Below are 957446 nucleotides of genomic sequence, written 5' to 3' on the forward strand. Positions count from 1 at the left end.
GAAGTTTGGAGAACTTGTTTATATTGATTGGCTGTGCTTGTCCTTCATTCTAATATGGGTTTATGGATTCATTTCCTCTTATGGAGCATTAAGTTACAGCTTTAAAAGCTTTCTAATGTATAAAGCCCGATACCAACAATGTCAAATCCAAACACAGAGAAAGGTTTTTGGTTTAAGTCATTTCCTTAGTGAAGTTTTAAAAGTCACAAATATCCCAGCCACTCAACTAGGATGAGATGGATGAGGAAGAACTCGTTAAGTATTTCAGAATCTGTCTACCAGGGTCAGATGGATTTTTATGAATCTCCCAGGCAAGAGGTGATCCAAGGCTTAGACTAGATCCCAGACAGATCCCCAGACTAGATCCAAAATAACATGTTCTTCTGTAGGCTGTGTTACAGTTTGATGACTCCAGCCTTTCTAAGGCTTCCTAGGAAACAACATGAAACACTTCAAACTTTTTAATCCCCACACTTCAGTGTCAGTTCCACTCTAAATTAAATTGTAGCGTTTCAGAGTAGGATGCATGGCTATGTGGAGGCAAACTATAAACGTGTGGAAAAAATGAGAAAAAATCCCAACAAAGCTCCAGGGGGTGCCAGATTTTAGTGAAGCAAATGGGGTCAAGATCTTACATTCATGGAAATTAAAAATTAATCGTTGATCATGTAAGAATCAAGGGCAAAAATAGGTTTTAAATTAATCAACATCCCCAGGAAGTATCTGCTTACCTGACTTTTCCCTGGGTCATAAAGCCATGAGGGGCTCAAACTTCCAGGACCTCCTGGCTGCCAACTGCAACAGGGTGGCTGCACACTGGGCCTAGGCCCAGTCGTCTCAGCATCCCATCACTGAGCGCTGCCTGTGGCATCTTACAGTGACTGACGGTTTTGTGTCTTCTCTTGCCATTTCCTTGTGTTCAGTGCTATAAAGGGAATATGAGTACATAACTTCCTGAGAGACGGTCACATTTGGGAAGCATATTTACCAACTGTCTCTGTAGTTTAGTGAGGTTAAGCATAAATAAAGATTTTCCAAGCTGAAACTGAACATGTATCATCAAAGTATTCTGGTTTGGCTCTAACTGGTGAAAAAAAAAATGCAGGCACATAATCGGAGCTGGAAGAAAGTGGTGCTTTCTAAACTTCAGTCATTAGAGCAGTTTACTACCACCATTCAACTAACACTAACTTCCTGTTAGTTTAATTCAGTGGGATTTTAAAAGTACTGAGGTACTGATAACACTGCCCTTTATATATTTTAGTAACTTCAGAAACTCTCTTAGGTCTAATATTAATACTGTTTGAGCATAATCGATTTTATCATGACTATGGCATGCCTTTGTGTTAAAGACTTTACAAAGACTGTTCTTGAAAAACTGTTAAGTAATGCAATGCCCAAGGAAAAAGAGTATGTTGAAAAGTGGATGGGGTCTGCTGATGGTCTACGGTCAGGAAGATATTTCCTCTTTGAGAAGCTCATCTTAAGCATCCCTTAAGCCTAGGGTGTATATACTGCTGAGGGAAAAAGTATTGATTGACATGGATTTATGTGCCTCCATGAAGTACATTTCTAGCTGCTCCACAGCAGCCTGAAAGGACCTGGTATGATCCAAAGCAGAGTCCAAAGCACACACATAAGTGGTGTGGACAGGGAAGTCCAGTGCTCAGCAGGCTTTCCCTTTAGCAAACTGGAGGGAATCAAGGCACAGGCTTGAGTACTCTCCTTTGATTGTCCTTGCTACTGAGTTGTCAGCAGGCGCTCAGGCTGGTGTATTCTGAAGCAGTGCCCCTTGCACTGTTTAGGAGCTACCACAAGCCAGGACTTGTTTTTTACAGTCAGTATGGACAAGGCTGCCCATGGGCAAACTGAAACTGCGAATGGACAACTGGCTTTGGGACTGATACAGCAATTTTTGAGGATAGGTGTGATCATTTTCAGACCAAGATAAGCTTACAGAGAGCTTGGGACTTAAAATGAGTCTCTAAACTGATTCTAGCCACCTTAGAAAAGCTTTCTTCTTTTACAGCATAGGAGCCCTGAATATTAACAGATTTATGCTAGCCCATGCAGTGATGGGGAGGGAAGCACTGCCTGGTTCCTACAAGTTACACATTCTAGGGGTAGATGATGTATCCCACACTGCTCCCTCTTTACGTGTTTTTCCTAATACATTAGTCTCTTCAGCTGCCTTGGCAGCTGACCATTATGGATTTGCTGTCTGCATGATTTCTTTCTGATTTTTATTAGTTCTTGAAATAGGCAGGGATGTACTATTCAATGCCTTCTAGATAAAGGCTATGGCATAGCAGGCAGCTTTAAGTAGGTGAATAAACAAGACACTGTCATAAATTATTAAAACCCAAAGTTGTCATACTAAGCAGTCTTCCCTATGCAGCCGTTCCATCATGATTAATGTATTAAAATAACTTGTAGCAGAGAGAGTGAAACCTGAAAGCCAAGGATTTATTCTAAGCCATCCTGAGCTCTCATCTCTTTGCCTACCATTTTGATGGATTAAGAATACAACTTGTCTTGATGTTTGGTGTCTTTTTTTTTTCTTTTCTTATTTAAATACCATTTGTGTCTGTGGAACAGCTATTCTTTTTTAACTTTTTCATGCAAGTACTAGTGCTACAATATGCCTGCTCTTTCAAAATGATAAATCACTGCTTTCCTCTCAGTACAACACGTAATTAATAAACAGCGCTGAAGACCTAAGAGTTCCCCAGCTGATTTCAATGGATTCAAATCTGACCTTGAATTATTCTCCCCTGAGCTGCAGAAAGGCATGTTTGGGTCATTTACTGCTTAACTGTCAGGAATGTCCCAGCCACAGTTGTTAAAAACTTAAGCTTTTTCTATAGTGAAAGTTAACTGTACTCTGATTTGAGCTTTTGTCTGTCCACACTCAAAACTCCTAAAATGGAAGCTTGTTCAGGTTATAATGCTCACATGCTGGTGCCAGTTAGAGCTCCTCTTTGCTCAGACTACAACTCATTTTTTTCCAGAAGACATCAGAGAATGTGCTACAGCACTAAGTCTGCTTGCACTGCTCTTCACACAATCCTGCATGTGGGGCAGATAGCTTGGATCGCAGCTCAAACAATTATCTGGAAAAGAACTTTAAAACACCTCAGGTTGAAAAATATAACTATAGAATAACCTCTAAACATATACGTGGGTACACATGGAAACAGTGAGACCATCAGGTGCAGCAGTAAATCCAATGGCTGTGGGTTTTGCTCACACCTGGGATTGGCTGGACTTTGTGCTTGGTCTTGAGGGCCAACCATTCATATGAATTGTGATGCCTAAATCAAGGACATTTCTTGAATCAAAGGCTGGCATGTGTCAGTATAATTTCCACAATATTCTCAAGCGTCATGTTACTTGTGTCACAGCTTGCTCTGTGATGTTCCATACCCAGTCACCAGTCTACTTCCCTCTCTTCAGTATAGCTTTTCTAATGCTACCTTCTTTGACATGCTTGTTAGCTGCCACAGAACATGCTGAGGTATGAATTAATGAAATTTCATCTTTATGTATATATATTATATGTAATATATATATTTCATTATTACGTATATATATTCTCAGTTTAGTGGAGTATTTATGAGGGTTTTCTATTTATCACTAAGACAGTTTGGAGAGAAGAACAGGAAATAAAACTTCTGTTCTATATTCGCTCTATCTATATATCTTCTATTTCTATACCTTTGTGACAGTACATCTTTTTAGCATGAACTTAGAGGCATGCAAAGAGAAAAAATACTTTGCAACCTTCTACCTTGCAGAAAAGCAAGCACCTTTTCTACTACTGTCTGTCACAGTCCTAATAGTTGTTCAGACAGATTTCTGCTCTCGTGTTTGAGGCTTATGAGTGTTGAAGTTAAGAAGTGAAAGTGATAACTGTAAACTTAAGTAACTTAGTTGTGCTGAGTACAATAGTAGTCATGAGTCTTCTGAGATACCCTTACAGATAAATTCAATAACATAATACAACTTAAAAACATGAAAATAAAAATGAGAGGTGAAGGGCATCCCAAATAAAAATCCCAAGTAAAAAAATAGCATATGAACAGTAATTAAAATTAGACTTGGCTCCTAAAAATAGAAGCTCCAAACTCTCCAATTATCCCAACTGTAATAGATCTTTAACTCAGTAACCTGAAGTTGAGTGTTACAGTTCTGGTTTGTTTTCAAGAGCAGAAGTTTAGATATGCTGCTGCTGGAAGCAGAATGTCAGTGTAAGCACATCTAGTGATTAATGTGTAATTAATAATACAGAGCAAGAACAATTGTATGCAGTTTGCACTTAACGATTTTAACTTGTATATGATTCCTATCAAACCATAACAGTGCATTAGGTGCCTGGAAGAGCTTGTGGGGTGAGAGTAATGGATTTTAATTGATTTCCTTTCTGGATAGAATCCATTTGGTCAGTAAGATCTCAGACCCTGATATCTATGATTTCAATCCTCCCTCTAATAGCATACAGTGAAGGTAACACAAGGTGTTATGCTGTATGCTTAAATGCATTTGCAGCTGAAACATTATTCCTGATGTTTCTCTGTCTTTTGCCTGCACCAGTGCCCTGCTTCCCTAGAAATCAAAAGGTGCAGAATGTACTGCAGGCTGATGTGGTGTGAAGGGCTCTGGTGCAGGTGTCTTAATAAAAAGACGCAAGAGGCATATGATTCCTGGAAAGGAATGCCTATAAAATCATAAATTCTCAGGGTCACCTGTTTCTAAACCACATAAATAACACTGAGAGACGTTAAGAGGTAAGGATATAAGGATATGATAAGGAGACCTTGTCACCATGTTCAGTATTTAAAGGGTGGCTACAAAGAAGATGGAGACTCCCTTTTTCAAGGAGTCACATGGAAAAGACGAGGGGTGGTGGGCACAAGTTAGTCCTGGGGAGATTCTGGCTGGACACAAAAGGAATGTTTTTCACAATGAGAATGATCAGCCATTAGAATAATCAGTCTCTCCAGGGAAGTGGTGGATTCCCCAGCACAGGCTACCTGTAAGATTCATCTGGACAGAGTGCTGGGACATCTGGTTTATGTCATGCCTTACCTGGAAAAGCAGGACCAGATGGTCCTAGCTGTCCCTTCCAGCCTGTCATTCCATGACTCTATAATTCAGGGTTTTGTGTATTGTCCTCACAGGCACATCTTTGCACATAATATAAACATGGCATCTTTAATACACCTTTAACCAGCTACGTTAGTCGTGTCGCGGCTCGCTGTGACCGCGGCCGCTGCTGCAGACTGTGCGCAGCACCGAGTACCCTGAGGCAATTAAAGGTTTATCAAGGGCGCTAATGGCAGGCTGGCACTGGGGCCGGAGGTACGTACGAGGGCTGCGGGGAAGTGTCGTGTCGCCTGGGAGCCACAGGGCATCGCCCACCGCCAGCGGGCACCAAGCGCTCATACTGCGCCGCGCAGGGACGCGGGCGGTGGCACCGGAGGCAGGCCCCAGCCCGAGGGGCGCGGCCGGGGACCCGCCCCCGGCCAGGCCCCACCGCCTCCCGTCCCTCCCGGCGCGGCGCGGAGCACAGCGGGGCGATGTGGCAGTGGCGGTATGTCAGCGGCCGGCAGCTGGATGGCTTCCGCCAGTACAAGGTAACGGCGGGACCCCGGGGGTCGGGGCGTGCGGGCGCGGCTTCTGGTCCTCCCGGTTTGGCGTGTCTGAGCTCTGGAGGGCTCCGCTCTGCCGCGGCTCAATGCCCATCCCAGCTCTGCCTTGCTCCACTCCGCTCCGCGTGCGGCCCGGCCATCCCTATGCCTGTGGAGGGTACCTCTGTGAACCCGTCGTGTTTCTGACCCGGCTGGGGTCTTCCTCAGACCCAAGTGAGCGAGTGAGTAGGCACCGGTATTTAGGAAGCGGCAGGTCTCTGTGGAAACAAAGTTGTAACTAGGGTTTAAGTGAGTACTGAAATGTTCGAAAGCCTGGTACGTTTTAAAAAACGTGGGTTGGGAGTAATACAGTGTTTCTGTAAGAAAGCCTGCTTTGCTGGTGCTTTTCTGGCTCTGTGCAAATTCTTCATACACAGGAATGTTTTGGCTTTGAGAAATGCATAAGAAAGCCAGAAAATAAGCTTACTTTAAATAATTTGAACTAAACCTCATGTTTGCAAATAACAAGCCTGCAGAATCCAAATGAATGGGTGGATCATTTGGTATTTTTATTTACCAACGTTATGTTGAAGACTTAGGAGATACGTGCTTTTTGTTCCCAGGACATTACAGGTGTCTGAGATAGGCTGTGCTACTCTGTTCACACAACTCTTACCTCGCTTCATGTTAAAAGCATAGGGGCATGCCAGCTTCCTTTATGTTCAGTTTCCTAAAGCAGCTCCTACCTCGTGCTCCCCATGGTTCTTTCCTTTACCATGCACCCTCCCAACCTGGCCTCCAACCCGAGCTCTCAGCTTCTCCCAGCTCCTATCAAGCGTTTCCCTTCCCCAGGCCAGCAGTTACGCCTGCTCACTGCAGGGTGAAGGGTGCTGAAGTCACTGTGGTTTCAGGAGCCTCCACCAGGTCCCTTCTTAGGAGCCTGTTATGCAGAGCAGGTAGTTAAAATGTACCAACCTGTCTGTGTTTCTCCGGTGAGGGTGGGATAAAACATGCTGCAAGCTGCATTTGGCCACTGGGCGTAAGTTGCACAGGCCTGTGCTTGAACACCGGAGCCACAGTCTAGACTGGGATCAGCAGAGGGAAAATAAAAAGCTATTTTTAGCATAAACAGATATTATTATTTAAGTAACATTCCTAAAATATTCGTGTTGTAGTACAAATACAAGGAACGGTTGTATCACATTCTTCCTTATCACTTGAATGAAAGTAGCTGCAAATAAGTGCAGATGGGGAAGAATCAAAACATTTTTTTACAACTTGTAATCACTGTGTGGTACTTAGGGATTACAGGGCAACTGATTAGCGAGAGACAGAATCGCATATCAAAACGTTTTACTTGAGTGTATTGAAATTGCTTTGCTTTCTTGGGAGCAATGTAAAGGCCGTAAAATATGCTAGGTAGTTTTTTTAACTGTAGGAAATGGACGTCACACTTGAGAAGTATCTGTTCAACTATGGTAAACTGTGGTAAGTACAGGTATTAGAAGGTGAAATCAGATCATCAGCTCTCTGTTATCTGAGCTGACTCAGGAGTGGGACATCTTGGAAATAAATAAATAAATGCAAATGACACGGGTTACACCCAGAGAGATACAGTTGCATGAAGTCAGTGCTGCTGAGCTGGTGGGGTATCTGCACAGTCTTCCTGGTGCTCCAGGAGGACACTGCAGCAATGCCCATTCCCAAAGTGCTCCTCACGATGGGTCAAAGTCCACCAAAATGGAAAAGGAGTGTAGCAAGGAGAGGCAAGGAGACACTACTTACTGCCATAATCTTCTTCCCCACCTCCTCACCTCACCCTCCCATGCCTAGGGCTGCTACCACAACCACAGCTTTGTTCTTGCCACTTCCCAGGCCTGAGACATGCTCTTCAACCTCATTGCCCTCTGGCTGCCATCTTCTCCATTCTCCTTATCAGCCTAGGGCCTCACCTCATCCTGCTTTTCCAGCTTCCCAGCTCCTCTGAAGAGACTGCTGCTGCCTTTGCTGCCTCCTCAACAGGACTGGTGTTAAACTCAAGTTACTGTGCCCAGCAGACACAGGTTACCTCTTTACAGTCACCTGGCTATCTCTACTGTGTGTACTCTGGAGGGGCACATAGGCTTACCTTGTGAAGAGCTAGATAATCTCCGAAAGGCTTTATTAGGCACATGTTGAGTATTGAGCTAAAATAGACCTGAAGCATCCCTTGGAAACTAGGTAGGGGCATCCACCTCTTAAGTGTGCATTACATTGCAACATTATCAGTGGCTAAATATGCTCCATACTTAACACAGTTTATCTGCTGAGCTGATCTGGGAGCTAATCATAACATAGATTAAAAAAAATAATTTGTGTAATCATCTCCTTTCATAAAGGTGAATTTAATAAATTAAAAAAAAACAACACTGTTCCACTTCAAATTTTTACACAGCTGAACTCATTTCTCTGCCATGAATGCTGCAATTGTATGTCTCAGGCACTGTCTGTCTCCTGTTTGCAGCTGGAGGAGGGCCTTGGCAACAAACCCAGCAGTTCTTTGCAAAGGGAATGGCAGACCTAACGAATGCAAAGATTTCAGCACCCTTTAGTCCATGGTATGTTAGGCTTTTGAAGCAAGTTTTCCTCAATTACCAAGCTCTGGTTTACATCACATAGTGGCCCTGGAGCACAAAAAATAGTCTGTTTGGATGAACCTAAAATAGATGTACTAAGAACACACAAGTATACCCAATGCATTTAGTCCATGGTATCATACTAGAAGCAGTTAAGTGTAAAACCTTCTGAAATCCTTCTAGGATGGATGCTGGATCCTTAGGACTAGCTATTTCACTATACAAATCTATTCCCATTTGTTCTGCATGTCAATGGAGATTCAGAGATTCAGTTTTCTTTTTTCTGCTCAAAAATGCACTGAGAACAACAGGTGGAGATGTGACGATAAGACAGTTCAGATGCAACCCTGGGTATTGCTGCTGTGGTAATTCTGCTGCCTTTTTGCCCATGAGGCAGGTGAGCAGGTAATGATTTCAGGACAGTTGCATGCTCAGGTGATGTGCAACTGTAGAGCAGAAGCAGCTGATACTTGGGCATTGTGCTATTCCCTAGGATCTGGAGTGACACAGCTGAAAAGCTGCAGCCAACTGCAGTTGTAGGGCTTAGTTCGTGTTCCTGCTTTTATATTCTTGGTATCAGCATTTTGCAGTTCTAGAGGAGCATTCATGGAGGTTCACAGCTGCTTTGGGTTTCTGTTGGAAACAAGCAGTTCTGTGACAGCCAGTTGCTGAGTACAAATAAAAGCAGAATTTGGTTCTTTATTTTTGTCCTCCTCACCAGAATGCAGTAATGTTAATGGTGAACTCTTGGTGCCATTGTCTCTTCTTATCACTGTGATCTTAGGATTTCCCTTGCAAATCTGCCTTGAATCAACTCTTCTACAGCACCTATGCACAGAGATTTTCCAAGCCAGTAAACTCTGACACTTTATCCTCTTTTAGAATGAAAGAGATCTAAGGATAAACTACAGAGGCTTGACTCAAAGTATAGGCTGTGGGAAATATGATTTAAAATATCAGAGGTAACATTAAAAATTAAAGTCCAAGTTTCCACATTTTCGTCTTTGTATGTTCACACTCTTTCTATCCTCTAAGCCATTATTCAGAGGGTAACTCTCTGTGCAGAGAACTGGGGGCCAGTAAATTAGGTATATGTGGTTTCATGTCAGTGGGACTTCTGATATTGTCCCACTGTCTCATAGGTAGGTAAAGGTAAGTAAGATGACATTACCTGATGCTAAAACACTTTGAAGAATAGGCTTATAATTCAAAATGTTCTTGAAAAAGGGACATAATGGCCAGAAATCGATACGAAGAAATTCAGTAAACAAGGTACAATGCAGAGGGGAAAGAAAACCAACATTTCGAGCATAAAATAAGAGACAATGTACTGCAAAAAAAGATCCTTAGGGATCAGAGCGTCAGCAGTGTTACGGCTGTTACGTTAAAGAGAAGAAAGCTCTGATGTTTGAAGTGTTATAGATATGTCAAAGGGTTACATATACTCCTATGGCTGACATACTGATCAGGTATCAGCTGAAATAATGTGTCCTGCTTGTTTTGTCACACAGTTTGCAATCCACAGCATGGCATCAGGAATATTAAGAGGCTTAGAAAAGATGAGCTGAGAGAAACAGTCTGAGTACTGTGCGAGTAAGAGCCTAACAGCCAGTTGGTCTTCATGCATGCCCTTAAAACAAACAACCCAAAACAAAACAATATGTAAGTTTTGGCTGTGCAAAGAGAAATTTAAAGCAGGTGCTACATCAGCCTTGTGTTGGTAAGGATTGCTGAAACAGGTACTAAGGGGGATTGTGCAATAATTTTACCAGTCTTATGAAATGGTTTGATTTCTCTGATGGAGGATTTACAGTCTAGTGTTGTTAAGAAGCAGTTGCTTACACCTTTTTTTTAGCAAAGTTTTGGGCAGTGTGTTCTATTTTAATGTGCTGATAATGGTCGTTTATCGCAAGCAACTGGCTCATTACCTCATGGTAACTTGATCTGCTTCCTGAATGCATGCTGAACGTGATGCTGCTTTAGGTGAATGTGCTGGACTAGAAGGCAGTTACTCTCAAGTTACCTGCCAGCTCTCATTTTTGTAGGTTGGGGAAACAAGATCAGACATATGATGATCACATTTCAAGGCTTGATTGTTTCTCTCATGCTGACTTGTACCAAAAGAGCAAAGTGTGTTGAGTATGATTCTATAATCTAGTGAACTACTTTCTGGAAGTTCAGGATCAATCCAGATACAAGGCTGGATTTTTGCTAAGTCTTTATGTATTTCCAAGGCTGCCTGTATAACTATGAAATATAGATACATAATGGGTCCTGCTCACATTAATTGAATGGGAGGTGGGTTTTTTTTATTCCAGTAGCATAAGGATTTGACATGATTTTGAAAATTTAGGACAGGAGACTTTCATTTGAATATTTATCTGGAGCTTCTTGGGAGGCAGTTAATACTGTTCATGATTGCAAAAAGACAATTTCATATATTATATCTAACATTTATTATAGTATATTTGCAGATTATATTTTTATTCTTTCTTATTTTTCAATTCCAAATACTACGTAAAAGCTGATATAATCAATTTTATCTGCTGTAGTTATTTTTTTCAAACCACCTGAGTTTAATAAAGTCCCTTAGACATCTTAGGCAGTGAAAACTAACATTTTCCACCTTCCACAGAACTCGTAAGTCAACAGCCCACTGTTCTACAAATAAAATCTTCCAGTCTTCTTTGTATTACTTTGACGGATTGGAAGACTGGGCTTATAACTAGAAGTTGTTGAATAATACGCAAAATAAACCAAATCATTCATTACCCTTATGCTTTCTGTCACTGTATTCATTTGTGAAAGGGTCAAGGGCCAACTGAATTGCAGAATTCTGAAAGACCAACTTCATGCGCATGCTATTTTGTATTCCTCAATCTGCTGTAATGGTAGCTGACATAATGTAGCATTTCAAAAGCTCTGTAATCATTATTTTCCTTATGCGTATCATATGCTAATGCTGATGAGCCAACAACATAATGAAATCACATCACAGAGATGCTGCATTTGATATTACTTGCTGCAGGACTTTTTTTCCAGTGATGGCGTAGTTGTATGTGGTTTTGAGTGCCACACTGCGCTCATGAATTTACAAAGGTTCATTAGATCACTTTGGGGACAAATATGCTGAATATCAAGAGTTGTACGCCTTGTTGAGTATCATAAAAGTGCAAATACCAATCACACAATTTAATTTTATTGCTTTATCAAGAGATGTTAATATTCCAAAGTTCTCATTGGATTTTTATGTGTAGGATATGCATGTAGATATGTACATGTTAATATACATGTAATTTTGTTTATTCATCTGTGTTTTAGTAGAAGACTGGTTGCAAAGATGTATCTGTGATTTGAATGTGGTTTATTTGTTATAAATCTGGGGAACAAATCTTATAAGCATTGTTTTGGAGAGGAAAGAATTGAGGGTTTGCATCTTTCTGTGAAATACCTTCTCTCTAGTGCATGAAGATCCTTGAACGCAATTGTTCAGCATATGTGGTACAGAACCCGTATTTAGCATCCTTAATGAGAACTGCAAGCCACATTTAACCTGTTTGCCCCTTTGGGCCTGGAGCAGTTTCTCTGGTTTCCTCAGAGATTTAGGTACACGCTCTGGCAGACCTCCAGCTACATGGGAATTTGGTCTACTGTTTGATCTTTAAAGGGCTGCTAGCACCTCAAAAGCACACTTCTATACAGGCACACAAATAGATGTAGCACAGAAGCTTGCTGTCATCTCCTTTTGCCAACCACAGAAGACCACTCTATAAAAAAAATACATAGAAATCAACTTCCTTGCCATGTTAGAGCTTCTTTGAATATGAATGGTTTAGGATAATGTTGTGCAGTTTCTGAAGAGTGTGCAGGTTTTGTTTTTATAGCAGGATTCATACACTTGCCAGTCTGGGCCAGCCTTTGTCCCTTATAGCAACAAATGTGCACCTGCTTTCCGTTATTCCTTGCTCAATATTTAATTATATTTCTGTGTTCTTTTCCATAATTTTGGCTTTATTTTAAGTGTTTGAATGTGTCCCACTAAACTAAGCCTTTTCCTGAAGGCAAGTTAGTCAGCATCCTTAATATAACTACTGTTGATGGAAAATGGCTGCTGACATCCAATGTTATCACCTCTCCCTGATCTGTGTGCTTACAGTCCTGTTAGTGAAAAACCAGATCTGTCTAGTCTCACATAGTGAGCAAGGACCTCAGTGTTGAGGTCAGCACATTATAACTTTTTGGCCCAAAATGTGCTTCTCCTTCAGTTGTAGTGTGGCTCTGATATCTCTCATCCCACATTTCAAGCATAGCTAGTCAACAGATCTGCAATCCATCAGCCCTTTACTACTGGCAGATGGAATTGTAGTAGTCAGGAAGCCAAACATGAGCCCATACTGCTCCCTGGCAGCAAAGAAGATCAACAGCATCCAGAGTTGTATTAACAGTAACACATCACATCAAGTAAAGGGGGAAGTAATTATCCTCCTTTACTAGGCCATATCTAGAACCCTGTGTCTAGTTTTGGGTCCCAAGTACAAAAGACACATCACCAAAATGGAGCAAGTTCAGTTGAGACCACAAGGGCAGCTGGAGTTGGGATATTTGCCCTATGAGGAGAGGCTGAGGAACTGGTGCTTGTTTGGCCTGGGGATGACACTTCTTCAGGGGCACCTAGCAGCAGCTCCCAAGTATCTATGGGGAAGTCCTTCAGATGATGGAGCCAAGCTATTTATAACAGTGTATGATGGGAAGACAACAGAAAACAGGCACAAGCTGAAGCAAGACATCATCACGCTGGATATAAGGAGAAAATTTTCCTAAGGAACACCGTGGAGGCAGTGACACAGGTGTCTTAGGGAGGTTGTGCAGTCCCATCCTTGGAGCTTTTCAAGGCCCAGCTGGATAAAGCATCAAATACCTGGTTTGAGCTCCTGGCTGAGCCTACTTTGAGAAGGAGGTGGGGCTATAGACTTGCTGAGGTCCTTTCTGACCTGAATTACCCTGTTATCCTAACCCATGAATGTGATCTTGAGGTGACTATACTGCTCTGCAAGCAAGAGGGTGCACCACTAGCAGGCATGACTCCCTGTCCTGATCCACAACTCCATGTGCCCTGTGACCTCATGAACATGGGTTCATAGATACCTTCATTAAGTGCCAGCATGCGGCATGTGACCCAATACATGTGTCAAGATTCCTGAAGGTGGAGAGGTCTGATTGATAAGTACATGTTTACAAAGAAGCATCACCAAGATCAGTTTACGTAATAACAGCTTCCTGATGCCTTAGTAATACCAGCCGGAATTGTCACCCAAACCATGACATTGGGGTTTGAGTATTTTATTTGGAGTAGTTTACAATGGAAGGAAAATTTAACCATTTTTTCTGGCCGTAAGTATGGACACGCTGATGGAGCGAAGGGGGCAAAGACAGAGGGGAGAGAACTCCTCAGGATCCCAGCTCAGGTAGCCTCTTCCCTCACAGTGCAGCTACATCCAGCCCTAGTACAGACATTGCAACTACTGGATAATAGAGTCCGACAACCTCAGACTCCAAAAAAGAAACATGCATTTGCATCTGAGCATGCCGTTACGTGTCCCCCACCACCTACTCTTTTCCAGGCTAAATTACAAACCCTGTTCTTTAGATTCTACTCATATGCTTCAGAACTCGATGTTTTAGGGGCTTATGACTCCTGTATTTAGGTATTGGTGATGTAATACAGATATGTATATGGATGGGGGGAAGGCAGGGTAGTCCAAACTATTTAAGCAATAGGAGATACAAATTTCAAGCCATTGTTTATGAATAATTAACTAAATGATGATATAGCTTAAACTAAATTTATTATTAGAAATAACAGGACTGTGCTTTGGAATACAGCAGTACTTCTAAACTGCTGAACATTTGGAATTCATTTGGCGTCCTGTATTGTGTAGCTCTGTTGTTTATAGCATACTTCTATTCCTCCCCTTTGTGAAGCTTTTGCTAAAACCCCAGACTGTGTCCCATAACACCTACAAACCTGTAAAAATGTATGTAATGTACAATTAAACCCTGTGCGTTTAAGGTATTTTAGGAATCTGAAAGATGGGTGGATAATAATCATCAGATGTGTCAGTATTTCAGTATTTTCTTTAATTTTTGTGTGGTTCCAGAAGTGTGAGATATCACAGAAAGGAAATTCATGTTGCATAAGTATGAAATAATTTGGAGAAGGGAGATTTCCCACTGATCTCTTTTAAATGGTGACTGGTTCATGTCCTGGATTGGGAGGGCCATTTTGCAGCCTTCAAAGCCACAAAACCCCTTGTTTAATGCCAAAGAAAGTGTTCCTCCATTGTCATTTCTTCTCTCCCCTTGTCTGTCACAGAACACAGGTATTGTGAAATTTCATAATCAGAGAGGAGGTGTGATGAAAGAAGCTGTAGGAAGGTATTGGTAGCTGTCAGCGTGCTATGCTGGCAGGGGGAGGTGGGGGCCCTGGGGCAACAAGGTTGGGCCTAGCAACCCATCCTGTCCCACTGGTAGAGGCTTAGTTGAAAGATCCAAGGAAGCAAGGCTGGGATGCTGTTGCTGCCCTCAGCACCCACGAGGGCACCCAAAGAAGAGGCCCTCAGAGTGATAGCTAGGTCATGCATGGTACATGGTAAAACCTCATCACTTGCTTCAAATACATGCTATGGAACATCAATTTTTCAAACCCTTTCCATCAGCAGATCCCTCAAAATTTTCCATCCATGATGTAGGTCCCTGTGTATAAGTATAAGCCAAATGACAAGAAGCTCATGTTTAAATGTGCTGGAGAAGTGACCAGTAGGTGTTCAGGTGGCATTGTGGAAACGTGCCATCATGCAAATATTGTGGAAAACCACTCTGCAGAGGTACTATTTTCAATAGCTCACTTGTTTAAAGGCCTCTTTTGAATCTGATGTATTGATTCTCAGCTGGTTTAGGCTGCCTTCAATTATCTTCATGAAAAGTTAATTTAACAGGAGTAAGGAATGATTTGTTTTCCCCCTCCCATTTTCATTCATTTTGAACAGATGTAAATGACTGCAGGCTCAAAGGTCTTTTAAGACTTTGATAGCACTTTAAAAGTTTGATAGTACTTTGAACTGGTTTTAGAGTGATAATTTATGTGGAATAAGATGGGGGGGAAACTCACTGCATTTTAGCTCCTCTCATTTTGGTGCTTCCCCCTTTGGAAGTATGAGGTATCCTTTATCTTCTGCATTTAGGCAGAGGTTACCTCAATTCATCAAATATCTATCATGAGGTGATGACATGCACAGGTACATCTGCCATGGTGCATCGCAAGGCAAACACTTGATTATCTTGTAGTAACCTCTTTACATGTTCTCACCTTTTCTCATCATTTGCTCTTTTGCCAGGTGTTGCTTACTAATGGAGAGGATTTTTTTTTTCTGATGGGTAATGTAAATACAATGAACATTTGACTTAAGATGAGGTTCCCCATGCCTGCAGGACCACTGAGTTATTAAAACATCAGCACGTAGGTAGAGCTATGGCTTTTCCATACCTGTGCCTGACCTGGCAGAGTTTGCTTGTGGAAAAGGGCAGGTATCACAATGTTCCTGGTCTTATCCAAGTCCTTATGTCGTCGTTAGATGGTGCTCATGTTTTCCATGTGGGAGCAGCTAATGTATTCTTTTGTACCAGGCATTTAACTTCACATGTAATACTTGAGGTATCACAGAACCATATATTCAACATCCTGCAACCTAAAACATGATTACTAGCTAGTATATAGCTATTTAAAACAATTTATCTGTGAAAGAAACTTTTCAGCTTTTACATTTTTAATAGTCTTCTTTATTTCCTCTTGTAAAAGTGAACTCAATTATGAAGTTGAGCCAATATGGGCAGATTTTCTTTGAATAAACTGGTAATGCTTATACTTAAATTATCTGTATAAAGGTGACACCTTTAGCAATAACGGGCTGTCTCCTTTGCTATATACTCAGGGTGAATCACAGCCCTTCTGTGCCTCAGTTTTCCAGCCTATACAATGGAGATAATAAATCATGTGCTGGCTCATGAATTCAATGAAAATCTGCTGATTTTGGGGCAGAAATGTGAAGTGCTGCAAATTTGTTGCTACTAATACAGAATTAAAACATACAAAGTCATCTGGATGCCAACAATTCAAATTCAAATGATGTACAACAGTTTTACTCTGTATCTCTGAATGTATACTGTATGCCACAGTATGGTGCTACCTGAAACAAGATAATTTAAGTACAAGGAAGGAATAGTCTGTTAGTGTAAGGAGCAGCCTGAGTTGAATGAACTATTTCCCAGCAGTTAAGGCAACTACATTTCTTGCAACTTGTTTTCTCTGCTGACTGAAGTTTGTGCAGGCATGCTTTGTATCCTCCTCTTCATGATAGTCATTCCAATATGTTATTGTGATACCTCTACAGTGCAAGGCTGGAGAGGGCCAGGAACCCCAGTGGAGATCCATCCAGCTGGCTGCTTTGATTAATGGTTAGCTCACTCCCTGTTTTTCTCAGTTCTAGAAGGTCTCTCCAAGACAATAGTAGGCTTTGTTTTGGAAATGGCCCATTCTGGAGGCAGTACACACCATTTTTTGGCGCTTTCCATCCTTCAGCTCTCTCCCAGCATGGGTGTTTGGAGTTTTGAACATGCAAAATGCTCACTTGCATGCCTTGTGACTGCCATTGTGTAGTCTCTAGATCGGTTCAGACACTTTGAACTGAAAGGTACCCACTGCTAATACTGTCTCAGGTGTGCAGGGCCAGATAATGAGGCCCAAATGCCCTCCATCAGATACTGTGAGGTGTGGATGTGACCAGTTTACAAAAAGGGGAGGTATTTCTAAGCTGTGTGGGTGTGAGCCAGAAGGTTACCATTCATCTTGTATTTAGCAGTGCAGACCTTGGTCAATGGGGGTGCTTTTGACCCACAGGTGGGCTGGCCTCTGCCCTGCCATTCCAGAACAGTTGTAGGTCTTCTGACCTTTGTTTTGGGTCATTTTTCTTTCTCTTCTTTTTCTCAATTACTTGTATTTCCTTTCTCTTACTTTTCTTACTGTTCATACCCCTTTCCCCCTCTTCACCTTAATCCTCTATCCTCTTCCCTCTAAGGCAGCTGACCAGTACAGACTTGGTGCTGTGCTGGATTCTCTGGATGGAGATTAAGATGCAAGAACACAGAGTAAAAGCACATCTTAAGTGTGCTGCCTGAATCAATGTGTATTGTGCACATGTATCTGGTGTCTGTATTCTTATTTCTAGCTCTGCTAGAAGATACTAGTAATGTAGAGAGGGAAAGCAGATGGCTTTCAACAAGTTATCAGCTATTAAAAAACACCCAACCAAAACAAACAGCAGAAGCATTTTCAGACTTGGGAGTAAGATGGGGTTGTTTAATGCCATTTTTCCTATTCCTTCACTCCTCCCTCCCAAGTATTACAAATTCTTAAAAAAGGTATTTACACAGAAGCTCTCTGCTTAATTCAAGTCATTCTTCTTTGTATAAGGACAATGAAGATCCCTTTTCTAGTGGAGAAAGTGTCTGCTGGGGAGTACTTAACACTTGTATCATTTTTGAACATAAGAACTTCCAACGTGCTTATCCTTCACTTTGTAAGAGTCCTGAAAAGGACAGAATTACGCAACAGGAAATGGCAGTACTTCTTTAATGTCAGGTTCAGTGCACTCTTACATTCATCTCCATTGATTGTAATGTGAACATTTTACTCAGTAATTTGATTTTCTGAGCAGCCATGGACATTAAACTCCCCAGGATTTCTTGGCCTTGAGGTTAGCAGCTTCTTGGGAGCAGAGCAAAGCAGGGTGTTAAACTGTATAGCAGATTCTATTTCTAAAGTTTTATTTTTGCCGTGGCAGAGAGCTAGCAGAATGCTTTTTCCATGGGTTTTTCCTTTGGTTTGGCTACAAAAGATTACTGATGAGGGAAGAGCAAATTTCCATTCTCCTGCAAGTTTGCTGAATATTCCTTCCTTGCCCAGAGGGCCACGGCTCAGCCACAAACATAGGAATGAACAGGATGAAATATGATGGGTCTTGAAATGTCTTTAGATGACAGAAGCTGGCTGTAATTCTACTTTTTTTTCTAATAACAACTGTTTTTTGGTGCTTGATGTTGGAAGTGATCAAGCAAACAAAAAGCTGGCTCTTAGTTCATGTCACATACAGAGATATGTTGGAAAGCCACATAATCTCTTGCAGTTTCCGTTTAAGAAAATATAAAAATTAAATAATCTCCATATAATCTCTTATATTTCCTACTTAAGAAAATAATTTTAAAGAAATTAAATTGTTTTACTTTTTTCTTTTTTTTTTTTTTTTTAATTTCTGGAAGCAAGTAATAGTACTGGACAACCAGTGAGTATTTTGGGTAGAAAGCCTCATTTTGCTGTTGTTATTTAACTAGGACTTTGTGATTTTATTCATGATTTTGGAGGCTTGGCATGGAGGGGAAAAGGAGAAAGCCAAAGCAGGAGGAGGATTGAAGGTCACATATTTTGACCTTTGTGCATCCTTATCCAGGTATGGCTGAATTCATTCAATTTGCTGGTCAGCAAATTATTATGTACCTCACAGCGTCTTTGAATACCACTTGCGGTAGGGAAATGCTTAACAGCTACAGTGAAACTTTGGATAGATTCCTGGTTACTGGGAACCTCAACAGTGCTAGTGGATGCTTTGAATTTTCTTCATTTTCAGAGGATTTCCATACTTTTTATGTGAATTCAATACTAGATGACTGTTCTATTGGCATAGGTATTGTATGGCTTGGTATTCTTGTTTGTTTTGGCATAAATATAATCAAAGACCGTGAATGGTTCAGACTGGGATAATTTGCATACAAGCTGGACCCTCAAAAGATCAATCATTTGTAATAATCAGTGTCTGAAAGGTACAATATAAAATACAGCATCTGGAGCTGCAAAGAAATATAGAATACTGAAAACTTTAGTTTTACCAGAAACTCATTTTTACTGAGGCAATATATGTATGTATTCTGGCAGAAAACCCATCAGTGGCAGAATTGTGGCATGTTTTAAATAATATGGGTGGCAGAAGCAGATAAAAATGACACACCTAAGTGACACTTCCAGTAGTTTTAGAAAAAACAAAAGGTGATGTACATTTCACTAAACTGTACTTTTTATTCCATGGGGAAAGTTAGTCTGCGTAGTCTGACCAGTGACTGATAGGTAGGCACAACATGTAACTGTGTAATATTAATTTTATAAACATAATACATTTATTATCTGTGATTAAAACTTAACCACAAATTACAGAACAACTATGGAAATGGTTTGTTTTGCCCAGAAAGTAATTAAAATGTATCCTTTGTGTACAACTGGAAAAAAGAAACGTGTGGAAGAGTTCTTAAGCACTCCATAGCCTGATATCCTCAGAAAGATTACATGAAAAGTCATAGATTGTGCATTCGAAACCTGAAGCATGCTGCATTCATCTTTTGTCCCGCTTGCACTTGTCCACTGAAAGCTCTTAGCTCAGATGTGTGCAGGTTAAGTGTGTGTTTATGTGTGTGTGTGTGTGTGTGTGTGTGTGTGTGTGTGTGTGTGTGTGTAAAAGCTTGGAGATGGGGATACTGAAACAGGTTAATCTTGCCAGACTTTAGTCATCTAAAAGATGCCTAAGTTTAAGACAAGTGTCTAAGCTCTTTTGAGAACTAGTGACTTGAAACAAGTACTTCCAGAGTGCAATCTCATCCAGAGGGTAATTGACTAAGAGAGACTGATAAATTAACTAGAGAAAGAACAATTAGCTGTTAGCTGGTTAGGTGACATGAAAGCCTTTCTGTCATCAGCTCTTCTCCATGTGAACAGCTTTGACAAGTTGTGGTTTAGCACACCTCTATCTTCTTCCCATTGTCCACGGGTGATGATTGGACAGTGCTGTATAGATATATCTGAATCTTTATGTGAGTCATATGTATATAACAACATAAGCCATACATGCACTTTCAAAGTCTTTCTAAAATAATTACATATACTACCCCAGTGATGACTAATTTCTTCCACTGTGGACTTAAGAACATAGTTTTGAGTGGTATTATCAGATTGTTCCGTGTTCTGCAATCTTAAGGCATGATAAAACTTGATACTATCATCTGAGGAGAAAGTAGACAACAGCAATTTGGGGCGGGCTTGGATTTCTGAAATACTTTCTGCAAAATAAACAGACGTACTCATTGGAATTTATAAATACATGTGATGTTTTGCATGTCACTCCAATAGGTAAATTTTACTGTGGTAATGAACTATGCTAATTTAGAGCTTATTTTTATCATAACATCACCTTACATTAATTACCATAAGGCAAATGCAACTGTGTTACTATGTCAGAAGCTATGTATCTCCCTGAGAAAATATTCCACTTAAGACCATATTCTATATGCACTATATATTCCAAGCACTAGCACTGAACTGCTGCTCAGACTATGCATTACTAATAGTGCAAATAAAGAAATTAAATCCAAAATATGGTGGAAATGCAGAGTCTTATAGGATAACTTTTAAAATGATTAAGAATTTAAAAGTAAAATGTGACTACAGAAATGTTTGCCATTTCACAAGCCTAAACTTTTGTGTTAGTACATGCAGTTGCTATCAAGATAATTGTAAATCAGGCCAGTGCTTTTAAATTAAATTAAAGCTGTATGAATAGTCAACAGAGTAAAATAAATTGACACCACTCACACTCAGAGGGATTGTTCTTAGATGCTGAAAGATCTAAAGTGATGGGAAAATACGTGTTGTTCAGTGCTTTGTTTGACATGTTTGCTTTTTTCCTCACAGTACAATGCTGTGGATACAAATCCTTTATCTGTGTATATTATGCAGCCCATCTGGAACAATATTATTAAGGTAAGAATTTTGTTTTAATAGAAATATCACATGATGATGTAAGATTTTATTTATTATTTTTTAAATATGGCATGTATTTTCATTTAAAAATGCAAAGTGATCAGTAAAGCTGAAATGAAGATATCTGTATATAAGAAACATGTTTTGGGATATATAGCTGTATTTGAGTATGTCTGGATTTTGAGGTGGGTTTTTTATTTCAAAAATAAGGTTTGTTATTTTTTTTCTGATCACTATATAAAAGGAATCTGTTTCTTTTTTGCATCTTTCATTATTACATCTTTCATTAAACAGCTTTGCAGACACTGATGCGTTTACTGAGTACAAATTATTTTTGTGCAGCATATGCTACCTAACAACAGCCTGGCTTTCTCTCTGTGTTGTGCACATGATTTTATGCAAGTACTGTCTCATTTTCTCCCAAGGGTACTTGCTCAGGGGAGCTAGGCATTTCTCTAAGAAGCTGAGAAGGAGAGCGGTTACCATGATCACCATAACGATTGGAAGATGGCATCTCTTGAATGCATTATCATAGGCAGTTTTTAAAAATAAACTGGCTCACAATAAGTTTTGATATTGTTGGCAAAAAAAAACCCTAAAACAACAACGTTATCTGAAATAAATATGAACTTATTGATCTCCAAGGAAGCAATGATTTCTGCATCTGCCTTCTTAGGGGAGATCTTTAAAGTGCAGCAGACTTGAAAACAAGCCTATATACAAACAAAAAGGATGTATGTGGTCAGAGTGCTGTTGGATCTGCCGTCCTTGGGTTCTATAATTCAGGTATTGTTTATGCTTGATATAGCAGGAAAATCAATCTCTTGCTCATGACCTCAACCTTAATTTCATGGAAGTGTTTGTATGACCTAACTTAAGAATTAAAAAAAAACCCACACAAGGTATGAGAAAAAAGCTATTGAAAGATGAGAAACTGAATTCAGCAATTCAGCTAAAAGACCCTGTTTTCATTCCAATCATAATATTGAGGATAACAATGAAGCAGAAAAGCATACCCCACCCCACACCCCGCTCAGCATCCTGGAGTCCAGCACAGAAGGTGAGTAGAGGCTGTACTGTGTGCTTTCACTTTGGTTTAGGAGATCCATGGGTATTCATCTGCTGTCAGATTCAAGGGAGACTATTATCAGCTAAAAACTTCCTTTAGAGATAAGGTCTTCAAATGATTGCAGGGTTTTCCCAGAAGAAAAGCAACATTCTTGACCCATGTAGCATAGGGTGATAGATCCTATTAGAATGCTACCTCTTTCGATTTCTTTAAACCTTAAATTTTAGGTAAACATGATTTGGTTCACTTCTTGCTGCAGGAGAACCTAAACCAGAGCACAGGACTGAAAACCTATTTCAAAAGCTGGGAGATCTGAGTACAGAACCAAAGGCTGGAGTGCATACTGTCTGTACTTTGTTATTTGGCTTGATTTGAACCCTGAAGATACAGCAATGAACATTCTGCTTTGCCTTCTGGTGCCAGAGCATTGCACGATAATTCTCAGTGACTATCACAAGGATTTAGAGGGAAATTATATTGCTTTCAGTTTTCGTAGAAGTAGTCATTCTAACATGAAAAATACTGCCAGGTAAAATCAGTCATGCAGAGGAGCTGCACAGCTGCAGAGGGGAAAGCAGGATGTAATGGAGATTGCAGTAGAGTCATCTTGATTGCTCCTAGAGATAAAAATCAGAACTGGGAGAGTACATATGAATCAGTTAGCTTTTAGTTTCTAATCTGGTGAAAATAAACATTCCACAGGGACTATTTTTACCACATTCTAGAGGCGTTAAACCAACCTAAACTTCACAGAGCCAGGCAAACAAACAAACAAACAAATCTATGAGAACAGAGGCTCTGGATTTAGGTCTGGCCTTTCATCTGTCAGTTTAGTCCTATTTACAACACAGGTTTGTCTATGTTCTGCAACAGAATTCATAGGAAAGTATGTCTTCTACGAATGAGACATTATCATTCATTGTAAGATGTATTTCCTATGTTATGAGAAATTAAGAAGAGCCTGACATATGATATGGGAATTTATGAGTTGGGATCTTGACATAATAAGAAATGAAAACATGTTATCATAACCCATCTCATTTACCTGTGGTGGGGATCCTAGGAAAGCAAAGAATTTGTGCATTTAAGTTAGAAATCTTCCTGAAAATCTTGAGCATGACCTTCCTTCCTTTTCTCTTCCAAAGACATCTTTCTTATGCACTGTATTATGTGCCTGTGTCAATTTCAGTGTGGTTTTTGGATGTATGTGGTTCAGAAATGTGTTGAATCTGATGCTGAAGCAGAAAGTGAAAGGTAATGTTTAATGCCTGAATTCTATAATGGGCTTGAAGTATTCTGAGATACTCCTGTCTGTGGCAGCTTTTCCACATTGTATGAAACTATACACCTGTAGGAAACTACAGAGTAACAATTAACTTTCTCTGTGTGTTGTTTAAAACTGTTCTGATTTTGCAACTATATGTATTTTGTCTTTAATTAATTCAATGTTCCATCGTTTTGCCTTTAATTAGAAGATTTGTATTTTATGATAAAGCACACTCGTGCTCTCTGACACATAACGGATAGTACTACTTGGCTACATAAATTGAATATTCCTCCTCTATTTGTATTCATGTGAAATCACATTTATGCAGGACAATGAGAGGAAAAGGAGGAAATCCCACTGGGATACGCAGGTGTGTGCCAGCTTCACTGAAGTCAATTACTTCCCCCTCTCTTGCCTTTATAACCTTTGATTTTATCACTAGAATTGGGCATTAATAGAATTTTAGTGGTCTCAAGTGATTTAGTGAAGGAATATTTCAAGTTTGAATGGAGCTTTGCATACACATGTGTGCTTTACCATTTATTATTCAAATAGTTGATATATTTAAACATGTGCTCTATGTGTTAAGGCTTTTAGCATGAATGGCCATGGACCCATTAAAAGAGAAATGAGCATTTTGTGGAACTTTAAGTTTTTTAACATGATTTTGCAGGAAAGCAGATGTGATTTTCCCCAGAGGCATCTCCAGTTGTATTAATCATGTGGTGCATTGATGTGTTAGACTTCTACTGTGTGTTAATTAGATAATAAAGATTGCAAGATATTGTTCTGTAGGATACTAGTAAATTCAGGCCGTATTTTTCCAACGTGTGAAAGTTAGTATTTAACACCTTGTAATTTTGGAGTTGTGAAATAGGGTGATGGCAGTATAATACCAACCAAAAGAATAAGGGGCATTAAATGTAACAAAAGGGATTCTGCAACTGGAATATTTTCCAGATACCTTCCAAATACCCAGACAGATTAGGTTCATTAAGGATCAAAAGAGTGTGCTCAGGGATTTAACTGCAGGAGAGGCTGCTTTCCAGGGGATAGATCTCCCATAACTGTTTTTCATGGTGTGTCTACTAGCCAAAGGGATTGTAAGTATTCTTTGATGGTTTCTTTCTTAAAATGCATGATGTTAGCAAGAAAGGGGGTTACAGTACCCTCTTCATGTTTGCACTGTGAAAGCATAAATTATTTCCTGTAATAATTTAATAATGGCAGTGTGACTATTTAGAATGATGAGCCTAATTATAAAGCAGATACTTATGTTGCTCCACTTTATTTAATAGTCAACAGTTATTATAAATCATACAGGAGAAATCAGTCATTTTAAAACAATATAATGGATGGCATCTGTATATCCATGTAAAAGGTTCATCCACAGGTTGTCTTAAATGCACTATTTTGATCTAGGTTTCAGCTTAAAAGAGGCTGATCTATAATTCCTTGAGTGTCTGTCCTTATTTCATGTAAAGTCATAGACATCAGAAAAATTCCACAGCAGGCAATTCATACCAAGCCTCCATCTTACAAGGTTTCTGCATCTCCTGGTAGCAAAATTAGGAGATGTGTGCGATGTGCTGCTGTTGCTGCATGCTGAGGCGTGCAGTCACTGAAAGAAGACAGGACTGTGCAGTGAAGAATTCCTCCTCAGGTGTTCTCCTAAAGGAGCTTCAAGGAATGTTTGCTGTCAGTTGTTCTTAGGGATTTAGAATTGGGCTTTTGAAGGCTCAGAATGATACCTGATTTTTTTTAATTGTAGCTCTATGCATTCCATGATGTGTTTTAAATACTATAAAAGCTGACATACAGTATCTTAAAATTAGCGACAAAATCCTATTCATAAGGAAAGTGAATCAGATTTCTTATTTTTCCCAATGTTATTAAAGAAAACATCTAAGAAGGATATTCAGGAATTTTCATGTGAGTTTTGAAAGTTTACCCTGCACAACATCAGTTGCACATTTTTTCCTGAATATTGTTACTTGTTCTATAGTAGAAAAAGAGGATCTAGTCAGGATAGTCAGTCCAAGCATTCAAATTCATATGCAACTTTTTCATGTAGTAATAGGAGAGAGGAAATGTAAATATGTATACAAAATAATATATATTCATGTCTGTCCATCTAGCTAGTCCGAAGAAATTAAAGACATTGGATTTCAAAACTATCATTAGTATCTGAAATGATAACTTTTTTCTTTAATATTGTTTTGCAATATTTTATAGTGTACTTTATTATGGTGTTGAAGCCTTAGACACTCTGAAGAACTTGATTATAAGTCTCCAATATTTATATGGTTTGAGTATATAGATACTGAATTTGAGTGATGGTAGTGCTTGATACTTGTATTTCTGCAAATATGTTGTGTCTAAAAATCACATAGGAAGCCGTATATGTTGTTTCTGAAAATATTCTGGAGAAACTGTTGCTTGGGAAGAGTGCTATCAAAAAGGATCCCTGTTGCAGTGTAAGGAATACCTTAAAGCTGCAGGGAATGAAGAGCTGAGAACAGTTAATGGGGCAAAGAATTAGAGGCTTAGGCAAAGTCAGAGAGTCCTTTTCAGCACTCTGCAAAGTGAAATGAATTAATGGAGTGTTTATAATGTATGACTTAAGAGTTAGACCCTGCAGAAAGTTACTATCCAGAGAAGTAGGTAACTGCTTTAAACAGGGAGATCTTCTGAATCTAAAAGTGTAATGGACTCAATGCCTGACTTTGTTGATGTATTGAATTGGAAATTATTGACTTCTTTTAGAAGAGGAAATTTCATTGTTGTAGTGTGGGAATAGAATGCTTAAGAAACCTGCCATGTGGATGCTGCATTACCACACTGGGGTGCTGCAGCCTTCTTGCAGTTGTGATACACACAACTGCAAGTAGCTTTCCTTGGTGGCTGGGAAAATAAGGGTAACATATAACATAGGATGTACAACATTTTAAAATTAGATTTTTATTGCAGCCACAAAAATCAGGCAATAACATTAATTTGAAAATAAATTTCAGAAATGAAAACTGTATTTTAATTTGAAAATGGGAAAATATGCACAAATCTGAACACCGCTGATGTCATCTACAGGCTTCTCCTTTCTTGATATAATATAGAAAATATTTAATTAAAGTAGGACTTGCAATCCAAAATAGAATTTTTCTTACACTTTTTTCTTTCTTTTCAACAGATAGTGCCTTTGTGGATCGCCCCCAATGTGTTAACATTCTCTGGATTTGTCATGATTTTAGTAAATTATTTTCTAATATCTTCCTATGACTGGGACTACACTGCCTCAGGTAGATATCCTTGTGTTGTATGATTAGTGAGCTGCTTATGTCATACTTCTGAATTATACAGGGAAGTATCAGATGCTTGGATCTTCTACTCACTCCCTTAATGAAGCTCCATGCGCATATAGGAGGATCTGACCTCACACACGGCATTATAAATTTAGATCATTTTATTGAAAAATCTTACTTAGTTTTCTCTCTAAGTATGGGTTTCAGCATATGCTGCTTGAAGTCTATGATAACGTCTCATTTTATTTAAAGTGTATTCCAGGATTTAAGTACACAGCCAAAACCAACCCTTATGCTCTTCATAAAAATTTAATGGGTTTCCCATTTCTTAATACCTAAATGGGTGCTTGAACAAATTCATTTCCCTTTAATTACTCCACCTCTTGTTTGAGACAGCTTCTAGACAAAGAAGAAATAGTTTCTAAACAAATGCCTCTTGAAATGATGACTTTTGAATTCCAAGTCCATATGTGCTCCTCATGGCAGACCATGTCAAAAGCTTTTTGGAGCAAATGGCTCCTTAGCATTCAGTTCTGGGCTTCTCAGACCAGCTTGGAGCCTACAGAAAGTAATAAGAATCTCCCAGGTGATTTATATATAAAAATCTTTGCTTTCCTTTAAACTAGACAATTTGGTGAAGATTTAACATGTTTATTTCCTGAAACAATTATGTTTGGGATTTTTTTTTTTGCTGTCTTTCATTTCTTACACCTGTGGTTAGGTTCAGGAGGTATCCTCTGGGGTGAGCTGTTTGTACATTTATCACAACCATTGTAGAGGCAGGGATACTTGTTAGCAGTTTTGGTTCAAAAATAACCCTGTGTGAGCATTAAGTTTTCAGTACCAGCATATTATGTAGTTATTTGGCATCATCCTTATACATTTTGGGGATTTTTTAAATCAATGTAGCTCGTATTTACTAAGTTCTGTAACAAAAGAGCATCCAGCATACATCTTTGAATGGCATAATTTTACCCTGACACATTCCCAGTAGACACACATTGAACTTGAAGACATTTAAAATGGTGATTAAGCCTGTTAGAGTTGGGACCTCTATGCGAAGTTTGAGACCTCCATTTCACACGAGAACAGTGCCCATCATTTCTCAATTGATTGAAACCATTCATGCAACCTTATGAGCCTTTTGGGTATCATATATCAATCCCATACCTAGGATCAGAAATAAAGGACTTCATTTCCTGGACAGCTGGTTTTCATTCTACAGTTTGCAAATTTGCAGCTAGGACTCTGAACTTGCTATCTTTTCTTTCAGAGTGGCAAGATGAGGCATTGAGAGAAAGGTGGCCAGGGCATTGCTTTAGGTACTGGTGTTTCCCTGTCCAGCAAGGGCACACCTCTGTGTGCAAGCATTCCCTGTGTTTGGTGCCAAATGCCAGAAAACTGAGAGGGCTTTATGCTTACAGTTGTTTAGTGCTGGTGCAGTCCTTGCTGAATTATGTTTAATGTAATATAGAATGCTCTTTGGAACAAGGATTGGTTTCTTTAAAAAAAACAATGATAACCTTGAATTATTGCTATCAGCAGAGCAATAGGGGAACCCTGGGTTCTGTCCAATTCGACTTCCTTCTGTTTTTTCAAGGGAAAAAGAAAAAAGGTGCTAATATCTGTCCAGTCCAAAGGACATAAATTCCTGTTCAGATCTATACAGTAAAAGTGCTACGCAAACCCCATGTTGGCACTAATAATAATGATCATGCTTGAAAAGTACTTCTTTTTCCCTTTAGTATTACATTAACTGATTTGTAGATGGATAGTCTTCCCATGACTGTGAAAGCTTTTGCCTAGTTACTGTCATTGTTTTGTGCAATACCAGAGTCATTTCAAAACCAAAACCCCTCTACCTTCTGTTCTTTATGGTGTATACACATTCAAGCCTGCTCACTGCTTCTTTGATGGAGCTTACTGGTGACTTAAGGTCAAAACTGACTATTTCAATCTGTTTGATGTAGTGGGCTAATCAGTGGCAGGTTGTTCATATGCATAACTCAGTGGATTTCTTTGATGTTAACTGCCGTTACACTGACTCACTGCTTGATGTATTTCAGGTACCAGTCCTGGACTTGTTCCCACCTGGGTGTGGCTGTTCAGTGCTTTTACCACCTTTTGTGCTTATGCTTTAGGTAAAGTACAATGAAATAATGTACATGTCTGGCATCTTCATATAGTTTTATCTACTAGTGCACTACTGCTGATGGTGAGATGAAAAGGCATCGTGGATAAATTAATATAATTATATATTAGAGGTTCTGTGACTGCAGCTCTTATTCCTCTTGAAAGTTCAAATTATTTTAGAGGAACAATGGAAATCATTAAGTAACAGTAGTCATTGCTGTTTGGTTTCATAAGTCTTTTGCCCCCCATGATGACACTGTGAGAAGTTTCCTGACACAAGCATTAATGGAGGGTGTTTTCAAAGACAGGGAAAATAATGGTTACCCTTTACAGCAGAGAAAAAGGAAAATGAGTGTAGCGCTGTGTTTCAGAGTGTTAGGTGCTTCGGTGCTTAAGGTGTATGTCAGGAGAGATGGTGTGAATGTGGTGACGGGCCTGAGCTGCCTGTGGAGATGAAGATGTTTGGTTTTTTTAATTTCCTGTTGCTGTTTTTCTCCCATAATGCCTACACCTCAGTTTCAGTCTCAGATTCCATTTTTACTTTTTATACCACAATGTGGCTGTATTTTTAAGTACGTTGCACCTTGCTGTGCAGTGGTGTGAAGATGTAGGTCTGAGCTGGTGCAGATGTGGGAGTGAGATCCACATCAGCATGGTGTATTTGCTTCCTCTCATTCCAAAATAATCTCTCCACAATGTGGTGCAACAGAGGTAATTTTTGGGGGGACTCAAGGTAGTATATTTACATGGGCTGCACTCTGCTGTGTAAATGTACCTTTTCTTTGGAGCTGGTTCTTACAAGACTCTGCACTGCAGTGTGTAGCCATATGTTTTTGTGCCATAGTTAAGATACTTGGGCTAGATATATATGTCTTCTAGACGTACACTGCAATCTCGTGCAAAGATGCTGGCCATTTCTGGTGTCAGACCCATGCATGTAGAGCTATCTTGATTAACCTGGGAGTATCCCCGTGTGCAGACATCTCTCTCTGCATTGTAAATGCCTTTGCATTTCTGTTCAAGTGGCAAGCTTGTGCCAAAATTATTTTGTCCAGAATTTTTTTGTATTTGTACCATAAAAATCACTGGAACAACAGTCCCTTGAGTCTGACTACCAGTCAGATTTCCCTGGCAACTCTCTCTAATCATTAGCAGAAGCAGCAGTTTCTTTTGTGAAAATAATTATTTATGTAATTGTATGGAATTTAATGAAGTGGCTATTGTTTTATAAATAGGAATTACATATTGGAGCTGTTAGTGTATGACACCACTGAAAGCTCATTGGAAATTCAGCTTCTGAGGTTCTTAATGTACATTATTTGCCAGTGAGGCCTATAGTTCCTAATACTTGGAAGACAAGGAATATGATGTTGACAGTCAAAGCTATAATGAACTGATGTATGTGCAGATTTTTATGTCTGCTCTCCAAGCCACTTCAGGAAATATTTAGTCTCAGATTTAATTCTGCATGGCCAAAGTTTTCCTTTTGGATGACTGCAAAGGGGCATAATAACTAACCAAATATGCAGTTTTAATCTCTCTCAACTTCTTTTTAATGACACAGTTACTCTCATCAAACTCCCTAGCATGATGCTCTTTTTTCCCGCCTTTGTTAAGGTGGTTTTGTATCTTTTTCCTGTCTGTAAAATGGAGAACTCTTTGCTGGTATTTTGGATTACACTATTTAAAAGTTATATAAACTTTAATAAAACTGAAGATTCATAAACCTTTATGAGACAAAACTGTAATATAAGAATTCCAAAGCAATGGAAGTGTGACACAGGGTATGTTCACTATTGAACATACAGCGTTGTTGGCGTGAATGGTTTCAAACTGAAACCTAAACAGAAAATATTTTCAGTCTCCTAAAAAGCTAGTGAAACCACATGGAAAATGTGGGTAAAGGGTTGTGAAAATCCAATTTTACATATGTGTTATACAGTTCCTTTATTTTTCTCCATGCTCATTAGACTTATAAGCACTGTATTTTATGACACCATTATAAACCTAACCTTTTTCAGTGAAACTAATATTCCTGCAAAATGAAAACCACTCTTTCACTGTGCTGCATGTATTGCAGTATCTAGTATGAATATTCTTTTGGGCAATCGAAAATAATATATGAACAGACAAATCTTTTATCATTCTTATTTTTAAAATACTATTTTATGCCTATAAATAAATCGTCTCCAATTTGGGTAAATGTTCTTGAGATATAAAAGACCATAAACTGTTTAGGGATATTTACATACCTATTTGGTAGTTAAGTTTCAGAAATATCCTTTAACAAACTAGAGAATTTCTACATTTGTAGCAACACTATTCCAATAACCTCAAACTTATACGGTTTCTTTTCTGCACATTTCAGTAAGATGCTAACAATTCATGTTTGAAATCCTCTGTGAGATCTCTTATTTTCAGAGTTGTAAGAACTGTCCCAAGAGATTTGTGTTTGAGAGGAGGAGATCTCACAGCTGTTTAGGTATTCAACAGGGAGATGGTCTAAAACCTGTACAGAATGAAATCCCATGTTTTCCTGGTTTAGATCCCTGAAGTATATTTACATTAAACAAAACTCAGAGTACTGCCAAATAATCTGGAGAAGTAAGTAACATATGATCTATAGCAGCTGTGGAGTCTTTGGTCTCACTCTGCTGAGCTGTATCTCTGGTCAGTTTTGGGTTACTAATGATCAATAGCTAATAACTATTAGCTACAGTACCTTCCAAGTAACATTATAAAGAAAAACAAAATTCTTCATGTTATTTTGAGATTTAGGATAACAATAAGTAATCTGTAAGTCTTGTTCTGTATACTTTTTCCTAAGAGATTTGTCCTGCATATTTACACTTCACTTTAAGAAAATGTTTCTATTTTTCACCGGCAGAGGCACAGAGAAGAAATTAAGGGTATGATTTGGCAATACAACTAAGAAAGGTTACAGCTGCTAAACCCCCTTCCTCCTCCTCCTCCTCTCTGCATTCACTTCTCCCTGGTGCCACCTCCCTTCTTCTTTATACCATTCACAGTGTCAGTTCTGTTCAGTGACCCTGAAGAAAATGTAATGTTTGCTGTCTTTCCACCAGCTGAGCAGGCTGAGAGTTCAACAGCAGTTAACTCTCAGATTGACTCAAACTGTATTGTCCAGCTGCATCCTTAGAGTGAGGTCCAGTAGAGTGTTTGGGCATCTTTCAAGAACTTTAGTATAAGTGACCAACATGTAAACTCACCTTAACGGTAAGGTATTTGTAGAATCATAGAATCATCTAGGTTGGAAAAGATCTTTAAGATGAAGTACAGATATTAACCCAACACTGCCAAGGCCACCACTAAACCATGTTCCTAAGTGCCACATCTATGGGTCTTTTAAATACCTCCAGAGATGGTGACTCTACCACTGCTCTGGGCAGCCTTTTCCAGTGCTTGACTGCCCTTTTGGTGAAGAAATTTTTTCTAATATGCAATCTAAGCCTCCCCTGGCACAGCTTGAGGCTGTTACTTCTTGTCCTATCGCTTGTTATGTCAGAGAAGAAACCAGCACCTACAGCCTCCTTTCAGGTAGTTACAGAGAGCGATAAGGTTTACCTGAGCCTTTTCTTCCCAGTTCCCTCAGCTGTTCCTCATCAGACTTGTTCTCCAGACCCTTCACCAGCTTCACTGTGGTTCTTTGACCCCACTCCAGCACCTCGAAGTTTCTCTTGTAGTGAGGGGCCCAACGCTGAACACAGTATTTGAGGTGCGGCCTCACCAGCGCCGAGTACAGGGGGACAATCAGTTCCCTGACCCTGCTGGCCACACTGTTTCTGATACAGGCCAGGATGCTATTAGCCTTCTTGGCCACCTGGGCACACTGCTGGCTCTTGTATACTAAGATTTCAACCAAAAGACTCTTTAAAACATCTTATGTAGGTACACACACACATACATTTTGTGACATTTGGTCTTTGAGGATGCCACGTAACAATCACGTAGGCATTTAGCATCAGGCAACCTAAATGCCTTAGTGATACTACTCCAGAAGTGGTCTGAAGTCTCAGAGGGTCCACAACACCAGTAGATGAGCAAGGTGTCCTATGGACACTTTTCAGTGCTTTCATTGAGAAACTGATCATAGGGGCTGACATTAAAGTGTTTAAAGACCACTAGGGACAAGTTAATTATGAATGTCTTTCTAAAGCTCTCAGCAAAGGTGGCATTTAGTTTAAGAGCAAAGGTACAGACAGAAAAATTATTTGACAACTGAAGCAAATAATTTAGAAGCAATCCTAACATGTTGGTATTGAAGCCTCAGAGGTGCTTCAGTTTGCTGTCCTTGATGTATTTTTCCCATACGTTATGTATGGCAGAAGTGAAGTGTATGTGAGGGAAGTTACTCCTTTTGTTGTGCTCTAACTCTTTTATTTCTTTCCTTTTCTGATCCTTCTAGATTCCATAGATGGGAAACATGCTCGAAGGACTCAGTCTAGTACTCCTCTGGGAGAATTATTTGACCATGGGCTGGATAGCTGGGCTACCTCCATTTTTGTGCTTTCTTTTTTTTCTGTCTGTTCCCGGGACAATGGGAAGAGTGGAATTTCTGTATATACAATGTATATATATTTAAGCATTGTCTTGTTTAACTTTATGTGTTCACACTGGGAGAAATACAACACAGGAGTTCTTTTCCTTCCTTGGGGATACGACATAAGCCAAGTGGTAAGTATTTAGCATTCCTGCTTTGGTTTTATTTCTTTTAACTGCATTAGTGTTTTCATAATATTACAGAAATAGAAAAACAGAGCTCAAGGCAAATATATTTGGCCAGGATTTTGAATGTGAAATAGCATAACCCTAAAAGTAACTCAAAAATATTTCCTGCATTTGCAAGGAAGGGATGCTCTAAAGCAAATTGTCAGCATCAGAGATTCATTGCCTTTCAGGAAGAAAAAAGGCTTGCAGCAAGCCTAGCAGTCAGATATGCTCATAAGAATGTAATTTAACTACATTTGATTTGTGGTATTAACAAAAATTATTGTGCTATCTGAAGCCATAAGCAATTTTCCCACCAACACTGGGCTCTGAGGCAGTATGTGAATTAGTTCAAGGAGTATTTATTAATAGTAATTATGCAGCTATACAACACTAGACCTTCTCAATCCTACCTCTTCCATCAAATGTTGTGTTGGAAGCAGCATTGTACCTATACAGCGAGCATCAACTGTTTCAAAGTGAGTTTTACCCTTGGGAAAAAAGTAAGTCATACCATAAGAGGTTTCCACTCTGAGAATGGCATTCAGTAATGTGAATTACATATCAGCCCACAGCCAGTCCCCATCTGAGTTCTTGACTGGCTTACAGCCCTGTGAGGTGGCCCTCTTCAGAAACATGCCAGGGTATCATGGTGAGTGGTGGCCTCCATGCAAAAATGAGCAGGAGAAGTAACAAGCTCAGTGCACTGCCAAGGGCCTAGCACTGGGATTTCTGGGCTGTCTTACGTGTTTCTTATACAGCCAGGTTCTTGCAGCCTGAGAAGCACAGTCCCAGTCTTCTGATCTTCCTGTCACAGGCATAGGATGAAAGGTACAGCCAAATATATATAATTGAAAATAAGTTTGACAGATATTTAAATATGTGCTTTAATGGAAATACAGTATTTAAATTAATGGCTGCAGATGTATTGCTATAAACATACTCAGAATCCAGTGGTTTGAGAACAACTGAGATGGTGGTCCAGCTGTGGTACATCTGTTTCGTCCCCTACAAAATAGGTCCTGGGAGAAGAAGTTGGCTCAGGACTAGGACATTAGGCAGCCAGCTGGTCTGCAAGGTTCAGCCATGTCTGTGTAAGGTTTTCTAGTGAAGTTCTTCCAGCAGGAGAGGAACAGCTATGTTCAAACCTATTTCACTTGCTGCTCAGATGATCACTGTAGATATATATGTGGATGTTTAAAAAGCTCTTTTAGATTGCTACAGCATCTGAATAATATTCGTGGTTAAATGTGGGAGTGGGTATCAATTAGTGGAGCAGTACTGTTAACTCTTGTCAGTGCCTTTTTGTGACCTATGCCTCTGTCACTGCTTTCCCATCTGGGAAATAATGGTAGTAACATTTCCTTGCCTGACAGAGTTGTGGTGAGGCTGGATTTCAGAAAGTTTGCAAACTGCTTTGATTAACTTGGATGCAAGGTGCTAACAAGTGCTATTTCCTGTTCCCCTTTGATACTGAATTGCTGTCCCACATGCTCATTTCTAGTAACTTCTGTGATGATTTGCTTACAGTCTAAATGATAAGGATATAAATGTAAGGATTTTTTTGATGCACGATCAGCAGCAGCAGTGGAAGACAGTGCTACTGAATTGTCTGTATGTCAGTTTACCCACCTGTGAAAATCAGCTTTTGTTGTTGTGATTGCCCATGAACAAAGAAAAGAGTACTTGTAGATCAAGGTAGTATTTTTTCCATTAGTCCAAACTCCATTTCACACACACCGGAAAGTCTGGGTTTTTTTCAGGTGTACTCACCAGTCTAGTAAAAGATCTCAATTCCTCTACAAAAATTGCCTTGCCCTTGTTTTGTAAGGGGCAAAGGAATACAATCATTCAGCAGATTTTGTATGATGCACCCACTATTAAAGGTAGCTTTTCATCTCGAGCTACTTGGAGGTGATGAGGATGCTGAGGACCTAAGCAAATGGCTGATGATGAGTAAGAAAGGTAATGTTCCCCTTGCTGTTCTTTTCCCTGCCATGTACCTGCCAGATACTCCCACAGCCACATTCAGAGACTGAGAGAATGGAAGCACTCACAAGCTGCTTTCGGACTGATTCCCAGCGTTTAGTTCACTATTTCGTCTGTGGCATACCTAGCTGAATTGCTGCACAAATGCGCCTCTCTGCTCTGTTCTGAATAACTTCACCAACAACATGATGTTATCACATTGGCATGTCAGACATTCAGGTAGTCCAGTCCTCTGCTTCTGCTTTTAAATTTGATAGTAGCCCGGAACTTTGGACTGTGTTATCACCACGAAGGTCAGGAAATACAGTAATTAGTGTAAGTGTGCAAATAGATAACTGTTGACCTTAATGAAAGCATTACTGGCATGAAGCTCTCAGGACACTGCTGCTGAGTCAGCTCCACTGTATGTAAACACTCCCTGGCTCTGTGTTAACTGCGGTGTTAGGAGAGCTGCTGTTCCTCATGAAAAAATACCTCATTGTAGATGGAGAAATCCCTGGGGTTTATGCAGATCACAGTTTTCTGCGAGTTGACGACTCATCAGAATTGGTCACCTAATTACGGTAGCTGGGCTGTAATTGGCACTCCAATTAGCTTTGATTACAGCAGACAGCTGTTTATAGGAAGCTGCGGTTTGTAAACTTGAAAAATGTCTGTAATGTGTCTGAGAGATGCTTGGTCAGAGGAATGCTTTGTTTGTGCATTCAGAATCAAGGAGGAGGTGTCTGCAGCAGTGAAAACTCTTCCCCTCTCTCCTCTCTCCAGCACAAGGAGCTGCCTTGTGCCAACTCTTCTGTGGGCAGGAAAAGATGCAGGAGAGGAGCCTCTTTACACCGTCTACACACTTTCATATGCCTTAGAGTAAGCACGCCTATTAAACCCCCAAAAGTCATTATGAGAAGTCTGTAAAAGAAACCTTTGCTATGTTCTGTGAGAAGTTCTCAGGTACATCTTGTGAAACCAAACATTTTTACTTTGTCACAGGCCCAACCAAAGAAAGCTAATACCTAAAGACAAAACTTTCCAGATAAAATGAAATTTCAGGCGTCTTGCCATATGGCCATTTTCACAGACAGTTTGTGTTTGTGTGTTAATGGAAAATATTTCAACACCTGAACAATTAATACTATTGGAACACACTTATGAAATTGAATATTACAGAAAAATCAAAGTTGTGGGTTTTTTTGGTGTTTGTTTTTTGTTTCTGTTTTTTTTTTTTTGTGGAATCATACAAAATTAAGATCACAGCCAGAATATTTTTTCAAAATGATGAAAAAATGTGTTTGATTTTTAAATGTGTGGTACATCATACAGCATCCTCAGTGCACCTGTGTGTAAAACAGAAATGATGAATCATTAGGAAGAAGAAAAAATACAGAATTTTCCCAGTGTCACATTAAAGAAGTATTCTGAATGTACAGAGGGACAAATGTGATTACATTGCTGTGGTTTACAGAACTGTGGCAAGGTAGGGAGCCACTGCTCAGAAGCCAGGTGTCCTGTTGTTCAGCCATATCAAAAGGCCTACAAATTAACAGGTTTTTATCTGCATAAGTACTCCTTCTCCTCATAGATAAGGCCTTGGCAAGCCAAAGATTTTCCTGGCCAGATGCTGCAGTTGAATCCAAGATCGTATATGTCTGACACTAACTTGCTACATAGTCCTGACTTGTGGTATTTAATTTGGACTTGCCATTTTGCAAAAGGTTGCAATTATTTTTACTTACTAAAGACTGCATTTGTATCTGAAAAGTAGTAAAACTGATCTATGCCAGAGAGATGAGGAGTAAAAAATTACTCAGCTACTAATATAGCTTAGATCAAGGGGCACAGCCATTTTCCAGCTTTCTAAAGGAGGTCTTTGGGACTGCCTCAGTGAAGTCAAAGTTACATCTTCAAAAAAACCACACCAAAAATTTGAAGCCAATGAGTGTTTTTTCATACCCTACCACTGTTAAATCAGAGGCAATCTTAACCTGTGGGTACTGCATCACCAAATCCCAGGGCAGGGGTTTTCCCCGAGAGCCTGTTGCATCAATGTTCCTGTTCCTAGAGGTGTGCTGACATCTGACAGGGATGCTCATGACTGCACTGCCAAAAGTACTGACTGTAATAACAGATAATATCAAAGTTCCTCTTTTATCACTTGCCAAAAAAGTCTGTTCAGAATTCAACTTGTGAGGGTAAATTCAGGCTCCACTAGAACTAGTTGGAGTTTTGCCATCAACTTCGATGGGGCCAGGATTCCGTCTGTCATGTCTTATGCATAACATAATGCAATTTCTGCGGAAAGCCAAATGGTAGCTCTGCTGTAGTCAGTTGCAAAATGAATTATACACGCCTTTCATTTAGACCAAAATTTGACTCATTGTCTTCAATGGCCCAAGATGTAACTCTCATACTAGTGCTTCTCCGCTGCAGATCTGTTGTGCTGCTTGTTCTTGCACAGGAGAATCAAACATCCAACTCTGCAATGCCAATTCAAGGAAAACTCTAGAAGAGCTACACACTGATAGGGGAAGAATCTGGAATGTAGATACAGAGAAGCAAGTGAAGTTAAATATAGTAATATCTATATGTAATAAGGAGTTTAAGCAACATCAGCGTTTGCTACTAATCTGTGATCTTAAGCAGCAGGTTATCTAAAAAGAAGATTTTCATTGTATCTTTGAATTAAAATGGGTGGCCTGGGCTAAGCCAAGAAACAGGTTTCAAGGTAGAACAGCATTCCTTGAGGACATGGGATTAAGGGTACAAGGGCGGGGGAACCACTGCAACACTGCATTTGAATGTTACACACTTAAAATGGCAAGATTTCTCCAATTTGTACCATGTATGAGGTGCTACAGGTAATACAATGTGAAATGTATTGCCATAGGAGCTGTAGAGTTTTGATTGCATTAAGATTGCTGACCTCAGCCGGATCACAGAAGTATCTCTGAAAAGAGAGGAAGAACTTCATTTACATCTCTGCTGAAATTGATAGTGCTTCAGAGAGACTCAAGAGTCTTATGTATGAGTCCTTTCACTCCTAATGATGTTTGACTACGTGTTTCTTTTTGTGCCCTGTAATGATGTTATCTTTCAAACAAATATCATGGAAGGCTTCAGCTCACTCCCCTTCTTTTTATTTATTCACATTAAATCTATTATTATTATTTCAGGTGAGCTTAGGGTTTTTTTTTCCTCTCTCAGTTATTCTGATATGATCAGTTCAGGGGGCTGAGCTGCAAGAATAACCACATTGCCAATTCTGAAGTCTGTATGCAGATACAAGAAAGTGTATGTACACTGGGGAGACCTGGCATTAAAAAGGGATTTAAGAATTTTTGTTTTGAAAAAGTAAATCTGTAATATTTACCAAATGCAGACAGATGCACACATTGCAGGGAAATGATGTGCTTTCCCCACATTTTATATGTTTTAAATAACTCCGTGACCCTGAAAGCTGCTTCACTGCTTAGAAGTATGTGTTTTGGAATGGTAGCATAAGATCCTGTATTGTGGAGACAGGAGGAAAATAGCAGCTTGTATTAAGATGATAAGCTAAATTCCATGTCTTTAGAAGTAAAGGATTAAAACTACATTATCTTTTTTCCTATAGGTATTAATAGCAGCATATCTGCTCACAGGTTCTGTTGGTGTGGAAGTCTGGCACAAGCCTCTTCTCTTTGGTTTTTACATTACAGACGCATTAGTAATCTTACTTATAGGTAAGTGTCCAAATCCATGCAAAACTGTACTGCTTTTTAATTATTTTGTCAAGATACTTCTTTTATTTCCTTCTTTTTATTTTGTGTTATTTAGTCTAAAAAGCCCATATGAATGGGGCTGATTTGAAAGACTAAAACTGGAAAACTTCAAGAAAGGAGATAATTTTGGAAACATTCTTCCTCACTGAATTACTAACTGTTACACATAAATAATACAAAAAATGTTCCTTATCTGGAACATGTCACTCCCGTTTACATATATTATAAGTTTAATGTTTTGGCCTGCAGCACACTATGCTCCAAAACATTATAGATAGAAGGAATAAAGACATCATTAAATAGTCTTATAAGGCACAAAGTATATTTGAAAAGAACCAGGTGAATTCTAAGCTCTTCTTTAGACTTAATTTCAGAGCAGAAGTGATGCATTTTTCATACACAGCTATACCCTATTTGTTCATCATCTGATACTGTCTGTGTAGTTTGAAATAAGCATTGAACATTTTTCAGCTGCTATAGCTAGACTGCGAATGAGAGCAGTTACATTCTAATGAGTTAAAACCATGGTAGTCTTAGCTAAAATGTGTGTGTGCGTGTGTGTGTGTGAAAAATGGCTTTGGTGTCCTGTAAGGTGAATAAATTAGCATGTAAATTTGAGGGATTTTTATATAAGCATGCAAGTGATGAGAAGAGGAAACAAAAAACCCCTGTTTGACACAGAGAGTTTAGACTTACATCCCAAGAAGCTTCTTCAGTTCTTGAGCCAAATGGAGAACTTTGATATAGGTGCCCACCCAATGCTGACACTAAGAGCCATCTGAGCATTTCAGGGGGGACGTTTGAATCCACTGCATTGACATGTGCTCTCAACACCCTTTATCGTTGTGAGGTCTTCAGCAGGGACTGCCTCCAGCCTCAGCAGTGCTTCCTAGAATTGCCAGATTGGAAAGGACCCTGCATTCAGGCTGTGCTTTCTAATGAGTACAAGTGTAAAAGCACATGGTTTTGCAGACCTTTGTGCTTTACCCAGAGTAAAACTGACCCTGTGTAACCAAGGGTATTGTCTAGTCGTTTTCTTGTCAGGCCTGTTTTAGGCACGCTGAGGAAAAGAAGGAAAGAAAGTGGAAATAAAGCAGTGGTTGCCTTTTCAGTAATCTATGATTTATTCAGCTTGTCAGAGGTGTAGCTATAACATGCCCTCTGGTGGCTGGCAGGGCAGATGGATGGGGAGTGATTTGTGCCCTTGAAGAAGTATCACAGGTCCAAGAGAGGTGGATGCTGGCTTGCCCACAGGCAGCAGGTTAGGCCTGCAATGGCATAATGTGCTAGCATGGGCAAGTCTATTGAAAACGCTTGGTCTGTGCTACACGCATGGCTGCTTTTGTTCCTGTCACTAAGGCACATGACAGCCAGTTCAGTGAGTACACTGATGTCTTTCCTTGTGCTTGGGAAGCCATGGGTGAAGGTTTAATTCAAACTGCTCAACATATTGGGAAGGTTTGTGGTAGGGAAGCATGTCAATGTCATCAAATCTGCAGAAGTGAGCATCCTTTTTCATATTCTACCAAAACCAGCTGCAAAGCAAGGTTTGATGGACTATTCCATTAGCATTAGAAAGAAGTACTGCTTCCGTCTCATGCGGTACACTTGCATGAATGGAACTGTGAGCAGAGAATTGAGTGTTTCTTCCAGCATTGTCTTCAGCAGAGTAGGCATAAGTAAGAGCCAAAAGATTTATTTTAAAACACACTCTCACACTCTCTCCACAATGCCATTAACAGGGCCACTCTTGCAGCTTAATTATAGCTAAATATGGGCTTAAAGTATGCAAGAAATGATCTTGCTTGACTCTGCATTACAAAACTCTCACAGTGCATGGTAAATCTCTTAAAAACAGACACTAAATTTAAATATTAAAAAAAGGTAGAATCCTTCCACTGAGGATCATGCTGATCCAGAAAGCACAGGTTTGAATCTCAGCTCAGCAATAGCGCTTCTCATTGGAGAAGCTGTATGCAGCGAATATGGATATATAAATTGTTTTGGAAGCTTGCACTAAATTGCAGGACTCCACTGTGATTGCAGGAAAAGTGTTGATGTAACCTACACCAACAGCTAAGCAGACAGGAAGACAAAATTATTCTCTCTCCCTTAGAGAGGCTGCAGCAAGTGTGTCTTGCTCAGCCAGATCCATTTGTATCAGAAAGCCCCCTCTCTGGCATGCTCAGTTAAATGCCTCTGTGGCTAGTTAAAAAACAAAGCGATGTAGTGGGCCCCTGATGCTTTTTATGAGTTAGTTTCCCAGGACCTTGAGAGGAGCCATTAAACTGTAACTGGCTGTCCTTAACCGTCTGATGGCATTTAGTAGTCACTAGTGGTCCTTCTAACAATGAACCTGTAGCTACTCCATCAATACTTGGCATTCATTTCACACTTTTACTGTTCTGCACACAACAGGAGTTCAGCTGCTGAGCCGTCACTCTCCAAGAACAGCTGGGCTCTATCTAGTACCTTCTGTAGTGGAAAGGCATCCAAATGAGATGCACAAGAGTGGAGGTTTTCAGACTTCTTTCCAAGGGTTTCTGGGGAAAAAGCCCCATCAAACAGGAAGACTAGCCCACGTGTAACCTAAGGATGAACTCTGCAAATGTACCTCCTTCAGGGAAGCTGTGGTATCACCAGGTGACACTCACTCCCTGAAAATAATGGACTTTTTATCAGGTGCCAGACCACACAAAGATATACATAAAAGTGCAGCAATGGCAGTGTTTAGATTAGATGTTTTAAGAAGGCTTCCCAAGAGAGAGCTTAACATATGTCCCTGGGAACTCTCTAGCACACTGTGAACACCTGTAGGGAGGCCATGTCTCAGGCTGCTGAACAGAGATCTTGGAGGACTCCCCTGTGAATCAGAGAAACTTCTGCATAGTATTTTATGGGAACTTTCCACTTGTCCACTGTAATTTTCACAGGCAGTGAATGCAATTCCATCCTGCAGCTCCAAAACACACACCTAGCTGGACCTCAAACAAATGAGGAAGGCCATTTTCCTGTTTCCACAGTGCATTGTCCTGGCTGCTAGACAGAAATGCCTTTTCTCCTAGCGCAAAAGCAGCCAGACCTTTCTAAAGTGATGTGCCTGTGTGCTCAGCTGGAACTAATTACCTCTGCTCTCAGCAAGGCTCCTGTGGATGACACTCCAAAAGCTCTCTTGGGATTTAACCACAGTTGTCCCATAGCATTATCTGGCTAACTAGGGTCCCTTCAAAGGGCAGCACTGGGGTGAGAGCTATCATTTATTTTCACCCCTCCAGGGTATCCTGAATGCCTAGCATTCCTTGTCACTGTGTCATCAGGTTGAGAGCGATATAAAATATTTACAATAAGCATTTTAAAACAGTCAGTTCTTCACATGAAGTCTGTGGTGCTATAGACTTTATAAGAAGGTTTTCACTGACAGGTAAACGTAGTAGTAGCTGAGGGAACAGCATCACTATTGATGATGGTTTCTGTCTCACATTGTAATTAAACAAACTCTAATAAGTACATGTTCTGAACGAAGCATTTCCCATTCTTGGGACATTCATGCTTGCTGTCTATGAGATAGATTTTATAATGTCTAATGAAATTTGAGTTCAGGCTGCAATCCTTTCCTCACTAGAGACATTTATATATCTGGTTTCCTCTACCTGACTCTTCCTTTCTGTACAACTTATTGCAAATTTCTTTCAGTTTGTAAAATCTATTCAGAATTGACCAGAGGACACAGAAGTTATGATGGCATGCACATAAACAAGCATGTTTAGGTGTCAAAATGTCAGCTTCCTTAGGAAGCCAGGTTGGAAAAATGACTTCTGGATGCACAGAAAGATTCCTGCTGCTCATTAATTGCAACCACAAGAATAAGCATTGTGGGTAAAGGACCAATAAAGTGTGAATCAAAAATGTTGTGCTGCATCAGTGTGCGGCACATGGGGCAGACAGTTCTGTGATCCGGAGATGGTGGCACATTTGAGTCCACTCTATCTGGCTACTGATGCCTGTGGCAAAGCTGAAGCGAATTTTCAGCGTGCAGGTTTGAACATGAAATGTGAATGGAATACTAACATCTGTCAGAGAGCTGGAACTTGAACTTTCTTCTGGAGATGGGGCCAAAGCAGTCAGAATTTTTTCCTGTGATGTGAAATGGGATGGGCTCTCTGCTGACTTTTGCGGAGTGTGTGTTCCTTGAGGTTCACTCCTTCTCTGAGCTATTGAAGTGTATAAAACAAGGAGTAAACACGTAAATGAAAACATAAAAGCAACAAAAAACTGATGAGACCAACCCACAAGATTTGAAACATGCCAAGTATTTGAATTCCTTCATAGTAGGAAAGCACAGTTAATCCATCTAACCTAGTGCCCTGTCCTTACACTGTCCTACAGTCTATGTATCAAAGTAGGACACAGAAGTCCTTGCAGTGAGTAATTATACAGCAGCCTGCCTTTTTATCAGTGTCAGAAAATGTTTAGGAGGCCACAGTCAAATTATAAATTGTTTCTGTCCCATATGGATGAAGTCATTCTGTAGTGATTTCCTATAGTTCCCATTGCAAAGCAGCTGATGGTTCTGCCTTACTGATGGATAGTTGAATGATTAAATGTTAAGTGGTATGTTTACAAAATGCTATCACTCCGACAGGCTTTAACTAGCCTGGTTTGAAAAGTGTGGTTAAAGTGAGTTGGCTTCTATGTGTCTGTCACCAATTTAACATTTACGAAAGCATTGTTGTGACAGATTGTACGAGACTTCGTTGAAATAAAGGGCATGAAATACTCACCTGTCACTTGAGATATATATAAAAAGTGGTTGATGTCATGTTTACAGTAACTCATCCGAACCAGTCAGAACAATAAACCCAGAAAACCAGAGCACTGAAGGCCGGAGGCAGGGCAGTGTCACGGGATACTAATGACAAGTGGGAATGGGCTTGGTGGTGTTAGCTGCGAGGAGTCATGTCACAGGTGCTGGGAGCCCCAGAAGAGTCAAATGAGGGGGCTCACCTGGTGGAGTCCTTCTGGAAGCTAGCCTGGGCTTTTCAAACAAAGACACTGATTCTCTGGTGTTCAGTTCTTGCTGTGCCCAAAAAAAGAGACTGATGTGTACATGCTGTGTGAACACAACTACATCAAAGAAGCAAACTAATTTCTCAGTCTGTACTAGACCCCTCCAAATGTTGTTAGCTTACAGCTCAGTTCAAGAGAGATAAATGCAGTGTGTGCTTCCTAAGACACTGAAAATAAGCTATAAAATCAACAGGCAGGATAAATCCATCCCTTTACAGACTTCATACTCAAGAAGTAGCCTAGATGCTAAACACGCATCAGCTTTGTGCCTGAAGACACTGCTTATGTTTACGCTGGGTTCTTAATCCTTGTAAAATCATTTCATATTGTGTGGATGTGTTTGGGTGTATTTTTCGTCTGTCCTTCAATTGCTTAATGTGTTCAGACTTCACAGGCTCAATTAAGTCTGACAATCATATACTAATTTTCTAAGCTTTTTTTTTTTTCAATTACCAAGTGGTTCTAAGTTTGCCCTTTTATATAATAATAAACCATAATTTTATATTTAGTGGACATCTCAATATGCAATTATATGTTTGCACAGCCAATTAGAAGAGTTGTCTTCTCAAGGCATGCCTGAGAAACATCACACTGTTCCGCAAAAAGCTGCTGTTCAAGTTACAAGTGCTTCTGAGTGTTCACTTTTTAATGAAGCTTGCTTCCAGGCACTGCTCAGTGTGCTAAACATTCAGCGTGTTAAGGTATTTTCATGTGTCTAGTGGCTCTGAATGTGGAAGAAATTAGAATAAACATGGGAAAAGCATTTAAAGGTATTTTCCAAGCTAATATTAAGACCTAAATTTGGGGGTTTTGTTTTTTTGTCTGGTAGCTAAGAAAGATAAATGATAACATCCCTTTTCTTTAAAGGAAGCATTGACTATGATGAATTATTAACCTAGAGACAGGAAGACCAAGCAGTATAACTGAAGAAGGCTATGTGGAGGTGTGAGCAATTAAAGAACAAAAGAGGAAGGTTATGGTATTTCATCTGAAGGCTGAAATGCAACTGCAACTGCCTACAGTTAGAGTTGATTTTTACTGAGCTCAGCTTCTGCAGTATGCCCTGGAGAAGGTCTGTGCAGACCTCTTCACTGCCTCCCAAATAGGAGGAATGCACTAGGAAAGCTTTTTTTGGGCAGGGAGCAGAGCAGGGATGGAAGGGTTCTTTCCTGAACGAATTTCCATGTTTCTATTGTGGTGTTCATTTAAAACTGCATCTCTTTATTGCACTGTCTCATTTTGAACTTTTAACTGTAAGGAAGAACCAATTCTAAACAGATAATATCTCAACAATGTTCTAAGGATGGCTCACTTGTCAGGAGCTTAACGACAAATGCAGCATATGGTAGCAAAGGTGTGGAGAAGATAGGGTAAACATAGTCCTTTTTTTGAAGCAGTATAATCTGTTTGAAAATAGTGGTTTAGGTGTCTTGGCTACTTTCTTGAGGTTGCTTCTTTATGCCATGGTGTTTACAGGCTGTGAAGTTTGGTGTATTCAGGAATGTGGGTACCTGCAGCAGGCTTCCTATCTTTGTCTGAATGCCAGTGTGGGGCTGTTCTCTTAATTACTGAAATAGCATTTTTTAGAACTGACAGTGGTGTCAGCAGCTCATTTTCTGGCCATACTGTCTCTTCCTTTGCGAGGAGCAAGTCTGTGTTTTGCACAAATGCCTAAGTTGACTCAGGTATACCAGCCACACTAAGTAATCATAGTGTGTCACAGAAACAACCTATCTTCATTAGCCTTTCAGCTTAGTTACATGAGGGTTTAAGATGCCCTCATATAACGGAACTTAAATACATCACTGTTAGTCAGGACTAAGGGAACAAATTGTATTGTGGTACTGTTTTGGAGTTTTATTTTTAAATCACTCATCAATATCACACAACATCCTACCATTTTAGAACTGAATTTGAAATTACCCAATGGATCTAAAGTTGTCACTAAAATTGATGGGAATTACCTATTTTGATCCCTTTTACACACACGTGTGTATATATACATGCATGTCTGTGTATGTGTGTGTATATATCTGTGTGTTTCTCCATATATATATATCTAGAAAACAAGATCATGCCTTTATTCCTGGCATGTCTCTAATCCTGAATTCCTGAATGCACTGGGGTTTGGGTTTTGTTGTTTGTTTGTCTGTTTGTTTGTTTAATATGTACAAAATAGGAGCTTTGCAAATGCTTATTTCTCTGAAAAGGGAGTCAAGAGACTGCAAGGCAAGGGGCTGACTACAGGATTGTACCTAAATCCAAGGATTTGGGCTTGATACCTTCAGCCTAGTGTGACACAACAATTCCCTGTATCTGTGCCACCCATCTGTGCTTTAGTATTTTTGCCTTTAATATGGGCCTGTCTTCTTACAGTTGGGTCTCAGAATGTAAATCAGCTGAAAACAGGAAAATACTAAAGGAGGAATTAAAAAATACTGGAAGAGCAGTAGTAGTTTGAATAACACTCGAGAAGTTCTATTTTCTGTGATGTGTTAAAAATGTCTAATGCACTAAGCTTGGTATTTTAATGATTTTAAACAAATAATGTGCATTTTGTGACTTAGAAAAGAAAAAAAGCCCAAAAAACCTCCATCATCATCATCATCACTTGGGCAGAGACAGCAGTGGGTTTGCTTTCCAGGCTGCACCTTTTGTTCCCCAGACCAGAAGGGAATGGCAGCAATGCGGAAGCCGCAGTTTAGCTCCTGGGCACAATTGGATCCTTAATGCCAATTAAAAGGCAGACTTAATGACTACCAAAAGCAGCCCCCAAGCCAGGCCTCCTTAGCTAAAAAAAGATGGGAAAGCAACATGATGTAGGAAATGATGGAATTTTGAAAATCCCATAAGAAACGGGAACACCCTTTGCTTTCCCTCCTGCATCGGCAGCTCCCACTCTGCTATAGGAGAAGCCATATAAAGATACAGAGGAGTAACTGGTGCAACTGCCCCACCTCTGAAAGTGGCTTTTAGCTAACTGGGGGATTGTTTGTGGTCAGTGTGTTATTTCTGACTAAAATGGCACTTCATAAAAAGAACAAATTGTTGGCAGCCACTGCTCTTTGAATTCTATTTCTAGTTCTAGTCTCTATTTCTGTTGCTCTCAGTTGCTTTTCTCCTAACAAATCAAACTTCAGGATTGCAGCAGGAAATTTAGATTTAACCTCAAGAGTCAATGTTTTGTCTCATGTCTGCTCTAATGTGATGCAGATGTTGGAACTGCTGTACGTAACTCAAGATTTTATTGAACTAGCCCTCCCTGCCTAATAGGAAACATAGCTAACCAGGCTGCACATTAAACACAGATCACTCTGACGGTACCAAGCATGGGAGTCTGAGAAATACAGCTACAAAATTCTGTGGATATTCCTTCAGTTGCACATCCTTCAGCTGTTGGATAAGGAGTTTCTGCCATGGTAAAACATCAGGGTTCTTTATCTTACTTGCTCTAAAAAGCAAAGCCAGGAAGTAAAAATATGATACCTGAAATTGTTTACAGGCTGGATATTCTATTTTTTCCTCCCAATTCTTTGATTCCTTCTCTTTAAAAGACAAACAGAAAAAAATGGAGAAGTAGGTGATCCCTTGTATCCCTTTTTACTGCTCCTGTTTTCCAGCAGCCTTCATCTCTGCTATTCTTGCTGGTTTTTTGAGTTTTCCTTCTCTCGAGTTGCCATCATGGCCCGAGCATGCTAAACACTTGGGCATGTCTTTGATGAGGACTGAATGGTAAACACTGATGTTTCTGAGGACTCTGCTATGCCATGTTAGCCCCAGTACAAAATCATCAGAAATGAGTTCTTTCCTCTATTAGTTCTTTTTTTTTTCCTTATTTCCAATAATTGTTTCTTATAATGAGATTATAGTTTGCTACTTTTCTATACAAACCGTGCACTATGTTTCTTAAATGAGATTTTTTTAAGGTAAAACCAGAAGGTTTAAAACATCAGAGTGCTTTACTTGCCCACAACAAAATAGGAATTCTGTATTAATGTAGTGCACCAAAATAATCCTCATGTCTTTTAATATAAAAGCTGTGCAGAAACATATTACTTAGAGCAATCTCCAAGCAGCAGACCAGGGAAAAGCCCTTAATACACAAAAAATAGGGAAAAAAAACACAAACCAGAGTTCTGCATGGAAACGGAGATTAAGATACGATAAGAAAAGATATATAAGTCTTATATATATTTTCACCCAGGCTGACTGATACTGTGCCTTTTTTGTTTAAACCTTGCACTTCCACTTCCTGCTGGAGGACTTCTTTGACCCTTAGGTGGAGCAGTGTGGGTGTCAGACAGGGTGCAACTGGGTCTTATGGCAGCTCTAGGGCTGCTGGCAGCTGTATTGGTAATACCAGCCCTGATGCAGATAGACACAGTGTTAGCAAAGACAAGTTCCTTGTCCTGTGTGGGTTAAAGCTGAGCTCCAGAAAGGTCACAGCTGTATTAAAAAAATGTAGTAAACCCCCCCACTCATTCAGATGGTGGCTGTGTATCACAGAAATGAGCTCATTTCAGCTGCTGTATCAGCAAAGCAGATCTTTAGTTGAACCTTAGTATATTGAACTATAAACCCGTTATTTCTGCAGTAATGTGGGCAGCTCTGTTTGAGGTTAATTGCCTTTATATATTCCATTGCAAGGTTTTTGTTGGGGTTACTTTCCTATATGAACAGAGAGCAGCTTATGCAAAATGGGGCTATGCTGTTTCTTGGGCCCAGCAGAGGAACCTGTATGACAAATAGCTGATCCTACCTACTCACTACATCAGAATTAAAAAAACGTCACTCATTACTCAGGAAAATCAGTACCAGCTCCTATTTCTAGCAGGTAACTTTTGGAAGCATGAGGAGGGTTTCATTATTGCCTCAAGCCTCCAAACTCAGTTTACATCCAGTAATGAGCACAGGAACACCGAGTCATGTTTAAACTAGCACGCTAATTCTGTTACCATATAATCAATGTAGCAGAACTGTCTCTCATTACACATCAATCTTTTTATCTTCCAGGTTTCAGTTTATTTCTTTCATTTCCACAAACACTATACAACATTTACAGGTAAGTGAATTAGCATTAAATGAATTCTATTCCCTCCTTTTAATTACGTATATTTAATGGTTTCCTCACTTGAGAAATAAATGTAATGCTTGAAGTAGCCTAGCTTCTTTCAGCCAGGTGCTGTCCTGATAATGTAGTAAAGGGTTTTCTGGTCAATTTTTTGAACCTGAGTGGTTTCTTTTCCATGTTTGTAACTCCTTTTCCCTCACTTGCCATTCTCCAGGCAGTCTCACACTGATGAAGGCTCTGTAGTTACAATCAGTCCATTTTATTTGCAGTCAAATGTGACTTTAACTTCTACCTGTGCTAGGTGAAAGTCTGTACCTGATCACCCTGCACTCCAAGACAAGACCTACTTTCTTGTTTTCCAGACCCTTCTATAAAACTCTCCTCTGTATGAAGTCTAAACATAATTGCTGTCAGATACAAGCTAGGCAGGTGGCAAGCTGTGATTACATCTCAGTGCTGGCTTGCTGCACCTAGGAATTTTATACATGGCTAGTTTATACTCTGATGGCCTATTTTCATTAATGCTGCCTGCATTGCACTAGTATTTGCTAGCTCATTTCCCCCATCTGTCACATCAGGTCTCTCAGGTCCTAAGTGTCCTGGAGGAGGGACTGTCACTGCCTGTCTTTGGGAATTAGTGGAAATTATTATGAAGATTTAAATTTTAGAGAGACTATAAGACAATAACACATCACTCCTACACAGCCCTTTTCACATTGCAGCACTGGGTGTAGTTAATAAAAACGTGAATTACCCCGTTTTGGGGCAGGAGGAGTGGAGAGCCAGGAGATGTGGGGCAGGAAGGGCTGAGGACTGGCAGAAAGGCTGAGCAGCAGCAGGAAGGGGCTGGTGACCAGTGATGCAAGGGACTCTGGTTCACGGAACACTTGGAGGAGGAGGGAAACACCTTGGGCATGGAAGTCCGTGGCAGTAGCAGCATTTAACCAATTGAACATTTAGTATTTGCTTTCTTTTCTCTCATGTCATGACTTCTTAGTGTTTTCCAATCCAAGTCATCATTCGACACAGTTTCTCACAACCCTTCCGGTGGGTTGATGATTCCTCTGAACAGAAGAGCACAGTAATTTTAAACGTCCGGTCAGGTTTGCTTAAAGGATGCACGCACAGGCTGTTTGGTGATGAGGGATTTGAGTTTTCCAGTCATCCCCTCAGGTTCCTCATCCTGCTGCCTGTTCTCAGTTGCTGTTTTATCAGAAGAATATTCTTTTTTGGAATAAGGAAGATATGAATTGTCTTTTTTGTCTAGATGTTTCTATAAATACAAGTGTTTCGAGATTTTAAACAGGACATTTCCTAGTACACAGAATTGCTCTTCTGAGCTATTTGTATGAAGAAATGGTTCAGTGGTAGTGACCTTTAATAAATTAATCCTCCTACTCCTTTTATAACCTCTCAGTGAGTTTTGCCTGAGTGAAAAAGATGCAAGATACACAAAAGAGCCGTTGATCTTAGAGTTATCTTTTTCCTAGCTGACAGAAAATAGCCATTTACTACCTTTAGTAGTACTACCTTTAGGAGACAGCTTAAAATAGCCAAGAAAACACAATGAATCATAAATTTTCCTGTACTCTAATTAGCAAAAAAAAGCCTCCCCTTTAAGCTACACTTTGGCAACACTACAGGATTGTCTGGCAGCATCACCTGAAGATCTAAACAACAGCAATGTGTGCCAAGCACATGCTTGACTCTGTTGCCATTGAAAACATGGGGGATGTTGAGGGAAGTAATTCAATGTCTCATGTCAGAAGTTTCATCCTCTAAAAAGATACATACTTTGAATTCACAGCAAGCCTGCATGCTGTGCATTTGGATGACAACTACAACAGAGTACCGCAGCTCACTTTGTGTTAAGCTTAGCGGCCCATTGCCAGGCGATGATGAGTATGTGGAGCTGACCAGATGCTATGTGAATAAACCAGTATAATTTTGCTCCAGAAACAAATGTTACTTGAGTATCCTACAATTTCTCAGAAAATACCTGGGTATGCAGCCCATTTGCACGGGTAGCTGTTGTGCTGCAAGATGAATTCTTAGGCTGAGTTTAGTTCCTGTGCAGAAATAGAATGGATACATTTTCTTACTCCATAAAACCATTGTATTTATTTACAGAGCACATGTGAAGAAAACACTGAGGAATAACTCATTGTATGAAGGACTCCTACCTCTTGTGTCACCTCTGTTGCTGTTCATGCTTCTTACAGTCTGGGTGGCTTTATCTCCAGTCGACATATTAGCAAAGCAACCAAGATTGTTTTTATGGATGGTTGGGGTTGCTTTCTCAAACGTTATTGTAAGTATGTTTATTAGTGGTGGTGGTGTTATTTAGAGACTGCTTTGACTTTTACGTGAACAAAGAGAAGGAAACAGAAACTGTAGCTAAAACTGAGCAGAATCGCACATCTCTTCTGCCTCTGAGTAGACTGCAGTTTATTAGGCACCAAGTGCAATGCATATTCTCTAGGACTTTTTTTTTTACCAAAACATCTATTGCAGTATTAGAGGCTCACATAAATTAAAAATATATGTGTGTTAGCTGAAATCTTCAACATTTTAGAAGCAAGCATAAAAAATGTATGGGTGTTAGTTGGGATTTGTAGCATTTTAAAAATTAAAACCAAGCCTTTCATTTCCCCTGGTCCCTTACACATGTTTCCTCCAGTATCAGAGTAAGACATAACAATGCTTTTCTTCTCCATGATAGTCTAACACTGGGTTAGCATTATCTGCTCTGTAGACTACGAATTGTGAGACGCTCAGACCTCTACTTTGAGATTAACTCATAGAGCAAGTCTCAGAAATACCCAGGTCTCAGCAAACCACCACAGCACAACTCACAGCTCCCACTTAGGAAGCCCTCAGGGGCACATGTTTGGGTCCAGGAGGAGGGGATGTAGTGGGTAAGTAAGTCCTGCAAAGGGGACTTTCAGCCATTCCTGTAGCAGGAGCACAGTGGATGATGTGGTAGCTGGCTGATGAGCTGGGACAGCTCAGATACTTTATTAGGAGCCTCCCAGGGGAAGATGGCAAGAGAGAAGACATGAAGGATCTACCAGGAGCACAGACCACAGCTGACAGAGGTTTAAATTCAGCACAGCCAGGGTAGCATTGCAAACAATAGGTGAGGTAGATGGGAAAGTGCATCCCATCCAAAGGGCACAGTCCTACAGCCTTACCTCTTCTTTCCAGTCTGCCTCTCCAGACTCCCGTGCTTTCATCTCCTAATGCTGTTTTTGCCTCATTTGTAGTGTCAGTCAGTGCTTCAGGACCAGGGGGAATAAGGAATTGAGGGAGGAGCATGGAGTATAGTCCCATTTTGCAGTCCTGTGATACACTGAAGGTGAACTGCTCCAAATACTAATAAGCAGTTGAACTGAGTATTGTACTTCACATGTGTCCTGGGTTCAGCAGTATCAGTCATTTTTCTCCTTCTTAGTAGCTGGTGCAGTGCTGTGGTTTTGACTTTCAGCCTGGGAACAGTGCTGATAACACGGATTTTTTTAGTTACTGCTCAGTAATGTTTACTCTGACCAAGGACTTTCTGAGTCTCATGCTCTGCCAGGGAGGAGGGGAAGCCGGGAGGAAGCAGAGACAGGAGACGTGACACAAACTGACCAAAGAGGTATTCCATACCACAGCACGTCATGCCCAGGATATAACTGAGAGTTTCCCGGAAGGGCTAGCTCTCTGTGGGGTTGGACTAGGTATCAGTCGGTGCGCAGTTGGGCTGGGAGGGGCGAGTTATTGTTTGGCGGGTGGTGAGGTGTTGTATTCTCTTCCCTTGTTATTTCCTTTATCATTACTATTATTGGTGGTAGCAGTAGTGATTTGTGTTATACCTTAGTTACTAAACTGCTCTTATCTCAAACCCTGGGAGTTGCATTCTTCTGATTGCCCTCCCCATCCCTCCGGGAGCAAGGGGTGGGGGTGGGGGGTGGTAGAAACCGTGTGGCTGACTTGTCGACAAGGCTTAAACCACGACAACATGGTGTAATAATGGTTAAAGAAAACGTGAAATCCAGCCTCTGGGTGGGTGCAGTTATTCAGCCAGAAAAATTCTATTGTACAGGTTGCTTTGCCCATTTCTGACACCCCCCGCCCGCAGCCATTCCCAAAGCACTCGTAAAACCAGTATTAGTACAAAAACCAATCAAAATACTGATGCTGCTTGTAAGAAGAACTATTGACACCAGGTACCAATGCTCACTTCTTGCATTACTGAAAGGGAATGATGTTTTCATGGCTTATCTTTGCATTCTTCAGCTTCCACAGCACAGACAGTAAAGCCAATATCTTTTTGCATATGGTCAGACTCCTACTGCTGCTGTCACAGGGTTTCGGGCACTGCACGGGAATGAATGAATGATTTTGTACTCTTCTACAGCTTTCAGAAAGCATAAAATCTATTTTTAACCACTTTTAAACTCTAAGTGAAACTTCAATGGATAAAATATTTCACGTGTCTAAATACCTTTTTGTTTTTTTGGTAAAGGGCATTTTGTATATGAGACACATTTCTTAAGGAGTCTAAACCGGGTAAAACACCCACGTGTGCTTAACTGGTTTTAAAAATGTGAACTTAGGCTGAGTTAATCTTATTACGTTTCAAGAATTCAGTAAAATTAAGCTAATTGCTTTCAGTTAAACCATGCACCATATATTGTATTCATTTTTTTTCTGCTTTTCTGAATGGGATCCCTTTCTCTGGGCCCCCAGCTCTACCTCCAGGGAGCCCACTGCCATGACTGAGCCAAGGAAATGGTGGTTTACTACATGGAGAAGCGCTAGAAAAGAAAACCAGGATTTAAAAGTGGCATATATTACCTTCCCTCCCTTCTAGACAATGAATCAGAATGTATTTCTGTCACACCATCTCACTGAAATACCAATACACTCTCACAGTGATTAAGTGGTGGCACATTTGATTTGGGATCACAACTTCATGAGCCTGTGTGGAAGCATGAGGTAGCAAACAAATTCCCTTTCTGTAAAGATGTGTTTTAAGCTTATAAAATGAAGTGTGTCAAAACACTGTCTCCAGGAAAGAAATGTGTATGTTAAATTATTTGTAATGAAGTCCTTTAAGACCCTGGGGGGATACCTTAGAGCAGCCTTCCACTACCTAAAAAGGGCATACAAGAAAGCTAGAGAGGGACTTCTTACAAGGCATGTAGTGACAGGACAAGGGAGAACAGATTTAAACTGAAAGAGGGTAGATTTAGATTAGACTTCAGGAAGAAGTTCTTCCCTGTGGTGGTGGTGGTGAAGCACTGGCACAGGTTGCCTAGAGAAGCTGTGGCTGCTCCATCCCTGGCAGTGTTCAAGGCCATGTTGGATGGGGCTCTGAGCAACCTGGTCTAGTGTGAGGTGCTCGCGGCAAGAGGTTGGAACTGGCTGATCCTTAAGGTCCCTTTCAACCGAAACCAATCCGTGATTCTATGATGATTCTCAGACAGTGAGGCACAGAGGTGTATCTACAGTAGTCTCACCAGAAACAAGCCCCATTTTGAACTCTAGCTTTGTTTTCCTCTTATCAGAAGCAATCTGCAGACAAAACAGATGTGCTTTTGCCTGGACCCTGGGCTAACCCAGTGCTTCTCACCTGGCTCTTTTTGTTCTGACAGTGCAAGGTGATCATCTGCCAGATGAGCAGCACCCAGCCGGAGCTTTTCCACTGGTTCCTTTTCCCGCTGGCACTGGTGGTCTATTCAGCCATCTCCGGGCTGCTGAGCTGGATGGAAGAAGCCGTGCTCGCTGTGTTCACAGTGCTGGTCACGGCTGCCCATGTGCACTATGGGGTCTGTGTGGTGAGTGGCTATGGGAGAACTGCACTGAGGTGGGGAGGAAGATGGGGTCTGGGAATGGCTTCTGTCTAGCTGGTGCAGTGATGTGGGAGTCTGGATGCTGTTAGAGTTAGGTTGTTTTTAACATATATTGTTTTGTTTAGTCTAAGGTTTAAAAGTCACTTTACTGCAGGCAGTGCCTTCTCACACATGCAGAGACTTCAGTGACTTACATTATTCAGTGTAGCCGACTGGTTTTGGCTTTAAAGCCATCACAATCAGAATATTTGTGGGCTGTTTTTTATGCAGTGGTAGACTCATGTGGCATGAATGATCCCATCTCTTTTTTCCCTTTCTTCTTCCTGAGGTTATTTGACGGAAAAAAATAGGAAGGTAAGATGCAAAGTACCATGAATAAATTCATAAAATCAGGTTAACTTTGCTTTGACTTTGCAAGCAAAATAGTTGTCCCAGTTTCTGATCTTTTATTGGCCTTCTGTTAGCATCTTTCAGCCTGGAGATATGAATGAGACATTCGGTCTTAGCAGTGCATTTTTGTGCCTGCTAGATATCAGTTTTGTCATTTATTGTCATCTGAATTACTGTTTAAGCTCTGTTTCGCTCAGATAATGCCCTCTTTTGTAAAGAGTATTGTCAAACTATCCTTAGGAAAGTGTCTTAATGGAGGGGTTGCTTTTAGATGGAACATGTTGCTTGGGAAAGGTCTCATTTCACAGGAAGTTTGTCCGCATTTTTTTTGGTTAAGATACACCCCTGGGATATAAGGATTTTTCTTTGAAAGAAGCCTTTTGTTAGCAGACATCAGCATCATTGTAGATTTTACCTCAGCATCAATACAGACCAGTTGGTGGAGGTGAGAATTCGCTATTCACCCGGTCAAAATTCGCTATTGACTGAGGTGGCCTAGCTCCATCACAGTTTATGTCATCTGTGAATCTGGTCCATAGCGACTTCACTTCCCATCAGTGTGCTGCAAGAGAAATGTAAAGACCACAGCTCTTTGTAGGTCCCTATGTACTTGAAGGTCTCCAGGTATGCAAGGAATGTGGTCAGGTTCTCCTCTTTCTGACCAGAAGAGAGATGGTGAATTGTGAAGCATATCAAAACTGGTTGCTAATCTCTGCAATTCCTCTTTAGGGGAGGCAGCTGAGTGAGCACTTGAACATTTACATCTTTTCCCTGAAGAAACGTGTCCAGGAGTGAACACCTGCACTACAATCAGACTGTGATACTTGACACGGAGATTTGCAACTCTTCTGATGTGATACACAGTTGGAATTAATCTGATTAAAATAACCAAAGAACAGATACATCTGGGTATCCGAACCACTGCGACAATGAGCTATGCAGCAAGATGCTTCATCTCAGAGGAAGGTTCCTGTCCAGCAGAGAAGTGTTTACCAAGTTCTTCTGCTGCTAATATTCTCTTCAGCAATGTTGTGTTACTACCCTCTCTAGAGCTTTTGTCTTCCTCCTCCTTGCCACTGTGTCCAAAGTCCTGGATAAATCCATGTCAGGTTCCATGAGATCCTTGATGGTTTATAACCAGCACTGTTTTTTCCCAGCCTAGTCACCAGTGGGACCCTGGCAATGCAAATCCCCCCTGGATGTCCTTTCCACTCAGACATCTGTTCCTGCTTCATTTTCCATATTTATTTTCTCACAACTCATTTCTTCCATACGACCTCCTGAAGGGCTTGCACACATTCAGGCTTTCCCTCACCTCAGGTGAACGTGTGAAGAAAAGAGAATGAGCTCAGAAAGCTATGGGTGCAGTAAAGTGGTTTTAAAACCTATGGGTTTTTTCTTCCTCAGCATTAAGATGAATCTCAGCTGACCTGTATCTGTCAGAAGTGCAGGCTCCTTACAGCAGCACCTGGCCTTCATGCTTGTTTTCTGGGCAGTAACAAGCACATTGTTGGCATTTCAGTAGCTACAAGCAATATAACCCTACAAAGGTAACCAGCTGAGAATAAATTTGGCCAAAAAGCTTTAGAAGAGTCTCATACTTCACTGCAAAACTAATTAGTCAAACATCATCTATGAATGCAAATACAAAGCAAAACGTTATTTGCCTCTGTGTTTGAAACAAATTCTTGTGGTTTTAGATAATGGGGGAAAAAAAAAGGCAAGAAAGGCTTTTTTTAAACATTACATGTTTACATGCAGATGCAAACCACTACGCTTCACTTATAATATATGTAGGTTTTCTGCGTGCCTTGGAGGAAGGAGGAAGAATTTAAGTTTCATCTCTTTTCATTTGCTGCTGTAGCCAGAGGGACTTTGTGGCCTTGAAGCACTAATGAAACAATCTGCCCACTTTCCCCAAGGTAAGCGTTAGATTACATTTCTTGCACAGAGGGATGTGATTGATGGACTGGCATGTTTATTAACTAGTTAACTATCTCGCTTGCCAGAAGCTGGGTAGAAGAGTAGTTGTTGAGCTGCTGAGCCTGAAGTTCACCTTTTTCAGTTCTTAGACCATTTCTTTGGCTTTACCACTTGCCTTATCATTTTCCCCCAATTAATGTACCCTTACATCAGTGGCTCTTACTAATATTTTCAGCTGAGCACTGACTTGCCATACCTCTGTACAATTTCATAGCTTTGTTCAATTTTAAATTGAACAGCTTCAGTTTAAGTTCCTACTGCCTGTTAGAGCAGTTGATCTACCACAACATCAATTGGGCTGATTTCCCATGGCAGCCCTTATGACAGGGGCCAGGGGACAGGCCTGCACATCAGCTTCCCCTCTACACAAAGCAGAAAATTCAAACCAACTCACAAGGGTTCTTATGTTTGAAAACACACATGTTCCACCTAGTAAAGGGCATGCTCAGGGTCCCATCCCCTACTACAGCCACATAGTGCAGTCACAGTTCAAGCAGCTTAAAGCTCGAGTTAATCAGAGGACACAGGTCACCCTGTTAATGCTGATTTGGAGATTTTGCAGAGAGCCCTGCAGGGGCAGGAGGCTCTTGCACCCTCCAGCACCCCTGTGGTCCAGCTCCAGGGCTGGAACAAAGAGAGGGGTCTTCCGGCCTTCCTCCTCACAGTCGGATGACCATGCGTGATGCTCAGGGAGTGTGGGGTTTCCACACTGGTGCTCCCTATCTGCCCAAGGGCTCTTTTTCTTAGAGAAAGCCTGACAGCTGTTTATTTAATAGGCAGTTAATTAAACTGTTTATTATAGGCAGTTCTGACTGTGTTTTAAGGGGAACAAGTTTAACAGAGACATATACCCAGCAATCCGTTTGATGAAGTCAAATACTACATCCAATACCACCTATGATGCCCCAAAAATCTCACCTATTTCAGCAGTTTATATTTAACCCATCCATCAAAAGTATCTGGAGGAAGTCCTGACTAGAAAAGAATTAGAATACAATAAACAAAAATACCTCTGGATTGAATGTGGTTGTTGTACTGGAGGCACTCTGTGAATAGAGCTCCATTTTCCCTCTGTCTTGCACTTATTTAGGAAACAGTTGGAAATAAGGTTTCCAGAAGCTGCACAATCTGATGCACTGTAATGGAGTATTTTGAATATATTTCATTAAATGAAATGATAAAACTTGAACTGCCACAACTTGCCTGCAATTGTACCTGTCTAAGGAGAAATACAGTATCACTTTCAAAGGAAATTAAGCTCCAGCCAGCCTTCTCACATTCTGTATGAAGATGTGGCAAATAAATAACTTTCCTTTCCCTTTTTGACACAACTTGTCAATATGATCTCTATAAAGACAAGTATAAAAAGAGAGCATGTATTGCAGTGTATATATTGAATTGTTAGCCATCTGAGATGGTAACTGGTTCAATGAATGGGAATAAAAATGCTTTGTTCATAGGGCAGCATGGTCACAGATTTATTCTGCAGAGTTAGATAATGGTATGTACATGACCTAACAGTCGCAACATTATGGCAGAAAGTTTTCAACTATTTGAAAGTAAATAACTGGAAAGTAAGTAACTTTTTTATGCTAGGGATCAGCACTAGCCCAAAGACATGCTTCCCCCCTTGTCTTGTACAAAGCAACCAAACTAGGGCTGTTCTCCCAGATTTGAGCGCCTGGGTTGGAAATGGGCTCTTTCCTGGCTTCACCCTTCATCCTCTCCATCAGAAACCTTCCGTAAGTGGTGATGGGCAGTGTTCGGCCCCAGCCCCAGGGATAGCTGAAGGCAGCAGAGGGGCCTAGGCTGATCTTTGAGTAGTAGAGCACAACCAGGTAGCTTCAGTGACAGAAAGAGGTCCCGACCGTAGGCTCAAAGCCCTGGAGATTTAGCAGCAACTACTTGCAGCAATATTGCTTCATGCTTCAAAAGAGCTGTAAGAACTACAATTAAGTTTGTCCCTTTTCTTCCAAAACCCTCATCTTTGTCTCAATCTACAACAAAAGTGACTTATGCACTGCATTGAAGAGTCATCCCTGAATGCTTGGCCATTGCATGAAAAGTCCATTGGGAGCTTAAATGTCCTTATTACAGTTCTCTCCATCTCCTGGATGCTGCAAGTTTTGCTTTTGTAGTATCAAAACTGAGACAAGAGATTTAGTACTCAAATCAGAAGGCATTTACCATAAAGAAGAATTCTCTGTTTACATGCACAGACATTCTCATTTTTGATTTGCAGAATGGGGTACATTTGCTGAGCTGTTGGGGAAGCAAATACTACCTACATGCATTGAATACGTGAATCTCTTTTCAAAGCAGTTGCCTTTTTCTTCCTGGTCCCATATGCAGTCACTAATGAAGAAAAGAATACGTATTTAAAGCAGAAAAGTATTATTTTAGAATGTTGTGAATAGTCTCTAGAGCTAGACAGATTTTAACATATATTTTTTTATTAAATATGTAAAAAGATAAACGCAAGTTATTCACATATTCAGACAAAAATCTACTCTACCATGCGACAATCTGTGGATAATGTAAAACGACTGATACATCCAAATAAGACTTTTTTTGTATCTATTATGCCATTACTTATCTATTTATAATTAATACATATGTTTACATTCCTTTCAGTTTACATTTAATATATAACCAAAGCTTTATGGTGTGCTATTTAGTAAATGTAATTACAAATGCATATTAAAACCGTAACAGAAGAATGGGTTACTCACAGGGGAGTGGGAGGAGAAGGACAACTCTTTCTCCTTTCAGAGCATCGCTCGCCCCTCAGCACAGCCCAGTTTTCTAGTGCCCACAACGTATCTTACCACCCTGGCTCCCTACATCAGTCACTCCCCCCCTTGATACAAGCAGTGAGAGGGTGATGGTCTTCGGACCAAAAATAGGATATAAGGAATTTTCGGCAGATGAAGTTCAGCTTTTTAGAACTGTTATTATTGTTTAATATGTGCTCCAAAAAGAGAAAAGGAGAGGTGCACAACAGCCTGGCCATGAGCCCTCCAGGGAACTCAGCAACCCCAACCATTCGCACCTTTAGAAATACATTTTATCTTCAAGTGCTCTCCATGCATCTGCTCAAGTATTAGCAGAAGGATGAATTGCAGTAAGAGGAGACTGGTGCTGATGGAATTAAGCTTATAGACTGATCCCAAACTCCTTGCCCCATCAGAAATCCCATACAGGTTAAAGGAGTCTGGAAAAAAAATTAGTAACTGCTCTTCAACAGTATTATGAAGAACTACCGTTTATTACAATGACAATTGTAATAAGTACATATGTTCTAATAAACACAAATACAACAAAAATGACAATTCCCCCATTTGTGGTGATTCTTGGAAATACTTATTTTGGAATATACACATTTTTTTAGAAACCAGACCTTGTTTGTAACCAATCAAGAAAGGAAAGGAAAGGAAAGCGCTGGCCAGCAGGTTGCAGTACTTCCACTTCATCACTGGGTAGACCCTGAGGCCAGTGCTGGAGACAGGGCTGGGAAACCTTCAGCCTGCAGGGTCCAGAAACTCTTCTGCTGAGCAGGGGGAGGATCAAGGATCTGGAAATACCTGTTCTAGTGCTTAGCAGTATTTTATACGTTGTCTGTGGTGTGACACACAACAGCAGGGTTCTCAGATTTAGCCAAGAGCCACTTAGCTGCAGAAGATCGATTAGGAACAGAAAACTGCATGAGCATGTGTCTGTGTGCACCAGGGGGTTGATTAATTGAAAACCTCTCCATGGAAGCATAAAGCTGGAAACTTATGCATTAGGAGCCTATGAAGGTCTAACATGATTTAGCTGTTCATTACGCTTTGGAGTTTTCCAGTGACTGTTGACTGGGATGAGACTTCCATGTGCCTGCTAACTCAGTGTAACAATCCAGAACTAGGAAAATCAAGTGAAAGACCAAGAATACCAAGCATTAAATACTCAGAGAGACTACAATGCACAGTTTTACAAGAAAAATACGGAATGCTTTTCATACTTCAAGATACCTCTGTTTATAAAATACCATCATTTAGAACAGGGCAATGGGACAGCACTGGAAGGGAACACTCTGACTGCAGACATCTCCATGGCAGACATGGCTCTGCACTGCACAGGCCTCACTGGAGGAAGGTTAGCCAAGCAAAGAACTGACTCTGTGCCCCTTGGTGAGCTGGGCCCCCACTGATGTATGCTCTGTCTCCAGTAGGACCCCTCTACTGCCCCTCTGCGCTTAAGCAGCCTCAACACCCATGAAGTGTTCACTACTCACTCACAGAGAGTTCAGGGGGCTCAGGGCTAGTGCTGTTGCTGATCTTTCCCCATGCTTTACACCAGCGAGGAAATTTCTGTCTTCCAAGTCATATGGCTGGGGCAGCAGAGCGGGAAGGACAGCAAGAAGAAATGGCTGGCCTACTTTGTCCTCTTCCGAGGGGTGGGAAGCCAAGTATGACAGCAGAGATCATGTCCTGCAGCTATACTTGTGTCAAGGAGATTTCTCGCCTCCGTCAGCATTGAGCTGTGCAGAGGCAGAGCTGCAGCTGGAGGCTGGGACTGGATTCCTCAGGAAGGAAGAAAAGCTGGGAAACGTCTATTGACTAGTCAGGAAACTGGGAGGGTTTTCAAAACCTCAAGTGGATGTCTGTTCCTCCAGAAATAAGCCAAAAAACATACCATGCAGCTTTCTAACAAGCTTTCTAACACAGGGGTTTAAATCTCTGCTAATGAAACAGATGCTCTGCCTTGCATTTCGTGAAGGCAGGAAAGAAATAAATGTGAGCAACACGAGCATTCTCCTCCACAACACATCTCATTGTTATGGCTTGATTATGACTTCCTCTGTATCCCTTTATTCCAATTGTTTGACCAAATTTATGCCCCAAGGCAGACGTACTAGAAAACGCGGAAGCACCACAAAGTGAGAGACACAGCTAGTGGTACGGTACTTCTTGCCACACAAAATGCCAATATAAATATGTTAGAACAAGTTACAAGTGTATCATACTTAAGACAAAAAAAAAAAAGGAAAAAAATAAATATATATATTTTTTTAAAGAGCAGAACAAATCTCAAGCAGCCAAGTGGTGAAGTTGCAGTGAATGTACAGTAGGTGATGTAGCCCTACAACCTCTTGGGAAGATACATTGAAAGAAGACGTCTGCAAATGCATCTTGGCAAAGTATGGGTACAGAATGCAGTGGCTGGCTGGCACTCACTATGGTACATAAATGTTAATGGCAGACTGGGAGTGAACTGATTTCAAGTTTGAGGCCGCACATGTTCCATTCTCCAGAAGAAAGTTCTCACACAAAACGAAAATTGTCAGAGCCGCTGGGTAAGTCAGTACTCCTCCTGCTGCTGGGGCTGTTCATGGACTTGCTCTTCACCTTCATGCTCTTCTGTGTGGCTCTCCTGCAGGGAGAAAAAAGGCCCCAAAACATTCTTCAACAGAAAGCATTCCTCCTGTAATCTTGCCCCGCAGCGCTCGCCATAGCCTGAAGCTTACCTTCTAATTTTTGTGCAGTTACGTACAAAATGAGCTGTTACCTGAGAAAAGCAGCATCTTGCACTATTACCAGAACATGTATTTACTTTGCTTTTAATCAATGCACATGCAGTAGTGATATTTCCCCAGAAAAAGTGTCAGTTTTCAACATCACTGTGGATTAACTGTTCTGGTAAGTGAACGTTTTTCATACCTAGACAGTGAGATGCCATATCATAGCATCCTGGTGTCCTCTTATTTTCAGTTTGTCCAAGGACTTCTGGACCTGTCTGCTGTAGTTCTCATACAATTTTTGATCTAGGTTTGTATCACTAAATGGAAAAGGCACTTTTTCTATTGCCTGCTTTAAAAATTAAACTCAGCCTCCTTTTTGAGGTAAGACATACTACTTTCCCAAAATAATATACCCATGCTAATACAGACTGCAGTTCAAAGGTTATCAAAACAGTGGTTTTTAGCTGTATCCAGAAAATGTGACCAAAGAGTTGCAAACACATTTTCTGGCGGGAAGAATAGTCAGTATGCAGTGATTTATAGAGCTACTGTTGAAAGCACTAATCACTAATAAACATGTCCCTTGTGCAAACGGTATGCACAGTATTTTCCAGAGCTGTGCCTCTGGATATACAGGCGCATTAGGAGAAGAATCCTTGACTGAAGGGAAGGCTGGATCCTCACTGATACCCATTTCAAACAACTTCTAAATTAGAGACAACAGGCCTGGTATCTTGAGTTGACCTGGACGTTATCAGAGCTCAAGATGTCTGGCTGACTTCTGGATTCCCATCAAGGACAGCTGCATTTACAGCTTTCTTCTCTCAAGTGGCTTCCATCTTTTCAGCGCACTGTGCACTGAAAATATCCCCCACGTGTACTCTGCCTTGTGTTAGCAGACAGCTCCAAAGGAAAACTTTTCCAAGACGCTGAGCTGCCATTCAAGCTGCAGCATCCCTGATGTGTTACCTCTGCAGAACTTGCCTGGCTCCCAGCAACTTTCTTTAGGAGCAAGCAGCTTGAACAGCAAACGTCAAAAACTCATACTGCCAAGTTTTCAAATCCAAGGCAAAAGTTAAAGGAAAAGGGAGGCCATAATCTGAGTTTTCTCAGAACAGTTCAGAGCAGCTTACACAGTAAGAAAATTCCCTTCCGGCAGAAAACCTTTCTAAAGGGCAAGAACAGGAGAAGAAGGTTCCTAACGGTTGCTGATACAATGGAAATACTCCACTGTTTACCACACAAAACCAGCCAAATTTCAATTGAAAGCAAGGTTTCTGTCACTCAGGTGCTATTTTCAGGTAGAAGCCATGCATGTCAACCAGCACAGCTGCAGTTTAGCACCTTACAGCCTCTTGGGGGAATGATGTCCTTAGTGTACTATGCACGGTAGGTACATCATGTCAAAACTGCTTTTTGCACAGCATCTAAAAATCACTTCTGTGATGAGATGCAAGGACACAGGAACTTTACAGAGAGACACTGACATCTGTGAGATGTCACCACAGCGTTATGGGGTGAGAAAACTGAAGCTTGGTAGCCACAGCAAACTATGTCCCTGTCTCTCCTGACCCTCCTTATGTGGCGAGGTGACCAGCTCTGAAAAGCAGCTCTTCCATAGGCTCTGTGTGCAGAATCTGAGATAACTCTATTAGAAAGCCCACTCATGCAGACTTTATAGGTCATGTACATGCTATCTTTTCATGCATATAATAGGAAAAGCCTATTATGGGCGTGGTTTGGGAACCTACTCTGCAGCTCTGAAGAGTGACGGCTCCTCTCTAGCCAGGCTTACCTTTGATGGAAATGGTAAATCTTAATGGGACTACCTCAGAAGTTGTTCTGAGGCTTGGACATGTGCTTTTCAGTATGTACAGCTTGTATAAATACATGAAATGGGAAAGACAAGAGTCACTACGTTCAATTACCTTGGGACTATGGAATCTCCCTGAATAGCATCCCCTAATAAGGAAAGCAGTGGAAGATCTATTTAGAACATTTATTTCTGGCCTGGATCACACAACCATGGCCATCTCAGTCTCCCACAATGAGATGTGCTCTCTTTTGACCATTCAATCCATCTGCCTCAAGGTATTCAGGTGTGCCTCTAATTGGAAGAGCTAAACTTAACAAAAACCAGCTGCTGGTGGTGGGGGTGCCTCTTCCAAAAGCAGCAGCAGATGTAGTAGCTGCTAGAGCAGAAAGATACAAAAACAGCTGCATTTTGAACAACTGCTTTGAAAACTTGAGCTGAGCAACTGATGGGTGGATTGCTGACCTTTGATCTAACTCCTGCCTGAACTCAGCCAGGATAGCCTATATAGGAAATCAAAAGCTTCCCATTAATTTCTGCTTTATGCAAGACCTCCATGGCTCTGGGTTTCATAACTAGACACGTAGCCTCTTCTGGTTCATCAGTTTGAAGCTCTCCTACTGTAAGATCATATCACCAAATGCTTTACATCCTACCTGAGGTCTCAGTGCGGTTTATAGCAGTCACAGCATGAGTGGTAGGGGCCAACATCTCCCCACCACCCAAATGCATCACTTTTTTAACACTGTTCTCTGTCATCTTTGATGCTTTTGATGAGGTAGGATTACAAACGAGCAATTGTAATTAAAAATTACAAAGTACTGCAGACTGATCAGCCAAATGCTAAATGGCACTAGCAGGAAGCAACATCCCTCTTACATAACAAGAGACACAACGATGAGTTTTAAAACATAACCACAACAGGGAAAAGGGAGCCTCTAAAGACAAGGAACCCAAATAGACTGATGTTTGTGCTGTATGACTCAGAACCTCATCAAAACCAAGACACCGTTCCCCCACCAAAAAAGATTAAATCAGTCTTAAAAATTTAGCATATACTGAATTAAACGAAGCAGAAGGTTATGAAGTGACATAGTTGAAACTGCACTATGACTTGGAATTCTGCAAAAAAATAGTTAGCCCACCCCACAACGTGAACATGATAAAAATCTCTTCAATGCAATACTATAATTCTCAAACACCTGCAGAATGCTTTTTATAGGGACTAAACTCTGTACCTGCATTCTGAATCACTCTACACAGAATTCACCTGACAGCCTACAACGCTCATGGGGTACCTATGAGCTGCTGGGAGGTGTGACTACTTCAAGTGCTGTCCAGATAATTTTTTCTTACTCTTTTTCTTTTAGAAGGATTAAATTAATCTTAACTGAAAACTAAGTATAAATTGTCCCTTTCAAATAACAAGTTGGTATAAAAGATAGGACATGACCTCTGTGCCATGTCAAATACAGTAGATGCTAGGAAGGAAGAGTTCAAGACTGCCATCAGGCAGTTATTTGAAGTATGAACTGAAAACAAAGCTAGTCACAATCTTCAAGCACAAGGCCTTGGTCAGGGATCACTTGTGCAGTATGCGAGAGATGCATTCTGGTGCATTCCCTTCCTGAAGAAAAGCCTCACAGCCACGGTATCATTTATAAATGTCACAAATGCTGAGAATTAATGTAATCTTTTTTCCACTTTGCCTCCATATACTTGAGACTTAAAAACAGATAAAAAGAAAAATCTAAGCCAGATTTACAATGAACTCATTAGCAAGAAACTGGGAATGCTGAAGTTGTCTGTGGTTGGGAACTGGGGCTATTTCCAATCTGCAGGCTTGGAAAGCCAAACTGCTGCTACTGATGGATTAACCTGCAAAATGCTGCAAGATACAGAATTTAACTCAGGGAGAAGTCATTACAGAAAGGCAAAAAAACAGAACCAAAGGGCAAAACAGGACAATGAGATAGCAAAGTCCAAGAACAAAAGGTAGGCAGGATCTGCATTAGCAAGGGAACCAGTGTCTTTGCTTTAGGACTAAGGCACTGGGGTCTTTCCTCAGCAAATTGTTGTCTATCTGCTAAGATGAGGAGAGAATGCACCCCAGAAGATGAGATCAAGTCTCCCACTAAAAGGTAACAAAAGAACTGCCCTGGGAAAGGCCTCTGTATTATTCTCTGGGGTAGCAGTGCTCTCCTGATGGAATAATGTACCTGGCCTCCAAATGCAAACATGCTTCAGATAAAGGCACAGTTGTTATATGTAGTTCATGTGCAGGCAAGGATGTTGCTGTCAACAGAGAAAAGCTTGGAGAGAGGAAGCAGATAAAACACTGGGATGTGGACAGAAGTAGAACATTTTGTAATGTGTTCTGCCAGTAAGGAAAACTGCAGGAAGAAAAGCAACAAATGCATTCCTTGGCAGGGAATCACTTGCTATTTAAGCCAGACAGACAGATGTGGTAGGGGTATGGGGAGAAGAGGGATTTTTCTGGCTTTGCTTTATAAATAAATCACTGTTCTTGAATCCAGAAGACATTTTCTCTGACCACTATATGTATGTAACTCTTTTAGCCTGTTATCACGTGCTTGGCAAATTTGTCTTATTGTTTATTCCTGTGAAAATAATGGTTTCCTCCTCCTTTTCCTCTTTAACACTCACCCCACACTGTTGACCTCTTTCCCCTGTCACTTCCCATCTGAGCAGTGGCTCAGATGCCAGTGCCCCTGTCAGTGGCAAGCTTGTGTCCCTCTTGCACCTCACTTTCATTTATGCTCTACTAGTCTTTTAGAAAAGCATGTGAGTTAACGGTTCCTGCAGCACTACTTTTGATGTAAAATTTGAAGTCTGATGACTGCTGCAGCAACAGCTTTCTGGGAACAGATGTAAGACAGCCTACGATACCACAGTGCTGTCAAGAGATTAAATTGATGCTCAAATACTCTGGAGCCAAAGCCATCATTCACTGGACAACCGAAGGGTCAATCGTCAGTACAATGCATACAGGGATTTAGTTCACATGAATGGAAGTAGTTCAGCTAAATCTCCACTGAATCATTATCCCTGCGTGTATCTGAAGAATTTAACCAGCACCCTTTGCAGCTTCTTGTTCAGTGTCTACAGCACTGAGTCTAAGGTGCAAGGAGATTCTTGTTTACGCTTGCAGACAACACATTTCTGAAGCTTCGATAGTAGAGGATTATTGAGTTTGCACAAGGAGGAATTTTGCTTATAGCAACAGGATAGAAGAAATGCTAAAGAGCATTATCCCTGCAGATATAATTACGTATTTGGCAGGCTGTAGCATACGTATTACAACACTGCCACATGGGCTACAGGAGGTTCACAGCTGTAGACACTGAACAGCACCTCTGTCAGACTTTCTGTGATTTTCAACACATTGAAGAACATGAGTAAAAGACTTTCTGCAGAAAGGCAGAAGACAAAACCACAAAATTAAAGCTCAGAACCATATGAAACCAATTTAAAGTTGTGACACACACCCTCCTCTTTCAGATCAGCTTCAGCAAACCTAGAATACAAAACCTACACTGAAAGCAGCAAAAAGCAACCAGCCTCCTGGATCCCTTCCCCAGGTAGAAAAGCCAGTTGCTTGAAAATGCAAACTTCCTTCACAGGGGAGGAGGTATGTATGGAAATTCAGCTGCTGGAGTTCTGCTGACCAAAATATAGGACATGACTCAATACTGTGACAATAAATTATGAAATTTGTCTAAATAAAATGCATTAAACTTGAACTTACATGTTCTTCTGAAGCATAAAGGACTTCCATTAGCCGATTCACAAGGTCATTATTCTCTCCCCCGTGCTCTTGGCAGAGAAGTTCAATCTCCCTTAATTTGCCAAAGTAGAAATCCCTTTCCTTCTCCACGCCTTCAAGTGCAAGTTTTAATGAATGTACCTGCAGGTGAACCAAGACGTGATGCATCAGCTGAGGTGCACTAAAGACAAAATAACTCAGTCTACAATTATGCATGCTGAACAATCTTAAACACATTTTCAATATTACAGCTTAAAATGAAGTCACTTTTTTTCCTGAAGTGCTAGATTGAACCCTACATAATAGACAATAGTAAACTGGGTTCCCCATTGCACCTCTTAGATACATCTTAACTTTGATCCTTAGAGGTCAATTTTCTTGGTGCCTTTTTTCACTGAAACCTCAAAGCAGCAGTTCAGGGATCAGAGCTACTAACTGTTCTATGATTCTGTCTCCTAACAAGGCTGCCAGAAGTGGCATGTGATGGCAATTAATTAAACTTCCAGCTCAGTACTTGCATTATTTTGCTGGATTAATGTGTAGTTGTTGGGAAACCTACAGTATTCTCCTCACCTAATAGATCTAGCAGAAAAGCTTACTAAGGGAAACAGTCTAGTTAGGAAACTACAAGGTCCCCTAGTTGCAACCGTGAGTAGTGCTGTGCTGGTTTTCCACCTCTCCTTTTCTCACCTCCCTTAATGTACTGTTACAGACCCATGTTTCGGTACCCTGATGCTGTGACTGGCTGCACCACGAGCATTCTGATCTGATTCTTTCAAATGCCAAATAACTTTCTCTTTGCAGCCTTGCTCATTAAGTCTTCAAGCTGTGTTGTCAGTCTCAATTTCACCACTAGGACTGCCACAGATCATTTATGGGCAACATAGCTGTTAATGATTAAGCCACATCATTCATGAAAGATGTGCAATATATTTTTATACATACGTATATATATATATATACACATATTTAAAGAACATCCTGTCCATCAAGGTACACACAATCAGGATAACGTAAGTAGGTTGCAAATTCAGGGGACAGCAATGTAACAACCAACTGAAATAATCACAGATGAAACTGTCTACAGTAAATAAACTGACCCCAATCTCATCCAAATTACAGCCACATTAACAACCACATTTTGAGGCCTGCAATTATACAAATGATTTTCTAAATAAAACATGCTAAACAAATTCAATCTCATCAGACTACATTTCAGTGAACTGATACCATTTAATAGAATGTTCTGTGTTGCCTATTTTACTGCAAGCTAATTTATTTCCTTCACTAGTGAAAATATCAGCAGGGTTCAAACAATGCTTTGACAGCCTACTAAATCCTATCAGTTCACTTCTCCATAACTGCTGAGCTGGCAATGCCTTTTTCTGACCTTCGATTGCACTCTGAGGTGTCAGAGAGCAGAACTAACCTGTTACTAGGACAGGATCTCAGAACATCAAATTCTTGCACTGACCCATTCCTGACCGGCTGCCTGACTGTGACACCCAAGACTTCCCTTAGCAGTTTGAACCTATGGTTGATGCAGTGACCAATCACCTTAAAATTAACCATTTCTTCATGAAAGTAGGAACAGCAAAATGGAACAAGAGTTTACAGTATTTTGGTGTACAGATGATGACCTCATGTTTAAGACATGCCTTCTGGATCTGCAGCAACATATTCCTTGACAGCGACGCCTGCATCCAAGCAGAATAAGAACGTAACTGCTTCCAGATCTTTTACTCTGTTCTTGCTAGTGTTTGGGAAAACAATGAACTTCAGCTGAAACATTGGCGGCTAATTGCTCAGACTATCTCCACTTCTGATTTACATACTATAAAGGCATTCTCCTGTTTTCATCCTATCACACTCACCCTGTTTTAAGAAATGGAATCATTAAACTATGCAAATATGCACATAGTTGATTAGCTAAGTATACAGTAAATATTGTTACAACCAATGCAGATATGCTTTTCTTCAGTTACGTATCTACTACCTGCCTGTGATGGATAAATTTTTCTTCAGATACTTAGCATACCCACACCCTATGTTTTGCTTCTGTGAACATGCCAAAAAATTGATTCTATATAAGGACCAGTACATGTTGACTACCATGCTCTGTTTCTGGACCAGAAGTATTTTTCTTCTGCAATCCAGTTAACTGGTGCAAAGGCAGCAGCTCTTACTAACTGGTCTTTTATCTGATTTCTCTTGTTGCTAGTAGGAAACCCACAGGGCTGCAGAACCAGGCTGAAAATTAAGCACATCCTGTAGACATGCAACCAAGTTGGAGCTGTTTTCAGAAACTATTTGCATGCTATCATACAGTTAACAGTTCTTAGGACCATTCTCCATACATAGATGTCCCTTCTCCATATGTAAAGGTCCCCGGTCTTTGTCCTCTCAGCTGTACTCAGAAAAAATCTTTGGGAAACTGTTAGTTGGCACAGACCAAACCCATGGCAGGAACCACTTTAGTATTTTAATGCTATGGGTAATCAAACTTTAGTGCACAGTGACATTCCTTGGAAGTGTTTAATTCACTAGCACAGACACCCCCACTACTTAAATTTTTCCATTACAAATTGCATGGGAGTTCAGATGTTTCACTGTCCCTTAGCTGCCATTCATGAAAGGGCTGAAAAAAGAGTCTGTTACAGCCATACAGGAATTTGAAGACCACAGGCACCATTCAATGTTTCTTATGCATAATCAAGACAGCAACTTGGTAAAAATCAAGACAGCAACTGGGTAGAAGTGGCTGTTGCCCTCATCTCCCTGTTGCTGGAGAGTGGTTAAAAATGGGCAATTTAGGTCTTGCAGCATGTTCAGACTGGGGGTCAGAAAAACGTGGCTCAGAGCTGCTTGCAGCATAGTTTTTATGGCTCCTGTTATATGCCCAGGGTGCACAAGTAACCATTAGTGGGAAATGAGGTCCCAAATGCTGCCAGCATTAAAAAGCCTTCCAGACCATTCTAGCTAGAAGACGTCTCCAAAAACTAGCTATTAAAACACCAACTTTCCAAATCCACAAAATTTCTTCTCCTCTTTGGTGATGGGAGAAATCATCAGCTTTCCTCTGGGTTGTTTGTATATAGAGCTTAAGGTTTTCACACATGGAATGTGTTAGGAATACATTAGCAGTGGATGTGATAGTGACTGCCTATTTTAGTAAAGATCAAATATTTTGCTGTTGCTCAGATCCAAACCAACCCTTCCTTCTGAAGCAAACTCATTCTGACTTCTGAGTACAAATGTCATGGTTTAAGGTACATCAAACTGACGTTTCAACTCCACTCTTACATTGATTAAAAAGAATAAAAGCTTCCGTGAAGCATATATACTTCCATTCCTTGTGCAACATTCCAAAAGTTTTTTGTTACAGCAACAATCAAAAGCCCATTTGAAGGCTGGTGGCCCCTGTTGTGCTCTCTGCTGCTCAGAATTTCACCCTGAATCCACAGGATGCTGTGTTTGGGATGTGGCTATCCATCCACCACCTTTTGGTGTGCAACAGTAACCAAGGATTTGCAAATGATGCCCAACAAACTGAAAACTTTGTTGTTTGGTTCAATAAAAGTCTGAAACTGAAACACCCTTAATTGTGGAAAATTACACTTGATCCAGAGTAATGACTTCTTCCTCAATGCAGCTGCCAAGCAGCTCAGGCTCTAAAATGGGAGGTTTTTCCTTTCCATTTTCCCTCATCCAGCACAAATACAGGGATCAGGCCTCATTTATACTACCGGCATTTAAACCATTCCAGCATCACAGTCTTGGGCCAGATGCATTTTTTCATGCTCAGTGCAGACACAGTTGCATGTCCAGGAATGACACAGTGGTGTAAAGCTCTATAGCATAAATGAAATCTAAGCCCTTGCATTCCAACATTAAAGAAATTCTGGAGCTTTTTAGTTATATTATAGTGTTCTGCAATATTATTAAGTATTCTCACAAAAGTAGATCGCATTTTTAAATTAAAAAGGCCTATTATGTTCTTAATGCCTTCCTTGCACAAAGCAGAGTGCAATGAACTAGTCTTGATTTAGCTGTAAATCTCTGACACCTTGATATTATAAACAGGCTTATTTTCTCCACAATGACACATTGAGATGCTTTATTTCAGATTTGTAATGCACAAGAGAAAAGACTATCGGGGCTTTTCCCATCTGAGTGAAATAAAAGATACATTTCTACATCTAACAACTTCAGCAAGACTCACTTGTCATTCCTAAGATGACCTTTGGAAAATCCTGGCAAACACCAGGCATCTCTGTCAGATGTTATTTTTAACAAGAAATCACTTTCATTTTTTTACCTTCCCAGCTGAGCTGTTCCAATCTTTTGTCCCCGTATAACTGTGGAGAGCACCTTTCAACAGAGGGCAATATATTTCGTGCCTGCCCGTGACACTGAGTGCATCTAATCTTATGCCAAAAGCAAATTTACCTGTTCGCTAAGCTGTATGACTTGGGTTTCCAAATCTTTATCTGATTTTGATGCTGAGCTGCTTGGTGCAGCTTTTTTTGCTGAAGACGGGCGAGAAGGTGTTGATCCTGGTTTAGAAGCTGGACTGGATTTAGCAGCACCTGAAAAATGCAATAAATAAATAATAATTCAGATTTCTCTTCATGATAAATATATTCCTATTAACCTAATACTGAAACAAAAGCATTCATTTCACAGGCAGCCATTCGCTCTCTCACTTCACGGTGACAGTGGAGGAAGCTCCAATGCTGCTATGAAGAAAGGAAAAAACACATTTCCTAGCAGTTTAAGTTTGCTGCTGAGAGTGAAGCAACTCCAAAACCAAAATAAACAAACATAAAACTAAGATTATCAAGGTCCCTTATAGGTCTCAGCAGCTTTCAGGTTTTAAAAAACCTCTGCCATTAACGGACCGTTCCCCTTGCCCAGTGTTTATCTTCAATTTTCCTGGAGAAAGACAGACCTGAAAAACCCAGCTAGAGTGTCTCAGTTTCCCCCATTTTCACATGTAAAATATCCCTGAGACATAGATATTGAAATTCAGACAGAGCATGCAGAAATTAAACCCATCAGTGAACTCATGGTTGCCATAGTGACCAAGAGATGAGTTTTGATCTGCTTAGGTTTTGGTGTTTGTTTTTAATTACTCGCACTGCAAATCTGCTAGAATATGGAGCAACATCTTTATTAGCAAAAGTGGCAAGTAACAAATGCCTACAGGTATGCTTTTTCACAATGCCTGTGGCATACAAATGCCCAAACAGAGGAATAGTTGTGTGAAAGGATATGTAGTTGTGTGAAAGGATATGTAGTGCCTTCATATGAACCTCACACACATCTCCTGGCACTTTGCTCTGCCTCTCCGCCTTTTCTCTCCTTGTCACTGTCTTTTTGATTTAGTTGCTCAACCCTGGTACACAAGTGCCTGGCCCACTGCTCTTGACCTTGCCTAGGTTCCCCTGAGCACTGCAATCTGCCTCTTCCTAATCCCCTCCAACTAGGAATAAATTTCAGATGCAGTAGACATACATCTGGTACAAAACCTGCTTGGGTTAAAATGACAGAACAGAAACCCAGCCCCCTCTCAAACCTATTCTGATTTATAAAGGATGCATGTGAATCACAAGTCATGCTCTGCAGCACCCACATTTATCACTTTTTATTCAATGGCTCTAACTTGAAAAAGGGTAGATTTAGATTAGATATTAGGAAGAAATTATTTCCTGTATAGGTGTTGAGGCACTGGCACAGTTGCCCAGAGCAGCTGTGCCTACCCCATCTCTGAATTGTTCAAGGCCAGGTTGGACGCAGCTTGGAGCAACCTGGTCTAGTGGGGGGTGCTCCTGCCCATGGCAGGGGGCTGGAACTGGATAAGCTTTAAGGTCCTTTCCAACACACGCCATTCTATGATTCTTACAGAAACCAAAGTACAGTTGTCCGGACATGCTGATGGGCTCCATGGACATCTTCCACCATTGAATGCTATTGGCTCTGAAGCCAGGGACACACAGTGTGTGGGAAAAAGCCCAAATCCAGCAAGCACCCAGCTCCCAGCTGAGCCCTAGCTTGAAGTCACCGGTTCCAGAGGGGTTTGCCCCAGCTTTCTCAGCAGTCACCTTCCACCCCGCACCTCACCAGCTGCTCCTCCTGTACAATTACTTGATTTACGGCACGCTACAAATCATTCTAAGTTGCCATTTCCACATTGTATCCGGAGCAACGGACAACATTTTAATAGAACCATTTATTGTAAACCCAATGCTTTACAAAGGCATTACTTGGAGGAAATCGCAAGGAGGCAGGGAAAGGCAAGAGAGAGACACAACTTGTGGGCCTGCCCATATTATTTAACTGTGGAACTCACACTGTCTCACTGACCTAGAACTCTGTACTGTGATCCCTTGGAAGAGCTGAAAAGTGATGGGAAAAGAGAGCAGCAATGGGTTATTTAATCAAGCTCGCTTGAGCTTTCCTGATTTAGTCACAGGCCTCTCTCTGTAACAAGCATCTTCTCCTGCCTTTAAGGATAATTCTATATTAACTGGGTCATCTAATGCCAACAGAACACAAAACCAATTTGATAATTCAATTAGCATGAGCAAACATTTCTATGCAAGATACCCATCCTCCTTTTCCATGTTCTTTAATGCAAGACATTTTCTTTTAAGGAATTCGTGACTCCAATAGTTTCCATGCCTAATTGCACACACAAACTCACTTCTAGCAGATTTCAGACGCAGTACATGGACTTGCTGAAATTAGGAAAATTCAATGTTGTGTATATGCCTGAAATTAAACTGCTTTTCACATCATACCTAGATCGGCAAATTTGTGGAAAAAACATTAAAAATATCAAGATGTTTTGCTGCTATATCTTTCTTTAGGCCATTTCATAAACTTTAGCACCCTGCCTTCAACACTTTCCAGGTTCAGTCCAGATTTTGACTAACTAAAAATCAGTTGCTTCACAGCAGGATTAAGACACTCTCAAAGCCAGGAAAGTAATTTGCATTTGGATTAGCAAATGAACAGAAAAAAAAACACCTGGTGTCAAAATATGCATGATAAACACACAGACAAAATAATCACTCTGACTACAGCATTCTAGTTGAGTCTCAAGTTATTTAATTACTACTTGTAACATGCAACTGCAACAGTTACGTATACAACATTCAATATATATGTATACTAAACCAAGGTATTAACACTTACTATTGTATTCTACACCTGCAAGGTGCAGTTCAGGATAACAACTGAATATTAAATGTTAAAAAACAAGCTATGGACCTTCAGATGTGAAACCCTGGCTGGTCAATGCATCTCCGCCTATACCAGCTACCCTTCCTCTACCTGAAGGCAGCACTGGACTTTGCCTAGGGAGCAAGCACCTGTGCACAAACACAGACGAAGCTGTTCAGCTTTTCTAGGGCAGCATCCCCCACACTGTTAGCTCCTCACCACTTCTCCTGGGGGGTCATGGTGCAAGACCTACAGCAAGGCACATTGTGCAGCCATGGCTTCTTGTCCCCTTTCATGCTCAATAGTCCTGTGAAGCAAGCTAGCTCTTTGAGGGTTTGGGTTCTGATCACAGGAAGCCATATCATCAAGTACACACCTCTTTTTAACCTGCAGAGAAAGTTAAGGACAGAGTAGGCACAAACACTTAATCCCCAGGTATTCTCTCTTATTTGCAGCTGAGGTGCCCTCCCAGGGTGTGCTGAGAAAGCGCACATCACCACTGTCTGCGGACAGGGAGGGCTGGATAGCACCAATACACTGAATTATGTTCTGCCTTTCTTTGAAAACAACAAAGCCTTTTGAATTTCTACACCAAAGTGTTACTAAGCTTTACTGTGTCCAGACAAATCAAAAGAAATTGACTTTTGTTCCGCTGCTCAGTATCAGCTCTTAAATGAGCACAATATCCCCATTTCAGTACCAGATTAAAACCAGCTAACCTGAGCATTTCAGGCTGTATCAGCGACAGCTGGATAGAAATTAATTGCAACAGAGGATGCCTTGGGATTTCTAATTTAAAATTTCCTGGAGGAAATAAAAAAAAGCAGCTTTACTGCACATTTATTCTGAAACATCAGTTTTAGAATCAGCTCAGAGGTAAGTCTCCCATTCTAACAGAAGCTTAATTTCATAAAAGAATTAAGGATCCTGTTTGGCAGAGTAGTGCAAAGTGCTTGAGACAGCCAGATATCTAAATGGAGATGAAAGATCTTGGTAGACTTAATGACTTTGCTGTCAAGCACCACAATGGCTTTGCAGTCAATTACTACAATTGTGGAAAAACTCCTCATGCATTGCTTAGAGGGACTATATAATCTGCACGGTTTTAATTCCGTCCAATATCACAACTTCTATGAAAATATTTATATATAACCCATTTACGTATTTTGACAAACCACAACATTTTATACAAATATTTTACATTAAAAATACCTGGTAACCAGCTCTTCACTGACCACTAAGAGACATGTGTTGCAATCAGCACCATAAACATGACGCATTACCAATTCATTTTCAAGCTTGCTGTTGATGTTCAAAAAGAAGTATGGAGCCCTGCCATGGAGGGGAACAGACCCATGCCCCAGAACATGCTGGCAGACAACAGCCTGGAAAGCAGTGCGGCAGAAAAAGACTTTGGGGTCCTTGTGGACACCAAGTTAAGCATGAGCTAAGCACCCCTGCAGCAAAGGCAGCTGACAGCATCCTGTGCTTCACTGGGAAGAGCGCTGCTGTCAGGTTGAAGGAGGTTACTGTCCCCCTCTACTCAGCACTGAGGAGGCACATCTGGAGTGCTGGGTCCAGTAGAAGAGAGACATGGGCATGGGCATACTGGAAAGAGTTCAACAAAAGGCCATGAAGATGACTGAGGGATTGGAGCACCTCACATGTATGGAACAGCTGAGAGAGCTGCGCCTGTTCAGCCTGGACAAGAGAAGCTTCAGGGGGATTTTATCCATATCTGAGGAAGGGTACAAGGAAGATGAGGACAGGCTCTTTTCAGTGGTCCCCATTAAAGAGCAAAAGGCAATGGGCACAAAATTGAAATACAATAAATTCCATTGAAACATAAGAACAAGCTTTCTCACTCTGATCAAATACTGAAACAAGTGGTCCAGAGGGATTGGGGGGGTCTCCATCCTTGGAGATACTCAAAACTTGACTGGATATGGTCCTGGGCAACTGGATCTAGGTGACCTTGCTTTGAGCAGAGTGGCTGGTCTGGGTGATCTCAGAGGTTGCTGTCCCACTTCCACTGTTCTGTGAGAACTCTGTTACTGCATGTTCTGATTTTAGGTCAATGCAGGGTCCAATTAGAAGGTTTTGTAAATAACCGTTTCAATTAGCACCTGAATAACTTTTTGTACATACATAACATTTTGCCCATATAACACTACCAGAGATGGGAAAAATAAATTCACAGTTGAAAGACAAAATAATTTGCTCTTGTACTGAAATAAATTAGATGAACCAGCTTTGAAATGCACTACAGGTTTCTATCTGTGGTGCTCCAGAAACAGTTACTAGTCAGTCCATCATAATTAAGTATATGCCCTCATAATTTCAGCTTCACTATTTTTTGCTAAAGACTGGGTTTTACAAACAGATACCCACTTCTGCAATTTAAAACAGTGGATGCTGGCAGTGTGCAGGTTTTGGGTACAGCAAAGCTAGGCTGCGAATTCCAGGTCAGTTTACATCACAAGCACAGTCTTGATGTAGACAAGAGACAAGAGACCTATTTAATGTTGAGGGAAATCTTCCTTGAAGCTATATAATTAGCACATTGCTAAATATTTAGGCACAATTCCAAGAAAGCACGTGGATGAATAACACTGCGGAGGTGCATGAGGACAGCAAGGAGAGCAACGGAAGCCCTGAGCAAGCACAAGACTTGGCTGAACCCACACAGCCACAGCTTCGGTGGAATTCCGGAATCACTCACAGTCTGTCTTCAAATTAAAGGATTTCATTAAATTGAATATTCCTGACTCATGCCACAGAAAAAGAACCCAAGCCCGCTGAGAGGCCACAGAGCTAGCAATTTCTTCATGACCTAAAGAAAAACTCTGCACCCACTTACAACAAAGGAGTGAGAACACACTGTTGCAGCTACACTTGGATGCAACAAACTGCTCAACTTAGGTATGCTTAATGGCATCAGTGATGACAAATAATGCTTAAAGGGAATTAAATGCCCTCAGACAAAACCTGACCTGACTTCCAGCATTCCAACACGCTGCAGTGTAGCCACCTATTTATTTTGCGGTACTAACTTCCCCTGGGTGGCAAGGCCCCTGTCTCCTCAGCTCTCCATACCTCCACTGCTGCTGGCTACAGTACAATCTGATGAGCAATATGTTGGTATCACTGCCAGACAGCCTGCAAAAAGGAGTGGGTACAAATACTAGAAACTGAAGCGCTTTTTACAAATTTCAGAGCCATCCAAGCAAGAACATACAATGGAGTCTGCTTGTCAGAGGAAAAGCTTTTGTTGGTGGCACCACTCCCTCAGTTTGCCTTTAATAGAATGAGATTTTATAGATGGGAACTAACAACAGCGTTTTCCCTGTCATAAGTGAAGGCATTAGATTTAAAATCTAAAGGCTGAGGTTCTGAATGACTTCTTTGCCTCAGTCTTCACTGGCAAATGCTCTGACCACACCACCCAAGTCTTGGAAGGCAGACACAGGGACTGTGAGAATGAAGACCCCAGGCCCACTGTTGGAGAGGATCTGGTTCGAGACCATCTTAAAAACCTGAACATACACAAGTCCATGGGTCCTGATGAAATCCATCTGCAGGTCCTGAAGGAGCTGGCAAATGAAGTTACTAAGCCACTGTCCATCCTATTTGAAAAGTCATGGCAGTCAGGTTCCAGTGACTGGAAAAAAGGGAAAAAATGGGTGAGCCAGGGAATTACAGACCAGTCAGTCTCACCTCTGTGCCTGGCAAAATCTTGGAGCAGATTCTCCTGGAAGGCATGCTAAGGCACATGAAAAACAACAAGGTGCTTGGTGACAGCCAGCATGGCTTCACTAAAGGCAAATCCTGCCTGACCAATTTGGTGGCCTTCTATGATGGGGCTACAGAACTGATGGACAGGGTAGAGCAGTTGATGTCATCTACCTGGGCTTGTGCAAAGCGTTCGACACTGTCCCACACAACATCCTTGTCTCTAAATTGGAGAGACATCAATTTGATGAATGGACCACTTGGTGGATAAAGAACTGGCTGGATGGCCGCATGCAAAGAGTTGTGGTCAATGGCTCAATGTCCAGCTGGAGACCAGTAACAAGTGATGTCCCTCAGGGATTGGTGTTGGGACTGGTGGTGTTCAACATCTTTGTCGCTGACATGGACAGTGGGATTGAGTGCACCCTCAGCAAGTTTGCCGATGACACCAAGCTGTGTGGTTCGGTTGATACGCTGGAGGGAAGGAATGCCATCCAGAGGGACCTTGACACGCTTGTGAGGTGGGCTGATGCCAACCTCATGAAGTTTAGCCACGACAAGTGCAAGGTCCTACACCTGGGTCGGAGCAATCCCAGGCACAGGTACAGGCCGGGCAGAGAAGAGATTCAGAGCAGCCCTGTGGAGAAGGACTTGGGAGTTTTGGTTGATGAGAAAATGAACATGAGCCAGCTTCAGTGTGTGCTTGCAGCCGAGGAAGCCAACCATATCCTGGGCTGCATCAAAAGGAGCGTGACCAGCAGGTCGAAGGAGGTGATCCTGGTTAGACAAAACCTTGGGTGACATTGTTTAGTGTGAGGTGTCCCTGCCCATGGCAGGGCGGTTGGAACTAGATGATCTGAAGGTCTTTTCCAACCCTAACTATTCTATAGTTCTATGAAAATAGCCAAAATTATAATGCCAGCTTTTAATTTTTCTCAAACGAAACCCCTATTTTCTCTAGAAACATCTCTAAACATGCAAACATTCATCTTCAATTGATGAATCCATTCCCCATAGGCTTAACAGAAGAATGTAATTTAAAATTTGAAATGCCCTTGAAAACACGCATTTCTAAAGTCCAACTGCCTGCTGAGCTACAAGGAGAAAGCAGCCTCAAAAAGAAAATTTGAAAGAAAATATGCAAAGAAACATTGCAATATGAAAGATCGTGCAACACATTCAAACCACATCCACAGTGTCCTGAAAAGACTGCAATTTCCACCACTGATTTTCAAACACCATCTTCTTTCTAGGAAGATGACCCTGGCTCGTGCACTGCAAGCAGCATTTCTTTGTGGTCTAAATTCTCAGGTCTAGTGGGTTTAAAAACTAAAGCCTCCTCATGCTGGTAGAGGAGGTGTGTCTGTATGAAGGCTGAGCCCCTTTCTACTTCCCAGGCACTGTCACTGCACATGCTGTTCCCATCGGCTAGTACAATTACTTGGCCTCGTATGAACTAGGCACAAAAGCGATTTCAGTTCACTGCCCTAAGGCTCTTCCCATCTCCATCTGTGCCATGCTGTCCTGGAGCACCATACCACTACAAGCAGAGGCCACCACTAATACCAGCTACCTGCCACCTGGGGAAAAAAGTATGTTTTGATGGAAAGCAAAGCAAAGCATTAGGAGGAATTCCGTAGGCTCCCAGGAGTCCTAACTGATCACTAGCTGTTGAAATAAAGACTGGATTTGTGGAGTATTTTTATCTGTCAAAATTAATTTACAGCACATCTGCCACAGTGGGATACACCATTTCCCTAAAGAAAATCAGTATTTTTCTTGTGCAAGTGGCTCTTCAATGGCACATTATATATAAAGCATTCATGCACAAACAGTTCATTCTGCCCTGGTTATTTTCCCTGTCATAGCGTGAGTATTTTTAGCCCTCATGTGATCCTCCAGTATTTTCCAGCTCTGCTTTAGTCATCCTGCTCTCACTGAATATTTCAAATTACAACATCTAACAGCCTTCAGATCTTAGAACCTCTCACAATTTTTAGCTTATGTGTAAATAATTAATTTTATTAAGCTGTCTTTTACCTATGTGTTTTTGACACCTCACACCCCTACACAGAACAGCTTTCCATGGAGATTTGCTCTGACATACAAGAGCACTTACATAAGACACACTAAGCTAAAATCCTGACAACCTGATCACCATTTTCAATTTGATCAGATGAAGCTTTTTCTGCTGTTTTCCATTAGAGCTGGCACAAACAACAGTGCCCTAATATTTTAATCCCTTACAATAATTTTGACTCAATTTTGACTCTGCATCTGCAGGCTGTTTTCCACTGCATTACAGCAGTGCGGAGGCTGCAGAAGATCGAAAGCCGGCTCAGGGCTAGCAGATGGTGTTCTATCTAAAAGCAGCTGTGGTGCTGCTGGCAGAAGGCCTGCAGCAGTGGTCTATGCTGCTGGCTCTGCTCCTCGAAAGATGAGAACACACTCATTGCCCCGGATCTGGGAGCTGGATTTACCTGGCAAATCCTCGCTGCTCCTAGTTTTTCTAGAAGCAGCCTTTTACCTGTGTCACCAAAGCCATACACCTGCTGTACCCCTGTCAGCTCGACAACAAATCGGCTCTATCTCTCAAGGAAGGGATGAGGCAGCACGAGGGTGGCACAGCAGATTAGTTGTAAGGACCCATTTGTGCTTCCATTTCCAAGCTGCATTATCCTTGACCTGTGCTGACTCCTCAGTTGGATCGCCTTTGGAAGGGGTAGGGCCATGGCTGCTGGCCTGCCCCCCAGTGAACACAAAACCCAGCGCGTTTTCAGATGCCTTGAGGTTTGGGTTGCTTTAAAAGAAATTCTAAAAGTAAAATAAAGACCACACTCCGCATTTGCAGAGATACAGGTAAAAAGCCATGTAGGTATGGAAAGCAAGTACCTGAAACCATGGGTCTCGTCCAGCTTTACTGTCAGATTAAAATACCAAAAATCATTCTAATTCATGCCAGTATATTTTTGGTTAAGCTTTCAGAGCAGTCCTTAAGGATTTGATACTTTCTTGTTAACTGGAAGACATAGCTTAGTCTACCTCTGAAAATACAGTGTTAGAACAGAGTGCTATAAAGCAGTTATGAATAATGAAAGAGTTCAGCACCTCCTAAATCACTTGGAAACGAAACTCTGGCAAACTGCACTGGAAGAGTTACTCTGTGGAACAATAGGAATCACCTAAAATGCATCTGAAATTAACAATAGCAAAACAAATCATTTCTTTAGAAATTTACATACTTGATCAATTCAGAATAGTCATATTTAAAAATCTGTTAAAACCAAAGAACACAGTGTGAATGAGTACTCACATGTCTGCTTGCTCCTGACACTTAGCAATAGATGCATACATTGAGCTATGTCCACTGCACACTGTTTGAAAACTTTTGAATTACACTGAAAGATCTTCTGGGTTCTTTATTTGCTTTCACTATTGCTTTTTTTTGTTCTGCTAATGAATTGAAACAAGGCAGTACAAGATTTCAGAGCTTCATTGTTAATGTAGAACAAATCACACACATTAAAAATGACACAGAAAAAGAAAACATACAAAAAGAGAGAAAAGCTACAGTGGCAAACTGCTATAGAAACTGGCAAGTACTTGCTGCACTGGCGTAAGAGGTTATTGCATTGAGCATCCCACAATGTTTACTGCTTTCACAACAAAGTCAGTGGAAGTACAGCCATGCCCAAAACCTCAGCCATTTCATCAAAGAGCCAGGAAAGTAGAACAATAAAGCGTAAACATAGAAGTCAGGTATAAACCAAACATAAGACATTTGTACAGTCCACATAAAAGTCATATATCAGTTTAAACTATGCCATCTGATGTACTTAATCATGGGTATGTATTCCCCTTTTGAGCTTGCATCATCGAAGAGAAAAGCTCTAGATGGAGTGGGGAATTCTTAACCTGCTGCAGAAGAACTCACAAGACTTTTTTTTTGCCCTTTTTCTATAAATCACTAAACTTGCTTTGTTCACATGAGCATGTTATGGTTTCTATAATAACAGTAATGAACACACCTTCATTTCCAGGCAATTGTGGAAGTGCACAAGACAGAAGTACAGAAGCATGTCTTTCATGGCAACTTTGCAGCTATCCAGGACTTGCTTCCACATAGAATCATGGAAGAGTTAGGGTTGGAAAGGACCTTAAGATCATCTAGTTCCAACCCCTCTGCCATGGGCAGGGACACCTCACACTAAACTGTGTCACCCAAGGCTTCGTCCAACCTGGCCTTGAACACTGCCAGGGATGGACCATTCACAACCTCCTTGGGCAACCTATTCCAGTGCCTCACCACCCTAACACGAAAGAATTTCCTCCTTATATCCAATCTAAAGTTCCCCTGTTGCCCCTTGTCCTATCACTACAGTCCCTAATGAAGAGTCCCCCCTCAGCACCCCTATAGGCCCCCTTCAGATACTGGAAGGCTGCCGTGAGGTCTCCACGCAGCCTTCTCTTCTCCAGGCTGAACAGCCCCAACTTTCTCAGCCTATCTTCATACAGGAGGTGCTCCAGTCCCCTGATCATCCTCAATTTACTCCCAAATGGCAGGAGATGAGGCACACAGAGCTTGCAGGTGCATACTGCACTCCTCCCAGAATGTCCTCTATCAACAGGTAGCCATCAAGGGCTCCCATCCTTTCAAGCACCAGGCTACATGATATGGTGAGGTGTGGCACAAAGGCATCAGTGAAATGAAAATGGGCGCACCCAGAAACTGAATAAACCTGTGAATGACACCCAACAGAAGTAGTTCTGTTCTAAAGCAGCAACAAAAGCTAGAACTCTCATTTCACCTAGCATCACAACGTCTGTACACACTCTCCTCAGCTCTACAGAAACTAAACCAGCATCCTGCCTGTCATACTTCTGGACAATAGTTAATACTGAAGGAACCTTTCCATAAAAAAAACTAAGTCTCACAGCCACAGGATCTTAACAAAACTCGTCACACCATCTCACTTGCTGGGAAAGGCTCGAGGCATGCTCTTTACACCAGCAACACAACACAAAATCACTGCATTATCCTCAGTATCAGCTGGCTGGTTCCACTCCAGTAGCTATTCTACTTTTCCAGGATTGTCACGTTCACAGCTTTAATCTGCATGACATATTTGTGACTTCGGTAAAAACAGACCATGTGCAAGAAGAATTAACAAGTGTGGTAAAGTCTGTAATTAATAAAAGCATCTATCCCAATTTCTCAATCATGACATTAGCACTTGGGTTTTCCTATTTTCAAAGGGAGTGCAAGACATCACATGGGAAATTATAGCATGCCAGGCCTTGAAATTCAAAAGTTGAGACACAAGATGGTGCAAAACAAAGATGTAAACAAGCTTTAGAAGCCCAGAGCAGTGCTGACCTGCTATTAGGTGCTCAGTTTCCTGGAAGCACTAATGAGCTGAATTCAGCTGGCCAAGTATGTCCCACTTTGACGTCAGAAGTGACCAGAACAGAATGCTGAAATCTGGGTATTCCAGAGCATAAGCCAGCCTAAAACTGCAAGTGCCTTATACCTACCCCTTCTCTTTGCCAGCACTGGTGCATATCTGAGCCCATGAGAAGACAGGTCACAGATTTAAGTGAAATGAAAATTAATCCTTACTTGGGGAATGGGTTAGCATGAAGGTAAACCCAGGACAAACCATTCAAGGAATAAAGTGTTTGTGCATACAGAAACACACATGCACACATCTATAAGCACAAACCTATACACATACAGGCAATCAATCCCAGTAATGATTCTTTGGTGATCATTCTGTTAGAAAAACATTAGCTGCTCTTCTGTTCATTTAACTCAGGTATCAAAAAATGGCATCTACTTACTCACCAGTCATGCCCATGTTACACAAACACCAAAGATCAGGTTTAGCCCTTTGGCTTGTTCCAGAAACCCTGTTGTGGTTTAACCCCAGTATACAGCTGAGCCCCCAGAGCCACTTGCTCACTGTCCCCGGGTAGGATGGTAGAGAAAATGAGAAGGGTAAAGGTGAGAAAATTCACTGGTTGGGACAAAGACAGTTTAAGACGTAATGCACACAAGCGAAACAAGATAAGGAATTAATTCACCACTTCCTGTTGGCAGGCCATGTCCAGGAAAGCAGGCCTCCATCACATGTGATGGTTACTTGGGAAGACCAACACTGCCACTTTCAACATTCCCCCCTGCTTCCTCCTTTCCCCAGCTATTATTACTGAACACGACATTATATGGTACGGGATACCCTTTTGGTCAGTTGGGGTCAGCTGTCTGTGCTGGGTCCCCTCCCAACTTCTTGTGCACCTCCAGCTTTCTCACTGGTGGGGTGGTGTGAGGGACAGAAAAGGCCTTGACTGTGTAAGCAGTAACTGAAACTTCCATGTCTTACCAACACTATTTTGGTCACAACTCCGAAACGCAGCACCATACAATCACCTGTGAAGAAAGCTAACTCTGACCTAGCAAAACCCAGTACAGACCCAAAATAAAAACTTGCAAGAGAGAGGTGTTTTTTAGGAAGAGCAATAGCTGTATATTGTTCACTTCAGAGGGCTTGCATACCTGAACACTAAGCATATAAAACCACAAATCAATAAATCAATATTTTTTTCCTTCTGGTCAGCCCTTAAGATTGGAAGCATCTCACCCACCATAAATAATAAAAAAGAAATCAGTCTGCGCTAGCAATTTCCTGTAAGGGTAGAGGTGTGAGGGAAGAACATACTCCATTTAATGATCTAGAATACACTTACACATACCACACCCAGCAACAAGAAGATTAAATGCATTTGTCTCCACTATCAGGTATCATTAGAACCCACAACATTTACATCAAGGGTTTAGCGGAGGAGACCCTATGCTCACTACAGCTGGACCAAACAAGATTGCACCACAAGAAGTTAACTTCTGCCAACTGAGACGCTAAGCCTAAGCCAAGGCAAAAAGAATGGCCCACCCACACAAGGAAATAATTTTTAACTAGTATTTCTGTAAAATAGATCACAGTGTGTAATTGTCTTCAGAGACGGAAATGGAATTCTTTAGGACGCAAATTACCTGCAGTTGGAGAGTTTGCATGATGAGACTTCTTGGGCAGGTTGAAGATCTGTTCACCGGGATCTGGTGGGGGAAGAGCATCTTGGCCTTGTCGAGCTTCCACAGGATCGTACTCCTTCCCATCATAGTTAGCGTCAAAGAACTTCTTAAACCATTGAATGAAATCTAAGTTGTCTTGGAAACGCCCTTTGACCAGTTTTTCCACAGGAATTACCTGAAAGGCAGAATAAAGGTTCTAACAATGTATCACTGACATTTTTAAGTATAAACGTTACATATACCCACTTGCTTGAATAAATCTACCAACTATATCATTGTTTTCTTCCTAAAAGAAATGGAATTATGGTAGATTTGCAAGCACTCTTAATAGGAAACAAAACCAAAATAAAACAAAGACCCAGCCTGAGAGATGACCATACAGTGGGTGAATGTAAGCCTTTAAACAGCTCTTCCATAGAGTCACTCTTTTCTTATTTCCCTTGACAGTGGCAGTGACAGCCAACGTGAATGAAACTGTTCTGGGAGTAAAACTATATTCTGCTAAACAGGGATTTTTGTTTCTAATGGACATGCTACAGTTTGTCATACTAAAAAATAATAATTCTTCAAAACGTGCAGACAGGAGTTTCTTGCTCTCTGTCCTATTATTTGAATTACAAAAACCCAAGAGCTTTCCCAAGATATGCTGAAGTTCAAACCAACCTACATTTTGGTAGCATGTGTTCATCATACAAACTAACCCTGAGATTTTAAACTTGTAATTTTTTTCCATTCTATATATAGCTATACATAGAACACTTTGTGGGCATGCAGAATCTGACCAAAATGCCTATAAAGTTTTAGTAAAAGAAAGGCTATAAAGATGTCTCCATATCCTGCAAATTCTTCAGAGAAATGAAACCTCCAAAAGGTGTCTTGGGGCAATATTACGAAGCTTAAGGTTCTCAGACGCTGTGGGTAGACAGGGACTACAACTGCAGAAGGATGGTTGCCTTGCTTTGCTTAATTCATGCAGCTGGTTAAAGAGCCAAGTTAGATGGACCTTAATGCCTCCTGAATGCATTCATTTTTCAGTTGGAAAAAGGGTATCTAAACCCATTGCAATTCTAACTTTTGCTCAAGGTTAAGCAAACTGTGCAGCATTTCGTAAGTCTAAAATACTCCTACAAGGATTAACATAGCATTTTGCATGCCCTTTCAGGTTGTTCCATTTGTATCTTATTTCTACATTGCGAAGGCATAGTAAGTTTGCTCCCTACAGAAAAACTGACAATGTTAACGTCATTATGTTAACTTTATTAAGCTTTTCAATTTTTCACTAGCAAATTACCCTGTAAATAGAGGCATTCACAACATTTCATGAAACAATGAGGGCTTTCCAGTGCTTTATAAAAATCTTACAGGATTCTCTATTAAGACTGTTTAAATTTCAGAATAAGGCATCACTAAATGCCAGAGCAGAGACAGGCAGTGTAAAAATAAAAGTATGACCACACAGCTTTCATTATTCATTTTGATCAACACAGTAATTAATATTGGTGAGTCCATCAAACTCTCATTCAAACATAAGCCAATACCTTATGGTTGAACAAGCCATTTTCTAAGAGGCTTCTTAACTTTACAAGATTGCATGTGCTGTCCAACCTACTGAATCACTGGGTAAATTATTTCAGTTCTTGGAAAATTTAAATTCCTTAAACTTGGTTTTAGAAAAGAGACAGAATAATTAGAACAGAATATTTCCAAGTTATTTTGTTAGAAATTCAGGTCGTCAGTATTTTTACTGCATCTAAAATTAAGGTTCACTGATAGCAAGAAATTTCTAACACATGGTATTTTATCAAAAGGGTCTCTGATATTAAAATATAACAGGTTAAACTGCACAATTCCTCAGCAGACACATGGACGCAATTTCCAGTCTGTATTTAAATGAAGCATGCCAAATTTCTTCCTTCATAGCTAAATAACATTTTCAGATGATACAAGGTCAAGAATAACTTCACATACAACTTGTAGCTGTAGTTCCCAGTCCAAAATTTGAACAATGGACTTAAAGTATTGAAGTTTGTTTCCCCTATATTACCCAGTTTATACAACTTTCAAAACTTGTAATGACTGAAATACAATGGGTGATTGTAGAATGCCTACCTTATCCACATTCATTCTTTTAAACGATGCTTGCAGAAGTTTGAAGTTGTGAATGTATTCATGCTCCAGCTTTGCTTGAAACTTTACTTTCTTCAAACTAATGCACCCTGGGAACAACATGTCCATGAACTGGCAGTAAGCTGCTCCTATAACAAGAGAATGCATTGATGTTAATCCAGATGCACCCAGCTAAGACCGAATGGCGTTTAATGTCATTACCAAAAGGCATGAGCAGAAAGCAACTGTGCTGAATAAGTCCCTGCTGTAATTTAACCTAACACTATGCACCCGAGATCTACTTGTCTAATGTACATTGAGCAGTGTGACACATTGATGTGGGCTTTTTCCATTCAATCTGGAAGCATAACACACTGTTGTGCAGCATCTGAAGAACCACCATGACTAATGCAAAGTAAATCTTTCTTCTATTTAAAATGGATGTTATTGGAATCCCTATACACAGCAGGACTGTCCATACAGTGAGAAGATCATAGTCAAAATGGAAATCTCTTAATAAGCTTCCTCAATCCTCACATTTCCCTGAATTCAACCAAGTCAAGATCATCTTTCTTCTGGCACTTGTATGCGAATGCCAATCAAGCCCAAGGCAATCATTTAATCACAAACCATGACTTCAAAACAAGTTGTAAAGCTCCTGCTTGTTAAAACATACTAGTCAGTTACCACTCCTCTGAAACAAGCATGCTTACTAGTTTTCATCACCTGAGAAAAACACCTAAATAAGGAGAGTTTAGCATAGTCCACCTACAGATTTCAGAAGCTGGGCTGCCAGCTTTAGGTCTCACTTAAAACAATAGTTTCTAAATTCAACTTTGAAGGCTGTCTGCATTTACGCAGCAGTAGGCAGGGGTGTGTGTGCCTGTGTACCTAATCTGGCACAGATCAGCAAGTATATGGAAACATTTCTGAACTCTGTACTGAGTAGAGCTAATAGATGCAGCCTTTTCTTGTATACAGGGACTTTCCTCCAACATTACCATGTCACTGTCATTGGCAAAAATAAGTCTTCACTGTTGACGTATTAGAGCATTTGGAAATTAAGGATGGAAATGTTTGAGGAAAACCAATTTCAGTTGTTCTTCAGAAGAGATATTTCTACAACATGCTTTATACTAGGAAAGATTCAGTGAAGTCCATTTCTGGAACAGAGGGCTGCAGGTCATATAGCCCCTGAGCTTGAGCCTACAGGGCAAGGAAGTGATTGCTTGGTAACTCACAAAAAGTTCAACTTCACTTTCACAAAAATGACTTTTGTGCATTTAGTGCAGATCAGTTTTGACAAACAAGTGTTCAGATCTTACCTAACGGCTCAGCCCAGCATCAACAACAATGGTTTTTATTAAGAAAGCAATTTTGTTGAGTGCTCATACAGAAACCAAGTTAACAAAGCGGACATCTGGCTTGCCCAGTTTTACGGGAGAGGCAACAATAACTTAAACTTCAAGACATTTTTCTCCATGGTTAGGCATGTGTTTTGACATGACCAACTTTATGCATGAGATAGTTCCCATTCTCTGTATCCACTCAACCATCATATGAAAGGTTAGAGTTCATAACTTCCCCAAAAGAGGAGGCAGAGTTTAAGACTGGAGTCCAAAAAAGCTTCTCAAAATGCTGACACAAGTTTTGCTAATGACCAAGTTCAAGCTTTACTGCTGAAAACCACTGCCATTTCTTCAAAAAAATCCCTTCATGATGCTTAGCTTTGTGGGGGAAAACTGTTATTAAGAAAATAAATAATCTGATTTTCCAAGGACACCTTGTGCTTAGCTGTTTGCAATGGTTTTGGTATGATTAACAAGTCAAAGTAAGATATTCCCTAAAGGAAAAGGAGCCTTCTGGCAAGTTGCAAACTTCAGATGACAAATTTGCATCTTTTTATGGAAAGCTATATAAACACACAATTAGTTGTTCAAAACTCACCCTTAGCGAGAGAACTGGTGAACATGTGGCAACAGGAAAATGACATTACAATTAAAAACACGGATATACAAGTAATGCGTAGCTTGGCTGCATTTATTGATATTTCATTTCATGCAAAAGGATTATTATGCAATCATTTAATTTTATAAACTGAGTTTGTTCCTAACTCTGTCCTTTCATCCTCGCCATATTCCAATTATAAGCTTTACTCTGATATCTAAGTAATTGCCTGGAGGCCTTGGAAACACACTGCGCAATGTTTCATCTAGATCCTTTTAGAAAACTAGAAGCCCGAAGTGTTCACATGCGATTTTCTTCTGCTGGTAATGCAAATTCCTTCTGCATGCCTTTATACAGAGTCTTACAGGGTTTAAGACTCTAGTTACAGTATTTCCTTGTGCTTCCTTCCCATCATGCTGGCAGTTGTTTCTGTGTGCTTGCCAGCCAGGAGGTGGTCCTGCGTCTGCACAACACTCAAGGGCAGAGAACACTGGACTGCATCCACCTGACAGCATGAACTGGTCTCTGATACAACATCGAAGCTGGCTTCCAGGCTGTTTCCCCAACAGGAGGATTTTATTACCTTGGCAAACACAACTCATTAAAAACACTCCTTCCTGAAGTACAGAGGCAACGTACAAACATGGACTAAACTAAACAATGTAAACTACAAACAGAGGAAACTCTTCCCAACTCCCAAAACAGAGACCTGCTTACCCCAGCAACAGAAGTAAAACTATCATTAACAGTCAACCGGGACTACCTGGTATTGGACACAGGGAATATGCACATATTTTATTATTATATAAGTATTTATAATTTAAGATTTTACCCCCTAAAGCTTGTACATGTCACATTGCATCTGCATGCTAAATATCAGTGTAGCAGAATGCAGACACTACTTTATACACTGCCCACGGCTGAGATTTCCTGGAGGCTGCAGAAGGAATAGCCTTACTTAAATGATGCAATATTGCGATGCCTTTACCTTACAGGCACAGCATATAGACATGTAGTCTTCTGCATTCAGGACAGCATTTTAGGCTTATTCACTTTAATAAACAATGCAGGTGGATACGAAAGGAATATTTTTAACAGAACATGAAGAAAATGGCCGTAGAGATACTGACATCATGGCTTGTGACATACCTCTTGCATAACTGACATGAACAAAAAAGGATTTTTACGCCATTATATTTTATTCATGCTTTTACAACTTTCCTACATTTTCTGCAAAAAACACACCCTGAATACTAAAAAAGACCCTCCAAAACCTGAACAAATCTATACAGGAGTTAAAAACTTATTACCTGTTCAGAATGGCTCTCAATAAATCTGGTTTTATAACCAAAAAAATTTTATGTGCATGAAGATACACGCAAACTGAAATAATCTGGAATCTATTCAAATGAAAGATGAAAACTACAGCGGGTAGCACTGCAGATCGATGTTAAAAACCTCTTCACCTGTATTAGCTACCAAGTGATTTAGAATCACTGGCTAAAAGTCCTTTTGTATTTTGATCTAGAATACCAATGCAGGTACTAATTACAGAAGACATTCACAGGCCAGACTCCAAACCTGCAGACTCAACTGTGTGATTGCATCCCCAGCAGCCACTACTTTTGTCTCGATTAGTGAGCAGTAAGATCGCAGCAGCATCATGGAGTCTGGAAGTGTTTGCTGGGCTCCCCACACCAGGCTCAGGGCACAGCAGGCAGCAAACACCAGTGAGGGGACTGCACCCACCATGGTGGGCAGGCAGGCAGGCCGCTGCCAGAAAAGGGAAAGGGATGCTGGGGTGGAATAAAGTCACAAAAGTACAAACAGAATTGAAAAGGTAGCTGTTTAGAGTAATTACAGTTGAAGAGTTTTACCACATGCAGTGGAAAAGCTGAAAATTTCTACCAAATCTATATAATCAGAATATCTTTACAGCATTTTCAGTTAGACTCTTTCACTTGTCCCCCTTCCAGTAAACAACGCTGAATACATTCTAGCTTTTGTCTTATACTCTTCTTTCCCTGCTTTCCCTTCTTTCCCACATGCAGAGAGTTGGGGTCAATGGCTCAATGTCCAGCTGGAGACCACTAACGAGTGGTGTCCCTCAGGGATCGGTGTTGGGACCGGTCTCATTTAACATCTTCGTTGCTGACATGGACAGTGGGATTGAGTGCACCCTCAGCAAGTTTGCCGATGACACCAAGCTGTGTGGTTCGGTTGATACGCTGGAGGGAAGGAATGCCACCCAGAGGGACCTTGACACGCTTGTGAGGTGGGCTGATGCCAAACTCATGAAGTTTAACCATGCCAAGCTCAAGTTCCTACACCTGGGTCAGAGCAATCCCAGGCACAGCGAGAGGTTGGGCAGAGAAGAGATTCAGAGCAGCCCTGCGGAGAAGGACTTGGGGGTGTTGGTCAATGAGAAAATCAACATGAGCTGCCTTCAGTGTGCGCTTGTAGCCCAGAAAGCCAATCTCATCCTGGGCTGCATCAAAAGGAGCGTGACCAGCAGGTCGAAGGAGGTGATCCTGCCCCTTTATTCTGCTCTCGTGAGACCTCACTTGGAGTATTGTGTGCAGTTCTGGTGTCTTCAACATAAAAAGGACATGGATCTGTTGGAACAAGTCCAGAGGAGGGCCATGAGGATGATCAGGGGACTGGAGCACCTCCCATAGGAAGACAGGCTGAGAAAGCCTTCCAGTATCTGAAGGGGGCTTATAGGGATGCTGGGGCGGGACTCTTCATTAGGGACTGTAGTGACAGGACAAGGGGTAATGGGTTAAAACTTAAACAGGGGAAATTTAGATTGGATATAAGGAGGAAATTCTTTCCTGTTAGGGTGGTGAGGCACTGGAATGGCTTGTCCAGGGAAGTTGTGAATGCTCCATCCCTGATGGTGTTCAAGGCCAGGTTGGACAAAGCCTTGGGTGACATGGTTCAGTGTGAGATGTCCCTGCCCATGGCAGGAGGGCTGGAACTAGATGATCTTAAGGTCCTTTCCAACCCTAACTATTCTATGGTTCTATGGTTCTAATGTTTCCTTCCCAGACTGTCCATGCTTATTTTGCTCTGAAGCATGTGCACACTGCATCACAGATTTTCAGTTTTCCTCCTTCCTCCTCTTCCATCTGGAGGCTGATGGATCCACAAATGCAGACAAGTGTTTTCTTGATAATCAAAAATAGTTTTGCTTCTATTTAAAGCAACAGGATGTTAAAGGAGAGAACAATGAAGACAAGTGAATCCTGTTTGCTACAAGTTTTTACTGTTTAGTAAGCGTCCCAGAGCAAGATTGCATCCTTGGGGGGAGGAGAACAGCTTTTATGTTTATATAAAGGGAAGTATTATTTGCAAACTAACTTCCTTAAACTTACTATAGTTAGTACTTCGTATACTAATAAAGTATGTCACAGAAATACTATAAGCTCAGTTACTGCTAAGTAAAGCTATGTCCCCTATAGTAGAATCAAGTGAATCCTTCACATCAAATGTCAGAAGACTCAGTCTCCTCCCTGGTCATCCCTGCAGTGTGGGACCAAGATCCTAGAAAGTCGCATAAACCACCAGCCAATCCAGGAACACAAGGGGCTTATGAAAAGATAGGGCCTGTCGGGGAGGGGGGCTGCTTTATTTCAGTTCTGATATCCAAGCCACAGCAAAAAGACCCAAGTGCTACACTAGAAATGTGTTTAGGATATAATAGCATTCAATTCAGGTTTAAACCTTTAACCAGGCCTCAGTCTGACTTTTCACAGTCAATCTTTGAAAAATATTTCCTTAAAGCAAACAGACAAACAATTACATTCTAATTACAGCAAAAAGGTACGGTCAGCCTCTTTCCCAAGTGGGATTTTTCAGATAATCTAAAAACATATCCGGTCAAAATTGGATACAAATTACTTCAAAGTATTCATTCCCTCCAAAGCTGCAACAGCCTGACCACGCATTTGGAAAATACAGGATGATCCGTATACGTATTAGTCATTGGCACTTCAGGTCACTACGGCTGCTAACCCAAATGGGAAAATGCACACACTCGGAATTTCTGTTGCTGAGACAACAGCAGCAACAGAAAGAAAGGCAGTAACTTTCAAGGAGCATGCGTGATGTACTAATTTTGGTAAGAAAAGGGAACATCCACAAATGCCAGCAATCACTGTTTACAGCACAGCAGCACTCGGGATTGCCTTTTGCCTCAGGCTTCCTCGAATTGCTTCCTTGGGAGTGATGTTAAGGTAGGTACACAGTAGTAGGCTTTTGACTTTGATATCAGAGTATAGATTTTCAATAAGATTTCAAATCTGGGTGTTCTGTTATGGTGCTTATGGTTGTGTTTAAAAACAAGCAAAAAGATGGGCATGCCTGTAAGCATAAAGTTCTGTTATATATAGCCACACGTTCAAGAAACAACACAAGCCATGTTGAGCACTCCATTGGAGACCACAGTCTTCAAATTCCTATTTGCATTTCAGCAGCACCTCTGTGACCTAGGACATGGGTCAATCATATTCCTCCAATTAAAAAAAACCCAAACCAAAACCCTAACAGATTAAGAAGTTTCAGCCTATTTCCTAGTGAGTGTTCAAGCCCACATCAATTTACCACCTGCCTAGCTGTTGAGAAGCAAGCATTTATGGGGCTGTGCATCAGTGAAGCCACTCCAGCCTGAGCTTCACCTTGCCAGCAACACCCTTGGGAGGGCACTTAAAGACATAAGGGTAAAATTGATGCAGGGCAGAGTATAGCCCTGCACATAAATGCATGAGCTGCCTCAGCGAGGGCAGACTCAGTGCCTGCATACAGATGGGAACTTCTGAGAGAAATGCTGCCACCACCAAAAATAGCCTACAAGAACTATATATCTCTGCCTACCAACAGTCAGATACACATGCATCTAAATGATGTCTGGTTCAGAAAGTCTTATCCTACACAGCGTGACATTTATATAGCGTTTATGTTTCTGTATAACCCAGAATATCCACTGATCATTTGAAATAATGCATGTTGGAGGGAGGGAGGCTTCCCTGTGTTAACTTGTATTCTTTTTTTCTTAAATATGTAAATAGTTAAGCTGCTCATAAATTATACACAGCAGAGTTTTTAATACTTAAATTTTAGCAATAATTTATTTTGGATTCCATTAATTTTTAAATGGGAAGATCAGAACAATTTCAGAAAACACAGTTCCCATTTAAATTAAAATAGCTGTGTAGCTCATCATGCCTAGAATAAAGTACCACACAAAATCGAACAAGCTCTTAAGAAAGGAGGGAGACCAACAAACTGACTTCAAGTGAGTGTTACGAGCAATTAAATAATAACTTTTTTAAAAAGCAAAAGCCTTGTTTAAATTCTGTTCCTCTTGAATTCCTAATGAATGACATTTAAAAAAATATTAGTGGCTGAAAATCTCATGATACTCCTTTACAAGCTTCCTCAGAAAGTTTTGGAAATGATCTTAAATCCAATCATTAACATCCATTGTATCCCTCTAATCCTAAACATCATATGGAAGACATTAGAGTGATATTGACACTGAGTATTCTCTGTGTTGCATGACCTCAGGACAACATGCCAGTTCCTTGAAACATGGCTTGGTTACAGAGTGCAAATGGGATCAAGACATGTTTTGATCATGTTTCCAAGTTGCTCTAGAGACCCAGCCTTTGCAAGGCTGCAAACTGGAAAAAACCCAAAACCACCGATGTTGAAACAAGCTCAGCTTTGCAGGCACTAGCACACTGGGTTGTGCAGAAATCATGCCAGCACCAAATGCTCCAACAGCGTCCTATAATGCAGATTTTAGCAAGGAAATTATGGGTTAATATAGGCACTGAGAAACATACACCTTTTAAGACATGAAAAAACAAATTCTAAGCAGCTAAGCCACAAAATACACTCCATTTGCATGTACTTATACACAAATGACAAGCAGAAGTAGCCCTTCTCACCACCTCTGTGACTGGCCAGTACCCTTCTCTAATCACCTCAGCCCTGCTCAGACAGATCTTTGCTGGGCGCCAAAGAGAGGAGCTGCTCAGGATGCAGCATGTCTTGCACAATGCTCGCTGCTGCTACTGAGGGCCTGGAGGCTGGGTGGTGCAGGTGGTCACCTTGCAAACAAATGCTGCCAGGTCTAGGGGCCACTGACCAGCCCCATGGCACCCAGCCCCAGTGCATCATCCTTGGAAGCGTAACACCTTGGACACCCTCCACAAACCAGGAATGACCCTCCTCCCTGATGGTCACAGGAGGCTGTAATGGAGCTATCCCCCTCCTCCCGAGCAGGAGAGGCAACACAAAGTCACACAAAGAACATCTGCCCTATCATCATGCTGCCTGCCTTCCTCCAACATCAGAGTGGTAGAGTACAACAAAATGTATCTATAAAGGGACTATGTGTTTTCACAGGAGGAACGCCAACTGAGATATGGTACTAGCTGCAGCAGTCACCACATGAAAAATCCCCTGTGGCAACACCCAGGGCATCTACACAGAAAATATCACAATCTAACATTTGAAAATGCCAAATCATATGCACTCTTCATAATAAGGTCTTTTATAAAAAGCTAGGGGAAAAGAGGAAAAAACCTACCCCACACTTAATCCTTGCAAGACAGAAGGTCTGTATGCGCTGGAGGCCAGGCAGTTTGCAGGTTTGTAATTCCATTGAGAATTTTCAAATGCCGGAGGAGGGGAGGAAAGATTCTGTATCGCCTTAGCCTCAAAGTATAGCTAAACAAGGAATTATACCTCAATTCAGGCTGTGTTTTCCTCTCACTATACATTTATCATCTCTAGCTTTCTTGCTTATAATTTATTCAGCTTACATCGTGCTATTTCTTTTTAATTCGTACGCAGGCCCTCTATAGACTCCTGCCTGACTCTTATTTTGAATATACTCTCATGTAGCAGCCAGACACTCATGAAAAGCCCTGTAACACGTTCACTTGGTATTCCCTATAGATGAAAAACAGCCTTAGCAAAGAAAATTAAGTTATAAGCTGTTTAGTCAGAATTCTTTTTAAGCCCCTGGGTATTTGTTGCAAAAATGGCATGACTCTTAAAGAACAACCAGTGTCATAATTCCTTTGAAACTTCTATTCCCCAGGCATATGGGTGTTGCACATGGGATCCTACTACATTAAATCCACTCTGTTGTTCTCTATTATTTTTCATTCATGTATCAAACTAAATGGTCTCACGTCTAATGCCCATCTAAAGGCAATGCACTATGCCTTCAATTAAACCCATGGATTATAAATTTCCCATTCAGGTTAACAACCTTGCAAGTAGTCAAACCCAGAGACCAAAACCTGACAAACTGACACTCACCTAAAACGAAGGGAACGGTATTGCCTCGAGGTGCTCAGAGAGATTTTCTCTTGAGTTGTCAAAACTAAATTACCAGAGGAGCTGCAGACTAAATTTAGACTCTCCAGGGCTGCATCCATCCATAACCTGGGGTTTTTGGCACATCACTACTACAGCAGGCATTCAGAAAGCTCAGGGGACACTGCACTTTGCTTGGCCTACTTAGCAGAGACAAAAACACATCTAAGACTCCCAAAGAATGCAAATACTTTATGACTAAGCCAGCCTCTTCTTTTGCTGCTCCTCATCCTAGAAGCTCTGTTCATGTAACTGGCAACTGGGGAATAGGCTGGTATTGCTACATCATATGCATTATCAAAGCTACTTCTCCACAGCAATGAGAGAAAGGTCTGATTGCTTTTTCTGTCATTATTATGAATTGTCGTGGTGAGCTTTAGGTACGTGCTGTATAAAGCCTTTATCAAAAGGCAGAATCTCACATTATTCCTTCTTGCTTAAGCTCAGAATGCTCAGAATTATTGCTAGGTTGGCTGCAAAACACGGGCACCCATGAGGTCTCATATGCAGGTGCTGAACACAAGCGTATGCCACATCTAGGTAGCTCACGCCTCCTAAAAATAATGCTTTCCAGCTTTTCATTCAGACTTAACCTTCCCCCTTTCCCTCCTCTGCTTTTTCTGGTCTTGCACTAAGGTTTTTCTGGCCTTCTGATTGCTCCTTATTAATATAAATGAACAAGAACTGAATAGTAATGTAACAGCATGACAAATCTTCATGCCCTTTGCTAAAAAAAGAAGAAAATGTCTATATGATTTTACAGTAGGTTATAAAAATTTAGTTACAGTGGCTCTGTAGCTCCCTGCTAATGCTGTGAAGTGCTTCATAGTTGTAAAGCGTTTCCCACATATTCCTTCCCTTTGAATTCCTGGGGAAATGCTCATATTTTATGGAAACTAACATTAAGCTGCATGAAAGCTGCCAATGCTTCCAGGAACATCAGCCAAAGGAATGCCAGAATGAATTACGTTGGTCATTCTCAAACTACAGTCCACATCATGCTTGCCGGTGCTCTTCCTGTCAGTTGATCATTTGTGCTACTGTCCCCGTAGTTTCCATCCTGTAAACTGTACTGTATGTACATTAAATAAAGTACTTTGAGGTTACATGGTAAACTATATATATATATATTAAATACAGAAAGATTCCCAAAGCTTCTGGTTCATCTATCTTCAATCCCTACACGTTCATGTCTTACATGTGAGAAACTGACTATGCGGTCTCAAATGGAAAGGACCTAGTCCATAAGACTACTGTGGTCTAGTGTCTGCTATAATCTAGCAGAGCTTACATTCATCTGCTCAGAGAATAAATTCCCTTGGACTACTGGGTACTAAAATGCTCCTTCAGGTAAGGAACTATTAAATCCCCATCCGAGATTGTAATGAACAATAACACAAACCTAATAACATGTAAGAATCAAGCTCAACTATCAAACCAAATGGCAAACTGCAAGTTTACAGCTTTGACCTGTTAAGATATGAATTTAAAAGCATCAGGTAACAATAGCAGTCAATAAAGTCCAGGAAGCTCTAAAGGAAGAAAAGATTTAATGGAGGAAGAGCTGAAATGAGACAACCCTTTTTCAGTTTTTCCCTTGTGGTGCGTCCCAAAAATCCTCACTGGATGTCACAGAAAAAGTTGTATAACAAACTATGTAATGAAATGGGACAGTGGCTTAGTGACAATTTCCATGCTTTTCTTCTGCCTGCCCCATCCAGCACAAGTCTCTCAATCTATTTTCTTAAATATCTTTAACTCATTGTACTCTGCATCATCTAAATCTTCTTAGATCACCTCTCCCCTCCCTGTCTTGGGAAAGATTTGGAGGTTTTTTGGTCTTTTTTTTTTCTGATTTTTTTTTTTTTTTTGCAAGCCCACACACATTTAACTAGTGGAGAATTCACTTCAAAAGCTTCCTTTCAACTATTTATGAGCATATAAATAGCTATACAGGAACAAGTCAATAACTGGTCTAGTATACTTCCTGTTTCAAACAATGGCAAACGTTGGGTATTTTGGTATAAAAATGTCCATTTTCTTGCATCTTTCTATAGCCTGATAAGCCTGTGTGCACGTGTATACCCATATGTCTCTATATATAGTTACACCTATTTTTACATAAGTGCACACACATCCCCACATGAATGCTTTCTTTATGTATAACTCAATAAAATACTTAGGCTAACTTCTGGGCATGTAAATGTAATAACAGCTAACTATAACATTTCAAGTTCAGTAACTCTTCAAAAAGTTATTTCTTGTGTTCTATGCCTTTAATTACTTACTTCATATCAGTTACTGACATGTACTTTAACCTACCCTTTCTCAACTTCAATTTTATAGTCATTGTGCAAGCCTGCAAGCATGCAAACCTGCTTCTGCAGCTAACAATTGTTTTTTAAGTTTTCAGGTGTAAGCTATGAAGCTATCATACTCCAAAGATTTTTCTGTACCTTTCAGGGGAACATCTCAGAAAAATTACCTATAATGGCAGGTAAATTCAAATATATGAATATAAGACCCCACTAATGCATTTCAGCTGGATCAGTAAATAGCTGAAATCTGGTAACATGGCTTCAGTTCTATGCACTCAGAGCATTGTCTTCTTAAGTAAGACATTCCCAGCATGTCAGTTGTCTGGAAATAGCAATCTAAGTTAGATCTCCTCCAACACAAACATCTTCAAATTTAAAAATCACAGTAGGAAATCAGAAAGAATCACTCCCTGAGGGCATCTGTATTTTCAGTGAGACATCAGCTTTTGTCTATGTCATTTCTACTCATCATCTAGTTACAGACCCAGTAGTTTAACACGTATCTTGTAGCTGCCACTCTGATTAACCAAAATGTCCAAAGTATTCAAACAATTACTCTTTTTTTCAAGGCTCATTACCAAAGTTACTTACAACAAGAGTTCAGTTACACTTACAGAGAAACAGGAAGATTTTCTTGACAAACTCTTAAAGCCCTTGCAGCAGCTAGAGGCTCTTTTCCTCAAATTCCTGCTGTTCTTCACAGTCATACTTCTGCTCTTTCTCTACAAACATCAGCAGGGATTTGAGTACTCTCACCAGGAAGAAAAAGGTGCCGGAGAATTTGGTTCAGATGGGGTGTTCGTTCTCTATTTGTCTCTTTTTCAGCTATGTCCACCCCAATAGCTTGAAAACACAATAGCTTATCAATGTATTATTTTCTTGCTTAGTCAATCTTTTTATCGCTGCCTGTGTATCTTCTGCTACATCTGTCCCGTTCACCTCTGCATTTGTTATGCTTTCTCAAGGCACCTTATCCTTCCATGATTAACATGAACAGAAAAAAACTTCCTTTGCACGTACATTAGTCTCTTTTCTCAGAGTAACTGGTTTATGTCAAAGCTTAAAGTTATCTATTTTCAACAAATCGGGCTTTTAGAGTGGTTTTAAAATAAACATTTGTAGAGCATACCACTCTTTCTTACCTGAACAGAGTTGCTCGACTTTTGTGTAGTTTAAAGCTAATATATCATTAACCCATGCGATGATGTCATGTCTGCTCATAGTCTCTTGGGTTATAGAGGTAGAGTACACGTTGACCGCCATTCCCCAACTAGGAAAAAAAAAGGACAAAAAACAGTTTTGGCATTTTGATAGTTGTTTTCTGGACACAACAAATTTACACTTCCTGTTAAAAACAACAACAACAAAAACAACACAAAAACACCAAGAAGAGAAAGAAAAGCTGCATCACTGCACAACCTTCTCTTATGTACTGAGATTGGAGATTTACTTTTTATTTGTTGATGCTCTATAGCCCCCTCAGTGCCCTCTTGGAATATATGAACATATTTCTCTGGCTGTCACTGAATTTAAAGAACATACAAATCTACAGCATTCTGCTTAATGCTAATAAGGTAGGAAAAAGAGTAAGACATAGCCTGCAGATATACAGTCAGGATCAGAGACCTGGGATCTGTCACGTAGTGCTGCACAAATATAGTGATCTGACATACATCTGTCAGCTTTTTGCTGCTGCAGGATGATCAGACTGCCTAAATGAGTATTTAATTTTCAGATACCTTCTAGAAGATGCAGCAGTTCTACTTACTCAAATACCGATTTCTCACATGTTCAGGGGCCTTATGGATCACTAATTCCATTTCCAGCAATCATAGAATGAATACCAGGCAATCTTTTTTATCAATTCACCAACTTCTATCCTGAAATTAACTGAGACTTGCACCCCCAACCATCTGCTTGGAAAGCTGGTCTGGAGCCCAATTCCTCTAAACTGTTAGGAACGTTCCCTCTTAGCTTAAACCCATTTGTTCTTCTGCCAATATTATCCTTCAGCTCTAATGGCTTTTTCTTCCCCAGAGCTGATTTCATAATGTGTTAGGGAAAGCAGTCAGTCTGTCTCAATGCCCAGGTAGTATAGAGCAAACAAATTAATCCTCCGAGTCTCTTATCAACTCAGACCTTCACTTCCTGCTCATGCCAGCAGTCCCCCTTGAACATAGCCAAACAGTTTCAAACTGAAACACTGGGACAGTGTTTCACCAAGACCGTGTGAAACAGCAGTCTGTGCTGAAAATTTTCATAGCCACATCATCTTAAGAAGATTCATCTAGTTAGCTAAGGTCCTTTCCTGCAAGCAAGTAATTCATAGTAGCTTTTATCATCAGCCCCCAAGTACACAGACTGGAAACACATACTGCTGGATTTTATGTTCTGTTATTCTACACTAGTCACATCTTCCTGTTACAAGACATTACAAAGAGAAAAGATGGGCACATCTAAGGTCATCTCATCGATAGTTTCAAAGAGGTGAAGCAAAATCATTCATGAAAAGAGTAAATAATGGTCCCAAGACTAGTGGAGTTCAGGAAGCCTGCTAGTAACAAATCCAAGTATGATGTGAACATATGACTATTTGATCAGAAATGATCAAATAGCCTAAATAGCACTATTATTCTTGTAAAGAAAGGGTTTGGTGGGGACCGCACACTTATTTCTCTAGTGACACCTTGTAGCTAACACTTAACTGGCTAGCTTTGGTGCCGGTTCTGATACCTCAGCCTTGCACCTCAACTTCCTCTCTCAGTGAAGGAGAGCAGGATCTCTTCTGTGGGATCTGAGGTCTGCACTGACAATTTGCAGAGGTAACCATTTGAAGCTTAATAGACAGTTCTGCAGAAAACACGAAGACCACAGGGGTAACTCTGCCCATAGTGAGGTATGCCGGGGCAACTTAGGTCAAATGTGTGGAAAAAAAACCCCACCAGCATGAAACCTGACTCAGTAAGATGTAAGTATGTACGGGCCTTCTACACACTCCTGTATGGGCACTTCTGAACTACAGAACAAATCAGCCTGTCCCTCCTCAGTCAGTTCAGTCCTTCCTCCCAGACAGCACAGCTAATTGCATGAACTGTACAGCACTGCATTCACTGTAACACTTAGCAAAGGTCGTTTTCTTGGCACATGCTAAGTGCTTGGATTGAACTAAGCGCTAGGAACAAAGTTCGAGAAATTGGGAGTGCCCTTTTATTCTTAAAACCACACCGCAATGGCTAGCCATGAAAGCTTAGAGTCAACATCAGGATGGAAGGGACCGAGCAAACAGCACCTTTGTTATTAATAGCTTCTGAAGTTAACACCACCACTGCTAGCACGGTTTTTACTTTGTTGTTTTCAGACTTTTTATATAGATAAGAAACTAACAGAAATACACTATCACTGTCACTATTAAACTAACATGTTAAATATTGTTTGTAAGATCAGTTCAAGTAACAGCTTAACAGTGAATTTAACATTCATTTAAGATTCACAATACTGGGTTTAATATGCAAACAACCGTTCAATATGGAACAGTCTGCTAACTTTTAAACAAGCTATTTAGATGATGACAATTGAAATAAAGATACTCTGATCTGTGATTGCCACTACTTCATCCAATTTTAATAGGCCTCTCGAGGCCTGCTAGAACTCCGAACAACCATCAGCTACCAGTGGTTAAAGAAGAAAGTGTACTCTCTTAAAAAGACCTTATTAGTGTATATAAATATATAAAGGGGGAGTGTCACGAGGATGGAGCCAGGCTCTTCTCAGTGGCAAACAATGAAAGGACAAGGGGTAATGGATACAAATTGGAGCACAAGAGGTTCCACTTAAACCTGAGAAGAAACTTCTTCTCAGTGAGGGTGACGGAACACTGGAACAGGCTGCCCAGGGAGGTTGTGGAATCTCCTTCTTTGGAGACATTCAAGACCCGCCTGGACACGTTCCTGTGTAACCTTATCTAGGTGTTCCTGCTCCGGCAGGGGGATTGGACTAGATGATCTTTTGAGGTCCCTTCCAATCTCTAACCTACTGTGATACTGTGATACTGTGAAGATCAGGAAAATCCACAAGCAGGAAGGAAGCAGAAATTCTTCCTTCACCCTTTTCTAAAAGCAACTGCAAAGAGAAAGACCTATCTTTCTGCAGAACAACAAACAACCTCCTTTGCTGCAGCGCATGGGGTGGGCAACTCCACTTCAGGAAACTGTGAGTAAATGAATAACCTTGAGCTTTACAATGATATCCTGAAGGATATCTGTAATATAACTTACATTGTGCCTGAGAATGAATTATTGCAGTCTATAGGTCAAATGCAAGCCCAGGCTATTTATCAGAGACAATAGCTTCACATTTATACACACAGGTAGGCATGAGGGTGGACCAACACAGTGTTAAACCATATGCAAAATTAATCAGAACTTTCGATAAAAAAAAATAAATCAATAACATGCCAGTGCAATTTATTCTCAGTGACATGTTAATACATGTCTGAATCCTGCACGTCCCCTTCTGAAGGGCTTCAGCGTGCATTTGCATCCGCTGTCACGCACCCTCCTAATGGTTACAGTTTAAATAAACTCAGCTGGGAAGGTTTCCTCTAGTGTAAACATGTTCCCATTTGGTGCTTAGATACACATATATCCTGTTTGCCACACAGACAGACCTTGAAAAAAAAAACCCACAAAGGAGAAGAAAAAGAGCAAACAGGCATAGGTGGCAGAGCCATGGCCAGCAACAGACAAGAACTGTGCTTGACATTCACAGCTGGGCTCGGGCTTTCTTCAGGACTGTTCCCTAAGTGCTGAACTACTTGGAAAAATGTGATCCAAATTCAAAACACATTAATAAACATCTGTAAGGCAATGCTACAGAACAGCTGGACAGGTGGAGATACACAGAACATACTCCGAACAGCCAAAGTAGCTAACAACTTGGTCATATGTCTTAATATACCTCTACTTCCCAATGACATTATTTACATTTTCTACTTGTTAGGCTTTCCTTGTTTAGATTGAACACTCTCAAGAATAAGATACACAAGCCTGAAAAACAGCATCTACCTGAGACCCTCCACCTTCCATAGAGATGCCTGGCAATTCTCCAGTAGCTAAAAACAGATTGAAGATAGCACATTATATTCCCACTTCAGAGCACACAGGTGCTTAAAACCTTCTGTTACAGTACTGCCCAACTAGAGAGGACCCTCCCTTGTTTTACTTAGGAGAAACTGAAAAAAAAAATCCTCAGTAAATACAAACAAGCCATTGGAGAGTCTTCACATGGTAGTCCAGACCATTCACTTTATACACGCGCAGCTAAGCACCACAAAGCTGAGTTCAGAGGAATGGAAATATAGCAAATAGGATAGAATATAAAGACTAAGAAATAGATAATTTTCTGCTTTGATTTTATAGTATATACATTACATTAGGAGGGTGAAACTAACAGAATAAAATGAAAAAAAAAAAACAAACCAAAAAACAAACCAAAACAACCCAAACCCTGAAACCCAAAGTGTAACAGTACACTTTCAGGAGGAACCTGAAAGAGAAGAAAAGTGATTCCTTTTCCCAGTTTTGCTAGAAATCTATTCATAGTGCAGACAAGTAATATTTGGAAACTGTGGCAGGCAATTCCTTCTCTCATACTATTCATAAGTCTTAAAATTTATAGAGGCAATTGTGAAAGAGCTTAGAAAAAGATGGAAAACCATATTCTGATTTTTCAGATCAGAATACTTTTCATGTTTAAGATTTAGTTAATTTATTTTTTCCTTGTATTTGTGTGGGCTTAGGGTTCAGTAAGGAGCTGATATCGCAGTATATAATGTGCTGGCTCTAGGTACCTTATTTATTTATTTATTTATTAACAAATACCTATGCCTCCCAGGAGAAAGTATCCAGCAACTTGAAGAAAATCCATGCTGCAATTACTGTTGTGGGAGACTTGTCTAAACCACCTTTAAGCTAGTTAGCTCAGAAACTTAAAGTAGTATGGAACTTTATGTAATTGTAGAATCCACCCAAGCAGTTTTCCAAGGACTTGGGCAGTGAACTTGTACTGTGTTCTGTGTTGTTCCAGTTTCTTTGTTACGACCATATAGAATCTTGGTTTAAAGCTGTCAAAGTATGTATGGAGGGTTGTGCTTATGGCAGAATTCTGTTGTCATGCTGTCAGTATTGTTAGGTGCTGAAAATCATGTATATGCTTAAGCAGTTACCTCAATCAGAAATACAGTCAGTGGCTCAGCATGTCTGATGGTAAACATTACACCCAAAGGATTATTAATTTCTTAAGGCATTACCTGCAGCACCGAACATTCAGCTATTAGACATTTTCCACCGCTCTTGTTACAGATAACTGCAGATGTTACAAGGTGCTATCCAGCTGTGTTTAAGGACAGTTGTGCAAGAGGCATATTTACTTTACTTACCTGGGGAGAGACGAATAATTGTTGACAGAAGCAGCATTGTATTATGGCAAACCAGTAATAATGGCAAGGCTGAAAGAATTACAGCAATGAATCTATCTGTAGTGTAAATACCCATCACGTGTCCTAACCTCTGAACCCACAAGGCCTTCCTGTTTCATACAATTAAGCATGGTCTGATGGTAAGTTTTTAAATGCAGTAGAAGGGCTATGTGATGATACAAAGACGAGTCTCCTGGAAGCTGGCATCTGATAGCATCAGGATAGATACCTCCAGTAAAACAGAAGATAGCACACCAAAATTTACTGAAGCAGAAGATACAGCAGAAAGGCTAAGATGTAGCTGTGTAAGACTGCTGTAGCTCCTGTTAGAAAGGCTTTCTAGATTAAAGCTACTGCAAAACAAAAACCCCTAAAGGAAGAAACCTGACCGTCTTAGCAGCTGGATCCCTGTTGTAGAAGGAAAATTCATCCTTTTATACCATCCTGAAATGGCAGCTGAACCTTGCCTGCTTTTTTAACATTAACTCCATACAGCTTTAGCCATAGTCTATTAGAGGCCAGTTATGCTTGAGGTTGTCTTCATTGAAAGGAGTGCTGAGGACACATAAACAACATAAAAAGCTCCTGTACAATGCTGACAACAGAGTTCTTACTCTACTTTTTTGACTTACACTGTATTCTTCCAGCAAATTCAATGGCCATGGCCAAAGGCTTTATGTCAGAGCTTTGCAACCAAAGTGGTATTTGTAGCAAGCAGCATAAAGGCTCTGTCTAGTCAGAAACTCAGTTACTAAGATTAATCAAAAAGAGATATTGCCATGGGAAAAAAATATAAGGAGAAAAGAATCCTGTGGTTGTATTATTGGACGAAATTCACACCTTTTAAAATGCTGAATGTTAAATTTCTTCTGTGTTGTTCCCATGTTACTACATAGCCTTGAAATGTAAAAAAAAAAATAATTACCCATGTTATTATTGATTTACTTCTGAATGCCATGTTACCTTTACAACATGGATCTGGCTTGACAACCTAAAATGATTTGTGAAGCATGCTACAGAGTTTAGACAAGACTGAGGCAGTCCATGTACATTCTGATTGCTTGAATGTTGCAGGATTATCATTTAACACAGCAAACAGTATTTTCTATTGTTCTCATTGCAGTTTCCTGTTTAACTGCAAGTGAGATTAGAGTAATAGAGATTTACTTAGATTACTTAAATTCTGGTATTTTAGATTAGAGGCTGCCTGCCAACCCTGGGATGTTCTGACCTACACAAGTGTTTGTGACTGGTCTCAAGGACTGGTTTAGACCCAAATATGAGTAACTCTTACAAAGATGGGCAGTAATTCTGGTTTGTGGTAAAACAAGGCTTTAGAAAAAGTTAAAACCCCCAAAACGTATTAGCTGAGAAGCAGAAAAATGTTGATTCTTTTTTCAGACATTCAGTTCCCCCAAATCTCAAACACACAATCAGAAGTATTTAAACAATATACACAATCTGAGCCAAAACCTCTGAGATGGCCCAATAGCTAGCGATGCTGCATACTTTTTACAGAACAGCTTTAAGTTTATTCACTAACCAGTTAAGAAATTGGGGTAGTTTGTCAAAATGAAAAGAACAGTTACTAATTCCAAGAAAATTAGTGCTCAGAAGATTTTAGGGCACCTGAAGAGGACAAGCCACATTCATTGACTCACCTGAAGTTGATCAGCTGACATTTTTGATCTGCCAGTCACACTTGCATAGTATAAATAAAATTTGGGTTTTTTTTTATTATTTGACTACCTTTTCACCTCTGCTTCCACTGAAACTGTACAGCAAGGTGATAATGTCATGTTTCCACAGTAATACTAACACCTTTTTCCCCAGGGTCCGCCTTTGCCTCCAGAAGTATAACATGGTATTAACATTTAACTACATGGTGTCTTAATTGTGGCTGAAAGTGTCTGGATGCTTTTTGAAAGGTTCCTTATCAATTTATATGAGTAAACAGATCTTAACTAAAAAATACATTCTTGGCAACAGATAGAGGTTCAAGAAAAGCAAACACAAAATGGAAGCAATTCAGAGTCCTTGGCCACTGCCATTTCCACATAGGTTTATCCAGACTAACTGGTTAGAAAGAAAGCACAGCACCCTCAACCTGCACCTCAGAGTAGTCCAACCAAGCAATTGCAGTGCTCAGCGGTGAACAGGCACTCAAAATGGGCAAGAATGCACAAATCTCAGCATAAAAAGAATGCTACTACAAATTAAAAAGGCATTTTAGTAACGAAGAACCACAAAAACGTTTGAAGTGGGATGAATGAGAGGAACATAAGCGTGGCAAGACTGCAGTGCTAAAAAAAAAATAAACTGCTTTTACTTAAAGTTATTACCCTCCCCCCACCAAGGCTTTTAACTCAAGATCTTAAGCTTCAGTTGCTGCTTTGATGCCCTGAAGGAAGACATTCAACCTGTAAAATTTTCACAACAGACACTGGCAACTAGCCTACCTTTCACAATAGACAATGGGATTGTGGGGAAGACTGATTCAGAGAAAAATAATTCTCAGACTTATATAGTAAACCCAAGTCAATTAGAAACACCTACATTTTATAAAAAAGAAGAGGATCTAAGACCATTTTGTAACCAGAAAACCTTGAAAAAGCCGATGAATAAACCAACATTTAACCTTCTGTGAAACAAAGTCAATTCACCAAGATACATGAGAGCTTTAATTCTCCTTTCACTGCTTTTTTTTTCCTCTCATCAAAAATAACATATTACTAAGTATACACACAGACATAACTAAAGGATTTCTAAGAGGTTAAAAAGTGCCATAAAGCAAGATAACAGCAGTGCTGAGAGCACATCATGGTGCAGAAAGGATGCCTTGAAAGGCAGCACATGTTAACAAGCCCCAGTTCCTAGCCTGCGTTCTGCAAATAACAGGGGAACAGTCTATCTTTGCTCCCACTAAATGATGGATGTTTTTCAGATAGTAGATCCCCAAGTGCTTTAGCAAATGCAGATTTATTGGAAAATGAAGATGGCAGCAGAGAAGAGCTTGCCCCCAAACGCACTGCCCCCCACTTGAGTGCAGTGCATGAACTCCCAGGCAAAATGATGTGGATACAGCCACAGCCTTAAGCAGCCACCTGCATCTACACCAGAAAAACATCTGCCACTGATTAGGAAGGGATAAAAATAACCAGAAACCTTAAGAAACACCAACACCGCTGGGCACCCAAGGCACTATGTTGGAGGCACAACCCACCAGCACAGCAGCCACACTGCAGCCTGGCAGCAGCTCTGGCAGGGCAGGCAGCCCGCTGCTCCTGACTGCTGCCATTTCCGCCTTTTAAGTCCAGAAAACGCTGTGGGTAGGCTTGGGAGTTTCAGCAGGGCTGAGATCCAACTGGAGTCAGATGAAGTCACCACATGAATTTAGTTTTGACCTATCCGGGGTTTTGCTGCCCCTCCTTCTACTCCCCGACATGTACACAGTGGGAGGTGAAAGGCTAAAGTAACACGTCAATTTACTCCAAGCATAACGTAATGGCAAATGAGATTTTGTAATACTATACAGCCCTCCTGACAGGGGGTCTGAGCCGACTCCAAGGGCCTCACCCCCACACAGAGCCAGGCAGCAAGGCAGTGACTCAGCAGGAGACAGGCACTGAGCATCCACAGAAGAGGATGAGCCTGGGAAGAAGGGAAAACAGGAGTATTCAACAAGGGGAAATGCAATGCCTTTTTCCTAGCTGCTGCTTCCTAACAAGAGACTGCAGTATACTTAATAAAGTCTGGCTGTCCACGGTATGCATAGTTAACCAGGAGAACACTCTCACGGGAAAAGTCTTGAACTAAAGAGGAGCTACAATATATGTTTTCTACTCACAAATGATGCAATATGATACAGAGAACAAGAACTTTGTCATGCATCAACTTTTCTCTCTTTTACATTAAAAACAAATGTAGATACACGCTGATTTAGCATTGCAACATTTATTCTAGGCTTAACAAACGTACATGTTAGAGTCATAGAATATAATTCCAGTATCTAAAGGAGGTACGAGAAAGCTGGAGAGGGTCTTTTTATACGGGCATTTGGTAACAGCACAAGGGGGAATGGCTTTAAACTGAAACACATTAGATTTAGATTAGATATTAGGAAGAAATTCTTTATTGTGGGAGTTGTGAGACTTTGGAACAGCTTGCCCAGAGAAACTGTGGCTGTCCCATCCCTGGCAGTGTTAAGGCCAGGTTGGACATGCCTTTTTGCAGCCTAGTCTAGTGGAAAGTGTCCCTGCCCATGGCAGGGAGATTGGAACTGGATGATTTTTAAGGTCCCTTCCAACTTGAACCATTCTGTGAGTCTGTGAATATCCCGGGTTGGAAGAGACCAACCAAGGATCAGTGAGTCCAACTCAATATTATTGCAGGGAATAAGGCCCTGTGAAAGTGGCCTTCTAACTAGTCACTTTGAAGATATCTGGAGTGACACCCAAGAAAGGACAAGAAACAGTGCAGCAAACAGTGCAACTGTCTGAGGACCCATGGGCAAAGAGGCCAGAGCACAGCCTTCATGAGAGAGCTGCAGAGCTGTGAGGCAGGCAGCCAGCTTCGCTCTATCCCAGAACAAGACATCATAGCAGGAAGGTGGTGACACTGAGCAGGGGTATAAGACATTTATTTTAAGCCACCTTTACCCTGTAGTTGTAAACAAGCATGTGACAACAGATGAAGCAACAGGCAACTGTGCTGGCTGCTTTCACTTGTGCATCACTCTCCAAAACATGGCTGTGTATTTCTGTAATGCAAAATATTAAGCTCTAGTATGGTTATGCAGGGTTCCCAGTGCTACCACAGCTCTACTGCCGTTTGTGGTTCAGAAGTACCAGGCTTCCTGCTGGGTATGCAAAGCATTCAGTGGGCAAGTTTCTAGGACCAAGCTTCACCAGACATCTGTGACCTGAACCACGTGTAAATCCTCTGCCAGCATTGCCTCTGCAGACCACTGGGCCAACACACGATGAAGCTTTTTGTTAGGCTCTGCATTCAACCTCCCTCCCACTTCTCCCTCCAATGCTGGTGAAAGCTGGGCTAATAATAATAGTTGCAAAAAAAACAAAAAAAAACTCTTGGAGTTCTGACATCCCCGTTATTGCCAAAACAGGCCCAAATAAATAGTCCTGCCTTTGGCTTGTAAAATTCCCTACAAACCATTATTAATATTATACCAATTTCAAGCATTAACACTACCAGACATGACACAATTTTGGGTTTGGATACCAAAGCAACTTGACCTCTTCCACGATTCTCACGAGTTAATACTATAATAGACAAGGAAACACGGACATTATTCTGGTGCTCAAGATAATACAAGTAAAAGACCTGCATTTAAGAATTAATCCTACCAAGGACTGCCTAGAATAAGGCTGAACTTCTAAGTGCAATTGCTTAACTGCTGAATTAATTTCGGAGCAACTAAAACCAGAATTCGCTAATCATCCACAGATAAATTGCCCTTTAGGAACATGCTAGCTCAACCATCTGTGATTTATGTAATATATTACTGTTGCTGTGTGCCAGCAACCACGAACTTATTTTACCATTGCTGCACTACCAACACAGTTCCTTAGACTACCAGCATCAAGTAAAGCTTCCCCAAAAGTTATTTTTTCCAACCATATTAGTCTTCGAAGGTCTGTGAAGTTGGCATTTTCTTTTTGATCTTATTTTTTAACACCTCCTGCCCATCTAAAGGTGAGAAATCTCCAAAGACTTGTTTTTCCACAAAACACCCTTTTCTATGGTGCCTACTGCTTTGATGCAACTGTGATTGTAAGAACAGAACTACTGTCATTACAACAGTTTTTACCTATAAGCCCCCCCAAAACCTTGTACCTTAAGCTAAGAGAAGCATAGATGTACTGTTTAATAAGATTTGGCCTCCTTTCATGGAATATCTTGAGGTTGATTCCTGAAGTGTATTGCTTCCAGCTGGCAAACATTGACATTACCAGGTTCAACTCCCACAATAAACAAGGGGAAAAAAAAAAAAAGCTTATTGCTTGAATTACCTTTGACTACATATAAGTCAGTTAAGAAGGTAATAACCTATGCTGTAATGTGAATATTTAGTTTCTTCAAGCCTCTCAGTGTTGCTGTAGGTCATACGAGAAGACAGTTTTGAACCACTCCCTGTAAAAGCATGTTAGACTAAGTACATGGCTGGCCCAGTTTAATTCTGTGCTCAAAGTTGAACATTTCCTGCAAATTAAACTTATCAATAATGTGAATATTTTTGCATAAAACAAATGAAAAATTTCTCAAAAGTAGGCAATTTACCAGCTTTCTACTTCAAGACATAAACTTTATCTGCAATGTGCATAATTATTTTTATGACATAGCAAATCTATCCCTTTGCTCTACTGTGCGTTTACAGGCTTTTGGTCATGCCTGGGTACTAAACTGCAGAAGTTGTTCCCAGTGATTTGAAGAATGCAGTATGAAGTAATCAACACACTGCAGCAGCAGTATAGCTTTTTGTGAGAATTAAGCTAGAAAACGGTCAAAACTGATGCAGCCAAACTAAGACTGCATACATACATTTTCCTTTTCCATTTGGAACCTTTGATGATAGGATGATTTCAACTTGGTGGCAGTACAAATTTGTTAGTGTATGATATTCCTTTCACTTTTAAAGTGCCTGATTTCATGATTCTGTTTAGTGTGCTATGTTTTGAACTCAGGAGCTATTAATGCTTATTTGAGTTACAGAATAAGATCATAAAGTGACTCTGGTAGGTGGGGAACTGCAGAGATACTGGCTCCAACCTCCCATTCACAGCAGAGCCAGCTAGAAAAAGCTGCTTGTTGTCCCATCTATCTGAGTTTTGAGTCTCTCCAAGGACAGATATTCTACAGTTTCTCTGGGCAACTTCTTTCAGTGCTTGACCATCCCCACTGTGAACTTTTTATCCCAGTCCTTTCTACTGTTGCAGCTGCTGTCTGCCATTGCCTCTCATCCTCTCCCTAGGCACCTCAGAGAAGAAGCTGGCTCCACCTTCTCTAGAGAAACCATACCCATTACACAGCTAAAGATTGCAAGGAGATCTTCCCCCCTCCTGAGCTTTCTCTTCTCCAGGCCGATCAAACCCAGCTCACACACTCCAGCCCTTTGACCATCCTGGTGGCTCTCCACCCCACTCACTTCAGTGTGTCCCTGTCTTTTCCAGACTGGAGAGGCCAAAATCAGATACAGTATGCAAGATGTGGTCTCAGAAGAACTAGAGGGAAACAATCACCTCCCTGGAGCTGCTGGTTATATTCCTGCTAATGCAGCCTAGCATTGGCTTGGCCTTCTTCCCTGGAAGAGCACACTGCTGACTCATGCTCATCTTTACCAGCATCACCAGGTCCATATTGTATAGCACTTCAGGAACAACTAGTGGGGAAAAAAAACCCCTCACCATATTGAAAATAAAGCTGCTTAAGAGACAAGGTAGCTCTATAGTATCCCCACTGCTGGGAGACACAGATTAAAAATGTCTGCAGGCAGAAATATAGGGCAAAAAATAATAGTTCTTATGACTTGTTCAACATCTTTGTCGCTGACATGGACAGTGGGATTGAGTACGCCCTCAGCAAGCTTGCCGATGACACCAAGCTGCATGGTTTGGTTGATACGCTGGAGGGAAGGAATGCCATCCAGAGGGACCTTGACACGCTTGTGAGGTGGGCTGATGCCAAACTCATGAAGTTTAACCATAACAAATGCAAGGTCCTACACCTGGGTCGAAGCAATCCCAGCACAGTTACAAGTTGGGCAGAGAAGAGATTCAGAGCAGCCCTGCGGAGAAGGACCTGGGGGTGTTGGTCGATGAGAAAATGAACATGAGCTGTCTTCAGTGTGTGCTCGCAGCCCAGAAAGCCAACCGTATCCTGGGCTGCATCAAAAGGAGCATGACCAGCAGGTCGAAGGAGGTGATCCTGCCCCTCTACTCTGCTCTCATGAGACCTCACTTGGAGTATTGGGTGCAGTTCTGGTGTCCTCAACACAGAAAGGACATGGATCTGTTGGAACAAGTCCAGAGGAGGGCCACGAGGATGATCACGGGACTGAAGCACCTCCTGTATGAAGACAGGCTGAGAAAGTTGGGGCTGTTCAACCTGGAGAAGAGAAGGCTGCGTGGAGACCTCATAGCAGCCTTCCAGTATCTAAAGGGGGCTTATAAGCATGCTGGGGAGGGACTCTTCATTAGGGACTGTAGTGATAGGATAAGGTGCAATGGGTTCAAATTTAAACAGAGCAAGTTCAGATTAGATATAAGGAAGAAATTCTTTACTGTAAGGGTGGTGAGGCACTGCAATGGGTTGCCCAGGGCAGCTGTGAATGCTCCATCCCTGGCGGTGTTCAAGGCCAGGTTGGACAAAGCTCTGGGAGACACAGTTCAGTGTCAGCTGTCCCTGTCCATGGCAGATGGGCTTGGAACTAGATGATCTTAAGGTCTTTTCCAGCCCTAATGATTCTATGACTTCATGAGTCTGACAACTGGGTAGGCTCTTCTTGTTGGTGCCAGGCAGTAGGACAAGATGCGATGGGCGTGAACTAAAGCACAAGAGGTTCCACCTGAACATAAAGAACAACTTCTTTACTGTAAGGGTGACTGAGCATTGGAATAGGTTGCCCAGAGAGGTCATGGAGTCTCCTTCCAAGAGGCATTTGAACACAATCCTGAGTAATGTGCTTTAGGTGACCCTTCTTGAGAAGGGAGGATGTATTAGATGAGCTCCTGCAGTCCCTTCCAGCCTCAACCATTCTGTGATTCTGTGAATTCACAAATTCTGTGAATGAATGTGGTATCTGAAAGTGTTTTCAGATCCTGATTCAGATTCTACATCTTGAATAACTTTGAAACACTAATATGGGCAAGGAATGATATAGACTCCAAACAACAATTCAGTGGAATACAATTAACACCATTCTGCATGACAAGGTTTCTAACATAACGGTTACTTCCAGATGAATGTTGTACTTTTAGGAAAATATATTCCTTCTATTCAACTAATTATCATTTCACTGACTCCATACTCCCAGCATTCCTACACAGCATGGAACTTGATGATCTTAAGGTCCTTTCCAACCCTAACTATTCTATGACTTTCATATCACTGAGCTATGTACTCCACTTCCATACAATTACTCATAGATTCTATAGTTATTTTAATAAGCTATGATTTGTATAACACTGAATTCATAAGTAAAGCAAACACATTCTACTTCAAATATTTCAGTGCTTCCTATTCATTATATTACTGGACTAGATCCATAGAGATTAACCTTAAGCAGCAAAGCATAACGACCATGTAAAATCTGCCTAAAATGAATTTTCATTCCTCAAAAATTGTTTAATATATATTGCCAGCAAGCAAGCCCTTCCGAGTATCAACACCGCATTCCAGAGTGACAGGCAAGAATTTGCATTCATGTGCATCTCTGAATAATTACAGCTGCTCGGGTAGGAAATCTGAACATAGTAAGGAACCCTGCTGTAGGGGGGATATTCACTTGAGTTACTCCTAAAGGACAAAACTGACATCCACGGGTCTTACTAACTAGCTGTCAGGGTTCCAAATGGCCAAGACACATAGCATTGAAAATGAAACCTCCCCAACAACACACACAACCACATGGAAAAACAGGACATACAGCATTGCTTTACACTATACCATTAGAGCAAAATAAGCTATTCCTTTACTCTTTCAACTGCCACACTGGAGAAGGGCTCATTTTACACAGAAGAAATACCAAGCTCCAAACCAAGAATCTTTCAGTTTGCATAGCTTGTTTAAACATTGCTCCAGATCACTCAGTTTCTGTTTAAATTCACATGAGCTCACACCAAGTTTTCTGTCCTTGCCCCTCCAACCATGCAGGACCCAGATTCACAAGCTCTATATTCCATCGCTTTCCCATATTTCAAACCCCTTCCCTCCCCCAGTCAACACGAATAAGCAATGCAAGGCTCAGTTGTAGGATTTCCTACGGAAGCTACATCCTCAAGTCTCAACTCACTGATGAACGTTTACATTTCCTGTTTGGATAGCATAGCAAAACAACAGATTTAACACAAAAGTACCCTTCACCAAGCATGGGAAACAAGAAATCATTTTAGAGTGGTTAAGCAGAGCCATTTAATGAGTGTGCTTTCAGTGTACAGAGCCTTCTCTACCAAATATTTAAACTTAGTATACCACCAGAATACTAGGCAAAATTACATCAAAACATCACAGGGAAGGCTTTACCTTTCAATTAAACATGCAATAGGATGAAGACAGCAGAATTGTGTTAAAAATAAAAAAAAAAACAACACTGCTTTTAAAACCTGAACAGTTAAACGCATACCGAGTAAACTTCTATAGCTGATATTCTCCTTCCCCTCCCACCTAATTATAATGGAACAATATGAAGAAGATGCTTTATTGGTGAGTCAGGCAGCAGAGATCTGAGCAAGATCCAAACAGCTACACAGTGCACAGCTACCACTATCCACTGAAGAAACACGGATGTTTTGCATTTACGCTCCCTAGGACTGATCCTGGCAGTGAGCAATCAGTGCCACTAACAGGCAGCCAGAATTCGGGGAGCGAGGAGGACGCAAGTATCCAAACACTGTCCTGGTGCAGTATGAGCCTTGCTGTTGCCACCACGCTTACTCCACGCTACAGTCTTCGTGCCACCCCCTTCAGTGGTTGATGTGATTGAGAACAGATGTGGTGAGACCACTCGTTTTCAATTATCAAACAAAGGCTGAAAAGTTGCATCTCCAAAATGAAAAGCTGGCATACAATTTTTCTTCTTCTTTACCAAGCCTTTGCTATAATTAGCTTTGGGCACAAGGAAGGAGAAAAGACTTAAATTTAACTAACCTCCCCCCAGGCCCAAAAACCAAAACCTCCAAAGATAGTTTTAAAACTAAGTCCCTCATTCAAATGCCAGGGCTTGGAATGCAGACCTACTACACTTATTTTTTGTTACTGCCTCCCTAAACAAGTATTATATCTCAAAAGATTAGAACAGGTATGCTACCTGGGAAAACATTCCTCCAGTCCAACCTGCTTGTATGAGGCAAGCTGTATCTCCCCTCAGACTACCCATTGGTTTAGCAAAGGAAAAAACTCAAAAAATAGCTTTAATCAGGCTCTCTTGGTCCACAGACCCACCTCCAAATCACCTTTCTTTCACACAGTGTTTTTCAGTGCCTGTTTTCAGGAAGGCTACATTGAAGAAACCAAGAAGCCAAAATGTCTATTTCTAAAAGTGACAGCAATCAGGTTCAGTTCTCACATACCCCAAACTCACTCCTTTTTCTGTTAGTATGCCAGAAACATACTGCTGTTGCTATGCAGCTCCACGAGGTACTTTGAAAAACACCCCACACCATGCAACAAAAACCAGAACAGCCTCCCACCTACAGGATGTTTCTGAAACCCACAGGGGCTGGGTGCAAATGAGGTACACTCAGACCTTTTTGGTGAGAGCACTTGAGTGCAAGCTGAGAAGATGGTGCTGAGTTACTTTCATTTCCTTATACAAACTTGATTGCCTGTGGGTGTTGTGTCGTCCCCCCCAAACAGAGATACCTCTCTCAAACCCTGATTTTAACAAATAGCCTCAACTCCCCAAACATTGTGAAGATCTCCTTCAAGGAAGATCTAAATCCAGGTCAAGAGAAATAGCCCAGTAATGCAGGCAGACTCTCTAGGTTTCAAACTACACAGTATTGAGCAGAGTCATCCTCCTAACCCTCCAATATATTTGCATGCATTCACATGTGATTCCCAGTTATCTTCAGACAGTTTCACCCTGTGCTTTTGGGGAGCTTCTGCTCAGCAGAAGACACCAAAACAGTTCTCCTTAGGCAAAGTACTCCCTAATCAGAAAACAAGATTAAAGAGGAGCAGCAGCAGCAACAGGAAGCCAGCTTTATGAAAGTGAAAGAAGGAAAATAGAGTGCACCTAAGCCCACAGGAACCAGAGAGATTTCTGCATGATGCCTCTTACGTTGGTCAGTAGCTGCTAGCTAAAAAGTCATCAGGATGGTCTTCTTTTGGATAGCAAGTAACTATCTTGTTGTAACCCAGACTCGACAGGCAAGGGGAATATCAAGCACCACTTTTAGAAAAGCTCAAACCAGATTTTTAGGGTGTGATTTATGCTGCTTTTTCATTAAAAAAAAAAAAGACCAATAATTTATTATTGCCTTTCTCCTGCTTCCAGTGAAACCTAGGACAAAATTCTCATAATATGCAATAGGAGTCCTTAGGCCAAGAGAAAACACCCCTGAAAATAATTCAGTTACTAATATATTTAATAGCATTGGCTGTGACTAGCATTTACAGTTTCAGAGGATGAAAACATTTGTGCCCATCTGCCCTGTGGATGATAAGACAACTCACTGCTTTTACTCTGTATAATCTTCCCAGCTCTCAGCAAGTTTAAGCCTTTAGTTTTATCAATACAAATAGTCTTTATTTACTTCATTGAAATTACCTGCTTACTATACTAAATGGAACCTAATTTTAGAGCAAGAAATGCCTTCTACTCAAAGTAAGTTAAAGCCATGAGTCTCCCTTTGTATCCCAAGTAAAGCTGCACAAGTGTGAAAGGCAGAGCACCACCAGAGATGATGGCAGGGACACACCCTGCGGAGGGAAGGATGCTCTTTGCCACACGGGACCAGCTTGCATCCGGCAATTCACTGGGAGTTGGGAAGGCAAGGACCGAAACAGATTTTGCTGTAATGTAAATCTCTACTTTCATTGTGGAAGTTACCAGCTCATACCGCAGTAAAAGACAGCCAGATACATTCTGTAACACCCCATGGTTTATTTCAGCAGTGGGTGAGGAAATTGCCCCTTCTGTCATGCTTTCATTATTACACACAGCATAAGAGGAAGGCATTCTCTAAGAGGAAGATGACATTTAGGGAAAACAAATATCTAAAACAGATACCATCAGAGAGGTATCTACTCATAGGAAGGAAGGTTTGGTGGGTTTTTTGAGTTTCTTTTAAGCTTAATGATTTGAAAAGAAATAATCAGGAAGATAGTCCCCTTTCCCCTTCCTTTATGAAATTGGGGGGTATAAAACTAAACATAGCCACATAACCATTTTTCTAGCAGCATGTAGATAAAACAGAAGTTAGACATGGTATCCTTCAAAGGAGGGTACAACAGTTTTCCCCCTTTTAGACCAGAATAGTTTAGGCTAGGTATGCTATTCAAACCTGGAGATATTCAAACTCATTGTCCAACTTGCTTTTAAAAATCTGATGAGCTGAACAACCACACAAGATGCCTGGAGTCTGGCAAAAAAGCACTGCAGACATGCCCTGTTCAAAAAAATTCCCCACACAGCTGTTGATTCAGTTTCTCATCGCATTTTTTCAGCCTTCTTTGAACATAGAAGTAAAACTATAATTAAATGTAATCCTGTTCTCAGAAGTGAGCCCAAATCTATTTTGGGCCAAAAAAATGACACCTTAGTTCCAAACAGATTTTAAAGTCAGCCTCCTGATCCAGAAAGCCTGAAACAGCATTTCACTGGAGAAATACAGATTGATTACAGTTGTTTACTCCGAAAGGTAACATCTACTTGTGACTAAATTTTATGCCAAAGTGCCTGGTTTCCATTTACCAGCTAAGTAAAGCTGGATGAGAAACTTAACACCTCGGGCCTGTATGTCTCAGTCTGCAAAATGTAATACGTCCTTTGGAAGACTTGGGAAAACTATTTGTGGCTTTGCATACGGATCACATAACTGGGACTCATATGGTATAGGTTCAACTCCCTGCTGCATTCTAAACTCAAAGGATGACTTAGGGCAATGCCATCCATTGCCAGCTTCCTAGTCTGTAAAATGGTGTAAACAGCTCTTTTTAAGTCTGCTTCAGGAGCTGGATATCAAGTCTTTGGTAGGAGCTGGTATTTGAAACAGTAAACTTTAAACTGGTAAACACATATTCATTATGATCAAACAACTTCTGTTTTAAAATATTTATGAAACAGAGTATGTTAAAGGTATTAAAATGAGAAAGCATTTCTGATATTACAGGAGAGAGAAGCAAAAGGTAAATACTGAGCCTCTATACACAGAGCAGATGAAGTTTAACTTAAGAGCAAAGCTGCAGTTGCGAGCAAAGTACGTGCTTCTAGATCAGTACAACTGTCGATCTGGTGTCATGCTCCAGGCTGTGTTTAATGACTTATTTATTCCATATTTCTAGATACAGATGGAACAAACCAGCCTGACAATCAGAGGCATAGCAACCTGATGTGTCATACAGTGAAGTTGTACGGGCTGCTTCATAAGTTTGCTTCAAAGTCAGCCTGGCATCAACAGTGCAACGTGGCAGTTGGCACAATACTGATGGTATTAACCTGTTATATTTAGTGATCTTCTGCTGCAACTCAAACCAATCAAAAACCAAACTCGTCTAGCTTCTAAAAGTTTTCATGGCAGTTAAAATCCCATTCTTTTCCAGTGTCAAGAAGAAATTTCACCATAATTTTCACATATTTCTTTAATGCTTCTTTTGTGTTGTGGCTAATATTTATCTCACAAAGTAGTCAGCTACAGGTGAAAACAAACCAAGTATCATCCACCCCCACGAAGAAAGGGGGAAGTAAACAGAAATGGGTGCTATGACTTCGTAGATCAAGATAGGTTTCCACAAGGCAAAGAGAACATAATTCCTCAGTTGAAATTTTTATTTGTGAATTAAAGGTCTATTTCTGAAATACTGAATCGGATTATTTATTTACTGCTCAAAAACATGTGACATTAACATTAGTAGTTCTGCATCCCTTTATATTGCTCCAGGTACAGATACAAATGGATACAAAGCTAAGACTAAGGAGTTCTCTCTTGGATGAAAGGCTATTCACACACAGAATAACTTCAGAGTTTCTAGAAAAATGGGTAACATAACTATTTCTGTCATCATGTGTTTAACACAGCAGCCTCACAGAATCTCTTCCCTAGACATAATTCAATGTATGGTATGACAGGTAGAAGGACAAGATGACTGCCTTGTTGATAGCTGCAGAAAATTACATACAAACCTATTGCAAGAGGATAAGGGAGAACCCCATCTAACAGAGGTTTTCCTAAGAACCCTTCTGAAGGAGAGCAGTGAGATAGCAATCAGTAGCACCTGACACGTCACACTAAAAATAGATACATGATAATTCATATAAAATCTATTTTATATTTCTGCTTATATGCATGATAAAAATATAGCTTTCCTCTACAACAGAACCTTGTACCGCTCATCTGAATTGTAAGTATAGGAAGCCAGAGCTCCAGTCTTTCTGCAAGCAGAAATAGGTCTTTACAAAAGCAATTTCACTACTTTGTGGTAAACACGTGCATCCGGGGCTTCATTCCACAAAGCATCAATAGGTTCAGAGAGGGAGACAGACTAAATTTTGTGGTACTGAAACAAACCACACGCTTGGGTCTCTGATGCATTTCAAGGTCTCCCGTCAGTGTGTGATCAACAATAAGATTCACTGTTAAGGTCATTAATGGTCACCAGCTCTGTTATTCCTCAGCAGCAGAAGAAATACTGTGATTTTCTTCAATTAAGCCAAGTCATCCGCATTTGTTTTCATCTAATCGAGCATACAACTCGCCACTTTACTCAGATATTTAAGAGCAGCATCATTTCCTGCCGTTCGAAAAACAGCTTTAAGGGGCGTGTTCTCTGCAGAGGCACCACTTGCTGTCACTCGGACAGTATTTAAAATAACTGTATATTAACATAAGGGGAGCTACCGGCCGTATTTATCGAGTCGGCAGCAAGGAGCACATCAAACCAGTTGCGTTCCGGGCTGCGCCGCGACCCTTATCAAACAATGCAAACAATTTTAATGAGCTTATCTGCCGGAGCATATTGTCAGAGATGTTAACGCAGCAGCGCTGCCAGCAACGCATGCCAAACGATTCATCAAAAATGCCTACAACTGCGACAAAGGACGTGCCCCCCCAAATGAGAAACGATAAATAAATACAAAATGGGGTTGGCGGGGGATGGGGAGAGGAGGAGGACGGATGGAGCCGCCCCCCCGCGCAAGCACCGGGGGGGTGAGGTGGGTGGGGGCTGTCAGTCCGGCCCCGATGAGCGGGGGGCCGCTGTCAGCCTTGGGCCGGTGTGCTGGGGGTGGAGGGACGCAGCCGCCCTTTGGGGCAGTGCCCGCCGCCCGGTGCGTTCTGTGGGCCGGGTAGGGGCTGCCCGCACCCAGCCATCCCCGGCCACCGCCTCCCGCACGGCGCCGCCTCCGGTATCCGCAGCGAGGTGCTGCGGCTCTTTCCAGGGGGAGCTGGCTGCCTGTGCGGGGCTCGCTTTCCCTTCCTTCCCGTTTTTCTTCTCCCCCTTCCCTTTTTCCCCTTTTGTTTTTGCTTTTTATTATCCAACCCGCCTTTCTTCCGCCGGCAGCGGCGAGCCCCGCAGACATCCCGCCTATTCACCGAACGCTTCCCATCCGGACAATACCAGCTCCCGTTCCCCCGCTCCGGCGGGACCGGGGAGATGAGGGAACTGCAGCCCGCCCGCCTTATGCAACCGCCCCCGGGCGCTGCAGCCCACCCCCCCGCCACCGCCCCGCCATCCGCCGCAGTACCTGTAGGAGCGCTCCCCCCGCACGGTGTGCTTCCTGAAGGGGATGATGGTGGTCCCGTTATCCTGAATGATGTCGTTATTGTTCTCGCCATTTGGGGACAGGGCTTGTGTCGGTCCAGGCATTGGCTCTCCCACGGCTGCCTCCACCGAGCCCCGCGCTGCTGGTGTGCGGAAGGTGGCGGTACACGACACTCACCGCCCGCCGCGCCGCGCCGAGCCCCGCCCCGCCGCGCACGTCAGCCCCTAGCCACCGCCCCACGTGACCGCCCCTCTCCATGGCAACCGGCCGACTCCGCGCCTCGCCTCCCTCCGCGCCGCGGCCGCCCCGCTGCGCCCGTGGAGGGGACCAGGCCCCCACACAAAGAGCCGCCAGCCCCGGGGCGTGTGGGGAGAGCCGCTAATGCGCGGGCCTGCTCGGTGCGGGCAGACAAAGCGCCGGACGCAGCCCCACGCCGTTATCCCGCCGTCTCCGCTCTTGTCCCCGCACTCGTGGGCGGCACCGAAGCACGTCCCCCTCCCTCCTCTGCTCCCTGCCCGCCTCTCCCCGTGACAACGGCGGCTGCGGTTTCGCCCTGGTTTTCCGAGAACCGCTCGAAGCGCGGCTCCTCCTCAGCCCGACACCAGGCAGCTATTCCGGGTGCTGCCTCTGTGTTGGCCCCCAGCACGCTGTGAAAATGCCCAGCTGGCAGCGGTGCAATCCGGACAGGGAAACGCCGCCCAGCTCTCCTCAGCATCTTCGCTCTGCTCTGGTGTGCTTGGGGTATCGCCACCTCCACCGCACAAAGCTTGCCCTTGTCTGCCCGCAGCTCACAAGAACAGCCCTGGTGTTTGATACAGTAGGCTGATAAAATGTACATTAAATGGTGTGAGAATACAAGGAAGTCAGAAATCATGGACTCCTAATCATAAAAACATGAGGTCTAAGCTCAGCGAGGCTATTTTCTCCCTGCCCCCGAATCCACTACTCCACTCAGATTTTCACCCCTCCCACCCCAGCACCAGGATGCCCAAGCTACCAGGCTCCGTCCCTGTTACAGCATCACTGGGGAGCACAGCCAAACACCTGTCAAGCTGCACTGCACATTTCCAGCTTTTTCCTGCTCTCAGGCTTACAGAGAAACCATCCGACAGCACATCCTTTGCCATCTTGCCTGGGTCAGAAACAAGAGAGAGAGAAACCTGCCAAGGCAGTAGCACTGAACTGCTGGCACTGCTCGCTCCGTTGGCATCACCATCCACAAGATCCCTCAACCCTTCCTCCCCTTCATTTAAAAGCATTTCTTAGCTCTCCTCGCCCCAGTCCATTTCTCTCTGCATATCTCCCCTTGCCTAAACAGCAACATGCTTCAGAGTCTGACATTGACCACAGAGCAAGGCTGGTCACCCTCAGAAGTACGTCTGAACTTCACCAGGGCAAAAGCTACCTTGACTTCTCAACAGTGGATCAAAGCTCACACATTTACCACATTAGAGAAACAAACTGTCCAACTGTTTACAAATTGTTTCCTCTACACAGAAACCAGCAAGAGTGACTATGGGCACAGTCTCTAAACAGCTCTGTATGACCTCAAAGCTGTTAGATGCAAAAGGGCAAAAAATACTGGCATAGATCTACCAACATCTTGAAAAACCCCACTCCCAAATCCAGCTCTCAAAACGAGTTTCAAGGTGGCAGATCAAACAGACGCAATATGGGTATTTCTAATACGTTCTCAGAGGCATATATTGGTATTTTTATAAAAGTCGACAGTTCCGAAGTCCGAGTTTGCTTGTGTTTATACCTCATTTTTTTCTGTACAAAGAAAGTGATTTTACAACATGTTAAATAATCTTTATCCAACCTTTCAGATTGAAATGACACTTGGCTAAAAGCTTACTTTACATGATTATGCTCATGATACAGGCTCTGGATTCACAGAGAGATTATAAGGTGAACACAGTCAACAACTAAACGCCAACTGCATGTCATTTGGACTGCTGAGAAACTACTTGGACCTTAATCAGATGTATACATTAACACACACATGCAGAGCAATCTCTAACAAACCTCAAATTTGTCTGCCAATTTGCCACGGTCCTCTGAACACCATGGCAGGAGGTTTTATTTATTCTTTCTGCCAGGTTTTCAAATATGCTGAAATTTTGCTTTCAGCAACCAACCTATGGATATTTGCAGTTGACACACTCTATCGAAAAACATTCCATTCATCTGGCAACAGTAAACCCGATGAAGAAAGTTGTCTTCCAGGCTTTTTCAAAACAAGCAACAAAATACATTCTGCTAAAAAGGCCAGTGAGTGACTTAGTAACCCTCAAGAGCATGGAGAAGCCAGAAATGCTACATGGGGACAGTATAAAAATACTCCATAGCGGGTCTTTATCTGCCAGACATAATCCTAGCTGCTCTGCTACCAATGAGCAGCAAAGCACTCTGCTACACTAACTTGTAAAAGTATTTTTATTTCTTCACCAGTGGCAAAAAACAGAAGCTTCTTTACTGAAGTCTCCAAAACTGTTTATAACGTGTACTGGCAAAGCTATAGAGAAGTGTGGGTGAGGACAACACAGCAGCCTCACTCCAGACCACTTCTGGCTCCTGCACTAGGATTCAAAGTCAGAACACACCTGCTGGCTCAGTGCAGTACCTTACCTTTACAGAAGCTGAGCCAGGCCACAGCTAAAGCACCTTGGCACTGATTTTCAGAAAGCATCATGCTTCTTCAGTTGATCTAGAACAGCCTGGGGGCACAGGGCACAATATGGACTCCATACACATAGTACTCTGTCCACTTACTTCTCTGTTTCTGAGCAATGTGTGACCCACAGACACAACTCTTATCTTTACATGCAGGAAGCCACCAGCTGCTTCTTCCCACTTTCATCATTAGGAGCAAAGAGGTCTCACGAGTAGATACAGCAACACAGAGAAAAAAAGAGGAACTTGTTGCTGTTATTAGATGACTGCAGCTGTGCTGTCTATATAGATTTTACATGCAGTAAGCATACAAACAGAAAAGTAGCTTGAGGAAGAAAAGGTCAGCATGGTGTTGATAAAAAAGCCCCACCTATGGGATATTGGAAGCACTGAAATCTATTACTCACAAGCGGTTATGCAGACTAAGCAAAGCAAACTGCCAGGAAAGCAATTAATGCCAAAGGGTGGAATTACTAAACCTGATGTAATAGATCTTCAAGCACTGAGAACCACAGAAGCAATGGCTGGATGTGACCTACACAGGTCATCCAGTCCTACACAGGTCATCCAGATCCCATTTAGAGCAGGATCATCACCAACACAAGATCAGGTCCTGTTTGGTGACACGATCATGGACTAGCCAAACCTTGACAATCTTCAAGGATGGAGATGTCGCATCCTCTCAGGGCATCCCATTCCCATGACACATTAGCTTGCTGTTCCCTATTTCCCACCTGATTTTGGCTATAAGGTGATCCCACACTTTCCCTGGAGCATACAGCAAGTCCCAGGCATGCTGCTGATGAAAAAGGTACCATCCTACCCCAGAACATGCGTTCCAGTTCTATTTCTGCTGTGGTAACTGGATGGAGTGAACATTAATGAACACTGCAACAGGCCTGAACATCATTCTTCAAAATCTGGTTGCTCCTTCCTCCTCAGAGATTCCATTTCCAGTTCTTTTCTCCTTACTTGCTGCTCCAGGCTTCACTTACTGCAGTAAAAAGGCCATGCAGTACAGTTTATAACAACTAAGATTGAAATCCCCTAAAATCTCAAAATGCAGTGTTAAAAAACCTCAGGCATGCTTAAGCCAGAATTTTATGAGGCAGTTAGTGTAGAAATAAATTATGAGAATTTTAACACTGATAAGGGTTGACCAATGCACAGCTTCTGAAAACAGAGGTGATGGCTGCAGTAGAGATACATTTGTCAGAAGTTTAAAAAAAAACCCAAAGTTTTAGGGAGGTTTGTATGTGACATAGCTAAAGTATAAATACAATTAATGATTGCAGAAATTCCCCACTGCTTGGATAATTTTGACCCAGATGCTTTGCTTTTCAGAGGAGCTTCATGAACACTCCTGTCACAACTGCAGTTTTTCCTCTGGGAAAGAGAACAAGAAAATTGGATTTCAGGCATGCAAACAACTAGAAGGTAGCAACAGCTTTTGTAAAGCAGCAGTCCTGATCAATGTAGTCTGCTTTTCTACTTTAACTACTCTCATAGTCTTCCTTTATCAGGGTGAAGATTTACAGAATTCTGCAAAGCAACAAATTTACACCCTGTAGAGCAAAAGCAAAGTTATTTCTAGCACACAAGAGTATATTTACCAGAAACCCATGCAGAAACAGGCTTTTCCGGAAGGACTTGGCTAACAGTAGATTTGAATATGAGCAAATCAGAAAAAGAGTTTGGGAAGAGCTACAAGAAATTACTATGTTAAATCTTGGGCACATCTTGTTTGTTTGAGGAAGCCCCAATTCATTAAGGTACAGACATACGTTATTCCTAGCATAAGTAGCTACGTCAAGACGGATATAATCATGAGCATACTCAGACTGCATCAGAGTCAGCCTAATTTTTGGTAGTATACACCATGAATGAAAGTTTCATTTAGCAAATTAAGAATAAAAGACTTAGGAGATCCAGATTTGCATGTTATCTATGGGAAGTACAAATGAGGTATTTGCTACTGCATGTCTATTAGAGAGCACTGGCTTGTGCCAGCCTAAATTAGTACACAGCTCTAACTTGCGATAACATATTACAAAGAAACATTCATAAAGGAATTAGCAGCAGTGTTACTCACTCAGTGAACACATATCAGATACGATGTGGTATATGAGAAGTTTCAAGCTGGCCTGTGTTATGCAAAAGAACTCATATTTCCCATTTGACTGACATACTGTCAACTGCACCAGTCAGACCAAAGGAAAGGTCCCACTGTGGCATAAAACCACTTCAAGTGAAAATTCAAAGTTACAACTTTATAGAGGTTTTTTTTTGCTTACACAGCACAAAGTAACTTCTCTCACCTCCATCCCATTGCTTCATTTTATGCCTTAAATTTCAGGGTGCCTTGCATTTAAACACACCATACCAAACAGCAAATGATAATTTTGTCAGGACAAAGAAGCGCCGCATGAGTTTTAATAAAACAGCTACTTATCACTCCAGACATCCTGCAGACAAAGAATGAGCTTCCCACCCTTGGGGATTATGGTGTTGCCACTTTAAGCAAAATCTTGATTATTTGCCTTCCCTGGAGAGAGGCAGATAAAGAGAAAGAAAGAGGGGGCTGTCCCAATTACACAATGTGCGCAGACCACATCCCTATGAGGTAATTCAAGTCTATTTTTAAATATATGGACATATTTATATTTCAAAGGTCACATTTAATATCTTAAGAGTTGCTCTGTGCCTGTGAGGAAGAGTAAAACAAGACTCAGGGTCTTTGTCCACTAAGCACTCTTGAAAATTTAGCCTAGTAAGCTACAGATCCAATCTGACCATTGTGAATTCCTCACTACAGGGAAGAGGTCTTGAGCAGCCAAAGCCTGTGGGCACTTTTCTTTAAAAAGGCAGCAGTTACCTTTTATAGTTACTGTAGAAATCAAATAGAAATCAGAGGATTATTTCAAGATTCAAACACTATCTATAAAACCAGGGTCTTTTTGTTCACAGAAACAGGACTTCAGAAGCCTTGAATAGAAGAGGTCTTTTAAGACCAGTTATGCACTTTAAATATTATTTGTTAGATTAAAATTAATACAGAGGTTTAATGGACATTCATTAAATACAGCCCTTTCAGGGTTTAGTTAAATCCAGCAGCTTTAAAATAAAAAACCCCTCACCCAAATTCCTAGAATTTAGAAAGAAGCACTCCTCAGTACATCAAAGGATTCCGTACTTAAAACCTAAGAAGTTCACACTGAATACCCAAACCTTTTTAATCCAGCACTTCCTACTTAACAAAATCTTCAGTGAGAGCAGGAAACACTTGGTAAAGGATGGTTCTAAAGAGGAGACATTTTTACTTCCATTAACTCCAGACCAAACCAAAACTTGGAATTCTTGAGTGTCCGTCACATTTGTGTTCATTGATATCCATGTGGCAATTGCAGAGTTTCAGGCACACCTTGGGGAGCTGCTTTCATTTGAAAACCTGTAAATGGAGGCTGTGATCAATAAATGCTTGGAGTCACTCTGTCTCACTCTGCTTTTAATGCCAGTTGAAAGGAATTGGGGCAGGAGGCTGACTCATTGCTCACTCACATATGTTTACCTGTAATTATTTGGCTGGAGCTGCTCTAGATTTACTATCACCACTTTCATTTTCATTGAGGTGTTAACTAGCTTTCTAGGCTTATTTTATCAGAGTTTAGATATGAAAACTATGAAAAGCCATAGACTAATTAAATGAAAGCAAGATTAGTGTTGTAGAAGAGAGATTTGGGATTTTCAACTGCTACTGTCGAAAAAAGTCAGAGCTTCAGACATACATATCCTAAACAAAGCCAAAGAAACAAGTTATAAATGGTAAAATTGGGAAGGGTTTTGAAGTGTGTGTGTGAAAAGTCTAGCATTTCTTTATATACTTTCAGCTGCTGAGGAATCTTTGGCTTTCCTGAGCTAAAAAGGGTGTCTGGAAAAAAGTACAGAAAGCTGACAGAATAAATTAGACAATCTACCTCTCTGATGTTCCATCTTACTTTTATACTAAAAATATCAGCAAAATGCTATCTTTTGAAGGCATTTCAGTCTAATGATCTATTTCATAAAGGCAACAGTGGGGCATGGGGAAGGACAAAGTAGAAGCTTTGCAGTACCCTTTGCCAAGGGCAGAAGTTTCCAACATGAAAATCTGATATAGCTGTATCTTACACTAAAGGGTTATCTTTATTAGTAGATGATAACTACCAATCTAACTTGCTACATTACTCTGCTGAAAACTTGACTTGATATTGATATTATATACTAAGAATTCAAAAATAGTTAATAACAACACTTAGGATCTCTGTTTCTCTTGCACAACAAGTGTTGTGACACTGATAGCCATTTTATTTGTACATGTTATCCAAGCAATTTAATGTTCCACATGACTATCTGATACCTGCATTTAAAACAAGGACAATAAGTTTAAATGCTTTGGAATGATTATTGACTAAGATCAGCATGCAGTGTTGCACCTTTTCTGATATCAGCATTACTGATACTGCAGACATGGAGCTTGCACAGGGTTTATAATCCATCACAAGGAACATTTGTCAACATTTCCCAACTTGTCCAAGATGCTTTCCACTGTTAAAAAGGAAAAGAGGAAGCTGACATGAGACAGTAGTGGTTCCAGCAGATGGTCGATTAAGTTTGATGCTTCAACCAGCCAACAGAAAGGGCTGGACCATGACAAGCCCAAATTTGAAGGGGATACTTTGCCCCAGAAAACCTTTAAGTGTCTGTCCTACCAAACCCAGTGAAAAGCCAACATAAACATTATTCCATAGTCTAGCTAATGTGGAAGAAATACAGAGTACATTCGTGCCTGACCAGGATCAAATGCAAAGTCATTCTGTTTCCATGATCACAAACCTGGCCCAAGAATCTGGTGCCTTGATGCAAAATGCTACATCTTTTCTTCAGGTTTCTATGGCGTGCTACAAATCATTCTCTTATAAAGCAAACATGTCACACATGCCCATCAAACTGGGGAATGCCAAGAAGTTACACAGAAAGTACTGTGCTTTTTTGTCTTTATGCTGCCTGCCCCTTCTCTTGGTAACTGCTTTTTATGTGGGTTATTTACTCATTTTACAAGCATAGAAACAAGCCCTGCTGTTACAACCAGCTTCCTAGAAACACTGTCACCAGTCTGTGCAAGCTTCATCCTCAGTACCACTCTGGTGGGTCCCCATCTTGTCTTCCATGGTTTAGCTTTCTGATATATGCAGTATTTCCAGCTTTCTAGCCAAGAAAATCCCACCCCTTTTTTCCATTGCTACAGCTACATGAGCACCTCCTCCCTTTTATCTCAAAATTGCTTGCACACCTGAGGTTTCCCCATTGTTTTTTCTCCCATTCTGTCCCACCCTTCCTTTGTCAGACATAATCCTTTGTAGGTTGGGGCCATTTCCACTTTCCTTCGTCAGCCACCTGCAGAGAACCTGGGTCAGATCAGCTTCCTTCCTTCCGTCAAGGTCCCCAGCATACCCATTGTCCGTCTAACATACTGTCATTAGCTAGTTGCACCTCATTTGATCCAGGCTGAGAAGAGCATACTAGCAGGTGGTAGTACAAGTACTTGCCTGCTAAAGTGCATGCACATTCACACGCAGCCATCCCCAAAAAGGGACACCTGTATTTAAGGGCTGACTAACACCTAGCATTCGCACACCTCGTGTGACACACTGATGGCCACCATTACCATACCAAAGAGCAGGAATCCCTCAGGCACCTCTGCAGAACTGGGTTGCAAGTATTTGGTTGTGATCACTAGCACACAGAGAAATCGAGGAGCGCTTCCTCTTTGGGCTAGAACAAATATATGTATTACTCAAATTTTTAACACAGATTTGTCTTACCATTCAAATAGACTTGTTCTTAGTTATTTCAGACTCCTTACAGGCCAAATGCAAGCATGTGAAGCCCTCTCTGAAGCACGTGAAGTACTTTCTGATAATTTCTTACACATGCGCTTTTTAACTTGCTGTTAATTGTTTAGACCTGTAACACACTTGTAATTAATATTTGCTATTTACAAATGCTAGAGTGTTTGGGAGCAAGAAACTGCTCTTAAGAACAATTTAATTGCTACTTTACACAGTACTCTTACTAATCTTAAGGGTTTGGTTTCCTCAATTATTGATGGGAAATAGACTTTTAAAAAATCAATGTTCATTATAATCTTCATATTTATCCTAAGTATTAATAAAACAGCCTTCAGATAAAAAGGAAAAATGATTTTCAGATAGCTTCAACCATGTTATACTTATATTAGTGCTCTGAATAAAAGAAATATTTGCAGACTGTGTCAAGAAGCTTCTCACTGACAGGCATTCCCTAAGAGGACCTTTGGAATTTATCATATCAGACCAAGCTTCCATGAACACTTTGAACTATTTATTGATCTAGTGCTGCAAGTGCTTTGTTTAAATACTAGCACCTACAGAAAGCTTACAAGCACTTTCTGAAATCCTGAAATTTCAAATGAGCCAGAAAATGTCCTTGCCTAGGCATTAAGTGGCAAGGCTAGCTGGGAGAAAGCTACAGTTGGTCTGCCTCAGTGGAGAGCTCATCTGCTAACAGCAATACAACAGCAACGTGGGAAGGAGAAATGAGGAAGCAAGAAAACTTGCAAGCACTGTACAACAGTAAGTTTTCCTTATAAAGTGAAATTACCAACCTTTTAAAAATCACACCTAGTAATTAAATGAATAATACCACAACTGCTTCCATAAATTTGTGGATCAAATTGTGATAGCAGCTGAAGTACTAGCATGACTTCACTTAAATTTATTACATTACAAAAATGTAATACAAAGCTCACACCCCTGCTCTAAAATGGGGGGGGGGGGGCATTAAAAATGTACACATCTCCATTCTTAGCAGACAAGAGCAAGCAAAGTGCATGATCTTACTGAAAAGATAAACAGCTGGATTTACTTGCTTCCATTAAGCAATGACCCACTTGTCAAACATAAGCTGTAAAAGAGTGATTACATGAAGCCTCTTATATTAGACAAAAAAAATCCCAGCTATAAAATCAGACCAAGTCTGAAAACACATGAGCACTGTCAATATGGTTCTTTTATACAGACACAAGACAAGAACTAACTATTCTTTTTAAAACTTATAATATAATGTAAGGGTGTATCCTATAGTGTTGTTCAGGAGGTGTTTATCCCATGCAGCCTGCTCAGGTCATTAGTGGTGAGCCAAATCCAGGCCTCTTGTAAGAGGATGAAGCTCTCATGGAAGCCACTGCATAAGCCTAAATGTGGAGGCACTGCCAGTTTCCTTCTATGAGGAGCAGGTAGTCACAGAAAAGTAAAACTGTCACCCTGCACACCAAATGGTAGCCACGACATGTACCTGGCCTATCTAATCACTCAGAGAAGATTTGCTAACTGGGCCTGCAGCTATCCACATTTTGGTTGAAGATTTCCAGCTGAGGCTTTTAAGGCTCAAGCCAGCTGCCATCATGTAAGTGCCTCCCACCACATACCAGTTTCTGTGCCTGCTCCAGGCTCACATAGGAACAAATATGCAAGACTGCATACATGATTACAACATTTGGGCTTGAGTACAAGCCCTGAATTAACAACAGGGGAAAGGTATCAAGGACAACAAATTACTAGGTCCCAAGACACCAAAAACCTCTAATATTACCACCACGTATTGTAATGCAACAGCGGTACACACAACAGTGGCCTTCCCACAATCTCCCTAAGGCTAAACAAGTCTCTAAGAAGCCTGAAGAAGCCATTATTATAGGCAACATTTCTACTGTAACAACAACTTATAAAATCAAGCATGCGTTGCTGCCACGTGACCTCAGTAGCGTGCTGTGCGTTGCCAGCAAATCACACTTCACTGTGACTCAGTACGTAGGATTTTCTGAAAGCTGAAGATCATGCAGCAACTTAATTATACAAGAATCCCAGCAGTCAGCTAATGGAAACTAAAGTTTCCAGCCCCAGTGATTGCAAAGAAATATTGGAAAATGTTGATATTTGGGTTAAGGATAAAAACCCCAAATCAATAAACCCAGAAGAAAAGCCTTAAAAACCCCAGCCAAACTCCTCTCCTTAAAATAAAGTGCAATATTTGAATGAGCTCTTTCAAGCCCTTATTTACTCTTGGGCTCTTAGCAGGCACAGTGGGCTTTTGGGAACCAGTCCACCCCCCTGGATTTCACTCTGCTGCTGGAGACATTGAGCACCACAGCTCCGTATCGCAACCACACAGGTAAAGATTTTAGCAGCAGAATTGTAGAGGAGGCCAGGTAAGCTATACAGTGCCTATCACACCACAGGACACGGGCATGTGTACTTGTTGAGAAAGTGCCAATGAGAACACAACCATGGAACTCAGAGCTCCACATCTCCCACCTTATCTGCAACAGCATGTTGATTTCAACTAAGGTCTTTTTCATATGCTTCAGCAGCACTTGGGGGTCATCAATGTGCCAGCTCAACCTTCTCTTCACATCTTCTTTTGACACTCCTCCACCTGCCTTCCTTTCTTCATCTCTCCTGCCTCTGCCTTTTCTTCCCTAGATGAAACCTAGGGCTACTTACCACTTTGCTGTTAGCACCTTCTGGACATTAAAGTGATAAGCAAGCAATCGCACTCAGTCATTATTACAGACAGACAAGCAAGACAGACTAGCAGGAAAAAAAAAGCCCTCCGTTTTCCTATCACATCCAACCTGACAACAAACTCAGGATGAATACACAGAATCAGGGTAGGTCCTGTTCACTTTTACAAGACTGTATGTATAAAATCTAGAAACTGCTTTCAAAAATGGCACAGTTATTTTTATAGCATCTGGATGTACTACAAATACTTGACATATCTGGTGAGGTTTAATATTTTTAAGGTCCTTAAGAAAAAAAATGTTGGTTTTGGCTGCTGGAGCAAAACTCAAATCATTAATTGAATCATCCTTTAATAAACATTCTCTGACATTTAAATGAAGCACCATTGATAAGCAAAACGCAGAAGGCAACAAAAGACAACTAGAAACAAGGGTATCATTCTATTTTTATGTTATTGCATATTGTCATGGCTTCAACAGTCATGGCATAAAGTAACACCATTTTGTAACCTCTGAACACTCATCTTGTGTATGAAAAAAGGGCTTCTAACATTTAGAGCACAAAAGGTATTAGTGGCATGAAAACAGTGTCTTTTCCTCATTGTAGCAGAAAATGAGGTTTCTGTTTAATAAAAACCCCAACCATGGGGCTATGTGTTCTTGTAACTGTGAATGTATGTCAGCGCTGTTGACAGCTTCTGTGTTGGAAAATATCTCATTATTAACTAAACAAAACCACACGTTATCTTTTTGAAAAGCAAAGTTATGCTCCTGGTGAATCGACTGCTTTGCTGAGCTCCTGTGGGATAACTTTTGGTATTGGGCACTGGAAAAATAAATATCACCCCAAAGGTCTGAATATTTTCAGAAAGCACCATAAAAGGCTGTCCAAGCTACTCAGTTCATAAGTTAAGAAGGGAACAGGGCTGGTGAATGCGCAGCCATAAACAAACATTCCACTTTGGTTAACTTTGCTCTCTTAGGTTCAGGATTTAGATCTCATGCTGGATCAAAACCAGCTATAAAGCAGCTGTGTCCTGTGAAGGACTGACTCCTAAACAGATGTCCTCCACTACATTTTGGAGGACCTTGTAATGATTCCACCGAATAAAAATGTTTTTGAAGCACTCCACTCAGCCCAGAAGTTCACTTATTTCATGTTCCTCCAGTCTTTTGGATACAAAAGGTACAAAGCACCCCTAAGATGCCAGGTGGTCTTTGATGGACATTATGGGGACCAGTCTGGAGAAATAAACATTGGGGAACTGAATAGGAAACAAAGTGCACTTATCTAGAGGGAGTATTTTATCCTGCGCCAGTGCTGGTGGGGTAGGGAAAAAGAAGTGAGAGGAAACACTTCAGTCTGCCTGGTTTAAGTAACTATATGCATCTTTATCATGAATGACCAGAGAACATTTGTTTTTGTACAGGGAAGAGGAAAACTTATTATAGGCTTTTTTATTCAGTATCCCCAGAGCACTTCATTAATTAGTCATTCATCACACAAGCATACTTTATATACACGTGTCTATACAAGTATATGCACATTTTTAATATACGTTTTTTTCTCTTCCCCTATCTCAAAGTTATTGAAGTGTAACAAGTGATTCCTGAGCTAATGTCCCACTAGAAAGCAGACTTGCTTTCTAATGTTAGGGTGTATTGCAATTATTTTAGTGGCAATACATCAAACAATGAATTGTAACTGCCAAAACCCCCTTTATCTGCATCTTACACATGAGGGCACCTGATGTGAGAACTCCAAGATTCCTTGGATGCTTCAACATCCTTTCCTCATGCTGTTTTCCATATGACAACTCCATGAAAAAATACACCCATTTGACAGGCTCAAGACATTGAAACCAACTGGAAGGTTTCCCAAGTGAAGACTAGTATATAATAGCATGCTACACGGATCTGACTTTTGCAATTGTAATAGCTTAGCTAATTCTCCAGCAATATAATGAACCTCTGGTATTAGAAGGCTGATAACTAGATCTTTATTTTGACATATAATAGGCCATGAGGACTAAGGAATTTGGAGAGGAAAAGCTACACAGTAAGCAGCAATCCCCAGGGAATACATTGGAAAGCTGTTGCCTCACAGAGAGGGTTGCTCGTTGCAGGAAATCTGCACATGTCAGATAAGTTTCTATTAGACAGGTAGGATGCAGTCTGCTTTATAAATGTCCATTTTGTGGCTGTGCACTATCTCAGTGCCCACGGTTTTCTTTATATTTCCTGTTGTTTCAAAGTACTTATGACAATGCCAGTATAACCACAGTGGCAAAGCTTGACTTCAAGCAGTGACAACTAGCCTGTGCAAGAGTAGAAAGCGGTAGCTGAAACCCACAGTGGCTCAGAACAGGGCACTGTCCCGCTGCACTTCCATCTGCAACACCTTCATAGGAAAGAGTGTGTCCACAGAGGGAGGACCTTATATTTTCCTAGTTCTTGCACTTAGATGCCTCCTGTAGTCTACAGCTGTTGCTTCATCCTTGAGGCATACAAGCCTCTTTCAGCTCTAAATTATAGACTGTTGTTCTGAGAATCTCCAGGTACACTTGAGCCCTGCCTGTCTTCTAATTGCTGTGAAAGAAAGTCATCTCTTGCAACCTGATGAGTCTGAACTCTGGCTCCTCACTTATCTCTCCCTCTCCCAGTGTCAGTCTCTTCTTACCTCTGTGCCAGTGAACACACGCAATTCTTGTATTCCCCATGGAACCTATCCTGAATAATTTCTCATGCCTATCACATGCCTAGAGAAATCTTTCTGCAAACATATTTAGGTGGGTTTCCTCCTCTCTCCCCCTTTTTTTCCCCAAGGGCATTAAATAACTTGGAGCAAACCCCTGAGTTTCACTGTGAAACAAGTCTTTAAAATAGCACAGACAACCCTTTTTAGTTTTAACTAAAAAATAATGCAGCAAACCCAGATGCTCCTGCATCCAAAGTTAGCATTTAGACACTCCAACAGATTTTCAAGCATTAGCAGAAATGCCATGGCATGTTTAAAAACAGAAGTTCTTCATCACACAGCCCTAGCGTCATTTCAGTGCTGCACATATTTTAAGCACTACACGTAGTTTTCAGCACTAGCTATGGATAAAAGCACCCCATGCTGTATTGCAAACCACTGATGCTGCAGCACGCTCCTTGCCAAGGCAAGAGGCACATACAGTACCCAGCACAGTAACGACAAGCACTGTCCATAGTGAATATGTTCAAACAGGAGGTTTTTACTGGGAAGCTTATGCTCCATTTTGGCAACAGTGAAGAGTTCTTGTTCGTAACAGCGCTGATGCAGCAGCAATGATCCAAGGGCAGCAAGGGATAGCAACCGCAGGAAGCACAAGGCTGTTCCAGCTCATCCTTGCGAAGGCCTTCTAAACATTGCCACCTTGTGGGCCTCCCCTCTCCTGGTAGCACTGATCTCCCCACGCCCCGCAGGTGACTCACTCCCTGTGAGGATTTCACACATACCAAGCTGGAGGCAGGGTAATTTAACATCCAGCTCTGGTGGGATGCGATTTAAACGCCCAGAGTTGAGGATTAGGGATTCGAAAAGGGGCAGCACTTTACAAATTCTCTCTGGCTTTAATTACCAATTCTCCACAGTGGCATTTCATGCAGTTTGCTTTTTCACCTGTTAACTTTATGAAGGCAGCACTAATAATGTGCAGAAGAGCTAACATTTAACAAAACATCAAGAACAGTATTTCTCAAAGCTCCAAAATGGAAGTTGGATTCATCATCCATCTTCAGTGTGCCTTCTACCTGTTTGGCTTTTTTTGTTTTCTTCATTCCTTTCTGCCAGCATTTTCTTCTTATTCCAGTCAAAACTCCAAATTATTTGCAAAAAGGCTGTTGCACCTAGTTCAGCTTTCATGATTTGTTTCATGAATAATTCCTGATGACTTTAATGTTAATTATGCAGTCAAGGATATTGCAAAGGAACATCGCTTCTTATTGATACCAAATGTATCTAGCTACTGCCTTCCAGATATCAAACACAAATTCTTGGGTACTTTCTCAGTCACTAGCACTGTGACAAACACATAGAAACACATGTGCATACTTACTTTGAGCATCCAAACACTTTCCCTGGTTGCCGGCTTGAACTGTTCCTTGCAGCAATTTGGTACTGGAAAGAAAACATGAAAACCTTTAGCTCAACAAGCAAACAGGAAGAAAAGACTCACTGAATGGTCTTTGTCCATATCGGCTGGGCAGTGATGCAATAGCTGTATGCTAAAAATAAAGCAAGAGAAGTCCTATGTTACAATACCCTAATTCAGCTGTGTTCACAATGGTTCAGTGTGTAAGGCTGCACAACAATCAGATGTCCCTCTGATATAGTGGCAAATCTATGAGCTCCCTTATGCAGTGCTACATTCAGAGTTTATTCATAATTGCCAGGCACATTGCTGTTTCTCCATCTGACCAGGCTTCTTCTGAGCACAGGCAATCAGTTATGACCATCATGTCATGCAAATGGGGCCTTGCAGTACTTGCCTGAACAGCTTTTCAGAGGAAAAAAAAATCTACCATTGAGAAACACATGAGCTGATATCCAGGAAAGCCTGTGTCTTTGCCAATACAACAGAAAACACACTGGCAATCCTTTGAAGTGCCTCACTTAGCAACAAAGTCATGATGCTGCCCACTTGTAGCAGCCAAGTTAAGGTCCATTCCCTTCTGTGTTCCTAGATGCAGTCTCCTACAGTTGCTATATTTGTCCTTGCATCCATTCTTTCAAGTGCTATATGACAGGCTACAGAAACAAGCAAGAGCAACCATACATGGGTTTCAATTTGTGCCATGAATTACATACTAGTGTTACACAGCTAAGTTTCTTAATTCACCTTCTCAGTCAGCAGAAAATCTCATTCCTACCAGGTAAATAATGGTTTACAGTCAGACCAGGGCTCTGGTTATTGCTTGTTTTGCATTCCTAGCCAACTAGTTGAGACAGCCCAGCAGGGAGGGGTATTCCAAAGGCATCTATCCATACAACAGCATGAAACTACACCAAACGGGATCCCAGGGGTACTCAGATTGTATCAGGACTGAGGGATGTGAGGAGCTCTCACAGGTGAATTTATATTCATCAAAAGCCCTGCTTTAAGAGGAGGGAAACATCAAGCAATTCTTAGTCTAATTCATTATCACCTGGGAAAGGTAAACAGACCTTTAAAGATGGCTTGTCTAAAGGACTGGATTCCAGCTCCAGGACCTGTGACTCATCCTGGCAGAGAACTTAGGAAGGCTGCTAGCAGACTGGAAGGCTGAAGCTACCTTAAAGCCAAACCAGAATGGGAATTAGCTATTAAACATGTTATTGTTCCATTTCTTTGAATCTCTCCAAGCCTCTTAAGCTTTCCTTTACTTTTTTTTTTTATCCTTCCTCCATTTGTTTAATGTGGAAAGTGATCCCAGCACAGCCGACAAACCTCAGGCATCCACTGGCAAAGGAATAGCAAATCCATCACATTATGTTGGCTTTTGCTCAACTAGACCCCCCTGAACTATGCTGGGAAATAACAGCACTAGTCCAGTAACCTGTAAGGTTGGGATGCTCTTAAGATTATGATTAGAAGTTCTGGTCAACAACTTCTGATGAGAAGCAGCCATACTGAACTTCATTCATATAGTCTTACAGGAAAAATAAAAGAGGTCTCCATAGCAGCGGCTCCTAAAGCTTGGAAACTGATGATTATACTTGTACAGGTCAAACCAATGAGGTTTGACCAAACACCTCAGCAACAGCTCCTGACTTTGTGCCTGCATACAGGTACTTACCTGAGCTACAGTGCAATGATTATGGCCAGATGAGATAATTGGCACTTGCTGTTGTGTGCAGCAGGGCTGCCAGGTCTCCACCTGCTCCGTAAACCATGCCAACACCTCGACCTGTACTTCTGGCTTGGGATGCCGGAGCAGCACCCAGGCAAGGGAGTGGTAGGAAACATGGGCTCATTAGGGTGGAATTTAATTTAGGTGGACAAAGGAATGCAGTAGAGGTCCTAGTCAGTGGGTGTGAAGAAGGTAACAATGGGGAGCTGGAGTCTTCTTCGGAAGGGTGGAGGGATAAAGGTGTGCAGTGAAAACAATCAAAAGAAAAGGATGCCATGTTTCCTCCCACTACATTTCAGGCCATACACAGCTCTCAGCTGGCATCACACAACTGCTCTACATAAACCAGCAAGCACAATTCAGTTCCTCAAAACTGCCCAATACAAGGAAGCTGCGCTGACTGTAAAATAGTTTCCCATCTCCTCAAGAGTCACCTACCAAGACACCTAAGTAAATGACTTGCTCCATACTGGAAAACGTAGCAAAAAAGTCAAGGGGTAAAAAACAAGAGGATGAAGATCTAGAGAATCAGGAAAATAGAAAAGACCTCACAACACAGGAAAAAAACCCCATGTGTCTTTAAGAAAGTTGGAAGAGGAATCCCAGAAAATCCCAACTAATTAAACAGATAAGAAAATGGGGTTATACATTTTTTTCAGGACAGAAACTGTGATTTGAGTAATGTTTTAAAGTTAGGCATAGCTGCAGTTTCCCTGTATTATAGTATCTGTTTCCCTGATGGTGGAATTGCACTGGGGGAATCAACCCAATGTTTATTAGAATGTTTTGGTTAAGCTATTAACAGAATTGAGCAGGTTTTATTAATAGCCAATGAGTATTCACAGGGTGTATCCAGTTCTCCCAGTCCCACAACCTCTCCTGTTATCCTGCTCCAGTGATTGTCAGGAGGCCAAGCCAGCCAGGGGGTTGGACTGGTGACCACTGGCCTTCAGGTAGGCAATCAGAAAGTCCCTCAGGGGGTTCCTTGTTTTATAGTGTATATACAGCCCTGTAGCCTGTTTGCCACTTTCCCAGGTGCAGTTGAGTTACAGAACTTGCTGTTGATGTTGTGCTGGTGGAGGGCTTGGACAGGTTTGGCAGACTCTTGCTGTTCAGTTTATGGGTTCTTGGGATGTTCAGTGGATTGAACAGGACTAGTGCTCTTCACTGGCCTCAGGAGGTTTTCACCTACTCCCTTCTCTGAGCATACTTTCCCTCCCCATGAACTTATTTTCTGGTAGCTGTTGCTACATCCATAAACTTAATTACCTGTTGAATCCATTCACACAAACTGACACAGAGGAGCTTCTGTGACAATATCCCTTGAGATGCTATAAAAATATTAATTCAATTTTGAATGAATACTAGCCAATAAAAGAAAACACTCCCACAAACAAAACAAGGATTGGGCAAAAGGGATGTGAGAAAACAAGCTGGAAGTAAAGCAGCTAAGTGTAAAAAGGACAGTATAGCAGAAGTGATCTGCAGAAAACAAGGTACAACAGCATCTAGAAGCACTACATACAGTCATACTATGAAAAGTAGTACCTATAGGTGTTAGTTTGAATGACCAAGGGGGAAAAGTTACGATAGAATGTTATTAACATGGTTTAAAATCAAATGTCTTTAGTACATTTGATGATGCATTTTCAAAGCTTTGTCTCCAGGAACTGTATTTCCCATGTGGGCACAGAGCTACCTTCTGTCTCAGGATGATTTCCTCCACACTGAAGAGATCTTTTTTCCTACCAGCCCCCCTTCCCGTTTGCTGAGGACTGAGAATATGATGTTGCATTAAAATTATTTGCAATATAGGCTGATAGTCACCTATTAGTTCCTCAAATACCCTCAGTGGTTACAGACAACAGCTTCAAAACCTGCTTATTTTTAGCAACTCAAAGAATTCAAGCAAAACCCTTGTGGCTGCTATCCAAGTATTTACTGAGTGGAGAACAGTCTGACAAATTACAGAAATGGACAAACTCAGCATAAATCAGAAAACAGTGTATATCACTATTTACATGATGCTTTCCTGTTGAAAAGGTGAACTGAAAGGTTAATTTTAAGGCTTCCAGCGTCAAAGGAAAGAACTGCTGTTTTTATGAGCTGGGCATGAATCACAAAAACCAAAACAAAAACCCCCAGATGCTTCAGAGTTTGGCAGATTTCTCAACTTACTCTTAACTAACAGCCCAACCCTATGCTGTCTCACTGTTCCAGGGTAAGTCCTCTGCACCTATTCAGGACTAAGCTCTGCAGCAGAATGTGGAAGGCAGAAAGACAAAACTCAAAGCAAAGAAATCAAGTAACGGCTGGGTTTAGCACTATCTCCAGCTCCAAATCATGAGAAACCTAGTTTGACCTGGAGTGCTTCACAAGGAAGGCAGTCCCAGAAGTTTCAATATACTGATACCAAGCACACAACAGTTTCCCACCTGTTTCGCTCTTGCCATTTCCAACACAGCTTTGTCCCAGTTCTGCTTCTCTGCCAGTGCTCTGATTCCAAGTCATCTCTTGGTATGAAAAAGGTCCTAGAGACTTCTTTATAAAACTGTTCCCTCCCTCTCATTTACAAAGCAACCAATCTTTTTTTGGTCATTTACATATAAAGTAAATCCAAGCATGTCCTGCTTAGTAGGGAAGAATATGCATCCTTTTTCAAGACAGCTTCTACACCACTTGGGAAGCAACTAGGCTTTTCTCCATATAAAGCAGTGACCAAATTCTGTTGTCCTCTCCTCTCCCTCCTCCACCATTTGTAAATTGGAGTTTCCAACTGGGCACAATGTGGGGTTGAAAGCTCCAGCCAACTTGCAGTATGACACTTAAAACCTTTTTTCAGCAGCCTATCTGCCCTCCTCCTAATAACAAATACCTTCCCTGTTTTCCTGCCCAGTAATTTTGAGATGCAGTAATTATCTTCCAGCTTGAAAAGGGTGCAGCAGAGCTCAGTTCATATGATTCTAGGTAGTGACACAGATTTGGCAAACTTTTGTTTTCAGCATCACAAGCAATGCCAAACCAGTATATCAAGCATAAGATAGCAGACCTAATAGGACAAACAGATGAGAATGTGTATTTATCATTCCATTCTTCGTGTTTAGCAGCAGGCTGTCGCACTATTTCGCCCTATTTCAACCAAAAAAGTTTGTTTTCTCAAAAAGGAGCAAAGAGATAATTTTCCTTCAATTATTGGAGGCGTTGTTTTCTTTAAAGTTTGCTTCTAAGTCACTGATGTCTGCATTTCAATTTCTATCACATTAACTAAATGTGTGTTCTACTTGATCAGTCAGTGCTTATGTCTGTTGGCTTCTGCATCCAACACAATCACCAATTCCGATTGGCACTTCTCTCTGGTTTGCACACTGGACTGCAGTTTACTACTGATGCACTTCTGTGTGTACTAATGTATTATGCATTTGATTTCTGGTAGGTATTATACCATCTTATAATGCACTTGGTTTAAGCGTAATTAGGCTTGATCAGGTTTCTGTTTTGTTTCATACACTAGAATCACTTGACATGTTTATTTTTAATACTTCCTTTTTAATAAACAAAGTTAGGCTGTGGTGATGCATATGTTTTATAATGAGGCAGGAAAAGCCAGCACTGACTAAAGTTTCACATTATGAAGAATTTGGCAATAATATTGCTTTAAGGCATTCCAGTCTTAACTTCTTACTCCTTGTTTATACCTCTGAGCTCCTCTTTGTTTTGCTGGATCAACTCTGAGTCCAGTCTTCCCTGGAGCAGATGCAGAAAGGGATCTAATTTCAAAGTTCCTTGTTTTCTTTTTTCTTCCAGATTAAAATAATAAAAATATATCTGGGACAACTCCCTGTTTCAGTACACAGCATGGCCCCATCAACAGCTGGGTTGGCACAACTGGGAGAGCAGGATCTCACTGGCTGGTATTGCTGGCCAGAAACAAGTACAGAGGAAAACCCCACTGAGTGGGCTGGAATATTAAGCCTTAAAAGCAGACACAAACTCCTCAGATGTGATCTAGAGACTAGTGCCAGTGGGTACCAAGTATGGTCTGGAGACTAGTGGGTACACAGCTATGGCAGAACACACATCAGCTTTTCCCTGTTCAACATGGAAGGACTAAGAGACGTGGATGACAGCTGGCAGCAACTGCTTCAGTCCAGGTCAACCCACCACCAGTTTTCAGTGTATTTATCACTTCCTGTGCCAGCTTTAAGCCTCATTTGTAGCTGAATTTTTATAGGCTAACTAGCAACTTGCAGTAAAAAAGAAAGGTCAAGGAAAAAGCAATAAAGTACATATCCAGAGTTCAAACCCCCAAAAGCTGTGACTGTGTTTTGATCCAAGGCATTTTCTGATGCCTTTTTAAAACAAAAAAAACCCCCTGAAGTTTAGCATAAGGAATCCCAGTGGCATAATAATGTGTTGAATTATTTGAAAACAAGCCTGCTGAGCAAGCATGATAGGAAGTGCCCAAAGATAAACCACAACACTTCCATAGAAGTGTTATCCAGACAGCTGCAGCAAACTGCAAGACTCTCAGAACTGCTTCAGGGATACAAAAAGCACCAGGAAACTGTTTAGAAGAACAAGGTGGTTTAAGGGCTTTAAGTCAAGGTGTAACTTCTATTTAAATGGCACCCTTCAATGTAATCCATACACTTCTAGATACACCTGAGAGAAATGCAGGCAGCTCAGTTAGGGTGTCTGAGATTATATGGGCCCCCTCTACTGTAGGATTAGTTTTGGATCTCTCTTTACAGTCAGTGAAGAAATTGAAACAAGAATATTCAGCAAAAATCAATTAGGTGGCCACATAGAGGGGGGATAAATGGTCCTACCAACCGTTTGTTCCAACATACTGCTCTACTACAAACACATGACCATACCTGCATGTTGTTCAGATTATGAACCAGTGGTCTTTCAGTTAGAGAATTCAGTAGCTTTCTTTATAAAGTAAAAATACCCTCTAAAACAGTGCAACATTCACTACATATGCTTATTTACAATCAGGAAAGAGGCAAGGACAGGCCTGGAAAACAAGTATGCAAATTCTTGGCCCTGGGAGGGAATGACATTGCTGGGTGCCGATTAGCTGGAGACCAACTTCAGAGGAAAAAAAAAGACCTAGGAGTCTTGGTGGACAACAAATAAAAACACTCAGCTGAATGTCCTTGTGGTAGAGAAGGAGAACCCTACACTGGTCTGGGTTTCCAGTTTTAGAGCAGTAATTATACCCCTGTATTCAGGGCTTGCAAAAGTGAAGTACATATGTACTGAGGAGCCACAAATCAGTGATAAACATACTGGGGTCCTGTCTACTGTACCAAGATAGTTAAGGAGCACATGATGCAGGAGAGGCTGAGTTTGGCTTGTCCAGCCTGAAGAAAAGGGTTAGGGTGTGGGGGGATGTATCATTTCAGCCCACAGCTACCTAAGGGGAGGGTGTAGAGAAGATGCAGCCAGGAACTTCTCAAAGGCACACACTGACATTATAAGAGGCAACAGGCAAGTTTCAACAGGACAAATCCTGATTACGTGTTAGGAAAAGTGTTTTCATCACAATGGTTGTTGAACATTGGGTCCAGTGAGGCTGGAACGCCTGAATGTCTTTGAGATACTCAGAGCTCAACAAGTTCCCTAGCAACCTGATCTGTCAGGGGTGGATTTGAACAGAAGTTGGACAAGATTACCTCTTTCATCCAATGATTCCATTTCAAAGTATCATCACTGCAGGTTGCTCATCGCCTGACTGCCTTACCCATGAAAGAAATGTTAGGTTATTGGACTGCCATCTCAGCTGTTTTAGCAGTCTGGCATGAATTTCTGTGCCTCAAGTTCCTGAACAGGAAAATGGGACTAATTCAAGGATGCAAAAACAGATTCCAATATCTGTGGCAATAGTAAAATCAGCTGAAGTCTTGTGTCTTGATTTTTATTTCGGCTCTTAAGAATCTAAATGTATAATATATAAATATATTCATAATACACAGTATCCTAACATACAAATCTAGAGCCCCAAATCTTTCTCTTTACAATACTGATAAAGCAGATGAAAGAGTTCTTGGACTCCTCCCTTGTGAGCAGAACAGATTACTTGCAGTTACAGATATACAAACCTGTGAAGGCTGTAAAGCCATAGTTTATGGAGATGTCCAAAAACTATATGTGTGAACCTCTGATTAGATAAGGTGCTCACATGACTGAAGATACATTGAAGGGTGTAGCATCACCTCATTTGTCCTTCACAGATTATGGAAAGCCAAAAAAGCCTGAGTGTCTTCCTCCCTCATTTTCACCTAATCAATCCCAACCATCTAGTTTTCCTAGGTGGCATGTAAGAATCCCTTTTCCATAGATCCACAGTGTGACAATCATCCCTGGGTGCCAATCTCTGCTGACAGAACTATATTTATCTTTTACATTACTTAATCAGTGGAGAAAAGTGGTCAAGTGGTCCCAATGACAATCACAGCCAGGTGGTCATGAAACTCTCTGGAAGAGCATGTTTTAAGCCTTCTCCAAGCTGCTGAGAGGCAGATCCCATTTAGTATCTCATGTTTTGAGTCAGTCCTTTAGGTATCCTCATCTACAAGGTGGAGGAGTGGCACACCATGACTTCACGCTCTTCTGCATGCATTTTGACTGAAAGCAGTCAGTGTCTGCTGTATTTGGTACAGGTAACACAATCTGGGTATGCTGATAGGACTGGCTCCTTAGGGGAGTAGGCAGAGAAATGCTGTTTGGTATTTATTAATGTTTCAAAATAGTGAGTGCTGGTTTGCTTATCCCACCCAGGTGAAAGTAGCTCTGATCAGTAGAAGAACTTCATTGACAAATACAATATTACCTGCTTTCTCAGTAAGGATGAGAAGGTCTATGAGAAACTAACTGGGGCCAACCTTACATCCTGCCTGCAAAATGGGAAAGCTAAAATGCACTGAGGACACTTGCATTGTGGTAATAACCCCACACAAGTAACTAGAGCTAAAATTGCAAAACCTGCATATTTGACAAAGGAACAGAAAGTCAACTGAGCTTTTTGAATCTTGAGTGTTTATAGAGCTGGAAACTACAAATAGGTCTCTATATTAATGGAAACAGTGTCACTGATGGGTTCTTCAGAGGACAACTTTATTTGAAAGTTGCATAAATGCCTTTTACTCCTACAGTTACAACAGCATTGCCACCTGGTCACAGCCTGTGAATGTCAAGTTGAAGGAAAATATTCCAGTCTGCGAGACAGGAGTGACAGCTTGTTATCTCATCTAGGTACTCCATGATACTACACAATCAAACCAAGCCATATGGGAGAGGGCTCAAAACGCTGGCTGTCAAACTGCAACCCCTCAAGCTAACATTGCTTTGTTCTGAAAGGACAGTTTGTATTTGAAGTCTACCAAATCAGAAGTTTCTGTCTGGGCTACATTTTTGAGCTACAGTATTTCCTCCCAGAGGCTTCAATGCAAACTGTACAGGAATTATTGTTTCTTTATGTCATCCTGTAGATCAGAGTCACAGAACACAGTGGACAAATCCACTAACTCATTAAACAAACAACAAAAAAAAGAGCTAACTGGGAAATTTCCAAGTTATTCTACATTATCAGACTGAATTTAAGCTTCCACCACGTTCTGCTCTGGAAAGTTTTCCTTTAGCACACTGTCTCTAGGTGCTGATTTGGAGGATCACCCAACTGTTTTCAGTAGTATACACAATTTAAGTGTAGGTACTTCTCTCACTGCCTTTCCCAGACACTTACCATGTTTTCTGTTTGGCTGTCCAAACTAAGCAAGAAAAGTTACCACTTAACTGGAGAAAACTGATACTTTGGACTGCTTTACCATTTACATGCACGCTATTTCCCTTGTAGGCTGAACTTCTATGCTGGCCAGTTTTTCATATCCAGAAGGAAAAACCTTTTATCTTAGATAGTGAGGGGAAACTCTGGGATTTTGGTGTTTGGACTTTTTACATTGTTTTCTCTCATAAACCAGTCAGTACAGCAAACTCTGTGCCAGAAGAACAAGTCTTACTGTTTCTTCTCAGGCACATGAAATGTACCCTGTTAAGATAAGCTTTCTTCAAAACTGTGGTACTTTCTGTAGCAGCAGCCTCCTAAGTAGGTGCTCTTCTTTGGAGTGACCAGAGCGTCCTTCACCTGAGCCTGAAAGGGTGCTTGGCACAGCCCTCTTGCATAAACTCACTTTCTCCGCACCCAAGGCTCTCAAGATGGCAACTACCAGATATTTTCATGCAAAACTGCTTTAATAAGCAGTGCTAGATACACAATACACATGCAAAAGGTAAACATGCATTCTGGGTTTCCCAAGCATGAGCTCATTTAGCAAAGCCCTTCTCTTTTTCATCCAGATTAGTCAGCTGTTGGAAGTCCCTGTAACAACGTATTAGTGAACTGTGAAACAAGGTAGTAACTTGTGGAACAAATTAACAGCCGGATAGCATCCGCAGTTGAAGCATCCAGCATCAGCTTAAGCCAATGAGCAGTTTACGTGTGCTTGTGGTATAAGTCCAGTTTCTCTCCGTTTTTGGTAGTCAGCTTGCTTGTTAACTCACATAGCAAAAATGCAAGATTCAGCCTACGCTTTCCCATAAGATTGATTTCCCTGCAGGGCCTGTCTCAGACTTCACTGCACTCTTCTGCAACTCTTACGCCTTTCCACTCCTGGTCAAAACATGCCACACCTTCCACAGGAGTCAGCAGAGCAGGGCAGCATCTCTCACAGCAAGCTGGGAGGCAGCAGAGAGGACAGCCCTGCTATGCTTCTGCAGACACAGTCCTGCAGCATCAGGCAGGCTGCTCAAAGAAATGAAGTCTTGGTCAATGTTATTATCAGGAGATTTCAACAGGCTGCACTTGAGCTTGAATTAACCAGATCAGGCAAGGTCACTTCTGGTGAAGTATTCACAGGGACAAATTCTAATTCACCCGAGTATTTAGTTAGCATACGCAAGACAGCTGGGAGTCTTTGCAGCGCTCATAAATGATACTCTTTGGCACCTTATCAAACTAAATGCCTTTTGCCTATTTGAGAGCATGATAATATCATTTTACTTCAGCATTATTCTTTTTTCCTTCAGTGTCACGCATTGGCTTTGAGAAATTGCTGTATCCCGGAGAAGACTGCCAGGGTTCAGCTTTCCTGCTCTTTTGTGATGACAAATTGATGTTGAAGTTTAATTTCCAGAATATGAGAATTATTGAGGTAATGTATTTTGACAAACAAGATGCGCAAAGGATAATACAGCTGAAGCTGTCTCAGCTTTAACCAAGTGACACAATGTTACATTGGGAAGTGCATCATTTTTAATCCCAGAAGTAGTCCTGCTTTCTGTAAGAAATGCTTATGACCTTTTCTTATTTGAAAAGCCCTGTTCTTTCCCCTACTATTTCACACAGGAAAACTGGACATGCAAGCCACCATAATAGTTTTCTGACATGAAGAACTCAATAAATTCAGGAACACAAGTTGCTGCTGCTTTTACAGTTAATTTGGAATAAAGCCACATATTTTGGCAGTCCACATCCTGAAGAGGTGGGCCTGTCTCTGCTTGATAGCAGTGGAAAGGCATCCAGTAGCACAGTGAGGGAATCTAACTCAGTTTTTGTGTTTACACATGCACACAGACTGTTGTGGGGCTTAGCTGTGGGTGCACACTACGGGTGAGAGCTGTGAGTGAAACCCCTCTGGGGTCAGCATGACAAACATGTGGACAAGAGGAGATGCCCATGCAAAGTACTGGGCTTGTACCAAAGACTAGAACCAAAAGGTAACTAGAACCAGCAAGAAGTGAAAATAAACTCTCCTGGGGACAACAAGGTATGTCTTCAGAAGCCCAAAAATGAGAGAATTAGACAAGATAGGAGGGGAGGACCCTACTGCACAGGATCTATCAGGCATGGAAGGTATTATTACAGAGCTTTAATCTCACCTACACGATTTCTCTCCTGCTGGTAAGTGCATTTTCTTCTCTCATGTGTTTTTACATTCTAGTAAAATCGGCTTTGTGGGCTTGAAGCCTTTAACACCTCACTCTCACATAAAAGAGTGGGTGGTTCCCTCATAAAGCTCAGGCCAGCTCCAGGCTCCTCTGCAGCACTCCACAAGCACACAGACCTACACCTACTCCCACCAAATACGTATGAACAGCCCCAACACTACCTTCCAGGGCCGGTCTGGACTCTCGGTTCTATAAGGGCAGAAATACCATTCAGTCTAACCCCAGATGTCTCTCTGAGCAAACCTTTTCCTGCAATGCCAAGTTTTAGAAATGAGTTATCAAATGTAAACAGGTCACCATGAAAATACATAAACATCATACTGCACAGCAGGGTGTATGCAGAAAATAACTCAGATTTGCACCAGCAAACTTAGTGGATTTAAATGGATGCTTTGGGGCCACTAAATAACATACACATTTTATTTATGTCCTGCTGTGTATCACTGAATTAAATAAAATCTGGAATAAGATCTTCTCAATCAAGGATGGAAGGCAGCATTATGCATTTCTTGCAGTAGCACACAGTGAACGTTGTAACAAAGCAGCATCAGCTCCTCTGTGCCACATTGTTATAATGGACAGAACTGTACCAGTAGCCACATATTCCTTTCAAAGGAAGACAAGAGATATCACTACCATTGGTCAGACAAATGTTTCTTGTTGGTCTGCTCCACAGTCATATAATAAGATCCCTGTCATTTGACAAGCCCATCATAGGATTTCTCTGTCTGGTTTTCTAACATGATCACATGCTGCCTGTAGTGCCTGCATCCCAGTGACAGATTATTGCTGCAATAGAGATGGTACATTATCCTAAAGTCTTACACAGGATGCTAATCACATCCTTTACCTGTTGTGGCCTTGAAGCATCTTACAAACACACCTCAAAAATGCTGTCTCAGGCTAAATGACATCTGACTGGCAGTTGTATCTCTCAGTTTGCTATGTATATCTCAGTTTTCATTATCTACTGCATCCTTTGCAGCTCCCTTTCCAGCTCGCACAAAACAGATGAATTTTGGGCTTCTTCCTTGTGATGGAAATTGTTGCCTATATGCATGATTGTCAGGTGGACAAAAACTGAGAGAAAATTAATCAAGCCTACAAGACTTATTTAAACTGAGCAACTTTGTTTGACTTGACCTGAACTAGGACAACAGAAGCCTCTGACAGCACTGCCCTGAGGAAAAACAGTATTTACAGAACTCTAGTCATGTTAAAGAAACTGCAATGATCTTGTCATCTGTAAAACCCTTCTGATTTCAGGATTCCACAAGCTAAATAAACAACAGCTGAACAGGAGAATCCATAGTGCTGTACTGATTAATAAAGCAATAAGGAACCCAGCTAAGCAGGGTCAGCTTGGGTCTTCTCAGGGACATGGGTAAAACTGGCTTGGGCTGACCCAGGGAAGTAGAGACAAATGAACTTCTGTTCTCACCCAGGAGTCAGAAAACTCACTTTCTGAGTGCTAGTGGAAGAGATGATGGGAAAGAAGTAGAGACACTGAAGACTGTACAGGGCCAGCGAGATTTAAATTCTGAGCCAAGACTCAGACGCTGCTGTTGTGACAGGCCCTCTCTCCTTTCACTTTTCCTTCCCCATTCCCTGGAAACTTACCTCCTCCCCTTGGACCAGCCACCCCAGCTCAACCTGAAGGCTGCCCCACATCCCTCCCCTAGCTCAGCTCTGAAGATGCTGGTGTTGCCATGCATTAATTAAGGAGGGAGGATCCAGAGCAAGACTTAATTTTAGCATCCACCCAAATAAGCTGAAGTTTTGTGCTTGAATCTGCTGGTAGCAAAAGTATTGGTATGCAACAGGACTAACAGAATACCACATTGGAGTAATCCAGCTATCAGTGTCAGTCTTCATAAATCACCTCAAAGAAATCAGTTACTAAGAGATTGTCATTGGCCATCTGCCTCTTAATTACTCAGCTCATCACCAAGAAGTTAACTTTGTGGACTTTCTGCATTTGGTACATATGTGGCTCCAAAAATCAAATCCGGAGAGGAAGATGGCACCCTAAGGTTTGTTGTTTGACTACTTGAAAGTAGCCTTTTAAATATTTGTCTAACATTGTCAAATGTAATAAGTAATTTGCCACAGGACAGTGAATGTCCCTTGACTCATTTGTGTTGACTAGCAGGTTAGTGTCAGAATTAAACTGGGTAAGTATTTTATTCCATAAATATTGCTTTTCAAGTCAAACAATGGCAGAAGTCACTTTAATCCGTGCAGAGGGGTGACCAAATTTACAAACACATGTTAAGCTATGCAGCAATGTCAAACTCCACAATACCCACTTGAAAAAGCTCAAGATTTCTCCCCAATTCAGAAAACCCATCCAGAAGTATCCAAGAGCAGAAACATCTAAGATCCTCTGCCAGTATTGACAGTATTTTCCTCTTCCTTCATCTCTCCCATTTACTGTACTAATACAACAAAAGGCAATGCAAATATATTTCAATGTTTGGTCCACATCTGGCACTTAAAATAAATGCAATACAATTAAAAATACCTATGAATGATCTAGCTGTAGCATGTCAACCTCCAGGAAGAATGGCAGCGGATAAAGCCAAGGGCACTCCCTGGCAGGAGACAGCTAAGCTGTCAAACAAGACTCCTCTCACCACAATCCAGCACAGCCACAATTTCTTACATATCAGTAAAAGCACACAGCAAAACCCAGAAATGACCATGCTGCCGAAGTTAAGCATCCCACAAGCTCAACATTGACAGCAAAAACTCCAAAGAAAAACCACAGCATTATCAAGGTGGAAAATGTGTCTAGTCAAATGCAAGATGTGTTTATTTTCTCATGTCTACCAATCAGATCAAGTCAAAATGCTCTGACAGTCTCTCCAGCTTACATCATACACTTTTGCCCACAAGGCCATCACTCAGCTTTTTGCCAGCTACATTAATTTACAGTTTTGCTTACAGCTTGAAAAAGAGACCGCACCAACACCACCAGCTTGGTGTTGTTTGTGGAAACCATTACTCTGGTTATTTTTGCAGCAAGTGGTAGTTATACAAGTATAGTCTGGAGAACAACTATTAGACTAGTGACCCTCAAATGCTTTCCATGTTTTGGGTGCAATGAGTAACTAAAATACTAGTGAATGAATAACAAAAATACCAGCCTTCTATATTGAAGGCTCACAAGAGAAAATATATTACTCTGATCTACTTATGTACAGGTACAGTAATTGGAAGAAAAATTAACTTCGAAGACACTTTTTTTCTGGTTGCTTATTAAGTTTTCAAAGAAGACTTTCTTCCGTTTTCCCAAAGGCCTGAAAGGAGCTCCTAAAAAGTGTCTTCAAGGTTCATTCCCCTCTCACCAATTCCTTATAATTCTGCTTTATCATCACACTAGCAGTAAGTCAAGAGCTAGGTAACCGGTGTAATGAGATAAGTATTTTTTATGCTGACCAGCATTCTTGACACATCCATGCTACACACCCTACATTGCTGCAATCACCTTTTGATACAAAACCTTTGGCTTCAGTTGATGATTATGAAAGGCTTCACTCAGTCATCTTGTAACTGATACAGACCTGTCTATAGAATTGTTGTTCCAGTATGAACACCAGTGTTCAATAGCAAACAAACTTTTATAACACAGTCTCATCAAGGGACATCCACAATAACCCACAGGACCTCTTCTGGACAGAGTAACTTATAAACGGCCATATGCATGCATACATAAGGGAACAGTGATACAGTATCAAACAAAAAATTATGGCAGGATCCCTGAGTGTATCAAGAAGTCATGACTAAGTCACAGCAATTGTGCAACAAAGCATAGCATATCTTTCATTTTTATGCTTCAGCAATTAATATTGGTGTGACTTATAAACAGCAGCACAATTACAACAGCCACTTTAACCTTAGTGTTGTGGACAGGTGGTGCAAATTAGCCCTCAAAGTCATTAGCCTTGAAAGCTTGACCACACTTAGGGCAAATAACAACCTCTCCAAACTCTAATAGGTTTGGGGATGATTTTTGTTAAGGTTGTTTTTTTTTCTCCGCATCAATTAATGTTACAGGAATACAGAACTACAGAAAACAATGAATTCTACATGGCAGAGGAAGTACAGACCTTTGAAATTACACTCAGCTCTCTGTCACAAAAATACTATGTGTAAAAGAGAACTAAAGTAGTAAAGCAGACTCCATCACTTACCTTACCTTGCTGTTTCAGAGGCTCATTTGCAGAAACATCCCCACTATGGGAACTTTTATGAGACTTTGACATAGTAAGGCCTTTCAGATATTTTATCCTTTAAGATAAAATCCTGTTCAATAAAACTGCCAATTGTCATAGACTGGTAGAAAGGAGCTTTCCTCTAGAGAACTTCCTTTTATAAACCTCACATGGGTGCGGCTAAATGACTAGCTCCACCCTTCATCCCATTTGGAAACCCAGAGAGCCTATAAAAAGCTTCTCTGGATCAAGGCAATAGTTTTGTCAACTTGTCATGTGCTCTGTTTAAAGAAGCCAGATAGCTAGTTGATAGTTTCACAAGTTAATGGGGAAAACATGGATAAGTAAAGGTGAAGATGTCTCTAACCTTTGCAGTTCCTGCAACATGGTCTATAGACATTTAGTGGGGGAGCTTGCTTGGTTGTTTGCTTTTTAACAACACTGCTGTAACAACCTGAGGGAAGTCTAAAAGCTTTTAGTGATAATTTGGATTAGAGATGCATTATATTGAAAGCAAACATATCTATGTACTTGCAGTAATTGCTACTTGCGTCACCTCTTAATGAGCCTCCACCACCAGTGAAGGCTTCTGTTTCCATCACTTATATCATCAAAATGATGCAAGATCAAAGCCCTTTGCATGTTACATTAAATCACGCACAAAGTCATAGAATGGTTTGGGTTGGAAAAGACCTTAAAGATCACCTAGTTCTATCCCCCCTGTCACAAGCAGGGACACTTTCCACTTGATCAGGTTGCTCAAAGCCCTGTCCAACCTGGCCTTGAACATTGCCAGGGATGGGACAGCCACAGCTTCTCTGGGTAACCTGTTCCGGTGTCTCACTACACTCACAATAAAGAATTTCTTCCTAATATCTAACCTAACTCTACCCTTTTTCAGTTTAAATCCACTCCCCCTTGTCCTGTCGCTACATGCCCTTGTAAAGAGTCCCCATCCACCTTTTTTGTAGGCCATCTTTAGGCACTGGAAGCTGCTCTCAAGTATCCACGCAGCTTCTCTTCTTCAGACTGAACCACCACAACTCTCTCAGCCTGTCTTCATAGGAGAGATGCTCCATCCCTCTGTATGCCTTCATGGCCCTTCTCTGGACTCACTCCAACAGGTCCACGGGTAGATGATGTCAGTTGCTCTTCCCTTATCCACCAATGTTGTAACCCCATCATAGAACACCACCAAACTTGTCAGGTGTGATTTGCCCTTAGTGAAGCCATGCTGACCACTACCAATCACCTCCTTATTTTCCATGTGCCACAGTCTCCAGGAGGAGCTCCTCCATGATCTTGCCAAGCACCAAGGTGAGTCTGACTGGCCTGTTGTTCCCCAGGTCTTCTGATTTTTCCTTTTTAAAGGTAGAGGTTATGTTTCCTCTTTTCCAGTCAGTGGGAATTTCATTGGACTGCCATGACTTCTCAAACATGATGAATAGTTCCTTAGCCATTTCAACCACCAGTTCCCTCAGGACCTGCAGATGCATTTCATCAGGTCCCATGGACTTCTGCATCTTCAGGTTCCTTAGATGCTTCGAAGCTGATCTCCTGCAGAGGGTGATTCTTCATTCTCCCAGGCCATGCCTTTGCCTTCTGTGACATGTGTGGTGTGGCTGGAGCACTTGCCAGTGAACACTGAGACAAAAATGTCTTTGAGTATTTCAGCCTTCTCCATGTTCTGGGTAACCAGGTCTCCCATTTCCTTCCAGAGAGAGAACACATTTTACCTAGTCTTCCTTTTATCACTGACATACCTATAGAAGCTATTCTTGTTGCCCTTGACATCCCTGGCCAGATTTAATTCTGTCAGGGTTTTTCTAACCTCATCTCTGTCTGCTTGAATGTCTTCAATGTGGAGGCACCATCACCAATAAAAACTAGGATCTGTTCTTTTGTCCTCTAACTACTCTACATCTTAAACAAGCAAACAAACAAAAACTCCACAAACCCCAAACCCCTCAACTTTATTTTTTCTAAAGACCTAAGTAAAAAGGATGGGGAGACGCACTAAGATGTTGCCATTAAGACAGTATTGCCTGCAGAGCTATGTATTCCCTTGGTGTGTAATACAAACACATCTAGATGTCTGCACTCAGGTTTTTGTACTATCCCAACTGATGGGTTTTGTATTTAAGAATACAAGTATAAGGAACTGTAAGCATAATGCTTAAAGGTGTTTTTTTTTTTCCCACTGAATAGTTGAGGTTACCCTGGCACTCCTGCAGGAGCTTGGGTGTGAAATCAGATTTCTTGAGGTGTTTGGCAGAAGCTCAACTATGCTTCTATCATCTAGGTTTGCTTTCAAGGGAGTGATTAGGAAATTATGTTCTTGTTAACAAGATCTGTGCAAGTAATGGCTATTATGCCCAACATTTCCTGTATTTAAGTTGAAGTGATTGTTTCATCTTGATATGAAAAGTTGAGGTATTTTCTTGAGAATTAGTACTTTGGGCCAAATCATAACTTTAAAAAGCATCATGGAATCATAGACTCATAGAATAGTTAGGGTTGGAAAGGACCTTAAGATCATCAAGTTCCAACCCCCTGCCATGGGCAGGGACACTTCGCTCTAAACCATATCACCCAAGGCTTTGTCCAACCTGGCCTTGAACACTGCCAGGGATGGAGCTTTCACAACCTCCTTGGGCAACCTATTCCAGTGCCTCACCACCCTAACAGGAAAGAATTTCCTCCTTATATCCAATCTAAACTTCCCCTTGGGTCCCATGTTCAAGTTTGTAGGCCAGGTCTAGTGGGGGCTGGTGGAGCTGGTCGATAAAGAAGGGGAAGAGCAGTTTTGGTAGGAGGCTTGCCAGACTGGTTAAGGAGGCTTTAAACTAGATGTGTTGGGGGAGGGGGGCATCATTCCATCCCAACACTCCCAGTCAGTTGCCAGCACCTATAATAAATGCTTGGACCAATGCAGAGATATTCCGGCTGCTCCAGCCAATGAGCCAGCTTCATTTGGAGCTTGGCTCAGATGCCTGTATACAAATGCCCGTAGCATGGGGAACAAACAAGAGGAATTAGAGATGTGTGCTCATCTATGGGGGTATGATATTATAGGCATCACAGAAACATGGTGGGATGGCTCCTATGACTGGAGTGTTGGAATGGAAGGTTACAGACTCTTTAGAAAAGACAGGCCTGGCAGGCGCTGAGGGGAAGTTGCCCTTTATGTTAGGGACAGGCTAGAGAGTATGGAACTCTGTCTGGGGACTGGTGAGCAGTTAACAGAGAGTTTGTGGGTCAGGGTTAAAGGGAAAACAGGGATGGGAGACATTACTGTGGGGATCTGTTATAGACCGCCTGATCAAGAGGAATCTGTGGATGAAGCACTCCATAGGCAGATAGGAAAAGCCTCACGCTCACAGGCCCTCATTCTCATGGGTGACTTCAACCACCCTGACGTCTGTTGGAATGACGGTACGGCCCGGCACAAGTAATCCAGGAGGTTACTCGATTGTGTGGAAGACAAATTCCTTCTGCAAGTAATAGAGGAACCAACAAGGAGAGATGCCATGCTTGACCTTGTGCTCACCAACAGGGAAGGGCTCGTTGGAAATGTGACACTGCAGAGCAGCCTTTGATGCAGCAACCACGAGATGGTTGAATTTGAGATCCTTAGGATAGTGAGAATAGCGTGCAGCAAGCTCACTGCCCTAGACTTCAAGAGAGCAGACTTTGACCTCTTCAGGAACCTGCTTAGTAAGGTTCCATGGGATATAGCCCTAGAGGGCAGGTGAGCTGAAGACTCTTGGTTGATCTTCAAGGATCACCTGCTACAAGCTCAGGAGTGTTGAATCCCACCTAGAAGGAAGTGCAGCAGGAGGGCCAGGAGACCTCCTTGGATGGATAAGGAGCTCCTGAGGAAAATTCAAATGAAAAAAGAGCTTTATAGAAAGTGGAAGCAAGGACAGGCGGCCTGGGAAGAGTACAGGGATATTGTCTGGGAAGCTAGGGACCAGGTTAGGAAAGCTAAGGCCCAATTAGAATTAAACTTGGCTAGGGATATTAAGGGTAACAGGAAGGGATTCTACAGGCACATAGCAAATAAAAAACAGATTAGGGAGAATGTAGGCCCCCTCAGGAAGCTCTTGGGTGAACTAGCTACACAGGATTTGGAGAAGGCTGAGGTTCTGAATGACTTCTTTGCCTCCGTCTTCTCTAGCAAAGGCCCTGACTGTACCACCCAAGTCTTGGAAGGCAGACACAGGGACTGTGAGAATGAAGACCTTGGGCCCACTGTAGGAGAGGAATTGGTTCGAGACCATCTTAAGAATCTGAACGTGCACAAGTCCATGGGTCCTGATGAAATCCATCCGCGGGTCCTGAAGGAGATGGCAAATGAAGTTGCTAAGCCGCTGGCCATCATATTTGAAAAACCATGGCAGTCAGGTGAAGTTCCTGACAACTGGAAAAAGGGAAATATAACCCCCATTTTCAAGAAGGGGAAAATGGATGACCTGGGGAATTACAGACCAGTCAGTCTCACCTCTGTGCCTGGCAAAATCTTGGAGCAGATTCTCCTGGAAGGCATGCTAAGGCACATGAAAAACAACAAGGTGCTTGGTGACAGCCAGCATGGCTTCACCAAGGGGAAATCCTGCCTGACCAATTTGGTGGCCTTCTATGATGGGGCTACAGAACTGATGGACAGGGTAGAGCAGTTGATGTCATCTACCTGGATTTCTGTAAAGCATTCGACACTGTCCCACACGACATCCTTGTCTCTAAATTGGAGAGACATCAATTTGATGAATGGACCACTTGGTGGATAAAGAACTGGCTGGATGGCCGCAAACAAAGAGTTGTGGTAAATGGCTCAATGTCCAGCTGGAGACCAGTAACGAGTGGTGTCCCTCAGGGATCAGTGTTGGGACCGGTCTTGTTCAACATCTTCATTGCTTACATGGACAGTGGGATTGAGTGCACCCTCAGCAAGTTTGCCGATGACACCAAGCTGGGTGTTTCGGTTGATACGCTGGAGGGAAGGAATGCCATCCAGAGGGACCTTGACATGTTTGTGAGCTGGGCTGATGCCAACCTCACGAAGTTTAACCATGCCAAGTGCAAGGTCCTACACCTGGGTCGGAGCAATGACAGGCGCAGCTACAGGTTGGGCAGAAAAGAGATACAGATCAGCCCTGCGGAGAAGGACTTGGGGGTGTTGGTCAATGAGAAAATCAACATGAGCCGGCTTCAGTGTGTGCTTGCAGCCCAGAAAGCAAACCGTATCCTGGGCTGCATCAAAAGGAGTGTGACCAGCAGGTCAAAGGAGGTGATCCTGCCCATTTATTCTGCTCTCGTGAGACCTCACTTGGAGTATTGTGTGCAGTTCTGGTGTCCTCAACATAAAAAGGACATGGAACTGTTGGAACAAGTCCAGAGAAGGGCCATGAGAATGATCAGGGGACTGGAGCACCTCCCGGATGAAGATAGGCTGAGAAAGCTGGGGCTGTTCAGCCTGGAGAAGAGAAGGCTGCGTGGAGACCTCATAGCAGCCTTCTAGTATCTGAAGGGGGCCTATAGGGATGCTGGGGAGGGACTCTTCATTAGGGACTGGAGGTAGGACAAGGGGTAATGGGTTAAAACTTAAACAGGGGAAGTTTAGATTGGATAAGGAATTATTCCTGTTAGTGTGGTGAGGCACTGGAATAGGTTGCCCAGGGAGGTTGTGAATGGTCCATCCCTGGCAGTGTTCAAGGCCAGGTTGGACTAGGCCTTGGGTGATATGGTTTAGAGCGAGGTGTCCCTGCCCATGGCAGGGGGGTTGGAACTTGGTGATCTTAAGGTCCTTTCCAACCCTAACTATTCTATGATTCTATGATTCTATGTTCAAGACACCCAAACCCCTCACTATGACACCACCCTTTTAACCATTTATTAACCTGGCTAATCCTCCTAGGTTTTTTTAGGTCCTCCCTTGTATCCTGGAGAATAGATGAGAAGACAATCTGAGCTCCAGAGCCCTTAACCACCTCTCCCAGGGCTCTGTAGTCCTTCTTTATGTTCCCCAGGCTACTACTATCTATATCCCTAGCACCCACATGTATCACCAGAAGTGGGTAATAGTCTGTGGGGCTTACTAGAGCAGGCAGCCTCTCTGCCACATCCCTGATCTGTGCCCCTGGTAGGCAACACACCTCCCTTGAGACCGGGTCAGGCCAACAGACAAGTGCTTCTGTCCCTTTCAAAGCAGAATCCCCTACTAGTACGACCTGCTGCTTTTTCCTGGCAGCACCAGTAGAAATCTTCTTTACTAGTGCATCAGCCGGCACATTTCTGTCTGGAAATACTGACTGCTCTTTATAATATATGTATCTGTATGGAACTTCTACTATAAATTAGAATATAAACTTTATATTGCCTGTGTTCTTTTCCCATGTTCCAGAGTGTCAGATGGAGGAAAAAAGCTGCCTTCATTGTAACAAGAAATTTTGCTTAATGAACTCCAGCATTCACTTTTCATTGCTTCTGTACTTCTGCAGGCAAGATAAGACATCTTTACTTTAAAAAGTAAAGTACAGGACAGATACCCATGTCCCCTTCTGTGGCTAAAAGTCTGTAATCACATGCTCTACTTTATGTGACTGCAAAAATTCTGCAGTGCTCTCCAAAGGGCAATAAAACCGTTTCACCCTTTAAAGAAAGTCCAATGATTCTGGGAAAAAGACAACGTCTTGGTGAGTTTACAAATAAAACATAGTGTGCAAGAGTAAAGAAAGCAGTGCTATTTAAATGTGGAGCTGGGAGAAATAGAGATGAGTTCGTTTTCTTTCCTACCACCTTCCAGAGGTGCATATCATGGGCAGGCTTCCTCTCTATCTGCTTCAGTGACAACTGACACAACAGGTCAGCTCTAAAATCCTTGGCTGAGTTCTCACTTCTTTTGCATTGATGTGGGTGAAATTGAGGGGGAATATCACAGGAGATAGGCAAGACCAGAAATCAGGTTATGAGTACTAGCATGTTGGGCTCCAGCACTGTACTGATGCACTTCTTAGGCTGGGATTTGAAACCATGCTCTGTTTAGAAATACAGGACTGGGAAGATACCAGAGATGATGCTTTAGCTTTTAAAGGATCTGCTGTTTTAGCTGGTAGTAGCTATACCCCAATACTAAAACATGAAATAGTGAAACTGAGTATGGTCCCATCTGTAGCTGCTAGCAAAGAAAACCAAGACAAAATGCTCAGTGCCTGGGATTCGCTCCTAACAAACCCCACACATGGAAAGAAAATAAATAACTTATTTTCTGTCACCAACAATTCTTACAGCTATGAGGGGATACCTGCACTGCCTGCCAGAACTGCTTTATTGCTGTCAGACTGGCAAACGCAGCATTATGCATGTAAGAACCATCACGCTTTTACCATTATGACCAGAAGAAGTTGCTAAAGCTTAGTTGACCAGATCATATTTTAGCATCTGAAACTAAGAGAGGTGAGTATACAGCTGCAAGTAAGGGGCTAGCAGGTTTGTCCTTACTGCAGAGGCACTTCAGTCATACCCATCTCTATTGATGCCATCTTGCTTTTACCAGCTGCTACCATGCAAAGGCAAACCTTAAAACCACATTTCTTTCCTGAGCAAGGATGATTGCAAGAACTCCTCTAAATGTGCCCATACTCAGCAAGGCATCAGTGTTTAAAGTACGGAATTAACCTGTCTGCTGACACTTCACATTCAAGGGAAAATTTAGACTGAGTTTTAGTCCCATTTTGTTCCAGTCTCCTGGATCAAAAGCTAATGGTTTAATAAAGCAGCAGGTTCAACCCCTTGTCAGACAGCACCCAGGACCCTGCCGGGGGAGGGAGGATGGTGCAGTCAGTGTTACAGCATCACGGTCAGCCATGAGCAGGCTCTCACGTCACAAAGGCATACAGCACCGCTAACGGGCAGTCTCTGTGGCGCAATCGGTTAGCGCGTTCGGCTGTTAACCGAAAGGTTGGTGGTTCGAGCCCACCCAGGGACGAGTTCTTCTTTCTCTCCCTGTTGGGAGGCGGGGTTGGAGCTGTTTGACCTTGCAAGGTCCTTTCCAACTGTAATGCTACAAAGAGGGACACCAACATCTCCCTTTAGACAAAGGCAGAGAAAGAAAAACCCACCAGGTTGCTGCTCATTTTGCAGTGAAATCAGGATGCAGCTAAGGGGAAAATACACCCACAACACAATGCAGACAAAAAAGGGTTTTAGGAGAAAGAAAGGGGTAACGCCAGAGAAGCAGCCAAAGCAGCAGCAGTGAATGGGCGCAGGGTTCTTTTCCAGGCACAAACCCAAGAACCCTGAAGTGGCTGAAAGCCCAGACCTTTTGTTTTCCTAACAAGAGTTTTTTGTCATCATCTGGAATTATTTAATGTGCGCTGCAAAAGCTTTCGAAGAGATGGCCAACCTAGAGCTGCTGTTCAAAACTTCAGCAACTGCACTCTTCCTCTGACATTCCCTGGACCGTTTTCAGCTGCATGCTGCATCCCTCACTTCCTCTACAGAAATGTATATTCCTAGCAAATTTTCTTTGCCTTGCTAATGAGGCATAAAGACATTCACAACCAATTGCTGATCTTTGGTCTCTTGTACCTCTAAATTTCCTGAGGGTTTGTTTTGGGGTTCCCCTCCCCCCCCTTTTTTTTTTCTTTCCAAATAATTCATGGAATCACAGAATGGTTTGGGTTGGAAGGGACCTTAAAGCTTATCTAGCTTCAGCCCACTGCCATGGGCAGGGACACCTTTCACTAGACCAGGTTGCTCATTCCCTGTCCAGCCTGGCCTGAAACACTTCTATCGATGGGGCAGCCACAGCTTCTCTGGGCAACGTGTGCCAGTGCCTCACCACCCTCACAGGGAAGAATTTTTTCCTAATGTCTAATCTAAATCTCCCCTCTTTCAGTTTAAAGCCATTATCCCCTGTCTTGTTGACACCAAAGCTCATGAGAGAGTTAAGGGGTTAATGGAGTTGAAAGAAGATGAATAGGACTGACTATAAAAGGTTAGTGCAATGAATAAGTGCTGCAAACTTGAGCTGCAAGAAAAAAAGATGTAAAAGCTAATAGAAACAAAAATAAATGAACAGCTTTATGGTTTAGCCTGCATGCATCAGACGAACTTTGTGTCAGGGTTTGCAATATCTATTTGTTTGGCAATAACTAAATTATTTAGCTTTACAGCAGACATGCAGACTAACCTGTTGAAGTGTAACAGAGCTGCTCTAGCATACTGTGATGTTCTACTCTGGCACTAACCACTCCAGGGAAACCCCAAAGCACATGATGCAGAATGGAGCATTGAATGCTATGGTAAGTATTTGGTTTGTTGGTGAAGTCTAGTAGTTGCAGTTTAGGCAACAATCCTGATATGACAGGAGGTCTCTGCTGTCTCTGTGATTAGCTTAATTACAAACAGAAGTCACCTGTTCTCCTTTTGTGTGTATAGGTCTATTAATACTAACAATGTGCTCATGCCATCTGCCAGTGAGCTACTTCCAATGTTACAAAGCAAAGCAGACAATATTTGCAGGTGTTTGCGAACGTATTTATTTGGCCATTAAATCTGTAAGACCTAACCAGTGCCAAAAAAATATTTGCATTTGCAGGTACTCCTGCAAGCGAGTGTCATCTGAACTAACAACAAGAATTCAAGACTGATGGAAATCAAGAGAGGTATTCATCCATTACTTCAGTTTTCCCTCTTAGTCTGGGTCTTGGATTCAGAATCTCAGGCTTGTTGAGGGATGCCGTATTCCCAGCAGAGATGAGTCATGAGATCCAAGGTTTGTTTCAAGTGCCATATTGCCAAGAAGCCTCAAGAACGTGTTTACTCACAGCGTTTCTACTGAGTCTGAATATTGTAAAGCCAAATAAAACATGTTGTTTTACTTCGATAAAAGCTGAGATGCTTCGCTTGCAGTGTGATTCAAACTGTCTGAAGAGATTGTTACCACTATATATTCAACCCAGTATTAACTGAGACATAAAATGGTTACCAGATCAAAGCCTGTTTCATTAAAATTCCTCTGGAAGGAGTAGCCTGAGAAGATATTTGGCCATTTCACATCAGATGTTGCACAATCAAACTATGCGGTGAAATGAAAGACAGATTTTTCCCTGCTGACTTGAACAAACAGGTGACTGAAGATTATAGCTGCTAGACCTGTGCGCTACATTCTTCTTCCCTTCTCACCTGTCAGATCTATGCAGGATTTGTATTTCCTGAGAACTTGTTATTTTTATGTGGTTTAGTGTTGGTAATTAGATCAACCTGAAAGCCTGTCATTTATGTGTATGGTACATTATCCAGTGTCAGGACCCTACTAAATTTATCCCTTGAGGAAAAAGTGTAAACGTCGTAAGTGTACTCAATGTCTGAAATAGCCTTGCTGAAGAAATGTTAATGGATTGTGTGTAGAAGGTGGAAAAGTAATATGGCGAGCCATTCTCAGAAGATATGTGGTTAAACATTAGACTCCTGTAAAACATTAGAACCATTCATAAAATTTAAATAGGGCAAATTTGAAATCTTGAGTCTTTCAAGATTCAATGGAATGAAGCTGCATGGATGTGAAACTTCAGCACAAGATGCAGGAGTTTCTGGGCCTGTGAGGAGGTGTTCAGCCAAGATCATCAAGGCTCTCCCCACAAACTTCATCTTCTCTACCACCCCTTCTTCCCCTCTTCCTCCTCCTCCTCTTCATCATCATCAGGTGTCTTTGCTAGACCTCTGTGAAGAGCTTTCCCCTGTTTAGGGTAACAGTTGCTAGTCAGATTTGAGTATGCTTGCCCCTCCTGAAGCTTTTGCCATAGGGACTCTGTTAGACAGGGGGCTGATTTCCTTCAGCCTTTTTAAAACACACTTTTTGATGTGGACATAATAAAAATAGCGCAGGGCAGCCCTGGTGCTGGCTGCTGACACTGGGCAGCGCTCCCAGAACAGGCCTGAACCTTAATCCTGCCTGTCCTACAACTGCATGCCAAGGCTACACTGCAGCTCATGGGGGACAAACGCAACCTGAAACTGTTCTGAGATCCAGTCAGACAATACCATGGTAAATACTTGCCCTGACGGCTTTCCTAGAGCACTCTTGTTTTCGGGATCCTTTCCCTGTAGGTCAGGTTTTGCATTCTCCTGCCCTTTCCTGAGCACTGCTGCCAGCCCCCTTTCCTCTCACCTGACTTTCCCAAATGCAGCAGGGGAGTCACTGCTCCTTCCTTACAGTCTGTGAAGTGTCTTCATACCCCTTGAAAACAGCATCTTGGTTGAGGCTCTTTCCTCACCCACCTTTCCTGCAGACAGGCTAAACCCCATGGCTTCTCTTGATGCCCTCAGAGCATCTCTGTCAGGGTTCAGTTTCTAAGTTCACTGCTCCTAAAGACCAGCAGCATTGAGCATGTCAGCAGGGAGCATCTCCAGCTACTCTGTGACAAAAAGGACACAAAAGCCATACATGGATTTCCCTAAACCACCTCACCTTTTCCCCGCTGAAGCTGCAAGGATTTCACACTGGCAGTTGTAGCTATCCTCAAAGGAGCTAAGCCAGAACAATGACTTTAATACACATACACAAGTAGATAGACATAAGTACATCATAAAAGGTGCTGAAAGGCTCAGGATCTCATGTAAGCCTCACCCAACAACAACATGTATGCCATCATGCAATGGGTGGTTTATGGGCCCCCAGTGACTCAGAGCAGTGCCATCAACACGATCCCCACTGGGCTTTCTGCATCAGCTCTGGTTCTCCTGCCTGTATCTCACGCACACACCAGTCCAGCCCAACTTTGCTGAGACAACAGCTTACAGATCTGAACATGATATTGTATCACTCTCCAGAGGTGCCTGAGGGGAAAATGCATTCCACTCACCTAATTGTGTTAGTCTAATGTTTCTCCCTCTTCTGGAATTAAGCTGTTTTTGAAAAACTTGACTATTACAGCTTCAGTGATGCAAGGCACTGGAGAAGAAGATCCAGGATAAAAGCTGGTTTCAAGTAAATTTGAATTACATGTTTTAGCAATTTTGAAGGCACCCCCCCCCCCCCAATTTTCTTTTTCAAAGATTAACCAAGGATGAAATATTTTTTTTATTATATTTTATGTTTATTTATTCTTTTATATATTTATATCTATTCCTTTGGGAGTGTGTGTGGGAGTCTGGGTGGAGGGGGAGTGCCATTTTTGTTTGCTTTAACTCCTCCAAATATTTCACTGGCATTTGCAGGAATGGTCAAAAATAACAGAAAAATGCCAACTATCCATAAGAGCCAATGATAAATTGTTGAGAGCACTTGGAATGGTAAAAGCTGAAGGAAACCTTATTTGAGGGTTGTTGGGTTTTTTTGTCAAACAAGGGCCTTAGATTTAGAATATCAGACTAAAACTAAGTCAGGCCACTACAACTGAAATCATAGAGCTGAAATAACTATTCCAACCCCAGACAACAGTCAGCACCGTCAAAACCTTGGCTACTTCCAAGTACTTTAGACAGTCTCCATGTCCTCAGTAGGCTGTCCTTGCTGCCCTTGTGGACAGCAATCTTCTCCTGCCTGAGGAGCACAAGTGATGGCACCAGGTGCTTCTCAGAGGAAGAGGCATGCTAAGGAAGACTTAACTTTGAAGAACAGGTGCCAGGTAAATGGTCAGTTGCTACAAGCGTTACATAAGCAGAAGACACCCCAAATGACCAAACCATGATCAACACAAGGCATTCTGATACAGTCTGATAGAAAAATAATCCATATTTTCCCATCTCTGAAACAGCTCCAAAAAGTGTAGGTATCTTGTAGACACTACCAAGCCCACATGACATTAACTGCCCCATATGCTGCTGTCCCTAACTCCCTCCTCTTTGCTAAGCTTTTCTCCTTATGGAGCTGAAGTAACTTGTGAATTCTGTAGGCTGAATTTGAGCCAGACTGAAGGAAACCACACTTGCTCTCAGATGAAGTCAGATTTATTAACTACTAGTCATTTCGGAAGCCCTTGGTTGTATTTAAATAGGTTATATAGCATCTGTCGTGGTTTAACCCCAGCCAGACAGCTTGTTCATCCACTCCCCTTCTTGCCCTCCCCCTACTCCTGGAGGGACGGAGAGGAGAATCAGAAAGAATGCAACTCCCATGGGTTGAGATAAGAACAGTTTAGTAACTAAGGTATAACACAAACCACTGCTGCTACCACCAATAATAATAAAGATAACGGAAATAACAAGGGAAGAGAATACAACACCTCAGCACCAGGCGACCGATAGCTCATCCCACCAGACCGACCAAGCACCGACCGATACCTCCTCCAACCCTGCAGTCCACCAGCCCTTCCGGGTAACTCTCCCAGGTACATCCTGGGCATGACGTGCTGTGGTATGGAATACCTCTTCGGTCAGTTTGGGTCAGGTGTCCTGTCTCTGCTTCCTCCCGGCTTCCCTTCTCCCTGGCAGAGCATGAGGCTCACAAAGTCCTTGGCCAAACCAAAACATCATTTTTATCAGCTCTGTTCCCAGGCCGAAAGTCAAAACACAGCACTGCACCGGCTACTGAGAAGGAGAAAAATGACTGCTGGAAAGGACAGCATCTCAGTCAGCTTTCTCTGCTAGGAACACTATGAAACTTCATTATTGCAGCAGCACCATAAATCTGGAGTGTTTGAGATAGATAGAGAGCTTCCTGTAATGCAAACACTGCACCCACAGGATATAGCAGTAGGTGATTTAAGGAGTCCTAACCCTTCTGTCCTCCACTTTCGGGATGATTTTCACTGGGGCTTTACTAACAAGCAGCCATTGAATCTCAGTAGTGGTTGCGGACAACCTCTGTGTGAGACAAAGACATTCTGTGCTCTTTGTGTCTTCTCACTTGTTGGGTGAAGGCCTGCCCCACACATCCAGTTGTGTGAGTGAGGACATAAACAAAGACTGAAGCACAAGTCCCTCTATCTCCAGGAAGAGAGACAGAGAGATCGTGTGTACACATTTGGAGAGCATTCGGTCCATGACCTGGACATCCTGACAGTGAGTACAGTTGCTCATACAGCTGTTGAATTAGAAATATATCAACGTGCCCTGGAGATACTACCTCTGAATACCCAGCCTTCATTGAAGCAATCAGAACCCTAACTAAAAGATTTACCCAGTGATAGTGTTCCTGTGGTTTTTATACAGTTCATTTGACTTCAAAAGACTATCTTTCGGAAGAGCAAGTACATCTTACAAAATAACCTTTAAGCTTTGTGATTATTTGTTTGAAATACTGTTCTGCTATTCTGTTTCTAAAATGTCATCCCTGTCTCTGTCCTTATCTTAAAACATTGCAAAATTGCTACACTATTTCTTGCATAAAGTTTTCACCTTCTTTACCACTTTAGATTTCTTGCTATGTTATGAGCTTTAATTATTAGCCTCAATTCATTTGCTACACAGTTTGAGGCCACAGATGAAAAGCAAATACCCCTTTGGGAAGCAAGCAAAGTACAAAAAGGACTATAACTCACTCACCGTATAAAGCACCAGAGGGTTGTTTATTTGAATTATCAGAAGTAGCTGTTTAGAATGAAAAACTGATGGCATTTCCCCCTCCCTCAACCTCACATGTGCCACTACTGCACAGGGAGCTTGCAGCTTCAGGTAGTGTTAATATCTGCCCCTAGTGCTGCATCTTTCCACGCTTGGTCAGTGAATGCAGCATGCTGAATCATCAGGCTTTTGGGTGCATTCTCTTGAATGGGATTTATGCATCACAGAGCTTCCCTACCACACAGCATGACAGAGGAAAGCCTCTTTCAAGCCTCTGTTACCAGAAGCTGGTTTGGATGCTCACAACTAACCGGCAACATCCAAACTAGTTATATACAGAAGGATTTTGAATTCATGTGGTAGTAAAGCGCCTTCCTGCCTTTGACACAACACATTGCACAACCACCCAACAACTCTGCTGTTTCTCAACTAGTCACACCAAAACAAACACATAAACATGCTTCTTACTCCTTAAACCCCTTAAGCGCTAACAACTCCCTAGCGATGCTACTCATCGTGGTACCCGTGGGATTTTTCCTGCCTTTAATTCCCACAGGATAGCGGACTCGGGAAGAGTCAAGAGATTTCTTTTAAGCACTGTCACAGCGCTACAAATTTCACTCCCTTTATTTTACCGCTTCGATCCCTTCCCAAAGTACTTTCTACAGAGCCGTCCGTCTGCAACCCCCCCCGCACTGAGGTGCATACCCGTGAGCGCATCACTGCGCGGGGGGGACGGGACGGAGGATACGCGGGGCGCCCCCGTATCCCCCGTCCCGTCCCCCCAAGGAGCACAACGCGGCCCAGTGATGGGGTGTCCCCCCCCTTGTGAAGCCACCCAGTACCACAACTCACCTGCTCCGCTCCCCGCAGCCACCGCTTTTCCTTTCTCCCGCCCGCCCCGCTGACAGCCCGGCTTTGTCCGCCCGCCCCGCTCCGCTCCGCCCCGAGCGGGAGGTGCCACGGGGGCCGCTCCGGGCACGGCTCGGCACCAGGCCCCCGACACAGCGGCTTTCCCTGTCCCGGTGAGAGCTTTTGGCACAACGCGTACTGCCCGGCGGCGGCTGGTGCAGCCAGTGCAGTAACACACGCCTGCTGCAGTTGTTGTTATCGTTATAGTTTTATTGTTGTTATTTTGTTATGATATTATTTATTCTTTTTATTTTCTCTTTTTCCAGTTTCCTTTCATTTGCTTTTATTTTCCCCTTTCTTTTCTCCTTTCCCTTTTCCCTCTTTCTTTTGCCTCTTTCCCCCCTTTTCCCTCTTTCTTTTGCCTCTTTTCCGCTTCTTCTTTTCTCCCTTCACTTTTACCTCTTTCCCCCCTTTCTTTTCTTCCTTCTCCTCCTTCTTCTCTCTTTCCCTCTCTGCCTCTCTCTTTACCTCCTTCTCCCTCTCCTCCCTGGGGGGCTGGGAAGCAACTCCAGTATCGACCCTTTTACCAGGCTATTCCTCCCTAAATTACCCCACCTCAGCCCACCTGAGGGGCACAGTCCAAGATCCTGTTCTGCAGAAAGAGATGCTGATTTCCACAGGCCCTCAGAAATGCCCCCCCCCCATCAAAATCATCCCAAGAACCAATCCTCCCCCCCCAGCACCAGAACCATCCCACCTGCTCTCGAGCACTGAGCTCGCCGAGGAAGCTGTCAGGGCCCTATCTTTAGTTCTTTGCTCCACAGATGGACTGTTAGTCAAGTCCTGCCCACGTGGAGTCTAGTGGTTTGTGTTTTCAAGCTCTGTGCCATGTAGCTGTGCGTGCTGGGGGGAGGTGATCTCTGTGTAGGATGTTTCTTTTCCTATTTTTGTAATGGCAGACATGAACTAGGGCTGGGAGGAGAAGACAGTGCAGAGCCCACCCTCCCTTCTAATGCGACCTGATATTTCCCCTGGGCGTTATGTTAGGGCACATTTAAATGAAGATAAAATTAAAAACAGGGTGGAAAAGCCCCAAAGCTATGAAATAAATAACTTGAATTTGCTGTAACCCGGTTATTTTAAAGATGGGGAAACCATTAGGTGTGTTACAGGAAATAGCGCCGTTCCCTTCTAAGTAGCTCCAAGTGAATGAGCCAGGCTGAATCTCAGCTTCTTCTCCAGTGTTTATGGGGCGTCTCCTGCTGCATAGATTATCTGATTAACTGATGGAGAGCGCAGCCTGGAAATGGCAGTGGGGGATACCCATGGGGTCTCCAACCCTTCCCATTGCTAGGAAGAGAGACAGTCCCCTGCCTTGGGAGCAGGTTTGGGCTGAAGCTGAGGGGCAGAGTGGTTCACCATCACCAAGTGAGCTGTGGCCAGCTGCTCTGCAGTGTGTGGAGCAGGGCTCATGGCAATTGAATGTTTGATGGTGGAAGAGGCATCACAGTGCCATGCCTCCGGCACCAATCTGCACCATGGTGCTAAAACTGGGAAACCCTGAAACTGGGCCAAGAGGTCAAGTGTGCTCATGAGCCCTGCTGCTTTCCACAGGGCACAGACACCTCTCAAGGGGGAAAAACGCCAAATCTAAGCATTCTTAGGCAATGCAGAGGGGCCAACACCTCAAAACCTGCTGCCCAGAGGCAATGGAATTTTCTGGCTTTTCTTGGCAGTGTATGAAAATTCCTGAATTTCACCTTAATCCTGTTACTTCGTGTCATAGTGACAAGAAACCTATTTTTGTGCCCAATACAATACAAGGATTTCACTGCATCTGCAGCCTGCATTTAACTGAGTTTGAAGATCAAGAGATATGCTATTTTTGTACAGTCTTCTCTGGAACTCAGCATTGTGGTGTTTGAGGTCCTGGTGGATGATTTTGTCATCAGTGTGTGCCTGGGCAGGAATTGTTATCTTCATTGTGCAGAAGGGAGGCTGCAGAGCAGAGAGACAGTCAAGCTAAAGCACATGCCCTCGTCTTTGAGCATGTCCAGTCTAAATGCCCATTGGGAGACCTGCTGACTCAGAAGACCTGTGGTCAGGAGATTTAGCTGCAGGTCACTTGCTTGCTGGTCCCTCTGTCCTGCTTGAGGCTTCCAGCATGAGAAGTGGGAGGTGTATTTGGTCTCAGCTATGTCCATGTCCATCACCACCAGTCATGGTGGGCAGCATGGCTCAGCCTGAGACCTGCACACCTGCAATTTCCTAATCTGAAACAGCCTGGTCTGATGGATATCATCTCCCAGCAGCTATCCAGAAATGAGGACTTTAGAAACATGTTGAGGTCCATGGGAGGTCTGGGCTGGGGGTTTGTTGATCATCTGCAGTAACATGGAGGCTGCCTGTAGACATTCTGTAGACATTCTGTCATGTGTTTCCTTCCCTCTGACACTTCCTATGTTTCTGTTCTATGCCAATGCCAGCACCAGTGTAAGGACCATTGGTGCAGAAACAGTGGCAGTGGGGTGGGATTTACCTACCAAAACTTTCAAAAATGAACATTTGTCTCACCTCTAGAGCTGGATGCTTGCTGGTTATTCCCTTACAAAACTTGCTCTGTAGCTCATGTATGTATTCCTGTTTGGCAAGTGAAAAACTAGAAGATGACTCCAAGTTGAGCAACATGCTTGAGTCCTAGCTTTTCTTCAAACACAGTAAGTGAAGCACCTACAGATACAGCTGTGGCCTGGTCAGGGCTGACCTGGTACAGAAAAGGTGCTCAATAATCTGCCATGCAGAGCCTTAGAGCAGCACATCCATCTTCAGCCGCACTTTCCTTGCAGGAAGAAACAATGACTTCTGTTTTTTTAAAAGCTCTTTATACTTAATCTTTAGTCACTGTGGGAAGAGTTGCATTTAGCTTACAGGACATAATCTCAGTATAATTTATTACCAAAGGCTTTTTCCTGAACTCTTTTGACCCTGCAACCTCCTTGATGTTAATCCAGTGCAGGGTCATGGCTGAGGAGGGAATATGGCCCTTTCACTTTCATTCTTCATAGTTGTAATTAATTATCTTCATCATCTTCATCAGTGAGTGCAGTTTAAAGGAGGAACAAAAGGCACATCAATCTCTCTAATGCAGAACTGATTTAGATGCTCTTCTGTCAGCATTTGGATATTACCCATTACACAAACCCATAGTAAAAGCAAAGGGGGTGGCTGGGTCTTCTAGTAAAGATACACACTAAAGCATATATTTAAATGCATCTATCTGAATATAAAACTTAGCATTCTTGTTTGCAGATGCTTCTCTGTTTCTTCATTTACTGCTTCAATAACTACAGGAAGGGATTCCTGAATAGAGCTTATCATAATATGGAGCACCAGACTTTGTTTACAGAACAAGTAAAATCCGTATTTGTCTCAGGATAAGTAATAGCAGTCTCTAAAACATTACAGATTATATAGGTGTTTTTTAGAACCTGTTGGAAGGAAGTGTTGTTCTTTTTTGTCCTTGTGCAAAATTTAGCTCAAATAAGGCTTTTCAGACTTTCCTTTCCCTGACCAACTGTCCTCCCAGACCACAAGTTTCCTACAAAATACTGCGTTTGGTCAAACCTTAGAATTCAATACCCAGAAACATCTGAGGAAATCCTCTTAAAACCACCATCTCTCACTGTTACTCATTTCTCTGCTTGCTCTGTTTGTATGTTTATTTATTTTTTACCTTTTAACCCCAGTGCCTCCAATATGCCTGGAGCACACGTCTGGCCTCAGACCCCTTCTTACCCAGGAGGCACTATGCGGTCAACAAGAGGTGACTGTGCCCAGCACGCAGAGAAGTTAATCTGAAACTCAACCGTAACATAAATTACTAACTCCATCTTAACATACAGTTCACCATCATGACAGATATGTGCAGTCTTATATGCCACCGTGTCCTACAGTGCATAGCATGCTGAAGACCATGAAGCCTCATTTGCATACAGTGCCTCTGCTACATCTCTCTTACAGTAGTTGCTGTGAGCAGAGCCTGGGGAAGAAAGGAGACTGCAAAAGCTGTACTTTGTGTTGTGTCAACATAGTAATCTGATAGATATGTGGTATGGTATTTTTACTGAAGGTCTTTTTCCCACTGAAACCTTGAGAAAACCATCCAAATACATCAGTGGGCTATTAAATTGTTCGGTTGGATACACACAGCCTATTTTAAATGGTGTGCATGGAACAGAAGTGATATATCAGCTGACTTTCTTAATATTTTATAGTGAAGTATATAAATCATCGGGGGGGCAAGCCTGAAAAATCTTACTCAAGGGCATCACCTTCTGTGTTCTGTTGCTCAAAGGCAGACTTGAATAGAAAGATTCCTGGCTCATACAGAATATGATCATTTGCTTTAGTTGCTGTCCTAATTTCTAGTAGGGCCAAGGCAAGACTTTTGTCACAGTCCTCTCCTTGCTCATTTTACCTAACTTGCTTGCCTCAGGGAAGGACAGCATTAAGTGGTAATTGCCTCAGCCCAGTCCTAGCATTAAAAATTAGGTTCTTAGCTGTATCTACATATTTGGCCGTTCTACCAGCATCCCTGGAGAGCAATTCCTCTTCTCTAACCTCACTGTGGCCCTGATATACTGTATCACTGGAACAAATGAATGAGTTTTAAGAGTTCATTCAATTTAAGGGGTTCTGTCATGAGGTTAGACCCAAGTATGGCATTTTAAAGTGGTTCTCTTCAGGGGAGGAGCTTTTCAAAATCTAAAAGATAGTGGTGAGAAATGTGCTCATTTAAAGGGAATCAGCAACATTAAAAAAAATAGATGCTACACTCAAGTTCTTTACCAGTGATTATGTAATGGTGCCTATTAACTGAGGTCCTTTCCAGGAAAGCTCCTATGTCTGCATATTGTATCAGGGCCACATCTAAATGCTCTTCTGACTAGGATGCTTCCTTAAGTGTATGCCAAATCCTTCATTTCCAAAGGGATGTTGAAGTCCATCCTCTGATTCACCTTTGACCTTAAAGTTCCAGAATTTGGGAGTATTTTCTTTCATTAGATGGAATAAGTTTCCACCAGTGAGGACCTGGCTAATGAAGTTGCTTTTCTTCTGAAATTGTGATGTTAAATCTTTCAGGGTCTGTGAAGTGAGAAAGCTTTTTGTGAAGCTAGTGCTGCTCTCCCGATGCCACGGGGTTTTCTGGTTAGACTATTATTATTATGCAAGTTGGGAAAGAAGCAGCCCCCTCAGGATTACTTTAATCTTTGTCACCAGCAGCAGAGAAATAGCCAGCAGCCCAAACGGGCTGGCAGCAGACTGTTGTTTAGAAGGCAGCTATGTGTAAAAAGGAGGTAGGTCTCCTTTTTTAAGTGAGAGTGTAGCCCCACTGTGGATGGGGACGGTCCCCACCTGCTGAGACCTGCCAGAGGATGATCAGGGAAAACACACTGAGAAACTGAGGAGCAGTGAGGCTGAAGATCTCCTGTCCTTGGAAACCTCTCCTACCTAGAGGTGGGATCATAGTGCTGTCTGTGGGACAGAAGCTGACGGCTGAGCAGATACTGTCTGTTGCACTTAGCAGAGGAGAGACGGTGAGTGTAAAGCTTGTCCCTATACCCCTGCAGCACCATGGGAAGTGCTGTTCCTGAATAACCTCAGGGAAAGCAGCAAAGGTCTGACAGAACTGCTGCTAATGGCGGTGTGTCATTATACAAGGTCTCCTCACCCTCTACAGGTGGCCCAAGCTGTGTAAAATTCAGGAAATCTTCTACTTTGAAGGGCTGGACTTATCCTGATTACAAGAATTTCCTGGAAGAAATTCTGCTCCCTGAGGGAATAATGAGGAAGCTGAGCTGAAGCTCATGTTGAACACTTTCCCTTTGCTGTGGCTTTCCTTTGCAACCCAAAGCGTAATTCTTCCTTGAAAACATTGTGCACACACATCACACTGTAACAGATGCTGGAGAGAGCCATGCCATTCTTCCCGTGACTGTCAGGATGGAAACGCTGAAATGCGGGATAAACTGAGGAAATATCTGAAAAAAACCCCAAAACCTTCTTCCGGTAAAGCTGAGGTCACTTTGGGTAATCACAGCAGCAAGATGCATTGCCACACCTAGATGAAAAGTAATGCTCTTACCCAGTATCATGGGTTAAAATGATTCCATTGATGGCATCTGACATTGTTTTTTTCTAAATAAGGAAGCATGAGTAATCAGAAACCTCCTGTTTTAGTATTACCATAGAAACAAGCCATGGAAGAAGTAAATGAACTGTGTGTACAGAGCTGGATCACGTCTTACTGAAGCTGTAGGAGTAAAGCTAACAATGGTGGAAGAGTCCAGGGGTCTGAATATCCCAGTCGGCAGAGCATTGAAAACCCTGAACATTGTTCACCCTGTCACCATGTGTTTCTTTGTTCTCGATGAAATTTATTCTGTGCACTATCCATGTATGCACATTTGGCTTTGTCTCGTAGTAGTGACTAACAGTAAGAGAACAAAAATTAACGCATTTTCCCTGTCAGGCTGTGGATTTTCTGTGAGCAGCTCACAAATGATTTTGCTGCATAAAAGGTAAGTTTTTATTAAATATTACTTTTGAAAATGTAGATTCGAACTAGTAACTGTTCATCCATTACAGTGGGTAATAAGGAAACTAATGACAAGTGACTAAACCTTTTCCCAGAGGACTGAACAATTTGCATAGGCAATGCCTACCTCCACAAGCCACTTTCTTTCCCACAAAGGCAATAAATTTTCAGGTTGAATGTCATATGTGAGGAGCACTCAGTAAAGAAGATAAGGAAGAAATACCAGACTCCTGAGCAAATACAGTCCTTGTTGGTCTTAAAAAGCTCCCGGGCTATAATTTACATGAAAATATAAATATTCATATCATCCTCAGAGGACAAGAAAGAAGTGAAATACAGGTCCTTATCCTGACTGATGATCCAGAGTTTGATTGAAAACCCAGGCGTGCTGTTTATACAGGATGGAAACTTGGGTAGAAGTACTGACAACACACATGCCAGTGCAGTTAAAGTGATTTCAGTGAGGAAGTGGTCATATATTTAACAGGTAGTAGAGCTCTCTGAAGAAAAATGGATTAGTATGAGATGGTACGTGCAGTTCAATTTATATGGGATGAAAAGGAGTTCTTTTGAACTGCTGTCACAAATGCAGAAAAGCACAGGTCTGGAGAGTTACAAAGGCAGATTCCAGTGGTTCTGGCCTTGAAATGCCCTGCTGATGCTAAAGAAGCAGCTTCCCCTATCAGTCATGATAAGAAAATACATCCTGTGTCCTTGCCCTGCCCTCTTGGCTCCTTTCTCTTCTGCACAACAAGTGCACTTGTAAGTAAGTGCTGTAAGTACCACAGCGCTTCGGTGACTCTGGCAACAACATATTTCAGTTGTCAGGGACTGCATTTCCAGTAAGTTGAATATTTTGTCAGCAAAGGGCATTACCTGTGGCATGAGTTTGGCTTTGCTTACAGGAGCAGGCAGTACCTTTGCAGAGGGAAGTGCTGGTGAACCTGAGGGCGACATTATGTGTGGGCTAGGGAGGAGTTACAGTGGATAAGCCAGTCCTGTGCTTTATCACTCAACATTAAATGCATTTGTATTTGTAAATACATTGCATCAGCTGGTTGGTTTCTTCCAAACTGAATCCACTTTGTGTCTTCCACACCTGCTGCACAGTGTGAAACAAGCCCAGGGGGGAAACCAGGTAAGTCACTGTAAAAAACCACTCCTGATGTGAACTAAAACCTTCATGTCAATACATCTGGTACAGGCCAGGGCCGGAGTTCCCAGCTTCTATCAACAACAAAAGATGAGCAGAGCTTTTCAAATGAGCCGAGGAGTATCACCATGCCCCACACATGCAGAGGTTCAATAAGAACTAAGAACTTAATTCTCAAAGTCTTTCTTAAGCTTACTTCAAAAATACCTAGCTGTCTAATATCCTGAGATCAAAGGAGACACCTGGAAAGCTGCAGAATTTGCTAGTATTTGGCACAAATATATTGGCCTGTATTCAAAAAGAGCCTCCAATTTCTGATGATGGTAATAAGGAATGTCAGATTAGTCTTGCCTCTTAGAACCAGCATCCTGGCTTTAATTATTTCTTTGCAGGCAAAGAACTATAACTCTTTCATAGTGTTGCTCATTGGGCTGAAATCCTGAAAGCGATCATTGCTGTAATAGACACAGAATATACACCATAGAGTAAAACTAGGTGGGAGCAAAAATACCCCAAAACACCATAACAAACATCTTTTAACTACTGGGATGTGTTGCTTTTGACTTGGAATAAAGGACATTTTCCGGATTGAAGAGGAGAATTGTCTGGGAGCAAAGCCAGGAGTAACAGTGATAGGAGGAAGAAAGAAGAGAACTAAACATATTTTTTGCTACAAATTGTCCAGAAAGTAGGCACCTGTAATTATTTAGTTAAATAAATATTATTCACAATTCCTTGTACTACAGGTGCCCTGGTACTAATGAGGATCCACTGAAAGATACACAAGAACAACAGCTATTGCTTCTTACTGCTCCATGTGCTTTAGGGGAAGTAAGTATCAAAAACCCCCAAAATAAAACCCTCTCAAATACTCCTCCCCATCCAACACTATTATGTTTAAAAGTTAGATGTACACAGAAGTAGCCTTCTTTCAGCTTCATGAGTTGCAGTGTAAATATTGTGAGGAAGATAAGATTTGTCATGGCCCAAGTTGCTGGGTTTGGGCTGGAGCAGGTTATTTGTCCTTCGCACGCACACAGTTATGCTCCCTTTGCCCTCCAGCTCTCTATTATTTCAAATAGACAACAACCCAAGAAGGAAGTTTCTGTCCATCATCATTGGGTTGCTCCATGCACCTCATGATTAAGAGGTGGTGTTGACACAGCAGCGAGACTCTGAAGGCAAAAGCAGGCTGGTATTTCATTGCAGAGCGTGCTCCTCTCCTCTGCCCCTCAGATGTCTCCATGTCCCAAGGACAATCACTGCCTGCCAGCACTGCAGCTGGCTGTGCCTGTGGTCCAACAGGGACATATGGCAACAGTGTGAGCTTGCAGCACATCACACTGCAGTGCTGAGCTCTGTGTCTCACTCTTCTGGTGCATGCAGTGCTGTTCCCCACCCATCCCTCAAATACCCAGCAGAACCGGCAACCAGACAACAGGAAGCTGCACCTCTGCCAACATGAGGTGATGAGGAAGAAGAAGGAAAAACTGTCTGCAGTTTCAGGGGGTTGTGGCTTGCTTTCTATGGGGAGCACCTCTGGCATAGTGACCTGAGGGCTGATTGCCACTCTTGGATATGTGATGCGTAACTCCGGAGTGTGTCCCTCATCAGCCGTGAGTTAGAAAGAACGTAGTGGCTCTGGATAACACCTTCATGCTTTTGACATGTGGACACTCAAACAAAGATTTCTGGAAGGCTCTCTGTAGCTTTAATGCACTCCTCTGTGGTGCTGAATTAGCCCTGACTTTGCCACTGCCTGTACAGAATGAACACTCCTGTGCACTGATAAGTCTCTAGGTTAATTTAAATCAGTCACACAATCAGTTCTACCAAAGCACTCAAAGTCCTTTTAAGTAACTGGAGGTATTCCATGATAAATTTCATCTTTTGGCATGGAGAGCTTCAGCTGTACAGATACACTGAAGAGATATTCAAAACAGAAAAAAGAATCTGTATTATTCCACTTTTTCCTAGTTCTTACATTTGAATTGATCTACCTGAAGGTGGAACAGAAATATTTCATTTAGAAGCTTGAAAATATGACCAGAGCTTGAAGAACTGAAAGCAAAAATGAAGCCTGAAACCCTAGCTGGGCTATGAGTAAAGGCTGACTTAAACTGACATGGCAGACTGGAGTTTATAATATTTTCATCATTTCCATAAGACTGGAAATTTCAAAAGCAGGTTCAATAACAAGTGTGCGTCTTTTAATTCATGGAAGTAAAGTTACAAATGTGATTACAATGCTCATACAGCACCATCTGAATCTAGTTAGAGTCTGTGTGTTCTCCTCTATTGCTAATGGGTCAGCAGTGCTGCTTTCCTTATCAGTGTTGTTAACTCTTGCTATTTCATTGTGTTTCACATAATTATGCCATTTATCACTATGTCATAATACATATAAATCCATGGTGCATCTGGATCTGGTTTCTCTCCCCCAATCACTGTTAAAAGAGGAAGAGCTACACAGAAAGGCAACCAGCCAGACCAAGGATGTGCCACCACTTCTACTCAAAGCGTGACAAATAGGTGTTCCGCAGCTAGAGAAAGGGCACATGAGGGGATATGACAGATACCTCTATTAAGTCCTGAGCAGACCTGAAGAAGTAATTTGGGAGTAATCATTTGCTCTTTCCCAGAACAAAGGAATTTTGGGTAAAACATACAGGTTCTAGGTGGCAGATTGTTAAGAAGTGCAATAGCAAATGTGTTCTTCACACAACAGCTATCTAAGTTGTGGACCTCATTGCCAAAGGTTGTTATGGCTCTAAAAGACCCAAAGGGGTTAAAACTGATTGAGTGCATTAATGGAAGACAAACCCTCAGGGGCTGCTGAACACCAAGGTGCCATCTCTGGCGCAGGCATTGCCTGAGCTGCAGTCACAGAATGCTGGTAACTATATTAAGAGAATGTCACTACATTACTGCCTATTTTTATATTCTTCCCAAAGTAGGTAGTATTTGTTACTGCCAGAGACAGGATCCTGGCCTAGCTGGACCTTGAATCTGATCCAATGTATCTGTTCTTGTGATCTTATATTAAATTTGAGTAAGAGAAAAAAGGGGGATATTTTAGTACTCAGGGCTTTTAAACTTTGAATCCTTTATGTTCAGTTCCCAGAGCTAAGTAAAAAGAACTTAAATCTTCTGGATATCAGATCAAAATAATGATTTTTGAGCGATTTGGGATTCATGAGTACCTGGGCTGTATTGGTAGTAAATCAGAACTTTGATATGCCAGAAGAATCCAAAATAGAGCATAACAAACATATTCACAGCTGTTTTCTGATAATCTTGAAGTACAATAGATCACACCATTGTTTTGGTACAATCTCTGTTTTTCAGATAAATCTCTGGCAGCATTAGGAAATCCTAGGCCTTTCTCCACACAATTCTTCTTCAGAAATACCAAGAATCAACTGAAGATCCTTGGCAGGCTTTTATGAATTGTTCAGGACCTCCCTCTGCTGAGTGTCACACTTGGGGTTTTATATTATCAAGTGTAACCTCATATGACTCAAATTAGAAAATGCTAATTAAAAGATTAAGAACGTGATTTGTTCTACTGCAATTTGAAATCCAAGACTCACTGACTGAAGCTGTTAATTTGAGCCTCAGTGTGGTACTGTGTGTAGTTTTGGCTTTCCCCTTCTCTTTCATTTGAAGCTCTGATTAATAAGTCATATTCACAGGGGTCACAAGAGAGAAAAGAAGAAAGAGATTATTGCTCAAAATTATCAGACTGTATAGGAAGCAGATTTAGCCATCTCTTTGATTACCTCCCCTGAACAGGTTGAGATATGGTCTACACTCTGCGGCTCAATCCTCATAACTGGTGATGCAGAAATGCAATGTAATGAAAATTGATCTGTAGAACATATGCAATTAGTGAAATATAAGCAAAGAAATTACTTCTGAAGGAAGTGAAAATTAAGAGTGTATAACAGCACAAGAAGCAGATAGACACACAGACAGAGAGGTAGGCATTATTTTCCTGCAGGAAAATAGATTAGGGTAAGCACTGGATGCTTTCATCAAGCAAAGAGTTCATTGCTTCACCTACCTCTAAATCTTACTATGGAGATTCAACTATGGAAATAGAAAAGCAACAGTGAAAAACCCCAATTCATGACTGTGTTCTTTCAGTAATTGCCAGGAGATGATTTGGAAAAATGAGGAGTAGCTAAAAAAGACCTTGGTGCAGCAAAACGTATCTTCAGTTCTTTGTTTTTCCTTCAACTTCTGCCTGTGTAAGCCAAGCACATCACTGGTGTCCTCTTTCGTCCATGTTTTTTTTGGTAAAATGTGGGTAGTAGTACTCTAGAATTCTGTGAGAACTAACTTAATACAGGGAGTGCTTTGAATTCCCTGGGCGAGAGGTTTATAACAGCATAAAATTATGTTGGGGAAATAAGTGAATTCCCTCTTATCTGAAACATGGATCTCTTACGTGGTCACTTGTATGTTCCTAACAAAGTAATAACAAACGATCTTCCCATCTGTGCAGGCTCACTCATACAGTACGGAAGAAAAATAACTTCTGTTGTTTAGATGAGCAATGAAAGAACATGGAGCAAATCATGATAAGCAAACACTCAAGGCTAAGGCCATATAGCATTCAAGAGCGTGCATAGACCTAAATGTGTTCATATAAAATATTTATGGGCTACCTTAAGAAAGGGAGTCATAAACAATTGAGACTAGTTGTAGAGAAATCATGGAGAGAAAAGGGGTTAAACACTGAGATAAATTTTTTGTTGCAAATAGCTCAAGGTGCACTATGCACTATTTTATAAGGAAAATATTTATTATTCCCTTTAGGACTGCTAAGCCATCCCCAGGGATTTCCATTTTCCATGCTACCCCCCATTTCAGCACCTACACATGCTTAGAGATTCTTGATACAGTTGGTTTCTATGACTATTTTCCTGACAGACTTCTAATTGAAAGCAGCATGCTAAACCGTAGGAAGCCCTATCTACATAGACCCGCTATCGCTGCCGCAGAGTCAGTCTGTCTGCACAGCCTATTTTTGTGCTGTCCCTGTGCCACTACTACGCCCTGCACAGAAGTCATAAATCAGAAGCAAAGGCTGCTGAGAAGCAACCGGTGGGGTCTCTGCCATGATTATGGCTGGCTCAGCAGCACGGCCACACTCCTGCATCACTGTGCCCAGAGCACATGCCCATGGCACAGTCCCACCAGCCTCTGTGCTGGAGGATGTTGAGAGGGAGAGGCACTGCGGAAAGCAATACTGTTTGCACACCTTTCTGTGACCTGTGGGCATGTGTTTGCTCATTCTGCTCCTTTGTGCCTAAGATCAGAAGATTTCATGTTCCCTGATCCCAAAAGTCATGCCAAAACAGCAAAAAGCAGCACACAGCAAAACCTATGAACAAACGTTCCAGGACGGGAAAGCTCCAGACAACAAGTAGGCAGGTACAGCTCCTGAAGGGAGCTGCTCCCACATTATGTCAGGGTGAATTTAGTGCAAAGATCTCAGCCTTGAGCTGATCTCTCTTTTTGATATCATGTTCCCATCCAACAAAAATCAGCCAGCAGCCAAAGGACTAAAAGGCAGCATTAGCCTCTTCATTTTCATGTTGTTTTCCTCCCTCTCTCTCTAGAGAACAGGATTGCTTGCCAACAACACAGCAAGCAGGCTTGTCCATTGCTGTGCCTGTGCTGGGATGGCCCTGTGTGTGATCTCTGCAGCTAGAAGACCAGACACCCTGTGATTTACATATGTTGGCAGTGACATGGCTATTCCTCTAGATACGCATTTCATTTGGAAAGAGTACAGAACTGAAAATACTGCAATGGAAGAAATACACTGAAAAACAGGTGTAAAACTGTGCACATTTTCAGTCCCAGGATGCTGCAGGAGCATCCAAGGGCATTATGTCTTTAACCAAAGCACAGATTTTGGTTCATGTAACACCTGCCTGTACACAGCTAATGAAATCTGGTTGGCACTTCTGTCAGCTCCCTGCTTTTGAGATGACAGATGCTTCTTGTTTTCTGCTTCATGTGCCCACTGGTCTTGTGCTAACATTTGTGGAAGCCAGTGGAGGACCCTCCTCTGTCTTCAGTCATCCATGAACCAGGCCCAGAGAGACACTGGGGCTGAGGTTACCTCACAGCATCTGGCCTTCGGAAACACATGCATGTCTGGCAGGTTGTAATTGCTTCTTGCTGAAATAACGATGGCTGAAAGGATGCCAGTGTATTAATTTACTGTGTTATTTACAGACTTGCATGCTGGGCCAAGGAAAACACTCAGTAACTGAGTCACCTCGGTCTGAACTTTTGTCTCTTGCTTTAAGATTTTGCTTTACATTCTCACGATAACCACTGCCACTGCTGTGTTTATGCAGTTTGCTGGGTGCCTCACATTAAGTTCTGATTGTTCACAGTCAGTGCAGCCTCACTGACAAATGGGAGATTCCACACCCAGCATTAGTCATTTGCTGAAGAATGAATAGAAGAGTGCTCCAAGGCCAAAGGAAGCAATGCCAGGACTAATTTCTGATTTGTTTTTATTCAAAGCACACCCATTGATTCTCTTCTACTTACAGAACTATTGGTGTCTGGGAACTTCACATGAACTAAAAATAAAGGCAGCAGAATCATCCCCAGTTTCTGGAGTAAAGAGTCTCTAGGTTAGATCCTAGCATGTGGCTGTATTCACAGTGCATTGATATGCTCTCCTTTGCCACCAACGGGTGTGGAGGGCAACTGGGCACAGTCTGGCTTTCTCATCAAAATTCCCCAAATCCACACTGTGACTCAATCCCAATTCTCATTCAGTCTTGGATGAACCTGTGCATCTTGTAAGTATGCATGTGGGCATCTTCTCTACTACCCATTTTTGATCCGAGCATCTTCTCTGATAATCCCTGCTGGATCCCATGCCAGTGTCTTTATGCTGCAGACCCAGAAACACTTTGAAGAGTGTACAAACAGAGGCCACAGTGCAAAAATCATGTAAGTTTTGAGTTTGCTTTTAAAACCTATTTTAAGCATAAGGACTAAAGTGTAGGACAGTTGACAAAAGGACAAGAAACAAGATTAAAAGAGGAAGGGAGGAAAAGAAAGATGATCGAGGCCCTTTAGATATTACATTGCATTAATTATACTTGGATGACATTGTAAAAGCAGAAAACAAAGTGAAATTCCTAATTTCAGTGATGGGCAGCAGATGCACGTGGAGATTTGTTGACATACCCACAGACACCCAGGAAACCTGCAGCAAATGTAGGAATAACTCTTGTCTGCATGTAGCTTGACTGTTCAAATGCTTTAGCTTGATTAATGCATCTTGGGTAACATGGCTTAGTGCTAGGTATCCCTGTCCATGGCAGGAGGGTTGGAACTTGATGATCTAATGCTCCTTTCCAACCCTAACTATTCTATGATTCTATGATCTTTTCAGTCATCTGGTGATATGGCTGAGGGTCAGGATTGGCTCTGCTGGGGCTGTAAAGCCCATCAGTATGGCTGAGATTCTGAAGTTGTTGAAAAGTGTAAATATCTTTGAAGATCTATGCTAAGTTAGTAGTGGAATGAAGAGTAAGCCAGGTGGACCAGCTGTACTCATACTTGTGTTCAGCATCTGAGCCTAGGTGTGCTTGCAGATGATAGACAAGGCAGAGGTAAAAACTTACACATCCCACTATGTCCTGGGTCAGTGCTCCTGACTAGTTAGGTCCCAGGGTAACCTGTAACCAGCAGCAGGACTAGCAGTGTGGCTTGGGTCAAGCTGGCAAATGCCTCATCTTGTGCAAGTTGACAGCAAAACTCATTCAGCAAAGCCTAGATTTTTTCCAGGATGTTTTCTCAGTGTTTTTCTTGAATGCTTTGCTTTCACAGGTACGTTTCTTTTGCCTTCAGTTGGTACTCAACTGGGGTAGCAAAGAGAAGCTTTAGTTTCAAAGACTTTTCTCTCCTTACCTATTCCCATCACCAGTGGCTGTCTGTCACCATGTAGAAGGAATGCTCCTTTGTGCTGTATAACCCGGGCAGATTTTTCCTTACTGCTTATATTCGAATGCAGTACTTGGAAAAAAAAAGGATCATGCCAAAACCAGCACGGTGGTTTAAAAAAAAATAGAAAAAGAAAGTGACGTTAACAAGATCTTTCAAAATAAGATATATATTTGTCTGACACCTTCTTGTGCCAAAGATTCCATCTTTTTTACCAAAAAAAACCACCTCCTACAGGCTCAAAATGTTACCAGACCTAGAAATGCACAAAGAGGCCATCCTGCCCACCACAGACAGCTTTGTTCTCTGCATCATATGCAACAGTGAGGATTTTATATTAAAGACCTAGAAAGTAATCGAATAAATGGGAATAAAATACCCATTTAAGATGAAATGGGTAAAAATGAGATGTTGAGGTTCATGGGATGATTACCTTACCTGAAATCAGGGCCACAATTTCCTTGAACTGAAAATCTAGAATTAGTGTTGCACCCCTGCTTCTATACCAGTGAAACAGAGCTACTGCTGCTGATTCACCTCTGTAGAGAACCCCATGCAGTAACAAGTGTCAAGGATTAGCTCAGATATAATAATTCCTAAAGACTTGTCTATACATTCATTTACAGACATGCTAGGCTTCCAGAGGTAGCATCGGGTGTGAGGAATTCTTTCCCTAGGAAACTGAAGTAGTAACGAAAACAACAGGAACAACAAAAAGGGAAAAGCCCTCAAAGTTTATGAAGGGATGATTTTTCTTGTTTCATTTGAATGTAAAGATGTCAGAGCTCAGGGAACATGACCTCAAAACCAAAAGGAAGAAGCAAGTCCCAGGTCTTGCCAAACCCTCTTCTCACAAAAGGCAGGTTAAGGAGGCCAGAAGGAGTTCTCTTAAAAAAATCACTATTCCCAAATTTTATTCTCATGGATCTGCTCTTTTTTTTTTTCTTGTGTACAAGAACAGATGTGGAAAGTTAATGTCTGCCCAGCAGTAAGGAAAAGCTCTGCTCTGTTTTCTTCTCCCGCTTGTTGAAAGTCCCATTTACACACGGTTCAGACTAATGCTGGGGGAGGATGGTTTTCTTTGCTAATTTTCCTCCCTAGGGTGGGTAACGATTTCTCAGCGCTAATACATCCTGACAGATGCAGTCATACAAGTGCTTGCACCCTGCGTCACTGTTGGCCAAGCGGGGTCATGGTTTGGAAAGCTGATCTCTTAATCATTTTATCTGATGGATGTTGCCTATTGTAAATCGACAGTTGTTTGAGGTACTGATATCGACCTCTTCTGCTCTTGCTGATGCAGGAGGCGGACTTTCTGTGGGGCTCAGGCAGACACCAGGGGGTACATGGCACTGTAGCTGTTTGACAATTGTCTTACATATATAAAACTGCATTTGGTTATTTGGCGTGCTGGTAATTGGCAGGCACCAAAGCTCTGCATGGCGGAAGTCCCATGTAGTACTGCATGACACACCTTCTGTAAGACTTTGAACTTGATGAACTTGACCATAGTCAAGGATTTACGATTCAATACTCTCAGCAGACAGGGTCCTGTGATAGGCCAGAGCAGCTAACAGGCAGTTAACAGACACCAACATTTTCCCATAATCCAGGGGTTCCCTTTAAGTGAAATTATTCCCTGTGGTTAAAAGCTGCCATAGTCCTTACGTTTTATATTTATATTAGTACAATTACATGTTCTAATGTTATTAAAAACAACCTACAGCATGTGCTAGGTGCAAGTCAGTAGCTAGGAAAAGTATTTCATACCATGAGTGGAAGAAGTGTCCTGGGGGGGGATGTGCAACAGGGCTGTCGTTGCTGCCTTGATTATCCCACTGTGGCACAAGCAGCCACAGAAAGAAGATCCACAGGGAAGGATCTGAAAAGATGCGTGGACATTGCAGATTTTTATGATACATTAGCCTGAACAGCTCCATGATGTGGGATTTTATCTGGCACTAGTGGATATTTCTGTAACAATCAAAGCAGTGTTTAGTGAAATAGGAAAGGGTAAGAGTTTAGATCTGAGCTGTGACCCCAGGGTTATTAGGAGCTCATAGGCTAACCTTGGATTGCTTGCACCACCGTATGCTCCCTTTTTAGAAGTGTGAAAATAGCAGAAACAGGGTCTGAGAAAACAAGCCAGAAATGCATAATTTACATTACTGAAGCAAATTAATACCAGGAGGTATTTCCCCTTACAAACAGGCCTCAAGAGACTGATCTAATTAATTACTTTTGGTTGTACAAAACTGACCCTTCTGCCTCCAAATCACAGCAGAGAGATGACTGAGTGCAAAGGGTGAAATAAATGCATCAGGAGACCAAAGCTGAAGTACTCACCAAGCCTGGGATTCGGGCTGAGGGCATCTCCTAGGACCTGTAATGATGGGGTGCAGGTGGTAACTAGGCTTCTTCATGAGCACTTGAGGGAATGAAGCCTTGAAATAGCTGTAACAGCAGCTGATACAGCAAGGTGCGGCAGGGTGTTCTTACCCCATAAAAATCACTGTTAAAGCATACAAGTGGCTAAAGTGTTTTTCCTGTCGTTCTAAAAGAAATACAGAAATCTCTGCTTCAAATGGTTAAATTGTAGGCTGGCTGAGAAAATGACTAACCCTTAAAATAGGCAAAAGCGAGCGGCTGCTCTTTGCTTCAGTGGCTTCGCCTGTTACTCCTTGTTCTGGGGAAACAGGATCTGAGGTGCTGACAAATTATTAATAGGTGCAGGGCAACCACATTACCCTTGCTAAAAATACGCTGGGAGCGTGTCTCATGAGACTGTGGAGAGGCCTGAAACATCAGGCTTTGGGGCTGTTTGCTAAATTCAGTTCAGTGTGAGACCTGAACGCTTTTCTGCATGCCTTATCCACTGGGAGCCCTGGGTCTATGGGGGCAAAGGGAAAGGTCTCACAGAAGGACTAGCGCACGCCTAGTTATGGGTAGCCTAAAGCAGTGATGTTCAACACCATGGGCAACTGAAAAATCTCTTAGTCTTTGTTTCTCTTAATCTTTGTTTCATGAATTATGAAAGACTATCATGACACCACCAGGGAAGGGCCATGCGAAATGGGGCACAAGTGTGTTTCCATGGCATGGTGGTAACACATTAATTTTGGTATCACTGGATACCCCATGCATTTACACCTATTTATAAGCAATTTTAATATTTTCCATCACTGGTACAAAGCATGATCTAACTACCACTGAAATCACTGATCTGTAGTAGAGATGTCACCATCTTTGTGTCCTTCTTCGGTTAAGCCTCAGTGAGAGCAGTATGATCTATGGCTCCTCAAGCTTTTAATCAACTAATGAACAAGACACTTCCTTAATACTGCCTTCCCATTCTGTGAATCAAGTTTTGTTTGCTATTGTTAACTGTTGTTATTAAAAAGATTCTTTATTCGCTCCTGGAGGTATTGGGGCCATAGTCAGTTTATCAACACTTTTTATGGCTGTTTCTGCTAGGAAGCATCACACAGGGACATTGCACTGGGGAAGGGATGTGGCAAAGCACTAAGTGAAAAGTGCAGTGAGGTTTAGCTGTCAGGGCTATGAAATATCCTGTCATCTGATTGTCCAGGCAGTGCCAGGAGGCATGTGGATAATTCAGGCATGTTCTCAGCAAGGAGGAGTACAGATGTTGCTGACCGAATCAATTCCTGGAGACTCTGAATTTGGTTTCAAGGCAGATTTACTGGGGTTTCTTTATGAGCTTAGCAAGGATAAATGGGGCCAGAGTAAATGTATATGTAAGAGGATGGCGTAGCTGGCTGGGGAGGAGCACTGTGATCTTTGGCTGAGCTTTGCAAAGCGTGACAGCAGCATATTACCTCCTGTGCAGGGGAGCCACCGCGGAAATTAAACCATTTATGTATGCTTAACTTAAAAGTTATACTCACTTACTCACCAGTGGGTATGTTATTCCAAAACACTGGATAAAGTAACTTTGAAAGGTCTGATGGATGCCCAAACAAAATAAGCAGGTTAGCAAGTGTGCTGTGACAGCTTCACCAAGGCTAATGGAACTAGTAACAGACTGGAATAATGCTGTCAGCATGTTACCAGCCTGTTAACATCCTCCAGCACTGCCCAATCTCCTGAAATGCCCCTCTCCAGCATCAATGTGTTCATAAAACACTGAATAGTTTGCTGTTTGCTTGACTTGGGCAATCCCCTAGGAATTAGACAATCTTTGCAACAATATTGCTCCAGGCCATGGTGCGCAGCATATGTACAGCTCTCCACACTGCTTTTCAAACAGTCAAGGGCCAGGAGAAGGATGGATGTAAGTGCAGAGGGAAGAGGCACCTTCTCGGCCTTCTCATATGGGTTCTTCAGCCAGAGTTGCTGGGATTAATGTAGTCCGATTGCTCTCATCCGGCAATTTGTCTTTCAGCCTAACTTCTGCCCTGTGGTAATTATAAATAGAAACTAACAGAAAAGAACACATTTGATGGATTTTGTTAATTAGAGTTTTCCCTTTAAAGCCAAACAAATCTGGAATGCAGAAGGCACGTGAGTGTGTCGTCCCCCCCGTAATCCCCCCAGCCATGTGCGCACATGCACGTGCACCCGCTCCCCTTTCCCTGCATGAGTTTGATGTCTGTGGAGATTTGGACTGATTGCATGCATTGAAATGAAGTCTATTAAAAATAATGGAATATATAAGATAATTGTAAAGCTCTTACGTCAGATCTAGTTAGTGCTGCTTTCTTCAATGTTGTGCGTGTTTCTTCCTTCCCTTTCAGATATGCCAATGTCACTATGAAAAGGAAATTTAATCTTTTAACTGTTTTTCATCTGAATCCATTTTAAATCTATAAAATAAATCAACTTTTCATTTCATATATTAAAAATATTTTATATATTATATAATTAAAATATATTTTTAAAAGCCGTTACCTTTCCATACTAAAACCGTGTGTGAAACTGGACAAACGCAGTCAGTATGTGTGGCATTCAAATCGGTTAGGGCGATGACCGCCATGGCAAACACTTGAAAGCGGTGTTGTGGCTCTCTCCAACCATTCCCCTGGCACATTTTAAAACCTCAAATGAAATTTTCTTAAAAAAAGGAAAAAAACAGTCCCCACATTTTATCCTTGCGACCTCAGAACAGTGGTGAAGCCAGAGCTGCTCTTCTCTGCCTTTACAGGTTCTGATCAGTTGGGAGCCTCAGCTGTCATTGGTGGTAATAAGTGCTGTAATAAGTGCAGAGGCACCCTAAACTGTTAATTTATCACTGCATTAAAGCATGTATTTGAGCAGAATAAACTAATGAACAAAGGGCTCCTTCACATCTGCCCCTGTGCTCTTTTACACAAGTTTCGTGCAAGGCAAGTTTACATTCTCAGCCCCAAGAATTTACAGGCAGCCTGGAAACTCCTCTCCTTCATCGTTTAGTCTTGAGGCTCCTCTGAAGCTGTAATTTCTCCATCTTTCCAGACACTCAAATTTTCAAGGCTAGACAAGAGGAAAACGGCTCACAGAGAAAACAAAGAAAGAAAGACACTCTTGAGGGAGAAAAACTTCAAAGCCATGGAGGTCAGGGCATTCACTGAACCATAGAAAGACCAAATGGCAAAACACACAATTCATCTTTTGTCTTTTGGAGGCCACAGCCCCTGTCTTGTGAGACTTGTTGAACTCCAGCGTTGATCATAGAATCACAAAATCCTTCCCTGGAAGGAGCTTCAAGGATCATATGGTCCAACCTTTCTAGGTAAAGCATGACTTGGACTAGATGTCCCAGCACCCCATCCAGCCAAACCTTGCAAGTGTCCAGTGCTCGGGAATCCACCACTTCCCTGGAGAGATTATTCCAATGGCTGATTGTTCTCACTGAGAATTTTCCTCTTGTGTCCAGTTAAACGATGGAGATGGCGGTAGACCTGCTGTGGGCAGAAAGTTGTGACTCATGATCAGGTCTCCTAGAACCAGGAAGGAGAATGTCCTCCTGGAGAGCTCATTGGCATGTGCTTCAGCAGATATATTGCCTCAAGCTGAAGACAGCACATGGATATGAGTACGTCAAACCTCCTGGTTGCTGGGAGGAAGTGGGACCGACCACACAGGCCAAGGGATGCTGTCAACAAAGGGGTGAGGAGGCAGCTCCAACCCTATCATATCTCACCCGTGAGATAAGCCAGGCCAAAATGCAGGTCATGAGAGCCTGCTGAGGAGGATACTATGGAGCAGGAATGGGCCTGTACTTGGAGGTGTTGGAAAAGGAAAAACTTGTAAGGTTAGGAGAATGAAGAAGAGGAAATGCACCAGTGGCAGCAAGAATGATACTTTTTGGCCATAAATTGAAAATATAGCCTAACTGTGGGGTTTTAGGTATGACTTTATGCCTAAGGACAATGTTTTAAATATCCCTGATGGCTTAATTTACTGTTTGCCCACAAAAAAAAAAACCTCAAGACCTCAGGAAAATGCTTCAAAAGCATTCCAAAGTGATTTTTATTCTTACCTGGTCTTGTTCACCACTGGTCAGTAGTTTGCCTGTTTGTCATCAAAGACCTGGAGGGACACAGAGCAAATCATGGGACCAAGATTTCACACCAAGCTGTGCAGTATCTGGGGCTGCAGGGTGGAAGGAGAGGATGGCTGGAAATCATGCTGCATGCCAGTGACTTGGCTCACATCACACCAGGATTATTGTCTCTACATGCAGTGAGAAGAGTTGTTCAAAAATCTCAAGCCTAATGCCATGCCAAAAATCTGTGCTTGTTGTTGTTTTTTGTTTGTCACGAAAAACGTGACAGGATCTTCCAATTCTATTTTCTATGGGAAAGTCCTTATCTGCAATAAATAAACCCCAGTCTTTTCAGTTTACTTCACTGCTTATTTGTTTTTCTTGAATCCTTTTACAACTTTGCTACCACATTTCTGTCAGGATACAGCTGTTAGTGGAAATGCAGCAGGCTTCTCTAGAAGACAGATGCGCTGGTGATTACTGTAAAGAAACACATACACATTCCTGTCTTTCTGCATTTCTGTAGTTACGTGAATGGGGTTTGCATTTGCTCTCTCTAGCTTCCATGGCTGCAGGCTTGTACTGTTTTAAGAATCAATTGTATTTTTTCCCTGTTTCATGCCTTCTGGATGTTACTTTTTTGATTCTTTAGAAATGAGGAAAAGCTGAAATTTCCTCCATATTCCAAAACAGACAATACTGCCCTTGATCCCATGCTTCAAAAATTAGAAGCTTTACCTTTTGGACCAGTGGATATTGGATCAGGCCAGTATTCTTCGATGAGGACTGGGCTTGTATTGATTTATTTTTCCAAGCCTTACTATGTCGCATGTAAATTACTGACATAATGTCAGTAGAGTATAAGTAGTGTTAAATTTAACTAAGATAGATAGAAACTTATTGATAGATAATTTGGTAGATACAACCACTAATGTGAAAGAGGCTTACATCTCCAATAGGTTCTTGCCCTGGTTTACAAGACACCTATCCTTCTCTAGTTTGAAGGAGTGTCAGTTCTTGTAACTGGGAAAGACAGGCATACAAATGGACTCTCACCTACGACAGAGCTTACTTCTTGCAAGATGATGTTGTATCAGCCCTCTTTAGCAATAGTTCTTCATGGACTGTAGGTTCTATGAGATTTCTGACCTTGCCTAACTTTGTTTTCAGGCAGTAAATATAAAAGGAAAGGCACTGGAGGGAGTGAGGAAGAGACTAGGACTGGCCAGGGTGGGTATCTTTAATTTTCACAGCGTGACTTCATCTATGAGCACTGCCAACTTTCTGCTGAAAACAAGTGCTTCCAGAACAACAGTTCTGCAGCTTTACAGGGGAAAGAAATCACACTTTCAATCAATGCTGGATTTTTAAGAGCGCTGAAGACCTCTTTCAGGACTCCATTGTAAGAGAAAGACTTAATCTTCTAAAACCTGTCTACTCTACCAAACATATTTCATATACCTGCAATTTATTTAAGCTAACGTAACCAGAAACAGACTGTGGTTATAATCAGGTGGAATCCCTTTAAAAAAATAAAAGGATTCTGTTCTGTGGCACTGCTTTGCTAATAATTTCCAAATTAAATTTACATAACAATCCTTCTCTCCAGACTGCTGGTCCAACAAATCAAGCTGCAGCACTTCTGGTGAAGCTTTGTTCTGCAAGTATTCTGGAACAGTAATTTACTTGTCAGTTTTGGGGCCACGGGAGTATAATTAAGTTTATGCAGCTAAAGACATGTCCACATGCCTTTGTGGGAAATTAGATGAAGAAAAGTGCCGGCTTGGGCTAAACTTGCCAGAATTCAGCACAGAAATCCAGGAGAAAGCTTGAATATTTCTGTAGATATACAGTATACTGAAAATAGGTTTTCCTGGAATTACAGCTATAGCATCACTAAATGGTAATGAAGTGCGTTCATAGGCCATAAAGAATAAGCATTTACATTACTACCGTGCCTTTCAAGAAAAGTTCTTTCTTGATTGGGCAGCTGCTTCAATCGGATGAGGCTAATGGGCAAGCATATCTTGCTGATACTCCAAATAGCTCCTGCCTATTCACATCTTAGAGGTAAATTTGCCTTAAATTAGAAGGTTTGGTGACCATTGTGCAATCGAATCAGAGCTCTCACACCAATGAGATCTCACAAAGGCAGAACTAGTGCCTAAGCTGTGAGCCAAGCAAAAGCAGTTCCTGGGATGTGAATGGGTACTACCTCTGGCAGGGTATGGCCAGCATTGCCTTGGGAGGGTGGCATGAGGACACGTGCATTGCAGCTCTTGCCTTTACCTGGTGGAAGACTGTTCAACTACAGTGAAAATGAGAAGAACCTGATCCATGCAAACTGGGTAGGATAACCTCTCAGTGCATCTGACTCACCCTGTTCTGCCTGGAATGTCACCTCTTATTTAAAGTAACAAGAACGAACTCATCGGTGTATGTGTGCATATGCATGTCTGTGCCAGAGATCAGGCAAGGCTAGGCATATAAAACTGGCTGAAGTGAGTAAGGGAAATGCTTCTGCAGGGTATCTATGTTTCTAGCCCATCATCAGACAATGAATGCCCAAATGAGCACAACAAAGTAAACATAGCAAACCAAATTTGAGCTGCCTTCTCTTCTGCATCCTTAGAAGAGCTTGTTTATTTCTCGAGCTCATAACTCCTAGAAACCAGCCTCTGAATTTTAAGCGTAGATACCTAGGCAACAGGGCATGATGCAGATACTCAACAAAACTCAAACCTCGCCTTTCCCAGGGTTTTTTTTTAATGTGTTAGCTTAAGATGTGTTGGCCAAGTTCTATATTCAGAAGTGAGACAATAAATACTATTACTGTACAGACAGTCTATAGCAAAGGATAGGGAAAGGACCTGATACAGGCATTCTTGCTCTTGGGATTATCACACATCTTAGTGTGAAACCTCACTCCAGATTTAGGATGGCTCACACTTTCGGGACAAAGCCACCAGCTTTTCTGTCTCATCTACTGAGTGGCTGAAGACAGGAACATTATTCCCATCTTAGAAAAGGTTTCAGCTGCCAGGGAAAACACCCCATGGTTATTCATCACGCTTTATTAAAGGGTTGGCCAGATGCAGTCCTGCTATCAACTCAAGAGAGCTATTAGGGCAAATTTCTGCCTGCTGTACCTCAGCTGTACCTAATGGCTCAGCCACGGCAGGAGCGAGCCCGCTGCATCCTCGTGGCAGGAAAACCACCTGCCACATGGCAGCATTAGCTGAGCAGATGAGATGTACCACTCCCACGTAAGGGAATAACGAACTGCTTCCCAAGCAAAGCAGGAGCTGGCCATGGAATAGCTGCTTAACCGGTGATCTGGTTTGCATTTGGTTTTAGTCCTGCAGGTTTGCTCCTTTTAGGTTAAGTGATGGATGCCCAACTGAACATAAGATGATTCAATTTTTCTGCTTCCAGGCACCATCAGCCTTGGTAACCCCAACTTGCAGCCGAGTTAATTTCCCCATTGATTGCTGCTTTGCCAGGCAAACAACCAATGCTAGAGCTGCTCAGGCCTTGCATAACCCCTATCAAACCAGTTTTTAATTGGCGAACAGGTGTCTTTCTGCATACATTTCTCACAATTACGACCTTAGGAGAGTGTTCGTCATTCCTCCTTCGTGCATTTATACATGAACTCAATTAATTTGTGAGAGCTTAGATCCGAACCAGCAGAAAATGTGTTTCTGGTGAAGTGTTCTCCAATATGCATGTGACTCAGAGCGAGTGATGAGAGGATTCCCTGGAAGCAGCGCTCCCTCAAGTACTAATTACCATCTGCAATAGCTCCAGTATCAGCCTTTCAGCCAAAACAAACAGGGCTGAGCCGTTTGGTCTGCCGGGGCACTGCAAGGGGCTCTGGGCAAACCAGCTGAGAGTGAGTGCACAGTTAGAGGTGGCAAATGTAAAACCAGCTCTGGAGAGCACACAATGGCATTTAAAAACACTAAACCACTGCTTTGGCACTTTGCAGAGAGGACAATGGGGTGGCTTTTCAGAGCTGAGGCCTCTTGGGGGTTTTTTAAGGCTGGTTGCACCTGCATAATATCTATGGTGATGAAAGCAGAGAGTCTTACAGAGCCTGCAAACTTGCTTTTTCACATGAAGGCAGATGTGAAAGAAGTGTGGAGACAAAAGCGTAGATCTTCAAGGCTTGCCAAGCACCTGATTCCTACTGACAGCGGCAGTGTTGTGTGTGTAACACCACTGGGGGTTTAAGGCTACTCTCAGTGGCTGTAAAAAACAAGGCAAGAAAGAAAAAGAATGGAGAGTAATCGGGCTGAGCAACAGTGCGAGGTGCAGGAGGAGAGGTACGTCTGCAGGGGAAGGGGGTATAAAAGCTTTCAGTGTAACCAGGAAGAGTTTTGGATGTCCAAAAGGAACTATTTGACATGAGTGAATCCCATCCAGGAGATCCCTCAGTCCGCGCTCCACAGCAGCTCCCATGGGAAGCGGGGCTGCTCTCAGTGAGGGTGAGAAACATGCTTTCCAGGGGGGCAGAGGCCCCTGCTCCACGTGGTGGGGCTGAACAGCTTCTAGGGAGGTTTCAGGTGAATCCTGTTTCACCCTGGTGTGAGACTGGAATGCCAGCAAAAATACAAGGACGCAGGTTCAAGTGGGTGAGGAGCAGCCTCCTGTCCTGCCATCACCCCAAGGGGCGCATGGTGGAGATAGGAAGAGCAAGGAGGCTTTGTGCCCATACTGGGGTTAGGGGAGGCTGTTGGAGAGCTGGGAGCTACGAAGACCAAAGGCTGTGAAACGTAGGTGCACACAGTCGCATCCCCAGACTGGAAACCACTTTGACCCATACGTTTTTTAGACAGGAATGTACCAAATGGGGCCAACTCTGAACCCAGCAGTAGTAAGAAACCCACTCAAAACATGCACTTGCAGGGTGCCTCTCTTGTGAGAGAACACGTGGGCTGCACGCAGCACTGGGCTACAACAAGCAGAGGAGAAGAAATGGTAACAGCGAGGCCCCTCTGGCTGAGAGCATAACAAACAGCAGGCCCAACCCATCTGCCATATGGCCACTGCTGAGTGCTATGTGAAAATACGTAAGTCATTAGGAAATTAATTTGCTTGTGGTAAATTATGTTGTATTAAACAGCAAACGACATTCTGCAGTGTCGCATACCAGTGACAAAATGCACCATGCACTCCTCCATTTCCTACCAAGAGACGGGAAAGCAACTACTTTTCCACACTGCCTTTCTTCTTTAGTCTCTATTACCTCCAAGCTGCATCAACTGTCTAATCTCAAAGTTCAGACGATGTGGCTGCACAATCCCCCTGCACACATTCTCCAGCCTCCAGGCTGCTTCCCCAAAACAGCTTTTGTTAGAAACCTCCAGCATGGTGGGCCCTCAGAAAGGCTTATTCCAGTCTGGGACCCATTCATCATTGGCTTATCCCTCTCCCAGGGAAATGGGAAGCCGGTGAGAGGCACAACCTAATTCTGCTGCTTTGTGTTTCACAGCCAAAGGCATGTTGGTGTCGTGCTGGCAGTGTGGGATAGCTGTCCTAATCCACAGACGACTCAACCGGTGGCAATCACTCATGAGAAAGCAAAGGGGAATCCTTAATCTGCGGATTATCCAGAATATTAGACAGGATGATCCTGAAGCATATGAAATTCTTCAATACATTTTTTCATTGTGGAACAATAGAGATTTCCCACATAACACATTTCTGTGAGTTTCCGTGACAGACTCAGCTTTGTATTCCTGCAGTATTCTCTTAAAAGGGGTCATCCAGAACTAAAAGCTGCTTGCAAGGAATACGCAAGTGTTGAGCAGCGGGCCTCCCAAGCAACCTTTGGAACAGTGGCCATAGATCACGTGCTGCTGAAGAAAACTCCCAGGTGCTTTTAGAGAGTTCCAGATGCTTTCAGTCACCTCATTCAGCAATGATGCAGTCAAGTGGCCAATTTTCCAGATCTAAAGACCACTTCTTCATTTTATATTTTGTTGTTAAAATCTGATTGATCTTATTATTTCATTTTAGTATTTTTATTTCCTTTCACAAATGAAACTAATTTGTTTCTTCCTGTTGAATTGGTTTTCCTTGTGTGGAGCAGAAAGTAGCTAGAGTAACCAGGAGGCAAAGAGGAAAACATATTTTTGCCTATAAATGAGTCCTCACTGCCTCCTTTGCTCCCCAAAGGCCATAGGCTGATTGTGGGTTAGGAAGAAATACAGCAATTTGGGATTATGTGTGGATAAAACAGAGTTATCAGTGTGAGCTGGCGATATGTCACCCTGTATTACGATCCTGAGGATATGAATTTGGCCTGGGATTGTGGAGGCAAAGTTCAGCAGATCTGGAAAATAATTTACAGTGTAAAATGATCGCCTTTATTGAAGAATGTCACCGTGTAGACAGGGGAATTATGGCAAATAAACCCTGGTGATTTATAGGCTACCACAGCAGTCAACGTCGAAGAGGGAGGCAGCAGCCTGGGTTTTATCTGCTTCCTAAGATATTGGGATATGTGTAAGTAGATAAAGGATATTTCTGGTGTGCTGCTACTGCTTTCCTTCCAACAGAAGTGTGATTTATTGGCCAGCTAGCAACGTTGTGGTAGAGCTGGGGATATTTTGACCAGGGAAACACTGTCCAGCAGATGGCTGCAGTGTGACTGCCACCACGGGTCAGCAGCACACCCCCAACCACCTGCCTCATGGGAGACTACCAGTACCATGGGTAGAAAAGTGCACATGGGTATTGCCTCCTGATCTTGCCATGCTTGGAGACATCAGGACACAAACTTGTTGCTTTAAGTAAGAGCTTTTGCTTTGCAAGTCCGTGCTCCTTGAGGTTAGCAACCAGCTGGAATTACCAACACTTGGTATATGGAAAGACATCTTAAAAGTGTAGTTGGGAAAAGAAAGACTTCACATCTTCCTGCAATAAAAGTTTACACGTGGCTGTGTATGGTAAAGCCATTAAAACACACCTCTTCCAAAGTCTTGCTCCTGCTAAGGGCAGAGCCAGGGAAACAGTGGGTACGAAAAAATACACTATTGCAGATAGTTCAGGTTCCCCAGGACCAGGGTTCCCTCATAGCTCCATACCAGGAATCTTGCCAGACCCCTGACAGGCTCAGGGTGATTTCAGTGCTATCAAGTAGAAGGAAAGGTCTGTTTCACAGACCAGGAACTGCATTTTCACGTTATGAAACTGCTAAAGACAAGAAGAAAGAAGCAACCACTTGGCCACAGGTGCAGTTCATTACCACGCTCAAAGTGCTGGGGAAACCGGTGGAAGGAGCTCTCTTGCATGGAGGTGAAGGAGTCAGTGTGGGTGAAAGAAGCACTACTTGCTGTGCCACAGGGACATATTTTCTTTCCCTACTGAAAAAACACTCGCTCGGGCTCCATGGAACAGGACTTCCGAATCCCAAATAACCCACAGACATGATGCTCCATAAGTTACTTTTAAAAATCTTTTTAATGAAGAAATAATTCCATTCCAAAATATAGACACACAATTAAATAGTTTAATCACTTCAAAATATAACGTCCCCAGTAGGTTCCAACGCACACACACAACAATACTTAACAGCAATACAAAAACCCCATACAATAGCAGTTCTGTTACAATACCAATGAATATCATGACATCTTTAGTGTCTGTATCTGTCTCAAGTGGTGTCAAGTACAGTAGTTTCAAAAATGTCTTACAGTTAGTAGCCTCAAGATGTAACTCTTCATACTTTCTTTTTTTGGTTCAAATGTAAAAATGCCCTTTTGTCTTCAGGACACAGTGGAGTGCTTGTTGTTCACAGCTCCATCTGCTGAATTGAACCAACGTGATTGCAGCAACCCAAGGTTGCAATATTTACAAGGTCTATCTACAGTAATTGCCAAGAACCAATAAGGATGGGAGAAGATGACTGAAAGTAAAGGCGGACACACTTATGATAAATTATGATGCAACAATCTGGCTCATGCATATAAGAAAATACATATTATATCACAACAAAGGCCACACACCTTTTTTATGCAGTTTAGATAACATTACTACTTACAGACAACCCATTCTCCACCTTCGCTTTGGACATTCAAGGACCTTATAAATCTTCACATCCCTGTCTCCTGATTGCAAACACTGGTTTTCCTCCAGTGACAGTAAAACCACCCGGAGTTTTGACTGTTGTGGTGGGCCACTGGTAGTTACGAGAAGGCTCGTGCCAGGGACCTCTTCTGTAACTCTGTTTTAATGACCGCAAACCACAACCAAAACAATATTCAACAAACAGACAAAGACCAGCTGGGTGAAAACTCAGCCAGCTCAACAGTTGGGAAATGCTTAAAATAGATATTTGAAGAGCCAAGTAAGAGGTGCTTAATCTCAGGGCTCTAGGGTGTAAGGGAGCCAGAGCTCTGCTGGGGATCACTTTGTTGGCACCAGCCTGAAAGAAAGGCTCTTGATTCCTCAACTTTTTCCTTACTCCTAGTCTGGAAGCCCTTGCAATGGATTTATTCTATTGCATCTATTTTAAGCATAGCGATAATGAGCACGCAGACACTAAGATGACAGTACAGGAGTGATCTATTACTCTGGGTACAGTTAGACATGACATGGGTTGAATTAGTCAGCCATTGCTTGTAGCTGTATTCTAGCTTGATTTATTTCTGTTCAGGAAATGCTCGTGTGGAATCCTGAGCTGACAGCAATGTCTGCTGATTCACTGCAGTAGCTTTAGACATGGAGTGCTAGGCACTAGTGGAGGCTAACCCATTCCTGAGAGGAGGCTGGAGGAGGGGGCATCAGAGGATATGGTGCCTGCCTGCCTTGCCAGGATGGCACATACCCCAGGAGCAAAGACCAGTGACTGCAGAAATGAAAAGCTTACATAAAGATATCTGGATGCCTTAGTATGCATTTAGATGCCTCAGACCAAGCCCAGATATGCAAGGAGAGGCAGACAAGAGATCTGCATAAGCAATAATACAATATGAAAGTGAAAAATGGCAGCAGCTCTTTCATACAGATACTCATTCCCTAACACATAGTGCCCAGGGAAACAGCCACTAGCCTAGAGCATGCATGCAAACAAGTGGACTTACTGGGTCGAGCTACACTGCAATCTCACATAAACACGGCAGCACACATCCACGTCACCATGAAAGCAAGGACAGACAAGCCATGATAACCTGCTTTAGATGGGTACCTCATCACTCGCTGTAGGCAAACTGTGCTGGTGTGAAATATCTGTATGAAACACTACTGTTTTCAGGGCTGTTAGTGTCACTTCAGGTCAGCCAGATACTGGAAGCCTAATACTGTGTGTTAGGTCAGTAAAACTACATGAGCACAGAGGTCATCCCAACCTAACACACTGCGCTCCTCAGGAGGGCTGAGCATGTGACATTGCACTGTGTTACTGACCGGCTTCTGGTCTAGCTGTTCCTGGCCTGGCTCTGATTTTCTGCATGGCAGCGCTATGTGCCATACACACATAATCTTTATTTCCAAGCAATATGCTGTGGGGAGGACTTTACAGCTAGTTTGTGTCAGTCCCTGCCCTGTAGGTATCTGTAGGTTTGTAGTCATGGCAGAGCAAACGCTTTTGAGCTAGCAGTGTCAATGCCTCATCCCAAATGGCCAGGTAAGTCTCTTTTCCCCTGAAATGCCTTTATATCAGAAAAGTACTAAACTGGACAAAACTCCAGTTCTGTAACTGTATGCCTGTCCTTCCGACAAATTCCACCACTTCTCTTGTGCTTTTCACTGATAGCTATTTCTCCATCCAGCTCTGAAAGAGTCTCACTACACATTTCCAAGAGTGCATGCAGAACACCTGGTGGCTGGCTAAGGCAATACACATTCGGAAATAAAAAGAAGAACAGTTGCAAGCGCACTTTAAGCCTGTACATTTAAAGCTGAAGGCCTCGAAAATAACATTTGGGGTGGGGAGAGGAGGGGCGGAGAGATGGAAAGAGCCGTTTTGTTGAACACATGCTTACTAAAGCTAAAACATCAATGAAACAATACCATGGAGGATTATACGTAACATCAGTCAGTTCAGGGATCTTATGGCACCTGTGGTTTATAAACAGCTTTAGCAACGAGTATTTCAAAACATAGTTCACAGTTTTAAGAAGATCTGTGCTGATTTAAAAACTAGATTCTATATAATTTGAATGTCACCTTTTGTATATGGTATCTATTTGGAAAAAAAATATTTACACTAACTTCTATGGCTGATTTGTTAGATTATTTTGAAAGAAACATTCCTAAGTTACACATTAGCCCTAAATTAGAGAAGATTTTTTTATTCTTATTAATTATATTATTATAATTATTATTTTAGTACATTTTTCGTAAGTCTTAATTTAAAGACTTGCAAACAAATTGCAAATATAGTCTGGTACTTCGTTTTTTTGGGCTACTACATATATACACTCAGGAGTATAATCATTCAGTGTTAAATGCATAATTGTAGCTTTTTATTTCTTCTGTGGAAAAAATGTACAGTGTATAGTAAACTGAGCTACTAAAATCTCAAAGTATTCAGAAATCAAGTTTCTATCTATAAACAGTATTGTCATTGTAAACTGAACAGGTTCAATATCATGTGCAAAGGGTTTACGTGAGTTATTAATACCGCTATTCTTTGTAACAGCAGTACTTACGTCAGTCTGTTTTCTTCACCGGTAATGAGCCATGTTACAGAAGATGTAGCTAATGTAAGTTAGCTTTAAACAAAAGTCTTGTTGTCAAAAACACACATCTACAAACTACAACTCTTAGAACAAAAGTACTGTGCTACAGTCCTCAGAACTTAGTTATGTGATTTTTTTGTCAAGAGACGCTCCACCTCTTGGTTCCACTCTTCTGTGAAGTTTGCAGCTGAGTTTTCTTCGTCGTCTGTCCGAAAGCAGCTCTCCTCATCATCAGTTCTTACGTAGCTTTCGTTGTCTGTCTGACTGCAGCTTGCCTGTTGAGAAATGGGGAGGGAAGGGTTTTAAACAGTGCTGGTTTAAGATGCTGCACCCACACAGGTAGAGCAAGTATAGCCTCTGCCTGCTGCTTTATTGAGGAAAAAAGAGTTGGACAATTCCTGTGGTTATACCTGAAAAAAAGTGAAAAATCCATTCTACCTAGGTGAGACATAGGTATCTGAGCTGGAAACAGAAAGTTACAGGGCACGTGGGAAGTTGGAAACTTCTTACCGTGGCTGAGAAGACTGTTGCCTGCTCTGCTGAGGGAACCTGGGGTAACTCAGTCTGTACTGACACAGATTTGCAGATGTTCCCTTTTTCCCCTTCAATTTTTCTTTACAAATAGATTACTGGTGGTGAATTCATGGATTATTCCCCTTGTGTGCAGCGTTCAGCCGCTCAGTTAAGAGTCACTCACCATCATGAGCTTCCTCTCACATGTAAACATCTCTCCTTTGATTTACATGCAGTTTTACCGTGTCTAAAAAGAAATGTAGTTACTTAAAAGAATGATTCTGGGTGTTACAGCTCACAATCAGCCTAATCTGCTGGGGCACCAGTTTCTCCCTGGTGCTCCTCCATATCCCGGAACATCAGTAAGTATCTTAAATTCCTACATTGGAGGCATAGAAGTTTTAGTTGGTAATGGAAAATGCCTGATAAACACTGCTTCTCTTTCTCAGAACCATGTCAGGATGCAGAGTCAGGTAATAAAGCAAACTTTTGCTTTTGGACATTTATCATAAAGGTACTGTTTACACACTTGACCCTTTCAAAGTTAAGGAGATCATCATCCTTTTCCTCTTGAAACACCTCAGACAGAAATCCAATCTGCACTTCATGAGATATGATAACAACAGCACAAAAGCCCAAACACCACTGACATGAATTCTTTTCTACTTATTTCAGGTATAAAGCTGGCCTACAAGACAAGACATGAAATGCAAATTACTTCAGTAAAACAGAGTTAAATTAAAGATGATGAATGAAGAAAGGTCAGGTAGTTTTTCTTTCTTCTTCTCCTTCCTAGACACCATTTGATTGTATTAATTATTCAAGCACAAATGCTTCCATACAATTCTTTAATACCTAAGCATGCCAAATGGTATGATGATCTTAATTTAAGATCTCCTTGTGTCAGGCAGTTACAGAAGACCTAGCATTAACATTTTGTTGATAAATGGAAAGGAAACCTGCACTGCAAGCCTAATGAGAAGTTCATAAAAAATTTCTGAGGTACATTTTAAATGAGCATTATTTAGAAATCAGCCATCATCTGTACTGCTTAAGTCTGACTTAGAAATCTTAATAAAGGCACATTTTGCTCTTCTCAATTCAGCTAAAAAAGAGCAAATGAAAGGCATGAAGAAGTCAGTTCTCAACTGCCTGAGAGTGATTTTTAAAGAATCAATTTCAGGGTTATGTAAATATAGGCACCTCTCGTATTTCTTGATGGTATCATTATAAACCGTGAGAGTAAAATCAGACTGGCTTATGAAACACTGGATGCACTAAGACACATTGAGAGTACTGCTGAGTATTTGGGTTTACTTTCAATTTTCTGGATAAATTACTTCTCCTTAGTGGAGCACGGGGAGGGTTATTCTGAATTCTCAGTTCACAGCCAGCATTGGGATAGAGATTTTCATACAATAAATGATGAGTACTAATGAACCTCAGAGCTCTAAATTCACTATAGCACTTTGGAAATGCTAGAATCACTTGCAAGTTGAGACTCAGTATTATCTGTCATGTTATAAAACCATTTCTTGACCTTTTTGTATCTTAATTCACAGGTTCTTTTCTGTTCTTATCATTTTCTGCTATTTACCATTCAGGGATTTTTGAAATCCATCCCTCCTAATCCTCATGTAATTTCAGAATTAAATTCACAAAACTAAAACTGCTTCTTCGAAGTCAACTCGGTCACAGTTCTTTTACAGCTTTTTTTACGCCCACACACTAGGAAGAGCAGGGCTTAAGGAGAAAAATAAAGAAGAAAGCCAAAACAGAGCTGACTGAATGCAGCAGACATTTTTGAATATTGTTGTACTGTCAGCCTGCTGCTATTTTCAAATGGAATGGTCCACATAATGCTGGTTTTTAATGTGTATGTTCAAGGAAAAAACCCAACAAAACAGAGTGAGTTGCTGAATCATTTAGCTTACGGATGTGTACAGTTTCTCCAGTGCCCGCATCCTGGTTCTTCACCACTGCATCACTGACCTGTGAGGAAGAGGCTGGAGGAACTGGCCTTGTTGAGTGAGTGAAAGGAAAAAACTAAAAACCATGAGGAGGGTGGCACTGCGTGGGGGAAATTTAGCTTTTCTCATCTCCTTTTCTGTTATAATAATGCATATAAATGCATTAGACATGACCAACTAAAATGCTGCTATGCCAGCACTAAGAAAGCACTGCTTCAGATAATGTAGGAGATTGTAGGTCTCATGGGAACACATCCACTGCATGAGTCGGCAGCTCTTAACTGAAAATGACAACTTTTTAACCACTTTCAGAGATGGGGCTTTCTACTCCCACTGGCCATCCTTGGAAAAAAACAACAGCTATCAAAGTGCTAAAGGCAAAATAACGTCATAGTTGCATAGAATTCATAGAATGGTTTGGTTCAGAAGGGACATTAAAGCTCACCTAGTTCCAACCCCTCTGCCACGGGCAGGGACACTTTCCACTAGACCAGGTTGCTCAAGGTCCTGTCCAACCTGGCCTTGAGCACTGCCAAGGATGGGGCAGCCACAGCTTCTTTGGGCAGCCTGTGCCAGGGCCTCACTACTGTCATAGTGAAGAGTTTTTTCCTAGTATCTAAAAAAAATATTCACCTAATTTCAAGATCTGCCTAGAGCCTGCTGGAAACAAGTGCAAATTCACTGTTAGTCTATGAAAAAAAAACCCAACAAGTGGTATTAAAGTACATTTAGCATAAACAGTAAACTGAAAACGTGATTAAACTATGTTTTATATATTTCTGGAACCACTTGCTGGCCTAGGAGTTTGTTATACTACATGTTATTTCAAAGTCAATTCTACAGAACGGTACAAAGCACTTTTAAAAATGCAAGTAGACTGCAAAAACGCTTAATTAAATGACATCAACACTACTTGTCCGTGACTGATGGATGAGGAAATGAACAAAACTCTGTGGCTGGCTATCAACAACAATATCATTCATAACAAGCTACTCATTTTCCCTGTCTTTTTATAAATAAGCAGAAATCAATACTGCTGTGAGATAAGAAAGTCTGTTGGCTTTCTACCTCATATGGCCATCTAGGGCCATTCTGACTGTATTTGTATGATCACTGATTGAATAATATTATCTTAGAAGTCTTGTTGCAATTGCTAAGCTTCAAGCAAGAACTGAACATAAACAGCACAAGCACTTTAGATATCAACTATTTTGGATTTATTTTTCCAATGCTATGAAATACTAGTACTGAATCAAATACACAAGATATGATAGCCTTCCATAGTCACAAGAGAGTAAATTTTGAGAAGACTAAGCCACGCTTATCACGTGTACACGTATTTACCACAATGTACCATAATACAGTGTTGTTCTTACGGATATAGGTGAAGCGCCGAGTTCACCGGTTTTTGCTGTTAGTTTCTATAGGGCCAGGTTTTTACACCTGGTGGGGGATGTTTCAGTCTTTGCTACTGACTGAAGTGCTCCCATGGGAGCCAAAGAGTTTCACTATGAAATTAACCAGACCACAGTGCTTACATAAATTATTTTTGACAGTTTCAAAAGGTTTCAAAAGCATCGGGGATACGAGGTAGCAGCTCAGTCTCAGATCTCTGCTGACATCGGATTTGAGACAGGATACGTTTCCAAGAAAGCTAGGCTGTACGGCAGTATGTGTTTTCCCACATCACTGTCTTAACACTTCTTCCTAATAAAAGGAACTATTTTTTCCACTTAATACTGCAAATGGTTTGTCTGAATGCTATTACCCTTCATAATTGTAATTACATTCGATTATATATAATCTTTCTGCTACATACAGTTATACGCTCATACACTGTTGTTGAAAGATCTATTTTCTTTTTCATGTGACCTGATCTATAACTGACAACTGCAATAAAACTGAAGAAGAAAACTTGCTTTTCTGGCTGTCAGTGTTCAGGAAACTCTACACGGCTAGTGTTTATAACAAGGCTACTGAGAAAATGAATGTAACCTGAGGGGCAATGTTAGAAGAATTTTTATGAGCAGTTATTTGGTTTTTATAGTACTCTGGGTATTGCTGTTTATTTGCTTTTCACATCCATTTATTCTGCTTTAGGTGCCAGAGACACTGAGACAGATGCTTTGGAAATACCTAACAGCTTTTAACACTCAAGACTGGCAGCTGCTTTCATAAGATCCACTCTTTATCATCCAAATTCTACTGTTATCAGAAGCTGCAAACCCCTTGAATCAGGGTCAGATTTTGCCATCAAAACTGCAGTATAAATAAGGAAGTCAAGCATAAAACATGACACACAAAATCTAGCAACATGAATTCCTAGTGAAGTAGGAACAGACTATTCACTGTTTTTGCTTTTCTGAACATGACCATGTTCCCAACTTGAAGTGCCTGTTTGACAGTAGACCTTTGGTTGCCTTTAGTTCTGGCTTTGAGGAAGAGACTCAGTTTGCAGACCAGAGGCAGACCTCTGCTTTGTTTTCTTCCTTTCTGGTCCTGTTATCTTGTGGTTCAGTGTTAGAGTAGGATGGATGGCAATGTCTCACTGCTGTCTTCACAGCAGTCTCCTAGGAAGTCAGAAATGCAGTGTCCATAGCTTCAGATGAGGCAAGAAGGAAATGTGTGGTCTCCCATTTTCTAGGCAAATGTTCAGAATAACAAACTACTTCATAAAAATAGTCATTGTCTGACTCCCTGAGAAAAACACAGTTGCTGAACTTGGCATTAAACTCAGCGCTGCCAACTGTGAGGTTGGCATGTGTGAGGAGCATGACCTGAATGTGGACCAGCAGGGAATTCAGAGACCTTCTTGGCTTATCCCTGAACTTCCAGACTCTAGCTAATATCTTACACTTTGGATCAGCGCATTTTAAACTCTCACAACACATTTAAAGACACCTTCATGGTTAAGCAGCTGGTGGATTGCTTTCTGTAGTATTTGCCTCACTTCTGTTTCCCATACTAGAGTAGATGGTTCTGGTCTCATCAGGAATGACTTATTTCAGTTATCCTGGGAAGACTACAGCATTGTAAAGAACTTAACTCAGGTCTCCTGAAATGTAATCTGATTCCTTGCCTTCTGGATAAAGTTTCTCTATACTGGCTAATATAGCCTCAGGGATGAAAAATTCCCTTTCTCACTCAGAGTCAACAAAGGAAGAAGATAAAAAGGTGATGGCTTAACAGGAATCCTCAGGACTAGGACCACATTTCGTTAAAAACAGAAATCATTTAGAGAGATTACTGGACATCCTAGCACAGGTTCAGAGAAGTGAGAAACAGCATTGTCACATACACTCAGGCAGCACAAGGTGCACTGCAACAGAAATAACACATCATGAGGATTAATTCCAAACATTCTTCTAAATGATAATGATACTTACTTGAGAGGAGAGAGAGAAGGATATTGCACTCAACTTTGTAAACTGACCTGTAGATAACAAAGGATAGAAAACAAGAAGATGACAAATTAAGCCAGTGAGCAGCCAGGCAGTGTATTATTCTGAAGAAAGCCATGCACAAGCCTAGAAATAAAGGGAGCAATTATGGACCCAGAAAATAAACCCAGTGAAAAGTGTCTTACACAGTACATCCAGCAGAAGACTGTAACATGAACACAACTGGTAGCAGATGTGGGAGGATAAGCACTGTTAGCATTTACACTTGTGCGCTGAATGTGGTTTTTTTTCCAGTACAGATACTTGTTATTTACAACATGCTTTCAAAGAAGAGAAGAAGCCTCCTTTGAGGTTTCCTGTCCCAGATTTCCTTATGTATTTTGGGTCTTCCACTCATACTTCAATTCTAATTTAGAGTTCAGCATGAAAATCTTGCTTGGATACAAGGTGACACAAAATAACAAGAGTGGGTTTTGACCAACCATCTTCCATGCTACACTATATCTACATGTTTTTCTAACTGTGCTGTTTTTACACAAAGTGAGACATTTAATAACACAAAAATGGTTACCATATTGTTACTGAGGTTACCATTCTGTAACCTTAGTAGGAGTTTCTCCTTGCCGATTTTTTCAGCTGACAGTTGCATTAGGATAGCTACATCCACCAGCGTTTTTTGGCTATCCAGATGAATGCAGTGTACATGCGAGTACAAACAGCAAAATAGCCTGTAATAAATTTCAATGGTTTGATGCAAATTAGAATAGTTGACCTGGCCACTTTTCGACAGGGTACTGTAAACAGAAATTTCCCACTTTGCCTTTGTGTTTGCAAGTAGAAAGTTGTGTCCTTAACTTCAGAGACTACTCAGTGATACTAGTAGAAAAAGGAAGAGAATAGCAAAATACCACAAATTAAGTGCAAAGTGCAGAGAAGGAGTCAAAGCAAAAGCACGTATCTTAGGATCAATGTGACAATCTCTATCCTAATGGTCCCTACTAACTTAATACCTCTTCTTGCTTCCTCTGAACCTGTTCCCTAGTGAAAAGTGAATCAAACGGGAAGGAAGAAGTCCTTCCCGGTATATTTGGGAAGGACTTCTTGTGCATTGCATGATTTGGGTCTGTGGTTATCTACTAAAAATACTTTCTACTTTCAAGTCACTATGGTCAAATCATTGCCTTAAAGGGGCTGACAATTTTACAGACAGTAAAGTACATCATAAAATTTCCTCTGGAAAAATGTTATTAAACAGAACTTGTCTAGAATGAGGGGTTTCTGTTTCCTCAGGGAATACATCTGTGAAGGAAAAAAAGCCTTTTGCTTTTTCTGTGTGTTTTTTTCTTTCACTCTCTCCTCCCAGTGGAAACAAATGGTGTAAAACAATACGGAACAAAGTTCACCTGGGTCTAGCCTTGGCTGACCTGTATTCAAAAGGACTTTTATTGTCACATCCATAGGGAGATTTCCTCCCCTTCTTCTGGGAATACTGCTGGAAGACAGTAGAAAAGCTCTGTCTTGACTGAAGTGACAGTAACACCCGGTTCTATCGAGCAACATGTATAACTTCCCCTGCACAATGAATGACCTTATTTTCCAGTGCACATTGGTACTCAATTTTGTGCAAGAACAAAATCCCGCTGAAACTTGCGAAGCTCATGTAGCACCGTTGCCATATATTGCACTTCCATACTGTAATTAAAGTGTAGTCAAAATTGGTCTATTGTTCTTTCAGGAGAATATGGAATTTTTACCAGCAATAGTAATATTAATTCTTTGATGCTTGACAGCCGTCACCACTGAGGTACACCTTCTTTATAATCGACAGTTAATTTCCATTACATCAGCAGTAGCTGCTCATCCTGTTCAGAAGTTTAAAGGCTGTCATTTTGCCATCTCCTATCCTGGATTAAAAATTGTGACCAAAAAAATTCATGTCACCCACTGTTGCTTTAAGACATAGTCTATAGCAATTCTGCTCCTGCTGTCATGTCCTTAAAGACCTTTGCAACGGAATGACTTTTGGCAGTGTATCATAGGCATGTAGCAGACCTAGGTAAACAACAGAAAACCCCAGAAGCTCACATCAGCCTTCAAACTATCTGCAGTTTTGGTTTAAGTCAATGAACTTATCCTAGCAGCTTTACAGAAAAGAAGACCAAAAGAGCAGCCATTCTTCATTAGATCACGAGCCTGTCAGTCCCAGATTCTTGTCTCCAATGTGACTGGTAGTAGATGCTAGAGAAAACTACCTGAAAAAAAGGCCAGATTTTGTTAGCTCCCAGCAAACAGCAGTTTAAAGAATTTTTGCCCAAGTGTTTTTGAACCTCATTTCCATACACCTGATCTATCAATACCTGCTTAATCCTTTCTTTTTAGACCATTTATACTTCTCATCTCTGTTTTGTTCTGTAATGATGAGCTCCAAATTTAACTGATCACCATGTGGGAAAACAGTTAATTTTGCTTGCTTCAGCTCTGCTCCCAAATAACTGAACCGAGTGTGCCCTTCTACTGACATTACTACCAACATTATAAGAAGTAATACATTTCACATTAGGATGTTCCCAGTCAGAATAGCCTAAAAACTGATGATAGTCCATTACACCAGGTAGAATTAGAGAGCATTATGCAGACAGGACAGGATGTCTACAGGAATTCCAGCTTCACCTGCATTCGTTTTACTCATGCTTCTAAACAAACACCCTTTGAAAATCTTCCCAGGGGGTGTTTAATGACAAATCCCCAGACTTCTCTATACGGGATGCTTTTTGAATACTCAGTTCTCTGGGATACAATTACTTTCAGACCCTTCCCTCTCATTCCAGATTCTGGCAATGACAATAACACACAGATTGCACTTGAGCTGCAGTTCACGCTGGAGAAGCCATTCTGAACATTTTTAACTACAAGAGAAAAAAAAGTAATCTAAATATAGCAAGAACTCATCTTGACACCACCAGAGACAATTCTGTCCCACCTGCCCTAAGGACTACTGCTGTGTGCCTGAGGCAGTGTGGTCTTCCAAGATATGCACAAAGGTTAGATGCATGCCTGTATGTGAAAGAGAACAATAGCAGGTTCTGGAACGTGGCTGTTGTAGTAACTGAGAACACACCACGCTGCAGGGACTAAGACAGGTTAAGAAGGGCACTGGCCAGCTATGGTGTGCTATTTTTTCTCACTTATGGAGATATATGGGCAGCTGGTGTCCTTCTCCCACCTGGTATGCCTCATCCTGCAGCTTCTGCTTCAGGTACTCCTCCATTTTCAGTTCATTCTCCAGCTGGCGGACAGAGTCATTCTCATAATTTTCATCATCTGCTCTGACATAGGGGTCTCCATCTTCTGTAACCCTGAAGAAAATTACCAGTAAATAGCCTCCTGAGATGAGTAACATTCCGAGTCAATAACACTTCCCTTTATTGTAACTATGAGGAGAGTGGGATACTTTCACACCAACACATGCTCCATTGGCTAGCATTTTCCTAGCAGTGGAAAACACCTCACCTATCTTCTCTCCAGTGCTCTGATACTGATGAAATAGACAAAAGGACATACTCTGCTGAAGGTATTTTGGGGGTACAGCTCTATGGAACTGTGTAACAAAAGTTCTCAATAACTTGGTACAAAGAGGTTGAACTAAAAATAACTGGAAAAATGCCTATTGTCTTTGATAAGGAGATTCAGGTTCCAAAAATAAATTGGCTTATTAGTCAACTGAGTTGGTCAATAAAAAGCATTCTGTCTCTTTCATTTAAAAACTTCTTTTTTCCAGCAACCTCCAACAGGCCCCTTAGTCTGGATAAGAAGGGAACAGGACTGCTGGGCATAAGAGAGAGCACAGCTGTCCCAGAGCCTCCATGCTGCTTAGTTCTGGCCTTTATTGTTTACAGTGCTCATTACTATCTAACCATGAAGCTGTTTCTTACTTGGATGCAGGCAGTTTTTGGTGATAATCAGTTAAGAAGGAGAGGAAACATTGTTTTCAACATATAAAGAATGAGATTAAGAAGGCGAATTGAGCGGGTACTCACATGTCACTGCGGAGGGAGCCGGCGGCAGCAGCACTGTGGATGTACCCTGGCTTCCGGGCATGGATCTGTGCAAGGAAAGCCTTCTCGGACGTTGGGGACGGAACAAGGTCATCAAAATGAGTCCGTCCAAATTCGGAATCCACATTGCTTTCTGTCTCGCTGCCCACTTCTGTGAAGTGAAAGGTGACACATGCTTCCATTTAACTTTCACAACAGTGTGCATACTTGCCTGATCCTCTAAGCAATTCTCTGTCTTTCCAACTTTGAGTTCTGCCACCTCATAGTGAGTAACATATATTATTCTACATATATCTACAGAGCTAATAGTTTTCTTCTTGTGTTAAGACAGAACAGTGAAGCCTTTGCTTATCTTGGTTATTAGGTAGGATATTTTAAGGAGAATACCACAGACAGCATTTTACAACAGGTCCAATATGTTCTATACTAAATGAATTTCTAAAGAGTAAAATCCCATTCCATGTGGAATCACAAACAAACTTCTCAAAGTTTTCACTGTATTCAGCTGCACCTCTATGCCCATGGCTTTCAGATCTGCTGTATTCCTGAAGCTGCTATTTAGCTGTTTTTGTTTCTAAAAGCATAAAAAGCTTTGAAGATAACATCATACTGCTTTTCTGTTGGTTTGTATTTTCCTGCCTCCCACTTTTTCAAATAGATGTGAAATGACAACGTGGTGACTATCCACCCGTGTTAGCCTCACTCACCAGAATTTAGTTCTTTTACCAAAGAAGACATGGTGTTGGTGATTGAATCTGCTGCCACTAGCAAATCATTTCTTAAGTTTCTTCTTGCACCTGAAGCAAGAGACAAAGCACAGCGTTACTATTCTTCACAAGACATATGTTTTCCTGTTGAAAGCAGTTTTAACCCTGTTGAAAGCTGCCATTGTGATAACTCAGAGTATCAAAGTCCTTACGAGGGACACGTGCAGAAGAATTCTCTGCAGAATGGCCTCATTTACTTCTGCTGTATGCAAGAGCAGAAGCCTACCCTCATGCTTCATTTAATCACAATGCCAGATATGTGGAGATTATTCACTGCCATCAAGCTTGCATTTGTGTGGTGACACCAGCAGAGCAGGCCTGGAAGATTAAATCCAGTGGGAACTCATTGACAGTGTCTGTGCAGGAGGAGGGAAGAAATTACGTGTTTTCTCTAAGTTCCCACAGCTCTGTTTAATGACACCATTATTGCCAGGTATTTGCCAGATAATCATGGCAAATGTTGAAGAAACATACTTGACCTCTGAGATGGAGTTTTCTTCTCCACTCGCTCTCAGCCTCTCCTGTAGCTCAAGGACTTTCTTGTATACTCCATTCCATAATTTACTGTCTCTCCCTTTTTTTTATTTTAATAAGGGGAGCACTATTGACTCTCTAAACAGCCCCAGGCTGCTTTTAAACTCTTTCTAATAATGGATCTAGAAGTGCTTCCCTGCTGAACCTGGCAATATTCCCTTAACCATCAATCATGAAAGATTCTTGTGAGCTGCATGAAATACTCCTTCCCTAGGAGCAGACTGCGGGTAGTGCTTACTTAATTCTCCCAAATCCCAAATGTAGCTCCTATTGTAGCTGAATGACCAACATATCCCACAGAATCTATAATCTTTCAAACTGTATTATTCACAGGAATTATTAGGATTTGACTGCTGTAGATTCTTTAAAACATGCTGAATGCAAACCAATACATTTAAAAAACTTCCCCACATCCTGAAGAGGTTTATATATATATATCTCCACTAGCAAATAGTTACTGGAATGTAAATTAAAGAAGTTAATCTCTCTCTTATACACACAAACATTCGAGACAGCCACTCCCTCTCTAAAGTCTTGTCAACTATTGCAAACACTACGAAAGAGAAAAAAACCAAACCACAAGAGAAACTGTGCTTTAGCTGTGGCCTGTCTGCATTATGTACATACAGGCAGACGTCTGTTGGTGCAGCACAGAAAGGAGCCGTAAAATCTCAGCCCACACCTCCTCTCACAAAATCGTATGTCAAGATGTGACAGAACAGCTGGCTTCAAGTTCTTTGGGTTTGACCTTCCTATCTAGAGAATATGGTAAACAATGACGTAAAGCCAGATATTTATCAAATGCAGCAGTTTTTAAATGTGACCACTTACGTTTTTATATTGCTTTTTATCTCGAACAGAACACATTTATATACTTAAAATAATTTGCCTGAGGCAGCCTTAATATTATTTATGGATATTTTATTGTGGCCACTACTTCTCTTACTCCCAGCTCTGTAAGAAACTATCCTATAACAGCATAGGGGTTAGTGGTCCGTATGTTTGCCTGTCTCCATTTTTTTCATAGCAAAGAGAGGAAAAGTGTATCTATCTTGCCCGTTTCTTTTGCCACAGAAAATGAGGTATCCATCAATCGGTTACGTTGAGACTAGGAATTAGGCCTAGGTTCGATACATGAATTGATTAGCACTTTAGAGGAAACTTCTTGATTGTATTATAGATTCAACCTTGTCTTAAGATACACACGCAGAGGCATAATTCCTATGAAAATCAAGAGGAAGGGTGCATGAGAAGGCTGAACTGGGCTCCTGGGAACAAGTACATGTCTACCGCAGCAGAGGAACTCCAGAGCTCCATTTAAACTTGATTTGTACTAAGGAAACAGGGAAAAAAATGATTCAAATAAAAGAATTGCAGTGATATAAATATTTCAGGAGAGAGCAGACTAGAGAATATTTCTTCATTTAGATCACATGGGCGATTTACTTGCTTCAGTACTCAACATAATTATTTGATCTGTGGCCTCAGAAATTCAGAACAGTTTAAAATTTATTGTTGCTTGATGAAAGAATGGAAAGAGAAGTGAAAACACGGTGCAGCCTATGGCAGTTTTTTGGAAACGCAAAGGAAAGGTTCACTTACACTTCCAGATAAAATTCCTGCCTGGTCTAGCTGGACCCTTCTCAGAGGCCCAAAGCGAAAGACAAGGGTCAGCAGTCACAAACTGCATCAGGGCATGTTCCAATCAGATACAAGGACAAAAAATTTACACATTAAGAATGGCCAAACACTGGAACAGAGGCTGTGGAAAATTCATGCCAAGAGCCATTCAGAACTCAACTGGTTAGGTCCTGAACAGTCTCATCTCACTTTGAAGCCCTCTTTCTTGGAGCAGGAGGACATGGTGACTTACAAGAGTCCTTTCCACCTGAACTAATCCTATAATTGTACCAGCTATTCTTTGCAAAGTCTTTATTTAAAACTGAACACAGTGACAATGCCTTGCTGAAGTCAACAGCAATTCTTTTAGTTAACAGAGTGCTGATAACTGGCCTGAACATCCGGCACTGAAATTCTCTCTTACCACAAAATCTGTTAATTGCCATCATTGTCCAGTTTCTGCTTACCTGCTCACTTTGACAGCAAAATCTGATGGCTGACAAAGTTGATTTTCAAAGGCAAACCACAGTTGTTTCAGAACTGCTTTGCTTCGTTTTGTTTCATGCCATGCTACTCAGGAGCTCAGTTCATTTAGTCATTAACCACAAGAAATAATGATTCTTCAGTCTCCAAGTTATCTAGACAAGCTATTAATGAGACTTACTTTGTGCAAAGGCTTCCTGCACATCTCCTCCCACCCCAGTCAGAGAGTCCTGAGGTGCATGGGTTGGAGTGGAGCAGGCAGAGGCAGACCTGATGGGCATTGGAATTGGTCGACTGATTGTGTGGCTGGGCGAGGAGCGCGGGGAGCCTGCCCCTTGGGTCTGAAAAACAATCACAAGGGGTTAAACTGGTCTTTGCAAGTGCCCTCTCCCGCTGCCCTTATCACCCATCCCTCAGCTCAAAGGCATCATGCTCTCTGAAGATCAGTTAGGTAATGTTAATCTTGCTAAAAGAAATGTACTGAAGTCAGCTGTTAGTGGACAGCAATGCTTCTGTGGAGAAAAACAGTAAGTAGGAAAATATGAGTCAAGGTCTGACTTCCTTTGAGCATGGGAAAATGTCAAGCAGCTAAATTAAAAAAAAATCCAAGTTAATAAACACCAAAGTATAGACCTCCTCTCTGCTCTCTTCTTCCTCTCACTGTCCCAGTCTGCATGCATGTTTGATAAAACATAATCCATTCAGACTATGAGAAGGGGAACGATGTTGGCACTGATGAGGCTTTCAGCCTGGGCAAGGGACTGAAACAGCCCCTTTCATCAGAGTGCTGCCGTGAGAGCTGATCACAGCCCTGCCCTCTGCCTCCCTGCAAGAGAGGGTCACGGTACATGCAACCTCTCAGTCACATAAAGTCCGACACTCACAATAAATAATATAGCTTTCTGCTTTTTACTCGGGGCTAGAGGACTATTTTGAGCTGCTATTATATCATACACTATTAAATTGTTTGCTCTACAGGATTTACTGACGCACTCCCAAAACACTGTGGGGATAGGGCACTATAAATTCCTGCTGTGGGTTCAAGTGGCTGGAAGTGAAAATGTTTTAACACCAGTCATATAAAACATCATGCTGTTAGCACCTCACAGTTAATATCACTTAGCTGAAATTCAAGCAGACTTTACAAAAGAGTTGCTTTTACAAATGCAGCTGGGTGAGTGATACCAAGAGACACAGTGCCCCTTTCACCCACTGTTTCAAACCCCCTTGGAACATGCATTCACGTGAGGAAAAAAGAATGCTGGAGTCCACACCAAACTGCACATGGCTTTTGACAGTGTTTGGTAAATGGCAAGGATGGAGGTAGCTTGAGTGCTGTTGAACGGGAACTGCAACACATGCCCCATGTTTACAGTGAAAAGTAACCTGAGGGCTGGTGTTTCCCTCACCTTGGCTTTATTTTGAGGATTCAGGAGGATTTTCTAACTCTTCCCATGGTGTTTATTTTGACTCATGTAGTGGCTGCCACTGCAGCCCTAATACGGCCTGGCAAATATGCTCCAGAAAGACAATAGCAGCCCACTGCAGGAGGACTGCAGCACTGCCCTTGAGATTCTTATGAATTCCTGCCCTGGACCATAAATAATGTATCAGAATACTAAGCTATTTGCTCTTTTCTCCCATCACCCCTTTCTAAGAGACATTATCACCAGAGAGACATCAAGGGCAAATTAGGTTTATGAGGAATAAGCACATTACTGATGGGAGAACGGAGGATTTAATACTTATAATTTCTTTAATGATCAGTTTTAGAACATTTAAATGATGGATGAAAGGGAAGTCAAATATATAAAGGCCAGATGCTCTCCTGTTTCTGGAATTGTCTGTACCCACTCCAGCAGAAATGCAGGTCTCTGGTTCTCCAGAGGCAGGGCACGGAGGAATCTGAAGATGCTCCAAGGTCCTTGCAGGTCGCACCCCTGCACATCAGGGGAGATCTTTAGTTATCTCCTTTCGTTCTCCGACAGGACATGTTTCATCCTCTGTGAAACAGATTTGCTAAAGAATTTCTGGTTCCGTCTTTCACTTGCCCTTTTTCCTCAGCTCCCCTCTGCCTCTGATCCCTGTTGCTGTTCTGGGCAACACCGACAGTGGGAAGTTTCAGAGAAGATGAGGAAAAAAAAGGACAAAATTTGCTTCCTATAGTCAAGTCACATTAAAGGAATGAACTTCAGAACAGGCATTTTATTTACTAAAAATAACAGATGCCTGCCAGCACAGTGCTGGAATTTTCCCACAAGAGAAATGTAAAAGCTGCTGCACACCAGTGCTTACCCTGTGTCCCTTTTGCAGCTATGACTGAGATGTTGTGTTTATGATAAACAGTGCTCTCTTATCTGTAGCTTTCAGTGTCATAATCAACTGTTTGGGAAGGGAGATTAAGCATATGGACTTCCCTGTCCCTTAAAAAAAAATTCTCTTTATGATGTTTGGGCAGTACCAGACAGAACTGATCAGCAAGTTGAAATAGGAGGATATTAAGAAATGCCTGATTTCAGAGAGGTGAACATTTTAATTGTGTTTTACTCTAGACCCACCCCAGCCCAATTTTGTGGGAATGGAGTGCTTACTGGGGTTGGATTCCTACTTACTGGTTATCAGGAGAAACATGGTTTCCACAGGCCAGGGTTCATGGCCTGAAACCTGCTATGATAATCGTAGCAACTTCTTGGTATCCTCAGCAGAGATACTGAGCACCAAATTGCTGCCAAACTTTGGCAGCCCCATTCACTGAGGAAAAAGCAATGCTGAAAGGGGAGCTTCAGCTTTTACGTTGTATTTGGATGCAGATATAAACGTTCTTGCGCCTTTAGGGAAAATTTACATGTATTTTATTTAATTCACCATCCCTAGTCAACCTGCTATGGATTTTAAGTTAACTCTTGTTAGATAGGAAAAGATTTCCCATTCTCACGTGTCACGCATGCTTAGGATACAACGCTCGAAAACAAAACTAGCTTTACAGGAGCTTTAGTCCACTGCTCCCTCTGCCGGAATTGAACTGGGATGACATATGGCGAAAGCCTGTCTCACAGCCTCATCAAAGACACAGATGTTTAGAACTCATTATCCTTTCTTGAGGAAGGGCAGTAGAGAAATAGAAAGTTCATAAGCATTAGATGAATTGCCACGCTGCTCATTCCAGTTGAATTCCTCCAGAAATTAATTCAATCCTGCTTCTCTCAACAGATCATGAAATGGCATAGCGTAATGGGGATCATTTAATGGAAATTGTGAGAGTAATTCCTTAGCATCATCACCTGTTACTCAGTGAGGCTATTGCTCTTGGAAGAAATAAATCATATCTCATAACAGCCTGAAAATGTGCTTTCACTTATAATGTACTTATACTGTTCAGTGAACATTTTATACGACAGGGAAACTCTGGTCACGTTGGAAACTTTTCTTTTGGGAATGGAAGGTTGTAATAATGAGGAATCAAAAATGACAGCCCTTACATGGAGGTGATGTCTGGTCAGATTTAATTTTTTGTGTGCAACAGACTGATGCTCTACAAAACTTAGCCAAAATGTTAGTTTTATGAAGGTGAGAATTGTCTACAAACTCTGCATGCTCTACCATAGGTAGAACACCTCAGACTTGTGGCTGTACTTCTGCTGCTGAACGCGAGAGGAAGCATGTGTTATTAAAATGAAACATTGTTATTGGACTCATAAATCAGGCTGCTGTCTTGAAAGTGCTTTTTTCTTAGCTTCGTATCTTTCCAAGATCTACTTCAATACAAAACAGCTCCAAAACAATTATATTTTCTACAATTTACCATTAGTAATATAAATATTTGCCCTTTTTGATCTAGGTTGCCGAAGCTGTTTAGAAACTACATTATTCTCCTGAGGACTCATGGGACTGTTGGCGTCAGTACCTGCTTTAAAAGATGCGTCCGATATTTTTGGGATAAAGTGGGATTTCAAACTTGTTGCCCTGGTCTAATTTAAACTCAGTTATGTTTCAAGTTCCAACATTCTCATTACATTTTCAAACCGCTATCTATGGTAGAAGTGTTCTTTAATTCATATTCTAGGTTGGTTTCATTACAGTTGGGTAGTAGTTTCCATATTGTGTTTTACTTAGAGGAGTGAGAAAAAGATCAAGACACCTTGTAGCCATGACTCACTTTCTCAAGGGCTAAGATGTTTAATTGTGAAAATTGCTCTAAGCTACTTGAAAATAACGTGTGAAAGAATTGCAAACTATTAATTTTGGTCAAAAGAACGCACACACATTTCAAGCAAAGGAAGTAACAAATCACAGGAACACCATGACATTTAGGAGTTAGTGAGGCCTCCAGTAAGGAGGTAACTTACTACCTGTTTCAATTCTTCTTCCTGAAGGGAAATAGGATCAGCATATGAGATTAGCCAGGATGTAAGTGAAGAATAGAAAACAAAGCCAAATTTGGAGTACAGGGATAAAGGTACAGTTGGTGCAGTCGATACAGTTGAAGATATGTGACTGTGTTATGGTCTGACCTCTGCACACTTTGAAACACCAGAATTGTGCAAAGTGTGCAGAAAGCTACTATTACCTCCTACCCCCTACAAATTTTATTTGTCCAGGCAGTGGACAGCAGGCAGCCCTAACTCCTAGTTGTAGCACCGCAGCATTTCACTGTCTACTTCCCAAAAATCTGCTGGCTACTCAGTGGGCTCTGATGCTCAGGTGCCATCAGTTCCTGCATTGTGGGTGCAGGAGCCTGCATCTGAGGAAGTGCAAATGACAGAATAGGTCAAACTCATCCTTTGATGCAAATCCATGCTGCTAAATGGATTTCAGTGAAATGCTTTCTGTTTTTTATCATAGCCATATCAGACCCAAGTTGCACTGAATTTCCATGCACTCTTTTTATCTGGCCTGGGCAACAACAAAACAGGCTCTTGTGCTATTCAGAGCACTTTATTCTATGTGAATAGAAGAATGTCACAGAAATGTGAATTTCTAGCATCGCCTGTCCTAAGGCACATCAGATAAAATACGGTTAGACTCTGCAAATAAAGCCACATTTTCCATCTTGCCCTTGTCTGTCTTAAAAATGCACATGATTTTTGATATCTTCATTTTTAACTGAGATCCGTTGTTTCACCCTTGTTTCTCTATTTATGAAAATGACCAAGTGCTGCTGAGGAAGCATCTCTAAGATCGGAGAGTTAGATGTGGTTCTCAAATGGCACATCTGACACAACTAGCAACTGAATGGGCAAAGTTAAAGGAACTAGCAAAAGTAATTCTGTACTGTCAACTGGTAATAGTATACAGTGCTGAAGTGTTTTCTGCAAAACCACCTGAAACTGGACCACAAAGTATTTTGTGTTCAGACACTGCTGAATGCTAATCCAGAGATTCTAGCCTGAAATCCAGAGATGTGGCCAAATCCTTCTACAAAAGAGCAAAACAAGATTGCATTGTATCATGTTTCAGTGTTATTTAAAGGATTGTATTAATTCTTCAATACTTCAGAGACTGTCTCTAATGTTCCATCAACTTAGCAGGTGACAATGATGATGCAGTGTTACTACAGGAACAACATCACCTGAGATTCATTTGAACCCCCTGAATTGAAAGACCAAGGCAAAAAGCAGAAAGGAAAGGAAACAAAGGCAAATTTTATTGGTGTAAATAGTCAAGTTCTGCAGAATTCGGCGGTCATATCTCCCTCTCCTCTCTTGCTTCACTCTGTCTGCTCTTCTTGGTAGTATCAGGTGGAGCTGCTTACCTTCAGCAGTTTCATGAGGCCTTCCAACTGAACCATTAGCTCCCTCCGGCTTTCCTGGAGAGCAGACATCCTCTGTTCCAGCTCATCCTTCCGCTGTCTGAGAAACAAGCAGATCTGATCAGAGCCTACCCCTCATAGTGTCAGCAGTTTTAAACGACATCATTCCCCCAGCCCGAATATGAGGTATATGCCTACAGACCACAGGAAAGCAAACACACTGTATTAATGGAGCACAGCGCTTAGAAATGGGGCTACATGAAAACTAGGGAGTTCCCTCATACTGAGAATATTCATGGGACTGAGCATAGTGATTAGGAAAAAGACAGACAGTGACGCAGACCCTTCTCCAAAGAACAAATGAGGATCAAACAAATTTGTGTTATATTCCCTTGTGGGAAAGCCTGGCAATTTCTGCCTTTGGATCTCTCAAGTCAATAACCTCACTAGCTGTCAGAAGAAATTAAAGGCATGCCCTGAAGGACAGGAAATTACAGCAGGGGCACTGAACAGAGCAAGACAGGATAGAAACTAAGAAAGTTCAGAAATTCAGCCAGAAAACCACAGTGATTTGTTTTTGTTTCTATTACTTTTTCTGAAAGCAAAGAGTAGGACTATCACATACTGGAGATAGAACTGCTTGAAAAATAGCTCTTTGGACTTGGAGTCTAGTGCTGGTCCTGTGATAGTGTGAATAGTGAGCCACTAGATGTGTGACAGTCAGTCTGTGCCCACAGAAACGAGAACAGCTTTGATTCTGCACAGCTCCACTGCACAGGACAGGGATTCAGCACTGACACATGTTCAACTACAGAATTGTGTGAGAGGTTCTCACATAAATACATAATAAAATTGTTGCTTCTTGGAAGCTGTGACATAATTAACAACATTACTGTTGAAAAATCACATATTAAATATATTTCATATACTACTGTGTTGCAAATAACATCAACCCACTATTTCATTAGCTTTGTACCAATATGACAATTTAATCCTAAATGGAAAAGCACCAGAGCCAACAAGACTAAATACACTTTCTGTATTTAGGGAAATATGAAACCCTGATTTTGAGCCTTCTCTGTAAGTGAGCAGTTACTGATACAAGCAACACTGATTTCTACAGGATTGCTCATGCGTGCTCTCACCTATATAATAGGATCACAGAGTAACTCTGCAAGGCTGTATTTACTCTTCTGGAGGTTTAATCCATTTTCTGCTACAAAAACTGCTTGTGCTGGCTTTTCTTTTCCAGGCATGTAATGGTTGGAAACGCTATGAACTGTACAAAGGCAACAGAGTTTAAGGAACTGCTAATAAAAACAAGATACCTGATCCATGTAATTCAAAGTGGCAGGTCCTAGCACAGACCTCTCCTGGGATTTAGATTCATTCTGTGGGGGAAGAGGATCTAAGCAGCCATACTGCTCCTCTGATTTTTTTCTCCCACTGTACTCCAGAGCAAGTTCATGGAAGTAATAAGCTTTCCAATCTATCTCCAAGACAGCACTGATAATGTGAAGGAATGCTCAAAACCTTGTTTCAGTGAGACTGTGAGACTGCAACGCTGCAGCAGCTAGTCAGAGATGCTGGGACAGGTACCTGCAACATAATTTACAGATTCCAGTGTTTCTTAATATTATATGAGCTAAACTGTCCTACTGTCCTAATCACTTTGAGCCCCCAGAGTCTGTGGGGTAACATGTACATCAGCGTTGCTGTTCTGAGTCCTGCTGTTTTACACATAACAACAGACTCATGACATCTTAAGTGTCTAAGAACTTGAGGTGGTGTTGAAATTCCACAGTAAATCAGAAGACAATCATTTGCCTTTCAAATGGTGAACATTTTAGAAGGTATGCAAAGCAGTACAGACCCACGGACCGTAAGTTATTTTCTGACACTACCATATTAAATCAGAGAAGACACCATAATTGAGGAAGACAGAATCACTGCTCTAGGGACACCCTGTGTCACAAAATTCAAATAAGGATATTACGCCCCTAATATGTGTAGCAAAACTGCGAAGGGGGATAACTAAGTAGCCAGTCTGCTAACACTGCACAATCATTTGCCTTTTTTTTTAAGGATAATTAATTTTATTTGTCAACTACACAGAAAGCTAATCTCCTAAACTTGATTAAAATAGACTTTAGTCTTGATGTACAGGAGCTGCATTATTGGTGTATCTGAAGCAGTGTACACATTTTCATCAGTCACTTTCATATGTCACACAGAATGTCACTTGCCTGTAGATCTCTAGCAGTAATTACACACTAAAATCTCTCAGAAATGACGAAGCTATTTTGTCTTCAGATTGGAAAGCAAATTTATTTAGTTGTGCAACAGAAAAATATTTTAGCGTGGAAAACTCAACAGTAAAACTATACAGTATTTGTAAAGAAAAAAATCAGAACAATTTCTTACTGTAATTTCCTTTGGTTATGAATCAGACCACTAAAATATTACTTGTATGAGGTGCACCTAAGTGTCCAAAAATGTTCTTCAGTCTCATGCAAGAACTGCTCTAAGTGGCACAGGGATAAAACTTAATTTAGCATTGTTTCACTAGAAAGAAAGTGCTTACACTCTATTCTCTATTCACATGAAGTGTTTTGAATAGTTCTTATTGGCTTCTCTGCCTGGCTTTAACAACACAACTCAGCACTTTCAGGAAGCCTATATATCTGGGCCAATAACTATTGTACTTCTTGAATGTGATATACATGGCAATTAGTAAATCCCTGTAAAGTATCCTAATTAACATGCATACACATCCATATTGGTGTTTTTAGTTTGGTGGGATAATTGGAGAGATGATCCTCTAAATCTTCAGCTGCTGCAGATGACATTACTCCTTACTTCCCACGTGACAAGGAGGATCCTTCTGCAGTCTGGTTTTGCACTGTGAAGGGAACTGACCTCCTCTTGGAGTTCAGCACTTGGGAAATTTCCAAACATTAATGTCTAATTCTGTCTGTATTTTCATGTAGCTCAGTATTTACTTTAGGATAAACAAGAAGTCTTTGTAGAAGCGTTTGTTCTGACAGAACACCATTTTTCCCCATATAATTAATGGCACTTGGACAAGGCTGTGGGGACCTATTCCAAATGACCTAAGGGCCTAACTCTGGAAACGTTAATGCACATGCTTAATTTAATGTAGATGAGTAATATGTGAGATTTCTCATGCCTGCTGTTTAAAGCATAAGCTTAATTACTTCTAGGCCTACAGCCTGCACTGAAAATGAAGAAAAAAATATGCGTTGTGTTATTTACTTTAAAAAGGCTCAAAACAGTAAGCCAGGCTTATCTCTGATTTCTTCTCTTATTGAGAATGACTGGCTGGCCCCAGACATAGCTGGAGGTTTTACCACTGAGGACTTACCTCAGGAGCCGGAGCTCTGCAAGGAGAGTGGGATTTTGCTGTGCCTTCTCTGGCGTGGGCTGAGACGCTTGCTCATGTTCAAGTCGCAGCCTCTGGATCTCCTGTAGGATTTCTCTTGGGGAGGAGAACAAGCAAAAGACTGTAAGTCAGTAATTTTCCACAAGACCAGCTCAGTGGGTACTGCAAGAGGGGAAAAGGTATGAGTGCATGTAGCTCTTCATCAACGTAGATATGATGACTCGGCTCCAATTGACAAAAGAAGCCCCCAGCAGTGGAAGAGGGCTCTGGATATTTTTTAAGTTAACTTTTAGGATTTCACTATAAAGGGAAATCCTGATTCAAGTCCCCCCCAAAAATCAGAGGTAGACATTAAATAGTTCTATGCTTAATTAAATTGTTCCTTTCTTGTTCTTCCCCACAAACACTTAAAGCACTCCATGTATGCAAATTAAAGTAACAAATTAAAGGTCCTTCTTGAGGATCAGAAAAAAATACTTAGCTCTTAAAAAAATACTTTTAGTATATGTAGAGATTTGAGAGAGCAGCAGAAGCACTTTAACAGGACTTGTTATGACTGGCTTGCCAGCCCTGGAGTGCTGTCAAAAGGCTCATACAAAGCTTCGCAGCAGAAGGTTGAAACCTTTGTGAGTTTTGCCTCGTCTTCACACGGTGCTGGACAGCAGACGGTCAGGAGGCAGCCTCAAACTATGAAAAACAAATGGAGACTGGAGCTGGTGGCTCATTACACGGTGACAGAAGGTAGCGCAGAGTTTGGAATAGGAAACCATCTGGTCTGGGCTGGCCTCTATTTTACAGTCCGGCAGTAAAAGCAGAGCTTTGCTGCCATACATTTCATGGCATCAGGCAGTCTGACACCCAGGGCCAGATCCTCTGCTGCTAACAAATGGCATCACTCCTTTTTGGGGCCGGCTGGCCTATTTCTCCTAACATAATCTCAGTCTTGGTCACATCCACAGCTCGTGTCTCATTTGATCAGCAGCCTAACTTGCTGCTACCCTTTCTGCAAACCTTTCCCAGGCTGATTGTGTTCTGTAGAGCTTTAATCATCTTTTCCACAAATCAAAGCAGGGGAGCATAACATTACCAGTGTGACTCATCCTTTTATCATTTCATGTTAAAGTGGCACAGAGGATCCAGCTCAAAGTTAATCTGGTTTTGAAACAGGTCAGGCTTTTTTTTTTAAACTCTTCACAAACAGCAGCTGCAAACAGTAAAGCATCAATGACTGCATCACACTGAACAGTACACTCATTAAAACACAGGGTGGCTATGGATTTCAAAGCCTTTCTGATATTTTGTGGACTTTTTTATAACTTGCACTTTTTGTAGGGGGAGGTGAATATCCACGTATAAGCACAGAAGTAGGTGGCAAAAAGCGTTAAGAAAGAAACAAACACGTACAATACATGGGACTGAACAAAACCAGGTACTTTGTGGATGCTTACCGGTTTTTATTTTCAAGCTCTGCAATCAGCTGCCTTTGTTGCTTGTTTGCATCAATGGTGAAGGAGATATCTGATGCTCCTCTCTGCTGACCCTGCTGCTGTTGTAAAAAAGAGAAGGCTGCATTGAAGGAGGATTAGCCAGCATGCACCCGTAAGTTCAACACAGATGTGTTCTGTGAAATCTCCTTACAGAAAATGCAGTACCAGGCTTGCCTACAATAAAAATAAAAGAGCATCCATGTTGTGCTCATACCAGCATGGCTCCACTGCTAGTACAAGCAGGGTAAGTGCTAGAGTAAATACGACTCAGTGTTTGCCATCCTGTCATTCACTGCTTCTTCAGGGAGCCTCCTCTGAACCAATCGTTAAAGGCAACAGCACTGCTGCAGGCAGTTGCTGTAATATGTCTGTTCATTTTGATATTCCACAAAAGAGGAACACACTGAAGCAAAACCTAGTACCTCTCTTCAAAAAGAAAGGGATGCGTTTCCAGCGCCACGATGCTTTGTTCTCTTGAAAGTACAGTTTTACTTTTAGTTTGAATACTGTATTCAGTTTTCAGTCTGTCTGTGTGGCCCATTTTGGCCAAGGTTTCCTATTACACTCTGCTGATACTTCAGAAAATCTTTCTCCAGTCATTCTGCTACAGCAGTACCTTTTCCCTCAATAAAATGAAGTGGGAATTAAACTATTTCTTACCAAATCAGGCAATGTTCACTACTGCTTCAGTGGACTATGCTCTTTTTTCATGTTTATCAGCAATAACCAAGTAGTATTTTCCTTGTTCACACTTCTATATTTCAGTATTGTATCAATGAGAACACAGACCAAGACATTTAAAGTTTCACAGCTATCAAAGATATCCATTTATTTCCACCTCCAACCTGAAAGATGAGATACTAAAAACCACTCTTCTAAGTTACTGCTGTGATCTGAGTGTTTCTCACCATAAAAGGCCCGTGAAGTGTAACTCTAACTAATTTTATATGATGCCAGGCACCTCCTCCTCCAGGAGGTGGACCCTCAAAAAGGATGAAGATATATCTCATTGCAAACCTTTGTTCCTTTTTAGCACTGACTGTGAAGAAAGGGCAGGATGTTACGCCTGTAACCATTTACTACATTTTCTGCTACAGTTACATTTTCCCATTAAATTTCCAACCACAGGGAAGCAGAGCAGTGCATAAATAAGAAAAACTGCTTCACACTGGTGGACAGATGTCGCAACTGATTCAGGGGGTATCAGGATCCTTATCGTGAATGCCCAGAGTTCATAAGACATTTTATTCCTTAAAAAACAGAATGACCATCAGCAAAGCTTTAAAAATTTCCAATGTGCTCTTAATGTGGTGCCACTCTCGTGCTTGGAAAGATTTCTGTATATAGATTCTGTACATAGAAACTTTTTCTTTCCCTTCTGCCTCTTTTGTTCAAAGAGCACAGATGATGGCAACGAGAAATTCAGTATTTTCCTTCAAAGCAGCTGTATTTAAAAGCTACCTAAATATTGTTTCTAAATTTTCCCCCGTATCACAGACATGTTACCTACAACTGATTTCTATCAGTTTCTACCCAGAGACATTATTAATGTGAAATCTTGTTACCATACAGGATTACTGTCCTGTAGAAACAGGACCATCAGCTACAGGTTGCCTTAAATTTGAATCTCTGTGTCACACCTCTGGAAGGGACTGACTTGGGCTGGGCTGGCAGACCAGGAGCACCTTTCCCCACCCCTGCAGCTGTGGGCAATGTGAAATCTTCCATGACAGATGGCTGCACGGGGTGGCAGCTTCATCTTCACTGCCTTTACTTGGAATGAACACGACTCAAAATTTTTACACAAGAGCAGTGCCTGATTTTGCCCTTTCAGTTAACCCCGCCATGTAAATCTCAGTGAGAAAACATGCTTCTGAGCACTCTGGACCAGCTGCTTTTCACTTAACCATCATTTATGGTCCCTCGTTCTATCTAATGTGCTGAGATGGAAAAAAAGTTACTAGGCTGACCTTATTTGTGCCATTAAAGTTTTTATATACTTCGATTAGGTTCCTGCTTCATTCTCTCTTGTTCCTGAATATAGTTAGTGAGGTTTTAGCCTGTCATCACCTTGTATCCTGGGATACATAGAACAGAATAATCATTGCTTTGAAATAAAAATGGGAGTCTGGGCTAATGCAAGGGGTCATTAGAGTCATCCTGCTGAAGATCATTCTTTAAAATCCTCAGCATTTAGGGCCCTAGTGGCCGTGATATTTGAACTACAGAGTAAAATGGATTCACCACCCCATTTTTCTGCCGCACTAAATCATTAACCTTTAACCAAAGCTAGTCCAGGCTGTATTTTCTAGTCTTTCATGAGTTCAAGATGTCAGATTCCCTCTGCTGTAATTGTTAAAATACCATTGCATTAGTATATAGATTATATGCATTAGTACGTGGATTCTTTGGTTCAAATGGACTGCATAAAAGTGTTATTACTAAACCATAATGGTGTCTGATGAAAAGGTTATGGAAAAATAATCCATTAATCATTATGACTGTCAGATGCAATGTCCCTGATCTTGCCAAGCCCCTGGAATGTGACAGACGGAAAGAGCCTTCCTTTAATTAAAACACTTACTGATGAAGAAGTTTCTGCTGCCAGCCTTGCTGCATACCTGGCGATCAGCTTATGTTCTTCATCCAGGCGGCTTGCACTGTCGAGCACGCTGCTCAGGGTTGGAAGGGAAAGAGGGAAGACATGTTAACACACAGTAAAAATGGCCACTGCTGTGTCACGCTGTCCACTCACACACCCTCACCACAGAATTCAGAAGCAAAATATTGCCAAGTTAACAACGGCAGATGTTAACTGAACAAAGGGAAGAAGTGGGAGGCTGATTTCCCTGGAAGGATCAGCTCTAGGCGCCAGGCAGCATCTTCCTTTAGGGGGAAACAGCAGCAATCCGCAAATCCTGGGCAACGGTTTGCAAATCACAGACACTCTGTCCAAAGAGGGGTGGGAGTGGTTAGGACCACTGGTCCACATTTGTATTTAGTTCTAAGCTTTGTCGTACCACCTAGAAGAGTGATACGGTGGGTTAGCGAGAACCTCAGTGCTTGTTGAGAAAAATTTCAGTAGCTTTGTCAGATTTGCAACAGAAAACAATATTCAGGACAGTTTTGCAGGGCACTTACCACACTTTGGAACCACTGATCTATAATTTATAATCAGACTTTCTCTTTTATTCTGGGTTTCTTGATATTTAGGAATAAGGTTTCAGAGAATCACACAATGGTGATCAGAAAGTACAAGAACTAAAGAGCAAATATGTTGAATTCCTTTAAAATATTGCAACTTGTTACTTCCCCCCCCCCCCCCCCCCAAGAATATCAAAGACAAATTTATCTCCCTGCTGTCCTTATTTTAAATGAAGGCTATTATTTAGTCAGATGAGCCAGAAAAAGGCAATATATGGAGAACCTTTACTAATTCTAAACATCCAGAAGTTTGCAGAAAACCATCAAAACTAATGAACTGTCAAGAAAAGAAATCTGAAGAGGACTTAGTTGACTCTGGACAATCCTGGGAGTTAGAATCCTGCACTGCGCTACTTTTAGTATATACAAGAGAAGAACAATGAAACCTCTAAGAGGTGAGAAGAATGCTTTGCTCTGTGGAATACAAGATAGCCTGCAGACTATCCCAGACAGAGGTAAATCTGTCCTCTTTTCTTAACCCTTGGCAACTGTCTAATGTTTTGGATGAAGGAAGGCAGACGCATAACTCCCTACCCATGTGCTCTTCAGGGCACACAGGTGGTTGCTGGTGAATGAGCTTCACGTTTCAGAACAATGTGTAAAACAAGGGTTACATTGGGCATGGGTATCTTATTCTGAGTTTTGCCAGAAATTGTATCTTGAAAAGCTTTCCAGATGAAAATGGCGCTTGTGCAAAAAGTTCTGCTTTTGAAGAACTGGCATCTTTAAAAGGAAAAGGGAATATTTCTCCGAAATTTCTCAGTGAGTTCATATCCCCAGGTACCTGAGGGAACTATAATGTGCATCTTTGCATTGTCTTGATTAAGTCCACTGAGATTTAGGAGTTATGCTTGAAAGATGAGTACTGTTTGATATTCATTGATCATTAAAGTAAAGCTGGGAGTCATGTGGATTTGTTACGGCTTCCTGAGGTTCGGAAAAAAAGACATCATCTTTTTCTCATTCTGACAATAACCTGTGAGACTACAAACATGGGGTTTAGAAAAAACAGTAAAGCTATGAAAAGTCAGACCCTGGGGTGTTCTGTGTAAGCTAAGCTTGAGCTGCAGACTACACATAAGACTTCTGGTGGCAGACAAACACTAACTTTTTGGGTTTGGTTATGTTTCACTTATTTTGTTATATACGTAGCTGAAACCTATGCTCACCCAGACTCTTGTGGGATAACCAATTTACTTTCTAGAAAGACCCAAGCTATAGGTATTTTTCTAAATTTATACAGTTCTGCTTCTTACATACTCATGCTTACTGTCCTGATACGTCACCCAGAGAAAGAAAGAGGCAAGCAACTCCTGCAGACACATAAAATTATGCAAACCAGGTAATAAGGGCTACTTTCATGACTTTATAGTTAATCTTTAGTTTTTCCATAATGACTAAAACATTACATCCTAACAGATGGCTGTGAAAACAAGCATTCAGCATTAATTCTCCTTTCTACAGCAATGTGCTGGAAAAATAACGGATATTATCCATCCTGGAAAAATAAAGGATTATGGTTCCACTTGCTGGCATAACACAATCTGTAACATAGTTCTGAGATGCAAGTTGGCTCCTGAGACAATGACTTTATTGAATGAACCAAGCCACTGCAGCATTTTGATTCTTACTTGCTACTTAATGCCTTTGATATATGTGTAGGTGGAACTCATAAAATAGATGTAGCAGCACGTCAAATTTTGCCTATGAATGCCACAAATCACTGGTCCCAAAGCTTTGTAAATTAAATTTCAGTGTCTGAGATAAATTTAGTTCTGGAATGTAACTATTTGATGTGAACATTAAGAACAAAGGTATGCACAGCAGCATTAGCCTCGACTGCCAAGACTTTTACGTCTCAGAGTTCTGATACGGCATAATTCACTTCTGTTTTACTTCAGCAACTTCATGGACAATGATACTGTGAAATAAATACACACAAGCTTCAAAATGGTATGAACATGTGTGCAGAACCTGAGAACGGCTCAGGAACCCCTTTCAAAGAGACTGAACATTTTGCAGACAAGTATCCTGCTGCTGCTCGTTTTCTAAAGGACTTAACATTTTTAAGACTGCTTCTCCATTAGTCACTATGTCTTTAAGGACTTTAAAATTATTAGCAATAATTGGTCTGGCAGAATTATCATCAGTCCAGTATTATAACCTGCATAATAAGACTTCTTGTTTAGGCTTTAGTGGATCTATGTAATATTCTGCAGTCTAAGGGAGATCCATAAAAGAAAGATCTCAGAACTGCAGGCAGAGGATGAAAAATATGACAGCCTGTGAACAAAGGGGTGGTACTTTGCTATTCCTCAGGCTTTGGATACGTCAAATCAGCCTGATCTGCAGTAGACACCCTGCAATAGGTGATACGGATGTCTCCAATGGTCTTAAAATTATGTCACTGCTGGGAAGAAATGTCTCAGAAATGTCAAGTCTCTTGTGGAATTTTTGCAAGAGACATCAGTGTGGTCTTTGTGACATGCTCTTATTCTACAAACCTTCACTTAACAAATAATTTACTACAGAGAATACTGACAGATTAGAGGGCAGCTTTCTAAGCCTGAGGGCTGTAAGAACAGTGTCCTATCAGCACCCTACCAAATGTATTCTGAGGATTATCTGTGACACACTCAAAATTGGCCTGGTTTAAGGCACTTGAAACAGAGACACATCATCTGACCCCCCTGCTATTGTTAATTTGCCACACCTTTAGAATCACCAAGATTTTACCATCAAATTAACATTCAGATATATGGGTATAATCATGAAAACTAACTCTGCTCAAGGAAGACAAGTGTCTATACATTTCCCCTGTAGCAGCAGGTTTCTGAATCATAGAATCATAGAATAGTTAGGGTTGGAAAGGACCTTAAGATCATCAAGTTCCAACCCCCCTGCCATGGGCAGGGACACCTCGCTCTAAACCATATCACCCAAGGCCTCATCCAACCTGGCCTTGAACACTGCCAGGGATGGAGCATTCACAGCCTCCCTGGGCAACCTATTCCAGTGCCTCACCACACTAACAGGAAAGAATTTCCTCCTTATATCCAATCTAAACTTCCCCTGTTTAAGTTTTAACCCATTACCCCTTGTCCTATCACTACAGTCCCTAATGAAGAGTCCATCCCCAGCATCCCTATAGGAATGCTTTTCCGTTTTCAGGAGAGGATCAGACCAGCCTTCCTAGCAAGGGTTAGCTGTCGTGCACACAACCTCAATAAAAATTTTTATCATATTTACCAATATTTTATTTACCAATACATACCAAAATTATTTACCAATATTTACCAAAATATTACAATATGCTACCAAAAATTTACCAATTTTTTACCAAATCTAATACCATAGAATAGCATGGGACTTTTATAGCACAGAAATATGACTTACCACAATGCAATAGAAAAATAAATAAATTCAGAAAATGACTTACTATGGAACCAAAATAACCTCCTACTTAAAATATATTTTATCTTATTTCCTTCTGCACCTGAAAAGAAAAAGGCTGAAATATGTGGAATAAATATTCAAAACTAGGTAAAGTCTCTACCTTATATGAACAAAAAGGAAAACTATTTGCAGTTAAAAGTTCTTTTCTAGAATCAGACATGAAAGAAGAGCTAAATTAAATATCAAGTACTGGTTTTACATGCTGAAATGTATTTTATGAAACTAACCAAAACATCCAGCTAAGGGATATTTTTACTACCCATACAGTTACTATAATTCATGAATTAAGTCTTTCTCTTGTTTCTTAATTTTCCCTGAAATACTGGATTCTAAAAAGCCCTCAAATAGCTTAGTAGCCTGCGGGGGATGGAAAGGAAAACTTCCTAGTTGCAGTTTCAAATAAATGCAGATGAAAAATGAAGATAAGTAAAATAATTAACAGCCCCCTGTCCCCCAGTATAAATGCTAGCTACATTTAAACCAGAAAAAAGGTATACTGGGCTATACTGGACTTATTAGCTACTATAAATTAGCCTGGCTCAGTATCTAAAAAAACAAGTAACTAATTCTGAAACATTAATATATAGCTCTTCAGATAATGGTGTGTATTACGTTCACAAAGTATTTCTGTAGGTTTTTCTTGCAGATGAGGGTCCAGCTACAATCATTCCTCTTTTCATCTTTGGCTGCCAGCTGCACTTGAAAGTAATGTGGCAGCATGTATGGGTATGTACACACGGTATTTTGCAGGCAGATACAATAGCTGAGCTGGCTAACTGCAGCCACCCCCAAATGAGAAGCTACCTGACTATAGTTAGATAAATGTTTTACTCAGGTTACCAAATCTTCCTAAGTTGCAGGGTGAAATAACTTCAGCTCAGCACCACCCTAACACAGCTGTGTAAGTTTTGAATGAACTCCATCCAGCCACTCCAGGGCACAGACAGAAGGAGTTCACCTTTGCCTGAAGGTGTCACCCCAGCCTACATGAGATGAAACAGCTGAGCCTCCTGCAGAGCCCTCACCTCCTCTCCTGGAAACTGGCCTCACCCGGGAGCTTCAGGGTGGCAACGCTGTTTGTTCTTCTTGTCTTTACCAGAATATAACCATTCCCTTTCCCTAGCAGTCTCATTGGAACAAAGCAGAAAATGGCAATGCAGTATGGTTTGATGCATGATTAACGCTGCTGTCCCTCTTGGTTGTGTTTCTGTCAAAAACTAACTGGTATTTTATATAAATAACTGAGATTGTTTCTCACTGAGGATGCTGTGACTGCAGCGACTCAATGTCAATAATCATGTTATGTACTACACTTTGCATCAGTTATTTAAACAATTAAAGCCATTATCAGTCACTCTTCAGTCATCCCTCAAAAACATTAAATTTGAAGGACGTTATAGCACCTAACTTGTACATGCATAATATTTGGATGCAAAGGTACTATGACTTGATGAGGCTGGCTCAAAACCTTGAAGGAACAGGCTGTAATATAGTAGATAAAATTTAGAGGATGAAGATGCTAAAGGTGAGGCTACTCTCAAGGGAATCTAATGGGTGATCCTCACTGAAGCAAAATGAATCACAGACATGGCATCCAAAATGCCATGCCTGGCATCAAAAATTACATGTCCTTATTTGTTTTCCTCTTGAACAACCGTATATACATAGGTCACTCACGGTAGACAGGGCCACATTTCCTTCTCTCTGCCAAACTAGAGCAAGTGGTAGAGTACTCCTGTCCTCAATCATAGATGGGCAATGACTGGTCTACACACACATCCCCAACAGCTTCAGAGCCATGGTGTAAAATACTACTAAATAACCCCATTTTCAGAAATGCTTCTCTGGGAATGAAATTTCCCTTCAAAAAGGTTTTGGTTTGAGTAAATGGTTTTAATTTTCCTCACTAAAAACTAGTTTGCCTTTTTTTCCCCACTGGCACATTCCAGAGTAGAGCAGCAGATCCAGAACAATGAAGGCAGACTTCTTTTTCCACTGGGCATAGCAAATTACTGCCATTTATCAACTGGGGCTATGAACAGAAGCAAATTTTGTAAGACTGCAGAGAATCACTGCATTCACCCTCCCAAATGAAGCTGCTTGATGCCTTCTAAATGGAGAGTTTCTCCAAACCTGGAAAATAATCCGCAATACCAGTATAGGAAAGCAAAGGTGAATCATAGAATGGTTTGAGTTGGAAGAGAACTTAAAGCTCATCCAGTTCCAAGCCCCCTGCTACGGGCAGGGACACTTTCCACTAAACCAAGTTGCCTTGTACAACTTGGCCCTCAACACTGCCAGGGATGGGGCAGCCACAGCTTCTCGGGGCAACCTGTGCCAGTGTCTCACCACCCTCACAGTAAAGAATTTCTTCCCATTATCTAACCAGAAAACTCCTGAGCATAGTTTTGTTAGAAATGCTGTACAGTTTTCTGCTCACCACCACATTTTCTAGGGCCATATACTACACCGCTCACTACCTTGCTGGTACAGGGTTGCAAAGTCTAGACTTTTGTTGCACATGGACACGCAAGACAGAGTTTTGCCTTCCTGGGGTGGCCTGCTGCAATGCCACCATCTTCAAGTGCTAGGAAAGCAGCTGGATTTAGTTTATTCACTCCAGCAGAAACTATCAACTATATTCAAGATACTAATTTAAAAACCTGTCATGCTTGAGTCTGAATGAGAAAAGAGGAAATTTACATCCAGGAGTCAAACAAAGAAGAAATCAGGCAGATTTAGAAACAATGCCTGACATATAAAAATTGAAATATACTCCTTCCTTCACTAGGTTAGTAAGTAAATTCCTATTATTACTATTATCATTATTTAAGTACTATTGCCATTTAGTTCTTCCAAGATAAAGTGAAGCTACAAATAATGCATTGTCTCAAAAATTATTACCTTGAAAACATGGACTTGTTAGTCATTGCTCTATGAAGATTTCTGTACCACCATCAAGTCCTGCACTGACTACAGCAGGGCTATAGCTATTCTTAACTAAGCAATTACTTGCATTACCTTGCTGCTTAACATCACCAGAGAGAATAACAGCAGTTGCCACAATCCACCAACTTTAGGAGGACATACCCCATATTCATAAGTATTTCCTTCAGGTTAGTGCTCATGAAGAGCTGCTTCAGCCAGGAGGAAACAGTGAGAGCATCTGACCAACCAACATCCCTTTCCTGGGTTCCCCAAAGGTGCCAAACCTGCACTAACCGTGCTGGGTTGCTCTGCAGCATGTTGACATACAACCCGATGAGTACATGTTCATCGGCCAACCTGTCTGCAACATCGAGGCTGTACTGTAACCTGAAATAGGGGCAAGGGGAGAGAGGGTGCAGTCCGGACAGACAGAGGGAAATAAACAGAGAAAGCAGGAGCAAGTAAGATTGTGAAATGGGAATTTAGGAACGAATATTTAAGTGTTCTTAGGAAAAAAAAAGTGCAGAAATTATTTTGTTATTGTTATTTATATGTTAAATATTTAATGGGTTAGGAGGGTAGAATCCCTCTGTAGAACTACAGAGTGAGATGCCAGGTTGGGCCAGGGGCTGGGGCTGTACAGTACCATTTATTTCAAAATACAGCAGATTGTGAGATCAGCACTATTTGCTTTAATATACTATCTATTGCATATATACATTAAATAGACATATGTTACACACATGATTAACACGCTGAAATCACGAGCTGGATTTGCTCAGAAGTGTCTGATCAAGACACACATCCAGGTGTACATAAATATATTTAAACATGCCCTATTTAGCTCAATAGGTTAATTGGTTATCACAATTTGTTTACTGAATACATTAAAAGTGGGAGGAATAGAGGAAAAGGTTTTGGTTTAGCTGTGTTAGTGCAAGCTACAAACATACTCTCTCTTTAACTTACCCTTTGCCTTTCAAGAAAGCTGGAGCAGCCCTAGCCAGCAGTTTGCTCTGCTCTACTTCAGTATTCTTGGAAGGAGAGCTAGTTAATAAGACAGGAAAACTAAGAAGAGGGTAAACAGTGATGTCTCCAATTCATTACAGAACAGAGTTTGGAGAAACTCATTCAAGTGCCCTGGACTGAATAAAAATAATAAAAGCTTCAAAGAAATTTTAGAAAACTTCAGGAAATGCAAAGTCAGGAATTAAGAGTTTTCCCTCCTGTACTCCAAAAGCAAACTATAAAGCCTTCACTACAGAAAAGACAAACAAAATCTGCTTCTCTCATAAGTGGAGAGCTGAAGGCTTGTGTAGTTTCCAGGTGGAGTTCAAGATAAATGTCTTCTTAAATGCAACTTTCAAGCAGGGAAAGCTTCATCCTTCACTATAACAGTTAAATGGCTTTTCTAAACATTTGCCAGAAGCCAGTTTCAATAATCTATGGAAATGTGCTTATTTAGATTCAGTGATGGGATACACCAGTTTAATTTTCAGAAGTACTGTTGTATTGATCTAAAAAAAAAAAAAAGTTTCTTAAGCTCACTTTTTTCTCTTATTACAGTATTAAATGGACTGCAGTAACTGCATCTTTCCCAATGTGAAAATATCCACGTTAATAAGATAACACAGGCTAAAAATGGAGAGATCAAAATGTTACTTTTTCTTTCATGCTGCAGCATTTTTGGTTTGAAAAACAACAAAGCAAACAAAAAATGTATTTTACTTTCTTCTTTTTAAAATCTAGCCACCTTTATTTTTTGGTTTGGCTACTGATACCGTACATCGAACAAGATGAGTGTGTGATCATGCATGCACTGTGCATCAAGGTGTGTCTGTGTTTAGGCAGATGACACTGCACAAATGTGATGCATAATAAACCCGAGCAGATGTGTCTGAGACGGAAAGAAGATCAAGCCCTTTAATAGTAGGATATGGAAGGAATTCAGTAAGATGAGGTATGTGCCATTCCCCTCCTTTTGGGAGGTCAAGGTTGGCAGCGGAGGTCTGGAAAGGATGGTATTGAAGGGTATCCTAAGAACCCTGTTGATAAATGTTGAATCCCTGTTGATAAATGTGGCAGACAGCTGAATGAAATGCTGTACTGCACACCAAGGAAAAATGCTTGCTTCACATTTCCATGCCCATCAGCATGCTACTTATGTGTGTTGTGCTTCCACTGAAGCAATATCCATGCAGATAACCATGCTCCATGCCATCTAGAAGGGTATGCTTTCCATCCATGTTTTCTTCCCAGTTACAGGAGGAAAATGTGCTCAATGGGTACAAGATGTGCCATGTTAGCCAAAAATGCAGCAGTACGTTCTTAAAGTAAACGTGTTGCCATAGGGGGAGACCAAAGACCCCAGGGCAGATTTTGTGCTTTTCTTTCTAACAGCACGGTGTTATGCCCCCTCCACCAACTGTAAGTTATCCTATGCTCTGGGAGCAACACAGGGTGGAGGGGTAGGAAGCAAATGTTACCCACTGAGTAACTCATATCAGTGTCCACTTCATTTCTAGCTGATTAAGCAAACTTGTATCTTCCAACCTCTTCTTATAAGTTATGTTTTCTAAGCTTTTCTGATGCTTTGGTGTCTCCTCCACTCTGTCCTGCTGGTTAGCGTATCTGTCCCCATGCTGTTGTCCTACACCAGGTACAAACCTCCAGGCAGATGTTTTGTCCTCCAAGGAATGAGTTTTAATGGCTTTCCACATGATATCCCAGGGTCAGTTACAATATAATGATGTACTGCTGACTTCAATTAGTTTGTGGTTCACTGCAACTGCCAGGTTCTCTGTTAAAATGTTTCTGTCCATCCAATTATGCTCCATCTTTAATTTGATTATTTGCTTCCTTGCTACAGCTCTTTTCACTTACAATTACTGTTTCCTCTAACTGATTTCAGATAATTTAGACATCAATTACTAGTATTTCAATTGAGCTTGTTTTTTCATTTAGAAACTGCTTTCCAAGCACTCCCTGCCATAACTATTTTAACCTTTGTACCATCTACAAATTGCATACACCCACTCCATGGCTCCCACTAGATCATTACAAGAAATGGTGTGTACTGTCTGACTTAGGATAGCCTTCAAGACTCCCAGATGATGTCCTCCTCCTGGTACAGCAGCAAACTTCTGAAAAATGTAATTACTGATTCTCAGTGATGCTTTTATGCTAATTTCCCCATATCTGTATTTCCTTTGGGTACTTCTGTCTCACCTGGGTCGACTTGTATCATCTGCTACTTTGTTTATACCCACTAGACCAGATATCAGTGAAAGAAATTTATTTGGTTTGACATAATCTGCTTTTGACAAATCCACACTGGTTATTTCTCAGCGGTTTATTTTCCTCCAGGTGTTTACTAATTATTTCATAATTTCAGTATCTTTGGATATCAAGCTTAGGCTGTATAATTCCTTTGATAGTTGTTTCTGCTTCTACCTTCAACCTTACTGCATTTGGAAGAGGTGATGTTTGTCCTTGTTCCCCCACATCTGCCTACATATTCTTCAACATACAATCTTCAGAGATTGTTTTGGCCACAGTGAGTTTATCTGGGTCTTATCAACTGGAACATGTAATTTAAAGAGATATTCCTGTTAAATGGAAAAATCTGTCAGATGCCAAAGAATACTTGCTCATCCAAACAGAGACACAAAACCTCTAACTCTGGGCTGATGTCTACAAGGGTTTAGACCTAACAATATTGGTGTAAATGTTACACCCTCTTAAGTGTCTACCTGGCTACTAAACAATCAAACATATAAACCTTTCCTTTAGCAGTTAGAATATTGCTTATGAAATAAGGAGGATTCTTATGTTGTTCTGAAAACAACATACAAAGGCAACACACAGTTCAAGTCTATCACAGTCCTTAGAAACATGGACAACAGCAGTAACCAGTATGTTTTGCCCCAAAGTTAGTTGTTTTCCAGAAATCTTGCCTAACCTCTTGCTATGCTCAGGCAGACTATCCAGTTCTTTTTAGCTTTTATGTGGAGTTCCAAAAAAAAGTATCAGCTACTCTGACTCAGCATTAAATAAGACACAATTTCTCCTTGGTTATGGGCACTTGATACCAATAGTGCATTCTTTCTATTTACCACAGAATTGACAAGTAATTTCAAGTTCAGCAGAATGTGCTGAATCGCACCATTTATTCCAGTTTATTACTCCTTTAGACAAACTAAATGTATTAGCTGGGGGCTAGAGGGGAAAGGGGGAGGACTGACAAAAACACAAGAAAAACATTCTGTTTCATCTTTTCCCACCTTAGCCCTATAATTCAATAGCTTAAAGAAGGCATTTATTAAGAAAAAGAAGGACATTGTATCCATTACTTTGGTAGCTATATACTTTAAGGCAGCACTCACAGACTGTAACTAAGGAACAAAAGAATAAGGAAGAAAACATTAATCAGGGTATAGCTACTCCTTTTGACAGGACAGAAATTTCTGTAATGCTCAATTTACGTGTTTTGACGTACCATTGGGTTTGCAAGGGCATTACCTACTCTGCAGGGATATTCACTCATTCTGCTGCCCTCCTGAGATCACAAAAACTGAGCTTAAAAACTGAATATTAGCTAAAGTAAAAAAAAATTACATGACTTGTGGTTTTAATCACATACTAGCTGTCACTGCAGCAAATGACTGTGATTTGTTATTTGGGAGACTATCACAGATTTTTTTGTTTCTTCTTTTCTAATGTTAAGTGCTTTAAAGTTGTTCCTGAGCTGTACAGAGTATGTTGTTGATACCAGTTTACTTGCTGTGTATATTTAGAAGAACGGTGCCTACAAATGTTATGCCAGCCTCCTCATTAAAGCTCTTACGGGCTTGGTGGCTCAAACTAGGCAAAGAAAGCAGAGAAATTTTAAGCAGACTTTGATTCTGAAGTGCCTTGAAGAAACTAAGAAGCATCTCAGGGAAAGCCTGAATCTGATCTCCTTTGAGCTTTGGAATAATTGTGTCCCCACCCAAAAGCAGTCCTTCAGGTTCAATTAAACCGCAAATAACATATAATGTTGAATTTTCTTTCAGCTGTTTCCCATAATCTGTCATTGTATTTATTAGCTATTAAAGATCTTTCCTCTAGTAAGATTCTTCTTCTTCTTCCCAGTTAATTTCTCTTTTCAATCCATTAATCCAGAAATGAAGATAATATTGTGCTGAAGTTATTATGAGACCATATCCATTTGCAGCAGCAAAATGAGTCATTGTGCTGAATTCAGCATTAGCTGCTGTGGAGAGGAACTGGTTGTGAATGATTATCTTCTTATGTGAACACAACTAGCTGAAGTAAATACCCTGGGAATGCTACAGATGACAGGCTGTGCCAATTCTCCTTTGAATAAATATTCTAATTACATAAAAACTTTCTTTAAGGCTATCTGAAACCTCTGGACTAGATTGCAACACAAATTAAAGTAACCGTAAGTTATCTGTAGTGAAAACACAGCCAGCAGAGCTTTTAGCGTCGATTATGTTCAGCTAGAAATTTTACCCCCGGTTTGTACAGTTTTTATTATAATATGAATCATGGATCAGTTAATATAAAACCAGCACAACTGCAAACAGAGCTGTCAAAGTCTGTTTCTCTGATGTACGAGAGGCCGAGCTTCCACTAATGAGGCCTGATTTTCCCAGGGCAACCATAATAGTAAAACCTAAAAGAAAAATGTGGATACTGTTACTAGTCTAATACAGATTGAAGAACTTGGCATTTAGCAGGGAAGTACCTCGGCCTCAGTACTTTCTTACTGAGTTATAGCTAATGCTTATGGATTAATCAAAACAGAAAAAAAGAAAGGTCATCACACTCCACAGCAAAAATAAAAAAAGAGGGGGAACTGTTTTTATCAAACTGCATATTTCCTTTCTGTAGAATGAAACAGGTGCTTCCTTTAGGTCACTAAGATGAGAGTGATTGATGGAAAGAGTGCTGCAAGAAGCTCTGGTCCAAATCCAGTTCTCACTATGTAAATGGTTAAGTCTTCATTAGCTTCAGTAGGATTTAGATCTGCCTTTTCTGTGGCCATTCTGAAAAGCAAAGCAATGGGGTCCAGGGAGGGTTATATTGGCAAGCAGTGCTAAGTCAGAACAGTAAGCACCAGCAGCGAGAGTCATGGAAGGAGGCAGGCTGTGAGATGTGGAGTCATTTCCAGGTTCTAGTGTAAGCCTCCTTCACTCCTTTGTCAAGAATGCAGCAGGCAAGTCATACACTCAGGATGAAACCACAAAGGTGTAGTTTTTTTGCTTTTCAAAAATGGTATTTCCAACTTCCACTTGATACATTAATATTAATCCTACATGAAAGGGAAATAAAAGGTTTGTGCTGTGCAAAAGCAAGAGAAGTTGGCAAAGCCCACAGCCAGCAGGAAGTCAATTCAAAAGACTAATTAGAGCCACAGAAACCCTCTAGCCCACCAGAGCCTTCCTTAAAGAATATATTTAGTAGTTTAGCAGAATCACTAATGATTTTAGTGTATGAGCTATAGAACTACAGCAGTTAGTGAGTTAGTGCTCTCATACTGACCGTGAATTGTTGTGAAGCTGATTTACATACTGCTTTATAAGAGAGTGCTCATCAGCCACAGGACTGGCTGCATTTATACCCCCAAGTAACCTGAATGATTCAAACAACGAAACCTTGTTAATACCCCAAAAAGTATACACAGAGAGCAGTGCGTTTAGATTGGGTTCATCACAATAAATGCAGTTCACAACCATTTAGAAAGGATACTGACTTGACAGTTTATAGGATAATTTTGATTTTGAATAAAAGCTTGCAAATTAATTTATAAGAGCTGAAAATAAAAATAATGAGAATAAGCTGTCAAGCACTTAAAATCCTGCTAGGTCAATGAAGCAAAAGTTACAAAACTTCTAATAAACAAGCAATGTAATTGCTTTACATAATAGGGTACTGTGAACTGTAAAAAAGCCAGAATTATGTGCTGCATCAGGAAACTTTTGCTGCATAAGGATGTCACACTATCCACTTATAAGGAAGTCTGTGTACCTATGGTTTGGGAAGGGGTTAAATGTCTCCTGTTTTCAGGGGATTCTCCATCAAGGAGCTCTTTCTTCAGGAGAAAAGGAATTCTAAGGGCTCAGGAATCATGTACATTTAATCCTCATAGTTAAGGACAGCCAGTTACTAAAGAACCCAAAGGTAAAATAATCAGGAATTTTTCGTATGTAAAACAAAACAAGCAGCACAGTAACCAGTGCTGTGATTATTACTGCAGGTCTCTGGCCTAAATGGCAAATCATAGTTTTGTTGAATGAGCACAGGGGCTTCCTGAGGATAAACAGAAGCAACAGTGATTTTTACCGAGCACTGCTCTTAATGACCTGTCCTGAGAGGTCACAAATTGATTATCCTGCCTTGCACATAAAATTCCATTTATTCCAATGACAGAAATACGTTTGCTTTTGCAGTTTTACTGTCAGAGATAGTGTATAGGCAGCAGATCTGTTCTTGGGGGCTGCTTTCAAAAAGTATTTCAGTCACACCCAGCAGCTACTTGCACTAAGGTAACACTGACAGTTTACAGTTTATAGCTACTGTTAACAAAGTTCTTAAATCAAAGTAGTAGTAAACCATCTTTACTTTGACACTGCAGCGTGCTGCACTGTGGGTTTGGTTTTGGTGTTAAAACAGGTAGCCATGCTTATCAAGGGATTGTGTTTGGTTATTTGGGAATGTTGAAGCACTGACACATACAACAGGAACCAAGCAGCAAAATGCACCCAAAGAAGACATACTGCTCATCTTCTCCAGTACAGCAGGAAGTTAATCTTTACGCCACCTTCTCATCTATGTGCACTGGTAGGCTTACATAGATTGGGTGAGACAGCTAGCAAATGCTGCACACACATTTTGGCTGTAGAGCCAAAATACTGAGCTAGTACAGTCAGCAGCAAGTGCCTTCTCTTCAGGATTAATGTTTCTGGTAACTCTTCTCTGGGTTGTTTGCTGAAGGGTTACCATATTCCAAGACAACTTCTCTTTTAATAAAATAAATCTTTAATAAAAGTCTTTAATTAAATCTTTAATAAAAATCTGAGTAGTTTAACAGGAGTAAGGATGTCCTGCTATATCTAGTAAGTATGAACACTTTTTCTCTTTGTTCATACATCCTGCAGTGTGCTGCAGACATTCCCGATAGGCAATGGCATGTCCCAGTTCCTATTCCCACAGCGCTGCTACAAAACAGCTTCTCCCCAACAGCCCATTTTCATCCCCTTTGGGAGGGTGCCTAGACTGCATGTGAGGACATTTTAGCACGACATCTATGCTCTGTTATGAGGGGCCTGGGGTGCCCTACCTGTAGCTTTCCATCCAGATATCTGGGTATCAGTCTAAAATAATCAAGGTATTTATTTCTCTGCTCATGTCTGCTAACTTTGTGAAAACTGAAACCTCCACCACTGCCGTATAATGATCTAACATAAATAAGGATAAGAACTCACCTTCTGTTTGCAAAAGGACTTCCTGAGGGAACAGAGTGGGAGAAGAGTGTGTCGTTCATGCTGGTTACAGGTCGGGGGGGCCTGGAAGAAGGCAAAATACCCAGTTACAAAATCTTGCACAAATCCCCCTACATCAGCAACAATATTTACAGAGAACTGAATGAGATTCTTGTTTAAAGTAACATTACTACTTGCATCTTCTGCTTTAAGTAGCAATAGTTCCAAATGACAGATGCTGTGTTTTTAAGCAGAAGTTGCTAAAACCACACCATTAATTTTGTGTGTTCTGAGTTTTAAGCAACTTGCTTGTTTTTTTTTTCCCTGCTTTGGCACAATAATAGCATGCCATTTTTCCTTGCCAAAGCCTGTAGCCCAGGGTGCAGTCACTGCTTTGAACCAGCTAGGCTGAGCACCGGTAGCAGGTTCGCTGTGCCAGCACAGGGGTCTGAAGGGGGCAACTGCCAATAAATTACACATTTTTTCATGAGCTCATCTCTGGCATTGAGTTCCATTCTACCACATCCACATAGTGACCACAGTGTATCCATAGCCCTCAGAGTCCCATAAAATACACGTAGAACTAAACCAGTTTAACTGCAAAGCTTTTCAACTGGCATATCAAACTCCAAATCAAAACTTAATGAAAGTATCTAGTTTCAGAAGATCACCATTAATAATGCTCATTTTATTATTACATTCTCTATTTCATGCTCTTACTAAAAATTAAATGAGAAGGAATATTTCCTCTGCTTTCTTTTATTGTCTACTCTTAAAAATGTTCTGTGCATAATTTTTCCTTTTGTATTCATTAAGGAGGAATTTCCTCTTCTTAATGGATTTCTTATACAACATTGGGCAAAAGATATAGACACTCTGGAAAAACTAAAAAATACGCTATTAAAATCACAGGGTTTTAAATCAGATATGAGCAGAACCTAAAGCCATATATAATTCAGATTTCAAGCTGGTTAATATCCCTTTTAAGCCCTGTGAAAGATCTGCCCTGCTTTCTGAATTCTGCAGATGTGCAAACCAGAATATAGTATTCATCTGCAACTATTCACTGGGCTCCAATTGTGCAAGACAATGGGTCATCCAAACCATTTGTAAGAAATGAAGAAAGCCCACTCTGCACAGAAGCGAACTATTACTTTGAGATTTCTTTCGTATTTTGTAACTTAGAAAACAAGCATAAATGTGGTCTTCGACAAGTCCAAATGGATTTCTCAGTATGCCAACATCACACTGCTTTTAAAAAGTTTAAAACTGGGAATAGAACGATGTAGGATTTGGCATGTTATTTATTTATATGAAAATACAGTTTTAGCCTAACCCTGTGTCTGCAGACCCACTTGAAAAACTCCTGTGCTGGTCAGTCACAAATTTGAGAAGCAGCACGTTGTCCTCTATGTACTTATGGAGCAGTGTTTTAATGTCATTTTTCATGGACTTCACCAGAGCTAGGAATGACTTGGATGAAGTCACAGTCAGAGCCAATCCACTGGAAAAGTCATTGTTATATGAGTCTTGAATTGCAGAGATTTGAAAATAAACTTGAAGAGAATACTTCTTAGAAACTAGTTTCATTTTAAGGGTGAGAAACCAGTATTGTGTTGCCTGGGAACCGTAAACTGGTCATTGATGTAGGAGCAATAGTTCACAGCAGCTACATGAGACTACTGCATTTTTACTTTTGTCAATGCAACTGCTGGCCCATGAACAAGTTCAAAACTAATTTGGAACAGGCTTCTGAAAGATCAGAAGAGCAGGGATGAGGGGCTCGTTCTCAACACTGCTCTAGAGAAGGAGGCAGGAAGAGCGCTCCCTTGGCAGAGCTTGGGCTTTACTTTGCCTTGTACCAAGTCCACCTCTGCTGAGTAGGAAGTGGGTACGTGGCACCCACGGACTTTAGCAGATCACCACATACAGACTTCAGGTGAATGCCTTCTCTAATTTTAATCTCAAAATAGGGGTGGAAGAGAAAAGTTTCTAATGCCCCAAAGGGCTCTTCCCTTTCACTGTCTCTGTATTCAAACACATTATTTATTTAGATCTGGATTTTGGGGAAAAAAAAGACAAACCAGTTAAGGATTGGTAATACTGAAATTATCACTTTTTTTTTCCAAACTTCTTCTTTAGTACACTTACTGGAGGAAGAAAAGTACTTACCAAGTATCTCTTTTGCAGCCAAAATGAAATGGAAAAGAGATCATTAATTGAATTGTCAATTTAATATGTATGTGGTCTAAGTAGTGCATTGGACACACTCCATTCTTAACACCCTGATTCTGCAAAAAGCATGAGAGCCTCTACACATAAAAGGTCATCGATCTGTTTACATATGCAGTTACTCTTGGGTACAAATGCCTACAAACTCCAAAGCTTTGCTAAGATTTGGTGATTAGCTTTAGTTTGTCAGTTCTTCTATGAAAAACCCGTATTCAATTAATCTGAGCTTTCTCAAGGTCAGTTTCATAATGCCTGATACCCAGAGTCACATTCCTCAGGTTCAGCTTGAATATCAGATGTTCAAAACATGCTTTTCAAACATACATCTACAGTGGTGTGATGTGATAAGAACAGCAGACTTTACGGTAAAGCAAAGGAAAACTCAGGTATTGACTATAAATGTGTATCTTTCTGAGGCTATTTCTGAACTTCTGGAAAGAGTAAGCTTCCTGATAAAAGTAAGCTGATGATAATCAGTATTCCTCAAGGAGGCAGAAAACAATACTATCAAAATATGCTATGTAATAAATGCATGTTATGGCATAACAGATACCCACAGTAATAAACCAAATTAAGAGGCATTTTTCAAAGTGCTCTATGCTGATCTAACCTCTTCATACTGATGTCAAAAATAATGCGTCCACAAGCCTTAGATGAAAACAAAGTCAGGTTGGTGGGGAATGCACTTGAAAAATACCTCCATGATGCACTGCCATTTGTTATCTTTGCAGTCTGGAGCTAATTTTTTGTTGCCAAGCTTACGTACAGGAAAGAAAAATGATCCCTCCATTGGTGGGGGGTGTTTCTCCATCAGGTTAATGACACCTTGATAACTGTTTCTTTACATAAGCCTTAGATGTGTTTCTTGCTTAACTGAAAGTTCTGTGTGGCACCAGTACAACAAAAAGCCATGAGGTCTTTCTGTCTGGTACTACTCCAAGATGGAAGAACGATGAAAAGGAAATGCTGTATAGTAACGCAGAGAGTACCTGTCCCTATTTAAGCTAGCAGCTAAGAAAAGGATACTGTTTTGTTGCCAAAATTCTTTCATTTAATGCATATATAAAACCCTTTCTGCTTGGATTCCTGCCCAGAGCTGTTTCTCTCAACTTCCATTATGTTTAAAAATAAAAATCACATCAGCAAGAAGATATTCTCACTGAGGTGCTGTAGCATATCTCCCCCCTCAGTTAATTTATGTGAATTACGCTATAGATCATGCTATCTCCACAACTTGGAGGTTTTCCACTCATGTATCATTATAGCCAATATATACGGCCAAGTTATGTCACCTTCAATCTATGAATATAGAGAAACTCTATCATAAAACAAAATAGATGTTCTCACATCCAACTGCTCTAAATTATGTCTATATAGTTAAGAAGAAAGGAAGGTGTTAATTTCACAGCAAAGAATTGGAACAGATCCTACTCAATTATGGTACCTTCCTCTTGCCTTGCCTAAGTGCATTTAATCCATTCACAGTAGCCCAGTTTTCACTGTTATCTTATGACATACTCCCAGGCCCCCAAGGGTGTAGAGCCAACAGGGAACAGAGGCTTCTCTTTCACTTTCATGCTCCCTGTCTCTTCCCATTTCTCTTAAGGATGGCCAAAATCTGCCCTGTGAAATTATCACTGAATTGCCAGCAGAGCCAGCCTTTTATACCACGCACAGCAGTGTGACAGCTCAGCAGATCCAACTCCGGATGATCTCTTCCAAAGAACATCCTCCCACTACACCTCTATAAAGAGGTGCAGGGATTTTAACCGACAGTCAAGTGCAACAAGGATTTGGCACTACATGTATGTCAGAGGCATCTTGTGTCTGAAGAGCAGACCACTCCTTTATGCCTTGAAAAAGTTCTGCTATAACCACACAATGACCATCAGCATGATTTATCCTTAAAATATCAGTAGGCTAGATGAATTTTCCAGGTGTTGTGCAATCCACAACGGCAGGTGGACTCCTGCCCTTGAAGGTGCTACATACAAACATTCAGTACTGTCAGAACTAAATATGTATAGCAGTTACAGACTGGAATAGTTCCAGCAGCCAGTAAACAGACATATAGCCTGCAAATCCAATTTCAATGGATGCTGCCTGAAATGCTTCAGTCAGGGCCCCTGGGAAGATGGTTAAGAAATATATTTTCTTAAGAAATGCATTGGGATAAAAGAAATACTTTAAAGACAATATTTTTGGAACATTTTTTTAAGTCAATTCCTTTGTAACTTTCTTCCAATCAATGTCTCGATTTTTCCTGAATTCTATGGAAAATTTAAATGTTTGGGTTTGTGTTTTGTTTTTTTTTTTAAAGGACCCAGAAAGCAAAGGTAAACCAAATTGATAAACGAGAAAATCTGAGCAACTGCCACTAGGGGCAGTGCACATGCTTTAGAAGAAAAACCCTGGTGCCTCATGTCAAGACATATGTGCGATACACTGAAGATGAGTCACTAGATGACAAAATTAACGTTCTCAGCATGAATACATCCCAAAGTGCTGAAATTCCATGAAACTGAATGGATTGGAAGAGAATGGGGACATACCAACACTGTGTCCCACTATTTGGTTATATGTACGTATCCCACTGACTCTTCAAATGAAGTCACAGCAGCAGAACATTTTTATGCTAAATACCCCAATCAGCAATTTGCACTCGTGATGCATTGAGCCTGATACACCACAGCTGCCTCCCATTTTGTTCAGAGCTATAGTATCTACACTTGTTGTAAGCAGCTCCTACAACAAAGCTTACTTTTTCTACAGCACACAGATACTTACACAATATGAGCCAGGTTTAGAGGTTTTTCAGGCTGGTCAGGGAACATTGGGTGCAAAGGTTCACGGCTGGAAGCACAGCTTAAAGACTTGCTAAGTGCATTAGTTAGCTTCTTAGCAGGTGATTTCTGGGAGGAACAAGGAAGGTAGAGGTAATCTGGACAAGTAAGGTGCATACTGCTTCTGCTACAGGAAGCACAAAACAACAGGAAGCTCTACAAGCTCACATATCTATTGACTGACATCCCCCTTGCCTCCCTCCCACCCCGAGTCTGGTAAGGCAAAGACTGCTCAGTTTGCTGGAAAGATTACTCTTAGCTTCAGGTGCCTTCAGAGTAAGCTTGGAGGGAGTGTATCTATATGGACAGATGCAGTTGCCATGACTTCTTTGACATGCTGCACTCAGGTAGTACTGAATGAAGGACAGCACAAAATTAGTGTTGCCTGGATTGGAGCTGACTCATACCTCACCATCTTGGGAGTGCAAGCAGAACAAATCTGTGTATGTCTGTCCATGTAGATACGCTGTACGGGAACCATTCCTTTCCAGCTCTGGGCCAGGCACAAGGGTGCTACATTCACTTTCCTTGCTACTATTTTCCTCCTCAGCTCCAGCACCCTGTACTCTTTAGCTGCTGTTATGAAGCTCCTCTTCCACTTCCCATGGCTGCTGCAGCCCTGTCATACTGGGGAGTGGTAAATTTGAGACACATGCATGGTGGGCATTGCCCCGCCATGGTGACAGTGTTCCAGAAGAGAGTGATGTACTGTCACTGTCAACAAAAGATGGTGAGGCTTTGTGCAGCAAGCATGTTTTTCACCAGGAAATCCCATCGGCAAGTCTAAAAAAACCCAATAAATCACTATTTTCTGCTTTTTATTTTTGCTTGGATGCTCTTTATGCTTAAAACACTTTCCTACGTAAGAGCCTGGAGATCTAAAGTGCCTTTTAAGGTGTGTGAGAGATCTTCAGGGAATCCAGCCCACCTCTCTGTGATTCTGCAGTAAAACAGGGGCAGTGATCCTTGCACTTTCTCCTCCCTCCAAAACACAGTTCTACATGCTGTAATTTAAAACTCTTTCTGGAACCTAAAACGACCTGTGCTGTATTTGTGCACACACATCCTGCATCGACTTAGGTCTATGATCAAGATAAACATGAAATATTTCTGTTACAGAAATATGCAAAGTTCAGGCTTTTACTTTCACACTATAAATGTGATTTCACTCTGAAGTGAGAACAGTTGAGTTCCACTGCATCCATGAACACCTCTAATCTGCATGTGCAGCTTAACACAGATGCATTATAGAGAATGCTAACCAGGTTTGAACAAATGCTAATGAACACTACAGAAAGGCAATTTCAGACTTGAAGTAAAACATTTGTTTCTGACAAGGAACGTTTGAAACCACTAGGCATGTAGTCAGGTTTTTGTCTTCTGCTAAGCAGAAATTTTAAGTTTTCCAGTTACTTCCTACCTATAATTACAGCTCCCTGGCTACAGCAAAAAAGGATTTTATAGCACAGATTGCTGTTAGGAATGGAGTCAGAGCTACAGAGTGGGAACTCTCCTATTCAGAGACTAAACTCAAGCCATTCACGTCTATGCAACAAGTAGCAATTAGGACCCACAAAAACAATTATAGACCCAGATCTGCTGGGATGAAGCACAGGGCTGTGTGACTTGCATACAGAGCAAACCACATCAGTTTAACCCTTGCATGCTCCAATAACACAAAGCCAGACATTATAAAAGTGTTAAACCTCAGAAATTTGTTAAAAAGTACATACAAAGTGCTGCACAAATGTGAGTTGTCGCTTGATGCACAATTCTCCTTTTTTCTAACAATATACTTCTGTGCTGTTTGAGATTAGTTAGGATTTTTCTGCCTGCCTCTGGATTTGAACCCTGAAAGACTGGGATGCTCACTGACCATGGGCTTCTGTTAGCAGTTTGCTCCAGTCTGTGGAAGCTTAGCCCCCCTGGGTCTGATGCCCTTCAGAGAAGCTGAATGTAGCTGTCGATAACTTCTCTTTCAGCTTAGAAAAAGCACGGAAATATTTTGTTTAACAACAAGAAGACTGTGAAGTGTGTTTTTCTCTACAGTGAACACTACCATGGATCTAAGACTATGACCATGCTCAAATCCAGTGCTAGGACCATCTCAAATGCTACGCATATGCTGCAGCCACTCAACTGAAAACATTGATGAGTGAGCATTAAGTATTCATCATTTGATTTACATGTAGCCAAACAGAGCAAGCCAATGATGATTTTACCGTGAGTCCTGTGTGAACGGGAGAAGCTGCTGTGAGCCTGGTGCCCTGCTGACAGCCCCTCCTGCGCTGCCCTCGCTGCGGCACACACCGTCCCAGGTGCCCCAGATCCACACCCAGAAAATACCATTCCCACCTCTGGCTCTCCCGAAGGCTCCCAAGGCTGGAGCCTCCCTGATGGGGTGGCCAATCCTAATCGGCAGCCCTGCTCCCAGCCTCCCTGTGCCAGATGGCTGCCTGGAGCTGCGGCCAGGGTCTTCTCTGCTGGCTGGAGGGCAAAGCAGTCTGCAGCAAGGCATGAGCCTTCCCTTACCCATGACGTGTACTCTTTCATTTGGTGCTGGTTGCTGTGGGAACCGCTGGCATGGCCCCTCCAGAAGCAGTCCTGACAGAGCTGGTAATTGTGACACTGCTGGCAGCGGTAGCGAAACCCCATCATGCTCTCGCTGTGGCAGTAGGAACACTCGACGGGATGGAAGACTGCACAGGAGAAAGAGGCACTGAGCCATAAACCAAAGCAGAGAACCCCCCCGCAACATTTTACAGACAAAGCTGCGAACTAAAGGGTGAATCCCTTCGTTTCTAGATGCTGCCCACAGCTTTGACCTGTGAAAACTTGAGTAGCTGCCCAGCAACCACTGCTCAGCCCCAGGCAACACTTCCTTCACTGGGCGCCAAACCCTTCATCACTTCCGAGCTGATGCCTGCACCCCCTGCTCACAGTTGTGACAGATGTGTTCAGTGTCGAACAGAATACACGACAGAGGAAATTCGTATGTGGGAAAATTCACTGTGCCCTTCAGCTGCATTACTAGGGGAAGCTGAGTGTTTTGCTGTGCTGTGAGGAGCTAAAGCAATACACCTTGGAGAAGTCAAACTCAGCTCTCTAATTATGGGAAGCACAGAAGTGTACTTAGGCATCTCACTGTCTCTTAATTACTGCTGTCTCATCTGTACAACTGGCAGCATTTAGCTACCTATATATGGAGCTGAACACTTAGGTTCGGAAGCTTGTATTGGGAAAGCTGGCCATTGAAAGGGCCCATGTGGTCCTTGTTCTCTGTTCCATTCAGAAGCAGAGAGTAACAAAGATGTAAGTCACTGAGTACGCTAAGGCATCAATCAAGACATTCTGAAGCTCCTTCCTGGCAATAGTGCAATTTCAGTTCCTCTCTCCTTACAGCATGTACCCAATTTACCACAGGGTACGGAACATTTCTTTGGTCCCAGGCACCTTCTGCTCTCCTGTCATAAGGTTCAGTCTGGAGGATTTGGATCAGTGCTGAATGTGTCAGGGTTTTAATTCCTTGCCAGAATTCTGCAGCAGGAACAGTTAGTGCACTAGCCTGGGAAACTGGATGAAGCTGGTGAGGGACAGGGATGTGATGACAAGAGCTGGAGGAAGGCGGGGTACATAGGTGGCTTTGTGGCCAGGCAGAACTTAGGAACATCATATTATTCACGTTGGGGACGAGGGATTTCTTTAGTACAAGAAGACATATGACTTCTTCCTCCTTGTATCACCAAAAAATGGCTTCACAGCTCTTCCACCAGGCCCATTTTCTCTTTGGATATATGGTATAAATACTTTTATTGCCTAACAAGATGAGTATTTATGATCTTTTCTTCTTCCTGCTCCCCTCCCCACTTTTTCCCTGCAGCATCCCAGAGCTTCACTTATGCTAGAGGTAAACCTTCAGGGGAGCCACAACACAGGAATACAACACAAGACCCTTACACAACATCCTCTGAGGCAAAATACTGGGCTGGGAAATTCCTTACAAAAAATCTATTTATCTTACTCAACTAATAGTTTAAATTTTTTGTACAGACTTCCTGCGTTTTTAAATCTTCCTTTTCCGAGATTTAAAGTGTTAGGATAATGACTGTCAGCTTCATTACATCCTGATGATCCTGAGCAAGAAATGCCACGTTAGGAACAAGTATGTTGGGATAAATAAGGCAGTAAAATGGCATTTCTTGTCTCACAGTAGGTTTTTTTTTCTATTTAATGTTGTCAGTGATGGTCCTTCTGGATAGCAAAAGATGGCTGCATCTGAACTGGGGAGCTTCTCCAGAGCTACATGAGGAACAGTACAGTTTTTGAGCTGCAATTTGGTGGTGCACAGAGTGAGCTGACATGAGATGCACAAGCTTTCTAGTTCTGCCTCTGAACTTTCAGTGTGGCAGCACCTTCTATAGAAGCACTGTATGAGGGGTTTGGCTGGAGGACTACATCTATGAGCCTGCAAACTTTTACTCAGGTGCTCAGAGCTGGAAGGCTGAGAAAGATATTATTGCCCAGGGACATGTCTTCTAATCTGTGATCTGCTCGTTTTGGGGTAAGACAACACTTGAGGAGCAAGAGGCATCTCAAAGTTAAAACCTCATCTTCCACACAAGCAAAGGATAAGGACAAATCCAGAATTTCCTTTTAAGAATGTATCATCTGACTGTGTAGACTTAGGAGGGGGAGATACTTCATAAGGACCTTCTGGCTGGTATTTTGCACAGCACTGGACATCTGCTGCCAAGAATACTGTATGAACGGAAACTGCCAGGCTGTTCCTTCTCTGCTGCCATATGTCATAGCTAATAAAAGTTGTGGCCTTGACAGTTTATCAAATGTAAGTGTGTGAATGGACCAGGTCCTATTACTCTTTGCTTATCCAGAGCACAGGAGGAGAGGACACGGTCAGGATAATTTCCTGAAATGAAACCAAATTTCTGGCTGAATGACCAACAGGATTCTGAAAATACTTCCCTAGTGACTGTAAGAAGAGCACATGGAGTCAATGAACCCAGCACAGTAGCTCCTGCAAAACCATCTACAGAGTGAGAAAACATCACACAGAAGTTTACTCTTGTAACTGTTTTTTGGCAGCTGCTTTTACTTACCATTTTCAACATTTGCCAGTCGATGCAGAAGTGGTAACCACACTAGACACTGTGGTGGGGGATCAGACATGAGAGTATCCAAGAAAGTGTTTAATGTGACTTTTTTCTGCTCAAACAAGCAAATAAACATAAAAAAAAAATCTGTAATTAGACATATCAAAATGATTTTATCTTGCCCTTACAAGTCCTTCCCAAACATTTGGGAAGGACTTCCAGACAGAGTGGGCTTCCAGCCCTGGCTTACTAAAAAGAACAAGAGGTACCAGCAAAGCTTTTCTGGACTATTTTTAGTAGTTAAAATGTATACTGCTGATGAATGGGTTTGATACACCTAGCTCCCACTCACTTCAAGTCTGTCTTCTAAAATCAACGCCTGAAGATGCTTTTTGAATAAGGTTGGCATTCAACTCCTCATGTTTTCATGTGTTTTCATTTACCATATAATGTGTACAAGCGCATGCAGAGTATCCCTATATATTACCAATTTTCATATGAAAACTCACTGCAGAGAATAACTGATGGTTCTCCAACAAAGAAAATGAAAGAAAATAATGACAAGGGAGTACAATTTCAAACCAAATACAGGGTAAGGACAGATCATCACTGGCAACTGTGTTACTGTAATTTAAGAAACTATGCTTGTCTGTTGAGTGATGGCAACTATAATATATAACTAAACTATAGTAGTTATAGTATAAAGTATACCTAAATACATGAGGTCTGATTGTGGCATGTTGTATTTGCTTGCATAACTTATAGCTTATACTATATGCTATAGTATAAAATATAAATACGTGAGGTCTGATTGTGGCATGCTGTGTTTGCATACATGCAGGGACTGCAACTGTTCCTAAACACTCCACGCCTGTAAGCACTCCAAGATCCTTTTTATCATCCCTGTTGATTTTAAAAATGTAACCTACGGCCTTAAGTTTCTGAGGTGTCTGGAAAAAGTCATCACAAATCTTAGTTCATTTGGGTTTTTTCAGAGCTATAGGCCTGAGATACCTCAACCATAAATACCCGCTCTTTCCTATGAAGTATATGGATTACCTAAGTGTTTACTAAAGTACAGACCTACTGGGTTGTCAAGGACAGACAGTCCTTAAGAAATCAGCAACTGAGCGTTCCTTTATAATAAAATTAAGATGCAAAAATATTAAGCCCTGTTGAGAATGTGTGAGGATGTAATTTATAAACATGCATATTTAAGTAGCATCCCCACAGCCAAAGGGATTGCTAAATTTTCATATCTGACTGCATAAGCTACTGCTTTAACTTGCTAAAGAACTGTGGCTACCCCATGAGGAAGCAAAACAGCAGCTATGCAGCGGCATGTATCATCTCAGTATGTTTCAGAATGCTTCTAAGAGCCGAGATTTCCAGATGGAGTGTCTGTGCTGTATTTATATACAATTGCCACCAGATGTAAATAAAATCATTATTTCTCTTATACACTGAGTGATCAATGTAAAAGAGCTCACTCTCTAACAGTCTTAGGGCAGAAATATTGCAAAATACTGGGAAATATATAAAGATATTTGTCCCAGGAGAAGATAAAATATTCAGGCTAGCTGTGAAAATGGTCTCGACTCTTTAATGAACAGAAACAGCCAGAATATGAGCTCTGAATCTCACTGAAATACTATCTTCTCCCACAATACCTGCAGTATGAAAGTCCAATCAGACAGCTACCACCTGCTTGTTGTATGAATGATCTTCCCACCCATGGAGAGTGGATAACCACATCCCAAAGAGGCACCCTATGCTGTAAGCATCAGCCCACAGGAAAGGAACTTTGTTTTAGAGACTGCCTATGAAATTTGCCCTGGCTTTGCTGACCAATGCCCCCAGCAAACGCCTGTGCTGTCTGCATAAGAAATGAGAATGGGAGGAGAAAAAACAGAATGAAGTCTAGGAAAAGAAGGGTCCTCCGGTGACCCGTATGCAGAGCTGAGTATCCCTAAGTCTTCCCTCTGTGCTTGAAGGCGGATAAGTTGGCAGCAAACACACAACCGGTCTAAACATACAAAAACAGAGGGGAGACAAGAACAGCTCTTCCACAGTGCAGTAGGCTTTTGAGTGCTGCTATAATTTAAATCCTGATTTGCACCAAGTAAGGCAACTTAGCTTCACTGACAGCTTTATGGGTGAATCCTTCTGGTGGTCATTGATTCTATGTATTACGAGAGAACTGCACCCCTAAAAGGACACCAGCAGAGAAATTTCCATACATTTTACAAGGCATATTTTCCTCCTGCAGTTTTTTTCAGCTGCTGAGAAAGTTGAAACTGAAAGCTGTTTCTAAATATACGCTACATGCAGATGGAGTCTAGGTTTGTGGAATAACACTTAGCCAAGTGCTAAGAAAATGCAGTTAGCTTCTATCTTTTCAGTTTGGGATAAAAAAAGAGAAGTAAGAAAGGTTTTTTATAATAATAACATCAGATATTAACACAAATACCATATAACACCACATTAATCCTACCTATGGGGAAAGTGGTGGCAACGAAACTCCTTTCTGAGCCACAGATTTGTATTCTGAAACATTAAGTCACTTGCTCTGGCAACTCTGTTCCATAAATTTGCTGATGAGGAAACACTGTTGTTTCCATTTTGAACAGCCATTCAACCTAGCAGTGCTTCAGAGATGGAGGAAAATACAGGGTTTGATCAAGGAAACCAGTATAATGGGGAATAATAAAACATTTCTGCAACAGGTAAAGTCCTTTCAGATGCAGTCTGAAATGGATTTAACACTGTGAGCAGATCATTCCAATAGTCTTTTTCCTCACCTTAAACTGAAGAAGCTATGTATCAGGGGCTGAAAGGTAAGCAAAAGCGAGTTCCATACTGAGAACAACAGAGAGACAGCCAAACTCATCCCAAGGTATTAACTTCTGATAATGCTAAGTGAAATAATAAGGGTTATGAAAGAACTGCCTACTGTGTGACTACGACTATAAATACAATTTATCATAGAGCCGTAGGGATATGTTGAGTCTCATTTCGCAACTCTGGTTCACCCCTACTGAGGATGTAACAAGAATTATGTAAAGTCAATTTAAGTGAAATATTAGACTAGTTTTACAAGAGTACCTGGCTGCCTAGAGATGCAAAACAGCAGCTTTCTGAATCTGCTGTGTACCTACATCAGTCAGAGACCTAACTCTTGTTAGCTTTAAGTGGAGACAGTGAAGTAAAACATCTGATGCCTGTTTGGAGACTTTGTTTCTTAAGGTACCTCAGTACATCTGGTCCATTCATCTGGATGCAATGTCAATGACAGTGCCATTTCTGATAGCTGCTTAGACAGAAAATGAGGCCTGAATGACACTATTTCAAGAAAAGAAATTGGTTTTACAATCTTTAATAATAGCATGTCCAACATGCACGGAATCACTGACAGAACGGTTGTGGTTGGAAGGGACGTCTGGAGATCATCTTGTCCAACCCCCCTGCTAAAGCACAGGATGGAGTCCAGGTGATTTTTTACTACCTCCAGAAAGGGAGACTTCACAGCTGATCTGGGCAGCCTGTTCCAATGCTCTGTCACCCTCAAAGTAAAGGAGTTTTTCCTCATATTCAGATGGAACTTCTTGTGTTTCAGTTTGTGTTCATTGCTCCTTATGCTTTTGCTGAGCACCACTAAAGAATCTGGCTCCATTCTCTTAACAATTGCCCATAACATATCTGTATGCATCGATAAAATCCCCTCTCAGTTGACTCTTCTACAGGCTAAACAGCCTCAGCTCTCTTAGCCTTTCCTCCTAAGAGAGATGCTCCAGTCCCCTAATCACCTTCATTGCCCTCTGCTGGACCCTCTCTAATAGCTACTTGTCTTTCCTGAACTGGGAGCCCAGAACTGGACCCCGTACTCCAGATGTGGCCTCACCAGGGCAGAGTAGAGGGGGATGAGATCACCTCGCTTGACCTGCTGGCCACAGTCTTTTTAATTGCACCTCAGGACACCAGTGGCCTTCTTGGCCATGATGGCACACTGCTGGCTCATGGTTAACTTGTCCACCAGGACTACCAGGTCCTTCTCTGCAGAGCTTTCCAGAAGGTCAACCCCTAACCTGTACTGGTGCATGAAGGTGTTATTCTGCCCCAGGGGCAGGACCTTACACTTCATTAGGTTTCTCTCTGCCCAACTCTCTAGCCTGCCCAGCTCTCACTGAATGGCAGCACAACTTCCTCGTGTTATCAGCCACTCCTCCCAGTTCTGTGTTATCAGCCAACTTGCTGGGGGTACACTCAGTCCCTCATGAATAAGTTGAACAAGACTGGACCCAGTACTGATCCCTGGGGAACATCGCTAGCTACAGGCCTCCAACTAGACTCTGTGCTGCTGATCACAATCCTCTGAGCTCTGCCATTCATCCAGTTCTCAATTTCACTGTCCTCTCATCTAACCCACGCTTCCTCAGCTTACTTACGAGGCTGTGATAGGAGACAGCATCAAAATCCTTGGTGAAGTCAAGGGAGAAAACATCCAATGCTCTCCCCTCATCTACCTAGCCAGTCACTCCATCACAGAAGGCTATCAGATTGGTCCAACAGGATTTCCCTTCCCCCTTGGTGAACCCATGTTGACTACTCCTGATAACCTTCTTTCCCTTCACATGCAAAGCTTGAACGCACTTTTGCTGTGCAAGAGCACTCTATTATTGTTTTAACGTAAACCTATCAAAAGTCACTTCACTTGTAAATTCTTCAACATAAAATGAAGTGCTGTTGTAAGACTCCCTCTGTGAAACAAGAGTAGTTTCACATATGCAAACATTACCATTTAAAATTATTTAGAAGATGATTACATAGATGAATTTTAACAATGCCCTTCAGTTGACTGGAGTACTTACTGATTAGTGATGAAACTGAGGGTAAACAAAATATTAGACTATTTTGCATGAAAATGACAGTATTCCTGCTCAGTTCAACTTTTTATTCACCAGTATTCAGCTAGTGAAAGAAAAGATAAAGAGAAGTAAAATTCCACTTTATTTCTAACATTTTCCCAGTTTCACTGTCTTCCCTTACTTTATATTTATGGAATTATATAGCGTGATGTGTGGCAAAAGCCAGAGGAATTCTCTCTTTTCTCTTTCTCTTTCAGCAGCCCCAGTTATGGGATCTTTTGAAGTGCTAGGTATTAGGTGCAGCCAACATACTTGTTGGTGTATCAGTGCACCTACAGTTTGGTTAGTTGTGGAAAAATCTCGTATTTTCTTCAGGATTAATCCATTCTTTCCAGACCCTATCTCACTGATGTTACCTGTAAGAGACTAGGGATATTCTAATACACTACTGACTCCCATTTTCAATAAAGTCTTAAGGCAATTTTGTTCTCACTTGTAAAATACTTATGTGTTATACCATCACTTGGAAAACACGTAGTTTGATTTTCCAGCAGGAGTTGAGCTTTGTGTGGAGAATACATACTCATATAAGTCTCATATAGTCATAGATCACTATATGCTCATGTAGTCTCGTATGTGCTTATAGTAATAACAACTAATACAGTAATAACAACTAACTGAAGTGGAGGATTTGCATGTCTTGGGTTATTTGTATCACCTAAATGTAAGTATTTACCTTAGGTGCTTAATCTAGGAAGTTGTCTCCTCAGGCTAATTTTGGAACATGTAAGTTAAGATGCTGCTCTGAATCACCTTCTGACTAAGCCTCTCTTTCATTCATGGTTATATGGGGAACATACAGGAGACTAGCTTCCAACTGAAGGCACTCAACCTACATGCCGGAGATAAGGAAAGTGTACATTCCCTCCACCCAGCCGTGCATTTCCTGGGTGAATATGCACATATATGTAAGTGAGGAAGAAAGTCTTGGACTGCTCAGAGGGGTGACTGAGATCCTGTGTCTAGGATGCTCACTCTTCATTTACCTGTTGTGAGAAACAGGATTTTGCTGACTGCTCAGTATAACCAAATGAAGGCCCTTCGAAAACAGCTGTGGGCAGTTTGAGAACCTCCCGCAGAAACATGTCGTATCTGCCATAAACCATCACTCCACTGGAGTCAGAAATCATTGAGAAAATATCTGAAAGGGAAAAAGACAAGGGAAAGACACAGCAACTTCAGTGAGAGCTACACATCTGGTCTGAATTCAGTATCACCTCAATTGAACCACAAGTGCTAAACAACATGTTCTGCTTACGAAAACCTCCACTATTACTGCATCCTGAATTATAACCCCTCTCAAGAGAAAACAAAAAGAATAATTTACAGATAAGGTAGCTGATTTTGATACTAAAATATTCCTTTTTTTGTTTTCATTGCGTGTGGTCATTTTTTTAAGCAAAGTCTGATGCATGGCATGAGGCAGTAATTTAATCAGATAAGAAGGATCTAATTTGACAAGATACGCAATATCAGCTTTTTTCCTACTGCCAGCTTACCATACCAAATCCAAACCTTGACAATGAGATAAATAAGTCAGTTATTGTTTTGGAGACACAAAGCACTGAAGGTCTTTCAAATGCATTACTTTCACTCTTCTCCATTTTTTTTCTTTTTTGGTCATGTGCGAAAATACTGTAGAGATGCATGTTTCTCAGCCTTCAGTTTTCCCCTTGTTTAAACTTATCCTAAGCTTATCAGGGGATCACACCTAACGAACATTTATCATTTTTCAGGCTGTCATGCCAGCTACTTCATTCATAAGTAACGTGGAAAGGAAATTCTGACAACAAGACCCTGGGACTGCTGACACGAAAAATCAGCATTGTACTCTAGCTTTTCACTGGATGGACCTCGCTCCTATTCTTAAAGGAGCCTAGGGAACTGTGTTCCATTTGTACTTTGTCATTTAAGTCCAGTCTGTATTTCAGTTTTGACACAGAAATAATATATTAAAATATGGCACCAAATCTGGAAGATTAAATTAATACCTGGGATTTCTATTTGTCTAATCAACAACAGTATGTAAACTCAGTTTTCTTTGGCTGTGGTAGAGGCCTCAGAGGAAACTGAAGGCTGACATCAATCTTTTGGTCAAAAAGTCGAAACGGTTTTCTGGACTTCAGCTATAGGTACCAAAGCACTAAACAGAAATACTTTCATTGCAGCTACAAGTAAACTGTGCCTTTACTATTCGGGAATTGGGAATAAATCCCACGAAATGAGAATCTGTTCTCCAAAATACATGGCATTAATATATGCACTATAGGAAAAAATATAAATAGCACATAAATATATTGTACTTCTAAGTGTGAAATGAGAGAGATGTTATTAAAAAAGTCTGAAGAAATTGCTAAATGACGCTTCATGATGTTGAACATTTGAGGCACTCACCTGTACTCTGAATTCAATGATCCCAGCGAAAAAACCTAAACCCCACCAATCATAATCTCAATATATGCAATTTAGCTTCAAAAACATGAAGTCTGGTGTAAAGTTCATCCAAACATTTAGCAGGATTTATTTGGAGATATACACAGTGCAAATCCAAAACCCAGCCATGAAACAACTTATCCTGATTCCCTCTTTTCCTACCTGTACTGTTATTTCTCCAAGTACAACAATGATTAACAAGTAAAAAACATCACCCAAAAGACTTACATCTTAATTTGTCCATGATTTTTCCTCCACAAAGAGTTGCCAAGGCCATTTTGACAGCAAAAACAGAAATTTTACCATGTCCTTCCCTGTTCAAAAACAAAGAGTAGACATAGTTAATACATCCATTTTACAATATGGACCTATTTCCTTTTAAAATGCATATAATTGACATCATATATTGAAATGCACACTGTAAGTGGATCGACATACAAAGAAATAAGACCTTTAAAATCAGTTTGTTTTGTGGGAACACACATCAGTACATTGTTCAGTAAAGATCTCAGGACAGATTTATTATGTATATGAAGCTCAGTATTAAACTGTTTACCTCATTATACACTAAGGTGATGATTATTACTGCTATTTGTGCTACAGTGGAACTGGAAGGCACCTATTGCACTCATCTGTCCCTGTCCTAAGTGAACTATGTATCTTTGTCCCTAGCAGACTGCAAAAATCAACACTAAGAGCAAAAGTCAAAGGACTCACATGACTGTACAAGCTGCATATTTAACCTGTTAATAAGGCCTGACAATTGCTTTTTAAATGGTACACTTGCACCCCCAAGAACCTTTAAGAAGGGGAACATACTTGCATCCAGAATGAGCAAAGGGCATTTCTTGTGATATACAGAAGAGTCCCTGGTTTGTTCAAGTTGAGGTTATGCCTGGATTTCTCTTTTCAACTTAAAATGCGTAATGCTGTTAAATGTCAAATGCACACAGAAGTATGCCTTGGGGTAAAAAGGTCTATTTTTTTTTCCTGTAAATCCAGTCACTTTCAGGTAAAAATAAAAGATTTTTTTCTCCCTGCAAGGATCAGACCATTTGATGTGCTCTTAGGATGCTGTGTTCACCTTTACCATGCTGCCAACTCTTCCTTCAACTGTTTTGAAGCACTCAATGGCTTAACTGTATTGATCCTCTTGCTATCTTCATTCTCCCTCTACAGTCAGAACAGTCCCCAGTGATTACTTGCCATTATAGAAACCTTGGCATACTCAAGCTGAGTAATACATGGCTTCACACATCGCAAGGCACTCTTAGCTCTTAAAATATCTATCCTCCCAGTTTAGGCAAAACTAAGTCCAGTGTTGACCGGAATGGCAGAACAAAAATGCTGCAATTTCCAGTCCCTTAACAAAGATGAGAATGAACATGCTTTTGTAAGTTCATCTGCTTTTTAATGTCCCTTTTTTGGCATCCGAATGGTGAACTGAGTTTCTTCTTTGAATTCTCAGAGTCTTACTATAAGGCAGTGAAAGTCCAAGTTGCACTGAACCAACTTTTGTCTGTCATCCAATCTCCTTAGCATTACTTAATAGCTTCTTATATGCCTGCTTAATGACATCAGTGAGAACACGTCATCATGCTTTAAAAAAGAGACAGTCAACCAGTATTTATAAGCTCAGCAAAATGGCACCCATATCTCCTTCTAAATTCTACTGATAGGGATAATGATGGGAACAGATAATAAAGCTTTGTGTCGTTTTTGAAAGTAGAGTTTCTGTGACCTTCAGTCTGTATCAGGGAACATTATGTTTGTAAGAGACTTCCTGGTAAAATATATATAATTCTGTCTGAGATAGTCAAACTGCATTGGCAATAGCAATACATTAGAATATAGAAATTTAGCTCTTTATCAATGTTTCTGAAATTACTCTGTTGATTGTCACTCATAATTCTAATTAAGGAAATCAGTACTAAAATATAAACTGATTCTGGAAAGCACAGAGCCTGTGACTTTCTTTCTCTGCTCACCACAAACCAGACTAATACAGTAACATGCACATAATATCCATTAATGGCATACTCGTACCAGTACAATAAAGCATGCTACATGCTTCACCCCTATCTTCATTAAGTACTCAAGACTTCAGAAAATGAGTCAGTTCCCTGAGCTTGGCTAGCTAATAATCTTTAAAGTCTGGTGAATTGAATTTAGTTCTGCATCAGTGTAACCCATGATTCTAAGTATTAATTCTAAATATTCTTTACACTCGTTTAAAATTCTGGGTTTTGTCAGAAAATCAGCTAGAGATACAGACAAAAGAAATAAATTCACTCTTTACTATGTTCTTTACTGCTGCCTTTCATGCACATTTTCTTTCTCATTACATTGTGTTCTCTTTGACTGGCTTCATAAGATAAAAAACCACAGTATACAAATTGCCAGTCTTCTGTATTTCTGTTGACTGGATTCTAATTCATGTAAACCAGGACCTAGCACTGCTATGGCTGAGAATTTGGTCTCTTTTATTCTTTTTGTGTGTGCTGCCCTTTAGACCTTTGGGAGCTTTTCTTCACTGTTCCACCATGAGGCTTTCACCTGCCTTTAGAAGAGTTGTTATACTTTAGAAAAATAAATGCTAAGGGGAAGCAACAGTGTGATTAAGAAGCAATAGAAGAACTAGAGTTAAAAGTAAAGCCCATGTGGAAGTGCTTCAGATTTAGATTATTTTTCCCAGTAGGTTTAGTTACATTTACTAGTAGGATTACATTTCTGAATGGCAGACACATATCAACTGGCCTTCAGCTTTCCACCCCAGAGCTATCGGCTTTTCCCATACTCAAACAGTTATGGAACCCAAACAGAAAAAGAAAAGATTTCATTTATCTCTTCAATCTCTCAATTTGAGTTGATTAGTTTTGACACTGCATTTTGTATCAGTCATTTGTATTCATAAAAGCATCACTGGAGCCAGTATAAATTCAATTTGCCCTCCAAATACCTACATCTATCTCTGTGTGTGTGCATACATACACATACACATATATAAATATATATGACTGATGAACAGACAGGATAACGGGGTTTATGACTTGCCAATATCATCTGGATCCAGAAATGCTCTAAGCTATATCTAAGCAGCACAGATGCCCTTGACTGGCAGCACTGGGGCCCATTGGGTTTGCTGTGTAAAAGCAAATGCTGAAGCAGTGGCTTACAGCAGCATGAAGATCTCTATTAAAGTCAGTACTCCCTGAAATAAGCTTTAGGCTGGTTAATGCAAAGAGTTATACATTTTAGTGGTGGAAGTAAGAGAGGCCAGAAAATATTTTGACTTTTTACAGCGCCTCTCTTACTGAGGTTACTCTTCAGATCCCTACGGAAAAGCACTAGAAGCATAAATGATGGCAAAAGCAAACCTTGAAGGTGATGTGCACTTAGCAAGAACACAGGATGGAGTACTTAGGAAAGAGAATGACGACCAGGGCTTAAGGTTATCTCCTGCTGCTTGGGGAAAAAAAGGGCAAAAAATAACATGCTTTTAAACACCAGAGCAGATCAGGTTTCCTCTTCAAATGCATGGCTGCAAAGAGAGACAGGCTCTCCCCAAGAGCAGGGAAGCCCCATGACTGCCTGATAAAACCCAAAGAGCATACAAGGCTAAGTCCAGCTTCGGGGCCCAAATCTGCCTTCCTGGTCAGCAAGGAGAGTGATATCAAATGGATGACACTGTATCAGGATCTGTAGCAACAGTCATACCAAGGCAGCCGTATGTTGGGGAAAGCTATAAAGAAATAATATCACATCTTTCGAAACAGCAAATGTGTCCCATGAAATGGACATAGAAAAAACATTATTTTTCTCATTAACCATGCATGAAGTGGTGCTCCCCCAATGCTTTAAGTTACCTTTTCCAAAACCAATGAAATTTCTTCAGTTACCTGTGGGCCTCCCGCTGCCCACCTGAATACTGGGCAGCCAATTCCAAAATGTCAAAGGCTGCAATTACAAAGCCCCATTTTCACAAATGGGTTTCAGAGAGGAAATTTTATTGGAATTAAGCAAAATTCTTTCATTTAGGAGAGCAAAATACATAATGATCCAAATTCTGAAATACATTTTTTTTGCTGGACTTCCTTCATAAAACTACCTGGCCTGTACGGCTTTCAGTGAACCACCAAGGTGGAGAAGAGAGGGAATTAAACACTTTACAGCTCTGAATGGATGGGTGAGAAAGAAGTTATACTGCCAAAACAGATACAGAACATCTTCATGTATTGAACTCAGTATGATTTAAATGTGTATTTGATTAAACAAGGGTGTGAGTACTTCCTCTTTATTGCCGTCAAGCTCTTCCAGCCAAATGGAGTCTGTTTCCTAGCCTAGATCTCACAGCTCCATTCATAGGACAGGTTTGTCAGGGGGACAGAGAAAAATCATGTTTTCTTGTCAGGAGGAGTCAGCAGGAGTAGCTGTACTGCAATATTGAGTCAGTGCTGAAGATGATGTAGCACAGAATATTTTACAGTCTGTTTAGAAAGAGTCTTTTTGGGAACAGCTTGATCGAATGAGGCTTATGTTCCACCTAGCCCCCTGGCTTTGACACTGGCCTGGGATGAATTTTTCAGAGAGGTTTGAACTTGTCATCTTTTATAGTACTCATGTGCCAGTGAAGGAAGCATGCTGTTATTTAAGAAAGCCAGTTAATCACTTTAGACCTGGAAGCAAAAGCTACTGCCTGGTTTTAATGTGCAGTTAAAAATGCAAATCAGGCATGGTTTTGTCCAGTTTAAAGTCTGACCCCCTCATTCTGCTCACTGGTTGTCACGGTCCTCTACCACATGGTGCTGACTTTCACACATTAATGGCAAAGTACTTGGAGGAGCACTTCTGTTTGTGTATTTTGACTGCATTGACTTGCGGTTTTAGAAGGCTGCACTTTAGTTTCAGCTTAACGTGAAGGAGCATAACACTCAGCGTCATGTGAAATCTTACACACTGTAAGTTTTCCTCACTTTTTCTTGCTTTCAGGGTTAAGCAGGCTAATGAATCCCCAAGGCTGTGAAAAATACATATACAAACTGGGAAGAAAGTTCAGCATGGGCAGTGGACAAGCTGGCCCACATGCCGTGGCACAGCACTGGGGTTCCTCTTAAGTTTTGCTAGTCAGGTTCTAGCTCCTGAGAAGACGTATTTGTTGCAGGCCTAGGGGAATACTCCCTGAGAGAAACCTGCCAGGTTTTCAGCAGGCTATAAATGAAGGAAGAAGATTTGTTTAAAACACAGTACACGTGGGGTAGTATATATTTAACTAGAACTAAATAAACGAGACAGTGGTAGGATTAATAGATTATAAATTACACACTAACTTTTCCCCATGGTCCTTTCATGCATGTTAAGTAGGAGAATCCATTTTTCCACTCTCTTTCTTTGCATTTCAAATGGGTCATGAGAAACTGCACAACCTTTTCTGGACCTGCCCACATAACATCAGGAACAGCTACGGCTGTGTGTAGTCACAAACACCAAAAACATCTCTGATCACTTAGAACAGCCTTCTCATCTATACTGAACAGATATTTGGTCTTGGTTGACTGTTTTGGTCTTAAAAGCTATTCTGGTGGGTTTTTTTCAGGGTTTTTTTTTTTTTGTTGTCTGTGTTCATAGACTCAAATGTGATCGTATTAATATTCATTCATAAAAATGAAAACTAATTCCTCAGTAGCCACCTAGAAATTTGTATAGCATTTCTGCAGGCCAACTGTTTCCTTAAAACACAAGAAGTAGAGTGAACCCAGACCAAAGATAACAGGATTATTTTAGGGGCAACTGTCATGATTTCAGCATGATTCATTCAGCTGGTAACCTTCCTTTTTCAACAGAAAAGACTGCAGGCAATTTAGTTTAACTGTCCAGTTTCTATAATGGGGGGAGAATGAGAAAAAGACTTCATCCTGCCTCACAGATCCACCCCCTATATGCAATGCACTGCTTCCGCCTGAGCATGCAATCACAAGATAAGTCCTTGTTCTTCCTTCTACCAACTAGTAGCCTTCAGAGAAGGACCTTTCTGCTGCACTGCAGGGGACGGGAGGGAAGTAGAGACATCACCTTTGGTTAACCCCAGCACCTCTCACACTGTTCCTGTCATATACAGAGCCACCTCACTCCTTTTGTTTCCCAGAAACAAGGAAATCTGGACCACTACTGGTTGCTAAACCATCAAAACGTTAGTAGTCTGAACCACAGTAAAAGGTAGGGCACATTGAGAACTGGATGCTTAACCTGTATCTCTGTATCTCCTATTATAGTAAAGAGAGATTTAGTTGACATATCTTCATGAAACCTGAATTTAGACATTTCATCCTGCACCTGAACCTCATCCCAGATGTTTGCTGCATTCAAGATGGCGTGATAAGCAGCCAGTCCCTGTCTCGACCCCAGAGCTGTGAGCCTCTTCCTGGGGATCCTTTAGGTGTCTCTATCCTTCTCGGAAGTGCATCCTGTGCACCCTGCATGCACTGCACGACAGACCGAGTTGCTGCTTGGCAAATGGAGTGAGGGTCACAGCCTCCTCTCCCCTACAAGGGTCTGATGCGAGCCCAGAAACAGGTCACAGCAGACAGCACATGGGATGCATTCAGGGAAAGCACCTTGCTCCTTTAAGCACATTCCCTGTTTCCCTACAGGGGAGTAAATTCCTCTCCTCCATTTTGCTGCAAGTAGCCTTGACATCTAGCTGAGATCTTTACCCCTTTACAGTGACCTACAAAACAAGCACATTATTGCAGGTCTTGCTTACATTGTCTTGGGTCTTTTGCTGTGTTTAGCAGCCGGGAAGCAGTTTGCTTGCAGCATGCAGCCATGCATGTGTCTGGCCATTTTCATCGTCCTTCAGTGTTCTTGTCACAGCCACAGTGCTATAAATTGCCTGTTCCTTCTTTTATTGTCCTTGAAGGAAGAATATTCCTGAAGGCTATGGCTTCACAACGGGTTGGTTTCTAATTCTTCCCCTCAGAGGGGCTGGAGGGGAGGTTGAGTGCAGCCTCCTCATGTGGAACATCTACTTTTCTCCCCGTTGCCATGGCGACTGAGCTGCTGGCTGGCCTGGCTCCAAAAGGTGCTCAATGACACCCAGCACTGGGGCCATCAAGGGAGAGGATGGGAAAGAGGGAGGGGGAGAAAGGCGGCACCCTTATTCGAATGTGTCAGGACCAGTGTTTTCAGCCAGTGAAAACTGAAAATACAAGCCATAAAGAGGCCACAGGTCATCAGCATCTGTCAGACTAAACACAGATCTCTAGTAATTTGGTTTTGAGGACTGCAAATACTGCAGTACAGGTTGATGACTATGTATTCCGAAACTGTAATATGTATACCCAGTATACTCATTAAGATAAGTGGCTCGCTCTACCTCAGACTTGTCCTCTTTGTAGTATTGGCCCCATTTAGTAATAAACAACATGAATTTCATCACCTCCGGGTCTTTATCCTATCTCTGCCATGGTCTCAAAATCATGCTGCACTGGCATGAGCCAGGGAAAAAAACCTGCTTACAGCTGCAAGAACTCACAGGAAAATGAGCTCTTTCAAAATAATGAGCTATTAACCCATGGCACTGCTGCAGAGGCATTGCAGTTGTGTCAGCCACTGGTGTGTCAATAAATAACATGGCAAATTAGAAGTGGATGTAAATTTGTTTCTGTAGATAATTCTTCTTTGATATAAACTGGAACAAGTCTGAGTAACTGGATGAAAACACAGTTGTGCTGAATTTGGCTCTGCATAAGAGAAAGCAGAGGTCCTTAATTTAGGCTCTCTCCCTAGTTATCACTATTCACATGCTCATTATTTGGGTCAGAACTGAGCTTGATCAATTGTTTTCCAAAGATATTTCCGGAGCAAGTAAAATCATTTCAGGAGAGGAAGAAATAAAGGCAGACTTACGGATCAAAGGCCGCTAGCAAAAAGTTGAGCAGTAAGCTGATGGACTGCTCCACGTTGATCTGGTGGGTCGTCGGCATCCGTTTGTTAAGCTGGTAAAAGATAGTTGAAATCACAGCTTCCAAGCGAGCCACGTTCAGCTCGATGTTGGGGTCCAGGTTGTTCAGTGCGTTTTCCCGCAAGGCTTCTATCACATTCCAGATGTCCACAAGATGCACTAGGGGACAAGACAGAAAGAGTTAGTGGGGACAAGTGCTCCTGAAAGCTCCTGAGACAAAAAGTCACCTCATCCCACAGGATGGTGGGGAATAATGCAATCACGCAGGACATGCTTTGTGAATAATTGAACTAATCAGTGCATTTTCTATCACTGAGAATTGAGCTTGGTGGAAGAATGAGCAAATAAAATTCAAGTCCATTAATAAACAAACAATACGTTATAATATTAGTTGTAATGAGTACAACTTCAGCTTGGGAAATCACTCCTGACTGTAAAAATGTATTCAAGTAAAAATCTGTATTTTACGGAAATCACTGGAAGGTAAACATATGCTAATAGTTTTTCTGAACCATGCCTCTATGAATCCCCATTCAGAAATTACTCTTAGATATTAATTTGCATAGCAGATGGGCTTTTCAGCAGCTCCTATGAATACTAAGTGCTTATCACATACTGACATTTTGAGAATTCTTTTCAGCAATTTGTATGGAAGCAAAATATTTTACAGAAACAGAATTGTAACTGAGTCAGGGTAGACAAGCTACGCTTAAACAAAGAGCATGTAATGAAATGATCCCAAGAATATTTTGTGTCTTCTAAATATATTTGCCAAACCACGTGTTACATCTCTCTTTGACAAAGTCCTGCGTTAAACTGAATATGATGGGGGCTGGTTTTACCTACAAGAACAGCTTCACCCTTCATATTGACACCAAACAAAAATCTTGTTTGTATAGCTCTGTTATTGTGGCAGTGTGATCAGCTTGCTGCAGACTGGCATTTCCAGAGGCAGTGGACCATGTCAAAGATAAAAACAACTTACAGACATTCAAAATTCAGATTTATTTCAAACCTGAACTCAAAAAATCATCCCTCTTAATCTTAAGTACTACCTAATGTCCTACTAAACTGTCAATAAGAAATAGATCATGAGGTTCAGGGTGCAAATTCTCCCTTTCTTTAAACAGAAACTACTGTATAGATCTTACTACATAGCATGGTGACGTGTCTTATGACATATCAAGAGCCATCTGTACATGGAAGGAAATGCATTGTTTTTGTGCATAGAGAAATCTAATTCTAATCCTCTTCAGTGTATTTTCACTTGCTTGGTTTGCAGGTGCTGTCTCAGACTGCAATGTGACATCATGGTCTGATGGCAGGGAAATGCAAGCTGATACTAGATAGATAATGACACAAAATACAGTCATTTTACTTAGTCTGGAATTTTTCCCAATGAACTGGGTTTCCTTTCTTCTACTTCAGGGAGAAATAACCTCTAGCTCTCTGCTACCACATGCATACGTAGGAGGAAGATGCATCACACAGATGAGAGGCAACAGTAGCAGCAACTACCTAAGGCACTAAACAAGGCACTTTTCCACTTCTTCTTGCTGTTTTTCTAGTAAATACTTTGGAAAAAATGAAAGGTTCATTCCTTATATTAAAAGGAAATTTCTATAGGTGATGTTGTATACTGTTAGGTTGTCTTCAGAGTGTTGTCTCAAATTAAGCCAGGTGAGTAGAGGACACAACCTCTCTGAACTCTTCCTTTTTCTCTTCTAGTTGGCAGAAGAGCATCTTATCAGTAAAAAAAAACCTGGCACAGATCTCACATCCTTTTAATGCAGTAATTCCCATTCATATTCAGTCAGTTTTCACTGTCAAATTGCCACAAGGGTAATCTCGGTAAATGGGAGATGATCTCCAGGAAGACAGCCTGTACATAATAACTGACCCTTTCCGGGCAGCTTCCCCACATGGCTCAGAGGCAAAACTAGGCAGAGAATGGAAGAAATCACCAGAAAGCAGGCAGCTGTCTAGTCCAGGAGAGAAGGGTTAATGAGCATTTCCCATTCGGGGTCACCATTGTAAGGTAGCCAAGGAAGAGATACAGAGCAAGATGCCTGAAGATGCAGCAATGGGCTGGAACGTGCGCGTGTATTCTGTGGCCTTACTAAGAGGGGAAAGGCTGGCAGAAATCAGAAAGTTAAGCGTGATGTCTCCATCAAGGTCTAGCTGTCACTGGCCATGAGGACTGTCTCTGATAAGTCAGACCAAGAAGGAGGTGCTTCCGCCAGCAGTTTTACCAGGCTGGCTTCTGGGTGTAAAACTATGTGTGCAAATTGTTGAGCCTGAATTGTAGCTAAGAACATGAGAAATTACCAGGCATAACGAATAGCAAAGAGGAAGCAATGCACTAGTGGGTGGTTAACCTCGACTCATGGCTATACTAACAAGATAGCACCCTGAAAAACAGCACAAACAGGTGTACTAGCTGGCCAAGCCAGAAATTACTATGGCAACCATATCATAAATACAGAATAAGGCTGTAAAATCATCAACATTAGAGCTAGTGGGAAAAGAATGAACAAGGACAAGCTCCTTGTTTTGACCATATGTGTTTACTTCTGTAGCTTTGTGGAAACTTTGATGGTTTCCCTAGCACAGATAAAATGACACCCAGGGAGGATGAGCCTGGCATCCAGACTCCTTAACAGTGAGAACTTCATGCAGCAATTTAATTAAATTGTGACAGCCTAATAGTGGAAAACTCTTGAATAAAGGAGCATGTAGGAAAACCAGCTGGCAAAATGAATGCGGCTGAAATGGGGATTGGTGTCTTTATTCTTCATATGATCCAGTACTGATACTACCTGGCTGCCAGAATTTCATACTTTTTTCTTTTCCTACTGATAGTGTATTTTTTATCACATAGTCATATCCAGAGTCAGGTTTGATGGTTGTTCTGGGAAAGGAAATACGCAGAGGCTCCCAGATGTGGGACTAACAATGTCACTATATTAACACACCTGAGAGAAGAATACTGGGCATAATGTTACCTCTAACCTGAAAGCCTCATAAGCTATCTTGATACTCTTTGGTATGCCAGAAAGGCAGGGCAGAAGACTAAAAAAATGACTTACTGGAAATTACACAGCAGTAATAGTATCCCACCCACCATAAAGTATTGATCTCAAGGAACAGCTGTGCATTTGTACTATAAATAATTTTACTTGGCCTTTTTTTTCTTCCCCAGAAACACTTGAAACTGAATAAACAACAACCCTACTGCACTATTTTATTTTGCATTTAATCACAAATTACTACAGAATAATCACTGCAAAGTAATACTTCCTGGAGGAGGAAATGGGAGATGTACAAAAGACAGACTGTTAACAAGATCTACTAATCTTGCAAATATCAGCTGAAATGTCTAGCTCAAAATCACAAGCAGAGTTTCTGACTGCTGTATAGAGGACTGAAGCCTCCAGCTTTTACTCAAGCCTGCTACTGTGGACAAAAAGAATTCACCCACCTTAATTTAAATGTCAAAAATAAGGTGTCTACAGCCAGCTGGTAATTAAGGCGCCCTCTAATGTCAGTGAAAGAAAAAGGCACCTTAAAACAGTTTGGGGACAGGTGGGACGGACAGTGCTTCCTTATTTCTTCAGTGACTACAAAGCCTAAATCAACAAGCTAACAGGAGACATGTAACCTCAAAGCCAGTAAAGTTAACTGAGATGAATCCCAGAGCTTGCTCTTTAAACGTTAAGAAAATATTACGTTTGTGTTCTGACTACTACATGGCCTGGAATAATTCAAGGTTTATTTAAAATATGAATAATAAATACTTTAATCTGTATGACCAGCTGCCAGATCTTGTCATAGTCATAGCTTCTTACACTGCATCACTTAACCTTGCACAGATTACATCTACGTGTAGCGCCCTACTGATCACTCCAAATCCTCTTTTTTTTTTGGTAAAGTTTACTCATATATTAAGCAGACACTTATTACATCACGCTGCTAAGTCAACTTACCTACTTTGGGAAAAGGCTGAGTAAAACACAGCCCTCTGCAAGTTCCACTCCATTCATTTGCACTATCAGAAATTTATGCCTACAGCTAACATGATATCTGTAGTCTTTTCAATGCAGTAACAGAATCTCATCCTTACAAACTTTGCATAAGCTTACATCCCCATCATTTTCTATAATACCTGCTACGTTCATTATTTATTTATCCATCCCTGAGATTGTTTTAATCTCACTGAAGAAAGCATCTCTCCTCACTTTGTTTGCACATGTAGTGCAGTAAAGTCTGATTTCTACATGCTGTGATAACAAGAAGAGTTTGCAGTGTAACAAACTAGCTTACAGATGCAGAGGAACTTTCCTCCTAAAATGTGCCTTGAATTCGCTCAACAAAGTAAAACTCCACAACTTTGTTTTTAATTTCTCATTGCTGTGGATGTATCCACATTTCCCACTGAAAAGGGAATTATCCCTCAGTATGAGAAAGATGCCCTTTCTTAAATGAATCTGTAAAACTTCAGTGTCAGCAGATGATGATTACACTGTAGGAGTAAAAGATGCTTATGTTTAGCACCTGTGAGCTATAAGGCAATTCAGGCAGCCCAGCCAATCTTCACAGATCCTTTACAGAAAAGCCTTACACCCTGTTACCATCACAGCTACCCAGGTGTAGATCTCCCTCATTTGCCTGATGTGTGAAAAAATGTGTAGATGACTTCCACAAGCAATTGCTAAACTATATATTTCCCTTTAGGTTTTGTTAAGTGATTTCTAAAGTCACAGCTAAGTTAACATCTGCATTATTAGATCATCTATGGCAAACACTGACTGCTAATTTAACTTTTATGAGATTCAGTAATATTTAAAGACTGTCACAGAGGGTTTCATATGCGAACACGTTCTGTAACAGACAGACAGTGATTAGTGAATGTAAACAAAGTTCAGTATCCGGATATAAGTGGGACAATGCAGATGAGCAGCATTACAGATGGCTGCCATTCACTCCATAGCAATTTTTACCCAAAAATGTACACTTTGAAGAGACCCTGGCTGAACTGCAGAGAATTAAGACCGATGCATGAAAATATACGCCAAATAACAAATGTTATTTCCTTCAGTGGACTCCTTTGGCTGTTAAAACAACATTTGGAGAGTGCCTGTTGCCAGCACATTGTAACTGAATTGATCAGTCTCTCTCTGCAGGGTGAATGAAAGACGGTTGGCTCAGTTTGAAAAGAGTTTCATATTCTCCTCACACTAAAAAAGTTTTTACACTCCTGAAGTTTATATCCTGCCCTTCTGCCTTCAGTTGTGTTCAGAATATCTTTTCCTATTGCCTTTCACTACTTTGATAGTGAAAGACTACTTAGTAGTTAGGGTGCAGAATTCCACCACCTACAAATCCAAATTTGTGGAAGAGGTGTACTCTGAATACATCTGGAAAGTGCAGAATTTAGGACAAAATTATGTTGCTTACTATAAATGCATATGTCCATTTTATTGATCCCGATCCTCTCCCTTTTCTTCAAGCATTTTTTAGTCTTCCTTAGCAAGAAAGCAACTTGCAACTAGTAATTTTCTGTTTGGTAGATAACAGTATCGTAATAGCCAAAACATGAGGGAAGAGATGGTCTACAGTTTTTCAGCTCAAGGAAAAGAAATTAAAATTTATTTATGCAGTGAAAAATGAAGTCTTCTTTCCATCATGCATTTTGATTAGAAAGATGGGAAAGCTGTGAGATAAAGATAATCTTGGATATATCAGTAATCTCAAAGGGGACAGATTACTTCAAACATCACTTGTCAAGAAATGATGTTGCCCTAAGCAAGCACGAAAGAGAAAACTGTAGTGGAAATATATCTTCTAAGTAGTACAAAAAAGTAATTAAATAATTAAACTCAGTGTGTGTGCTTAAGCTTTCTTCTATGCAAAAAATCCTCATCTGTTCTGCTGCATTTTTTTGTATTCCACCTGAATCATTAACTTTCCAGTGTTATCATTCCGTTTATTACTAAATGAACATGGAAGAGCAGATTACATTTAATCAAACAAGGGAAGTGACTAAACTAGGTCTTTAATAATCAATTCAAATTTACCTAACATACACTAGGTCTAACTAAATCTAGGTTAAACATGCCCAATTATTAGGACAGAATTCTTCTTTCATAGATTTTCCTTTGTTGGTAAATACAGGAAAAAGCTTTTAAAGAAGTTTTAATTTAAATTTTAAATTATTTCCAAAATTTTAGTGTACGTTTCATTAAGATCTTAGTCCATCAAAGCTCTTAGAAGCATGCTTGACTTTAAACATACTAGTACTGTAAATTGAAACAAATGGCACTTAAATGTATCTCAGGTATTTCAGGTGGATTTCATTAAAAAGGAAAGATTTATGCTTCCTTGTTCAACAATCCTAAAAATATAAAGTATGTTAGACAATTCTTTTTTTTATTAGAATCTATGAACCCATCACAAATTAGGGTATTGGAGCCATTTGTCATCGTCATGGCTATGAAAACCTGAGAAGTTACTCATGCCTTCTGTTTGGCTCCCTCTCTCCTGCTGCAGGGAAGGTAACAGAGGACTGAATGAGGTGTGTTTTCCTTCTAAACTACACCTGTTTGTGGCCAAGCTGCCCCTCAGATCAGTCAGCTGTAGCATGATTACCAAAAGCTTAATCTACACCTCCCACTACTATGCAGATCAATGTGCCAGCTGTGATAGCTTGCAGTCTTGTACACTGTCTGGCTGCCAAATCACATGAAAAAGAAAACGTACCAAGGCGTTGCTTCTTCTCAGGGCTAAAATGAGGCACCCAGCTTTTTGGCTAGGTACATCTGGTGACAGCTGTCACCCTACATGGCCTGGCATGCCCAGGCTACTCATTGCCCAAATATCTCAGTCTGTACCTGGAAATATCCTGTACATTCCTATTCCTGCTTTCATGTTTCTCAGGCTCCTCATATATCTCCCTTGCTGACGCCTGCTGCCAGAATTCATACAGTCCAGCGCATAGCTGGGCACCCACTAGGCAGCCAGTCCAATGAGCTTTGTATCATTTGGGCTCTGCAGGCCATCAACAGCTTTTGGTGTGCTTGCCAGTGTTTTCCAAAAGCAAGACTGATGGACTTCCAGCTTGTCAGCACATATTTGAATGTGTTAATGTCAAAACGTATTTCATTGCATCTTCTTGCTATTTCACTTGATTTCTAGGTTTTGTAGAGGCAGTGATTGGTGAGTAAATACTGCACACTGAAACAAGAAATTAACAAAGTATTCAGAACATTTACTGCCATGTTATTCTGATTCCAAAATGCTTTGATTTTTAAAAATGTGTGTATCAGACCTATAGCATGGGACGTTGTAAGAGGATGATACATTGATAACCAAGAGTAACTACAAACAACATTTACTTCTTTGCAAAGATCAGTCTTGTCAAAGACTGTCTACGTGGAATTGAATTTGGTAAGCTTCGTCTTCAGGATGAAGGCTCCTGCAACAAGTTGTACAGTCTGGGGCAAGGGAGACCACCTCAGTAGAAGATCTAGTTAGATGATGTTGAAGCAGACTGGCATAATCAAATCCATAGGACCCAATGGGAAATGCACCCCCAAGTGCTGAGGGGGATGGCTGATGGCAATGCAAGGCCACTCGATTGCCTTTGAAAGGTTGTGGCAACTGGGGGAGGTTCTTGAGGGCTCTGAGAAAGCCAGTATTACTTTTATTTCCAAGAAGAGCAAGAAAAAGGGGAGGTAAAACCTCACCTCAGTCTCTGGAAAGGACATTTCCAAGTACATTAAGGAGAAGAAAGTGACTGGTAGCAGCATGGATTTATGACAGAAGAATCACGCTTGACTGACCTCTTCGCCTTTCACAGTGAGGCGAAGGGGGGCACAAGGGACAATCAAGGATGTTCTTTATTCTGACTTTAGCAAGGCTTTCAACACTGTGTCCACTAATATCCTGACTGGCAAACTAGTAAGTATGGGCTGCATAAGCAGTGAGCTGGACTGAAAACTGGCTGAACAGATAAGATGAAAATCTTGTGATCAGCGGCATCAAATGCAGTTGGAGGCTCGTCACTAGTGGTATAGCCCAAGGCTTCATATGGCACAATAATACTGTAAAATACTGTTTAACACCTTCATCAACAACCTGGATGATGGGGCAGGGTGTACCCTCAGCAAGACTGCAGGCGATACAAAACTGGGGAGGGTGCCTGATACACCAGAGTACTGGTCTGCCATTCAGAGCGACCAGCCTCAACAGGCTGGAACAAGATATAAGCAGGAACAGCACCAAGTGCAACAAATGGAAATAATAAAGTCCTGAGTATGGAAAGGAGTAACCCCATGTACCAGTACAGGCTAGGTGCCAACCAGCAATACACCTTTTCAGCAAAGGCAGCCAACATCCTCCTGGGCTACACTGGACAGTGAATTGCCAGCAGATGGAGGGAGGTGATCCTTCATCTCTGCTCAGAACTCGTGACACATCTGGACCTCTAGGTGCGAAGTCCAGCAAAGGGCCACAAAGATGATGGAGGTACAGAAGCAACTGTCATATGGGGAGAGGCTGAGAGAGCTAGGACTGACTGTTCGGTCTACAGGAGAGAAGGCTCAGGAGGACTTTATAAGGGTGTAGAAACATTTGATGCAAGACAGTAAAGACTTGCAGTGCCAGGCTATTCTCAGAGAAAGGATAATGAAAAGACAGAAGGAAATGGACACAAATTAAACTACAGGAAAGCACTTAAATATAAGAAAAAAAATATTCCCTGTGAGGGTTGTCAAACATTGTGACAGGTTGCCCAGAGGCTGTGGAGTCTCCATCCTTGAAGATACTCAAACCCAAACTGGACATAGCCCTGAGCAATCTGTTCTCTCTCCAGAGATCCCCGCTAACCTCTGAGATTGTGATTCTGTGATGTAGTTGACTAATCATGAACTTATATGCAAAACCATATAACAACTCTTACAGGAGAGGAATCAGTGCTACCACACTGATTTTTCTCTAAAGCCACTGCTAAAGTAAACTGTGCTCCAAGCCCTTTTTCTGACACACAGTAAGTTAAAAAGCAACCCAGAGCCTGACCTGATGTCTCATGAATGCTTGGGAAGGAGTCCTCCACACCCTAAAAAGGTTTTGTGTGAGGTGCACAGAGGGGCCTTCATGACACTCTGTGTACTCAGACACAACCTCAAGCTTTCCCTTGAATGCCAAAGGATCTCAGAGGGAGGTCATGGTTTCATTTAGACCCCTATTGTGATGATGTCCTCTCCCTGCAACCAGACTTTTACTTCCTGTAAGTATGCTCAAGTGATAACCACCAGTGAAAGCCTTAATGGGCATGTCAGGCTGTGATGTCTGCATCTAACTCAAAGTGGATTTGAAAGAGATACGTAACAACACAACACCTAAGAGCAGCATGTGGTCCCCCCCTGCAAAGTGCTGGTCGAGGTCCAACTCAAGCCAAGTTTGGAAGAAACTAACTTCTGTGGTTGGTATACAAACATGACTATGAGTCAGTATCTCACTCTATAAATAGCGGACAGCCCAGGTCCCATTGAGGTCTCCTTCATGCCAGCAGGCTGCATGCCAGCATGTCCCTGTGAGTAGGGATGCCTCTGAAGGTTACTTCTTGAGGTTCAGAGATTCCTTGCTGCAACAGATTCTTGGTAAGTGATTAATAACATGCTACACTGTGAAATCTTAGCTAAGTGATATAAAGGATTGATTGTGCACATAAACCACTGACCAAGTCTGGGACTAGGACTGGATTCACCTGCAACTAAACACTCCTCTGAGGAGTTCAGGATGCAAGGGGGTCCTTTCTAAACCTCCTGACTCAACGAGAGGGTCTCCCTGACAGTTTTGTCTCATCCAGTCCTCTATGCAGCAAATAATCAAGTGTACCTGGCCATCAAATATTGTTAAACCACTGCTGCTTTTACTATCAAACTGTTAAATCACTGCTTTGTATCAATAAACATTTTACTACTTCTCTCTTATGAGGGAAGTGTGTGTCACGGTTTAAGTCCAGCTGGCAACTTAGAACCATGCAGCCACTCGCTCACTCCCCCCCCCTTCCTCCCCCTGCTCCTGGAGGGATGGGGTGGAGAATCGAAAGAATTTAACTCCCACAGGTTGAGATAAGAACAGTCCAGTAACTAAGGTATAACACAAATCACTGCTGCTACCACCAATGGTAATAATGAAAAGGCAAATAACAAGGGAAGAGAATACAACTGCTCACCACCCACTGACAGATACCCAGCCTGACCCAAGCAGTGATCTAGCCCTTTTGGGTAACTGCCCCCAGTTTATATATTGGGCATGACGTGCTGTGGTATGGAATGCCTCTTTGGTCAGTTTGGGTCAGGTGTCCTGTCTCTGCTTCCTCCCAGCTTCCCCTCCTCCCTGGCAGAGCATGAGACTCAGAAAGTCCTTGGTCAGAGTAAACATTACTGAGCAGTAACTAAAACCATCGGTGTTATCAGCATTGTTCCCAGGCTGAAAGTCAAAACCACAGCACTGCACCAGATACTAAGAAGGAGAAAAATGACTGCTACTGCTGAACCCAGGACAGTGTGTCACTCTGTCCATGACACCTGTTAGCTGCATGCATTTCTCCTGCTTACCTCTTTGCCTGTGCTGTGAGAATGTGCAGGTGTCTGGTACATACCAGCCCAGCAAGAAGCTGGAGTAAGGCTATCCACTTTCACCTGGCCACACCAACGGTGTAGAACCAGAGTTAGGAGGACTGCCTGGTTCAGGAACTAATATGCAGACCAGCCAATAGAAACATCTTTCTTTTGAACTACTGTGCATGCGGACTGAAGTTTGGACTCACAATCAACAAATATCACATCCCTGTGTGGTATGACACTGGACGAGTGATGCACTAGCCATTAGGAGCTGGGTTCTGTGTGCATGTGCTGGCCACAGAAGACATTTCTGAGTGGCTGCCAAGCCTGGCTGCTGGGTGTCTGGAAATCTGAAGGACACGATGTGTACAACTGAAACACCGTTTTAAAGGTTCTCCTGTCCTCATACCTAGGCGTGCATCCTTGCATCCCCACTTACTGTTCTGCCAGAAAGAAAAAGCTTTCTGAGATTCTACGGCACATTAAACAAATTTTGGAAGTGTCTGTCAAATTGGCCAAGTGCTACTAACACGGAATATCCATTAGGCTAACAATGCACTGAAATGGTGTCTCTACTTTTAACACGGAACATGACAAGTCCACCAAGGTGTAAGAGTATGTAAAGATCTCCAGTAAAATTCTCCTCCATATTAACTTACTTTATAATAAAAGCTCCTTCTCCCCCTGCTGTCAATTCCAGCCTATTTTGTCTCACCTAAATATAACCACAGACTGAAGGGCTCTCTGTGGGTGGCAGAAGAGGCCATCAGTCTCCCCAAGGAGTGGCACTAATGACAGTCAATTCTACAAACGGGAACAGTGAGCAATGCACCCTGAGTGCTGGACTGGGAAGCTGTTGCCAGCTACTTGTCACCCAGATGCTGAGACAGTATTTCCTCTTTTAAAAGCACTTTGAATTAAGTATGACATATATAAAATAAAATTATTAAAAAGTATAACTGTAAGTTTCTTAATATTTTGATAACAACCAGGAAAGACCACTCAACTAAAACTCTGCACTGCTGCTAGTACATCACATAGCTTAAATTCATTGATTACACACAATTTTCTTGGTTTAAGAGTTAAATGCATTTGTGAATTAAAGACCAATGTGTAAATAGCAGACCCGGCTGGTACAGCCACAAACCTGATAAATCTCACTCCCCAAAAGACAATGGTATTCCTAGATTATGCATCTCTATTATTCTTGCTATCCCACCATAATACTATTTTAATGAGAAAGGCTTTATTTGAGGCAGTGTGTGATCAAGCCTCAGTCTACCTTAATAGTCAAACAGAATTTGCAAGTGTCAGCTTTAAATTAGCCAAAGAATTAATGGGGACATGAAGTAACAAAACTTGGTCACTAAATATATATGACGCACAAAAGCTTTCTCATTTCTTTTATAAAATAAGGTCAAATTGACTTACATTTCAGTTTATATTTCAGTTAGTGAAATTACAGCATTTCAAATTTTTAATGAAACATAACTCTTCTGTAGTGTATTATAGCAAACCTCATGCATGAGGAAAAAGCTTCTGCACTCCCAAAAGGTGGCAAAAACCACCCTCAATGCTGGGTGACACTATGCCTGAATTTGATTTTCAAAAGACACTTAATAGATAGAAACTTTATTAAGGAAACTTTCACAAATGTTTCTAGAGAAAAGAAAAAGCCATGTCCCAGCCCTCCTAGTTAGGAAATTAAACTAGAAGCTCACAAATGACTGAACATATGAGAAGAAAATCGTAATTCTAGAATCTGGGACAACTCATTGTGTGTGAAAGGACCCAAGACAAACCAGCTTTTAGAAGACAGGCGGGACACAATGGATAAGCCGTCTAGTAGCCACAGTCCTGACCACAGGATGGCACTACTGGGTATGTTTTAGCAAATACAGCACACATTTGCCGTAACATTTTAACTCTCTACTGGCAGTATGTCAAGACAGCTAACACAAATCAAAAGCTGTGCATCCCCACTGCTGTCTCCAGAAAATGGCCTTAGATGCATATTTAGCTGAATCAAGACTATGTGCTTGGAGATTTGGCAGTGTGGATGCCCTATACAGGCAATCATATGTAATCTGGGCAGGAACAACCCCAGGTTCCAGTATAGGCTGGGGAACGACCTGTTAGAGAGCAGTGTAGGGGAGAGGGACCTGGGGGTCCTAGTGGACGACAGGATGACCATGAGCCGACACTGTGCCCTTGTGGCCAAGAAGGCCAATGGCATCCTGGGTTGTATTAGAAGGGGGGTGGTTAGTAGGTCAAGAGAGGTTCTCCTTCCCCTCTACTCAGCCCTGGTGAGACCTCATCTGGAATATTGTGTCCAGTTCTGGGCCCCTCAGTTTAAAAAGGACAGGGACCTGCTGGAGATAGTCCAGCGCAGGGCAACTAAGATGATTAAGGGAGTGGAGCATCTCCCTTATGAGGAGAGGCTGAGGGAGCTGGGTCTCTATAGTTTGGAGAAGAGGAGACTGAGGGGTGACCTTATTAGTGTATATAAATATATAAAGGGGGAGTGTCACGAGGATGGAGCCAGGCTCTTCTCAGTGGCAAACAATGAAAGGACAAGGGGAAATGGGTATAAATTGGAACACAAGAGGTTTCACTTAAACCTGAGAAGAAACTTCTTCTCAGTGAGGGTGGCGGAACACTGGAACAGGCTGCCCAGGGAGGTTGTGGAATCTCCTTCTTTGGAGACATTCAAAGCCCACCTGGACACGTTCCTGTGTAACCTTATCTAGGTGTTCCTGCTCCAGCAGGGGGATTGGACTAGATGATCTTTTGAGGTCCCTTCCAATCTCTAACATACTGTGATACTGTAATAGGCAAAAGATGCCAAATCCGTGAGCTGCAAAGGGCAGAATGTCTTCCTGTTGGATGTCCTTATTTCAGTGATAAAATCTCCTCCAGAAGTATGTTTCTTCAAATGCCAAGTTTAACTAACACTACGTCTTTCTCTCTTAAATAACTTCATTTTTTTCCCTCTAGAAACAATTGCTGCCAGTTCCTTCTATCCCCTCTAAAAAACTCCCCATCCCACAAGAGAGACTCCAGCTTGCTTTGGCACTGCTACTAGCAAAATGCAAGTGTAAAGTGAAAGTAAATGTTAACAAATTGGGTTATTTATATTTCCATTAATATTGAAGCAATATCTGTTACCAGCTCTAAGGATACAGGGTATTATCCAAACTCATACTAACTGCTGTTTTCTTTAAAAAATAGCTTGCAATGACAAGAGAATACACAATTTAACAGTTTTTTCTAACAATTTCTTCCCTCATGGCTATAGAAAACAAGTTGAGTTACATTGTGAACCTTTACGGTTCGGGCATATCACAAAGGTCAATGAAAAAGAATGAGCAGCTATTATACATTTAGAACTGCTTGAGGACAAAAGCCCTCCCTGGCTCATCTTCTGGCTTTCAGAGTCTGATCCACGGTTATTTTGTCTTCTGTACTTCTATTTTTTTTTAATCATTTAGGGCTGGCAGGCCTGTAAACAGCTACACAAGGTACAGAATACTAATGAAACATAGACTGTGTATTTCTTTGAATAGAAAAGACATAATACTTTACATATATACATATTAAGCTGATCCTGATTCTATTAATTTAAATAATTTCCTACATAATGTGGACTGAATTTGGCCCATAATGTTTTTGTCTATTAAAAACAGAAATCCTGAAGCTGAACTTAATGCCTGAGTAAACTGCCTGATTCCAGAACTGCATTTTTCACCCCCAGGCGACAATAGACATACTGAGGAGTGAGGGCATATGCTTCTCTCTTCTGAAGAGTTTGGTCAATCCAGAGGGTCTGTGGGACAAAATCCCAGTATCAACCTCTGCTGCTGAGAGCAAGAACATTGCTGTGAAGTAGTACATTCATGTGACACAGAGGAATTTGGTGAAAAAGCTTCTTGCGCCTGAAGTTGTAAGGACAGTTCAGACTCTAGTCTTATTCAACCTTTTGCTTAATGAAGGTGCTAAGTATTGCCACAGGTTCAAGATTTTATAGGTATTTAAACACACACAGCACTTGAAAACAACAAGATTCATTTGCCAAAAAATCTTTTGGGATCAGAGACAGCGAGAAATGGATCCTGGTATCTGGAAGATCCACTTTCAGTGTTATCAAATTGATTTGAGTAGACAATAGGGAAGATTCAGAGAAGCTGTAGAGAATCACAGAATCACAGGATAGCTTGGGTTGGAAGGGACCTTCAAAGGTCATCTAGTCCAACTCCTGTGCAATGAGCAGGGTATCTGACTGAACTCAGGCTTTATGCTCACACAATCTTTCCACATTTGCCCTCCTGCCATTACTCACATTCAAAGCAATGTCTTCTGCAGGAGCCGCTCCATGTTCCAGTCCCCCACTTATTCATTCAGTCACCAGGACTCCCATAGCAGAAGCCAACTGCAGTGGCTCCACCTCAGCAATTTGCACTATCATGCACTAAAACTTCACATCTCTTAAAAATACAGGAATGAGGAACAGGCCAAGGAAAGGAGAAAAGCTCCAGCTGATACAAACACAGCTTGGAAATCAGCAACAGTAAGAAAGGAAACAAGACTGCAGGATGTGAAATGACAGATAAGTGGGATTTAGGTGAAGTCCAACACATCTATCCTTTCTCCTGTGTGCTACAAGCTTTTTAATGATGTTGTCGGGGCCCCTAGATGGAGTAAGAGTCTCAAAGTACATGGCCACTTACCTGTTGTACCTTATTTTACACATGCAATCCTTAAAGATAGCCTGCAAATCCCACACATAGTAAAGAGTTTCAAGGCAAAATATAGATGAATGAAATGTGGAAAATTAGACTGGAAGAAGATCATCACCTTTACAAGAGATGCAGTATGATACTGGTGTCGGCTTCATTCAACAGAAATTGAGTTCGATCTCCTCAAACAATAGACACTGAGCAACCAATTCATTCCTTTCTTCATGTCACAGTAATGCCAGTGAGTTCAACAGAGTTACTTTCACTTTGCTTTCTGTCAGGAAAGGAGACATCCATCTATCCATCCACACGGACTCAAGAAAAGGCTGAGCATACACAGAACTTCTGGAATTACCCCAGACTTTGCTCAGTAAAGGGCCAAAGACTGTCTGCAAATACCCTCTTAGAAATCATTGCTGCCAACAACAGTATCACAGACATAATTCAGTCTGAATTCAGGCTAGGAATGCCTTGCTTCAGCACAAAGAAAACTGCCTCTGCAAAGCCATTGTATATCACAAACATTAATGCCAGGAAGCTGAATGTTCATTGTGCAGACTCCCAGAACTGTATTCGTAACAATGCACACTGAGGACATTATATTGTGCAGTCTCTTCACACTGATAAAAGCAGGAAATTATTTTTATGGCAAACATCTTCTGTTCTCACAATTTGTCCTAGCATACCAGATATATGCTTTATGAAACCTCACCAAGACTTACAGAAAATCATACAAGGCGCAGTTGGTGGATAAAAATAAGAGATATTGGTTAAGCTAAAGCTTCTCTTTTGTTACAGGTACACAAACTGACTTTTGATTTAACTTTGAAAACAAATGAACATGATAAAACCCATCCTCTGGGAGTTACAGAAGGAGAGAGTTACAGCAAAAACGATGTCAGGTCCCACACTCTGACTTTGCTTCTGTGGACTATTTGCTATCTTCATCCTGAAGAAGCCCATTACTGCTGAAGAGCATTCACCACAGACAGCCAGTGTCCCTGCTGGCTTCACAGCAGGTTAACTTGTGAAAATTACTGGAGACAGAGGCTGAAAGGCAATGAGGAAGGGCTGGAGACAGATCAAACTGTCTATGTGAGACTGTGACAGTCACTGTTCAGACAGCAAGATGGTGCAGACTGTGTGGTTAAGGTTCAGGAGAGCTGTGTAGTCCCTACTTATTCTCCAGAGCTGAATAACAATGTAAAAACAAGGACAGGGAAAAAAACCCTCAGCAAAACACCCAACTCAGCAGATGCAATGGAGAAGAACTTTTTGAATGCAATACTGTAACACACAGTGCACAATGCTGCAGCTTACCTTCTCAGGACAGTTTTTATGTTTGCTGCAAGGGCATACAAAACTGTCCTTTGTTTCACAGAAAACATGTATGGACTGAGCTCAGGTATGACTAATCAAGACATACTGCTTTGAGTATGGAATAGAGAGGCAGAGCTGGTTCAAGATGATGGAATGAAGCTCTCTAAGGACAAAGGATGTTGATCATCAAAGTCATTGCTACTCCAAGGTTTGACCTCTTCTGATTTTTTTTTCCTTTTTCACATAAATATGTTGTCGTATGGCAAAACCCTAAGAGAACAAGCAACATGAAGCAGGCATTAAGTCACAGTGCTTAATGCACCCTACCACATTACAGTGGCACTCACATGAAATCAGGACAGGCCCAGCAAAATATCCGAACACGACAGACCAGAACTGCCCAGCGGACTCAAATGTAAGACAGGGTTTGCATGAAGGTGCTCGGAGCTAAGAGAATAACAGGAAAGAAAAGGAACTGCCAAGAGAATGAAGTCTGCAGAGAAGTCAGAGATAAAGCAAACACCACAGATAATGACATGAAAAAGGGACAGGGAAATTACAAAGGAGACTTAAATACACAGTACAGTCTGAGGGTAAAAACTGAGGGTGAAAGAAGAAAAAGCTCTCATGTGAAGAAGCAGCATCCCTCAAAAGGTACAGTGATTGCCACAAGATCAGTTTGTTTCCGTGACATTGTATGTCTGCATATATTTTGCAAGTTTTAGTCTGTCTAGAAAAGTCCTAAGCCAATAATAATATCTAATTTTCTTCTGTTTGAATTGTTGATTAGGAGCACCAATGTGAAATAGGGTGCAGAAACTTTCTAGTTTTGGGTAACTAATCCACAGCCTGGCAGACAAAGGTGATTTGACGCCTGTTACTAGTAGCAGATGTTCAGAGACATCAGCAGGGAACAGAACAGACTGTTCAACCTCAAACCTGCATCAGGAAAGCCATCGGAAATAGCACACTAAATGGCAGTTTTCACTGAGTTCAGGAAGTCACTAAGAAGAGGTTTTCAGCTATGATCCAATTACAAAAGCTGTCTGCATAGCAGAGGGCAGCATGTGAGTATACTTGGGACGTGGCCTACTCTATGTGTCTGTCAACTTCTGACTCAAAGGGAACCATTTTCCCTATGAAGGACAGAATAACAGTAGCTGACAATCTTCTGCAATTCAGTTTTTAACAGGAGCCACTTGGAGTCATGGCAATGTTTGAAAATACAATCTCTAAGCAAACAAAAATGTGAGAGTTTAAGATATATATCCTTGCTTGGTTCACTCTTTTTGACATTAAAATGAATTGCAAATACCCACTGATAGTTCTATCAGTCTTCTTGACAGGACAGACTTGTAGAGGTAGCCTTTAAGAGCAAATACTCTGAGGCATCTGTGATAACACAACCCTTTTACATAATAATAGTAACACTTGGTGCCAACATTGAAGAAGAGGCTGAAGATCAGTTCCTCAATGAATATGCCAAATATACAGGTTACATGTCAGCTCTCTAACAGTCATTATGATCTGTCAAGTACATTAATAAACTTTTACAGTTAAAAGGAAAAGAAAATCAGAACCTATTTTCAGGATATTGTGCTGTGAGTGAACACTTACAGACTAAAATCCTTATGAAGATTTGTCTGCAGGGAATATGCTAAATCAAGCCCTTTTGAACTTTTGATTAAATAATTGATGCAGAATGTATAATATATGCATCCTTTCCCCATAGTTGCCTGGAAACCCATATGGAACAGTACTAGCAGTTCCAGAAGCATTTAGTCTCTAAAGTCGCTGGTAAAGACAAAGGAACAAAAAAGTTTTTTAAATCATTAACTCATCTTTCTTTCCATTATTCAAGTACTGCAGGATACCAGAATTAGTAACTTAGACAATGGTATCCTGACTCTTGTAATACACAGTGCTTCTCTGTTTTTTTAAAGCTGTATCTCTTTAAGCCATGTGAATAATGTAATTTGCTGTAAGTGAACTGTAAGATTCAGCTTCCGTTAAAATAGAAAACAAAGAACACAACTAGTATTTCCAGCCTCTATCTTTATGTACTAATAATAAGTAGATAACAGAATAAACAAGACAGTCACCAGAGAAGGATAAAAAGAATTCAAACTGGTGTTTGTTTTTTTTCCCAAACTGTAGGATTTTTAGGCAAATCAAATCTCAAGAGACTGATCACTGAAGGTTTAGAAGAATGAGAATGCCAGGATCATGAATTCAAGAGGCAGATTGTTTCAAATTGCAGCCAAGCAAACCTTTTGCACTTCTCAAGTAGGCAACATTGCTTGTCATTCAGTCTGATTGCTCTGTGACCCAACCTGAATATATCTTGCTCTTTATTGCTTCCAGGTTAGAATGAAAAACATGATAAAAAACAACGAGAACACAGCACCAACCATGGGAACCTACAGTGATGAAGGATTACGTTGTTTAATCTGAATTCTGTGATCGCGATAATTTGGTGGCTCTGTTTCTGATGGCCATCCTGAGGAAAAAAGGAGGGACAAGCACAAAACTGCACAGGTTATACAGTCCTTGAGAAGTAAATGGCAGAGTACTGATAATGAATGCTTCCTGCCATGACAAGCATCTTCATGGGATACTTGCACACCAAGGATTTCACCACTGAGCGTTTCCTGCACTGTATGTCACTTGAAAGAAAATAAATACTCACTGACTCAGAGAAAGAATGCCTTTACCTTACGGTGGCAAGAGGTCTTGCTCAAGTAAAGACAAGCAGTTGTCACTTCCTAAATCAACTAACATATAAAGATGAAAGATTTGGTGGTTAAGCGTTAACAGGACAGACCAGAACACTTCTGAACACCCTCCAGCTTTGTGTTTAGGGAACTTTTTTGGATATGAAGGATCAGTACAGATTTTGTCATGCAAAAGAGAAAGTTGAGCCCGGCCATAAAGGTCACGGCACAATTTCCAATGTGGAATCAAGACCTTCACATCCTTTCCTTCTACTCCAGATACCGTGTCTTTTCATTTTGTGGTGAATAGCATGTTGAATGAGATGGGAAAAAAAGGTACTTGAAGTGCCAGCGCAGTATACAAGAAAAACTAAACCCAAACCCAAACCTTAGTATTTTTATTAAGTTTTAAAACGTGCTTGCCATCTTGATGAAGGCCAGGAGCTCACACAGGCTGATAACATTTGATACCCAAATTGTCAGCTTCTAGAACAAAACCAGCTTCAGCAGCTTGCTGCACCATTACAGGAGGTATAAGAGCACAGACGGAAAAAAGCTTTAAGAAAAGTATCTAAATATGATATGTTTACAATATCATGTCATTCATTTTCAGTGGGAAATTCTTATATTTCAAGAGGGTGAGAAATTATTCTAACTTAAAACAAATGTAAAAAGGCGGATGAGCTCAGGGGCCACCCAAAAGCATGTATAGAAATTAAGCTGACATGCCTACATGCCTCAGCTGTGACTATTTAAGCACAGAGAGGTAGGAGGAAGAGCAGGGTGGAGGTGGAGGAGACTGTCTTAGACATTCACAAGGTCTCCATCACAGTCATGGCAGCTGCCTTTGTGGAAACAGCTGTACTAAAACTTGGATAAGACAATGCAAAAAAACCCCTAAAACGACAACAACACCCCCTCCCCCCCCAGCCACACAGGAGAATACTGAAGGGTGAAACAAAGACACTGAAACCCCAAGGTGTTGAGATTAAACTGCTAGATAAACAAGCTCCCTTTTTTTCTGCATTAATTAAGCAACACATTACTGTCACCAGCATGGCTTTAGATCCAAGTTTCAACTGCCAATGATTTATTCTGATCTAGGGAAATCAGCAAAATCTGCTTTTGCAGCCAGAGTCATAGAATAATTTCCCAACACAGTCAGGAAAGTTCATCAAGGACAGCAGTATTTTCCAGCTGTACAGTTCTGTACTAGTGAGTGATGTTTAATAGTATAATGGCTTTGATTACGATATGTTGTTATGTTCTACTCCTGCTGCCACCACAGATAGCCCAGAGGGAATTTGAATGTGAACATGTATTTCATCTCAGCTTCTTAACAAATTCACTGAAAATGAAATAATAAAATAAACCAGCTGCACAATGATCACTGGGGATAACTATAAATTGTGCTTTTTGGTGGTTCCTGAATACTGGTGAACGTTGAGAGACATGTTTAACTGATGTCATTGGTCCTTCATGCCTTCTTTTGGGGAAAGCCTATTTACACATCTGTGTCTGAATGCTACAGCTGTAAACCAGCCTTGTCAAGATGGCATTTTCCTAGTGGCAAGTAGCTGAGTGGGATTCTGCATGGTAAGAATGTATACTCGGTGCTCCAGAACTCACTCTGATACACTGGAGTTGAAGGCCAACACCCTACTGTTTGACTCTGTCAGAGCTACACTGGTTTAGAGGGTTTGCAAGTTCTGTCACTGTTGCTTACGTTGCTCACCTGTAGTTTTTCCACCTCCCTCCTTGATTCTTGCAGTGTGCACCATTTAGGGCCACTTTTAAATCACATTCAGGAAATTTAGATGATGAAGAAGTCAGCTATACACACTGTACACTCTGTACAGTACAGACTGGAATAAACATGTAGCATGATTGATCAGTTTTCTGCACCTGCTTCCTATCTGTTTTAATTATCCCAAATAATGAAATTTAACCTCCAGTGATTAGGGTGCTGCTGTTTCCTACACTATTCAAAATATCCACTATGATCCAGTAGGGCAGCCACAGTCAGCTGACACACTCCTGCTTTACATTCTGAAATCTGAAGGTGAGGTAACCATCAGCAGTGTTTTTCTTCAGGGGCCATCTGGCCAAGGCTCTGGTCATTCACTTGGAATTATTCATGGCCAAATTTCAAGATCTTCTCAACACTTCTTTAGTATTTCCTTTTTACTTGTTTGTTTGTTTTTTCATTTTTTTACAGAAGAGGTATCTACATTTTGAGCAACCTGGTCTAGTGGAAGGTGTCTGTCCGTGGCAGGTACGCTGGAACTAGATGATCTTTAAGGTCCCTTCCAACCCAAACCATTCTGTGATTCTATGATTCGATGATCTTGTGTCAGTATTTGTAACTAAGAGAAGACCACTGCTATTGCAACAGGACCATTGCTACAGGGGTTCTGCAAGGTAAGAAGCCAGTAGCCTGCAACCATCTCTTTCTCTACGCACCACATCCTCAGAAGTACTTATCATTACATACAAAGTTTGTCTTTTCATTACTTTCAATTTTAGAAACTGTCAGCAGAAACAGAGAACCTTAAAATCAGTGCATATTCATGGTGAACTAACAAAGCTGCTCAGCTTTTAGAATTTCTGAATATACAATGTTGTGTGTCTCCTGCTTTGGGGACTTTTGCCACATACTGCATCCCATATTTGGGCACTTGGCAGATTCAGAGGTGTGCCAACAATAATTTGGAAGTGTTACTGATATTTAAGTGCAGCATTAACATAGGCAAATGAGAATGCTTAAATTTGCAGGAATTTTTCTTTGATAGATAATGTTGGAGCTTTTTCCAATTTATCTAGTTATTATTTATAGATCAAATTCTATCTTGTTTGACAAATAATTGCAATGACTGATACTGATTCTTCTCACTTTGATTTTATTTAAACTGCCTCTTGGCTTAACTATTTGGATAAATTTTAAAAAAGAAATACTTTTAACAGGTTTTCTAGAATTATCAGAAAACACGTATCTGCAATTTCAAAGACTGTTGGCTAAAAATCTTCAAAGTAGTCTTCTTCTTCTGAAAATGAAATAATTCCCTGGAGCAATTAATCTGATCAACAGTGTTAGTATTCAAAGTGCAACACGTGTAGTGGTATTCTGGTAAACGGTGGTAGACTGTCACATCCTCTATAATCTCTGGCCAGACAGCTTAACTAGTTTCAGAGAAGTGCTGCAAGAGAGAATGGCTCTTAGAATATGAAGGCACTTTTGCCTTTTGCACACCGCCTACTTTACCAGTAAAATCCAGCCTGCTCCTGAAAGTTTTAGCAAAACATACCTTTCATACTGAGAGAAGAATTCACAAAGGGAGGCCAGGAGATGAACCTATGTCTGCATTAAAGACAGCAGGAACAAACCGTGCCCTGTTTATGATAAGCGTAGCTGCTTTTTAAATGATATCCCATGACTGTCTATGGTAATAGGCACCTTCGGGTAAAAAAGATGATGCTAATAAAACCTCTGCTCTGTTTTTCTTGGAATAGCCACTTCTGGCTGTCAGAGCAGCTGCTTCCATCTTCATACCTTCAGCCTGCAGCCAAGAGCAGCTCCCTGCAAGTTCTTAAATTAGCTCTTTAAAAGAACCCCTTAAATACACCCTTTCCAAGCAATTTTTTTCCAGTTAGGCTGGGCCAGTGTGCCAGGACACACAGGACAGCACAGCTGAAAGAAGAGAAGGATGGGTTGAGTGACAGGAGGTGCTATACACCGGGAGTGGAAGAGAACTACCTTTGAGCTTTTTCTTCCTAAATTCTCCTCTAAATTAAAGAGCTCAGATGCAGCAGAAAGGTTTCTTCCTCCATTTCCCTTTTTTTCTCTCTCCTGAAATTACTACTGGGTGGTGCACAACGGCAATTTGCAGGGAAAAGAAAAAGTAGCTGACATGAGCTGGAAGTCTGATATTTCTTATAGGTCCCATTTAAGAAGTGAAAGGCCGCAATGAGGTCTGCCCAAACTCTTCTCCAGGCTGAACAACCTGAACTGTCTCAACCTTTTCTCATGGGAGAGATGCCCCTATTGCAAGGGTTTTTTATGTGTTTTGTATACAGTTATGATAGAATCGCTAGAATGGTTTGGGTTGGAAAGGACCTTAAAATCATCTAGGCCAAAGGTAGGGACACCTCCCACTGGCCTTGAACATTGCCAGGGATGGAGCATTCACAACTTCAAAGCAATTACTGTTACTTTGCTATCACTGTCAACTTAATTGGAGACTTTCGTCACCTCAGACTACTGTATCCTGTTACCATGAAGTGAAAATGTCATCCTCTTACACATAAATTTCTAACAAAATAGAACAACTGAATTCAACATAATAGTGTCAGTCAATACATCTCCTCCTAAATGGCAAAAGGCAGCTGCTGGGCAGGTGCTAAACTCCTCCTGGGTTTTGTGTCTGTCAGCCTGCTTATAATGTGATACTAATCTTTCAATTCATACTCCAGCTAAACACATTTAAAACCATGAGAAATGTGCCGCACAAGTGATCAAATGACCAGCTGCATAGCTAATAACCCAATAAATATTCTCCAGAGTCTCTTCACCACAACTTGGCCTCTCCAGTATGTTTGGACAGCATAAGATAAACATTTCCATAATGCAGATAGATGTAACCCCCAAACTAGGAAGTCTCTCCAGGGCAGTTAATCTCCATCCGCAGTGAGCATTTCTTAACTACTCACTACTGTGTGTAGCACAAGAGTAGCCAGGCTGTCATGCTAGATATGGAGACTAAAAAATCTTGTTTTCTCTGCATTAGTCCTCTTCCTACTGCTACTGCTGACAAGAGTTGCCCTGGTTAGGATTTCTTATTTGACTTGGTGTGAAAAGGTCTGCAAAGTGCACAAACCAAAACCCACCATAGTATTTGCACACTATTTTGGATGGAAAAGAAAGGATACACTCCATTGCAGATTTTATATGTATTTTCCCTTTAAAGTTCACAACACATGACTGTGCTAACAGTCATCAACAAAGTGAGAAACTCCTCAAGAATGAAGCCCAGATGTAGGAAGACAGACATACAGAGATTACAAGCAGGTTCACCCTTTTAGAAGAGATGTCTCTAGCTGCCATTCTGGAAAAAAGGGGGCTGACTGACACTGCATTTACTTTGCTGCATCCCAAACAGATGAGGACTGGAACCACCATTTCTTCTCATGCAGTTGCTATAAAAGCATTTAATTTGCAAAATCTTGCTAGAACCCATGAATATTATTTTACAAGAAAATTGGAGAATGTAGTTAAAATACTTCCTAATTAAAGCTGTGGCTTGCATCATGACCCACCTTTCTATAACTATAAATCACCAGCATGTTTGAGACAAGTTCCTTACATAAACAGGCTAATATCTAAAATCTGCCCAGACACTCTTATTAGTGTCCTTTGAAACAAAGAGACCCAGTTTGTGACTTATGTGAAGGACAGACTGGGGAGTGCAGTGGAAAGTTAATAGCAATAGTATATGAAAGAAGCATACTTACAGTTGCATTTCTTCTGAACAAATCTAAGCTTGCATGCTGTTCGGTAGGTAGACAAACGAATGCGATCCAGATCTTGAGCCCCTAGTGGAAGAGAGTAACAGCAACATTTGTATGGAATGTGACCTGTGCGTATTTTAGCTAGCAGGGAAGCCACAGAATAAAGACACTTGAGCTGACTCTGCTTAACAATTTTGAAGGCTCCCTCCTTTGCAGGGAGAGCAGAAAGAGGTGAGGAGAAAAAAGGGGAATAGCAGGAGCTATAGTGTTAAAAGACTTACAAAGGAAGGCAGGGATTAGTCAGCCCACTGTGTCTGTCACTCACAAACAATCTGGTCAAGCTGCAGGCTAAAAGACACACTTGGCCAGGCTCCATCAGCAGGGAAAACCTCCATCTAATTTTAATATTTAACAGCAAAGCTCACAACAAATATCTTTGGCTGACATGCCACATCAGAACAAGGTATTGCCAGCAGACTGAATTGGAAAAAATACCGTGCCATAATGGCAATCTGCAGAAGGGGCAAAATTAATACAAAAGGTGTGAGGCCTTTCTCCATTTTGGTATGTCCCCTGCAATGGGGACCTCAGAGGGTCAGCTCTGTGCTTCACACATAGCTTGGCCCTGGCAATGTTTCCAGTGCAGCTGCCCAGGAAATGGGTATAAACTGACTGGTGTCGATTTCACACACATGCGTGGTACAGAGGGACCAAGATGGGGGCAAAGCCTGGCACAGTGTCTTTAGGTCTCCTGCTGCTGTGTTCCCCTTGTAACACTTCCCCAAAACCTCAACAAGAAGATGAGAAGATTGGGATTTAAATCTTTCTCCTTGGTTGGTATGTCTTACATGAAGTGTTGCCTCATAGCTCCAATATGGACTATGAAATACATGTCTGCTTATTAATTTTACCACCTATTTCACGGAAACACATTCAATTAAATTTTTGTGTGTTTGCTCTTTCATTGTGGTTGGCCTTGTAACAGGAGTAAAAACTGTTCTACTCAGTTGAGCAAGGCACCAAGTTACAAAGAATATAGCCCTGTTTTTACAAACGCTTCCTTCTTTAAGGTTCCTCTTGACATTACTAGATTGCTCCCTCAGCTGCACTGTTGTGCATATGGGCATGTTGGTGTTGCTCACCCACACTTTCTTAAACAATCTGCTATCCTTTGGACACAAATGTTTCAGATGTGCTCTGACCTGTAAGATGAAAATGAGAATGATACTATCCCCTCTCCCCAGACTATGCTCTTTTAATGACTGGACTCTCCCACACCATCTTCCCAGGGGTCCCAGCTACTCCCTTTTGCCAGTTATCTGCCTTAACACCATCTGCTCCTGGGAGAAGATACCTGCAACTACTTCACATCAGATCTGGAAAGTTTTTTGTTTTTCTCCTCGTATGCTTTATTGTTAAATTACACAGGTTTTCCTCTTCTCCATTAGTACCTCATTGACAACTTTTGGAGAACTTCTTTACTGGCGAAGGGGAGGATAATGCTTGCAACGCTATGTCTTTCCTTTTTAAATAAGACCGATGAGTAATATGAACTTAAGGTTTTCCCTCTTAAATTTAGTGAAAGCTACTAATAAAACTTCCAGTGCTCCTTTATAAAACTTCAGCTTTTTAACAAGATGAAAAGGTGCAAAGTGAGCTTCTCTCACTGAGCTTCTGAGTTTGCAGTATTAATCCCAAATACACAAACTTGTAGTCTGCTTAAGACTCTTTTAAGCAGACTATTCTTTTTTTTTTTTCCTTTACTATTTACACACAGTGAATGGCATTATTTTGCTATTATTTGGGGAGTAGGTGTTTTTGTTGATTAATCCCTGGAACAGACAATATAATTTTATCATGATTCACATTTTGCCACAGTCAGAGATCTATTTGTCAAACAACTTCTGTGGAAAAGTGACTTCACTTACATAGGAAACCCTGAAAAACAAGTGGAAAGATGTGCAGGACTGAGCACAGTACATGAGACTGTGAATTTGCAACTTGCCTACAGGATTGCCAGTGGCCTCTCCTTTTTGCCCACTGGCACTATTTCACTCTGTTTCCTTTCAATATGCTCATCTCATGTAACACTGTTTGCAGTCTGCAAAAATAATAAAGGGATACATTGCAAGCTTTGCCTGCTGTTTTGTTGCTGGATAATATTCTCCCCTCTTTTTATCTATTTGGAACCCAGTTCTCTGTGTGCCTGTGTAGAAGGAGGAAGGGAGGCAGGCAAACAGCAAAGGCAAGCACACATGAGATAAACCAGACTCAAGTAAATATGTCAAAATACTAAAATGTGAAAGAAAAAATAGTAGACATCTATTTGTGTACAGTACAGGAAAATAGTCCCTCCTCTGCCTCCAACTACTGATTGTAAACTTTCCCAACACCTTCTTAACTCCCCCAGAACAACCGAACAGCAAAACAGCCTTCAAATCTGTGGGAACAAACCATAAAACCTCATAGCAAAGTCTTAAGTAATTATCTTCCATTTTAGGAATGTTTCGAGGTAACTTACGTTAATGGAAGTTGTGCTATCGACTTCAGTTTATACAAGCTCAAGTCCTCTCTATAATTCTAATGAATAGTGTGCTCTGGCATCATCCTTTTTTCTTGTTTTTCCTTTTCCTTTTTTCTTCTTGCAAAAGAACCACCCCTCCCTCCACTGGTCCAAGATGTTTTACACAAGAGACAAGAGAAATACTCATCTGAGCTACAACAGCAAGCTTTCTGTGACAACTGAAATAACTACAGGGTGCAACAGACCTACTGGACACAGTGTAACAGACCAAGACCATTTTCAGCAGTCCATATAAATGAGAAGCCCTTAATTTGGAGAGCTCAGGAGTGCAGATATAGGGCATTCAGTCACCCATGGGCTCACCCTTGGAGAACAGTCCTGAGCACATTTCATTCATCAGCACAATCCCAGACTTTCAGTGTGCACAGTTGCTCAAGTCCCTGCAATGTTCATCTCAGTCTCCCCCCAAAGATGGGGGAGATGTTCTGTCATTGTTTACTATGTTGCAGGGCACAAATAATATAAAGTTAGTAACTACAGACAGAACTTGTGTAAATCTAGTACCAGGGTAACAGTCTCAATCTTGATAAGTAATAGAATTTCCTTGAGAAATGGTGGATTGGTTGTAAGAGATGACTGCCAAGAAAATGGCAGGAACATTGTTACTGTAAATACATCCCTGACACACTGCTCTGCAGGGAGCACAAAGCTTCACTAGAAACTATAAAAAATGTGCCAAAGTGGGGTACATAGTATATGAATCCCTATAATGTGTCTGGTCAGGATGGAGTTAACTTTCTTTATAGCAGCCTGCATGGCGCTGTATTTGAGATTTGTGGCTAAAAAGGTGTTGATAACACATAACCATTCTAGCTACAGCTGAACAGTGCTTTGCAGAACAAAGACTTGCAGGCCTTTCTGTTTCCCACTCTGTCCCCTCCCTGAGTCAGCTGAGGGTGAGCAAGAAGTTGGGAAGGGACACAGCCAGGACAAAGACCCTGCCCACACCATTAATGTCATGCTCAGCAATAAAACTGGAATAGGGAAACTAGAGGGTAGCGGGTTTTGTCTTCCAAGGTAGACATACTCGGGCATGGGTGTGCTTTCAGGAGGTGGTGAGTGACCACCTTTGCATCGCCTGTTGCTGTTGGGTTTTGTTGTCATTCTTTCCTCTCTTTCAGTCACTTAATCAACTGTCTTTATCTCAAGCCACATGTTTTCTTGCTTTTGCTCTCCCTATATTCTCTCCCATACTACTGGAGGCTGGCTGGCCACTAAGCAAGTGGCTGTGCTTAGCAGCTGGCTGGGGTCAACCCACTACAGACACTTCCAACAGAAGACGTAGTATTTTGGAGACCTTTATCCCTCTTCACTGCTACCTGTGTATTACAGCATTTTTATTTCAAGAAGATACTGATTAAAATAATACAACCACAAAATCTGATATAGAAAATCCCTCTCCTCTGCCATTCGGTCAAATTAGCCCACTGACCTGTAATTTTGGTCTCACAATATTAAACCATTTGTGAAATGGAGATATCAGATACCTGGGGTGGAAAGTTTGTATAAATTTTACTGACACTGCATTGCAACCAGCTTGGTCTATCACAGCAAAACATTTCTAGGAAGTACTTACGCATTTCTGCAAACAGCTGCCTTCTTTCTGCCATGGTATTTCCTCTTTTCCCACAATCTTCAATCATTCTGGAAGACAAAATCATGTGAAAATACTGAGCATTATTCCCAGACTGAATATACATACATAAGCACCCGTGATCAATCACGGAGAACCTCTGAGGTTGATTGGTGCTCCATGTGTACCCAGTGCCTTTTGCCAGCCTCTCCGTAGCATGGTTTGCAGAGAACTTCATTTCCAAATTGTCCTCCATTCCCCAGACTCTGCTTTCAAGCATTTGTTTTCCCCTTCTCCCTCTCTCTCCCAAAGGCAATGTTCAGTTTTTCTGCTTGATGTAACTGACTTACATAACGCAAGCTCTGAAATTCATTTTAGGTTTTCTTAAATAAGGAATCTTCAGTTTAAATTATGTAAGAGAGAATAAATCATAAAAGATTTGGATATTATTTTACCATTTAGAAAATACCTTTCTAGCCAGTTCTGGGTGGAGAAGACAAACCCCCCCCCAACAAAACAACGATTACATCTCTACTCTGCAACATAACACCCTCCATTTACTCAAGCAAACACACTCCAAATATTCATTCAAATTCATTGCATTACATCTCTGATTAAATGAGTTTTAGTAAAAAGCCCAGAAGTAAGAATATATTTTCCTTCAGTTTTCAGATACAAAAATCTTCAGAATATTCTGAAGAGCACTACTGCTGGATAGAGCATAGAGAAAAGAGACTGCTTCCTTCACAGCCAGCATTCAAACCATAAAAGACTAAAGCCTTCAGAATAAAGATGAGTATCTTTAGCAGCACTCAAAAAAAAAAAAATGAAACCAGTGTCAGCATCACCACTTCCTATGGGTAATTTACTCTAGCAAACCAATATCCTTTCCTCCCTGCCAAGTCTGGTTAGGGCTTCTGACCTTCATTTAAATCTACATCCTACTCTCAACTAGACTGTGCAAAATAACTTTGGACCACCTGGGTTATAATGGACAAGCTCTGCCGAGATCTGCAATCCAAAATATTCTGCCATATCCCATAGCAAACCCATATATGTATATAACGGGAAGGATTAAACTATGGGATGCTACCACCACCAAAGAACTCAGGATAGCAAACCAGTTTGCTTTTATTTCTCAGAGAAAGAAAGGCAGTCACCTAAGAGGTGTTTTGTTGTGTGGTTTTCTTTTTTCTAACTTCCAAAAAGCACTGTTCAAATGTACCTGCCTTATCCAAACAGCCTGTTCAATTCCCAGAGTACTCACAAAGGCTCTGCTAAAGTGCTATCTATGGTGAACATTTTGCGATGTGAACAGCAGTCCCACCAGGAAGCGGACAAAGGGTATGGCTGTAACGTGTTTGCAGGGATACTGAAGTTCACCTGTATTCTCTAATTTGGCTGTGAGTGATACAGATGTGTGTAGCATAGCATTAAGTCTGAGTTTATATATCCTGCCTTTCTGCAGGGCTAATGTCTTTCAGAACAGTGCTTTACAGAAGCTACACAGCCTCTGATCTGGCAGAAGCTGGTGTCTAGCTCACTCAGAGGTGTCAGAGAAGACTCACACCCACATGCAAAATGAGATATACCTCAAGATACGCCAGACCTGACCTGAATGCTAACTAGAAATCAAGTGCTAATACCTTCTGTGCGTGGATTATCATTAAATCTCTGCCCATAAAAGATGAAAAACTATGTAATCCCACTAACCCCAGCTTGAGTTCCCCACTCCTTTCTGTTTCTAACCAAACTCGTAATAGGAGACACATCTGCCATGGTAAATCATAGAATCATAGAATAGTTAGGGCTGGAAAGGACCTTAAGATCATCAAGTTCCAACCCCCCTGCCATGGGCAGGGACACCTCACACTAAACCATGTCACCCAAGGCCTCGTCAGGACAGGTGGGTTAAAAAAGCCCTTTGAAAATATTGCATCTTTTACCAAGCAGGGCAGTTGAGTGAATACTTCAGAGCAAACACTATTTTAGATTCACTTTTATTGCTTGTAAAGTGGGTCACAGACCACCATAATTTTCTCTGACTTCTCCTGTATTCAGAATTATTCCACAACCAATACGAAACTGGTTTTCAGGCTATACACTGTGCATATTCATTGACTGAGACTGGGTTATTTTGATTTTGGCACAAGGATTACATCACCATCTTTCAGTTTCTTGATACAATTTACACTTAAATCTTACAGATCTTTCTCCATTTATCATTTGCCCTTTTCATTCCACCAATATTCTCTAACATTACTGATATGATCACTGGTCTCACGGTGACTGCTGCAAACTTTAGCAAAACCAAAGGACGCAACTTTATTCCCCTTTCCCTCATACTGCCTCTTAGAGAAAAGTATTCTTTAGCTATTGCTTTTAAATATCTACACAACATTCATTAGAATGTGGCTCACCTGTGACCTCATTCCCAGTCAAAATTAAGTAAAAATGATATTTTTCAAATAACACAAATTTTACATCAACTTCTCCACTTCTTTCAGAGAGTCCACTCCTCAAGTGGCCTTTCAGTGGGATAAAAGTCATTAACTATTGACTTTTCTGCAACTCATCCTACCCTTACTTTTATGGATACTTGTATCTCCTTATATAAAATATTCCCTGGACCTGAACACCATTTTTCAGAATGTTCCATTATCTACATTTCACTGCTGTGGCTTATGGGGATTACCAGGCCTGACAAAGAAATTTGTATTTACACACACACAGCTCAGGCTTCCTTGGAGAGGGAAGAAACTTTGTATTTATATTTTTAAGATTCTCACTGCACTAGGTATTTTGCAGATTTAAAAACAGCTTTCACCCCAAATGACAGTTCTAAAATCCTCTGCAATGGGGTATAAGCCATGAAGCTAAAGAGAACACTAGTGGTGGTAGTTATTTCAGCTAGGTATCTTCTTTGCCTCCTTCACATCTTTTTCTGATAGCAGGAAAATCACAGACTCATAAAATGGTTTGGATTTGATGTAGCAGTAGTTCCAGTCCATCTGCCATCGTCAGGGACACCTTGCACTAGACCAAGTTGCTCAAAGCCCCATCTGAACTGGCCTTGAACATTGACAGGGATGGGGCAGACACAACTTCTCTGGGTAGAGCCTCACCACCCAAATGGAAAAATGATAGATGATACTCATCCATATTGTCATTTTGGAGTCGCCATTGATAGGAATTCACTCAATGGTGTCTTGCAAGCTTTTCGTATGCATTTTTAACTCTAGAATGTGTTACAGCCCAGGCTCAACTGATGCCATTGGTCATGGGTGTTGGGCATCCCCCTTTTCAGCGCTGCTCACCTTGGTCCAGCTTATGTGTCCACAGCTCAGCTCTTTAGCTCAGATTACAGAGACGCTTTGTGCCTGGGATGCACTTGGCTCAGGCCCTGGGGCTGGCCTTGAACATAACTGTCTACAGACATGTTCCACTATTTCTCATTTTCCTTCTAACACAAGTCAAGTCACAGGAAAAAAAAAGCACTGTTTGTTCTACAGAGGAAGAGAGCAAATCACAAAGTGAACTTTAATGTACTTTATAAAACAGAACAAATGATCAGAGGCATAATTTAGAAAAATATCAATTAATGGACAATCTTCCCATAGTAGCGATTAGATTATATTTGTCTTCTATTGATCTCTTCCACTGTCTTTTTGCCTTTGCTCTTCTGCTCAGGAAACAGCTCCTCCACTGCAGGTAGGGAGAACCCCCACTGTGCATCTAATTAAAATTCTTGTCACAGGCTAATTAGTAAGGTACCAATTAGCAAGGCATTAAGGCTTCGATATATTACAGACATTCCAGAGCAGAAACCATTCCAAGCATACGCTTTCCAGTCTCTGAAAAAGATACCGTGAATGTTTCATTTCTACCAGTGTCTCAAGCTGAAGACTTTTACGTTATTAGAAACTGAAAGAAAAGATGAAATAATGAAATAATTGAGTTTGATTTGAACTCTTTTGATCACAATTTCATCTTTGTGTTTATTATGCATCAGAAGCAGAGCTGGTCTGGGGTTTTTAATATACTTTATTTGTTTATAAAATCTGGGAGGGAATATCATATAATATACATAAGGTGAGAACTAATTGCCTCATTTTTCTTTCATTTGCTCTTATGCTGCTTTGATTTATGAGCACTGTAATAATCTCTTTCACACATAAGTGTTTTTCTTGTTTTAGTATTTTTAGGGTAAATAGCATATTTTATGAACCCCTGTTTTATGCCATCTTTCTTGTAATCAGTGTACTTTCATTTCTTGAGCTGTCTCGATGCATTGTAAAAGCAATGCCTGTCACAATTAAATCATTACCTCCAAACAAGCATCAAAATAAGCAATTGCCTGTATACCTCAAGAAGGAGCTCCCCTCTGGAGAGTTCCATAAATTTCCCAGAAGACTGTCAAAAATTCCCAACCTGACACACATACAGTTTGATGGCTTTGAGAAAAGCCACCCCATTAACAATTCCACAAATCCCCATCCCGTTTGTCCATGACAGATGAAGTGCCCCAGAGAGGCAGGAAACATGCCAGTGAGGAAAATCACCTGCTGAAATTCATTAATTGTGGCATGTAAAATGTATCAAGTCCCATGTGATGGCTGTGACAATGATGAGCGTTTGACAAAAGAGGCTCCAAATCATGACTGCTGACATTCCCAGAAGTCTTTCAGGCTGGATAAAAGGTGTTTTTTTTCATGGCAGCAGGCACAGAGAAAAAGGAGAAATACTTGTCTCTGTCTGAGTCTTGTCCATTCGTGTTCCTTGTGGCTATGAAGCACGTGGGAGCCTTTCCAGGACACAGCTTCTAGTTGGAGGTTTCGCTCCAGAAGACTGGTAAAACCAACAGTGAGTATCTCAAGATCTCTTTTTTGGAAAGACTACCATCACTTGGTAGAAAATATCAACCAGGGTTAAGCATCCTTTATGTGATCAGTCTGCAGTTCCCTAGCAAGGAAACCTCCAGCTCCTGATATAAACAGGTATTTTTCTTCTTCCATGTCATATGTTAGATACTCACTTTTGCATTGGAAGCATTAGGATGCAGAGAAATTTGCTGGTTTCTCAGTGGCTATTTTTCATGCTGTTGACAAATCTGATGCTATTTTCTATGCAGCTGGTCAATACTTAGACCCAACTTTGAGCAGAAAACAGTAACATTTTTCAGCAGCACAGGCTTCTCGTCTCCATTGCTCAGGACAGTTCTATCAAAATACCCTCCATACATAACAAACCACTGTTTCCTTTCAGGATTTACCAGCATCAGAAATTCTGATTTATGAAAAGGAAGGAGCCTGCTAGGGTATAGCTTACAGTGATTTTATGAGGAACTTAACACTAGGTTTGGAGTGCTCTTAATGCAGGATTAATAGCAATCCATAGATTTTTCCTCTTCTCCCATTTTCTTCAAATTCAGCCCTGGTAGGTGGATGCTGCTCAGCCAACTAGAGAAGAGTTATGGCTGTTTATTTCAAAGTGAATTTGGACTGGAGAAGAGAGACTTAAAAGGTACAGCATGTGCTAGCTCAAACCAGGTTTGCAAAGCCACCAACCTCAGCAATCCTTGAAACTAGTAATGAGAATCATGGAAGGTCGTATCAGAGCCCTCTTCCCCTTAATGCATTTATTAGTGCCTTATGAATATATTGCTCCACATCTTTTAATGAAGCAGGTGCCTAATAGGTGTCTCTCAGCTTTAAATTCCAGGACTAATGTTTGGCACTGTAATAAAATTGGTCAATGCTCTTTCCTGAGGCTAGGTGTAATTGCATTGCACTTAAAATGCTTGTTTGTATTATATCTAGATGAGCTTTTTACAGTGAAGAAGGAAAATAAAAGCTGTTGCTAAGCTCATCTCCAACAGGAGCCTCAGAAAGTCTGCCTTCTTATTTTTGTCATCTTTTGCAATTTCAGTATTACCAAAAAATTGAAATTCTTTCTTGATTTATTCCTTTAGCAAAATATGTTTTTTTCTTTTTAAGGAAGATTTTTCCATCCGATTTTTCATCAGTTCCCCTTTTGGGAGCACCATATCCTTAATGGAAAACTGTTAAAAATGCCTAATAGGGTACCCACTGCAACCCATTTTCATAACACTCAGTCTTCAATGAGATTGAATACTATGCAAATCTTACTGTGAAGACTAAAAAACAAATTGTGAAGAGGTTCCTCACTAAAGAAAATAAGGGCAATTTGAAGACAGAAAACATGAGTGTGGAAGGAGACTAATTTCATATATAATACTGTAGAAACTCAGAACTGTAACAGAGAATGCTCTGACTGGCTTCGGGGAACAAAGAAACCACTACTCATTTTCCATGTGCACCAGGCATTATCAAGTTTAGGAATCCAGAATGTTATTAACTAGGTCAAAATACAGGCCCAAATCCTTGGTTTTTTGCTTTTTATGGGTGCTTGAAGAATATAATTTTGAGCTTTTCACTGCCACGCAAAGGAGGACTTCTCTTAGAAAATGTTTCTACTCCAGATATTACAGATATTAAAGAAAACCAGCACTCAAGAAATACTATATATATATATATATATATGAAGCTTTACAAAGCTGTCTTACAAGAGTTGCTTGGATATGTTTTTCCAACCATGCTCTTTTAGAGTCAGCCTTCTTGGCATTACAAGAAACTCCTCTACTGGATGAACATGGAAACAAAAGTAACATTCAGTGCTTCAAATATGTTTTCACTCTTTAAGAGTATAAAATTATCCAGTAAAATAATTTTGGTCAGCTCCAAAAATCTTTTCTCCAGGGCTCCATTGCCATCATTTCTGATAAACAGTCCTGATAAACAGCAGGGATTGATTTTAGCTAACTGGTACAGATTTAAATACAGCTTTTCAAAGCTCTATTCAAATGTGATTTTAAAATTGTATTTTGTCTAAGTTTTATTAACTATTTAAAACAAATAAAGCAGGTATTGATTTCCTTTACACTCATGCACAACACTGCAGGGCCTTAGTTCAGCCGAGGGGCAGTTAGAAATAGCCTCCACTAACAGTCATTTTTTTGTTACACTCAAAAACACATTCTAGAAAAAGAAAACCCCACAAGTGAAACACACAAGTCGATGATATACAGTCCCAAATATGCTTGTCTGATGTGTTCACCTTTTAATGGAGTTTTGTCGTGCCCTCATCATTTCACCCAGACTGCAGATTTAACATCAACAGAGGTTTTTTAAAACATATTCTTCTAAAAAACGAGATCAATAAAGTATTGATCACCTTTAAACAGTTAAATTTGCAATTCTACTTCTTTCAGTTGGTTAGACAAGGAATAATTCATTGCGAAAGCTGTAATGTAGGCAAGGAATAATTCAAAGGGAAAACTGTAATGAAATTCAAGGGATAAAAGGTTACAAGGACTTTATCACAGGAAGAATGTAATTGATACTCTGATACTTTGGTCTTTTTTCAGGTCTTTTTCTTTGCCATTTTAGGGACATAAAGGAGGCTGCAGGATTTCACATGTAATTAAACCCCTACTTAGTCAAAGAGATCTTTCAGTTCTTCTTGTACTGCCATAATTAAACCCAAATTCATTTGAGTAAGCTGTCAGTGATACAATTGTGTTGGGAAGCATTTCCTGGCTTCTGCCAATTTCAATAATACAATTTGTCAGTTTTTGTAAATAGGGATTTGATGATTATGTGCTGTAGGACAGTAGGTACTTTCATCCCCTTTGAATAATAAAAACATCTAAATAAACCAAGCAGTAGCTGCGAGAGAAGATACATTCCTAGGCAGTTGAAATCATTGAGCTCCTTTGTGTGTGCTGTGAAAATCTTTCACTAAAATTAAGTATTGCTGGGTAGTCAAACAAACCAGTTAATAAAGAGGCTGCTGGCTTTTATCACCTTACCTGGTCAAAAGTTTTGGCACCCAAACCATTAACTGAACAGCCACTGACTCAGAAAAAACCTTACCAGTTCAGAAGAGTTTTCCATTATTCAACTGACAACCAAGAATAATTTCAACTTTTTCATCTTCCTGCCTGAAACAGACCTCTCTGGCCTTTTTTTTCCCCTTTTTGGTTTTCTGAAATATTATCACAAATAGATTAACGAAAAAGGAGCCTGAGTTAGATCTAAACAACACAGCTAAAAAAAAGAATCTTTAAAAATATGCCCATAGAAATCCAAGTCTCTCCAAATCTAATTGGTGGAAAGGTGGAAAATAAATTACAAATGAAAAAATGATGAGGCACTGACAAAACTGCTCACATATATATTCTTTCTTAGTGGTAGTTCTTAATTTGTTCAGTGAGAGCAGTTACTAGGGCAGAGGAACGGCACTAGGAGGGGAATTAACAAATTTATGAGCATATTTGGGTTAAGTATACCTTCTGAGACAAAAAAGCTTTGATTACTGAGTCTGTATGAATCTCATGCAGGGAGAAATCTGATCCTTAATGCAAGCAAGAGCAGCCTACAGGCTGATCTAATTAATATCTGAAGAAGGTATTTCTAGCTATTAGCTGTTGTCAGGGAATAAGAAAATGGGAGATTTTCTCTTTTTACCTGGCTATATCGCTTCTGTGAGTGGCCTGCTGACTTGGATAAAATTGACACGACGATTTTGGTGGCTGCATTCAGCTGAAGATTCTCTTAAAGCAGACGCCAACTTGCTCCTTTTAATTCTGTTCTCAAGTCCCAAATCGCATTGAAAGACACTCATCTAAATCTCTAAGTTTGCAGTGGGAAAGCAAGTTCCACTTGCATTGTTAAAATTATTTCACTTGGCAGTCCCAGCTACAACTGTTCAGTCCTCATGATATTCAGTTAAGATATTAAATACCCTAAAGTCAGAACAATTAAAATCAGTGTTGGTACATCCTCATTCCATAACTTCCTGCCTGCATACCCATGAACAACCACATAAACAGTACAGCAATACAGTCATTATATCCAACAGAAACAGAACAGGTAGGTTGGCAGTACCAGATGGTAACAGAAGAAACACCAGAAAAACATCCAAGCAATGAGATGTCTAAATTTATATAAATTTTAGTGACAAGAAACTAGAGGCCAATACAAATATTTCTGAGTCTTCTAATAGTGAACGCATAGGAAAGGCAAACTCAGATGGGCTCCAGTTCAACAAAAGCTTTCTTTAATCTGTCTCTGTTCTGCAAAGCCTTTACACACACACTGAACTCAAGAGCATAAGCTTGAATTCCACTGACAGTACGTAGCAGAAGAGGAATGGACTGCTGAACCAGGCTCAAAGGTTTTTCTGTTTAGTCCTTGATAAATGTCTAACAAAAAGGACAGCCTACAAACAGTGTACATAGAAAGGAATGTATTTGGAAATGACACTTTAAGGAGTAGTCAGAATATCTCCCAACACAAGATAAGCTTTGGTCATGAGCAGAGATGTATCTAATAAATAACATACCTCCTCTGTAATGTGGAATTTTACAGAACACTGAGGTCACTTGGAAAGCAAAAGGAATTAAAGAATTAAAGAGAAAGGTGTAAGAAACACAAGAATCTTTCCCCTTCATCCACGTCATCACTTGGATGTATGTTGAGATGCTATTCAGGATACTCTTACAAAAGTGAACAGTGAAGAGAACTACATTTTATGTCAGTTCCTGCATCACTGGTTATTCCTGAACTATCCCAACCACAGTAGGCTAGCCTAAGCTTTTCTGTTACAAAACTGCCTTTGATGCACATGTATTCTGTCTCTGCCTCCCAGCAAATTTAGGCCTCCCAATGCTGGATTACCCACATACAATATAACCTCAACCTCTCAAAGTAGTGTAGTTACTTCATTTCAGTGATTAATAAGTTGCAGCTATTTACTGGGAGTTACAAATTTTTGCTAAATTATCCATTTAATAAATAATAAGTTAGACATTTTACAGCTTCACTACAACATCAGTATGTTAGATGTAAGGCTATGAAAGGGTGTAATAACTTAATTCAAGAAAAAACTCCATCCTTATTTGAACAGGTAAAGGATGACAGGAAATGAAAGCAAATGCAAAGGAAAAGGTCAGCTTGATATCCACTATTGGCTAGTTCATTTTCTCAAATAAAAATTCTAATATACCAAATTACTTTTAATCTAATTAAAATCTGTCATTATTTTATTAGGCAATATCACTATTACAAGAGCATACAGAAAAAAAGAAATACAATATAATTATGTAGCAAACAGATTCATACACTAAGCCCAAACGGAAAGCTAATGCTTGAAACATTGAATGCAAAGATAATGGCTGATGATGTTTGTACATGGACACAGAAGAAACAGGCTACTACGTAAGATTCACTGATCCTGTTCTTTCCTCTCAGATATGCACATTACCTCTAACACTGGCTGGATGCTGCTTAACTCGAGTTACTGTTGTATATGCAAACTATGCTCAAAGAGGAACACTTTCAATAAAACAGCGTTAATTATATTGTGAAAGAATATCCCCCCAATGCACCATAAACATTTCAGCTGTTAGAAATAAGTTTGTAAGCAGGATTTCATCTGGAGAAATGTCAGCGTCCTGAATTTACCTTTTCATGGCAAGGAGGGAATGTGAAGAAAGCCAAGGGGAGCACAGGAAAGCCCAGAAGCAGCACAACTAATCAAACTGGCACCTATGGCTGCAAAGATTCCTGATATGCTTTCAAATCCCCAAACAGTTGTTAGAAGAGATTATTCTTAATGTAAAATGAAGTAAGATGGCTTCTTGAGACACTCATCTAAGGATAATCAAGACAGAAGACACACTCGTAGGCAAGCGTTGCTCTAGGAGGCACAGATGCATCAAATTTTGTGGAAAAGTGACTTTTGTAACATTAATGACAGCTTACAAGAGGTGTCAAAACAGTCAAGACACGGTCACACATCCCAGTCAAGACACGGTCACACATCACTGTACATCTGTATATGCTTCCGTCATGTTCCACCAAACACTAAACTGCCACAGACTAGTTTTGCAATACCTACTTCATTTGAAAATATCTCATTTTCCTTCTTTTTCTGCTGAGGTCCATCATTCTACATGTCTTATTCTACACACAAAGCCAACAGTTTACATTGAAACACACACACAAAGCCATAACGGAAGATGAATGTTTTACATGCTGCACATTTCTCATCACCAGGAGGAATTACTGGTCTCAAGCCAACATTTTCGCCTGTGCAGGTTAGTTTTTTATTCTAGGAAAGCTCCTATGGACTTCAATGTGGCTATTCAAGGAATGAATAAGGACTTTCCTGTCCTCATGTCACAGTTGCATTTAGTAAGATGGGTTTTTTTTTTCCCAAAACCCACACAACACAGCATTTGTAACAGAACCACCCTTTATTCTGCTCTCGTGAGACCTCACTTGGGAGTACTGTGTACAGTTCTGGTGTCCTCAACATAAAAAGGACATGGAACTGTTGGAACAAGTCCAGAGGAGGGCCACGAGGATGATCAGGGGACTGGAGCACCCCCCAATAGGAAGATCGGCTGAGAAAGTTGGGGCTGTTCAGCCTGGAGAAGAGAAGGCTGCGTGGAGACCTCATAGCAGCCTTCCAGTATCTGAAGGGGGCCTATAGGGATGCTGGGGATGGACTCTTCATTAGGGACTGTAGCGATAGGACAAGGGGTAATGGGTTAAAACTTAAACAGGGGAAGTTTAGATTGGATATAAGGAGGAAATTCTTTCCTGTTAGGGTGGTGAGGCACTGGAATAGGTTGCCCAGGAAGGTTGTGAATGCTCCATCCCTGGCAGTGTTCAAGGCCAGGTTGGACGAGGCCTTGGGTGACATGGTTTAGAGTGAGGTGTCCCTGCCCATGGCAGGGGGGTTGGAACTTGATGATCTTAAGGTCCTTTCCAACCCTAACTATTCTATGATTCTATGAAAAAACACCCCATTGAGCAAACTCAGTCACTGAGCTCCCAGCTGTGAAGGTGCCATTTCCAAGATTCACCATGCATACAGAAGTATTTCACAAAGACTGGACACCAAAAATCAGTGGCCATCAACTATGAGAAAGCCTCACAGATGGCGGAAAAAGAGAAATGGTCAGTCCGTATGAAAGCAAAGAGACACCTTACAGAAAAGCATGGGGCATTAGATTCTCCAGCAGATTTCAAGGCATGATATATTCTGGGAGAGTACCAATGCTAACTGTTACAAGCTAAGTTTCATGTGAAATGCTTTGGTTCTGAGCAGCTAAAACACTGTACGGATACTTTCAGTATCAGGTACTGATCACCAATAACCATGTACCACAGCAGCCAGAGCCGCCAGGGTATTTGTACTGCAGGGACACTGCAAATTGGGCTACAAGAGTGAGAGTATGACTTGAACCCTCTCAGAGAGCACCTAGAGCACCTCTCTAGGATTGGATTTTGACAAGAAAATGTACTTGAATTGACTGTCACAAGTGAGACGCACATCTACCTGGGTAGTTGTAACCAGCAGGTAGCTACAGACCACATCCACCCTCAGAGACACCAGCCCTCTACTGCACCAGCAGCCAGCTCACCCATGTGATTCTCTGGCCACTTTCAAAGCAGTGACCAGTTTACTCCAGAGAACAGCAGAAACAGAAACTGAGAAGTCCATGTTAATCAGAAGTGCCACACCACCGCCCTGACAAAACCATGTCCCATTTGAACCCTGCTGATAAATGGAGGTGATCCTTAAATTGGTTCAGAGGCATCTAAATTAAAGTCATTTAAGTTGGTAATAAGCAGATTTGAGCTAAGCTGCTTAATGATATTTGCAAACACAAATAAATGCATTTGCACCTCAGGTGTCATTTGCTTAATTCTGAGATTATGCCTAATATCCTTCTGAGTATTCCGGCAAAAAAGTGGTGGTGTATTTTTGGTCTGCTCTGTCAAATGCATCCCATTAGAGCAGGAAGCAAGAGACTACCTCCCTCTGTTTGGCTCTGGTTCAACCACACTCAACTATTACATCCTGGTTTAGGCACCAATTTGTCTGGAAGCCATTGACAAAGTGGAAGGCACAAAGAGGAGAGATGGGGAAATACACAGATGGTGGAGAAAGGAGTGTCTGATTTCTGGGAAGAGAATAGCATCAAATCTATACAGTTTTGTTCAGTGCTGAGGAGCTGGGAATAAAATAGCTATCAGCTGTTTATCTTGAGGAGAGAAATATTAGGTGTGTGATACCCAGAGTTTGATTAGGAATAGAAGGAATGATACTCAAATACATAAAATATCCAATCTCAGAAGGGGAACTCTGAAATGAAAGATGTATGAGGCAGTGGACAGTCTCTCAAGAGATGTGGTGAATGCCCTGCAGTCTGTAGCTTTTAAAACTATCCCAATAAATATTTGAAATACATATTGTAAGCCCAACACTGTATCTTCAATGAGGTGAAGACTCCACAAGTGTTTTTGGTTAAGATTCTCAAAAGTATAAAATAGCACGTAGCAGAGTTTTATCAGCAGAGGCTCACCTTCCATTTCCCAGTTGTACATGTTTTTCCCTCTTACATTTTTCATAGTTTAGTTTCTTAAATATACAGCCTTCAAAATAGACTAGCTCAGCAGCCACATCCTATTCCCCCATTGCTCTTTCCACTCTCACTACTACCTTTCCTTTGTCCCTTCTCTCCCAAACTGTCCATTTGCCTTTACTTCTCAGACTTCCCCTGTGTAATATCACTGAGTTGTGATGTCCTACAGCACAAGGCTCAGTGACAGGTAACTACTCTGCTTCTTGCCTTAGACTCCAGTTTAAATAGAGAACAAACAAAGGGAGAAAAATGCACAGCTGGATTTGGGCACTCTCCCCTGTGTTGAACAGACAACAAAGGCTGAAACATGAAGAAGATGGAAGAACTGCCAAACTGCCCTTTTAGCTGTGAGTACTCCATACATCAGAGGCGCAAAGACACATTGTGACTAGGAGAAGTGCTAGTGCTGTGAAGAAGCTGCCCCTCCTGTAGAAAGGGAGCAGATAAAGCCTTCTGGCACAAGTGTCTCCCCAGATGTTCCTCACCTGCTCCGGCAGGGGGATTGGACTAGATGATCTTTTGAGGTCCCTTCCAATCTCTAGCATACTGTGATACTCTGATACCTTCTACTAGAAGTTCTGGTAGGTGGTTTTTTTGGACTGAGCTAAATTAACTGGTGCCTTTCGCAAGGTGCTCGAGCTACATGCAGAACACCAACACAGGAGAACTCCCTGGAGCAATTCTTCCACTTTCGCCTGTGGAGAGGGGTACATTTGTCCAGTGCTCTTCCAGACAGTGCTGCCCATCCTCCCACTTTGGCCTTTGGTGAAGGTCTTTGCAATGTGCAAAAAGGAAAGGCAAACCTACATAATGGAAGAAGAAACAATGATCAGCCTCCAGCTGCTGTCACAAGGCACTGTCATGAGGCACCAGCTTCAAAGAGCTAGGGGCCAAATTAGGGCCAGTTAGCCAAGTCAAAACCACTCAAGATGGGAAACCGAAAAAGCAAGAACATAGCAAGCCCAGGTCTAGAGGCAGACATGGTCAGAGGTGCGGCTCTGCATCAGGAAACCTCGTGTGTCCTGCGCAGCAGGGTAAGAAAGAAGAACAAGAAAGAGCAGCAGCAAAGTCAGCAGAGGAGAAAAAACTTTTCAGGAGAGGGGAACCAAGACTATGGCCCTTTTCTAAGGGGCAGGACTAGCAGGTGAGATGAATTCACACAGTATAATACACTGAGCAGCAGGAAAACTGGTGGAATTATCTGATGCACCTTCTGGTGGGGTGAGCGGTCAACCTTTAACTTCTCCTGACCTGTGTCTGGCCTGCAAGGGACTGTTCTGCCAAGGAGACTGAATACCACCCATTGTAAGGCTGAGGGTCCTGGAGAGGCTGTCTGAGGTGACCAGGGCATTTCCTTGTCCCCTGACTTCCAGGAAGACAGTCTCTGTCATGCTCCAGCTGCAGGCCCAGCTGTGCAGGCTGTCAGTGTGTGCTGCTGCCCATTTCCCACACAAGAGCTTGCCTTTCCTCTTCACCTCTCTCAGTGTACATCTCCCCAAGCACATTGCCTTCTCTCCAGCTTGGGAAGGGCTTGAGCTGACCTGGAGGGTGCAGGAAGCCTGACAAAAGGCACTGAGAATACTTCTCAAGAATAGAATCATAGAATAGTTAGGGCTGGAAAGGACCTTAAGACCTTAAAATCAAATAGTTCCAAACCCCCTGCCATGGGCAGGGACACCTCACACTAAACCATGTCACCCAAGGCTCTGTTCAACCTGGCCTTGAACACCACCTTCACATCATCTGAAGGACCTGAAATACCCCAGTCCAGCTCAGATTTTCTGCTCAAAAATTTCCATTTGCAAACCCTGGAGAGACAAAAGATCATTCTGTCTTCTCAATCCACTGCTTATTGACTCAGTTTAACAGTTATCTCAACTCAATTTCAGCTGTTCTAATACCTGCATTTCACTACAGATGCCCAGAGGCAAAGGGTACATAGGAATTAGAGGTGTGAATTCATTTCCAGAGGCACTGAAACAGATTTAACAAAATCTATTGGGTAAATATTTAGCTGCGGGCTTGGCTCTAAGCAAGGCTGTAGAAATGTGGTTTTACAACCCAAATGAGTTGAAAACAGGAGTTCGAAGAGTAGCAGAGGGTTTCTTTTTTTTTTTTTTTCCAGTTGCTTACAATTTTATTTTACTTTTTTATTTTATCTACACTCTTGCCACTGAATCCTATTTGTAAAGGACTTAGAAAGGACAAATACCTTTGCTTGGAACAGATGAAAATGCTGTGAAGTGTTGAAATATTTGGCAAAGAAAGGCTTTTTGGTAGTGTTCCTTGCATACACCTCATTTTTCTGTAGCTGAGAAGCACTGAAAGGATTTCCACTGCCAATCTCCATCACCAGGAGATCGTTTTGTATGAAGTGCCAGTCATTCCTCACTGTATCAGCAACAGGCTACTTAAGGTGCATCATCTAATGAGCAACAGCATGGAGATTTGGGTGAGGTAGAAAAATACCACAGGGGAGCAGCTCTGGAGGTGGCATTTGTATGTCAGTCGTATAAGTTAGCTACACCCAGAGCAGAAGCCATAAAGGGTCCATAAGAAGCCTGTGTGGAGCAGATACCTGGTCCAAAGTAGCACGGAAGTCTTTCAAGTATGCATTTTCTCATAGAGGCAGTCTGCCTGCGAAGGTTTTAATGCAGCAGTCATGGGGCTATAAATAATGTGCCGCGATAATAAGGTCAAAATAATGAGGGTGAATAAACCATAAGAGGATCCCTTCAAACTTTGTTTTCATCTAAGATCTTGCATTAGGAAAAAACCCAATATGCACTTTAATAATCATGTTAGGTATATGAGGGAAATACTCAAGGTCAAGACAGAAAATGATCAGCAGATCACGTTGGAATGACCTGCTGAAACTGTACTGACTAAAATGGTGTCACTGTCTTGAGGGGGAGACCAGAAATTATTAAAAAGCTTTAGAATTTTTAAGATTATAAATTCATAAAACTGTAAAAATACATACACATAAAAATGATAAACTAATGCACTTAAAAACAAGAGAGCTGGAGCACAAACATTTTTAAGCCCCTGGAGATTGCTACATCTGCCAGCCACAGTTCATGACAGCTGAATTCTTGAACAGTGCCAAGAACTCAGATCATGGAACCGTTTTACGTGAGCTACTCTGCAGAGGAAGAATACCGAGCACCAAATCCAGTGCTTCATATGTGAGGGCTTTCTGTTCACCTCCAAAATTTCAACAGAAAACCTAGGTACAAACACTTTTTCTATAAAGGCACCTTATCAGACTTGAGTAACATATTTGCTAGGATCAAAAAGACACATCACATGATCTTTGTCCTGACTGCTCTGTTTTTGATATGGTCAAGGATAAGAAAAACCCCACAAATACAGTACTCTCTCAAATGTCCAATGAAAAGGTGTTCCCATTCTCCTCATGCACACCAAACAAACAGAGATCCCATCTGCATACATTTGGTTCCATCAGCATAAAAGCCAGGTTGTTTTATATTTGTTTCCCTAGCACTGCAAACACTGACTGCAAAACAGGTAACACCTGGATGTATAAGGGATAGAAAACCTTACCAAATTAAACTTTTTAAGCTTCCCATGATCAAAAGCTACATCGTATAATCTCTTCTGCTATATCTCTATCCATGAAAGACATTTTTCCATACATTTCCTGTCTTTCCAGGCAAGATACAGCATCTGGACTGTCTCTGTCCTGGTACAGAGCTGGTTTTTATGTTCCTGAATTCATGGATCTATCTGCTACAAACTCAAACTTTAGTATATGCATCAGTTTATGCTGATATCTATAAGGAAAAAAGTAGAGATCTGGAAAGAACTGGACTTCAGCAAACACTTCTCATCCCTGTTACAGGGTGACTTTAAGGAAGAAAAATGTTCTCTTTTTTCCTTTTGTCTCAGTAAATAGTTCTCTAGTATTCCAGATCATGTGGGAATTTAAATGTTTGATCTTTATAATAAAGGGTTTACATTTGTTTCAGGGCTGGGCCAAAGTTTTGCCCTGAAGGATGAAGAGCACACACATGGGGAGATTTGTGTCTGAAGGCACCAGGCCAGAGTTACCGTGAGTAGCGCAGCAAAATACTTTGGCAAGTTTCTCTCAGCTGGCACTAAGACAGCAGATACTGTTTTGAAAACATGGCATCCTGGTACAACCCCTGCTTCTCCCTTAAGGACACCCACTGTAAAACGTGATGTTACTTGCTCCATGGCCTGTGGGCAACCTCCCTCAGGAGCAGCACTGGAACAAGACAGGTCTGACACTGGTCCCTGTGCCTCAGGTTTCTGCCACGCAGAAAAAGGGCAAAACTAAGATCTGTCTGTGGAACATTTTTAAAAGCCAGAAGCCATTGAGTCTGAGTATTGCTATGGCTTAGCTCACTACAGACTTAATCCCTTGAGTTGATATCCACTACATTGTTTTAAGCTGCCATAGCAATGCACTTTCACAGAGGCAGACGGCACACCACCGTGTGGAAAATGGCTTGCAATGAACTCAAAAGCCTCAGTAAGTAAGTCTAAAATGACTTGTTTTAACACTGGGAGTCGAAGCCTGTTGAAATCTGCCTGCAGTTTTTTTGCTGCAGCCTTGTCAAGAGAAATACCCTCTCGTTTGGGAATTAAAGGCACCGGCTGACGTACGCAGTCATACTTGGCCAGCAGGATTAATGCTCCTCCGCTGCTGGCATGCCATCTTTCCCAAAGGTTGTGAACTTTAAGTGGCTCTTGTCCAGCACAGTACATTTAGAGTAGAAGAGAGAGGGTGCATATGTCTGCATTTGAAAGAAGTAAAAGCTCTTTATCTTCTATATAAAATACAGAGTTTAATCCCAGTTCAACTTAAATCAATAGGAAGGCTTTCATTGACTTCAGTGACAATTAAGTCAATTTTGCCAGGATTTTACCTGTGTTTAATTTTAGCCATAATGGCTTGTGTTTTCAAAAGTAACCTGTGATTTAGGAAACCGCTATTTCTGGGTATATTGTAAGATGTCCATTAGATATCCACTTTTCACAAAGGAAGAGTTCTCCTTCTCCCCCCCAAGAAAATGAAGCTGGGCAGTGAAAATAAACATTATCTTTTGAAAACAGAGGCTAGCCTTTATGTTTGTCTGTTCTGTAGTGTTGCAGTGTTAAAATCAGAATGCTGCAAGGTTAAGCTGTGATGTGAACAGATTCACAATCAAAGGCGTACCCAAGACACCAGAACAGCAACATCAGGAGTAACAACAGATAAGCAGTGAACGACAGCAATGTGTGGATCAACAGTCACTTCTGTTGTTTAATTACTCTAAGATTCTCAATGAAAAAGGTGGCATTTGCCATAAATGACACAATCTTCTTCATCCTTAAGTGGCAGATGTGAAATACTCGCTGATGGGAGATGTTATGCATCATTATATCAGCCCATTTTTTCCACATCTTTATCCACTTTAAATAATTTTGGATTTAAAATTATATGCTGTTTTACAAAGATAGGAAATTAACCTAATGACCTTGATGCAATAACTCCAGTCACTGATTCCAACAAAAGTAATCTATGCCTGAGCTATCCAGAATCTTTACAGGAAAGTGTAATTACCAAACAGTGACTACAGCAAAATAGGATAAAAAGGCACAGAGATTGCATGGGACGCACCCAGAAGAGAGAGGTTTCAAATATTGGCTGTTTTTATGCAATAAACCATGGTGTGGGGGAAAAAAATTATCTTAAAATACAGGCATAACCACTCTTCTTCCTGGCCTGCAGGTGTTTTCACATACCAATTTTTCATCTGATACCACAGGAATTTAAAGGCAGAGGACCCTAATTAGTAGGAGCTCAGGCAGTTCTGCCCTTTACAAGGAGCTGCAAAAGCCAGATGGAATATGTTAAAAGTCATGGTCTATTCTGCCTCCAACCCTCCAGTGGGACCTTTCTGTTCACATCCGACCAGCCACAGTGGAAAGGAAGATGGATTAGCACTTTTCCAGGCAGAATGCACTTACAGCCCTGTATTACTTCCCTACAAGATCAGAGTTTCATAAAGCAGAATGGGACTTCAGATGTTTACCATCCCTTTCTAACAGTACCAGTTGCACAGTATTGATGTCCTGAGTTGACAGCTGAGTAGCACCCAATTTAAAACACACTGTGTAGAATCTTTTATTTCTATTAGAAATCACAATTTACACATAAAACTTTGCCTTTATGGACAAGGGCAGGCCACTTCAGGAAAAGAGAAAATTTGATTATTGGTTTCTACAAACTGTTGAGATCATTGCAACACTGTCCTTATATTATGTACAACATTGTATTATCCTGGGGTTTTATCAGAATTCAAAATACAAATGGGAGCTTAGTAAAAGGGAGCAAAAGCACTTTCTGCTCCTTGTCTCACAATTTTTAGATCTGTACTTGCTCTCTATATTGCCAAAGTCACACGCCACAATGAGAAACAAATTCTGAGCTAATACTAACTGCACTGGTGGACTGATGATTAAATTTAATATTTCCCACGCTTTAGGGACACAAATGGGAACCAAATGGGCATCTAACTTCTGAATTGGCTTTCTGGGAGGACTTCTTTGAACTTCACCCAAAACTTAGCGCCTGAGATGTTCTGCAATTCAAAACATATTTCTGAAGTGAAAGATCTATTTCTGCACCTACCTAATACATTCTCTGCCTTAAAAAAGAAAGACTCCTACTATTCAGTGGTGTTAAATCACTTCTCACTCTCCATGCAGCTCAGTTAAATGTGCTGAGATGTACCCCATGTTTAGCTGAGAGGGAGCAGGAGCAGAGAGCAGGCTGGAAGAAAATGTCCCGCAAAGAACATGCTTCACTGTTGGCCATACACAGTCCAACTGTGTTGAGTCACAGTTTGTCCTGCAAGGAAGATCCCCCTCCTCAAGCTTTTGGATTTGAACTTTGACTTCTGTTGTAAAACGTGGTGGTTTAGTGTAAATTCATCACAAACCCAGGCATTTAAAGAAAATGGAGGTGAATAATCTTTTTTCCACTGGCAGCTGTAAGGCTATTGTACTTACCCAAGCCTGCAGCCACCCAGGCCCAGCACAAGTCTAAGCTGGTGATGCTCTGGCTCATGGGACGACTCTTCACCACTTTGCCCAGCCCAGTGTGCTCACTGATTCAAAGGCACAAGGTTTCCTGCTGTGGCCAGATCTGTTTGCTTTAAAACCACTAGAAGATCCATTGTGCCAGACTTAAGCTCTTAAAAATCAAAACCTGACCAAAATGAATAATTACTTCATTCTGTTTTTAGTGCAGGTTATTTATGTTATTTACAGGTTTTTACATTGCCAACTGGTAGAAAAAAAACACAACAAACCCTACTAATGGCTAGCTTAAAACTTCCTCTCTAATCATGGCTCAGGATTACTCAGTTTTCTTGCATTTAGTATATCACTGCAATAAACTCACTCTGCAAAGGAGACTCAGCAGCGAGGTGCAGCAACATGTAAGAGAAGGCATGGAAGGAGCTGGTTTCATATCCTTACACACAGTGCAGCTGTAAGAGATTTCTTCTTTCACAAGAAGGTAGTCCCCTGTCTCTGTGCTCACTATCCCCCATCATCACCTCCTTTTAATTCACCCAGATATTTTCCTTTCCAAAGATCTTCGTTCAGAGTTCAAGTTGCTGAAACCATACTTGTTTCCCTATTTCACATAACCTCAGCAGATAGGGAATAAGCTCCCGAGTCTCCAGTACATGAGTATATAGAGGCTATTCATAAGTAACTATTATGCGCTTTTAGGGTATGCATCCATCAACTTTTGACAGCCTTCCTGAGGCTGCCCTACAGAGAAAAGCCCAGACCTGGTGCCACAGCTGCCAGCATCTTTACAGGACACCTTCCAGGTTAGGATGGAAGGCCAATGATGCCAACAGCCCAAATCTGGCTTGGTACCCTGGTGGGCCACCTGGAGCAGCAGCCCAGCAGTGCACACACAGCAACCACATAAACCAGAGGCAGGTGGATCAAGGCACACGCTTTACTCACAGCCTCTCCCAAGACCAACTTTTTTTCAGGGGTGACATGGGCTTCATTTTGGGAAAGGTCTACCAGAGGGAAAGCTCAGTTTTCCAACAGACATGAAGCAAGGGCTGGGCTCTGGCAATGCCTCATTTCAATCAGATACATAGGACACAAAATAGGTTTGTTTGATCAGGCCCAAAGGAACAATTTGGAACAGTGTGGGTGAAGTCCAATTAATGTCTCTGAACAACATCAGCAAGTGGCCCTTTATGAAGTATAAACATTACTGCAGCAACAAGGCTGATGACAATCAACATTCACCGAGAATTGTACAGGTAAGCAGTGCTTCAGGAACACAGGAAAAGCTTGACACCAAAGACAGAACAAACAGAAGACAAGGCATATGGAAACAATTATAGGCAATGAAAAGGAGCAATGTTATCAGTTATGACAGCTAGAAAAACAAGTTCCTTGCATAAATGTTAAAGCAAGGATCTGAAGGAAGAGCAGCTGGCCATTACGAAATGTGAGTCTGCTCCAAGGAATAGCACAACAGAGGCAAAAAAGTGCATACACATAGTGAGGATGGAGGAGGAATAGGACAGATGGGAGAAAAGGAGGTGGCAACCAGACAAAGGAAAGCAAGTAAGAATACCAGAGGAGAAGGAAAATACAATAAATGTACAGCCTGGAAGCTAAGGGGGTACCTATCAGTGCCCTTCACACTAAGGTGTTGGGAGTATTCTCAAAGCCTGTTGAAGACACTGAATTGTAGCTTTGCATGCAGAGTTTTCAGAGGTTGACAGTTACGTTTCTAACATGGAACAAATACACCGAGCTCACAGAATAAACCCCAAACAATATGGTTTTGGTCAGCCTACTCATGAACAACACATCAGTTTGAAGCAGTGCACCAGAGAAGCATTTGAGCACCCAGCACCTGCTGGGTGACTACTGAGGTGTGCACGGAACAAGGAGAGCAAAGAATGGCTGACAAAAGACGATCAAAATCTATCAGTAACTCTCTTGATTAGAGGCCAAAGGACTAAGCTTTGTTTCTCCAGCTACATGAGTAGGATATTTAAGTTGCTCAGAACTGACACAGCTAGTTATAGGGTGGAATAATAATAACCTCTGAAGAGAGCTACAGCCACATTTCCTGTGGCAGAACAGGAGGCATCATGACATTTGTATCTACCTCAGCACTCAAGACTACCTAATGTTTCCTCTCCTGAGTGCTGCTAAGATGCATAAACTCACAAAACCATGTTGGGGGATAAAAGTGTCCTTCCCACTTGTCACAAACTGGTGGGTTTGGCATGATACTGTCCCAGCACATCCATCTAGGTAACTGAGGCAGATGCTGTTATGAGCAAAATATCCAGTAAAATCTGGAGACATTTTAGACCTCATAAAACCAACGAGGTCTAACTGGTTACTTGCTAAAGATTAAAAATTACTGTAGTTTCAAGAGCTCGGTGCTCAAGTGTATTCCCTAAAGCCCAATGATGGAAATGCTGTCAGAAAACTAATACAGGGGATAAAGTAGAATTTAAAATAGTCCATCTATTAGATAGCCTCATCTATTGAGAAGAAAAAAATCCATTTGTGTTGCTATTTAGGGCTATAACATTTCCTTGAATAGGAAATTACACAATACACTTTTATTAAACTTAGATATTTTCAAACATCAACTTCTTTAAAATAATCCAATTAAAGCATGTTTTTCATGTTTAAACATATTCCAAATAACGTGTTACTCCTTATTTTGGAACATACTGCAAGCACTTGCTCTGTCTAAAAAGTGCCTTGTGTTCATACAGACGTAATCTGATTAATTTTGGTGTTACTACTGCTGTTGAATTTGCCCCCTAGATTTGGAATGCAGTTCTTTCAAGGGGGGCGGGGGGAGTCTCCATTTGTCTGTGCTGCTAAATTAGGCACCATTGACAAGCCAACTAACTTAAATCTGGTTTCTTCCAGGAAAGCCAGAATGAATCACTGTTTCCCCTTCCTGCCATCAGCAGAGCCTGACTGCTTTCCAATCAGGGAAAAGGCAGACAGATTTCCCTAACAACTCTTCCTCATGAGGATTTTGCTGGTCTGTCTCAAGAAGTCTGCAAAGAAAACAAGAGTCATATATTTGGTGGTCATCTGTCAGGTAGAACACCTTACTGGTGGTTCCTGGCCCATTTTTACAAGATAAGCTCTTTCGCTTGACACCTTTGAAGACTTCAGTGTGCTCATAAATCCTAGAGAATCATAAAAGAAACTGGTGACTGATAGGAAACTGTAACAAACTTGGCCTCTGGCTACAGAAAAACATTCATTGCTTTGGAAACATACTCTTACAGATTATTGGGTTTAGGAGTTACAGTGGTTATTTACCTTTAGAAGACAAGTACATTTGTGTGTGGAAACACATGCACAACTTTTTTTGCCTTGGTTCTGCAAATATTCAATTAAGCTAAAAAGTATTTTAACTGAAACAAATTAACTGTGCCAGTGCAATATTTCAGTTTCAATTAACCTTTTAATTTAAATGCTCGTCTGCCTGCTTTCAATGTAATTTAAAGCTGGTAAAAATCCAAATCTTCAATAGAAGTGAAAGATAGTCTGACTGGAATGATAATAAATTCTTAGGTGAGGTGTCAGCACTGATTTCCTGAGCAAACTGACAATAAGGAAGTGTGATGCGTTTATGAAGCCTAGGGGTTATGGAAAGGGAAAGAAAACAAAAACCAACTTCTATTTTTCTGCCTTTCTCTGCTAACTTCAGCAGAATCAATAAACAAGATGTTCCTAGTTTTCCAGTATTAGCATTCCCCAGTGCACCCTCAGCTTCACTGCCACTGTCAAAGGGTGCTTGAAAGTCTAATTTGCCACTTTCCATTCTAAGGAACACTCCACAGAAAAATACCTGCAACTTAAGACAGGATTTTGGTGTTCACCTCACGACATAAATGTGTTTGTTAGAAATAACATTCTTAATTACAGTTAGTAGGTAGATGGCACTGTGCCTCTCAGCCCTGCAAATCCAGTTGATTTCAGTCCAGTATTCAGCTGCAGCTCATAGTGAGTGTGGAGTGGTCAGCCTCAGAGGCAGCCACAGTTACTTCAGCATGGCTGAAGCACAGCACAGTTTCATACACTTAATAGGCTATTTTCCTCTAAGGATGGGGAGACTTACAGTTTGTGCCTGTTTTACTCTCCTTGGCCCAATGCGATAGCATTTCTTAGGTCACTTATCGTTAATGAAAGCGCTCATGGTGTTTCATCTTTTCTTCTGTCATTTATCTTTTTGGAAATCATGAAAACCAAAGCAATTCAACCTAAACTCAATTATTTGCGTCTAATGACATGCACGAGTCACTTTAGTTATGTCTGTCTGTGCATCTGTGTGTATATGCACACACAAAAGCAGGGAGGGAGGAGTCGGCATAGATTAATTAATCAGTACTGCCTGAAGGTGATGGAAGAGGTAGTAGAAAAATTTTCCTTAGTATAGGATCTGAATGGGAGCTTTAGTCCTTGATGTTCAGAGCCAGAGACTGACTGTGTCAGCACAGATTTACTGGGGACAAATCTGTAGGAAGAAGCTATGTTCCCTTTCCACTCGAAGACCTAATATCTCCAAGAGCTACAGGATGCCCTGAGCTGTTCGTTGAAGAAGTTTTCTCCTTCTTTCAAAGGAAGTTCACTCCTCACTGAAAGAAATCATCTGCACATATTCCAAAATGCGTCTCTTAAGATTAAGTGTCTCTGCACTATCTGTCCACCTTGCCCACCTCAGAGTGCTTTTCTTTTGGAACCTTTACTGCTCCATCAGGGATAGAAGATCTCTTCTCAGGGTGTCCACAGCATTTGGCATTTTTTCCTTAAGAGACTGTACTACTGGAAACAGGACGCTGCACAGATTCTTTTGCTCTGCAGTAAACTTAGAAGTTCTCCATGGTTCATGGCTGCAGAAAAGAACTTGCAAAGAGAGTAGGGTAGCTCTAACATCTTGTGACTGTCCTGTAGCAGAGCCTCGCAGAAGCTGTGAGCACTTGGGACTTAGTGATATTGAAGGCAAATTCCTCAGAGGAAGAATTACAGGAAGTTTGATCACAGGCAAATGTAGCCGGGTGGCAGCTTAACATCTGTCCCTGAGGCATTCCTCTATAAACCTCCCTTTCTTGTCAGTGGCCATGGCAGTCCCAGAGTCAGAGCCTCATCTTCCACAAGTTGTGTGAGCACACCCATAATGCTGAAATGGGTACTGGAGCTAGCCCTACAGACATCCAAGATAAACACCCTAAGGCCACAAATTCCTGTGCTTGTGAATCAACTTCTCCTGGGATGATTTCATAGTAGACCTCCTTCCAAAGAGAACAGACTACTTCAGTTCTCCATGTTCAATAGTTTTAAGTGGATGGACCTTTTGGATGCACCCTGTGCACGTGAAGACACCCTAGACTGATGTCAGTACACCTACACCTGATGTGAAATGTGGCCTTGAAGATGTTAGCTCTCCCTTTAGAAATCCTTTTGCCCATTTTGATTTGAGCCAGATGAACATTTGGATGCAGAGCCCAAGCTCCTAGAGTTAGCATCTGCTACTGTAATCATTCTTATACATATTTATCCTTAGAAAAATATCTCAGTTGTCTGACAGCTGAGGTACTGGCCTGCTTCTACTGGTGCACATATTCCTACATCAATTAGTCACTGCAAGTTGTTCAGGATTGGAATTTTGCCTACGTTTACTATTTGCATACAAGGCATATACACACAGAATCATAGAATAGTTAGGGTTGGAAAAGACCTTCAGATCATCTAGCTCCAACCACCCTGCCATGGGCAGGGACAACTCACACTAAACTATGTCACCCAAGGTTTTGTCTAACGAGGATCACCTCCTTCGACCTGCTGGTCACACTCCTTTTGATGCCACCCAGGATACGGTTGGCTTTCTGGGCTGCAAGCGCACACTGAAGCTGGCTCATGTTCATTTTCTCATCGACCAGCACCCCCAAGTCCTTCTCCACAGGGCTGCTCTGAATCTCTTCTCTGCCCAGCCTGTAGCTGTGCCTGGGATTGCTCCGACCCAGGTGTAGGACCTTGCACTTGGCATGGTTAAACTTCATGAGGTTGGCATCAGCCCACCTCACAAGCGTGTCAAGGTCCCTCTGGATGGCATTCCTTCCCTCCAGCGTATCAACCGAACCACACAGCTTGGTGTCATCGGCAAACTTGCTGAGGGCGCACTCAATCCCACTGTCCGTGTCAGCGACAAAGATGTTGAACAGGACCGGTCCCAACACCGATCCCTGAGGGACACCACTCGTTACTGGTCTCCAGCCGGACATTGAGCCATTGACCACAACACTTTGTGTGCAGCCATCCAGACAGTTCTTTATCCACCAAGTGGTCCATTCATAAAATTGATGTATCTCCAATTTAGAGATAAGGATGTCATGTAGGACAGTGTCAAACGCTTTACACAAATCCAGGTAGATGACATCAACTGCTCTACCGCTGTCCATCAGTTCTGTAGCCCCATCATAGAAGGCCACCAAATAGGTCAGGCAGAATTTGCCCTTAGTGAAGCCATGCTGGCTGTCACCAAGCACCTTGTTGTTTTTCATGTGCCTTAGCATGCCTTCCAGGAGAATCTGCTCCAAGATTTTGCCAGGCACAGAGGTGAAACTGACTGGTCTGTAATTCCCCGGGTCATCCATTTTCCCCTTCTTGAAAATATGTCCCTTTTTTCAGTCATTTGGAACTTCACCTGACTGCCATGATCTTTCCAATATGATGGACAGTGGCTTAGCATCATATTACATAGTCTTAAAATCTGGTGTCTGTTTTGACTCCTGCTAACCAAGATTCCAGATTTCTTTCTTCTCAGAGGCTGGCACACATCATGGCAGTCCAATGGATTAATTTTTTTCTTTTGGAGTCAGTATGTTTTTCCCACTGTTTTCCCTGAATCCAAAACTAGTTAAAAGATTATTATATCAATAAATTGTGTGACTTAATCTGTAGGAGTGGGCAGATGAGATCTCCCTTTATAAATTTGTTGACATTAGTGAGCTGGGTAAAATCTGAATAGCAAAATTGCGCAGTGAAATTCTTTTGAATTACCAGCAGTAGTAAGCTGGATCATGTACAAGATGTACCCATAGAATTATTATTTGCTTTAATGCACCTTTCAGATGTTTCAGTGAGCATTAGGTATATCACACTGTGCAGACATGTGAATGTCTACAGACATACAAGACACCGTCCCTTGATTTGAAGGGTTTATAGAAGATTCGATGGGATTAATGAGGCAGTAGAAAGTAAGTGGAACAAACGTCCAAGGGGGAAGGTTCATACATACTCACAAACCCTCAAAATGGACAAAGTGATACTTGAAAATACAGTATTCTTCACTATATTATGATGAGAATTGTCACCTTTAAGAACACTTGTAGAGCCCAGTATTATCCTAAAAAATCATGCACTGGAACACCCTTTGGTGAAGAAAACTATCTTTTGCTGATAGCGCTCATGTTCCTTCCGTTCACCAGACTTCACCAAGAATATAATTTTCCATAGCCATATTTCCATGATCTCTTCCCTTTTTTATAATCTAGCAAAGATGACTAGCTAGACGCTCTTTTCTACCTTCTTTTGCTGTTGTTGCTTAAAAATGAAGCCCCTAACTAAGACTCTCACTTCCTTTTCTCCATTCCTTGCAATAAACTAGCACAACTGTGATTCCAAAGACAAATGAAACTCCTGCCCCTTTATTCTGCTCTCGTGAGACCTCACTTGGAGTATTGTGTACAGTTCTGGTGTCCTCAACATAAAAAGGACATGGATCTGTTGGAACAAGTCCAGAGGAGGGCCACAAGAATGATCAGGGGACTGGAGCACCTCCTGTATGAAGATTGGCTGACAAAGTTGGGGCTGTTCAGCCTGGAGAAGAGAAGGCTGCATGGAGACCTCATAGCAGCCTTCCAGTATCTGAAGGGGGCATATAGGGATGCTAGGGATGGACTCTTCATTAGGGACTGTAGTCACAGGACAAGGGGTAATGGGTTAAAACTTAAACAGGGGAAGTTTAGATTGGATATAAAGAGGAAATTCTTTCCTGTTAGGATGGTGAGGCACTGGAATGGGTTGCCCAGGGAGGTTGAGAATGTTCCATCCCTGGAAGTGTTCAAGGCCAGGTTGGATGAGGCCTTGGGTCATACGGTTTAGATCGAGGTGTCCCTGCCCATGGCAGGGGAGTTGGAACTTGATGATCTTAAGGTCCTTTTCAACCCTAACTGTTCTATGATCCTATGGAAAGGGAAGTACTTATTAGAGGGTGCTTTATCTCACCTATCTAGATTCCTTGATTTTTGAATTCCCTGGACAAATTCATGCCTAGTGCCTCTCTGTGACTGTGTTAGTGATACCATGCTGTGAATCACTTACATCCCTGGTGCCTTATGGGCCACAACGGATGTGCTGTATTAGTGATAAAGTGCTCTTGGGTGTTTGAATTAGATTCCTCATTCACACAATTGAACAAAGTCCCTAAATCTAGATAGATTAACTTTGATTTCTTAGATAATTGGATATGGATTTTCCTTGCTCTGCGTGAACTGGTGGAATCAGAGCTAAATCATGGTCCAACTTGGCTTGAGTTTTTCCTTGTACAGCTAATCTTCCCCTTCAAAGATTTCCATCCTTTCTGAATCATGGTTTTCAAAAATCATGACTCAACTCTTTCCAAGCCTGCCTTGTTCTGGGATCATTAACAGGCTGCTCATTTATATACTTCCTTATTTCACAAACCCTCTCCTGGGACCTGATGGGCAGGACGGGCGCTTCTTTCTTCACCTCTGTTAAAGTTGCCTCATTACAGCCAGGGGAACCTTGTTTAAATGTGAGCTCTGACCACGCAGTCCCTACAGCATTGCTTGTTCCAAAGTTGCCTACCACTCACATTTGGTTTAGTTATACCGTAACTCAGGCTGTTGCTTCGTGCCATGAAAAGGGGTGAGTGAGGGCAAGGCTGACCTTCACACCAGTCCTCAGTTTCCACAAGAATGCTTCCAATTTGCCTACAGTGGCAGTGAAGGCTTTTAAAAACTGGATCACCAAGGATACAAATATATCTGAAAAAACAGAAAGGTTGCTTGAAAACTTTTACATAGAGCAGAAGAGAAAGGTTCCACATTTGCACACCCTTGCTATGTCCCACGAAGAAGTAGTGGGCCAGGCCACTTTTTTCCTTATTTCATATCTATCTACCATGAAACACATTGGAGCTTTTCCCACGGACTGCACATCTGTACCATTTGTCTTGTGCTTTCAGACAGAACCAGGGAGTAGATAAGTCTCTAACCTCACTACTGTTCCTAAATAGGCATGAAAGGCACTTGAATTTCTGCCTCTCATTATCTGTGTAAGCAGAATCACCTATGGAGCAAAAGTTTGAGGCTCTTGACCACCTCTTATACTGTCAGGAGCGAAAAACCAACTATTGGGTGAAAAGAAAACAGGAGTGCAGCAATAAGGAAGAAATATGTTCTAGCTGCAGATTATAGAAAGTATTCAAAATGTTGGAAACACCTCATGGGAAGCAGGAAAAGTACTGAATCATCTAATTTTAATTGCAGGCATGCACTCTGCACTACAGTTTTGTTCACTTAGCTGCTCTTTTTCTAAAGAAGTGTTGTCTTCTTCCACGTAACGGATGCTATCTGAAAGCCAGTCACATTTAAACTAGTGACGTGTAAAAGCAACAAAAAAGGTGCATAGAGGACATAGGAGAGTAAACAGGTTTTTGACTTTGATATGGGTCCGAATAAACATTATAAATTCAACGACATTTATATTTCTATTTACCTGTATGTGGATAAATGGTTAACAGTGTAAGAAACATCCTGTGGCACTGTTTCCACTTCCATGTCTTTACAGGTGCACTGAAGTTTAGTTGACTGCATTAGCAAAGCTGCCAGATTTTAAGGAGGCAGCATAAAATCTGAAGGAGGAAATGACATGACAATTCATTTCCAAGAAGACTCAGGCACTCTGATGAAGCTGATAGGGAGGGAGGAATAAATATTAATAAATGCTAAGACAGCAATAGTTAAAATGTACTGATAACAACAATCACAGGTAAAGCCCTGTGTTCTGACTGACAAGAGATGTTCTGAACCACTGTGCAGACAGTAACAAACCCAAAACTTGTTCAACACCTTTAAGTACAGCTGAAACAACAGCAAAATATCTACCTAGTCTTTTGCACTGGTTTGAGGGCAATCACCTCCTAATCTGTAAGACTAGTCTCTCTGTAGTAAGAGTCTCTTAACAGTTTAAACCACTGTTAGTGTATTCACACTGTCACATTAGCAAACTAACTTTAAAAGAAATACTTGGAAAAACTAAGAGAAAACTCTCTGGGAAGTTGTGCTGCCACACGGAGGAGGGTAAGCTCTCAGGTTAATAGATGCAATTGTACCTTACCTGATTCTGCAGTTTAATACCCCCACACGCCCCTACTCCTTTTCGCTGAGCACATGTGCTGGGAACTTGAGCATTTGACCTTCCCCAGCTCTCCGGCAGAAACTCCAGTGTAACCTTTACCTTCAGCAAGGAGCTGTGCTCCTTTTTCCCCTGGTGCTCTGCGCCGAGCAATCTAATACACCTCATCATGTGGTGTGTTGCTATAGCAGCAATGAATCCAGCTGCTGCGACACAAAAGACTGACAAAAAGTTGGTGTTTTTTTTTCTTGTCCACCCACCTGGTAAAACTCAGGGTTGTTTTCTTGTGCAGCACATCTAATCCAGATAGACCCGTGCTACCTGTGAGAGCTAAGCTGTGGCAAAGTCTAAGAATGACACAAAGGTTTTGCTCTGGGAAAACTGGGGTTTCCTTTTAAGAAAACAAATGAGTCACGAGTATGAAATCACCACTGATCCCTCAAACAGCTGATCATTACTTTTCCTACCATCCACTGGTTTCAAAATGTAGGTTCCTGTCTCCATAAGAATTGCGATCACATAATCACAGTTGGCAGACAGAAACGCAGAGCTGGTACAGGTGACAAACACCAGATTTATCTTTTCAGAAGCAGACCAGCCATGCACTTCCACCCTCATGTCCTGGAAAAGAATTTCTATGAAATTGTTTGCTTGTGGAACAGAATTGTGTTTTTCTGCAAAATGCCAATAAATCATTATTAAAATGTTTAGCTTTCTGAGCTAAACATTTATACTTTACAGCTTCAGATGAATTGTTGCTGAGACATCTTAGTAGAACCGTTCAAAATCTGCCTTGGGAAGTGTACTAGAATATATGAATTGTCACCTCTAAGGTCCCAGCCTTACAACTGCATCTTTGAGAACAAATTCTCCCTGTGAAGCAGGGCCATAGTCTTCCTCCAGCAGTTTGAGCAGACAGAAAAGGACTGAACGTGCAACAGAGACAAGCCTTTCACCTGTAGGAAGTTTCTTCAAGAGCAGGGACTGAACTGGCAGCAACCTGATAGTGCCACACCAACCATGCAAGGCTTTTCTGAAGTGGTTCTAATGGGGTTTTCCCAGCAACCAGCCTTCCCCCAAAGTTGCTAGGCATTGTGAGTTGGAATAACTGCTTCTGTTTCCAATAAAATAACTGTTTCCAAGGCAAAAATTCTGTTCACAGTGTGAAAGATACTATTGCTCCAAAAGAATCTTAATTAGCAATGTAACTGTATCATCAAAAGGCCAACATTTCTACTCAATTCTCTATTTATCTAAATATGGCTGGCTTTGGAGTTCATGGATCTCCAGTTTTATACATGTTCAGAGCTGTTCTGAAGGCCTCTGAAGATGGAAAACGGCAATGCAGGCTCCTGTCTGGCATTCTGGATACAGAGATAAAATACAGGGCGCAGGAGCACCATCCTCAGAACAATGTCTACAATTACTCAACACATACCCTCTTAATTGTTACTACACAGTGGATTTTCTTCCCCAAATCCTGAATATCGGAAGAACAGATAGGCCATACAGCACATCCTGAGGTGGTATAATGTGATTGGGTTTCAGCTGGTACACAGTTGTTTACATATTCTGTGATAAGCACTTTACACACAACAACTGCAAAAAAAACCCAGAAGCTGAGAGGTAAGCAAACCTTCCATGCATGTCTATTAATGTTACCGTCTGTCTTGTACACTTTGACCTCACTCTAATTGCATATAAACAAGAAAACCTATTGATGGAGCCTAATGGACTACTAAAGGATGTCACCTCTTGCAAAAGAAAGGAACACAGGCTTTTGAAGAGCAATATGCCTCTGAACCAACAATGATGCAGGTCATGCAGCTGAAGCTGCTTCGAGCCCTGCAGAAGGCTCCCTGCTACCTCACGGGAGGGCTTTCCCCCTTCACAGGACTTGTGGATGCACAGCACCTGCTCACTGTTTATAGGAGGGCTGACAACGCAAACATTAACAGCCATAACTTCAATAATTCATGTACACTCTGGTGTCCTGAGGCTAAAAGCAGCCTCCTGTGTCACTCATGATTTCACGCTTTCACAGGCTTTATCTCTTCCACTGTGCTCCCTCCTGAACCCAGTTTTCCTGCACTCCTACAGGTCTGTAGCACCCTGCAAGGGACCTGTAGGATAAACCAGCCAGTCTGAGAAACCGTGCTTGTCAGTATGGGGGATAGCCCTGAACTCTTCAGGTTTGTTAACACAGGTGGGCACCTAGAAAGTGCTCCTAAGGAAGGTGGGAACCAGCTTCCAGTGGCACTTACTTTTGTATGGAAAGGACTGGGCATGGCTTGAAGCATTGTTGTGTGCTTACTCTTCCGGAACAGAGTCAGTTAATACACTACCTGGAAAATGCCACAGGAGATCGAGCCAATGTCAAAGGAAGGTTATTCTGCCCTTCTTTAAACACACACACACACAGCATCAAGCACATTTGGGCTTGCTAGACAAACGGCCACATTTCCATCAGAATACTTCCTCAGCAGAAATGCTACTGAGTCTTCTAGAGGGCCCTCTTACTACTGCCATGGTGTGTGTGTGTGGGGGGGGTGTTGGCAAGATGCTATGTGCCAGCTCTGGCTCCCAGCCTGCTGTGCTGGACCCAGGCAAGTCCTCATACAGCTGAGCATACACAGACCTGAGTCCTGCAAGCCACAAGCCCCAACAGCATAGGTCCAGCATGGCTTTGGAGGGCCTGTGAGCCCCCTGCAAGCCACAGCACTGGAGGGCAGAGACAGCCAAAGGGTTCTACAGAGCCCAGCCTCTATGGGGCATGGCTGTGGATACACCAGGCCCATCTGGACTAAGCTGACTTGGGTGCCCCTCTCAAACTAATAATGCTTCAGGCTGGAGTGGTGGAAATAGAGCACAGAAACATCTCTGTGGCTGAGCTGATTCACAGCACTACAATTACTTTGTTCCAGCACTGGTGGGGAGGTGGCGTGCAAAGACAGAAGCCATGGTTTGGCATGTGGGGGGAGACCACGCACTGAGACAAGCAGCCTAAGAGTTGGTGTTACAGAACTGCGGCCTTAGTCTCCTTACAGGTGCAAAAGGGTTGTGACTACCAAAGTCCTGACAGCCCCTCCTTCCCCCTTCTCCCTCCTCCCTGAGGATCCAAGTATTGGGTAGCTGGCAGTGCATGTGGTTGGCAGCCAAAAGCCCATGCAAGCCCTATGGTGCAAGAACCCAAAGTGCCCTGAAAAATGACTTCTGTTGTTTAGTGAGTGGGATGGATGTGTACTTCTGGCTGCAATTAAACTCCAAATGCAAAATAAAGCACTTTAACCAAAACAGGTCAGAATGAATAAACTGCTTCAAAACCCAAGTATGAGGACCTGGGTTCAGCCTCCCTTTTCACCTACCAGTGACAAGCCCATGGGGTGGCATCCCCTGGCAGACCCTCACACCAACCCAAATGAGGAACGTCCCTTGGCAGAGGGCAAGTACCATGACCCTGACTGCACACACCTCTGCAGCTGCCTGTGGGGAGTCTGATGGCTTCTCAGTGGCTCCTACAGCCTTGCTGAGGGAGGGGGGGAAACCAGATGTCCAGGGAAGGGAAAAGGAGAGAGGAAGCAGGGAAGCAAGAAGGACATACATAATTTCCAGACTCTTTCCGTCATTCCTGTCCCTTCCCCAGGTGAATGCACTGGCTGTGAATGACCTAGGAACTGCGAGGTCTGACTTGCATTCCCCATGCTGCCACAAGCATCCTTCTGCACACAACTGGTCTGGGCAAACCCTTGTTAAATACTGGTGAGTTGCTCCTGATTTTTGCCCGCTGTTCTGAATTGTTTCTTTACTTCTCCTTCCATTAGGGAAAACTCACTGGTCACCACAAAGCACTGTCAAATATTTGCCATCCATACCAAGAATTTTCCACATCTGGCTTTGTGTTTTCTCTCTCCCTTGGATGCTTGACATGTTCCTTCCCTCATCCTGCTGCTATGGAATGGCTACTATGACACTGAACACAAGGCCAGCAATCACCAGATGAAGCAGCACCGCAACACAGGGTAGAATAAATGTTTGAAGACTAGACCACAGCTATACAGAGTGACACCTTGAGCACTTCCAAAGTGAGGGAACAAACATGGAAGCACAAGAGGCCAGGGAGTGGTTTGAAGAAACAGCCTTTTTCTAATTGTTCTCAAAAGGACACACTTAAAAGTCATCTGCAGACAAATCAGCAACTAGATTCCCTACCACTACAGCCACTTCTATGCTCCTGCAGAGACTGTGTTATTTGGAATACATTTCTTCATTTATATTTTAACATGTTTCTACAAAGGCAATAGCTCAAACTGCCTTAAAACCCAGCTGGGCTAAATGAGCCCAGCCACCAGCCCCTCACTGCTCACTCAAAAGCCATGCGGCTGCACCTGGTCCTGCTCAGCAGCCTCCTGCTTTTCCCCTCCCCACCATTGCCTCCCTGGCAATCCCACAGGAGCACATCCCAGGCAACTCAGGTATGAAGTGTGTGCGTGTGCTGGAGGCACATGTGTTGTAAGGGGCATGCAGTCATGATCTGCTGTGGAGGCATTACTTTTCTACATTGGGCAGGCAATCTTAACAGAGCGCAAGGTTTCTTTCAGGATAAATCATACTTAAGTCATAAACAGATGTAAGCGATGGACTAGGTGAAGAAAGCAGGCACTCTGAATTTGCCTGTCTCCTATTTTAAGCATCTGACATGAATGACCTGAATTGCCTGTGTAGAGACACCTGCCTCTCTACAATGAAGTTAGAGTGAATTGCTGCTGCTGACGCTGCCGTCTGAATTGCATCCAACTTGGATGCTTAAAGCAGATGGTATCAGGGTATCTCCTAAGGCTCCGCTTCAAGCAGACAAACCCTAACCTCTTTTAAAAGGAACAAAATCAGTTCCAGGAGTGCAGACCTAAATTCAGGCAATCTGGGGCTAGGGAGACCCTCTGCAGAATGCCCTTATGCCAGAAGGGTCCAAACAGCCAACAGAAGAGTGATGAGGGCTTCTACCCAAATCTCTAGGTTACTTCATCCATTTACCTCCCCTCAGCTATCCAGCACAAACCAAAGAGGGTCAAGCAAGTACAGAGAAACGAAGCTCGGGGAAAATGGAGGCCAAGCATGGAGAAGGGTGGCACCCCTCCCTCTGAGTCAGTGCTTGCGCCAGTGCCAGGGGTGCACAGTGAGTGACAGTGGATGCTCTTGGAACCAGGGCTTTTAGGCAATAGGCTGAACAGTATTTCTGATCACCTGTCATCGTGTATCACACAGTTCTTCTCCAGAATATTCTGGCCTGCAGCACTGGCCAGATTACAGTTTCAGCTGAACACAGCAGCCTTCCTTGCTTTCTGACCCTAGATCCAGGTTCCTCTGATAGGAATGGGCATTAAGATTCCTGTAAATACGAAGCTATATGCAATCTCCCAGAATGTTTAATCCCCGTTTTATCCCTAAGGGATATATTTACATATCACTGTCATCAGATTTTGTGTGGTTTTGTTGTTGTCCGAGGATGGGTTTTTTTACTACATCTGCCACAGAATATATAAATTTTGCCTTGTAAGAGATCTAAGGATTTTCTCTCCTCAGCTTAACATAAACTATACACGGTGATGTTTGCCTCCGTAGACATGTGGTAAGAATCCTGTTAGCATTTATGTATGCCTCCCTAGGTACTTATTCCATGCTTTAATTAACCCTAGGATTTGAGTCTTTCATGAGAAAATTATCAAGTAGGGCCACTGCAGTGTGATTTAACCACTCAGCCAGAGGGAGACAAGGATATTTTATTTTCCAAATTATGAGGGATATGCCAAAAACCTTTCAACTACAGTAGTCCGCTGGCAGTAATGGCACCACGATAAAACCAAAGTCACTGAAAATACTACCATGTCATTAGTAGCTGAAAAGCTAAAACGGATACGCATGTCTGGTCCCCTTTGTTGCAGTTAGTTTAAGGATACCAAGGGAAGCATGCCGTATATAGCAGACAGAGTGCTTTTATAACCAGAACCTGACATTTTATATTCACAGCTTGGCACAAGCTACAAGGGAAACTGATGTGGAGAGCTCATCCCACCCTTTATCTGAGATAATCATTAAGCTGCCACAAATTTTAGAACAGCTAAGCATCTCTGTTTGAGAGCAAATCTGCGGTCTGGCAGGTAGAGTGGGACTGAGGCAAAGAGCTCACCAGCTAGGTGAAACCCCACAACCACCCCTGATCTCCCCCAGACCCTCTTCCCACTGACCTGCAGGAGCTGGGAATCTCATTATGGAATGGAGCAACTCCACTGCCTCTCCCCAACCCTGGGGACAGAGGAAGCAGGAGCGGCACCACCCTCTGTGGCTGCTCTCATGATGGAGCAAGGAGGAGCACCCATCTCCAAGGAGCTCCTGCTGTTAACCTGCAGCTCCAAGCCCCGGTGGCCAGCTGGCAGCATGCTTTGGTGGGGTTTAGGCTACCTGGAGCATGCCTGATGAGATAATGCACACTTCACTGCCGGGAGCTTTCCTCCTCAGCCACAAATGCCAGAAACCTTGAAAAATCAATCAAATTATTGCCCATATGCTACTGGGACCCAACTGCCATCCGGGGCTGAACCTGGCCACAGGTTAGGGCTGCAGGTCTCCAAAAGAGAGGGAAAGAATGGCTGATAGGTGAAGTAACCAACGTCCAAACACCATGGCAACGAGAACTAACTCCTACCTATCTGGTTTTATACATTTCCTCTCAAGCTTGCTGCCATGCAGCATATGTATTCTGCTGTGGGGCTGCAACTGCCTCCCTCCCTGAACGCCAGGGAAGTTATTCCACCCTCCAGCAACAGAAATCCGCACAGGATTCTGCATGACTATGTTTATTACTGTAAAGAACTGCAGTATTTATATGAACAGTCCTTAAAAGATGCAATCAAACTTTTTTTTTAAACACAAAAAACTTCTGACTTCCAAGTATGCTGTTATTATGTGCTACTTAGAATGACTTCAAATAAAACAGTTCTCTAAATAAATAATTTCTTCTTTCTTTTGCTTGCTTCATGGTTTGAATGGCACTTTGTACTTCTGTTTGTACAGCTTTTAAATACAATAGCAGAGGAGACAGAAAGTAGTAACAGAATAAAAGTAATTTTGAAATAAAACATGGACAACAGATTAAGGGAAATGCACAAAGTGAAACTATTTTTAACTCTTACTTTAATATTTGATGACACTTCATGGCCCATCTACATTTTTGAAGGGAGAAAAAGAGCAAGATTTTGCTGTAGTTTTATGTATTTTAATACTTTAAAAAATAATACTTTACTATTTTACTTCCATCTCCTCACTGCTTTAGCTGAGCCATTTCCCTCAATGTTTGCCCTAACACAGGGAGGAGAGCCCACGGACACAGGACCTCACTGCTCCCAGCATTATGGAGTGGATCCAGACCCATGCTTGAGTATGGACTTTAAAGAAACACAGACTAGACATTGCCTTACGTGATCTGCCTTACCCTGCTGTCTCCACCTGTTATCACCGACAAGCCAAACACATATAAATCCATGTGTACAAGCCTGAATCTTCTGCCAATCAACCTGTCATATTTTGCAGAGTACACCTCCAACACCTGGTTGACGCCAAGCTGGCAAATCAGATGTAAACTCCCTCCATAAAAGAAGCAAATCAGATGTAAACTCCCTCTCTAAAAGGTGCATCTCACCAGACACACTGATGGAGGTCACCGTGCCCCCGCAAGTGGAAGCCAGAGCTGATACTGTGAACACAAGGGAGGCTCACAGGATGTGCCGAAACTCAGCCAGCTCCCACACCCTAGCTCCACTGCATGGAAGAAACCCTGGTTTTAAATCCAGTGAGTCCAAGTAAGCACATTCATAAGTCTTGGGAGGACTGCAAAACAATAAATATTGCATTGACAGGGATGAAACTATTAAAAACAACTCTTGATTTTCATTTATGGGCCTATTCGCATTTTTTTTAATTCATGCACTGGGATGTGGTGGTTTCCCTCTCCCTAAACCTCTTTGAAACCATGTTAATGTGTCTCACTTTTTTTTTAATTCAGCAAAAGTAAACCCAGACAGACTCCTTGAAGTGAATACTACTCAGAAAGAAGTGACATTAACTAAACAGGGCAGCATCAGCAACAATTACAGTAATGTGGAAGTATAACTGTGTCTGTCTCCTAGTAGCATGAAAGGTTAAGTATGAGGAATAGCACTGTGATGAATGTAAAAGCCTTTACAGAGAAACCTTTAAGAAAGAAATTATTACAAAAAGTGGGTAAATGACAGTGCTGGGGTTTGCATACTTCAACCAAAGCAAGCCAAGTTTTCCTGTTGGGAGTATGACATATAGTTATATAGGGAACAAAAGGAAAGATGGTAGAAGAGAGAATGACATAGGCAATCTGAAATCGCTCACTATTGCAAACTAACCGTCATGTTTCAGTGAACTTTGTCATTGTGCAGTACTTGAAGCACTCTCCAGTGTCCAGCTGAGGGCACTGCAATAAGACACCTCAATCCCATCATAGAATCACAGAATAGTTTGGGTTGGAAGAACCTTCAAAGGTCATCTAGTCCAACCTCCGTACAGTGAGCAAGGGCGTCTTCAACCAGATGAGGTTGCCAAACCTGATCTGGCCATACAATTAATTACTACACATACCAGGGTCCAAAGAGGCCCAAGTTTGTGACTTAGGACCTCGTTCATAATATCCACACCTTCTCTCACTTAGACTCATTTACGTGTGAAATGTGTGGGAAATGGAAGTGCGTCCTGGCTAAAATTAGCTCAGACTGCTGAACGGGCTCCCAGCTTCCTCAGGGAAACAGGTTACTGCAATCTTCAAACATGAAGCCTGAAACAGGCGTCAGCATTACTGCAGCAACCCTACTCACAAATCTAAAATGGTTTCACATGTGTCTCTTCAACTAGTATGTGGTAGGCAAACCTGGAAGAGTCCTTCCTGTGCCCATCTCTTTCCCTGCACCCTTGTCAGTGCACAGAAGGACTGCCAACCCCAGATACCAGCTTGAAAAGAGAGGGGCAAGAGGATGAGAGAGAGAGTAGGAACTGAAGTACCCAGGAGATGCAGCATGCCTGACCTTGGTCACTGGGGAATCCATATGGGCTTGCTGGACGGAGTCAAGGCTGTAGCCAGCTCTCTGGTTGGCCTTCCCCTGATACTTATGCAATTGATTTCCCTTAAAAATATCCCATATAGAGTTCTGGCATAAGGGGTTCTGGCAGGGAAGTCTGTAAAGAGTTAATACATTTGGTTTCCGGCTCTGGAAGGCTGTATTAATTTCCTACTTACAGTGCAAATGAAAATAAATTCAATCTTCTCCCTGTGCTTTTCCACCAAAAAGTTCCCACTCCATTCAAGCAGATAAGCAGCCTTCCGCTCTGGAGAGGCCAATGCAGGAAAGCAAAGGAATGATGTTGATTAAAAAAGAGGCCTGACAGTCCTTGCCTTCCTGAGGAGACCTGCACAGTTCTCATAACAACCATACTGAAGCTGCCTGGAGGTTCAGATAGGAAAAGTGACTCTCAGGTGACAATCAGGACTGGGTTCCTGATCATCTAAAAATAACAGCACCAACCCAAACTTCATTCATGCTAAGTGAAACAGTAGTTTAAACTAATTTTCACCGAGCAAAGACATTTCTTCCTTGAATTTTGAAGGATATGGTCAAATAACTTTTAGCAAGTTCACTGTTGTTAATTGAAACTCTACTTTTAATATCAGCTGAAGAGTTGAAAAGCGTTCTGTTAAAATCAGTTTATCACCTGTGTTTTGGCAGTGTTTCTTTCATTTTTACCTACATTTAACTACACCTGTTTTCTCTTTCAATAGCAGTATTTGGTATTCATGGGAGACAATCACCATGGCAAGGAGGCATCTGTAACTGTGAAACAAACAGAACTGTTATCAAAATAGCTCTAGGTACAATGTTTGACAATTCTTAAAACACCACATATGACAATACTCAAGCCCCTACTTTTCCCTGAAAACAAAGAGTTGAAAACTAATTGCTGGCTTAAGTTATGGATAAGGTTCAAAACATAACTGACCAAACCCCTTGCCCCTTCCCTCTAAAACTCAGCATTCAAATGGAAGCATGCTCCCTCAGCCTTCAAATCTGGGGCTGAGAAGCATATATGGGACTGCCATCTGTAGTAAAGAAGGTGAAACAGAACAAAAACTAGAACAGGTTTCTGAAATGACTGCATATGAAAATAAGCACAGACATCTGGGAAGCCAGATCTCTGGGTGCCATGACATGTTTCACCTACAGCTGTCCTAAAACATACCACGGTAAGCTATTATCTTCTTTCACTGACCATCAATTGTCTGCTAAATGAGCTATGTCTAATCCTGTCTCACTTAATCTTGCATCCTCGAATCTTCCACTCCAGTTCTACCAAAAGATGTGTGCCAGAATGAACCTGTGGAAAAGACAAGAACTCCACAATATTGCATGTGCTACCAAACCCCATGAAACTTCTGCCCTTCTGCCTCTGCTCTGAGAAATCACCTTTCATTTCATGTGTACCTTGCATGTGGAAAGAGAGGCCAGTACCCTGGTACTCACTTCCTCATACTTGAGACACTGGACGTCCCTGGCTGTGGATGGGAGCTTGAGGACACGCTCACCTATTCTCTTCCAGATTCAGGCCTTTCAGAAGACGGCTGCTTCCAGCCCCTAGGCTAGTGATGTGGAAGCCAGCAGCTTGACTTGTGCTTCCCTGGCACAAAGATGTACAGGGCATAGTAGTGTTGCTGCACACAGAGCACTGCTACATTCTGAAATTCTACCCCATGCTCCAACAAGGCGGCCTTACTTGCTTTTATTCCAGGTGTAAACCAACAAAACACCTAGTATGACAGGAAGGATTTCTGTCTGCTACTTCTCACCTGCAATGGAAGCTCTAAAGTGCCCCTAAAAGACCCTCTAAATCCCATGCTTATCCTGAGGTTTATGGCATCCATTTTATCTTAGCCAGCTCTGAACATCTTAAAAGCAGTGTCACCCTCACCCCACTGCAGAACTGCACCTCATTTTAGTCCCTAAAGCATCTCTTCATCAGCTCTGGACAGAAGAAAACCTGAGTCACTGGATGTTTATGTAAGGGGGAGATGTTCATGATGCACCAGAATCCTGCTGTATTCTGACCTGCAAGCAGAAAGGACGGCGCTTATCAGGTGAATAACAGCTACCTATTCTCAGTGCTCATTAAGCACTGCAGTATAAAACTCTATGACTTGATGAGTTAAGTCACTGTGGACTGGGAGACAGAGGTGACTCTGCCCTCTTGGGATTCAAGCTAACAGAAATGACTGATGAATTACACTCTGGACCTCTAAATGATGCACTTGCACAAATACAGATAATCCTGACATTGCCCTTCTCTATCTTTACAGATACTATTAACATGTCTACAGATGAATGCTGGGGAGGCTAGCTAGGAATGTGTATTCAAAGCAATCAAGTTGAAAACAGCTGCAACTGATTAAAACAGTTTTAATTTAACTAGTACCGAGAGAGTCAGTCAGCATTTAGGAGCAAATGCAAACAAAGTGTTTGCTTGTCCTGTAAGGCTGAGAGCTGGGACTCCCTCTTGGCATTCTGACTGCTGAACAGCCCAGGCCTCCTGGGCATCCCACCTGTGCAGTCATGGCAGCAGTCACTACAGAAACTGCAGCCTTGCTGAGATGCCTACAGATCATAAAGCAGCCAAAGGCAACAGAAGTGAGAGGTCCTTCAATGGTGTAAGAAGATGTGTAATTAACAAATATGGACTCCTGCATTTTAAGATGAAAGCCTTCTGGGGTGGAAGAAGCAATGCCCAAAATGAAGATCACAGAGAGCAATATATTTATCCCATTATACTGTGGGAGAAGGGACAAATATAAAGGGCACCAAGTTGCTTTTACCCCACAGTGTAAGTAATGTCAGCCCATATCTATCCTGACTGTCTTCAGGGAGCATCAGTCCAGCAGACACCTTTGCTTTGCTGACAATGAGTTCTCATTATGATAAACTACAACAAACTTTTCAGAGATGCAATAACCTAAATTAGTTTCGAAAGGACCCATTTGTGAGCAGGGTCCACATTTACCTTGAATACACTGTATTCACCTCATCAGTTAAAAATCAAAGCCACTGATATTCAGGAAAACCTAAGGATTTCTCTTTTCTACTTTCTCTTTTGAACATTCTGCTCCTGAACTTGACCTATCAGACACCAAAACCACTGTTTGTCTTCAGTTCAATAGAAACAAAGTTGTCTCTGTATGGAAATTAACAGTAAAACATATTGGACCCTCTGCATAAATACTTCAAAGTGAAATGTGGTTTTTAAATTAAAGCCAATTATTATTTATATTTTAATATCATTGAAAACATTTTATTTTTATAACTGTTCCAGAAAGGGATGAGAGGCAAGCTGTGAAGTCTTCAGGAATACAATAAAAGCAACATCATTCATAACTGGATACATTACTTCTGGTTTACAGCAGGAAACTGGTTTTAGGAAAACAAAATGCAAAAGGAAATTTATGTTAGAAATCACTGCATTCAACAGTATTCACAATAAATACTTACAACTAGCAGCTGAGTGTGGAGGGAACTTTCAGTTCTGGTCCGTTCTGTATTTGTGCTGGCCTACAATTTTGCCAGATAAACAGGGGATCCTGGCCTCAGATTCTCTTGAGCCTGGAGGAATGGGGGGGGGGGAGAGGGAGTAGTGAACCTAGGGTTTGTTTCCAGCCTCCTGATTCTCACCACATAGACACAAAGTAAGAGCAAGCTTCAGACAACATGGTAGGCACCTGGGTACCTTACCTATGCAGAGTTTAAATGTCTCTCAGATCAACAGAAAGCCCATACAGGTCTGATTTTCAAACAAGAAACTGAGTTCTATTTGCCCATATTTCTTGCTTAGTATAGTTGGGAGGAAGGAGAATGACTCAAATGAGAGAAAGGGAATAGGGACTACTCTCTCTGTTGTGTAGTCAGCCCACTCCTGGCACTATGTGGAGCTCAGTACCGCAACCTCTGTTTCCCTTGAAAACATCTCAGAGTCTTTGTTCAGTTCCTGATTTATTCTTCCATGAGGTCAGAGTTTAGCCCTACATTCTCTGCAGCAGTGATTAAGTTCACACACTTTTGCTAGAGCTAAATCCAATACTGGCAACTTAAATAAATGCCGGTCTTCTTATTTTTTTTAATGACACTGAGTTGAAAACAAACAAAAAGCAATCAAATGAAAGATAACTGAAATCAGCTTATCTGCTCAGACACTGCAGCAAGCCTTGCTGACAGAGTTCAAAACTTGCACACGAAAGATGAGAACATTTCTTATAGTGTGAAAAGCCAAGCTGGCTGGGACTTTTTCCAACACAAATTCACAGAATCATACAATGGTTTGGGTTGCAAGGGACCTTTAAAGATCATCTCCTTCCACCCCCCTGCCACAGGCAGGGACACCTTCCACTAGATCAGGTTGCTCAAAGCCCTATTCAACCTGGCCTTGAACACTGACAGAGATGTGGCAGCCACAGCTTCTCTGGGTAACCTGTTCCAGTGTCTCACCACCCTTAAAGAACTTCAGAGTATCTCATCTAAATCTCCTCTCTTTCAGCTTAAAGCCATTCCCCCTTGTCCTGTCACTACACACCCTCGTAAAAAGTCCCTCTTCAAACTTTTTGTAGGCCCCCTTTAGGTACTGGAAGCTGCTCCAAGGTCTTCCCTAAGTCTTCTCCAGGCTGAACAAGCCCAACTCTCTCAGTCTGTCTTCACAGGAGAGAGGCTCCAGCCATCTGTATGCCTTCATGGCCCTGCTCTGAATTTACAGCAAAAGTTCCATGTCCTTTTTATGTTGAGGCCCAAGAGCTGAATGCAGTTCTGCAGGTGGGATCTCACGAGAGCACAGTAGAGGGGCAGGATCACCTCCTTCGACCTGCTGGTCACGCTCCTTTTGATGCAGCCCAGGATACCGTTGGCTTTGTGGGCTGCGAGCGCACACTGAAGACAGCTCATGTTCATTTTCTCATCGACCAGCACCCCCAGGTCCTTCTCTGCAGGGCTGCTCTGAATCTCTTCTCTGCCCAGCCTGCAGCTGTGCCTGGCATTGATCCGACCCAGGTGTAGGACCTTGCACTTGGCATGGTTAAACTTCATGAGGTTGGCATCAGCCCACCCCACAAGTGTGTCCGGGTCCCTCTGGATGGCATTCCTTCCCTCCAGCATATCAACTGAACCACACAGCTTGGTGTCATCAGCAAACTTGCTGAGGGCGCACTCAATCCCACTGTCCATGTCAGCGACAAAGATGTTGAACATGATCGGTCCCAAGACTGACTCCTGAGGGACACCACCTGTCTGGCTCAAAGCACATGTGCCTCGCCTAAGAAGCATAACTGTAATAATGATCATTAAATGATGCTCATATGAACCTCTCAGTAGCCCCTGGAGCTGGTCAGAAACCCCAGCTGGAGTGAGTTCAGGTTTTAATGCAGGTTTTCTTAGAAGCTGCAGTCCATATGCTCCTTGTGTCTTGTACCAACATCTGCAGCATCAGCTTAGAGCAGCCTGAGTACTTCCCATTTCACACTCCATCCAAACATGCAAAAGTACAGTTAACTTATCCCACATAACATATAGACTACATCTCCCTGCAGCGTACCTGCACAGTGCCAAACACCTTTCCTTCTTAACCAAAGGCATCACTCCCTCCACCAGGACCAACATCAGGATTATCTGGGAGGGAAACTGATTGATCACTTGATTCTCACCCACCACTCCCTGTTATACACCAGATGTCCTGAACACTCAGCCCTTAATATTTCATCACTTAGCCTCTCTCTCAACTGCCACATAAATAAGGAGATAAGAAAACAGCAACCAGTATTGCAACATGCCTTGGATTTCACTGCTCTTTGTGAAAACATAAATGACTGCATCTAAAAGCTGAGCTGGAGATGAGGGTACCTTCTTTCTCTTCCTAACTCAGACAGTATAAAAGCTTTTAAACCTTCTTCCTTGGATATGAAAAGGAAAAAGCAGCAGGCTGTTAACAGAAATCCGGCAGAAAGGTATAGCTCTCCATCCCTCTCACACACCGTTAGTACACAGTCTAATAATTGAGCAATAAATCAAGTGAGACAAAAACCTAAACATTCCACCAACTCCCTAAAGCAACTGCACCAGCTTTCCTCCTTCCAGTCAATAGCACTTAACCCTCACCCAAGTGACATGAAAGGCATCATCTTCTGAGGAAGGCAAGGATTCCCCAAGGAATTCACCCAGGTATGCACTCCGACCACTAGTTACAGATACGATGTGTGTGTTGGGGGAAAACCTCTTTCTTGCTTATTTTGACAGCTTGAAAAATCTGTTTACTAGAACAATAAATAGAGCTCTGACATTGCTGTATACTGCCTCTAAATAATACAGGATTTTGTAGACATTGTTATATAGGACCTCTAAACAGTACAGGACTTGGTGGTAATTTCCACTGTCTTACTGCGATTTCCAATGTACTCACCTCGAGAACGAAATGGAAAGGCACGAATCGACAGCCTGTTTCACTGATCACAGCCCTTCAGATTGCATTTCTAAGCTGAGCAACTGCAAATGCCCTTGGGAAAAATGGCTGCTTACTGTCAATAGTTTCATCTGGTTCTTCATGGTTGCTGTATTTTTCACTAGCTACACAACACCTCTATACATCAAATATACAGCCAATCACACCTCACAATGCTTCTACAAACCAGGCTTCCCCTTGCCCCAGCCCCCCGAGTTGCAAAGAAACACTGTTCAGAGACCTGTTATCTTATTCTTCTTTCCACAGAGTGAAAGCAAAACTATGATTCTTTTTCAAAAGCTAAAGGGCACTTGGCTGCCAGACCTACTGAGCCAGCACACACCCAGAGGCAGGGGGGACCTGGCTCTTTATTCACAGCAGTGTGAACGCAGTGGTGATTTAGGTGTTGGATGTTTCTGGATCAGCACCACTGAGCCAACTGGCTGCTAACTTCCAAAGTGAGCATTTTCTCAAGATAAAGTAAGTCAGGTTAGAAATGTCTATGCTTAGTAGTACAGACACTAGTTTTTTTGGAGAAAACCCCTTATAAATGTAGGATGTGGAGAGAGAAACAAACCACCAATACACCGTATAACTGTGTACCATCAGGACAGCAGTGCTGAGACACACTGATTCATGTGTGATGCTGAAGACTGGGAATCTTACATCACAGTAAAAAAAAACATCTTTAAGTGAATCCTTAAAAGGGATCATTTCTGTGCTGGTTTTAAGACCCAGGACAAGCTGAAGAGAAGCCTGCCACTTGGTGTGGTTTTGTTCCCAGAATCCATCTGATACTCATGTGTATATACACAGCGCTCAAACCACTCCCTCCACTCCCGAGCTGCAGCTAGGATGTCATGACCGTTAAGCAGCCTGTGACTGACAGCAGTACAAACCTGACCTGCAGCTGAGACGCTCACACAAGCACATTCGTGTCAAATCCCCCTCAGCACACAACACAGAGCTTATGTTGGCTTGGCACCATGCAGAGGAGGTAACCCCGTCAGTGCTTTCTGAGAGGCTTTGAACCTGCAGAGCAGCATCAGTGTTTTGCCAGCTCCTCCCCTCATGTTATGGGTTGGGTGCCCCAAGGCTGACTCTGGGAGCTGGAACCCTGATGTGCTGTACTGTCAAACAGCAACTGAGGAGAAGGTGGCCAACACCTGCTGAAGGATGCCATCGACACCACTTGCTTTCTTTATCACACTACAGCAGGGGCCTTTTGCTTTTTACTCTTGATTCAGTATGTGTTTCTGAGTGACAGAACTGTTACTTTTTTCCTGATCATTTGAAATGGCAGAGGACAGGTCTCTGTGATGGAGTGTACTGTGTTTGTGGTAAAATTTGGGGAGGGATGGGGACTACAGGGATGGCTTCCATAAGAAGCTGTTACCAGCTTCCCCTGCATCCACCAGAGCTGGTGCCAGCTGGCTCCAAGACGGACACGCTTAAGGGGAATAAAACCTGTGCAACTTCAGTCAGGGAGAGGAGTGAGAGTATGTGACAGACACAGCCCTGCAGGCACCAAGGTCAGTGAAGAAGGAGGGAAGAGATGCTCCGGCTGCTGGAGCAGTCTCCCCTGCAGGAAGGAGCAGCAGAGACAACGTGTTATGAACTGACCACAACCCCCTTTCCCATATACTGCTCAGCAGAGAATTTGGGAGTAAAGCTGAGCCTTTACTCAGGAAGAAGGGAGGGGTGGGGGAAAGGTGTTTTAAGAATGGGTTTAGTTCTCATTATCCTACTCTGATTTGACTGGTAATAAATTAATCTCCCCAAGTCAAGTCAGTTTTGCCCACAGCAATAATTGGTGAGTGATCTCTCCCTGTCCTTATCTCCGCATACATGCCTTTCATTGTGTTTTCTCTCCCCATCCAACTGAGCAGGGAAGTAATAGAACAGCTTTGGTGGGCACCTGAAATGAAGCCAGGGTCAACCCACCCCATGGAGATGCTCCCTCCCGTGTCAATGTTTGCACAGCTGCAGCTTGCTCTGGTGCCGTCTGCCTACACCCTGACCAGCATTATGGGTACAAATACACCCACAGTGCATTTTAAGGTCTGACTTTGCTCAGCCAGGACTAGGTGGTCCTGAGTGCAGCGTGAGTATGAGGTACATATCAAACTCCACCAGTATTTTGTATTTTGTATTATATGAGGTACATATCAATTATTTGTAATTTTATTATTTATTATTATTATATGTATTTGTATTTTGTATTATATGAGGTACATATCAAACTCCACCAGTATTTGTATTTTGATGGAGAGTGAAAATGGGGGGGGAAAATGCCACTTACAACAGACCAGCAAGCTTGGCTCAGGGCACAAAGCCTGCAGACATCCATACCACCATCTGACCATACACTAATGCTATTCAGTGTGGACGTCTCACCTCTGGCTCAGGAGATCATCAAGCCACAGATGACTCTGTGCTGGGAAAATATTTTGGATGCCCACCAGTGTATTTTCCTTACATCTGGTACCATGATGGATACATGTGCGACACCCCAGGGCTGCTTGCAAGCTCTGACATCCACAAAGGGCACAGCTGCAAGTTACTGCTCCTCTGGCAGCAGATCTGGTGTCAGAGCTTCCCAGCAGCCAAGCAGATGCAGCAGCTGACAGAGCTGTGAGGATGGTGACTCAGCACAAGGAGGAGGGCTGAGGAGTGTCAGGGGGAGAAGGGACCTGCCACCGATGGCGCAGGAAGATGGACCCACAGCCTCCAGAGCTGTGCTGCCAGCTCAGAGCAGCTTTTCTCCCTGCTTATCAAATGGAGGACACCTGACTCAGGATGCTCCTTCGGCTGTTAGCGACAGTCACACAACCCAAGCAGACATTTCAGGCTGAACAAATAAACCCATGGACTAGAAAATCAAATCCTTCTTCCCCCCCAAGTGACTTCTTGTTTTCTTTGTTTTAAAGAAAAAAGGGATTATTGTTCTTTTGCTGAATAAGTGCTGAATAAGACACCTGTTATTCAGCAGTGACTTGTTTATTTAAGTGGAAAGGGCTTGGGATAAGCTTACCGGGTTTTAGAACATTTCAGTGTACAACATCTCTTTGAGAGTGGAACCAATGCTTTTACATCTTCCTGCCTGTTTTCCAGGGAGGCTGTCTCTATTGTGGCTGCTAGGAGGTCCATCAGCTAAGGTATGAAATCAGGATTATTTTTAGGAAAATGCAGGCTGGAGACAGCATACGGTCAGAGATGATAAACTATTTCTTGGCAATGGATTTGTCCCCTCAGGGCTTAAAGGATATGGCTGTAACAAGACCTTTTATGCACAAAACTACGAAAAAATCTTGCTCAACCTACAGCATTATTTTCCATGGCATTCTCCTCTCCTCCTCCTGTGGTCCAGTTTGATACTCGCTGTTCAGTGAGCAGCTAATATATGGCTCCCTTGATTTCAGAGCAGTCAGGCAATATTAACTTCCAAAAGTAATCTGCATATCTTAGGCAGTAGTTGGTGGACATCCTAGCAGGTCTGCCTGGGATAGTCCCAAATTAGCTTTCTCACAAGGAATCTTCCTTACCTGTTATTAAGAGCTGCACACCGAGAAGGTCTCTGCTGTGTGATCCCACTCACACAGGAAAAAACTAACATAAGCTCATAAATCCATTAGCTAAAATCATGCATTGCCAGTAAAAGCTCGCAGACCCCTGGAAAGTCATACAGAAGCAGCCAAGCCTGTAAGAATCAAGCTTTTGCTATACAGGGGATTAAAATTTAACGTGAAAATAATGCACCAAAATCTACCCCCTGCTTTCAGTGCAAAGCTGTGTTAATTATAAAATGTGTGGCTTGTGAACTAATTTCAGGCTTAAAAGACTCAATTTTCTCACTGTCAGGAAAAAATGCCTATTTCTAATGCACAGAAAAGTGAGCTTTCAGAAGTATCTCGGGGGCTGATTTGCACCAAATGTCTGTGATAAGCTTGGTCAGGGCAAACACTTTAGACAAGGCCCACCCAACTAGCTCCTAAGCCCTCCCAAATCTGAGCCTGTACAGTAGACATGTTTAAGAAGATTTGGTCACTGCCCGTCCACCACAGCTTGGAGACCATTCAGATTTCTGCTCCTAGCAATGCCACTGGCTAAAGCAACAAAACCGTGTCTTTTTCAGGCAAAAATGCTTCCGTCAAAGCTAAACTTGACAATCCTATCTAGACAACAGGCCCAGCAACTTCAGGCGCCCCTCTTCCCATTTGAGAGGGCACATCAATTCAGATGTCCTGAAGAGTAACAGACCCAGCTTTCATGAAGAAAAAATATATTACAATGAGGGTGGCAAAATACTGGCTCAGGTTGCCTTGAGAGCTGGTGGATGCCCATTCTTGGAGACATTTAAGGCCAGGCTGGATGTGATTCCGAGCAACCTGATCTAGTTGTAGATGGGCTACATGACCTTTGAAGGTGCCTTCCAATACAAACTATTCTATGATTTTATGACTCCTCATTACAAAGCGCCCACAGCTTTGAAAATCTGTCCCACAGCAAGTTATTTTCACATCGAAAACCCCATTTTCAGTCTTTTCCTGTTTGTCAGTTTTACCCAGTGATTCAAGTGCTAGCAACACAGTGAGAAACAAATCCCTGAAGAAAAGGCAGCCCAGAAAGCAACTTGCAGCACTGAACTGCAAAAAAAAACCCAAGATGGAAAAAAATGCAAAGTCCAACTTGTTAGCTGTTTCTCTCAAATACATTTATCTGCAGTAGCTGAAGTTTTGTTGGCCATAAACTCTTCATAAAGGCAGAGTAATACACTGCTACATGCTAGCCAAATCCCACTGAAGCTTAAAGCTCTTCCAGGTGTCAGAAGGAGCTGAAGTCAGTAGTTTATTGGAGGCTTTTTAAGTAGGTAAGTTAGAAAGCGGGCAAACAATAAAATTTTTATCCTTGACTATGCAAAATCAAGAGTAACTTTTACTTCTACATGAAGAACCAGAAGTGGAACTTCAGCTATGGATAATATTCACCTGACTTCAACAAATCTAAAGGACTGCGCTTTAAGAAGGATCCGGGGGAAACATCTCTGTATAAATTATAGTGTTCTCCTTTCTGGCAACACCTGAAAATAGATCTCTGAGGGGGAGTGAAAACTGGGGTGTCTCATGAAGATGTTGCCTCCAGACTTTTGTTAGCTATATCTTTCATTCTGGTCTTAACCTACAGAGTCCTAGGTTTAATCTAACTGCATTTTCCCATCCCATATCTAAAATTAAAACTGCTGTTACCTAACCATATGTATGGGTTTTGTGCACTGCATGGCAGTTTCAAGGCAAGCCTGTCATGCATCCACTATATGGCCATTTTTATCTCAAAAACTTTTCATGGAATGTCATTTAGGACACCAGGAATTGCTATATTCATTTAGTTTAGTAGGGATAGCAAGAAGAAAAATACCAGCACCAGCACTTCACTACCACTGGTTTCCAGGATCAAAGCAATAGCAAGTGTGGGGTGAGTCCTGTGTCTGGTTTGTTCTCCTTCCTTTGCAAGCTGGGCCCTGGCACACATATTGGACATGCAGGGCATGTGAAGATTGGTACACATACGTGTGCAGTGGGAATACAAAGTGCTCAGGTAATCCTCCACAACTGGGGAACACTTCAGTGTGACAGGTCACCCAATACAGAATAGCCCAAACTCAGGGCCAAGAAAAAGACTGGCCAGCTTGGATGGGGCTTTGAGCTATCTGATCTAGTGGAAGGTGTCCCTGCCCACTGCATGGTGATGGAACTAAATGATCTTTAATGTCTCTTCCAACCCAAACCATTATTTGAGTCTATGGTTCTATATTCAGGCACTGATAGTGCCTCTACGCCATCTGCTAAGCCAAGCCAAGCACAAACAAACCCCCCCACAACAAACCACCCCAAAAAAAAAACAACACAAAGAGTCACTGAGAAGCCACTTTACCGTTAACTTCTGATTTTGTGAAGGTTACTTTTGATTCCCATGGTTCTTGCGCACATGGGACCTCTCACTTATCTGAAAAGCCATGTCCTCCTCCCTGCCTGTTCCTTTGCTTTGCCCTTTGGCAGGTGAGACACCCTAAAATAATGTTTCGGAGAGAAACACAATTGCTTTTACAAGCACAATACTTCATTACATGTTTGTTTTGAAAACAGTTTCCAGAGCCTACAGTATGTCAGCAAAAGCCAAAAGAGAGTGTTATGTTGTTACAAGGTCAGCTCCTCAGAGACAGTAGGCAGCAGTGTTGGCATGCTGTCAAATTATCACCATGGCAAAGATGGCAGCTCACAGGCAGTGATTCAGCTGCTTTGACAATACCAAGGCTCCAGCTAAATGTGAAGATAAGTTGCTCATACTCCCTCGCACACGCACACTCTCTACCTTGGGAGTTTCTTAATGTCTTTGTTTTATTATTATTTTAAATGAAGTCACAGAGTTTAAGAAGAAATAGAAGCAATGTGCTTAAGGCTGACAGACCACAGTGAAAGTTCCTTCTATACACATCCGTTGTATGCATATACACACATATCTATACAGACACACACCTCCTACAGACAGTATATTACTATAAACAAGCTTCTCCTTAAGTAGTTGAAACAGTGAAACCTGATTCTCAAAATACTTCCTTCCTTTGTGTATCACTTCCAGCTTCCTCTCTCCTGAATGTGATGACTCTTGCTTGCCCTTTTGGTTGTGGGAAGGCAGGCTGCCCCCGCATCCCCAGGTAAGAGCCTGTATGCACAGGGGCTATGCATGTGTAGAGAGTTCAGCTCCCATAGCCAGCAATGTGTAACTGCTCAGTCCTGCTCCCTGTCTGCTCTCTGGGGCATGTCTTTAGGTTACTCCCCTATTCTCAGTTGCCACTGTTATAATGACAATAATAGCAGCTTAATAACTACGGAAATTTCTTTTATACTTACCTTGTCCTCTTGCTTGTATACCACAAACAATTGCAACTGTAAAGTTAATAATGCCATTTAGTATACCTCAAATATAATCTTGTGCTCCACCCAACATCAGAAAACTTACTGATGGACGGAGATGCTTAGAGGCTATTATAAATTGCAAGTTCTCTGCAATGACTAGAGTGCCTTTGGGAGTTGCTCTGTAAAGATGCATGAATTCCACTTGATTTTTTATTGGGATGTTTTGTTATAAAGTCACTGCTTTTGTTTAATTTTGCAAGTCTGGGAAGACAAAATACTCAGGAATGAATAAACGGCTTGAGATAAACTACCTCCAGTAAACACTGCAGGGCTGTTAAGGAGACAATGCCAACGCTATCTGCTCTGAAAAGCCTTTTTCCAGGCTGAAGCAAGCTATAAACTTTGTTTTGCTATACAAGGTGCTTTGTTCTTAGTTTTCATATGAAAAAAAAAATGCTTTTGTATCTGGGTGTGCCCTGCAGCCATGTCCTCACTCCATGTTAGGGCAAGAGCAGGGTATGCATCAGCTGTCTCCTCTCTCTGCCCTGGCCTTTACCCAGTAGCTTGTAGTTTTTCCATGGAAAAGGAAACCCAGCGCAGGGAGCTTCTGTGCACCAAGCCCCAGCTGGGAGCAGGTGGGGAAGACTCGACCCTTGACTTACCACACACAATGTGCTCCTACACAGAAAATAGTTCAGCATTTCTGTGTGAGTAGGTTTTTCCCCACAAAAGGTAGAGGGCCAGTCCCAGGACAGCCCTGCAACTAGCAGGGTGATGGGCAGGCCCACTGGGCACAATGGAGGCTGTGCTGCCTTCTTGCCCGTAAGGCCAAGAAGGAGCTCTTTCTTTGAAGCAGAATCATGACCTGACTGATCAGAACTCAGGGAAATACAGTTCTCCCCTCCCTCTCCCCACTGTGGCCCTTAGACTCTGCAGTGGGTACACAGCATGAAGCAGGATGCAGACACCTGGCTGCTTATAAAACAGCAGCACTAACAGGGCTTTCCTAGCAGTCACTAATTCCAGGAAGTCTCCTCATTTTCCTAAGAAAAGCTGTTAAGAGGGGAACATCAAAAAATACTCAAAGTCTTTTGAAACATAAGGATTTATTTCTGGAAGTACTGTGCTCTTTGAATGCTTCAGAGCTCTCGGGAACAAATCACTGCCTAATGATGATAAGCATCTCCATGTGCTTATCCAACTGACAGGACACAAAAAGCTGAAATTTGGCACAAAGTTCTCCTGCACCAACAGTTTTGTGTGGCTCACTGCAAGTCTCCATCCCTCACAATCAGAAACCATGCAGCCATGCACTCATTGTCTTACTGTTTCAGTGGTTTCGGTGCTTGTGAACAGAACAGGCTGCAGACAAGCACACTGAGGGCTGTGCCAGTCTGCCTACCTTCTCTCCTTCCTCCTTGTGATGCCTTTCCAGACGGACCTGGACCTCTTCAGATCAGTGAGTGTGGGTTTCAGGAAGGTCTTGGTTTGCTCAGGCAGAAGCACAGGAGGAGAGGCAGAAAGCCAAGTCCGCTTCCACACTTGGCTGCTTTTCCAAGGGAGAGATTATAACTTTTTTTCCTTTCAGAAAGACACTTGTCAAGGGAATATTAGTGGAAAATGAAAGACAGAAGCTGTGTTCCTGTGCCTGTGGTCAGGTATGATTACAGAGAAGAAAGATAAACGTACTTTCATTGAGTACATGGGCCACTGTCAGAGCTGCCGGAAAGGGGGAAGCATTCACGCATTAGGAGACTACATAAAAGGCAGGAGAGAAAAGAAGCCAAGCAGTGTTCTCAAAATGAGAATGTACATATGGATGCAGGATTCTAATTTTAATCATCCACATATGAAACGTTTGGCCCAAGTCCCAATCTCTTCTGAGCAGGAGCACTCGTTTAGGATTCCCTTTCCTGGCAGGTGTGCAGGCTGTTCCCTCTCCTCTGCAGCAGGGTCCAAATAAACACTCTCTGTTCTTCTCAAGGGGAAAGGAGATGCACAAAGGAGAAGCTCGAAGTGCAGCAGAGTCGATTCCCCTCCGGCAGTGAAGACAGACATCAATCAATGCTCCCAGCAAATGGATTTCCCTCCCACTGCCATCACTGCTCCTCAAGCAGGTGGCCAGGTCTGGAGGAAGCTTTATTTCCCGTCACCCACACGCACGCTACTCGGCACAGGGATGCCAGTAATTTTCTTTCATGAGGGTGGGAATCAATTACTAACTCCTTAAGCTGGGGAAAAGTATCTCAGAGGCGTGACTTCTTCCTTGCCAGTGTTGCCATATGCTGCCTTTTACTTCAGCAAACTGCAAATGCACAAAAAAGGACTTTCCCTTTTTTCTTTTAACCTGATACCTGTTTATCCCTGTTCAACACAAGCTGTCTACAAGCAACATTAGGCCTCTGTTAATATATTTACAGGACTTAGGTCTTACAATAAAAACAGCCCATGCCCTAATGAGGGGGAAAGATACTACAAATATCTAGAAAATACACTGCCCAAATGCAGAGCTTCTCTTTTTGTTATCATCAGGCATCACTCTGAAGATGGGCAGAGATGTGTTTGCTATCAATTGATAATCATTGATTTCCTGTTTTATCTTTAATACATCCTGTGCAGATTGTCTTACTCCTTCAGCAAGATGAGCGCTCTCATCTCAATGTTTTCTGCTCTTTCACAGAAAAGAAAAGCGAGGGCAATAAGAGCAGTCTTGCAAGGAGGCTAAGATGCATCAGAGATGTTTGTTGACCCTAGAAAGAGTGCTGGGCAAGAGGTTTGAGCATTGACCAGCAACATCTTGCAACCCCATTCATTAACCAACAGCTAGAAAATAAAGTATCATAAATATTTCATTGGCTTTCAGGAACCTAAAGCATGAGCCATGGCACTGAAGCTCAGAGACCAGGAAGGAGGAGAAAGGGAAAATATGAGAGAGGTTTATTCAGCACTAACTATACATGAGTAGCTCCACCCCATCTCTGCTTAGAGATTTAAGGCCCAGGAACAGCAATACTATTAAAACCCCGGAAGAAAATATTCTTTCAAAAATATTTAAGCAACTGAACTGCATATAATTTAACAGGAGCCAAAAAGCAAATGGCAACAAAAGCAACGCCACAATAAAACTCTGAAAAGGTTTTTGACTTCCTGAAAGCAAAATGCACCCGACTATATACTGTGAAACACAAGTCACTGCCAGCAGCATAAAGTATTTTAACACTCTACTGATTCTGGAGTTTGGAATCAGTTCCACTTAAAATTTTATAAGAGAAAAACAATTTCAGTAATTCCCCATTGTAAAGATACATTTTCACACGCAGGCAAGTCCTGGGTTAACCAGCTCCAAGACTGCAGACCCTGCCTCAGTGAGAACATTTTCAGAGATGAGATAGAACGGAACATTAAATAACTCTTATTTTGCAAGCTAAAAATAAGACACATGAATTCCTGCTTCCTTTCAAGATGCTAAAACAAGCCTTCAAACAGTGACCTGAAACAGTGTTTGGCTGGTTTGTGCTACAACCCATCCTTCCCTCCAATTTATTTTCTGTCTATCCTTGGCAATTTTTACAGAATACTGGCCTGGGTATTGGTTCCCCATGGAAAATATGATCCCTCTCAACTAGACAAGTAACTCTTGCTATGTTTGTTATATTACTGCACACAGAAAGGACACCCAGCACACTTTGCTGGTGCCTCAACATCTTATACAGGCAAAGGCTTCCCTCCCTCCACACCTTGCTCATCCAGCTCTCCATGCACATCCAGGATGGGAGTTGCTACATGATCCAATATTCCTCATCAAGAAAGGCATGGGCCAGGTCCCTGTGACACATTCTGCAGTGGATACTTGATACCGCTCAGTGCAAACAGCCCCAGCAACTCAGTACTGCAGTTAGCCTATGTCAGGTATGTCTTTCCCACCAGTTAAAACTTATTTGTACTCAAAATGGTGTTTTAAAGCTGGCTCCAGCATGGCACATAGCTGATGATGGGCTCTTTGTGCTGAAATACTATCGGGGAGTTTCCTGATCGGGGAGTTTCCTGATCGCTTGCATTGATTCAAAGAGCATTCTGCCTGCCTGCCTGCCTGCCTGCCTGCAGTGCACAGAGCAGTGAGAAGAGCTAGAGACAGCCCTGGCTTAGTGCTGCCAAGCAGGTAGGATCTGGCCTTAAAGGAAGTGAATAAATCAGGCTGTGAACAAAGCGTTCTGAAATCTCCATTGAGGGCAGGAGAGGAGGATGGGATCAAGGCAAGACAAGAGCTGCGGTGTATCTACCCTGGAGGGTGACAGCACAGCAGCCATGACACCACGCAGCCCTGCCAGGCCCATGGGGATGGATCCAGTCTCTGGGCCGCTTGGACAAGAGATTTATGATATGCTGTGTGTATGCTCAGAGGTGATAAACCCCGGGGCACCCTCCTGATTCACAGGCAACATAGTAAGAAGCTATCATGGCCAAACACAGGTCAGAGATAGTTTTTCTTACTTGCTTATTTTGCCTTTTAAAAGTACTCTTTCAAGAGAAAAGGCTGAATTACAAGAAGCCCTTATGTATGTTTTTCAAGATGTCAGATTACTTAAGGAACTGGTTAATTTAGCTTTTCATTCTAGATATGTAACTAAGCTGGTATGTTTAACCCCTAAGACCTCATAAGTGCATATAAGGCTGTGCAAGAGCCCCAAAATCTCAGTCTATAAAAAAATTGTTAAATGTATGTTAAAAATTAGCAAATAAATTATTTCCCTTTCCAACTGGTTAAGAGTTAAAAAACAGTAGTATGAATAATCATCATAATAATAACAACAATAAACCTTGAATTACTGGCCCTTGAAAGCTACTTGCAAATATTGAGGAAAACTTGTAACAGGAGGTACAGAATATCCATCTCTCCTGTATTCTCAGTAGTTACTTACTTTGTGGCCAACCTTTGGTGTTTTCCTGGTGCAGTAGAACAACTATGGATTTCATCACCTAGAACAGTAGCTTTCCATCAAATTTCCTCATTAGAAATTTCTGTTAAATGAGAATTATAGTTCTAACTTTTTTTATATTTAGTCCTTGTGCATTAAGTCTTTCCACTGAGACATAGTGAAGAATGAGATCTGCAGGTGAACATGTCTGATGAACTGCTTTGTTCTCTTGTAAGATGCATAAAGGACCATGCATGAAGGTGTTAGTGAATGAGGGTACCAAATAAGTATCTTCTAGTTCACAGAATCTGAGGATGAAGCATAACATTTGTGAAATGCATTTGAACACTTTTTTACTAGGCAGAGTTAGTTACCTATCCAGAGTAAAGTACACACCTTATGTGTGTACAAGATCATTGGTGTGAACAAGGAAGAACTACTAACCTACATCACTATGAGTACCCCTGGTGTTACAGGAGAATTCAATAACAGCTAGACAAAACGAAGAACTACATTGCCATTTTCAAGGACCACACAGACAAACACATTTCACCACTTTTTTCTTCTTCACATTTTTCCCCTCCTCTTTTTTTTCTGTTAGTATTCAGGAGCATCTCAGCATCTTCACAGTAAACTAGGTTCCTCTCCAAAGTAGTTATCTGCTAGTAATGTAGCAGCATGTTCAGTGGTGTCTAGTCTGGTGCTAAAGGAAAAGAATAAAATGATGGGAGAAGTGGTCTAAGATCACGTTAGATCAATTTAAGATCCATTAGGTTTCATAAACCTCTTAAATGCAGTGCACACCTCCAAATAATTTAGTTTCCAAGAGTTATTTAACTACTTCCTTAAAAAAGAAAATGAAGTTTGATATTAAAAAATCTACATTCCCACATTTCCAAAACAATTAACTTGGCTTATTCTGTTGGGGATAGAAGCAGAAATAACAATTTCTATCTGAATTGTAACAACGTACACACATTTCTCCAGTCTGAGCTCTTACTCTCTGGAGAGTGGGAGTGGGGGAAAGGGAAGTGTCCCTACATTTGGCCTTACCAGCAATTAGGTAGACTGGGCAGTGACTCAAATGCCATTACATACAAAATGCTGAGGACACCAACAGGGCTTGCAACAGGGCTTGGTGATCAGCAATTCAATGACATGGGAAAACAGTGGAAAGCAACTACAATGCTTTACACATGATTAATGGTGGTCACAGATCACACACATGAAATTATGAAAGAGTTTCTCACTATCTGGGAAGGTCTGAGGTAATTCAACCTTCCAGAAGAAAGCAGCTTGTGTAATTCTCCAGTGACCAGCAGGTCTAAGGAGGTGATCCTGCCCCTCTACTCTGGCGAGACCTCACTTGGAATATTGTGTGCAGTTCTAGTGTCCTCAACATAAAAAGGACATGGAACTGTTGGAACAAGTCCAGAGGAGGGCCACAAGGATGATCAGGGGACTGGAGCACCTCCCATATGAAGATAGGCTGAGAAAGTTGAGGCTGTTCAGCCTGGAGAAGAGAAGGCTGTGTGGAGACCTCATAGCAGCCTTCCAGTATCTGAAGGGGGCCTATAGGGATGCTGGGGGGGACTCTTCATTAGGGACTGTAGTGATAGGACAAGGGGTAACGGGTTCAAACTTAAAGAGGGGAAGTTGAGATTGGATATAAGGAGGAAATTCTTTCCTGTTAGGGTGGTGAGGCACTGGAATGGGTTGCCCAAGAAGGTTGTGAATGCTCCATCCCTGGCAGTGTTCAAGGCCAGGTTGGACAGAGCCTCACCTCGTGTGAGGTGTCCCTGCCCATGGCAGGGGGGTTGGAACTTGATGAACTTAAGGTTCTTTCCAACCCTAACTATTCTATGATTCTATGGTTCTACGACTGTCACGTTCAATATGCTGGAACAGAATAGGGGAGACCTGCTGACTTGCTTACTAACTCTGGTTGTCAAAGACAAAACTTACCAAGAGAATCCCTCCTACCAAAGGGCATTGGGTGAACCAGAGAAACCACTCTTCCCTCTAGACCTTACATTTAAAACAAACAAACAAGGGCCAGAAATAACATTCCAGAGGGAATGCCTTTTTTTCCCCCCCTTTCTTACCTATATTTTTTTTAAAGTAGAAGCACTGCTTCATTTCCTAGTACCCAGGGGACTTTTGCTACAGACAGTCTTACTTGTTAAAACCACTGAGGTAAGCTGTTGTGTAACGTCCAGATCTCCCACTACCCCATGTGGCCATGGACAGTGGTCAGAGGATTCAGAGCTAAGGCTCCCTAAGGAGACCACACCACCACGCACGTCTGGAGTGGCACCAAAAGCAGATTTTGATTTTTAATCAATTTTCTTGGCAACTATGAACAATGGAAAAACGAAGCCAGTCCAACGCTGGTATTTAACACCTGTGCTCAGGTGGCTGCTCTCCCAGGAACAGGAGCATCTTCATGGAGACAGCAACTGAACTGTGTGACAGACTCACAGTGGTTGGGGTTGAAAGGGACCTCTGAAAGGTCACCTTCTCCAACCCCCTGCTCAAGCAGGGCCACCCTGAAACTGTTCAGCTCTTTCCAGCACGATAGCACTACATTTACAAATCATTCTCAGGGGAAACTTTTAAAGCAGGGAATCTGTAAATGTTAGGACAAATATTAACATTTAAAAAATGGCTAAATCACTCTTCACAGTTTACCTTTTGAGTAAACCAGCCATTTCACATGCCACAGTTCTGCTACATGGCCCTGCATGGACACAACAAAAAACTGAAATGCTCATTTTGTTTTGAAAAAAATCTTCATATTGAAGTTAACTAACAGTTGAACCACAGAGAAACCAGTAAACAGGGCAGTCTATTTAGAGCATTAACTGAGTTTTGTTTACTGATTAGGATGAATTCATCATGCAAACGGTCCAAAGTGAGATTCTGGCAGGCTCCGAACGTGCTCGGAGAGGCTGAGGCCAGAGACATTCTACATCCATATTAGGCTGTGGATGAAGTCCTGAGCTGGATTCAACAGTTCTGCTTTGCCTGAGGCTTCAAAAACCCAATGATGGCAATTTACGTGCAGAATCATCACTATCAGAACATCTTAAAATGCATTTGATCCCGCTATGGGACTACTACCTACAGAAGCATGAAACTACAAACACTGAACTGAAAACCGAGCCTCCTGTTTGCAAGACTGAAGGAGGATGAGCAGAAGGACTCTTGTCCCTAAGGAAAATGAAAATATTTGCAAATTAAACTAGAAACTTTAGCCCAAAGCATAAATGTAATTTATATGTCAAATCAAATTCCTGATTTATACTAAAGCAACGACAGAACAACCGTGCTTACTCAGCAAAGAATTTATTTATTTATAAGAGAATAAATAAATCTACCTCCCTAAAAATGTCACTGTGTTTACTGTTATTATTAAAGTGCAGAGTACTCAGCAGTTTCAGATGGTTTATGCAGCAGTAGGATTGGTGTTTTCCTCATGCCTTTGGATATTGTGGATAACATCAATGAATCGGGTAGAAACAGGACGATGGGCAATTCTACCACATTTAAGCTTCCACACAATGCCCTTTATTACAGTATTTAAATACAACTATTTTAACAAGTTGGGCAGCCAGCAAACAGAACTTCACATAAGAGAAATAGATACAGACTTTCTGCACTTGATTTTAAGAGTCTGTGTAGAATGAATTGGCTGTTTGGTACTGTGCACATGAACAAATGTTTCCTTTATAACCATGGCTGGGGAAAACTGCTCTGAAAAGGAATCAGAGCTGTGTAGTACCAGTCCTTTAGTTCACCACCTGGCTGTGATTCTTCTCACACCCACATACAAGAGCATCCCAACAGAATCTGGATCCATTTGGACTGGCGCTGACAATCCCTGGAAGCTCAGTATCATTCTGAAAACAAATTTTCCCATCCAGACTGTTTAGCTATTTGCACACACGCACCAGGAATATCTGGCATCTCGGGGACAGCCAAGCTACATGTTGCTACTTAAACCATAGTAACATCACCATGTCATGTGCATTGAGGTGCCAGTAAGAGGTACCAATACAAATACTTCTCTGTAAACAGAGAAAACAGAACGCCAGATACAGAGGAATATGGAAAAAAACTAATACCAGAAATGAGGGCATCTGTGATTTACTGCAGCACACTGACTAGTGCTAGGCCCAGGAGACAAATTTTATTGTATCCAATGGCAAGATTTCCCCACAAATATTTTCACTGCTTTTGAAAGTGAATGTGTAATGTCTCTGGAAAAACTCTGCTGATAGCAAGAGCCTGCCCAGAAGAAGACAAGCAGTCAAGCTGGGCTCTGGCCTTTCCCAGGGCAGATTTGTTCTGATCTAACTTGGGAGCTGTCAAGGAGGCAGCTTGCCCAGAGCTACTGAATCATCTCTTACAGCATGCAATGGGGTTCACAACTGATGTTCTGCAACACAATGGCAAGTAACGGGAACCAAAGCCCTGCTTCTTCTTTATTTGGACCCATCTCCCTGATAACACTATGTCTATATTAGTAAGTGAAACTGGGCAAGGAAATGCTCCTGGGGGCTGGAGCTGCTGCTTACACTGCTACAGCATTACAGCGGTCCCTGGCATGGATTTTGCCCTAAACAGTGCTCCTTCCTCCAACAGGCTCCTGAACACAGTCTGGGAAAAGCAGGAGCCAGAGGCATTTCCAACAGGTTGCTTGCTTGTGGCCACCCCGCTCTGGAGACTGAGTTCAATGGTATGGACATGTGCTGTGCCAGAGGCATCTCTGTGACATGTTTACAAAAACAGATGTAGCAGCAGTGTCACGCAGTGAGCTATTTAGCATGTTGAAGTCTCTACCTCTTCAGCTAGATATATGAATCTGGATGACAGAGCTCTTTCCAAAATGACATAAAACTGACCCATTGCTTAGAAAAGTTCACATGTCAAAATCAGCCTTTTCTCTCTAAATTAATAATAATGGCAACGAGATCAAATCATTTAGCTGAAAGAATTGCAACTTTCCTTGCAGTCTTAAATACATGCCTTCCATAGCCATAAGCAAGAACCCTGATAGAGGCTGCTCAGACCTAAAGCTACTTTAGAATCATAGAATCATAGAATAGTTAGGGTTGGAAAGGACCTTAAGATCATCAAGTTCCAACCCCCCTGCTATGGGCAGGGACACCTCACTCTAAACCATATCACCCAAGGCCTCATCCAACCTGGCCTTGAACACTGTCAGGGATGAACCATTCACAACCTCCCTGAGCAACACATTCCAGTGCCTCACCACCCTTATGGTAAAGAACTTCCTCCTTATATCCAATCTAAACTTCCCCTGTTTAAGTTTTAACCCACTACCCCTTGTCCTATCACTACAGTCCCTAATGAAGAGTCCCTCCCCAGCATCCCTATAGGCCCCCTTCAGATACTGGAAGGCTGCTATGAGGTATCCACGCAGCCTTCTCTTCTCCAGGCTGAACAGCCACAACTTTCTCAGCCTATCTCCATACAGGAGGTGCTCCAGCCCCCTGATCATTCTCGTGGCCCTCCTCTGGACTTGTTCCAACAGTTCCATGTCCTTTTTATGTAGAGGACACCAGAACTGCACACAATACTCCAAGTGAGGTCTCACGAGAGCAGAGTAGAGGGGCAGGATCACCTCCTTCGACCTGCTGGTCACACTCCTTTTGATGCAGCCCAGGATATGGTTGGATTTCTGGGCTGCAAGCACACACTGAAGCTGGCTCATGTTCATTTTCTCATCGACCAGCACCCCCAAGTCCTTCTCTGCAGGGCTGCTCTGAATCTCTTCTCTGCCCAGCCTGTAGCTGTGCCTGGGATTGCTCTGACCCAGGTGTAGTACCTTGCACTTTGATAAAAATAATCTCTTTTACACTCCCTATTTCTGTGCTATTGTTTTTTTCAAATGAGATACACAGTGAAATCATCTCAGCAGCCAGAATCTGACCTGTTTAGGGCAACCTCTGGCATTCTTTTCTAGCAATGACCATATGCTCGTAGCAAGAAATAAAGATAGAAACCAAGAAATCGCCATGCTCTAGGATATGCACAAACAAACCTCTTTGGCAAACCTAGACAGTATGCAAACAGAACTAATAAAAAGCTGCTGTGCCTCATAAAAAGGCACTTCAATTTTAATAGTTCCTCTAAGAATCCGTATTTTAGATTCAAGTATCCTTATTTCCAAATAGAGGCTACTATACGAATACAGGTGGTCCTAAGGCAGGAAAAATTCTAGGAGAGTATGAAACAAAGATGCTCTCAAAAAATAGAAGCTTCTGTTCCTGAGGGTAAGGACTGACAGCACCACATCCTTCCACCTAGAAAGCAAAACCTCAAGCAATACAGTACTTTTCAAAGTAGTAGTTCTGGTACATGCTGTGCTGCCTATTAACCAATGGCATTGGCAATGGTGCTTTTTGTGAATGAGCCGTATCTGTTTCTTCATGCAGTGACATTTTCTGCTACGTAAGGTGTGAATTCCTGGGACGAGCAGCACATCCCATGGTATCACATATCCTGTGAACTACATATTTTATCTGAGAGGGGGAGATTTTCTGCTTTTAGAACACAGCCAGAGGCAAAGTTTCATCTCCAAAGCTATGTTTAATGTCAGTGGAGTGAGTCCATTTGAACTGACATACTAAATCCACTTCCCAGCTGATCATCTAAATGGTTTTGTTGTTCAAAGGCTGCTTGATTCGTATGATTAGAGAGGAACTGCCACAGATTTTTACTTCCCATTACACACCCAAGATTTTAAATTTTTTGAGAATCTAGGAGTCCTTTTCTGTCTCTCTTCTAATCCTTTATTTCTATCCCCATTTGTACACAAAAACATGAATTTTGTTTGCAAACATAATGCTGTGGTAGGGCTCTGGTCAGAGCATGTGGTAAGTGGCAGGACAACAGCAGCTAAATTGCGCCTGTGCTCCGCACTCCCATTCCCCTCTTCAGCCTCCAGCAAATGCAGTGCATTCCTCACCCATCTGTTACTTCTCATCACAGACACAGAGCGATTTGTATCTCGGCAGCGCTTTCTATAAAGAAGTCGCCATACGCTGTATTATCTTTCAGACATCAAAGTGATCACTGCTAGTCAAGGCTTATGCCAAGAGCTACGTCAGTTTTGGGGTAAGCACTGGCAACCTAAGCACCATACAAGCAGGGAAGATAACTTTGGCACCCAGCCTGGCCTGCACAGCAGTTATTTCTGTACACACGAAACCACTTGCAACAGCAATATAAGCTCACGGTTGCTTGTATCTGAGCATCAGCTCATTCAGTTCAGCATCTTTCCTTTTTGTAATGTGAAGTTCACCATTTTTCTGCATTATTATATCTGTTTGCACATAGAACTTACCAGTTACTCTCATGTCTTAATGAAAGTGTTTTTGTTGGAGCAGCTGGTAATCCATTTATTCAGGTAGGACAGCCAGAACATATTTAAATAATGAATGAGTTCAGTATAGCTTTCTGAACCCCTTATTATGCCACTATACCAAGGCCTGTGGTTTAACACACAAATTCCAGTATGTGAAATGGACTGTTTCCCTGAAGAAGTCAGGAAGGCAGCCTTTGTCTGGAGTAAACTGCTAGGAGGTGGGATTTCTTCTTTTTATTTGTTTCCAAACATATACTTCTCATAGTGGGAAAACCTGCCTTGCATTAGCAAAAGGCTGCGTAAACCACTTGATTATGGAGTATATTTCTTTTTTTTTTTTTTTAGTTTCTGAGTTGATGAATTATTTTATAATTTGGGATACTGTTTGTAGAGGTAGAGTCACTGACATGTATTCATACCCTCTCCATGCTCTTTATGCCTTGGCCAGAGTATTTCTCATTGAGCACCCACGAAACCTCACCTCACACCAGTGAGGTAAAAAGGAGGAGAAGCAAGCATGTAACTTTTGTGAAAGAGATCAGAAAGAATCCCAGAGCCTTTTCATTACATGTAACTGGGGGGACAACTTGCATTTGTGTCTCTTTTAAGATGCCACCACTTCCATTTGCCAGAATTTTGTTCATGTTTTCAATGGGTACAAGTTGGCTTTGTAAAAAACACTATTCCTTGAAAACTTTGACTATCATTTATCCTTAAACCATTACTACCAGAGAGGAAACTGGAGTAGGAGCAGAGTGTGAAAGCAAGAAAGGGCTGTATAAATAAGATCTTTTGAGGGGAAAGTGATCTCACAGTGTTATAAATTGCAAAGTTATTTTCCATGATAAAGAATTTATTTAGGCAAACATAAGAGGATTTGGGGAATCAACAGGGAAATATAACCAAGAGTATTATGTAGCTCAGTAAAAAAAAATTAACTGTTTGCTCCCCCCATCATGCAATGTCCACATTGTTCTCAAGTGAACCCATTCATGTAAGGACATCAGGAAGATATTTAGACATTAGGAAGAAATTTGGACATTAGGAAGGAATTGTTCCCTGTGAGGGTGGTGAGGAAATGGCACAGGCTGCCCAGAGAAGCTGTGGCTGCTCCATCCCTGTCAGTGCTAAGGCCAGGTTGCACAGGGCTTTGAGCAACCTGGTCCAGTGGAAGGTGCCCCTGCCCATGGCAGGGGGCTTGGAACTGGATGAGCTTTAAGGTCCCTTCAAAACCAAACCATTCTATAATAAAATACAGTAAGCATGGCACATTTAATAAATGGGAAATAACATTCATCTGACCACAATGAACAAACCAGAAATTGAAGCAAAAGTCCCTTCCTCAAGAAAAGGGAGACTGCTAAAAGAGAAGAACAACAATAAAAGAATGCAAAGCCGAAGAGAGACACGCTGATGACAGCAGGATTATTTTCTACTTAGTACTGGCCAATGCTTTGTAACCAAGGTTTCAAAATGTTCATGTATTTATTTTTCTTATGTTTGCTTCCCCCAGCCCGCCCCCCCCATCCAGATTTGTTTAGCTAAGGGGTGGATGTATCATGACAGAAACCTACAAGTTTTGAAAAGCACTTCTTCATAAACCAAATGGAAATTAACTTCCTTTCCAGTGCTGCCTGAGAACAGGAAAAGTCCCTCTCCCACTCCCCACCTGTCCTGCCAGAGAGCTGCCAGTTCCTGATAAGGTTGTTTTGAATGCTATGCAGTACAAGTACTACAAAGAACTGCAGATTCTGTCACCATAATTCAACAAAATGAGGATGGTGCTACCTTATATGCAGAATTATTCCAGAGGACTTAGTTACATGAATGTTACGTGTCTGATTGCTTTAGCATCCTCAGCATTTAAGAAATAGGAGATGCCAAAGTCCAGGCTGCCTGTGAAACTGCAGCATTGCCCTCATGTGTGAGACTTATGGGTACAGCCTTCAACTCCTTGGTACACATTTCTTTTCACAACCAGTCCCTCACTCAGTCTGTAAATCAAACTCCAGAAGTCCTGTGAAGACAAACAGAGTAGAAAGCTTGCCAAATGATCATGGACCAAGGCACGACTCAGCTGCCATGACCAAGCATGGAGGCTCTCCAGCACTTACAGAGGGGCTGGATCCATCAAAGACCTTCACCCACAGCCAGTTCTCAGCACGGAAAAGCTGCTCTGAATTTATATTCCCCTGAAGGCTACTGTATAGGCCAAATGTGGGCAGATTTGCACAGGGGGAAATAGCAAAAGTACTCCTCACACAAAGGTCATGTGCTCCACTGAAGTTTATGTGCTTGCTCCAAAGTACAAGAATACAAAACCATACCAAACAAAATAGCTGAAGTTTTCTTTTAAGGTAAAAGAAAACACCCAAACCCGACTAATTTTCATGCTAGCCTTGTTCTCAGTCTTGCTGAATCACTTGAGCACAAATATTCCAAAAATGCTCAGGCTGAGGAAATCAGCTGGCCTGAAAAATTTCGGCTCAAACATTGGAAGTTTCACAAATACCCTGAAAAAAACAGGGTACTATAATGGGAGCTGCTGGGCAACTTTCCTAATTGCTGGTGCTACCAATCTATTACATAGTCAGGACTTTTCGTGTTTTGTTTATCGCAGACTCCATTATCGACTACTCTCCAGCGAGCAGAAAGGAGGCAGAACTGCCAGCTGAACTCAGAGAGCCTCATAAAATTGTTCTGTGGCCAGTCTGGGCAGCGAGAGACACCAAAGGGCAGTTTCTGGTGTCTGCCATGGCCTTACAAAGCTGTATCAGACACATGAACACGTACATCACTCCAATAGAAAAGGCTTTCACAGCATGAGTAGTCTGTGCCTCTCCCAAGGTCATGTGCCTGAAACCCACAGCCAGTCAGACTGCCGCTTAAATGCCAGTTTGGAGCCATACAGGCTGATGAGATAAAATTATCACAGTCATATTTCAGCAGATGAAAAAGAAACCTGAGATGCACGCTTGGATTAGATGCAAGAAATAGGATACCTGGACAAGTCACAGGCAATTCTATTTGTGTGCTGAAAGGAAAACTGAAGCAGCTTTCACAGAAACCAACTTTTACAGAAAGAAAAGTTAAACAATTCCTTCTTCCTAAGCAGTAAATGAGCATTTCCAGCACCATGCAATGCCAGAGTGGTCAGGAATGTACCTCAGATCTGTTTGTGTAACTACAAGGAGCTCTCTTAGCACTGAAGTCTCCTAAGCCACTGAATTAAAGATGTTTCTGCAATGACATACATAGGGCACAAACAATCGTGCCTAGGAGTCAATCTCAAAACACAGGGTTTGCAGTTCTCAGGACAACTCCAGTGGAGTAAAAACTAGTGTAAGTTTAACAGCTTGACTTCTTACTTTCTGCTAACTCCAAAATTAAAAACACCAAACAAGTAGCTTGCAGCCTGTTCTTAGCCACTTCAATGCAGTTCTACGTGTGTGAGATACAAAGAAAATGTAAAATTACAGAGCTTTTAAGTGTCCATTCTCTAATAAATAGTGGTAACTACAGAAATTGTAGTACCTTCAGGCAGGGAAAGACTAGATTCAGAATTACAATAATGTATTCAATTTCCTGGGGTCATTAAGTTAAGCTATAAAGGTCTCATATCAGGTCAAGAGAACTCCTGGCACACCAGAAACTCTCTACTTCACAATGAATTACAGTCAGATAGAGCTGTCATTTGGAAGATTGTAACACCAGTGTCCTACTCAATAATCATACTTGTACAGGATGTTGCTTTTAAATTTCTAAGTGGGGTTTTGTGCCTCTTACCTTTAGTAATGTGTGATCCTACCTTAGGACTGCCTGTTACACTAATACGAAGTGACGCTTCCTTATCAAGGGTTCAAATTTTAGTTGACCTTCCATTCTGTCCTGGACAGGTGAATGAATTGGATTGTCAATCTTGTAATAACTAGTTGAATTTTACTTTTAATATGATTTCCAGTGGAGATGATTGTCCAAGCAGTTCTACCCATCAATTTTCTATAGGGTCAGAAGAACTGCTGTTCTGGATCATGAATTGCATATGACAGCATAAAACAAGGATAAATTCCAAGTAACACATTTGATAAATAGGAGACAAAAGACATAGAGTTCACCTTTAATGAACAGTTGAACTGTGAGTACTAAAGTCTGTCACTGAAAGCAAAACAGGAGACACTTGGTAAACAGAGCTACACTTTAAAAGCATGACTGCTCATGTACGTTTTGCTTTCCATGGAATTCATTCAGAGTTAACAGCTGCTCAGCACCTTTGAAAATCAGACACAAAAGGTAAGATTGCATTTAAAGCTAGGGAAAGCATATGTGTGCAATGCACTGTCTTCCACCACCAGTATTTCTAGAGCATAAAACAGGGTTATTTTATAAGCGATGAATGCCCTTTTCCCAAAAAGCCATTACGGCAGAGGGCAGGAAGTGTCAGAAAGATGGCAGTTTCTTTTCCTAATCCTCAGTCTGATTTCCTTTTGGGTTTGACCCCACGAGGAAGGCTAAAGTGTAAAGAGGTCTTAGGATACCTTCACTTTGTTCTCCACCAAAACCCACCTGCCTTCCCTGCCCCACAACTATGTGCACCCAGTCAAGATTGCTGCTCGCTAGGCAATAACAGAGAGAATGACATTCCTCTCATCACTCCTCAATCACAGAGGCTGTGAAGGGCACATATGTGCAGCACCGTGGTCTACAGAGGGGTCATGGAAAAGGAAGAAACAGAGGAATCACTATAGATTGATCTGGAAGCACAGAGCACGCATCACCTGCGTTTTTTCACCACTGTGGGGGTCAGGCCAGCATCAGGGCTGAGAAAGATTTGAATTGTAAAGCTCTCATGGCATCATCGTCCTGGTATGACAGTTTTAGCAAAGTTTCACCAGACAAACTCAGATTTAATTCTGTCATTTTGAATACTGCTACAGAAATTACAACTGCTGTATTTTACAGTATGAAGAGTGGAAAGGATTTAGGTAGGAACCAACTATTCATTACACAGACTTTTCTTCCTAGGAGAACTGCAATCTCAAACTTCAGCACTTAAAATAAAGATAATTTACAACTGTTTAATCTGTTCTCTCCTGCTGCTTTTGCCACTTCCTGCAGTATTTGGGAAATCCTGCTCTTTATTTAAAAGCTATTAGGCATGGCTATTAATTCCCTAAACTATCTTTTCTGATTTGTTGCTTACCTCAACAAGGGAATTTGAAGTGACCCAGACTGTACTTCCATTCTATCAATGCAGTGCAAAGCTGCTTCAAAACAACTGCAGTTCTGCAACTGGTCCTTTCCTTTGCCATTTGTACTCCAAAGCAAGGGAGCTGAGGGAGAGATGCACAGGGAAGCAGAACAGTGCTCTGCATCACGAGTAGTGATAGGCCTCCTAATAATAGTATAATCCTGCTCCAAAAGCAGGAGTCAGATTGGACCCTGTGCCAGAAAGTTTTCCTGCCTGACCACCTCCACCACAAATGTGCACCACCCAGGCAATGTCTCCATGGGCAGGCCATGATGGACAGACCCAAACTTCTCTCCTTCCTCCCGCAGCAGCCCAGGTACAAGGCAGCTCTAAGCTGGTTTCAGCTTTAGCAGTTGCTAAAATGCTGTGCATCATCACTGGGCACAGCATGGTGCTAAGTGAGCTCTAGAGCTCGTGACTGGTATTGGAGCACATCCCACCAGGCTGGGGAAGGGACAGCGGGGAGCTTGTGCTGACGTTTGCAGACGCATATCCTACGTCCGAACAGGGAATAGAGACACTACACCTCCAAGCAGGAAATACAAAACAAGATTGCTTGAAGCTTTCTTCATCATTTTCTCTCCTTTATTTTTCTGCTATTAGTGACATTTACAAATATGTAACTCTGAAGCCAACACAGGGATAAAGCCTTGTGAAGAAGTGATAGCTCAGCTAGATTTGTCACAGTTTCATTCATTTGAGAAATCTGCTTACCATGACCCCAGGTCCTGAGTGTGAGTGTCTAAGCAGGCAAACCCCTTGCCCATGAGTTCTGCTGAAATGAAGCAGCACAAAGCACACTATGGACTTCCCTTAAAGCTTATAGAAATCAGGCCAAAACATACACTCCCAGATGTGTACAAAAACATATAGGTATATATGCATATAACACATGTATAATACATACTCACACTCTAGAGGTACCTTAACCTGGAGTCACTCAAACTAGTATATCTGAGCTTTTCCTCTTCAAACCTGTGACAAGAGTGTGATGATGGAAACTGAAGTTTCAAAAGCCCACAGACATCTTCAGTGAGAAGGCTTTTCACATCAGCTTTGTACTCAATGTACAGTATTAAAAAAAAAATACCATTTTAATAGCTGACTCCTTATAAATGATTAATGTATTGCATTGCATGTAAGTGCTCTCCTGTTTCTAGGAACATCTACTCGGGTAATACTCTCATTTGTGATTCATGTGCATGTTCTTTTATAATTACAGTGAAATAACAGTTTCTGGGGAAGTGGTTTTTAAAAGTATGTCGGGTGCTGCAGAGCAAGATCAAAGTACAATAAAACTTATGTGGAAGCAAAACTCGTGCGTGAATAATGGCATCGGCTCTCACAATGGGCTGAATAAACACATGTAATTCTAAACAGGGCGGACTGTATTTTCCATCCCAGCAATTAATCATGGAAGGCTACATTCACATGAACAGGCTGAGCACATAAGCCTGAATGTATCACCATAACCGTTTGCTTCAGAAATATATACACATACATGCCTGGGTTCCCACCAGCAGGGAAACTCTCACTGCAAGATGTCAACACAAATCTTTACACAGAGTGTTCAGGATCCTATAAACAACAAACACACATGCAAAAGCAGCCTCAGCAAATAGCAATGACTAAACCAGACAGTGTGCAGAGAGGCAGCCAGAGCAGCTGCAAAGACCTCAAGTTCATACCCTGGAATTATCAAGCAGAAAACTGCAAAATGTGCCAGATATGGCACATCAGGATGGAGTCACCTCTTGTTTTGCTTAAGTAAGGGAAGACATTGAGGCAGTGGCTGGGAATAACACTTTGCTTGGATGTTTGAAAAGAAAGGAAATACTTCCTGTAAGCAAGTGTTAAGCAGAGTGCTGAACAACTCCAACAGCAGATGATCCCCAAGTTCAAGCAAAATCCCTCATAGTGACTGCAGCACTTCTACTACCACCCATGCAACTCTGGTGGGGATCTGAATCTCACCTGTCAGTGCTAAAAAGTACAAAATAAATGGGTTTCCAGCTCAGCTATCTGCATTTGGAACATTGCTCAGCTGCAGGGCTTTGGCATTTATCTTAGTAAAAGTAGATTGCAAGTGCAATGATCAGCTGGTGAGCAGCAGTCTGTGTGGAATTCCTTGGTCATCCAGCCCAATCACAGAACACACGGGTTAGCTTACTGCTTCACAAATATCAAATGAGCACAGAACAAAACATGTCAGAAGGGATTTCTTCCTAGAAAAGATACAGCTTAAATGATAGATTTGTTCAGAATAAAAAAAATGAAGCAAATAATGTATTTTACCTCCACAAAATACATTTTTGAGGAACTGTATTGAAATGTGAAGCTTTGAAGGCAATATCCAAATATCAAGGTGCTTCTTTAATACAGAGTGATATGGATATTATTTTGCCAAAATAAACTAGAGAACAGAAGAATCCTTGTGGCTTAAATTGCTCTGAGATTTCTGTATAGCCTCTTTGCAGAAATACTAACCTGAGGTGTAATGTGAGAAAAGCAAGTAAGGAGATTCAGGCAGAATGTCTTCCTTCATTCCCAGGTGAACAGGAATCTCCATGACTTGTGTCCAAATATTTCGAAAGCATCAGGACAAGGAAGTGACAGGTATTAAAGACTCCCCCTACCTTCCCCAGTTACATGAACCATCAGATTGGAGAAAGAAAACGTTTTTTCCTCTGCTGTGGTATTTCTTTTCATTCATCAGCAATCTAGTCTTCTATGGGATATAATGGTACTTTAAAACCTGAAGTGTGAAGGTCATGAACTGAATTAATTCGAAGGCTAAAAAATCTAGTACCAATAGTAATGGAGTAGTTTAAAAAGACATAATCATTATGAACTGTGTGTAGTTGTATATATGAAGGGCTTCGGGGGGATGGAAAATGTGAAAGATTTTCTCTGACACTGACTGTAGTAAAATATGGAGTGCCTTGTAATTCCTGGTCCTGTTTGCATGTGGGACCAGCTCCTGTGCTAGGAAATGTATCCTGTCACTGAGAGAGATACAGGCAGGACCCTCCAGCTCTGTCTCAGCTGAGGATGCCAGGAGCCCTGCCAGGTCTCCATGTGTGTGCCTAGCTACCACCCGATAATATCCCCATGGCAGAACCAGGTGGGGCCATCCCCACACCCTGCACTCAGGCTGCACTGCAGGAAAATCCAGGAACACCAGCAAAAGAGAAGCACGGTGCATTCAAGACGCTCCTCTGTCTGGACGGTGGAGGGACAAGGACTGTTGGTAGCACTGCAGAAAGTACCTGGCATGCTGCTTCCACCGAGGTTGGGAGATGCAGGGCCTCTGTTCTCACTGCTGCTGAGGGATGACAGGTAAAGACAGGCATGTTCCTGCATTTGCCCTCTCAGATGTTTGCTTTCACCCATCCCAAGTGTGGTCAGCAGGATCACCCTCTCACGGTGTCTGCATGCTATGTTACTCTAGTGTTGCCTGGGCTTTAATGCTCTGCTGCTATACCTTAAAAACAGTGAACTTTTTCTGCTGAGACAACGGTCAGTACAAAGCACTACCAGCAAACCCCCAAGCAAAAGCCACCCCCAACAACAAAAGAGAATGGGAACACAAAACAAGTCTCTGCTATTAACAGCATTGTGTGAATAACTTAACAGCCCTCTTCCACCTCTACCCTCTGCGTGTTAGTACCAAAAGGTTTTAAGAAGCACTCCAAGGGCCTGAGACTTAACATAAGAGGCTACAAATCTTAACAAAAACTGCACATGGAATACCTTTTCTTCCACAAGCTTCAGAAACACATTCTCTGAAATCCCCTGTGCTCTTCCATCAATGTGGAGGTGAGTAAATGTAGCAAAGAGCAAAGGTATTATGAAGCAGCTTCTTCCCTGCCTATCACTGCACTGTACAGCCACTCGCATCTGTAGTATGAGTTCAAAGCTTGAGTAGAAACTGTCACTGTCTGACAAAGCCTTTGCAGTCTGCATCTAAAAGCACCCATTCACATTTTCAACAGTATCCTTTTCTCTCCAAGAAGAAAGTTTTCAAGAATAAATGATATTTCTCAAAGCCATTGCCAGTACCCAAGCGCTCCCCAGGAAGACAGTTAACTGCACCCTACCCGTAGAAATGATGCTCCTCCGATCGCTTGCTCTGTTCCCTGCTTCTTCTGCCTCAGAGTGCTCAGATCAGATCCTGCCCCAGAGAAAAAGCAGAGTCAAAGGCTTGGGATACTCAGAGCCGAGTCCTGAAGTCAGACTGAAGGAAGATCAAGGACTACTGGGCTGAAGTGCCGTGGAAGGGAGACATATCAAAGTGCACTATCACTCAACCATCACACACGGGTAATTGAGAGCAACTTAATTTGAAACCACTGGTCACCATCTGGTGATAAAATAACGAGACACCAAGTGAGTTAAAGCAAGCTTGCGGATAATGGGATATTTTACTTACACTACATAATGAAATCCATCATCACCCCCATTCACACTGTTGAGTCTTTCCCAGTTTAGCAGTTTAATACCATTTGTGTTAGCTTTGTCTCTCCTTTGCTTCAATTAGAAGCTGATTTCATCTTTCTAACAGATTGCATAGTACACGCACGTGCACATCACCTTCCAATTCAAGACACTTCTAACATGAAAGGAAGTTAAGTACAAAAGAGAGCAGCTAAGACCGCCAAAGCTATGCCACTCCTAAAAACAGGCAGAGAAGAAAGCCATTGGGGTGAACATATTAAATAAGGCAGAATTAAAGCATTAAAAAAAGACAGGACTCTGGGTCTCCCCTTTCTTCACAACTCCTACATGTATATTTATGAATCCTGGAACAGCAGCAAAATAAATAATAATATCCTAACACAGTGAGAGGCTTTAAATATACGTAACAGCTTTAAACACCCAATCTCCTCTGCTTCTAATTACTTTTGCTACATGTGAAATAGTTGAGGAAAACATACACAGTATCTTTACTTTGTTAATTACCAGCTGGCTCCTGCTGCACATTACTAAGCTGCTATGGCAGTGACTAATGCCTCTGACAATACTAACTTCCCAATAACACCCTGTGGAGGAATGTGACCTGAACGGTGTAGAAAGAACTAGCTGGAGGTGTTTATTTTCAGATCAAAATGGTTTATTTACCCAGGTATAAGACAACAAACATTCAATACCACATGCACAAGTCCTGAGGAGGAGGGGCTGCATCACAATTCCCACACGCTGCCTACCCCAAGCCAGAGTAACCTGGACACTCGTGTTTCACATTGTTTGCTGATGGGAGAGACGAGGAGAAGCAAGAGCACCTGGAATTCCTCACAAGTGGTGGTTTAGATGCTGTGGGCTCCGCTCGATGACTTCACTAGCACACTGGATGTGCAGCGGCAGTACCATATCACGCACTGATGCTCAGGCTCAGCAACAGTGCCAGTCAATGCACCTCAAGAGGGCCAGGCCCTGCGCCATCCCTTCATGCATTCAGTAATTCCCTGACGTGAAGCACACAAGGGGAATGCCCACTGAAGTGAGAGCAGGAGGCAGCCATCCCCTTCAGCATGCAAAGAGCAGGGCTGCTCAAGTGCAAGGGACACCAGGTAGTGCTTCAGGTCTTGGGATAGCAAGGACTCAGCATCAGGGAAGATGAAGGAAACATGACTGCCCATAAAAGGTTTCTCTGCACTGTTGCAGCCCAGGCACAGCCCTTTCCCCCTCACCTCTGAATACGAGTCTTTTTCTTTTTCCCTTTTTTTCTCAGCGTAAGTAGCTTCTGCCAAATTGATTAGTGTAATAACATTACAGCTTGGCCAGGAGCTTACACGTCTTAGTACTATGTGTGTGAAATAATGTTACCCTCCCTTCCAAATCCTCCTAGAGTGGTTAGGAAAGCCAGCCTTCTCTTGCACAGCTGCATTATAAAATTGCTGAACAAACCTATTCTGCCTATAATGGGAAGGGACACATTTTCTTCTCTACTGTAAGTAGGTCAATGAAAACATGATGTTGTGAGGAAGAAGCTGTTTTCCTCCGTCCTCTTTCCCCTAATGGCAGTTTCAAATCATTCCAATTTAATTATGTTTCTAGTGTTAGCTATAATAACATTGCAAGGTTATTAACAACTGATATATTGGTGGTCCTGAAGTCTGGGGTTTGTGCTTCCTCATGGGCTTATTCTAGCCTCAGGTATACACATGCAATTCCTACACAGGGCACCTCACTGCACAGTTAAGAAAAGCCTGCAAAAAAAAAACTAGATGTGTAACGCAACAATACGTTATGAGGCACGAATTTAACTCTCAGCTCTGAGATTTGCATTGAGCTTTTACATTAATGCAATCTCTTTTTGAGGATGAAATGATGACAATCATCTACTCTAAATCTAAAGTAGCTACACTGTCAACAGTGAACTTGTTCTGAATTAATACTGCCATAAACAAAGTGAGTATTTTCAGTGGAACTATTCCAATTCATTGCACCGAGAGTCTTCTCTGCATGCATTTCATCAGGAAGAATTAACCAGTAGCTGAAGAAACACTGAACTTGCAGTTACAGCTATATGAATACTAAATGCAAATTAAAGGGCACTGGTAATGAAAAAAAATACTTTTAGAGGGAGAACACACCATCCCAAACCAGAAAAAAAGGAAAAAAATACATAAAATACATTACACTAAAGAGACTACAGAACACCTGAAGTCTTCTAAAATGAAAGTTAAAACACCAAAATGGGTGTTGCTTTTTTCCTGACAGCCTCTCTGTATTTTAGAACAGATGGTGTAAATTAGTCTTGTTGACATAATCTGAAAAAAGGAAAAAATAATTAATTCACCTCACGTAATGCTTGTTGTACACTCTCACTCACCCACACAAGCACTCCAAAGGCCCCCTTCTGCAACCAACTGTTCCCCATAGCAAAGGCTGCACGCTCTTACAACCCACTCCTTGTACCCTTGTCCTGAAAACAACGGGCCTGCCTAGGACAGTAAAGCTAAGCACACACAAGTGGACACCACTCTGTCCTCAGTGCGAAATTGTTATCCCATGACTTCAAAGAGGACTTGGATTTCATCCTAAGAATCCAATTACATGTTTCAAATTTGGAACTCAAATGGACTGTCAAGTGCCAGCTGACAAAGTGATGTCCCCAAGCATTTCAGGACAACGATATCTGAACTGAAATGCAAAGCCAGCTGTTTATGCCTTAACCACTTACCTACAGAACATTTCAAATGGAGGAATTTACATTATGAATAAGCGCCTGCGTACCTCAGCAAATCGCACCCCACTCTGCAGAGAGATCTTTCCAATCACAATTTATAAACCCAGGACACCATGTTTTTCATTAAGAAAATAATTCCATGTGCTGTATTATCACTAGTAACACTAAATCATAAGGATGGTAGAAAAGATATGTAATCCACCTCCCACTATGAGCTAAAGCCAGATACACTTCACTCATGTTTACTAAAACCATTCCTAACACCTCCAGTGACGGAGACTCCACAAAATCCAGTGGCAGCGTATATCAAGGACAACATTTTCCTAGGGTTTACCTCATCTTTCTGGCTTCACTTTAGGCCCATTTCTCTTTTTCCATAGCACAGAAGAGAGATTACTGGGCTTCCTCTTCACAACAGTCTGTTCTGTGCTACCTGTGACTGAAAATCTTCCTGTGTTTTACCTGCTCCCCAGCAGGCTGCTCTCCTTTAAGAGAAGCAAACATAAACCTTTCAGCCTTTTCCCTTCGGGCATATCCTCCGGATCTCTGGTCATTTTTACTACCCTCCTTTCCACTTCAAAAAGTGGCCAGTGTTTTCTTGAATAGCAATGCTCCAAACCAAATACAGGACTTCAGCTGAGAGCTCATCAAATCATCATGATTGCTCCCTGCAGGCTGTACTTCCATATGCATCCCAGTGTCATGCTTTTCTTTTTTTCCCATCTATTGACATTGCCAGTTGATGTTCAGCTGGAGATCGACAGTAATGCCCATGTTCCAACCTCAAGAGCCGCTGTCTCACCACTTGCTTCCCACCCTGTATTGGTGTCAAGAGTTACCAACACATAGCGCAGGGAGCCCTTTGGAGCTACAAACTACCACCGCCAGCCTCTCTGTGCCCAGTGAGACAAATGCACCCTTTTGATGGTGCCTCATGAAAGGCCTCACATTGTTTGTAGTTCTTAATTAGCACAGAGTGAAAAATACTGCAAATCCAGCAAGGACTGGGCTGATATTTGCATAACCTTCCCCTCCTTTTATATGCCTGCTCTATCTGTCAGGGAAAGGATGTAAAAACTATTAGGATTATTTCTTTCAAGGTTGATATATCCAATTTTATTTCCTTGCTCTATATTGAGTCTGTTAGTATATGCAGTCATGCCTAATACAAGCCCAAGCAGTCATCCACGATGGTGTACAATAGAAAAAGGATAGGACTAATGACCTGTGAAATAGGTATGGCCAGACCTGGCTAGGCTGAGGCCACTCTTTGGCAAAGCTTGGCTTGTCTTGAACATAACACAACGGATGACTTATTCAGTACTTTACACACACAGTTACAAAAGCTGAGGCTTTGTGCACAAGGAATTTATTTCCACTTTCAAGAAAAGAGAATGGCTTGAAAAATTATTGGTCTAACCACTTACTTTATGCCTTTTTCAGAGAATACACCGTTTCAGTGTGGGTTGATATTAAGCAGTGTAATAGCACAGATTAGGCCCATTCGGTCCAAGTTACCACTGAATTATGTGTAACTGTGCGTGACTCTCAGCAGACACCTATTCACCTTTCAGTGAAAATGCACCATCCTGTGGAGAGTTCACTTAAGCCTGGAAATTGTACTTTTTGAAAGGGCTTTGAACTCTAGCACCTTTAATTCTCTTCAGGTATACATCACCAGATTTAATGTGGATGAAGAACTTATGTCTGCTTGGATTCTTTTCGCCGTCTGCTACCTAATTTATTTATTTAGGTGTATCATTTCTGAAATCATATTTACTACCTCCTAGACTCACATAATTGCTTCTTGCCATCATCATTTCAGCAACTTTCCTTTGCTTACACCCACTTCCTACTACAAAACTTTTTTTCAGCTGCTCTGCTAAATTTTATGCTTGACCTGAAATTTTACATACCAGACATCAGAGTCAAGCCAAATGTATTATTTATACATTTTCAGCCATTTTCAAAGCTAAAGTTATTGAAAAGGAATAGTTTTACCTGTGTAAAAGAAGTATTTTATCATTCTTTTGCTGAAAAGCATTCACTCCTCCATGCTTTCACACAAAAACTTGGAACCTGGCAGGCAGGTCCAACTGTCATCTCTCTGATGCTACTAGCAAACAGCCATTGAACTTACTAACAAAAGCCATATTTCATCCCCCTCTAAAAACGTTTCACAAGGAGCTTTAGAGCTTATGAGTGCAAGTGACTGCTCTGCCAGCAGGTCTGAACCTTGCTGATGACTTCTGTTTTGAACTGACAGGGATCTATAGGAGATGTGCCCAGGGGGCTTCTTGCAAGCCACACACAACTTGTGGTATTTGAAGACGTGTCTCCTCCAGAAATTTCTTCCCTGATGAGACTCTGTAGGCAAGTGGAGGAGATGGAGCGAGGACGTCCACTGAATTACCACTTCTGGATGTGCTGCCAGCCTGTCCTTGTTGCTGTGACTATGCGTTTAATGGGTCAGTCAAAACTTCATCCACCTGCTTCTATAGCTGAAATTAGAGGGGAAATGACTTGGAGGTTGGGAGTAGGAGAGTCAACAATGTCATCGCAGGTGGCTGAGAGAAGTGGGAAGACAGCATGCAAAACAGGTGGTAATGTGAGAGATGGCATTACCAGAAGTGGGGTTCTTTTAAAGAAAAACATGACCTGTTTACATGATAGTCTGGCAGAGTACATGGCTTCACTCTCAGCTCTGTCAAGCTCTCCCTGCGTTTCTTTAGCATCATAAAACAATTTGTATTGCATTAAACTGATACAGTTTATTTTCCCTGATAAGACATGGAAACTGATCAAACTTTTAAGGACAAAAACAAAGCCACAGAACGCTTTACGTTTTGTTTGATCTGTTTGGAAACACATTTTGATGGTGTATATTCAAAGAAAAGCAAAATATCTGTAATTGTAATAGCAATTAAAAATACACATCAAATACCAAGACAAATGCTTTCAAACTCAGATCTATGATGTGCCTTTTTCCTTGGTTCTAGTCTGCAAAAGCCTAGCCAGTTCTCCTAGATGAGATTTAATTTCTCAAGTATGTGAAGCTTTCAGTTACATGAGTTAGTTAAGAATCCAAGTTTAAGAAGCTGTGAGATTTCAGTTATCACCTCAAAAGTTATAAAATGTTTAAATCGATGTGCTGCTTTTGTCATTCTGACGTCAATTTACAAGAAAAAAGAATGATCTAAAACCAGGAAATGGATTACATTTCCATATCACACAAATGATACAGTAGTTCTCTTAATCCAATATAAACTAGTTGTGTATAAAAAAAGAAGCGGGGGACACACGTGACATGACAGCCAAACTGTCACTGCTTTATAAATCTGGAAAGAATCAAGTGTTTCCTAATCTTGTTCCAAGGATAATGTCACCTTCAGAATCAACACACACTGAAAAGGTAATTACTAGAAAGCATAAACACTTACTAAATGATATTCCTTAAAAACCTAGCAGGAAAGCCTAAGATTACTAACTAATTCCATCTGCAGCTGTTACCTCATAATGAGTACTCAAGGCCATCTTCACGCCAAGCATGCTCTCCTCTGCTTTTCTTGTACTTATTTTCACTGTGTTTAAAAGAACCTGTCACAAGTTGCGAATAAATAATTTTTAAAGCCTACCTGCTATGCTTTATTTTCCTTTTTTTTTTTCTTTTGAGTGCAAATGTTCTCACAAATTTACAAGGAGGTATTTTGTACCACAGTCTTACCCTTACAAAAGATACAAAAGAAGGTAAGAATGCAGCACTTAGATACCACTTTCCATCCCTTGAACTCCGAGCACTTCACAGAACTGGGCAAGTTTTACTGTCATTGCTCTCAAAAAAAGCTATGCCAAACCTCCCACATGACTTGTCAAAGATCAGAGGCACAGAAGCCAACTCATTACCTCCACTGCCCTAGGGAAGGTTATGTTCAGCAAACAGCTACCACCAAACCAACAAAGAAATTAATAAAGAATTCATTATTTCCACTACTTTCCCATCTCTTCTTTATTACTCAGAATATAATCCCCAGTTCAGGTTTTGCAGCCAAATGTAGCAAAAGGCCACGCAATTGGTTCAGACACAGGAAAGACACAATAAAACATGGCTTCCTGTAACACCTCTCTGCCAGGGAGGATGGCTTTCTTGATACTATTAGGTCTTGGGCATTTTCTCAGCTACCACAGCTGCAATTAGATGCATTTTTAAACAGCCTATTAGTGGGAAGTATTGCTGTGTTTTCAGGTGAAGTCACTTCATACGGTAATAATTACCTCAGGAAGTTTTATTCCCTGATACACCAGGAGCCAGAATAAAGAGTAAGTGCAGGAGGTCTGACAACACTTGGACTGGCTTCCCTGGGTTCCACTGTGGGCTCAGAGGTGATAACACGGCTGCTGCATAGGTCACAACTGCATTAGTCTTGGTTGTGGGTGTTTTGGGGGCTCTTTTTTTAAAGAATTACCAAATCACACTATTGAGGATCTCTGTGGCAAGCTGTATTATATACAGCATTGGCTGCCACACTTTGCCAAAACAAATTCGCTGCTGTCGCTGGAAGTAGATTCATCAGAACCCAAAGGAAATCATATCACTGTGAGCTGCCAGCACATTGTCAGGGAACCTTGGGGAAACAGTCCTTAAAATCATTACCAGCAGGTTGCTGATGACATACCTATTTTCCTACTTACGGCAGAATCATCACTGCAAAAAGCTTGAAGATGAGGCTAGAAACAAAGATTTACAAAGGAAAAAAAAAATCATAACAGAAAGAAAGTGGGAAGCACATACAATGACAGTAAAGTCTAGCAATGAAGGATTTCAACCCCCATATGCATATCACTACCACTGGTTTTAGCAGGGTTAATGAAAAAGAAAGCATAGGATTTATTAAAGGATGAAATGTTGCAAATCCATTTTCACCTCAGAAAGCATCGCTTTTCTGAACTCTCATGAGAAAGTTGCTTATAACTTCATGGTAATGAAAAGGGAAGGACTGTGACCTGCCTGCTCCAGAAGCAGACATATTACTAGCTGTGATGAAGCAGGACATGTCCCTAAGTGACCCAGAACAGTGCCCCTCTGTCCCAGCAGCACTTCTCCAGGGAGTCCTGGGCAAGGGGAGGAAGAGAAGGCAAGGCTTCAGTAAGGGAAGAGACCAGAAGGTCAAGAACATGTCACCACCCCACCACCACTTTGTTACAAAAGCCTTTAACAAAAAGATGTGTCCCTTTCTCTCCTTCCTCCCTCCCCACTTCCCAACAAATCCTCACCCCAACTGTGCAAAATTCACCCTAACAGCTGGCCAAGGATTGTCCATTTCAGAAAAATATGCCACAATATAATAATATATGAAGTATATCAAATACAGCAACATTTTCTACAGGAAAATACCAGTCCACTGAAGATTTTCCATTTACTGCTACAACAATTGAAGACATTATTTTAGGTGGATTAGATACACTGGAATATATCTTTTAAAGTTAATCCAACACTACACTGTAGTTCTTTGCCCCAGGAACTCCCTGTTCCTGGGTCAGATGCTTATTGCCTTCCAGGAATGAGATTTTTAAGGCAGCTTAACTTCCCAGAATACAAAGCAAGTTTCTTTGTGACAAAGCTCTCCAGTGCCTCTTGGAACATTTAATTATGGGAGAAGGGTCTCAGATAATGAAATGGGAACATCACGCTCCTGAACTGTAACTTCTGAAAAGCAATACATTGTGGTAGGGAAATGCAATTTAATTTCAAACTGACTCAGGAATTTCCTATGGAACATTAATTCTATTTTCTGCTCACCTCTGAATGCTAGTTTATTCTCCTCTTTCAGTTTAGGAAGGTTTTAAAAGGTGCAGCAAATCTCTACTTCCGAATCTGTGGATTCCTCCTCTCTCCTGCCTTTTGCCACAGCCCTGGGGAGGGTGCATCTGAAGACAGAAGCCTATTGTGCTAAACCTTATCAGAGACAATGCCTAGACCAAGGAACTGCTATCTAGATACCTAACACAGAAGAGTAATGAAGGTATTTCCACCCCCTCAGGTTTACAGGGGCTCTGAGAGTTCACACTACTTTGCCTGCAGCTGCACAGCATCCTGTGCAGCAGCCAGAAACTAACCACAGCTTTGCTCAGCCCCAATGTGAGTTTTTACTGATCTTGCCACATTTTCTCTCAAAGTTCTTCCACTTCAATACCAAAACAAATATTATAGCAAGAACTAATATTTATGTAAGTAACTGTTGGTCTTGAAATTTAGCATGGGACTGAAGTGTTCAGCTGGTCTGAGCTAGTACAAGAATACCCACTAGTACATCTGTAAGGGAACTGGCTTGAGTGTCATTCTTACCCCTGCAGTTGTTTTTTCCAGATTTACTCTAAAGTTATATATTTCCTTCTTCTCCAACCCCTACATGTAACCACATAAAAAACACTTCATGGCAGATTTGCTCACCCAAATATACCCAGAAGTTCTGCAAAATTCAGGTAAGCTGATCAACAGGGATGAACTCCATCAAACGGAAGCAAACTAACAAAACATACCAGATGGATCATCTTTCCTTCAAACAGAGGAACCATTTCTATTTTAGTTCCCCCAGTTCCACATATTTTGCAAGCACAGACTGCCATTATGTGAGTCTCTTCGGGACTGATATCTATAACCAAAAATGTTAGGCGTTCCAGTTATCTGCAGACAGCACCTACTTCCTACAGTTATTATGGGCAGTACTAACATGTCAGGAATTCCAAGTATGTTTGGGTGAACTGCCACCAAATCCAATACTGGGAGCTCCTCTACTACGAGTGTATGCCCAGAATAAATGGTAAAAACAATGCTGGCATTTAGGTCATTCTCATTCAAAGCACAGATTCAGATGAAACTCTCGGTATACAAGTACCTGCTATCTAGCAAATACTACATATAACTTCCTACTGAGTTTCTGATATTTCAAAATCCTTTTGGCCACAGGAACACCACAACCTCACCAGAAATATTTTAGAAATAGTCTTAAAAAAAGGCCCACTGTGAATTGATATATCTGCTAGATACTGAAAGCACTTCTGATAAGCTGTAGAAAGAACATGATAGCCTGAATCTCCTCTTTCCTTACAAATTCACTATTGAAGTGAGGACTATGAGGGGAATAAGCACATTTAATTACTTCTTGGAGGCCTTAGTTCAGACAAAACATGAGGGACAAAATGCTTAAAAAACCCCCAACCACCACAAAACAAAGCCCCAAATGCCAAGCAGAAGTATTCTTTGGGAACAAGCAAACAAAAATGTTAAACTTAATTAACTCTACCTGTGATCAAATTCACTCATGAGAAAATAGTAGGTAAATGAAACCATAGCCAAACATGCAAACAAACATTGATTACATCCTACCCAATACGGAAAACTGCGCACTTTTCAACTCTGTAATAATAAGCAGCATTTCAAACAGCGTATCACACTGATGAAGAGCAAGGTATATAACAAAATTCAGCTGCCAGGAAAAGAGCACTCAAATCTGCAATGGTAAAATTGTTAAAGCCAAAGACTCCCTAGGTGTGCCAAGATAAGTAACCTTGTGGGTTAACACTTCGCTGAGGAATAAAGTTCAAACTGTATGGGGAAAACAGTGGGGAATAAATCACACAGGGAAAGCATTGCTTAAGTATCTACCTCATCCTACAGGAACTGCCTGAAAGCAGAAGCAAAGCCCAGAGGAACCACTGAAGCAAACATATGCAAAGGCAGGCTTCCTACTTACCCTATGGTATGCACCATGATCTCTTTTGCCACCTTAGTAATTCCAAAGAATCCAGAACGATGTTATTTTTTAAGGGAATACTAGAGTCGTTACGAGGAGACAGAGGCAAGCTGACAGGCAGAGCTTTGTGAGAAGCCCGGCTGAGAGGGATGAATTTAAACCCTGGCTCAAGATGCTGTGTATTCTGCGTCTATCTTTAACTTCTAAATGATTTGGTTTCACATTCCTCTGAAGTCCTGCTGGCAGATGCCTCTGCGCAGCTTTACCAATCGGAGGCACCCCGGCCCCCTCCCCTCCCCTTCCTCCCTCCCTTTCCCCAAGTCTGCCACTCCACCCCCAACTCCCCAAGTCTGCCACTCCACCCCCAACTCCCCCATTCCCAGAGCCCAGGTTTGAATCCCAGAGCCAGCAACTGAATTGCAGTCGAAACAGGATGGCAAGAAAACCTCTTCTGTAGGGGACTGCGAGCTTTAGGGCTAGGGGAATAAAGCAATTCACCCTCTGTGGCACGAAGCTTCTGTGGAGGCTCGTATCTGTATGTTTACAGCACTTCTGCCCATGCAGACTGCTTCACTGAGGAATGGCATACAAACAAAAACACAAAATAAACCAAGATTTTTCCAGATCTTAAAACACAAAACTTCTGTACTTCCACTCTCAGCACATCTGTGGCTCCTGACAATAACAATGCACTGCAATGCTGTGCAGAAGTCAGACTCTGAAATTCAGACAACTGATTGGCAGCATTCAAGGTAATTGAAATGGGGAAAAAAAAAATCCTTCCATGTAACCCAGAAGGTCAGTATCCCTCCCAGCAACTTCAGGAGTCATTAGCATTGACATAAACACCTGGCTCTTAATACGAGCCTTATGCGCTTTTAAATTGTAAACACACATTCAGTTTGAATATGGCTTGCCATCAAGATGGCCTTATCTCAGACAGGGCTGGGAGTGGAACAAGGCACAAGACTGTGTGAAACGTATGAATTACTGAACACTTCCAGTTGCAACTGGAGAATATCAATTGACAGTCATACTAATTCAAACAGAGGAACATAGGAAATGTCTCTGGTTCAGTCTTCAGCCTCTGAGTGGCTACCAAGAGGGGTTCATTCATACCCAGGGACACAGCCAAGCAAGAAGCAAGCACAGGCTGGGGTGGGGCAATACCAAGCTATGCCCAAAATCACTTAGCTAACAACACCCTTTATAAGTGCCTCGCCAATGCCCTTTTTGATAAGGAATTACACTTCTCAGGGCACCAGTGTTGAGAGGCTGCACTGATTTAGTAGTGAAAGTAATCATGCGTTTACTTCAAGCTAACAAAGGAAATAGCTCAAACTTGAGAAGGCCTAAAGGGGGGGGGGGGGGGGGGGGGGGAGTAGAGACATTCAAAGAGCTGTATCTTTGTGGGCACTAAGTAAACCTGCACTTCATCTCCTGCCAGCCACTCTTCATGCTGCTGTCTGATAACATATATGTAACATACAAAGTTTGATGAAAACAGTAACTCCAGAACTATTTTCATGGTCCGTCTCACAGACAGGAAGGCGAGAGCTGCTCTTAACCTGGAGTCAGCTCAGGTTTGTAGGGCTGGAAAAGTTGCCAGCAATATACAAATATTGAAGAATAAACTAGATGACAGCTTCTGAAAAGTCAAAAGATTTATTTTGAATCACTAACTCGTTACTATTAGCAAAGCCAGACTTCAGTAACACAGAATTATAGGATCATGGAATGGTTTGGGTTGGAAGGGACCTTAGAGCTCATTTAGTTCCAGCCTCCCTGCAATGGGCAGGGACACCTTCTACTAAACCAGGTTGCTCAAAGCCCCATCCAACCTGGCCTTAAACACTTAAGACAGACAAAGAGAGAAAGAACAAAGAAAAGTTGTGCCTCTGTGGCTGAGAGCTCCTTTTAATTAGGACAATAAGGAAGGAAGAAAGAAGCTCCCCATGGAAGAAGGTGTGATGGACAAATGTGGTGGTTCAGAAGTGAAGTCATCGACAAGAAGGATTAAGACAACAAAGGCAGGGAAATCCAAAGAAGTACGGCCACACTTTCATCTAAACTTGTGTGTTTCCCTTACTAAATACAGGGAAGAAGAGACTGGATTTTAGATCCTCTAAAAGAACACTTCAAGTGTTTGCTTTCCCATGTCTCTTGAGAAGTTATTTATAAACCTGAGTATGTGTGTGGGGGGGTGGAGATCCAGGAAACAGGATGCTGGAAATTACTGTGAAACCTTGGATGTCAACGTGGACAGCATGATCCCAATCCCATGAATGGGACAGTCAGAGGTCGTATGTCCAAAACCTGTATCGCATAAGCCAAAGGAAAAGACAGGTGTCCGGCTTCCTCAGCTGAAGAGACATGCAATAATACCGGTGTCTAATGTGCAATTTGAAGTGTACAGCAAGAGGAGATTTACCATGGCTGTGAGAGGCAACACTACTCCTTCTCTCCCAGCAGTGTCTATTGCTTATAACTATCACCAAATGTAATAGACCACGGACCTCTGTGGCATTAAATTTGGGATATATGAACATATACTAATCACAAGCTCTTGTGGAGCAGTGGGAGCAGGAGCTGGCGTGGGAGCACAGAAGGGAGCAGCAGGGTAATCTGGTACCAGTGACAAGTGTAAATAGGTAACATGTTTGGCATCATGTGACTTCCTTCCCATTCCCAATTTAGCCCAGTGCCTAAGAGACATGATCTGTCCCTTCATGTTTTGCTATTTTTAATGTGCACAGAATTTGCTCTTTGTCTTCCCTTGTCTGTCTGTGTCTTAATTCATTTGTCTTGGCAGTTTTAAGATCTGGGCTTACTGGAACAAGCAATGTCTTCTACCCTACAGGCTCAGCTCTTCCAGGTCTTACTAAGAGTACTTTTTGCTCTTAGGAATGATTTTTTTAACCTCTGCAGATGATTTCAGCACAGGTTTGTTCAAGAGTAAGAGCTCTGAGTAGCGGACAGGCATTGCATTGACAGGAACGCAGTCTGTCACCTGCTTGTCACAGTGGATCCAGCACACTGACTTTGATATTACTCCATGTACACACACCGCACCCTTGGCTACTCAGCTGCATGGTTACACCAAGAGCCCACCCACTACAACACCCTGAAACAGGCGGGTTTTAGCCAAGGGCTGACCCATGAGTTGCCTCTCTCCCAACTACCACATTTTTTTACTGGAAGTGACAGGGAACAGCTTTATAAACTGCTGGAGATGGGGGCTCTCGGAGGCACCCCCCAGCACTCACTCCCTTGCTGTCCTCCACAACACAGCCTCCAGCACAGCAGGGCACATTTCCTCTGGAAGGCAGCCCAGGTGACTGAGGTGGGCTCACACTGGGCAAACCACCGCCATGGTCTCCCAGTGTGGTCTGACTGCTCTGAGTATACTCCTCCTACCATTTCCAGGAGGCTCACTGGATAATAGGAGGAAGCTAAAACTGTTCAGATGGGTTAGCTCTGCTATTTGCAAAACATGTTGAAATTGCCTGAATTCTCGGTAAGCATTAATGAAGTAAATGGGGAACGCACTCGGTACATGGACTATGTACTCCATGAGCAGCAACAGAGGATTTTCTGTGCTGGCTTTTCTGTTCTTGTCTATGTTTGTGTGATTCAAGCTATGTGGGAAGAAGGCAGATTAACCATAGTCACACATCTAAGCTTCAGAAACAAATCCTATTTTCAGTCAATCCCTTTTATCGAATAAAGAAAACCCCCATGATTTACTTTTGAACATTTCTTCCCTTTTTCCTATGTTTTGCATTTATACTTTGACAGAGTCTTTTTTACAAGCCTATGTTTTAAACCAGTGTTTATCATCATATATAAGCATGTCACATCTACAAGAGCTAGGATATAAAGGCCTTGGCTTAATTTTTGTACACAAGGACAAAGTATGGACATTCTGTAAGTAAGCAACTTACAAAAAACTGTGCACTTGCCCTGTTATCTGCAAAATCAAACCATTCTTTAACAGATGCAGTTTCAAGTTTACTTGAAAAAGACCTATGAGAACAACCAGAACAGTTCTGTTTCCATTCGTCTTTAATCCAAATGCTAAGTACAAAAGACTACTCTTTTTGTTAGCTGCCCAACTGATCACTAACGTGAAGATCTCCAAGATATATTAAAATATAGTGAATTTTAAAATAACAAGGTTTTGTAGGTAAATGTTTTTTTACCACACTGAAAAGAAAAATATTTTTCAAAAAATAAGTAAGCCAGGTAAACCAAATCCCATATAGTGCTGAGCCTTGACAAGTCTTTCGTGGCCTGATGGCATTCATGGATAAATAAAAAGGCTGTATCATCCATTATTGGTCCTTGAAGGGTTTGAAGTACCAGCTATAGTTCATTAAAAGTTGCTTGGTGAGCAGTGCATCTAATAAAGATTGTTTTGCTAAGGATTTATGATCCTTCTTCTTTATTGCTTCCAACAACAGTAATCCCCATTCCATCTAAAGTCTCACGAGCACCCCTACCCCCTCAGGACATGAGTGTTACTCACCTACACTTTCATCTTCTTTTAATGTACCATGAAACCAACCTGCACAACCACCTCCACCATAATGCCTTTAATTTCCCCAGCCCTCCACAGCTGTTCTTCCTCCAGGTACTGCCCTGATCAGTACTCCCACTGACTTCCACGTGCCCTTCTGTACTTTTCCCCTACCTGGGAAAAAGCAGCAAGCAGGTCATGAAGCTCATTTAGAGCTGTGGGTACCAGACTAGAAGCTGTTTCAAGAGGGGAATGTTGCCTGTCCTGTCCTTTTTGGGGTGATATCTCGAATCCCATTTCATCGGAGTCAATGACAATCCGTATAGCTGAGATTTCCTCCCGTGTTAAATTTAGCAGGAAGCATTTAATGAGTTCAAAACTACTGGCTTAGGCCAGAAGTGTGAGAAAAACAAACACAGCACCATTGTTTTAACTTAGAAAGCCAAACTCAGAAGGAAAACAAAATAAACAAACATCCCACATGCCAGCTACAAACATTCAGGACACAGCCTTTGCTTCAGCACTAGATGAGCTGTCTCCTCCATGGTAAGGACTCCCTTCTGCTTTGAAGACTTGATGTCTGCTCCAACCAAGTATACAAAAGGTAATGAAGACTGCTAATTAAGAGAGCTCATCTGCAGCCTGTTCCTGTAATGAGTAACTGAAACAGGGAAGTTCAGGTTGGGTATAAGGAAGAAGTTCTTCACTGTGAGGGTGGTAAGACACTGGCACAGGCTGCCCAGAGAAGCTGTGGTTGCCCCATCCCCGGCAGTGTTCAACTCCAGGCTGGACAGGACTTGGAGCAACCTGGTCTAGTGTAAGGTGTCCCTGCCCATGGCAGCAGTGTTGGACCTAGATGACCTTATAGTCCCTTCCAACCCAAACCATTCTGTAATTCTATGATTCTATGAAATATTTGTGAAAGTAAAGACTGCAACACCAAACCTTCCCCTGAAATGAATATCCTTATTCCTGAAATTAAGATATTATCTATTTTTGTTATGGAAAGGGCTCCGTTATCCTATCTCACTCCAGCGCTTTGGTTTCATTGCAGCTGAAAAAGGTCTGCAGTAACCTATTTCATAAAAATGCCACAAATGTTATGTATTTCTGTTTGCCTAGACGGACAACCACAGGCCTTGGGTGGAAATTCAGCCAGTGCCTGAAGTGTGCGTGCAGGCAGACATGCATGTGGATGGAGTGAAACACACACACACCTTGTTTCAGAACTGGAAGAGGATAATCTATGAAACAGATTCTCTGTTCAGTTGAGCCAAAGGTAGGAACAACCCCCTTTCATTCATCCCACATACCACTAAAAATCCCTCCTGCTCTACAAGAAAACTCACTTTATTCTCTCCTCCAGATAAAAAACGGAAAAAAGAGGAAATTACTTTTTTTAAGGAAAAAAATACATAGCAAGAACACAGAAGGAGGCCTGGAAGTCTCAGAAACTGCTAATGAGACCTGGAGCCTTAATAAATAGGCCAACCACACGAATCCCATCAGATCAGTTATGTAAAAGCAGGCAGCATCTGACTTACTCTCCGTAATGCATCAGTGCTCTGCAGGGGCTGGGGGAGACGTCTCAGCCACACAGCCCTCTCTTGCCCTCCCCGTCGTAGCCTCACGGTGCACACAGACCCCTCAGGTTTTGGGGGGTAATACCCCAGAAGGGGAGGTTAGATCAGCTGGAGGGCCTGGGCTGGGAGCAGGCAGGTTGAGACAGCCCGGAAGAAGCTTGTCCTACTGCTCCCTCTGCTGTACCCATCCTGCGGAGAAATCCCAAATGTCATACAGAGAAGCTGAATGGCACTTTTCAGCAAGCGAGCTGCAGGTAACAGACCCAGAGACACTTGGAAAAAGGGTAAAGTCGCACCTGATGAGGAAGAAACCACCACCACATTCAGGAGATGTGACAGCACGGACCTTTGTGCATTTAACATATCAAATCTCTTTTGCTCTGTACCTGCCAGGATTATCCTTACGCTCCCAAAATGGTACAGGAAGATAATGTCTCTCCTTGGGCATGATCATCTCAACATATAACACACACTGGTATAATGAGCTCATCTTATGAGATGGATGGGCATCAGGATCAGCCACAGAGAAAGGCCCAGTGAGGGAGCTCTCCTTGCAGAGCTGTCGGCAGCAGCCAAGCACCACATCAGGCAATGCAGACAGCAAAGGGGAAGAAACACATTAGTGCCACACCAAATTTGAACACAAAGCATAGGCAAAAAAAAGGCAGAAAGAGGAAAAATGGCTTTTGGAAATGGAGTCAATTAATCACATGGGAATTACCAATCTGACTGTCATAGAGAATGTTTGCTTTAACCTGCAACTACCTGAACACAGCTCCTGTCAATAATCCCACTCCACTTATTTCTGAGGGCTGAGAACTTGGCAGTGCTGGATAGCACCTATAAAAGACATTTGTAGCTGCCATGAAAGCATTTATTTGAATGTAAGGAAAACTGTACCCCAAGAAAAATACACATTTTCAAAAGCTTAGACACTGCAATGTGCTTTTTGCAACCTTCAGAGCAATGTACCAGTTACTCCACAATTTCCTTTAGCACTGATTTATGGAAATCTAGAGTAGAAGCCATTTCAAAGGAAGAAATCCCTCTCAAGCACTTTCCCCTGAGGAGGTGCACACTCATCAGAATAGGGAGGAATGATGAGAAGAATCAGCACCTTCAGGAGAAGTGGATATTTTCATAATAAAAGAGGTCATAAAAGCCTGGAATGTAACTTTGACAGACCAGACATGCACTCATCTTAAACATTCCGGAGAATTTCAGGAACTTCACACAACTTTTAACAGAAACAAAACAAAACCCCCTTCCTAATAACAATATGAGATTTAAAAAAAATAATCAGTGAATTCCAGAAAGGCATTGTTAATAGATTAACTGCATTCCCTTCTTTCTCCATGTCCCAAGTATTTCCTCTTATAATACAGACATCTACCAGGTCATGAAAATACTTTAAGCTGGACTTTATGATATAACCTGGTGATAAAGTGAAATTACATTTAAATGTCAATGTAATCTATGGAACAGAGCAAATTTGGAAGAAACTCATGCAGTAACTTTAATGTTGTGCATATGCACTTGGTCATGACCTAATTCTGCTCTAAATTCTCCAGTTTCAGTTTCTGCAAAGCTGTATGAGCCATGTGATGCTATAGTTGTATTACAGTGGGCGCTGCAGCAGTATTGAGTCCCACCCCTAAATGAGTGGCTCCAGCAAAGGAATGGGACATGACAACCTGGGGCAGAACACAGCCCATTCTTTTCAAAGGCAATACTCCAGATTTACATAAATGCAAACAAATGAGTTTGGCCTCAGGACTGACACAATGTACCTAATTCACACTTACCCAAGTTTACATGGAAGAAGCTCGCATGGAGCTGAAAATACAACTTCAACTGACAACCTCCACATGAAAACTGAGATATTGAGAAATATTTTATCTGTAATAATCCTCAATAATTAAAAATCATTATGACATTATCCTGTGAAACGTCATGGCAAACAGCCCACAAACGTACAATGTGTATGGCACAGAGACCAAGCATAGGTCTGGACATAATCTACTTGCTGTCAGATACTACAAAGCTGCTATGAATAAACATACTCCTTATTATAGCACCTCCTCCCATCTCTCTGAATTCATCATGTTTATCCCCAAATAACATAAATTCTTTGTTTTCAGCAGCGTAGGCTTTATCTAAGAGCCTCAGACATTACAGTGTAAATTATTTGTACTTTTTGCTACAAAAAGTCCTGCTCCAGGTCCTGGTGACTGAACACTCACTCCCTGAGGGAAATCAAATTAACAGCAGCTGAGACAGAACTATTAAAGGCATGTTTTCCCCCCTACGTACAGTGGTCTGTTAATGCACCCACAGGCACCAAGAGGGTGAGGATAAAGCAAGGGCATTTCTCTGCACCACCACTATCTTTCACATTACTGTCTATTTTTGTGAAGGAGCAGTGCATGTAATGATATCGATAGGCACTGGGGTTCCTCAAGCCAAACCTCAACTCCAGCATGCAGATTTCACAGACATGCACTCAATGAAGACACTAGTTTCCAAAATAAAACAAGCAAGCTTTTTGCTTAAGACTACAGAGGTAACTGCAAGGTTGTTCCTAGTTGTAAGCACAATGATACAAGCAAGAAGTGGTGCACCAAAAGCCCGTCTACCCTGCCCTCTCTTCCTCTGCCTTCAGGGGGCACAGCCCAGCATCCAGAGGAGGGAAAGGGTTTAGAATGACACTTCACCTCCTTCTGCACAACCAGCCAGGCCAAGATGCTCACAAAGTAGCTGTATTCACCTTCTGCATTAACCCTCCTGAGCAGTCAGGGAGATGAGATCTCTATTGTTTCCAGAAGAGGGTAAAGTCACATCATCAAAATGTTCAGCATGACACAATTCTATGTTCTATGGTGGCAGCTGCTTTCATAACTGGGAATACCACTGTGGAATGCAGGTAGTCACGGCATCCCTGTGTCACAGACCACGACACTGTGCTTCTACTAACCCATGGGGTGAATACAGCAGGGACAGTATGGGCTTGCAGTTCAACACCATGCTAGCAGAGGTAGGAGACCTTATCATGCCTTAGTTCTGCCACAGATTTGATTTATGAATTTGGGAATTTACAGATCTCCTTCCTCCCTCTTATTTTTTATCTCTTTTGCCTACCCAGCCATCAGTGGGTTTATGATGGGTGACATGTTTCTAGGTGTTTAAACTAAAAATCTGAGCTTGGACCTCCTAGCACTACTGCAACTAAAATTCTAACCATTATCCAGGGACAATTTTGATTCCATTTAGTAAATGTAAAAAAATAACTAAGTCAAAGAAGAAAAAATGCACCTCCCTTCAAAGGCCTCTTTAATCAGGCCCAGCATCTGAATCAATGCTGAGCACAAAGATATAAATTTGGCTTAATGAAAACTGAATAGACCAAAAAACAACAAAAGAAGTCCCTTTACAAAAGGTACGCATTCAACCCAGCCAGTAAATAATTAAAGCCTCTCTCTGTTCCCTTCCACATTCTATTTTAAGTCTTTTCATTATATGGGATCAAAGTCAGCTAAAGTTGGAGAGAGTTAGACAAATCCATCACGGAGGCAGAATGCATGTATGATCTCATCCCCTGTGAGAGCAGCCCGACGGTGCCACCTGTTTGAGCCAATTCTGATGACACTGGCAATGTCAAGCACAGCGCTCAACATTCAAGGGGGGTTGGGGAGACTCCCTCCACCTAAGCAAACAAAATGAAAGAACTGTAAATCTGGCATCAAGAACGCTACAGGCACATGGGGCTGCAAAAGGAGCAGCCACAGAAAGGGTTCAGACCTCAGGAACACAAACCACCAGGAGTCTTGGTAAATCAGCTGTATGAATAAAAACTGACTTCCGTTTGGAGGGGAGGCAAATGAGGAGAGAGATGATAAATGTAGGACAGCTGTATACAAATTATAAATAGTAAAAAGAAGGCAAATGAATTTATTTTCTCATACTAAAAGAAAAAGAATATGTTGCAGCCAAAGGATAGAACAATTAAGGAAATACGGAAGAAAAGTTAAACGAGTAGTTTTACACTGACAGACAAATTTAAAAGAGATTAAGGAAAATTCTGTTCTACCTTTTTAAACTGCAAGCTTAGTTTACCCTGTGGAGCTGTCTGCAGCATAATATAACTGGGACCAAAAAGGACTATTAAAAAAGTATTCATTAAATTGTTAATGAATTCCTGCATGTTCCCATTAGAAACTCATTTGTTTTAAAAAGAAAGAATATAATCCTTAATGAACCTTGCTTTTTTTTGAAGCAATAGAAGACAAACATTTATACTTCCTGACACAAGCAATGATTAAATGTCAGGGTTTAAGATATTCCCCTTAAGGGGAATCCCCAGGGATTAAGAAAATCCCCCTTTTGTCACATTATTCCCTAACTGTCAACTGGCCAGTTCCTGAGCACTGTCAGCAACAATGCGCTGGGTCAGATCCAACACACCAATGTTTGGTTAGCACTGAAGTTCAATCAAGAGCTTTCTGTCTAAAACTTTTGATTAGGAAAAAAGATTACAGCCTTGGGAGTGTACAATAAAACTTTGCTTTCTAAAGCATTTTGTGCTCTGACTGTCAGTAGCCAGCAGCACTTGAAGAGGAAGGCAGCGAGCACGTATCAACTCTACTTGCTTTGGTGTGTAAAACCACTTTGGCCTAGATTTGGGTCAAGATACATTATTTCACTTCTTTGAGCTCCTTGACATGTTCAATGGAAACTTGACTTCTTATCTGCCACTGCACTAAGAGTATTTGCAGTTCCATTTGTTGCAAGGTCTTCTGGCTGATGAAAGTTGCCACTACACTGTGACATGAGTCAAGCTGTAGAAGTATTATAGATACGAAAAAGTTCTCACTGCTGTGAAATTTCTCAGAGTCCACTGAAATTAAAACAGAGAAGTGGGTTAGCACATCACTACCTGAAAGGGCTATTACAAAACATGCTACAGACTGCAGAACAGGACCTTACTACCTCTCAGTGAGAAAACGTGCCCTGGAAATGACCAGAGGCCCCAACCAACAATGTTCTTATGGGTGACCTCATTAGCATCCGATGTGTGGGAACATCTTTAAATGTTTGATTCTCCTGTGGACTTTGAGATGGTTTTTTAATCAAATTCATAGTTACTTTCATTTGGTAAGAGACAGATAAATAAACCCGTATTATTCGGGCTCAACAGCTCCTCAAATGGTGAAAAATAAAAAAAAATAAAAAAAAAATAAGTTCTTCAATAAAAAATGAGATTGGAAAGGTTTTGATGCCTTATGTGGGAGTTAGCTGTATGCAGACTTGAACTATATTTTCTTGGTTTAGCTGAACTAAGCTGTACTGACAAGAGCACGCTGAATTAGATCCGGTTGTAACCTGAGGTGAACCTGCAGGATAAACCTTACGTCATTGTACTGCTGCAGTTCTTTCTTTTTCCCATAAGCAAATGTGGCTCACTTCCCTCAGTCTCTGAAATGCCATATCGGGTGTGCTGGCCATGGGGCAGAAGTCTAAATACAGCATGTCTGGATTTATCATTTCACGCCTCTGGGACTAGAACGGAGCTACTAGGAGAGACAGAATTAAGACTACAAGAGAGGGAGCAAAAGCGAAGACCTTTTAAAGACCATAGAATCATAGAATGGTTAGGGTTGGAAAGATAAGGGCAGGTATCAAAATGTACCCTGTCTTAGAAGACATTCATCCACATTTCTGATTTAGACTTCTGAATTTTTGTCTACCAAGGGCAAAACCAGCCTTATGTTCCCTCCACACCGCTAGGTGTGTAGGGATATCTTGCCTTGCATTATGAGGTAAATGAAATTCAGTAGTGATGATGCCAAGTCCTTTATGGCTACAGTATGTTAAAAATATTTAATTTCTACAGTACCATTCACATAGCTTTGTAGGATAAGATAAAACCTTCCCAAGAGACTGAGGATCTCTCAGCATGAATGACAATGAGGACATATGGTATGTGGCATGGCAATCCCCTCTGCCAAATTTCCATGACTGTTACTGCTTCAGAGACATAACCAAGCAGGTAATATTGCTTCTTACATTCTACTTTACAGCCAGACCTACAAAACATGCTCTGTGTTCCACCTCCAGATGTGTTTTTGAGCACAAATCTACTTTCCCTTCGGCAGAGCCAGCTGGAAGCCTCAGTGTCACAAGTTGAATGGGCACGTAACCCTCTACCAACTCAGTACCTGATGGCTCCTTTCTTTGTTAGCATTATCCCTGACTTTCTGTGGCATGGCTGACCACACAGGAGCCCTCCCTGGATTAATCTGTATACTTACAAGAAAAGCAATTCTATTTGGAGTTGCACTAGCTAGGTAGTAGACAGACCCCTGCTCCATTGCAGCAGGTCTTTGCCCACAGAGCCCTGGAAGGAGTCCTCTTCCTGCTCAGCTGGAATGGTAGGACACTATAAAATTTATTCAGGAGGTAGGTTTGAAAAGGAGAGGAAGACAATCGTTCAGCGTACACCACTGCTGACTGCAAAACCATGGGCTGATACACTTTCTGCCTCTATCATAAAACAAGTCAGTTAGGAACAGGGGTGGCGCAGCAAGGACAGGGGACACAACTGATCTGCACCAAGCCTGCAGAGCCACTAACCACATTTACAAATAACAACCAAAGTGTTAAGGATGATATCCCAGGCTTTTGATATGCCATTTATTGAAAAATGTTTTTCTTTTCGTTTTACACTGGCAGTGGATGACAGTCTGCTTTGAGGACCTTCTGTGTTGTTACAAATTATCTTGCTACCATAGGTTTCTTCTTTCTAACAGTTATGCTGCCTAATGTTATTTTCCAATCCTGTGTACAGATATATTTTCTAATAATAAGTTCAGGTACATAATCTGGATAATGATTTTTCTCATGTATATTCAAGCTCATACGTAATGAAGATGTTCTAGAGACGCCATGATTTTGCTTAATGAAAATATGAATCTCTATATAATTCCATAACTTGGGGCCTTGAATAATTGGAAATCCTCCTCCTACATAATTTGTCATGATTTCCTCTGTATGAGTTCAATGTGAGAAATGCACAGCTAAATTATGCAGGACTATAAACTTACATAACTTTTTGTAAGACAGAAGAACATAAAAAATAAAGGAGCCTTAATAGTTTAGAATATAGAGATGTCCAACACAGAGCTGAGGAAAAGATGAACTATAAGTTGTCCTTTAGGTGGATAGGTTTACTAGTATTTAATCAGTGTAAATAGAAGTAAATGTAAGAATATGCTCTCATTCCTCAAAACATAGGGAAACCAAGAGCTGGCAGAACTAATTATGAAGCAGCTATATGAGCAAACATAAACATAATACGTAGGTACGTCAATTTACCTTAAGAGATCACCTATCTCTTGCCTTAGTTACCCTTCTTGGAGCAGCAGCAGATGCACCCATATCTAACTGGTATCACTTGCACACAATCTGGGGTATTATGCATGCACAGCAAGCATACATTATTTCTTTTGTTGCCTACCAGGACCTTCATCAAGAGTCCACCCTTACACCTTTTGGCAGTTTGCATTCTTCTCCTTCTCTTGAAGTAGAGTCTCACATTAACCATGCTGCCTTCTCCTACTCTCAATGCAAAAATCAGAAGGGAAATAAAATCCATCAATCCTCTACTTGGCTTATTAAATCTCTCTCACACTGTTCAGCATTCCCTGTGGCCCTGCAACTCAAGCTCTTAGCTTTCTGCTTGCAGGGCTCTTTAATCCTGCAGCTTTCTATCTGGATGGCTATGGGCAAATCCCACCACAATTTACCCAGCCCCTGGTCTCTTTTCCTACTCCCTGCTAAGAATCTGCTCTCTCTTGTGGTCCCTCCTACCTCTGCTGAAACAGCAAAAAACCTTTTACAAGGTCACATATACACCCTCAGTCAGGTGTTTTTGACTTACAATGAAAACCACAGGATAGCATAAACGAACCTAGAGTGTTCACAGTGTAACGCACTCTTACTATAAACTATAACTAGATACAACCAGAAATGGGGATGAAAGTGGGTTCATTAGCGTCAGCTTTTCAGAATACTCCAAGCATCTGCATTTGGAAATTCATGTTGCTCTACCTCATGCAAATTCCAGTTTGCAGCTCCCTTGCACTGTTTTCCCATTAGGTGTGTGAATGAAGCATAGAAACAATTTATCACCTCTGCTCTCACAAAATAATTAAATTAAAAATAGCAGTAAGGCATCACATTTAACAGGGCAGTAAAACAGAACCACAACAACCGCAGGCTCGCCCCGTCGTCCTTATAGCAAATCCTGTACTGGGAGGGAGTCTGCAGCTCTGCTTTGGATCCTTCTACCAGGTTTTGCTGTGAGAAAAGGTTTATTGAGGGGAAAGTCATTATGGGATATGCGCCAAAACCCACACCTGTCCTCTCATCCCTCAGGCCATTTGGTTGGAGGAGCTGATAATCTGCTTTGTGCTGTTCCATCTTGCTGGCAGCCCTTTTCCGTGATGATGCTCTTCTAGAAACACTTGCCAGCCAAACATCATGGGGGTCCATTTTGTTGAGAAGGTTCCTCATTTTATGGCAGCTTTACTGTAAACCTAATACAGGTTATTTTTAACTCTGACCCTCCCATGGCAGCGGTACCAATATCCACAGTTTGCCCACTCCTTTCCTGCCATGCAAAATGTTGCAAGTCTGCCCCTCAGGACTCTCTGGGATTAGCAAAATAGCAAGACAGGACTTGCACTGCCCAAGTCAACTTGATACAATTAAGTTTTTCCAAAACCAAAGGGCATCAATTAGGTCCCTGCAAAACTTCAAACATTAATCTGAGCATTAAAACCCCAAGAGACTAAAGATGTCATACTAACATCTCTCTGCAACAATTCCTTTTAAGCAAACATTGTAGTAATACTAGTAGAAGGAAATAATTTGTCTGCGGTATGCAAGTAGTACTCAGCTAACAAAACTGCTCATCTGGTCCCTAAGATGCATGAAAATGTGCTCACTGTTGGGTTTCCAAAATGCACAAAAATATTTATCTGCATATCTTAAATCACTGTCAGATCTAAGGTGCAGGTAGCTGGGGATACAAAAAAAGGGATGGTGACAACCTGGACAGGGATTGGATGTTTTGGCTTATTTGAGTATTTTATATTTGAGAATATATTTGGCCCCTGATATTTAAGGGGTTTCCCTATAGAACACTCAAACAACAATGGAGATAAATCCAACAAGAAACGTGTGTGCTATTTCCATCAATGTTAGTGGATCCTTAGGTGAAGTGACACTCAGTCCTGGTCCACAACTACAGCACAAAGGCCCTTTGCTTCACAGAAGACAATGAATGTGCAAAGGAGTATCAAGGACAGAGAAGCTACCCAGGAGTACTTGTCTGCAGTCTTTCCCACAGCACTCAGGAGATGTTTGCTGTCTGCAAAGATGTCATACAGGAGGATTTAGGAGCAGGGTAGGGGAAGGGATCATGGGACCCACCAGTTCACAGGTCCTGAGCACACAGCACTCAACAACAGCAGCTGACTCCAACTGTGAAGCACAGAGGTGGGAGAGCCAACTTGAAGTGTTAAATCTCTTCCAGGTGTTGGTCAGTGATCTGCTCAGTCTTACTATGCACGCATTTGTTACACAGGAGTTGTGGCCCTCTCTAAAAATTTCATGCTAAGGGTAGGCAAACCAGTTAACATACTTCCTACAGTTTTATGCACAGATGCCTAGAGCTTTCCCATCTAACACATACATAAATAAAACTTCAGTAACCATGAATTCTGTCACTGGAAAAAAAACCACAAACATGAAACAATACAAGCTTTCCTAATGCTTCTGCCACATGCAGAGTAAGCAGTGGTGTGAAAGCTATGTGCTCAGGATGCCAGCTCCCAGGAGCATTCCCTTTAGACTACTCCACATCTTCCTACATGACAGCCTTTACTACAGTGTGATGAGAGTCACCGACTCCTATTTTGAAAGTAGATTATTGCAGTTTCAGTTTATAACATAGTCATTAAATATAAGGTCATTTCTTAATAATATTCTGCTGAAGCTTACTATGGTTCTGCACAAGTAATAAATATTTACTTACCCTTAAATTACTCTAAAAATACTTTTCATATGATTAAACCAGGTCCTTTTCACTAGAACAGACGTATTCTTCACTTGGAAGAAAATGAGATCTGTGTGTATCCTATATCCTCAAACTTTCCTAGCTGCCAGTTTTTATATTTTGAACAAGGCAAAGAACACCACAAATCCAGCCCTTTAGTGTCTGTTTTACATCTCTGTTAAACAAAAGGCATCAGGACACCAAAGCCATCAACCTCTTTTGTTGCAGGTCACTGCATTTATGACATGACAGAAGTACTAGCAGAAGGAGTCACATACACTTAACTGCATAGGCGATTTGCACATAAAATAACCAAATGGTCAAACTAAAATAGAGTGCCAAGCTCTTATCTGAAGTCTATACCCTGCCACGCAACTACCAAGAACTTGCATATTAACTTGCTAGCAAGAGTTCGGAATAGTTTTCAAACTCACAGAAGTTTAGAAAAGGCAGATGAGTAGATAGCAAAATTGTGGTTTTTCTACCTGAAAACATGACACTTCATTAGCATGTGACAGAAATAATTTCTCTCTTTGCTAAAAACAATTTGCTTTTCTGTATGCACTCAGGTTTGCAATTGCTTTTATTGTTCCACTAAGTTGTTCCACAGTATCTTAAGAAGATTTTTCCTGAGGCAAATTAAGAGAGCAAATTACTTTATAAGTAATTTTGTCTTGAATGATTTTGCACTTTAGATGGTAGATACACATGCCTTCACAGCTGCCATTCTCGACTTGAACCCTTCCCTTACACCTCCGATGATGTCATTGTCCTATATCTTAATTTCTTACTGATGTGAGGTCACAAGTCTTTTATCACCTGACTTCACCATAGGATCTACATGACAATCAAGACATGACACCAGAACATGACAGCTACATTCCCCGGTTAGAAATCTCAGGTCTGTATACTCTTGCGGAGATACTTCTGCTGTCTTTGTTGGCATTTTGCTGTTTTTTCTGAGCTATTAAATCATTCATCTGCCAACACAAAATTAATCATATAAACCTGTAAAGTCACCATTTTCAGAGCATACTTTCAAAGACAAATTCATATAAAGGCAATATAGATAAATATACCTTCATAGCAAAACACACAATATACCACAAGGGTGGTAGAACATAGAAGGACTTGAACATAAATGCTGAGTAGAGCAGTATTCCAGCCTACTCTCTATTAGATTATTTTTACAGTAAGACTTCCATTTTGATTTGCAAAGCCAATTCCTGCTTCTTGCTTGGTCAATACAATTCAGAACATAAGGTTCACTTCAACAAACATATCTACTGTAGTGCCTTATAAAACTTACTTTCTCTGTACTGATCTTTGTTTTCTATTCAGAGCACCTACTTCACACCTAGTATTTTCAAAGGCTGTTAATCTGGACCTAGCTCCTGGCAAGAAGTCTACAGATGTGAGCTAAGACAATGGCAAAGCAGAACTAAATACTCCCAGAACACCCAAGAGAGCATTTTTACCTTTTCTGCACAAATCCTGTTAAGGCTACTAAATATATGGAATGTCCGTATGTTCTGCTTGCCCAGACTCCAATGAGAATAAAGGGGACAAAAGACTAATTTGTAAGGTTTCCATTTGCTACAAGAATTTTATGTATGCTCAGTTATACTACATAAAATAACCCTAATGCCACTTCATGTATTTTGCAGTTTTATCACATGAAGTCTGAAGATCCAATTAAAATTTAAAAAGAACAATTACCTTTTGAAAACCAGTTCGAGTTAACTAATGGGACAGTCTGATCATTCAGTGACAATAAGATCACATTCTAGGTAAAGACAGCTTGAGCAGCTAAGCTATGGGAAAGTCTACTCAAATACTCAACATTTAGTCGTGCTTCTTGTAATATTTTCACAGCAACCTTAGCAATGTCAATTAGAGCAAATATTGAGACAAAACCCAAAAGACTGATTTGATTTTGACTTTCAGTTTATTCCATTTCACAGAATAACACTGGTTCTTGAAAAGGAGCTAAGAAAGTACATTAAGATTTGTTAACTCCAAAGAGAGTGTCTTCCCAGCTTTTATAAATAACCTGGCAAAGACTGAAGAAGTTAAGATGGCCGGTTTTTTTTAACTGTATGGTTGTCTTTTGTCTTGTTGCCCTTGTATGGCTTCCCTGGATATTTAGAAAGGAACACTGAATGCACCAAAACAACACGAGATGTCATTAGCAGTCTTCTCACTGACTCCAAAGGACTGATAAGCTGGCCATTTAAGAGTCAAATATTTCAAGGAGTGAGCGATACTGGTGAGCAAAGGGCAGAGTCATGTTTTCTGTCTTATTCTCTGCATTGCAGGTATTTATTTCGTCCTCCATAAAGCAGATGCTGCAACTACAGAATGTATTCTGTAAAATCAAGTTCTATTTATGCTCTTGCCCACATTTGGCCTCAGTTAGAAAACATTCCCTTTTCAAAATCCTTGAGTTCTACTGCAAGTATTTCCTAGGGAAAATACTATTGTATTAAATACAGTCATTTCATGGGAAAAGAATGACGGATCCTTGATAAAACTGATGAACTCTAAGGCTTTTAGAACCAAATCACATGCAGAGTAAGACAATATGGCTAAATCTTTGTCCAAAGCGGAAGACAGAGTGTTGTGAACTGGAAAATTCAGCATCAAAAGGGCTGGCAGGTAGCGCAAGGTCAGTGTAACACAGACTTGTCCAAGACCAGGAGAGAGAAAACAGATGGATGCTAGAAGCACACAAGCCACCTGAGAGCTGTTCATGCAATCAAAAGTTTGCAAGGAAATTCATGATGGCAAATTACAAAGCAGGAGTGAAATGAGACTTACTCATTGTTCTATCAAGTAGCGCCCCTTAAGAACATACATATTTACTACAAGACATTGTAAAGTTACACAGTCTAAGTCAGATTGTATTCCTGCAAGCAGAATCCAGTTGTGGAAAACCTTATGTGAGTTAGTTCCGCTTAAGAATTATTTCTTTTTTCATTCAACTGATATTCCTTGAAAATAAGTTTAAAGTATAGTCAGGTGAGTGAGTGACTGATGAATTTTAACGTATCTTATGCTAAGGTACTGTCCTTTACCTGAGGTAACAAAGATCATCTGAATGCAAAGCAGAAAAACGTATCTTAAACCACCATCTTGTACCAAGCATTTCTGATGAGTAGTGAGAGCTCTTCATCTCTTCATCCATTTCAGGGATGAAATAACAGGTAGCACGAGCCAACATTTTGGTTTAAAGTAAAGTTTTCACTAAAACAGCCTAGGCAAGCTCACACAGAAGTGCACCTCCACTGGGAAACAAAATTCTTCAGCTGTATGAATTATCCTACCAATCCTCTAGATATCCAGATTTGCAGATATCTATCTCTAGATAAACTAGAAAACTCCAACTAAAATCAAAGTCTATACAAGGTTTTACTTTAATTTAACTCTGCCTGCTTATAGTCAGATAGTGCAACCATCCTTTTTTAAAGACTGGCCTAGGAAACCAACTTCCAGCTCACATGAAGTTTATAGCTGTTGTTTGTAATTACTTTTGGAGCTTTTGCAAAGATGTGCTGCTCTAAAATGAATCAATTAATTTTAGCAGTTTTATTGCCTTACTCCTACTAAACACAGGCCAAATTTATAAGCTTGTAGAGGTTAATTTTTACCCCTTCATATGCACACAGAGTAGCTGAAAATAAACACAACATGTTTGCAGCATGCAGAGCCGAAGTTTTGAAGTGAGATCATGGGAAAATGCCCAGAAGACAGTAGTCAGCACACTGAAATGAAGTTAATAAAGGAAAAATTAATACCAGGAAATTATTATACTACTTGACAGTACATCTATTATGCTCTGGAATGTTTTCTTGAGGACAGCAGTGGGAGAGCTCCACTACTTCAGTAATTTAAATTTAGACCAATAAAAAAGTAGTAAATGTACAGCACAATATAGAATAATTTTATATAGGAAGGGCAATGAAATAGATGACTAATAAGCCTTTCTTTCTAATAGCTATGAATCATACAAGTGCGACTGTGGCTTGACATTGGAGTTTCTATGGAAGGATGGTAACACAGACCGATAGGCTCGCACATGGTCCTAGCTGGTAATGTTTGGAGGAACCAAACATTATAAACATTCATATGAAACAAACCATAAATACACACGTTAATAGAATGTCTGCCTAAACTCTACAGACTTCATGTAACAATGCTTTACTTACAACCCCCTGTCCCCAGACAATAAAAACAATGCTGGTTTCATTGCTGCATGCACACTTATTTTGTTAGGACTGAACTTCCTTACCTGAGAATATACTGGAACTAATTTATGAACTGAGTGTTTCATGTGTAACCAGAGGTAAGAATTTTGGGTCATATGTTACACCATGTTTTACTCAAGTTTAATTTGTTTTCTATTAAAAGGCATATTTTAGATAAACATCTTCTGAGTTCAAGATTTTCACACAGAAGTTGAAGGAAAGAAAAAATCATAGGCTTTTTAGTTTATTCTTCCGTTTTTCAGTATTTTCTCTAGTACTGCAGAAAGGCAAGTGTTACTGGAACTAGTCTGTCCAGGCCATGCTGTTTGACCCAAGCCCTTTATTGCAGCTACGTGACATTCAGCCTTTAGAAGAGTTGTGCCCTGACAGTGACATGCTACTCAAGAGTACAAACCAGGGGTTAAACACTGACCACTACCAGGGGTTAACAGTAGTTTACAAACGAAAAGAGGGGAAAAGGAACAGTTTAAACTATAAACAAGACAGTATCTAGGATAAATCTTAACATGAGGCCAGGCTGGACGAGGCCTTGGGTGATATGGTTTAGAGCAAGGTGTCCCTGCCCATGGCAGGGGGCTTGGAACTTGATGATATTAAGGTCCTTTCCAACCCTAACTATTCTATGATTCTATGATTTTATGACATGCCTTAATTTTATTTGGAAAAGCAAGATTGTCCAAAATAAAGGCCACTGTAAAGCATTACTGTCAAGGACCATAGAAAGTGGAACTCACAGTGGTGCATATTTTGCTTTTATTGTAAAATACCACCTTCAACTATGAATTTGCAAACAACATAGCAAAACAAAGTCCGTAATTCTCCTCAAACTGTCTAGGAACTGGGGAAAGTAGGACAGTAAGTTCAAGTATTTTTATGTCACGCATTTCACCATTTTTGGATAAAGTATGCTCAAGGAACTTATTTTTGGGGAAGTATGCTCATGCTTCGTCAAAGATATTGTTATTGGAGCAGGCTGGTCCATCACCAGATGCCTTGACAGAAAGTAGCTTAGAACTCAGGAGAAGAGGAGCAACAAGTGCTGCTTGCTACACTTTGGAAACAATCTGTTTCCCTTGCAGGCAGCTTATTTTGTCTTTCCAGTCTCTTCCCGATGAGTCTAAGCACCCTATGGGATATTATTTTTCGCCATCTTGACTAGCTATGTCTGGGTGTCACTGACTCCTGATCAGAAAATGATACATTCAAGCCTGGTACTGAATCCAGCTAGATAGCAATGCACAGACATCACTCTGGATGCAATATAGGAGAAACCACCAAACTTTGGTTTTACTTTTTACAGGAAAACACATACCAGCATACAGTAACTAAATAATAGTATTTTCCTTCCTGTGTTCTCATAGTAGCACAAGCAAACTGAAATAACATGCAAATAACTAATACACCAAGGTTATTTACCCACTTTTATTTCTGAAGACTTTGGTGGAAATCCACCACAGTGCAACTGGGGATAACAGTTTAGCCAAAAGACTGTCTGGGGAAGTAATTCACCTTGACCAGGATCTCCCACCTGTCTCTTTTTGCAATCAATATGTACTGCCACCAAGAAAGCAAAAAGAAAATAGAATGGCTATTGATTTATTTTGAGATTAACAGAGAACAGACACATCATTAGAGTTACAACAGCACTATCATGGGACTGTATTTATGTGTCTCAAAAAAATTACATTTATTAACATCAGTAATAAAATCCATTAGAGGACCTTCAAACAATTTTGATCAGTGGACTTAGATTCATAATTCAAACACTTCCAGCCCTGGAACACAACTGGAACACAATTACTTATCACTTAGGGCACTGGCCGAAGTGGATCTGGTTCTTTCACCTAATTACAACAAAAAGTCACGGACTAGAGAGTTCAGGTTTGGTGCAACTACCTACCTTGGGAGACGTAAGCTGAAGGACCATCTTTAACATGTGCACACAGCACAGTCAATTAAACTATAAATATTATTACTGCCTGAAAATATTTTAATTTTCAGTGAAAGCTGTATGAACTGCTCCTATTTTTTTCCGGTTTTCAAAATATTTGCCTTTAAAACATATTTTGTGTTTTGGTTTGGGTTTTTTTTCTAACTACTGTGACTAAAGAAGGGGTAGAGTTAAAATAAAGGAAGACAGAAGGCAAAACAAAAGAGAAAAATCTGGAAAGACACAAATGAAGAAAAACAAACATACTTCTTAATGCCCTATTCCCCCCCAACCGGGGGCTGTTAAACTCTCAGAATAACCTTCATCACAGAAGAAAAGCTAGGGCTGATGCAGCAACTGCTGAAGAGTGTTTTGTTGTTTGCCTACAGCACAGGGAACTGGGGCCTGGGAAGCTGATCTGGTGACCAAATCCGTAAGGTAGTCCTGAAGGGGAAATGAGGGGGAAGACAGGGTGGCATACAGTGGGTGAAAAGGAGGGTGAGGATGATGAGGTGTGATCATTAGAGGCTCTCACACCAGCTGGTTGAGTTCCTAAAGGCCCACCTTCAGTTGAGCTGTGGACTTCTGCTGTACACACAAGCGTTATCAGGATAACACACCTGTTCGTGTAAGATGCTGAGTATCTTTACGTGATCTAAATACCCCTTTAATTCCTTTGCCATAACAGGATCTGAAGATATCTCTGTATCTCCTAGGACTGTGTCTGATGCAATCAGCATGCTAAAGAAGATAACGAAATGTCACATGTATCAACAATATTGCTTTAAAAAAATCAGGCCTACACAAAGCAAAGAGAAAATACAGAATTGATGGGAATGAGTGAAAACTCTGCCTGACCTAAGTGGTGCAACCGCCTGACTTCAGCCACCCACGTGAGCTGGCCACAGAAGCAGCAAAACAATTTGTAATGATTACCACCAGAAACTGAATTACTTCTGTATTATTAACCTCACATGTTTTGCTATTGTGAGCTGGAAAGCACAGGGAAACTTTCAGTGTGAAGAGCACTGGTACCTTTCTCATACCTGTATTACTGATTTTGATTATCTGATCATAGCTTTGTCCTACATGAACAGCTTCCAAGGTACTGACTGAAGGATCACTCGAAGTTACTTCGTTTTATTGACATAAGTAATCCCATGATGTCCAGTGCAGTTACCGATATTAATAAGGACTCACAACTCTTAAGAGGTTGTAGGATCAGGGCCTTCGGGTTGTGAGCAGTTATTGGCTTTTCTCCCATTAACAGGTCATTGATAAACTGCAGTTTCCTTCACATCTGACAGAGGACTACTAAGGTATACATGTATCACTGTCATTTTTCTTTTACAACTTTTTAAAATGCAGAATCAGATTTAAAAGGCAATCAATAGCAATCCAGTTGCCAGCACCTCTAATGAAATCAGCAGAAACAATCTGGTATTAGATTTTCACCTAAAAGGTCTCAGAAAAACCATTTCTCAGCTCCACTTTACCTGCCTGAAAAGAAGATCGAGGTGTTTATCCCAGGCTCTGAGTCAGGGGTGGCTGAAACCACATGCACTAAACCTCACACACAGCAAGAATTCCACTGGACTGCATATCATGGCTCTTTGCATAAAGTTAGTGCTGCCATAGATTGTTTGTCCTGCTCACATCTATTCTTCAAGTATATATTTCTACTATTCTAATTATTATAAATAAGTACAATTGAAAGGATAACGATGGGTTTAATTCGTAAAAAGATTTTCAAAAGGAATTAATTTTTTTTAATCAAAATCCTCTGCTAGAACACCTTGTCAATATCTAAGTTGTATTCTTAACTCATGTTGGTGAATAATGATAGATGGGTAGCAGTGATATGGGTCAAGCTTAGTGCAAACTTTTCCACACTGCTCTGACCATGCATGCTGCTCTCGCTGTTCCCTGACTCCTAATCCATCCTCAGCGAAGTCTGGAAGTCACAGCAGAGTCGTATTTTGTCAAACACTGAAGAATGTCATTAATTAGAAGTACCTTCCTCCTGCTGTGGGAGCAAAAGACAAAGGCAGAATAAAACCCAGCACAGCAGTTGACTGAGCCTGTTTTCAGCTTTTCTTTCTTAAGTAACAAACACACTTACATATCATAATTCCCTACAAGGCCTATTCACAACACAGCTCACAAGAAGAGATAGCAGTGATTTTTCATTTGCCTTCTAAAATATGATTACTTTTTGGTTTTAGATGTGAACATCCAATGATGCTAAAAAACCAACATGATTCTCATTTTCAAATACACAAGCTAGAGAAGGAAGGAATAAAATCACACAGTAATTTCCTCAACAAAGTATGAAAAATAAGCTTATGCTGATGCAAGTTGGCTTGTATCTCCTTTATACCAGCTGAAAATCCATTATCTTTCCTCATAAAATAGATTTGTGCACATGACTTTCAGTTCCTGGAATCAATTAATTCAGACTAAGGGATACTACTACATATGCAACTCTAATCCAAACTGCTATTCCTAAATGGTAAAAATTACTTTATTAAGCCCCAGACTTCAAATAGGTCTGTGGTATAGAAGAAATTAAATGTTCCAGATGAGCTTGTTTGGTGCCTGATCTAATTCCAGATAAGAGATGTGTTTGACACTAATTTTATTTTCCAAAGAAAAAGGAGAATATCAACACAAAGCACCCTGAAATCTGAAATCACAGTACTGGCTCAAAAATTGTGATTTTTAACTGGGTTTGGTTTGTTTGTTTGTTTTTTAATATACTTCATTTCCAAAGTTTTCTGAAGTACCGTAAAGGATAACACTGGTTTAGTTAAAAATCCTGTACCATCTAGAAGCCGTGTTTTAATAAAAAGTCCAGTATTCTGAGGGTCGGTACTTTTGCAACAGGGCCAGAGAACTCCACCTCCCTTGTGGAGAAGCCAGCAAGTGACTAAAGCCCAAAGTTTCTGAATTCATACCCCCAATTCATCACTAAAACTTTCACAGAAACATGGTAGTAATGCAACAAAGGACTATTTTAACCCAACTGGTCTTCCTAGATCCTGAAAAGCCTCACAGTCACCCCCAAAGTACAGATCAGCAGCCGGGGAACTGTTACCAGCACTACCATGGAACCTCTTTCCTTGATTTTAAGCTCAAAGGCTTTTGGATCTGACCATTCAGGAGAACAGAGTCTTCGCCAGCAACTCATATGCCTCCGGCGCCAGGAACATGAAGTAGGTGCATGGTTGCTCTCTCATTCTGAACATCCTTCTGAGGTGATAGTCTAGGACCAAAAGCCTTTGAAACATCCTTCTTTAAAATGCAAAAGCAGTATGTTTTCTTACAGCTGACACTAAGAATGAAAAGGGGAACAGAGTCTTGCATAAAAAGAGCCCTTCTACTTGGCAATGCTTGTGTTGGAATCAGGATCATGACTCTCCTTAAGACCAGCAACAGTACCTGTGTTCACAGAAACTAATATGGTAGGATTGACTGCAAGTATGAGAGGCTTGCTTAAGCCTGCAAACACAAACACATTTCCAAATATGCAGCAGCAGACTGAGCAATTCTGAGAAGCATCTGCAAGGTCAAATATCCACAAGAACAACCCTGGAGAGGCAACTGACAGAAAGGTTCACATACCTCCCATTCAGAGAGGTGAGTAGCTTGTAGCAGTGGGAGAGTGGGAGCAATCAAACAGCAAGCTCTGACTGTGGATCTACTGCAAAACAACACAAGACTTAGACAGCAGTCCAAATGGGAAGTGCAGGATTCTTATGAAAATGACTTCCTTTTAAAACATGAGCTTGCACTGGCTCAGAAGACAGAATAGTAGCAAACCAGAAAAACAAAATACAAAGGTGAAAAAAGAATGATAGATCTCAATTCGCAAAGAAAGATCCATTAAATCTAGATTTAATGAAAACACTGAGTACTCACATTCACATGGCAAATCTTTCAAATGTATTTTGCAGATCACAGTCAAGAGCAGAAAAAACATTCTCCAAAATGTTCTTTAGAATGAAAACAAAACCTCAGTTGTAGTAAATTGACAGTTAAAAGGAAAAGCCAAAATGAAATGAGGTGCCCTTTTATAAACTTCACAGCCCTCAAAAGCTTTCAATATATTTATCAGTCTTTTCTTCTTCAGCTGAAATTTTGCTTGTCAACTTTCTTTAACCCTATCTTTCCACATGCCCTTTCTTGGATCTTAAATGCTCTTACCCTACTTTCAACTCACATTTTGTGTTGGCCTGGAAGAAACACTGCCTGCTCAATAAGAAGAGCCACAAAAGGACTAAAACAACACTGCATTATTTCTACCTTTTTCAAATGAACTGCCTTTACAAAGGTCATTTAAAAAATATATATCCTACGTCAGAGGAAGGCTCATCCATCAAAGTAATGCTAATAGGCACATAGCCAGAACATTAAGATTGCAGAAATTACCATGTTCTCTGTGGATTACATTTATTTGCATGCATTCACTCATTTAGTGTGATTCTCTGCTGCTGCTTTATGACTTAAAGGTAAATTCAGTGCTACAATCATTACAGGGGGCTGGGAGATTTCACTGCACAGGAGGTGAGGCCAAGGAAAGGATGGGGGTGGGCTACATCACACATGGGGCAGGGAACACGCTTTTTTCTGGGGTTCTACACAAGCTCCTCAGCTAGAAGGTGGAGGCCAGGTTTGGAAGTCTGTCATGGCCCATCAGCTCCAGGGAATACTGATGAGATGCTCTTGGCATCTGGGGGAGGTTCGTAGCTCACTGCCTTGCAGAAAGGTTCAGCAGCTGTGGTGTGGGTAGGGTCATTAGTAAGGCTGCATTTATGACTCATCTGTGGGTTATTCCCTTTAATATACACACACAGACAGGAATTTGTGTTTCTTTGGGCTCCAACTTGGTCAGGACCTCCAACATAAATGTTTGTATCACTCTACAAGAAAATTTATCATCTGACCTTGACCTGTGTTTTCCGCTTTAAGACAGAGTACTGGTTCCATAGTTCCCTACTTTAAAGCACAGGGAATGCATCAAAAAAAAGGAGAAGGCTTCACAACAATTATTTCCCAACTACAACCCATGCAATCAAAGAATATGAGAATCTCAGAGGAGAGCTGGTCGGAAGAACAAAACCAAACAACAGGGGTTTTAGCACTGAAATGCTTTAACTTGAGCTGAAAACCAGAATCTTCCATCAGCAACATTCAAACAAAGTACTTCATTAAAAGCTAAGTTTCATTCACGCAGAAAAAATGTATCACTTTCAAAGCAGACTGAGTGGTTTTATTTTGGGATAAGCTGCCTCTCTCTGGGCTAGCAGAGTACCTCACTGGACTCCTAATTTTGGTGCTTTGTAGACTGGCTTACAGAGCTGCTTTTGGACAAAACATCATCTCAGCAGTAAATACAACCTCCCCAAAGGGCACAGAAGCTGCACAGTGGTGATACACCATGCAAGATGTTCCTCTGCTCTGGACAGCTTGGTGTAGTGCTGGAACAGCTCAAGGAACAAAAAGTTTAGACTGAGGTGAAAGAGAACAATGAATTTCGAGATGTCAAGATACTTCAATTCAAACATGAATTTTTAAATGAAACATTATGAAATTTCTGAATGGGAAGTTTCAGTTTCACGCCAAGTTTTTTGCTGATCAGTTGTTTCCACAGAAAGGGAAGAGCTGTTTCCACACGGAAGAAGTTGCTTCCATAGAAAGGACAAGGGGGTAATGTGTTCACACTTAAACAGGGGAGATTTAGGTTAGATAAAAGGAACAAGTTCTTTACTGTAAGGGTGGTGAGGCACTGGAATGGGTTGCTCAAAGAAGTGGTAAATGCTTCACCCCTGGCAGTGTTCAAGACCAAACTGGACAGAGCCTTGGGCAATCTGATCTAGGGTGAGGTGTCCCTGCCCCAGGCAGGGGGATTGGAACTAGATGATCTTAAGGTCCTTTCCAACCCAAAATATTCCACCATTCTATCAAAGCAAATACTTTTCACAAAACATTACGCAGCACTGAAAATACTTTTTTTTTCCTCTCTTTTTTTTTGTCAAGCTGATTTTATGCCTTCTGAACCAAATTTTATAAAAGCTATGCTAGAAGAAAGAGAACTGCAATAAAATCCAGTCCATCTTTATATTCAGTGATACAACAGAATAAAATTTACACTGGTCGGTTCCAACACTTCTTGTGCTTAAAAAGCAGCATGATTATTTCAGTATCAATATTACATGTCTAAAACCCACTAGTACGGAATATACATCTTTTTACAACAGGGAAAAATTCCCTGGATTACACTCTATGAAACCCCAGGAAAGTAAGAAATGCAAGTAAGGACTGAATTAAAATCCATTCATTCTTAGGCTCACAATTGTAGCAATTAATTGTCTAAAATATGAACAGTATCTCAAAAATATAACTCTATTTCTGATCTTATTCAAAGATAAGACACGGCAAACTGTGAGGGGTTTTTTTCCTACCCTAACAATGTGGTTTTGGTTCTTTAAGGCTCTGTGGTTTTTGTATGTGAGTTTTTCTTCCTCTCTTTTCATAACAGCTGCTTTTTTCTTTGCCTTGCTTTTGAGAACAGGCTATGCAATTTTTAGAAAATAAGCACTGCAAATGAATCATCAAATGATAGAAGTTAAGCTCCAGCCATTGTGGATGCTCCTTCTGAGGGGGAGCACAAGGGTTTACTCAGATGTTCATGATGTATGGGTGGGTGACCTCTGGTACGGGTTGTACATGCTCAAGGAGGTATCTCTTCTATAGCTACTGCACATGAAGCACAAAGGAGCCCAAAGTGCAAGTGAGCATCACTCATCGAGCTCAAGTATTTCTGGTCAACACAAGGTTTAGTAAAGCAATCAAAAACAAAATACCCACAGGGAAAGAACGCTGTCACAGAATCATAGAATCATAGAATAGTTAGGGTTGGAAAGGACCTTAAGATCATCAAGTTCCAAGCCCCCTGCCATGGGCACGGACACCTCGCTCTAAACCATATCACCCAAGGCCTCGTCCAACCTAGCCTTGAACACTGCCAGGGATGGAGCATTCACAACCTCCCTGGAAAACCTATTCCAGTGCCTCACCACCCTAACAGGAAAGAATTTCCTCCTTATATCCAATCTAAACTTCCCCTGTTTAAGTTTTAACCCATTACCCCTTGTCCTACCACTACAGTCCCTAATGAAGAGTCCATCCCCAGCATGCCTATAGGCCCCCTTCAGATACTGGAAGGCTGCTATGAGGTCTCCACGCAGCCTTCTCTTCTCCAGGCTGAACAGCCCCAACTTTCTCAGCCGATGTGGAAGAGGCCCAGTGAAGTTACCCCCTTGCAGTCAGCCTTGTGAAGTTAGCCTTGCAAAGGTGGAAACAGCAAGGCCACCATTATTTTAGCTAGGATTGCGTGACACCACTATGCAACGGATTCCTTTCAACCCCGCTAATATCTTCTCAAGGAAAGGGGATTGTACAGACTTTCTACAGCCACAAACCTCTCCTTGTGTATTTTACAACCAAATCCCATATTGGATTTAGCTCAGCATAAGCTAACATAATCTTAAAGTCCTGGTGCAGCAAAGCAAAAAAATCTTATTATGGCAGTAAAATCATGGCTGAGGTAAATATACTCAGCCTCTTGACTTTCAGACATTTTTAACCTACTGAAAAATACTATCCTTTGGTCTAAGGATTTCATGCCTTGTCAATTCAAAAGACTACTTAAACAGGCACAAAATGTTTGCTGGTTATTTTTGATCATCTGAAGTGCTCAGATAGGAGAATAACAGAGGAAATAAATGTACCAAACATGGAAGGTCATAACTTATTATCATTCAGTCTTGAGAAGCCTTCCCTCTGCAACCAGGAGCTGATGTGGCACTTGGATTGCACAGATTGCCATGAGAAGTCAGCTCTACTACCAGTTCCCAAGGTTTTTGTGATATCATTTCTTCCTGCTTAGCTGAAAAAAAGGAGGTGTACTGACAGCAACAGAAGCATTTGTTATTTGACAATGCTATTAAATAGATTTAAATCTGACAAAAGGAAACCTACTTTCACAGTGGCCAGTGTTATCAGGGATGCACTAGTTAAATAGCAAAGGAGACAAATTCACGTGTCAGTTAAGTGAAACAATGGATGAACTCCCACCTGTTTGGGACTTGAAGCCCTGCAATGAGAAATGGGCTGACTTTGTATTTCTCCAATTACAAGAGGGAAATGCGTTCATCCTCAGTCAGTTCACTAAGAACAGAACAATTCTTGGTGTTCAATATATTCCCTCTTACTGAAACAAGCCACTTCAGGATTACTGCAGGCATGGACTCTACACGATTTGAAAGGGCCTCTGACATTGCAATCCATGTTCTCAAGATTTTGGCCTTCTCTTTGTTGTTGTGCGTTTGTGATACACTGCACAAATAATTCAAAAAAGCTCCTGGATGTTCATTTCTAACATTTTTTTAGGGTTTTTTTTTCATCCATCATCACTGTCTCCTCTCTGCACCCAATATGCTAAGAAACCCAGTTACCCCACATCTGCAGACATGTATGTATATATTCAAGCATTTATTTCCATTCTCTCACACGTAGTTTGATGCTGCCCCAGAGTATATGCTGGGTGCTTTACCATTAATAGTTTCACAGGGAATACAGAAGCAGGGCAGATCTTCTCAAAAGTGACTTCAGTGGAGCTGTATGAATCTGTGGAGTTAAGGATCTACTGCCTAGACTATGTGTTACATGCTCCTTTTGTATGAGAAGGCACAGATTAGCTGTACTGCTTTGTATTTTCTGTAAAACCATTGGACTGGGGTAGTTTTTTGCTACATTTCTTGATAACTGTTCCATTATTTTCTTTTTAAAAGGGAGACTTAAAAATAGAACATTAAAAAACCCAGTACAGTTACTAGTTATAAATGCTGCAGTTCTAGAAGCAATTGCTGTAGGTGCTTCTGCTGAGAGCATTTGCCAAGTAGAAAACTGCAATATTTAAGAAGCTAGTTAATACAGATGCATAGACCACATGGAGCAGAGCCTTATATATCAAAATCCAGCTAAATATCTTAATATCCAGTGACATTGACGATTCACAAGTAGTATGAAAGTGCGTGTTACCGATTTCCAAAACAAAGTCACATCAAACACTCAGCTCTTGCAAGGTGTGTGTGTGTGTGGGGGGAATTAATAAGCGGTGAAAAATAAGCTGTGAAAGAAGTAGTAAAGGCCCTCTCAAGGCTTGAGCTTCCAGCCTCACTGCTCGCATAACACAGCTAACAAATGTTTTGATACTCAAGGATGTATGAATGTATGCTGGAGCTTCAACTTAAATGTGTTCACATTAAAGAACATTTCATACATTATGCTCCAATTGCTGCTGTGTTCTACCCAAACACAAGGAGAAGTATGAGGTAAAGCATAAAATGCAAATATATCTTTAATGAATTTTTTACCCCTTGCTAACAAAAGATTCATTGGACTTAGCCAAGCAGACAGCAAGAGGCCCAGGAAGCTTCACTGCTGTGAGGCTGCCCAAGACAAGGAAGTGAAAACAGAAACACCTTTCCTTTTGGTGTGGGGCTTTGCAAGCAAAGCAATAAAACCTTCTTAATTGCTTCATTTGAAGACTACTAGAAAAATGTAGATTGGCCCTAGTATTCTTAAATGTAACCCTTAAATGAAAACAGATGCGTGAGGAGCTAACTACAACAATATGCAAGCTTTGTTGTCTTTTCAGTGTAAAGAAGTTGATGAAAAGCAAGGAAAGGAAAAATTCCAAAATGAACAAATAAACACCCTTTTCCCACTGCCCAAAGGCCCATGACAGTAACCCAACTGGATGCTGGTAATTTTGGATAGCTGGATTTGATCAAATAAGTTTGTAGCTCAGCAAAGATAGTGTGTTGGTATCAACAAACTGAGATGTAAATCATAGTACCAATGGGAAGACCATCACTTTTTCTGTTAGGCAGGGCCATAGAGAGTCGCCTGGAAAAAAACAGGATAAAAGTCAAGTGTCCTGGACCTAGGTGGTTTCAAACAGCTAACTCAGGAGTGCTAAAATCAGGCCTTATATCCCCATTGTCTTCCTTTGCATTCTGAGCAAGGCAGCATGCCATAGGACCCACTGCATCAGTCCATGCCTTCCCCTTGCAATTATTACTGCTTGAGAAAAAGTAGAAGTATCTCGGGCAAACAAAACGGGAGGGAAGAGGAAGTGAGAGCCCATCCGCTGAGGGAACCATACACCGACATCCTGCCTTCTGAGGTGAATCTGCATTTACCCAACCTGGCCAAAGGGGCAGCCACACGCGCAGTGTCGACTGCCTGCGCATCACAATCTGCAGTACCATAGTGCATGAAACTAAAGTTTCTGGTCAGCTATGGATAACTGTGACCATCTAGGAGATTCAGCAACAGTTTTCAGCTCTCCTTCCATTGGTAATTTCAAGGTCTTGCAAAACACGTCAGTATATGTAAGAGAAATCTGGGCTTCAAGGACAAATCTTCTCAACAGATGAGTCGTAAGAGGAGATTGACTCACAGGCATAAAGACTACCATGAAACACAAGTTCATTTTTAAATGGTTTTCCTCACTTTTGAGCAGCAAATGGCATAGGGATATGGGACTAATAAGATTCCTGCTAGCGCTATTTTATTTGTGAGCTTCTTTTTCCCAAACTCCCATATTTCCTAAGTCATGTCCTTAGCTGGTCATTCAGGCTAAGGTAAGAGATGTATTAAAAAATGTGAACAGTAGGATCATCAGAGATGGTAGATTTTTTAAATATTCCCTGCTAAAATTTCAACTGTTAAAAGTGGTTTGGTAGGAGAAGACTCTGCAGCTTTTTTAAACATAAGGAAATCCAAAGGATTACATCAAATCATGTTACAGACACTGACAGAGGCTTTCAAGCAAAACAGCTGTCATTAAAGCTTCTGTGACTGCTTAGAATACATTGCTGCAGTCTCCAAAAAACTAAAGCTCGGGGAGCTGGCGGGGGGGGGGCCCCAAGAGTACCTTTAATCTATACTTCAGCTTCAGAACAGACATGCAGCTCCATCTTGCTTTTTCTTACAAATAAACAAAAGCAAGATAAACCATTGCTATGCTTGTAAGGGCCAAAAAGCCAAAAAGCCACAACATGGCTTCCAACAAGCATACATCTCTTAGCAGTGACAGCATTCTCATACATACTTTCCTAGGGCTGTACTTACTGCTGTGTGACCGTATTCATTTTATTTAACATTAAAGTCTTCTGGAATCAACAGAACTTTCTACATTACAAATGTTTACACTACTTGAAACAAAGACTGTGAGCACTGGGTTAGAAGCCTGAAACAGCACCTGCTACCAACACAGCTCCTAAAATGCTTGCTTCCTTTCCTTGGGCACTTAAATAAGCTATCCCTGCCCACCTCCTACAGCAACAGCAGCCACCAAGGTTTGTGTTGCTCTGTGTGACAACTAGTGCAAATAAATTACTGACATAATTTGCATGCTCACGTGCCATCCATGGTCAACGTGCAGCAGCGGCTGAGATAAGGCAGAGCTGCTTAAGTCCAAGCACCACTGTGGCAGAATGGAAGAGAAGATGCTTGGGCTTGCAGAGCAGAGTGCACACAACAGCAGCTCTGCACTGGGGATGGAGGGAGAGAGGGAGGAAGGAGGCAGCATGAGGGATGGCTGAGCTGACTATTCTACGAGAAGTTTCTGTGGGGAGCTGGCAAGACAAGAAAATAGTTGGGTCCAGGACACACATAGAGATGATTAAGGTCACAGAGAACTACCTAGGAGGAGTTGTCACCTCTAAACCAGCCTTTTGACTGCAATTCTGATTACCCTCAAGGCCTGAAGGTGATCAATTTGGATTCAAAGTTCATGTCATTGTATGGCACAGGAAGGAGGACACAGCTAATGATTCTTCTAAGTCTCAGCTCTGGAGACCATTGTTCAGGCCTGGTGTAATCTATCCCTATGTCAGAATAACAAAGTTGACAACTTGTATAGTTCTCAATTTTATTCATGGCATAATCCTGCACAGAAATACAGACAAATACATATTAATGGCTTTAAAAGTAGTTTTCACAGGAAGTGCAAGACAGATCTAGCTGTACATGTACTAAACTTTCCCTGCTCATATCCTGACCAGAAAAGCACATTCCCTTTCTCTCAGCACACTCCCCCCAGGTCAGTATCCTCAAAGCCTTTCTTTCAGTCCTTCCATCTGGCTACTTGGTGAAATCTAGAGGCATTTGCATTGGTGGCGCAGGACTTAGCACTAGATCTGTCATATATGGTTAAGCTGCTGCTGGGCTAAGCTCCCTTTTTTATCCCAAGTGGTATTTTCTCTTTGAACTTTAGGATTTTATACAGTGTTTTATCCTTTCAAGTATCTCTACAAATTCTTCATAGGATCTACAGCACAAGCAGGGCCTTTTTATGACAGAAAGACACAGTAGGTTTCCATGATTTGCAGTCACTGTTATATAGCCTACTGCTTCAGTAAGCCCACTAACACTACATTAATTATTTGGAACAGAGCTTATGGTAAAGAAGTCATGGTGGTTTGTTCTGATAGTCAAGCACACCATCAAAAGTCTGATTGCCTACAACAAATCAAGAGTTTTATAATGCCCTACTACATGCTTTCCTGTGTTGAATGGGGAAAAAGTCACAAATTATGAAGGAATAATTATCTTTCTGCTAGCTTGTTTTTAATAATAAGATAGGTAATATTTAAGTGCAAATGCAAATAGCAATAATAATATGGGTCTCCTAGTGTATCAGATATGTAACATTCCCTGTGGAAATATGGCAGAGCATTACAGTGGGACAAATGAAATATACCCCTCACCAAAACATTAAGGCATTCTACCTGCTCTTCTGCCTAAGAAGGATGACTGGCTAATCTTGGTGCAAATGTACCAAAGTAGCTGCATTTTAGAGTTATTAATCTTGTACAACAGCTATCACTTATCTTTTCTGTGCAAAAGTTTCATGCTGTTGTCCATAACAATTTTGGTCTTAATCTAGCTAGATAAGCAGGGGTCAGGAAGCAAAGTGCTTTTTTAGGGTGTACTGATGCAGTGCTCATGAACACTGACTGCTTTTGAATCTTCTGTATCTGTCTGGAGAAAAAGGGACTACTAAAGTAATACCTCTAGTATCACAGTATTTGACAGTCTGTATCACCTTGCTCTGCAGAAGGTTATACACAGAGCACAGCACGATGCAGTTCAACTTCCAACGCACCTGTCTACAGGCTTAAAACATACAGCGACTCACATTGCTCTTTTCAGTGCCAGTAATTAGCAGAGGACAAGTATATTGCCACCTGAACAGACTTGGCAATAAGAAGTAAATCATAGTCTTGTCCATTGGCATAAGCCGATGCATCTTAACCCTGCTACTGCTAACAGTGGTCTTCACCCCGTAAAGATCTTCTTGAGCCGGTTCCTCATGCAAGTAGCCCTGTAAGGTCAAATGGGTCCCTTTACCCAGAGCAGCCTTTGCAAGATGAGTCGTGCTCTGTCATGTTAAGAGAAAAGGAACTTAGCTGGAGCATGTCCTAATTTTCATTAGCACAGTACAGTCCTCGTCTGATGATGTGGGTTTTTCTCCCCCATTTCTTCTCCCTCTTTCGACTGGCTTAAAGTTTTTTCCTTCTTCTCTCTGTCCTTCCCTTTTGCATTGTTTTCCTTCTCCTTTCACATACCATTTTTCTCCACCCCATTTTCCCCTTTTAACAACCCTCCTTCTCCATCCTGCTTTTCTTTCCCTTTGTACTCTCCCAGCCCTTTGGAGTACTGCACCTGTGTTTTTCTAATTGTTCCACCAGAAGCAGCTGAATGCAGGTGATAAGAAAACTGGTAAAAAACACTTGAGATTTAAGAGCTATGCTCCCCCTTGCCTGCACAAAGGGGAATGGTAGATGTGGGCTAAGGAGACAGGCATTAAATGAGTCAAAACTTGCAGTATTCCTGCACAAGGGATTTAAATGTCTATAGTTTCCATTAATTAGTGCACACCACCATGAAACTGCTTCAGTATACCTCTTCAAAACAGTTCTTTCACTGTACTGATTTTGGCCAGGTAGGTCAGCCCCCACCAGAATCCTGGTCCAATCCTTAAAGACAAAACATATTCCCTAGGCCTGCTAGCACATTTAACATGCTGGCTTGTAAAACTCCTCTGTGCACTTAGAAGCCAGCAACCACAGCACTCAATCTGGGAGTCATGCAGGCAACTGCCATGTCTTCAGGTTAACCATAAAGGGATTACATTGGATTGGGTAAATACAATTTATTTCTAGGATTTGAGAAAAGATTTTTCTTATCCTGATAATTCCTGCAAATCTAACTTCAGGGTCCTAGAAACATAAGTCTATACTTTTATACTGAGGGTATCCAGAGCTCATTACGTATCTTGCCAAAAAATCAAGAGATTCTTGGTTTGCCCTATCAGCTCAAGGAAAACCGTGTCCACAGACCTTCCAACATTTTAAGAGGAGCCTGAGGCAATTTCCAGCTGGGTATGGGATGCTTTTAATCCTGCAGTCCACTAGCACTCTCTCCTAGTAAAGACCTGGACCTTCAAGCAAGATACCTGTGTGCCCTGAGACAACAAGGCCAGGCAATTCTCCAGCAATACACTGATAAAATTAGGGAAATGGGCTCAAGAGAAATTTGCTTCTTCAATCAAGCCCCTATGAAGCCAAGTTCAAGTCTATGTCCCTTCTGCAATGATGCAACTGATGGCTAGGTCTTCAAAAGGCCTACAAGTGTTTAATTATCAGTTACTGTATGGCCTGCATGCATGTGTTAGCTGACTGCCATTCATGGAAAGGGCTTAGCATTTACTCACTAACTACACACAAAGATTTTGGAATATACGACCTACAAAGAAAGTTTTGCTCTGTTCCATCCTGGTAACTGATTTCCATGTAACTCTTCATCAGTGAAGTATCTCATATTTAAAAATGTATTTCAAAACTAAAAGGGTGGCATGCACAGATTTCCACTGATCTCAAGCTGTACCAATAAATGTGTTAGTAGAATCTGAGCTGGTAGGAAACTTCAAGTAGTTTGTAAGGGGATTCACTACACTAAAGTGTCATTTTCCACATTCCCAGTTGTAGTAACAAGAGTGCCTGGATTCAAAAGACTAAATAGCCTCCTTTGTTTATTATAATCTGCAAAACTGCAAGCAGAGAGCAACAAGGAAACCACAGATCCTGCCTCTGAACACTCTGACATGCCCCCTCCCCCAGACAAGTCTCCCTTCAGGCTCATCACTTTAGTACTCAACCTTTCGTTTTGGCAACTTTTATCAAACTGCAAAGACCCCCATTTATTATGCTCATACGTAAAACTATCTACATCTACAAGTATGTATGTGCTTTGCTGGCTGCCCACATTCAGGCCCATCTGCTAGGCTGGCACTCTGCCCACTGAGAAGTTGGTCGGTCCATTCCACTAAGGCATAACTGTCAAGCCATGATGGGCGTTGGTGGGCAGCCAAGAGCCCTTCTTTCTCCAGGGAGGCAAGCCTCCCAGCACAACTCAAGTTTGTGTTGCATACCACATGACCATGCTCATTGACACACATACCAAAGCAAAGAAGACTTCAAAGAGGAAAGAAAAGAGGAGAGCTGACTGGTACTTCAGACTGCCATCAAGATCCACTTTGTGGGAGTGATTAACAGTGGACAAAGCTGCTGTGGCTAAGTACAAGCCAGCCACCATTTAACTTTAACTCCGGCACCAATCAAGTACAACAGGGCAATTGTGATAAAACTCAATACACATAAATAGCAGGGCAATTCTTGGAAGCATAAAGGCATATACAAATGGCCTGCAAGAGGCAGCACCTTTCACATGTGTGCAGGCTTGGCAAGTAATTAAAATTGCCCAGGAATCAGGGGTCAAGATCAGACAAACATGCATCAGATCTTCGAATTCAGCTCAAACCTTTCCAGGAAGGCCATACACACACACAGCTCCCTCTTCCATTTCTGATTAAAGCTGATCTTTACTTTTCTACTTGCACTATGTTTCATCTTTATCACTTGAAGAAAGAGGAGGGTCACAGCTTACTTTGGGGTTTTAATCCTTTAATGGTAATAATCACATTTCAGAAAAGGTTGTATTATCGTCTTTTCCTTCAGTCACCTGGACTGTGCTTTGAGACCTCTCGATTAGCTCTTCCTCCTGGATGGAACCAGCTCATCCATCTTACCTGGTGCCAAACATGGTACAAACACAGTTCCACCTTCCTGCACAAACCAAGATGCACAGTTCAACGTGGTCTCACTGTTCCAACAGATCTATTCACCTGTAAGGCCTAAGGGCAAAATTATATCAGGTGTTTATTTAAAACAACACGGTCAAATTTCACTATAGAGGAGTGTTCCCAGTTAAACAAGTGAGTGTCTCCACTCACACCAGCTGCACAAGGAGTTAGCATCAGGAGGAAGTTCCAGCTAAACTTTCAAAAAGATGCAAATAACACCAAAAGACATCTTTGCTCCTGTTAATTTTCTTCATGTCAGAAAAAATCTTACGTAATGATTCTTACATCACAAAGCAGTTTATAGACATCGCTGGCACACTACATTTTAATTGCTGTTATATCTTTAGACAGCAAAGAGAAAGCAGAGCTTGTCAACGTCAAGAGAAAAGAAAATCAAGTATGCTTCTGAGGTTTGAATTTCATTTTAAGCAAAATAAGCAGAGGCATTCAGATCACTGCATGAGGAAATTCCACATGAATCTTCTACTGCATTTTTGTAGATCTCCACCCCTGGCTCTTCTGACATCTCTTCTAGCTAAGAAGATTAAAAAAGTCCAAATCATTTGAGATATTGCACTGCTTCTTGACATCAATCTGGTAGAGGATTTAACTGAAAAGAGCCTTTATTTCTGTACTTTCTACATTATAGGATGGAATTCTTTTAAGTTGTAATCTCTTTTGAACAGTTACAAAAATCTCTGTATTTCCCTTTGCAGGCTGTTCTGCTTATACAGAGTATCCTCATACAAATGCAGCCTCTGTACAATAAAAGATACAGCTCAGGATTTCCCTCTGGATCCCTGTGGCATATGCACAGGTATGTGAACTGTCAGCGTTAACTTCCAACATACCCATGATATAGTGGTTACAGGAGAAGATGATGTCACACCTTTAATGGTAAAGGTTTTGCATAGCACACAGGAAGAGCATAAAACAATTGCATGCTCTAGCAGCAGTTGTGGATATGCCATGGACAGCTGATACAGTTGTGATCTATTTTCTTCACTGTTAGGATGAAAATACACTAGGACTGGATTTATGTAATCATAAATGAAAGAAAGATTTAGCCCCATACATTTCAGCCTTGCCTACCTTAATAAGCAGCAGGGCAAAACCCTGGCTTTGTTGATGTCAGTAGCAAAATAATATTTATTTCCAAGGGGCACAATATCACCTCATGACTTCATGGCATTCCAGTACCGTGGTAAGTAAATCCAAACAAGAGGTAGTACTTGAAAGCTCTTTTTAGATATCCATCTCTCTAGAGCTGAGATGGGTTTTTCTGGAGATTTACAGTTCTGGTATTACTTTCTTCACCAGTGCAACTAGTCTCAGGTTTGTGGATCTCCACACCAGGACACAAAGACCACTGAAATTTCCAAGTTCCTCCAAGTGGTTTGGCATTCCATTTCAGTTGCCACAACTGCTAAACCCTGCCTGTGCTGATTTCTTCACATGTGACATTCTAGATACCTCGACATCTAGAGAATGCAACAGGTGTATCTAACTTAAACACAAATAAAATCACTTACATTTTAATTGGAATTGGAATGATTTAGACCTAAATTGGCACATCTTTCCTGCACTTCCAATGTGTCTTCATTGTAAGTTTCCCAATTTAAGGCAATGTGAGAAGACAGAAGCTTTTTTTGCAAGACCATTAACACCCCCCATCCCCAATCAACACTAATATCTGTGGTGATCACAAAATGGTGACTTTTTACAGTTCACAAGATTTTAAAATACACAGATCAATAACCTTCTGCTAAAACTTTCAGATAAAATCCTCACGTTTTTCCAAACACAGTCCCTTTAGTAGCTTCTCTAATGATGCAGGATAGGGAGCTGTTTCATTACACTCTTCTGGGCCATTCCAATTGCTACACACACAATTGACCCCTGTACGTGCCCACTCCATTTTCAGCAGAAGTGTCACTCTTGTGCTGTTTGTGCAAATGGACACAATTTTGAGCATCTGCTCCCAAATGATTATAAATCAAGGAACTTTCATGCTCTGTGAGCTTGAGAAGATGTGGTGTTATTAATGATCGCTATTCAAGGAAGTTCAGACTAAGTGACTAAGTGAAGACATCTCTGATGTAAGGCTTTGTTTTGTTTCTGGAAACAGCTGAGTGAGCCATCTTCACTCTCACTGTTTAACACATTTCTGAGGCTACCACCTCTAGGAAATTTCAACTATTTTCATTAGCTTAGCAACAACATCTACTTCCTCTGGGATCAGAAACAACAGTGTCATTCCACAGCAACACTCCTGAAAGACATATAGTTTACACACATATTGGGGTATATGAACACTGCTCTTCCTCCTCTACTCTGTCTGGTTTCAGAAATGTGAAAAAGCTGGTACAGATCTACAATGCAGGAAGTTAAAATATAAGTAATGTGTCATACTACTATTGGATTTGAAACAATGTAAGAAATGAATGTATATTTCCTGGCAGACCTGATTTGATCCGCAAGCTAACACACGGTGATTTCCTACACAGTCTTAACCAACAGCCTTTCATCTCAAAAGAAGCAGGACCGCCTCTGCCAAGAAAAGGCGTCCCAGAGTCAGAGGACTGTTTTTCTGTGCTAGTTACTTGCCGAGGTACACAATGAGTGCAATGCACCCCATGCATGAATACCACGTAATACCAAATTTGAAGATAAAAGGTCTGACTCATCACTCCATTGCACCAGTTCTGTGCCTGCGGGGCTCCATGTTCTTCATTGGTGACTCAGTCCCAAGACTCCCCTCTCTCCAGGAAAAACATGACAAGTCATGCAGTACATGTCAGGCTTACCCATCAACTCTAATTCCCATTTGCACATCAAAACTAATTGGAATGTAACATTCCATACCACTTACATTTTGCTGTTATGCCTAGGATAGGAACATATATAATTAAAGAGCAGCAGTTTAAAACACACTCATTAGAATTAACCCTGTGTATTTGGCAACACGCTTAAGGGTCCCTGTTTAAGAAAACAGTCCTTGCCAAATGTTAATAGTGTGGGTATGTGCACGCTAAGATTAACAGCACAGAATTAAGGACAAGGAGATTAGTTACTGGAACAAAAAGTTTCTCCAATTGTGTTCTCATTCCAAGATTGCTGCCTTCAATTTCCTAACCCAAAGCTGCTGAAACAGAAGAAACTTTTTGGACAACTGTAAGATAGGCATTGACTATTCCTTCTGAAAGGACACGCTGTGTTTATGACAGCTATATTTGGCTTTCAGCTATACAAATATAAAACACTATGAGGCTGATTTTCTTCTCACGGTTTCATGTCAGTATATATTCATTGATTTTAGTGGAGTTATATCTGATTATTTGCCTGGCATGGAAGTCAGACAGATCAGTGCTGATCCTTATAGGCAATTCTGAATAGACTTACACAGGGCAAAACGGATAGGAGGAGATAAACTACCCTACAGTCTCTGACAGTGTACAGCTACAGAAATCAAAGAAATCATTAATGAAAGGCTAAAGCTTCAAAAGCCAAACAAAACAAAAAGATCTATCTTTCATTTTCCTCTAAACAACAATGGATTGCTGTCCTGGAGCTTATCATAATGTACATTCTGCTTTCTTTCCATTTTTTTAGTTATGGGATCAGTAGCTACCCCAGCACACAGAGAGCACATGTACATTTGTCTTCAGGAGTGGCTCACGGGGAACTTCCCAGAGAGACCTGAATCTATGGTGGTTGTGCCTGCATGACTTAGTGCCATCCTACAGTGCCATCCTGGGCACTGGTGCACACAACCAGCAACACGCAGAAAACTGTGTGTGGAAATGATTACACACCATTGGGAAGCCTCATATACTGAGCATTACATGCATGAATTATCCACTTGCCCATGATAACAGTGTGCACACATATGTAATTCTGTATTTACTACTACAACTGCAAGACTACAGGACCTCATTCTGATTACAGTTATAGCTCATTGAGAGGTCAAGTCAGAAGCTGGTATTTTATGTGTGACTTTTTATAGGACAGAAAGATTTATTTTTAGGCATTCAGTTCTTTGAATTTTAACTTCATCTTCTGATAAAGAAAAAACTAAAGTCCACATAAACCCACAAAAATGTCTGTTGCATTATATACTGACTTTGAATAAATACAGGAACTTGAATGGTAACTGCAAGAGTAGGGTGAAACCCAAAAATGTGTCAGTAGGATCATTCCCTTTTGAGGAGCAATATAAAGACATGGACTTAAAATAGACACGGCACTGGCTTTCATCTTATGCTCACTTAACCTTTGACAACCAGCAACCAACATGAATTAAAAATGTTGCACTCACTACTCTCTACTTGCCACCATTTTATTAGTGAATATGTGCCCAGTCATGTGTGTGATCACAGGTGCAGAGACAACCTAGTGTTCATGTAAAAGTTACAGAAACAGCTCCATAACTATACTAGGGTTAAATCATAGAATCTATGCCATTACCCCCCCATTACTATTATTAAACTACTACTGTACCCCACCAAGAAAGGGAGGAGCAGAGGTACGGCATTCAGAAGTGAAGAATAAGTTACAAAACTTTGAACATAACAAAATGTATTGAAAGCCCACAAGCACCAAGTTTTGTGATACTGCTTCTTAATTGGTGAACCTCTCATTTTAACATCTGAGACACCAGTAACCATCAAAGATTAACAGACGACACTGACTTCCAGCAATGTTTAAGGTACTATCTAAAAGATCATCAATGCTGACGATGGGATCCAGTGAATAAGTACCAGGTTCAGCTGACCACCACAGCCATCAGAAATGCTTAAATTTCCACAGAATAATGAAATGGTTCAGGTTGGAAGAGACCTTAAAGCTCTCCCAGTTCCAAACCCCTGCCATGAGCAGGGACACCTTCCACTAGACCAGGTTGCTCCAAGCCCCATTCAACTTGGCCTTGAACACTGCCAGTGATAGGACAGTCACAGCTTCTCTGGGCAACCTGTGTCACTGCCTCACCACCCTCTTAGTAAAGAGCTTCTTAGAGAATCAGAATGGCTTGGGTTGGAAAGGACCTTAAAATCATCTAGTTCCAACCCCCTTGCCACATGCACAGACACCTCCCAGGTTGATTACCCTTTTTCAATTCGAAACCGTTTGCTCTTGTCCTATCACTACATGCTAGTGGTAGCTACACCTCAGCATGGGTAGTAGAAGCTAGTTTTGCTGTGACAACTGCGATTTTCACCAGCAACTACCAAACTTTGCCAGTAAGACAGCGAACACACCAGTAAGGCAACACTTCTGCATTAGGGGCATCCTTTCACCCCTTTTCCATCAGCCAGCCATAGCAGGGGACTGCCACTACCCACCAGGTTTCCTCTCCATGCCAACAGACCCGTGGACCTGCTGCATGGTGAGTCTGGGTGGGTCACTGTAAGACACACACACACCTGCCAGAGCTGGAAACCGCCCTGAGGATGAACGGGACCTTATTACGACCCCACCGGGAGCAGACACGGAGAGCAGGACGACATAGGGGAGGGGGTGCCCTGGCCAGGGATCCCCACCCGTCATCGTCCCCCCCGCTGAGGCCGCCCCACACCACTGGCGCCCCCGTTGTGCCGAGGGGGAAACCCTGTGAGCCCCCCGCCAGCTGCCCCCCACAGGTAAACGGCAACAGGCGGCGCCCCCTGCCCGGCACCACACACCCGAGATCGCTACCTCAGGAATGCTCTGTGGGATCCCGCCGCCTGGCTCCCGCCGCTGCCGCTGGGGCGGATCAGCTGATATTTACCTGTGAGGTAATGCACGCTCCGTAAGGTCACCGTGCACCCGCCGGCACACGGTGCCAGGCAGAAGGAGGAGGAGGGACGCTGGGAGCGGGAGTTGCTCCTCCGCCACCACCGCCGCCGCCGCGCACGGCGCCGGAGCGGGGCGGCCGCGCCGCGCAGAGGCAGAGGCGGCCGCTGCCGCTGCAGCTCCTGGCACATGCTGCAGGTGTCAGCGCAGGAGCTGCCCCGCCGCCCGCCCGCCGCGTCCGCCCCCCCGAGTTGCGCATGCGCGGCCGCCACAGCGCGCCGGCGCGCCGCTTCTGCGCAGGCGCGCTTCGGCGGGTGAAGCCGCCGCGAAGCCGCTGCCCGGCTCCGGCGCTCCCCTCGGGGGACGCTTCGCCGCCAGCAGCGCCGCGCGCGCGGGGGAGAGGGAGGGATGACGTAGTGGGGTGTGGGGCTAGGGGTGAGGCTGGGCGACGGGACGGGGAGCAGCAACCGGGGTCCCTGCTGCCCCGAGCTGTCCGCTGGGACACGGGTTCGAGACGGGGGTGCGGGGACAACCCCCCCCTCCCTCCCGGGCCGGTGGCGGGCCGGGGGAGCGGCGAGGCGAGCCAGTGGGGAGGGATGATGTCATCCTGTTCTACCGGGGAGGGGCGGGGCTTGTTCTGGGGCGGGGCGGGCCAGGGGAGGCGGGGGGGAGCCGGCCCGTCTGAATCCCCTCAGTGAGGTAGCCGTACGCTCGGAGCCGGGCCGTTGTGGCTGGATGGGTGTGATCGGTTCGGCTGTGCCGGATGCGTTCGGGCTGGAGGAGCCCTTAGGACCCGGTGGCGATCCTTCTCCCACACACAGGCAGGTCCCGCAAGCCCGGCGCTGGAACTCCGGGACTGCAACTTAAGCACCTTCACATGCGATGTGATGATGTACTGGGGAAAGAGCCCAGTGTGTAACGCACGGCCAAAGCCTTTCTCGCTGTAGGGCTCTGCAGGTGTAGCGGGCTGTGTACGTGCCCAGCTGTAGCAGGGTTGGCTGGCTGCCGGGGAGCAGAGGTTGGCGTGTGGGGAGCCCTCTGAGCTCATCGGGTGTAGGAAGCGATGGATAGCAAACGCTGCTGCTCATCCCACTGCTCTCAAAATCGGTATATTCCGGTTTGGCGAAGGAATCGAATGTCTCCAGTGCTGAAGTTTCATGACCCATTTTCTTTTCTATCTGGTAAGATAAACCATAGGGATTAACCGTGTAGGTTTGATGCACAGCTACCTGAGGGGAAAATTAGGCATCTTTCAGAGAAACAGCTTAATGTTTCCTTTCATCCATCACGTGTTACCTGAAAATAAGACATGACCATCTGCATTAGAAATGCAACAAGATTTTGAGTTCGGTGGGTTTCTTTCTCTTCAGCTTTCACAGATTTCTCCCATCCACTTGTGAAAACAGTTAACAGTGTGTATAACTTTAGCTATGGTACTCAACCTTGAGCTTGTGTAATGCTTAAGGGTCTGAGTCCAGCCCCATCACATGGTGTCAAGAGGTCTGACAGCTTTTGGCGTGCTGCTGCATCGGTCCTATTTTGGGTCTCATCTGAAAACAACCTGAGGAGACCCCAGCTGTGTCTGGAGAAAATAAGTAGAAAAGTGAAAAGGGAGGAGACTTAATGGTGTTGGAGGTTCAAGTGTGCCATATTAGACAGCTAAGGCATTACACTGCCAGCTGCATGCAAATATTTAAAAACCTAATAATCATTTAAAGAGCAGTCTGAGGCGTTGAGCATGGGAGAAAGGCATTGCATAGGCAATGCTGGAGCCTCACACAGATGCCCTGTTACACTGCTTTATATTTTACTGGCTTCCTCATGGTGCTGAAGCAGTGGGAAAGAGAGGTGAGAAGAGGATGAGAATGTGATTCAGGCATAGTAGATACCACAGAGAGCAGCCCAATGGTACCTTCTGGCTTGGTAAGATGCGCTGGGGATGTAGGAGAGATGGAGTGTGTAAGAGGTGACACAACAGCTGAAGTAAGGTGTGAGGTCGTGGAGGACATTTCCCACTAAAATGGGAATGTGAAAGGAGGTGCAGTGGGTGATGGAAAGCCAGCAGGGAAGTCTGCATGTCTGCACATGATGTTAGCTGGGGAGGTTGATTATTTTGCCAGAGTATAGTAGAAAAAAATAGGGAAAAGGTAGTGTCATAGAGGATGAAATGAGTGAGACTCCAGCAAGGGATTCTGTCAGTGTCATGAAGAGGTAAGGGAAGACTTGGGTTTCAGTGACAGTAACCCTACTGAAAAGGGGGAGTGACACACGAAGGAGAACAGATCACAGGAGAACCTGTCCTTAAAATCTGTTTCTGGCTCACAAGAGAATATACCAGGAGACTTTAATGTTCAGTAGGGATCTAGTTAAGATGTTAATGGGGCTGAGGATGTTCATAGCTCACTGAGTTGCTAACTGGAAGGACTACTATAAATTGTAGCTTTTGAGGTTTTGTCAGGAAGTGTTGCTTCATTTCTTGAAATTATGGGCTAAATTCATCACTGTTTTAACAGGGCACTGAGTTAGTTGTACTTACAGGCAGCTTCACCACAATAATCCTTCATGCCCTAGAACATGCCCTTCCAAGGGTAAGTGGCTGAAGCCTGAATGGTTGTCAGACCTGGCTGTGACGGTATTTGCATGGCAGGAGGAGTAATGTTTTCAAGGGGGAGTGAGACTAGAGTTAGCAGGCCGTGTCAACAAACTATTGTCACATAGAAGGCAGAATTCCCATAGAACAGTGCTTTGGTTCCTGGCAGAGCACTGCAGGAACAGGACATCAGGGCTATTTGTTGCTCTAGGTATTGTTAGCAGTCTTGGTACAGAGACCTGATGGAACTGATGACACACCAAAAAGGTTATTTTGTTGAGGGTGCACCACATATCAGTGTATTTTAAGTGAAGTTTTTCTCAAACGTCCAGTTTGCAGGAAATAAAAAGGTTTTGTTTGGTTTGTTTGAAATGGATGAGAATTTAAATGAAAACTAAACTGGAAGCTTCTACTGTGTGGAAATCCCACTTTTGTCCAGTCTCATGGACATACTGATGGTACAAATTGCAGAGTTGTTAAAGGACAGTCTTAAGTGTTGCCTGCAACTGTGAAATATATTTTGGACATCTGTTCCTTGCAGGAGAGGCATTGGCCTGTCTCTACCAGAGCAGGCTTCTTTCTGCAATCAAACACATAAGAACTCTCATCCCCTCATTAATTCTTCTACCTGCAAAGCAACGCAGTCCGTTTGCAGGTCCTTTTTACATATCTTGGGCAGCAGTTTCTCTAGAAGCTGCTTCTTCATGCCCCTTTATGTGAATACACTTGGATTATCTCACAAGATAGAAAATACTCTGAAGGTGGTTGGCTTCACCTGGGCTTGTCATCGACACTAGTCAAGTGCAAACATTAATCAAATTAAAGGTTCATTCCAGCCAGGTGTAAGGTCAAGCAAAATTACAAAGTTGGAAACTGAGAATGACCTTGAGTCATTTAAACTTAAATTGTAATTCCAGGGCAAACTTAACAACAGGTTCTTCCTTAGCTGCCCTGTCACCTTTTACTTTGAGTTTTTAAGATGTCTCATCCATTAAAAAATGAACGTAATTTGCACTTACACTGTGACTTGTCGTGTTCCCTTCCAGCACAAGGGAAGTGTCTCACTCGGGTGTCCCCAGCTGTGGTTTTGTTTGAAGTTCAAAGTAATTCCTGCACTCCTGACCCTTCTTTCCATTGCACCTTCTAAGCAACCTGTCCTGTCCTGACCAGTTCTTCCTTCCAGGCAGCAATTCATGAAGGTTTTTAGAAACCCTTGTATTGTGTTCTCATGGTAAGGTTTTGGTTAGGGGAAGGAACAGCAGGGCTGGCTTCTGTGAGGAGCTGCTAGAAGCTTCCCCGGTGTCCAATAGCTGAGCCAGTGACAGTGGTAGCACCTCTGGGATAATATATTTAAGAAGGAGAAAATGTTACTGTGCAGAAGCAATTGCAGCTGGAAGAGAGGAGTGAGAATACGTGAGACCAACAGCCATGCAGGTACCAAGGTCAATGCAGAAGGAGGGGTAGGAGGTGCTCCAGGCACCAGAGCAGATGTTCCCTTGCAGCACATGGTGCAGACCGTGGCAAGGCAGGCTGTGCCCCTGCAGCACATGGAGGTCCACAGTGGAGCAGATCTTCACCTGCAGCTAGGGGAGGACCCCACACTGGAGCAGGCGGATACACAAAGGAGGCTGTGACGCCATGGGAAGCCTGTGCTCCTGGCAGGACCCATGGCCTCATGGAGAGAGGAGCCCGCATGGAGCAGGTTTGCTGCAAGACTGGTAATCCCATGGGGGACCCATGCTGGAGCAGTGGAAGAGCATGAGGAGTCCTCCTCTGATGAGTAAGGAGCGGCAGAGACAGGATGGGATGGAACTGACCACAGCCCCCATTCCCTGTCCCCATTCACTGCTGGGCAGAGAGTTTGGACTTGAAGCTGAGTCTGGGAAGAAAGGAGGGGTGAGGGGAAGGCATCTTGAAGATTTGGGTTTATTTTCCATTACTCCTACTCTGATTTAATTGGTAATAAATTAAACTAATTTCCCCAAGTCAAGTCTGGTTTGCCCATGATGGTAATTGATGAGTGTTCTCTCCCTGTCTTTATCTCAAACTGTGGGATGAGCCTTTCATTATATTTTCTTTCCCCTGTCCAGCTGAGGAGGGGGAGTGATAGAGCAGCTTTGGCAGGCACATGGCATCCTGCCAGGATCAACCCACCACACCACCTTACTAGCTTTTCTACATTTTATATTTAATAACATTAAAAACTATGTGCAGTCCTCTCAGGTTTTCCATATGTAGCCAGTTTCCTCTTGGGTAGCATAAATGGCTTTCTAATAGTGAAGATGACAGACATGATAACGACACATTTTGACCAAGCATCTCTCTCACCATTTGGTGTCAGCTTCTGGGGCTCCAAATGTGACATCCCCCCTGTTGCTGAGGAATGAGAGAAGATCACACCTCCTACGTCTAAGAGAGTGTGAGGAGAGCAGGAATCACACTAGACAGTGCTAATCTTAATGTCACTGTTAACAAATCTAATCTTTCCCTAGTTCATCCATCAGTGCCAACTAGGCATAGTTTTGTACGAGTAAGTGCCTGTGAAATCAAATAATAAACTGAATTTGTTCCATTTGAGTACATTGTCCAAACTGGACTTCTGGATACATCATCATTACTACAATCTTTAACTTGTCAGAAATTCCAGAATACAGGTAATAACAGTAAAAACACTGACATTGTATATTAGTAGTTTCCTTGGCTCATTACAGGACAGAGATTAAAGTCCACACTTCACTCTAAAAATCTGCCAGCACTTAACACTGAGATGTCACAAAAATAAATAGGCTACAAAACGCTTTGTACACTGGCTTATTGTAATTTTTTCATTAATATTATTATTTATTCACTCCTTACAAGAAATGGCATTGATTTTTTAACACCAGATTACATGTGTAACTCTAGGCTTCTTAATCACCTGGAAGTTAGAATTGTGATTAAGTCTGTTAGTAAATTAGTAGCTTTGTGACAGATGCATGAGTTCTATTCAGAATACGATGGGCAGCAGTATTCTGAATAAAAGAATATTTATTAGAATAATAAAAGAATAATAAAAATAATAATAAAAGAATATATTATTTCTGAATATTTATTCTGAATAAAAGAACTCTCAGCCTTTCAGAAAGGTCACACTGTACTAGAAATATATTGCAACAGACAGACATTTGCTTGAAAGCTGAGGGGACTGACATCTAACACTTCTAAAGCACCTTCTAGGAGTATTGCTCATTCTACTTTAGAAGGAGTTTCAAACCTTTTCAGTGGGAAGTGTTAATAGCCATTACTGTAACTGGTGAAACTAGGAGACATCTGCCTTCCCTGAATTTAGTGCTGTTGTTGTGTGACTGCTGCTCAACTGAGCTCCACTGGGTTGCTCTAACCCTCACCATATGAGTTCAGCCTCCCAGAGAAAATAATGAGCTTGGAGGGAATCTGGGAGTAGCACAACTGTTTTAGAGCAAAAGATGGACAAATGCATACTGCAGGTGGTTGGAAGGAAGCAGAGCGATTTTTTCCCTGAACTGTATTCTTTTAAGCAATTGGATTTCAGGTTGTCTGAGAGGATGAAACTAAAGATCACCAGTTACAACAGTAAAAGGTTTGATTCTTTTTTATTTTTTATCTTTGATAAATAATACACTCTAGCACTGACAGTCTTCTTTTGAGAGAGTGAACACATTGTGCTACACAATTATTGTCAGCCGATATATACAAGTTTATGACTGTTATTTGCATTAATGTTGTGCTTTGTGTATTACTGTGCTCTTGTGCTCTATGTCTTGCAAATACAAAAGCTTTAACTTTAAAGAAGCTGGATATTATAACAATAATATGAAGCAATATAGGGCTTTACAGAGACTTCAGTTTCGTTAGGATGTTGCTGATGTCTGTGCTAAACGGCTAAATAGTATGAAGCATTTAAAAATGAAAAGTGAAGTCAAACCTGTGTCATCATGACATCTACAAATACTGAGGGAAGTCAATGGTTCATCTGTGGAGATGAGGTGCTGTGGCAAATATGCGGGATGGGGATTTGGCAACCCAATTCCTAACCTGGCCTGACCTGAGTGCTGCCCTTGTCACAGCCCTTTCCTTTCTGTTCCTCTACCTGCAAAAGGAGAGGACGGGGTCCCTTGTAAATGCTTCATGATCTTCAAGGGAAACATGGGATCTGGCCTTGTGGTAACTAGGTGTACCCATACCCACCATCTAAAATAGTTACAAGAAGAGTTCTTTATGGGAGCAGATCCTTGAAACAACAGTGGCCTGCACTGCAAACACAGGAACATGCAGGATGACAATATGAAGCTATGCAGTCTTAAGAGGACAACATGTCTGTGAAGTAATCTACTGTTGGCTCTAAAGAAGACAAAACTGCTTTGTCAGTTGTGTACATGTTATGTTGTGTGACAGGGAGCTACTGTGTGACTGCACAGCTTCTCTTCTATCCTTATGACTGCAATGAGTGCTGACACCATAGAAATACCATACTGCCAGGGTACCAGGTTCACCTTCTAAAGTAAACAACACTGGGATCACACAAAAGCAACTGTACAGGGACAAAGGGTGCCTGGGTAGGGAGGATACAGAAAGGCACAGAAGGGGTCACAGGGGACAAATTCTAATGACAAGTATGAGAGGATATTAGAAATGGGGGAAGGCTGAAGGAACGTCTGATGTTTACTGAGGAGAAGAAAAGCAGGTGACAGCAAGATTTACATATTCAGTGGGTTTCAGTCACAAACAAAGTGATGGTGACCAGAAACTTAGCATGCACTGGAACAGTCTTGAAAGCACTTAGAGTAATCTTTGACAGTTGCTAGGAGAAAAATCCCAGTGGATAAACATAGCACCTGTCATTAAAAAGGAGAAAAAGGAGAAAATAGGGACTTTCAATGGAGTTAGGCTAGGAGTAAGAAACATTTTAAAACAATTTTAAACATGTAGAGTACAGTCAGGCCAGGAAGACTTTTGAAGAACAAATCTTGTTAAATAGATCTAATATCTTCTTTAGGACAAACAGCCTAGTGCCATGGACACATACCACTACCACTACATGATGTCTCTGGGAGGCTTGCAGGAGGTGCCAGAGGAGGTAGGACCTCAAAGTTTCTTTCAACCTCATGTACCCATGATTTTTATCTAACATCTTAAATCACAAGAGATAACATAATCCTTAATAATCTAATTCTGCAATTCTGTTACAGAAACTTTGTACCCACAAAACACTTCATGCCTGCAGAAGTCCATCCGTTTCTGCAGATGCTGGATTTACTGGGCAAGTGCTACAGTGAATCCTGCATAGAGGTGAATCCCTCCCTGCACGCTGACCGTGTCTGGGTGAAGGTGGTCAGCTGGAGCCCTACTGCTGTGTTCTTAGGACAAGGTGATTTGCTGCCTACATAGATAAGGTAGGCAACTGCCTGGCAGTTGGGTATCAGCTACACAAAATTACTAGGAGGATATAGTTCATAAACCATGTACCTCACCAGACCTAGCTAGTATATGGTGAGGAATATATAGTATATATGAGTAAGGCTTTTTAAAAGCTTTTGATATAGTCCCACGGGATGTCATTACTAAAAATAAAATGAGGCCAGGCTAAAATCCCTCTGCAGTCTGCTAGGTGCACAAGTGGTTGAAATACCTTTCACTTGTCAGGAATAATTATCAATGATTCACTGTAAAACTAAGAGAATGGTGTAAGTGAGGTCCCACAATGGTCTGTCAGGGGTCAGTTTTACTCAATGCTTTCATTAATGACTTGAACGAGAGTAATGATTTGTACAGAGAGCAAAATTTGTGGATGACATCAAGATAGAAGGGTTTGTGAGCACTTTGGTGAACAGGATTAGAATTTAAAATAATCTTGCTACACTGGTGAAATGGTCTGAAATGAATAAGATCAAATTCAGTAAAGAATGCAAAGGACTCCTTTTGGGGAGGGGAAAAGTCAAATCAGAGGTGCAAAGCAGAGAATAGCCGGCTAGGCAACAGTACTGGAGGCAAGGCTCTGGGTCCTACAGTCAATCATGAGCTGAGGATGAGTCACCAGTGTAATACTGCTGGAAAAAGCAAAGACTTTACTGCCCCATAAGCTGAGCAAATGTGATTCTGGTGAATATAAGGATAATTACTCTGCAGTACTCAGCACTAATTACTAGGGTTGTGTGCCCAGTTTGGAATACTACAAGAAATAAAGTGAAATGACTAGAGAAGAGGAAATGGAGTGATGAAATTTATTTAAGCTAGAAAAAAAGGAAACTGAGTGATGACTTGGTAACATTCTTCACCTATGTAAAAGACTTGGAGACAAAATCAAGTCATCTTCATGCCTACAAAAAATAAGATGTGAACTGATTTGCAGCAAGAGATGTAAGTTAGATCATAATTTATTCAGTATATCTCAGCATTTAGGAAGTTTCTTAAAGAATTCCCATCATCAAAGTTTTAGAAGAATAAGACAAACTGCTTTCAGGAGTGTGCTACAGAGCTGATTCTTTCTTAGAGGAGGTAGGACCTCAATGTTTTTTCAACCTCATATACCCATGATTTTTATCTAACAGCTTAAATCACAAGAGATGATAACATAGTTCTTAATCTAATTCTGCAATTCAGTATTAAAGTGTGTAGTCAATAACAGTCAATTAATTCTGAATGCTTGCAAGATAGTGGTGTACAGAACCAAAACGATTATATACCATAACATTTTCTTATGGCACAGTTTCTTTTACCAAAGAGCTCAGTCCTAAAAATCTTCACAAATGTCTTTGTACAATTATGTTAGCTTTACTCAGGAAAAAAAACCCATGCTACTCAGGTCTGTATTAAATTGAAGGATTTGGCTTCTTTATGTGTTACTGGTGCACACAGTGCAAAAACATTTATCAGCCTGGTGATATAGGTTGTTGGCTTCTCGTCACTAGTATTTCTGGACTGAGTCCATCTCAAACTAAATCTTGATCCAATACCATGTGAGAAAAGAAATACTATGAACATTTGCTTTCGCACTTGTGTAGTTTGTGCTGGCTGCTGCTATGCAGGACAGCACCATGCCGACTATGTACAAGAAGGGCAGGCTGGGTGGGCAACTCACCTCAGTCTGCACAGTTCTGCTGGGTAGAAGACTTGTGCAGGTTGCAGCAGCTGAGGATCTGGCCTGAAGCTTCTCTAGAGTCCCATTTTGCAGCTCTGATAATAGCGTAATGAAAGGACACAATTTATTTTTGCTATGTACACTCTGTTCTAGCATTTTGCCTCCTTCTATTCCCAGAATCCTTAACTTTAGAGTAGAAGAAATCCTGTAAAATCAAACAAGCTGCAGTGAGATGCTGCTTATGCTTTCACTATTTGGTTACTCCTTTTTCTATTACCAGCTGTTTTGTTTTGGAGGTCAGGTAAGTATACCAAGAGACACAGGCAACATCTTCAACCCTGCTTCTGCCTCTTCAGAAGCTTTTCCTTCCCTTCCTTCATCGTGACCTTCTTGCTTACCGTAGTCTTGAAAGTCAAGTCTGGCTAAGTGCAGGTGGTAAGTGCTGCTGTAGATCTACTTATCCAGCCCTCTGACAAACCCTTATGTCCATTACAATCATATAGTATTTCAGAAAAAAGAAACTCTGAAAGAGAACAGCAGTAAGATGTCAGTCTCTACTATCAACAACTGTTTGGCTTTGGAGAGCAGTTGCCTCAGTGACTGAACAAAGTGGATTTAGTTTTATGAAGAGATTGCTTTTGATGGAGACGCAGTGGAGGAAAGACTGGATAGTTATATCTGCTCTGAGATGTAGTTAGAGTATTCCCCATCCAATGCCAGGTGTCTGGTACAGGTAGGTAGTGAAAAGAAGGCTCTATTTTCTCTAACAAATTGCATTAAGATTACAACATAATGGGGTGAATAGCACAAGGATGCATTCAGTGTCTTACAAAGTGAAGGTCAGCTGAAGTGCACAGCTTTTTATATTTCCTTTTTGTGAAAACAGACAGAAACAGAAAAACAGAGCTCCAGAGGCTAGGTGTCATTAATATCTAACAGCAGAAGGAACAAGCACAGGGGTTAACACTTAATCACACAGGAGCTGTTTAATGCTATTACCCCAGTGTCTCCCCCTGGCCTCTACAGCTTTGGCTGAAAGCAGCGATCCCAGTGTCTCCTGCTTCATGGTGTGTGACACCAAGTGCACACGTACTTGGCTACAGAAAAGAACAGGTCTTTGGGTGCATTATACTGTTGACTTTGGTCATAACACTCATACGAGTAGAGACACTGTTATTTGGCTGTAGATGGAAGAAAAGTAAAAGGATTTCTTCACTTCCCTGATTTATGGAGAAAACAGGAAAGCCCTGATCTCTTGAAACAAAATAGGTATTTCTCCAAAATAAAGAACTGCAGAACTTCACTCAGCCAAGCATTTCTCGAGCTACAAGAAGACAAAGAAGTTGGAAGAGACCATGAATCAAATAAATTATTTTTTATATCTCTTCTGTAGCTGTATCTGTGCTTTCCATCTGCAAGACTCTTTCCTGTTCAGCTATTCAGTTTGTGGAACAGAAACTTTTGATAAGCTGACTAAATTGAAGAATGTTAGACTTGTGTTTAAAAAATACCTATAAAAATCACAATTTTTTTTAATTGCCCAGCAACTAGTGCCACACTTAGTATGCAGTGCATTTATTTTGTTGAACCCTGTATCACTCCAGGGACAAATTATAGTGAATATTGTCCTTTTTTTCTTTCTTTCTTTTGCGAAGAATTTTCCCCAAAGTCAGATTTTGCTCACATTATCATTCCAGCCATAAAGTTATGTAACAGTCAACTGCCAGTCATAGACTGTTTTTCTGAGAATTAAACAGAAATGACAGAATACAAACTAAAGTCAAATAATAATGACACATTAAGGAATTAGCGACAACAAATTAAACAGGATGTTTCATAGCAGGGAACAGGATGGAAAGCAAATGCATAAAATGTTTCTTCCTTGATAGCAGCACTTTAACCTTTTCATATCTTCTGGTAGGCAAGAGACAGAAGATAAGAGATTGATAAGAGAGGAAAAGCCCCTGTGTACTCCTCCCACACTCTCCCCATTGTATTTCTAACAGGTCAATGTACCTACTTCCTGACCCTTTCTTTCTTTTCCTTTCAGATGGTCTTTTTCTCTAATGTGGAATCACACCTGAAATTTTGGACTTCCACCCAATGAGCCCCTCTCAAAATTGCACCTTGAAGCTCTTCATTTACAGCCAACTCTCAAGTCTGCCTTCCTAGATTACTCAATTTTCCAAGTCCTGTGTTCCAAGACCTCTCTATTCTTTCTTTGCTGATTTTGTAGTGTTCATTAGTGCAAAAGCAGGGATAAACATATACATGACTAGATTGCATCCAGAGCCAGCTTCTCTCTAGAATGCCAGTATCCATGTTTATGCAGTGCTGGGGCCAAGGAAATAAACTTTGCTAGAATGTAGCTGTGTCTTCCACAGCCATTCAAGTGTTCGTGCCAGCTGCCATGGGGCTTGTTGGCTCTGCTGGAGACCCATGCAAGGATGGGTATCCTTGTTCTAGAGCCAAGCCGGCTTCATTCATTTGCCCTGCTGTGAGAGCTAATACATTACTCTGGAAAAAGGAGGGACAGGGCAGATGTTGCCTAGATAGCTGAACTGGACCTGCTATAATGAAGGTTAGAGTTGGAAGCAGCAGTATTGTCTTCAGTGTTATCAAAGACATAGGGGTTGGATTATTAAATTTTCTGAAGTTTCTTAACCCCACTGTACCTCATTGATGACGAGTTGGCAGCATAGGTGTAGATGTCAAAGGTTAGTATATAGATTGTTAAAGGTCTTACACTGTGGCATCTGTGCTCCTGAGGTGATACCATTTGGGTGTTTGTGCAGCAGTGAAATCACTTACAGGAAAATCTTCTCTGGACTTTTCCTAGCACTTCTCCTGGCCATGTAATAGTGTTAAAAGCAGGCCCCAAAGTACAATCAGCAAATAATGTCAACAAAACCCTTGGGAAATAGCAACAGTAGAAAGAAAAAACACATATACATGAAAAATTGTCCACTAACCCATGCATATTTCTGAGATAATAAAACATACATTTAATTATAGCCCTCAGGTGTTCACAGGACCTTAAATTAGTACTATAATTGTGCCATGTGTTTTTTACAGTGGAAAGAAATAAAGAGAGAACCCGATTTAGTGGTAAGGGAGGAAGTAACTGTGAGTAAACTGTGTCACCGCCTTTCAGCTGGATCTGGGTTCATTTTCCTAAAAGGTTTGGGGCAGTAAATAGGTGAGGCTGCGCTCTTTGGGGACTGCTGCCTCTTGTGTGGAGAAGCCACCATTTAGCTAATGTTTAAACCTGTTCACTAAAACTTATAAAACAACCCCTGATGCTTTCACATCTCCCAGAGACATAGCACTTGAGATACCAGTTTTGCTTCTACTGGGAGAAAATTATCACCATCAGCAGTGGCCTTATGTTATTTACAAGGCCATGCTTAACTGTGAACTCTCATATTATTCGCATATACATGACAGCCAGCATTAGATCCAATGGCAGTGAGTCACGGAGGACACACATATTTCATAGTGAGAGCATGGACAGCCCACTGCTGGGCAGCCTCCCTGCTGCATCTGAGCTACTCTCATGAAGAGAGATTATACACAACAGGATAAGACATCACAGTGTACCAGTTTAATAGCAAAGCAAATGAATTTTAAAGAACTGGAGACTAATTTTCCTAAGTTGTGGTTCCAAGAGAAAGCATGCAAGGCTTTAAGCCCCTAGCAGTGGGGAATTGAAGTGCCGCAGCTGGATGATGGAAGGCACTGAGGTTGTACAACTCACCTGACTGCTTCAGATTTGTTCTAGAAATTCTGAAGGGATTAACTTTGTTTGTGCAGACTGTATGCCAGATCAGGTATTTACTGTCCTCTCAGCCCTGGTACTGCGTGAGGAATAACACAGAGAAACAGTATAAAGCATTGTCAGTGTGAATCATGTTTTGGGTGCGCCAGCTAACTGGGCAGAAATGTAATTCCCTCGCTGATTCCGATCAGCTTTCTTTTCCCAAGTGCTGTAGTAATAATAACATGGAACCAGAGCCTTAAAGACAGCTAACAGATTGAGTAACCTTAACAAATACATACATTACAACCCACCAGCAATCACAACAGAATTTGGGTACAGTAGTTTCAATACTCTGACGTAGTAAAATAAGGCTGTGACTATTTGTGCCAGGTGATCCATTGATGAAAATAATATCAGTGATTTCAGCTTCATTTAGCCTTTTCACTGTTACCACTTCTAGAACCATAGGGATAACTGTATTTCAAGAAAACAAGTAGACTTTTCCAATGTTTGGCAAAGTGAGTTGTCTTTTGTAAAGCAATCACAGCCCTAAACATGGGGTGGTGTCTCATAACATTCTTACAAAAAGCCTTTTAAGACTGACTGGCAGATTCAGCCCCACCTTGTTCAATTATAAGAAAGCAAATGGCCTGCAAAGGAAACCTGCTTAAAAAGTCTCCCAGCAGGCACTTTGGCTACTACCCAGTATGAATTACAAATTAAGTAATAGGAAAAGGGAAGAAATAACAGGCTTCAGTAATGTTAGGCCTAAGCTAGTATCAGTCCACTTCTTAGAATCATACTAACACCAAGACGAATCTTTAGTGTGGATTACTTGAATGAGTCGAGTTACATGGGAACATTTGTGAAGTCACATCTCTCTGTGATCTCTCTATAAAGATATAACTATCAGAGTCTTCAGCAGGCTAATGCAAGTGAGGTACCCTTTAAAGCATCAGAACTCAAAGAAACTTGCAAAACTGATTTAAAGACCTACTTAATTACCTGCTTAAATATGAATGTTAATTATTGAACACAGGTAGATTGCAAAACATACCTTTCCTCACCCACTCCAGTGCTATTATAATTGAATAAACACTGCTGACTTAAATGATGAATAACCACGAGCAACAGACTTGGTAGAAAAAGCTGATCTCACAGAAGACTGGGGGAATCTTACTCTTGTGCATGCAGTTTGTCAGGGATTTGTCCAGTTTGTGCGTGAACACAGCGCATCATTTTGGTCATGCTTGCTTGCTCCTGAACACTTTCTTACCTAAATGAAGACAGTGTGCTGCTGTTGTATCTTTCAGAGGCCACACGATTTACACACAATACTGAGCCACACTCTCTTTGCAGATGACTCTGTTCACCGAGACACTGCTGTTCCTGTGCTGGAGGTTTCAGCCTGACAGCAAATCGATTAATCCCACCAAATGTTGACTGTATGACCCATTAACCCAGCAAAGATTTTAGCAAACGGGTGCCATTTTAATGAAGAACAAAATGTAGTTATCAACCATGAGATCTACTGAGATATGAGGAGAAATAGCAAGACCATTAATCATTCCCACAGAATATTTAGAAACTCCCCCAAAGTAATTTGATGGCTCTTTTCTAACCTGTCCCCTTTTTCTGTAGTATGATCTGTCTTTGAGAATTGGACTAGATTGTCATCCTGGATGAAAACCTCTGCCTCATGTCTTCCTAACATAATTTTTAATACAGTATAGACCTTGGCTTTGTAGAGTCCTGGCACCCATTTTTAATGTGGATCTCTCTTTGCCTCTACAATATTATACTAATTGGATGAAAATAATAAAGGCAATTAGATGGCCCTAAGCTTCATGGGAGACTGTCTGACAAGGGAAAATATTTAAATTAAATCCCACAGGTTAATTTCACTCTCAGAACCTCTTCACATGAGAGGATTTCCACTGAAAAGGGGTGCTTCTCTTTAACTGTTTCATATAGTCTTCTCTGCAATAAGTAGAGATAAAGAAGCACTGGGCTTTTAGCTTTCAGGAAGTCCTTGTTTCATTGTGGTGGTGATGTCATTCAATGCACTTTCCCCATGCTTCGAACTAGGATTTCATGCTCCTTGAGGATGATGGGAAACACAGTGCATTTTGGGATTTGGAATTAGTAGCATATTTTGGTTTTAGTCACTATAAATCTGCATTTTCCATATCCTCTCACATAAGTGTAAAAAGCCTACGATATGTCATTTGCCACAAAAGTTCACTGCTATCTGACTCTGAACTTGTGGCTCAGGAAAAAGTGGTGATTGATATGGATAGATAGAAGACATACTTCTGGGTACCCAGTTCCTGAGCAGTCAGAAGGTGGTGGCAGCATTTCCTACTTTATCTGCAGTGGAGCTTATCAAATCAAAGGTCTGGAAGGGACCTCGAAGTTCATCTGGGCTATCCCTCTGACCCCAGGTTCAACTGTCCTATTTCAGTCTTGACTCAAGTCTTCTAGAGACCTGCACCGGGGAAATCTCCATAAAAGCAGAGTAAGAAGTCAGAGTTAAGAAGTGTCACTCACCTCTGAAAAACTTCACACTGGGTATGGCTCTTCCCAGGTTCAGGGAATGCAAGAGCAGAAGCATTTCTGTGGGGTAGGTCAGGTCAAAGGTTTGGCTAGCTCAGTGCTGTGCATCTAAAATGTTGAAATAGGGCACATATGTTGAAAAAGGCCTTATAAGGTATTTCTTCTCTGAAGGAGACTGTAGTCAGACTATCTTGCTTAATAACATCAATAGGTCTATTTTGCATTAACTTTGTAATTCCTTTTTAAAACTGTTTATGCTTTCAACCTGCACGATATCCTGTCCCTTTCAGATTCATCATTCAGTCCTGAATGGAAAAAAACCCTCTTAATTTTCTTGATTTAAAATTAGAGCCCTGAAGCCCTTTGACTATTGAATTGTGAAAAGTAATGGAAGGTTGTTCCTGCTCACCTTTCACAAACCGTTTGAAAGCTGAAGATTCCCACAACATTTAGTCTGCCATCATATGGGAGCCACTCTATGCAGTTATTGTTCTGACATCTTTCTCCTTCTTGCTGTGCTCTTTTTAAAGTGTGTGATCAGAAATATCTGTTGTATTCGAGATGGGAATTCATGGTAGATCTTTATAGGGGTATGATAATTTTTTATTGTTATTTTCCTCTACTTCCTTTCTAACAATGCTAAATATATATGCAATTCGCCTTTTTTTGATCACCAAATATTGCTCCAAGACCACTTGCCCGAGTGGTAATATCTAATTTATGTCCTAATACCATGTATGTATAGTTCATATTATTCCCATCTGCGTTACATGGTATGTGTTCACACTGAGTTTCATCTGCTATTTTGTCACCAATTAATAAAATACAACAAGAATCTCTTTTGCACATCTTCCCATTCAGCTTTACTCTGAATATCTGTGCCATCTGCAACTTCACTCTCTACCCTCTTGCATCTGGTACAGCAGAAGTTGTAGCATAGATTTCCACAGTAGTATCTGGTAACCAACCTCTGCTGCAAAACCTGGCAATTTATTCCTGTCCTTTATTTCTTACCTTTTAATTACTGGGGGGGGGGGGAGGGGCAGTTGTGTGGTGTGACAGTTTATTAGTTATACATTTTCTTTTCTCAAAGAGTTTAGTTTATTTGAGAAGCTTCTTGAAACTTTGACAATCAAAATATACTATACAAAAAAAAAACACTTATTTACATGCTCACTTACTTTGTAAAAGACCCTAATATGCTGGTAACTCAGAAATTCCATTTCTAATAAGCATCTCAACCTTTCCCCAGTGTGCCATACTTCGGCTTTGTCTGTTAAATGTATTTGTTATTTTAGTTCCTACTAATTTACCTTGTACAAGCTGAAGTGGAGGTTGGTTGGAGAGGATTTTGCAGGAGAATTGGGAAACCAGTGGCAGCTTAATGACTTCAGACCCTCAAAGGGTATTTTCCTGGAAATAATCACATGGGAAACTCACAATGTCTAGAAACTTCTTAATTACAAGGACATTGGCACTCAATGGACCACTGTGGCTGTGTGGCACGCTGCCATGAAGAGGTGTGTCTTCTCTGACTATGAGGAGGGCTGTCCAGCCATTGGAAGCTAGAAACAGCTCTGCAAAAATGCTGTTCCCTGTTCTCAGCACATACTGTTTGTCTTCATACCAACCCACTGAATGTAGAAACAAAAGGAATATATTTGTTGTCTGATAGCAGCAGCAATGTGAATCTGTTTGGGAAAGACTGTGATTGAATATACATAAACTGTTATACATTTTCCCTAATAAAAAAAGGAAAATAAACCCAACCAAAAAACAACAAACCAACAGACCCAAACCAAAAAGTTTTCCAGTATGGTTACCAGTCTGAAGAGGAATGCTATTAGCATTTTTCTTCTTATCCCTCTGCACTCATGGTTAAGGAAACCCTTAAGCCCTAAAGCTTTAAATAACCTACCATGTGAGAGGGGCTTTGCATGGTGGGGACTGGTAAGATTTGTGCCTGCAAAGTTTTATGATCTATCTCAGCTTTGAGATGCCAGAGGGAAGGGGAGGCAAAGAGATGACAACTTTGAGTGACTATTCTTTACAGTAGTAATAATGACCCATTAATAATGCCCATGTACTGCCACACTATCTCCATAGCCACCAGTTACCCTCCTGTTATGACCAGACTGTGCTTTGTTATCTGGAGGCTGTCAGATTGAAACTCTCTTTCTTTCTCTAGCGCTTTTATACGTTCCCTTCTTTGTTCTTACTGCTTTTACTTCCACTCATCCTTCACTTTCTCTGGTCTGAGAAACACTGTGTATGAGAGAGCTGGAGACTCCCATGAGATCCCTGAAATTTGTTTCACTTTTTAGTTTTCAGTTTATTTAAAACTATGATGGTAACGCCTGATGCCTCTAAGGGATGTTACAGGTATTAGTTAATGTTGTTGTCTAAGCACCAATTTTCACAAGACAAAAAGAATAAAATAATAGCTAAAGACTCAGTATATAGTAAGAGACTTCTCAAGGTTTGGTTTATTCATGTTGGTAACCTTAGCGGTAACAGCTGATATATGTTTGCGTATTCCTCTAGGATGCACAGGTTATCTTTAAGCTTATGCTTAATATGCAGAATAATAATACCTGCAACATTTGTAGGTGGAGGTAACAGTTCACTGGATTAAGAGGCTGAACATTCTGGCCAATAAACAACAGCAATTGAAGATAATATTCTAAGAAGCTTGCAGTGTTTTAAGTCCCCATCCCACTGGCTCAGGTATCACCAGGAATCAACAGGCAAGTAAGAGTCTAGCAGCAGTGGTACACTAATTTACATCAGAGAGTTAGTATCACTTATTTGATGTAGGAAATGGGAGCTTGCAGTACTGATGACAACAGGTTGAGACATTCAGCACTAACATAAACTATCCTGGCTTTTACTGACAGCTCCTGTTCTTCATTTCCAGAGAAGCATTTCCAAGACACAAGATTTGTATCTTGCTGCTACATGCTTTCTACACACGGTACTTAAGGGATAATCCCCAATGCACTGTAGTATACGAAGCAATAAATGGCTGCTGAGATTAATAGACTGAGCAAAGCTGAAGCATCTAATCAATCTCCAAAAAGTACTCGTTGCCAGAATATTACAATCAAGAGAATTTATTTCTCATGTACAACAAACCTTAGCAGGGAACAGCAGAATATCTGTTCGCCAGTGAGGACTTGAACTGCTGAGCCTTTCTGAACAAGACACCTCACTAAGAAGTGGAGATGTGGGGATTGACTCCAGTCATAACCAAGCAGGAAACATGTACAGGCTTAGACCTGACTGGATGAGTGTGCTATGGGTAATGTTTCCATCTTTTACATGGAAGGGATAATGCCTGATTTCTCTGTGCCATGATATCTTTATTTAAGACAGAAGAATAATAACAAGTATTAGAGCCTTTTCTTGGTGTAAGAAAGAGCAGAATACAAAGAGACTTTGGATATTACTGATCCAGCCCAACTTAGATACAATTTATAGCAGCTGCCAATTTAACTGCTGCAATTTAACAGCACTGCTTTAAAGATCTTAACTGTGCATCAGCAGGGACTATTAAAATGAGGTTACTCTGATAGACCTTGATGGATACCTTATAGCATTTAGGTGGTAGAACACTAACAAGGGCAAAGAGCTCCTGTTTGACAGGGAGCTCTTGTATGAACACATGACCTACGTATGCCTCGCCAGCAGTCCAGTCAGCTGTCAGGCTTTCTGACTTCAAAAGTTGTCTGTAGTTTCCCAATTTCTCATAAAAACACATGTAGTGACCTGCCTCAGAGGACATCACATTCCTGTTGCTGGCCTGAGCCATCAAAACAATCTACAGAGTTCAGCAAGTCACTCTCAAAAGAAATTAATATTTCACGCCATGATTAATATAAAGGTGTGAACCCTGAGGGGGCAGGAAGAAGATGTGAATACCTTTCTCTATACCTCCCCTCTTCACTCACATGCTTTCTTCTGTATCTTTACATTATACATGTATTTGTACTTTCCAACATCTGATCAAATGGAGAGTTAGAATTTTCACTACAGAACTACTTACTTGTTATTTAACATGGTGTGAGAAATGTTGCTGCATGGATTGGATACTCTGGGAAATGCTGGTACCACATGCCATCTCACAGTGGATTCAACTCACTTTGTTTGGACCTCTTCCCTAGATGCCATACATTTTCCTCCTATTCTTCCCCAGACAATTGTTGCTGGTTGTCCCAGTTGTACATGTCCCCTACCACAGTCTCTTCCAGCCCTTTGTAATTTTCAGACTGTTGGTGCTGAACACCTGAAATCATACATGTTAAAGGAAATAGATAGTCAGTGGTCATTTGAAAATCTCTATGTGACCAGATGATGCTTGCTAAGGCTTGTGTGAGAATGCAGATAAAACATCCCTGCTTCAGACTCAGCTGCTTCAAAAAGCAGATCGATACACTGGATTGAATCTGAATCAGGTTTCTAATACTAATCTTTTCCAATTCACAGTGAGGAGAAAACCATAAAATCACAACAAAGAAGATAATGGCTGCTCATTTGTAAGAACTTCGAAAACAAACAAACAGACAATAAGCAAAACCAGATTTACCTTGCCATAAATCCAAGGTAATCTGATTTTCTCTAGTATCTTTGTAATGAATTCTCATTAGTTTACAGATAGCGTCATGGCACTTAAGTGGATAATGTTACATACCATCGTTTATCTTTCTTCACACAGCTGATGGATGCCCACAGTGTCCTTAGGATGTTCTTATTTTTAAACTTCACATGACTGAAATATGTATTAACTTTCAATCTTTCATATAATGTTGTAAAGCCATAATGATTTTTAATGGGTGCAATTAAGAAATTATTTATTAGAACAATACTCTGATTGATCTGAGCTGTCAGTTGCCCAAATAAGTTACATGGGAGGAAGGGCTTCTTTAAGGCTTTATTATGGGTTTCATATACTGAGGAGATCCTCCAGATTTTGTTTACATCAGCATAGATTTGGAGTGAGTGCAGTGTCAGGTATTTTATGTTTCCATCTGTAGAATAAGATCCCCAGGAACATTTTCAGAGCAGAAGGAACTGTAGATATACTTACTTTTCACAAATATAGTGCAGTAGGCACAGTTGTGAGTTTTATTTCTTTTGCTTCAAAAAGCCTTTGGGAGTTTTTTGGAGCCAATTAGGTTCATCAATCACTCCCAGTTCTGAGACTTTTTAAGAGACAAGTTAGAGCAATTGGCATTGCTAACTTGAAATGGCTTAGTGTTGCATGTTTTATTCTCTAATTCAGAAAACCATGGTTTTAGACTATCTCCACATTTCAGACATGTATTTTACAGGTTTCCTGAAAAACACTGTCATCAAAATTTACGTAAGTTCCCATGAGAATTTAAGGGATGGAAAATGTCATGCTAACGTAAAGAAACTGATTTATACTGTGACAATCCATAACTAATTTGAAGAAATATCACCAGTTAATTTGAACTCAGAGCTTGACTTGAGTCAAGCTATTTTGCTATGAAATTATTTTGTTATGACAAGAAATGTGGTTTTCATCTTCAAAATCACATTTTAACCTTTTTCTTTTTTTCCAAGAAAAGAACATCCACTGCTTTTTCACTGAAAAATAGAATCAGCTCTAACAGAGTAACCATTTAAATGCATAATATTTGAAGTCCTGTTGCAAAGAGAAGAGCTGCCTAGGTGGTGAAAACAAATTAACAAATGGAAAGCCAGTCCAATTCTTTATTCCACTGCTGAGTAAAGATACTTAGATGAGACTGTATATCCTGTTTCCAAAGTACCGTTGACTTTACCGATTACATTGCAGATATTCATGGAAGAATAAAACAACAACAAAACCCCATAAAACAAACCGACATCAAAACCCAAAGTAAACCACATGATATACTTATGGCATCATATCCTTTTGACATATGATTCATAAAAAGTATAGAAGGGATAAAACATTATTCTTACTGACTTCACTGGGAATTAGGTCCTTAAAAGAAGAGATAACACTGTCAGAACTGAGGTCACTCAGTCCTGTCCCACATATTTAAAGGACAGTCTTGCCTTCTGAGAAAGACATCATTTTTCTGATTTCTTTAAACTGTACTTAAATATCTACAGCAAGAGAAGTGGATTTGATACTGCTATATGCAGAAATTGACAACATAGTAAAGTAAGTGTGAAGCTCACTGCAGCCGGAAGAGTGGTGCTTTATTCTGAGTGCATATTAGCATTTTTTCTACCTACTTTGCAAGAGATTTGTATATCAGGTACGGGGTAACATGGGCATCAGAGAGATTCCCAGTTACCTGACTTTACTAATTCAGTGAACCAAGAGCAAGAGCCTTTCTGTGCTAGTGCCGTCTATTTTCAATGGGGTTTGCTCTGACACATTTACTCTAATGGGAACTTTTTAAAAAGCAAAACACGTCTTTCCCAACTTTTTCTAGGTACATATATGGCCATCTAATTGCTCCATGAAGAGCTTTTTTGTAATCTAAGCTTTCCTGTTCTTAGCTTGAGGCCATTTCTTCTTGACCTGCTATTTTCTGAGACTCAGTAATTCCCTTCTTTCATTTATGCTGTTGGCTTCATTGTATTTATAAACCATGACGTTTCTCCCTTGAGTTTGCACTGTATTAAACAATACAAAATTTGCCTTATGCATTCTCCATGTGTTCTATGATTCTATGAATATCCCTGTGGTCAGTTGGGATCAGCTGTCCCAGCTCATGTCCCCTCTCAACTTTTTGCACACCCCCAGCCTGCTCACTGATGGGGTGGTGTGAGGGGCAGAAAAGGCCTTGACTCTGTGTAAGCACAGCTCAGCAATAACAAAAACATCCCTGAATTATCAGCACTGTTTTCAGCACAAATCCAAAACACAACCCCATAGCAGCTACTAAGGACAAAATTAACTCTGTCCCAACCAAAGCCAGCACACAGGTCTAAAATATTTTTGTTGCTCTGGACCATATTTGAGGGTTCTTTTTATGAGTGCACAGATTTTTACACTGTGTGAATTGGAACAGCTCATAATTTCAGGTGTGGCTGCTACCTCAGCCATGCATAATCACCTTGACTCAAGATTTGCCTATAATCCTCTCCTTTGATATATAACCATGAAAACCTTTAAACTTTGTTGCTGCACTGCAAATTTTATTTGGTTTCTTACTGTTCTGGTAAATCCTAATCCAGCCCCAAAGAAGACTTGATACTAAAGCTACTTAGCTGATTTGGAGGAAAAAGGAGAACTGAACTATCCTATGGCCAAAATAGCATGGAAGAGACAAAAAAAAAAAAAGAAGGGAAACAAAATGACCTGCATATATGCAATGTATGTAATTTTTCTAAGTACTCCATCTTTGTTTTTTCCTGCAAACCTTACATTGAGATCCAGGCCTTGCCCAAATTAGAGTGCAGCAGCTACTTCAGCAAGGGAACAGCAGACCCTCTGCAGAGGACAAAACAAGCATTCCTGAATAAAGTATTTCAAATGAGCATGACTGGAAATCACATGAAGTGTCTTAATGTTTGCATACCACATTACAAAGGGTATCATTCAGCTACCAATTAGAAAGGATCTTATCAGGCTTTTAAAAAATGATGCACATTTTACACCCCGCAGATTCCTCCTCTAAAAGACAACAGGAAAAAATGCTCTAAATACTGATACAGGAAAATTCTCATGAACATCCTTCCTACACTATACCCATCAAAGGCGTTACTCTGGGTAATTGTTTTTTGTCATAAGGCATTATATCTTCCTACATATTTTCAAACCATAGAAACATAAAGTAATGTAAGATCTTTCCACCCCTGGCTTCTCAGGAGATCAATCTGTTCCCCTCGGCCACTGAGCAGTGTTTCTGTGTCACTGCTGTTCTTTCTATTAAACCCCTTCCAGAAGTTCATTTATAAACCATTGCTAGCATGGCAGGTAGAAGTACACTTACCTATCTCAACAAACCTCCAGCTTTTCTGGCTTTCCAGTAGCCATTTAATCTTCAGACCTTCAGGAGATGGGAATCTATCTGGTTTGGAGCAGATTTGCCAAATGGTCTCTGTTAATCTTATTATTTTGTGTTAAGGTCAGTGCCCTCCATGGGGCAGAGATACAGGAAACAAATACACAGAAAAATGCTGATATATATTACTTGACATTGTGTTTATAAGACTGCTGCTCATCCCTTTACAGCCTGCTACCAGCACAAACCAAGCCTGCTGCTATTATCAGTCTAGAGATGATGCGACACCACAAGTCAGTGGGTTTTTCTAACCCACTAGGGCAAAACGATGCATATTAAATCTTTCTCTACCCAGGGATGGATTTCAGTATCTTGCAGTCTGTCACAGCAAACATTGCAGCCCTGTTGGTGGGGATGTTAAAGGCTTCCCCCTCGACTGAGTAGAGAGAGTGCTGCAGTTACAAACAGCAGCTCAGGCAATCAGTTCCAATTAAACAGTAATTCAGTGACAAATAAAACTCCAGGCATTACTGAGTTCCCACTTTGGCAAAAGAAAAAAAAAAAAGAAAAAAGAAAGACTTCCAAATATATCAGCTCTACTTACAGTATTTCATTATTATTAATTAGGATACTCAGGCAAAGCAGACCAAGCCTTTATTAGCTGAAACAGCAGTTTGGGAGAGAATGGAGTTTTATTTCTCATTGATTAAGCAATAGATACAAGCTGAACCAGTAACCCCATGTGAAGGGTATTAGAGCTGAATGCGTAGCAGATTTGTGTGAAGTGTTATGGCTACGGGACAGATCGATCTATATACGTTGCCCAGGGTAAAACTGCATGAATGATTCTGAAAGGAGAATGCTGTTGCATCATATGGCAGATAATTGTTAATTTATCTTAGTGTGAAATCTTTTCACACCTCACATAAAAAAGCCACTTTTGTGTGGGAAGGTTGATGCAAGAGTATTCCCTTTCAGGGGACTGATGGGGTGAAGTTCCACCTTTTGTGTGGAAAAAATTGACAGTTTTTCTGTGGACTTCAAACTAAGAACTGCCCTTCCTTTGCTAACTGCTGCTCTGCCAGAAGTACCAAGCTGGTACCTGGAGAAATGTCCTGCCATGGATGATGACACCCAGTCCTGTGTCCACTGGCTGCACAGCACCTAAAGAGAAGCTCTAGGAAATCCAAGCCTCTGGTCCTCAGATGTCAGCCTTGCCCAGTGCCTAGAAATAACACTTCTGTAGAGCTGCTGGAAGAAGGAAACACTTGTTCAGAGTCTGGTGTGGCCATACCGGTTTAAACCTCTGATGAAAATGAATTTACAGTGCATGTCTGCTCTGGCATTGCAGTGGTTGAGGTGCAAACATTTTAATGCTGACACTGCTGTGAGAGGATCTGCAAATAGAGCATCCTAAGCCATAGCAGCTATTCGCCTCAGGGAGCGTGAGTCAGGGTGCTTAGATTGCACTGGTTTCTATTAATTGCTTACTTAATTCCAAAGAGCCAGACATGGCTATTTCATTTAAAGTTACATTTTTACAAACTTAAAATAGAATAAAATCTAGGTTGTAGCAGGAGGTGCCTAAAAACTCATTAGACTTCATTTCCCTATGTTGTAAGGTGATGTGAGAATGAAATGATGGCAGATATGGAGCCACATGTATGAAAAAATCCTCTCTTGAACGTTCCCTTTGCCCAGCATTCAGGCCTCACATTTGATGTGAATGTCACAGTCTTCACAGAACGGATCTTGCCCCAAAGATTCAAGCTCTGTCTTGCATAAGCATAAAAATAAATTATAAGTAACACTTCATAAACTAGTACGCTTACACTGTGTCCTGCTTCATTTTCCTAAAAAGCCAGGAATGCAAGTACCCATCTGGATGTAAAGAGGGTTTGAAATGACTTCAGGAGAGATTTCTGGGGCAGACAGAGGTAGCTTCTTTATTTGTGGTATGTGACTTTTGTATAAACTTCATAGCTGGGGCCAGCTGTAGCAGAAACCGGTTACTAAAATCTGCTTTGTGCTTCAGAGAATGCATGATCTTGGTCAATAACACTTGGGACTTTCTTTTATTGTGTGCTGCAAAAGCAGCCTGGGATGCAAGTGAACTGTTGAGGCAGAAAGCAGATATTTTCTCACTGCCTGATTTGTTGGTTGTTGCATGGCAATCAGTGCATCCCATTTTACCTTATCGTTTCGAAGTGAAATTCTCCTGGAGTGGAGCCTAATCTGTGCTTGGGAATAACGACCTGTGCAAACACAGGCAGAATTTCACACTGCAAAGCAGAGACTCCCATGAGCTGTTAAGAGATGCAGTTGTTGAAAACCAACCCTGGAAGCAATTTTTAAACACCTGAAGATGCATTGTTCAAGCTTTAAAAGCCCTGCTGCACTACAACATGGCATAGTCACTGGCTGTTGCAGTGCTGTGTGAGGATGCAGAACACTTCACTGCAAATTCCAACCTCCAGGCCTGAACAGAGGCTCTCCAGTGCACTTCTTTTACAGTGATTGGGGTTGAGCCCAAGAGCACCACAGAATCTGTTTAACTTCATCTCCTGCAGGCAGAGACTAAAGCAATATTAGCAACAGACTGCACTGGCCTATAGGAAACTCTCAGTGCTGAGGGATTTTCAACACCACCTGCCAATGCCCCTCATGGTCCGGCCTTACCCCAACAGGGAGATGGAGGAAGGAGAGGGAGATGTAATGGCAGATGGCAACCCACAAGGAGGTGAGAACTACATGCTGCACTTTGGCACTTGGTGGCAAGGACAACTTTACAGTAACCTAGTTTGTTTATGAATTGGATGAGGATTATTTGCCACTTTTCTTCCCCCCATCATTGCAAGGGACACACAGAATATTTAATTAATTAATTGACTTAGCTCTGGGAAGCTGTATTTCTGATGCTGACAAGACACAAGACAACTGATTTCAATATAGCCAAGCCAGACATTGTTGTGTTGTTTCAGGCTTTGATACACTTTCCATGTGAAAATGAGCTGGGGGACAAATGCCCCAGAAATGTGCAGAAATTCAGCAGAGGTTTTGCTGTGCTTTCTGCATGTCATTGCCTTCAAACAAAAACACGTTTGATGGATGGTTGCCGACAGGTGAAGGGAAAGAAAGTTTGACTTTCTCATGTGTTTTCCAAAAAATGGTTCTCCTGCCTGGTTCTATGCACTAAAATTAACTTGCCATCTAAATAGATATTATCTAAATTAATTGTGCTGTCTCTGTGTAGTGTCTCCCTAAGGAATGCACTGAAATACTGCTATATCTTTGTCTGTTCCTGGATTGAGATATCAACTAATTATATGAATAAGCCTAGGAAAACAGAAGTAGGTTTCTGTCTTAATTCATGTGAATAATGGGGGCTTGTGTCTCATGTGTGCAGCTTGTCAGTGGTCATTTTGCTGGGTGACCTGGTCCACTACTCCTGGTTGGTTGGGGCAGATGCAAAGAAGAAACAGAGTCATGCAGGGAGGGGAGACACATGCGTGGTGTGAGGCAGCGCAGCCAGCTCCTGGCAAAAGCCGTACAGGCACCAGTGCTGTGGTGGGCACAGGCACCCTCATAGGTCCTGGCCACAGGGCCGTCATCTTTGTGCAGTGCTGCTCTGGGGTTAATTTAGCCTGGCTTTGCACGAGCCAGTTACACCAGGCTTAGTGCACTAATGCTGCTACCTCGCTTTCTGCTTAGGGCTCACTCATTAGGTGATCATATGGGGATGCCTGTCCTGCCTGATGTAGCTACATCCCACACATACTGGAGCCTGGTGGAAAGCCTCTGGACAAAAGGGAAGGCTCAGAGTTCAAGAGGTTGCTTTTTTAAACTCCTGGGCAAACAGGACCCCCTTTCTTATCCAGCAAATGGAAACATGAATGCTCTGCACTGTAACATATCCTTTATGATTGAGATGGACATGGCAGGTTTGTTTTCTCCTTGGCTGGTAGTTTGCTCATGTTCAAGGCATCTCCAGGATTTATAGCTACAGGAAGTGCTTCCTTATTGACACTCCTATTCTTCTTGTGATGTGGAAAGCAAATACCTGAATTATGTAAGCTTACTTTAGCTCTAAACTGAGGGGAAATTAAACGTACATTTTCTCTACCTCTAGCTTACTTATTATATATCTGCATATAAAATCATAAATATTTGGTTGGAACAAGAAATGAGCACTTAGTATTGTTTAAGACTGCTAATACTGCAGACTGGAGTTGCAGTGGCTATTTTATGCTGCTCACCAGGGAACGCTTTATACTCCTGCAATACGCCTATTGCCAATGTGCCTGTTTAAAAAGGAAAGGGACTTTAACATTTGAAAAACAGACCTTACTTTAGCAATGACCGGTAACACTTACATTTCGGAACTCAGCCTTGATTTGAAAATAACCATATTCCAGGAAAGTAGGTGTTAAAATTGCTTCTACGTTGGGTCAAAATCTGTCTCACTTTGTATGTTTTACAAGCTCCTGTAATTCATACTCAGACAAGCACACTGAGAAGGGTTCAGGTGTTTGCTTCTCACTACACAAGAAATTATTTCAGGCACAGCTGGGATTCACCAAGCTCCTCAGTTTCCCATCGCAGGGGTGATGGAGCCCAGAGCCCACAGGAGGGAAGCAGCACTGTTTCTAACATGGGCACACCTCAGAAATGCTCAGGCTGTGCTGTTGGCTCCTCTGAATTAAACGTGGAGCAACTCACTGACTTCACAGCTGCTGCCTTGCATTGCCCCTGACTGACCGAGAGCACGACTGGGTTCTGTTTACCAGTCACCTTGCTGACTTTGCACAACGGTTTTGCTTGACATGATGAACAATGCCCGTGTAGTGTAAATTCCCTGGTGGTGCAGCAGGCTCTATCGAATCTGTCAGAGCTATTGAGGCATCTGGGAAATTTTTTATTGCCATACTTTAACAACTTTGACACTTAATTGCAAAGGAGCTTGCTTTAAGAGACTTCTAATTCCAGAAGACAGCCAGATAGTACTGAAGTTTAGACACACAGTTAGTAATGAAGACTGAAGAGATTGATGAACAGGGAGGATATTCTCCTGTCTGCAGTCTACACAAAGGAAAAAAGATTCAACTTAGCATCAGCATTCCATAGCTATTTTTCATATGCCATCTATTGACCATGGCAGGGAGATCCTACTTTAGAACCAGACAGCCCACATTCCACAAGCAGCTTTTACCTTTATGAAGAGCAAAAACATATTTAAGCCTGGATGACCCTAAAACTTTGCTTAGGAGTGCTGTAATTAGAGCTTGTGTCTCTTTACTTCAAGCTTAAAATCTCCTTAGCAAACCCAGAAGCTTGGCTCTAAAATCAGGATTCGTGTTAAGATGCTGTGCTAGTTACACTCTACATTTGTCAAAACAATCGAACCAACACTGATAGGAAACCAGAAACAAGAAGAGAAAAATTGGCCAAATTGCTTTACCCAAATATTTTTTTACAGCATGAAAATTGAGCTAATAATGCTTCTGCCTGGTTAACAGCTGTCAAAGGATGAAAAATAAGCTAAAGGGAATGTAGTCAATCAATCACCGCTTTTAATGTGGTGTGAAATCCATAAAGGCATTTATACTGAGTCTTAATGTGTTTTATGGAAAAATCACTGGTAGTTCTGTTGAAGAGATGCCAATTTTTAACAAGCAGCGTCTGGTGCTTTCCTGGCCACTCTATGCATGTGTGTCCTGTAGGGAAAGATGAGCTTGCACTCCGTTTGTCTCTGGGAATGCATGTTTAGTGACATTCCCTCTGCTTGAGGTGGGTCACCAGGACATAAGCTTCATTCACAAAACCACATCTGAGCCCCATCCAATTGTTCTCTGCTGGGGACTGCAGTTTTTACATGCAAGCAGCACAACGGCTCCTCTCCTGGCAAAGTGCACACGCTGCAGTCCTGCAGACGGAGAGCATCACCAGGGGACATAACCTACTGATTTCATGACACTGCTTTTCTAAGACACTGGAGCAGGTGTATCACTGTGGCCCAAGTTCTGTGCTGTATTCTTTAACCAGGGGGTAAGGCTAACACTTCCCTGTGTGACACAATGAGGTATTAATGTGTGTGAAGAGCTTGGCATTAAACCTTAGACAGAACAGTCTATATATAGCCATAGAGAGCAGCTTTTAAATCATGGAATCATAGACTCACAGAATGGTTTGGCTTGGAAAGGACTTTGAGATTATCTAGTTCTAACCCCCCTGACATAGGCAGGAACACCTTCCACTAGACCAGGCTGCTCAAAGCCCTGTCCAACCTGGCCTCGATCATTGTGACTGATAACACTGTGAAATTAAGTGCTCAGTGACTGTGCACAGCGAATGCATGGCTCAGGTTGCTGAAGGATTTGTGTTTCTCTGTGGCCATCATCTTCACTGGGGTTTGTTGGATGGATACAGCTGGATACAGCTGTGATGGTCATGGTCTGTGGCATCCTCCTTATCCTGCCCCAGAGGAGATATACTGTATCAGGTAGTGCTAATGTACAGACTAAAGCCCCCCTAGGTCACCCTCCTCCTCTGGCTCAGCAGACACATGGCAGGTTTTAGGCTGGTGAGTGAGCCGTGGGTGAGTGCAGGGAAGCTCATCCTGCCCAAAGCATTCATACATGAAAGGAGAGCAAGTCTCAAGGTTTTCTGCCATTGTCTAAGGTGAAAACACCATGTGAAACATAACTCATTACACTCTCCTCTTTATATCTCCATCTGGCTATCAGAATCAGACCAGCCATTAAGGGCCAATCTCAATGGCAATTTTACACTACCTAAATCTACAGTGCCAGGGACCTGAGTAGGTGACAGCTCATTTCCCATAAACTCACAACCACTTGAACATAGCTCCTCTTTCTCATGACAAAAATTCATATTGTCGTCTGAGGCTCACCTGGTATGCTCCATCAGGTGATGTTTTAAATTAACTTTATAGAGAGACAAGAACAGAAACAAGACAGGGCCCCAATGGTAAACTGGTGTGTAACTTCCATCCATAAGAATGGTAAAAAAATAGAGAAAATACTGAGTAGTCTTACTGTTTCTTTCTCTTCTGGGTACCTTTACCTAGTGATGTGTAGAGGTGAGCAACTACTATGCCTCAAATCAATCATTTACTCAGTTTCATAGTGTATCTTTCACAAGTGAGTTAAGGCTCCCACTTTCTCATACTCCACAGTATAAGACATACAAATTAAGGCAGTAGAAATTCTTAGTGGTAGGATTACACTCAGAATATCTTCCTTATGTCTTGTCACACTGAATTCTCCCTTCCAAACTGGGAAGGACACAGGCACAGTCATAACAGGTCAGTCCAAAATAGAAATTAAGTGCCTCGGGATGGCTCTAGGGCTAACACTGGTGGCATGGTTCCTGTCCAGCCTGATGCCATCACTATAATAAAAGCTGTGGTTTCAGATGAGCTTCTTACAGACCTTAGTTCAGAATGCAAAGACTCTCCAGGAGAACCAGGCTCTGCAGAGGAAATGACCAGGGCTGAACATGCATGGTAGTTAACCCTCTTCAAAAAGAAGGTCACCTGTAAGGCAAATATGTATTATACACTGTCTGCAGCCTGATAAACCAGTGAACAAATACGAACATTGGACTTCCAGCCCCTTGGCTCTCAGAAACATAACTGCTCCTGAATTGTTTCTGAATTTATAATTTAAAGTATGTAACATGAAACTATTACTAAATATATCATGCCAAACCAACATTCAGTGCTTTCTTTGCTCTGTGCATTCATTTTCCTCTTTTATCTCAGATCAGCTTCTACCCCCAGAATTTGTACCTTACAGTAACTTTGTTTATTAGTGATATACAAAATTTGGAGGCTTTCCTAATATAACCCCTGTGTTCCAGTGTGATGCTCTTTTATTCAACTAAACATACTATGGCCTTGTGCTTCTGCCTTTCACTCCTGTCGGAAAAGATGCGTCATTTGTTTCATTAAGATCATACCTTGTAAAACACTGGTTTTCCTACTGGACGACAAGGTCCCTCAGCTTCCACTGAATTCAATCAGGGTGGGGGATGCTGAAGAGACCGAGCTTGAGCTCTCAGCTAAGTGAAGCATTTGGGATTTATTTCAGTCCCACTGAAATCAACAGGACATAAATATAGTTTGAAACAAACATTTAGGTACTCTGCCAAATGCAGCCAGACTGCTGAACATAGGTCTCCACAAGAAACTGCTTTCTATTTCTTGCCATGATAACTTATTTTGACACACTGTTTCGATACCGAGTCAGTCAGACCCTCTTTAACACATTACAACCAAGAGAGAAGTCAGTGCTGAAACTCATGAATAAGGACCATCTTGGAGTAGTATTTCTGAAGATCAGCTACACCCATTTTCATATTAACAGTGTGGTGCCTCTATTTCCAAGAGCACTTTCACTTGTATATCTCCAAGGAGGCTCAGACCAGGAGTAGGGCAGCCGGTGAAGAGCCTGGTGCACAGACTTACAGACATGTTTTGTCCATGTGCGGAGCAGGCAATATCACACATGAGATGCCCATTACGTGCCCAAGGACAGGAGCATGCTTAAGGAAGATGGGGCCCCACTTACGCACCACAAAACCTCCTGAAGACTGCTGTGGCATTGACCAGAAGTTTTATGCCCCCAAGTATACAGTGTTATCCAGCTGAGTGTATCTTCCCCAAATATATCCTTTATAGGTTTGGGTTTAATTTTTATTTTTAGTGCGTGGTTTTTCTTTCATTTAACTTGAATCTCTGTATCCATGCCAGCATTGCAGCTACGTTTCCTTGTTGTTCCTGCAGTTCCTTTTGTCTTCCCAGCTTTGATTAATTTTGGTAATTTATCTAAATTATTCCTTAGACTGTTTGTGGTAATAAATCATTGCCTACTTGCTAGTTTCGCCCCCCAAATTCAGATACTAAAGCAGTAGGTGTTCTAGAAATGCCTGTGAATTTAATACTTGTGATGGTTACATATATATGGAATTGTTCCCCCTGTGATCAGCAGCATGAGCTTATCACATATAGGATAATTAAATGAATTCAGTTGGTTCCTGAGAGCCTGAGAGACTGTATGCAAGTACCTAGACTGGCAAGGGTTCCCGAACTCACAAAGCTCTAAAAGTCCGGTAAGGAGAAAGCTTTATAAGGAGAGAGGAACCAGCCACAAACCCATGTAATGCACATTAAGGATGAAATATCATTCTGCTCCTAACTCTGATTAATTTCCTTTATCAGAAATCCCTCCTCTCTGTGGATTCACAGCAACGACACAAAATCCTTTCTCCTGCTGGATTGTCTCTTCCCCATCCCTCAGGAGCTCACGCTTCCCATCCCAGCTCAGTCAGTGACACAGCTTGGCAGGGACACCCCTGGGCTCTTAACACGAGTCCTCCCATCTCTGCTTCTGGCACCTCCATCTTCCACCAGGAGGACAGAGGAGCAGCGGTGGGCAGAAGGGGTTCCCTCCTCCGGTGCTTTGCCCTTTTTACCAGGAGAGGGAGCAGATTTCTGCGCATCCCCCGGAGCTTTTGTTCAGGCTGGCAAATCTCCGCGTTTTCCTAACTGCAGGCTCAGAGGCGCGTTCCGCTTAGGACTTTCTCACACAGTGGCTTTCAGATTCCTAAATGGCTGTACATTTTTGCATCTGCGGGTCATCAGACACAGCCCTGCCACCTTAATCAGAACCCTGACTTTCACAAAGAACATCCCTGGGACCTGGGGGTTTATTGTCTGATTTTTTATTTAAAATAAAAAATAACAATTAAAAAAAATTTTCCTGGAATTAAAGGAGTCAGGAGCAGGCTGTCCAGGGTATGAGACAGAAGAGTGTCACACGTCGGTAGTTTCATGACGCAGAAGGCAATCCACTCAATTCAGCAATGAAAGACAAAGAGAAATAGGAATGCATCAGAAAGATCATGGGAAAACAGCACCTGCAAGGGGAAACAAGTGAGATTTTCCAATAAAAATGGGAGGAGAGCTGATTTGAAAGAGCAATGCAGCAGCAAATACCTGTGCTGCTGTCTGCGGCAGCAAATGCTGTGTTGCACAACTCCAATTAAACACAGCTTTGGCAATGCACAGAATATTACTTTCCTTTCAGATACGAGGGATATAAAGCTTTTCTTGTTTTTGATTCTAACTAAAATAGAATTGCACAGAAGACACTGTCTCTGGAAGGGAAGCTGTCATGGCTGGCAGTGCTCCCACACGTGCAGGCAGGACAGCGTTTGCTCCGGTCAAGTAGTGCTTCATCACACACTGCAAAGAAAGACTGTGAAATACCCCGTGCGACCCCCCCCCATCTGCAGCACTGCATCCAGCTCAGGGACCCCAACACAAGAGGGACATGGACCTCTTGGAGTGAGTCCAGAGGAGGCCACAGAGATGATCAGAGGGCTGGAGCATCTCTACTATGGAGACAGGCTGAGAGAGTCGGGTTTTTCAGCCTGGAGAAGAGAAGGTTCCAGGGAGACCTTAGAGCAGCTTCCAGTGCCTACAGGGGGCCTACAAGAAAGCTGGAGAGGGACCACAAGGGCATGTAGGGATAGGACAAGAGGGAATGGCTTTAAACTGAATGAGGGGAGAATTAGATTAAACATTGGGAAGAAATTCTTCACTGTGAGGGTGGTGAGGAAATGGCACAGGTTGCCCAGGGAAGCCGTGGCTGCCCCATCCCTGTAAGTGTTCAAGGCCAGGTTAGACGGGGCTTTGAGCAGCCTGGTCTAGTGGAAGGTGTCTCTGTGGCAGGGGGTTGGAGCTAGGTGATCTCTAAGGTCTCTTCCAACCCAAACCATTCTGTGAGTCTATGAAAGACACTGAAGATTGGTTGAATTTAGACAACATCATGAGTCCAGATTAGCTGCATTTCACTGGCACCTGCCCTGGAGAATACGTGGTCTCTATATTGCCTATGTGCCATGTAAAAGCATCTAGTCCGTGCTTACATCATTACCATTTCTTTAGATTCATAATCAGTTCAATATGCTGTAAGATGCTAATGTTATAATTCATCTTTCATATCTTGTGACAATTTAATCTGCAAGTATTGCAGGGCAGACTATGCCTAGGAGTCCAAAGAGGAGGCAGCTCCACTCCCAAACCTTGTGCAGCCCAGCAGTTGGCCTAATTTCCTGGTTTAATGGAAAAAAAAAGGAGGAAGGAAAAAAAAAAAGGAAAACCAAAGCTGGGCATTAAAGGAGTATCAGCAAGCAAAATGGGTTAAATGGTGCCCTAAGTCCATGAACACAGGTGGGTGAGAGCAGACCCTGATAATAAACTGCAGCAACTCTGCTGCCTGGAGATGACTTCATGCCTGAAGAGCTCCTGTAACCTTTTTCAAATGACACCTTTCTTTTTCTCTCACATGAATGTCACGTAAGGACGTGCACTACATTATATGAATATCAGAGATAACTGCCCAGCAATTGTGCTTTCCTTTTACTTCTCTCTCAAAAGCGAGTCCTTCCTTTTTGCTGCATATGAGCAAAAATGGGAGTTGATGACAAAAATCTAATCCCCAATCAAGACTTTCTTTACCAGTAGAATTTTCAGAAGAGATGAGAAGCTGCACATACAAGAGCAGCTCTTTGCTGTGATGATCACAGACGAGTATAATGAAGGTTAATCATCATTTTATCATTTTTTTAAGCACCTTGATTAAACAGCAGCCTAAATCCTGTAGAAGTGGCAGAGCCAAAGATGTGCCACGGTGATGTGCTGGCATCTTCTCTTTCCCTGGGATCCCCTGCCTTCTCCTTGCTTCACCCATTGCTGCCCATCCCCACTGCATCATGTTATGAATACACATACTCCCAGCCTCTCTGTTGTCTTTATTTCACATGGTGGGCATCCTCCTGGGGCTAAGTAGGCTCCTGCCATACTTCCACATCCCAACAGAGCCTTGCTGGGCCTTGAGCTAAAAAATGGTTCTGGTTTAAGCATGAAATCCCTAGGCCATAAAACCTTCAACACCATTTCTGCTCATTCTTACGAACAGCCTTAGTAGGTGGGAAACACACAATTCTCTCAGTCTCCCTGTAAATGGCTTGGCTGGAGAGCAATGCCCTAAGACATAAGTTTTCAGGTCTTCAGTATTCATTTACCATCACCATGATGGTAAGCATGTGCTTATGCCTGTTGTTGGGATCAAGTCCCAAGAAGCTGGGCTATGGCAGCTATGCCCCGTCAGGGCAGGTACCACAGGGAAGCCTGAGCAGCTCTGCCTGTAGTCTTCCACAAAAACCTATGGGATACCTTGCTGAAATAAGTATCTTTCTACTTGTTACGTGATATTTCAGTCTGCTTGCTCCTGTTTTGCTCTGAAATACCTTCTCCAGCCAATGCTTACCCTAAAAGTATTTGGAGATTTGCCTGACTGAAAACTGACAAAAACCCCACAGATTTTGGCCCTAATTTCTTACATGTAATAGGTCATTTAGCTCATTTATACTTCTGTCTCTCTGATCAGGTACTGCAATTGGAGACTTGAAAATGAAAAAGCATAAGGTGCTCTGAGGGATTTCTAGGCCCTCTGACAAAGCCATTTTCAAGATAATATTAGGAGACAATAGGAAGCATAATCATTAACTACCTGGCAGTAATGTCAGCCCTTCTGTTCTCTTGGGTTAATGTATGACTTAATCACCACAAATGGAGATCTTCAATATGCCCTTTTACTGGGATTAAGTTCTGGTTGCGTCTTGACATCCCTAAAGACTTCAAACAAATACAGTGATCTATATGCATAATATGGTAATTGTGATAACTTGAAATCAACAAAGATATTGATAATTATATGTAGTGAAAATGGCTAATGCTGACCACCTGACAGCATTGCACATTTCGTTGATTAACAGCACCAGCTAATAAAACCCCTGCTGACTGAAATCTTACCTATGCCTTGAGATACGGAGAGAAAGTAAGAATGAAGTATATAATATTTCATATTGCAAATGTACCACAGCTGGCTAGCATTTTTGGTAAGATCTATGTGTGTACAGACACAGTACAAAGCAGACAAAATCAGCACAAAGCCCAGGGTTGCATACATTGAAGACAAACAGTGAACCATCACTTTCTGCTGCCATTCCAAGGACCCTGAAAATTACTGTATTTTATCCTGCAGTTCCCTTTCTTTAGCCCACACTTACTTATTTACCATCACTGTGAAGAGTGACACTTAAAGCATACTCTACTAAATGGGCACTGATTTCTTTTATTAGCGGCACTCCAGAAAACAACAGGAAAGCTAAACCCTGTGCACCTTCACCTTGTTTTGCTTACAGGAAAACATGGCTCATGCCTTCTGGAACTGGCAGTCCTGTAGCTCTGCATCCAATGATCCTGCCCATCCACTGGGCCCACAGGCTGCCTTGCCTCTGACCTGCTGGCCCCCACCATGGGCTGAGAAGGCAGCTCACTCTGGCCTATCTTGGCTACTTTGGCTAATTGTGGGATAGATAGTTGTCAGCAGGACTTAAAGCAAAAGCACTGACTCATTCTCCTGGGTTAGTGACTTACAGGCAGATAACAAGTTATGGTCACTTTTGACAAGGATCAGAGGTGAATCGGTGACCCGGAGTTGAAAAGTAATGCATCCTATTAGCAATCCACATCTGACTGCTGCCCTGCAAGCCTCCCCTTGCATTCACTAGGGAAAAGCAGATGTCTTATTAGCTGCCATCCTTAAGTGGCTTTTGTCATCATGTCAACCTTGAAATAACACAGGGCAGGGAGACGGGGAACCAGTGGCCAAAAATGAGCTTCTAGACAGATTAAATAGAGAAAGGAAAGACACCAGTGTTTAGGAAAAGCAAAATGCAAAAATGCACAGAAGTATTTTTTCTATCTTTGTGGACAATGAGGGAGTTAAGACTTCAACGCGGTTATCACAAATTATTGTCATACTTAAAATGGGAGGTGCTTTTACTAAGGATGGATTAAATAAAGCAAGCTGCAGAAAATGGTGGGGTAATTCTCAATACTCCTACATTTATAAAATGCATTTTTAGTGTAAAGCCTACCTGACAGGTAACTTATCCTCTCTCCAACATCTGATTTAATTGATGTTGTAGAAATGTGGATCCCCATGCAGACTTCTCACTTGGCTGCCTAAAAGATATTCTTCGTATCACTGAAAATCACTATTTTAAACCAAGGGATTAATTTACTGGGGCTGCAATAAAACCCTTAATCCCTCTTTTATGTCCATAAGAAGTGAGGCAGGTGAAGCAGAAGCTGGCACTGAGCTAATCTCAGGCTTTCCTGGTGCCGTGTGTATGTGAAAGCTGAGGAGGAGCATACCCAGCTTGTGGCAGAGTGTCTGGGGCACAATGAGGGCCACTGATAGGCTGGGACAACCACAGCATCAGCTGTGCCCTCAGCAACAGGGAGCAGGTCTACAGGGTCTGGCTATGGTAGAGAGATGAGCCCACTGATGGCCCTGGGCAGGACAAGCAGCGAGCCAGGTCTGCAGTCCAGCCAGGGAGATCTGGGCATATGGTCCTGTATTTGCCAATCTTTTTTTCACCCACAGAAGATGTGTTCATGCTGTTGTGTATGAGAGAGAAGGCTCATGGTTGTTGGGCTGGTTGTTCCTCTGATTCTGGAGAACATACATGCTCTTGGAGGAAAAACTATCAGCAAGGAAGGAAATTAATGATGAAGCTGCACCAGGATCAGACTTAATGATGCCCTTGCTCTTCCTTAGTGGTAGAAGTGCAAGGCAGGAGGTAAAGCAGCACACTGTTGACACCAGGCTGGGAGGTGCTGCCAGCAGAGCGAGGGCTGGAATATTATGTGAAGGCATAATGCATGAGCATATAGAAGGCATAATGGAGACCAGCACGGTAGAGATGGACATTTATCTACTAGCAGAGTAATCGTCTCCATGTTTTGGGATTAGTCATGGAAACTTCTTTGAGTTCATCGGCTGTGAATGACAGAGGAGGAGTAAGTCTTGGTTTTATTAGTCACAAGGTGACAATGAAGCACTAAGATGTGCTGGCTGTGAAATAAAAAAGGTGACCACAAAATCTAGTAGGCAAGGAACTTCTCTCTACAGAGAACAAGACTTATTAATGCTATCACAGAAATCTCTGGAGAGATCTCATCCCTGCTGCTTTATACCAGTCACTCTCACTCAGGACAGACACGGCCAGCCTGGAGCAGAGGCAAAGATGATGACTGGGGGCAGTCACTCTCCTATAGGGGAATATGTACAAGAGTAATTGGCTCAGCAAAAGTCTGTAGATCTTATATGACTGCTCATCATAAGTAATTCACAAGAGTTATCAGCAGGAAAGGAAACGGGCTGTTTAAGTTAAGCTAAAGAGCAGGTTTGGCACAAGAACAAGTTGTGTGAGAGGCTGAGGGGATCCCACTGTGCCAGTGAGGGAACTGAAGGAAGTCAGAAACATCATTAACCTTCCTGGCTGTCCTTGGCTGTGGGCTGAGTAAACTGGCTCCACTGCAGGGGACTTGGTGGGCTTTAAAAGGCGACCTAGAGGTTAATGACAAGTACATTGAAAAAGAGAGCTCAGTTCTGGGTAGCTGGGGGCTTTGGTCTGGGGTAATTAGTGGATAGTATAAGGTGTTGCTTGCTTTTCTAATAGGATATAGCTACTTTGAGATGCTATTAGAAAATGTTAGGGTACTGAAAAGGGTGAAGCTCAGTTTGGCTTGTGCTGAAGAAAGAGGTTAGAAAGATGAAGCAGGAGTTGGCAATAAGCACAAAATCTCCTACTCTGAGTCTGGGCTCTTCTGCCCCTGTGCTTTGTGAATGAATGGTGGAGGAAATAGGTGACAAGATAGGTATGTATGTTGAGATCAAAGAAAAAAGGTTCTTCATTCATTCATTTCAAATTTAAAGTTACAGTGGCTAAAGTGCAGTTCAGCTATTGGTAACTTCAGGCATACGCAGGATTTAATTCTTTCATTCTCTTTATCAGAGACTACTGGTCAAATACTTCACAGCAAGAGCAGCAGCTCTGCTATACACTAGCACAGAGGACAACATACATGCTGCAAATCTCTGTGCTGTCTGTAGCTGTGTACAATTCCAGCTTCCAGCAGGGCTTTTTATGCTGGCAAAGTTAGTGGAAAAGACTTGATTAGCACCGTTGAGGTGTGTTTTAGGTGGGGAGTGCACCTGCCCAAGCTGTTAAAAGGTGAGTCCAGGTGCCCCTGTGCCCTTTTTGAGCAATACTCTAATACCTCTTGAATGACTTCTTAGAATCATATAATCACTGATTTCTATGAATTCTTAACTGGTTTTGAAGTGTCCAGGGCAATATCCATACTTACAGAAGTGCCCTCCAGGCATGTGCAGTACAACAAACCCCAAATGTATCATTTTTTTCAGGCTTCCCACCATAGCACACACAATACGCTTTAGGATTATGGGAACTGCTTATGCCACACAGCTCCCTCCTACCTGCCAAAAGCCTGTGTGCCAGAAGGAAACCCGTCTTCTACCAACAGCACAGCCTCTGCTGTGCAGCACAGAGCTGGTTCGATGTTTGCTGCAGCAGAGGTGTTGTTAAGGTGCAGAAGACAAGCAGAAAACTTGCCTCTGTGCTAATGGAGGTGTTCTTTTTGCCTCTGGCTAGTCTGAGAGTGTGCAGGTCCACTGACTGTATCTGCTGTTCCCTGTGATGGCTGCGGGGTCGAGTGCTTCGTACAACCGCATGTGGGAAGTAGGGATCCAAGTAGTAAATGTTACCTCAGGAAAAACCAAACAGATCAGATATTCCTTGGTAACTCTCTCTCTCTTCCCTACCTGCCTACTCCCATCCCCTCCTATCCATCTTGTCACACATTCATTTTTACAACAGAAAATCAAAAGTCAAAGAGCGAGACCTTTGCATTAAATCATGGGAAGGTAGTAACTATCCTGGCACCTCTGTCTGCCTTCTGAAAGCAAATATGTGCTCTTGCTGAACACTACTAGCCTGACTACAAGTTGCCAGTATTGACAATCAGCTTGATATATTGACACTGGAGATGTCCTAACACATGAGGAGAGGGTGGGAGAGTGACAGGAAGTGATCAAAGACAATCTGCTGTAGTGAATGAGCATTAAAGGCTGGCGGAGAAGCATGAACTTGATAGGGGCAGCGGAGGGAGTTTGAAGAAACACTGATTGAGGTCAAAAAGATTTCCCTTTTAAAAGGAGAGAGACAGAGGAACATTAAAAAAGTAATGATAAAGTAAATGGAGGAAAGCTACTGCACAGTACAGCTGCATGATAATCAGGAGAGGTTATACATGTATTCACTAGCTATTTGCACTGATCAGCCCAGGGACTTGGATCATGGTGGTATCTGAGCATACAACAATAAAAGGAGATTTCCCAGGTGATTGTAGGCACGATCCAAAATGAACTACCTGCAGCTCTGTAGCTGTGCTGTAATGCAGTACTGCAGCATGCCAAATGAAATACCCAGGAGTTCAAAGGCCAACTCTAGACCCTGCCCACCTCCATTCCCTGGGAAGCTGAGGGAATGTGTTTAGAGAGAACAACCATGAAAATCAGAGTCTGTACAGCAATTCTTCCTAGGGACTAATAACCTCCATTGAGATCGGTGGGACCTGGTTATAAGGGGTCTGAACTGAAATCCTTTAAAATGAGTGGCAGTCAGTAGTGTTTCTGTTTGCTTTACCTATGCTTTGTTCTGTTCTGAATTAAGAAAAGAAGTTCTCTATTACTTCAGGTCTGGAGAGAAGTCGTATTTATATTAGTGTCGAATATTGCATCCTTCTTTGAGTATAAAATAACCCAAGCCCAAACCTTGTGAGCTACTTCATAAATGATACCTTTTGAACTTGACAGGACCAAGACAGACTTGTTACTGCCATTATCTGTGAAAGAACCCGTCCAGTGTTTCAGTGTGAAAGGGGGCTGCTATAAAATATACATGTGGACCATCACACTACAGCAGAGCCTGGCAAATGTAATTATCACACAGCGCTCTGTTTTCCCCCAGAGAGAAGAGGAATTTGTTTGTCTCTTGCCCTGGGCTTTCACATGTTGTTCAGAAAGCTCCTATGCACCAGCGCGGTCTGGGTGAGAGCTCTGCTAACGCAGGCCAGCTGCCAGGAAAGCTGCCTCCAGCTCTGCTGCTCTCATTCCTGAGCTGTCAGCCCTGCTCTTCCAGGGAGCAGAGCTGTCGGGGGCAGCCAGAGCTGCACCACTCCGCTGCCCTGTTGTAATTACAGCACATCCAGCGTGCAGGCTGTTAGGAATACCTTTATTAAATGAGTGCTGCTGATGTGGCTTTCCTGGCCAATGTGTAATGCTGCTGTGCTTTAAACCTGAGTGTTTCTGAAGCATCGGCAGTGGCTTAGCTGTATCAATCACTGCTGCTGTTAGCAGTGCAGGTGGAAGGGTGGGAAAGAGCCTGAAGCTGATCCAGAAGAAGGCCTGCATTGATAGCGCTTTTCCTGTCTATGTGATGTGGGAATTGTCAGGATGCCAACAATTCTGCTCCTTTTGAACATCTTCTAGGAAAAGAGACTTCTGATTTCTGTTACAGTTGAAATGCTTCCATTGGTTTCTCTTGGTTCCACCTGAAAAATAGGGTTTAGATCAGAACATTTGGGCAACTGATTTTTCTGGGCATGTTACAGATCCCTGGGGATATGGTTCACCAGTGGAAACCCAGGAAGGTTCCAGTGGCATATCTTCTTTTGAAGGTGAACTTGACCTGAAAATAGATTTCAGTTTCAAATATCAAAATTAACTGAAATTATTTCACTTTCTGGACAGAGACTGTCTCTGTGACAGTCAAGAAAAAGCAGAGCAGGAGGCACTAGCCACAGTGTCTTGCACCCTCAGAACACGCTTCAGACACATGTCCTGCTTATGCAGTCTGCCCGTGGCCCTGTGATGACTACAGTTACACCAGCCATGGCTCCCACTGGGAATGCCTGTATTTTTACAGCAGTGCCTCACATCAGGCAGGGGGTACAGATTAGCATGAATCTGACAGTGGCCTGACATCTCCTGGAGATTCTCTGAGGCTGAAGACTCCTCATACGATTAAAGACACTTCCCAGTTGCTTTGCATTATTATAACACAGAGTACCATAACCAGACTGGAGGATCTGTTCCATGTACTGTATAGAGCCCCAACTCACAATATTTCTATTCACAGTCTGCTATATGGGACTATGCCTCAATCATTAAATCAGGCTCAAAATATTTCTTGTTTGTTCTATTACCATTCAAAGAATGTTAAAATATTCTTTCCATTAGTTTAGGAAAAAATAATCTAGCTAGAAGAATAATGTGTCCTGACTTGAACAAGAGAATCGCTGATTAACTTTTAGCTGACAAAACCCCTGCCAGTTTCTACTAAGAGTCACCACACACAGAAATCGCTGCTGAAAATCAGAAGACCAAATTACTTTCCCATGGAGAGGTAATAAGTGCATTTCATGATGGGCAGTAAAGCCTGTTAGGACATCTCTGGTTCTGGGAGTTTTCAGGGTAAGGAATTAACAGAGACATAAAATGAAGGCACCTGGACAGGATAAGAAACTCAAGTTACTTTTACCAATATGCAGTGTGATGGGCTCAGCAGCCGCTTTACTGAGCCTCCATGGGTTAAAGCTGGCTCCAGGTTTATCATCTGGCTGGGAGGGTGAGTCTTATTTTCAGAATGAGAAATTTTCATTTAGATTCACTTAGTCAGTGCAGCTACTTCAATCTCGATGTCCACTATAGCAGGTTGGGGCTGTGCACGATGGCAGGGATGTACCAATGACTGCCCTGTGTCCTACACTATCCCTTTTCCTTACACAGGAGGAAATTAGAGAGGATTTCTTTTCCAACCTGGAACACACATGGTTGATCAGGTGAGCTCCAAGAAAGTTGTATAGGGTGGCATTGCCTCTCACCTGCATCCAGCATAGGCTAGGGAGACTACAGGGTAGCTTGTCGCTGGGACAGTATTTAACTTGTAGCTTTACTGTACAGAACAGAACAATGATTAGTTGATTTGTTTTAGTGTCCTAAAAGTCTCTCACACCAGGTGCTGAGACTTTTTGTGAGCAGAACCCAGATGGATCCTTTCACCCCCAGGGAGTTTACAGTGCCAGACTCCAGTCTTCCCAGTAAACCCAATAGCCAGCCAACCCTGTGAAGATAATGTGGCAATTTAGGTATTCACAGCTGTGGTTGAGTACATGTTGTTTGCAGGATCTGGGTCTTCCCCCTTTCTTTCAACTTGCTGGGATACTGGAAGTCTTTATGTGTGTGGCAGGCTGCTTTGCCTTACACCCTTTAGATGAGACCCCTGAGATTAGCCTGAGTATGGGAGCACAGTGACTGCAAGTCAGCTCTGAGCAAACACAGGGACTGTTTAGCTTCCCATGAAGTACTGAGGTCCCTGTGCTTTGCCCAGGCATTGCTGATCACCTTCTTAGGAAGCAGTGCTCTCTAATTTCTGGCCTTTACCAGGGAAAGAAACCATTGATCTAACTGGCAGCTCAAATTTATCAGACACTGATCAGATGCACGTTTGCTGAAGATAAGTCTTTTTGATCAATTGCATTGGGAATTTCACCTGGGATTCGGTACACACAGAGTCTCTGAAGGCAAAGGTTTTCACTGATTTTTATCCTGAAGTATAAATATCCTTTGACTGTAATTTAATTATTTACTAATACATAATATTAATATATATAATATATAATCCCTTACTAATCTGCAGTCCCGTCTTTTCTGTACATGGACAATATTTCTAAGTAAGGGCAGGTTGTTAAGAGCAGATTCTAGCAATGATTATGCTGCTGGTTACTTTCCTGCTTACAACATGGACCCTTTCCTCTCCTTCCTCCTCAAAGGGATTTAGTTCTGATGGAGACACTTCTGTACTGAAACAGTAATTATGCTATCATCCGTTGTTCACTTATTAATGTTGTTAATTCTCTTCAGACATATTTTTCTCATTTTGGTTGGTGCTTTAACACTTCATTCTGTAATTCACTTGTTTTTTTCCAACCTTATTGTAAACAAGGATTTTAATCTCTGAGTTAAGGAACATAAATCCAACTTTCTGAAAGTAAAAAAAGATGGATTTTATAGTTTATTTGATATTTAGAATTAATAAACTGGAGAGACTGAAGCACACTTACCATCTCTTAAAATCAGGCTTTAAATTTTATTCATTGACTTAGAAGTAAGTATTATAAAGATTTACTTCATTTTTTGAAGCTTTTCACAGCATGTGCATTAAAATGTAGCCATATGTAAGGTGCATACCCAGGGCAAAGGAACAGGGGTCACCTACAGAACAGATGGTCCCATCTTAGGCGACACCAGCATGCAAGAAGCTACAAGGGTCCTATGAAACAGGAAATGTAGCAGGAGCTCCCAGTGCCCTGCCGTGGTGATGGGCACTGTGTAAGAACTGCCAGCTTGTGAGGAGAAAGGAGTTTACAGCTCAATGGAGCATTGGGGTCACCATTACCAGTAAAAGTCTTTTTTTTTGTCCTGCTGCTGTTTTAAAAGAGAAAATGCAGGGAAAAAACAGAAGTCCAGAACTGAAAGGGACAAAGATGGAGCCTGGACAAATGCTTTGAAGGCTGGAGGAAATCCCTTCAGTGAGAGACTTTGAGAACTCAATCTGCTTACCTGAGTAAAAAGAAGACCAAGAAGGGACTTGGTATCACAGTAAAGCACCTTCACAGAGGAGGAACACAAATCTCTGGAGGTGTAACCCATGCCAAATTTGCTGCTGAATTATTCTTGGCTGCTTACTCCAGTCTCAAACACTGGTCTCATTTGTGCCCCAGCTAGCTGAAGAGCCAAGAGCTATGAAGTTATTTCCTATTTCACTTTGATGATTTGGTATTGAGAGGGGATATTCCCCAAGGAGAGGTGAAATCCTGCCTACAGCTCATGGGTGGACATTTATTGCTTTTGGTTTATTGCAGGTAGGAGTTCCCTTCTACACTGCAATCAAGCATGCAGAAGCTGCGGCATAGTAGAATACTGCTTGTAGGAAATGTATTGCATTCAACCTCCTGTAAAAGGCTTCTCTGATAAAAGATATCCTAAAGAAGAGTGTTACCCTGCTATTATATGAAAACAAGCTTGTTCTGGAGCCTTCCTTGGCAGGCTGCAGATTGTGATGTTTTCTATCTTTTTTTTTTGTAAACCAGGATTATCTGCACACAGGCAGTGACTTTCCTAGTGAGCCAGGTGGTGTTGCTGGGCTTCACAAGCACAAGGTGGTCAGATGTCCTGCAGAACCTCTTCTTTTCCTTGCTTTTCTTCCTGTGCATATTGGCTTTAAACCAGTTCAGGAGCAGTATAAAATTTCTCATTACCCTTACTCATGCGGCTTAAAATTTTGTGGGCATGTTAATAGTCAATTATGTTTAAAAGAGTCTTTAATCACCACCTTGAAGCTTGAGGCTGGACATATCAGTGGTGATTTGAGCTGGTATTGCCTTTGTAGAAGAGTTTTCTCTGATACAATAATCTGTGAATACCAGCCAATAAAATAGCAGTTATGCATTGCATGGTACTGAACGGTAGCTCAAAAACCGAGTGCAGAGAAAAATCTCAAGTTGGGCCCTTCTCGTTTGTTTAATTAATTTCATTTGTTTCACAAAGTTTAGTCCTTATTTTAGTGCAGATCAGTACTGCATCAGTTTAAGTGCTTCAGTGAAGAGTTTCTTAATGGCTCAGACTTATCTCAGCGCATCAGCGGAGGTGTTTGCAACTTGCTGAGCAATCTGCTGGTGTTCTGTGTGCATGTGCAAGTTCTGTTCAGCACAGTGAGAATCTCTACTGAGATTTTGGTGTACTACAAATGTCAGCAGGTGAGAAATACTTGGCCGAGGCCAGTTCAACAAGCAAAAGGTTATTGGAAAGGCCTTAAATACATATTGGCCATTAGGTGTGGAACTTGGATTTCACGATAAGGTCTCTAGTTTTGTTTTATTGGGCTAGGGAAGACTAGAAAGCTGTTATGATTTTTTGTGTCTATATTATAACATTTCAAAGTATTCCAATGAATCACATTTGAAACCTCCAAGATTCACATTCTCAGTGTTCTGTTTCATCTTTAGTTTTCTAGACATATGGAACTTTTGGTCAAGGTTCCTAAGGTGACCATAGACATGTAAGCCTTCTTAAAACAGATATGAAAATTGCAGCTAAAAATGGAGTTGAGAATTGGAATGCTCTGGATGTTAGTTGTAGCTCTGATGAATTAGTGGAAGGACTGAAGAGGTTACTGCTATTAATTCATCAGCACTTCAAAAACCCTCATTTCCCTGCCTGTAAAGTGAGCATTTACTCACCTCTCAGGCTGCTATATAAATCAAGCTCAGGCCTTTGAGAAGTTAACAAGGACATTTGCAAAGCATTTTCTTGTTTATAGGCAATGTCCTTCCCCCCCCCATCTTCATTTCACAAAACAGGAACCACTTCAGTATCATTAATACACCAGTTACCCAATAGGAACCTAGTGATTTTGACTCCAGAAAGGTTTGAATAATTCAGTATCATTTGCTATGTGCACATAAACTGTGACTGGGGAAGATCTGATCCATAAACAGCCTCATCTCTATTTCCTCTTCTCCTCACAACACTGCTATGTTTGTTTAAATTCGTTTCATTTCCTGATGAGGAAGGAAAGCAGCCATGCAGCATGAGATGAGCCTCCACAGCCAGCGGAGTACTTCATTCTTCTGTTCACCAAATATCATTTTCAGCAAGTTGCCTCTTCTACTATATGGAGTTTCCTTGAGATACTGTACATACATGCAACATGCATGTGAATGTACTGCCAGTTGAAACCTTATTACTAGTCTTTTGATTTGTAGTTTGCTCATGACAAATACAGGTTTTCCTCTCTTCAGAGCAGTCTGCTTCCAGCCTGCGCAGCCAGAGATGCTGCTAACAAAAACTAAACCACCACCCAAGGAGCAATAATGAATGTGTCAGGACATGGTCTCAGTGAGCTGCAGAAGAGTGAATTTATTTGTCAGTTGTTCACTGGAATTATGTAGGTTTTGTTGCACAATCACTACTGACAGAGATGTTAACAGGCTTTGGAGTTTTTTTCTCTTAAACAGAGCTTGTTCTTTCCTTTAGGAAGAAATGTCCCAGAGCAGGAGCCAGCCTGGAGAACGCTGCCAGCTCTGCCAAGAAGGCCTGGGGATGAGTAGTCCTTCAAGGCTACCTCGCTGCTGGGTTTGGTGGTGGCTGCCACATAGCAGCATTTGCTTCTCAAGCTGATGCAGTGTAGGCCAGCCTGGCTTTTCTACATGGCATTTTTCTATCCTGTACAAGCTGCTGGGACACTTAAAATAGCAAATATGAGCTTCTGAAAGGAAGAAAACATTAAGGAGAATGCTATTTCCACAGTTAACAAACATGAGAGACTGATTATGTGTTCTGCCCACCTCCCTCCTCTGCTTCCACACACACGCAAAAAAGGAGAAAACTGAGGGGAAAATAAAGCACCGTGAAGACCATCAAACCTATCTGCACCCAGACTTGTTACGCATGCGCATGCCAACAGTGCGTATACAATAACATATTTGGATGAAGGATTTGAGGACGTGTGCAGCCCCTGGCAGCAAGTGCCTGAAAAGCATCTGTAATGCCCAGTCTTCATTTAGTGCATCCTTTTGGGCTTGTGAATGTATTATAGCTAAGACCAACACCCTCTTGACAGGGTCTTCTGATAGCCAGCACAGAAACAAGATGCAGATCATGACTAGTACAAGTCCCTCTTTCACACTGAAGCTGATCTCCTGTAGGGGATAGTTGTGAAATCCTACTTTAACTTTTTTCTCCTTTTTGATTCTCAGGAAACATGGAAGTCCTGCAGGACAAGGCTGGCATTGCCTCCACACTGTGAAGCATCCTCATCTGTAAAGGTAGCTATCTTTGCTAGCTTTGCCCTTTATGGCTTTGCCATTTAAAACAACTCATTTTGTTAACCAACCTTTGAATTTTGGGTTTACACTTTCCCAAAAATCATTCTGGAAGTGGATAAGAGAAATTAGTAAAGTGGGGGGGGGTGGGGTGTAAAATCAAACCTTCTTTACAATCCTGTGGCCAAAAAATAAAGACAGAAAACACTACTTTTTAGTATGAAAAATAGCCAAGTAAATTGTAGAACTCACAGAAAGCTAAAAGTATTAAGGGTTTAATGTAAGAAATACTGTACTAAATTTTGGCTGTTTTGAGCAGCTCAAAATTATTCTTTTAAGTATCTAGAAGACCTTTAAAACTTATTTCTTAGTTATATGAACATGTGATCCCCACTGCTTCTGTGAAATACAGGAGTAAGAAGACCTCATTACTGAGCCAGGATCATTTATTAGCTGCAAAATGAAATCATCAAAGTCAACTTTGGGCGTTGTTGTAAATACAATAGATGTACCTTTGCACTGGAAATCAGCAATATTTTCATCATCAAAGTAGATTTCAGAAGTGTTTCACATTACTGATGCCGATTCAGAGGAAAGCTTGAATTACTGAATCACAAATTTTCCATAACCAGCTTGCGTTATGATTGTATATGACAAAACCAATTTGAGCTGCTGGGAAGAATAAGCAATGCCTATTTGCAGCACCTGAGCATTTAGTGTTTTCCCTCTGATTGTGTTTTATTGCTGCATAGCAGCTTCTATGCAAGCAGGAACAAGCGTTTTGCTGGGTAAGCAGGAGGCGGGCCTGTAAGTAGTCACTTTCTTCAGAAGCACAATAAATCAAGGAAACTAAAAGCAAAATCTCTAAGTTTGTTTCCACCAAGTTTCAATCAAAATAGCATTCATTCATCACAGTTACCCTGGTGAGTTTAGGTGGCAGTAACTGCAAAAATAGAAGTTTCATAATAACAAATATAGGCTATAAGAAACTCAGATGAGCGAGCTTTATCTTTCTGTACATGTTCTGAAGATATGGGTAGGATTTTAAGAAGTGCATTGATCATTTAGGAAAAAAAAAATTGCTATTGATTTCCAATGGGATTTACACCTGTAAGTCATTTAGAGAGATTTTCAAGATGTATTTAAGTAGGTAAACATCTAACAGGACTGAGAGACACAGGGAGGTTATATTCTCAAGGGCTCTTTGGAATTTGCAGTGGCCAGCATCTAGCTTCCCCATCACCTCATCCAATGCTTGTCCAGGCCCAGGACTACCCTGATATGACTGACACAGAGTTGGGCACTCATGTAAGGGAATCCAAGAGATGAAAGAGCAAGAGACAAGATAAGCAGAAGAAAGGAAGGACCTATCTGAAACACCCACAAGGTGCCCATTCCATCCTCCTTGTTATTAATGGCAATTATCTTTTTATGTAGAAATCAAGGCAAATGGCATGAAAGGCAATATATTTTCTTTTTAACATTATAGTTTTAGATGAACTTCATTTCTTCAGAATATTTTCCTTTCAAATGTGCATTCATACCATTTTCAAATACAACTCAATTATAAGTTTTGATTTATTGTGTAAAACGGTACTTAATATTAGCAGAAACATTCTTTTTTAAATCCACCTATAAAACTCACTGTACACAGGGTTAAAATTTATTTGTACCTGAACTGCAAGTTAAGGTTCAGCAGGCTTCTACCATCTGTCCAACAATGCTTATGTAAGAAAAATACTCTTCCCAGTGCTGCATTGAGGCTGGGCATAAATTCTACGCCACTTACAAATGTGACAGAACTAAGCCTTGAGAATGGAATATAAGCCCATTTCCTGACACAAGACTCCTAAAGTATCCACTTGTATCTAACTAAATCTCGTTTGCAAAACCCTCAAACACATGAATATATTCATACTATTTTTTTCTTCAGTTTAATCACATCACTGAGACTTAATGTTTCAAAAAAATCAACATCTTATTCCGCGAGAGACTGCATTTCAAGGAAGTCTTTTTGTTTGCTGAAAACAAAAGGATGAAAACTTTTCCAGTCTTGACATGACATAACTCCCTGTTTTGTCTCCTTTCTATGATTAAAATGACATTTTCTGTTGCGTTTTAATGTTGGGAAAATTAAGTACTTCACAGAAATTTGATACTCTTTTGACACACCTTTCTAAATTAAATGACTCCTCTCTACAGTCATTTGCTGCATCATGCAGTAGAATCATCATAGAATCAACTAGGTTAGAAAAGTGAGATCATCAGTTCCAGCCATAAACCTAACACTGCCAAGTCCACCACTAAAGCATGTCCCTAAGTGCCACATCTACACCTTTTAAATACATCCAGTGACGGTGACTCAACCACTCCCCTGGGCAGCCTGTTCCATTGCCCAACTGCCCTTTCTGGTTTTCATTCTTGAGGTTAGCCACATGGTTCCCAGCTTGCCTTGCAGAGAGCAGCCCCGAGCCTGCATGGAGAATTCCAGAAATCTGCTTATAAAGGTGGTGTAGAGCCTGGTTTGTAGCCATGGTGAAAGGTTTAGTCTACACCTACTACTTAGGCACTGGGAAGCACCCCAACATCTAAATGATCTCGTTCAAAGTATTATTATTTACTTATTAATTCCAGCAGTTTTCTTCCTTTCATCTTATTTTGTAATCTGGGTTATGAGTGTAAAAACAAGATGTGTAACATTTAAGTGGGGAAGTCTTGAAAGTGTAGCCACATCCATGAATTTTAATTCATACGGGCAATTTCAGCACGGCTTTAGGGAGAAAACAAAAGATAACACTGGACATCAATAAAATGAAAGGTTTGGGTCTTCAAAATAGAACATTGGTCTTGGCAACTTAGCAAATTCATAATCTGGAGTTGCAACAGCTGTATCTTTTAAATAAAACTGCCAGTATTAATTACTAATATCAAAATAGACTAGCAGGACAGGATTAAGTATACCTGTGAGCTTTTACTCACATCAACCCCAATATTCCTTGCATCAATTTAAAGCCATTGATTGCTCTTATCCAACATATTGGAAGAGATATCCTCTTCCTCTCCGAACTGGGCTGTGTATCCTTGAAAACTGTGATTGTTCCTTTTCTCCCACTCCCAGATTTCTTTTTCCTAATCTAGATAACCTACAAATAAAAGATATTTTTTAAGTTATGTTCTTTACTAAGGAGAACAAGTTATTCTCCTTTGGATGCTCTCCAAGTGTGCCACATTGCTCTTAAAGTATAATATCCACAGTGCTCCAGCTGAGGCTTGATCAATGATGGGTGGAAAAAGGATCTCCCCATGTGTCTTGCAATCTATACTTCTGTCTGTATCTCCCACACTTATGAGATTCAGGGGGAGTGTTGGCAACAGCACAGCTATGATTTATGTTTAGTATACTCCCAAGACCCTTTTCTGAAAAACGCCATTTATTTTTCATCCTCTATTGGAGGGGAATAATCAACTAACAAATGTATTGCATCTCATTTATCTTTATTGAATCTTGCCACTATTTTTAATCCATTTTTCCCAATCTTTTAAATTCTAAATAACCCCCTGTGTGCACTTGCAGTTTCCTACCTTGAGTCATCAAGTTTAACTCCCACTCCCATTGCCCAAGTCAGAGATCAAAGAGATCAGCATTAGAAGAGCCAAAATGTCTGATGCTTCGCTCCAGCTAAAAGGCCTGTTTCAGTGCCTGATACCTCCAGAAGGAACTAGCATAGGCTTTTACTTATTTCTCTCCAATTTCCCCCATTACTTACCAGTCTTATGTGTGTTATTTCTAGGAACTGGCATCAGGCTTGCCAATCTACAGCTATCACAGTCCTCTGCTTTTCCCGTTTTCTTTTCCTGAGACTTACCCCATTTGCCCCTTTCCAGAACTTTACCCATCTTCAGAAATATCAGTTGTGTTCTAACACAACTTCAGTCAGTTTTTAAGTATTCTAGGCCCAGTTGGTTCCAAAATATCTAACAGGCCAAGAACATTTAGCTCCTCTTGAAGGAGATCAGTGGAACTAATAACTGCTTTTACAACACACTTGGAAATGGTGCAAAAGCTATACACTACTCATGAGATTTGATGTTCGACTTTTATAAGCATACATAATATAACTGAAAGTACACAAAATACTAGTGGGACTCTACACCTTCACTTTTTGGATGCATTCAGCAATTTATTAGTGTGTGAAGGACACAAGATAGGATTGTTCAAGAGCATTCATAAATTTAGATCAGACCCTCCTTGCAAGAATCAGGCTTCCAAATTAGCTGAGCACTACTCTAAAAGCAGAAACCCAGTTGTTTACTGCCAGATCTGTAGGCTATTGATGAGAGCAGAGATTTGTTACTCCATGGATTGTCCTCCCCCCGTATCTATTGACCAGTATCTAATAGCTGTATTATCACTCAGACTTCTTGCTTCGTAACATGACTCACGTCTGCAGCAATTCTCTCACAGTGCCTTTTATTCCAGACATGAGAAAGGAGATGGGGGATGCTAGCAAGAATCAAGGATAACATCAGAACTCAGTTTAAGCATGTAATCTGCTTTACCCATGTATTAGGCTAAAGAGGAGAACTTAGCACACGTTTCTGATTACCATTACTACTGCCTGGTTACATGACTGTTCCAAATACCTCCCTGCAGGTGATCCCGTCACCACTGACCACAGATACGTGGTTACAGTCTGATGAAGGTGCAGGCACAGGATGCTCCAAATCCAGGGAACAGACATAGGAGAGACAAGAAGAAAACGTGAGTAATAAGCAGTGCCATCTAGTGTAGTGCAGGCACGCACTCATTCACAGGGAAAGGAGCCGGCCTCCAGGAGTTGCTTAGCCGTTAAGAGAGCCACAGTACTAAACCTATACACACCACAGAAGGGTTTTGATGGCAAATAAAAGTAAAAGATGCCAGAGTGGCTTTGTGCCTTTTGAGTTCTGCCTGATTTACACCCTGGTACCTCATCCCCCTTCTTTTATTTGGCTCTGTGCCTGAACTACAAAGAGTGTGTCTGCATAAGCCTCTCTCTAGATTTGAGCATTCATACAGCCAGATTAAGAGACCCATTTGAGCACTGTAATGACAGATGGTAAGAACTTGGTTGGAGGGAGATACCAAACCAATTTGTGTACAGCACCTGGTACTGCAAGGCTTTAAGGGAAGCTCTAGCAAGATTTGAAGCCCTGATGGTACAGATGTCTTCACTAGTGAATAAGAACTCCTGCAAAAGAGGTTAACACACTCCCTAGTTATAGGCATTGCCTGTCCTATACAGAGCTCTGCATTGCATGAGAGCAAACTCTGTGTACAGTTGCAACATAGTTCAAGGACAAAAATACAGGTACACTGTGAAATCATATCAACTGCTATTAAAGACAATGGACACACACACCACAATGAAATCTCTCACACAGGTCAGCAAGGATTGCTGCAGTAAAATAACCTTTGCATCAGCTGAAAATTTTCCACTCAGCAAGCATCTCCTCAGTCCTCCGTTTCCCAGGCTGACAGACTAACTAGCTGAACAGAGTACAGGCAATGCTTTCTGAGGCTCTTCCTCAATGGACTAAATCAGTCACAAGCATAACTCAAAGCCAGCTAAAACAGGTAAGCCAAATCTCACCACCTGACTCTTCCCAGCTCACTACCATCACCTAGATGGCAGGCAGATCCCCAGTTTTGCATAACAGAGCCTTATCCTTAACATGACCCAGTCTCTTTAGCTCTAGCAGGCTCTCTCCCTTAAGTAAGCTGCTTGTTAGCCTTATCTCATCAGTTGGGAGACAGCTGATTAGTAACAGGTAGAGGCTGAAGCTGTCATCTGAAAGCTCTATCTCACATTTGACCTGATGAATATATATTTTATTAAACGTATGGAAAATGCCCATCTTCCTAAGCGCATACTTTGGGAGTTAGAGGTTACTAAGACACCAGATGAAATGATGTGACCTGTGTTAATACAGAGCAATGGATTAGATGAGAAAGTGGATTCTTCCTTCTTAAAAACTGGGAATGCATTTTGGTTTCAGCAGTACAAGAAATGCTTCAACTAGCGCCTGAGTTGTAAAACTGTGTGCCCTCCTACATGAGAACATTGTTGTCACAAAGAAACTGTCTCTTTAAAGCAAGAAATGTCTTTGAAAATGGTTATCTGTAGAAATGGGCAAATTAAAGCTTTTGAAGTTTTCAGTTCTCAGTTTGGGCTTCTAAAGTAATCACCTCTGCAGGTAAATGTGACTGTATGCCTGTTGTTATCCACAGAACAAGTGTTTGGAAGTGTACTGAAAAGTAGAAAAAAGCAGGAGCATGGGACAAGGGGACAGGAAAGGCAAAGCATGCAATAGCTGGGGGATCCCACATGCTGCTCCTTGCAAAGTGGGGAACTACAGCAGGCATTTCTTATTGCTGCTCCGCTGTTTTGCTCTGCTATCCTATATCTTTGCAGCTGTGCCTGATCTCCAGAGGGCCTGATCTCCAGGCTGAGAAATGCTGGGTTAACACCTCACTTACCTTGGGATAGGGAACGACAGCATCACCGGCCTTGGGAGAGGCAGCGCCTGGCACCTGGCGCCTGCGTGCTCTGCAGCAGGTTTTCCAGTCTCAGCCCAGAATAAAGTGGCCTGACTTTTTACTCCTTTACAGCAACATCTTTGAGGGCGCACATCAATATTTTGGGCAATGTGTCATTTATTGAGAAATCTGGAAAACTTGTGCCATATTTTTCCATCATGTATCCTCTGTCAAAAGCCTCATGATGAGGAAACAGAGTCAACTCTGCCACTGTGAGCTCTTAGAAGCTACTAAGAGCAGGCAGCTTCAGCCATCCTCATGCCTCAGGGACTGCCTGGTAGACGGTGCCCTTGGATTTGGTATTGCGTATAGACTCAAGGTGCAAGCTAAATGTGGTGGTGATTTTTACATTTTATCCCTGTGTGATTTCAAAATGCTTCTTTTCCAGAGACTGTGTAAAGCAGCCAGGCACAGCATCCCCCTCAGAAATTCTGCTGTACAATAAATGAGTTTTACTGTATTTGTTAGCAGCAATCCAGTTTTCAAAGCAGGAACCATAGTGGGGTGGAGGTCTCAGAACAGGCAATGCCCAATACACATCTCACGCAGTATCAACAAACCTAAAATACAGGTTTGTCTATCAACAGTCATTCACATTAGAAACTGGAGCAAGATTCTGGGGCAGGGGCAGACAGGTTGATTGCAAAATTCCCATATAAAAAGCTTCTTTAAGTTAAGTGTGAAGTGTTTAAGTGTTAGCAGTGCTGGAGTCCAGCCTAGCAGGGATCTGTCAGTGTTGGCCTGCATCGGTGGGGTTTTTCCGCTAACTGTGAGGTTCTGAGCGCATTCATCTTAAACGTTCGGACCGCGCTCAATGCATTGAGCAGCCCTCTCAAACAGCGCTTGTTCCTTGCTATTAGCAGCATTTCTGGCTAAATATTTAGTGATCACTATCAAAAACAAACAAAAAAAATCAGCTCAAGAAAAAAAAAATCATAGAATCATAGAACAGTTAGGGTTGGAAAGGACCTTCAGATCATCAAGTTCCAACCCCCCTGCCATGGGCAGGGACACCTCACTCTAAACGATATTATCCAAGGCCTTGTCCAACCAGGCCTTGAACACTGCCAGGGATGGAGCATTCACAGCTTCCCTTGGTAACCCATTCCAGTGCCTCACCACCCTAACAGGAAAGAATTTCCTCCTTATATCCAATCTCAACTTCCCCTGTTTAAGTTTTAACCCATTACCCCTTGTCCTGTCACTACAGTCCCTAATGAAGAGTCCATCCCCAGCATCCCTATATGCCCCCTTCAGATACTGGAAGGCTGCTGTGAGGTCTCCTCCTCTCCTTCTCTTCTCCAGGCTGAACAGCCCCAACTTTCTCAGTTATTGTGGATGTCCTGAGCAAAACTGTGCAGGATGTCATGTCAAAAGCATGACTGATGCAACAGCACCCTGACCTGGACTCACTGTCTGATTGCCTCATTGACCCAATATTGCAAATAGTGAGGTTCTGAGTGCCTTTTTATTCCAAAATTACTGTTACTTGTTAAATTACCCTGCAGATAGCAGCAATTTTCCCTCCTTCTCCTTCATCCTCCAAAGATGCTTTACAGTGTATCCTCACTTATTGCTCATTTTGCCACCAGAACACCTGCATAGAATTGACTGACTAATCTCTGCTGTTAATGCTTATCTGCAGTAGTCAGATCACTCGTATCTGAATCATGTGCACTCTGTGCAAGCTGAGTCCCATTCATGTGTTTAATATGCTAGTCCAAGTGTAGCTCCACATTACAGTCATTTTGTAAATGAGTGGTTATTTTGGTCTTCAGAGAGGAAGGTATGAGAGGAGAGTAGATCTGTTTTCTGCCACAGTGCTGCTGCCACCTAACTTGCATAGAAAAAAAATGTGATACCCAGTGTCCAGCTTTTCTTCCCTCACTTTGTGTCTGGTTAAAATTAACAATCTTTGAAAAATGCTTTCATTATGTCTGAGTATGAAGTTAAGAAAAGCAGCTATGAGTTGATCCTTCTTTAGAAAGAGATGGTGCGTGATTATAGCAAACAGATTTAACTTGATCACAGATAAGATTCATAGAAGGACATACCCTGTGAATTAAGTAACTCACATGAATAGTTCAACCTGCAGATTCTTGTAACTGTTGTTTTTAACTGCTATTTCTACCCAGACCTAATGGGGAAGGGAAGAACATTACTTTTATAAAACAAATTTTCATCTCATTTTGTCAAAAAAACCAAACCCACCAGAAAACCCCAGTGAAAATATCTAACAATTGGTTTTCTCAGTTATGCTTTAAAGTGCATGGTCATTGCTTTTGCGTTATTTCTTTCTGTGTGTAAAATCCGTTCTATTAAGAATACTGTTTGTGGAGGAAGAGTGGTAGCATTTTAGCTGTTACAGCTCAAAGACACAAAGTTTGCAGAAAAAAAAAGTAACCTCTTTAATTAGAATAACTGTTAGATTCATTTTCCAGCTGTAATAGAAGACACTCCCTCCTCTATCTTGACTCCTTTAGATAGCTCTGTATGTTGTAATGGCTTCAGATGAACTATACAGAACTGCCCAGAGCTACACTTTGAAGTAATGTTTATTTACAGTTCTCTGTACAGTTGGTCTCCATGACTTACCATCAAAATATCGAAAGGGTTCTCCTTTTCCTTGTGAGCAGTAATTTTCTAGGTCAAGTAACATTTGCATCGAGCACTGCTCAGAGACAGGCACTCTGCTGGATTTAGACAGTACAGTTTGATGCAGTGCCTGGGAAGATCTTGGACAAGCACTGAAACAAAAAATTCGCTGCCTGTTTTAAAGTAGATTTTCTCCTTCTTATGTCATACACCCCAGTGAAAGGTGATTAGGAATAGAGAGCTCCTGTTCAGAGGAGCTCAGTGGTGTCTTATCTTACATTTAGTTCTGTATAACAAACTCAACGGAGAACTATTGATTGGCATTTTTTGGTATTTTCAGTGTGGCAAAAGTTGTCTCATCCATGCTTGAATCTGTGCTGGAGGTACCCAGTCTAGATGATGACCTTCGAATCCATATACCAGACAGAATGTCCCACCTGAACAGCTAGCATGTAGTTTATGTTATAGTCCATTAAACTAATGTAAATAAAGGGATAAATGTTTGAATCATACTTACTAGTTACAGCAAGAGAATATAGGACATAGGCAGCTATGCATTAGCTATTTGGTGCAAGTTTATAGATCACAAAGCTGGAAAGGCAATTTGTGATCATCTGTTTTTTTCCCATATTACAAAGCTTACAGGACTTTCTTGAATTAGCTCCTGTAGGAACAAGAGCATTTCTCTGAGAAAATCAATCATTTTTGACTTCAAAATGTCTAGTGATGGAGAATCCATTACAAACCTTAGTAAATTGTTCTAATAATTAATTACTTTCCATGTTAAAATGTGTCTAGTTTCAGATTTCACTGGTTCTTGTCAGACTTTCCCCCATTTAACTGAAATGCCACATATTATCAAATTCCTACTCTTCTATTTCTACAGGGAGATGGGAAATCTATAAATTATAACCAGCTCTCCCCTTAACCTTGTCTTTATTAAGCTAAATAGATTGATCTACATAAGCCTCTCATTGGAAGACATCCCTTCCCCTCTTGTAGCCCTTCTCTGAACCCATCTCTGTTGGCCACCAGTCCCTGACGGTGGACCCTAGAAGTGAACACTGCTTCAGTCACCACTGGACCTCTGCTAATACAGAGGCAACACAGCTTTACTCTAAGAAATCCTGCACCAGAAACAGGGCACTGACCCTCTGACTTACATCCTTGGACTGAAAATTTACATTTAGCTGATTATTCACTATCAGTGACATTAGGCACTATTAATCTTGATTCGTTCATTCATTCACTCACTCATTTGTTCATTCAGTCATTTAGAGAGCCTTTATACATATGGACCAGACCCCAATACTTTAAATGTATATACTGAGCCTTGGAGCTCCTAAGCATAGTTATGCTGAGTCTGGAATGGGGCTGATGTGGCAGAAGTTGTGTTTAACAGAGAAATGGATTTCTTTGAAGAAGTGGGGCATGTCAACTGTTTCTCTAGATACACTAAACTGTGCCTCAGACATGGAGAACAAAACACAGCAACCCCATTAACAGACTATTTTTGATGTATACTCCAAGATCTGTGACACTTGCTTTGTTTCCCAGTAAGAATTTAAGATACTGAGATTTCTCTATGATACTCCACATGGTCTTTTAGGATGTGTCTCTTTTCTCTTTGGGAATGGTACCTACCATGGCCAGGACACCCAACAATACCAGGGAGTTACAGACAGTGATACCTAGAAAAGTCTTCTACCTTAGTTACCCTTTAAAAGCCATTTCAAGCTCACTCTTTAAAATGGACCGGTCAGACAACTTCTTGCGTTGTATCCGTGATTTGGGAAGAATTTGAGAACAGAAATTATAGAGTTTGCCTTCAATGCACCACAATTATTTCCTGCAGTAAGCTTGCAAACGTGCTGTCTGCTTTCTAGGGATATTGTGTATACAGGTGGATTTATTGTATTTTAATTAATTCTTGGAGGCCTGTAGCCAGTGACGGGCTAAGTGATCACCTCTTTAAGGAATCTGGATGTGTAAATCAAAATGATAGAGAGAAGCAAGGGGAACAGTTGGGCTGGCCAGCATGAGTCAATACATGATGGACAAGTTTTGGTATAGCCTGTTGTTATTTTTCAGTTTCCTCTGATTGATTAGCAAAATTAATGCATGAATTAGAAAGTCACTAATATGTCAACAGGGAGCTTTCTGCCCATGCTAAGCACAACAACAGCGTGGGTGGTTACAGAGTGTGAATCTTGAAAGTCTGGAGGCAAAGGCTGAAACGGTCTTTCCCTTCCCATTAGAGACTGGGAAGCACTGTGGCAGTACTTGATCTTTCAGAGAGAGACCATATCTTTTTAAAAACTCAAACAAACCCCAAAACACAGCAGAAACAGCAGGACAGCTACCGAAGGTGCCCTGCCTATGGCCATGCCCATCTCTGGGTCTCCAGTCTCTAGCAGGACTAAGAGTAGTGAAGGCAAGGTGTTGCTTATGAAGGTGAGTGCATTACATGATGAGTAAAATTCCCCTACTGAGTCATTATTTCTCTAGCATGTAGTATCTGTACAACAAGTTGGCCAGAATCTCAACACTACATATGGCTTTTTCGCACATGAACACATTATCACATATTTGAATGGAGATACCCATTTAAGAAAACAAAATATGCCTCTGGTTCAAAAACATGGCTGTGGGAAGTACAAGGAGCTCCAGTTTTACTTTCTTTCATAAGAACCATTATGCAAGGTTCAGTTGAAAATAAATGAAGATATATAGATCTTAGCACTGCAAAATGCAGTATGTGTTAAACAGAGTGAGGACTTTGCTAAGGCAGCATTGTTCTCTTTAGGCTAGTGGTCATAAATACAAATGTTCACTCTATCTTTCACATTTCAGGCATACTGCTGTCACTACTGAGCCTTGAAGCATTACCCAGTGGGATGTTTTCTTCAGATGGTCTTTTGCTTTGGGGAAGAGGGAAATCAAAGAGAGAATATGCTGATTCAGGTGAATCCTTCAGGTTTTAGCAGCAATGGACAAGCTTCAGAGGTACCTTGGAGACTTGCAAGCATGCAAAAGATAAGGCACCAGGATCATTTTTGTTAAAGCCATTTTTGCATTACTTTATATATCAGAGAGTGGTCATTAAATGGCTGGGGACAGCAGATGGAGAAATGCCACTCCTGAAACAAAACAGGAATTTTTGCTGCCTCATGCTCCATCTCTACCTTTCTGTATCTCAGCTCAGAGTGAGGGGCAGTACTAGAGGGCAGAGTGGTCATGATGGTTTTTACTTCCATCTAAAACTTCACTGTCATAGGACTCTTGATTGTGGCTTTTGTTCTGAGTAACAGGAACATGGGATTAAGGAAACACACGGGCATACTGAGGTCTAAATAAACCTGCTTCTAACAGCAAATAACCTGCAAGGTCTTGGTATAGCTAAGTGCTGTGATTCTGGCAGATCTCCAGAGACAGAGCACGAAGGGGCAGTCCTGCACTCATTCCTTGTTTAATTCCTGAGTGCTGCTATCTTTCATACTTAGTGTCTCCTTGCTGCACTGCTTGCGGTAGGACCCAGCTGGTCAGAAATCAATGTGGCACAACTGTTTTCCTGTTGTTGCAGACTATTGCAGATTTTTGCCTCTTTCTGCCCATTTCCAGATTGACATAAAGGGTTGGGAGAGCCCTAGAGCATGGGGGAAATACGGAGTATGTGTTTTGTAAACCTGATTACTTAGAGTAGGTGGGACCTGTGAGGTCCTCCTCAGGCCTGTATTGCTAAGCTGGGAGACCTGCAGGACACAATGGCAACTATCTCCAGCTCCCTGCACTTGTCATTTTCTACACATGCTTGGAAATTCTCTACTTAATTGACTTGCAGCAGTGTCCTGAGCCATACAGGTAGCAGGAACCTTCCTTGGTAAGGGGTTCTCTCCTCACTCCTGAGGATTGAGGGATAACTCAGTCAGGCAGAGCACACAGAGAATAGCAGACCAACAAACCAAACATCTGAACCAGCCGGAAGAAACCTACAAACCAAACCCAAACAGCTTCTCATGTCTGAACCATTTTTACAACTGTAAATTCATGGAGCTCTGCACCCCATTTCTGTCTATAAGCCCACAGTTGTTCTGAGAATTCTTTTCATTTAATCAGTTTAGTTGATTGTGTTCACTTTTTGGAATTGATGATCTTTCCTTTGTTGCTACCGTTTGGAGTGGAGTTATACTGAGTAAAACTTATTCAGTTGTTTAACAGGAACACAGACCAGCATTAGGAGTGTGCAACAGATAAGCTGCATTTGGGGAGCAGGGAAAAGTCCCATGAGGGCAGATACTATTTATATTGTTCTGATGCTTAAATTTGATGCCAATGGCCCTGACTCAGTGTTTTGATGATAACTTAATTCAGGACATTGAAATGGCAAATGACTGTTACCAAGTCAAATGCGACTGGCAATGACAGCTTCTGAAAGGGCTCTTTCTTAATGACCATTCTGGGACCCTACACATATAACCACAATATGTGCATGATGTTTGCATTAAAAGATCGTGGCTAGCCTCTGGTAAAACCACAGTGGCAAAAATCTGGGAAGTACTTTCAGCAAATTTCACCTGCGAAGCAAGGTCAAGGCGGTTAAGGAGCTGAAACCCATGAAATAGTGAAGCAAATAACACTTGCAATGAGAGGTGACACTCATTTCTTCTGTTTTGGTCCTTAGCTAGCAAATCTCTATAATGCCATGAAGTGCTAGGAGGACCCCGTACTGCTGATGTAAAAGTAAAATTTGGATTTTACATCAGATGCAAAGGTAAAATTTCAGTGGTATTTTATGCCAGGGAGAGATTACTGATGTATTTTGACGTGCATTTCAGATTGAATAACCCCCTTGTTTTCTTCTTCCTTCACAGTTTCCCCCCTGTTGTACGAAGGACAGTGCCAGCAGCTTAACCACACTCCTCTCCACTGCTGGCTTTGTCTCGTAGTGCCTGAGACGATGGCTATAGAGCTGTACCTGGAACTTTCTGGAAAAATTTCCAATTATCACATCTACCCCTATAGCAGTAACATTAAGAACACTAACAGAGATAGGCAGCTAGCATGTTCAGTGCTGCCTTATTAGTCCTGGCTTGGTTTAGACAATGCACTGGGTGATATCCCAGTAGCTAGTTTATATTAGAGTTGCTCTAGCTGAGAAAGATACTTCACCTGTGGAAAGAATAAAACATCCTACATGAAAACCAGAAATCCTTTGTGCACACCTTCTCCGTTAGGATAAAAGCAAGCAAAGTTGAATGTAAGGCATCATTATAACATTAAAAAACATTCAATGCCCATATACAAACCTTAACACATTTGATACATTCTTTTTTTCCACCGTATGTCAGATATATATTCGCTTTTCCTTTCTTTATTACTACGGAAATGAGGACATTTGCATGAAAACAAGTACTCAGATTCTCAAAAGTTTGTCTATTCCTGCTTATATTTTCCTGCTCTGAAGGAACTGGAGCCTTCTGTAGAGGGTACCATAACTGCTTCCAACCCAACGAGCTGTGATGAATAAGAAGCAGGAACTTTTCAAACAAACACCCCAGTTTCATGCAAATATTCTCAGTAATAAAGCATGCAGTAAAAGAAATATGTGAAGTTATGTTTTGCAGAACTGCTACTTAAAGCAAAGCAGCTCTGTAGAATGAAGCAGAATCTGAATTTTTCTAACTGCAGGAAGAGAAAGTGAGTTTAAGTATTCTCTGTAAGAGATTCCAAAATGTCTAAAAACAAGATGGTCAGAAGGCAAAGATGGAATATATCCCAATATTATTCTCATCAGCATCATCAACATCACTCTATGTGAAAAGATCCTAACCAGAATCACAGCACCATTCTCCTCTTTCTAGAAGAACGTTAACAGGCTCTTTTCCCACAAGATTTAGCAATCTAGTATGCGTTTCTAATCCATCTCTGAATCATTGCCTTGGTCTATCCCCTCTTACTTTTCCAAACTCAGCAGTAACTGATTGAAACATATTGAAAAAAAATGTAGAGAAAAAAAATGGAATCCTAAACAGTACAGAATATGTAGGAAGCATTTATATTAAACAATAATTAATAATTTAGGCTTTGCTTCATGGTAGCTCACTCACTCACAGTAGATAAATCAAAACCCAGGAGGCACTCATTTGCTTGCAGTTTTCATCCTTCAGTACCATCAAGTATCTACTGCTCTAGTTTCTGATCTTCTAAGCAGCAAACACATTGGATGATCATTAAGAACAACTTCCTAGAGTGGTCCTTTGGCAGAAATGTTGGTAGGTGTAACAGTGATTGTTTCCTCTTCCCGGAAGCTGTGTCACAGCAGATTCCTACCTCCCCAAATGTAACAGGGTGCTGACTATCCAACCGCTCAGGTGATTTTGTCACATACCCAAGACCAAAGGAACACAGTGCAGACAAGCCCATGCAGTGTGTGAACGCTGACTTTGGCCTCCACAGGCATTAAGGCTGGCAATGCGCATTGGTGCTGCCATCACTGGGCTGTAAAGGACGTGACAATAGACTTCCACTGAAATTCTCTTCAGAAGAGAGAAGTGCTAGTAGATACAGAGTTTAAAGTAAGCCATTTGGAGTTGCGGTTTCTTTATTCCTCAGCGCATCTTCTCTGAGTTCAGCAAGGATGATTTCCTGTCTGCACATAAAGCACACTTTCCATCGTAACTCATGGACACGGACAAGTTAGAAGCGACAAAATAATTAACTATGCTGGTGAACAAAAACCCCCAGAGACTGAAAATTCTTACCTTCAAAGGCTACCCATAATCATCCAATACCTCTGATTCAAGCACTGTGCTGAAATGCAGTGCATGTTTTCTAAATACGCCTCTTTGTCAGAGGTTGGATGATAGATTTTAGGCAAAACCCCTCTCTCTGTTTTTTCCAGTAAGTTTCAAAAACTTGACTGTTTCCTCTCAGTTTTTTTTCTATGGACTCAGTGCTACATCACCAAACACTGCAATTTCATCTAGAAACGTTGGTAACTTTAATGGAAGACAGTTGGGCTTGTTCAGCCCTGAGAAGGCTCAGGAGAGACATAGCAGCCTTCCAGTACCTAAAGGGGGCATAGGAGAAAGCTGGAGAGGGGCTTTTTACAAGGGCCTGTTAGTGACAGGACAAGAAGGAATGGCTTTAAGCTGACAGAGGGGAGACAACAGACGTTAGGAAAAAACTCTTCACTATGAGGGTGCTGAGACACCGGCACAGGTTGCCCAGAGAACCTGTGGCTGCCTCATCCCTGGAAGTGTTCAAGGCCAGGACAGATGGGGCTTTGAGCAACATGGTCTAGTGGAAGGTGTTCCTGCCCATGGCAGGGGGTTGGAACTGGATGATCACTCAGGTCTCTTCCAGCCCAAACTATTCTATGATTATATGATTTTGCCTGAGACACCACTTTCTGTTGCCAGTGGACTTGTTAGGGCACATAATCCCAAAAATACAGTATTTATAACTTATTCATGATTTAATTTAAACCTCTTTCACAGCCTGATGCGCATGAGGCAATTTAAAATCGCCAAAACTCTGTTTTGCACCTAACACTTCATTACAACTGAATGGAAAAGTTCACACATCTGTTGGTGTCGTATTGTTTCGGGCTGGCTGCAGAGCACACAATCCAGTGAAGCGTAGAGTTGCCGTAGGAAGGCTGTCTCCAGACCAGAGGACAGAATCTTTCATTTTTTTGATGAAGGCAGACAAGTTCTGGAGAATGCAGAAGAGCCTCAGCCCATGGCATCGAAGGACCGGCACAGCTCCTCTTCCCAAGGATGCTAAGGGAGTTCTACCAGTTCAGCTGAGCAATGAGGTGTCACTAGGAGTCTTGACAGGAGGAGGGTCTGTGCAAGCCCTTTTCCTTCCAAGGAGATTCTGTGCTATCAAACCCTGTTAATTTGGATACCAAAAAGCCAGAGCGGTGAACCCAAACTCATGTAATTTTCTTTATTTAAATATAAAGGTCAATTCCATAGTCTCAGATGGTTTAAATCTCAGGTGATTCGAAAATGGGAGACTAAAAATCTGCATTCTGAACTCACCATGTCAATTCTGCTGAAATTGCTACAGACAATGTAATAAGTACAGGTTATGCAAATATATTCCACAATGTATATCAATAGAAAAGTGAAGTCATGGGCCATGCAATTTACCTTATTTACATCACCTTTTTTATGATAAGCATAATTCCTGCATCTTGTGATGGTCCACTGCCTGGCAAAGAGGGGTTCCAGGATGTTTCTAAGGCTTCTGGCCAAGGGATTAATGGAAGCAGTAGTAAAGCATCCATCCCTTCCACCAATGTGAGTCAAGCTCCCTAACTGTAAAACAGTGAAACAAATCCAGTTGAGTTAGATATCATGTTGGTTTCTGCTTTCCATCCCCACTCCACACCACAGTTGGTTTTCATCCATTTTTTGTTTGTTTGGTTTTTTTTTTCTCTCCTGTCATTAAACAGTTTGAAAACATAATGAATATTTCTGGGGGTTTTAAGGCATGGTCCAAACTGGACTGAATTTAGGAATTTGTCTCTGCTGAGAAGGCATATGGCTTATATGATCCAAAGCAATACTCCCAGCTATGGAATTATTTTCTGATATACTAAAGCACTCCTACTTATTTCAAGCATTTCACTTATCTATGCCCTAACTGCCTGGATCACCACCCCTGGCTACCTCACATCTTCCTTTCCCCCCTTGCTTTGAGAGCTTAGTTTGGATTCAGGCACAGCACAGTATCAGTGTGATACGGAAGTCACCGAGACCCTCAGCAGGAGATGGGTTTGAGAACAATTATCTGACAGGCTTGTTTAGCAGCACAGCCCAATCTGTGTTACGACCCTTTTTCTAAATGTAGATATAACGGCACATTAAAGCAGTGTTACATCTCATACAGCCTGCTGGGTGAGGGTTCAGCGAGGTTCCCCTCGCTCCCCTTCTGCACAGCAGTTCCTTTGTTACCGCCTCTCCTCCGGATCCTGTGATGGACGGGAGTCCCGCGCTCCTCTAACACTAAAATGGGGCTGCCAAGATAATTTATGGGCCCTGCGGCCAACAAAAACTCTCAGGCCTCCTTGGGTTATCTCTTAAGTCCTGCTTTTCTCCACCCATTGTGCCAGCTTGTCCTCTTGGATTTTACAGATGCCAGGAAAGGTTTGGCAATACAAACATCCCCTCAGCGCGCTGCTTTTAAACAACAGCCTTCTCCCGGCTTTGCCTGTGTCTGCAGCTGTGTTCCTAGACAGAAAGCAGAAAAGCAAACACAGGACTGGGAGGAGAAAGGAAAAGAGATGAAAGGAGAGGAGAGGTGACGGCGCCTGCAGCTTGGGTCTGCGGGGAAGATGGAGACTGTGTTGAGGTGCCCATGCATGGGGCTGGCCCATCATGGGCTGGCTGTGGTGCAGGAGGAAGACCTGCTCCTTGCTCTCTTAGCACTTTCAGTTTTTGTGAATTTCACTTAGAAATCCCGGCTAAGTGTTAACAGTTCTGCTGGCAACTGCAAGCCCATAGGAGCCTTTTCCTGTGGGGTGCAAGGTGGTGAAAGTGGAGGATACTCCTCACTGTCCAGGCCTGTGCAGAAAAAATCCACCGCTGCCTTTGCACTAAGTCCTTCCAAGCCCTGAGTGTCTGGAAACCCAGGCACAGGCAGCATTTCTGCAGAGGACACCGAGCGAACGCCTGGGGCACCCCATGGCCCCCTTCCTTTCAGAGCCACTGATGATGAACGGGCATGTGCCGGGGGATGCCCTTCGGTTTCGGCCTCCCCCTCCACGCAGCAGCCGCACAAACGCTGACCGAGCCCGAGGCTGCCGCTTGCTGCAAGGACCCACGGCGCGGTGCCCGATGCAGCCCGGGATGCGATGATGCTGCCGCTCCGGCCGCCGAGCTCCCGCCCTCCCGCGGGGCTCCAACGCGCGGCTGCGCGCCGAGGAGCCGGACTAAGCGGAGGGTCCCGAAGGCGGCCGGACATGCGCTGGGGATGGGAGCAGCGGGTGCCCGCGGGGAGTGCGGCCCCTCCGCTCTGCCGAGCGGGGCCCGGGCCGCGGGGAGGGAGCTTCGTTCTCCGTTTCCAAAGGGAAGCCCTGCCCGGCGGCGGCCACGTGTCCCCACCGGCCCGAGCGGAGCAAAGTGCGCGGGGCCGCCGCTCCTCACCCGGTCCGCGGGATGGGCAACCGGACCGGGGTGAGGGGGGGAAGTCCGCCGTGGGGCACGGAGGCCGCCAGCCCCCCGCCGCCGCCCTGAGCGCGTTTCTTGCTCCAATAAGCAATAATTAGGTCCTAAGCTAATGATGTGTCAGCTGATCCGCTCGCTCAGTCTGCGCACGGGAGGGGGGGGTGGCTGCGCCCGGAGCCATCGCCATGGAAACGCTGCCCTTGCCTCTTCCCCCCTCCTTTCCCGCGGCCCGCGGCTGGCTCCGCGCCCCTCCGCTCCCGCGGAGGCGGGTGCGCCGCGCGCGCCATCCCGACATGGGACAGCGCTGCCCGTCACCGCGCAGCGCCGCCGTCGCCACAGAAACTTTTGTCCCGGCGGCCAATCAGGGCGCGGGGGGGGGGAGCGCGGAGCGGCGCTGGGCCCGGCCCGGTGCGCCGCCGCCAGCCCGCCGCGGAGCGCAGCGCAGCGCAGCGCGGGGAGCGGCGCAGCCGAGCGGAGCCCAGCGGAGCGGCGGCCACCGCCGGTCGGGCCCGGGTCGGACGCGTGCCCCAGCCGCAGAGGTGCCGGCTGCGGGCGGGGGCGCGGAGCCGGGCGCTGGATGGCGGAGGCGCGGGCGGGCGCGGCCGCGAAGAGGCGACGAGAGGAAGAGCCGCGGAGGAGCCTTCCCCCCGCGGAGGGGGTGTCCTGCTCGGCGAGGCGGGGGAGAGCGCGGAAATCTCCGGCGTGAACTGGAACTGTGGCAAAGGGAGGGGGGAAATCCAGACTGCTTTATTTTATCTTCTTCTGCTCCCCCCTTTATGAAAAGGGGCTTTGCTCAGCATCCGCACGCAAACTTACTTGAATGCCTTGTAGCCAGTTTAGCCCAGAGACCAAAGGATACCCCGCGGATGCCCGAGGAGTCCTACATGTGTGAGCACCATCATTACACTGGCAGAGGAGCCGAGAGCCGCCTCCTTTCCTTTACCAACATCCTCCTGGGACTGATCTTTCCCTCCTCTGGTCCAATACCAGAGTCTAGATCCTCGTGTATCTCTGGTCTGGCTTTTATAATTTCCTTTTTCTTTTTCTCCCCTTCATCTGCTGTGATTGCCACGTAAATAAATAGAGGAAAATTCTTACAAGGGCATCTGAAAATTCACGGTGGGACTCAATGTGAGGAAGTGAAACGCTCACAGACCATTGATTTTTTTTATTATTATTATTTTTTAATTTTAAAATATGTATTTAAAACGCGGATCGGATGTATTAAGCTTAGAAAATAGCAGGTAAGAACTTTCTTTCTTTCCAGTACCTTCATGCCCGGAGCGGGGATCTCTAAAGCCAAGCCGCCCAGCCCTGGAATAAAGGGGGAGCAGAGAGCCCAGCTTGCCCTTCAGTGGTTCCTCCATCCTGCGCGACCAGGCGGCCTCAGGGAGAGGCACAGCCCGCCAGGACAGAGACAGAAAGAGCCTTTCCAGAAGGCAGCCGGGGCGGAGGAGGGTGGGCTCTTTTTTCTTCTTCTCCCCCCCCCTCCTCCACCTGCACTATCCAGGGTGAATCCGGGTGCAGCTGATGTATGGAAAAGACGGATACTAGTCGGTATTTTCTTCTTTTTTATTTTGTCTCTCCGCTAAGCCAAGGGATAGGATTTTAATTATTTATCCACCCGAACCCTCTCCGGGTAAGCCACTGCTGGAGCCAGTGGGATAGTCCTGCCTTGCACAATTATTAGAGACTGATCACGTACAGTGGAACGATAAGAGGAGCCTCCACCAGACCCCGTTTGCCTCCTGTGAAAATGATCATAATCATAATAATAATGAAGGAGAACATTGCTACACTACTGAATTGATTGCTGCCCCCCCTCACCCATCCCCCTCCCGGTCGTTCCCCCCCACCCCCCCACCCCCCCCCAACAACAACAACAAAAAATCCGCTGGGATCTGCCTGCACCGGGACCTCCCTCACTCCGGCTCGGAGGTGGATGCATTTTTCATGAGCGCTGGGTGAACAGGTGCAAAGTGCGGCGGGGCGGCCCGGCCCTGCATCCCGCATCATCCCGCACCCCGCACCCCGGCCCGCAGCGGGCGGCGTGTGCGCGCCTGTGTGTGTCCGTGTGTCCGTCCGTGTGTGTGAGTGTGTGCGCCCCGGCGTGTGCATGTGTGCGTGTGTGTACTAGGAGATTATGGAGAGCAGCGACCGGGACATGTACCGCCAGTTTCAAGACTGGTGTCTCAGGACTTACGGGGACTCAGGAAAAACCAAGACGGTGACCCGTAAAAAATACGACCGGATCGTCCAGCTCCTGAACGGCTCCGAGTCGAGCTCCACGGATAATGCCAAATTCAAATTCTGGGTCAAATCTAAAGGCTTCCAGCTCGGCAACTCGGACGAGGTCAGTGGTGGTGCTGGAGGAGGGAAGCAAGTGCTGTACGTGCCAGTCAAAACCACGGTTAGTAGAGAATTGTCTTCCTTGTTCTATGTCGGCCGCTGCAGCCCGCTCCGGGAGCGAGAGGCACGGGGGGAGCCGCCGCCACAGTTGGCTCCTTCCTCCCTCTTCCCCCAAGTCATCATCACCATGTTGCGTTTGCCTGTCACATTATACACCGCCGGGCTCTTTGTGGGGCCCTTTTATTTAAAGCGATCGTGCGCACAACACACCCAGCCGGGGCCGTGTCGTTCTCCTCCTCGTCCTCCCCGTCCTCCCCCCGTCCCCCTCGGGCCGCCGTGCCGGGTTTGGGGTGGGCTATTGTCCCGCTGCCGCCGCTCCGGCCATTGTGCCGGGCCCCGCCGCCCCGGGCAGGAGCCCCCCGCCGCCGGCGGGGCCGGTCGGGAGCGCCCGGGGGGTAGCCTGCCTGGCGCGGAGCCAAGCGCGGCACCGGGCGGCGTTTTCTGGGGGGGGTTCCCAGGGATATCAGTATATTTCTCCTTTTTCCCCCCATTTTTCTTTATTGTTAGCCGGCAGCCCTTGAGCCGCCGCGACCGTGCCTGCCTGGCTGAGAAGCGCCGGCTGCGATAGAGTACCGGCGGCGGATGGGGTGGGGGGGGTGGGGGGGGGAGCGGAAGGAGAAGGATGCTCAACAAAGGGAGAAAGGGTTCCGCAGGACCGGAGGGAGGGTGGGTCGGGTGACTCTCGCGGAGGTCGCACGGAGTCTCGCAGCCCGTGAGGTTTCTAACTCAACGTTAAGGGTAGCGTGGCATCCCCCGGCGGGCGCCGGAGCTGCCGAGCCGGCCGCGGGGCTGACAGCCGAGGAGCTGTTCAGCCGGGTGCCGGCAGCAGCGGCAGACCCGTTGCCTGTGTAAGAAGATGGGGACTGTTGGCTGCAAGTAGGTTTCGCCTACTGAACTCTCTTCATGTATCATTATTCTTACTTCTTGTGCTCTGGGTCATGCAAACTAAACCTCTTTTGTCTGTGCTCGGGGCGGGTGGGGAGGGGGAGCTCAGAAAGGAAACCCCACAATTAAGAATATTCCTTCCCGGGCATTGGGCTTGGATGAGGAATATTCTCTGTTGTTTTTCATTCCTATCTATCATTTTTTATTACGGAGTGGCAGCTCATTCTGACCTAACGGGAGGATCGCTCGGTGGTGCAGCCAAAGGGGCTTCTTGGAAAGTATTCTGGGCTGGGTTGTGACGTAGGCTGCCGGGGAAATCTGCCTCTCTCTGCCTCGCTGAAGTCATAAACCTGGGCATTCCCAGGGGCCGGCTTGTATTTGCCCCCCTTGTCATCAGCGCCGTCACGGCTGTGAGGAGGCAGAGGTGGGAAATTAATTTTAAAGTAGTTGACAAATAGGAAGATTGAAAGTGAAAGAGAAGCTTTGGACGGAGTTTGTCCCTCTCTATGGGTTTTATTCACCAAAGCGTTCTAGGTCTGCCTATAGATTCAGGTGATTTGGCAGATCTCTGTTCTATCATCAGATGACTGATTGCTAATCTCTGACCCCAGAGGGTACTGTAGATGCAATTTATAACAAAAAGGTTGTCTAAAGCAGAAGTCTCCAGTGAGGTTGGTATTTTTAAATATCTCTTCTGCTCACTGAAATAATAATTTTGCAGAGCCAGTAGGCAAGATCATGTATTCCTGAGAATATCTCCTTCACTGCAAGTTCAATACTGCAACAAAATGAGTATTTTTAAAATTCACATTGACTATGCTACTAAATAAAAAGAAAAAAATATATTTTACATGATGGAATTTAAAAATTAAGTGCTGTTCTGGGCCTCTGAAGCACAAGACTTTATGATGATCAGCTTATCTGTTTTGTCTCACCTTTTCCAGGCCATGAAAGCCTCGAGTCCCACCTTGCAACCCCTCTTCTACTTTATTTTCAGATAATCAAAATTATTCTGTTGTTTTTCTTTTTGTGTTTTTTTTTGTTTGTTTGGTTGTTTTTTTTTTTTTCCTTCAGACATTTCAGTCAGAGGTCGAGCACCAGGCTGGCCTTAACCTTTGTTCATTTGGGGGGATCACACCTTCAATTGTGAAAGTCTCTGTATGTCCCTATGTGTGTATTTATATTCATGTGGAAGTAACTGTCTTTAGGTAGCTTAAGCAACTAAGCAGGCATCCTGATTTTATTAGGATAAATCAAATAAAATCAAGAAAGGAAAGTTAGCATGACCTAGCTGTGTGCAGTTCCTGAATATGTGTGCATTATTTGAACAATGACACATAAACCCTTTCAGAAAAACTCTTGCATGCAGGTAACATTTCCTCCCACTAGCCAACACTAATCCTGCTGTCCAGCGTAAATGAGAAAAGGTGATAGTCAGCACTCTTACACAACAGTCAGCTCTGAGAAACAAATGCTGCCCCCTTCCTAAACCCATGAATCTGGGGTCACCATTCCATCACAAAAGGCAGAAGAATAAGTACACCCATAGGGTGCACAATGGTTTGCATGAGCTATTGCCAGGACAGGGGCAGTGCCTGCCAGGCGGTGAAGGCTCAGAAACAGCCCATTTGAGAGAACAGGGATGCAGCCCTTGGCCTGGAGAAAGCCAGTGGCAAAGCTCCTATTGACTTCAAGAGGCCTGGGATTTTACTCAGCCAGGAATGATAAATTAGAGGGGTAAAGACTGGATTTTCATCAGACAGTAACTGTTGGTAAGCCTTAAAAGCCCATTCTCTTGTTTCTTTAATTCTTGCTAATTATTTAAGAGTTTATTAATTTATGACCATTTAGAAACATCCCCACTGTTTTTTTTGTTGGTTGATTGTTGGTTTGGTTTTGTTTTTCTTAAATCACTTGTTGTTATCCCATACAGTTGAGCTTGTCTAGTCCACAGAGAGAGCCACAAACAGTAACAGATCCCCAAACTGTGAATCTCCCCCTCATTCTCTCCTTCTTCTTGTCCATCACTTGATCTCACCACAGGTAAAAGTAATTCCAATTTAAAATTAATCACTGCTGGCAGCATAAGCGCTCCTTCTGCAGTAACAGGATGGATGAAATTACAAGTTGGACTCTATACTCACAAGCTGGTCAAAAATAAGCAAATATTCAAATGCTTCATTAGGAATTATTCTCTCCTTGAAGCTTTAAGATTTGCTGCTCAGCTTTGCTGTCAGCCAGAGAGATTTGCTCCTGATGGTGCTGTAATCCACTGCTGCTGGTAATTAGACATCATTACTGCTGCGTTAAAGGGAAAGAGAGAAGGAGAGAGGACAGGCTGGGGCTAATTAACTACTTGATTCTAATGAAAGAAAGAGAGCTTGATAGCAACTGGGAGGTTGCACCGGAACAGGCTAGATGTACAACACAGGCTTAATTGAAGCAGGGGTGTCTTGCAGCCTCACAGTAGCTAAGGCTTGGTCTACTTTCATATCCTGTGGGCAGTAGCACATGAGGTATTATTCTGTTTTTCCCTCGCTTGGTTGGTAAGGAGCTCAGAATCACAGGCCTATCTTCAATACCAAGTTTAAGCACGCCTGCTTAAGGAGAATGCATAGGTGATTATGTGCTGGCTTAATCTATTTTGCGGGTATGGTCTCCTCAAGAGCAACAGGAACAAATCAATTTCTGAATGTTCACATCCTTCTGTGGCCTAGGAGATGCACTTTTGGTCACCAGGCAACAACATCCCCTGCAAAACAGCCATTTTAGGTTCAGAGTGGGACAAGACATAGTAAGGTATTCCTATATGCAACCCAATGAGTATCTTGCTTCTGCAACTTTTCAGATTCCTACTGCTGTCATCGTACTGCTGTCATTTTCTTTCATAAAGCCCAAGCTGCGCTTTATGAAAGCAGTGAATTATGCCTAGCCTAGACATGCTATATAAACATGTTAGGCCAACAAACACGCCAAATGGCTGACAGTATTGACTCTTAATAGTTGGTACTCACAATCCATAAGGAGGAACTAATATTTCTAGTACGGTATCTTTTCTAACTGTATATGTGATTTTTATGGAGGATTTTTTTTTCTCTTTGGTGTATTCTCAGCATAGTTCTTTAACTGGAACTATTTATCGATTGGCAACTTGAAACCAAATTTCTTTTCACCACTTCTCTTTCTCTTGCTTGATGTAGTCCATAAACACAAACATGGCTCCTAAAATCTGGCTTGATTTATAAACAAGTTATAAAATAATGGCCTAGGCTTTATCAATGTATTCTAAGCACACCTTTCCTTTCAGAAAGGCCAATGTGACTGCAGGATACCTCTCAAATATAGAATTTACACAGTATTAGCAAACTAATAGATTATAACCTCAAAGGCCAAGTTCAGATTGCTTTTATGTCATTATTAATTTGGAATGACTCCACTGACTTTAATGAAATCACAAGCCTAATGTACGATTTTCCCTGAGCCTTCTTTTACATTGTGCAACTATATGCATAGAGTGAACTTTTATTCAGAAACCAAATTTCATTCAGTTTAGTTAAATCTTTACATCCTCCAGGATCCCAGTACCTCTTGGACTGCTGCTAGCAGACCAGAGAGGCTCCCTGCAGGTGCAGGGCTGTGCTACTGAACCTGATTACAGGATTTAGGGCTTAAAATTACAGGCCCGTCAGTTCCATGGAACAGGCTATATCCCAGCCCACCTCTTGTTCTGTTAGTGATGAAGAATAGTAGATGGACATACGAGTTTATGGTTCATTTGAGTTTATATAAATGACTTTGTTTATGAACAAGAGAAGAAACAGATGACAGTATAAACAGCTTGTATGTCAAAATATGGTGCTTTAAATTATCCTTGGTTTTAAACTGTTCATTATTTTAGGCCATTCTATAGTAATCTGAAAATATGCAGCTTTGCTTCATTGCGTTTCTCCCCATTTTTGTATCCATCAGTATAAAAACATGAATAAAAGTGTTTGTCAAATATATATTAGTATCTCTGTATCCTACTGAACTGCCAACATATACTGGCAGTGAGTATCACAGAAAGGTGATACTGAGGGTAAGCCATAATTTATCCCAAGATACAATTCTGCAGGAGTTTACAGTCCTGTTAAATGCATCTTCCAGGCTCAGAAGCAGTACTTGAGCCCTGCTGTATCCATCCTGTTTTAACTGCCCACCACATTTTCCTTAACTCCTGCTCAGGTCTGGAGAGTATCTCCTCCTGTTACCCACAGCCTCTGCCCTGCTGTTTGCAGACCTCCTGTTGGACTCGGAAAGGATGGATGCTGGTGAATCAAACAGGCAGTGCTGGAAAATGGTCATAGCAGATGGAACAAAACCGATTTAGTTGGCAATTCCTAATGCAGGCATTCAGAGAAGTGTTCATAAAGATAATAACTCTGTCCTGAAATTCAAAAATGTTAAAGAGGCCATATGTAAGATGCCAACTCCACACGCGTGTGTGAGAGAGAGGCAAAAGGAGAGAAGGATCTGAGATTTCTTGGTAACAATGCTGAGCTAGAATTTTCCAAAGAAACATAAGCCAAAACCAGCAAATGAAAAAAACCTGGACATTTTAAAGTGGTCCCTCTGTAAAGCTCAAAAATTATAATCTTAGTTTAGAAACACTAAATAAGGTGCAGCACTAACAACCAATACTAGGGATGTATTCACCCCATCTACACCCACATGTAGTGAGAGACAGGATGACAGATTCAGTGCTATTACCTGGTGAAGGCCAGGCTTGTAGCTCAAATGTCCAAATCGTTCCAATGATCCACAATAAAATCTCCCAGTTTAATTTTCATGCTGCTGCAAACCTTTGCCGAGAAGACTGAGGTGACAGTCAACTTGGTTCTTTGCTGACTTACCCTCAGCTTTTTGTCAGTGACACTGCACTGGATTCACTCATGATGCAGCATGGTAGGGATTCCAGCTCAGACACTTCAGCTCTGATTTTCTTTAGACATATTGAGTGTTGTTCCTGTGGCTACACAGCTATGTGATCTGTGGGAAATAGGCAGGCATTTGCTAGCAGGTTAGTGCTAAAATGGGCTGATAGGCATCAATACAGCATAATGGGACTTTTTCTCATCTTTGTACAGATGCCTAACTTCTGGGATTGTCACCATAGTCTTGTTCAATGCTCTAGACAGAAAAGCGACACAATCCAGAGAGGCTACACACAGACATGCACAGATAGGCTCCAAGTAGAAAGGGCTTATCATGAACACAGGCCCCTGGGGGAAGAGGGCTAGTGCCAGTGCAGGATGAATGTGGGAGTTCATGATTCAGATTTCATTTTACGCTACAGAAATAAATCAAAATTGGCTGACACTGAACCGTGAGTTTTGGTCTGCTGTTGAAAGGAGGCAACAAGCAGCTGTTGCCTTTGGTCTGAAGGAAGCTGTCTGGATCCTGATCTTTCCCTATATGCAGGGTAAACCTGTTGAGAGTTTGCTGGTAAAAGAGGCACAAAACAAAGGAAGCAGATACAGAGAAAGATCACAAGACAGCATGGCATGAAACACCTTCCAAGAGGATCATACCAGATTCTGCAGCCTCCCGTGCACCACAAAGCATCACAAGGATCTCTTGTTCTTTGTTGAGCAGGTTGACTCTGGTCAACACAGACTCCAAAATGCAGGATGTAGAAGATGTTTTTCTCTTGTATATGTCATTTTAAACCTGCCAGAAGACTCTGACTTTAGAAAACCCAGGAGGTATGAGCTGGTGCATGGGAGTTGTTTGCACTGTCCTGCAGTAGCAGTGAAAGTGATCCCTTCCTTTCTTGTATTACCTTTTTGTTCTAGTTAAATACAGGAGCCTCAAAATGTTACATTTCCACTAGCAAGATATTTTTAAATGGTTTATAAACACAAAATATCCAGGTAGGCATTGCCAGTATCCATGAAGCACTTGCTACAAGTTATGGCATTGAGCATTCTTTCGGATGCAAATGGATTTTCTTAGTGATGATCAACTTTATCACAGACAGTTGTACAGGCTTCTAAGTGCTCATTCAATTACTCTGCAAGCTGCAAGACTGACAGTTACTATGTGCATCTGCAGGGATTGCAGCTATCTGTTGGAACTGAATTGTAGGCTTTGAACTGTTTAGTTGTGTATGTGGTTACTCTTCAACTTAAGGGGCTATCTGTAGTGAACATTTTACTTAATAAATCTGATCTATGTTAGAATTAACCTCAAGTAGAGGCTTTTTTTCAGAAATAAATATTCCGTATAGACTTGGAAGGACAATTTTTATGAAATGACCTACTTGAGCCTAGGATGAAACTCATTCAACCTTTCTCACTTGAGAGCCTGTAATTAAACTCCTTTGGGAAATACGAGGTTTTATATATTATATTGCCAGTAAGGTCTGTGTGTTTGAAAGATTTGTAAATATTGTCATGCCAGCTCTTTTATACAAGAAGAGATGGATGCTATAACACTTTGACTGTATTTAGGAAAATTTAGGAGGTGAGATCACTTGCACTTAAATGACTTATGACTCCAACTAACGGTACAATTTTTAAATGAGTACGTCTTGTGATTGCTGTCTTTGTTGCTTCTGGACTTATACGTATCACTATCAATAGTGCCACATGGACTTTGTAGGAAACTTTTAAGGCAGACCCAGAGCTGAAGTAGTCGCCACTAAACCATGACCGATCTGTAGGGTAAAGCAGCATTGCTTTGGCATATGGGAAATCAAACTTGTGAATGGACTACCCTGAGCTTACAGAGGATGAGTTACAAGCAAGTAATCATACGAGTGCTTAGATACCGTAAGAAAACAGCTTAAGGTATGGCCAGAGGTTTCAGCAGACAGGAAAGACAAGGGCTGGTGGGCAATGAGATCCATCCTGGGTTGGGTTTACATTTTTCAGGTGGTAAAACTGAAGAATGGCCAGAAACAGAGAAGCAGAAAAAAGAGCTGATGTTAAATTGCGGTACATCACTGGGTCTAAGAACACTAAAGAATTTAAGAATGAAGCAAGTAAAATACTAGCATGTATCGTTTGCAACTATATATGGCAATGATACTGGAGGATGGCCAAAAATGTATTGGGAAGAGAAAAAACAATGTGGTAAACAGTTCACAGAAATGACAGACTACTGAAACAAATTTTAACATCAGAAAAAATAAATCAGTAATAAAGTAATTCAAAATTATTCAAGTTGTTGGGTATCAGTATGAACCATACCTGGTTGTTGCAGCTAGTCTGGATTTTCTAAGAGCTAATGATGTTCTTCTAACCTGTTGTGTTCAGAAGTCTTTTAAAACCAATTTTCAGGTGAAGCTTTGATTCTGGCTTCCTTCTGAATTTAAACCAATCTCATACTGACTTTATTAAAGCAGGGATGGAACTTTGGCTATGATGACAAATTAATGACAAAGGCGAAGAGTTGGGAAACTATAGGAAGTGTTTGAGAGATATACAAATGCAGTCCAATGTGTGTATATACATACACATATGCACTCAAACCTCAGACAAATGAAGGGATTTCAACACTGGTTGGAATGCAAATTAATTTAGTCAAAGAAGAATTGGGAGGGAAAATAGAAATATCATAATAAAGGAAAAAGGAGAAATCATGGCAGGCAGGATTCCCTGCAGATCATTGCCAGATAATTTACATTTTATGCCATTGTGACATTAGCTTTCTTGAAAAGAAAGGAAGAATTCAAGATTTTCAATCATATTTAAAATGTATAGAATTAGTGTAACATCTCAAAAGAAATATTTAGGAATATTTTCAAACAAATCAATAAGTGTATATTCAATAACCGTGGCAGGTGTAACAAAACCCTGCATTTGGAAAAGTATAGAGGATAATATTGAAAACTTATTCTTCTTATTAATTAAATAGCACTTCCTTGCCTTTAATAATATGCTTAGTGTATTTTTCTCATCTCTAAAAGGTCACGACAGATGAAAGGTCCAAGGAAGGTAACTAATTAAAGAAAAGGGATACTTACAAGAGAATGAGAAATAATTTTTAATGGTTGTATCACCCAGCAAGTTGAGAGAAAATACACAGCAGAAAACAGACATATCAAAATATAGAATGCGTCTGAGATAAATGGTGTGGTGTAAATACTGATGACCAGCAGAGAGAGAAAATTCAGCAGCCACCTTTTTAATCCAGTTCTACCTTCTAGGACTCTTTTGACAACCGTGTCCAAAGGTAAATTCAAAGCTAGGCCATTTTCTTATAACTTGTAGGTTTGGGAATGGGAAGTCTGCATTGCAGCCCCTAGAGAAGCTCTGGTTGTTTCAGCTCTCCTAAGGATGTGATATGCTCTACATCAGTTCAGTTTTGCTGACTGGACCAGAATGAGGACAAGGTCATGTTTCTGCCCTTCCTGCTCTGTGCTCATGGGAGCATGGGCATTGATGATGGCACTTACCTGCTACTGTGCTGCTACCTGGTGTCTTGCAGCATCTCCCCAGGTGTTTTCCCATAGAACATCTACAAGGGTTGGTTGTGTTCCAGCCCATACAGTCCACACAAGGGAAGACTTGTGGAACACAGTCAAATCCCAGCATCTTCCCATCTCCCTCCCCTTTGTACTGAGTTTTAGTATTGCTGATGGTCTCAGCCCTTCTGCTGATTTTGAGAACAGATTATTAAGTTTTAGGTACCCATTCTTAGGTTGGCTGAAGGTAGCAGAGGAAAATAATATGGTCATTACTGCATGATGCACCTGTATGCACTGTATTTTGTTTAGGGATTTATTTACTTATTTAATAATTACTGAGCTGTGAAACATCTTTTGCAGACTCCTTTGGAAGCTGGGACTAGATGGTTCCTCAGTCAGTTTGACTGTAGCTGTTTCTGTGACTTGTTGCTGTAGTGGTATTACTAGCCTGGGGGAAGGAAGGAGACTATCAAGTTTTTGAGCTCCAGCACTATCCTCTGTGGACCAGTGCACGAGATTAGTGTGATCTACACAGAACATTTGTAATGAACAGCCTCCGTTTTCTAATTTACCCTACTTATGATGAGAAGTAATGTGCTGTTTTCACCTCTGTATTTTTGTCACCTTGTGCTGGCTTTTTTGGGGGTGTATTTGTTGTAACTATTATCAAACTCTTACTATGGTGGGAAGAAAAATAAAAAAACCCAGCAGTGTTATTAATGAATGAATTACAGATATGAGAGGAAATCAGCTCATTCAAATGATGACAATTTTTGGAAGAACTTGCTATTGACCAGTCTGACCAGCAAGTGTGGCCATATATATATAATTAGATGACTTGCCCCACTGCATTTCTTAAGCAACTGCAGTGGGAAAGAAAAAGGAATGTAACTCACCCTTTTTCCCCTTCATCTAGACACAGTAATATTTTTTATGTTATTTTTTTATAACCTTTATCTTTTTTATATTCTAAGAGTTCAGCAAAGCACCACAGCCATGGTTACCATAATACTGAAGTATTTCATGCATAATGAGCAAACAGCCCAGCCCTCTTTTAATGAGTGCTATATTCCAATTCCAGGCATCTGTCAAAAACCAGTAGTTCAGACAGACCACAAGGATTTACCCTTTTCGTCTCAATTCAGGCTTCTCCAACAAGGAGACTGGACAGTAAATTCTGTATGGATACAGCAGCAAAAGCCAGAACTTCTTCAAAAAAAAATTACATTGTAAACTCATTGCACTTTGGCCCTGCATTTTTTAGAGAACCTACACAAATCCTGTGTTGTGTTTTATCAGCGAACAAGGCCTGGTTATCACTGTTTTGGTGTACCTGACAGTTGAGTTGGGCAGATGATGAGCTTTCAATGAGTTAAATTTGCACTGAAACAAATTGTAAAGCCATATAAATAAACCTAGGTCTAGAGCTGAATAAAAAATAAGACTTAAAATTAAGACTACTTTATTCCTCTGTAATTGCCCTTCTGCATAGCAAATTTTAACAATATTCTTTTCAAATCAGCCCAAATTTGGCAAGATATGTCAGACTTTGAGGAAAGTGTGGAAGTGAAAAGATTTTTTGAGCTGTATTCCTAATTGAACTTTGTATTTCCAACTTAAACCAAAACAACTGCTTTCAAAAACCAAGTAGGAAAAAGCATTAAATATTTCACCTAAATAGGCAAAAGCAGGTCAAATTTTATTAATATTAGTAAGTAGAACACTTTAATTAATGGAATTCTAATGAACTATGTCTTTTTTCATAGTTATCATTGAATTTGAATGAATTCATAGGTAATTACAAGATATTTAACCGTTAATGAATTTAAAGTCAGGAAAATTTTCACATATAGACTTCAAAAAAATTAAAAAATCTGGATTATCATGCTTGCTGTAATTTGAAAGCAGGCAAATAAGCAAAATACAGTGTAGCTGTAGGGAGCTGGAAGGAGTCAAGCGGGTGAAATACATGAGGCTTTGAAGGACCAGTCTTGTCATCCTAAATGGTGCTGGATGAAATGCCCTCATGGGACAGCACCAATAGAAAGCCTACGAATCATTTTTTTAGGCACAAAGATTATGGCCCTGTTTTGAAGATATAATGCAGTCCTTGGGTGACACTTTAGGCTTTGTAATGGCCAGTGCCTAAGGGAGGAGTCCACCCACAAAGGTTCTGCCATATGCACTCAGCACTCTGATCACTTGGTATCAGTTTACTGGGTGGCAATGACTGAATCCTCTTAGGTTATATTCAGATAAAGTTTTTTCTATTTTTAGAGAATAATTTACTTTTAACTGCTATGTGGTTTTGCCACAGTGTATTCCAACGTGCTAGACCAGTGTTTAATAAAGTCTATAGACATGTTTAGAAAATGATTGTTTAGGGAGAGAAAAAACAAACTGGAGAACAAACTTGATTTTACTCATTTAAGCTCTCCATATATTTAAATCAATTAAAAGCGCATCTCTCATCCTGTCCCCTTCCCAACTAAACATACACTCTCCCTCAGTAACACCGTGAAGGTTGGTTAGTTGCTTGTTTTTAAGTATTCTCCTTTTTTTATGGATATTGCATTAGAACATCTGCTATGTGGAGAATTCAGATCTTTCCCTTTTCCCTGTCTCTCTGAACTATATTTATATTAGAGTAATCCTGCTTCAAATAACAGTGGAAGAAAACTGAGAGAATAAATGGAGTAAAGTGTTAAAGCCAATTAAGTATAAACAAACTTTGGCTTAATAGCTCCCTACAAGCTCATCCTAAAGCAAGAAAGTCAGCTCTGGGAGAGGTGGAGGCTGTAGAAAGTAAAATAAGCCCCAAAACCAGATATTACACATTTCACAACAACAACAATAATAAAGCTAATGAAGTAAACCAGGTAAAAGAAGGGTGATGCTTCCTGTTAGTTTGGTAATAAAACTAATGTTGATCTTCCAAACCAGTATTTAAGCAGCTAAGCACACTGGTTAACCACCTATAGGCACAGAACGACCTTAACATACTAACTACCTAACGATTCAAACTACCTGGAAAATGTGAGGAAGATGAAACGTGATGTTTGGGGAGGCATGTTTCACATAAATCTGATTTCAGCAAGATTTGGAATAAATTCTATGTCTACTCCCCAGCATTTATTTCAAATTGAAGTTTATTAGTCAACATTTAATTTAATGAGTATCACAGCATGATATAGCAGAAAGTAGATAAGCAGAATATTGCTAGATGCTAAAAAGCTCATCAATACACAAATATGCAAAAAAATTAATATAGGTGCCAGATACACCTTGCAGGTGAATTTGAATGTGTTCGCCATTGTGCCATAGCCCCAATATCTATTTGATGTCTGCAGCACTATGCATTTTCCTCCATCCTTGTCATTTGTCTTTGCTGCTGCAATTATTATTTACTAATAGGCAGAGAACAGTCCTTTCTCCCTGTGTTTCCTTTATTTCCAGACCTCGAGGCCTGCTGTTTCTCATTTTGAATTCCCATCCAACGGCAGGTGCCAAGATTCAAATGTACATTATCTACGGGCAGTAGGATCAGCCCGCTTGTGTAACATCAGCTGAAGTGAACCACTCACTGTGCTGGCTGCATTTTAGTATTTTTAATTTCTCTTTGGAAGACATGCTATTTTGGGGAGCAAACAAATGCACTGTAAGCTGAAAACAAGGGGAGATCTACAAATGGGCTTGTACATCTAGGCTTCTGTAAATTAAAACAAAACAAAACAAAACAAGAAAGAAACAAAACAAAACAGAAACAAACCAAAACAAGGAAACTTAGAAGCATGTAACTGGAGAATCTATTAGGCCCAATCCACCCACAACCATCTGGAACAATAAGTTATCTATCTAATTTATCTAAACAAAACTTTGGACATGACATGGGCAGAAATGAGATAAGTTGAGCTGAAATAATTTTTGTACATTAATCTTTTTAAATGTCCAAAAGGCCAGGAAGGCTGATTTTAAGAACTGCTGAATGAGATTACCATAATAATATGAAATAGACCATTTTATAGGGAAAAAAAAAACCTGCTCCCACTAAAGTCAATAGCAAAATCTCATTGACTACAATAGTAGTGGGATTGGTCTGCTAAGTAGCAAACTGCTTTAGAAAAATCAATACTTAATTTTACAAGGTGATACAGATAGCAGTATAGTTGCCTATTATCAGACCTCGTAGTCTGTGGATTTTCTCTAATAATACCGAGGTTCAGCGCCTATCTTACGAATCACTGAGAGGAAAGACATGAGCCATTTCAAAGCGTTTCCCCTGCCCTAGCGGCAAAAGCTCTCCAGAGGCAGGGCGCGCGGTGCGGAGCTGGCCTCCATCGGCGCCGCGCACCGAGGTTACTCCGACAGGAACGACTGCCTCGCCCAAGGAACAAAATAGCATTAATCGCTGTGGATCTGGCTGTAGCGTTTGATGCCCAGAACTCGAAACCCAACTCCTAGTATCTGTCAGCAATAACCAGAAATGCTCAGGTGCTCGTCTCAGACCACACCACAAAAAATACCGGTGACATTTTTATTTTGTATTTTCTTTTTGCCTTTCAAACGTTGCAGCGTTGTGATTTGAAGCAGATCTGTATCCATTGCGTTCATCTTGACACAAAGGATATACATAGATTTTAACAGAGACAGACCTCGGGGTAGGGGCTGAGCCTTCTCTCACCGACCGCACAAGGGCAGCCAGACCGCCGCGGTTTTATTCCCTGGAGCTCAAACCAGGGAATTTCTGGGTCCCTCCGCTCCGGGGCACGCCGTACCCCAGGAATCTGTGTGAGCGGCGGTGGGAAGGGTCGGTGTGTGTGTCCGTCCGTCCCCCGGGGCGACGGTGAGGGGAAGCGGAGGGGGAGCGGCGGCCGCTTGCCTGCGGGAGCCGCAGTGACCGTGACTCCATGGGACATAATGAGCGCAGCGGCTCTGCAGCCGGCAGACACCGCCGTCACCCCTCCCCCTGCAGCCATATGGTGCCGTAAACAACCGCCGCGCCGTGCGGGGTCCGCGGCTTGTTGTTGTTGTTCCCCCGCCCCGCGTCCCCGGGGGAGCCGCCCGGTGCTCCGGGGCGCACCTTGACGGGGACGGGGCGGCGGGTGCAAGGGAAAGGCCATCTGCCGGGGACACCCGTCGGGGGGCCGCCACGCCAGCTGGGTGCGGGCGGTGCCCTGAGGGGCGAGGAGGGCGCCCTGTCCATTCCCCTCCCTCCCCACCCGGTGCAGCCCCGGCCGCCGCGGCTCTATGAATTGATTCAGGGCCGGGGCTGGCATTGAGGGCACGGGGGAGGGGGAGCTGGTGAGGGTGCGGCTGTGCCGCCATGGCCTCCCCCCGCCGGTTCCTATGGTAACAGTGGAATACCTCCGGGACACACACACACACACACCCGCTCCTCACTCCCACTCGTGACGGGAGGAGGGGGCCCGGCCACCGGGCCCTCGGCACCGCCTTCCCCCCCCGCCGCGCCGTTCCCATGGCGACGCGCTGCGGCAACACCTGAGCGGCCGCCGCCGCCGAGGCGGTGCAGAGAGGCTCACGCCCGGGCAGCGTCTCCCCGCCTGCCACCTCCCCCAGCTCCCCGCCGCAGCCCGGCCTGGCTCCCTTGGGGCCCGCAGCGGGGCTGTGCCCGCCCGCCCTCCGCAGAAAGGGCTGCGGTGGGCAGGGGCGGAGCGGGATCCGCCATCCCACGGGCCGCCGCGGCTCGGCCTGAGCCCTCGGTCCCGGTAGGCAGCATCGTCGCTGTGAAACGGAGGCGGAGGGTAACGTGAGGTAAAATAGTAGCTCCGGTGTATTTTCAGTGCAAGGACTACCCTGTGTCAGCCCAGTGTGGTTGTTGCTGGTGGCACAACTAGCAGCCAGAGTAGTGCTGGCGCTAGAATTGGGTGGGTGATAACAGTCCTCTGTCCAGAGCAGTGGAGCAGGCAGCCCCGGATGGGTTTCTGTGTCAGCCTGCCCAGTTTCCAGCAGGGAATGGGTGCTAGTGTGCCTATGCAGTGGTAATATGGCTGGTACTGTTTTCATCACGGCGCTCCCAATGCCCACAGTACCCTTTTGAACTATGGCCATATACCCTCCGGACATCACAGGCCTCTGGGAGCCAGCGGATTGACTTAGGGAAACCCTTGTTGCTGGAAACAACTTACAAATTTCTTAAATAAGTACACCATACTATGATGTGATGCCACAGGAAACCCTGCTGGCAGTTGTAGTGAAGCCCAAATACTTGCTGTAAATAGTGACGTGTGGTTGGCATGACTTCAAATGCAGGGAATTGAAACTTTGTGCCATTGTCAGTGCTGGTGTTCACCCTTGCATCCTGCTTTTTGCCAGAACCCAGAACTTGAGACACTTCTTGCTTAGCAGGCCTCATGCTGTATTACTGTGGGTATCTAATATAGTATATAGAAACATAGAATGGTTTGGGTTGGAAAGGAACTTAACTAGTTCCAAGGAACACCTTGCACTAAACAAGGTTGCTTAAAGCTCCATCCTGGCTTTTTTTGTCTCCTGGTTTCTACTTGTAGTGTACAGTCATTCCTTTTCTTTTCAGGGTGTCTGTTTCAGCTCTGCATATTCACTGAAACAATTATATCTATTAAGATCACAGTATCCAGATCTCCAGGGGTCCCTTCCAACCCCAATGATTCTGTGATTCTGCTGTTTATATTCATCCTTACCAGACCTCGGTTATGCTGGATATCATGAGTTACGGAGAAAGACTCATAGAATCACAGAATCATAGAATGGTTTGGGTTGGAGAGGACCTTAGAGATCATTCAGTTCCAACCCCCCTGCCGTGTTCAGGGACACCTTCCACTAGACCAGGTGCTCAGAGTCCCATCCAACTTGGCCTTGAGCACTGCCAGGGGTGGGACAGCCACAGCTTCTCTGGATAATCTGTGCCAGTGTCTCACCACCCTCACAGTGAAGAATTTCTTCCTAATGTCTAATCTGTATCTTCTTTCAGCTAAGCCATTTATAGCTATCACTGAAAAAAAAGTGTTGCTCATCTTTTGGCCCTCGGGGTAATAAACAGGCCATAGAAATGGTTGCATCATAGTAATGATATGAAAATAGGGTCTTGGGTCCCTGATGTGCCAATATTAATCTGCTATATTTTGAAGCCAGGTCGGTCCCTCTGAAGAATACTCTTGAGTGCCTTCCTCCATGTAGCTCAATGGAGCAGCCCAGGAACTGGGAAGATGGGGTGGATAGGAAGAATGTCCTTAGCCCCATATACTAGAAGAGGTTTCTCTTTTAGCTGTAATACGAAAAAAACACTTTTTATCAGCTTGCCTAAATGACGGATTGAGTGTCATTGAATACAGCTGGAGGACTCCCATTGTCTTTAGTAGAATACAGCTGAGACCTAAAAGATAGTAAAATACTTTACCAATAACAACATCACCAATGAAAGTAAAAATTGAATTTCTTTGTGAAAAACTAACCAGAAAACCACCCCTGTATCCTAAAGATGTTAAAGTAAAAAAGAATAGGAAGCTTTCTTTTTCTTTATAGATGTTAAAATAGCTTTAAAATAGTATGTTATCAACTGTTAACAAATTCATTGTGAGTCCCATGGTGTTTGTCATTTTTTCTTAAAAATCATGTCTCTAGTCAAATGCTTGTGAAAATTCTACTTTTGTGTTGAAGAAATCGGGCAAAATTCGTTTGGTAATCCCCATAGAAGAGATTGTTAGGTTTAGTAACAACTCCCTGTCAGCTCTCAGAATCTCTGAAGGCCCATGGGTATTTCATTATTGGCCTTTGGACTGAGGAACGTTAGGGGTTAGTGTGGTTCTAGAGACTGATACTGTTGATTTATAAACCATGAATGGTCTTGTAGGCTGCTGTTTGAGAACTTTAGCTTTAAACTCTGAATGTGTTCCAAGTGGACCCTATAGACTTAGGAACCAGGAAGTAAAACAAGTGTGTTTTTTCCTAAATTGTAAGATTTTTCAGGCCAATTTAATGATTTCCATACCCTATTTCATTAATTCAAAACATCAGCTAAATAATTAAAATTAAAACAAAGGCAGTAAATGTGAAAGATGAGAAAAAAAAAGGATATAATTTCAGCAAAATCCTTTCAACATAGTGCCTAGTAAGGTCTTTGAAAAAAATTTCAGAAGATGCTCCAAATAACAAAACCAGACTAAAATTTAATTATGGAGATAGGAACACTCAATGCATCTTAAATTATATAAAGCTCAGATTCATTATAGGGGAGTCTAGAAGCTTCAGTTTCTGAAGTTTGAAATCGGATTGTAAAAGCTTCATATGTAAAAAACTGTGTGTATATGCTGCACTATAAAACAAGCTCTGGAGAAGGAGAGCATTCTAGTACTGAAGACCATATTTCCCAGGTACCATCTCACCACAACTGGGAGGCATTCCTGCTGCTGCAGCACAGGAGCACATGAGGATCAAATGTGAAAGCAATGTCATGCAATTGCAATGGCAATGCATTGTTTCTTGGCCCCATAGCTCAACTAGGTTGACTTCTGTGGGACCAAAAACTGCAAAATAAATTGCCACAATACCTACAGCATCGATTACTTGAAAGAAGTAGTTCAAAGAATTTATAGTTTGTGTTATAAGTACTGTCAGTGGAGTTGGTAGTAATGGTTCCTTCTAAACTGTTATGGTCATCAGTACTGTAAAAAGGAGTGTGGCCAGCAGGTTGAGGGAGGTGATTCTTCCCCTTTACACCACTCTTGTGAGACCCCATCTACAGTACTACTTTGAGCTCTGGAGCCACACAAGAGCAGTGTGGAGCTGCTTGAGCAAGTCCAAAGGAGGGCCGTGAAGATGATCAGAGGGCTGGAGCACCTCTCCTGTGAACACAGGCTAAGAGAATTGGGCTTGTTCAGCTTGGAGAAGAAAAGCCTCTAGGGAGACCATTTTATGGCCTTTCAGTACTTAAAGGGGACTTATAAGAAAGATGGAGAGAGACTTTTTAGCAGGGCCCCTACTGACAGAATGAGAGGCAATAAAGTTAAACTGGAAGAGGATAGATTTAGGTTAGACATTAGAAAGAAATTCTTTACTGTGAGGGTAGTGAGACACTGGAACAGGTTGCTCAGAGAAGCTGTAGCTGCCCCATCCCTAGAAATGTTTAAGGCCAAGTTTGATGTGGCTTTGAGCAACCTGGTCTAGTGGAAGGTGTACCTGAACATGGCAGGGGGTTTGGAACTAGGTGATCTTTAAGGTCACTTCCAACCCGAACCATTCTATGATTCTGTGATTCTATGAGTCTGTCTCTCTGACTCATGATACCCAGCATAACAGAGGTCTGGTAAGGATGGATGCAAACAGTAGAATTACAGAGTCACAGAATCATTAGGGTTGGAAGGGGCCTCTGGAGATCAGGATACTGTGATCTTAATAGATATAATTGTTTCAGTGAATATGCAGAGCTGAAACAGACACCCTGAATGGAAAAGGAATGGCTATAAGCTACAAGTGAAACAACGAAACAAGAAAAAAAAAGGATAAAAAAATAGCATCTGAGCAGAAAATCTTATAGGAAAAAAATGAAATGGAGCAATACTTTTTGCTTCAACATCCAAAATCTGAAGGTGTTTCAGAAAGGCTTTTTTTCTGTATCATCAGAAATGATAAAATTTGTTTGTGAAAAAGTATTCCTGACCCCTGGAGGAGAACGCAATGATGGCATTGTGTTGTGAAGTACCCTCAGGTGGCAGGTCACTGTTAAAAATGACTAAACAAGGTGGGAAGTGGGCTATAGGTGTGAATAGATAGATGGGATAAAACCCCAGATACAGGATGAAACCCCATCGTAAATGCATTGTACCAGCTGGTGACAGCTACTTCCAGGGCCTGTTCTTTTTTCTTAGGCAACATGTAGCCAGCTTGCCATGCCAGTGAAATATTATTGAATCAAATTGAATTTAATTTCACATACCCCCATACATGAAAACCAAACACACACATTTACCAGACATGCAGCTGTGCCTGATGTCTTCCCAGAAACCAAGTTCCAGGATATATGCAGAATACCCCCAATGAAAACTTATGGTAGAAATTATTTGATTTGATGAGAAATTACTGTGTCATTTCCTTTTAAAGACTGTAGCACTCAAAATACAGTACTGTAGTAGGCTATTTTCACAGAACAGAACAGGGCTTGTCCTCGTGGTCTTTTTAACATCTTCCTGGTGATCCATGCTGATTTGGCAGTTGTAGACATAGGATTTTGAATGTAGAGCTTTCCTAGTGAGGAGGAATGTAGTAGGAGATGTGTAGTTTGGGTAGCAGGTGTGATACATCAGTAAAGTAATAGCATATTTCTCTTAGAGCAGACAAGGCTTAAATGTTTTAGATAAAGTACATATTCAGTCCACATAGCTGACTCCCATCTGTTGGTGCAAGTGCCGCAAAGCCTTTTAGGTTTTTTGGAGATAGTGGTTGCTATAAAGTGCAAACAAATGAGTGGGTGCAATGTATTTACAGAAGAATGTGATACAAGAATTCCTACTACACTGGCGTCCTTGATTTTACTAAATGTGTCACGATGCACATGATCTCCTTCTGCAGTGAGTCTTGGGAAATGTAGTCTGGAAAAAATCAAGCCTGAGGTAAGGAAAAGGTGAAGGTTTGAGAAAAGCAAATTGCAGCTTCCTGTAGGCACAGCAGCATCTCAGAAGATGCAGTATAATGTTGAATTGTTGCAGAAAGAAGCAATATACTGCATTTGCAAATTCAGTCCTTGTTTTTTTCAGCAGAATAAAAATGTTGTTAATGTTATCAGCAAGATGAGAATAGATGTTGGCTCTCCTTGTTGCATAGGTTAGATGCTTTATACCTTTAGCCATCTCTAACATGTATGTGAAACTGTGATATCTGTACCTGTGTCAGCTTTGCTGAGGAGCTGAAACTGATGTTGATGTGTCCTGGTCCTTTTCAGACAGAGCATCATTTTAGAGAGAATAGGATGATTTGGGAGTTTGAGCCATAGTTTATTAAAATCAGTGTGAGTCTTCAAGGGGCTTTTAAATTATGTTATTATTTGTGAAGAAAGAATATACTGGACCCTTTACAAGGGAAGCTGTTTTTGACAGGAGCAGAACAGGAATTGGGAGCTCTGCTGGAAACAAGGCAGTGATACCGCAAAGCTTTAGGGAGGTGATCACCTATTTCTCACTGCCACTGGGAGGCCATGGTAACTCTTTCTCAGCAGATATGATCTATTATGGCAGAGAAACTCTATTCCCCAGTTGAGCCTTAGAGAGTGTTAGTATTGTGTCTGTCTTCCAACTGAACATAACTAAGGAACAGCAGCACAGCAATACGCAAACCTTTTGTAGCAGATGGTTGGCATGAGCTCATCCAAAAGTTCCGTATTTACCTCTATTAGTCTGTAAAATAGTCTCTCAGAGGCAGCAATGATAGCTACCTCAGGAGAGTCATTTAAGACCAAACAAAAGAAAGTACATCATAAGCCATAGAAGGCAGTCCCTTTTCTGTCAAGGGATGGGCTAAGTGACCTTTGATTTTCCTTTCATCTGTAATGTTCTTGATTTTGTGTAGTGCTACTCCTCTCAAGAGATCCCCCAGCACATTGCAAGTATGTAATGCACATAACTGTGAATTACAACCGGCTCTGGGTTGGCTGGCCATAGCCATCAGTCAAGCTGCACACAGCATGTGTACGTAGTGAGAGGAAGGGAAACATTATTGTCATTACTGAAGACATCCAGGTACTGTGTCCTGTTACCTTACTACAGCCAGTGTACTCAGAGGAGAGAGAAAATGGGCAGGTCACTTCATATCAATGAATTATGGTTTTGCTATAGTTTGAACACAGCAGTTTAAACTCAGATTTTGGGAGACAAAGCACCAAATTCTGGTAAACCTGATGAATAATATAGTCATTATTGTCCATTTCATACATAATTGAATTCTAATGCTGTGTTACAGCTTTTCTTCCTGTTTTCCTAAACAGCTGAGAAATTTAAAACTTACTCTTTTTATATAAAGTGAGCAAGTGCAAGTAAGGATACATACTCAAAAAAACCATGTTAATATAGTGCTTGGTTCATGTTTTGAGCACAGGATTGTACTAATAATTACAAAGATTTGTATAGTTTGCATTTTAACTGTTGCATATATGAAAGAATAATCATGAACTTTAATTACAGAGCGTAGACTATTTCATCTGCATCTTTTCTTTCATCGACTGTGCTTTAAGTATATTAACATTAGCATGCAAAGCAATACTGTATGGTAGTAAATTCATGGGCATGCCTAGATTAAGGCACAGACTTGCAAACAGCTGATTAATAGTGAATCTTCAACTTGCAAATACCCTGATTTCCTGTCTTCTATCATGCATCAAGTGTTCGGTAAATCTGGTTGCCTACTTATTCAAAACACCTATTTTTGCAGTACTGTTGAGGAAATAAGTTTTCCTTCATTATTTGACTGTTCCTTTAATTCTGCATCATTACTGATTAGAACTGGGGTGTACTTTTCATCTTCACTAAAAAAATTAAGAAGCTGGTATTTATAAAAATTAGGAAGACAAATTTACCTGATAAAACAGCATTTGCTGTGTTGTGATTTGTAATTGCCATTGTTTTGAACTGTTTGCTGTTTAGGGCATGGTCCCGATTTGATGCTGGAAATGTTCTGAATAAAATTCACATAACTGCAACCCTAACTTTACAGTCCAGACATCTATATCTGTTTTAGTTTCAAAGCAACATAATTAAGGAAAATAATTCCTGTTACTGTTCTGTTTTTTAATCAGTGCTACATGTGCATGTTAGATGAGACTGCAAAACATTTATGAGGAAATTCATAAAGAGATATCCTGTAAGTACAGGCTTTCAAGGAAGAGGACTGCTATGCAGTAAAGATCTGAATGAAGGACACAATAATTGTGAACTCACTGGCTTTCATTGCCAGTGGCAGTGCAGACAAAGATACTGATTCCCAGCCTTCAGATGAGTAGTGGTGCCTGAGCATGCCTGAGAGAGAACATGCTTACAATCCCTGTGGAAATTGCTAACCATAAATCTATTTAAGCCCTGAAAGAAGTGTTTGGACTGCATGAAAAGCTGCAGATGGACTGAGAGAGGAGCAAGGGGGAGAAAAAGTAAAAGGTAGCTGTGAAAATGCATTGTATTTTGCTTCTTATGTAAGAACCACTATCACTCCCATAGGCATTTAAGCAGAGTATTCTCACTGCTTTCAGAGTGGCATTAAGTAAGGTAAGAAAGACTTACGTACCTATAGTGCTTATTGAAGGAAAGGTTGATAGAGTTTATTCAGAGGAAAACTAAGTTTACTGGGTTTTTAAAGAAGTTCAGGAGACTGTTTTAGATAGTTGTATTCTTTTAGTGCATAACCCTGTCGGCCAAATAAGAGTTTGGTGGGCTTTTATGAAGGTTTGGCATGTGTAACATTGACAAGTGTTTTCTGTCACACAAGCAGCTTTAGTTTAGTATTTGATACAGAGGAATATTCCTTCTAAAGGAGATTACCCAAAGGATTCAGAAAGGCTTCCTCTTTCAGTCACCACCACCATTTTCCTTTTAGATTTTTTTTAGATATATATTTTAATTGCATCACTTTAGCAAAAAATAATTGGCAAGGTGAAACTGTAGATCAGCATTGAAAATTTCTTGTAAGTAAAGTCTGGCTAAGACTGACTTCAGTGTACAGTAGCAGCATGTTAGTGCTGTATGGTGGTATGAACTCTCCATCTGCAGATGTCAGCCTCCTAACTATCGCTCTGGTCAGGACTGAACATATGGTTGAGCAGTGTTTTTCAAAACTTGGATTGGCCTCTTCATGCTGTGGACTTTGTTTATGGTTGAGGAAGGGAGGAAGAAGAAAATGAGTTAAAAAAAAATGGTGTAAATGATCTGTCTGCCACAGTGCTTCCTCACAGGAACACAGGTTTTTCGCATCTGGCACGTATTCTTGCCTAGGTTACCTAGGAGAGAAAAGTGCTGTGGTGGTGCTGAGGTCATTTCATTTTGTAAAACCTGGTCTGTGCACATGCACACAAGCATTCATAGAATCATAGAATGGTTGTATGTAAAAAACTCCAATATTCTTTATTTACTAATTTAATTTGATGATACTTTAAGGTTCATTCAAGGTCTGACATAAAATCAAAAAACTTTTTTTTTTGGTGTGTATTTTTGGAAGGATAACTTCTGCACCCTTTATAATGAATTTTCCTGAAAAAAACATGTTTAGATGTTTGGTTCATGGCATTTTCTGGCTACACTGAAAACTTATTGCCAGTATCTGACATGACATTTGCTTCATGACATCTGTTTCAGAACTGGTGGGGAGATGGTGTATGCAGCGTCTTGCCTGATTTTTCTAGGTACTGTGTTACTTCATCAGAAACAGTCGATAATTCCCCCTACAGTTCCTACTCATCAGGACTCTAACACCTGTACTGCTAAAACCACCTGCAGGCAGAAGTCACTGTGCCGGGCAGAGACCTGTGCGTTCACTTTTGTACCGATAGGACCACTTAGTCCCTAATGGCCTGTATTGCTCCTCAGGTAACATTACCTGTGCAATTACAGTGATCCCCTTTGTCATTCCTGCCTGTTTGTCCTTACAGAAATCTAGAGGGACCTCCATTAGGGTCTCTTAGTTTATACGCTAGGAATATTTAGTCTGGGAAGTACCTCTTTGCTCCCTGCAACAGCTTTCTTCCAGTGTGGGAGGTATGTTGGTGATGTGGTTGGAGAACCAGGCCATGAATGGAGCATGAGGTGCCCTGGAGACTACTGCCTCCTTTGGCACTGGAGCTGGGGATAGTTGTCATTCATACAAGGTTGCTGAACCAGTGCCCTGGTTATAACAGCACCAAGGTTTTGAATGGGTGATGCAAAGCCACTAATGTTTTCTCATCTGTCCCTACCATAAGCTGCCTGTACAGTGCCAGTGCAGCTTAAAATCTGATCCCCAGTGTCTTTACTGATGTTGCTAATGAGGTTACCAATTAATGGCACCTAATGGCCTGTTGTAGCAGTGGTTTTGGTGACAGAGACAGCTGTCCTCTGGGAACTGTGCTGAGACTGAACTCATTTTGTGTAAGCAAGTGAACAGCTGTTGCAGAAACATCGATGGGAGGGATTAAGTCACTCACTTCATCTCCCTTCCACCCCAGGGCTATTCCTTGCAGTAGGCAGCAGGTGGAAGGAGTAAACATCTTTAAGGGACAAAAGCCTTTGCTGGAGTGGCACCAAGAGCTCTAGACACAAAGCCACTATGTCCCATTAGCAGTCTGCTGATCCATCCTGTTCCTCTGACTTTCTGAAGTATTTTACCAATTAATTAAGACTTTGAAGCAATTTATTATTTGTTTAGAACTTCTGTCACTGAGATGTGCTGATCTACGATGTGGTATCCTCTTAGCACCCAATTGCAGTATGTCACTCTTGGCACATGCGTATCATGTCATTTATTGGAAAAGCTCCCTCTGCAAACACCCTTGCGTCAGAGGCTTGTGAGCATTTGGAATATGATTTTAAAACATACATTTAATTTCTCAGGCAGCACTTCGGGGTGCTGAGTTCTCATTATTTAAGCTTCACTTTAGTCTTAGGTTACTTTTGGCGTACAGTAGTTGCATTTCATCAGTCTGAAAAAAGGTGGCATTATAGATCTACATTGCATTCCCCTAGTGCTTGAATACCTGTAAAGTATAGCACACTTCATGTAATTGCTCATTTTTGGAACATGACAGGAGTATTAAGGGTTAACATTTAGTTAGCAGCTTGCCCATTTCTTTTTGTTGAACTGATGACAATACCAGATATTATAACTTAGAAAAAAAGCCAAAACATACTAAACAGGAGTGCCCTAGGAGTCATACCATTCATTTTAAAAGCCTCTACAGTAAAAAATATTTGAAGAGAATTAGCTGTTTTGTCCTGGTAACCTGATTTGGGAAAAACAAATCTTTTCATGCTCACCAGATTACTATACCGATACAGAGAGCTGTCTGTTTTGAAATGAAAATAAACCTGAGTTTTGTATGTATCCTCGTTGCTAGGAACTTTCAGAAGCAAAGTTTCTGAGTGCTGAACTGTCAGAGTGGGAAGCTGAAGTCCTTTCCGTTTGAAGTAGTCACCATGAGTAGCTGACCCTTCCAGATTAACCTGGGAGACCTAGAAGGCAGTTCCCCAGCTAAGCAGTTAGCTTGGCGTTGTAATCTCTGAAAAACCTTTGCTGTTTATAGGTTGGCAGATACAATTATCTGATAAAATGCATGGAGAGTAGAAAAACATGAAGTGTTTAAGGGAAATATCATTTCAGTATTTGTACACTCAATGGTCATTTGTGCTTCACTGAGTTGTCATCCTTCTATTTTTTGGCTTAACTTTGTGGTGTATTTACAGTTTTTTGAACAACTGAAGAGATCTGTACACAGAAAGATTACCCACCAGCCTCAGAATCACTTCTTTGAAGTTTTGTTGGTGTTTCTCAGTTAAGAGAAATCCTATTTTATAGCTATCCTAATACTTAACTCTATGTTCAGTTTTACTTTCAGTAAAAGAATAACTTCACTTTAATGCGATGAATTTTCACACACTTTCATCCTTTTTCATGGTTAAGCTTGAAGTTCTTGGCAGTTATTTAAGCTTAAAAACTGCAGTTTCTTAGAATTCACACAATTACAGAAGTCTGGTAGAAGTTCCGCATACCTAGATGAATCATCTAATGAGTCATCAAGAAGGAATAAACACATTAAAACTTTGATCATGAATGTGAGCTTAAACAAAAACTTCAGTTAAATTTGGCAGTTACACTCCTTCGCTCTTCACTTATCCTTAATATCCTACCTGGGCTTATTAGCTCTTAGCTACTTACTGGAGTTTGAAGTGGGTTGAGTGAAATGTGATGGAGATATCCAGAACTGTAGTGAGTGTTTAGAAACAAAAAATAGACTGCAAAGTCAAAACTTAATTGTTTCTAATAGAAAACTAACCCACTAGAAAAGAGGCAGCATCCTTCAGGGAACACGGTTACAGCTGGTTATCAAAAAAAGAGGAATAGTTCTTGCTTCTTTTAGAATACAGACTTCTGAACAAACTATTTTGAAATGGTCTAAGATCAGAAATTATTTTAGAGATTTTTTAAATTATGAATTCTTTGATAAATTATAGTTAAATTCAATTTAATAAAAATACACAGTTTGCTAAATTTTTTTTTTGTTGTTTTTGTTAGAAATTGACTAAAATTGTTCACCTTTGACATGTGAACTGCCACCTCTCCACAGGTATTATATGTGCTCTTCCTCTCTCTCTGTCCAGTTCTAGCTTTGGTTCTCTCTGTCCAGTTCTAGCTTTGGTTCAGTTGGAATTGTCCCATACTCTTCACTGAATATGATGCATTTAATGCCTGGGTTAATTGTTCCTATGTTAAATATGCCAACTCAACATACTTTGTAGACAGCATACAGCATGAATTTGCATTCTTTATCAAAAAATAAAGAAAAGGAAAAAAGGCCAGCTGTAACCAGACTGCATCTAATGATAGAAGCATTGCCTACTGTTTTAACAGGCCGAGGAGGCAGGCATTTGCTGGAGGGAGAGGCAGGTAGAGGGAATAATGTGGCAAATGTGGTCTCCATGTAAGAAGAGGTTTTTGGTGTTTGGTTTCTTTCTGCTCTTCCCAGTCATAACCAGGGCCATGTGTGTCCCTAAGCATATTCCTCATTGGTTTGGGTAATGCTCACTGCAACGTGCACGTGTGAAAATTCCTATCTCATTGTCTAAAGAAGCTGTGGCTGAATCCTCAGTGGCATTTAAGTTTGAAGAATGTGCCTTTGCAACAAAGCTCCTGACCGTGATTGCTGTGCTTCATTTCACATTGCAGTGTTTTTACAGTGCATGAACCAGATTTCTTTCAGTGAAAGAAAAGTAACATTTGTTCCAGGCTTGCACCTATTGGATTGTAACCAGAAGTGGGTGTCTAGTGCAGGGGATCAGGTTAGAGCTAGCCTGAAATAAATATGGTGCAGAATCATCTCCTTGGTGTCAACTGGTTTGCTCTACAGACCTGGTGCTCCTTTGGTGCCTCATTTACTCAAGGAGATACAGCTCATGGTGTTTGGTTAGCTTGCAGCAATAGACTTCACAAATAATAAAATGTGACCTGTCTTGTGACCATTGTTGTTCATAAAGGTTGTAAAAATGTTTAAACACTTAAGGAAAAATATAATCAGGTTTTAGTGTGCTGAGGAGAAAGAGCATTCAGGCCTCAGCTAAGAAGTAACTCTTAACTGATGAGTAAACTGTAACCAGGGCTTTACCTGTCCTGCATTCCAGAATGGGGTCTTCTCTGCCATTCCTTCAGGGCTCTGAGTGCAGTTGATCTTAAGGCAGCTTTTTGAAATTGCCCCTTGCTTCCCATGTCCAAGTTTAACTTCAGTAGGAGACACGTCAGTCATCCACACTTCTGAAGAAAGATGAAAAAGAAAAGTTTCTGCCCTGGAAAGAGCTTTAAATATTTATCTCAGAGGAACACTGGCCAGGTTATTATCCTGTTCATGCTAAAGTGGCCTCTGAAGATACCTTTGAAGATGTCTTGTCTGTCATGAGATAACCTTCAGTCCCATTTTACTACACTTAAAGGAAAGGTGGCAGACCTTCCCTTTGCAGTTTGACAAGTTGGATTTCACAACACATTCTGTCCAATTGCTGGATTGTAATTTAATAGAGCTAGTGATTCATAGCAGATGGTTACCTCACCTGAAAGGAGCCAGGAGGATTGTCCTTTTGGGTAGAATCTTTTATTCTTATAATGGTACTCACCATTCACCATTACTGTTTATGGACAGAGATTTGGCTTTGGTGCTTTCTTAACATCTGGACTGGTCCAAGAGACAAAGAAGAAAGGGACTTTTGCTCTGTATTGATTTGGCCTCTCTAGCTGTTTATTAGGTCTCTTGGACTCCTCTAACAAGACAGTTAGAGGACTTTTTCCCACCTATGGCTTTCCTAATATCCCCAAACTTTGTTGCTTAGTTTTTGTCTCTTATCCCAAATGACATACCAATTGGCCATTTTACTTCATTTTATTCTCTTTATTTTCATGATATATTTCCACAATTAGTTAGATGTGTTGCTACCATATCTTAACTTACTGGTTTAGTCCTTGTAGGATTTATTCTTAATGTTCCAGAGAGAGGACTTAGCTGAAAATGGTTCTGGTGTGTGTATGTTAAGGTATCTGCCTTGATATGACTGATTTTTCCTGTCTCCATCTGCTGGTAAAAGATGAGATTTGCTGTACAAACGTATAATAGGGAAGAGAAACTATAAATTTCAAATAATAAATATCCCTTTCACTGTTACAGACACTTTTCATTAGGAATTGGATAGAAAGGTCAATTTATTTATTTTTAGGCTGCTTAGTAGTAGCTGTCAAACACTAATAGCTTTTGATCTGTTTTGGATTTGGATTTATACTTCATTGACAGGAATGAGTTTGTTATTCAAATGGATGTACTGACAACCTGGGTATTCAAATGGGTGTGCTGATGAAACTAGATTTGCTCATTTCCATTGGAGTAAGAGACATTTTGAAATGGTCGTCCCTCTTTTTAAATATTAATATTTTTACAGTTACTGAGCAGACAGATAATGGAAATAATCTATAACCAGATTTTTAATCTGATCATTGATTTTTACTTATTTCTGCAGACAGGTATAGAAAGCTCAAGTTATATATGGATTACCATTGGTTCCTCCTAGCAGTTACTATACATAATTTTCCTATGTTGAATCCAAAGGGAGTAAAACACCTACATACAATCATGTTAGGAGCTCACGAGATATAAACTAACAAGGTGGGGGTTTATGTGCAAAATGTTTTGTTCATTCAGAGCGCAATGTTTCAGTCAGCAAAACACTTGGCTTCCTATCCAGGGGAATTGCCTCTTCAAGACTGCAATAGGTGACACTAGTCAGCAAAGGTGTGGTGACACAAATGTGCTTTAACTGTGCTGTTGTCTGAACTGGTTGTACAAGAAAAATGTTGTACTCCATATTTTTGCATTAGAAGCAATCTTACATTTGTATGTGATTTATGTAATGAAATATTTAGGTTGATTGTTATTTCCATCTACTCCTAATATTTTGTGGCTTTGAAGCTTTTACAACAAAGGATTTTATATATATTGCATTTTCCATAAAACCACCAACCAAGCCTTTACTTTTATGTTATATTTCAGTCTGTCATGTATTTATAGGAGTATTCTTCAAACACTGTAAATATGCTGATAGTTATGTTCATTCATGAAGCAAGAGGCTGTTTTATGAGACCTGTTTTCCCCAAGAAATTTCAACATGAGATGGTGCAGGTATCCTCAAGCAAGGAATTGCAAGCGCTTTTGTTTCAGTGGCTTTAATTTTAAAGGCTTGTATTAAATTTTTTTCTTCTCTACAAAGTAACTATAAAAATGACAGCCTTTTATTTAATAGATCTTTTCACTGTCTTGACTAAGAGTTTTATCTGTTCACTTCACTGGCAAACTTATTTGCCTCCTTTACTCCCACTAGCCCTGTAGATTTCTCCTCGATGTAAGAGACTCTCTCCTCAATCATCCTTGTTCAAAGGGATCCTTAGGCCTTTCTGAGAGGTGCAGAACTCTGTAGAAATCACTTGTGTCCAGAAATTATTTTTTTTTGTGTGTAGATATCTAAAAACTAACAACCAACCTTAATCTCAGAGTTCAAATGGGATTTGTAGGCCTGATAAGGAAAGAAGCATTGATTCATTTGTATTCTAAGAACATAGGAAGATGTCTGAATAAATGTAAAACCAAGAGTACGCAGAGCACCCCGCAATGCAAAGGGTGAAATTAAGTAGCTGCTCACTGGTAGAGATTGAACCCATTCCAGCAGCTGTAAGGATGAATTGTGTTTTGGCAGTGCCCATCATTCTGCTGGCCATAGAGGATGAGCGACAACTGGTTTAGGGTGGGGTATATATCAACGATGGCTGAAATGAGCAGCATGAAGCTTGGTCTAGAAGATTTAAGAGTGTAGGTTCAGTTTTTGAAGTGAACCATTCAGTGAGGCTTCCATTTCTAAGTCATTTTTGAACATGAGGGTTGGACTCTTGCCATGATAAATTAAAGTCCTAAAAATACCTCAGTGATTTATAAATATCCTCCTTGCTATTCCAGACTTGTTAGTGCCCAAGTCACTTTGAAAGTGGCATTTAAGCTTCTCAGTCCTAGAGTTATCAAGAAGGAACTCAGTTAATATCTAGTCTGTCCAAGACAGGATTTACTGGAACTATTCCTGACAGATATTTGCCTAACCTGGTCTCAAAATCCTCCTGTGACATACATCCCACAGCCTCCCCAGGCAAACTGTTAATGTACTTCACTATCCACATGAATACTAAGTTTTTCCTAATGTCTAATGTAAATCTCACATGCTGTGGTTTAAGCCTAAAACTTGTCGTGTCCCTTGTGGACATTTCATAGCCTTTCAGACATCTGAATAGCATTATCATATATTCCCTCATTTGTCTCTTTTTAGCCTTAGTTGAGGCTAAAAAAAAAGTCCCCTTGGGCACTGTGAAAATTTTTACCCAAAGCCAGCTTATAAAGTAGAGCTGCTTTGTTAATGCCTTTATCAAATAGCAATTTCAGGATAAAAGTATAGTGTAATGGCATATGGCAGGAAAGCTTGATACGACTGTGTCCACTTCAAAGACTTTATGATTTAAATGGGGATTTGAGGTTGTATCATTTGCCCAGCTTTTACTTATTGAGATGTCAGTACTGGGATATCAAAAGTCTCAGTGTGTAGCTACCTTATTCACATTACTCAGCTGGTGTGTTACTTCTGCAGCTAAGGCTTACATCTCTGCACAGCACTGTAAGTTGCCAGATGGGCTGAACAGCTTACTCACAGCAACTCAGCACCTTCTGCAGCACTGCAGGTTTTCTGAAACAAGGTCTACCTTATTGCCTTCTGCAGCACCACAGAACAAAGCTTGTCCTAGTCATGGCCAGGCACCCCCAGGTAAAGTTATGATGAAGTTACAAGCATTGATGTTAAATAATGGTACTGTCTTCCCCCAAACCAGTTTGCAGACTCTGTAAACCATTTTTTTTCCCCTACCTTTATTGACTGACAAGATTTGGAAAGTTTGTAGTCATTTTCTGGTGCTTCAATTAGGAGGCATGACAGAGACTACAGATTTTTCTGCCCTGTATTTTTAGAAGTAGTAGCAATGTTTACTGTTTTATTCAGCTGGATGGAGAAATACAGCTTCAAGAGCACACCGACATCATGCCTACCTGACTTTGGGTATCAGTGTTTGGGGAGGGAGGTGGGAGGACCATCAAAAAAGTGTTCTACACTATGGCCATCAAAAGCAGCAAAATGAGTTATATTTTTCAGTTTCTTCTCTGAATGTATTCCTAATGTTTGCATGTGTCAGCTCTGCTGAGGTGACATCTCAGGTTTTAAAATAATATTGTTGTAATGTATTTCTCTTTAATTAAAAAAGAGAGCTCCCCCATAGGAAACTTCCTAAACCAAAACTCATTAGTAATAAACGGATTAAATCTTTATCAGTTAATCAACACTATAAACTTCTGAGTGTTTGGAGAGTGATGTAACACTGTTGTCGTAATAGGAGTGTTTGAAATCATTAGGGATCCCACTGTGCTGTTTGGGTGCTGAGAAAATAATGATTGAAGATGAGCCCCCTTACAGAGCTCACATGTGAAATACTGTACAGATTAAAGCTGCAAAGATGTGGATTTTATGTTGGACCCGCCTCTAAGGCAATTTCTGTTATTAGTGGGAGTAGTGGTGCACCATGCCAAGCAAATTCTTAATGATGCCAGTAGCAGAACCTGTCACGATGCTACAGAATTTTTTGAGCTAGGTAGTGAAATTTTAGAGACTTTTCATGGGATAGGAGCTTTGCCACCTTCTCAGAGCAACTGTTCCCAGCTGATCTCTGAGGCTTTGAGCTGTGGTGGAGACTGCACTGCAAATTCCTTGTCTTCTTCCACTCTGAATACTCCACACTGTCACTTCTGTCAGGACTGTGGCAGTTCTCCGATCACACATGTGCAGGAGTTCTGTTCCGGTCCAACTGCCTCTTGGGGATAAAGAGCACAGTGTACTGTGAAGATGGAAGGGACCATGTAGCTTTGGGCAGGGAACCTCTCTGAAGAGTTTGGACATACTGGAGCAGGACAGGACAAAACTTGTCTGGCTGGTAGTGTATCAACACCTCCTAACTCGATATCATGTGGAGAAGATTGAAGAAGTTGTGCTACAAAGGCACTGACATTTTCTCCATCACTGCTGGGAATGTGACAGAGCTCCTCTGTGTCACCCCGGGGGGTACTTTGGAGTTATTTGGATTATTTAGGTTCTTTCTATGAACTCTGTGAAAAATGAAAGTAAGTGGGCTGGAATAAAAATAGGGGCCATGAGAAAAATAAATCATGTTTGTCCACATCCAGCAAACTTACTGGAATGAGTTAGCAAGAAGTTATGAGCAAAGGGATGGCAACTGGGAGTCATACATAATTATTGACTCTTAATTTCTCATCTTTTGCCTTTATTTGGTCATTACAGGAATAATAACTGTGTTTTGTCACAAAAGGATCAATGTAAATCAGTTTTGTTCTGGCATGAGTTACAGCAGCAGTAATGGCATTATCAAATGTGCTTGTTTTTGAGAGCCCTCATTGCTTAAAATACACATGAAGGTCAGGTGACACTGCTGCCTCCAGACGTCTAAATTAAAATCCTGTGTTGGAGTACAAGTAAATTGGCCATTCTTATTTTATTCTTTAGACTCTTAGATGGTGTTACAAAATACAGCCTGCTTGATAGGTGCCTGCTTGGGGAAAAGAAAAAGTCCCAATTCCTTCCCCTTCATTAGAATTAAATCCGTAGACAGTTGTAAAGCAAACAAACAAAATCCCTCCTTTGGATGGTCCTATTTAAAAGACAAGAACTGAATTGCACTGATTAATTTCAGTGACACTGGGGACTGTTTCTGTTTAGAACTCTAGCTACCATAGCACTATCACTTTTGAAAATCAGATGGTAGGTGTCCTCACTTTTCTGTTACTTGTTCCAACCAGACATCTGTGTGCAAAAGTCATAAATTTTAAAAACATCCCTTTCGTTTCTTCATATTGTGATATGTCTTCAAGTAGTATATTTTCTAGCAGGTTTTGAGGGGCAAATTGTTTGTAACAACTTCTTTTGTATTCATAATTACAGTCAGCTCTGTCACCTGTGAATTAAAACCTTTTATTAAATACCTTTATGAAATGTTGGGTACATATTTACTGGGAGGGAAATGAGGCAATAAAAGAGCTGTTGCATTGTTATTAAGAGCTGCATAATGCATTTCTGTGCCATGTGTTTGGGACTGCTTCTGCCTTTGAATCTTGTTTGTGCATTTGAGGAAAGAAGCACAATACTTTGTTTTCTTTTTTAAATACTGGAGCGAAAGATCACTTTCTATCATGAGACCAAATGCCCTGGTTTGTTAAAATGAACTGCTGGAAAGGGTCCATATCATCCTTCTTGACCATATGGCTTTCCTACAATACTGTTTCTGTCATTCACAGGGTGGGTGACCTTCAAATCTCAGTGGAAGGGTCTTTAATTCCCTGCTAAAAAATGAAAACGCATCTCTTGATTATCATAATATATCTATTCATCCTGTCCTCCTTACTTTTCTCTTTTTCTTTTCAGGATGGAGTAGGTGTAGATGAGAAGCTGTCTTTACGGCGGGTAGCTGTCGTAGAAGATTTCTTTGACATTATCTATTCCATGCATGTTGAAACTGGGCCTAATGGAGAACAAATCAGAAAACATGCTGGACAAAAGAGAACGTACAAAGCAGTAAGTAATACAACTAAAAGCGAACATCAGTTTTAAAAGCATGAACTATTTGGGCTTAGTCACGTGGCATGTGATTTGTGTGTTTCCAGCTGGATTAGTACTGTAACCCTCACCCTCAAATTTATTTCAGAGATCTTTCAATAATGCATGAAAATATGCAGTTTAGAAATCACATTTTATGTGTAATAAGGGCTAAATATGTTGACCTCAATAGAGATTTTATCATTGGTACAAGCAGAGAATTTATCCTTTCTATAGTGGTTTGACAATTTCTCTAATAACTGAATTAATAGTTATTAAATTGAAGAAGTCTTAAAGAAGACTTAGGAGGTATTGCCACCTTTGCTAAATGAGGTGCTGTACTTCAGCAGATGAATGAATTTGCCTTATAGTTTATTGCTGCAGACTATTTATACTTAATGGTTTAGTGGTATGAAAAACAGAAAGCTACTAGGTACAATGAGGGAAGTATTGCGGGCAGCTCTCACACCTGTATAAACTGGCGTAGGAGAGAGAAATTATTATTTCCAAGATTTTTAATTGCATGTTGTTGCTTGACCTAACCAGTTCAGCCTTAAAACAGCTATAAATAGCTTTGAGTTTAATGGCACAAATAGTTTGGATGGCCAAACTTTCATGTGCAGTGCTGTGATAGTTCCAGGTGCTCAGTAGTTGATCCTGACCCCCTGCCCAGCTGTTTCCAGCTGCTGAAGAACCAGGGTCTCTCCCAGGGCAGCAGGGCAAGGGCTCCCAGCCAGGCCCCATCTCACAGCCCTGGCCAGGGTACCAGGCACCTGAGACAACTCTCCCCGTGGCCCCAGTGGGATGAGGGTGGTGGGGGGCTGTACACAGGGCCCTGAGATGACCTGTTGTCCTCAATACAATGTTCTTCACCTTAAAAACAACCTGCAGTCATGTCAGTGTTTTTTCATTAGGGGTCACCAAAATGTGGGGGAACTCCAGGTTTCTGATATTCACATCTTCAATTTTATCTGTAATAGCTATTTTTCCATTACTGTATTTTTCAGGTATATAACAATCTTCAGTATGTAACTATGAATCTCTTCACACATGTTTTATTTATAGGCTATTTCAGATGTTTTTTGTGGGATAAGCTCTTGGCAAAATTTCTTATAATTTGTTCCCAGCGGTATTGACCTTAAGATCGATAGATGAAGACATCAGTCATCTGGGTGTGCTTCTGTAAGGCTTGGAGTGTTATTTCAGGGTGAACAAACACAAACTGTCTAAATTAATTTTCATCTGTCACCTCAGCCATTTGATGCTTGGTCTTCACTTTTAGAAAGCGTTAGAAAAGTAATACTTTCATTGACCTTTCTATTTTGTTTTACCTCAGTAAGCTGTTTAAAGCTATAGGTCACAAACTGTAGAATAATATATAAGGAATGTGGCCAACTGTAAATACAATACTTCAAGTCATCATCTCACAAATACATGCCAAGTATTTACTACCTTAAGAGTCCCATGATTCCAGGTCAGATAATTTTTCTTTTTAATCACAAACAGCATGAAAGACAACACGTGTATCTTCAAGGAGGAGAACTATTTGTTCAGATTTAATAGTCTACACTGTAGTTTCATTTGATGTCAACTTTTATTGCAGTTGATATCTGAGCTTATGATGTTGTTATGAGCAGAGGATAAGGATGCCCAAATGTAAGTTTGTGTCATTACCAGACTGATTGGTCTTTGTGCATTCATTTCATTGAATATTAATTTACTCAGCACATTGAGTCCCGTGTTTCCCAAGGACAGGATTCACGTATGTAATCTTTAAAGACTTCCATAGATTAAAAAAAGGAAAAATGAGTCCAGAACAAACTAGTATCAACTCTTGATCTCTATCCTGACATAAGAAATAGGTTAAGTAAACAGGCCTCTACCAGAGTAACTGGGTAAATCCACGCTTCTTTACTAGACCTGCCCATGTAAATGTTTTCACTAAAAATTATGATCTGGTGTGTTGATCCATTTGATCCATTCCAGCAGTCCATGCAATCTCTGTGGCATTGAAGGAGGAAAGAGGTGGTATCTTGGGTAACTGTTTCACAGAACATTAGACCCTAAAAGCTTTATAAATCAAACTGAAGTACTTTGGCAGGGTTTAATTTTATTAAGTGAATTGGGAACAAGATTAATTCAGTCTTACTTCTTTATTCACATGTCAAACGTGAATCATCCTTGAGATCTGTGAATGTATTTATCATGCATATGTATTCACCAAATAGTTTGAGTGAAGAATTTTTACAGGAAGGATGGTTCACAAACTGTATGCTACAACTGCTATCTGTTATTCGTGATTCCTGGCATGCTTCACATTGGTTCTGCTCTCTGACTGGGTAACTGAAACATTTTAATAGAGAAATGATGGGCAAAACCCACCACAATTTTGGTACAGAATTGCCAAACTTCTGAAGTTTGTAAATATTGTCATGGATTTTTAGTACCTCAGTGGTTCTTAAAAAAAACATGGCACGGCCCTAAGAGTTGCAACATATTGATTTCAAGTAATTAATTTGCTTGTATATGAGTGAATCTCTATTTTAAATAGTGAACCTGCTCCACTCAACATAAGAAGGACATGGAGCTGTTGGAGAAGGTCCAGAGGAGGGTCACAAGGATGATTAGGGGGCTGGATTACTTCCTGTACAAACCTCCTGAGCAAGTTGGGGCTGCTCAGCCTGGAGAAGAGAAGGTTGCATGAAGACCTCATAGCAGCCTTCCAATATCTGAAGGGGACCTATAGAGATGCTGGGGAGGGACTCTTCTTCAGGGAGTGTAGTGATAGGAGAAGGGGTATTGGTTCAAATTTGAACAAGGGAAGTTCAGGTTGGATGTAAGGAAGAAATTCTTTTCCTGTGAGGGTGGTGAGGTGCTGGAGCAGGTTGTCCAAGGAAGTTGTGAATGCTCCATCCCTGACAGTGTTCAAGGCCAGGTTGGACAGAGCCTTGGGTGACATGGTCTAGGGTGAAGCATCCCTGCAGTGTGAGGCAAGAGGGTTGGAACTGGATGATCTTAAGGTCTTTTCCAACCCAAACCATTCTGTAATTCTGTGGTTCTGTGGTTCTATGATTAGAAGGGTAATGAAATTGTCAAAGGTGACTTAATTAATTCCAGTTCATTTATAAAGTAACAACTTGGAATAGGTAGAGCCTTTTTGATTTTTGATAAGAGTTACCCCAGATGCTGGAGTGCTAAAATACATCAGTATGTCTCTCTGAAAATGTGTTCAGAACAGTTTACAAACTCAGTTAGTAAATCTGTAATCTGCACTGACTTGTTTACGTTAACTATGTGGAAAGGAATGGCATTTTTACAACTGATTGATTCCTGTGGGACTTCCTACAGTGGTGCTGTACAGGAAAATAAATAGGATGTGGTGCTTGGTAGCTCTAAAAGAGCAGCTTATTGGAAGGGGGTCTTTATATTTTAATTGGGGCAGCAATGTACCAAACTAAAACTTTATGATTTCTTGGCAGAAACCCTATGGATTAATTAGGAAAGCATCTGTGCTTCAATATTTAAGTTTAGAATAAGGCCCCATTTTTTCTGTGCACACTGATAAATAAGAAGAGAGTTGTAAGAAGTCCATGTAGATGATGTGGGAGAGTAACCTCGAAAATACTCAAAAAAGAGTGACCTTCCCATTTAACTGGCAGGTTTTGTGCTCATTTCCGGTGCCCAACTTGTATACAGTGTAAGATTGATGGGCTGTTTTTCTTGACAGCATAACCATAGTTAGATCTACACCAGCAAAAAAAAAAACCAACAAAACACCAAGGCTTGGTTTATATATATAAAATGAAACCAAGAACTTTAAATTGTGTGTGGAGTATGCCAGATTGAAGGCATACTTAATGTGATGTTTATAATCTCACCTAGTTCCCCAGTTCCCAGGGAAGTTTACAAACAGCGAAAACACTGAAGACCTTGATTTAGAAGATAATTCCCTCACAAAGGCAGGATATGTGACGCAAGACTTGGCCAAGTCAGTTGCTCAGTAGGGGCACAGGTGACTAGGGAGGCATGGAAGTTAAAAGAATACGTTCCCTGGTGCCAAGGAAAGCAGTGGTGCCCAAACAGGTCTGTGCTTGTCCTGGATTTCCCTGAGGTCCTCTGCCCTGCTCCACAGAAGGTGTGGTGAAATGTGCTGGTGCAAGGAACTAGTTAAGTGGTTGATAGGAAGTACTGAGGATCCTTGTAGGGGTGACTCTGTTAGCACTCGTTGCTACAGCTCAGTGTCCTACAGGAATTGCGTTGCTTGGGGAGAGTACTTTTCACTTTCTGTCCTAAAGGACTAATTTTTGTACAGGCATTCCACCCTGAAAGGAGAACTGTGGTGTTGAAGTGGAGATGGGGACACAGGCGAGAAGTATTCAGGAAAAGAATCCATCTGTTGTACTGGGAAAGGTGTGCAACAAGTGCATAGTGGGCTTCCTGTGCCTTTGTAGAGCTGCATGTTTTGATGTAAACTATTCATCTGTGAGCAAAATTTAAATTCTAGTACTTAGGGGCACATCAGAGGTGGGAGTAAGTGGGAAAAGTTGTGGCTACAGCAGCAGCATAATGCAACAGGCTCAAGCTGTTAGGGCAACTCTTTGTGATTCAGTGCAAACCAGGAAAAAAAATAGCCTTATTACATTTTTCCAGAAACTAAAATGATCTGTGATGAGAGTGAGGATGCAAAACAACTCTGCCTCCTCTCAGGCCTAGCTATGGGCACAGTTAGGCCTGATTTAGTGATCAAGCCCTATATTCCAGAGTAGATTTTATTTTCTTTATTTTCTTTAATATTCTTTAAGATGTTAGACTTTCATTCATTTAAACAATAGAGTGAGCCACCTGTGTATGTTATGTGTGGACACATGCACAGAACTAAGTGTATCATTTACCTGAGAACGATTTGTGTAAGTCTCATAGCCACCTTAAGCATCTTAAATTCTGTGTGCATATTCATTGAATATTTTTACCTGTGAAGAATGATCTAATATCTGCCTGTTGAGCCTGTATAGCTGCTGTGCAAACCCTTGAAACATTACACCAGTGAACTTGAGTTGTGAGTGAGACTTGTTATATCTGAGCAGGAGAAATGGGTCAGTTAATAAAACTCCCAACCCATGAATGAAAAAAGAGCACTGGGCTGGTGAGCTGAAAGAGAAGCAGGCTTGTAAAACGTGGGGGAGATATTGATGTGTCAAGGGAAAGCAGCTTGAGGCAGGACTCTGATCAGATAGGTAGTACATAAATATGGAACATCTAACAGGAGTCTGTTAGATGTGGGGCAATACGTGGGGTCCTGTGCTTCATCCAGCTGTTGCAGTAATAAATGTTTCTTGGTCTGGGATCAGGGTATTGAGTAGCCTCCTTCTTTCCTGTCACCCTAAGAAAAACCTTCCTCTTATTGTGAAACATGGCGTGACTTTTCTCCTCCTAAACAGGAATGTGCTTGTGAGTCCCCCTGAGTATCACAGTGAATGTGTTTTCCTTGGGAAAGAATTTTTTGACAGGTCTCACTCTGAAATAACATCATCTTACTAACATTACAACTTCCCTGATCAAACAGGGCTAAAGCAGGTTTGGGGCCTGGCTGATTACCATCCAAGGTAGACCTTGTCCTTGGGGAAGCAGAAGAATACAAGGTTTGTGCAGGATTTTAACACACTTAAATCCTTGCATCCATGCTGTGCCTGTGTGCACGTCAAAACAGCCAAGTCCCATGCACTTTTACTCTCTGGATTTGTTCTTGCTTCCTTGCAAAGGGCAAGTATTGAGTGTCCTGGCAGTGGTCCCGCTAGCAGGTGTTCCCCATTGCTTCCCTCACAGAAAGAGGCTTCTGCTACTTGGGGAGGGAAAGAAAGGGAGCTGTGAAATAAGTTTAGCATGAGAAGGAACAGCATTTTCCCCTGTATAGCAGGGTAGCAAGCTCTTGATAAAACTCCCAGCAGTAAGATATCTGCTTTCCTATGTCAGCCTTCTATTCTGACCTCTTGCTGAGGAAAGGAGAGGACTTTCCTTGGCTGGCTTGCCCTCCTGTCATCAAGAAACCGATTTCTGCCACCTGTTTTGATGGCTGTGGGCCCAGGACAGATTACCATCTTCACTTTCTCTCCCTGTCTCTCTCTCTCTCTCTCTCTCTCCTCTTGGAAGACTTCTTTGGATCATCTTCCCCCCTTACCCTCCTTAATTAAAAAAATATACACACAACAATAACAGAAAAAAACCCTCTCTTCCAACACATCGTCTCTTCCAGACTACACATACATTCTCCATGTTAATTCTTTAGGGGTTAATAGGTTCACTTGCAAAATTTCACTCCCTCTCCTCACACTTGTCTTTCCTGCTCTGCCATATGTGTCCTAAAATCTGCCTTTCAGTTTAGAGCTTCTTAATTTTCCAAATAAAAATGTAGTTCTGAAAGCTACATCATCACAACATCCTGTACTTAAATCATCTGAGTACTGGAGAGTGTAAAGGAGACTGTGGCCATCTTCTCTACCTTCAGCAATGGAGTAGGAATGCAATATGCTGTCATAGACAGCTAGGGCATGCAACACTTAACTCCAGTGTAAATCAGACTACATGTCCAGGTACTGGATTACTTGTCTTGTAGTAGTTGGGCTCTTCATGGGATCCAGTGAAGCCTTCGGTTTTGGGCAATGTTTTGGATGGGTTGATATATGTCAAAATCTATTATATCATAGGCTTGTGAAATAAGATCATAAAAGTTTTGACTCTGAAGCACTGAAGACGACTATTTTCTTCTGAGTTCAGAGTTAAAATGAAATATGTGTAGGTGCACATGTGACTGTATTCTTAGGAAATGTTCGCTTCTTATCCTATAACTTCTGAAGCTAAAACAAACCCTGTAGGATTTTTGCACACTTTGCTTAATGCTCCATCTGTCTAGTTTCTTCTTCATGTAACTTATTTCCCTTTACAATATAAACCACATTCATCTGTAAGAGGTATATATACACAAAACCTAAACACCAACCTGCTAAAATCTGCTTATTTTCTGATGTCTGTTATACAGAATACAGCCAGATATAAGGTAATATTTTTCTATAGGACCTCATAGCAGCCTTCCAATATCTGAAGCGGGCCTACAAGGATGCTGGAGATGGACTTTGTCAGGGACTGTAGCAACAGGACAAGTGGTAACAGCTTCAAACTAAAACAGGGGAAGTTCAGGTTAGATATAAGGAAAAAGTTTTTTACCGTGAGGGTGGTGAGGCACTGGAACAGGTTGCCCAAAGAAGTGGTAAATGCTTCATTTCTGGCAGTGTTCAAGGCCAGGTTGACAGAGCCTTGGGTGACATGGTCCAGGGTGAAGCGTCCCTGCTCATGGCAGGGGGGTTGGAAGTAGATGAACTTAAGTTATTTTCAACCCTAACTGTTCTATGATTCTGTGATTCTGTAAGCAACAGAAGACATGCTAATGTGCAATAAAAACACTACTAAGAATAAGGAATCCTGTACTTATAATGCTTCATGTTTGAAACAAGTATACTTTTTTGTTTTTAAAGCAGTCCAAGTAATTTTGTCATTCTGGTAAATCAGTGCTGATTGTTCTTTGATTGGTGTAGGCATGTGTATGAACAGTTTCTTGCAATTCATGCCAAAAATATGCTGGTTTGCATTGTCGACGTGTGGATGTAAATAATGCAGTTTTCCCCACTTCAATTCGCTTGTCTGGCTTTATTTTTTTATTAAAACATAGAACTCGGTGCATTATTTTTTTTTTTTATTGGTGTGGAATTGCAGTAAAACAATGTTCTTTTATTGCAGCACATCACTGAATGAGATGGTCTGGCTATATTTTTTTGTTAGCTAACAGCCTTGAGAAGAGAGGTAGGAGCAGGGCTGCTTGCAGGCAGTGAGAATATATAACATCATTGAGGACTGAGTCATTATTGCTTTCTTTCAGAGAAAATAGAGGACAGAAACAATTTTCCCTGATGGAGTCAGACCACTGTCTAAGGTATAGTTAGTGTGTAGTTACTTAGGAGGTGTCATAGGTCTCCAGATTGTGCTCTGAAGTACCCACATGCAAGCCAACTCCGTGAGCAACATCAGCCCAACCTTGTGCAGAAGCTGGTAAACTCAACTGAGGGGTGAAATGTAGGATTTTGTGTTTAGCCTTGTTCTAATTTGGTTAGAGTGCTTCCTGGCTGGTTAAGAGCATGGCCACAGTGAGCAAGGGGCTTTCTGCCATCTCATAAAGTAAATGTGCCTTTCTTTAATGAGAAAGGCAAACAGGCATCTGCACTGCTGGGGACATGAGGTTTGGGAGGTGGTGTTTGTAAGCTTTCTGGCATTGAAAATTAGAAAGAGCTTTTTGTGTACATTTGAGGAGCAAGAATAAGGAAAGCTGTGGATTATCTCCTCTACATATCTCCTTTAATGGGATGCCTATCGTGTTACACAAATTTATACAGGCTGAAGTCTTGAAATGGAAGTGATTGATTCAACTTACAAAGTAAACAGGGGGGGAAGCTGGTGAAAACTGGTGTTATTTAGGGAAGGGCATCCTGAAAACTGTGTTGCAGTGGGAGTTTGGAGACACAAGCATCTGCTATGTGGATGGATTTAGTTATAAAACCCAGTTCTCATATAGTCACTGGAGCATACCTGCCAGATCTGGGCCTTAGCTTACTTGCTTTCCATGGAGGATTTTCATCTTGTTTGAGCAGAACTGGGATTTTGACAGAGATGCCTGATTAGAATAAATGGAGCATTCCTATCTAATGCAGGCAACTAATGAATCCATGGGTAAGCTCCATTAATTTCAATACAGTGCGAAATGTGTTAAGTGTTAAGAGAGAGAGGTTGCTCTGTGTGTGCACTTACCAATTTTCTTAATGCTAAATTCTAGCTGATTTTAAGTTCTTTTTTTAGATTCCATAAAGCATGAGTATAACCAATGTTTTCGTGTTCAGAAAGGTAAATAAGCATCTGTTCTTTGGTATAAAAGCCACGAAAACCATGAAAATGCCTTTTTTTTTTTTTTTTTTTGGTAGGATCTCCCATTCGTAAGTGGCTTTATTTAGTGTTTTCATTTTCAGATAAATTGCTTCAGGTCCACAGAAAATGTTTTCCAATTTTCATCACAGAACAAATTTTGTTTTTATGCTAATCCTCTTCTCCTCCCCAAAATAACATTTCTGTTCTATAAGTAAACAACAATAAAGCCTAAACAACAGTGCCACAAGCAGGATGGTATAATTTGCATTCTTATGCAATTATACAACAATGCATCATTGCCATATATTTCCTTGACTCTCGTCACATCAACAAACATAAATTTAAAGTCTACCTATTTTCCAAAATACCGCCACTGATAAACTTGGCCCATGGAGTTTTAGGAAATGTAAGTTTTAACACAGGTTAAGTAGGTGACATGCCAAGGAGAAGAGTGTAGGAGAGTTAAAACTGGCCATTCCTCCTCCTCCTAGCACCCTCGTGAGGAGCACGAGCGATTTGCACAGTATATCATCCCAATTACATCCAGTTAAAGAAAGTTATCTTGTCCTTGCTGCATGCACACTTTCATACACCCCACCTCCATCCTTCTGCACTTCCTACAGAGACATGCATCAGTGTGGTGCTTGATAGGAAATAAAATCCTACTGTAGGGTTTACAGTAAGGGGATACAAGCAGATACGAGTTGACTCTTTTACTTGCTGGGACTTTTTCTTTAAGGATTATCTCCATTGTGAGACAATCACCTCAGCTGGGAAAATAAAGGCTTTTTTGTTCCTTACAACACTTGCACTGTTCAGTGTATATACAATGTATATCATGGATCACAGAAAAGCCATGGCTTCGTCTTGTACTGTTGTTAAAACATCCAAGTTTGGAGATTCTTCCACTCATCTGGTAAAATTGCTCCAGTGCACTAGCCTCTTAGTGAAGAAGTTTTTGCTGATGTCCAGTTTGTACGTCTCAAGCTGCAGTTGGTGAATGTTGTCCCTGGTTATACCCTCTGAAGAGTTTCTTTCCACAGTTTTTTAACTCCCCTTCAGACAGTGGTGGGCTGTAATTAGATCTCTCCCTGCCTCATAATCTATATGAAACAAGTCCAGCTTCCTCAACCTTTCTTTCTAAGGTTTCCTTTAGGTTCCATCTGCCATGGTGGCCGGCCACAGAGCCCTCCTCTGCTTCTCAGCAGCCTTCTTGAACTGTGAAGGGGTAGCCTGGGCACATTATTCCAGCTGCTGTCTTACCAGAACTGAGTAGAGAGGGAGAATAACTGTTCTTGATCTGCTGGCCACACACTTGATTCAGCCAGTATGAGGTGTGCTTTATCTGTGGTCGAAGAGTATGCTGTTGCTGTTAGCTCATTTTCAGCTTGGTACCAACCTTTAGGTCTTTTTCAGCAAGGCAAAATGTCTGTAAGGATATATACATCCTTGGGAGTGGAGGGGAGACAATCTTTAAAAGCAGCAATAACTGCTTCCTTCCTTCCCCTTTCATAAAAGAAAAAAAAATACCTGTGATGATTGCTTGAGAGTAGGTGGTTGGAAAGAATGATAATGTTGAAATGAGGAAACAATGGAATTCTGTTATTTCAAGGTATCTCCAGGTAAAGCAGTCTTTAAAATCAAGCAATTCCCAAATTCTGTAGCTATTAGTAAAAAGAACATACTTACTCCATCGCATAAAATCCCAAGCTTTGCAAGAGTATTTCTGCATAAAATTAAAATACAAACTTAAAATAGTAAGGAGACTGTCATTGCTGCTAATATACTGAGTCCTGTATCTGTCTGTGTATTGTTCCAATAAAAATAAATAGAACATGTAAGCCAAACACTTCATTTTTTTGCTATCGGTTGTAAGAAGAGAGGTATCCTTTCAACCTTTTTGTAAAACATCCTTCAGTGGGATGCCTATAATGGCTAAATCTTTTTACTAATAGGGATTTGAAAAAAAGCCACCTGTAAACAGAAAACAACCTTCTTTTTGATGTAAGCAGGATTTTGTTCAGTATTGATTGTTATTGGCCATTAGATGGTAAGCAGGCAGACTGGATAGGTGTTTCTTGAAACCCTACATAGTATGCAGAGCATGCTTTCGTTGTGCTTCCTGGCATTAGAAGATAATATGCCTTATTTGGAAATCTAATGATCAGTTCTGTTAAACTGTGTTCAATCAGCTTATATAATAACACCTATATTTTGTTATTCATTTCAGATTTCAGAGACCTATGCCTTCCTACCGAGAGAAGCGGTGACACGGTTTCTAATGAGCTGCTCAGAGTGCCAGAAAAGAATGCATTTAAACCCAGATGGAGCAGATCATAAAGGTAGTTTTAGTGTCAAAGAGTGGGATGTAAAGTCATTTCCTTCCTAATACCCATATTATATTTTCCTAGCTTAAGTGAGGGTTCATAACAATTTGGTAGACTGGAACAGTTCAATCAGTCAGATCATCTCATTACTTAAGCTGGAAGGCATTGAATCTTCTTCTTTCACTTAAGGATGGAGTATAATACCATATGTACCCTCAATAGAAAGATGATTTTATCTGGAGGAAATAATTTATTTTGCTATGGAAATGTTTATATGGGGGCTTAAACGTAAGGAATAGATAGGGTGCGTATGCTGTAGTCATTTAGGGCAGAAGAAGTCATCACTTCTCAGGGTTTGAACTTGATTTTAATTTTTCTTCCGGAGACATCCATCTGTGCATCTTACAATCAATTGAAAATGCCAAAGTTAGGACTAAAAGATGTAACTGTGACTTTGACTGCAGAGTAGGCTGAAGTAGTCTCCACGATTAACATATAATGCATAATAAATGTTTTTTATTGCAGATAATGGAAAACCTCCAACTTTGGTGACCAGTATGATTGATTACAATATGCCAATTACTATGGCATATATGAAACACATGAAGCTGCAGCTACTAAATTCACAGCAAGATGAGGTAAACCCTGAAATCTTTTGCTATTTTGTTCTCCCATGTTTTTTTGGTACGTGCCTTTTGTGTAGCCAGAAAACTGAATATAAGATGATTTTTGATCCCATCTTTATAATTTTCTTGCTAAAATAGTGAGTCTGAAACCAAACCAAGGCTGTTTGCAAGTAATCATGTTGAGAGAAAATGTCATGACATACTGCCCTTCCATGGTTGGGGGTAATATGCTCTACTGCTTCAAATTATCTGAAGGTGCCCTTTTACTGTCCGTACCAGTGGATAGGGTAATGGGAGCAGCATGTTCACCTGAGACTTAGTGTGTGCTCAGCAGTGACTTTCATTGTCTACTACAAAGCAATATCATCAACAGCTGAAATGAATGCCACGGTGTTTCTCAAGGTTAGCAGTCAGGTTGCAACATGTAATATAGATGGAAGCCCTGGCAACATCAGTTGCAATCTTTAGGGTAAAAAGCTTGCTAAATAAGAGTAGAGGTTGCTTTTGGAACTTTGAATAAAAAGACAAAAAAAAAAAAAAAAAGGAAGTGAAGGAGGCTGAGAACCGAGCTTCATCAGAGAATTAGAGTTGAATTGTATGTATTGCTTCTAAAATCTGATTTTGTTTCTGTGATTTAGTCTAAGTTTTTTGAGATCTTAAGACGTGCTTCATCAATTGGATGGCACCTACCAAATTATCTGTAATAAACTCGCTTTGCTAGAAAAGTGTTCATTTACTGTTTGAGCAGCCAGATATTTAGAAGCTCAGCTATGTGCCAGCCAAGAAGCAGTCCTGCATGCTGTGTCCTTTTGCATGATTACAATATACTTTTTTGATAAATAAAACCTTCGAAAACAACCTTAGTAGCTGGATTATGTCAAAGACCCTGACTGACTCCTGAGTTCTGTGGAATCAGCCAGATTTGGTTTCATAATACGTAGATGCAGGCCATTGGTGGAGATTATTAACACCCCATAGAATGGAGATTTCATCACTTTTCTAGAAATACCAGGATTCTTGTTTTGCTTTTGCTTCTGTTTTATCGTGGAGGGCGTGTGGAGAGATCCTGGACTCAGACTTCTTCCTGCACAAATACAGCCTGGTCATGTTTCCCTCCTATTGAATCTCTGCTCTGTGTGCTGCCTATTTTCAGGGATCTGGCAGCAGGGCTTCAAGCAGCAGGAGTAAAGAGACTTTATCCCTGCAGTAGCCCTAGGAGTTAAAGGATTCCTTGTTTTTTCGACTTCTTCCCTTGAGGACTGCTCCTTCCACAACAGGAGCAAACACATTCTGGGTCAGGGCCACCTGCCACAGTGCTTCTATAGCCTAAATGTTTTGGTGTAGCCTTTCTGATCTGATGGCTGAAATTTTTGTTAAACCATCTTGAACCAGTGGCAATGGTATGGTAGTGCCAGGAAGCACCATTGGTTTTTATTTCCAAGCAGTGCCCAGCTTGGTTTTGCAGTTCTAATGTTACTGTTCGTGAAATGTCTGCAGCACTGGATTTATGAAGAGAAAGTAATTTCTTACGTGTTTTAGTAATAATGTGTTTGCCAGGGCAGGGTGAGCACAAGGTAAGTTCTCAAGATAATCTTTATGTTATCTCAAGATAATATTTTCTCAAAGTAGATTTTTTCCAAGATTTTTTTTTCTGTGGGCTGTACATTTACTGTGCTAAGAACAAAATGACAGCGGAAACGTTGTAGTACAAAGCAGCAAGATTTCTGGTGCATGAATTCAAACTATTTCATGCACTTAAAAAACATGCTTGGCTTTGTAGGAAGGCTCTGTTTCCAAGGATTCATCAATCATATCTGTATTCTTGTGGAGTGGGTGGAATTGAGACAGGAGTAAACTTGGATCCCACAACTAGCTAGCACAGTGACTGAAAGCCTCCTAATTCTCTGATCCTCAATTTGTCGTTTTTAAGCTGAGGCCATTGATGAAAAGGAAATGGGCTTTGAAAGGAGAGCTCGTCACTGTGGGGTAGAGAAAGACGCCAGTGGCTCCTAGCTTCTCTCCCTGTGCCTGTGTATCCACACCGATTTAGATAAATGTTTACACAGTTTGGGGAGTGACATGGAGATATTCTGCAGAGTGCTGTAGGCAAACACAGGCTGCCCATGTCTATTGCTTTATACCTAGGCAAGTGTCGAATAGCCAGAGCTCCTTTTCTGGGAGCCCATACAGATTGCCTAACCTCAGAACTGGAAAATGCAAGCTGCTGCTTGCTGGCTCCTGCAGGATTCAATGAGAAATACCTCTGCATTTTAACAGAGACACAGCCTTGCAGGAGCTCTGCGGGAGTCTGAGTTCTGATCTTGCTCTTCGAACAAGCGGTCTATGTTTTCCCTAAATGTCAGAACCAGCCCAACATGTGTCTTGGCCCCATCTGTCTGGGTCAGAAGGTAGCGTGCACCACGATCTTGTGTGAGGGCAGTGTCTGAGTATTTGCTGGTGCTGTAACTGTGGTGCTCCTGCCCTATTTGGGCAAGGCAGACAGGTGCCTGCTATAGAAGCCCTCACTTTTCCATTTGTTATCTTACAAAACTTTCAGAACAAGGTGTATATGTCAATATCCTAGTGTCACACTGCTGCACAGCATCGCCTTGCATGTTGTCCCACTCTCACTCCTGAATGACATTTGGCAGTACTTCATCCCAGTTTAACAAGAGTCATGACTGCAGGGAATTTGCTTTCTGAAAATGAGAGAGACACCCAATGCAAGCTGGAAACATCACTGACACCCAAGAGGGGAATTGATTTAAGGGCCAAGCAGTCAGAAGAAAGCAGCTGTAGTTGTATTTGGAGAAACCAGTTCACAACAGGTACAGAGTAACCCAGAAAAACTGTCAGAATCCTGTCCATTCTGGTTTTATTAAAAAAAGAAAAAAAAAAGGAAAAGTATTTTAAGACTAATCTTCATGGGATGCAAAATTATTTGCCATATTTTCCTCTAAAATTCTTTAAAATGCTTTTCTTCGTAACAGGAGTAATTATTTCAGAAAAGTCATTATTGAAAGTATATCATAGAATCATAGAATAGTTGGGGTTGGAAAGGACCTTAAGGAAGTTGGAAAGGATCATCTAGTTCCAACCCCTCTGCCATAGGCAGAGACACCTCACACTAAACCATGTTACCCAAGGCTCTGTCCAACCTGGCCTTGAACACCGACAGGGATGGAACATTCACAGCTTCCCTGGGCAACCCATTCCAGTGCCTCACCACCCTCACAGTAAGGAACTTCCTCCTTATATCCAATCTAAACTTCCCCTGTTTAAGTTTTAACCCGTTACCCCTTGTCCTATCACTACAGTCCCTAATGAATAGCCCCTGTTCAGATACTGGAAGGCTGCTATGAGGTCTCCACATAGCCTTCTCTTCTCCAGGCTGAACAAATATCACCTTAGGTTGGTATGTTGCCTCAGAAGCTTACAGAGCAATACTTGTGGACACTCGATTTTTAATCCATGAATGGATGCATGAACTTCAGTGGGTTGAAACAAGTGAGGTTAAACATGTATGTGAACATATGCTGGACTATGTCTGGAACTGTTTTGCTTTTATAAATGGGAAAAAAAATATTTGATTATGACTTCTAGTTTTGCCCTCTGCTGTCATCCCTGGTAGATGCTCTGTAGTTAGACTTGAGGGATAGATCATATTAAAAATGCATGAGATAGAATAAATTTGAAGTGTTTCTTGTGGTATTATTACTTTGGTTTGCCATTGACTGTCATTTGAACACGCTCAGAACTTGAAGCTTTATCATTTTCATTGATGCTTCCTTAAACATAGTAGCAGTGTAAGGGTGATATCCTGTCAAGGGAATTTGGTAATGGATTTTTATTAGATCAAGTTGCTATTTGGAAATATCTTATTGTGGGTGGTCATCATGGGGTTACCAACCTTGCTTGGGAAAGGCAGAGGATTCAGGCAGGGAATGTGGGGTTGTCTCCTCAACCAAATTTCAAAAACAAGGACTTGCTCTGTGGTCTCTAGGTACTAGCCTTCTGTTGCGAAATACTGTGGAAACAGTTAAGAGACTGTGGTAATGTAGTATCCTCATTCACTTGTCAGATTATCATACCACATAAACAGTATGTTTTCCTTGCTCTTATGTACTCTGCTTGTTTGCCTGTATGCACAAAGATTTAGCATGATTGCACTCCACACCAGGTATAAGTGAAACAAACGGGAACAAGTGAACTGAACATACAATGTGAACAGCGTCTTCTGACACATCTCCAAAACTTTTATTTGCAGGATGAAAGCTCTATAGAAAGTGATGAGTTTGATATGAGTGACTCAACCAGGATGTCAGCTGTGAACTCTGACCTCAGTTCAAATCTGGAAGAGAGAATGCAAAGTCCTCAGAACCTCCAGGGCCAGCAGGATGGTAAGGCTCTTGTTTCATACAGCAAATGCAGTGTTGCCTTGTCTTTATTCCATTCTGTGCCTTCATTTAGTACCTGCTGTGCCCTTTTCTTCATAGTGTGTTTCATTAGGTAATTTGAAATATATGTTCCCTATATCTCAGCATGAAGAGGATGAAGTTGGGGTGTTTTTTGGAGGTTAATTTTTTTGTTGCTTAGGTAACGAGTGAATGCTTAGACCACTATATGTGAAGTACTATTATTTTACTATTTTTATTTATTTAGTGTGACCATACACAGGCATAAAAGGAAATGAAACTCAAACCTTTCTGAGGCAACCTGGGAGGCTGAGAAAGTTTGTTTTACTTGTTGAAATGAGGGAGGGGGGTGGCAGAAGTATGGTTATTTAAGAGCTAGAAACTGGGTTGTGATATTCAGAAGACAGGATGAAAAACATAAATTCTCATAGGGAGAAAGAGGTAAAAGAAGAGAAAACAGAATGAGTCACATTGTGAATTTGAATGTTAATTATTTCTAGGTTAGTTACAATACAAAGGTAATTTGCTGGTGAAAAAGGTGGAAGATGTACTTTGCATAGAAGATGCATAGATGTGAACTCTTGGATTTCAGCCCTTGCTACAGAACAAGCTAGATGAGCCTGGTTAGGAATGAACTTTCTCCTTGGCTATGGTGCTCACAAAGAGCGTGTCTACTACAGACTGCAACAGTGGCTCATAAGCAGTGTGTGAATGTGCAAGACTGAAAATGCAGGTCTATTCTATTACTATTAGAAACAATATATTGGTATTCTGTACTTGTTACTGTACAGTTTTCTGATCATGTGTGCCAATTCAGAAGTGCTTCTTGTATTTCTCCTGAACACTAAGTATATGGAATTTAGCAGTTAAGCTGGATTCTTTCCTCTCTATGCATCATGGTCAGTTGCTAGCTGGTAAGCTATTTAGGTGAGGATGGGTGTACTGCGTAGTAGTCAATAGGATCTGGTGATGGGTAGGACCTTTAGTTGTGTGGCTCTCCAGACAAATAAAGGAGGAGGATGTCTATGATAATTTGGCAGGCCAGATTCTAACCACAGCTGCCGTTTGTCTGAATGTCCTCAAGCTGTCACAAAATTCGTGCAACTTTTGAATTAATTTCTGTCTACATATATGCACTAAAGGAGGATTTATGATGCACAAGATATAGGGAAAGCCAGTTCACTTGCCTATGGAAGTCTGAGTTTTCAGGGCTGATATAATAATACTGCTAAGTTAGAGGTTTCAGGGATACTTCGGAAAGTGCCATTTTTATGTATCTGTCTTTCAGTGCAAAAGTGTGCTTTAGAGGTTTTTTGCTTACCTGTGTAGTCAATCTGTTTCGCGTATATAGTGTTTCATAATAGTAATTGTGTGCATGTATATGTCTGAAATAAAAATTAGGGCTCAGGACAGTAACCTATGCAGAAATGCCTGTCATACATGTTTTAATTCCTGCCACAACCAGATTCATGTGCCACATCTAAGCATATTAGAACATAAATGTGAATGATAAAATGCTGCAGATCTGTTACTTGCTATTTAAAATGTATGGGAAATAGATGTACTGTGATCTTTGAACTGCAGGTAGTGTGAGTTTACAGGATTGCTTTATCTCTCTCAGCTTTCCTTCTTTTCCTCCCAGATGGTACTTCCTTACCTTCCTGAGGCAATCCTATTTCTTGCTTCATCTTCTAGCTAAAGGATCTGCTGATAGAGAAATTTGAAATAGCAGCTCTTTCTGCTTCATAGCTTTCCTGTGCTAGCTGTTGTCAGGTACGAAACCTGAGTGTGGCTAGTTATAGCAACACTGTGTTTTCAGATGTGGGAGAAGAGGCTGAAGGAGGAACTGAAAGACATTAGAGAAGATGGGGGGTAGGGGAAGAAGAAGGATGATAGGAGAGAGCAAGAAAGATTGGAAGAAAATAATGAACACATGGGTAGAGTGATGGAAACAGGAACAGGAAGGGGAGAAGACAAAAGGGAACCTAAATGGACTTAACAGTACAATCTCTTTTGCCGTCACAGTTTTCACTGTAAAATTTTACAAATTTAATACTTAATTATAGTGCATACATATCAAAATCATTACCAAAGTGTTAATTTCTGTGTCTAAAGTGATTCCTTCCCCCTTCCCTCAAGCATTCTACATGTCCATGAGAGTTTTATGTCAGCCACCACCTTCACTCTACAGATAAAGACACTTGGCATTTTGCTCATCTGAAATGTCTTTGCTGAATTCTGGCAGGTGAAAACTTACTGCTGTGTAAGGTTGGGAATGGTGTCTGTGGTGGAATGGGACAGCACAGGTCTGCTGATGCCCCCAGCATGCCCTCACTGGGAGACTGATTTGCTAACAAGAATTGTTAGGAAAACTGCTGCCCAGGGTGGATTAGTGACAGCTCCAGGGTACCTTAAGGTGACGTGTTCCATCACTTTGCTTACCTGGCTTTCCGTGTGAGGTGGCATGAGTCTATTTTGGGACATCTGTTAGTTTTGATTTTTATTTTTTTTTTCCTATGGATTTCAGCTGGTTTGGTACTAGGATATAAACAGAGTCTTTGGGCCCTGGAGGAATGTAATAGTCAGCTGAGCCACACCAGTGAGGGACAGAAGAAGGCTCCCATTTCAGTTCAGTTTACCAGAGCATAGTGGAATGCCGACACTACCTGTGTAAAAGGAGTAAGATTCTTTGCCCCTGGGGAAACCCTCTTCCATTGGGACTATACTCGCATGCTATTTAGACAAGCATTTGGCTTTGGGACTTCATTGCAGAGCTCATATTTGAAAATTTGATCTGAGATTTCTCAGTATCTTCCAGTCTAGTACTGTGTGTTCTGTTTCTCATAGTTAGATTGTTTAAACCTAAATAGAATAAAAGTAAATATGAGAGCAGCACACAATATTGGCTGAAAGCAATAAACTTCTTCACCCAGAAATGTCACAGTAGGTAGGAAAAATGCTGAGAAGGAGGCTGTAGAGAGGGAAGGTGTGTGATTACTTGCAGTAGATGGGTGCTGGTACTTCACAGAAGTCTGGGGCTCTGCAAATGTACTGAGACTTCATGACATTCTTTCTATAAAGCATATTAGGTTAAAAAGGAACAAGGGATTGTTGGAGAGTGGGTGAATTTTATCCATAGTATTGAAGTTGCCACAGTACTAGGAAGGACAGTTCCCACTTCAAATTAGCCTTTATATGCTTTTAAATAACAAGGCCTTGAGTCACACCTGTTGGTGAATGGCTGAAAATAGCATCCTGAGCACCTGCAGGGCTGCAGCAGTGGGGGAGGAATTGGAAAAGAGCTGCTGCTCTTCCCTGGGGAGTTAGAAAAGGAAAACAGCTCTAATTTGAATCAGTTCATTCTGCAGCTGGGAATGGGGTACAGCTATCTGCTTACCATTCCCTCAGAGATGCTTTCCCTAGCAGCCATGGGATGATTGGGCTGCAAATTGCTGGCGTGTTTCTTTCTTTTGCACCCTCTCCCCTTGCTTGCCCATATTTTCTTGCTTCCCTATATATGCTACAGCTCCCTTGTCATAAGCTGGTTCATTGGAGCCCTGCTGCATACCACTCATCTGCAGGCAAAGCTCCCACTTGAGAGCTGTCTCTAATTCTTTCTCTTAATAACACTCTAGAGACTCTGATGTTGCTGGATCAAATCCTTTTGCCTTTGTCTCAGACCAAAGACTGCAGGCAAGGTTGGCAAACTGAGTTGGAAAAAAAAGAGCTTGTCTTTTCTTTTTAATTAGTGCTTCAACCTGTACAAAACTGGTCTTTGTAGTAAAAACTGACCTCTAGATAGGCCTGTCAGAGAGGCAATAAACAAGAGCTTCTGCACTGAAGGAAAATGGGACTCTTGTTGCCCTGGCCTGTTAGCTGGTGCCCTGTGCAGAAGAGCTGAATGTGTTTGCTCCCTTGCTGTGTTGGTTCATTAGTTACCAAGACACCAGAGAGGTGTAGGGGGATGCTCTGATTAGAGGAAATTAAGAACATGCACAGCTCTAGAAGTAACAAGAGTTAGGTATAAGTTTGATATTTTTTTTGTTCTTTTCACTATGTGAGCTATCAAATAAAAACCAGGGATGAGACTATTTGACTCTAACACAGTGTGAGATGCAGAATTCATTTATTTTCAGTATTTCTTACTGTGCTGAGATACAACAAAATGTAGCCATGCTTTGTCTAGTTTTGTTGGGGATACTATGTTCTCTTCAATCTAGTTTTTAGAAAATGATAGTTACATGTTTATACATATTTATATGGAAGTCCCCTTCACAAGCAGTATATGGGGACTGTGATTATAGCAGCTTTATATGACAAAATATGTTATGATTCAATTCTTACAGGGTTTATGCTATTATCTTAGAGGTGAAGTTTATGAATAAGCTTCTCCTGGTTGTATTTTTTTTTTTTTCAATTTATAGAATATTTGAGCACAAGTAGTGTAATGCAATTGAGGATTATGCCTTCAAATAGTTTGTGGTAATTTGAATGGTGCCAGTTCTTTTTCCACAGCACATTCTAATTGCCAGGCTTTTCACGATATAGGTGTACATGTTAACTATTCCGTTCTCTCATTTGTGTTTGTGGTAGATACAAGTATCGGAGTCAGTCATCTAAATACCTGTTTTCTGCATCTAAGCTATAGTATTTACTCAACAGCTTCACTTGAAACAAGTAAAAGTGGATGATTAAGTTGTCAAAACCATGTCTGTGCAAGGGTGCAGTTTGCTGTATCCATGTTTGCTGTTGGTTTGTTCCTGCTGAGCTGAGTCCAAGCCAAGTGTTTAATCCATTTTACCATTCTCAACTGGTTGAACTGTCATACTTCTGCTTTTGTCTTTATACCACTAAAACCTGCATTCCCTATCTTAAAACACTGACTTTTCTTTTCCCACAAAGTAATTTAAGTGTATCAGTTCAAACACCAACTGCAGGCCAAAGTGAAGACAGATTGCTGAAGGAGCATATTGGAGTAAATCATCTCTGCTATTGCCTGTGTTTTGGCCCTGGTCTTGATGTTGAGTAAAGCTAGTGGTAACAAAGCCAATATAAGAGCAGATGATTCCCAGCACTAAACCCATGGCAACCTTTTTGCTGCTAATTAAGAATTTTCATTGGAAATGTTATTTTATATTAATTTACAAAATTAATTTACATTAATGGGTATCATGTTTTTAATTTCTGTTCAAGCACTGAAAAATTTTATAAATATGCTTGTTTTGTAAGAGAGCTAAGTTCTTTTGACTTCAGTAGAGGCCCACTAAAGATTAGATGAAATGTTTGCAGAGTTTGGGTTTATTTTCCTTAAAAGCTTGACTTCTTTAGGCTTCAAAATAAAGCAGCTGACATTTCTGCAGTGTATGGGATGGAGTAAAATTACCACACTAAGTCATAAAGCTTCAATAACAATATTAAAAATAAAATAAAAAGCAGCCTTCCAGTTTTCCTACACACAACCTCAGGTAATTTTAGAAAGCCTTTTCATTTTGGGGACCTTTTGTGGCTTAACTGCTTTTATTTGCAATTTGTCAGTTATATTAACGCAGCCATAATGCCATAAAACTTGCATATTTTGCTTATACATTATACAGGGCATTGGACATGCAAAGTTAATAAGTATTTTACTCTAAAGCAAAAGGTAAGTTTTGCTTAATGAGGGTTTGGGCTGATTAATAATGAAGAGGGTAGCACTGTTAGCTTATAAAAAGTGTAGAAAAACGATTGCTACTTTACTTTTTTTTGGTAAAATGGCAATTTCAAGCTAGGGCCAGGAGAACTGACTGGATTTGGTGATGTAGCCAGACCTTCCAGTCTTGCTTGAGCCAGTGAAACTTAGAACATTTTGGGCAGTAACTTCACTTCTTATGACTACAGATGAAATGATAAATACTGTCTTCTGAAAGAGCTCTATGATACCTGTGTGTCTTGTGGCAGTGGAAAAGAAGAGAGGAGCACAGTAACAGCTAGGCAACACTAGCAGTGCAGCATCTTATGACCAGCCTTTTATGATCTTCCTCTAGTTTCCCTGAACAGGAAGGCTCACCTGTATGGACAGATTTTACATTTCCCCTATTCTAGGAGATAAAGTAGAGGCATCAGAGGCTTAATGAGGGTAGCAACCATGTCCCAGTGACGAGGGCTGAGATGAGCTGGCAAGAGAGCATGAGGAAGGTCCCTGCTTCAGCTGCCCTGCAATCTGTTCTGAGGATAAGTGAAGGTCTCCTGTCTGCAGCTGTCAATCTGCCACCTTTTGCAAGCACCAGCTTCGTTACTGAGGAAAGCAAAAGACAGTGCAGTCACATAGGCATGTTTCTGAGTAAGTCTATGGGCTGCAGGGAAGTGTTACCTTACACATGTCAAAATCTTGGAGGTTTCTTTAGACAGGGAGATAGTTATAATACATTGCTCTATCTGAGAAAATTAGTATTCTTTTCACCTAAGCCGAAGTGGATCTGAGAACCTGGCATATAGTACTAGTATTATTTTGCTTCACTGCAGCTACACCTGGGGTGACTTGGCCCATCAGGCTGGCTTTGATGTAGTATTATTTGCATAAACCAGTACAGTTAAGAAAGAGGAGTACAGTGGTGAAACAAGAGCAGAAAGCCAGAGAGTTCCAGAACTCTAGTTTCAGTGGCATTTTAATGGCTTCTTTAGACATGATACCTTATCAGTGCAAAAGGCACTGTGAGTGATGCTGTAATGACACTTGAGCAGTGTTACTGTGTCAGTGATGATGCATTGTGCTGAGCCTGGGCAAGAGCTTGAAATGTTGGTGCAGCTGCATTAGAAACTTTCAATCTTAACATCACTAAGGAGAGCTGGGTGGAATTTTCAGCAAATCAAGTATTCTAATGCACTGGCTGCTGACAAGGCAGCTGGTATGTGCATTGTCATCAGCATACTGAGCTGATAGATGAGGCACTTCTATTGTGTGATAGATTAAAATCTTCCTTTGACTCTCACAAATTTGGTAAGTATTAAGCATCAGAGTCTCTCTCTGTGGAGAGAAGTCCTTCCTTCCTCCAGATTAATGGAAGGATCTTCCAGAACTTCAGTAACTCGGTGGACCTGCCTAATCAGGCATGGTTATCAAACCAGGATTTGGACATGAGCACCCTGCTCACTGAAGCACAGCAAATTGATTAATTTTATAACTGGCTCCTTTATGTTGTAGAGTTATTGTATTTTCATTTGCTGGTTGCAAGAATCCTGTGAGTTGGCTGTGCCGAATGTCTTCCCTCAGCTCCATTTTACTACTGTGTGGCTTTTCTCATCTTTTAATAACTTATGGTGTTTTGTTTTTTTTTTTGACATGTCTTTGTTTTTTATCTTATACTGTAATTTGCTTTAGAGACTAAAATATTATTAAACATGAATTATGCATTGAGCAAACTCTCTGCTAGAGTCTCACTGGTCTTTTGCAACCAGAGAACGATCCTGTTTCCTGTACCACCTTCCCAGCTGCGCAACTGTCACTTTCTATTACGCTCTCCTTGAACAATTGAGTGTGGCTTGTAATGACAATAATTGCCTCAAAATTGTTTGTCATGTTTGCCTTGTTAGCAACAAACTACTAACTGTTGGTTACAATCAAGTTCTTGGCTACTACTCCTTAATTACATCAGGGAATACTGGCAGCCAATAATAGCTGAGAAATTAGAATTATCTTTTCACAAACAGTGCTTAAAATGCTTACAGACCATTCACCCTATTCACAGCCCTTCTTTTTTACATTAGCAACCTGGTGGTAAGTGAAACCTACCCATGTGTAAATGGCTAGCAGCAGACCTGTATCCTTTTGCACCTTCAAAACAGATCTGTGGGTTGCATTGAAGGAGTACAGGTCCTATCACTTTAGCAATAATGCTAACCAGCCAAGCAATCTTTTCCTTACACAGATACTGAAGGGAGCCAGTTTGCTTTCAGTTTTAGTATGCAAGCCCTTGTAACTAAGCTTAGCAGGATTCCTGAAAGTGCTGGTTTAGTTTTGGTTGATTTTGTTAGTTCTTTTCCTTTATCCTAGCATCTCTCAGGCTTTTGCCTCCCATTTCTCTGTACTATTCAAGTTACAGAGGGGCATTCTGATATAGGGATTTAGTTTTGCTTTCCAGTATAGACCTTTTACCCAGTTTATCCTGTCTTATGTACCAATTGACTTTAACAGGGGCTATGTGCATGGATTGCTGATTTAATTTGATCTAATTCCTTACAGTATAGAATCGTAGAATATTTAGGGTTGGAAAGGACCTTAAGATCATCTAGTTCCAACCCCCCCTGCCATGGGCAGGGAGATCTCACACTAAACCATGTCACCTTAGGCTCTGTATGGGTAGAGGCTTTTTCATAACTGCAGTTAAAAAGCCTGCTAGGCATTGACTCTCCTTTTTTTTTTTTCCCTATCATATTTAACATAGAATAATGTAATAGAGCATTTCTATTTCAGTAAAAGGAATGTAAAACAATGTGTTTTAAAGAAAATTAAATTTAGCCATTAATTTTTCACCGTGTTATATTTTAATTAAGGAAGCTATTAATTTATTTTATTCTGAACAGGAAATTCCCTGGAGACATTGGGCTGTCTGGTGAAAGATATTTTTTTAAAATGGAAATGTCTTTAAAGTGTTTCTTGTTTGATAAAACATTTGTAATGCTGAATGTTTAAAATTAGAAGTAATTTTTTAACCAAATGCAAAATACTTTGGTTACAAGAAGAGAGTAGTACTTTTTCAGCATTATAAAGTTTTCTAATATTTAACACATAGGAAGTGGTTATATGTATTTTCCTGAAATCTGTGAAGTGGTGTTTCAAAGAATTGGTTTAATGTTGCCAAGTAGTAACCACATTTGTCATTCTTAGGCAGAGGAGCATGCTGTTCTTAATAACAGGATGGAAGAAATGATACAATCATTCTGAAAGTTTCAGCATAGGCTGAACTCCAGTGGTGTCTTCCAAGTATTTGTGAATGCTGATAGCCTGGTTATTGTGAGAAAGATAGAAGTGATGGTTTGAAGGTTGACTGGAGACAGAAAGTTACAAGAGTGACTGCATTTAGCATCAACACAGATTAAAATACATCCTGGCTCTTTTACAAGTTTATTTAGCACTTGCTGACTGGTTAACAGCTTGCTGTGTGAGGCTCAAGCAGTCTCTCCAGTGTTCCATGCCAGGTGGACACTGAGCAGCTCTGGTCCCTGAGTGAGCACCCTTTACAGACAGACAGGCTTTAGCAGCTACTTAAATCCACTCTGGGAAAAGATGTGGAGGAGCACACCCTATTTGGTTGCCTTTGTGAGCTTTGTGAACCAATCCAGAACCTCAATTTTAAGGCTGAAATTATCATCAGAATAAATTCAGGTAAAAGCTAACATCAAGAAAGTATCCAAATTTATATAATATACAATTTTCAGACTTAGGTGCACAGAAATGAAGATAAATTGATGCCTTAATTGAGCTCCAAGAAGCTTTTTTCCATTTCCATCAGAGAACAACTCATTAGTGCATTGTCTTACACATGGAATGTGGCTTTCCAGCAGAAATATGGCCCTGAGATCAGTCTCTGCTGCAGAAGTTCCTGGTTATGGTGATAGTTTCATCTTTGTAACTTAAATCCTTCCTCAGTGATTCAATTTAATTTCATAGTTTTTGCAAGGCTGTTTTCTTATGAAGTGAATCAAGGTGTCAGCTTAATGCATCTCTGAGAGAGAGAACTAGTGACTGCTTCTGTTGAACTTCTAGCGGTCTTGATGTCCTATGTGCTTTAGTGTATAGAGCTGTTCCCCCAGCAGAAGGTAGAGTGATCCTTGTTAATATAACTGTCTCAGATCTCTGCTACAAACAGTTAATCTTGTATATGATGAGTAATTACTTCTGACTGGAAGGTGAAGTTCACACCTCTGTGTTTAGCTTTTCATACTCTGAAACTTGGATTTCAGGTAAGCATAGACATTGGCAAGGAGATTTAAATGAGATCATAAACCAGAATAAAACACGTGGTTCACTGGCAGCTTTTAGATAAGGCAACAGTAATAGGCACTCTGTGCAATAATTGATTAGGAAATGTTATTTTGTGCTTTGGCAAACAGTGGGATAAAACCATGATATCAACAGACCAGTCTGAATTCTTGGGAACAATAATTGCCATTCCTGGTTTGATGGGAAAAGGAATTAGGAGATACAGACAGGGTTGTTGTTTTTTTTCCCTGTAAAACCAAAATAGAGTGATGACATTTCAGTTGCACAAAGTTCCAAAAAGAACCAAAATATGAAACATACTAAAATTTTAATGACTTAATTGGCAAAGACATGCAGGGAACTTGTTAGGTCACACTGTTTAAGTGTCTCTTGGATGGTTATTGTGAAGGGAGCTGATGCTGCAGCTTGTCAAAGAGACGATGAAGAGACAGATCTACAGGATGTGGGAACTTTTAATATGAATTACCTACAATGGGAGAAACAGGCCCACTTCAAAAGGAGGTGGTGCAAATAGTGAGAGCAGCCAGGTGGTCTGGAGAGGTACGAAGTAAATTGTTTTTATCAAAAGTTTGAAAGAACTTTGATTTTTTGTGACTTGCTTTTTAGAAATTTTATCCAGCATGATCACATCCAAAATGTATGGGTGCAATTAAAATCATATTAGAATCAATGATGGGAATTTTTGCAAACTCCAATGGAGTCAAAGTTTCATCCTTCATGTTTTCATAATAGGTCTGAGCAGCTGAACTGATCCTGAAGTTGTTAATGTGGGTGCTGAAATTGCTGCTGGTTCTTTAATTAAACCATCAGTGAAGTTTATGCACAGATGATAAGCTTTAATTTAGTGAGTTAGCCAAGCTCTGTCTGTGTTCCTGTATCTTCCTTTCTTCTTTCTGCTACATTTCTGCAATTCTGTATTAGTTATGTGTGCTCTCTAGGAACTATGCATTTTAGGTTCCTGGTGCGGACTGTAATCCCTGGTCATTTCTGTATGTATGTAGTCACAGACTTGCAGTTGCACGTATTGTTATATCTTCTTCAAATATGCCCTATTTTAATTAAAAGCATGGTTGTTACTAAGCCTGTAAGCAAGGACAAAATACTTCCATTTCTCTGAATCAGCTTCCATTCACTCCCTGGAAAAAAAAACGGCCTAAAATGATTGCTCGCTCAAGGAGATGGGGGAAATGGTGGTGACAGCGTTAAAAGGCGTGTGGCATGGGTAAATTTCAAAGAGTAAGGGGACAGCCTGGCCAAGTTTTCCACAGTAATTTAAGAAAGAGGGTTCAGTGGTAGCTCTTGAAATTTCTTTTCTGTTGTCATTGTGAACTGTTGATTTCAGTACAAGCTTACTTAAATGCAGCTTTGTAAAGGAGAGTGTAGACATGGCAAACTTGTTATTTTTATGAGAAATAATGCTTTACCACAAGGAGACCCCATACACAGCTAGCCTTACAGGCAGCTCCAACACTGTCGTGGTCATGCCGAAGAACAGGTTCTTTTTAGCAGATCCTCTGCTTCATGGGTAATTTATTTGTGTAGGCAGTGGTAGCCCATTATTCTTTTCTGTTTCTTGGATCCTATTTCAGTGTACTGCCTGTTTCTGAGTACTCCTGTTGGTAGTCTGTGGGTCAGTACTGTTCAACTTACGGCTTTTTTTTTTAGGAAGACTTCAATGACTTCTGTGGCGTCTGCTATTTTTTGTACGAGCCTCTGTGGATAGAATAGGGTGCTACAATATGCCTTGAGGGAGGAGGACAACAGGGGTGTCCCAAATAAAACACTTCGTCCACCGAACTAACACACTGTAGTAGAACAATAGCCCAATCCTTCTTCATTGAAGTAGGTTGTAGGACCTTGTACTACATGTGATCTGGCTGTCGCTTGGGCATGAACAGACTGGCTAGAAAGACCCCAAACTTAACTGATCAAGTACGTGCGTATGATGGAGGGACAAGATGTTAGCAGTGCTGATATCTGTTTTTTTAAAATTTGTATACAGATAGAAGGGAAATAATAATTTGGTTTTTAAACTGCTCCTGCCTTGCAGAATGAATTTCTCTGAATAATAATGAGTTTCTTTAAAGATATTCCTCTCTTGTGGGTCAGGAAGTAATCTAGTCTCCTATGCTGTCTGACTGCTTATTGCGAATACTGCAATTAGCTACACTTTGAACCTGAATGAAAAAAATGAGGAGAAAACCATTTTACTGACTCCTCAATTATTCCCACTCAGAGTGAAAACTGTCTCCCTTCAGCACCCTTCAAGGCAGGAAAATTTTACTTATTCTACTTTTCTACGTGAGTATATGGTGGGTGCTTTACAATGTGTTTCCGCCTGGCTATACACAGAGATGTCAACAGAAATCAGTTCTGAGGAAAAATCAGGAGAGTAGAGGGTTAGGAAGGCTGCTTAGGGAGTAGCAAAGATTGAGCTTGCTGGCATGACAAGGTAATTTTTTCCAGCAGCATTTATTAAAATAAGGTTAGCATTGAGTTGTATGTTGGCTCTATTTTATATTTCATTACACAATATGGAACAAGCACAAAGCTAATTCAAGTGTACACAGAAGTATCTATTACAATGAATAGATTTTCTATTTGTAGGCTTTGTAAATGTTTATAAATCTATATTTCTCTTATCACATATGTCTCTTTCTGTAGTCATCTATTCCTTAAGCGAACTGATCACTGAAGACAGGTAGAGCTTTATGGCATGGGAATCTGTTATTAAGCAGATGATACATTTTCCTGTGGTCTAATTAGATACTGTCTCAGAGAGTTCAAAAATACCATGGCCCTGAATTTCTAAAAAGGCAGTTCTGTGAAGGCTAAATCCAACCGGAGCAGTATGCATTCCAATACCCCTTGAAAAACTGGGGCAAAAAAAAGAATTTTCATCTCTCACTTTCTTATTGTTTTGGTGTGGGTGGAAAAGATTTTGTTTGAATGTGTTTCAAACAGATCACAAGGTGTGTGCCATCTGAGCCAGCTTGTGTTTTCCTGTTCAACAGGAGCAATAGCAAGAAATAGTGAATGTTGGTGTCTGTAGCTCTTATCAGAATATTATATCTGATGGCCAGCAGTAGATACAACAGCTCAGCAGCACATTCTTCTAGGGAAGCAGCATTAAAAAGTTAGTTCCATATATGCATGTATGTATGAATGAAGCCATAGTGAAGTTCTTTCCTCCTTCAAAGTGTTTTCTTGATACAGGACAGTGCCCGTTTTAGGGGCTTGCTCTCAGAGCCATTTCTAGTGGTAATTTGCAGGACAGGTCAGAGACTGAGTGAAGAATGTAAGACTGGTGTGTACTTGACAGTTGGTATTTATGAGTAAATAGTCTTCTGAGGGCTATTCTTTAGGTGGTTTCATTCTTAAGTACAACGATTGGCCATGTCCAAAGAGTTACAGTTACTTGATGTCCAAGTGGAAACTAGTTAACAAACGGTGTCCCTCAAGGGTCCATACTGGAACAATACTATTGAGTATCTTTATCAACAACATAGTGGGATCAAGTGCACCCTCAGCAGGTTTGCAAATGACATCAAGTTGAGTGGTACAGTTGATATGCTAGAGGAAAGGGATGCCATCCAGGCTTAAGAAGTGGGCCCATGCAAACCTCATGAAGTTCAACAAGGTCAAGTGCAAGGTCGTGCACATAGGTTGGGACAATTCGCAACATCAATACACTCTGGGGGATGAATTAATTGAGAGTGGAGAAGGACTTGGGGATACTGGTGAATGAAAAAGCTGGCAATGTGTGATGGCAGCTCAGAAAGTCACTTGTGTCCTGGTGCTACACCACCAGCAGCAGGTCAATGGAGGTGATTCTCTCCTGGTCTGCTCTTGTAAGACCCCACCTGGATTCAGTTCTGGCATCTCCAGTACAAGACAGACATGCACCTGTTGGAGTGGGTCCAGAGGAGGGCCACAAACATGGTCAGAATGATGGAACACCTCTCCTATGAAGAAAGGATGAGAGAGCTGGGGTCATTCAATCTGGAGAACAGCAGGCTCTGGAGAGATCTTGATGCAGCCTTCCAGTACTTAAAGGAAGGTATAAGAAAGATGGGGACAAACTTTTCAGCAGGGCCTGTTGTGATGGACAAGGGTTTTATATTAAAAAAGGCAGATTCAGACTAGATATAAGGAAGAAATTTTTTACAATGAAGATGGTGAAACACTGGGCATACTGCCCTGAGAGGTTGTAAATGCCACATCCCTGGAAAGATTCAAGATCAGGTTGAACAGGGCAACGTGATCTACTTGAAGATGTCCCTGCTCCTTGCAGGGGGATTGGACTGGTCCCTTCCAACCCAAACCACCCTGTGATTCTGTGATTACAATAATCAAGGTGAGAACTCCTACACTCCAGTTTATATGGTCTGTCTTCTTATAAGAAAATCTATTTCGGGGTCATTGCAGTTGGAAGATTATTTTTGCTGCCATGGCAGTTTGGGCCACCAATAACGTAGCATCTTGAAAGGTTCCAAAATTGAAGAGTGGGTTGAGTAATTTAAGGCTGGATGTTCTTGTTACTGGAAGATGATCAGGAGGCACTTCCTTCCTCCTACCACCTTTCATTTGTCCGCCTTCATTGTTGAAAGTTTTTTTTTATGCTATCATCCAAACATCAAGACAGCTGGAGAAAGGGATGGATTGTGGAGTGAAAAGCTTTGTGCATTGGTGCCAAGGTCATAAGGAACAGGTTATTTTCACAGATTCATGTAGTTACTGGAGAAGAACACCAAGGCTTTTTTTGCCTCTATGGTATGAATATTGCCAGGAGAGAAACAGTTTTCATAATAATCCTTAGTTCTTAGTCTAAGGAAGTCTGCAATATTTTTCCTCAGTACTTCATATTTGGTTATTTGCTAACTGAATCTAGGTTGTATCAGAGGAGAATGGTAGTAAAGGGGTGCTGGTGGTTGAAAGGCTCCTGGTTCCATGAGAATAGGCTGGAGTAGAGCAAATAAAAAGGTACGTTATCTTCACACTGGTTTCTGGCTTGGCTTCTGAGTATGAGAAGAGAAAGTCAGTTTTAGCAGCAAGAAAAACAGTTTTCCAAAGAGTTGTCTGACAGATAGGAAGAGAGGCAGTAGTAAGGGGCTTGGCAGAGGCGTAAGTGGTAGTTAGACCTCTAACTCCTGCAGAGACATAGCAGGAGACAGAGCACTCTTCTGCCATTTGTGCCTTTGAAACTGCTGCTCTTGGTGAAGGTTTGCAAGTTCTCTTCTAGTCACTCAGCAAAGAAGCTGTTTGAAAGAGTATTACTTGCCAGTGTGTGAAAGGAAAATGTCAGTGCTGGCAAATTTAAATGTCTTGCATCACATTCTCAGTGGGCCTACACTGGTTTAGAGCAAATGAGGTTCTGACCTTGTTTAAAAACAGCTGTCATTTTCTGTCTGTAATATTGATTTCAGTGACAGTTGATAGTTGTCAGTACATCCCTGTACTGACAATAATATAATCTGGAAATATAATCCTGACTTCATTAATTATTAGGCATAATTTAGAAGTCCAAAGCGCAGTGGTAATAAGGAAAACCTGCTGATGTCTGCCCGCTATCCATTCTCATCTTCAAATGGTGAAGTAACCACATAGATGTTTGTGGTAAACACCTGCCTGATTTCAGTACAACAAAATCTGTTTTGGAAAACCAGCAAGTCAGTAACATGGCATAAGTGGTGTGCCATATTATGTTGTCTGTGTTCCAGAAGAGACGCTGTCACCTTTTCCACCCACCCTCTGCATGTGGAGTATCTTTTCAAAGCAATCTGAGGGTGTTTGCGTGTGCATTTAAACTGAAGGCTTGATTCACTAGTTTTATTGTTTGAAGTAGGAATACTAAAGGAAACATTTTCAATTGGGAGCATTTGGGGAAATATAACCATCTTTGTTAAGTGTACCCTTTCATACAACAAGAGTGACAGCCATGTCCAGTGACCCAGAGCATCATTAATCCAGAATGTTTAGAGCTATTAGCCAGGATAGCAAAGCTCAGAAAGGTTGCTCTCCCATCTCAGTAGTTAAATCAAAAACAAGTGGAACTGGGGAAATGAGGCAAGTACACTCCTTTGAAAGAAGGATAAGAATGTCTGTTGCCTTGAGTCACAGCAATATATATTATTTAGAAGCTGGACATATCAGAAATATTACCAAAGGCCAGAACATAGCTTTCAGATTGTGAAATAAAGAAAACAATATAGTCCAAAAGATATGGTTTAATAAATGGAGTTACCAATTTGGTGATGCTGAAATTTATTGATGGCTGTAAGTAATGGTCCAGGAACTCTGGAGAATGGGTAAAAAAAGAGGGAGGACATTACTGTCATATTGCTCTCATGAGAGTGAACAGAGGTGATGGAGGAGTTTTGGCAGCTACAGGCTGTAATGAGAGAGAGCTGTAGAATAAGTGGAAAAAATTGCACCTTAAGTTAAATCTGCACTGCTCTTTAATGAAATGTGACCAGCTTTTGGAAGGAAAGGATGTTTTCTGGCCTTGAACACTGAAAATTATTTGTATTTGGCTTTTTTTTTTTTCCTGGATGTTCACACTGATTCAGCACTGACTATATATAGATTTTTTCTTTTCTTTCAACAAATCCACTCCTTTGATATAAAAGAGGAGCAGCTTTTACACTAAGCCAGAAATCTGGAGGGAGAGTATTTTGGGATCCACCTACCTCTTGTGAGATAGTCTTTACTACTCTAAATTAGATTCCCTGAACATGCCAGATATGAGTAGAGCATATGGATTGGCCAAAGGTATCTGAAATAGGAGCCTTTTTTCTCCATGCTACAGCTCAGCTCATCCTGAAGTGTGACAGGCACTTTCAGTGACACTTCCATGCAGGAAAGGAGATCATAGCTGTGAAGATAGGCCAGAAGCTTTCTCTCTGTTTGAGAGCTCTGCTGGTTGCACGACATGATTACATAAAAAGCTGTGAGATGCTAATGTTTTCAAGTTAGGGCTGAGGCCTTGCTTCTGGATTTTGGATTGTGACATATTTGTCCTTATACCTACATTGATCCTGTGCAGGCAAGCTTTGGCAAAAACTGAAAATGCCAATGAGTTTCTCTGTTTTGCTTTCAACATGGTCATCAATGAACCCTTTAATGTCCTCATTTATTAATTAGTGTTGGAGTCTCATGGATTGCACATCCACATCTTTAGCCCAAATGATTTTTATATAGTTGAAAAGTACTGATGAACTCTGCAACACACAGAGGATTTTGGTAGCAGAATTAGTAGTGGATAGTTTCACTGATTACTTCATTCCAGATCTTCAGTCTGCTGCATGCTCTGCCTTGGGCTGGTGTTCCCTCAGGATCACCTGAGCCCAGAAAATGCCTTGAACAAACAGCTTTTCATTATTAGTTCTCAAATGGGAGTTGCTAACACACTGTCCCTTGTTCATTTCAGTACGAATTCAAATACTTAAGGAAGGGGGTTCAAACTTATTCCATTTCCATTGAGTTTGCCACTCCATACTGACTTCACACTCAGGCAGAGGCACTCATGTTGCTCAGTTGTAATGAGAGAAGCTCAGCTAAATGAAGCTGTTCCCTATGGTGCGGCTTCCCCCTGCTCTGTTTGCAAAAAGATTGTAACCAGAAACGTACAGGAAGAGCTGAAGGTTGTCCAGAAGGCCTGGCTTTCCCCAGCTTCTGTCTCTGAGAAAGCTTTGGATGAGCAGGGTAAGGAACAAGAATTTTAGCTGTTTGGATGAACATTTGCCTTGGCAGGATGTGTCAAGAATGATCTGAGCTGTAAGCTCATCTCATTTTACACATAGTATACTTTCTGCAGAAGAAAAGAAAATACAGTTTTAATAGAGATTAAAGAATGCTAAACAGTGTACTACCGTGGTATTTTCAGATCCTGAGAAGAGTTAAACACTGGGAACTAGCATACTTTTAGTTTTCAATTCGTAGCTGTTTGCTCAGCAATGTGAGGAATCCTTATAAATAAATTAAACAAAACACCTGCGGTTCTTTTTTGTATTAAGAAAAAACTCCAAAACATATAACTTTTCTTTGTGTTGCTCAACCAACCTTGCAATGGCAGGTTATCTCTGCTGGCACACAGCAGAAAGCTTCTGCAGAGCAATATTGCTTCCAGTGTTATCCAGGTTGCTCAGCCAAATTTATCATTAACAGGTTTGCCAAGACCCTTAGGCAAAGAGATGATTTGATAATGAACAGCCATCATCCTATCTGAATAGACAGCTATTGGCCATAGACTGCCAAGAGATCATCTGCTGAATTCTTTGGAAGTATGAATGCCTAGCTGCAAATGTTTTAAACTCTTATCTTTTTGAGCTGCTCAGCCTACCATAATCAGTCAAGAATAGCTTCAGTGAGTGTGCTCTGTAAGTTCTTCCTTAAGGGAGAGATTTTTTGCTCTGGCACACACGTTTTACATCACCGCGCTTCCCTGTGTGTGCTCAGATCTCTTTTGACTCATTTCCACAGTGTGTCTTTCATTCAAATGATCTTTCTTTGGCCCTCTAGGTCTCCAATTCCTTTTTAAAATCCTGTGGCACAATAAAGGTTCAGTCCTTTGGAAGTGTTGTGTTTTCTGTCTTCATGTACAGAAATATATGCAAGGTATAGCAGGTATTTTCTAGATACTGATTAGGTTATGAACTTACACAAGTGCTGCAGAATTACTTTTTTGAGACTATTTTAGGTTGTGAAAGTCACCTCGGCACGAAGGTTTATCAAAAGGCAGTAGATTTCATGCATAGGTGCACATAAGTGTCCTTTAAATAAGAATTGACTTTTCTGATTGTACATGTGATTAATCATTTTTCACCAGCATATGAAGGAGGTCACATCAAAAATCTGTTGAACAGTTTTGACTTAGCAGAATTCTTTTGATTTAGTAGTTTGGTGAAGATGCAGCACTATGTGAGGAAGACAAAATGATAGCTACTCTGAATGTATCTGGAATAAATAGTATGTGTAAGCCAACTAAAATGAAGCCTTTTAAATGGGCAAATGGGAGGCTCTTGAGCAATGAGAATTTGATTTTCTTACTGCTTTCTTACTAATACTGTATGATTTCAAGTGTGTCTCCTTAGGAGATAAAACCCCTCAATTCCCCCTTGCATTCCCTGAGAGAAAAAGATGGTTAATACTATCTGAAAAAGCCATTAAGTATTTTTTTAGGCCTAAATATCACCAAAGCCTTTTAACTAGTCATGTGGCAAGAGTAAAACAGTCATGACAAAAACTCTAAACAAATAAACAAAGGCTGAAACATTTAGGGTTGAGTGTCCCCTATTCAGGCCTCAAAACTGTGTCTTTGATATTTCATTAAGCTGATGTAGCTTGTTTTTTTAAAGGTCATCACTGTCTGCCCTTTACTACATTGCATGGAATGCTACCTGTTTTACACCTGCTGATAAGCCCTGAAATGTCATGGTTTATCCAAAATGAATGAAGAACCATTAAAAGGGATGTTTTACCAGATACCAACAGTAGCTGACTCTAAGTATGGATAGCTTAGAGTCATGGCTAGTTACACCACACTGTCCTGTACCTCCCAGTCCAGACTGGAGACAATCTGAGCCATCTGCAGACTGCTGCTGACTTGCAGGTCTGAGGTCCTTCCCGTGGCGAGCACAGTGACAGGGTGCGGGCAGGGTGAGGACATGTGCCCCAACTGGGGAGCAAAGACATACTTTCCTGTCCCTTTTATGACTCAGCCTGTAAATAGCTCCCTCAGAGTGTTTGGCAAATATTTGTGGATGAATCTCAGGACATTTTAAAACTGCTGACTCAGATTTGGGGTTTGATGACTAGATTTGTAAGTTTATTTAGCTGTGTAGTTTTGTTAAAACCAATGAGAACTGGGCCTCTAAATACTTTTATAACAGTTGTGAAGTAATATTTATTATGGCTTTTGTACTCTAATAACATTTTGCTGGAGCTTTGCCCCTGTGTTTTTTCCCCTGCTTAGTTTTCTGAAGAGAATATTAAAACAAAAAAAAAGTAGTGTAATCATCAGTTACTGTAATAGCCACTAGAGGTCTACTGATATCAGAATTCTGCCAACATCAATTATTTCTGCAAGTATTAAAAATGTTTCATCCAAAAGAAAGTGTTTCTTACTAAACATTGTTTGCTTTGTGAGGTGTATCATTTTAATTCTCTGAATTTTTAACCTCTTAGTGTTGTTTTTAATTAAGTACTATTTGACTGAAGTAGCGAGGAGTTGCAGTGTAAAACTCACAGCTGAAAGAAAAGTGATTTAAAAGATTGCAAACTATATTCACCAAGTAAGTATATTATAATGTAATTCATTGGATAAAATATGCTTCTTGGTGATAACCTTGCAGTTTGTAGAGTTACCTCTTACCTAGAGTTTGTAGAGAATCAGGCTGGGGCATGAGAAGATCCATTTGAGACCTAGCTGATGGTTAAACATGGCTTTATTTGTTCCTGCTTGGAAAAATGTTTTTACATCCTCTTTGTCGTGGCCTAACAAGTCATGAAACTGTAGCCTGTAGGTCTCGTAGGAAGTATCAGACCTCTCATACTTCATCTGGTCATGCATCCTATTTGGTGTATGACAAGTGGGGATACCTTTTTTCTTCTTTTTTAGAAAGGTGGTGTTACAGGTCGTGCAGCTGAAATCAGCTGCTGTGCTAAGGATATAAGCGAGGCACGGTTCAGCACACTTACCAAACTTTCCCGATGCGTACTTAGCTGAAGTATGTGCTTAGTTGAACTGGGATGAATCTCAGTGGAAATAAAGATTGGGTATTGTGTATCGTGTTGGGTCTGTAATGAAATATTGTCTGTGTACTGACTGTGTTGTGACTGCTGTACTCCCCCTGTTCTTAGCCTAGCACTAGTTGTTACCTTGTGATTCGTTTTCTCCACTCACTGAAGGATGAGGGCTGTGATAGTGTGGTGACTTCAGTTAGTTGTGCGTATGAAGTTAGTAGCTGATGACTGGCAGCTAAAGAAATGGAAAATCTATAAAGTCTGTCTTTTTTCAAGCTGTGTATTATAACAGAAAAAAAATCTTATGGCCACATATTCCAAGCTTAATATTTATAAAGGTATCCAGACATGCCTCTTACTGGTCAGAGTGCTTGGTATGAGTATACATCTTTAATAAGAAGAGAAATCATTATTATGATAGCAGAACAACTCAGGCTAAATCACTACACTAAGGGATTTGGTAAACCCCTGTATAAATGGCCACTGAGTACATAAGTCATGCCCAAGATAGTTCCCACTTATGGAAATTTTTCATTTCTCTCCTTCACTTTAAAGATGAAATACCACATGAAGAAGGCAATGCTTTTGCTAAAAAAAAAAAAAAAGACCTGTGAAATTAGCTTTTTTAAGAATATCCTTGCTTTCTTCACTGAACGGTCAGAGAATCACTCTGGTTCTTTGTGCAAAAGGCAAAAGGGAGGATTCAGTCAAGGTGGTGAAGGGAGGGTGTAATCACATCTCCCTGCACTGGTCTGGATCCAGCATCCCAACAGGGATTCCCCTTCATGAAGAGCAGGTGGTGGAGTTTCTATGCCCTCCCTGGGGCTTCAGGGGAAGAGTAACTCTTAAGTTGCTGTTAGGGCTCCAAAGAAGTCTTGCCAGTGAAGCTGGATAAAGCAAAACAGATATAGCCAGAGTTGCTGGGAAAAGTGAAGACAGAGGGTGCATTCTCCAGACATTTGTCTATCCTATTCATTAGTATCCATTCACCACCTTATATCTCAGCTCTGAATGAAGAATTACTATATCTGTTTTCATCCAGTGTTGAAAGACTTGATTGCAAAAAGCTATAGATTGTTATGTTTATTAGTGTTATCATCATTATCATCATCATCTCTCTCTTACTAGTCCCCAGAAATTGTTCTGGTCCCTCATACCAACTTTCTAGGACTGTAACTTCTGTACAACCCAGGGTTATTTCTGTACAGCACTGGGCAACAGGCAAAATACTGGGACAGCCTGGCTTTCCTCCTGAACATCCCATAGTTGAGAGGAGTGAATACTCAAAATGATTACTGTGAGGGACAGAAAAGATATATATCATGAGCATGGCCTATTTTTTTTTTCATATTTAAGTAAAAGCAGATGTAAGTTATGTGAGGCTAATGGGGCATTACTTACTGAATCTCAATGTAGCAAAACTAATGGAAACATTTTTCATTTTCGCTCTAAAATATAGTGTTTAAATGAAATTACATGGCAGAAGGGGTGGAGACAGCATGGCATTTTTTCCAGCTGTTTGAATTCCTAGTTATCCTTGCCCCAGAACTGGTGATTCACCTCCTCAGACCCTTATTCACTTTATCTATGTAAGTAGCATGCAAACACCTTGACAGCTTCTTTATTTTCTTTTCTGCAAGTGGTACGTTTGAGAGGAAAAGGAATATCTGGACTAGGAAAGGGCACCTTACTTCCTTTTTTCCTTGGGTAGATTGTGGCAAATTGCCATCCTCTGCCTTCCTTTGCCTCCGAGGAAAAGATGAGAACTGAAATGACAGTTTATTAGCACTCACTATGCTCACCACTATCCCAGGCTGGGATCTCAGCCAGAAACACAATTCAGGCATTAGGAGTAAATGAGAGGAATATTGTTCACTGCAAGATTCCCAGCCCTTTCTCAATCTCTCAGATGTAGCAGACAGATTTGACTGGATTCACAATGAAAGCACCCTTAGAAACAGAAAAGACTTTTTGTTTCATTTTATGTTTCAGTTCTCCAGAAAATGTGGTTGAATTTTAGGGGAGCTGTAAGCAGAAATGCTTATTTAGGTAAGACCCAAAGAAATACCTAAATGAAATGCAAAAAAAACCATTTTGCTAAACAAAATGCAGATTTCAGGATATATCTATACCTATGTATAAGTTTGATTGCTCTAATCATTTTGAGAATTTTGGGGTTCTAACTTGGGGGCTTTGATATCATGAAAGTGAAACTTACGGGTAAATAAGTTTCTGGAGGTATTTTCAGTTTATGTGTGAGATCAGAAACCTTGACAATATATTTAGCTGATGTGTTCCTATGAAATGAGTTAATTAACTACCAGAGACTCAGTGAACTGGATGTGGACACAATGCTGGAGAAAGCCATCTATGGTACTGTTTTTTTTTTAACTGAATTGACATACTGTGTATTTTACTTAAATAGTTAGGGTGTCTTTAAATAGAATAGCCTCAGGCCTTAGCTTAGAGACAGGACCTGGGTTTGTGTGCTGTGAGTTGAGTGAAAGAAAGCCTTGGAAAAGGTTTTGCTCTGGTATTCAGTAATATAAATATGTGCAAGGAGAAGGTGGCTTTTATATATACCATGGATTCAGTGGATGGAATATTAATATCCCTGTGTCTGAAGCCTTTACTTCCCATGACAGCCTAATGAGACACTGACAATAGCTGTCTGCTTGTCCTGTGTGAATGTCCTGCATTATGTTGTTTGTATTGTGCTGAAGGATGCTGAAGTGAGGTTGTCTGACTGCTGTTCCCTTGGGAAGCTCAGGAAGAGATGTACTGATTCTCCCATGAGGCTATCCTCAGAAACAGTTTTCTGCCTAAATAAATGCTGTCTCCCGGGGATCTTCTAGAATAGTAACCACTGTATGACTGCCAGTATCTTTTCATACTGTGAAAAGCGAAAGCCTCAACTACAGCATCTATAACATGGAGACACAGTTAAGATGCATCCCCTTTTTGATTATTTTTTACTGACTGAACAACATTGGCTTGCTACCAGTTTCTATGTGTAATTTCAAATATATATATTTCATACTGTTTGGGACTAAGCTTTCTTAGGGACTTTTGTTCTCTTTATTTACTATTAAAAAAAGCTGAAGTCATCTGTAATGTGTTCTCTGATATTTCTTAGAGGTGTATGCTAAACAGGGGAAGGAAAAGTTTAAGGTGTACTGCTGCATTCCTGTGCAGGATTTCTTTGCTGGAAATACATGTTTATCCTAAAAGTCTGTAGTGACTCCAGCACATCAGATCCATTGATGTGAGCTTTACAAACAGCTTGTATGTTCTTCTGCAGAAGAATCTTCATAGAAGCCACTTGTGTTTGATATCTTGGTATGGAAGAGTAGCAGATTTGAACTTCTCAATCTACAGTTCATAGATGTTTTATACACAAATTGGTCTCATATTTGTACACTTATGGAGAAATGTTAGCTAAAAATCTGTGCTGTTTCTTCAAGCTCTGTTCAAACACTAGAAGAAAAATAATGTGTAGAATGTGAACTCATTATCATGTTATGCTCTGTGTGCTTCCTTGAACTTTATTTCATTATTGCACCTTGAAAACTTGTGTTATGAAGCACATATTGGCACAATATGCTCTAGGCTTAGAGAAAACACAATGAAGAAAGACTACAATAGAAAGTAATGTGGAATGAAGAGATACTAAATACACTCTTGGACTCTTCAGTTTGGAAAAGCAAAGATGTCTGAGAGGGATATGGCATAGGTCTGTACAGTTGTAAGCAGTATATAGTGGTAAACATGGTATTATTCTATACCGTTTCTCACAGTGTAGAAAATTGGGACAGTTAAAATGATTGGTCAGTGAGATCCTAGGAATCAAAAGCCATTTTTTATACACCAGGTATCATTAATTTGTGGCATTATTGTCACAGAATGTTGCAGAAACTGAAAAAAACGGAACAGTTCAGAACTGGAGTGAACACAGTCCTGAAGCATAGGGCTGTAGCAATCCGGACCTATAGCCACTCCTGAAGCATAGGCAATAGCCATCAGAATAACTGATGGCTATTCAATACAGTTTTTAAAAAATCTTTGCTCAGAGGAGGTCACAAAGTATTGATTGCTGGAAGCTGTGAGGATGCAGTAGGAAAAAGATAATCGTATTTTACTGTTTGTATGGTCTTTTGCTACACATGTGCTTAGAACTGGGATACTTGGCAAGATGAATCTTTGTGTGATCCACTGTGATTATTTGTGCTTGGTTTTAGATTTCCTGACATCACATCTATGTCAAACACTTGGTGATATATACTTAATAGTATCAAGCAAGCAAAGTTCTGCAGATGAAGACAGTGAGGGAATTCCCTTCGCCTAACAGAGCATCAAGGAGACAGTCTGTAGCAAAACGGGGAGAAAAGGCAGTGTTCAGTTGCATGATGTATTGTAGGACTGCTGTTTGATTTTCATCTGTAGTGTCCCAGCTATCATCATGAACCAACATAAAGGCTGACTGTAACCTGAATCTCTGTCTTACTTCCCCCAGTTGCCTAATTTTGCCATCAGGTGAAGTAGAATTCTTCACTGAGAAGTATCTATCTGATCACTTTGTAGAATCACTCTTAATTCAACCATCCTGAAGCCTATTAGAGATTTTTACTGATGACAATTTTCAACTCTTTTTTTAAGGACAATATGTTATTAAGAAATGGATAGGTTAGGCAAAAATTAAGTACCTCTAAAAAAATAATCTTTTTGGAGTGATAGAAGACAATGGCTAGGCAGCAAAAACTAGCCCCTGTGAAAGCAACCAGTGTGCAAGCTCTGCTGTGGTCATGGGGGCAGGGTGGGGACTGCAGGGCTGGGATTCAGTGAGTTTGTGTTTCTTTCCTAGTTACCTTTGCCCTGGTCAAATCTCTTGATTTCCCTTTGTCTTTTTTCCTGTCTGGAGAGTGGAGGTGATAATACTGCTTTAAATCAATTTAAATCCAAATTCTGTCTTGCTTGATTAAGCAGTAAGCTTTTAGGCGAGGGATTTATTACTACGTATGGGTACAATGCCTGGCATAATGGTGACCTGATACAAGCCAAGGCATGTAAGTACTAAAGCACTTACATGTGTATGTACATTAAGCAGAAGTAATAAAAAAAAAAAAACAACAAACTAACCAACCAAAGAAAAACTACTTGAGAACAAAGAATAGGTAAGTTCTTGGCTCTTCTGTCCTTTTCTCACTACTTCCTCTCTTGTACTCTGCTCTCACTTTCTTTTCCTTAACCTTTTTCAGATGGCAAGAAGAATCTCTTTAAAACAAAAGCCTGACTCTGATGGTTTTCTTTACAAGAAAAAGTTAGCTGTGTGCTTGAGCTGCACGTGCCTGCCTCCTCCAAACACATGGTTAGGTGCTTAGGTGTGCTCCTTAATGGTTGCTCTGAGCTGCAGCTGGACCCACCAGCTTGGCTTCTTGTGCCACCCTCATGTCCCTGATCTGTGGAAAGAGTGGCACACTCTGATGTGCCTTGGAGGCAGAGCTCAGTTTACACCAAGGTGTACAGGCAGCCCTGCAAGACATGCCTGCTGGCAACGTCAAACCAGTGTACCCGCTGTGCAAGAGCAAACCCGAAGCACACGTTTGTCTTTCTCACCAGGGAACAGTACCCCAGGACTCTTTCTCTAGAAAGTGATTCTGTTTATTCATGACCTTTTAGTGATTTGCTGTCAAGGAATGTGAACAAAAATTAAAAAACAAAATAAAAGGGACTTTATTCTTTCAATGAAAATTTTTAAGCCAGAGATGTAGGGGGGGGAAAGTTACCATTCTCATTTCAGTGTAATCAAAGCCTTTATGTAATCTGAGTGTTGGCAGGGATCAGTCTTCCTGAGTCGTGTTTACGAGTGGGAGTTTCAGAAGTGATGGGTAGGTGGGAACTAACAATAATAGCCCACATATCTCATGGATACACTGCATGGATGGGGATAGGCTGGTACCAAGACTAGCCATTAATGGTAGCCTCACCAATTTTGTCTTTCATAAGGGACATTAGACTTCCTAGCATTTCTGACTTAGAGGCACCAGCCATGTGACTATGATAGAAGTGGCAATTGAATTCCTCAGGATTTGGCTAGGACCCCCATCATGCATTCAGTATAACTCTGTGTATTTTTAATTTCTTAAATTGGACTGTCGCAGTACCATTAAAGTCACCCACTGGAGACAAGAATAATTATGTGGGACCTACACGAGCTGCTGCATCTGACTGGAATTCCAGTCCTAGTCCTGACCGTGCACTTCTTGCTGAAATTAGTTTTGCACCATGGGACCCTCAAATGTTTTTGTGACTGTGTGGTTAGGCTTTTGATGTTGTTTGTCCAAACATCCTAGTGCAGTTTGTAAATCCCAGCCCAGCTATTCTTTACAGTGAAAGTCAATTTGTTGCCCCACTCTGTCTGAAGCACTTGGACCCTAATGCAAAACTTCATGACATCAGTGAGCAGTGGATTAGATTTTCAGTAAGCAATGTTAATCGAGGTATTTGGAGGTCACATACACAGAACTTATTTGTGGTGTTGTGACTAGAGAATACAGTTAAAAGCTTGTCTTTGTCCTTTTTGTGGGGAGCAAATTGTTGCCAGTTGAAGCATCGATGTTGCAAGATGTACCATACCCAAAGATTCCTGAAATCACTGCAGTAATTCCCACATTTTAAATGGATTTTGCCATCTGATTTCCGCTTATTACAAAAGTGGTACTTAATCTTGTAGTGTACTGCAGACCAATTGTGCACCATCACTGGGGAGAAGCAATAGGGGCGTTTTCTCTTAGGCTGAGACTTAGACCATTTATTTTTTTTATTTGATGTCTTATGTGTAGGCAGTCTCTAGAAGTGCGTTTCAGATAGTGCTACTCCTTCCTTTTATGTGACACATGGGAGTTTGATTTTCACAAATTCACTGATGAGATATTTGTTTTTCTCAAAGCAGAAGAGGGAAAAAGATATCAATCACTGTCTTGACATGGTAGATTTTTCTGCTCTCTCTCTATATGCATGGAGAATAATTTGCTTTGAACATTAGAATACCCTGTGGATGTGATACCCCTTCCCCCCTGCCCTCCTACAGTGAATCCTCCTATATCAGTTTTACAGTGCTATCTCCGTTCAGTCTCTATTAGATGTTCCTCAACTATAATGTCTATCTCTGAGAATTAGCTAGCAGATGGAGTAAGCAGCCTTTTGTTTATTTGTTTTTTTTATCTGCAGTGCATAAATGATTTACTGCAGGGTAGGTGTCCTTGGAATATTTTCTTCAACTGGCATCTCTTCCGGTGAGAATGTAAGATAACAATTTAAATGACAGTTTCGTACTTCCCTTCTGGAAACTGAGTTTAGCTGTTGCTCCTACTAGGGCCAAAGAATTATTCTTTGCATACCTACTGATGAAACTTAACAGAACTTTAGAGATAGGTAGAAACAATGAGAGGAAGTAAAGTTTTCTTCATACTCTTCCTCATGTCCTTTTGACATGCTATTGCTGTAATGTCTCATACAAATCTTCAGAGATGCACCTTGCAGCAAAACAAAGAACTGATATTGTTATCCAGGTACAGATCAGCTACGCTTAAACATCTCAGATCTACAATCTACCTTCTAATTGTCTGTTTGAAAAGCATCGGTGTTACAGTTTGCACTTTCTTTAGCTCCACCTTGTTCTCCTCTTCAGCTTTCATTCAAGTAGCTATGGGTTAATATGAGGAAATTTCTTAGAAATATACTTTATACCGAACCAGAATGAGAATTTGAGTATTCAACTCTTTTTCCCACATTGTGTGTTCCTTGATTATGATGCTTTGTCAAGCCAGAGCTGGCTAGCATATCTTTCTTGCTTCTTTTTATAGTTATGCAAAGAAAAAGAACATGGACGGTTTCATTTTGGATTTTGGTACTCTTGGTCTTACACCAAATATTTATCCTTAGATTTTAAAAGATAAATAGCAGAGATTTTTGTCACTCTGCTGGACCATTATCTTGCTATCACTTTTCTTGTTCCCTCATCTTGATTTCTCTGCATGTGTCTCATGTCAGCTCTTGGAGAAACATCATCAGCCAATATGGTTTATGAAACTTTGTTATTTACTGAGATCTTTAACATAGAAATTACTTAAAATATTTTATCCTGCTCTGAATTCATGAAGCTATTCAGGGAGCATTAACTAGAGCTTCCTGCCTGGCATGATTTGGAAACAGGCATTTTGGTCTTTCAAAGCTGCTTGTTTACAGAACTTTCAGTCATCTCATTATGTGTTATTGCATGCTCTTGCCAGCTTTTTTTTAATATGAGTATCTTTCTCCTCAACACTGACATAAATTGATATATATGGGAAAAGAAGTTGAAAATTCTAAAAAGACCAAATATTGTATCAGGGAAAATCAGACTTCCTGTTACATTAAAAACAGACTTAAACACATTCAAACACAGAAATACACAGTAGGTCATCTAAAGTACCGTAGTGACATGATTTGGTGTAATAGGAAGGAAATTTGATGCAGCTTATAAAAGTAATTTCATTTGAAACCATGAGCACTATAAAAAGCATTTATCATACTGATAATATCTATTGCAATTGCATTATGTTGGTTTGGGTTTGGTTTTGGTTTTGGTTTTTTCTTTGAGGTAATGGAAAAGAATTTATGCATTTAGAAGACATGTTCCAGTAGAGCTATTTCTGCTCCCGGATAGGAAATAAGCAGGTGGGAAACATGCACAGAAGAGCGAGACAGCACAAGTAAGCCCTAGCACATTTAATGGTAATCCTTAAAATTCATCAATATCCTGTAATACCATAAATACCAGCAATGAAGCAGAAATGACTTCATTAAAGCTTATTTAGATTAAGTTTTCTTTTCTTAACTAGAGGTAGTATTTGAATTTCTTCAGTGTTTGAACAATAAGCACTTGGATTTCCTGGATTTTTAAAATCAGCTGAAAAACCCAGACTGAATAATGTGGGCAACAGATGCTGCTTTCTGGCCAAAATTATGAACACTAAGAGAATAAATCAATAAACACACTGGTCAATTTTATGAAGTTTTTTTTCCTGTCTGACAAGCCCAGGCTGATGCTAGCCTGCCTCATTTGGATAGCTTATGCATAAAGACACAAGGTTGCAGAGCAAAATTCACATGAATAAACAGATATCAATTAGCTGCTTTAATAGCTAATGTAAATATGAGAAGTAACAGATACCGGAAGGAAATAAATGTAGAGAATATCATTTAACACTATATAACGGGAATAGCACTGAGCTTGGAAAACATAGATGTGGAAATTAGCTCTATTATCTCAGATTGTGAATACGTTTTACATTATGGAACATTTTAATTTGTCCAAATTTACATGGTGCTAAATGCAACCTTTTTGTGATAGTACCCAGATCATATTTAATTAAAATATTTTAAGTGCCTGTGCCTTGAATTTCCTGATTGGGAATATATAGGTTAATGCTCACACTTATATTCAGGTAGATAAAAATGATCTGACCTTCAAAGCATCTTGCATTGAAATGGAGGACAGCAAATGTGTATCTTGTAATATTGCAGCTGGTATCCAGGGAACTGCAGATGAAAAAAACAGAGGTCTTCACTGGTCACATCCATAGAAACTGCCCTGAAGAACAGGATTTCTGTATAGAAACATAACCAACAACACAATATAGAAATACAACATAACGAGGAAGAGTCAGGAGCTCAAACCTGTTAAGAGTCAAAACTATTAGTCACTGAACTTGTGCCTGGTGTTGGGTACATCTATGCGCTGTTCAGAAAAGGGTCAGGGTCTGCAAGCCTGAGCACTGGAACGCCCATACAGTCACTCAGTTTAATTGTCAGCTCTCTCCAAGGCCTGTGCTCTGCCATTTCAGCTTGCTTGCTTCAGTGGAAATGCATTGTAAGGGAAGGTGGCCCTCGGCAGAGGGGATGAAAACGTAACCCATCTGGGTTTTCCTAAAGGCTTTTAACAAAGCCCTTCCTAAAGGCTTTGTAGTATCTAAGTGGTTGAAAAATCAGAAATAGAGAATATGAATAAATGTTTAGTTCTCTCAGTGGAGAGAGGTCACCAGTGGAGTCTAAATGGGTTTGCAGTAGGGCTCTTACTGTTCAAAATGTTCATAAATAGTCCAGAAAAAGGCTGGAGAGCAAGGTGACATGTGTCATTGACAAGACTAGGTTACTCAAGTTCACAAAACAAATCCTGATTGTAAAGAGTTACAGAAGAATCTTATGGTACTGGATAATAAAATGGCAGAAGAAATACAACTGTGGTGAATTTAAAGTAAAAATAATGAAGAAAGGCAATCCTCAATTCATATGCAGTCTACAAAGGTTGTGAATGGCTGTTACCACCCTGGAAAAAGACCTTAGAGGGATAGTAACTAGATCTATGAAAACATCATCTCAGAGCTCATTAATAGTTTACAAACAGATGGAGAGTTAACGTGTTTGAAGTAGCACTGAAGATACGGGTTAAACAGGATTTGTATGTAGATGTTAGACCAGCAGCTGGAAAACCCAGTGTTATGGATTGGTAGAAGTAGTGCTAAAGATTGGGTTTAACTGGATTTGTACATAGATGTTAAATCAGCTAGGGCAGTTGGAAAAAGTGGACAAGCTTTTTGGCACACAAACCTTGAGGAGGTTACAGATTGAAGGAGAATGCTTCAGAGCTTAATACAGAGGTTGGTACTGGATCCACCAGGAAATAAATAGACAACAAACCAGTGAACAGTAGCATCCCCCTTTTCACCACCATCAAAACCAGGATATTAGGCTAAATGGACTTTCTCTGACCCAGCATAGCAATTCTTATATTTCTGTCACATCCCTGTGTAAATTTATGTGCCTACAGTGTCATTATGTCCTCCCTTTTCCAAAAATTGTATAGAAGAAAAGGTGCAGGAAAGGTGATAAGGAAAACCAAGCTGTCCTGGGTTTAGCAGTGGCAGTCATTTTTCTCTTTCTTGGTAGCTGGTGCAGTGCTGTGTTTTGACTTTCAGCTGGGAACAGAGCTGAAAAAAAATGATGTTTTGGTTTGGCCAAGGACTCTGTGGGCCTCATGCTCTGCCAGGGAGAAGGAGAGCCGGGAGGAAGCAGAGACAGGACACCTGACCCAAACTGACCAAAGAGGTATTCCATACCACAGCACGTCATGTCCAGGATGTAACTGGGAGTTAGCCAGAAGGCAAGTGGACTGCAGGGTTGGAGGAGGTATCAGTCAGTGCTTGGTCGGGCTGGGGGGGCAAGTTATCGGTTGCCTGGTGATGGGGTGTTGTATTCTCTTCCCTTGTTATTTCCTTTATCATTACTATTATTGGTCGTAGCAGTAGTGATTTGTGTTATACCTTAGTTACTAAACTGTTCTTATCTCAACCCGTGGGAGTTGTATTCTTTCTAATTCTCCTCTCCATCCCTCTGAGAGTAGGGGGAGGGCAAGAAGTAGGGAGGGGAGTGGGTGCACAAGCTGTCTGGATGGGTTAAACCACGACACAAGCGTATGAAAATGTGTCAATGAGAGAAGAAGCTACATTGACTATGACTCTTTAACCTGGAAAAAAAGGATGATTTAAGAGGACATGACTGATATTTGTGAAGTCATGGATGGCATGGAGAAGATTAAGAAGGGCAAATTACTTGTTGTCTCTCATAATACAGAATATATGGGTCATCAGATGGAATTAACAGAGGTTATGATCAGAATAAGTAAAAGATATTTTTTGTGCATCACAAAGGATGTGGTAGATGCCAAATGGTTATTATAGGTTAAAAAATATTACGAAAAATAATGGAGGGGAAATCCTTAAAGAGCTTTAAAAGGCAAGGATGAGTCTTTAAGTTATTTATTGGCTTTTTGCATTTTTCAGATGCAGGTCTGGTCGCCAGATCATACCCACCATATCTATGCAGTTCACATTCAGGCTTCTTACAGGAGCAAGACAGCCAAGTCCCTCCAAGTTCTTGGAAATAGCGATGCAATGTCACTGTTGTGCTTCTACATCCACTGCTGTGGAGGACTGTGCTCTGTCTCTCTCATCAATTGGTTTATTTGGGGTTGCCATGCAGATGAGATGGTTAAGTGTTACGAAGTGTGAACAAAGCTACTTCTGCCCTAAGCAGAATGGACAAAAGTCAGTCTGCTGTTTTTGGTCCAAAGGCCAGAACCTACTTCCTAGCGTGGTCCACAAGGCTGATGATAGTGTAGACAAGGTATGCACGGTCTGCTTTACAAGATGTCTGACCTGAAAAAGAGCTGGATGGTGGGAGGGCAGGCCAGGGAAACATGCTCACTCTGTTCTCTTGCCTGTCACTGTTGCCTGTAGTTGTAATATGGTGTCAGGGTCAGGAGAATATATATATTCTTGCCCTCTTGCAGGAGAGTGGTATTGTGATTTAAGCCCAGCTGGTAACTCAGCACCACACAGCCGTTTGCTTGCCTCCTCTCCCCAGGCCAGATGGGGGGGAGAATATAAAGAATGTAAATCCCATGGGTTGAGATAGGAACAGTCAAATAACTAAAGTATAATGCAAAACTACTACTACTACCACCAATAATAAAGGGAAATAACAAGGGGAGAGAATGTAAAACTAAAGGGGGAAAGGAAAAATAACAATAAACACAAGTGATGCACAGTACAATTGCTCACCACCTGCTGACGGATACCCAGCCTGACCCGAGCAGCGATGTGGGCCTTCTGGGTAGTTCCCCCCAGTTTCTGTACTGGGCATGATGTGCTGTGGTATGAAATACCCCTTTGACTAGTTTGGATCAGGTGTCCTATCTCTGCTTCCTCCCAGCTTCTTGTGCTGTCCTCACTGGCAGAGAATGAGAGATGGAAAAGTCCTTGATCAGGGCAAGCATTACTTAGCAACAACTATAAACATTGGTGTTATCAGCATTGTTTTCAGACTAAAGTCGAAAAGATGTCAGTGTGCCAGCTACTAGGAAGAAAATTAACTCTATCCCAGCCGAAACCAGGCAAGTGGTCAGGGCTTCTGCCAGAAATAACAGTATGTATTTCAAAGTCATTGTTTTCTATATATCCTCTTTTTTGAATAAGAATGTTTATCAGACATAAGTATGGTATAATCTTTCCTTGTTGGTCTCACTCACCAGAGACTACTGCCGCAAAGGAGCCTGTGTAATTCTCAGTGTAGTTGAATTTGGAAGGGACCTTTGGAGGTTACTCAGTCCCACCCTGTTATCTGTTTAAGAAAGTTATGAGGTTCATTTTTTGGAAGATGTATGAACAAAGTTCCTGTGTAACCTTATCTAGGTGTTCCTGCTCCGGCAGGGGGATTGGACTAGATGATCTTTTGAGGTCCCTTCCAATCTCTAACATACTGTGATACTGTGTGTGTAACAGACATTTGAAACAGTATTATCTTTGCTGTGCTTTTCCACCACTCCCAATCTGATAAACTAATCTTAAAGATCTAAAAAAAAGAACATCTTACTGAGAACATCTGACCTCATCTTGCATTTATAATTTCAGTGTACAAATAATACAGTTTCATGTTGTTTAATGTTGCCCATGTGTCACAATGGGGTAGCTTATACCTTCAATGAGCACTTTTCTAGATTTGGTATTGCATTCCCAAAATGCAAAGCATTTGCTTAAGAAAACTAAATTTTATTACAATTTTACGAGGACAGGCTGTTTTATTTGTTCTGTATAAATTACATTGGCTATTAGAATGAAATCACAGTCATTTTTATAAGTTTGCTATTAAAAAAATCGTACCCCCTGAAATGTCATTACTTGACAAATAATTTCATTCAAAATTCCTGAACACTGACTCTGCTAATATGTACTCCTGTTTGTAAGTCTTGAATAAAGTAAGTGAATTGAGAGGAATCACAGGTACAGAAAGCAGTCTAAGTGGTACCAGAAATGCCTGAATGATCCAATGGATAAAATTACAGCAGGAAAATGCTTAGTTATATCTTACATCTCCAAAGATAAAACGAGATTGTGTGTAAGAACAATTTTTTTACACTCTTGAAAGCAAACCCCAAACTTTTCTTTTTCATTTACACATTTAGGTGTATTCTGATTAGTAGCTATGAGCCATTAGTTCTGTGCTTAGAATATGAAAACTGTTTGCTCTCAGAAGGTAGTGGTACAGCTTGCACTGGTGTAGGCTTCTTGATTTATCACTGCACTAGGATTGAAGGCCAGTTAGTGTTTTGCATATGGAATTCATCTGACAAAAGCAGGATCTGAGTTACAAAGATATATTTAAAAGGAGAAAGGCAAGGATAGGGAGTTAGGGGTTTAAAAACCCCAAATGACAGGTTTGATCCTGTAAAATACTGGGCACTGTTGCTCTGCTTCAGCAAGACTTAACATGTGCTTAAACCTTTTGTTCAGCATTTAGCACTGTTTAATCTCAAATGAATAGTTCTTAAAAAGCAGATTGATATTTCCTTTCATCCACAGATTTCAAAGGTATCTGTGAACAGCTATGTACAGAAACTATATAATAAAAATGAGAATTCAGTGGAGATTTCACAGTTAAGCATAATGAAGAAAGAGACATGCAATCAAAACAGAAACCTTCACTTTCTCATGTCAACTTTTCATGTTGGATCGATGCATAGATTTATTTCCCTCTCTTTTTTCCTCTTTATTTTTAACGTGAAATCCTCAGGCTCCTCATTCGTAGCCAAAGCTGTGAATTCATGCAGAAACAGGACAGGATGTGTCTTCTGAGCTCCCATGTGTTGTCTTTAAACTGTAGGTGTCCCGTTGAGAGGAAAAGTGGCTCTTGTGTATTCAATTCTCATTTCCCTCCCAAGCAAGAGGGTAAATGAAGGGCAAAATTCAGACTCCAACCTTGTTAAAGGTAGAGTCTACCTCTGAAAAAGATAGAGCAAGCCAACGAGCGCAGTGGGAGCTGCTTGGTTTTGCTAAACAGATAGAGCTGGTCACACTACTCGAGCGTTAGAAGTATGCTTCTTTGCTCCTAGTGTGTTACATATGCATATTGTTCCTTAATTAGAGTAGATGGCTTAAATACATGTGATCACCTTTCATTTTAGCTTGTTCCCTGTTCTGGCAAGCTTCATCTGTGTTCACTGAAACAGCTGCCTTTCCCTGAGTATACCCAGGGATAGACATAACATGTATGCATATGTAATAGGGTGCTACTTGTTCAGGGTGCTGGCAGAGGAATCCATTCCCTATCCAGCAACTAAAGGAACATAGTACTTGTTCTTGGTTGAAAGACTGAATTTCCAGAAACGCTAGATTTGGTGTTTATTATTAAATGGAAGTTTTGCATGTTAAGAAATAAATGTTTGCCTTTCTAAGGCCAATATTTACTGATTTCTACAGATGTAGTTCGTGAAGCAACAAAAAAAAGAAACAGAACTTCACTTTCATTAACCATAAATGTGGTTTAGCTATTTTCACAGCATTCATCTTGCTGTTAACTGTTCTTTTCACATTGTGAGGAGGCAGCATATGACAGGAAAAATCTGTACCGTCATTCAACAGCTGATTATATGCCCCTTTTCCTCAAAAAACAATTTACATGCCTACAAATATCAGTGTTCCCAGTGGAATTCAAGGTGTGAAATATTGAGTCTTGAGCTGAAAATTATTTAGCTAAAGATTTTTCCAGTATTTGGGGGTTCTGGCGGGATGTTTTCAAAAGCAGAACCATATGTCGCTTACATGATTTGGCATTTCTCCAGTTGCATAGAACATGAGTGGAAAAGTGGAGAAGAAAAAAGAAAAGCCTAACACACTAATTAGATGATAGCAAATACAGGTGCTTTACTGTGTGCAGCATCTGTGGGACAAGTCAGAGCCAGCAGATTCTGAGGGATACTGTTTTGTTCATGTATATTCCCAACACATGCTAAGATCCAAATTAAGGTAAAACTGAATGGGTTGTGCAACAACTGAGCTACTTTTCAAGTTTACAGAAGTGCAATGTTGCCTAGCCATAGAAAAGAACTTGCGTGCTTTTCTGTGGTTGGGTTTTGTCTGTGGGCTTCTCAGTGTAGATGCAATTAGTGTAGTACCAGGGGAAAAAAACAGTAATTTGGTGATAGTTTGGAGATCCTGACCTGGGCTTCCTCATGTCCCCATTCCCCCAGAGTTCCCAACAATTTCCTTATCCATTCCAGGCAGCAAGGTGCCTCCCTGAGAAGGCATCTTCCCTCTCCAACCAAAGCTTTATTTTCAGCCTTATAAGGCTCTCAGGTTTACTGAGACTAGGTTAGTTGGGACTGCCAACTGTCCTGTAACTTGCTTCACAGGGAAGACTGTTACAGAGCTGCACGCTCTTTTGCCCATCCCCCTGACTTCCCCTACACATAGGAGTTCTGGCTACATACAGCCTCTGGGCTCTTTCTCTTTCATGTCTCAGAGAGCATTATGGAGGTTCTTTTCTATTAAACTTTCCAGAGAGAGAAGTGGGTTTAGGTAGTGTAGATCTGACTCATCTGCATCTCCTTTAGTATTCAGATAGGTGAAGCCATTACAGGTACTGAGGAGACTGGTGTATCTTACCTGCTGATGGAGTGTCCTATGTGCAGCCACACACATTACATGCTCAAAAGCAAAGACACAAAGGAAGAAGGAGTCTGTTCTGTGCAAACAGACGGTTAAAACATGATTAGAGAATAGCCTTATGTTCTCAGTTGCTGCTCCTTTAATCTGAAAGCTCACTGGGACACGCTTGTGTCTGAAATAACAGGAGAAGACACAGCCAGGCTCCAGCCTCCAGGAATTTACCACAATAATATGTTGTGTGGTTTTGTAAGAGATATTAAAACACAAAGAAAAACCCTTTGCCTGAAAATTTGACTGAACAATTAAAAATGTGTAAATAATTGAAATGCAGGAACTATGAAAGCTTTCTATTACTGTCACTGAGAAATAAAAGTGTTTAAAGCATAGGATCCAGGCACTATTTTGGGGCCCTAAATAGCTGGTATTTACAGTGTGGATCACTCAATTTTCTCTTGCCTGATGAACGGAGCTCCCAAAGCTTATTGTGGCTGTTTTGTCGTTTATGTAAGACACGTGGCTGCTGTGATTTGCTTTTCTTGGTATCCCCTCCCCCACCCGCAGAAACCTTTGAGCTTCAAACACAGACGTACTGTGCTCTTTGTGTGCATGTACGTGTATGAGTGTAAAAAACATTAAAGAAAGACCACATGCCTAATATGCTGGAAAAACAAAGCTGAAGCACGGGACTTGGCTTGTAGCTTTCTTTCTTTATTACAGTGAGATGGTGGCATGGACTAAGTGTAGGACTAATGTGTACGAACAAGTAGTGCTTTAAAAGCAGCCACACTGCTTATAAAATCAGCAATTTAACATAAGCAGGAATGGCATTTTCATTAAATAATGCTATGATTTCTCAACCATATTCTTAACTAGTAATCTCCCCCTAGCAAAATACAGAGCTAATCAACCTCCTAGCCTGTCAGTAAACTTGCAGGGGAATTAAATCCTGGAGGAAGAAGCCCATAGCCCTGGAGGAAGGCTGAGTGCATGTTTCACTGTCGTCTTTTCAGCTCATCTCAGTGGTCCCACTGCTAGAATGTGCTCTGTTGTCATGGCAACCCCATCTCCTGCTTCCTACAGGAAAGATTAGCTCGTACTGTGCACTGGAGAGAATTTAGGGGAAGTCAAGCTAATCCCTGGGTGCACTGCAAGAGAAAGGTTGGACCTCGCCTGAGGGATGCTGTATCTGCAATGATAGAATTGGCCTGCCACAGACACTGGTATTTAAGTTGAAGAGCAGAATTCACAGTAAGTGTCAGATCCTCCAGAGAGGAATATCGAATGAGGTTTTCTAAGTCTTGGTGAAGACTGTCCCATGCCAACAGTGGAATGACAGCAGGAGGCTGTGTGTGGAATACCAATATGTTTCACCCATTCAGGTGGTATTTCAAATATAGATTCAAAGCCTCAGTTCCCTGGAAACTAGGTGATAAAATTTTAAACGTCATCGTGAGATGTGCACCTAGAAACCTGAAGCATGTCTCATTTGGTGCATAAAGCTGAACAAGTGATGATGGGCATGCCTTACAAATTGTGTATGCACTGTGCAGCTTTCTAAAGAATTCCTGTGTGCTGAAAAATAAGCGGGAAAGGGAGAGGAAGCCGATCTGTGTGTGCTGCAAACTCAACTGCAAAAGTGCTGAACTATCAAATTAAGCATGAAAATTTAAAACTCCTGATTCAACCTTGTTTTTTCTTCATATTAAAACACAAACAGAGAAAACATGATATTTTTAAAGGTATAGTCATAATACAAGCTTTTCTTTGAGGACAACTCAGTTTAAGATAGCTAAATTAAGGTGGTGTGTGACATGATGCAGCATGTGAAATGTGTGTTTGTTTTCTTGCTGGTAGAGTTAAACAGAGGGTATTCTGGCTGTTCCATTTCTGGTTATTTTAATGTTATTTTAATGCTCTGGCTTTCTTTGATATGGTCCTGTGTATAGATGCTCAAGACTCCCAGGTTTAAACTAGATTCTTTGGAGTAAGATTTTAACTGTCTGCTTTTTATTACTGTCAGCTTTTCCTAAACTTATTTTTTTCCCCAGCAGAGTTTGTATGTTCAGTCTGTGTATTTTTACGTTTTTAGTATGCATGCTTTTTCTATTGAGTTTTTAGTGAAAAAAATAACTTTATAATTATTTAATGGTTGTTTAATATATAGCAGTATTTTTTAACTCAGATCTATTATGCATGTATGTGTTTACTTTATAAAATGTATGCACGCTTGTGTGTTTCTGCAATGCATACATGCATATACATATGCAGATGAATAGGGTCTTTGTTTTAGTGAGGCCCTTTAGTGCTTCATGGTAATATAACACCAAGGAAGTTAAAGCCCTGTTTTCACCTCGAAGGATAGGTATTTTTCTCCTATCTATAATGTCTATTGTTGCAAAATCCTAATAAACACGCTCAGTTTGCTTAAAGAAACAGCATATGTTGTTTGTCTGTGTTTGTCCATAGAGTAAAAAGGGAAAACATCTTGACTGATACAATGAGAGAGCAGTGCGTTGCTTTTGCAGAGACCTAGGTCCATGTAATAGGTAGTGAAAGGGCAGCTGTCTTTTTATCCTTCCTCCCAGGGCAGCTCAGAAAGAGTGACACATAAGCTCCAGATTGGTTAGTATATGAGCAGTCTTCCCTGAAAACTTCCTTTCTTTTTTTTTTTTTGTCTGGTTTACCAAATAGTAAGTGCTGATAATCAGAGATAATGTCTGTCTTCTTTCTAGTTAAAATATCCAGTAGCCAGTGTACATCTATTATATGGAGGGCTATAGTAATAAGCACAAAAGATATGGAAGCTTTAAGCCATTAGGCTGGCCCTTGAATCTGTGGTAGACATATGGGTGACAAGCAATCCACACAAGTGCTAAGTGAAGAGGGGATCAGAGTAAGAGAAAATTCATCAGATAAATTCTTTTCACGAAAAAGAGTACTAAAAAAAATTATTCTTTGTTATCCATCCAATTAAATTACTGATTAAAAAGTCCCTGCTACCATAAAACAACAGAAGGAAACATTTGTCACAGGTTTCACTGTATCTTTTCACCGCCTCTGTAAGGTTGTGTTTTTGAGGGACACCATTTAATGTGGCTCTTTACACCTTTTAAAAATATCTAGATGGTTAATTGCACACCTTTTCTACCTTGTGTGTCCTTTTATTAAATTCAATAATGAAGAAGTTGGATTTTACTTTTTTGAATCTAAGAGTCAAGATTCATTTCCTTTTTTTTTTTCCTACCATGTAACTTGTGTATGGAATACTGTTGTCTGGTCAGACACTGCCTCAGCTTATTTTGTCTCCTGCAAAATGTGTGATTTTAGGAAGTTGGTCCAAGTTTTCTTAGGACTGCATTTTCACAAAGGGAGTTGGATTCCTTATCTGCACTTCTAGACAGCTTTAAGCACCACCTGTAGATGGGACTGACTGCAGTGAGGTTTAAAGCGTGCACCCAAACCTATAACCTGTGTTATGCTCTCTCCTGAGAAAAGCATGTGAACACTCCTTTTAGCAGTGGGGCTGTACTACACATAGAATCATAGAATCATAGAATCATGTAACGGTTCAGGTTGGAAAGGGCCTTAAGATCATCTAGTTCTAACCCCCATGCCATGGGCAAGTACAACCAGTAGAGACTGCTTATGCTTCAAAGTGCAGGCCTTGAAAATAGAGGGAGTTCCTGTATAAGCTCTGTTTCGATTAATTAAAATTAATTTTCCTTGAGCTACCAAAACCTGAAAAGCAGAGGTGACTTTACTTGCTGCATACAAAAAAGTCAGAGTTCCTAAGCTCTTAAAACTAATAGATGTAGCATGTTCTGCCAGGGCTTCTCTACGGCAAGCTCCTGTTGGCTTCCCCACAGCAGTGGGTCACTGCTGTGCCCAGGCATTTCTCTTCGTTCTGTTTCTTCCCAGCATCCCTGCTTCCTACAGGTATTGCCTTCTTCCTGAACTGCCTTCTCCCTGTGCCACTGTGTTAAGGCTTTCTGCTAGTGAGGTGTTGAACTGGGTAACATGTTTTCTGATGTATCTTTTTAATGCATAAAAGTAGGATGATTTAATGTATGTACTGATTCACCAGATCAAGGTTTTGAATTATGACACCAATCAGAAAAATATTGTTACTAATGTGTCTTTTCTTGGAACTTTTTTCCCTATTACAAAAATACCCCCTCAGACTCATACAGAACAGCTTCTGCCTACAACCTCCATTAGAAATTCATAACTAACAATTTGTCTCTCTTTCACTGAGACACTCATTCAAGGAAAAATAGGTGAGATGTTCAGCACTTCCTGGGTGGTACGCTCCACCTCACAGAACCTGGCTGTCTTCGGACATTCACAAATACAGTAAAATCATAAACTTGATTCTGTCCCAGCAAGGACTTTGCTGGTGGTATTCTTATTAAATTAATAACAGAAATCAGAAATTTGTTGCATACAATATATGTATCTCTCCATATCTGAGATTTATCCTTCTCATTTTAGTAACAAAACAGTGATAGTGATGGTATTTTTTCTTGGTGGCAAGGCATTTTGTTCCCTGAGGCATCTCTGCCTCTTTAATTCCTTTAAAATGTCTGTGTGTATGTCATGTTTCCAAAGAGACTATAAATGGCCAATTTGAAAGTAGCAGAAGTGGCCCTCAATGAAAAAAGTGTATCTTCAGTTGAAAAAGGAAGTTTAAGTCTGCTGAGATTTTGTTTTTCTTCAAACATAAGCTCAAATATTTTGATTAATATTTGTCTTTTTCTTTTGTTTAAACAAATCTGCAAGGATTTAAAAAATATCTTAGGCTTGTCAGTTTGCCCTAATTTGAAACAATAACAGCCAGCCACACAGGACTATTTTGATGATTTTAAACCTCCTCTATCTTCCTTTTCTCTTCAAATATAAAACTCTGAAGCCACTCATTATATGTAAATTACATGAATGTAATGGACTAAATTATTTCCCAGACTGTACACGGTAGATCTTTTTGCCTCTAGTGAGATTAAGATCATATGCATCCAAAGGTAGATTTCAGCCCTGTGTATGATGTTCTTCTGGCCAGCTTTGTAGCAGTTAATTAAAAGTGCTTTCTCAGTGCTGTGCTGCTGGCTTTGTGGCTTTCTGTGTAATAAGTTCTTTATATTAGCTGAACAGCAAACCAGCAATGTTAATTTTTAGTAGGGCCAAATACAAAGGGAAAGAGACCAGGATTTCCTGGGCAAGTTCTCTGTTTCTCATGGTAGTTCAAATACTACATGCTATCTGGCTGACTGCCTTAATTCCAAAAGGAGTGTGATTATTCTTGTTGCAGCTCTATTTTTCTATGCTGTTAGCCATAACAAACTGAATTTTTTAATCTTTTCCAAGATCTGTTTTGATGCCATGTCAACAAGTGGCTACAAGGAACATGAGGGCCAAACATGCATCCTCTAGGGCAATGCTGAAGTTTATTTTGGATTCCAAATATCAGAATATCAGATGTTAATAATATCAATAATATCAAAATTGTAACTGTAGTAGGAAGTTATGCAATGGGAATCCAGGGTTTCTCTTTTGTTGCCGGAAGAGTCCACCTGGAGTTTTGCAGGGCATGTGAGAATGAATGTGAGCTCAAGATTTGAGTGATGAATGTTTTCACATGTAATGAATCTTAATTTCTCATTGCAGATTTGTCTTCACAATAGGTTAGTTACTGTATTCTGGTGTGGACTGCTTTAACAGTCTGTCTTTAGGTGGATAATCAGTCATTTTGAGTTTGTCATTTCTCTATTTTAATAAATTATTGGTTGAAATTGTTGCCTGAAGCATGCTGAGGAGAAGACAACCACTGTATGTGTGGGTTGATGGCAACAGTGGCAATCCTTATTACATCTGTGATTTGTGAATGCTTTCAGCCAGTAGCAAACAAAATGGGACCTGATCAAAACTATGTTTTGAATACTCAAATTCAAGGGCAAGAATGCCATGATATTCACTAATGTCCTCCCATTCTGCTCTTTGCTGCTACATAAAGTACTGAAGATTGTTTTTAATAGCTCATATTGTGGTTACCACACAATGCAGAAATAGCATTAACAGTCCCAGTCCTTTTACTGTCTGCAAATGTGGTCTCAGCGTAAGTCCTCTTCCGATAGAAAAGCTCCACCTTTGCTCCCTGTATTTTGTCTTAATTTCCTGTGGCAGCAGCTGCCCTGTGGAGCTTGGCAGGGGCTTGTAGGGTAGAAAACTCCAGAAACTGCAGGTTTTGATGCTGAAGTTATAAAGAAAAGCATTTTGAGAAAACAGACTGCTTGCGAATTGGGTGATGACATCTACATAAAAGGGCCTCCACACCAGTGATTTTCACCATACTTGTCAGGTGGTTTTTGCCATTTATTTCAAGTCAGAGTTGTCTCGGGTGTTCTTCAACAAAAAAAGATAATGTTGAAGTTAAAGCCGTTCAGACAAAGTTTTAATCTTCAAAGGCTTCTTGAGTTCAGCCGAGGACATTTTTCCTAGGGTTAAGCGATGCAGGTTCAAACCTCTGATCTGAATCAAGTAGCGCAGTGACTTAAATTTAGGTATTTTCTGCATCATTGGTAACTGCTCTGTCTCCATTTATGTGTGGTTTTCTCTTTGCTCTGCTGATAATGTGTATGCAACAGGAGAGGCACTGACTGTATCCCACTGTTCTGGGACTTCAGCTAACACTGGGGAGATGGGATCAGGAACTTGAAAAGCTGTATTTATCTGTTTGCATAAAGGGGAATGCCAAGAGTATCTTTGAGGTATCACGAACTTTTCTAAAGAGGAAGGCAATTTCCTCTAGCCTGCCTTCTAAATGCTTCTCTATTGGAGATGCTATACTTGACACAAGGTAATAGAGGGTTTTTCTTTTAGAAAGACTGTCCTTTGAGTCTTGGAAAATGTTTTTGTTCAAAGAATCAAAGATGGTAACCATTTCTTTGTTCAGACAGCTGAAATTTCTTTAAGTCAGTTTGTGTCAATATTTTTCTGTGTATAGATGGCCTTAGTGATGTGGTTTAGTGGTGAACTTGGCAGTCCTGGAGTAATGGTTAGACTTAATGGTCCTAAAGGTCTTTTCCAGTCTAGTTGCCTCCACGATTCTATTCCATGATAGATCCTGTCACACTCAATCAGGAGTAGTAAAATTATGCTTTCTCCAGATTGTTTTGTAATTTTTTTGACCAATTCAGTGTCTAGTTTTGAAGCTTCTGAATCCTATATGCAGAATGAGGAACAGTCTCAGAAGCTGTCATACCTTGCACATCGTTAGGTGCCATCAGTGGCAAACTTTCCAAGCCAAATTTGTGTTTGAAAAGTAATTTATAGATTTGATTGCAGTGTGTTTACCATTTCCAGCTTTCCCTTAGGTTATTTTGTTGTTGTTGCACTGTTTGTATCATTTCTTCTGGTGGCAGCTATTTGCATTTGCAAAACTGTAAAAATCTTATGATGTTCGTGAAAAAGGACACATTAGGCATTTCATGCTGTGGGGTATTGGTATTATTGTTTGCTTTTACATTGGATATAAAACATAACAGACCACCAGAATTGTAATAGTTATTATTAATAACATTCTATTCGTGATCAAGATTGGTACCATGTATTTCCCTTTGCAGCATGTGTAAATTTTCTGCTTGGTCCAGTGGCAACAACTTTCCACCCAGAAGTAATACGCTTATTCTATTCTCAAATCCATTTTCAGATCCAAGTTCTGCTTTTAAAATTTTTACTCTAAGCTTCTGGCAAATACATTTCCTTCAGAATGGGTGCATAGTTCTTCTTTAGGAGGGGAGGTGATCAGTTCCTGAAGATGATGGTAGGAATTGCAAAGAAGTGATCTGGGAATTGAAAGAACTTCCCAGCATTCTGTTGTTTTGGTAGACATTTACTGTTTATTTAAGCAGGAGAAAGGCTATCAGCAAGTGTTTGCCTTTTTTCTTCATTGTTTTTTGCATTGTTTATGTTCTAACTTCTCTGGAAGCTTGGGAACAGGTTTGCCATATAGCTCTTTGTTGTACAGCTGTTTCTGTTTCTGATGTGCATTTCCATTAAAGTAGCTATGCAATGACTATCCCTTCAAAATACAAAGTGTATTGTAGGCCAAATAATCTTATTAATAGATTTTAAAGGGAAAACAAATTATGTGGCAGATTTTGCTATATAATTGTCCTTCACTTTGTTAATTAAAATGACACCAAGCATTTCTGTGCTCTAGGCTCCCACTTCCAGCCCAGCTAGCGCTATGCAACAGACATCGTCATCTGTGGGCAGGATGCTCTGTTTACTAGGAGCAGCCTGTTGCTTTCCACACATGGCACTGTTGGACCAACTCAGCAGTTGGTTTTATGGTGCCCTTCAGGTTAGGCTTGTTCAGCCTGGAGAAGGGAAGGCTCAGGGGATACCTCATAGCAGTCTTCCAATACCTAAAAAGAGACCTACAATAAATCTGGAGAGGAACTTTTTACAAGGGCATGTAGGGATAGGGCAAGAGGGAATGGCTTTAATCGAAAGAGAGGAGGTTTAGATTAGACATTATGAAGAAATACTTTACTATGAGGGTGGTGAGTTACTTTCACAGGTTGCCCAGAGAAGCTGTGGCTGCCCCATCCCTGGAGGTGTTCAAGGCCAGGTTGGATGGGGCCTTTAGTAACCTGGTCTAGTGGAAGGTGTCCCTGCCTCTGGCAGGGATGTTGGAACTGGATGATCTTTAAGGCCTCTTCCAAACCCAAACATTCAGTGATTCTAGGATTCATTCTCAGCCAGTCCCATATTATAAGGAGGCCAAGTATGCATTACAGTTTGTCCTGGGTTCAGCAGTATCAGTCATTTTTCTCCTTAGTAGCTGGTGCAGTGCTGTGTTTTTGACTTTCAGCCAGGGAACAACGCTGATAACACCGATGTTTTTAGTTACTGCTCAGTAATGTTTACTCTGGCTAAGGACTTTCTGAGTCTCATGCTCTGCCAGGGAGGAGGGGAAGCTGGGAGGAAGCAGAGACAGGACACCTGACCCAAACTAGCGAAAGGGGTATTCCATACCACAGCATGTCATGCCCAGTATAGAAACTGGGGGCAGCTACCCGGAAGGGCTAGATCACTCTCGGGTCGGGCTGGGTATCGGTCAGCAGATGGTGAGCAGTTGTATTCTCTTCCCTTGTTATTTCCATTATCATTATTATTACTGGTGGCAGCAGTTGTTTTGTGTTATACCTTAGTTACTGGACTGTTGTTATCTCAACCAATGAGAGATTCTTCCAATTCTCCTTCCCATCCCTCCGGGAGCGGGGGAGAAGGAAGAGGGGGGAGGAGTTAGTGAGCAGCTGTGTGGTTCTGGGTTGCTGGCTGGGCTTAAACCACGACAGTTCTATATGGTGCCCAACATGGGTCACAAAGGGTTGAGATAATGACAGATCTGACCAGAGTGTGTCTAACTGTATTTGTGATAAGCGTTTATTGTTTTGGATTAATAATCACTCATCACAATGCTGATTTTTTGGCTCTCAAAATTGTTGCTCTTGACCTCAGAGTTTCAGCATGTCATACCTTACTTACAGCCGGTATTTGCTGTTTTAGTGTTTAGCAGCTGGGGGGCCTGGGCTAAGGTTCTTGTTTCGTTGTACTTTATGGTAATGAGTTGTAATACAGTAGACTTATTGACCATGAAACTGTGTTCCCAGTGTGGTCATCACCTCTATACTTTGGGAGGTATATAATGGAAGTGTTTAGCAATTACACATTCTTTTTTCCCTCCTTGGGTGGTTAACCTATGAAGGAGACATTCCCTTATGTTCCCAGACCTCCCAGCAGACAATTTACAGCATCTTTTGAGAGTTCTGAAGGTTTTGAATGGCCTTTGGGTACCCTTGAGACCTGCCTGCTGATTGTGATGGGGATCACCATGTTAGCACACATACATAGTGTTTGTTTTATCTGTGACCATTTTGGGTCTTTTCTAGGTTTAGAGGACAGTATAGGAGGACCAAGAGATTTTCCCCGAGGCTGGACAGCCATGGGTGGCAGGGTGTGTGGGATAGTATCGGCAAGTATCTAGGCCAGTGGGCCCCTCCAGTGCTTTGGAATTTCACCACTGAACAAGTGCAAAATCCAGAAAAACTAGTAAAACACTTAAATGAGGTGTGTTGTCATCCTGGTCATACCAGAGATGGACAAATCATGGCAATGTGCTCGGGCTTAGCCTATGCTTACAGAGTTCTGTTCAACACCATCCATCACCTTCAAAGGGAAAATATGTCTCTGGATCTGATGGTAAAGCAACAGACAATGCAGCTACTCTAACTCCAAGTACAGCAGCTACACCAACTCTAGTGGCAAGTACTGCAGCTACTCAGACTCTGACTACAACAGATAATGCAGCTAATCCAATTCCAAGCACAGCAACTACACCAACCCCAGTGACAAGTACAGCAGCTATCCGAACCCTGACAGCAACAGACAGTGCAGCTGCTGGTGCTACTCAACCCCCAAGCACAGTGGCTGCATCAACCCTGACAACAGATACTACAGCCACTCCAACCACAGTGATCATCACTGCAGCTAAACCAGAGGACCAATTTGTGCCAATATCGGTTGCCCCTGTACACAAGGGGAAAAGCAAAAAAGAGGCACAAAAAGCAACCTGTGTAGTGAAGAAAGATGAAGAACCAATGCACCTACTACATGGGACAGCATCTGATCAAGAGTTATGATTATGTGAATCAGAGGACATAGAAAAAGAGGTGACTTCTCAACCCAGGACCTCAAATGAGCTACAGAATATGTGAAAATATTTTACTCGTAAGCCAGGGGAGCACATCATCACCTGGTTTCTCTGATGCTGGGACAATGGGGCTGACGGTCACGAGCTAGAAGGTAGGGAAGCTAAGCAGCTGGGATCACTTGCTAGGGAAGGGGGAACTGACAAAGCAATTGCAGAAGAGAAGTGGTCCCTCAGCCTTTGGAGGCAGCTCTTGGCAGGTGTGAAAGAAAGGTCTCCATACAAGGACGATGTTAGGACTCATTTGGCCAACTGGACCATGCTAGAGATAGGCATCCAGTCTCGGAGGGAATCAGCCATTATAGGTATGATCTGTCACAGGCTGTATGCTGGGAATGCATCTGTAGATCCAGATGAAGTTGAATGTACATGACCCATGTGGTGGAAATTTACATGGAGTGCACCATCATCATATGCCCACTCATTGGCAGCTATAACCTGGAATGACACGGTACCACCAACAGTGGATGAAATGATTCGTTAACTCTGAGAGTTTGAAGACAATCTCACCCGTTCCATCATTTCTGCTGTGGAAAAAGTGTCCGAGGAGTTCAAACAATTGAGAGACGATCTGTCTGACCTATCCAGCTCCCCGCATGTACCAACCCGCATCTCAGCTATTAACAAAAGGCATCCTACTGCTTGAGAGAGAAGATACAGGAGGTATACGCCACGGGCCACCCTATGGTTTTACCTGCAGGATAACAAAGAAGACATGAGAAAGTGGGATGGAAAACCTACCTCATCTCTGGAGGAACGGGTGCGTGAACTGAAGAGGAGAACAAAGGTCAAGGATGATCAACCCATGAAAGTCACAGCTTCAGTCTTTGGTGAGCAGGTTCCCATATGGAGTGGAAGAGCTGATTTTACTCTAGCTCCTGTGATAAAGACTAATCCCTGTCAACAAGACATAAGTGACCAATGCTGTGATCACTATTAGAGGGGCCCTGCCTCCAGCCAGGTGGAAGAAGGAGACAGTCGGATTTACTGGACTGTGTAGTTCAGATGGCCTGGCACATCAGTCCCACAGAAGTATAAGGCTCTAGTAGATACTGGTACACAGTGTACCCTGATGCCGTCAAGCTGTCAAGGAGTGGAAACCATTTATGTTTCTGGAGTGACAGGAGGATCCCAAGAGTTGACTGTACTGGAGGCTGAAATCAGTCTGAGTGGGATGGAGTGGCAAAAGCCATGTGGTTGGTCAACACCAGAGGATTTGCCAACAGGGCTGACCCAGCTCAGTCAGAACTTTTGCATACTGCAGAAGGAGATAAAGTTCCTGTGGTGCACATAAAGAATTTGCTGGGGAAGACAGTCTGGGTTATTCCTGCTTCAGGTAAACGCAAACCCACTCGTGGGATTGCTTTTGCTCAGGGACCGAGATATACTTGGTGGGTAATGTGGGAAGATAGGGAAATCCGATGTGTACCTCAAGGAGATTTGATTTTAGGGGAAAACAGCCAATGAACTCAATTGTATGCTGTTGCCTGCTGTGTAGCACTTTTATAGCCCACCAGCTAGATGTTTTCGGGTCACCAGAGACTGGCCCTGACTTCCCTCTGACCATCATCCCAGCAAAGAATGAACTTTGATGAAACCAGATGAGCTCAGCAGTAACCAGACGAGTTCCTTAGTGTCATCAGCAGGAAACAGAACAACACTGCACAGTGTTTCTCCTGTTCTGAAAGACTGTTGCAAGATACGGAGCCTGATATCATGGACTGGATGAACTCAGCACCTTTATAGGGATTGGTCCATGCATTAAGGAATGATATCTCTCTTTTTGTGTGTGTGTATATATATATATATTTGTAAGACAAGAGTGATGGTATATTGAAACATGGGATCTGAGCATGATGTGAATGTTATGGAATAAGGGGTGGACACCGCCCTGGGTTCAGCAGTATCAGTCATTTTTCTCCTTCTTAGTAGCTGTTGCAGTGCTGTGTTTTTGACTTTCAGCCTGGGAACAGCACTGATAACACTGATGTTTTTAGTTGCTGCTCAGTAATGTTTACTCTGACCAAGGACTTTGTGAGCCTCATGCTTTGCCAGGGAGGAGGGGAAGCCAGGAGGAAGCAGAGACAGGACACCTGACCCAAACTAGCCGAAGAGGTATTCCATACCACAGCACGTCATGCCCAGTATAGAAACTGGGGGCAGTTACCCGGAAGTGCTAGATCACGGCTCAGATATCAGTCAGCAGGTGGCAAGCAGTTGTATTCTCTTCCCTTGTTATTTCCCTTGTCATTATTACCATTGGTGGTAGCAGTAGTGATTTGTGTTATACCTTAGTTACTGGACTGTTCTTATCTCAACCCGCGGGAGTTAAATTCTTCTGATTGTCCTCTCCATCCCTCCGGGAGCAGGGGGAAGAAGGTGGGGGGGGGGGGGGGGGGAGTAGTGGGGAGTGAGCGAGAGGCTGCGTGGTTCTGAGTTACTGGCTGGGCTTAAACCACGACGCAGTTACATTCTTTGCTGTGGTTTTATTCCTTCCTCTTCTAGTGCCCTGACCTTTAACAACAATCTGTACATAAATAGTAGTTGGAATTCTAGCGAGAATAGGACTAATTCACTGTGATTAAAATATTCTTAAGTTTCATTGGTAATGGTGCCTCATAAATACTGTAAAGCACAGGAAAAGCATGTACTGTAAATAGTCTGTGTGTGGAGTCTCCCATTGCTGGGCCACAAGAGGTCTTTAAGTGAATTAGAAACAGGGACCAGTTTATTTCTTAAAAAAATTTCTAGTCTGCAAAGAACTGCAATACAGTTCACAGATTCTCTTTGGAGGGTGGTATTCTGTTTACTTCCTGGTCCTGTTAAGGAATCTGGTTTTGAGACTAGCTCTCAGTGGTGTTTCAGCAAGAAAATACTGACTGCCTTACCTGAAAAGTACATTTTTGAAAGTTGCTAAAATAGCATAATATCCAAGAACCCACAGTGTTCCTCTTGGCATTAACTTCTCAGAAAGGTACTGTAAAATGATAGTCTTCATGCAAAAGTTTTCAAGCATGAAGAGTTTTCAAGTTTTCCCATCTTTCAGTTACGCTTTTGTTCAGTGCACCCTCTCATACTTGCTCTGTTCCCCACCCAAGCTCAGTCCTCTGCATTGCAGTGGGAGGGAGAGTTCTAAACAAGAGATGCATTGCTTAGTCAGGTGGCTTGGCAGTGCAAATTTCAAGTCCACAGCTCTGGTGAGGAATAGCAGTGGATATTCCAGAACTATCTATCAGATCCTCTGGGCTATGTGAAGTTTCTGGGCATTCAATCTTAGTTACTTGGCTTGCCTGAGATGTGCTGACAGACCAGCTAGCAAAATCATTCTTTTTTGTCTTCAGATACCTCTTATTCTATCTAGTTCATTTTTAGATGATGTGTTGCCAAATGCTCAGCTGTATTTTGGGAACTGTAAAAAAAATTGTTACCATTGATGTCTGTGCTGAAAATAATTTCTGAAAAGGAAAGAGCATGTTTTAATTTTGCCAGTCAGATTGGAAGTCAACATGTCTATCTGTAGCGTTATGAGGCAGTTGGGTTTTAAAAGTGGTGGCTTTAATGAAGGCAGAAGAGACTTTGCTGTATTATTAATAACTCATGGGTTGCTGTATTATTAATAACTCATGGGTTGTCTGCATGAAGATAGTGGCAAAGACCTCAAATCATGGATGTTTGTGGACAGAGACTGCAAATCTGCCATTCAACCAAAGTTATGTTATGTGATTTTTTTAGTAGGAAAAAAATATTAGCTGCTGTAAACTTCAAGCCTGATTCTAATGCCTCGTATATGAAAATGCCAGTACATATCCCAGTTTTGGCATTCAGTACATGAGAGAGACTTTTCAGACTGATCAAAGGGAGGCCAATCATCAGCACTGTTTATTTTCTCACTTTTTTTGATGCTTATAATTGTAATCAATATGCTAGGGAGACTCCTGGTATGCTTATGTCCTTTACCGCTGTGGCAGTATTTTTATGTTCAGGTGTTGTCACTTTTTGCTGGTGTTTGGGCTGGTGCTTAGCCTTTGTAGATCCTGACTATTTTAACTTTCATTTGATAGAGTGAAAAATAAAATTAGCAAAGTGTAATGGATGTAACATTCAAAAATGTTTGCTTGTCAGGTGGAGAATGGCCATGAAGTTTGTTATCAAGTGCTGCCTCGTGTGACCAGAACTGTTTTTACTCAAGCAGTGAGGAGACCACTTACTGTAGTTACCCAAGGCATGCTCGAATCAAGAAATAGTAGTGTACATGCTGCCATGGACATCCATAAGCATTTTAAAGTGACAGGATAAAAAGCAAACCGAATTGAAAAGGGACAAGTAATTTATATGCCTTGAACATGCTTATTTGCTCAAGTTTGTAATAGCAGCTTTCCAAGCTCTGGAATTCTTTACTGAATTTCTAAATTTACAGTTTATCTGTAAGAAAATCCTATGCTTGACTCACTGAGATTCTGTCACAGCAAAACCATTAATTACGTTGCAGTCATCAAATAGCGAAACAGCAACCGTAATGGAGTCCTAAACTTGGATATTTAGTGTTCTGACTTCTCAGATTCACTAACATTAGAAAAATGGGTGTACCAAGGAAGTTTTAGTTCATTGTTGATAATGTCAGAACTGCTGTGAAGTACAAAGACTGTAAGTTCCCACTTCTTATTCCACATACCTTTCTTCTCAATTACATGTTTATTACCTATTGTTAAACTCAGTTTCAGTATGTGAATATTAGAGGAACTTATTTTACTCTCTGCTGAGTTAGGAATTTTTCCTGAAAGCCTAAATGTTAGTATGAGCGGAGAGAACTGATTGGAAAGGATGTGACAAAGTGTTCTAGAGTGCAAACCAAATCATTTGAAAAAACCCAGTTGATTTTGCCAACATTATGAAATGAAAACTAGGAAAAAAATTATGAAGATGGTAGGAAATGTTTTCACTTCTAGTTATGAAGCATTTTTCATGTCCTAGCTTTTAGTACACAGTTGTAAATAACAATAAAATGGCTTTAATTTACTTAGTGCAAGTCTTTATACTTTTCTGTGTAAAAAAAAATAAAAAAAATAGATTGCATTTTGAAATCCTGAACTATAGAGCTACAAACCTAATGATGAAGGGTCTAATGAAGTAGAACTACTTGTAGAGATATTGTTTCTGGGAGTTATGCAGTCAACTCAAATTACTGTCATTATTATAGAGGTACCCAAAATATTAAACTGACAGGGCATTTTGAACTTAGTTTAGGGGACCAAGTCAGAGTTTGGGTTAAAAGATGCTAAGGACATATGAATCTCAAAGGAGCCATTTGTTTTCTCTTAAGGCTTCTCCCCACTTCCTCTCCCATTTTTACTGGTAGAGAGGGTATAACCAGCCTTTCTATAGCCTTGTCTGCCTTTATGGTACAGCAGGCAGCAGTTTCCTGAAGGGCTACAGAGCTGTCAAGTGATCATTTATCTTGTACGCAGGGCTTTACCCTTCCAGAATGAAGTACAGAGTGATATCCCTGTGTGACCCCACTCAACACACTAAAGCTGGAAGGCTATGTTTTAGACTTTAAAGGACTTTATTAAAAGTATCTGGGGCATCTATTGTACAGAGAATTTCCTCTGCTGGCTCCAACTTCATCTTTTGCTTTTGTCTTCTGGAGGTCCTGATGAAGTGATGAAGCAGAATACGACATCACACATATGCACTAGGTCCAAGTGGCAGATAAGTTTAAAATTAATTCCTTTCAGCCCCACTTGGGTTGATGTTTAGGTACCAAACAAGCACCTATGTGTTATTCTTTTGTCTGTTGCTGGCATAGTACCAGATTCTTCTTGCTGCCAGGAATGGCAGAAGCTGCTGTTGCCCACAGCAGCCTTTAGCTACAGCAGCATAAACCTCTTCCATGATGTTCAAGAAAGAGGAGAGGCTGAGATCTCCTAGGTTACCTCTTCTTAATTTAAGGGAAAGGCTTCTTATTTCTCCTTTTCTTAATGTGTTGCAATCTCAAATGTCTTTGTCTCTGATATGTGAGGTACATAGTTGGAATTTTAGTGAACCTCTAAAGTCAGTCTGTCCTAATCCCTGCTTGCCTATCTGTTTCCCAGCCTTCCTCAGTTCCTAGCTTTGTATCAATAAGCAGCTCTGAAGTGTGGAGTCCTGTTTGGGTTAGGGTCTGAGGCAGTACCTCTGAAATCACTCATATACTTGTTCCTGCAATGTTTGTTTGGAAATGGTGCTCTAGGCTACATTCTCAATGCCAGATAACATCTTTCCTGCCAAATATGATCCTATATGTAGCATAAAAACTTTAAGAATTGCAGTTTTTTTCTATTGAGGACTTCTTGGTAGAGCCTTTGCCACAAAAAGTGCCCTAAAGGTTTCTCCAGAGTAAAGGGGAAACCAGGGATTTTTTCTCCCCAGAGGCAGTGAGGGCTTTGTCTTTTGAAGAGGAAATGCCAAAGCTCAAGCACAAACTAGATGCATAGTGATGATAAGACTACTGTGCACCCAGTGAGCTATTCAATTGGTTATTTATACGTGCAGTATCCTCCTAAAAGCCATTCTGCTTCATCTCCTTATTGTGTATATGCAGGGACAGTAACTTTGTGGGCTAAGTAAGCATGCAGTCACTCAAGAAGCTTTATAAACGAGCCCTTCTATAACACTGTGACTGACAGAGCAGTATTATTTTGCTGATAGTTGCTGATGTCATGGGGTGGCAGTTGTTCACTGTTCTGTTACTTAATGTTATAACTGAGTAAAATATCTGTCTGTTTTGTGCCTCCAACAAGAGATGTTTATCCATGGAAAAATTGTGAATTACTTAGGGGTTTGTTTGATAATGAAATCAGATTTACAGCCTGGCTAATGCTGATTACACTGTGTATGTGTACATGCATATCAAATTTATTGTACACTTATTGACAATGCTAAAGATTAATTTTGTAGTTTGCTTTGTTCCTTTTTTTTTCCCCCATAAATGCATACAATGAGTGATCATATGAAGTAGCTCCTCACGTATTCCGCCACTGAAACCAGTGAGAGATTCTTTGATTGGCATTGCACTGAAACTGATGGACATTCCAGATTCAGATTTCAGGGCAGTGAACTCCAGACCTGAATTCACAGAAGCCAATCACATCAGGAGAGCTACATGTATCAAAAGGAGAAAAAAATGTTAACATTAGTGAGGTTGGATGAAAAGGACAATTATTATATATTGTAAGAGAGCAAATGCAGTCTCACTGCTAATGAAGGGACTGAGCGCTGTGCACATTGATTGTTCTCTGGAAAGGCTCTTGCCCTCCTCTTAGTTCCTGTTCCTTGTTTCCTTGTCAGAGTACTGATGTTTTAGTGGAAACTGAAATAGAGGCAGTAACTTTTTTGAGGAGCAGAGAAGGGTACTTGAGGTTTATAGAGATTCAAAGAGACTGGATATTTGCATGGAAAAGAAATCTGTTGAGTGTCAGTATGTTACTAAAAACCACATCCAGATCAGAAAGACCTTGAGCTGAAAATTATTAAGGGCTCAGCAAGCCATAGGTGAAAAAATTGTATTTGCTTGCCTTATTCTCTTCCATAAACATCTCCTAATAGCCACTCCTGGAGATAGGATATTGGACTAAATGGATTTTTTATCTGACCAACTATGGCTATTCTTATGCTTTATGAAATGGGGAATAATAGAGGCTCTGAAATCACCTTTGTACTTCCATTAATTCAACCCCTGTTCTTTATCATATTGTGAAAGGGAATGGAGAAGATGAAAAGATATAGTTGATTTTGACTGGCTTTAAAGTTTTATATTGAACTTGTGCTTGAAACATTACTTGTGATGTAAATGAAGCATAACCGAATACATAACTGTGATAAATTGGTATTAAACGGTCCTTGTGAAAAGTGGTGGGAGTGAAATGTGACCTTGCCTTTTTATCAGTTCATTTAGAAAAGTCTCTATAATTATTGCATACTACAGAAGTTCTGTGAGTCAGCACTCTACATCACCTTTTGTCTGATTCATGGTGTTCCTCTCCCAAAACTGCATGCTGTCGGTTGCCACCTGTAGAGAGCATTTTTTTTAATAGGTCTTGCTAGGAAGGTTTATGAGCATGCGTTAGGTGTATGGGGTTAGGAAGGAATGTAACTAACTTACTTTTAAATATTCGCTCATGCAGCATATTATTTTCATTAAAGTATTTTAACATACAAAAAAAAACCCCAACCAACCAAAACCAACCCACATACAATATTGAAGCCAAAGGTCAAAAAAAACAGCATAGTAACTCAAAACTGGTCTGCAGTCTGTCGCTCTTTGGTCTGCAGTACTGTCTCTTGCAGGTGATTCAATTCAAATGAACCAGGTTGCTAAGGGTGTAAGGTGGTGTTTCCTACCTGACCTGGGCTGGTGGTGTTTGGCCCAAACTGATGTAAGCAATCTTCTCACACAGGACTTTGACAGACAAACTTTATGAGTGGGTTTTATGACAGCCTGCATTTGTGCAGCCAGCAGCTTCAGTCTCACTCATCCCACTCAGCTCATTCACATCTAATCTCCTCCTTTTAGAAAGAACAGTTACCTTACAGTAACTGCTGCTCTCAGAGATGCTCTGTCAACAGGCAACCCACTCAAAGTGTTCATTTAACTTGGGTGCATGCTGCCTTGGAGTCTGCAGGCATCAATGTCTGTTTTGGGCCCTCTCCCATCTTCACTTCTTAGAGCAGAATGAACAAAGTTGCCCCAGCAATTGCCTTGTTCATTTAGTGTGATTAATCAGACTCATTATACTCAGGTATGGTTTTGGCTTGTGGGATGCCCTCATGTAGTCAGAATGTCTCAAAAGAGCCAGAGGTGCTCTAAGGTTAATTGTCTTTCCCTCAGCAGGCTATCTGCCTATCTGCTTTGCTTCATGGCAAAAACAGGAGCTATGTTAGAGCTGCTTTGGTATCATGTGGCTCTTGATTCATTCTTAGTGTTGATGAGAGGGTTTCTTAGCTCCCTGACCCATCACCACGTCTGTCCTTTCAGCAGATCAGTGCTTCCATGTGGCCGTATGGTTGTAGGACTGTGCCGCACTATGCTGTAGTGTAGAACTGAAGGCCAACACTATGGATTGCTGACTAGTTAAATATGCAGTAGGTTTCAGGTAGCTGAAATCTCAGCTGTTTAAACTATTTAAGCATACTCTAAATATTAATTGAATTCTTGCTTGAAAATTAATTTGAGAGAGGGAGAGAATTTATTCAGAGATCTGTCTTTATGTAGAATGGCTTGTTGACTCTTTCCCAACTTACCTGCAAGGAATATGAAAAGTCTAGGTGATTTATAGCATGAAATTGATTTCTCCGAGTAATGCAAGAGATCCTTTTAAAACATCTGGAGATTTTTCTCTCAAGGAGACAAGTGTGAGTTAGGTATATGTAACTGCACTTGAGATTCACAGTATTTCAATGACACTTATATCAGAGTTCAGATCTTAAATTTGTTCTCTCAGGAAACTGGTGTTTAAGAGACTTGCTGTTCCAGCCAGATTTGGTTCACACTTCAACTTGCTTTCTTTTAAGAAACCGTTCTTACTGAGAGTGGTATTGAGCATTTCACATATATGGTCTAAAGACAATTCTTTCTGGGTGGAGGAACTCTATTATAACCCTTAACAGAAGAATCTCTAATTCTAGCTATATATGTATGCTTGTTCATAAATCTAGACATAGTTTGGTAGGGGAATATAACCTATGAATTAAGAAGTGGTTTCCTGTTATAAATCAGTCTTCTTAAGCTATCAACTGTCATGGAAATCACCTTGCAAAATCCAAGGTATTAAATGCAGAGAAACTGGGTTTTGGCAGAAGTTAAGGCTGTGATAATGCAAATGTCTGGCAGAAAACTGAAGGATACAACAGTTCTGAGAATCAAAGCTCATATTCGGATCATCTGTTTGCTTGGGCTTTCTTTGGCATTGTCTTTTTTTCCACCATTTCCAAGTTTCCTTCAAAAGGAAACTTCAAAAGGGGAAAAAGCTAACCCAGTGGTGACTGCCGTGAGCCTGGAGAGTTCTCAGACAAGAGCCTGGACTTCTCAAGTGTGCAGAACCAAAGTTGGCATCACTTTATATCCAGCTGGCCTCAAGGGGATCTGGGACCATGAGCTGGAAGCTCTAGTGGAATGTGATGAATAATAAGAAACTAACTTGAAGTAGGAGACCTACTGCAGTTCTTGTTCTGAGAATTACCCCTAGCACAGAAAGTACCTGGACTGAAGATGCCCAAAGGGTATTGGTCAGAGCAGAGGATCAGTGTGGAGCTCTGTGAAAAGCAGGAGAAGCAGGTCTTGGCATCAGGATGCTTAAGAAATACTGGTACATGAGCGGGAATTCCATGCTTAAGCCTTCATCAAAAGGCAGCTGCTACCTGATCCAAAGATACCTTGCCTCTGCTCTTGAGTCTTTATCTGAGAGGTGATGCTCTTTAATCCCTGGAGGAGGATCTCTGTGTAGGTGAGGCACCAGCTGACTGTTCTTGAGAAGTGAAACATACATGTTTTGCAGTCAGGCTGTCCCTTTTTAGGCTGAAGTAAGAAAACCGGTTGTAGATGTGCTTCCAGTCACCCAATGTTCTGGGGTGAGGGTTTGAAAACTGCACAGTTCCTAAACATGTGTCCTGCCCTGAGCAAGCAGTAGTGTTTGATGAGGCCATCACTTGCTGCCATGGCTGATGCATTGATAGCAGTGTCCCTGGGAAGTGACGAAGATCTGAGGTCATCCCACAGCCTCTTTCGTGACTGCCCTGATGCAGGGCAGGGAAACCCTCTGCTCCTCCTCAGCTCCCAGGATGTGTGGCATGCTTCCGTGGAGGAATTACCATAAACCCAGATGTAGGCTGATCAAGGTGGAGTTCTAATTTTCCCCTCATCAAGCAGCTGTGGGAAGGGAGCCAGGAGTGACTGCTGATGGCTGTGCTGAAGTGATGGCCAGGGATGGCTGCTGCAGTTTGGTTAGCTTCCTGGGTCAGCAGCAGTTTAATTGCTGCTGCCCCACAGGCACTGGTTTGGGATGGACCTGGCCTCCATGGGGTCCTAGGCAAGGAGAAGGACAGGGCTGGGCCCAGGCAACCCCAAACTGCCACCATGTAGTCAGCGGTCCAAAGGATGCCACCATATTCCTCAGCTGTGCTCTTTCAGCCTCTCCACTGCCCCAGAGAAGAGCCCTTCACCTCTTTCCCCAGGTACTGCAATTAGTGGTGTCCTTGTCTTGAAAGAGGAGCTGCTGGCAAGCTGCCCCAGAGAAGCAGTCACCGGCAGCCATAGCTGGGCAAAGCCTTGGCACCCCTGGGCCAGAGCACAGCTCTCCTTAAGCTGCATCTGCCTCTGCAGGGTGGAGGAAAAAATACTTGCTGAGAGAACAGGCTTTCAGCATTAGCAGTTTGTTGTTGCTGAGGTGTTGTGATAAATAAAGGTGAGAAAGCTGCAAGCAAACTGTTGGTCCCTACCCAGCCAGTGCAGGTGTAGCCCCCTCTCACCAGCCGTGCTGGGCACAGTGAAGAGGTGAGATCTCATCTCCTGCCCCAGAGAGGCAGTTGCTACAGGGGAGGATGGTCTGAAGACAGGGGTCTCTATCAGACCAGCTGTGCCCCTTGGCAGCCATGTGGTGACCCTTGCAGTCACCGTGGGTTTAGGAGTGGGATAGATTGGCCCAGCAGCCAGAAGCAGGACCCGGAGGCATTGCAGCCATGGCTGCCTGTATCCTAGGGTGAACTCTCCTGGGCCAGACCTTCCTGCCTTTTCCTCCCGATCAGTAATTCCTGATGTCTGTTTCTGATACCTCCGAAACTCTTGCTTTAGAGTAGCCTTATTCTTGGCAAAAATAGACCAGCTACCCAGGGATGAGAAATGTGCTAAACCTTGTAATTTAGTTACCTTGGTAACATCTGTAAGGAACTACTAGCACTAAACCACTATTTTTTTTCTTGATGTCTTTTATGGCAATACATGTTTATATTTACTTGGCAAAAGTGTGATTTATAGCCATTGTAGCTATTCTCCTGAACATTATCCTGACAGACAGTAGTTCCCATTTCTAACAAGCAAGGTTAAATGGCTATAAAAGCAAGTATTTGTCATCAAGTAGCTAAGCTTTCGCTAAGTAAAGCCAAAATGATGTAAATACCATATTATTTTTTGAAGTGTTACCATGTTTGATCACAATTACTGAGCACAGGAATTTTTTCAAGGGCTGTATTTTAGAACAAATATTAAAAATGTGTTTATTTTTTTTTCTTTTGCATTGTAACATTCTCACACATGTGTTTTAGCTGTCAACCAGTCATCACATGGAGGGGTGGGAGAGGGAGTGGGAGTTGGAAGAAGCATTACTGCTTATGATTACAAACCAAAACAGCCTTGATTTGACTTGGTTGTTCCTGGATCTGGCTTCAGGCACAGCTCTCCTCCTACTCCATCATTCCCATTAAGCCATCTATATCCTGGTAGCAGCTCCTCATCACAACCCAGGATGCTCAAGTGCTGGCACAAAGAATTTCCCTAGGGATCAGACTTGTGTGCTGCAGAGCAAGCAATGCCCCCAGATTTTAGGTGGATCTTTACATCCTCTGGTTACTCAGTTGTTTCTCTCTTACCTCCCAACAGCAGGGAATTTTCTGAGCCCCTTAAAGGGAGGGGCATCCCTCACTCTGTGACCCATTCAGTAATTGATTTAATTAAATTGAAACTAACTGTCACTTGTTAAACTGATAATCAAGAAGCCAATTATCTGTTAACAGTTCTAAATACACATTAGCAGTAACCAAAAGGTTTTTCTCTTAAATAAAGAATCCTGGAATTCTTTCTGATATCTCAGAGCTGTTAAAATTAGTTGTAAATATGGATATTTTCTTATTCTGTTTGTTTGGTGTTTTTTTTTAAAAAAGGGCCCTATGTTAGAATGCCATTTTCTAGTTCAGAATAATAAAACTGCATATTTATTTCTAAAACTGCTTTTGGAATTTTACCCTTTTTAATGTGTTGTATTTGTAAGACATGTCTTGGGGCATGATAGAATGTTTATTAAGGGTAAATCCTGCTCACCTTGATCATTTACATAGCTGAAATTCTTAAGCAGCCCCAGTTTTTTAAATCAGAATGTTTCAATTGCTCTATTGCAAGTTGGGTTGGTGTACACTTTAAAAGTCTTATGCTAGGAATGTTATGTCATTTACTGTATATAAACTTGTATTTGTAAGAGGTAATGTAAAAGTGGTACATACCAAAATATAGCTTTATTTTTCATTGCAGCCAATAATTATAAAGTATTTTATAAAACAAACGAACAAAAAGTTCCTTAAAAATGCATTGAAATTATGATTTTTATTATGTATTTTCATGAAACTAGGTTGGGGTTTTTTACAGGTTTATAAAACAAAGGTATTAAAAAAAATAGGTTCATAACTTGTGCCCAGTTCATTTATGACACAAAAATGTTGGATGAGTACAGCAAGCAAGCCACTAATGTTGATTGCTTGTCTGTGGCTCTCTAAGTGCTGAATTGAATTGGATCATTACCCATTAATACAATATTTTCTTCACTTTTTAAATTCTGATGTGAGGGTGGTGAATAGTTGATTTTTACTGTAATAATGTTGGAGAGTCAACAATTTGGTTAATCATGGAGTTTCAAGAATGAGTATTTCTGAGCACATCCTTTAAAGAATGTGTCCTGATGTTTTTTTAAATTTCATGTGTATATAAATGTGTTTGTTTCTTTTCCATGGAAGTTGTTTAGAAGGGCCCAAAAGCAGATGGTATATTAAGGTACTAATCTATTAGGGTCCATCTCATCCCGTATCTCCAGTTTCAGTCTGTACACATTCCTGGCTGCTAATCCCCCAGTTGTGCTTCCAGCTTCACTATCTGCCACAAGCATAGGCTTGTAGAGGCCTGAGCAGGTGTTTGCACCATTAGCAAACCCATGTAGGTTGCCAAAAAAGAGGTGCCATAGAAAACAAGAAGTAAGTAATAAATTGAGGGCCAAATTCTGCTGCCATTTAATCCATTGAAGGATAAACTGTTTTACTACATTGTCTGCTGGCCAAAAGGTTGTTTAGATGTAAAGAAGGGCTGAGTAGTAGCACAGGTGGCAAATTCCGGTGCTGACAAACAGGATCCACAAACCCATAAGCATGTGAAGACACATATTAATCCCACATTTCAGCTGTAAAATCTTAGTGGTAGCAACAAGACATCCAGAGTTTACAGATATAAGTTTCAGGTTGATAATTTAATCATTTATTGAGAAGTATTTAAAAATATGTTATGATACACGATGAATGAGCAAAGTGAATGAGCATCTGAACTAGATGAAGACAGGATCGTTGTTTCTGGAGTCAGCTTTTCCAGTGTAATCTCTGCTGCCAGCAGTGAATACATCAGATGTATTTACATCGTATCTGTGCAAGAGGATGTTTATGGATATGACATATGCTTCTCTGCACCCTTAAAACCTGAGAACTAGACTCTCTCTCCATACCATGTGCATCTCTGTTGATTTCAGAAATATGCAATACTGCAGTAATGAGCATGCTATAAGACTCTAAATAGATCCATAGACATATGGGCAGGCAGATGGATTAAGGCAGACTTTGTCACTTTGTCCCTAAGAATCCTTTGTGATACTTTACTTCTGTGTACACAGTGACACTAGGGTGTCAGCCCAGATCATTTCTCTTAACTTAGTAATATTTTATGAATTTACATAAAGTTTTTACTTGAAAATGTGAAGGAGTGTGTGTGCACATTTTGCAGAAATGTACTGGTGCTAGTAATATAAGCCTTTCTCATTCTATTTTGAAAAACATTGTGAAGGTATAAATTATGTTTGAACTGGACAGAGATGATGATGTGGCATGTGACTGAAAATATATATTTTTTAATAGATGATTCAGCCGCAGAGAGTTTTAATGGCAATGAGACCGTGGGACACAGTTCCAATGCTTCAGGGGGAACACACTGCAGGGAGATGGCAGAAACCAACAGTAATGGCAAAACAAATCTGGAGCAGGATGAGCAGCCTCTGAACCTGAGTGACAGTCCCCTCTCTGCTCAGCTGACTTCAGAATACAGACTAGATGATCACAGCAGTAATGGAAAGAACAAATACAAGACTCTCCTAATTTCTGATCTCAAGATGGAACGGGAGGCAAGAGAAAATGGAAGCAAGGTAAGATGCTTCCACATGCTCCAGATATAAGTGCGTAGCTTAGAAAAGGAGAAGATTTGTGAGGCCAAACTAAAGGTTATTGCCGGCTAAGCACCTAATGCAATGTGTCTAATGTTTGTCACATCACTACTCCAATGCTATACATAAATTTGTATGCTCTATTACACATATATTATGCATACGTACATTAAGTGTATGTGGTTGTACATGGGTGAATACATATATATAGGCATGTATAGCGTACTGACACAATGATGAAAATCAGTGCAGTTCTCCATCAGGCATGAATTTATTGAGAACTGTCTACATTACCCATTTGAAATATATATATATTAAAATATGTATATAATGTGATACATATAGGTATGTATAATGCACTGAGATACATACATCTATGTATATTTATAGATGACCATCTCATTACATGTATTACATGTCTGTAGAATTAATTGTTATGAATGCTAAGTGTATATGCCCAAGCAAATTACTACATGTGAATTATCAGCAAGGAGCTGATTTGGTTCCTTCCTGATTGTTTATGTTATGCAGGCACCTAACCTGAATTAAAACTGACAAGTTTGTTTTAAGAAGCTGTAATCCCCTGAGGGCTTTTCTCTGTAGTTTCCATTATGTGGCTAAGGAGAAGTGAGGGTGTTTACATTGTAGATAACCATAGATTGGGCAGCCATAGATTGGGCAGCTAGCTTTCTAGGTGGGTGTTTGTCCTGAGGGCATACTGTCAGAAGGGTGAAGAAATGGCCTGTATCTATGTTACATTGATACAGTCCATTGATCTTATTGGTGACAAGTTCCTGTTTTGTAACTGATAACAGCCAACTGGACTGCCACTTTTAGAGCAGCAATAATAGGATGTTAGTATTGGATCCAAATAGTATTAACGTCTAGTCACTAGCTTCAGGTGGCCCACTACAAAATAACCTGACAACATAAATATACCTTGAACAGCCACATGTTTTGCAGGGCTTTGAAGTAGCAGTGATGAGGAAACCCACTTTTTCAGGTTAGGTATATTTTTAGGTATACACAGAAAGGGATTGTACAGAACTCATATGTAGAGAACATTTATTTATGCTAAAGTTTTAACTCATGTCTTCATTGCCTGTGGATTAAAAATAAAACCTTGAAATGTTTTTTTAACTGAAGTATCTGATTTTGCTGCGTAGAAGAAAGGGAGACTAAATGGGAGATTGTTAGTCTTTCTTGGCCATTCCAGTTTAGCAAATCATGTATCCCAAAACTTTCTCCATAAAATCTTTATAAAAACCTGTTTATCTGCATGGAATATTTTTGTTTCTACAAATTTTCATTTTATTGAAAATGTTCTGAATAGCTCTAGTGTCAGAGTATGTATACACTCCATTTCTGGATTTACTCTGTACTTGGCCTGTTACACAGTGAGTCTCAAATTGGCTGATATGAACGGTATCGTCATGTGCTTAAGGGCACATTGTTCCAGTGAACCTTTTATAAGCCAGTCACCCAAATATTGATAGATACAAAGGCTCTTTTGCCTCAGGTACATTGCTTCTGCCATTACTTTTGCAAATACACAAATAAGCTTGGTGAAGAAAGAGGAGTCTTAATGTGGAACTCATTTAATAGCTAAGACAAGAACACAACCTAATGTTACATTTCCAATTTTAATCAGATACAAATCAGATGCAAAAAAAGTATTAAAAAGTGTTAAAAATCTGTTAAAAATTCATAAGAATGAATTGAGATGACAAAGACGTCTCATCTTTGTTATTCTGCAAATTTTAAGAGGCTTGAATCATCTCCCAAACTGATAAATTCTTTCATCACTCATTGTCATCCTACCCACTCTATACTGCCAACAATATGCAGATTTGTCTCCCCTTTTTGTCCCAGTGAATCTCATGTTGATGTTTACAGCTGAGTTAAGTATATGATTTATTAGGTATGCAGCGAAATTTATTAAATATGGAGTGAAGACTTCAGGAAGAACACACTCCTGGGATGAACAAAAATTTGTCAGAGATTTGTAAGATGAGTGTAGAGTAAAGAATGTGTTTGTGGCCAATTTTGTATTAATTATACTCTTAATTTTTAAATAAAAAAAAGTTGTCATATAGTTTCAGAAGGAATAAAACCCTTTGATGTATTAGAATAGATGGGACTGTAAAGCATCTCAGTGTTCCATATGCATACATATACACTTATATAAATCATTACTCTTGTTTATCTCAAGTGGTATCTTACATGATAAAGAGTCAGAGAATGTTTTACAAGCCCTAGGAGGTCCTCTTGCCTTCCCCTGGTGATTCAGGTTACTGGGCCCCTTCAGAGGAGTGTTCTGGAGGTGATTTTTGACAATGCAGAAGAGCAAGCTCCTAGTTATGTGCAGTGCTCACTGGATGCACTTGGGCAAGGCTGTCACATGGAACTAGCCAGAACTCTAATTCTCTGCAAAAGGAAGACAAAGTAAATAACAAGCAAGGCTAACAGAGTACTGTAGTTTACTACCCAGAATGCACCAAGCATGTGGGTTGTTTTTTGAAGTCATCCTAGTGTTCTCACAGCATCTAACCTCCAGCCATTCACTGCTGTAGCATTATTAAACATGATTTGACCTGAATAATGGCGTAATTGGTAGTGATGGGTAAGAGAATATGTTTAGCATAACCTCTAATCATGTTTTCATGAGAAAAATAATATGCAGTGTTCACTGAGTATCAAATTGATGTGCCTAGTCTTATAACGTAGTATTCTTATAACAGGTATCTTTATTAGCAAAGAACTGAGAAAAGTTAAGTGGGAAGTTGGTGAAGAAAATATCTGTTTCCTCAATGAAGGGAAATATATTTTAATTACTGGGCTAGCATTGCAGGAAGTAATACATTATGCTTCCTCCAGTTTCAGCAATGGCCCATTTAGCCTGCAGAAGATGTTACTTGCTTGAGATGGCCAGGACTCTGTGAAATTCAGAGGCAAAGGCATGGATTTGGGAAGATGTATTGCCTGTCCTGTTCCTACCCTGCTTTGTCTTAGCCTCCTTTTTTGGATATTGCATTGTATATGCTTTATTAAATGTGAAGCCACAGTTTCTCTGGTCAACTTGTAGCTATTCTGATCTGTTACTAGGTTTAATGATAACACATCAGAGATGAATCTAGCCACAACAAAAGCCTTTTTTTTTTTTTTTTTGGTTGAAAATCGTCAATGCAATAGATCTCTTCCACCAAATCACAGATTTTTAAGGGAGTTTTTATTTTCTGAAAACAAGCAGTTTTGTTAAATTATATTATAGATATTTGCCTGTACAACACTGTTTACAGGAGCAACACTTCCTTTGTGTGTGTAGTGGTGGGCTCTGCCATTTGACAATACAGTTCTGATTGAAGATTTTGTACATGCTGCAGAAATAAGATCAGAAGAAGCAGTTGAGATAAAAATGGTAGTTATCCCATCATATTTTCTTTGTGAATCTGGCAGCTAATAGGCAAATGTTTTTTGAAAATGGTTACTTCTTTGTGGAAGTTCAGTTTTTAGAATATTTGTCTTGTCAGTACCTATTTGAAGCAATTATATATTTATGCTATATTGAAAGTTTCGCTTGATAGTGGCCTCATTCTGTGGGAGAGTCCTGAATATCAAAACAGGGATACTTAATATTTTCCTAAAATCAGGCCTTCCTTTGTGAGAAATTTAGGTTTTCTTCAGGGAATAATAAACCAAGTTTTCTTGTCTGAAAAGCCTCTAATGAATAACTGGAGATTAGATAACCCTGTGAAGAAATTTTAATTCGACTTCTCAAATTACTAGGGTATATTATTTAAAAGAATGCTCTGTTTAGTCACTTCAGAATATGACTTAAAATTGATGTTGATAACACTCTTTAAACAAGAATGAAGTTTAAGTGGACAGTGTAAATTTACTCTTTGAATCCTCAGTTTCAAGCAGTGCAAATGTGTGATAACCTGGTCTTAGTGTAAGGTCGTACACTGAGTGCAGTGGAGGAAGTTGCCAAATTGAACATAGCCTTAAAATCTGGTCCAAAATGTTTTACCATTAACTGAAAAAAATGATATGCAAAAAAACAAGGGTTATAGCTTTAAATACATATATGTAAGTCTGCATGTATATCTATATATATCTATGCACACATATCTTTCTATCTACTTTATTTATATACTTTTATCAACCTGCTATTAGGGAACTGATCAGTAAAACTCAGATGTTCACAACAGTAGAACTTCCTACAATTATTCAGGACTGAACTGAAGTCAGGGAAATTGTGTATAGCTGCAAATATATATACATAAACTTAACAGGACTGGGTCTTTGTACTACAAAAAGTTTATAAAATATTCATCTGTAAATTCTCTGCAAATGCAGGACTATGAATTCAAATAGCTTAGTGTGCATATAAATTATTTTAGATCATTATATGCTTATGTCTGAGACTGCTGAATTTCTCTATGACCATGGTGAGGTCTCCTTAGAACTGAGATTTTGATTTCTGATTCTTGTGTTATTGCTTTTTTTTCCTAGACCATGTATTTATTTTGAAAACTCATTATATAGCTTTATCTCTTACACATCATTTATTTCATGAAATACAGCAAGCCCACTCCTTTTAAGTGATTTTGTCTCTTATGCATTTGGATAACAAGGTTATTGTCATTCAGTATGGGAAAACAGGTGTTTTGAGCTAACCAGCCATACTTACAATGTGTCATGCATTTTACCTGGATTAATAAATATTCAGTATGTCTGTATTGCAAAAAAAATTCCTAATATGCAAAACTACTCTTTGGGATTCCCAGACAGAAACATGTGCTACTGCTCATGAATGCCTAGGAGATACATTAAAATGAGGTAACAGAGAGGGCATACACCATGAGTCCATTTTGTCCAGATACCTGCTAATTTTAGACAGTTGGTTAATGTCTTCTTTCTTTCTACCAGACAAAATTTCTGATAGAAAAATTGGACACCTCCAGGCCCTCTGGATGTATGGTAGGCTATGTTAAATATGCATTATGTTTAGGTCAAGTGTGTAATTGGTTGCATGGAGAAGTGCACAACAGAAGTAATTTTTTCTAAGTAATTTTTCTCCCAAGTCTGAAAAGCACAGTTTTAGAGGAGAGAACAGTAAATAATGATAGTTGCATTCTAATTATAATAATACTGCATTCTAATATGCATGTCATTATAGTTACAGTGGTTACCAACAAGGTAGAGCTTTCATGTAGTTTCTAAAAGGAAGATCTTTCTGTCGCTCCTTCAATGAAGGGCTTTTGAAGTGTTTCTCAAGCTTTTTAATTTAGCCTAATGTAAACAGTGTTATTGTCATAGGCCACTGCCAGGGTATGTTTACTCCCAACTGTTGCAACTTCAAACTGGTGTTGGAATGGATGCATTTACACTATCACTGGTTAACCTAGCAGGCTGTCCACTTTTAAGACAGGTCTGATCTAAGAAGGTATTTAAAGGCTATAATCCTGCATGTACCTGAAAGCCAGAGCATATGTGAAATCCTGGGTATTCTACTTAAAAATTTAGTCATCTTTGGTGGTTAGTCCAGCTGTAGAATCTTGTAACATTTGCTTTGCTGGAGGTCATCATTACTGAAGGAAACTCTGCACAACTGAATATATAAATACACAGATAAGCCTGATGTTATCTGCTGGTGCATCATAAATCCAGTTGCTTACAAAAGTGCACTTGAATTTAGCCACATACAGACTCCATCTCCAAAGAGTAAGGTGGAGTTTCCAACCCTAACTATTCTATGATTCTATGATTCGATGTGTTTATTTCTCTCTCTCTCTCTCTCTCTCTCCTTAAATATATGATTGAATCTTAGTAAAATATGGAAGGTCATTCCTAATATCACATCTGACATGATGTCTCTGAAGCATGTGAAGTCCCTGTCTGTGTAGTTCCCCTCTGCCTCAATTTTTTTGTCTACAGGTTTGCTTGGGGAATGGTCAGAATACAAGGGAACATATAGCTTCTTCCAAAGCAAGTGGAGACCTTGGGGATTACAGCATGCTTTTATATGAATCAATAGTAGCTTACTGAGTCACTTAGGAAGTAATTTATTAAAAAAATCTAATGAAATGTGTAACAAGTGTACATCTACTTGACAAAAGAGGTAAAATGCAGACTATAGGTGTTTGGCATGTTGAAGAACAGTGTTGGCGACATTTATTTGTTTGTTGTTGCTGGGATTTTAATTTCATAACTAAATAATTTCTCATTGTCTTTTATCTTCCATGGATTCAAGTGGCATAGATAGGTTTCAGTTGAATTGGAGCATTGTATATGGTGTTTATATGACCTGGTTACCTCCATGAGAGGTAACACACTTCTCCATAAAAGAAATATGTCCTCCTCTTTAGAGTGCACCATTAAACGCTGCATATTTTTTGTTGGTTTTGGTAAAAAGAAAATACCCTTTTGCCCTTCTAGTTGATGCTGCCAACTGCCAAGTTACAGATAATGAATCTGGATGAGGAGTTAGTTAAGCCTTTCAGAAAGCAGTTTTTGACGCCAACTCATCCTCTCCACAGGACTTGTAACTCTTCTCTCCTGCCTGATATTGGATCTCACTACCTAGATGTGGCATAAGAGGAAACTAGATATTTTGGGTGTTTGTTTTAATTTTATATCCTATTTCATTCCATAGTAAAAAAGTGTTAAAGCAATGCCATATTTTGTTGACTGCTGTTTTGTTAGTGCAAATATCTTAAGTGTCTGCAATCCAGGTGTTTGGCAGCCTTATTTTGTGTCTTAACTGTTGAGACTAGGAAGAAGTTTAGCATGAAATTCTGTTTGCTACTGTAATGAATAATCTATGAGGAGGAAAGCAAAGTCTGGTGATAGGTACAGGGAGGACAAGTTACAACAGTTAGTAGCATACTAGATTTTGAGGAAGCAACAGCATAAAAGTCAGGGAGGGTGCAAAATCAACATGATATACACCCTGTGGAGCAGCAAGACATCAGCACAGACTGAACCTGCAGCTCTACCAGGGTTCAGCCTACTTCCGCTGTTCCAACCACAGCACCAAAGAGAGGAAGGGGACTTCTTCCAGCTATACCTTAATTGGTATCTGATGAATTTCATCATTGCTGCTTTTCATTAAATCCTTAGAAATGGCTTTTTTTTTTTTTTTTCTGAGATTCAAAAGTGAAAATGGCTAAAGAAGTGAACTAAAGGTGAAATCCACCCCTGCCAGCATTATGTGTAGGTGACACAAGGCTACATCTTTTGGCTTTCATCTCACATCTTTGGTGTATGAAGGCAAGCTCAAATGTTCTTTTGAAGTATGTCTCTTTTCTTTCACTGTCGTACTCAGGTTTTTCCAAAGGTAGCAGTCATGCCAGTGTTTTTCAGAGCTACTTGGGGGGTAAATAAAGTACAATGGAAAGAGATGATAGGCCTCTTTTATGTATGGAGAACATTAATGAAAGGAGAACGGTAAGTGTATGCAAGGAGTTTTGTGATCTTCTCATTTTTTCCTACTCATTTACCTATATGAGAGTGATAGAAGCTACCCTGTTTTATCTTTCCCTACTTCATACATACATTTGTTATAGGTTGTTCTCACTGTAAAAAGGTAAAAATGGTATTTTGCTTTACCATTTTATTAAACACCTTGGCTTTACTTTTCCCTGCTTTTAGGAAATGAGAAAGCTGAGAAAATCACAATTTTCTAGCTCCAAAAGTCAGTTTATTGGTTGTTTGAAGAAAGCAGAATAGTTCTATGAAGAATAAAAGGTATTCTTTATTTGCTACTCTCTGATAGGGAAATTGTTATAGGACAGTAAGAAGATTTTTGGTACCAAAAAAATTGATGTTAGTTTAACGGTTTAATAACCCTTTTCCTTGAAAAAGAAGTTGAATTTTTAAAGCACTGTTTTTTTCCAGGCTTGAATCTTCTGGTGTTGTGGGTTGCCCATAATAAATGGCTAAATAGAACTTTGTTATGAAGAGAGAAAACTATAGGTGCATGAAAAAATTAGTGCAGTGTTTGTGAGAAAATACAAATGCTGTAGTGTTCTCTAACAGTCACATTCATTAAAGTCCTTTGTCTATGATAACATCAGTTCTATGTCTAATTTCTCCCATTGGAAGTACATTTAGTAGCAGGTTCTCATGTTCAGTGAAAGCTCTTGAAAATGAAATTGGTTTCCTGCAGGGCATTCATTACAATGATGTAAATCCAGATCAATTAAACTGAAGTTGATGATGCTACTCCAGATTTACATATCTATAATGTAGAATACAATCTGGCTCCATATGCATATGAAATCCCAGCTAATGTAAAACTGGCATGGAAGAGAATAACTTTTAATGTGACCTTTTATAAATGTTCCCAGAATCTTTTTTTTTAAAGGAACAGGTGCACATTGGTCAAGTATCAGACAGTGGTGCTGTTGATTCCAGATTGCATGTGTATTACTCACAGATCCAACTGTCTCTCCTCATTTATATTCACCTTTGGAGTCATTGGTCCTTCATGCTGAAACAGAAGCAGTCATAACTGAAGGAGATGCAGGACTTTGTCCAACTTGATTTTAGTGGCTGGACGTCTCTTCAGACAACAGAAAAACCTGTCAAGTGCCTCTGCAATCAGTGAGGTAAGTTGTATGAAATACTGTGAAATGCTACTTCCCTTCCTGTTTATAGCCAAGAACTTCTTGTAACGCAACATGCTGCTAATCCAAGCCTGTACCTTTCAGGCAAACTCCTGTTAACGTCAACCAGAGTTTGTTCTGCTAGATACCTTCAAGGCTGGGCCTTGTTCTCTAACTCTTGCTTTTGTGGTGTTGGGTTTTTTTGTTTGGTTAGTTGTTTTTTTTTTTTTTCCTTAGGAAGAAAACTGCATTTGTGCTGAAGTCCTACCAAATGGTTCACTGCAGCTTTTTCTTCTACTTCTGTTCTCACCTATGCAGCTCCTCTACCAACTAGAAAAAAACAGAGCAGATCTTGCTCTCGGAAAATTAAATACTACTTGATGGTAAATTGAGCAAGATTTAATGGGGCAGCAGTAATTGCTACCTACTGCAGTTGTGGTTAGTCGTAATATTATTTACAGCTAATGAACGGTCATTTTTTATTTTTCAGATGCAGAGGTTGAAGACCTGATCCTCAAATCTAATCTGTGATGAATGGCTTGATAATAGGCCACTTTCTACACACGTTACACTCCTCCAAAACTATATTGTTATTCAAGAAGTTGATAATCCTGAAATGTTACCCCTGATTTTTTCTTCTGGTATTGAATTATTTTCCATATACCAAGTCAGCTCCTGAAGAAAAGGAAGAAAAAAGTAAAGATGTTTTTCTTTAGTGACTTTTATAACAACATATTGCTAACATTTTAAAATAAACACAATTTTTATTAGCTGTCTTACAGACATCTCACTTGCTAACCTTGTTTTTTGTTGAATAAATGCCAGTAGTCAAATGTTTTGCTGAATGCTTGATACAGTTTCAAACTGTGCTTTTATGTGTTCTCCATTTTCCTCCTACAGCAGTTGCTGGGAATAATTAGGTACAACAGAACACTGAATGCTTACTTATTCACATAACTGGGTTTGCAAGGTGATGTGAGAAGTGAATGGGTCAATTTTCCATACAGGAAAGAAGAAGAAGTAAAATTCAACTTTAAAACTATTTAGCTATTTTGTTCCCTTTGATCTTTCTTTTTATTTCTAGTTTTTTAACCCTCCTTTTGCTGCTTCAACATTTTCTGATAATTCTCTTCTATTCTCCTCCAATTGCTTCCAAAGACTCCTAGGAAAACCTGTCTGAATTTTCATTTTTTGGAACAAAATATTTGAGGTAGATTATAATATCAATTACCAGAAAAGAGAACTGTAAGGAATCACCTGAGTTACTGAGTCCAGTCCTTTAAAAATGGCAACCTAGGTAATAGACTTTTACTCCAAGAGGATCTGCAACTGTTCAGGTCACTAAACCTTCAGTCCTGTATGAAACAACAGTGGTGTAGCTGTAATATGCCACAGGAACAAAGTGAGGTACTGGTATAATTGTTGATGTCCTAGATTCCTGCAACAACCAGGGATTTGCTAGGTGGATTTCCCAGATGGTCTCTAGCAGTATCTTATTCCCTGCAGAATAGGGAGTAAAAAAGAACAGCCTACAATAATCCCTATCAGTCTGCTGAGGTTTTGTCTGCCATATGTTTCATTAAAACATCTTGCCTTATATTTTGCCTCTAACAGTGACTCATTTTGAATGCTTCAAAGAAACAATTAAAAAAGCAGCATCTATATTAGTTATTGAGACGGGGAGGGGATGGTGATCTAGGTAAGCATTGAAAGCTGTGAAATATGTGCCATGTTTATTAAACATAAGAGACAACAATAAATAATTTTGCAAAATGGGTGGTAACTGAGTGTTACAAGTATTACAGGACAGTTTCTTGTGCAACCAGCAAAAGGTTCTGGAAACTAATATTTGAGAACTATGTAAACAGTCAACACTTACTTTTCACTGGGCACTAATGAAAGAGCATGAAAACATGAGCAAATGAGAAAATTCGCAGCCAAAGATAGGAGTCTGTAAGTGCTGTGAGCTTTAATTCTTCCCTTGTAAATGTAGCATATCATGAAACATTTTAATACTGGATGAATTCCATATGCATCTGTGGAGTTTTTACTAAGCTGCTTGAATCTTGGCATGGTACAACTGAGTAATTCTCATATAGATGCTTTTTCTCATCAGCTGCTTTGGTCACAGACTGTCATCCTCGGTGTCCATTCACACCTATTCAGTCTGTGTTTTCTTAACTCTTCTTATCATGAATATGCCACTAGCTGCTCCCCAGAATCATACAAAGAGTCAGGAGTACACGAAGAACTCTCTTGTTGATGCACATGCAATGACACACACCTTAACCTCTGTGTACAGGTGTTCCAACACACAAGAAAGTGTGATTATCTTTCATACACATTTTAATTAAAATCAAGATGGTATCTTGTTTGTTGCTTCTGACTACATTTTATGTTTGGGTAGAAGTCATGAAGTAATGCTTCCTCTTTCTGTGTTTCCCATGGCATTTGGGAATTATCTGACTCCATCAGGGAAGATCCCTTGCAGAACTGTTCAGAATTTCTGCCCTGTACCTTCTGCCATTGAGCTCCTGGGCTGTGTGGTTTCAGGATGGATAGAAGAATCCGCATGAAAAGCAAAGGTGGGTTGATTTCCTTGGGTATTACCATGAGTTGCCCCAGTGTGTCCTGTCCTCAGTCCCCAGCATTATACTACAAGTTATATGTCAGCTCTCAGAAGGACACATGAATATTCTTTGGGCCTCTTGTACTGAATCAGTGATATATAAGGGTTTTTTTACCCCCTCTGAATGCATATATCTTCATCTCACTTTGTAAAGTTAGTCATATGCTCTTAAAAAATGTTTTACAGGTGGAACCCCGTGGGACTGGACTCGTATCAAGAGCTGTATTAAATTACTAAAATAAAGGTTTTTAAAATTCCCATTTCACCTAGTGTGTTGCATGTGTGTCACCTCATACCCTCGTGGCTTCAATGGGAGATGTAGGGATGGAGGAATGAGATACAGGCATCTTTTGAAATATGCTTTGTGGGTCATTTGTGCCTTAAAGATGACTGTCTCACCAAATTGATGCTTCTGTGGTTCATTAGATGCTTTTTAAAATGCACCTCTATATATAATCATGCAATTAAGTACCCACCCTGCCTTCAAGAAACATAAAATTCAGGGCTCTGTAATATTGAAAAAAAGATATTGGAAGCCATAGAGGATTTGAACAAGTGAGAAAACACTAAGGAGCTGAAAAACTTGCTACACAAAGAGGGAATTGTTACACAAAGAGGGAATTACCTTGTTAGAGATAAAAGCAGCAGAAACTTCATCAGAGATCTCACTGGTTCTTACAAATTCATAAATTGACTTTTATTTTAGAAGACAAAGTTATTCAAAGACTCAGAATATGAAACTTATTTAAGTTAGTTTGGAATTGAGATAAAACATTTTTACAATGATTGTAACCAGCCATTCATATTTAAGTAGTTAATTATTACACAAAAATTTCTACATAAGGTAGTTCTTTTTGTAGATATTTTTTCTAATTAATCTGCAAATTACTTGGCATGATGTATTATTTAGGAAAACGGTGACAAGTTCCTGTTCAAGAGTTACCAGGTGAAGTTCTCCAGTGCAGGCATTCTCTTCCAAGCTTAACATCTATTGATCTATAGAATGTCTTGAATTCTTAAAGAGCCAAAAAGGCTTTTAGCCCCTCAGACTACCAGTCCCCTGGCATAAGTTTTGAAAAATATAGCATAGATGTCTGTATTTCATAGCCATTAGTACTTAGCCCTGCATACATCTGCTTTGTAGTATAAAACCCAGGACAAGGTATTTACTGCACTCACTACGCCAATTCAAGATCATTCTTTTTAGTATAAGAGGTAAGTAGTTTTTTAAGAGTATCTCTAAACTCTGTTGGAATAACTTATCTTCCTTATTGTTTCTTTTTTTAATAGGAGATTGGCAGGGGGGTATGCTGCATTGCTTTTACTCCCTTTCTCCATTATGTTTTCTCCATTATGCTATGTTTAGACTGTGATTATTTGTAGGTGTTTTTTATTTTGTTCTTTTGTCTTTTCTTTAATGCTCATGTTATAATGATGTTTGCAGTACCAAGAGCTTGTATCTAGGGCTATATATTTCAAATAGCAAATAATAAAAAAGAAAAATTTAGGTTATGTGAATCTACTGTTCAACTGTGAGACAATCAAGTTATTTCTACTTGGGCTATTCTGCTGATGTGATATGGGCACTGTCAGTGGTGGCGTGATCTTCAAAACTTTTGCTCCACCTTTTATTATCTGTTCCTAACTGAGGGTTATGTCCTGTAACAGTATATGATGCTGCAGTGCTAATTTTTACATTTGTTGTTTGACATCTATAATTCATACATTTAAGTTTAGGATATACTATTTCTAATAAGATAATTCTGTGCATAATAATTTTCTACAACACAAATGAATTATTTATACCTTCACCAATATGTTTGTTGCCAGAGGTTCCTGTATCTTAATTCTTTGGATTTACTTAGTACATTTGGGATTCTGAATACATAAATAAAAGTAACTCAGCTTAACATTGGATCTGTCCCTTGAGGCAAGCATATTCCATCACTGTCTATTGATTAGTAAATACAGGCATGTCATAATTCAATGGCTTTCCCAAAGCAAAAAAAATCTGTAGGAAAGCTGGAGAAATCACCTGCTTCCTACATGCTATACCTGAACATTAATCACAGTACTAATCCTTATCTTCAGACATTACTGTTCAGTTAGAATAAAGAGGCATAGAATCAAGTTCAATTGAATAGCCATTGGAAAGTTTCCTCTGGTTTTATTAGCATAGTTAAAATTCAAAGACCTTAAAGAAAAAATAATGTTTGTTATCATTTCTGTTTTGCTGGAACCATGATGATGACATTTTTATTGATTGTGGTGATAAATCTACTATTAAAACGTGTATGTGTGTATATACATATATATGTATATATATATGCATGCACAAGAAATCGAAGGACTACATTGTTAATACTTACATGGATAAACCTTAGTTGCCTTAAAGTTAGATGCTTTCCTTAAATGTAAAGGTTCTGTGCATAGTGTATTTACATAATACAGAAGTTAGCAGCCATGGCAGGTCATCCTGGCTTTACATAGTAGAATGGGATGCAGTTGCATAGAGTTGGGCATTTGGTACTCTTGTAGGGACACTTGGGTAATCTATGCTCAGCACACACTTCTGTGGAAGGTTGTGTCTCTCACACTGGCCTTGTGTCATATTTGCCAGCATTGTACAGTGCTCCTATTCCATCCTAAAATAGCAGTGAAGCTCAATTGCCTTTCACCTAGTCATCTGGTTCCATCTGTGTAGGCTCCTCTCTTGACAGTCAGGTAAGTTCAGAGTGCTGATGCTGTAGTCTTTTTTATGTTCCTGAGGATGGGAGACCAGCATTTGGCCTCTGACTTCTTTAAACATGTCTCAAAATGTGGCTCTGGCCTTGCAGGCTTGGAATGGATACAGTCATTCATTTGCCGATTGGATCATTGATTGAACTAAGTAATGAGCATGTAGCCAAAACTGAGAGGACTGCAGGATGATGAGACTGTAGAAGCATTGGAATAATTATCTAGAGCTATGTAGCATTGTGATTTCTGCTTCTTGATAACAAAAAGTGAAAATTTTCAAATCACTGAAGCACTGGACTTTATGTTTTCAATTTATGTACAAAACATGCACGTGTGTGCGCCTCTGTGTACCAGTATCAAGCAATTTGTTACACTTCCTCCTATACAATCCTTGCTTTACAGTGCTTGGCTGAGTGCTCTCCTGACTGCTAAATTTATGTGCTACTTAATAGGCCTATGTAATTTCCATGTGTTTCTGGCAAGTGTTTTTGATGGTGTGCCTTTAGACACACCTTGAAATCACAGATTCTTTTTCCACCAGCCTATTTTCTAAAACTGACATCCTTCAGCCACCAAAGCCATATAACTAATGTTGACACCAACAGATCCTGCAGTAGCATATATATACCGCTCACAGGTGTTACATCAGCTGGGCACTATGTTTACAGTTCACTGGGGTTTTTTTGGCAAGTGTTAATTGAAACATGTAGCATAGAAAACATAAAAAAGATAAAAAAAATAGAAACTTTTTTACTTTAAATAGCAAGGAATATACAGAGCTGAGGGCAGAATGAAGGTCTGCTTGTGCTCCCTATCTTGCAGTGCTCTGCAAAGTCCTGCTGCTGCAGCTCAGAGGCTGGGTGTGCAATAGCCTCCCTCTTCCTTCCTTCTTCTTTGAAATGTCTTTGTCATCAGAAAATGAAATTTCCACCACAGTGCAGCCATTTTAGGACCTCATTTCATCTCCCTGTTCATCCCAATTGGCATGGATGACTTTTAATGTTATTACCTCCTGTCTCCTGTGTTGATGGGAGCTCTTCCTCAATCAGCCATACGAATTAATCCAAGACAACTGTGCTGTGGTCTGCCACATACTTACTTATTGAGAGAATTCATCTCAGAAAGAGGATCCACTCTGTATGGTGATCTTCTCTTCACACAGGATTATCCCAACAGATGATTTTACAACTTTCAGTATCTCTCCTTTTACTTGTGCAGAAGTAGGTTTCCCCTGTTGCCTCTGCTGCAATATATGAAGGTAAACACTATCAGAGGAATCAGAAAAGCTGCCCATTCAAAACACAGTGCACAGCTGGATTTTTATGTTACCGCTGCCTTAGTTCCCTGGGCTTTTCTTGTCATTTTTTATTTCAGCAAAGACTCAGAAGGACAATTTATTGACTAGAACAAGTGATAAAATTGGCAAGAATAAAAGACATTCCCTATCTGATCTTGGGAGTGTGCATTTTGTATCATTGCTTTATTTTTAATAAGGTTTCAAATTCTGAAACTGTGGAGAAACTGTGGAGAAACTAGTATAACATTACGGAGACTTAATTTAGCAAGGGCATGTAAAATGAAAAAAGTAGTATTTCCACAGAGCAGAGTCACTGAAGATTTTATTAATTATGGGACTAGACTGGATGCAATAATATGTTTAAATGATACTTTCGAAGAAGCTATTCCAAAAGTTTTTCTAAGAGAAAAAGGAAGGAAATGATCCTGTGCAAAGTAGTTCAAAAGCGAGACTGTCAGCTGAGCACTGAAGGCAATTACTTCTGCCAATGGCATGTCAGTACTTTGAGCAGATTTGATCATCCGTGTTGGAGAGCAGCAAGAGTGAGACTCCTCCAGGAGGGAAGTCAGTCAGGGAGCTGAGGGTGGCCCTGACCCAAGGACAGTGCTCTGATGCAGACGTAGCCAGCCCCACAGCCTGCAGGGCAGGGGTGCTGGCAATAGCAGATCCAGCCAACAGCCCAGTGACCAGCAGACAAGCAGGAGGGGATGGGCAAGTCACAGTTCAGTGCACAGAGGGCTGGCAACAAGCCAGAAGCAGCCTGGAGCAGCACTGGCCCCCACTTGCCCATGGCATAGCTCAGCAGCAGTGGGGCTCCTGGGAAGGGGCACAGATGTGAAAGTCCCAGGAGAAGTGGCCAGAAAAATAAGGCCCGATGCTGCAGTCAGGATCCTGACAAGGATAAGAATTAATGACAGAAAATTTGTAAGGGTTTTAAGTGGTAGTGGTAAAAAATGGAATGTTAACTTCAGTGTCCCTTCCTATCTCACATGGGAGGACTTGTATGAACTCTGAAAGGGCAAATTTCCGTGGGTTGTGCTCAGGCTACAGCCAGGTATCTATCTTACACAGTGGAGATGTTTACTTCTGCCTGGTGGAAATGCAGAATCCAAGATATGGGAAAGCAAATGGATGGCATTTAATTTCAAAAATTAATGGGCCTCACTAATCCTATCCTAAAGCCTTTCATCCCTCCAGAAAAAACCCCACATGTTCTTAACCCTGAATTAGTTAATTGAGGGCAGTGTAATTTTCGGTGATCAGAGCAACTGAAGCACTAACCAAGGTAAACACCATTTTTGGTGCACAAAGTTAAGGCGTAAAGAGTGTTACCATAGCTCCAGTTATGTAAAGCCTGAGAAACATGATCGCTGCAAAACATAAGGCAATAAAGCCTTAAGTTTGGTCCCATAATCCTCTTGTCAGATGTATATCATTAGAGATGTGCCGAACCATGGATTTGCCCATGGTCATTAGACTGACCAGTGCTGGGTTTTTTAGGATCAAAAAATTAAATTAAAAAATAAAAAATACATTGTAGAAACATTACTCAGGAACTGTCAAGTTGAGGCTGTTTTATTTGCAAGCAAAGAATAGAAGATAAATAATCTTTAGGTTTATTTCAAGGTACTGAAATACTGACCTTGAAAATAGTAAGTGTAGTCCACAAAGCAAAACAAAGTGATGTAGTGTTTCTTCTTGAGGGTTTTTTCCAACACTTCACCACCATTTGTGGTATGTGTGCAATTACACTATATTCACTTCTTAATTTTGACAAGATTATAAATATGGATTATTTCCTTACATAAGATATTAGCATGAACATGTTAGAAAATATTTTGGGAGTGGTGGTAGAGGAAGTAATTCCTTGTGGTTAGTTATGAATGATAAATCTTTGGCAAGGGGTAGTGATGGATCAAAACAGAAGCTTCTTCAGGTTTTTGAAGCCTTGCAACTGAATGACTTTGCTCCATCTTCTTTGCAAGGTAGAAAACAGACCTGCAGACTCCAGTGATATTTTTTGTGTTCTCACTTTTGGCTAAGCTTCATGAGGAGGAAGGTTGAAGAAAATATAGCTTCCCTCATCCTCCCTCTGCAGTTTGTCTGAGGGATGGCTTGCAGAGAATTCTTTTGCAAATCAAGAAGTGAGGTAGTAAGAAAGGAGTAGTTTGGGAAAAAGGGTTGAAAAGTCTCCTGTAGTTTTGTAACACTGATAATGGTATTAAGGGGCATAGTTTGTGTATCCTTTTCCTTGACTTTTGGAAAGCTGAAAGGTAAAAGTTAGAAATTTTTGCTTTCAGCTTTTAAACTTGGGGTTTTGTGGTTTTAAAGAAAGCTATGGTTGTCCTAAAATTCATGTGGAACTTCGATTAAGCATATCATGCACAATTTATTACCAATTAAAAACTACTGGATGGTACATTTGTCACAGATAACAGGGCCTTGAAAGGCAGTGTGTGGAAAGGAACATTGCTGTGCACAGGCATATTGCTTCATATATTAGTTAACATCTCCCAGCTTTGTTAAATAAAAGTAGCTACTTGGAAAGTTGAAGCTTTTTAAGAACATCACCTTATCAAATCATTTTCATGAATGTTATTTCATGCCTTCAGCAGATTTTGTATAAACATCACTTTCTTGCCTTCTGTCAAGCTGTGAGGTTAAATTATATTAAATAAAAGACTAACTCCCTACCTTACTCAGCATTGTGAACTACATAGTAATGCCACACAACATACTTGTACATATATCCAGAAAAATAATAGTACATGCTCAAAGTGCTATGGAAATGACTAATAAATATAGGATTCTTATCTATATGGATACTTTCCACACACCACTTTGAATTCATTCTACCTAGAGCAAGAATTTGCAATATACTTGTTAGATCTTTTCAAAGAATGACTTTCCATAAAAATACGTTCAGATGCAAATTGTCAGTCAGAGATTTTATGTCAGACTGTTCATGCTTACTCATGCCCCAGGTGGGAAATGTTTTTTAAAATCTTGACTACAAAGAAAGCTTTATCCAGAAAAAATACCGGTTTGCTATCCATATGGTGCCATTAATTCTATCAGCATGAAAAGACATTTCTTGTGGTGCTGATCATTGTCTTAATTTTTTTTTCCCCAAAGGAAGTGGCTTTTTCTCTGTCAGTTTGTCTGTCCCTGTATAACCTTTGAAACTGGTGACCAATTTCATTGTAATTTGATAAGGTAGGAATCCTGACGATGCTAAGTTGATACAAGTTCTGTGAAATTCTGCATTCATCTCAAGTAGAATGGCCCGGGTTACTGCCTTCATGAGGGCCTTTCATTTTGAGAGGCAGAAGCTGCTTGGGCAACGAGTAATCTCCAACCATCTCCAACAATCCCCTCAACTCTTGCCCTGTAAGACGTGGGAGAGATGTGGAGTTGAAATGGAGAAGGCACATAGGTGAGGTCTTGGGGATCTACGACATATATATGTCAATAGAATATCAGGTTTATTCAGTTCCACTTTGTGAAGACAAACCTGCATAATATCCTGGATATTTCTGTGCAGGAATCACTGAGCAAATGTTAAAGCTATTCCTTTACGTAACTCATAGAGAGGAGCTGCCAGAGTGAGTCACATCCCTGTATTTTGTTTGTTGCTTATGCCACTGTTGAAAGCACTTACTGCACAGAAAAATTCAGTAGCTTGAACCAGTATTATTGCATTAATTTAAAACCAGTAACACTGGAGTTTCAGAATTTTTTACAGGAATGAAGAGGTCATATATACCAGAGAAAACAAATTTCTAGATCCTTTCATTGTCTGCATGGTGTTACTTTTTAATAAGGAAAGACAAAGGCATTATTGTCCTATGCCATAGGTGAACAGATACTTGTGTTCAAATAGAGCCCTGCTAGAGTGGTTGTAGGCGCAGGGTCTACGAAAGGAAATCCTGTTGTGTTTACTTTGTTGACTAGAAGACTGACATGTAGTTTAGCAAGTTGGAATGGAAAACAAAATATGCAAAGTAATATTACATATGTTGCCATACCATTACCAATTAGTAAACATTGCTGGTTTATAAATTCTGGCATTGCAAAGCTTGTCAGTGTGTATACCTTTAAAAATTGCACTGGTACAGATGTGTTTCAGGAAACCTTCTATCTGTGGACCATTTTCCAGTCATAAAGCTTTTTGTTTGGATTGTAGCTACAAAATAGTTACACTGTAGCCTTTTCAGACTCCTTACAAATTCCTTCTGGTGAGCTGAATCGCAGTTGCATTGAGAAATCTTAGATTTAGAGACTCATGTCTCCTAATGCCCAGTACCTACCTAGGTAACCAACTGAGATGCTTTCTAGATGAACATCAGGGAATCTCAAACTCTTGAGTGCAAAAATCAGGAAGGCAGGAAGAGCAGATGAGTTTGTTTCACTTTGAGCAGCTATCTTTAAATCCACTGAATTTAGATTGTACCCTAACCCTTAGTGCCAACACTGTTAACTTAATCCTGAGGAGCCAGGAAAGATCTTGGGATAAAAAGTTGTTTTCTTGGCACACAGTGCAAATCCTGGCAGCTAAACCAGCTTCAGGTATGTGAGTACTTATTTGACCCCATATGATCTTCTGCTCTACGTAACCAGCTCTGAGCCGTCCCTGATGCAGCTCACTAGGCAGAAAGCAAATTTTGTGCAGGAAAGTACCAAAAGCCGTGGGGATGCCAGCGCCAGGTGATGAGGCCAGATGCAGGCAGCAGGTCTGGCACACTAAGGGAAAGGCTGCACAGATAGATAGTGCAAAAGAGATTATTCTCCTTAGGTTCATTAAATCTGGTGACTCACTAGGGAAGGGGAGCTTTTACTGAACTTATCCTTGCCACTCATATTTTAAAATTCCTGCTAAATGGATTTCTGATCTGTGGCCCGGCTGCACAACAGAGCACAGAGAATGATACTTCCAGTGACAATGACAGGGGGTGTTCACAGAAAACTGTTCTGTCCCTTCCATTCTGTGCAACTTGTATTTGGGTTTAGTAAAATGCAACAGATGAGAGTTATGTTCCCCATTCATACTCCAAAAGGATCTCAGCCTGTAGATCACAGCATTCCATGTCTTGAACTCAGGTAGAGCTCTGTGGAAGAAGAGAATGAGTGAGCACATGGTGTAGGCAGCAGCACCATGGGGGGGGGGGGGGGGCAACTTTTACAAAATAGACGTACAGATAACTTATTTTTATTTTATAAATACATTCTATTCTGTTTTCCTCTTTGTTCTTTCAATTCCATCAGTGGAAGCTGTGGATAAAGTAGTAGTCAAATAAAATAAGAAAGTGAACAGAAACGGACACAATCTGTTAAAGCTTTAGGCCGGTTCAGATTCAATTCTGAACTTTTCAGTTCCCTTCCTGCAATAAGCTAACAATATAGGATCAGATCCCTTTTCCCTGAGTTTGGGACTGATGGGAAGGTTAAATCATTTGGGTTGGTGCAAGATACAGAGCAGGTTTTGTAGCTGTTCCCTGCTCCATAGTCAGACATTGAGTTGTGATATCAATATGAGAAAATGTGTTTGGCTGCTCTGATTTATTCTGGTTTTCCTCACAAAGCTCTTCCTCTACAACGATGCGGATTGAATGTATTTTTTGGAGGAAGTGGAATTTTGCTAAATAGGCAATTCTCCATTGCTGTATCATGATAAGATCTGAGACCTGTGCACTGATTTTAGTGAGGTAAAGTGAACATGTAACAGAGTGGTCCCTAGAATGTGCAACTAAAAATATCTCTCCTAATAGCAGCTAAAAATACTGTTTGTTATAAATGAGTTTGAGCTTTTACAGACCAAGTCTCTTATATCATCTTGGAAGCTTCTTTGCTGCTTGATAACTGCATGGTTCCCTATAGCAGAGCTTTAAGTAGCAATGTGACAGAGATGTTTTGCAGTAAATAAAGATTATGCAACTGTAAGAAATCACAGAGAGTAGTGGAACATGGAGTCAAGCTCAGAAGAGCAATTTCCCTTCCAAACAGCAGCTGTTCTGGGAGCTATCCTGGAGGAAGCAGGATGATTCTCCTCTCACAAGCCTGAGAGTTTAACAGGCTGAATGTTAAATCCCAGGGTTTATTTATAACCCAGGCCACCCAAAAGTTCTTGCTCACTTTTGTATCAAATATACATCAACATTTCTAGAAGTTAGTAAGTGCTATACCATCTCTAAATTTATGGATTACAGTGAGAATTTCTGATTTCTTCAGGACGGTACCATGAAAGCTATAGTCCCATAAATGTAGTTAATGATATTTGTAGAGATTTAGGAGGCTACTGTGATGTCTCTGATCCTTCTGGGAAAGAGCATTTTCTCTTCCACACATTCTATTGTTTGCTAGAATTGGTTCACTGAATGGTTTGATCAAGATTTACCTTTTCTTTTGGGAGTCGTGCTTAATGTTTTTTATAATACCGTCCTCCACTCCCAAAATGTCAGACTGTCTGTAGCAGAAGCGCAGTCAGAATAGCTTTAGGACTGAAAGGCTCTTTTGATATTTCTGGTTCTTGGTGCTCTTTTTGTATCAATCCTAAGGATGCTTTGGTCTGGACAACTAACAGCTAGAGACTGCCTTTACAAGGAATTCCCCTGCAGTGTTTTCATGGTTGCTGTCAGGTGCTAACCTCAAGCGATATGTCTGGCTTACTTGTATGATAAATACTTTATTTCTCCTTTCCTAAACAAGGAGGGTCAAATCAAACTACATGCATTTCTTACAAATCAGTCTAAAGATTTATTTGTGGTAGATAAGTAGTGAACTAATCAGTAATCTATTCCATCAGCTTCAACTGTTGACATCTCAGCTGCTCCCCTGTCACTTGGACTATTGCAGATAGGAACAGTTCTACTGCCCTGATTCAGAAGTCCTGTATTCATTTGCGCCCTCTTGATTGGTCTCAAGTTCTACATATCCCCACCTGGCACTTAAGCAATAATTAAGGCAATTAGCCTTTGTCTTCCAGGGCTAGTTGCTAACACAATCCAACTGATTTACCCCCACAGATATTTTATAAAGCTCAGCAAAGAAAGAAAAGGCTGAAAGGAGAAGCAAGAATGGGGTTTTTCTTCATTTTGTATTTGTGCCCTGAATTTCTCTGTAAGCAATGTGCTTGTGTCTTGCAACAAATTTGTGTTGTGCTTCTGCTGCATTCCTAGCTTTCCCACAAAGTAATCCATCTTTAATATGTGATCTTGTTAGCAGGATCAGTTATAAATGGATGTTCGCTATCGAACATATTAATTTGGGATACATACATGTCATTAATCAATTGGCTTTGTTTTTTTGCATGAGTCTGTCCTTCAATATGTTACCATTACCATCTTTTTTCCTCTAATTTATACTTCTGAAGCTGTAAATGGTTGCTCAGTCAGACTGTCATGATCAGAGGAGGGAGAGTTACAGGACTGTGTTCTCTCACCTGTTTTGGCATATGGCTGTAGTGACTGAGCAACAAATACTGAAGAAGAACCTAAATTTGTCTCAATCAATGGAGAGAGGTGAGTTGGCATTCCCTCCTCCACTGCTTCCACCAACGGATTTTTAATCTCCTTCCAAAACCTTTGCCCTCTGTCATGCTCAGACTGGAAAGAAGAAAGGTGAGAGGACAAGGCCAGGTTGGGCAGAGCCTTGGGTGACATGGTTTAGTGTGAGGTGCCCCTGCCCATGGCAGGAGGGTTGAAACTTGATGATCTTAAGGTGCTTTACAACCCAAACTGATACCCAATCCAAACCCAAAATGATTCTATGACCTCTGAAATGCCATTTTGTAGGAATGAAGTATGAAGAAGATATCAGCACAGGGAATAACTCATGATAAATTCAGGAAGAGCACACCAAGAAAGGTCCATTGTTAAACTGTTCATCTCTCTTATCCCGATCATCATTTTTAGTCCCTAATTATTGCCCACTTTTGTTCTGTTCACTGCATTAGTCTTACTTGTATGAGTTAGAATAAAAAAAAATGCAGCTCATCCTTCCTTATTAGAAAATACATGATCACAGCTCAGCATATGTGTTTAAAATGTCCAGCTGCTATGTAGCCTTAGGCAGGCTTTGTAGAGAGTTGCTGGGTTCCTGAACCTCAAATAGCACTGTTTTGCTAAAGTCCTGGCAAAAACGAGACAGAGCGAGCTTTGTCTCTATTGCTTTCTCTCTCTTTAGCTAGTAAAAACAAATGCTCCTCTCCCTTGCTGCTGCTGCTGCTCTTCCAGCACACAAACCCTGCCATTGTAATGTATTATTAGCCCTACATCTGCCCCTGGAAGTTTGTTTTGAAAATGTGTACAGCCTGGAATCCTCTTGCATAGCTTCCATCTCCAGCTTTTCCGGGATACACAGAGACAGGGGAACACGGTGAAAGTAAGAGTCAAAAAAATCCAGTAATTCTTATCTTCTGGCTTCCTGATATAAGTTGTATTCTTTTGCCATTGAACGTGTTTGCTCGTTGGGAACATAGCTCTGCAGATAGAAAAGAATATACCCAAGCTGATACAGAAGAGAAAACTATCATAGTAAAGAATGAGAGGAAGAGAAAGTCAGTGGAGTAAAGGGGCAGGTACAAAGTGTTTAGATTCTCTGTGGTTGCTAAGAGAACTCTCTTAGCAAGGACTTTGCCTGTAACTGACAGTCATAGGTTCAAGGGATGTTGTTCACAAATAAGCACATAATTTCCCAATGTAGATTCATGCTTTGAGAATTGAGAAAATAGCCTTTTGTTTCATGTTTGTAATTGAAGAAGAAAACAGGTTATTGAACCTTTTTGGTGTAATAGATTAAATTTACAGCAAGAGGGAAAAGAGAGAAATTTAGGGAGGAAGATGTGACGGAAATAGTATGAGAGTCAAGAGACTAATGCAGGATGAGAATGAATCAATCAGAGCTAAAAGCATAATGAGTTCAAAGAGAAAGAAAAGAATGAAAGATTTTAGGGGAAAGCAGCCTGGAACAAAATGGTTTAAGCTGAACCAAGAGACATGAACAGGAGGAAGCAAAGGAGGAAAAAGAGCAAAGGTTGTGGCAGTTTTCTAATTCATTGTAGATGTGTAACAAGAAGCCTATGACTAAACTAGTAAATTGCACTGGTTTATATTCCCTGTTTTGTATTCCTCACTGCTAAAGTGAGAATGGGATTCTTCTTCTTAGGTTGTCCAGTAGCAATACGCTTGGAGTATCTGATGATGCCATGTTGACAAGAGACCCTGCTCTACTGTATTTACAATAACATTATTTTCCTGCATACAGATACCTTAAGAATCTTGTCAAAAGGTCAAAATTTCACCAAAAATAGAAATGGTAGTTTTCTAATAGAAGATAGGCTGAGAAAGTTGGGGCTGTTCAGCTTGGAGAAGAGAAGGCTGCGTGGAGACCTCATAGCAGCCTTCCAGTATATGAAGGGGGCCTGTAGGGATGCTGGGAAGGGACTTTTCATTAGGGACTGTAGTGATAGGACAGAGGGGTAACGGGTTCAAACTTAAACAGGGGAAGTTTAGATTGGATATAAGGAGGAAATTATTTCCTGTGAGGGTGGTGAGGCACTGGAATAGGTTGCCCAGGGAAGTTGTGAATGCTCCATCCGTGGCAGTGTTCAAGGCCAGGTTGGACAGAGCCTTGGGTGAGATGGTTTAGTGTGAGGTGTCCCTGCCCATGGCAGGAGGGTTGGAATTATCTTAAAGTCCTTTCCAACCCTAACTATTCTATGATTCTATGATTCTAACTACATGGGGCACTTGCAGGCTTTTGGGTTCAGAGAGCTATGGTAGTGCCTGTAAAATATGCTAATGCTGTCATTAAGATACCACTCATGAAGCTTCCTTACCTTTGATAATACGGTAGATTTTATCTTTTTTTTTTTTGTAAGGTAGGCTCTTATGTGTGTGTAGCATCTTCCTTCAGATCTTCTGGTTTTATTATGGGGGTAATGTAGGAAATATTCACATCCTCTATTGGCTCACGGTTTGCAAGAATACAGACATTTGTGGTGATTTCCTATGTGGGAGCCTTCATTTCTCAAATTCACAGAAACTGTCAGATGCTACAAAATAGCAGTGTATTATGCCAAAAATAGTTTACGCTTTTATTTGAGTCTGTCACCATTTAGCTTTGTCTTTTCAACTGCCACAAAGGACATTGTGGTTTTGGCAATATTGCAGCCATGTTTTGCATATGACCAGTTATTTAGTGTTACATAACGGGGGGGGGGGGAGGCGCGGCTTAGTGTTTGTTTGAAAATACCTGTCTTCCTACATCCATGACAGGAGTTCTAGAAGTCATTAATAAAACAACTTTGTAATATAACAGCTGTGAAAAGTAGGCAAGTCTCCTTCCCTGTTAAATTGACTCTGTAGTCTCAAAGCTGGTGGGCTCAGGAGGTTTGGACCCACTTTGATCCTCCAACAATTACCCCCTCCAGAATGGCAAGGGAAGGAGCAGGAATCTTCCTGAAGGTGCTGAATCAGGCAATAAGAGATTGGCTGTGGACAAATTAGAAAAAAGCTTATTAAACTGTTGCCTCTAAATATGCGTAATTCTTCTACTTAATTGAGAGTTCTCAGTTGCCTCTGTTTTTACTGTCTACTTAATTTCTGGGGTTGTTTCTTTTAGGACAAGGTGATGTATTTCAATAATGTTGGTCAAAACCAGTGGGGAGAGACCAAGGGTAGACTATATTTTAACTAAAAGGAGGAAATACACTGCAGGATATCTGTTTTCAGGGTGTCTTCATTTATCCAGACTTTAATCTAGCCAGGTAAATCCTGCTGGACTGAACGTGTCTACTTATTGCTAATAAATGTACTTCTGTTGAAAGGAATATTACTGACAAACAGATAATGTGATATAGTGTGGCTAATTACTGAGACAGAATGAGTAGGTAGTCTTAGGAACAGTCACTGTTCTCTCAGTGACTCTGGAGAAAAGACCATGTCAAAGACAACTCAGGAGAAAAATCTTTTTATTTCTTAGTTGCTATAGAAAATAACTGAACAGTTGTCTTTTTGGAGCTCTCATTGTTAACACAGAGCAAACAGAAAAGGTCTTTTAAGATTTCAATGTCATACAACTGTTGTGTAAAAATGTCTTATTACTCCACTTTACATGTTAACTTATAAAGTCAAACCTATGAAGCCTTATATTTCAGCTCTCCACTCTTCCCATAAAAATGCTGTTATCCTTATGCTCCAAATAACAGAATTATACTCAATGACATCTTTCCATTATCAATGGTGAAATTTTATGGGGGAGGTGGAATGGCCAATTGTGGCACAAAAAGAGGAGGAAACTGGTCATAGTCAGAGACAGATATGGATAAGATGAGCAAATGTGTGACAATTTTATAAAAATGAGGTTAATTGGATCTTTAAATAAATGGTGAAATGTTGGAACTGTATTTGACACTTCACAGTCTTTTCTGTAGTGAGAAAAAGATGATGGGCAGGAAAGTTCCACACACATGACAGTAGGAAGGTTTAAAGGGGCTATGTAAAAAGAACAATAACATTAAAGTCTGGAAGAGAGAAAGACATAAGAATTAAGAGGGATTGTGGGAAAAAAGGCTTATTAATGAAAAATAATAGAGCTGGACTTCTGTCTATAAAAACTGAAAGAGGATTGCTTAGAATAATAGCTGAACCTTAGTTTTATAGTCTTGCCTCCTGTTTTACTGTTTGAACAGCAGGAGAAAAGGATAGGAATGTTTGAATTAATAGTTTCATTTCTTTTCATAGCAAAAGTGCACATATGTGCTAATATATTTTATGCTTTGTAGTGTTATTTATATTACATATGTTACAGGTTTAATGTAAAAAACCCCATTACCTCCTGTAGGCAAGTTCCATACAATATGGAAAACTCACAGTTTGCTAGGAAAGAAAGCAGGACTCTAAGAATTCAGTATTCATTTAAAATATAATTATAAGGACATAAATTTCCCCCAACCTCAAAAGTTTAACCTTTTAAATTTGTTTATATGTCAAGTAAAATGCATGTTTATTACTCACAGTCACTTCACTGAAAAGCAATGTGTTCCACTTGCTTCAAAAACCTTCTCGTGTGTTGAATCGCTTAAAAATGTAAATGTTAAATTAAAAAAATAAATTCTAATTTAATTGAAAATTCTGGAAAGAAATGTTTCAGTGCATTCAAACCTGTTGCCACCAGAATCTTCTAATCCCTTTCTGTGCCATAGGAATTGTTTCTAAAAAATGTGTATACACAATAGCAGAAAAGCACGCTGAATTTGCAAGAGTAATTGCTGAAGTTGTAGACTTATGCTTATTCAGTGGTACAGGAGAAAAGACTGAGATGTAGAAAGAGAAGGCAGAAAGGGCTGGAGGTGCAACTGAGGGGATGAGCAGAACTCTGTCCACTTTAGATTATGGTTTTATTTACTCATTACAAAAAAAAAAAAAAAACAACCCAACAAACAATAACAAAAACCAAAAGCTCTTATAGATGCGGAGGTAGGTTTCTGGGGGAGGATCGTGTATAACCAGTAGAATGTTTCTGCCTACCTCGCAACTCTCCTTTCCATGCAGTATGGAAACTTGTGCTACTGTCTTGCCAACTCTTCGGGGCTCCCAGCCCACAGGAGTGCTGCGATTTATGTGTCTCTAATGTAACAACTGAATGAATTACATACTATCCAACTAAATGTAAATGTAAACTGTAATATAAAGGCGGAAAAAGAAGCTTCATTTTAAAATGCTATGTCTCCTTCGCAGGCTTTTTTCCCTGAAAAGGAGGGGTCTTTTGTCCCCTTTTGGCATTTTAAAAAAATCTCTAAGCTAGGATTTTTCCAAGTGTTGGTGATTATAAATAACCAGCCACGTAATTAACTTTCTGTCACCTAATAATTTTTGGTCCAGTAATCAACAACCTTCTTTGTACACTGACTGAGATAGCTAAGAGTTTCTTGCTGTCAGTTGCTGGGAGAAGCATCCTGCAATGAGTTCATATGGCACCATCCTCCAAACTGTGTCTGATAGTCATAAACGAGTGTCTGACCCTACCAGCCCCTAGGACACAATGGTAGATTTATATTTGTATGTTCTGGATTGCTTCTGCTTTATTGCTTACAAAATAACAGTGTGACTTCTGTTGGCAACTGTATGGTTTCTGCATTACTCTTTTGCATGTATGGGGTATTCTTTTATCTTGCAAATAAGCTGGAAACCTTTTTCTGCTGTAAGCATAGTAGAAAGTAGTAAAGCAATAAATTAAAATGTTTTGCACAGAAAGGCCTCAAATGGAATACACTTTGGACTTTTAGGAGTTGGTTTTTGAGAAAGTTTCAGACCAAATAAAGAACATCTAGAGCAGGCCAGTAAGAATGATTCTGAAATCAGTATGATGAATTACGAAATTCTTCACACTATGAATCATACATTTCATAGTATGAATTAATTTACTGGGAAGAGAAGATTGAGGGTAAGGGAGACAATAACAGTCTTCAAATATCTGAAAGATTATCGTAAAAGGGGAAGAGAATGCTTTATTCTCCATGTACACCTGTTCTCTATTGTGATACATGGCGGATAGCTGAAAAGGAAATAGGCTTAGTACTGTTTGTGAAAGTCAGAGGTGGATGTTAAGAATATTTTAATGATTCTGAAATCAGTGAAACTTTGATGCAAATTATCTGGGGCATGCATGGTAACTCTGTCATGGGAAGTCTTCAGATGACAACCAGACAGACAGTGGTCAGGAATGACCTTCTGACCTTGTTCTGTGGCAGCAAGATGAACTAGGTAAGACTGTGATGTACTCCCAGGTCTTTTATTGTATGATTTGACCCTTACCTTCATGTGACTTTTGTTGCTGACTTTTTATGTATTGGTAACATGCTGATATTTCTTGTCAGAAGCTCTTGAAAGCAGGTTTTTAGGCAAGAACGTTTACTTTCTTTTTTTATAAAGCAAATGTGTCCGATATTATTACAAGGAAGAGATTAGAATAATGAACTTGGAACCTTCAGAAAGAGGCAAGGACAAAGTGGCCAAAATATGTCTATCAACATCTCAGTATTTTTAAGACAACTTTATAATCATCTATGTGTTTGGCGGAGGCAATACTCTTGGCCTTAGCCTCGGCCTCATTTGTTCTCCTTGAATAATTTCTCATTTTACATTGCTGTCACTTTCTTTTCCAGCACACATTCGTTAAGCATAGAGGTTTCACCCATAAAACATTTTATGCCTACTAATGCTTCCACTCCATGAGTGCTTAAATCTTGCATTGCTGTCAAGAGAGACATATATGCTCCCTCTATCCATTCTGTGTTCACACTCTCCTGTCAGCACAAGGCTCTGTGCTTTCAGGTGGTAAACTGGAGCCAAGGACTGATCCTGGTCTTACCCAGACCGTCAAAATTAAGAAAATCAAACCAAACTCAAACCATTTTAATGAGGATCACTTCTTCAGCCTGCAAGACCATAAAAATATATGTGTTAAGGGCTGCACAGGAATCTGAATGAGGTGGTTCCCGTCTGGCAAAAGTGAGAGCAGCTTTTTTGAAATGCTAGTGCACGACCTAAAATTGGGGAACAGGCACCAAGGAAAAGTTGTCCTCTGCTGTCCCACTCCATGTTTGTTTAGCACTGCAGCTGCTTAATAGAGTACCAAAAGAAAACGCTTATCAGCTTTTGCAAAAGTGCAGAGTCAGCATAAGTGAAAGTCTCTTGCTTCTTTAACTTTATATTCATCTGTATAGAAATTCAAAAAGGTAGAAATTTTATTTTTAACTGAGATTTTGTAACCTTTTTCATCAGTTTGCTGACAAAACAGCTAGGAAAAAAAAAGACTTTTTCCTGATACTGTGCACAGTCTTCAAATCCATGATGAATGAACATGGATTTCTGCCATGCAGCTTCCTCAGAGTATGTTGCTCTCCATGGTTCATTTAAGATGCTAAAGTTGTTCATGAAATAAATATTTTGGAGAAGACATTGGACAAGCCTCTCTATGCAATGCTTTCTTTGAAAAAAATTACTATTGCATTTTGAGAGACATAGCTAATACATTTTGGCCTGAATTTCTTCCCTTCACAAAAGCAGATCTCAATCCTGGTGCGTAATTTATGATCTTGGCATCCAGCCCAAACATATGTACATACTGAAATCAGTTTTGCATCTGTTTAACTTTATGCACATGAGTAGTCTAATTGGATTTAGTCTGATGAAATTACTCATGCGAAATCAAGTGTTTGCAGAACAAGGATTTCATACACTAGGGTTCTTCAGGGCAGTAGCTTCTAGAGCTTTATATTGTGCCTAGTTCATGAAAGGACTTTTTGATTATGTAGGAGCTCTGTGCATGCTGTATATCTGTAGAACAACGTGAAATTAGGAAGTACAAAAGTACAAGTCTTGCAGTCTAGGTCAGATCTTCTACTGCATAGCACTTGGGCACAATTACAATGATTGCAACAATTGTAACTTTGTTAAAAAGAAAAAATATTTTCAGGGTACCTTTTCAGGATCAAGGAGAATAACTCTTCTTATTCCTTCATCACAGGCTATCAGGCTGCAGCTGTTGGCCTTCTGCTAGCTATTGGCCAGATTATATACTGTTGCTTATATATGCTAGACACGATTAACATGCTGCGCGCATTGGCGTACAGACATTTCAGGGAGCGAGCCGAGCACACCGATTTCACTCTAGGATTACAGGAGGCCTCCCAGTCTTCATCAATTCCGGAGCGCTGTCCCACTGAGGCAAGCCGAGCTACAACCCCATCCCCCTTCAAATCTAGTTTAAAGCTCTCCAAATGAGCCCTGCTTATAAGCAGTTATAAGTTATAACCATCATAAGTTATAACCAGTTATAGCCATCATCTTCTATCAGGGATGGAAATGTATTCTTCTGGAGCCTAACAATTCAATGGATTCAACACCTCCTGCAAGGAAGAGTTATTTGAATAGGCAGCAGTGTAGATATTCGTCATCTTCCCACAACAAAGTGTCTGTGTCAAGAAAAGAAAGGGTTTTATGCTGCTCTCCCATGTCTTATCTTCCCATGCCATTTTATGTCTGCCATCCAGAACCCTGGCTAATCTCTTGCCTCCTAACAGTGCTGTCATGGGCTGTAGGAGGAGAAGAGATGATGCTGAGCTTCCTATTTGTTAAAGGTGTTTGTATACAGAAGCTTTCTCTTCTGTTTTCTTTTGATGTTTTCTCATTTTCCTGATGTCTGCTGTAAGGGTCTAGGGAATGGAGAGTGGCCTACAGAGTGAAGAGACTCAGAGGGATGAGAGAGGCAAAAAGATCTGATGTTATGAGTGTTAGAGATTAAAAAGTGGAACTCCAGGGAAATCATACTGTGAGAAGATAGTCTGGGGAGAATAGATAAAAAAGAAAGGCTTGGAGTATCAGTGCTGTTAATGCAAGGCAAGGAAATTTATGGGAGTGTATTCACAACTGATGGTGTAATGAGGGCCAACATAAGATGGAAATTAAAATAGGGAAAGAATAACATTGGAGTAAGCATATAAAGCAAGAAGTATGCCTGAAAGACAAATAGTTTTGTTGGCCTTTCCCTCCTATCTCACTATCCTGTGACATTCTGTGATCGGTGAAAACACCCTGAAATAAAGATGATTTTAGGAAGCTGCGTGTGTATGTGAAGTTCACGTTGCACCTAATTCATAACTCTCTGAAGTGAATAGACTACAGTGTGCTTTGAAGCAAGAGAGGAAAATACTGAAATATTACAGGATTAAAATATTATAGAAGTAGAACTGCTCTGAATTACCTAAATGTGAATCTGATGGCTCTGGAAAAGATACTCTCTGATACTTTTGTGTGATTAGGGGAAAGCTTTGATCTTAAAAGTGCTAAGTTGTAGAAGGCTTTTTATAACTGAAGTCTTTTTGTGGCCTGCAATTTGAAGTGTATGCAGAGGAAACAGGTAACTGAAGTCTTGACACTGCAAGGAAAAACGCACAGTATTGATTTTTGGTAATTAAAAATGTTTTGGTCCTACAAATGGACCCTTTAATGAGATGGTCATCTGTTTTATCCAGCAAGCTGATTTTCTGCTTAGGGTAAAGTTCAGAGTGCTGATATGCAAAGAGAAAAATGGGTTTATTATATGATTTTCAGAAAAACATTCAAAATGTTGACAAACCTACACATCTCTAATTCATTCTGAGGTTTTGCAAGTGAAACTAGAACACAACTTTTGATAATATTTCATATTGACTGGATGAATATCAGTGTTTCCTACTTAAATCCTCTTTGCCTTAAAATGTGTAATTTTTAATCCTTTAGAGTTTTGTGCAAACCAGCTGCCCCTTATTTACATAATGGCTAATACAAAGAAGTTTGTATTTGTGAGAAATTCCTGTATGCAGTTCTTAAGCAAGGCTGTATGGCAAAGATCTCATGTTAACTGTAATTATTATAGGTAATTCATTTGTTAATTAAGTTACTGAATTTGCAGCTGGTCACATTTTTTTTTTTGGTCCTGAAATTAGTATTATTGTGAATTGTTTGCTTTTACAAGGATTATGAGCTCTTTGCATTGAACAAAGAATAAAAAGAAATAGGGGAATTCTTTAAATATTTATAAAGTATTTTTGATGAGTAGACCTTATTTCCATGGTGAATTTTTACGAACATACCCTTTTTATCTATTTTCAGTCCCCTGCACATAGCTATTCAAGCTATGACTCTGGGAAGAATGAGAGTGTAGGCAGAGGTGCTGAAGATCTGTCTCTGAATCGAGGAGATGAGGATGAAGATGACCATGATGAGCAGGAAGATCCTGAGAAGGTTAATGAATCAGATGGGGTAGAAGCTGAGCGACTGAAAGCTTTTAATGTAAGTCCTGTTGCGCTCATTGTCTTGTTTAGTTCTGCTGTTCCTTTGATATTGTTTTTTGTGGGTAAGTTTGATAATGTTAAAGGCACATTAACTGAATTTGTAGGATTTACTTTAATTATTATTTTAATGCACATTAAACTCTTGCCAGCAGATGACAGATTTATTGTGTTTTATTTAGATTGTTAAGGCAGAATGACATCCTTACCAAGTGAGGAAACCAAAGCTCTGTTCTGTATGTATGTGTGTGCACCCGTGTGTGTGGATGTGTGTATATGCATGTTCACCCATTGAATGGAAAGGGGCTGTAGCTAGTATATTAGACCATCCAGTGGTCAACTGTTCCCTGTTGCCTTCCCGATATATGTAATTATGCATGAAAACACAACCAATTGTTCAAACAAAGAAAAAGTGAGAGTCAGTTCAATAAAATGATTAGCAAGCACAGCTTATTGTTAATAATGAAATCTAAGTAGTGCCTATTTTCACAATCTGTTCTGGTTTATCTCACAAATTCTGTATCCTATAGACTATTCTTTTCCTGTCTTTTTTTTTTTTTTTAATCAGCCCCCCTGAAATAACCCTTATGAAACTGTTTGCTTAATATTTCTGGCTTCCCATTACAAAGCTCTTCAGTGGATAGAAAAAATGTCTTCCTATCAGTAATCAAGACAGGAAGCTAGGAAGAGAAGAGAGCCGCCCTCCAAACCCATCTCCTCTGTCTCCCTCTTGCCAACAGATGTTTGTCAGGCTGTTTGTAGATGAAAACTTGGACCGAATGGTCCCAATCTCTAAGCAGCCCAAAGAAAAGATCCAGGCTATCATTGACTCATGCAGGCGACAATTCCCTGAGTATCAAGAGCGTGCCAGAAAACGCATACGTACTTACCTCAAGTCCTGCAGGCGGATGAAAAGAAGTGGTTTTGAGATGGTGAGTTTTGATTTAAAACCCAGCCCTAGTTTCCATCAAAACCCCATATGTAAATCCATGGCACTATTTTGTTTTCATCTTAGTGTCTTTTTTTTGTTCGTTTATTTTTTTGGTAATACTAGGTCAGAGGTTTCTTTTTCCTTCCTTCATTCTTCCTGAATTTATTCCCTTTGTTCACTGGTTTAAAATGCTTTGAGACACTAGAGTTCACAAGATGAACTAGTATGGATGTATAGAAAAAGAAGAAGAAAGCCAGGTGTAAGGAAGGAAACCAAATGATGGCACATATAGTGACTTATTTCCTACTTTAGGTTACAGTTAGAGATTTTTTCCTGGAAAAGTCTTGCAGTAAGATGGATTTTTCTTTAAAATGCCTCTGCTAACTGGATTTCCGTGAACTCTGTAAAAATTAGACCCTGCCAGAGAGATGCTATAATCAAGAAAATGCCCAGTGTAGTAACATCACACTGGCAATGGTTTTGGCTTTAGGTTTTTTTCTTGTATATGTTAGCCTATTACTTCTCAGTGAAAATTACTCCTTTGAAATCTCTTAGTTTATATATAGGTGTTCAAAACACATTAAATGGTTTTAAAACAGACATCAGACTTTCAGTATGAGCATCTCAATGGTTTGGTAATTTTAAATGAACCAAACCCCATGAAAATTATAATAGTATTCAACTGTCACTGTTTTCAGACATTAATGTTTTAATATTACTCAGTAGCACAAAAATGGGTAAATAATAAGTCTTCTAATTAATTGGTAGCTTCATTATCTCTAAGTCCCTTTGGTATTTCCCAAACCCAGGAAAGTCAGAAGAAATTAGGTAGCTGTACACCTTGTGTTTGATGTGTCTTAGCTGTAACTCTGGCCTTTAGATTACAATAAAACCACCTCATCATTACAAATAGATATCATTTAGTGATTAAACATATCATTATTTTTTTTTAATGAGTCATCTGCAAACCCATTGATTACATTAAAAAATTACTGGAGATGATTGAATTTTACTGTTTCTCTCTTCTTCTCTTTCTCTTTCCTGCAGTCTTTGCAGAATATTTGTAATTTCCATATGTTGTTTAAGATGTTAGCTGGCAGTTTTAAGAACAAAGGCTCAGTTTTATTTGTAGGGTAAGACTGGATAACAGAAAAAAAAAAGACAAATTAAATTTTTGTATGTGTTTGTATCTCTAGTCAACTGCATGGTTTTATTATTCGAAACATTCAGATAACACTGTCTTTAAACAATGGAAACACAGATGAAGCAAGACAGGTAGAATAAAGGACATCTGTATAGATAGAAGTGCCAAAGATTGACTGGTGGTGTACATGTCAGATTGTATAGCCTAGCAAAATGAAGGCAGAAAAAAACAAAGTAAATATTTTCTATGATACACTAAGTAGCATCAAATTGCATCTACTCGCTCTAGCTGAAAATAATCCAGCAGTATCAAGTTCAGCTTTCATGATGCCAAATATTTTTATTTTGCTGTACTTCCAACTGAAAATAAAAAAAATTAAATAAATAGCTGATGCGTGCAAGTCCCCTCACTGTTCCAGTTTATGGCCTCATTACTGTCATTATTCACACTGATGAGCAGTTATGTAAACTAGCTCATTTTTTGTCATCTGAAAGACTTGCACAACTGTTTTGCTATCTGAAGGGGCTTAGAGTATGACCCATAAGAGCTAGGTTGGCTTGACTTCAGTGCACATTTGTAAATGTTACTTTCATACGAATAAAAATTGCAGGAACAAATTTATTCCTGGAAGGGGAAAAGGAGAAGAGATCGAAATAGGCAGTCTTTATAGTTCAGAAATATTCTCTATTTTTATAATGTTCTATGACAGTTTATGATGGGCTTTATTTCCTTTTAAACAAACAAATTACCCTCTAAAATACTGACTTTGGTGCCCATGAATGGAAGTGACAAGGCACTGGAGCTCATGCCAGAGATTTCAGTCCTCTTGGGCCTGAAGGCAAATCTGTCTGGCTTCCTCATTTGAGCCAAAGAATGTCCAAACCCTTTGGGGCAGCTCCTATTAACTTCATAAGATAATAAGTGGTGTTTTATCTTTATATCTTGAATAATTCTGAAATTTATTATGTATCCATTTGTTGGTTTTAATTATTTTCTAATGTTTAAATTACTGTATCAGCATCTCCTGATTATAAGCACTTTAAAAAAATTCTACCATGGACAGAGGCACTTAACTGTATGATTATTTTAATGTCTTTACCATTTGGCAGTGGAAAAGAATCACTTTGTCTGGATAATAACATTTGTTAAAAACAATCATGAAGGGACATGCTGGTGTTGATTTGTGTAAGATGCTACCCTCAAATATAGCAAAACAGGATGATATCTCCTCAGGAGCAATAGTGCTACCGTTGTTATATTAAATAGGATGTCAAATAATAATCTCCACAGGAGATATCTTTTACTGTAGACATACTAAACACAAGTTTTTCATTTTGTTCAGGTTCAGAATGCTACATTTTGAGCACCTAGTTGCAAGAGAAAAAGAGAATAATCTCATAGCATATGACAGTTCAGACTGTGTGTGGAACAGTGCGACTATCTACAGCATCATTGTAAAGTGATGAGAAAATGTAAACACTAAGTTAAATTAGTGTAAGACAGCATGGTAGAGATGAAAAAACCATGCCTGAAGCCTGCTTCTGTCAGTTATTTGCCATCTGTAATCCAAATGACAGTTCTTGCTGTATAACAGGCCAATTCTAGCTCTGAGGTAATGGGAAAGGCTCACTCTCATGAGCATTCATATTGTTAATTAATGTGTTTCTTAGTATTAATATTTTTAAGAGATTGCTTGTAGTTACTCTGCTTCTAGTTATGACAGATAGTTGTGCAAGGATTCCAAGGCAGCTGGCATAGCTTCCTGTTACAAATATTCCTTTGAGGACTTTCCTTTCTACATGGGAAATGCTTTCCCTATTTGACTCTTCAGCTTTTAATCGTTCCATTTTCCTTCTGACACAAGCATATCCCTCAAAAAGGCACTGTCAAAGTTTTCCTCATGAATTGTAAAATTGTTTTTCTCCTCCCAATGTCTCCTGCTTATAGACTGTTGAGAATGATCTCTTACTAAGTTCTGTGATCTTGCTCAGAATCTTTCATTGTGAGGGATCTCTAGGTTGTGCTTCCACCTGCACTGTGCTGTAGCACTTTGTGAATTTCTTATGGTGTTCTTAAAGAAAATCTTTCTCTCTTCATTAGCCCATAAGCAAGAAAAAAAATTATTACTTCTTTCTCAAGGACTGATATTAATACAGTTAGAGTTTTGTGACCTATGTATGCGATACAGGAGGAATTTTCTCCCTAAAATGGTCAACTGACCTGTTTCACCAGTTTTTATAAACTGTCCTTTAGATTTGTCCCAGCCTCTGCATTTATAGAAAACTGTCAATTAAGGAAAAGATGGTTGACAGCTGCTGAGGATATGTGGTATATATCTATTTAGTTACAGTCCAGAAAAAAATTTAGTTGCTAGAAATAATCAAGTGTGGTTGAATTGACTTAATTAGATTTTCTTTCTGCTATCTACTTCCATCCTCATGATCTCCTGTCATCAGTCTCACAGCATTCAGTGTAAAACTGCATCTTATAGTACCTTTTTGTATGGGCATCCCAATTCAAGAGCAAGGTCTTAAACTCTCATTCACAAAGAGATCCTTTTCTAAAGCGAAAGGAAATCCTTCTTCCTAGGCACTATTGCAATACAAAGCAATAGTATCGAAGTGTTCTTCTTATTCATTGGAGAGAAAAGACTAGTCATAAATGCTTTTCATTGTCCCAAGACCAGCTTAGATTTGTCAGAGAAGAAGAATCACACTATGCCTGATGACAGTTCCTCAGTTAAATCCTGGTGTTCATCCCAGCTCCTTCTGTCCTATTGTCAGCCTCAGTAACAAATAACTGTATCTTTCACTGCTTTTATTACTTGGTTGTCCAACTGACTGTAAAAGGTGTTTTAACAATTTGCAGCTATGGACATGTTGATCAAGGTGTTTTAAATGTGTATATTTAGTGACTTGAAGGGCTTCTGTATTGTGATTGAGTAACTTTCATTGGGGACTGGTTTTCAGAAGGTCATATAAAATCTTCTTGAGATAGGTATCTAGCCTCTGTTTTTAACTTCTAGCTTTAGAGAGAGGAGGCTTTCATTATTTACTGAATTTAATGCTTAATAGTCCATCTGCCCTTGCAGTCACATGGCTTTTCAATCCTCCAGGTCTTTTATGCCTGGAAAGGTCATGAGCATTTTCAGGACGATGAAGGTTTGTGAATCCAGGGATGCGTACCTAATCTTGATTTATAAGCTGGGAAACATTAAGAAAATTATCATAAGAACAGTTACATGAAGATCTACAAATAATAAGAGTTGCTGCTTTGTACTATACCCCAAATTCTGTTGATCAGTCACTTACCTTTAAGTATTTCACTCTTGTTTGACATTGGTTAACTTACGTAAGTCTGATGGGCAACCTGGTTGAAAAGGGTAAAGCTACTCTCTGTCAAACTTTGACTTTTTTCCATTATGTCTCAGATATCCTTAAAAATAAATAAATGCTAGAAACAAGTTTCCCTAAGGCTCTAAAATATCCTTCTACCTTCTCCCTGAATAGTCATGTGATTTTTAAGAACTGCTTTTGAAATCTGTCTCATGTACTTTTTGCTTTTCAAAAACTATTGCAAGTATGGGCAGTTTTGGAAGAAGGTAGATTTTTTTTCCAGTAACCTTGTAGAAAGTGATGAAGTTAGCTTTGAAAAAGGCATGATATTTGGGAAAAGAGTGAAAACTAAAAAATTAAGAATACCTACCAACCTGAGATCAATTAGTCTTCTACATTCTGTGACAGAGGAAAAGATAGGAATTCATTTTTAAATTGAATTTAGAAGAAAAACAATCCCCTCCAAAATAGCAATAAGTTCTAATACAGAGAAAACCCCCACCTTCTTTATGAGGGAAAAAAAAATAAAATCTGCGGTAAATATATTTTCACCCTGATTACTTGTATGCTTGAAATCAGAAAAAGAGTAGTAAATACGTAAGTTTTTTCTTATGCAGAGATTCTGACTTAGACTGAAACCTCTGTTGCATGTTGCTTGATTAGCTAGTTTGTGCCAGTAGCTTAAGGATGCAGAGCCAGTTCAATGTATTTGGGGAAAACAGGAAGTACTGTTAAATCGGACTCAGTTTTTCCTAGTCCCCTGGAGTTTTTCTAGTAAACTGTTTGTTATTGGAGTGTCCGATCTGTTCCCCACCTAATTCAGAAAGAGTTAGATCAGCATGAAGTGGGGCTCTCTGTCCCTCTGAAATACTAGATAAATTTGGGATAGAGGTAATATTACCCAAGTTTTCTAGAGAGATTAGGTGACTTGGGTTCCCTCAGCAGTCAGTGCCTTATATGTAGGTACAGCAGCAGAAAGGTGATTCATTGGAATGTGTCACTTGCTTAACTTTTAGACAGGAATATGGATATGTTAAGACATACATGGATATATTTAGGTGTTGTCATAATCAAGGTGCAACACACGATGTTTCAATTAGATGTACTTTAAAGCTGAAAATTTTAGAAAGTGATGTGAACATCACTGAACATTTTTAAAAGCCACTTCTGTCATTGAAGAAAAACATTTCTAGTTATTTCTTTGAATTCCTTAGTAGGTGTTAACAATTCAGTTTTTACCATAAGACTGCAAGACTAAGCAAAATACATCAAACCCCTCAATGAAATACATTGCTACAAGCATTACAGTGCCAGTGCAGTTGCTCAGATTTCATGATGCTGTACTAACAATTATAAAAGTACATCCAATAGAGTGCAGTACTGTACTTCAGTCTGTACATTTAAAAATACTCTGTCGAAAGGCTTCTAAACCCTTTGTACTGTGTAGTGTAGGACAGTTCTGTCACATTTCTCTGCAGTATCCTGAGCAAAAAATCTCATTTGAAGATAATGTGTACCATGTCTTGTATTTTGGATGATTTCTATGAAAAAAAAAACAAAAACTATTTAGGTACTGCATGCTGTTATGTTTGGGGTTTTAATTCACTGTGTTACATCTTAATAAGTTATTATGAAAGTGATGGATGTGGCATATTTGCATTATTTCATTTTGGAAATGAACTGGTCTTATGACACCTGAGAAAAAAGCTTACATGCAGGAGACCACTAGGGAGTATCACTTTGTTAGGAGCGCAATGTGCAATGAAATGCTTAGTGATAGTTCTGGAAAAACTCAGTTACTCACAGTGAGGCATCTTAAGCATTCTCTTCAGATGCCCAATCGCTTTGGAAAAACTTGAAACTATTTGTTTTCAAGCTTGAATAATAGTTATGCTCTCATTCATGGATTTATATTAGATTTCATATTTCTCCCAAGTAACAAGCGTTAGGACAAAAGAAAATGCCCTCAAGTTGCATCAGTTGAGGTTTAGATTTGATATCCGGAAAAATTTCTTCACCAAAAGGGTTGTCAGGCATTGGAACAGGCTGGCCAGGGAAGTGGTTGAGTGCCTAGACTGGAGGTATTTAAAAAACATGTAGATGTGACAATTAATGACATGGTATAGTGGTGGACTTGACAGTGCAGAGTTAGTGATTAGCCTCGATGATCTTAAAGGTCTTTTCCAGCCTAAATGATTTTATGATTTATATTAGGGTCTCTGTGAACCAAATAAAGTAACGTGTATGTTTATGTGTTACCACATTATACTGAAAGATCTCATTTTCAGTGTTAACTGACCTAAACTAGAATGTGGTGTTTATGCACAAATGGCAGGCTACAAAATTTACCATTTTAACAGGTGTTCATGTGTGCCCATTATCTGACATAATAGATAGCTATATATTTTCAGAACCAAATCAGACTGGTGTAACTTGTGTAACTTGTGTAACTGGTGTAACAGTACCTAGATCTACAATCCTGTATGACAACTCTGGTCTTTATTCATAAGTAAATACTGGATCTCACAGAAAATGCCAAGGTAGTAACTCTAGAGACAATAGATCTTTAACTACAGAAGGACAGCATGTACAGCAGATTGCAATCTTCTTTTTGGTGAATATACCTAGTGGTTTAGACTGAAATATAATCCACCTTTTCTATCAGTAATTGGTATATTTATACCAGAAATTTACATTTGGAATTAGAACATAGCAGGTTTTTAGAAATACCATATAGAAATACAGGAATTGTGTCACTATGCCAGAAAAGGTATTTTATGTTTCCCATGAAGATGCTGCAAAGGTGCCTCACTTTAAGCAGAGGACCAGGTGGCACTGTATACAGTTGCTGTACTTCAAATGGGTATTTTACAGCATATTGAAAGTAGCAGTCTCTTATGTTGAGGAATCAGAGATCGATCGTACTAATAAAGATAACTTCTAGAGAATCTGAGCCAAGGATTTATTTCTGATTTCAACTACTAAAAAATCAGCAAACTTGCAGCCACCTTGCAAGATTACTTCATAACTCCAGAAAGGCTTGTTGTAAGATGTTGACTGTTAAGAGCTGGATCCAAAGACCACCAAAGCTGTGGAAGGTTCTTCATTAGCTTTAATGTTCTTTAAAGCAGATCAACACTCATTTGACTACAAAGAAGTATTCGCTAATTTGGTTTTTCATTGAGAAATATGCGAAAGTGTCTGTCAATGATTTGGACACTCTTCAGAGAGAGATAAGGAGATGAGTGTATGAAGTCTTCATATCAATTTTCACAAAAATGATTTATCTTAAAACCGTGCAAAACATCCTGCGCAATATGGTGGTTAAGTGTGGTTGTTGCTTTGTCATCATTATCATCTACAGGCTCTCTGGTGGTCTAAAGAATCAGGCTTAAATTACCTTGAAATGCAGTTTCAAATATGAGAGGACTGGAGGTGGTTGGTCATCTTCCTTGGGCTATCAACGGAATTTCAACCACTTCCTGAATGTCAGTCACTTCAAAATATGTTAAAAACAGAGGCCTCCACACGTGCGTGATGAAATCTAGCAGGTTTCCCTTACCTTTTGTGTAGAAATGCTCTTCACCTCCATCATGTTGGAGGCTGAATGTTAGTCGCATACTAGCTGAAGAGATGTACAAAACCAAAACCAACATGTGTTCAAAACATGGTTGCTGTTTGAGTGCAGTCACAAGCAGTATCATGTTTCTGAGTACATAGAAAAGAATTCTGTATACTGCTGCTGTGTGGTGGATAAGGCTTATAATCTTCTCAGAAAGTCTGTTTTCAGCTGTTTAGCAAATTCCCAAGAAGTTTTATTCATCTCTTCACCTGAAAGTTACTATAAAACTTTCAAATTACTCTTTTCTATCTGTCATTGATTCAGAATCACTAAAATGTTTTTCCTGCCTTCTGATTTTGCCATGTGAGTCACTTGTTTTGGTAGTCTGAAGTTTAGAGGCTTCCTTCTTATCTATTGTTTTACACATGGGTAATCTCAGTATAGTTATTTCCTGCCTTACATCATGGTGAAGTGAAAGAGATACCAGATTGGGGCTGTGAATGTTATGTATCAAACAACACTAGGTACATTCTGCCAGTTAAAGATGGTCGGGAATCTTTTGATGACCTTCTCTTTTTTCCCTTTAAGGAATGTTAGCTTGTCAAGGGCTTTCTGTTTTGACATACTCCAGTAAAATGAAAACTGATTTCCTGCTTGTCCGGTGGACAGGTTGTGGATCCAGGGATTGTGTAGAAGCCTGGGAGCCATTGGCAATAACGACTTGTTGGCTCCCGCACTTCCTGCCATAGTCCCAAACATGAAGAAACCATGACTCAGCTCCCAGCTCTGCAGAGGGGAGCCTGGGAACCTGGAAAATGTTGCTTTGGCTGAGATCTGCAGGCTCTTTTCTGCAGAATTGAATGAGGTTGCTTTAGCCATGTTTCCCCAGGCCTTGGTGTCTCACCCTTGGATATGGAACTGAGAAATATTCAGAACCCCACAAGCGCTAGGTTGCTTGAGCTTCCTACAGAAGGAGGTTTATAGCTGGTAGTCATGACAGATACCATAAATAATCAGAAATACAGAGTATGAAGAAGTTAAGCTATGCCAGAAGGGGCCACTTAGAAGATGGGGCTACTAATTCAATTTATTTAAAAACATTTTAAAAAGTGGTTATTTCAAAACAATTTTTCCTCTTAGATGAGGCTTTTCAAAAATTGATCTTTTTGACAATTCACAGATATGGTATATCATGGAACAGAAAATCCTCTTTTTAACAGCTCTACTTTTAGTGGCAGAGGACTATGTTCATCATCTAGGTTAGTGCCAGACTGGTGCTCTGCCTGAGCAAAGTTGACAGAGCCTGAACTTTAATTCGATGATTTTTCTTATGTGCTTTGTTACAGTATTTTACTGTGACTCAACCCTGCATTCATTACATTCTCCTTAATGTTCATTCTAGTTCTTGACACGAGCATAACAGCCAGCTGCATTGACAAGTAAGAGAAATTATGGGTTAAAACATTTCAAGAGGAAGATACTCCATTACCTGGAGATTTCCTCTAATGTTTCAACAATGAACACAGCCACTGCACTTTTTTTTTTCAGAGAAAAGCACATGACTACTTGATTTTTATGGTACTTCTTTATTTTTTTATTTTATAAAATGCTTCAATAAACCCGTTCTCTCCCATGAACAAATAAGCCGGGGAAACTTGGGCTCATTTTACTTTCTGATCAGAACATCAAGTTTTTGTCTCATATGTCACCTTCTAAAAAGCCACTGACGTATAGGTATAGTCGTAGGTCTAATTAAAGACCTGATGTGGAAGAATTAATGCTGGACAACCAAATATGGGGAGGGATCTAGTGTGGCTAAGTGATTCAATAGTGAATTCAGAGTAACATTACTATTTTAGGAAGGCAGAATAATAAATACGTTTTGTCAGTGAAAACCTTTTGCAGACTTACTCCCTCCTCTGGAGGTCTGAGGAAGGTATCTGTTACTGTAATGTCATTACTTCTGTAATGACATGTCAGTGTCCCTCATCTCTTAGACTGATTTATTTTCAAAACTGGAAACAAGTTCAATAGTTTGTTCTGTCAAATCAATCCAAGTATATTTTATTGTAGTATTGTAGCCTCTGTCTTTCTTACACACTTATGCCAGAGAGCTTGTTCTTGTATGAGTGGGGAGAAATAAGTCTATTGCACCAGTGAGGGAGACCCATAAATCTCTATTTCTAAAAGCTGGTTTGGCTTCTCGTCCTAGGTAGACTGTGGTCCCATACATTAGAGAAATTACAGTGCCAGATTAAAAACTGGCGTTCTGAAGAGCACATCCAAAGTCGATAAATGGACTTTAATTTTTAAAGGTGAAAATGTAATATTAGTAATGGTTGGCTCCTCAGTTTCTGGGATGTTATGGAAACCATAAAATTGGTTAAGCTGATATAAAGAATCTGTTCTAAGCCTGTCTGAGAACTAAGTGGGAAAACTTGCTGCCAAACCTCGGTGACACTTCATAGTAGGTTCATATCTATGCTTTTGGGAAAAAAGAAGGCAAAACTATTAAAACAAAACAACACAAACCCCCAAACCACAACCAAACAAAAAAACAACTGCAAACAGCCCCCTTCCCACCCCCACCCCCCGCCACAACCTCCCTTCCCTGGCACACATAGGCAGTTCCTCAGTATAAAATTATATAGTAGTTTTGAGTTCAATGAAGCTTTGGAAGTTTATGAAAGTTCAGAACTGGTTCAAGAAATTGCAGTCTCTATAATGGGCTCTATGTATATCAGTATCTGTGGTGTTATCTCCATTTTCTTTACTTTCTTGGTAGTTCAGATATATCTTTGTATGCTAATGAAGACCAGTTTCATTGTGAGCTTCCTCTTTCAGAATGATTGTTTTGTATGTAATTAAGAAAAAAAGGTGTAAAAGTTTTATATGTGTACAGTATATCTAATTCTTAATGAAATGATAGTGAATATCATATTGGGGTTCATAATGAACAATGGGTCTAAAAAGATTTTAGCGTTCCCTTGTTTTGGGATTCATTGCACCTTTAACCTAAAATATGTAAATACTGTGAAATTAGTAATGAGAGGTTTTGAAGCCAAAATTTAACCACATCTAGCTGAACCACAAAATATCTGCAGTGTTGGAAGGCTGGCATTATCAAAAGAAAAACAGGGCTTTTTGTAAAATCATTTTAAGCACATCAGTCATATTGCAGCAAGGAATGCAAATATTCATATAGTACAGATTGAGACTGCTCTGAAATGTTCTGACAATCTGCTATGTTTTGAGTGATGTTTCAGCCCTATCACTTGAGGTTTTTTGTTTTGGGTTTTGTGGTGTTTTTTTTTTTTTTTATGACTATAAAAAAACACTACTCATCGCTGTCACATGCTGTACAGGATAAAAAGCCTTTCAGTTTTCTTAACAAGAATCAGACGGCCAGGGTGCTGCTGGAACACAGAGAATATGCCACTGTCTGTTCAAAGTACAGCTTAATGAGCCAGACTAAACACACTGGACAATAGAGCTGTGGGGGGAAAGGGCTTCTTGTGGATCTATGGATCAGCTGCAGCTTTAACATCTAACTAGTTTCATTTTTCATCTTTACAAGTTCCATTTCCTTGTTTTGTTAGTATAAACTGCATTTCTATGACTGGACTTTCCTGCTTAGGTGGTGGCATTGTGTGCTTTGAAAAAGGATATCGTGGATTATGCTAGGAATAATTTCTGTGTTTCTCTTTTCTCTCATAGTCACGACCTATTCCCTCACACCTTACTTCAGCAGTTGCAGAGAGTATCCTGGCTTCCGCCTGTGAGAGTGAAAGCAGAAATGCTGCAAAAAGGATGCGGTTGGATAGACAGCAGGTACTGTGTTGTTTGGGGATCTACCACATCTGTATTTATAAATGCACTGGACTCATTTACATAGGATGCCATGTAGAAGGGTGGTGCAATCCCTTATATGCTTCTTGCTAGGAAGAATGATTAAAATACAAAAGCTGCAATTCCTTCTTTAAATGAATACACAAGCATGCCTTTGTCTATATTTACATAAGCCGTATGAGGGTGTCTAGTATATTTATAATGTCCAGCTGGATAAAGCTATATATTTGCTTTTTAATGGTTGTAGATTTTGAGGTTGTAGCGTGTAATCAGCATACTAGAATTAAGAGGAACAGAACATACAGTATATATATAATTCACATAAATAACAGAAACGGTGCATGTGTCCATGACTCAGTGTATTTATCTGTGCGCATACTCTCTTTCAAAATGTATATGCATTTGTAAATGTAAGGTGAAATAGTGTAAGTTTCTGAAAATAACTGTTTGCCTGAAACAGAAAAGTTATTGTGGTATAAAGCAAAATGCTGTCAATTAACTTATTAGTGACTTTTTAAAGCTCATATAAATATTTTTTTTTTCTTATGTGATTATTCACCTCTTACAGAACATAATAGGATTTAGAATAGAATTGCATGTTGTCTATTTTTTTTTTTAATCAAACTGGTAGCTCATTCCAGGCTTTGATTATTTAGTTGCTGCACAGATACAGTTGAATGCCTAACATTCTTGTTGCAAAGACTATTAAGCTTTATTTCTCTTCATGATTATCAGAAAGTCAAATCTTAGTAATATCTTAGTTGCTCCAAAATACGGTTTCTCTCATGGTAGGTGACCTTTTTGGTATTTTTATGGAAAAGAACATTTTTTAAAAGAACTTTTCCTTTTTATACATGGCTCATTGAGTTCTTTCAGGTTGTGCTCTAACTGAATAAGGGGCTCACACTGCTGTCCATGGAACATTGATAGTTTTAGGATGTAAGAATGGATATTGCTATTTCTTTTTGCTGTTATATTTTTTGTTAGTATTTTCATTCTTCCTGTATGTTTGCCTTAAGATTTACAAATCACATGGGATGTCAAAGCACCATAATGTTAATTATGGCTTAGTTTAGAAGTAGTGCTCATTCAGATTCTGCAGGTTTCCTATTCTCTTATTCTCTGATTTTTCAGTGAAAATAAAAAAAGACAAACCTAACAAACAAACCAAGCTGCAAAGTCGATGTGCTTTCCCCAAGGAGAACTAGAAACACTTGTGCAAACATCAGTTACTTTCATTGCACAGAATTGTGGGTCAATTCCTTGCTCTAGCCAGGGTGAGGCAGAGTTTTCAAGTGGTTTAAATGATAATCCCATAATACTATCCAGGGAGCCAGAGAGCTGTTGAAACAAAGACCATATTAAAACTGTAGACAGAACTCAAAAAGCATATTAATAGGATTTTTTTTTCCTTCTAATTGTGGTATTACTATCACAGAAGGGCTTTGTAACTAGATGATCTTAAGGTCCTTTTCAACCCTAACTATTCTGATTCTCTGATCCTTGAATGGCAAGGTATTTCTTTACTTTTCATTACAGAATTAAAAATCTTGGGCAGAATGTCTCCCAACTGATCACCTTAATTGCAATTATAATGTTAAGGTATCAAAGCTGCTACAAAGGACAGGTGTTGGGTTCTGCTTCCTTCATCTCTGCCTTCTTTTTGGCAGTGAGTTCTGGAAACACTGTGGAGACAGTTGCAAATAGCCATTTGACTCAGCAAGCATTAAATTAACTTGGTTGACACAGCTTTGGTGCTTGCAAAACTATTTGTGCATTCAGGATAGATTTGCTAAATAGTTCTGCCTGGCAGAAAAAAAGAAAAAAAAAAAAAGGAAAGTGTGTTAGGTAGCTTCATAAAACTTATAATGAGAAATTTACCCTGCAGGGTGGAATAGCTAAGACATTAAAGCAGTGAACCTTGGTTCTAGCCCCAGTTCCATGGAAATGTAATTATTTATTCTGAGTATGCGACTTTAACAAAGTAAACTGAGAGGAAAACGTTCCAGAATATTTCTGAGTGGAATATTTAACACACACTGCTCTGCTTGGTTCCTATGCTGAGATGGAAAGTGCACCTGTATCTTCACATCCAGGGAGAGTGTCTATTAGGAAAGAGGGTTCCATCCTTCTCCTCTGCCTAACTTTTATCTGTTACTTATTTTCAAATTTCCTTCACTTTTCTTACATATATCCAAAATAAAATATTTTTGTTAAATTTTTTTTCCTAAACAGAATAAAGTTCAAAAAATTCAGTTCAGCATGTTGTTTTTACTGTTCCATAGCTCAGAAAAAAAACCCCCAATGCCTTGTTTTCTTGTTAACGTATCTCTACTTCTCCTTCTTAAAAGTGAATTTCCAAAATGGGCATTACACCAATGGGTGTCCTCAGGCTTTGAGGACCCTTCAAATTTCAGTGAAAATCTGGGGGAAGGGAAGGGGAAATAAGATTTGGATAATGAAAATAACCATTTCATAAATTATATCAAGAGGTCTAATGGAGGACAAGCTTTAGACAGTCCTGGAAAGTAGATTTTTAAGAGGATCTGGTAAGAGCACTCATTCACCACTTCCCCTCAGAGCTGAATGGAACTGTTGTATTTAAGCTGCTTTATTCTTGCACATAGCACAGTGAAGGTCTGCCATATTCTCCAGAGGGGTGATCTGCCTTAAAGTGAGATGTAATTTACATCCCCACTGCAAACATTTTCAGAATATTACCCATAAAATGTGAATGCATAAAGATCACAGTGAATGTTGTGCCCCGTGCTGAAGCTAAGATGAAACTTCAGCAGCTTCCTCAACGCCTTTTCTTGTCTTGTTTATGCTCTTTCCTCTTCTTCTCAATTTCTCTTCTTCTACCTGGCACAACACTGTTCCTGAGCAGGAAGTTCTAAGCATGTTGCATGTACATCTGTACTTCGGTAAAAGAATATGAATTACTGCAGCAAACATGTTTCTACGTACAGTGTTAATTTTACCAGTGGTTTAATGAAAAATCATCTCAAACATTGCTCAGCAAAAAGAACTGGTCTGAAAGTCAAACCTATGAAAAATTCTGAAAGCTCATTTTTTTTCTTTTGAACAGATAGAGTATTTGCCATAGAAATATAGAATCACAAAATAGTTTGGGTTGGAAGGGACCTTCAAAGGTCATCTAATCCAACCCATTCATAAGTATTAGCTATTAGCTGCTTATTTTCACAAATAACAAGTTTGAAGGGTTGGCTTTATATACCTCTAATCCTGTGCACAGATTGGTATCTCTTCAGAAGAAAGCTCTCCAAAGTGTGTCCATGTCTGTGTACACACAAATACTGCATTTTATGAATGACTTTCTGGAATTCTTTCTGATAGCTGCAGTGCTTAATATAGCACTGATTTAAGGATATTGTTAAATCTGATAAATTCTGAAGCAAGAAGAAACCATTCTTCTACCTATATGCTTTAAATTCCACTCACGTGACTTTTGTATTTCCTAACTGAAGGCTGAAAAAATCCTACTTAAAAAATAAGTTAATGAAAACTGGTCTTGCTGACATCAATTACTTACTTTCAATGTTTTTTGTCATGGCAATACTTTATTTCATAATGGGAAAATCAATGTGATCTCGTCTGTCAGGAAGCTAGTAACTTCCCATAGGTTTTGAACCTGTAACAATAAAAGTTTTGTCAGTTTCTGAGACTTCTCTGTAAGGAATATAAATGTGTTTACTAGGTCATGGTAGCTTAGACTATAATGCTTTGGCTGTCTGACTGTGTTAGATGTCACTCGAGTGCTCTCTTTAGCTTCAGTGCATTTTCATTATCTTGAGATCAAACTTGGTTGGTTAGCCAGAAGCCTAAGTGCCAAGAAGTTATATATTTGATAGATATTACCCAGCTGAAGAGTTCTGTCGCTTCCAATTTTTAATTCTGCCATGTAGTAAAAATAATTTATTCCCTTGCACAAATTTTAGATTTACATATACTGACATTGTATACGTTCACTGATGCTACTGCCAAATGGTGAAATGCTTATGACACTAGGCTGGATTTGATTGATCTTTTCCAGTCCAGATGAGGCAGTGGGTACAGAGGCAATGCAGAACTTCTGTGCTCGCTCCAAGCCATCTCTGATGAATCTGGATACTGAAAAAGGCAACCCCAGTCTTGAATTTTGAGGCTTTTTTTCATCACAGTTGATAAGAAATGTAAAAACTGCAATTGGATTGACTTTCTATGACTTGCTTCAGTCAGAGAGAGAAGAGGCATTACCTGAATCCTTAAGATTTCATGCACTTCCGAGTGGTATCTTGAGATGGTTTCCTAGGATAATTCTTCAAGATCCTTATTACATCTCTAGCAGTGTGAAACAGTTGCACAGGAGGGTCTGGACTACTGTCAACAAAGGTGTCATGAAACAAATTAAGTAGAGTTAAAATACAGCCCTTTTTACATGCAGTCGTTATATACGGTGAAGAAGATTAAGGTTCTCCTCCCCCAGCAATTTTACTTTAAAGCCTTTTTCACCATCTTGGCAAGCCTGTGACCAATGGCCTATGCTGACTTACTTTAATTCTTCACATGAGATCATATCTGGAGATGGCTGCAAGACAACTTTGCAGTTGCAAGAATATTACTTAGTCTTTCTCTCTGCTTCAGTTATTTCACTCTCATTAAATGTCTCTTAATCATAAGGTTAAAAGATATGATTAGGATAAATAAGATTAGGAGAAATGTTCTGGTTATATTTCTGAGTCTCGTGGAAGCTATCAGTTTCTTTAATTATGAAACCTAAACTCAATTTAAAAACCCTTTAATTATTTGAGCTTTTCAAGTTGATAGAAGCAAGTCTATGCACTGTGCAGACTATCAGGCAGTATGATGCTATGAAGCAGTTCTTTATGATGAACACTAACTGCATTTTTTAAGAAACATATCAAGATGACAGCTATAATTTTTTTCCATGCTATGATTTGTAAGCAGGCAAATTAAATATCAATAATCATCATGGTGGAGTGAAGGAAAATACCTAATGCCTAAGGAAGAGAAAGTTTAATGGTCCCAGGTTTACACTGAAACATACATGAATATAAATTTGCAAATAAGCACTTTAAACACATTCTTCACCCCCATTCTAGTTTGGGGGATAAAAGGAAGCCGAGTCTAAAGTTTGCAGTGCTTTAGCGGCATATGAATAAGGTGTTAAGAATATTGTAGCATTTAGTAATTTTAATAATACTGTTTTTAGCTGTTAAAGGAGTAGGAGTAGGTGGCTATTAGGTTTCTGACAAAGCAATTATGGCCTAGATACACATGCTGGGAGCTGACCTGACATTTGCCTCTGGATAGTTGTCATAGCAGCAACCTGAATAGAGCAGCTCGATGCAAGTGAGGATTGCAGATTGGATACAGGTTCTGTTCTAATGTAGTGTATCTGAATATTAATAAACGTGCACATGTACTGCCACTTGGACATCACCACTACTGTGTTTCCTTCCTTTTGTATCTAATTCCTAAATGTTCATTTTTAAAGAAATTAAGTTTTGTGAGGAGCTGCTAATGATCTGTCTCCATACAATTCCTGGTGCCATTTCTCTGCATGTAACAAGGGGTTGACCAAAAGAAAGACGCTAAAGCACAGTTTTATTAACAACAAAAAAAAAATAATGCCTGGCTGTTGCAGACCAGGAGCAATTTGTGTCTTGATTAAGAAAGAAGGCAATTACTAGTGGACAAATGACAGGTAATTGTAAAACTGTTTTGGAGGAAATTAAAAATCTGAACTGCAGTGAGGGTGTAGATCTCCATTGCAGAGTCACTGTATCTGACTTTCAGCAGTGAGGGGGAAGAGACCTTTAAACTGACATATTTTGAGGACAGAGAATTTGTGTTTCAGTTGTGCCACAAATGCACAGCTTTTAGATCCTGACACTGAGCAGTTATTTCCTGTATTACCCTTCAGGTAGCAGGAAAGAAGGATATATATTTGTGTCTCCCTATGTAAGTTGTTCTCTTTCCTAATCAACGCACGCTGCAGCTCGCAGAAGCTCTTTTTTTCTTATATATAGGTGGTTGGTTGGTTTGTTTGTTTAATCAAGGGCAGATTTGGACACTACTGGTTGCAGAAAAGGGAGTTATGCAAAAATATCTCCCAGTGTGTGCTGGAGAATACCCCACTGAGGTAGTGCTTCTGTGGCAGAAAGCTGCAAATTCAGAGGGAGCATGAAGAAGCGGTTTTGTTTCAGGGAGATGGAGACCTTGCCACAGCTATTCAGCGTGCAGGAAGAGCACATCAACTGCAGATCCCTGTTAGAGGTGAAGGAGAAAGCATCAGGAGTTCCTTTCCTCTTGGATTTCACAGAGCCTAATTTGCTTTAGAGGATGGGAAAGAAAAGGCACTTCATCCATTCTGACCATAAGTGGCAGCAGTGCAGAGGGATGGGACCATGTCCTCTCTCTGCTGTATCCCTACTGAAGACCTGAAAAATTCCAGCTCAAAGTGATGTTCACTTCAGAATGGAAGGCTTGCAGAGTCTGAGATAATAGAAAAAAAGCCAGTGGAAGCAGATAGTTCACTTGAATTAAGCAAACAAATAGAAACTGGAATCCCCAAACTCACAAGAGGCAAAAGTCACTAACTTGCAAAAAGCTCAATGCCTCTTATACTTCAGAAGTTTTATTAATAACAGCTTATTGTATTCAGACATGTCTTTGTGATTTGGTATTTAATAGGGATCAGAGTGATTTCTGCACTTCAGTGTTTTATTCTTTTTTATTGGTGTTCAAAAAGTTCACTAAGACTATAACATCCTTGGATACTCACATGCTAGTTTGCATTTTAGACCTTGTTCACTTCCATCATTTCCCTACCTAATGATTATTTTACTTCTGAGTTGGTCTTTGGTTTGCTTTTGTGGTTCCAAATGATATGCTTCAACCACCAAGGCACAAAATGTTATGCAGGCATCGTTTAGCTGCATGTGGATTATTGCCAAGCGATCAAATTATGTACTAGTACTGGGAAACTTAGCTTCCTACCCAGAATTCACTGGCCATATTGTCAAGGGGAAGAAAATAAGTGGTATGCATTGTAATTTTAAATCCTGCTGCCTTTCAAGTCGGTGGCAAAATTCCTGATTTCAGCAGTGCTGGATAGGGTTCTGTCATTAACAGATGCAGCTGGAAGGGACTGCTGAGTATCACAGGGCAGTCCCCCTCCCTTCATGCTCGAGCCCAACCTACATTAAATTTGCCACATATATTGGAAAGGAATAACATGCAAGGCATTCAATTGCAAATAATTTCATGCCTTGGATTTACAGTGAGGCCCTAAGGTGAACAGCTGATTTTTCACCTCAACACAGAGACCATTAAATTAGAAAATGCTTTGTTTTTCCAGCCTCTTTGTACTGAGTGTATATGGTTGATTTTCAAGCGGCTGATTTCGGAGAACACTTTCAACACCCCAAGCTACAATAAGATCTTCATTGTGAAGTAAAATTGATGCCAGTGTAAGTTTTCTGTTCTGGAGTTTGATAAAGTTGAAAGCTCAGAAGTCGAGGGTTGGGTTGTTCCTAGAACAGGAACTTTTTAACAACCTTATCTCCATTCCTACTATATGCAGAATGAAAATTAACAGGGACTGGAACAGCCTCCTTCCTTCTGTCTTTAATACCCAGCTCCTGGCAAGGAGGCTGAAGAGGAAAGGCTGGTGGAAATGTAGGTATAAAAGTTCTCTTCTCAAGCCCAAACATGGATGTATTGGAGTCAGGGCTTTGGTTCTTCCTGCTCATGTGCTGAAAGCCAGGAATAGAGAGCTTTTTATTCATCCCTACCTTTCATATGACAAGAAGATACTAAATGTGAAGCATTTTCTTGTCTGTCAGATGTTTCCAGCATAGAGACAAGTATGCTAAAAGCATGATTTTGTCTTTCATTTCCTCTGTTTAGCTAACAACTTCATTGCACACACCCTGCTGCGTACAGCACAGGCAGGGAATAATATTTCTGGCGAGTAAATTCTTGTTATCATGCAGAGTTTGGGCCAGTTTAGTGAAATCGATGTAAACCCAGTGTGCATGTACAAATGCTTTATTTTCAAGAGTGGCCTGTTTTGGTTAATGAATTGATAGATTTAGAAGGCTTTAAACAATCATAAATTACTCCTAAATTCAAAGTATTGATTGCACAATGGGTTCAGATCTATCCCTCAGTTAGAACAGTGCAATTCTTCGTGCAGAAAAATATATGTAGAAATGTACACACAGACTGCATATGTTTGGTAGCAGGAACATGTTTGTGATTCAACAACTGGCTTGATGTCCCTAAACTAAATTTAGAAACATATTTTTCTCAGAAAAAAATAAAAGCTATAACAAGCTGTGGGAGTGCGTTGCCTGGGAGCAGCACCAGCTGCTAAAGAGGCTGGGCACAGGGCAAAGCAGCCAAGCAGGCTATGGCCAGCAGCCCAGGCATCATGCCAGAAGAATCCTCCCCTGAAATGAGAGTATTTGGGGAACAGATTTGTACTGCGATGCACAGATTTCATGCTTATTACTCATGGTATTTCATATTAAGCTTCGGTTTTACTGTCTCCATTAATGAAGCAAATCAGAAAGTGCATCTTCCAAAGGCCAGTCAAAGTTCATTTCTTTGTTTCCTCCAACAACTGATGCTGCTCTGTTTTGATGACTGTGGAATCAAAAAGGCCATATCCCAGAAGCATCACTTCTGATCTACTGCATCTTTTAAAATACATAACCTCCATAGTACTGAAGTTAAAGGAATGTGCACCAGGTTCTGACCAAAATTTACTGCAAGTCGTCTTCAGCAGCAAAACATCTTCTTTCTGCTAAGTGCTTTGATACAGAGTGAGGAGGTCAGTTGATTTTTTTAGAAAACACCTTTTATTTTTAAAAGAGGTTTTTGGTGTTTTTTTTTTTTTTTTAAACTAAAAATGTCAAGTTCTACCTGAGGCAGTTTCAAAACCCAACAGCTCGCATTGAATGCACAGAAAGAATGTTTGTTTTCACAAGCATGCAGTTTAAGTTTTAATGCGGATTTGAAATAAAATCATTAGCAATCAAATGTATCCAACACAGGGTAAAATATCTTTAAAACATCAAACCTACTCTTGAAAACAAGACCCAGTCATTAAGTGCATGCAAAAAAGTAATTTCTCAGTCTCTAACAGACAAGAAAACTGGTTTTTAGAAGACAGCTGTCTATAACTCCCACTAGAATTTACCTGTGGAGGAGATACCATATTGTAAATATGTCAATATGCTAGAATCTCCAGTGAGCTTTTCTTTTTTTTTCCTTTCCAAAGCAGAACATGCAAACATTTTTAATTTGTTGAAACTGAAGAAGCTAATTTAGCATTGACCTCAAATGCTTTGTGTCTAGGCTGTTATCTTCTGTTTCTGAATGAAGAAGAATTTCATTTAGAATCTAATAGAAAGTGCTTTGTTCCATCCCCCCTACCACACACTCCAACATATGTAATATTAAAGAATGTGGGACAGAAGAGAAATAGGAAAAAGCACTCCAACAGTCCAAAACATAGTTCTGCAATAAAGCCTTTTTCAGTGGTTGCATCTGCATACCCCAGAGCTAGCAGGTGTATGAAAGCTGTTTTGTATCACAAAAATATGCTGTCAGGAGTGGGAGTGATACCAGTTGTAATGCAGTAGACTGAGAGACCTATAGTGGGAGGTTTAATTATGTTGACCATGATGATATTGTAGTAATAAATCTGCAAAGCTGGCAGAAGCATTGCTCCAGGACTCCCACACATTTTCCCCTGCATGCTCCCTAAACATTTGATTCACGAGTTTAAACATTTTCTCTGTTGGTGCTCTGGTGCCACAGTCCTTTTGCACTGAAGGGAGAAATGGCTGATCTATCCCAGCTGAAAGTGTTGCCCATCACAGTCACTAAAAATGGCATGTTGGCAAGGGGGGAGAGAGACATGTCTTCCTATAGGAGTGCCTCACTGAAATAATCTGTTGAGGACAGTGCGCATAAGTATGAAAAATGCAGAGAAGAATGCTTGATTGTGATCATAAAAGTGGAGCTGCCTGAGGCATAGCAAGCCTTGTTCTGAATGTGAGAAATACACAGCAAAGGAGAAATTTCTCTCATTTTGCATCCTTCTGGTTCAGCAGTAAGTACTGCTACGCCTTTGTCATCATGCATCAGTTTGCAGTAATATATTGATTCATACAGCACCATTACCTGCAGGCAAGACTGCTCTTGGAATGGGAAAAGATGGCATTGTTTACTTGTTGTTTATGTTGTTTCTGTTTGGAAGAAAGGTCAGATATTCAGACTCCTGCATTTTTACTACGTGTCAATGAAGAAGTGGCAAAAATGATAAGTAGCCATAAGGTGCTGGCCTCTGCAAAGAAATTGGCTTTTAAAGGACTTGAGGGGAAATGCAGCAACGTAAGAATAAACATGACATAACCTATGCTTCATTTCCACTGAACTTTTACCTTTATTTTCTTCAGTTTTTCAGCTAATCTGATTTCAGTAGGGTCACCCTAAGCCCTGGAATTGATTATGCAGTTCTTCACTTTGGGATCAGGCATGTACCAAATGAAGTCTCCCATGGTCCTGTGCCTCGAGCTATATTGGGCTGAGAGATCTATGGAGATGGCATAGGGAAGGAAAAGATCCTTTCATATAGTCTCTGGTCCTGTCCTCTGTGGCAGGCTGAAGGAATTGCTGATGCCAGATGGGAAACTGGCTTTCCTTGAAGGAAAATGTAGGATGAGAATGGGTGGGGAGGTACAAATAAAGGAGGTGGGCATTCTCAAATAGTTTCTTTCAGTAGTCATACTGAAACAAGGCCTAAGTCAGTAACTTATTATAAGGCCTAAGTCAATAACTTATTATAAGGCCCAAGGCAAGTGCAATGCTGTGCTGTTCTTTAGGTCAGAGTGAAAAACTGCCTTTGTTTCCTGCCTCTCCTGAGAGGAAGAAATTCTGTATAAGGTTTTGGCCCTAACAAATCTTTCTGCTGTTACATTGTGGAGGAGCAAAAGTTCTCCTCTGGTGTTCTTCTGCAAAGCAGAAAATGGTGGCTCCAAAGACTCTTCTACTCTTTGCATGGCACCCTTGCCCCTTTGTCTGAATTTGTACTGCTTTTCCCATGGGAAATGTCACATGCATTTTGTGAAATAAGCCGTGAACACATAGGAGTTTTGGCAAAACTCAGAGGCATTGGCACAATTCATGTATACAAGCCAGGTCCAGTTTTGCCTCTTAAATGCCCGTAGCTGTTTGTAATCCATTCTCACCATCGCTGGAGACATTCTTAAAAACAGCACTGAAGAAGTCATTGCTGTGCATGCCCTGAAGTGCACTATGCAGGCCTGCACTATGCACCTGTCTTGTGTGTTGAGACAACTTGCAATTAATAGTGGTCTAGTGGTTTTTTCATACATTAAGATTCTCTAAAAAAATAAAGAGCATGGTTATGTCCAATATAATTTATTAAATAGCTTATGAAGGGTTATAACTTTAAACTAAGACATGAAGAGCAGGAGCTATAAAGTTTGCTTGCAGGACTCTTTTCTGTCATTAGACCACCTCAAATGCGTTTGCTACCTTGAGTTGCACTTTTCAACATTCCTTTGTCCCTGATGGAAAAAAGCACACCAGGGAAAGCACATTCAAAAAAATCAACTAAAACTTCACTAAAGGACACTAAGTTTATCTCAAGCACCACAGAAAAAAAGATAAATGTTGTCCTTTTCTATTTGGATAGAGTGAGACACGTTCTTTTAGAAGAACCCGATTTCTCTTTCCCCAGTGACTTTGCATCACAGTTATCTAAACTATAGGAATAGCTCATTCATGTGTCCATGCTCAGCCAGCAGCACTGGTGACCTCTGAAAGCTCATGTTACTCCTCTGCTATCACAGTGGTTAATCAACTGGTTAAAGCTGACAGGCTGTGAAAAATGATCCCTCTGCTTTGCTATTGCTCCAACAGAAGTGATTCTCTGACAACTACTTGCAACAGCCATATGAGTACCTCTTCCAAAAGAGCTTTCTGTTCTGCAGGTGAGGTGGCAGTGGTGAAAATCTCCAACACTGGAATGTGAAAATACTAACCTTTTACTTAAGTTTAGCGTACCCATTCCAGTCTATAAATAACATGTCATTCTATCAGAAATGCAGAAGGCTGAGGTTCATTTTCCTCTCTCACTCAACAATAGCACATTTTTATTTTGATTTTCTTTTTCTCTGTCAGTCTTATGCTTTCATTTCTTGTTGAACACTGGCTTGTGTCAATTTTGATGCTTGGTGACAGCAACTGCTGCTGGCAGCTCAGTTCAGTTTTAGTAACCTGAAAGGAAAAGGAGCTTACTGCCCTCCTAAGCTGAAGCATGATACTTTTCTTGGCTCTCTACCCTGTGTCAGGGGGACAGTTTAAAGGTCCTCGAACTTTTGGCAGCTAACTTAATATTTGGTAGACACTCTTCGAATTCCTACATCACCATTGGCATTACAGGGAGCTTAGATGCCGAACTGGACACTGTATCAGTACTATATTAGTATTTCCTCACCATCTAAACCAATCATTGTCTAAAACATGAAAACCAATTTGATACTGAAGTTCACATCAAAATCATCATTAATACCTAGACTTCTGGCAGTAACATGTGCAATACAGTTGCATCTGCATGGTTGGAGCACTTTTTCATATAATGCTACATCTGCACCAGAAAATTATACACTGAGACTGATGTGGTCTCCATGCAGTGATAAGACTATAGACGGAAGCAAGGAGAGTGGGACACAGGGTATGAACTACTGGGTCCCAGGCAAGGGAAATCAGCAATCTCTCACAGGCAAGGAAAAGGCAGCAATTTCTCCGTGTTTAAGAAGACAACACCTTCCAGACCCTGCAATGGGAGCCAAGGATCCCATGGCTCATCTTCCTTTTAAAGTCCTGCTCTGTGGAGATGATGATGGTCACTTCCAGCAGCTGCTTCTCTGTGAAGAGCCAGAAAACTCTAAGCTGATACTCATGTCTCTCCATGTAATGATGGGATGATACACTCACAGCTAAAGCATGAGCGTTCAGCTTAGCTGGAATACCCAGCTCCAACTGAGCTACAAATTGAGTATTATGTCACACAGGTATAGGCCTTCTCTTTTTTTTTTTTTTTTTTTGCATACTTGATTTAAGTAGAAAAAGTGAAGAAAATAATGCAGAGAGAATGATACAGAAAAAGGTGTTCTAGATATGGTAATGAGGGTGGAAAGCTGAAAGCTGTGCAGTCCCCCAGCTGTTCCTTTCAAGAGCAGAAATAGGGTGCATGCCTGAGGACAGCAGTTATGGCCCTCTTGATTTCACTGATAAGTTCACCCCTAAATTATCAAAACACTTCCCAATCTAAAGAATACCTGGCATCAGTTCTGAGTTATTATTTGAACTTGACTTCCTCTTTTAGTTTAGCCAGCTTGTACAAATTTACTCTTAGCGCCTCTGGGAAAAACCTCAGGGATCTTTTCTGCTGTTTGCACATAGACCTCATCCGTAATTCTAGAGCCTAATCCTCTGACAAAGACCTGAAATGCTGTTTATGAAGGACAGCTTAACTTGAAGGGGAAGAAGTCTGTCTAGAGGTGCAATTATTTTTTAAATCTCCCTGGCCTGATGATTTTGGGTGACAGGTTATGGCACTGTTGATGGATGCATTATTTAAAGAATGTGACTAGCCTGAGAGACGTGGAAAAATACCCCAGTATCAATATACATAAATACAGATATCCAGATACCTGTCTTGGAAAGTTATCAGAGAATAACTTTGCTCCTCAGAGAAAATATATCTGTGGTATGTTTTAAAGGTTTTTCTAAACAGGCTATAAAGAGTCTAGCAATTCAATTTTCATGTTTCAGCTATGGGCACAGAAGTTCTTTGGTCTAGGAAAAGGTTTTACCTTTTTCTACAAACCTTACCTTAGATCACATGCTTAGATCACCGCTGCAAGAGCACCACCTATTAAAGGATGTTGTTCTTTTAAAGGACTATAAATATTCAGTTCTTTAAATATGAAGGCCAGCCAATGTAAAGGACTACTGTGAACCTTCATTTGGATTTTAAAGTCAGTGAATTATGTAGGTCTCTTTAATTTTCTTCACGTCCCCCTAATCTTGAAGAGGGTTTTATTTAGTGAGTGGTAATCCCAACAGAAACCTTAGCAACTGGACAGGGGAGAAAGAATGTGCAACAGAAATCAAAACTGAAGTGAAAACTCACAGTTTGGGCTGTTCAGCCTGGAGAAGAGAAGGCTGCGTGGAGACCTCATAGCAGTCTTCCAGTATCTGAAAGGGGCCTATAGGAATGCTGGGGAGGGACTCTTCATTAGGGACTGTAGTGACAGGACAAGGGGTAATGGGTTAAAACTTAAACAGGGAAGTTTAGATTGGATATAAGGAGGAAATTCTTTCCTGCTAGGGTGGTGAGGCACTGGAATGGGTTGCCCAGGGAGGTTGTGAATGCTTCATCCCTGGCAGTGTTCAAGGCCACGTTGGACAAAGCCTTGGGTGACATGGTTTAGAGCGAGGTGTCCCTGCCCATGGCAGGGGGTTTGGAACTTGATGATCTTAAGGTCCTTTCCAACCCTAACTATTCTATGATTCTACGATCCACCGTTTGTAGAAATTCAATTTCCACCACTGCTAAGCACACTGAGCCAACAGCCTCACTGCAATGTTAAGGGAAAATTTTGCCAACTGCGATGTGCTAAAATAATATTTAGCTGTCTAGGCTTCCAGGATATTGGTCATAAAATTAAAAGCTGGGTGAAACACTAGAGAATAAATTTAATGTGATTAAAGCGAATAAAAGATCCAGTGTTCTGTCAGAGCAATGTATGTCATCCAAGCAGTTGGTAGTATCATCACTCATTACTATTACCTGGTACTTCCCATTATAATAGTAGGCATGCAATTTGGTGACCTTCAGCCTCTAGGGATTACAGTTACTGTTCTCTATGCCTTCCATCTGCTCAACTCTTTCAGGGAAAACATCAGCCCTTTTTCAAGAACAAGAAAAGTTTTGTCCTATAAAGCTAGTTAGATCCTTAAATGTATTTAGCATGTCTTAAAAAAACCCAAACTACAGATATTACTAATGAAAATACTGTGGGTTGAAAACAGGTGCTAGCCTGGCTAATTGTGGAACTTGGGTTTGCTCCCTGTGGGATGGGATTGTGGGGATTAGGAGGCTGATAAGAGTATGGGTACAGAGAGAAAATCTCAAATGGGACCACCAGTGGATGTGACACTGATGAAATACAAACTAGGAATGAAACAACTTGAGTTGTTGAAGCTGCTTAGGCATCCATATTTCGAAAGGAGAGTAGGATTTGCTAGGCAAGAATTCTTAAACTGAAATGGAGAGTAGAAGATGAAACTGGAGAAGCACAGAGGATGGACGAGATGAGGTGTAAGGGATTTTGAAGAGACAGTGTATAGTAAGTTTTAAGGGACAGAGCACAGGGTATACATGATCAGGTCATGGGCAGGGAAATGACAGTGATCTCCAGGTGTGTAGGAAGGGGCCACCTTCTGGAATCCTGTGGCTCATCCTCCTTTAAACACCTTTCTTCGTGCAGACACTGATGGTCACTTACCCTGGCAGCTGCTTCTCTGTGCAAGAGCTGAGATGGGCAGAGAGCTCCTAGCCCCACAGCCCCCCTGCAGATTCAACAGGGTGCCCCATGACAGAACTTCTGAGTTTCTTCCCATTGTTTAAAAATTCGGCACAAAGAGAAGCCGGTTATGTTGCTGTGGTTGCAGAACTCAAGTGCTTTACATATTAGGTAATGCTACCTTAAGGTTGCCTTTGTTGCCAGAATCTCAGCATCTGAAAAGCAGTGATAGGAGTTCTGTCTAATGGAGAGTATTGTGAGGATTAATTGGGTGCACTTTGAAAAGTGCTGCATGGTTTTATCGTGTGTTTCTATTTATTTAACTTCTGATTCAAAAATCATAGACATAAATTGGTGTGTTCCAAATAAGAAAAATATAGGAAACATTATCTTCTTTCTTCTAAAGCCATACTACAAGCTTTTGAGGAAATAAAAAAGAAAGAAAAAAAAAAAAAAAGGCACATGAAAGCATGTTTTGTTTTTTCATGTGAATGAATTTTGGTTTTCTTATGTTGAAAAATGGAACACTGCATGCAAATGTTGGGTCCCTGGCTTGGCTATCTGTTTAAAGACTAATCTGCATTTAGTTATCCGAACTTCAAAGTGGTATTCTAAGAGAAGTGTTTATTGACAAGAACAATAGGCAATCCACACTTTTTGGTTTCACATATTAAAAAAGTAAGTATAGAGAAAGATGAGACAAAAATGTGCCTTTTTGTCTTTTTCTTAATTGAGTGGGGAAAAATCACCATGATATAGGGGCAGTTAGAAGCCATCATTCTCAAAGCTGTTGTCAGTCTGGTAGACACTGCATTTTATGAAAGCAGCAGGTAAATGCATCTCAGCATCTTTGCCATTTTTAGATCATTGCCATTTATATTCTAGTTGCAGAAGTTTTGTTAGCTTTATAGTTGGCTAGCATTGTCCATGTGAGTTGGTCTGCATGCACACTCTTTTTTCGGTTTTATGTTTACATATTATCAATGCTTATTGCAAACAGTAGAGCCAAGGCAATAGCACTGCTCTCTCTTAATGGGAAAAATTCTGACACTTCTGTATATATGAGATCAAAATTCAATATAGCCCAAATTTGCCATTTTTTTTGTTTTTTTTTTTTTATTTTATTTTAACCAACTGCTACTTTTTTATATTCTTTTTGGTTGTGATGAAGGAGATGGCGAACAGAAAGAAGCAATGGGATTATTAGAGATCTTCCATAAAAGACAGACTTTTTGAAAAGAAATGTGGATGCTGTGCATCCGCTGGCATGAAGAACAGGAGGCCAGGACACTGTCAGGGACCCTCGATCTTTGTACCACAGTCACGACATTCTGCACTAGCATCTGTGGTGGTGTGGGTGGTATTTCAATTTAAACTATTTATTAGTTTCTCAGAATACCAGTCAGGGCAGAGCAGAGTTTCTTCAATGCAACAGGTTATGCAATAGATCATGAAATCTTCTCTTATTATGCACTGTCCTTAGAGGGTTACTAAAAGGCTTATTTCTGACTAAAAATAAAATTAAATACATTGTAGCTATCTGCCTTTTCTAAGGAGAAAAATTGTGTTCTAGTACAGACATGAACATAAAATTGAGACATAGGTGTGTATATCAAATTGTGGGTCACAGTATCTACTTTATGCTTCCATTTTTCATGTGAACAGATGATTTTGTATTTTAGCATGTTTTTGTACCTATAAGGTATTTTTGCATTTCTGTGATTTCCATCATTTTCCAGATGATATGCTCAAGATTTAAGTTACTTCTACAAAATAAATTCAGAAGAGAAATACTATTAGAAGGATGACTTACTGCCATATACAAAGTCAAATTCTAGATGGGCAAATGTTTTATCCATACCTTGTTCATACTTCTTGTTAAAGGTAAATTATAAATAGTTTAAAAATGGCTAGTTACATCACAGGTTTTATAAATTTGTTATGAATAACAACAGTTTATGTTGTAGGTAGTTAGGTCAAACATATTAATGAATGGTTGGTTCTTACTGAAATGTATTATTTTAAAACAACATTTTAAATAAATTAGTAAGCCTTTCAAGTGTAAGCATAATATAGGGAAAACAAGAAGTGATGAATGGCTAACACAGATATTAAAAAAAATCTCAGTTCTGGAATGACACTTTCATCTCTACAGTAGTTTAAAAGCAAAAGCAATAAGGATAAAAAGAAAGAAGAGGATGAATCTGTACAGAATAGATCTCAAGTATATAAAAGTGAATGTGATATTCACATTCTTTCTCCCCAAGAAAGAGAGAGCCTGGCTTCTTTATGTGTGGTGTGGCAGCAAGGAAGAAGGACAGTTTTGCCTTTTCAAGTACAAAACATTTCTGAAAACTGCTTAAATCCCAGGAGAATGTGTGAAATGTAACATCTAACCCCTCTGGACCAGTCTAATGGTACATAATCCTACCAATAAGGGTGACACCTGAGCCTGCTCAAAAAATGCTCACCAAAAATCCTGCCCTGCTTCTGCATTTAGTCAACCTGAAACAGTGAGCTAAGCACTTAAAGGAGGTCAGATTTCAGGTATGAAATGCATAGTAACTTATTCATCATTTAGGTACAGGTAATTGGTCTGCTCTTTAAAAGTATATGTAATATTTAGAGGAAGCCACCTTTTCTATAGTGGCCGAGAAATTAGAGCATATTCACAGACCCAGGAGTCCTGAGCTCAGCATCCTCCTCAATTCCTTTCATCCCTCCAAGCAATGCCTTCCCCACCAGGAAGGCACTATGCCTGGGCTCCACCTCAAGCTCCAGCACATGGTGCACCATGATTCACAGGGCTGCAGTTAGTTCCGTACCACGTTCCTCCTTTGCCAACGTAGCTCTACCCTTGGACTCCCATCAGAGCAGCTTGTGAGTTTTGCATTAGGGAGTAGCTGGAAGGGAGCAGGGCTGGAAGCCTCCGAGGACAGCACTTCTCTGAAAGAGAACTGAGTCATACAACCGTGTCTGTTTGCTATCTCTGTGGCCCTATGGATTGTGTGTTTCTTTCCACAGAGTGGCACAGCTTCAGCTACAACTCCCACCGTAGTTTTGCTTTGAGCCTTGTTGCTAGGAGATGGCAGCTCTGAGTTCAGATCCCCTCCTCACCACAGCTAGAAAAGACCTGGCATCCCAAATTTTCTGCCTCTTCACAGTGCATTGCATAGAGGAGCCAAAAGTTAAGTCTCCCACTCACTGGCCATTCGCTCTGGCACAAGGGCTGGTACACATCAAGGTGCACCAAATGCCCTTGCTATGCCTTCTGGGCAGGCAGGCTCTGCTTGCTAGAAGCTCAGCGCATCAGTTCTGCAAAGAACTAACTGTTAGCTCTTCAGTGCGCTGACTCTGGAGGGCATGTAAATTCAGGGACAGCAAATTTGTGGGTTCCATGCAGTCTGGTTAAGCAGACAGGCCCCCTGAGATACTCTGCTCAGCCATAGAAGTGGGTCCCCTTTGCACTGCACTCCTTGAGCACAGTCCAGTCCTCGATAAATTTGCAGAAGATCCCTTATGCTCTCATGAGAATGAGGCTGTGAGTGAGTCTATAGCAGGAAGTATTATCTAGTTTTAGGCATACGGATACAGAACACGTCAACCTTCAGAAAGTTAAAGTTTTGGACAATGAGTTAAGCTTTGCTGCCAAGATAGATCTTTACTGTATAGCTTATGAATATTTTCTCAAAGAATATAATACATTTTCTCTTATAAGAGACAGCAATGGCCTTTGGAGATAAAAGGTGAATTACGTTAAAGTTGAACCCCTGACAAAAATACATTGCCATTTTGGCTCTTCGTTTAAGCCTATTGTTACTTGAGAAAATGCATAGGAGACTGATGTAGCCAGCTTTTTTAACAATGCAAAGCTTTGCATCAGCTCATATTAATGCCCAGGAGGCCCCATTCTGATTGTTTATGGAATTAATTATCTGATGGTTCAGTGTTCTGTATTAAATATTAAAATATCTGTTAATAATATATATACCTTCTCCTGGGTCATCTCAGTTGTGCCCAGTTCTCCTTCACCAATACATGTCTACAAGACAGGGATGTCTTAATCTCAGAAGCTGGTAGTGTCTTATTTGAGAGGTAGAATTGGCAACTGCTTCTAGTACAAACAGGAAAGCTGTTTTAGTACCCTTTTTGCTTCAACACAGAGACTGGACACTGTTTGAACTATTTGATTGCTGTGTGCTGTTATACACATTCTTATTTTTAAATAAGCATTTTACAAAAGGGTTGGAGATATATTAGAGCATTCTTAATACGTTTGGTATGTTCAGCAACCATAAAAGGATTGTGCAGGGGAGAGAGGCAATGAAATGGAAGAAATCTTACATAAAGGGGGGATAATTCTGAGAGGCCATTTTTCAGTTACCTACTCTGAAAATGTCGGCAAACATTCTCACCTCTATTTTTCAAATACTGATCTTCTGTAGATCCATTTCATTTGAAACCATTGAAATACATTTTCCTTAGATAAGAGTATAAAATCAAGCCCATGAAAAAAAGTCTCCAACTTAAAGCGTTCAAGTATATTTGCAGGCTAAATCAGAAGTTCTGGCACTCAGGTCCCTGTGGTGGGTGGAGCAGTCACATGCTGATTTCCAACTACTAAAACACATTAAGTCTTTTCTTAATGCTTTTCTTTTCACCTGTGTCATTACTAAAGTTGCTACAGGGGCATTCTCTGATGATGTGCAGAGGTGAGGTGCTCTAAGCAGTAGCAGTAGTAAGTGTAGAAGGGTCAAAAAATACACCTAAACCATGATCTTCTTTAGGGGAAGATTGGAGGGCTGTTGTGCTAAATCCTGTTAAATATCATGCATATATCTAAGAGGCAAACAGGGAGCACTGAAGGCAACTCATGGTATACAAACAGCAGCTGCTCATACACACATAACCAATGCTCTCAAGTCGCATTTGTAGACACCTGCTTACCACTTGTCCCTTGTATGGATGGACATTCACTCAGCCCTCTGAAAATATAGGAAATGCTGCTTTATTCCATGCCTCTATTTCTTCTGTCATTTCTGAGGCTGGTACATCAAAAGTGATTAGTGCATTTGTTATTGGTTTGTCTTATCAGAAAATACATGATTTGCTGGCTCGGAAGAATCATTCTTGTACTCAGAAAATAATGGCTTTTTTCTATCCTTTCCATGCTATTTCTGGACAGAGTCGGGTTTTGCAGGAGACCGTGACCTCTTCAGGGTGAGAGGATGCATCTTCTCCTTTGAGAAACAGTGTGGTTGGCTTGTGGAACACAAATGAATATTCTCAGATTTGTAGGAAACCAAATATTTTTGTTTATTTCTTTCTGAAAAGAAATAATAGTCAATCAAAAACTCATCTGTGCTTGTTTAATGTGCATTATACTCTTCTGAAAGCAATAAATGTGGAGTCTTAACCATGGAAAAGACCCTGTAGTGCAAGGATAAATGTAACAATAATTCAAAACCTTTCCTTGTTTTTGCAGGATGAGGCTGCTCCAGCTGACAAGCAGTACAAACAGGAACCAGCCCAGGTCACTTACTCAACATCAGCTGTTTCCAGCACACAGGAGGTGTTGTACATCAATGGCAATGGGACCTACAGTTACCATAGTTACAGAGGGCTCGGAGGTGGGCTGCTAAATCTTAACGATGCTTCTGGCAGTGGTGAGTTTCCTTACAAAATGTGCCTGTGTGTATATGTGCTCATGTGTACCTTTCCCCCTGCTGCACAGAAAGCTGGTCCAAGGAGTTCAATATCCATAGGCTATTATCACATAATGAGCAGGAACACAATCCCACAAACAGCTACTGCTGAGCAAAATACTTGCTCACTGCATGCTAGTCTCATTTTCAAGGGACTAATTCACAGTAGGGCAAGACTGAGCATGCAGTCTCTAACAAAGCTGAATAAAAAAATGCCAGGTTAGATCTTCAGTTGATTCACACAACTTTATGAGGATCTACCCTGTCATTATTGTCTTCACCTATACTGATCACAAACTAAGGCTATCATTGTCTTTGTGGTTGGAGTTTGTAAACACTGAACTCTGTATTTTGTAACATAAATGAATTGACCTAGATTTCTCACATGATCTCTCTAGCTACTTTAATTTACTGCAGATAAGGATCTGGCATACCAAGTGTTAAATGAGAAATAAGCATATCAATCTATAATCTGAACTAAAAAAGGTGCAGGTAATTATGTGTCAACGTGAGGCTGTATGACCCTCTGAAAAAAACCCAGGGTGTCATTGATTTAGACAACATTCCTTTCTTCTTACATTCACAAGATTTTGTAATGAAAAAATGTAAATGAGTTGTATTATTTGTTTGAAATAGTCCCCCACATTGGTTTCATACAAATTCAGAGCAAATGACAAGGTTTGCCCATTATGATAACAAAGGTTTTGTCTGTCTGTCTGTCAGCAAAAAGTGAATACTTTGGAAGCCTGATGGTCTCTTGCTTCCAAGAACCGTACTTAAAATATGTCTCAGAGGACAGAGAAATCCCTGGGGGTTTGTCCTGGCTGATCCCTCTCTGGCTGAGGAGAGTGCTGTTTCAGTACATGGGCTGAACATAGGCAAGATGCTAATTGTTCAGCTACAGCCTCTATATTCAACATGCTAAGCAGTTTTCAAAACACGATCAGGGCTGCAGCCTGTGAGGAGTTATTGGTATGTGTTGTCCTGGTGACCTTCAGTTGTGTCTGCTTCCTCACGTCCCCCCACATCTCAAAACCCTCAAAGAGATGTGAATGATTTGCATTAAGTTTTCAAAAGGCTTTAAAAAGATAATATTTTAGTTGTCAAAAGTCTTTGACTTAAAGAGTGACTGATGATTACAATGGTTTCCATGTGCATGAAAAACACATAAGGTACTGAATATGATCTCTGGTCAAATATTTTCATAAGAGCAAGACAGGCTGTGGAAATCTGATTCTTGCAAAAATGAACAAGAACTTTAAAACTGTCTTTTACACTGTGTCAGAGAAGATCTGAACCAGTTCCCACTGAAAACAATTGGCATTAGCTCTTTTACCCAACTAAGAGTAGCATTAAACTCCCCCATGTGTTATTTGTCAGCAGAAACCATCGGATTTGTCCTGTTTTACATAATCTTAAACTGTGAGGAATCACAACTGTTTTGAGTATTTATTTGTTCTTCTCTTCAATCCTGTTGTAATAAGATACAGTTTTGTAACTCCCATTTTTCAGTGAATTTGAGGGTTTAGGCAAAAGTATTCTAATGTCACCTCAGCATGCAATTAAAAAAAAAAAGGTACAAACTCAACATCATAAATTAGTGTTGCTTTCTGATTTAGAAGCAACATTTTCTCTGTACCTTTACCATGGAGGACTTCAGTGGTTTTTCACAATTAAAGCTCAAGATGGGTTTTGCAGGACAAACAGTGATTATTCAGGAACTGCCAGAAGCTGCACAGCTAATGCAGCCAGGGAACTGTGCAGGACACTGTATTGCCCTGGGTAGCATTGCTGGGGACCAGTGGATGCTTACAGTTTGCATACTGAGGCTCAAACATTTCTTGCTTGCCTTTCCCTACTTGGACTAGAAAATTTCATTGCTCTCTTGACAGACCTCACAGGACAGTTGTTTGCAGTTGTTACACTGTTTCAGGGACTCTTGTTCCAAACATATGCAAGTCTGTTATGATTATGATGGTTAATGAGTTCCTTTTCTGGAGGGTAGGATATTTGCTTGTGAATTGTTTTCAGGACCTAAGAAAAAAAAATAAGAATTCGTTTCCTTTTACATTTAGTAACCCATGAAATGTTCTTGTCATGTTTACAAACATTCTCCTAGAGTAAAAACAAATATACACCTCAGTCAGGATGTGTGTATAAAAAAATACAGACTGGTTTTGTGTATCTGCTAAAGCAGAAAAAAAAAGGAAAAGTTGCAAAAGATAGCTAAAAAGTGCTTGAATGTCTTTTTCTGAACCTTCCCTCAAAGTAATATGACTGTGTCTAGTTAGCTCTCCTATTTAGTACTCCAGCTGATGCATGTATTTTTTGTACTGTGATTCAATTAATTTGGTTATTTCCTCCCCCATAAAGTTCATCTCTACTCTGATCCCACCTGATCTATCTGCTTTCCCAGCTGTTCCAGTGGCTCTGGCTCTGGGACCTCTCTGTGCCTGCTGTTGCAGTGTTTCTCTCCTCAGCCTGTCCTTTCACATGGCTAATTATAGAATCATAATTAGCTCCTTTACACAACTGTATGGGCAAGCCTTCATGAAACTGCTCAATATGAGCAAGCAGAATGCAAGAGCTTGTACAGTGACCCCTCCTTTATTGTAGACAGGAAAAAAAGCACAGCAAGAAAAGGCTTGGGCTTATAGCACCAAGGTCTCTTTTTTTTCCCTGCTTTTAAACCCTTTAGGCCAAACCAGCTTGGCTGGAAACCTTTACCCCATCACCAAGAAACCTGTGGGCTGGGGAGAAGCCTGTGGGTACATTGTCCTTGATTCTTATAAATCTTAAAAGAGGGCTGTTCTTTGACAAGGGTGGATTTCCATGGCTCTCTTTTTAAGGCTAATGGAGTTCCTGCTACAGAATTGAATGGAGAATCTACAAGGTGGGGTAGCTCAGCGGGTGCAAACAAAACTTGCTTGCCAGCTTGCAGCCAGCCACCAAGGCTTCAGCTGGCCCTGCTCCATCACACCTGGACCAAGCTTGGAGGGGTGGCCCAGCTCGAGGGCAGGGGGGTGAGGATAAGAGGCAGGCTGTTCTGTTAGGAGCAAAATCTCTTGCTGTTGCCAGAAGCTGTTGAAGTCCCTGCATGCTGTCTAAGCATCTCCTGAAAGCATGGGATCGCCCCACCTCCCCATGTGTTTCTGTCCAGTGGGTTGCCATCAACCCTCTCCTGCTGACTGTCAGCTGTCAGCACTCTCTGAAGTCAGGGCAGGCTTGTCAGAGCCTTGCTCTTCATAGCCACTTTTTCTGAAGTCTGTTTTCCCTAAGAGGTGTGGACAGGATTTGTGATGTGAGGTTGTTTCTTTCATCGTTACCTGGTTTTCTAGGTGGAAATGTCAGTCATTTCCCTTTGTGTGTGTAAAAAGAGAGGATGTTTCAGACTCAGTGGCTGATCGGCCATGCAAAACATGCCTTCATGTCATGGTAAGAGAAAGCAGCTGTTGTGTCTCTGTTTTTCTACACAGATCTGCAGCCCACCTCCACCACAGCTGCAACTCAGCACTGCATCCCAGGCACCACAAACGTCCAGTCCCCTTCCAGCTCAGGTGAGTCCTCCCACCCCATCTGAATATGTTCACACCACAAGCAAATCAGCCTTCCTGGTCCTTCTGCCTCCTGGTCCTTCTGCCTCCTGAACCTTCAGGTGGCACAGCCCTGCTGAAGACGAGCTGGGGGAAGCTCCTGGAGCTGACGTTGCTGAGTGGTGCTGCTTCACTTTTGTATGTGACAGTAAAGAGGATGCCTCATTTCTGCAGCCTCAGATTTGGTGAGGTTGTAACCTTCTGTAACACGTTGGTATTTGCATGATCAGTAGAGACTTCTTGGCAATAAACTAGCAAAAAAGCAAAAAAAGTCCAGCTGAGCACATACAGTATAAAGCTAATTCTTAAAGTGCTGACTGGGTTACCTGCAGCATGGCTAGCCACGATGTAGGGGTTGAAAGTTTTTTGCTGTGGTTGATCTCTCCAGCTCTTTTTTATACCTCTACTGTTGCACAGTCTTCTGTGTTCTCAGTGCTACCCTAATGGCATCAAAGGGGAAAGAGATGAGACAAAACAGCTTGGCTCCAACACAGCTGGAGACAGGGGCATGAAGGAATGCAGAACAGGGGTGATAGAGTTAGGAACCTGGGAGAGTGCATTTAGTCCCATTTTAAAAAGGCAAAATGTGGGCTTGGGAGATGCTAAATGGTTTGACCAGTGTTGTGGCAAAGCTAGGAATTTCTTGCTGGGAAATGCTGGCTGAATTCTATAATAAAATCATCCTTACATTCCTCGTCACCTTCCCTCCTTCTCTTCAAATTATCAGACACATGGTATATGCAAGTGTTAATCTGCTCCCACTGTAGGAATGGAGATGGAATGTCTGTGGATATATTGGGCAGTATCCTACTTTTCTAGCTTTGTTCATAGTTCAGGAGACAGCCGTTATGACAAGGCAGGTGTGTGCCACCTAATTAATCTCCTGTGGTGGAGAGGAAACAATACTGTTTCCATACATAATCATTTCATCACAAACCAGTGTGTTTGATGATTGTTGAAAATTCATGATGATAATTTCTGTGTTTTCAGGCATTTCTATGTTTTCATATCTCTTTCCTCAGGCAACACAGCAGTTTTTTCTGCTACCTAATTTAGCTGAAGGTGTGTTTCCCAGAGGGAAAGGTGTAGAAGAGAGAAGGAAACTTGAAAGATCCAATTCATTAGTCCCTGTTTTCTTGATCTGAGCTCTGGCACTTCAAACAATAGTGTTACTCACATCTGCTCTGTATTTGAAGACAGGAGGTAAAGAAACATTGACAGATGCATAATGTCACAATAAAACATTCCTGCAATAATAAATACATCTGATTTGGAAAAAGTAGCATACTTTGATAGCTGTTTCTATTTACTTTTATTGGAGTAAATGAGAATCTAGTGCATACTTTCAGAACCACTCATGGTAAAAAAGGGGAGAGGTGCAACAGAAAACATAGGCAAGAAAGATTTCAAGGCATGGGCAAATGTATTTTTCTATAATTAAGTGCCACTGCTTTTTACATCTTCACTGATGAAAAAGGTTGCTCACCTATTAATGAGAATGTAGAAGCATGGCTGCTTAAGCACATCTAGCTTTTAAAAATTATTTTTGTTATCCTAAATTAATATCTGCAATAGTGATAACCATTTTGAGAGTCACTGACACATTTATTATTCTCTCAGTAGCTGTTAATTATAAGATTGGTAGCTACCCAGTGACAACACACAATTCTTAAGGGATTTTTGCTGAGACAGTTGATACTGTCTAAGCAATCAGTAACAGCACATCCACATCTGACCCATATTTTGGAATTTCATATAAATCATGTTGCTGATGTGTAATGCACGAGGCAATAACTAGCTCCACTTAAGTCTTGTAATTTACAGAAAAGCCATTTGTCCCGCAGTGTATTTAATTTTAGGTATTCCAAGCAGCTAATTTGATAAATGATTGTCTAGCACATGAAGAGTAGGTTTTCAGAGTTCTCACATTCAGCTTGATGTTGTTCCAGAAAGAAGAGTTTCATTTCATATTTTCAGGCCTGTATAACTGGACTGAGGTGGCAAATCGAAAATATTACCATGTTGAAGTGTCAATCAGGTGGTCTTTGCAAGAGGCAAAGAACAATGCTTCAGTTTTCTGAAAGAGTATAAAAGAAAGGATCTGCCTCAGCAGTTTGTTAAACCCACTGCTTAAGAGAATATTGTGCTGTCATAAAAACATGGGAGGTGACAATCATGAGTTATAATAGTATGCACTAAGAGAAATAAATAAAGTATCCTCTCTTCATCTCTATGATATATGCTTAATCTTTGCTTGAACACAGACACTCTGGAACCTGACAATGTTTGCAATCATAATTTTTAATTGTCCTGAAGTACTGCAGGATAGGAAGCTGTATGCTAAAATGTGCAGTGTCACCTTGAAGGAACCTAACACTGCAAAATTCATTGCAAAAGTACATAGTTTTCCCTCTGTATGAGGATACACTTCCTTGTTCCTGTGAAGACTGGCAGCTCACTAAATAATGTCAAATAAACTAAGGAAATAGTTCTATTAAAACTAGGGGTGGTTATTAAAAGAAATGATGACAAAGCTGTTCAGTTTTCTCCAGATTTAGTCATCCATAGTGATGGCTTCTGGAGATAGAGGTACATAGATAGGTACATGAAGTGTCTACTTTAACCAGCTATTTGAAGACTTCAGAATATCCAGAATCAGCTGGATTTCTTTGTTTAGGTAAAGAAATGTGGTAGGTATTTCTAAGTAATATTTAGGTTCCCACTTTTCAGTAGCTGATTTGCATAAATTTACACAGGAAAAATCTACACTCTAAGCATAAGATATATTTATTCTCTGAATGAGCACATATGACTGATGAAACTACAGATAACTGATAGCATTTTTAGCATATAGTTGCCTGGACGGCAATGAAGAATCAATAGTGCTGCGAGTGAGTGTCTAGCACAGCAATTAAAAGATGAGACCAGTGTAATACACCCAGGGGCTTGCCTGTGACTTAGGGTATTCTTCCAGAAATAAAGCTTGAGTTGTCATAGGCAAACTTCGGAAGTGAGGTGTAGTAGGGGGTCGCATAACATAATTAAAATAACTAAAATCCTCATCCTTACATCCAGCATGGTTTGTTCTCTTTCTGTTGAGCTTTCTGCCAGCACATGTAGCTTCCTTTCCTGAAAAGGTATGAGTGTACTGACTGTCCTGAAACCATAGCCATGAACACTCTTTTCTGTGTGTGGATTTCTTTGCTTTTTTGCTCAGAAGGCTTTTGAGGGGAAGGAGGACAGCACTGTGACCTTTTAAATACAAGACAGGAGCTGGGAAGTAAAGTAAAATCCTATTTTACTAGTATGTAGAAAATACAAAAAAATCAAGTAGCTTGAAGGAGCTGGGCTAAGTTAAAATCCAAGATTTCTTATTTCCTTTGTGTATAAGAATGCTGTACAAAAAAGAAGACTCCCAGACCAACAGGAGTCCTGAGTCCTGATGGTTCCTTGTGTATGCAGACCGCAGATTTGCACTTCCTCAATCTTTGTTTCCAGTATATTCAGGGATTTGAAGATACATATTCAGAATAGTTAAAGAACTTCTCTCATGATAGTTAATCCAGACATCTAGGAATATAGAGCCAGATCTTCTGTTTGTGTAAAACACTGTGATCGTATGGACTTGTGAGGAGTTACGCTGATTTATGTGTGCTGGACATCTGGTCTTCTTCTAGTTTTCCTTTCAGAGTGGTGCTTTTACTTTGTGTCATCAATTTTTGTAAGGAAAACCTCAGAGACGTAAACAAACATTTCTATGTATTGTCCTCTTATGAGTGAAATAATATTATAAAATTTATTCAATCACTTAAAAATCTGGATTACCAATGAGAAAAGCCCTTCAGTTTTGTCTCAGAAAAAGACATGCCTTGCTGCAGGAGCTGTGTTCTGCCATATATTGTTTGTGTGGTTTTGGCTGTGACATGAATGAGAGTCAAGGAAAGAACATAAAAGTTAAAGTAGGTTCATATGGAGCACAATGCCCTCAATATGTCAGTGGTAGATTTTTCACTACCACCTCAATAAATATAGAAGTCTTTAATGGCTTCTTACAACCATTCAATCCAGCTGGCTTTATGATTTGTATACCCTTCTTCTCTGTGCTGGGTTAAGATTTTACTTGGAAATATCCTCTGAGCTTCTTTACAGTGTGATTGTTTCCCTGCAGCATGAGGTCACAGTGAAACAAATTCACTGAACTAATTGTCCTTTTATTTATGCTTTGTACACTGGAAGTCATTTAAAAGTCAGTTCATTTATGCCTGTGTAAAACTGGATAATACAGTTGTAAGGCTAAGTACTGCTCACGCTAGTTGCATAGTAGGAAATAAGATCTAATAGGACCCTGTCTGTTTGAGAATTTTCATAGTCTCAGCCCTGCTTTCATTCACTCAAGAGGGGATTTTCATTAACTTCAATGAGCCTGGGGATATGGCAATCTCTGCATTCTTTGTCGTCTGAGCCGTATCTCTGCATAAGCATAAAAGACAGAAAAAGGTTTATGGCCAGATCTTCACCTTCTGGAAATCAGTACATCTCTTTCCATTAGTGCTTAAGATACTGAGTCTGGTTTTGAATCTTGTGATTTTGGTGGGGTTATTTAGGAGAACCTCTACAGTATGAATCGGTGTGTTCTGTGTTCTGCAGTTGAAGATGCTAAATTTTAAGGTTATTCCAGTCTTCTTAGGAAGCAAGGTCCATCCAGTGAGCCAGTGCTGAGAAACCCTTGGCATTGACATACATTGTCAGGTGAAATTGAACAGTGACATTTTTTCTCATTGGAAAGCAAGATACATTGCTTTGGATAACTTGATCCCAATGTCTAGGAGAGTATTAAGACGAAGATCAGGCTAGTCTGATCTTCTGCATGCCAAAGGTATAGATCTGCTACACTGTCAAAATGAGTTATATTTTTAATGATTTGCACATTATAAGCTGCTTGATAGGCACACTTGCCATCTGTATCCTATGTTTCAAAAAGTCCTCAGTCCAATTCTACCTGTCTGGATTTACACTCCAGGAAGTAAAAAATGTATTATGTTAAGTGGAAAATTGAAACATCTCATCAAAGCATGATATATCTTAGCTGATTATTAACTATAGTCAAACAGGGAAATTCCACACAAAGCCGAACTGCATAATGGCAGATGTTTTCACCCATCACAGTAAGCTGCAGATTGCCCTCAGGAGTGCTGTCTTCTGCAGCATACATGCTCTTGTGAATATTCTTTGATGAAATGATCTAAGTATATTGGTATAAGCTGCCAATGCAACATGGTGATTGCTGCAGATTCTCCTGTCAGTGATCAGGCCTTACAAGATTCTTGCAACATATTGCCAGTTGTATGCAGCCCCCACAGGTTGATAGTGTACCCCTCACTGAGGCAGCCAGATTGTCGCCCGCCTAATCTCATTCATGTCCAGCTATTTATATAAGCAATCACATGGTGTCAGGACTAGTCAAGTGAATGACCATTTATCTGCATCTGTAAGGGATTCACAGTCTGGCTGCATGCTGATTGAAGCACAAAATGTGGTGATAGATATTGGGAGAGCATAAGTTTGGTATTCTGTGATAAAAACCTGCAAGTGTGCAGCTTGCTATGAAGGCTACAATGGCAGCTGGAGCTGGGGGAGGCACAGGAGGTGAACCTTCTGCCTGCTCACCATCGTCAGATCCTAGGGCAGTGTTGGGCTGCAAGTGGCTTACGCTGTTGGGATACCCCCCAGAGGATAATTTTCTGCAGACCATGGACTTGGCGCTCATGTTATGTAAGTAGAGCTTAAAGGGTCTTTGTCATATATATAAATTGCTGTGAATCCTGTCAAGGCAACAAGGCAATTTTTGCTTGTTTCTGCTACTTCTCAGTCGCACCCAGCAGAGAGCAGATTTTGCTACTCTGCATTCGTAGCTACAAACCTGTGAAACGTCTCTGGCAGCAGATCTGAAGCTTCTTTTCTTTTCCTTTGTTATCTGCAGGTCCAACAGATCTCAGTATGAAGAGGCAGTTAGCAACCAGCTCTGGATCCTCCAGTAGTTCAAGCTCTAGACCCCAGCTGAGTCCGACTGAAATAAATGCAGTGAGGCAGCTTGTGGCAGGGTATCGAGAATCAGCCGCATTTTTATTGCGTTCTGCAGATGAACTGGAAAACCTTATTTTGCAGCAGAACTGAGTCATGTGGCCTTCCCACTGGCCTGGTCTTATCTCAGAGTTTCCACTAATGACATTTTGATTTCCCAGAGCACACACTTCAGTTACTGCACAGTCTTTTAGGAGAGTTAATTACCATAATGCCACACTGTTCTTGATCCATAAAGTGATGTGTTAAGGTGCTTCAAGTGAACTTCGACCTCTGGTACTGCTGAGGTACTTTACTGTGTCCAGCCTATTGCTTTTGTTTTAGTGTGTCAGCATAAATATCGAAAAAGTGGCTAGAAATTAACTCGTTCTAACAAGTGGAGGAAACAGAAGATGCTGTGATGGTTTAAAAATATATGGTTCAAGATCCAAGTGCAATATTAGTGGAATGTGATACTGACTCATTGGACTTAAAGCTGCAGTATATGGCAAAACGTTGCCAAATGTCCTGTTGCTACAGGGCACAATTGCAATTAAAAGGATCTTGTATTTTAAAAAAATGTAATTTTTATAAAAACAAAACAAAAGATTTTTGTTTTCATTCAAGATTTTTCATTTTTACTTTGGTAAACTTTTTCACTGGTCCTGAAAATGTTTTGAGGAGCTATTTTAAGTCCCCCCTTCCTCTCTTGAACCCCTGACTGTGCCCTTCTCCCCAACTTCATATTCTTTCTATAACAAGTAACTCTTGATGCTGGATAATTCTTCCCCCGTGTACTGTAAATTGTCATCTATGGAATATCTTCCAAAGGAAGCATGCATTTCCTGCATTCATACCATTCTCAACTCCATCCTGTAATATATTGCAGCTTTATTAGCAATTAATAAAGAGTTGAGGGTTTTTTTTAAAAAAAGACATATCATTGAGAAATAAAAAAGAGAAACTGATTTCTTACGGTGAGCTCATCTAACTCCATGATCACTGCTGCTGTCCTATACAAGTCCCTCTAGTTGTGATTGGATGTAGATGATGAATGTTAAGAGGTTGCAAGTGACAATCTGAAAATTTGCACTCTGTGTGTATTTATTTTCTTTTCCTTAATTTAAACAAAATTCTTACCAAGGAAGTTCATTGACACTTCTGGTATGATTTGTATAATTCCCAGGACTAGCTAAAACATGTACAAAACTGTAAATGGATGCAGCTGCAACTAATAAAACTCTTCTCTCCCCTTCCCCACTCTTCCCAACCCCTCTATTTCTTATTTTATAATATTGATTACACATTAATGGTGTTTTCTTTGTGCACTACGACAGGCTTATTTTTAAGTATATAGAAAAAAGTACTTTAGTTTATGCTTACTGTACTATCTGTTCTGTTGTTTAGCTTTTGTTGAATATCAAGTTTCTTGTGCATTCCTAAATTTGCCTTATTTCATGTACAAAATTTTATGTAATTCCGTTTTTGACAATGAGTTTAAGGCATCAGTGATATTTTATATCTACTTGTTACATATAGTTTTCCAAGTAATGACTGTGATTGTGACCAAGTAATGTGCACTTTTTCTTGTAACTGTGGACATTGCTATGCTTTCTTTTCTCTAGTGTTTCTAGAATTACTGTTGCTTACAGTTATGTAAAAGAAAAAGAACTTTTGTGATACTGTTGGTGAATATTAATGTGAAAAAGCCTATGAAATATGAGTATTTTGGAGGTACATAGATACACAAACATCTCTAAGTTGTGGACTGATGTTCACATATTTAAATGAGAATTCAAAACCTGAGGGCTGGAATCATTTCCTCTGTTTTGTTTGGGTAAATAAACAGATTTCTGTGTTTAAATACATGATTGTGAAACATTATAACGTTTAACTTGACATAGCATTTAAAGCTCTAAATGTTATTGTCTTTAAACAGGAAGAAGGGCCTTCCAGCCCAATTCATGCAGACACCCAAACTTCATTTCTCAAAATTATTGAGTAAATCCAGTAGCCTGATCTAGCTGCAGCTTTACATTAACGAAGAATTTGATCAGTAGGAGCCAGAAGCAAGTGGTCAATAAATCATGAGATCCGAGTCACTAGCATTTTATAATTGGAGGCAAAGCTTTTTGCCACTCTCCATTTATTCTTAAAAATCTAGTGGCTGTCTTTTTAAAGGCACTTATTCTTGCATATGAGAATATTGTTGAGAATTCTTACTAGTTGCTGCCCATCACTTGAGAAATCTCTTCTCACCATCTTCTCACTCTTGCGAAATCCTGTATCTTGTCTCTACTATAGATGTGTAGTTGTCTCAGCTTTTGTGTCACAAGACACTCAAAAGCCTGTTAGGAGCTAAGTGCCTTTTTTCTCCCATCCACTTTCAAGTATCTACAGTTTATTTTATTTCTTGCATGCCAGGAGGGGATTAAACAGGTCGCTTGTGCCAGGTCACAGTGGCTTTTGCCAGGTCACTATCTTGGCCTCATCCAAAGAAAAGCTCTGGCATGCATCTTCCACAGAGGAGTGGTAACTGTGCCTAGGTTTCAAAGTTTTGTTAGTGCTGTTGTTCAGGGCAGTGTGCCTCAAATTGCCAACTAAGCAGCAACCAGCAGTTTGTGTAAGAGCCAGGCATGACTCTCAGCTGTGCAGATTCACTGTCTTGCTAAATTCAGGTAAGGACAAAAGGCTAGAGGATGTTAAAAGGATTTACTTCAGCATTCTACCCTCTGGCTCCTCTTTGGTCCTCCCCAGTTACTCCTCTTGAGGAAGAAGTAGGAAAGTTGAGGGTCACCATATGATCTTCAACGCCTATGGCTAGTCTCCTGGTTTTACTGCTCCAACCCCATCCTACTTTGATAATTCTCCAAGCATGCCTTCTACGGCACAAATATCCTCTTCTTCTGGCTGCCTTCTCTGAAACCCTTAGGGCCTTCTTTAATTATAGGAGCAACAGACCTCCTTCTCTGAAGGCTCATGCAGATGCTTAGCTTTTAGTCCTCAAGTGGTTTATGTATTCCAAATACCAGCATACTGATGGGCTTTTTACTCTATAGTTGTTTCCACTGGACTTATTAATTTATTCTTCAGAATGGATCATAGATTGAACTACGGTTTTAACTTTGTTTTTTTCTAAGAGGGTACTGAAGTTCAGACTTACCGGTGAAGGAAAAGCCAGTAAATCTCAGTCTACTTTTATGTGTGCAAATCTAGATCTAAGCCTCACAAATAAATTTGCCCTCTTAGATGCTGTATAGGTCTCAGAGCCACCTACTTTCTGCCTGCTTTGGACCTGGTAGGGTAGTACAGGCACAGGTGGAGAAGATCTTGCAACAGCTGTAGGCTGAGTCAGGTATCCAGAGCTAACTTCAAAGTTATTTCTTTCTCTTGTCCCCATCTTCAGTAATGACTGCCCGGTCAACTCAGCCTACATGTTGCTGTTAGGGTAAGGCTGTTTTAAGGCTGAGTATGACTGCTAAGCCTGCCTTCAGAAAATCATTATCCTTATACCCAATATCTTTATCAAATTTGTACTTCAGGTTGATGGATGTCTCCTAAAGAACCTTATCAGTGCAGACTGGCAGGTGTTGGTCTTCCTTGAGACAGCCTCAAGTCTCCAGTGATCCTGGAGTTTCATTGTGAGTGGCCCTAGAAGACCTTCAGATTTCAGTGGGTTTCTGGAAAGAGGGATGGTGGGAGAATGTCATATAATGTCCCTACATTCCCACCCAGACTGAAGTACCAAACTTGACCATGGTCTCAATGAGTTGTGTGTCTTTAGGCTTACATCCACACTGGGAAGAGGAGTCATTTACCCATTCTTCTCTCCATGATTTCCAGGGCAGGTGTCATTGTTAGGGCAAGGAACTTTAGGTAATATCTTTAAATGGAACCTTGGGCTGTGGGACTGGAAATTCCAGCCAGTTTAGCAACTAACAAAATGCGTTTACTGCTTTTGATGCCAGCTGGGAAACTGGAGTCAGAACATGTAAAAAGAGATTTGGAGTCAAAAAGTTTCATTCGGTTTAGCAACTTGCTGCCTGTCATTGAAGAAGAGCATCACTGTGTCGGCCATGATGAGGATCTAAAGCTACAGAAGGACAGTGCATAGGTTAGCAAGTATTTGACACTTCAAAAGCTAGATGGAGCTGTACGGTGAATGAATTTTCTGACTGAGGAGAAGCAGATGAACATGTACATGACCACAGCTATAAAACTAATTGGAAACCAGATTTATACCGAAGGGGTTGGATATTTTTTGCTGTAATGACCTGATTCCCTGCTGAATACAGTTTAAGTGCAGGTAAGTTTTTTTTTGGTAAAACTCCATTGAAATGAAGAATGATTTCTCTCAAGTTCCTAGCACTGTGTTAAAAACTTCCCATACATTTGTTAAAACTCCTCTGAATTTGGCTTTGAATAGCTTGTAAGGCATTCATAAGGGAGACATATGTTTTTCTATATAAAGAAAAGCTGATCTCAGTTGATCCTGGAATCAGGATTTGGCCCTGACTCCAACCGCTATTGAAAAACTATTACCAGCACATGAGAAAGAATTGTGAAATAACAGCAGAAATCAAGCAATGATGCACAGATGGTGACTGGAGTACGTTTTAGTAATGTAAGAATATGAAATGGCTCTACTGGACAAGACCAATTATTCACAGCCTCGTATTCTGTCTCTGATAATAAATAAAACAGTTAAAGAGGTATCAGGAATAGCAGACCAGAAGAATAGAACAGGCATATAGCAGTGCTCTCTAAATGCACATCCAGGGCCTACAACCATTTGAGGCTGTGGTGGGTTGTCCCTGTCTGGCAGGTAATGTCCACCCTGTCACTTACTCCCCACAGTGGCATAAGGGGAGGATTGGAAGGACAAAAGTGAGGAAAAGTTTAACAAGTGAAGAATGAACAAAGAAGTGCCCTGCCTCAGTAAAGTGCACTTCAGGTGTGCCAAAACCAAGGTTCTCTTTTTCTGCTAAGCTGTCCTCAGGACTGGATCACATGGTGGTGCAGAAATGGCTTTTTACTCTAACCCAAATAACTTGCTTCAATCTCTTTTCACCACTGAAAAAAGGAGCGCAAAGGAGCTGTAAAGGCTATAAAATTAACAACTGCTTTATGAATAGAAACTTTGTGTTGTGCCACCTAATTCAGTTCATTTCTCCGAGTGTGGAGAAAAATATTTTCTGCAAAGTGTTTTGTTCTCTTTCCTCATAATGTCTGGAAACACAATGCAAAAGCATTCTAATTATTGTGACTATATGTATATAATTTGTTTTTGTAAGTATACCCTTGCTGCAGTAAGCCAACTATAAAATCACGGTCTAAGGAGAGCTGGGAGAAGGATGCAGTCTACCAATTGCACGTAGATAGGATTGTCCTTGTTTTCCCTGAGAGGCAAGACAACTGTTGACTCAGCAGCGGGGTAGACCACAGGAACCAATTAGAAATAAATGGTGGTTCAATGTTTTCAAGGTTTTCTAGAAAATAATTTTAATTTAAGTTTTTCCTAATGCTCCCCTGGAAGCTTAAATCAGACCATTTTTCCTGCAAGGCTGCTGCTTTGTTGTTGTAGGGTTACTAATCACTTCTTGGTGTTGGTTTGGGTTCTTACACTCAGTCACAACACAGTGAAGCAGTCATAGCAGGAAAAGCACTAGGGGAAAGTGGAAAAACGAGAAAGGATGAGTAGTATTAATTTTTCAGACATGTCTCTGTTCAACTGTTTTAAATTAATTTATTTGCAGATGCACACTCAGAGTGCTTCAGCACCACAGGCTTGACCTATTTATTTCTTCTCATATTCTGTAGAAGGGAGGGAAAGATTTGCTGTGTGGGGAAATAGCTTCTAGCTGAGAAAAGCTCTTACTGCCCTAGCCAGCAGGAAGCCTTATCAGCGTTCATTTGCTACCGCTGATACTTGAAAATTACAAGCTACAGGCATGCTTCACTTGCAGATCTGTTCTCTAGCAATTAAAGGCACAGGGTATTCTTTTTTTCTTCTTAATGTCTTTTTTGAGTCTTATTCTTGTCTTTTCACATCAAACCACAACAAAAAAGCAAGCAAAAAACTATAGATTTAATACAAATCTTTAATATCCTACAAACTGTTGAGGTCCACATTTGGAAAACTTTAGTAGTCTCACTGTACAAAATCATAAGATTGCTCCTTTTCAAGAGCTTACTAATAGTGTTTGTTTATGGTGTATGGAGTCCAGATTTCCTCTGCTATGTGTGGAGATTTCCATAGTGGAAATCCACCCTCTTCTTTGGACTAATGTATCAAAGAAGGCAGCACACTTTGTGTATTCTCCCCCCCAATTTCTTTGTTACCTTAAAATGTCGCTGATGAAGAGCTTGAAATCACACTCAATTAAAAAAAAAAAAAAAAGAAAAAGAAAATCCCACACTGTTAAAAACCACAGTTTAGTGGTTTAAACACCAAAGCACATAGATCCTGCTAGAATCCTAGAGTCAAAGAGTGGTTTGGGTTGGAAAGGACCCTAAAATCATTCAGTTCCAACTCCATGCCACACCTTCCACTAGACCAGGTTGCTCAAAGCCCCGTCCAGCCTGGCCTCAAACCCTGCCAGGGATAGGGTAGCCACAGCTTCTCTGGGCAACTTGTGCCAGTACCTCACCAACTGTATTGTAAAAAAATTCTGCCTTATATCCTACCTAAATTTACTCTCTTTCAGTTTAAACCCACTGCCCCATGTCCTGTCACTAAGGGCCTTCATAAAATGTTGCTCTCTGTTATATCTTGAAAGGCTGCATTGGAGTCTCCCCAAAATCTTTTCAGACTGAACGACTGCAGCTCTCTCAGCCTGCATCATAAGAGAGATGCCCCAGTCCTCTGATAATCTTCATGGCCCTCCTCTGGACTTGCCTGAGCAGGTCCACATCCCACTTGTGTTAGGGACCCCAGAGCTGAATACAGTACTTCAGGTGGGGTCTCACAAGAGTGGAGTAGAGGGGAAGAATTACCTCCCTTGACCTGCTGGTCACGCTCCTTTTATGATGCAGTCCAAGATGCGGTTGGCTTTCTGGACTGCAAGCTCAAACTGCCAGCTCATGTTCAGTTTCTCTTTCACTGGTGCCTTCAAGTTCTTCTCCACCCTCAACCCATTCATGCCCCAGTCTGTACTGATGTTGGGGATTGTCTGGCCCACCTGCAGGACATTGCACTTACCTTGCTGAACTTCATGAAGTGCACACTGGTCCACTCCTCAAGCCTGCCAAGGTCCCTCTAAATGGCATCCCAGAGTTATCAATGTCTTCATCCTTTACTATATCATGCATAGGAGTGGGATGTTATGATTACCATCTAATGCTATAGAAAAGTTCTCATTCCTGGTGGCCTTTTGGCTGGTCATTGCACTACCAATATTTTTGGGCTGGAGAGTTTGTGGAAAATCTCTAAAATGCTATAGCTCAGGTATTGTGGGCAGTTTGGGGGTGTTTCAGTAGTAGTTTAGAAAACCTTCCAGTGGCAGCTTCTTGTATCACTGCCACTGGGAGTTCAGGGTGATACTTTAGAACTTGAAAGAGAAATCCATTGTCAAGAAATTGAGAGAGAAATGTGGTTATTAGCTGTCACTCTGTACATCATGCTAGCTGCTAGTTTTTATGATGTAAAGAAGTGAAAATTAATCTTCTTTCTTAAGAAAAAGCCATCTGCCCATCCCAGTCACTATAAAAGGCCATTTTATTCTCTTTTTTTATTTCTGTAGTGGAGAATAAGAATACTAACAGGGATACTGATTTTTCATTGGCCTTCTATTGCTCCTCACCAATAAGAGGATGTCATTGTTATGTTAATACAGTGTGAATGACACAGTACAAGGAAAGAAACCAGTAAGGCATTAGGTGTCCTGATGAACACCAAGGAAAGGACTGAAAGGACTCTGCAGATCCAGATCTGCTTGTTTTGAGTTACTGGAGTCAAGACTTGACACATTTTGCGTGGACACTCTTTACTTGTCGAGATTTGTTCATTATAGTTATGTTAGTGAACTATTAGAAAGACTTACCTAGAGTTCAAAAGTTGCAGATTCTCTCCCAGACTGTGAATAGCAGCTATCAATCAGAGCTGCTCTTGAATGGGAAAAGGGATGGCACTTGTTGAACAGCAGGGCTCAGGCTAACAGTTTAGAAAACCTTCATAAGAAATGAGAAGCATTCACCTAAGTCACAGCTTTACCTGGTTCAGGCTTTGGCAGACCTCATGAACAGGAAGTCCTTGACAAGGTGCAATTTCAGCTGTAACTACAACAAAAACAGTAAGAAAGATATTCAGCTAAAACAATCCCATCATATTCCTCGATGAAGTGTAGAGCTGATGTGGTGTAGTATGAGATGAAAAGACCTCGACCAGTGCTTAGCAAAAACTAAAACATCAGTGTGTTCCCATTATTCTCATCCTAAATCCAAAACTATATAAGCTACTGGGAGCTCTATCCCAGCCAAAATCGGGATGGTTGATCAGGCATCTCTCACTATCATAGTTCTTCCAGTGATCACAACTGAGCTGGGAGGCCTTTACCAAATGTTCAGACTATATGTTGCTGTCTAGAAAGCTGACAAGTCTAAGATGAAGGTAAAAAGCTCTTTCATTACTAACTGATTCTCCTCCAGTTCAAAAAAGGGTAAGCATTTGGTTTGGATTTGTTCATCTGCTGAAACCTGCTAGACCATTTGCTAATGTTTACCTGTAATATTTAGTTGCTCAGTAGTAGACTCAGCATGAACACTAATAAATATTAAACCTTTCTGAAGTGGTTATGATTTGTGACAAGAAGGTAGCTGCTCCTCATGAATATTTGACTGTACAATTCAACAGAGACCGGACTTCTTCACAAAGTATTTTGAGATAACAAGATAAGGTAGTGATCTTGTCTCATTTCCTTCAGGAACGACGGTATGACATGGTGGATGTGTGCTGTGCAAAAACCACACTTGTCAAACTAAAGAAGTTTTATTAACAATTAAGCAGTTTTGATTGTGTTCTGCAGATGGCAGTGCTTATTGCAGTGTTGTGTTACATACAACAGTCAGTCAAGTGAGACCTGGGTGATTGGCCCCTCTACGTTTGAAGTGCAGAAGAGTTTCTATGTGGGCAGTTGGTGAGTCTGAGCTAAAGAGCTCTGTCAAATCTTACCTGACTAGAGATCACTCACAGGCTTCTCATGGTTACATGTACACTCCCATAGTTCTCTCTTAACCTCATGCTCAGTTTGTTCTTATGCTTTTGTTTGGTTTCTTTACTGGATTTGTAGGGTTGGGGTTTTCAGTTTATTCCTAAATTGCAACATGTCTCTACAGGCAAAGGCTTGAAAACTAGACACCCTATCTGGTACTTGCAACCTCAGCTTGCATGGACATCTGTGAGAGCAGAGTGTGCCTGCTGCTCTGCAGGCTTGGTATGGGGAAGGTGAAAGAAAGCTCATGTCACACCATAGTTTGCAGCAGCCTGTGAACGCAGGTTTGCCTCTGGTAAAACATTTCCCCCACTCTTTGGTCATTTATCCTGCTCTGGCATGTGGATATCAATATGACATTCTTTCACACTTATTTATTGCTTTTTTTGTTTCCTAGCAAGAGGGAAGAGCGTGCGAAAAGTGCGATATGGACTCACAGTCATACTTTGCTATGATGTTTTTACATTTAGAACTTAAACTTCAGTGGGGCACAGCAACATTATTGAACGGGGATGATCTTAGTTAGCCCAAGCTGCTGTTAGACTACCTGAAATATTGCCTTCACTTTTAATTAATCTCTCACACTAGATAGCTTTTAGGTTTATTTTCTTTTCACAGAAGGATTAAGACCAGGATCATCACAAGAATGTCCATGTGCTTTGATGTGTGGCAATAACATCTAAGCAGACTGCTCTCAGATGTAGCAAATGCATGTGGCATTCATTTTGAATTTCTTTCTTGAAAGGAGAGGTTATCATTAATTTCTTCAGAGGATGTCACTCTTCAGCCCCTTACCCACCCTATTATTAGTGTCTCCCACTGAAGGGCATGTACTGTTCCTGGAACAAGCGAAATGGGTACATCACACAGGCATCAAAAAGAGCATTTTGGGGCAGTGATGGAGGTTTTATAAAACAAGGAGAAAATATCTGGGTGGAAGCATCTAGCAAAATGAGCCACACTTTTACCCACTGACATCCAATAATTGAAATGAAATTCTGTAATTATTAGTGTTTATTTAACCACTTTGTCTCCTGCTACACCAAGAATTTTCACAGGTTGCTGTATCATGACACCTACTGGTAGAGATAACCAAAATAAATAGATGCAGCTCTTTCTGAATGATGAAATAGATGTTTCTGTCTGTGTTGGGATTTTTGTTTCATGTTGAAGTGGTTACTGATGTATGTGCATTCACATGGGCAGCATAGTCACTATGGCTTGGAAGGGGATGAGGAGGAAAGGGAGGTGGTGTGTGGAAACACACAGGTGTCTGGAAGGAGTAGGTGCACTCCAAATTGGTGTGACCCAGGTAAGTACCGCATACTCAGCTCCTGTGCCCCAGAGTCCAGGCAGACTGCTTCATGTGGGGTTGTAGCTTTCAGCTGAAGCTATAATTCATTTCTGTTTTTTCCTAGTTAGGAAAGCACCATCCCTACCTGAAAAGTTTGGCTCCTGGTTGAGCCTAGTTTTTTGGAAAGCAATAGCTCATCCCTGAGAAGCAGCTTTAACAGACATAGTCCACATGGGCAGCTGTAGGTAAGCTTGAATTCCTTCTAATTGAGGTAATGTAGCAGTTGATTTTGTAATTATTCTTGAGACACATGGGATTGAAGGTGCTGGTAAGAGAAGCAGTAAAACCGAGCTTTATACCCTTTGGTACTGTTGTCAACATTGGTGGGGATTTTTCACTTACAGACCATCCCCCCTTATATCATCTGTCCTTTGCTGGGGCAAAAATACCCATCTGAACAAACACAGAAGACAGATTTGTGTGAACTATAACCAGGCATGGGTGGGTTGAAATTAAAACACTGTATTTTACTGTACCCCTCCATCAATGGGTCCAGAATTTACCAAAATGTTTCTAAACCAAGCCACTTTCTGGCACATTCACAAAAACAGAGCATTTTTCCATTATTCCTGAGTGATAGCTCCATTGGTCTCTGACCCTTCCGACCATTTTATTTCAACTCAGACCCACACTCATACTACTTAAAAGCCACCAGCTTCCCTAATGTGTCTTTTTTCATTTGTGAGTAGAATTCCCTGATTTGACAGCACACTGGCAGCACTTTCGTTCCTCAGGATATGGTTTACCAGTGAGGTATTATCTATGTCTACTCCAGCTTTTGAGATCTGGTCTGGTTTTCTCCTCTTATTAAATTACTGTAACAATGTCAGTTATCAAATTGTCATCCCTGTTAAGTTCTTCCACTGTGCATAAATCCATTTTCACACTGCAGCACAACGCAGAATGAAACAGCTTTTCCATCAGTTTATAAGTGATATGTCTGGCCAGTACTTCAGCTGCATAAATCATCTTATGTCACACAAATATGAATGGGAGCTTAGGTACATGTAGAGAGAGAGAAGTAAAAGACAGTATGCCAGCATTTCTCACTTGTTGTTTGGTCTTTCCTTCTAGTAAGAAGGAGCACACCAAAAAGAACTTTGTCCTTTTGCAGCTTCCAAAGCAGTAAAACAGATGGCAGTTTCCCAGTGGGAAAAGTACCTTTTTGCTTCAATCATTTTTGAAAATTCCAATTTGAGATGTCAAAATCTTTTCTCCTGCACGACCATCCCTTTAAACGCTGTGATTGTATCTTGGCTGCATTGAGTTGGATTTCACCGGGAACAACTTCTCAGTGCATGTTTTCCTATTAGCTAGAGAGGCTCCTCAGCAGACATGCCTCAGTTTAGTCAGGGAGGACAGTGCAGATTTGAACGTTGTGGTTAGACCCCGTTTTACTGCAGCCACGTTGCTTTACTGGTTTGTGTATGACAAAAAGATAACCCATTTTCTTCATTGTGTTTTCATTTTGCAAATGAGGACTTGTTCTTGGACGTTCCTTTCAACAGCAAATTGCCTCTCACTTGAAAGAAGGCAGTGGAAGGAGCCTTCTTGTTAGACCAACCTCCCCTGAGACCTTTAACTGATGTATTTACTGTGCATTGTGGCCAACAGAGGCTGAGCCAGGAAATTTGTCTTCTAAATCTTTACAGAAAGAGACTGGTTTTTTTTTCCTTCATTTACAGCAGATAAGGTGATATTTAAGACATGTTTTGCCTTGAAAAAAAGCTCAGTTGGGTAATTATAGCTGCAACACCACTTCCACTGTCATCTTTCCTCCTGGGTAAGATTTTGTGCCAATTCACACAGACAAGTTACTTAAAAGGGAGTACTCTCCAAGAACCAGCTTTTCATCTATCTTGCAGTTATAAAGAACCCTTTCCCAGCACCATCCCTTATAGCAGTGCTATTTCCAGGCTCAAAGGATGGCTTGCAAATTCAGTGAACTGACCATCAACATCCCGTCACTGGCATTGCATCCCTAAGCCTCAGCAAAAAGGGCAGCTGCCACTGGATTTCCTGAAGGTCTTCTGAGAAAGAAGCAAAGCACCTGCCTTGACTTGGGGGTGGAAACAGATCTAGGAATTAGCAACTACTATATTAAAAACAAAACAAAACATAGTAGAACAAATTCTGTATGCACAAATACACTTAACTCTGTAGAGTATAAAGACTGCAGGCTATTTGATTCACTAATTCTCCTTGGTTTTCCCATTAGAAGGTTGGTGACTTAGTAGCTCAAATCCAACCGGCTACATGCTGTTACTGTGCTCCCATTCCCCATCCTTTCTGAAGCAAGAGAGTAAGGAAGGGACCTTAGGAAGGGTGCTCAGTTCTTGGACCCCAAAATCAGAGCACTCCCACCTGCTTTTGCTAGACATGCAGAAACTGTCCTTCAGGATCCCAGGTTCCTGGTACAGCAACCAATTTTTCACCTCTGTTCAGGCAATCAAAATATTAAGCTTATCCTGAACACACAAAGTCTGGCATTTCTTTTCTTCGTATGCCATTGTGTGTGCAAGAGGAAAGAGTGTGGATCAACAGCTGCCTTTAGTCAACACAGTCAATCGGCTTAAGAATGTAATCATCTAGAAAAAGGAAGGGAGGCTAAACTGCTGTCACTTGCTTCTAATACAAGTTACAGCATTAAGCAACAGCAGGAGACAGGCTTTTTGTTCACTCAAAGTGAGCATTTGGCTCTCCGCGTGCCTTACACTGTGGCAACACTCTACACTGAGAAGGGCTCTTACAATGGAGCAAACTTGGAGGAGACATTTATTCAACATGCTACTTACTCTGCCATTCATTTCCAGTGTCCCTGCTAGTTTGGTGAACACTAGCGCTTGCATAAAGCTTCCCTGTCTTCCACCACCTAACTCTGCATTGTTAGGCACAATCCAGTGGTTTTGTTTCTTGGATTTTGGGGGGTTTCTTTTTTAAACAGCAGCTGGTTGGGCTTGGCGCAGTAATGACTGTTGTGTCATAAATGCAGCACAATGGCTGCGCTGCAGGACCAAGCAGACAGGCTGAGGCAGCAAGGCCTTGCTTAAACAAAAGAGAGCTTTGGTAAATGGTGATGCTGGCCAGGAAAACTATTAGAAAACATTTGCGACAAAGTATGGGCTCAGTTGCCTGACAGACACTGGATTTTAGTGTGCCCTTCCCTTTAAATATATGACTTCTCCTAGCTGTTTTGGGATCCTGTTCTTTTCAGTGGGTTAGCTGAGTTTACATCTCACATAGCAAGCATTAGGAAGGATCCTAGAGTCCTGTTCACCCACAGAAGGAAGGAACATTAATTCAGATTTCCCCATTGCCCAATGTGAATAAGGACTGATACAGGAAATAGGACAAATTGGAGTTAGTGCTTGACAGATAATTCAGGTCTTTATGTCCTTTCTGAGACCATCAGAGAGCTTATCAGCAACTGTGGTGTCCACTGTAAAGTGCAAGAAGAGAGTAAAATCAGACAGATAAACACTGAACCTGAAAGTTATTCTCTTTTTCAGTATTGCTAAGGCACTGGGATGAAGCAAGAAAACCAAGACTAGGACAACTGATCGAGCCATGACAAAAAGAAATGTTTGATATCCAAGTACAAGATGAAAGCCAATAAGCAAAACCAAAAAGTATTCATAACTAAACCAACAACTCTGGTTGATCTACTGGCTACCATTAGTTGTTTCTAGGAGGAATCCCGAATCTGATGAATTTTCTACATACTTTATGAACTAAGTAAATATGAAAATAGTGTTATAGCTGTCCACATTGTAGCAATGACGGCTAACACCAAAACACTTGAACTGGGAGAAAAAGCTACCCTTCCTATACAGGATGTATAAAAAAGGACTATTTTAGCCTCTCAGTGGACAAAGTAAGACTCCTAGACTTCATTTTATCATTCCTTCTTTCTCTTATGATACTGTTTGTAACATCATCAATATTTGGGGAGCTTGGGATGTCAACCTATTAAGATTCAGTTAAGCATCTGCTTTGCTGCTCCTCCGAACCAGCTCTTGCACTCCACTTCATATACACAGCACTTGGGATTATTAAAAGCATTTAGCAAGTGTTTAATGCTCTTCCTATCATTGTGAAGCAGAATTCACCAGGCGTTGGATTGTTCACCCACTAATAGGGAACATGAGCTGGGCTTAGACTGTCGTGAGACAGGTTAGTTTTACCCTACTGATGGTGTGTTGTTGCAATAGTAATCCTGCTCAGTATGAGAGGAACTGCAGGTTCAGACCCCTGGTGTGTGCGCTTGGCTGAGGAGCCACTGGCATGAGGCTACCAACTGCGGGCTTATGACTGAACGCCTCTAAGTCAGAATCCTGCCTAGACACTCGATGTTGTGCTGTTGTGTCATCGGTCACTTGAGATTGACCCAGGAGATGACAGTCTCGTTCAGAAGGAGTGGGTGAAGGTCTTCCCGAATCTTCGTTAGCAAAGACAGGCCTTCCTCACAAGAGAAGGGAAACTCCTATCTTCAAACCCGTGCTGATGGAGCTCGTCTGGCCTTGTATGGTCTTCCACCGAAGAGAAGGATGCTCTTACAAAACCTGTGGACTTTGCTGTCACTGTCCTAGCTGGCCAGGCCGTGCCAGTTAAACCTCAGGTGTAAAGGGTGGGACCAGTTCTGCGCAAGCTGCACCTCATCTAAAAAACCCACTGCACAGGCTGGAAGGGCTCACTCTCACTCTCACTTGTCTGAATGGACAGGCGAGGGTCAAAACCGTAGGTGATGAGGTGCAGGGGAAGCTGCAGATCCAACCTTGCATGTGGGCAGACCAGTGCATGGGTAGCTCGAGTTAGCTCAGGAGTTGACAGTCCTGGTCAGACACTTCCTGATTGCCTCAGCACCCTTTTTTTCCAACCAGATTTGCATATCCCACATGCCCTTGGTCATCGTGCTTGTAGTAAGCGTGGTTAAAACCCTTCCCAAATCTTCGCTCACAAAGCCAAGCCACCAGTCAGTGTACGGCAGCATTAAGCATATCCAAGATGCTGGGATCAGCCCTTGAGAGAAAGCTAAGTGTGGTATTTCTGGTAATGTCCGATGCTAATACACACAGAATTTAACTGTACGCAGTGGGTAAACACAGACTTTAACTGCAACTAACCGCAGTTTGCTGCCCTTTGTGGTGAGAAACTCTTGTCTGTGCAGGTCAGAAGCCACAGCATGCCCCAGATGCCCAAAGGGTGTTTGCAAAAGCAGCAACCAAAAACTTCCCCTTTAGGTTATTGCTCACCAATCAGTGCTGGTCAATTACCAGAGGCCCTTCCACCAGCAAAGACTGGCGAGGCATCCATGAAAACACTATACTGGAGCTCATCCTATGAGGGACACAGCAAAGCTGATGGCCCACGGAAGCTTGAAGAAGGGGTAATGGCATCAGTGTTTCCCTTGTGAGGTCTGGAGTTTTCTTATCTGAGCAGTATGCTGCCAAAGTCTGGCTGCAAAAGGTATAAGTTAAGGGGTTCAGTGGCAGTCATGGGTAAGGTGTTGTTCAGCCTAGAATTTTGACACTGAAATGCAAGTGACAGCCTGAGCCCACCGAGCCATTCAGGGAAGGCAAGGAGAGCGGCCTTTAAGCCTGACAGTTCTGCGCCTCCCTGGTACAGTAATACCAGAAACATGTCATGGGAAAGATTTAAATAGAAAGTGTTCCATTTAATGGGATTTTGGTCACAGTACTGTGGATCTCTTTTGCAGCATAAAATGTACATTTGAAGCACTGCCCTTTTGCCTTAAACTTCTGGCTCATTGTGTTTTGCTAGTGCCTTAATGGTGGGCACCCTTTTTTTTCCCAAAGGGAAAAATAATCTGCAGCAGATAGACAATTTGATGACTTAACATGCTGCACTGATGACTGCTGAAGGCAAAACACAAGCCACTGCCTCTTCCCATTATCTATGTGCTAATATTATGGGATTAATTCTGGGATTGTACAGGTAATTTCATTGAACAAGAACCTTACACAGCACAACTAACATGGCATTGCTTCAATTGAAGATTTTTCCTTCGGCTTCTTCAAAACCCTTGTTACTCCAACTCGTTTTTACTACACTGAAGAAGCTCAGGGTTTGTGTGTGGGACCTGAGATGTGGACAGTAGAGGGGGTAAAACAGATGACAGTAACTGGCAAAGAGGACAGGGAAGGGAGGCTGATGAGAGGGGAAGAAGTAAAAGAGTGAAGGTATGTCTCTACATTTTTCGTCACAGCATCCTTTGCTATCCTGTGCTCAGTTCCAAGTATAAAATGTCATGATGCATGGAGGAGCTGCCTAGTCCCACCCGAGACAACCATATTTCTTGTATTCAACAACCTGCTCTCTTTCTTAAGGCAGACAGTAACCCCAAGAGTGGGTACTGCTTTTAGCAGTACAGCAAGATTCAAACAGAAATCAATTTTAATAAATTCAGGATATATGATTCTTCTACCACCAGGAATACATGGTTCTTGATCAAGTCCCACCTATTATCTAGAGCTCCTTGGAGACCCTTCCACGCCCAGTGGTGCACTCCCTCCCCACACAGAAATTGGTGACAACGTATTCATTTCCACTCTTTGGGCTGGTCACCATCCTCGTAAGCATAAATATATCTTCATTACCCTACTCCACTCTCTGGTTCCCCATCGAGGATTAAATGGTGTTTTTATAGAAGCCAGTAGCTAATAAATGTTCAATATTTGCTTATGGCTATAACATATCTGAAATTTTTATATGCAAGAGGAGAAACTAAGAGGGATAGGTAACATGAATAAGTAATATAATGCAAATGGCATAGAACTGTATTGCTAAATGACTGAAATAAACATTATTATTTTAGGTTGAAATAAAGTTAGGTCCTCTGTATTCTGCTCACTAAGCAAGTAATTGCGCACTAACAACCCCAGTGCAGGCATAATTGCAGCACTTCCCACTGATGTGCTGATAACCCTCCTATCTTCCCATCCTTTTTGATCATAGAATCATAGAATAGTTAGGATTGGAAAGGACCTTAAGATCATCTAGTTCCAACCCCCTGCCATGGGCAGGGACACCTCCCACTAAACCATGTCACCCAAGGCTCTCTCCAACATGGCCTTGAACACCACCAGGGATGGAGAATTCACAACCTCCCTGGGTGACCCATTCCAGTACCTCACCACCCTTACAGTAAAGAATTCCTTCCTTATATCCAGTCTAGACTTCCCCTGTTCAAGTTTTAACCCATTACCCCTTGTCCTATCACTACAGTCCCTAATGAAGAGTCCCTCCCCAGCATCCCTATAGGCCCCCTTCAGATACTGGAAGGCTGCTATGAGGTCTCCACGCAGCCTTCTCTTCTCCAGGCTGAACAGCCCCAACTTTCTCAGCTGATCTTCATATGGGAGGTGCTCCAGTCCCCTGATCATCCTCGTGGCCCTCCTCTGGACTTGTTCCAACAGTTCCATGTCCTTTTTATGTTGAGGACACCAGAACTGTACACAACACAGTGATGTTTGTCTCTCCAAGCCACTGCACATGACCATACACCAAAACATTTCATACGCTTGTGATGAGCTGCCTTACGTACCTCCTTATCTCCCCACTGGAGCCCCACCACCCTCTGCCAATGGCACATCTGGAAAAGGGTGTTCCCATGGGCTATGCACAGCTGAGCTGCATGTGCTTTGCGTTGGCAACAGTTTTCCAGCTCTTCTTTGTGCCCAGGAAAGCCCCAGCAGGTGACACTTGTTGATTCCAGTGGTGATGCTGCTGAGCTTCTTTGTAGACCCAGCTTTGCACCTGTTGAAATCCTTGTACTCGCTTTAGTGGAAAGAGTTTTGGCCATCGGAAGAGGCATGACTACACCAGGTGTGTTTAAAGATTCAAAGACTTCCTTCTCAGCAACATGTAGTTCACCCTTCTACAGCTTTCACTTGAGACCTCCTCTGATTACTTTTTCTGCTCTACTTTAATCTTCTTCCTCCTCGACCTCTGTTATTATTTGCTTTGATACATCACCTACTTCTGAAGTTTCTCTGTCCTGTTACCTGTTTCATTTTTGCCTTTTATCTTACGCCAGCAGCAGTATTTCCTTGGCCTTTACGCAGACGTTCACCTGATGGCTCTGTTTCAGAATTCCACTTTGAACTTTTAAGAAAAATAATTAAAATAAAAAATAAAAGTCAGAATTCACATCGTTTGCTAACAGCTACTACTATGTGGTACCAAAAGTAACATTTTCTCCCCTTAAGAAGAGCTGCCAGCAATGGACCAGAGCATCCCATTGAGTTATTCACTTTTTATAGGCTAGCTTTTTTGATCCATCTTAATTTATGTGTGCCCCACCTTTCAGTTGAAATCTTGTCTTATTGCTCATCTCCTGCTGCAACAAACGAAGAGCTCATGTGCTAGAGGACAATTATTAGCATGACTTTTCTTGATTAAAAATGAAAAAGTGATTCAAAAAGACTTTTTTATTATTTTAAGGGCTTTTTTGAGCTCCCAAAATCTGAATTTCACGGATGAATGGCAGGGCAGTACTTCTGAAGTGTAGTAATCTGTACATTATCCTGTGATGGTCCTGTAAGAGCTACCTTAATCACAAATGGTGCATATTAACGAAGGTCCTCACCAGATGAAAGAGAATGCTAAAAAGCAGATGAAGCTTGATGGAATTAATACAACCAACTTCGAGTCATGCTCAGATTGAGTCAAACAGCTTCCAGCTTCACTTCTGCAAGAGGGGGAGGGGGAAATCTGGAGATGACAGATGACGTGCACAGCAAAGCGCTCTCTGAAGAAAGAAATAAATCATTTATGTACAGTATTCACTAAAAACTGCAGGGGGCAAAAGACTGCAGGTTTTCCTTTCGATAAGGAAGAAAAATGCACATGTAATAACTGCCGCTGCAAACATACACAGTACACAGAAAGTCAGTCTGGTTAAGAGCCAGTCCCTTCCCCATGCAGGAATGTGGCTAAGTTACTCCTGGGATACTCCTGTACTAATAGCATTGGGATGGACTTGCTGCAAAACAAAAGGAATTTCTAAGAAATCCTCTTTTAAACGTGTGGATTTCTATTAACAGTCCAAATTCCACAATAACCCACACTAACAGGCATGCGCACGCACTCCGTCTCCTTAAACATGAGAAACAGCCACAGAGCATACACAGAGCAGCAGACAGAACTGGTTGGATGGGATTTGCAGGAAGGGGGTAGGTAGCTGTGCTGCAGTGCTCTCACTGTTGTTGGACTCATTAGTTATGCAATGTCAGTGATTTAAGCAACTGTTGCCACAACCACATTCTGGGTAAGTTTTTTGCTTTTTCTTGCAATACAAAACACAGTTCAGAACTGCAATCCGCTGACTGTCAAACTTCATAAAGCAGGCACCCATTTATGTGCTTAAGCACACCGGAAAACAAACTGCTATTGTCTAATGTTGGATGGCCAAGGCCAGCTTGGATGGGGCTTTGAGCAACCTGGTTTAGTGGAAGTTGTCCCTGCCCTTGGCAGGGAGGGGAGGTTTGTAACTGGATGAACTTTGAGACGCTTTCTAACCCAAACCATTCCATGATTCTACAAACGAATGGCAATGGATTGAAAAGCATCCTATGTGTTGGTTCCCCCTCCTCATGTTTTGACTGTTATTACTTGTACTTCTGTAAGCTGCAGGACCCTCTCCCCAGCCAGAGAAACCTCCAAGTGCAGGGGCTTCCCTGCAGCCCTGGGGCTCAGTGCTGCCAGTGCCCATCCCTCCTGTCTGCTCCTCCAGCACCAATCCTGCACCGAGGCAGGAGGGCAGGGACCACATGGCTGCCATGATCCAGCCATTTCTGGCTGGTGTATGGTCCCTTGATAGTTATTAGCCCCGACAGAGGATCTCTGAGAGACCACTACTGATCTCTGGCTGAGCCACCTCAAAGAAGGAGCAGCCTGTAACTCTTTTTGGCCTCTTTCCCTGAGTTATGGTCCCAGGGGTCAACTGCAGCAGAGTATCTGGATGCCTCATACACCGAAGTAACAGAAACACTATGCATCATATGCATTCTTAGAAGTGCATTAATCATCGTTAAGATATGCTTTTACACATTTGAAAGATCTGATTTTTTCAGTAGTAGCATCTGTTCTTTTCAGTGGGAAGTTTGTGACTAATGTATTTGTACCAATCTCAGTTAACAGAGCGGAGACCATAAACACACTTGCAACCCAATGTAGTGGCTAATGTATAAGCTTGCCTGCTATGTACATGAAGGCAAGAAAACCCACCCAAAACCCAGGTTTCCAGGGGAAAAATGGCCCCATGATGAAACATGAGGACATGGTTTTCAACAGCAGGTGTTGTGTCCGATAGAGCTTGGTCACGTAGATTTCTCCTGCTGTCAGCAGTGCAGCACCAGTTTACCCCACTTACGGACTGGGCCCTGAGTGCTTGAGAGGGTAAAGTCTGACATGGTTGTTGGTGTTCCTCAAATACCCTGGCCTTGCATCTGCTGGAGGTAAGGAAACAGTGGCATATCTTATCTCTTGGAGCCCTTGCTGCGATAGCTGGAGCGCACATGTTGCTGTCAGCTAACCCCACAAATGGCTTAATGGCAGGTACATAATAGCCCGTTAGTAGAGATTTGCCTGGGATGCTGGCAGGTGTTTACATGAAATTTTGCCCTGCTTGTCACAGCATAGGACAGCCAGCACCTGGCAACCTCCTGCCGAGCAGCACGGTCTTTAATTGATCCGCAGCGGCAGCAGCAGCTGTCACCAACCTTGTTAAATAAACAACAGGTTCTGCACCTGCCTGAGCAGAATCCTGACCCGGCTCCCGGCCAGCCGGCAGGCACACAGGTAACCCTGCCTTCCCCGCACCATGGCCTCAGGGGTTAGTAGGAGTCTACCCGTACTGATTTGTCCTTCACCTGCAGAGATTTGCCCTGTGCTTCTCAGGACTATTTCATGGAGGCAGGAGATGTGAAAATCTCCTTAATTAGATTTGTGGTTTATGGATGGTTCTTGTCTCTATACGCATACACGCACATACGCATACACGTGCATACACATACATAGACACCAGAAGTACAGGCACAATGGTAATGAAAGAAAATATCTACGGCAGCACACCCAACATGCATTGTAGAGTGCTTTGGCACAGTAAGAACAATTCCGAGTAGCTTGTGAGGATCCAAAGCGCTGGTGTAGGATAGGGCTTTTTATTCTCCAAGGAGCATAGCTGTGCAAAAAGCCTGATTTTTGTTAGGTATAGCCAGCAAAGACAAGAGAATATATCCTGACTTATAACACAGGAGCTTATGCTCTCAAAGCCATAAATGGTTGTTTTATCATTCTCCTTTCTATCAGGTTTAATCAAGTCTTGGTGTCTTGTTAGTCTACTATAAATACACCTGCCTGGAGCAATAGTGAAGAGGAGGAGAAGAATCTAGTTACCCTCTGCGCGAATACTTCCCACCAGGCTATTTTTCCCCTCACTTTCATGCTGCTGAAGAAGACATGCTTTGATGGACACCATAGTTCTCTTCCAGCTTTCAGCCGGTGGTTGGTGCCTGAAGAGGCTGCATGTGAAGCAGAAGTGAGTAAAAATGAACAAAGGAGAAAGTCCTTGTGATTCATGCATAAAGACAAAGCCACTGAAGGAGACAAAGTGATTACAGCGAGTGTAAGACAGTGGAATTCCGGATGAATGCATTAAAAAAGTGCAAATAAAGTACACCATCCCAAACAGGTGACAAAGTATCAAGATGGGCCACTTAACAGCAGTATGGAACTTACTTTAGGCCGCACTCCAAGATCAGGGCACCATGCTAATTGGGCGCCCTTCTTTTGATCCATAGAGTAAGATTTCCTCCATTTACATTTAATTTTCTTGAAAATTAAAAGGCAGAAAACACTTAGTGGTAGCTCTTATACAGAGTTCTAACACAGAGACACAGAAAAGACCATCTGTTGGGTCTCTCAGCTACAAGACAGCTGAAAAGAAAAAGGTGAAACAGGAGCACTGCATCTATTTTGTAGTTGTATATCCATCCAGACATATGGCTATAATAACTATGCTTTGGGAGCATTAAATTCCTGACAGGTACAAGTTATTTACTACTAATGGTTCACAAAAGCAAGCTGGCACAGCAAATCCCCCTCACACAGTCATACATAGCTTCAGGTCTAAGAAACCAGTAACGATCATCAAGAGACTATCATTTGCATTTAACTATTTTCCAGTAAATTGACATCAGCCTGCTCTGCAAACATAGCTGATTATAAATACAGTAACTGCTGTTGAACCAGGATACTGAAATACCTGTGTGCCAGCAGTGACTACAGTCTCTTCTCATGCTCTGCCTTTCAAATTCCATGGTGCAGCAACCACTGCTCAAGCAAAATGCTGTGTTTTTAATAGATCCCCTACTAATTACACATACAAGTGACAAAAGTGATTTTATTGAGCGGAAGTGCAGGTTTCAGCTTAAGTAGCACAGAGGGAATACTACCACTGGCTTTTTGTGGGATCACGTTGCCTTCTAGTGGCTGGCCCCAGCTCCCTCGTACCAGAAAGGTCTCAGGATTGTCTTTCATAAACTCATCTAGAGAGCGGGATATTTTCTTAATTCCTTCAAGGGGAGAAGCAACTATCCAGCAAGACTCATGCTCTGTATTGCTTAGGAGGCAAGAAAGAGCAGACAGAAGAAAAAACCCTTTTACTTTGACACATTACAGTTTGAGTGTCTTCCAGGAGAAATTTTGAATATCTCTCCACAACCTGTAGCAAGCCAAAAAAATGGAAGTTTATGAGCTCGTGGTGCTGAACAGGCCTGGGGCTCCTGCAGGAACACACACAGAGAAAGAAAAGATTAAAAAATCAAGGAAAGAGAAGTAATTTTTTCCAAAACACTGATTGTGTGGCACCCATGAGAACTGGAGCTCCACGACCAGGTTTGCTTACTGGACACAAAACCATCTTAGTAAGTGGGGAAAAAACAGGTATTGTTGAGACCCAGAAATAGATTGGGTAAATATTTAAGTCAATAGATTCAGTACTGAGGCAGTTGACCAAAGCTCTTTTTATCTGCATTATTCTTCATCTGAAGCGGCTACACATCAAATGCAATGGCTGCTTCATCAAAATACTTCCTATGGGCTTCATGTTGATAGTACCTGTTACCTTCACGATCATCTGCAGGGCTGGGTTCTACAATGCTTATATGCAAATACAAGAAGAATATAAGAAAATACAAGAAAAGCTATTACAAGAAGAGAGATTAGGAATGACTGAAAGAAAACAGTGACTAAGGTACATCACTGAAAGGGAAAGACACATGAAAATGGCCAAGGCCATGGACCATTTGAAAAAACATAAATATGGAAGTAAATGTTTTTCCTCCTTCAATATTCAAAACTAAGGCTGGTATTAAAATAGAGGTTAGACACAAAGAACAGGAGGAGAGGAAACAGAATTACAAGTGAAAATTAGAAGCAGAAGCCAAATCACTGGGGGAACAAAGACTGGATCATAAACTCAGAGGGTGAAAGAAAATGCGACAATAAGTAAAATGTAAGGAGCCTGTTACAAGAGAGCCGAGGAAAATGAAAAGAAAATGGCAAGAAACTTGAAGGAAAGGCTTTCAATTGCACAGACTGCAAAGAGCAAGTGGTCAAGGACAGATGCATGGGCCTGGAGAAGAACCCAGTCAGTAATTCAGCACTCCACTACCACCCTCCTATTTCAACAAATAAAGAGTTTATCATTTCAGGAGAAATAAGGTCTTTGGTATTTATGAGTACTGATCAACATAGCTAAGGAAATGAATGTTTAAATCAAAAGGAGATATATCTCCTCAAGCTATTTTATTAATGTATGGAACAGCATCATATAATAAATCAGATTAGACTGTTGCATAGTCCTCCCTGTTGCCTTCATAATCTATGAGTATACTTGCAACACATGCTTGTGTCATTCCCACCTGTTCTACAAAACTCTGCTCATGCACACATTGCATACATATTGAAAAAAGTACTGCATACATGAGCAGCAACTGTCTTCAATGCAATCTGCACCAGATAAACGTGACAGAGATGAGTTATACACATGAATACACCATGAAAAATCCAAGTCTGTTTCTTCTGTTCAGAGGTCTGAGTACTGACCCTTGGGGATCTGCCAGTTTGAAGAACGTAGCTCATCTTCCTTGAATACCCAAGCAGCAGGATTGGTGGAAATATAGGTCTCCTGTCCTCAAAAGTGTTTATTATATAACTGAAACTCTGAAACTCCTGCAAAGTATGGGACATTAATTGGTACACATTGTTATACCTTTGTTTTTAAACTCAATAATACAAAATTAGAGGCTCCTAACTGGATTTATACATAGTAAGATCGCATGACTTACAATGATCCCTTTCCCATCAAGATTGCCGTCAAGTAAGTGACGTGCTTTGTAGAACATTCCTTTCTGTTGGTCCAGTGAAGGAACAGATGCATACAAGACTGAATTTTACCTGCTAGTTGCTATTTCTTTTACCCCAGAGCATATTGGTCACCTTTTTTTCCTTGTTAGGTTCTTGGGTGACATCTTACTGCATGATAATTGCAGAATGACTTGAAACACACAAATACAGTCTTCTGAATTGTCACCTGAAAACTCAGGTCACAGAGAAAGTTGTGGCTCAAAAGTTAACACCATTTTCTAAGGAAGTGTTACCTAAAGTGTTCAGAGGGATACCTCCTGGAAAGAGAAAATACCCCAGACTTCTGAAATCACTGTGAGCTATCTAATGGGATGATCTTGAACACAATATGGACCATCAACATCAAGCCTGTATGAAGAATTTTGTTGAAGAAGTCAACATTTTTAAGTGTAGTAGATAAAAAGAGTTTGGCTGTTGTAAACAAAAGAATGTGGTTGGTATACAGTAATTAATCATTGTAACAGTTTGCCACTAACTGGAATAGCACCTCCCTCTAAAAACAATAGACTTACCCCTAAACTTGAGAAAACTATCCAGCTTTAAGAACAGCAATGCCTTTTTCTCCAAGGAAGATGAAAAAATCCCCTTCCAATATGTTGATAAACCCAATAAGGAAAAGGAATTTATATTTAATAATTCTACAATATGATCTTTCAAGAAAGTCATAGCATAGGTCAAATGAGTTGTAGTTGTGAGACAGATTGAAAGCAGAAAAGAAAGTGGAGTTCAGGTTTTAAATATAAAAACATTGGATTTCTGTTAGATGAAGTAGTACCAAGGGACAATTCAAAATGTCTTCAATATTCTTCAGGTTTATCATAGCACATTGAATAAAAATCAAAATGGCTGTTCCTTAATCTTCCAGAAAGCATTAATAAGCAAGGTAGGCAATGTGGAACAATATTACTGTTCATGTCTATGAATTCAGATATTCACACCACCATTCTGCCTTTCTAACTTCATTTATTTAATGAGAGACAAAAATAAAGGCTGGTAGCCCTGCTGTCAGCATCCCCAGGTATGCTTCACAGGAGCAAGGTTCTGTCCCCTTGTGGCAAAAGCTTTTTCTTCCCAAGCAGGTAGCTCTTATTTTCTAGTGTAAACTGAGCTGCAGCTCTATGCAGCTCACTGTGTGTCTAGCACTTCATTATTATTCTTCCCATATTGCCATCAAGGCAAAAAAAGATCAGTCCCCTGGTACCCTGTGCCTGGCACTATATTAGCCTCTCTATTTGCAATCAGTGGGAAGTTCATCTCAAAGTGGAAAATGCCATCTTGGAATCAGAAAAAATGATAGCATGTGGATGGCTGATTTCATATGAGGAACTCTAAAATATAAACCAAACAGCTTTTCTAGGAGGAATCCCACTCTAAATAAGGAGAGTTGATTAATCAGTTTGCTTCCTTTTAACTTGATCACTCACTCTCAAAATGAAGTGTTAAAAGAACATCATGTTTTTAAAACCATGAGGAGCTCAGTGATGTCTACATGCCATTCGCTGTAGTCATTATGTTTTTCTGCCCACACTTGAAGCTAGCTAGAAGCAAGCGAGCTCTGAATGAACGCTCAATAGCTGTGCTTGTATAAAGCTGGGCCCAAGCTAATAAACCTTTCTAAGAATCAATATTTGGTTGTTCTGTAGGTTGGAGACACATTAACATGGCTATGTAGCTCCAGCAAGGCTCCAGCATCAGTGAAGTAAGCTCATGTCTGCTTGGGGTATGTGTGTATAAATTCACAGGCTGAGGGAATAAGAGAAGCAAAGCAGAAGGTTTTATGTGCTACAAACAATAGACAGTGCCTGTGCTGCAGTCATCCTCAGCACCTCAGTCAGCACAGTCAATCTGCTGTTAGTAAGGAGGCACCAACTAATCCTTCTGCATCATGTCTCAGGGAGCATAGAGCCATATGACAGCTTCCAGAGTCACAGCTCCATCTCTGGTCTGCTCCCAAGACAGCCCAGCTGTACCCCACGGCTGCTGCAGGGACCAGGTTATAAAGCCAGCAATTGGCTTATTGTCTGTCTTAATTTTCAGCCACAGATTTGGTCTCTTTTACAGATATTATAATTAAGGTGATATGAATGCTTAGTAATCCTGATTTACAATAATGACATCCATTCCTAATCGCTATTCAATACAAATTGTCTCCTTGGAACACCTGATAAGAACAAGTCTTAAAAGCAACAACCAGAGCAACCACATAGGATCTCAGACCACTGAGGACAGGGCAAGAGAATGTCCACCAGAGTCAGAGGACGTAGCAGTGCAAGCCAGTAGAAGGGAGGCTCCACTGTGCCTCTACTTCCTCGTGGAAACTCCATAGCTGTAACACCAGCTCTGCATCTGATGCATCACTCTGGAGTGTGAGACACCACATGTCAGAAGTGTGCTGTGAAACATATGTTCATGTTTTCCCTTTAAGACAGAGTATTTCACATTTCATTTTTTACATATACTTTAGATTACAGATGAAACTATTGTACCAAAATATTGGCAGCTGCTTTCCAACATGGGAGACTGCCTCCCATGTTCAGCAAACTCTCCAGGCTTTTGACTATAAAACATTTCAGCAGGGTCTTGTATATTGATATTCATTACCCATACAGTTTGCATAACGGACTTGCAAACAGCCCAATCTATAATATCAGCTCATATTGACTAGCTATTTCTACCCTGAAGTAGGAACGTCAAGCTTCAATTGATTCATATTCACCTGCTTGTGTAAACATAATTCAAAAATAACATGTACAAGATAAAGCACATACATACATACATTCCTATGTGGAGTAACCCGGGGATGCACCATAGCACAAAACTGGTGCACCAGGCAGAACTAGTCAATAAAATGCAAGGTATAACTTGCCACCTGAATATCCCATAAACTCCAGATGCTCCTGGCTGCTACAAAGCTATAGGCCAGTAGCTCCCTGCAAGCCACTGGAAGGCCAGTGAGAAAGAGTACAAAATATGGCTGACTATGCTGGGGCTGCCTGGGAGGAGGAGGAGTCTAAGAAAGGACGGTGACTGCGACAAAGGGATGCTCTGCATACCAAAATTACCAAAATACCTCTCTCTTTCCTCTAGAGCACACTGAAGAAAAGCACTCCCACCTACCTTACACAACCGATTAGAAAAGGAAACTTAACTTGCATGACACAGTCTAAGTATTTCATAGAATCATAGAATATCTCAAGTTGGAAGGGACCCGTAAGGACGATTGAGCTCAACATCCTGCTCCTTGCAGGAGTATCTAAAACTAAACCATATGACTAAAAGCACCATCCAGATGCTCCTTGAACTCTGACAGCCTCGATGCTGTGACCATTTTTCCTGGGGAGCCTGTTCCAGTGACTGACTGCCTTTTCAGTGAAGAAGTTTTTCCTAGTGTCCAACCCGAGTTTCCCCTGGTGCAGCTTCATTCCTATCACTTGGTCACCAGAGAAAGAAGATCAGCACCTCCCTCTCTGCTCCCCACCTTGGGAAGTTGTAGACTGCAATGAGGTCACCCCTTGGCCTTTTCTTCTCCAAACTGGAGAAACCCAGGGACCTCAGCTACTCCTCATAAATCTTGCCCTTGAGTTCTTTCACCGTCTTGGTCACCCTCCTCTGGACACACTCTAATAGTCTGATAACCTTATATTGAGGTGCCCAAACTGCACATGATACTTGAAACACATTGTGAATCACAGGACAGTTGCTTAACACTGTAGGAAGAATAGCTTTTACCCTAGTCCTGGGGAATAATGACAACAACAAAATAATTAAAAACACAGGACAGTATTCATAAACTTGACTACATTTTTCTGCCTTTCTTTTGGTACCACCACAAAACCACTGACAAGGTTTTCCAGCTATTATCTTACCTTGTTTTGCTTGCTTTTTAACTAAGGAAACCTCATTAAATCCAAAATCAAACGGCTCAACACAAACATTGCAATTATAATGACAGTCTGAATGAAAACAATGAAAAAGGTCATAGAGCTAAGTAGTTTGTTTTACAAAAGAGAAAAGAGTTCCTTGGGCAGAAGAGAAAAAGGCACTTCAGCTGTTGTCTTGTCAAGTCAGGCTTAGACCCTCATCCTGCAGCTCTCCATTTCCACAAACAATTTTCACTGACACTCTCCACTGGTAGTAAGAAGGACCATATTTTATCCACCAGCACCCTGATGCTGTAAGATGTCTGTGCCCTACATTTTTATCTATTGAGGGCTTATCATCTAATGTTTTCAAGGAAAAAAAAGGAAGCTCGATGAGAAGAAAAAGATATCGTAGAGCAGCTGCAGCTGTAATTGGCTGAAGGGCTAACAAATGACCTAATATTCTACTAGTGAGGATTTATCAAGCTGCTCACTGCTCTGATTAAATAGGACTAATCCATCAGATGAAAACTGCTTTGCTGGCTCAAGAAATAAACTTACCTGTTTCTTAATTTTTCTTTAATTTTATTATGGGAAGATTAAGCTGCACTTCTCTAAACCTAATGTTTGCTCTAAATTATTACTGGATAATTTTACAAATTAACACATAAACCTATTCTCATGAAGCTCTCATGATGTTGCTCTTTCTGATCTTTATTTAAAACTGCGAATTAAAGCACTAGAAGTCACAGACTTCTGATCACTGAATATATTTCATACCAGCTGCAGAGCCTTTTCCAGTATTTCACCTCTGAAATAGGAAGCTACCGCAGCTATAATTAACATTTGATTGATCACAATATATACATAGCATTGTTCCACTTCTGATAAATGCTTTGCATTGTAAGATAAATATGCCAATTAAATTGTAATCAATACGATTTTTGAAGTAATTAGGTCTCCATCATAAAAAATAATATAGAAGGAATGTTAAAAATGATGGAACCTTCGACAGTTCTTGCCTTATTTCTCTTCTCTCTCCTGGCTCAGCATCTCAGACTCCTGCCCTTAAATCCTGGCTGGCACACAGGTTCCCTTTTCCCCAACTACCTCAGTGTGTATGTGCCAGCCACAGACCACTATTCTTCAGGATTCTGCTACTGGAGCTAATGGAGCATTTTCTACCTCATCACCATCTTTGCCTTAGCCTTCCTCATACTGAGAAGTGTGATTCAAAGCCTTGAGGGTACTGCTATCAAAAGAACTAGAACTTTTAGTATCAGATAGTGTACTGCAGTATATTATACACCTTTAGCTAATTTCACAGTGCTTCAGCAAACAATATGGGTCTAGTGCTAGTAAGCATCACTTGATCTGCTACTAATTCCTGCCAGCAGAATGCATACATAAAAGAAAACCAAAAAACCAAAAAACTAAAATAAAGGAGAGAGAAAGGGAGAAAGCAGGAAAACTGAACAGTCCAGGAGCTTCCACTTAGAGGAGGCACTTGTTATGAATCCATTTAATGAGCAGAATGTTCCTTTTCCGGTGACATTTGTAAAAGCCAATTTCCAACGCAGCATGTCTTTTTGCTCTGAAATACATGAGAAATCTTCCCTATAAAGAGCTTAGCATCCATACAAACAAACAAAAAATAGTCATTGTGGCAGCATTTTCTTTCCCCCGTTGCTCAGGTGACCTCCATCAATATCATGTTTTATTTCTGTTCCATATGGCTGAGGTCATGTTTCAGGATCTTGCTCCTGGAGATTGCTATGGCTTTGGTTCTGGGACAGCTTCACTACTGAACCCCAGGAAATATAATGGAAATGCTGGAAGGTCCTTCAGGCGTGTTTGCTGGAATGGACCCTTAAAAGAAATAGAAGACCAGAAACTGAAGAGTTTATGAATGTAAGAACCAACTTCCAAGTCTCTCTTAATTTTCAATACACAATGTAGTTTAACCACCAGGGAAATGGAACAGCAACCAAAGCTGTAACTTGTATTTCCCCAGATGGCAATATCAGAAACAGCCTTTACAAGATCTAACTGGCCAAATAAGAGGTCAGATTTTGGTGAATTGCACTGTTTCCTGGATCAGACAGAGTAACTCTTACAAGATGCATGTCTCACCATTAGAAGAGTTCAGTTTTACCTGTTCAAATCAATAATTGCAAGCCTACTACAAACTGTAAGTATACAAATAATCAAAAGAATCAAAGAATATCAAAATGATTAATATTTACTCCTTAATTTACATTTCTGTCAATGAATCAAAAGTGTGCTTTTTAGAGGAAAAATCAACAACCTTGTTTAGTCTGATTTCCCATCTGCTCAAAACGAAGGCAAAAATAGAAGAAAGCATTAGCAAAAGGAGCTATTTATGTTAAGTGCAAGTGACTATTATTACTGAAAGAACTGTGTATAGATCTGGTCCTTCAGCAAGAAACTTTGACTTGAGCCAACCTACTGTCTTGCCCAAGGGACCCAATCACCAGCCATGGGCTCATTTCAGTGTTCCTGACATTTGGTCCTTAACTCTCTCTGACATCTGTGGGCCCCTTGGGACCAAGCCCTCCTGGCAGAACAGGAGAGATGACAGCAGTGCCAGGGAATTGGTTTCTTGTGGGTAGAGCAAGTATTTTCTAGTGCTAAAATTGGTGGTAGTCAGCTCCCTGCTATGATCTCTCCCCACATCTCATCTTCATCTTGAAGCTTACATGAAACCTGTGCTCTGTGTAAGGCTCTGAAAAGCTGATCTAAAAAGACATGTCAAGGCTTTTACTGTCATAAGAAACAGAAGCTCATAAAATTGTGATTGTTAAGCCTGTTCAGCCAAGTGAAGCAGGGGAAAAAATGTATATCTAAAGGTTTTAGTAAACACATCTGAATTTGCCATCTTGGATAACTGAGTACTGCAATAAAATGCCAAGGAGAGACTAATACATACTTACACACTACTAATTTCCCAGTTTCAAAAATCCAATATAATAAAATTGACAGATGCTGTTTTACCTACTCAAGTGATTCATGAAGGGCCTGAAACTGTAATGCTGCAACAAGGTATGCCATCTGTGCTAGGGTTTGGGGTTTTATTTAAGTAAAAAGAACTGACTGGCTGAAAACTGATGAGAGCACATGATTTGCCTAGCACAAAATGAGAAACTTGCCACCTTTGCCTATAGAAGTAAGACAATTAACTGCACTTGCCTATTATTTCGCTATTCATTGTCTACCCAGACTGTTATTTTCGAATGCTGAAAAGAAAGAAAAATAAATCAAAGAACAAATTGAAATCTAAACCAAAATCAGATATTTTTTCCTGTCTCCTTTTAAAATTATGCTAATTGGCATGCATTTTTAATGACAACATTAGCAGCAAGTAATAAAAAGTCAGCAGGATCTACACATGGATAAATAACAACACACTAATGATAATTACATAAACCTTCTGTGTAGTGACATGTGGGTCAGGAATTGAATTTGCACTCTCAAATTAAATCATCTATCAGCTCCCCATATCATTAGTAACAAATGTCACTGGTAGGTTTCATTCTCCCATAGCCAGCGTTCTCTCATAGTTCTGTTTGTTACATCCACTAAAAGATTGTTTCAAGTCCAAATCTTGGCACCTAAAGGTACTCAATAGGAGTATCGATTGCAAAAGGGTAGCAACATTTGTGTTTCAGAAAAGAGCTTATTTCGGAAACTTGGAGAATGAAATTTCTAGTTGATATGTAGGTTTTTAGACAACCATTTCTGATAGAAAGGTTCAACTTAAATACATGTGTTTATAGTTATGTACTCGCATAACTGCCTTGATGAAATAGGACCATTTTTCAAGTGGATGACTAACAGCGAAGATTTAAAGACTAAGCAAAGAGTTCTGAATTACTGAGATCAAGCAAATAAGGAATGATTGAAGGAAAGGTTGCCTTTAGTTTCAGAGAAAATAGACATTTTTACCTCATTTTTTTTGACATAATGGGGTATACTTTCTTGTCATTATAGAACAAGCTGGAAAAGTAGTTGAAAATAATTCTCATAAGATCAGCAGAACATGGGGCTTCCAAATAGGACTTTATTCTGTAGTAACAGGAAGCATTTGACAGAATAGTCACACGAAATGGGCTGTTTGGGAACTCTGAAAATGGTGTCTGCTCTTCCTTGCTTTGGGCACAGGTAGGAATATGGTTTGCTTACAAAGCCCGTAGTCCTGAGCTACACTGACATATGAAAAATAAAAGGTAATTTAATAACTGTTATATTGAGCATAACTGGCAGCATTTGCATAGCTGGGGGCTGCATGGGAGAATGTCATGAGTTACTCTGGGCAGGTAACAGCTTTGAAACTGATGTGAGTAACCCATTTCCTGCCAAAACTTCAACATCAAAAGAGCATGTGGTGACTCTGTTCAAATGAATTTCAGGGAGAAATGGCAAATGCAAAGGGCAGGGGACACATGGGGAGATGCCTTCAGGCAGGCGCACGGAGGAGCCACAAGAAAGGATATGATTTGGAGAATAGAGGTGACCCATGTCAGTGTGGGGACAATCTCAAGAGACTGCAGCCAGAGGTGACCATGGCTGTGGGTGGCCCTCACTGGAGCAGGGGAGAAATGAGGAAGGAACAGCAGAAAGAAACCTGGGCTCTGTGAGGAGGGAACTGAATGTAATCTACAGCAAAAACAAAGAGATGACACTAATAAGAAGAGAGAAGAGATGTTTGCCTTAAGATAAGTCTGGGAAAGAAGAAGAAAAGTGGGTTACTTCAGTGTTTGTTTTCTCATTTATGTCACCCACCCCCAACACCTGAATCAGAAGATGGTGTTAATTGGCAGTAAGTAAATCAAGTAAAAATTCTACCGGTTGAGACTGTTTTGCCCATAACATCTGTGTCTTTTCGGCCGCCGCTGTTGAAATAAAAAAGATCTAGTGAAATGTTCTGTCAAGCTTGACTTATAAATTTACAATGGGTGACGGAGAATCCACCACAACTCTTGACGCTTCAGGACTTCTCTACCATTTATCAGCTTCCTGTCGTTGTTCAAAACATATATTTTAAATTGCTCAGTTTAGCTTCCAACCAATAGATTCTGTTATAACTTCAACAAACAGAGTGAGCTATTAATAATCCATGTTCAAGTCACTTCTTTAACTACCTTCAATATTTAGATACTGGGAACCTTTAAAGTCTTTTATCTTCAGCTTTTCTAGTGTTTAAATCATTCTGCAGTTACTTGGCCATTTCTTACTAGGTTTTCAGTGTTATACATTTGCTACAGGCACTTGAATTGGTGGAGCTTAACAGCAGATGCACAGAAGTCAAACAAAGCAGTAAGATTATGTCTACATTTCAATATAAATCTATTGCCAAAGGTTACACTAATTTGTTAAAGTCAGTCTATTAAATTTGATGATTACACACAGGAGGGTAACATACATTTCATACATTCTTTGTGTCTGAGAATTTTACCTTGGGCCAATATTTGTTTTCTTAATTTGATATAGAATCATAGAATAGTTAGGGTTGGAAAGGACCTTAAGATCATCAAGTTCCAATCCCCCTGCCACGGTCAGGGGCACCTCACACTGAGCCATGCCCTCCAAGGCTCTGTCCAGCCTGGCCTTGAACACAGCCAGGGTTGGAGCATTCACAATTTCCCTGGGCAACTCCTTCCAGTGCCCCACTGTCACTCAGGTTTCATGGAGGTAATACCCATTTCTTTTCACAGCTAGTGCAAGTCCACAAACAGTGGGGAAGCTGTGGTTTCCTGAAGGTCCAGTTATACTTTTCAAAGTTCAGTCTGATGCTCAGAGAGGATAAATTAAAATGGGGTTAATTGTGTAGCAAAGTACAATACGCATTAAAAGTTGAGTATTGGGAAAATGTAGGCAGATAAATACTTCAAATAAAATGTAAAGAATAATCATTTTCTTCCCAGATTAACCTGTCCACTTTTTTTTTTCTTAAACTACCTATATTAACTATGTATAGAATGAAAAAGAATGCATAAAATGTAATTGCCTGTTAGATCACCTCTCACCTTTTGAATATTTCTTGCCGATGTCAGAACTCCATCAACAGTAACTTCTGATTTCAAGAAGCTATTTTTATCTTGAACTCCTAATTCCAAAGGTCTTAATAGACTTGGCCCAAGCCAAAGCTGCGTTCCTTGGTGTGGACTAGAGAAAAACAGGTGATTAGCCCAAACAAAAGGTTGCTTTATATATCTGCACATCCACTTAAATAACTTCCTGGAGTGCAGTCACCTTTCCCAAAGCAAAGACAAGACAAAAGGAGGGATAAGTCACTGAGGACACCTGCCTCATTCAGCACTGTTTCAGGAGAGGCAGATTTAGACATATTAGAAATTACATCTGCATGGCTAAAAGAATTTTAATTTAAATTCATTCAATCTTAAAGTTCCGTGCCCATTTGCTACTTTGGAACAAGTTCCACTGGGATTTACAGATCCATGAACTGTGGATTGATTTTCGCTTTTACCAATGCAATGTTATGCAAACACATTTTTTACAAGCATTGTTCAGGCTTACTTCTCTTGGATATAGCACAAACTTTTCAAAAGAGCCATTTTTGTCAGAAATGTTACCTGGGCTCTACCCAAAGTTGCTTCTTAAACATACTAAAAATACCTTGGGATCTGGCTCATCAAATATCCTCATCAGATGTTTTCAGAGGCCAAAGTGGTGGTTTTGACTCTCTTGCAAGCCAACATTTGTTTTCAATGAAAAATTACAGGTGAGGCTGATGCATGATTCTAGTATGGAATTAGAATGTGCTCAGAGTATGCATTCAGCAGCACTGGAACCAATATTTTAGATGTAAATCTTGGTCATGAAAATGGAGTGCTCAGTTAATACCTAGGACAGCATCACCTTTGCCATATGTAACTTGAATAAGAGCGTACTGAGGAAAGCCAGAGATGGTATGAACAGGATGTTCATCAAGGGAATTCTCCTTTTCTGTTCTTCACTGAATGTTCTTTCAGTAGGAAGTGGTGGGACTGTGCTTCAGACAGATCATATAAGCCAAGAATGAGAAGTATTGTGTTGGGAACTGTGAGACTACATAAACAGGTTTTTGGGGTTTTCACCATTTGTTATTGAAAGCAAACAGAAGGAGTTGTTTTTGTTTTACAAGAGCACGTAGTGACAGGGAAACGTCACTACAAAAGGGGAATGGCTTTAAGCTGAAAGAGGGGAGATTTAAATTAGACATTAGGAAAAAATTCTTCCCTGTGAGGGTGGAGAGACTGGCACAGGCTGTCCAGACAAGCTGTGGCTGCCCCATCCCTAGCAGTGTCCAAGGCCAGGTTGGATGAGGCTTCGAGCAACCTGGTCTAGTGGAAGGTGTCCCCACCTGTGGCAGCAGGGTCAGAACTAGATGACCTTTAAGGTCTCTTGCAACCCAAAGAATTCTATGATTCTATAATACTCAATAGCTAAATAGTAGAAAACAGAAGAAGAAAACAATGATAGTTAATAACAAACATTACTACTTGTAAGTTCTAATCATTAATAAGTAGTACTATACTCTTGTATATTATGCTATATTCTCTTAGTATATAAAGAAATAACTATTTTCTTTCTTGTAATAAAGTTTTTGTTTAGTGTTAGAAGGATTTTTTTTCCCCCAAATTTTTCTAAGTATTTTTCCATTTTCCATTTTCCTGACAGCTCTGCAGACACAGAATTGCAGAAACAGAAACTGCACAGAGCTAGTACGTGGTTTTGATGTACTGTCAAATACTGAGGAGTCCTAGTAAGAGATCAGAATTCAGTGAAAAATCCAAAATAAACATAAGAGAAAATGGTAGTCCTTGTGTTAGAAAGATGAAATTGGAAAGAAAAAGGTAAGACCCTGTCCCTGTTCACAGATAGAGGAGCTGCCTGTTCATCCATGCAGACCTCCTGCTGGAGGACCATTCTTGAGATCAGAGTACGTCATCCTTGAAAAGCAGCCAGTTCGCCTGGACCCCTCTTTTCTCCAAGGCTGTATCCTATGAGATTCTCCCAGGCAGATCCTTGGACTTGCGGATGTATGAAATAATCACACTTCATTTGAAGCACATTAAACTGGGCCTTTGTTATCCTGTTTAGATGGAAACACTAGGAAAATGAGGACCTTTCTTAGAGACCAAACACCGCCTGGTTCCCTCACAATGTCAGCAGCCAACAAATGTTGAGCAATTAAACTCTGAGGAATAAAAAGAATTAAAGGAAAGGCAGCAGATGCAGGAGACACAGCAGCACCAGACAAGCTAGAGCAGTAAAACTGGAATGAAAGTAGACATGGAGGAGATCAAACCAGAGCATTAGAAGAGGAACTAGAGAAAGGTTACATTGAGGAGGCAGAGGAGACACAATGCAAAAGTGAGAGTGGTTACACTATGAATGTTCTTACCTGGTGAAAAATCCAATATCAAGATTTTGCAGAAGACAATGAAAATTTCCGAACTGGAGAAATTAATTATTTTCTTTATTAAAGCTCTCCATTCTCCTTTCTATCTTCTGTGAAAAAACAATCTGGCTTTCAGAAGTAGAGTTGACTAACACAGCATGTTCAGAGAGAATGAAAAAAACAAATTATACTGGAATAAAGTTTAGGTGAGGTGTCCCTGCCCATGGCAGGGGCATTGGAACTAAGTGATCTTAAGGTCCTTTCCAACCCTCATTATTCTATGATTCTATGTGTAATGCTAAGGCCAACAGTACAAGCAAGCCACATCTGTGACTCCTTCTTGAGAACGTAAGTGTGCTAAGCAGCTGAATGAGAAAAACTACTGGGAAACACAACAATAAGGAGATCATAAATAAAATTTGCAACTATATTATGCTTATAGCTTCTCAATAAAGTACAGTAGCAAATGATAGAAGGAAGGGTATGTCCTTAAGATCAAAAGGCTAAAATAATTCTTAAGGTTACCATGTTATTGCCTGAGATTTTTAGGCTAAAAGTGTGTCTATAGCGCACATGCAGCAAGTCTGATATGCACAGAATCCATCAAATTTACTTATGACCAAGGTATGCCGATAAAATCAATGCTTCTCAAGTCCTTGTATGCTTTATGCTTGTGCCTTCACACATCACCTATGCAACTCACATACGGGAAATAAAGCCTATATATACATCTTGATGGACATGTTGGCTGCACCTGTGGTTGTAAGCTAAGAAGAGTCCAGGACCTCTGCCAGCATTTATACATGATCATGCCTACTAATAGGCTAAAGGCATATCCTCTGCTGAGGCCCTGGCCTCTGTCAAGAAGCCCCATTCCAGGAAAGTCCTGATGCTGGATCTGCCAGCTGGCACTGGAGCTCAAAAGCATTTCCAGGCACAGGTAACTCCATAGTTTATACAGAGACAGCATGGCCTGCTGATCAGCAAGAAATTTGGGTCAAGGTCCTCCTATCTACTAGTGTAATACTTCTCAACAGGAAAAGACTTCGGCAAATATGCTCTGTGACTAGGATGTAACTTACATGCATAGCATACCCCAATGCATATGTAAATATCAAGCAATGGTGATAACCCACATACTTTGGGACAGTTCATGTGCTTATGCTGGATAATGCAGCTGCATCCCCAGTTCCTTCAGTATGAATACTGTGGATTCATGCACCTTCTAGTGGGAGGATGAGTATAAATTATGTTAATAATTCTGAGGGTATAAGGAGGCAGACAATTATATACTAATAATTTCAAGATAATAAAATATTATTGTGTAAAACCAAGTACTTTATTAATAAAACTCTAATGTGTCATCGGTAATAAACCTACTTCTCCATGTCATCAATCTTCAATATAAGAAAATCCATGTGTATAAACCCCATCCTCTTTGACAACATTTAGCATCAAGCAGCAGAAGGATTAATTTTGAGGCACAGATAAAGAGCATTTACTTTCTAAATGTCTGATTTGCATTTATTTCTTTTCCACTGCTGCACCCACTGAGGCTGAGACCTGTCCTGCTTGGTAGAATGATAAAGCATTTATTTTCTGCACAGCTCCTTGGCGAAGTGACAGGGGCATCACTGCACCAGGCTGATAGCAACAGCTGCAGTGTGCCCTTTGCTGCACTTTGCCTGGATGCTTAAATCTGGGGTTCTTCTGTGTATGCATGTCAGTTCCAAACTAACCTCAATCTATCCTAAGAAAAAACATCAAAACATAAATAATGCCAGCGAGTTTCTTTCATTTCTGTGTATGCACTTTGAATATGACTGTCCCTGAAACAAGAGTTTTTACTTCATGCACTTGGAATCCTTCTGAATAAGGAAGCATAAAAGCACGTAGTAATGTTAGAGATAACTAGTTTCGTGCTCATTGACAAGTGAAAGAGATCTTTATGCAGGTAAAACAAACGTTAAATTCATCTCAAATCCTATAATTGTGAACCAGTACTCATTTATTTTCCTAACACTGGAGCAAATAACTACAAGCTCCATAGCCACAGAAGAGCAGACAAAATAAATATAAAAATACTAAATTCTGCAAAATGTGTGGTTAAGGAAGAAAATGCAGCTAATTTTAATCCACTCCTTATGACAGATGAATTAGCCCTTCAAAATATATTTTTTAGAGTGTCTGAAGGGCATTTAGTCTCTTAGGCTGTCCAGTTTTCAGACTATACAGACACAATGCTCATTATTACTGCATTGTTTCACTCTAGTTAGTGTTTCAGTTCATTTTCTGCTGTTCAGTATGCACCCCTCTTTTTGTTCCAGGGCTAGCCTTAGCTTGATAAAAACATGTGCTGCGTCAAAGTACTGTTTTCTTCATAATTTGTCTTTATGATCTTAGTGTCATAATCTCTTGTATATTGTATATTATTAATCTTGAAGATCTTTAAATCCATTTGACCTTTGATTATTTTAGAAAAAATTAATAATGGTTGGTAAGTATTTTAACATTTAGTTTTAAATTACTTTATGGGCTTTTTTATTTTTTATTGTCCAGAGAATTTTCTTGTGTTTCTTTTTCAGTCCAACCAGAATGTTGAAGAAGCAAGTCAATTATATGGCAGAGACGTGATAAGCATAGCTAGAGGACAACTTCTCATAATGCTGCTTCTTCATGAGCACTTCGTTCCTTGAGGAAAGGTAGTACATAAAAAGAGGCAAAATATAGTACAAGCATGTAAGACTGAAATCATAAAGGTCAAGCACAGAATTAAGCCTGACCAGTGAAGGACATCAAAACCAACAAAAAAAGTCACTCTTGAAACACAGAGATCAGCAGGAAGAGGAATACCAAGATGCCAGCTGGTCAGCTACTTAATGGAGAAGGAAAGCCATCCCTAAAAACATCTACTATAAACAGATAATTAGCATAATTGGTACCAGAGACAAAAGGGTACTAATTCAGTATGAATAGATTAGAAAGCATTTGTATGAGTGATATGCTTTAAAATTACATGAGCTGTCACTGGTTAGCACTTGAAGGGGTGGCCAATCCAGTCATGGGGCCATCAGGAGTTATCTTCTGGAACCGGTGAAAATGAGTGAAACAAGGAAGACTGAAGAAGGATGAACATCATAACCACTTGGATTTCAAAACAGGGAGAGCTAGGAAATTAGTACCACCAGCTTCATTTCACTCTCTGGAAAAATGCTAGCACAAGTTAATGGTTTACAGTCGCAGTCACAGATGAAGTAAATCAGTTAAGGTCAACATGAATTTGTCAAGAAGATGCTGGGTCAACCTGGTCTAACCTTCTTCTGTGACAGAGTAACAGGCACTGGAGACTGAGGAGCAGTAGATTTCACATCTTGATTTCAGTAAAGCTTCTAGCAGTACTTCAATGACATTTTCATAAGTAAGCTGGAAAAACATGGTGTAGACAAAACTGTTACCCACTTAGATAGAAGTGGGTGGAAAATCTTTCTCACACAGTTGTAGCAGCAACCACAGAAGAGTCAGTTCTGGCACAGCTCCAGTTCCTTACAGCATTTTAGTTAATGGGATGGGTGACGGGACAGCAAGTTGTGAACAGGAGGATGGGCTCAATGACCTTTTGAGGCCCCTTCCAACAGGAATTATCCTGTGATACTCTGGTCCTGATTCTCTGATTATACCTACTTGTGAAATACTGTCAACTTACTGACAGGTAAGACTTGGAATTTAAGATGACCTGGACAAGTTCAAGTTATGATTGAAAAGCTTAGGGTAACACTGAGCACTGATAAACAGGCTATGCTACACTTAGAAATAACTAATTATTCAAATACAGGATGGGGAAGAAGCAGCTAGAAGCAGTTATACTGGGAAGGATGCAGGGGTTATTAGGACCAATGTGAACCAGAATCATAAAATCATAGATAGTTAGGGTTGGAAAGGAACTTAAGATCATCTAGTTCCAACCCCATTGGTGTGGGCAGGGACACCTCCCACTAAACCATGTCACCCAAGGGTTTGTCCAGCCTGGCCTTGACCACTGCCAGGGATGAAGCATTCACAACCTCCCTGGGAAACCCATTCCAGTGCCTCACCACCATAACAGTAAAGAACGCCTTCCTTATATCCAATCTAAACTTCCCCTGTTTAAGTTTTAACCCGTTACCCTTTGTCCTATCACTACAGTCCCTAATGAAGAGTCCCTCCCCAGCATCCTTATAAGCCCCCTTCTAGGACACAGGAGCACAATTTTAGGCTCTAAGGCATGCAAAACAGTCCTACACCTCTGCTCATGTTCAGCTGAGATAATGTATTCACTCTCGGGAACCTAACAGCAAAAAAGATTTGAACTAACTGGAGAGAGTCTGCAGAAGATCAATGAAAATGATAAGAGATTAGAAAACATGACCTATAAAGAAAGCTGGATATTAGGATTGTTTAGCTTAAACACTGGGAAACCAAGAGAGACAAATTAACAGCGTAACTATCTAATAGGCTGCTGGAAAGAGGCAGGGAAAAAGTTATTTTCAGTGTCTGTGAAGCATAGATAAGACTGAATGGTCTTAAACAGCAGCAAGGAAGATTTGGGTTAAACATTAGGATAAGCTCTGTAATTCTAAAAACAGTGTAGCACTGGAACAAACTGCCTTGGTGAGTGAAGGCCCTGCAGGGTGCATGATGCAGACCACTGTCAGCAAGACTGCAAGTCTCCAGGGGACAGCAGGGACAAGCTGACCTTGATTTCTGGTAATCCTGTTTTTCAGATTCTATAATCTATTAATAAAATCAGCCTTCTTTTTGCAGCACCAGAAATACCCTAATATTTAATCCCAATTTAAGCATACTTCATAGCCCAATTTCCTAACTCGCCTTTGGTAGTCCTTGAATATATATATTATATTATTTTATATGTAATATATATAAATATAATTTATACATATTATATATATATTTAAGCATATCACAATCATCAGATGCCAGAGAGAAGAATGCCTTGTGACTGACACATCACATGTATTTCTTTCTATTCCTCCCAAGCACTATTTCATTTTGTGCCTAAGTGTCTATAAATCCTTTTATATCAAACATTGAAGTGCCATTGGCACTGGTGTACATATCACTCCTCCTTACAGTCACCTGCACACTTCGTGAAGATCTTGATAATATTTCTCTGAAAATTTAGAGGATGCAGAATGCAGGTCTGTTCCTCAGTTCCAGTAATACTGTACAACGTCCCTTGAATCATGAGGCTGTTTTCACTGTCCTTTGATTTTAGAGGAACCAGAAAGACAAATGCAGATTTCCACTACCGAGATGACTAAATTCTAGGTAGTGCTGACATATTTAACTGAAATAGGTGACACTGAATGTATTTCTAAATTACTTTTTGAACTGTCCTATACAGCGAAGAACATAAATCAGACTTGCCTGGCAATAAAAACAAAGACTTCTAGAACCAGGGAACTAAAGCAAGGATCTGAAATTCCAATTTTGGAAAACTAAAGCAAAGACCCTTAATTTGAAAAATGGTGAGCATACAGTAACTTTCAAATTTGCTAACCACTAATACTGTAAAGTGCCTTCAAACAGCTATTTTTAAGAACCAGCCAGCAAATTATGTAGTTGTTATGTTATGTTTTGTTTTGTTTTATACAAATTGTCATGGGTTTAGCAGTGGCATTCAATTTTTCTCCTTCTTGGTAGCTGGTGCAGCGTTGTTTCAACTTGCAGCCTGGGAACAGTGCTGATAACACGGATGTTTTTAGTTGTTGCTGAGTAATGTTTACCCTGACCAAGGACTTTCTGAGCCTTATGCTCTGCCAGGGAGGAGGGGAAGCTGGGAGGAAGCAGAGACAGGACACCTGACCCAAACTGACCAAGGGGGTATTCCATACCACAGCATGTCACGCCTGGGGAGGTAACTGGGAGTTACCCAGAAGGACACCGGGTCTTCTGGGTCGGACTTGTTTTCGGCAGGTGGTCTCATGTTCTCTTCCCTTGTTATTTCCCCTGTCATTATTATTATTGGTGGTAGCAGCAGTGATTTGTGTTGTACATTGGTTGCTGGACTGTTCTTATCTCAACCCATGGGAGTTACATTCTTTCGATTCTCCTCCCCATCCGTCCGGGAGTGGAGGGGCAGGGGGTGGGGGGAAGGAAAGAAAGAGGGAGGAAAAGGGGGGGAGTCACTGAACAAGCTGGCTGGCTGGGTTTAAACCACAACACAAATGCACATAGTATGGGGAGTAAGCAAGAGGAATAAGAGATGTGTCCACACCTATGGGGGTATGATATCATTGGCATCACAGAAACATGATGGGATGGCTCCTATGACTGGAGGGTTAGATAAAGAATTGGCTGATGGCCACATGTAAAGAGTTGTGGTCAACAGCTCAATGTCCAATTGGAGACCAGTAACCGAGTGGTGTCCCTCAGGAGTTGGTGTTGGGACCGATCCTGTTCAACGTCTTCATCGCTGACATGGACAGTGGGATTGAGTGCACCCTCAGCAAGTTTGCCGATGACACCAAGCTGTGTGGTTTGGTTGATACGCTGGAGGGAAAGAATGCCATCCAGAGGGACCTTGACATGCTTGTGAGGTGGGCTGATGCCAACCTCATGAAGTTTAACCATGACCAGTGCAAGGTCCTACACCTGGGTCAGAGCAATGTCAGGCACAGCTACAGACTGGGCAGAGAAGAGATTCAGAGCAGCCCTGCAGAGAAGGACTTGGGGGTGCTGGTCGATGAGAAAATGAACATGAGTCAGCTTCAGTGTGAGCTCACAGCCCAGAAAGCCAACCGTATCCTGGGCTGCATCAAAAGGAGTGTGACCAGCAGGTCAAAGGAGGTGATCCTGACCCTCTACTCTGCTCTCATGAGACCTCACTTGGAGTATTGTGTACAGTTCTGGTGTCCTCAACATAAAAAGGACATGGAACTGTTGGAACAAGTCCAGAGGAGGGCCACAAGGATGATCAGGGGACTGGAGCACCTCCTGCACGAAGATAGGCTGAGAAAGTTGGGGCTGTTCAGCCTGGAGAAGAGAAGGCTGTGTGCAGACCCCATAGCAGCCTTTCCAGTATCCGAAGGGGGCCTACAAGGATGCTGGAGAGGGGCTCTCCATAAGGGACTGTAGTGACAGGACGAGGGCTAATGGGTTTAAACTAAACCAGGGAAGTGCAAGTAAGGTATAAGGAAGAAGTTCTTTACTGTGAGGGTGCTGAGGCACTGGCGCAGATTGCTCAAAGAAGTTGTGCATGGTCCATCTGTGGCAGTGCTCAAGGCCAGGTTGGACAGAGACTTGGGTGACATGGTTTAGTGTGGGGAGTCCCTGCCCATGGCAGGGGGGTTGGAACTAGATGATCTTAAGCTCCTTTCTAACCCTACTAATTCTATGATTCTATGACTTTGTACTACCAACTAGATGTGGATCTTTTTTTTTTTATTAAATATTGATACTTCTCTCCCGACTTAGAGCTACCAAAGATTTCTCTATATTTGCAATTCTACGCAGATGCTGAAATAAAAAAAAAATAAATAAAAATTGCAGGATCACTTGTTCCAAAACCATAACTAAACTTCTATTTTCACTAGTTTTATGCTGACTGCTTCCTTATCCATGCTCCTTTTCAATGACAGCCTATCTGTGTTGGCTAACACTTTGAGGACATTTATTTGGACTTGCTGAACTGTAAATGCTCACTCTTGGATGCATTCCAGGACTATGGTCTATTCTGGCTGCTATGGGTCAGCTCCTGCTCACATTCATTAAAAATTCGGAGGTTTGGACTATTCCATTCAATAACCTAAAGGCAGTCAAGGAATTTATGTTATGATTATTGCATTTTCACAGCTAATTTTATTCTTTTCCCCAAAGACTCCATCCCTTTCTGCGCAATGTGTAAGTCAAAGAGTGAAGGGTGAGACACAGTATACACCATCACCCCACCAATCACCCAGATTCCTTTAAAAGCCAGAAACGCATGCAGCAATAGCAAAGATTCTGCACAATAGATGTTGGACTTAAGAGTTCACGATCAGAGGACATGAAGAAGTGATTTGCAGAATAAATCTGAGTAGTTGGGAAAGAATCAGAAGCAAATAAAGACTTTAACAAGGCCCACTACAAAAAACAAACAAACAAACAAACAAACAAACCCAAATCCAAACAACAGCTATCTCTTCCTTTATATAAATATCAAGTCACTTTGCTTTGAGCAACCTCGTCTAGTGGAAGGTATCTCTGCCCATGGCAGGTGGTTGGAACTGGATGATTTTTAAGGTCTCTTCCAACACAAACAATTCTATGATTCTATGATTTATTTACTCAATATAGCATGCTTTCTTATTTATAGAAGTCACTTATCCAATATATTCAGCTTAATTTCAGGTGTGGTTTTTTTCTATGTAGGTTTCTAAACCACTCTCTGCTCTGGTGGTACATGCATGAGGATACTCAGAGATACTGGGTGAAAGCTCTCAGGTTTGTGTTGTTGGAAAGACGTGGAGATAAAGACTCTGAAGGTTGAACTAAGCTGTACAAGACTAGGTCAAAGACACAGATTGGAAGGGCTTTAGAAAGGTGATCTGTACACAGACCTTCACGTTTATCCAGGGTGTCATCAGCTTCCTAAAAGTACAACCCAGGTATTTTCTCCCATGGATATATGAAACAACTGTCAAGTTCATCATTTCTGTTGAGGCAACAGGCACCTGCCAGGCTGGGAGCACAGACTTTCAGTACTTGTAAGTAAATGGCTGCGATTTAACTGAGATATAACGAACTCCTTTCATGAATGTCTGCTATGTGTTTGTAAAGTGCCAGAGTCCAGATGTCTGAATTATCTCCACAAGTGTTGCTTTATTTCTGTGTCTAGCTTGGTTTCCATAAAGCTGTACTAATGAAGTACTCAGTCTCCACAAGCAGGTACCATCAGATACCAGTGCTGGTCTACCTTCCTTATTAGAGAAAGCTGTCTCCAAGGTGGAGGTGCTCAAAGGTATTTGGTGGTCCTTCAGCTGGAAGCCGTGTCATCCAACAAAGTCCATGCTTGATGACACCCTCTGTACACGAAGCAGTGATAATACCTTTGTATTTGTGAAGTGCCCCAATGCAAAGAGCTGTGTTGCTGCCTCTTCATCTATGAGTGGCAAAAGAAACAGTAAGAAAAATGCCCTTGTTCTAGCCTGGGGATGAATTTTTTTCCAGTGTATCAGTACTTCAGTTCCAGACTGCACAACTCAGACAGTGCCAGCTGCAGGAAAGGACGATGTGAGCTCCGGGGCATCATTTGTATTGAAAGCCAAGTTCCACAGCTGGGGGAGAAGGAGGGCTTCTTTTCGCTACAACTAAAGCTACACAGCGAAGACAAACAAACCCAGACTCCCTGTGTATTAGCAGCTGGCTTTCTCCCTGCTGTGTGCTTTTGCTGAGGGACAAGGGAACTCCAGAGACCACAGCAGCGTCTTTTCTCTTGATGCCATCTGCTGGCTCAATGCTACACAAAGTCTGGGCGGACCTAAAGAGAGCGCACAGACTTAAAAGCAATCACAAGGTCTAACTTACTAATGCTTATAAGGTCCTGAGCAAACATCAGAGAAAAGCTAAATAATTATATTTTAAGATTGTGTAAAAATGTGCAGAAATATTTTCTGGTTTTAAAACCTAAAAACAATGGAAGGGAAAAAACTGAATATTTAGCTAGTACAGATTTAACACAGATTTGCACTACATTGCTCAGATGAAAAAATTCAAAACAAAAGCTGTTACTGTCAGAAGCAGAGCTGTTCCCTGATTTTGCACAGACCCATGCAAAAATAAGTATCTAAGCAGAATGTTAAATAATCTGCATGACAATCCTAGTGGAGGGAGTTTGCTTGGTGGGTATTGGATATGAATAAAAGGTCATAGATTATAAACTACAAAGGTTGGTGCTGTCTTCTTTGAGCATTTGGATAGGTTTTGGCAGAAAGGGCTGCCATTTGCTGCTGACAAGACCCTCCAATAGTATCACATCTGAAATAATGATAACAGGAGGCTGGGCAAAAGGTGGTGTCTGGGATGTGCTACACTTGTATTTCTGAGCAGGTTTACGGAAAAGCGATTTGTTGCCCACCCTCTACCACTTGCACCCTAACCACTAGTACTCAAAGCTCTCTTTGCAGTGTAACATGATAAAAACCATTGTTTTCAATTTTTAATACAATGGCCACTGAATTTTTCACTTCATGAAGGCCTTCCAGACTTCAAAAGATAACTGCTTTGGGGAATATAACTTGTATTGGTTACCTTTCACGTACCATGCACATTTAAATTCTTCTGCTGTGGGGATGAGAAGTAATGGAGGCGCGTGGCTGGACAGTTGTTAAGCATGCTCTGGACAAGGTTGCAAACAGAGGCAAAGTACTAAAACGCACCCAACATTAACTACCCAAAACAATGTATCACTTTCATATACAAACTATTCTACTTACAACAACTTAATATACAACACCTAGTTTTATTTTACTAGTATAAGATGACTAATACTTGAGTTACATCAGAAGTCATTCAAACTATGTCTTACATCATCGTAATTGAAAAATCCTTTACAAAGGACCAATTTTTCTCTCACATTTCTATTTCATATACCTGTACATACAATGGATGTGCACAAGCAGGATATCCTGCCTAAGGCACTGAACATAAAATAAATAAGCAAATGACAAATATCAGTTTATCTTTTTATTTTTTTTTTTCAGAATATTTTAATATCGAAGCCCAAGTTGTTATTTTCAAGGGATAAGGAAGGGGAAAAGGAAAGGGAGAAGAGAGAAGTTATGAAGACAAATTATTTTATTTCACTTCTGGTTTTGTGAATGGTCATTTCTGTAGGCAACAAAAGGTTGTTTTCTTAAAAAAAACCCAAACAAACAAAGAGCACCATTAAAGAAAGCATGATCCCTGAATTCTAAACAAAACACTGCCTGAACCAAAAAAAACGCTAAAATGCTTGTTTCACCCAGTCACATCCGGTGGGGTAACAAAGCAAAGCATAACAGCATTGAACTGTAGCAACCCCGCTGAAACCAACTACACCCCCTTCTGAAGATTCAGAGAACCACTTTCTGAGCTTGTCCTGTGGGAATAATATTTTCTTTGGTAGAGGACTGAAGGAGGGTACTTACTTCACTGAATGCAGATAGAAAAAATATCTATGCACGTTAGGGATCTCCCCAGTAAATCTGTATTTCTCATGCATGTTAGGTACGAGTGGATTTCACATTGCTGTTATACTGCAGGAGTAACACTGCCCTAAAAAGGCATAGAATGGCTAATGTTGAACAGATGTAAACATTCAGAATACTGACAACAAAAAAAAAATACATACACACAAAAAACCCTGTACTGAAAATGTGAATTAAGTTTCCATAAAGCAGGAAAAATATTTTACAGCAGTACAAGAGAATTATGGCAACAAAGTAAAGCACTTTTCTCGTAACATTCATGAACAGTACAAATACAACAAAGTTATCCTACGGACTAAATTATTCTTTAACTATCAAATATAGTACAAAGCGAAATATGTGCTATAAAAGAAGCAGCTCCTTAAATTAGACTAAAAAAACGCTTTTTTTTCTTTTTGTTGGTTTTACAGTGACAAAGCATGATGACAGAAGACAACAGGATTTCATAGATTCAGAAACATTTAGCTACACAGGTCCATGGTAAAGCCACTGAATATTTTGTTGCTTCCCTTTCCCCCCGTGTTCTGCAGAGCCACAGAAGAAGAACCGCTGAGCTGCTGCCAGGAGACTGCAGAAGTCACTCAGTGTTCGGAGCAGGGCCCTTCACGTGTGTCAGCTAAAATGATCCCTTTCGGTGATGTTTCTCAACTCATCTTGAGTGTTTATCCTGGTACTTCACCACACCTTGGAGAAACTGCTCAACCAGAGGCTACAATAACAATTCTGAAATTGTGCGTGTGTTTATAAGGGGAAGGGGGTGCAGCATAAGGTGATTTTACTTCAAAAATTGCATTATAAAGCACCATATGCACCAGTTTAAAAACTGTGCAAGGAATTGCAGGGTCCTGGAAAACCATCTGCATATTCTGTAGCTTACCCTGACAACATGCACCACCCTCAAGAAGAAAGTCTATAGTACAGGGAATATACCTTTTGCTTTATGGCTCAACCTTTATTTTTGTCTTTTAAATGCTATTTCACATACTAGACCTCAGCAGATAAATAAAATGCACACAGGGAGCATCCAGTTCACCATTTCTTAATTTCTTTTTGTTAAACATTATTTCAAAGGGAGTTTCTGCTTGGAAAATTAGTTCAGAACAGAAACACACAAACACACATACTGCAAATGCCCTAACGTTATCTGCATATCTCACAGGTATGCAATTAAAACAATAAAGAGGAAGGAAAGAAAAGAAGAGTCTCCCTCTCACCCAAAAGTGCTGCTCCAGGGGTAGGAGTGGGGGAAGAATTTTGGAGATTTAAAACAAAAAAAGTAAAGGCAAATTATACACGCTGGACATTGGGACACATACACGCAAACACAGAGCAGTGTGTTCTTAAGCAATTCTTTCACCACTTTTCAGTGCATAAACTATTAACACCCCCATGGTGCAAACTGCGGGGTCATTAGAAAATAAAATGACATTGGGCCTGGAACCTGGACAATTAAACAAACAGAAAAAAGAAGTCATTTGAAATTAACTTCTAAATGTGATTATGTTCTTACTGAAGACCAAGGGTCACTCTCCCTGAAGCATTTGTGCGATACCAGAATCCAAGTAAGGTTTTCAGTCGCACTAGGGTTCAGTCAGGCTCCTATATCACCGCAGTTGCATTTGAGTATTTTAATATCCTAAAACTATAATCTGCAACAACATTTCATGACTGTTGCTAACTAATTGGTCAAATTTATTCCTGGTGCAACTCCAGTGACTCAAGAATGAAAGGAGTGGAACTGCACTACAGAAGAGTTTGGTCAGTTGTGTAATACATAACATAGCACCATCCAGTCTAATGCCATTTTAAATAACATTTTATCACGACCTCACACATGCAGGTTGCAATCCTGATACAAAAATAACATGACATGAATGAGTTACCTACCACATTAGTACACTCTTATCCTTCAAACAAAGTAAAACTATTTTGTGGCTGGAATTTATGCCTGTATTATGTCAGTCAATACAAGAAGAATTTCAAGATGCAAGTACAAACAAATATTGACTTATGTGCTGTGGACAGGAAAACCTGAGCTAGAAATAAGGATTCCCAGCAGGCTTATATAAACATAGGCTATTAGAAGTCTAACACTGGTTGCTCTCTTTATTTTAAATAGAAGTATCCTACCTCTACCAAGTATAAATACAACACAATGCAATTCCGATACAAAGGCTCCTCAAATATGAATTTGATATGCATTAACTGACTACATTGATGCTTAATCATGAGTATTTTCCAGTCACTGTTTTGCTAGAAACTGGTGTAACACTGGATGCTGATTTCCATGTGGTTACTTCAAGCTTTTTTTTTGGCTGGCTTATTTTCCTACCAGAAGACCTGAAAGTGCTGAGAAACCATTTCTTAACTCACGTCATATTAAGGAGCACTTTTGTATAGAAAAAAAATAATATTATTGTATCAGCAACAAATTTGTTAGTGTAATTATAAATGGCCTTTGTACCACACAGTGTCAAAAATAATCTTGATATGTTGCTAGTTACAATAAAAGAGAACATCAAGGTGCACCATAGAGCTTCCTATGACAGGAACGTATGTTGTAGATATTCCAACTCACTTTTAAGACAATAAATGGCATTTATCATGTTTATGAAAATGGTCCCACAAGAAAATAAATGTGGTTCCTCCATTCAGTAGAACCTCACTAATACGCACCCATGGCAGGGAGACCAATTACAGCTTATGAATAAGTATGCAAACAAAGGTCATATAAAAAAAAAGTGTAGTGTAAAATGTAGCATACTTTTTATTTACTAAATGTAGTTCCATCATTCACATTAATACCTTTGAATGCAACACTTAAATGCATCATGAAATCCAAGCAGTATTACATCTCACATATTCTTACTACGTTGCTCTCTGAAAACTGTGGAAGGAAAATCAGTTTTCTTGAACAGACTGTAAGGTCTTGGGATTAGTGAGGTTCTACAGCAATGGTAAAAAAAACACATTTCTCTCTGATGCTGACATTTGGGCAGACCCAACCACATACTGGCAGATGGATGACTTGCACTCCATGTTTTGTGTTCTTGAAGTGGGAGTAAAAAAACTCAAGGTATTTTCATCTCCCCAGCAACTGCATGTGCTTTATCCCTTTATAGTATTTTCCTTTTAGGTGAATAGGGGCCCCAAATCATTGTTTTTCTTCTCTGCTGTTAGTGGCTAGCGCATCTGGAATGCAGCTATAGTCCTGAATGTAAATACAGTACAGAATAAATACTGAAGGTTACTTTAAAGATGCAGTATCCCTTTTAAGAATGCCTTTTGCTTCCAAATTTCTAAAAGGTAGGTTAAGGGGTCTGAATTCCTTTGAGAAAACAAAACAAGTCAGTGCTGTAAGTAATTCTAAGAATTACTTTAAATAGTAAAACTTTGAGATGTTATTTAAATAGAGTAACTTACAAAAGAGGGAAAACAACTGATAAAGTAATATTCAACCAATATGCAATTAGACTCTTTTCTTATTCATTCACCATAAGAATGCATCATTTTTAGGCCATGGAAAGGCTAGAACATCCAGAATGTATTACATAAATTTGACCCTATATATAATACATATATTTGGGACTGACAAACCAAGTGGACAGATGAAGAGACAAATACAAATAAAGAATATTTGAGTGGGAAACAGGAACAGAAGACAGCTTTTTAATCCCCAGTAGAGAAGTTACTTTCTCCAAACTCTACTGAAGCCAGTGTGATTCTAGTGTTGGTCCCACTAACCCATCACATACACAAATCCTTCCCAAGGAATCAACAAGAAGAGATGATGAGTAAGATGTGAGTTCCGTAGCCCCTGGCAGGCATGTAAGGAAACTCCTCTAACAATGTAAACTGCTTTTTCTTTTTTCCTCCAAGTGAAGTAGCTATATTTTAGCCCTAGATAGTGAAAGTCAGTTGAAGAAAGCAATCCTATCAGCAGAAAACCTGCAAACAGAACTTAGAAGCTACAATGGCCAATACCCCATACCTTGCCACTATCCCCCTCAGAACAGTCACTATTCAGTGTGTTATTCATTCTGCATAGTTACTCCACTTCTTGCAGTTAGTCTTCCACCGATTTTTAAGCTGCAGCTTGTATCAACTATCAAAAAAGTGGAGAAAAAAACGTGCTGCACTTTGTGCAAATAAATAGAAGCTACAAATGACATGCATTAATGCCTTTTTTTTTCTTTAGCACAGCAAAATAGCTCATTGACACTTCACTAACAAGGATGTCTTTTTTTTCTTAAACAACTACTACAGGTTTCCTCTTCTTCCCAAAAAAATGGCACTCAGGCAGGAATAACTAAATTCTGAAAGCACCATGTTGAAGAAAAAGATATTAAAAATAATAATAAAAACAAATCAATTGACTAATTGCAAACCATTAGTGGCCTAAACTGTTCCAATTTCTGCATTCCTTTGTCCTGCTTTCCCACGCTGATAAGGGATACTGCATCTTTGATTCAGTTCCTACCGTACAACCAGACAAGCTACACACAGTTTGGAAGGCCCTATGCAGTCATCGTGACAGAAGGCTCCACAGCCTTTGCACACAATCATGGCTTTCAGCCTGCAAGAGCATTTCAGTTCCAGTTCATCGGCATTGCTACTGTCAGCAAATTTCTGAACCGGGATCTGTGCGTTCTGGTTAGACAGGCCTGTGGCAGCGTTGGAGCCACTTCCTAAAATCCCAATCGATTTCTCAATTGCAGATGCTGTCCTTTTGAAGCTTGCGCTACCAAAGTGGATTGTTGGGTAATTTCCACAGAGCTGCTGCTGCTGCTGCTGCTGCTGTGGGTGCTGCGTCTGTATTTTCTGAGCAGCAAGTTGGGTAAAAGGCTTCTGTGGCTCAGAAAGTAAATAGGAAGAGAAATCTGCATTCTTTAATGCAAACGCTTTCAACTGTTCTTTCACTTCATTCTGATCATAGGAAGCTTGTTTCATGCCCATTTCGCAGCTGCTGCTTAAACCTTCCTCAAAAGAAATAGGTTCAGATTTTATATTGCTACAGATGCTTGCTGGCTGAGGCCAACTAAGTCTTTTAGTGGTTTCCATAGTAACTGTCGGTTGTTTTTGATCAGAGGGGACTTCTGCATTTGGGTGAGGACGGGGAGGAGGTGGCAGGGGTGGAGGAGGAGGAGGGGGATGAACTAATGTTTTACTCTGCAGAGTTTGAGAGGCACTGGCAATGTCATCACTTTCCTTGATTGGAATATTAGGGGAAAACACACTTCCTAGCCTCAGCTGGTGCGCTGCTGTAGAAATATTCACGTCTCCCAAGCCCTTCTGTTCCAGGTGCCTGCTAAAAGCAAATGAGTTGCAGCCAGGTGGGCCTTTTGAAGTAGTTTGCAACAAAGCTGCCGTGGGAACAGGGCCTCTCGCAGCCATGGACATTTGGTAAAAATGCTGTCTATGTGAGGTACTAGCTTCTGCGTGAAAGCTGCCATTTTTATCAATGTGAAACAGGCTCTGCTGGAAACTGCATGAAGGCAACGGCCTCTTCTGCTGCTTGATCTCTGGGCTGTGAGAAATTCGGCTCTGAATGGCATGTTTGTTCAGCCACTCCTGCTTAAACGGCTGACCATGCCCTAGCTGATTCATGCTGGAACTAATCACACAAGGAGCCACTTTAACATCTGTGTCCATTGACACCTTCCCAGGCTCACATTTAATTTGAGCATGTTCCCCTACAGTCCTGGCCATCCTCTTTTTCGGATGGTTTTCACGCTTTCTGATTTGTAGTGGGGCTATGCTGCCTGCTGCAAAACCTTTACCATCTGGATTAGGAGAGTTGGAAGGATGCTCAACACTATTTCTCTCGGACACTGCTGTTTTACATACTGAGGTAGTTTGCAAAGGCAAGGGAAGCCTGTTAATTTCTAGTTTGGCTCCTGATCTGGGCTGCGGCAGCACTTTCTCTAAAGGCAGATTGCCTTGCAGTAACTGTGTCACTAAAGGATTGTTGGCCTCCACTGACGATAAGCGACAGCTTGAGCTCCCGGCACTGGTAACTCTCTTTAGGGTTTCTGTTGTCAGGGGCAGGGAGTCTTCCATGGAGTCCGCAACGGATGTCTTGGAGGTCTGCGGCGGCTGTGCACTCGTGGATATTTCTGCAGTCTGGGCAGGCATTTCAGATCCTGTAAAATCCTCAGTGTCCATCCTGAAGCACTTGTCAGACTCATTAGTTTCCGATTTAACGGGAACAGCAATGCTTGTCAAAAGACTCCTGGATTGCAGTTCTGACATTTGCGTGTAACTGGAAGGTTCAGTTTTGACATTTTTCAAGCAGTTTTGCTCTGAGTATTCCTTATGCTTACTGGGGTTGAGGTGGCTGACCACTGGCTGGTCTGTACTCATTGCCTCTTCATCATGCCAACAAATTCTATTGTTAGTGTTATACTGATTGGCACAGGCAGCATCCGCTTCATTTTTCAATGCTGAAGGACCTCTTAATTGCTCAGGAAAACCTTGGCTGGGAGTAACCACCTCAATTAATTTATCTTGAGGAGAAAGAGGCACTTCTCGAAGACTTGAACAACCTGCTTGCAAGTTTTTGCTGTCTTGCTTTGCTGTAATGGTGATAAAGCTGGAGCTGTGCTCAAGGCTTTCATTAGACAGCACTTCAGGCCTGCTTATGACAGACACCTGAGGACAGGCTATACTTTGTAAGGCAGCTTCTGTCCTTACAGGTCTGCTCTGCAGGTCAATGCTGTTCTCTGCATTTTCAACAGAAGAAGAAAGTGACAGACTGGAATTCAGAGTTGTAGTGTGGTCGACAATGACTTTGCAAGGTATAGACCTGTTCATGGCAGTTTGTGTAAAGGTCACTGGCTGAGATTTACCAGGGAGATCCATTCGGTTTCGTGCTCCAGAGCTTTTTTCTAAGAGATCAGCATTTAATTTAATAGCATTATCATAAGAGTTTATTGTCACCATGTTACCAGTAAACATTGACATGGGTGGCCTTGCAACAGGATCGGCTACTGCAAGGGCCTCACTGCAACTTAAAGCTGACCTAACAGTAGCGTGAATGGAGACAGTGCTTTGCTCATTACACCCAGTTATGGCTATCTTATCAGAAGAAAATCTGTTGGTAGTCCCCACTGGGGGAATCAGTACAGAACTACCAGGGAGATGATTTGGCAAGTTATTTGCAATAGATGAAGCTGGCACAGTGGCATAATGAGTGGAGACTGTGTTATTCACATTGCTACTCGGTATCGGCAACCGTTTGTCATCAATGGCATTTGATAAGACTGTATTGTCTATGGAGACTGGTACATTACTGTTATCAATACATTTTGGTCCAATGGTTATGCATGGAGTATCAGCCCCTTGGATGGTTTTCAGCATATTTATATTACAAGCTGAAACTGCTGTGTTTGCGCTGTCAACAGACATTAAAACAGAGGATTTATCAACAGAACTTGCAAAAGAAAGTTCTTTAATTGCTCCAGACATAGCAGTGCTGCAAACACACACAGAGACTGAACTTTTATTATAAAGCACTGGCACACTGTTACTTTCAGTAGAGGTAGATGAAATAATTTTCTCACACAATTGTGGCATAGGTATATTTTCATCAGAACTGTGCACAGGTATCTCAGTAGCAGTTTCTGGTAATGTAGCTGTGCTAAGTGACGGCTGCAATAAAGTGGTCGTCTCACGGTGATGAGCAGACTTGTTGCTAGGGGACCTGCAGTTAGGATTAACTATAATGACACCAGTAGAACCCTCAATTTTTGTGTCAGTAGACGTTGGTATCTCCAGAGATGAGGTACTTTCCTTTGAGCTGAACTGCGACTTTGATTCTTTATTGGTCTGGAGTAAATGAGCTCTGGCTTGATGCTTTGCAAATAGCTTGGCCTTTGTTTGCTCCTTGATGTGTGCCAGAGTTCTTGTCTTCCCACCTTCGCATGGGGTCCCCATTGCTCCAGAGACTATGCTCGCAGCTGCTGCCACGGCTGCTGCAGCTGCAGCTTCTCTTTGGGCTCTTGCTTGCTGAGCTCTTGCTTTGATATCTGCAAGAGTTCTAGCACCAGTGTTTCTCCCGCTGCTGACCGATGTACTTGGGGAAACTCGAGGTTCTGGTTTAGAAACAGGCTGGCTCTTGATGATAAAAGGTGGTCCAATTTTTGAAAGCTGAATCTAAAGGAAGAAAAAACCCAATAATTTTTGTGAGAACATGGACTTGCTAAAACTGCTGTTTCTTAAAGGGTCAGAGGAATGCAATGAAGGGAATTACTGTTCAGTGCAGCTGACCAGAAAAATGCTAAGATTTAATCATATTTACACTTCAGTATTTTATCTTCCAATATCATGAGTAACTGGCATCTGTATTAGCCTACTTACATTGATCCTACTCACAGGAATACAGATTGAAGTGAATGACAAGATGACGCTTATCTGATACAATTTGTCAGACCTGTTTTATACGCAGTGTATCTAACTGAGAAGATCAACAAGCCTAGTGCAGTGACACTGGAAAAAAGCCTACGAGTAAGCACTTGATGCAAATGTGTGGGAAAAATAACGACCATGTAGTGCTTTCCCTCCTTGGTCTCCAAAGATTAAGACATTAGGAACTGCCTGCCTTTCTCTCGCATACCAGACAACAAATCTTGTCTTTAGATAAGATGAAGTAGTGTCTCCACTGAGCTTGTTTTTCATGTTGCACCACAGAGCACTTTAGAGTAGTGGTATAAAAGAAGTGAATCACCAAAGGATACACCTTTCCCTTCCTCACTCGCAATTTTAAGAGACTTACTTTAGTCCATCCCTGGGATACCTCCTATACTACTGCATATCAAAAATGAAATCCTCAAACCTACAGGTATTAAAAATGCAAATATTAAAGTATTAAATACCTAAAACTTTAAGCAAAATAATAACCTTTAAAATCACTGGCATTTTTAGTATGTTTACAGTTAGTCATATCTGTTTTCAGGATTAGAGGTTAAAGTCCTGGGACCACTTTATAACTTAAACACTCTTTCAGAATACCCAAAGGTTGCCAAAAAAAAATATAAAAAATGTATTTCCTAAAAGGAACATATGTTTACTGGCTGGGCACAGTAAGAGGACTTGGTGGTCAACACTGTGACTTCTCTTCTGAAAAGAACTAGGAAAAGACCTAGGTAATATCTGTAGAGAAAGTAGTCATAAGATATGATGGGAAGTGACAGTTGTATATCAGAATGACTTAGGAGACCTGGGGTTCCTTTTCCTCTTTTTATTACCAAGGATAGGGTATTTTTTTTTGCGAGATGACCCAAAAGCCAAATGTTTGTTACACAAAAAGCCATACTAGAATTGATTGTACAAAATTATTTTTCAAAATGCTTGCCAATCTTGCAGTATTCTCATTCACTGGCTGGAGGCTTCAGGAAGATTCAGCTCTTAAGACTGTGCAAGACTAACAGCATCTGATTTCCCATGAGAGACCAGTGGAAATCAATATTAAAATAGCATTGTAATATATAACCATTTATATAACCATATATAACCTTATAACTCTATGCTGGTCTGGAGGGCTGGATGACTTCACTTTTTCTAGCAGTTAAATTTTTGGTTTATAAATAGTCATGCCTAATACTGTGAGTCTTTAACATTTACGTGAACATCAAGTAACACAAACTCACAATCACTTCAAAACATTTTGCTTTCTGTTTCAGTAACATCTTTTTTTTCGGTTTCTGCTTTGCATGAACAGAACTGCTAAAGCTTTAAGTGCTTGATTATTTTTATTATTATAGTCATGACCTTTTTTATTCCCTAGTGATCTAGTTTCCTTTGTGCTTAGAGAGTGATTAGAATTTATTAGGCTAGTCAGAGACCTTCCAAATATGAAAGAATATCACTAAACTCAGAATGGACTAACTTACAATTGCATCACTGCTCGTAAAAATAAATTAGTTGAGATATGCTTCTGCACTAGTGATTAAAACAGTTAGCCTATTTGCCCTTCCAGCCATATTAATGATGTTCAGGGACTGCAGCAGTTAAAAATAAATGCAGAAAAGGGCATTTCTGAATAATCAGGAAGTAATATTGCAAAGTCAATAGCCTAAGTTCAGCAAATTGGATCTAAACCTTGGCTGATGTCATCATGTACAAAATTAAAAGGGCCAAAATGCTGAGCCTATATATAACTAAATCTATAGATTTTTCTGTTAGGAAAAAATAAAAAAGCTTTCAACTGGAATCCACTTTCTTACACAGCAGAATGATGCACATAAAAATGTTTGCTCAGTTGGCGTGTGTTTTTTACCTTTTGCTTTGCCATTAACAAAGATATGTATACATATATCAACTAGACACTTCCCCCTGATAGCCAGGTCTACAGTGAAATCTTCTACTTCAGTCTACCCCAAACCCTGGGCTTGCCAAGGGATCTCCAACTATTCTGACTATAGGTTCTCTTGGTGGATGAAGGCACTGGTGTTTTTCTTGGTATTGGTTATGGTAACATTTATTATTCATGCTTGCTGGAGAAGTCATATGCAGGAGTACAAGTGGATAATATAGTTGGGCAATAAAAAACCCAAGTAGCACTGTGTAAAAGATGGGGAAGCTCTTGAATTAGGTTGAGCCATAGGTCCTGGAAAACTTTCCCTCACGCAAAAGCAGTTCTGCAGCAAAGACCATGATGAAACAACTATAGGTATATTTATATCAAAAGTAATTTGGCTCGGTAGGAATGTAATAGTAAAGTGAAACCATCAAAACTAACACCCCTCATACCTCCACAAAAAATATACCGTGCACTGTGTCTGCATGCTGTCAGTAGGAGGGAGATAATAAACCTTTAGTTTCTAAGCCAGCCTGTTTATTCATTACTTTACCTTAAGGGGTGGAACTCGGGGTTCTTCCCTGGGTGGCTGTTCTTTCTCAGATGGACTCGTTGATGAAGCACTTCGGTTAGGCTGATCATCATCTATTCTAGCTCTCTTCTCTTTGCAGATTCCAAAACTGTGCTGTTCTGCTGTTTTCCTCTTTGGGATTTCTGGGTCTCTACTTTCATTCCTCACTTCAGGTGATTTTGTGGGTTCTAATGACTTGGAAGAATGTGAATTCTCCAGACGGCTTTGGGTGCTGCCTGTTAGCTTGTGAGATTTACTTCTGCATGCTTCAGAGAATGTAGCTTTCTCTAGAGATGAGGTATATAGTTTATCATGTGGCTTTGATGGAAGCAATTCAATATTTTTGCCAACTGATACTTCGACAGCTACCTCTGATGGCAAGAGTGTACCCTTCTTGTCACCTCTTTGTTGAACACTGTGATTTTTATTTTTCATCACCTCTGGAGGAGAGTGTTCCGGGATGGGTGCAATGTAGGATTTATCCATTTCAGAATGTGACTTACATGGCTGATCACTGAGGGTTTTGTTTTGGGGCTCTTCCAATACTGAAGTATCAGGTATAATTGTTAGTGTACCAACTTTCATATTTTCAGGGACATTCTGAAGTTGCTTTGGCTGAAGAACAAGATTTTCTTCTTGAAGCACCTTAGGAATGGCAGAGCTTTCTTCTTTCACAGTGGGAAGGGAGTCTTCTGACAAACATGGTGATTTCCTTTGTTGCAGAATAAGTCTTTCATTGTTTGGGGAATTGGAAACTGGAGATGTCTCTGATGGAAGAGGCAAACTGTTTGCCATGGATGTTTCTGAAGTTAGAAGAACAGAAGATACTGAAGATGTCTCTGACATTAAAGGCAAATCGGACATAGGAGATGTTTCTGATGTTAAAGGTAAATTAGAAGCTGGTGATGCCTCTGATGTTAAAGGTAGATTTGACATCAGAGATGCTTCTGAGGTTACAGGTGAGGTGGACATTGGAGAGATTTCTGACATTAGAGGTGTGGGCAAGTTTTCATCACTGGCCTTTTGCTGAATATCACCTTCAATGTTTTCAGTACTGGACACTTCGGATGAGCAAGCTGTTTCAAGAGATGCTGGAGTACAGGGTTCCTCTGAAGTTGACTGAGTGTCTCCTCCAGGAGAAGCAATACAAACACAGGGTCCTTCCGGACTTCCAGAGGAAAAGGAAGTTTCAGAAATACAGGCATTCTCAGATGACTGCTCCTCAGGGTCACTTTGAAGCTCCATATCTACTGCAATGCCTCCACCAGTGAACAAGGACCCTTCCACAGCAGTATTTTGCATTTCTGGTGCAATTAGCTCTTTTGCAGACTCAGAGTCCTTCTCTGCTGTATCACTGACAGAGTTTGTGGATGAAGCTGATCGTGCTGGTGATACGCAATCCTCCAGCTGATCTATCACAACAGACATCTCTTCCTGAGGACATTCTGACTTCAACTCCACTTTAATTTCAATGTGAGATACAGTATCAGTTACCTCATTCATTGTGACACAGGACTCAGTGCTGTCTGTAAGTTGTACTGCTTCTGTTTCTTCACTTGTGCCAGCTGGGCTAACTGACTCTTCAGAAAATTCATGTTCTGTTTTGTGGTTCTCCTCTTGGCATTCACAAATACTTGTCTCAACCTCTTCAGCAATCTCCTCCTGAATGATTGATTCTTCAGGTATCAGTATATCCTCTGAGTCTGCCGTTAGATCCTTGGCAGGAACCTGTTCCATACCAGGAAGAGATGGACTATAATCTCTCTCTGATAAGGGTGGAATTTCAGCACCTTTCTCTTCTTGGTCCTCAGAGGTTCCTTGCTTAGAAGGACCAGGTGTGCCAGAAGATCCACACAGAGAACTGCTTTCATCTTCGTCATTGTTTTGCACCGCAGTGAGTTTCACGGATTCCCCTCGTGACAACCCCAGTCTAAAACACACAAATAAAAAGGTCTTTTTCAACACAGACATGATAAAGGAACAGGATCGTCTTTCTTGCCAACATATTTTATTTTAAAAAGACATTTTACAGTTGAAAGTAATTAAGTGGTGTCTGACTGATTTCTACATGATTTTATATATTTTGGAAACCTGATTACACAGATTTTCTTACCAGTTTTAAGAAAAACTTAAGTGTTTTAAAAATAAGTAATCTGTTATTCATTATTTATGTATTTGGCACTTCAATGAAACAAAAAAAATAAGGCACACAGATTCACCGCTACTCACTCATACTATGTTTAATTTTTTTTTTTGCAAATGCCAGCACAACACTGTAGTACTACTACAGCATGCATTGCAGGGGAAATGCACAACTCTATCTTCATCAGTAACAGTTCTAAAGGAAATCTATTTTTTTCCTCTTACATCTGAATTAAGGGTCAACTCAGCCAGCACTATGGCTTGAATGCTGCATCTGAAATTAGTAAGGGAAAGCATGCATTTTGGTTTTGTAATTTGACAGTAATTAAATTTTTTTTATGAAAATCAAAATAACTCCAGCTTTATTTTACAAGTCAAGAGTAAACTATAAACATCTTGGATAACAGCTTGTGTGGTTTTGCTCCTTTCTGTCAGCAAACTAAATGCTTTATTAAGATAAAAACTATTTCTAAATAAACATATTGATGCAGATACTATTAATTTGATTTCATTATAATTTAGAAGTTTAACAGTCTTAAGAAGCTAAAAAGACGCATATTTATAATCTATGAATTCATTCTCAGAGATGAAGAGTAAAGGAACAGTTTCTATGTATACTTCTCTTCTAAAGATCTTTTTACCTTTGGTCCTGAAGATATTGCTTAAAAAAAAAAGTTTAATTACTTCAGTAGAATTAAAAAAAAAACCCAACAAACAACAAACCAAAACAAACCAAATACCAAGGGCTGAAAAAAAATGGCTATTAAAAAAAAGTATGCACTCTGACACCCTCATTTTTTTCTAAGGACTGTGGAATTAGAGGAGTTCAGCAACTTTAGTAAGATTTTCCTAACTTTGTGCATCAGCAGTTTCATAACACATTCGCACAAAAGCTTGGTTGGAGACCTTAAAAAGAATTTTCATGGTCTTAAGGATTTTCAAATCTAATTAACAGAATTTTGATCTCTGTTCTTATTTTAATCAGAAAAGAAAGAATAATACAGAAATAAATGAGCATAAAAGATATACAGATATAATAGAAGCAAGATAACTTGTCAATGTACAATCAGAGGATAAAAGACCACAAAGCCCATGTTTATGGAAAAACAGAATAAACTTGTAACAAATACAAACCTGTGGTTGTGCATTTAAAAAATACTGAATAGATGCATTACAGACATAGTTATAAGTGAAATACCTAGACTGGAATTTGTACCCCAAAAAGCACTCTTAGGGTAACTATTAGTATTACCTACTACTACTCAACTATTAGTATTACCTACTACTACTCACCTAACATGCATGAATCTCCCTACCCTGTGACATCAATATGATGAGGAAAGATCCTCTAGAGAGCAATTCAGGAAAGCAAATTTACATCTCCTACATTGACTGTATTTCAGAAGCTGTGTCTTCTATATAGACTATAGGTTCCTTATACAGTGGAAGTTTAGGTTATAGCTTTAGGTGAGTGAAATCTAATTTACCTAGGTGTAGGTGAGTAACTTACTTCCTCTATAATTCCTTGTGTAAACAAGCAAAAGTTATCTCAAGAAAATGAGGAGGGAGAAGAAAAGAAATCCACTGCATTACTCAAAACTGAATCAGTGGTTTATTTTCTCTAGGTGGCTTACATCACAAAAAGATATTGCCTGATAGTTATCTTTTGGAATGAAAATCAGCAAAGAAATGAAGGATGAGATAACGGGTAAAGCTGAATGCAACTGTCACACGGACACTGCACAAATATGCACATTCCAGTAACATCCTGAAGAGGAATAAGTATAAGAAAAATACGATTATGTAGATTAAGGCCAGAAGAACATGTACTGAATCTCAATTGTTTTTTACAATATTGGAAATACTACCATTTTAAAGAAGACACTGCAGTGAAGAGAAAGGCTTTCAAAGAAGACGCAAGATCAGCATGCTTAAGGCAATCCCAGATTGCAAGATGAACAGCTGATCTGTCTTCTTCCATAGACAAAAAGACACTCAAAGTTCACAAAATAGCACAAAAATAGGACAGCAGTAGAGAGCCACCAGTGAAAGTGCTAAGGAAAGGATTCAGTTGGTAAAGTAAGGGCAGTCAGTCATCAAACCAAAAAACCCCAAATAGCTACTCAATGACAAATGGATGCTGATATCCTGAAAATGAAGACCTTGGGCCCACTGTAGGAGAGGAATTGGTTCGAGACCATCTTAAAAATCTGAATGCGCACAAGTCCATGGGACCTGATGAAATCCATCCGTGGGTCCAGAAGGAGCTGGCAAATGAAGTTGCTAAGCCACTGGCCATCATATTCGAAAAATCATGGCAGTCAGGTGAAGTTCCCGACAACTGGAAAAATGGAAATATAACCCCCATTTTCAAGAAGGGGAAAATGGATGACCTGGGGAATTACACACCAGTCAGTCTCACCTCTGTGCCTGACAAAATCTTGGAGCAGATGCTCCTGAAAGGCATGCTAAGGCACATGAAAAACAACAAGGTGCTTGGTGACAGACAGCATGGCTTCACTATGGGCAAATCCTGCCTGACCTATTTGGTGGCCTTCTATGATGGGGCTACAGAACTGGTGGACAGCAGTAGAGCAGTTGATGTCATCTACCTGGACTTGTGCAAAGCATTTGACACTGTTCCACACGAGATTCTTGTCTCTAAATTGGAGAGACATCAATCTGATGAATGGACCACTTGGTGGATAAAGTACTGGCTGGATGGCCGCACACATAGAGTTGTGGTCAGTGGCTCAATGTTCAGCTGGAGAGCAGTAATGAGTGGTGTCCCTCAGGGACCGGTCTTGTTTAACATCTTTGTCGCTGACATGGACAGTGGGATTGAGTGCGCCCTCAGCAAGTTTGCTGATGACACCAGGCTGTGTGGTTCGGTTGATACGCTGGAGGGAAGGAATGCCATCCAGAGGGACCTCAACACGCTTGTGAGGTGGGCTGATGCAACCTCATGAAGTTTAAGCATGCCAAGTGCAAGGTCCTACACCTGGGTCGGAGCAATCCCAGACACAGCTACAGGCTGGGCAGAGAAGAGATTCAGGGCAGCCCTGCAGAGAAGGACTTGGGGGTGATGGTCGATGAGAAAATGAACATGAGCTAGCTTCAGTGTGCGCTTGCAGCCCAGAAAGCCAACCGCATCCTGGGCCGCTTCAAAAGCAGTGTGACCAGCAGGTCGAAGGAGGTGATCCTGCCCCTCTACTCTGCTCTTGTGAGACCTCACTTGGAGTACTGTGTGCAGTTCTGGTGCCCTCAACATAAAAAGGACATGGAACTGTTGGAATAAGTCCACAGGAGGACCACAAGGATGATCAGGGGACTGGAGCACCTCCCATATGAAGATAGTATGAGAAGGTTGGGGCTGTTCAGCCTGGAGAAGAGAAGGCTGCATGGAGACCTCATAGCAGCCTTCCAGTATCTGAAGGGGGCCTATAGGGATGCTGGGAAGGGACCCTTCATTAGGGACTGTAGTGATAGGACAAGGGGTAATGGGTTAAAACTTAAACAGGGGAAGTTTAGATTGGATATAAGGAGGAAATTCTTTCTTGTGAGGGTGGTGAGGCACTGGAATGAGTTGCCCAGGGTTGTTGTGAAGGCTCCATCCCTGGCAGTGTTCAAGGCCAGGCTGGACAAAGCCTTGGGTGGCATGGCTTAGTGTGAGGTGTCCCTGCCCATGGGACTTGATGATCTTAAGGTCCTATCCAACCCTAACTATTCTATGATTCTATGCTATCTAGTGCTATGAAAAGTAATACCAGAAAAAATAATAATAATTTAAAAAAAGAAAAAAAGAAAAAAAAAAGAAGGATTAAATCAGCAACAAAATTTAGAGGAGGTCTATCCGAAAATGAAGCTTTGATTTTGTGAGCTGGCAGTACTGTTTTGACATTTAACTCTCTCAAGACTGGGGAAAGAAATTATATATTGAGACAATAGACTATAACACTTGCCATCCTGGGGCAACAAGCCAGAAGAATGTGGATTTCTGGCAATTTGCATTCGCTGATCCTAGATAATGACAGCAGAATGAAGTTTTTGTTATTTAAAGGAAGTCAGAAAGAGGAAAACTAAACGACCATAAGGAAATGGAAAGAGAACATAAATGGATTGAAGTAAACTACAGCTGACAGTCCCATGGTAAACAGCCTGGGTACAGATAAGAGCAAACACAAGAAACATAATGTACAGAGCCAGCATGGAAGAAGCACTCTAAAGTCTTTGAATGCCATGAACTGAGGAGTGTGTAAAAATGTTTACAAAGATTCTGCATCTATTAATGGTCCTTCTCTAAATATAAGGTGAAACTTGAATTTACATATGGAATATTAAAAGATCAAATTAGCTAAAGTCAGAGCAAAAATACCACACTGACTATAAAGTAAGCAGTTCTGACTGCAGGAAAGAGCCGTTTTGTAGGCATGGCATATGAGAAATAGCTTGGGAAGCTTTCAAAATCTGCAACTTCAGTCAATCTACATAGCTGAAAAGAGACAAAGTTTAAGCGAACATAAAAACCAAAGTGAAAAAAGGTGAGAGAACTCAAACAAAGTGGAAACTATAGCAAAAGCTAACATTCAGTCAGTACATGAGAAAAAATACTTAAATCTGCCCACAGCAAAATAGAAGGATCTGACCACATGACAGCCAGGAAGAAGAATGCAAGGGAAACAACACAAGCTGGGGAAAGGGCAGGGCAGCCCAGATTCAATACTGTGGTCAAAATGGAAATTATGTGCAATATGACATTTTGCATAACAATGCTGATGTCAGGAACCTATCAACCCAAATGACATGTATCACTGCAGACTGAATAATTATCTGCCAACCATTATAGTGCCCAGCACTCAGCTAGCACGGCAGGACTGCTGGCTTGGTAAAATTATGAGTATCATTCTCTGTGCATGTGACAGCAATTTGTGACTGAGGAAGAGGCTTCAGCTAGAGTGAGGTACTCATGCTTTTCTGGTACTTATCCTTCTTTTGACATGCATAGTGAAAAGTCACTATATTCCTTGTTTAAAAACCTAATTAATATTTTTTGATACTAAAGGGATCAACACCTAGACTACACACATTGAGGTCTCAAAGCTGTTAAGTAAGGAATTAAGCACTTGACTATAAGAAAGTCTGTCCATTTGCTGCCTTGTTTTCAATACATTTCCCAGTGGTCCAAGGCAGTAGACTGTGAGAAGTAGCATTGCTACTACAGAAACACTTGAGCTAATGTCTTTATTTTTAAGTTAAGCACTTATATGAAGAGTTCCCTGTGACCTGTATTTCCTAACTAAAAAATATTTATGAACAAAACTAAGACATCTTGTGATGATGGTTCCCATGGCACAGTTTTGTCTCCTAAATATTATGCATAAATTCCATTAAAACATAACAGAAAATAATAAAAAAAATTAGTAACTTTTAAAGAATTAGCTTAAAATTTGTAATAATTAATACTTTAAATACTTAATATTTAAAAAAAGAGAGATGTAATTCTAGGTACTGATGGATTAACCTTTTAAAGCAATTTTATAAGGAAGATTCTTGAATTTAAGCCAAGATGTGAATATACTTAAATTCTGATTTTAAGAAAACTGTGAATATAAGAACTGAATCTTCAGTTGCTGCAGAATGCTATCTTTGTATCATCGTCAACAAAATTGTGCTGACTTACCCCAGTTATGCTCCTGCAGTGATACTACCCCGTTAATTTTAGTCAGTTAAGGGTATTTATTTATTCTTTGCATTGCACTTCTAAAATTAGACTGGTCATTGTCACTTTCATTTTTCCCTAGCCGATGTTTCTCCTATGTCATGTATTCCACTCCAGCAAAGGGAGTCAGCCAAACAATAAAACAATAAAAAAATTCTATTTGATTTTGGAAACTTTGCAAGTAGCTTAGAATAAAACAAATAAAAACACACCACAGAAATATCTCCACTGGTCTTCTAGCCTGTAGTCTCTGTATTTATATTTTGCAGGAGGGGACAATTGCCCTAATGCTCTCTTTTAAAAGCTAATTAAAATACTCACATGCTTTGGCCTCATGTCTTAAGCTCTCCTTGGAATGAATTTTTATGGATGAGTTATGAACCTTTAAAAATGCAATTGCAATGCAAGTGCAGACACACAGCTGTAATTCTATCCACAACTTCATATACTGGGCAATGACTGCCTTTGATAACTGCTTTATTAAGTTTTACAGCATATGACTGTGCTATGTGAAGCAGAGAATTACATTTTCATTTCCTCCTAAAGGAAAATAATAAAAAAGTGCTTTTATTTGCTACAATACTTACTTTTCACCATAAAACCTTTCAAAGAATTTTTCTTTCCAAGGTTCTGTTTTCTTTTCCTTTTCAATCTCTTGCCTGATGCGCAGCTGCATTTCTGGTGTAAATTCACCTAAAAAACAAATACTAACATATTGAATAAAAGCTGTCAAGGATTAGCTTAATATGGGCAATTACAAATTACAGATAGAAAGATGACACACAGTGATTTCTGCTATAGTCATCCAACAAATAAAAATAATGAAAACCAAAAGTGAGCATGACATAGATTTAATTTGCTTGTCATGGTTTAAGCTGAAACTGAAAAGTCCTTGATTGAAGTAAGCATTACTTAGCAACAACTAAAAGCACTGGTGTGTTGTCAGCATTGTTCTCAGACTAAAGCCAAAACACAGCACTGAATCAGCTACTAATAAGGAGAAATAAAATTGTTGCAGCTGAACCCAGGACATTACTATATGATATCATTATTTTAGAAGTATATTGGTAGGATTTAGTTGCATGCATTTATGTTTCCAAGGCTGGCAGTGATGAAAAAGCTTTGTTTCTTTTTAAACTGTCAGAATAAGCTGCCACAGCAAGCTGTAAAAGCATACACTGAGTTAAAAATGGAATCAGCAATTTTGCTGAATTACTGGTGTAGTAATTTCTATTCGAGGAGTATTTCTCAAATGTAGAAACAAGGATGTCATTCATAAAAACAATTAACCTTTCGCAAATATGAGAACAAGTAGACAGTTACCTTCTGCCAATCGCTGTTTCCACCCTTGTGCTGCATATGCGAAGAATTCATTATTTAGAGCGGAACTACTGAGGCGCAGAACACCATCACTTCCCATCTAGAAAATAAGCCGATGGAAGCAGAAGATAGTGTCAGAAATAGTGCCAGCTAAGATTACATAAAAAATGAGAGTTCCAACTACAGGAAATGGGGAGGGTTAGGGAGTGGGAGTAACAAAGAAATGTCCTACTGCTACTAAACCAGGATTTTCATTAAAGTTGTTACTGCAAATGCAAGCAGGCTAATCCAGCAGCAGTATGTTCTCTTTAGTCATCAGTATCACCGAAGTTTTACAATCAGTTTACAGCTGATTGATGTGTTTTAATCACAGCCGTCTGTCTTGAGCCTATGTCTAGAGCTGTTGTACACAATCAAAAATCATTATTGTACTTGTGCATCTGCCTGGAATATGGTACAAAATAAATTAATTAGATGTAATAAAGACAGCAACTTTACTCTTTCTAAACAAACATAATGCTCATGTCAGCTAATATGCCGTACTGGCTGAAGAGTGGATAACAGGTAACGTTAACAAAATAACTGATGTAAATTCAGCATTAAAACTAAAACCAGCTATACACATAATTTTATAGACATCAACAGTAAAAACTGTGGAAGAACATCATAATTATTTTTACCTTCTACATCTGTCAGACATTCAATGCTAAAGCACCATTAAGAGTCTTAATCACAGTGTTTTCTACAATAACTTTTAAAGCAATCCAACTGTTGAGCTTTCTTTTACCATAATATTTAAGGATTATTTTCAGGTTGCGATGATATGCCTGACTACTGAAAGAATCCCAGTAAATGTAAAATGTAATTATATAAAACAAATTAGCAGTGTGTACCGCCTCTGGCATGATAAATAAACAGACAATAAAAACAAACTAAAAAATAGAGAAAGAGAGGAAGCAGGAGAGGAGGTAACATTACTAGAACAAACACTCTCATTATTTTACATCCTTTAAGGTAACTAAGAGATAAATATTTGACAACACCATTTGTGATCTAGCATAAAACCCAGCACATTTTCCAGCATATTAACACGTTTCAACTGCATAATATCCCCTGATCCTCAGTGCTTGTTTCTAACAGGAACCAGAAAGAAGCAGACATGTTAGTAATATTAAATGATATTTAGCTGTATCTCCCTTGCTGAGCTCTATAATTTACTGACAATACTGGCCCTGCTTTCAGAACAGTCTTTGCTAATTTGCTCACTGCCCAGCTGACATCTTGTCCCACAGTCATCTCATAGGAGTAAACCAGAAAGATGTGAAGTAGTAAAAAAAGAAATAGAGAGATAAGCATGGACTCTGAAAAACGAGCAATGCTAAAGGCATTCTATTACAGCAAGAGACCACTATGTGCATGGTACCAGGGCCCTTCAGCAGGATATGAACCTACATACTGCTGCTTGTGATTTCCTGTTATATGGCATTTTTTTGCCAACAAACCCTACAATTTGCATTGGAGTAGGGTGGATATATAATTCTAAACTCTTTCTGACATGCATTGTGGAACACATGCATACTAATTACAGTTAGGTTATGACTAATGCTGAAACTGGGAAAAGCTGCAAAGAGACAGTGAAAGGTGAAGCAGAAGCAGCAAGAAAATAAAATCAGCAAGACAAGACAAAGGCCATAAAGAAAATGTACTTATTGCATAAATCAAATTGGTATGACCCATTAGCTTCTTTCTGCACAAAATTTTCCAGAAATATTTAAATTCCAGAATTAATATATTAAAAGCAATATTCTTAGAGACCAGTGCCTCTTGTTTCTGAATACACAAACCAGTATACTGTTGAAGACGGCACTTACACAGTTTCCTAAAAAGGTAAGAAAAGAAGTTACAACGAAAAGAGTCATAAGTTACTAAATAAGCAATTCTTTGCTCTCAAAGAAAGGTGCTGAAGCTACCTTCAGTTTCAACGTAAAAGAAGATGAAACACCCACTCATATCAACATAGGGTTTACTTCTAACTTCAGTAAATTCAAGATTTTATATCTAAGCCTGACAGTGTGTTGCTGGAAAGAGTAATACAGACATGAAATTGTTATTGTTATATTTAACCTTATTTAACTGTAAGCTGTCTCTGAAAGGCATGGTCCTCCTGAAACTTCATTGCTTAGCTGATGCCAAACAGTCTAGTCATGTCAATAGCCAGATCAACAAATCTCATAGGAAATTTGTGGACAATAATTTTCTGTTAAATCAGCAAGATGATCAACTTATCCTAAGGTCATATAATTATTAGATCTTATGCAGAGTTGAAATGTACCACAAGATGTGAAAAGAGAATGCCACTTTTCAGCAGCAATCCACTTTCAGATTGCATTAAACATCACACGAAACTGTAGCCAAGTGTGATTGAGCTATTTCACTATGCTGCATAAATCAAGAATGTTATGAAGACTGCCAAGTGATATTACCATGTGAATACAAGAAGAATAGTATTAACTTTGTTGTAACCATGTTGTTGTAAGGACATGAGAAAAGTGAGCTCTGTAGGAAAAGTTACTGCATCTTTTTTTCATTGGCTAATATACTTGGAAGAAAGTGCCAAGTTTTGGAGTGCACAATTTCTTACAAGGTGTGAAAAAGAAACTGCAAACTCCAAGCTAAATGCTAGAAAGAGGTTCAACCAAATTTAAATGATAACTAGTCCACTTGAGAGAGAATCACAGGATAGAACCTCAGATCAGAAAGCAAATGTTAGGAAGGTCATAGGTAAAGTTCATTAGTTCTTGTGGACCAGAAAAAAAAACAAGTAATATGTACCTGCGGAAGAAAAGGGGGATGGGAAGGTAGGAGGCAGAGAGGGAACAAAAGGAGAACAGCAAATAAGTACAATGAGAAGATTGCAGCAGGTTCTCTAAGAAAAATTGGTATAGGTCAGCTAGGAATAGAACAAGAAATCATTTGTGGACTGTATCGGAAAATAGATGCACATTGCATTGAGCACTTTATGTATTAACTGTAACAGTTTACAAGTATTAGGGAACTATGTTGACAAGATTGAAAATACAGCGTTAAAGATGCTTAGGTTAAGAAAAGCAAGAAGTGCAAACTCAAGAAGTCACTTGAGTCTCTCAAGTGACTTGATGATAGTCACTGCCTTTGATGAAGTGGCAGAGGAGGGAGGATCTTTCCTGAGACCTGTATTCATGGGACCACACAACTCATGGAAGATTTAAGTAGCTGGAACAGCTGAAACCTAGACAGAAGAGCATAGAATAACACAGAAGATGGAAACACACTAAATAATTAGAGAAACATCCATTTATTTTGACCTGATATGAAAGATTCATTTCAGGTTGAAACACTATGAAGGGAAGTCATCATCATCATCTAGACTTAATACATATAATTTAAGGGAAGAGATATCAATGGAAAAATGCAGGAAATAAAGAGATGGCTAGTCTCAGTGACTTTGCCAAACTTGCTCAGAAATTTGAGATCAAAGAAAACTTATGCTGGGAATGGAAGAGGGAGAATTTATTCAGACAGTTAAAGCTCAAGGACAAAAAAGCTAAAGGAACTCGTAATTGCCAAAGATCTAAAGTGAATGAGACAGAAATTTTCAAAATGGTCAATTTTGAAATACTAAGCAGAAAGCAGATACACTACCAAATGAGGAAAACAACCCAAACTAAACTAACAAGAAATTCAATTGCTTAGCTATTTTTGATTCTAAACAGGGAAGAAATGCTTGAACAAGTTAGAACAGACACAAAATGAGCAATTTTACATCTAGTTATTTTGAAAGAGTCTATCACAAACAGCAAAGATGTTTTAGTCATTTTCTCAATACTCTAGTCATGTGAAATCAGGCTGACTTTTTTTTTTCTTCTCTGTTAAATTTGGAAGGACTAAGAGCTAGCATATTAGCTAACAACCTCTGCTGAAATCTTCCTTTCTCGCCTCACCCAGAGAACGCATTTTCACCTAAGACAAAAAATTAAAGTGGAAATTGAAAATTTTGAAGCCAAAGGGTGTATCTATTCTCTAAGCTCTGATGATAGAGACAGCACAATTAACCACTAGGTCTAAATTAGGATTTGAAGAAACATGACAATAAAGCAGTTCTTAAATACACTATTAATTTTTATGGTGTTTAAAAAATGCTGTCCAACAGAGACAGTGTGTTAATGAGCTAGAACAAAAACACATTTCTTGGAAAGTTTACGCTTTATTCTGTTGAGCTTTAAATTTCTGTTTTCTGATTATACAGAATAGTAGAATTATATATTCTAATTAATGCTTCTGTGCAGAATTCACAATGGCTTTTAAAAGTTCCTCTTTTTATGGAAAGCAAACAAAAAACCACCCAACTGCAAAACATATCTGCTAAAATCCAATGCGTGTTTGCATTACAAAGCAAATGTCAAAGCTCTTATCAAAAGGAACTGAGTAATCTTTCTATGAACAACTACTCCAATTATTTTCCTCCAAGTTCCACTGAAAATTCTCTTCTGACAATAAGGCAGAGATTACTTTTGTAGCTCAACTGTAGCACAGCGGTGGTTTAGTAGGAATACAGCAAGTACTGCACAGGGGTGTACTGTAGTTTACCTGATATTGGCTAGAATGTTTGAAGAAAAGGAATTAGCAAATCTATTATTTCTATCTCTCCTTCAAATGATTCAAAAGTCTCCTAATGTATTTATGAAACTACTAATGATCTACAATATATAGTTCCTGGGCAGCATAACATACTTCCTACATGAAAGCTTATTTGTGAACTTAACACCATTTGACCATAATACCTCACAATACAAAACCAAAAAATTAGGGAGAGAAGATTCATTCAAATTAAGTGTTCAGTACCACTCAAGTAATTATACACTTTCTACAAACTGCTGCTAATTTTCTTTTATAATTTTATACTTTATCTCAGAGGAAGAACAGTTCTATAACTCACAGACTTCCCCAAAGGTACGTGAAAAGAATTATGTTCAAAGGATGAAAGGTATGAGAAAATATATTTTTACTCTTTTGCATTAACGCCTCCAAAATATTAAAACTGGAAAATTTAGCAGCACTTACATCACACAGAAAAAAACCTACATTTTGTTTATGCACCTAGACTCCACTGTTGTGTTGTAACATAGACCAAATGCTGTTCTCCAGTAATGTGCATCAGCATCAAGCTGACCTGTGATGAGTACAGTGCAAATGTAGCATCTGAAGATGAAGCAACCTTAGCAACTGACTTTCTGAAGGCAAACACTTTAAAAAGTTGGCTAGACAGCATGCTGGGCCTGGCTCATTTTACTCTTGACAATCATACAGCAAAAGTTCACAGGGGATAAAGAAGACCTGTATCTGTATTTCCACCCCTCTCCTCTTCCTTCTCCCCTGCCCCCTTTCCCCCAAATCTCTGATATTAAGGGGAACTCTCTCCAAGAAGCAGAATTGTTTGAGTCCAAGTACACAGAAATAAAGACTTAATTTACTTACTCTGTATCAGCACTCTGGAAGAGCCAACTATGTCCACATTCATGTTTGTCAATCCTATAAATTTCCACCACTTTTCTACTGGTGATCATGAAGTCTGATGCATTAATTATTCCTTCCTGCCACAGTGTCTTTCTCAAAAAACATATCTCACTGTGCTTAATAACAAGCTTGGTGATTCATATTGTAACAGGAGTGAACTGCCTTCTCATTTAATGTCCCCATTTTTTAAAATAGGCTACCTGCTCAGATCACTTTAGCTACCCAAATACAGAGATGTAAGCAATAACTATTTACAGATACCAACTACCTTAATGGAAAACACTGATCATAGGAGTGAGCTGTATGTGTGATGTTATTTATATACATGGCTCAATAGTACGGGTAAATAATAGAACAACACAAAACAAGATAAATAAAATAAAATAAAATATACTGTTCTTCAACCACCCCAAAACAAATTAATTTATAAAAGGAGACATTAAAGAAGAGGCCGCTGTGATGACAGTGGTGCATTTATCTCAGTCTTTGATGGCTGAACACTAGTGCAAGAACTACAAATGGTACGTAGGAGGACTGGGAAGATTTAGTTGACAACATTTTGACTTAATTGGCAAAATGGATAGCTAATAATTCATGTGAGTGATAGTAATACAAAAGACAAAAGCTTGTTTGAAGATTAAAAAGAAGAAAAAAATGACAACAGAATAGAAAAAAAAGGTTTTAAGTAGTAATACTTTCATAAATGCAGAATTAGTTGGGAGAATCCCCAAGATCATGATGCTTGGGAAAAAGGAGTTAAAGAAACTTCTCTGTACTTTAAATAAACAATACTGACCACACAGAGTGCAAAGCCTCCTGCAAAGAAATAATGGTGATTGTACAATGAGACCACATTGTCTTAGTTAGAACCTCACTGCTGATCTCACAGCATGCAGGGAATGGAAATGAGGTCAACTTACTAAGCAAAAAAATACCATAGCAGAAAACTGTATAATGGGCCAAACCCAGACACAGTTGGCAAGGGACACATCTAACTCCAGAAGAAATAATTCCTTATTAGGAGCAAGACAATGAAGGAAAAAGTCTACTGTGAAACACAGGGGTAAAAACAGAGGGATATGGAGACAAAATTTATGTTCATACTTCCTTTTTTGCATCCATTTTCACCACAAATCTGCTGCATTTGGGTACCAGCAACAAAATGGTGAATACCAGCAACAAAAGGCAAAAGGGTAAGATTTCATCCTTGCGTAAGCAAGAATAAATATTACTTAACCGCATTCAAATCATCTGAGCTTGACAGACTTGCCTGTTTAACATCAAGTTATAAATTTCAGAAATGTTAAAAGAGATTTCAGAGTAGTGAATAAGTACAAAATTGTGCTAGATATAGGTATACAGCACATGTGTATCACCTATGCCCAAAGAAGGGGTTAAATAGAGCTAAGGACTTCCAGACTAAGTCAGCCTCAGAACAACTCTATGGTCTACACACAGACAACCAATTGTTTTTTGAGATGCCTTAGGGTGCCCTAAGATACTCATATGGACACATCCTGGGCAGATGCAACCCAGAACCTACAGGGGACCTATAACCTTTTGAGCTGAAATCCTGAATTCTCCTGATGGATTTGAGAATTACTTTGGAAACAATAGGGATAAGTAGAGCATTGCAGTAGTGGCAGATGTAGAGTTTTGGACTCTTTTAGAGTAGAGAAATACAAAATGAAAAAACTAAGTGGCTTTGCAACGTTTCTGCAGAAAAGTATTTGTGGCTTATGAGCACATGGGCTGATCACAAACTGAATGTAAATCAACCTTGCTATAAAATTGAGAAGAAAGTGAGCACAACCCTGGAAGTTATAAATAGGAGTACTGTGTAAAAACACAGAAATCAGTTCAGCTCTCCTTGGTGTTACTTACCACTTAAGATGGAATAATACATTCAATTTTGATTGCTGCAACTCAGAACTTGTATAAAAGTCTTAAGTAGAGAAATGAGGTTGAGCACAGATTTAAGACTGCATTAATAATGGCTGCTTCTCAAGACAAAGAAACAGGGAGATGAGGAGTGGGTTACAGGCTTCATGTTTGAAGGCTATTGTAAAATTAATCCAGTAATCTCCATGCTCTCCACGTAGATGTCAAACTGAACAACGAATAACAGTCAGAACTGCAGTAAGACTGATTCAGATTATACACTGCAGAGAAAACTTGGAGAAGCTGTGAATTCGCCAACACTGAACACCAAAAATCCTTTTAGATAGCATCTATCAAAAAACCCAGACATTGTTGATTCTGCCTTAGTGTAGAGAAGGCTAGATAAATTGCCCTTTCTTTGCATATTTCCTATGTCAAGATATAAAAGATGCTAAAGGAATTTAAAAATTAGTAGTGTTTCACCATTTTCAGACCTAAAGGGCAGTATATCAAATCACCACTTATTACACCATTATTAAAAATAAAACTAAAAGTGCTCTTGCACGCATTTCTCTTCTAACTGATTGCCAAATGCAGTCCTTGCATTCTGTCTTCAATGCCTCTAGCCTCTTAATGTCCTCCCAATGGAGTCATTTTATGCGATCTAGTGCAACTGACCACAGCTCATGCTTCATATATGAAACAACCACTCATTTGGACAGAATGACCTTCAGAAACGCTGCAATTTCATAACATAAGGGCTTAGATTTGCTTACATGCAACTTAAACCTTAGATTGTAATCAGTGCCAAAATATCTTAAATGGATGTCATAGCATGGAGCATTGCACTGCCTTCTGGATCTGCTTGTATTGAGGAAGCACTCTCTCTATTTCTGGAATCGTCTTTCTCAAACACAAACCCGCTGTATTAGCCACCACAATTATTCTCCATGATGGCTGGAAGGAGCCTTACTCCTCTGTTAGCAGTTGATAGCTTGAGACATATTAAAAGCCAAGTTAGATACTCTCTGTTCTTGAGGCTGTTTAGCATCATAGCAGAACAGCCAAACAGCCAGGAATTCTCATTGGAAAATACAGAATAGCTGCAGAGAGTAGTATTATAAAGCCACATACTTTGCCCTTACTAATGCTTTCTAGAAAAAATATTACCATTGCAAAATGGACAACACACTAAAAAGGGGAACAGAAGTTACTACTTTATGTGGTCTTGTCAGCCTCTGGACTGTTTAATTTTTGACTAACACATTCTTAAGAAACTCTAACAATATCTGCTTGCACTTATGTATGACTAAATTCTATGTAATAATGCAAAACAATGATTCTCTTGTTCAATATTTTGGCTAATGATCTGGGAACTGATTATGTCAGAAGTTCTCTACAGCTAGAGCTCTCCCTGTAAAATAACAGCTGCCAATTATAAAACTTAGCTTTTACCCATCTAAAAACCACTTTTACATGAAATTGCACGTATCTCTAGTGTGAAAATCAATGAGGAAGTTTCTCCATTTCATACAGATACTGCTGACTGTTCAAGTATTCCATTACCTATCTACAAATAATTTTTCCATTTATCTAACTACCATTCAGAGATTGTGATAAATGGGACCAAACTGAAAGGATGCTCTAACAGTTGGCAAGTCTATAATAGAAAATGACTGTGAATGCACTTGGGTAAGAAAAGGAAAAGCAGCTGTAGTTGTCACAAAAAATCTGTAAGTTCTGTTAAACAATGGCTGCATTTCTGATGATGGTGTTTCTGCTACACAACTCAATGTTAACCAAAGATACTATATTTTTCAGCAGTCAAGACATATGTAAGTGGAACCATATGGTAACAATATCAGATAAAATCAGAGGCTGAACTAACCCTTGATATTTACAAGGAACAGATCATGTGAATACAGGTTGTGAAAGATCACATAATAGCCAATTAGTAGGAAAGCTGTTAAATAAAAGGTGTCTGTTTCTAGTTAGTTTGGCTGGCATAAGACTGAAAAGGGGGATTTTTATTTCTCATAAATATTGCAGTCCATTTGATATAACTCTGGCTACTACTCCTATATATGCATCCACCATCTTCTATTTGCATCAGTTAAACTTTGCCAGCCATCAGTTCTAACCTTTAGTATGCAAATGACTTCCGTGGGTTAGTTGCCTATTGTATGAAGTACAGCACTTGTTTGTTATTAAAGTTGCTGCTCTTCACATTTAATTCAGTTCTGGTAGACTAAAAAGCCCCAATCCAGTAATTTTTCTTTAGATTTTTCTTTTTAATGGTTCATGTAAATTTTGGTGCCCTTCTCTAGATTCTTTCCACAGCTTCTGAAGTAAACTGGTCATGCTTAATATTCAAGATGATGACTCAATACTATTTTTTAATAAGTTAGGCTAAGCCTGAGCTCTCAAAGACCTTTCTTCATACGAAAGATGCTCCAGTCCCTTAATCCTCTCAATGACTATGCAGTCTCCAGTAGCTCCATCTTTCTCTGCTGGGGAGCCCAAAACTGGACAAGGTACTCTAGGTGTGGCCTTACCAGTGCTGAGTTACACTGGATGGTCTAGCAACTCCCACCACAACGACATCCACTTGCCTCTTCTCTGACCATCATCCCTAAGACCTGAACCAAACTGTAATCCACCCTATAAAAGAGCTCCATACCCATATGCTGCTCCCTTTGAGGGCAACCACTCCCCTTCTCAAGTGAAGTAAATTTTTGTCAATGGTTTTGGCATACGTAAAAAAGAGAAAGAAAAACATGTGCAGAGAAAGGCACAGTATAATATTGGTGAGGAGAAAAAAAAGGGGGGGGGAATGAATAGCAAAGAAGTTGGTAATTACTAAGTTTAATACAAAATGTTGATTTCAGGTCTTGAGAACACAGATGGTAGGAGTGTGGAAGAAGTAATGCAGTTGGAAGCTACAGAACATTAAAAAAAACCAGGGTTTGCAAAACACCACAGAGACAAAAGGATAGAAACTGCTTCTTTGCCTGATGGTAAGGAACTTAGAGGCTTATCTCAAACACAAAAAATAAATGCACACATTTGCACAGCAGTACTATGACTGTGAAGAAAAATTTATCATTTCTTAAAGAGTTTCCATGTATATAAAGCCATAGAAAGCAGTTCTAAGTTTAAAGTAGGTAAGCTTCCAACAACACACAACCATCGGGACCTTTGTGCTTTTGTGACCACAAAACAGTTAAAACAGAGAAGTACACAAATGATAACACAGATACATGCATCACAAAGGAATACAGTAAACAGCAATACATGTGACTTAAGATCTGCTCCCAGAACTACAAACTTAGCCACCCCAACTTCACTTTTTTAGGTAGGTGACGTGGTAAAATACCAGCTTACACTGTCTCTCACAGAAGTTCTGAGGTAATACAACTTGAGTGCTAATGTTGACCTTATATAATCTCCCTTCCATGGGTCTCACCTTCTTGCAGTAGAGTATAACCTGACACAGAGAATATGGCTGTTTTATTTAGTCCTAAATTATGAATCCTTATAAGAAAAAAATCTTGCCATTCCCAACTGATCACTGACATAACATAAACAGTTCATCCTCGAATACAAAACAGATGGAAACAGATGGTGAAAGTAATTCTGAGTATTACTTTAGTCCTTTAAAAAATAACCAGATTAAACTTAGAAGTAAAACATAAAATGATAGAAAACATCTACTACTAGAGGAATAATTGCTTCAGAAAAGAGGAGAAAAGGAATAAGAGTCTTTTAAGGAAAGAAACAAAGACCTTTTCCATCTTCACTAAAGTGGGAAATATGCCAAGTAAGACTGAAGAATTGCAAACATATGTTTTCAAAATGAAATATGACTTGTTAATTTTGACCTTGTCTAAATCAAGAAGACAAGTGAGATAGCTATATTCAGTCTAGTACATTGTAGTGTCAAAAAAGACAATAGAATCCAATCTGTTTGAGCTCAGATGCACAAAATTAAATGAAGAATTTAAGGAGAATAATAAATGTAGCAAAACTAAAAGATAAAGCATGTTTTAAAATGAAGCAAAACCCAAGTAAAATAGAAGGAAAACCAGAATGCAGCAAACACTTTCTAACTATATTCAAATTGTAGAAATTACAATTAGTATTTATTTTTCTATGACATCCTTTACACAACTACCAATCCCAAGCATATGAGATCACATAACAAAGAGCAAGCATTTTTAAAGGTACTAGAAGATGCATATAAGCCTGGGAAAAAAAGGAGAAATAGAAAAACATACATAGATGGTGACTGAGGCAAGCATGTATGAAACTTGGTTAAGAAGAAGATAGTTGGAAACTTTGAGAAAGTAAAATATTATTACATTAGTCAACAATGCTCACATGTTGGGGAAGGTACAGAAAAAAAAGTTGTAAACAGCCAGGGTCTATTCATCTAGCTATTTATAAAAATAAGATACAGATGCCATTGACCCCAAGAAGCAGAAAGTGAAGGGATGTTACCTGTCAACATCTAAAATAAGTCTGTAATTTCTGATGAGTGAAAATGAAAGGCCTACATCCAATCCCTTTTCTCTAGGCATTAATAGACATGGCCCTCCCATGCAAAACCAGCTGCTATGTCCTTAACACAAGAGAGAACAAGCTAAAGAATAATTGAATTGAAATAATTTAAAGAATACCAAAGTTATGAAATAACTACAAAAAAGCCCCTCAACCTCTTTTCCCCTTTTTTATTTAAGCAAAACAAATAGTGTGTGGGGGATAGAGGAGAAAGAAAGGGTGGAGAGAGAGAGAGAGATTGCAGCAGAAGTACAGATGGTTCAGTTCTGCTTGCTCTTCTTTTTGCTGCACCTGCATCCAACATCCTGTTTCAAGTCTTTAGCTGTCTTCAGATTCAGAACTGTAAGGAATGTTCTGTTCTTCACCTAATTCCAGTGCAGCCCTATAGTGTCAACACTGGTGGAACTGCAGACCAATTCATATAACTAAATTACTAGCACTTTGCAAGGAAGAAACAGTTGAAACACTATACACTGCAGTAGTGTATCATTATCAGCCACATAACCTGAAGTACCTCAGACCCTTGCGCCCATATGTTACCATTTATGTTCACATATAAGTTATTCTCTCACAGTTCCTAGCACAGTCTTTCAAAAAGACACTTGTGCAAATACTTTCCCATTGGAAAGGAGGTGTTTTATAAGTTCCTTTCTCTTTTAAAAGTACTAATAATTTTGTTAAATGTAAATTGTTGGAAGGAAGAAGATGGGAACAAAGCTTCACTAGTTCACGTCAGAAGGAGAACCTCGAGCACTGGGCCCCTCACACACCAGAAGGACTTATGGAAAAGGTTGCTGCAGAAACTGCTGTGGCTCTTGTATTTTCAGCTTTCAGTGGGCACAGCACAATGTCCTGCAAGATGCTCAGAGTTGAGCCTTGCTACAGACAAAAGCAATGACAATAGTTCCACTAACAATTCCACAAAGCTTGTTCATAAAGGTGAGACATGATTGAAGTGTGATGAGATCTTGTAGCTAGGGCTTTAGAAATAAAACAACAACTTCCACAACATGGATGCAGCATAGTGGAAAACACTGATTCATACTTCTGAAATACAGTGATGAAGCCTGCAAAAATACAAAAAACATGTCATCTAATAAAAAATGTAAATCTTCCTGTTCATATATGCAGAAGTACTGAGGAGGACCTCTAAGGATTATTGCAAAAAAGGAAACAAGAATTCCATTACCACGCCAATCAGAGCAGTGAAATTGCAATGCAACTGCAGTGAGCCTTACTGGATTGCACTAGGGAAGCTACAAGAATATTCCTGTAGCTAAAGCCAACAAGGGTTTTAAAGTGAAATTTTTCAGCTTTCAACTCATGTAAAGCGAAACTGATGTTTGTTGTTAATATACGACTGTGAAATGTGCACATACACCATCCATACACCTGCATTTGATAAAAGAGGTATTAACTTGCCACACAAGGACAAAGGGGTGAGCCGGGGCTCGGAATCATTCTGAACACCCCTGGATAGCTGAAGTCAGGAATCAGAGCTCCAGAATCTTATTGAAAAGGCAGCTTAAATGCTTTGGAATTTCTTCATCCATCTAGTATGCAATATACTTATATTAAAATTACCCTAATAAAGCTGTGCAAATAAAGCATATTACAACAATGCCATACTACTCACATTAACCAATAAATCAAAGAAAAAATATCAGTTGAAGGGAGAAATGTGAAATAAAATGACCTTCAATTACTACACACACAGGGGTGCCAATTTTACAGCTTTAAAAATATGTTTAGGAGTATAAGACATCTTACATTTAACCCTCTATTGCAAATGTTCTCCTCTGAACTAAGTCCTTTTGTCATAACCCGACAACTATTTTGGTGTAAAACTCAAACATTTACAGGAACATAATAATAAATATTTGAAAGCTACTGGTGATAAAGAATTGAAAAGGACAGCTAAACGGTTGCAGTATTAGCAGAAAAGACAGCTAAGTAATATAAAGGTACCATTTAGCTGCTACTACACAATAATTCCATGGAGAGAAATGTAAAACAAACCTGGGAGAAAATAATACAAACAGGAATAATTTCTGCAGTTTGATGTTTTATAAAGAAAATGCTGAAATTCCAATGGCAAATATAATCTCAAGTACTGATAAAGTTAACAAAGCAAACAAGAAGGTGTTTACACTGCTACAAGGAAGGGATTGTGAAAATAAAGCTTTGCTTACTCTTTTTTTAGTATAAAACTAATATAAAGTAAGATAGATACTAAATAGTATTTATATTATTCTTTTGATTACAAAGAATCAAATAAATACTAAGTGTCAGAATGGCAAACACCAGACCTCTCTCCTTGTCTTTACATGCCTAACAATTTTGTGTATTGTTCCTTACACACTCCACTGCAGAACTTTAACTGATGTGCCTGGGAGTAGGAGTAATTTGTGCACAATGAAAACAATGGTTACCTCTTCTTATCACTGCTCAAATAGTATGAACAGAAATTAAGCTGATTCATACTACATGAAAACAAAGAGGTTCTGAAATAGAAATCTGTAGACAACCTCCTCACAATTACTTCTAACTATCTTAAACAGAACTGAGAAAATTACTGACATCAACCTGTGCCCTTTTCCAACATGAGGTGAGAGGGAATCCTTTCAAGGCGATATAGTTAACCTGGAAGTGCCAGCATCTATGTAAATAGAACAGACCAAGACATAAACACAGAACCTAGTCTGACCTTGAAGTGACAGGTTGCTGTAATGTTGTTATATAACAACAACACTGGCACTGACCCAAGAAACAGTTATTATTTTGGAATTCACTGATTTAGAAATTAAGAGATTAAGGTGGGTTTTGGCCCATTTTAGAGTTTTTGATTTGTAAGTCATGGCTTTCTTTGTAGCAGATTGCTTTACTATAAACATGAAATATTCACAGGGATTTCTGCAACACTACATGGCTTAAGTATTTCCCTAAGAGTTTTTAAGTTTTGAATTTTGAATTTCAGTAACTACCTCAACTATCTATAAAATGTAGAGATTGATTCAGAGAATAAAATAAAGGACTGCTAAATTTATTCATGAAGCAAGTAAAGCTAAGACCTGATAATTTTCACTAGGATATCTTCTACTGTTTTAAATGCTCTTCGTGAGTAGGTTCTGTCAGACAAAATGACATTGCAATCTAATACACACATCTGAGGAGCCTCTGAGATCCTTCATGGGTGTTTTTGCAGAAGGAAATTCTCATCCTATGTGCAAGGGCAGGGCAGGTGCAAACCACAAGAGGCTCAGAAGAACCCAGTATTACCAGAAGAGAAAATACAGGACACGGTGTTAAATCCTCAAAGATCAGAAAGTTGTTAAGCATTTCTAGAGTCTGTGAAGATATTTTGTTTTCAGAGCATTCAGGAAAGAACATTTTGTTTAGCTCTCTAAGCATAGGTAAAATCACTTAAGCTTTCTGCTGCTATTCAGATGAGGCAGCACTTCTTGGAAGCTTACTAACTACATGGGTGTATTTCCCTTCCTTTTGCTCATACCCCAGTGTTAACAGCAGGAATTTGACTCCCTAGTAATAACAGCAAGGAAAGCTGGTATAAACAAGATCAGCTGCCATTCCTTTTCAGGATCCTGTCATATAGACGTGTTACTCATCCTTGCACAACAGAAGTTGTGTAATTAATATTTAAAGAGACACTGATGCAGTATAGAAATCTAGGTACACAGAGAAACTTCCTGCTTTGAAGATGAGTATTTGCTGAGAGGTGGTCAGGAAGGCTTCTGTTACATGTAATTACCAGCTTGATGTATTAATATTAGAAGCAGGTATTCTTTGATGAAAATTCAATTGTTCTTGAGCTGTAGAATGTTCTAATTAGAGCTGAAAACAAAAATACTTTGTTGGGATTTCTGACAACTGAAATCTTTTGTGCAGAGAGTTTGCTTTCTATATAGCTTCTATACCTACACGCTTTCTTATTGCCAGCTCAGTCATCTAGGTCTTCTGAGGGATCACCCAACAGGCTTCTGTATCAGCTGACCTTCAAAGTTTGTAAGCCTTTGACTCCCTATAGATTAACAAAGAGCTGAAAATCTGGATGTTCAAATTTCACATACAATATTCTCAGTATCCAGGGATGCAATGTTTTGGAGGAGCATGCTGAACAGACCTGTCTGGACATGGCTGCTTCTTTGAACAATGTTCACACACTATTTTGCTCTGAACCCAGATGAAAGCAAATCACTGATAAAACATATCTACCATAACTGCCAACTTGTTCCTATTTTTTTTGTAAGCATTCTGAATATAGAAAATTACACACTGGCCTCACTATTACTGAAATAAAATTTAAACTAATATAAAAGCTGAAATCAATTTAAAGTGTGAAAAACTGATGATACAACTTACCTTTTCCTAAGAAAAAAAAAAGTAATGAGCCTGCACTCTACTTTTACAAAAATCTAGCTGGAGTAGGAAAAAGGACAGCATCAACAACAGAGCTGTTCTCCATCTATTCTGGGACATCTTTCTTACAGCCCTTTGTTCCATAAGTGACTCTCATGGCTCCTGTTCCATAAGGGGCTCCCATGGCTGCCTGATAACCACCACAAAATTTGAACACTATCCCATACGCCAAAAAAAAAAAAAAAGAAAAAATAATCCTAAAACATATTCCATGAGGCTTCTGGCTTATCCTTGAACTTTTTTAAAACATATTAGACTATCCAGCATTGAGAGGGAAATAATTTATTTATAATAAACACTTGCACACACACACACACACAAAGAAGGTAAAAATCAACTTCCTGCACTAATGATTTCTAAAAATGCTTATTCAAACTGGCATATGCATGACAAGTTTCAGCTCAATACGATTTAAGAAGGAGGAGTTATACCACCCAGAAAAACGGTGTTTATGACAGAAACGACAAAGAATCATTCATCATAGGGTTTTCCTATGTGGAGCAGTAATAAAGCCTAAACGAGCCTGCACTTCGTTAGCAATTTATTTCACAGATCACTATATATACACAAATAGCATAACTCTATTACATTTTTATGGTGCCATTTATTACAGTGCTTCACATACTATATCCACATGACATGCAGTTTTCTCTGGGGAAGACAGCAGCAGCCAACTGCTGAGCAGCACACAGGTAGGAAGCACTTTGGAGCCACAAGAGCAGGAGTAGGAATTCTCAGGCAAAACAACAAAAGGCCATATAAAATAACCTGAACCCTTAGAGACAAGTAGCTAACTCAAAGAATAGTTTTACATCATTTTTGCTTCTCTGTTAATTTAGACAGTAGAAATAAAAGAGAAACACTGAACAACATTGCTTTGCCCAGTTGGAGTGACCAGCACAAGAGACTCCCTGGTTGGAATTTTCTCTCCCTCTCACTTAATCCTTGAGCACTACACTGGCATTTTCCACTTGCCACATGAAGGAAAAGAGTATCAATTCAATTGTTTTCATCAGTCCGTATCAGGGATGCTACCCTTTAGGCATAGCAAAGAACATATTCTCAGATATCAAGAAAGGGATGCAATTCTTCCTCTACTGAGACTTCCACAAAGTGAGTATTCAAGACTATTTCACTCCCAACAGAAAACAACCCCCAGACTATCACACTTAGATGCCAAACATTTCCATTAACCTTCCAGAAATGGAGACTTCTGCCTTCCAAACACACATTATTGTATGGTATCCACCCCCACAGAACACTGTGAGAAGATGACAAGACAGAAGGACACCTGTAAATGTCTCATAGCACACGCTCTTTTGCGACTAGTTTATTTATGAAGTAAATGTACAAATATTTAGTGTCGGGCCTTTGAGATAATACCTGCAATTTATGCGTTATATGAATGCTTTCTGAAATAAATATTAAAAAGAAATGCATTGCTTTTAACTACTGAGGTGTTATTAAATTCAACAAATATTCTTTTGATTTCTTTGCCAAAAACTCTGCTGTAAGGACCCTGATAAGAAGTTAAATGACTTGACAGTTCCAGAACTTCCATTTCTAAAAACAAATTTTCAAGTGTGAAACTTCTTAATAAGGCCCTGCCCCTGAAATATAATTCATGAACACTGGGATCTTCAGTGCTTGGAGAGAAAACATAATTTTACCTAGCAGATTTTACTTTTTTTAATCTCTTCTCATCAATTAACTGGAAATAAAAAGAAAAATCAAAACACTTGCTGGGCACTAAGTTGAACTGTTTTACAGTATGGAAAAGGTTTTTTTTAAAATCTGTAAATACTGAATTTGACTGCTTTGTGGGAGCCTTAGAACAAATAAATCTACATTGTTTCTCCTTATGGCTGTGGCTTAATGCTCTTTTACAAATGTTCCATTACCAAAGCGCATAATTTTAGTCCACAACATAGTGTCTAATTTGATAGGAGGCTGAGTACATCAATACATCTTTTTCTTTCTCTTTTTGTCTTGTATTGCTTTCCCTTGTGTTACTGTGGTAGACACTAACTACTAACTGTTTAAGAAATGAAACCACGACATTTACCATAATGATTTAAGATGAAGGTTTTAATCAGTCATTTAAGTGACTATTAAAGTTATGTAAGTTATTATAGAAGAAGAGGGATACTGGCCATCTGCAAAAAAAAAAGAAAAAAAAAAAGTAAATTCTATTTGGGTCACTTCATGTGTCAGAATTCAGTACATGAGTATTCCCCATTGAAATGGGTAAGATTGTTTAAATCTGGAAGTCAGGCAAGTAAGTAAATGATATTGGTTTGGGCTCTTTTTGCTATTTTCATTGCTAAACATGATGGAAGGATTTTTTTTCTTGCTCTAAAATGCCTGCAGTGTGGTCAACAAATGCAGAAGGAACCAGACATTGTAGGACACAACGTGAAATTGAACTTTTATTTTCCACGGTTACTCCCCAAATCATTCTCCTCAACAGAACTGATTAACAAGTCTTATGAGCCTGCAGCTGTTACATCTGAACAAGAACTTCCTTACAAAAGGTGTGAATGAATGGATTCAGTGCACTGGAGCCGAGCAGATGCATACATAGGCACGTGTAAAATGTGAAGGTAGAAGAAACTAACAGAACTAATATTGACCTGGACATTGTTGGCAGAATGCCCAGGAAGATCACAGACAAAAAGATACTCAACGTAAATAAAGTCTTGAAGGTGAGAAGTTTACCTTCAAAAACATAGGTAGGAAAGCTGATTAAGAGATTTGGCAAGTTCAGAAGATCTGCTGACTAGTTTCCATTTAGACAAATCAGGAACTTGCACAGTTTCCAGAAAGAAAGGAAGTAGGGGCTGGTTGACACCTAGATAAAATTTAGTCATTCCACATCTAACAGTTCTACCTCAGAAAGCATGGAAAACTTCTTACTCTTTCCTGTAACAATTCCTTGTCAATCAAATCAGCCTATGCATATACACTGTAATAAAATCTCATTAAAGGAAAAAATATTGCATCATGCTACTTACCTGCCTGTCTACTTCTGGAAGCAAAAGCAGGAGGTACTGTTGAAAATGCTGAGGTAAAGAAGCAAAGGTGTGTTTATTTATTAAAGCCCTCAGGTTAGTGTTCACTAGAATAGATCCTGGTGTTTCTATGTCAATATCCTCAGCTTTGGTCCATTTCAAATGTCCTGGAGTAAATAAACAGAAATAACTTTAAACATAAAAAAAAAAAAAGGAAGGGAATAAGAACAAGTCTTCTTCTTACGTTTTTAGTTTTATTTTATAATACAGTAAACTCCGGAGAAACAGTACTATGAAAAGGGTAGCACAGCCTTTTCTAGGTGTATGAACAGCTTCTATTTTCCCTGTATTTGTCTCTTAAGCTCTAACAGGACCCATGTTCCAGTCAATATCATAGCTGACATGTTCTTACTTCCAGCTCAAGACACCAACTCAACTCAGAAGCAGCAGAAAAATTCCATCATGATATCATGCAATAATAAACATCTACTTCCAAGTAAAAGGCTGCTTGATGAGTTTCATGTGAACCAGTCATTACAGAGAGCTTCTCTTTTGCCATGCAGTACACTATGGCCTATGTAACTTGCCCAATAGTGTCTGCTAAAAACTACCTGTGTGAGATAGACAGTGATTATAGAGAGGAGATTATTTAATGTGTCAAACGAGTGTCTGAAAACATGAATTTTTCAGAATTATCTAAAGAACCTATGACCTAAAATGATCAGCACACAGAAGGCAGCATCAGGAATTATTACAGGTTTAGAAAACAGGGTTCTGAGGAAAAATAAAAACCTGGGAATGAGTAAGGTAGAGACTCAGCAGAGGGAAGGGGAAATACACAAATGGTTGATGCAAAATGGTGAAGGACACTGTCTTCTTACTGTCCACACCCAAACAGCAATGTAACTCTTGCACAGTAAGAAACATTTCTGAAGATATTGGGAAAAGACAGCTTTCAACCACAAAAGAGACACTGGATTAGATGTATAGGAGGACAATACAGTCTCCATCAGTAGAAATCTTCAAGAATATGTTAGACAAATACCTCTCAGGAACGACTGATGTATGACTGATTGCCCTATGACTGATGAAAGAAACAGATGACCACTGGAGGCCCCTTGTGGTCTCATTTTGCTATTATTTCTAGGATAAAATTTAAAAGGTGCCTTTTAAAGCTCCTTAAAGTGCAATTACTGCTACTTGCTTCAGGGTATATACATACTGCTATAATTCTATTTTCCTCTCAGTCTTAACATATTATGATACTCAATATGTAAATGGAAGAAGCGGGCAGCTCAGATGACTCGACAAACTCAAAGCTTCTAACCTTTCTCAGGAAACTTCTCCGGATTTTGTATTTTCAAAACCTTTAAAGATGCTGCAAAACGGGTGACATTATTTTATAACTAAATAATACACAAACTCCAGCTGAATCTCTAAAAAAGCAATAGAAAAGATTATTCCAATGCTATGAGCAATGATGGCATTTTGCATTCACATAGGACCTCTCCATGAAGATTGCAACTGACATGTTAAAAAGAAGAAAAGTATTTTACAAACGGGTGAATTTGGGCAAACTGATTATTAGGAACTTTTCAAATGCTACAAACTACTTGACAGTAACACCAATGAAATTCAGGCAATTTTGCATTAGCTTTCTTGCAATGCCTACAATAGACTCCCCTGAAAGGCTCTAACATCACCCACAAAATGTACAAAGGAAAGAAAATGCAGATTTGTAAATTCTAAAAGCTTCCCTTCAGCCACAGACTCCCACAAACATTCTTGAAATTTCCTTTTACTTTACAGCAGACAATACTAACTGAATAAGACAAGGATTACGTTGCACTCAGCACAAGATAACCTTTTCCAACACATGTTTCCAGCTGTATTTCAGTACAGCAAAAACTCCATTATAAGCAAATAAATGCCCTGGTTTAAAGGACATTTCTATGGAAGAAGTGCTCATTTTCATGAATGCATCACAATAAACTGTCCTCAACATCTGTTCCACCCACTAAATATAAATGGGAAAACAGTCCCCAGGTGTAACACAAGTAGTATGATGTATATGATTTTAATGCCTGTATGTGTATGCTTTTCTTTAATCAATACAGAATGCACATCCCCATTTCCTAAGTGACTCAAAACTGGAGTAACATTTTCCCCAGCTAACGCTTCATATCCTATGGAAAGACATACACATACAGATGATCCAAACTAAAACAAGACAAATGACTACAAAGTCAGTAATGTCCTTCAGTGGCATATGAAGACAGGCTGAGAAAGTTGGGGCTGCTCAGCCTGGAGAAGAGAAGGCTGCGTGGAGACCTCATAGCAGCCTTCCAGTATCTGAAGGGGTCCTATGGGGATGCTGGGGATGGACTCTTCGTTAGGGACTGTAGTGAAAGGACAAGGGATAATGGGTTAAAACTTAAACAGGGGAAGCTTAGATTGGATATAAGGAGGAAATTCTTTCCTGTTAGGGTGGTGAGGCACTGGAATAGGTTGCCCACGGAGGCTGTGAATGCTCCATCCCTGTCAGTGTTCAAGGCCAGGTTGGACGAGGCCTTGGGTGATATGGTTTAGAGAGAGATGTCCCTGCCCATGGCAGGGGGGTTGAAACTTGATGATCTTAAGGTCCTATCCAACCCTAACTATTCTATGATTCTATGATTTTAATAGTGCAAAAAGCCAAGACTGTATCAGAAAGTCAAACCAAATTCTGTGTGTAGGTCACATATTTTCTGATTTATTCCAAGTACTACTGCTCACAGGCTCCTATGGAGGTTTTATCAACTTTTGGAAGAAATACGTGTCTTATTTCTAGGATGGTAGGCCAGTAACAAACTATAGATGCCCAGGATAGGCATACTTCAAAAAATAACTCAAAACTGTTCAGAAGAATCACAAATTCTCCCCCCTCAGCCTTGCTATGGCTAATTTAGGACCTTTAATGAAGCTCTCAAGTTTGTAATCAGATTTAGCAAAGTATTCCGGAGTAGCATGGAAAGCAGTATTTCTGTGGAATACAAGAATATGCCACTATTTCAAAGCTAATAACTCTGGGAGAAGTTTATGACAAAACATATGACAATGGGTTTTACATCATTTTCCACAAACACATTCTGAATCCTCATAGAGCTGCAAACCAGAGTTTGGGGGGATCACTGCCCAGATCAGAAATAGAACCTCGAAGATGAGAGAAACTCAAGCTTACAGCTTCTTGGAAAAGAAGAGATTAGTCTCCAGCACAGAGAATTAACTATGAAAAGGTTGGAAGCACTATGGTTCTACACTGAAGTATAAAAAGTAAAATAGGAAAAGGATAGAAATCACATAGTTGGCAGAATCAGTTAACTAAAAGGAGGAAAAAGTCATCATATTTAATGGGAGCTCCGAAAGTCTATCAATCACAACATACAGTGAATGTTGGGCAGATCAGCAGAGTGTCAGACAATCAAACAGTGTCTGGAACTGAATTGTGCATTATATAGGACACTGAACCTATTCTCAAAAATGCTCAACAACTGTTGTACTAGTATCCCAAGAAATATATGCCATAAGAGAAACATTTCAGTAGGTATGAGAACAGAAACCATTAAAATGTATACAGATTCCCACATTCCAAGCATGGTGTCCCAAAAGGCCAGAGGTTTTTTTCAGAAGTCCACAAAAAAATTTAAGGAATTCACTCTCCATTTGGTACCATCAGCCAAAAATGGATGAAATACCTGAGGCTGGGGAGGAACATATACATATTTTAGCTTTCATTATAGAGCAAAGTTACAGGAAATCACCTGAAATTGAACATATCTTTGCATAGCAAAAGTTGTTAACACTGAAGGAGTATTTCTGGGTTTGAATAATGCCATTGGGTGAACATGAAGGACTAGCTATCCCTCTAAGACTGATCAATAATCTGCAGAGAGATCATATAGGAAACCAAAATGCACTTTCATGGGAGGCTGTGATCCAATAATGATTGCAGGATACAGTTCACCAGGAACTGCCAATAGCATATTTAACAACCAAGTTATGCCATTTAGGAAGTAAAATACTTTCAAGGTATTTTACAGGATAGTTACACATAAAAATAGAACAAGGCCTGATCATTAATAAAGAAGAACAATCTTATCACCATGAAGACAGATGGCTGGATGATCCAGCCACTATAAAAAGCTTGTTTGCTAACTTTTCCAATATGGCCACGTTGCAAAATGCTCCTGTAAATGATTCAGTAGTCTGCTGAATGCAAACAGTCCTTTGCAAAGATAAAGAAACAGTTATGCAATTATTCTACTTTACTTTAGCCGAGACAAGAGTCTTAGCGAACACTACATTATCTTCTCCTTAGGGAGCATTTCCAATTATATTTCCTGCAGAGCAGGAAAATCTGCCTATCACATGAAGCTACTGAGAATTTACTCTTAGCATCTCTTCAGAGAAAATTCTTCATTAATTACAGATCATCATCCATGAATCTTGCTAAAAACCACAGAAAATAAAACCAGAAACTCTATCTACCACTTCAAGAAATGTAGCTTCAAAATAATTAAGGATCCAACTGAAGAAACAAAGGAAGAGAATCAACCAAAAATTATATGCCAAATCTTGGTATGTCATGGAGTAACAGAAATGAAGAAAAGAAGGTAAACTTCTAATAGGGTGGGTATGTGAACAAATACGCTATTGACTTGGGGAATAAATACATATTAGACTGCAAGCAAATTTAACAGGAAGAAAGAGTATTTGCTACACGTGCCTCCATCCCCCAGAAAATCATGATGCAGCAATCAGAAGCTAATTGCTAAATGACCTCTCTGCCTGAAGTTGCTTAGGTCTGCCAACCTTTAAAAAGCAACTACAGAAAATCATTCTGGGGTGGGGGGCGGAGAAAAATTGCCCATGGATCTTCCAGGTAGCCAGAAAGAAAGATGCTTTCTTGAGAAAGGGTCAGCTGCACAGATAAACCAGAAAAACAAAACTTTTAGAGAAAACACAGTGTTCAGAAAAATGTCAGTATTACAATAACAAGCAAGGTAATTATTTCACTCCTACTCACCTAAACCAGATTTTTTTAACCTCTTTAAGTGCTGGCTGGTTTGTTTTCCAGTTGGAGACTTTTGCCCATGTTTCATCTCTTTATCAGAACCATCTGCTTCACCATTTTTAGATTCAGATCCTTAGGAAAAAATAAAACCAGCCAAACGTGACACTGATGCACTTGTACCAACAATCCCCCCAGCACCCCCTACAAAAATAGGATTTAAAAAAAATCGACATCTATTTGCTGAAAGGCAATACACCTTTTTCTGGTTACAATATGATTCCTCATCATCTGAGGAAATGGAAGTAAAAGCTCAATAAATCAATTAAGTGCTGAAAACTAAAGTTTACTGAACACTGCAGTCAATAAAAATGTTCATTGATCTAATAAAAATAAAATTTCCTATAATGCCCAAGGGATATCTTTAAAAATATTTTAACCATAATTTATGGGGCAGTAAAGTAATATAAAGGTGAAAAAAGATCATTTCTTTGTGAAGAAACATTTATAGAAGAATATCCCTGGATATATAGATATACCTGGAAATAAAATTGTCAATTTGTGTTAAACATAGCCATAGAAATCTCTTAAAATGAAGCAACTTAAACACCAGAACTAAAGGTCAAGGTTATGCTGCAGTGATGAGCATAGTACCAGAGGAAAGCTAACAAAAGGATCTGAGTATTGCAATGCAGAATTGAGACACAAATTCATATTCACAGAGAAGCTTGTCTTTTTTCCCCACCTCCCCTTTTTGAGACACTGAATACCAACATGTGGTCCTTCATCAGAGTTCCAGTGCCAAACAAAATGTTACTTTGCATTACTTTAAAGCTGCTATTATCAATCGTCATTTAATTGCATGCCTTCCATTCTGTATTAAAGCAAAATCTCTATCCTTCAGACACCACATTTTATGAGGAAATACAGATGTTAAATAAAGCCACCAAGTGGAAACATTATTTCAGCAGATCCAAATTCTGTGTGCTACACAGCTGATTCAGAGGAATGCTCTGTACCTCCAGCTGATCTTGCAAAAGGTCCTTTAGCTATTTACCTGAAGGAGAATCCGACTGCTCGTCAGACACCTTTAATGGTGTCAAAACAACACGAGGAACAGTCTTGTTTACCATCATTGAGACTCCATTTCTTCTTTTCTGCTGTTGTCTTAAAGCCTACAAAAATGATAACAAAATGTAAAAATGTAACAAAAAATAATGTTTATAAGCGAATAACATGAGACATTTCTCTACCATTAAACTGAATCTCTTACAATAAGCACAATTTACATAGTTACTGACTTGCCAGAATTCATACTTGTCCCCTTTATGTCATTTTCCTTTTAAATATAAAATCAGGCTTTTTTTTTTTTTTTTTTATAAAGAGAAAGAAGATGCACCTTAGATCATTTTCCAATCATTTTGACAATAAAGAAGCACATAACTATTTGCTCTACCTTAGCAGTACAACATGATAACCCATGGAATGTGAAACTAAGGCTTCTAAGTAAAGAAAATGTAAAATAAATGTTTCAAAACCAGAATAAAAATATATATGTCTGCACATCTCTCGCAGGTGCATCCTCTCAGTATACTGCTCAGTCAATCAAGTTAACACAGAGTGTCATCAGTATGTACAGCATGTAAGGACTACAGTATTGATGCACTCACTCAGCCGTGAGTAGTGCTGCACAAAATCACTGAACATGGCAGGAATCATTTATTTTCGTGAAGGGAATCAGTCCTAATCTTGGAAGCCTTGCAGCACTTGGCTTCTGTCTGCTTGACTTTGGGCATTAACCTTCAGAACACGAACATGATGGTGTTCTGGCAAATCTGAGGAAAAATGATACAAGAATAAATCTCTACAAATGGAAGTGCTTTGTGTTTCATAAATGGATCAAATAGAGGGTTGATAATGTAATGCCAAATATTTAAGGATTAGAAACAGCAAATAACTGTCAGGCTGTTTTATACAAAAAATGTTACCTGGTTCCAAAGATTTTAAAACATACAGATACGAATACCTGCCAATTAATAGATCTGCAAGCATTACAATTCTGAAATTAATCAGAATGGGCTGGGCTTAATACAGATCTCTCCTACTCTTCTGTCTGTTTTTCTCCAATATTATGGTGCACACTCTTTTTGTAACTGTGATTTGTGTTATGATCTAGGGAAGGATTTATTAAAGTAATACTATAGCAACAAGGGGCATATTTTATATGAATTATCCCTGTAGGTTTATGAACACGAATGACTGATGCCTTGTAAGGTTTAGGTGTGTAACTTCAATTAACCTGTAATATCTTGCCAAAATGTTCACATAGCTAAATAATAAAAAAAACTCTCTGAAAATAAAATCGATGTCACTCTATTGCTCTAAATAACACACTACACAACATAAAATACATGAAGCCACACAAAAGCTATTTCATCGATTAACCTTTTTTATAGCACACTTCTTAAAAGACACATAAGCACGCTGCAATAAAAAGCGAATTAGAACACTTGAAATCGAACAAAGAGAGGAAGCTGGTCAAATCTGCACTGAACCAAGGAAACAAGCAGAAAGCCACAAAGAACAGCCTATATTTCATACATGTGTGAAACAGAAAATTTCTACTGATATTGAGCAAGCACAGCCAGACTTGTGGACAGAAAATACAAAAAAACTTCTCAAAAATTCCCCAAAATGCCAAAAATGACCCTCAGTGCACAGCCCTGCCAAGCTGACCAAGTGATCCTTATTTATATAGTAACACAGACAGTAACAAATAGTCCAGTAAAAATTAACTGAAAAGACAGCCAACTTCTGTGCCAACACCATACCAATACAACCACAACCCAAACTTTGAATTACTGTGCTCCACAGCCTCATTTGCCTGATGAGCAAAGAGAAGAAATATCCATCCTCAGTGTCATACCCTAGACAAAGGAGTAAGAGCCCAAACAATGTCCCGTGTTTTCCTCTAACCTCCTCTTGCCATTTCAAGACAATTTCCATCTCTACCAGGGTCCATAGCCTTATTGCCAGCATCCATAAGGAAATACCATTTTAATGATTTATACAGCCACTGTGACAAAGGTAGATTCTTTGTAAAGCCTCAGAGTTGATTTTCAGTGCTTTAGACACAACTCCCACAAACTATAGAAAGTAAGCAGCAGTGTATCCTCCATCAGTGACAGGTAGGAAGCATTCGTACACCTTAGGTGACACGTCAGTGTGTCAGAGTGAGAGCAGCCATACCCAGTCTTTGTCAGGCACACCACTTACCTTCTTTCATGACCTTCAAGGAAGGCTACTTGTGGACCTTAAGCATACATTTTTGCAACTAATTTGGCACTTCCAAGAAGCACAGGCCACCCCATGCTCACAGAGCGTTACTACAAGTCAGCACAGTTCATCCCAGCACAGCCTTGACACTCAGAACCACAAGCAGTAGGGAACACAGCTGGGAGCATGCAAGTGTTGCTACCAGAACTATTTACTTTTAGGCATAGTCCACTTCTGAGCTCCAGGTAAGCACCCAAACATATGAGGACCAAGCACGGACCTTACATACACCATATCCCTTTGACACACATTTGCTTTTCAGGGTTTCCTTTCCCCTAACATCCATTGTTTCACTGACAGTCCCTCCATTACCTCCACCAGTTTCACAATGGAAGGAACTGATCACTATACAGGACACATAGTTAAATTTGGAAATCTGTATGGGATAACTGAAACTGACAGTAAAGCTACACGCATGGACACCTGAAAGGCAGGTTGTAGAATGAAAAAAACAAACAACCCAAAACCAAACAAAACCATGTGGAAATAAAAATCTAAGTCAAAGTTTTAACACAAAGTGCCAATGAATTATACTGTCCCCAGAGAAGAAATTAATTATCTCCCTATGCCTTTCTATCATAGAATCAGAATGGTTTTGATTGGAAGGGACCTGAGAGATCATGTAGTTCCAACTCTCCTGCCACAGGCAGGGACACCTTCCACTAGACCAGGTTCCTCAAAGGCCTGTCTAACCTAGCCTTGAACCCTTCAGGGATGGGGCATCCACAACTTCTCTGGGCAACCTCTGGGGCAACCTGTGCCAGCGCCTCACTACCCCAACAGTGAAGAATTTCTTCCTAATATGTATTTTAAATCTATCATTTTTGTCTGAGAAAAATATGAGACAGGGTAGGAGGATACAAAAGTATGGCTGGATGGCTGCACACAAAGAGTTGTGGTCAGTGGCTCAATGTCCAGCTGGAGACGAGTAACAAGTGGTGTCCCTCAGGGATCGGTGTTGGGACCGGTCTTGTTCAACATCTTCGTCGCTGACACGGACAGTGGGATTGAGTGCGCCCTCAGCAAGTTTGCCGATGACACCAAGCTGTGTGGTTCGCTTGATACGCTGGAGGGAAGGAATGCCATCCAGAGGGACCTGGACACACTTGTGAGCTGGGCCGATGCCAACCTCAGGAAGTTTAAGCATGCCAAGTGCAAGGTCCTACACCTGGGTCGGAGCAATCCCAGGCACAGCTACAGGTTGAGCAGAGAAGAGATTCAGAGCAGCCCTGCGGAGAAGGACTTGGGGGTGCTGGTCGATGAGAAAATGAAGATGAGCCGGCTTCAGTGTGCGCTTGCAGCCCAGAAAGCCAACCTTATCCTGGACTGCATCAAAAGGAGCCTGGTCGAAGGAGGTGATCCTGCCCCTTTATTCTGCTCTCGTGAGAACTCACTTGGAGTATTGTGTGCAGTTCTGGTGTCCTCAACATAAAAAGGACATGGAACTGTTGGAACAAGTCCAGAGGAGGGCCACGAGAATGATCAGGGGACTGGAGCACCTCCCATATGAAGATAGGCTGAGAAAGTTGGGGCTGTTCAGCCTGGAGAAGGGAAGGCTGTGTGGAGACCTCATAGCATCCTTCCAGTATCTGAAGGGGTCCTATAGGGATGCTGGGGATGGACTCTTCATTAGGGACTGTAGTGACAGGACAAGGGGTAATAGGTTAAAACTTAAACAGGGGAAGTTTGGATTGGATATAAGGAGGAAATTCTTTCCTGTGAGGGTAGTGAGGCACTGGAATGGGTTGCCCACGGAGGTTGTGAATGCTCCATCCCTGGCATTGTTCAAGGCCAGGTTGGACAAGGCCTTGGTGATATGGTTTAGAGCGAGGTGTCCCTGCCCATGGCAGGGGGGTTGGAACTAGGTGATCTTAAGGTCCTTTCCAACCCTAACTATGCTATGATTCTATGATTCTATGAAGTAAACAATCTAACATTTGATTTGGAGGGTAAAGAAATAGCTGAGATTTTGCTCAGTCATCCTGTTTACTGGGACTTAGCATTCCCAGCTAATCACAATGATTTAGTGTTAAATTCCTCTTTGAACTCAAAGCTCCAAGATCTGAAATTTTGGATAGACAAGTCTTTGCAAGATAACACTAGAATCAGCCCAGCGGAGGGAATAATTGCGAACTGACACCTCAGTACTAGTAAAGCCAAACACCAGAATGAGTTAAGTATAAACCAAGGGCACCCTGAGCAGCCTCTACTAAGGATGAATGTGTTAACTTCTCTGCACTTGGCCTGAGGGATATTAATTTTAAGAAACAAGACTACTATAGGATAAGACAAGAATCTTGTATCCAAAGATTAATTCTACTTAGCTGGGAAGTCAATGGGATTACTCAAAGTGAAACATACACCAAAGGTTTTGCTATATTGAGCTCTTAGTGCATCAAGTTAATTTACTGATTTCCTAGCCATTATGACCAAATAAATCTCTAGGTTTGGCTCTTACGGTGAAGGGAATAAACACAAAGTAGATGAATCAAATTTGTAACTGAAGAAAATGAGGAATTTTGTAACACATTCAGAAGAAAAATGGTCCCAGATCTCACTGCAGATACAGAAACAGTACCTAACACGAACTACATTGGCATCTTTTACCAACACAGCCTTTTGCATCTCATCCATTTTTAGAGATATACAATCTGCTAGCTGGGCTTCCTACAGATCTGCAAGAAAGAGCTGAAGATTTTACCAAATGGTAAGATGTCAGTTTTACTATGGAAAGCAAGAGAGAAACACATATAGCACATATAATGGCTTGCATAATGTACATTTTTCTTTAACAAGACACTATGTTTACATTTCAAATGTATTCAATCACTTTGCACTAAATATTTCAGTTAAAAAAGCTGCAAGTTATAAATTCCTAGAACTGATCACTGTTGAAATATTCTGTAAAACATTACTACCATCCTATCTGTGCAGCACAAAAATAAACAAAGAAAGAAAATTAGAGTTCGCATGGGACACAAGTTAAACATTAAAAGCTCTCGTAAAATCACCACCAAAATATAGTACTTACATCCACCCTTTCACAAGCAGGTTTCAAAGGACATCTGTGAATCTCTCACACATAACAAGTATGGAGAATTCCCAATATTCTCATTCATAAAAATGAACCAGTGACCATCTGTTGAATAACACTGCTATGGTCATTATAAAGAGTTTGGCATAATTAATATGTTTAATGAAATTACTTTTCTTGCCAAAATCTTTAAGTAACCTATCAAACCATTTTCATCCAAAGAACTCAAAATAACGTAAAAAACTGAGTACTGAACACACACAAACTCTGAAGATAGATGGCAAAAGAAAAACACCACACAATTAACAGCAATCTTCTAATTCCAAGCATTTTTTTATAAGGAGGTGACAAGAGCAAGTCTCCTCCTCTTTTCTGGGGAGTTTATGCTGCTGCTGGAGGAGAGCAGTGTGTTGGAGGTTTCATGAATGACCTTATCTGTTCTTAGGAATAATCGTTTCATATTTAGTTGATCTTAACACAGGAAAGACTTCTTCACCAATGTGACAAAAGGGTTGACTCTCTTTACTAAAAACTAATAAAGTTGTCTTTGAAGTAGAAATTAAAGGAAATAACATCAACTAAAAGGTAACTGGAGAGAGGGGAAAAATACATCCCCAAAAGAGCAGCAAAAGCAAATTGTCAAGCTCTATGCTCTGGCTTTACTGCTACTTGGGATATGCTTTCATTATTTTTCTTTCCCACATCTTTTCAATTCAGAATGAAAATATGCAGCATAGAGATAAATCATTAATGCAGGAAACCATTTTCATTTGAGCTTAAATGCATGACATACTGAGAATGTTAAAAATTAAGTTATTAACAACAAAGATATGTAACACTTGGTTGCATTAAGCAACATTGTCCCAGATTTCTATTTGTTCCATAAATGTCAACTCTACATTCTGAAACTCCTATCATGAAAATAACCTTTGAAATTTCACACATTATGGATCAGAAATGTAAAGCTATGGAATTCTTCTGTTCTGCCATGTGAAAAACACAAGCTATGATACACTGAGAGAAGTCTACTGAACAAAATAAATAACAACTCTACATCATGGTCATGGCTCCCAAATTGGCAAAGATGAAACAGATTTATAGTTTATCACTGACTCAACATTACCATAAAATACAGTCTTTATCCTCTCTCTCACTCCCATTTTATTAGTAAAATTAAGACAGCCTTTAATTCCCATGTCTCCATTAAATTAAAATTTCTCAGTGGCAACCTTTTTCAAGAATACACAGAGCAGTTAAAATAAAACAGTAAGCACCACAAATCATGAAGAATAAACACATTATTATTTTCAGGATGCCACTACTTCTTATATTAAACATATATTAAAGGCATGCAAACATAAGATTAAAACAGTAACAAAGATGTATTATGGAAACAGTTACAAAGCAAGAAGTGCCATTTCCAAAGCATAGAGCAAATTAATTTACTTCCAATCAGGCTTGTACACCAAACATAACAGTAATGGTGCCAAGTGTACACAACCTCTCATTTGGAGATGAAGAGTAGTGGTAGAACACCAGGCTGGAAGTTTGGAGAACTAGGGTTTATTTCCAAACTCTGCTAATATCTCCACATATATTCTTGTTCCATGCCATATTCTACCCTGTGACACATATCTGTATTTGGAACAAAAATAATTTCTTGCTGCTTATTTGTTCTTTAGGTCCCCGTAGTGGTTTCTGTCTTTCTGTAACTTGACATTTATCTGTACATTGACCAACATTGAACTAAAGCGTTTGGACATCTGTGGTGCAGAGACAGAGAGATGTGTGTATTCATGTAAAGTGTCTGTACACCTGCAAGCCAGCACTATCTCCTATAGCATTACAATAATGCATTCACAGCTACAGTTGCTGCAGATCATGATAGACTGCAAAATAAACATTTTTATTGCTTTCCCAATCACAGAAACAAGAGAAGGACAAAAAAATGTGATACGTTCATCGTCTGTTCTGCCTTTCATGGGATGGGAATGAATATGGCATATGCATCGACTCAGTCACGCTTCTTTCCAAAGAGTGTTTGTTGGTTTCTTTTTGTTTGTGCTTATTTTATTTTATTTTTTTTTTTAGTATTAAATTAGTAATACCTATAATCTGAAAAGTGCTTTAAAGGGAAATCTGTTTCTTGGAACAACAAAACACATAAAGGTAAGGAAACAGTTTGTAGAAAGCAGTTTAAAAACCAACAAAAATAAAGGTAGCAACAAAATAAAGACCACAAATAAAGAATACAAATCCCTTAAAGCAGTAATCAACATTTTCCATTAGGTCAAATTTGCAAACATATCCTGCACAGGGTCCAAAGCACGCAGTGGGGGCTTCAGGGCTGGACTGCCATTCTCCAGTTAAAAAAAATCTTGTCATATTACCTCTCCAAGAATTTAAACTGCACCAGTGTAAGCAGTTAAGAGTGTAATGCCTTTCTGCCAGACATCCTGTTTCAGCTTGGGTTCTACCACATGCCCACACACCCTCAGCTCACAGCCTTCTGGAGACCTACCCAACAGCTCCTGGAACAGCATTTGTAGATAGCTGCTTGTCAGAGTTTTGTAGGAGGCTTCCTAGAGCTGTTCCAACTCCTGGCTTTCCCTGAAAAAGCCAACCATTTCTAGGATGCACTTCAAAATCAAGACATGGGTATAATTATACCTGGGTATAATTTCCTGTTATAAACTATTCAAATCAAAAGCTGCTATTTTCATTTGGCCCAGAAGAAGATACTCAGACATCCACTGCCACTATATGGAAAAATCATGTAACATCACTGGAAAAGCTTGAGTGGGGCTCCCATCTCCATGATGATATTTGGCATGAATAGAGTAGCAATGACCAATTCACATTAAAGAGTTCACCACGTTACTTAAAGAAAAACATTATCAGACAAGTGCAGTGCGTAGAACTAGGCCATTATCATCAGCTTGAAAGTCTAAGACTTGGGACAAGTCTGTAGATGCAACCGCATCTACAGAAAAGAACAAAGAGCACTTTTGACCTATATTTAGGAAGGAGATTCCACCACATAGCAGTGGTAGATTTAACCAAAGGCAATTTCATGTGATGACATATTTTAAGTGAGGACACTAGAGACAGGTGACTATACTTCAACACAGTACTGCTCTAATGTTGCTTTAAAATTCTTTTTGATTATTTCTCAGAGTAAGAAAATCTGGAAAATACATTTATTAAAACAGAAAATATGCAGGATCACTGCAAAAAGCATGCTATGCCAACAACCCCAGGGAAAACCAAACAAGCAGAATGCCCCAGCAACTGGGAGCTAGTTGTTGAAAAGCGGCACAAAAAGAATACAGGGACTGTGTGGATTCTTACCCCTTTTTTTCCATCACAGATAAGGGCCGAGGACCATGGGGATGACCCAGAAGAAAGTCTCACAAACACTGTCTTGTGTCTTACCAAAGCACTGTGTTGAGCAGCTGGTACATGCTGCCTGTGCATAGGGACCTTTAGAGGGACATACCGTGCAGCCTGCCTTCGGGCAATGCATGTACTCCCTGAAGAGCTCCTGCTGGAACTCTTGCTCTTCCAGCTTCTTTTCCCCATTATGCAGTCTCCCTGCCATAGTTTCTCTGTCCTCTTCCCTAGACTTGTCTTGGCAGTCAGAAAATCAGTTTAGATTATCATCTTCAAACTTCCATTTTCCTGAATGCATTTTGTAAATTCCACTGTCCCTTCCCATGTCTCTCTAGAAGTCAAAATGCAACATGTTTTCCTTGCTTTCCATTTGTTGACAGGAAAATTTGTCAAGAATCATCACTTATGTTGCCAGACATCTGAACAAATGCTTCAGCTAGAGAGCCAGAATTCTCCAACTGTGGCCTTGGTAAATTTGTAGCATCTGAAATGAAACATAGGAAAATGGTTAGCAGAGACACTGAGAAACTGCAGCAAACTCTCTACACCAAGGAATTCAGTAGAGAAAAATACCTCTCAGTTCACAGTGGATTTTCAGAGTCTTTCAGGAAGACACCCTGTGCTCAAATTCTAAGTGATAAGGACATAATCATAACAATCTTCTCTGTCACCTTCGGTTCTTTGGGGGTGAGGAAGGGCGAGGAGGACAGGCAAATATATCAGGCTTGTATAACAACATGTAAGTAGTTCTAAAATGAGTCAAAGTATAGACACCACAGACAGACTCACTGGATTACCTCCTACGGACAGCAAAATGCTTCAAGATAAGCCACATCTGGCTGTAGTCAAGAAAAGAAATCTTAAGAGAATGAGCGTGGAGGGAGCAACACTGGTGAGTTTGCTCTTGCTCTCCTCTCAAAGCAAGATAAGCAGTGTGCCTGAGCTGAAGACAGGAAAGCAAATCCACACCAGCAGCAAGGCAGATCAGGATTTTACCTTCAATGCCAACCTAGGCACTTGGACACCTGTGTCCTTAAAAAAAAAAAAAAAAAAACAAAAAACAAAAACCAAACCCAAAAAACCCAAAACAAAAACCCCAAGGAAATCTCAATAAACCAGTCCTGTGAATTTGAGTAAATTGGGGCTGACTTACACTGTTCACCATTCTGCTCTGAAATTTAGTCTCGCTTCAGGTTGTGGGTTGGTGTCTAATAATAACTACAGTAGTGCTAGAAAAGTCAGACCGAAATCTTATTTGGAGCTGTATAGGTCTTAATGTCCTAAAATTTAGAAGCAATGCATGAGCCAAACCGTAATTCACCACAGCTCTCTTACTGCTTGGGGCCTGACAGCATCCACTGAAAAAAAGGGGTGTGGAGTTTCCACTTCTACTATAAACCAAACCATATGCATGGGTGCTATCCTTCTCCATAAAAACTGCATCTACCCACTTTATGAATAAAATAGCGGCACATATATGAACCCAGCCACCAAGCATGCAGACAAAGCCCAAAGTTAAAAAAAAAGACAACAAAACAAACCATGGCAATAACATACCTTGTGTAGACTCCCTTATTTCCTGAGCTTCTCTCATCCCAAACCCACTTGGCTGCTGTCTCTGGAGTTTCTGTCTCTACAAAGAGATCTGGATGCCCAGCACAGTCTCAGACATGTCCTGGTCTGTATTCAGATCCTGAGTCTGAATGGAGTATCCTCTCTTCTCCCAACAGAAAATTTATGGGTACCCTTCTTGTTGCTGATTCCAAAGTGCCATAAGTGAGGCAGGATTTTCTTCCATGTCTGGGAGGTCTACTATTATCCCAGACACTATAGTGCATCTTCTTTATCCTCTCTCGGTACTGCCCCAGGAAACAACTGGTACACTGATTGGCAAGGTGCTCTTATATTTGGCTCTCAGAGTCCAACAGACACTAATACCACCTCAATGTCCTGGATATTCACACATGCTCAGTGTTACCTACATGAGGCCAGTTTGCAGGTGTGATTGTTCTTCTGAGAAATGTTCCAAGAACCTCTTGATAGATACAGACAAATCTGTATATAGCGAAGACTTCCAAAAAAAAGTATCAACTCAAGTCAAAGGAACAGAAACTGGACCAGAGAGGAGCATGGTAGGTACTATGCCATGAATTGATGTCCATACTTGAGTTAGCCTTGTCCAGAGAAAGAGTAATTCACACAGTAGTGTGACCATGTACCACTGCTAGCAGATGCAGGTGTAGTTCAGTACTTTCCAAGGAAGAGGTCCTTACATGGGTTTGCATGCCAAAACTCTCCAGTGTGAAAATGAGGTAAATCAGCATGGAACTGATCAGTACTGATAAGGACTCAGCATGTGACAGCATGCCATTAACCTTCGTGTCAAAGGTACTAGATCACCAACAGCTGGGTACACATACCCACACACTTCCAAAAGAAAAAGGAAACAGAAATCTGTAAAATCTGCCATCAGAAAGCCAAGCATAAAAGGCAGCTCTACACCTTTTGTCTAGACTCTTTTGTCTAAACCCTCAAGAATGGGAACTATTTTGTTGGACATTACATTCAGATACTACACAAGAGCAAAACTGAAACTCCCTCAAAAATGAAAAAAGAAGCATGAAATACACTCAGTGGTGAAACACTCAAAACCTTTCTCTCAATAAGGACACTATGGAAGGCAGTGAACCCAGGAAGTTTCCAGACCAAAATGGCCAGCCCAGCCTTTGAAAGGTGAGGGCATAAGGTCTGACCTGTGCCACAGACCTTTTGAGAGCCTACTGCAACTGTGAACCTTCTTAGCCCCTGCAAAATACCTCAGATCCACTGTTACCTGAGAGAAATCAGGACCAAGAGCCAGGGCTCAGAAAATGCCCTTTCCTCTGAGCTCCTAGTACATCTCAAGAGATGCAGTGTTGTGGCTAATTTGACTCATGAGAGCATCCTAAAATGCAGGCTGTTACAAGGAAACGGTGAGATTGCTGTTTGCAATCTAAACCCAAGAATGGGCCTCTAGAATTCATTACAAATCAAATCATACGTGCATCCAGCATATAGTATTTTAAAGAGAATTAAATATGACTAGAAAGGTTAATAAGTAGATAAAAAGTAGAGAAAATCTTCTAATTCTAGCTCAGATCTTTAAGCAGTACTTTACCTTACCAACTTGCCTCTCACATTAATTTTAATGGATTGCAAAACAAAAACACACAAGGTCAAGTTAATGTGAAGAACCCCCTGTTTTTAAAGAAGTTGAGTAGGAAACTGTTTTAAAGACTGCCTTGCAGGTTTTCAATTCTCTGCTTAGCAATAAAAAAGCAATAGCTAGACCCCATTACAACATACATACAGTATATATATGTCTATACAGATTAAGCACTTTCCAAGAGCATGATGATGGCTCACCTTCTGTTACTTTAGCACTGTACCAGTAAGTTAGTATGAGTGGGAGGAGTGTTTTACAAAGTCAGCTAAAAGTTTCTTGTGTATTCAAAGGTACTACAGGTTCTTCTTTCTACACGTTTTTGGTATTCTGTACCCATAAAAGCAATAGAAAGATTTGAAAGTGAAAGAATAAATTTCCAACAGCAATTTTATAAATAAAAATGCTGTTAAGATTTACCACCGCTGCTACAGTATCAAATTAAATCAAATCTACAGCGTGTATATGGCAGTAGCCAACACCTGAAACTAGGGAAAACAAAGCAAATATCCACTACTATTCCACAATACAAATGTCCATTTGTCTAATGCTGTGCATAGAGAAAACATTTTACTGATAGCTGTAATAATACTCTCATACTCCGAAGTATACGATCTAATTGCCATTAACTTAATTAAAACTAATTTATTTTTATTGATTACTTAACTTTCTGATGTTGCTCTAACCCTGCTGCCTTAGGGGATGTTTTCAAAGCTTTCCATCAGTGTTCTGACTTTTTATATTAATTAAGCTATTCTGACAGGTTTGCCCTTTGAAAAATTATTCTTGACGCTATACATCTGCTAAATGACAAACAGTAGAGCTTAAACAGTTACACAAGTTCAAACATTTGTGGCTTTGCTCTTTTTTTTCCCCTTGTTTCCCTTTGCCTGCTCCCTGCAGCCCTAAGAAAGTTCATATATTGCAAAAGATCTGTACAGAAGAGTTTACAAAAAGAGTGTCTTTTTCACAGTTATCCACACAGTTAGTAAGCTGTTATGTGCCCACTGCTTAATTTTCCTGAACAAACAGATGTGAGACCCCAATCCAACAATCTTTTCCAGTCCTCAAAGTAGTAAAGTAAAAGATCACCTTATGTGAATAATAAAGGACTATTAATTTTAATGGATTTAAATTCAAACTGCATGAAAAACTAAGCACAAACACTGAACTGTTTTGAAGAGATGTGGACAGGCTTTGTTTAACTTAAGCCTAAATCAACAACCCCGCAACAATCTACCCCATGAAATTCTAGGCCTCCATTAACTGTAACTAAGAGAGCAGTTATGAGAAAACAATAAAACAACATCATCTCATTGCTAAAACTTTAGAAAAGATGTATTTCATTTTTGATTGCCTTTACAAGACTAAAACAATTTCTACATACTCAGAATTAAAAAAAAAATCATTTTCTCCTCTTAATTTTAATATTGCAGATTTTCTTTTCTATTTGCCCAGCTGTAAAGTGAACACGTTTGGCACTGTTTGGAAAATAGTTTTCACATTGTTATGCTTTTCATTAACATCTGACATTCAATAATCAGCTACTTTTGCAGGCTTTACTACTTATTGCAACCTAAATCATCCAAATCGTAAGTTATTAAAAAAAACCCAAATCTACCCATTTTATACACTGTAGTGACATATACAATATGAAACAAAAATTACTTAACAGACCATAAAGAAAAACGGAACAGTGAGTGTACCCAGATTCTTACCTATCTCCAGAACTTCTTTCAAAATGTTTTTTTAAACCTCACATAAAAATTCCCACACAAACGTTTACATGGGAGAAGCAGGGGTGTGATAACGTAACCAATTCTGCTTATGTCAAAACTGCTTAAAAAACATTAAACTCACAATAGACAGCAGGACTGCACCACTGGAAAAAAAAAACCCAACAAACACCACCAAACAAAGTACTAAAAATCCTCAGAAATGCCTTGGAATTCTGTTGAGATGTTATTTGTCTAAGACTGACACATATGGTAAGAGGAAGCCAATTGACTATAAGTCAATACAAGCTTACCTGCTTAAGTGCTTTCTTTGTGTGCTGCTGGAAGGAAGATACTAGCTTGCTTTGCACTGGTGCATTAGTAAGGCTTGAATCACGATTGGAAGACATTTCTTCAGATGTCTGCTTTTGGCAAACTTTATAAAAAGAGAAAGAAAAAGAATCAGAATACTGTGCTAGGGGTTATCTTTCCTGTATCTTGGAAAGTCCTGGGGACAGAAAGGTGCCTGAAAAACAAGAACGTCACTCTAAGAAATTCAACTAATCTTGAGGTCCAGATGAGCTGAAAATCTGGCCATATTCTAAATAAATGCATTGCTTCACAAATATTTGTACCTCATCACACCCTTTCTATGCAGTTCTGCAGACCTGTGTATTTTCACGTCCTGAAAGGTAACGGAAATAATTTTACTATGGTTTTCACACATTAGACAAAAATTATCTTCCTCACTAAGGCATTTTTAATGGATTATTACATGTCTAAGTGTGCATTTATACAAGAGACACTGATGACCCTGTCTTCAGGAAATATTTATAAATATGTAACATCATGAGAGATTGTAAAGGCTTTTTAGGAGCCAGACTCATCTATTTTATAACTACTTCTTGGTAAAGCTAAGAACACACACTTTCCTGTTTAACGGGTAGACTGGAGTAATATTCTGCAAAGAGGAATTCTGGTCTCTCAGGTAATACACACTGCTACTTGTCAGCCTTTCTCCTCTTAATGCCTTGCATTACTATTACTCTCACCAGGGTCCTAAGACAGCCCAGCTAAGCAAACAGCCTTAGTATGGATCCAGAAATTAAACGGCTTTTTTTCCTTTATCCTCTGCTGACTCAGTTCAAGTCTCTGTCTTCCAGCAGTGCACAAAGCTGGTTTGCATGTTGACATACCTTCTTTATAATCTCTGCAGCTGTGTATGGTTTGGATTGCCACACTTCACACATCTACCAGAACAGTTCAATGACACTCAAAGCAGTTGCAGACATGAGCCAGAGACAATTTTAGTCCAATGTTTCTCTTTGCCTATGGTTTTCTCCTCCCATGCTTCAGTGGGACAAGCAGATACCTGAAGCAACATTCTTAACTCCCTTGCCTTTAGCAGTGGTTCATAGGAGAAATATTGTAATGAATTTTTCTTTGTGTTTGTAAGGAAAAAAAGGCACAATTTAGTTATCAGTAATTAACGGCCACCATAAGATGCATGTGATATAAAACATTAGTTTTCACACTGGAATTAAAAATAATTAATACTTTCCTCACAAACAGAGAATACATTCTGTTTTCTGGCGTTGGCATTATGCCAAGATGATTTTCACATTAGCTTAAAGAATTTCATGAGCAGATAAAACTAATCCTGTTTTGTTACAAGATTTTTAACTGATATTTGTCACCATTTTCCCTTATGCATGAAGGATTTGTCAAAATATACAAAGAAGCTGCAACACAAAACAGATTCTGAGTTTACAGCATCACCTGGTTTAGATCATTTTTTTACACATGATGAGCAAAGCTCCTATCAAAAAAGACAACTTAAAGGAGAACCAAAGTGTCAGCAGAAAACAAACAATAGCTGGTTTATATAATCCAAATCACTGCAATAGCTAAGTTCCCAAGACAATGAACACCTACACCAAAATAAAAACCTGACATTTCAAATTACCCAGCTTTTGTCTTTTACCTCAAAGAGACTTTTTTTTACCGGCAAAGTCTGCGTGTCAAAGAACTGAAATAAAAACAGAAATAGTGTGAATACACAAACCACAGAGCTTAGGATCGGAGAACAAATTTTAAAATTCCTAAGGAATGGAAACTGCTACATACTTAACTGTCCCTCCTAAGAGTGGATATAACATGACTTGTCATGAAAAACTTAATCCTGTTCTCTGGGATGACTGCCCCTCCTATCACCTTCTTGTTCAAATGGGGAATTCTGTTTTTCATTACTCTGATCTAGGACATTTCCAAGAGTCTGTCCTATTTATTTAGGTGGTAAAGTTCATCCTGGAGAGGTCTGGCAACACCAACAGATGATGCTCAACACCACAATAACTAATATCAAAGTCATGATACAGCATAGGAATAAAAATAAACATAGTTCTAGATTAATTTTGTGCTTTCATTCATTTTTCTTTTAACAATAAGCTGTGAAATTGTGACAGGGTCTATTATCTCTTATTTCTATCAGTACTTCAATTTTACATTAAAATATTATCAGTGCATTGGTTACTTTAAAGCTTCGACAACAAAGTTAAATCAAGCAATAGGGATTGTTTTAGTGGGTGAAGCAACTGGAAATGAAACACATTCTGCAAGTACAGAAGGAATACCTCACTGGTTCAGGCTGCCTCAGTTTAGAACAACCCAAACATAGTTCTCTCAGAGTTTTGAAAAACAAACTTTTTTCTGTCGTCTTTAATTAAAGAAATATATACATGAGGCTGAAATCTGCTACTTAAAAATTTTAAAATTACATTGTGACTACAGAAAGTCAACTTCATTTATTACCAACAAATGATACTTCCTTTCTAAAATATATTTTGGATATTCTAAATACTTTCCTTTATATAATGATTACCTTAAAATAGTAAGAACCTATTTTAACTATTGTTTTCCATGTTTTAATTAAATTTACTTTTCCATTTCAAAACAAGTCGATATAAATCATGGCTATAAAACTAACCACCTAGTAAATAAGAGATGTCACTACCTATTTTCCAAAAGTAGAAGATACAACCATTAAAAATCTAAATACATTATGTTAATCTATATAATTGCTTAATAACTTATACAGTCTATTAACTTTATTAGCAAACAATAATGTTACATAATGTTTAACACTTAGGATTTATTTACAGGATAACAAAGATACTAATTGTTTACAAAACTATATTAATTGACTTTCCTGTAGGAAATTAAATACAATTATGAGAAGATGAATAAATTTATTCTTTAAAACATGTTCTGCAACTTAGTAATTTAAATCAATCTGCGCAAAACTACAATGCCTGTGACCACAGAATATTGTATTTATTTATTTGTTCATTTATATGGGTAACATCTGACTGATTTTCTCTGAATGGGTCAGAAAAAAAAGAGGAAAACATGACAGGAAAACATGTAAGTGTTTGAAATAAATATCAATAATCCTACTGAAAAATTCAATGCCTTAAAAACAGAGCAGGCATTTCTGCTATGGAAACCAAAGAACACAGTAACCTCAAAACAAACTCAAGAAGAGCCAGTGGTCTTTGCACAAATATACAACACTGGAAATCTGCAACTACTTTATCCATAAGCACTGAAGAGGTATGAATTTTATGAGATCCATGTTTGCTTGAAAAGCTTTATCAGAAAAGAATGCTAAAAATAAACTGGACGTTGGGCAGAAAAAAAGAACCCTGACAGAATGTGATAGATGAAGGAAAAATATTTGGGTAGCAAATAAAGAGGATTCACCATTACTGCTACAACAGAAAAAGCGAACAAGAGCAGTTTTAAACCTACAGGAGGCATTTCCATTTAGTGGAGAATAATTAGGCTCCATTCTTTAAATTGGCTTCTTGTAGGGCCAGGACTGAGTGAAGGAATAAAGCAAAAAGCAACTATTAAGCCATAAACTGTTAGGTTATGAGCTGGAAGAGCAGCTGGGTTTCTGAAGATAAGACCTCCATAGTGAGTGTTCAGAGAGTGTTAACTGGAAGGATAGAACTAGAATTAGCAAAAAGAGCACATCAAAAACGTTTTCAACAACCTCCATTTAAAATAACTTCCTCTCTTTCATTTCTCCAAGACCAGTTTTGGCAATTACTATAAAAGTCTATCCTTTATAAAAATCAGCAATGTTATCCTTTAATTTCTGTAATGAAAAGATTGCATCTCTGTAATTTTCTATTACCTTTTACCTTTCCCACACAAGAAATACAACATCTACACCAAAAAAAATGTTAGAAGACGTGTTTCCTCAAATAAATAATTTGTAAAGGAATACAACTCAAAATTATTCTGTTTCACTGCCACTGAAAGTTATTAGAAATAATTATAAACAGATTTATGAAACTAGATGGACAGAAGAATTCCTGGAGTGCTTCAAAGGTCTGATTTTCCTAAAATATATAGCACAATTAATTCTGATTTCAGACAGACCATGATGATTTAAAATCAAACCAGTAAAATCAACAGCAGTTCACTCCCTTCTTTGTTACAGAAACCACAGCATATGAAAAGGATTGTTTACTAATGGCCACATTACAAAACACAAATTAATATTGCTACCATATGCTAAAGAATAGATTCTACCTCAAGCATAAAATGCATGCACACACTCTAGAGATAGGAAACTTCAGAAAGAACTCCCTCAGGAAAACATACACATAAAAGCTCTCTCTAAAATATCCATGAAATTCAGTATTTTCTTTGGGTGACACAGATCCATACTTGTATTGACACAAACCGTTACCCTTTGCCGACACAGGGGTATGAAGTAATTCACCTCCATCATTCTTTGATCTCTAGAGCCCAACTTGCAAAATCTGAACAATTCAGAGCCCAACTGCTGTTATCAGTTCTTGAAAATGAAAACCAGTTTGGGAGTTAGTTAACTGTACAAGCTCGCCAAAGTAAGCAAAACCAGATCCATATAGCAAGGGCACTACTATGACTGTAATATTCTTTTTGAAAAGCAATACTAGTACTGTGAAATGACAAATAATATTGAATAGTCTTTTTTGGAAAAAGACATCAAATACCACATCAGTTTGGTAGCTTCTACTGTATTGCATTATACTCTCGGCATGCTTTTGAGCCCAGACCTTTCACAAAGCTTTGAAAACTGTGAAACCATATTCCAAAGGAAGTCAACATTTTCCACTATAAATAAACAGTCTGTCATCACTAAGCCACCAATTTCTTAGGCCTCATTAACTCTACCGTACAGCAAAAAAAACCCTCAGAAACAGATGAGAAAGATCTCTCCCTCAAGCTCCACAGTATCTTCTCTCATTCTTATGGCTCCCCTCCAGAGGCAATGAAACAAATAGAAATCAAACTTGATCCTGGGTACAGTGTTTTTATTTTATAGTTACTTTCAGAGAGATGAAAAAACCCAAGCTATCAAACAAACAAACAAAAAAGTGAAAAACTATCTTTCTGATGTGTCATCAAAAACTCTGTGTTCCAGCTGCTATTCTGTTACTGTCCTCCTGCTTTTAGAAAAGCCTATCCCACATGCAGATGTTGCCACATACAACAGATATTCAGCAGAATCATCCAGCATTATTCCCAAAAACCAAGATGCTACTGGTAACAGGTTTCACTGAATTGCTAGAAGTTCCATTCCAGAAAGGAACTGTACATCTAAATGTGGACTCAGGTTTCAAAAAATGATGAATATGCATTCCTCACTACAGGAGTTATCCTAATGTCTTTCTAGTCCAGAAGGCACAACATGTGAAAAGCAGAGTAGCTACAAAAAAAATTTCAGGATTCAGCATGAATCTGATCCTCTATCATCTACCATTTCATCTACTATGTCTAAGAAATCTGTCTAAGAAATTAATTCTGCAATTTCATGTTTGTAATTGAAGAACTTAAGAGTTTTAGGAAGCATTGAAAACCAAAGTGTCTCGAGAGGAGTGTCCTGGGTTCAGCAAGTAGACATACATTGCTCACATTTGGGCAAACATCAGAACCTATGGTTGGGTTAGGTTAGGGAGGGAAGTCACTCTACCATAGGAATTGCTACATCATTGTGCATTCCCTTGGCTTCCATGAAGACAAATTTTTAATCAACAGCACTCTGTGGCTGATGGATTAGCCCTGGCTTCAGAAACCCTAGGGACAAATGCCTTTTGAGAACAGAACATTCTACTGATGGGCAAAAGGATATTATAAACATTTTCTCAGGCAATAGTAATTGGGATTTTTATTCTGTAACTGACTGCAATTTTACATGCTGCCCCTGGATTTGAGGGAAATGGACTTTAAGAAAAATATATGAGACTGATAGAGAGCTTCTATAGAAATCCCATCCTAAACAAAACCAACTGCAGTTTAAAAAGTGTCCTTCCCTCCAGCCTTTGGAGAAGGTGGGGAAAGAAAGGTTTCTCCATGGCATCTGAAAAATCCTGAGGTGTTACCATTCCAGTTGTCAGTTTAGCAGCACTGATGTGGAGTAACAGCTTTTGCAAAGTCATGTGTTTATAACTGTGAGGAATTTTTATTTTACTATGCTAATAAAACTGTTCAGTAGCCTGCATTTATACTGGGAAAAATGTGCCTGCTGGGGAATAATGTGATTCTTCTCTGTTTGAGTGTCAGATGGTACTTTTTACACTGAAAGTTTACTATCATCTAAAAGCCCACAAACGGACTGAGGCTGTTGCTTAGGGTTTCATCCTCTGCTTCCAGCTAACTTTAAAGTGGCACTTTTTAAACGCTTGCTAAACAATTCCTGATCACTCTGCCAGAACTGGCGCCTCTGGACTCTATCACAGTGAAACAAGAGCAAATGAAAATGCAATTAATCGGGCAATTAAGAATACAAAGTGCAAGGAATGTCCATTGTCACAAGTATCACAGATATTAAGGCTGAAAGGAGACACTGTAGCTATTGACCTTCTTTAGAAGACAAGTCAGAGAATTGCATAAAGTGGTTTTTGTACCGAATGAAATGTTATTTTGATGGCACAGAATAGTTTCCTGGAAAGCAAAAAAATTCAGGCTTTAGTGTGCAAAGCTTAATTGATAGACATCTCGTTAGATTTGGTCTGATAGACCAAATATTTTCTACAGATATGTTTCCTCAAATATTTACAAACCAATCAAGTCACCACCTCATCTTTGATAAACTAACTAGACAGTCCCTATTAAATTTCACAGAGCAAAAGAGGTATTTGTTCACGCAGGAGTTCATGCACGTCTCTTCTAAATCCTTCCCTATTTTGCTTCTTATAGCTATAATGAATGCAATACACACACTACTAATCATTTAACTAGTGCTATACCCAAAGGAAACACTATGCCTATATTCTTTAATCAGTACTACCATTTTTATAGACCAAGAACTGCATTGGACTAATTAGCAAAAGCATCTCATTCATGTTCGGTTCATTTTCTGTTATGATCCTTAAATGCTTTGCAGATTTACTGGTTTACTGAATACATGTTTTCACTGCACAGATGTGACCTTTTTCATCACTTTAAACTCTAAAAAATTCAGGCTGTTGAAATGTAATCATTTACAAGGCAATCAAGAGGGGCCTCAACATTATTATATGTTATCAATATATTTAATCAAGAAGGCTTTTCTACTTTTCAAAAAGTATTGACAAAGATATTAAATGAAGAGTGGTCAACACATCCCTAAGAGAACAGCAACAATATCTACTGTGATGGTGATTCCTTCGCCTTTGCTGATCTCACAATTTGTAATTTTCAATCCACTTAAGACTGGCTGCACTTCCCAGGTATGGTCTTGTTTTTAAGCCAAGCATTCTATACTGTAAATGATATCACTCAGAGAATTCCACATATATCTCAATATATACCTTTAACAACAAAACTTCTAGTCTCAAGAGAAGTGATTATCAAACACGTTTGACAAAATTATGTTCTGTATCAGCGGACTGATACAAGATCTGCTGTCTACAATTCCTTATTAATCACATCTAGCATCAGCCTTTCTATATGTCATACAGACTCACTACTGCTATCCAATTTACTCTTTTTAAATATATCTACCACATCTCAGCAAAAAAAAAAAAAGTCTTGCTTGCAAAAAGTTAAATATATTGCGGTTTTCCAAGATTTGTTAAAAACGAAGGAAAGTTCTCAGCTTTTATTTTTTTTTTAATTACACAATCTAGGTGTAATTTACTGCTCTAACCCAAATATTTTTAAATGTTCAATTTTAGCAGCTCCTCCTTTATGCTACCGCAAGTGCTAGAATTATTTTTATTGCTGTAAACTGTGAAGATATTACGCAGCCTCCTCCCAGTCAAAACCCAGCAATTTTCTACTTCTGGCATTCTGGCCCCCTTATTTGCATCCTGCCACTCCTAAATAATTGCCAGGTTTTTGCCCCTATTTTTATTTGTTTATAACAACATCAACGTTTGCTTTCTTATCTGTACACTTACACTGCTTTTCACCTCTGTATTCTTCCTGTGACTTAGGGAAGTGTACATCAACAAACTGTGTATCAGATGGGAAGTGTTCAAGAACTACAAATATGTATGTTCACTTATACAGGCAGTGATTGTAAGCATAAATCCATCATAAGCATAAAACCAGCTCATGCAGATTTCATTGAATTATAAACATATCAAAGAAAATGAAGAAACAAAGCCAATTAATAAGACTTGACTTTTGTTTATTTCTACTGAGCTTCAAAACTTCACAACCTTAGTCTTAGGTAGTTCTCTTATCCTGTTGCTAAGCATTTTGTGACTTTTTTCAATGCTGCTAGCAAGCAATACTGAAACAGCAGCACTAGTCCCGTATAGGTGCAGCATGGAAACCAAGATCAAAAGGGATGTCTGTAGGAGAACAACAAGGTGAGGTGAGCCTTTTCATGTTCTAGCTGTAGACAGGACACCCTCTCACCAGATACAAAGTGAGCCAAAACAGCAGGCTGCAGTCCAGCAGTGGAACAGGTTGTGAGAGGACAGCAGAAGAGGAGATCAAGGAAATGTTAATATCAGAGGTCCTGTGAACCTTGATTTTTATAAAGCATTCACTGTATAATCATTACATGAGTGCAGTTTTAATAAGAATACTAATTTCTATTACTTGCAAGTAATTGTAGGTGACTGAAGAACTGTGTTTTCTTTATGAGCAATCGTTACCTCTCAAAAAGAAAAGATATTCTTAAGGTTGTCATTTTTAAGTTCTTGCAATGTTTCAGTTTGCCATTATCTCAGAAAAAAAACCACAAATGCACAGGATTTGATATTTCAACATGTCTTTATGTCAACATGGCACCCAGGAGAATCTCTGACTGAAGCAAAAGAATACAAACCTTTGTCCTGTGCCCAGAACTCTACTGAGGGACCAACCCCACATGCTTACACTGAAAGGAATGAGGTGTCTGCCTGATTATGGCAAGTCTGAATTATGGCAAGTCTGATAAGGCAAATTACTGTTGAGGACTAGAAAATACTAAAACAAAAAAATTGTAAGCCAAAAAATAATCTACAAAAAACACACCCAACAGCACTACTCATTGTCTTTTACAGATCTAAGTCAAATAAAGGCACTTGGTGTTCCTGATTTCTTTATAAGGCCAAAAAAGAGGGAGTCACTCAAAATAGTTCCGCTGAGTAAAACATTACTTATACTGTTTAGAAAATACACCATTAAAATCTTAAGTAAACAATACTTATTCTTTTCCCATCCTGTCATACTGAAATTAAAACACCTACCACCATTTTCTTCTCCATTGTTATTGTTTGTCTCAGCCATTTCAGTGCCATCTAATTCAGATTCACATCCTAAATCCAATGTTCCATCAGTAGGGCATGATGATTCTTCTTTCTACAAGTAAAAAAGAAAAAAGAAAATAAAAATTAACAAGAAAAAAAATCAGTCATGATTCTGCTGTATCTCTGCAAATAGATTCCTGCAGTGTGCTCTCACGCTTACATTTCAAAAACCAGAATAAAATGAATATGCTTGATATGCTTGTGAGTTACTTCAGAGAAAGACTTAAAAACAGACCTCCATCAAACAATCTGCAAAGCAAAAAAGCTATTTTGTAAAGTCATAACATACGCTTCAGAAAAAAAAATGCAAGAACTTCCACTTTTTTTTAACAAAAGCAGACTTGTTTGGCTGTTAATATCCTAGTTTTCCAGTTGAGTGTCCACGACGCTGCAGCAAAACACAAATCCTTTAATGTTTCTTTTCTGCCTTTGCCTGTTTCCTGAATTCAAATAACTGAAGCAACCTGGAGCTCACAAGCATGGGAGTGATTGTGAATACCTGGATTTGTGCCAAGTATATCTCCCGATTTAAAGAAAAACAACAGCATTTGGTTTAGTAAATTAGGAAAGAGAGCTCCTGAAAACTATTAATTCAATATCAGATACAGAATTTTTACTGATCTGGAGCAGTCAAATCTATATAGTTGGGTTTTTTTATTTTTTAAACCCTTGCAACAAATAAATCTGCCATAAATTACGAAAGATTCCTCCCTTCAGCCTAAAATTGTAATTGACTGTATTTAGATTGCAAACATAATCTCACTCCCTTGTTCCTCACCTCTGCCTCACATTCCTCTACTCCTATTGTGAAGCCACTCTAAGTTTGATCATGTACAGCAACAAAAAATTTCCACCCAGAGAAACCATCAGATACACACCAGAAAAAGAAAAATAAAAAGGATATAGAAATAGCATAAAGCCAAAATTCTATCACTTTAATTACACTTGCTCTCAAAAGCAATGCTGTGACCTGTAAACTAAAAGCTGATTTATATTAGACTTGAAAACAATTTTGCACTAGTTAAAAATTAAACATTAATGCAATTATTTAATGAGAAAGTCAGTGGTCCTTTTGAGCTCACTGCCCATAAAACAAAGGCCTTTCTGTGAACAACACTGAAAAAGCAGCATTTTAGCTAAACTGTATGTTTTTTATACCATATGCCAAATTCAAAAACATGTCTATGCTTTCTAGGATAAAACATTCAGTGTTTACTTTCATTATAAATCCTTTTAAAAGACATCTGAAAGCAGTTACAAGGACTATCAGGTCATTTCCTCTTCAAAGAATCTAATCTGTTTACCTTTATATCTATTGAGACATTCATAAAACGGATTAATAGAGCTATGTACTTTCCATATACAAAATTTAAACTTACTTTGAGAGCATAGAGTCCCGACTTCCCAGGGATTTTGAAGAATGTTCCATCACCTACACGAGTGTTAGTATGAAGCATTGCATTCAGGCAAGCTAATGGAGAGGTTCCACTGAAAAATAAAATTGTGCAGTCCAAGATTGAGTGCCTCTTGTAAAACTATTCCCTCGTTCTATTTTTTTTAAATTCATGCTTGCCTGGCGCTTTTTTTTTTTTTTTTTTTGTGCCCCCCTCCTTTTTTTGCTTAATTCTCTCAACCCTGAAAACATCTACCTTACAATAACAGGCCAGTTTCAAACTTAATCATATGCATCTGTCCCTTAGGCTCGAGGCAAAAAGTCTGTGAATTATAATTAGGCTTTTCTCCACATTCTAAGAGAACCAAAGTCCAAATATTTATGTGAAATTACTTCGTAAATAACACCATGAAGCCTCATTTTTAAAATGTTACAGACAATGTGGCTGCTGCACATGAATGATCAAAACAGTACCAAGTTCAAGGGCAGCTGCATCCCATAGGATGAAAGGCAACAAAAGAATAATAAAGAGCCTAGGAAGAACACATTTAAAATTAAAAGTGATATATAGTTAAACCTTCTTTCTTAACATGGTCAGCCTGCATTACTACATAGTACATAAATACAAGCACATACAACATAAATACAAGCACATTTCTGCCTTCTGTGAATCACTGTCTTTTCTAATTAGAGTTGTTTTAGAGATTAAGAGATTGACCTACTCAAGGTAGTAATAGTAATACCACTGTGGAATGCATTTTAAGGGACTACTTAAAAAAACACAACACATTAACACAAAAAAAAAAAGAGTACATGTACAGAGATGTCTTTGTAATATATGCATGTTTACATCAGAAAAAGAAAGCATATGTTTCTACCTTTGCTACACTTGCACTATTCTGAAAAGTTGATAGAAAAAATTGTGGGGAAAAAATATTTCATCTTAATTTAAAAATTAAAGTACAAGTCTTCTAGTTCTGCTATCGCATCTTTGTCCCCATTTACTGACTAATGTACATGGTGTACTCAGGGACTGAATCTGAAACTGTGCTTCCTCCCTGGGGTCCCTAGCCTGCACGCACACTTGTCTTTAGCCACGTAAATATTCCACTTAGTTAAGTGGAACAATGCCTGTGCATTAAAGTAAGTGTGTTGCTGAGTATTTCAGGATTAATTATATACTCAACTATAAACCAGGAACATGACTTCAAAAGTCTGTCAGAAATTACCATTTTTTATTATGCAATACTATGAGACAACATCCAACCTTTGTTGAAAATTGCATGAGTGATCTTTTTTTATAAATGCAACTGGACTGAAATTCTATGAAGATCTATGAAATTGTCATCTTTCATGTGGTAACACTTCCTGTTGATTTGCATGGCTCTGTTACAGCAAAATTCTTCCTTACTGTACATGTGTTAATTTCATGGAAAGATGGAGGGTGTGATAATTGCACTTCCAGTAAAAATTAAAACTATAAAGTGTCTTCAGGACAGGAAGTCCTGTCCAATATAATTTATTTACTATTTGTCACCTAATGTATCACATCACTACATCTAAAATCAAAAAGTACAAATAAAAATGCTGCCTGTCAATAAACACATCAGATATTTAACAGAGATCTATTTTACAATGTATTCTAAATAAAATCATGCAATATGAAAACTCTGGCGAGTTTTTGTTGTTTCTTTCCCCCCATGCAAATAAAACTAATTCCACATCTGGTTTTGATATAATACTAGAGCAGAATACAAAACTAAATAGAGTAGAAATATAATGATACTGCTAGCAGTAGCACATAAAACATTAAGAGACTTCATCGAGTTTAACGATTACTTAAAACAGTTTTGGAATAAGCAGGATATTTCTCTTTACACGTTTCCCTTATTGTATTAATGTTTGACAAGCAACGACACAAAGTATTTAAACCAGCAGTTCTGGCTGCGTAATTTCTTCCATATGTTAACAAACATAACGTGAAGCAATTTCAACTCTCACAGTCTTGAATCTTTTTAGTGAAACATTATCACAGACTAAGACTTTCTCTGTGAGATAGAAAGAACTTGCTGACTCTGCAGTGGAAGAGAAATGCAATATATCAACAAGAAACAAAACCGTGTGTGCATGTATGCACAATTTGTATCCTTCTTCTTTTTGGATGTAGATATTCTGGACACCACACTTATTTTTACATATCATTAACCAATTAAAATGATACAAGATGAATGAACCTAAAATAGAGGATTTGGCAATCTCTTATGACCACTACTGTGCTCACAGCAGATATCTTAATCTTCAAAGTCTAGCCAACTGGCAAGTGGACAATAGAAAATACTCTCTGATTTACAAAGAAATCTGTAGCAGCTACTGAGCCAAGAAGTACTTTCAACTACTGTTATGCTTGTTTCAGACAGATATCTGAAGTTCCTAAATAATTTGGTATGCAACCAAAGGGCCATATCTGTCCTTCTTGAAAATTGCCCTTGGGTATGACTATAACAAGCACAAAACAAACTACACATACTTAACAAAGTTGCAAACGAACTAATAATCTGGACACTGTGGGGTGGGATATATTTTGAGCAAACTGGAATTCCATGGTGTCCTTTATCACTGCTAACCAGTGATTTGTAAACTCTGACAGCACAGGGATCCTTAAAACTGTATTAAAATTCCCAAATGTTACCCACAAGAGATGCTGGAAATGCTCACAATATATGCTATCACAACACATGTGACTGCAATTAGAAAAGCCAGCAAGCAAAGAAACCATGATGCAGTCTTAGATCTGAATCAGAGAAGTTTCTGAGGGATCCAGACTACTTATCACATGTTTTCTAAATTCTCCCACAACCTAAGGACATATTCATTCAGCTGAGTGCTGCTGGCATATATTAATACAGCAGCCAAAGACTGCCAAATATAAAGCTAGGTATCTTTGGATGTCAAAAATAGCACAGAACCTAAGTTCTTTAAACACTTCAAGTCAGTTCAACATTGATTCAGTTAAATCAAATTGGATATAATACTCTACTTTGTAATATGGTATCTATGAATTTTTAAAGCCATAACAATATCCTGCAAATTTTGTTGCCATAGTCTACATACTAGGAATATGTTTACCATTTACATTATTAAGATACAGAACTTTCATACTATTTATTCTCTTTTAAGTGAGACTGCTTTAAACTACTGCTGTATTCTAAAAGTCATTCAAACATGGGAGTCACCCTCTGTAGAAGTATGTCTTTAAGATTGCTCAATTTTATAGAACCATCAATTCATAGAATAGTTTGGTTTGAAGGGACCTTAAAGATCATCCAGTTCCAACCCCCCTGCCATGGGCAGGGACACCTTCCACTAGACCAGGTTGCTGGTCATATGTTTTATACACCTATACATCTATATATACATACAAGCAGTATACTCACACCCACCCACTTTAAAACAGACTTAAAAAATGGAAAGTTACTTACTTTCTGTAAGGGTGATAGGAAGTTACAACAACCAGCAACATAGGGAAAAAAAAAAAGAAATAAATAATTAGCCTTCTAATATAATTTTTTTTTAATACAATTTGATCAAAGATGTCAGGCATTTCAATGTGTAATAAATGCTCTTTCCCAGAACCACTATAATTTGGTAGTACTTGACACATCCTTCCAAGTCGAATCTTGAAAATCCTGTACATCACCAAAGCAAGCTTCTCACCCCAACTCCCCCAGTCAAAAATATCTCCAATATTTTGTGATTCTGGGCTCCCTCTTCTGGTCATGCAGCCCGTATTACCTAAAAGCAAACGCGGCACTACAAAGACTGCACAAAAAGCTCTGCAAAACCATGTAGATGAAGTACAGACTTCAGTCATTCTCTCCCTTGCCACCCTCCTCAACACCCTAAAAAAAACTCTAAAAACACCAGTAGAAACACTACTAATTTTTATATCAGAAACTTCTTAAACACACAGTTTTGTCAGAACGCCCTTGAAAACTTCTATGGTTATACTTCAAATTCTAATGGTTTTTGCTAGACTGCTTGCCAAGAGAAAGAGATTATGATATTGGGAAAAAAACCTTTTAAATATGGAAAATAAATTGACTAAAGCCAACCAATAGAGTGTGGCAGACAGTGAAAGTTGCCTGACTATGCAGACAAGGCATCTTGGGTCCTGCAGCAGGCAGCATTTTGGCTGCTCAGCCCCCCTGCAGATGGCATAGCCCCTTCCCAGACCTTAAGATATTTTCCCAAATCAAACAACTACTGTTGTAAGAGGAGCACTCAGCTATTGTAAACGTGCTCAGTATTTATCTGTTTGAAATCACCTGCCCATTTCATACAGATCCATAAATAGTCACGCAGGAGCAACAATTTTTACTGCCGGAAACAAAGTAGCACCAAAAGGCTTCAGAATTAATTTCTAGACTCGATATGAAGTCACTCAGAATAAAATATGTTTATAATACATGTAAGTTACACGAGGTTTGGAGTACACAAAAGTAATAACAGATAAAGAAAGTAAAACTTATGAGGGAAGGCTGTAGAAAACACATTTGTGTGGTCCTGAAAAGTTAAAGATGTAATTGTAATTTTTCAGAAAAATGTAAAAAGCTGTTAAAGTCAATGGAGATAAATGTTCGTCACAATCACTGGGGGAAGAAAAAGAAAGTTCACAGATCACCTAGAAGTGTGAATGTAGCTGTTGATGTTTTAATCAACACCAGAACAGAGCATGGAAGTTTGTAAAATGACCTTCATTAGAAGATCAAATACACACCAGTCCTGGCTGGTACATATACTGGAACCTGTCCCAGTGTTAGCGTTTGCGTTGCATGATCTTTTCAGCATACATCCAGCACTATATCATAGGATTCTTCATCTCAAATAAATCTAAATTTTGGTTAAGGCTGTGGTTAATGATATACACTAAATATATTTTTTCCAATGTATATAGCATCCAGAAATGCTGAAGAATTGAGTAATGTCTACTACATGTGCTCTGCTGACTGAAGTGTTTCATGGAATAATGCATGCAGTACTGGATGCCCACAGTGATGAAGCCAAATGAGATTCTCCCCAATCTTCAAAGAGCTGCATGTCCATGGTCTTGCCAGCAAAATGTCTGAACTTGCTGTAGCTGTGATCTAAATTGGGACAAACACACAAAACCACCAGGAACCTAAGCTACCAAGACAAGAAGACAGGCAAACTGCCACTGACCACTCCAGAGCCACTTGCTCTCCCTGCAGCAGCCATTCAAGCTGGGGCTGAAGCAAGCTCTTCCATCCCAGGCTCAGGATGAAGAACTGGGAGAGGCCCACTGAACAGAAGACTGAAAAAAAAAAAAACCCCAGATATTTTACTGTATTCAAATGATAAAGGCACAGGATCCTTCCTTGGCACAGAGGGAAGTAGAGAGCACAGAGTAAATGGCTGAAGCCAATGGCAATGACTGCAAGATTTGCTGCCAACCATCTACAAACTTTTAGGCAATAAAACCTCCAAGTTAATCTAAACATATCAAATGATATGATGATGAAGACTCCACTGTCTTCCCTGGTTATTTTGCAGATCTGTACAGAGTGTGGTGGGGTGGATGCCAGGTGTCCACGAAAAATGCTCTATCACTTCCCCTCCTCAACTGGACAGGGAAGAGAAAATACAGCAAAAGGCTCATGGGTCAAGATAAAGACAGAGAGGTCAGTCACCAATTATCGTCACAGGCAAAAGAGGCCTAACTTAGGGAAATTAGTTTAATTTATTACCAATCAAATCAGAGTATGATAACGATAAATAAATCTTAAAACACCTTCCCCCCACCTCTCCCTTCTTCCTGGGCTGTTTTACTCCCAATTTCCTCTACCTCCTCCCTGACAGTGGCACACAGGGATGAGGAATGGGGGTTGTGGTCAGTTCATCACATACTGTCTCTGCTGTTCCTTCCCCCTCAGGGAAAGACTTCTCACTCTTCCCCTGCTCCAGCATGGGTCCCTACTATGGGGTGAAGTTCTTCAGGAACAGACTGCTCCAACAGGGCCCCCCATGAGGTTAGCAGCCCTGCAGCAAACCTGCTCTAGCATGGACTTCTCTCTCCATGGGGACACAGGTCCTGCTAGGAGCCTGCTCCAGCATGGGCTTCTGACAGGGCCACAGCCTCCTTTGGGCATCCCCCTGCTCCAGTGTGGGGTCCTCCATGGGCTGCAAATGGATATCTGCTTCACCAGGGACCTCCATAGGCTGCAAATGGATATCTGCTCCACTATGGACCTCCATGGGCTGCAGGGGCACAGCTGCCTCACCATGCTCTGCACCATGGGCTGCAGGGGAATATCTGCTCTGGTGCCTGGAGCACCTCCTGCCCCTCCTGCACTGATCTTGGTGCTTGCAAGAGTTGTTGTGCTCACATGTTCTCACTCCTCCCTCCAGCTGCAATTGCCAGTGCACTGGGATTTTTTTTCCCCTCTTCTTAAATCTGTTATCCCAGAGGCACTAACACCATCACTGATGGGCTCAGCTTTGGCCTGTGGCAAGCCTGTCTTGGAGCTGGCTGGCATTGGCTCTGTTGGACACAGGGGAAACTTCTAGCAGCTTCTCACGGAAACCACCCCTCATATCAAGCCCACCCCCCAAAAAAAACCTTCCCACACAAATCCATTACACAGAGGAATACCAGCAGCAGTACATTTGCCTTCTGATCCAACATTAAATACAGACTACACAGTCCAGGTAAAATTTCATTCAGAGTCATCCTTTCAATTGACTAAACATGCTAATCCAAAATAAACCAATTTAAATTATCAAACAGAAAACTTGATTGGAACAATCAATTTAAATCTTGCTTTTGAATTTTTTTCAATTTATTTTCTTATTCCAAGGTTAATTAATTCATTGCTTGAAATAATCAAAATACCTCCATCAGCAAATACATAGAGCTTTAATGTAGTATTACTTTTTGCTGATGAGGAGACTGTAAATGCATTCATCAATTATCTACTTTAACTTACAAAAATTAATCTAAGTCATATTTTCCGATGTTTGAAATAGCAATGACATCTTATTTACTAAATCATTACAAGTGTACTTATTTCTGTTAAGTCATTTGTAGAAAGAAACTAAAATTTGATTAAAATATTGTTTTTTAAATGTTGAATGAAAAATTACACTAGATGTGTATTACTATAAATATACTAGATGCAGCATAGGTATAGGTTGGGCAGAGAAGAGATTCAGAACAGCTCTGTGGAGGACTTGCGGGTGTTGGTCGATGAGAAAATGAACATGAGCCAGCAGTGTGTGCTCGCAGCCCAGAAAGCCAACCGTATCCTGGGCTGCATCAAAAGGAGTGTGACCAGCAGGGGTCCTGTAAGGATGCTGGGGAGGGGCTCTTCATTAGGGACTGTAGTGATAAGACAAGGGGTAATGGGTTCAACCTTAAACAGGGGAAGTTTAGATTGGATATAAGGAGGAAATTCTTTCCTGTGAGGGTGGTGAGGCACTGGAATGGGCTGCCCAGGGAAGCTGTGAATGCTCCATCCCTGGCAGTGCTCAAGGCCAGGTTGGACAGAGCCTTGGGTGACATGGCTTAGTGTGAGGTGTCCCTGCCCATGGCAGGGGGGTTGGAACTTGATGATCTTAAGGTCCTTTCCAACCCTAACTGTTCTATGATTCTATGTGTTGCATATAAAAAGACAAAAAGAGATGCTTTTCAAAATGTTACATATCTAACATAATTTATTAAACAGTAAAAACATCGGCTTTTTGGTAGTGGGTAGTAGACAGCTAGGGATCCATCTACTATGTTTACATAAACACTACTGAAATGGTAAAGGTAGTAGATCTCAGCCCCTTACACAAAATTTTTATTCATAAGTTGGAAAAAGAAAAAAGCATTTCCTTTTTGAACTGTCAACTGGCTTCTTAATTTTTATAGGGATTACTATTTAGAGCTATATAAAATACTCTCGATACCTACAGTAGGTGTGACTGTCAAAATTATTTATGTTCTGAAGTCTTAACCACTTAAATAATACATAAAGTCATAATAAAAATGTCTTAAGCCTGAAGTTGTTTGCTAAAGCTTTATAGGAATTGAGCTGCATACAGGTTGAATACTATTTATACTGTTTGAATAAATTATACTTAAGGTTTATTCCTAATATAAGCTCTCCCAATTGGATCTTAAAATAGATTTTAATGGATTAAAAGACATGTCTTAAAAGGAATACATGTACTTTTAAAGGTTATTTATAATCAATTTTATCCATGTTAGCCAAAATTAACATCAGTTTTGTTCTCATATGGGCAGCAGCCTAAAGAAAATTTTTATATCTCTGGTCCTATTTATGTTTCACATGTGGCCTTCAGCCTTCAAATACCACAAACACAGCACTATTCTTGAGCAGAGCAAGTAAGCCATAAAGCTCACAGCTATCAGGCAATAAGACAGATGATTTGACCATTGTCTCACAGACTACAAACCAAACCCCAGAATCTGATAGGAAATTATGTTACTAGTGTAATGTATAATAATGTATAATAATACATTATATTACTAACATCACTTCATACTCAGCACTCACACAGATTTCTTGTTTTTCTGAACCAGATGAACATAGTGGCAAGATTATTAGTATGACAGAAAATACAAGGACAGCTGCAGACACACTAAAACGTAACACACCCATTATAGATACCTTGTGTCTGCCTCACAAGCTAGCAGAACTTACCATCAGCTTTCACTGAAGTTATCCCAAGTAGTGAATCACAAATATCTAAAGCGCAAGAACATAGCAATGAACTTGAACTCTGCCCTTTGTAGCTTATGAGGGAGTTACAAGCAGCCAGAATCACAGTTGAGTAAAGTGTCTAAAATATTACCAAGAAACTGAATCTTTTCATTGCCCTTCAAATGTGAAGCAGTCTGGAGCAATATCCTGAAGAGAAATTCAACATTAGACACCAAATTCAAGCCAGGTATCATGAGAGGGTATTTTCTTTCTTTTTTTTTTTTTGCATTCCTTAGCAGGAAATTTTGTTTACAAACTCACTTATTCTGGTTTTACATTTTGAATTCGCCACAACTGGTCTAGACCTTCCAGGTAACTCTCTCCACTATACTGGGCATGGTCTCTGCTTCCTCCCAGTTTCTCGTGCCCCTCCTCACTGGCAGAGCACGAGGGGATGAATGGAAAGTCCTTTATCAGGTTAAGCATTACTTACCAACAACTAAAAACATCCGTGTGTTATCAGCATTGCTCTCAGACTAGAGCTGAAAAGACAGCACTGCACCAACTACTAACAAGGAAAAAAATAAGTTACAGCTGAACCCAGGACAATGACGACCCATATGTTTTTGTTCTAATTCCTTCTCAGTAGCCATGAGTTTGGCTCACTTGTGCAACCCACAGACTTAGGGTTTTTACACTTAGTGTACTGCAGCACTGTGGTATACCTGATCTTTCTCTTTTTTCCTCAGAGCTCAAGACTACTGACAAAAAACATCAGATCTGCCCTCTGTGCTGTTCCATGGCCTTTGATAGACATTGCAATCAAGTTCAGCATTTCCACCTTTACCTTTAGTGCACTCCGTGGTCTGAGGCCAGTGTATAAAGTTGTGGTACCCTGCAACACTGTTAATGAATCTTTTTGATATCGAGAGCATAGTAGATTGTATTTCCTGGTGCTGGCAGCCTGGGAAAATGTCAGATCGTGTCAAACCTGGTGACAACAGCCACAGTAATATTCCAGACAAATAAAAAGCAAATGGAGTTCATCTGTAGTAAAGCCTGAGCTTTATTATGACTTGCTAAAAACAATAAAATGAAAAGCCCCAGGAATGAAAGCTCATTGCAAATCTCCGTACTCCTTAAGCCAGTGAAGCTTTTCTTTTTTAAAAACCATTTTCTCTCACAAGAAAACCTTTACATACACAAGGAAAAATATCCTATGGAGATACAAATTTACTATGGATTTACAGTGCATTTGAAAATAAGATGCTAGCAGTACATTTGAGAAGAAAAAGTAAAAAGCATGCAAACATATCATAACAACACCATATTATACACTGCAGACAGAAAGATATAAACATGCTTTCCTAAAATTTAAATATCCCTTCCCATTATTTTTGCTGCTTTCCCTTGTCCTTCATCAGCCATGCCTCTGAGTAGGTCTCCATGAATATCCTGCATGTTCTGGAAAGTACGCTTGAAACACTATGCCACCTTTTAAATGATATTCACATATGGCAACAAGCATTCCTCAACCAGAAAGGAAATGAGAATATAAGTTTTATAGAGAATGTTTACACTTTTCTGTGTTCCCTAACACCTGGAAAAACCCTAAGTTTTTCTGTTTTGTGCATAAAATTCTCATAGCAATAGTAAATGCACCTCTGCGCTCTGAATCTGTGCCATTTTGTTAGATGCAGTACAAATAATACAAGCAAAAAGCAATACTAACAAAAAAATATGTTTTTGAAAGACACATGCAAAGATTAAAGGGAATCTTTTGAAATTATCCTAAAAGAAAAATGTTTCAGGAAGAAAATTATCTCAAAAGAACAAGAGACCAGCATGAGTCAGAGATGGTCACAACAGCGAAGGTGTTCTCTGGACTGAAAACACCCTCCCCATTCAGCATAACTTGAAAGAAACTATTTGATTTCTTTGTGCAACAAATTCTTATACAGGTCAAACAATACAGTTCTCTCTGACAGCTACTTCCTATTCAAGAATATGAGTTTTTTCTTTTCTCTTTTAATAAAGTATTTCCTTTTAGCAGTTTTAACTGATTTCATTAAAAAGCAGTTGTACATTTTACTTTTTTTACTCTAATATGAATGATCACCATGAAGGACAAAATTATAAAGAAAGAAAAACATGAATTGCTGCCACATGAAAGAAACTCTGGAGCAGAGGTTAAAAAATGGATTTCTTAAAGAAACCATGGTTTTGATATATGTCTTATTTTAGTATCAGATTTCATAGGCCCTTGTGGGTTTTAAATACATATGTTTAGAAAAATGAAGTAATGACTGCTACAATCAAAAATGTACTAAACCCAAGAAAAACATTGCCACAAAATGTGCAATGTATAAAATGGAAAAAAGCCACCCCACCCTTCCAAATATTCTTGGCTTCAAGTTGGATGAAGCTTACTCCTCAAAAAAAAATTAAGGTGGAAAGTAAAGTGACTACGCTGAACAAGACATAGTCAGCAATCACCGAATGTCTTTTGGCCTCTAAAATTTAATCATCCTACACAAGGGACCTCTATGAAGTTATCCCAAGTTTTCTTGTTTAATTTGGCTTTTTAATTGGCCAGTCTCCATGACTTTCTCTGTAGTGCTTTAAGAATATTGTGAGCGTTATTGAGATATAACTTGTTAGTCAAATACAAAATAAAAAATACCCCTCACTCCCTCCAAAAAAAGTTACAGCTATTTTTAAGAAAAACGTTCAGGTCCACTAAGGTTTTCATACTCATATAATTGTAGCCTAATTTATATTGGAAGGAATTTTCAGAAGACAGCTAGTCCAATCTCCTGCTCAAAGCACAGCCACTTGGATCTGGGCATTGTCCAGTCAAGTTTTGTGCAATCTCCAAGAATGGAGACTTCATGGCCTCTCTGGACAACCTCCTCAGTGCTTAACTGCTCTCACTGGGAAAATATTTTTCTCAGTATCAAATCAGAATTTTACATGTTCCAGTTTGTGTCTGTTGCCTCTCATTCTTTGCTTCTCATGCTGTCACTGTACAACCTCCAAGAAAAGCCTGTCTCCGTTTTCCCTACACCCTCCCATCAGTGAGCTGTGGACTGCCATGAAATCCCCCTGAGCCTTCTCTTCTGTGTGAACAAGCCTGGCTCTCTCAGCCTTTCCCCATATATCATTTGCTCTAGCCTCCAGCCATCTTGATGAACCTCCACTGGACCCACTCAATTTTTTCTGTGTACTAGAGGGCCCAAAACTGGACAAATGTGGTCTCATAAGTGCTGAACAGAGGGGAAGGATCAGTTCACTTGACCTGCTGGCCATGCTTTTTCTAACACAGCCCAATATGGGCTTCTTTGCTGCAAGGGCACATTGCTGGACTAATGTCTGGCTTGTTAACCATCCCAGGTAATTTTCTGAAAAGCCGATTTCTAGCCTGTTAGCCCCCAGGCAGTCCTGCTGCATGGGTTACAGTTTCCCAGATGAAGGAGTGTGCTCTTGCCTTTGTTGAATGCAGTTAGCACATTTTCCAACTGTCTTGATCCCTCTGAACAGTAGCCCAGTCTTCCAGCGTCCCAGCTGCTCCTTTCAGCTGGGGATCACCTCCACACTTGCTGAATGCGCACTCTGCCCCATTGGCCAGGTGCTTAACAATGACAGCCTCAGAATCAATGCCTCAGCAGTACTGCTTAGTAACTGGTCACCAATTGCAGTTAACACCTTTGATCAAAACACACCTTTGATCAAAACACTTCAGGCCTTGCAGCCCAGGTGAATTTCTATCCACCTTACTGTCCACTCATTGAGTTCCTATCTCATCAATGTGATTGTGACGATACTGTTAGAAATGCTGCCAAAAGGTTTTACTAAAGTCAATGTAAACAACATCCACTGCTCTCCTCTCATGCACTGAACTAGTCATCTGATCACAGAAGGCAGAAAGGCGGGTCAGGCATGATTTGCCCTTGTTCATTCATATTGGCTTACTCCCACAATTACTTGACTTTCTGTGCATTGAAATTGGCCACCTTCATTCACCAAGGAAGACAAAACAGCCTTCCTGGGCCCTTTTGTCCTAACAAGAAGTAAACCTCCAGCTACAGCAAATACATGAGGCTGGCTGGTGGGTGCCTGTCAGAATATGGTCTCAAACAATTATTGCCCTCTATTTCTTCCTCATTTACATGTTTGGCTGAAGTGCAGCAGGCTCTGATGTCTCACTGATAATCTTGCTCACCCCCTTCCAAGGCACTACACCTGTCCTCCTGTGCAGGCAGAGAATGTTCCTTCTATTGACAGACATCAGAAATTTGTAGCTTCCCAATCTCAGCAGTCTCTCGTTTGAATATAATCTCTAGCTGCCTCTACTTCACATTGCAGAGCGTGGATTCTTGCCTCTGCAAAAATCCTGCTGATATACTGTTTTTCCTCTCTCAGACTGCAGAGTCTATTCATCTCCTTCCAGAGCTCCTTCACCTGGCAACTCAGCACCTTGACCAGAGTGCACTTCCCAGGGGTAAGCCACAGCACTCCCCAGTGCCATTCCTAGACCCAGGTGTGCAGCCCTGGAGTTTTCTCTGAGCTAAGACCTCTGTTGTGCCAGGAACAATCGCTGATGGCCATGCTCTACAGCACATCAATACCACCACTGCACAGTCTTAAGGAGTCCCACATTGTCCTGAGCTAATTTTCTGCACCTCATTGTGTCCCTCTTGTACTAAATGCTGTGATAACTGCTAGGTCTCTTAGCTCCTCATTTCCTGGGCTCTGGGAGCTGTACCCTTGCCTGCCAGTTATCCAGCTACTCCTCAAGCATTCATCAAACAGGTGATTGACACCACTTGGTCAAGTTAGCTGAAGACAAAATACAGAGGTAGCCTACAACCATCAAGTAGCCAAAAAAACCCAGGAGCTGACAGAAGCAAATGGGCTACCCCCAACCTACAGCAGCAAGCCCCTGAAGTTCCCAGAAGCAGGAGCTCCCAGATTTTCCCTGAAGCTTCCTGAAGAAGCCTGGAAACCTGTGCAACTGCTATGTCTCTGATTAGCTGCCTTTGCTGGAGATCTGCGATGGAGTGACAAAATACGCTGGAAAACAACAAGACTTCTGAGCTGCTGCACCACCCACAGAGGAAGCCCATGAAATATCCAACGGTAGCTTCATTAGCTCTGTTGCATAGTGAAACAGGGAATCGTCAAAACAAAGTATTGCCAGAAAACCACTGTGGGCTAGGTCTGGTTCAGAAGGCTGAGTAGGACTCCTACTTTATCATGCTACACCAGGAACATAACCCTGATGCAGCCACAGCTTCCAGGCACACTCCTTCCTTGACTGATTAGAAGAATCTCCAGCCTTTCCTATCATCCACAGCAGGGGCTTTTGTTACTGAAGCTGTGCCCATGACAAGACACAACCCTGCAGGTATGCCAGTGATAGTGCGTCTGTGTACCTGTACATAAGGCAATGGAGCACTTTCTGCTTTCAATAAGGTTAGCACCAAGATTAATACTGGGCTCATGTCTCTTTCAGCCAACTCTGCCACTCAAAACAACTGGAGTGGCTTCCCCCTAAGGCAGACCACATGTTTCTCCCTCTGTGATATGCTCACTGTCCCCCCTTCTCTTCACTCCCGCCCCCCCAACATTTTTCTTTAAATCTTGATTATTTCCCCAACAGCCATGTGAATGCTTGTGCCAGCACCCATGGTGATGGGCAGCCCAGAACAGGAAAAGCAGCTTGGAGAGAGCAGGATTATTCTTTCAGCTGCAATATTAGTTTACAGTAACTGGAGAAGGATGGCCTCAGACTGACACAACCAGTTCCCATTTCAGACTCCTCAGAGCAATGCCTGTATTTCACCTTTTGTCAGTAACACAACATGCTCCCCCCAGCCGCTCCCAAACCTACATGCCAGATGCAGCTGGCTCGCCTGAGCTGCAACCCCTTGGGTTGCTACATCTGGCAGGAGAAGATGCAGAGGAGGGGAGAAGCATCAGTACCACCCTGCTGAGGGAAAGCAGAATAACCAAGCTTGAAAGAGCTCCACTCCCACCCATTCTTCCACTCGAGCCCAATGGCTTGTCCCTGCTCTCTCACATGATTCAATGCAGTTTTCCAGGCATTGCCATTAAAACCAATGGCAACTAGGTTCATAAAAGCAGAATAGATGCTTACATACAGACATCTTCTTTCACCTTCTCCTAGTAATAAAATGAAAACACAAGAAGCAAACAATAACAGCAATAAGACCTATTATAATTAAATATTAAAAAGTAAGCATATTTCAGAGAAAAGGCTTAAATTGTGGCAATATTTAACCATTTAAACCAAGTAATCAAAACGTATTGCTGAGCAAAGTTCACTAATGACAGTCTAAAATTCTTGTTTATATTTTATAAGAATTACAGATTTTTTCACTTCAGAAATCTTTAAATCTTGAATGTTACTCAGCAATGAGCTACCAGCCTTTAATATGAGTGCAGTAGAAGATTACTTTATTAAATAATATTTCTCCCTGATAGAATGGACAGCATTAAATCAAGTTGCTATATAGACCTTAAAAGTGATTTTTCTTTCTTTACCCTCAGTAGCAAAAATCTTACTGAGTTTGAATTATCCTAATTAAATTGTTTTAATAACTTTGCGCATTCTTAAAAACTGATACATGTCAACACGCTGGCCTGCAGGCATTTGTTAGGGGGTGCCATTTCAGCCCGATCACCCATCTGCCTGTGTAATCAATTTTCCAAATCAGTAAGAAAGATTTTAATGCTTACAACCATTTCTATGGAAATTTTTACCTGGAAAGAAGTTATCTATTCATTGAATAGCAATGCTGAAACCACTAAAGCTGAATTATTTACACATAAGGATTTTACAGTTTTTACTTGATGGAAAGTAATTTCCGGGGTCTTGGTTACCACATACCAGTACCACATACAAGCTCTTCCAGTCAGTAAAAATTTTTAATTTCACTGCTAACAGCATTCAGTTACATATTCTTCACCCACAGTGGACTTGCTTGGACTTGTTTCTTTTTATCCTTTCTTTTCTCTCATTTTCATTTCTGTCTTTTCTTCTTTCACTTTCTTTTCCTTCTCTCTCGTCCTTCTCTCTCGTTTCTCTTCTTTCTGCTTTCTCTTCCTCTTTTCCTCTTTTTTTTTTTCTTTTCTTCCTCTTTTCTCTCATGTCTTTAACTTCTCTTCGGCTTTCTCTCCCCTTTTCCTCTCTTTTTATTTTCTCTCCCTGCCTCCTCCTCCTCTCCCTTCTCTCATGTTCTCTCTGGTCTTTCCTTTCTGCTTTTTTCTTCATTGTCATTGTCTTCTCTCTGTTCTTTCCTTGTATTTTCTCTTTTTTTCTTTTCCTCTCTTTTTTGTCTTCCCCCTTATTTCTTCTTTTTCGCCTATTTTCTTTTCCTTCCCCCCTTTTTTTTTCTCTTTTTCTTCTCTTTCTCTTACCTTACCTTTTTTTTTTTTTTTTCTTCTTCTCTCTGTCTTTCTTGCTTTCTCTTTCTTTCCTCTTTGAGTGGGTTAGCCTTGGTCAGCAGCCAAATACCCACCCAGCCATTCACTCCTCCTCATAAGGAAACAGGAAGAAAAAGATCACATGGGTTGAGATAAAGGGAGATTGCTTACCAGTTACTGTAAGAGGCAAAACAGACTTGACATGGGGAAAATTAATTTATTAAAATTTATTTGTGTAGACAGAAACAAAGACTGCCCTGGGTTCAGCAGTAGCAGTCATTTTTCTCTTTCTTGGTAGCTGGTGCAGTGCTGTGTTTTGACTTTCAGCCTGGGAACAGAGCTGATAACACCAACGTTTTGGTTTGGCCAAGGACTTTGTGAGGCTCATGCTCTGCCAGGGAGGAGGGGAAGCCGGGAGGAAGCAGAGACAGGACACCTGACCCAAACTGACCAAAGAGGTATTCCATACCACAGCACGTCATGCCCAGGAGGTAACGGAGAGTTACCCGGAAGGGCTAAGTGGACTGCAGGGTTGGAGGAGGTATCGGTCGGTGCTTGGTCGGGCTGGGGGGGCGAGTTATCGGTCACCTGGTGATGAGGTGTTGTATTCTCTTCCCTTGTTATTTCCTTTATCATTACTATTATTGGTGGTAGCAGTAGTGATTTGTGTTATACCTTAGTTACTAAACTGTTCTTATCTCAACCCATGGGAGTTGCATTTTTTTTTATTCTCCTCTCCGTCCCTCCAGGAGTAGGGGGAGGGCAAGAAGGGGGGGAGTGGGTGAACAAGCTGTCTGGCTGGGGTTAAACCATGACAAAGACCGAAAAAAAAAACCCTCTCCATAATAACCAAACAACAGCTGCCCACTTCCAGGCTCAACTTTCCTCCTTCACTCCTGATTCCTAGTCTACCTTCCCATCCCTGAGCAGTATAGGGGTGTTACAATTGGTCCATAACACCTCCTTTCTGCCTCTGCTTCCTCTTGATACTTTTTGTCTGCTCCAGTTTGGGCCCTCTATGGGCTGCAGTTCCTGCAAGAAGCCTGCTGCAGCCTGGGCTCTCCATGAGCAACAGCTCCTTCAGAAAATATCAATATATTTCAGAGTAGAGTCTGCATGGGCTGCAGTGCAGATACTTGCAATGGAATCTCTGCTCTGGCGCCTGGGGCACCTTCTCCACTCCTTCTCTGACCTTGGGGTTGACACTGCTGTTTCACACTCTTTTTTAACCTCCTCATCTGCCTGAGTGCTAGTTTTGCCCTTTCAAACATACTACTGCAGAGGCACCACAATCTTGGCTAAGGGTCTCACCAGTGCCCTGCAGTGGGTCCAACGGAGTTGGCTGGAATTGTCTGTGTCTGGCTGGGGCAACCCCATCCTCAACTCACAGGGGCCGCTCCTGCAGCTTCCCAGTGCCTTGTCATGTACAACTGTTCTTTTTTTTTTTTTCTCTCTCTCTCCCTTTTGCTTCTCCCTTTTCCTCTTTTCTTTCATTTCCTGTCCCTCTGTCTTTTATCTTTCTACTTCTCCACCCTCTCTGCATCTTGCTCCCTCTCTCTTGCTCTCCTCTTATCCTTTTCTTGGTCTTCTCTTTCTCGCTCTCCCCGCTCTCTTATCCCCCTTTATTACTGCATCCTGTAATGTCCTATTCTGATAAAAAAAACATACTTCTTTTAAAGCAGAAGTATAACAATAAACTTCTTTATGAGACAAGGACTGAAATTAATACGTTTCATCTAATTTTTGTTCAATTCCATTCAAAACAAAGGAAGCGTATCATATTACAGTCCTTCCCACTCACAAAAATTCAGGGGAATCTCCACAGCTTTTTTCTTTGTTTCTTCTCTCTAGTTCTCAATTAAGGCATGACTTCTAACTGAAGAAATTTAGAGTTTTAAAAATAAATGTCAAATTCTGGGATAATTGTGCAAAAAGTTTTCAATTTTATCATCCAAAACACTGTATCCAACCCCAAAAGACTAAAGGGTAAAACATGAGAATGACCTACTTGTACATCTTCAGTTCACACTAAAAAAAAAAAAAATAATCAAGAATCTATTGTATCACGTGGAGGAAAGAATGAATGAAAAGAAACATTCCCTTACAAAATATTTTTTCTCAATATTCTTGTATTTAAAGAGTAATTCAGCACTTGAGAATATTTTTCTCAACCACCAACACAGGCATAAAAATCAAACTGATTAAAAAAGATTAGATCAAAAGCAAATTACTGTTTGTTAGTAATATTTAATTCCTACAAAATACTTCTCTAAGCAAGATGATACTTTGAAACTTTACATTTAAATAAAGGCAACTTACTACAACTGACTTATACGTTGTCAGTTATGTCCTTCAATTATTTTTGTTAAGGGATCTGAGCTTGTCTTAGAGAAAGCCTGAAAATACATACAGAACGGCAGTCACATACATCCTGTACCTTTAAAATTATAGCAACATATGATTTATTGTACTGTGTCTAATTAAAATATTTGGGTGGATGTGAAATGTTCAAGTTTTATTTGTTGTACATAAGGGAGTTTAACTTGGCAAAATGGCATAGCAAAAGGTCTTTTCTTCCCCCAAAGGACTGAGCAGATACTTTTATGTGTTTTAATTTAATCCAGCTGTTGCAATTCCTGCTTTTAGATGATCTTATTCTTTTTTGACTTACAACAGCTAATTAAGTTAGGAACTGAAAGACTTAAGTTTCTATTCAACTTATAACTAAAAGTCAGTCTAATTTCAAAATGTCACACACGTTTTAAAATTATAATAGCAACTATCAAATAATTGGTAAAAGCACGGCACTGATAAGTAAAATAAAAGTTTTAGACTGGCTGTTACTGATAGCCACGTCATTCCATTTGAAAGAAAGCCTGATTATGCTGAAGTCATTAATAAAGTCCCTTTGAATGTAGGGACTGAGACACAGACACACAAAGAAAGAGCCAAAGAAATGTAACATATTGTGGCATACCAAACAAAATTCAGTCTTCTGATCACTGTGTCTGAATATTTTTAATAAATAATTAAATGGTAAGTATAATATTAAACCAACTGATAGTACCGATCATGTAATGAATTCCTGGATTGTAAACCTTGGCTCAAATAATCTTCTATCATTAGAATCACAGAATACGAGGTTGGAAGGGACCTCAAGGATCATCTGGTCCAACCTTTCCAGGTGAAGCATGACTGACAGAATGTCCCAGCACCCCATCCAGCTGAATCTTACAAGTGTCCAGGGTTGGGGAATTAACCACTTTTCTGGAGGGATTAATCCAATGGCTGATTGTTCTCATTGTGACAAATTTTCCTCGTGTTCACTTGTAACCTCATCAGGAGTAATTTGTGTCCATCACCCCTCATCTTTTCCAGGTGACTCCTTGTAAAAAGGAGTCTCCATCTAGTTTGCAGCCACCCTTTAAATACTGAACATGGTGATAAAGGTCTCCTCTGAGCCTTCTTTTCTCAAGGCTGAACAGACCCACTTTTTTCCTCATACAGCAGTCTTTTTCCTCATACAGACCTCAGCCTCTCCTCATACAGCAGGCTTCACAGTCCTTTTATCATCTTTATGGCCCTTCTCTGGACCCTCTTGTCCACATTTTTTTTTGTATAGCAGGGACCAACTGCTATACAAAACTGAACACAGCATTCCAGGTTTGGCCTGACAAGAACCGAGTCGAGTAAGATGACAACATCTTTATCTCTGCTAATGATGCCCTTGTTGATGTAACCCAGCACCCTACTGGCTTTCTTTACTGAAGCTGCACACTGTTCCCTCATGTTGAGCTTCTTGTTCATCAGGACGTCATGATCCTTTTCCATAGATCTGCTTCCAACCTGGGGAGATCCCAGTCTGTTCTGCTACTACTATGTTATTTTACACAGTTCAGTACATCTTCTGACTGAATAATACTTTGATGTAATTGTTTAGATTAACAGCTTTAAGCTACTACTACAAACAGAGGAAGGTTAACAGTTGGATTTGGTTTAGTGGTGTTGATTTTGGATGAAGGGGACAAACAGTTAAGAGTAGACATACAGTTTGATATTGCCTAATTTTCACTGGCCATGATAAGATTCCCTGTCTCAAAGCAAGCAGTCTTTAAAAAAGCAAAACAACTTCCTGCTTGTCATATATTTTTAAAGATATCTTCTCAAAAAGTTTCTTGCTGACCTTTATAGGTCTCTTTTTTTCCTTTGTGATGACTGTTGGGGACACATTTCTTTTGACATGATTGCATATTTGATAATGGCTTCCTAAAGTATTTCAGTCCAAGTGTATCGGTAACATAAGAAAAAGAAAGAAAGCAGTAACAAGTAATGGGGGCCATTTGCAAGAAGAAAAAAAAAATGTCCAGATCCTACCCGTATTTTGTTTTATTTGTAAATGAAATATAAAGGCACGCAAGTTAAGCTCTTTTAGGGGAAAAAAAAGGTACAGAATGGTGTACCTTCATAGATTCCTGATAGCAGATATACATACCATAAAGAAGCTTATTGAAACATAGAAAAGATACAGCGGTAGCTATGGATGCTGTAAGATGCTAAATAGGGTGAAGCAGTTAGGCATTTTTGCTTGGTTTTGTTTTAGTAAGTACTACCTTCCAGGAAAAGTCCTACTAAATGCCATTTTCCTTTTCTCATATTATAAATAAAATGAAAACCAAAAGAAATTGGGTAGAGGGACAGCAGGGAGGAGAGGAGGGAGGCAAATATCAACTTGTACTCTCTTTTATCTGCTGAGGGCAAACAGCAAAACAGTTTTTAGAATTTTTTTTTTGAGCTCCCTCCCATCATCTTTGCTATTGCAACAACTGAACAAAAACTGTATTTGAGCATAATTTTGTCGTTTACAACTTTATATGCATATAAGTGCATGGGTATGCATACAAAGGTGAATCTGTGGGTGTATCTAAGCACACAAGCACATGAACACAGTTTCATACATACAACATTTAAGTTCTTCTATTTACACTTCAATTTGATATATATGTTTTGGTTCTCAGTTCTCTGTTGCTACTGCAAATATTTGTCAGCCACATGATTACTGCTTCCAGCATACAACTATCATAAAACATCCTCACTGACAAAGGCAGAGTTTATATGGTTTACTAGCAGAAGATGCGAGCTTTCTATACCACTGAAAGAAAATCAGATCTTCCACAAAACATGTTTTTCCTTCACATGGTAGTATGTAAACTAGCAAAAGATATTTAGGCACTATTAAAATCTGTTTTGAAACAAAGAGTGTGCACATAATTCAGAATCATAGAATCATAGAACAGTTAGGGTTGGAAAGGACCTTAAGATCATTTAGTTCCAACCCCCCTGTCATGGGCAGGGACACCTCACACTAAACCATCTCGCCCAAGGCTTTGTCCAACCTGGCCTTGAACAATGCCAGGGATGGAGCATTCACAAACTCCCTGGGCAACCTATTCCAGTGCCTCATCACCCTAACAGGAAAGAATTTCCTCTTTATATCCAATCTAAACTTCCCCTGTTTAAGTTTTAACCCGTTACCCCTGTACTGTCACTACAGTCCCTAACGAAGAGTCCATCCCCAGCATCCCTATAGGACCCCTTCAGATACTGGAAGGCTGCTATGAGGTCTCCACTCAGCCTTCTCTTCTCCAGGCTGAACAGCCCCAGCTTTCTCAGCCTATTTCATATGGGAGGTATGAAGGGAGGTATGAAATTAACTATATTTTGTAATGAAAGAAAAAAGTAATTGGGAAATTGTTTACTAATTAGGCTTTAAATAATTTATCTTTTTATATCCACTGATTTATTGAAGTTATAGTTAAACTACTTCATCTCTTGATGATTTTCAAAGCAGTGGTTACTTTTCATCAAAACAGAGAGAATAGGCAACATTGAAACAAAATCTACAGAATTTGTAAACCAAAACTTCACAGTAAAGATTTTACTTCCAAGAGTCTGGTTCTTCAAGGACTAACAGTACTTGGGAGCACAGCTATTGTAATACTTCTGTATGTTTGTATGTTGTAAAGATGGTCGCATTATTTTTATATTTATTTACGATAATTAAGATGACTACTTATGAGATCCAAGATAAATAACATGGAATTGCTATCAGCTAGCCTTAGGAGAAAAAAAATCATGTGAATGTAATAAAATTTTATTCAGTTGTACCCGTACTTTCTCATACTACTTAGTGAAGTTCTGAGGCCTTTTTAGGCCTAGATTCTATAAAAACATACTTCAAAATTTTAAATTAAATATGCCAGTGCATGCCTATAAGAGAGCTACTAAAATTTTCAGCTCACGCAATATGAAGAATACGAGCAAATATTTTTTTTCCTATTTTTTCCCTTTCAGTTAAGAAATGGTTTAATTACAGTTATACTGAAACACATACCTGGATCTTTATAGAAACATAAAAAACACCCACAGCAAACTGTTCCAGAAAATAAATTATTACTAGAAAATGATGCTTTCATAGAAAGCCTGACAATGTTTTCTTCTTTCACATTCAAGTAAAACACATTTAATTCAGTCTGCCAGAAACAGCTATGCTTCTGCTCTGTGAAAAATATGTTAATGATGAAAATAAGGACTTGACAATTTACTGAATACTAAGCGGAAAATTTGTAATGCATTGCCTGTGTTGTAGTGTTACTTTAGGTTTTTTCTTTTTTTTTCCCCAGTTGCTATGGAATACCAGAAATAGCATTAAAAGAAAAAGATTGCACCATTTTGTGGGATGTTGTGCATGTCCCTTAAGACACAGGCTTTAAAAATAAAGACAAAAGTCAGCTTTGGGATAAATGAAATTCAAAGCAGTAATCACCAATAGGTTTAAAGACTATCTTTTCAATGCAAAAGAGAAATACAGACAACAAAACTGAAATGGAGAAAAAAAAAATAAATCCAACCCCAACAAATAAATCTCTATCAGCAACTAGCAAGTTAAAACCTAGAATAATTCATTTCACATCTGCAAGAAAAAGCAGCTTCTTAGGTTACTCAGATGTTGCAACAAAAGCTCATCAACCCATTAAACCACGCATGTCTTCAAGTTCCCAGCCAGACTTCAATTTTCACTGCAGGTTTTAAGTCTTCAACAGCATAAAACTTTTTTCCTAAGAATATTTTACCAGAGTGCTCCTTCAGAAGGTGACTCCTTTTAGCTAAAGTCTCCATATCATACTGTGTTTGAAAGTTTGATATATATGGCTGCTCCTGACAGGCTTATGTGATGAATTGCATTTGCCAGGTACTTCTGAAAGAAGATTATTCTTGCCTTTTCTAAGCACAAGAGAGCTGAACAGGGCTGCTGGATACTCAGCAATAGCTCTTGCACTTCGCCCCTGACTAGCATACACTCTCTTGCAGATCTTGTTTCTGAGTTGTATTTTAATAAGTAGTTTATTACTTGTGTAACTTAATGTATGTGACAGATCTTCATATCAGAACAGTGACATAAAGAAGAACACATTCTATTAAATCTCTGTTTCTGAAAGATATTTTTGAAGGTTTTGGCAACAATGGACAACTATTACTGGAAAGCATTTCTGTGTCCTTACTCCCCTTAAAAAGATGCTGGCAAAGCAGGTTAATAAAGGTAGTAAAATCAAAGAGGATACATATCTACCTACCTTTCACGCAGCCATGGGTCAGCTTATAGAAGTGCAGGCAGACTTTGGATAAAAGAACAGGAAAACCTTCTGCAGACTGTAGAAGGTCTCATGCTCTACATTATAGGACACATACCGTACACACACACACAAATCCCAACCACCAAAACAAACAAATAATAAACACAAACAGACAAAAAACTACAAATGAACAAACCAAAACACTGGCACTACTGAGAGAATGGATTAAAGATCTGATGAAATTTCCCCAAGATAACTTCTGTATCTGATTGTTTTGAATGTGTTAGATCTCTTGGATATCCTTAATTAATTTCTCTTTCTGAGACATGCACACAAACTTTAAAGCAAAATTAGTCTTTGAAATACAGAAACACTAGTGAAAAAAGATCTGTAGCATATTTAAATATTGCTAAGAGAGAAGTTAACACTTTCTGGAAGAAATGTGGGAAGAAAGTTATCACACAATATACACTTCAGTATAATGCTGTAAAAGTATGGTAACACCAATGTATAAATCAGGTTTCTCTTTTCATCAGCCTGAACCAGATTATTACTTTTGAGGCTCTTCAATAGTAGTCTACAGTGAGACACAATATAAGAAAAAGACAACAAAACTTAAGTTCTTAAACATCAAAATATAACAATAAAGAAATTATTACACTATTCAAAAAAAGCTACACTGGATTTGTTGACTAATTCAAACTATTTAGTCACAGCTGTTCTCTTCTTATGTTGTACTTCAATATAAAATGGTCTTTATCAGGAAGTGTTGTCATTACCGCACAAAATAACTACTAAAACTTACAAGAACACCAGCATTTGCATCTGCACTGCTATCCATTATTTGTTACGTTTAATTTGCTGAATTTCCTCTTGTATTAAAAAAGAAATATATTTCATATGGCATTCACATATAAGGGGGTGTGAATTTCAGCAAGCTAGGCTGTGACAAAGAGGACTTGGGCATGCCTTCAAAGATAAAATATTTCTGCAGTACAGACCTTTAGACATTGAAACATGTTCATCATATCACAAAACAGCAGATTTTTTCTTATTATAGCTAAATAAATTAGCTTTTAAAATTTTCACATTCCCACTAAATTATTATAACTTGGCTACCTAATGATCATATGCACCACTCTCCTTTACCAGTGAAGCATCAAACAATAAAAAAGCTTTTGATAGTACAAAGCAATCATGTCACACAGGCTGGATTCCTCCTTTCCCAATCCCCAATGCAGACATGTTTTGCAGAGCTGCTCATAGATTTAAAGCAAACAACTTTATGGCAGATATTTTTCAAAAATAAAAAAATAAAAAAGCCCAAGCCCAAGCAGCACTATTTCCTATTCTTTTCATGGCAAGTGGAAAGATGGTTACAATATATGTTTTAACACCCAGAGAACTATTCTACCAAATGGAAAACTGAATTACTGAACACTGTAAGAGCAAAATGTTTATGGAAAAATAACAGTAACATCATAATCCTTAAAAAAAGAAAACGGAGGGTCAGCTGTTCTGAAATCTCATTTTACCTGCACATTCAGGAACAGACAGACAGGGAAAGTACAAAGCAGGAAGGCATATGAACTTTTCTAAACAGTTATAAATCACCTATTGAAAGTCCCATACGTGATAAAATTATGGAGTTGTGGTTTTATTTCCTTATGATTAGTCCTGAAACCAAACGAAAGAAGAAAGCTTGGTTGATCCTGAGCCAGAATGTAAAATAAATACTGAAATCTGGGATGTCCATGTTGTATTACTTAAGAAAATGTTAGGCACATAGAATGATCAAACAGATGGCATTTGAGTTCCCATGTATGCAAAGGGAGAAAGGATGACATTGGATTAGGGTAATTAGAGACCACGGGATGGCGACTCAATCTGACAAAGAGGGAAGATTAATGCTGAATTAATACCATAGTAGTTTTAGGGCTACATCATTATCAAAACCTGAAATAATTATCATGAAGGTGTTATGGGTGTCATGATCCAAGTTACGGTTACAGTGCTGGAATGCAATAATGTAGGAAAACCCACCAGGTTTTACCAGTTAGACTGCACTATGGCATAACAATGCTGGGAATGCCTAGGCAAAAAGGAGCAGGCCTGAGATTTTCAGCTGGTAAATTGCTGCTACCACAACTGCCTACCAAATTAGGCAGTTTGCTGTTATACTGGGAAAAACAGCCTTTCAAAGAGGTGTCTGAAGTGAATTTATGCAGAAAGACAGGTTGTACTGAAAGTTTGTTTCTTTCACTGCTTTACAGCCAAAAGCCAAATCTGTAGAGGCATAAAAATCAACCTAATAATGCCAGGACCAAGAATGCAAAAAGCTTTCTCTCCCTTTTCCCATCAAGGCTTTCTTTCAGTCCATTGCAGGGAATAATTACCTTCAAGACAAAACAATAAATTCTATCAGACATATGCAACCACAGAAGCCTCTTAACTATCTGTACTCTTCCATTAACAATCAGAGCCTTAAGAAAAAAACTGTGGCTCTTTCAGTGAAATTTTTAAGAGCTTTTTGGTCTTTTGGTAGGCATTTGCCTTTTTATTCCCCCCCCCCTTTTTTCCCCTTTTTTGTTCCTTTTTTTTTGTGTGTGTGTAAGTGAAAGATAAAAACTATAATTTGTTAATAATTATGAATCATAATGATATCTTGGAATTATTTTATAGGAAAGGAAGTAAAAATTTCTCAGTCTACATGCATACAGAATAAAGGAACTTGAAAATGATAAACAACGGGAGACAGTTGCCAGCTCATTTAGCCTATTTACAGAAACAGCAGCATTCAGAAGGGGTTTTATTTTTAAGTCAATAGCTCTAAGGATGAAGTATGCAAAAGCTTAAACAGACAGTGTCAAAAAGATCAAAGGATTCAGAAGTGAAGGTAATATTTGCAGGAGTACCATCTTACTTCAAAGCTTAAGACATACCCTGCACAGATCATGTGTTGTATTCTATTGATGACTCTACTCAGAAGTTCAAAGTGGGTTTAATTCTAGCTAATCCACTAGTTTAGTATTTCTGCACAGAGTGTAAAATCTAGTAAGAGTATCTTGAAATTTATTACGGTCATACTTTGCTGCTTTCCTAGACTCAAAAGACAGAATATGTTATGATATCATTCATGATAGATATTATCAACATGGTAGAGTGCAGAAAAACAGTGCTATTGCCAGAGCCAGTGGCAAGCATCTCAGTCTTCTGAAAGACTACTGTCACAACAGCATCAGTAGGTAGTTTAATCTTGTGTAGCAAAAGACAAAATATGCGGAGAGGAAAAGGAGGAGTTTGGAGGAGTTCGGACTGATGCCGTGATTTTCATAGTTGAAATTAAGATCAACAAAGAAACGTCAAAAGAAAGAAGAGTAAGATTCCTGATGAAAAATTAAAAACAGAATGAGATGAAAGGATTATTTTAGCCTCTTTTATGAATTGCCTGAACAGAATAGTCCGTCATTTGACAATACAGAGGTCAGTGACTCTAGCTGAACAGCAAAAATACTATGAAATTATCCCATTCCAAGGTTCACAATCCTGAGTGTAATGGAGAAGAGTACATAGCTAACAGCTGCAGGCTAAAGTTGCACTCCAAAAACTTAAACATTGCCTGTCCCATTTTGAAAGTTTATTTGCTCTTAACTTGTACTGAGAACCTGTGGCTTTATTCTTACCCAGACAAGTCAATTGCCCAGCCTCACCAAGCAAAGGAGAAAGGGAACTACTGAAAGCCAAGACATAATCTGGAGTTATTAGCATCAAACATTTATTAGAATTTGGCTGGATATTCTCCCGTAGGACTCAGGCAACATGTACGGCCCAAGTACTGCAAGCTGACCTAAAAAAATACATAGAAAAATACGGATCAAGGGACATGCTAGTTCATTGTCCTAGTTTAAGACAGGATCAACCAAATCTACAAAACTCCTGGCACACATCTAAATTGTTATTAGAGAGATTTAGAGATCTTTCACATCTCCCCCCCAGTCCATGACAGAAATCAGTTATACCTGTTAGAAGAAAAAAAGGAGCTTCTTATTACCTCATTGGAATCTTTTCTTGCTACAATTTAAAGACCTTATTTCTTATCCTATCCATATCAGACATGCAAGGTAACTTCTTCCCTATGTCTTACATATTGGAAGACTTACGTAAACTAAATCTTCCCTTCCTTAATCCAAACACCTAAATCATACTAACTTATTTTTATCTCCCCGATAATCTTAAACAGCCTTCAAATGGTCCTATGCCTCATGAAGGCACAGTGCTCCAAACAGAAGGGAATAAATAGGTTATTCCTGGTAGCCCTGCAGGCAATTTTCCGTTAATCATGAAAGAGGGCAAAACCAAGAATGGTACTAGGGTCAGAGTTAAATACAGCAAGAAACCAGGAAAATTTGAGATTTTTTTTCTGTAAGAATCAGCAAAAATTTTAACACAGATGACCTACTTAAATATCCCCACTATGACCATGCAGGCACCTCTTGGAGAAAGACGGACACAGGGACAAAGAAGAATCTGGAAAGTTCCTGGAACCGTGTTAGGAACAAAAATCCTCGAGCAGAAGACGTAAAATGCAGTTAGGATGGAAGGCATTACTTAAGTTTGATGTGACCCAGTGGGGAAGAAGCAGCTGAAAACATTGAGTGTTCATGAAGGGATGATTCTTAATTTTTTGGAAAATAAAGGAGAAACAAAAATAAGAAAACAGGTTTCAGGAAACTAAATTTCATCAATCTTACCCACCCACCCACCATGAACAAAGACATTTCTGTAAGCACACAAACAGGAAACTGGCCTGGTCTTCTGAGAAGGGGTAGCACCGAGCTCTTACACCAAAAGCACAGGAGTGGTAGTGCTTTGTTGACATCTAATTAGAAAGGTGTCTATGATTAGACAGCTACTAAAACCAACACAAAGAACAAACACAGAAAAAAATTATTACAAGATAGTTAAATTGGATATTCTCAAATCAGTTAAATCTGTTGAAATTCACCATAAGGTATTTAGAGCTGACTAGGCCAGTCTCCAAATTATCAGTTGTCATTTTTGACAACTTGTAGAGGATAGCAGTGGTTCTTAAAGACTGAGTAACATCTAATGACTAGCTTAAAAAAAAAAAAAAAGAAAAAAGGCAGGACCAAGAAAGTGGAGATGCAGCAAAACTGAATTTCAGTTCCCCCAGATTACAGAATAAAAAATATTTAGAAGAATTTAGCAGATAAGAAGTTGAGTGATACATAGACCTGTCAAGTTACTTCAGATCTATCAAAATTTTCTTTATCACACAGTAGCAGACCCTGTAGTTGGAGAAGCAGCAATAGGTATCATATAGCCCAATTGAATGAGTCTTTGGACAGTTTCCCATGCAATTTTCATAGGCAGATAAATACAATGCTGCAAAAGGAAGAAAGCTGTGCTAAGCAGATGACACTAAACTTAGAAGGGTTGCAAGCCTGCTAAAAGACAAGACTACATGTTACAGTAATCTTAAATTTGAGAAATGGTCTGCAGAAGACCTGAGTACAATTCATAAAGTGAATATTAGACCTTAACAGGAATAAGTAACAGCAAAAATATAAGATGGAGAACAACTAGCAAGGCAGCAGCACAGTGGAAAAGGAGCACTAAGGCTAAAGTGGATCATACTCTGACTAGCAGTCTCTGTCACACTAGCAAAATCAGCAAAATCCTGTGCTAGGAGAGTTCAGCAGGTTACAAGTCTAGAAAATTACAGTGGGACAGGGAATTGTTTTCAAAAGACTAGGTCAGTGGATGCTAGGAAGGAAAATCCAAGGCACTGTGCACTGGAGTAAGTTGCTGCCTATCTTCTTTGTAAAGAGATTTCAGCATCCAGGTGTGTTGGCCTTGCACTGTTCACTAAAAGCACAAGCATGAATGTAAAACAAATACTTCTAGCACCTTCCCTCACACCCCCAGAAGAAAACCATATATTTTCTCCATCCCAAAAAGGTTTGTCTTAAAAGTTTTTACTCTTTCTTTCTAGTTAGCAGGTGAACTGTCTGTCTGCGGATCATTTTACAATCAATCATCAAAACAGGAAAGATACTTAAAAAACAAAATTAAGACACAAGAATCTGGTGTATAACCTCTCACAGGACATGTCAGTAAGTTTTCATTTAAATTTCTAACATATATCTGCTTTGTAAATTTGAAATTTTCCTTCTATTGTATTTAATTGTTTGAGTAATAAAAAACCCCCAAATGTGCAACTTGATGTCTTTATTTCAAACAAAGAAAAGAAGCTGAATAGTCTGACAGTCTCTTTTATAAGATTACACATAATGACAATGAGATTGCTGAAAAATCATATGTTATTCATTCAGATTTACTACCACAGCAAAGAGCTTTAGATTAATTAATGCTGCAATATATTTGAAAAATGACTTAGCCAATTAATCTCATTCATCTCTAAATGGAACAGTAGAGAGGAGAATTTTTTTAAGAACTTCATTTAGGATTGCCAAGGTTCTACCAACAATGATAATCAGTATAAAGTAATAAGTAAAGTATATTAAAGTAGTAACATATTGCTGGTACAAGTTTATACTGGTACACAAATCAATACAGCACACACAAATCAATAAAGAATAAAATATGCTAGTGCCATTCTACTGCTTATGACCAGATGACTGTATATCATATATTTACATCTCTTGTTCATCTTAGCTGGCTGAAGCATAGAGACCAGGAAAAATCATCTTTAGTAATGACAAAGGTACTATACTGGCAGAAAGGTACTGAAAGCAACTGCAGAGCTGGATGACGTAAATGGAAGACTAAATTCAAGGACGGTGCAAACAGAACATTACTTATGCACAGAGGCCCAATCAACAAACATGTGCAATCAGAAGTTAAACGAGAATCCAAATACAGAATCAACAGGTTTTGGTTCTGCAATTACAGAAGTTAGAAATTTTAGGCTAATCAGTTTAGGATGACTTAGCCTATAATGTAGGTACAATGTTTGAAGTAAGGAGTAAAGAACATTGAATTTTAACCTTACCAGTTACATAGATAATCATGACCACATATGGCATCCTGCAATCTACTATACATTCACACACACCTGCACGCACATAGAATCATAGAGTAGTTAGAGTTGGAAAGGACCTTACGATCATCTAGTTCCAAACCCCATGCAATGGGCAGAGAATGTCTCACATTAGACAGTGTTGCCCAAGGCTCTGTCCAACCTGGCCTTGAACACTGCCAGGGATACAGAATTGATCATTTCTTTGGGCAACCTGTTTCAGTGCCCTACAACAATACCATGAATAAAAATCAGAATGAATGTCCTCTCCCTGCAACTCTCAGATTCTTAGTAACTAAAGAAATTAAAGAATATCTAGGTTTGAACCTCTTTAAATGAATCCTCATATTATTCATCCTGTAGCAATTGAAAAGGGCTTTCACGTTTTATGTATTTAAATCAGAAAAACACTGCCTTCACTACCTCCCATAGATTTTCCACACAAAAATTTGTTCATGTACTGTTCACAGAAGCAAGAATTTTTAAGCTTACAAAGAAATACTATTATCAGCGTTGTGAGCCTCTCGCATGCAGTTCTCATATCACAGGACATAAGAAGAAAGCAACCCATTCAGTGCTGTGAAAAGCAGTATTTTAACAAAAATGGATTTTCAAAGTCGGGTTTTCTTGATTTTTGTTGTTGCATGCAAATCGTTGCAGCATAACACAGATTTGGATATTAGTTTTCAAAAGTTTTAATGCCCTTGTTTCCATGGTATCATTACTAAATATACTCAAAGTACTATTTCTTGACTGGCACTAAAGCATTTTATATCTGCAAAAGGTGCAATTTTACCAAAATACAGCTATTATAAACATGTTATGAGGCTACCAACAAAGCAGTGCATCATTATGCAGCGCAAACGATCATGCAGAGCATTCTGTTTTTTAAGAACAATGAATTCAGTAAAAATATGTCCCATGGTTACTTCTGGTTCACCAGAATAAACTCAGATTTAATAGACATAGCATGTTACTACTACTCAACACAGGCTTTGAAGTTATCTTGTCCTAGATTTTTAGCTTCCACACTACAAGAAAGTAATTAAAATAAAAGTGAATGCCTCCCTTTGCTTTGAGACAGCAACAAGTATTAAAACAATTTATTAGAATAAAGAATTTGTACTATAACATTTGGAGAAAAGGAAACTGCATTTTGTAGGAGGCCCCCACCAACCAAACAGTTTTTCCTTAACTTATTTTACTTCCTGTCAAGTTTCCATCTGCAGGTCAATCAACTATGATGTCAGTCAACTTGAGCTGCATGCCAGTATTAGCCAGGAATCAATGGAAGACAACTGTTTATTTCCACAGGCTCTGGGTAACCCACCTATCCTCTAACAGCTTAATGATCACAGCTGAAATCTACATCCAAGGTATGATGAATTGTATCAGCCTCTGCAGCCACACAGACTAGCTCCCAATGTTCAAAGACCCCTCTCCCTCAAATCCCAATTCTTTATTAGCACAACCCCCATCACCAGCATGCCCTAACAGCGATTTAAGTGCCAGACCACAAACCCAAGTGAGAAAAGGAGTGTGTCTAGCTCCATCTCATGTCTGGTTCATGCACATGGTGGCAGAAGCAACCCAGTTGTCAAGCTTCAGTCCTTAAGCAAAAATGAGATGTAGCATTGGACTGCCTAAGCAGATAATGTTGTCTTTCTAAAGAAAGGCCATTAGACTGGAGCTGGCCCACAGATTCCTTTTAAAAGGTAAAAAGTTAAGCCAGTACTAACCATTTTAAAAGATGTGAACTAACAAACAAAACCCATCAACTATATTTCCCACTGTGGTAGTGAAAATCAATTCAGCCATTAGCCAGCACTTTCTGTTTTGTAAAGATAATGTACCATTCCTAGATGGTTTTCAAAGAGATAGCAAAAATACAGAGCATATAAACACTGACCTTGTTTCTTTTAACCCTTCTTTCTGAATGACTTCCAGTATTTGTTTTGCAGTCATTGGTGAGTTGGGGTACTTTTCCAATGCCTGAAAAGAAATAATACATGTGTAAGTGACGAGACACAGCTGTCCTGTGAAACTGAAAGGTTATGTGATCATGCAGTTTTTATGTAGCTATTTGTGAAAGGCAGGGAACAGCAGTGTTGAGACTGAAGTCTTCTGTCTGTTGGAAGGCCAGATACAATCCAGGAAACTGCAGCAAGGATAACATTTACTTGCTGATTTTGTGCATCATCTGCTACATCTGCCTGGGAAAAAAATCTCACCAGGTTCCAAATAAAAGAGTTGAAACATGTAACTAATTTTATGATACAGCAACAGAGTTTCTTTCAGGCAGAAGGGAAGGAAAAAAAAAAAAAAAAAAGGAAGAAGAGGCAGCTAGTCTTTTTTGGTTTGGTTTGGTTTTAGAAGTATTTGAGGTCATTTGAATATTCTATACTTAGGTTTTGTCATGACCTCTGGAACAAAACTGGCTAAAACCTTCCATTTGTAAAGCAGGAGCTACTGTGAGAATTGGCACAGATAGGTTTCAATTTTAAAATACCTTTTGTTTCTAAAAAAAAATAAAAAATAAAAAAATTAAGTAGCCAGAACAGTCACAGCACACAAGATGCTACATGACAGAGTGCAGTATATTTTTCCAGTTCAGCTCAGTTTTCCACTCCTTTGCCTTTTCCAATTGAGTCCAAAGTAACCCACTCCGCTCTCCAGATACAACCATCTTGTATAGATTTTTCTGGTTTTCCACTTCCTTTTTGTCCCCATCAGTTTTAAGCTGTTAAACAAACAGCCACTCTTTTGTTCACGTAAAGTGCCAGACTGACAGCCCTGGAAAATTAAATCTTTCAATCAGCAGTAAAAGGTGCAGCACAGGCCGCAGCAATCAAGCTTCCTAGAGAATTTTGCCAACATATCTCAGCCAGAACTTGCATTTCTACCCTGGGTAAGAAAGAAGTCAGTTTGGTCTCCAAATTCGTCCGATCCTGAGCTTCTCTCTAGTAGTCAGCAAACGATGACAATTGTGAAGGTAGCTACTGCTGTGTAGATACCTGCCCACTAGAAACTAGAGACACCATCACATCATATCAAGCAAGTCATCAAACTGTGAAGGGTGCTAACCAGGGCTGTAATTCAAGCAGCTCACCTAAATCTAAAGCCTTTCTACTCACTGCAACTTGACCAGCTCAGCCCTCTCCTACCATTTTACAGTTCTGATTTACTGCCTGTTCTCCCCTTTTGCAGCCAAAGCACAGTTTACCAAATTCTTCATTTTTTGTTACAGATGAGCTTTGTAGCCTTTACCTTTCAGTTACACAAAGGAAAATGCAGAAGTGAGGGCTGCACTAGAATGGTCTGGGAGCTGAACTGAGCTTATCTCATGTACATCAATAGGCAGGATGCAAAAGGGACCCGTCAGTAAAGGAAAACCGAAAGGTGATTTGAAAGGAGAAAGAAGAGTGGGTAGGAAAGAGTATGGCAATGAGTACAGATGGAAGGAACTGCACAGGGCTGGGAAAAGGGCCATTGCACAGCAAGGGAAGAGAAACGATACGATGTGTTAGTGACAGAACCACAATGACACATTGGAAAAATGACAATGTGTATAAAGATTAAGACTAGGATGAGGAAGGATTAATGGTGTGAAGAGACAAAAATGGAAACTTCAACCTTCAGAAGGAAGACAAAGAAAAAGGACAAGGTAAAATGAGAATACACCAAAATAAAGGCAAAAGAAGAGAACTGAACTGGGAACATTCCAGAGGGCAAACTGGAAAGGAAACAGAAGAGGAAACTACACTGTACTGGACACGGCTATGAAGGAAACTGTGTGCGCTTGAAAGTGGGGTTACTCACTGTGGAGGATTCCCTGTTTCTCTTCCTGAGTACAGGCCCCTCAGCACACCTGGGCAGCTCCTCCCTGCAATTGAGAAAATTTGGGTAGCCCTGTCCCCTTCTCTACGACATCACATCCTACTCTATAAAGTCAGTAAAAGTGCCAAGTATTACCATGTGAGTTTGACAATAACGGGAAGGAAACAATAAAGCTATACAAGCATCAGAAGTCACTCTGCTCTGGACAATGGAGAAGGGAGAGCAGTTTGTGCTGAGGAAGCTGCACTGAACTGGTTGTGGGAGCAATGGCCAGACATACGGATGCAGAGGATCATCTTCACCAAACAACAATGGATCCAACAAGTAGGATGTACAACACCACTACAAAAGTTTAATCAAACCCGCAAGGCAGATTTCAAATACCACAGTATGAAGTGAACACAATCAGGATATAATGACAAACTGAAATGCACAGTATGTTAGACAGGCTGAAAATGCTGAAGCAAACAATTGCCCATTGTATGGACTTGTTTTATGCAGGACATGTAGCGTGGGCTGCAGTTCATATACACCATGAATTTAAGTCTGTTGATCCAACCCTCTAAAGGCTGTTATTTAAAGAACTATTCATACCCTAACTGAAAATCATTAATTCTCCAATTCAAACACCACTTAAGTTGCAAATCTTGTTTTTGTGTACCTCATTAAGTTTTCTTTATCAGAACAAAGATTAATTTAACAAAGAACCTTAGTAAAGATGTCTATTTCTGCCCCTCCTACCATGCTGTCATGTCGTGTGTGTTCCGTCCCCATTTTTAACCTACCTGTTTGTTAATCACACTAAGAAAGTAAAAATAATTACTTGTAAAAACATTTTAATGATGATCTCATTTTCTTCCCCCAGTTATGGAAAACAGCATCAGAGTATTATTTAGCAGTCTGTGAGCTAATGAATAAACTGAACTGATAATTGCACCGGTGTCTCTTGCTTCTGTATCTCACCATTAACACTTGCTAAAAGCCCGCAATCCCTTTTGCATTTATAATATTTTAAAAATATTATTAGAAATTCAAACTGAATTACTGTGCCTTAAGGCAAATGAAATGCTAAAATGCAGTAGCATAGTTAAGTCACAGACTTCTTGGTCATAAAAAGTAACAGGCAACAGGGGAGGAAGCCTTTATCTGTTTTAAGTATCTTTCTCCTTCCTCCCACTCAATCCACCAACACTCATATGGGCAGTGACTAATAACTGAAATTAAAACATGCCAAAGTACTGTCATAAAGAGTATGATTGTTTTGATGTATTTTGTGTAAGAAGGACAATGGCAGAAGAATGGTTTGCACTGACTGCAACCTCTATCACAGAGGATCAAATATGCTCTATTTATTCCTGCCATTCAACAACAGGCTTAAAAAGAGACAGCCACTAAATAACTAGGACAAATAATTTGATAACCATCATGACAATCTGGAAGAGAACAGAAGTAGACGTAGCACTGAACACATTCTTGGTGTTCATTCAAACCCTGGTAAAGGGTTGAAAGAAAAGAGAACTCAGATCCTACCACGCACAGTGGAAATCAAACCTCCCAGGAAATGGTAACAGCCTGACAAATTGTTACGTTTGTAACACCTACACGTACCAACCCATAACTTCAGTGATATTAAATAATTACACAGATGCTACAAACACATACAGTCCCAATTTCATCCGAAAAGTCGTGTCAGTTATATGGGACAAGAAGAAGTCCAAATTCCTTTTCTCACCATAGCATCTTATTACCTTCTGTGCATTGACAACTGCTTAGAAAACTCAGTTGCCACAGTGGGGAAGAAACACTTTCCAGTGAACTGTTGACAAGAAGACTCCAGAGCAAAGACTCTCAGCTTTGCACAAAGAGAGAAATCCTGAATGCTCAGCTTGCCTACAAAATCAGAAGATAACCTCTATATAGTTAATGGAATAATTAGTTTAATCTGTATACACACAGGTACTTGTGACTACGTGAATCAGATCTACTCAATCGTTTGCATTTCAGCCACTAGAGGGGACACAAGCAGAGGGCCAGCATGAAGAAAGGAGAATTACGAAGTTGGCCTTCTTGCCACCCGTAAATATTCTTGCAGAAAGTGGGAAGGGTTACCAGAGAAGCAGCCACTACTGAGAGAAAATGACTCTTCTAAACCAGAACCAAGTGTGGTCTGATGCTGTGCTATGGTCCAAAAGCAGCAGGCAGAACAGTCCAGTGGGCTTGTTGATGCTGACTGTGCAACCAGAATACAGTTAGCTGGAACCAGGCAGAGCGTCTTCTATTTCTGGAAGCCGCCTGCAGAAATCTCAAGGTCAGGTAGCTGACAAAAATCCAGATCATTTTATCACGTCTGCTTGGTCAAATTATAGGCTGAGCCACTACTCACAAACTGAAGCAATTCTCTTTAGAACATTATTTAAAGAAGTTGGGAGGAGAAAGGAACAGTACAGTTATTGCCAGTGCTCCCACACAACAGCTAAAATACAAGGCAGGCTGAACTGGACAGCTGACAACCTTTCCTGCCGAAAGACAGCAGGATAAGAGAAGAGAAAAACAACTCTCTTTCTTCTAAGCACAAAATATATTTTCTAGCCACTCATTACTAAACTGATGAACTGAAAGATGGAGTCCCAAACATCATACAAGAACAGCATCCTGGAAAAAAATCCAGCATTGTCTTTTCCAGCTGCTTGTGTGAGGTTAACAGGAGGACTGACTTCTATTGTGGGAAATGCCCCACTCAAATCTTTTGTATTCATTTTTGATTAACGGCTTTAGCCATTGGGGAATTATCAGCAGCCTGGTAAAAGTTCAAAGCCCTTTGTGTGAAGACAGACGGGTAAACGGTTAGGAGAGAAGGGTAGGGCAGGGTACAGAGTGGGGGAAGGAACGGTATAGAGATGTATGAAGGGGAGAAAAGAGTAAGACGGCTGAGAAAAGAGAGGGTGCATGGTACATGAAAAAGAGGATAGAGGGATGAAAATAAGAAGGGAAGATGCACTACAACCTATTTTAACATAAATTCTCAAACAGATGCTCATGGTTACAATAAGGAAGCTGTAAAATCTGAGTAGAATAAGGTGCATTTCCCAAGACATTTTTCACTACATACTCCACACTATGAATTTGTCTCTTTAATCCATGCATCACTACACATAAAAGTACCATCAAGAAAGGAAAGGAATGAAAACCTAACATGAACAAGAAAACAACACGTAAAAATACCTAAACCTGCTGAAATATATTCAGTTTTAACATCAGTTCTGTGCATGCATGCTAGTCCACACTTTTTTTAGGTTCAGAGGTAATGCTGTTGACCTGTAGAGCTCAAATGGTGTAAAGTACACCCAAACCCCATTTTTCCCCAGCCCTCTTTCAGTTAAAAACACTTTACAGTTCCTTCAGCATGAGCTACAGGGAACATGTGGAAGTTTCGTGCATGAGAATTTCTGCTACAGAATGTTTGCAAGCCAGTCTGAAGCTACCTAGGCTTTTCTAACCTGACAGATACATACAGCATTATCATCTCCTAAAACACTGAATGAAAGGAAAGAGCAAGAAAGAAGCTGAATGATTTGTTTGCTGATTCCATTGCTTTCATTGACTGGTTTGAAGCTTGTTCTGAGATGTTTGGACCCTTTTATTGTTCTTTTCTTAATTTATTTCTAATGTTGTATTTTAAATTGATAGAAAGGCAGCAACAGTGCTTTGAAATTCCAGATGAAATTGCATGCTTGACATTTCAAATTCAAAAGAAATTGGATTACAATTCAGTTAAAATTAAACATACAATTGTGTCATCCTGTTAAAAGGCACAAAAGCTCTAGCAGCAATGATATCTTGCCACGGCTAGCGGCCTCATTCATCACCAGAAAACAGAGGGTAAAGTTTTCAACCCTAAACAACTGACTTATAATAACTTATTGATCTGGTCTGACATACTGAACAAAACGAAACCTTCGTATTTCTCTCAACTAATGAAATCAGCCTGTCCAAGCAACCAGGAACTTTGACTTAAAGGCTCTGTCAGCACAGATCCATAAATACCTCAGTGGCTGTAACAGGATGAACCCAGTGTGCACACAGAATCAATCCTACCAGATTTCTGTAAGATCAGGATCAAATATACATACCCCTTTGAGCAGGATGTCAAACTTGCTACCCTCGTATGGATACCATTATTAGCAGCAGGATTACTAGTGATGACTACAGTTCAAGTGACGGACCATCCAGATTCTCAGAATGACTGTTCAATTCTGACAGTACAGTCCAGCCTTCAGACTTCTGCTTGGCCATGTAAGCCATACCCCTTCTTGCTATCACAGTACCCCATAGCCTCTGACTCTTCCCAGACTTTCTCTGCACTCAAAATGACATTCTCATCTTTTGAGGTGTTGCGATACCCTGTATCCCATGTCTTCCAACTTTCTGCATCCCTACTGAAATACCTTTCTTCCATTGTCCCTACCACAGTACACTCCCACAGTACATTCTTGTGTGTTTTACCTCCTGCAACATTAGCACAATCATAGAGATGCAGATCATTGCCATGGGTTCCCCAAAATCCACACACAGGTACACAAGTGCTGCCTAGGCAGTTCATACTGAATAGCTAGGCAGCAGCACACTGTAGCTCTTAGGTGCTGACAGGTAAAATTGTACTGTGAACCTCCTGTGGCTTGTAGACCATATTCTCTACTTACTTAGTTCAGAGCAGAAGTTTCAATTTCTATTTCAGTGCACCCAGCTGAAAAACATGGGCAAAGCTGTTTACAACTATGAATAATTACTGTAGAAAAGGGGCCAGGAGCAAAACACAGCTCTGCCACCCAACAACCTTACTGAAATCTGCACTCGTTTGGTGCTCACACAGGCCACAATCCTGAAATGCCTCTAATTCCAGCAGGGATAAAAATTCCGGTTTTGCACCTACCCCTGTACAAAATGAAGAGAGGCCATGTTTAGGTGACTGGAACTAATGGCGCAGAATGGATATGAGTGCCCCGTCAGCTGCCTTTTCATTACAGATAACAGGAAAGAACTACTACCAGTGTGAACAAATTAATCATTACTAAGGAAATAAGGGAAAAAAACCCCAGAACTAAGAAGCACCAAACCCCAATCATATTCACTTCCATACATACTGTTTTCTTGACTGAAAGCTGAAAGAGTTGTTTGATTTCGTTTTCCTGAAACATTAAAAGGTTTGCTGCATAACTTACATTTCAGAATAGAAAAACAATAAAAAATAAAGTATGAAGAGTAAAACTTCCCAGAAAAATCAACAGAGAATGAATATGTGTTTGTTTTAAAAGCCTTCATCACTTAATTTACTCAGGCAAATGTAATGTGTAAGGGTTACTTTTAATGTGAGAAATAAAATTCCTACTGGCTACACTCTGAATGTACCAAATTTAACAGGAAGTGACAGTTATGCCGGTTTTCTTGCCATTGCTTTACAATCAGAACTTATCTTGTTAGACAGTGTCCTAAAGATACAGACCTAAGATTTCCAGAAGGAAAAAAGAAAGTAAAAGAAAAGAAAAGTTGGGAAGGGGGGAGGTAGAATAGCAGAATACAAATAAAATATTAAAACTATGCACTCTAAATAATAGTCTGACACATTAGTTTAGGCCATTTTAAGGATTACATCAGGTAAAACTCAACCACTAAAAGGGTAGGATGTTTCATGCTGCAAATGACATTGACTTCACTAATGTACTACAAACATATTCAAACTATCAAAAAGCACTTCTGTAAAACTGTAAAATTCAAACTTCCATTTTAATTCTGTCAGATACACAGCATGAAACTACCTCATGAAATTTACAGCGCATTTTGATGCTCAAGTGAAAAGCCAGTATAAGTCACACCGATCCTCTTAACTTCACAAGAGAACTCCATAAACTTCACAACTCAGTTGTCTGCTCTCTTCCCCGCAGGCTGATACACAGTATCACACCCTTCAAATTAACTGTCAGGTTGAGACGCAGAAAAACCACTAAGAATCTTTCTTAGTAATTTTATCCCAGAAAGACCAGAACGTGTCGAATGCATGGAAAACTGGGAAAGAAATTCCTGAGAGGTGTACAAGTGATAAAGCTGGAAAAATTAAAAGTCCCTTGCAACCACAGACACAACAAAAAGCCACTTTCAGCTCATTGCACCTACCTGTTCGAGTACTGGAGAAAAAACGGAAAATCAAATCTCCACAAAATGAAAAAATATGAAAGTTTTGGGCTTGGTTTTGGTTTGGGCCTTTGGGGTTGGCTTTTTTGGTTTGTTTTGGTTTTTTTTGGTTGCTATTGTTGTTTGGGGTTTTGTTTGTTTATGTGGTTTTGTTTGGGGGGATTTAAAGGGAGGTGTTGGCTTTTTTGGGGGAGGTGTTTCTGTTTTGTTTGTGGGGGTGTTGCTGCTTGTCTGTTTATTTTAAAGAGGTGACTTATTCTTTCTCATCAGGATGGACAATACAAAAGAGTAGTCTTAAGAGTCCTTGGGTATAATGCAGTGTTTTCCTTCCAGAGCTTGCATAATTATTTCATTTCAGTTCTCATTAGTTTGAATCATTACATCATTGTGTACAGAACAGAGTTCACTGGCACAATACAGATCTACTGCTTAAATTGCTCTGAGAGCAGATACGGTAAGTCATGTTTTTGAACTAAAGAAAAACAGCCTTCTCATAGAACATGTAAAGGAAGAATTCTTTTGTTAGCTGTCAGTGGGATTTTGCTATCTCTGTTAAATATATAATGGTTAGTGTCATAACAAAGATCAGCCATCGTGTTATGGCATTTATCTTCATGAGTGAAGAGAGGAAGGGCTACTGTGATTTATTCTGTCTCTCCTCATGAGACGATTAATGTCATAAGAGATTAGTCTTCACTACTGACTTGTACACAGAATAAAATAGAGGGCTGGAGTGGGATGCTAGGCAGTTTTAATTGCCACAAGTCTGGAAGCCCACATTACTTACAGATGGTACAGTTGACAATTACTCATCTGAGATTTTCAAAAATAGGAGAATATTTTGCTGTTCACTAACTCATATCCATTTTGTGTCATTTATTTGTTCAGTCCTTCTTATCAGTCTTTCCACATAGTCTTTTCCCCCATCTCATCACCTAAGTCCACCCACACTTGGTGGACTTAAATATACAATTTATTGCAGAACTGAAGTCCAGACGGGTGGTTTATATTTGGTATCATCTGCTTAAAGGTTTGGAAAACACACTATTTAACCACTATTACTAAGGCACATTTGTCACAAAACAGGCATATTAGAAACAACATATAATAACTCTGTATCTGTGCTTGTATTCATATATAAATACATACAAGGAGCAGCTTTCCTCAAGTTCTAAAAGTTACATGCTCACTTCTTCCCAGAGGCCTTGTGAAATAATCTGACCTTTCTTAACTTAATAGTCTTTCAAAAGCCTATCACTTTGGAGAAACACACACAGAATATTTTGTTTACATGCTCCCCACTACTTCTTATGAATGAAAGCAATGCAGATCATACTGTGGTAGAAAAAAAACAACACAAACCTGATAAGCAAAAGTTTTGTTAAAGAGGGAAGAATTATTTTATCTCCAAAAAGGAACATGAATTGTCTGTATCTTCTTAAAATCTCCTTTTCTGGATACTGCTAAATCATGTCAAGCTTGGTAAACTTTAATCTTTAATATGAAAGGGTTTTTTTTTCCATTAAAACCAGCAAGTCTTTACTATTGATTTACATCAAATAGAACACATAATTAAAAAGCTCTCACTGTAAGGCATTATCTTTATCTAGACTTCTCAAGTATTGACTTAAACATTTTCATCAGGCTGTTAATCTCATCCAGTATAATGTGATCAGCAACTGAGACCAGCCCCAACACTGAGACCAGCCAGGTAACAGGGCAACATTATGGCAGGGAAGAAGTATCATGAAAGCTAAGGACATTTCTTATTGATGGTAAGTGGATAGGGAAAAAAAAGAAAAAAAAAAATAAAAATCAATGGGTCCTCATCAGTACAACTGTCTACCAGCTGGATGCAGATTTCCCATAGAGATTTAAACCACCAGGAACAATCACTTGGCATAGGTAAACAAATTCAATAGGACCTCCAGCCTGTAAAGAAAAAAGGTGAGCTGCAACTTTAAAACTAGAGCTCTTAAGGAGACAAAATGCTGAGTGTTAAACCAACAGTTTGTAGTCAAATCTCAAACCAAAATACAGAGCAGGTCTTCCTCTATGAGAGGAAAATCTGAAATGTTCAGGATGATCCACAGTTGTTGTGGATGCTTCAAACTCCTGACCCTGCTTGAAGGCATTGTTCTGAGACTGGCTAACCCCTTACAGTCAAGCTGGACAAGCACTGACAAGGTTACAGTGAGAAATGGCCATCAGCCATACACGTCATGCAACTACTGTCACCAAACTCCAGAATCACAAGTTAATGGATCAAGAGAGGAACCACAGAGGATTTTATAAAAGAATATAAATACAGAGACTTCTCTTAATGCTAGGCTTTCTGTTAAAGACAAGCTTCTACTTTTAGAGGGTCCTTAATATCACAGTATGTTTCTTATCCTAAAACCCCATGCTTGACCTCGTGCTCACCAACACGGAAGTGCTCATTGGAAATGCGGCACTCCAGGGCAGCCTTGGATTCAGCGACCACAAGATGGTTGAATATGAGATCCTTAGGACAGTGAGAAGAGTGTGCAGCAAGCTCACTGCCCTAGACTTCAAGAGAGCAGACTTTGGCCTCTTCAGGAACCTGCTTAGTAAGGTTCCATGGGATATAGCCCTAAAGGGCAGGGGGGCCCAAGACTCTTGGTTGGTCTTCAAGGATCACCTGCTACAAGCCCAGGAGTGTTGCATCCCAACTAGAAGGAAGTGCAGCAGGAGGGCCAGAAGACCTCCTTGGATGGATAAGGAGCTCCTGAGGAAAATTCAAATGAAAAAAGAGTCTTATAGAAAGTGGAAGCAAGGACAGGCGGCCTGGGAAGAATACAGGGATGTTCTCCAGAAAGGTAGGGACCAGGTCAGGAAAGCTAACGCCCAGTTAGAATTAAAATTGGCTACGGATATTAGGGATAACAGGAAGGGATTCTACAGGTATATAGCAAATAAAAAACATATTAGGGAGAACGTAGGCCCCCTCAGGAAGCTCTCGGGTGAACTAGCTACACAGGATTTGGAGAAGGCTGAGGTTCTGAATGACATCTTTGCCTCGGTCTTCACTGGCAAAGGCTCTGACTGCACCACCCAAGTCTTGGAAGGCAGACGCAGGGACTGTGAGAATGAAGACCTTGGGCCCACTGTAGGAGAGGAACCGGTTCAAGACCATCTTAAAAATCTGAACGTGCACAAGTCCATGGGTCCTGATGAAATCCATCAGCGGGTCCTGAAGGAAATGACATATGAAGTTGCTAAGCCGCTGGACATCATATTTGAAAAATCATGGCAGTCAGGTGAAGTTCCCAATGACTGCAAAAGGGAAATATAACCCCCATTTTCAAGAAGGAGAAAATGGAAGACCCAGGGAACTACAGACCAGTCAGTCTCACCTCTGTGTCTGGCAAAATCTTGGAGCAGATTCTCCTGGAAGGCATGCTAAGGCGCATGAAAAACAGCAAGGTGCTTGGTGACAGCCAGCATGGCTTCACCAAGGGGAAATACTGCCTGACCAATTTGGTGGCCTTCTATGATGGGGCTACAGAACTGATGGACAGGGGTAGAGCAGTTGACGTCATCTACCTGGACTTGTGTAAAGCGTTCGACACTGTCCCACACGACATCTTTGTCTCTAAAATGGAGAGACATCAATTTGATGAATGGACCACGCGGTGGATAAAGAACTGGCTGGATGGCCACATGCAAAGAGTTGTGGTCAACAGCTCGGTGTCCGGCTGGAGACATGTAACAAGTGGTGTCCCTCAGGGATTGGTGTTGGGACCGGTCTTGTTTAACATCTTTGTCGCTGACACGGACAGTGGGATTGAGTGCGCCCTCAGCAAGTTTGCCGATGACACCAAGCTGTGTGGTTCGTTTGATACGCTGGAGGGAAGGAATGCCATCCAGAGGGACCTGGACATGCTTGTGAGCTGGGCTGATGCCAACCTCATGAATTTTAACCATGACAAGTGCAAGGTCCTGCACCTGGGTCGGAGCAATCCCAGGCACAGCTACAGGCTGGGCAGAGAAGAGATTCAGAGCAGCCCTGCGAAGAACTTGGGGATGCTGGTTGATGAGAAAACGAACATGAGCCGGCTTCAGTGTGCACTCACAGCCCAGAAAGCCAACTGTATCCTGGGCTGCATCCAAAGGAGCCTGACCAGCAGGTCAAAGGAGGTGATCCTGCCCCTCTACTCTGCTCTTATGAGACCTCACTTGGAGTATTGTGTGCAGTTCTGTTGTCCTCAACATAAAAAGGACATGGAACTGTTGGAACACGTCCAGAGGAGGGCCACGGGGATGATCAGGGGACTGGAGCACCTCCCATATGAAGATAGGCTGAGAAAGTTAGGGCTGTTCAGCCTGGAGAAGAGAAGGCTGCGTGGAGACCTCATAGCAGCCTTCCAATATCTGAAGGGGGCCTACAGGGATGCTGGGGATGGACTCTTCATTAGGGACTGTAGTGATAGAACAAGGGGTAATGGGTTAAAACTTAAACAGTTGAAGTTTAGATTGGATATAAGGAGGAAATTCTTTCCTGTTAGGGTGGTGAGGCACTGGAATGGGTTGCCCAGGGAGGTTGTGAATGCTCCATCCCTGGCAGTGTTCAAGGCCAGGTTGGACGAGGCCTTGGGTGATATGGTTTAGAGTGAGGTGTCCCTGCCCATGGCAGGGGGGTTGGAACTTGATGATCTTAAGGTCCTTTCCAACCCTAACTATTCTATGATTCTATGATTTGATACATTTAACAGATTCAGCCATTATCTGTCAGGACAGAAATTGTAACACAAGAAAAGCAAACCAAGAGAGAGCAAAACATGACTGTTATACAGTACACTCAGTCACGGGTTTTATTCTTCAAAATCACCAACATACATATGCATGAGTATCCAAGTTTTTGTAATGTCACATCTCCTCAGCAAATGCAGCAGTAAAAATCGCCAGCTCCTACGAAATGCCACTGGCAAATAAATTCCATGTCTATGGGGTCTAGGCACATCTTTTGGATTTAATATTTTATAAGTTGATAATACATGCTTTATCTGTATCTTCCATTTCCCCCAAAAAATAGCTAGCAGTAAGTGAACAATAAAACTCTTTTATGGAAAAATGACACTGCATCGTCTTGGTCATCCAGTGCAGCTACTGAATTCATACCGTACCTCTGAAACAATAAGTAATAAGATTAGCTTTACAGTTCAGATCCAGGAATGTAATCTTCCTTTAACTGTGCCAGAGAATCTCATCCAAAGATGTAAGATTATACTTAGGAGATTTACATGCTATGCTCTCTGAGGTGAAAACAAAAATAAACCAAGGTGTCCAGAATCAGAAGAAAATTGCCACTCTCTTACATTCAAGCATCACACCAGACAGACTTTTGGACATGGGAGACTCTAGGAAATTTCTTTTCTAGAAATAACTTGGGTAAGATAATTTGAGACTAATTCCAAAAATTCCAATAGGATAAAATTCCAAATGGATGAGATAATATTTCAGAAGACAAATTGGTCTTTTCAATTCTTTCAAAGGGATTACTTAAAATTTCAGCAATACTCCTTCGGCTAATATAACCGATAACATAAGTTGTTTTAAAAAGAAATAGAATGAACACAATCAAAGCACATTACTTAATTTCCAAAACAAAGGTACTGACTTTTATACAGGACAGAACACAGATCTTTCTTTTTTTTCACCTTGATGTTTCACTGTTTCACTTATACTCCCAAAGTCTGAGAAGAATCCAGACTTTAAAGACAAAGGTTTGGGGATTTTAGCTGGTGAAATGGTAACAAAATAAATAAATAAAACAATGAAATGTAATTTTATCCTAGAATTCAAAGGGGGTCTTTCCTTCAATTCTTTCATCATCAGTCAGGTAAATTTTTTTCCTCCCTTCAGTATACTTGCTATTCTACTTCTCATTGCTACAAGAACATCTTCATCCCTTCTTCACTGCTTCTCAGTGTGGCACTATCATTTTTCTTCCCAGGATTACATCAGTATCACCCAGGCACACTTTTTTCACCACATGACATGCCAACAGACATAAACCCAGTCTTATTTTCTTCTATTAATCCCAGATAATGTATGCAAGTACTAAAGGTAATAAGCTTCAGAACTATTATTATGCATGTATGTAGCACTTAAAACCTGATTTTTTTTCAGAACATTAATCCTCAGAATGCTTTCCCTAGACCCCTTACCTCCCCCTCCACACCCATATTTTTCTATAAAATTAACTCCAGCATTTCACAACCTTTAACTAACACATGAAGCTTCTTGCCATAACAGCTCTAAGAATGCTGATAACAAACAAGTGCACTGACTTAATTTTTTTAAACCTCTCATTCTCTTTGCAGCTCTTTCAGAAGCATTTCCCAACCACTATGTATATATACCAACCTCAGTTATCTAGGCAGCCACTTTGTAGATTTGCTCAGAATGAAGATAGGAGATTATTTTACTTCATTTAATATTACTTTAAATAGCTTGAAGCATTCTCAGCTCAGACACTAATATAATGAGTGCATGAAAATTACAGCATGAAACGTAGTCGGTCCTCATTAAAATTAACTACATAGATATTTTGCTTTTTAAGTTGGTTTTTAATTTAATGGAAGTGTTAAAAGATTGAGGACGGTACTATGAGGATGTTTTGATATTGTATCAAACAGTCTATCTCCGAGCAAAGTATGCAACCCTACACATTAATGGAGATAGAAGCCCTTTCTCTTTCATAAAAATTATTTCCTACAAAAAAATTCTGACAGGTCCCCAAAGGGAAAAAAAAAATAAAAAAAAATCCCACTTAGACCAAACTAATCTGACAGATTCAGACATTTTAGATATTTTTTGGTTGGTTGGTCTCTTCTAAGCAGATTAAAAGACAATAAGACAATGCTTTCTTGATCTAATTTCCAAAATTCATACAAAATGTTCCTGATCAATTGCTTTGACTCTATTACTCCACGCTTTTCTAGTTTCTCATCTCCAGTTGAAGTTTTCAATCTGTAGTTCACAGATCAGCTGAAAGACTATTTTTTTGCATTCCATGAAACACAACAGCTCAAAAGATTGCTCATATCCTAACTTTACCCTCAAGGCCTTTCACTCAGCCCAATCCTGCTATTGCTCATCTCTTGCACTGTATCCTGCACCCTTTCAGTTAGTCAAGCAACTGTTCACTTCTCCCACAGTTATGACCTTTTTCATTGGAAAACACCCCAGACACCCCCATATGAGTTCTGCAGAAATTCTTTCCTGTTAGGGTGGTGAGGCACTCTAATGGGTTGCCCAAGGAGGCTGTGAATGCTCCATCCCTGGCAGTGTTCAAGGCCAGGTTGGACGAGGCCTTGGGTGATATGGTTTAGAGCGAGGTGTCTGTGCCCATGGCAGGGGCGTTGGAACTTGATGGTCTTAAGGTCCTTTCCAACCCTAACTATTCTATGATTCTATGATTCTCAAGTGCCACTGCTGCTGTGGGCCTGAAAGCTAAATTAAAAACCCACAATGGTTACTGTGAATATCAAACACTTACTGTGAAGGGCTAATCATTGCACAGGGTCTGAGAAGCTCCCTTGAAGGTGCTTAGTAAATGCAACAATCAGCAGTGCATGTATACAGCATGCAGTAACTTGCATGGCCAGACTGATAAAAATCTCCAATTTACCTTGCGAATCCACAGCCTTCTAGTTCTAACTGCTTCTACAAATATGCCAAAAAGAGATCATATTTTAGTAACACAACCACTTAATGGAGCTCATCACCACTGGAACACTGTATCACAGGGAGCCAGGAAGATCCTTCTTCATAAGATAACTGTAGTGTTCAAGCTTAAAGCAGTAATTCTATTTTCATTCAGGTTTTTGCTCTTTGGGGTCAATCCCATGGTCCAGAAACCACAGTATTTGTTAACAGACTTTTACTAAGGAAAAGGAGCATTAGTCCAAGGCAAAGACACAGGGTTGGTTATCACTGACAAGTTCCACTTAGATGGGTAGCTCTCACTCCTAAAGCAAACTCCTAGGCAAAATTATCAATGAGTCAGCTGATCCTTGAACACTGGCTGGAAAAACAGCATTTTAGCATGAAGAATTTGATTTGAAAGTTGAAACAACCACATAACTGAACCAATCCAAGAGCTGGAGCAGTGTCCATTTTGTGCTATTGCTGTCTATCCAAAATGATGCTGGGGCTCATTAGGGGCAGACAAAATGCCTCAAGCACATCTGTAATTTGCCCAGTCAGACTCACAGGGCTGTTAACACAATGCTTGACATTATATATATATGTGTGTGTGTGTGTGTTCATGTGTGTATGTATAGAAGATTTAGCCTGATAAAACAGGAATTTGAGCCATCACATCAAAACAGGCAATCCTTATTCTGTCCTCCCATCAAATATTTCCTATTGGGATACCTGACAAAAAGCACTTCAGCTATTGCCCAGGAGACCACTGTTGCAGTGTGATCTATATTCAAAGTCTCCAGCTGCACAGACGTAGTGGGCAGGGTGAAGTAAATCATCACTAGATTCGCCATCATTATTTTAAAAGATTAGTAGCCTTATAAAAGACAGCTCAAGCTCTATACTACCACTTCCCCTTTCTTTTCTGCAAAATGGACCAAAGCACTTGCTGTGAATCGCCCAGGCCATTCTGCTGACCTGTGTTTAACTGACAGGAGATGTTTAATAATGCAACACAACTTGACAGCACAGGGAACAGAACAAAAGGAAGACAAACAACCTGTTTGACAAGGATCGCCAATGTAGCAAATTTGCTGCAGAGATTTTTCTTACTTTTGAAAACAAATAAATAAATAAATAAATAAAAACCTCACATAACAGTTTCAAGTCAAAAGACCTCAGTACAAGAACAATCCAGGCAAATGCTTAGCAGTCCCTGGCATCTCCAGGAAGGTACACACTTGTGGAGCCATGTGACATCTTGAAATCAATGACAAAAAGATATTAACATATCTTCAGTAGTAACTCATTTGAAAAAAGGCTTCAGCAGTGATTTACTGAGCTTATTCACAGCTAGACAGTGAGCACCGCTAAGTTATTCTACTTTGGGTTTTTTTAAACATGAGTGCTTGCAAGATGTCTCAAAACCCTGCATTATGAATGAAACAAATTATGAAACAGATTAGAATGCATTAAGCGCTACTGCTCTAAGAACAAACCCTCTGCAGCATTGCTACATCAAACTGTCAAAAACATCCAGATACGAAGGCAAAAAAAGCTACAGAAAAGCAGAGAATGTGAATGAGTACCATTAAATGGATACAAAATTCTCAATCTGTACAAGAAAATTGATGTTTTCTCTCTAGTCACTGTCAGAGGAAAAAAAAAAAAAAAGAAAAAGAGATAACGATGCATTTGAATTCTAAATCACGCCTGTCGGACAACTTTTCTTTATCATTTTATTCTCCTCCTTCTCCCATTTTTTAAGAGACCAGGCTCCATCAAAGGCCAGAGAACTCCAAGCTCCTATGAGTAATGAAAGTTACGAAGTGATTTTAGAGATTTCACAAAACTAATTTGGAGTGTGTGACTTATTTTCAAGTCTAAACAGAGAAGGCGACCTGAAGCATTCATTTTTTATTATTACTGAACTAATGCACTAATTAAGATGCTCTTCCCTCTCTAAACACTGAATTTCAAAGAAGTTCTCATTGGTCTTACCTGTCTAGAATTTCTAAATTACAGAAATACCAAATGAGATGAGAGAAGCTGGTGTGATAAGCAAGTGCCATAATTTGGAGACAGTTGCAATAATCTTGGACCAGAAAAATGACAGCACACTGCAACCAATAAGAGCCTATTTTCTCTCATTACCCTTGCTAGGAAATATTAGCAGATAGGCATAGTAACATGGAATGTTACATGCTTCTCTGATACAGCAATGCCAATAGATATCCCAGCAGCTGGTAGATAAGTGGGAATTTTAAGGTATAAAAAGAATTAACATTTATCCAAAAATAGACATCAGTAGATATATTGAAACACCTGGATGTGGAATTTGTTCAGTCAAAACTCTTGGAACTGAAATAAAAATAAACATTTAATGACAGATGAAGTTAAGTATTTTGGCAATACAATCGTAGTGGTAGAGCCTCTTGTACAAAGAAGGTTTAAGTCACAAAGGCAAGAACAAATCATACGACACATGAAGATTGACTGTGATTTACTAGAGTCTGCGGACATTTCACAAAGGCATCTCACCAACAACAGCAAAACACTACACACAAGAAGGTTCTCCAAGTTGCTAAGAGCAAGGTGAAATGGATGATTTTGACCTTCAAACGGTTGATGTGTACTTTGGTTAAGGTGCTTTCCCTTTCCCCAGACATCAAGTTAAACAGGAAGCTAACCAGGATAAAGCAATATAAACCCTGACTAGAATGACTGCTTCACTAAATTCCTTATCCTGTCTATTCTTAACCAAGATCACAACAAGAAAGAAACAGCTTTGACATTAAGTTCTCCAAACCAAATCATCTACTAGCTCAAGACACTTGTCCATCAAGGAACACTTCTGAAGTTGTAAATGTTTAAAAAACATTGTTATCTCTAAGTTGGACTGTACAGGATGCAATTATCATCCATAAGATAATAACCTCTAGAGCTGAGCCTCTACAAACAATGAGGAAAGTCTCATCACAACAGGCTTGGCTACACTAATCTATGTATATAAAAGGACAAGCTTTAAAACAAAGTGTGTAATGTGTGCCTTCTAAATAAATTATTCCAAAATCACAAACAATCTAGGACATGACCTGGAACATCTTCTACAGAGGAATATAGCCCAGTCCTCTTAATTAGTCTGTGAATACCCAGAGCAACAAACTGAACTGTGGTTGCTGATCCTGGTAAATGTTGTCAGAGATAAATTAAACTCAATGCTACACTACAAAACAAGTCTCCTCAGACACCTGAGGTACAGGATGCCACATCTAACTCAGAACCTGCAGTGTAATAGCTGAATCCCATACAGTGAAACCTCATCTAAAAGGTCCTCTAATACTAAAGAAAGTTACATGCCAGGGTCCAGACAGGCTGTGCCCTGCTGAGCTCAAACCATCAAGGTGAGCTGAACTCTTCACAATCAAAGCATGAAAACATTAGACCACCTCCACCAGTTTCTTGTTCCAATGTCAGAAACTGCAGACCTTGCTTAGACTGAAGTGAATGATGCTGCTCTAGATCCCTTCGGCACTTAAGTGCAGTTCCCAGCCCAGTCAGTACTGACACCAAAGGGTATCTAGAAAGAAGGCATGCACTGCCAGATGGCTTAACTGTCTCCCGATAGACATGACATCTGTGCTAATGTACTATAGTCATAAGTGAATTTAGGCAGTGGTCTACTTAAGGTATGGTATTTAGCAAAACATAGATCATCTCTTCAAACCAAGATTAGCTGAAGGCAAGCCATTAGCTGCTGAAGGCACATCTCTACCCTCGTCACATTCCCAGCAGGTACATCTCCTTCCAAGATAATAACTCCAGCAACAGGAAACTGTCTAGCAGGGCTTCGCAAAGACAGAGCAGACTCAGAGGGCCAGTACCTCAATGATTCGGGTTTCTTTGGGGAGGGTGGCTGTCATTCAAAATTGATAAGAGATTAAATGGGCCACCTATGGCAAATGCTGTGCTTGGGCAGCATGTGGATTTGCTACCTGAATTAACAGAATAAACAAATAGGCTGTACCAGGAAGTACTGCTTAGAGCATGCACTGTTCCAGGTTGTTCTGCCTTTGCATTGCAACCTGACTGCTCCAGAGGGAAGGCTAAGATAGCTAATTCCTTCAGTGTGTAAATTCATCAAAAGCAGGATTTTGTCAGTTTCAGCTGGAACCTGTGGAATTACAATTTCCACTAATCACATCTCCTCCAAGGTCTTCATAGCAGAAAAGGAGGACACTATTTAGTTATTACTGTTTACAGAGAATGTCAAGATTATCAACATCATATCCAGGGAAAGGGAAAACATTTTGAAGCTTACAACTTCTAAAAAAACCCTGTATTACTCCAAGCCCAAGAGGTCAAGTTTAGCAAATGACTTTCCAAGTAATGTAATCTGCTGGTCACAGTATAAAGAACAAAGAAAGCCTGAAGCAGGAAGTATACAGTGAGTTTGGCTTTTCACCTTGAAGACAGCATGCTACCTGGTCCAGACTAGGATGCTGCAATGACATGGTCTGATCCAGGGAACTGATGAACTGGACTAGCAAATCTAAACCAGACTAGCTGTGAAGGATGGGTAGGGCCTTGGGTGTCGTTAGTGGAAACTATTTCACTGTGATTCCACTGTTTGCACATGCAACTGACCAAATCTTGTTTGTGAGAAACTTGTCAACTTCTGGAAGAAGAAAAAACATATCAGTTATTTCAACAGAAACATGAAGTGTGACAGGAAAATATTGGTTCTTCTATAAAGGTAAGCCAGAAGCCACTGAAAGCATTCTCTGTAAGTGAGCATTAAATGAAACCTTAAGGCACTGAAAACAGCTTCACATTGTTAAGAAATGCTCATATTTAGGTTCCTGTAAGGGTTTCTCCTATGTTATTCTGCTTTGATAGAAGTAAGGTCATATTACTGAGAACAGGTCCCATTCCTGGGCTGGGTTCCTGCCTTCCTAAAAGTCTGTGGTGCCAAAGGTTAAATAAAGGTCTGTCTTGAGGTAAGTTAGAAACTTATTCCTCTCAATCTTCCCTAGAAGAATGCATAAACTAAGATGAAATAGAATAAATTTATATTTTATTGTAGATCACTTTTTAAAATAAAAAATATTAACACACACTAATTTCTGCATTATCTCATACTAACAAAATAAAATACTGACACTTAAAACACAACCACAGAAGGCATAAGAAAAAAAGAGTGCAGGTTCTACCTTGTCTAACAAATGCAAAAATTACTTTGAATAAAACAAATGTGAGGAAAGGCTAGAGCAAACCAAAATAAAATATAGCTCTTCAAAGCAGCATTGATTTGGGATCAAAAGGCAAGGCCATCAAAACTTCCCAAACCACAATTTTCCTGCATGTCTGAAAAATAATTAACTCAGAACAAATATGGAAATAATAGTAGGTTTTTGTTAAGCCAACAACAAAGAAATCCTTAATACCATAAAATAAAGTTAGGTCAAATCTACCATTTTTAAAGATACATGAAGCTCCTTCCACACAATGCTTTAAAATGCTATTTATAGTAACAAAAGCAAAGACTTAACATAAAAGTCAAAGGGATTATCATCAATGGTTTAACTATGCAGAAGTTACTCTTCTAATTTTCTGTTTCATTTGTGGTCTTTATATTTGAAGATGCAATGCAAAAATACTTCTGTACAGCTACACAATCTGTTTCAACTCCACTATCTTAGAAGACCAGATGAAGGAGCAATCAGCTTCTGGACAGCCAGCCACTTTAAACAGTAACATGCAAGCTAACAATTCCAATGGACTTGTGTGCTTTTCATGTTCGGTTTGGTTATTTGTGAGTTTGTTGGGGTTTTTTTCTGCATTGGTTTTCTTAATTAATTCATATAATTTTCTTAAAGTTTACAGGAGCAAGAAAACAACTCTCAATTCAGAGCTGGATCCAATCAGGAGACTAGTGCAAGTAATACAAGAATTAAGGTATGAGTATTACTCCCCCAACATGCACAAACTACCTGAACCATGAGGACTCTGCGTAGCACTGTGAAGTACATATTCTTCAGTAACACAAGAAAACCTTTCTTTCAGAATGCAGGTTGGAGAAGGAGCAAAAATACTGGAGAGGAGGCCCAACACATGAATAACCCAACCCTACTGTTAGTCCCAATTTTCTTCTGCTTTATTGTCAACTAGTGGTAAAGACTTAACTGAACTGTGTTTCAAAACACCACTTACAGGAAAGAGAAGAGGGCAGTAATAAGGGCAAGCTATTCATAAAAAATCCTTTTAAAATGTTACTGTAAACTATCACCCTTCATGGGTAGATGTTCTGTGCTTCATACAAACACTGAGCTCTGCATTCCTGAAGTGAGAAGCCTCCATTCCTTTTGTTCAGGCCTCTTTCACTTTTCTGTACCACAGATAACAAAAGGATCATGTCTAGCAGTCAAGTGATAAAAAGCTGGATCATTCCTACCTACTTAAAACTGCTATCAGTTCTTGTGAGGCAGAGTATCCTTGGACACATTTTATTCTCAGTAATTTTTGTTTCAGTATTTTTTATGCAGTATCTTATGGCATGGAATTATTAAGAGGCAGAATTTGCTATTTTGTGAATTTCGGCAAGTTTAAGATCAGCTGAAACTAGACTGATACAAGATTTTTCAACTGAAAGGAATCATTACAAATTGCTTAAACTACTCAAGTGTTTCACTTTTCTATTCAATTTTTATGAGTTCCATGTATGACCAGAAAACTACAATATGGTTTCATCAAATGAGAATCAACTGAAAGACAGAGAAAAGACAGGATGTTTCTCCTCCTTCCTGTTAAGATTTTCTTTTGTTCTCATTTTTAAGTGTATCTCATTGTACTTAAGTTTATTTCTATCTTTGCCTATCAGACACAGAAAGAAGAAAAATGGCATGGAGATAATGCCCAGGTCATATGTAAGCATTGCCCTAGTCTGATACAAAGTAAACAATGAGTTGACATATTGAGTCCACATCAAAGATATCCCGTTTGGCAGGTTGTAAAAACAGGTTGAAATTTTGTCCATAAAAATGCGTATTCTACAAAATGGGCTCTGTAACATGAACTGTTAGTGGTATGCCACCATTCCATTGATCCTGCACATGTGTTCATCTCTCAGGAATGCTTGTAAGCTGGGCTATGCCTTCCCCTAAAGTAGGCTTGCATGAGGGGAAAAAGCAATGTATTGTAGACAGAAAGATTCAACTCTGCAGGATACGTCTTCCACAAAATCAAGTTTCAATACAGGACATGCCAGTGGCTCCTGTTTTACTGCCTGTATCACATACATGGTATTTACAGTGAGAGCTGAATATAACAGGAGTCCTTTCCTGCTTATGCTTTAAAAATTTAGGGAACAGCTTGAAAAAACACTGCCTTTCAGGAACTTAAGTTTTCAAAGACCCTTTAATCAAATACCAAAACACAGTAAAGGTACTGCTCTTAGTTTGGAGCCTCACCACTTAGACTTACACATTATAATGTATTTTAAGACTGTCATGTAATATATTTTTCTAAAGTACTTCTGCTTCTTTCATTGTGAATGTGAGAAATGGAGAGCTGTGTAATGATTTCAGGCTCAAGTCCAGTTTTTGTACTCCTTTTTATCTGTAACTATTACATGGTGCATTATGAGTTTCAATATAGACTGAATATAGAGACATGACCATATCCATTTCTTTCATAATTACTGAGAAACAGTAATAGAGAGTGAACGAGGCAAAAGTGTAGCCACAAAGATGATTTTATGACTATGAAACAGAACTACTATGAAGACGCTGTTGTACCATAACTGCCTCTCCCACAGATTTCCTGAACAGCTTTGAGTAAGGTACTTAATCTTTCCATGCCTCAACTCTGCATGGGTAAAGCAGAGGTCAAAATACTTAACTTCACAGGCATGTTATAACTATAGAAACATTTGCATTTGGGAAGCTACTGGGTGTTGCTAATAATAGCTATGTATGTATGACTGAAGCATAAAACAAGAATAAATTTTTGCACTGAGTTTGAAAGGTGTATAGAAAATTAAGTACCACACATCAAACAAAGAAAACAGAATGAAAAATCAGCAGCTCTAGTGCATGAACTTAGAGTACTTGGGGAAATTAGCACGCATGTCTGTAATTTAAAGGCTAGATTGCAATATATACTCTTGCATACCAGAGTGAAAAAGCTAGCAATGTTACCTCTGTCATTTCCTACTTTTTAGCGCTTCACTTTGAAAGCCCAGTATTGTAATGCAAGGGCTTTCGTAGAAAATTTAATACATAAATATCCATACATTTGGTATGTTATTCATTCAACCTCCCATTCCACAAAATAATTCAGCAGCATACAATTTTACAACATATTGATTTAGGTAACTCATGAGTCTTTATTTTGTTGTTTTGGTTTTCTGTGGGTTTTTTTGGTGTTTTTTTTTTTTTTTTTGTTGGATTTTTTTTTTGTGTGTGTGTGAGTAGATATCAATCACTTCATTGTTTTCTTGCCTTTGGAAAGAAATTGATTTAATCAAACCTTGCAGTAATACATTATTGATGTATCCCAAGAAAACAAAGTCATAATGAACCATCAGGGTCCTAACATAAAACACTGTAAGGAGCAGCAATTCTGGCTTCAATCTTTCATTGTGATTTGCAAACATACACCACTCTACATGGAAAGTCTGGTGCAAGACTGTAGTTGGTCTGAGCAGCACTATGTATCATTCACATAATGGACAATTTGGGACAAGTTCTGCACAACTTGGCAACCCCAGGAGGCTGGACAAAACCAGTGTGGACCTTGCATATCTCCACCACTTGTATACAGCAGTGTATAATTTTTACTCAATTTTAGCAAATCATGACCCTTCTGGGGGGAGCATTAAGTGATACATCATCATGGTAAGTGTCTCAACCCTTCTCCTCAGCACTGGCTCAGCCTTGTTCTCCAGAGGCTTTAAACTTTTCCATATATTGGACCAAATGGGAACAGCAATTTTACTTGATACACAACAAAGTTCCTTCATGCACATCTCTCAAACAAAATACACAGTGGCAACTGCAGTAGGAGCTTGAAAGAGTAAAGTCAGAACAGTATTTGATGTCTTTTATACACTTTTGAATATATGTTGCCAGTTTAAAGCACAGAGAAAGTAGCACTGTGGCAACATTCACTGACAAAATTATTACGGCAAAGGTGACAGTTTAACTTCTGTTACAATTGTGAGAAATGAGGGTACAGGAGCGACACTGTATCAGAACATCGTTGCAAAAGCTGCAGTGTTACAAAATGCTGTAGGATGTACAATGAGCCAAATCAGAATTTAGCACTGACCAACCATATGAGAACACCTCAGTACAGCTTGCAGAGACATCTATAGGTAGGGTCCGTCTAATACCTTATAATTATTTACATAGGAGAGAGAGAGGCTGAACTTCCTATGCAGGAACAAGGTGAAATTTCATATAAGGTGAAAACATTTTTATAAAAAATGTGCTTCACTACTAAACAAGTAATAAGAATGAGATGAATATCCATTACTAAAACCAGATGCACAGACATGCCACTTAAGCAATTCTGTATCAGCGAGAGAGAACAGATAAAGTTGGTGTAGACACAAAAAGCAATATAATCAGCAGCCTATCTTTCCATCTTTGCCATCTTTCTAAGCACCCAGCTGAAGCTGAACCAGACCCAACTTTGCAGAAGACACACATACAAATGCGTACAACCATATATGATGCACCGTGTGTAAGTATTTATTGTAAAATTCCTAGGATGGAGTGAACCTGTACATACTTCAAAACTGAAAAAACAACATAAACAATGCGTGCTATCACACTTAGCAAACAATAATACAGAATCATGAAAACAGATACAGTAGTGTAAAGGAGACAGTTTCTTAATGAAGTGGGAATGGGCTAGGTCTCCAGAGCCACGGAGCCTTTCCAGAAGTGGGTCTGACTGCCCTGGATATTTCCCTGCACAGTGGAGGAAGCAGAGGGGGTGAAGGGAAATCGCAGGACAAAGTTCTCTCTAAAGTCCTCACTCAAGGGATGATAAAAGGCAATTCGCGGATATCTCACTTTTCCCTAGCATTAAAAGGAGGGATTTCGTGGGATATCTGATGCGTGAACTTGGAGAGATAGAAACAACCCCTGGCTATCTACAGACAGTCATGCAAAAGAAGAAAAGAATATAGGCATTTCCTCACACATACACCGCGGAAGGGACGTAGCTATTTCTTCTCTCCAGGCGGGGACGGGAGCGGGGCTGAGGGCTGCCGGTACCGCCAGCCCGGGCTTACCGGCACTGCGAGCGGGCTGCCCCGGCACTGCTGGGGCGAGGGGGGGGACCCTCTCACCAACACCACACACGGGCTCGCACCCTCACCCCGGGGCACCCCAGCCTCTCCTTTCACTCACACTCACTCACACTCACTCACACTCACTCACACACACACACACACACACACACACACACACGAACTCGCACGAGCTCCGCCGAGCCCGCACACCCGCTCCCGCACAGGCGCTCCCTCACACTCAGGGGCACTCCCTTATACACGCACTCCTCCGCGCTCCCTCACATACACACATACACACACACACACACACACACACACACGCTCTCTCCCCTCATTCTCCCTCTCACAGAGTTCCCTCTCGCGCACACACACACAGACGCACACTCTCTCTCGTTCTCTCTCTCCTCCCTCCTTCCCTCAAACGCACGCTCGCCCCAGCGGCCCCAGTCGCCGGCAACAAAGCGGCGGGCAGCGCGCCGGGCTGGCGGCGCACGCACATTCACTCACACACACACTCACTCACTTACACACACACACACAATGCTGCCGCGGCACCTACCAGGCGGGCAGCCTCGGCCCAGGTGCGGTCCTTCTTCTTCCTCTTGTCTTTCATGTTTGCATCTCATTGAGGTGGTTCGGGGGGGGTGGAGGGGGGGGTGGGAGGGAGAGAGGGAGGGAGGGGAGCGGGGAGAAGGCGGACCGGGGAAACTGACGGGCGGGAGGGGGTGGCCCGGAGGGGTTCCGCACGGACAATGATACGGTGACACCGAGCGCTGGAGCCCCCGGGGCGGGAGGGGCGGGAGAAGAGGAGGAGGAGGAGGAGAAGGAGGAGGAGGGGAGAGGGGGCCGGGCCGGCTCGGCTCCCCGCAGCGGCGGCGGCACAGCTGACAGCTTGAGGGATGCTCCGCTACGCTCACAACAATGCACTATGACGTCACGCGGGGGAATGGCGCCCGCACCAAACATCCCCGTGGCGGAGCAGCCCGCCCGACAGATCTCCCGACGCCAAGCCTCGCGAGAGTGGCCGCGGCGCCGCTCTGCCCCGGGCCGGGGGGCGGCGGCGGGCGGGGGGAGCTCAGGGAGGGGATCGGTGTGCTGGACTACAGCTCCCGTGGTGCTGCGCGGCAGGCGGGGGGGCGGCTCCCCGGGGACGCGGCGCTGAGGGCGCTGGCGGGGCGGGGCGGGTGTTTATCGGTGGCGGTCGTGGCCGGTGTCGGGCCCTTACTCGACCCCAGTCTCCCGCCGTTCTCCCTGTTTCACGCCGAAACCCTTTACTTACGGCTGGGGCAGCCCGCGGGCTCGGCGGGGCCTGCCCGTGCTGTGCCGCGATGAGCGAGGTGCCGTGGGGCCGGTGTCGTGCCTGTCGCCTCGGCGGTTCCCTCCTTGCTTCGCTGGGAGCGACGTGCCGAAGTCTGGCAGACCGACCGCTGGCCGAAGAGGTGCCGGCTCGGAGAGATCTCACGTTAGGGTTTCGGCTCCTTCTGTTGCTGGAGCAGGAAAGAACATCTTCGTGTGCCAGTGTAAACAAAGGAGTTGATATGCTGCGCTCGTAAAACTGACGAGGGACGTGTTCTCTTCTTGGATGACCTCGGATTAAGATACACACGAAATGTTAATGAGAAGATTTAGCACACCTTCCTGAGTGGCAGGATGTTGTGGGTTCTTCCCCAGTTTCTTCCTCTCCCCCAAATATTAAAGTATATTTGCAATGCTATTGAAATATGTTTGGCATTCGTTGTTCAGACTGAAACGAGTTACAAATTATTCAGGCTTTTGTGTATCCATCTGTTCAGCCCCTGCTGCCTCCTTCTTCCCTCTCCCAGCAGCACCCCTGTTCTGCCTTGCTGCTATGCCTTTTGTAACTTAAACCTTACTTGCCCACAAAGGTACGATTTAATGGGGTGGAAAAAAAAAAAAAAAAAAAAAGAAATCACTCCCAGCAACCACAATGCACAGGCTGTTTTATCTAGAAAAGGACCAGGCTGCCCCAAAGGAAGCAAAAGTGGTGACTTGATAGTATTCCTAAAACAGTCTTGAGTGCTCACATGGTGTAGAGTGTTACTGCTGCAGCCTCATTGCGCTCTTCCTCCTCACTGTTCTGTTCCCATTGGAAATGGTACATGGAAGATAGTTCTTCACCATGACATCTTTCCAGATTTCCTAAGTCATTTCCCCTTTAAATAAAGACAAGAATGAAACAAAATTATGTTAAAACAGCTGCTTCTAAATTTAGTTTTGATTCCAGAGTATATAGTTTTGAGTAGAGGGTTTGAGTATGCCTTGAAAATTGTCTTGAGAAAATATGTTGTTGCAGTTGAAATGTTTTCAATTCAAAAGAGTTAGGTTGTGTAAAAATTTTTACAATCATCCAGTTGTTAAAGCAGCTATATATTTGTTTGTGACTTGCTGCATGCCATCTTTGTCACCTTAACATTCGGAAAAGAAATGATTGGTACTAGTATTACTTATTTGTCTGTGTTTCTTTGACTTTGTTTTCTGTCTCTTATCTCCTACTGCCTTTTTCTCCCTTTTGCACTTCCTCACCTTTAGTAACTGTCTAGTCCTCCACTATACAGGCTTCATTCACATCTCACACCCCAAGCTAAAAGCCTACATCTGCAGTAATTAAGTATCTCATTAATACTGCCTTTGACACACCTTCATTGTTTTCAGTATTGGAGGGACAACAGAACACAAAAGCGTAGGCAGATTTGTCAGTAACTCCCATCATAAGTGGCTAGTTTAATACTGAAAAATGTTCTGCATCAGTTCCCCATACGTTCATGGGTAGATAATGATCCAGTTGCTTCATGTACATAACATGAACTGAACTTCCATTACTCAGGAGAGCTCTGATGTTGTGGCACTGATGCTGGACAGAGGGAGGACATTTGTCAGGTAAAAGAAATTCCAGGACTTTGTAAGATAATCTGACTTTGTGATTTTATTTTTCTTATTGTTGTTGGTTTGGTTGGTTTCTAGTATTGCCTGTTGCAGTCAGTATGAGACTCTCATTTGGTATTTCTATGAAATAGAAATCTCAGCCTAGAATAATCTTTTTATTATTACATTCTTTCCATTCACCTAGTGGAGTGTCTGTGCTGTCATTTAATTCTCTTCCATAATTCCTATGAAGTTCAGGTGCTCCCAGGTTCCTTCTGTTGACTTGCAAAGGGTTGGAAAACCTATACCTACAGTTAATGGTACTGGCTTTCCTGCAGAAGGCAAACCAAAAGAAAGCCACAGGGAGATGGTGTGCATTCTCCATGCTTTCATGGTGGAAAAAAAAAAAAAAAAAAAAAGAAGAAGAATATGTTCCTGAAATTAGGTATTTCTTACTGCAATTAATGTCATGGCTGAATCCAATAAGTACTGCCAGCACACACAGAAACCAAGTGACTCAACAGAACATCACACTGCTACTTTAAGGGAGTTAAAAATCAGGTGCAAGTCTAGAGGCACAGTAGGAAAAGGTCAAGTTTAGCTTATGGAAGAAAGCTTTTCCTATTGATTATAGATAGTACTTACCTCGTGAATTGGACCTGACACTGCAAGAGATTGTACCCATTGCTTCTCTAACTGAATTGGCAATATGAAAACTGAGAAATGGTGAACTGCATTCAAACTGCAGCCACTAGAATGATGCATACTACAGCATACGTAACACATGTATGTGTGTGCATATGTGTGTGTAAATATACTACTGCTGCCTCCACAGCACTTTGTAATCCATATTGGATAACCTGTAAATACTGCAGCAAGATGTTATATTAAAACATATAATGAATTTCTACCTAAGCAATATTTATGTGGCATTACAGTGCCAAATGTACAGTTTTCACCATGGATGAAAGCAGTTATTTATTAGGGATGAATTTTTCTTGCATCATAATAGTCATATGTTACTAAAATAACACTGGACACTGTTTTCTGAGCTTCAGTACTCTGAATGCATTTGACTGCAATGCTACAGAAGTTTAACACTTGATGTTATACAGTAAGCTACATGAAAAGCACTGTTCTTGTTTCCTGCATAGAAAAGTCACTTTTGATACATACTGTCAGGGGTTTTGGGTTGGTTTTTTGTTTGTTTGTTTTGTTGTTGTTGTTTGTTTTTTTTTAGTTTGTTTGTTTGTTTGGTTTTTGGCTTTTTTGTGTAATCCCTTTAAGCAGAAATCTGAGAACTGCACTACATACGCAAGTGTGTGTGTGTGTGTATTTATGTGGATTGCTTCAATATAACAAAACCCCACTGCAATACAAACTCCAGTTTCAGCTCTTACAAAATAAATAGTATCAGCTATTATGTGGAAATGTTTACTCATAGCATGACAATTTGATCTAAAGTGCCAGGTTTTGCAATGAAGATTATATTCTCTACAACTGAATGAGAGATGCTGTTACAAGATAATTAAAAAAAAAAAAAAAGCCCAGAATTGTACTGATGGAAACACTGTGTTTTCTGAATTAGTTTCAGCACACTGTTGACAAAATGCAAACCAGAATACTTGGTTTTGTGTAGACTTAGGGAAGCCAGACAAAGCCATTGAGATTGACAGTTAACCATTTACAGATACTGATGTCATTGTTACAGAATATGTTTTCTACTCTTGACTTAAAGAATGCATATTGCCAAGTGTCCAGACAGCTTGAGTTTTGCAGCATTTATTACACATAATGGAACTTTTCTCTTTTGATCGTAAGCCATATGGACCTGAATCAACACCCAGAGCTTTTCAAATATGCTAATAATTCTTAATAACAAGCCTGGAATCTAGTATTATCTGGATGATGTTAGTGTATTTGGAAAAACTCCTGAAGCTGGCAGAAAAGAAAAACCCTACAGGCTGTATTTCAACATGTCAATACAGGAGGGCTGAAGCTGAGTTTTGCTAAATACCGAATCAGATGCAGAGAGTAGTCTTTCTTGAGCAGGTTATCTCTCCACTGGGGTCAGAAAAGGTCATAGAACGTGTAGAAGAGCTCACCCTTCCCAGAAAAAAAAATAAAAATAATTACAAACATATTTTTCAGGGCTCAAACCAAAATGTACATTGTCTATTCCTTCCTATGCAATGCTTGCAGAGCTATTAAGAACAATACATTGTAAAATCTAAAATTTACCCAACATAGCAAATTTTCAAACAATACATTGTAAAATCTAAAATTTACCCAACACAGCAAATTTTCAGACAATGAAAGCTTTGACTTCAGTGTTCACCACAATTGTCATTACTTTTGTCTCAGAACAGGAATGGTCAAATGCTGTAGATGCAAGGCTACTTCCTTTACTCCCTCCCAGCCTTCTGGAAGCCAGATAAACCCTCAGGTCTTTATTATGGCACTGCAGTTGATCTAATAAACCTGATTGCAGCTGACTGAGGTCCACTCTGCCTTCCCAACAGCTGTTGGAAAGATCTTGGGTGGTACCCCCAGTGTGGAGAGCTTACCAAGCAGTTGCATTGGAGTCAAGATACATCCAGGCAGCACTCCCTTAACCATGCTGGCCATCACTTTTTCATGATAGGAATATGGAGCCACTTTTCCCCAAATCCATAGGACAGTCTCTATGAGGAGACCATTGTGTTTCAATCCCAAACAGTTAGTTTATAAGATACTGTAAAACTGTTGGAAGGAAAACATTTCATTGTGCATATACTACAGAAGAGTAGGGAACCTGTCTCTGAGGTATTACACTCCAACTGCTTACAGATCACACCTCTTGGCAGTTGTGTTAACGACAGGAAGACTCAGAGGAGCAGGAACTGTCTGCAGATGGCTAGCAAGATTACTTTCATTTGTACATGACACAGTTTAGTCAAACCAAAACCACAGCAGCTCACAGTTTATCTCATCTGCACTTTTTTAGATGCTTATCTACCTGATCACATGGAAGTTGCTGTATAGATTATAAATATGTTTGCTACAATTACAGGAGAAATATTTAAAGTTGTTTGCTTGTACTGTCTGATTTAACAGAAAGAACATATCTTCCTGTCTAGAAGGTGATTCAGGAATTCCAAATGCATGGATGCTATTCCAATACCACATTTCAGCCTACAGAATGAACTTCACCCACAAGATAGATATGTAATGAAATGTCACTTCACATTATATGGAATTTTAGGGAATTTTAAAATGTGACCAGCAGGTCAAGGAAGGTGATTCTTCTCCTCTCCTCTGCTCTTATGAGGCCCCATCTGGAGTGCTGTGTTCAGCTCTGGGGCCCTCAACACATGAGGGACTTGGACCTCCTGCAGTGACTCCAGGGGAATGCTATGAAGATGATCAGGGGCTGGAGCACCTCTGCCGTGAAGACAGGCTGAGAGCTGGGCTTGTTCAGCCTGGAGATGAGAAGGCTCCAGGGAGACTTTATAGCATCCTTCCAATACCTAAAGGGGGCCTATGACAAATTTGGAGAGGGACTTTTTACAAGGGCCTGTAGTGACAGAACAACAGGGAATGGCTTTAGAGTAGAAGAGGGTAGATTTAGATTAGATATAAGGAAGACGTTCTTCACTGTGAGCTTGACTAGAACAGGTTGCCCAGAGAAGATGTGGCTGCCCCATCCCTGGCAGTGTTCAAGGGCCAGGTTGGATGGGGCTTTGAGCAACCTGGTCTACTGGAAGGTGTCCCTGCCCCTGGCAGGGGGTTGGAACTGGATGAGGTTTAAGGTCCTTTCTAACCCAAACCATTCCATCATTCTGTGATTCTATGAATTGTGAAGGTGTCACAGAGGAATTAAAAGCAAAAATTCATACATCATGTTCATGATGTGTCTGAAGTTGTCACAACAAACCAGCAATTACAGAACAAGTACTGCTGGCCAGAACTCATTATGAAGAACTGAAGCTTAACACTAGAATCACTTACCACAATTAAAACAAGTGACTCATGCAGTACCATTACAGCCTACCCCTTACAATGTTTTTCTCCATGAATGACTGACATTACAGCCCCTTTGGGCAGTTACTCTAGCTATCCAGCTATCTTTCTGTGATAGATGGCATCATAAAATGACCAAACGGAGCATTTGCATTGTATGACATCTGCTGCTATAATCACTTTCTTGTCTGTTTTCAGCCAAGAATGAAAGCTGTAAGAATTGGTACCATTTAACTTCTTACAATGTTCTTTTTTTTTTTTTTTTTTTTTTTTTCCTTGGGAATATACATAAAAGGTTATCAAGTTTCCTTAAAGCTGATGAAGAACTAGAATGTTAAGGAGCATTTTGAAAGAGACTTCACAGCTAATGTGGAAAAAAAAAACAACAACCCAAAAACCTTGGAAGACCTTCTGAGTGGACTAATTACAAATGTAAGGAGTAACATATCATGTAATCACATAAATCATTTCCTGAAGTAATGCCTGGAGAGTTACACACACTGAGTTAAATGTTGCTAGGTTCAGGATCTATAAACCTGCCATAGTAGCACAGATACAAAACACACAGTCCAACACCATGAAAATTAATAAAGATCATTGTTGCACTACAGATCTGCAATTCATATTTGGCTTTGTAAGTGCAAAGCCCTGGAATCTTCTGAAAAGGGAAGTCTCTTTATGTTTTCTCTCAAGCTCTTTGGGGGAAAAGGACTATGCTCATATAAACTGCCTTTGGGATAAGTACACACCTGCTTGCACCTGCTTGCCATGGGCAACTTAGAAATATTTGGAATTGTTTCTGCATAGTATATTGCTTTCCCTTACCTTCTCTGCATTACAAGACAAGCGAACAAGATAGTCTGGTCAGCCGCCTGCTAGCTGCAGATAACTGTCTGCACACCTCAGAAAATTTTAGACAGTAACAAAATATAGCACAGAGATGACATGTTAGTTTATTAGCACCATAGACTTTCTAAAAAGACTATAGTTGATGCAGTATGGGTGAAAAAGAGCAGAGGGCATTTCTCAGGTGTGTTGATGTGGAAAAGCAAATTCAGTGTGGGGACTTTCTCTGTGTGTTTAGTCTAGCTTCTTCCGGCAGACATGGTGGCAGCTTTTCGTCTTTGCTGCTCCTTTATGGCTATGGAAGCAATCAGGAGTTATATCACACAATATATGATATGTTTGCACAGGTCAATAAACAGCTCTGGTTTGGGTGTATTATATTACATTTCTCTATTTGAGCTGTGCTGACGGCAGAAACAATTACCATCTTCTTTCCAGAAGTTAGCAGAGGAATCTACACATGCTTGGGGCAACTGCTGATTAAAGCCCTGTCTCTGCAAGAGACCTGGGTCACACTACTACTTGTAGCATTAGTGCCATTTTACATAATGACTTCTATTCACTATTTAAATTTAAAGATTATAAAAGCCAAATAAAGACCAAACAACATAGTTATGAAAAAAACTACAATATTTTCTTATTATCAGTAAAAATGTATGTGTTGTAATCTGGGACAGGGACTGATCTTTGTGAATGTGATTGAAGTGTGGTAACCACAACAAACACTGGTCTGTAGGCATTACAACAGCAACAATATATAAAATCATGCACATTCAACTGATATACTCTTTTTAAACTGTTAATACTGTTAAGACCTTAGGCCTGCTGTAGGAATGGAACAAGTTTGACATCATCTTAGGAGCCTGAATGTGCACAAGTGCATGGGACCTGGTGCAATCTTTCCATGGATCCTGAGGGAGCTGGTGAATGAAGTTGCTCACCCATTGTCCACCATATTTGAAAAATCATGCCAGTCAGGTGAAGTTCCCAACGACTGGAAAAAGAGAAATACTGGAAAGGGGACTGGAACTAGATGAGGTCCCTTCCAACCCAAATCATTTTATGTTTGTAATTTTATGTTTTATTTTATGTATGGTTCTATGAAAAAATAAGTTTAAAAAATTCTATGAATATCACTTAAGAAACCCAGAGTCTTAATTAAAAATATACTAGTCAGAACAATGAGGTTAAAAAAATAATATCGGAGTGTTTGGTGCTTGATTTCTTCAATAGCTCTTCTGTCTTGTCCTCAGCTACCTTCTGCTATATATCTCAGATAAACTTACGCCTACACTAGGACAGTTCTATTCCTATGAGCTATCCATTCTCTATACTTCAGCCATGCAACCACAGATCACTTAGACCTTTAAGAAATAAAGAAAATTAATATTTGATACCACCTTTTACATTTTGTAAGAAAGATTTTCCCACTATAGCTAAGAAGTAAAACTTTCATTTCTGTTCGTATATACAGCTCATTGTGCTTATTACAGGCTACAAAACTAAATTAAAATATAATATCAATACTGATGTCATATGACATGAGCATATGACCCATCACAGTTTAGTTGGCATGTATTGGCCCAATGGTATTTCAAAACTTAAAGCTGAATGAAGTCTAAAGCCCTTACTATTCCCAGAACTATACCTTTTTCAGCCTAAAATATATGAGTAGCCCATTGAAGTTCATGAGACTAGCTGTGTTAAGGAAATATTTAAACATTAGTAGACCCAGGTGTCCAGCATGGCAGCAGGTGTACTGGAAACTATTTGGCAGGGTTGCTAAGGGCACATGGAGGAGACATATACCTTTTTTAGCAGAGCCTGTTGCGACAGGATGAATGGTGATGGTTTTAAACTAAAAGACAGGACATTCAGCCTGGATTTTAGGAAAAAATTCTTTACAGTGAAGGTGGTAAAATACTGGAACGGGTAGCCCAGAGAGGTGGTAAATGTCTCACTATTGGAGACGTTCAAGGCCAGGTGGATGTGGTTCTGCGCAACCTAGATGATCTAAATAAAGAAGTCCCTGCTCATTGCAGGGGGGTTGGACTAGGTGACCTTTGAAGGTCACTTCTGATACAAACTATTCTATGATTCTATGATTCTACATCTGGATCTGGTGCTTTTTTTGTAAGTAAGTTATTAAAAGTGAAAAGTGAGTGTGACACTTTTCTAGTATGCCTAACAGATCTTGTAATAACATACAGGGATAACTTAAAGAAATTAATTTTTGAATTCTTTAGTCTCCAGCTATTTTTAAAATGCATCCTTTAAAAAAATACGAGTTTGTAAAGTTAATCCTGGCTTAACAGAGTTATTTTTAAATAACAATTGCAAAATAAATCAAACACATACACAGCTGATTTTGTTTGTTCTTCTAGAAGAATTATCACCTATGGATGTTCATTGTCAGTACTGCAAGTTACCTGCATAACTGCACTGGGTTTTATGTGCCTATTGTGAAGTTTATGGATTGGACACACTTTCACCAAATTATGACAAGTTACAGGAAGGCTAATTTGGAAAATTTAAGGATTTGCATGGCAGATGACTCCTCTTTTTAGAGCCTGAGGTTAGGGCAGGGACAGAAAGTAAAGGTTACAAGGCAGATTATAGGTAAGTGTGCAATTCATAATAAAGGTTTGCGGACCGTGAGTTTTTTAAATCAATCACTTCAAATAGCTGGCTTTTAGGGTATACTCAACAATAATAAGGAAATTATTTGGGGAAATGAATTAATCTAACCATGATATTAACAGGATAATATCACTTCTGATCAACTGCTTTTATAGCTGAGTTGGTCTACTCAATTTGCATTTAAGGGAGGATTAAAATAGTCTTCGAATTTTCTGCATTCATCTTGCTAAAATTTATGAGAAAGGAAAGAAAATAATTATGCATAATTACTGAAAATGGCTGCAAGAGAATGGTACACTGCATGCACAGCATCTATCCTGCCTTTATGAAGGCCAGCTATTTACATACACGTGGGAGAAATAACTAGAAATAAGACTTTTTATATAAAAAGGAGAAATTGCCTTTTTTAATATAAAAAATCTTAATTGGTTATTTATAAAAACCAAAGTGATGTGTACAAGGACTGCATTATAAGCAGTTTTTCAGAACATATGATAATGTTCTACATTAATGTCCTGGTTTTAGCTGGGGTGGAGTTAATTTTTTTTCCTAGTAGCTGGTGAAGTGCTATGTTTTAGTTTTAGTCTGAGAATAATGATGATAACACACCAGTGTTTTAGTTGTTGCTAAGTAATGCTTACTTAGATCAAGGACTTTCCATTCTCTCAAGCTCTGCCAGGGAGGAGGGGCACAAGAAGCCAGGGGGAAGCAGAGATAGGACAGCTGACCCAAACTGGCCAAAGGGGTATTCCATACCACAGCACGTCACATAAACTGAGGGGAGCTGGCCAGGAGGGACTGACTGCTTCTCAAGGATGGGCTGGGCATCGATCAGCATGTGGTTATCAATTGTACTGAGAATCACTTGTCATTCTTGGGGCTTTATTCCTCTCTCTATTTCCTCTTATTGTTATTATTATGTTGTTGTTACATTTTAATTTATTTGAATTATGAAACTGTTCTTATCTCAAACCATGGGATTTTACCCTTTTTTTTCAGTTCTCTTCCCAGTCCCACTGGGGCTGGGAGGGGAGTGAACAAGTTGCTGGCTGGGGTTAAATCACAACAATTAATAAGCATTGTGAGAATGAAAGCATTATTTACACTGATTCAGATATAATGATATTTCAGGTAGATAAATTTGAGTGATACAGTTTAGCAGCAAAAGGCATACTGTAAAACTTCCTTAAAAAGAGCACTACATATACTATGTACTTCTGCCCAAGGAAGCTGTGAATGTTCCATCCCTGGTGGTGTTCAAGGCCAGGTTGGACAGAGCCTTGGGTGGCATGGTTTAGTGTGAGGTGTCCTTGCCCATGGCAGGGGGTTGGAACTTGATGATCTTAAGGTCCTTTCCAACCCTAACTATTCTATGATTCTATGAGTCTATATGTTAGCTAAATTCTGATATGGAAATTTGTCACTGAGCAAGAGGCAAGTTCACAACCTATATATCATTTACAGAGCATGCTGCGTGACAATATATGTTAGCAGTTATGCAATAGAATCCTACAGCAAAAATGCACAGATGTGTTTTCAATCTACTACCTGACAGAAATTATTGCTATGTTTCAGCTGTTCAGTACTCACTAAGCAGCCCGACCACATACATTGCAGCTGCATACAGTTCCAGGTCTATTCAGCCTATAATTGAATGTATCCTTGCAATTTCAAAGAAAAATTGTTCATTTTCAGTTTTCCAAATCTGAAGTAGTCTAAGGTTACTAAGAAGTATACAACACTGTTCCTCTAAATAACTCTTCTGAAGACCAGTTTGGTAGACATTTACATGGAGGAATCATTTAATGCATCCAGAAGGTGATCATAATATTTTCCTGCTTACAGGCCGTAAAAGAGGCTAAGATACCTGAACTGGGCAGAAATGCCTGAATCCAAAGTCACAAACCCCAGAACTTTTCTCTGAGAGTTTCCTTGCTTGGAAATGCGTAAAGTTGTGTAGAGCTTGCTTGTTGCACTTCCCATTCTATGCATGCTTGCTACCACAGTGCTTCTGTGCATGCCTCCTGTGTGCAGCCACCCAATCCACCTAAAAGTCCACCTCAAAGGGGGTAAGCAGAGTACGATAGGACTCCTGGTTACATAGAAAACAGTCTACTTTTAATTGAAGAGTTTAGCAAGGTGCTTAATACTCAATCTCTACATCTGAAAAATATGAAGTTACTGTCTTATTTACCTACTTTAATGTTGTAGTTACTCTTTTAAAAAGAGCGAATAAGCTAGCTGGAATATACAGTATACAGATTTTCTTTCATAAGATCGAGTTTCACTCAAAGTTACTCTAGGTTTACACTTGTGGTTCCCCATTCGATATTGAAACATTTTTTTTCTCTTGGCATTTCCTCTGTGGGGAAGAGACTGGAACAAGAGTTTCAAGTTCCAAAATAAATGGAGAATGGTTATTCTGGTCTGAGCAAGAAAAACTGCGGTTGCTGTAGTCAGGATCGCAAACCAGGTTTGGTTTAAAAAAGAAAAAAAATCATATGTGAAATCCCACAAGGCACAAAAGAAGGATAATATTCAAATTGAGATGCTGCACTATTGCAGAAATTGTACACTTAGATCCTGGCTCTGTTCCCTCTTTGAATCCCTGGAAGTCAGTTGTTTTTTCCCTAGCACAGTTCTCTGTCTCTAACTAGAGATATGAATATTTCATTTCTGTCTCCATTTGTCTTCCTGGCTTATTGAAATTGAAAGCTTGTCAGAACAGGGACTGAAAATCTCTTGGTATGTATACATCATGAAATAAAGTGGAAACCTGATCTTGGTTTGGTCTCTCAGGCTACCATATGAAAGAATTTATATATATTTCTATATATATTAAGGCGAATAGCAGTTGTGTGATATTTGAAAAATACAATTTTCCTTACAGAATTATTACCTCACCTCTTTTTCCATATAGATATCTGGGGTAAGCCAAATGTTGAAATGTGGCATGTGAACAGTCCACTCTGTCAGACTGAGTGGGAGAAAATTGTCAGCTGGCCAATGACAGCAGCTTTCTGCATATTTTGCACAACTGGAACATCAGAAAGCTATGAACCAGCAATAATTTTATCAGACTGCAAAACTGACTGTATTTGGCAACTCTGTGCAAGGGAGTTTTCTACACAAAGGCAAACATAAGAGTATTGTGCTAGTAGCTGTATATAATTTCTAAAAAGAATTCTCTTCCTCTATTTTTAAATAAGAAATTTTAAATATATGGCTGGGTTTTTTTTTCTTTTGTAATAATCTCATTTCTGAAGAGTTCAAGGCTCTGAGAACAGTGAGGTGAATTGTCATGTTCAGTTTCAAAGGGCCCCTTAAACTCAGATCTCTGCTGTCACAATTTTGTTACTGAAAGCTGCTAAACAAAACACTGGTAAATACAGACAAAAGTTTTAAATTCAGGTGAAGTTGGTCAGATTTAACTTGAAGAAAATTACTTTTCAGAGTTACTCTTTACTGGTTAAAATATGAAATACTAGAGAGGCATTCAGAAGTAGATTTAGTCATACAAGACTTGGAGCCAACATGATTTGCCTTACTTATGTAACTGCTGTATCTCTGCTTTCCAATAGTGAGACTGAGCAACCTGATTTCAAAGTCTAGAGGTAAGGAATAGATCTACATTATTTTTCATGTGATTTCAGGGAGAGCTACACAATGCCGTGCATGCTGTTTGCTTTGTCCCCAAAAAATACATGCACTTTTACTATGCAAAGAGGTGAGGTTTTTTCATCATCAGTGACAGCCAAAAGGTAAGGTGACACTTGCCAGATTAAGTAAATTTTTGTGATCAAAAAAAAGAGGCATAAAAGATTGTACATATAAAAAGTGATGTATTGACTTTTAGCTGCCATTGTTCCATTTTTCCCAGATTGTTGTTCTCTTAAAATTGAAACTTTCAGCATTCTTTAAACAATTGCAATAGTGTTCTGTCTTCTACAGTTGGGTATTTCAGCTTTCAGAACATCATTCCACTTGGAGCTTACAGGTTTTGACCTTCTTCCCTAAATGCCAAATTTCAATAGCTTCTTGTGTTCAATAATCAACATGGTATATTTTCTTCCATATTGTAGCAGTCTCAGTATGTTCTGTAATAGATTGATTTAAAATGTAAAAAGACTGAAATGCAGAACAGTTTGTATTTATGCATCTATATTTATAACTGAGGTGGGTTGACCCTGGCTGGAGGCCAGGTGCCCACCAAAGCTGACCTATCACTCCCCTCCTTGCTGGACAGGGGAGAGGTCCTGCCAGGAGGCTGCTCCAGCAGAGGTTTCCCATGGGGTCACAGCCTCCTTCAGGCATCCCCCTTCTGAATTGCAGCCCCCCCCCCCCCCCTCAGGCTGCAAGTGGATATGTGCTCCACTGTGGACCTCCGTGGGCTGCAGGAGCATAGCCTGCCTCACCATGGTCTGCACCATGGGCTGTAGGGGAATCTCTGCTCCAGCACCTGGAGCATCTCCTCCCCTCCTTCTGCACTTATCTTGGTGTCTGCAAGGATGTTGCTCTCACGTGTTCCCACTCCTCTCTCCAGCTGCAATCGCTCCTGCACAGTAACTTTTTCCCCTTCTTAAATTTGTTATCCCAGAGGTACTACCACAACTGCTGATGGGCTCAGCCTTGGCCAGGGGGTCCAACTTGCCGCAGGATGTTATTGGTTCTGTTGGACACAAGAGAAACTTCTGGTAGCTTCTTACAGAAGCCACTCCTGTAGGCTCCCCCACTATCAAAACCTTGCCATGCAAACAGAATAAAGTACTTCAAATAGTTCACTGACATTTTATTTGGAAACTGAGGTTTCTTCTTCTGAATAAATAATTCAGATAACTTATTACATTTTTGTAACTCAGGAATGAAAGTCAGTACTATTCATAGTGCTGTTGACATGCCTTCTAGTAATTTATGGAATAATTATGACCATATTTGGGATACATCTCTTCCCTACATTTCTGATTTGTCCTCCTTCAATACATCGTGACAATGTTGTTGTAATTCATATATACTGTACAGACTGAATATGTTTAAAGGCAGACAATTTGTTCCAGACAAATACATTAAAAATAGAACACAGCTGTTTGGGGCTCACTTTCTCCATGGGACCTTTAGCATAGACATTGGGTTAGTAATGAAGGAATTTTTCAATTCTACTCTTTATTCTTAGTCCACGAGACCACGAATGATAATTTGTGAATCATTACCAAAATCTGTTTAAGCCTCCAAAGAATTCAGAGGATACATATATGAAGTGCTTTATTTCAGAAGTGGGCAGTTGGCAACATTATATATATATATATATATATATATGGAAATAATTCTTCAACAGCTTAGCCAAACTTTATACAAGCATCTAGCCTTACTTACCATAATTTTCTCAGATCTTGTTTTTCTCAGTGTAAAAGAACTACACAGAGGTATAAGCTTATTTCCACTGCAGTGTTTTTAATAATAATTCTCATGATTGTATGTTACAAGTGGTTTAGTCTTTTAAGAAGTGTCATTCATTTTGAAAAAGAAATAATATTTCAAAGAACAACAGAGAACTTTCAACTGACATTAATGCAAATTTAAAAATGGGAAAATAGACTCAGGGAAAAAAATCAGTCGGAATTTTGCCATTCTCTTCATGAGGCCAGGATTTTTTCCAGCTCCCACAATATAACCTGGGAATGTTGATTCTATACATCTTGTTTAAATTCATACTTCTGTAGTTCATAGTTCATGGCTACCATTCCATAAGCCTTTGAATTTGTGAGGGCAGCAATATTAACAAGTAACAAGCACAACTAATGCTTGTCAACACATGTAATATTTTATAAACCTACATGCATGTTGATTCATTATCATATAAAAGCAGATTTCTATTACAAGTGACATGGCTATTCACTTCACAAAAACAGCTTGTTTTAAAAATTTCATTAGAAAGTAACAGATTTATAGTGTTCTCTGAACTGAGTAACTGAAAATGTAATTAATATATCATTATAAGATTTACTGAAAGTAGTAAACTTAATTAGCAGACTCCCTTTTGTTTAAATTGACAATTTTCTTTAGAAGACCACTGATAATTTATTTAAACCAATTCCTCATGAGAATTAAGTATTAATTATGAAGTTAGTATTTCATAATGGTACCATAAGAATACAGATCAGATGCAGATAAAGACTGGCATTTTTAATTGTTTTTGTCTGCTACTAATTTTCTTTCATCATAAGTGAATAATGGATTGCTGTCACTGATTAACAAGAAGATCCCAATAATATCAGAACATTTAGAAATGTTAACTAGTGCTAAAATGTGTCTTATCACAGTTACCTGGTAATACACAGAATTAAGAGAATACTTAGTCTCTGAATGCTGCTCAAAAACTCGGCCCAGAGAAAACATATAGAAAAGAATCAGAGGTACACTAGTGTCATAATTACATACCCTATGATAAGTTGAACTGTTATTAAATCTAGAGTGGCCAAATAGGGAGGTTTAACTATTTTATTTTAATTCTTTAGCATATTTTTTATGTGGTAAGAATTGCTTATATTTCTTTTTCTGTTTGGTCAGACCCTTTTCTTGTAGAAAGCCACAGGAGAGACTCTCTGGTTTGGGAAGATGTTCATTATTTAAATGCAACAGAAACACAAACAGTATAGAAATACATCTGAGCTCCATACATCAAATATATAAATATATAAACATCCTGTACCAGTGAATGTTTCAGATTATTTCAATATATGTAACAGCTCTAAAAATTACCAGGGACAGTGTTATTATGGGAACATGAGTCTTTTTGAGAAACAAACTGCAAAACAAATATTACTAACAAATTGTGAGACCTAGAAATGAAGATGCAAAAGGTAATGTGTTTCTGAATGCTCACATAACCAATAGACCATTACTTTGTGAAGTCATTACAGAAAAGCTATTCAGAGATATGAAAAAAAAAATTGGAACGAAGTATTTTTGGTTTTTGAAAATATCATTCTGGTGTTGAAGCAAAGGAGGGCTACATCATCAAAGGAAATAACTGACTTTATTAAAGGAAAAGGTTTCAGTTCGATAGTTTTAAATACCATGTTGCTGGAAATATGATCACTACATTCTGATTTAGAATGACATCCCCTCCCCCTCTAATTTACATTTTATTTGAAATAAAAATTTCAGATTCACACTGCATCTACTTGCACATTTTATTTCACGTAACTCCTTCATCAGCCAAACACCTCTTCCTGAGACTTCGCTGTGCTTCCTGTAGACTGAATTTCCAGGATTCCTCTGGGTTCTCACTTGTGCTTCAACAAAGTAGGTAAAAATCCAGATGATAAAAATGGAAAATTCTAGCTAGACCACTACAGCATTTCTGGAAAAAGATATTTCCACCGTTAGCACTTTCTGAAACTTCTACTATTGTATCAATTGATTCTATTTTACTCAAATCTATGACAGCTTTTATTTAAACTGTATGTGCTGCAGTAATTTTTTAAATGAAAGGTCCTAGCAGGTTGTTGCTATGGAACCTTTTTATCCAGAGAAGAAATTCTGTTTGAAATATATGGATACTAAAAGCTACAGCAGTGATATATCCAAACTGCTAAGTGAAAACCACTAACTGCATTTTTAATTACTGTAAATAAATTAAATATTTATTTAAAATGTAATAGGCTCGTTCTTGACAAGTTCATATGGCTTCATTTTTCAACTTTAAAATAAACATTGTCCTTCTGAATGCATTTAACAAGTTCAGCAAGGTTTATAAGTAAGATGGGTAAAATATTGCATTTCTATCTTTATTGTTTTCCTTAAGCTTGCACAGGCCAATAAGATAGCAAATCCATTTTTTCCTTTCCCTTTTGGTCTTTCATCATATATACGTGTAGGCAACTTCTAGAACATTTACGAGCATAACAGTAAAAATAAATCAAAGAAAATTCTGCCACTGTTTCTCCACAATGAAACAACCACCTTTTCTCAAAATCTGTTACATATATATTACTTAGTTTTACATTCTCACGAGATACTGTGCAATGAAAATATACTGCAAATAGAAAACTGTAATTTTATTGTTCAGTAATATCCATGGTGATAATGATGTGCAGTCAGAATGCCAGTTTATCCAGCTAAAACAAGCCTTATATGAAACGTTTACTAGACTATAAAAATCATTACACTCATTGCAGAGATTTCTGAAATTCAGAAAAAAAATCTCTTTCATTATTGGATTCCTTCAAACTTTTCCTATGAGGACTATTTTAATAAGTGTTCGAACTATAAAGTTAATTAAAGGTATAAGAGCATCATTGCTGTGAGTACCTGGGCTAAAGTCAGTACAAAAGATTTAAGTCATTGCATCAGTGAGGAAACATGCCAATAGATAGAAAACACATTGCTTTCTCACAAGTCACAAAAGTGTGAGATGTTGAATCTGCTTTCTCCTTGAAAACCAATCAAAACTATGCAATTTTGTGATCTTAGACCTTTTGTGACAGAAGTTGTGAATGGCATCCAAGTCAGGGGAAATGTGTATTTGATTATATCAGTTGCAGTCTGAAGAAAGTGAAGAATGTGATGAAAACAGTTTTGCTTTTTATCTATCTTCAAGTATTTGCCTGAAGTTTCATTTAATCTATATAATAAATAATTAAAAATATTATCGCTTGCCATATGTGAGAGAGAAGATGAAATTACTGGCAAAACTTCAGCTTCTAGACAGTTTCCAAGTTACTAAACACTTTTTGTTGCCGGGGTACACTTTAGAAGGTATTTATGTTGGCTGTTTTTCTTATTGTTCAGTTCATTGTAAATTCTAGTAAGAAAAAACAACTGAAAAAGCATCTCAAGTTTACACCACTGCTTTCTGCTGGTTATTAATATACTGTGTATAAATATTGTTGTGGTTTAACCCCAGCCAACAACTAAATACTGTGCAGCCGCTTGCTGTGTATAACTATGGCCATCTAAGATATTTTCAGAACCTGTCTTTGTTCTGTACCATCTCACAGGAGTGCTTAGTTAAGGAAGGGGTCGTAGGGAATACAAATGGAAAGAATACATATATTTTTCTGCATTAATAGATAGTCTTCTTGCTTAAAAATTTGTTTAAAGGATAGGTGTTCTTTTTATGTGTGAAGGTGTGTATAAATTAATTCACACTTAAGTCTCAACTAGAGCCTGTGGAAGGTTTGTCTTGTGGGGTTTGTATGCCTTTTGGGATAAAGGTGCATGACACTACATTGTTTCAAAGTAAGAATTTTAAAAGGAAAGTAATGACACTGAATCAATGCAATAGCAACTGGTAGTGGTTTTGCTAATGGGTAATTTCTAGTTGGAGTGCTGACAATCATGTATTAATGTACATATTTCTGGATTATGTAGAAACACAGATCCATATTTTAATATTTCTTATACACAGATTTATTTATTGGAAAAAAACAAAGACCAAGTCCTCAGCTGGTTTAAATCAATACTTTGCTTTGCTTATTTTCCTAAAATTGATTTTATGTTATTTTTAAGTTTTAGACTCAGAATTTTCCAATCCATAACTTAGCTGTAAATGAATATTAAGTCAACCATAGTTTTACAAACAGAATTATGTCCTTCCACACGGTGATGCATTTACATATCTATTATTTATGCCTTCGTTGCTACTGTCTGTTTTAAATTACTTTGTGTATATTATGCCTGTAGCCTGTATTTGTGTGCATTATCTTCACATGCCTCATCTTGTTTTCCCGCTCTGATCTGAGTGAGGAACTTTCCTGTTTAAATTCACAGCAGCAGCTTCTGAGTTATTAACAACTCTGTCACAAGAATTTGCATCTCCCACCTCATAATGGTTGGAAGACAACGTCTGTCTCCCTGTACCATGTATTTTGATACCAGATATGATCCTTATCAGTTGTTCAATGCAAACTAATTTGACTCAAGTGAGTAACTCTGTTCCTGCAGTGACAGTTTCTTTTAGACTTACAGGAATCAACAAAAATTGGTTAACTAGAAATTGGAATATGAGTGTCATGCAGAATTCCCATTACAGTCAGAGAACACAACAGAAGGCATACATAGAAAAGCTAACCCTGTAAAAAAGTTTCTGTTAATCACAGAACCTGCATTTCAACATGAGAAGTTACAGTTTTGTGAGAGGCCATAACTGTCATGTGAAAGGGTATTAGTTTAGGCAGCCAAGGCACATTTTTCTAAGCATAATATTTGGCTTTCCAGCATTGTCATAACCGCAGTCTGTTCTAAAGAGAGTTGCATGAATAATTGAATATTTGCCTTCTCAGGCAAAGTGACAAATATATGTGGTGGGAATGAGTCATAAAGAACCAAATTTGTGGCTTTTCACACTAGGAAAAAAGAAAAAAGTTTTACACTAAATTAAACATTTTGTTTTTTCTGTTACACAATTTTTATTTTCAGGCACTTGAAATAAAAGCAAAGCGTGTAGACATCCACTGAACTGCTTCTATTTTGTAACCTCATTATGAAGCAGCCAACCCAGATGCAAGAAACCCATATCTAGGGTTTCTTTCTACTTTGAGGAAACCTCTCATTTGCAGTCCAATGAGGTATTAAAACTATGCCTCACCAAATCTGATTCAAATACTTCAGCATTTCACACAGCATCAGAGAATAGTTGAGGTTGGAAGGGACCTCTGGAGGTCATCTAATCCAACCCTTCTGCTTAAGCAGGTCTAAATAGAGCATTTTTGAGGCCATAATAATAAATGTGAGATTTATAACTTGCTGTAAAATCTTCTCCCTCCAGTTTTCATATGAAGCTCATCAGCACTGCTAGAGTAACTATCTGAAGTGGCTTGTTTTGATTGCATTTAACTAGTATTTTTCCATTATTAATGTACTCTAGATAATCACAGCACACCATTATAAAATTGACAAATGTATTAATAGGATAGACTATAAAATTAAATAAAAAAATCCTTAAAAAATATCTCTCTTTAGATCCTTTCATGAACTTTTATAGAACAGCCCTGCTGCTAAGTGCTCCTTCCAACGATACAGATGTTTTGGGGTGTTATTCATACCTAGCCCTTGAATGTAATTGAAAAAACTGGGAATGAGACAGCAGTAGTATATCCTGCAGAACACTTCATTTTCCCCAACCTATGTATTACACAAGGAGTTATTGGTGTGATACAGGAAGAACTTCCCTCCATCACGTGAGTAGTTTCTCAAAGCTGCAGATTGGGCAAATCATTATGCTAAACGTAATTAATTTTGCACTACTTGATTCATAGAAGGCACACATCTTGAAGTGAATCTGGGACACAGATTCTATTTTCCCACATAAGACAATCCTGTATTATTAAAATTTTGCATAAAGGCTGAAAATACAAAACCTCTTTTAAAGGCAACTTCAGAGTCTGGTTTCTGTTCTGAAAATGTATTTAATAAAAATGGTGCCCTGCTAAACAAGTAAATTTTCTCTTTGAATCTCCTGAAACATTTGTAATGAAATTAACAAGCAATTGGGAGGGGTTGCACATGTCAGCTTTATATATTCCTATCAGCATTGCAGGGTGAGTAGGACTATCTTGCTGCTTACACATTGCTAAAATTTATGTTAAGCTATAGTCAGTTACACTTCACACATGTAATTAAAGACACAACTTGGACATCTAGCAATTTATTAGTGATGAAGTGTGAAAAGGAATTTAAAAAGAAGGGGAAAAAACTGGTTTATATTACCAACATTTTGGTTCAAGGTAGTTTCAGCCACTTACACAAATCAGACTGGACAACTCCGTTCCATTTCTTGACATGCAGCTCAGAGGTAGCACAGGAGAAGGGAGGTTGTTCAGTGTAAACTCGTGTGCTGAGGTTTTGAGTTGTAGATGATTTTAGGCACCTCATTCTAAATGAAAGCATTTGCTAAATTCCTAATTACAGTTAGGTGTAGAAATACTGATGTAGATGCTGGCCTGGTGCCTCTTTTGATGTGGTTTAACATCTCTCCTATGCTAGTTCTTTCATCTTCTCCATTAGTGGAGAAGATACATAATGCTGTGTTTGGTTTTTGTAATTTTTTGTCATTCATGTACAAATTTCTCTTACATCGCAGAAGGGAAGATTAAGTACTGAATTTCAGTATTGCAGCTGAGCATTCAGTCCTAAGAGCCTGGTGTCTTACAGCTTCTGAATGCCCTGGTGCAGTGCATGTAGGCTGGAAGAAAGGGCACATCTGGTTCCACATTTTCAAATTTTCCTGTTCTGCAACATGTACCGTGCAGACCATCTGCCCTTCCTTTATGAGCTGATCTTGCATCTGTTTTACTGACAGTAACAGAAGAAAAAATCAGCAGTTTTGTGCAATATTCTCTATTCTGTTATTTTACATAGAATCATAGCGTCAACCAGGTTAGAAAAGACCTTTAAGATCTAGTCCAACCATTTCCCCAGGACTACCAAAACCACCACTAAACCATGTCACTAAGGGCTTCATCTACACATTTTTTAAAGACTTCCAGGGGCGGCGATTCCACCCCTTCACTGGATTCCTCTGGATTAAAAAATAAATCGGTGAAAAATATCACAAAATAGTGTCATACAGTACGTCTTCAGGAGTTTTCTTATTCTGTTCAGGTCCTAACTGGTCTTTAATGAGGGTGAAAGCTTGTAAGAGGGTTTTTAAGAGATGTTCACTGCAAATACTTTCTTGGTATTATATGAGCAGCTGATCTCCACCGTTTTGTTTTTTGCTCATTTTATTTATGCCTGAATTCCATAATCGTAGAACTTTAAGATGTTTCTTAATATAACTATACATGAGTAAAACAGTATGTACTTAGTCCTGCTTCTTTTGAGCAACTTAGTCTTAACTTTTAAAGCATTTAACTGCAAGAATAATCTTTTTGCTATTCTAAGGAAAAAAAAAAAGTACCAGGCAATGCTTTCTATGAGATTAATGAATATATTAATACACTCTTGAAGCTTTATTCCCACTTATGAATAAATTATACAGCTAACTACAAAGGCACTCAACTTTTGGGTAAATCTGTTTTTTACTAACACCATCTACATGTTTCAATGTATCAGATAGCTGGCAGCTATTTAGATCATTTTTTTCTTAATTTGTTTAAGAAATCTACAACTGAGGATGACCACAGTACTCTTATGATAGCAGTCAGAAGATTATACATGTCCTTTGTTTTACAATAGTTACCAAGATCAGTAACTACTCCACAGATCAAACACAGTAACGGTGAAACTTGTCATACATTTGTGATTCAAAACAGCTCCTTTTATTGTTGCATTTTCCTTTTCCCTTGAAGAGGCCTAGAAGAAGGCAGAAAATGTGTCCTGCCAAATAAGTAGTGATAAATCAAAATACAAGAAATATGCGCAACAGGGTGAGGATCTGAATCTCTGGATTTAGCCTGGAAAAGTAAAAGTGCAGTATCTATCACCTTGCCTTATCTCCTTTCTTCGGTCTTGGTAAAGATAATTATCTCAAGATTAAAATTGTCATTTCAAAGCCTATAAAATACCTGAGAACATGGTATTTCTTCTCCTGATAACTGCTGCCCCACAGCTTTCCTATTTTTCCGTTATCTGTAAAAGGGTATTTATTTTGAAATATTTATCTCAGTGCAATATCATTAGAGACATAAGGGTGGCTTTGAATTCCACAGAGTGCCAATGCTATTCATTCCCCTCATTACATGACTCACAGCATCTCAGAATGGTTGAGGTTGGAAGGGATGTCTGGAGGTTAACTGGTTCAACCTGCTCAACACGGAATCAGTTGCCAGGACTGTTTCCAAACAGCTTTTGAGTATGTCCAAGGATGGAGATTCACAACATCCCTAAGAAATCTATGCCAGTGCTCAGTCAGCCTCACAGTAAAGAAGTGTTTACTGATGGTCAGAAGGAACCTCCTGTGTTTTTATGCCTGTTGCCTGTTGTCCTGTCAGTGGGTACCATTGAGAAGAGCTTGGCTCCATCCACTTTGCACCCTCTCTTCAAGTACTTATACACCTTATTAGGATCCTCCCTGACCCTTCTCCAAGCTGAACAGCCCCAGTTGTCTCAGGCTTTCCTCAATGAGAGATAATCCTGTCCCTTCATTGTCTTCATGGTCTCCAGTATTCCTGTGTCTGTCTCGTACTGGGGAGCCCAGAACTGGACACGTTCAGTTACTTCAGTTCTACTCACCAGTGCTGAGTAGAGGGGAAGGATCATCTCTATCAACCTGCTGACAACACTCCTTCTCAGGCAGCCCATTAAGACATTGGTCTCTTTAGAGACAAAGGCACATTGCTTTTTCCTAGCCCAGATTTACTAAAATAAAAAACTACTTACATCTTGTCTTCACTAAGATTATTTTGAGGAAGTAAGGTGAGGCAAGGTAAACTCCTCACCACCCCTGTTTCTTTTTTCATTAAAACCAAATAGACTGACATTGAACATACTAGAATACACATAAAGACTACACAGAGATGTGATAAGGACACAACACAGAGGTAATTGATTTTTGGGTTGCCTCCTTTCTCTGGGGTGTCAAAAAAAGAAAAGAGGGCAACGCAGGAACAAATATTAGCAAGGCACTCTTTGCCTATTTCTCTAACTTAATTTTAACCTCCCACCTTTAGAATAAGTATAGAAGGCTGAGCATATACTTCTCATGAGGGAAACCTAAGTTTAATTAAGTCCCACACTGAGCCCTCTATGAGTCCTAGAGGACTCCTATCCTAGAGACTACGTGTCTGTAAGTTCTGTTCTTAAGTCTGAGTGAAATGGCTTTTCACATCACTATACAAACATGCAAGAATTTCTAGGAATGGATTTTAATAATCAGGACGTGCAGCCAGGTTGTTTAGCTGCTACTAATTTATGTAGGGAATTAAACAGGCAAGGTTTGGCTTTATTCTCCAAGGTAGTAGTTCCCAGATTTTGGACCGCAGCACACTGCTGACCATTATGCATTTTCATTGCACCATCAACCTCAGCAGTGAAGTCTTAAGTGGGGAGAATACAGAATTCCCTGCGCGGGAAGACGGACAGTGTGCGACAGCCTCGCTCCCAGCTTGTTTAGCTCATCAAGAAACCGCAGAGGTGCGAGGCTGGGGTGAGGGGCCCCTGGCACCCCGTCGGACCCCTCGGGGGTCTCCCCACTTCTAACCTCGGAGAACCTGGAACGGCCTCAGCAGGCCCCGCCGGGCGTCACCGCCCCCCCCCCTCCGCCGCCCGTTAGACCCGCAAGATGCCGCCGTTGCCAGGGAAACGAGCTGCGGGACGCCGGGCAGGACGCGGCGGCTGGCAGCCTGCCCTGGCCGCCCGCCCGACTCCCCCGCCCGGCGGCAGCGGCGGGCGCCCCGCCGGAGCCGTGAGTACCGGGAGGCGGGGCTGGGGCCGCCAGCCAGCTGTGCTATGGGCGGCGGGCGCGCAGGGGAGGGCGGCAGCTCCTAGGTTGGCCGGCTTGGTGCCCGGGTTAGCGGCAGGAGGGGGCCAGGCCGTTGACCCCTTCCCCTTAGGGGGGGCTCCGGGCAGTCTTAGTGCTGGGCAAGTGCCCACGAGGCTCGGCGGTGGTGGTGGTTGGGCCCTGCGCGGGGCGGAGCGCGGAGCCGCGGCGGATACACGGGTCCTGCCCCACTGCGGCTGCCCCGCGTCCTCAGCGCCGCTCGCGAGTGCCGTGTCACGGCGGTGTTAGCTTACACGGGGCGGTGTTTGGCACGTCCGGGTGCTCCTCATTCACCGTGTTGTCGGGGCAGAACAGCATGGTTAGGGTTGGAAGGGACCTTAAACAGTCCACCCCTCATGCCACGGGCGGGGACACTTTTCACTAGACCAGGTTGCTCAAAGCCCCTTCCAACCTGGCCTTGAGCCACAGTTACGTTCCCTTTCAGACTTATAAACGCTTGCCAAAAATGCACAACTTTGCAACCCTTTGTTAACAGGCACTAAAGCTGTTCCAGTGCGACCACGTCATATATCTGCATAAAAATCTAGACTGACCTGCTGCTTCTTTGAGAGAAGGATCAGGGTACATTCATTTGAAAACCCTGGTAAGCACTGAGTGGGACATGATATACACACCAAATGCTGTGTATATATACATATAATAGGACTTGATGGGGGGAATGTTTTGAACAGAAGCTGTCAAAATTGAGTCCTACAACTACAGGATGGGGAGAGGAGCCTCCAGGATGAGAAATCATTATGAAGTGCGGCTGTGACTGTGGGATACATACATGACCTTCCTTTTCATTCAACCATTAGATAAAGTCCAGCTATTTTATAGTCTTAAGACATAATTAGAGTCAAGTTGGTTCCCTAGTACAGAGACCAATTGTGCAAGTTTAGCAAGCATCAGGGGTCCCTGACTTCTTTATTCATAGAATCATAGAACTGTTTAGGTTGGAAAAAGACCTTTAAGATCATTGAGACAATCCGTTAACCCAACACTGCCAAGTTCACCACTAAGCCATGTCCTTTAGTGCCACATCTACACATCTTTTAAATACCCCCAGGGATAGGTTCTAAGCCAAAATACTGGTCTTTGTCCTCAGGAGGATACACGGTGGAGGTGTCCGAGTGACACCTGGGACACCACCTACAGGGAAGTTTTGTGCCCCTTTGGAGAAGCATTTGGGCACTGGTGCTCTGAGAATAGGTTAGGTCAGGATGGCTTGTTGGGGCTTCCAGAATTAATCCCCTTCTTCTTCTCGTAATGCTTGATGCAGCAGCTAAACCATCTTGGGGAGATCGGATTTTTCAGTTTATACACCTAAGTAGGCTCTGCCCTCTTACTGCTGAGTTATTTTTAACTGATTCAAATAAACTTTATGACACAAATCTAGAGTTTTTAGCCTTCCTTTCCAAGTTTCAGGTACATAACAAATATTTTATGCAGTCTCAAGAATGTGATGAGTCACTACTGAAGAGGAGACTTGATTAAAAATGAGATTCCCCTCCCTTCAAGGAATATTGTAATTATTGTCTCCTGTGTTTTTTTTCCCTCTTCAAAAAGCAAAATACATAAGGTTAGAAAACATAGACGGACTCAGTATGTGAATTATTCTAGGGTTTTATTACCTTCCAAAAGCTTTTGGGCTGTTTACAGAAGCATGGGATCTCTTACTTTCACTCCATAATAACACCATGACCAAGTTACTTTGAAGACATAATGCAAAGACAAGGTAGCTGTTACTAAAACGATGATGATTGATCTCTAATTTATGTCTTATGTCTTTGGAAAAATAATTAATTAGGAATGGGAGAATTCGTGATAGAGAAGGTTTTAGTGGACTTGTTCAGACAGCTTGTAGGCTTGTAGAGTTTTGATCACACTCTAGTCATGGTGAATATATTAGAATAGAATAATAGAATAGAATCATAGAATAGTTAGGGTTGGAAAGGTTTAGGTTGGAACATGTAGTTCCAACCCCCCACCTCACACTAAACCATGCTACCCAAGGCTTTGTCCAACCTGGCCTTGAACACCACCAGGGATGGAGCATTCACAACCTCCCTGGGCAACCCATTCCAGTGCCTCACCACCCTCACAGTAAAGAACTTCCTCCTTATATCCAATCTAAACTTCCCCTGTTTAAGTTTTAACCCATTACCCCTTGTCCTACCACTACAGTCCCTAATGAAGAGTCCATCCCCAGCATCCCTATAGGCCCCCTTCAGATACTGGAAGGCTGCTATGAGGTCTCCACGCAGCCTTCTCTTCTCCAGGATGAACAGCCCCAACTTTCTCAGACTATTTCATCCAGGAGGTGCTCCAGTCCCCTGATCATCCTCGTGGCCCTCCTCTGGACTTGTTCCAACAGTTCCATGTCCTTTTTATGTTGAGGACACCAGAACTGCACACAGTACTCCAGGTGAGGTCTCACAAGAGAAGAGTAAAGGGGCAGGATCACCTCCTTTGACCTGCTGGTCACGCTCCTTTTGATGCAGCCCAGGATACAGTTGGCTTTCTGGGCTGCAAGCGCACACTGAAGCTGGCTCATGTTCATTTTCTCATCGACCAGCACCCCCAAGTCCTTCTCCACAGGGCTGCTCTGAATCTCTGCCCAGCCTGTAGCTGCGCCTGGGATCGCTCCGACCCGGGTGTAGGACCTTGCACTTGTCATGGTTAAACTTCATGAGGTTGGCATCAGCCCAGCTCACAAGCGTGTCAAGGTCCCTCTGTATAGCATTCCTTCCCTCCAGCGTATCACACAGCTTGGTGTCATCAGCAAACTTGCTGAGGGCGCACTCGATCCCACTGTCCATGTCAGCGACAAAGATGTTGAACAAGACCGGTCCCAACACCGATCCCTGAGGGACACCACTCGTTACTGGTCTCCAGCCGGACATTGAGCCATTGACCACAACTCTTTGTGTGTGGCCATCCAGCCAGTTCTTTATCCACCGAGTGGTCCATTCATCAAATTGATGTCTCTCCAATTTAGAGACAAGGATGTCGTGTGGGACAGTGTCAAACGCTTTACACAAGTCCAGGTAGATGACATCAACTGCTCTACCGCTGTCCATCAGTTCTGTAGCCCCATCATAGAAGGCCACCAAATTGGTCAGGCAGGATTTCCCCTTGGTGAAGCCATGCTGGCTGTCACCAAGCACCTTGTTGTTTTTCATGTGCCTTAGCATGCCTTCCAGGAGAATCTGCTCCAAGATTTTGCCAGGCACAGAGGTAAGACTGACTGGTCTGTAGTTCCCTGGGTCATCCATTTTCCTCTTCTTGAAAATGGGGGTTATATTTCCCTTTTTCCAGTCACTGGGAACTTCACTAGACTGCCATGATTTTTCAAATATGATGTCCAGCGGCTTAACAACTTCATTTGCCTTCAGGACCCGCGGATGGATTTAATCAGGTCCCATGGACTTGTACACGTTCAGGTTTTTAACATGGTCTCGAACCATATTAGAGGAACTAGGGCAAAAAAAAATATAAAGCAGTATAAGCTTGACTGTTGTGCTTCAGCAGAATATACCCCCAGTAGCAATCCCTTCTTGTTTTTCTGATCATATTGAGATATGAATTGGAAGTTGAGGGGTTGGCTGTGATCATAGAATCATAGAATTATAGAATAGTTAGGGTTGGAAAGGATCTTAAGGTCATAAAGTCACAACCCTCCTTCCATGGGCAGGGACACCTCACACTAAACCATGTCACCCAAGGCTCTGTCCAACCTGGCCTTGAATACCACCAGGGATGGAGCATTCACAATCTCCCTGGGCAACCCATTCCAGTGCCTCACCACCCTAACAGGGAAGAAATTCCTCCTTATATCCAAACTAAACTTCCCCTGTTCAAGTTTTAACCTGTTACCCCTTGTCTTGTCATTACAGTCCCTAATGAAGAGTCCCTCCCCAGCATCCCTATAGGCCCCCTTCAGATACTGGAAGGCTGCTATGAGATCTCTGTGCAGTTTTCTCTTCTCCAGGCTGATCCAAATGAAAATCCAGTATGTTATCATTTTGGGACTGGTTATGTTCTTTTAAATTGCCTTGACTGGAAAATTGAATACATTTGCTGACACAATGAGATCCTTTATGAATAAGTTTTTGGGAAATCAGAGATTTACCATAGTTTTGGAGATCACAGTATCACAGTATCACAGTATGTTAGAGATTGGAAGGGACCTCAAAAGATCATCTAGTCCAATCCCCCTGCCGGAGCAGGAACACCTAGATAAGGTTACACAGGAACGTGTCCAGGCGGGTTTTGAATGTCTCCAAAGAAGGAGATTCCACAACCTCCCTGGGCAGCCTGTTCCAGTGTTCCGTCACCCTCACTGAGAAGAAGTTTCTTCTCAGGTTTAAGTGGAACCTCTTGTGCTCCAATTTGTACCCATTACCCCTTGTCCTTTCATTGTTTGCCACTGAGAAGAGCCTGGCTCCATCCTCGTGACACTCCCCCTTTATATATTTATATACACTAATAAGGTCACCCCTTAATCTCCTCTTCTCCAAACTATAGAGACCCAGCTCCCTCAGTCTTTCCTCATAAGGGAGATGCTCCACTCCCTTAATCATCTTAGTTGCCCTGCGCTGGACTCTCTCCAGCAGGTCCCTGTCCTTTTTAAACTGAGGGGCCCAGAACTGGACACAATATTCCAGATGAGGTCTCACCAGGGCAGAGTAGAGGGGAAGGAGGACCTCTCTCGACCTACTAACCACCCCCCTTCTAATACACCCCAGGATGCCATTGGCCTTCTTGGCCACAAGGGCACAGTGTCGGCTCATGGTCACCCTGTCGTCCACCAGGACCCCCAGGTCCCTCTCCCCTACACTGCTCTCTAACAGGTCGTTCCCCAGCCTATACTGGAACCTGGGGTTGTTCCTGCCCAGATGCAGGACTCTACACTTTCCCTTGTTATATTTCATCAAGTTATTCCCCGCCCAGCTCTCCAGCCTGTCCAGGTCCCTCTGGATGGCAGCACAGCCTTCTGGCGTGTCGGCCACCCCTCCCAGCTTAGTGTCATCAGCAAACTTGCTGATAGTACACTCAATTCCCTCATCTAAATCGTTGATGAATATATTAAATAATACTGGTCCCAGTACCGACCCTTGAGGCACTCCACTAGATACAGGCCTCCAACTAGACTCCGCCCCATAGACTACAACTCTCTGGCTTCTCTCCTTCAGCCAGTTCACAGTCCACCTCACTACCCGATCATCCAGACCACACTTCCTCAATTTAGCCGCAAGGATGCTGTGGGAGACCGTGTCAAACGCTTTGCTGAAGTCGAGGTAGACCACATCCACCGCTCTACCATCATCCATCCACCGTGTTATTTCCTCATAAAAGGCTACGAGATTGGTCAAGCACGACTTCCCCTTGGTGAAGCCATGTTGACTGCCCCTCATAACCCTCTTATCCTTGATATGCCTTAAGATGGCACCAAGGATAAGGTGTTCCATCACTTTCCCAGGAATGGAGGTGAGGCTAACCGGTCTATAGTTACCCGGGTCCTCCTTCTTGCCCTTTTTGAAGACAGGAGTGACATTTGCTTTCCTCCAGTCCTCAGGCACCTCTCCCGTTTCCCAAGACTTGGTAAAGATGATGGAGAGCGGTCTAGCAATGACCTCAGCCAGTTCCCTCAGCACCCGCGGGTGCATCCCATCTGGACCCATGGATTTATGGATATCCAGATTGCTCAACTGGTCTTTAACCCATTCCTCATCGACTAAGGCAGACCGCTCCGTTGACCTATCTTCATCCGGGGTCTCAGCGGTACAGGGCTCTTCAGGACTGCCTCCAGCAGAGTAGACAGAGACAAAGAAGTCATTCAGTAACTCTGCCATCTCTGTATCTTCTGTCACCAGGGCACCCGTCCTGTTCATCAGCAGGCCTACATTGCCTCTGGTGTTAGTTTTACCTGCCATGTATTTGAAAAAGCTCTTTCTGCTGTCCTTGACCCCTCTCGCCAGCTTTAATTCCAAGGAGATGCTTGAGTTGCATTTTTTTAAGATTGTTCCTTCCCAATGGAGTTGCAGTGTGGCAGTATCTAGTGAAATAGTGCCACTATTATCTACAAAATTGATACATGTGTGTCTTGAGCCTTCTTCTCTACTTAGGGGCTTTACATTTTTGTAAATACTCTCATCTATTCATACCTTACAGACTGTGAGATTAGAGTTTATCTGACTGTAATATCTGGTATTAAGATGTAGATATAATGGTCTGTATTATAAATTGCCTTTTGTAAGCCTTTTTGTAAAGATCTTTCAGATGGAGTTAAGTAAAAAGAAGACAGTAGCAGTAACAGTAACAGCACTCTAGATCGTTTCAGGTTTGATACCTTTCATGCTAAGACAGGTGGATCTGAAAATGCTGGCATGAAGATAGAGTGAGGGACAGAGTCTGCTTTTGAAGGGTGATTTTCAGTTTGTACATGAGACAGAGAAGTTGCCTATTCCTCTTTCAGTACTTGATGCAGTTTTAGATTAAATTATCTTTTGAAAGATTGTTATCCACACTAACATCAAAAATTAATACTGTAATAGATGGCCAAAATATTTGCTATCATATTTAAGATCCAGTAGAAATTCTAATGAAACAAACACTAAGTAAATCCAATGGTCACATTTCCTAGATAAGACGTTGCATGGGTTAGGAAGTCTCACTTTGGAAGGTAGATGGTGAGATAAAATTAGCTTAAGCAAGCAGCAGTTCCAGTCATCTTGGAAATATTGTTGATTTCTTAATTATGATAACCTTTTTCGTCTTTGTTGTTGTTCTTCTTTTTTTCTCCCCATTTTTCTTTGTCTCAGAGCCGTCACCTTCTAAGGTTATATTACAGGACAGGCATAAGAATGTACTCTCAGTATAGCTGTACCGAATTGTATAAGTTAGTCTTCCCTTTAATGTTGAATCCTTATAAAAAAAGCTCTCTGAGACTGTATAATTTAAAAATATTTTTCTAATTATTTTATTTTTAAAGAAGATTCCTATATAGCATCAAGAATTAATTAGCTGCTAAGATCTGAGCAGTGCTGCAAAATACATCTGAGTCCAACTGAACAAGAATGTGTTTATAGTTACTCAGCACTCGGTTTGGAATTTGGCAAGATCTTATCTTGAAACTAGAAAACACACAGATGCAATTTCATGTTATTTAGTAGTCTGTTGTGTTCCCTTTTTCATTTTAAATAGATTGTATGATCCTGCCAAATTTTCAACTCATTTTTTTTCTGTAATCTTTGCAACTAAACTATTTATATAATATACATAATGGCTAAAATTACTATTTAACTTCAAGTCCCTCTGAAACATAAAGTAATAAAATACATACAGCTTAAGATGAAAAATCAAATAGAGATTGATCAGCATTTGTAATGTTTGTTTCTTTCTTTGAAAGCATAGTATTGGCATGTTAGGCACAGACAGTATCTTATGAACGGCACTGTAGAACAATGGAGGTACTCTGTGAGTAGTAGTGACAGCAAGGACTTCCTCACTGCATGAATCTTTCTCAGTTTGGACACAATGCCTTGCTTGGAGGAGCTTGCCAGCACCCAGGAGGACAGGATCATTTGCAATTTGAATGCTCTTGAGAAGTCAGATAGTAGGATGTAAATCAATAAGAACAAGTACAGAGCACTATCCATAAACAGAAATAATGTGTACAGAGGATAACATAATTATAGGTAAGTTAGCAAAAGACCTGTAGGTTGAAGAGCTAAACATGAAACCCACTATAATGCTGTTGTGATAGAAACAAGGGTTGTATCAAGATATGAAACCAAAAGCATTGCATAAGACTTCTGTTGTTCTTAGTACTGGTGTGGCATCAGCTGGAAGTCTGTGGCGTCTTCAGGATCTGGATCTGGAAAGACATGGACCCACTGAGGAGAACTTGGAGGAAGAGAGTGCAACAGCAGTTGGAAAGCATAATCTCTGGGGCAGGGGTGTGTGTGTAAAAAAATCAGAAGAATTTGGTCTGTTCAGTGTACAGAAGGAAAGAGATGGAAGTTCTCAAATGTTTAAGAAGTTGTTTACAAGATGAAGGCAATCTGTTATTTTCTGTGTCCATACATATACGACAAGGAGATTATACTGTACATTAGGATGGCTAAGTAATGTCAGGGATAGTTGTTTGGTTCAAGTTTGCCTAGACATCTGGTAGAAATTGTCACTAAAAGATTTTAAAACAGATTTGACAAGCATCCGTCAGAAATGGTTTAGATTTAGTTGAAACTGCCTTGGATCTTTCAATCCACAGAGACGTTATTTTGTAAATGGAATCTGTTTTAGCATTCTACTACATTTCTGTCATTGCTAAGGAAAGAATTGTAGTGAAGTGGGCGTCAGTCTCTTCTCCCAGGTAGTAAGTGCTAGGAGAAGAAGTAATAGCCTCAAGCTGTGCTGGGTGAAGTTTAGGTTGGATATTAGGAAAAATTTCTTTACGGGGAGAGTAATCAGGCATTGGAACAGGCTGCCTAGGGAAGTGGTGGAATCACCTTCTCTGGAAGTGTTCAGAAACTGTGTAGATGAGGCCCTCAGTGACATGGTTTAGTGGTAGATTTGGCAGTCCTGGGTAAAGGTTGGACTTGATGATCTTAAAGGTCTTTTCCAACCTAGTTGATTCTATGATTCTATGAACAGAACTGGCTTAATTATCAATAAGTGAAAGGATAAACAGTACTTAACTAAATGGTTTAATAAAATGCAGGAAAATATATGCTAATTATCAAAGTGAATGAGTGAATTAAACAAGAATATGTTGTGTTATGTATATAAATACTTGAGCTAATTTTTTGTTTCTTCATTACTCTATTTTTAAAAAATGGAGTTCAAAAGTATCTTCATTTCTAATGCTCAGAATAAGAGATGTGATTTGTATGAACATATGCAGCAATTATGTCAAAACTAAATTTCTTCAGTTCTGTGGTTACCATGGTAACCAATATTCACTGTATTTCATTTAGACATACAACAGAATAGAAGATACTAGGTTTAAGATTTAATAATCTTTGCAAAAATATTGTGTTATATAGTACATGATATTTTAATTATGTGTAAAGGGACAGATCAAATAACTAACATGCTTAGTAGCACGAACATTGGTAGTAAGCATCTTTAAAACATATTTGGATGATTCTTGTGGTAATAGAATTTGGATGCTCATTTCTAACAATCAAATTGAATTAGCTTTTTTTGCTTGAGCAGGGAGATTGTTCCTACTACTGTTGGATCTCTTTGACCTTTCAGGAATAAGAAAGAAAACAGTAATTCTCCTATTGTCTTGTTTCTGGCCTTGGAATGTATGAGGAGAGACACTGAAATAGTAGATCAGGTAGCATCTTTAGTCAGAGATAGTTATGTTTTATGTGAACCCATGTCACAGAATGTGAGTTGCTCTTAATCTTACCTGTTTTCTCCGTACTACTTGGTAGAAGTGTAATTCCTCTTTTCTGATTCATGTGAGAAAGGTGGAAGACAAGAATGTATATAGAAAGACAAGGTGGATCATTCATGACAATGTCACAGAATACTGGGATTTAATTTCCTTATCTATTACAGATTTCCAAAGTCCTTGTTTTTCATCCTGTTTAATTGTGTGGGGGTTTGGGTTTTGGTGGGTAGTTTTTTGTTGTTCGTTTGTTTAAGAGTTCCTCTTTGCAGTAAGGTCTGCAGGAAAAGAGTAGGGGTTAAATTTAAGTTGCAGACTAGCTGGAATGAATGATAAGAATAGTGGAATACTGGGAAAAAAATCAAATTGATTTTGATACAGGACTATTTCAGGGACTTATATGATAGTAGTAAGACCTCAGCTGTAATATTTTTAGTTTTGTATTCCATTAGAAGTTTTTGAGAGTGCATCATTTGATCTTAATAAACTTCTTAAAGCTTAAAATGGCTGGTATAATGGACTTGTTCTTGGGATCTCGTTCCTGTGAAGGAATAAAGTGCAACAAATAATGTAATGAATTTTGCCTATCTTTGGTTGCTTTTAATAAAAACAGCCAGAATAATTTAATAATTCTATTTTTATTTTAATTAGAGTTGGTGGTTTATGTTAGCCAGCTTATGAAATTTTACATGAGGCATTGTTTTCAAGAGTCAGCCCGGAGTCTCACTGTAACAGATTTTAATGCTGCAAATGTCTGTTTAAATGACACTGGACTATTTTGAAACATGTGCACTGATTGTAGCTTGGGGAAATAATTTCAGGAACATTAATCCCTTTCTGCACATTCTGAATTAAACCTGGGCTGCATTTCAGTGGTTAAAAGACTCACTGCGTCACTTGGGGACAGGCAGAGATTGTGCAAGAAACATTTAAGACCTTAAAACCAAACGGTAAAATGCTGTATTCGCAGCAAGTTAACACTTGGAGAGCAGCAAATTATAGAATAAGATGTAGACTGTTTGTGGAATGTTAGCTCCTTTCAACTATGAATTAATTTATAATTTTTATTTATGCTGACTGCATTTTGGGGAAGGAGGAAATATTCCAACACAAATGACATAGTCGCAGGGAAGCAGGAATCAATGAGAAGATTTTAAGCAAAATTCTTTGATTCGGCCATCTCTATTGTGTTTATGAGATAGATAATCTCAGTTTGCACTTAGTTTACTTGATAGTGAATTAGAGCTTTGGTGAAGAGGTAAGTATGGCAGCTGATCAGAAAAAGGTTCTTGGAGAATAATCTTTTTATTAAGCATATTTATGAACATACCAGGAATCTGCCTGGAAAATGGCATTTATTATAAGAAATAGTAGTAATAGCTCATGTTAGGTAGATAGAAATTCTAACATCTAGATTCTGGCGTTTTTTAATTGAAAAATATTTATTGAGGATTTTACTTTTAACAAAAACTTTGTTAATTTCTTATTCTTCTATTTGATAAATTGGTGTTTGAAAATTATTTTTAGCCAATCAGAAACTATTTGTGTTATAGAAAGGTACCAATAAAGTAATGAAAATATTGTGTGTGTTGACTTTATCTATAGTCCTATTTAATAATATATGTAATGTACATATGTTTTTATAAATATATCCACATGTACCCAATGAAAGAAATGCCATTTTTCTCTTTTTTATGGAGAAGCATACGATGAATTTGAAAAGGTATACTGTATGACTAATGTAGTGGATATCTTTGTCAGAATGAGAAAATTAGTTTGAATTCTGTAAAACAATTTGTGCAGAATAACATTTCTTGAAGGTCATTTTACAGAATAACACTTCCTGAAGGTCAGAGTTATACATTACAGAATTGTGAATGTAACTCACTGGTTTTGATTTATTTTATATGAATAGGACAATATAAAAGGATTTTTTTAATTTGGATTTTGATAACTACATAACTGTGAAGATAAGTAGTCTAATATTTATACACATTGAGGCTGATTTTCAACAGATACTAAATGAGCTACATGCTAATTTTCTTTCCATGAAATACTGCCTTTGTCATCAACTGCCAATTTGTCCAATATATTTTTCCCCCATACATTGTTATATACAGTGAAATGCATCTTTGTGCTGTGTATATGATTCCTTATCAGGCAAGTGATGTTCTCACCTTTCTGTTAACTCATGCTTGCATCTCACATAATAGTCTGTTCATAACTTGTTCCAGATATATTACTGACTATATAAGCAACAACAAATTGAAACCATTTCTTAAGCTTTTCTTCTGGATTTCATCCTTTTTTATGCAGTATTTTTCTCATCTTTCCTCCTTTCTCTAGAGCTATTCTGTCTGTCAATACTTATTTTCTTTGAATCCCTAAGAGTTTTGTATTCTTTTGTACTCCTTGTTGGAGCTAATGTCGTCCATCTGGTCTGACTGTCAGGATGAGCCTGTTACAAGAGTAGAATTTTGTTTTGCGGAGTCCAAGAAGCTGACATCCTGTCACAGATAATGCTAAAAATTCCTACTTGCCAAATCAGCTTATTTCTTTGAACAACACTGAATTCCTCCATTGGAAATAATTGTTTCATAAAATTAAAAAAACCACCAAACTTGAAAAAAATGGGCACTAATGTTCAAATGACATGCAAAAATGGTTCATGTAATACATTTTCCATACATTTCCTGAGGAGAGTTACATAGCTGAAAATGTGGTGATTTGAAGCTTTGCTATATGTATTATGAACTTTATTTAATTCAAAAAATATTTTCTGTAGCTTTAGTTCGAAAGGCTTTGCTGTTCAGAGTTTCCAAGTCAATTAGTTTGTTATGGTAACAGAGCACCAGCGGTGACTGCATTGCAGTGCATAGATGTTCATGGAGATCAGCTGTGGACTCAGCATTTCTTTTGGCAAGCTTGGTACAGTTAGATCTAGTATTTCTTTGGAACAGGCTTGAGTCTGAGTTTTGTGGATCAATATATTGAGGCATGGGGAGTGTGAATAGTGTATTTCAGTTTCACTCTTCTCTGACTGGCTGTCTAGTTGGAATCTTAGGCAACTATTTTCTGTTTCAAACAGCTTGGAATAAACATTTCTCTATTTTGTAATAATACTACTTACAAAAAATATGGAATGCTAAAATCTATAGTTCATGCAATATTTTTTTCTAGTATTTTTTCTTGATGAGCGCTTAACATAGGTGTTGGGATTCTTTTGCTTTTTTACTGGATGGTCTTTGTAAGTTGATAATAGTTGGAAACCACAATTTACTGTGGACTTCTAACATGCGAATTACACAGTCCAGGAAGTGTCCACCTGGATCTCTGTATGGCAATACAGTTATTTGTCAAATATATGAATTATAAGGGTGAAAAAATATTTCGGTAAATAACATCAGCTTGATATCCTGGGGCTTAACTATCTAAGTTTTCAGCCAGTATTGTTTTTCTGAATTATGTAAATTACAAATAAATAATGTTGGATTTGTTTATTGTAGTAAACCTGAGTTAGAAGTCTATATGCAGATAAGTAGTTATTTTCCTCTCTTCCATGTCATCTGTCCATTGAGATGACAGTGTTTCAGTCTACAGATCTATGGGCTTCCCTTGTGTTGGAAGTTTGTTAATTAAATTTATCTCATAGGTTATGCATTTTGTTTTTCACAATTTTCCAGGTAGTGCTGGTTACTACTGTTATGATAGATCCCAAAATAACCCGTATTTTAAAATTTAAATTGACAATTTAATTAAAAAAAATCAAAAAGCTAGGTCAGATGGGTTGAAATTTGGTTGTCTTGGTTTTCATTGGCTTTCTAACTGTAATTTCCTTAGGTAAATAGGGTCCACTGTGAGAGCACTGTTTAGTTGCTCCTTTTCCCTTAGTAGGAAAAGTGACAATGGAGTTGCTGACCTTTAAAAATACTGCAGATGTATCACTGATGGAATACTTCTTTTTTTCTGATGAAAATAAGAGTTTTTAAAACGTGCATGTGTGTATGTATATATGTATGCAAAAATGTCTGAGACACCATCATTTTCATTTTCTTCTGATGTCAGTGATGGGCCATCCCAAGGTATGTCAGGTACGTCTTCTGTTATACATTTCTCAAATAGTTTAATAAAGAGCTGAAATATGAGACAAAAGAAATTATTTTAGATTTTGTATTTGTAATATTTTATAAGACTAGTCCTCTTTCTTGGTCCCCATCTGCCACACTGTTGGAAAAACCTTCATGCAAATGATGCATTTGTAGACTTTGTATATCAGTCATGGACTTACTGCTGTCACTCCATCCTCTAATGATAGTTCCGTTTTCTACCTGAAAACAAAATTGGCTGTATTTCACTTCTCAATTTAATTTTTATTTTAAATTTATTTTTTAAATTTGAATATAATTTTTCCATCTTTCTTTTACAAAGGTTTTAGAAGACTTAGAAATAAAAATGTTTGCCAAGGAAAACCAAAGCAGTAACAGAGCAATCTTTTTTTATTAAAGCTCTTAAAAAAAAATCAATTTTTTTAATGGATGTATTGTTAGTTGCACTAGTGATGTAAAGAAACTACACATAATTTTTAAAACATTAATGTTAATTTAGTAAAAGATAAGAATAATAACAGTAGAAACAACTAAGTGAAATTAATGTTCTCAAAATCTGAACTGTTGTGCTTCAGAGTGCAACAAAGCTTCAAAGTCTATATATGCTTTGCTAGGATTGTGCTGTGTAGGCATTCAGTGAAGCTTTCTTGCTCTAGAAACTGGCAGAACAAGATTCTATGATACAGGTTTTGATATCCATTTTAGTGGGCTGTCTTTTCAAGCAAATCTTGCAAACTATCTTTTCCATTTCAGCAAGGCTGTTTACAATAATGTTAAGTTAAAAGAGCCTTATGTATAATACAGGCTTTTAATGTTTTAGGCTAACACTTTAATTAAAACACTGAGATTATTCTTTAAAAAAAAAAGTCCAAAACGAAACAAAAAACAAATCTGCATACTGTATGTGAAGGTTGTCTGGTTCTATTTTACAGTTTAATCTCTATTACTGTGATTGTTATTTTTGGTTCATCTCCAAGGAACATTAAAGCAGTTGTATCCCCCTGAATATAATTAGGTTACTGTTTCATGTTTGTAGGACAGTGTCTTAGACTTTTTAATAGCTCTATTGCTAGGTTTCAGTGTCTTGTTCCTGTCACCTTTCATTAGTGACCTGTGCAGTCAGATTCCCATTCTGTGTGTTAATTAAATAGTCAACATTCAATAACGTGCCACAGTATCATTTATTTATGTGGTTATATGGCTAATAGAGTTTAAAGAAAACATAATTGTGAAATCTGCATGTTCTCGTAAAACAGTCCATTTATGTCATGTAGCTTGAAATTCCCAGTGTGGGAATTACTGTTCTGGAATTTCATCCCTTCATAAGGTTGAAACAAATATTTGTTGGAACCAAGTATTAGGTACATAAGAGTAGCCTAAGATTGCCTTTAAGGCCCTGTGACCTTTTCTGTTTTGCTCTGGGTGTTTCTATATAGAAGCCACCATTGCCCTTTTTAGTTTCTGGTATTATTTTTTTCTGTTCAGGCAAAATTCTTGCTTAGGACTAGTGTAAAATCAGTAAAATATATTTATTTGGGATTAATTCTGTATAATGTCATATATATATATACAGTTAGACTGTAGCTCCCTTTATGATATGTCATGTCTTTGAAATTATTCCTTCATATTTTTCAAGCATTTTGGAATCTCCTTGTATTTGAGAGATTGCATTTAAAAAGTAGTAATATTTTGTGCAAAACTGCTTAGTAAGAAAGATAGCTGTTACATGCTCTTAGTCAATTTCAAGGCAGAAGCTTACCAAGTTCCAGATTTAAGAAGTAAAATCAGGTATGAGAAAATCTGATTTTATCCCACATATGAAGTTTATCAGCCTTCTGGATTTCTTTTCCAGACAAGAACGAATGGATCACCACCAGGCATCACGGCTCTGCTTCTGTAAATACTCCATTACCCTATATTAACAAAATTATTCATCACATTCAGGAGTTAGAATTGAAGATAGAGAATCACTTTCAACAGGTACATTTGTGATTAAAAATGGTCAAGTGCTTTTGAACTTTATAGGAACAAGTACATTTTTAAAAAGGATTCCTATGTTGATTTTTATAAAGATTTAATTTCATGTCATATGTACTATCCAAAATAGTGCCCAGGAGGTGCATTTACAACTCATGATACCTTTTTAATCTACTTAACAGTTTTAGCAAATCAAAGCGTTTTATTAAAGTCAATATACCGTAATATCATAATGTAATATCAATATATCATAAAGATAAGTAAATTCATATATGACAATTCAGATGCACAGACAGTCAAGTTGCTTCAATAATATCAATTGTCTACAAAATAGTTTTTGATGCAAATCTTGAGTAGATAGTCAAATTGAGCTGTGTGCCATTTTCTGTCATTTATAGTAAGCTTTATTTTCTTCCTGAACCGTACTTAACGATTCTTCTTTACTCTTGTATTAAGAGACATGAACTTGAAAATGCTGTAGCTCTTTCTTTAGCAGCACATGATGTTTCCCTAGCTTATATAGATTTTGTGTAAATAGAAACAAGAATAAAGGAAAGATTAAAAAAATTGGGTAAGTAGATTAAGAAAGAATGCAATATATACTAATTTAAAGTATAGTAATGTCTTCCCATTAACTTATTTGAGAACATAATTAGCATCATTTTAATAATTCACCTTTACAGGAGAAGTGTTTTCCGAGTCTTAATAAATTTTGCATGTATCTACACTGCAGTAAGCAGATCTCATCACTGCTTGTAGACAAGTTATATTTAAATAATTTATCTCCAGTACCGACAATAATGTTGTCATAGCAGCACATCAGAAAAACTATCTTAGATTAGTATTCCACAAACATTGTTAAATACTCTGCAGGGAGATTTCTGCAACTGCAGCATAGATGCTAGAAGAATCCAAGGTGCATAAACTAAAGACATATCTTGATTTACAGTCTAGACATTAATTTGATGGGAAATTTTACATTGCCTCATTCACCTTTATTTAAAATAATGTGAAACAGTGAAATGATTTTAATGTGATGATTTTGTCATCAGTATACGTGAATTAGATGGATAAGCATTGACATGTCCAGATGTTTATTCATTTCAATGTTAGCTTAAATTATTTCTGTAAATCTTGCACATATTTTCCACATCTCTTTTAAGGTGTTGTTACTTAATATACAGGGAATCAAAATAGTGTGAGGCCTCTAGATGGTGACGTCTTTATAACTATGAAATAAGAGGAGAAAAGGTGAAGTTGCCATAGTATGAATATTTCATTAATGCTCTTAAGCTAAATTAGGCATATATACTGAAATGAATATACTACAAATATATAGAATTTGGATTTCACTTGTCTATATCTGAATTTATTTACTCTGCTAGTAAGTTAAGTATTATCAGCAATGTGCCCAGTTGACATGGAAAACCTCATGTCCATACTCTTAAATTCTTACATGTCAAAACAGGATAGATGTTATGTGTACTGCTTCTGAGGAATGGTCTCTGACCCTTTCCAGTTCCTGAATTGTGTTTGGAAATGATTTGGAAATGTGGTAATTTCCTTTTTCACAGGTTGTACCAGTGAGATTTAGTACCAGTTTAACGGTGTAGGTGTTCAAGTTGCTGGGCCCAGAGAACTTCTCTGGCAGCGTTTGATTTACTGGTGTAGACATAGAAAAAAAAAAATATGAGAAGTTCAGGCAGAAACTCTGATGGAGTTTTAAGATTTAAAAAAAGTACAGAGGCTGAGTAAAAGTAGAATTAGCAGAGATTAAAAACTAAAGAGATTTTAAAAAATCTACAAAATTGAGTAATGTAACACCTATGTACAAAAACTGGGGTTTATTACCAGCCTTTTGGGGATACATAGCTTTTAGGAATTAGAAAGCATTATAATTAGCTTAAAATGTTAAAAAGCTTTGATCTGTATGTACCCTAATTAGATCCTCTTCTGATACAAAATTCAGTGGTCTTTTAGGCTTTTTGTCAGGAAATGGAAAAAGTGTGTAACATCTGAGATGTACAATGGAGTTTATGTTCTGCTTTTGCAGTATGATTATGTGTTTAAGGAGGAGAAAACACCATGGTAAGAAGCATACGTACAAAATCGTACAAAATAATGCATTTGTTTTAATGTCAGATGGTTATTTGATGAGAATTAGTCTGTTCGCTGTTACTAAGTTCTTGTGTAACATAGAATGCATCTAATATAAGCATTCCTAGTGTCTGTAGGATCTAGTTACTTCTAAACATCAAAAGTGTTTATGGGGAATTTCTCATGTCGTTCCTACTCAGTGTTTAATTTTCAAAGATTCAAGATGATCGCAGGTCTCAGGACCACCACAGTGATGAATTTCTGTTAATAAAAGTTGTTCAGTTATTCATACTTCTGAAATTGTACCCATTCTACCAGTTATCTGAGGTACCTAAATATGGGTAAGGGTATTGTTTTAAGCTCTTGTTGCTTGAAGTTTGGAACATGATGTATAAGCATACTGAATGTTTCTGTATACTTACTGTGATCTTTGTGAAGTTCTGTAAATATGGTGTGTAATTTTCTGAATTTGCATAAAGGGTCAAATTTACTCTCATTTCAGCTTGGCTAGACACAGAGACACAATAGTTATTTAAAAAGGGAGTAGAAAAAAGCTTGAATGAAGTGGCCATTAATTCATCAGATGCTATAATAAGATGGGGAAAAGATCCCAATTTTTTTTTTGTTTGTTTGTTTTTTCTTGCTTGGTTTTCCTATACTTCATACTGTTAAGATACTTATTATATAAATATTTTTTGTGCTTTCAGTGTAGTTTGACAGTTACTTAGCTTTAGTTAAAAAAACTGTGTTTAAGTGACAAAATTTCATTGAACCACCTGTAGTGTTTGTAACTATGTATCCTTATAGTCAGAGAGCAAGAGAAGATTCTTGTTAAAATCAAAACAGAACATACCAACTGCATTAAAAAATGATGAGTTGGAGGACTGGGTTTATTTTCTAGATTTTTTCACTGGAGATATCTAAATTATATATAATGAGTTTTTAAAGGTTATACATTTAAAATAGAATTTCAAAACATAAAACTCAAGGTATTTTTTTTCTAAATTTTACATATTGTCTGCATCTATTTCAAAACACACTAAAGAACTCAGACTAGTACACAATACAATACAATACATTTCAAAGCCAAGTACTCAGAAATTACGCAGAATAAGTCTGAATATGTGACTCCAAATTGTATCGTTCATGGTGCGGGGTACTTTATGATGTAGTTCTAGTTATAAAGATTAAAAGAGGAGTTTGAAGGGGAGTATATATCTCATGCACTGAGCTTGTTGTCCTGGCTGTTTTGATTTGGTTTTCCTACTTATCCAACTCCTGTTTATCAAACTTCTGCTTCTGTATCTAATTTGATATCTCTTCTGACACCAGGTCCCAGCTTTCCTGTCCAATGTCTTACTATTTTCTATGACTGCTCACAGATTTTTTTTCTATTCCCTGTACTTGAAATGTATTTTCTGTTGATGTAGGAAGGCTACAGTAGTATTTCTTTCAGTCTGCTTTTGACATAGTTTTTTGTCTGGTCCTCCTTATGGAAAAGGAACATTTTTGTGGAGTTCTTTCAAATATATGTGTTCACATTGTGCATCTATGTGCAATGTAATACTGTCACTTCAGATTTCATCTTAGCTGCATCTGAAGAACCTTTATGTGCTCCTTAAACTGCACATGTGGGCATGAACAGGTGGTGGTTATTCTTCTTCTCCTTGTTCTCAGCTCCAGTAAGCTAATGAGCCTTTCAAGTTCCCATGACAGCTATGATTTGCTTGTGTTCTTCTTTAGCTACTTGTGCTACTTCTTTCCCCCTTTCACTTGCGGGTTAAATTTGTCCTGATCTCATTTTAATGAAGCCTGCCTCATTTCTGCTTTTAAGCCTCTCAGATTTCAAATGCTTGTCTCTTGGAAACTGATTAAGCCTTACGCCTGGATTGTTTATCCTTCTTATGTCTAAAAGACATTTTTTCTTCATTGTTGTCCCTCAAGTGACACTCACAGATACAGTACTAAACGCATCTGCTCTTAGAAGAGTGGAAAGTATAACATATATGTATTCCATATGTGTATATATAACATATATATGTATAGCATATATAGATACTGTATGTATATAACTTGGAAAGAGTAACAGCTTTTCTGCAACAGTTTCTCTTTGGCAAATCCTTAGGTATGAGAACAAAAATTGAGGATCTGTGTAAGTACAAGATGTAAAGAAATCTGTTTCTTGTATTTCTGTAAAGAAATATCAGAAAAGCATTTTACGTGCCTTTTTTCTCATAGAATAATTCTTCTCCCTGACTTGAAATTATTTCATTTAACTAGCCAGCGCTTCATGTGTAAAATTCAGGAAAGGAAATTTTGACTTAGTGAAAGCAATATTTACTTAACAATGCTAATTTAAATTAAGTCTAAAATTTTTTAGTTACAGTGGCTTTTCTCTATAGGGTAACAAAACAAGCCAGTGCTGACACTACTGAAGATAACTGGTTATCATTATCCACCAAGTCGGATTTTAAAGAAGCTGATGTATCTTGTGAAGGTAAAAATATTTCATAATGCTCAGTCTGAGTTGTAACAGTTACTTATCCTCATTTAATATATGCTTTGCATTTGTAATAATAGGTGCTTGTTGCCTGCTCAAAGTCTTATGTAAATGATGTGAGTATCCTTTGAAATCTGTGTGTATCAGCTGTCAATCATCTGTCAAGTTAAAATGTTATAATAAGTACCATTAAATCATCCTGTTTGCAAGAAGATAATTTACATTTCTGTATTTAGATTCATACTGTATTTTAATCCATCTAGGTTTTGAACCAACTAAATTATTTATAGTGGTTGTTGGAAATTCTAGGTTTTTTTTTCCATTTAGATTTGTAAAACAAATAAGTGCTTTGCTGTCACAGGATAGTCATAATGTGTTCCCAGCATCAAGTTCTGTTTTTACAGTTTGCATCTTTACTCAGATTATACAATTTTTAATTAAGTTTTAAATATTCATGAAATCGTGGGCAATTTTTTTAAGCCAGTGAGCAACCTTTTAAGTGCTACTAGCCTGAGGCAATCCTGTCCACAGTAAACGGTGTGATAAAATTTCTGTTGATCACAGCGAAGCTACAATTTCACTCCAGGTTTTAAGTAATTTTTCTTCTTTTTGCAGTTTTTAATAAAAAAATTTAGGGAATTGTTGACTGTGGAATCAAAGTGGAAATGTCTTGGACTCTGTAGTTCATATAATTACTGTTTTTTATAGATCAGGACAACGGATGATGACCTCAAAAAAATCTTTTATCAAGGCAAATAACTGAGGCTTTTTTTTTATACCCAAATATCACAGAATGAAATTATTTCTATCATGAGTAAAACTGTGTTGTTGAGATATTATACTGAATATTCTTAGAACTCCAAAGACTTTAATGAAGTCATTGATACTTACTTAGGAAAATAAAATGAAATATGTATTCTTCAAAAAGTTGAGAGAATTAGGAACTTGTACTATTATTTAGATGATTACTTACCGAAACAATGAGGCAAAGATGAAAAACTTGTACCATCTATATGCACACATTTTTATACATTCTGCTTTGGAAATAAACCAGAGGAAAATGCTATTGGATGTGAAAGTTTTGTTTGTAACCAGTTGTGCTTGTCTTGATAGATGTGAAGAGGTTAGCTTTATGTTGAGAAAGAAGCAAGAATAAGCAGTGTATGTTTAAGCATTCATAAGAAATAATTGTAATGCAGTTTTTAAAGACATAAATATAACCAATTGTTCTTACTGCTATAGATGTGAACAGACCAACTCTGTGTTGAGAATGAAGCTTGAATAAAGGGCATATGATTAAGCTTTCATAAAAAATATTTTTAATGTATTTTTAAAGATGGCAAGGCATTAACCTTGCAGAAGGAAACAGAAGCTTTGCTATTGGATGTTATTCAGCTAATTAAGCGACTGGAGGCTGATCGTGAGGAGGCAGAAAAAGCTTTGGAGTTGGAAAAACAGCTAGGGAAAAGTTTAGCATGAAAATGGACTGCTTGTCACTTTGGAGGCTTCAGCAGCTCCCTGCAGCCGTGCAAAAATAAGAATATTTGTTATTTTTCAGTCAGTTTATTACCAAAAAGAAGAATTATGATATTACTAGAGTTGTGCTTACTGTAACACGAGTACAGTATTTGCTCTTCTGAATTTGCTTGAATAAACAGCTGGAAAAAAAAGAAAAGGAAAGTACTATGGAATATTCAGCATTGTTTTCGAAGTAGCAGAAGAGCAGACAAGACACTCTTAAGATGATAATAAATCATCTTTGGGGCAAGAAATGACAAGCTGAAAGAGAACTATAAAATAATGCATGTGAGCTAAGCCATAGATTAAAGCACAAGTAAAAAAAATAAATCTGTATTGAGAAAAATTAATGTGATAAATTTTAACAAAATACTTACATATTTAGTAGGAATTGTTTGACATAATCATTGATAGGTTTCCTTGAAATCCCAGATTCTAAGGATGGACTGGCATCTACAGAGTAGAACTAAAGAAAAAAAAATAAGTAAAAAGACCCCAAACCAGCTAGTTAGCAGGTGTGCATTGTTTGTTTTCTGACTCATGGTGAGAAGCAGGTACTGTCTGAACCTAGACTTCTAGATAAGTTGTGTAATTTATAATAGTGGGTTTCTGGATGTAAAATCACAGTTAGAAATCAAGCCCATATTCTAGTGCACATCATCCTGAGACCTTTGTCAAATACCTCACAATCCAGAGTGTAGTGGCAGTGCAGGAGTCCTCCATAACTGTTTACTGATCACTGTGTAACAAAGGCAATCCAGGAGTTGTTTGGTCCTAAATACTTTTTTTTTCCCTCTATCTCTCTGCCCTCCATCCGTACCCCTCATGGTCCCCCAGAAGGCAAAATATCTAATAGTGTACATCCCTAGCAATAGATGAGGAAAATATATGTTTGCTTGCTTATTTATTTTTAGCCAATGGCTAACTCTTGACTTGGAAACCAGAAACCTGTGCTTAAGGTGTTACCAGTTTGCAGATTGTTTTCCTTGAAAGAAATTGCCTCTGGAGGACAATTTATGATGAAACAGAGAAGGAGATTGAATAAAGAATCAGTATTAAAATTCATTGATAGGTCAGAAACTGCTTTCAGGAGAAAATCCTGTGGTGACTGAAAGATCAGTACTTCAGAAGAACTGCAAGTAGAGAAGGTTGATAGCCCAATCATTCTTCAGCGCAGTAGTTCAGGATTTGAGCTGCAGAGACGTTACTTTTTACTTTTTGGTGTACTTACCTAGAGTGGTGAAGCTGTAAAACATTTTTGCATATTGCTATACATTCCTGTTGCTTTTAGCTTATTGTTTAGCATTCTTCATAAATATAAAAAATTTGGAATACTGGAATATAACTAATATGCTTTCAGTTTTGTTGATATATGCAATGATACAGTATTCAAAATTAAAAAAATAAGGACAAAAAGCCATCATGAAGTGTGGCTCCGAAAATTAACCAACTATTCCCCCTTATCTATATCAGTACAATGTTGTGTTCTTGGAATAAATTCATACTTTTTAGGATTATAACTTTTCATAGTATAATCTATAAAACAAAAAATACGCTAAAATGGAATTTAAGATAAAGGGAAGAGAACTTCAGGGATGTTATAATTATCCCTAATCTAAATACTACAAGCCCAGAAGATTCTTAAGTAAGAGTTTGCTTGAGCCATTCAGAGTAGACACTGACTCCTATTTCTTCAAATTTCCCTTGATTTCTGCTATTGCTAACTCCTGCTGCATCTGTGTCCTGTATTATGTTCAGGTAATTGCAGTGACATAGCCTCTCTTCAGAAATTACCTTCTCTGAAATATAACAAAAATCCAGTGTAAACCACATATTACTAATCTCAATGTTAGGTATCACTTTGTGTGATGTCAAAAAGCCACTTAGTCATATGATGTCTTTTTAACTTTTAGTAGCAATAAAATAATTTTGTGAATTTGTGATTTATATCTTGTTAGCATAGCAAAATTTATCAGCTGTCAAGGGATTGCACTGAATATTCCATAGCAACTTCTCAGAGCTAGAGAGCCTTTTTTCTGAGTAAAACGCACTTCTCTCTCTCAAATCTATGACAAAGTTTATTGCTCTTGAGACACTTTCTGTTGGTTTGGTTTTGTTTTATTTTTGCTTTTCTTATCTGACAGTCTTACTTTACTTTTCCTAGTTTAATACCTGTAATTTTTCCATACAGAACATTATCTGCTGAGGACACCATCTCTCATAAGCTTTTTTTTTTTCCAAGCTAAATGAAATATGTGTTGTCATTCAGCAATCAGTGATCTACTTACATATTTTCTGGTAAAGACCTGTAGGAAATTTATGCAAGGTCAGAAAAGTAAATGCATCAAAATGAATTAAGACTGACATACTTCTGTGTTGCAACATGAATACGTTTTGTTTGTTGGCTTTGAGTTTGCACCTTTAGTTTAGCTTTCTTGAAGCTATGTTTAATTCAGGCAATGTCCCTGAACTGAAAATAGTTGTCGTATTAAGAGGATGTGGTATTTATACTTGCCCTGCTCTTCCTCTGTATCCTCGTCTGTTGCTGGAGACTAGGAAGCTCAGTAGAGCTGTTCTTGTTTTATAATAGCCTCCTCAAGATATGCCTTAAGGCTAGATGTTTTAATTTCCTTTGTAAAAACAAGGCCATCCCTTGCTTTGAAGATCTGCTTAAATTACCTACTAAGTTTATTAAGCATGAATTTAAAAACAGTTCCACTGCTAATGCAATATTTATACTTTTATATTTGATGTCTTTTGTAAACAATGTCCTCTTTTGGCTTTCAAAGTGATTTACAGCAAAATTTTGCAAGTATTATGACAATGTTTTTACTAATCTCACTAGGAATTTATTGTGTCACACAGTAACATTTTGTTATGCTAATTACCTTTTTAACAGAATATGATCCGTGTGCTGAAGATATCTTTGAGGTACAATGGCATCTCGATTGTAAAAGATATCAGCTGCAACAGATATAAAACCAAATACTTCCAATAGAAAGAGACAACAGAAAGATTCAGGAGGATATAGACTTGATGAAGAAACACAGCCATCTGCTGGAAGAAAAGCTGAATCTAGAGGGTGAAGCTGTGAAGGATATGTTACTGGTTTATGTAAAGGTAAATACAAACCTCAAGGAGATGTTTCTTTTAGAATCTTTTCACTACATATATGGAATGTAATTCTAACTTTGTAAGTTGATTTCATGTGGGGTTTTTCACAGAAAAGAAGGCACATATCTGATATTTGCATAGATTCTTCTCAGATTTCTTACAGACATCAGTGTTCCGGAATACTGAGATGTTAGAGGCTGCCAAAAAATATTAAATAAATGTAATTATTTTTAAGTGCTGATGTACATGTTTACTTATTTTTGATTGTACTTATTGATTGTAATAATTTGATAATTAATACCTAATGTGGATAATGTCAGGCTGAATAATCAAAGTGTATCAAAGTTATAAATACCTTAAAATTGATGTCTAAAAAGCAAGAGATACTGTGTTATTTCAAGTACACATTTTAGTACTAATTATTATGTTTTGTATATGTTTTCTTATAGTAACTTCTAAATACAGATCTAGAGATTAGTACCTTTTTCAAGGTAGATAAAGTCTAGAAATGGTCTTTGGGTGTTAAGTGATTTTAAATAAATATTGTTTATTTTACTTACTTTTATTTTAAACTCATATTTTGAGGCCTCAACAGTCATGTCAAAATACTTCTAAAATTAGAAAGTTAATTGCCTATTACACAAATAGTATGAGAATAACCATGAGTTAGGTATGACCTATGAAATATCTAACAGTTCTATCAGTGTTAGGAGATATGGTCAAAATAGTGGCTAATTATAATCAAGCTGGGGTTTGGGTGTCTAATCCTGTACTCTTTTTTCTTGACAGTGTCTCAGAGTATGATGTATGCAGCTAAAATATTGAGGAGTGCTAAAATACAACTCAGAAAGTAGACAATTTTTTTTTTTTATAAAACCTATTTTAAATACTTTGTTCCCCACAGGTTTTTTTTTTTAATCTTCCTTTTAAAAAAAGTGACACTACTTATTGCACGAAGATAGATTGGTGTTACTGTAACTTATTTATATAATCCATTTCAACAACATTTCAACATTTATGACTGTAAATTAAATTATTTATTCCTTTTATTGTGTTCTAATTTCTATGCTGTTTGTTACCAAGGTTTGTTTTTTCCTCCCATGGCCTTAAAAACAGCAGCTGATCCTTAGTTTTCCTTGCAATTAAAACAATTATTTGATTTTGAACCCCTAGCTTTTGATATCCAGAGAGCTAGTTTGAGCAGTGAGGTCCTAGATTATAATAAAGATTTTCTGTCATGTTACTATTTAATATATGTAATATTTTTAAAAAGCAGAGACAATAGACATGTTCATATCTCTATTTGAGAGTTGCTGGGAACTGAGTGTCCCAATACTATTTATACCACTGAAAATTGTGTTCATTGTCTGCACTGTCTGAAGCCCCTCTTTACATAGGTGACTTCTCTGGGAGCTGTTTAAGTAATGATTTTGTCAGATTACTGAATGAAATCTCAGTGGCTTCATTCAACATTATTTCTTTCTTTCTGCTCCAGAGGTCACTGTTTTCCTATGGAAGTAGCCACCTTTTCACAGTAACTTCAAAGTTTTGTAACCGAGTGAAAGACCTCTCGCTAATGTTTTCTTATGCTAGGCAATATTGCAACACACCCTGTTGTCTTCATCTAGGATTGTCTCTATTGCGGACAGTGCAAAATTTGTTGTTAAGTTGCATGACATCACAAAGTACTACTGCAACTTTAAACTTCAATTATCATGCTACAAATAATCAGATAAATCTTGAAATAACTTTTTATTTTAAACATTACAGACAATTTTTATATAACATCTTTCAGAAAACTTGTTTTATTTTCTTGGGCATCAAAATTATATAGTGATATTTGTTATGAACTCATGGAAATTCAAAAGACTGTGGAGGAAATTACTGAAGAATCTGAAAAGAAGATAATATCTATGTCTGAAGAAACTAAATGTGCTGAGATGCTATTGCATCAATGCAAGTAAGAGCTGTTAAGTATGATTTTATAAAGTCCTGTTAGTTTTAATGTTAACAAGGAAATGATAGAAAAATTGCTTTTAGAAATAATTATAAATTCTGGTTTATTTAATTATTTAAATCAATAAAATTATGCATAAAAGAAGTGTTTGCCTTGTTTGTCCTAGCTTCCATGAGCAGAACCATGACAATAAGGAAGGGGTGATGTCCAGAATTGCATCCAAATGGCAAGTTTGTGAATCAACTCCTTAAGCATATTTTACCTTATATTACTTACTTAGGAATTTTTAATCTGGCAGAACTTTTTGCTATCATTCTTATTGACTGCACAAATTACTTTCATTGAACATCAGCAGTTATCATGGTACTGTAGTTATAACTTAATTTTTAACTTGCATATTAAACAGAACAATCCTAGTCAACAACACATGCTTTCGAGCTTATCAAGCCAACAGACTTTCTATATCTTTATTGGATTGCAAGGCAGCTTCTGTATGGCAGTGTCTTATGTTGCAGTTTCCTCACTGTAACCTCTTGCCAGATTATTAACCCTTGAATTATCAAGTAGAGTTATAAGTAATTGTAAGCCACCACTAATAGCCAGTCACTGATAAGTCAACTCTCCATTGCTGAACATAGAGCCCAAGAATCTGCATGAAAAATAACTATGCCAAAGAACAAGAATACCAAGTACTTTCATGTTTGGTAGGAGGTTGTATTCAATTATGATTAGTTGCCAGGTTTTGTTTGGCAAAGTAGAAAGCAACACAGTGGCTCTTTTCCCCTTGAGATGAGGAAAGTTTACAGGCATAATTAAAAGACATGAGTAAAACTCTGATTTATTCCTTTTGTCAGCATGTCTGATTTTTTCCTTTTTTTGATTCTAACCTTTACAGTGAATTTCTTTGTGGTATCGTTATTGAGTTCAGGATAATTTTGTCACTAAATTAGAGGTATTTATGCTAGTTATATTTTATTACCTCCAAGATTAAAAATTCACAGTCAACATGCTGAGTTAACTAAAGCTTAACTTCTTTCATTTCAGAGCCAAGTTCACAATCTAGAAAGAATATTAGTATATGAAAATTAAAATTGTAGTAAAAAATATAGCTAAACCCCAGGTATTATATTATACAAAACCTGAGACCAGAATTCTTTAATACCAACACTTGTCTAAGGTGAGTGACACCTGGAAATTACCATATGATTCTCCAATTAAAATCACTAATGTATCTAAATAAAGGGAGATTTGTGTGAAGAGTAAAAGATAATTCTTACTTTTGATGGGTATGAGCCTGTGAGTGCAAGCTTCACAATGTCTTCACAATGTTTGGAAATTTAATCATGGCTTAAAGATTGATATAGAGATGATCTGATCAAATGCTCATTAGCTCTTCCATGGTTTCCAGCTGAGAGAAATCAGACAGCATGGACTGAGATTCTGTAATTGGTTAAGTTCATTGCAAACCTCATGTTGATTTTAATTATGGGAAATACCAGGTCTTGAGTAAGAAGTGTTACCAAAAATTCAATGTGATTAATTGCCGTGTATTCAGATACCCTGCAAATCAGTTTAGAGTTTCACTGGCTAGTGTTCTATCAAGTAGTCTGAATTACTAGCTGCTGGCCAAGAAGTATTGTCAATGGCTGGAGGTGTTTTTTAGTGTGTAATACCAGAATAAATAATGTTAAAAGTATGTTATTTCACTGTTCTTTCTTTATCTTTTACTATTCCAGCATATGTCTACTATTAGACTTTGTTCCTTATCAATTCATATTTACAAAGTGTGGTCAGCCGCAATTTATTATTGTCCACCTGCAGGCAAATTCCTGTAGTTTGGGAGTCTAAGCCTTAAGATGTATGCAATGATAAATATTGCTGTGTGTTGTGATCCTCCTTCACTAGCCTGTATTCTCTGTGACTTTGGATTTTCATTGTTCTTTGTTTCTGTCTGTTTTCCAAAGCAAAATCCATTATTTTCAATGTGCTTTCAGAAGACGTGTATTTTATGACTCCTTTTCAATTCTGTGATATACTTTTGTGAAATGCATTTAACGGTAATGCAGGCAGTATTCCAAATTAAGCCATGTCAATGACTATAACAGGGATGACTTACACTTATTTTTTATTCTAATGCTTTGCAGCCTATTTTTTACTTAATCCAACACCTTCTCAGCTTCTTTAGCTGTGAGAAATGTTGATTAGACTTTCCAAATGTTTGTGGAAATATGTACATGTCTTTCTTGATTTTATACAGGTAATTCAGAATTTTAAGGTGCACTTCATCTCTCTGACCTTGTACTTCTTTTGAGTTCAGACATTAAGTGGTACTTTTGTTCTCCAGTTACTTAGCTTGTCTTGAAATTTTTTTGCAGTTTCTTAGTTCTTTTTGGCCTTACCTGTTGTAATCACATTATATGCAGGCTTTTAATTTTACTGCTTCTTGCCCTTTCAGATCATTTGTAAATATATCAAAGCAACAGACAGAGGATTTTGAGATACTATGCTGTTGACCTATTCTTTCAATGAATGTTGATTGTTTAATCTTCTGAATTTTTTCATTAGTGTTAGAATTTTTCATCTTGCCTTTTGACTACTTCACTTTTTAATAGTTTTTTATGCAGGATTTTGTTCAGTTCCCTATAGAATTCTGACACCGTGTCACAGACAGTGGCATAATGCTTAGCAGTTGTAGGGCAGTGTGAGCACTTTTCATGGGGGTAGTCTTGGTGGAAATCAAGGTTCTTGGGATTGTTTCATATTCAAGAAAGTGGAGTGTTTTCCTGTAATGTGCCTTTGTTTTGAGGTGCATTAAAATTGCTCTAAAGGAGCTCTTTGTACTTTTGGAAAAAGTCATAAAGAAAATCCCTGTGATAGCAACAATAGGTAACTAATACTGGAAATTCATTATCTATACTGATAGAAATACACAAAGTACATTTTTTTGTTCCACCTAGTTAATTGATTTCCTATTCATATCACTTGACAGTGGTATAGACTGTTACACATCTTGTAACCTGTTTTGTTTGTGTAAATGTGAATTAAACTTAAAATGCTAATGACAGTGGTGCTTTTAGGAATAGCAGCCTTTACAGGAAAACACTGAGTAGAAGACGGTTTTTCTGTCCTTCAGCAGGCCTACTGTTTCTTCCCCCTCAGCCATTTGCTAGACTGGTAATAAGTCATACATTACAGAGGATGTAGACCCTTCAGCTGCCATCTGAGAAGGACTAGAATAACATGCGGTATTGATAGGAGTGATAAAGACAGATTTGTGATGGCACAGACTTGGAAGACTGTTCTGCAGTTGATACTCTTTTCTTTATATTCAGTGCCATCCGTGAGAAAAAAGATGAAGATTGCACGAAACTTAAAATACCGGGGCTGGGTAAATCACACAGCACAGACTGTTAATTTTACACATACTTGCTGTGGCTGCTAGTACTGTATTTTCCATGAGATTGTGCACAGAAAGTTGTATCTGACAGGTAATACGAGAAAAAAAATTGCAGTCTCTGTTACGTGTCTGTCATCAGAATAGTTCCAAGTATCTTTCTTTTTTTTTTTCCATGTGTGATGGGACATAAGAAGGTAGAAGTCTTCAAAGTCTTAGGTTTCACACTTACGTTATATACATTCTGTGACATTTGGAGTGTGACTTTGCAAGGTAAATCTTTACTACATCACTAAATGAAATCCTGGAAGCAAATAAGGGAAGAATGTCTATCAAATAATCTTGGAGGAGTGGCTCTTGAATTAGTGATGAAGTCCTTTCATTATGGTTTTTGGGTGTCTTACTGTGTTAAGGTATGCAACAGTTGTTCAGGAGGTCTTTTGGGTTATGATGCAATAGATGTCTCTGAAACTCAACTACTGTTGGTCTTAGTTCTGCTGCAGTGGATTTATTTTGCCATTTAAGGCATGCTTTGGAATATGTTATTGACAAAGATGGTTCTCTGGGGAGCATGAAGGGAACTCCTCTTTTCTGCCTTCTGAAACAATAACAAAAATAATGTTAAAGCACCAAGAGTCATTATAAAACCTGATGCGCCTTTATCTCTTTTGCCTTTCACCAAATCCATGGCTGTAACAAAAGGCCTGTGCACAGCCTAGAATGAGGCCTAACAGCGTATCATAGAAGTGTTTTCAGGACTACTGTTTTAGTTAATATTGGTCCTTTCAGTAATTATGGACAATTTTCCTTCTCATAATGCTGATAAATCTGTTACTTAGAGTGAAAGTCCTTATCCCCTCCTATGACCTTGCTTACAGTCTGCAGGTTCCTCTAACATGAGGAATTCATGTCAGTAAAAAATTTCTCCACGCCTGACATTTGTCCACAAAGTGACAGTGCAGTGGATTAAGTGAAGGTGGCTCTCAAGCAGATTTAGCCACCAGCAGAGAAAGAAGTTCACTGCTACTTTTTTTTTATTAGCATGTGACGTATGAAATAAAAGTCTTGCGTTTAGATGTACAGATACCTGCTCAGAGGTCAAATTAGAAGCTGTAATGTTGGCAGGCAGCTTTAAATCCAAGTAAACTGGTAGCGTGAGTAATTTTGATATCTGGCTGAGATTACATGAGTCTGCCAGGCTAGATATTTTGAAATTCTCTCATGCATACCTGTTCAAGAAATGTAGTAGAGAACCAAAATAAATCTTTACTAATTCAGATCTGCTTTACATTTTCCTTTATGGAGAGGGACTGCCTTGGAGTACTTCCAAATAGATGGATTCACTTTATGTGTATTTCTATTAGGAATGAGTTAAAGCAGTCTGAATTTATTTGGACCGAATACTGTATGAAGTTAAAAGAAACAGAGGAGAAGATTATAAAGGATGAAAAACACCTTGAGGAGTTAGTGAAGCAAAAAGCAGAAATCCAGGAAGATGCAGAATATTGGAACAGCAAAGTGAGTCTTGAATATTTATAAACAAGCAACTAAATGAGTATCTTTTACTGAAAAGTACATGAATGCCTGAATATTTTGTATGTTTAAGAGTTAAGGTCCTCTGTAAAAGTAAAAATACAAATACAGATTTTAAAATAAGAAGTGGTAGATTCTGTAGAACTCTCATATTCATTATTTTGTTGTAATATTATTTTTCAGCTCTAATTATTAAAAATTTCATAAACATCTTATATTCTTTTAATTGACCTGGATATTTTTAGGTTTTGGGTGCATATCTGCTTCATATTTCTTATCTTCTTTAACCATCTGGAAGAAAGTGCAGACAGCATAAGTTTCCTCTTGAATTAGTAGATTTTTTGACCTGAGATGGCACATGATGCACTTTTACAACATACATAGTGATACCCTATTTAACTAAAAATTCCCCTGTTTTCTGCTATATTTGTCTAGCATTCATTTTGAAATATTCAGCAGTTTAAAATCTGAACTGGAGTCCCTCACTGTGTCTGACTAGGAGGTTTTGTTTATTAATAGCTTCATATGTGGAACCAGTAGAAAAAGCCTAAAACAGGATTCAGATGACCACAACAGAACTTGTTATATTTTTTATATCTATGTGTATATGTGTGTATGTATACAAGTATAAATAAAGTATGACATCCATTCTCTTGTACATGCCCAGTCCTGCTGTGGTTTGAGCATCTAGATAGCTAGGTCCTGCCAAGGATCCAATGGAATCCAGAATCCAGATAGAGTATTCTTGAGAAGCTGGATCTACCAAGCATGCCCAGAACTTAACGAGAATTGTGAAGCACACCCCCGACCAAAGTAAAGATACAGTCATATTAGACACCCATGAATGGGCATCTTCTTGCCTTTTGTTTCCAGCTATCACAATTTCCTTCCTGTTACTGTACTTGCACCAGCAATTGCTACCATCTGATATCTAGAAAACTACTGTTTTCAAATAGACACAGTACTTATTTTTCTTAATGTTTTCTTTCTGAATGTTTCCAGCTGGGTTTGCTGACCCAATAAATTCCAGTAAATCCTACTTGTGTATTAAGACCAACACCAAGGAAAGAGAGAAATACGCAACAGGGGTTAGGTGAAGAATGAAACTGCTCCATTCGGTGACCACCTTTGTTTGCTAAAGGTGAGCCAGAGTTAAGTTTAGCACAAAGCTCATCAAAAACAACTAACTGGCTAATCTTTATACATAGTAATGGATATTCAGAAATCTCAACGTGATTCTTTTGCTCATCATAGAATATTACTGGGATAATGGAGTTACTATGGAAATCAGGAAAACATTGGGAGTATTTTCATTGACTTCAGAGGGGTTTGAATTGGATCCAAATTATAACATGGCAACTGTCATGTACATCAACGAGTGTGAAGAAGAATTAATGATGTGAGCTAGTATATTCCTGCATTCTTTTCCCCTGGCTTTTTTATTTCTTGTTTTAATTGATGCTGTTTTTTGAATTTCATACAACTTTGTTTCATACAACTTTGTTACAACTTTGGACACTGTAAGGACAAGTCAGAAAGTATCGCATGAAATCTGCTCTTCATCAGATTCTTGAGGTAGCAGTAGGAAACTACATGCCATTTAAAGTACCTGTGTTCTAATTCTGTCCTGATCTTCCCACATTTGTACTCTAACATCCTTATCAACCCTTATCCTGCTTGGACTTTTTTGTTGTCTGGTCGTATTTGAGTTATACCTTTATCTCTACGGCAATTGTATAGGTAAATTGCCAGGATAGCTGTATTGTTTCAGCCTCTGCAGAGGAAGGAAAGGTGAAGGAAACAAAGCTCATTAGTCTCAATGTAAGCAGGTGTTCCCTATAGCTAGCTAAAGCCACTGTAGATGTTTTCCTTTTCCTGAAGGTGCTTGCTTCCCTCACATCCAAATTTTCCCTTGAGATCCAGTGATTGATCCTTGAATCTCTTCATGAATCTGTATTAATATCTTGATACCTAGAGAAACTAAAGTTATGTTTGATTATACCACATACATCATGTATGAATTAGGAGGCTGTGTGTGCTTACAGATACTGCGAAGTCTAAACGTTTTGCAAGGGCACATTGCAAATGACAACATGCGTGTGAATACTATAGCATTAAGTATCCCTAATACTCTTTAATAGCCTTCCTTTGAAATCTGTTTTTTAAATATATTAATTATTAGTAAGAAATGCAGGAAATATTTGTATTACTTTACGAAATATTTTCTAGATAGAAGATTTGAATAATAAAATGGCTGCCCAAGGAGATGAAAGTATAAAAATATCAGACACTTCTTCTAAAGTAGTTAAAGCTGTGGAAGAATTAGTAAGTTCATTATTCTTTTTGTATAAATGAAATAACAATGCTTGCATATTTGTATCTTCTGTGTTAGCCTGAAAAAATTTCAACTTGTTTTAAAGGTTTCTTAATATTTTAATGTTCATTAGAAATCCACTGAGGAAAGGGATCTACTGGATATAAAGCAAAATGTTCTCAATATTAATGAAGCATTGGACAGTTTGAAATGTGAAATGAAGAACTTGAGTGAGAAAATAGTTATCACAACTAATTGGAAATAGGTAATCTATATAAATATAGAAAGCAAGCTTATTTTTTCACTGAAAACATGCTTATGAAAGTGAAACTTACATTTATTTTAAGTCTATAATTAAGCATTTCAAGGATTTCATATAACTTCAGGCTGAAATTTATCATCTAACTTTTCTGAATTTCACTTGAAAGAAAAATAACATTCTATAAAAAGCAAAATGCATACATTGACAACTAAAATAAAACAGACCCCCAAAATTCCATACAATAGGTGTGGGAAAAGAGAGGGGGTAAAAAGATGACATGATGATGTATTAAAAGTTCTTAATTAGGGAGAACTGCATGTGTCATGAAGTATGTGATTTTTAAGCATTCCACATGTCAAATTTGCAGTGTTTTAACAGTCCTTTGTATTTAAAGACTGTGTAAAACAGTAATTGTCTGTGCAGCACTGTGCACGCAGGGACAGCCCAAGGTGATTTGGTTGCTTGAATCTCAGACAGAAGCACCAGTGGTGTAGTGGTATCATGCAAGATTCCCATTCTTGCGACCCGGGTTCGATTCCCGGCTGGTGCAGAAATCAAAGTATACCTGCATTTCCTGTGCAGAGTGACTACAGCAGCACAGCTTTTAAGTAATCAAATCACTCTGAGGTGCACCAGACACCTATGAATAAGCTTTTGCAGACATGATTGCTGTTCTTTCATGTTGAGCTCAGTTTATTAGGGCTATTACAGTTTTTTGCAATATCTGTGAAAAATAATAGAATCATACAATAGACCTATTTGCTTGTGAATTTAAGGTAAGGTAAATTATGTTTCCTTCATTTAACAAAGAAAATTACACTGTGTATTGGGGAATAACTTCATGAAATATAACAAGGGAAAGTGTAGAGTCCTGCATCTGGGCAGGAAAAACCCCAGGTTCCAGTATAGGTTAGGGAACGACCTGTTAGAGAGCAGTGTAGGGGAGAGGGACCTCGGGGTCCTAGTGGACGACAGGATGACCATGAGCCGACACTGTGCCCTTGTGGCCAAGAAGGCCAATGGCATCCTGGGTTGTATTAGAAGGGGGGTGGTTAGTAGGTCGACAGAGGTCCTCCTTCCCCTCTACTCTGCCCTGGTGAGACCTCATCTGGAATATTGTGTCCAGTTCTGGGCCCCTCAGTTCAAGAAGGACAGGGACCTGCTGGAGAGAGTCCAGCGCAGGGCAACTAAGATGATTAAGGGAGTGGAGCATCTCCCTTATGAGGAAAGACTGAGGGAGCTGGGTCTCTATAGTTTGGAGGAGACTGAGGGGTGACCTTATTAGCGTATATAAATATATAAAGGGGGAGTGTCACGAGGATGGAGCCAGGCTCTTCTCAGTGGCAAACAATGAAAGGACAAGGGGAAATGGGTACAAACTGGAACACAAGAGGTTCCACTTAAACCTGAGAAGAAACTTCTTCTCAGTGAGGGTGACAGAACACTGGAACAGGCTGCCCAGGGAGGTTGTGGAGTCTCCTTCTCTGGAGACATTCAAAACCCGCCTGGACACGTTCCTGTGTAACCTTATCTAGGTGTCCTGCTCCGGCAGGGGGACTAGACTAGATGATCTTTTGAGGTCCCTTCCAATCTCTAGCATACTGTGATATTAAAATAAGAGAAATATTCTGGCCACTGATTCAGCTAAGAAAATGTGTGAACAGTGCCAGCCTGTTGTGGGTTTGCAGATTAATTATTGGAAACAGTGCTGTATATCTTGTGAAGAACCTTACAGTACCATTTAGATTTATCATTCCAATTCATCAGGTACTCAGTGGTAATAAGAATTTTTCAGTAATCCCATCCTTCTACAAAGAAAAGTTCCCTTGAAGAATATTGTTTCAAACATACAAAGGTTATATTCTGTCAGTCAAAGCTATATCAGTGTTTACCTGTAGGTTTTCTGTATTTGATTCAGTTTGGTTTTTGCTGTGTAATCTGACAGTCTAATCAAATGGTATTTTAAGTTTACTTCCACTAAAAGTCTTTTTGTATATGAATAAATTGGTTTATATGATCTAAGAATTCTGCAAATAGCAAAATACTTAGGATTTTTTTTCATTTGGCTGTATGACTAACCTGTACCACTGCACTGATATGAAGTACCCTAGACATTGTCATTTATTATAAAATAGATTAGAAGATCTTTGCCCAATTTCAACACTTACAGATTAAAGGGCTGTTCTTGCCACTTTCTTCTCATCCAAAATTGGCAGTTTTATACTATGTTTTGGAAGGAGGACCCAAGAAAGCTCTTTGATATTCAAGGATCACCTCCTTCAAGCTCAAGAGCAGTCCATTCCAATGAGTAGGAAGTCAGGAAAAATGCCAGGATGCTTGCATGGATGAACAAGTTGCTACTAGCAAAACTCAGACATAAAAAGGAAGCATCGAGTGGGAGGAAGCAGGGAGAGGCAACTTAGGAGGAATACAGAGACACTGAGATACAGAGATGGAATTAAGAAGGCCAAAGCTCAAATGGAATTGACCTGGCAACAGATATCAAAAGCAACAAAAAGGGCTTCTGTAACTGCATCAATCACAAAAGGAAGACTATAGACAACGTGAGCCTGTTGCTGAAGGAGGCATAGAACCTGATGACATAGGACATGGAAAAGGATGAAATACTGAATACCTTCTTTACTTAAGTCTTTATTACCAAGGGCCAGTCTTCAGGAATCCCAGGTCCCAGAGATGGGGAGGAAAGGCTGGAACAAGGAAGCCATACTGTTTATGGAAGAGGGTCAGGTCAGGGAATACTTAACCAAACTGGATATACATAAGTCCATGGGCCTTGATGGGATGCAGCCACGGGCACTGAGGGACCTGACAGATGTCATTGTGAGGTCACTCTCTATAACGAGTGACTAGAAGTGTCTGAGAAATGGAGGAAAGTAAATGTCACTTTCATGTTCAAGAAAGGCAAGACGGAGGACCCAAGGAACTGCAGGCTAGTCAGCCTCACCTCAGTCCCTGGGAAGGTGATGGAGAAGATAATCCTGGAAACCATTTTCCAGGCACATTTCACAAGGACAAGAAAGTCATTGGGTTTAGTCAGCATGGATTCACCAAAGGGACTTCATGCTTGACCTGGCGGATACCTTCTATGGTGAAATTACTGATCTGATAGACAAGGGGAGAGCCCTGTATATTGTCTACCTGAACTTCAGTAAGACTTATGACACTGTCTACCATTAAGATCCTCATAGATAAGCAGTTGATGTATGGGCTGAATGAGTTGACAGTAGAGTGTACTGAAAACTGCCTCAGTGGCCGTGGCCAAGGCCAAAGGGTGGTGCTCAGTGGCACAAAGTAAAGTTGGAGGCCAGTAACTAGAAGTGTACCCCAGGGATCCAGTCCTGTTTAATTTCATTGATGGTCTAGATGATGGGGCAGAGTGTACCTGCAGGAAGTTTGCTGATGATACCAAACTGGGAGGAGTGGCTGATGCACTGGAGGACCACGCTGCCATCCAGAGAGACCTCAGCAGGCTGCAGAAATGGGGTGAAAGGCACCTCAAGAAGTTCAACAAGGAGGAGTGCAAAGCCCTGCCATGGGGAAGAACAACTCCATGCACCAGTACATTCTGTGGGCCACCCAGCTTGAAAGCAGCTTGTTAGAAAAGGCCTTGGAGGTCCTGGTGGACACCAAGTTGAACATGAGACAGCAATATGGCACTGCTGCAAAGAAGGCAGATGGCATCAGGAACAATGTTGCCAGCAGGTCAAGGGAGGTGATTCTTCCCCTCTACTCAGTACTGGCGGGGCCACACCTGGAGTACTGGGCTCCCCAGTGCAACAGATACATGGATGTGCTGAAGAGAGTCTGACAAAGGGTGATGAAGATGATGAAGGATCTGGAGCATCTGTCACATGAGGGAAGTCTGAGAGAGCTATAACTAGTCAGCCTGGAAAATAGAGGGGACAGGGAAGATCTTATTAATGTATATAAATTCTATGTATATCTGCATTCTGTGATTCTATGACTCTATAGTGAAAGAAAGGTGCAAAGGGGATGGAGCCATGTTCTTTTAAGTGGTGTCCACTAACAGAACCAGAGGCAATGGGCAAAAAACGAAACATGGAAGGTTCTGTATGAGCATCAGGAAACACTTTTTCGCTGTGAAGGTGACAGAGCATTGACAAGTTGCTGATGTAGGCTCTAGATTGCTCATCCTTGGAGATACTCAAAAGCCATCTGGATGTGGTCCTGGTCAACTGTCTGTAGGTGGCCTTGCTTGAGCACGGTAATTGGACCAGATGACCTCCAGAAGTTCCTTCCAACCTCAGCCATTCTGTGACTCTATGATGCAGGTTAACAGTATAGATATACAGGAAAACAAGTTTTTTCATATATCAGCTATCTGCCTTAGACTCATGAATAAAAAGACTAATGTTTTGAGGTAGAGCCTGGTGTATTCAGCATGAAATAGGCTAATAAAATACTGCTTTGGATTTTAAAATGGTTTAGCTTTAACTATTAAAAAATGGGGTTTAATTTTATTTTAATCAATATACTTTATACAATGAAATGTAATGTTGTCCATTTTGTTTCAACAGTTCAACAAGAAAGAAAGGACATGAGTCAGAAATCGAATCTGCAAAAACATAAGACTGAACAGCAACTAGAAAGACTTAATGAAGATATCTGTAATGATGAATTGTACTACAGTGAAACAAAAAAAAAAAGTATGAGGAACTAAAAACCCCAAAATTGCAGAAGAAATCTCTTTCAAGGTTTATTTTTAATTAAATTCATTTTTTAGAGTGAAACAATTGAAAATAATGATCTCTGTATCAGAATTATTGGGCAAACAATCTAATATAAAAAGATATAATTTATAACGTATGATTTTAACTGTGCATTTTAAAACACTTGAAAAGTAACAAATAACAGTAGCCTCCAGAATAGAAAATGGATTAGTTAGTAAATGGTCACAGATAATGGCAGTTCACAGGTCACAATAAAGGACAGGGAGTGAGGCAGGGATGTCTCATTCCCAGGAAATTAATTAAGGAGTTGTTCGTACAACACTTTATCATTCAGGAGTCCAGGGAGAATGAATCACCCAGATATCTCTTCTCCACATACTTCTTAAATCCTTCAGAAAACTGATGAATTTTCAAGCACTACTTCCCAGTGATGCTGATTCCTCTCCTATGCATCAAAATTTCCATGTGTCAGCTAAATATTTTTTTTCGTTATAATTCATATTATGAGTTTGCTTCTTAGTGACTTGCAGGTTTTATTTGCTTTGGAATTTGGGCTTTTGCCCCCTATCATTCTGTTTTCTAAGTGATTCGTGTTAAATTTGTCTTCAAGTGTTTATGATCTTCTGTTGGCTTTACATTGTGTCTAGCAGGCTTCCTGTCACATGTGTTTGGAAAAGGGCTTGATTTATGTTCCTTGCAGGATTTTCCAGAACTCCTATTTAGTTTGCCTGATAGCATTTTTAGATTTTGATACGCAAGGTTCAGGATCTTTTCTCTTTTGGTTTTTTTAGATATAATTTCAAATTTTTACCTTGATGTTAATAGCTTATCTTCTGTTTATTGCTGTTGATTTTATTTTTGATATTTCCAAATTATCTGTCAAAACTTGGCTTGCATGTACGTTAGGCCTCCAATATGACACCTGTAAGTAATCTCCCTCTAGCTTGCAAGTGTTTTGGTTTTTTAGCTGTACCTCATAAGGTTTTTAAAAAACTCCTCTAATTTTTATAAAAAATATTTTTTTTTACTGCATTTTAAAATGACTACATTTTTACATTTGGCTACATACACTTTTTGTGGCTCTGCTGTTTCTTAAGCTCTTTTCTCATGTCATAGCTAGTGTTAATATCCCAGGAATGTAGTCAGTCAGAAATGTACCTCAAAGCCATGCATTTATGGTTAGAAATGGAATTTCATTCTGAAGGTATTCTGGTTCACTTGTTGGTAGAATTTAACTTCTACATGAAGCCATTACTGGTGGTCCTGCCTTCAATGACGATTGCTTTCTAACACCACTCAAGTTGATTGAGTGACCTTATTAAGTAATACCTCCATTACTTCCACTTCCAAAATAACCATTCTGTCAACAATTTTAGGTTACCATTGCTATATTGGGCCTTAGTTACCATAAATTAGCAAAAGCATTGCATTTATAATGATTTAAAGCATATATACTCACATGAAGACATACACAGGGACTGTGAGCAGGTACACAGAAGGTAAAATATTTCTCTACCTAAGCAACAGTTGAATACTGATGAATTTTGAATACGATCATACAAATGAAGGTGAAATTTATAGTTGAATGCCTGGTCTTTGCTGATATTCTGTGATTTGCTGATATTTCTGATTTGCTGATATTCTGTGAGAGCAATTACCCCCTAGCGTGTCTGAGTAACGTGTCTGTCTGTAACCATCAGTTAAACTGTATCCTTGGGCTACTGAATAGACTGAAAAATATATTTGTGCAATCTCCAAGTGTTAACATTAGTCATTCAAAATGCTGCTGCATTTTGGAGAGGAGTCCAGATGCCACGGTTTGCCTAATAGACTCAGGATTTGGATTGAGTTACACTATATGCGTATGTGGGTAAGGAGATGTGAGGGCGGGGGCAGGGCCACGGACATAAATTGTTGCTTGGAGTTATCCTTGGAGCCAATGTATAAACTTTTGTTTGATAAAAAGGCTGTTACTCACTGATTATAGGGTGTCTTTTCCACATAAACACTGATCTGCATTACTTCTATTTCCTTGAAGTTCTTAATAATCTTTGGCATTTGCGGTTTGAGAATATATGGGGATGTCTGGCACCTGTTTTTGTATTTTCTTATGTATGTGACATCTGGGAGATGTTTATGACCTTGTTATGCAGAAACTTCCACCTCCAAGTGCTGATGGCATGTGCATTTCCAAAGAGCAGATATGGATGTGAATAAAACATCTTGAATAAATGTGTTTCAATATTAATGTTGATTGAGTCAATTTCTTACTTTGTTTTTGGCCGTATTGTGCCTAGTTTTGCTTAAATAATCTGTTTTCTGTTCCCTAAATTCAATTAAAAAAGGAAAGAGACCCAATTACGGTTTGAATTAAATTGTAATAAGGTACAGTTATGATGGATTGCTAATCTGACACACATTCAGGTTATGTATTTATCAAAGATTAGCAAGGTGCAAACTATAATGATGTAACACATAACTGTTATCCTAGAAGTGATATGAGTAGGATGGTCATATAAAGAAAGGCTAAAACATGTTCATTTTTTTTACTTGAAATTGCAAAAAAAAGTCTCATCATGTAAAATATAGAAGGCACTAAGATTTTAAAACTTTGGATGTTCGATATTCAATATCCATTCAGGTAAGCCAGAACAACTTCTCAATGTCTTTAATTATTTTACACTCCCCAAAATCAATCACATTAAATCTAAAAAAGTAATAAACTTTTAAATTATAGTATGGTCTATATTTATTTACCTCTTATTCCTGAGACTCTTCCTTTTTAAGTATAGTTTTATACTTGGAAAAAACATTGTAAAGCTGTGCTCCTTTTTAGTGTGATATTAGTGTTAAATTTCTATTGCTGTGGTCTATTAACTTGTTTCCTTATGTTTTTTCCCCCCTAAGAATTCGGAGTTGGATCTTAAAAAAGAAATTCAAGCTCAAAAAGGAGTTTGGAAAGCAATCCAAGTAAACATGATAGTAACCATTTTACTTGTCTCAATTCTTCTATCTATCTTCTTTCCATTGCTACCATGAATTAACTTTGAGAACCTTGTGACAAGCTCACGTAGAAGGCTAATGAGTTTTGCTAAGTAACAACGCCTGATGTTTAACAATTAGGAAAATTTAAATACTTATGAAAACATGAAACACTTTATTTGTATCCTAGTTATTCACAATAATTTCCAGTTTGCTGTATAAGATAAAAACCCTTTAGTAATAATCAGTATATACTACATTATCATTTGAATTTGTGTTTCTTTCTTCAGTTTCTGTAGAAACTGCAATTAGACCCTTACCATATTACCACTGCAATATATTGATACATGCATATATAAAATAGGCAACCCTAATGCCACTTATTTTCTTCTAATGTGAAACTGCTAAATTCACACAACACACTTTGGTATTCCTTTTATGATTGTGAAACGTAGCTCTTTTCTTCTAGATTTCAGTGATGCTTTTTAGCTGTCCTCAGGCAAATGTTGCTATCTATTCAGCTTCTCTGACTGAAATTCCAAGTTTGGCATTGTCGTGGTTTAACCCCAGCCAGACAGCTTTTCACTCACTCCCCACCTTCTTGCCCTCCCCCTACTCCTGGAGGGACGGAGAGGAGAATCAGAAAGAATGCAACTCCCACGGGTTGAGATAAGAACAGTTTGGTAACTAAGGTATAACACAAATCACTACTGCTACCACCAATGGTAATAAGCATAAAGGAAATAACAAGGGGAGAGAATGCAACACCTCATCACCAGGCGACCGATAACTCGCCCCCCCAGCCCGACCAAGCACCGACCGATACCTCCTCCAACCCTGCAGTCCCCTTAGCCCTTCTGGGTCACTCCCAGTTACCTCCTGGGCATGACGTGCTGTGGTATGGAATACCTCTTTGGTCAGTTCGGGTCAGTTGTCCTGTCTCTGCTTCCTCCCAGCTTCCCCTCCTCCCTGGCAGAGCATGAGGCTCACAAAGTCCTTGGCCAAACCAAAACATCAATTTTTCAGCTCTGTTCCCAGCCTGAAAGTCAAAACACAGCACTGCACCAGCTACCAAGAAAAAGAAAAATGACTGCCACTGCTAAACCCAGGACAGGCACCACCAAAACAAATATCCTATCTATATCCATCCTTTGGCAGAAGGATACCATCAGTTGTCTTCTGCAAGATCAGGGATACTAGTCATATTCAAACTGTTGTAATAACTCCAAGGTCTTAAAGCCTCAAGCATTGAGTAGAAGCTCCAGGACTGTTTTCTGAAGAAGTCCTTAATCTCTGCATTCAGTGTCACCAGCTAGACATAGGAGGTCTTTAAATGAGGTTGTTAGAAGCAAACTCTGGCTTCTGTCTATGCAGCAACTTTCCAGATATTGCTCCTTCAGTCTCAGTGGTGCCAGAAAATCAAAGCCAATGTTTCCTTGAAAGTTTCAGTCCAATAGCACAGAAACTTTTATCATACAAAAGACCTGGTGTGGTGGGGTTGAAGCTGGCTGGATGCCAGGTGCCCACTGAAGCTGCTCTATCATTCCCCTCCTCACCTGGACAGGAGAGAGAAAATACGATGAAAGGCTTATGGGTCAAGATACGGACAGTGAGAGATCACTCACCAATTACTGTCACGGCAAAAAAGACTCGACTTGGGGAAATAAGTTTAATTTGTTGCCAATCAAGTCAGAGTAGGATAATGAGAAAAAAAAAAACAAATCTTAGAAACACCTTCCTGCCACCCCTCCCTTCTTGGGCTCAACTTTAAATTTTATCTATCTCCTTCCCATCGCACCCCAGCAGCACAGGGGTATGAGGAATGAGGGTTGCAGTCAGTTTATCACACATTGTGTCCGCTGCTCCTTTCTCCTCAAGGGGAGGATATAGCCAGAACTGCAGGGAGGCATTGCAGTCTTTTACTGCAAGTCCTTGAGTCAGAAACCACCTCTGGCTCCTTCTGCAGTGGTCTTAGATAAGAGAGATTTACTCCAAGAGCTGTCAAAGGCTGTTTTTCTTCAGAATTGAATGATCGATTTACTGTGATGACTAGAAGTCCTTCTGAGATTTTTTGTTCCTTTTTGTTTGAGAGAGAAGTCTGAACCATTTTTATTTGCTTCACAATCCCCATTTTATTTTTGTTAAGCTTGTTCTCTTCCATTCTGTCACTTTCAACTGTTCAATAACAGAATCTAGTATCTACGTATCCCATTTCTAGAAAGACAAGCCCTAAGAGACATCTTGCAGTTCCTGTTCATCCCAGACATTAGCAGAAAGTGTTGAATGTTCCTCTTCTAAGCCAGGTGGTGCACAGGTTCCCTATCACGTGTATTTGTGGTTGATGCACAAATTCCCTCTGATTCTCAGGCTTTGCTGCAGATAAGTCTGGAGGAGCAGGGCTGGGCCTGACTCTAGCATGATTTGCCACAGCATGATGGGATTGATTTGGTACTTCCAAACTTCTCTGTCCCTATCTGGTATTCAGTACTGATCTTTTTTGATTATTTCTTGAAACTAAAAAGCTTCTTTCTTTGTCTTGTTTCTTGGCAAAGAACCAAAGAACTTCAGTGGCACTTTTAGCCCACTCTTTTTACTGGCAGAAACAAAAGAACACTTTCTTAAAGGAAAGTAATTTTTACGCTCAGAATTGCTTTTTCATTGTAGTTCACGTGTTTTTCAAGATAAGGAGGTTCTTGAATGCACCTTATACTTCTTTTAAGGTGATTTTAAAGTTCTGTTTCAACTAAAGCTATTTTTATCATTTTTCTTCCAAAACCTCATTTTTATGGGTTAGACCACCTTCATATCCTTGCTGTCAAGAGTTTTTTTCTTGACAGAACTTATGATGATGTTAAAGGATGTTTCAAGTGCAAAAGCTATCATTAACTAGCTACTGCCAAAGTGTATAGCAGTTTAGATGAGATTCTGTACTGAGACAGCCAAATAGAATCACCTAATGCCATCTGGGTATAAAGCAACAGAGATCCAGAAATGTTAGTGGTTTTACGTGAAGCTTGTCCATTCTGCCTACTAACCATAACATCACATGGAACGTTATCTGTAACTTAACCTAATAGTGTGCCATTCTACAGGAATTCACAGAATCACAGAATCACAGAATCCCAAGGGTTGGAAGGGACCTCAAGAGATCATCTGGTCCAACCCCCCTGCAAGAGCAGGGTAACCTAGAGTACATCACACAGGAACTTGTCCAGGCGGGCCTTGAGTATCTCCAATGTGGGAGACTCCACAACCCCCCTGGGCAACCTGTTCCAGTGCTCTGTCACTCTCACACTAAAGAAGTTCTTCCTGATGTTAACGTGGAACCTTCTATGCTCCAGTTTACACCCATTGCCCCTTGTCCTATCACTGGATATCACTGGAAAAAGCCTAGCACCATCATCCTGACACCCACCCGTTACATATTTGTAAACACTGATGAGGTCACCCCTCAGTCTCCTCTTCTCCAAGCTGAAGAGACCCAGCTCCTTCAGCCTCTCCTCATAAGGGAGGTGTTCCACTCCCTTAATCATCTTTGTGGCTCTGTGCTGGACTCTTTCAAGCAGTTCCCTGTCCTTCTTGAACTGAGGGGCCCAGAACTGGATGCAATATTCCAGATGCGGCCTAACCAAGGCAGAACAGAGGGGGAGGAGAACCTCTCTTGACCTACTAACCACACCCTTTCTAATGCACCCCAGGATGCCATTTGCCCTCTTGGCCACAAGGGCACATTGCTGGCTCATGTTCATCCTCCTATCCACCAGGACCCCCAGGTCCCTTTCTCCTTTGCTACTTTCCAGCAGGTCAGTCCCCAACCTGTACTGGTACATGGGGTTGTTCTTCCCCAGATGAAAAACTCTACACTTGTCCTTGTTGAATTTCATCAAGTTTCTCCCCGCCCAGCTCTCCAGCCTGTCCAGGTCTCGCTGAATGGCAGCACAGCCTTCTGGTGTGTCAGCCACTCCTCCCAGTTTAGTGTCATCAGCAAACTTGCTGAGAATACACTCGGTTCCCTCATCCAGGTCGTTGATGAAAATATTAAACACCACTGATCCCAGCACCAACCCCTGAGGGACTCCACTAGTCACAGACCTCCAGCTAGATTCTGCACCATTGACCACAACTCTCTGCCTTCTTCCTTCCAACCAGTTCTTGATCCACCTCACTACCTGATCGTTAAGCCCACACTTCCTTAGCTTATCTATGAGAATGCTGTGGGAGACAGTATCAAATGCCTTACTGAAATCAAGAAAAACCACATCTACTGCTCTACCATCATCCCTCCACCTAGTCACTTCCTCATAGAAGGCTATAAGGTTGGTCAAACATGACTTCCCCCTCATAAAACCATGTTGGCTGTTCTTAACAACCCCCTCATCCTTGATATGCCTAGAAATGGAGTCAAGAATAAGTTGTTCCATCACCTTTCCAGGGACGGAGGTAAGGCTGACCGGTCTATAATTACCCGGGTTCTCCTTCTTGCCCTTCTTATAGACTGGTGTGACTTTTGCCATCCTCCAATCCTCAGGCACCTCTCCCGTTTCCCACGACTTACCAAAGATGATGGAGAGTGGCCTAGCAATGACCTCCAATTCAGAAATTATGCTGCATTTCCTACTTGAAATACTCCTGGTAAAGATAACTATTTTTGTGGACTATGATTCAAAACAAGAAAAATGAGTTATTTACCACCTAGCATAGTACTCTGAAAAGGGTAATTCACATGTATGGTTATTTCTTTCCCTCTTCCCCATAATCTTCATGGCTTATTCTACTCTGTTTCTACAACTGAAAGGTACTCAAAATGTTGCCATCTGTGTTCCACTTTAAATATACATAGACACTGTACATGTGTGTCTCAGTATCAGGTATTGTGCATTCTCTTTGCTACACAGATAAATAATTATTTAATTTCAAGTGATGGTGAATTTTGGATGTTAGAAATTGCAAGTGTATGTAAGACCTGACTGTTCTGAAGAGCACAGATGACAGTGCATAATATTTCTCTATCTTTCTTTATTTCTTTTGGCTGAGGGGAGATGTTTGGACTGGGTGTATGCTGAATCTTGTATTTCCCAACCTTGAAGAGTGTTCATTTATTTTGCAAAGGTTGTTCTATTTCATTCTTCAGTGTTTCCCTTCTCTTTTTTTTTCATTTGATTAAAAAAAAAAAGAAACAAATAATTAGGAACATGCCTGAAGTGATAATGTTTCCCATCAGAAAAGATTTTCAATTTTAATATTTGGAATTTTAATTCCTTTTTTATGGATCTTTTTTCTATTTGTTTAAATAGTCCTGTAAATCCATTGTCTGCTTCAATGTCGTTTTTACATTTCCTAATATCTCTTGCTGACTGCTCTGCTATGTTAATGTTAGCTAGCTATTTGTCATTTTGTATTCATGGGCTTCTGATATGTGTCAATTTAATGGTCAGCTTTTCCTTTATTTTGAAGACATTTTTAATCACCTTATGATGTATTTGTTAACTTTTGTTCTATTCTTGATGTTTACTTAGAGTATAAATGTTCTTTCAGATTTGAATTTTTTCATGTTCTACTTCTTTTGAAATACTGAAAGCTAATTCTACATGTATTTTAATAAACAGGACAGGTTTAAATCAGAATATGATGAGCTAGAGGAAAAACAAAAAGAGAAACTCAAAAAATTAAGGAAGATATGAAGAGGATAGAAGAGATTGGTGGTCAAGTAGCTGCTGTAGAAGAAAAACATTAAAGAAAAAAAAAGATGTATCTAAAGACAAGCATGAGGTAAAGGTAGTAGATTCTGGACCACTCACTAGTGTAATTTTTTTCATTATTAGAAAAAACTACAAGAGGAAACAGGAATCCATAGCTCAGAAGAGTTGGATTTTGCAGCTGTGCAGTTGTGCTATGATACCAGGTAACAAAAAACAACATAATTCCAGCCTTATTTTGACCTTTCTTACTGTATTAGAAAAATCTTTCTGTTTCTTTTAACTCCTGTGATCTGTTTTCTCACAAAAAGGAAGCCTATTTCTTTTATATGTTGCTTACTTATAAGCTGAAGAGAACAACTATTATATAAACCCCCAGCCATGGCATGGTGGGGACCTTCTTCACTTCCCTACATTGTGGATGTATGGATGATATTGATAAAAAATGCTTTTCCTTTCTCTCATGAAAGGTCTGTTTTGTATAATAAGAAAAAGAAATAGAAGTTTCTTGAGTTAAAAACAGTCCCTTAACCTACTTGAACTGAATTAAATACACTCTTCTGAGCCTTTCTTTTGCTGCTAGTAGAGCATTACTGTTGCTACAGTATGACATGTTTTAGTTCTCCCCACTATCATCTTAAAAGTATGACCAAAAAGCCATTTTCCTCCAGTTGTAAAGTGATGGCTTTGTACCCTATTCCCATATTTGCAGGGTATGCTAGTGGTGTTAACCTTCCCTGAGTTTGAAACTTTGCGGATTTTTTTTAGAAAAATAACCTTCTCAAAAGAGTTATAGGAATACAAACTAAACTTAGACGCCTGAGAACCATTTCTTTCGTTATTAGTTTCCTCTTTTAGATCCGGTGATCTTTCAGATGTTTGAATGTTTCGCTTATGTGGAGTGCTACAACCGTGGTAATAGAAGACAGAGGGAAAAGTTGACAATATTCCCTAACTAAATTACTGTTTGAAAACAAGGTATTATAATGATAAATGGTTTTGGAAAATACCTGACAGTATGTAGATCAGTTGACTAGTAGTCCTACAAACATGAGACCTTAGGTAGGTAAACAATCATCTCCTAAGCAATACCAACAGTTGCATGTCCCTCTACCATCTCAACATCTGTAGAAACAAACCTTACTGTTTTCAATTGATGTGGGAATCTTCAAAATCTCAACCATATTTTAGTGCAAGATGCAATGTCTATCCCCTATACTGAAGCAAAACCCTCAAGCAGAACCATTTAGTCTTTTTTTTCAGAACTCTTTGGGATGTAATATTTCATGGGGGTGTGTGTGTGTGTTTCTTCTTCTTATTATTATTATTCTTTAATTAAGAGTATTTGCATACCTTTGTTTTATCCTTTTTTGTATGTCTTTTTCTTGAGCAGGTTCTTATTACTTTTCTTTTTTGGGGGGAAATGACTCTGAAAATGACTGGAAACATGGGGAAAATTTAAATTGTTTTCTGTCTTTTATTACAAGTTAAACAGAGTTTGGCTTTCACACTGGTAATTGTCCAACCAGCAACACTGAAACTGGGGCCTGTCCTTCTATCATTACACTTAAATTAAGCCTTGTGTACTGCTCAAAGCCTTTGTTCTGTATTCCACTATGAAATATGTGCAAATCCTGGCAGAAAAGTCCTTCCAAATGTGAGCTGCCACACAGTGTATGAATAGGTGGTCAATTGTTCACTGGTACAAGCAGCTTTACAGTCTGGGGAAGCTTTGAAGCTTCCCTCTTTTTCTGGTTTATGGCAAAGGAAATAAGTATCTTAGGGATGAGGGATGAAAATACAGTAATCATTGTGAAAGAAGTAATTATTAAGTGTCTGAAAGAGGAGGGCATTTTTACTAGACCTTAATGCCAGAAAAGAAAGAGCAAAATGCCTTCATTTTTGTTTCCAAATCAATAGGAGACAAATCTAGCTATTGATGGTTTGTGCCCAGAATTAAGTCAAAGAGTTTTCAATAAGCCATATACTTGTTATGGAACAATTTTTACAATCAAGTAAGATCAACAACTTTGAGCCTATTCAGTTTAGACGTAGGATTTTTTATTTTTGCTCAAAGCCTGGATAAAAGAATTTCTACTGCCTCAGTGAAAAGAAGTTTTTGTTGCAGAATCAGTCTTTAGGTTCATTGCTCTGCTATTTGACGACTAGTAAATAGCTTGTCATGGGAGATTGTCTTCTCTTGTTTTTTAATGCTGGAGAAAGGCTGTATTTTCTGGAGAATGCTGGATTTCAAGGGCTCATGACATAGTCTGTGTGTAGCAGTACTTCACCATTTTTGGAGGAGAGATGGAGGATGTTGAATAAATTGAGTTCAGATAATGGATTATCTGATAGTTTATTTTTGATGCAGGTTTAATAAGTCAAAATGAAAAATTAGGAAAAAAAGCTTCCTCTACCAGCTAATAGTATTTTCAAAACAAGACATTAATGGCAGTGACTAATGTTGTTAGCCCTTCCCCAACTAAAACTAAGTAGAAACAATGTGACAAAGATCACATCATTAGTTTCCTGGAAATCTAGAGAGGTGTGGTGTAAGTTATACATCATGGTCTATAGCTGTGTATTCACTTCTCTTTTAAAAGCTTGGAAACAGAGTTTAAACGAGCAGATTCCTGTGTGAATGATATGCAAAAGATATTGTAACTTCAAGGAAGAACTTTCGCATTGATTAGAAGTTTAAATGATACTTTTGGAATGGTAATATTAATGGCTATTTTAATAATCTTTGCTATATAGTGTGAATGGAATAAACTTTGGATAACGTAACTATTATACCAGTTATATAAGCATATTTAGTAAGTAAAGTTTTCCTTGTTACATGTATTAATAATTATCATTTAATAATTGGTGCTCACACTAATGATGCGAAAAAAGTTACTGCCATAGTCAAGAACTTTACATTGAGGTGCTAATTCTTTCCTTCTTCTTCTTCCTCTTGTTAGCTGTCCTTAGCTATATTTTTCAGGAATTAGTGATAATGAGTTATAAACATTTATTTTGCCCTTTATACAAACTCCATGGAAGCTATTCCAAATTTGTATTTTGATTTCAGAATTTTATTTGTATCTTCCTTGGTAGAGAGAAAGTAAAGAAACGTGGGGAGCGGAGTAAGACTATTTTTCCCTGCTGTGTTATGGTAAACACTCTATGAAGCAGCAGAGATATTTTATATTTTACATGTGCATTTTTTCATTCAAAGCAGAGAGTACATAAACCTACATAACAGAAAAATGGATTTGGAAAAGAAAAGGTAACTGTTTAATATTTAGTAACTAATACATTTTCTTGTTTCTGTAGAATGTGGGACAATAACTTTTGAATACTAACATATCTGTTTACTCATAAACTCTCCAGAAACTCTCCTATTTGAATCAGAGAATACAAGAGCTAGATAAGCAGCAGGAGCAAACTGAACAACAACTGAAAGAAAAAAAGAACTGTTATGCAGCAACAATTAAATGGTAGGCAGGCGAATAATTTAATGCTTGTATGGCTTTTTTAAAGTATGTTTAATCTCAAAGGTTAGGCTGTCATTTCTACACAGTTGCCTTGGAACTATTTACATACATATATTGTATGCACTATTTTCTGTCTCTTGCTCAAACTAACCTATGAGGTCCATAGCCTTGAGACAGTGTAAAGTACAAAGCAGAATTGATACTGGGGTCATTGAGGAGTCCTTTGCTTTCTTCATTTGCTACACTGATTCAGATTGCTTGAGGGGCTTTAGAAATGCAATGGAGAAAATCAATAGAGGACAAAAAAGATTCTAGTATAATAGGAAGTGCCTGCTGATTGCATGTTTGCTCAGCAGATGGCATCTTTTTGTAAATGATGGCTTATATCTGCTGTATCAGTTACTAAACTCTATAATCCACCAAAGGGAATTACTGAATTTCACTACTGAACCCTGTGCTTTGTATAAACATGGTTATAAGCATTAGAAGAAACAAACATTTTCTTTCTAAGATTCAGTTAATTTTTATTATTCTTTCCCTTGCATATTGTAGAAACTTAAGCTAGATATGGCATTGAAGATGAGTCATATAGATTAAAAAAATGAAAGAAATGCTTTCATATTGTTCAGAGTAGCTTTTATGAGCCCAGTAATCTCTACTGAGGTTTACACATATAACAGAATCTTAAATTAAGCACTGGGAAACTCATTGATACAGATGGGTTTGGCAGGGAAGACAGTTTTTATATCCCTTTCTCTTAAAGTTTATCATCTACCAAACTGCAGGTTACCAGTAGATCTTAGAACATGTGAAAATGACTGATGAGTACAACATCATAATCAGTAATTCTACAGTGGTTTTCAGTGCATTTATTTCCTGTATTTTTTATTATTTTTAATGCTGCCTTTCCTAGTAACTAACTAGCTCTATCCATTAGTTACTTGAGCAATATTTGATTTGGTGTTCTGGAGGAGTACTAGAGGAGTGTTCTGGTTAAGTGAAATAACACAATGTACAAAGCCTATTTTATGAGATACATAGAGCTCTGAACTGGTAACAATACCTGGGTACATTAAATGCTGTGTTCTTAGAGCTTGATACAGTTCCTTGATCATAACAATTAACATTTTGTAAAAGGGAGGCTTTATAAAATGGGCTGTCTTATTTGTAATAGTTACTCATATTTCTAGACATGTAAGGTCATACTACATGATTCTGTTAATCATGATTTTTTTTAAGGAGAAGTTATGTAAAGTTATAATCAGACATTTTAGTGCTGTCACATGACATTGGCTTGTTTAAAGCTTGTCCAGTGAGTCGCTTAAATGATGTCATGGAAAAAATGGCTATTATTCCATAGTATTCTTGATGAAGGAGTAGAGTCTTCAACTTCCAAATGGTCAAACAATTCACCCAGTTCTTCATAGCTTACCTAATTTAGGATCCTACACTGGAGGTTCCTGTGTCCCACTGTTGAAGTCGAAGCAACTTAGTTTAGTCTGCTGGCATGTCTAAAAACTAGATACTTGGATAAAATTTCTATCCCATAACACACCAGTAGTCCTGTTCAGCAACTAAGAAGAATCAATAATACTGTTCATGTGTTGAACAGTGAATGACCAAGTGCCAAGGGACTCAATCAGTTTAGGCAAGATACTGTTGTCCAGTACAGCAACCTATAAGGAGCAGATACCCAGTCTATTGATATTTGGATCACAGAATGTAGAGTATCTCACCATCTTTCATTTGGTTTTGGTTGGTTATTTTTTTCCCTAAAACCTGATTGCAAATTCTATGTCTTCTATAATAGGTACCAGCTTGCACTGACTCAGTGGATAACATTTCATATGCTTGGAAGCCAGCATTTTCAGCTTTTATCTGCCTTGGTTAAGATGACCTAAAGAAAGAGACAAAATTCTTTTTCGACAGTTTTGTTCTAACACAGCTTATAAATGTGAACCTGATTCTGCAGCAAAAATCATGTTATGACTTCTTTGTGTACGTTTATGTCTGCCCCAGATATCTTGATCATCTCAAATTTCATTATTTGTTAAGTTTAAGGCTGAGACAGATCATTCAGACAGCCTGTATATCACAGGCTATCACATTCCTCCAAGTTCACCTGGTAGTGAGAACTAAAATTAATACAATTTTTCCTTAGAGGTTTGAGACTCTCTATGGGCCATTCAGTTGCATCGGAATTTGCATTGATTACCTTATATTCATTTTCTGTCTAATGATTCCGTGTTCCTGCAAGAAACCTGAAATTTCATCAATTCTATACAGATACATCCTACACTTTTACAAAGTTTGTAGGCCTTTAAAAAGTCATGTTCTTGAGGTACCTTGCACACCTTCATATCTGTGTTAACAACTGTTACAGAAGCTTTAATTCGTCATTTTTGTTATAGCTATCTTTTAGGCATAACTCTAAGAAGCACTTTCATAAAAGAGAAGACCAGTAGATGATGCTTCAAGTTACTGCTTCAGGAAAAGTGGGGCAGAATCTAAAGAAGAAGTTTTTAAAATACTGATCTTTATTTATCTGTTGTGATGCATTCTTTGCCTACTGAACTGTGAAGTCTTGTGGTATTTATACACGTGTGCACTTAAATTATATGTGTATATATGTATACATAAGAATAATCAAAACGTATTTTCCTCCCTCTTAATTTAATCCATTTACATAGATGCTTACAGCCCATTAGTATGGGTTAAAAAATCTAATGCAGCAAGACTACTTTAGAAATACCACCCAAATAGAAGACTCCCACCCCTTTATTACTATTGAACTGCTACAGTGTTTTACGTTTCTCTTGTTCATTGTAGGGAAGCTGCAGCTTAGTTTACCAGATACTGTTCCTGTAGGTAGAGCTTGCTTGTGTCATGAATCTTTATGTTTTTTGGGTCCCATGACTGTCAGTCACAGGTATGAAAAAGACACTGAAATTTAATCTTTATTCTGTAGAATAGGAAGTTTAGTGATTACCATTTTAATATAAATGTTTTCAGCAGTTTTTTGAGTTGTGTACTTGTAGCTGAGGAAAGTAGGCAGGTGTTCAGGAGTCATTCTCTGTGTTTTAATCCTCTGGTGTCTGGAGTTCAGGACAACTGTGGTATGAAAAACTTGACATCTAAAAGAGGACAACTCTTTCCGTAGGGAACTAAATGAAAAATGCCAGTTTGCAGACGTGATGAGTAAGCCATATTCTACCTGCAGAATTGCAAACAAAAATACTGATTCTTCCTGAAAGTTCAGTTTTTAGCTATCTACCTAAACCAGTATTATATTTTGTAAGTACCATTTTTGGTGGCCTAGCAGAAAAAACTTCCGGTTAAGACACTGACTCTGCATACACTGAAATGAATAGGCCTAGACTTAGATCATATGCAAAAGCTGTTACTTTATCATTAATAAAGTTTTTGCTGTGCAAGTCAGTGCTTATTTGCAAGACTTTTATGTATAAAAGCAAAAATAAGAACAGAAATGTATTTTATGAAGATGGTGACCTACAAACTTGCATACATCAATAAAAAAAAAGGCAACTGCAAAAATACAAGTGCCATAAAAAAGCTTGTGGATAAATAGTAGAAGAATTGTGCAATAAGTTGGAGAACTATAGCTGCATGTGAAACACCATGATCTTACAGAAATGGAATTCTTCCATTTGTACTAAAAGCTTCTCCTGCCCCCTTTAAAACAAGTTCTCTTTCTTTGGATATAAAAATTTCATGAATTGTTGCTCATAATCATGTGCTTAAACGCCAGAATTTGGAAATCTAGCCCTGCCTATTTAACATGCTATGTTTGGGGTTTTTTTTGAATCCTAGGAAAAATTTTCATTTGTATCCAGTCAGATTGCTGAAAATTCTCATACTGTGGAAAATTTAAAACACAAAATTAAAGGAATACATGAGTTATGTGACATGAAAGAAGTATAGATGGAAAAGATAGAGCAACCTTTTGCTGATTTGCGGTAACACCTATCTAGTATATGAATTTTAAAGGATAGTTTATTACTTTTACCAAAATGATTTAGTAATTCAACTTTATTACTATTGCTAAAGATAGTTTTATTATTTTAAAATATTATTTCTAGGAAATGTAATTCACTTTTCATCAATATTTGGAAGTATTTTTGTCTGACCACTGCTTGTAGTTTTAATGGATCTCTAGAAGATATTAATGATAAATTGTCTGCCTCCCAAATTGAATTTCGGGCATCAGAATTGCTTTTGGAAATCTGATAACATTCATGGTCAGTTGCATCCTTAATTAATGGATGATTCCACACACTCTTTTTTCTGATTTAAGAAGTGTGGACCTACGCTTACTGTGACTGATGAGTCCAGAAGATAGTCTCAAAGGGCTCTATTCAACTGATAATGCAGGCTGCCTTCTAGGCCATGCAAGCCTTGGAGGGCTGTATATGCTGATTGCACAGCAGGCTTACTCTTCAAGGGTAAAGGTGAACCTGCTGTGCAATGTCAAAGAGAAAGCAGCTTGGATTGTTGCATTCTACAGGATGACTAAATAGTGAAAAAGTCATCTTTGCATCATTATACTACAGATCCCTTTCTGTGATCTCATTCAGTTATGTACTGTTGGTGTTGGAAGGTCTTTGATTACGCCATGAAATTCTTGACAGGGGGAGGGAAATATTTTTTTCAGTGTAATTTTTTTAGCTGGATATGTGGCACTAGATATGTGTGGAGTTTTTTTCCCAACCCTCAATTCAAACTGAATGATTTGGAATCAATGGACCCAATGTACAATGGAACTTACTGAACTTCAAGTGTGAAAGACACGTTTCCACGACTGAAAATCTTTTCTCATTTTCCACAGTTCTTTAGCCAGTAGTCAGTAGTTTCCTATCAGTGACATGTTATAGTCAAAGAAAAGGATAATATCAATACAAAGTGGTACTGAAAGTTAGTTCCAATAATTAATTGTTTTTACAGCTATGAAGTCCATCTCTTTCAGAAAGGAATTTTCTTGGAAATTGTCCAACTTCTAGACCTAAAACAGACACTAATGAAAACTTTGCATTTGTCTTGAGAACATGCTGTTACAGCTTCCACCTAACAGAAATAACTCTAGAGTCTAAAAATCATCCAAAAAAAACCACCCTCTTAACTTCCAGAAACAAAATGTTACACAAAAGGTGTGAAGCTCCCACTTCCAGTCCCCATAAATAACAAAAGAGTGGTTACCAAATACAACACTGGTTATGGACTAATTCTGTGTCTCAGAATATCATATTCATCTAGATACTTCACACGTGTGAGTGAACCAGTCTATTCTTTAGAAAGTTATTTTAGACATGCAAACTATTTTTTAAAAAAGTGAGAATTATGTATTTCAATAGACACATTAGATATGGATTGATAGGCAATGTCTTGAAGTGATCTAAACATTCATGATAAGCTCCATCATATATTTTTTTATAAAAAGTATTATTATTTGCAAGAAGGCACTATTATAAAATTAAAAATGAAATCTGTAAATTAAGACTAAAGCATAATATAGTAGAAGATCTTGATTACTTCATAGAATTATTTTTTTTCTTTCAAAGACGAATGTCAAGTGGTGTAATGATTAAGGAAAAAAATGTTCAGATGGTGTTTAATCATCTTGAAGATAAGCTAGCAGAATATGAGAAAAAGTTAAATCAGGAAGAAAAAACATATGGAAAATTACTACAGATCAGAAAGAAAAAAATGGAAGATTCAGAAGTGAGTATTAACCAGAGCTGGGTTCTCTATGTTAGAAGTGAAACTATTATTTGGTTAGTTCTGGCTCTTTTTAGGGCTTAGAAGGATACCAGTTTTATCAAAAGTTTGAAATAATTAGTGTCTTCATGTCCATGTGCAAGTATTTCCAATTAAATGATATTTTTCTGTAATAGAGTTCTTTCTGTGGATAAGGAAGTCATTCTAGGAAAATTTTAAAATTGTTCATTTGCTTTGAGGCTTTTAATTTTTCATTCATTTTTTCATTTCTTCTAACTTGAAAATCTTTTTTTTTTCTATTTCCTCAAGTGCTCAGTAACAAATAAATCTCAGATATTTTTTACTTAAGATTGACATCAATAAATATCCATTCCTCTTTAATCACTTAAGTACAAGAATAGTGCTCAGTGCATGCAACCTTCTTGATAGAGCAGCAGTAAAAGATAGTAGTAAGATAGTTGCTCTATCAACTGATGCTTGATAAAGCAGAAGTAAAACTTTAATCTTTTGGATAAAGCTGTTTCTGAAATGTTTGGAGCTGCCTCTTAACAAGACCCTCACCTGGATCTTAGTTGTTGTGGTTGATACCAGCCAGATGGGAGCCAGAGACTATGCAAATATAACTGACAAATCAGAGCTATCTGAAATACAGTTATAAAATACACTGTGGTAGTAACCACAAAATCTTCTGAGAAATCACATGTGAGTACTTAATTTATTTTCTGTATTATCTTAATATTTGAACTTTTCTCCTAAGAAAATGGATTAATTGCCTAATGCTTCACATATAATTGTGTTTGTTTTCACATGACAATGATAGCATTAAAGTGTTTCTCCACTGGGGAGACATTCCCAGATCAAGATTTTTTTCAATTGTAGCTGTGTTAAAAATAATTAATATATTAACTTTTAATCTTGTGTTCTTTACGTCTATGCCCATCTTATACTTTTCTTAGCTCAGAGTAGTTTAGACAAAGTAAGATACTCAGTTATGTTCTCTTTAGCATACATTTTTACTTCCTATTTTCAATGTGTTAGTTTTTGTTGTTTGTTTTCATAAAATCTATACTGATCAGGGTATGGAAGAAAGCAAAATGGCAACAATAAGAACATGGGCTTTTAAAAATAAAGCTTGCCAAATTATTACTTTTAAAAGGATAGTAGTCCTTTCAAAATACTGTATTTGACTCCTTCATCATGTTAAATTAATTCTGAGGTAAAAATACTTGCCAGTATGTTGACTCGCTCATCTTCACCTTAACTTCAAAAAAACAGCTGTAGGGATAATTTAGTGAAGTATCTTTCTTATCTCCTTCTTGAGGTTATCAAGGTTAATTTCTCTTAATGTGTTCCATTTCTTCCTGTCTTGTCTCTGCTTCCATCTCTTTTACATATAGAGTTATGGGTATTGCATGAATTTCAGAGCTCTTAACAGTATTTTTTTAATTATATTAACAAATATTTGAGTTATGAGATTCTGCCAAGCTTTTGGTGGTTAAATGTAAGTAGAAATATTACACTGAATGCCTAAGAGCCTGTTTGAGACTTTACTGGTACACATTGCTAGTCTCTGTGAGAACAACTCTCCATCTAGACCTATAGCTGGAATGGAGGCACATGCTGTCAACCTTTGAATACTCATGTTGTTATTACCTAGTCATTTTTATGTCATTCTTCATTATTTTTATAGAAAACACAGATAAAAGCCATAGACATTTATTCATGTCTAGGAAATCCTCAGCCCCACTGACGTATTTGATTTTTTTGTCTTAATAAATGAAAAATAGAACGTGTTATAAAAATTTGTATTACATCAGAAAGCTCTCTTTTTCTCTGCCTCACATCAAGGTGGTAATAGTACTAGCAAAGCCAAATATTCTGTCAGTACCTTATGGACAATCGAAAAAATTCAACAGGGTCTTCAGTTTGTTTCCCAGCAGAAATGGGCAGAAGACCTAGTACCAGTGAGCGTAGAAAGTTTTGAAGGCATTGGAACTAGGATTTACAGCAAGCTCTTCAAGGAGGCTAGTTGTGAATTGTGGGAGTTACACTGTGGCTTTTAGGATGATCAGTGTGTCTTCTGGAAGAGGTCACTTGACAGCTTTCGGAAGTTCTTCTTAGAGTAGAATTCAAATACTCTACCTTGCTTTGGTATTGAGTGATAAAGATAAATTTTCTTCTTCAATCAGGGTTGAATGTAAAAGTGTTTAAATTCTGATTTTCCATTGCACAATTTCTGTAAAAGTCCTGACTTCAGATAATGTGGTACAATAGTTACGATGCTTTTTTCACCCTGGATCTGGAGGTTTATTGAAGTAGTAATGGAGCTTGCATGTTACACCGGTTTTCACAGTCTCTGCTTTTCTGAGTCTGAAGTTGGGTGAGACCATTCAATCATTAACTGATAGGTAATTCAATAGGAATAGACTAAGCATACTTTTAAGGTGAGAGATGAGTAGCTGGAAAAGTTGTCCTCACAACCTTAGCATCCAAGGGGAGAAATCAGTAAAAGAACAGTGCATTAACTTCTGGAGTACAGAGTACAGGCAGCGGTTCAAGAGGTTCTGATCTAGGCTGTCAAGAAATTCTAGTGGGATACTATACTGAATGAGAACTGCCCGTCTTCATAGTCAAAAAAGTTACATTACTTTGTTGCAAGTGTCATGCAGTACAAAAAAAGGCTAGGGACCCTTGTCAGCATCATGAAGAGAAGTGAAGTTGAAAAGTGAAAGGGAACGGAGTTGAAGAATGGTCCCGATGTAGGAGAATCTGCATAAGAAACAGCTTGAGCACAGAGCCAGATGGAAAGAAATTTTGTGGGGCAACTCTTGCATTGCTCTGGGGGATAGAAGCTGCCTATAAACGATCAGGGCAGAATAAGATGCAAGGCTGAAGAATCTTCATGCCTGGCTCTTGAAAGAACACTCAGCATGTGTGATTTGGCTGAAGAACTGTGTCACTGATTTGCAGACCTTCTAGATTCTGTCTTCTCACAGGAGAATGTAACAACACATAAATACAAGGTGTGACTTTTGTTTTACTAATGTGCATGCTATTAAATGCGGTGAAATTTACATGTACAAAGATGAAGTTATACCTTATGGGTATATTTTATCACTGCTATTTGTAACTACTCTTATGGTTTCTCATTACCTTATGTTCTACAGAGATGGTACAGTCCCCAAACTATCATATTGCCATTTGGTTCAGTGCTGATATGTGCTGTATAAAACACACAGATAAGAATTCTTTGACATAACAGTTTATAATGAGTGTTGGATCACATTCGGGAGGATTACGTTCTGCCCTGTTTTCTTAACCTCAGAACAAGCATGTTTGCTGTTATTTTCTGCTGCTAATGTGATTATTGTACTTCCAATGAAAGTAACTGTAAAAACGATTACTGTGGTTTTGAAGACTGAGCAAGACATTTTGAATGACCACAGCTATCTTGAAATCTGAAAATTTGTCCTCATTAGTATTTGTTATTCAACACATCATAATATATTTAAATTCAGAGATCTGTATATACGGACTTGTGCTTTTGCTAAACACTTTAAAAGTTGTTACTCAAAGAATTAACAGATATGCTAATACTTTGACTTTCTTGTTGCTTTGAAATAGTAGCAATACCATAAATTTCTAATTCTAGTAATTAACATTAGTCTTCTACTAAAAAACCCTTACCTCCCAATACTGCTTCTAGATTTTCTAAAAATTATTTGACCACTGCGTGATATTGGAAAAAAGTCAGTAATAAACTGATATTTCTTTAGCATTTTACTGTAAAATTAAAATGTTCAGTAATGTTTCAGGTAAAACTGAATGAAAATTGCTCAGACATATAAAGGGAATTTGATTAAAATAAGCTTTGAATTATTTATTATTATTAAAAAGTTTAGTTTGCAAATATTTTACTAGATTTTTTGGCCTTGTTTGGTGGTTTGCTTTGTTGTTGTTTTTTATTTATTTTTATTTTAAAGAGAATCGGCATGTTTCTATAAGCATTTCTTTTCACAAAAAAACATTTTTCATCTGGGGAATGATGTATCAGAAAACCTATGTCTGATTCGAACAGCTAGTTATGATGTCTTGTTTATCAGATAGTGAGAATATATCTAACGACATGACCTACAAATTGGCATATTTCAGAAGGGGTTGTATTAGAAATATGATAATATACTGCTGAAAGCTGAATTAAGAAACAGGGAAAACCAAAGTTAGATCCAAGGGTCTATTTATCATAGAGTATTAGGTAAAAACCACTGGGTGTCTTTTATCATCCATTTATTTAGGTTATCTTTTCTACTAGTCATTCTTTTCGGTATTGCTGCACTAGTACGTTTGGAGCAGTTTCCATCTCTTACTTTCAAAAAATGTTCTTAATCAATATTAATGTTACTGAAGAACTTTGTAGCACCCTATCTGTGTAAGCACAAGAGTTACATTTGAAGATATATAACAAAAGAGGATTTTTTTAAAAGCTAGAGAGCCGTTGCTCCCTTTAGGCTATTTAGTATGTGTGCACTGTAAGGATAACAAATAGTCTGGCTATAAAACTGGCTTTAATTAGTTGACTCAGTGGCTTCCAGCAGTGTGCTACACCGGTATGTGGGACTTCCATGTCACAAGATAGACTTTTGAATCTTACTCCATGCTCCTGGGTAGTCTTAGAGTATCGACTTACACGCTGTCCTGTGGCAAGTGCTGGCAGTATTATCCGAACAACCATCCCACTGGTTTTATTGGCTCATAGGGAAGTCATATACCTTCCCTTCTGAGGAATGTGCATAGCTAGAGGTTGGGTGCCATGACAGTAACAATACTCTGAGTGAAAATCAAAGGGATGTAAAAGTGGAAGGTTAATAGAAATGTTAAAGGATAGTTTCTTCATTTAAAAACAAGCCATATGCATAATAATTAAAAGCAAATTAACCCTTGCTGTATTTTAAACAGCATCAATGAAAAGTGTTGTAATGGCTTAAAAACTATTTTTGTTTTAATTAAAACAATTATTAATTATTCTTTCTACAAACACAAAGGCACTTTTAAAGATTGCAAACCACTTTCAATTG

The 957446-nt window shown here is 40.4% G+C and overlaps 6 protein-coding genes, 3 long non-coding RNA genes and 2 other non-coding genes across 54 annotated transcripts in view; 7 read left to right on the forward strand and 4 right to left on the reverse strand.

The window, feature by feature from the left end:
* Positions 1 to 5552: 5552 nt before the first annotated feature.
* LOC133212971 (ethanolaminephosphotransferase 1-like) lies at positions 5553 to 60452 on the forward strand. Its single transcript, XM_061354875.1, has 10 exons — positions 5553 to 5636; positions 21090 to 21158; positions 26682 to 26790; positions 28860 to 28934; positions 33353 to 33621; positions 39248 to 39356; positions 49476 to 49524; positions 51664 to 51844; positions 55176 to 55358; positions 56493 to 60452. The coding sequence occupies exons 1-10, from the start codon at positions 5580 to 5582 to the stop codon at positions 56556 to 56558; spliced, it is 1167 nt and encodes a 388-aa protein (XP_061210859.1). The 5' UTR covers positions 5553 to 5579; the 3' UTR covers positions 56559 to 60452.
* A 543-nt stretch (positions 60453 to 60995) lies between these two features.
* Positions 60996 to 170540, reverse strand: MAPRE2 (microtubule associated protein RP/EB family member 2). Of its 4 annotated transcripts, none has more exons than XM_061354879.1 (8): positions 170522 to 170540; positions 139157 to 139218; positions 101807 to 101934; positions 89008 to 89153; positions 86860 to 87073; positions 73299 to 73438; positions 68832 to 68990; positions 60996 to 63161 (listed from the first exon to the last, which is right to left on the reverse strand). In XM_061354879.1, exons 3-8 carry the CDS (start codon positions 101925 to 101927, stop codon positions 63090 to 63092), a joined length of 852 nt encoding a protein of 283 aa, XP_061210863.1. In that variant the 5' UTR covers positions 101928 to 101934; positions 139157 to 139218; positions 170522 to 170540; the 3' UTR covers positions 60996 to 63089. The 4 variants fall into 4 exon arrangements, with proteins under 4 accessions (XP_061210863.1, XP_061210861.1, XP_061210862.1 ...); XM_061354877.1 differs by lacking the exon at positions 170522 to 170540 and adding an exon at positions 155138 to 155249; XM_061354878.1 differs by lacking the exons at positions 139157 to 139218; positions 170522 to 170540 and adding an exon at positions 123782 to 124026.
* TRNAN-GUU (transfer RNA asparagine (anticodon GUU)) lies at positions 163072 to 163145 on the forward strand. The gene has a single exon. It is a non-coding gene; the product is annotated as a tRNA-Asn (tRNA).
* A 29656-nt stretch (positions 170541 to 200196) lies between the features above and the next one.
* Positions 200197 to 430799, reverse strand: DTNA (dystrobrevin alpha). 27 transcript variants are annotated; one of them, XM_061354867.1, is made up of 23 exons: positions 430558 to 430697; positions 375249 to 375322; positions 300063 to 300130; positions 295906 to 295986; positions 270945 to 271158; positions 263268 to 263353; positions 261593 to 261747; positions 255688 to 255793; positions 253103 to 253269; positions 250515 to 250639; positions 245499 to 245579; positions 237976 to 238053; positions 237301 to 237393; positions 230003 to 230090; positions 227380 to 227477; positions 225914 to 226027; positions 222532 to 222628; positions 221129 to 221146; positions 216961 to 217120; positions 214083 to 214172; positions 213358 to 213526; positions 212544 to 212676; positions 200197 to 203711 (listed from the first exon to the last, which is right to left on the reverse strand). In XM_061354867.1, exons 3-23 carry the CDS (start codon positions 300127 to 300129, stop codon positions 203556 to 203558), a joined length of 2376 nt encoding a protein of 791 aa, XP_061210851.1. In that variant the 5' UTR covers position 300130; positions 375249 to 375322; positions 430558 to 430697; the 3' UTR covers positions 200197 to 203555. The 27 variants fall into 27 exon arrangements, with proteins under 27 accessions (XP_061210851.1, XP_061210848.1, XP_061210831.1 ...); XM_061354864.1 differs by lacking the exon at positions 430558 to 430697 and adding an exon at positions 386092 to 386289; XM_061354858.1 differs by lacking the exon at positions 375249 to 375322 and adding an exon at positions 209306 to 209352 and having other exon boundaries at positions 203572 to 203711; positions 430485 to 430799.
* Positions 430430 to 492887, forward strand: LOC133212974 (uncharacterized). 5 transcript variants are annotated; one of them, XR_009725664.1, is made up of 5 exons: positions 430430 to 430564; positions 449174 to 449315; positions 478422 to 478518; positions 479379 to 479447; positions 491473 to 492887. It is a non-coding gene; the product is annotated as an uncharacterized LOC133212974 (long non-coding RNA). The 5 variants fall into 5 exon arrangements; XR_009725663.1 differs by lacking the exon at positions 491473 to 492887 and adding an exon at positions 484099 to 484435; XR_009725667.1 differs by lacking the exon at positions 478422 to 478518.
* Positions 492888 to 499959: 7072 nt separating this feature from the next.
* On the reverse strand, positions 499960 to 501122 carry LOC133212978 (uncharacterized). Its single transcript, XR_009725669.1, has 2 exons — positions 501001 to 501122; positions 499960 to 500545 (listed from the first exon to the last, which is right to left on the reverse strand). It is a non-coding gene; the product is annotated as an uncharacterized LOC133212978 (long non-coding RNA).
* On the forward strand, positions 500542 to 693868 carry NOL4 (nucleolar protein 4). Of its 7 annotated transcripts, none has more exons than XM_061354882.1 (12): positions 500542 to 501207; positions 535308 to 535457; positions 546673 to 546784; positions 547295 to 547407; positions 551663 to 551795; positions 614755 to 615038; positions 647988 to 648167; positions 648907 to 649098; positions 660856 to 660969; positions 682132 to 682312; positions 685828 to 685908; positions 691925 to 693868. In XM_061354882.1, exons 1-12 carry the CDS (start codon positions 500941 to 500943, stop codon positions 692116 to 692118), a joined length of 2001 nt encoding a protein of 666 aa, XP_061210866.1. In that variant the 5' UTR covers positions 500542 to 500940; the 3' UTR covers positions 692119 to 693868. The 7 variants fall into 7 exon arrangements, with proteins under 7 accessions (XP_061210866.1, XP_061210867.1, XP_061210868.1 ...); XM_061354883.1 differs by having other exon boundaries at positions 500542 to 501150; XM_061354884.1 differs by lacking the exon at positions 691925 to 693868 and adding an exon at positions 686967 to 688120.
* A 45913-nt stretch (positions 693869 to 739781) lies between these two features.
* Positions 739782 to 870474, reverse strand: ASXL3 (ASXL transcriptional regulator 3). 5 transcript variants are annotated; one of them, XM_061354891.1, is made up of 13 exons: positions 870356 to 870450; positions 845616 to 845679; positions 843706 to 843788; positions 810914 to 811022; positions 809475 to 809586; positions 800064 to 800185; positions 786127 to 786244; positions 785085 to 785204; positions 780023 to 780186; positions 760581 to 760677; positions 759845 to 759950; positions 751379 to 753326; positions 739782 to 748682 (listed from the first exon to the last, which is right to left on the reverse strand). In XM_061354891.1, exons 3-13 carry the CDS (start codon positions 843759 to 843761, stop codon positions 745005 to 745007), a joined length of 6630 nt encoding a protein of 2209 aa, XP_061210875.1. In that variant the 5' UTR covers positions 843762 to 843788; positions 845616 to 845679; positions 870356 to 870450; the 3' UTR covers positions 739782 to 745004. The 5 variants fall into 5 exon arrangements, with proteins under 5 accessions (XP_061210875.1, XP_061210874.1, XP_061210876.1 ...); XM_061354890.1 differs by lacking the exon at positions 845616 to 845679 and having other exon boundaries at positions 870356 to 870474; XM_061354892.1 differs by lacking the exons at positions 800064 to 800185; positions 809475 to 809586; positions 810914 to 811022; ... (1 more) ...; positions 845616 to 845679; positions 870356 to 870450 and adding exons at positions 794939 to 795316; positions 796390 to 800057.
* On the forward strand, positions 870182 to 871516 carry LOC133212981 (uncharacterized). The gene is made up of 2 exons (XR_009725670.1): positions 870182 to 870377; positions 871236 to 871516. It is a non-coding gene; the product is annotated as an uncharacterized LOC133212981 (long non-coding RNA).
* A 37505-nt stretch (positions 871517 to 909021) lies between these two features.
* The window catches only part of CCDC178 (coiled-coil domain containing 178), a 158379-nt gene continuing 109954 nt past the window's right edge, over positions 909022 to 957446 (forward strand). Inside the window, 21 exon segments of the mRNA XM_061354916.1 lie at positions 909022 to 909088; positions 910956 to 911083; positions 913134 to 913168; positions 915580 to 915674; positions 917014 to 917133; positions 917136 to 917211; positions 920093 to 920314; positions 922126 to 922269; positions 927025 to 927178; positions 929423 to 929518; positions 929641 to 929737; positions 933154 to 933348; positions 934329 to 934457; positions 940128 to 940183; positions 943070 to 943127; positions 943130 to 943232; positions 946259 to 946316; positions 946535 to 946618; positions 946620 to 946649; positions 950470 to 950615; positions 952215 to 952374. Of these exon segments, the coding sequence (XP_061210900.1) occupies positions 909022 to 909088; positions 910956 to 911083; positions 913134 to 913168; positions 915580 to 915674; positions 917014 to 917133; positions 917136 to 917211; positions 920093 to 920314; positions 922126 to 922269; positions 927025 to 927178; positions 929423 to 929518; positions 929641 to 929737; positions 933154 to 933348; positions 934329 to 934457; positions 940128 to 940183; positions 943070 to 943127; positions 943130 to 943232; positions 946259 to 946316; positions 946535 to 946618; positions 946620 to 946649; positions 950470 to 950615; positions 952215 to 952374 (2253 nt within the window).
* Positions 930249 to 930319, forward strand: TRNAG-CCC (transfer RNA glycine (anticodon CCC)). The gene has a single exon. It is a non-coding gene; the product is annotated as a tRNA-Gly (tRNA).

Source organism: Neopsephotus bourkii, unplaced genomic scaffold (assembly GCF_033783945.1).
Source record: "Neopsephotus bourkii isolate Nb327-2 ecotype Australia unplaced genomic scaffold, CSIRO-AGI_Nbou_v1 NB_753, whole genome shotgun sequence".
Classification (NCBI taxonomy): Eukaryota; Metazoa; Chordata; class Aves; order Psittaciformes; family Psittacidae; genus Neopsephotus; species Neopsephotus bourkii.

Bases quoted from the DNA above. Each gene is read 5' to 3' on its own strand.
- MAPRE2 (XM_061354877.1), bottom strand. From the start codon at position 155,209: ATGTCAAAGTCTCATAAAAGTTCCCATAGTGGGGATGTTTCTGCAAAT. The intron at 89,154-101,806 runs GTAAGAAAGAGT...CTCTTGTTATAG, and splicing joins AGTCGAGCAACTCTGTTCAG to GAGCAGCTTACTGCCAGTTC. The intron at 87,074-89,007 runs GTAGGCATTCTA...TCTGCCTTTCAG, and splicing joins AAAGAATGAATGTGGATAAG to GTAATTCCTGTGGAAAAACT.
- ASXL3 (XM_061354890.1), bottom strand. From the start codon at position 870,409: ATGAAAGACAAGAGGAAGAAGAAGGACCGCACCTGGGCCGAGGCTGCC. The intron at 800,186-809,474 runs GTAGGTGTTTTA...CTTTTTATAAAG, and splicing joins CAATGGAGAAGAAAATGGTG to TTTGCCAAAAGCAGACATCT. The intron at 748,683-751,378 runs GTAAAGTAATGA...TTCTTCCTTTAG, and splicing joins CCCGAGTTCCACCCCTTAAG to ATTCAGCTTTCAAAAATTGG.
- DTNA (XM_061354873.1), bottom strand. From the start codon at position 430,753: ATGTGCCAGGAGCTGCAGCGGCAGCGGCCGCCTCTGCCTCTGCGCGGC. The intron at 263,354-270,944 runs GTAAGTCTGCCT...GTTTTTGAACAG, and splicing joins TTGCTAGCGGCCTTTGATCC to GGAAGGACATGGTAAAATTT. The intron at 250,640-253,102 runs GTAAGGGAAGGC...TGTTCCTCCCAG, and splicing joins TGAAAGAGTACACGTCATGG to AAATCACCTGCTAAGAAGCT.
- NOL4 (XM_061354882.1), top strand. From the start codon at position 500,941: ATGGAGAGCAGCGACCGGGACATGTACCGCCAGTTTCAAGACTGGTGT. The intron at 547,408-551,662 runs GTAAACCCTGAA...TTTTATTTGCAG, and splicing joins TAAATTCACAGCAAGATGAG to GATGAAAGCTCTATAGAAAG. The intron at 682,313-685,827 runs GTGAGTTTCCTT...TTTTCTACACAG, and splicing joins TAACGATGCTTCTGGCAGTG to ATCTGCAGCCCACCTCCACC.
- LOC133212971 (XM_061354875.1), top strand. From the start codon at position 5,580: ATGTGGCAGTGGCGGTATGTCAGCGGCCGGCAGCTGGATGGCTTCCGC. The intron at 26,791-28,859 runs GTAGATATCCTT...GATGTATTTCAG, and splicing joins CTGGGACTACACTGCCTCAG to GTACCAGTCCTGGACTTGTT. The intron at 51,845-55,175 runs GTAAGTATGTTT...TTGTTCTGACAG, and splicing joins TTGCTTTCTCAAACGTTATT to TGCAAGGTGATCATCTGCCA.